The following is a 1007500-nucleotide window of genomic DNA, read 5'->3' as shown; positions in this document are numbered from 1 at the left end:
AAAAGTTTGTGAAAATATATCTATTAAAATTATACTCATTACTTATTGTCTTCATCAACCTTATAACATATTTTGTTCATATTAAACACCCAGTCCTGCCAAATAGTTAATTGCTAGCCCAAGGCAAGTGACTTTAAGCTAGCTAGTTATAAGAAGTTCAGTTTACCCTGTTGAGAAACTAATGGGTAAGTTGTAAATCATAGAAAGAGTTATTTGCATCTTATTCCTTTTAGTTCAACTCCAAGTTGATGAGAAAATTTAATATCTGTTTACGCTCTATAAAGTGGTTTGATTTAACTTTATTGTGTCCAGAAGCAATTCACATATAGATTTAGATAAATATTATGTAAAATTTAAACTAAATTTATTTTGAAATATTAGGTATTTTTATGAGAAAAATTCATATTGCATATATTTAAAATAATTTGAGATCTAATACATGTCATTAATGTTTTTAGTTTTGATTTGTAACACTGAGAAGTCAGTGTAGTGATCAGTGACTGGAAAAACATATATAAATAAAAGTTTAGCTATTTTTTCCACTGAAACTTTTTTTTTTTGTTTTGGGTCACACCCGGCGGGGCTTAGGGGTTACTCCTGGTTCTGCGCTCAGAAATCGATTCTGGCAGCACGGGGACCATGTAGGATTCTGGGATTCAAACCACCTTCTGTCCTAAGTTGGCCGCATGCTAAGCAAACGCTCTACCTCTGTGCTATCTTTCCGGCCCTCCACAGAAACTTTTAAGAGAAAAAATTTTCTCCTTTTCAAACCATATTTGAAAATTCTATTGTAAAATTTAAATCTTATATTTAAAACAAATAAAAGTAATAGAACTTAGAAATCAAGTCTACTCTTTAGTCTCTAATTAATGTTGTTCATTAAAAACTTTGTGTATGTTCAATAACTGACTCTTCACTTTTTATTCTACCTTGTAAGTATTTTTACCTCTTTTTAGGTCTTTAATATGGAGACAATAGTTTGGAGACTATTTAGTTTGGAGACCAATATTTGGAGACTAATAGTTTGGAGAATACCAACTTAGAAAATTATATTCTTTAGCATAAGATGAGATTATTGCTATTTTAATACATCACTGTATGCAAATATGAAATTTAACATAGTCATTGATTTGATTACATATACTTGTAATTCATGAATGGGTTTATGAATTACACTACATTGAGCATTCTACTGTCGGAGCGTTGGATATCTACTGCCCTAAGTTTGAAAACACTGTTTCTCTTTTAAAAATAGGACCTCAGAGTATTATGACAGGTAGCCATACTGACTGAATTTGGTTTAGTGCAGATATCAGTTTGGGGAGGTATATATACTGCCCACTCTATAAGAAAAAAATAGAGACCTAAGCATCTACCCAGCATCTTACTTGCTACAATCTCTGGAAAATGAAAGTCAATAGATCCTTTCTATCCAGTGTACTGTTTGAGGGTTAGGTCTTCATTATTATACTAAGTAGGTTTTTTGAAGAAGAATTTGAATGTATGTAATGAAAGAACTTTAATTGCATTAACCTTGATAATCCATTTACTATCTGTGTGCTCTATTGCATTTACTTCTTCTCCCTGTTCTCCAGGATATTCATAGATAAGATTCTGATAATAATAGTATTTTCCTTAGGGTTTCTGTGAGAATAAATAAATTAAACCATATGAATTACTAAGTAGATAGAATTATTTGAAACTTGCAAACATTAAGTAGAGATTATTTGCTTTAAATTGTGTATGTGCTGATTTTATCAGTCACATTTCGGACTAGAGTTTAAAATTCCTTTCCATGATTAATGGCAAGTAACTTTAACAAACATGTTTCATATGTTGCTAAAAATCTATCCATATTCATTTTAGAAACTCAGACTAACATCTGTTGTTATGGAGTTACAACAAACCTATTTGTCATGGAGTACCATACATTTCTATATTCTATACTGGACATTCTTGTTGATGTATATAACTTTTGCTCAACTTTCTTTTTATTTACTTTTTTAGCCACACTTGTAGTTACTCAACCTTATGGCTCTGTGCTCAAGGATAACTATTTTTTATTTTATAATTTTTTAAGGATTACTTCAGTTTAATTTGCTAAATATTTGGGTTTTTTATTTTTTTGATTTTTTAATTATTTAACCAACTTTATTACATACATGATTGTATTTGGGTTTCAGTCATGTAAAGAACACCACCCATCACCAGTGCAACATTCCCATCACCAATGTCCCAAATCTTCCTCCTCCCCACCCAACCCACACCTGTACTCTAGACAGGCTTTCTATTTCCCTCGTACATTCTCATTATTAGGATAGTTCAAAACGTAGTTATTTTTCTAACTAAACTCATCCCTGTTTGCGGTGAGCTTCATGTTATTTTTTTTGGTTTTTCGGGCCACACCCATTTGATGCTCAGGGGTTACTCCTGGCTAAGCGCTCAGAAATCGCCCCTGGCTTGGGGGGACCATATGGGATACTGGGGGATCGAACCACGGTCGCGATCTTTCCTTGGCTAGTGCTTGCAAGGCAGACACCTTACCTCTAGCGCCACCTTGCCGGCCCCTTATTTTATTTTTTAATTATAAGATCTTTAGTTAAGCATCATGATTAAAACGTGATTGTAGTTGGCTTTCAGTCATAAAAACAACATAACTTTAGGTAGAATTAGGGAACCATTTGAGATGCCAGGGATCAAACCCTGACTTGCCTTGTGCAAGGCAAGAACTTTACCTACTGTATTACCTTTCTGGTCCAGGTTTCATAAAAATTATACAACTTTCTTCAACTAGTTTTTCTCAATAACATCTTTATCCAAAGGAACCTTGTTAAGTATCTTTATGCCAAGAGTTATGCCTTAAATATTTCCCCTTCCTTTATTAAATAACTATTTCCCATTCTCCAGAGAGGATTTTTTTTGCCTACTTCAAAAGTCACTAATATACACTTTATAGAAACATGTATCTTTTCCTTTAAAAAATTATATTTCAAAAGCTTATTTTTTGAGTGATTTTTTTAAACTTGATGTTTGGACATATGCATTGCATTGTACATTTTACTAGTGGAAAGTAGCTGGATTATGATCATTACTATATATTCTAACCTAATATCAGTTCAATGATACAATAGTCCTTGATTCTGAATTTAGTAAATTCTAGATTCAGGAAATATTAAATGATATCCTTTTATGGATAGGAGGTATTTGACTTCTATGTTAATGCAATTATATTTTTCCTTATACTTAAATGTTATTTATTACTTATACCAACATTTAAGTTATTTAAGATTGCTATTTGTAATAGTGATTGTAATGTAATAGTAATTTTAATGTAATATCAATACAGATAGTAAAATATAAATATGTATTATTGATATGTTGTATGTTACAAATTAATTTTAAAGTATTGCTTTTCTGAACCAGAAAATCTATTTGATAATTTTAACTAGCTATCATAATTTATTTATTTAAATAAAAAATTAAATATTATGTTAAAATGAATTGACACATATACAATGTTATCTTTGTAAATTATCATAAATTATTAGTTCTGATAAAATCAAATATTGGTTTCAAATTGAGAAAAATTAAGTCATTGCAAATAAAAATAATGTTTGACCCAAAATTTATACAAATGTTCATAAATGAGTTAAATGAAGTGGGATGCAGCAAGATAAGTGAATAGGCTTAATTGAAAGTTGATCTACTTTGACGCTGTAACATTAATTTTATTATACATTTTAATATTGAAAAATTGTTCTCTTTTCAAAATCTAAAGTAATTAAAATCAATACTTTTAACAACACATTTCTCAGTCTATAAATTTATATTAATTAGTTTCTGAACAGAAATAGTAATGATAATTCTCAAGATACTCTAATTAAAACACCACATTTTCTATTTTAACATATATTAGTAATTGTTAAGAGCACAGCCACATAATATGAAAATCTATAGACTCATACAAAATGCATAAAGTAACTTTATAGAGAAGAGACAAGGCTCTTCTTAGGAATATTCTAGAGAGATAGGTAAAAAACCTTTGTAAAGATACTGTTTACCAGACACGAGCTCACATAAAAAAATTACTAGATGTATTAAACATTGGACTATGGAAGGGTCAAGAATTTGAAGATAATAAACAGTATCTAACATAAGAAAATAAATAAATTGTTAAAATCTTAGTAGTATACTTAACAGTATAAAGTTATCTAGGTTACATTCATTGTTGTCTCCCCAAAGGTGAGAGAAATGCTTACACTAATGCACACAAACACATCCACAGACATGCACATATCACAATACTAAAGACAAATGAGAGTCTTAATGTAATAATCAATAAAATTATTCTAATATTTTAGAGTAAAAAGTCAACAGAATGCATATAAAGAACAGTAACACCTACTCATCACAGAAAATTCCTGCAGATAAAGACAGAGTTCAATATTAAGAATTGTCAAAGATATCAAATAAACTGCATTTAGTAAAACAATAAAACATGCCCAGGTTCTTAAATGACAGGATATCTCTCAAGTATCGAGGAATAATTGTCCAAAAATGTTTATACCCAATGAAAATATCCTTTTAAAGTTAGAGTAAATGAATATATTCTCAAAAAAATGAGAAACTAATAGAAAATAATATTGATAGAATAAAACTAAGGGCACTGGAAATAGAATATGCAATAAATCAATCATAAATATGAAACTCTAGAGATTGGACTGATAGTGTAGCAAGTAAGGTGATTGCCTTGCCTGTGGCCAGTCTGGGTTCAATCCCCAACACCTTATATAGCCCCCTGAGTACCACTGGGAATGATCTCTGAGCGCATAGCCAGAAGTAAGCCCTGAGCCATGCCAGAATGGCTCAAAACTAAAAAATAAATAAACATTAATCTCTAGTATCAAGATAAACTTTATGTGAAAAATAATTAAAGTAGATATAACTATTTCATAATTTAATATTTATTTAATAAGCAAATAAAGTAATAAAGTGATATACTGAAATAATAAAGATAAAAAGACAAGGAAAGAAAATTATTTAAAATTACTGAAACAAGTTAAGCATATAGAATTTATATTAAAATTTAAGGATAAAATATTTGAAGCAGATATTTTAAGAATTGTTTAAAACTAAATTAAATTCACTTAAGTGTATGTAAATTGTATATAAATATACAGGTACAAAATTAGTTGAAAGTAAAGAATGAAGAAATGTATCATGGAATATATAGGCATGAGAGTGTAGTTGGAGCAAAGTGATAGACACTTGTTTTTGAAATTCATAAAATATAGATTGTAGAATAACTGCATAAAATATACAAATAGTAATTACATAAAATAATATCAATAATTAAAATTTTTAATTTAAATAAAATGCCATTATATACCATTTAAAATGTTACTATTTTATAAACCATGAAGTCCAAAATTTCACAAGTTATTGAAGCAAATAGAAATTTCATACACTGTTGTTGGAATTTTTTTTACTGGCATAGCTATTCTCGAGAGCTTTAAGTCTCCTGAAAGCTAAATATATGGCAATTATTAAATTAAATAATATCTCCTGGATATATATATATATGAGAAGTAAATATGTATGCTAAATATTTGTATGCACATTTTATGGTAATCTTACTAATAAAAACTGAAAACTACTCCACCCTGTCAACATGAAATGGATGAAAATAATATATGTATATGATATTATTTATCAATGTAAATGATAAACTATAAATTCATGCAACTACATACATCTCCCTAGATTTTATACTGCATAAGAAAAATTAGGTAAAAGAGCACACACTGTTCAATTTTATTTCAATGATTTTCGGCCTTTTCACACCTGAGTACCATCACCTGTCAATATATGTGTCCTCAAATATGCAGGTTTAATCACTGCCTAAGACAGTAGTACTCTAAAACATGTAGCTATTACTTTGAAAGAAATATTTAACCTACCCTTAAACTAAATCCTTGTTATATAAGAGATTTCTAAACAGGGCTATTTTTTTTATATGTTTCCTTGGCCAAGGGAACAGTTGGCTAGTAAGAAGACCTTCATTCCTTCATCATCTTTCATTGTTGCAGGCACATTTCAGAGATTTTTCTCTAGAACTTCTTTTACAAATCCAACAGCTGGCTCTTGCTACATGACAACAAAACTTAAAAATATTCAACACAAATACATATTCATTTAGTACGTGGATCTATACAAAAAGTTATTTTATAAAAAGTATCAAACTTTTCAACTTCTTTTTCACTGTTTATCTGAGAGGCTTTTTCAGTATTTAAATCTATGAAGGTGGGGGTGGTGAGGAAATGGTACATAATTCGACAGAATTATTTTCCTACTTGCATAGGCATCTAGCTAAAATGCTGTACAGGATAAAAAAAAAACAGTTGTTCTGATTCTTAATGTACATTTTAAGATCAATAGATTTACATGTCATTGTTTTATATTATTTCTGTCCAATCAATATGTATAATGTTAATCTCATATAAGGAGATAATTTTTATCTCCTATCCTTAGAAGTCATTCTCGTAAGCCTTTGTACTGTTAGATGCATACAGTTTTATCTTATGATCTGACTTTCCAGCAGGTCACAATACATTTAAAGTAATCCAAAACAAACATCTTCTTGCCATATATTCTTTAGTAATTTAGGTTTATTTAGATATTATATGAATGTTAGTAGCTGTAGTGTAGTAATTCAACTTCCTGAGAAGTTGAGTATTTGTCTTACCATTTACAATTTTAAACTATGAAAGATTTGTGAGAATTTTTAATATCTGTCTATAAGTGTAAATACTTGAGAACATAGTACATAGATTAAGCCACTTGACTTGCATTTGTTTAATTTTGGCTTGAACCCCAGCTAATGAATCCCTTAAGAACCCAACCATGATCATAAAGCTAAGGAAGACTAGCACCCAAATAACACAGGCTGACCTACAAAAGACAAAAAACAAATATAAGAATATCATAATAATTATTAGTCATTATAAGTTTTACTAATATCACATTTTATGTTTGCAATTTCCATAATTGTTTTGTAATAAATACATAAATAAAATGCAAAAATTACACTTTTACATGTATACAGTCATCAACGAATTTTAGAAATCATTATTTCTACGATTTTTGCCTATAATTTAAAGTATGTTATTTGAATATGATTGCTAACTGGTTAACCTTTTTTTTTCTTTTTCTTTTTTTTTGGGGGGGGTCACACCCGGTGGCACTCGGGGTTATTCCTGGCTCTTCGTTCAGAAATAGCTCCTGGCAGGCACAGAGAAACATATGGATGCTGGGATTCGAACCACCATCCATTCTGAATCCGCTGCTTGCAAGGTTAAATAAACCGCTGTGCTATCTCTCCAGGCCAAAGTGGTTAAAGATTTTATCATTAAAGTTGTTACAATATGCTTTAGATATTTCTCTATTATATACTAATTTAGAAACTTCATTTTGCAGTATTGCAACATTTTCCCCTTTATGCTGTTTTATGACTCTATTTCTGAAAGACTTTCACATATTCATTTTTGAATCCTACAATCCTTCATTTATATGTATCAATAGACAATATTAAAGATTAGTTTATAACTGCATTTACTTTCTTATTTTATATCATTTCCATAGGGTAAACCATTAAAGCATCAAAGTACAGAGGCAGTTTCCAATTACTTAGTGGGACCAGATTGATAGAATAGCGGTAGGCCAGTTGCCTTGCACATGCCAGACCCAGGACAGACCTGGGTTTGATTCCCAGCATTCCATTTGGTCCCCTGAGCCTGCCAGGGGTGAATTCTGAGAGCAAAGCTAGGAGTATCCCCTGAGAGCTACTGGGTGTAGTCCCCCCCCCAGAAAAAACAAAAACAAACAAAAAAGATAGTACTAGGAAAAGAAAAAGCTTGAAATGCCTTCTAAAAGTATTTTTGTATATCTTCTATGATGGATACAGCAAAACCCGAAGCAATTTTGATCATATTATAAACTCCTTCAAGGATTTATTTTCTGAATTGAGGGGGGAGGGGGGGCATACCCGGTGATGTTCAGGGATTACTCCTGGCTATGTGCTCAGAAATCACTCCTGGCTTGGGGGACCACATGGGAAGCTAGGAGATCAAATCGAGGTCCTAGGTTAGTGGTTCAAGGCCACCTCTCAGGCACTTATTTTCTGGATCTTTTTCCTTTTCTTTCTCTGTTATATTAAGAGAAATAAAAAACATATCACCACTATGTATGCATACATAATTAAAGAAAGTAGCTATTTAGAAAGTTTTAATGACTTACAAGAATTGGGTAGAAAATAAATTTCCTATTTTAATGTAAAACTGGCACAGTATCTGCTACATGCTATAAAGTATTCTAAATATTATTAATAAAACTAAAAACATAGACTAGTACCCTAAGATTAGGTACAATGTTCAGTATTTAGTAGAATAAAAACAGATTTATTTTGAAATACTGTTTCAAAGCAAAGCTGTATTTTTACCATTAATTTTAAGTAGCTATATATATATATATATTGTGTGTGTGTGTGTGTGTGTGTGTGTGTGTGTGTGTGTGTGTGTGTGTGTGTGTGTGTGGTTTTTTGGTCACACCCGGCAGTGCTCAGGGGTTACTCCCTGGCTCCATGCTCAGAAATTGCTCCTAGCTGGCACGGGGGACCATATGGGACGCCGGGATTCAAACCGATGACCTTCTGCATGAAAGGCAAACACCATACCTCCATGCTATCTCTCGGCCCCTTTATTTTTAACTAAATATGTTTGACATCTAGTATATAATAATTAAATTCTAATTTAAATGTAGGTTACAAATTCATAATTTTAGCAAATAAAAATTTTCTAAAATTCAATAAATTGTAACTCTATATCCTTTTGAAAAGTTGTTTAAGTAAAATATTAAATTTTTGTTTTTATCATTGAGTCTTTGTCAGATATTATTACATAATGCCTACTTACATAGATTTAAGATATCTACCTACAACTTGACACTATGTTATTGAATGTGTTAAAATATAATTAACATAGGTACTAAGCCAGATTAGTATTTTCCAAGTGGTTAAGAAACCACAAAAATTGTAAATAATAGGTGGAAATATTATAAACATGCATTTTATTGTTTATGAACATACTAAAAATATTCTGGGTTTTTATTTGCTTGTTATTTCACTAAAATTATTTCTATATTTACTCATATCCTGCCTCTAAGCTACCCTGTGACAAACTTAGTGAATTCTATTTGGATCCTACACATTCTCACCAACAAAAAGCAAAATTACCTTTTTTTTTTTTTTTGTACCATAAGGCACATCTTTCCCCTACAAAAGTGGTGGGAAAATGTCTGTGCATCTTATAGAGCGAATGCCTCCTGGAGCTGAAGCCTGAGTGTAACCTACTACATTTTCACCATCATATATAGAGCTTTCATTAAAGACTATTTGATCACTGATGCAACTTTTATTTTAATTATATTAACAAAAATTATTTTAAAATGTTTTATTATTTTTTGATTAAAAAAAAGTTAGGAAAATGTGTTTAACCAGATGTGGACCCGCTAATTGTAAACATACATGAAAACATGCGGGCTGGTTGTTCCCAGCCACCATCTCCAAACGGCATCTCAAATTGAATTGATTAAATATTTTAATACACCATTTTCGTTAGGTATTTTTTTCTTATTTTCCTCATCTAAAAACTATGTGTGTCTGTGGTCAGGTGCATCTTACAGAGTGAAAAAAAAAAAACAGTATCTAATAACATTAAGTAAATGATTAACTAAAACTGAGTTTTGGGAATATGTTCACAAACTTCTATGAACAGGATTCATGTCTTGACATTATTTAATGAACTCTGACTGAAGATATTTCTTCTGAAAAATGTCAAAGATACTTACTGTTAATTTGAACATATAGCCATATTATACATTTTTCAGAACAGAAATGCTATTCCCCATTGTGCGAGATCTCAAACTCTAGTGGCTGTTACATGAATCATAATGTTACTCTAGTTACATTACATTAAAAAGGAAAAATCTAACAAGCACTTGGTAAATAATAATGTACAAAAATTTGAGCACATGGACAAAGTATCTCGCGCATTAATTTTGGCTACAGCAGGCCCAACAATAATTATTTTGAACAGACATATAAAGAAGCGCTGATAAAATTGCAAAATGACCCTTCTTGTCCTAAATACTTAGTAGCGTGCACATTTGATATCTCGGTAGATTTATAGTTATTCTGAGTTGACTTTACAATTTCAAACATTTAATTCAATGAGAATACTTATTAAAGTAAGATATTTTTCTCTTTTATCATTGAGTTTTATACCCAGAAAATTGTATTTCCTTAATTTTTTCTCCTTTCTTTCTCCTTTCTTCTTTCTTTCTTTCTTTCTTTCTTTCTTTCTTTCTTTCTTTCTTTCTTTCTTTCTTTCTTTCTTTCTTTCTTTCTTTCTTTCTTTCTTTCTTTCTTTCTTTCTTTCTTGCTTGCTTGCTTGCTTGCTTGCTTGCTTCCTTCCTTCCTTCCTTCCTTCCTTCCTTCCTTCCTTTCTTTCTTTCTTTCTTCCTTCCTTTCTTTTTTCTTTCATTCTTTCTTCTTTCCTCTCTCCTCTTTCTTCCTTTTTTCTTCTTCCTTCCTTCCTTCCTTCCTTCCTTCCTTCCTTCCTTCCTTCCTTCCTTCCTTCCTTTCTTTCTTTCTTTCTTTCTTCCTTTTTCTTTTCTTTCTTTCTTTTTCTTTCTTTTTTCTTTCATTCTTTCTTCTTTCCTCTCTCTTCTTTCTTCCTTTTTACTTCTTTCTTCCTTCCTTTTCTTTCTTTCTTTCTTTCTTTCTTTCTTTCTTTCTTTCTTTCTTTCTTTCTTTCTTTCTTTCTTTCTTTCTTTCTTTCTTTCTTTCTTCTTTCTTTCTTTGTTCCTTTCTTTCTTTCTTTTCTTTCTTTCTTCTTTCCTCTCTCTTCTTTCTTCCTTTTTCTTCTTTCTTTCTTCCTTTTTCTTCTTTCTTTCTTTCTTTCTTTCTTTCTTTCTTTTTTCTTTCATTCTTTCTTTCTTTCCTCTCTCTTCTTTCTTCCTTTTTTCTTCTTTCTTCCTTCCTTCCTTCCTTTTTCTTCTTTCTTTCTTTTTTCTTTCTTTTTTCTTTCTTTCTTTCTTTCTTTCTTTCTTTCTTTCTTTCTTTCTTTCTTTCTTTCTTTCTTTCTTTCTTTCTTTCTTTCTTTCTTTCTTCCTTCCTTCCTTCCTTCCTTCCTTCCTTCCTTTCTTTCTTTCTTTCTTTCTTTCTTTCTTTCTTTCTTTCTTTCTTTCTTTCTTTCTTTCTTTCTTTCTTTCTTTCTTTCTTTCTTTCTTTCTTTCTTTCTTTCTTTCCTTTCTTTCTTTTCTTTCTTTCTTTCTCTTTCTTTCTTTTCTTTTTTTCTTTCTTTCTTTCTTTCTTTTGTTCATTTGTTTTTCTTTTGGGCCAAACCCATTGATGCTCAGGTGTTACTCCTGGCTATGCACTCAGAAATTGCTCCTGGCTTGGGGGACCATATGGGACACCAGAAATAGAACCCAACTCCATCCTGGATCATCCACTGGCAAGGCAAACCAAACACCCTGCCACTGTGCTATCTCTCTGGCCCCTGCTTAATTTTTTCAATTGTCTTTTTATTAAGATGGCATTGGTTTAGTAAAGTATAAATGAAGTTATAATGTTGCATTACCACATTCAACACCAAACTGTCAGCATCCTCCTTCTACCACTGTTCAATGAATACTTTCCATCCATTTGGTAACTCACTTCTATCATAAGAGTCTAATGGTTATTTTTATTAGATATTTTTATTTCTTTATATACAACTTACAAGTGAGAACTTTCTGAGTTATTTTGCTGAAAATAATACTATCCAGTTTCAACTGAATGGTGTATAATGCAATATTAGATCTAATCTTATAACAGAATTTCAATTAAGAACTCACATCAAAACATCTTTACATGACTGAAACCTAATCACAATCATGTTTGTAATCAAGATGTTTAAATAAAGATATAAAAAACTTTACTTCTTTCATTGGGCAATTAATTTGTTTCCAGTTCTCAACAATTATTAATAGCACTTTAATGAACAGAGGTGTACATACACACATATTTTTCAAATGAGTGTGTTTTCTTGGGATATACCAAGGTATGAAATTAAAGACAGTATGGTATTTGTATTGTTTAAAAATACTTTCATATTGATTTTCACAGAGGCTAAATCAGTTTACATAAACAATGAATAAGGATTCTCATGTGTGAAATGATCTCATCATTTTGATTCACATGTTACTACATTTTATCCTTCATGCAGTACATCTAATATTTAAGTTATAAAAATACTAGAGTCATATGAAAATTATTTTGTATACATAATGTAATTCTACTATTATTTCCTCACTAATAAGAGCTTTTTATTGCTTGGAATCACAGCAAATTGAACATCAAAATTCTATGGTATATATATTATGAATTTATCATTATATATTTATAGCTATATACTTGTGCTTTTTTATAATCATTTCTATATGTAATAGTTTGTGCATAATGTACTATATGTCAAATAATTAATTATATGCAATTTTTATAATTATTAACTTGTAAAAATGTTTGAAAATAAAACACAAAGTAAAATTAAAACATTAATAAACTATGTCAAAATTTATAAGTAAAAAAGAGAAAATACAACATTATTTTTAAGGTCTGCTCTAGATTTCTACACAAAATACTTTAATATATATATGTAAAATTTTAAAATATAAATTTATAAAAATTGCTTGAGCTAGTCACTCTTATTAATCCATTTAATTCTAGTTTTTTAAACTTAATTTTTAGGACTAATAAATGGTATATTGGGTGTTATTAGATATGGTCCATTGTTCTGGTTAGTCAAACATTTTTTCCAGTGGATCTTATTACTTAATATATTCACGATCTAGTCCAGCTTTATGTCACTTAGTAACTTGATGAGCTTGTTTTCATTGAAACATTAATTTAGACCCAAGGACAGAGCCCAGAGAATCTCATTTTAACTTGATAAAAATTCACTTATTGAATCCTTTGGTTTTCTTCATTTAACCAATGACTAATTCAAATAATTGCCTTTGATTCATATTCATATTTCCCCCTTCTTGACATGGCTGTCAGAAAAAATAAATATAATACACTTTGTTGAATTTTACTATTTCCTAAAGTATGATATTCCTGTAATTTACTAATATGATCTATATGTTAAAACACTTATTCTCAGACATCATATTCATATTTGATTATGTAAGTGAACATTTTGCTGGCTGATTCAAGAAAATGTCAAAAATATCCCAAAATATAGAAACCTTAACATTTTCTCCATTGACTAAATATGGGGATGGATAAAAAAATACTTTAAAAATTTTAACGTGTTGAAAATTATGATAAAAAGCCTTGTCAAAAAGATTAGAAAATAAATCTACCAACTACAAAGATACTTGAATTGTTTCTATTTTGAATTTATTTAAAAATAATCTTCAAAAATTATTTCTAATAACTTCCATTTCTTATAAGACATAAAAATCATCTTGTACTAAATATCCAGTATTCTACTCCTTTTCCTGTGCCACTAAATTGTGTGTTTGTGTTTGTTTATATAGATTATATAATTATGGTTATCCAATGTAGATGCCAAAAGATTTGGGTCCAGCAGGATAGGCATAAATGAGTCACAAGAAAACCTGAAGCCATTTGGTTATAACAAATTACTCTTTTAAAGAAACTTTAGGAATATTCTAAATCAACAGATAACAGAGGCTCATTTTTATAAAATGTCAATGTTGTTTAATTTCTATAGTGATTTTTGTGTGTGTGTGTGTGTGTGTGTGTGTGTGTGTGTGTGTGGTTTTTGGGTCACACGCGGCAGTGCTCAGGGGTTACTCCTGGCTCCATGCTCAGAAATTGCTCCTGGCAGGCACAGGGAACCGTATGGGACTCCGGGATTCGAACCGATGACTCTAGTGCTTTTTTATTATTTTACCTTACTCTACCACTATGATAAGTACAAAATGATATGTAGAGATCATCATTATTTGAAAAAAATAGTTTAATGATGAGAAAGCAACCTATTTTTATTGAATATTCACCTAATCTTACATAACTGATAAAATATACACATGGTTGTCCCAGTTATGTTCAGTAATGTTGAACAGTGGCAAGATAACTCTCTACAGATCAGAAATGATGGTTGTTTCTCAAGCTTAAAGTTTTCTGTTAATAATATATAAAAAATATAACAACTCATTCATACTTTAGTAACATACACAATCTGTAGTTCTTATCCCCTTTTAGAGTTTTATAGAAGTTAATTTGCTTCCCAATTTAATAAAAGAAATGTAAATTAACAGAACATAAATAAATGATTAATTTCTCACCAGGAGCTATGAAAATAATGGGGAGGTAGAGAGAAAACTTGTACTATATAAAAAAATAAATGCTTCTTTGTTACATAAATTAATATAGTTCCTGTATGGGTTTATTTGCCTTTAGAATGGCAAAATGGAGATCTTAGGAAAAGAATGCTTGGTCTAATCTTGAGTCATTTTTAGCAAGTAGAATTAACTGTGCTTACTATTTTTAATTTCTAGCCAGAGAAATAGTACTGTAGGTAAGGCTCTTGCTTTCTCAGCAGCAGACTTACGTTTTGATTCCTGGGATTCCATATAATGTCCACCAGGTATGAACAGGAACAATTCCTGAGTGTTAAACCATGAATAATCCCTGAAGACTGCCAGGTGTGGCCCCAAAATTTAATTAGTAAAGTGCTTATTGCTCAAAATATTTTATTGGAATTAAAATATCAAATTAAGTTCTATCAAAGGTTTTAGAAGACATGTAGAATATTTTGCGACCAAATCATAATAAAGAAATAAATATTTGGCTTTGAAGTAGGCAACTAGTTCTTCAATATTCTTATATGACATTTACTAGATAATTTATATTAGACAAATAACTATTATCAGTAAAATATTTGCACTATGATACTTCTTAATAATAATATGAACAACGTTCTAATTCTTAAGGCTTGATAAATTTTTTGTCTTTGATTCATAAAAACAGTTGATTTTTTCATTAGAGGATACAACTTATTTAAAATATCAACTTGTTGGTCATCATGTCTTTTAATCACTTACTAATTTTGAACAATAAAATGACCAAACTTGAGGCTGGAGCGGTGGTGCAAGCAGTAAGATGTCTGCCTGGCCCGCACTAGCCTAGGATAGACCGCGGTTCGATTCCCCAGTGTCTCATATGGTCCCCCAAGCCAGGAGCGATTTCTGAGCCATAGCCAGGAGTAACCCTTGATCGTCATTAGGTGTGGCCAAAAACCAAAACAAAAAAACAAACAAAAAATCTTAAGAAATAAAATGTCCAAACTCTTAGAAAGTGAAGAAGTGTGTAGTATATGCTTAAGTTATTCTCATTACTTAAAATAACATTCTATAGAATAGTTTGATTGAATTTTAGACATTTGGTGTGAGGGTATTGCTCTGTTTCTAACAAAGTAGGTTGGGAACTGTCATTTTGCAATGGATCTATTAAAGGGGAAAAAAAAACCCTGAAATATTCATAGTTAATCTTACGTAGCATCACCCAGAAGCAAATGAAAAGCCTTCAAACTTCAGGAATACTGACATTTTAATGTATTTCATCTAATTTCATCTTCAATATGCATTTATGGTTTGAATTTTGTTTTATTGACTTTCTTGCCTCATGCTACCTTCAACTTTTGTAAGAAGGGATTGTTTATACATAATTTCGTTTGCTTTCTTAAATATGTTCCATCGGTCTCTTGATTTAAAGGTAAGTAGGCTCAGATCTATTACTTTTTATTTTATTAATCAGTGGTTATTAATCAATTGACATTTACCCCAATTTTTATCACTCTACGGTGATTTCAATACTTTAATAATAGGATTATGCATGCATCATTCCAACATAACACCCACCACCACCAGAGTGCTTGCTTCATCAAAGTACCAATATCCCTATTACCCACCAGGTAGTATTTGTTATATAAACTCTCTACTCTTTTGCATAAGACTGTTAATTACTCTTTACTTTAAAGCAAAGATGAGAGAATTAATACTCTATCTGTCCCTTCCTAGTTGATTTTAGTTATCATGATACTTTTTTTTTCTGTAATTGTGTTGGGAATACTACTAAACATTCAACAGTGAACAAAGCAGATATCTAAATGTAAATAATAGCAGCAAAATTTTTAAAAATAACACAAAATTCCATGATATAAAACAAAACTAGAGACTAATTTCAAATATAAATATGTAGTTTTCAAACATCTTAACTATAACCAAATGAAGTAAAGCAAAACCTGCCATCTGTGTCAACTGTTATTGTTGTTGTTGTTCTTTGTTTGTTTTATCTGAAAGAAAGTATTTTAGGGCAGTAATTGAAAACCATGGTTCTAAATAATATCCTTATAGACTAGCACATACAGCTCTCCTTTAGATGGTTTTACTTTTATTTAATCTTTGTAAATCAGGAACAATTCAATATATATACATATACATATATATATTTAAGGCTGAAAGCAACTTTAAAACTTAGGTCAAAAATAGTTATGACAAGGGTGAGGAAAATAGAAAAAGCCTCAGGGAAAATGGTTGTGTACTCCATGTTATTTTTGTTGATCAAAATTCACCTAACAGAATGAAACTGGAAAGCCTTTCATAAAGTACATCAACCTGCATTATGAATGAGAAATTCATGAGATTAAGGTGCCCTTTATATATCATTAGGAAGCAGTCAACCTAAAATGTAATCGATATAAAATAAGCCATAAACTAAGAGAAATTGTGGAAGTATATTAGAAAAAAATAAATGAGGATGTAAAAAAGGGTACAAATGGACAATGGTCACCAAAGAAACAACCTGGAAGTGTGTTGACCTGGATGTAGAGTATAAGGCCAGGGGAATACTCTGTTAGTATACTTTCATATGTGAAGATATATCTCTTACACTACTTAACTGTAATCAGAATGGAAAATAAACTCTAAGTACAAAATGAAGTTCATAATAGAGCACTACTTTTCTCTTGCACAGAGTCATCATAGAAATAGATTTTTGTGTTTGGTCTTTCTGATTTACAATTGTTTTTGGTTTTGGAGCACTTCATAATGTAATTGTTTACTTTACCCTTGTTCTATCATGCATAACAAGTATTTAGAAATAGGTTTAACTATTCCTGAAAAATTATAAAATCTTAGAAAATTGGTACTCTAAGGCTGTGCACCATGTATTCACACATTTTTACAAAATATACTAGTTTAGAAATCATTTAAGCTGTCAGCTGGAGTATATATATGTGTGTGTATGTGTGTGTGTGTATCCTAAATCTACATAAACCAAGTTTGCTGTTCAATATTAATTGATTTTAAGTTGCATCAATTCTTGGTTATGAACATATGATATTAAACACCTTTGTTTACCATAATAGCTATTTGATTCTTAGTATAAATAAATAAATTTGCATGCTTATTTACAAAGCAATTTGAAAATATTAGTTATAGGATTTGCACATTTGCTTATACTAATTGTAATAATTTCAGATTTTCAGAGGTCTACAGTAGCAGATGCTGTACTCTATGGTTCTGACTTTAAAAACTATAATATGTAATTCATTTTTAAACAGACTACAACTTGCATTTATATCTCATTTGGCTCCTTTTTGTGAAAGAAGAAACACAGTGAAAGAGTGGAAATAGAAACAGGCTGATATTATACTCCTCTCTGACACTTATTCAAAACTTAAAATTCTTAAACGACTTTAAAATGCTCTCATAAGAAAGAATAGTACCATTGTAATATGCAATTCTACCCCATTTCCTTTATTGCTGAGAATAAGTGAGAGAATAATCTGTTAATAAAAGATATTAACCAAAGTTTATTCCTATGCATGAGAGTCAAAAGCTTATACAGCAATTGGTAAAACTATAAGTTTCTATCATGACTCTCAAATTATGAAATGACAGATAAAGAAAATCTGAGAAAAATAGTATCTATTGAAACTTTTGGTGTTGACTTCTAGACTAACTTATAAGATCCCTATTCTAATTGCTTTTTATCCTTTTACTCCATTTCAAGATTAATTGATCTCTTAAGTTCTATAGCTTCCTGGTTTTCTCTTATTTCACCCTGAAGTCTCCAGATTTTGTTTCATTATATGTTGTTACTTAGAGTAAGTGGATATCATTCAAGATACCTGGTTCTATTATTAGTAGAAATTAGATTGCAGAGTCTTATACTAAAGACTAATGGGAAGAGGCCATTTGTGATTCTTAACAAAGATAGGTTTCTATTATCTTAGACTAACCATGTGATAGGCAATGTGGGAGAAAATGGTAATAAATATTAGCTTATGTAAATAAAACTTTAAATATATAATAATTTGAGAATTAGGGAGATATATAACTGAAATATGCAATTGACTTACACTTGGAATCATATGCCCAATACTGCATATGGTCCCACAAGCCATATGCCCAATACTGCATATGGTCCCACAAGCATCTCCAGGAATGATCCTTGAGCAAAAAGCCAGTAGCAATACCTGAGCATGTATCAGTGTTACTCATCACCCCAATTAAAATGAATCTAATAATTTAAAAATATGTTATTATTAAAAACAAAAATATTGGAGCTGGAAAGATAGCATGGAGGTAAGGCATGCAGAAGGTCAGTAGTTTGAATCCCGGCATCCCATATTGTTCCCTGAACCTTCCAGGAGTGATTTCTGAGCATAGCCAGGAGTAACCCCTGAGTGCTGCAGGGTGTGACCCAAAACCTATATATATTAATTAAAACCTTATGGATTAGGGCAGTAGAATCAAGCACAATTTGGAAGTCAATGCAAGAAAAATATAAGGGGAATGCTAGACAAAGTTCTGTTGATGCTTCCTCAACTTCTTTCTCTGCAAGTCTATAAAGCAATTAAAACACAAAATCAGAAGAAATTTTAATTTAGAGTACTTATGCTGAAATAAAGGTCATTTGAACCAGGCAGGAACAATGGCATAGCAGTTAGGGCATTTGATTTGCACACAGCTGACTCCGATTCAATTGGAATGCAGAGCCAGGAGTAACCTGACTCTCCGCTGAGTATAGCCCCACAATTTAAAAACAAAACAAAACACCAAAACTCACTAGAACCAAAAATGATTTTGTTTGAAATCAAGTAACCATTACAAAAGTAATTGAAAAACTCTCCTGCTTGTGAGTTGAATAGGGAGCTGGACAATTATATGTGAAGGAATTGCTGACTTGCTTTCTAGAACTTTACAGAAACCCAGATTGATTACCTTACATTAAATAATATTTATTCCTACCTAAAACTGAGTTTTAGGATCTTTGGTGACTAGTCAGTGTTACATTTTATTATAGTTTTTAGGAATTAGAATGATGTTTTGAAAAGGTAGTGTGATATGGGGCCGGAGAGATAGCATGGAGGTAAGGCATTTGCCTTGCATGCAGAAGAATGGTGGTTCGAATCCTGGCATCCCATATAGTCTCCCGAGCCTGCCAGGAGCGATTTCTGAGCATAGAGCCAGGAGTGACCCCTGAGCACTGCAGGGTGTACCCCAAAACCAAAAAAAAATAAAGAAGAAAAGATAGTGTGATATGAAGTATTTTTTTCTTTTTTTTATTTCTTTTTTTTAATTTTTTTCTCTTTATTTGAATACCTTGATTACATAAATGATTGTGATAAGGTTTCAGTCATGTAAAGAACAACCGCCTTCACCAGTGCAACATTCCCACCACCAATGTCCCAAATCTCCCTCCATCCAACCCCACCCCCACCTGTACTCCAGACAGGCTTTCCAGTTCCCTCATTCATTCACTTGATTATGGTAGTTCTCAGTGTAGTTATTTCTATAACTGTGCTCACCACTCTTTGTGGTGAGCTTCATGGAGTGAGCTGGTGTTCCGGCCCTCCTCTCATTGTCTCTGAGGATTGTTACAAAAATGACTTTTATTTTTCTTAAAACCCATAGATGAGTGAGAGTATTCTGCGTCTCTCTCTCTCTCTCCTTCTGACTTATTTCACTGAGCATGATAGATTCCATGTACATCCATGTATAGGAAAATTTCATGACTTCATCTCTACTGACGGCTGCATAATATTCCATTGTGTATATGTACCACAGTTTCTTTAGCCATTTGTCTGTTGAAGGGCATCTTGGTTGTTTCCAGAGCCTGGCTATTGTGAATAGTGCTGCAATAAATACAGGTGTGAGGAAGGGGTTTTTATATTGTATTCTTGTGTTCCTAGGGTATATCCCTAGGAGTGGAATAGCTTGGTCGAATGGGAGCTCAATTTCCAGATTTTGAAGGAACCTCCATATCGCTTTCCATATAGGCTGTACTAGACGGCATTCCCACCAGCAATGGATAAGAGTTCCTTTCTCTCCACATCCCAGCCAGCACTGATTGTTCTCATTCTTTGTGATGTGTGCCAATCTCTGGGGTGTGAGGTGGTATCTCATCGTTGTTTTGATCTGCATCTCCCTGATGATTAGTGACGAGGAGCATTTTTTCATGTGTCTTTTGGCCATTTGTATTTCTTTTTTATCAAAATGTCTGTTCATTTCTTCTCCCCATTTTTTGATGGGATTAGATGTTTTTATTTATTTTTTTTTGTAAAGTTCTGTCAGTGCCCTGTATATTTTGGCTGGCAGAACTGGTTAGCCACTTGCAAAAAAGCGAACATAGACCTCCAGTTAACATCATGTACGAAGGTAAAATCCAAATGGATTAAAGACCTTGATATCAGACCGGATACCATAAGGTATATAGAACAACACGTCGGTAAAACACTCCATGACATTGAGACTAAAGGTATCTTCAAGGAGGAAACTGCACTTTCCAAACAAGTGGAAGCAGAGATTAACAGATGGGAATACATTAAACTGAGAAACTTCTGCACCTCAAAAGAAATAGTGCCCAGGATACAAGAGTCACCCACTGAGTGGGAGAAACTATTTACCCAACATCCTTCAGATAAGGGGCTAATGAAGTATTTTCTAATAAATACAGTAGCTGCTAGTAGAAAAGAAACTCTAGGCATACAAGATGTTGGATCAGTCAGACTTTAATTGTTATATTCCTATAAAAAGTTCACTATATATTTGCAGTATATCCACAATGAATCTTTTCACTTATTTTGTCAATTTAACTCCAGACATATATCTTTTCTATAGTAACTTAAAGTATTTTAAAATATCTTATTGATAGACTATAATTGATAGTGAAATGGCACATAACATTAAAATACATAATATATGTCATACACAAGATGATCATATTGTTATTTATGGTAAAATAATAAAGCTTCAGACTGTTTCTGATTTTTGTTGCCCCACCTATTTTAAATTCCTCTGCTCAGTAAAATATTTCTTCTTTTTCTGTTTGTTTTTGAACCACACCCAGTGATGCTAAGGGGTTACTCCTGGCTATGCGCTCAGAAATCACTCCTGGCATGAAGGACCATATGGTACAACAGGGCATCACACCCTCCCTGGTCCTTCCTAGATCAGCCACGCGCAAAGCAAAAGCCCTACTGCTGTGCCACCACTCTGGCCCCATAAAATATTTCTTAATAACACAATTAAGTTACAGCATGGCTATTTATCATAAAAAGACTTGTCAGTTTGATGATTTTTGTGAATATTAAATTAATTTAATCTAAAATATATTGGATGATCAATAGCAAACAATGTTTTCTCTCCTCGACATTGTTTTTATCTCTTTGACATAAAACTGACAAGAAACTTTTTTGTTGTGTTTTAGTTTGGGGGTCACAGCTGTTGAGGCTCAGGGATACTCTTGTCTTTGAGATCAAGAATCATTCCTAGCAGGCTCTGAAGATCATATGGGATCCTACTGAACATCAAATCAGTGTTAGCCACGTGCAAGGCAAACACCCTACCTGTTGTATTATTGCTCAGGCTCCCAAAAGAAACATTTGATGCCAAAAAAAAAAAAAAGCCATCAATTCTTAGTGATGCACATTTAATTAGAAAGATAGTGGCAATCTTCACTACTAATACCATGCCGAGTTTAAGTAATAGTGGCTTAGGGAAAACCAAAGTAAATCTTGGACTTTTGTCACAACATTGAGCCTCCTGTAAAATATGCCATTCTAGAACTATGGAATGCTATACTTAAGCGTGACCTAATCAACATGATCTCATTACTCATTATTTTGAGACATATTCCAGAAAACACAACAATGTATATTTTATATTGATATTGGCTAACAGATCAAAAGTCTGATTAAAGTACAAAGAAAAATTTGATCTTCATTTTTATCCTGCTTTCCTTTCTCTTTCTAACTCTATAAATCATGTCAGTTTTTTTTACTGTAAGTTGGGTCCTGTGTATGTAGACATACATATATGCTTATATACACACAACTCATATATTCACAGACAGCTTAATATATATAGATATATACACATATATGTATATACACATATAACTATACATGTATACATGTATATATGTAGGTACTCTTGTCTTTGTGATCAAGAATCATTCCTAGGTATATGTATATATGTATATATAACAAACATTATATATTTATATGTGTATATTTATATATACATATATATTCACATACAACTTCATCACACCAAATATGTATTAAATATCCATGACCCATTTCCTGTTTCTTCCTTATTTTTTTGTTTTATTTTTGTTTTTGTTTCTGTTTGTTTTTTCTTTGTTTCTTTCTTTTTCTTTTTTTCTTCTCTTGCTCAATTTCTCTTCTTCCCTGTTCGTTTTGATGTTTTTTTTTTTTAATCTAGGAACAAAGAGTTTACCCCCTTCTGTCTCTTTGCATTCTCTAGTTCAATTATTCTTTATAATACAAATAAGTGATATCATCCAGTATTTGTCTTTCTGACTTATTTCACTTAATGCTAATTCTTTTAATTATATCTTACCTTCAAAATATAAGTTATCTGGGGCTGGAGGGATGGCACAGTGTTAGGAGCTTGCCTTGCACGCAGCTGACTTAAGAGAACGGCAGTTCAATACCCCGGCGTCCCATATACTCCCCAAGCCAGGAGCAATTTCTGAGCGCATAGCAAGGAGTAACCCCTGAGCGTCACCGGTTGTGGGTGTGGCCCAAAACTCAATATATGTGTATATATATGTTATCTGAGAATTAGAACACAGTTAATCAGAATTTTATGTAATTTTTAAATTGGTATAATTATTTTGTTTGTTTTTTGGGGCTACACCCTGTGACGCTCAGGGGTTACTCCTAGCTATATGCTCATAAATAGTTCCTGTCTTGGGGGGCCATATGGGAAGCCGAATGGAACTGCGGTTCGTCCTATGTTAGACGTGTGCAAGGCAAATGCCTTACGGCTGTTCCACCGTTCCGGTCCCAGGTTGGTATAGAACTTTACCTTATATTTATCTATATTGTTGAAATAATTACATTTTATCAGAATAAAGAAAAATTAGTCAAAAGTAAATAACTTTGGGGTAGCATAGTGTGTAGGGTGTTTTTCCTGCAAGGAGCTGACCTGCTTCAATACCTGACAGCATCCAATATGGTCCCTCAAGCCTGACAATATTAATTTCTGAGTCAGAGCCAGGATACCCCTGAGAACTACCCAATGGGGCTAAAAAAAACATCAAAATAGATAAATAAATTAAAATAAACAAATAAATGTAAACAACTTTGGATATTAGGAAATATTAAAGTTGAAATGACTATAAGTTGTTGATTTTGATATTCCAACTGAGTACTATTACATATTTGCTTCATGGAGTTCTACATCCCAAAATTTAGATGAAAATAATATCAAAATTGTAATCACTAAGCTTTAATAAATGCTTTAATTACTAACAAGACACTCCAAAAGGGCTTGTGTACAGAGCATTAATTGGCATTTCCTTCTACGTTAATTTTTTCTTGGAATCTTTAATGTTGTTGTTTAGACTCTAGATTAATATTAATTCCTTACAGCAGTTTTTAAGAAACCATATGAAAGATACTTCCTTCTTTAAAGGAATTAATAACATATCTACATATAATGACCATAATTTTTGTAGGCTGGGAGAAAGATATCTGAAAGCTAATAGTAATATTTTTTATTCGACAAATAAAAGGAATAACATCTAGATTCAAATTAGAATTAGAATTATCTCTTTTTATCATTTTATATTATATGTATCTTTTTAAAAATATTGTTACCTGTATTCAGCCTCTTTAATTTTTCATCTCATATGACTGTTAAAAGACACTTCATATAATTTTCACAATATTTATATTGTTAAACACTTCAGTTTGATTTTCCTTTTTACATTAATGCAGCATTATCTTTGCTTTCCTTACAAAGAACAAAAATATCTCAAAAGACTAAGGCTCCTCAAGGTCATTGGCCTGTGTCTTTCTGATTCCTCAAACAGGTATTCATTTTTCTTAGTTTCTTGTCATTGTACTATGATATCCCTCACATCTGTCTGTGCTTTTGCTTTTATTAGCAGAAAATACAGCTATAGCTTTAGTGTCATGTGTACTATAAAGACAGGATTTTCAAGAGATTTGACAACTCTCATATTTTCCGAAGTATTCTCAATGTAACACAGAAACAGTTTATTACTGTTAAGTAGTGACTGTCTCTCCAGATTGAATAATGAAGTTCTCTAGGTCAATATTTTATACAATGATACATTTAAGGATGTATTCCTCTTCAGCTTGGCACTAAAACAATGACTGTCATAACAGAGATCTATGTATTATCAATCTCACATGCTACCATAATCAATCTAATTCGTGACACAGGGAAAATGTAATATGTTATTGAGTTAAACCAGAACTTCTACTAAAATTTTTACAAGGAAGCAAATCTAATTATTTACTAAGATGAGCTCTCACTCTATAGTGTGGAATAAATTGAACCTTAGGTGAAGAGTGCTCATAGCTGCAGGTGATTTACCTGCATGGCCTGGAAAGAACTAGCCGGTATAAAAACCTCAATCTTTAGCTTCACAAAGCCACTCAGAACAGTGAGATAGATAGGAGGTTAATGCCGGATACACTTTACAAATCCTTAATTTTAAATGCAGTAGCTAACACACACAATCTTACAGAGAACAAAAATTAATCATAGCAACTCAAATTCTTGCCCACATTTTGCTTGTATATTTCGTTCAAAACAACATTTTTAAAAGAGAAATGTTTCCTTGCTGGTCAGAGCACATTGAATATCATAGAATAAATTCAAACTTTTCTCAAAAAAATAATGTAGTCCATTTCAAGCTAAAGAAGCCAAAGCATACACCTGCATTAATCTTGGCAACAAAAAGCAAATTTCTTTAGAAGCTTTAAGTTTTTACATGTACCTGTAAGACTCTGCCCTCAATTCTACTTTTTATGTTTTGCAGCATTGCAAGTATATCCCAACTGAATATAATACTATAATATAAAAATGTAACTTGGACAGATATGAATATTTTAATTTGTTATATTTTATTATATACATGCTATGAATGAAGGCAAACTGTGTGCTGAATCTTCACAACTTTGATCTGCATTTTCTGAGTTTTATGCATAATGAGAATCATATATAGTATTTTTCAAATGTTTTATAACCAATTGAATTTCTAACCAAAGCACAATACTGTGATCATCAATTTATATTATTCTTATTTATTTTTATCATATGGCAAATTGCATTAGCAAACTGAGAGCACTTCTATGTATATACTCTAGCCATATAATTTTCTTTAATGTGACAGTATGATATTTACGTCCATCAAGAAAAAAAGTCTATGTTAATTTCACTTGAGCTTATGTTTAGTTTTTAATATCTAAATATATTTTGGTGGTATCAACATATGTTAAATAAAATTGGCCACGTTATGAATATTTTATATATAATATATTATATATATGAATATATATATTCTGATTATTTTTCTCTATATTTAAGAAAAATAAGCCAAAATAAAGTGTCATTTTAAATTGTTTCAAACAGATAAATACTGGCTGATAATCAATACTAATCACTATATGTGTGTGGAATATTATTTAAGGTTAATCCAGCACATAAATTATGAGTTTTTCAGTTGAAATATAAAATGTAATAAAAGCAGTGTAATTACGTCCTGACAATATCACTGATCCACAGAAGTCATAAAAATATTTTATTGTAAATCACTAAATATTGGGGTGATTTGGTTATATAGAAACAGAAAACAAATGTAAATCAGTTTGTGTTTTACTGTCTTATCTCAAATTACATATGTATCTGTTCTGCAAAATTATAACTATAAAGAGTTAAGACAGCTTCGATAGTCTATGTATCTATGTAACTTTCTATTTATCATCCATCTATCTATCCAACTACCTATCTATCTATCTATCTATCTATCTATCTATCTATCTATCTATCTATCATATCTTCATGTATTAGTTTTTGGGTGACATCCATCAATGCTCAAGGCTTATTCATGGCTCTGTGTTCTAGAATCAAAAATCATTCATACAGGGTTTGTGGAAACATATGTGGTGCCCAGTTCCACTACATGCAGGAAAAGATAAAATTCGTTCTATTTCTATAGCCTAATATCTTTTTCATAGCTTTCAAACTCTGTCTTCAAATTTTCAGTGAATACATTTCAGTATTAAAGGTAAATATTTTCTATACTTAAGTTTTCCTATTGTAGTATAGGCAGAAATCTTGATGAAGTAGTTCTATGCTTAAAAACATGTTGATCTGAGACCAGAAAAAATAAAAGCTTTTGTCAGTTATCTCCAGAATATTTTTTTCTATAAAAATGCCATAGGCCAAGTGACTTTGCCTAGAGAATGATAAGTAAATCATCCTGAATTCAGTGAACTCTTGAGGCCCCTTTATTTCTGGGCTCTAGAATCCTAAAAGGAATTGTTAACTATGCCTCAAGTTCACATTTGTTCAAATATATTTTCAATGTTTTTGTTAGTTTTGTTTTGTTTTAACTCAGGACTTTCTTTGGGAAACACAATATTTGAAATGAAACTAGTAAATGAAATTATTGTTTTATAAGTAATCACAGTGTATTTGTATTCATGACTTAGAAAAGTCATAAAGTTATGATTTCTAATTCTTGTAGTCAGTTATTTCTCCAGACAGAATTTTATAATATAAAACCCCACATATAAAACAGATAAATGACCCAGGTTTGTAATGAAAACTGGAAATTCAAAGCTTCAAGTGATCTGGACTTCCTTTATTACCTAGTTCAGAATTCCCAAAGAAATTTTGCAATAACTTCACTGAGATTGTTGAGAACATGGTGCATAACCTAACGCCAATAAATTCTATTTAATATAAAAATGTGGAGAAATTTTTCTTCAGTTTTCAGACTAAAATATCTTGTTGAAAGCAGTGCTTCTGAGGCATCAATCATCACTGCTTCTCAGACCCCATAGGCACTCATGATAGTTCAGGAAACACAGGTGAAATTTGTATACATGAGTGACCATAACATGAATCTGTGGGTCCAACCTGTAAGACAGATGACAGTAGCACTAACGGTAGGAGGTACAATATTGAAAGAGGCCATGACTGGAAAAAGGTTGAGAAATATTTCTCTAAAATATCTATACATTTAAAATCTTATTAAGACAAAAGTATTATTGCTTAAGATAGATTAAGTGAAACTTTGTCTTTGAAGCTGGCTTTGGAAATTTGAAACTCTTCAAGAAAAAAGACATAAATTCTGGAATCCCATTATGGTGAAATTAATAGTTTTGGTTCTTCTTACTGTTGACAAAGAACAGGCATTCATGGTTAATATCAACTCTTTTGTGGAAGGTTATTTCTCAAACTCTTTGCCTTTAAAAAGTTATTTATTTTTATTTTTTTATTTAAACAACTTCATTACATATACGATTGTGTTTGGGTTTTAGTCATGTAAAGAACACCACCATCACCAGTGCAGCATTCCCATCACCAATGTCCCAAATCTCCCTCCTTCCCACCCAACCCCCGCCTGTACCCTAGACAGGCTTTCCATTTCCCTCATACATTCTCATTATTAGGATAGTTCAAAACGTAGTTATTTCTCTCACTAAACTCATCCCTGTTTGTGGTGAGCTTCATGAGGTGAGCTGTAACTTCCAGTTCTTTTCTCTTTTGTGTCTGAAAGTTATTATTGCAAGAATGTCTTTCATTTTTCTTAAAACCCATAGATGAGTGAGACCATTCTAATAAGATTTTAAATACTTGCCTACCCACTCCTTTTATGTACACCAATTCTTATTTTTACATCTCTATTTTATAATTGTGTGTTCCTGCAAAAAAAATATTAGTTGAAATTGGAACAGTCATTTATTTGAGCATGTATGTTGATTTTTCTTTAACAAAAGATTCTGGTAGTATAAACTGGCACATTCCATCTAAAGAAAACATGAAATACCAAATTAGAATTTGAGACTGAGCTTCCAAAATAAATAAAATTATACTTTAAGTTTTTTATTTTGGGTGGGTTGGGCCACTCCTGGCTCTGTGCTCAGAAATTACTCCTGGCAGGCTCTGGGACCTTATGGGATGCTAGAGATTGAACCTGGATTAGTTGCAGAAAAAAAAAAAATCTTTACATGATAACATGAGTGACAATAAAGGACTTACTTGCACACAACTGACTTCTGTTTGATCATAGACACCATGTATGGTCCCAAGAACAGTAAGGATAGGCCTGAGAGTGACTCACTGGCCACCCTTACAAATAAAATAAATATGATATCTCCTTTTCATTTAAGATTCTGCTCATTTTCTGAGCTTTTTACACAGGCATAAACTTAAGAACTTAATGATTATAAACAAATAATAATTGTTAAATTTATGTAACTCATTTCCTTCTGATATTTCTGTAGGTACAATTTTAAAACTACAGTTTTCTTTATAGCTAAAATGTTTTGTTCTCTCCTTCAAGCTCTGCAAAAAAATGTCTCCATGTTATAACTACTGAGAACAGTTTTTGATTGCATGTGTATTTGACTGTTCTCACTTTAATCCTGATAGTCAACCTTTATGTCAAATATGTTCAACTTAATGTCATCATATTTACTATTCCATCTTACTCCTGTAAAATCTACTATAATCTAGTCACTAATTACCTCAGGCCATCTTTTATATACCAATTTGCATGCTTATCTTCTTTACCCTTTCGATATATTAAATATTAATGCCATAAAATTTCCAAAATTATTATAAACCTCTCCTGTGAGATGTTCTCACTATCAAGTCCCTACCCATTATAAAGATCTTTGTGTTCTTGGCAAAGACTCTTACTCTGCTAGCCACACACTTTTTCTTTGGATTTTTCAGATACTGAATACCAACAAAAACCTATAAAATCTATTTAACTAATAGGATTTAAAGGAACTCTTATATACGCCAGTTAAAAATATTAAAAGTGCTTAAAGAAAAAGTGATGAAAACAAACACAAATTTGAAATGATTATTAAATACAATATTTTATCAGGGCCTATTAATGTTCTAATGCTTTCACCAAGTACAAGTAAAGTTATTCTTAGTATTGAAATTCATTGACGTGCCAACATCAATATTTTAAAGGTCAACCCAGTTTCAAAGGGTGTTGCAGATTTATTTGTGATAGTATGCATATATATTTCTTGCTTCACTGCCTCAGAAACAGACCACTGATGGTAAAATAAATAAATAAATAAATAAATAAATAAATAAAACGGTACAGACTATGGCAGTATATGCTATAAGTTATATAACTATAAATTTTGATTCATATTATTTAATACACAATTTTGGAAATATTTGTTATTCCCTTTATCCTCCTATATTTAATAAATAAGTGAATGAGGCAGAAAAATATTCACTAATTTTTCCCAGGACATTAGTGGTGTTTCCAACAACAATGTTGTTGGACTCTTATTAACTGCTCGAGGGAATCTACTGGTCAAGCCTTTTTAGAAAACAATAGGGAGGGGCAGGAGCTATAGCACAGCGGTATGGCATATGCACTGCATGAAACTGGCACAGTATGGACCTCAGTTCGATCCCAGGCGTCCCATATGGTCCCTCAAGCCAGTAGCGATTTCTATGTGCATAGCCAGGAAGTAACCCCTGAGCGTAACCAAATGTGGCACAGAAAGAAAAACAAACAAATTAAAAAAACAACAATATGGATATTCCTCAAAAAAAAAAGAAAGAAAAAAGAAAAAAAGGAAGGAAGGAAGGAAGGAAGGAAGGAAGGAAGGAAGGAAGGAAGGAAGGAAGGAAGGAAGGAAGGAAGGAAGGAAGGAAGGAAGGAAGGAAGGAAAGGAGGGAGGGAGGGAGGGAGGGAGGGAGGGAGGGAGGGAGGGAGGGAGGGAGGAAACTATGCTTCCTTATAATCCAGAAATGAAGTAAAATTTTTGACTAATATATTGAAAATTTAAAAATGGACAGAATCATTAAACTAATAACATAATGATTGTATTACATCCTTATAGATTGATAACAATTCTTAGTATAAGTTAATTAAATTTTCCAATCAAAAGATAATAGATTAAAATGTAAAACCTGTGACTTGCATGCGGCCAACCAAGAACAGACCCTGATTATATCTCCAGCATCCTATATGGTTCCGAGACTACCAGCAGTGATTTCTGAGCACAGAGACAGAACTAACCCTTGAGCTATGGTTGTGGCCAAAAAAAAAAAAAAAACCCTGTGACTTTGGAGATAGTTCATTGGAATGAAACAGATTACTTTCCCATGCCATGTGTTGATTTCTATCCCTGTTGTTTCATGGTTCCCTGAGGATAGTTGTGGTTCTGACGGTCCATTACACTTGTGGACCTCCACAGTACAGCATCAACAATTCTGAATGTTAAGATATTCAACTGAATTAGCTAAATATCATCAATAGTTGATCCTGTTCATTGTTTAAGATCACGACCCCTAAATTAAATAAAATGCAGCAGATCTGAGTTCAATCCTTCAGCACCCCATAACTTAGCTTTCTTTGTCTCTCCTTATCAAGACTACACAAAATAAAAACTTTGTGATACCTGTCAATTGCCTTTTAATTTTAATTATATTGAGATGAACAAAATCCTTCTGTTTGGTGTTGTCTAGCACAGTGGCTAGAATAATTCTAATAGCTATTGTATTTATATTGTCTAAAGTTATAAAGTTTAAAAAATAATTACTAGATAAAGGCAATTCCTTTTCCCCCTTTCTTTTTTTTTTTTTTTTTTTTTTGGTTTTTGGGCCACACCCTGTGAGGCTCAGGGGTGACTCCTGGCTATGCGCTCAGAAGTTGCTCCTGGCTTCTTGGGGGACCATATGGGACGCCGGGGGATCGAACCGCGGTCCGTCCTAGGTTAGCGCAGGCAAGGCAGGCACCTTACCTCCAGCGCCACCGCCCGGCCCCTTCCCCCTTTCACTGAAGGACTACAACTCTTGACTCATCTCACTTTCCATGAACTCCTTTTCTCACATTTAAATTACAATACTCTCTGATTTAAAAATATCACTGGAGAATAATGAAATTTTATCAAATAACAATTTTTCCTATATAAATTTCCAACATTGTTGGGTTTTACAGTATTAATTTTATATTTAAGCAATTAGAAAATTTATAAGTAAAACAGTAACATTGTTCTTTTTTTTACCCATACGTCACTCCCCAAACAAATTTTTTCCACAAAACTCAGATTTGATGATTCAAAAAATAATATTATTCAAAGATACCAAACTATTTTTTACTATTAAGAAAGCAATATACCACCTGTGCAATATATAATACTAATGGTGGTTATTTTGCTTTTATTTTGAAATTATAAAAAGCAGCTAGTTTCTTGACACAAACTGAAAATGATATTATGAAGTTGTAATTAATATAATCACTGATAATGCTAATTATAAATGTAAATACTTTAATAAAATACATATGAAATATTGACTTTTATTATATCCCAAAATAAACAATTGGAAACTCCTAAGTGTTTTTGGAATTTGAAAATTTAACCTTATTTATTGATTTTTAATATTCAATGTTGGATACCAATCATAGGAATTGCAAGTGAATAGTCCAGATCGTCAATAGGTGATTATATAACCATAAATAACATAACAAATTAAAATAATTGTAAGCAATTATTGCAATTTTGGGGACCACAAGCATTTCATTTTTCTCTTGAAAAACTAATTTGGTTCTAGTAATTTGTTCTGGCTTTTGTTAAGAGTCCAATTTAGTTGCCAAGCAGTAACACTTAGAATTGCTTTCTCTATTATCTATTCTACTTTATTTATGCTACATTGAAAATGTTCATCCCGAATACCAAGCACATACCTGTCATTCTACCACTTAAACCATTTCGCTATGAATATGTATTCAGATTAACTTCCTATTATCTAGAAATTACTATTGCTCTTTGTCACTTCACAAAAATTAATTATCTCTATTCTTTATAAGTTTTTTAGACTTCAGCTAAATTAGTAAGCTTTCAGAAAAATATTAATCAAACACAATTATGAGAATACCTCAAACAGATACTTTCTAAATAGTACTCAGTGATTAGGTATAGGTCTTGTAATCCAAAGTTAAATAGACATCTTATTGTTTATTGTTTGCTATTTGAAAAATCAGCAGCAATTTTATACTAGGTTGATAGCATCATTAGTTAATCATTATATTGCATTTCTAGAGGATCTGCCATAATGTTTAAGTGGTAAAGAATTCTATTTCTGGGGCCGGGCGGTGGCGCTGGAGGTAAGGTGCCTGCCTTGCCTGCGCTAGCCTAGGACGGACCACGGTTCGATCCCCCGGCGTCCCATATGGTCCCCCAAGAAGCCAGGAGCAACTTCTGAGTGCATAGCCAGGAGTAACCCCTGAGCATCACAGGGTGTGGCCCAAAAACCAAAAAAAAAAAAAAAGAATTCTATTTCTACCCTACAATTTATATTATTATAGATTGGAATGGACTTAGCATCTAGAAGAAATTTCAAATTTTCCATTACAATATGTATTCTTAAAGTTTAGGATTCAAGGCATATATAATGTTACCGATATATAGCAATTTACTTGTTAACTGTATATTTTTAATAATGTTCCTTATAGTAGAGAAAGCTGTAACCCAGAAAGTCTTATCTGTAATTCTAGTTTCTCCACAGAGCCCCAAGAGATTTAACATGTCAATCTAGCTCCTGTAAATGCCGTAGCTACCACTTTTTGTTTATTATGTCCTCATATAATCTTCTCATGTCAAGGGTCTTCACTCGAGCATACTTTTGGGCTTAGGCCGAGACTCTACAAACTCAGCATATTTCTGTATTGTATCTTTGGGACCTATTACTAGGATAGACTTGAATAAATGACACAAAACAGCCATTAAAAGACAAACAAAGGAGTCTATGTACTGGTTTGGTATCCTCCCAAGCAAAATTTATAAAGCAGTGTTCAAACTCAACTAATAAATAGCTTAATTAGAGAAATATACTCTCTTTATACTTCTTTTTAGTATATTTCTATCTTATATTATTGATTTTAAGAAGTCCTAATGAAATCTGAATTGTCACATTTACTGTTATGCTTCAAATCCAAAGAAATTATTAAAAAGTAAAATCTAAGAATCTATCATATAGAATCAGTTAATTATATCAATATATAGTATAAATATAAAGAGGCATGTGGGGGCCAGAGCGGTGGCATGGAGCAGCAAGGCGTTTGCCTTGCCAGCGCTAGCTTAGGACAGACCTTGTTTCGATCTCCTGGAGTCCAATATGGTCCTCCAAGCCGGGAGCGATTTCTGAGCTCATAGCCATGTATAATCCTGAAAGTCACCGAGTGTGGCCCAAAAAACAAAACAAAACAAAACAATGTTTATACAATAGCAAAATATAAAACTTTAACATTGATGCCAGATTTTACAAAAATTAAAGCTCTGCTCTTGAAAAGATGTCAAATTGAAAGGTAAGTCATTAATTGGGGGGAAATAGTCTACATCACAAATAATAGACAAAGAAATTTATCAAGGTTGGTTCTTTGGACAGCAGCTACATGATGCTACTTAAATTTAAATTTAACTAAAAAATTTAGTGCCTCGGTCATACTACATTCATCTCAAGTGTTCAACATTCACATATGACTGTGGCTGTCATATCAAACATAATATAAAGTACAATTAGACAGCACTAATTGTCACAATAAAATTGTCTTAAAATCAATGAAGAATAATATTGCATCAACAGAGAAAACTCCACATTTATAATCAAAAGGCGAGTGAACAAAGAAATAATGGCACTTGTATTATTAAAATACTATCAAAAATTCTTGTAAACATTAAATATGAAATAATTGCAAACATTCTATATTAAATAAAAGGTATTAGATATACTTAGTAATTGTATCTATACAAAAGTTAAGAATTTATAAAATTTACATGTTGATGTTGATATTAAAATGATAAAAATTGCTTCATTTAAACTGTGGAAAAAAAAACAGATGTATTATGAACAATCTTGTAGCCATGGTGTTTAAATAAACAAATTAAAAAAAAACAACAAAAAAATTGCTACATGTAGTATAGTTGATAAAAACTGGAAAAACGTATGATGGAATGTTGTAGAACTTCAAAAACAATCATATATGTGAGCATATATGCATATAAATGATTTCACTGTGAAAAAAGTGGCTACTTTCCTAGACTATCAAGAAAACAATATGTTAACCTAATTATAATAATAACCTAATAATCCAGGACATATATGAATTCGCAATAATAAGCATGCTAAAAATTTTAAATGCAGCATTTGTGGTCAGAAAGATAGATCCACAGTCTGAGTCCTTGCTTTGCCTGTGAGAGGTCTGGGCTACATCCTTGGGACCACACTGACACCCATGTGTCACCAGGAATGACCCTAAAGCAATAAACTAAGAATAGATTTTGAGCACTGCTAAGTGTGGCTGGCCCTAGAATAGAAAATAAAAATGCAGTTACTAATGACATAAAGTTAGTAGTAACTGGAACATGCATATATCACTTGTGCGAATGTAAATTGGTAAAAATCACATCTGAGAGCAGTTTTGAAGCATCTACTCATCTGGATATGGAAATATGTTATAAACTGGCAATACTACTTCAAGATCTTTTTCTGAAAAAATTCACACATCTGTTTGCCAAGAAACATATATAAGGATGTTCTGAACAGCACTATTTAAAGTAGTGCAAAATTAAAAGCAACCAAAATGTTCTGAAACAATACAGAGGATAAATAATATGCCACTATGGTAAAAAATTTATACAGTAAGAAAGTGAACAAATAACAACTGTATTTATCACATGGAGTCAAACAAGTGGAACTTAGGCAGAATAAAACAGCAAATACTGGGGCCGGAGAGATAGCATGGAGATAAGGCGTTTGCCTTTCATGCAGAAGGTCATCGGTTCGAATCCAGGCGTCCCATATGGTCCCCTGTGCCTGCCAGGAGCAATTTCTGAGCATGGAGCCAGGAATAACCCCTGAGCCCTGCCGGGTGTGACCCAAAAACCAAAAAAAAAAACAAAAAAAAAAAAACAGCAAATACTCTCTAACATCATTTATATAAAGTAAAAGAATAGATAAGTCACTAAGTGGTATTATGGTGGTGCTTTTCTCAAGGGATAAGAAAAGAAAGTGGATGAGAGAGCATCTGAGGTACTAAAAATGATCTATTTTTAAATCTGCATGTTGCTGACTTTAACAAGTTCATCACATCTGTACTGACCATATATGTATTTTCTACCTCACTAATTCATTTTATAATTTAAAATATTTTATTAGAACCAGAAAGATAGTACAGTGGACAGGGCAATTGCCTCACATACACTTACTCAACTTCTCAACTTGTGTTTGATCTCCACCATCTATATGGTCCCCAGAGACTACTATGAGTGATCCTTGAGTGCAGAGCCAGGTGTATGAACTGAGCACTGCTGGGTATGGCCCCACAAAATTCATTTATACTATTGCCTGCAAGATAAAAAAAATGTTGTTTATAAAATATACTATTAAAAACATACGGTGAGAGTCCAGAAACAATTTATCAGAATGACATCAAATATGCAGACCAGTACCCAGTATGCACTCATGTAAAAGCATAAGACCACTGCAATTAAATCTGTGTGTAAGCTCACAATGAAATAGTTGCAACCCTACAAATAAGTGAGAACTAAATATAACCAAGGGTGTGAGATCACTATAGTAACAAAGGGAAGGAAAGGGTAGAAATATAAATTGAGGGCCAGAGTGATATCAGGGGTCCTCAAACCTTTTAAACAGGGGGCCAGTTCACTGTCCCTCAGACCATTGGAGGATCTGACTATAGTAAAAACAAAAACAAAACTTATGAACAAATTATTATGCACACTGCATATATCTTATTTTGCAATGAAGAAACAAAACAGATACAAATACAATATGTGGCCCGCAGGCCATAGTTTGAGGACCACTGAAGGGTAAGGCATTTGCTTCGCACACAACCAATGCTGGTTCAATTCCTGGCATAACATATGAGCCCCTGAGCTCCTACCAAGAGTGATCCCTTGGTGCAGAGCCAGAAGTAACCCCTGACAGCTGCTGGTTGTAAACCAAAAATAAAAAAGAAAGAAAAAATAATAAATGGAAAAGACTGAACAAAAGCGTGCTCAGGACATATAATAGATCATATTTATTAGGGAATATTCAATGAAGATTTCCTATGAGTTGTTTAATTTTTTTTCATATTTTTTAGTGAAGCAAGATCGTTTAATTGACTGAAACTTATTTAAAAAGATGTGAGAAAGAAAGGAAGTGTGTGAGCATCTCCAGAGTAGAAAAAGCAAATAAAAATATGTAGAGACTAGCGAACAAGAAATATTCTCAGAGGACACAAGCTTGAAGAATAAACCACACTATATGACTTATCAACATCAGCATTCATAATAATAACATATTAAAACATTTGTTATATATAATCATACAAATATATACACATATTGAAGTAGTTAAAATTTAATCTGTTTATTCAGAGGAATTTATCCGCCTATTTAAATAAAGATAAAGTTTTAAAATAACCATTTCGAAAGAGCTGAAATAGAGATTTTTCTCTCAATCGTTTTTTGGCGGGTGCCACACCAGGTGACACTCAGGGGTACTCCTAGCTCTGCACTCAAAAATTACTGTTGGCCAGCTCGAGGTATCATATAGGATGCCTAGGATGGAACCCAGGACAGGCAGCTGGAATGAAAATGCCCTACCTGATGTTCTATTGCTCCAGCCCCTCAAATATTTTAATAAGTTGTTTTGTTTAATCTATTAGCAAGATAGATAAGTTGAAGTATCAATTATGTCATTATCTGATCTTTATATAAAATACCACATTACTATATTTATAACAAAGGACTAATGTTTATTATTCGTATGCAGGATCAGTTCAACCCCTCACTCTACCTGGTCCTCTAAGCACTGCTGGAGCTACTCCTCAGCAATGAACTTGGGGTACTGCCAAGTATCACCAGTCATGACCACAAAACAAAAATGAATATTTTTTAAAAAATAAAAAGAAATAAAATACAAGAAAAAGAAAAACTCTGAATAAACTAGTGACTTAATTTATTAAAAGAATTTAATTCATGGTAATTGTCATGTATATGATCTCTCATATTTAATTACTAATTGCTTAAATATCATATTTTCAGTGATCAATGAAATAAATATATTTTTCAAAACAGCATCACCTTGAATTTAATTTTATTTGGTGCCAGAAATTGAACCTATGGCCACATAGATATAGAAAATATACACGCTGGCTCTGAACTACATAGCATGAATGAATCATTTATTTTTTATAACCAGAGATTTCTCAAAACCAATTAAAATTAAATTATTTTTAAGTCATACTCAATAATTTTGACTGTTCCATTTTAACTTTCTATGGCCTTTCTTAACATCAAGTCTTTTTTGTTTTTTGGGAGGATGGACCACAATACAATAAACCTTTATACTTTCTTTTTTGTTTTGTTTTGTTTTTGGACTACACCCAGTGAGCTCAGGTGTTCTTCCTCCTGCACTCAGAAAGCGCTCCTGGCTTGGAGGACCAGATCGGTTGGCGGGGGTGGAACCGCGGTCCGTCCTAGGCTAGCATGGGCAAGGCAGATAGATGTTATATCCCTTGCACCACTGCTCCTGCCTTTATACATTTTTGTAAATTTATTTTATAGTAAAATTTTAAATTTACTACAAAATAGTAAAGTATATATTTATATTAAATTTGTGTTGTTGTTTTGGGGCCACATCCTGTGAGGCTCAAGGGTCACTCCTGGCTATGCACCCAGAAATCGCTCCTCGCTCAGGGGACCATATGGGACTCGAAACTCAGTCTGTCCTAGACTGGCCGCTTGCAAGGCAAATGCCCTAATGCTGTGCTATCGCTCCAGCCCCTATTTATGTTAAATTTGTACAGATACAGACATATCCCCAGGATGAAACTATTTGAAGATGAGAGTTACATTCCTTCAAGTGAAAAATAACTATAATTTAAGAGATAAATTCTAGCACCTGCAGAAGAAGCCTGGTCTGATTTGAGATATCTTGGTTTGAGACTTCTGTTCCATAAAAATGTGTTAAAAATAATGTCAATAGTTTAAGATGAATAATTTTATATATATCTTATCTTATATTACCTTATATTAACAATCACCTTAGAAAAGTAAAGCATGCAACAGGTAAACATTAAAAGTTTTAATGCAACTGACTTCACTGGATTAGCTTCAGTGAAAAGCATTGCAAATTATAGTTTTTTTTCTTTTTCATTTTTATTGACATTTGCAATATATGTAAGGCTAAGTGTAGCAATGTAAGTACGGATATTTTTGGAAATATTTATTTCTATATAGAACACAAAAATGTAGACAATATTTAAAAAAACACTTTCTTTTTGAAAATTAGTGTCAAGTTTAAATTTTAACTTGCTATTTTTATTTTCGTAGATTGAGGAAAACTTAGGCAGAACACAGCAGGACCTAATCTTCAAAAAGTATTCAGTGAAAAGATGGCAATGGCAAGGGATACAGAATCAAACCTGAATAAATGGAAGCATATCAAACATTTTCAGTAAATAAGTACTCTGCACAGGGACCTGAGCGATAGCATAGCAGTTGGGTGTTTGCCTTGCATGCTGCTGACCCAGGACGAACCTCGGTTGGATTCGTCCCATATGATCCCCTAAGCCAAGAGAGATTTCTGATCGAATAGCCAGGAATAACCCAAGTGGCACTGGGTGTGGACCATAAACCAAAATTTAAAAAAAAATATCTGTACAATAAACAGGTAAAAATATAATACTATCAGGAAGGTCTTTGTTCTAACTTTGTGGGAACATAGGCTTATCGGGGATATCTACTAGATAGATACCATACTTTTAATGTCTCCGAAGAATGTTCAGAGGTCTGGTAATTTCATACCATTAATTTCATAATTTTCTGCCAAGACAGAGGTTCCTTATGAGAATCGTAGGTGCAGATACATACAGGTCCTATAATGTATAGGATTATCAAGGTCATCTCAATGTTTTTCGAGGGCATTTTATGCCACAGATTATGGTGCTTAGGGACTGCACCTAAAAACTGATAGGTGACTATTCATTGCTGCATACCAGGTATGTATGTAAACATGTACATTGGTATATATGTGTATATACCTTCACCCCTATGCTATCTTTCTGACTTCTATATACTTTTTGTTAGAATGCTTGTGCATGCAAAAGTGTGTGTGTGTTTGTGTGTGTGTGTGTGTGTGTGTGTTTATACCTGGCTATACTTAGGCTTTTTCCTGACTCTGCCCTCAAGTATTATTCGTGGCAGTGTACAGGGGACATCGTATCCAAACTACAATTGTCTTGCACTTAAGAAAAGTATCCATGGGGCCGGGAAGGTGGCGCTAGAGATAAGGTGTCTGCCTTGTAAGAGCTACCAAGGAACAGACCGCGGTTCAATCCCCAGGCGTCCCATATGGTCCCCCCAAGCCAGGGGCGATTTCTGAGCACATAGCCAGGAGTAACCCCTGAGCATCAAACGGGTGTGGCCCAAAAAAACAAAAAAAAAAAGAAAAGTATCCTAACCTGCCTAACTAAGTTATATATATATATAAGGGTATACAAAATTTTATACTCATATCTTTCCTTATTATTTTGACAGTTACATGTGAGTTTTCTCAGTGACTATTCATGGTGGAGTTTGGGGTCTATTCCTGGCTCTGAGAGCCAGCTACACCTGGCAATGAACTATGTAGTATTGCATATCAAAATCGGGCTGTCTGTTAGCATGCATGGCAAGCATCTTAAATCTGTGATATCTTTTCATATCCTATATATCAATTAAAACTATATTTATACTAAAATGCTTTTAAGGAAAGAATATGGTATACTGATGAATGACACCCAGCCCTAGTTTGGATACCTTAGGGTATGATAAAGCTTCCAGGTAATGTGTCCTATATAAAACAGTGTTAACTATTCAATTTCAGAGATTTTCACCTGTCGATTTCTGACAACAAATTAAAAATGTTAAGATATTTAAAATATACGTTTTTCACTTATTTTTATAGCTTGCATTGCAGCTAGTTAGTTATTTCAAAATGTAATCAGAAAGGGTGGAATGATACTACAGTGGGTAGGGGGATTTTTCTTGTATGCAAACAACTTGGATTACAGTAATGGCACTACAAATGAACTCTGACCCACCAAAAATAATTCCTGAGCACATAACCATCAGTAAACAATGCAAGTGTGGCCCTAAACATAAAGTATTTATAGAAATAGACTTAAAATAAGTAAACTGCTTACTTTGTTCATGTCTTTCACTAAGAACTGTAAGAAACAAGTTTTTTTTTTTTTTTTGGTTTTTGGGCCACACCCGTTTGACGCTCAGGGGTTACTCCTGGCTATGAAATCGCCCAGAAATCGCCCCTGGCTTGGGGGGACCATATGGGACGCCGGGGGATCGAACCGCGGTCCTTCCTTGGCTAGCGCTTGCAAGGCAGACACCTTACCTCCAGCGTCACCTACCCGGCCCCTAGAAACAAGTTTAATTCTTGAAGCCAAGTAACCTGTACTGAAGATTACTGCTTATATCTTTCAAGTTCTCCAACCCATGTACTCTCCTATAAAGCAATGGTAATGGGTAAAAAAAAAAACCTCTGGATAAATACAAATTAGGAAAGAACTTCTATTTTGACAAAGAGAGTGGGAGAATAAATTTCAGGATGGTTATATATAAATATGGAAGTAAAAAAATTTAAAAATGTTAATACCATTGGACCATTTGAAATTCAATACAATCTTTTCTTGAAATAACTTTTAAAAGAGCCTTATTACAGACTTTAGGAGTATAGACTAAAAGAGGTAAGTAGTTTCTACACCTATTGTAAGAAAGAGAAATATGGAATGAAGAATTTAGAGAATGTCAGAAGTTAGAAACATTCTCCAAAAGTTATTTACGTAGAGTCAGACAATGGTTATAGTGACTATTTTAAATTCCACCTTCTGGATCTTGGAAAAGCATTGAGACAAGAGTGCCAAATATACTAATTTGATGGTCATATTCTAGATTTTCTCAAATTCTAAAACTGATCATTTTAGGCAATTCTCCCATATGTCAACCTTTTCTTTTGTCCTTACTCCCCACAGGAGAATGAACCACTGAAACACCAATAAATATCCAATAGGATAGGTTCTTTATAGAATATACTTTAAAGTAGGTAATTTTTGTTTCAGTAACTGGTGCTATTTCAATTATTTTAGAAGATAAAACACAGTTTTCTGCTATCATAAGTTCAGTTATTAAAATAATAGAATTGTGTACATTAAGAGTTTTAATTACACTTGCATTTAAAATATAAGAAGTATGAAATAAAAACTGTTTATTAATTAAAGGTGGGAGCAAACTTAAAGAAGTTTGGCACTCTTTTTAGCACTTTTATTTATCAGTGTCAGATCTTATATTTTTATGGTCTACAATATATTAGACTCCATGCAAAATGGTGATTAAGATAAAGTGGTAAACAAAAGTGTTAATCTTGACTTCAAAAATTTTTCAATTTTACTATGATAAAATAACTTTATTATAAACAATATATGTTCCAGTAATATAAAGTATATAATCTATAGCTTGTAATTATATAAAACAATAATATTTATATATGTAAATATTTTAAAATACAAAATGATTTAAACATGAAGTTTTTGAATATACACTTTTTAAAAATAAAAAGAAAGGTCAAAGGTACATGGAGTGAAGTTCATCATCACTTTTCAATAAAATGCAAATCAAAATCTTTGTAAGATAGTATCTCATGGGACCGAAGTGCTGGCGCAAGTGGTAGGATATTTTCCTTGCAAGCACTGACCTAGGATGGACAGTGGTTCGATCCTCCAGCCTCCCATATGGACCCCCAAACCAGGAGCGATGTCTGAGCGCAGAGCCAGTGGTAACCCCTGAGCATCACTGGATGTGACCCAAAACAAACAAAAAGATAGCACCTCATGAAGCTGAATGATAGCATGGCAGTAGAGTATTTGCCTTGCATGAAGCTGACCGAGGAATGACCCGGGTTTGATCCCAGGCATCCCATATTGTCCTCAGAGCCTGCCAGGAATGATTTCTGAGTAACCCCTGAATGCAGCCAGATATGGCCCAAAAATAAAAAAAATAGATATCACCTCATATTTTTGAGAATAATTATTATCAAATGATTATTATTGCATCATATTTATTATTATTATTTTATTATTTATTATTATTACATTAATTATTGTAAAAGCTAAGTAATTTTTAAAAGGATAGAGAAAAACAGAAATCATTGTAAACTCTTGGAAAGAAATATTAAGTAGAAGAACTACTGTGAACAAGAATATAAAGATATTTCAAAAATAACAATATATATTTCATATAACTAATTCTACTTTTGGTTATAAACCTAAATAATATAAAACACTAATTAAAATAAATTGCACTTGCCTTATGAGAGATTTTGTGTTTGATTTAAAACATTATAAATAAATGAACAAATAGATATATAAAATAAATACATATGTCCATTACTGCATTATAATCAATGACTAAGAGCTGGAAAATGTATATCTATTTGTGATGAATATGTAGATAATGTTATATATAAATATATAGTTATAGGAGCCAGAGCAATGGCTCAGCAGTAGACTTTTGCCTTCCACATGGCTGACCTAGGACAGACGTTGGTTCGATCCCTAGGTGTCCCATATGGTCCCCCAAGCCAATTTCTGAGCACAAAGTCAGGAGTTACCCTTGAGCATAAGAGAATGTGGCCCAAAAACCAAAAAAATATTAAAAAATGTAGTGATGTATTTGATGGAATTTTACTCAGATATGAGAAATGGTGCTTTCAGTAACCAGGAAAGCAGATCTGAGTCTATTTATAAAAAATATTGTGCCTCAGCAAAGTGCCATTACATATTCTCACTACAAAATCTTTTTTATGAGTAGTTATTTAATTATTAAAATAATAATGCCAAAGTAATATTCAAATTATAAGTTGACAAGATAACTACAAATGAAACTGAAACCATCAGACAAATTATATTCTTTTATAGGAATTTTCATTTTGTTAAAAAATAAAATTTTAAGATATAAAAATCAGTGCTAGATGGTCTTCTCAAGACTAATATTAAATAATCAAAATATCAATGATTACATCCATAAGATTGCTCGAATTCGCAGATTTCCTTTGTGATAGGCATTAAGCATTTTAAATCTCTATCTTTTTCTTGATTTTTTAGACAACATTGAGTTTCATTAACATATCAATTTTATTTATAGGCAAATCAAGTTTTCAAATAGTTATATTTTCTGTCAGCATACATAACAATCAGTTGAGCACAGATGAAATTCTGTCTGCCTGTCTTCAGAGGCTGCTCTTTAACTTCAAAGTCCTAGAATAATATTGTAGTTTTGAAAGACCCTTTGCTCAATTACCACTTCTTAAAAGATTTCTACAACTGATAACTTTAGAGCAAAGAAGTTATGAGATAAAATGTATTTAGTATATGGTTGGACAATAAATTTTAAATCTAAAGCCATTAAAACACTGCATTAGGGTGAGGCTTTTTTTGGAAAAATATAGTGAGTCAGAGACAAGAACATTGACAAATCCTTTGATACATTATTGTTGAAGAATAGTGAAAGACAATGAGTTGTCGTCACTTTCTGTAACTGAAATACTTTAGTATTCATAGATGTGAATGTCATTCTTCGCAAATTAATTCAGCTTAAAAGAAAATTGTGGCAGCTTCATCAGTCTTATGAGACCTTGTATCATGACATGTTACAGAAGTACTTTGCATTTCAGGAATGTTCAGGAATACTAGGGCTTCAAACACAATTAAAAATTTTAAACATTTAGCATTGGTAACCAACTTAAGGTAGGAAATTAAAAAAAAATAGTAACACTATAGCCATTGATGACGAATGATCTTGAGAATCAAAATATTTTGCTTATGAGAAGCCAGAGTAATAGTGCTGTGGATAAGGTACTTTCCTTGTAAGAGAACTCAGGTTTGATCCCCAGCACCCCATCTTGCCCCAAAAGCACTGCCAAGTGTAATTCTTGAGTGTAGAGTCAAGAATAAACTCCCAGGTGTAGAACTCCTTCCTATTTTTATAAATTAATGTTCTACATAAAAATCCTGCTTTAGAGATTACTAAAATGTGTTCAGTTAATTATAAGGAAGTAAGTTAGTGTATGTTATTAGCCTTTTACATTCTCAAACTTATAAGTAATTTCTGTCATTATTTTTGTCAGTTATAACTTTACTTTACATTAAAATATATTAAGATTGTTCAGGGCATGAGAGATAATACATTTACCTTCCACCACATTTATTATTATCAGTACTGCCAGAATTACAACTGAGCACAGATCTTGTCATGCTCATGGATAACTCATGGATAACTCAGTAATAAACACGAAAGATATTTATGAACTGTATCATTGAATCATTAAAGAAATGCTTATGTTGTTTAATCTTTGGCTACTGATAATTTTGTAGGAGGGATAATGCTTAAAACAACGAATAACATTAAATCTATTTGAGTCTATAAAAATTTCAGCAGACATTTAGTAATTTATATTTTCAAACATTAGATTCTTGTCTCATAGTGGCATGCAATAATTAATTGTATTCAAATATTTAAATATAAATTATTGATGTATATTGTATGAATGAAGAGACTAAAAAACTTTGGAAGAAAACATATAGCAGAGAAAAGTTATAAATAGATTCTCTAAAATAGTTGATCAAGCTCAAATAGTATAAATATTAAGCACTATTTATGTGATAAATATATTTGTGATATATACATATGTATATATTACATGTGAGTTATATTGTCAACTTTATATGAATTTACAAAAATAAAAACAATTTTATATTTTTTAAAAAATATTTATACTAAATTAAAATATTCAGGTCATGGGTGATCCTGTGTTAAAATTACTTATGAGTGAGAGTTGGTGCTGGGGGTAAGATGATTTTCTTATATGTGGTTGAGCCCATTTTTATTCCCAGTTCTGCATATTTGCCTTGATTATTTCCAGAAGTAATTTCTAAGCACAGAATAAGGATTACAAGGTTAAGGTATGCAGGTCTGCATTTGACATTGATGTAAAAAAGAATATATATATATATATATATACACACACACACACACACACAAATCTTAATTATACATTACGTGAGAAAGAATATCTGCTCTAAACATTTTTATTACATGGTAAAAATATCAATTAAAATTAAACCTTTATTAAACAAACCTATATTAAACTATTTTGTGGAGAAAATTTCCCCAGTAACAATCACATAAAATTTCAAAAACTCCTTTTTCAATTATAAAAACATAGTATGTTAACTATGGCAACTGGTCTCCTAGTGTTTTGGCAATTCAAATTGCCAGAAGCACAACCAACCTGCAGCAAGAAGTAAAAAGTGCTGGATATTCTCTGCAGTGAGTAATACTAATTCCTTATCTCTTCAGATTTCTGGTTCTGGCCAAAAAGAACTATACAAAATCATTGTGGCCTTTGAAAGAGAGAGGAACCCAAGGAATTTAATGTGAAATAAAAATCTAGTATGTTAAACATAAAGAAGTAGTGTACCAAATTTATTGATTATGGATTTTTTTCTGACACAGTCACTAGAAAATGGGGAAAACATGAAAAATTTAATGAAGATGTGATTAAGTGGTACTAAAATTCCAATTAAACGTTATTTGTTTATAAGTTTCAGTTTTCAGGCTATTTTGATTTTCTGATGAACAATGAGGAAATTTATTGCTTTGCCAAAGTTGGGAGCTTGGGAGAAATTACAGTTACGACATAAAATTGAATATATACATATATATAAAACACAAATGTTGATGGAAAGTTAAGTGAAACCATAAAGAGCTAAGTCTTAAATTAACTAGATTTCAGTGAGGATACAATTGTAGATGCCATAGACATATGAAGAGGTAACTTACAGTAAAAGACATAAGAAAAGTCATTTTTAGTATCAGCATCTTTTTGGATCCATGGGTCAATTGCATCTCTGAACTCCTAAATATAGAAATAAAATGGATCACTTGTATGAATGGAGAGTGATTAAGGAGCTATGTACCTATTGCCTACACATATGAGCCTAAAAATAACCTTTTACTAAAACTGCCTCCCCTGAGTAATGCCTTATTGTTTGCATGACAGGCTTCCTCAAATCTCACTACTAAAGCTCTTCATACTGGGGTTGAATTTATGGTTCTATTACACAGATCACTGAAAAGAAACAGATCATATTTATAGTTGATATTTATAAGAACAAAATATTGTGCCAAAACACTAGTCTAAATTAATTAAGATAGCATGGTATATAAAATATTGTATGCTCTTTTGTATTGGGCCTCTAATGAGAAATAAAGGCATGAAAATATTCATAAAATAATAAAACTTGATAGCCACATAACCAGTATCTTATATAAGTAGGATGTTGTTTTTAGTATCAGTGATGAAATTATTTGCTTTCAATATGTTGAGATGGAATGACATCCAAGTATTGACCTGTATTATTTTATTTTATTGTATTTTATTATATAATAATATATATATTATTGTATTTTATTATATAAAAGTAATCATGTAAATTCTCTTATAATTTTTACTACCTGTTGCTAATAATGGTCACTGTCCTTAATTGACAAAACAGAATATTCTCCCAAAATGAGTCAAGGGTCCAAATACATTTTCTTTTTCTTTTTTTTTCTTTTATTTTCATTTTTTTTTATTTTGGGGTCACACCTGGCAGCACTCAGGGGTCACTTCTGGCTCTACACTCAGAAATCGATCCTGGCTAACTCAGAGGACCATATGGGATGCCAGGATTCAAACTACCGTCCTTCTGCATGAAAGGCAAACACCCTATCTCTATGCTATCTCTCCGGCCCCCAAATACATTTTCAAATAGAAAAAAAAAATCCACACCAATTCTTTAAATACAAAAATTTAAGACATTTGATAAGGATATTCTATCACATTTAATAGAAAATGACTTCTTCAATTTGTGTCATAAATGTTTAATATTGAGTGACTAAGTTTGAGTTTGGATTCTTACCCTTCTTAAACAAAATTTCAAACAGATGGCATAGTATCTAACTTTGTAATTAGGTGGGTTGTCTATTATAAAGAGGGTTCTGGACTGTCATTTTCACTACTGGACCTTTAGTTTTTTTTTTTTAAACAAATTTAATGCAGTAATTGGTGAGCATCACTGCTTCATTCTTAAAATTGAAACTAGACTATTTAAAATTTATATAAAAAAAGGACCTCCAGAATCCACGCCAGAGAGATAGTATGTGTTCTGATGCTTGCCTTGTTTAACATATTCTTTTTATTTAGACCATATTTTTCCCCAAATATTACTCAGGAGGGGCCTCTAAGCACAGAACCAGAATAGAACCTGAATATAATCATTTTTTATTTTTTAAATAAAACAAAATAAAATTGAGGACTGGAGATTATTACACTTTCCATGTAGCATCATATAATCCTCTCGGCATCTTAGGTAGAACCTTGATCACCCAGCAACACTTTAATGGTCTGGATAATCTATAGTACTGCAGGACCCCTAATTATACCACTTTCTCAGGTGAGTCTTCACTTTCAATCCATAACCTGGTTGTCTTAGAATCAACAGAACACCTGGGCCCACTAACACATTTAGCAGGACCCCAAAATATAAATAATAAATTGAATCGCATTTAAATTTTTGAAAAGTATGTAAAAATGCAACATTTTCTAAGACAAGATGAATATATAAAATGTATAAAAATTTGGGTAGAACATGAACAGCATAAGCCATAAACAAGTAGTATAGAAGAGTAATTATTAGGTAGCTCACAAGAGTGTATGTATGCTTGCAGAACAGCCAATAGAAACACCATTATCATTTTTTTCATGGTTCCCTTAGTCAAAATATCACTCATGCTAGAATACCACATTAACACTTGGCCTGATTTTGAGTTTACATTCCTTCAGGTAAAAGTCTTTCCACAAAATTTTATGTTCCTCTATCTTCCAGTCTCTGAGGCTATTTGAAGAAACTCTCTAAAGTCTATTAAGAGAATACTTTCCTATAACAATTAAATCATCTCTACATTTTTCTATGTATGCACATACACACATTCTATCTTTCTATAATTAAATATTAATTAGAATCACTGGAGACTTTTTTAAACATTTTGGTGATCTAAAAAGTCCATATTTGCATTTATAAAATGTAGAAGAATTATAAATAAGTTAAGAAAGATGTTTAGATTCATGAATGTACAGCACTTGATAGATTCCTGGATATGTTTCTTGTGAACACACTATAAATTCATTGAATAAAACTACATACTATGTAATAACTTAAATAATAACACATAGAATTTGCAGTCCATGAAGAGTTAACAGCTCTATGCCAGGTCTAAATCAGTATTATATTCACATATCTTAGCTTTTCTTTCTCTAAAATCAATATCTGCAAATAATAAATGAGATCCCAGAGGGTTCGGTTAAGTTTCAACCACCATAGACTTACTCTGCAATTGGTCTTAGACTCAATAATGCAGGTGAGTGTCACACTATAGAACATCTTTAGCACATGTAATAGAAAATTAATAGCTTTCAAATCAGCACTGTGGTTACCCTAAGGATTACACAATAGTTCAAGTTAGAACAACCCACTAAGAACTATATAAAATTATATAAAACCTGAAAAATACAAAACCTCCAACAATATTCTTAATTTTCTATGAACAGTACATTCTTTTCAGAAAATAAATCCTCATGTAAAACTATCATGTTGAAACAATGTTCTAATAAGCTTCAATGTAGGGGTATATCTGATGTCAATATGAAGCTCAAATAGGTCTAGAGGTTTACATATAAGAATCATAAACCTGTATATTGCTAATATCTAGATTTAAAATCAGTATTTAAGATAAACATTCTAATTATATCCTCATATTGTTAGTATATATACTTGTAAAAGTAAAAGTTTTCCTGATAAATTAAGCTTTTGTATTTGCTCTGTTATATTGCCTTTCTTTCTTCTGTGATACTGAGAATAACTTGACTGTAGATTTCGTACTAAGTTCAAAAAGTAGTGAATAAAAAATAAAAGATAGCTTTTAAATTTATATATTGCATTAGTTTGCAGAACTGGGAATCTATGACACCATAAAATAAATTAACATTGAGTTAAGCTGGATTCTGCCATGCTAAAGAGATGTCAGAAAATTTGTAAACTTCATACAGTAAAATATTCTTCTGTAAAGAGACAATAAAATGTGAGAGAATATCAATTATTTATTTATTCATTTTGATCCAACAACAGTAGATTTTTGCAGAAATGAAAATCTTCCAATTTAATTGTGCAATGAACATGTTAAAGCCAAGAACAGCATCAACAGCACGCCTAAGATTCATATAGTTTTTCTGATTTCTTTCATAGCTTGACATTTTAAAAACAGATCAGTTCACATTTTTACAAAAATATTTCTTCTCAGCTCAAAGAAAATTCATAAATAAGTCAGCTTGTTAAAGGAACAGACGTATCTCCTAGAGATTTTTATGAAATAACATGTGACTTAAATGCATTTTTCTAAGTGTTGAATATGAAATTTAAATCACAATGAGCCATCCCAAAGTTTTAAATTTTGTACTAAGCATTAAATAAACCAAGTCCAGAACAAAACTTTAAAAATAATAACGAATATTCTTGAGAAAGCGTAAACGCTGAAGGATAGCAGAGACTTACCCACAGCTGCCAAATCCAGTCATTTGATAATACTAAAAGCATGTGGCATTTTCACATGCTTTTATCTCTTACTTTTCAAAGGAGTTTCATCACCTAATTTAGCACTATCTGCAAAGATTTTGGAATAACAAATAAAATCTTCCTTCTTGCTTTTCTTCTAGTTTTAATTCTTGTTGGCTTGTACCATGCAAACAAAATGGCACCTTTCTTTCAATTGCAGGTGCAAGCTTTATATAGCAAGCATGTGTATGTGAGTATGCCACAAAACACCAGTTCCTTATCATGCGCTTGTTAGCTTGTCCAATCTATGGCAATCACTTCAGTCCCAGGGGCTGAAAGACACAAGATGCAGGGGAGAAAGGGAAGCAAAAGCTGAAGAAAGATCAATACTGCACTGTGAAACAAGAAGTGTAGGCTATTTACTTTTCATTGATCTGATGATGCAGGAGAAACACCTCAAACTGCCATTAACTTGAAGTAATACATCTGTGTTTTCTCACCTCAAGGTCATCAAGAGCTAAAAAGAAATTAGAACAAACAAACTAATCACAAGAGTACAATAAAACTGTTAATCCATGCACAAACTCACAGTTACATAACTAAATTTCAGGTAGAATGAGATTCACAATGATATTCTAGAATGTTATACTATTTTATCTTCAAATTAGAAAACCTAAATAAATTTAAGTGAAAGTTTATATACATATATAGTAAACTAAAACATTTTCAACTCCTAAAAGAACATGATATAACTAAACTTTAACATGATTGGATAGACATCAATGACATGAATATTACATGAAAATAATTCTGAACTTTATTCATCATCAATGCCTTCATGCAGAAGTTTATGTATGCATAGCTATCTATGTATAAACACAAAATATAAACATATTTTAATTCTGTCTGTGGCAAAACTTTAACTTTTAAAACTTGCCTTTGATATATTACTATGTGTGTTTTGCTTTGTGTTTGTTTACCATGACAATAAGCATTAGACAATAGCATTTCAAATGGATAAGAGCTTAACTTCTTTCATATAGAAAAATTTTATCCTGTTTCTGCCTTTTTTTTTTTTTTTTTTTTTTTTTTGGTTTTTGGGCCACACCCGGTAACGCTCAGAGGTTACTCCTGGCTATGCGCTCAGAAGTTGCTCCTGGCTTGGGGGACCATATGGGACACCGGGGGATCGAACCGCGGTCCATCCAAGGCTAGCGCAGGGAAGGCAGGCACCTTACCTTTAGCGCCACCGCCCGGCCCCATGTTTCTGCCTTTTTTAGCTTTTTGTTTTGATATGATTTTTTTATATGTGTTCTGGGTCAGATTTCCCAAACAGAGTTCAGCGGACTAAGTGGTCATTCCTTGCGATAATGCCTTGTTCTGTGGGTCAGATTGTTCAATATTAGAGTAGCTCCTGGTGAGGGTGCTACTCAGACATAACTGTACTGGAAATTTTTAGAGCCACACTGGCAATTCTTAGAGGGCCACGAAGTGCCCGAGATCAAACCCAGGGCCTCATGCATGCTACTTATGCACTCCAGCCGTTTGAGTGGCTGGCTCCAGTGTTTATATTTTTAAATCATGTATACACTGAAAAATAATTGTAACTATCATTATTTTAGTTTAAATTAGTTTAAATTCTATCCTTTATACTAGAATTAAGAAATTTTTGTATAGTGTGGTTATATTTCTATATGTTTATATTTATCTATTCTTATAATTAAATAATTATATATAAACATACAAATATATATTTATATTTATTGTATTTTTAAATGACTAGTAAATATAATTTTATTTCAGAATAAGCATATTTTCTTTGCATTTTTTTTTTTTTTTTTTTTTGGTTTTTGGGCCACACCCGTTTGATGCTCAGGGGTTACTCCTGGCTATGTGCTCAGAAATCGCCCCTGGCTTGGGGGGACCATATGGGACGCCGGGGGATCGAACCGCGGTCCTTCCTTGGCTAGCGCTTGCAAGGCAGACACCTTACCTCCAGCGCCACCTACCCGGCCCCTTCTTTGCATTTTTGTAAAGTAATTTTAGCAGCAATAAACTCTCCCAGTTTTTATTTTTTTTAAATCATGATAAATTTTAACTATCAAACTCAAAGATATTTTGACAGGACTTTTACATGATGTTGACCTTGGAATATTTCTTTCTTTTTTTCTTGGCTTATTCTTTTTTTTATTTAAACATCTTGATTACATATATGATTATGATTAGGTTTCAGTCATGTAAAGAACACCCCCTTCACCAGTGCAACATTCCTACCACCAATGTCCCAAATCTCCCTCCATCCCACCCCACCCCCACCTGTACTCCAGACAGGCTTCCCAGTTCCCTCATTCATTCACATGATTATGGTAGTTCTCAGTGTAGTTATTTCTATAACTGCACTCACCACTCTTTGTGGTGAGCTTCGTGAAGTGAGCTGGAAGTTCCAGCCCTCCTCTTATTGTCTCAGGATTGTTGCAAAAATGACTTTTATTTTTCTTAAAACCCATAGATGAGTGAGACTATTCTGTGTGTCTCTCTCTCCCTCTGACTTATTTCACTCAGCATGATAGATTCCATGTACATCCATGTATAGGAAAATTTCATGACTTCATCTCTCCTGACGGCTGCATAAAATTCCATTGTGTATATGTACCACAGTTTCTTTAGCCATTCGTCTGTTGAAGGGCATCTTGGTTGTTTCCAGAGCCTGGCTATTGTGAATAGTGCTGCAATAAATATAGGTGTGAGGAAGAGTTTTTTGTATTGTATTCTTTTGTTCTTAGGGTATATCCCTAGAAGTGGAATAGCTGGGTCGAATGGGAGCTCAATTTCCAGCTTTTGGAGGAATCTCCATATTGCTTTCCATAGAGGTTGGCCAGTTTTTATTTTCTTTTCAAAATTTTGTCTGAATTGGGGCCAGAGCAATGGCGCAAGCGGTAAAGCATATGCCTTGCCTGCGCCAGTCTAAGACGAACCACAGTTTGATCCCTCGGTAGCCCATATGGTTCCCAAGCCAGGAGCTATTTCTGAGTGCATAGCCAGGAGTAACCCCTAAGTGTCACCGAGTGTGGACAAAAATACAAAAAGAAAACAAAGCAAAATTTTGTCTGCGTTATTTATTTTACTTTCACTTTTATGGGACAATTTTGCCAAGAAAAAAATTTTTGTTTAGCAGGGTTATCTTTTTAGCCTTTTAATAATTTTGATATGGCAATCCATTATCATGACCTTAAAGTTTTTGCTATAATATATGATATAATGAAATATTATTGGTATAAAATTGGGACCAGGGTAATAGTACTGTGGGTAGGGTGTTTGCCTTGCACACAGCCAACCCAGGTTTAACCCTGGAATTTCATGTGGTCCTCTGAGCTAGGAGTGATTTCTGAATGAAGACAGAAGCAATCCTTGAGCACCAACAAGTGCTATGAAATTAACTTTTCTCTTCAAGCTTTTAAATTTTTCATTGTCTCTTATTTTGACAGATATATGCAATTTTCAGATACATTCTCTCAACTCATATATCTGAAAGTATTTCTGTTCCTGTATGTAATAGCTTTTTGGCCACACTCAGTGGTGCTTAGATTTTATTCCTGACTGTGTACTCAGGAATTACTCCTTGCAGTATTCAGGGAAATTATGGTGTACCAGGGTTGAACCCAGGTGGACATGTATGCAATGCAAGTGCCTTAATTCTGATCTACCTCTCTGCCCTCTTTTATGTTTATCAAAATAATTATTTAAATTTTATATATATATAAAATAGTTTATGAAGTTTTGGGGTCATAGCAATAACACAGGGCATACATTTTTGTCTTGCATGCAGCAAACCCAGGTTCAATATCCCACATCCCATATGGTCTCCTGAGCCTGCCAGTAGTAATTCTTGTGTGCAGAGCCAAGAGGAAGTCCTGAGCCCTACAAGGTGTGGCCCAAAACAAAACAACAAAAAGATTAATTATGAAGCTTATAATGATAAAATTTTATTTTCAATTTTATCTCAAACTGTGGAAAAACTAAAAAAAAATGTTAATCCAATTGACAGATGAAATAATTGTTATTAATTGATGCTCTATAAAAACATGATGCTTTGTGTCCAGAGAACTAGTACAGGTGCTTGGCTTTCATGACGCTGATGCTGATTCAAGTTCCAGTACTTTATAAGATTCCCGAAGACCTCCAGTAATGATCACTGAGCTAAAGCTAGGAATAGCCCCTGAATATAAAATGTGATCCCAATCCTTTGTCCCTGACCACTCTCAAAAAATGCTCTGAATTTGCTAAATGATGATCTAGGTAATTTTTAAAGCAAAACTTATGACAAAAATAGTCTTTGCAATGGCAATAATATATATTTATTGATAAGACAAGGATAGTGTTCTTAATCTACTTGAATAAATAGCCTTCTTTGATTCTCTTTGTTTGCTTTGTTTGTGTTTATTGGGAGGGCTACAACTTGCAGTACTCAAGGCTTACTTATGTCTCTATACTCAAGAATTTCTCCTGGTGGGGTCGGAGAGATTGCATAGAGGTAAGGCATTTGCCTTCATACAGAAGGACGGTGGTTAGAATCCCGGCATCCCATATGGTCCCCTGAGCCTGCCAGGAGTGCTTTCTGAGCGTAGAGCCAGGAGTACCCCCTGAGCGCTGCCATGTGTGACCCAAAAACAAAAACAAAACAAAACAAAGAATTACTCCTGGCAAGGTTCAGGGCACCATATGAAATGCTTGCTATAGTGGCCTTATTTTCTCATCCACAACCGAAAGGAAAGGTTCCTGACACCACACACACACACACACACACACACACACACACACACACACACACACTCACACATACACACACACACTCACACATACATACATACATACACACACACACACACACACACACACACACACACACACAGAACCTTGGGATATGGCAATGAGAAGGTATGGAGCCAGTGGTTGTTACCATGACAATATGCTTCAAGAGTGGAGAAACCCTGAATCTCTTAGGCCACAGGAATTTTCTTCCTTCCCCAATACTGTGCCTATACAAAATAAATAAATAAATAAATAAATAAATAAATAAATAAATAAATAAATAAAAATAACAGGTGGGGTAATACCAAACCCTGCCACTGCAGCACTTTTTCTGGTTTTGTTTTGTTTTATTTTTGTTTGTTTTTTGATATACTTTTCTTCTCTTTTTTCTTCCACTTTTTTCTTTCTTTTTCACTTTTGTGGATATTATTCGGTGAATTTTTTTGTTTATTTTTTAGTAGTTGATACCAAATTTTTTTTTCTCTTTTCTTTAACATTTTTATCTCCAACAGAATAACATAACTTGAATCATTCAGCCTCATAAATTGAGGGGGGAAAAGAATGATACCAGACCAGTCATATGAACATGCAGTGTAAATAAAAAATGACCAGACTGGAACACCAAACAGAATAAATACCCAACCTACAACTAGCTGTAAAGTGGAGACCAGTTGCACTAGGATTCTGGGGGGTAAAGGAGGGATATATGAGAGACATGCTGGGAACAGGAGTGGAGGGAGTACAACATTGATGGTGGCAATGCCCTTCATTTATTGTCACTATGTACTGTTGGTTACCGTGACTTGACTGTGGCCATTTTGCTATAGCCTCTCTGCCATTTTCCAGTTTTGCACCTGCAAACTGCCTACGTGCTGTTTTGCTACAAGGCCCCTGAGCCAGCAGGAAAAAATGCAGCCACAAAAGTAATAAATAACTTCTTAGCCCAGGGGAGAGGAACACAGCCTGGTACCACTCCCAGGAATGGAGCTATACTCCCCTGGCCCACATTCTTGAGTTAACAAGGTATTCATTATTGTCTTGTGCAACATTGTTTTTACAAAGTTAATTCTTAAGAATTTCCCCACCATAAATCTGTTAAGAGCTTGGGAATGTGGTCAGCAGACCCTACCCAGGGTCACAAGGTGTTTCCATGGAAACTGCTTATCTAGCATGACTTGCAAGTTGTACTGCCCCCTGCCCCACTGCCCATTTTCCATATTTGGGGAATGATTTACTTTCTTTGTTCCACCCAACCCGTACTGTGTTTATACCTTATTTGGAATAATGAAGTGGCCTGCACACCAAAAAAAGTGATTGACATTACCTTTTGCCTGCCCCTCTCTACCTTGTCTATATAAGAGGATGCAAGATCACATCAAAGTGCCTTTGAACGGATTTTCTATCTTGGGTCATTTGTTATTAACCTCTCTCAGATTTTTTCAAGGTGCGGTTGTGTGATCTGAGCCTTGCAAAATAAAGGTGCGGTTGTTCGTGAGCCTCTCATCCACTCTCCGCTGGCCGGGCCCCTTCGGGGGGCTTACAGGACACCCGCAATGTACCATAAATAATTCTGTGTAATGAACTTAAGTCACAAAAAAAAAAAAAAAGAAATGCTGATTATCGAACTTAGGTTGGATATGTAAAAGGAAAGTGCTCTGCCCTCTGTATGATCTTTCCAGTTCTGCTACGATATTTTAGGGTTAAAATTTTCAATATAATAGATATTTATTTTGTTTTGGTATATACCCAAATGTTTTATATTTATTAAAATTAAATTAATTAAGTGAAATGGCAATGAAGTAACATTTTGATTTGTTATTTTCTTTTATTTTCTTGAGGGTCATAATATCCCCTTAAAATACTATTTTTTCGGGCCCGGAGAGATAGCACAGCGGCGTTTGCCTTGCAAGCAGTCGATCTAGGACCAAAGGTGGTTGGTTCGAATCCCGGTGTCCCATATGGTCCCCCGTGCCTGCCAGGAGCTATTTCTGAGCAGACAGCTAGGAGAAACCCCTGAGCACTGCCGGGTGTGGCCCAAAAAAACAAACAAAAAAAAATACTCTTTTTTCCTAGCATTAGCTGGATTAGCCAATGGGCACGGCTGCATATGACCTCCCTGAATAAGCATATATATGTAATAAATAAAATCATTTAATGGAAATCCATTTTATTAGTTAATATGAACAGTCATTTCTAAGGAGTCTAGTATTTTTCTCAGATTTAAATATAAATTCAATATTTCTAACAGAAAATACTTTTTCCATTATCAAGTATTCAGAACATTAAGTTAAAATAAAAATGAAATACATTCAGTTCATGTGCTTTAACAAACTAGTTAAGACAAATGCATTAATAAACAAAAACATGTCCAATAATAAATACAGACAAATAATAATAGAAATAGTTATAAATAATACTAAATATATATTGATATCTGCTTACTATGAATACCTCATGATTTCTCTTTATATATTTAGAAACATTTGCAAATACTGCAATGCTCTAAAAACATCTTGAATTTTACTTAATTATAAAAACGATTTTTGATATTTTATATATGTTACTTCTCTGTTATTTTTTTTCATCATCTACCTCCTTGTTTCTTTCTCTCCTCCTTTGTCCCTCTCTTTCTCCACACATACATATATAAACATACATGCATGCACACACAAACTTACCAACTTAAAGCTTACATTTAAATTTTCTACCTTTGGTATCAAAGAGGTGGTTAAATAGTACAGTGCCTACCTTTCTCCAGGACCAACCAGTGATGCTCTGTTCTGCAGATGTGACCTCCAGCACCACATTCAACAATAAGTTGTGCAGTCCTGGTATTACTCACCCACTTGTTGGAACACTGCAACTAAAAGTTCAAATGCTGGCAGACTACCACCACAAGAGAAAAGAAAAAAATTATATTCTAAGTTATCAAAATCAAAGTAGAAATTAATATGGTCTAAAAACAAGACTTTACTCAGTTTATTAGTTTTAATTGAAGAGATGGAAAATAATATTTGATAACTATGGATTGACCATTTAAACATATGAATTATGCTTATATAATTTTTCACATCTTAAATTTAACTTCATGAATTTATTTTTATTATTTGACATATATTCAGAAAATTTCTTTTCTAGGTAATTTTCTAAGGGGAGACTAGCCAGGGAGTCACTTTCCCATGAAGAAATCTCTTGATACAGTGAAGGCAACAAGAATGGGCCTATTGCCTGAGTGCAACAGAGACTCATTCTCAGAAGTTAAAGCATCAGGTCACCAATAAAAACTATTTCTTATGTAGAATGTGATAGTAAATTGCTTCACCATAGCTTCTATGTCTCAATATAAATCACTTAATGACTGACAAATGAAAATCTTAATTTTGTTCATAGCAATATTTCTTCAATGTTTAAGTATCAAGAGAGGTGAGGGAGAAATTATGTCAGATACACAAGTCAAGTAATACATTTTCTTATTAATTTACGAAACTTGTTTTACAAATTTTCAAAGTTGAAAAGAATCTGCATGTTTTGAAATATGTTTCCTATAAACATCTAAAATCCGAAGCATTTTATTTTAAGTTCTAATATATGAAGTTACACTTGATTAAAGATATCTGATTCACTATATTAGGAAGAATTAAAAATATAATAATAACATGTAAAATATTATTATTCTCATTCTCCACGAGCTTTCTCTGGTTTTTAATTAATGATGACATGTTTTATGCATATTAAAATGCACAATTATATTATTCATTTTAATAAAAATTACTAGTAAGTAAGCATTGAAATTAAATACAGGTTAATATATTTACTAAAATTATAATATTAAGATGATTTTGATGCTGCATTTCCAAATATAACATAGATCTTAATGAGAAAATTTTATAACATTTAATCATTTAATATTGTATAAGTATTACTTATATATTGATTAGTTTCTATCCATTATAGGAAAGAAGTTGATTCTAATCATTTTTAATGAATAAATATTTAACAGAAAAAATAGTTGATAAATCAAGCATTAAATATCAAAAATTTTAGTTGGAAGAAGATAACTTCATTATAAACAGTTTTATCGGAAGCTCAAGCAAAATTAGAAGAGTATATTAAACATCTTACTAGTTTATGATAGCTGGAGCCATTGCACAGTAGGATGCTTGACTTGCACTAGACTAGATTGACCCGGGTTCTTTCAGCACCCCTGGGAGTGAGCGCTAAACACAATGCCTGAATTCATCCCTGATCCCAGGTGTGGTCCCAAAACAAAACAGAACAGAACAAAACAAACAAAACAAAAAGCTTTCCTAGTTTAGTGACTTGAAAATTACTCCACCTCATTATCTTTGGCTGTGGGACAGCCTACGTAAGAACTTAATTTTTCCACATCTTATTTCCCTGAAAAGAATAGAGGCTATTTACATAAATAAACTGGTAAAAGTATTAGAAGATACTTTATTTTTTAAAAGGCGGATCTATGAGGAAGTAAGTGAAGAGGAAAAGATTTTGTAGCTTGAGAAAGTATATGGGAAAGGGCTTGCAGGGGTCTCAAACTCACAGCCCGCAGGCCACAAACGGCCCTCCATACAATATTTTGTGGCCCTGCCCTAGAGGAATCTTTTTTTGTTTTGTTTTGTTTTAGTTGTTTGGGTCACACCCCCCAATATTCAAGGCTTACTACTGACTTTGCACTCAAGGATCACCCCTACTTTGCCTCCTGCGGCCCCCAGGTAAATTGAGTTTGAGACCCCTGGGCCTTACAGGGAGAGTAGTGACCAACTAAACATAAGTGATTAAAGATTTTAAAAAGGGGGGCCCGGAGAGATAGCACAGCGGCGTTTGCCTTGCAAGCAGCCGATCCAGGACCAAAAAAGGTGGTTGGTTCGAATCCCGGTGTCCCATATGGTCCCCCGTGCCTGCCAGGAGCTATTTCTGAGCAGACAGCCAGGAGTAAGCCCTGAGCACTGCCGGGTGTGGCCCAAAAACCAAAAAAAAAAAAAAAAAGATTTTAAAAAGGGAAAATAACTCGGTAGTAGTTTAGTTGAGTGGCATTGGAGAAAATATTTTAAACTCAAAAGTTCATGAGAACTTTTTGAGTTGAAATATTACCTGAATAAGTAATTAATTTTTAACACATGTCCTCAGCTGATTGTAGTCGCAGTTTTTAATGGCGCATTAGGGCTTTATTTTCCAATTTAAAGAAAGTACAAGCCCCACTTTTAAAAGAAAGGTGAGAATGGAAAATATATTTTATGATGTGATTTAGAAATTTAAGGAAGATGAAATAAAGCTTCTTGTTTGAAATAATATGTATCACAATTTAAGATTGCTTGATTATTAAACTTAAAAAGGTAATTGAATGATGGAGAAAATTGCTGTTTTAACTTGCTTTGGTTTTCATGCTATATAGTCAAATATATCTGTATAGTAGACTTATATCAATCTTCATTCCCTACTCGATCTTCAATTGAGTCAGCTGGTTGATTAAACACATGTTTTCTATTTCCTCCACGAAGTCTTATCAGATTTCACATTTATTAGCTTTGAAATAATATATACTGCTATGCAAAAACAACAGCATACAAATGAATTTATTACAATTTATTTAGGTACCTACACAAAGATTTGGCACTTGCTGCTTAACTTGTAGCCATCAAATTTAAATTTGTTCAATTTGTTCCATGTGTTCACTTGGCAAAAATCACAAGATTTCCCCAACAATTGATGCTTATCTAAATAGCACTTGCTAATATGCACCAAAATTATGTTTTTCCCTGTTTCCACTCATAGAAGATAGTAACTAGCATGTGTGTCTCTTTCAATGGTCTAGTGCACAGCTCCTGACAAAAGTGTTCATTACTTATAAGTATTAACATTTTAAATTTATTTTTGTTATATAATTTTGACTTAGTATCAATTTTAATCACTCATAATGTAGAAAAATCAAAGGTTTTCAAATGTTTCTAAAGACAATTTATTATGTATTTTCAACTAATAATTAAGTACTTTGGTATTAAAATCGTGATAAGCTAGAGTAGTTTTCTACATGAGTGTCAACTGTTGTAATTATTTTGATATTTTCATATCATTATATACTATACATTACATCTTACTTTATTTCTGGATTTTGGGCCACACCGAGTGATGCTCAAACATTATTCCTGGTTATGCAGAAAACACTCCTGGCTTGAAGGACCATATGGGATGCCAGGGGAACAAACTGTGGTCTGTCCTAGGTCAGTGTGTGCAAGGCAAATGCCCTACCACTTGTGCCACAGCTCCAGCCCCATATATATTACATATTGCATTTTACTAATAAAAGGGTACTTAAAATGTGTATATAATGTTGTGAGTATATACTTTCTTCTAAAGGAAATGAAATTAAAATTTAATTAAGTTAAAATTCCAAGGATAGTATTAATGTTTGATAGAGAATGAATTGGTAAAATGGAACATTGTTATATCTAATCAATTACATTCTCATTTTTCATAGAAATTCTTAGTGCTTGGAGATAATATTTGCCCCTATTTTAGCATACATATGTAAAGGAAAAGCTAGCATATGAATATTTAAATATATGTTTAAAAATTTCCTAACCAGTTTAGTTCATTTTTTTCTTTTTTTAATGGTTTTTGATTTTTGGGCCACACCCTGTGACGCTCAGGGGTTACTCCTGGCTATGCACTCAGAAATAACTCCTAGCTTGAGGGACCATATGGGATCACAGGGATCGAACCAAGGTTTGTCCTGGGTCAGCTGCATGCAAGGCAAATGCCCTACCACTGCGCTATCACTGTCTCTCTCTGTCTCTGTCTGTCTCTCTGTCTCTGTCTCTGTCTCTCTCTGTCTCTGTCTCTCTCTCTCCCTCTCTCTCTCTCTCTCTCTCTCTCTCTCTCTCTCTCTCTCTCTCTCTCTCTCTCTCTCTCTCTCTCTCTCTCATTTAGGCATAGCAAGTGTTGGGAAAATTAGAAAGGGAATTACCTTGGCCTAGGAGACACAGAGTTTCTCCACCCCTGAAGCACACTGTCATTAGAATAACTACAAACTCCAGACATGCTCTTTGTTAAACCTAAAGGTCTTTTTATGGTGCCAGTAAATGTTCTGCTCAGTGTGGCTACCAAAATCAGTCCTCTGTAATTAGAGATCCTAGTATTTCAGAGCATATGAAGTCTAGAATAGAGTCTTTGTTTATCAATCCAGAAGTTCTGCTCCGTCACGGTCCTTGTAGTTATTTTTCTGTAGTTAGTGATCTTGTTTTTTGCACAAATTCTATGCCAAAGCCTAGGCTTGGGTCTTTTCGTTGTTGTTGTTGTTGTTTTTGGTCCCAGAAAAAGTTCTGCTCAGTCACGGTTGTCAGTCAGTCTTCTGTATTTAGTGATCTTGTTTTTTTGAACAGATCCAAAGACGAGTGTTTACTGATTTCATTTTACCGTTAGGTGATGAGAAAGGGCAACCTGTTCTTAGATCAGGTTGTTGGTGTTCACTCCAAGTCAGGCTATCATATAAACATGGTGCAAGTTGGTGCCAGAACCATATTAGGCACTTCCCGGAGAGTGTTTGATTCCTGGTGAGTTGCAGGGAACTGTGTTGGTTCTAAGGTTGGGATCTGGGGTCAGGGTTGAACGGTCGTTGTCCAATCACAAGACTAAGTCGAGTCCCCGTGACAAGTGTTCAGGGTGAGAGGCACCCCTATATTATAAAATTGATGGGTTCTTATCCCTAGTAAATAAGAGCTTGTTTATATACAAAAGATTCCCCCTTTTTTAGTATGCCTATTCATAAGGAAATAGTGCCAGCTTCTTGCTGGGGCCTGCGATGACTTTTAGGGTGTCTTTTCACTTTGGGAGCTGAGTGGTGGCAAGTTGTGTCAGGAGGTCAGTCTCGGTACCTAATGAGTTAAAAACTGAGGATAAGGAAGGCTTAATAGGGGGGATAATGGATCAGGATTGGGGCGGCAAGAAAACAGAAGGAGTTCTGAAGGAGGAAAGGAGGGATAATATTTACAAGGGGCTATATACAATATAGGCATAGATTGTTTGCAATATAGATTGGATATACCAAGAGGAGACCATTATGTACAAACTCATGCTCACTTATAGACAGATATTTGAGACCTATTCGTAAATTGTTTAATAAATAATTGAATGAGAAAAGATAAACAGCTAAAATATAGATTAAAATAAGAGAGATAATAGTTATTTGCAACAATGTACTCAATGAATGGGGCCTGTACCATGGGTCAGTGTTGAGCAGGTGTCTGTTTCTGTGGTCTTGAATATCATATGTTTTAGTCCCTGATAGAAGACACAATCAATAGAGATGACTTGCAGTTTGGGAAAATGAGGATTGATGGGAAGGAAGGAAAGCTGCTGAGAAGGACACAAAGACAGTTGCTTTTACGTTTGGTGGAAGGACTTAAGGAATGAGGCTCCCTATTTCCTCCCGGGACCGGTCTGACTGACCCCAAGAGGTCAGAACAACAGTGCTTGTCCAGAAACCCAGCAGGAAACAGGGAATGCTGGGGAGGAGGCCCCGTGGTCTAGTCCAAACACAATAAAGGCCATTAGGGCTGGAGGTTCCCTGTTTTCCTTCCAGACACAATGTCCCCAGAAAATAGAGATTTGGCAATAATTTGTTAACCAGACATTCTTAAGACACTACATACATAGCAGCCCTCGAATCATCTTACTAACCCCTAATCCCAATGGCTTTTTATTTAACTGTGAAAAAGCTTTATAATTTAATGGAATTACATTGCTTTACCTTTACGGTTTTTTTTTTGACCCATATCCAGAGATGTTTAGGAAATACTCCCAGTTCAGTGCTCAAAGATTTTTCTGACAGAGAATTTTGGACTTTATAGTGATCCCAGCTCCTGGCATGCAAATCATGTGCACTAGCCCTTTGATATATATCTGTTATCCTTTGTTTCACTTCGTGTTAGAGTGAAATTTATGAATAAATTAGGAAAGTCATATTATGGAGTGACTTTTGTTTATGATTTGGGGGGGTTGGACAAATGCTTCTAAAAACTGCTCAGGGCGGCCTAGTGCCACAGTTGAGATACTCCGCCAACTGTCCAGATCAAGTGGTACCAGGAAGCTCTAATACTCGGGCGATGCTTTGGGGCTTCTGAACGTACATCCAACTATGTTCTGGAGGCCAAGTGATGTCTCAATTAATTGTGTTGAACAATTATTATTAAATGTATATTATTATTTTGTATCTAATATTCAAGAGTTTATTCCATAAAATATACTTTTATTTTGCATAAAATTGTATTTTTTCCAATAGCATTTATTGAAAAGACATTTTCTCCATTTTATGTTCTTGCTTCCACCCACAATTATTAGAATTAACTAAGTGACAAAGTATGAAGTACAACATCTGTTTCATTTGTACATGCAAGAATAAAATATGTTTGCATTCGGATGTAATAAAGTTCAGTATCTAATAATAAACTTCGCAAAGGTTTTGAAAGGCTTGTAAAACTATGAATTATTGAGTGAAATAAATAGGAAAATTGTGCCTTTCACATCAATCTAATGGGCCAGCTTATAAAAAACATATTAGTGAAAGGCACAAAAATTGAGTGGACAGATCAATAGTAAAGTGGGCTGAACTTTTGCCTGGCATGTGGACCACTGAATTTGATCCATAGTACCCCATATGACCACAGAGTACATTTAGGAGTGGTTCCTGAATGCAGAACCAAGAGTAAGTCTGAGTACTACTGATTATGCACCCAAAACAAGAAAAACAAAACAGCAATCACAAAACAAAATGCCATAAAAATATCTGATAAATTTTATACATTAATAAAATAAACATCATACCCAAAGTATGATAAATATTTATGCAATCATTATTAAAATCATAATAAGATTCTTTATGAAAATTGAACAAACATTTCTGGAATTTGTATGTCAACATAAAATACCATGAATAGTAAGACAGAGTAAGAATGGAAGTCCTTGTTTCAAAGTATATCACAAATACACATTCATACACATAACCAATGTCATTTATTGCAATATTTAATTGCAATAAAATACACAGAAAAATGAAAGTGAATTGAGAGATCAGAATTAAATCCTCACAAATATCAGTAGATATGCTTTTGGTTTTACTTCACTAGACTTTGCTCTAAATTTTTATTATTATCTTGCAATTCAGTCCTTCTACTAAAAAAATAAAATTCTCATGCATAATATTTCTTTGGAGTATCCTAGAAAAAAGTATTTCATTTTTAAAAACTGTTTTCATATTATAAAGGAAAAAAATGTTTCCAGATCCCCTCAAAATTTATGATTATTTAAAAGCAAGTTCTTAAAAATAAGATCTTAAAAAACAAAATTAAAACTGAGAAAATATAAATAGATAGACATCCTTGGAATGAACAAAGAACATATAAATGAGAAAACGAAAGAATGCCTTACCTTTAAGAGTGGTCTTGGGGCTAGAGACATAATCTAGCTTGTAGGGTGCTTTCCTTTCATTTAACCAACCTGGATTTAATCCTGGCACTGCATATGGTCCTATGAGCACTGCTAGGAGTGATTCCTGAAAGCAGAGCCAGGAACAAGTAATGGGTGTGACCCTCAAATCCCTGAGTAAATGTGCTCTTTTACAGCTTTTCTGTTTTTTATTATTTTTATTTTTGTTTAATCAGTTACAATAATTTCTAAGTTCATAGTCTCAAAATACAAAAATTCTACATCCTCCCACCGTCAGCACCATGACCACCCACCATTGATTTTCAGCTTTTTGTTCTTATTAAAAATTCAAACTTCCAAAGCATTTTTCTCTTGAGAGATTTTTACTCTTGGAATAAAAATTTAAATTTCTCTAGAGAAAAGGCAGAGACCTTTTTACTATTTAGAAAATATTGAACTTACTGAAGGCAAGTCATACATAAGTGAGAGGTGCATATTTTGCATGTACAATACCCCAAGTTTGATCCCTGGCACCACATAACACACTGAACATGCCTGGTGTCATCTAACTGATCTGTAGAACCACAAGGACCAAGCAGCACCACAGCACTGTAGGGGACACTGAACCATCGGACCAGGATGAGTATTTCCAGAGTGGTCCTCAGGTTCCTTAACTATTGTTGGGAAGGAGACTTTCTTCCCTTCCCACTCCAAACATTGAACTATTATTAAAAAGGCATGAACTGGTTTCCAGTTGCATTTATTAAACTAACAATGTCTTCTAGTTTATCCACAGAATATTTTTAAATCCATTATTCCTTTTCTGTTTGTTTTGAGGTCACACTCATCTATATTCAGGGCTTACTCCTGACTAAGTGCTCAGAGATCACTTCATACAGTACTAGAGGACCTAATAGAGTGCCAGAGATGAAATCTGGGTGGGTATATTCAAGGCAAGCACCTCAGGTTTATTGAAAAATAGTTTTCATGCTATAAGATTCTCTTTTGCATGCTTGCAATTGAGTAATTCTTGGAAATTTGTCCAACAAACTCAACAGTTCATCTTTATTTAAAACATTTCCACCAACTTCCTGATACTGATCATTGCAGCATGCTCCTACCTCCAAAACTAACCACAGATTACTTTATACATTTTTATTTTCAAGAAATTTCCTGGAAATGGAATAATATATTATGTAGTCTTTCATTCCTTTTAATGATTCCTTGCATAATGCCCTGTTGATTTTTTAATGTGGATCAGTTATTAATTTCATTGTTAATGAATGGCATTATATTTTTCTATATTTTCTTTATAGATTTGGACTGTATCCATTTGGGGGCTTCAATAATAAAACTGATAAATGTGAATGCACAAACAATTTTTATTATTATCTTTCTTCTGATTCTGCGATCTGATTGTCCCTCTTTTATTAGATTCTATAATATATATTTACATTAGTTATTTAGTAATTTTGCTTTTGTTGTTTATATATTTAAGCTTTATTTCCATAAAATTTTATAATGTTGTTTCACTATATTCAATAGGATCTGAAACTTTATTTTTTGTGGTTTTTAAATTCCAAGTTTTTTTTAAAAAAAAGGGTTTTTTTATTTTGTTGATCAATTTGAACTATTTATTAGTTTACATAGTATTCTATCTGCTATTGATTTTAAGTCTCAGAAATTTTGATTAGGAAAATGGCTTGATGTGATTTATACTTCACATATTTTTTGCTTTTGTTTTTGCTTTTGTTTTTTGGGCCACACACAACAGGTGACGCTCAGGGTTACTCCTGGATATGTGCTCAGACATCGCTCCTGGCTTGGGGGACCATATGGGATTGTACTGAGATCTGTCCTGGGTCAGACACATGCAAGGCAAATGCCCTAAAGCTGTGCTATCACTCACTACCCTATTCTTCACATATTTATACTATTTCTTTTGTGTCACAATGTGTAAACTATTCTTGATAATATCACATTTTCATTACTAAACTGTCTACTTTATAAATAAACATGGTTATTGAATGTATTTCAATTATTCACTTAAAGCTAACACTTGTTTGCTACTTTTTGAATAACCTGTTCATCACTGTGTTTTTGTCATTATGTAGTGACCATTGTACCTATTTGATGGATTCTCCCTTGATTAATAGTTAATATCTGACACTCCTTATTAATATTTTTATTTTCAAGTCTACTTTATAGCATTCTTACACCCTTTACTCTGTGTAATTCTTAGAAACACCTTATGCCATTATTTCATGGCTGAGACTATTTTATTATTTTATGCTGAGCCTCTTTTATCTTTATATTTGATATGAATCTTTTGTATTTGTAATATAAATAAAGCTCCTTTAATGATCACCAAGTGACTTTTAACTATTCAGTTTACACATTTTAAAGGTAATTGATATTATATAATTCTTATTTACTTCAATGCTTTTATTTCTACATTTTTATTTATTTTATAACTTTGTTTAAATTCACTTTTATATTAAAATATTTTTTTTTGTTTTTTGTTTTTTGTTTTTTAGCTTTTTTCCATTTGTTTTTGGGCCACACCCATTGATGCTCAGGGTTTACTCTTGGCTATGCACTCAGAAATTTCTCCTGGGGGAACCATATAGGACAGTAGGGAATTCAACCATGGTACCTCCTAGGCTAGCGCTTGCAAGCAGACGCCTTACCTCTAGAGCCACCACTCCAGCCCTTTTATTCAAATATTCTTTTATGTTTTAAAATTTTCTTTTGTTTGTATTCAGAAGTTCTCTGCCTTTGATTCTTTTGTGGTAACCAGGAATGTTACATCAAAATTTATATATTGAAATAATATTTTACTGATACCCATTTTTATGATTATATGATTTTCTGCTACTAATTTATTATATTGTTGTTAGTTTAGGGGTCACACATACTATGCTCAGGACATATGCCTAACTGTGCTCAGGGATCATTTCTGGTTTTCCAAAGTATCATGCCATGCAGAAAATTGAACTGAAGTTGCGAGGCAAGTGACAAGCTCACTGAATTATCTCTTCTACTATCAGCCCTTACTTCTACATTTTATTATTTCACATTCCTGGGTTTTATATTGTGATTCTGTTCCTGTTTAGTAGAAGCACTTTTTAATATAAACTTTAACATTTTTTAAAGGTTAGATCTGTTGGAAAATTTCACTTTTTTTCTACAAAAACTCTTAAATTCTTATCAGTTTTAAATAATAGGTTTAATGTTAAAGTATTCTTGGCTACATTTTAATAATATAAATATATAATGATATGCTTTATTAAGCTGAATAAGTCCTATAAAAAGTTTTTACTAAAGTTCAGTAGATTTACACTTGAATACAATTATTTCTCTCTAGATGATTTTGTCTTTAGAATTTTGTATATTCTTCAGCTTCTGAGACAACTTGATTATTCTTTTTTTAAGTTTTGGGAAGTTCTAATCTGTTATTTCCTTAAATGTGCCCTTGATTTTACTCTCTCTCTCAATTATATGATATGCCTGTTATTCAAATACTTATATTTGAATAAATAAATAAATATTTATTTAGAGAATGTTATCTCTTTATTTTATTTATTTTTGCTATTATTTTATTTTTTTATCTTTTCTTTTTTGTTCCTTTAGTTTATTTATCAAGCCCTGAGTTTTTGTTTTCATCTTTTCTGTTTAAGTAATTACTGCCACTTAGTATTCTTTTTTTAATAGTATTTTTGTAAGATTGAATATGCTGATTTTTCTTTTCACTTCAAAATGAAATTCATTCAATATGAGTTTTATACTTATAATCTCTAACTTGTAAAATAGAATCTGAAGTGAAGAACTCCTTGTGTTCTTTTAGCTTTATATAAATAAATTGTGCTCCATGACTATAGTGATAGATATAGATATACACTTAATTTTTATTTCAGTTGGTATTCTCTAGCATTGTTAAGTTGTTTTTTTTTTTATTTTTATTGTGGCCTAAGTGAATTACAAATCTTTCACAGTAATATTTAAGGATGGCAGTTCGATGCCCTAGCATCCCATATGGTCCCCCAAGCCAGGAACTATTTCTGAGCACATAGCCAAGGAGTAACCCCTGAATGTCACCAGGTGTGGCCCAAAAACCAAAAGAAAAATACTTTTCTAGTCACTAAAAATGTTAAAAAATCAAATCACTATCTCTATTTAGTAAAAGGCATATTTGAGAGAATATAAAATCAGGCGAAATGGTCCAACATTTTTAATCAAATCATTTGATTTGGATCATTTGATAATTTTAGAATTGCTCTTTATAAAATAATTATAATTATTTTTTAATTCTTTTATTTAAACAACTTTATTACATACATGATTGTGTTTGGGCTCCAGTCATGTAAAGAACACCACCCATCACCAGCGCAACACTCCCATCACCAATGTCCCAAATTTATAATTATTATATTATAGTATTAAAATACTTAAATTAGTAATACAAATTTATTGATATATGTTAAGTGGTAGTAGCATTAATAGAAGTAGTAAATGTAGTAGAAACAAGAATTAGTAAATCAGATTAAAAGAAAAATAACACAAATGCAAATGTATGTGTTATGATAAATTGAATTAAAAGAAACATAATGTATAGAATGCAAGACTACATTGCATTAAGTATATTTTTACAGGTAACATGCAAAAACAGACTTTTTTTATTTAAGGAAAGTATAAATAGAGATTCAAGCAATGATTTAGCCAGTAGTATGTTTTTTTTTTTTTTTTGGTTTTTGGGCCACACCCTGTGAGGCTCAGGGGTTACTCCTGGCTATGCGCTCAGAAGTTGCTCCTGGCTTCTTGGGGGACCATATGGGACGCCGGGGGATCGAACCGCAGTCCGTCCTAGGCTAGCGCAGGCAAGGCAGGCACCTTACCTCCAGCGCCACCGCCCGGCCCCGCCAGTAGTATGTTTGTCTAGTGTGAGGCCAACCCAGGTTCAATCCCAGTCAGCGCATATTCATATTTCCCCAACCCAATGAATGTTATGCTGAAGCATAGAGCCAGGAGTAAATCCCGAGTGCCATCCATGTGGCCCCCAAAACAACAATAAAAGAAATCACAAACATTGTGTATTTTAACAATGAACTCAGCTATTCTTTGGGAATTTATATTATAATTATTGTTGATTACCTAGAAATTGAAATCAAAATAAAGTAACTTCACAACTTCTAATAACCACACAATAGTTTGGCTTTTTTTCCCCATTAGCCCTTGTGTTCCACATCCCATTCTTAACAGTGTGGGGTGGGTTAAAAATAATAAAGTGGGTGAGTTTTATAATTTATAATTCTCAAGATTATTTATGCATGCTTAAACTTGCTAATTTAAGTTGTCACTAGATATTAACCTATGACTAAGGCTTTGACATTCTTGTTTTTGGGGCTGGATCAATAGCACAATGGGTAGTGTGTGTGCCTCACTTGTGACCAACGTGGAGTCAATTGCCAGATTCCCATATGTTCCCCAAAACCTGCTAGGAGTGATTTCTGAGTGCAGAGCCAGGAGTAACTCCTGATCACAGTTGGGTATGGCCCAGAAACGAAGAAACAAACAAAAAGAGAAATTCTTATTCTACACATTTATATTTTTCTATTATAAAATAAGCTAAGATTATAGAAATTTCTTTAAGAACCATGGATAAATATATATATTTAATTATCAAAGCCAGAGAGATAGCACAGAGTAGGGTGTTTGCCCTGCACTCAGCTGATTCTAATAGGTGGTGGTTCAAACAGATGGTTATTCGAATCCTTGCATCCCAGATGTTCCCCCTTACCTGCCAGGAGTGGCTTCGGAGCGAAGAGCTAGGAGTGACCCCTGAGCGCTCTCAGGTGTGACCCAATAACCAAAAAAAAAAAAAAAGTATTTACATATGAATACAGAGACTATGTCCACTAAGAGTTTATTGGGAAAAGAGTATACATTACCATATTTTCTAGCATATAAGACGACTTTTGAAATGAAAAATAGTCAGCTGAATATCAGGGGTCGTATTATACTTCGAGTATATCCCGAAAAACATTTCAGTATACCACTAAATGAAAATTGTCTGGATATTGCCACTAAAGAATTTTCCAACTCTATCCTGCACCAATCACTGTGAGGCTGCTCGGACCACCTCTCTAACTCAGCCAATCCAAGCAGGCTTTTGATGCATGCAAATTAGACAATGTTCTGGACCCGAATCTACACTGTCAAAAGCCTGCTCAGATTGGCCAGAGACAAAGAGGAAGTCTATTACAGTATAACCTTTGAACCTTTGCTTGTTGTGATTGGCTCACTGTGGTACATACAGTTGCAGCACAGGAACTTTCTGTCTTATACAGCAAATATAGGAAATATAGGCTAAACCTATGTTTTTTTTTTGTTTTTTTGTTTTTTTTAACTTAAAAATTTATTTCCAGATAGCCGAAATTAAAATTATATATATATTTTTTAAGTTGTTCACATTTCATATTTTATTTTTTTTAATTTATTTAAACACCTTAATTACATACATGATTGTGTTTGGGTTTCAGTCATGTAAAGAACACCACCCATCACCAATGTCCCAAGTCTCCCTTTGCCCCACCCGACCCCCGCCTGTACTCTAGACAGGCTCTCCATTTTCCTCATATATTCTCATTATTAGGACAGTTCAAAATGTAGTTATTTCCCTAACTAAACTCATCACTCTTTGTGGTGAGCTTCCTGAGGTGAGCTGGAACTTCCAGCTCTTTTCTCTTTTGTGTCTGAAAATTATTATTACAAGGGTGTCTTTCATTTTTCTTAAAACCCATAGATGAGTGAGACCATTCTGCGTTTTTCTCTCTCTCTCTGACTTATTTCACTCAGCATAATAGATTCCGTGTACATCCATGTATAGGAAAATTTCATGACTTCATCTCTCCTGACAGCTGCATAATATTCCATTGTGTATATGTACCACGTTTTCTTTAGCCATTCTTCTGTTGAAGGGCATCTTGGTTGTTTCCAGAGTCTTGCTATGGTAAATAGTGCTGCAATGAATATAGGTGTAAGGAAGGGGGTTTTGTATTGTATTTTTGTGTTCCTAGTGTATATTCCTAGGAGTGGTATAGCTGGATCATATGGGAGCTCGATTTCCAGTTTTTGGAGGAATCTCCATATCGCTTTCCATAAAGGTTGAACTAGACGGCATTCCCACCAGCAGTGGATAAGAGTTCCTTTCTCTCCACATCCCCGCCAACACTGTTTATTCTCATTCTTTGTGATGTGTGCCATTCTCTGGGGTGTGAGGTGGTATCTCATCGTTGTTTTGATTTGCATCTCCCTGATGATTAGTGATGTGGAGCACTTTTTCATGTGTCTTTTGGCCATGTGTATTTCTTCTTTGTCAAAGTGTCTGTTCATTTCTTCTCCCCAATTTTTGATGGGGTTAGATGTTTTTTTCTTGTAAAGTTCTGTCAGTGCCTTGTATATTTTGGAGATTAGCCCCTTATCTGATGGGTATTGGGTGAATAGTTTCTCCCACTCAATGGGTGGCTCTTGTATCCTGGGCACTATTTCCTTTGAGGTGCAGAAGCTTCTCAGCTTAATATATTCCCATCTGTTAATCTCTGCTTTCACTTGCTTGGAGAGTGCAGTTTCCTCCTTGAAGATGCCTGTAATGTCCTGGAGTGTTTTGCCTATGTGCTGTTCTATATATCTTATGGTTTTGGGGCTGATATCGAGGTCTTTAATCCATTTGGATTTTACCTTCGTACATGATGTTAGCTGGGGGTCTAAGTTCAAGTTTTTGCAAGTGGCTATCCAATTGTGCCAACACCACTTTTGAAGAGGCTTTCCCTGCTCCATTTAGGATTTCCTGCTCCTTTATCAAAAATTAGGTGGTTGTATGTCTGGGGGAACATTTTCTGAGTATTCAAGCCTATACCACTGATCTGAGGACCTATCCTTATTCCAATACCATGCTGTTTTGATAACTGTTGCTTTGTAGTACAGTTTAAAGTTGGGGAAAGTAATTCCTCCCATATTCTTTTTCCCAATGATTGCTTTAGCTATTCGAGGGTGTTTATTGTTCCAAATGAATTTCAAAAGTGTCTGATCCACTTCTTTGAAGAATGTCATGGGTATCTTTAGAGGGATGGCATTAAATCTGTATAATGCCTTGGGGAGTGTTGCCATTTTGATGATGTTAATCCTGCCAATCCATGAGCAGGGTATGCGTTGCCATTTTCGTGTGTCCTCTCTTATTTCTTGGAGCAGAGTTTTATAGTTTTCTTTGTATAGGTCCTTCACATATTTAGTCAAGTTGATTCCAAGATATTTGAGTTTGTGTGGCACTATTGTGAATGGGGTTGTTTTCTTAATGTCCATTTCATCCTTATTACTATTGGTGTATAGAAAGGCCATTGATTTTTGTGTGTTAATTTTGTAGCCTGCCACCTTGCTATCTGAGTCTATTGTTTCTAGAAGCTTTTTGATAGAGTCTTTAGGATTTTCTAAGTAGAGTATCATGTCATCTGCAAACAGTGAGAGCTTGACTTCATCCTTTTCTATCTGGATTCCCTTGATATCCTTTTCTTGCCTAATCGCTATAGCAAGTACTTCCAGTGCTATGTTGAATAGGAGTGGTGAGAGAGGACAGCCTTGTCTTGTGCCAGAATTTAGAGGGAAGGCTTTCAGTTTTTCTCCATTGAGGATAATATTTGCCACTGGCTTGTGGTAGATGGCCTTCACTATACTGAGAAAGGTTCCCTCCATTCCCATCTTGCTGAGAGTTTTGATCAAGAATGGGTGTTGGACCTTGTCAAATGCTTTCTCTGCATCTATTGATATGATCATGTGGTTTTTATTTTTCTTGTTATTGATGTTGTGTATTAGGTTGATAGATTTACAGATGTTAAACCAGCCTTGCATTCCTGGGATGAAACCTACTTGATCGTAGTGGATGATCTTTTTAACGAGGCATTGAATCCTATTTGCCAGGATTTTGTTGAGGATCTTTGCATCTGCATTCATCAGTGATATTGGTCTGTAATTTTCTTTTTTGGTAGCGTCTCTGTCTGGTTTAGGTATCAGGGTGATGTTGGCTTCATAAAAGCTATTTGGACGTGTTTCTGTTTGTTCAATTTCATGAAAGAGTCTTGCCAAGATTGGCAGTAGTTCCTCTTGGAAAGTTTGATAGAATTCATTAGTGAATCCATCTGGACCTGGGCTTTTGTTTTTCGGCAGACATTTGATTACTGTTTTAATTTCATCAATGGTGATGGGGGTGTTTAGATATGCTACATCCTCTTCCTTCAACCGTGGAAGATTATAAGAGTCCAAGAATTTATCCATTTCTTCCAGGTTCTCATTTTTAGTGGCGTAGAGTTTTTCAAAGTAGTTTCTGATTACCCTTTGAATCTCTGTCATATCAGTAGTGATCTCTCCTTTTTCATTCCTGATACGAATTATCAAGTTTCTCTCTCTCTCTTTCTTTGTTAGGTTTGCCAGTGGTCTATCAATCTTGTTTATTTTTTCAAAGAACCAACTTCTGCTTTCGTTGATCTTTCGGATTGTTTTTTGAGTTTCCACTTCGTAGATTTCTGCTCTCAGCTTTGTTATTTCCTTCTGTCTTCCTATTCTTGGGTCCTTTTGTTGAGCATTTTCTAGTTCTATTAGCTGTGTCATTAAGCTACTCAGGTAAGCTCCTTCTTCCTTCCTGATGTGTGCTTGCAAAGCTATAAATTTTCCTCTCAGTACTGCTTTTGCTGTGTCCCATAAGTTCTGATAGTTTGTGTCTTTATTGTCATTTGTTTCTAGGAACCTTTTGATTTCCTCCTTGATTTCATCTCGGACCGACTGGTTATTGAGCATGAGGCTGTTTAACTTCCAGGTGTTAAAGTGTTTCTTCTGAGTCCCTTTGGAGTTCACAAATAATTTCAGAGCCTTGTGGTCAGCGAAGGTAGTCTGCAAAATTTCTATCCTCTTGATCTAATGGAGGTATGTTTTATGTGCCAGCATGTAGTCTATCCTGGAGAATGTCCCATGTACATTGGAGAAGAATGTGTATCCAGGTTTCTGGGGATGGAGTGTCCTATATATATCCACTAGGCCTCTTTCTTCCATTTCTCTCCTCAGGTCTAGTATATTCTTGTTGGATTTCAGTCTGGTTGACCTATCCAGTGTTGACAAAGTCGTGTTAAGGTCCCCCACAATTATTGTGTTGTTGTTGATATTATTTTTCAGATTTGTCAACAGCTGTATTAAATATTTTGCTGGCTCCTCATTCGGTGCATATATGTTTAGGAGAGTGAATTCTTCCTGCTCTACGTACCCCTTGATTAATATAAAATGTCCATCTTTGTCCCTTACAACCTTCCTGAGTATAAAGTTTGCATTATCTGATATTAGTATGGCCACTCCAGCTTTTTTATGAGTGTTGTTTGCTTGGATAATTTTTCTCCAGTCTTTTATTTTGAGTCTATGTTTGTTCTGACTATTCAGGTGCGTTTCTTGTATGCAGCAGAAGGTTGGATTGAGTTTTTTGATCCATTTAGCCACTCTGTGTCTCTTAACTGGTGCATTTAGTCCATTGACGTTGAGAGAAAGAATTGTCCTGAGATTTAACGCCATCTTTATTTCAAAATTTGGTGTGTCTTTTGGGTAGTCTTGTCTTAGATTAGGTCTTTTAGTTTTTCTCTTAAGACTGGTTTTGTGTCTGTGAAGTTTCTGAGCAATTTTTTGTCTGTGAAGCCTTGTATTCTTCTGTCAAACCGGAAAGTGAGTTTTGCTGGGTATAGTATTCTGGGTGAAGCATTCATTTCATTCAGTCTTGTCACAATATCCCACCACTGCTTTCTGGCACTGAGTGTTTCTGGTGACAGGTCTGCTGTAAATCTCAGGGAAGCTTGCTTGAACGTGATTTCCCCTTTTGATCTTGCTGTTTTCAGAATTCTGTCTCTATCTGTGGGATTTGTCATTGTGACTAGGATGTGTCTTGGGGTGGTTTTTCTGGGGTCTCTTTTGGTTGGTACTCTTCGGGCATGCAGGATTTGATCACATATATTCTTTAGCTCTGGAAGTTTCTCTTTAATGATGTTCTTGACCGCTGATTCTTCCTGAAAATTTTCTTCCTGGGTCTCTGGGACTCCAATGATTCTTAAGTTGTTTCTGTTGATCTTATCATAGACTTCTATTTTCATCTGTTCTCATTCTTTGACTAATTTTTCCATTGTCTGCTCATTTGCTTTAAGTTTTTTGTCCAATCTCTCCTGCTGTATGGAATTGTTATGTATCTCATCTTCCACAGCACCAAGTCTATTCTCAGCTTCTGATACCCTGTCCCAGAGCTTATCCATTTTGTCATTCACTTCATTTACTGACTTTTTCAGTCCTGTTAGTTGACATGTTATTTCAGTTTGGAGTTTTGTGATTTCTGTCTTCATATTTTCTTGGTTCTTATTAGTGTTCTGTTCAACTCGATCCATGGTTTCTTGGAGATCTTTGAGCACCTTCCATATTGCTAGTCTAAAGTCCTTATCTGAGAGGTTGATTAGTTGGTTGGTCATTATCTGGTCCTCAGAATTGTCGTCTTCATTCTCTATGTCTGATGCTGGCCTGCGTTGTTTCCCCATTGTCACACTTGTATTGTGGGTTTTTCTACGTGTTGTGGTGGTATTCATTGTCTATATGATGCAGGCAGCACACTCCTCTGGGTCCTCCCTTTCTGGATGGGCTGACTTGCCTCTAAGGGAGGGGAGTCCTCCGTGGATGAAGCCTCACACTGGGTCAAATCTTAGGCCCGAGCATGCAACAGAGAAAAGAGTCCGGAGAGAAATGTTTGCTTCTGTGATATAGCGCCGTTCTTAGTGTGATTTTTCCTTCTTGTTGCAATGGAGTTCTTTCCTTAGAAAGAGTGCACGGCTGCGTAGCGAAGCGGAGCGGCTGTGCTCCGCTGGAGCCTCTTTTTGCCCCACTCGCAAGAGTTTCACGCAAGAGGACAGTAGACAGATATAGACAGGTCACACTCACAGTTTTTCACAGTTAGGCCCCACTGGGCCGGCGTACTTTCGCGGATTTTCCCCGCCTGGTGTCACACACAGGGAGCCGGCTTTTGCAAAGCTTAGCCGGTTTTCATGCTCTGTAGTCCCTCCCTGAAAATGGCGTCTGGTTGAGCAAGGTTTCTGGAGCCTCTTTTTGCCCCACTCGCAAGAGTTTCACGCAAGAGGACAGTAGACAGACATAGACAGGTCACACTCACAGTTTTTCACAGTTGGGCCCCACTGGGCCAGTGTACTTTCGCGGATTTTCCCCGCCTGGTGTCTAAACCTATGTTTTAACTGTAAAATTGGGGGGTCGTTCTATACCCCCGGTCGTCTAATATGTTGAAAATCCAGTATTCTAATTATCCATCACCTGATACTTTATTTTTATCCAAGCCTTTTCTCCACAATAGAAAATATTTTTTTATACTTGTACAATTTTATGGCATTTTGTAATTGTCTTTTCTGGAAACCCAATTACTAAGCCAAGATATCTAATAACCACTATCTTAAATAAGAACAATTTTACTAACATTAATAAAATGCAAATCCTTTCTCTGAACATACTATGTTTCTCCCCCCCCCCTCATAAAACTTTCTATCCTCTCATCCCCTAATCCTGATCCATTACCCTTCCTTATTTAACGCTCTTTACCCTCAATTCTTAACCCATTATGTATTGAGACCAACCTCCTACCCCAATAAAACATCACCCAGATCCCAAAGCAAAAGAACACCCTCTCAGTTCCACATCTTGTTCTGTGGCAAGAAATTACAACTAACACTCCTACTGACTTAAGCTTTGTGGTCCTTCTTCTAAACCACCCAAATGTAAACAGTTGCATGATACCATTTCAGCTCCAGAAGGACCTCAGCCCAAGGACACTACTTGATCCCTTATATCTACAAATCACTTCTCAAACTCAACAAGATCACAATGTGTGATTAAAATGTGCCGTGGATTTCACCCCCCCACAGGCTTATCTCAAAAGACTTAATGGGGAAGCCTATATTTCCTTCATATGTTTAATACCTCTATAAAAATTCCTTCTAGTCTGTATATTCCAAATGTAAGGAAGCCCCTTATACACCTTCTTTTCTTTAATTTTTTTAATTCTTTTTTATTGATTTCTTTTAGTATATATTCATAGTTTTTTTTTTCTCTTTAACTTCACCTGTGTGGGCTTTGCTTGGTATGAAAACACAAGAAAAAAGGCTTGCCTGGGATGAAAGCTCAGGTCAAAACCAGGGCACAAAAGTTCTGTAGCCTGACATTCTTACCCCAAATGCACCAGCAATATAATCTGACACCATTCATTTTCACAAAGGCATACTAAAAAAGGGGGGATATTTTACATATAGAAATAAGCTCTTATCTACTAGAGATACAAGGGCACCTCCCACCCTGAACATGTGTCATGTACCCCAACTTAGATTCCATGTGATCGGATCGGGCAGCAACTGTTCAATCCTGAGACCTAGACTTCAGACATACATAGAACCGACACTGTCTCCAGCAACAGCACCAGGAACCAAACTCCCCCTGGAAAATTCCTAATACCTCTCTAGCACCAAGTTCCTTCAATTTTGATATGACATTCTGAAAAAGAGGAAATGGCAATCACTTGATCCAAGAGTAGAACATCCTAATGGTAAGATGAAATCAGAAGACACATTGCCCTTTGAACTCTGCAAAGACCAAGATTACCAACTACTGAAGACTGACACTGACAGCCAAGACTGGGTAGTACTTACCCTGGAACCAATAAAAAGACCCTAGCCTAGGCTTAGGCCTAAGATTTGTATAAAAACCAAGATCTCCAGTCCCAGAGGTCTAACTGTAACAACTGCAATGAAATTTTAACTTCTGGAATCATAATTTAAAAACTCTATTCCAGGCTTTGTCTTAGGATCTGTGCAAAAACTGACACCACCAATTATAAAAAGTCTGATTACAACAACAGTGATGGAACAGAATTCTAGAACTATAAATAAAAACTATTCCTAGGCTTTGTCCTATGACCTGTGTAAATAGCAAGATATCAAGTTAGAGAAGCCTTATTATATCATCCACAATCAAGTGGAAAGATGTCTGGCACCAAAAAAAAAACCACCTTGGGTAGAGAAAAAGAGCATGTACAGAGCCTGTAGTGGCTCTCATGACAGTATACTTGAAGGACAGAGAAATCCTGTATCACTAATGCCAAGGGAATTCCCTTTCTAATTTCCTCAATACTTAGTATGCCTTTGCAAAAAAAGAAGGAGGAGGAAGAGGAGGAAGAAGAAGGAGGAGGAGGAGGAGAAAAGAAGAAGAAGAAGAAGAAGAAGAAGAAGAAGAAGAAGAAGAAGAAGAAGAAGAAGAAGAAGAAGAAGAAGAAGAAGAAGAAGAAGAAGAAGAAGAAGAAGAAGAAGAACTTTTTTTGCTGGTTGGGGTTTTTTACTTTTTTTTGTTGTTTTGTTTTTTATAGTTGCTGGCTTTGGTTTATTGCTTGTTCTTTTTGTTGGTTTTTTGTTGTTGTTGTTGTTGTGTTTTCTGTATTTTTCTTCTTATTGTTTTGTTGTTTTTTGTTTAAATTTTTTGTTCTTTTTTTTCTTTTTTCCCTTCCCTCTTCTAAATCGCTATTTATAACACCTAGAAGGACTCCACCTAGTTTTTTTTTCTTCTATATTTCTTTTTTATTTTCCTTTTTCTTTTTCTATATCTTCAAAAGAACCACTTTGCTTAAATCATCTTGTTCAGCCTCATAAATTGAAGGGGGGGGGGAAAGAATGGTACCAGATCCAGACACTTGCATGAAAACTTAGTGAAAATAAAAAATGATCAGACCTGAACATCAAACCCAAAGTCAATGACAATAGAATCTATACTTAATCCACAGCAAGGTGTACAGGTGGGGGCCAGATACACTAGTATGCTGGTGGGTAAAGGAAGGAGATATAGGATGCATGCTGGGAACAAGGGTGGAGGGAGGACATCACTGGTGTTGGGAATGCCCCTGATTCATTGTCACTATATACTACTATATATCTTAAATATTACTGTGAAAAATTTGTAATTCACTTTGGCCACAATAAAAATTAAAAAAAAATGTATTGGTGCCTCCCAGTAGGTCTATCTTTTTTTCAGTGAAAGAACAGAAAGTGTCCCAATTACCTACCAGTCTATTGTTGCTTCACTTATTTGCTTTCTATGAACTCCTTGGGGAGGGGGTAGGGAAAGAATCCCACTTTGAGAAGAAGTCAAAATTAAGTTGAGTGGTCTTTCTGAAAACAAGCATATTCAGATTTAAAATTGTTAATGTGGGACTGGAGAGATAGCACAACTGTAGGGCTTTTGCCTTAAATGTGGCCAACCCCTAAGGGACCTGGTTCAATTCCTGGCATCCCATTTGGGCCTCCAGCCTGCCAGGGGTGATTTCTGAATGTAGAGCCAGGAATGACACTTGAGCACCTTCGGGTGTGGCCCCGCAAAAAATAAATAAATAAACTTTACCAAAAATGTTAATGCTTCCCTACACATCAATGAACATAAAAAGCTCTTGGATGAAATCCCATAATTTCTTACATTATAAACTATTTTCTAATGGTCAGTCTATTTACACTTAACTTCTCTCTCTCTTTCTCTCTCTCTTTCTCTCTCTATTTCTCTCCAGTTTTTTTTTTCTTCTGCGCTCCTGCCTTGGGGTACCAAATGGGATGCAGGGGATTGAACCCGAGTCACCGGGTCAGCTGAGTGCAAGGCAAATGCCTTACCCCTACACTACCACTCTGGCCCTCTCTCTCACTCTTAATCTTTTACTCTGTCTTACACACGTTTTCTTCTCCCTTAGACACCATGAATCTATTGTTTTATTGGTTTTTTTGGGGGATGGTCACACCCGGCAGTGCTCAGGGGTTACTCCTGGCTCCATGCTCAGAAATTGCTCCTGGCAGGCTCGGGGACCATATGGGATGCCGGGATTCGAACCAATGACCTTCTGCATGCAAGGCAAATAAATGCCTTACCTCCATGCTATCTCTCCGGCCCCAAATGCACTATTGTTAATTGAGGGGTACAGTGCATATCACTTTATCTCTGTTCAAAAACTTTTTATTGTACAGAGTGATCCCTTCCAATTATCACTTGTAATAGTGCTAAGGACCTATTTGTAATTAGGGTGGAGCTTTTTTTTTTGGGGGGGGGGTCACACCTGGCAGCTGCTCAGGGGTTACTCCTTTCAATAACCGTTTTTTTAGATTAGTATGCACAATATTATGTAGCTAAATTTAATCATCCTGAGGAAATAAACATAGTTTTAGAATCTCACAGCCATTCAAGAATTAATGGTAAAAATAGCAAAAAAACACCAACAGACATACTCAAGAATGGAAGTTGAAACTAAACTAAAACAAAAGTGCAGTTCCAGGTGGTTTTACTAGTGGTTTCTTAAAGGTTTAAAGTCAAAGGTGCACTGTATAAACAGTGTTAGAGTGGCAATTATCATTTGCATAGGCTCACCAAAGCATTGTGGACATAGAAAGGGAAAACCTTTGCCTAAATACAAGGAGACCTTACCCCTGAAGTTTCCTGACATAAGACCAATTCTATGCTCCAGGCAAACTAGTTTGTCCAATCCACGTCATTGTCTGTAGTGCCAATACAGTTTTATTTTTCACACAGTCTCTGCTGTTTGTATCCTGTTTCTGTATTGAAGATCCTGGAATCTGAATATCCTACATTGAAGTCAGGATGGTGCGGAGTGTCATCAAATTTCAACTCACAATTAAAGGGCAATGCAGAAAGCCCTGTCCAGTATGCAGGTCTTTATTGTTGTTTAAATCTTCTCAGTGTTAAGGGAAGACTCTTTTGAGTAAATCAATGACAGAGAAGCAGTAGGGTCTTCCCTGGTAGAGGATTGCTTCCAGGTGATGTCATAGACAACTCTGTATGTTTCATAGATGGCTTCCCTGGTTCAGGGGTGAATGGAGAATGCCCAAACCTCTGCTGCTCAGGGGTTACTCCTGTCTCTAGGCTCAGAAATCGCTCCTGACAGGCTTGGGGGGGGGGGCATATGGGAAGCCAGGATTCTAACCACCATCCTTCTGCATGCAAGGCAAATACCCTACCTCCATGCTATCTCTCCAGCCTCAGGGGTGAAGTTTTTGTTTGTTTTAGTTTGATTTTTAGTTTTTGTGCCACACAAAAATCTGAGCTGTGGCTGAGGGCATATTTTTGGCTCACTCTTCATGGATCACTACTGGTGGTACTTGAGTAAATTCATGTGTTGCCAAAGATGCCTAAGTGCCATACACGCAAATGATTTTTCTCTTCCATCATTTGAAACTTTTAAATGAAAAAAAAAAAAGGCTTTCCTGGGAAGTAGCTATAGCACAGCTGTATGGACCTTTGTCTTGCATGTGACCAGACCATTGTTTGATCTCCTGTATCCCATATAGACACTTGAGCCACCTAGAAATGATGTCTGAGTGCAGAGCCAGCAATAATGTCTGAGCCTTGATAGGTGTGACCAAAAAATACAAAAAGAAAGGAAAAAGTCCAAAATATCTTATAACTGGAATATCTACCTAAAACATAATTTCTCAATTTTGGTATTGTTAAGTTTAAAAAAAATGTGACTCATTTGACTTATACTTGAATTATATGCACACCTGCCATAAGCATGACTATCTTTTTAAATAATAAAGCACTTTTATTAAATGAATTAATGCTATTCAATTGAATATTAAAAATTCCTATCAATGTATTAAAATATTAAAATAATCTATAACCTTCTTAGTTAACAATTCTTTTATTAGACATGTTCATTGTTCTTTTCTTCAAAGTATTCTTTTAAAATCATAAAAACTATAAATTATTTGATTATGTATGCACAGAGATATGTATGTAATTAAAAAAAATATACAGATCCTAGAAATCTTTTCTTTAAAGTCATACTTTGAATTAGTTATATAGCACAATTCTGTAGTTGCAGCTTTATTTTTGGTTTTAAAATTCAAATGTCTTTGACATAGATGGGACATTGTCTACATGTAAGAGGATGCCCTATTTCCCTAGGCATTAATTTGGCTTTATAAGCTAAAAAAACACCTTATTTTTACTCAAACTGAACTTCACCAATTATCTTTTTATTACATTTTCATAATAACAAATATTGCCTCATGCAAAATTTCCCATTAGTATTTTATATTTAAGTGCACAAGTCTGTTTAATCTTCAGTGTTATCATACTTCACTGATTAGTCTAGTTTAAATACCATGAAAGTCCATAACCAATGCTATAAAAACTTATGCTTGCTTATTAACTAGCTACTTTACCACTGTCAAATGGAAATAATAAAGATACGCATAAGTATAAGTGCACAGATTTGCAATTGCTAAATAGATTATATCAGTGCATATGAATGCTCTCAATTTATTTTAAACTTATACTATGAGAACCTAAAATATTATATATAAATATATCTAAACTGTGACCCTGTCTCTCTGTAATAGACATCTCTTCATTAAAGATTTCTTTATATTATATAATTAAACATCCTCAAATTCAGTGATGTCTACACAGGTAAAATTTATCTGATTTTATTGCATGCAATTTAAATATATTTTTCATACTTAAATAACTATTTTTGTTACTGTAAGATATTTTATAGTAAAGTTAAAAGTAGAGATGAAAAATAAAATATATAGAAACTATTACAAAATAATACCAGCTTAGTCTTAATTCTCTAGATTTGCTGACAAAAATTTACATTGATATTAAATAATTTCATTAATTTTCCAAAATAATATGCCAACTTCTTAACACACCTTTGGACATAGAACATTTTAGAAATAATAATAGCACATAAATGAAGGGCTGAGCATAATTTCCTCAAAGTCCAGTAAAGAATATGTATTTATAAATAATAAATGGTTTGGGTTGTATCATTAACTCAGACTTGAAATTGATCATCACCATATGATGATTTTGTTACACAGCATATATGTTTATATTTATTATTATTTAACATAAATATATATTTATACATATATAAAACTATAACTATATAAAATATTTTATATAGTTATAAAATATGTATAAAACTATGTGTATAGCACAATCTTTCTTTCCTTGGCTTATCATTGCAAAATATTCAGTCATAAAGACTATGTTCACTGTGAAATAGAAGTTGTAAATACACATCCATTAGCAAAGAACAAAATGAACGGAGATAAACACAAAGACAAGCACATTCCATATTTCATTAGATTCAGAGAGAAAATGATCTACTTTTCATTCAATCAATACATAGCTAAAATTATTCTGGATTTACTATTCCTACTTGTGTCTAAACACAATTCATAAGTCTTAATTCATTAGACTAATGTGTTTATAAGGCAGTTGAAATGTCAAAGCTCTGCTGGATTTAGTATAAACTTAAATTCCATTACCTGGCAGGCATTAATTGCTTATGGAGCATAGGGATTCTTCCCCAGGGTCTTATATGTTTCCTTTTGTCATTTTGCTAACTATTCTGTCTAGACGAACTTAAAGCCCTTAATCCACCATAGGGATCAATAAACTGCACAATAATTCAGTCCTAATAATTAGCTTTCACTTAAACACAAATGGTCATTTCATTGTGAACTGCTGTACAAAATGATAATGAAATAATTAAAAAGACAGATGAAAGAGTGACTTAATAGGGAAGAGGCCTTACTGTTCAATTAGAGGCATTACCATTCAACCTTTTTATTACTGCCACAACCTTTCAATTTTTTAAAAAATAACATTTCAAGTTCTGCTCATTTAACCCATGGCAGTATCACTATATTATGCACGATCTTATGATGTAATTCTTAAGCTGCATAATTCTATGGAGCAGTTGTCTCCTTAAAATCATTCAAATGGGGCTGTTTTATTCCAATTTCTATAAAGTGTGTATGAATTCTGGTGCTATATTGTCCTGATTTCCCAAATAAGGATTTTCTTGAACTTTCTCAATTTCTTTTTAAATATTAGTACTTGTGTATTTCTTTTTAAAGCAGCCTTAACACCGTAAGCAACAGTTTTAAAATACTACAAGGTCTGAAATAAATTGTAAAGAAATCTCGTCATTCACCTCCCCACCCCTCCATTCTATGAATATTCCAGGATACTGTATAGTACAAAATTCCTCATATTTTCTGACCAGGCAATTTAGTTCTAAGTCCAAAAAGGCGAGAAACTTCATTAACCTTTTAATACATTCCCACAGACGTAGGGTAATAGATATGTTTGAATCTTTATGATAAAATTGCTTGCCTAATAGCAAAATCTTTTACTTTACCTTTGCCAAGTCCTGATTTCATTTTAATATCTACTCTATTCTCACATGGCTACAGACAGGCTGTATTTCAGCTTTGCTAGTATCTGAAGATGTTCCTAATCAATTTCAGGGAAATCTGCTCTTCTTGTTATTGGCTCAGGAAGTAGAACCTGGGGGCTTCCCAGTTTCTCTTAATCAAGGTAAAACTCTCCAAGAAAGTTTCAGCTCATTATTCTTGATCAAATTTTTAAATGTACACTATAATAAATGATGTACGTATTAGGTGAGGCATGTCTGTACTTTACAAATGCAGAAGAGAAATTCTTCTAAATCAAAGGAATCGATACAGGAGGTAGATTGGTGCTTGATCCCTGTATTTTGCACTGTCCCTTGAGCACTCCCAAAAGTGATCTCTGAGCAAAAAGCCACTGATCAAGTGACCTATCTTGCCAAAGTTCTCTGTTTGTTAATAAATAATAATAATATAAAAGAAAAATGTAGATGATATCACTATTATGAGGACTGTATGGCCATAGAAAGGCACTAACTAAAATACAGCTGAATAGTCAGGATTTGTTTCATAGGTGGCTAAGTAACACTTTAAATTTGAATACATTCATTTAATTTACTGATATATTATGTTGTTAATATATACACCTACAATTATCAGTGTCTTTTACCACCACACTTGAAGAAAATACTTGAATCTTTCTCAAATTTTACACTACAAACTTCCTTGGAAAGTATTTGACATGAAGTAACACTGGTATACACACACATATTCATCAAATTTATTACAAAACGCATTCCCAACTGCACTCAGGATGCTATATCTCAAATATATATAGTGTCTTCCATGTTTCTTTTAAAAGATTTGAATTTTGTAAAATATTTGGTTGGTGGCAAGGGCTTTGGATAAGCAGTTGTGTGTATCATTTGCAAACAATTTTTAAATATTCTACTCAGGCACAAATCACAAGGTTTACCTTTGAAACTGAGTTTTTGTTTTATTGTTTTTTGCTTTTTTTTTGGGGGGGGGGAGGCACACCCGGCAGTGCTCAGGGGTTACTCCTGGCTGTCTGCTCAGAAATAGCTCCTGGCTGGCACGGTGGACCATATGGGACACCGGGATTCGAACCAACTACCTTTGGTCCTGGATTGGCTGCTTGCAAGGCAAACACCGCTGTGCTATCTCTCCGGGCCCGAAACTGAGTTTTTGTTTGTTTGCTTTGGGGGCCACACCTAAAACTGTTCAGAGCTTCTTCTGGCTCTATCCTTAAGGATCCATTTCTACTGAGTTTAAGACAAGCATTCTACCCATTGTATTCCCTCCAATTCCAATTGAGTGTTTATATACAATTTAAATCCAACAAATTGTCTTTGAGATAATCTGTCAGATTATGATTTGCAAACGTGGTACTATGTAATAGCTCAGAAATGTTTTCAGGAGTGATCTATAATTTATAACCTATCGAGAAAAGTCACATATGTTTAGATACTCTAATTTGAAAGGCTGCTTCTGTGTTATAAAAGTAACTGTATATGTAGCTAAATAATTAGAGGCAACATAACTTAAAGCTCTGACCCAATTATAATTAATAAGTTTAAAAGTTTGTCTGTCAAGGAGTCAGTGTGGGGTTTGAAAGGAAACCCAAGGTCACTGATTAAGGAAGAGGGTCATGGGTGATAAGATTATAAATTGGAACATTTATGCCAAAACCCTATTGTAAACAATTTTCTAAATGACAGTATTCCATAGAAAACTCAAAAAAAATTGAAAACATACTGAACCACCTACTAACTAGTATTAATAACTACTAATAAAGTATGGTGATTTTTTTCAGAACTTGGTAATTTTCACTGTAGAAATTGTCAAAAAATTTTGGTTACATCATGGTATCTCTGAATTACTAAATGTGAAGTAAGCCTCAGGAATTCAAAGAAATGTTGAAGAAATAAATAAAATCTTCCTAAAAAACAATATCTTCATCACTATGCTTGTTTTATTTTATAGTAATTGAAGTATAATTTTAATATTTTTATTTTTTATATATTTTACTTTGCTGCTAACACACAATATTTTCTCTTGTACAAATTATTTTTGTGTAGTTTCTGAGCAAATATAAGAATATATGTAAATTAGTAGTATTTTATTAATTTTATTAATAAATAATTAGCACAGTAATTTAAAACTTAAATTTTTCTGAGGTTAGTTGCCGAAGACTAAAGTTGGGTCAGGATTTAAAAAGTATTTTTTTATTTTTTCTTTTTGAACCCTGTGACGCTCAGGGGTTACTCCTGGCCTTGCGCTCAGAAATCACTCCTGGATTGGGGGACCATAGGGAACACTGGAGGATCGAACCGTGGTCCATCCTAGACTATCACAGGCAAGGCAAAAATGCCTTACCACTTGTGCCAACACACTGGCCTCAAGATTTTAAAAGTTAATAATAAATTTTCAAATGTAATATCTGAAAATTCTAGTGTGAGAATCTGACTCTAAACAGCTTTACTTTAACACCACTAGGAACTTGTTGATCTGCATATTTACATAAAAATTGTCAGATTAAATACTTGAAAAATATTATCCAGAGGCCGAAGTGATAGCACAGCATTAGGTCATTTGCCTTACACGTAGATGACCTAGGATCTGGGTTTGATCTCTGGCTTCTAGTATGGTCCCCCAAGTCAGAAGCTATTTTTGAGCACATAGCCAGAAGTAACCCCTGAGTGTCAGCAGGTGTGGCACAAAAACCAAATATATATATATATATATATATATATATATATATATATATATATATATATATATATATATATATCTTCATGTAGTTTATTCTATTCATTCTATTAGCATAATTTTAAAAACATAATTACAGTGTTCATATTGACTTGTTATGAAAATTAAACATGAACTGATTCACATTATTTCAAGGCCAGTTAAATACAGAGATTGCACACTAATAATAAAATAGAATTTTTTGTGTGTGATTATTTCTATAATTCTAAATAAGTAAATAAGTACTAAAATAACACCATTGAGTTAAAGTAAACATATATATTAAAATAGAAATAAATTTTGAAATGTTATTTATCTGATATTTATTTGTTATTTATCTGATATTTTTATCTTTAGAACTCATTTGATAAGAGTTAACTTCATTTCTAGTTGGAATTTAAGGTTTTAGTTTAACCATACTAAATAAACACATTATAACAAACTTTAAGGGTATTAAAAATTATATATCTAATATAAAATACAAGATAACCAAGTATAATTAATTTTATTTGTACATAATATAGATTAGGAGCTTGGTTTATCAAAATTTTGAAACTGGAAACTAATTCTTGAGTACTGATATTGAGTTCTGTATAATAATACATAAAGAAAAATTGCCATAAAAAAGAAGTTTCAAAATAGAAACAAAGGGGCAAAAAGTAAAAAAAAATATTATACTTTGGTTTTTTATTTGCATTATGTTATTCTTGATTTTATTATATTTCAATATATATTACATGACATGTAATAATATATTCATAATATCAGTTGGCAAAACTAAGATAAAAATGGATTCTATCATAAAATTCAAGCATATTTAATGATTTCATTATAATAAAAATACTACTCTCAAAAGTAGAACTATATAGTGATTGCATATTGATAGTGATAGTGTTTTATGACGTACCTTCTTGGTCATGTTCTTTGTTTTGGTGTTGGTGTTGGGGTAATGTTGTGAAACTGTGCATGAACTAACTTCATTTCTTATTTACTAACCAAACAATGTCATGCAGGGCTAAATTTACCTAGACAACCCTAGTAGCACTCAAGAGCCTTCAGAGCTACACTTGATAGGCTCAGTGAGTGACCTTTAGGTCTGGAAAACCATGTGGAAGCTCGAAACAAAACAAGGTCAGCAGCATAAAAGACCTCTACCATATATCCCTGTACATTATCTTCTGTCCTTTGTTTTTTCTTTCTTGGATGAGAGGGAATGTCCTTCATTCAGTTACTTTCTTTCCTATTCTTTGAATAAGAATGTTGAGACTACAGCTAATGAAGTGTTTGTTTAATTTATCCTTTCTCTTTGATCAATGACAATACATTTCTATCTGTCTTTAGAAGAAATATTTCTATTAATACTGCAAGCATCACTAAAATATATTCTTTTTTAATATAATTTTTATTTTAATCATAGTGGCCTACATATCATTGACAATAATATTTTAGGTACATACTAACATAAAATCAGGGGAATTCCCATCACCGAATTGTCCTCCCCCCCACCTCCGTTCCCGTCCTACCTCCCATATTCTCCTCTCCTCCCTCACCCCAGGGCTGCCAGAATAAAGTGGTCCCCTCTGTGCCTAGCTAACTATTTAGTGGTCCTACAGCTGTTTGGTCTTAGTACCTCCCTTATTTCCCTCTCTAGTTGGGAGGCGGAACTAGATAGTTCAAGTTATATGGTTTTGTTTGAAGAAGAGAAAAGTAATAAACTGGGGAAAAAAATCAAATACGCCGAAAATGGGCAGAGTCCTTCTGGAAGCTCTCCTATTTTTTAAGAGACAAAGGGGATAAAGGAGGCGAAACACCACAACAGTACAAAAAGAAGTGCCAAATAAAACATCCAGTGAACACTCCAACAATAAAGATAAGCACCACATAAAGGCCATGGTCTTGAGATAAGAAACATGGCAGAGCACATAAAGGAAGAAAAGAAAAGAAGAAGAAATAATAAATATGAACAGAAACAACAACTTCAATAACCACACCAAAACAAATAAATCGGCAAAAACTAGATAAATAAATAAATAAATAAATAAATAAATAAATAAATAAAAAATTGTGCTTTTTGGCTTTTTTTTTCCTTTTTTCTTCCCTCCTGCACAGGTACAGTAAATATTGGGGGTCATTCTAAAAGGAATTCCCTTGGCCTAAGAGATACAAGGTTTCTCCACCCTTGAAGTATATTGTCATGGGATTAACTATAGACTCCTTTCAGGTTCATTTACTCTCCCCTTGGTGCTTTTGTTGTATATGGAAGACTTCTGCTCCGTCCTGGGTGATAAACTCAGACCTCTGTATCTCGGTATCTACACAGGTCAGGGAGTGGAACTTATGATGAAGTCTTTCTTTGTCGTTTTAGAAGTTCTGTTCCCTCCGTGTTATTTTAATCCGTTTTCTGTGGTTGGTGGTCTTGGAATATCTTCTTAAGTTCTTCCTTCAAGCGAGGCTGCTCTGACTTGAGAGAACATAGGAGATACTGCGGATTGAACCACAATCAGTTGCAAGTAAAGTGCAAGTAAAGTGCCCTACTTGATTGATGTATTATCATTCTGGCCCCTGGTTGGCAATCATTCAACAAAAGCTTTATAAATTGTTAAAGTCTTAACATGATTAATGATTTGTTTTGCAGGAAAATGAAAAATATTAGTGCATACCATAAATTGTTATAGTTCTTTAAAAACATTAACTTGCCTTATTGAAACAATACTTGGAGATATTATTATTTATTATCTACATTTTTGTGAAATAAACAGAAAACAGGATTTAAAAAATAACTAGTACTTAGGCCTTAATATTCTCATGCTGAATCCTTTGGTTCAATAACTATAAATAAAGTACAATAATTACAACTAACTTAGGGCATAAGTATAAAATTTGATATAGCCCACATCAAAGTTCTCGTTAATTAAAGATTAAAGGTAAAAGCATACTAAAAGCTAAAATCATAATTTTCTACATTAAAATAGGATTTTAAAATATTAAATTTGAGATTAAATGTTTATTTACTGGCACCATAAAACTCTAAATGAAGTTTAGAGGGGCTGCGTGTTGGTGTAAATGGTTGGGCGATTGCTTTGCACGTGCTAACCTAGAACAGACTGCGGTTCCTTCCCCGACTTGATCCCTCAGCGTCCCATATGGTCCCCAAAGCCAGGAGCGATTTCTGAGCATATAGCCAGGAGTAACACCTGAGCATCACCAGGTTTGACCCCAAAACCAAAAACAAATTAATATTTATTGTTAGGAATTTTTTTTACTTGAGGTTCATTGGATTCCCAAGAACTAAGAAACAGCTTCCATCAAATGCATTGCTCTTTTTTGTTGTTTTTGATGAAATGTTCTATAACTAATAAAGAGGATCAGGAATGTCATTTTTGTTCTTGGTGGAATTGGTAAGATTACATGGGAAAATGATAAATACATGTGCTCTAAAATTTCACCTATTAATAGATTAACTTCTCATATGAGTATTACTGCTATCTCTATATTCTTAAAATGAATCAGTCATTTAAGTCATTTTCCTTTAGCAACATACTTGAAATAAAGCATAATTGTATTTTATATTTACCCAGAAGCTAGAACATTTGAAAAATCGCATGCAACCTCAAAATAAATGTAAGCTTATAGAAGTGAAACTATCATTGATGCCTCTCAGGAAATTAAAAATGTATTAGAGCAAAAGAGAAAATATCTTGATAATAAGAGAAGTTTAACGAGAATCCATAAACTGATTTATTTTAATGGTATGATTACTAGTTTTGATTGTTGTGCAAATGTGGTTTTTGTGTACATAGTTGTGCATATTATGAAAGAATTATAGTTATATAGATAAGATATAGCTATTTAAATTATTCAGTTGACAACATTAGTATAAAACTAAAAAGTCATTTAATCAGATTTATTCTATTTACTCTCCTACTCATGTGTATGCTCTCTAGCCATTTTATACTACACATTTTCCAGGTAATTAGAGGATCATATCATCTGTGAAAGATAACTAGTAAAATAACTTAAATCACTGATCTCGTTCCCCTAATTCATATTCAGTGGAACCTTTCAGTTAATATTTTTTAATTTAAAATATTTTAATCAATCTCATTTCCTTTTATGTATAAATCAATTTCACAGAATTAAGAACAATCTTCTTATAAAAAAGAGTTCCGATAATAAAAATATTTGTATAATATATTCAGTAGTGTGGCCCATTAGCAGTCATATCTAAATTTATAACAATAGTAGGGAAATGTGTTTATAATAAATTGTATACAAATATCAAAAAGAGCCCACTTCTGCTGGGATAGAATATTTTTTCTTCTTCAATCTTAGGAGACAAATATAAGATGGAATAAATATATTTCATGTAAATAGTCTCTCCTGTGTGACTCTCATCAGTTATCCATATGATCAAAAGGGAATATTTTAACAGAGTTGAAATTAAGAAAAGTGAGAATGGCTTTTTCTGAAAAAAATTTTATGAAGGTCAGTAGCTGTCATTGGAATTTCTGCTTCTTCATCCAAGTATCACTGGAAGACAGATTTTGTATTTCCATTTCACTCATGTTTGACTTTTGCCATTTATATAAATACAATGTAAAAAGTCATAGAGATAATGGCTGCTTTCAGTTTTTCTACTAACATAAGAAAGATGCAACTGCTCTAATATTCTTAGTCATTGACATTTACAACTGTGGTTTTGTTTTTAATACAGGGCAGTGAACAATGTACTTAAGGCCTCAAAAAATGTTTTATGACATACACTAAAGGTGAATCACTTTTTTACTAGATTTATTAGCTAGAGGAATTGCAATCTCAAGAGGAAATTTAGCCAGTTTTAACCCAAGTAGTGTTTCTTATAGTTATTTCCTCTCGAATTCTCAGCAGGACTCAAACACTGTAAATGTCCTATTCAGGAATTCTGATTTCTTTCCCCCAGCTGGTTCCTGCCACCTTGGATCCTGACAGTGTACTCATTAACAAACTAATTGATTTTTATTAATTATCTGTGGTATGATCTTTTCACTGTCCCCCCCAGTATCTAAGCTTATTAACTACAAACATATGAGCACACACAGCATAATGAATCCTAAATAAAATCGGTAAAATATGAACTCAATATATATACAAATAAAATATTAGTAAATGCTCATTAGTTACTTTTAAAATGCTACTGCACAATATTACTAAATTATAAAAATTGAATTAAAACATAATTGGGTAGAATATTGATTAAAGTAGTTTAGCCATATAAAATTAAGTAAATGAAATATATTCATCTGAATTTAAGTCATCATCATAATAAAAAAATTAGATCATGTATGTGGGAGATTATAACACAGCAGGAGTGTATTTACCTTGCATGTTGATAACCAAGCATCCTATGTGGTCCCTGAGCCTACCTGAAGTGATTTCTAAGTGCAGAGCCAAAAGTAACCCCTGAGTGCCTCTGGGTGTGGCACAAACCCTCCCCCACCAGAAAAAAAATACACCACAAAAATTTAGATCATGTCTGATTTTAGAAGAATAGAACAGAGTAATAAGAGTGAATACACTTTTGGTACTATCTGAAATATTGAACATATCAAGCTATGTTTGAAAAGCCAAGCGGTAAGGCTTTTTACTTGCACGTGCTAATCTAGGACAGACCACGGTTAGATTTCACCAGCATACTGTATGGTCCCCCCCAAATCCAGGAGTGATTTCTGAGTGCATAGCCAGGAGTAACCCCTGAGTATCACCGAATGTGGCCCCCAAAACAAAAACAAACAAACAAACAAACAAAAAACCTAAAAGATAACTTTAGAAGTATAACTTTATAGTTTAAAAGGGACGCAATATAAATAATACAAATAAAAATACAAAAATTGACATAAATTTTCTTCAGTCCAAAGGTCTTGTTTTACTGCTTTCTAACTGTGTTATTTTGTGCAAGTTGCTCTCAAGAACTCAGATCCCTTAATTGTAATGCTGGGATAAAAATAATACCTCTATCATTGTGATGTATCTATCTCCATAATAAAAATCTCAACACCCAAGGGTTTGTTTAGTCTTCCGGAAAAAGACAGCTTATGTCTCTAAATATAAATATATAGCAGAAAATTTATCCAGGAAAGAATAGGATAAAAAAGATTTTCTAGATGTAGTGAACAATATAGCAAAAATTAAAATAAGAAACTAACATGACCAGGGCCAAGGCAATAGCAACACAGTAGTAGGGGCATTTGCCTTGCAGGCAGCCAATCCAGGACTGACCTTGTTTCATCCCTGGTGTCCCATATGAGCACAGAACCAGGGATATCCCTGACCCGGGTGTGGCCCTCTCAAAACAAACAAACAAACAAAAACCAAAAAAACAAAAGCTAAAGATTTAATATGACTAGCAGTCTGGATGATGTTATTGTAGGACAGTATTTTCATAAATGAGTTGGCCCTAACTCTGAAGAGTAGAGTGCTAAAATATTATTTGGAAATGAAAGGAAAAATTAAAGTATTTCTGATTAATTTTAGGTAATAGCATAGGATAAATGGTGATATTTTGATAGGATAATACAACAACAAAATTTTGGCTTAAAGTGTGATTTTTTTAAAGAAACTGTTTAGAGACAAAGAAGAACTAGAAATCATAGAAAGTATTAAATATAAAAATAAATTGTGTGGTTCTTAAAATAATCGAACATTTCTGAAAATGAAGATAAGAAGAAACCAATATAAGATTTAATTATATTAATTATAAAGAACATATAAAAACTTCCAGGTCTGATATCAAATCTTTAATCCATTTGGATTTGACCTTTGTGCATGGTGTTAGTTGGAGGTTGAGTTCATTTTTTTGCATGTGGCTGACCAACACCACTTGTTGAAGAGGCTCTTCTTGCTCCATTTTGCGTTTCTTGCCCCTGTATCAGACCCAGAAGCATAAAGTATATAGAAAACACATAGGTAAAAACATTTAATCGATATTGAAACTAAAAGCATCTTTAAGGAGGAAACATCCCTGTCAAACAAGTGGAGCAAAGATAAAACAAATGGGACTACACTTCAACTGAGAAGCTTTTGCACCTCAAAGAAAATAGTGATGAGTGCACAAAGCCCACCCACAGAATGGGAGAAAACGCTCCACATCAGTTATCATCAGGGAAATGCAAATCAAAACAACAATGAGGTATCATCTCACACCACAGAAACTGGCACACGAAAAACAAGAACAATCTGTGCTGGCGGAGATGTGGAGGGAAAGAAACTTTCATTCATTGCTGATGGGAATGCATCTTATGGAGCCTTTATGAAAAACAATATGGAGATTCCTCAAAAAATTGGAATTGAGTTTCCATAGAACTCAGTTATACCATTCCTAGGGATATAGTCGAGGAAACACAAAACACTATACAAAAACTTCCCTCTGCATGTTATGTAAAATGCAGTACCATTTACAATAGCCAGAATCTGGAAACAAGCTCAGAAGCCCAAGAACTGATAAATGTCTAAGAAAACTGTGATATATAAACACAATGAAATACTATGCAGCCATCAAGAAAAATAAAGTCATGAATTTTTCCTATACATGGATGGACATTGAAACTCTTAGGCTGAGTGAAATAAATCAGAGGGAGAGATGATAACACAGAATAGTCTCACTCATCTGTGGGATTTTAAGAAAAAAAGACAGCATGGGTTTGGTCCATGTTATAAAGCTTTTCACAAAGATTGGTGAGTGCAATTAGAGAAATAACTACACACTAATCACTAATAGGAACAATGGTAGTGAATGAGAGAAATAGATTGCCTGTTTAGAAGACAGGCTGGGGGGTATGGCAAGAGGAGATGGGGAGCATTGGTGGCTGAAAGGTTGCACTGGTGAAGGGAAGTGTACTTTTTAATGACTGAAACCAACTACAAATATGTTTGTAACCATGTTGCTTAAATAAAGATATTAATTTAAAAAATCCTGTATAGAACTGTTAAAGATAATATTTGCATTCATTTACTTAGACTTCTGAAATAATGTGTACCAATAAAATAGATGCTTCCTGTTTCACATCATCTCAAATATTTATGCTAAAAAATTGAAGCAATTATTTTCAAAAACAGAAATAGTTTAAAGTTATGTTTTTAGTTTTATTTTCAACTCTAATTTCTAGACTAAGATGTTTTCTTTTTTTCCTTTTTTCTTTTCTTTTTATTTTGGACACACCAGTGGCATTCAGGAGTTACTCCTGGTTTTGTGCTCAAAAATGGCTCTTGGGAGCCTTGGGGGACCTTATGAAGTAGATCGAACCCAGGTTCATCTAGAGTCTGCAATTGTGCAAGGCAAACACCCTACTGCTGTGTTATTGTTCAGATCCCCAGAGTTTCATCTGTAAACTAAGGCATATATTTGGTGGATTTGAACCCAAAACTGATTATCTTTAGGGTTTAATCCTTGTTCTTCACTCTGGATCACTTCTGACTTTCTTCTTTGGCTTATGTTGTTTTGATTGACCAAAGATTGGTCAAAGACAAGAAGCAATCAACTTCCTGTACTAATTTTTTGGTCCCTAAGAACATATATATTTTTTATCTAAAGCTGAACAAAGTGAATACTATTGTCTACACCCGGGGAGTAAAGATTTTTCTTTTCTTTGACAAATGTTCAATTTTCTTAGTGCTTTGATTTCTACTTGTCAGGAATAAAAATGAAATAAATTAATTTTAAACAGATTACTGATTGATAATTTAATGAAATGCTGGCAAGAGAAATTCTTTAACTTTGAATATAGTCTTTACTGATGGAGTTAAAAACAGCATCGTGATAATTGGAATAACACATGAGCCATCCTTGTATTTTACAAGATCATAATTTAAATGCAATTATTTTAAAATATAATTGTCTGAATTGTATATTGCTTATGAATATTACTTATTTCTATAATAATATAACAAATTGGGAAATATGCTACAACATTTAATATTTACATTTAAAAAAGCAAAATTTTGATCAATGTACCTGACTACAAATAACAAATTAGAAAAATATTTTTGGATAAACAAATGTTGCTTTCACTTAAAATAAAATTATTTATTTCTAAGTTCCATCTTTTAGTTTACTACAGTATCAATGAATATGACATATCAAAAAATATTATAGACACTAAAATTCAACTTGGTTTTATTTGTAGTTTTAAAGAGTGTTTTTATTTTTTTGCATTTTTGCATTTTAAAGTGAGCACCTTTTTTGACGATAAGAAATAACTTTACATACATTTAAGAATACAATATAAGCCAATAGGTAAGATTCAAAGGGAACATTTTTTGAGATACTATAAGGTCTAATTTAAGGTTTAAATGGTTCTCCCATGTTCCATAATTCTATCTGTACTTATATTATTTATAGTCTTACTTCTTTATAACATCTTCAAATGGCTAAAAAAGTTACTAACCCAGGCTATGCAGTACTAAACGTATACCGCATACCCAGCAGCTGGATGAGATGCTGTGATCTGTAAGTCGGGCTTCCTCTGTGTGCCTTGAAAGATTAATCAGGACAAGCAAAGGACCTGAGTGATGATGCCTGGCAGTCTTGGGATTGGATGCCATAATAAGAGGGGTGGATCACTCATCCCTGAAGCTGGAGTAAGTTTTCAGCATGCCATATACAGGCATATAAGACGACCCCCAACTTTTAAGAAGTTTTTTATGGGTTAAAAAGTCATCTATACCCCAGAAAATAAGGTAGTGTTCCGGAATAAATTTTGATAAGTCCCTTTAAAATTTTAAAATATTCTTGGGGCTAGAGGAGATAGCATGAGGTGATAAAGCATTTGCCTTGCATGCAGAAGTTCAGTGGTTCAAATCCCGGCATCCCATATGGTCCCCTGAGCCTGCCAGGAGGAACCCCCTGAGCGCTGCCCGGGTGTGACTCCAAAAACAAAACCAAAAACAAACAAACAAACAAACAAAAATTCTTAGTCTGAAAATTCCACAACTAAGTTGAAGATTTCTGTTTATTAGCTAAGTGTGCGAATAATTTTGATAAAAGCAGTGTTAAAGATTTGCTTATGATGTCTCTTATTTTCATCTTCTTATTAACAACCTGAAATTTTCATTTCTACTTTTTAACTTTCTGCAACACACCAGATAATCTTAACATGTCACATATACTTTTCACCGATATTTTTTATTGAATACAAGTAACATACTATTAGCATCTTAAGTTAATGTTATGGATAAGCAGAGTTTTTTTGGCTTACTTAGAGAGTCCATATCAATGTGGATTGTAATAAAGCTATCTGTTTCTTTTACTTCTAATTGAAACAACTGTATACAAAGGTAAGATTATGTCCCTCAACAAAAGATTCATCACTACAAAGAAAAAAATTACCAAAAAGAAAATACTATGAAATATGAGAAAACAGTGTGGCCATCATACAAAAGGCTAATGTTCAAGTTATTTAAAGCACTCACAAAATTCAACACGCATGAAAACCAATACAATCAAATGTAAGAAGAATTAAAGGACACTTCCCCAAAATAATATATTAGTCAATAAAACACGTAGAAAAATATTTGTTATCAGTGACAATTAGATACTTCAAAAATAACAAAACATGCCAATAAAATGCCAATGAAAATGACCACATGTCAATGAAAATATCTTAAATATAAGCAAAACAACATAAATAAATATGCTGAGGTGATATAAATAAGAAGGGCAACCTCATTATTGATATGAACTGGTCTAATTTCTATAGATTACAGCATGGTGATTTCTCAAAAACTAACAATAGAGCTATCAGATGAACCAACGATTGTTAGCAACAACACCAAATACTAATGAAAAATTATGTACACTCTATGCTTATCACAGTAATTCAAATCTCATTTATAATAGATAAACTTTTGAAAACAACAGATCAGTGGATGAGATTGTGTAATATAGACACATTGAAATATTACTCAACAAATAAACATGAAGCCAAACATAGATGTTTGTATACATACATACAAACTTAGAGATGACTAGAATATGTCATGATAAGCAAAAACAAAAATCAGAAAGATAAAGACAAATACTACATGATTTTGCTCCTAAGTGTTGTATATATAGCAAGGGATGGTCTATGAAAACAAACTCCACTCTGACAACAGACTGGAAGTAACTTAGAAGAGGAGGAATCAAAGGAAAGAATACCATGGACAGTGATGGAGTGATATTTGCACATCAGACACATGTGTTTGTGGTGTTGTTACATTAAAATCCTGAAATAAAAATATCAGCTATTTTGTAAAACAATATTTTCTCAATTTCTTTGTGAGTTTGGGGAGAATCTAATAAAATACAAAGTTGTTGGACTAAATTAACTCAATTCATGGCAAAATTATAATTTCTACGTAATAATTGACCTTTATATTACTATTAATAACTAGCACCATATACTTACTAAATAACCATCCATGTCTGGCAGTAAATTCTGAGAATTTCAGTATTGTAAAATCTAAAAATCAAATTATTTTTGTCTTCTTTCTCAGTAAAAAAAATATATGTAAAACATGAAAGTTATTGTCATTTTATTTAATGTTTTGTTCTTTAAATTTTGATATTGTTCATATAAAATTTCAGAAGAAAAAATAAAGACTAAAAATTAAATTCGTAAAACTTTGAGAGCTTATGAATTAATAATTAATAGTTTATTTTGAATATGAATAATATTTCTTAGCATATAAAATAATCACTTTACATAATCATTCCAATAAATAAAGAAGTAAAGAATTAAAATTATAACAACAAAAGAAATAGGTACAAGGAACACAATTCTCAGTCAAATTAGGTTATGAGGGGGCCAGAGAGATAGCATGGAGGTAAGGCATTTGCCTTGCATGCAGAAGGAAGGAAGTTCGAATCCAGCATTCCATATGGTCCCCCATGCCTGCAGGAGTAATCCCTGAGCACTGCTGGCTGTGACCCAAAAACAAAAAAAAAAGAAAAGAAAGAAAAAAAGAAAAAAGAAAGAAAAGAAAAGAAAAGAAGAAAGAAAAGAAAAGAAAAGAAAAGAAAAGAAAAAAGAAAAGAAAAGAAAAGAAAAGAAAAGAAAGAAAAAGAAAAAAGAAGTTAGGTTATGAGGAACTACAGAGGGCTTTTTACTTTTTTAAGATTTCTGAATACATATTTTAGGAACTAATATACAAAATTCAAATACATATTATTAATAACATTGCATTAAGTTCTTATTACAAAGAAGTAAAAGGAAAACTTTACTAGCAGGGAAAACGAAAAAATGGAGTTGGAAAATATTTCTATCATCAAAGTACTGTTAAAAATATTACTACTACTACTACTAATAATAATAATAAAATTGCTAAGATTTGTGATATTCCTGAAGAACTTAATTATTTAAAAATATGTTTTCACGATGATAAACTCTGTGAGATCAAATAAAGTCATGGTGGATGAATAATCTCAAATGTTGGTGAAATAAAAGAGTAAAAGAAAATGATTCTAACTAGTTACCTCATTTGAAAAATGTGTATCTGTGCAGGGATCATGGGAATTAGATTTCTATTTTCGTCTGTGTAGATCAGCTATTATCTTAAAATACATTAGAAAGGATCAATTATTTTTATACATGAATACTAATGTCAAATATATTTTATCTTTTACCTCTGGTATACATTTTTACTTCATTATGCTTAATTTTGGGGTACAAGTTTACTATTCAGAAATAAGGTGTTGACAGTGATTAATTGCCCATATAGAAATAATTCTGTTTCTCAATATATTCCCATTAAATGCAGTTCTTCTGTGTACATGTATGTGAGTGTATACTTGAAAATAAAATAATGATGAACTAACACAAATGCAAATTATTTATGTACTATTCTTTACTGGTTGTTTAGTAATAAGCTCCAAAAATATCATAAATATCTAGAAATTCTTCAGGAAAATTTAAGTCAAGAAAGGCCAGAGAGTTAGTAATGTAGAAAAGACACCTACTTTTCATTTTGTAAAGCTAGCTTCAACCTGTCCACACCATAAGCTTGCTAAGGGGGAATCTCTGAGCACAGACATAAGTTTTGAACAAAACAAACAAAACAAGTAAGTTAAGAATGAAGACAAATTTTTTTTTTACAAAAAATTGTTAATAGATGAAAATGTTCTTATTCCAGTATCACAAAGACAAGTTCACAAGCCAGAGGAGTTAGTATTTGTAGGTTTTCTTTAAGTTATCTATCAATTTAGTGGTTCAACTCAAATAGTAGAAGCATTGTCCTGCACACAAATCTTAATAGTAAATTTTCACATGATATTACTTATGAAATTCAGATTATTGAGACTATTCCAATTTCAGAGATATCAACTGTAGCTCAATTGTAGGTACAACCATTGTTCATAAATGGTTTTACTTTTGTAGCTACTAATAAAATAAATGTTTGCCTCAAATTCCAAAAGTATGACACTTTTGCACAAAAATGAACAAAATACCTGGAACCAAAACTACAGTGATTAAACTAAAATATTTGTCTGCTAAAGAGGTGAGCTAAGAGGTGGAGGCAATCTGGGAACAATGGTGGATGGACAATAACACTGGTGGTGTGACTGGAATTGGAGCATTGTAAGAAAATCAATCAGTGGCATAATTACTCAGTGCAAAAGAAAGTTTAAAAAATAATATAAAATATTTTGAGGGGATGGATGGGTGAGCCACACCCAGTAAGGTTCAAGGGTTACTCCTGGCTATGAGCTCAGAAATCGCTCCTTGCTCAGGGGACCATATGGGATGCCTGGGACTGAACCCAAGTCCCTCCTGGGTCAGTCATGTGCAAGGCAAATGCCCTACCAACTGTGCTATTGCTCTGGCCCCATAAAGGGTTTTGAAAATAAGCTTTATGTTCCCTTTTACTGAAAGTCAAATTTGAAACTACACTGTAGTAAGAAAATATATATGTGGCATAATATAAATTATTATATAGTAATATAAAAATTTTAAAATATGTGTCTTGATTCAACAAATTTTCTTATTAAATGTCTACTAATGGGCCCAATGTATAGTAACAGGCTAAGGCACCGGCCACTTATATGGCTGTCCCCAATTCAATTTCTGAGCATTTTATATTAACCTCCAAGAGTGACCCCTGAGCATAGAGTTAGAAGTAAGCCTTGATTAAACACCACTGGCTGTGACCACAAATCGAAGGAAGTTTCATTGATCACCTATTATCAGTGTTATTTCCACTTAAAATGATACATTAAATTATTTAAATTTATTTAATTGAGAAAGTAACCCTTACTAGTTTGTAGAAAAATCAGAATTAAAATACCAAATGATCTAGACATGAGAACTCAATATTTTGGGACTATCCAAATATTTCTAGAAGTATTTAATAAATGTGAAGAAAATACTGTTTTTTGGAGTATAAGATGACTTTTGAAATGAAAAAGAGTCAACCAAAAATTGGGGGTCGTCTTATACGCCGAATATATCCCGAAAAACATTTCTATATGCCGCTAAATGAAAATTGCCTGGATATTGACATGAAACGAATTTTTTAACTCTATCCTGCACCAATTACTGCAAGGCTGATCGGATGCCTCTCTCACTCAGCCAATCCAAGCAGGCTTTTGATGCATGCAAATTAGACAATGTTCTGGACCCAAATCTACACTGTCAAAAGCCTGCTCAGATTGGCCAAATTCAGAGAGGAAGTCTATGACAGTATAACCTTTGAGTTTTTGCTTGTTGTGATTGGCTCACTGTGGTACACATACAGTTGCAGCACAGGAACTTTGTAAATTTTGCCAAGGAAACAATAACTGTGCTGTGGCAAGACAGTATGGAGTAACAGAAAGATGGTTCAAGACTGTAAAATAAGGGGTCGTCTTATATGCCAGAAAATACGGTATGAGTCTAAAAATTTATGTGTGTTATAATAAGAGTGGGATTATATTTAAAACAAATATATTTTAAAAATAAAACATTTCTATTAATTATATGAGCCGGAATGATAGCACAGCAGTAGAGTTTTGCTTTCACAGGTTGATCCAGGACTCGTGTTCAATCCCTGGCATCTCATATGGTCCCTTGAGCCAGGAGCAATTTCTGAGCACAGAACCAGGAGAAATCCCTGAGCACTGCTAGGTGTGGCCAAAAAAAAAAAAAAAAAAACAAAACCATCTCTATAAGGGAAAATAGACTGAGAGTCAAACTTCCATTACAAAATGTCCAGTTGAGTTAATTTTTTTAGATAAATTATTAAAAAATTACAACTGTTTTAGTGATTTTTCAAGATGCATAATTTCCTATAAAATGATATAACATTTAGACATTTTAAAAATCCTACTCAGTTATTTTATATGGGCTGTGTTTTAGAAGAAGAAATGTCCTGAATTACTTTTAGTAATACTTAAACTGTACACTTAAATTGTTCAGGCCCAGAGAGATAGTACAGCAGCAGGGCATTTGCCTTCCATATGACCGACCTGAGAGGGACCCGATTCAATTCCCAGCATCCCATATGGTCCCTCAGGCTGCTAAGGTAATTTTTGTATTCAGAGCCAGAAGTAACCCCTGAGCACTGCTGGGTGTGGACCCAAAACCAATCAATCAATCAATCAAGTTAAAAAATAAATAAATTGTCCAACATTCTCTTCAGGCCATCTGAGCTACACTCGATGGATTTTAGGGACCTATGTGATACCATATATTGATCCCTATGCTTCAGGGCTGACTGTGGCAAATAAATATGTTAAAACTGAACTCTATCTTTTACATACAGTCGACATGAATTTATAACTTCTGCTATTACATAGGATCCCCCAAATCTACTGCTTAATATATTATTCTGTAGAATTTAATTCATATATTTGTATTTGACCTAAAGTCATCATAGCTTCTTTTTTCCTTATACTATCAAATATCTTCAAAATATATTTATCTTATATGAGAGAAAAACTTGAAAAACAATTTATAAGACAGTATTTACATATATAAGTTCTAAAATGTAAAAATTTCTGACAGTTTAAATGATCTACTACTGGAAAATTATTTATACTCTCTTGAAATTCTATATTTATGACAATTCTAAAATCTAGTTGTCATTCAAGGTACCTTATGAAAAGCTAAATAAATAGATGGATTTTTCTGTTTAATAAATTTGATAAATCTTAGCCAATAGAGTTTCAGGATTAAAGAGAAAATTAAGTCTAATGTTATAAAATTCAAATAAGTAAACATGATTAGTTACATACTAAGTAACATGTACAATAAATTATAAAAATACCTAAAAATATTTTGAGAGAAAGTAAAACCAAACAAATGTATAAAACAAAAGCAATTATTTTATTATAACATATTCAAGAAATAATTCTTTGACATACATACATAAACACTTCTTTATCAACTTCATTTGGTAGCAATTTGCTAAGGGTTTGTCTTCAATATAAGTCATTGTTACTCTCAGTTTAAGGCTACGAGTCCCTGAAGTTCCAATTATTTTGATCTTATGAGTTGAGAAATAGTATGATCTGCAACAGAAATAAATCTCTTAAGAACACCGTTGTTCAAGAATCATATGGCTAAATTTTACCTTAATAACATTTTAACTAGAAATAGATTTTTTTCTTACACATAATATCAAATACTTAAATACATGTTTAGGTTCCAAGTGATTACATATAGCTCTACTTTAACAGATTGAACTATCAAAATTAATAATTTGTGTATGTTCGTTAATCTTATTTTTGCATACATTAAAAATACATGACAGGATATTCTTTAATTGTTGAAGTATATTATAGCAAATATCCATTATCGGATCATTGATCTTCATAACCTATAATGATCATATCAGACAAATAGTATTAAATACTTTTATTAATCTTCACATTCAAATTCTCAGACTAACTTCTTTACCCTGTTATTTGTGGTCATATTACTTTAAGCATTTTTTTTTGCATTTTGGGGCCACACCCAGTGATGCTCAGGGGTTATTCCTGGCTCTCTGCTCAGAAATCACTCCTAGCTTGGGGGACCATATGGGACACCAGGGATCGAACCTCAGTCTGTCATAGGTTAGTGCATGCAAGGCAAACACCCTACCACTTACACCACCGCTCTGATGCCTATTTTAAGCAATTAAGTGAATTACTTTTGGAGTTTTTATACATTTATTTCATAATCAATTCCTGACCATATTAAAATTTAATTGTTGAATCTTGATTTTTTTCAGTTATGAAATTGGTAACTCAAATGAAATAGAAAAATTAAAAAGCCCATATTTAAAAAAATTAGAAAGTTTCAAATGGCACAAATTTTAAATGATATCTTATATTCCCTAGTAAGCAAACATTTTTTTAAGCAATTGAGATATTGTAAAACAGGTGCAATTGAGATATCATCTTAAAATAAAATTTATAACATAAAAAGTTGAATATGTCTCATTAAATGAAAGTAATAATTGAGTATAATAAATTTACAGAAAGGAGAAAGGGGAAGAAAATTAAGTATCTGTTAGGAAATATCTCAGTCAAGTAGACGACATCTATAACTTATTTTACAGTACAAAACAGGCTAAAATTTTATAATGAAATGACCCTGACCTGAAGCCTCCTTTGTAAATGACTAGTGCCTTAATTATTTGCATCTGTGAACTCAAATGAACATACTTAAGGATATATCAATATGCTCATAAATCATCTGCAGGCGATAAGTAGTCCAACATAGATAATTAGAGAATTTACGGAAGGCTTACTCCCTCTGTTTATCTGCTTATGACATTTGTGGTACAGCCCTAACAGCAGGATAATTACTAGATTTATTCATCAAACAAAATCACGCCTTCTGGGAATGCATAGTGACTCCAGTTTTAGGACTAATAAAGACATTTTTCACCAAAACTCAAGTACTAATTTGCTCAATAACTAGCTGCAATAAGCTTTTATGGAAGCACTCAAAGAAAAGGCTTGGCACCAGAGGGCAGATAATTAAAGGTGCAGTATCCCTATACAAAAGGATCTGAACAATTCCCTGACCATATTAAAATTTAATTGTTGAATGTTAATTGAAAAAAAAAATAAAGTTGCTTCTGTTCTCTGCATTTCTGTAATCATTCTCCTCAGATCAAAAACTTGTCTATCTAAGGCAGCAACAAAAGGAAGCCCAAGATAAAGTGCCCACTTAACATGTATTGAATCCACAAGTAAAATTAAAATTAAAAAAAAATAAAACAAATGAAAACATTTAAAAAACCATCAGTATGCATTCTCTTTGATATATTGCCCTATTTTCATCACACACACAACCCATTCTTTGTTTCTAAATAAAAAAGTTATTGGGGCTATTTGTTTTTTATTAAAAGTTTCAACAAAACTTTGTGAGTGATGAATCTATGGTATTTTACTGATTTCAAAGTATCTTTAGTTTAACTGCCTTTCCTCTAATATGAATTAAGAGTATGATTTGTTTTTATTCTTATCTTAACATTTATTTTTTATGCTGAACACAAAAGGAGCATTTTACAATAGAAACATATTCTTAACCAATTATTCCAGTTAGCTTTACAACATAAAATGTTTTTCAAGGAATTATTGTTATATATCAATTCTAAACATTTATAGAACTATCTTTTAAAAAATAATGATTATTAAATTTTTTTATTATGTTCCCAGATGGGACAGTTAGGGTATTTCCCAGAAGCTAATATGTTTCCTGCACCAAAATTTGAAATTCTCAGATCCTTGTGTTCACTTTTCTGCTGCAGAGGAATGATGAACTACACAAAATTCAGACTTTTAAACTCATATTTAATTGTTTAATGTCATGGCTCTTGGTAGAGCATTGTTGCTTGAAAAATAAATTGGGTAATTCAATTAAATGGCTACAGAAGATACATCATCAGATGTAGAAAGGCACTAACCCCAGCTTGAACTTGACGTCCCACATCGCTTCACTTATTTGACAAATGGATTCTTGAAAATAATTGAAACACATGGCTGCCAGCATAGGTCAATAATACTTTTTTGCCATTCAGCCTCTTAACAGCTTCCATTTTTTCTTGCACTGTGCCATTCAGGGCAAAGATTGCATTTGCCTGGTAAATCATGCAAGCATTATTACTAAAATGGGACTAAATGCAATGAAAATGGACTACATAAAAGTAATGGCACTTAAGTAAAAGGAAGACCATCTTCTAGGGCAAACACTAAATAGTCAGAGTTAAATACTATATGACATTACTTCCATTACAAGCTCATATTATGCACATAAGAAAGCAAACTCACTAACTACAGATGCATACTACATTCCCATTGTTAACTTAAGCATGTTTTCAAGACAACTACTGTTAATCTAGATTTAAAGAGCTCCATATATGCTATTTCAGTGTTTTCTTTTCCCTATTCCAGTTGGCATAATATTACATTTAAGCAAAAACCAGAAACAGTAACTAGATTTTCCATTTAAGATCACTAACAGATTTAAAGTCTGATATTTGATCTTAAAAACAGGCAAAAGTGCTTCATAAGCAAATAAATTGACAGCACTGTACAGATAAGAATGCTTTGAATGAGGATGAAAGAAGAAAGAAAGAAAGAAAGAAAGAAAGAAAGAAAAGAAAAGAAAGAAAGAAGAAAGAAAGAAAGAAAGAAAGAAAGAAAGAAAGAAGAAGAAAGAAAAAGAAAAGAAGAAAGAAAGAAGAAAGAAAAGAAAGAAAGAAAGAAAGAAAGAAAGAAAGAAAGAAAGAAAGAAAGAAAGAAAAAGAAAGAAAGAAAAGAAAAGAAAGAAAGAAAGAAGAAAGAAAGAAAGAAAGAAAGAAAGAAAAGAGAGAGAAGAAGAGAGAGAGAGAGAGAAAGAGAGAAGAGAAGGAAGGAAGGAAGGAAGGAAGGAAGGAAGGAAGGAAGGAAGGAAGGAAGGAAGGAAGGAAGGAAGGAAGGAAGGAAGGAAGGAAGGAAGGAAGGAAGGAAGGAAGGAAGGAAGGAAGGAAGGAAGGAGGAAAGAAAGGAGGGAGGGAGGAAGAAAGGAGGGAGGGAGGGAGGAAAGGAGGAAGGAAACGGAAGGGAGGAAAGGAGGGAGGAAACGGAAGGAAGGAAGAGAAAAAAGAAGGGAGGGAGAGAGAGAGAGAGAGAGAGAGAGAGAGAGAGAGAGAGAGAGAGAGAGAGAGAGAGAGAGCGAGAGCATAATGTAGTCTATGTAGCACACAGACTAAAAATAAAAGCCAGCGCTATAGTGTAGCTATGGTGTTTGCCTTGCACTTGGCTGACCCAGGATGGACCTAGCTTAGATCCCAAGGTCCATAGCCAGGAGCGATTTCTGAGCTCATCCTCAGGAGTAACACCTGAGGACACTGGTATAGCCCAAAAACAAACAAAGAAACAAAAATCCTGGATACTTGGGCTGGAGAAATAGCACAGGAGATAGTATAGGGGATAAAGCACATATTTTTCATGTTATCATTCTCAGTTCTACTGCCAGCATCACATGGTCTACTCAATATCATAGATGTAGCATTGGAGGAACCCAAGAATTGCCGTGTGTGTCTCTAGGCCTCTGGGCATCTCTGGAGTGACTCAGGTAATCCCTGGGATTTGAATGGGGGAGGGGGACCATATGGAACACTGGGGGATAGAACTGCTGTCAGTCCTAGGCTAGCGTACTCAAGGCAGAAGCCTTACCACTTGCGCCACCACTCCGGCCCCTTAAATAAAAACTTCTTAAAGTTAGTTTAAATATATTCTTTCAGGTTTTAAAAGTTCATTAGATTACTCTTTCCTTATCAAGGTTAGTAAGTACTAGGAAGGAATACTGCTTTGGCTAATTTTAAAAATGTGATTCTTTTCTGAAAAGTTCTTTGCTTTTTTATTAATGCACTCCTTTTTGGGAAGGATTGTTTTGTTTTGGAGTCACACTCAGCAGTGCTTAGGGGTTATATTTGGCTCTGAGCTCATAAATCACTCCTGGCAGGCTCAAGGGACCATATGGGATGCCGGAAATTGAACTCAGATCCTCCTGGCTTGGCCATATGCAAGGGAAAAGCCCTCCAATATGCCATCTCTCAGGCCCTAACTCACTCCTTTAAAAAAAAAAACCACACAACTGACCCTATACCATGACTTTTGTCAGTATTTATTTCTAATTTATCTATCACTCAATTCTCTTACTATAGTTAAGCATGCATAGACCTAGTAGGTAAGGCCAGGATGATACTTCAGTAAATACTTGATAAAATAATTCTTTATGGAAGATATTTCAGTAAGATTCAAATTATTTCTTTGTTGTTTTATGTTTCACAAAATTTTAGTCATTACATAAAAAGGTATAGTCATGAAAAATTTAGTAGACCTCTAGAAGCGTACTCATAACTCTAGGTTTGTCCTCAGGCCTTCGGTGAGTGAGCTAAAAGCTTTGTTTAAAAAGTTACAGTCAAAACTGAAAAACAGAGAATTTAAAAATTTCAAAATCATATTTTTCAAAACTATTCTTCAAATTACACAAAGAAATATAAAAATAGCTTAAATGTAATAAAAATGATAAGTCATAGACTGTATGATATAATTCTATGATTCTGGCATTAGAATACCACGATGTTATGGAAACCAATTAAGAAACTAATATTCACAGATTCACATCTACTATTATAAAATGTTTATATGAAAATAATTTAAAATTATTAGAGCCCTGTTCTAGCTATTAACATATATAAATATAGTAACTTAAAATATTATTACTAATTCTCTGCTATTCAATGCTTACTTAAACTATTCTTATTTTACACATTCTTTTTAGAAAATAATTCCAAATTTAGAAGTCATGGGTCATAAATACATGTTAATACATATATAAAATAAATATTAATTTAAGTTTAAAGTAAATTTCTATAAAATATTTATGTACTTACCAAAAAGTTATGAAAATTTTACTATTTTAGTCACTTTTTTTTAACAAGATGTTTCAGAATTCTCAAAGCATTCTTTTCTTGATTAAGGATTATTGAAATATCCTGATAAGCTTAAAGGGCTTTAATCAGTGCTTGTAGAACATTAAGCAAACAGGATATCACTAGATTCACAAAGTTCCAATAGAACCATGTGAATATCAATAAACAAGAACCATTATGAGATATATGTCAGAGGAAGTCTCATAAAAGCAACCGTATAGAAGGAATTAACTTTATTCATGGAAGGCCTTATCCACTCAATACAGACTTCTAAATCTTAACTGCACTAAACGTACAATAGTACGTAGAAAACCTCTTTTTTAAAATCAGCTCAAAAATGTACCATTGTTTCTATTTTAAGACACTTCATATTAATAATGGAAGAATCAGTGGGTTTTTTAAAATCAAATCTTTGTTTTCTGAAAATTCCTGATGTTACCATTGTAGTTAGATAAACAAAGAGAGAGAGAAAGAGAGAGAGAGAGAGAGAGAGAGAGAGAGAGAGAGAGAGAGAGAGAGAGAGAGAGAGAGAGAGGAGATACAAAAAGGACAAGATGCTATGTGAATTGCTTAGGAATGCCATAAAAAATCCTACAAACTGAGTTGAAAGGAACAAAAATTTATTTGCTCTTTATTGAGCTATGTATTATTTTTCTCACTTGAAATCCATAATTCTGTGATGATATAAAAAAGACAAATTAAAATATTACAGAAAATATGTTTTGTTTTTAAAGAGATTGCAATGAAAATTTCCCTAAAATGCAAATGAGGAAACTGAAGAGGTAGTGTTTGCCTTGCATACATGTGGTAGATGGTCCCTAAAGAACCTCTAAGTGTGATTTCTGGGAAAGAGCCAGGAGTAAGTCCTGAGCACTGGCTGACCATGGCCCACAAATAAAAAAAAGCAAATAAACATTGTTAGGACTCTCGGTCACATTAGGAAATAATATAATAAAAAGTGAATACTTGAAGAAGAGTCAACTAGAGAAATATCTGCAAAGTTTGGGAATGATGCAAGCAAGGGAATTAAAGGATATCGCAGGATAATGGAGTAGACTTGGTGAAGTATCAAAGCACCAACAGCACTTCCACTTCTAAACTTAAAAAATAAAAAGTTAAATCAGAAGAACTACAACTCTTGATGGAAAGATGTGGACAGCCTCAGGCAAACCTGTAATTAGCAAATAATTCAATTTCCTCTTTCTTTTTATCCCTATTGAATTCCAAATGACAAACATAGTAGGAAATTAAAAGACACAAACACTGTTAAGAATTATCAGGGCTGGAGCAGTGGTGCAGCCTAGGGTGTTTGCCTTGCATGAGGCTGACCTAGGCATCCCATATGGTCCCCCAAGCCAGGAGCGATTTCTGAGCACAGAGCCAGGAGTAACCCCTGAGAATCATGGGTGTGGCCCCCAAACAAACAAAGAAACAAAGAATTATCCATTCAGAGTCACCTGTTAAAGAACAAAGCCATAAGAAAAAAATAGAAAAAGGCCTAGAAACAAGTCAAAGTGGCACATATATGCTCCAAAGGCCCAATTGTCAGTGCCACACACTTGTTGGTGCCCAAGCACATGTTACCTTCATCTCTCCCCTTCAGATGTGCACTTTTATACATTCTTAATTTCACATTTCAATGTGTACTGGGGACCCTCTCTGCTTTTGAAGAAGCTTGTGGCCTTTCTCTAGCACAGTATTTTCTTTTTCTTTACCTCTCACTCTTTCTCCCAATTTCCAAATAAAACTTGTATTTATTTCAAAGGGAAAAAAAGAAATATCAAGCACGTGTATTTTAAAAAATTACTAAAAACATTCTCTTTTAATTTCTTATTTATTCACTTATTGTTATCACTTTAAATTCATTTAAATATAAGCAACATTGCATTATATTATATGTTCCAGGTATTATATGTCCCAGGTACATCATTAAGATCGAGATGTGTTAATAACAGCACATTAAGATGACACCATTAAATTCTTTCACTATAAAATGATAACTCTATAATTGTGAGCTAAATAATACGTTATTTTTTATATCTGATTTAACAAAGTTAATACTCTCTAATTCTATACATGTTGTTGAAATGAATTTTATCTTTTGTATCTGAATATCTTCCATAGTGTGTAAAGTATAAAATAGATTGAAAAAAATTTCAGACATTAAAACAACTTGTGTAAAATACTCTTTGCATAAAACATAAAAAAAACTAATGAGTGAAAGAAAATATCTTCACATAAATGCTACAAGGGTTAATGTCCTAAATTGTAAATACTTCATGCAACAATGGCAAAATAAGCATATTTTAAAATAGGCAGTAGAAAAAAGCAGGCATTTCTCCATACAAATAATATAGTTGGGGGCCAGAAAGATAGCATTGAGGTAGGGCATTTGCCTTGCATGCAGTAGAACAGTGGTTTGAATCCCATCATCCCATATGGTCCCCCAAGCCTGGCAGGAGTGATTTCTGAGCATAGAGCCAGGAGTAACCCCTGAGCGCTGCCAGGTGTGACCCAAAAACCAAATAATAATAATAACAACAATAATAATAATATAGTTGACCAATAAGCCCATGATCTCTATTATTAGAAAAATGTTGATTAAAACACAATGAGATATTGTCATATGCCTGTAAGAATAGCTCTTACTCAAAAGACAAGAAGCAAATATTAGAGAGGAAAGTAAAAGAAGGGGTCTTTTTACATGGTTGATAGGAATGTAAATTGTTACAACTATTTTGTAATTTAGTATGGAAATTTCTGAAGAAATAAATACATTAATTTTTCATAATCCTGTTATTACACTTGGGGACATTTGCCTCAAAACTACAAAAATAATCCAAAGATATATGTAGCTAGTATCCTATAATTGAAATAGTTTCTATCCATCAACAGATGCATAGTTATGTATAAGCATATGTAGATGTTACATACGTGTATATATACAAATATATATGCATATTTTACAAATACAGATACATATGTATAAACCACAAAATTCTACTTCTACTATCTTCAATTCTAACCACAGAGAAGTATACAACTACTACTTAGTGAACTGGGTTATTGTGATTTTTTTTGTATTTTGGTTATGTATTGTTGTCTGTTTGTTGACCACATTCTGCAGGTTACTCCTGGTTTTGCATCTAGGAATCACTTCTAGAGGACTCAGGAGACTAAATGGTATTTAAGAGATTAAACCCGAGTCAGCTATATGCCAGTAAAGCCTAATTCATTGTACAAACTGTCCAACCCTCAAACTGGGTTTTTAATACCAAATTATATAAGAAATTTAAATAAGTATTTCAATTTAAGCAGGAGTCATAATATTCTATTATGTGATAATTCATTATGGTATTTTACTAATTTATCTGTGCTATTTACATTGATTTAGCTCTTTCTGAAGATATAAACATGTAAAACTAAGATTTCCTTTTATAAAAAATAAGCAATATAAGACTTTTCAAGCAAAATAGCAAAATAACACTGATCTGAAACAATAGAACGTCTCTAAAACTATAAAGGATTTTTGCAGATATTTTAGCTTTGGTAAAATAAAATAAATTTACTGCACATCTCAGAAGTTTATGGGAAAGTAAATACAAATAGAGAAAAAAATCCGGTGAAAACGTATTAAATATCATAGTTTGTGAGAAACTCAAAGGGCTGCCATGCCTTTTTGCACCTTGGAATCCCTGGTTTAAATTCTGGCATCATGTAGTTGTCAGAGCATTGCCAGGCTGTAACCCGCAAGAATTACTGAGTGTTGCTTCAAACCTGAATATATGTATATAGATAGGTCTTATAAAAATTAAAACAATGATAATAATATTTATTGAAAATCTTTTTAGGAGCCAGGCCCAATCTATTAGATATGACTTCCATTTTACAGATTAAAAAACACATCAGTAGAGATCATATAATTAGTTGTAGGTTCATGTGACTAACAAATTGTGACGGTAGGAAGGATACCTTATTCTGTGTAATAACTTTATTATTTTATAATAATGTGATTATGTTATTATCATTTTATAGAAGTAATAGGACCTGACTCAAGACAGTGCCAATATCTTTATTTAAATAAAATATAAACTATAAATATGTGGTGTTTTAGAAACTGTATATTTAAATTCTTATTTTTTTTTACAATGTTTAAATGTATATCTAGCATCGTAAGAGCCAATCCTTTACTCATTTTAAGAGCAATAAAATTGTCTGGAAAATATGTTTCCCCTTGCAAATACAAAATAAATTATTTTTACTAGTACACTGGTACAAATTTATGCTGATAATAATAAAGAAATATAGCAAATAAAATATACTTATTTTTTTACAAGTCACACTAATGACCATTCTTAATGTAGTGCTAAAAATAAGAGAAGAAAAATATAAAAATATAAAAATCTTAATTTTAACATTCACTATTTAAATACATGCCCTGTGAAAGAATTTTCCTATTTTATATGAAATGCTCATACAGTGTAATAACTTTAACACTCTGCTGTGAGACTATTCTGCGTCTATCTCTCTCTCTGACTTATTTTACTCAGTATACTAGATTACATATACATCCATATATAGGAAAATTTCATGACTTCATCTCTTCTGACGCCTGCATAATATTCCATTGTATATATGTACCACAGTTTCTTTAGCCATTCATCTGTTGAAGGGCATCTTGGTTGTTTCCAGAGTCTGGCTAATGTAAACAGCACTGCAATGAATATAGGTGTGAGGAAGGGATTTTTGTATTGTATTTTTGTGTCCGTAGGGTATATCCCTAGGAGTGCTATAGCTGGATAATATAGGAGCTCAATTTCCAGGTTTTGGAGGAATCTCCATATCGCTTTTCATAAAGGTTAGACTAGACAGCATTCCCACCAGCATTGGATAAGAGTTCCTTTCTCTCCACATCTCCGCCTGCACTGCTTGTTCTCATTCTTTGTGATGTGTGCCAATCTCTGTGGCATGAGATGGTACCTCATAGTTGTTTTGATTTGCATCTCCCTGATGATTAGTGATATGGAGCATTTTTTATGTGCCTTTTGGCCACTATATTTCTTCTTTGAGAAAGTGTCTGTTCATTTCTTCTACCCATTTTTGATGGGATTAGATGTTTTTTTCTTGTAAAGTTCTGTCAGTGCCTTGTATATTTTGGATATTAGCCTCTTATCTGATGGGTATTGGGTAAATAGTTTCCCCCACTCAGTGGGTGGCTCTTGTATCCTGGACACTATTTCTGTTGAGGTGCAGAAGCTTCTCAGCTTAGTATATTCCCATCTGCTTATCTCTGCTTCCACTTGTTTGGAGAGTGCTGTTTCCTCCTTAAAGATATGTTGTAAGAAAAACGAAAAAAAATAAGAAAAATAAAAATCATTTTTTGCAATAATTCTCAGAGACAAAAGAGAGGAGAGCTGAAAGGTCCAGCTCAAGACATGAAGCTCACCACAAAGAAAGATGTGTGCAGTTAGAGAAATAATTACACTGAGAACCATCATAACAAAATGTGAATGAATGAGGGAAGTAGAAAGCTTGTCTAGAGCACAGGCCAGGGTGGGGTGGAGACGAGGGACACTTGGAACATTGGTGATTGGAATGTTGCACGGGTGAAGGTTTTTTTCTTTTTTAAGAAAAGAAGAAAAAAAGAAAAGAAAAAGAAAAAGAAGACTCTGCTCTAAAAATATAGAAAAAGTCCTTAAAAGTCTAAAAATTTTGGATTGTGAACAAAAAATGCTTTGAAAAAGTAGTATATTTGTGATTTACATTTCTAATTACCTTTAAAATTTTACATATCAAAATATGACATGCTGTAATCCATCAATTGACATAATATAACATAGTAAATTATAATGCAAGAGATTGTTTCCATGGTTCAGTGCTTTTAATAATGATTTAACATAAATCTATATAAAATGTTATGTATATTTTCATTTCAGTTATATTTTTCAAGAATAAAAGCACAATAAATAATATATTTGCACTCAGTCTTTTTAGATAAAGTGCCAGTATGTTCTAAGGAAAAAAAATCAATATAATCTGATCTTTTATCACAAAGATTTTTAGCACTTTCGATTATAAACCCTTCATATTTAATTACAAAGTTCCTTATGATCTATAGATAATTGGACTGCATGCTCAAAATCAACCTTTAAACATCATTTTAGGGACAAGAAAAATCACAAAGATAAGCAAAGTTTTCAAATAAAACTAGAATCTGAGTCACTGAAGAAAGGAAACTTAGATTTAGAAACTGCAGGAAACTTAGATTTAGTTATTTCAGTCCCTTTTAAGAGTTGAATAAATTGAGTTTAATTAAATGAAGATATTTTCAGAAGGTCATATGGCCAGATTATTTACAGTATAAAACCAATGTTCTTTTGACTCAAACTCTTTCCATGGATTATTTTTTGAAGTCCTTCCAAGTGAAGAAAAAAAGGGCACTTAAATGTGTCTAACAATACTTCTCTAGAGTTCTCCAATTCTTCCCAGTACATTACTTAACAGCCGAAAATGTTGCTTTAAAAGACTCATTGGGTTTTTTTTTTTTTTAGTCTGAAAAGATGTTCAGACAATCATTTGTTGAATGCCAAATAAAAACAATTACTTTTACTGTTAAACACTCTGGTGTTCAATGCATTTTGATAGAAGCATCAGGACAAAAAAAAAAAAAAAGACAAAGAAAATGTACTGGATTATATGCCCTTAATTTAAAAATCCAAAGTAAATTAAAAAAGGTATTTCTTTTTTACTTATTTAATTCTCAGACATTACTATTAGTAATTTCTACTTTCCAATTGGTACATTTCTACTTCTCAGACATTACTATTAGTAATTTCTACTTTCCAATTGGTACATTTCTATTTTCCCTGCCTAATCTCTTTAACATGCTTTGATCCTGATACTTTAAAAAAACAATGTCCATTAATATATTAATTTTCTCTACCTTTAAAATAATTTCATTTTACTAATTTCTACTAATAGTGTTTTTTCTGCAGCTATCTTCTTAGCTTGTAATTACATATTTTTACTTTCTTGATGGAGCTAATTATTTTAAAACAGAGACTTGTTATCTCTCTGCTTTATTTATTTATTTATTTTTGGTTTTTGATTCTGGGCTACACCAGTGACGATCACTGGCTATGCACTCAGAAATCACTACTGGCTTGGGGGGCCATATGGGATGCCAGGGGATTGAACCATGGTCGGTCCTAAGTTAGCACATGCCCTACCACATGCTTCCTCTGCTCTCACCCTATTTTTATTTTTTTAAAATACATGTTTTTATTAAACAAGCCTGTTTAAGTAATTTAAAAAAGCTTATACAAGATACATATACATGTATATTTTTTCTTCTGGTCTTTGTGCCATACCCAGTGACACCCAAGGGTTACTCCTGTCTATGTACTCAGAAATTGCTCCTGGCTTAGGGGACCATATGGGGTGCTAGAGAACTGAACCACAGTCCATCCTAGATTAGTGCTTGCAAGGCAGAAACCTTACTGGCTAGCGCCACCATTGTGGCCCCCAAATACATGTATCTTCTTTTTAATTTATTTTTATTTTTCTTATTTTTTATTTTTATAATTTTTATTTTGATCATAGTGGCTTACATATTGTTGACAATAATATTTTAGGTACATATTTCCATAAAATCAGGGGGATTCCCATCACCGAATTGTTCTCCCTACTCCTCCTTTCCCGTCCAACTTTCCATATCCTCCTCCTTCACCCCTGGGGCTGCTAGAATATGTGGTCCACTCTGTGCCTAGCTTACTGCTTAGTAGTCTTACACCTGTTTGGTCTTGGTACCTCCCTTCTTTCCCCCTCTAACTGGGAGATGGGACTAGATAGTTCAAATTATGTGGTTTTGTTTGAAGAAGAGAAAAGTAATAAACTGGGGTAAAAATCAAATACGGCAAAAATGGGCGGAGTCCTTCTAGAGGCTCTCATCATAGGTTTGAGAGACGAAGGGGAAAAAGAAGGTGAAACACCCCAACATTACAAAAAGAAGTGTCAAATAAAATATCCAGTGAGCACTCCAACAATAAAGATAAGCACCACAAAAAAGCCATGGTCTTGAGCTAAAAAGCATGGCAGAGCACATAAAGAAAGAAAAGAAAAGAAGAAAACTAACTAACTAAATAAGTATAAATGGAGACAACAACTTCAATAACCACACCAAAACAAAGAAATCAACAAAAACTAGACAGGTAAATAAAAAAATAAATAAAAATAAAAAATGTTTTGTGCTTGTTCTCTTTTTTTTTCTCTCCTGCACAGCACAGTAAATATTGGGGTCATTCGAAAAGGAATTCCCTTGGCCTATGACAGTGGTTGGCAACCTTTTTTTTTTTTCAACTGAGCCAAATCTCACCAAAACCACGATTGAAATTTATTTTGAGAGCCACACAGGCGTGCACTGACAGAGGCTAAGAGCTGAGTCCTGACTCCTGGAGTGGTCACTGGCACCCAGAAGAGCCAAATGAAAAGTGGAAAGGGCCGCATGTGGCTCGCGAGCTGCAGCTTGCTGACCACTGGCCTAAGAGATACAGGGTTTCTCCACCCTTAGAGTATATTGTCATGGGATTAACTATAGACTTCATTCAAGTTCATTTACTCTCCCCTTGGTGCTTTCGTGGTGTTTGGAAGACTTCTGCTCCATCCTGGGTGATAAAATCAGACCTCTGTATCTAGAGATCTCAGTATCTGCACAGGTCCAGGGTGGAGCTTATAATGAAGTCTTTCTTTGTGGTTCTAGAAGTTCTGTTCCCTCAGTATCACTTTAATTTGTCTTCTGTGGTTGGTTGTCTTGGTCTTTGCACTGATCCTAGGATAAAGCCTATGATAGTGTCTTTTGTTGTGTTTCCAGAAGACCCATTCCATTGCAATTGTCTCAGATAGACCTTTGAAACTGGATATCATGGTGGTTGTGCAGGTTGTAGCTCAAACCCTAGATTAGGGCGTTTTTATTGATCCCAGGATACATACAGTCCAGTCATGGTTCTATCAGCCAGTCATCTGTAAATCGCGATCTTGGCTTTTGGACAGACAAAAGGGTGACAAGTATTCTGATTTTGTCTTATCGTTAGCTGGTGAGGCAGGATAAAATGCTCTTAGGTCAAGTTGTTCCCATTTTCCTCGTTGTTAGGATATCATATTACAGCTGGCAATTGTTGGTGTCCGAGCAGTATTAAGGATGTCCCGGATGGAATTTGTTTCTTGCAGCTGTTGTGAAGAACTGTGTCATTTCTATATCTGGGATCCAGGGTTCAAGGCTGGACGGATGCTGTCTAATCACCTGAAGTCTAAATCATATACATGTATCTTATACATATATCCATATATGTATAAATATTCTTATAAATGTTCAGGTAATATAATATTTTCATAGAAATGAACAACTTATCTGTAATTATAGTAAAACTAAAAATATTGGGCTTAAAAAATAGTACAGAGGTTAAGACATTTGCTTGAATTCAAAGACAAATTTGAATTAAATATCTGATATCATATATGGTCCTCTGAGCATTGTCCAGGAGTGTTCTCTGAAAACAAATACAGAATTAAATACTGAACAACACTGCTGTGGAGCATAACTACAAAACACAAAAATAACTACCGTAATTAAATATGAAAATTATTCAAATTTAAAAAACCTTTTAAAGGCATAAGAAATAGCGTAAGAATGAGAACATGCTTTGTTGTATGAAGCTCTGTGTTTAATTCTGTACACTAAATGTCTCCTGAATACTGCTATACTAAGAGCACCACTATATACGACGGGTCTCAAACTCATGGTCTGCAGACCATTTGCGGCCCTCTGTACAACATTTTGTGGCCTGCGGCCAGCCTTCAAATATCGCAGTATTCACAATTATTTTCTTACCGAATAATTGCAATAAAAATTGCATTAGTAAGAAAATAATCACATTAAACATTTGCATAGCCTGAGCAGCTCCTGTCAGGGTATGCAAATGCTTAATGTAATTTTTTGCAATTTTTTTCTTACTAATGTTATTTTATTTGCTAACATTTGGTAAGTGAATAATCGCGAATACTTTGCGCCTAGCGCAGATGTCATTTCTACTGCTCCTGCCCGCTGTCCTTTGCATTAACTGAGGCCTAAGGGAGAGAAAGGAGAGAATTTATTACAGAATTAGATTTTGTCATACCTTCATCATGACTTCATCAAATCCTGCAGTGAAGAGAAAGATTGATGACGATCACAGACAATTTCAGGAAAAGTGGGAGATGCAGTATTTTTTTGTTGAGCACAGGATTATCCCCACATATCTTATTTGCTCAGAGAAAGTTGCAGTGGACAAGAAATACAACTTTAAAAGCCATTGTTCAACTAAACATGCTGAGGAATGTGTAAAATATCAAGGAAATGAGAGAGCCAAGAGGGTCTCCACTCTTAAAGCATGTCTAATGAGGCAACAAGATTTCTTCAAGAAAGCAACCAAAGAGAATATTGCATCAGTCGAAACTAGTTACATGGATAGTGAGATGATTGCTATGGCAGGGAAACCATTCAAAGAAGTAAAGTTTGTTAAAAAATGCATGTTACAGGCTGCAAGTATTATCTGTTTGGAAAAGAAAGGTCAGTTTAGCAAAATCAGCCTTTCTGCCAACACTGTGGCAGAGCGCATTTCTGACATGTCAAGTGACATTTATCATCAACTGTGTTAGAAAGCCAAATGTTTTGATGCACACTCAGTTGCTCTTGACAAGGGCACAGATATACAGACACTGCGAAGCTCACAATTTATGTCCATGGTGTTGATTGCAAATTTGAATTGACAGAGGAGCTGCTCAAAATAATTCCGATGCATGGACAGACCACTGCTAATGAGATATTTCAGCATCTGTGTAATGCCATTGAGAATGCAGATTTGCCATGGAAGAGGTTTGTTGGAATAATAACCAATAGAGCACCACCAATGACAGGGAGGAAAAATAGACTGGTGGCACTTGTTCAAAAAAAAACTTGAAGAGGATAGTGTAGAGAAGGCCATTGCTCTTCACTGCATTATCCATCAGCAGGCCCTTTGCAGCAAATGCCTTTCATGTGACAATGTGATGTCTGTTGTTGTGAAATGAATTAAACAAATCAGATCCAGGAGCTTAAAGCAGAGGAGGTTCCATGCTTTTTTAGAGGAAATGGAGTCAGAATGTGGAGATGTGCTCTATTTCACCCAGGTGCGTTGACTCAGTAGGGGAAATGTTCTGAAAAGATTTTTTGAGTTGAGAGAAGAAGTGAAAGTCTTCATGGAGAAGGTTGGGAATGCTGTTTCTGAGTTGAGTGATCACAAATGGCTCATGGACTTAGCTTTTCTTGTTAGCATCATACATAAGCTGAATGTGCTAAACAAGATGTTACAAGGCCCGGGGCAGCTTATCAGCGCTGCCTATGACAACGTGAGAGCATTCTCCGCATAACTTGTGTTATGGAAATCCCAGCTCTCAGACAAACCTTTGCCATTTCCCAGCATGCAAGGAATTTGTGGATGCAGGCATATCATTCAGTAGTGAGAAATATGTTGATGCTATTTTTGAGCTAGAGAAGGAATTTGATCACAGGTTTGCAGACTTCAAAAGCACAGAGCCACTTTCCAAATTTTTGTGGACCCCTTTTTCTTTGATGTGCAAGATGCCCCTCCTGTGCTTCAAATGGAGTTCATTGACCTGCAATGCAACTCTGATCTCAAAGCCAAGTTCAGGGAGATTAGTGGAAAAGCAGACATGCAATTTTTGAGAGAATTCCCCCCCCCCCCCCAGCTTCCCTGAGCTTTCCCAAATGTTCAAGCACACCATGTGCCTTTTTGGGAGCACATATTTGTGTAAAAAGTTATTCTCCACATTGAACTTCAATAAATCAAAGTACAGGTCTAGACTTAATGATAATAATCTTCAAGCCATACTGAGGGTCTCAACTGCTTCCTCTCTAAAGCCAATGTGGTGCAGATTTGTGAGAAGAAGCGATGTCAAATCTCTGGAAGCAAGGAATAGGCAAAAGATGCCATGTTCAGAAGAACTGTTCATGATCTTCACTCAGTGTTCTATTCTTGTTCAGAAGAAATAATTAAAACTGTTAATAATGATGTTTGAGGACTTTTTTAGTGAAATCCCTTATGTGGTCCTGCCTCACCCAGACTTTGCCTCCTGCAGCCTCCAGGTAAATTGAGTTTGAGACCCCTGCTGTATATAGCGCAAGGATTTGAACTGAAAGCTAGAACTAGTGCATGAGAAACCACCAAGTGTGTTCACATATGAATAACATAACATTTAAATATCAGTTATTTTACATAGGAATTATTTTGTGGAGTCAGAGCACATAGCCAAAAGTAACCCCTGAGTGTCACCATGGTTAGCCCCCCAGAAACAAAAAAAATTATTTTGTGTAAGATTTGATACCTCTTTTTAAAACAAGTGAAAAATAGCATATGATTTATTTATGATTTAAGAGAAGTATAAATTATACTTCTTAAAGAAGTATAAGTATAATTCTCTTAATGGTAACAAATCAATCATATTGAATGAGAGCCCAATTAAAGCAAAGAAGCCCAATTAATGGTCAAAAATCACAAAAAACTATTTATTTTAAAAGTGTAATAATTTGGTGGAGGCCAAGAAAGACCCAGCAAAAACTGTCTCCTAGAGGCTCACCAGCATCACCAGCAGACAGATTCTCTCTCTCTCTCTCTCTCTCTCTCTCTCTCTCTCTCTCTCTCTGTCTCTCTCTCTCTCTCTCTCTCTCTCTCTCTCTCTCTCTCTCTGTGTGTGTGTGTGTGTGTCTGTGAAGAGAAGTGTCTGACCACTGCTGTAGTTGAGCTTCAAGGAGAAAGCTTGAAAAAAAAATCCCTTACTTTCTCAACCCATTTGTTTTCTGTGTCCTGAAATTTTCCTACAGAGGCCAAGAACTATCCAGTGAAAACTGGCTCTTAGAGGCTCCATAGCAGCAGGGGATCCAGAAGAGTGCTCCACTTCACTTCGTGGCCATATGCTTTTTCTAACTAATGATCTCCACCATAATATGTAGGAAAAAATCACACTACAAGGGTGACAATGGGGAAACCACGTAGGCAAACACTATGCACAGAGAACAAGATGTTAGTTCTGATGACCCAAAAAATAGAAGCCACCTGATTAATCTTTCAGATAAGAAGCTTAACATAGAAATATGGAGGATCTTCATATAATTCAAAGAAAACATAAATTAAGCTGAAAAGAACACGAAGATAGAAATTAGAAAAGTCCCCAAACTGAAATAACTGGTTTGAAAAACTCAGTAGATGGATTGAAAACATCAATGGAAAGTCTCTCCAACAGGGTAACATGAGCTGAGGACAGAATCAGTTAAATGGAAGATAAGATGCAGAACAACTCCATATAGCAGAAGAAATTGAAAAAATATCTTAAGGCAAAAAATCAGACAATGGATAAAGTACTCAACGAATGTGAACAGATGAAAGTAGAATTCTTTGATTAAACTTAACAGAAACAACATTGGAGTCCCAGAGGCCCAGGAAGAAAATCCTCAGGAAGAATCGACAGTCAAAGACATCATTACAGAGAAACTCCCAGAGCTAAAGACTGCAAGCAACCAAATCCTACATACACTAAGAGTACCAGATAATTGAGACCCGAAGAAAGGCACCCCAAGACACATCCTAGTTACAATGAAGAATACCACAGATAGAGATAGAATACTGAAAACAGCAAAATCTAAAAGGGAAATTACATTCAAATGAGCATCCTTAAGATTTACAGCATACATGTCACAAGAAACCATCAAGGCCAGAAAAAAGTGATGGGATATTGTGACAAGAATGAATGAAATAGATGCTTTGCCTAGAGTACTGCACCCAGCCTGACTCACTTTCAAGTTTGAAGGCAGGATACATAGCTTCACAGAAAAGCAACAGATTAGAAACTTTACAGATTCAAAACCAACCTTAAAAGAAAAAAATCTAAAAGGTCTACTTTAAGACAAGACAGACCAACAAACACACATAACTTATACACAAAGATTACATTAAATTCCATGACATTCATCTCCCACAAATTCAATGGACTAAATGCATCAGACAAAGAGTGGCAATGTGTATTAAAAAGATGAATTCAACCTTCTGCTGACTGCAAGAAACACATTTAAACATTCTGAACAAACATAGACTCAAAACCAAAGGCTGGAGGAAAACCATCCAAGCAAACAACATGCTTAAAAAAGCTAGAGTGGCCATATTAATATCAGATTACAGAAATTTTAGACACCTGAAAATTAAACAGCCTGCTACTGAACAACCAAAGAGTTCAAGATGAAATCAAAGAGGAAATCAAAACATTCCTAGAAACAAATGACAATGAAGACACAAACTATCAGAATCTATGGGACAAAGCAAAAGCAGTATGAGAGGAAAATTTATACATTTGCAATCACACATCATGAAGGAAGAAGGGACCTACCTGAAGACTTAATGACGGAGCTTATAAAAATAGAATCTGATCAACAAAAAGAACCAAAAATAGGTAGACAGAAGGAAATAACAAAGTTTAGAGCAGAAATCAATGAAGTGGAAACCCAAAAAATTTCTAAATATGTCTTAATCAGAATATTAAAAAACAAAGATATACATTAACAAAAGCAAGAAAATCAAAAAGGAAGCTAACATAAAATTTATAGCAAATCTGTCATCAGACTTCACAGTTTAGAAGAAAATGTTGTTATACAGTTTTAAAAATAAAAATTAAAATATATTTTAAAACTGCAACTCAATATATGTGTCTCTATATAAATAATAATAAATCAATAAATAAAACGAACAGCTTACTAAGAATTTTTATCCAGCTGTTTATAATTATATTTGAAGTAATAAAAATAAGCTTCATGGACAAGGAACAAATAAGGAGGTCCATATTTATGGAACCAGTTTTTCACGAAAGATCAAAAGAACTTCTATAAAAAGACAAAAAGATTAAATTTATTAACATGCACACTCTATAAATTATGGCAGCAAAGTACTTTACTTCAATAACCTTATAAAACATCAATGACTTGAATTCACTAATCAAAAGACACAAAGTGGTGAGATGAATGAGAAAATAAAACCCAAATTTCAAATTTCTGCTGCCTTCCAGAGACATGTCTGAACAGTTCAGATAAACAAACGCTCGAAGTCAAAAAATAGAAAAGGGCCTGTGAGGTGGCGTTAGAGGTAAGATGTCTTCCTAGCAAGCACTAGCCAAGGAAGGATCGTGGTTCGATCCCTCGGCGTCCCATATGGTCCCCCCAATTTCTGAGCCCTTATCCAGGAGTAACACCTGAGCATCAAACAGGTGTGGCCTAAAAAAAAAGATAGAAAACTGTATTACAAAGCATTACCTTAAAAAGACTAAAGTTTCCATAATGCCAGACAACATAGGCTTTAATATTTAAAATAGTATAAGAGAAATAGTTGCTCATTACTTAACTGTCAATACGTAAATAGATTCAAAATAATTTATATGCCTGTTTATATGCAAGTAATAATGAATCATCAAAAACAGAAAATAATTACTAATGAATATGACAGCATATAGACAAAAAGAATATTGAAACATCATTATAGTTTTTGGTAATTTTAACACTTCTCTATCATTGAGTAGATTAGGCAAAACTCAACAAGGGAACAGTGGAAACAGTGGCCTAAGAGTAAGAAATAGATGAGTCTAATAGAACTATAAGGATATTCACTATCCAGATAATGAGTACAGATTCTTTTCCAGTACACATGAGATATTGTCCAAGATAGGTCACATCCTGGGTAACAAAACATATATCCATAAAATAAAGAAGATAGAGTTATACCAATTAGTATCTCAAACCTTTTGACTTAAAAGTGGAAAAAAATCACAAACAGAAACTAGGACAAAACTCAAGTACTTGAAAATAGAAAACAGACCATTTATAAACCAAGCATGTGGTGTAATTAAAGAATGAATCCACAGTGATCTGAAAACAAATTAGTATGAAGACACAAGTTATCAGAGCATATGGGTCACAGCAAAAGTAATGTTAAGAGGTGGTGCTAGAGGTAAGGTGTCTGCCCTGCAAGCGCTAGCAAGGAAGGACTGCAGTTCGATTCCCCGGCCTCCCATATGCTTCCCCCAAGCCAGGGGCAATTTCTGAGCTCTTATCCAGGAGTAATCCTTGAGCATCAAAGGGATGTGGCCCCAAAAACCAAAAAAAAAAAGGGGTGGGGTAAATTCATACTAATGTAACTATCTGGAACAAAGAAAGGGTCCAAATAATTACATTATGGCATAGCTTAAGCTCCTAAAAAGCTCAACAGAAGTAATAGAAGATAAGCTAGTTGGGAGGACAACATTGGTGGTGAGAATGCCCCTGATTCAATGTCACTATGTAACTGAAATACTACTGTGAATGATTTGTAATCCAGTTTGGTCAAAATAAAAAATTATTAATATAATAAAACAAGCAAGATTGGCATGCCATTTGCTAGAATCACAGAGAAAAAAAGAAAAACACTAATAAGCAAAGTCAGGAACGAAAGGGAATGAAATGTCACAAAAATTCAAAAGTTTATCATGAAATCTGAGAAACTAAAAAAATAGATACATTTTTGGATTATTACACTTTCCCAAAGATGAATCTATAGGAAGCAGACCACCAATTACAAGTGAGAAATTTAAGTGATAATCAAAAGACTCCTCCAAACATTTGACTCAAATAAATTTTCTAGTGGTTACTTAAAGAAGACCTACTTCCAGGCCAAATTAATTATCCCTTTGTTAAGGAATTCCTCTTCAACAGATGGTGTTAGCAACACCAGTCAGCCACATGTAAAGCTAATACAAGAACTCATACCTCTATCTCACACAGTTCACTAGTCAATTTTAAATGAGTTATAGACCTTAATATTGACCCAAATCCATAACTTATATTGAACAAAACATAGGCTGAACTATTCTTTATAATGGCCAAGCAAATGGAAATAAAGAAATAAAAGAACGTACATTAAACTGAGAAACTTCTACACTTAAATGAAATGATTACTTGAATAAAAATATATACCACAGACTTAGATAAAATAGTTTTATTCTTATCTGAAATCATATGGCAGTTTGATTTCAGTCTCTGGAACCCCATAGGGTCCCACAAGCCCTTCTAAGGATAAATACCTGAGTGGTAAGATAAATGTAAGCCCTGAACAACTGCCATGTGTGCCCCCCCCAAAAATTGTACAGATGAAAATAGATATATAAAACACATTGAGAATGTTCCTCATTCTGGTAAGTATGACACGTATAAAAAAACAACATAAATAACCAATATTGGCATTGATGTGGGAATAAAAGAACCTTCATCTACAGTTAGTTGGCAATATTGACTGATTCAACTATTTTGGAAAACAATATGAAGAGTTCTCAAAAAGCTAAGTGTTGAACTTTCATATAACTCAGCAATTCCATTTTTGGGCATTAATTCCAAGTATGCAAAAATATTATTTAAAAGTAATTTGAACTCCTATGATCATTGCAGCATTTTCATAATAGGAAATTTCTGGAAACGACCTGAGAGTCCAAGAATAGATAAATATGCATACAAACTCACACTCTCAATGTATATATCCAACTAGTTTCAAATATGAGAAAAAGAAAATTGTGAAATTTGGCTGTTACTTAGATGGTAATGGATGGTATCATGATATGAAGTCAGTTAAATGGAAATAGATGGTATTATGCTGTGAAGTCAGTCAGAAAGAAAAGGGCATAGCAGCATTTTAAGAAAACAACACATATATTCCTCAAACACTAGAAATTAAACTTCTATATGATTCACTAATAGCATTCCTAGTTATATAAACCTAAATCTCTCCGAAAAATTTAAAACAGTCTTTGCACTCATTACAGCACTATTTACAATAATCAGAATCTGGAAACAACCCAATTCCCTATGAACAATGAATGAATAAAGAAATTGGAACATCTACACATTGGAATACTACACTGCTGTTAGGAAAAATGAAGTCATGAAATTGGCTTATACATGGATGAATGTGAAGAGTATTTTATTGAGTAAAATGAGTTAGAGAGAGGGTAAACATAAAATAATCCCACTAATATTGGGGATATAAAAAAAGAGATAGCATGGTATTATTCTATAGAGGCAAAAGAGAAGATGGTCAAGAGGACCTGCCTATGGTAGGAAGTGTGTCAGAAATAGTGGGAGTGTGCAGAGAAGGGAACACTATGACAATAATAATTGGAATTGATCTCTCTGAACAAGAACTAGGTAATGAAAGGAGATAAAATATTATGCATGATACCCCTTCACTAACAAATGTGTAAACAAACCACAGTGCTTAAAATTATAAAAGGAAAAGAGAGAATAGAGATGTCTGCCTCAGAGGCAGGTGGGTATTGGTGGAAGTTACACTAGGAACATCAGTGGTAGGAAATGTGCACTAGGGAAGAGTGTTGAACATTGTATGACTGAAACTCAATCATGAACTTAATCATGAAAATTTTTTGATCATGAGCAAATCTGCTGTTGTGAAAAAATTATGAGCAATATTGTAATTATGGTGTTTAAATAAAGTAAGTAAAAAGGGACATATATAGAATCATCTCTTTCATATTTTGGATATAAGAAACAAATAGGAGAATAGTGGGGGGCCAGGCGGTGGCGCAAGAGGTAAGGTGCCTGCCTTGCCTGCGCTAGCCTTGGACGGACCACAGTTCGATCCCCCAGCATCCCATATGGTCCCCCAAGACAGGAGCAACTTCTGAGCACATAGCCAGGAGTAACCCCTGAGCGTTACTAGGTGTGACCCAAAAACCAAAAAAAAAAAAAAAAAAAAGAGAATAGTGAATGCCCAAATGCAAGAAAATCTGAGGAATGATCTATATAAATAGCATATCAATGTTGGGTGGTGGAGGGGTAAATAGGAGGACACTTTAAAAAATTATGAAACCAAGCAGATGATATGATGAGCAGTATTAATGGAACATTGCATACATGAACTGTATCATTAACAGTATTTGAATCTAGTGCTTATAATAAAAATAATAAAAATTTTAAAGTGTTTTTTAATAAACAGAATAATTGAAAATATTTTATTCTAATAGTACTATTTGATTATGTTTTAATATTTTTAGGTATTGGCATTTTTATCCTGACATTTTAATAAATATTTGAATGATTTTGAGTAGCTTCTTTGAGACTTTGTAAGTATTAGCAAGCCCTCTGCAAGTGGCAAATTTTACTTCTTTTCTAATATGAATATATTTTAACTTTTTCTTGCCTTCTTGCTATGTTTTAACACTTCCAAAACTTTGTTGTAAAGTGGTAGGAAAATGGGATACTTTGTCTTTTGGGGGGAGTTGGGGCCACATCCATTGGAGCTCAGGTGTTACTTCTGTCTCTAGACTCAGAAATCACTCCTGGCAGTCTCAAGGGACTATAAAGAAGCAAGGGATCAAACCTAAGTCGGACCTGGTCGGTGAGTGTTGGCTATGTGCAAGGCAAACACCCATCCTCTGTACTATGGCTCTAAACAGGGGATATTTTGCCTTATTCCAGAATGTAGGTAAAAAGATTTCAGGTTTTCACCATTAAACATGATGCGAGTTGTGGATTTGTCATACTATGCTTTATTAGGCTAAGATTGGTTCCTTGTAAGTCATTTATTGAGTTATTTTACTATAAATAAATATTGAAACTTGTTGAATGTTTTTCAGCATCTACTGGCAGGGTCACATGATTATTGTCTTTGTGTTGTGTTTGTATAATATATTGATGTGTTTTCATATGTTACTTAATATTTGTATTAATTTTAGTGATTTTTAATTAAATAACCTGTTCTTAACTATCTATCTAGTATAATATCTTTTCATTTTTATTTCATTTTTTTTTACTTCAGTCTTTCATTAAGTACTTCCTTCTAGTGACTTTGGTTTTGTGTGTTGTACTATTTCCAGGTATAAATATATATCTATGCATATACATATACATTTATATATATATATATACACTATGTCATTTAACTGAGTTTTTCTTTTGTTGATGTAGGATTATTGATATGAATTTTACATTTACTTCTTCTCTACCACATTACAGACAGTCTAGTAGTCTTTTTATTTAGTTGTCACTATGGCTTTTTAAAAATAGTACTTTGGTTTATTCTTTGACAAGATTTTAATAATTTTGATTCCAATTTTGATTTATTCTTTGACAAGAGTTTCACAATTTTGATTCCATTCATCTGAAGATTTCACTATTCTTTGAGTTATTGATTTTTAGCCTCAGTTGCATTTCTGAATAACAATGAGTTGAAGTACAAGAAAATTAAGAAATCAATTCCACTTACAATAGCATAAAAATTTTAAATATCTAGGAATAGTCCAACAATATATATAAAGGACCTTTACCTGAAAAACTGTGTGAGGGAGTTAATAACAAAATAGAAAAAAATAATATAGTATGAAAAAATACAATGATCATAGACTGTAAAGAATATGCATTATTAAAATATTCATTTTACCTAAAGAAATCTATTAATACAAAGCAATTTATGTCAAAATATAAATAATATAAATACCTTTTTTTTTGTGTTCCTTGAGCACTGCTAGAAGTACCCGTGCACACCCATGAACACTGCTGGGTGTGGCCCAAACCCCCCTAAAATAAGTAAACACAAAGGAATTCTATAATACTTTGTGAGTTTCCTCCCATTTCATAGTGACTTCAAGAAGACTTTCAAAGAAAGCATCAAGAAATGGTTGGCACAGGGGTACAGTAAGATTAAGGGACATTCTGGAAGTGTCTTAGGTTACTGTCTATACACAGGATCTGTTCTACAGGTCTCAAAAATATAAGAAACAGCTCAGACAAGACAGTCTCAGCCTTTAGCACCTAGATTCCATCTGATTCATCATAAACCTGGAAGGTTTGTGCATAGGAGAGGGTATGAGTTGGTGGGTGATACCGGGCAATCTGCCCTGCGTTTGGGAGATGGAGGAGGTGCTTACTCTGCTCATCTCCATGTGCTTTTCAAGAGACATGCTGGTGAGATCTTACTCGCAGATTCAAAACGTGGGGGAGGATCTTCTGGGAAGCTCTGTATGTGGAGGCAGCCCAGGGCATGCAGCCATTCTTGGTAGAATATTAGTTCCCTTTCCCTTTCCTGTGTGTGAGGCAAGTCATACAATTAAAGTTTCAGCAGTTCAGGATGCAAAAATAGATCCCCATGTGAGCGAGGATGTGGCCCTCTTTTCTCCGAGTGTAGACCAGATGTCAGACTGGCCGAAAGGGACTCATCTTCTGAGTTTAAAGGTGCCCTCCCCCACATGAAAAAGGTTCCCTTCCAAGGACCTTCTAGGCTCTGGGTTTTTTGGAGGGGTGATATTCACAGAGCCAGGGTGGCCACTCCTGGACAAAGTCAAGTCTACTGGGTGAGTGATTCACTGCTAGTGCCTGATGATGTGATCTGCTTGGTTGGAAACTGCCAGTGGGGAATACCAGGGCTATGCTAGCAGTGCTCAGTGGCCTTCTTGGACTTCACATGGCAGCCCTTGGGGCCCATTCTTGGTAATAGGGATCAAGCCTGAGTCAGGGAGGCATGTAAATCACATATTCTAATCCCTGTACTATTTCCCTGGCCTCTTGAAGCTCCTCTAGGACAACAAAGAGGCTGGTGCCAAAATGAGAGACTGAACCACTTGGGGTCTCTCCCTTAAAAAGACTTACATTTTAGACATGAAATGTAACTGTCAGGAGAGATTGAAGTCATGAAATTTCCTATACATGGAATGTAACCACGGAATCTATTATGCTGAGTGAAATAAGTCAGAGAGAGAGAAAAAAAACGCAGAATGGTCTCACACATTTATGGGTTTTAAGAAAAATGAAAGACATTCTTGCAATAATAACTTTTCAGACGACAAAAGAGAAAAGCAGCTGGAAAGTTCAGCTCACCTCAGGAAGCTCATCACAAAGAGTGATGAGTTTTAGTTGTGATAAATAACTACATTTTGAACTGTCCTAATAATGAGAATGTATGAGGGAAATTGAGAACCTGTTTAGAGTACAGGGGCGGGGGTCGGGTGGAGAGGAGGGAGACTTGGGACATTGGAGGATGGGAATTTGCACTGGTGATGGGTGGGTGTTAAGAAAAAAAATATTGTTATTCAATAATGGAATACAATGTATATACAAGATATTTATTATATACAAATACATTGCAAAAGAAAAAAAAGAAAGAAAGAAAAAAAATAAATACCATTTTTCAAGGAAATAGGTGGATGCAGTATGACATGGGACATAGTTTGGGAAAGGGGCTTGCACACTTCAATGTTGGGTAATCGTGAAGGATTTGTGTAGATCAAGACCATAACTGTGAATATCACTGTAAATCTAGATTCCTACCCAGATGACCAGAGGTAGGGGTCAGTTTCTTCAGTGTTTGTTTTCTCAGCAACACTCCTTAGTACAGAGCAGAATGAATAAAAACTTCTATTCAGGCAAACATTTGTGCGTTGGCTGCTTAAAGCAATTTTATTCATAGTTATCAAAAACTTGAAGGAATCAAAATGTGCTTCTCTCAGTAGGTTAAAGAACAAAAAAGCCAAAATGGGAAATAGAATAGTTGTTAAGCATCAAAAAAATGTTCTATTAAGCCTCAAAATGAGCCTTAATTGCTCATTCTTACCAAATGAAAGAACCAACCCTGAAAAAGCTCCATACTTAGACTTCTAACTATGTGACATTCTGGAAAAGACAGTAAAAGTACAATAGGGAGACAGTAAAAATAGATCACAGATTATTAGTATTAGGAGTAGAGGATTTTAGAGCAATGGGATGTTCTATAATACTATAGTGATGAATTCTGTATGAGTCTGATTCCACTATAATACAGAACGAGTAATGAAATTTAACACGAGACATGGTTACTATGATGCATACTATTTGTTAATCTATGGCAGAAAATAAACCATTGTCACAGGATATATTAGATAATGGAAGATGTTATGCATGTGATAGATGGGTATAAGATAGGGAAGATAAGGCACTATAACTTTTCCTTAATTTTTCTATGGGACTAGAGAGCTTCCTTAAAACAAGAAACTCATTAAGTTTGGGCAAATGAATTGAACCCATGATGTTTCTCCTTTACATGAAATAAAGCAATTTTGACATTTTAATCATAGTCAAAAATTAATACAAGTTGACAGTAATTTATCTGTAATATTTTAGGGGTCAAAATCAGAAAAATTATAATATTTGGGTCAGCACAGATGAAATTGAAAACTGTTGTTCCCAGGCTGGCAGAAATAAGAAAATTAAAAAATTTTAGAAGGGCAAATGTTTTGCCATTAATCTCTATTATATTAGAAACTGGAGGTGAGGCTCAGTGAATTATACTTTAATAGGGTAGCCATGTGAATATGATGCTCTCATAAGTAGAAAACTACTACTATACAGTAGTTTAGTATAACTTTGACTTATAAAAAGGTCAACCTTGACTCTTCTTTATAATTATCATTTAACTTATTTTCTCTAACCACACTCCTTTCAAAAATAAAGTCTAAGAACAACTATTTAGTGTACAGAATACCTGAGTAGACAAAAACAAGATTTGGGGCCTGTGCAGGGCCAGAAACCAATGAAAACAAAAATAATGACAGACAGAAAACAACAAATTTACTTTGCATGAGTTTGTTAAAAGAGCAATAGAAGCAAACATTGATAAAATATTCGGGGCTTGTGCACCAACAAAATATAGGTGTCTTTAGTTTTAATCTATTAGATAATATGTTATACTATTAGAATATTGGCATTACAAAACCAAAATGAAAGGAAAGTGAAAAAATTAGAAGCATTAGCAGAGATCAGCAAGTAATCTTTAGTTGAAGTTCTAGAATTTATAAAACAATCAATGGAAATTTTGGGGGTACTTACGCATTTCTTCTCTCCAAATTATAGATTGAAGAAAACTATTAAGGATGTAGCTTTGCTTAATAGAAATGAATAGTTCTTAATAGAATGAGGAAAGAAGAACAGAAAGGAGATAAGTAATAAGGAGAATGAAAAGGAAGTATAGGAAAAGAATGTATAATAAAAAGGAAAAGAAATTGACTGAATTTTATACATTTCTTGAGTTATAGAACCAAAGACCAAACTTGTTGCAAGTCAGCCCCCGAAGAGGTTGTCTGATGGAGGGATGGAGGAATGAGGTCTTTCCCCTCCCAGCTCGGAGCATGCGTCTGCCAACCACTGTCTAGCCGACAGTTCTGAGTGAAACGGGTGGGAAACAGCTCGCAGACAGTCCAGGCTAGTGGAAATATTAGCTTATTCGGTGGACAAGACTGAAGTCCAAAGACTCAGCATAAGTTCCAGCCAAAAGCCTCTCGCCTTCCACAGACCCTTGTTATTATCCTCCAGAATCAGATACCACCCCATTGGTGGGAGCAGAATCAGGTACCAACCCTAGGGTGGGGGCAGAATCCAGGTCACAACCCTAGAGGTAGGGCACAATCACTGATTCAGGGTAGGGTCAGTAACATAATAATCTCATAGAATGTTTACATACACAACACAAACTCTGGTTGCAGTATAGATTTTTCTATAAAGTATGGTTAATATTTAAGAAAAATTCAGCAACAGTACTGTTGGTTTATGATATATAATATTATGTTTCTTGTTAAATCATATCCTCATCTTTTTTGATTCTTAATAACTATTATTAAGGATCTTAAAGCAAAATTAATATAACCGTATTTTTCTGGCGTATAAGATGACTGGGCATATAAAAACGACTGGGGCGTATAAGACGACCCCCTAATTTTGCAGTTAAAAACATAGTTTAGAGGCCTATATTCGCTGTATCAGACAGAACGTTCCTGTGCTGCAACTGTATGTACCACAGTGAGCCAATCACAACAAGCAAAGGTTCAAAGGTTATACTGTCATAGGCGTCCTCTCTGACTCTGGCCAATCTGAGAAAGTCTTTTTTCAGTGTAGATTCGGTACAGAACATTGCCTAATTTGCATGCATAAAAAGCCTGCTTGGATTGCTGAGTTAGAGAGGGCGGTCCGAGCAGCCTTGTAGTGATTGGTCCCTTATCATAGGCACCATTTCTGGCAATTTCCCTGGTGGCTTCAGTTAATCTCACCCCCACTACATGAACCAAACAACACCCCATCCTCAGGACCCCTAGCACTGAACCACGAACATGTTAGCTGGTTTTGCCATAAGTGGCCCCCAGATCTCCTGAATACTGTTTGGGAGCCCTCAAGAAAGAGATTTGGAAACTCTGCGGCCTGCTCCCATTTTTCGGTTGACTTTTGTTTGTTCAAAAGTCGTTTTATACTCGGAAAATACGGTATCTAGCATAAAACTGTCTGTTTTTCCTAAAATTGCTCTCTTAGACTAGACAAAGAACCATAAAAATAAGCAGAATTTCTCAATAAGAGACCATCCCATAATAAATATTTTTCAGCAAAATTTTTAGATGACATCATATTGACTGGGAACTAAATTAACAAATTTGTGGAGAAGGGAAGAAAATTAAGATAAGCAACAGTTTGAAGTCATTTATAACTTAATAATATTGCAATTAAAACAATTTATAATAGAGCACATTAAATTTTCAATATTTACTTAAAATTTTGTTATAGGAATACTTTTTTTATAATCACACAATGTAAAATTTTTAGAAAGGCATCTAAAATGTGATATTTTATTTTATATAAATTCAGTGATGTTTTTGTGGTGTTTATATAATGAATAAACATACTGAACACTCCCAACTAATATTATGAGCATTAGATATTATAAATTTAAGTATGTTATTGGTTCATAAATTATTTTGAATTATTATTTTTATATCCTGCATATTGCTATGAAAATATTCGACTACGTTTTTCTCTACTGTATAGGATCTAGATGCTAAGGCCAGTATAATTATGCGTTTCTGTAACAAAGGATTTCATTTTCTTTAAACATGTTTATGGCCTGGCCTCATTAATTCAGAAAAAAGAAAAGTACAATTAAATAAGGTCTTTAGGAGGTTCCAAAGTCATCTGAATTTTGAAGTAGTTAATGGAAATGAGTGTTATTAGCTTAAATTAATCCTGTACTACTGGTAGGTTAAATAGAAACTTCTTAGTTTAATCTAAAATTTTTGCTGCATTCTATTTGTTTGCAATAAGAAATTTAGGACCGATCAGAATATAAACATCTCTCTGTTTAACCTTCTCAACAAATAAAATGCATATCTCAGGACTTCACTCTAGAAAAGTTTCTAGGCTCTTACATTTTAGGTGCAATGTCTTTTAGTTTGGAAACAAAGTCATTATTCTGATGAATGAATAGCTACATTTACATTTATAAGTATTTCTTTCGAATTTACTAGTATGGAAACTTGTCTTTATCTTTGAACTTGTTTCCTTTGCCTATGCTTACAAATTTTACTTCCTGGCACAAACTTAAGTTTTTGTGTTTAGACAAAAATTATTCATATAGGTCTATAATTAAGTAGATAATGGATAAATAGAATACTACTATATATTTTAAGATCATCTTATAACAGAAAGTCTTAAGTGTTCTTATAAAGAAAGTATGCATTGCACATAGATTCCATGAATTTATGGCATATGTAGAGAGGAGATTTTCTTTTCAAAATGTAATATAGTTTAGTTACACACATATGATAGTAGCATGTCAAAACTTAAAGCAACAAGAGTTTTTATTATGCAGGTACTTCAAAGGATTCCTTTAAACATTCTCTTGCTTCTTATTGTTTTGTTGAATAAGAAAGAATAATGCAACTTAATGATAATTTTATTATTAATATGGATAAGTGAAAAAATAAATCCGTATTTTCAGGTTCTTGGGTAAAGGCATTTTGAAGTATGGTCAATTTATTGATTTGAGCATGTAAAACTCTTCCTGTTCTTCGGGCAGATTTCTTTTGTTACATCATGGATGGCAATTTTATTGAGAGAGGCACAATAGAAGATGATTGATTGTCTGCTTTTGTCATGGAGATGAATTATTGCAGAATGCATACATGAAAGAAATAAAAGCAATTGTACTATAAATTGGTCCTTGATGCTTTGTTTCATTTGAGCTTATTGTTCATAGACTTTAGCCTGATGGGAGTACTAAATATTATTAGTAAATAAAAGTATTTTTGGAAAGCAAAATTACTTTCTTTGCTAATGAAACTCAGCTTTATGAATAACTCTTTGCCAGTGTGCAACATTTAAAATGTATAATTAAATTTATGCCCCAAACTGAGAAGAACAGAAAGTTTGTATAGCTATAATCATTTTATTAAATTAGTTATAAGTGTTACATAATTAAAAATTAAAAATTTTTGATAAAAAACTTTTAACACAAAAGTTAGCTCACAAGCAATGCAAATATAGTGGTTTTTATTTCTAGACAGTTAAATAAAGTCTAAGAAAAATACTGGTATCTGTCAATTAAATTTAATAACCTCTTAATTAAAATTTAGATTTATCACTCTCAAATTCTGATATTTTAAAAGGAAAGATAATATGTTATAAAAATGTTTCATAAAACTATTTTGTCTCAAACACAAAAATATAACTTTTGATTTATTCATGTCATGTCAACTTATTTGCTTCTTGAAATTTTTATTTCCTTGCATTTGTGGCATAGACCAAAGTAAAAAATAATTTCTGTTGTTCGGTTTTTTAAACACTTAAAATGTTGGTTATAATTGCATCACTCTAGTTCTGCCACTTTAAACATTTCCTCTGCGCTGTGATTTGCTGAGAGTCAGAACATTTCTTTCTAGATACAGCTATCACCTGGTGTTTGCTAAATCACTGTGAAATTCTTGCAACAGCTGTTTGTTCCTGGGGAAACATTCACTTCATATTGCAGCAATAAACTGATCATTGCCAATTAAATGCCCATTAATTGTGTAAGCAAGGATTACTGCCAGATGTTTACATTAGAAAGAAAAATATCCTTTGCTATTTATTTTCCACATATAGCCACCCCTTTTCATGTAAAGTCATTACATATTTTTTAAGTTTTTGATATGCTACAAATTTCAATTTTAAAAGTAATAAGCTATTTCTACAAAAATGAATATTATAATAACTTTTAAAGCAAAAAACAGTTCAATCATTTATTTCCTTAGAGCTTGACATTTTTTAGTATGTTCATCGGTTTTATTACATTTCCTAGAAGAAGTCTTCATTTATTTTTACTCCATTAGGATAGTTTGTTGATAATTGTAGTTATAAAATAAGTTATGAAATTTTGATATGCAATTCTATTCTTAAAAATTAAAACAGTCTTACATAGTCAATAATGGAGAAGAAAACTCAAATTAAAAATCCATATAAAATGAGTAGGGGTGATATTTCTAGATTTTTTTTGATTACTCTCACACATCTTTCTATTCACCAGAGGCTTCATTATGTTTCAAAATATTAACTTCTTTCAAAAACGGTAGTTATAAAAAATGAAAGCATGCACTTAATAATGTTTCCTCAAATCATTTATTTCTCAACACCAAACAAAAATGAAAAATAACCCTTAACCATAAAGAATATATTTAATATTTCTCTTTTAATGTCTAAATAAGTGGAAAAGTTAAAGCAAAAGATGTTTCTATGGTAATAGATAGCTATGAATCTCGCTTTTTGGGTAAGAAATTTTCACTGAATGTATGTAAACATATTTACTTGCAGTTGTACCTTCATGTTTTATTAGAAAATAGCAAATTCATTTACATACTCTCCTCTTAAAAATAGCTATCCCAGTCAGTCACATGTTAGTCATACAATGTACGCAAACAACACAACAAAAAGATTAGGTGATCTGTTTCTCACTGGATTGAACCACACCTCTTTTGGAAGGTGATCACAGGACACATTCAGAACTGTGGAGTACATGAAACAGTAGCATCTGGCTCCTTAAATATCTCCACAGCATTTGTAATGGCATCTTGAAGTTTTCTCTGCATCTGTCACATGTTTAGACTGCACATTGACTGGCCCCAGCTGAGCACGATTTTGATTCTTTGAGACTCTGAATAGTGTAAATCTGTTTAAGAATAAGGTTCAGGAAAATCCTCATAATATCCCATACACAAGCTTCTTCCATGATTAAAAAAAAGAGGTCCTCATTCCCATAACTATTATTTTTTATGCTGAAATGATGCCAGCCTTTGAGTTTATAATAAAGCCTACAATTACATTCCAGCTTTGCTCATTTTTTTTGAACCTGTACTCAAAAATCACAATTTGTCTATTTTTTTAGCCAGTATAATAAAAACTACTACTTGAGAAGAAGGCCTCTATAAATGGGATATGTGTATAATTCTTTGGCACCCAGTTATAAAATAAATCTGACCATTGTCAATTCACTTTGAAAATCATTTTTGACTCTATGTATTAAATCAAAATAAATGCCAAGTTTATCAAGTGTAGGACATAAGAATGAAGGGTGATTGAAATAAAATGGTAGCATATTAACATTTACACATATTTACTGAATATATTGTTAACATTTATGTCATAAAAGGTTCTATTTAACTCATCCATCTCCATTATATGTATAGACTATTATTCTTTTTTACAGAATATCAAACATATCAGAAAGTTTCAAAATTTCAATTAAGATCATTAAGAATAGCTTCTCTCTCTTGAATTCCATGATGTCGTTTTTAAATGTTTGAAGTTTAAAATACCTTTCTATGGTTAGTGTCAGCTTAATATTTTATTTATTTTGTTCAAGAAGAATGTCTAATAGTTTTATTTTTCTAATAGTCTATATATTTTTTTTTAAATTTTTTTATCACGGATAGCTTTTATTCACCCTCTCCAACCCTCTCACGAAAGCCCAGCATCCCTGTGGCCCCCCTCCCACTCGCTCACTAGGTCCTATCAACCTTTTGGCATGGGGGATGGGGGTGGGGTGCCCTTCTACTAAGATCGAAGCCCAGACAATCTGGGGGAGCCTCATGGAAAATGCAGGAAGTAATGAAGAAACTTGATCACATCAAAACCCCTTTCCTAGGGGCTGGAGGGTGGGGAGAAGGCTGGGGGAGGCGCCCGCTGGCCCCGTATATACTACTGCCTCCCTTTGTCCTTAAGTTACAAAGCAGAGGGAGGAAAAGAGGACCATACCCATCCCTTCAGGATACAGCACCAACCTCGGCATGGAGGCAGAAGGTCAGTGGACAAGACACTTCCCTCTCAAGGGGTGAACTGAATGAGAGCACAAACTCTAGTGGCTGGGGCACCCCCTGTGTCGGGGTGTGGCCGCAAGCCTCAGCACCAGGAGTGGGGAGAGGGGCAAAGGCAGCACTGCCAGCGCTGTCCACCTCTCCCTGGACCACCTAGTCCAGCACAGGCTTTCCGCTCTCCGATAGCCAGGTGAGGGGATATGGAAGAGCTGTGGTGGAGTCCAAGGCCCTGATTTATTTCTTCTTTCTTTCTTGGGAGCAGCGTGGGCAAAACCATTTCCCCCGAGGCTTGGTTGTCAGCCCCACACAGGCAAAGTGGAACCACTCGATGGAACAATCAGGGTTGTCACAGCCAATCATCTCTCCATAGGAGACCTGGTGACAAAGGCAATAGGTGGGTTCGTTGGGATCCACAGGCATATCCAACACATCAGAGGGATGGACACTGCCAAAGGTCACTGAGGGCATCCCATACTCAGGACTTGTGCGCACAAGTTTTAAACTTTTTCTGGGTAGCCTTGGGGGCTTCTTCATCAGAGTTCTTTCCTTTGGAAGCGGGCTCGGGCAGCCTTTTTCTCCTTCTGAGTCCGACCTTCGCTGGACGAGCTGTCATAATCACTCGACTCAATCTGTTTCTCCTTCAGTCAGCCTCAAAACGGGCCAGGTCCGTGTCTAGTCGGCGAATGTGCTTGTCCCACCATCTCGTAGGTCTGCATGGCCAAGCTGCACCTTGTCGTCACCAAATTCCTTGCACTTGCCATAGGCTTCCTGGATCTGTTTGAGAAGGGCCAGTTTTTCCTCTGAGCTCAGGCTGCGGGCGCTACTCATGTATTTCGGTGGCCAACTTGTCGATTTCAGCCTTCAGGTCCTCTGTTCTTTGATCCAGGTCCACGCATGAGCTGAAAGTTTCTCTGTAGTTCAAAGGGGAGGTTTTCAATACTGTCCAGATAATGTTCCAAATACATCCCCGCAGCCATCTTGGAGCAAAACAAAGCCTAGTCTATATTTTAATATATTAAATGTTTCATATTTTAATCTCCCTTGATATTTTCCATTTTAAAAAAGAAAAACTTCACAAACGAGGAAAATGTTTTCTAATGACAACTTTTAGTGTGTGCATGTATATATACAGACATATAAATGGAAAATATTAGCAATTTGGGAACTTACAAGCCACATTAAATTATATATTTACCATAATTTTTCTGAGCTTTTACCTTATGAACATGTGGTATTATATAACACTTAAAAATGTAATCTTATTTAAATAAAAAAACACATTGAACTTGTAAATATACTTTTAAAAAATACCAGCATCAGGTAAAGCTAATAAATATGCTCATGCCTAAAACAACGAAGTTCGTCAAAAAAATTACTTACAAACTAAATTGTTCTATAAAACCGAAAAAGAAGCAGAGAATGTGACAAGAACTAAGAGTGTTTAGTTTAGTATTCTGTAATGTTTCCCTATATCCTTTAGAAGCATATTAGTGAATGGGGCCAAAAAAGATAGCAGAGCTGTAGGGTCTTTGCAGTGCATGCAGCTGACCCTGGAAGGACTTGGTTTTGATCCTCTGCATCTCATATGGTCCCCTGAGCCTGCAGAATGCAGAGCCAGGCGTAACCCAAGTGCGACCCTGTGTGGCTCAAAAACAAAACAAAGAGCATATCAGTGAAAAATAAGTAGCATCTTTTTTTTCGCCTGAGATGCAATAACTTTTCAAAGTCTTGTGACATTGTATCTGTTGAATTATAGGTTGAGCGTTCCACAGTCCCAAAGAGTAAAAGGGAATCCCATACCCCCTATCCAGGTAGGATAGGAGAAGCTTGTCTGGTAGCAACTCCCCACAATAAATAATCCACACAGATATGAAGGTTTTAGCAGGCAAGAAAATCACACTGCAAGCTGTTCATCCACAAGGCAGTCGCTTAACCATGTGGAACCACAAGTCTAGATGGAATTCTCAACCCAACAATTTAACATTTATCCACATAAAGGTCATAAGGAATTGGTGTGAGGTTGCATTCTTAAAAAAAAAAAAGTTGTTTTAGAGACAATTTAAAAAGAACAATTAAAAATTGTTTTATATACAAAATGCAAAAAAATTATTCTGTGTGTACTTGGATTTATACATATGTGTCTGAATATTAGATTCAGAGAAAGAGTTAGTATATAATGTGGGATTAGGGGTTTATTACTGAGTTCATGCCATGATCACAAATGTAATTCAATGAATTCAAGATATGTTGAATTTTCCCAGAAAACACAACAATAAAAATGATTAGAAAAATAAAAATAAGTAAATAAATAAAAACGGGATATTTAAGTTTTGTGGTTCAATAGCCTTTGTTATTTGAAAATTTACAAACACAAAAAATGTCTACCATGAGGCATTTTCTATTGGCTATTATGCTGCATTTGTAAGTGACAGGAACAGCTTTTGTTATATGTTAGCAGGATATAATGTTAATCATGAATTTGAAATATTTTCCAGGGGTAACAAATCAATCTTTTCTCTCCATGATCCATGTCACATGATTTTCATCTTTTCATGTATAGATTACATGAACATTCTGCATTTAAATTATTTTTATATTTAAAGTAAATTTGAATGATAAATTAATTTACTTTAATTTTTTATTACAGTTAAGTTTTAAAAATAAATTACCGAAAACTCAAGGATAAAAATTGTGAATACTGAGGAAGCTTCTGAGAAAATATGTTGTTACATACATTTAACCAGTTCTTTATTCAAGTGACATTTAAGTTACTAATGTGCTCAAAAATTCTGACAAAATATAGGATATTGGGTAAAAATATAATTTTATAACAATTTTAGTTGATTCTTTAGGAAGTGACTGCTTAAAAGAGAACATCACTGTTTTTATAAGCACTAATTATATGACTTATAAGGTAATAAGAGTGAAATAGTTATCTAACTTCCAGCACTAATGCTTATTTCTAATTATTTTATCTTTTCAGATGGTGTGCCTTTTTATTTTATAGCCATTGGATCTACTTATTTCTTCTCTATAAATTGAGCTATGTATTTCACTCTCATAATCCATGGCTCACTTTGATAGCAGTCCTCAAATATAAAAATTTGGTGAAGAGAAAGCCTAATATTTAGAAATGAAGGTCACAAAATATATATATATATATATTTCAAAAAGCATTCTATTCTTATTATTATTCTTATCCAGAATAAAAATGTGCTTCCAAATTTACCATAAAAATTTGAAAAAAATCCCATGTGTGCTTTATAAAATATCATTGCCAAAATATTTTGTAGAATAAAAATGTTTGTAGATTAAATGGGTATTAAACATTTTCTGCATCCTAACTTCAACTATGGGTCACTACACTTTCTAGGGTTTACATATCGTTTTAAAAGAATGATTTAAAGTAAATTATTTGTGATTGTTTATCAGAAAATATTTGATTTGTATGCCTTTTATATAACTAAATTTCTGGAGTCATCTAAAAATTTTTATGGGACAAATGGAAAAAGTTAAAGGAGCCCTGCTTTATTCGAGTTTCTCAGCTTTTTCTGACAATGGACCTCTGTCCTGCTAGTGGCCATCTAATATTATGCTATGCCTTCCCATAATCTTCATAGTATTCTGATTATAATAGTCTTCGGTGTAGAGGAGGGTCACATGATCCTTTGTTAAGAAAGATACACTATTAATTTTAGTGCAACAGAGTAATAGTTCTGAGTTATATATTAAAAAGTATTTCAAATTTGAGACCATTCAGTTCTTTCAAGAAAATAAAGTCATATTTAGCTAAATGATGTTTTTTAGAAAAAAATCTAAGGTATATTGTGGTTGGAGATAGAATTCAATAGGCTGAAATATACATAACACACATACATACAAACACACACCCCAAAATAACACTAAGACATTTGAGGTAAGATAAAAATGAAGATTGTATTCTACAGAATTGTACAGAATACAAAATCTTTAATAAATTCACATAGCCAAGAGAATTTGTTGTTGCATTTACTATTCATATCACAATCTCCAATGTTACACAGCCAAAAATGAATTCAAAGTGGGTGTAATATATACTTCTTATCTTTTCAAAATAACAAAGTATTTTCTTAACTAGCATTAATGCTCTAAGAAACAATCTTTTATAATACAGAAACACAATTAAAACTGGCATAAAACTCTTTGGAAAGGTGATGTCATTGGATTGGATCTTGACTTTCATTTTTCTATTCAGTCTACAGTAACAAACAGGTGGGGGTTAGATTTCTGCTTTTCTGGCTAGTAGTGATCGCTGGGCAAGAGAATGTGAAGTTCAAACATGGCAACAAGGGCTGCCAGTCTGTTCTTGGACAGAAAAGTGATCTTTGAGCCTATGATATCATCTTTATGATTGTAACAACTAAATAGGCATTCTGTTTCATGTTGTGAATCACTCCTGCAGAACCACTAATGACTCCCATTAATATTTAAGCCAGGCAGACAACCAACACAAGGGTAAATCATGAGTAGAGTTGATTTAAATCACTCAGAAGCATCCAGTGAACTCCAAAAGCAGCCACATTCCTCCCAGTCAAGTTACTAGTCTTGCAAAAGTACATGATTTCATGTACATTTTTGTAATGAAATATTTAATTCACATCATTCACATTATCATTCACATAACCATTCACATTATCTTGTTTAATCTTGTATTCTTTTAGGGGTTTTGGGGTCCAAACCTGGAGGTTTTGACTTAATTCCTGGCTTTGCACCCAGAAATTACTTCTTGTGAACCTGGTATGAGCTGTTATTGGATGCCAGAGTGTATACAAGGCAAGCACCCTACAAAAAATCAATGGTCCTAGCCTCACTACGGGGTGTCTTTTTCTATTTAAGATAAAGGATGCCATTCTGACATGAAAACTATTATGCTGAGAGAAATAAGTCAAAGGGAGAAAGATAGACACAGAATAATCTCACTCATCTATGGGTTTATTTCATCTATGTATTTTTTTCCTCCCTCCCCCCTTACCTATGGGTTTTAAGAAAAATAAAAGATAATATTGTAATAATGCCCAGAGACAGCAGAGATGAGGAATGGAAGGTCAAGTACATTATATGACACTTACCACAAAGTCTGCTGAATTCGGTTAGAGAAATAACTACACTGACAACTACCATGATAATGGTAGTGAGTGAGAGAAATAGAATGCCTATCTCAAATACAGGCAAGAGGTGGCGGTGAGGGATATGGAGGGCATTGGTGATAGGAATGTTGTATTGGTGAAGGGGGGTGTTCTATATATATAAACTATAATATATAATATATAACATATGTATATATATATATATATATATAATATATGTTATATAATATATAACATAAATACTATATATAATATATAAACTACAAACATGCTTCTTAGCATAATGCTTAAAGATATTTATATAAAAAAGAAAAAGTATGCCATTTTGTCTTTCATAGCCGGCTTTCTTTCTACATTTAAAGGTAACAATGAGGGAAAAGTAGCATTAGCCATAAATGTTAATTTATTGTCTACAATAAGGGTCCTACCCAGTGAAGGGGGTGTTGGGTAGAGAGATTTAGCAAGTGTCACATCTAATGATGTTAGACCCAGTGATTTAATGCTTTATCTCAATGGAACTGGAGGGTACTGAATAGGGCTATGTTCAGGATTGCTATTAGAGAAGGAGTGGAAACCATAATAGGCCTCATACATTCTAAACTTATGTATAGTCCCTTGAACTATTTAATATTTAGTTTTGACACTGGTATTAACATTCTTCACAGACCATTTCTACTTTAGTCTAAACTATGGTATAGACATATAAAATCTGGGACTACATGTATACAAAGAAAGGAGAGCCTGAATGAACAGTATTGAGCAGCCACAAAGAAAGATATTTATTCTCTAAAGATAAACTGAATTTACAAAGTATTAATTATACAAATTTCAAAATGTAAAGGAACTAACAAAATAGTATCAACAAAACCTTGTTTTTTATTTTAATTTCTTTGCAAGTTTATTTGTAACTGTTCCTTTGTGTGAAATGAGTAGGTTCTGGTATCCTTATGATATATTTGTTCCTGAAAAAAAAATGTAGAAATTTATGCAGCTTAGTTTAAAAGAATTTTGTTAATTTTTCACTTTTTTAACGTATGGATACAGTGATTTCCATTTTGCATTGTTAATAGAGAATAGTGCTGATTTCATTTGATAAAAATCATTGCGAAAGAAATGATAAAATATTTTGGTTATTTTAATAATTATTAATAATACTTTCTATTTAAAAGTATCTGAATTAATGATTAATTAAATTGTATGAATATACTACTTTCTTTGTATTAATTATTCTTGAATTTACATTATTAGGACCAACTTTGTACCTGAATTATAGGAAAATCTCCATTAGGAGATGGTTTCTTGACATCTCTGCTAAAAATTTAGACCAAAACCTCAACTATTCAAAAGTAAAGTGAAGTTTTTCTTTATTCTACAGTTCTCACTAAGTCTTATTACCTTTCCTGACTGTGATTGAAAAGCCTGAAAAATTAGACATGGAACCCAGGACTAGATTTTTAAATAAATCTTTAAGCTGCTTACTTAGCTCTGCTCCACACACTTTTAAATTCTTCTTATCTATGGGCTATTGTAAAGTCATTAGCAAGTTTAGCTACTTGTCCTCATCTACAGAAACCAGAAGATATTTAAAAATAAAAGTTCATTAGTGCTATATATTTATGTCAAGTTCAACAATGATTTCCACTGACCCCAGAAGAAATATCTAAATTTGACTATGATTTATAAGATTCCTTATAAGCTTGTCTATACTTTTCTTTAAAATTACTTTTTAAAATTGTATTCTCAAATCCTCTATTACTAGGAACTTAATTCATGTCTTGAGAGCAACATTCATTTTCCTTACATCTTTCAATATTCATTTAATCTACTTGGGATTGTTTTCATCATCTTTCTTGACACTCATCAACTTTCAGACATCAGCATAAACATTCTCAAGGAAACCTATAAAATTTGAAGAATACATTTCTCTTATCTTTAATATGCTTTATTCTTACTTTTCCTTTGCAGCACTCAATTTCAGGTCTATAACTTCATAATTGTTGGCAATTTAATGTACTTATTTAGAGTTGGCTAATCTCTCCATCATATCTTCAGCATAGTGCCTAGTATAGAGGATGTTCTTAAACATTTGCCAAAGGAAAGAATGTCTCTAAAAGAAAATTATATCTCTCTCTCTCTATATATATATATATATATATAATATGGTAGTACTTGGTCATATTTAGTCTTCATTGTCATTATATACTCCTAATAAAATACTTTCTTTTAACAAATCATCTTTAATTATATACCTTTATATTACATTAATTATAATTATATATTATATTCTATACATATTCTTTAAAAGCACATGCTAATGAAAGAGGCTAATTTTATAAACTCCACTTCAAAACTAATAAGAATACAAAGATGTTTTAGCAAAATAATAAAATAAATTAAATTATTTGCATGAGTGGTACCTGTTCTATGACTGTTGAATGGAAAAAATATTCCCAAGCCAAATGTTAAGTACTGATTAGCAACTTGTATATTTAAGACTACCATCACCTAAAACATTATTTCTAAATAGAAATAGAGTTTAAAAAAGCTTGAAAAAAGTAAAATGTGGATGGGATAAAATAAAAAAGAAATATTAAAATACTACAGAAAAAGAAATAAAAAACTTATAAATTTAAGCAATGAGCTTTTAATTCTAAAATAAAGCTTTCTCTCTATATCAAAATTTTATTTGTAAATTATTTTCAATCAAGTATATCCCATGTATATTTAAAAATGTTTTTAATTAATAACCCAAGAAGTTTATTATCTTTAACAATGAACTCACCTTAAAAACACAATAAAACACATTCTCAATAATTGTGTAAATGAGATTTATCCTAACAGTTGATAGAAAGATAATTACCTAACAGGAATTTTTAAATTTATAAAGGCACATTATAGTGTAGAGTAATCTTATTAAAAATCAAATTCACAACATCAACAGATCCTTCCGGTGCCATGTAATTACATTATAGACACTTAATTGAAATAAACTGGGAATGAAACCTGGCCTAGCACAGGCATGCCATGATGGTTAAGACTCAGCAGGGTGGAACTAGCTCATTAAATATAGTCTTCTGATATATCTGTCCATTATATTTTAAGAAAATATTAAGAAGGATAGTGACTCAATTAAACACATTTATATATGTGTAAGCATACATAAATTTTTTCTTATCAATATAGAACACTTAAAACATAATATAAAAATGTATTTTAATATTTGCACAAGAAAATAGTTTTATTTGTATCTGGTTCCTTAAGGATAAATAATTATGAAGAAAACTAAATAATCCAAATAATAATACATGAATATATATAAAAATAAAAAAAAATGCTAGGATATGTTCTTCAGGATTAGAGTGCTTGTTATGCATGTATAAGAATCTTAGTCCAATCCCTGGCCTGGAAATAATTAATTAAACATTTTTGAATTAGGCACTAACATAAATATTTCTCAATTCTAAATTGTATTTCTTTAATCTCTCAAAGTGATCAAATGCAGTGCAAAACTCATATGTGTGTTTATTTCATGATTATCCTACTTATTAAGAACTAGATTCTGTTGAAATAAAATAGATTAACTATTTAAAATGAAAATTATCCCTGTTTTATAGACAGAATGCTAAATTTGCCCACTACATAAGACAGAGGTAAAAACTTGTATCTAGTCAAAGATTAACCTTCCCAGATACAATATGGCTCTTATAATACACTACTAAAACTATAAGTAAAGGAACTGAAATAATTCAATCATTTTTTTCAATGTTCATGAATCCTCAAAACCATCTCTAAATTTGGTAACAGTTGCTAGAGTATTATTTCTGCCTTGAGAGGCAGCCTTATCAGTAGAAATACAATGAAAAAATATAGCTTTGTACATCAATTTTGTACTAGTTTCCTGAAACTTGCCTTCATAAATTTTTATGATTTTAGTATAAAATTTAATTTTATGTCTAAATTATTATAATATGCTTTTCCCAAATCAATTAGATTATTATTTCAATTGTGTTGAGCATTTAATAATATCTCCACCTAAGGAAGGTAGTTGAAATTTGAACTGCATATGACAATAGCCCTGTCTAGACTCCCAATGATATAAGCTGATCATCAGTCACTAAAAATTAGATCTAGGTTCTCAGAGATTGCATAATGATAACCAAAGGAAGTTCAATTCTAAAGTTCTCTACTAAAGTAAGTCAACCAGAACTATCTCATATTCTTCCACTAGATATGCATTTTACAGGTTTTTTTCTTAAGCTCTAAAAAACAGATTAAAGTCAAGTAAAGTGGGTCTGAGTATAGTAATAAAATGAGTAATAGTGAATAAGATGTCTGCTTTATTTTTATGTGGAAACCTGTGTTTGAGTTCCAGTACACCATATAGTCTCTTCTGAGAAAGATCAGGCTGATTCCTGAGTATAGAAACAGGAGTAATCCCTGAGCATAGCCAGATGTATTCCAAAAAGAAGCAAACAAAAATCTAAAAATGTTTTTGCTTTTATTTCATTGGATAAAAATGGGTCAAATTTGCATGTCCACATAAGAAGTGAACATTTTTTTTAAATTTTTTGAGATGGAAGTGAATTACAATTCTTTTACAGTAATATTTGAGGCCCATAGTGACAATGAGGGAGGGGCATTCCCACCATCAGTGCTGTCCTCCCTCCACCGCTGTTCCCAGCATGGATCCCACATCTCCCTCCTTAACCCTCATAATGCTAGTGTGAATGTTCCCCCCTTGTACAGCTTGTTGTACATTGATTATCGATTCTGTTTTCGTTGACTTTGGATTTGGTATTCATGTCTGATTAGTTTTTATTTCCACCTGTCTGGTTTTGGTACCATTGGAGGGAGAAAAAAAGACAAACAACAAAGAGAAAAACTAGACGGAGTTTGTCTAGGTGTTATAAATATCCATTTAGAGGAATAAAGGGAAAAAAGAAGAAAAAGGTAGTAAAACAAAATAAATAAACAAAAACAATAAGAGAGTATCAATTAAATTACAAAAAAATAAAGAAAGAATAAACCAAAAGCCAAAACCATCAGCTACTGAAAAAAAAAAAAAAAACCCAGACCAGCAACTTCTTAAAAAAAAAAAGAGGTTTTCCTCATTCTCTCCTCCTTCTCCTCCTCCTCCTTCTTCTTTTACACAGGCACAGTAAATATTGGGAAATTACAGTGTAAATTCCTTTGGCCTAAGAGATACAGGATTTCATCGCCTTAAAGCATACTGCCCTGGGAACCACTACAGGCTTCATGCTCACTCATTTACACACCCCAAACTCTTTTTTATGGTGCCCTCTCATATACACACCCCAAACTCTTTTTTATGGTGCCAGGAAACTTTCCACTCAAATTTGGGTGACAATATCCTCCCTCTATAGCTGGAGATCTTGTAGTTTGTGTAGGTCATAGGGTGAAGGCTAAGAGAGAATTCTTCTTTATGGTTCTAGGAGTTCTGTTCTATAACTGTTGTAGTAATCAGTCTTCTGTAATTAGTGGTCTTGGGTTTTTTTTAGAACCTAGGACAGAGCTTAGGGTATAGTCTTTCAGCATAGTTCCAGTTCTGCTCAGTTGCAGTTGTCAAAGTTAGACCTCTGGAATTAGAGATCTTGAAAATCCTAGGCCGAGGCTTAGGCTAGAAACTTCCTTGTTGGTCCCTTGATAGGTTCTGTCCATTCCATATTTGTCAAAGTTGTTCTTCTGTAGATAGCGATTTTGGTTTTTGCTTAGGGCAAAGGATGACATGTCTCCTGGTTGCATCATACTGTTAGATGCTGAGATGGTTCATCCCTCTCTTAGCTCAAGTTGTTGCCGTTTTCTCATGTCACCATGTCATATTAAAACTGGTGCAAGTTGTTGCCGGGATGGCATTCAGAGTTTTCCCTAGAGGAGTTTGGTTCCTGGTGCTGTTGCTGGGACCTGTCTCAGTTTCACTCCTGGTATCTGGGGTTCTGGGTTAAAAGGCCGCTGTCCAATAGTGTGGAGTCTAAGTTGGGTCAGCATGACATATGCTTAAGTTGGGAGGCGACCCTGCATTTAAAAAAAATATGGGCTCTTATACCTAATAGGTAAGAGCTTATTTTGTGCATAATATTTCCCTTTATTTAGAGTGTCTATGCAAAAGGGTATGGTGGCATATTATATTGCTGGTAGATTTGGAGGTAAGAATGATAGTCTGTACAATCTCTGTGCCCTGGTTTTGACTGAGCTTTTTGCCTAGGCAACACTTTTCATGTAGGTTTTCATATCAAGCAGAGCCAATACAGGTGGGGTTGGAGAGAGAGAGAAGAAGAAAATTATATCTATATCTATAAATATATAATAGAAGAAATAAATAAAAATACATTTAAAAAGGAATTTAAAAAATGCTGGAGCCAGAGCGATAGAACAGCAGGTAGGGTGCTTGCCTTGCACGCGCTCGACATGAGTTTGGTCACCGGCATCCCACATGGCCCCCTGAGCATGCCAGGAAGGTGTCCTGAGCAAAGCTAGGAATAGCCCCTGAGCATCACCAGGTGTGGTTATAAAAAGACAAACAAAAAAAATGCTGCTTATGAGGCTGACTTACTTTTGGGAATAAACAGACTAGGAAGTATTATAAAGGTATTAAACACATAAAAGAAATATAGGCTTCCTCATTGAGTCTTTTGAGATATTCTTGTGGTGGGTGGAGTTCAGGACAATTTTTCATCACGCATCATGTCTTGTTGAGTTTGTGAAATTATTTGTAACCATGAGGGAAGTGTCCTTAGACTGGGTTCCTTCTGGGGCTGAGTCAGTGACATGCAACAGTCCATGATTAGGAGGGTAAGAAGAAGGGCCATGAAGCATGAATGAGCACATGTATTGTTTGTAAGGTTTTGCCAAGACATGTGATGTGGGGCTGGGAGGGTGTTCTTTCAGGTTTGGAGCTTGGTGGTTGGTCCTGATACCTACTGGGTTAATAACTGAGGGTAAAGAGGGTTAAATGAGGAAGGATAATGGATCAGAATTGGGGGATAAGAGGCTAGAAAGATTTCTGAATGGGGGAAGTGAGGCAATATATAAGAGGGGCTATATACAAGTTAGGCATGGCTTGTTTACAGTTTAGGTTTGGCAATCAGAGAGAAGTCTACTGTCTACAAACTCATTCCCACATAAAGGCAGATGTTAGTGTTATATTCTTAGGTTGTTGTTGGAGTCCTGACCCTCATAGGCTAGGTATGAACTCTTAAGATATAATTGAGTTGAGAAAAGATGAATAATTGGTTAAGATATGGCTTTGGAGAGAAAGGAGGGAAAAACAAAAGTTAAGAGAGAAGAGAAAAGATGAATAAGTAAATACTGTGCAATGAATTAAATTGAAGAAGTGTAAAGGACAGAGGGATAAAAAAGTAGAGATAAGAAGAGAGATAAGTGAAAGGAAGGAAGAAGAAAGCAAGAAAGAAAGAAAGAAAGAAAGAAAGAAAGAAAGAAAGAAAGAAAGAAAGAAAGAAAGAAAGAAAGAAAGAAAGAAAGAAAGAAAGAAAGAAAGAAAGAAAGAAAGAAAGAAAGAAAGAAAGAAAGAAAGAAAGAAAGAAAGAAAGAAAGAAAGAAAGAAAGAAAGAAAGAAAGAAAGAAAGAAAGAGAAAGAAAGAGAGAGAGAAAGAAGAAAGAAAGAAAGAAAGAGAGAGAGAAAGAAGAAAGAAAGAAAGAAAGAAAGAAAGAAAGAAAGAAAGAAAGAAAGAAAGAAAGAAAGGAAAAAAGAAAGAAAGAAAGAAAGAAAGAAAGAAAAGAAAGAAAGAAAGAAAGAAAGAAAGAAAGAAAGAAAGAAAGAAAGAAAGAAAGAAAGAAAGAAAGAGAAAGAAAGAAAGAAAGAAAAGAAGAAAAAAGAAAAAGGATGTAGTGATTTGCCAAAATATAATAGATGAGTGGGACCTGAGGCATATGTCTGTGGTGTGCCATTGACAGTTCCAGTGGTCTGAATTTCCATGTGCTTTGGGTCCTAATTGAAGACATAAACAAAAGGAAGTGGGCTCATTAGAGTATTTTATCAAGACAATGACATAATAGGCACTATATATAGTAACCAGTAAGACTGACCACCAAGGTTTAAAATTAGGGTGTCCTAAAGCATATTATTAGTAATCTCTGCAGAGGCAGGCTTCCGATCATATTCTGCACCTGGTTCTGTGGAAAAAATACATTAGGACCTTATTATAGACATTTGTGGTTAGAGGTTGATTGCATACCTGTTCACTCAAAAACTGTTGCTTCTGTCATTGCTGAATTATTTTGGTTATAATGGGTATTTGTGTCTTTGTGTTGCCACCCTTGCACTTCATGTCAATAAGAAAGCAAGAGACAAAATATTGGAGGAAAAAGTTAGGTACCTAATTAACAAACACAAAAGAAATAACCTACGAATTGTAGGAATACCAGAAGGGGAGAAAAAAGGGAAAGGAGAATAACAAGTAGTGAGGGAAATAATAGCAGAAAATTTTCCCACCCTCTGAAAACAAAAACCCATACAAATCCAGGAGGCAAAAAGAGTCCCCAATAAAATAGACCCTAACAGACTAACACCAAGACATATGGTAATCCAATGGTAACCTAACTGGCAAAAACAAACAAACAAAAAAAAAACAAAAAACAAAACAGAGAGGGATAAATTCTTTAAAGCAATAAGGGTGAGAAAAACCCTCAAATACAAAGAAAGGGACACAAGAATCAAACAGACCTCCTATTTGAAACAATTCAAGCAAGAAGAGAATGGAGTGACATATATAAACTAGTGAATGAAAGTAACTTCCAACCTAGGGTACACTACTAGCAAAACTCTCATTCATATGGGAAGGAGAACTAAAAACATTTATAGACAAAAAGGAACTCACACTATTTACACTAACCAAACCATCTCTAAATGAACTTCTCAAAGATGTTCTACACAAACCAATCTCTACTCAGTACAATAGCACAACAACACTCTCTGGCAGTAATCTCCTTAAATGTCAATGGGCCAAATTCTCCTATTAAAAGACACAGAGTAGAGGGATGGATTAGAAAATAAAAAACAGACATCTGCTGCCTCCAAGAAACTCACCTAAAAGAACAGGATAGGTACAGGCTTAGAATTAAAGAATAGAAATTGATTATTCAAGCCAATGGAAAACAAACAAACAAACAAAAAAGCTGGGACAGCGATTCTCTATCAAACAAAATTTCATTTACCTCAAGAAAGTGTTTAGACACCAAGAGGGTCATTACTTACTGATCAGGGGAACATTAGATCAAGAAGCAATAACCCTGATCAATATTATTGTGTTGACTGTAGAGACAGCAAAATATGTAAGGCATTTGCTCACAAATCTATAGAAACATGGAAGGAAATGTGATAGTAGTAGGAGATTTCAATATTCTACTATCACGAATCGACAGACCCACAAGGCAGAAAACTAGCAGACTAAGAGCCCTAAATGAGAAATTAGAGAAAATGGGCCTAACGGACCTATACAGGGCTCTCCACCCCAAGAGAGCAGAATATACATTCTTCTCAAGTGCACATGGAACCTTCTCTAGTATAGATCAAGCCTTAGGTTATAAATCTAACATGCACAGTCACAAAAATAAGGATTATTAGAAACATCCTATCAGACCATCATGCAACAAGAATCAATATGGATTGTAAAAAGAAACTGTGGAGAAAATGCAACATCTGGAGATTAAACAAAATGTTACTCAACAACAGCTGGATCAAAGAGGAAATCAAGGAAGAAATAAAATTATTCCTTGAGGCGAATGATAATGAAGAGATAGTCAAAGCCTATAGGACATAGCTAAAGCATATGACATAAAGCTAAAGCATTGTGACATAGTGACAAAACTCAATGAAATAAATGCTTCGTCTAGAATACTGCACCCAGCAAAACTCACTTTCAGGTTTTATGGAACAATACATGGTTTCACAGACAAACAAAAGCTCAGAAACTTTACAGACTCAAAACCAGTCTTAAAAGAAAACCGGAAACACGTACTTTAAGACAAGACTGACCAACAGACACACCAAACTTCGATAGAAAAAAAGGCACTAAATCCCAGGACGATTCTTTCTCTCAATGTCAATGGACTAAATGCACCAGTTAAGAGACACAGGGTGGCTAAATGGATCAAAAAACTCAACCCAACCTTCTGTTGCCTACAAGACACACCTGAATAGTTAGAACAAGCATAGACTCAAAATAAAAGGCTAGAGAAAAATTATCCAAGCAAACAACACCCATAAAAAAGCTGGAGTGGCCATACATAACAATATCAGATGATGCAAACTTTATACTCAGGAAAGTTATAAGAGACAAAGATGGACATTTTGTATTAATCAAGGGATTTGTACAACAGGAAGAAATCACTCTCCTAAACATATATGCACCAAATGATGGGCCAGCAAAATATTTAATACAATTGTTGACAAATTTGAAAAATAATATCAATAACAACACAAAATTTGTGGGAGACCTCAACACGGCATTGTCAACAGTTGATAAGTCAACCAGACCGAAACCCAACAATAAAGAAACCCAAAAGAGAAATCAAAGAAAGAGGCCTAGTAGATATATACAGGACACTCCACTCCCAGAAACCTGGATACACATTCTTCTCTAATGTACAAGGGACATTCTCCAGGATAGACTACATGCTAGCACATAAAACTTACCTCCTTAATGTCAAGAGGATAGAAATTTTGCACTCTACCTTCTCTGACCAGAAGGCCCTGAAATTATATGTGAACTACAAAGGGACACAGAAGAAAAACTTTAATACCTGGAAGTTAAACAGCCTAATACTGAATAACCAGTAGGTCCAAGATGAAATCAAAGAGGAAATCAAAACCTTCCAGAAAACAAATGACAATAGAAACACAAACTATCAGAACTTATGGAACACAGCAAAAGCTATACTGAGAGGAAAAATTTTAGCTTTGCAAGCACACATCAAGAAAGAAGAAGGGACATACATGAATAGCTTAATGACGCAACTCATAGAATTAGAAAGTGCTCAACAAAAGGACCCAAAAATAGGGAGACAGAAGGAAATAACAAAGCTTAGAGCAGAAATGAATAAAGTGGAAACCCAAAAAACCAATCTGAAAGATCAACGAAAGCAGAAGTTGGTTCTTTGAAAAAATAAACAAGATAGATAGACCACTGGCAAAACTAACAAAGAAAGAGAGAGAGAATCTTGATAACTTGTATCAGGAATAAAAAGGAGAGATCACTACTGATATGGCAGAGATTCAAAGGTAATCAGAAACTACTTTGAGAAACTCTATGCCACTAAAATGAGAACCTGGAAGAAATGGATAAATTCTTGGACCCTTACAATCTTCCATGGTTGAACGAAGAGGATGTAGCATATCTAAACAACCCCATCACTACTGAGGAAATTAAGACAGTAATCAAATATCTGCCCAAAAACAAAGGCCCAGGTCCAGATGGATTCACTAACAAATGCTTTCAAACCTTTCAAGAGGAACTACTACCAATCCTGGCAAGATTCTTTCATGAAATCGAAGAAACAGGAACACTTCTAAATAGCTTTTATGAAGCCAACATCACATTGGTACCTAAACCAGACAGAGATGCTACAAAAAAATTACACTCCAATATCTCTGATGACACAGATGCAAAGATTCTCAATAAAATTCTGGCAAATAGGATTCAACACCTCATTAAAAAGATCATCCACTATGACCAAGTAGGTTTTATCCCAGAAATGCAAGAATGCTTTAACATCCATAAATCTATCAACATCAACAAGAAAAATAAAAATCACATGATCATATTAATAGACACAGATAAAGCACTTGATAAGGTCCAAGATCCATTCTTGATCAAAACTATCAGCAAGATGGGAATGAAAGGGACCTTTCTGAATATATTTAAGGCCATCTATGACAAGCCAGTGGCAAATATTATCCTCAATGGAGAAAAACTAAAAGTTTTCCCTCTAAATTCTGGCACAAGACAAGGCTGTCCTCTCTCACCACTCCTATTCAACATAACACTGGAAGGACTTGCTATAGCAATTAGGCAAGAAAAAGATATCAAGGGAATTCAGATAGGAAAGGAAGAATTCAAGCTCTCGCTGTTTGCAGATGACATGATGCTCTACTTAGAAAACCATAAAGGCTCTACCAAAAGGCTTCTCTAAACAATAGACTCATATAGCAAGGTGGCAGGCTACAAAATTAATACACAAAAATCAATGGCCTTCCTATACACCAATAGTAATAAGGAAGAAATAGACATTAACAAAACAACCCCATTCACAATAGTGCCACACAAACTCAAATATCTTGGAATCAACTTGACTAGAAATGTGTAGGACCTATACAAAGGAAACTGTAAAACTCTGCTCAAAAAAATAAGAGAGGACACATGGAAATGGAAACACATACCCTGCTCATGGATTGGCAGGATTAACATAATTAAAATGGCAATACTCCCCAAAGCATTGTACAGATTTAATGCAATCCTTCTAAAGATACCCATGACATTCTTCAAAGAAGTGGATCAGGCACTTTTGAAATTCATTTGGAACAATAAACACACTAGAATAGCTAAAGCAATCATTGGGAAAAAGAATATGGTAGGAATTACTTTCTCCAACTTTAAACTTTACTACAAAGCGATAGTTATCAAAACAGCATGGTATTGTAATAAAGACAGGACCTCAGATCAGATGAATAGGCTTGAATACTCTGAGAATGTTCCAAAGACATACAATCACCTAACTTTTGATAAAGGAGCAAGAAATCCTAAATGGAGCAAAGAAGGCTCTTCAACAAGTGGTGTTGGCATAACTGGCTAGCCACTTGCAAAAAATTGAACTTAGACCCCCAGTTAACCTCATGTACGAAGGTAAAATCCAAATGGATTAAAGACCTCGATATCAGACCTGAAACCATAAGATATATAGAACAACATGTAGGCAAAACACTCCAGGACATTGAGACTACAGGCATCTTCAAGGAGGAAACTGCACTCTCCAAGCAAGTGAAAGCAGAGATTAACAGATGGAAATATATTAAGCTGAGAAGCTTCTGCTCCTCAAAGGAAATAGCGCCCAGGGTACAAGAGTACTGAGTGGGAGAAACTATTCACCCAATACCCACCAGATAAGGGGCTAATCTCCAATATATACAAGGCACTGACAGTACTTTACAAGAAAAAAAAAAAAAACATCTAATCCCATCAAAAAATGGGGAGAAGAAATGGACAGACACTTTTACAAAAAAGAAATACAAATGGCCAAAAGATACATGAAAATATGCTCCACATCACAAGTCATCACGGATATGCAAAATCAAAACAACTATAAGGTACCACCTCACACCACAGAGATTGGCACGCATCACAAAGAATGAGAACAAACAGTGTTGGAGGGGATGTGGAGAGAAAGGAACTTTTATCCACTGCTGGTGGGAATGCCATCTAGTTCAACCTTTATGAAAAGCAATATGAAGATTCCTCCAAAAACTGGAAATTGAGCTCCCATACAATCCAGCTATACCCTAGGAACACAAAATACAATACAAAAATCCCTTACTTACACCTATATTTATTGCAGCACTATTTATCATAGCAAGACTCTGGAAACAACCAAGATACCCTTCAAAAGATGAATGGCTAAAGACACTGTGGTACATATACATAATGGAATATTATGCAGCTGTCAGGAGAGATGAAGTCGTGAAATTTTTCTATACATGGATGTACATGGAATCTATTATGCTGAGTGAAATAAGTCAGAGAGAGAGAGAGAGAAACGCAGAATTGTCTCACTTATCTAGGGGTTTTAAGAAAAATGAAAGACATTCTTGCAATAATAATTTTCAGACACAAAAGAGAGAATGGCTGGAAGTTATAGCTCACCTCATGAAGCTCACCACAAACAGGGGTGTGTTTTGTTAGAGAAATAACTACATTTCGAACTACCCTAATAATGAGAATGTATGAAGGAAATAGAAAGCATGTCTAGAGTACAGGTGGGGGTTGAGTGGGGAGCAGGGAGACGGGACATTGGTGATGGGAATGTTGCACTGGTGATGGGTGGTGTTCTTTACATGACTGAAACCCAAACAACATGTATGTAATCAAGATGTTTAAATAAAAATATATTTAAAAATTTAAAAATATATTTTAAAAATTTGCCAACTTGATTTTGATCATATTGCCATCCTCCAATTAGCTTAAGCTAGGTTACAGAAACAATCACTGTCAAAATAATTTAATTGGGTTGGAGAAAAAGTGCAGGATTTAAGGCACTTGCCTTGCACCCTGATGAGTCAGTTCAATTTTCTAGCATCATATATTATCTTCAAGCAGACCAAGGCTCACTCAGTATCACACAACCAGAGATATCTTCTGAGAACCAGGAGGTGTGCCAAACCCATCCCCCATTCCAAAATTGTTTGGAACTTTGCCACTACTCAAGGATCAGTGAAGAAAAGATTTTTCCCTTCCAATTTTAATGTTCATATCATAATAAAGAGTGGATTAATAGACATAAATCATCCACATAGCAAAGTCAGTTTCTTTTCATCCTACTATAAACATGGAGACTCCATCTTTTCTCCATATATGTACATATTTTTGTTTTGTTTTATTGTTATAGAGAATATGATTAAAGTAACACTGATGTTTATGATATTGATGTACGTATGTAGAAAGTTGTGATATGCTCTCTACACCCCCCCACAAAACTCCAAAGTGCAAAAGGCCCTCTTATCTCTGTGTATATACTTCTTATAACTTCTTACTCTCCTTTGCTTTTACCTGTTCTTCAACCCCAAGGGAAGCTCTTCATAGTTTTTCTTAGTTTTCTTTGCTTTATTTTGCTTGTTTTATTTTGTTTCATATCTGTTTTAGACTCCATTGAGTTTTACTACATTGAGTGTTAGATTGATTATTGCCAATCCTGTTGTGTTAGCTAGTGGCCATTCCAGGCAATGCTCAGGGACAATGTGGTGCTAGGTTTCAAACCTAAGCCTCACATATGCAAAGCGTGTATACTAGATGATGAACTTTCTTTAGCTCCTCATGCCTACATTATATATTTAATATTAAACCGACTCATTTATGTTTGGGTGGGGAAAAAAGCAAACACTACAATATCCTGAATGATTTCCTGAAGTCTCTGATGCAGTCCTATACCTGGGTGTTGCTTAAAGATGTTACCTTAAAGTTTTTTTGTTTTTTTTTTTTATTAATTATTTTTTTTATTATTTTAATTATGACAACAAAGATGCAAAGAAAGAGGACAGGGTAAAGTTACAGTGGAAGCCCAATCACCCATAAACAGGATTCTCAGTAGTTCCATCGATGATATCCCAGCCTTGAACTTTCAGCCAAAGAACATTAAGAAAAACAAAACTGAACCCATGTACAATACAATTACTTTGTCCCTCAAATCCCCAGTTGTAGTACATATTGTTTCTTAGCAGCACACCATATAATCTAAAGATATTAGACTTATGTAACTCTTTAAACATTGAGGGCAAAGTACATTTATCTAGTTCCATGCACATGCTTACTAGTTTAAGTTAACCTCAAAAGTTTTAATGGGTTGTTTTTCTTAAGGATTGGAGTCAAGAGAACATAGTAAAAAATGATATTAAAGTGGCATTTGTTTGCATAGGCCCACCAAAACATAAGGGACATGGAAAGACAAATTATGGTCTAAATACATGGAGACCCTACCCCTGAAGTTTCCTGGCACAGGACTGACTCTAGGCTCCAGGCAAACTAGTTTGTCCAATTCAAGTCATAGTCTGTAGTGGCAATACACCTCCATTCCTCACATAGTTTCTGTTGTTGGTATCATTCTTCTGTATTAAAGATCCTGGAGTCTGCATATCCCATATTGCAGTCAGGATGGTGCAGAGCATCCTCTCGTTTCACCTCACACTTAAGGGGCAATAGAGAGAACCATGTCCTGTAGAGCAGGTCATCGTTGTTGTCATGTCTTCTCGCAGGTCATTGTTGTTGTCACGTCTTCTCAGTGTAAACGGAAGTGTCTTATTAGGAGGTCGATGTCACACCCTTGGTAGTGTCTTTCCTGGTAGAGGACTGCTTCCAACTGTTGCTATAAAAGACCTTGGATGTTTCGTAGATAGCTTGCCTGGTTCCAGCGTGAATGGAGAATGCCCATTCAACTGAGGCTTATGCCAGGTCATTATATCAATATTCAGGGTGTAAGGTACATTGTAATGAGATTTATTAGATAATAACTAATCTGTATGTATAGTGTTTTCCCATTTTAATGTGTCTATGCAAACAAGGATCAATGCCACGAAGCATTATTGGTGCATCTGGAGGCAATAGGAACAAGACCAGCAATTTCCATGACATAGTTCAATCATAGGCATCAAACTGAGGGATAGTTCCACCACAATCCTTACTGAACAGCTTACAAAGAAAAGACAAGATGAAAAGTGGATAGAAACATCATGGTAGAAGAATATATAGAGAGTTACAGCAGTTAAAGAAAATAACCATAAAATATTCAAAAAATATATGTGTTCAATATGTGTTCGATTTGTGTCCTTCTAAATAGTTCTGGGATTTGTAAGATCTACTGTATGTCTTTGGTCAGAGATTGAAGCTGTGTGTTACTGAATTAAAGAAGGGTAAATCTGGGGTACTGATGGTTGGGAGGAGCATATAGCGCCCCCGCGCGGTTTCAAAATGTAGACTGGTATGAAATTGCCAGTGACAGCCTGAGTATAGCTGAGAAATTATTTGCCTCCCCCCAGATCAAACTACACCCCCTGATCCACCCTCTAGAGCCGGCCTGGGAGTGGGGAAAACCCAGGGTGCCCCATGAGCTCCTCCCAGAAACCCACCTGGAGATCCGGAGGAAAGGGGGAGAGGGGGTTCGGGTGACCCAGGTCCGGGCCCCCCACCCTAGGCCAGGCCAAAAGGCCGCTGGCACATACGGAGGTCTGCCAGCTGCCCGCCCGTGCTGCTAAAAATCCAGCTCCAGGAAGGGAGAGAGACCCTCCCAAGCCCGAAGGACAGGGATTTAAGCCCAACCTAGGCCGGTCCCCAGACCCGGCCTGGGAGTGGGGAAAACCCAGGGTGCCCCATGAGCTCCTCCCAGAAACCCACCTGGAGATCCGGAGGAAAGGGGGAGAGGGGGTTCGGGTGACCCAGGTCCGGGCCCCCCACCCTAGGCCAGGCCAAAAGGCCGCTGGCACATACGGAGGTCTGCCAGCTGCCCGCCCGTGCTGCTAAAAATCCAGCTCCAGGAAGGGAGAGAGACCCTCCCAAGACCTTAAAGTTTTTTCAAGGAAAAAACTACCAGTCTCAGCCATTGTTTACTACATCAATGTCTCCTTTGTTTCGAAATCACCCTGCTTCTTTTCTGGACTCACCACCCTTTAATTATTACAACCTTTCTTTTCTTATTTTTATTTTGCATTAATTCGTCTTGAAATTACAAAGTTATTCATGAATGGATTTTGGGTATACAATATTTCAACATCAATCCCTTCACTCTTGTCCACTTTATATACCCTCTGTCTCCCATTTTTCTCCCACAAACCCACTTGCCTCTATGAGAGGTACAATTTTAAAAATCTAAAATTTGACACTGTGGTTTACAGTACTGTTGCTGATAGGTTATCTGTAACACTTGATTAACTTTCAGCTTCCTGTCTTCCTCTCAGTTGAACATTTTCCTCCTCCATTGTTGTATTATTCTCTTCCCTGTTCATCCCCCCTCCCCCCACACACACCCTGCCAACCCAAGGGGCATGCTTCCTACTGAAGATTATTTCTCACCCTTCTTGTTTCTATTGCTTTGGAACATTTGTTATCTCATTGTTATGTTTAATTATGCATCTGAAAGAGATCATTTGGGGTCTTTCCAAACCTATGTAAACCAATAACTGTATCAAAGCCTTCAAGAGCTACTTCCAAACTAAGAGTAAAAAGATTAAATAGGGCACCATCTTCTCAAGTTGTTGCCATCTGATTACAAACTTCGCCCCAACTCATTTCACCTATCTTGATCTCTTTAATAATTGGCTTTCAAACACTAAGTATTGAAACTTATTGACATCTATAGGCATCTGGTGCTGTTGAGAAAGGAAGTCCTTGAGTAAATGAAGGACTACTTTATGTAATATATATATACAAAAGTTAACTCTATTGTCTTTGCCTATGTCCATCAGGTTTCTGAAATTAGGACAAGCAAATTTTACATTAAATTTTATTAATACCATTTTATTAATTTGGGGGAAGTAGAAGACTGCTATGCATTAGCTGTTGCCCATAACAAATCACATTGCCTTTTTGGAACTTAGTTCTTTTAGTTTTGGGGAGGAAAGGGTAGCATTACATGTGTCTGTGCTTGTGTCTTACTCCGGGCTCTATGCTGAGGGATCATCCCTGGTGGTACTTGGGAAACCATATATTGTATAACTCAAGACAAACATCCTATACTCTGTATTGTCTAACTTGCTCCATTTTACTTAGTTAATTTCACAGGAAAATTTCATTTACCTCCTATAACTATAATTGTTAAGAAGAAATCTTAGAAGTTACAAAAAGTTACAAAAAGACAGACAAAAGGATAATATGCTACCTCTCATATCCAATGATTACAAGCAATTGGAATGTGGTTAGTGCTACAAAGAAACTCAGTTTAAAATTTAAGTTATATTGGGGCCGACGATATAGCACAGCAGTAGGGCATTTGCCTTACATGTGGCTAACCCAGGACAGACCTGGGATCGATTCCCAGCATCCCATATATGCCATAGCCTTCCAGGTGCGATATCAAAGCATAGAGCAAAGAGTAACCTCTGAGTACCACTAGGGGTGGCCCCAAACCCCAAAATAAATAAATATTTAAAAAATAATTTATATTAAATTTAAATTCCTTTAAATATGTGCAAAATAATAAACTTGTTGGTATGAATTTAGTTTTCTAGTTATAATTTTATGAAATCAAATGTAGATTCTGGGGCCAGAGTGGTGGCGTGGAGAGGTAAGGCTTATGCCTTACTGTCGCTAGCCTAGGACTGACTGCAGTTCAGTGTCCCAGCATTCCATATGGTCCCACAAGCCAGTAGCAATTTCTGAACGCATAGCCAAGAGTAACCCTGAGCGTCATTGGGTGTGGCCTTCCCAAAAAATGTAGAGTCTGAATAGAGACATAGAAGTTATGAAATACGAAAGAAAAATATGGAAAATAAAATTGATAAATTAAAAACATTAATTAAATGGTAACCATAATATTTTAATATATTAATTTAAAATTATATTAGTATTCTATATTTTATGAGATTATTACTAAACTTTTAAAATATTGTATTTTTAGTGCAGCAAAATAGTTTATTTAAAGAAATTTGCTCATAAAAATGTGAGGGGTTAGAGAAATAAATACATATTTAATAGAGAACATGGAATTTTCTAATTTTCTTCAGGGGGTTAAATTGAGAGCATGTACCTCAGATTTAGATGAAAACCAACCTCTATGGTGAAATATTAGTTTATTATTTATTACCTTTTTTTTTTTTGAAGACTAGTTTCAAGCAATATCTTGGGAAGTACAGGGACTTCATACAATGCTCACTCAATTGGTCTAGAGAGCTCAATTTCAGGGGCCAGGCAACATAATGCTGTTTCAGTAATGTCTAGGTGCCATCAGGATTGTGACTAGCACTGAATGGGATTATCCAGTGCTACCTACATCTGATAGTCTCAGGGGATATTAGGTGCCAAGTATAATACTCTGAGTTATTTTGCTTGTGAGGAATATGCTCTATCTAGCCTTTGAGCCACTTCCTTGACCTGGTACTTTAAAATCATTTATATAATGCAATTTGCATTTCTACTTTTGTGGTCTGAAGCATGGGGTCATTTATTTATTTATTTATTTATTTATTTATTTATTTATTTTTTGGTTTTTGGGTCACACCCGGCAGTGCTCAGGGGTTATTCCTGGCTTCACGCTCAGAAATTGCTCCTGGCAGGCACAGGGGACCATATGGGACGCCGGGATTCGAACTGATGACCTCCTGCATGAAAGGCAAACGCCTTACCTCCATGCTATCTCTCCGGCCCCAGCATGGGGTCATTTAAAAAGAAAATTTACCTAGCAGCATCAGTTTTATTAAAACTTTCCTAAATGGTCAATTCTGAGTTCAATAAAAGTAAAAGAGAATGTCTGAACACAGTTGACATTATTTCTGCTGAATAAAATGTAAATAAAGAAATAAAAAATTACAAGTATTTAATGTTTTATTTTTATGTTATAGAATTATACTAAAATTTCTAGATAAATTTAATAATACATTTATAATTTTATCATTGGAAAAGTATTTTTAAAGTGTTAATTTAATATTAAAATTTATAATGAATTCCTAAAGTCATTAAGAAAGTTTTTATCCAAATAAAATTTTTGAGTTTAAGGAATTAAGCATTCAAATACTAGTGTTTTCAAAAAAAATAACTATCAAAACTCATGAAAAATAATTTCTTTTTTTTTTTTTTTTTTGGTTTTTGGGCCACACCCTGTGATGCTCAGGGGTTACTCCTGGCTATGCGCTCAGAAGTTGCTCCTGGCTTCTTGGGGGACCATATGGGATGCCGGGGGATCGAACCGTGGTCCGTCCTAGGCTAGCGCAGGCACCTTACCTCCAGCGCCACCGCCCGGCCCCATGAAAAATAATTTCATAGGGTCTATAATAGTCTTTTCTTCATACAAGTGCTCAAAGTTGTTAAAAATAAACTAAAATTCCATTCTTTCTAATGTATTTTACTACTTTTTTATTAATTTTTCCACATTCTTCTAGTTTTTTTAATGTTGCAACTATATACCATAGAAATAATTACTTAAGCTGACCATCTACTGACATAAGAGGCCTAAAAGGGGTTAATATTGGGAGAAAAATTAAGACCAAACTGAATTTAAAAAGTTGCTGATGTAAAGTACCAGGTCTCCTGGGGAAACATCATAGAAGCTGCACCATTGACTTGCCAATTAATCCAAGGAGATGCATGGCCATTAGTTCAGGAAAGAGATGCTTGCTTGCCTGCTTGCCTAGAGGTAAGAGCTAGGTTTGCAGCTGCCAAGCAGCAGGATGACAGAAATAAATGAGGAGAGAAATTAGGGCTAAGAATCTAAGTGTTTCATTGTCTTGTTTTGGCATCCAAGGAAGACCTAAATGTCAAGTAAACTGACTATCTTGTGTAGTATAAAGTGGTTCATTTATCATAAATGCTTCTTGCAAGATATGATTTTTTTCTAAGTATCTTTAGAACAGAAGTAGAGTAGGTACATTCTATTATTTCCTACAACACTCTAAACAACTTTCAAATGTAAAGCTCTAAACCTGAATATTAGATCAATTTCACTTTACGGAGCATAAATGAGTTTTTGATCTTGTACAAATAACTGAACTGACAATGCCAAATTCAGTAAAGCTTACTATTAAAATTCTATCCCTATATTAGTTTCCTGATCAGTTCTATAGTCATGCCTATGTTCTTGTACACATTAAGTTCAGGATTCACCATTCTTTTAACTGTTATGTGATTAGCTTTTCTGTTTTATTTTTCTTTTATCAATGAAATGATGCAATGAAATTCACTGTGTTTGATACTGGCATTGAGAAATTGCTAGCAGTTTATATGTGGTCTACAATTAATTCAGAACAACCTAAATAGCCTCTTTGAAGAAACATTTGACATTATTTCGTAAGAAATTAATTTAACTAAAAACTTTGAACAAAATAAATTAAAATCTAATTTTTGTTATTTTAAATATGCCTCAAGTAAATGGTGAATATTAGATCATGAAGGCAACAAAATAAAGTCAATAAATTTATCTTACTAAAGTTTTTATGAATATTTCTATCTGCATTTGGATAAAACTCTTAGTATATTTAAATTTTTAATAGGCAGAAAATATTTCTTTTTCATAGATATGTTACCTGATTCAAATTTTTACTTGTGTTAATTGTAGCCTAGTTTGTAATGTAAACTTCAAGTGATGAAATCCAGGATTCACATGCCATTTCTATTGCAGTAAATCAAAATAAAAAGAGTCTAAAACAGTCGCCAGCTTTATCATTGCTTCCAAGTTAAGCTTGCTTGGCTGGTCTCCCAAATCTCTCGGGATATGTTGACTGCCAAAACAAATGGATTTCACTTTATCTTTGGGGCAGTAACTTTGCTAACTTTATTGGCTCTGTGCAGTCTAGGTCTTCTTCCAACATAAATAGGTGACATGTATTTTAAAAGTGTAGTTAAGCTATTGATCCCTTTCCCATTCAAGAAAGTCACTAGGGAAATAATAATTAGAAAAGCAATGAGTAAGAAGACTCTATCTGGAAAACATGAAAGAAGTCAAGCCATAATTATAGTTTAAAGTGGCTAAAATTAGAGCCAGATATATGGTACTATGTATATTGTTTATCTTGAACGTGGTTGACCCAGGTTCAATCTCTTATGTTTTCCAATCATAGCCAAGAGTGATTCTTTAGCCAGGAGTAAATCCTGAGCACTGGCTGAATATTTATTTAATGAACTATTGACCACAATAATTGCATAGGATCCCCTCATATTAGGCATAAATTTATTAAGTAAAATATCTTATTTATAAAGCAGATAAAAATAGATTCAATTATTTTCATTATTTACTATACATATATATATGTATATATATATAGTAAATAATGAATATATATATTTCAAAGATGGCACAGAAGAAGAAAACAGAATTTAAGAAGTGATAAAACAGGAATTTTAGGGGCCAAGGAGATTTCTCAAATCTGAAGCATATGTATTGCATACACAAGACCCTGAGTTTGATTATTGACACCATATGATCCCCTAGGCTTTACTAGGTATATCCTTGATGGTCTTTAATTACCAATGAACCCAAGAAGCAATGCATCTTTTTGAATTAACCAGCCTTTTTGGTCACAAAGTATAAAGTAACTCTGGGAGTGGCCCCTAAGAATTACTTGAGAATGACCCCATTAAACAACATAAGCAAACAATATAGGCAAAAAGTAAGCCTTATATAAAACTTATAACTTAAACTTATAATAATTTAAAAATTATTAAGTTAGGTCTAGAGGTCAGAGAGATAGTGCAGCAAATAAGAGTCTTGCTTTGCATGTGCCCAACCCAATTATGATCTCCAGCACCATACATTGTCTGCCTGAGCACCACTGAGTAGAGATTCCAGAACACAGATAAAAATGTGGGGTCTTGAATTGTAGTGATAGTAGATAGAATTCTTGCCTTGTAAGCTGCCAACCCAGTTTTGGCCCTTAGTGTCTCATTTGCTCCCCAGAGCACCAGGAGTGATCACTGAAGTAGTAGAATGAGGAGAAAATCTAGAGCACCAATAGCTGTGGCCCCAAAACAAAAAAAAAATGTTGGTCCTAGAGAAGGGACATTATGTTAATTGAAATGTAGAAAATCACAGACATTTATAACATTCTGTCAACTTAATATGCACATCTTTTTCTGTAGAAAAGTAAAATCTGTCAAACTCTCAGCATATAACTAAAGGCAGAAGTCTTCTCACCTTCTGACCCAATGGAATCTATATTCTAAATAGAAAATTGTGTACAGCAGTTACAAATTAGTACAAAAATATTACAAAAGGAAACTTTCAGTAAAACAGATCCCAAATTCTTGTAAAATAGTAACACAGGTTAGAACAAAACATTTGTTTTATTATTAAATCACCACGAATTCACATTTCAAAGGTTATTAATGAATGAGTTCTAGAATTTCAATGTTCCAATATAAATCCTCTCACCGGGGCACACTTCCATCCACTGGAGTCCTTAATTTCTTTTCACCCCACTCCACGGCCTAGCCAATCTGTATGGCAGGAGTTATATTTACTTACTTTCTTCCTTTTTCCTTTTAAGCTATACTTTTGCTGATAGATTATCATGTCTATCACTTTACCTCCTTTCAGTACCTTTTATAAAGCACCTTAAAAACTTAATAAATAAAAGATATACAGAAGCTCCCCAGGTTACCTAACTTGAAGCATGTGAGTTTTCATAAATCTTAATATCATATATAATAGAATAAATGTGACAAATGAAGACATCATTCATACAATTTCTATTTATGCTCTATGACTAGGTTTGAAACACATGCTGTTTGTCAAAATCTATCACAAAAAATTTGATGAAACTGTTTTCTTTTTGCTATTTCACTTAATGCAACATATAACTTCTAAGTAAAGTAGATTAAATAAGAGGGCTGCACAACTGGATATGCTGCACTGCACCACCAGGTGGGCCCCAGGGGCCTCAGGACATTGCCAGAGTGGCCATAGTATCCTCTGCCTTCTGCAAGATCCAAGCAGCACTACAACATTTTAGCATGCTGCATCCTCATGTGCTAGCATTGAATTTCTGATTGGTTTGTTTGAATATGACTAGGAATAACCCCTACCACCTGAAACACTGCTGTCACAATCCTTTAAAATAATAAAATAAAATTGAAGTGCAGAAAATAAAAATTTAAAAACTGAATGATCATTTACTATATGTTAGATAGAGATGTCTGACATTATTCTTTCCTTCCTAGTTTTTCGGGATGAAAAAGAGTCAGTAGTGTTATGGGTTTACTTGTGGTTCTGACTTAGAAATCAATCATGAAGATGCACAGGGAGGCAAGGATGCAACTGTGATGTGTGCCCTGCCAACTGTGCTATCTTTCTAGTCCTTATTCTCCCACATTTCTGTTAATTATATATATATATTTAAATCATAATAAAACTGCCTGCTTCATTTAGAATGAGGTTTTTCACTGCTAATGTGATGTGAAATACTTGAAGGTCTGAGAGAGAGGTAAAGTATAGAAAATTGTCTCCTTAACAACAACCTCAAAGTTAGGATTAAAAAGCTCTTAGAGAATGATGAAGACAAGTAAAAATGCACATATAGGCAACCAAATATGAGGCCAGTTAAAGATAAAATTAAATCAGTATAGAGTTATTCAGAGGTAGAGAACAACATAGGCAAAAATAAAGTAGGGAAGTGTCACCACTTTATACTATAAAGGTGCCTGCTAATTGGCTGTGTGAAATATTCCAATTCTGCTCTGCATGAATTTTGATGTGCTTACCAACTGTCTTTAATGTCTCTGTCAGCTTAAGCAATATCTCACACTTTAGGAATCAGGCTTAGGAAGTGAATAAATGGCCAGTCTCTAGTTGAACAGTCCTTCTATGATTCTGTCTCATTTTGAGACTTAACTCGCTTTACAAAGAAGTCTGAAGTATCAATTCTATTGCTTTTATTGTGGTAATAAATGCTTGTATAAAGCCATGCCCTCTTAGAATCTCTGGCTCCACATAGGGACCTCTGATCACTGTCAAGTTCACCTTTGAGCAAAGAGCCAGAAAGAGCCCTGAGTAGCACCAACTGTGGCCCAACAGCCCAAATAAAAAAGAAAAATGCAAATTAAAGGGGCTTTAAAGAGAAAGCCCCATTCTCTTTCAAAGAGACCCACCTCTGGCAAAAGGCAAATTACCTTAAAAATCAGGTATGGAAAAAAATCAGGTATGGAAATACGTGGGCAAAATTTAAGAAAAAAGCATTTTCTAATAGCAACTTAAACATTCCTAAATGGAACCAGAAGTGAAAATCCAGCACTACATCAGTTTTCATTACCTTTCATACTGTTGTTTGAATGAAGAATTATTACAATGAAAAAGATCTTTAGTTTTACTGCTATTGCCATATGCTTTCTATGAGTAAATATATCTTTCATTATACCACTGATATTGGCTTTTAAGATGTGTTATTTTAAAATGGTATCATGTCTTGAAAGTACATAATAACCATATTAAACAACTTCATTTTTCCAAGATACAAAACATTTTGTAAATGTTATCTGCTATAATCATTTTTCATTTAACTTGATTTGAACAGACATTCTCCTTCAGGTGAACTTCCTAGTGACAAACTTTGAAATTGACAGATTAAAGCTGATTTGTGGTTGTCAAAATATGGGATAGCTATCTGCACAAAATATGCATAAAGTTTTAGAGATTTGGGGCTGCTGTTTTATATGGCAACTATGTTAGAATACTCACATCAGTTAAATTAATAGTGTCACAATATATCTTCCACAGCTTGTGTAAATGACTTGTAGCACATCAGTAACTAGTTTACAATGATGTCCCTCAGTACTACAAGTTTATATTTTATTTTTTGTTTGGTTCAAAATATCACATATATCATAGTCATATTTTGTCCCAGAATGACTTTTAAAATAAGCCAGGCATTTACAGAATTGAGAAAATTCTAATAAAATAGATGACCAAGTCAATTATCAAATCATATGCTAATTGCTGCACATGACAATAGAGATTCCAAGTTTCTAACTTTCCTTTTACATGGTTTTGCATTAAAAAATGAACATACGGGAAGGCTCTTATATGTAAATGAACTCTTGTAAAATATATTCCTGGAATAGTTGCTATTATAATGTGGACAGTTCAGTGATTTTGAAAGGTATTGTATGATGAATATTAAATTAACTGAACAATTCCTCCTGGCTGAATTAGTCTTTAGTAAAGGCTACTTATTTCATGATCACCATCAACATTACTATTATTATTCAGAATAATACTCTAAATTTGTGTAGCACTTTACAATCTAAAAGGTATTTTTACATGTAAAGTAATTTTACTTTCCAGTTTTAGTACCTATTATGTGAACTTCAAATATATGCAAATTTATTTCTATATATTATTTTTAAAACTCTTAGAATACCTGTTCTACTCAGTTCTATTGAAGATTATTTTTAAAAAGAGACTGGGTGTTGAGAGGCTCTAAAGAAAATTAAGGCAGATTATCTAGAAATAGATGTTCTATTCTGATTAATTTGAAAAGATGAAGAAAATGAAAGTAGATTCAGAATAGGAAGGCCCATTGACTGGGAAAGAAGTATATAGGGAAAAAAAGAGAATGATGACTAGGTTTGGAAGAAAATTATTAGAGCTGTGATTGCTAAGAATTAATAATCCGGGTTACAATTGAGGCAGATTTTCAAATGCTTAGTGACATTGAGGAGTTCTTATAATGTGTTCCAAGCAGTTTTGTGCATAACTATTCAAATTACTCATTCTCAGAGTTCATTTTCAGACACAGGAGATAAGAATCAACAAACAGGGATACTGCACACTTGTTGGAAAGCACAGATGGAGATGGTATTTCATGTACTTATTATATGAAAAGTGAAATTGTGTGCATATTTTTTGCTGCACCAAGAAGTAGTGAGGGCTTACTCATGTCTCTGAGTTCAGATATCTCAACTGATGGATCTTGAAGCAACATAAGAGGTCTCATATCAAACCCTGGTCAGCTACATACAAGATAAGTGTTCTACACTGTACGGTATCTCCAGCTGAAATTCTACATATCAGCATCTCCTTTTATGTGCAGAAAAAAATTTTTAAAATAGTTGTTTTATAAAAGTTTATGTGCAATGAGCAAAGATATATCGTACAATAGATAAGGCACTTTCCTTGCATGCAACTGTACTGGGGTTTAATTATGGCACCAGATGAGTGCTATTTCAGGCGTAATTTCTGAGCAAAGAACAAGGAGTAGGGGAATAAATTCTGAACAACACTAATTGTAACCAAAAGAATAAAAGCAAGAAGAAGCTATCTGAAGTAATATATGATAGACAAAATTGATATAGGAATCCATATTATGACATGAAAAAGTTTCATATCACTGATATTTTATATAACTCTTTAAATTTAATATGCTAATTTATTTTAGTTTCTGTAGCAAATTGACTGCGTTTATGCCTCTAAATCTCAGTCCACAATACTTTGTAATTACTAATTTTGAAAACTACTGATAGCATTTTATTAACGTAATATTTACCACTATCAGTATAAAATGTAGTTTCTCATTATTTATTTTATAGTTTCCAAAGAGTAAATGAAAATAATTGACAATAAAAATGAGAAGCTAAATGAGTAACTTCAATTCAGATTCTATCACTTATTGGTAGGCATTCTCATATTTTGAAATTAGTTTTGTGGCAATAATTGAATAGCCACAGATGAATTATATATCCAGATATCCATGCGTAAGAGCTATCCTTTTTTGCTTTATAAAAAATGTATAGGGATAATGTATTTAAATAATAGAAATGTTGCATCTGAAACTTGGATCTTTTAGAAGAATATAAAAAATTAAATATGTCAAATTTTATTGTAGAAAATTTGAATACAATTTTAAAAATATTAAATTTTACAAAAAATTAATAAATGTTTTCTTCTATTTTATTTTATTAAAATGTCTAGACAAAATTTGTTTTTCATTGTAACTCAAATTTATTTATTTAACTCAATTTACATCTAGTGTAATCAGTTCTTGTGGGACTTTGTTCTTAACTATATTACTGACAGCATATGATTTGTGTTAATATTTGTGAATGATTATCAAATATACGCTATATTTTGTCTTATTTCTATCACTATATATTTTATTAAATTTGATTCAAATTATTATTCAAAATGTAAATTTTATTTAGGTTATACTGTGTTTAAATATTGACAAATATAAAGACAAAAGAAACTACACATTATTATCACTATCTATGTTTACCACATGTTTTCTGTGATACAGGGAATGACAATGTGACTGAATATAGTTTTTTATTATATTACATGGGGTAAGATAAATGAATGCTAAAATAAATACTGAAGGATATGGATGGATAGATAGTAAGTACAGTCAATAGAGCAATTGCTTTATATGTGGCCAATTGGAGTTTGATCTTAGCACCACATATGATGCCCCAAGCACTGTCAGGATTAATACCTGAACATAGAGTCAGGACTAAATCATAAACACTGCGGGTGGCTCCTAAATTCTAAAACAAAAAAAAGATAAAAATAAAATACATGGGGCCAGAGAGAAAGCACAGTGGTATGGTGTTTGCCTTGCACACAGAAGGACGGTGTTTCGAATCCCGGCATTCCATATGGTCCCCGAACCTGCTGGGGGGGAGGGGGCAATTTCTGAGTGTAGAGCCAGGAGTAACCTTACCTGATTGCTGCTGGGTGTGACCAAAATAAAACAAAAATACATACATACATACATACATACATAAAATGACCTCGATTAATGCTCTTTGCATCTTTTTAAACCTATAAAAGTGATATAAATTTAACTGCAGATAAACTGAATTTTAGACAACTGCCTCCTATCTACCAAATAAAACTTGAGAATTTGTCATTCTTATTTCTCTTTCGTTTACATTTGTTTTATGTTATTTATAATGTTTGAGGAAAGCTGTGACTTTTGACAGTTGAACATGAACCAAGAGAGTGAAGGAAGAGACTGCTGAATTTAGAAATATGAATTTAATCCAACATAAACAGAAGTAGCATTAAAATTCACATAATTTCACAGTGAGAGTTTGCACATTGGAGGTGCTACCTATCATTGAACAGCTATATTTATTGGCTGTGTCTTGCTACAGGTAAAACAAGTGTACCATTAGTAATCTCATGATTTGAAATTAAAATTAATAAATAAATAATTATACTTTAAAATTTTCAAGAAAGTTTACTTTAAAGATTTTGAATAATAGTTTAAAATTTAACTTTTCTTATTTAGGAAGATATTCCACAGACACTTTTTACATGCTTTACATTGAAGAGTCATGTACCACATGATTCCCTGTGCATTAACAAGAGCAACTCTTAGCATGTAACAATTAGTAAGCCCTGAGTATGACTGCATCTATGTCCAGGTGTCTCAAACTCAATTTACCTTGGGGCTGCAGGAGGCAAAGTCGGGGTGATCCTTGAGTGCAAAGTCAGTAATAAGCCTTGAACATTGTGGGGTGTGACCCAAACAACTAAAACAAAACAAAACAAAAAAAAAGATTCCTCTAGGGCAGGACCACAAAATGTTGTACGGAGGGCTGTTTGCGGCCCTCGGACTAAATATCAAGTAAAGGTAGGAAAAATGTTCCATTCAAGTCATTGTATCAATTATGCATTTTAATTTTCTTTATATTTAATTTTGCTGTGGGCATCATTATTTATAATATGGATAATAACCAGTTACTTGCAAGAAAACATTCCAACACCACACCCTTCACCAGAGTGTCTCTTCCCTCTGGCATATCAGACCTGAATCCATAAACTGATTTGAGGAAAACATTAAGAGAACTTTTCATGCCACTAAATCTAAAGATATTTTCAATGAGTCAATGTTACTACCCAACCAAACAGAAGTAAAGATAAACAAATGGGTTTACATCAAACTAAGAAACTACTGTAGAGAGAAAAAAAAAAAAAGACGACCAGAATAGAAGAAATCCCACAAAGTGTGAGAAAGTATCTGCTAATCACATGGTGATTATTTAAGAAACACAAGGCACAGGTAAAACTTGAAAAGAAAAATAAAAACACAGCCTTATCAAAAATTGTGGGACTGAGATGAAGAGAATCTTCCTAAAAGAAGAAATTCAAATGGCCAAAGGGCTGGATATTCAAACAATTTGATGCTATACCATTGTTTATTGTTTATTGTTTATTTTTGTGTTACTTTACTTGCCGGTGCAGTTGTATAATTAAAGTGTTTTCTTTAAAAAAATATTTTTTGATTAAAAGAAAAAATACACTTAGGAATGCAATTAAATATTTTCCACACATAATCTGACAAAGAGCTAATATACAAAATAGATAAAATACAAAACTCAACAATAAATGCAAACAATCTTATGAGGAATGCAGAGTTGAATTAAGAAATTCTTTCTTAGATAAATAAATGCTATAAAACTACCTACACAGTACTGTGCACAAGAGCTAATATTATAATATTATACCATTAAATTTTTGTTAAATAGATATATTTCAAGTTCTATGTTTTCTTTTGAAGGATTTTCTAGAGTTTAAGTTTGCTCCCAGCAGTATATAAAGACCTGGTGGCAGCCCTTAATATTGTCGTAGTGTTATTATTATTATTATTATTATTATTATTATTATTATTATTATTATTATTAATTTATGATTATCATTATTGTTATAAATATTCCTTTTTGTTGTTTTGGGGTTAAGTTTTTGGGTTTTTTTGGTTAATACCCAGTAATACTTAGGGGTTACTCCTTTCTCTGTGCTCAGGAATATGATTCTGGTGATGTTCAGAGGCTCATATTGGATGACAGATTCAATCTAAGTTGGTCTCTTGCAATACAAGTACCCTACCCACTGTACTATCACTTTGGCATTTATAATAAATATTCTTACGTGCAGAACAGTTTTTTTAGTCTTAAAGAGATAACTTGCTATTCCATAGCAATAGAGGTTCTTAACCTGAATCTCACAACAACATAAAAGTTGGTGGTGTGCTTAATCTAAAACAACATAAAGACTAGTTAAGAGTACAAGAAATCAAATTCCCATCTTAGGTCTTTTTGACTGAGTTATGTATGTTTGTTTCTACATTTTAACAAATTATTTAGGCTTTGAGTGTCCTCATTTACATAGATATAAAACACAATAGCAAAATTGATTCTCTCATAGATAGCTTAACAATTAAATTATGAATTAAACTTAAAATATATGGTTTATGCAATATATCCATAATTGTTCATTTGTATTCATCAAAGATTAAGAAAAAACACTCAAACTTGAAATGGTCATATTAGTCTGACTTTGTGTACAGGCATTCGATATTTTGTGCATGTAATTACTATTGACTCACATATCTGTTATGATTCAACCACTTACTTCATGTACTGTTATTCACTTCTTTGAAGCATGTTTTTTATTTTTCTTAAATCCCATAGATGAATGAAACTATTTTGTACCTGTATCTCTCCCTCTCTTATTTTAAACAAATAAAAGACATTATTGTAATAAAAAAAAAGAAATGCTTTCTTAAAGAAGACATACAATTGGCCCACAGGTATATAGCAAAGTGTTCATAATTTATTATCAAGAAATTCAGATCAAAATAATTAAATATCATCTTATTCCTGTGAGAGTGGCCTTCCTTTAAAATTCCAGTAACAAATGTTGGCAATAAGTAGTAAAAGTTGAAACCTTCATTCTCTATTATTATGATTGTCATCTGAATTACTCTGTAAGGATAATACTATGGTGACTTATAAAAGAAAAGATAAAACTAATATGTGATTCAATAATTCCTCTAACAGGATCTCTATTCCAGGAACACAAAAAACTTTCATTTGAAAATGTATTTGAAACTAATAGTCGTATATTGCAGAACTATTTAAAATAGCCAACATGTGAAAAAAAAATCAAGTGCAGTACAACAAATGAGAGCATAAAGGATATTGCAATTATGTATACAAGTACATATAGGTAGAAGAATAGTATCCTAGAAAGAGTGGTAAAAGTATGTTGAAATTCTGGTGATAAGGTACAATAATGTAGTTTACCCATACTAATATAAATCACCTCTCAATAAAATGCAACTTTGTCCGAACTAAGAATTCAAAATAAATCACTTGCAATCTATAAGTGTCAAATTGAATTATAACAATATTGGAAACTCTATGATAATTCTATTTGGGAGAGGGGCACAAGTAAAGATCTGGTAAAATAGTGAAACATTTTCTCTGAGGTAAGAAAGGAGGAGAAATAGCTATAAAAGGGTCTTAACTTTTCTCAAATTCTACAGGGAACCTGTAGAAACATGTATTGGATTCTGTACATAAGAAATTTAAAGTTTGAAATCCAACATTTCTGCATTGGTCAACTGACATGAAAAATCAATAAACTATGTCTTTAGTGTCATTTCTACAGAAATAGATGCACCAAATATTCAAGAACAAACTTCAACTCTATCCTTATAAATAAATTAAAGAATATATTTATGATACATTTAAATAAATATTATTTTTAACCAGAGGCCTTTCTAAATTATAAGCGCTGAAACATTGCAGTGGCTGACTCAGTATTATTTATAAAATAAACTTTTATTTAACTTATAGATCTATAATCTACTTATTGTATTTGTAGTTATGGACTATTGCATAACATGTTTTGCAAAACATTTTAAAATGTTTAAAATTATTATAAGCTAAGTAAGAGACAGCTAATTAAATACTACTGCAAAGGAGAAAAGAATCTCAAATTCAATCTAAATTTTATTTCACTAAAATTAAGAAACACATCTATAAGAAGCATGATGTGGAATTGAAAGACTCCCTGTGTTAACTAATTGAAGTAAACTTTCACATATCTTTATGACGAAAGTCTTTTCCCAACTTGGGACAAAATTTATCACTGAAGTTAGATTTTTAACTCCCGCATACACTAAGAAACAAGATGATATATTAATTATTTAATATATATTAAAATAATGTCTCCAAAGTTCTCAGTAATATCTTCTTGAACTAAAAACTAGCAAAAAGAATGTTTAAAGATTTTGATTTCAAGGAAGAGGAAAAATATTAATTATAAAGTTTCTAATGTGACTGAGCAAAGAAAAGGAGAGTCAGAAAACTATTTGCTCAAAATTTAGCTAAAATTAACAAAATATTAAGACTTTTGTTCTTTGTTTAGTTTTGTTTTTGTTTTTGTTTTGGGTCACACCTGGCAGCGCTCAGCGGTTACTCTGGCTCTATGCTCAGAAATCGCTCCTGGCAGGCTCGAGGGACCATATGAAATGCCGGGATTCAAACCACCGACCCTTCTGTAGGCAAGGCAAACGTCTTACAACCATATTATCTCTCTGGTCCCAAGACTCTTGTTCTTGTTACAAAAACCAGTTGTTTTATTTTTAAATGATCAAATAGTTTATTTAAATGATGAAATGATAAGCATAAGCATATCTCATGTCTTATAGTTTGTTATATATTCTCATATTACTAACTTTTAGCTCTATAGAGGAATTTTACAATTACAAGTGTAAGCTATAATCTCATCTTAAAATAGAGCATCCTTAAATAAGTTACACTGAGAAGATTTTGATCATTTTAACTTGTTATTTCTAAGAAAAGCAAAAAACAAATAACAACTTTTTATTTTCATTTATATCAAAATCTGTTCTTTTTGAAGGGATATTGATTTACATGAATTAGGTTGCTTACATATGTTATGGGCACAATGTTTCCACAATACTACCAAAGTCCCCAGTCTCTTCACCACTATGCACTGAACTGTTTAAGCCCACTACCCACTGCTTTTTAATTTTGCATATACCCCACAATGGGTAGAATTATCCAAGATTTGTGTTTGTTTTCTGTTTTATTTTGGGGTCGGTGATTTAATACAGTAGGTAGATCATTTGCTTAACACATAGCCAAACAATGTTTGATCCCTGGAATCCTATTTGGTCCCCCTACCCCAAGCACTGCCAAAAATGATTCATGAGCAGAGAGTCGGGAGTAGCCTCTAAGCACAGCCTGGTGTGACTTACGAATAAACAAAAATGCTTTAAAATGTGCTAATCTCTTTAGTTTTAGTTCACTTATCATGATATGATAGCTAAATATATGTGAGATATGTACAATGAAATATTCAGCTATAAAAATTATGCAATTGGGAGATGCACCAAATAAGTCAGTTGGCTTCGCATACTGACATTAATAGGAAAGGTGGAGAGTCTATGACATCTATTTTGGGTGGTGGGGTTTGGATCACACAGATCTCTGCTTAAGTCTTCGTCCTGTCTCTTTGCTCAGGGATCACTCTCAATCTAAAGAGAGTACTTTTCCAACAGTTATTCAAGTATAATTGTTGGAAAAACACTCCTAACTTGGGTCTATTTTAAGATTATCAGATGCTATAAAAATTGTTTCTTATGTTGAGTTCTGGTTATAGATTTTACGGTGATAGAAAATATTGATGAAAAATATTTAAAATAGTATCAGCACATAGCATGCTTTCAAAAGACATATTCTGAATGTATAAATTGCCACATTTTACAAATATTAAAAATGAATAAAACAAAGTGCCAATCTTACTACTATCGAATTATTTTAATTATTTTTAATATCACCTAACTTGTCATTCTTAGATGTAATATACTTTAAAATGTTTTAAATCATCAGAAAGGTGGAGACAAATAAGCATTCATACTACTATTTAATACACGAAGCATCTGCTCTTTATTATGTATAAATGAATGTATTGAGATGATACTTTTTTCATTTTTAGGTTAAATTTCATTAAGTGTAACATACATACAGAAAATAGTACACATCATTAAGTAAATAGCTCAAGTGAACATTGCTGCTAGCAATACCCTGTTCAGTAGATTACCATTCTGACCAGTACTTCTTCACATACTCTGCCATTATTACTCCCACAGGAGAAGCTACTAGCCTGACCTGGAACCACATGAATTAATGTATGCTATTTTTTATTTATATTAATAATGAGAAGTTTATCCCTTGAAGGTGAACAAAGTTGATAAACCCAAAAAGGCTTACCAAATTAAAAAATATAGAAAAAAACTTCCTACTGTCAGGAAAGAGAAAATCACCATAATTATGGATTATACAAAACAATAAAATATATCAAAATTATATTAAATTATAAAATAATAATAAAGATATAAAAAGTAATAAAATATTAAAATAGCTAAAGCAAAGGAATGTTATGTGAAATACAAAGGTGGTGTCCTTAAATATAATAAAATAATATTTTACTGTAATTTAGATTGTAAGATGTCACTATGAAAAGCAGTTACTACTAGTTAACTGCTCTATTTACCCCCAATAAATAAAAGAAATCCATAAAGTCAAATTAGTAGTTAATAAATCATCTATGAATAATTATGACATAAACCATTCACAACAGAAAACAAAATAAAGAATAATCTGGATTTGAGCCAAATGCTGAATTGAGAATATAAATGTCTGAAATATCTAGTTTACCTACATTAAGGATGTGTGTGTGTGTGTGTGTGTGTGTGTGTGTGTGTCTTAAAAGTAAATAATGGCCACTGATATCCTCAGGTAGCCAGATTCAGGCTGATACCTCTGTGACCTTCTTAGATATAATGGGTATACATGTCTCTCTCTGCATGAACTACAGCCATACAACACCATTCCTGATAACCTCAGACAGAAAAGGCACAGTTCAGTGACTTCTTTTCAAACTTCCAAGTCACCTGATTTGTTTTAGATCTATAAATCCTGGATTGTGTGGCCCCAAGTATCTATGTAATACCTCAGTTTCTTGTAGTGTCATCCCAGAAGTACCACAAATAATCTAATAGGAAATTTACACAGTAATCTACCCACCTCAGTGAGCCTAACCAGTAGTACAGAAGGTTTAATTAGCCAAATCACAGCTCAGTAAAGCCTTCAACACTGACTTTATTAATATCATGAAGAGATATAACAATCTTTTCAAATTGACTGGATTTATCTTAGAATTTATCACTCTAATTCCCTTTGTGTTGTAACAAACAATATGAACTAAATTGTGTCAGCATTGAAGCAATCTGTAGTGGTGGACGGGAAATTGGGGATACTGGTGAAGGGATGGTCATTCTAGGTATATTTGGTATTTGAACATTTAATGCCTCAAATAACTGTATTGTGAACAACTTGGTAAATCATGATATTGTAATAAGAATCATAAAAAACAAGATCAGTAGTAGGTTGATACCTGTTCTTAGTTTTGACTACACACTGGGGATAAAATAGAATTAATCTCCTTATAAATGGGTCTGCAACTCAATTCATAAGTCATGATTCAAAAAGTGAAGGCCTTAAACATGCTCGACCTAAGAAAGGCAAAAGGAGATAAAATGATAGCATTTAAATTATCTTAATAAAGACTTTTTTGAAATATAATAGCGAGGTGGTTTGGAAAGATAGCACATTGATTAGGTGGGGCACTTGTCTTATAAGCAGATAAATATGAAAACCCAGCACCCCATATGGTATGTTGTGGATAACTAAGAAGTGATCCCTGAGCACAGAACCAGGAGTAATCAATTGAGCACCACTGAGTTTAATACAAATATCAAAATAATAAGAATAATAATGAAATAATAATATCCAGTAGGCAATACAAAGAAATGCAGTAATACTATATCAAAATATATAAATATGTAAATGTTAGTTAGAATCTAGACAATGACATCTACCAGATTCCATCTATACCTATGCTGAGTCTAAAGCAGTGTTCTTTTACTTCTTACACCTGAAAGCTGGCAAGGCAGCCTGATCTACCAACTAGCTCTTCTTTTTTTTTTTTCTTCCAACTAGCTATTCTAACCCAGGTGAAAGATCAGTGTTTTTCACTCTTTTTATACTGGCACTTAACCACAAACAACTAAAGAATGAGAGCTAAATATCTAAAGGGATAGGAGTAGACTTTGGGAGACTACTTTAAGTGAGAGTACAACATATTCAGGAAATTGAGGAAAACTCAGAACATTATTATGTTTCTTCAGAATAGGGAAGAATATGTATTTGCCATCCAAGAACAAGATTCTCAAAAGCACACTACTTATCTTTATAATAATCAGTAACTTTTCTAGAGAAAGATTATAGTGGAAAATGCATATTTAAAGACTTTTGGGGCTAGAGTGATAGTTTTGTATTAGGTCACTTTCCAATTCTGATCCTCAGTGAACCATATGGTCCTCTTGAGACTTTATTGGAACCTTGTATTCTAAGATCAAGATGGAGTAGATAATGAGTAGGTGTTCAAGGTCATCATACAGCTATCTCTGTTGTCATTACTAACCTGCGCCCTTTACTATCTTCTAGGCTGACTTGAACATAAGTAAACTTTACCAGATGTAATGGGGAAATTGAGGAAATTATTCACAATAACAGGTTAAGACTATGGCCCCTACAGAACTAATATCAAAAAACTTTCAAATCAACAATATGACATTCACTGAAATTAATAAAAAATAATTAAAATTATGTAAAGTTAAAGTAATGAAAGCTGTTTAATTCAGCCAGTAACTGGATCCATATCCTATTTTCTCTTGTATTTTACTACAGTTTTGTAAACTCATCATCATAGTAGTAGTGTTTGGCACAAGTTTGCTACCCATATTAATCTGTCTTGTTGTGTATTTCTTGTGTGAGAAGGAGCAGATAAATATCAGATTCATGATGTGGCCATTTATCTCATTAAAATGATCTATATTCTTGACTAAATTGAAGATCTGAATTCATTTGAAGCTTTTGGTACTACTGTTACAGTAGGTTGCAGCTTATTCTAGATTATTGAGGATGGCATGTAGGATCAACTTACTGACAATCAAATGTCTTCTGTATTATTGATTGTTGATTTAACAGCTTGTGAAGATATATCTTTATAGCCTTCAGTAGTCTCTTTCTCTTTCTTTCTCTCTCTCTCTCTCTCTCTCTCTCTCACACACACACACACACACACACACACACACACACACACACACACACACACACGGTCTCATTCTGGACATCAACTCACTTATTGCCCCTCTTCTCAACACTCAACTCTCTTATTTGTTGCTGGCCACTTCATTCTTCATACACACCACCTTGCTTTTCTCTTTCTCCTCCAAGAGAAGCAAAAGGCAACAGCAGTTTTTATACAATAAGCTGAGTTTATATGTATTATATAAATTTGCTCTCTAGATGTTTCTATTTGCTTGATTATGCCATCTGAGTGTTTAGGATTGTAACACCTGATCATATCACAACTATAATTAAGGGTGTGCAATGATTGTGGAACAACCAGATAATACTTGTCCTTAAAAGGGTAGTAAGATGTTCACATGTGCCTTTATGCAAATAATAACAATATATTCAATAAGTCAGGTTGTTAAGTAAAAGTAAGGGAAGGTTGTTAAATGATCTAGATTCAAGTTAAAAGTTTTTACCATAAACATAGGGAGTTTGGGGGCTAGAGTGAAAACACAGCCAGTAAGGCATTTGTCTTGCATGCAGCCAAACCAGGTTGTATCCCAAGCATCCCACATGGGCAAGAGTGGGCAAGAGTGATCCCTGAATCCAGGTTCAGGAGTGAACTTTGAACACTGTTGGTGTGGTCCAAGGACAAACAAACAAAAATTTTTGGTGTTGATTTTATCTACAGAAGTCAAGTTTTTTAAAAGAATTAACAGTTTTGCAATAATTCGATCAAAGACACACTAACAGAGCAATGTAATTTTTCATGAGATCGGGCTGTATTGATTAGTATGGCATGTATTCTTACCTTTAAATAAGTTAGCTGACTGAACTACAGGTAAAGTTCACTCTATATCTTTCCTCGATAAAATCTTTACTCTAGAGTCTAAAATAGTAGACTCTATTAAAAATAAAATATGCAGGGGCCGGAGCTGTAGCGGAAGCAGTAAAGCGTCTGCCTTGCTTGCGCTAGCCAGGCTGGACCACTCAGTTCGATTCCCAGGGTCCCATATGGTCGGTCCCCCAAGCCAGGAGCAATTTCTGAGCGCATAGCCAGGAATAACCCCTTAGCGTTACCGAGCCTCAAAACAAAAAATATGCAAAAATAAAATTTAAATATGCATACCTCAGTCTAATGCAAAAGGTAGTAAAGCAAAAAGGGAGGGTTTTGGAAATAGGCTTGCATGGATCTCTTGAACCTGAGTTTTGTGACTTCTCAGGAAAATACCATGATATACACAAAATATTAAAAGCAAGCCTTATTTAAAACTTTATTTTGGTTTGGAGGCCACATCTAGAGATAGTCTGCATTTACTAATGACTCTGCTCTAAGGAATTAATTCTGGTGGTGCTCAAAGGAACATATAGGATGTTTAACTTTTAACCAGAGATGGCCTAGCCCAAGGCAAATGCCTGCCCACTGTTATATCTCTCTAGTTCCTGCAAGCATTTATTTAGAAAGGTAGAAGGGGAAAGTGATGAAATTAAAGACCCACTTAAAACAAATCACTGTTTTTTATAAGAACAAAATAATTGAAAATACACTCTAGCAAGATCACGGAACGGAGATTCAAAGAAGAAACATTAACTTCCCCGCCTTTAATATCCTCTCCCATTCTTCTTTCAAACCTGTGACTCAAGATTCTGACCGTATTTAGATACCTACATGAGTTGTCAGGGTAACCATAACCTGAAATGGCACTGGTGATTGTGATTTCTATGTCAAACTATTACAATAATTGGGCTGGAGCGGCAGGTACTGCAGTTAAGGCTTTTGACTTGCACACAGCGGATACGGGTTTAATCCTTGGCATCCCACATGGTCCCCTTAGCCCAAAGGAGTGATTTGATTCCTGAGCGCAGAGCCAGAAATAATACTTGAGCTCTATTACATGTGCCCTTCCAAAGGAAGTGATTGTCAGAAAACCCCAGTAAAGTTTCCTGCTGGCGTTATTAGAACTGCTATCTGACTTGAAGTCACTGCTTAGGTGTCTATTAACATTGTTTAGCCTTCTCCATGCTCCCACTTTTTCACTCATTCCACTTGTTATCTACATCTCAAAAGAAACATTGGCAAATAAAAAGTAAAATTGTGTTAATAGAAGATCTTTGGAGGGGACAGAAAGTGTACATATGTCTGTCTAGAGCAGGAAAGAAGTGAAAAAAAGCACTAATTAAAATCCAGAATTGAAAAATTTCATGAACTCTTCTTCCATGCAGCAAAGCCACAATTGCTAGAGTACATAGAAAACTAGAAAATGTTATTACTGACTTTGAACATACTTTTATTTTAATGCTACATAATACTATAATTTTATTTGTTTAATTTTACTTTGATCCTATGACCATTCTTCTTTAGCTAATTATTCCTTCTATATAAAATCATCCTATTTTTTTTAAATCCCAGCTTAACTTGTAGGTACATGAAGTAACTTTTATGAGTCAGCTTCATACTAACAAGAGTTATAAAATGAATTATATATTAAAGAAATCTGTAAAAATTAAAGGGTTTCCTACTTTTCTTAATCTCTTTATGTTATTCTTTTATATATTTGTTTTGTATAAAAATTTACCAAATATTTAAGTTAAGTAAAACTTTAAAACTGATTTTATTTGTTTGTTTATTTGTTTTGGGTCATATCTTGTTAGGATATGACAGTGCTTACTCCTGCCTTTGTGTTGCTTAGAGATCACTTTTGGAGGGGCTTTGGGAATTACATGGGATGTTATAGATCAAATCTCAGTTGACAGTGCTTAAGTCAAGCACCCTACACATTGTACTATCTCTCTGACACCTGAATGTGGCTTATGTTTGTTTGTTTTTGTTTTTTAGGGAGGCACGCTGAGGAGACATTCCTAGTTCTGGGCTCAGAAATTATTTCTGTCAAGCTCTGGGGACCATATGGAATGCTGAGGATTGAACCTCTGTCAGCCATATGCAAGATAAATGTTCTACCCATTGTGCTATCACTCCAGCCCTCCTTAAAATGTTTTTAACTCAAAGAGCAACTTCTTCCTCAGGATTTGTTATTTATATTGAGACAACTTAAAGTGGGTGTATTTTACTTACTACATTTAAAACACTATAGAGAATTTGGCAATTATAAAAAACATATAGAAATGATTACAGATTTCTCAGAATGAAACACAGCACATAGAGTATAAATTTTTCTGAAATAATGATGATGTACAACTTTCTTTAAACATAAGATTTTTAGAATTTCCTTTTGATTTGATCATATAAAATACATGTCAATCATATAAACACTGATTTATATATATATTAAATGGCTTAATTCTTACAATCTAAAGCAGTGGTGGTGAACAAGTTTGTCACAAAGAGCCAAAATTTTAAACTGAGAGTCAAAGAGCCACACCACGCAGTGACCTGCCAAAACGGACAAACACTCACACAAAAGCATTTAATTTTAACAATAATATATTAAACACATATTGCATTTTGCCATTTTGAGCGAGGGTAAAAATCCTGTTCGCCACCCCTGATCTAAAGGATTAACGTTTTCTTAAACATGATGAATTGAGAGTCCTGAGACACTGTATTTTCAAATTTCCCATCAGATAACCTATCAAATAACTCTAGACCCAGTCTCAGTAATTACAGTGCTCTACATTTATGTGTTATAAAATATCTGTATAGTGTGAGAAACATTTTTACATGAGGGAAAGTAAGAGACTTTGTTAGATAATGAAACATTATGGTAATGGAATAAAAGAATAATAAGGAATTTGATTCTAAATGGTAAATATATAGACATCTCTTACATATTTTGAACTTGACTAAAAGCTTAATTCAATAAATCATTATGCAATAAAGTACGAAAAACTCAGATTATTATACATAGGGTTGTTTTCAAAGTCAAAATATTGGTTGGTAAAAATATATATAGTATCTATAACACATTTATGAGAAAATATAAATATAAAGCATAGCTTGTATAGTTTTCTATATTCTCATTTTCATATATATATATATATCATCTGTGTAATATAAAAATCTTATAATAAAGGTTAAAAACTATTCTTTTAATTTTGGGGTCACACCCAACAGTGCTCAGGGGTTACTCCTGGCTCTATGCTCAGAAATCGCTCCTGGCACGTACCAGGGACCATATGGATGCTGGGATTTGAACCACCATCTTTTAGCATGCAAAGCAAAAGCACTACCTCCATGCTATCTCTCTGGCCCAGGGAAAAAAATGTAATTTATAGTAACACTTACAGATAAATTTATATACTTAAATAATTGGTTTTCTTTGAAAGATGATTAGGAAATTCCAAAATAGTTAGGAGTAGAGCTTCCATTATACCTTACAATTTTATGTCCTGACAACTAACCCAAAAACAGAATATGTGAATACCTGAATAGACATTTGAATAACTCTGTTCATTATAATAGTATCTATACTAGCCTATATCTGAAAATAACACAATTACTTAACAAAAACAAGTATATAAGATATTATGATATGTTTACATAATGAATACTACTCAGTTATATGTGAAAAATATCTACATTTTTCTAAATTGGATGGTATTGGAGAGTGTTAAGTGAAGTGAGTCAAATAAGTGGGTTAATTAATTGAGGTGAGTCTAATACCAGATTATCATATATGTAGAATATAAAGAAAAAAACTAAGAGTTAGACAAAACCCAATGGAAACAACCCCAACATATGATCACAAACCATAATCTGAGAATTCTGGGGATATGATGTTGAGATAAGGGGATTCTGACACTCAAATGCTGAGCATGGTAGAGTAATACAACAAGTACAAGCAATGATATAATGTTATAAAATTATTGAGTGAATTTTAGTTTTAATTATATGCTTTTTAAAAAACTGTTTTTTAGAGGGATCATACCCAGCAATGCTTAAAAAAATCTCCTGACTATATTCAAGGATCATTCCTGAATATGGGTGGTGATGATGGGGATCATATAAGATGCCAAGAATCAAACCTAGGTCATTTGCATGCAAGGTAAATGTCCTTCCAGCTCTCCCATTTTTTGGTCCCTATAGTCACAATTTTGATATTAGAAATTTCTTAATATTTGCTGAATTATAAAATTATTTGTCATCTAAAAGGGGAAATATTAGTAATTCTATGTCGTCATGAAGAATTTTGGTGGGGAGACACACCCGATGATGCTCAGGGGTTACTTCTGGATATGCGCTCAGAAATTACTCCTGGATTGAGGGACTATATGGGATGCCAGGGGATCGAACAGCAGTCTGTCCTAGGTTAGCCATGTGAAACGCAAATGCCCTACCACTTGCTCCATCCTCGTATTTTTAATAATAAAATGTTTATGGAATGTTTTATATAAAAAACAGTATATTGGGCCCGGAGAGATAGCACAGCGGCGTTTGCCTTGCAAGCAGCCAATCCAGGACCAAAGGTGGTTGGTTTGAATCCCAGTGTCCCATATGGTCCCCCGTGCCTGCCAGGAGCTATTTCTGAGCAGACAGCCAGGAGTAACCCCTGAGCATCGCTGGGTGTGGCCCAAAAACAAACAAAAAAACCCCCCAAAAAACAGTATACTCTGTGAAATTAATAAAATAATTCTAAATATGTTTTATAATTTTAATGAATTTATTGTTGATATTTGTGTAATGATAGTAGACAACTATTTAAATCTCACCAATAAACTATATTTGAAAATAATAAAAAGTTAATAAAAAGTTACTCAAACATGTAGTTTTAATACTTTTGAAAATTGTGAGGTAAGGGAGTTAGTGAAAAAGGTAGGTTTACCAAGTGCCAATGTAGATAGAGATCTATATTATTTCTTTCTGATCTAACATTTTCATGTGTGAGTCAGGACATATTGGCACAGTTAGCCAAAATTTACAAAAACTAAACGTTGTATAGTAATAACAACATTTTTAGTCTGTTTTTCTTTGTAACCATTGCATTGTGTAAGTTTAGAAAGATATCCTTGCTTTAAACAATGTATGTCAAGATGTTAGAAGTCAAGAGGCACTAAGCTGACAGCTTAGCTTCAAATATGAAAAAATATCTTTATACTTTTGAGACTTTTTTTACAAGTTATATAGTATATTTTCGGATTTTGAAGACTGCTACTAAAATTATAAACAAATGTGTTGTCTATTTCACAAAAGACTCAAGATGATTTCATACTTAGAACACATAATATATTTGTAATATTTATTCACACCAGTAGCAACTTAACATTAATTGACCACTGAATTTCTAGAACTATGCACAGAACTGGGTAACAATTTGAGAATTTGTGAAAATATCATCCAGCAAATTGACTATTTTGAGGGATGGTGGGCTACACTTAGCAGTGTTCAGGGGTGAATTCTGACTCTGCAGTCAGAAATTTCTCTTGGGAGAACATATGGGATGCCAGTGACCAAACCAAGGTCAGTACCTGGTCCCTGTAAAATTGACTATTTCATAGTGAAAATTTTACGCTAAGAATGAGCCACATTAAGACAGGAGAAAAATGAAGTCATGAAATTTTCTTATACATGATGTATATGGAGGATATTTTTCTGAGTGAAATGATCAGAGGGTGAGGGATAGCAAAATAACTTCACACATTTATGTATGAAAAATAAAAGACAGTTTGTTAATAATATTCAGGAATATAATATGATATTATTAAGCAAATGATTGAAATAATTTTCGACTACAACCTTAAGATCAGTGAGTTCACAAATCATATAATCTATGAATTTAAGCTCTGTACGATGATGTATATAGGAATTTACAATGAGTAGAACAATTTATAAGGTCTAGTCAATGTGCAATGTGATAACTTCTATATCATTACAGCTTTAAATAATTTGAATTATATTTCCAAAGCAAGGACTTCTATTAAATGTTTATATGCATTAAAAATACCAGGAGAGTTTTTGGAGGAATCTCCATATGGCTTTCCAGAAAGGTTGAACTAGACAACATTCCTACCAGCTCTGGATAAGAGCTCCTTTCTCTTCACATCCCCGCCAACACTGCTTGTTATCATTCTTTGTGATGTGTGCCAATCTATGTGGTGTAAGGTGGTACCTCATAGTTGTTTTGAAATGCATCTCTCTGATGTTTAGTGATGTGGAGCTTTTTTTTTTCATGTGCCTTTTGGCCATTTGTATTCCGTCTTTATCAAAAACTGGAAATTGAGCTCCCATACAATCCAGCTATACCACTCCTTGGATTATACACTAGGAACACAAAAATACAATACAAAAATCCCTTCTTTACACCTATATTCATTGCAGCACCATTTACCATAGCAAGACTCTGGAAACAACCAAGATGCCCTTCAACAGATGAATGGCTAAAGGAACTGTTGTATATATACACAAGGGAATATTATGCAGCCGTCAGGAGATATGAAGTCATAAAATTTTCCTATACATGGATGTACATGGTATCTATTATGCTGAGTGAAATAAGTCAGGAGAGAAAGATGCAGAATGGTCTCACTCATCTATGGGTTTTAAGAAAAATGAGAGACATTCTTGCAATAATTTTCAGAGACAAAAGAGAGGAGGGCTGGAAGTTATAGCCCACTTCATGAACCTCACCACAAACAGGGATGATTTTAGTTAGAGAAATAACATATTGCAAACTATCCTAACAATGAGAATGTATGAGGGAAATAGAAAGCCTGTCTAGGGTACAGGTGGAGGCGGGGTGGGAAGGAGGGATATTTGGGACATTGGTGGTGGGAATGTTGCATTGGTGATTGGGGAGGGGTGTCCTCTTATATGACTGAAACTCAAACACAATCATGTTTGTAACCAAGATGTTTAAATAAAATAAAAAAAAACAGGCGAGTTGTTAATTTAGTTATTAATCATTTTCATGTATCTGTAATATTTTAAGCAAATATTTTAGGTTATTTATATTGGGGACATTAGCAAAAATGTCTATTAAAAACAATCTCTATTCAAAATTTAGCACTTGATCCAAGAAATTAGCAGAGGGCTTGTGGGGTAGAGTTGAAATCAGGAATCTGAGGGTATTCTTGATACTAGAAGTTTTGAAGGAAATGTAGAGGAAATTTCCTCTACTTTCAGAATAAGTTTTGTTTTATGCTAAAATACAAAAAAATATTTTATAACAATATATTTAGACAGAAGCCAGAAAATGATATGTCTCTTGCTATGTTGATTTTAATTTTTGTATAATCTTATAGAGGTCATGTTTAACTCTAAACTTCAGCATTTCAATTTTTAAAACAAAAATAATTATTTTTGCTGTTTCATAATACTGTAAGATTTCAGAAAATATTGATATTATTGTTAAAATACAAAAAATAAGTGCTTATGATCTATATGAAGTATCTTAAATAAGTATTTTGACCAGAATTTACAAGTTCTTATACACTTAATTCTAAATTAAGTGTAACTTCCAAAAATTTTAAAAGCATGTTTAATATTTTCTTCACAAAAATACTGGATAAAAGTAAAGCAATTAATCCTCAAATTCTGCATTTATTTTGGAAGTATATTTTATAACATATATATACATATATATACACACATTCCCAAAGAATATGCCTGAGAAGAATATGTTTAGCAGTCATGTTGCTCTTACTTTTTATGCCAACAATAGGTTTAAAACTCTACTTTCGATCAGTTTTGCAAGTAAGAAAACTACTGGCTACTGGACTTTTGTTTTATTACTTCAGAGTGTGGTATGATTATTCAGAACTCACACTGCTACTTTAGAAAGATAAAACTATAATAAAAAGTCTGAAATGAAAACTGTAAATTATAGTATTCAACCTGCACCAACAAATAATCCACTTTACTTTTTTGAATATCTCTTGTGCTTTAAGATTAGGACAAGGCATCAATGTGAAAAACAATAAAGTAAAATAAATACAGCTAATAAGACTTATTTTTATGTTATTTAAAATTTTATTAGAGATAGTATTAAGTAAAAATGTAAACTATATACATATTCATATCTGTGTTTAGATAGCTCTCTTATTAGGCATCCTATACATGACATATAATTTATATTTACTTCAAGATAAAACAGAATTCTCAGAATAAAAGTTGTGATTACATTAGATAGGATTTTAAAAATTAAAATTAGGAATGTAATATTTTCAAATTTCTAATTTAATTACAAATATATAAATAAATTGATCTAACTAAAACTGGTTTAAGTAACTCTTAAGGAATGTAAACTTACTGGGAAGCAAGAATCCTTACTTTCATATTCTAAGCTTCCCCATAGTTTAAACTTGCTAACAATTATACCATAGATCTTAATCAAGGAAAGTAAGTAAGCTTTCTCAGTGGAGCAAAGAAGCTCACTTAGAAATATTTTCTGTACTGAACACTTGTTGATTATAGTGGGCTGGCTTGGACTTTATAGTCATTTGCACTATGGTATAAGATTACAAAATTCCTTCCATTTGTAATCTCACCTCATCAAATATTAAATGATTTGCATGAAAAAAAAGTTGTCATAGCCGCAAATAATTTAATACTGCCCTCTAGAGGCATTGTAATAGCATCAAATTGTTTTCTTCTGTTGTGGTTTTATTACATTTTATTTCCTTAAATATAAAAGTGTAAATATTTGATAAACCCAGGAAGAGTTAGTTGTCATAGACCTCTAAAAGTCACATCAATTACAATTAATTTTTGTAGTAATAAAACTGTGTTTAAGAATTTTATCAATTTCAGGTTATAACTGTTTATTCAAAATTTTATTTTGTAAAAGTTTTGTAGCAGTTTATAGCATCAATGTACATATTTGAGGGTTAGATGCCATGGTTTTTCTGTGAAACCCTAAAGTTCATGGAGAGGAATAGTCAATATAAACAAATTGCTTCCCAGAAATTACATCTGATTAAATAAAATATTTAATAAGTATAAAATATATTTATTTCTAAGAAAAAACAAGAACAATCTTTTAAGAGTATAAATAATGGATATTTTGCTTAAAATATGAGGTAGTAGAGTAGAAAAATAATTTTGTTTAGAACTGAATTCTTGAAATACCTTGACAGAAAAGTGTATTTAGAAAATTTAGATCTGCCCTAACATTTGCTATGTAAAGAAAAATAATTTTCTTAATTCTTATTTTTATTCAATGAGAAGAGGAAATTCAGACACCTGGGGATTTTGTGAGACAATATTGCTTTAAGTTGAAGATTAGAGATCATTTACAAAAATTTGAAAGTAATAACAACTTAAAAGTTTTTCATAAAATATTTGTGATTTGAAACCCAAAGTTTAAAACATAGTTTAAACAACATTTCATTGTTTTCTATAAAAGACTGCAAGAAGAAAAATTAAACTTCGATGTTAGAAAAATTTATGTATTGACTATTGTCTTTTTTGTTGACAGAGGACAACACTATGAACAAAGTACAAAAATACCCAGCAGCATTCAAGGGTTACTCCTGGCTCTGTGCTCAGAAATCACTCCTGGAGGCTCAAGGGACCATATGAGATGCCAGGGATTAAATCTGGGTCCTTCCAGGTCAGATTTGTGCAAGGCAAACACCCTATCGATTGTGCTATTGCCCTGATAAAGAATAAAATCTTTTTTTTTTTCTTTCCTGAAATACAAGTAATAGGATAGCCTGTAGGGAGCTTGCCTTGTAGGAAGCTTGCCTTGCTCAGGGCCAATTTGGATTCATCCCATATGCCTGCCCCCTACACCAGCATGGCCAGGAGTTTTTCCTGTGTGCAGAGTAAAAGAGTAACACCTAAGCATCAGGTATCACCCCCAGTAAAACAAAACAACAAAAATGATCCTCTGAAGTGTTAGATGACACTCTGTGTTTACCCAAAACAAAGGCATTTCCCCATTTTCCTCTTTTCTTTTCACCTATTCCTTTGATATGTAAAAGTACCCCTGGATCTCACTTGACCCTCCCCAGCCCAGTTGAATTGGTATTGGTCAAATAAAGAGAGGTGTTTTTTTGTTGTTTGTTTGTTTTATTTTTCCTTTTTAGGCCACACCATTTGACACTCAGGGGTTACTCCTAGCTATGCACTCAGATATCACTGCTGGCTGGAGGTGGGTGGGAGGGGGAAACCATGTGGAACTCCAGGGGATCTAACTAAGGTCCATCCTAGATCAGTTGCATGCAAGGCAAAAGTCTTACCACTCTGCTATTGCTCAGGCTCCGAGGTGTTGGTTTTTGCTTGGTGCACAGACTAACCATGAGACAAGAAGCCAACCTGACCCCACGATTCTTTCCTGACTGGCTTGGTTTATTAATTCTTTGCAGCTATTCTTCTTCAAATTTGCTCAGCTAGGACAGGTAATACCGTGCCTGGAGATTTATTTCACACTGAAGGATATATCTTGAAAATTTGGTTGCTGACAAATTAATAAAATTTTAAATCTAACTCAATTTATTGAATTTATTTAAATTTCAAAGACTCGATTGATTAAAATTATTTTATCTGAAAAAATAAATTCTTTTAATAAGTATTCATCTTGATTATAATCAATGATTCAGTATTCTGCTGGAGAAGCTAATATTTTTCGTATCAATAAATTCTATATATATTGAAGTATATTTATAAAAAACAACATTCAGAAAAAATATTGTCAAATTTTGATATTTTGGCACTATTCAGAATATTCATCAATAGTGGATACTATTCTTTGCATGTGTGAAGTACTGGATTTGAGATCACACAACAGCAAGAAAAAATATATAATCATATAAATAATTTATGCAAATTAAAAGTAAATATAAGTAAAGCTATTTATATTTGAAAATAATATCTCACCCTTCTAAAGTATGAATGGATATAGTACAAAAACCCAATGAAATGAGCACCTCACCAAAAATATTCAATACAGCTAGATTATTATTATTATGATTTAAAGGAATAATAAAGAAGTTCAAGGCAACAGGCTAACTAATTCATATTCTTGAATCCAGTGTCGCAAGAAATGTTAAAATTACTTCACTAAAGAACAGGACAAACTTTCTCATGTGTGAGTATTGCAGTCTCTAATTGTGCCTCTACTAATTTAATAAAAGTATTCTTATTCCCAGCTTGCTAAGTGATTTTATACATTTTATAGTGAATTAATGCATTTTTATATTGGTTAAAATCACCTGACAGTAACCACAAATTGAATTTTATTGACTTATTTCCTAGTAATTCTGTTTCTGTTTCTATAAATTTTGTTGGATCAAGTAATATGAAGTAGTTTTCTTAAATGGCTGCCAAAGTAGCAGACTGGAGTTAGAGGGAACATGGGAATATTGGTGGAGGGAGGACATTGGTTTTGGGACTAGTGTCAGAAGAATGTATGCTTGTTAATGAATATTAACTTGCTACATTTTTAGGCAACAATACAAATTATAATAGTTAACTAATATTTCAATGGATTTTGTAGAAAAAATGTAACATAGTTTGAAAGTTTTTCGGTTGTTTTCTGAAAGGTTTAAGAAATGTTAGCATTCCTGGGGCTGGAGCAGTGGTGCTGAGCAGTGAGCCATCTGCCATGCTAGAGTTAGCTTAGGACTGACTGAGGTTCAATCCCCCCGGCGTCCCATATGGTCCTCCAAGAAAGGAGAAATTTCTGAGTGCATATCCTGGAGTAACTCCTGAGCATCACCGGGTTTGGCCCCACAAAACAAACAAACAAGCAAAAAGAAATGTTAGCATTCTTAAGTTTACATATAGATTTTCTTTCTGTTTGTTACTTTCTTTGAATCTTCTTCCTTCTTTTATTTCTTTTACTTTTTTTCCTTCCCAACTTTTTCCCTTATTTTTCATTTTCTCTTTTTTATCTTTCTCTTTATCTCTTTCTTTTTATCTCTCATTCCTTCTGAGTATTTTTCTTTCTTGTATCCACTCAGGGTTCTCAAACTTGCTTACCGAATAATTGCAATAAAAATCGCACTAGTAAGAAAAAATAAATCCCATTAAACATTCGCATACCCCGAGCAGTTAGCTGACCATTCTGTTCTTTCTTTTGTTTCTTTTTTTAATAAAATTTTCTTTTTCAGGCAAAACCACGTAACTTGAAATAGCTGGTCTTCCCTCCAGTTAGAGGGGGAAATAAGGGAGGCCTCAAGACCAAACAGGTGCAAGACTACTAAGTAATAGGTTAGATACAGAGGGGACCACATATTCTAGCCGCCCTGGGGGTGAGGGAAGAAGAAATGGGAGGGAAGACAAAAACGGACGGGTAGGGAGAACAATTCGGTGATGGATGGGAATCCCTCCTGATTTTATGTAAATATGTACCTAAAATATTATTGTCAACAATATGTAAGCCACTATGATCAAAATAAAATTATATTATAATAAAAAAAAAGATAAGCACCACATAAAAGCCATGGTCTTGAGATAAAAAACATGGCAGAGCACATAAAGGAAGAAAAGAAAAGGAGAAAAATAAATAAATATAAATGGACACAACAACTTCAATAACCACACCAAAACAAAGAAATCGACAAAAGTTAGATAAATAAATAAAAAATTGTTTTGTGCTTTTTGCCTTTTTTTTCCTTCTTTCTTCCCCCCTGCACAGGCACAGTAAATATTGGGGTCATTCGGAAAGGAATTCCCTTGGCCTAAGAGATACAGGGTTTCTCCACCCTTGAAGTATATTGTCATGGGATTAACTATAGACTCCTTTCAGGTTCATTTACTCTCCCCTTGGTGCTTTTGTGGTGTATGGAAGACTTCTGCTCCGTCCTGGGTGATAACATCAGACCTCTGTATCTAGAGATCTCGGTATCTGCACAATTCAAGGAGTGGAAATTATGATGCTAAACATTGATTTCCGTTAACATTGAAGTCTAAATTTGTGTTTTCCTATGGGGAAACAGCATAAAACAAATGAAGTGTCCCAGCTACATTGTCTAGGAATTTAAGGCACTATTATGGACACTGGTTTTTGTGGAGCATATTCTAAGCTGCCAGGTCTCTTAGAAGTAGGAAATGATGATGGGGGGGGGGATACCTACAGTCACTCTAAAATGTCCTGGTGATACCAGCCCAAATACTGGCATACCCCAAAGACCAGCATACCTGGACTTCGGTCAGATTGTGTATCTGAAATAATCATAGAGTGATAAAACAGGTCCAGAGTCAAAGCAGCAATAATGGATAATAGATACAGCAGGAATGGATTTGGTATAGTTGGGGATTGGCCTTCCCTCTTCTTACAAGATTATCAGCTTTCAGCTCTGTAGCTGGTATACCCTGATTTTTCATTACTTGTTTTTTATCTTATCTAAGAAAAAAAGTAGTCTATGGAGCTGGCCCAGTTTAGATATGGCTGAAGTTTGTTATTTTTATAAATAATTCACATACTAATGCTGCAGAATTATTAACAGTACTTCAGAAAATGATTTTATTTGTCTAAGTTACCTGAACAAATAGATCCTAAAGTAATTTGTACTTTCTATTTTATCTCTTGTCTTAAATTCAAACTCATTTTCTATTATGAATGAATATCCTTCTGTTCTTTTTTTGAGGGAGCAGCTAGGATTTGGGGCAACAACCAGAGCTCCTTATGTTTTAATACGGTCTTTATGCTCAGGATTCATTCCTGGAGGTCCTCAATGCATAATATGTGAGACGGAGAAAGTAAAGTGGTTAGACACTTGCTTAGCACTCAATCTACTTCCAACCTGAGTACCCCATGCCTGAGTGCCTCTACCCCATCTTTGTCCCCAACCAGGAAAAGTTCCTGAGTGTAGAGTCAGAAGTTAGCCCCAAGAGCTGCTAATGTGCCTGGCAGGAAAAAAAATTATTAAATATATTTTGTTCATTTTTATTAGACCTAACTCATCATATTTATATTAAATTTCTCATGATCTGCTTCATATGTTTTTCATTTACTCCCACTACATTTCCACATACCCAAGGCTCCAAATATACTAATCATTAGAAGTTAAATTATTGGATCAGGCTATTTTATGCATCTTTGAATTTGTAATTGTTTTTATCTATATTTAGACCATTTCTCCTGTGCTTACTTTCTTGATTTATGTTGTAAGTCTCAGTCCAATAACAATCTTCCCCAGGACTTCTCTGGTTTCTCCATGTAAGAAAGTTATCCTGTCATTGTATTAAAGCAGCAACATGTGTTCTATTATTAGTCAAATGAGTATATGCAAAATGATTAAAACAAAATATGGTACAGTGAGTATTTATCAACACCATCCTCTAATTGTAATAACTGTGCTATAGTATAAACTATAGCCACAGACTTATTTGTATATTGTTAAAAAATACTATAAGTGGTTACTTAATTTTGCCTACCTTTTTATCTATCTCCTACTACTGAACCTGACATATTGCATATAATAAATAGAACTCACTATATAGAAAATATTATTCAGAGCTAAAATATATATAATGTCAGAGCAAGAAAATATTTTTTTTCTAAATTATCATATTTCATAATATATGTATTAAATGTAAAATGAAAATAGTAAAATTTTAATGTATTGATAATGAATCTTTATAAAATCAAACAACTGTTTATCTATATTTATGAAATTTGGGGCATTTTTTGCCAGTCATGTATCTATAGAAAGTGTGAGACATTATTAAGAATACTTTAGGAAATGACTACTAAACTAAATGTCACTAAAATTATTTTAGTGTCTTTTATAAACTTTCAAGGTAATTTGCAGATCACTTTATTCAAACCTTACAAAGCACGTTGTTATTTTCTTTCCACCTCACTGCCCAACATTTTAACTCTATAGAAATCTTCCTGTCTTTTATATTTTTTTACTCTTTTTGACATTTCAGTCTCCTTTAACAAAGAATATTTTAAGAGTTCAAGTCTACTTTTGCCACGCTTAGAGCTAGGAAAATGAATGTGAAAAATAAAACATAACTACTATCCTTACAATATTATTTCATTTTAAAGTAAGTGAGAGTTTCATTTAAATATGACTAACATTTATATTGTCTGATGGTTGTTAAAATCATAGTCATTGTATTTATATATAAAAATTCTCTTAAAAATTTTTATTTTGATGTATATAGGCATGATTATAACCAATTATGAAGATTATGAAGATTTTTTTTTTGTGTGTGTGTGTGTGTATTGTTGTGGTATTTTAATTACTTTTTTCACATCCTCTCTCAAACTGAGTTTGGAAGCCTCTAGACAGGACTCTGCCTATTTTCAGTATATTTGATTTTTGATTGAGAAGAGGGCATATTAGGTGATGGGTATTCCCCTGATTTAATGTGAATATGTACCCAAAATACTACAGTGAAAGATATGTAAGCCATTATGGAAAAAAAAAATTGTGTTTTTAATCAGAAACTTTCTTTGACTTACATGTATTATTATTATATTAATTATATTATATGTTATGTTATGTCACTATATTATGTTATATTAGTTTACCTTATTATGTTAATCAATTTTGTCCTTTAAATGAATTCTTACTTAAAAAAAAACAACTTTAGTTTGCCCTGAAGAAAAAAAAATAAAAGATAAAATAAGGCCTCCCAATTCTTACCACAGGCTGTGTTCTTTACACTGGCTGTATAGAAAGAGGAGGTACAGTAAAGGCACCCCATATACACCTCAACACAGGCCCCTTGCCGGGTATGTATTGTGAATTGGGGGACAAAAAAATAATGAAGATTAATTTTAATTCCAATATAACAGTTCCTAACTATAAGATAATACTCAAATGAGAAATTTTGAACCTTAAGTAGATCTTAAACATTTCTTAGATATAATTACTCTTCAAAAGTTATGTATTATCTTTTTTGTTACAAAAACACAAAGACTAAAATGAGCATATTTTTGAAGTTTATACCATTAGACTTCCAGGAAATGTTTATTTACACATTTATTCTGGTTTAGTTGACTATTATTGCCAAGTAATTTGATCTTAATTGCAGTCTATAAAAATAAGAATTCATATGTAAATAATCTTTTCAAAAAGAAAACAAAAAATAGCCATAAAATATGAAGAAATGAGCCATGTCATCAAAAGATTCCCTGAGAACACAACCAGAAACTGGTCAGAAATCTTATACAATTCTTCTCAGTTTATCTCTTATTTGAGATATTTTATCAAAATAATCACTTGCATCCTTGAAGATGGATGCCCCAAATCCCATGGTCTTAGCAAGATAAAAAAATCAGAACTCCAACTATATCCTAAAAGAAGTACATTATTTTAGAGCTTAGTTGAAAAGCTTTCCATTTTCACTTTAAATGAGAGGTTAGTTATGGGTTTGTTATTTAGGAATTTTATTTAATAGAGCTGTTACATATACCCCACCTTTACTAAAATTTTATCATGAATGAATGTTGGTTTATATGAAAAGCTTTCTGTATTTATTAAAAAGATAGCTCTTATTTTTCTGTTTGTTTTTGTACTATTGCATCTATTGATTTGTGTATGTTAATGCATTAGTGCATTCTTAAAATAAACCCTGCTACTTTATAGTGAATGCTCCTATTATTGCATTGTTGAACTTGATTCCTAGAATTTGTTTGTTGAAGATTCTATATTTACTTTCACAATTGATACTAGTATTTATATGTTAATGTTTGTTTTAGTATCAGTGTAATAGTTGTTTCTTAAAAACTATTTGGAACAATTCCTGTTTATCTGAGTTTTGGAAAAGCGAAATATAATCAGTAGTAGAATATTCACTTTTACTACTATTCAATATGCTATTGGAAATCATAGCCATATCAGTCAGGAAAAGAAAAGACATAAGAAACTCAAATTGTAAAAGACATAAATCTATCACTACTTAGAGATGACATGCTAATATAAATAGAAAACACTAAAGAGTTTACAAAAACAATGTAAAACTATAAATTAATATGTTAGAGTGACCAGATAAATTTTAAAATCTTATTTGATTTCTATATTCAAGCAATGAACTAGGGATAAATTAAGTCAAATTTTAAAGCTCATTTTATTTATTTATTTATTTATTTATTATTTAAAGCTCATTTAAAAAAATAGGACTGGAAAGAGTCAAATAGAGTACATATTTTTATATAGGACTCAGATTTAATATAGGACTCAGATTTAATAGTTACTATCAAGAACAATTTCTAAACAAAGAGGTATATAGACTTTAAACAAAACAAATATCAGCAGTCAAAATCAAATTAGCAACAATGTACATTTTGTTGGGTTTGGGGCCACATTCAGCAGTGCTTAGGGATTAGTTCACGAAGTGCTCAGTGGACCATATGGGATACCAGGATTGAATCCACGATCTGCCACATACAAAGGAAATATCCAAATTGCTCCAGAACAACAAATCTGTGATTTCTATAGGCGTTTTTTATTTACAAATGTGGGGGTTCTTGTGTCAGGGGTCTTTAGTACACAAGTGCTAAACAAAACTTGTATATGCAAAGCACAAACTATTAAACACTTATGATATTAGATCAAAACTACAATCACCAGACTTTGAAAAATGCCATTCAAGGTATGTATTGGCTGTGAAGGTGGAAAAGAGAGGGGAAGGAGGAATACAGAACACTATTGAGAGACATTGACATTGATGATGGAATATTGTATGAGTAAGACTCAATTGTCAACAACTTTGTAAATTATGGTTCTTTATCTAATTTTTCAAAAAAATAACCTGCTAAAAATAAAAACAAAAAGAAATCTGGGTATTCTGACAGTCGTTTTTGGTACCTATAGCTATAGAATTAGAAAATTCATAGCTATTATTTCTATGAAGACATCCTTTGTTTCCCTCTATTTATTTTCTTGTATACCCATCATTTTTAAGGTTCTATTTCTAGTCAAATTTGATAGTTCATAAGATTCATTATTTCTAAATCTTATTTCTTCTTTTTATTCCATTTTAGTCATTTCTAGAAATTTTTGTTCGTCTGAGAGACTGATTTTGTGTAGTTGAATCAACATTGGTTCATGGCATGCTTCCAAGAGAGATTGAATTATACTTTCTGTGGATATTTATATTTCATTTATTATGTTTCATATCCACCAATTTTATGTATAGATATACTTGTGTAGTCATTATCTTTGTTAACAGACTCCCTTCTCATTGCCTCCATTTTCTTTATTCCACTGATGTTTCATTCATTTATTATTTTTATTCAATGCACATATGGACCCAGATATAGCTTCATTTAGTTATCATAATATTATGTAAAGTTACTAAATGTTATTGATTTTATACTTCCAATTTTAATATATATGTTCTTCTCTTTGACCTATTATGCCCCTCTTATATTTTAAAATCAGTATATGTTTGTCATAAAAAATCTATATTGGTAAATATCTTAAATTTTCAATAACACTATGGCTTACTATAGGTCTTCAGAACAATGTTTTCATTAACAAATACCCAAAACTGGGGCCGGAGAGATAGCATGGAGGTAAGGCATTTGCCTTTCATGCAGAAGGTCATCGGTTCGAATCCCGGCGTCCCATATGGTCCCCCGTGCCTGCCAGGAGCAATTTCTGAGCATGGAGCCAGGAGTAACCCCTGAGCACTGCCGGGTGTGACCCCCCCCAAACCCCCCCCCCCAAAAAAAAACAAATACCCAAAACTTACTTTATAAAATATTTTAAAATTATATAGACTTTCAATTTTTTATTTTTATTTTCTTGGTTTCTGGGTCACACTTGGCAGCTATCAGGGGTTACTTACTTCTGGCTCTACGCTAAGAAATCACTGCTGGCAAGCACAGGGAACCATATGGGATGCCAGGATTCTAAACACCATCCTCTGCGTGCAAGACAAACACCCTACCTCCATGCTATCTTTCCAATTCCAGACTATCAATCTTAACTAACAAATAAATATTATCTGTTATTGTTTGTTTATTTATTACACATTTGAATAGTTATGGGCAAAAGAGTCAAAAATATAATCAGATGACTAGTAAAACTTATAGATTATTACTTGCTATTTATTTCCTATTTAAACAAGTCCAGTTATACAAATTCTTTTTTTCTCTGTAATCCAGAATATTAAAGGCACCATTAAATGATGATAATCATATTGTATGGGCTGTGATAAGTACTAAATAATTTAATTACTATATTTCCTAGAATATTCTCAATAATTGTTTACTTCCTTTACTAGAGATATTACCTGAAGAAATAAATACAACTCATTCAGAAAAAGATCAATTAAGAACCAAACATAGAGGCATTTTAATTTATGATAAAGAAATTAAATAATATTAACCTAGAAGACTAAGAAAATAGTGTAGGAAGTGACACAAGATAAAGGATGTTAACCAAATTTGGCAGATGGAAAGCAGATGGTTCACTTAGCCAAGTGGAAAAAGCTACATCTGAGAAAGAGTACCTAGAAGAAATGAACAGATTCCAATACTGAGAGAAACTCAGACTTTGAAAAACTAGTTACTTTTTAAAGCTATCATTTCTTTCAAAAGACTAGAGAATTGTATGTTTAGACAGACAGGCTAATCAGAGATGAAGACCTGGAGATGCCAGGAATGGCAAAGGAATTCTCTTGCACTTAAAAAGTCAAGCCCCATTCTCATTGATCTCATCACTATGGTTCAGAAGTCCAAGTTTATGTTAGCAAACTCTGTTATCCACTCCAATTCTATTAATGGACCAGGAAAAAAAATTGAAAATAAAAATATGTTGAAAGGTTCTTTTATTGAGTAGAGTCTTTCAAAATATCTTTAGTAAAGGCCAGAATAATCAGTTAGTTGTGATTATGTAGAGAATTTACTTAAAAATTTCATAATAACACAGTTATTATGATCTGAAAAGTTAAAACATCACCAAAATATTTGAGAAATATTTCTAATTTGAAAGTTAAATATAAAAGTTACAAGCAGGAAATAAAAGGGACATTGAAACAAACTAGAACAACAGTCATAAATAGCATATCTAATTTTTTAAATGTTGTTATATTTTATAAATAAATATTTATAAAACAAAAAAGACCTTGAAATTTGAAAACAAATGAAATTTATTTTATTTTAGTTGATTTTTAGTTTTTAAGTTTATTCCCAACAGTGCTCAGTGAATGCTTTCGGCTCTATGCTAAATGATCTCTTCTGATGATACTTAGTAAACAATATACATTGTTAGGAAACAAGTTGGGCCAACTACAAGCAAAGTGAATATCCTGTACTACTTCTTCCTGAGAAATAAAATTTTAGTAGTAGTTCACTACAAGGAAAATAGGGAGATAAAATAATATATTAAATAAGCAGAATATAAATCATCAGTTACATTTGATTTATAAGTAGTATAGAAAGAGCCCAGGATGGGGCCAGAGTGTTAGCATAACCACAGAGCATTTGTGTTGCTCATTGCAGACTCGGGATGGACCCAGGTTCAATTCCTTGCATCCTATAAGGTCCCCTCAGCCTGGAAGGAGCAACTTCCGAGCCCAGAGCCAGGAGTAACTTCTGAGCTCTCCTGAATGTAGCCTAAAAAAAAAAAAAAAAAAGAGAGAGAGAGGAAGAAGAAAGAGAAAAAGGAAGGAAGGAAGGAAGGAAGGAAGGAAGGAAGGAAGGAAGGAAGGAAGGAAGGAAGGAAGGAAGGAAGGAAGGAAGGAAGGAAGGAAGGAAGGAAGGAGGAGGGAGGGAGGGAGGGAGGGAGGGAGGGAGGGAGGGAGGGAGGAAGGGAGGGAGGGAGGGAGGGAGGGAGGGAGGGAGAAAGAAAGAAAGAAAGAAAGAAAGAAAGAAAGAAAGAAAGAAAGAAAGAAAGAAAGAAAGAAAGAAAGAAAGAAAGAAAGAAAGAAAGAAAGAAAGAAAGAAAGAAAGAAAGAAAGAAAGAAAGAAAGAAAGAAAGAAAGAAAGAAAGAAAGAAAGAAAGAAAGAAAAGAAAGAAAGAAGAAAGAAAGAAAGAAAGAAAGAAAAGAAAGAAGAAAGAAAGAAAGAAAAGAAAGAAAAAAGAAAGAAAAAGAGAAAGAGAGAAAGGAAGAAAGAAGAAAGAAAAAGAAAAATGATAGATGATAGGTAGATAGATGATAGATAGAGAGAAAGATGATAGATTATTACCAAGGATATGACTAAATTGATGGTGCACCTACACAGGGTGTGTGGCTTGATTTCTTTTATAACATAACATAACATATTCTCCAGTTCATTCATTGTAATTCTAGCAGGTCTTCTTGTGTTCCTGGGTTATGTTGGTAGTGTTAATCTATAGTGCAACGTACCACCAAGTGTGAATAAATGAATAAATAAAAGAATAAATAACAAGTCTGGAAAGAAGAAAACAACTGAATATGAAGAACTAGGGATGCAATACACCATAGACACTAAAATTTTTGTTGGACAATGACAATGATTAGGTTAAAACCAGAATGATAGTTATGATATAGGCTTAAAGACAAGATTTCAGATTTAAACAGGAAGTGCACATTTTCTGAGTCATATATTTAATAAAATACGATTAATAAAAATTTCCAATAAATTTAAGCATGTTAATAAAGATTTTATAGTTTTATATTACATGGACTAATATAGTAACGGATACAGTATTTTAATTTAGGCAGAACTGATAAATAAACTAAAATTTAATATTTGTAGATACTTTGAAATAATAATGGTAATAAATCTAATTAAATACAGTATTATTGGTAAAATATATTTAAAGAAACTTTTAAATTGTCTAGCTATAAGGAATTGGAGATCAAACAAGTTGCTATGGGTAATGCAAGATCTACCTGCTGTACTTTTCTATCTTTCTTACTTTTTTCTTACTTCCTTTCTAGAATGGGGACCCTCAAATAGTACTCAGGGATTGTCACACACAATTTTGGTGTGACAACCAGCATATTCAACAGTTCAGTGCTTGGGCCATGTGTTACTAAGAATAACAAAAGATATTTAAAAAAATTCCATTCACAATTGTACCCAAAATATCAATTTTCTTGGATTCAACTTAAATAAACTTAATTTTAAACTTAAACTTAAATAATGACTTGAATACCTATACCAAGAAAATTACAAAAAGCATCTTCAAGTAATAAAAGAATACAAGACAGTGGAAACATATACCCTGCTCATGGGTTGGGAGAAATAACATCATTAAGATGACAATACTTCCCAAAACATTGTATACATTTAATCCAACTGCTATAAAATACCCATGACATTTTTCAAAGAAATAGATTAAATATTTTTGAAATTTGTATGGACTAATAAAAATCCATGAATATTTAAAGCATTCCTTAGGAAAAAGAAGATGGGGAGGCATAATTTACCCCAAGTTCAAACTGTACTTTAACACAGTAGTCATTATAACAGCATGGTATTGGTAGAAAAACAGACCCTCAAATCAAGGGAATATATTTCAGTATTCTGAGATGGACCCACAGGTATACAACCAATCAATCATTTATAAAGGAGCAAGGAATAGAAAGTGGAGCAAAGAAAGCCTCTTCGACAATTGGTGCTGGGAAAACTGGTCAGCTACATACAAAAAAGTGAGTTCAGACTTCTATTTCATACCATATCCAAAATCAAATCAAGATGGACTAAAGACTTTGATATCTGAAACTATTAAGGTACACTGAGAAAAATATAGGCAGAATAGAATATTCCCTGACACTGAAGCTAATGGCATCTTCAAGGAAGAAACACTACTGCCCAAGCAAATGGGAGCAGAGATAAATAAGTGGAACTACCTTAAACTGAGAAGTTTATATTTTCAAAGAAATGGCAACTACGATAGAAACACTACCCACAGAATGGGAGAAACCATTCAAGCAATACCAATCTATAGGGGTTAAAATCTAAGGGGTTGATAACTAAGATTTACAAGACATTGTTAGAACTTGGCAAGAAAAAATATCTAATCCCATTCAATAATGGAAAAGAAAAACTGACAGACATTTTCTCAAAGAAGAAATATGGGTAGCCATAAGGCACATGACAAAATGCTTCACATCACTAACCATCAGGAAGATGCAAAGCCAAACAACACTGAGATATCATTTCTTAGCACAGAGACTGGCACACATCACAAAGAAGAAGAGCAGCAGTGTTGTCATGGATGCTGAGAGAAAAGGACTCATTTTCTGTAAATGAAATTGTCCACTGGTTCAATCTATTTGGAAAACAATATGGATATTCCTCAAAAACAATTGAGCTCCCAAATGACCTAACAATACCACTCCTAGGTATATACATTAGAACACAAAAATGCATGCAAAAAAGCCCTCTGCACTCCAATATTCATTGCCACACTATTTACAATAGCCAGACTTTTGAAACAACCCAAGTGCCCAGACAGCAGATGAGTGGTTAAAGAAACAATGGTACACTACACTGTGGAATAGTATGCAGCTTTTAGGAACGATAGATAAATATGAAGAGTATTATGCTGAGTGAAAGGAGTCAGAGGCACAGGGATAAACTTAAAACAATCTTATTAATTTGTGGATATAAGGGGAAAATGTATGGTAAGTAATATCCAGAGACAATAAAGATGAGTGTCAGGAGGACTAATCCTTAGTTGGAAGCTTTTCTTAAATAGTGGAGCACTGGATTTAGGGTACAGAAGGGATCATTGTGATAATGATAATTTGGAACTGATCCATTTGGACAATATCTCTAACACACTCTAGGTGTTGAAGGGAGATCAAGTAATATTCCTGTTATCCCTTTAATAACAATAGTTCGAATCAAAGTGGTCTAAAATGATAAAAATAATTGAAGGAGGAGAGTGACAGAGAAAATGAAGACATTTGTGGTTGGAAATGTTCATAGGTAAAAGGTAAAGTCCACTGTAAGACAGAAAGTTAATTATGAAAAATTGTGTAACCATAGCATTTAAATAAAAGGGGGGAAATAATTAAACTCTTCAAAAGGAGAAAGAAAGAGAGTGGAGGGGAACAGACATTTAAGAAATAATGAGGAGGGTTGGAGGATCAAGGAGATTCAAGTATATTGACTGTGGTAATGAAGGACAGAACTGAATATCAAAGCCACAGAACCAACAATACTGAAATTATGAAACCCAAACTTAAAAAACTATATTAAAATATGCCTTTCAATATGACTGGCTTGGAGAGGAAAATATGGGAAGGAATTTGGGAATAGGATGCAGAGAAGTTGACATTGGTGGTGAGGTTGGTGCCATAACATTATATGTTATATTTAATTAAAATTAAATATACAGCTGGAGTCTAGCTCTAGCCGGCATGGGGTTGGGGGAGACCCCATGTGGAAGGCCTTCTCCCTAACTTGGTTTAGGGAGCCCTATCAAGGCTCCCAGCCTTCCCCTTTTCTGCCCCCCGCCTCCAGGCCTTCTGGAGTGGCAGCCCAGGCGGCCAGACAAGGTGGGTGTCTGCGGGTCCCACCTGGATGGGGTCCCAAGCTTTCCCCGCCCTTCCCTCGGCTCTAGGGAGGGAAGGGCACAGGGTGTAGGGCGGTCAGATCCTGGCTTCCAGCTCTCTCTCTATCCTCTCTTGAGCTGGAGGCTAGCTCTAGCCTGCATGAGGTTGGGGGGAGACCCCATGTGGAAGACCTCCCTAACTTGGGTGCGCTGGGAGCCTTAATAGGCTCCCAGCCTTCCCCTCTTCTGCCCCGGGCCTCCAGGCCTTCTGGGGTGGCCTGGATGGTTGGTCCTAACTTGGGCTGTGCTGAGATTTGCTCGGTTGCTCTGTTTGTCACTGGCTATTTCTGACCTCTCTGCATATGGAAAACCGCGTGGGGGCTTGCCCCCCGCGCGCACTTCTTGTATTAAGAGTATTCCTTATTTTTATGTTATGTTTTGCGTATCCAGAATGTTCATTTTGTATTCTGCCCTGTCCCACACCCCTTCAAAGCTCATTTTCACTCCATAACTCTCTCACCCGCTCCAAACATCACTAACCCACATTACTCTTTTTAACTTCAGTATTGCACAATGCTAATCACAGACCAAAGCCGTGCATTGTGTGTAACAACCCCAAACTGTTTCAAAAGACATAAAATGGACACGTATGTCTTTTGAATATTTTGTGTTTTTCCCTGACAACTATAAGTCTTACTAAATATTCTCTTATACAGTGATGATTCTAAACCACTTTTTATCTTCTCTTTATTAGCTGTTCAACAAGGAATTTTGGTGAAAGAGTCCCCCAGTTTAATGCTTATGATTGAACCATGTCATGGGGATTATTGGACTTGTTCTTATGTCCCCCATATGTACCAATAACGCCACGTGGCATTGCTCCTTTTTTGCATAGGCACATTAAAATGAGAAAATACTATACATACAAATAAGATTCTATCTAATAGAGATTAAAATACACAAATCTTGTAGTGCAAAGGGACCTTACACCCTGAACATTGACATGATGACCTGGTACAGGCCTCAGAAGAAAGGACAATTTCCATTCACCCCTGAACCAGGGAAGACATCCATGAAACATCCAGATTTGTCTATAACAAAACCTGGAAGCAATCCTCTACCACGGAAGACCCTACCACTGCTCAGACATCGACCTGCTCAAAAGAGACTTCCCTTAACACTGAGAAGACTTAACAACAACGACCTGCTTACAGGACAGGGCTTCCTGCATTGCCCTTTAATGGTGAGGTGAACCGAGAGGACACCCCACATCCTGACTTCAACGTAGGATATGCACATTCCAGGATCTTTAATACAGAAACATGATACCGACAACAGAGACTGTGTGAAAAGTGTGTTGGCACTACGAACAATGTCTTGGATTGGACGATCTAACTTGCCTGGAGCCTAGGGTTGGTCTTATGCCAGGAAACTTCAGGGGTAGGTTCTCTTTGTATTTAGGCCAAGGTTATTCCTTTCCATGCCTCTTATATTTTGGTGGGCCTATGCAAACAACAATTGCCACTCTAACACCGTTTTTACTGTGCTCCTTTGACTCTAATCCTTAAAAAAAAAAAAAACACTTAAAATTTGAGGTTAACTTAAGCTAATATGCATGTATATGGAAATGTAAAAAATACTATGCCTCTAATGTTTAAGGAGTTACATACGTTTTATGGCTTTAGATTGCCTTGTGTGCTGTTAAGAAATATAATGTGTTACAATCTGGGGACTTGCGGGACAAAGTAATTGTACATAGATTCTGTTTTATTTATCTTAATGTTCTTTGGCTGAAGGTTCAAAGTTATGATATCAGCAAGGGGACTTCTGAGAATTATGTTATGGGTGATTGTCCTTCCACTGTAACTTTACCTTGTCCTCTTTCTTTGCATCTTTGTTCTCATAATTAAAAATTAAAAAATTAAAAAAAATTAAAAATTAAATATAAACTTCAAAACAATGACTAGGATGCTAGTGATAAATAAAATGCTATAAATTATTCAATACAAAAAATTATTTAATATAGTCAATCAAGCATTAAAATAGGAAAAAGAGGTTGAAATTCAAAAGATGTTGGAGAAAGGTCCCCAGTAAAATTACATGGGTATTAATGAAAATGTTTACATATGACAACAAATAGAAATTGAAACATAGCAAGCAGGGCAAGTTAAACAGAGAAATTTAAAAATGACTTGATTGTACTCATAAAATAATTAAAAAATAAAAGGTAAAATTAAAACAATAGTATTTTACAAAGTGTTTAAAGAAAAGTTAGCTAAACAATTAATAAGACAGAAAACAAGCAAGAAGTAAATACAATTAAAATATTAGAAAAATAAAAATGTTTATACAATTGAAACAAAATAAGTAGACAAGCTAAAAAGAAACAGTGTTTTGATTATATGACTGTTTAACAGAAAAGTAAAACAATATAGAGGATAAAATCTAAAACTATTACCTATGACTTAATTTTGTTGAAGTTATACAATATACTACCACATAACTTTGATGTGTGCATTATAAAAATACTATATTGTTTATTATTATAAGTTTATTTTTACACCTAACAATACATTTTCCCCTTTGACCTGATTTAAGCCCAGCATTCCTCTTTCATTCTGGTAACTCTAATTGATTTTACAAGCCAGAGTTAATTTTTGTTATATTTTATTCATTTATAAGTTTTTTATATTTACCCCATTAGTGAAACCATATGGTTTTATTTTTCCATCTGGCTCATTTTACTGATGTCCCTCCAGTTGTTACAAATAACAAGAATTTCATTATTATCTATAGATGAACAAATCTCATTGTGTTCAGATCTGATGGCTTCTTTATTTGGTTATATCACACATCTGTGGTATTTTAGAGAAGAAATACAGGGAATAGAATGAGGCTAACTCATGAAAACAATTTTTGATCTTTAATTGCATAACAGGATTACCAAACAGTAGGGGAAATAACAGAGATAAAGTAAATAAAAGGTGATTAAACGATATGGTGCAGGAGCTAAAGAGATGGTAATTCATTCAAGAACACTAATGCATTCAAAATCAAAGTAAGTTAGTCTCTAAGAAATATCAATGTTTGACATTAGGTAGCATATTTTGGTGTTTTATTTGCAATTATAATTTCAATTCTTTCTCACAAGTCTTTAGTCCACTTGAATTGATTTTGTGTATGATGTCATGTAGTCATTCTTTTCTGAGACATTCTCTTTTATATTTTTAAAAAACATTTCAACCCCATTTAAATTTATTTTTAGGCATCATATTTTATAATATACTTATCTGATAGCACAATCCAGAAACACACTTTTACTCACAGAGCTCTTTGTGACCACCATAGTATTGGTGTGCCCTGCCAAAACTCGCATTACTATCCCTCACTTACGAAATTATCTTTTTAAAAATAAATTGCTTTATTTAAACACCATGGTTACAAGGTTGTTCATAATACAGTTTTTTAAACAGTTACAAAGTTATGCATGATTGAATTTTAGTCATATATTGTATACCGATCTTCAGCAGTGCACATCTCCCTCCACTATGTCCCCAGTTTTCCTCATGCCCTTCCCCCACCCCACCCTCTTTCCTGCCTGCCTCTGGGAAGAAATGCTTTTGCTTTTGTTTTTGTTTTGGGGCCACACCCATTGGCTTTCAGGGGTTACTCCTGGCTATGAGCTCAGAAATAGCTCCTGGCTCGGGGGTGCCATATGGGACACCAGGGATTGAAATCAGGTCCATCCTGGGTAAGCCACTTGCTAGGCAAACACCCTATTGCTGAGCTGTCATTCGGGCTCCTCTGAAAGAAATGTTTCTTCTTTCTCTCTCTTTCTCTCTCTAATTCTCTCTCTTTGTGTTTTTCTTTTAGACACAATAGTTGGCAATATTATTACTAAAGAGATATCATGCAATCACTTTATCTCCTTTCAGCACCCACTTCTTGTTCACAGTGATTAGTTCCAACTATTATTGTTATAGTGGTTTTTTCTCTGCCCTAACTGCACTCTCCTGATAATTGTGGCACACTTGCTACCACTCCTTTCTATCAGGAAGACTCGTCATCCTGGTCCTCATTTCTAATTTATCTGGATATTATTATTACCATACTATATATATGTGTGTGTATATATGCATGCAATTACTCTATGTCTATTCCTTTAATTCATTTTACTTCTCATAATACATTCTATAACCATCCATGTATATTTCATGACTTCATTTTGCTCACAGCTGTACAGTATTCCATTGTGTGGATGTGTCATTGTTTAATCACGTATCTATTCTCAGGCACTTAGATTGTTTTCAGACATTGGCAATTGTGAATAGTGCTGCAATGAATATAGGAAAGCAGAGAGTTTTTTTTTTTGCATTGTGTTATTAGGTTCCTAGAGAATATCCCAAGCACTGTTATTGTTGGATCATCTGGAAGTTCATTTCTAGTTTTCTTAGGAACACTATACTCATTTCCATAAAGACTGGACTGTAATCAGTCCCACCAGCAGTGAAGGGGAGTATTTTCTCCCCACATCTCTCCCAGAACTAGTTATTCATGTTCTTTGAGATGTCTATGTGGTGTGGGATGAAACCTCATTGTTGTTTTAATTTCCATCTCTCAATTATTTTTTTCTCACTCATTAACATTGTCATGGTAGTTGTTAGTGTTCAAACTGCAATAACCTCTTCTTGAGGTGAGCTTCATATAGTGAGCTGTTTATTCTGGCCTTCATCTCTGGGCGTTATTGCAATAATGTCTTTGATTTTTCTTAAAACCCATAGATAAGTGAACTATTCTGTCTCTGTCTCTGTCTCTCTCTCTGTCTCTCTCTCTGTCTCTCTCTGTCTCTCTCTCTCTCTCTCTCTCTCTCTCTCTTCTCTCTCGCTCTCCCTCTGACTTATTTCACTCAGCTTAGTAGTTTCAATATCCATCCATGTATAGGAAAATTTCATGACTTCAGCTCTCCTGACAGCTGCATAATATACCATTGTGTATATGTACCACAGTTTCTTTAACTATATTCATCTGTGAAGGGCATCTTGGTTGTTTCCAATGTATGGCTATTGTAAATAGTGTTGCAATTAATATAGGTGTCAGGAAGGATGTTTTGTATTGCATTTTTGTGTTCCTAGGGTATATCCCTAGGAGTAGTATAGATGGATCAAATGAGAAGTTGATTTCCAGTTTTTTGAGAAATCTCCATATTGTTTTCCATAAAGGCTGGACTAGAAGCCATTCCCACAACTGTAAATGAGAGTTCCTTTCTCCTCACATCTCTGCCAGCACTTATTGTTCTTGATCTTTGTAATGTGTGCCAGTATCTGTGGTGTGAGATGGTACCTCATTGTTGTTTTGATTTTCATTTCCCTAAAAATTAGTGATATGGAACATTTTTTCATGGCCTTTTGGCCATTTGTATTTCTTCTTTGAGAAATTGTCTACACACTTCTCCCCATTTTTGATGGGGTTAGATTTTTTTCTTGTTGAGTTCTGTCAGTATATTCTATATTTTTGATATTAACCCCTTGTCTTGGTTTTTGTGTGAATAGTTGTTCCCATTCTTAAGTGGCTTTTGTATCCTAGGTGCAGAAGCTTCTCAGTTTAATATAGTTCCATCTGTAATTTGATTCCACTTGTATGGAGAATGCTGTTTCTGCCTTGAAGATGCCTTTAGTCTCTTAGTGTTTTACCTACATGTTGTTCAATATACCTTATGGTGTCAGTTCTGATATCCAGGTCTTTAATCCACTTGGATTTGACCTTTGTGTATGGTGTTAGACGGTGGTCTGAATTTGCTTTTTTGCAAGAGGCTGCTTATTGCTCCAACACCACATGTTTAAAGAGGCTTTTCCTGGCTTCATTTTGAGTTTCTTGCCCCTTTATCGATGACTAGTTGATTGAGTATCTGGGGCACATTCTCTGAATTCTCAAGTCTATTCCACTGATCAGTACCAAGCAGTTTTAATGTCTATAGTTTTGTAATAGAATTTTAATTTGGGGAAGTGATGCCTCCCATACTCCTTTTCAAGGGTTGCTCTAGCTATTTGTGGGTGTCTATTGTTTCAAATGAATTTAAGAAATGTTTGATCCACTTCTTTGAAGAATGTCATGAGTATGCTTAGAGGAATTGCATTAAATCTGTACAATGCTTTGGGGGTATTGCGATTTTAATTATGTTAATCCTGCCAATCCATGAGCAGTGTTTCTGTCTTCATTTCCTTGTGTCCTCTTTTATTTCTTGAAGCAGGGTTTTGTAGTTTTTTTGTATAGGTCCTTCACATTTTTAGTTAAGTTGACTCCAAGATACTTGAATTTCTGTGACACTAATGTGAATGGGTTTGCTTTTTTAATGTCAATTTCTTCTCTACCATTATTGGTGTATAAGAAGGCATTGGTTTTTGTGTGTTAATTTTGCAGCCTGCCTCTTTGCTATACGAATCTATTGTTTCTATAAGCTTTTGGTGAAGTCTTTAAGATTTTTTAAATATATTATTATGTTGTCTGCAAACAGTGAGAGCATGACTTCTTCATTTCTTAAATGGATGCACTTGATATCTATTTTAGCCTAATTGCTCTGGCAAGAAATTCCAGCACTATGTTGAATAAGAGTGGTGAGAGAAGGCAGCCTTGTCTTGTATCAGATTTTAGAGGAAATGCATTTAGTTTGATTTTGAGTCTATGTTTGTTCTGACTCTTTAAATGTGTTTCTTGTAGGCAACAGAATATTGGCTACAGATTTTTGATCCATTTTTCCACTCCATGTCTCTTAACAGTGCATTTAGTCCATTGACATTGAAAGAGAATTGTCATGGATTTAGTGTCATCATTGTGTAGAAGTTTGTTGTGTCTGTTGGTATGTCTTGACTTAAATTAGACCATTCAGTTTTTCTTGTAAGGTTGGTTTTGAGTCCAAAATTTATGAGGTACTGTTTATGCATAAAGTTATGTATAATTCCTCAAACCTGAAAGTGAACCTGGCTGGGGGCAGTATTCTAGGCGAAGCATTCATTTTGTTAAGTTTTGTTACAATATCCCACCACTGCCTCCTGGCCTGAGGATTTCTTATGACAGGTCTGCTGTAAATCTTAAGAATGTTCCTTTGAATTCAATTTTCCTTTTTGATCTTTCTGCTTTTAGTATTCTATTCCTATCTGTAGAATTTATCATTGTGATTAGAATATATTTTGGGGTGCTATTTTTCAGGTCTCTTTTAGTTGGTACTCTTTGGGGATACAGGATTTGGTTGCATGCCATCTTTAGCTCTGGGAGTTTCTCTGTATTGATGTCCTTGACTATTGATTCTTCCTGGGGATTTTCTTCCTGGATCTCTGGGACTCCAATGATTCTTATGTTGTTTCTGTTAAATTTGTCAAGGACTTCTATTTTCATCTCTTTACATTCTTTGAGTATTTTTCCTTTGTCTGACAGTTTGCTGTAAGGTTCTTTTTCAACCTCCTCTGCTGTATGGCATTGCTCTGCATCTCATCTTCCATCTCGCTAATTCTGTCCTCGGTTGCTGTTACTCTGTTGGAGAGGCTTTCCATTAAGATTTTATTTCATCTACTGAGTTTTTAAGTCCTGATATTTCAGTTTGGAGTTTTCTGGTTTCTATCTTAGTGTTCTTGATCTATTCTTTCTTTGAGTTCTATGAGTTTTCTCCATATAACTACTCTAAACTCTTTGTCTGAGAGGTTAACTATGTGGTTGGTACTCTCTGGCTCATCAGACCTGCCATTTTCACTCATTATACATGCTGTTGACCTGTGTTGTTTCCCCATTGACACACTTATATCTTTTCTTTTAGGAGATGCATGTAGCCATTAAAAACCTCAGAGCAGCTTTGCTCCTCACTGCTTCTCAGTTTCTTGTCCTTCAAACCTTGTTAGGATTAAGTTTGCTGTAGTCTTCCTCAGCAGTCTCCTGTAGGCATCAGGAATCAAAAATGGAGAGATGTAGAGGCTTTATAAAGGCACCAGGCAGGAGATGATACTACCTTGTGGGCTGTGACTACCTACCTGGCAGGTAACAATGGCCTGTGAATCTTGATGGTATTATATTTATTAAGTTTGATGGTGTCTTCTTCGGCAGTCTCCAGCAGGGATCAGGTAACCTCTTTCTCAATTATTAATGATGTCAAACTCTTTTTTTAATGTATCTCTTGGCTATCTGTATTTCTTCTTTGAGAAAGTTTCTGTTCATTTCATCTTCCCATTATTGGATAGGGCTAGATTATATATTTATTACTAAACCAGGGTCTTATATATTTTAGATATTAACCCCTATCAGATCAGTATTGGGCAAGTGATTTTTCCCAATATGTTGGTAGTTATTTTATTTTAGTCACCATTTCCTTTGAGTTTCAGAAAATTCTTAGTTCAATGTAGTATTATTTTTTAGTCATTGCTTTCACTTGGTTGGCCAGAGGGTTTCTTCCTTGAAGATGCCCTTAGCTTCAAAGTAATGAGTGTTCTGCCTATGTTTTCTTTTTATGGTTTCATGTCTGATATTAACATCTTTAATCCATTGTGATTTGACTTTTGTGTACAGCATTAAAGAGAAATCTGAGTTCACTATTTTGAATGTAGCTGACCAGTTTTCCCCAAACACATGTTGAATATGCTTTCCTTGCTCCACTTCATATTTCTTGCCCCTAAATCAAAGATTAAATGATCAGATATCTAAGAGTCAGTCTCAAATATTTCAGTGTAATTCACTGATTATAGGGCCTGTCTTTCTTCTAGTATCATGCTGTTTTCATGACTGCTGCTTTATAATACAGTTTGAATTTGGGCAAAATAATGTCTACCATCTTTTCCCAAGGATTGCTTTATCTATTCATGGAAAGTTATTTTTCATAAAACTTCAGTATTTTTTATCAGTATTTGAAAAAAAATGTTCCTTAGAGTAAGGGTACCTATAAGCATACCATTAGAGGCATTTTAATAAATATTTACAATGCTTTGTGTTGGATTACTGGTCTCGCCCTAATCAGTATTCATACTTCAACCTAGGATGTGATCTGGTCATGGAATTATTGGACCATTCCCTTCTTGGTTTTCCTTCTCCACCCTCGGGTGTGACCTAGTTCTTGTAAATAAACCCTGGGTTTCAGAAAGAAAGGGGCTCATTCTTCATTCTTCAGTCTTCCTCCACTAAGATGCTTTCATTCTTAGGAGCAGAAGGCTTGTGTGGTAAGATACCTGGCCTGACTGTTGGAATTTTTCAACCCATTCTTGTACCTTTTCAGGGTGTGGATTATTTCTTGTGTCAACATTTGCTTCTAGATCATCCTTTTACAGGATCCTACTTTTAGAGCTTGTTGCTCCATTTTTATAGCTATGGAAATATTGTCATTTAATTATGTTAATCCTCCCAATATATGGACAGTATGCATGTTTCCATTTTCTTGTTTCTGCTTTTATTTTTGAAGCTATTTTTCCTAGTGTTATTTGTGTAAGTCTTTAAAAATTTTCATTAAGTTGACTTCAATGCACTTCAAGGCAAAGTAGCTATGCATTATTTTTAATATTTCTTTTTCATTATATGTATATAGAAAAGCTATAAATTTTGCATATTAATTTTGTAGTATGCCACTTACTATACAAATTTGCTGCTTATAGAACCTTCTTTGCAGATTCTTTAGGCTTTTCAAAATATAATATCATGAAATCAAGTGAGAGCTTGAGAGGTATCCTTATCATCTTGGTTAAAACTTGGGAGGATTTTGGAGTCCAAAAAATGTATCCATTTCTTTTAAGTTCTCTCATTTTGTGGCATAAAGGTTCTCAAAGTAATCTGATTACACTTTGAATTTCAGTAGCACTGTTGTGAAATCCCCTATCCTTTAAGTTTCAAACTTTCACTTTATTTCTTATTTGTTTTAAGTTTTTCTCTATCTCTTTCATTTTGAGTCTTGCTAGTGGTTCATCAATCTTGCTTATTTATTCAGAAAAACAATTCTTGCTTTCGTTGGTCTTTTGGGATTTTTTGGTGGGTTATCCAGTTCATTAATTTATGCTTTAAATTGTACTACCTCCTTCCTTCTGACTGCTTTTGGCTCATTTATTTATCATTTTACAATTTTTAAGCAGTGCCATTAAGTTATTATTGTAGGACCTTTCTTCTTTCCTGATGAATGCTTGTAAAGCTATACATTTTCCTCTTAGAACCTCTTTTGCTGTGTTGCACAAATTCTGATAATTGATGTATTCATCCTCATTTATTTCCAAGAATCTTTTGATTTCCTCTCTAGCCAGTTGATTATTCAGTAACGTAATGTTTATTTTCCAGGTATTAAAATTATTTCTAGGGCCAGTGAGATAGCATGGAGGTAAGGCATTTGCCTTCCATGCAGAAGGACAGTGGTTTGAATCCCGGTATTCCATATGGTTCCCCGTGCCTGCCAGGGGCAATTTCTGAGCATAGAGCCAGGAATAACCTCTGAGCATGCCGGGTATGACCCAAAAAACAAAACAAAAAAATTATTTCTTTATTTCTGTTTGTAATTCACTTCTATATTCAATATAGCATTGTCTAAGAAGATTATTAATACAATTCCTATACTCTTGATTTTATGGTGGTAAATTTTGTGACCCAGCATGTAATCTATCTTGAATAACATCCCATCCTAAAGAAGAAGAATATGTATTTGGCTTGAGGGGGATGAATATCCCTATGTTTATATAATAAGACATTTTTTCTATTTCTTTATTCAAAACCTGTATGTCCTAGTTGAGTTTTAGTATGATTGATATCAAGAATTGACAGAGTGATATTACTATTAGTGTTTTTTTCAAGTCTATTAGCTGTTGTTTTAACTATTTTCCTGGCCCTTAATTGGATGCATATATTACTCAGTGTGACTTCTTCCTGTTGTTCAGATCCTTGATTACTAAAAAATTACTACTCTGTATCTTCTAGCATTTTGAAGCCATAAATCGATGTCATCTGATATTAATGTGGCCAACCCAGCCTTTCTCAGGGAGTAATTTGCTTCAAATTTTGTGTTCAAACCTTTGACTGAGCCCAAGTTTGCCTCAACTTTTCAAAATAATTTTGCAGGCAAAAATGTTAAATTCTTTTTCAAATTCACTTTGCCACTCTAAGTCTCTGAATTGTTATATTTAGTCTATTGACAATGGTAAATTATTATCATGGAATATTTGTCATCATTTTGTAGAAGTTCTTATTTTAAAGTTGGTTTTGTATCTGTGAATTTACTGAACTATTATTTATCTATGAAGCTGTGTACCCTTCATTCAAAACTGAATTAAAATATGGCTGGTAGAAGTGTTCTTGGTGGGCATTCATTTCATTTTTTTACTATATCTTACCATTACTTTTGGGCCAGAAATGATATTTGTAGTAGATCTGCTACAAATATTAAGGATGCTTATTTTTAATCATGATGCTTTCAATATTTTATCTACCATTATTGTATGTATAAAAAATACCTTCTGGTACTTTTATTTGGATATCTTTCAGTTCATATACTTTGGGCACCAAGGGTTTGGTTGAATGCACTTATCAACCCTGGAAACTTCTCAGCAATAATGTATTTGACTGTTGCTTCTTTTTTTGTTGTTGTTATTTGTAATTTTATTTTATTTTATTTATTTTTATTTATTTATTTAAACATGTACATTTACTTTGTCCCTCGAGCATCCAGATTGTAATACATTATCATATTTTTACACAAAGCAATTCAAAGCCAAAAAATTTATGCAACTCCCTTAATATTAAAAGCTGTAGTATTGTTGACACAATTGATCATAATAAAATAATTCATTAAGAATGAGTCAAAGGATCACAGCAAAGACTGTGTTAGTCTCGAAATTGTTTGCATAGGCCCAGCAAAATATAGGGGACATGAAAAGAAAAAGCCTTGGCCTAAATACAAGACTGTTGCTTTTTTATAAGAATTTTTTCCTGGCTTTCTAGTAGCCCAGTAATTTTTTTTTATTTTAGGAATTATTTTCATTATTAATTATATCCAGTAAAAAATTATTTATTTTTTTATTTTTTTCTTTATTTAAACATCTTGATTACATAAATGATTGTGATTAGGTTTCAGTCATGTAAGGAACCCCCCCTTCACCAGTGCAACATTCCCACCACCAATGTCCCAAAACTCACTCCATCCCACCCCACCAACACCTATACTCCAGACAGGCTTTCCAGTTCCCTCATTCATTCACATGCTTATGGTAGTTCTCTGTGTAGTTATTTCTATATCTGTATGCACCAAATGAGGGGCCAGAAAAATATTTAATAAAATTGTTGACAAATCTGAAAAATAATATCAATAACAACACAATAATTGTGGGAGACCTCAACACAGCATTGTCAACACTTGACAGGTAACCAGACTGAAACCCAAAAAGAATATACTAGACCTGAAAAGAGAAATGGAAGAAAAAGGCCTAGTAGATATATACAGAACACTCCACCCCCAGAAGCCCAGATACACATTCTTCTCTAATGTACATGGGACATTCTCCAGGATAGACTACATGCTAGCACATAAAATATCCCTCCAAAATATAAAGAGGATAGAAATTTTGCAGGCTACCTTCGCTGATCACAAGGCTCTGAAATTATATGTGAACTACAAAGGGACACAGAAGAAAAACTTTAATACCTGAAAGTTAAACAGCCTCATACTGAATAACCAGTGGGTCCGAGATGAAATCAAACAGGAAATCAAAACCTTCCTAGAAACAAATGACAATGGAGACACAAACTATCAGAACCTATGGGACACAGCAAAAGCAGTAGTGAGAGGAAAATTTATAGCTTTGCAAGCACGCATCAGGAAAGAAGAAGGGACATACCTGATTAGCTTAATAACGCAGCTCATAGAATTAGAAAGTACTCAACAAAAGGACCCAAAAATAGGGAGATTGAAGGAAATAACAAAGCTGAGAGCAAAAATCAATGAAGTGGAAACCTGAAAAACAATCCAAAAGATCAATGAAAGCAGAAGATGGTTCTTTGAAAAAATAAACAAGATTGATAAACCACCTGCAAAACTAACAAAGAAAGAGAGAGAGAAACGATAACTCATATTAGGAATGAAAAATGAGAGATCACTACTGATATGGCAGAGATTCAAAGGTTAATCAGAAACTACTTTGAGAAACTCTATGCCACTAAAAATGAGAACCTGGAAGAAATGGATAAATTTTTGGACTCTTATAATCTTCCATGGTTGAAGGAAGAGGATATAGCATATCTAAACATATATAAACACACCCATCACTATTGAGGAAGTTAAGACAGTAATCAAATGTCTGCCCAAAAACAAAAGTCCAGGCCCAGATGGATTTACTAATGAATTCTTTCTAACCTTTCAAGAGAAACTTCTACCAATCCTGGCAAGACTCCTTCATGAAATTGAACATACGGAAACACTTCCAAATAGCTTTTATGAAGCCAACATCACCTTGATACCTAAACCAGACAGAGATGCTACAAAAAAAGAAAATTACAGACCAATATCGCTGATGAATACAGATGCAAAGATCCTCAACAAAATCCTGGCAAATAGGATTCAATGCATCATTAAGAAGATCATCCACTATGATCAAATAGGTTTCATCCCAGGAATGCAAGGATGGTTTAAAATCCATAAATCTATCAACATAATACACAACATCAACAACAAGAAAAATAAAAATCACATGATCATATCAATAGATGCAGAGAAAGCATTTGATAAGGTCCAACACCCATTCTTGATCAAATTCTCAGCAAGATGGGAATGGAAGGAACCTTTCTCAATATAGTTAAGGCCATTTACTACAAGCCAGAGGCAAATATTGTTCTCAGTGGAGAAAAACTTAAAGCCTTTCCTCTAAATTCTGGCAAGGGACAAGGCTGTTGTCTTTCACCACTCCTATTCAAATAGCACTGGATGTCCTTGCTATAGCCATTAGGCAAGAAAAAGATATCAAGGGAATCCAGATATGAAAGGAAGAAGTAAAGATCTCTGTTTGCAGATGACATGATACTCTACCTAGAAAACCCTAAAGTCTCTATGAAAAGATTCTCTAAACAATAGACTCATATAGCAAGGTGGCAGGCTACAAAATTAACACACAAACATCAATGGCCTTCCTATACACCAAGTAATAAGGAAGAGATGGATATTAAGAAAATAACCCCATTCACAATAGTGCCACACAAACTCAAATATCTTGGAATCAACTTGACTAGAAATGTGAAGGACCTATACAAAGAAAACTATAAAACTCTGCTCCAAGAAGTAAGAGAGGACACGCGGAAATGGAAGGACATACCCTGCTCATGGATTGGCAAGATAATATCATTAAAATGGCAATACTCCCCAAAGCATTATACAGATTTAATGTCATCCTTCTAAAGATATCCATGACATTCTTCAAAGAAGTGGAACAGGCACTTTTGAAATTCATTTGGAACAATAAACACCCTAGAATAGCTAAAGAAATTATTGGGAAAAAGAATATGGGAGGAATTACTTTCCCCAACTTTAAACTGTACTACAGAGCAATAGTTATCAAAACAGCATGGTATTGGAATAAAGACAGGCCCTCAGATCAGTGGAATAGGCTTGACTACTCAGAAAATGTTCCCCAAACATACAATCACCTAATTTTTTTTATAAAGAAACAAGAAATCCTAAATGGAGCAAAGAAAGCCTCTTCAACAAGTGGTGTTGGCATAACTGGCTAGCCACTGGCAAAAAGTATACTTAGACCCCCATCTAACATCATGTATGATGGTTAAATCCAAATGGATGAAAGACCTCGATATCAGACCCAAAACCATAAGATATATAGAACAACACATAGGCAAAAGATTCCAGGACATTGAGACTAAAGGCATCTTCAAAGAGGAAACTGTGCTCTCCAAGCTAGTAAAAGCAGAGATTAAAAGATGGAAATATATTAAACTGAGAAGCTTCTGCACCTCAAAAGAAATAGCGCCCAGGATACAAGAGCCCCCCACTAAGTGGGAGAAACTATTCACCCAATACCCATCAGACAAGGGGCTAATCTCTAAAATATACAAGTCACTGACAGAAATTTACAAGGAAAAAAAATCTAATCCCATCAAAAAATGGGGATAAGAAATGGACAGACACTTTGACAAAGAATAAATATATACAAATGGCCAAAAGACACATGAAAAAATACTCCACATCACTAATCATCAGGGAGATGAAAATCAAAACAATTATGAGGTATCACCTCATACCCCAGAGATTGGCACACATCACAAAGGATGAGAACAAGCAGTGTTGGCAGGGATGTGGAGAGAAAGGAACTCATTCACTGCTGATGGGAATGCCGTCTAGTTCAACCTTTATGGAAAGCAATATGGATATTCCTCCAAAAACTGGAAATCGAGCTCCCATACGTCCGAGCTATACCACTCCTAGGAATATACCCTAGGAACACAAAAATACAATACAAAAATCCCTTCCTCACACCTATATTGATTGCAGAACTATTTACCATAGCAAGACTCTGGAAATAGCCAAGATACCCTTCAACAGATGAATGACTAAAGAAACTGTGGTACATACACACAATGGAATATTATCCAGCTGTCAGGAGAGATGAAGTCATGAAATTTTCCTATACATGGAAGTACATGGAATCTATTATACTGAGTGAACTAAGTCAGAGAGAGATAGAGGAAGACACAGAATGGTCTCACTCATCTATGGGTTTTACGAAAAATGAAGGACTCCACCAAAATAAATTACTGCGAAAGATATGTAATCCACCTTGGCCAAAAAAAAAATCATTAGTACAGAAAAATGGTTAAATGTGGGGTAACAAGAGATGGGAGTGAGGGAGTAAAGGAATAAAACGAGCGCCTCGGTGGAGTCTGAAGCTTCAGCAGGCAACACATCACTGCAACATTCCAGGCTGTAGGCTTTTTGGCCAAGATAAGGTGAAGATGCAGCCTCGGCTGCCCCCCACAGCCTTCTCTCTCCTTCCTCCCCATTCCCATGGTTATTCCTGGACAACTGCTCAGGGTCCCAGCAAGTGGGTTTCGGTGAGGTGCAATTTAAAAGAGAACCCCCTGCTTCCTTGTTCCTGCAAGGGGCTGGGAAAGGACTGCTGAACTTTCAACTTCCAGCAATTAGGAAGCAAATGCCTCTTGGGGAGTCAGAAGCTTCAGCAGGCAACAATGGGAGGACATGGCTTCATGCTCTCTTTGCTTGTCCAAATCACAGACCAAAGTGGTGTCTCGGAAACACTCCCCCCACCTTGACTATTTTTAAAACATAAAAGGGTCACGTGTATCTCCTTTGTATATCTCAGATATATTTCCTTAACATCTATAACTCTTTTTGAATATCCTCATATAGTGACAATTTTGCCTACTGGATTTGTTATTTGATTGTTTGATTTCGCCCCTTTGAGATCTGCTGTATAAGCAATACTTGTAGAAGAGTATCTCTGTATAGATTTTATGAATGTACCAAGTTACGGGGAATGTTGGACTTTATTCCTCGGCCCCCAGATGCACCAACAATATCTTGTGGCATTGCTTCTATTTTGCATAGGCACATTAAAATGGGAAAATAATACATATGCAAACAAGTTCTTATCTAATAGCGATGGGAACACAAATTTGATAATGTAATTAGGCCTTTTACCCTGAACATTGGCATAATGATTTGGCTCAGGCCTCAGAAAAATGGAAATCGCCCACACACACCTGAACAATGGATACCATCTATGGAAACAACCACAAATGTCTATAACATTACCAGGATCCAAGCCTCTACCGGGGAAGACCTACCACTGCTTTGTCATTGACTTACTCCAAAGAGTGCTACTAACACCCAGATGACTCAGCAACAGTCTGCATGCAGGGCAGATCGCTCCGCATTTAATGGTATGCTGAAACTAGAGGATGCTCCACATCAGCCTGACATCGATGAAAGAAATGCACAGAATCCAGAGTCTTTAAATATAAGAATCTGATACCAACAATAACTAAAGTGTGAAAAAGTTTCACCGGGACCTTGAGAATGACTAGAGTTGGACGGACTGGTATGCCTGGAACCCAGAGTCGGTCTTATGCCAATAAACTTCTATGGTGAGGCCTTTTTGTAATCAGGTCAAGGATTTTTTTCCATTTTCCCCATTTTTCTGGACCTATGCAAACAATGGCGATTGTCACTATCACACCTTTACTATATTTTTTTACTCTTATCCTTTAAAAAAATACAACTTACTGAACTTAAAAACAAATAACTAGAAGAATGCCTGGCTCGAATACAGGTAGGGGATGGGAAGGGGGTAATGTTACATTGGTGAAGGGGGGTGTTCTGGTTATGACTGTAACCCAACTATGATCATGTTACTTAAATAAATAATATATTAAAATTTTTTTCAGAAAAAAAAAGATATAAACTAAATAGTGAAAAACCATGGGTACATCAGCAATACAGCTGAAATCTCAGAAGGGGATTTGAGATATTGGTGATGGGAATGTTGCACTGGTGAAGGGAAGGTGTTCTTTACATGACTGAAATCCAACTACAATCATATTTGTAATCAAAGGGATTAAATAAAGATATTAAAAATAATTGTAGTAAAATGTCTGTCTCAAAAGAGGCAGGGGATGGGAAGGAAGGAGGGGGCATTGGTGGTGGGAATATTACACTGGTGAAGGAGGGGTGTTCTGTTTATGACTGAAACCTAACTACAATCATGTTTGTAATCATGCTTAAATAAAGAATTTATATTAAAAAAAGAAAAGAAAAATGAAAGACATTCTTGCAATAATAACTTTCAGACGCAAAAGAGAAAAGAGCTGGAAGTTACAGCTCACCTCATGAAGCTCACCACAAACAGGGATGAGTTTAGTTAGAGAAATAACTATGTTTTGAACTACCTTAATAATGAGAATGTACGAGGGAAATAGAAAGCCTGTCTAGAGTACAGGCAGGGGTTGGGTGGGGAGGAGGGAGATTTGGGACATTGGTGATGGGAATGTTGCACTGGGGATGGGAGGTGTTCTTTACATGACTGAAACCCAAACACAATCATGTATGTAATAAAGTTGTTTAAATAAAAAAAGAAAAAAAGAAAAAGAAAACAGAACCCATGTACAATTACTTTGTCCCTCAAGTCCCCAGATTGTAATACATAATATTTCTTAGCAGCACTCAAAGCAATCTAAAGACATAAAACTTATGTAACTCCTTAAAAATTGAAGGCAAAGTACTTTTTTACATTTCCATGCACATGCATATTAGTTTAAGTTAACCTCAAAAGTTTAAGTGGGTTGTTTTTCTTAAGGATTAGAGTCAAAGGAGCACATTAAAAATGGTGTTAGAGTGGCAATTATTGTTTGCTAGGCCCACCAAAATATGAGGGACATGGAAAGGCAAAGCCTTGGCCTAAATACAAGGAGACCCTACCCCTGAAGTTTCCTGGCATAAGACCAAATCTAGGCTCCTGGCAAAATAGTTTGTCCAATCCAGGTTATTGTCAGTAGTGCCAATACACTTTTATTTTTTACACAGTCTCTGTTGTTTGTAACATGTTTCTGTATTAAAGATCCTGGATTCAGCATATCCTACATTGCAGTCAGGATGGTGCAGTGTCCTCTCGTTTCACCTCACAATTAAAGGGCAATGCAGAGAGAGAGCTTGACTTCTTTTCATATCTGGATGCCTATGATATTTTTTTTTCTTGCCTAATTTCTATGGCAAGTACTTCCAATAGTATTTTGAATAGGCATGGTGAGAGGGGAGCAGAATTTTGACAGATAATAGAGGGAAGACTTTTAGTTTTTCTCCATTGAGCATATTTGCGATTGCTTATGGTAAATTACCTTGATTGTATTGAGAAAAATTCTTTTCATTCCTATCTTGTTCAGATATTTTTATTATGAATGTGTTTTGTATCTTAAATGCTTTTTCTGCTTCTATTGATAACCTTATATGTTTTCTTTTAAACAGGTAATACAACATACCTGACATTGTATATGTTTTTAATTTTTCCCTTTCTTGAACTTGTGTATTACGTGTTTGATTTGTATATATTAAACTATCCTTGTATCCCTGCATGAACCCTACTCAGTCATGGTGTATGACCTTCTTGATGAGATGTTGGCTCCTACTTGCTAGGATTTGTTGAGGATCTTTGTATCTGTTTTATTCAAACATATTGGTTGGGTGTGGCCAAAAAATCAAAAAAGTTATAGGTACTATATGCAATTTTAATTTTCACTGTTGACTGCTAATGTTCGTTTTTTTAATGTTTGTTTTGTATATGTTAGAGCTACCATTTTTGTGACATAAATTAGAATATCTTCCTATTTTATTTATCGCATGACTTAATAATGCCTATTTAATGTTTTCTTGGCTTGATTAGAAGACTACTTCATTCTGATGCAATTAGAGTGGTCATTTATTATTAAATTTCTAATTGTCTGAGGTATAATTTTCTCTACCTTTATTTTAAGGTTTTTTTCTTTATAACTATATGAGTCTCTGTATAATACACAATATGTTTTTATATACTTTTATATATCTGGGTACTGTGCCTTTTGATGGGGAATAAAGTCTACTAATTTAAATGGCAATTGTTGTTTTTTAAGATCTTGCTACTGTTATTTATCTTTAACATATTGGTCCTTTTTATTTTATTATTACAATTTTCATGTTTTAAAATATAGATAAAAAGCATCTTTCTAACATCTCAAGGAGTTCCTTAAACACAGAGTCAGGAGTTAGCCCTAAGTAACACCATTTGTAGCTGAATAACCAAACACAAATAAATAAAAATAATAACCATTACAAACTGGTATCCCAAGCACTGTCTAGATAAACCCTTTAGCACTAATCATAAAGTAGTTCCTGAGCACTGCTGGGTGAGGCTAGTCAACAACAAAAATAGTTTAATGTCTACTACCATTAATATCAAATATCAAATAATGTACTATATAATAAATGTTAACTAAGATCAAAGATGGAAAAATTCAAATGTGGGTTTTTAGTTAGATTTATTCTGTATATCAAAGAACAGTTAGAATCTATTCCCCAAAATAAATTGAATTTGCACCCAGAAATATAGCTCAAATTAGTCTGACACTCATTCTCACCTAAAATAAGAATAAATATAAGATTTGAGTTTCCAGTTTCATAGTATATATGTTCTGTTGACTATTGTCTAAAAGTCATTCTAGGTTCTATCTTTTAAGGTTGACTTTATTTCCAGATTGAACTTTTTACAAGTAATTTTGCTATTGTTTTATTTACTAATACTAAGAACTCAGAAAACTCAACCACACTTAAAATTCTTGTCTTTTCTATGTCTTTATTATATGTACTTAACTCTTTAAATCAAACTTCTCACACTTGATTTCTTTATTTCTATCATTACTACCATTCTAATCCCTACTATTTACCATTTGAAGTCTAATTAATTTCATAAATTTCAATATTTTTATTCATCAAGTTTTATAAAGATAAAATTCAGCACATGCACTTATAATACAATCTTTAACTATATTCAAAATATTAACTTTATTTTAACCTAAAAGTTTCACAAATGTAGGAAATCTCTATGAAAGTGCAAGTAAGAAGAAAAGAAGACTGTGTCTGACAAAAGTTCCTGTGTTATGTGTCTGTTAAAAAGATATATTGTCACAATAATAAATTTTATTAATGCTTGAGAAGTTAACTTTACTGACCTTTTGGGTAGCAAGTCCTTGCTAAATATAGTAATAATTTAAAAAACTTAAATATTTAAAAGTAAAAGTAATTTAAGCTTGTTTGTTGATGAAACATATATATATATATTTAAATAGAATAAATTCAGAGAATGTAAAATGTATTAGCAGTAATTAAACTTTTTGACCTACAAAATATTCCTTTATAATAAATGTCCATTTCACATATATGTGAATTCATAAAACACCATTACCTACAAATTACCTTTTTATAGCAGGTTAATTAAGTTTACAATAAACTGCAATACACTTAAACATATATTTTTAATTACTATTAATTTTACTATTACTAATTTCTACTGAAAAAATCTATTACTACTAAGAATAAATTAATTATGCTTCTACTTATCTTTTCTGCTTAACCAGCAAAGATATGTAACATTTTTGGCTTATGTTATATAATTAAAAAAGTATATCTCTGTACATCTTTTTCAATACGAAGTTTTGCAGCAATTAGAGAAAACAAAACCTGACATCTCTGAAAATTAACAATATAATAAGAGAACAATGATCATTACCAAATATATGTATATGTACATCATTATATTAATTATGAATATGTTTAATTTTCTTTTGAAACATAAAAGATCAGTCAAGTCATTATACTGCAATAGATGCAGGATTTATCACTCTTCATCAGAAAGAAAGTAGGTTTTCTAAAAGGTTTAGCAATCATTTGTGATTGGACCTTCAAATTAGTAAGTCAATAATGTTTTAACTTGAGTAGTTTTTAATTTTATGTCTAAAGATTCTTTTGAAGATAAAGGTTTTCTACTTTGTTATAAGAATAAATACCAATGTAAGTATATTTTCCATTTCTTATTTATTAAATGACTTATAAATTATTTTGCAATGATTATTCAGTACATTCAAAATGAAAAATACTTTATCCAAAACACTGAACAAAACTATTTCTGCAAAGTTTTACTAACAGCTGTAAAACACAAACTTATTTATATCTGTGTTTGATTTTGCTCTGTAAGATTTATTATACTTTGAAAATATGTTTCAGAGATATTCTTAAATGTTAATTTTTTTCATTTCCTATCAAAGTATTTTAACAAATGTACCAAAATATCCCAGAATAATACCATCATTTTATATCATAAAAGTAAACACAAAAATGTACCAAATTAATAAGCACTATAGAAACATAATATTTCTCTCTAGTACAACCACAAAATATATTTATGAAACATTGTATTCTAAAGCATCCTGGATTGATTTCTCCACAGTGTTTGCTTGTCAGAGTGCTTTGTTAACTAACCTACCCACCATAGTATAGTTTTATTAGACAACTTTGCCTTCTACAGTCAATTAGTAAAATAATAGTAGCCAAAGAGGTTTTCCTTCCAAATTCTTAGCTGCCCCAATCCTGAAAGCCAATGATGTATAGAAAAGAAAAACTCTCATAACTCCTTTCCTGATAAATGAGTAGGGAGAATTTGACAGATCAGAACGAGATGAAGCGGCCTAAAACATTTGGCACAATGTGCGTCTGGCATACAGAGACTGCCTGTCAAATGCCTATGACTCCATACAGCAGCTAGGGACCCTATGGAGCAGCAGATGGGCCATTAAGGTAGTATTAATGTAGATGCCATCAGTTTTCAGTTCTGACTGGGACATACTCTTTAGAACTATGAGCAGCTGCTGCCATTTATTGTGACAGCTTCCTGCTAACTTTTGCCAACTGGCACAATCTGACTCTTTGTACCTGAGCTATTAAATGTGTGACTTCCACCATTTTATTCCTCCAGAGAACACTTTTAATAATCCTCTAAAGAAGGAATGAAGCATTTATCACCAAAGTGAATATACATACCATGCAGTTCTATTATACAAGATTCCTGCCCAGTGTACTTTATAGACCTTATATTAAGTTCTTATTAATGCTATGCACAAATCTTTTTATATATAGTGACATTATAAGTTAAAATGATAACTTATATTAAATTTCATTTTAATGTAATATAATATACTTATCCAATAACTAGACAATTTTACTTTAAAATATATTCCCTGTTTAACATGTTTTAAAAATTTTTTGTGCATCTCTAATACAGGTTTATAGTTTTTCTCAAAAGATTAAGGTAGATACCTGGTAGTTCATTTAATATATGTAAAATAACTAGATACATGAATTATTTTTTAAAAGAAAAAGCTCCATATGTTTAAAAAATCTCTACTAGAGATAAATAACAATTAATTATAAATGATGGAAATTGTGTATTTTTCACCTGCAGCATAATTTCAACATGATACAAACCCAAAAATTATTGGCAGAAACAGCACTCTACTATTTTCCTTTTATCTAGCTAGACTTCTAGGGATATGTTGCATCATTTTTTATTTTGTTGAACAAGAAAGCTCACAGTACAGCACAGCATACGGTTTGTCAGACAATAAAAACTGCAGCAAGTCATTATAAAAATGGCTGGCAGACATATTCATTATGCTGAGTTAATGTCTTTTCTGCTTCAAATATCTCTACAATCTGACCAGTATTCTATGCATGAGATTTCTAAGTAGATCTTATCCACTCAATCATACATTTCATAGAAGTTTCAGTATATTTATATATGTGCAATACACATTGTGTATATACTTATACATTCACTCACAATTCTGCATAGACAAACACTGTACCTTAAGTTAGTAAAATTAAGTTCTCAACATGTGCAAATTATGAATCTATTTGAATGAGTAATAAAATTTTAAAGATGTCAACATTAAAAATTCCGTGTTTAACTGCTTAACGTGTGAATGTATAAAAATATCTAAACATATACAGAAATAATATTTTATATACCTCAGTTACAAAAGGAAATATGTTAGATAAAGATTTAAAAATAGACAAATAGTCAGAGAATGGCATCTAGAGCCCAAGTATTAGTGAAATCAAGGTTTTGTTCCATGAATAAACACTGAAAAGAATTTAAAAACCTTTTCTAAAAAATACAACCTAAGTGCTTGCTTCAGCAGCACATATACTAAAATTGAAACTATACAAAGATTAGCATGGCCCCTGTGCATGGATGACACGCAAAAAAACAAAATAAGATGGTGTGTGTATTCATACCTATTTAAATATTTAAATATTTAAGGGAAGTTTAAAAGTATTTACTTCCAGGAAACTCCAAAATTGTGAAACATCATATTATGGAAATTGAGCCTAGAAAACACTGTTACTAAAAGTGAGTGTTATTTATAACTCAAAAATAAAAAAGTAAAATGTTATAAATTATAAATGGAATGTCAAAATTTTGATAACTAACTTGATCTGAGCATTCTACTATTGTTGGATTTCATTTAACATTTAATTTTCACTTGCTATTTTTCACTTTACCTAAGAAAAGTTATTTTATAAGACCTAAATTTTAGGGGGCCAAAGAGAGAGCAAGCACAATGGTTGGACGTTTGCCTTGCTCGCTGTCTACCCAGATTCAATTTCCGGTAACCCATATGGTACTTTGAGCCTGCCAGGAGAGAGTTCTGGGTGCATAACCAAGGGTATGCACTGCTGGGTGTGGCCCCAAACCCCGCCAAATAAAAAATTAATTAAATTGTATAGCCTTTTATAGGTTAAACTAGAAGCATTACAAATCTCTTTAAAAATGTCAAAATTTAAAATAGTTTTTAAAAATGATCTATATTTAATTTGATTAAAAATTAAAATATGTGATAATATTTGTAAAAAATCAAATAAGAGTTTAGTTCATTTGTTACTATATCTTCATTTTTTCAGCAGAATATTCAACAAATAATTTTCAGGAAGTGGATACTTATTTCTTCATAGAAAAACTAAAATCAATTTGATGGAAATACTGTAATACCTTCATGGACAAAAATTAATATAATAACTCCGTGAATGTCAGAGATTCTATAGAACAAAGGAATTGAAAGGGTATTTTTTGTTTGTCTTTTGTTTCTGATTTTGTTTTTATTTTTATTTATTTATTTATTTATCTATTTATTTATTTATTTTAGTTTTGAGCCACACCTAGTGACACTCAAGGATTACTCCTGGCTATGAACTCAGAAATTGCTCCTGGCTTGATGGACCATATGGGAAGCCAGGGGAATCAAACCGAGGACAGTCCTAGGTTAGCATGTGCAAGGCAGATGCCCTACTGCTTGCATCATCGCTCTGGCCCAAGAATTGGAAGTTGTTTTATAATACTTTTCTAAGACAATAAATTTGAATAGTTTTCAGAAAAAATACAATATAACTGTTTATATGAATAACTCAATACAAGAAAAGTTATATGAAGTTTATATTATTGGTCTTATTCTTTTTGTTGGTTAGTTTTGGAGACCACACCCAGATATGCTTGGGCTAATGACTTTTGTTTTTATTAAAGATTAATGTATTTTATTATGCATTATTATTTAAAGATTGAATAGATGGGTTGTAAAAAAGTTATGAAATAAATCTACTATGCATATGCTTATAATCTATTGGAAAAGCAGAAAGTTGTTCATTTTAGTGGTTTATAGTAAATTGAGATTCTATTTTAGTATAAAATATAAAATATTTTAATAGCATAAATATATTCTCCTTAATTTAGGGAGACTAAACATAAATAAATGTAGCAGTAGAAACTGAATTATTAAAAATCCATTAGACATACACAGTATTATTTAAGTATAAAAGTCTCCCTTGGTAGTTATCTCTCAGAAGAATAAAAAGATTATAATGCTATTTCTTTATAAACTATACCTTCCTGGGTATAGTTTACCTAGATACACGTTAGTAAAAAAAAACTCTGAATCTTAAATTGAAATAAAATTATATTAATTTGCACACTTTTAGTGCTCACCAAATAGGCACAAAAGTGAAAAATTCCAAATATAAATAAATGAATTAAAGATATCAATATAACCATCATAACATTTCCATTAGTTCAAACTGTAAATTCTAAAGTTGAGTTACTTTTCTTCAGAAATAACCAAAGGCTAATCCAAGTATAAAATGTAGATAAAAAAGAAATTTATTGGGGCCGGAGAAGTGGCTCAAGTGGTAGGGGGTTGCCTTAGGCACACTAACCTAGGACTGACTGTGGTTTGATTCCCCAGTATCCCAAATGGTCCCCCAAGCCAGGAGCGAGTTCTAAACACTTAGCAAGAAATAACCCCGAGCGACATTGCATGTGGCCCAACCCCCCCCCAAAGTTATCATCCCATCGTGTTTTAGCAAATATTATTTTTATCATTCATATATATATATACATATATATCTTTTCCTTGAAATCTGCCAATATTTCAACTAGCCTTATATCAATTCACAGATAAACAATGCAGCAACACTTATCTTACTCTGATTTTTCTAACATCCCCAATAAGTTATTAGAAATATTAAAGCAATAAGAAGAAAGAGCTAAGCTAATTAAAAATATAAATCATCTAGTTAAGGTAGGTTTTGTTAAAAATTCTCAATATATCAATTCTTTATTTTGATTTTCTTTAAAAGTCCAAGCTTAAGGTATGAATGTCTGGGCTTCATGGAAGTAGAGAAAAATGAGGTCCTTGGGTCAAGAATTGCTCACATACTGTCTTGCTCACATACTCTAAAGTACTACATGCCTGTCTTTTGAGGAGAAAAATACTGAAGGTATTTAATCTATATTTAAATTTAATCTAAATGTAATCTTCTTGTCTTTTAGAGAACAGATAAGAATCCCATGAGATTAAGCCTCATCAGGGTTTATTCTGATAAATATTATGAGATTTTGAAGTTACACATAATTTTAGACAGTCAGATCTTTATCTCCCTAAAATAAGATTCCTTAAGATGATTAGCAATATTGTACTGGTTTCACCTGTGATATCAATACATAAAAATTACTTATTTATTTCAGTGGACTACAAGAAAACGTTATTATTTATTATCAAAGATTCATAATTTTGACAATGACTGTTTTAGCTACAGGTTTGATTCAGATCTTTTTCATTAGATTTTATTCTGAAAATCAAAACTATCTAAAATCAAATATTTTTATGATAAATAGCAGAAGATTAACAGGGGTCAACAGAATGATATAATAAACTTTATGACTCAGAATTAGTAAATTTTCCACTATTGATAAAAATTATTGGCAACATATAGTAAAGACAAGCCAAATATCAATGGAACTAAGATATAATCCATATTCTTGTCAGAATCACTGTAATGTAGATATTAGAGGACATGGATGTGTACTTCTATGACAGTCACATATTATGTACATTAGTTCAATTCACTATGTCTCTTTTAGAGACAAAAATCTAGACTAATTGCCATATGATTGTTAGACTTGTCTATACAACACTAGATAATTAATGACAAAGAAGTGTTAGGATGTGGATGAACTTCCAAATTTTTCTCTCTTTATACCTATTTCTAACTCTGAGATGAGAAAACTTAATGTTTCCCCCCCCACTGTTTCTTCACATAGTTAATTACCTATGTTAACTGCAAATTTAATATTTCTATATGTCATATTTTCTCTTTTTACTACTTTAACTTTCAGGTAGGCAATAAATTCTAAACAATGGCAATTTATATATAAGAATTTTATGATCTAAATGCCCCAGGATCCAGGATCAAAAATTAAAAGATAAAACTGAGAAAATCTGGATATTTTTCTTCAAGATAATTTTTTATACTAAGGTCCAGATTATAATCCTGTTTTTGACTATAAAAACCTAAATATAAACTGTACTAATTCCATTTCCTTATAAAATATATTTACCTTTACACATTTTATGACATCTGGCTTATTTTTCATATAAAATAAAAAATCACAAAGATAGTTCAGTGTATTGGACACATGTTTTGCAAATGGCTGACTCAGATTGAGCCCCAGAATCCCTTATGGTTCCTCAAACCCTGCCAAAAATGATTTCTGTAAACAAAACTAGGAGTTGATCCATGAGCACTGCTAAAGTGTGACCCCCAAAACAAAAGCAAAGCACTCTGGATTTCTTTGCACCAACTATTTATAAAGTTTATATTTTCCTTTTTTATTTTGTCTTTCAACTGTTTAAAAATAGAATTGTATATATAGCAGGTGAGAGAATAGAATGAAATGATAGAGGAAAAATGATATAAAGTAACACAGGATTATTACCTTGATAACTAATTCCTGGAAAAATCATAGATATTGAAATCACATTTTCACTTTATTCTTGAAAGAGCTATGTTAAGGGAAGAAAAAAACAGGACAAAAATTAGTATAAGAACCAAATACAGAGAACTGGAATTAGTGTACCTAAATAAGATTTTTGTTTGTTTTTGTTTTTGGATCACACTGGTGTTGCTCAGGGGATATTCTTGCCTTTGTGCTCAGAAATTACTCCTGGAAGGGACAGAGGATTATATGCGATTCCAGGGAGTTTTTCAAACTAGGGCAGTTGCTGCATTCAAGGCACACATTATACCAGATGTTCTATTGTTCCAATACCTTAAATAAGATTTCTAAAAAGTGAATAAAATACAAACAAATATATTGTAATAAATACTCATAGTAATAGTTCAACATATAGAGACAAATTAAAGAAAACATTAAACCTTGGCATAATGGTCAATTATGTCATCAAATATTTGTCAAAATGTGGGACCAGAGAGATAGTACAGTGGTAAAGGTGCTTTCCTTGCATGCAGCATAGCAACATTCAATAATGACACCTCATATGTTCCCATGAACCTTACCAAGAATGATCCCTGAGTAAGGAATCAGGAGTAACTCTTGAGCATGACCAGGCAGAGCCCAAAAACTAAAAAAAAAAAAATTTAATATATCAAACCTCACAGAATATATACCATTAAAATAATAGAAGTTAAATAAACTATGGAACTTGGATGATAATAAAATGACAATTTAAGTATTAAAATGATACTGTGCTATTCTAAATGTAATAGAAGTAAAGAAAGAAAATAAAATAGATTCATCAAATGCTACAGAACAAAACTAAAACATAAGCAAAACTCTTATTCATTAGCCAAGAAATTATAAATAATAAATTATACTTTATATTCCTCTACACTCTACATTCAAAATTTTGGGCTTGCATTTAGCAAAATAATTTTTTAGAGAATACTACTGTATATTTAATTATTCTTATTATTAATAGAGGCAATTTGTTAACTATTACCAAAAGGTAGCAGTGTATTTGGTTTATAATAATATGTATAATGTGCATTTTATTAAGAAAAGAATAGTTTTAAATGCACCAACTTAAATTTATAATCTTTAATTTGATACAGATCATTAGATTAATCTAAATGATAGCATAGCATACAGTTTGGTATATTATATTCCTGAATATATTGTACGTAGATAAATTTTACTTGTCTAACTTTAACGAAGTATTTTTACTTATATTTTCTCAAAAATAAAGATTGTTATATACATATATACATATAATATACATATTATATACATATAGTAAGTAAATACATATATATGTAAATATACATACTATATGTATATAATATATAATGTGATTATTGGGGTAATGTTTATTATTAACCTTAAAAGTATATGTTCAACTAATTTTTGTAAAAGCACAGAGAATATAAAATGAAATAAAGGCACCTCTTCAAGAAATTGTCATTAGGAATTTAGATAACCATGGGTAAGAAATTAAAGTTGGATCCATATCTCAAACCTTACACAAAAGTCAACTCAAAGTGAATCAAAGACTTTGAGATCAGACACTAATCTGTAAAGGACATTGAGGAAAACTTACACAGAATGCTCCAAGACCTAAATCTCAAAGGAGTTGTTGATAATATAATGGCAATTGCAAAAATCTACAGATCAAAATTTAAAATGACACTGTATCAAACTAAAAGTTTTTATATTGCAAAAAAAAAAAAGGCATAGACTCAAACTAAAAGACAGCTAACTGAGAGGGAGAAAATATTTCCACTAAAGGCATCAGTTTGATATATAGGTTATAAAAATTACTCACATAGATTACTCCCCCAAATCTAAAAAAAATACATCAAAAATGGAGAAAGAAAATAAAGACACCTCTCTGAAAGTGAATTTTTTTGACTCATTATAAGTGTTTTTGTTATTACACAAAATAAAAGAAAAAAACTCTCATCACTGGTGGTGGAAATGTCAAGTTCAACTTTTATGGAAAGCAATATGGAGAGTCTTCTGGAAATTCAAAATTGATCTGTCATATTACCCAGAAATTCCACTTTTGGGTATCTATCTTCAGAACAGAAAATACATTCATTCAAAAAGACATATACACACCACTATTATTTACAGCATTTAGTAATTACGAGTTGTAATCAACCTAGATGTTCAACAACATAAAATGAAGACATGGGACAATACAATACATTACATTACAATACAATACAATACAGTACTAAATAGCTCTATGGAATGATTCAATCATGTAATTCGCAACAACATAGATAGAAGCAGAAGATATAATGTTAATTGAAGTAAGCTAAAAGAAGGATAAATACGATATCACTTACATGTTATATTCAGGATAATTCTCATGAAGGAATACAATGCTTTAAATAGATATTTCCTAGAACACTGTTGGACTCAGACTATAGTAAGGAAAAGGAAAGAAATAGAGTGGAGGGAGAGAAAGAGAGATGTGAAATAACAGAGACAATATTTAAGGGTACTCAGGTTTATTGGTGATATTGAAAAAGGACAGCACTAAATAATCAATCGATGGAGTCAGCAATACTAACACCCTGATACCCAAATTTTGACAATTAAATTTAAAAGGTACTTTTTATGACGCAGGCTGGTTGGGGGGAGGGGATAATGGAATGGACTCTGGGAACATTGGTGAATGGAGGTTGACACTGATGATGGATTGGTGCTGAAACAGAACTTGTCTAAAAGTCAACTAGAAATAAATTTTAAATCAATTAAAATAAAAAATAGAAAGAACAGGGGCCTGAGAGATAGCATGGAGGTAAGGTGTTTGCATTGTTTGCAGAAGGACGGTGGTTAGAATCCCGGCATCCCATATGGCCTCCGAGTCTGCCAGGAGCGATTTCTCAGTGTAGAGCCAGGGGTAACCCCTGAGCACTGCTGGGTGTAACCCCCCCCCAAAAAATAGAAAGAACTAATTACTATTGTTATCTTTTAATAGGAGGTTTAATAGAGAAAGTTATAGTCTTCATTAATTATAGTTGTTACAGATTTCACATTAGATAATCAAATTTTCTGAAAATATTTAAGATTTATACTTAGGTTTAATTGCTGCATAAAGTGATAAATTAAAATGTTTCTTTAAAAAGACATATTTGACTACAGGGAGCAATTTGTTTTCAAATATTGTATTTGTTGCTTATTCATAATGATATATTTTATCATAATGCAATTAATCTATTTTAGTGATGTGTACTCCAAAATATTCTCCAAAATTTTAACAGGAAAAGAGGACCATATTTCTAAATAGTAGTGCTTTTAATCAACAATATTTGTTCTTAAAGTTCTCCTAAATTTTAGATTTTTCTCTCAAAACAATCACGCTTAATATATATTAGAAATTTATTATTAATATTTCATAAGATTACTTATTTTTATTATTCTTATGCTAATTTAAAAATAACTATATAAAAACTTTTATTCATTATTAAATATTTTGATTAGTCTAGACACTAAATATTTTAATATGGTATTTCTATTCTATTCATAATGGTATTTGCCACTATGTCATTGCAAAGTCCTCGCACCAGTATAGACTATATATATATATATTTTTTTTTTGCTGTTAACAAAAATGACTAGACTATTTTAAAATGCTTTAGTGATGTTTAAATTGAAGTTTTGAGATAAAACAGCAGGTATGATTCTTGCGTGGCAAGCGACTGATAGTACATTCCCCTAAGCACAGTTAGGAGTGATTCTTGAGTGCAGAGACAGGAATAACTCTTTAGCATCACCAAGTTTAGCCTAAAAACCTAAATATATAAAATATAACAATAAAATAAAAAATTAATAAAATATTTAAATAATTAAATCAAGCAAGATTAAATTCATTTTACTGCCATATTAAGGAAAATAAATATTATATTAATATATTTATAAAGCTATCATTATCAAAAGAAAAAGCTTCAAAAGTATACATTACATTCATAATATATATAAATTTATAGTTTGAGACCTAGTATTGCTCTTTAAATTTTATGCCATATAGGTCATTCAAAGTTTCCAGGGTACTAGAATAATTTAGGTTTCTAGAAGTAATGACTTCTAATGTTTGATTTTGGATACTGCGTGATTGCTTTTGCCTTGAGTCTAGATAAAGGAATCAATAAAAATATAACATTTTATTTATAACAATATTTGTTTTATTTTTAAGGTATACCAGGCAGTGCTCAGGACTTACTCCTGGCTCTGTGGTCAGAAAACATTCTTGGAATGCCTCAGGAATCATATGTGATTCAGGGAATTAAACATGAGTTGGTTAAATTCTAAGACTCTTACATACTGCAATATCTTACTTGTCCAACCTGTGTTTTCTAAATTTGCAACAATTTCCTAGTTGCACATTCAGAATTCAAGGAAAGCATCAGACTTACACTAGAATCTGAGTAGGGTAGCTCCAGGACTCAAAGGCACATACTTGAAAAAGAGAAGCTGACTGGGGTAATCTAGATCAGAAGAGAGCCCTCTCTCTACACAAACATGGAGGGATATGTCTGGGTTTGGCTCCTAAAGAGTGTGCCAAGACAACCCGCATATTCACCTTTCTTTAAAGTTTTTTGTCACAGTCCTGTTAAATAATCGTGGAAGTCGGGGTAGAGTTATATATAGATCAGCAGGTAGGGCACCTACCTTGCAAGTTTGTTCCTGACTCCCCTTATCGTTCCCTTCAGGAGTGATCTCTTAGTGCAAAGCCAGGAGTAAGCCCTGAGCATAGTCAGGTATGGCCCTAAATCAAAAAATAAAAAAAGAGAAAGCAAGGAATGTGGAGGCATTTTTGCTGTTCATTGTTCATGCCATAGAATCAGGAGAGTTTTTAACATTTTCTATTTTCCTATGTACAAGTAAAGAGTAGAAGAAATTTATCCTAAAATGTCTAATATTTATTTATGTACTTTGTCAGTGTGTTATTCTGGTCTTCTAAAAATATGATAAATATATTGTATCCAAATCTTCAATAAAATGTGCCAGATTATTATACTTTTAAAGCATGTTTTAGGTCTTCAATTATCTTACATGTTTAGATTATTTATATATAGGTATATATCTGTATATATACATACATATATAAATATATATACCACCTTGAGGTGAATAGACTACATAGTTCAGAAAATGATAAATTTCCAAACCTATAATGTAGCCTAATATAATTTCTGTGTTTGTTTTTAAATCTAATATTTTTCTTTATAAATGCAGCTTTTTACACACAGGGTATTTGGAACACAGGATCTCACTGCATGCATTAAGTTTTGTCAAGTGACAAATTCTTTTCATTGTTTGAAATAGGACAAGTATTAAAACTGAAATATTCATGTGAATATACTTGTTCACCTTTAATTCCTATAATTCTATTCCCTATTATAATCCAGCTTCCTAGGATGTATTCCTAAATGTTTCCTGGAGTGTAGAAAATAATAATGATCCCCTTGTCATTTTACAGTCACAGAAAAGCTAACTAATACTTTACTCAGATCTTTCCATTAGGATTGTGTTCAGGGACCATCAGCATAAAGTTTTATAAAAATAATCTGAGAGATGGACCTTGTACTCAAACTATGTGTACAGAATCTATCTTAGGTCTTAATGGAAAGTTTGTTTACAGTGCTTAATAAAATAAGAAAATTGTCAATTTATTGTAGACTGAATAACCAGTTTTTCTAATACAAAGAAATAGATTTGCATTTTATTTTATCTGTGACCACTAAAAGATTTCAGTTAAATATCTGCCACCTATGTTGTTAATAACCAACACATTCATATAAGATTGTTCTATAAATTTTTGCAATGACGCTCAGGGGATTACTCCTGGCTATGCCCTCAGAAATCGTTCTTGGCTTGGGAGGACCATATGGGACTCCAGGGATTGAACCCAGAACCATCCTGGGTCAGCCGCTTTCAAGACAACTGCCCCACCGCTGCACTATAGCTCCGGCCCCAAGATCAGTTTAATAATTTTTCAAATGCTTTCTGACTTTAGTGATTAGGTATTAGAGCTAATTTCGTCAAGTATTTTTTCTTCAAGGCTTACTTCCTACTTTTACTCATTCAACCGAAACAATTAGATTTACCAAGAGAAATGGGTAATGTATTTTCAAACCATATTTCCCATAACACTGTATTTCCTGCAGCAAATCATTAAGTAGTAAGCAGATACATTAAGCTTTCTGTCTCTATACAACTTCATGGAATTATTTTGAACAGAAAATGTGGCTTTCACCCCCTTTCCACTCAAATATAGTTTCCAGTCAATATTAAAGTTATTAAAGAAATTGTTTGGCTCCTATGCACCTTGCATATAACTTTCTGTAACAACAGCCTGGTCTTGATGCAGGTAAGAGAAAATATATCAAGTTCAATTTGTGACCAAGTAAATCAAGGATTTTGATACATAAGAGTATCCACTCCTGTTAATACAGTTTTAAAAAACTAACACTATCATGTAGGAAATTACATACACCTGAGCTGAGAAATTTTGGGGGAACCCCTGCCCCAATTTCCTTTTGTTTTATCCCTGAAATGTAAAGCAAGTATACTTTAGTGATATGATTTTTTTTCTGGCACCTTTCCATAGCCAATTCCATTCATGCAGAAAGAGGATGAAATTCCATCATTCGAGCATGACATCTCAAAATTCAAACTTAATGAGAGCTTTGGCAGCTTCTGTCGAAGGCAGACAGTGATTAACAAAACACTTCAGAGTACAAGGCACAGCAGTGCTCAAAGAAAACAGTGATGATCTCCACTTAATTGTAGAAAAGCCCAAAGCATCTGCCAGCTGAAGAGAGCTGGAGCCATAAGGAGCTATTGCTCAGATAGGCTGTCATCTCCAGAGATCAACAACCATATGCTCAGCTCAAGCACAAACTCCAAAGAAGTTAATTTTCTGACAAAATACAGGGATAAATATGACATTCAAACAAGTGTGCTCACCCATCCTGAACACACGTTCATCTGCACGCATCAGATTTATGCATTGTTTAAACACAGGCAAATATAATTTGTTTGGAACACAAACATTGCTGCATGAGTACAGGTATAATTAATCTTTGTCTGGTCCACAGGTTCTTGTGTTCTACTGAACATGCTTTCAACAAACTTTTGATGAGTAGAGAAGTCACTTGTTGCTTCATACTTAAGCATACATAGCATTCTTTCAAGGTCTTGAGATTAATACAGTTTATTTAGCAAAAATAAAAATATTTATTATAGCTATTACTTGCAGTGTATCTGTGCATAAACATAAACTTTTGAACACATTCACATACCAACACACACACACACACACACACACACACACACACACACCTCCGTACTTACCTCTGAAAGCAAGCTAAAATGTACTAGGATCACTGGAACAAAGATTGTAAATAAAAAATCACCAGACACATTGTTAGTATTTATGGCTATGATAATTATTTTCTGGAAGTGGTTGCATGCAAGGCAGGTGACTTAACTCCTGTACTATCTTTACATCCTGTGATAGATTCAAAATAAAACGAACACAAGGTTAAAACAAAGGAGTGTTAGAAAATGAACCCCAAAACTGTACTTGAATTCTGAAAAAGAATGAATGAAAAATGATCTTTAAGTTTTTCATCATCACTTATGTGGGAATTCCCATTTGTGGTAATACTTCTTCCAAAAAACGAATGCAATATGCATTATGTTAGCATCAGGTAAATTAAAGTTTGTAAAATATTGGGGCTGGAGAGATAGCATGGAGGTAGGGCACTTGCCTTGCATGCAGAAGGAAGGTGGCTAGAATCCCGGCATCCTATGTGGTCCCCCGTGATGAATTTGATTCATCATTTGTGCACTAGCCAAACAATGTTAATTTTCAGAGGTAAATTACAGTCTATGAAAAATTACAGTCTATGAGAAATTACAGTCTATGAGAAATCTAAAGGGGGAATCTGGTGACTAAGTGTTACAGCAGCAAACTACCTTTGTTTTCTTGCTTATTTTTGTTTAATTATTATTATTTAATTATTATTAAATAAATTATGGAATTTATCTCATTTTAGATCTGTCTCTTTGCTTTTACCACTCTAGAGAAACCAGTGTTCTCTTTTGAATACCTACTACCTTTCCTTCTTCCCCCTTCATGTCTTCTTAAAAGGTTATAAAACATAGTTTATTTCACACACAGAAAAAATTAAAGCCCCTCAAATTTTTTCATTTTCTCCTTTGTTTATATCAGCAGCCACTCAGCCTACCATGAAAATTACAATGAAAATTTCAAACTGTTCTTTCTATGATAAATTTTGTTAGATTTTAATTAGTTTGCTACATCATAATTTTGTTATGGTATTTTGTATGACTAAAATTATTTAAAACTATTTAAAATTAGTTTTATTTTACAATTTTGGAAGTTATTTGTGATGATTAGACTTTTCAAACTGCATTAAGGTACAAAAATAAAAATTCAAAATATCTCAAATCAATATTCAATGAAAAAAAATAAAATTCACCAAGGTGTTATATTAATAGATTTCACATAGTTATTTATAAACTCTACTTAACTTATAAACAGCATTGATATTTTTAGAACATTTAATATCTTGGTCAATATTGTATTGGATAAATAAACTTATTTTACTGTGATTTATTTTTATCATTTTCATATAAATATATTTTCTAATCTTTGAAATAAAAACAAAACACTAATAAGTTCGCTACAACATTTTCTTAAATCATTTCAACTGAAGTTTCTAGATAGATAAATTAATGTTTTAGGACCCATGTGAACTTTTAACTTTTCCTCCAGAATGTCAGTAAGAATTATTTACTGAATACAAATGAAGGTTACCATCAAATGACATATAAATTAATATTTCTAAATGTCTAAATCAGAAAAGAATTTAGTCTAGAAATAAAAGTCATGAACATACTAATTAAAACATTTTTCAGATAGATGCTTTAAACCAGGGGTCTTCAAACTATGGCCCGCGGGCCACATGCGGCCCTCAGAGGAGTCTGATCCAGCCCGCCAGCAGTGAGCGCTGATTGGTTTCCAAGATACCTGCCAGCATATACACTCAGTGTATATCCAAATATCAGGAACCATGCACTCAAAATGGTAACCATCTTTGGTAGCACTTATGCCTGTGAACAGACTTTTTCAAGAATGAAATATCTGAAATCTCCAACCAGATCAAGATTAACTGATGCCCACTTGCATCACTTGTTACTACTGGCAGTGACAAATATAGAACAGAACATTGACCATCTCATTAGCCAAAAGCAGGCCCACAGTTTCCATTGAAATACTGGTGTGTGATCTGTTTATTTATAAATGGTTTTCATTTTATTTATATAAGATATGTGCAGTGTGAGTAGGAATTAGTAGTTCATATAGTCCGGCCCTCCAGCTCTCTAAGGGACCGTAATCCGGCCCCCACATTAAAAAGTTTGAAGACCCCTACTTTAAACCATAAAAAAACCTTGAGGTGTGAAAAGGAGCATGTATGGAGCCTGTATTTATTCCCATGAAAGTATGTTTCAAGGGCAGAGAAACCCTGTATCTTTTAGGCCAAGGGAATTCCCTTTCTAATTTCCCCAAAATATACTGTGACTATGCAAAAACTAAAACAAAAATACCTTGCCACAACAGCCCTCCTTCCTTTTTTCTTTTCTTCTATTTTTTTCTTCTTCTTTTTTTCCTTTCCTTCTCATGGTTATTGTTTGGTTATTGTATTTGTTGCTATGGTGCTTTCTGGTTTGGGTCTTTTGTTATATATTTGTTTCTTTTTTTGTTTGTTTGTTTTGCTTATTTTCTTTTGTGTTGTAAGATTTTGTCTTGTCTTTTTTTTTTGTTATGTTTTTCTTGTTTTTCTTTTGCTTCTTTTCTTTTTTTTTCCAAACAGAACCACATAACTTAAATCATCTTGTTATGCCTCATAAATTGAGGAGGATAAAAAGGATGATAGCAGAACCAAACAGTAGCATGAACATTGAGTAGAAATTAAAAAGGATCAGACTTAAACACCAAACTCAAAGTCAGTGACAACAGAATTGACAGCCAATCTTCAACAAGCTATAAGAGAGGGGACCAGCTAGCCTAGCAGTCTGAGGGCAAAGGAGTGGGATGCTGGGAACTGGGGTGGAGGGAGGACAACACTGGTGGTGAGAATACCCCTGATTCAATGCCTATGTACCTCAAATATTACTGTGAAAGATTTCTAATTCATGTTGGTCACAATAAAAATTAATTAAAATATAAGAAAGAAGCTTTGAAAAGAATCAGATTTTGGCAAATTTTAAATGAACAGCTATAATATTATCACTTTTGATTTTAGAATTAAGTATTAAATACTTGAGATGAAATTTGAATTTTTAATATTTAAATTATGTAATGGGAGGTAGTTTTAAAAATAAAAGCAAAAATATAAGCATCTGTAGAGATTAAATAATGAAATAAGATATTCTTTAATTTAAATAGATGCTTCCATCAAAATACAGATTAATTTGATATTTTTTTTTTTTTGGTTTTTTTTTGGGTCACACCTGGCAGTGCTCAGGGGTTATTCCTGGCTCCAGGCTCAGAAATTGCTCCTGGCAGGCACAGGGGACCATATGGGGCGCCGGGATTCGAACCGATGACCTCCTGCATGAAAGGCAAACGCCTTACCTCCATGCTCCGGCCCCTTAATTTGATATTTTTATACACTTTCTCTAGTCTTTTTTTCCATGAAATGCACAATTAAAAAACATTGGTGGCACATTCTAAATATTTGATACAGCTTTATGCTTTCTATTAAAATTTATAAAATAAGTATTCTGAATTTCACCTTTACTATTTCTTTACCACAGTCATCCTATTTAATTATTTGACTTTTATCTCCTCTATTACATTAAAAATATTTTTAAAAATATAGCATCAAAAGTTTTGTCTTGTACCATTTATTGGTATCTCTTTTTTTATTACAATGCCTACTTTTTATTATACCAAGCGCTTCCTCTACTTTACTTTTGCCCCTGTTTTTCCTTCATTTTATCCATCTAATTTACAGTTAATTATTTTAATTAAATAATTTTTATTTTGACCAAAGTGGATTACAAATCTTTCACAGTAATATTTTAGGTACAATGTGACATTGAATCAGAGTTATTCCCACCACCAGTGTTGTCCTCCCTCCACCCCTTTTCCCAGCATGCATCTCATATTCCCCTCCATTGCTCCCTGGGCTGCTAGTATAAGTACCCCCCTCTGTATCTTGCTTGTTGTAGATTGGATTGCGATTCTGTTGTCATTGTGAGATTAGAAAGGACATTTCCTTGGCCTAAGAGATAAAGGGTTTCTCTGCCCTTGAATATTACTGTCATGGGAATAACTATAGGCTCTGTACATGCTCTTTTACTCTCCCCTAGGTCCTTTTGTGCTGTCTGGACTTTCAGTTAAGTTTTGAGAAATAAAGTCTAAAAAACTCTAGTATTTCAGAGTCTATACTTTTCTGAGCCAAATATTTTCTACCATTTTAAATTTATTATGAGCATTATCATAAAATTATGAATAGACTAAATTAGAATATAGAAAAACTCAATACATTTCATCCTATTTATTAATTTTCTTTATTCTGCTCTTCTTTTGTTTCTATAAAAAAAGTAGCATCTATTGGACTCCAAATAGGTGATTTTTCTTCCCTTTTCTATGAATCATCCTTTCACATTGTGCTGAACTTCTAGGCCTTCTCTATAGTGTCTCATATATTTCTACAACTAGCAAACCTATACAAAATTATATAAGATTACTGTGATTATGAAAAATGGGGCTAAGGAACCAACTTTAACAGGCACACACATATATAATATTTATAAAAAATGAAGCAAAATTAGTTTCACACATTATATAATGCATAAATAAGTATGGGAATTTTACTTGATAAACACCAGTGAGCTGTTTATGAATAAGTGATAATAGAATTGCAGCTTGCAAGCTATTGAGAAGATTGTTATCTACAGCTTTAGTCTAACACTTTCTTACACTAGATATGAAAAGGCAAATAGTTATGACTCCAAATCCATACAGTGAACTGATGGAGCTAGTAGATATCTAAAGGCATTTATGAGTGGGACCATGAATTGTGTTTTGTGTGTTCTAAGTGACATGCTTTAGCTGAATCTAGTTTTATGTATTCACCTACGTTTCCTCTCAATAATAATTAAAGAAACATTAAATTTGCATTTTGATTCAGTTTTGCCCAATATAGCAATTGAAATTTGTGTTTTCAAAATGTTGTATTAGAAATACGTGCAAATAACACAGTTGAATGTTCTTTTAAAATTTTAATTACTGGATACACCCAAAGTGTTGTCAACAAATAATGTTAAATGATAAAAATTTGCTCTGACCTGATAAATATTATTTTAATTCAGGAACACAGTTTTCCTTACCATTACATTGAATAGCTAGTAAAAATTTTACTTTTAGTAAATAACAGGTGGGTCTAAATTTGCAGAAAAATGACTTACTCTTCTCTTGATGTTTAACCAAAAATTATTAAAATTTATTAAAATTTCAAGTTCTTGGGGGCCAGTGAGGTGGCACTAGAGGTAAGGTGTCTGCCTTGCAAGCGCTAGCCAAGGAAAGATCAGGACTGCGATTCGATCCCCCGGCGTACCATATGGTCCCCCCAAGCCTGGGGCAATTTCTGAGTGCTTAGCCAGGAGTAACCCCTGAGCATCAAATGGGTGTGGCCCGAAAAAAACAAACAAGCAAAAATTTTAAGTTCTTAAAATAAGATAATTAAAAAAATCTGATTTTGGCTTCAGGTAACATATACATATAGTAACTACAGACTGACACATGGAGAATATAAACTTCTCTGGGCTAAAATCTGCATTTGGTTAACTGTTCTCACTGCTTCTTTGCCTCAGAGACATGGGCCTAATGTAAAGAATTTTTCAATGTGTGAATAGTGGCTAAGGTTTAGTCCAAGGGTCAAAATTCAAAATATGTAGGTATAGGTAACAAATTAATTTCTTTGTTAAAGGGTGTATATCTCCTTCCATATTCACTGGGGAAGAGGTTCTTAATAATCACATAGGGTAGATATTCCTTTCTGTGAATGCAAGTAAGTTTTCACAGTAATATTATCCCAGTGCTCTAGAAATAAAATTATGCATATACAGCAATAGTTATATAATATAGTACATGAGTCTACTGCTAAGTGTCAAGATGCCAACATTGGTCAGTATAAAGTCTTAAAATGTTGCCAAAGAGCCCTAGAATTCATTATCCATTTGATGATTTACTAGGTAATTTATATTATGAAGAAAACTGAGATTTGGCTCAATGAAGAGCAATATTTTTTTCTGGATTTGGATCTTCCCTATCGACATATTATGTTTTTGCCAGAAAAATCATTTGGTTACTTACTGGATGGCTCATTCATCATCATCAAGAAATTTGCTTCATAATTAAGAATGTAGGAAAAGGAATGATGCCTACAAGTTTCACAAATATTACATGGCCCTTTCCCAGAAGTTGATGATCTTTTAGAATTGAAAGAAAAACTATTAAAAAAAATAGTGTGAGTCAAAAGACAGTTTCTTCAATCATTGTATTATTGAGGAAATAGTTGTTCCTATTTAAGAACAAGATACCAAAAGGTGGATTTGCTATTTACTGAAATCTAAAAAAGAAAAAATCTTGCAGAAAAAAAGAAATATAATATAGTTTCAAGATTTATGCCTTGACACTTAAATTATAATACTCATTGACTATAAAAATTGAGACATGGAAAAAAGATCCCAAAAATTGTCTTTATAGGAAAATCATCAACAAGTAAAAGTATTTAAGCTATGGAATTAAATGAAATCACCCAGGATATAAAAATTAAAAAAATTGAGAAGAGGACCTACCAATATTTTGGCTTTCCAACAATCTGTCCAAAAGTCCTATAGGAGCTATACAGACCTTTGGCAGAACAACTAAGAGGCACCTGATTAACAATAATTAAAACAAAACAAAATGTGCTTGTTGAGAAAGAAAATTTTCCATTTGTCAATTAAGCACTGATACTGCAAAACTCACTTTTAAAATAGCATTTTGTAATATGAAGATTACTTCATATTGCCATAAATAATTTGGTTCAAAAGACATTTGACTTGTATATTTAAAATTGTTTTTGTCATTCTGGTCTGTTGAAGCAGCCCTGAAAAGATTTAGGAACGTGGTGAAGGGACACAAGTCACTCACAGGCTAAAAGGAAAAGCATCGTCTATCTGTTTCAAACTATGCCTGCACATTTACTTCTCCGGAGTCCAACTGTGTTCCACAATTTGCTATTGCCTCAATAGATGTTATGTTTTCTCTGTGGAATCAATACCAAAGTCACTGGCAAAGTGTAAGGACGTGGATCTAGAAGAATTTCAAAGATTAAAAAAAAATAAACAAAGTAGCTACTTATGACTGATAAAATACCTGGGAAATTAGGTCGTACTAAGGATATGAGACCAGCAACATTTTATGTACTTCTTCATGAGCATGCTTGCAGTAGGTAAGGAGTTATTTATATAGCAAATTAAGGATTTCTAAACAAGAAAGATGTAGAGTTAAGCAATGAAAAAGTTGCCAGGAGATAATAATAGCCATGCAATCTAAAACAAGGAGAAAGCAAGATCGTAATGTCATTTTTCTGGAAAATGATTCTCCTACCTTTTGCATTTTATTTTTAACTGAACTCCTGAAAAATAGTGCTTCTTTTTGTGCCTTAAATACATTATATATAAATAAATATATTTATCTATGTATGTATCTTCTAAAGTGTATGCTCCTGTTCTTTCTTTAAATCAACACAGGGGCCACTTTCAGTTGTCCTGGGGAAGACAAGGGACTCTTGCAAGGTTGGCCGTGCCAGGAATCCAACCAAAGGGCTTCCCACATGTATGGCTTGTGCTCTATTTCAAGTACATCTCAGTTCCTGAAGAGTGAAATCTTTCAAAGCACACAAGTATAAGAGATCACCTACTACTTTCTTCATTTAAAAACAGTCATCGCATGTGGCAATTGGGCTGGCCCGCAGGAGTCTTCAAACTACGGCCCAGGGGCCACATATTGTATTTATTCCCATTTTGTTTCTTCACTTCTAAATAAGATATATGCAGTGTGCATAGAAATTTGTTCATAATTTTTGTTTTTACTATAATCTGGCCCTCCAACAGTCTGAAGGACAGTGAACTGGCCCCCTGTTTAAAAAGTTTGAGGACCCCTGAGAGATAGTACAGGATTAAGGTGCATGTTTTTGCATTGGGGCCAACATTTGATTTCCAGCACCTAATATTCCCTTAACATCACTAGCTACAGCTTTGAAGAATCCCCCCTCAATATCACTAGGAGTGTCCTTGGAGGTTCCCAAGGACTGTGAGCGTATCTAGGATAATCCCTAATACATACTCCTGTTTTCTGAAACTCTTGCATTCAATCTTTAGCACTGATGGTAAACAATCTCTGGGAGAGGCCCTCGAAGTCTCAGAGCAACGTTTGGGAGAGTCAAAATTAAACTAGATAATTAAAATAAAATGCAATAATCATGGTATGACTAAGAAGGTTTAAAGTAAGTTTTTTGGGAGTTATTTATTTATTTATATATTAGTAAATTATTTCATTGAATCAACATGTGACACAATTTTTCATGATTGAGTTTCTGTCATACAACATACAGTGCCCTTCACCAGTGCACATTTCCCGCCACCATTGTCCCTAGTTTCTCTCCCTACCCCTTGCCCTTTTTCCTGCCAACCCCTCTCACATACATTTTGCCCCCCCTCTCTCTCTCACTCTCTCTCTTTCTCTGCCTCTCTCTCCTTATAATCACTGTGGCTTGCAATACTGTAACTGGTATCATGCATATCATTTTGCCTCCTTTCAGCATCTAATTCCTGTCCAGAGTGATCAATGAGAGTAAGTGAAATAAAGCCTTACCTTCACACTAGGCCTAGCTTATATAGGTTGTGCTCTATCCTAACCTTGTTATCCAAATTTATTTTTAATTAAAGTCTACTCAAAACTGAAAAATGTAAAACCTGTTTTTAGTTTTTTTTCTCTCATAATTTTTGATTCAACACAATCCAAATAGTCTTTTCCTTCCCAGCTGCCCCCATAGCCTAACTCAACATTGGGCTGTTTTTATAACTTAAATTAAGGATAACAGAATATTGATACTGTTGTTGATATGAATACATATGCACCAGAACTCAAACAAAGAAAATACTTTACTGGAAAACTCTATAGCTTAACACATCAAAATATTTCATTATTTACCTAAGCATTTTTAACAATAAATTTAATAGATTTGTCAGGTTATTTTAAAGGTGGAAATAATTAAAATATGAGATTGTATATTTTGCTGCAAAATAGAACTTTGGACTATATTAACTAAGAAAGAAAGGAAGTAATATAATCTGAGAAGTGATTTACAGAAATTAGCTTATTTGGGGAGGATAATGGTGGAGCAAAACAGACAATTTGGTTTAAGAATTTTGTAAGCATAAACCAAATCAGTACCAGTCTCTTGAATCACTGTGCTTCAAATAAAAAAGAAAAGATGAAATAGACATTTTAATTCTTTCTGATTCACAATAATGAGCTATAAATGAAAAAAAAAACAAATTCAATTTAAAGATATGACTGCCTTATTAAATAATTCATTAATCGGCATCAAACCATCTAATAACTAGGAAAGAAGTATTTAAAATGAAAAGTATTTTCTGGTTAGAATGAGGGTTGTACAAGGTTAGAAATTAAAAGAAATATTATTTCAAGCAAAACTACGTTTTTGTTTGTTTTGTTTTTAGTTTGAGGGCCATGTCCAGAAGTGTTCAGGGATTAACTCCTGGCTCTGTGCTCAGAAATTGCTCCTGGCAGGCCTGGGGATCATATAGGATGCTGGGGATCGAATCCATGCCTGTCTCAGGTTGGACACCTGCAAAGTAAATGACAAACTTGTGCTACCACTCTGGACCTAACAATTATGGTTTTAACTTATCAAGAATATAATCTCAGTTCTGCTAATTAGAAAAATCCAGATTGGATTAACTTTCCACCTTTGGAAGAGGCAGAATTTGAAATTAGTTTAAGTATTAAATCTTTGTGGAGAACAGTATGGCTGCCCATATCTTTGCTTAAAGAAGCAAACAAAGATTAAGTGATGGTTTTTACTATTCAGAGAGAACAGGATAATAACCTTTGAAATTTCATACACCATGGTTTGATTTTAGTTTATAAGATTTCTTTCACAAAAATGGGTGACTACTATCTCTGACCTTCAGTTTCCTAATATTAAGTCACAGTTAAGTCATAATATGTCTTAGAATATATCTCTGCTAACTTAAATCAAGATACCTCACTTGGTACCTTTTAGGCAACTTTATTTTAAAATGCAGTTATTTTATTCACTATCAGCTGATAAGTATAAATTAGATTATCTGATGTCATAATTTTCCTGAATCCTGGATGGTAAAATGATTGACACTGTGCAATAAAATGTTTCTACATTCAATGTTGTGTCAAACAGGATAATCAGTTTTCTTTATTATTAAATTTCCTAGAGTAGTTGATAAGTTAATATGCTTTCAAAATTTGAAAGAAGGTTACAATATGTAAATGTTTTACTGTATTACCCACTGTTTAATAGGAAAATTAATTTTATTCAGATATTGAAATGATCTGCTATTCTACAAGATATATTATGATGGAAAAATATATCTCTGTAATGGGGCCGGTGAGGTGGTGCTAGAGGTAAGGTGTTTGCCTTGCAAGTGCTAGCAAATGAAGGACCATACCCAGCGGCGCTCAGGGGTTACTCCTGGCTGTTTGCTCAGAAATTGCCCCTGGCTCAGGGGACCATATGGGATGCCAGGGATGAAACCTGCTTTTGTCCTGGGTCAGTCACATGCAAGGCAATAAAGGTACCACTGTGCTACCATGCAGACCCCCTAAATCAGCTTTTTAGAAAAAAAATTGCAAAAGCCTCATGTGGAATCAAGTTAGAGAACTAATTTTTCACTTCATATTCCCAACCTTCATATGCCTTTATATAATATTATAATCAGGAAAATCTACTGTTTATTATTCAGCACCCTTCATATACTGCGAGAAATCCACTATTTTTATAATTCAATTTAATTATATGACTCAATATAATTTTATTAAAAAATATTTGGTCACTTTTTAAAAAAGATGAAATTTAGAATACAAATCATTTTGTCTTTTATTACTAGTTCCGTACATTTTCATTTACCATAATCTGCAGATAAATTGCAAATCAAGTACACTTTGTTATCCAACTATCTAAAATCTTCACAGAAAAAAATCAAATCTTACAATAACCACTGTACAAATGTGAGAGGAAATTAAAAAAGTATCATTCAAGAAAGAACTAGATATTGGAAATAGCTTGAAATGTGTCAGAAGTAAAATATAAGTACTTCTTCTTTTTCACCAAAGTATTGTCATTAAACAAGAGCATGCCAAATCTTGATTTTTAAAAGACAAAAAGCAGTTTTCTTTTAGGATTTACTTTATTTTTCTAGTACAGACTAGAAAGTTATTCTTTCTATATCTTCCTGGTCTATTATATAATTACGTTAGAAGTGAGCAAATAACAAAGCATCATCTCTTTTATACATAATCAGTTTTTCCTGGGAACGTACACACATGTGTGGTCTGTATTAAGCACTGAAAATTGACATTTTCTGTGTCCTTAGGTTATTGTGACATTAACTGGAGCATCACATTCTGCAAGTATATCTTTCCCTTATTATTTTTATGCATTTTATGCTATTTTTAAAGTCATGCTGTTGAGCATGTCATGACTGAATATCAATGAATCCAAATATCAGACCTTTTATATGAATGCAAATGTCAAATTGGAGGCAAGCTTTTGTTGATTGAATTTGATAAGTGTCCATATCTCATGTCCATCTATTGCTAGAATGTCATCTCAACCAGTTGTTATTATAAATATGCAAGCATAATGGTACTGACAAATTTGTAATGGATTCAGGAAAATATAATGCTTCAGGGTAATTGTGAGAGAAGGAAGTAAACTTTCAAATGTATAAGACCCAGTGTCAACATGAATATGTTATGAAAAAATAATTTTACCTTGATAGGTAATTTAAAAATAGGCATCATACTATTCATGACCACTTTGGATAAAATAAATGGAAAATTAAAAAGCTTTTGTTTTCAGTTTTTTATTACCTTTTACAATTACTATCCTTGTTGTATAGTGCATATAAGTAAGTCATTTTAAATTCTAACTCCATTTCAGAAATGACCAGAGTGACCCAGAGCTTTTGATATTTATCATATTTCATCTTTGATGTTAACAATTGTTGAAGGACATCATCGAAAACCAGATGACACTGGAGTCAGCCTGACCCCTTTGACACAACATATTTAGAGCATCTCATTCAGGTATATGCCAACCAGATTCTAATTTTCTTGGCCTGCTTGAAAGAAATCTCCTTTCACTTCGCTTGTGCTAACCTTCATTTTGCCATTGAATTGAAAATAATGATACTTAACGTGAGCTAGATAAAGACTTATTTTGCCTTTGCAATATCCTGTGCTCAGAGCAATGTCAATCCATACTTCTTTTATTTGGGCGAATCACTTTCTCTTTGAGTTTGTAGAACACCAGCAGAGGGAAGGATACTTAGTAGAGTCATAGTATATAAATAGCTCTGCCGAGAGCAGTACAAAGGCTCTGTTGTGCTATCACACAGCAGAGCCAATAATGTACAATATGAAAAATCCCTGCCAAGTGCACAGAGAATACAGACAATGTTTGCCATTTCTCTGATCGGCAGTTTGTTATGTGTTGCAAGAGTTTATAGCAACAGATCCACAAGTCTACCAAAGTCTATTAGAGCAACAGTAACAAAATACAAATCATACATACACACACACACACACACACACACACACACACACACACGCACGCACATATTCATCCCTAACAGCAGAACACCACCAACAAAAAAAGAGAGGAGACAAACATGAATTGAACATTTATAAAACACATTTATATAAAAACATAAATTTCACAAAGCAAAAAGGCCTTCTATAACCACTCCCTTGAAGATATCTTAAATTTTCTTAGTGAGCATCACTTGTCTATTACAAATATAACAGAATACTTTTTGTTGTGGTTTAGTAAAATAGTACAGTATTTATGGAAAAATTTAAGAGATATGAGGGGAAAGAACATGAGCTTCTCCAGAGCATCTCCATTAAAGAATTTTTAATGAACAATCATGCCTTAAAAATTAAGAGTAAATTGATTACCTTATTTACAATACTACAATAAGTAAATTACTCTGAATGTAAAATTAAAATTTTACTTTCATAAGAATTGATTTTTTTATTTCAAAATATAGCTCAAACACAAAATAAGAAAGCATAAAACTTGAAAGCTTTCAACTGTGAAAATTTATCGTTTGTGAAGATACTTTCAAAAGAGATCTGGGAAATTACTATCACCTAGAATAGAACCAAAGACCTTTGAACTAGATCAAAACATTTGAGCATTTTTTAAAAAGAAACTTGAGAACTGACTATTACAAACTTTTAACTGAAGTATAGTATGATTTTTTTTAATTTTTGACTATATAAAATAGCCAATTACTTATAGCTAGGAATAGTAAAGACGTGCCAGTGTTTATCATCACTTTTCTTTAATTATTTATCTCATTTTCCTCTTTTCTTCTTTGAAATCACATGGCTTTAATGTGTTCAAAGAAGAGCATCTGTAGATTCTACCTGAATATGTACCTTACATTGCAATTTCTGTTCTTAAATAAAGCTTCCCCTTTTTAACCACTTGGTTATATTTTATTGTATACTGAAGAATGGCTTTGACTTTATCGCCTATATTTAAAGGGGTGATTGTTTCTACATGGCAGACCAAAATATTTCAAGCTTTCTTAATTTAGCTACTTTCAACAAGTTATCTCAATCTTTATGAGAAAAATTCCAATGAAATTTATAATGTTATTTTAATAAAATATCCTAAAGGATAGTACAATAAAGATAAATTTCTCTTAGCTTTCTCATGTTATCAAATTTTTTTTTTGTTTTTATACTACACCTAGCAGTTCTTAGGGGTTAACTGATGGCTCTGTGCTCAGAAATCGATTATCCATGGCATGCTTATGGGATGCTTGGAATTGAACCCTGGTCAGCTACCTGCCTGCAAAGCAAACACCCTACCCTCTATGCTATCACTCCCCCACACCATTCTTTTTTTTTTTTTTTGCTTATGCATTTCTTTTGTTCAGTTACTTCCAGAATCACTTGTAATTTTTTCTTTCACTTTGTTTAAATATGCCACACCATTTTTTTTTACTTATGCATTTCTTTTGTTCAGTTACTTCCAAAATCACTTGTAATTTTTTTCTTTCAACTCTGTTTAAATATGTTCACTTCTGGATTTCATTCTTCCTTAATTTTTGCCTATACATTATTCTTTTTTTTTCTATTTTCTCTCCCTTTCTCATAATGCTCTTATTCATATTCATGTGTACACACACACACAAAAGAAGAACATAAAGCAGCAGTAGAATTACTTTTGAAATAATAAATTTTAAATTTTAATAAATTGTAGTGATAAAATGTTCAGCTAAGTAGCCCAACATTCTGATGTTTGCATATATCTTTCATTTTCAATTAAATTTAGAACCAGTTTAGAAGTTATTTGTTCAGTAAAAGATTTCTCCTTTTATTTAATATGTATCTATTTGTTTATTTGGGGATTCCGGGCTACAACTGGTTGTGCACAGTAGTTACTCCAGCCTGTTCTATGAAATCACTCCTGGTAGTACTCAGGGGAACCTTTTAGGACACAAGGGATTGGACCCTAGGTCAGTTGAAAGCAAGACAAGTTTTCTACTTAAGATACTATATCTCCTTCCCTATCTATTCTCTTTAAAGAAAACTGTTTTCCCACCTTTTATACTTTCAAAATATATAATCAGTTCTCTCTGAGAATTTGTTATATAATGTTATAAAAGTCTGCGTATTAATCTGACCTAGTAAAGTAGGACAGCTTGATTAGAAAATATCAGCTTTATGTCTTTTTTAATACCTGTACCCAAAATAATATTTTAAGCTCAATAGGCCCTCAAAATACACAAGTTGATATATAAGCACATACAAAGTGATCTTAGTTTATAAATTGGCTTTCTATTTATCATAGATTTACCAAGACTATAAAAACTCATTCTTAATTTGCAAATTATAATTACTTCCTGAACTAGAAAAAATTCAAGTCACTTATGTATGTACTTTTTACATATATAATAACTTATTACTTGTGTTAAATATTCACTCTTTATGTTGGTGAGCCTCTTCTGATACCAATTATTTATATTTTATTTTACTGTGTTGAGTGCCAATGTAGCCTAGATCTGCAATTTGGGATCACTCTTGATAGTTCTTGATAGTTATGGATCACATATAGTGCCAAGTATTGAACACAATTGCATAAAGGCAAGGTCCTTCCTTGTGCTCTCTCTCTTGTCTAAGATATCATTCATTTTAAGATACATGTAATTTCTCTTAACATAAAACTAAGATTGCTCCTAATAACCCAAGTACGTTTCTCATGATCATATTCATTTTGAATATTCTCTGCTGTCTATCATTAAAAGACATATAGATTCTCTAAAGTTAAAACATAGAAGTTAAGACACTTTCTAATGGACATCACTAAGGAGTGGGCATTTTAGATTTTCATGGAAAAGCCAACTGTCTGGAGAGTATTGCCTGATGAAAACTATGATTCACAGAAAACAGTGAAAAGGGAAGAGTCAGCCTAAATTTCAAAGTCAGTTTCTTAAGATAATATGCACATCAAATATTAAATGATAAATTTAATAAGTCATTTATTATTATCCCTTTCAATGTTATATGATTATGTTATACAGATATTCTTTGTTCTTGTATAACTGAAACTCATTTTGACTTGTTTAGTAACTTATTTTCTCTATCCTGAAAGTTGTGTGTATTTTAATTTTAATTGTTAAAATAAATTTATGTTTGTATACTTTTTATAGACCACAATCCTTTTCATAGAATAAATGGTTCCTTCTTTTCATTAATAGCACTTCACTTCTAGAAATAGCAAACACTGTCTCTTTTCCTCCATTTCTTTTTTGTACGTTTGTCTGTTTTTTGGGGGGGCCGCACCTAATAGTGCTCAAAAGTTACTCTAGGCAGGCTCTGGAGACCATGTGGTATTTCAGGGGTTGAACCCTGGTCGACCTCTTGCAAGGTGAATGCCCTAGCCCCTGTGCTCTCACTATGGCCTTCTCCCATTTTTTTAACAGTTTTCTTCTGACCTTAATTTCCTCCTGATCAGCCTAAAATCTCTGGCTGATGGTTTTTCTTACAAGCATCTCAAGTCCTGTGGCTCATATTTCCTCTGCACTATCTTACAACCATTAAGCCCCATATAGTGCCAGGAATTCACTGTCTGTTTATGTATTCCAAGAAATACTTATCAGAAGAAAAAATTAGGACATTGGTGCTTACAAATATATAACTTCTTATTTTAAAATTATTATGTTGCTAAGTAAACTTTAATGCCTTTGTTAATATTCTTTAATAGTTCTTATGTTCCAATATTTTATAATATCTTGAAACTAATATTAACCTTTACTTCCAATACATAAATTTCTCTTACTTGTGACTGAAAACAAAAGATCCTTTGAATATGCCTCCTCAACTCCTGCCTCTAATCTTTAAAAAACAATAATTTACTCTTCAAACAGCATAATCCGATCCCCTGATCTTCCCAAGAAATAAGTATTTATTTAAGAATAGACATATGTTGTGGGGCCGGGTGTGGCGATAGAGGTAAGGTGTCTGCCTTGCCTGCACTAGCCTTGGACAGACCGTGGTTCAATCCCCCGGCGTCCCATATGGTCCCCCAAGCCAGGAGCGCAGGAGAGACTTCTGAATGCATAGTCAGGAGTAATCCCTGAGTGTCACCAGGTGTGGCCCAAAAAACAAAAACAAAACAAAACAAAAAAGAATAGACAATTGTGTGTTATCTATATTAATAGTTCTACTCAATGATAATTTTTATTGATAAGCATCATAATATAAAAGAAATAGAAATTTTAATAAAATGCTTACTATCGAATACAACAACCTATATTCTGTGAGATATCCTTCTGTTTTTATTGGCATTAAATACCTTACAAATGAAAAGGAATATGACTTACAGTTGATTTCTTTGAGTTTTTTTCTCAACTATATTTTTTAATCATCTTGCATTTGAAAAAGAAAGAGAAAAATGAAAAGTGAATTTTATCTGCTTGCCTTTTGCTACATCAGACTTCTTCATTTTTTTCTTTTTTGTTCCTTTAGGTCTCAAGCTTTATAAAGAATAATATACATTCTGGTTTCCAGCCTCTTTGTAACATTTGACTCCTGTTCATTAAATTTGCTTTGTTGAGAATAATCATCTTCTAATCATCAAAGCTATAGATAGCTTTTAAGTTCTAATTATCCTTGATCCCAATGATACCTTTGACACTATTTACCAATGACATTATCATATCTTTTAAAGTTTGACCTTTCTTAGTTCTGATAATGCAGCATTTTCTTAGTTCTCTGCTCACTATGTGATGCTATTTGTTCCACTTTTGGAGATTTACCTTATTACAAGCCTCTTAAGTTTTAATGTTCTTCAGTATTTCTTTTACCCACTTTAGTTGCAAGTTAGATGTTTTCAGAATGATCTCATTCCTTCTCCTAACAAATGATGTCTATCTTTTGAATTAATATACATACACAAACATACATACACATCTATGAATATATTTACAATTTTCATATATAAGGCATAAATCTCTGTTAACTTCCACAATGTGTTATTGTCAGTATATCTTGCTTGATTTTAGTAACTAAAACATAATTACATTTATGTTAGTTTACCTTTATTCTTCATATACATATTATACTAAGATAGTGCTACCTCTGAACAGGTTATCCTAGTCAAAAACCTTCCTTTCATTCTACTGTCCATCAGTTATCTAAAGCAACTTACAAATTCCTTCTAGTCTATTGCACTCTAAGACCATTTTAATCAGTTTGCTAATGCTTTCTTTCCTTGAGTAGAACCATGGAATCCTGATTCCAATCTCTTTTAAAATTATCTTAGAATTATTTTTCTAAAATTGCTATGCTTTTCACAATGTACAGGATGAAGAAAATCGTATTAAATATGTTTTTAAGCTTATAGACTTAATTTGTCATAATTCTCAAGGCTTTTTGTATCCTACCATTCTTTCATTAGTAGATATTTTAGTACAAGCATCATGATTTTGTTTTGTTTGAAGGTTTGAGGCCACACCCTCCATTGTTCAAGTATTAGTCCTGACTCTAATCTCAGAAATCCTCCTGACAGTCTCAGAGAATCATATAGGATGCCAGCAATAGAATGCTGGTCAGCTATGTGTGAAGCAACCTTCCTACCTGCTATACTATTATTTTAGGCTCCCCAGCATTATGACTTTTATTGGCCATAAGCCTCACACACACACACACACACACACACACACACACACACACACACACACAGGTAAATGGCATTTCTCTCCTCTAAGTCTGTAGCTTACTTTCTCTATTTAAGCATAGAAGTATTAAATTTCACAGCTCATCTCCACTAGTTTAATAATTCTTTGTCATGAAGATTATACTTAGTTTGTTACTGGAATGCTGTTTAAAAATTTTGAGGATATTTGGAATAATTTAAGAACATTTATGAATAATTGTGAGGGCTATCACACAAAACATTTGGGGACAAGTTGAAACTTACTGGTGAGAAAATAAACAAACAAAAGAACGGGTAATTATGTCAAAGATTGTGGGCTAAAGCTATTTTAAAGCATAATAAGAACTCTTCATATAGATTACTCAGTGAATTAAGTGTCTTCCTTGAAAATATAAGACTGTAAATTTAATACCTACTGCCGACACATGTGAACCTGGAACTCTGTTGTTTGTGCTCAACTCTGCTCTATGAAATTCCCAGGGCTGAAAACAATTTTTAAACACATTATAGTTGTCTTATATGTGTGGACTGAAACAAGAAGGTGAAATACCAGGAAGATCAACAACTAAAACAATATGCTAACAATCCAGGAGTTCAACAAACATTTATATAAGAATTTCACTGGGTCCTGACAAGTACCAGACTGCCCAGAAGTACCATGATTTAAAAGAACAATGCCTGGGGACACTATAGCTGAATGCACAAATACCACAACCAGATATGCCACCTCTGATGACACTCACAACAGTGCGTGTGAGAGAACCTGGCATCTCAACAATATCAACAGAAGGGAGAAAAAGAGAATATACGACAATATTTAAATGATCCTAGTTTTAAGCTGTTTGGCCACAGGCTAGGTGTCCATATCACTAATTCATATGACTGTTAGAACATTAGTAATTTAGCCATAAACTCACTGAATATACATTTTAAGTAAGGAATTCTATTATTAATAAAAGAACTCCATAGTCATACTTTCCTCAAATACTCTACTCATATTTAAAATAGACTGACAATTTCTGTTTTTAGACTTTAAAATTATAACTACATTTTATTCACAAATTTTAATCTATTCATGGGTGACTAGGAAACACTATAAGATGTATGAGATCTAGCTTCCTCTTCTCATATGTTCCTATTGCTCTGTCTTCCCTCTCTTACAATGCCCCCTGCTCAGATACCAGATGTGATCCCCCCAACCCATCAGGCACACAAACCATATCTCTGAAATTCTCTGAAATTATTAGAGTGATTTAGTAATAAGGATATTTATTATGCTTTTTACTGAAACATATAACTCTAGAAAACAAAAGACTTCAGAATTCAAAGAAATCATACTCAAACATATGTTTTAGACTGTAACTAACAATTTTCAAAACTACTTTTGTTTGAAAAAGTGGAGTAAAAAACTATTTAACACAGCCCAAATTATTATTATTATTACTATTATTATTATTATTATTATTATTATTATTAAGTTTTTGGGCCACACCCAGTGATGCACAGAGGTTTCTCCTGGATATGCACTCAGAAAACGATCATGGCTTAGAGGACCATATGGGATGCCGGGGATCCAACTGCAGTCCGTCCTAGGTTAGCGTGTGTTTAAGGCAAACGTCCTACCGCTTGCGCCACTGCTCCGGCCCCTAAAACAGCCCAAATTATAACAAATTTATAGGGCCATAGGTTTTGCTAATTTTCTGGGAAACATCCTATATGATTTGAAAAAGTATTTTTGCCTATTTTTTTTAGACATAGGAGAAATTGGAATTAAAGGGTATTTTGCTGAACACAGAAAATATCTTTTGGCAGCTATAAAGTGGTCTGAAATGGGTTAGAAAATTTAAAGGATATCTTTAAATAAAATAAACTATAAAATGGAATTTACTTGATCTCCGAGAAGTGTAGATTGGTAATTAGTGTTTATGTATATATAAATGATTTAGGTAAGTTGTAGGCAATGGAGGAACTTGAATAATTTTATACATATATAAAGTAACGTGAAACCACACACTAAAATTACTCATTGCTTCATAAATTTGTAAGGGAATACATGAAAAGATGGATAACATTTAAAGTAAGATAAATGATCAGGGGCAGTTTGTTGAATCTATCAACAACTGTTTCCTATGTTTGCAAACCACAGATTTTGGCGTGGGAGTACAATTATTGGAAGATTTTTATATCTCTTTCCATTGAGCTGAAGATCAATAACATATCAGACAGAAGGTAAAATTTCCCAGAGTTCAAGATTTTTAATAAATATCAGCACGCTATGCTCTGGTGGAAATTTGAATTGATATTTATAAACACATAAAGAAAAAGAAAAAAGTGTTATTTTTCAAAAGCATATTTGAGTGTTGGACACTTGATAATAAATTGCAGGTAGATTTAAATTATTTAAATAATAAATAACTTAAAACTCTGTCATGAATCCTTTTAAAGTGTCTCCATATATCTGTATCCTATTAATTATTTTCATGTAACTAGCAAAATGTCTACATTGCAGTTATATTTAATAAACGTTTTTCAAACAAATGATGATGATCATTGGTTGCTTTTATTTTTGTCCCATTAATAATAATTAGCCAAATATTCAAGTTTACTTACTATGTATAAAGTGATAGAACTGGCGAAAAGAACAGGGTTTATTGAGTAATGTCTTTTTAATCCTTAAAGCAACGCTTAGCAAACGGGATTAAGATCTTTTCTTATATAATTCTGGAGTTAGAGAAAGCTATTTGACAATATTCAGTAATGCTGAGAGTTAACTCCTGTTTTTCTTTCAAGGATCATTTCTGGGTGGGATTGGGGACAAAATGTGGCACTAGAAACAATATGTTTTCCTGGAGGCAAAAATGAAGATTTCTTTATGCAAAAAAAAGGTGCCATAAACTCTGCACTAACTCTCTGCTCCAGTTTACATCATTTATAAGTCAAACTATATATTTATAGGTTAAATAATTTTCCCAACTAGTAAGTGATATAATCAAACACAGGCAGGCTTTATAAATCTTTTTTTTTTGCCATCTTATATATTCTCTATTCTTTTGGGGACATATTTAACAAACATTTTTGAAATGACTGTAAGTGCAAATAACTATTAAAAACAGAATCTAAGAATGGACCAGACATTAAATATGGTTATTGCTGTTACTGGCTTAATTATTTTGGGCAAGAACATGGAAAGATATACAAATGAAAAAAAGAAGTAAGAGATAAAGAGTGAAGATATTCAGGAAAGAAACAGATACAATATTGTGTTTTAAATATGTGAGACATAAACAAAAATAGTAAGAGAATAAGTAATAATTAAAGAACTTGAGAACTTGTTTGGGGGCCCAGAGAGATAGCACAGTGGTGTTTGCCTTGCAAGTAGCCAATCTAAGACCAAAGGTGGTTGGTTTGAATCCAGGTGTCCCATATGGTCCCCGTGCCTGCCAGGAGCTATTTCTGAGCAGACAGCCAGGAGTAACCCCTGAGCAGTGCGGGGTGTGGCCCAAAAACAACAACCAAAACAAACAAACAAAAAAAAAACACAAAAACACAGAACTTGTTTGGAGCATTGAGGATTGAATGTATCATGATAGAAAGATGAGATATGAATAGAGTGGGGGACCACTCAGTTGGAAGGTGTGGTATTGGTGTATAATATGTAGAAAGACCTATCAGTAGTATTGCTGTAAATCATTGAGCCTAAACTTTTAAGTTTCAGAAAAGAGAAAACAAAATTAAAGTAGAAGAAAATGCCACAGTAAAACCCTTTTCTGTTTTAGATATGGAATCAAGTAAAGCCTTTGAATTAAGGTAGCATTGGTGTAGAAATATAAAAAAGCAAAGTATGCATATACTTAAGGTAAATCTGTTCTAGTCAAAGAAAGCAATTTTATTTGAGATGTACACATTTATTAAATTTAGAAGAGAGTTTGGTCCACACACAGTGGTGCACAAGAGCTACTCCTGGCTCAGTGTTTAGGTTCTTCCCAGCTCAGTGCTCAGAGGTTATTCTAGATAAATAGCTGACATTCAAAATGTGCCTAGGGGGGGGAAAAAAAAACAGGCTCAACTGCATGCAAATTAAGCACCTTAACCCTTGTACTATCTCCCCAGCCATAGGGGAAGTGATATACACAGAAGGATGTCCTATTTGCTGAGAGCTGTGAGATGCCAGTGTAACCAGAGTATATAAGAAAGCAAGAAAAAAAAATGGAAACTAAGCTGTAGAGGAGGCAATGAGCCTTTGGGTCATGATATAAAGACTGTATTTTATTTTAAGTGGATTGAGGAGCTATTTGATAGCAAATATATGTGAAATTATTATAAAATTAATAAGCACACATGCAAACATCCTGCTAGTACAGACATTAGACTGTTTATAATAATTTGTAAAGAAATATAAAGAAGTTAAATTCATAGCCATAAAACAAAAAGAATTTATGTGAAAATATGAGAAAAAGTTAATATATAGCCACTACATTGTGGTACATAAAATATAGCATAGGAGATTTATAATTATGGTTATATATCAGTGATTTAAATTTACTGATAATCTACTTATTCTTCACTGTGTTTTAAAAGAATCACTGGTAAAGTTAAAACAAAAAGAAACAAAACAAATACAAATAATATACAACACAGTTATAAGATAAAAGAGTAAAAGTAAGAATTTTAATTCAAGGCAATATTTATACATTTAGATGTTTCTATATTACAATACAAAAGAAAAGTAAGCCTAATTACAATTCCAGGAGCAATAGAACAAGCTATAAAGGTGAGAGAAAAAAATCAGGAGATATTTATAAAGTTTTTCTTTCCCATGTTATTAATTCAAGAAATCACTTTCTTTTAAATTGATATGTGACAAACCAATTAAGTCCTAACACTTTTTTTTACTATATTATAGAAACTGAAGTCAAAGGTTTTAGATCCCCCTGTGACTTATTTCTTCATTTTTGCATTTAAAATTTGTATGTTATTTTTAGAAATTAAACAATACACTTTTATTTCATAGTGAAACACAAATGTTTTTTCTGGAAGTAAAAATTATTCTGAAGAGTTTTGAACAGATTTAAAAATAAAACATATAGTATTTATACATACATGAATAACAGGGATACATATATAATATCAATTGGATTAATAATCTAATATCTACCCTAAGATTCTAGAAAGCTAATAGTATAACAAGCTCCATTTAAATAAAAAAAATAAAACATTTGATACTTAAATGGGGCCAGAGTGGTGGCACAGGGCGTAAGGCATCTGTCTTGCCCACACCAACCTAGGAAGGACCACGGTTTGATCTCCCAGCATCCCATATGGTCCTCCAAGCCAGGAGTGATTTCTGAGTGCATAGCCAGGAGTAGCCCCTGAGCATCACCGGGTGTGCCCCCCCAAATAATACTTGAGAGTTAAAATAAAAAATAAAAGCATGAAAATATAGTGCAATTAAATTAAACTGAATAATTTTGAAAGGATAATAAAATGGTAAATATCAAATAGGAATAAAGAAGGAAAAAGAGAAATGAGGCAAGTTATAGTGTCAAAATAAATTAAAGAGTTCACTGTAGATCCCATTCCCAATATTAAAAGTATCATAAGGAACTTTAGGAACACAAAGTTTGGATGAAATTAACTTATCTGATGAAAACTATAAACTTCCAAAACGGACTTAAAATTAAACAAATACATTGTAACCTCCTGAAATGTTCTTTTCCAAAAGAGAAATAAAATTGCTTTTAACAGGGTCACATAAATATTTTAGAACTGAAAAAATACAATATCTGAAATTCTCTATACTAAATATAATGGAGATAACAAAGAAAGAATGAGTATATGTTCCCATTATAATACTTCCCCACCACTTTTTATGTATTTTTAGTTATCTAACTACTATCCATCAGGGTTTCCATTTCATTTACGTAAGTCCTTTATTTCCTGAAAAAATAGTTTAGTGGAGATGAAGTTTTTTAATTTATTTTTCAAAAAATTATTTCTTTGTATAACAATGTATCTTATGACTGATTTACCAAAGTGGGCCTGTGGTAGTCTCATGGATATTCCCTTTCATCAATCTTTATTTTTCTCTTGATGCTTTGAGAATTAGTTTATTATTTTGATGCAAGACATCTTAATTATAATGTTTCTTGCTATCCCTGTCTTAGCTTATTACTTTAGTACACATTTAATATCTGAGGTCAAATTAAATAAGCCCTCATGTACTAGTTCTTCAAATGTGAATTCTTTCCCTTTCTTTTGTGTCTGAAACCCTATTATAACTGGTTATGTTTCAGCAAAGACTCAAGATTCTTTTGATAAGAGAGATATGACTTATTTAAACACAAACTGATTTGAACTGACAGGGGCCTAATATGTTTATCTGATAGGAGAAAGTGCTCTTGATAATTGTCTTTCCACACTCAGCTAACACAGTACTGGATTGCCCCTCAAAGATTTGACCAGTATCTATTACTATAAAAATTGAGTTCCAATATTGTATTCACAAGCTACACTACCAGGGTAATCAAAATATTACCTGTTAATAACACTGATCTGTTTTTAAATCTTGTAGTTTCTTACCTTCCATTCCAGATTTTAGAATGATAAGATTATGGTGCTGGGGGCTTGGCACAACCCTCCACCCAACTCCCCCAGCCCACCTGGTAATGGTTTTGAGATCTCTTCCCCATTTTAATTACTTCTCCTGTGGTAGAGTTTTTCTTGACAAGAGCATATTCCATCTATTTCAGTTCACTTATTTTGTCACTTTCTTTGAAGACTTTGTTGTTGAGGTCAGAACAGTTTCTGTAAAAACTAATCTAAATTTTGGCATGTGGGTTTTGAACAAAGGGTAAAGAGTTCTCCCTATCAAGACATCGTTATTGTATTTCAAATTTTTTCTTGTTAAATGTTTTCAATGAATACGATAATGATCAAGATAAGCTTAATCAATTCCATATAAACTTGTAATTTTCTAGAAACTATATTATTTTTGGTAGGAACCAGACTACAGCATATAAAATGCTTAAATAATATTGCACACGGAAAATTGATATGTTATTAGGAATCTGTTATCTTAATAACATTTTAAATAAAAATAAAATAAAAGTCATTTTGTTGATCCTGGAAGCCTAATTTGAATCAAATAGACTTTGGCTGCCATGTTGAAACTTACAAAGGAAAAGTAGTCAAACTTAACTGAAACCAAAAAATACATCTACTTTACTTTTTTAAGATTGTCAAGCAATGCAGTTTCAAATAAATGACCTCACCTAGTTACACCATTCTCCTGTTTTATATCAGCATCATTAGAGAGAGGATATGAGAACCTCTTGAAGAAAGGACATGCCAAAGATCCACAGGTGAAAATCTCATAGATTGGGGGTCATAGCATGAGATTAGGGGGATTATTGAGTAAGATAGGGGACAGAGGCCTCAGGAAAATAATTAGATCAGTAAAAGGCCATACTCAGAAAAAGACTGATAAAAACATATTTAGAATCCCAAACTAGATACATGATTTGGTGGCAGAACATAGTTCTCCCCCTCCCCCCAGCCTCCGTGGCAGAACATAGTTTTAAATGTAACTGATATTTGGTCTTTGCCACAAAAGAAAATGAACACAGAAAACCCTCATGCAACTGACAGACATATCTTGGCACTGCATCTTTGGTTGGGAACTAAGTTATTGCTTCTTTATATAATTAACCTAACCATTTACTTTTCAAGTAAGTGGTAGTTCTGAAAAAACTGATCAATTACAACTTTTTCACAATATAATGAGAAAGTCATTTCATAGGAAGGGTTAAAAGAAAGTTGTATAGAAAATGAAGATTAAAAAATAGTCAAGTCTATAAAAAATTCATAGTGGTGATAAAATTTTAAGTTTTCATTATGTACTTGGTGCAGAAAAAGAACTCAGTATATGCACAAAGAAGCATGTCAAAATGGTTCAGTTTGTTCCCAGGGCTCTGACACCAGCTGACTTCGATTAAATAGCAGTGAGCTGGAAAAGCATTCTGGGTATTGGTATGCAAATGAGTTCACAAAGCATTTCTTCCTATGGCTTTGGAATTCCCACAGCCACAACTACAATGAAACATATACTGTAGAGTTTCATTCTAAGCAAGCAAATATGACTAAAACTGTCTTTTCCATAAATTTGATAGAATCCTAAGTTTTATGTGGGAGAACAAAAAAGTATTACTTTAACTACAGATTTATTTTTTAAATGTTTCAAAGAAACAGGCACAAACACACATCACATAACCTTCGATCCTAATTTTTCAGCCCAACATGCTACAAGAGCCTTTTCTGCATTAGGACATTTTTATTAGGACTTTTTTCATGTGCACTGAAAAAATGATAAGGTCAGCAATAGTCAAAGAGCACCAAAACATTGTTCAAAAAAACTCTAAAACATTAGTTTTGCTTAAAAAATACTGTTCAAATTATTTAATTTTATATCAAATTAATTGTACATTGCAGCAACAACTAAGTTTGTTTAAAGCTGAAGAAAATCATCACTCACCACAGTACAGAAATCCACATAATTTTAAATTATTTTTATATCTTATGACTTAACTGTCAATATTTCTTCCTCTAAATAACATGAGTTATAATGAAGCTCAAAGAAGAAATTAATATATTACAGTGGCCAAGCTTTAATTGTGGGACTAAGGATTTAATTTTTCTTACTGTTTAACTCTACCTTTTTCTCATTCTATTTTCTACATTAAATAAAAGTCATTTATTCTAAATTTACAAACTGAAATGCAAAGTAATTTTGCTAACCATTCTTTTTCTGAGTAAGCCAAGATCACTTTGGAGCATAGCCCTGCAGGGGACCTAACAGGGAATTTCCAAAAACATTAATGTATTCAGAAAAAAATGTCAAAATAAAGAAAGCCTATAAACATTGTCTGTGGGAAGCTTTTCTGTGGCCTTCCCAAATGTAAAACCAGCTCTCATTTTCCCACAGAAGCAGGATCTATTTCTGCCATCTAGTGACAAAAGGCCAATGTACCAATTAAAAAGAAAATATTTTCTAAAGACTTAATAAATCAATCGTTATTTTACATTTTCACGTGTACACCCGCGTGTGCACCTATATATGTGTGTATACACACATACATATTAATTAAAAGATGCCTTTAATGAGATAGTCAGAATATATAAAGGATTTTAAGTGTTGTTCTGAATAAATTCTGAAATTTCTGTAAAATATAACTTCAGATATGTGAAATTCCTTTAAAGTTGTCAAAGCAGTTCCACATGTATTATTTTCAAACAGGTCCAACGTTCAATTTGAACAGTGGTCCTGAGTCAAATGCCTAAAACCCAAAGCTTACCTGCTTCTATAAGCACATAGTCACCAGTACAAGGCTCATTTCTACTATTTATGAACTTTTTATGTCTGTTTATATCTTATGACCTTCTCTACATTAAGTTAGGGTAGATGAAAACTAAGAGAGTACTAGTGGTATACTTGCCTTGCATGTTGCAATAGTGGCCACAAAATTAATTCAAATACCTTACATCACATATAGTCTCCTGAACACCATCACTGGTCACTAGTGATCATGAAACCAGAAATAACCTCTGAGCATAGCTAGATGTAGATCAACCTCTACAATATCCCACCAGAAATTTGCTTATATGACTGCATTAAGCTGAAAGCAGTAAATTAAAATTGACTTTATTTAAAGCATCCTCAGTATGGAAATCCATATGGTTATTATACCTGTAAGCAAATATAGAAGTACCTGGTGTCTACCAACAAATATAGAAGTATGTGGTGACAAGAATATCTATGTTCAAGAGAGATGTGAAAATATTTAAATCACAATTGTCAATATCTAAACTTTGGTTTCAAAGCTTCTCCTTTTAAAGCTGAGTTTAAAGTCTTTTGGGGGGACAGTGCTGGTTTTGGGGGGCCAAACCTGGTGGTGCTCAGGAGTTACTCCTGGCTATGCATGCTCAGAAATCACTCCTGGCTTTGGGAACCATATGGAACATGGGGAATCAAACCACGCTCCATGCTGGGTCAGCCGCGTGCAAGGCAAATGCCCTACCACTGCACTATCACTCTGGTCCCCTGAGTTTGAAGTCTTCAGGAAAAACAAAATCAGCATCTTCTTGATTATTTTATATAAATTTGCTGATTTTTCTCCTCTAAATTATACCTAGTATAAATGGCAATTACTTTATATTTGCTCAAACTATTTTTTCTACATCAAAAAGGTTTAAAAATTAAAGAAAAGAGCAGAGGGAAATTGAAAACATGCATTCTACCACTAGGCAACCAAGAGGACATTGACTATTGAGGTGCATGTGGAGATTTAATCAAGGAAACTTGTGGAAGTATTATATTTTTTCTCTTTTCACAATACCATATCTCTACTTACAAGGTAAACCTTATTTATTTTGCTGATTTTATTCTTAAGACTCGGATTGTTAATTTTTATATTTCTTGATTCTTTATTCATCTACTCCTTACAAATTAAAATACAAAAAAACCTACTATTTGCAATTTTTTCATGTTTTAGTATCATTTGTTACATATATATATATATGTTTATTTAAGCACCGTAACACAAGTATGATTGTAGTTTGATTTCAGTCATAAACCGAACACACCCCCGTTCACCAGCAACATTTCCAACACCAATGCCCTCGATCACCCTTCTCCCCACCCCCTGCGTATTCAAGACAGGCATTCTACTTCTCTAATTCATTAACATTGTCATGCAAGTTGTTAGTGTAGTTAATTTCCCTAACATCTCTCAACACTCTTTGTGCTGAGGTGCATATTGTGAGCTGGTCTTCCAGCCCTTAACTATTGTCTCTGGAATTATTACAAAAGTGTCACAACTTTTTTGAAACCCATAGATGAGTGAGAATAGTCTGTGGCTATCTCTCTATCTCTGACTTATTTCACTCAGCATAGTAGATTCCATGTGCATCCATGTATAGGAAAATTTCATGACTTCATCTCTCCTGACGACTGCATAATATTCCATTGTGTATATGTACAACAGTTTATTTAGCCATTCCTCTGCTAAAGGGCATCTTGATTGTTTCCAGAGTCTGGCTACTGTAAATAGCTCTGCAATGAATATAGGTGTGAGGAAGGTATTTTTGTATTGTATTTTTGTGTTCCTAGGGTATATCCCTAGGAGTGATATAGCTACATCATATGGGAGCTCAATTTCCAGTTTTTTTTTTCAGGAATTTCCATATTGTTTTCCATAAAGGCTGAACTAGACGGCATTCCCACCAGCAGTAAATGAGTTTCTTTCTCTCCACATCCCCACCAGCACTGCTTGTTCTCATTCTTTGTGATGTGCTACAATCTTTGTGGCATGAAATGGTACCTGATATTTATTTTGATTTGCATCTCCCTGATGATTAGTGAGGTGTAGCATTTTTTCAGGTGCCTTTTTCCCATTTGTATTTCTCCTTTGACAAAGTGTTAATTTCTTCTCCCCCTTTTTAGATGAGATTAGATGTTTTTATCTTGTAAAGTTCTGTCAGTGACTTGTATATTTGGGATATTAGCCCCTTATCTGATGGGTATTGGGTAAAGAATTTCTCCCATTCAGTGGGTGGCTCTTGTATCCTAGGCACTATTTCCTTTGAGGTTCAGAAGTTTCTCAGCTTAATATATTCCCATCTGTTTTTCTGCTTCCAGTTGTTTAGAGAATGCTGTTTCCTCCTTGAAGATGCCTTTAGTCTCTATGTTATGGAGTGTTTTACCTACGTATTGTTCTATATACCTTATGGTTTCAGGTCTGATATCAAGGTCTTTAATCCATTTGTATTTTACCTTCTTACATGGTGTTAGCTGGGGGTCTGAGTTGCTTTCTTGCAAGTGGCTAACCAATTGTGCCCACACAACTTGTTGAAGAGGCTTTCCTTGCTCCATTTAGGATTTCTTGCTTCTTTATCAAAAATTAGGTGATTGTATGCCCAAAAACATTCTCTGAGTACTCAAGCCTATTCCACTGATCTGAGGATCTGTTTATATTCCAATATCATGCTGCTTTGATTACTATTGCTTTGTAATACAGTTTAAAATTGGGAAAAGTATTGCCTTCTATATTCCTTTTCCCAGCGATTGCTTTAGCTATTCATGGGTGTTTATTGTTTCAAATGAATTTCAGAAGTGTTTGATCCACTTTTTTGAAGGATGTCATGGGTATCCTTAGAGGGATTGCATTAAATCTGTACAAAGCTTAGGGCAATATTGCCATTTTAATAATGTTACTCCTGCCAATCCATGAGCAGGTTATGTGTTTTAATTTCTGCATGTCTTCTCTTGTTTTTAAAGGAGGGTTTTGCAGTTTTCTTCGTGTAGGTCCTTCATGTCTTTAGTTAAGTTGACTTCAATATATTTGAATTTGTGTGACAATAATGTAAATTGATTTGTTTTCTTAATGTCCATTTCTTTTCTATCATTATTGGCATAAATTTTTGCACGTTAATTTTGTAGCTTGCAGGATTGCTATATGAATCTATTGTTTTTAGAAGCTTTTTGCTAGAGTCTTTAGGGTTTTCTAAATATAGTATCATGTCATCTGCAAGCAGTGAGAGTTTGACTTCTTCCTTTTCTGTCTGGATATTCTTGATATCTTTTTCTTACCTATAGCAAGTATTTCTAGTAATATGTTAAATAGAAGTGGTGAGAAAGTACAGCCTTGTCTTATACCAGAATTTAGAGGAAAGGCTTTTAGTGTTTCTCCATTGAGGATAATATTTGTAATAGGTTTGTGGTAGATGGCCTTATCAATATTGAGAAAAGTTCCTTTCACTCCCATCTTAATGAGAGTTTTTATCAAGAATGGGTGTTGTACCTTATAAAATGTTTTATCTGAATCTATTGATATGATCATATGGTTTTTATTTTTCTTGTTGACACTGTGTATAATGTTGATTGATTTACAGGTGTTAAACCATCCTTGCATTCTTGGGATGAAACCTACTTGATCGTGGAGAATGACAATGAAGCATTGGATCCTATTTGCCACAATTTTGTTGAGGATATGTGCATCTGTGTTAGTCTGTAATATTTTTGGAAGCATCTGTCTGGTTTTGTTATCAAGGTGATATTGGATTCATAAAAACTATTTGGAAGTGTTCCTGATTATTTTTTTTAATTTCATGATAGAGTCTGTAAAGGATTGGTAATAGTTCTTCTTGAAAGTTTGAAAGAATTCATTAGTAAATCCATCTGGGCTTGCGCTTTTGTTTTTGGTAAAACATTTGGTTACCATTTTAATTTCCTCAACACTGATGGGGAGTTTTTAGATATGCTACATCCTCCTTATTCAACCATGGAATGTTATAAGAGACAAAGAATTTATCCATTTCTTCCAGGATCTCATGTTTAGTGGCATACAGTTTCTCAAAGTTGTCTCTGCTTGCCCTTTGAATCTCTGCAATATCTGTAGTGATCTCCTTTTCATTTTTAATACGGTTTATCAAGTTTCACTCTCACTCTCTCTTTGTGAGTTTTGCCAATGTTTTATCAATTTTGTTTAATTTTTTAAAGAACCAACTTATGCTTTTGTTGATCTTTTGAATCTTTTTTTTTTTTCAGTTTTCACTTCACTGATTTCAGCTCTAAGCTTTGTTATTTCTTTCTGTCTCCCTATTTTTGGTTCCTTCTGTTGATCATTTGCTAATTGTATAAGCTGTGTCATTAAGCTATTCAGGTAATACTCCTTCTTCCTTCCTGATATGTGCTTGAAAATCTATAAATTTTCCTCTCAGTATCTCTTTTGCTGTGTCCCATAGATTCTGATAGTTTGTGTTTTCATTGTCATTTGTTTCCAGGAAAGTTTTCATTTTCTTTTTTATTACATCTCAGACCCACTAGTTGTTCAGTAGTAGGCTGTTTAATTTCCAAGTTTTTCTTCTGTGTCCCTTTGAAGTTCACATCTAATTTCAGAGCCTTGTGGTCAGTTTAGGTAGACTGCAAAATTTTTATCCTCTTGATTGTATGGAGGTATGTTTTATGTGCCAGCATATAGTGTATCCTGGAGAAAGACCCTTGCACAATGAAGAAGAATGTGTATCCAGGTTTTTGGGGATGGAGTGACATATATACATCTATATATACATGTTTATATGTATATATAGATGCATATATATACTAGTCCCCCTTCTTCCATTTCTCTTTTCAGGGCTAATTTATTTTTGTTGGGTTTCATTTTGGTTGACCTATCAGGGCAGTTTTTGAGGTTTCCCACCATTATTGTGTTATTATTGATATCCTATTTCAAATTGGTTTTAGTAGCATTTGTAAGCTTAATATTATTAACCTTCATTCATTTATGTGACATTTATATATCTATTTACTACTAATAGTAATTCATAACTCAACCTACTATTGTTATATATTACTACTATATACCCGGTACTATATCTAAATACCCAACTATCAGTGTCTTTATATAAAATAGAACTAGCATCTCAAAATTAATATATCTAAATTATGTACCTTGATCTTCCCTCCGATATTCCTACATACCTTTTAGAATAGCAGTTTATTGGGCAGGAGAGATACCACAGCAGATAAAATACTTGCAGTTAGCTAATGCTAACTGGCATTAGATATATCTTGCAGATTATATTTTATTTATTTATTTATTCAACTGCAAATTTTAGGTGAAGAGATAATATCTGTGTTCAAATGGAATAGATTTTGTAAGCACAATCTGCATACTAAGTACTTGTTTTATTGGAAATAGGTTCAAGTATATCCAATATATTTATAATAAAATAATTTAAAAGTTTGTAGTCAATTTATATCAGAGGTAAATTAGTGAAATCCTTAGTTTATTTTAATGAACTGACCATAATAAATTTAAGTAAATATTTAAAAGTACAAATACTATGATCAATAACTTTTCCCAACATAACCCCCAATCATAGAAGGTATAGCTTAATACCTGGGGAGTATAAGTTCCTGTTATCAATGATGTTTAATTTTTTTCATGTTTTCTTTACGTATTTTCTCTATATCTTCTCTTTCTCTCTCTCTCAGAAACACACACATCCACAAAGCACACATATATAGTTTATTTAGAATATTTTCACAGGAACATCTATCTGTATAGGTTGTTAAATGTTTTTAAACATGTACTATAATAAAATATTGGATCAAATCAATTGCTTCTTTTAATTGCTATAATCCTGTGTACAAGTATGCATGCTCAAATTTTGTTTATGAGAACTGTGGCTCAAATTTTGCGCTTAACTAAGTGAACTGACCAAACCAAGATATGAACTTAGATTAATTTTATGAACATGCCCACTGGGCTTGAAATGAGATTTACTGGGACTGATAAGAATATATTTTATCTCATAAATAGATAAGTTCTGTGCCATCTACTTTCAAAATCTGTACAACTTTACATGTATAAAATCAAATTACTCTTAAGACAACCATGGCCTAAGAGAAAAAAATTATAGTCAGGAATTTTCCTTTCGCTGGTTTTGATCTTTTGTCCCTCTTTTTGAGCACCAAAAAGCATGATTCCTGAATTCAGAGTCAGAAGTAAGCGCTGAGTACTGCCAAGTTTAACAACAATGACAAAAAAAGAAAAACAAAATTTCTTCAGCTGTTACCAATTATGATAATTTATGCTTCAATAATACAAACAAAAAGCTTGTCCTTTATTCACTTGGAAATAATGTCCACTATTTTGGCTCATAAGTCATTGCTCAGAATAAATTCTATGTCTATCTTTAACTCAAAAATATTCTGAAATTGTAGTTTTCTGCATGTCCTAAAAAATCAGTCATTCTAGATATTGGTCTATAAAGTAACCATAAAAACATCTGTGCTTCTTATTTTTTTTATATATATATATATATATATTTTTTTTTTTTAGGAAAAAACACCAGTTAGTGAAATGCACAGGGGGATTTACTTGGTTATGCCAAGTAACTAACTAGCTTTGCATCACTAGTTCTACCTCCCCATTTTATATATGATATGTGTGAGTATGGCATATAAGTAAGATTTAAAATGGCTCATTCTACCCTTAAACTCCAATGGAAATCTAATGTTAGAAACCAAAAATAAAGCACTTAAACGAAACAATTCTTAGTGTAGTGAAAAATGATGCTAATTATAATGAAAGACTGTTCTAAATTATACAAATGAATATATTTATTTATGTTTTTATTCTTTTCTGTTTACAACATATACGTATTTTAATTGTTTAAATTGTAAATAAAATGTGCACTTTCTCTATTTGGTAAATAATTCCGAGACACTAAAATGTTATTAACTAAACACTCTTTTCCAACTAGACTAGTACCAAATTAAATGGCAAAATGTCAATATGCACTCTCAGAAGTATAATGTTATATTCACAAGAGTATTGAGATTTATGTTCTAAAAATATAAATTTGTTCAGAAAATAATATTTTTATTAGACTAACTTTTACATATCAAGCACAGTTATTCATTAGAAAACATATTAGCTTAACCCTTCTAAATTTATATAAGAAAAGTTTCTCAATTATAATTATAATATATGTAAATATATAAATTTATATACATGTACATATATATGAAAAATGCATAAAATAAATATTCATGTTATTTTTAGGTTATTGGAATTACTAAAAATAATTGATGTATGTGTCAAATACATGATTGACTTGTTTTTGAACAGTAGATTCATAAAAGTAAATAAGTAAAATTTTTACCTTAAAATTAAAAAAATAGTAGCATATTATCTTTCAAACATTTTATCTTGATAACATACATCACTTATCTGCTAGCTCAGAGACATAATAAAGAATAAATCTTTCGACTGTATCTCTGCAAAATAGATGGTACTTGAAGTTTACTTATAATTTTTGGTTTGCTCATTAAATGTGAATAAAATTATCTTAAGCAATGAAGTTAAGAATATAAAACAGAACAACTCATAAAGAGATAAAGAGGACATTTATAGGCATTCTACTTCATTGACTTATTTATAGGCATTCTACTTCATTGACTTATATATAAATGATTTTCTCAGTCTTTCATCCTCCTTGACCAACTAAATAAAACTCAAAACTCTCTAACTCATAGAAACATCACCAAGAGAGGAAGTCATTATTTCTCAAGAAACTAATGCACATGAAAATACACAATTCTAGGACCGGAGTGGTGGCGCAAGTGGTAGAGTGTTTGCCTTGCATTAATATAGGATGGACTGCAGTTCAATCCTCTGGCACCCCATATACTCCCCCAAGCCAGGAGTGATTTCTGAGTGCAGAGCCAGAAGTAATCCTGAGCATCACCAATAAACAAACAAACAAAAAAACCTCACAATTCTGTGCTACTTTGTTTGTAGTTCATTTGTCCATAGTGATGCTTTTCACTTAGAAGATGAAATTAAGCAAACGATTATCATCAGTTTGCGAGTTTAATTTGGATGATTTTTTTCCAATCAGATTTTCTTCAAATAATCTAGAAGTATGTAATAGTTTTTAGAAGTTCTACCTGTATAAATTATTAAACTTGGATCTTTTAAAAATAATTAAGTTTTAATAACATTTCAATAGCAGAGTAAGGAAAAATGAAAAACAGTATTACATTACAAAAAGAGTATGTAAAATATTTTGACCCAAAGAAAACAACTTATGAGAACAAAAATTTAAGTGAGCAGATAAAAATAAGTGACCAAAAAGAAATTATTTCCATATGTCACTATATTATATTACCAGTGTCTAGTCATAGAAGTTCATTAAAGAACTATAGTAAAGAGAATATGTTGGTAAATTTAACTATGTGGTCAATAAACTCTACTATGTTTTGTGCTCATTAACTTTGTCTCAATTCTAAATATACTTTATCTTGTGCATTTCACTCTAAAGATGTTTTAGAACAATGAATATTGGAGTGAAAATTCAGCCCCCCAAAATGATGCCATGATGATATTAAAACCATGCCTTGAGATACAGGATATTTCTCAGAAGCTCTGAGAATCTTCCCAACAAGTGTAAGGCCATGTATTTTTATCTCTAATGCTACATATGTGTGCTGAGAACAACAATATTGACAACTCTGTTCTCTGTGATCTGTGACACCACAGCTGCTTGCATAACTACAGAGTATTACCCTTGGCAAAGCACCACAACCAAAATTAGTGGTTAATACAACCCCTGTAAAAATCAACTACTTCTGGCAAGCAGTACGGCAAGAACATATGTAAGCATCACATTAAGAACCACAATACTCTGAAGATCATTGTCACGAAATACCTAACACTGGAAAAAATCATAATCAAATATGCAAGTACCACAACCATGTGATCCTCAGTCAATGCAACAATAAAATCAACAATAGATTATGGGGAATAAAAAGAGAAGAAAATGTAAAAGAAGTATACCTTATTAACAAAATTAAATAATATTCAATATGGTGGAGAAAAAAAGGACATTTTACACTCACACAAAATAAAATCTCATTTAAAGGCTTAAAAGTGAAAAAAAAAAAACCAATATAGGTCCAGATATATTTAGTTAGTTAGTTAGTTAGTTAGTTAGTTAGTTAGTTAGTTAGTTAGTTAGTTAGTTGTTTTGCATGTGGACATTCTGGGTTCAATCCTTATCATCCTTCATTGTCCCGGTACACCACCAGGATTAATTTCTGAGTGCAGAGACAGGTATAATTTTTGAGCATCTCCAGGTGTAGCCTAAAAACAAAAGTAAAGAAACCTGAAAAACAACATAGAGCTGATGTAAAAAACGAGCCAAACATTTTATTAGGCATTAATATGAAGCACATATTATATATTCTATCTCAATGGTAGGTAGACTTCACAGAATATCTTCTAACAAGAAGCATAAATTCCTGTGGGAAACTTCTAAGGAAGTTAAGGAAACAGAAAATAAACAAGGGAAGAAATTGAGTGTAAGATTTCAGGCAAGATCTACAGGGGGTGTCTTCAGACTGATCCAGAGAATCTAAAAGTTGTTGTCTTAGAAGCGAGGTAAAATTTCAAGAACAGGTTTATTTAGGAAAATCATTTGTTTGCTCCCAAGGTTAAGTGATTTCAACAATGCAAGGGCAGTCCTCTGAAGAGAAGTGCAAGTGCATGCTATTCAAGGCAAAAGTACGTAAGTGTCAAAATGGCATATGTACCAAGATTGAAGTTGGAAATTGTGAGGTTTTTGTTATAGCACCTGCAACTCATAAAACGTTAAAACCAAGCACCATCTCTATCAGTCTAAATTGGCTATAAACAATTCAAAATTTGTAGTAACTTAAAGTTTCTCAAAATAATGGACTAAAATACTTGTTAATTATAGGCAAACATAAATCTACCGAAGAAGTATCTCCTTTCACCAATTGGATTATCAAAGATAGCTTGACTGGATCACATAGCATAGTTCTTTCTCCTAGAAAATGCATGTTTTTTGCATGAAAAATACAATACCCCAATATTTAGAAACATTAACAAAATATATTTGTCAAACTCCTTACTCTATCATAAATGCTTAAAGTTTTATATTTTCGCAATATAGACATATATAAATGATATTTCCTGATCTTAGTTTCATGAATAGTTAATAAACATCTTCAAAACAATACATTTCCTTTTTTACCTTAGAGATGGTGATCAAATTTCCTTCTTTGGACTGTTTTTTAGAAAGCTTGAGTCAAATTTGTGACCTACCTTTAGTAAGTGTATAGAACTACAGAGTAAATATTTTATGTACACCCTCAATCCTGACTCGATTTTACTTTTTTATTCCTATTTTCCCTTGACTTTTTATACATTCAAAATTTATTTCATCTTGCATGCATGTTTATGCATTTTGATAAATTATTTTGTTACAGCTCAAAGAACTGATAAATAACTAAAAACTAAACAGTCTGGGTTTTATCTGCAAGAGAACATAGTTCAGAGCTCATGAAACTTATTTCTTGAAGAGGTGAGAAATATTTGTAAATGTACAATCCTCCAATAACCCATAAAAATAAAGACAGTTTTAGTAATGTTTTTTGTAATTTAATAAAGATGTAAATCAAAGTTATGAAGAGAAACAAATTATAACATAAATTGAAAACACAGCACAGTATTCATAGGTTTTGAGAGATTAATATTGAGCTCATGGTAAAATCAGTTTTTAATCAATCTTATTTCCATATTGAAGAACATAGCTATTAATTAGTACTGCATTGTACAAGCACAATGAAAAATATTGGGATGATACACATATTTTCTATCATTTTCATGTCACATATATGTATATAAGAGACATAAAAATTAGTAGATGTGGGGCCGGTGCGGTGGCGCTAGAGGTAATATGCCTGCCTTGCCTGCGCTAGCCTAGACTGGACCACGGTTCGATCCCCCGGCGTCCCGTATGGTCCCCCAAGCCAGGAGCGACTTCTGAGCGCATAGCCAGGAGTATCCCCTGAGCGTCACTGGGTGTGGCCCAAAAACCAAAAAAAAAAAATTAGTAGATGTAGATGACAAGAGTTTATTATATATTTATTCATAAAGTAAGATTTCACTCAAGAGATCCTCAGAGTATATACTAAAACTTACTATAAAAACTAAGTCTAATGCAAAAGTACATAAAATCTGTGACTTTGAATTATAAGTTTATGAAGAAGCATATTCAAAATACTTAGGTACACACTATTTATTCAAAAATGCTAAAAATGAATCTCATTGACTTCCAATTACTAGTTAATCAGCAAACTGTAATCAGTTACTAGATGGATTGCTGAAATATTTTCCAAGAGAGCTATGAAAACAAAAGCAATTCTCCAAGGTATACGAATATCATTTTCTGCCCATCCATTCCCATTGGAAGTTCAATAGATACAAACTTGGAAAACTTTAACTTATTTTATTTAAAAATTAGCATTACATATTAAAATTACTTTGTAAAATTAAAGTATGGAGAAATGACCAGTTTGTAATCTACTATATTTAACTTGTATAAAACACAATATTTAAAGTGTGATGTGTAACACCTGACATTATTTAACTTGCATAAAACATAAGGGAAATGACTGAACAGAGGTAACAAGAATTTCTTTCAATTTTTCCAAGTTCTCAATTCATAACATTTCATAATTTTAAAAATCCATTCTTAATTGCTATGGCTAAAAATTACCACAACGTCTATTTAAAATTATAAAACATTAGTATTCTAGGAGGTAAACGAGGGAGATATGGGACACGTGCTGGGAACAGGGGTGGAGGGAGGACAACACAGGTGGTGGGAACGCCCCTCATTTATTGTCACTATGTACTGTAAATAATTCTGTGAAAGGTTTGTAATGCACTTTGGTCACAATAAAAAATTATTAAAAAATAAAATAAAATAAAATAAAATGCTAAGATTCAAGAGAGAAACTATTACAAATTTTCCTCCTAATCTTCTGATCCTGAATCATTTTGAGATCCAATTCTGAGCAGCTTTAAAGTACTTATAGACTGAAATGTGAGCATTTGTTATAAAGTTTTCTTCTGAAATGTGCTCACAATTATATCCACAAATCCAAAATTTAACTTAATTACTAAAAAGTTAGATGACAAAAATGCTGAGTGACAGAATTATGTAAAATAACATATATAAGAGCTTAGAAAATGAATAATTATCAGATAATTAGCAAATAAAAATCTTCTTAGGATTGTACTTTCTGGGGCCCGAGATATAGCACAGCGGTAGGGCGTTTGCCTTAGACACAGAAGGATGGTGGTTCGAATCCCAGCCCCTGGGACTGCCAGGAGGAATTTCTGAGCATATAGCTAGAAGTAGCCCTTAAGCGATGCTGGTTGTGACCCAAAATCAAAAAAAACAAAAACAAAAACAAAACAAGATTGTGCTTTCTAAGTGAGAAATGAAGTATGAAGGATACTTTTGGCTCTGTTTTCAGGAATATATCCAGGCATTTTTTTTTTTTTTTTTGGAAACATGCTGTGCTAGAGATCAAACCCACACCTCCAGCAGAAAGAATTGCTAAGCCCATTGAGCTATATTCCTTCTGCCCTATGTGAGAAATTTTACCTTTTTGTTGTTGTTGTTGTTGTTGTTGTTGTTTTATATTTGGGTCACACCCGGCAGCGCTCAGGGGTTACTCCTGGCTCTATGCTCAGAAATCGCTCCTGGCAGGCTCTGGGGACCATATGGGATGCAGGATTCGAACCATTGTCCTTCCTCCATGCTATATCTCTCCGGCCCTGAGAAATTTTAGCTTTAACAATCTACTTATTCCTTGTACAGGCCAACTTTAAACTTTTTAAATTAGCTAACATAAGTCATAGTTTAATTTAACAGTTCATAAGAATTGTGTCTTATATCTTCTATAGTTAATTTAGACTTAAAATAATAGAATTAAGATATGAATTTATCAAATGTTTAAGCATACAGAAGTATTATATTCACAGTTCAATTTTGAAATTAATAAAAGAGTGATAGGAAATAAATGTCTGACATATTTTATAACCCTTCTTTATATAAAATTTTAGCATTCAATCTATAAAAAGGGTTTAAAAAACACTTTCTCAAGTTAAACCTGATCAGATGGAAAGTTTTACGAACATTAATAAATTGAATGAAGAGTTTTAATTAAAAATTCTTGCTACTTTCAAATGATGCTGAAGAGTAGAATTCTGATCAATTGTTAACTGCCAGTTGGGAAATTTTCTTAAGCTGTTTTTAATATTTCACTTTCATGAGTACAGCACTTAAATATGTTGCCTACCAATTTCAAATACAAATTCTGTTCAATAACAGTATTAAAATAATGCAATAACTATAACAAGTTTCTGTAAGTTTTGTTTATAGACTTTAAATGTAATGCATGAAATTCAATCATTGAATTAGCAAAGCTTTTTATCAAATTACTTTAAATAAATTTTCATAGCAAGCACATTGAAAAGGAATTATGATGTACCTGGTCAATAAGTTAAAGTTGTGCCAAGATGGCAATTGCCTCTGATTATTTCAATAATAAAAATAATATAAATGTAAATTTTCCATAATTTTATCTGTACTAATTTTTAAATTTGTTTATGTTTATATTAATAGTTAAAGGTTCTAGTTACTTAAAAAAAGTGTGGGAGCATTATTACAGCATTTGAATATTGTTTAAAATAGGATATTTTGCTTTGTAAAAAAATTTCCACATTAATCATTAGATCTGGTTCTTAAGATATTTCACTTATGTAAAAAGCAACTTCTCACCTTGATTATAAAGAAACATACATTACATAAAGTTTAATGGTTTGCTATAGACACAATATCAATGATGCAGAGTACAGGTCATTTCTCCATGTTTTAACTCTTCACACAGAGTACAGATCATTCTCTTGTCATTCTTTTCCCACATTTAGGTACTTGTGAAGAGGCTAAATCTAATTGCCATTTCAGCTAAACATGAAAATAATTAGCACCAAGAGAGGAAAAGGTAACCCAAGTTCTTTATAAAATCATAACAAATACTGTTTTTTTGTTTATTTATGCTTGTTTGGGACCACACCCAGCAGTGCTCAAGGTTTACTCCTGGTTCTGCACTCAGAAATCACTCTGGCATGCTCAAGGGACCGTATGGGATACTGAAGATTGAACCCAGGTCAGCTTGAGCAAGACAAACTGCCTGTCCACTGTGCTATCACTCTAGCCCCTGAAATATACTGATTTTTGCTTCTTCTGCAAGAGGAAAACGAATAAACAAAAAGAGCATTTATTGCAAAATGATCCAAAAATGTTTCCTAGAAGAACCTTTACTGAGCAATTGCATTTATGATGAAAAATTATGATTGTGATGAAAAATTAGGCACTTCAACTCTTACTCAGAGCTCAGCTACATAAAACTCTCTCTGTCTCTGTCTCTGACACTTCTATCCATCTGATCTCATTTTATAAAGAAAGCTGTTTTGCAATTCACTCTGAAATAAAAGGTTACATGACTAAGACAAAGTATAAATTACATAATTTAGCAGCCAAAATACATTACAAAATTAAATGGAAATCATGATATTGTACAGAAAAGATACCATTTAGAAATGGGAATATCTTCAAATAAGACACAGATGTGTGTCCTGGAGACGGATCCAATTCTGTAAAACCAAATAAAAACACAAATACAGGTTGTGATTTTTTTTTAATTGTTAACGTTGAGGACATATAAAATGTCCCCAAAAGCAACTCCAAGAGAAGCCAAAGAAATTAACTACAGACTTTAGAGCACTATATAAAAATTTTATCAGAATTTTGGTTTGTGAGTACTGTCAGGATTGCTTTAGTATTTCTTTATTTAAAATATCTCTTTCTTTTATGGAATCAACTTGTCACCATATTTAGACTAAAAACGTTGGTACTTAATATTCTTCACCTCCTTTATTTTTTTGTTTCATGATTTTATTGTACTAAAAAGCAACTTTTTGATTATGTATTTTTTACCATCATCCAAGTGTTCTTAGTTATTTTTTGTTTGTTTTATTTGTAATTATCTGTAACTATTATTATCTACTAAAAATTTTAATAGAACATATCTGATGTTGATAAACTTCATTAGCTTTGAGTTGTCTTAGAAAGCTTTTATTTCTTCATGGAAATTAAATAATTTTACAAGGGTGAATATTCTTAGAAAAACAGTTTGTTTTGTTCTATTTGTTTTGTTTGGGGAGAGGAGGAATTGGGCCACACCTAACAGTTAGTGCTCAGAAATTAATCCTGACTTCAGACTCACTGACCACATCTGGTAAACTCTAAGAACTATCTAGACTGTGGAGGGTGAAATCCAGGTTAGTTTTATGAAAGACGTGGAACTACATGTTGTATTGTTGCTACTGCCACTAGATGAAAGTTTTCTTTAATCTCTAAAACTGTACATATGTCATTCTAATCTCTCTTAGCCAAAAGAGTTTCAGCTGAGAAAATGTAAATCATGCTAGTGTGATAAAGGAGCCTTGGTACATTAATATAGCTACACCTTAATTATTTTGGTTAAATGTATATAATTTAACAATGATTTATCATGGTGTATCAATCGTTGTAATTATTAGTCCATATCCACTGGTGCTCAGGAATTACTCCTGGCTTTGATGAGAACATTATGCAGAGCTGAGGATGGAACCCAGATTGCTTCATTTAAGGTAAGTGCATAACTACTGTATTATCTTTCTATTCCAAGCTCTATTTGTGTTTAGAAATATGGGCATTTATTATATCAGCTTCCAGAACTGCTGTGATTAGTTCTCTTCTTAGACTTGGAGATCTTCAATTATTTCTCGATGACTTGGCTCTCTGAATTCTCTTGGAATTTTCTTTTAATTCCCTTCTCACTTCAGTGTTTTAATATACATATTATAATAGTATTCTCTTCTAGGAGCATTTGAAAGCTCTATAAGAAATTCATTATGTTCCTAATATCATTGTGTCACATTTGAGTTATTACAATTTATTATCAATTCTTCATATTATTTACAGCTTTATTAGGTCTACTTATTATGCCTTTCACAAAAGTGTGACTTCATATTCAACACTTGTATTTGAACATTTTTGTACCTTTAATCTCTTCACTGGATCTTAGCCAAATTGCCAAGAAGAGATACCTTTAATCTATTTGATTTTTTTCCTGAACTGGAAAAGGAACCATCTTAGTATGAAGTCCCTTGCTATTACTCTCTTGTGCTACAACCTGATGACTGTCCAAGCTCTAGGACTATGATAACATATCTTAGGTAAGCTTAGCCATGGGCTTCTAGTAGTTATTTGGAGACAGAATGTTCTGAATTTCTAAAGAAGCAAATGAGTGCCTTAGTCAGTCAATCTACATCCTATTTGTTTCAAGAGGTAAAAGTTGCTAAGCAAGTTCTAAAGAATGTGGGTGAGGGTGGATCTTAAGGCACATTGGAGGTGGGGCTTCACTTCCATGCAGGGGTCTCAAACTCAAGGCCTGTGGCCGTTTGCAGCCCTCCGTACAACATTTTGTGGCCCTGTCCTAGAGGAATCATTTTTTGTTTTGTTTTGTTTTGTTTTAGTTATTTGGGTCACACCCCCCAATGTTCAAGGCTTACTATTGACTTTGCACTCAAGGATCACCCAGACTTTGCCTCCTGCGGCCCCCAGGTAAATTGAGTTTGAGACCCCTGAAGTCAGCTAAAGTTACTAGAATCCCAATATGTAGTTTTTGTTTTTAATTAAGTAATTTTTTATTTTGACCAAAGTAAATTACAAATCTTTCAGAGTAATATTTTAAGGACATAGTGACATTGAATCAGGGGCATTCCCACCACCAGTGTTGTCCTCCCTCCACCACTGTTCCCAGCATGCATTTCATATCCCCCTCCTTTGACTCCCTGAGTGCTAGTATAAGTGTCCCTTCTGTGACTATCTTGTTACAGATTGGGTTTCAGTTCTGTTGTTGTTGGATTTGGATTTAGCGTTTAAGTTTGATTTTTTTTTGTACAGTTCTTATTTTTTCTTCCTTTTTCCCTTTTTGCTTAAATTGATATTTATAGCCTCTAGAAGTCTAGAAGGAATCCTCCCATTACATTCTTGTTTAATTTTTACCCCCCTTTTATTATCATTCTTTCTTCTTCCCCTCCAAACAGAACTACATAACTGAACCATCTTGTCCTGCTTCACAACTTGAGGGGGAAAAAATGGAGGGTACCAAGACCAAACAAGTGTATGAACTTTGAGCAGAAATTTAAAAAAATGATCATACTTAAATACCAAACCCAATATGTAGTCTTAATATCTAACCTAAACAAGTTCCTTTATTCTAAGGGATGATGCATGCTGGAGTTCTAGGAACTTTCATATCCCTGATACTGCCCCTTATGTGATTGAACCTTAACCACCAGTAGCACCACCTTTCTCTCTTAACACACAGCTTCAGAGCAAAATACCCTACACTGAAATTGTTTGAACTCTGATGGTAAGGATGCTGTCAATTTTCCACATAGTGTTTCCCAGGTTATTAGAGGCAGGAACTATTCAAGTGCTTAACCTACCGTACTATCTCTGCTCTCTGTTTACAAGTTTATATTAGACCAACATCAGCAATTTGTATCGGTTTATTCCTCATCATTGATGTTGTGCATGATATAACCAAGTGCCCCCGAAGTATTGAGCCTTTTCCTTTGTGGTCAATAGTACATATTGTCATAATTTCTCAGATTTGTATTGTGTCAATTAAGTAATTCAGTTATAACTTCCCTTTTCTATTCTGATAGCATCAAACACCCTTGACTACTTCTCATAAATTAATTAGATATAAATTATAGGAAATATGCAGTTTGTTTCTGGCTATGTTATATGTTTTCCTGAGACAGTCTAACTTGACATGATATATGAGCAAGTCCTAATTATTATTCCTATTGGTTTATTTACTCAATTTACTCTTTCTTGTCACACATTTCTCCTCTGAATAGACAAATTCTTTGAAACACAAACATATCACTATTTTCCTTTAGGGAAGTTTTAAATTAGCTACCTTAGAATGTAATTGGACACATGAAACATTAAAATATCCTAGATTTATGTTTTGGTGATCTTATTTCAATATGTTGTTTAAATCTCCTAAAGATTATAAAACAGATTTAAGATTTAATGAAGGTACATTTTAAAGTCAAATATTGGCTATGTGAATTTTACCAGTATTTATTCTCTTCCACAAATAAATACAGGGATCAATACCTTTTACCATAGATAAAAGAGTGGAAAATATAATCTTTTTTAAAATAATTTTTATTGAGGCCCATGAGAATTACAAATCTATTACAGTTATATTTAAGGTACATAGTGGCAGTGAATTAGGGCAATTTCTCACCACCAGTGATGGTATAATCTCTTTTCTATGAGATAATTTAGCATTTAACATGTTTAGAACTTATGATTTACCATGTCACACATACAAAAATAATTCAGCTAACCTGATGTTGAAATATAATTTAAATTATATAGTTTAAATTCAAACTTAAATGTAATCAATCCAAGTCTACCAGAAGATTAAAAAAATTTCAAAGCCTTTAAAAATGGTAATGGTAATACCATAATGGTAGCTCAAATGTTACTGCAAGGAACCCTGAATTCAGTCCCATGCTCTGTGTGGTCTTTGGTATCTTCCATCTACCAGTAAGTCCAAGCACCTCCACATTGACAGAATGAGCTCCAAACTATGAGGAATATGTCATCAATCAAGTTTTACTGAGAGTGGTTCATATCCTCTGAATTATTTGTGTGGGAGTGGTCACTAAAAGAAAAGAAAAGGAAGGAAGGAAGGAAAAAAGGAAGGAAGGAAGGAAGAAAGAAAGAAAGAAAGAAAGAAAGAAAGAAAGAAAGAAAGAAAGAAAGAAAGAAAGAAAGAAAGAAAGAAAGAAAGAAAGAAAGAAAGAAAGAAGAAAGAAAGAAAGAAAGAAAAGAAAGAAAGAAAGAAAGAAAGAAAGAAAGAAAGAAAGAAAGAAAGAAAGAAAGAAAGAAAGAAAGAAAGAAAGAAGAAAGAAAGAAAGAGAAAGAAAGAAAGAAAGAAAGAAAGAAAGAAAGAAAGAAAGAAAGAAAGAAAGAAAGAAAGAAAGAAAGAAAGAAAGAAAGAAAGAAAGAAAGAAAGAAAGAAAGAAAGAAAGAAAGAAAGAAAGAAAGAAAGAAAGAAAGAAAGAAAGAAAAAGATAGAAAGAGGAAAGAAAGAATGTGGAGGAAAAAAGAAAGGAGAAAATAAAGAAGGTGGAAATATAAAAAGAAGGAAGGAAAGAAAGAGAGGAGGGGAGGGAGGGAAAATGAAAGAAAGAAATGAAAGAAGGAAGGAAGGGAGGGAGAAAGGGAGAAAGAGAGGGAGAAAGGAAGGGAGGAAAGAATGGAGGGAGAGAGAGAGGGAAGAAGGAAAGGAGGAAGGGAGGGAGGAAATGAGGGAATAAGAGATGAAGGAACAAAGGAGGGAGTAATGGATGGAGGAACAAAGGAGGGAGTAAGGGAGAGAGGCAGGGAGGGAGGCAGAGAGGGAGGAAGCGAGAGAGGAAATGAGGGAGGAAGGAAGGAAGGAAGCAAGGGAAGAAAGAAGGGAGGAATGGAGGGAGGAAGTGAGGTTCGAGGAAGTGAAAGAGGATGGAAGAAGGAAGAGAGGAAGGAAAGGAGGGACAAGGGAAGAAGAGAGGGAGGAAGTGAGGGAGGAAGGAAGGAAGTAGGAAGGGAGGAGGAAGAAAGGAGAAATGGAAGAAAAAGAGAGATGGGAAGGGAGAGAGGAAAGTAGGAAGGAGGAAGGGAGGGAAGAAGGGTGGAAGAAAATAACAGGCTTTAAATTGTACATTTATATTTCATAGCAAAGCACAACTCAAGGGCTGAGTACCATATATATTTTTGTGCAGGAAACCAATCTCTACTGCTGCCCTTATTATGGTCCCCTTATTATGACCAAGAGAAGTTTCTAAGCATTGAGCAACGTGACAGATACAGATATAAATATAGATATATATAAATATTGATATAGAAAACTGTGTACATTTTATAGGATAATTTTCTTTTTAAAATTACCCACATGATTTTTGATTTAGTATATTCTTGTATTAAATAAGGATTATAAAGTAAGTATAAAAATAGCTATTTATATTTTTATGATATAAAAAATTAGATCAACTTTTACAAAACATCCTTTAAGGCATAGTTTTCTTAGTAAGAAATTCTGGCACACTTAATAAAGTAACAGATGCTACCTCAATGAATACAAAATAAAAGAACATTCTTCTTTCACTGGGCATTTGGCAGCTCTGAAGGGAAATCAGGCAGCTGGGTCACAGCATAGAAATTATTTAAAAGTCAAATATGCTCACCTTACACCATATGCTAAAAGAAATTCCAGATGTATTAAAAGTTTAAAATTTTAGAAAATTTAACCAAAGAAAATGAAATTAATATTCAATACTTATCGAAACTGACAAATAAATGTTTTTCTATGCTTTGACTTTGTAATGGCAACATAAAGGGAAATATCACAAAATTTTATTGAAATACTAGAAATGTTAATATTAAAAACAAAAAATTTAAAAATTGAGAATGTTTTATCAAATGAATTATCATTGAATTAATGATGCAGCAGTACAGTTATATTTTCAAATATATAAAATGTAACATTCAAATTCTGATAGAAAAATGACAATGAATATGCAAGTTTTCTAGAATTTAAGCAATTAACTCAAAGAATAGTCTCACTAATCTATGGGTTTTAAGGAAAATTAAGGACATTATTGTAATAATGCCGAGAGACAGTAGAGATGAGGGCCAGAAGGAATGGCTCATAATATAAAGCTCTCCACAAAGAATAGTGAGTGCAATTAGGGAAATAACTACACTAACAAACTTATCATGATAATCTTGAGTGAAATAAGTAGAATGCTTGTCTCAAATACAGACAGGGGTTGGGAAGAAGGGGGCATTTGGGTTGGAATGTTGCACTGGTGAAGGGGGGTGTTCTGTTTATGACTGTTACCCAACTACAATCATGTTTGTAATTATGGTGCTCAAATAATGGTATTGTTAAAAAAAAAAGGAAAATATCAAAACTACTTTCAAAAATTCGCAAAATAATTACTAATTATAATGAATTATTAAACTATATAAGATAAAAATTTTTCAACTATTCAAATTTTAAAATATGTTATCTATTTGGCCTGTGACAAAAATTAATTAATAAAAGCTGATAAAATACCTTGTTTTCACCATTTTATTCTTCCCTGATAACAACATATATTGCTATCTAATTAAAAAAGCTATTTGCTAAACCCTTGTCAAAGGTATGCTACTATTTAAAGAAGTCTTGCCCAAGGAATCAGCCATTTAGAAAAAGTTTAAGACACTGACGAAACAGTTCTTATCAAATAATTGAGGATCCACATATTACATAAATCCTATGGATATCTATCTGGCTACATTTAGAATAATAATTATAAATACTATCAAAATATGAAAAAATACTAATTATTTCTTAAAGCAAAGTTATATGTGTCTGATTGTAAGTATATTTTAATATGCTTTTAAAATCTGAAGTATAACACACTAAAGATCTCTAACTATAGTCGATGTAAGTGTATATGTTTTACAGTTATCTTGCTTTCATATTTTCCCTAAAGTTGGTTCTCTATAGTTAGACTTTTATAGACTAACAATCAAATCTGTTTGTAAAAAAACAAAATTGAACATTGAAATAACAAGTGGGATAATTAAGATAAATAGAAAATGATTAACATACAATTTTCACTTCAGTGGCTATATGTATATATTTGTGTAAATATACGCATCATAGTGTGTGTGGTGACAAATTAAGAAAACAAAGTTTTGAGTTTTTATAAATAATTTATTTAAGCACCATGGTTATAAACTTGTTCATAATTGGGTTTTATCTAATCTTAAAAACTTAGAAAATATCATTCTAAGCAAATGATACTACAGAGTATTGCAATACAAATGGCAATAACAAAGTAATCACATTAAAAATGTGTGTTTAATGTACATAGACCAGTACTCTTTCATATAATAGTGCCCTCAATTTTGTGAAATAGGTATTTTCTGTAAAGAAATGGAAATTAGCTAGAGGGAGAAAAAAAACTCAATAGTTAGAATGAATGAGGAACTGAAAATAAATCTCTCTTTTGTATTTGAGCATGTTGTCTATATCCCCACCACACATGATGTTTATAAAAATGTATAAAAATGGGGCAATAATAATTTTCAGACACAAAAGAGAGAAGGACTGGAAGTTCCAGCTCACCTCATGAAGCTCATCACAAACAGGGATGAATTTAGTTAGAGAAATAACTACATTGTGAACTATCCTAACAATGAGAATGTATGAAGAAAATAGAAAGCCTGTCTATAGTACAGGCGGGGGTTGGTGGGGAGGAGATAGATTTGGGACATTGGTGATGGGAATGTTGCACTGGTGATGGGTGGTATTCTTTACATGACTGAAACCCAAACACAATCACGTTTATGATTGTGTAAACATAATCAAGGTGTTTAAATATAATATATAAAAAATAAAAAAATAAAATAAATAAAAATGGATCCCAGAATGGTAGCACAATAGTGGTGAGTTTGCTTTGCATGCAGTTGACCCAGGATGGACCCAGATTCTATCCCTGGCATCCCATATGATCCACCTTGGAAGGAGCGATTTCTGATCACAGAGCCACGCATAATCCCTGAGCACTGCTGGATGTGGCCCAAAAACCAAAAACAAAACAAAAAGAGAGCATAAAAATGTTTTTGACAATAACTTGCTGAAAATAGTTATCATGCAAAAAAATGAATCTCACTATCCCCTGACAACATTATGCATTCAGAATGTGCAAGCAGAATTGAATCAAACCTGTTGATATAACTTGAAAAAAATAATGTGTAAAGCACACTGATACTAGATTTTGAAAAAAATTATTAGTAATAAGCTAAATAATTTGAGAACTTAATTAATATATTTAAAATATTAGTCTTAAAAGGCTTCTGAGTCTTTAGTATAAAAATTTGCTCTCCCACATTATACATATCCTGTTCCTCTGGTCATCAAAGAATACACAAATAATTGTTTTCATTTATTAGATAGTGAAAAACTTTGCATATGTTACATTATTAATTTATAACTATAACCTTGTGAAGTCCTGACAATGGCTTTGAGAGGGTACCACATGCTCCTGAAACACTACTCGTCATACTTCCATTTAACCATAAATGTAACCAGGCCAACTCACAGAAATGCTATGTACAAATTCTCAGTATTTTTTATTTGATATGTAAAGTTAGTTATCTTCTCACTCATCTTCTTGCTGTCAAAGTGCAAAACTAAAAATGAGTAACTGTTAGCAGAATAAAATCAAACTACACCCAACGATGCTAATTATTCTGGGATATTTGTTCCGAATTACTGGTAGTGCTTGAGGGGGACCGTATGGGTGATGCAAATCAATACAAATACAAAATAAACACCCTACTCACAGTATTATCTCACCATCTCCTGATCTCATGTACTTTTTATTTATTTGTTTGTTTTGATTTACCCAACAGTGCTCAGGGCTTGTTACTGATTCTGTGCTCTGAGAACTCTCTCAAAAGCTCGGAGGATCTCACAGGATTCAGGTGATTAAACCTGGGAGGGCTGCCTGTAATCAAATGCCCTACTAGTTAATGCTCAGTAATCTTAACTAAGTCATTTCAATTCTCAAAGCCTCCGAACTTCAGTGATCTCATATTCATAAATCAAAATAACTTGTGTCTTTTAATAAAAAGAAGATCTAATATGTTAAACTATATTTTCTGGAAGTATACAAAAAATGTTGAAAATATAAACTAAAGTTTCTCAATAACTCAAATGGCTTTTCTGAGATGCAAGTACTCCAGAATCCATTGGAATTTAAACACTTATTTCACCATTTGTCTCAGCATCTCTTAAAATTTGCTACCAGGAAACTGAACTCAAATACTACATAGCTCAAAGTAGCCATTCAATAAGTTATCATGTTTTGTCATCAGAAATAATTCAATAACACTTAGTAAAGATTTATTTTATCAAGGGTATAGGAATATATTTCATAACCTAGTAGGTATGCAGAATTTTTAAAGGGAGACTCATTTTTAAATTTTAAATATTTAGGTCCTAGAGTCAGTTAACTTATGTTCCACTACTAAACCTACTACCTGGGGACTGAGTGATAGCACATCAGGTAGAGTATTTGATTTGCATGCAGCTGATCCAGGTTTTTTGTTATTGTTTTAATTTGTTTTGAGGCCACTCCGTGCTCAGGAGTTACTCCTGGCTCTGTGCTCAGAAATTGCTCCTGGCAGGCTCAGGGGACCATACAGGATGCTGGTTATTGAACCTGGGTTCATCCCAGATCTGCAGCTTGCAAGGCAAACACCCTACCTCTGTGCTATCACTCTGGCACCCAATCCAGGTTTGATTTCCAGCATCTCATATGGTCACTTGAGCCTGCCAGGAGTATCTTCTGAGCACAAGCCAGGGGTAATCCCTGAGCACCATCACGTTTGCCCCTGCAAAAACAAAACAAAACAAAACAAAACTAGCACTTATTTACTTTTCTGATTATGATTAATAATAATATCTGTTTAACTATAGTAAATCTATGAGCATATATGTTATACCATTTAAAGTCAAACCTGGTTTAGTATTACTGAAGTAAGATTATAATGTTCAGTAATATTATAATTTAACTTTTAATTATTTAGAAATATAAAATTTCTAAGAGAACATAAGTGATAGAAAACTCGAGTTATAAATCAGAGTAATTAGTACTATAATTTGATATTTAACAAGAATCCAATCTATTCTTTTTATATTTGATCTTTATTTTTAAAAGTTAATCGAAATCTTTTTCCTAGAGCCAAAAAGAACATCACTGAAATTGTCCATTTCATAAAATCAAGATAAAAATGGCTCAGCAGCTATCACCAAGGATATCTCTGAAGAGCATTGAAAAGGAGGCAGAGATGAATTTAAGACCCTCATTCAATCCATATAATACAGGTATTTTAATAAGATCTCCTTTTACCTCTTCTCAGAGTAAAAATTCCTCATAGACATCTGACCTCATAAAAAGAACCATTCTTAAATCTTTCTTTTTGGTAGGAAGATGGCTTGGTTTATGCACAGTGGCATATTAGGACTTGATGCTCAGAGGTCACTCATCTCTGATGCTGTTTACGTGATGCCAGACATTTAACCAAGACCTACTGCTACTTAAGGTAGTATTTCAACCCATATGCTCTCTCTCCTCTAAGATCTTTCATTATTACTAATTAAAGATTTTTTTCTTTGGTTTTTGGGGCCACACCCCTTTGATGCTCAGGGGTTACTTACTCCTGGCTAAGTGCTCAGAAATTGCCCCTGGCTTGGGGGGACCATAAGGGACGCCGGGGGATCAAACCGCGGTCTTTCCTTGGCTAGCGCTTGCAGGGCAGACACCTTACTCTAGCATCACCTCACCAGCCCCCAATCCAAAATCATTTTCAGTGAACCAGAAAAAATAATGCAATCGGCAGGAAGCTTGCCTTGCAAACAGTTGGCCTGGATTAAATTCCCAGCACTCCCTGAGCACTGTCAAGAATGATCCCTGAGTGTAGAACAGGAATTAAACCCTGAGTACAGATAGATGTGGCCTCCCAAAAAGAACCCCCTCCAAAAAAAAAGAATATTTTAGTGAAATTTCATTCATCAGCCAAATGAAATTTCAGACATTGATTATAAAATTTTATACATCAGCCAAATGAAATTTCAAACAAATAGAGTTTATAAGGTTTGGAGACAGGGAGTGGGGTGATCATAACCACTTCTACTGTTTCATTTTAATTACACAGTCTATTTTCTCAGCTACAATGAATTATAGAACATTGATTTATGAAGTTATTGAGCGGAATACCTTAATGAAAACAAACTCATTTCAATCCCATTTTGGCAATCGCTTGCATTAACTGAACTAGCTATATCATTAGGAGATCAGCCAGTCAGCAGTCATAAAGGTGCTAATTGTTAGATTTAACAGCACAGAAAATATATTCTCAAATATATTGTAAGTATGAAAAGGAAAACATATTGATAATATGGACATGAATGATAAAAGTTATTTTACATAATCCTACAGAAATAAAGCTATCTTGATAGAATACTTTCAAAGGAGCTATGTCTCTTGCTTTGAAAACAAACATGTTGGCTTTCAGTCAATATTTTCAGGGCTTAGCAGCAGGAGGTTATTACCCTTTGACAATGTTATGTTACACAGACATTATCTCCAATTAACAGAGTTTTAACTACAAAGATTTTTCTTTTAATAAAGACAACATTATTTTAAATAAATAACTACTGAAAATATGCAGTCATCTTAGCTCATTTACTAACACTGTGTTATTGCATTTATTCATATAAACACACACAAATGTGTGCAAACATAGACACACATCTGAATCAGTAATTTTTAAGTGATCTAGTACTATTTTAATGTATGACAGACACGTCGTGTTCTAATCTTTATATAATCAATTCACAGACATCTTTCTCATTCCAAAATAAGAAGAAAAAAAAAGAAGAGGAAATAGTCAAAATAAAATCTTTCCCATGTGACCAAGATATCCTGAGGTTTTGGATTTCCAAAATAAAATAAATAAAAATAAAATATTTATCCATTTTAATGCAGTGTTTTTGTCTTATTACATAAGGTATGATGGTGATAATTTTGGATGGTGGCCAGAAGCTCAAGGAAAAAAATTTAACACCCTTTCAATAGACATATAGCTTTTAACTATACACTGTACTGGTCTTATCAGCACAGAGCAGGGAAATGATTAAAATATTCCAGGCAAACTCAAACTTGGTTGTCCTTAGGTGAAAATGAAACATCATTCTGAGCTGAAACCTCCAATTATATAAGATAGGAAGTCACAGAAAGACATCAGATTCTTACACTGTCAGTCTACACGGCAGATGGTAGTGTCTGGCAATGCCTTTTTTATAACAGAAAATATTATTATAAAAATATCCACAGAAGACAATTTTAGTTCCTTGACTTAATATGTGGGAAAATTAGAGATTTCTATAGAAGTTAGAGATTTAATAATAGTATGAGCAGTAATCTTCTTTGAAATCTATGCATTAACTATTCTGTCATTTCTTAGAGAACTTTTTTTATAGTTGAGAGTCATCTGGTATTTTCATCTCCCTCTGTCTCTCTCTTTCAATCATATATTTGAATTCAACTTAAATCTAGATGTTTTTATACAACAGTTAAATCACATTAAAGTGTGTGGTGGTGATTACAAAAGAATTGCTTTTATCTGAAAGGGATATTTCCTTACAGATGAAGTTCCTTCAAGGTAGAATTCTTCTGAGAGCCACACTTTTGAGTGGCATGTTCTTAAGCATATTATATTATGTGTCAGTACAATTAGCTTATTATTCTGGATTGTGAAACGTCACAATAATGACAGATGACTCTGTAGAGAAATGGTCTGTAAAGCTATCTAAGACCTAGGGAATCCAGCCCTTGTGTGGAACAAAAGTCAAAGTTTTTTTGAGATCCTGTTTTGTAAATGAATATGGTGGGTTTAGATTCCCAGCTGGCTAGTTTATTTCAATTTCATGGTCAGGTACCATGTGCAGTGTGTATAGTTTGGGGAGTAAACAGAGCCCATGGGTGAGGGGTTGCTAAAAAGGAGGAAATAGATAAATAAACATGCCTGCCTGCTTTAGGAAAAGTACATAAGATGTATCAATATAGCAAAAGCAATATCTCCACAGATTTTTGAATGAATCTTACAGGCTGAACACAAGTCTCCCTGTTCTCCAAAATGTTTTATTTCAGCAAAGTGTATCTCAAACTACCAAAGAATTGAGCTGGGTCTAGTTTCATAGAATTAGCCTGAAAAATGTAGACAGTTATATCCACAGGATGGCAAAGACACAGTTTCAAAATGTGTAAAAAATGTTCTCTTAGGGGGCCATGGAGATAGCGCAGTGGTAGGGCATTTGCCTTGCAAGCAGCCGACACAGGACTGACTATGGTTCAAATCCCAGAATCCCATATGATCCCCATATCTGCCAGGATCAATTTCTGAGCACAGAGCCGGGAGTAATCCCTGAGCATCGCCGGTGTGGCCCCAAACCAAGGGGAAAAAAAAAGTTCTGTTAGGTAGGGCAGGTAAAAGAGTCAAAGTCCTAAACTACAATTTTGGAAAATGTAATGAGATAAAGAGTATTCTCTTTATCATAAATGCTAAAAGAGCATTCAAGAGTAAAGGAAGCTTTCTAGTGGAAAGATTATACAGGTTGGGTTTTTTTCTGCATACATTGGGTATTTGTAAACACTGCTTTTTTAATTTTTTTTTTGTTTTGGGGTCACACATGGCAGCACTCAGGGTTAATCCTGGCTCTGTGCTCAGAAATTGCTCCTGACAGGCCCGAGGAACCACATGGGATGCTGGAGATGGAATCCAGATTTGTCCCAGTCACGTCTTACCACTGTGCTATCACTCTGGCCCCATATACACTTCTTTAATTTTAAATTAAAATGATAGAATGGGATAGTCTGGGAACATTTAAAGATTGTTATTATGTATGCTAAACATTGTTTTGTGTATTGAAGTTAAGTATTGAAGTTTTGTATATTGAAGCTAAGTATCCTTATAGAAAACAGTATAGAGTGTTCTCAATAAACTTAGAATTAAGCTACTATAGACCAGCAATTCCACTTTTGTATATCTACCGCCAGGGAAAAAGTTCATTCAAAAGGACTTATACACACTATTATTCATTGCAGCATTCAGTACAATAGTTATAAGCTGGAATATACCTAGATGTCCAATGACAAGTGTATCATGTAGAAATATATGAATAGTGGAAACTACAAAATGTAAAACAATGTAAACAATGTAAAAAATGAAATCATGTTGAGGCTGAAGCGATGGCACAGTGGTAGGGCGTTTGCTTTGCATGTGGCTGACCCAGTTCTGACAGTGGTTGGATATTCCGGCATCCCATACAATCCCCAAGCCAGGGGTGATTTCTGAGCGCATAGCCAGGGAATTTCTGAACATCACAGGGTAGGCCCAAAATCCAAAACAGACAAACAAAAAAGAAATCATGCAATTTGTTGCAACAAGGATAAACTTAAATGTATAATGTTAAACAAAGTGAACCCTAAAAAGGGTAAAAATTATTAATATTGCTTTTATGTGTTATTTAGAATAACAGAATGAGGGGATGGAATAGACAATAGTTTAAAGGGAAAATGCCTAGATCATCCTTGGCCCCAGAGTATAGGGAAAAGAAAGGGAAAGAAATAGAGTGGAGAGGGTGAGGAGAAGAGATATGTGAGAACCAACAGGAGGCAGAGGTCAAGGGATTCAGGTACATCACTGGTACTAAGGAATGATAGAGATAAATAGCCAAACCTCAGTGTCAAAAACACTGAAATTATGAGATTCGAACTTCAACAACCAAACTTATAAAAGTTACCTGATAATGCATCAGATTGGGAGTGGGATAGTAGAAGAGGAAACATGGTAGAAAGAAGTTAAAACTGGTGATGGGATTGGTTTTTGAAAGCTGTATGTTTAAAACACAACTATAATTGACTCTAAATCATGGTGTTTTAATAAAATAAAAAATGTTTTAAAAATTATGTAGAGACTCCACCACGTTTGCCTACCAGGATAATGTCAGATCTAACTCTTGAAGAGATGAAAACTGAGCTGTGAAAATTTATGCATATATATATCTCACAGCTAATTCCACTGTAGCCCATTGGGAGATGTCAGGGCAAGTCCCAATCCCTGTCAAAGCCTCAGTAGCTGCACACACAGTCATACCCAACCAATGCTGCTAAACTAATGCTCCATTTATCTTCTAATCTCTTCAGAGAAACCTATCACCAAAAATTCCATGTATGCTTGTGCCTGACATCTTTGGGGCAGAGTGGGCCACCTCTCTCTGCTCCCGTGTGCTTCCTGAAGCCCTGGCAGCCACAGCCACGTTTCAGGACTGTAAACTATAAAAGCACATTAGCCCAGTTCCACAGATTCTCCAAGTCCTGGACCATGAAGCTGCACCTCCAAAATTATAACACTGACATTCCCATAGGAATACACCAAATTAGATGTAAAATTATCATAAAGTCTCAACAAACAAAACCAACAACAAAATCCTCAACTAGCAATAAACAGCTTAGTAAATTTTCAGACAGTGAAATTGTGTCCCCATTCAAATAAAATTTTCACAAACTATCTATTAATCAAATCTTTTGATGAACTCCATTTAATTGTAATGAACAATGTTAAATTGATTATTCATACCTGCCACAAAGTAGGCTTGAGGGAAGGTGGGAAACTGGGGACAATGGTGTGAGGAATGTTATACTGGTGGCAGGAATAGTGTTGGAACATTGAATTCTAGAAACAACTGTATTATTATTAATTCTATAAACCACTGTTTAAAATAAAGAAATTTGTTATTAAAATGTATAAAGTAAAAGGTAAATGGAGTCATACTAGTATAAACCTATAAAAATATGGGTCTTTTATGCAAGAACTTAGATCATACAACATAGTATTTGAAAAGCATGGCCATAATAGTTCTAGATAACCAGCTTGTCATAATTTTTTCTAGAGGCATTTTAGGAAAAACACCAGAGACAATTTAACTTTGATTTAAATCTTGGTTTACTAATCTTAATGAAACAGACATCTGTCTTGTCTCACAGAAAATGAACATAAAACTGCTCCATCCAGCTACTTATTGAATACTTCATTCTATAGCAATTTGTTATTGGGGATACAGACCCAGTTTGAAATACAGATGACAAACAGAGAAATTAGTTAATCATATAAATTCCTGAGTTTTTACTTGATAAATGTCAAGACAATGTAAACAATAGAAACTAAATTACTATAGGTAGATCGCACATTGTATTTCCTGATGCTACTGACACAATGAATTGTAGTTTGCAGAGGGGGCTGTTCTTAAAAAGTGTATGAAAAAATAGCATACAGAAACCATGGCTGTGTTGGTATTATAGCTATTTTAGTCAGCAGGCTAAAAAGGAATGCCTCTTGGTGGGAATATTTTCAGGTCTCACATTACTCCCATCCTGGTTCCATAATGATCTGGGCCCTAAATATCCCATGTTCCAAATCTAGGACTTGCATTGGTTCATTCTCACACTAATTTGACACTAGTCACATTATTTTCAGGGGTATAAGATATCTACATCTCATAATGCCCAGGGGCCTAGATCCTACAAGGTCCATTTCATGATACCCAATGCTCAGAAGACCACCAGTTTACCGCTGGTTATCTGTGGTCAGTTTCTCCTTTCTGATGGTCACTGCTCTTTGCCCTGCTGGTTTTCTCTTTGATTTATGTTCATTCATACATGTGTGAGAGCTTCCATTTGCATATTCTGTTTATCTGCATATAGGTGTGGGGCCAGAAAAAGAAAGTTACCCATCTAGTATACTCCTTTTAATGTGTTACTTTTCCCCCATTAGTTATTAATATTGTCCTCATGCAGGCAAGATTTCAAATGCCCAATTAAATTAACCTGTTGCCCCTCACCATCAGAGATAGGTGGTGATTGCCTTACCTTGCATGGAGCAAAGCCTGGTTTGATCCCTAAGGCTGGTTATGATTTCCCAAAATCTCTAGGGGTCACCACTGAATATTGAGTAGAAACAACTCATGAGAAACCCTGGTTGTGGCCCAACACCCTCAAAATAAAATAGAGTGCATGTTACATATTGTGGTGAGTTCATCAAGGTAAGAGTATTTTATGCACCTCTGGATACAACATGACAAATTAAACACAGCAAAATAAGTCATTAAACACTAAAAAATATAAATGATTTGTTTAAGATGTTTAATTTAAGATTACTGAAAGAATATATAAACTGGTGATGGGGTTGGATTAAAAATATGCATTCCTGAAACTCAACTATTAATGACTATATATCATAAAGCCTCAATAAAAACATAATTAACTTATTCTGGCAATTCAAATAGTATAATTTTCAGTTATTAAGTTGTAAGAAGATGGAAATTAAAGTAAACATTATTCATCAGTGCATAAAATAAAGTGAAGCATGTCACATTCATTTGCAAGAATATTTTGTATGAAAATAATGTAAATTATATTATTTGTTCTTTAAAAGTTATGTTAATTTTATATTTGCTGTATGAATAAATATACTGTAATTGACTCTATATTCTTCCTTCAAATGAAAAAAAATATACTTCAAAATACACTTTTCCTTTCTGTATTCAAATGTTCAAATTGTGCCAAATTCTACTACATTTTCTTAACAAAATTAAAACGAATTAAATTTATTTTTATATTGGAATATATTATGAACATTATTGCATCATAGATTCCTTGTGGGTAAGTGTTAAACATATAGCTGCTCAAATAAAAAATATAAAGTAGATAACCCTTCAAAATAACTATTATCTTTATTGCTCAACTGGTGCCTCCAGCAAGACCCTTATTTTCAATGTCTTTAACTTCAGTATAGTTTTAAAGGAAACCCATTTATTAGCCCTCTAGGTCCATGTTATGAGTTCTGTTTATGATTATTTTTTAGTACTTTGTCTTTTCATTAAACTCACTTATAAGTTCTCAGTTTAAATGTATTCTGGCTAATTTTGAAACTACATTGGTGGGGGCAGAGTGACAGCACAGAGGATAAAGCATTTGCCTTGCATGTGGCCAACCCAAGTTTGAACCTAGGCATCCTGTATGGAGCCCTTAGCCTGTCAGAAATAATTTCTAAGCACAGAGCCAGTAGTAACTTCTAAGTGTCATTGAGTGTGGCCCAAATAAATAAATAAACTCAATGGAATGTTAATAGCTGCAAGAAGATAATCTGCACAAAAATATCTGTTTAAAGCTTTCAATATTTCTTAATGAACAAAGTATTATTTGACAGAAACATGTCACTTACTGTGCAGCACTGATTGAAACACAAAAATCATATATAAACTAGATGTGTTATATAATACACATATATGTCTCATACAGTTCCTGTTTTTAAGACTTTAACACTGTTTGGGTTGGAAGTTATAGTTATATTACTAAATAAAACACCTTATCAGACTCAGATTCTGATATGATTGATATTCTAAGTTGCAAGCATTTAGAAAGGATAGGATTTGTAAAAAAAAAAAAATCTCAAGCTATATGAGTCCTTCAAAGTAGTGAAGCTTCTGAGCCCTTTTCAAAAAGATTTATGACTATTGAAGATTAATGAGATAAAAATTTCTTGGTCATGAGAATTTGAGCAATAAGCAAAAGTGTCTTAAACTGGAAGGCAAGGAAATAATAGACAATTCCCAATACCATCCCCAAAAGAACATAGACAGGTCAAACCTTGACCATAGCCAATCATTTCTATATTGACCTTACTACTCAAATATAAAATATCAGGCGATTTTAAACATACATTATTTAAGACATAAATATTTAAGCCATAAAATAAACAAATGCTAAAATTAAAAATAGTATTATGTATTAAAATATCACACTATCCAAATTTTTGTTCAAATATTTATATCTACTCTTTCAGTGTTAGAAGCTGAGACCAGTAAATGATTTTTACTTACTTTCACTTATTATGAATTGTGGTTACTCTTAAATATCATATACTTATAGTGAACATGTTTTCCATCAATAAAACATAAGTAGCACAAAATATAATAAACTGTTGTGTAAAAAAATTTTAGAACAGGGAAATCATTCAACAAATCATGCAACAAATAAACAATATTTGATAGTGCTTTTTGCTGGTTTATTCTGAAAAAAATAAGATATCAAAAAATAAGCTATTAACTATCTTAAAGTTGTAAGTGAAAAGAATTTAAGCATTTCTGGTTCATCATCTTTGAACCAACTTTTATTTTCTTCAAATTTGATGATAGTCTTCATCCATCTTACTTCCTCGAACAGAACCTATTGCCTGTTAAGTACATTTCTCTCCCAAGACTAGGAAAAACGAAAGGTTAAAACAATACTAGAATCCAAAGTAATGTTTTTTCATGTTTAGAAGATTTATATGAATATACATTTATAAAAGAAATCACCTAGGCCAAATCATCTTTGCTACGCACTAAAAATAAATACATAAGGACCATTCTTAAAGGACTATTTCATTGCCATCTTTAGAAAGCATGCTGCTTTGCCAGTCACAAGGTCACCTGGTCAAATCCCCTGCTTCTCTCTTTGTCTTTGCTCTCACCTTTCTTTTTAGGCATCATAATTTGCAAAGTATTCAATAACAGTTTAAGGCAAATAATGTTTCAACTCCAATCTCACCCCCAGGTACTGCATTTTCCCACCAATTAATACAGATTTACTCCCAAACCCCAGACTACATTCATATCAGCATATTTTTTAAGTTTAATTATTATAGTTTTGGAGGCTAGAGAGGTGGCGCTGAGTGGTAAGGCATTTGACTTGCTGGTACTAGCCTAGAACTGACTGTGGTTCAATCCCTCAGTGTCCCATATGGTCCCCCAAGTCGGGATCAATTTCTGAGCACATAGCCAGGGGTAACCCCTAAGCATCACCATGTGTGTGGCCTTCCCAAAAAACAATCATTGTAGTTTTGGTCATATGTTTAAAGCAGTGTTGGATTCGAGTTATAAAGAATGGTAGGGTGTTTGCTTGCACTTGGCTGACCCTGGTTTGATCCCTGTCATTCCATATGGTTCCCCAAGCTTCCGGAAGTAATTACTGAGCATAGATCCAGGAGTAACCTTTGATTACTACTGTGTGGGGTGTGGTTCAATAGATAATAAATAAAATTCTACACATGAGATATAGAGAGATAGTGCAGAAGGCAGGGGTTGCTTGCCCCTAGGTATTCCATGTGGATCTTCCAAGTACCTCCAGCATTGATCCCTAAATGCAGAACCATGAATAAGTCCTGAGTACAGCAGTGTAGCCTCAAAACTACCATATTTTCCGGCATATAAGACAACTTTTGAAACAAAAAGGAAGTCAACTGAAAATCGGGGGTCGTCTTATATCCCGAAAATGTTTCACTATGCCACTAAACGAAGATTGCCTGAATATTGCCACAAAACGAATTTTCCAACTCGGTCCTACACCAATCATTTTAAGGCTGCTCAGACCGCCTCTCTAACATAGCCAATCCAAGCAGGCTTTTTATGCATGCAAATTAGACAATGTTTTGGACCCCAATCTACACTGTAAAAAGCCTGCTCAGATTGGCCAGAGTCAGAGAGGAAGTCTATTACAGTGTAACCTCTGAACCTTTGCTTATTGTGATTGGATCACTGTGGCACATGCAGTTGCAACACAGGAACGTTCTGTATGATACAGCAAATATAGGCCTAAACCTATATTTTAACTGCAAAATTAGGGAGTCGTCTTATACGCCCAGTCCTCTTATACGCGGAAAATACGGTAACAAAAACTTGAAAACAATACTGTATTATTTACCAAAATCACTCTTTGACATTTATCCAAAGACTCTTAAATACTAAGTTAAAAAGTCAGTCTCAGGCCAATGTTCATAACAGCATTATTAAAATAGCCAAAAAATGAAAAACAATCATATGCTCATATGTCTATCAAAATAGAACTGAGCAAATTTATGCCAAATATATATAGTACAGAAGGTAAATAGTTTGCTTTGCATGGGGTAACCCTAGATTTGATCCAGTTTTACAGATGACTTCTAGACCACCACTGACCCTTGAGTACCACTACAAGAAATTCCTAAATCAATCTAGAAGATCAAAAAAAAATTAAATTGTGCCTCCTGTGACAACATAAAAGAAATTTGAGGTGATTATGCTAAAATGAAATCATAAAGAAGCTAAATATAGTTGCCAGATAGCTTACTCATATGCAGAATGGGAAAAACTGAAAATAGCTCAAATTGTGAAAAATATAGAGGTAATTATAAGGAAAAAAAAAAGGTGGTCGAGGTTAAAAAAAGGACAATGAGTAGCACTTTACATTATTAAAGAAATAGTGATTTGATGGTAAAATGGCAAGGCTTACACATTTACAAAAGTATGAAATGGCACTTCACAAATTTTATAGTATTTCAAACTAAAGATAAATAAATAAGGTAAATGAATAAGTTGTTTATTTTTTATTTTATTTTTTGCTTTTTGGGCCACATCCTGTGACACTCAGGTTACTCTTGGCTATGAGTTCAGAAATCGCTCCTGGCTTGGGGGGGCCATATGGGACGCCTGGGGATTGAACTGCAATCTATACTAGGTCTGCACACGCAAGACAAACTCCCTACTGCTGTGCTATCGTTCTAGCCCCAATGAGTAGTTTATCTTTTAAACTAGCCTGACTATTTTGTCTTTATGTAAATCAGTTCCTGCTGACCAGGATTCTTTCTGTTCAACGAGTGGCCACCTGGATCCTTAGTAAATGTTTTCCACTGCGGAAGCTTTTAAGAGAAATGGTGGTGGTAACAAGGCTGAAAACTATCTATAAATACTTCCAGTTTCCTTGCCAGAAAAGCTGGTGTGTTCTGTTGTTTCATCCATACCTATAAAGAACAACCTGTCCCTTTATTTTCATCTGCCACTTGTGAGAAAAATCAAACCTGTGTTTCCTTACTGAGCGCATTTGCAGCCGTTGCTGATATTAATAGAGTTAGTCACCTTTTATTTTTATTAATTCTCTGATGAATCATAGACCTCGTGAGTGCTGTAATATCTAAGACTCCATTTGTGGTCATTTTAAGATGATAGTTTTTCCTCTCAAATAATTCTAATTTTATTTACAAAAATAATATCACATAGAAGCATGTGACGGCACTTTACCTGAAACATTTCCTAGTTCTATTATAAACCTTTGTTTTTCCTTTGCTTTTGCAACATGGCATATGGGCTTTTTTTTTAATATACTCTGGTAAAGCAACTTGACAGTTGGTTGCTGTCTGGCTGTTTATTCAACATATGTACCACTTAATGCACAGGTCTCAGTGATACATTCCCCAAAGTCAGTCCAACTGGGATAAAAGTCAACAAATAATGCTTTGCAGGGAGTGCATTTACTTAGGGAGAGCTAAATATTTGAAAGGTATTTAGCAGTTAAGATTTAAGCCTAATGTCATAAACGTTTACACTAGGGTCAGCATCTCCCCCAACACCGTACAGTCTCTTGATTCCACATAGGAGCTCCATATGTTAGGAAATCACCTTTTTAATTAGATCTCTGTAGCCTCGTTCTAAGTTATCACTGTCACATTTCTTGGATAAAATCCTATTCTCAGGAAACCTCTCAGTGAAGCGTTAGTTGTAGGTTCCTACAAGTAGATATGGAGACAGATACTTCCATATTGCAAGTGGTTTTAAATTAGCTTCTCTGGAAAGTGGTGGGTGTGGTGTTATTTCAACATCCTCAGATGTTACCTGAGCCTCTCCCTACGGGGAAGCAAAATGTGCTCAGTGTTTTCCATTTCTGAATGTGAAAATGCTAAGGGAATTCTTTGGTCTATGAAGGCCTGTCTGGACTAGCAGACAGGATAAAACATAGAAATCCCCAACCCATTTGGTCATTAGGCCTGCTGAAGTGTGAATCCATCTAACAAGTATAGGTTCCTGAATATTTTGTTATGTTCTACAAGAAGAGAGAAGTTAATGAAAAGTCATATATAAGGAGCTATTTTGTATCAAGCCTATTAAATAGGATATCAGCTATTATCATCTCAAAAAATCCATAGAGAAAGAATTATTAAAGTATTCTCTCTTTTTTACATGAATAATTAAATCCTGGTAGCCAAATGACTCCCCCAAATGAAAGAGATACAAGGTATTGTGAAAGAATCTAAAATTATCTTCTTAACTAACATGGCAAAGTGTCTAACAATAGTAGAGATATAGTAATGATGTCTTGAAATCTGGTTGATTTAACCTGCAGAAAAATTGATGCTTTGGAACCATGAGATTAGGACTAGACTGTAACAATGGCAAAGGTCAATTTTGTAACTGGAAAAGGGGAGAAAAATGAGGTCTAGCAAATTGGTTCTAGAGAAGTTCAAGAAGATGGTTCCCTACATGCTAGCTTCTGTTGTGTACTAACTAGCAAAGATGTGAGTAATTAATAGGAAATTAAGAAATGAGTAAAGAAATACATAATCTTACAGAAATTACAGGGCTTTCAGTCTCACGTCTCACATGAAGTTATTTCTGGTTTGTTATTAGCCTATTTTCCAGGGAAAACTTATTCTGAAGTCATCAGTTCTCAACTGTAAACAAGAAAAAAAAGAAAAAACAAGAAGAAAAATCTGTTGATATCATACTCTTGTATTCCCATCTTATGAAGTTCATTCCCATTTATTCAATCATTTTCTTTAATTCTCTTAAATACCCACACTTAGCACATAGTTGTTTGCTTGTAGTTGATACCCTTTCCTCTACTTTCAGGTTTGAGTAAAATACCTCACCCCAGAACACATGATCAACACATCAAGATCTATATTCAAAGTGATTTATATATTATAAAACTGAATGATACAAGTTGAAATTAATGGAGAGGTAACAATTGATAATGAAAATTGACCAATGAGAAAGTTCAAAAAAGGTGGAGCCATGAAAATAATTGTCTTCTCTTTCAGCATAACACAAATATTTCCATGAAACTTACCCAAGAATATATTTGTGAACAAGGTTTTAAATTGCATAGTTTTTAATGCTTTTTACTTCTTTCTGTAAAGCAGCAGTTAGAAAACCTATAGTTTTGTTAATATCATTTATCTTTCCTTTTTCAATTGCCTTTATCACTTATTACTCTTATTTTGAATTATGTTTTTCAATAATTCTCTGACAATTGATTTTCACTTCAGGTCCCTTAATCTAGGAAAACTATTATTGAAAACACACAATGCATGTAAAGAATTTCTATGTAGGAGATCCAGAGATATAGTATAGTGGGTAGAGAGATTTTTATGCAGTAAAGCAAAATTTAATACATGATACTACATATGGTCTCCAGTCCACCAGAAATAATCTCTGAATAGAGACAGGAATTAACCTGAAAACCACTGGGTGTGACCCCAAAACCAAAATATATAAATATATAAATTGCTACATGTTTTTTTTTAATTTGGTGGCCTTACCTGGCTCTGCACTAAGGGATAACTCTTGGCAAGCTTGGAGGACTATATATGGTGCTAGGGATCAAACATAAGTTAACTGTGTGAAAGAAAGTACTCTACGTACTGTACTATCTCTCTGGCTCAATGATGGCATTTTTAATAAAAATTTACATAAATCATTATAAGCTGAAATATATTTCAGATGCTCTGAATTTATTTCTAATACTGATAAATTTATTTCGTCTAATTTGTATTGTAAATCTCAAAAAAAAATAACTTCCACTTATTTCAGAAGGAATTGACTTTTTTCCATCCTACTCAGAATGATCAATGGTGTAGGTTGAAGAATATTTATTAGTGCAGCTGTATGTATTTAAACAATGTACTGCTATATAATATTATTATATAAATATATATGTATCTGTCTATTCATCCCCCCATTTTTCTGTCTACTTATATCTTGGGCAAAACTCAAAATCTTTTAACTAAATGTTAAGGGCTTAAATTTAAATATTTATGGTAGAATACTATATGTCCTTCTATATACCAGTATATAATACATTCTAATTAGAAAACAATATGTCTTAGTTAAAACATACTATATTAGTTAGAAGATTCTCAAAGGTAAACAAATATAGGCAGAGTATACTGACTTGTTCATGTTTATATATGGGTCTGCATTTAAGTTAAAATTTAAGTTTCTGCTTCCAGTTTATTATCACAAAGGTTGAACTTTCTATAAAATATTTGAACTAATTGCTGGAGTATAGAGTGTAAGGAAGGAGGAACTAAATTTTACATTTAAATTAAAGTCAAATTCCTTTTAATTTTCTTGTTCAAGTAGCATGAAACAATGACACAAAATCATCAGTATTTAAAACTAATAAAAATGATCACATTTTATTATTAATGTGCATATTTTTGTTTGCAAGTTTCATAGTAATTTAATAAGGTTATAAAGATATATTTCTTACTTTAATTGTCAGTTTGCTTCTGTAGAAATAAAAATGAACTCATCATGTTCTAATAGATAATAAAAGAAATATAGTTCAAACTCTAGGTAGTACAATGACATTCCCCCAAACAGATCTTTTCCTTTTAAGTAGCAGATCAATAAATGACCCTTTTGATCAGAGAACAAACCATAACCTCCTCTATATTTTGCTTGTTACTTTCATTTTTCTCCCCAAGAAAAGATGAAGCCACTTAAGCAGCACCATACAAAAGTACTGTCACTCTTTTATCCTTGTAAAGAGTTCAAAAAGTAAATAAAACTTTTGGGAACTTATACTTAAGAACAAAGGTAGCACCACGCTAGCTCAATATGCCTTTGGGGTTAGGGGTTTATTCAACCATCAAAAATCAGTATTTCCATCTAGACACACAAGTGATCTAAATTGCATTCATAGAACTTTAAAAGCCTTTTGAAATAAAAAAAAGTAGAGCAAAATACATAAAAGTATAAATTTCAAGTTTTTCTGTATCGCTCCTACTTTGTAGAGCATCTGGTTAGGATGGGTGATCCCATATCACATTATCAGGCAGATATGCCCATACACAGGAATGAACTCATGAGGTCCAAGCAGGGTGCCTCCTTTTACAATTAGCTTTTGTTGATTTTCTCAAGAACCCACTGGTTGAAAAAATTTTGTATTTGTTATTATTGAACAAACTTTAACTCGTCCTAATCGATTCAAATGTGGACTAAAACTAATAAATTATGAAGGTAAAGGATAAACAGTACAAAGCAACAGGCAGTTTATATGGGAAGGGCTGATACACACAAGGATAACCAAACAAAAATATTTGAGTAGGGTGCTTGAGTGGTAGCACAGTGAGTAGGGCTTTTGCCTTGCATGTGGCTAAATTGGGTTCAATCCCCAGCCTCCCATATGGTCCCTCAAGCCTGCCATGAATAATTCTGAGTGAAGAGCCAGGAATAACTACTGAGCACTGCTGGTTGTAGCCCAGACCCCCTCCTTCACAGACACAAAAAGATAAAATATTTGAGTAGAAACTGAATTACTGTGGGGGTGGAGTTGTGTGCAAAATAATTCTTTAAGAGATGTGACACTTAAATCTCTTGTAATATTGATTATCAACAGTATGTGTTATTAGATAAGTAGACTCATTTAACTTTTAATTAAGAAAAACATTTTTTCATATATTGTAAATGTGAGAAAGTACAAAATTTGCCTCTACTTTCAGTTTCTTGATCAAAAAATTAAAGAAACAGTTTCAATGGCTCATTTGGTTCATAACTGTATTGTTGAATAGGAAATGCTACTAGAAAGTCAAATAAAGTTCTAAAGTTTGATCAGCATTTTAAATTTTCTATAGTACAAAAGCTAATCAATATATATTTTGCTCACACATAGCAAATTTCATCTAAACTCACCAACATTACTGAGTACTGAAATATATTTGTTAAGAAAAACAGCTATATATTTATGAGGAAAAGAAGTTTCCTGATGGAAAAGGCATTATAACATCACTACTTAAAGAAAATAACTATTTTGTATTTTTGCCTTTCTAGAAACATTAATTTCAAAATGTGCCAGGTAAGATTTGATTTTTCCTTAGCAGTAAAAATTTATCTTAGTTGTTTCTTTGTCTTGATCTATATCTTTACTGCAATCTCCATGAGTGATGCTCTTCTTGAATTCTGCTTTTTGCAAATTATTTTTTCCTACCCTCCTTACTTTACTAGTTCTCAGATTTTAGTCTACATTGTTCCCCTTCTCTCATACTCCTTCTGGAATTCTAGCTTTAGAAAATACTATAGTGAAGGAGTGCAGGATTTCCCCCCTTCTGCTTGTATACTGGCAAGGGACTCTTTGAAGACCTAACTTTCACTATCAAGAACTAGGGAGGCATACCCAGTGGCCTTAAGGGATTTAATTAGAGTTCACCAAGTTAGAATCTCCAAGCTCTCAAAGACCTAATTTAAATACAAGTTCACTTACTTTTTCAACTATTTCTTAGACCCTTATTAAAATTTCAGATTATTAAAGGGAACATTCTGCATTTTGCAGTACACAGAAAATAAATCAGGGTTATGCAAAATTTCAAACATCCTCTAGGAGCAAATGAAAATTCTGTCAATTTCTGGGAAAATAATGAATCAGTTTATAAATTATTGAAATGACTGTTGTGGAATTTTGTCAATCATAATCAATTGCACTTATATAAATAAAATCAGTTTAATCAGAAATAACCATTGGTAGCTATTAAGAAGAGAAATATGTAATCTAATGTCTCTGTGAACTATTGTTTTATTATTGCTCTATATAAAGTTATAATGATGATGTTATTTTTATATGAATTTATAGTTTTTTCAATAATTCATTAAGAAAATCCCCTGTTAAAAGATCTCCTGATAGTAAATTAATAGATTTATATAATAGTTTGGATCAAATAAACTCTATTAGCACTAAGAAATAAAAGGATAGCCCTATATAGCACAATTTCTGATTGACAACATAGAAATTTTATAAGAAAATAAATAAGAGAGCCACATATAACATAAATTCTGAATGACAACACTACAATTTTATAAGAAAGAGAATGCTGGTCTTTCCTTTCCCTTTCTTTCTAGATTAAGACAGGCTTCTTAATTGAACTTTCAATAAGATATTGATTTAAAACATCAACTTACTACACTGTGATGTCAAAAATTAAATAACTTTACCTTAAGAGCTGCATGGCTTTGGAATAAAATTAAAAATAAGCAGGCTGCTTCAACAGCATTTTAATTGTTAAGGCATCTTTTTAAAAATCACTCAAACAAAATAGAAGTAACTCCTAGGGCAGAAGATGGAAGGAAAGTGAAAGCTTTACGTGCTCAGTTTGATTTGGGTTACAAATTGCAGAATACTTCAACAGTGTTTTGTTGGTTTTATTTTACACCAGAAAGAACACTTAGCAAAATAATTGCAAGTACTCTATTTCAGCTATTGTTTTCAGCTCACACACTGTACTATTATCATATAATTATAATATTAGCTTTTTCTAAATTGACCATCACTGTGGTTCTAATAACTAGAGCAAATATCTGTGTCTATCCAGAGAGCTAGCTGAAAGAGAAAAAATTTAGGTCATTTGTATACTTTGAATTTATAATGTTTATATATTTTAGGGACATAAAATTCAGGTACTTCTCTGACTTGTATTTTATTCCTTACATTTTCATAAAAAATATATGTCTATAAAGATGCAAATATAAAAGATTTTATTGTCAAGTCATATTCTAGCCTGATTATTTTGGGGAAGTAATGCACAAAATAATTGTAGTCGATCTTTAAAAGCATACTAACTCTCAGCTACATTAAAAGTCTTACTTATAGGTGTAATTTCAAATAAACATACCAAAATGAGATTTTTTCATTTAAAAAATTTAAGCTATGGTTCATAATGATCATGATGGAGTGGGAAAAGAAAATCTGTTTCCTAAGTAAATGTGTTAAATTTTTTTCCGTTTGTTTTCTATCAAAAATTTGTGCTTAAGTACTTCCATTAAATATATAATATTTTCAGGTTGTCTAGTTAGTTCTCAAAATTCAAAAATCAGTTTGCAAAGACAACCACCCTAATCTCCCAACCCTCAAAAAAATAAAAAAAAAACTTGTCATTTCATGACAAACATAGATTTCCTGAGATGGAAAACATTTGCTGTGAAAATGCTATATTTATCTTTGAGACATATTTGGTAAAATTCACTAATTTGCCCAGTGCATAATTTCAGTATGTTCATGGAGAAACAAACTGTTTTACCAATGACTTTAAAGCAATTTTCTATTGCTCTTAGAATTTGGTATAAGCAAGTTCTATGTATGTATTAATCATTTGGAATGGTCTTTTCAAGCAAAGAGGTGAATAATTAATTTGGTTTTACATACAAACATATACAAACACCATGTCAGACATACACACATGCACACATAGATTATTTAAAGAAAAGTTTTTATTCAAACTGAAAAATAATTACAATCTAAAAGTAGGCATCTAAGCTGGAGATGGAAACTGAATCACCAAGAACTGCTGATTACTTTTGCCAATAATATAGATCAAATGTTTTTTGGCTAAGCTGTATTCTTTCAAGATTCTAACTAATGAATTTCAGTTAAGCTATTTGTAAATGAATAATTATAAATTATTTTTATTTACTTTAACTGAAAATTGTTTTTGATAAAGTGCTAATAATCAGGGTTGTAGCAATAAGTATAGGAGAAAGGGCTTTAACCTTGCATGCCGTCCACATGGATTCAATCCCTCCAAGGTCAGAAGTAATTCTTGAGTGCAGAGATACGAATAAGCCCTGAACATTGACGGGTGTGGCACTATAACAATACCAACCAGGTGCAACAAATCAAATGAGTCTAATTTTGATTTCTTTGAATTAATCATTAAAATTTTTCACATAGAAAATTTCCAGATTTTGAATGTGAAAATTGTTAGATTGAAATCTGCTTCTTCTATCCTCTTCTGGAATAGTTTAGACACTTCAAATTTATCATCAAATATATCATCATTATAAGGTAAAAGCCATTATTCATTTTACTTAGTTTAAAATAAATCAAATTAAAAGCAACTAGAACAGATATAAAATGAAAACCGGCTATAAGCAGTACTTTGCAGAAGCCAGGTCTCCTGTTTGTGATGTTAGGCTGGGAAAATCCACAAAACTACACCTGCCCAGTGGGGCCCAACTGTGAAAAATTGTGAGTGCTGCCTGTGTGTGTCTGTCTACTGTCCTGCTGCGTGAACCTCTTGGGAGTGGGGCAAAAAGAGGCTCCAGCAGAGCACGGCCGCTCCGCTTTGCGCTCTTTCGAAGAAAAGAACACCATCGCAACAAGAAGAAAAAAAATCACACTAAAATCTCTGCTGGATCACTGAAACCCAGCATTTCTCTCCAGACTGTTTTCTCTGCTGCGTGCTTGGGCTAAGATTTGATCCTGTGTGAGGCTTCATCCACGCAGGACTCCCCTCCCTTGGAGGCAAGTTGACCCATCCAGAAAGGGCGGAGCCAGAGGAGTGTGGCTACCTGCATCATTTAGCCAATGAATACCAGCAAAACACGTAGAAAAACCCACAATACAAGTGTGAAAATGGGGAAACAACGCAGGCCAGCATCAGACATAGGGAATGAAGATGACAATTCTGATGACCAGATAATGACCAACCAACTAATCAACCTCTCAGATAAGGACTTTAGACTAGCAATATGAAAGATGCTCAACAAACTCAAAGAAACCATGGATCGAGTTGAACAACTAATAAGAACCAAGAAAATATGAAGACAGAAATCACAAAACTCCAAACTGAAATAACATGTCAACTAACAGGTCTGAAAAGAAATGAATGACAAAATGGATAAGCTCTGGGACAGGGTATCAGAAGCTGAGAATAGACTTGGTGCTGTAGAAGATGAGATACATAACAATTCCATACAGCAGGAAAAATTGGAAAAAAAAACTTAAAGCAAATGAACAGACAATGGAAAAATGAGTCAAAGAATGGGAACAGATGAAAATAGAAGTCTATGATTAGATCAACAGAAACAACTTAAGAATCATTGAAGTCACAGAGACCCAGGAATAAAATTTCCAGGAAGAAACAACGGTCAAGAACATCATTAAAGAGAAACTTCCAGAGCTAAAGAATATATGTGATCAAATCCTACATGCTCGAAGAGTACCAACTAAAAGAGACCCCAGGAAAAATACCCCAAGACACATCCTAGTCACAATGACAAATCCCACAGATAGAGACAGAATTCTGAAAACAGCAAGATCAAAAAGGGAAATTACGTTCAAGGGAGCATCCTTGACATTTACAGCAGACCTGTCATCAGAAACACTCAAGGCCAGTAAGCAGTGGTGGGATATTGTGACAAGACTGAATGAAATGAATGCTTCACCTAGAATACTGTACCCAGCAAAATTCACTTTCTGGTTTGACGGAAGAATACATGGTTTCACAGACAAAAAACAGCTCAGAAACTTTACAGACTCAAAACCAGTCTTAAGAGAAAAACTGAAAGACCTAATTTAAGACAAGACTAACCAAAAGACACACCAAATTTCGATATAAAGATGGCATTAAATCCCAGGACAATTCATTCTCTCAACGTCAATGGACCAACTGCACCAGTTAAGAGACACAGAGTGGCTAAATGGATCAAAAACTCAATCCAACCTTCTGCTGCCTACAAGAAATGCACCTGAATAGTTAGAACAAACATAGACTCAAAATAAAAGGCTGGAGAAAAATTATCCAAGCAAACACACCCATAAAAAAGCTAGAGTGGCCTTACTAATATCAAGTAATGCAAACTTTATACTCAGGAAGGTTGTAAGGGACAAAGATGGACATTTTATATTAATCTAGGGATATGTAGAGCAGGAAGAAATCACTCTCCTAAACATATATGCACCAAATGAGGGGCCAGCAAAATATTTAATACAACTGTTGACAAATCTGAAAAATAATATCAATAACAACACAATAATTGTAGGGGACCTCAATACGGCTTTGTCAACACTGGATAGGTCAACCAGACTGAAACCCAACAAGAATATACTAGACCTAAAAATAGAAATGGAAGAACATGACCTAGTGGATATATATAGGACACTCCATCCCCAGAAAACTGGATACACATTCTTCTCCAATGTACATGGGACATTCTCCAGGATAGACTATATGCTGGCACACAAAACATACCTCCATAATATCAAGAAGATAGAAATTTTGCAGACTATCTTCGCTGACCACAAGGCTCTGAAATTATTTGTGAATTCCAAAGGGACTCAGAAGAAAAACTTTAACACCTGGAAGTTAAACATCCTCATACTCAATAACCAGTGGGTCCGAGATGAAATCAAGGAGGAAATCAAAAGGTTCCTGGAAACAAATGACAATAAAGACACAAACTATCAGAACTTATGGGACACAGCAAAAGCAGTACTGAGAGGACAATTTATATCTTTGCAAGCACACATCAGGAAGGAAGAAGGAGCTTACCTGAGTAGCTTAAAGACACAGCTAATAGAACTAGAAAGTGCTCAACAAAAGGACCCAAAAATAGGGAGACAGAAGGAAATAACAAAGCTGAGAGCAGAAATCAACGAAGTGGAAACCCAAAAAACAATCCGAAAGATCAACAAAAGCAGAAGTTGGTTCTTTGAAAAAAAAAAACAAGATTGATTGACCACTGGCAAAACTAACAAAGAGAGAGAGAGAGAGAGAGAGAGAGAGAGAGAGAGAGAGAGAGAGAGAGAGAGAGAGAGAGAGAGAGAGAGACTTGATAACTCGTATTCGGAATAAAAAAGGAGAGATCACTACTGATATGACAGAGATTCAAAGGGTAATCAGAAACTACTTTGAGAAACTCTATGCCACTAAAAATGAGAACCTGGAAGAAATGGATAAATTCTTGGACTCTTATAAACTTCCACGGTTGAAGGAAGAGGATGTAGCATATCGAAACACCCCCATCACTATTAATGAAATTAAAATGGTAATCAAATGTCTGCCCAAAAACAAAAGCCCAGGCCCAGATGGATTCACTAATGAATTTTTCAAACTTTCCAAGAGGACTACTACCAATCCTGGCAATTTCAATTTCATGAAATTAAACAAACAGAAACACTTCCAAATAGCTTTTATGAAGCCAAAATCACCTTGATACCTAAAAAAGACAGAGATGCTACCAAAAAAGAAAATTTCAAACTAATATCGCTGATGAATACAGATGCAAATATCCTCAACAAAATCCTGGCAAATAGGATTCAATGCATCATTAAGAAGACCATCCACTACAATCAAGTAGGTTTCATCCCAGGAATGCAAGGATAGTTTAACATCCATAAATCTATCAACATACACAACATCAACAACTTGAAAAATAAAAACCACATGATCATATCAATAGATGCAGAGAAAGCATTTGATAAGGTCCAACACCCATTCTTGATCAAAATTCTCATCAAGATGGGAATGGAAGGAACCTTTCTCAATATAGTTAAGGCCATCTACCACAAGCCAGTGGCAAATATTATCCTCAATGGAGAAAAACTAAAAGCCTTCCCTCTAAATTCTGGCACAAGACAAGGCTGTCCTCTCTCACCACTCCTATTCAACATAGCACTGGAAGTACTTGCTATAGCGATTAGGCAAGAAAAAGATATCAAGAGAATCCAGATAGGAAAGGAAGAATTCAAGCTCTCACTGTTTGCAGATGACATGTTACTCTACTTAGAATACCCTAAATACTCAACCAAAAAGCTTCTAGAAACAATAGACTCATATAGCAAGGTGGCAGGCTACAAAATTAACACAAAAATGTCAATGCCCTTTCTATACACCAATAGTAATAAGGAAAAAATGGACATTAAGAAAACAACCCCATTCACAATAGTGCCACACAAACTCAAATATCTTGAAATCAACTTGACTAAAAATGTGAAGAAACTATACAAAGAAAACTATAAAATTCTGCTCCAAGAAATAAGAGAGGACACGCGGAAATGAAAACACATACCCTGCTCATGGATTGGCAGGATTAACATCATCAAAATGGCAATACTCCTCAAGGCATTATAGAGATTTAATGCTATCCCTCTAAAGATACCCATGGCATTCTTCAAGAAGTGGATCAGGCACTTTTAAAATTTGTTTTGAACAATAAACACCCTCGAATAGCTAAAGCAATCATTGGGAAAAAAAACATGGGAGGAATTACTTCCCACAACTTTAAACATTACTTCAAATCGATAGTTATCAAAACAGCATGGTATTGGAATAAGGACAGGCCCTCATCAGTAGAATAGGCTTGAATACTCAAAAAATGTTCCCCAGACATACAATCACCTAATTTTTTATAAAGGAGCAAGAAATCCTAGATGGAGCAAAGGAAGCCTCTTTAACAAGTGGTGTTGGCACAACTGGCTAGCCACTTGCAAAAAATGGAACTTAGACCCCCAGCTAACATCATGTATGAAGGTAAAATCCAAATGGATTAAAGACCTTGACGTCAGAGCCGAAACCATAAGATATATAGAACAACACGTAGGCAAAACACTCCAGGACATTGAGACTACAGGTATATTTAAGGAGGAAACTGCACTTTCCAAGCAAGTGAAAGCAGAGATTAACAGATGGGAATATATTAAGCTGAGAAGCTTCTGCACCTCAAAGGAAATAGTGCCCAGGATACAAGAGCCACCAACTGAGTGGAAAAAACTATTCACCAAATACCCATCAGATAAGGGGCTAATCTCCAAAATATACAGGGCACTGACAGAAATTTACAAGAAAAAAACACCTAATTCCATCAAAAATGGGGATAAGATATGGACAGACACTTTGACAAAGAAGAAATACAAATGGCCAAAAGACACATGAAAAAATGCTCCACATCACTAATCATCAGAAAGATGCAAATCAAAACAACTACAAGGTACCATCTCACACCACAGAGAATGGCACACATCACAAAGAATGCGAATAAACAGTGTTGGTGGGGATGTGGAGAGAAAGGAACTCTTATCCAATGCTCGTGGGAATGCTATCTAGGTCAACCTTTATGGAAAGCGATATGGAGATTCCTCCAAAAACTGGAAATCGAGCTCCCATATGATCCAGCTATACCACTCCTAGGAACATACACTAGGAACACAAAAATACAATATAAAAATCCCTTCCTTACACCTATATTCATTGCAGCACTATTTACCATAGCAAGACTCTGGAAACAACCAAGATACCCTTCAACAGAAGAATGGCTAAAGAAACTGTGGTACATATACACAATGGAATATTATGCAGCTGTCAGGAGAGATGAAGTCATGAAATTTTCCTATACATGGATGTACACGGAATCTATTATGCTGAGTGAAATATGTCAGAGAGAGAAAGAAAAACGCAGAATGGTCTCACTCATCTATGGGTTTTAAGAAAAATGAAAGACTTTCTTGCAATAATAATTTTCAGACACAAAAGAGAAAAGAATTGGAAGTTACAGCTCACCTCAGGTAGTTCACCACAAAGAGTGATGAGTTTAGTTAGAGAAATAATTACATTTTGAACTGTCCTAATAATGAAAATGTATGAGGGAAATGGAAAGCCTGTTTAGAGTACAGGCGGGGGTCAGGTGGGGAGGATGGAGATTAGAGAAATTGGTGACAGGAATGTTGCACTGGTGATGGGTGGTGTTATTTACATGACTGAAACCCAAACACAATCATGTATGTAATCAAGGTGTTTAAATAAATTCTTTATAAAAAAAGAAAAAAACTTCTAATCCTATCGGAACAGAAGGTGAAGAAATGAACAGACACTTTGACAAAGAAGATATACAAATTGGCAAAAGGCACATGAAAAACTGTTCCACATTACTCATCATCAGGGAGATGCAAATCTAAAAAACTATATGTACCATCTCAAGCCACAGAGATTGGCACACATCACAAAAATGAGAACAAGCAGTGCTGGCGGTGATGTGGAGAGAAAGGAACTCTTATCCAATGCTGGAGGGAATGTCGTCTCATCCATCCATTATGGATAGCAATATAGAGATTCTTCCAAAAACTGGAAATTGAGCTCCTATAAATCCAGCTATACCACTCCTAGGGATATACCCTAGGAACACAAAAATACAACACAAAAATCCCTTCCTCATACCTATATTCATTGCAGCACTATTTACAATAGCCAGACTCTAGAAATATCCAAGATGCCCTTCAAGAAATGAATGGCTAAAGAAACTGTGGTACATATACAAAATTATTTTGTATAGAGATATTTTAGTTTGTATGTAGTTCTATGCAAATTATCTGGCATAATTTTTATGTTTGTAGCCATTAGAAATTTTCTTATCCAATTTTATTGAAATATTCTTATATTTTCTTCAGTTTTAACAATTTGAAATACCTAAGATTTATGAGCTATTTTTATATTTTCAAAATGATGAATCAATATTCTTAGTAATTAGAAATTGTATTTCCACAGTCATGCTTGTCATATCTACCAGTAAAGCTGTCTTTAAATGTCACCTTGTCTTGAATTGCAGTGAAACTGAACCTTTGTGGTTAAAGTTTTATTGTTTTGGTCTTTTGTATATTTTCTTGCCTCCTTGCTCTGTTTTTCCTACCAGATAAATTACACAGTTTTTAATGAAAAAAAAAAAGAAAACCAACTAGAACAAAAATTGACCATTTTATCAATTATGGTAAGAAAAATCAAGGCACATATTTTATTAACCAATCTTAAGCATACCATTATGTATCATTGATTATGAGTATAATATGCATATTTCTATATGATTTATATGCTTAATTGCAACTTTATGTCCATCATTGTTTATAACAAGCGTTCTCTCCCCAGTTCCAGGTAAAGTATCTTCTTCCACTATTTGTCTATTTGACTGAATCATTTCACTTAGGGCAATTACTTCTAAATTCATATATTAGATGGTGTTAGAAAGAGGAATTGAACCTCTGAATATAAATAAAGGTTTGAGTTTTATGCAATTACCAGGCTTTTCAACTCTAACTTTAAGACCATAGGGGTTGTGGGAGCCAGGTCGAGCCCAGAAAGGCCTCACCATCCCCACACCAACTCTAGGACTCATCAATTTATATTAAGACAACAATTTGTATCTGCTTATATCCACACAGAACACTTAAATTTGTTTTTACACATGATGTTGTTAAAAACATTTTTTATACCTGGGGCCAGAGAGATTTATAGTGGTAGGGCTTTTGTCTTGCATGAGGCCCACCTGGGACTGACCCAAGTTCAATTTCTGGAATGTGGTTTCTCAGTCTGCTAGGAGTGATTTCTGAGCACAGAGCCAGGAGTAACCCATGAACACAGCTGGGCATGGCCCAAAAAATTTACCATGGTATTTATTATATATGACCTTTTAATGTGCGTTTTTAGTATGTCTGGAGGTAAACTTTCAGTAGCAAAACTCACTGTAAGAGTGACTTAGGCTAAATAGAAACTAATTTCTAGCATAACAATCTGTAGAAGGGAAGTTCAGGATTTATATGGAAGTACTACTTTCAGGGTGATTAAATTCAAGATCTTTCTGCGTTGATGTTTTCTATTTGTCAGCTTTCGTGCTTATTCCTTTGATTCAATGTGACTTCTACCAAAATGCCTTGGGAAAAAAAAAAAAAACAGGATGAAAGAGGAGAGAGGTGGAAGAATAATATACCACACTTTCTCATTCAGCATTATCCTAGATAAGTCATATCTAGCTTGGGAAGGAGGCTGGAAATAAATATTTGTTGTAGAAAAATGTATGACCAGCTAAAAGTATATGTTTGTTACCAAAAGAGTGAAAAGATATCGAATAAACTCAAATTCTTTTATCCAAAGATTTACATAGTTTCTACCATTATAAAGTACTTGTCTATTTCTTTTACTTTTTTATTTTTATTTATGTCTTCTACTTTAGCTATTGTAAAATTCTTTCAATTCTTTGATATTTTCTTTTTTGTTCTAATCACTTTTTCTTCTGTTTTCAAGTACCTGTCATCTATTAATTCTTCACAATACATCTTAAAAATAATTTTCTTAGGGTTTCCTGCAGCCACTTAAGTCTTACTATAAAGGCAATTAGCATTATGACTTATTTCCTACTTTTATTATACTTCTGTTTGCATGCTTAATATATCCCGTTTTATTAGGCAGTTTAATCCAGGAAGTGTGATGGAAGTTCAAAGAAATAATTTGTCATAGAAAATTGGAGAAGAGCAGCTCAAAAATTAATTTGAAAGCAAAATTTTAGTCTGGCCAAATATTTTGTGGATAAAGACTCCAAGGAATATGTCCTTTATTCAATGAGTTGGACTTTATTTAAATAAGAGAGTTTAAGTCTTTTCACTTTAGGTTTCATTAAAAAAGTGAATCTCTATGAGGATTAATGTTCTATTGTCTATGGAATGAATTAACGCATAGAAACTATAGATTATTTGGCAAATATTTTAATCATTAAATGATTAAATTGTCCAGGTCATTATAATCATTCCTTTAACTTTAAGCTAGTCCCATGTACATACTTTAAATAAGTACTCTGCAATTTAAATTACTTTCAGGACCTCATAAAACTGGAATAGAGAAGAAAAACTAAGAACAAATAATTTAAGAGATAACATTAGAATATGGCATATTTGGGGACCCTCAAGTCACTGCTATTTTCTCTTCATTAAAGATATCATGGTTACAACAAAGATGTTCTTCCTAAATACTTCAAACTGTAAGTTCATTGTACTGCTGCTGACCACTTTATAACTATCTTAGGGCCTATGCTTCATTTGAGAACTATATGTCCACAAAGTCCCCTTATGTAAAAGCCCTTGCAAGGCAAAAAAAAAAAATCCCAAAAAACAAAAACAAAACAAAACAAAACAAAAAAACACAGCCACAAGGAAATCTATTGTGATACCTATATTTGATTCTGCAAAACCACTCATCTCATTCATTTAAATACAAATTAAATTCACAATATGATCATTTGTATAAAGTCAATGGGAGCCAATTTCTGCTCAGTGATATAAAGGATAATTTTACCAAGCTATCCATAAAAAATCCCTAGAAATAATCTGAGTAGTCCTTTTGAAGTTTCCTTCACTTAAAGGAAAAAAAACTTTTCCTTTTCCTCTTTGAGTGGGTTAGAAAATACAAATAATTTTATATTATCTTTAAAGAATATCAAGATATAGTTAAAAGGATTGGCCACATGTAACATAAATGCAACATGGCTCAATCTATAACATCATATGGTTTCCTAAGTATTCCTAGGAACAACCCTTAAGCCTTGAGGAAGGAGTAAGCCCAGAACACTGCCAGTGATAACTCTAAAGCTCATAAAATATTGTACTTGGGGGCCCGGAGAGATAGCTCAGCAGCGTTTGCCTTGCAAGCAGCTGATCCAGGACCAAAGGTGGTTGGTTCGAATCCCGGTGTCCCATATGGTCCCCCGTGCCTGCCAGGAGCTATTTCTGAGCAGACAGCCAGGAGTAACACCTGAGCATCGCCGGGTGTGACCCAAAAACAAAAACAAAAACAAAAACAAAAATATTGTACTTGGAGGGGCCAGAGTAGTGGCACAGGGTGTAAGGCATCTGCCTTTCACTCGCTAGGTCCCATTTGGTCCCCCAAGTCAGAAGCGATTTCTGAGCACATAGCCAGAAGTAACCCCTGAGCGTCAAGGAGTGTGGCCGAAAAAAAAAAATACAAAACAAAAAACAAAGGAGGAGAAAAAAAATATATTTGGAGCCAGAAAATATAGTAAGTAGAGAATTTATCTTGCATGTTTCTGAACTCAAGTTTGACCCACAGAGTCCAATATAATCCCTGGAGTACCACTTGGAGTAATTATTGTGTGCAGAGCCAAGAGTAACCCTGAGCATCACCAGGTGTGGCCCAACCTCTGAAAAACAAAAAAATATATATTAAAATAAATCTCTAGGTATTGCAGTCATCCACCTTCCAGCATATTTCTGATGTGGTGGTCAGATGTTCTTTTTGTTTGTTTGTTTTTAGGTTACACCCAGTGGTGCTCAAGGTTTGCACCTGGCTCTGCATTCAGAAATTACTTATAGCAGACTCAGGAGTGCTGGGTATTGAACCTGGCCTGCTGCGTGCAAAGTAAACACCCTATCCAGCCTCTAGTCAGATGTTTTTAAAATTGACCTTAATGTTTCTTAGCTATCATCTCTATATGTGGTATAGAGATGATGAAATATCTCTCTTTAGAATAAAAGACTATTTCAATATCTGGTCGTGATAGCCTCATAAATTTGATAAAAGATAAAAATAAAACATATTTAACATAACATCTTAGGAGGGGGAAAGGCTGATATATAATTCATTATTAGAGAATGATTGCACCTCCTAACATAACAGCAACACTTCCTACAAACAAGCAGGAAAAGGGAAGAAATAAAGCTGAAAGGGCTAGTTGGGGACATGAAGATCATTTATAAAAGTTGAAACTTGATCTTATAGGTTAAATAAATCTGCCATAGAATTTTATTCTGAGATTATTTTTAAAAACGCATTACATACTCTATCACACTTTTGTAATCACTTCAAGCCTTGAGAATGATAAAATTTGCTGTAGGGACATTTCTATTAGTGACTCTATTATAATGTGATAGAATTGGATAGTCCCAATGGATTTCAATAACTTCATTTGATTCAAAAATATCAGAAGTTGAGAATAAAGAAATCATAATATATAATTTCCATGAATAATACAATGAATGACATATTTTTAAGATCTCTATACTATATAAAAAGCCCATAATAAGGCAAGAGCAATACACTTTAACATATATTTTGAATGTAAATTTTAAACGTAACTAAAGGATAATACATCATAGAAAGAAATCCATAAAATAATTCAGAAAGGCCAAAACAAATCATTCCTTATGAACATCATTTAGAGGAACTATGCTTCCCATTCAATTGCAACTTTTAATAAAGAAGAAAGGAGGCTGGGAACTCATATCACTTGATTCTTCAAGAATCAGTTGGCAAACTGAATCTGCAGGCATAGATATGACAATAAATTTAGAACTATTATTGACACTGCTATGATAAAGTCATAAATATAAAAATAAAAGGACAAGAGGAAAGCCCAGAAGAACCACACATTTTAGAGTAACTGTTTCTGATGAGCTGCTACCCAGTATAGTACACTGTGTTTGCTGAAAAACATAATTACATTTCAAACCAATTTAATACTATCTCCGAATTCCAACTCATATTTCTAGAACATCTAACAATATATCACTTTCTACTGTGTCAAAGGTGAGTGATAGAGCTAACTTTGAAAGTAGGCATTTATTCTGTGCCAGAAACTCTGATATTACTGAAAAAAACAAAGGTACTCCATGGTACTTGGTGTAATCTCAAAATATGTTTTATCAATTGTTAATAATATCAAATATAGTTTGTCTACTTTATTTAAAAAATGAGAAAAGTAGGGGGCTGGAGCGATAGCACATCTGTAGGGCGTTTGCCTTGTACGAGGCTGACTCAGGGAGAACCTCAGTTCTATATTCTGCATCTCATATGGTTCACCAAGCCAGGAGCGATGTCTGAGTGCATAGCCAGGAGTAACCTCTGCGTGTCACAGGGTGTGGTCCAAACAACAACAACAATAACAACAACAACAAAAATACCCAAAATATGAGAAAAATCTCTATTGTACTATAGTTGATCAATTTTATGTTTGTTAAATAGATACACATATTTCAATGGACATTTATTAACTAATGAAACAGAAGGCATATAAAATGCTTGCAAATATGTTACATATTATTATTATTATTATTATTAAACTCTTCATATTCATAGTTAAAAATATCTACTATAGCCAAAGTGGAATGGACAAAATTAATCATTAAAATAAAAGATATGAAGTAATAAAAATAAACATAAGAAAGTTTACACAGGAGCCAGATTGATAGCACAGCAGTAGAGCATTTGCTTTGCATGCTGCCAAACCTGGATGGACCCGGGTTCAATACCTGGCATCCCATATGGTCCGCAGGCCTGCAAGGAGTGAATTATGAACCAGGAGTAACCCCTGAGAACCGCCAGATGTGGTGAAAAAAAAAGTAACAGAAAGTTTACATAAACATGCTGAGAATATACTGAATATTTATTTGTAAGAATATTTGGAATTTTTTAAAAAATAATAAATAAGATTTTTCATTTTAATGAGTATACCTATAAATCCATGTATTTAAGTTGAATGAAACTTTTGTTTTATTGCCCAATCACTAATATATATTCCACTCTCACATATACCTAGTCCTTCAGTTCGATTACTTCAAAATGGTGGGAATGTCCATCACCATTAGTCATCAATTTTCACATTCTCTGGCTAATCTTTGGAATCCCTAACATTTTGGCATTTTCACTATTTCAGAATTATTTTCAGAACCAAATGCCTATTTTTCCGGTACCTGATGTCAAAGTTAAAATTACATTTACATAATTTAAATGTATACTTACATATATAATTTACATACAATTTCCTTTTTTAATAATATATTTAATTACCTTGATGAAAGACATGATTGTAGTTGTGTTTCAGTCACATAAAGAACACTTTCTTTTACCAGTGCAACATTTCCATCACAAAACTCCCAATCTCGCTCCTAGCCCCCCACTTGTATTCGAGACAGGCTTTCTACTGCTCTCACTCATTGATATTGTCACCATAGTTGTCAGTGTAGTTATTTCTCTATCTGCACTCACCAATCTTTATGGTGAACTTCATATCATGAGCCAGTCCTTCCAGCCCTCATCTCTATTGTCTCTGGGCATTATTAAAATAATGTCTTTTAATTTTCTTAAAACCTATAGATGAGTAAGACTATTTTGTGTTCATATGTCTCCCTCTGACTTATTTCACTCAGCATAATAGATTCCATGTCTATCCATGCATAGAAAATTTTTATGACTTCATCTCTCCTGACAGCTGCATAAGATTCCATTGTGTATATGCACCTCAGTTTCTTTAGCCATTCATCTGTTGAAGGACGTCTTGGTTATTTCCAGAGCCTGATTATTATAAATAGCACTGCAATGAATATAGGTGTGAGGAAGAAATTTTATATTGTATTTTTGTATTTTTATACCCTAGGAATGGAAAAGCTGGATCATAAAGGAGCTCAATTTCCAATTTTTTTTAAGGAATCACTATATTGTTTTTCATAAAGGCTGGACTAGATGGCATTCCCATCAGCAGTGAATGAGAGTTCCTTTCTCTTCACATCCCTGCCAGCACTGATTGTTCTTATTCTTTATGATGTGTACCACCAGTCTCTGTGGCGTGAGATGGTATTTCACTGTTGTTTGGATTTGCATCTCCCTTTTGATTAGTAATGTGGAGCATTTTTTCATATGCATTTTGACCATTTGTATTTTATCTTTGAGGAATGTTTGTTCATTTGTTTTCCCCATTTTTTGATGGGATTAGATTTTTTTCTTTTTAACTTCTGTCAGTACCTTGTAGATTTTTATTATTATCCCATTATCTGATAGATAGTGGGTGAATCGTTTCTCCTATTCTGTGTATAGCATTTGTATCCTAGGCACTATATCCTATGATGTACAGAAACTTCTCAGCTTAATATGGTCCCATCTGTTTGTCTCTGCTTCCACTTGTTTAAAGAATGCTATTTTCTCCATAAATATGACTTTAGTCTCAATGTCATACATTGTTTTACTTACATGTTTTTCTATATACCTTATGGTTTCAGGCTGATATCAAGGTCTTTAATACATTTGCATTTGACCTTTGTGCTGCCATCTTTATTCTCTATGCCTGGTGTTGGCCTGCATTGTTTACCTATTGTCCAGATTGTAGTGTGCTTTTTCGATGTGTTATAGTGAGGTTCATTTGATAAAAGATGAGCATGACTGTAAAGTAGAGCAGCAGTGTTCTTCTGGCTCCACCCTTTCTGGGCATGACAGGTCTTCTGTAGAAGGTCCACCAGGAACGATGGGAGGAAAGTATCAAGGTGCAGGCCACAGGAGAGTTGAGATGGTAGTCCAGAATTGCTGCCTGTGGTGCTTCAGAGCCCAAACCAGGAGTTCCACCCTTTGTGGGAGGGTCAGCTTACCTCTAAAGAAATGACCCCAGGAAATCACAATTTCTCTCTCTCTCTCTCTCTCTCTCTCTCTCTCTCTCTCTCTCTCTCTCTCTCTCTCTCTCTCTCTCTCTCTCTCTCTCTCTCTCTCTCTCTCGCTCGCTCGCTCGCTCGCTTTCTCTCTCTCACTTTCTCTCTTACACACACACACTCGCTTTTTCTCTCTCGCTTTCTCTCTCTCTCTTACACACACACACACACACACACACACACACACACACACACACACAGCCAATTTTTGAAATCTTTTTAGCTCCTGGAGGACATCTCCCTGTTTTTCTTTAGTCACTACAAGACAACACCAGATATATATTAATGATGTTATAATTTACTGAAAATAAACTACACACACACACACACAAAGATTTAAATGTTTTACTTTCTGTCAAACAGATATCTTTTTTTTTTTTTTTTCGTTTCTTCCATGGAGGCTCAGATTGAAAACTTGAGATCAGGCACCATCACGCCAACTGCACTCGCCAGACTCCTTGTACGGGCTCTGTTGGACATTGCCGGCCGGGCCCCGGGCACTCTCAGGAACACTCACAAACACAGTCCCACACTGTCAGCCACTCCACTGCCCCTCAAGCACAGCTCGGATGCATGGGGACTGCTGGGGTGGCTCAAACAGATATCTTAAAGTGATATTTTTTTAATTATCTTTATTTAAACACTGTGATTACAAACATGACTGTAGTTGGGTTTTAGTCACAAAAAGAACACCCCTCTTCACCAGTGCAATATTCTCACCATCAATGCATCCCATATCCCTCTACCCACACCACCTCCCTGTATTCGAAACAGGCATTCTACTTCTCTCACTCATTAACCTTGTCATGGTACTTGTTAGTGTTCTAACTGTACTCACCCCTCCTTGAGATGAGCTTCATAATGAGAGCTGGTCCTTCTGGCTCTGGGCATTATTACAATAATGTCTTTTATTTTTCTTAAAACCCATAGATAAATAAGATTATTCTATGTGTCTCTCTCCCTCTGACCTATTTCAATTAGCACAATTGTTTCCATGTCCATCTATGTATAGGGAAAAAAAATTTTCTGAAGGTCACTAGTGGCATAGCAAGAAAAATGTAATACGATAATAACCATAAGATCTAGATTGAACCTAGTTTAAGGATAAATGTACAGAAAAGCAAACTATGTAAAAATGTCTTCAGAGACTATGATTTTACATTTAACTTGTTTTATTATATCACCTCAGTCTTAGGAAATAGATTCACTTTTTTACATAAGTTCTCTTTTTATTTGTTAGAAAATGGGTTTTTACTTATAAAAAACACTCAGTTTTTTTAATATAATTTTTATTTATTTTGTAGTGGTTTACATATTGTTGACAATAATATTACAGGTTCACATTTACATAAAATCAGGGGGGTTCCCATCACCGATTTGTCCTCTCTACACCTCCATGTTCGTCCTACCTCCTATATCCTCCTCCCTCACCCCAGGGCTGCGAGAAATTGTGGTCCCCTCTGTACCTAGCTTACTACTTAGTAGTCTTGGTCTTGGTGCTCCCTTATTTTCCCCTCTAACTGGGAGGAAGGACTACATAGTTCAAGTTATGTGGTTTTATTTGAAAAAGAGAAATGTAATAAACTGGGGTAAAAGTCTAATATGCCGAAAATGGAGGTAATCCTTCTAGAGGCTCTCATCGTCGGTTTGAGAGATGAAGGAGAAAAAGAAGGTGAAACACCCCAACAGTACAAAAAGAAGAGTCAAATATCCAGTGAGCACTCCAGAAACACTCAGTTTTATAAAGAAAAAGTAATTTTTCTAAGGTGAAACTATTACATTTCCAAGATAAAATTTGGCCCCAAAACAAACCTTAAGCATCTTAAGTTCATGCTGCTATACCATTCAATATGAAAAATTACATTAGTTTAATATAAAGTACAGATTTGGAGATTAACTTGTTTAATGTTTAAGATTTAAACCAGTGTACAGGTTATATAGGGGTTTGAGTTCAATCATACATGTTCAGAGATTTTTTATCTAAAACAGAAGCCATTTTATTTATTGTTTTATATCTCTGACAATTTTTATTGTGGCAAAGTACAGAAACTATGCCCATCAATTCTATAAAATTTAACTAATTTTTAAGTTATAGTGACAGTACACGATTTAAGACACCTGTGTTCATGCAGCTGACCTTGTTTGAATCTATGGCACTGCAAATAGTCCTCTAACCACAGAACATTTCCAAGAGTGTATAGGAAAATTTTATGACTTTACCTCTCCTGACAGCTGCATAATATTCCATTGTGTTTCTTTAGACATTCATCTGTTGAAGGGCAGCTTGGTTGTTTTCAAAGCCTGTCTATTGTAAATAATGCTGCAATGAATATAGGTGTAAGGAAGGGATTTTTGTATTTCATTTTTGTGTTCTTAGGGTATATCCCTAGGAAGAATATAGCTGGATCTTATGGAAGCTCAAATTTCATTTTTTTGAGGAACTGTATATTATTTTCCATAAACTAGACAGCATTCCCGCCAGCAGTGAATGAGAGTTCCTTTCTCCAAGAACCACATCCCTACCAGAATTTATTGTTCTTGATACTTGTAATGTGTGCCAGTTGCTGTGGTGTCAGATGGTACCTCATTGTTGTTTTGATTTGCATCTCTCTGATAGTGATATGGAGCAATTTGTATGTGCCCTTTGACCATTTATATTTCTTTTCTAAAAACTTGTCTGTTCATTTCTTCTCCCCATTAATTGATGGGGTTAGTTTTTTTCTTGTTAATTTCTGTCAGTAACTTGGATATCTTAGTCATTAGCCACTTGTCTTACGGGAATTGCATGAATAGTTTCTCCCAATTTGTGCACTATTTCTTTTGAGGTGCAGAAGCTTCATAGCAGAATAGTTTTGGACTTTATCAAATTCTTTATCTGCATTTATTAATGCATCCATATGGTTTTTATTTTTATTTTTGATATTATGGTGTATTATGTAGATTGATCTATGTATGTTAAACCATCCTTGCATTCCTGGAATAAATCCTATTTAGTCGTGTGTATGAGCTTTTTTTTTTATATTTTATTAAAACACCTTGATTACAAAAATGATTGTGGTTGGGTTTCAGTCATGTAAAGAACACCCCCATCACCATTGCACCATCCCCAACACCAGTGTCCCAAATCTCACTCCTCCCTATCCCACCCATGCCTGTACTCTAGACAAGCTTTCTATTTCTCTAATACATACTCATTGTTAGGATAGTTCACAATGTAGTTATGTCTCTAACTAAACTCATCACTCTTTGTGGTGAGCTACCTGAGGTGAGCTGTAACTTCCAGCCCTCCTCTCTTTTGTCTCTGAAAATTATTATTGCAAGAATGTCTTTCATTTTTCTTAAAACCCATAGATCAGTGAGACCATTCTGCGTCTTTCTCTCTCTCTCTGACTTATTTCACTCAGCATAATAGATTCCATGTACATCCATGTACAGGAAAATTTCATGACTTCATCTCTCTGACAGCTGCATAATATTTCACTGTGTATATGTACCACATTTTCTTTAGACATTCATCTGTTGAAGGGCATCTTGGTTGTTTCCAGAGTCTTGCTATGGTAAAAAGTACCGCAATGAATATAGGTGTAAGGAAGGGATTTTTGTATTGTATTCTTATGTTCCTAGTGTATATTCCTAGGAGTGGTATAGCTGGGTCGAATGGGAGCTCAAGTTCCAGTTTTAGAAGGAATCTCTGTATCGCTTTCCATAAATGTTGGGCTAAATGGCATTCCCACCAGCAGTGGATAAGAGTTCCTTTCTCTCCACATCCCCACCAGTACTGCATGTTCTCGTTCTTTGTGATGTAGCACTGGAAGTACTTGCCATAGTGATCAGGCAAGAAAAATATATCAAGGGAATCCAGATAGGAAAGGAAGAAGTCAAGCTCTCACTGTTTGCAGATGACATGATACTCTACTTAGAAAACTCTAAAGACTCTACCAAGAAACTTCTAGAAATAATAGACTCATATAGCAAGGTGGCAGGCTACAAAATTAACACACAAAAATTAATGACCTTTCTATACACCAATAATAATAGAGAAAAAATGGACATTAAGAAAACAACCCCATTCACAATAGTGCCACACAAACTCAAATATCTTGGGATCAGCTTGACTAAAGATGTGAAGGGCTATATAAAGAAAACTATAAAACTCTGCTCAAAGAAATAAGAGAGAACACACGGAAATAGAAACAGATGCCCTGCTAATGAATTGGCAGGATTAACATAATTAAAATGGCAATACTTCCCAAAGCATTGTACAAATTTAATGTGATCCCTCTAAAGATGCTCATGACATTATTCAAAGAAGTAGGTCAATCACATTTGAAATTCATTTGGAACAGTGCATGACCTTTTTGATAAGGCATTGAATCCCATTTCCTAGAATTTTGTTGAGGAGCTTTGCATCTGTGTTCATCAGGGATATTGGTCTGTAGTTTTGTTTTCTTTTCTTGCAACATCGCTGTCTGGTTTTGGTATTAGCATGATGTTAGCTTCATAAAACTATTTGGGAATTTTCCTACTTTTTTCAATTTCATGAAAGCAATTGAAAAGGATTGGGAGCAGTTTCTCTTGAAAGGTTTAAAAGAATTCATTAGTGAATCCATTTGGATTTGGGCTTTGGTTTTTAAAAAGACTTTTGATTACTCTTAATTTCCTCAGTAGTGATGGGTCTATTTAGATATGCTAGATTATCCTGGTTTAACCCTGGAATATTGTAAGAGTCCAATAATTTAACCATTTCTTTCAGGTTCTAATATTTCATCGCATAGAGTTTCTCAATATAGTCTCTGACTAACTTTTCATCTCTGCAGTGTATGTAATAAACTTTTAATTTCTAATGCAGTTTATTAACTTTCTGTTTCTTTGTGAATTTTGCTAGTAGTTTATTTTTTTAAAAAAACCAACTTTTGCTTTCGTTAATCTTTTGATTTTATTTATTTCCATTTCATTGATATCTGCTCTAAGCTTTATTATTTTCTTCCTACTACCTATTTTAGCTCCTTTTGTTGATTCTTTTCTAGATTTAAAAGCTGTGTTATTAAACATTTTATGTAGACCCTTTCTTCCTTTCTGATGTTTCCTGGCAAAGTGATACATTTTCCTCTTAGTACTGCTTTTGCTGTGTCCCATAAATTCTGATAGTTTGTGTCTTTATTGTCATTTGTTGCCTGAAATGTTTTGATTTCCTCTTGACTTGATCTCTGACCCACTGGTTGTTCAGCAGTGTGGTGTTTAATATCCAGGTGTCAAAGTTTTTCTTCTGTGACCCTTTGTAGTTCACTTCTTATTTTAGTGCCTGTGATCTGAAAGGGTAGACTTTACAATTTCTATCCTCTTGATTTTATGAGATGTGTTTTATGGGCCATTATGTAGTCTATCCTTGAAAATGACCCATGTGCATTGGAGAAGAATGTTTATCCAGGTTTCTGGGGATGGAGTGAAATAAAGTCAACTTTTTCCATTTCTCTTTTCAGAGCTAGTATATTCTTGTTGGGTTACAGCCTGGTTGATCTATCAAGGGGTGAAAGGGAAAACATGAGGTTTTACACTATTATTGTGTTGCTATTAATGTCTTTTTATTGGTTTGTCAACAATTGTATTAAATATTTTGATTGTTCCTCATTGGGTGTGTTTATGTATAGGAGACTGATTTCTTCCTGCTGTACATATCCTTTAATTAGTAAGAAATGACAATATTTGTCCCTTGCAATTTTCCTGAGTCTAAAGTTTGTGTCATCTGATATTAATTTGGCCACTCCAGCTTTTTTAAGGGAGTTGTTTGCTTGGATGATTTTCTTTCAGCCTTTGATTGAGTCTATGTTTATTCTGGCTATTTAGATTAGTTCCTTGTAGGCAAAAGAATGTTGGCTTCAGCTTTTTGATCCATTTTGCCACTCAGTCTTTTTTTAACTGGTGCATTTAGTCCATTGATCTTGAGAGAAAAAATTGTCATGGGATTTAGTGTCATCTTTGTGTAGAAGTTTGGTATGTTTGTTGGTTTGTCTGGTCTTAAAGTAAACCTTTAAGTTTTTCTTTTAAGGCTGATTTTGAGTCTGTAAAGTTTCTGAGAGCTATATATACTTCCTTCAAACCTGAAAGTGAACCTGGCTAGGTATAGTATTCTAGGAAAAGCATTCATTTCTTGAGTTTTGACACTATATCTCACTACTGCCTTCTGGCCTTTAGGGTTTCATAGTAACTGGGATGTGTTTGGGGGTGCATTTCTTCAGGTCGCTTTTAGCTGGTACTCTTTAGGCATACATAATTTGGTTGCATGCCATCTTTAGCTCTGGAAGTTTCTCTGTCATGATGTTCTTGACTATTGATCCTTCCTGGAGATTTCCTTCCTGAGTCTCCAGGACTCCAATGATTCTTATGCTGTTTCTGTTGAATTTGTCAAGGACTTCTATTTTCATCTGTTCACATTCTTTGAATATTTTTCCATTGTCTGATCATTTGCTTTATACTTCTTTTCAAAACTCTTCTACTATATGGCATTGTTCTGCATTTCATCTTCCAGCTGGCTGATTCTGTTCTCGGCTGCTTTTTCTCTATTGTAAAAGCTTTCCATTGAGTTTTTATTTCATCTACTGAGTTTTTCAGTTCTGTCATTCAGTTTGGAGTTTCTGATTTCTATTTCAGTGTTCTCTTCAGCTTGATGTATTCTTTCTTTTAGTTCTATGAGCATCCTCCATAAGTACTCTATACTCCTTGTCTGAGAGGTTAACAATGTGGTTGGTACTCTCTGGGACATCAGAACTGCCATCTTCATTCTCTATATATGCTGTTGTCTGGTGTCATTTCCCCATTGACACACTTGTAATGTGACTTACTGTTTGCTGTGGTGGGGTTTATGGGCTGGGAGATGTGCATCACGTAGTGAAGTGAGTGGCCATGCTACTCCCTGTTGCACAGTGAACCTGTTTGGTGAGCATTGTCAGTGAATCTTGATGGGATTAAGTTGATTAAATTCACTGGGGTTTTTCTCAGCAGTCTTCTCAGGGATCAGGAAGCCACAAATGGAGGGAAGCAGAGGCTTAATAAAGGCATCAAGCAGGAGATGCTACCACCTTGTGGTTGGGACTGCCTACCTGGTCAGTGAACCTTGATGGGATTAAACTGAATAAGTTTGCTGGTGTCTTTCTCAACAGTCTCTCACAGGGATCTTTAAAGTGATATTTCTGACCCTTGTGATAATTTTAAGGTTTAGTAAGTGCTCTTTTATTTAAATATAAGAGATTTAAAAAATACAATAAAAAGGTATATTTATGACAGTTGTTGTTTGCATAGGCACAGCAAAATTTGGGGAAAATAGAAAGAAAAAGATCTTTAGCCTAAAAAGAGGAAGAACTTACCCATGAAGTATCCTGGCATAGGACCAACTACAAGCTCTAGGATTGCTAATTTGTAAAACCCCAAAGTCTTTCTCTGTGGTTCCAGTAAAAACTCTTCACAATCACTGTTGTTGCTTCAGGTTTCTGTAGTTAGAGATCCTGGTTTCTGTACAGATCCTATGTCGAAGTTAGGGTGATACAGGGTGTGTTCTGATTTCATCTCACCATTAGGTGGCAATGCAGAGAACTCTGCCCTGAAAGCAGGTTGTGGCTGTTACCAAGTCATTATGGTGTCATATGAACCCACTCTGAAGGAAGTCGATGCCAGGGTAGCATTAGGGTCTTCCCTGGTAAAAGTCTGATTCCAGGTTCTGGTATAGAAAACTGTGCTGTTTCCTTAGATGGGGTCCAAGGTTCAGGGGTGAATGGTCAATGTCCAGTCTTTTTTGTTTGTTTGTTTTGGTTTGGTTTTTTGGGTCATAACTGGTAGGCCTCAGGGGGTTACTCCTGACTCTATGCTCAGAAATAGCTCCTGGCAGGCTCAGGGGACTATAAGAGATGCCGGGATTTGAACCATCAACCTTCTGCATGCAAGGCAAATGCCTTACCTTCATGCTGTTTCTCTGGCCCCCATGTCCAGTGTTAAGCTTAAGCCAAGTCACAGTGACAAATGTTTAGGGTGTAAGGCCCTACTGCAATATAAAATTTATATGTTCCTATCTCTATTAGATTAGTACTTGTTTGCACATATAAGATTTCTCCATTTTTAATGTGTCTATGCAAAATGGAATAATGCTACTACATAAGAAGATAGACAGTAAGTGTTATATCTATTAAGGAACTACATCTACATCATAATCCCTTTCAGTCTTTTAAAATAGTCTGGGGGGAGATAAAACCCAGAATACAGTTTTAGCCTGTGATTATGGTCTTGAGAAGTCTAAATAATGTCTTCCAGCAATCACATATTAGGAAATGTTCTCGATCTGGGGGCTTCTCAGAAAACAAATCTGTTAGGGAACCACAGACACAAAAGAGGGCGATGAGGGAAAAAGGGCTACCAAGAGCAAATTAGCAGCAGCAGCAGCAGTGACAGCTTCTTCTTGGTCTGAGAATCAATCTTTTCACTTTGGGAGCTGATTGACAGCTGGCTGGGGGAATGTTCTGCTTCTGGAGGAGTTAAAAACTGAGGATAAAAAAGGTTAAATGGGGGGAAATAACAGATGGGGGTGAGAGAGTAAAGTGTTCATAAAGAATTTGTAAGGTGTTAAGAAAAGCTGGGTAAGAGGGAGTATATATAACAGGGGAGGGGCAGTATACAGCATAGACAGACATGTATACCATATTATAATCGAACAATAGACAGACAACGAAATACAAATATACTCATGTGGACGCATAGACAGACACTGAGGATCAATCCATGGGTTACAGTTGAAAAGTTGACCCAGGTGAAATGGGACAGAATGCTTAAAAAAATATAAAGCCGGAAAGTCAGATAGAAAGGTTTACAATTTTCTAGGCCAGTCATGAGTGGTTAGGGTTAACTTTACTGAAGAAAGGCTTCATGGGCTAGATTATGTATAGAGCATTCTTAAAAAAAAATCATAAATTTTTGTTTGTTTTTTAGGCCACACACAGTGATGCTCAGGGGCTTCTCCTGGTTATGAACTCAGAAATTGCTCCTGCCCAAGTACAATCATATTTGTATTCAAGGTGTTTAAATAAAGATATTAATTTTAAAAAAATAAATTACTTCTGGCTTGGGGGACCATTAGGATTCGAGGGGATCAAACCATGATCCATCCTAGTCTAGCTCATACAAGGCAGACGCCTTACCGCTTACGCCACAGCTTGGTCCCCCCAAATTATAATTTTTAAGTCTAGGAAACTAAGTGATTATGGTAATGAGTACTGTAAGAGGAGTCTAAATCTTGAAATATTTTCTAGAGGGTCTTGAGTATCCAGGTTCCTTTCCTAAAAGCATTCTCAATTCATAAGCATTATGGTATAATGTAAACTACATACAATTGAAAACAGAGTACAATAGCATATTCAATGAATGAGCTCTGTAAAGAAGTTTATGGCATGCAGCTGCATATTCCATTGCTACCTGTTGACATAAACATTAGTTTATGTCAGCAGGCATAATCCAATGGGAAGTGATAGATTAGAATTTTTATCATGACATTATCATAATCAGCCCTGTCTTCTAAGTATAATATAGTATAGCATTGCAATGTGGAGCTGTGATGACCAACCTATATCTCCAAGCACCACTGTGGAAAAAATATCAAGGAGTTATTATAGATATAGTAAAATAAAGACATTAAAACTACTTACAGCGAGCACTAGAGTGGGAGTCATGGCTTCCAAATGCATTCTGCACCCATTTCTGGAGATGAAACATTAAAACATTATTATAGATATCAATAAAGAGCACATGATTGGACACCTGCTCTATCTAAACAGCTGTATCTGTTCTTGAGAGTTTACAAGTTCTTAAAGTCTCCAATTGGGAGAGTTTAATCCATTGACATGTAAGTAAACTATTGACAGAAAGGGCTTTTGTGCCTTTATATTGTGTAAGATTGTTATTATTACAAGTGGGGATTTGGTTTGTGTAATTGCTCTTTGAGTAGCTCATTTAGGGTCGGTTTAGTTAGAGCAAATATTGTGAATTTTTGTGGGGTTTGTTCTTTGTTTGTCTGAGAAAGTTTTTAACTATCTCTCCCATGTGAATGAGATTTTGCTGGGTAGTGGACTCTAGGTTGAAAGTTTCTTTCATTCAGTAGTTTGAATATGTCATTCCATTCTTTTCTTGCCTGTACCGTTTCCAATGGAAGATGTAGTTTAATTCTTATATTGTTTCATTTACACTTGAGTTTTTCCCCCATTACTACTTTAAAGAGTCGATCTCTTGTTTGTTTTGCCATTTAGATTACTAAATGTCTTGCTGTTGATCTCTCTTCTTTAGCTTCCACATTGATCTTTGCATTTAATGGTTTAGCGAGTGTTGGAGTATCAGGGTGCTGAAAGAAGTGAAAGATCCAATCTGCCAGGAAGTCTGTGATATATATGAAAATTACTTTGCGTGGACCCACTAGCATCCATTCGATTTGGGAAAAGGAGAACTGATGGGAAGGAAAGGGGTTTCAGTCATGGCACTGAAACCCTGAAAGAGACCCAGGGAAGGCTGGAAATGAGGCCCCTTTCAAGCTTGATAGGGCGGCATTTGAACGGGAGACACATTGTTCCTGCCCATATACAGGCCTCACTGTCCCCAGGGAATAAAGATTCAGCAATGGTTCTGGGACCTGGAAGGATCCTGGAAAACACAAAAAAAGACAGCCCGGTTTGCAGTTGGTGAAAAAAATAAAGGCGTGAAGTTCCTTATTCCCTCTCTGACACCAATCAGGCTGGCCCCACAGGGCAGGTGAACAGTGATGGCACTGGAACCTGGAAGGAGACTTTGAACTTTTTAGGACACACCCAACAGCGCAAAGGGGTTATTTCTGGCTCTGCGCTCAGAAATTAAATTCTTAATAGTATATTTGGTGTGTGTGCAATCTTGTAATAATGGCAAATAGAACTGTTACAAAATTTATATGCAAATAATTGTATATACATAAATATATGCCATGTGATTGCATTATAGCAAAGGTATGATAACTTCAAATAGTTATGTTATTTGTAGTCTTTTCCATAATGCATATAATTTCTATCTGCATGGCATCTACGTATTTAGTGAGAGATTTTATTTTTTATATAATTTTATAGATCTAAGAGATAAGGTATTAGTTTTTATTTTATTTTTTGTTTTTGTTTTTTTCGGGCCATACCCATTTGATGCTCAGGGGTTACTACTGGCTAATCACTCAGAAATTGCCCCTGGCTTCCATATGGGACGCCAGGGGATTGAACGCGGTCCCACCTTGGCTAGAGCTTGCAAGGCAAACACCTTACCTCTAGCGCCACCTTGCCAGCCTAGTTTTTATTTTCTAATGGTTAATACCACTGAATATTTTCATACATATTTATTAATTCAGCTTGAGTCTAACATTTTTACTTTTTGAAAAATAAAATCCATTTCTAAAACATTTACCTACCCGTCATCATGTTTATCTAGTGAGCATTATGAAATTCAGCATTCAGTTTAAACTATCATTTGAATTTTCTGCTTTACATGAATTATTTTACATACATTCCTTCCAACTCCACTTTTTGTACTTAGAAATTGTTAAAGAAACATGACTTTTTCACATTTTTACATTATTATTATTATTACATTATTTAATATGAATAGATTGTTTTATACAATCCAAGATAAAAAAATAGATTAAAACAAAAAAAGAATCTTCTTCCTGGTTTGGGGGATCATTATTTGAACTTTTGTTTACTTTTATTAATTTCTTAAAAGTATATTACAAAAATTAAAACCAATAGGACAACTGATTTTTATTAACATTGTTAGATCATCTCATGATAAATATATAGTTTTATAAAACAGCTATAAACATGTTTGTTTAACTTTATGTATTTTAAACTGAGTTGGTTTGGATGGGAGATGCAGCATCTCCCATGAGTCTCATAATCTTAACTATCCTCTCAAAAATGCATTTCTATAATGTTGAGGATCTTGTACCCACAAAAGCCAAGCTATATTCTCTCTTAACTTTCTCCCTGTCAGGTTTCTGCCTCAGGACTCAATGAATTAATAATTATCTGTGTGACATTTAAAGAATAGAAAGGCATCTTAATCCTGGGATTCTCAACAGAGAATGAATTTGCCTAAATTACCTGGGGAGATTTTAGTCTTACTTCATATATCTATTTCCTTCTAGCCTTTACCCAACCTGAAATTTCTAAAAAAATAAAAATTAAAAAATAAAGGGGTAAATATTGAGATGCTCACACTGGTGACGTTCAGCAGGGGTTACTCCTAGTTATGTGCTCAGAAATAGCTCCTGGCTTGGGGAACCATATGGGATGATGGGATCAAAATGTCTGTCTTGGACTGGCTGCATTCAAGACAAATGCCCTACCACTGTGTTATCACTCTGGCCCCAAAAGCCTTGTCTTATGTTACAAAAGGTATTTTTTAAATTTAGTTCTGTTTTTTCCATATGCCACATATGTTAACTTATATAGCATTTTTTACTCTATTTGGCACATATTAGTATTATGATTTGTAAATAAACCTATTCTGGCACAAATGACAGGATTCATACATTTTCATTGTTTAATTATATTTTGGGTATATTTTACACTTACTTTATCAAATTATGTAAGGCCACATAAGCTGTTTGCAGCTATTGACTATTATAATAATGCTGCAATAAACTTAAGAGTACAAATATGTCTTTGAATGACTTTATATATTTTTGATACTTAGAAGTGTATAGGTGGAACAAATAGGACTTGTTATGCTAATTGTATTTCTTATGTATTTATTTTTTTAGTATTTTAGCATTAAAATGTTGTCATAAAACACTGTTTTCAAATTAGTCAAATTAGAGCCAGAATGATAGCACAGTGAGTAGGGCATTTGCCATGCACACAGCTGACCCGAGTTCAATCCCTACTATCCCATATGATCCTCATAACCCTACAGGAGCTATGTCTGAGGGAATAGACTGGATAACACCCAAGCACCATCAGGTGTGGCCAAAAACTTAGTTAAATTAGTCATATAATTTTTGTACTCCTTTTTGTATATATAGTGTGCAGATTTATTGATTGGCAGATGTTAAATTGTTCTTGCATCCCTAAATAAATCCTACCTCAATGGTGCTATATAATCCCATTTAAATATCTCTGAATTTAATTTGCTATTATTTTATTTAAAAACCCTTGTACCTTTGATCATCAGAAATATTCAACTGGGGCCAGAGAGATTACACAGAGGTAGGGCCAACTGTGGTTTGAATCCTGGCATCCCATATAGTTTCCCAAGCCTGTCAGGAGTGATTTCTGAGCAGAGTCCGGAGTAATCCCTCCATGATCTCTGTGTAAATCAAAAAAACAAAAACAAAAACAAAAACAAAAAACAAAAAACTAAAAAACAAAAACCCAAAGCAAAACAAAACAAAACAAAACAAAATTATTTTTGTATAATGTTCTTGTCTGGGTTTCAAAATTATGATAATGTTGACTTCATAGAATTAATTTGAAAGGTTCATTTTCAATTATAGAAAAATAACTTAAATAAGATTAATTGTTCTTAGTAGATTTGGTAGATTTTTACTAGTGAATTTAATACAACAATGCACATAGATGTGTAAACTTCTTTTCAAAGTAATGAATTTGTGTTCTTAGTTGGTGCTTAGAAGTAGAATTTCTGGATGATATACACGATCTATCCCTCCCGCCTTTTTGTAAAGAAGCCTCCATACTGTTTTCTATAGGGCCAAACCAGATAACATTTCCACCAACATTGAATGAGAGTTCCTTTTCACCCGAAGCCCTACCCGTTAACTATTTTCAGTCTCTATATATGCTATTGTGTCCACTGTCAGTGTACTAATAAAGGTTATTATTTTCTTACAAGTGAAACATTTACGCTTAATGTATCTTTATTTTAGTGTGTGTTGATCGCTGAGGTGCAATGATTTTCTCTGCCATGATGAATTGTGAGATTCTCATCTTGCTTTCTCAGTTAATTCCTAGTTATTATCAAATGAAGTACGACTAGGATACTCCTCTTTTGCTATATGAGTCTGGATTTCTCCTAAGCACATGTTAGAAATAAAAAAAATTTATATATTTAAATAAATATCTAATGAGACTCTTTCAAAATAAAAAGTATCAGCAAACTATACAGTACACAAAAAGAGGAATACTCAGTACTTTCTAGATGGCTAACATTGATAGTTTAATACTTTCAAAACATTTACATTGTACCTCCCTAAAATAAAAGTTTTCTGATTCATACTGAAATAAAGAAAAAAATCAGCATAGAAAGAATGAAAAATATTCCTTATCTCTCAACTTACCCTTAGTTGATATAATCTCAAGAGCTATATTCCATTTAGTGGAGTACAGGAAGAAAGAAATGCTTTTAAAATTCATATAAATCAGAACTCTAACAAACAAAATATTGACTACCCTTTCAAATAGCTCAATTGGAAAATAATGATTAGTGTCAGACATAATATCACAAGGTCAGTAACCTTTCATCCCACAGTGTAATCTTTTACTGTGTTTGCCCCAGAAATCAGTTACAATAAACTCTATCATTTGTCATGTAGATCATTTGGATTTTCTGAATGTAAGAATAGTTGACCTTAACCATTCTATAACTACTAGGAGTTGAAGGTCATGCCATAAGTCATTGAAAAGAGAATTTTCTCTGAATTGGCAATAAACTCTTGACTTTGACCTGTCACATTAATGCCATAAAGTAAAATGTTTTCTATCATTGCAATTTACATAGCAAACACATGCACTTTAATCTTCTAGACTGCTCTTTTACATCTTTATAAGAATCATGTCCATTAAGAAGTATTCAAGAAGCAAAATTTACTTACTGCTAAAATTAACTGGCTTACAATGAATGCAGTTCTTGGACAGGCTCTTTTATTTTATCTAATTTGAACAAAAAGATTATATATGACTTGCATCCTCAAGAATTTATAAACATCATGGAGTTGAGATTTAAAAATGCCTATTTTTCTAAATTTTATAAAAATGTAAGATGTACACTTAATGTCTGTATCAAATTTATATTTTGTATATACTGAAGGAAAAGAAGTAAAAAAAAGAGAACACTGGTTAAATACTCTGCTGTATATTTAATTAACATCTCATAAATGAGCACAAAATTGATACACTCAATTCTATATGAGAAATGTAAAAAAATTCTATGTATTTATATAGCAATAACAACAATAGTAAATCTAAGTTTATAGCTTGATTAGTTCCAAACTTATCTTTAAGATATTTTATTTTACCCAATTTCCTATTATACCACATAGTGTGAAATAATAGACATTTCTAAAATCTGAATACTTTGAGTAAGGTTTTATTTCTAATCAATTTAGCTTTAGAAATTATCCACTGACATTTATGAGAAATAAAAATTAATAATAAAATATATTTATTAAGAGAAAGAATGTTTAACTTAAATAATCTTATTTTATAATGATTTATATAAGACAACTAATTTTTGAAAATTTCTATCTAATTATAGTTATATACAGGTAATATGATTGTTCAACATTAATTTCAAGTATTTTATGATTATAATATTAGCCATTTACAGTTTATTATACATTACCTCTTCCAATATGATAATTTTTCTGTGAGCAAACTATAGCATTTTAAATTTTGGACACTGAGTACTAAGAAACAGCCTGTTGAACATTGCTAAAAAGGAAAATTTTAAATATGTTCTTAAAGTCTATCAATGATTAATATTATTTTATTTTATTATTCTTTGAAACATATTTTTTATTATTTTATTATTCTTTAAAACATATTTTTGTTACAAAGTATTTCCTACATTTTAGTGCATTATATTAGAGTTTAAAATTTGATGCTATACTAATTTTTATTTTTTAATTTTTAATTTTGGCGAGGTTTTTTTGGCCACACCCAGTGACACTTGGGTTACTCCTGGCTATGTGCTCAGAAATCACTCCTGGCTTGGGGGACCATATGGGACGCCAGGGTATTGAACCAAAGTCTGTCCTAGGCTAGGGCTTGCAAGGCAGATGATTTACCTCTAGTGCCCTCTTTCAGACCCCTAGACTGATTATTTTTGAGAATTCAGGTAAGTTGATCAACCAAAGGCAAATTAATATAGCAATTGAAATGCTACATGATGTTACGGTGAGGATTATTTTACAAACATATGTAGTAACTAAAAAGAGTATTTTCTTTATAGTAAAAAAAATCTATCCTTTTTTTGAAGCCAAACTAAGATATTCTCAAGTCTTACTCATGGATCTGCATCCCAGAATTACTCTGGGTGTTTGGCAGGACCATATAAGATGTGGAGATTGAACATGGGTTGGCTCTGTGCAAGCAGAGGACTGTGCTGTCACTCCAGCCCCAGTAAGAGATAATTAAACAAGTAACATACTCAGATAATAAACTGAATATGAAAGAGGTAAAACTATTCCTAAGATTTTCTGAGAACTCAAGAAACTAATTCTAAGAACAATATGCAATATAATCTATTTAATATTTTAATGTATGTTTGATGGAAAAAACTGGTAAACAATAAATTAAAATTTAATAACTTCTAGTTACTAGAAAATATATTAAAGTATATGTTGAGTGTATAATGAGTTAATTGAACAAATTATATATTCATGGATTCTAATTTGCTAGTTTTTTTAATCATTTAGATGACAGACATAAGAGCACATGCATTGAAATGTACATATTTAATTTTTATGCTTTGAAATTTGATTTTATTCATATAACCATAAAACCAATGTTGACAAAATTACAATCCTCATTTTAATTTTCTATGCAAACAACACTCACATCCAGGAAAACAACTTTAAAGGATTACACAAAATAGATAAAATATAAACTTTATTTCTGCATAAAAGTTAATTTTGATGGACAGCTGTGTTTTGGGTTTTTTATTTATTTTTTGCTTATGTGAGAAGCTTAAAATATGCATGCTACATTCAATTTATTTAGATATTTAATGAATTCAAAACTTTTAATTGTGGTGATAGAAAAGATTTTTAAATGAGAATTTAAAGACTTCCAGATAAACGTTGGCAAGCAAATTTCTCACTAAAGCATAGTCACAGAAAATAAAAAATGAACAGACTGGCTTGTATGAAAGACACAGACATCTTTGTATCTTCAGGTTGGTGATTGTGGTGTATGAAATTAAAGAACAATGATAATTAAGTAAGGAAGAATCCTTACGTGGCACACGTGATTGTTGAAATAATAGTCCAGTACATCAGTGACCTTTATGACAATTGTGAAAGACTTCACTTCTGAGAGAAAATAATCTCTGGTGTAAACAAAAACCCATGATTCCTAATGTCAAGTTACTGGCAGATGAAACAGTCACTCCCTTATTCACAGGCCTGGCTGTAATCTGGATATGTAAACCACGATGCAAAACATTAGTATGAAAGGAGTTGCAAGTGGCTGTAGTGACAGAAGGGCAGCAACTCTCTCTACCATCTACCCTCAGCACAACACTATAAACAATCACAGTTTCCCATCTCATTATTCCTCATCATGGCACTAAGGAAAATACTAAATATAGAAATATAACACTAAAGCAGCAGTTACACTTGCAGGAAAACCAAAAAAACTAAGCCATATACATCAATAGAAAAATTTAACAAGCAACTGCTGTAAAAATAAGATGAAATTCTTAAGAGAAAATTACAAGTATCCTGAGGGCAAATATAAAGACACAGAATTGAGAAAACAAAGAATTGTGAAGTCATCAAAATGAAACAGCATAGAGAGCTCAAAATGGAGAAGCAGAATGCAAAATATTCCAAAAGAGCTACAATGAAACCACAAGGAGCTCTTTAATAAATAAATCGAACATGTGTTTTTTTAAATGTACATTCATTTCACATACATGACCCTGGTTCAATCTCTGGTACTACATGGCAACCAGAAATTACAGACTATAACTACTAGAGGCTCATGAGAATTAAGGATTGTGTTCTCAGTATCCTACAAGCACAATAGATTCAGAGTTTTGGTACATTATTAGACCTTCACATTTAACCCTCCAGCCCATTTTCCCAAAACTTAAAGATAGTGACCCATGTTCAAGCACCACTGCTTGAACAGCAGCATATGACTGCTGCTAAAAAGTCTTGAAAAGCAAATGATTGGTGAGGAGTTTACTATAAACTTTCATATCTTAAAGAAGATATCCTAAGTTTTTTTTTAGGCTCTTCCAAAAAAAATCAACGAAAAAACCCATATGCCCGACAAGGATGAGTGGCTGAAGAAACTGTGGTAAGTCTACACAATGAAAAACTATGCGGCTGACAGGAAAAAATGAAGTCACAAAATTTGCCTACACATGGATGGATATGGAGATTATTATGTTGAGTAAAATAAATCAGAGGAAGAGAGATTAACACAGAATAGTCTCACACCTCTATGGGATTTAAGAAAAATAAAAGATAGCATAATAATATTACCCAGAGACAATAGAGATGAGAGCCATAATTACCAGCCTATTATATGAAACTTACCACAGAACGGCAAGTGCATTTAGAGTTATAACTATAATAACAACTATCATGAAAATGATAGAGAAATAAATGCTTCTCTCAAAGACAGGCAGGGGATGGGGGAGGAAAGAAATGGAAAAGTAGTGGGAAAGTTGCATTGGTGAAGAAGCGGTGTGCATTTTAAGGTTGAAATCCAATTATGAACATGTTTGTAACCATGGTACTTAAATAAATAAATTATTATTTATAAAAAAAAGTTTGAGGACCCCTGGCCAAAAAATACCAATTTTAAAAAATATCAAAGAAACAGAAACCTTTCTATGGATCAAATATTACCCTGACAACAAATGCAGAAAGATATGGTATTAATTAAGAAAACTATAGACCTATGTAATTAATAAGGATATCTACTCTCACCAGTTACTCAATATAGTATTAGAAGTACTGGACATATAAATTAGACACAAAAGAGATATTTAAGATATCCATGTAGAAAATAAGTCAAACTATCATTATTTACAGATGGCAGGATAATATTCATAGAAAACCCTAAGGACTACATAAGGATCACAAACAATATACAAGTAATGTGTCAGGCTATAAAAAAATTCAATATGCCAAAATCCATAGTACACCTATATGTAAATAATGAAATCAAATAGAAATAAGATAATTTCTTCACTATAACAAACAAGTACATAATTACCTGTGTAAGCATAACAAGAGATTAAAAACTTAATAAAGAAAAGTATAATTCACTGCTAAAAAATAAGAGAAGACAGAAGAAATGGAACTACATTTCCTGAACTTAGACTGGAAGTATTAATATTATCAAAGTGAAAATCCTACCCAAACAACATACATTTTCAATGAGTTTGTATATAAACACCCATAACATTTTTTTCTACCCACCCTTCTTCCTCCTATATCTTATTTTGAGACCACACCCAGTGATACTCAGAGGTTACTTCTGACTCTGCACTTAGAAATTACTCCTGGTAATGATCAAGGAATCATGTGAAATGCTGAGGATCAAATCTGGGTAGGCTGCAAACAGTGCAAGTCCCTGTCACTGTGCTATCATCCTGGCCTCCTCATGACAGTTTTGAAAGACATAGCAAAAAACCATTGAAATGTATATGGAGCAAGAAACCCTCCTAAATCTCTAAAACAATTCTTGGGTAAAAAGTAGAAGATGCCAGGATTTTCTTTTCCCAAATTTAAATTATATGAAAAAGCCATAGGAATCAAGATTGATTAATACTAGAATAATAACAGATTCTAGGACCCATGGAATAGAACTGAGTTCAGAGGTAGACTCTCAAGTATATTGCCATCTAACACTTGATAGAGGAGATGATAATATGATATGGGGGCAAGTAAAGCCGTTTCAGCAAATGGGAAAACTATTTGGTCATATTTAGTAAAATAGACTCAGAGGCCCGAGCAGTGGCACAAGCAGTAAGGCATCTGTCTTGCATGCTAACATAGGAAGGACCACGATTCGATCCCCAGCGTCCCATATGGTTCCCAAGCCAGGAGCGATTTCTGAGCACATAGCCAGGAGTAACCCCTCAGATGTGGCCCATAAACACCCACCCCCAAGATAGACTCAGACTCAGCAGACCTGTATCAGACCCCAGGCACAAAAGTTTATTAAAATAGAGTAAGGACTTTGATGAGTCCTGAGTCCATAAAATACGTTGAGAAAACATAACCAAAACTCCTCATGACATCCCAACTAAAAGCATCATTTAATGTTCATGGCCAAGCAAATGAAAGCAATAATAAGCAAATGGGACTATATCAAATTAAGAAGCTTCTGAAATACAAAAGAAATGATGACCAGAATAAAAAGACAACACAATGATTAAAGCAGAGTATTTTTCACAACTCATCTGACAAAGGATTAATACTCAATATAAATTTCTATTAAATCTAAACTAAAATATCAAAAAAAGATATAAGCAAAACTTCCTCTATAAAAGATAGCTATGCACATGGTCCAAAAGTATCTAAAAATAAAAAGCACTGCCTCATCTATGGGGAAATGCAAATCAAAACAACAATGAAATACCTCACATCGGTGAAATTGGCACTTATCAAGGACAAAAACAGGAGCCAAAAGGATGGTACAGTGGATTGGGCATTTGTCTTCAAAACCCTAAGAACTACTCATTAATAATACCCAGAAATTCCACTTTTTGGAATCATTTTTGTCAATGACCCTAAAATTGTACTCCGAAAAGGCACTTGCACTCATGTTCATTGCATCACTCACTATTTATTTTAGCCAAAATATGTAAATAATCCAATCTCCGAGAGAAATCTATGTGTCCATAATGGATACCAAACTTTATCTGGTATTTCTGCTTTCACTTAATGTTTTATGTTTTTTTCAAATATTTTTACTTATTTCAGATGAAAATTTATCCTTGTACATCTTTTTATAATTAAACTTGTCATTAGACACTCAAGTCTTAACTTATTTGAACAAGTCACAATTTTAATTTTATTTACAATTCTTAGTCCATTTTAAAATGTTATTTTTCATAATTTGGCTTATTGCTTAACACAGACCAATTTAATTACATTTCATGGTGTTCTTTTATTGATGTATATAAATAAAATCTCAAAAAATCCAATACTAGCAAACTCATTATTTTGTAAAAAAAAATTGAAAGACCATTTATTTGTGTATGTTTTTTTAATATTTAGAGCTCTGTCAACTATTGAAATTTAAGCAAAATTTACAATGATTTACTTATAGGATATAAATTTACATAGTTTACTTACAGGATGTAAATTCTAACATCAGAAATAGACTTGTCTTAAATTTTTCCTATGAAACATCATTCATAATGCAATAAAAAGTGTTATTTTTCAAGTCCCACAGTAATTGTTAGATGTGCATAATAAACAGTTGTTATTCCTAATTATTCAAAACCTTTTCAATGGGTCAAGGTGTCTTTTATATCAACTTGTTCTTGTAAATTAATGTTTTAAAGGAAGAGTAAAAGTCAAGTTCGCTTCTGAGTACATTAAATCACATACTAGTTACTAGTGTAGGGAGATGACTTAAAAAGAAATTGCCCATAATACTTTTTAATAAAGAAGCTAAATACATTCACTTTTTTGGTCTGTGTTAAAATCAGATGCCTATTTGGCACTGTTTGGAATCCCATTTGCCATGTATATTTTGATTAATATTATGCCGGATAATCTTCTCTACGTGGTCTAGGTTCAGTAACCTCACTGTAAAATAATGAGCCTTCAAGAATAAAAAATATGTTCACTATAAAGTTGCATATTCTGAGAGGCAGTGAACGTATTCAAATGAAATAAAAAAATGAGGTTTTCACCCAGTAAATTTACTCGAAGTGAAACTTACATTTCTCAATTTGTATTTAGCTGTCAGTCTGTGCACTAAAAACTGGACAAGCTATCAACCTTATGCATATGTTTTCTATAAATACCTTTTCTTCTCTGATTCAGCTGCCATAGGACTCTGCAGAGGTAGTGGTCTTAAGGGAGCTTACAGCAACCAGGGATACAGCCAATGGCAGTGAGTTCACACACTAAGTGGCATCTTCAGTAAAGGACCAGCACTCATATTTTATGAAATATGTAACATGATTTACCCAGGGTTGTCAGAAGAGATGAGTTTCAGCTAACGAAAGGTAATAAATAGTCATATGTGCTGCATATATTTGACTTATAACCCTTGGCATTTTGAAACAAAATTCTTTTGGAGAATTCATTTCGTACATCAGAAACTTTTTATTGTATATCCTGTTTGGACTGTCATGCCATCAGACAATGTATGAAAGTATTATTCACAATTATAACTGAAGAAATACTTTTTTGAAGATATTCAACTATGAATAAACTTTCAGGCCAAAATGACATTAGTAGTGTAGAAAATAACTAGTTCCTAAAATAATAACGTAGGGAGGCAAAAATAAAACAACAATATGCGTTTGTTCATGATTATGGGAAATTTGTTGTTAAAGTTCAATGTTATTTTCTGCCATAAAAACCTTAATTTATTTTAAGACCATAAAATTAATTTGTTATGTTAATTTTGCATGTTTTGGTGAAATATGATTATTCAGCTAATACACAACTGCAGAGTTTTACTCAAGGCAAAACACATTGTATTAATATAAATATAACTACATCCAGTTATATTCTTTTACAAATACACTATGTTTTACTGGCCGTAGTTTAAAAATGATCTGCTTTTCTGTTTAACAATACACAATTTTTAAAGAACCATTATAATAATATCCTGCCTTTTCATTTCATTTTATGTCCCTTTTATTTTTCTTTCCACATATAAACTCACAAATATTTTTGGAAATTCTCACATATGTATTAAATTCTCTAATGGTTTGTCACCATTTGATAGTAATAAAAATCATGGCTTAAAATTTTCCACATGCACTTCTGATATTATACTTAAAATAACAACCAAAGAACAGTTTCAATGTTTGATTACATTTGTAAAATGCAAAATGAAGAAAATGCACAAATAGTCATGTATGCAGTTTTAAGTACATAAAAACTATTTTGCAAAATAAACATCACTTTCTATGTAATATGGACATTGCAAGTAAAATTGTGCTTGTTTTTTACTAGTGATTCTATTCTGAAGTTTCTGCAGGCATATCCTTTTGAGTTCACAAAAGAAACTTGAAGCCAGCCCCTGTAACAAGGCCCTGGAGACTTTGTATTTGCAGTAGATCCTTACATCTCAATAATAGAAAACAAGACTTGGGAATAGATATATCTTCTCAATCTTATGAGGAGTGTGAAGGCTAGAGCTTGAATAATTCATTGAAAAGAAAATAGGAAGATTATGTCACCATAGCCCACCTTCCCAACTTAAACATTTTTAACATCATTAAAAGAAAAAAGAAAAAGATTATGTTTCCATTGACACTAGGGTTGACTAATGATTTTGCTTTTCCTATTTAGCACAGTTATAAAATGTGATTCTTCTTACAAGCACAGTAGAGGCTACAACAAATGTATGAATGATGATTTTTATAATTTAATGGCATTTATTTAAAATTTAGTAATTAAAGCCGCACATTTATTTTTATTCACTTAACTTTATATTTGTCACTCTATTGGATCTGGAGAAATTGAAGTGACCAAAGCATAGTCTCCACTTTCATTCAATTAGCTTCTAATTTTCTCAACTAAGAGAATCAATCAAATAAATAAAATATTATATCAAAGTACCATGTGTATTGTGCTAAGAGAATAACTATCCAGTTTATATCAATGATTTACAGACTATTCACAAAAGATAATCATGGTAAGAAGGGAAGGTGAGTAGAAAGATTATAGGAATAAGCTACAGAGTGGTAGTAAAAAGATGATCATTACATTCCATGTGAACCTTTACATTACAATGAGAATGAAATGAGGATCATTAAATTTACTTTTCAGCCTTGAAGATGCAGGGGAATTGTATCTATTAGAAGAGGAGCTTTTAGCGATGATAAAGGAAACAATATAAGTAGTCAAGAAGTTTGCATGATGAGACTGGTAGTCTGTGCATACTTGATTGGGACTTGGTGCATATGATTCCAAATATTGATACGTGACACTACAGGCAGTAATTCCATGCCTAATGGAATTCAACAGCACATATATCCACTTACTTCAACAGAATCACACTTGGATGCCACCTTAGGAAAGTCTTGCATCAGACTAGGCTTCTGTTTGTTTTTGTTTTGGGACCCCCACCTGTGCTCTGGGCTTACTGGCTCTGAGCTCAGAAATAGCTCTGGCAGGCTCAGGGACCAGATGGGACGCCCAGAATTGAACTAGGGTCTATCTGGGGTTGTCCACGTGCAAGGCAAACACCCTAGTGCTATGCTATTGCTCAGGCCCCAAGCCTTGAGACTAGTGTCTTAACATTGCACAAGCAGTGATCTGACTGGAAATTCCTCATGTTTTAGCTGGAAGGGATTTGGAATTGGAGGTCCGAGTATCTTGCCCTCAAAGACTGAGAAGTGATTGGACTTTAAGTACCAGTATTTTGGAAAAGTTGGGCTTCCTAATTAGGATGAGGAGACAAGTTGAGTTCTTAAATCTCTAACACATTAAAACAAAAATTAAAAAATCAACAATAGGGGGCCGGAGTAGTAGCACAAGCGGTAAGGTGTCTATATGCCTTGTTCCGGCTAGCCTAGGATGGTCCACAGTTCTATCCCCGGTGTCCCTTATGGTGATCCCCCAAGCCAGAAGCAATTTCTGAATGCATAGCCAGGAGTAACCCCTGAGAGTCACCGGTGTGGCCCATAAAACCAAAAATAATATAAAATAAAATAAAACAAAATAAAATAAATAAAATAAAATAAAAATTAACAATAGGATAGAAAACTGAAATGTAATTAAGATTTTTTAATAGTGAGTAAATAATATGACAATATATTGGAACTATGCTAAAGAATAGATCAATTGCTAGTTACCTGTTTTGATAGAAAACCCAAATGTAATTAAGATTTTTTAATTGTGAGTAAATAATATAGCAATTTAATAGAAATATGCCAAAGAATATATCAATTGCTAGTTACCTGTTTTGATTTGAAGCTTTTCATAATCAAAAGGTAAAATAATTAGTAATTCAACAATGTATACAAAGCAAGTTATACATAGTTTAATAGAAAATTTATACCAAATACTCATAAAATAATTTAAATCCTACACTAGCTCTTTAATATAATATAAATACCCCATTCTTAAATTTATTCTGAGGATGTTACTTTCTAAATATCAAAGTCGTTATTACAAAATAAGAAGCCTTGTTTTTCAAGTTAACTTGTTCTAAAATTCAAACTTGATGTATATCAACATTGTTCAAAATGGTCAAACACTGCAAATAATCAAAATTAAATAAATAAAAATGATAATTAGTAGCATTTTTATATAACTATAATATATAATAAAAAACTATAATGGAGTATTTTCCTTCATCAAAGCAAGACTTACTACCTAATCTAGTTGCAGTTATATCTTCACCCAAAAGTAGAATTAAAACCAAGTAATCTGACTTCCTTAAATCACAAAATATTCTACATGATGAAATCTCTCCTAGCTTTTGCTCTCACCTAAGGAAGGTGGTTTTGCTTAAAATAATATTATTTTGGAGCTGGAGCGGTGGCATAGCAGTAGGACATTTGTCTTGCATGCAGCTGACCTAGGACAAACCATGGTCCTATTCCCCAGCGTCCCATTTGTTCTCCTAAGCCAAAAGTGATTTCTGAGCACATAGCTAGGAGTAACCCCTGAGTGTAACAGGGTGTGATCTCCCTCCCAAAAACACACACACAAAAAAATAATAACGTTATTTTATTGAAATAATCTTATACTATTAGAAACTTATACTTGATTGGCTATTTGATTCTCTGTTAATGAGTCTTTTAATAAAGCCACTAAGTTGAAATTGGGCTTGAATAAATTTTTATCAATGATAATATCATAACTCAAAAAATATGTTACTAATATACACACATTTCAAGATATTAATATCAGTCAGGGAAAAGAATGGGATCAGAGAGGAAGACATTCTAATCTTCAACGCTGTGGGCACAACTTATTATTAAGCTTGATGAGCTTATACTTGAAGTTTAAAAATATTAAATAATACACAGGAAAATTTAGTTATAGGATAACTCAGTTATAAAAATAATCTCTTGATTCAAACCTACATACATATTATTTCTAACTATTATATGCACATCTTTAACATTGTTTTCATTAGTTTTATCATGCACCATTTTCTCAACTGTAATATAAGCCTGCTTGAAACAGCTTAATTATTACTCAAGCAAGAAAGTCCTCAATAAATAAACAGAATATGATGTGTAATGATATTAAAGATACAATCTCTAGGACCTTATACGATAAAAGAATGTAGTGCATTCACCTACATATAGCAGACACCAGTTCAATAGCTGCATTTCATATGATTCCTGGAGCATCTCCAAAAGTAATTCTTGAGTGCAAAGCCAAGAGTAAAATCAAGAGCCTCACCAGGTGTAACTAAAAAAAATAAATAAATAAACCAAAACAGATGAGGGATCTTATCTAAATTTCTACAGGTTTAAACAAATTTAAAATTGCTAACACATTAAAGTTGTTAATTACCTGCTTAGCATTTGTTTTGCATTTGGCTGTCCTCTTTTTTGCCTAAACCCAGGCTTTATTATGCCTTTTTCACATAAATAACTCCCATCTTTAGAATTATTTTGTCCTGCTAAAACTACATAAGCCATAAGTAATTAATTTATAGAAGAGCTAAGTAGGCTATTCCGTTAGTCTATTTCCTTCTAAAGACAAAGATCCAAGAATCCTTCCGTTTTATTTGTTGAAGTATAACTCCCTTTAGCAGAACTGATTTTAAAAGAATGAAAAGGCTTTACTAACATAATTGCATATTAACACTTTACCGTGTTTTGGACTCACAAGGACTTTTAAACCATTATGTAATTTCCCTTCTCCCATTTTTCCCTTATAAGTGCTGGGAAATACTTTTTATAATAACTTTTGAGGAGTTTTTCAATATTATGATACAAATTTTATTTATACTATGTTCTAAAAAAACAACATTTCTAAATACTTTCACAGATTGTACTATTCAACAGTCTGTTTCTCTGGTACAGACATATTCACAGATCTGCTATTCAACAGTCTGTTCCTATGGTACAGACATATAGATCTCAAAAGATTCCAAGATCAGACCAATAAAAGATTATTATATAACTTAAAAATAACATACAGAATAAAAAAAGTAACAATAAAATTGAGTAAGTCTAAGTCTGAAGAAAAATAATAGTAGAAGGCAACTTAGGGTCCTGTTTAGTTTCGTCCATGGGGGCATTACAATGTTCAGGTATATGAAGTTTTCCACAGAGTGGTGAGTTCAGTTAGAGTAATAACTACACAGACAACTACCATGACAATGGTAGCGAGTGAAATAGAAGGCCTGTCTGGAATATAGGCAGAGAGAGGCTGTGGGGAGGAGGGAGTTGGAGGGCATTGGTGGTGGAAAGGTTGCACAGGTGAAGGCAGGTAGGTGTTCTTTTATTAACTGAAACCCAACTACAAACATGTTTGCAATCATAGTGGCTAAATAAAGATATTATTAAACAAAACAATGACAACCATGTTCAGATATATGTGTAGGCAGTGAACCAAAACAAACTAATGCAAACCATTGAGGATTGAATTTTAGCCAATCAGGATTTGACAAACTCTACCAATTGGAACTTCATTAAATTGGAAACTTTATTGCATAGAATTGATTAGGGCATGAACTAGTTTTAATTTGTTTACAGAGATGTATCCTATTCCCACCAACTAAGGTGCATAACTGAATTAATTCTGGGATAAGTGGTCCCAGTGCTGAAAACCTAAATTTTGATTATTTTTTCCTTGATCTTTATTCTTTGCTATAACTGAACCACAGTTATTTATTAAGTCTACTAACTATAATGATTATTAATATTAAAACAAAATTTTAAAACACTTAGACAAATAATACATCTCTATGCTTTATTCATTGTCTTAGAATTTTGGAAATGTATTTATTTTCTTATAAATAGTAGATTATGTTGTCAAATTAATGCCTAGTCCAACAGATATTTTTAGTATTTTTCTCTATTACTATAAGGAAAGTGTCTGATAAATGTGGATTTTATTAAGTAAACCTTGGTATACATTACAAAACAACAATTTCAACTATAATCATGCTAGACATATTTGCTAAACTCAATTTACCTAAAAACCATTGAAATACAGGAATCATTAACTTTAACCATTATTTGACTTTGCTGATAATATCTTAATGTGTTTGGGGGCATGATAAACATTTGACAATTGTGCATAATGCAATTGCACTTTGTTTTGTTTGATACATTGTAAACATTTAAGGACCTGGATAAACAGAGCAATGACTTAGAATGATTGGCACTAGTTTAAATTATTCACATCATTATAGTTGAAGTGGGGGGATCAGAGAAAAACTGGGAAATCTGTTCAACTTAATTGTTTTTTTAAATTTCTCCTACAGAAAAGATAACAAATCAAAATAGAGTTTAAAAACCGACTGAAGGTAAGAACACTAAGATGTCAGTAAGATGTAAAAAGCCACATAACTTCCTATTTGATTCACAATTGTACCCTGATTCATAGTTTCTCTTTGAAACTAAGTACTTTCACTAGATCCTAGACAGACATTAGAAAAACAACACTACTCACTTTCAGGCATATGGCCAGTAATCCAAAGAATGCTAATGGGAGAAAGAGTTGGGTTACAAACCTTTAGTGAAGCCCCAGCAATAGACTACATGGCATAAGCAACAGATCAGGAGGCTCAATATGGACTCTGAAAGTCAGGACAAGTAAGAAACCAGTGTACACCAAAGAATACAAAGGAACCAGTGAGGATCCAAAATAAAGTCAAGACATATAACAAAGGAGGACTGCCGTAGAGACTTAAAGTTGTTTTTAAAAAGTGACTGGAATTTTGTATAGATATTTTCTTATATTATTCAAGGACTCACAGACTCTTATCATTTTTGTGGTGACAGTAGTACATGGACTTAGCATGAACATAGTAGTTCAGCTATTTGTCATCCCCGGCATTTAACCAATTATCAACTGCAACGGATTGTATAAGCACAGCTAAAATTATATCTAAGCAATACAGCTAAGAAGTGTGACCTCTGGGCCCGGAGAGATAGCACAGCGGCTTTGCCTTGCAAGCAGCTGATCCAGGACCAAAGGTGGTTGATTTGAATCCTGGTGTCCCATATGGTCCCCCGTGCCTGCCAGGAGCTATTTCTGAGCAGACAGCTAGGAGTAACCCCTGAGCACCGCCGGGTGTGGCCCAAAAACAAAACAAATAAACAAAAAAAAGTGTGACTTCTAACAAGCAAATTATAACAATTTCAGTGACATCTGGTGAGTCCTAGAACCATAATTTGCATGCTTCAATGTAAGAATAAAATATTCCAGTAAGCATGTAAATAAAGAAGTACAAACTTTGGTGTGAACAATGCAGAGAGTGCAAGCATTCCAACCCAGTTGTGTGATCCCAGAAAGCAATATAACTAAATGTGGGAACACCACAGTCAAAAGTGTATGCGACCCTTAGTCATCACAACAAGATGAACAACAACAATAAAGGATTCAGGAGATAAACCAAAAAAAGGTAAGGTAGCTGTCATGTTGAGAACTTTTTTTTTAGTTTTATAATTTTTTTATTTTGAGCATATTGGTTTACATAACTTTCACAATAATATTTTAGGTACATATTAATATTGAATCAGGGGAATTCCCCCCCATTCCCATCCTGCCTACCATATCCCCCACCCTTACCCCCCAGGCCACCAGAACAGGTGGTCCCCCCTGTGTCCAGTTTACTACTTGTTTATCATATATCTGTTTTGTCCTGGAGAACTTTTTTAAAAGTTGGCTTCTGGGCTACTCTTGGCAAGGCTCAAAAGTTACACCTGACTCTATGTGCAGAAATTATTCCTGATGGTGTTTAGGGAACCATATGGGTTTCATATGATTCTTTCTAGATATTAGTATAATTCTTGACACTTATAATATGATTGGCTTAAATATCATGTAAATATGGTCAATTAAAACCCTCAAAATAAATATGTGCATTATGAAAGATAGGCATGTAGAAAATTATGAACTCATAAACTCAAGTAGGTCATGGACATAGTCTATGATTTAGTTGTATAGGAACTTCCTAAAACAATTTTATTATGCAGATAGAAATGACATTAACCATCTAGTATTCCATGTAGTATGTAGAAAATCCATGTAGAAAACCTGGGATTTCATTTCCATCAATATTTTTAGTTAAAACTATTTTCAAAATATATTTAGCTGTGATATGACTCAAGCATTTTCATGATCATCATGATCAAAGTCTAAGGAACTCAGTCACAGTTAGACATTACATAAATATATGTTACTGTACTGTAAAAAAGTTAAATCATGTAGGCACATGTTTTCAATGTTCATTCCTCAAAAAATGTGTCTCTGGCTCTCTATCCTAGAATAGCATTTAGCAGTTTGTATTTTCTTTGTAAAACTTTCTATTCCTCACTTTTAATAGAAAATTATGAATAATATATAATTATGGAAAAATATCTAAAATAAAAAGAAAAAGGCAGGCTCTATAGTACAATGTACAGGGCATAATGCTTTGCATGTAATGGAACAACCTGAATTCCATCCCCAGTCTTTTATATGTTCCCACAAGTATTGCAAAACCTAATTCTTTTTTTTTTTCCGCAAAACCTAATTCTTGAGCACAACGTCAGAACACAAAGCCTTTGAGCACTGCCATGTGTGGCCAGAATACAACAACAACAATAACAACAACAAAATAAAAAGAAACCAAGTTTACTTGAAAATAAACTTGCATAGTATATGTTAAGCATGGGCTAATACCAAAATATTTAAACTATATTCAATTCTCAATAGCCCTAAACAAGCCCTTCAAAAAATGGGAACTAAGGGCCGATTGTATAGTGAGTAGGATATTTACCTTGCATGTGCTGGATTGTGTTTGATTCCCAGCACCCGATATGGTCCTCCTTGTAACTGGGAGTAATTCTGAAGGCAGAGCCAGGAATAAATGCTGAGCACTTCCAGATATATCCCAAAAGCAAAATAAATAATAATGTATTAAAAACATAATAGAAATCTAAAAAAGAAGTGAGAACATGAAAAAACATTTCCTCAAAGACTCAAATGACAAATGTATTAATGGTTTTTGCTACATTAGGCTAGTGACAGAATAATTTACTTATATCTTGATTTCATAACTTCCCAAAAAAACTCATACCCAATGACAAAGATGTCCAACAGGCATATTTAAAGAAATTTTGATTAACAACAGATCATATTGTCTCTATAAGTAGGACTTATGATGAGATTCATGATACAAATAACATATTGACAAGTTTCTCAGAAGAAAATACAAGAGTGACTGAAAGCAAAAATATAAAGTGTAAGTGGAATGATATTTAATGTCAGTATGATCCCACTGGTAGAGGTAGAGATAGATACTATTACCAGGAATCTCCAAGAAGGGTGCTTTCAGCAGCCTCATTGAAGAAAATATGGAAAAGAATCCAAAATCACTGGGAGGCAGACAGGGAACCCCCCCATTGCAAAATATTGCAAGGTCCTAGTGAGTGGTAATTAATTAATTTCCTTCTCCCAAAACCAGAAGGTTGATAATCACAATGAAAATTTTATTATTATTATTTAGAATTATAGTAACATTAGGAATCAATAGGAATAATTTTATTATTGTGCTGAAAAATATAAGGCACATACTATTCACTTGTGAAATATAGTATGAAGAAAAAATGCATCAATATAATCTTTTAGCAGTTAGTAAATCACTCTTCACGTGCACTATAATTCTAATAAAAATCAATTCTGTATGGCTTTGACTCTGAATGCAGTGAAAGTATATGCAAGTATAACATTGGAGTGATGAGATAAAACAACCATATTAAGGCATATCTCACTATGGCGTTCAGAATTCTTCTATCATTTTCAGCTAAACCATTAAATAACATAAGAAGTGAGAACATAAATAGTGGATAGTTATCTAGCATATAATTTAGATAAATATAAAGGCAAGAAAATAAATATCAAGGTAAAAAGATCATAGAAAAGAACTTTATATTGTTATATTAACACATTAGCAAGTCAAATAATATGTTTATTTGGTTATCTATACTATACACTGTCAATGATTTATAGCACATATTTTATATGTTTGCAATAATAATTTAATATATTTTATACTTCCACATAATTTATTTCATAAGCATATTAGTTTTATATTTATCTATCAAACTAATAGCAATGAGCATATATATACATACACATTTATTCATGAACATACAGAATGTGTGCATTCATGTATTAAGTTAGCTAGTACAATATAACAAGACCATTTTAATAATTGATGATTAAGTTTTAAAGCTACAGTAAGTATATATAATTTTAATTGTATGATTTTTTCTCTTTTTTCTTTTTATTTAATTTTTTATTGTGGTCAAAGTGAATTACAAATCTTGCACAGAAATATTTAAGGCACATAGTGACAATGAATGAGGGGCATTTCCACCACCAGTGTTGTCCTCCCTCCACCCCTGTTCCCAGCATGCATCCCACATCTCCCTCCTTTACCCCTTGTAATGCTAGTTCAATTGTTCCCCGCTTGTATAGCTTGTTCTAGATAGGGTATCAATTCTGTTGTCATTGGCTTTGGATTTGGTATTCAAGTCTGATCATTTTTTATTCCCACCAAATGAACATATGACTGTCTGCTGTTTGTAGCATCCATTTCCCCTCTCAAATTATGAGGCTGATCAAGATGATTCCAGTAATGTGGTTCTATTGGAAATATAAGAAAAGATATGGGAGAAGAAAAGAAAGAAAAAAGAAGGGTGAACAAAAAAGAAAAAAACTAGGAGGAGTCCATCTAGGTATTATAAATATCTATTTAGAAGGAAAAAAAAGAAAAAAGAAGAAAAAGATAACAAAACAAAACTAAAACATAAAACAATAAGGGAATAAAAAATAGTACAAAAAGATTAAAAAATGAAAAAACCAAAAGCCATCTGTTATGGAAAAAAAGAAGCCAGACCAGCAACTTCTTAAAAAAGGGTTATTTTCTTCTTCATCATCATCATCATCTTCTTCTTCTTCTTCTTCTTCTTCTTCTTCTTCTTCTTCTTCTTCTTCTTCTTCTTCTTCTTCTTCTTTCTTCTTCTTCTTCTTTTTCTGCCTCTTCTACCACTACTACTTTCTTCTTAATCTTCTTCATCTCTTTCTTGTTGTTGTTCTTTTCTTCTTCTTTTTCTACTACTACTACTACTACTTCTTTCTTCTTCATCTTCGTCTCTTGTTTTTCTTTTCCTTTTCTTCTTCTCCTTCTTCTTTTCTTCTTCTACTACTACTTCTTTCTTCTTCATCTTCTTTACTTCATCTCTTTCTTCTTGTTGTTGTTCTTCTTTTCTTAGCCTTCTCTTCTTCTTCTTCATCTACTACTACTACTACTATTTCTACTACTACTTCTTTCTTCTTAATCTTCTTCATCTCTTACTTGTTGTTGTTCTTTTTTCTTCTCCTTTATTCTCTCTTCTTCTTTCTTCTTCTTTCTTCTCTTTCCTCTTCTCTCTTCTTCTCTCTTCTTCTTTCTTCTTCTTCTTTCTTCTTCTTTCTCCTCTTCTTCTTCTTCTTCTTCTTCTTCTTCTTCTTCTTCTTCTTCTTCTTCTTCTTCTTCTTCTTCTTCTTCTTCTTCTTCTTCTTCTTCCTCCTCCTCCTCCTCCTTGCATAGGCACGATAAAAATTGGGGAAATACCTGGAATTCCCTTGGCCTAAGAGAACAAGGTTTCTCCACCCTTGAAGCATATTGCCATGGGAACATCTAGAGGCTTCATACATGCTCTTTTTCACACCCGCAGGTCTTTTTATTGTGCCAGGAAACTTTCCACTCAGATGTGAGTGATGACATCCCTCCTCTGTACATGGAGATCTTGTTATTTACATAAGTCATAAGGTGAAGGCTAAAAGAGAATTTTTCTTTACTATTCTAAGAGTTCTGTTCCATCACTGTTGTAATCAGTCTTCTGTAATTAGTGGTCTTGGTTTTTGTTCAGATCCTAAGACAGAGCCTAGGGTGTATCTTTCAGCATGGTTCCAGAAGTTCTGCTCAGTCGAGTTGTCAAAGTCAGACCTCTAGGATTAGAGATCTTGGTTTTTGTATGAATACTAGGCCAAGGCCTAGTCTAGGAACTTCCTCATTGGTCCCTCAATAGGTTCTGTCCAGACGATGTGTGTCAAATTCAGTCTTCTGTAGATAGCAATTTTGGTATAACAAAATGATTTTACCAAAGCGTTCATCTTATAATCATTTCATGTATTAAATGTTCAAACATCAATTCCATCATCAGTGTGACCTTCCTTTCAACAGTGTTCCCATTTTTTTCATCTACTACCCAAATCTGCCCCTTTACATGCACAAATTTAAATTTTGCATGATATTGTTGATTCTGTTCTACAATTTTCTTTAACTAAAATTAAGATAAAATATAGTATAAAACTATAGGAATTTAGTTTGTCATATTGCTTTTTAGAAAGTAAATATTAAATCACTCTTAGAAGTAATAAGTTAATACAGTTTGGCAGTGGGGAACATACCTGATAGGGCTCAGGTCTTATTTCTGTCTCTGCTCTCAAATATCTCTTCTGGTGGACTCCAGAGATCATATGGGATCCATTATTGGCCATGTGCAAGGCAAGTACTATCTATACCTTATATGGCATTTTCTTTGCAGTATCACAGAATTTGATATTTTGCCTTTTTCCAGATTTCATTAAATAAAACTTAAAATTGCTGTACTTTATATATTTTTATAACTATAAAAATTAATGCCACATTTACTTATCAGTGTTTTGAAAGGGAAAGCTAGGCCACAATAAAATCGTTCCAGGATCTATTTATTGCTTTATTTATCCTTTTACACATTTTTATATTGTGCCCATTTATTAGTATGAAATCTTATTTTGGAGAAGGGTTTCAAACAGATCAATGTTCAGGGCTTATTCCTAGCTCTGTGGACGAGTCACTGGTTCTAGTGCTCTAGAACTATATTGAGTGCAGGGGGACTTACCCTGCTTTGTCTGCATATTAGCCTATTGTGGAATTTTCTAAGTTTTGTGAGATTCTAAGAATATAATTTCATATATACACATCTAGATAAATATTCATATATTAAAGATTTTTGGTAATTATTTTTCAGGTATTTATTTTATAATTTATTTCTCAAAATGTCTAAAAACATTATTGATAATATAAAATATTTTTACCTAATTTTAAAATTAATTTCCTTTAAGACTGAAAAAACTGTATTTATCTTTAAGTTGAACACATTTAGAGATTAAGATTTGTCTACAAATTTTTAAATATATATGTTGAGTATAATGTTTTCTGTTTAGTAAAAATGCTTCCTACGTAAAAGGATTTATCAATACTTGGTTTTAAATTGAAATAATTACCTTTAACACATTTATTAAAATATTTTATATATAAGTCTTATGTAGTATTGTATTAAAAGATTTCTGATACTGATTATTGTGTTTCTAAGATGATGAGGATCTGTTTTATCATGATGCAGCACTTTATCATGATGCAGTATAGCAACATTTTTAATGACAAATATAATCATCAGTCTATCTTTTTTAGTGAGATGGGTGAGAAGCCAGTTTTGGCATTAAAACAAATAAGGAAACATTTAATTAGAGTAATAAGTATTTGAAGGTTTTGATTTTTCTTTTATTTCGTTTTGTTTGAGGGTCACACATGGTGATGCTCAGGAGTAACTCTTGAACTAATAATCTTAACAGTGCTGAGAGATCATAAATGATGTGGGGGGAGGGTACAAATATGAATGGGCTGCTTGCAAGGCAAGTGCCCTACCTGCTGCACTAGCTCTTATGCCACAACTAAGTTATTTAAAGTCAGATTTAAAAGCCAAATATTGTGTATCCTCATTTACACATGAGAAATATAAAAGTAAAACAAAGACCAAATGGAAATAAGCTTTTAGACTGCAGAGCTATGTTTATTTGAAGGTGAGGGGAAACATGAATAAGTGTACAATAGACTATAATGAAAACCTATGGGTAATTTTGATGGTAAGTAAGGTATGGTTACATAAAATTTGAGTATACCTTTTAACATATATAGTTTCATAAATTAATATTGTATTAATTTGAAATAATAATTTTAAAGGTAGACATGAGGGAAAGCAAATCAAATTTTCAATAAATAAGGCAAGCAGAAAAATAGCCCCCAAAGCAACTAATGATTTTTTCTTGATCAAGTACAATATAAAAAAGTAAATTTTATTTTTATGTAACATTATAATCAGGAAAAAATACTACTCAGAAATTTTTGAGTAGTCACTTTTTCAGTTACTAACAATAAATTATAATAAGATTTCTGAAGAAATAATGTCCTTTGTCAAAAATAAATTAATGTTTTTGTTAATTTATTTATGAATTGACTAAAACAATATAATTATAAAGTTATTTAGTGATTTATTAATAAATCTTTCTTATTTTCAAAAAACATTTATAGATTTTTTCAAAATATAAAATAAATATTGAAAATTGTTCTAAAATATTTTAGTATGCCTACCAAAATACTTACAAATCTTTTCTTTCTTTCTTCTATTTTATTTTAGGTACCATGGTTTACAAAATTGTTATTAGTAAGGTTTCATACATGAAACATTCTAGTATCACATTGTCTACCATTGTGTTCTTCCTTCTACCATTGTCCCAGTGTCTCTTCTTCAAAGCTTGTGGTAAACTTAATACTAAGGAAACTGAAAACTGATCTTTTAATTCTTCTGAAAGTCTCCAAAATAAATCCATTGAAAAGTTCTATTTTATTTAAATTCTAGTATACTATGAAGCTAGAACAATGTGTATAAAGTCTAAAGTTTTGAGGTCCTCATGATAAAATAATGAGTAGGGCTTTTGTTTTGCATACAGGCAACTTGGGTTCAATCTTTGGAAAATTCTTATGGTTCCCCAAGCAATGTAATTCCTAAGCACAGAGTCATGAGTAATGATGAGTAATCAATAATCAGTAAATAATCAACAATGATGAATAATCCCTGATCACTAATGGATGTGGCCCCAAAACCAAAATAAAATCTAACTTTTTTCCTTTTAGAGTTGATTAAAGAGAATTCTATCAAAACAATCAAACCTCCTGACAGAAATTGAATATTCATTTTTTAATTTTTGCAATGCCTCATTCTTTCTAATAATATACTTAGGCACCATGGTTACAATCATGTTCATAGGTGGGTTTTAGTCATAAAATGTATATCCCCCCTTTACTAGTGCAATCTTTTCTCCACAAATGTCCCCATATTCCTCCTCCATATCTCAAACCTTTCTTCTATATAGGCATTCTATTTCTCTCATTTACTATCATTTTCATGATAATTGTTAGTGTAGTCATTTCCTGAACTGCTCTAACACTCTTGGTGGTAAGCTTCATATAATGAGCTGCTCCTTTTGGCCCTCATTTCTATTGTCTCTGGATATTATTACCATAATGTTTTGTTTTTCTTAAATCCCACTTGAATAAGACTGTTCTGAGTTGCTCTCCTGATTTATTTCACTCAGCGTAAGAGTTTCCATGTTCATCCATGTATAGGAACATTTCATGACTTTATTTTTTTCCTAATAGCTGCATAGTATTCTATTGTGTCATTGTGTGGATGTATCACAGTTTCTTTAGCCATTCATCTGTTGTCAGGCCTCTGCTTTCTTTCCAGACACTGGCTATTGAAAATAATGCTGCAATGAACATAGGCACACAGAGGGCATTTTTGTATTGTATTTTTGTGTTCCCAGAATATATCCCTAGAAGTTGTATTGCTGGAGTATATAGGAGCTCAATTTTCAATTATTAGAGCAATATCCATAATATTTTCCATAAGCGCTGGACTAGATGACATTCCTACCAGCAGTGAATGAGTTCCTTTCTCTCCACATCCCTGCCAGCACTGACTGTTCTTGTTCTTTATGATGTGTACCAGTCTCTGTGGCATAAATGATACCTCATTATTGTTTTGATTTGCATCTGTCTGATGAGTAGTGATGTGAAGATATTTTTATGTGCCTTTTGGCCACCTGTATTTCTTTTTTGAGGAAGTGCCTGTTCATTTCTTCCCCCCATTTTTGATGGGGTAATATATTTTTCTTGTTAAGTTCTGTCAGTACCTTCTATATCTTAGATATAAACCCCTTATCTGATGGGTATTGGGTGAATAGTTTCTCCCATTCTGTGAATAAACTTTGTGTGTTAGTCACTATTTCCTTTGGGATGCAAAAGCTTCTCAGTTTAATGTAGTCCCATTTGTTTATCTCTGCTTCTACTTGTTTGAAGAGTGGTGTTTTCTCCTTGATGATGCTTTTAATACCAATGTCATGGAGTATTTTTCATACATTTTCTTTTATATACCATATGGTTTGGTGTCTGATATCAAGGTCTATAATCCATTTTGATTTGACCTTGTGGATGATGTAAGATGGAAGTTGAGATCACTTTTTTACATGGCTGATTAGCTTTCAAAACACCACTTCTTGAAGAGGTCTTCCTTGTTCTATTTGCATTTTTTGCCCCTTATTAAATATTAATTGATTGTATATCTGGGAAACATTATCTAAATACTAAAGTATAACCAATTTATCTGAAGGTCTTTTATTCTAATATCATGTTGTTATAATGACTATTTCTTTGTAACAAAATGTAAAGTTGGGGAAAGTGATGCCTCTGATCTTTTTTATAAGGGATGCTTTAGCTATTAGTGGGAGTTTACTATTAAAACGGAATTCCACTTCTTGGAATGATGTCATGGGTATCCTTAGAGGTATTGCATTAAATCTGTACAATACTTTGGGGAATCTAGCCATTTTAATAATGTTGATTTTACCAATAAATGAATGGGTACATATCTTTATTTTCTTGTGTCCATTTTCATTTTTGAACCAGAGTTTTGTAGGGTCTTTTTGCATAGATCCTTCTCTTTTTTAGTTAATTTGACTTCAAGGTATTTGAGCTTTTGTTTCACTATTGAGAGTGAGATTGTTGTTTAAGGTCTATTTTTCTCTGTCATTATTTGTCTATTGGAAGGCAATTGATTTTTTTGCATGTTAATTTTGTAGCCTGCCACTTCATTATATGAATCTATTTTTAAAGATTTTTATATAATTATATATAATATATACAATTATCATATAATATAGTATATATTACTACAATGTTTTATATAAGTTATATATAATTATATTTAATATATGGTTATATATTATATATAATTTATATTTTTCATTTTCTAAATATAATATCATTTCATGTTTAAACAGTGAGAGCTTGATTTTTTCCTTTTCTATATGAATACCTCTTGCCTAATTATTATAGCAAATACTTCCAGTATAATGTTAAATAGGAGTGGTGAGAGGGCATTTTTATACCAGAATTCTGAGAAAAGGTTTTTAGTATAATTCCATTGAGTATATTAGCTATGTGCTTCTATAAAGGACCTTAACTATACTGAGAAAAGTTCCTTCTATTCCCATCTCGTTGAGAGTTTTTATGATGAATGGATGTTAGACCTAATCAAATGTTTTTTCTGCATCTATTGATATGATCACATGTTTTATTTTTATTTTGTTGATATTGTGTATTACATTGATTAAATTGCATATGATAAACTATCCTTGGATCTCTGGTATGAAACTACTTGGTCATGGTGTATGATCGATCTCCTTGATGAGGTGTTATATCCGTATTTGCTAGAATTTTGTTGATTAACTGCATCTGTGTTCATAAAAGGTATTGTTCTGTACTTTTTTTTTTTAGCATCTCAACTTAGGTTTCAGGGAGATGTTAGCTTAGTAAAAACTATTTGGGATTGTTTCTGTTTCTTTAATTTCCTTAAAACAGCCTGAAAAAAAAATGGCTGTAGGTCCACTAGAAAGATTTGAAAGAACTTGTTAGTGATTCTATCTGTACCACAGCAGCTCCAGTGGAGTCTGTGACATGGTGAAAGCCATGTGCTCAAACCTGAGGCAAAAGCATTATAGAAGTTAGTCTCCTAAAGCAGTTGCAAGTAGCCCCAGAGCAAGAAAATATTCAGCACATCATGTACTGCTTCTGGGAATAATGATGATTTTTTATACTCCATGCTACAGTAACCTGAGAACACTGGGTTCTGTATAAAAAATAATAATTATAGGAGAACATGTTAATGATTTTACAAATCACACAGAAACTTCTGAGAATGATTTGTTAGAAAAAAGCTTTAGCAGAAAAATCAAGGAATTTTGCATAAAAGCTATAACTAATATTTTGTGCTTAAAAGCTATCATTAATATTTTTAAAAATAATAATAGTGACCCCTGCTGTGCGAGTACCAATTGGGATAGACACTGTGTGTCACCTGTGTGTGTTTCTCTACTGTTCTATGTCCTGAACCTCTCCTGAGTGGGCCAAAAAGGGCCCAGCAAAATTATTCTCTTAGAGTTCCCAAGCTGAAAAGCCAAGGAAGACTGTGTCCATGAGTGAAAACTGGCTAACAGCGGTAACTTGCAGAAAGACAGGTCCTTTGTCTGTGAAGTCAGGTGGAAGAAATCTGCCCCTGCTGTGCGATTACCAACTGGGACAGACTGCATGTTGTCTGTGCGTGTTTCTCTACTGTTCTGTGTCCTGAACCTCACCTGAGTGGGCCGAGAAAGGCCCAGCAAAATTGCTCTCCTAAAGTTGCCCAGGCCGAAAATCCAGGGAAGACTGAGGCCATGAGTGAAAACCAGCTATCAGCAGTAACTTGCAGAAAGGCAGATTCATTATCTGTGAAGTCAGACAGGAGGAATCTGCCCCTGCTCTGCAATTACCAATTTGGACAGACTGTGTGTGTCGCCTGTACAAGTTTCTCTACTGTTCTGTGTCCTGAACCTCTCCTGAGTGGGCCAAAAAGGGCCCAGCAAAATCACTCTCCTAGACTCTCTGGAATAGCATGCCACTCTGCTTCACAGCCACGTGCCTTTCTAACAAATGAACCCCACTATAACACGCAAAAAAAAATCACACTACAGGCATAACAATGGGGAAACCTTGCAGACAAACACCATGCACAGAAAATGAAGATGATAGCTCTGATGACCAACCATCTGATTATCATCTCAGATAAGGAGTTTAGAATAGAAATATGGAGGATCCTCATGGAAATCAAAGAAAACATAGCTCTAGGTGAACAGAACACAAAGATAGAAATCAGAAAACTCCAAACAAAAGTAAAGACTGAAAAACACAGTAACTGAACTGAAAAATACAAGGGAAAACCTCTCCAGCAGGGTAACAGCAGCCAAAGACAGAATCAGTGAACTGGAAGATCAAAGGCAGAACTACATAGAGCAGAAGAGATTGGAAAAGAACTTTAAGAAAAGAACTTTCCATACAATGAAAAAAGTACTCAAAGAATGTGAACAGATGAAAATAGAAGTCTTTGATAAACTCAACAGAAACAACATAAGAATCATTGGAGTTGCAGAGGCCCAGGAAGGGAACCCACAGGAAGAATCAACAGTCAAAGACATCATCACAGAGAAACTCCAAGGTAAAGACTGCATGCAATCAATCCTGCATGCCCGAAGAGTACCAGCTAGAAGAGACCTGATGAAAAACACCCCAAGACACATCCTAGCCATAATGGTGAATCCTACAGAGAGAGAGAGACAGAATACTGAAAGAATCAAGTTCAAAAAGGGGAATTACATTCAGAGGAGCATCCATAAGATTTACTGCAGACATGTCACAAGAAACTCTAAAGTCCAGAAGACAGTGTTGGGAAATTGTGACAAGACTGAATGAAATGAAGGCTTCACCTAGAATACTGCACGCAGCCCAAATCAAGTTCAGGTTTGAAGGAAGGATACATAGCTTCACAAATAAGCAACAGCTCAGAAACTTTACGGATTCAAAACCAGCCTTAAAGGAAAAACTGATAGGTCTACTTTAATAAAAGACAGACCAACATACACACCAAACTTATACACAAAGATGACATTAAATCCATGATAATCGTCTCCCTTAATGTCAATGGACTAAATGCACCTATTAAGAGACAAAGAGTGGTTACTTGGATGAAAACCTGAAACCATCCTACAAAGGGACACAAAAGAAAGAATGACAACAACTGGAAATTAAACAACTTGCTACTGAACAACCAGTGGGTCCGAGATGAAATCAAAGAGGAAATCAAAACTTTCCTGGAAACAAATGACAATGAAGACAAAAACAATCAGAATCTATGGGATACAGAAAAAGCAGTGCTGAGAGGAAAATGTATAGCTTTGCAAGCACACATCAGGAAGGAAAAGGGGGCATACCTCAATAGCCTAATGACACAGCTCATAAAATTAGAAAATGATCAATGAAAGGAATCAAAAATAGGGAGACAGAAGAAAATAACAAAGCTCAGAGCAGAAATCAATGAAGTGGAAACCCTAAAACAATCCAAAAGATCAACGAAAGCAGAAGTTGGTTCTTTGGGAAAAACAAACAAAACAAGACAAAACAAAACAAAACAAAAAAACCAAGATTGATAGACCATTGGCAAAATTCACAAAGAAAAAGAGAGAAAAACTTGATGACACATATTAGAAATGAAAAGGGGTAGATCACTACAGATATTGCAGAGATTCAAAGGGTAGTCAGAGACTGCTTTGAGAAAGTGTATGTCACCAAATATGAGAATTTGGAAGAAATGGATATATTTTGGACTCCTATAACCTTCATGGTTGAATAAGGAAGATGCAGCATATCTAAAAACCCTCATCACTATTGAGGAAATTAAAATGGCAATAAAATGTCTGCCCAAAAATAAAAGCTAAGGCCCGGAAGGATTCTCTAATAAATTCTTTCAAAACTTTCAAGAGGAAATAATACCAATCCTGACCAGGCTCTTTCATAAAATTGAAAAGACGGGTACACTTAAAAAGAACTTTTATGAAGCCAACATTACCTTGATACCAAAACCAGACAGAGATACTGACACAAAAATTTACAGACAAATATCTCTGATGAACACAGATGCAAAGATCCTCAACAAAATCCTGGAAAATAGGATCCAAGCCTCATCCAGAGAGTAGTTCACTACAATCAAGTAGATTTCATCCCAGGAATGCAAAGATGGTTTTGTATATTTATCAGCATAATACACAACATCAACAACAAGTTGGGAATGAAAGGAACCTTTCTCAATATAGTTAAGGCAATCTACCACAAGCCAATGGCAAATATCATCCTCAATGGAGAAAAACTAAAAGCCTTTCCTTTAAATTCTGGTACAAGACAGGGTTGTCCTCTTTCACCACTGCTATTCAACATAGTACTGGAAGTACTTGCTATAGTGAATAGGCAAGAAAAAGATATTAAGGGAATCCAGATAGGAAAGGAAGAAGTCAAACTTTTACTGTTTGCAGATGATATGATACTCTACTTAGAAAACCCTAAAGACTCTACCAAAAAGCTTCTAAAAACAAAAGATTCATATAGCAAGGTGGCAGGTTACAAAATTAACACACAGAAATCAACGCCTTTTTATACACCAATAATGATAGGGAAGAAATGGACATTAAGAAAACAACCCTATTCACATTAGTGTCACACCAACTCAAATATCTTGGAGTCAACATGACCAAAGACATGAAGGACCTATACAAAGAAAACTGTAAAATACTTCTCTAAGAAATGAGAGGACACATGGAAATGAAAACACATACCCTGCTCATGGATTGGCAGGATTAACATCATTAAAATGGCAATACTCCCCAAAGCATTGTACAAATTTAATTTGATTCCTCTAAATATACCCATGACATTCTTCAAATAAGTGGATCAAACACTTCTGAATTTCATTTGGAACAATAAACACCCTTGAATAGCCAAAGCACACCTGGAGAAAAGAAATGCGGGAGGTATTACTTTCCCCAAGTTTAAACTGTATTACAAAGCAATAGTTATCAAAGCAGCATGATGTTGGAATAAAGAGAGTCCCTTAGATCAGTGGAATAGGCTTGAATACTCAGAAAATGTTCCACAAACATATAATCACCTTGTTGATTTCAATATTTTATCCTTATCTGTGTGATTCATCATTGTGACTAAATGTGATTTGGGGTGCTTTTATTTGAATCTCTTTTAGCTGGTAGTCTTTGGGCATGCAGGATTTGTGTGCATGCACTCTTTAACTCTTGGAATTTCTCATCAGTGATGTCTTTGACTGCTTAGTTTCATGGATATTTTTTCCTGGTTCTCTGGGACTCCAATGATTCTTATGTTGTTTCTGTTCAGCTTGTCAAAGACTTATTTTTAATTTTTTTTCTGTTAACATATTTTGAGAATTTTTTTCATTGTCTAATTGTTTTAAGGTTCTTTTCCAATCTCTTTTGTTGTATGGAGTTGTTATGCATTTTTTCTTCCAGTTCACTGATTCTGTCCTCACCCATTATTAATCTCCTGGAGAGTCTTTCCAGTGAGGATTTTATTTAGTGTGCCAAGTTTTTAAGTACTGTTATTTCAGTTTGAAGTTTTCTCCTTTCTGTTTTTATATCCTCTTGATTTTATTTGTGGTTCTTTCACTTGCTCCAAGCTTTCTTTGAATTTCGAGGATCCTACACATTTCTTCTCTAAAGTCCTTATTTGTGAGGCTAAATAGGTGGTCAGCACTTTTTAGGTCATCAAAATAGCCATCTTCATTATCTTCATGCTGGATGTCTATGTTGTTTTCTCTATTGTCACATTTTTAGTGTAGTGTTTTCCACATTTTGTGCTGGATTTCATTGACTAGGAGATGTCCTTGGCTATGCAGCAGAGCATAGCAGAGCTACCAGGCTCCTCGGGTCCACCATTTTGGGGGCACAGTCATTTCATTTCTGTTGAGGTACCTTTCATAATCTCGTCAGAGCAGGGTGAATATTGGAGTCAGTGGTGGTCATGATGGAACCTGCCACCTTTACAAATCTTATTAGTCTCTGATACTGATAAATTTTTATACTTCTGTTTGGACTTTGAAACATTTTTATGAAGGTGTCTTGTTCTTAATTCAAAAGCAACCTTTGAAGAACATTTTGTTCTCACATCTACTCTGAATTGTATCATTGTATTAGGTAAATGTAAGAATTACATAGGAACAAGAAAAACAAAAATATAATTTTAAAGTCAAAATACTAGATTTATGGGACTAAATTGCTAAAAGATCATTTTGTTTATTGTTTTCTGAAACACAGCTTTACTAGGTTGGTTTCAGTATTTATGAAGGAAAATGTGTTAAATATCAATAAAATTGCTTAACTTTTATTTTTCTTAACACTTCAATATATTTATATAATTATAGACATTTTTTAAAGTTTGGTTGCTGGAGTAATAATAGTACAGCAGATTGAACATTTGTCTTGCTTGCACCCAATAAAGATTCCATCTTCAGTATAACTTATTATTCCTTGAGCCTATCTAGGAGTGATCCCTGAACATAGAGCCAAGAATAAACCCTTATCACAGCCTGGTGTGTCTCCCTCCCCAAAAAAATAAGGAAAAGAAAATGAAAGATTTTATCATTCTTTTTGATGATTTATCTTAATTCATAGTCTTTGATAATGTTTGACTCCTGACTAGGAAATGACTTATTGTACTTAAACTTCTGGAAATAAAAAGGACCAAAAAGCTTGCTTATTTAATTTTTTTGTTTGTTTTGTGGGTGCACACTCACCAAAATTCAGGGTTTTACTCCTGGCTCTGCAATCAAGTATTTTTCCTGACAGTGCTTAGGAAACCATTTTAGATACCAGTAATCAAATCCTAAATAGCCATATGCAAGAAAAATACTCTATGTAATATCTTATCTCTGTAGCTTTTGTATTTAATTTTAAATTAATTTTATTTCTTTTTCTAAAGTACCTCCCATGATGCTTTTACCCATAAGGTCTTATTTCAAACAAACTAGCAAGTCCTTCATTAATTACTATCTGATTTTTTAAAATATTTTTCTCCACCCCCTTTTTTAAATAATTTTTATTGTGGCCAATGTGAATTACAAATCTTTCACAGCAATATTTGCTGTACATAATGGCATTGGATCAGGAGTATCCCACCAATAATGTTGTCCTCCCTCCACCCCAGAGCCCAGCATACCCTCCTTTGCCTCCTAGACTGCTAGGGTAACTAGTCCCCTTTGTGTATAGCTTGTTGAAGATTGGCTATTCATTCTGTTGTTGTTGATTTTGGGTTTGGTGTTTAAGTCTGATCCTTTTTTATTTCTATTCACTGTTCATAGGACTGTCTGGTTCTGGTACTAACCATTTTTCTTTCCCCTCAATTTATGAGGCAGAATAAGATGATTCAAATTATGTGGTTCTGTTTTAAACAACAAACAAACAAAAATAAACCTGGGGAAGTTTGTCTAGAGGTTATAGATATCGATTTAAAAAGAAGAAAGAAAAAAAACATAACAAAAAAACAGAAAAACAAAACAATATAAAAAACAAAAATCTACGACAAAAACAAAAGACAAAACAAAAAAAATAAAAAAATAAATCACATAAAAGACCAAAATTAACAACTACACAAAAGCACCACAGCAACAAATACAAAAGCCAAACAATAACCATGAGAATGAAAGAAAAAAAAAAAGAAATGAAAAGACAAAAGCAAGGAGGACTGGTGTGGCAAGGTTTTATTTATTTATTGTTTGTTTGTTTTGTTTTGGCTTTTTGGATAGGCACAGTAGATTTGGGAAAATTAAAAAGGGAATTCCCTTGACCTAAAAGATACAGTTATTCTGCCTTGAAACATACTTTCATGGGAATAACTACAGGCTCCATACATGCTCCTTTTCATACCCCCAAGGACTTATTATGGTGCCAGGAAACTTTCTGCTCAGTTATGGATAATGAATTCAGGCCTCTATCTTGAGATCTTGGTATTTGCACAAGTCTTAGGATGAAGCCTAGGTTAGCGTCTTTCTTTTCAGTTCTAGCAGTTCTGTTATATCACTGTTGTTGCAACCGGTCTTCTGTAACTGGTGGTCTTGGTTTTTGCACAGATCCTAGGATGAAGCCTCGGGTAGTCTTTCATATTTTTAGGAGAAAATTAATGCATTTTTCTGTTTCACTCCTTTTGGAAATACACAATGAGTCTTTCCCATTTTATTTATATTCTATGTGTCTGCATCAATTTAGTGACAATGTCATTTTGACAGTGACAATTCCCTAGCTTTGAGAAAGCTCCACTACTCTCTATTATTCAAAATTCTATGTGAAACTATAGAATATAGGTGAATAGTTATAAGCTTAGTCATAACCTCTGATGGATATAGACCCTTTGGAGTGAGACTCTTGGGACAGTAGTTCATAACATAAGGATTTAGCTACTCTAGAAGATCTTGATTCTGGTATAGTCCTGATATCTCTAGGTACAGCAGTTTGGTCCCTAAGTCACTTATCATATTCTGTCATTTACCATAGCCCCAAACTTGCTCATGAATTTGAAATATCTTACAAGTTATGTGCCCAATTAAAAGCATTTCCCTGAATAAGTACATAACAAACATACTTTGGTTTATTCAAATGTTGGGAGCAAAGAGTCTAAAAGCCATACTTAATTATTGGAATTTTATAAATACAGGACACAGGAATAATGGCTTCAACAGAGCAGTAAACAGTCTCTTTTTGAGAATCATACGGTAATTCATGGGAGAAGAAATATCAAGTAATGCTGATATTATTGTGACCATTTATACCTGTTAATATTGTTGCATATAATGCATAAGCAAAGAATCAATTTAAAATATATCCAAATCGTATAAGATATCTAACCTCTGTTTCTGAATATTTTTCTGTGTGACTTCAGGTTAAATCTGGGTTTTTTTTTTTGTTTTTTTTTTTTTACCATCACCTAGACTTTGTGTTTGGTTTGAGTTTGTTGTTATTTTATCTTCTTGTAGCCTGTAGCATCAATAGGCAATATTTGCCTAAAAATAACAATTCTCAGTACTGTCTGTAAGAAACACGGTGCCTAAGCCATGTTAAATCCACCACTCAAGGAGCTATATAACACGTGTGAGCACAAACTTTTATACATATGTCTATATTTCCCTTTTTTATTATTAGGAAAATGTTAGGAAATAAACATAAATTTCATTTTAAAAATTAATGGCAACCTATTTGCAAGTCTAAAATGTATTTTGACTATGCATAGAAATTTTACAGTAGTGTCAATAGGAGAGTGCCCTAATAAATCATTGAATGTTTATTATTCTTACTATTAAAATAATTTTTGTCAAAGTATGCTAGATGCTTCATTAGTTACTTTGTAGCATAATTGTTTAGTAGGTATGTAAATTATTAACTAAATGAATATACTAAATAAATGAAATTATTTGATTATAAAAATTAACATGAACCAAATAAAATATATTTATTTCTTATGTTGAAATCATTATTGAAGAAAATATAAATATTTTTGATAATAAATAAATGTTAATTTTTTTGGTTTTGTTTGATTAGGTTGGGTTTTGGTTTTGGGGTTACACCCAACAGTTCTCAGGCTTTACTCCTGGCTCTGTATTCAAAAATCAATCCTGGCAGGCTCTCAGGATCATATAGGATGGGCCAGGTGCTTGCAAAGCAAACAGCTGACCCACTCTGCTATCGCTCTAGCCCATAATGTTACTTGATTGTTAGTAATATTTTGGCTCTCAAAAAATTTACCTAGTCTCTTCACTAATTGAAAGTGAGTTTAGATAATATATAGTGTGATTTACATGAAAAATCATAGAAATCAATACATATCTTCTTAAAAATAAAAAATCAAGTAATTGTACAAATTAGTAAGTTAAAATTTGATAAAAAAAACATATCACAGGAAGTAATCTATTAGAAACTAATCTGAACCAAGCAGCTATCTCTAGCATAATTGAGTAATCAGAAGAATTTAATCATTTTCCAATGAACAATTATGAAAGTATTTGCCCTTTCTGTTCTTTGGATAAAAATTATAATCTAATCAATGAAATATTTATAAAACAATGCAAATCAAAAACATATTTATATAGATAAATCAAATAAAAAACCATAGACACAGCTAATATAATTTTAGCAATAGTATTGGCTTCTGAGAAAAAAGATAATTATTCTTGAGTCCCTACTGATTTTCTTTATTAAAAAACATTTTTATACTTAGAACTTTTTTGCAATAATGTTACCATTTTGATGCAAAGCTCAATAAATTCTAACATATGCATGTGTTTGCATAGCCACCACTAGTGTCAAGGCACTGAATAGTCCCGCCCAACCGAGTTCTTGTCTGTTATTCCTTTCATAGTTACTTCCCCACCCATCCAACATCTGGCAACAACTCATCTGTTCTCTAAAACTTATGTGTTTTTTTTAATTTTTAAAAATGCCAACAAAGGAAATTTTACAGCATGTAATCTTACAAAACAAACTTCCTTCATTCTGCCCTATTATTTTGAGAATCATGCAATTTGTTATATATCATCAGATTTTTTCTTCTCTTTGATGGTAAATATAACATAGTATAACCAAAGATCATTTGTTTATTCATCTACCCACTAAAAGATGTGTATTTGTTCCATATTTCTGCTCTATTTTAAAAAATGATAGAATTCTTTCTTAAAGAGTAGATATTTGATTAACATTAATATTCAAATCTCTAGGGTTTATCTAAGAGTAGATTGTTGGGTCAGGTTCAAGGAAATGTTTATCAGAAATTGCTAGGGTCTGAGAGACAATACCATTGTTGTTTTATAGCAACTTGTATGGTACTTCCACATCAACAGGTGCAGTCCTGGACGTCCCTGGTCACCAAAGGGTTTGACCTAATAGTCCTCCAGTAACACCAAAATGGTCCAAGCTAGGGTAAAAGAAGTTCAGCATCCTTAAGTCTTAGCATTGAAATCCCTGCTGAGAATTCCCAGGAGTCCTTTGGAATTCATAAAATGCATTTGGGAATCCCATCCCCTTTACAATCCATAGTAATCTCCTTTACATTCCATAGTAAAGAAATTGCTAAAATGTTCCAGAGTTGCTATTTCATTTTGCATTTTCAACATCAATGATTGCGTGCTTGTTAGCCTTTTACATAGACAGTGTATTTTTTCTTTACTTAAATTTAGACATTCTAAAATATGTGCAGTGGTATTATAATTATTTTAATTTTGAATTTGATTATAAACAGATTTATTCCTATAATTGTATTTTCTATAATTGTATTTCTTTCTGCAAGTACTTGTTCAAGTCCACTATTAGTCATTAAAAGTGAGTTTGAAAATATAGTCATCGATTCAATAGTTTTTTTCTCTTTGTGTGTGTGTGTGTGTGTGTGTGTGTGTGTGTGTGTGTGTGTGTTGGAGGGGTGAGAATTTGGGCATCCCCCTATTCAGGGCTTATGCATAGCTCTGCATTCAGAAATCACTGCTAGTTGTCTCAAGGGACTATATGCCATGCTAAGGATCAAGCCTTAGTCGGCTGCACCTTACCAATTGTACTATGCTCTGGCATGCTGTCATTTTTTATTTTAAAATATATTTTTAAAAATATTACTTAATATATCTCACCTAGCTGGAATCTTTAATTTTGCCAAAAATCTAACATAAATTTTTGTTTGTAGATCAGGTTTTCTATGTCTTACATAAGACATTTTCTATCACTAATTTGCGTAGATATACTCTTACATTCTTAAAATGTTGTATAGCGAATTTTTTTACATTCTTAAAATATTGTATAGTGGACTTTTATATATAGACCTATAATCCATTATGTCCATTTAAAATAATATTTTGTTTACAGTGTAAGGTTTTTTCCTGTTCCTTTCAACCTGTGTCCTTTACCTAATATTTTCTTAGTTACTATTTCTTTTAAGTCTCAAAAAATAGTGATGTTATTTATCCAATTTATTTTTTGCTAAGACTGAAGGCTACTATAAATATAAATAAATAAATGGAGAAACAAAGATTAAACATACCTACAGAAGAATGAAAAATAATGGGCTTGGACTAAAGCTAAATTGCTGAAGTGCATTTTTATTACCAGCACAGAATATGTCTGAGTATCACAGAGGTAGTAGCCCTTAAGAACTACTGAGTCTGTCCTTTGAAAATATAGAATTAGGGTTGGAGCAATAGCAAGCAGGTAGGGCATGTGCCTTGTGAGAGTCCAACCTGGGATTAATCTCCAGTAACCGATTTATTTGGTCTCCTAAGCCAGGGGTGGTTCCTGAGTACCACTGGATGTAGCTCAAAAACAAAAATAAATAAAGTAAAAATTGAAAATAATAATAAAGGAATAAAAATAACAATGGAGGAAAGTAGATATATGTCAATGGGCTGAGTTTGCACTTTGCTGGAGACCCCTGGTAGTACATGGTTCTCTCCAAGCACCAATACAAGCAACATCCAAGCACATAGACAGGAGTAATACCTGAATACTATTTAGTACAAAAGCAAAGATATACAGAAATATTAAAGAAATGAATGGAAATGAAAATCACTAGTGAGGGGCCGGGCGGTGGCGCTAAAGGTAAGGTGCCTGCCTTGCCTGCGCTAGCCTTGGATGGACCACGGTTCGATCCCCTGGTGTCCCATATGGTCCCCCAAGCCAGGAGCAACTTCTGAGCACATAGCCAGGAGCAACTCCTGAGCGTTACCCGGTGTGGCCCAAAAACCAAAAAAAAAAAAGAAAATCACTAGTGGTCTACCATGTAGTGGTATAGTAGTTGTAATCATTTTTGGTAAAAAAAAAAAAAAAAAAAAAAAAAAAAAAAAAACCAACTACTAATTGTAGACAAAAAGTTAAGGAAAACAAGGCAGTTGCATTCTTTCATGTTTTTCTCTAAATGATAAAGAGATTAAATCACCTCCTTTGTAATTATAATATGAGCTGATCACCTCCTTTAGAGTAGAAGCTGAATCTACTGACTCACTTCTAATATGGAAAGTACGGCATCATCATTTTACAGTGATGAAATTTGGAGGAAAGCATTTTAACCAAGTGATCATGGTTAACAACACTAGCAATAAATCATGCTGGTAGTAGATATTTTAGTATAATACAGAGAAAAGGGCACATCACCTCTGTGGTATCCTTTACAATAGTGCATCACCTCAATCTAATCATGAAAAAGGATCCAACAAAACTAAATGTCTGTAAAAATGCTGACTAGTATTCTTCAAAAATAATAAAGTCATTAAAGATATTGAAACATGGGATAAGATTGGTTAGAACTATAGAAACTTGAAGCAACATGGATGATACTCTATATGAAATACAGGAATTGAGGCTTAATAAAAATAGTTGATAATAAAAGTTATAAGGTTTGTTGTTCATATTATTGTACAGTGTTCATTACTTAATTATGACAAATATACCATGTTTTTATGAGGTATTAACAATTAGACATTTGTAAACTGCATGATAAATTTCCCATACTATACTTGTACCTTTTCTGTAATCTAAAATTACTTCAAAACAATAATTCCCCTGATTTTAACTTAATAAGTACCTAAAATATTATCATCAATGATATGTAAGCCACTATGATTAAAATAAAAATTATATTTGTAAAATAAAAATATTTTTCTTTGTTAAGCTGTTAATACCAAAGGAAAAAAAATGTTTTTCTTGTAGTCTATACTAAATTGACTATATGTATTAAACAAATATTTTGTCTCCAAAAATTTAACTGTTTGTATTATAATATGTTCCAATAATATCCCATGGTGACTAAGATGCTTATATGAAATGTTCTTCTGTTAGGAACTCAGAGTGTATGTAGCTTTAGCTACTGTTGTCTCCATTTTTCATTCCTTTAATAAAGCACTAATGACAGTCCATCTTTTCTTTTAGTTTCACACAACACAGAAGATATTAGAAAAGATGACTATCATTATGGCAAAGTGTCCACTCAATCAATACTGTGAAATTAATAGAGAGCTAAGTTCAGATTATTTTATCACTGGAAATAATATATTAGGTAGCAACTAGAGGTAGGCAGCAAACTCGTTAGAATTTATAGTCAAGAACTTTTTACCATCCCATATAAATAAAATTTACGTACATTTCTAGAATCAAGTAAAAGATTCCATGGATAAAGGAGGTTTTATAGAAGCAAGACTTGAAGCAACTACAACCGTACCTTTATACTCATTTCTCCACCAACTTAAGTCTCAGCAGAAACTTCATAGATTAAGAAGTATGTAGATCCCATTTGTCTTCTTCCTCAATCTATACTTTCTTTCCTACACCATGTCCACAAATAGTGAGATAACATATTGAATATGTGTCTTATAATTAAGGAGTAAAATGAATGAACCGATTGATTATTCTATATTGAATTATTTTTACAATTATTCTTATGAAAAAATATCTCTAAATTTGAGGAGATGAGAAAATGCCTTTATTTGAAAACCATGTACCAAGTATTATAAAATTATTTCCATCGCATGCAGGTGACATTAATCGAAACCATGATCCATTTGGTTCCTTTAAAAATAGGTCTTTTACATTCCTAAATATCCTACTCTTGCCAAACTTCTTACCTCTTTCTCCTCATCCTTATTTACCCAAATGATTTACAAATTAAGTTGCATAACACTCTACATGGAAGATTTACAAGGTTGCTGTAAGACAACTGGCAGATGTTCTTCAATTTGCTCTTTGAGCAGGAAGGGCATGTGGAAATGGCACTAGTTTGAATGACATTTGGAGTAATGGCCTGCCATTCTGCTGGCACTTTTAGTGTTAAGCAAGTGATCTGCAAAGTAAAGTGGATTCACAGTTAGAGTCAGCACCAGTGCACAGGTCGCCCGTAAAAATAGAAGATTCCATTATTCTTCAGGCTCCCTAGAGAGAGCAAGGTCTCTAGCATCATTACCAGGACTAAATCTGACTTTTCTACCTCCCCTAATTTCCTCCAAGTAATTATAGGTCAAGCACTCTTTTGTAAATTATAAAACCTTTGTTCTTATCAAAAATGAATAGCTGAGGAAAAAATTATAAAAGGAGTCCAAAGAAAAAATTTCAATTAGAAAACCAAGCTAATTTGCTATGACCAAAGACTGTCAGGCATACTGACAGTGCTCTATTATGCAGTCATTTGGGCTCTTTCAAATTAGTTATGTTAATGTCCTGTGAGTGAATGTAACACTTGGATGGGACAAGATTTCTGCAATTAATTTCTGCAGTCAGTGGAGAGACAAGCAAATTTATTTTCCCCCTCTCTGGGAATTGGTAGTGGAGGGTGTGAGGTAGCGAAAGTACATTTAGGAACAGAGTACAAGCTAAACACAAGCCCTAAATAAAGCAGAAACAATGGGAGCCAATGCCTCCTCATTCATTCAATTGACAATGTTTTGCAGCTTAAACCTGTTTTATTAATTATGTTTGACATTTCCTTAATTAGTTTCATTTACACCAAATCAATCCCTACTGCTGTATGGCATCATTTATCATTTTGAAAAATTTGCATACTGAGTGCTGACTTTTCCTACTTAATTATACATTAAAAGTGTCAAGCGCGCTTGCTGCCTGGCATTATCTGCGGCAGAAAGGTTTGTGGCTGGACGGTGATGGTATTAATCATCAAGAGCCCCCAAGTGCTGCTGGGTAATATCTGGGGAGTAGAGTGGCTCTCATTTTAACGCTAGAGAGCAGAAGTGCTTTTGTAAAATGACCCAGAGCAAAAACAAAATAAATGACCTAAAACATCCGGTGTACTGTAATGCCTTGCTCTTTCAATAAAAATAGCTTTGGTGGGAAGGTTTACTATTAACTATTCATTTTCTGCAAGTTTAAACACTGTGAATCTGCTAGTAATAATTTGTGATCTCTGCTTAAACCTGAAAACAAGCTATTTTGGTGAAATACATAGTGGTGGACTTGTGGCATTCGTTCCAATATATGCCAACTCAAATGTGTTACTTTACAAATGAAAGCTAGAAAATGTAGTATACCATTAATGTAGTGATTGATGTTGCTCATTTCTTTTCTACTTATAACTTTCAATGGATAAGCAACTATTTTTCATTGAACAACATGGTGCCTAACTAAAATAGAATACAGCTAAAAAATTAATACAATAATAGATATACACTTGTATATCCTAATAGCTAGAATTCAATGTAATGACATTTTTAGAAATAAAAATGTACTAAACAATTTTTAAGCACGAAAATTGCCTCAGATAGCAGTGCAAGAGTTAACAAGAACCTGTTTCTGCAAATTGTGTATCAACTATGACTTCCTTCATGTCACAACCCAAACTTAGTACATTTAATATTCAAATTCATTTTCAAATGCTTTTCCATTAACATAATATATGCCATTTTGCAAGCCTGGTCAGAGAAATCTAACTAAATAATTTTCAAGTTCCCATCATATCAGATGCATTATATGCAGTGTGAAATTATTTCCCCACTGTATCCCTTTGCTGAATATAGAAAAGAAACACTCAATATAGTGGATGTTACTGCAAACGCATTACATTCTTTAGTAACTACTATATTTAATGTAGGAAAGTAACATTAATGATTTTAAGTGATCATTTAATAGTATAAATTGTGTATAATTATAAACTCATTGTGCAATTGCAGTACAACAATGCTTAAAGTTAGGAAAAGGGAATATGTGCATTCCAAACATTTTTGCAAAAACCATATCTCATTCGTATTTTCTGTTAAATATATTTAAAGTTACCATTATTCAATATAGTTGTTTTCATTCACATGAAAATAATTCAGTAATGAAAAATATGCATTCTCTTAAATGTTGCACGTTAGAAAGTACCAAAAGTAATCTCAGAATCTTGTGAAATTTTATTTAAATTGAAACACAAATATTAAAATAAATAGTACAGTTTTGATAATGCCTTATAACAATGAAAGTCGTATCTTTATAGTCATTCTTCTTTTATTTCTTATACTTTGAATCAGTGGTTATTCATTCTGGTTTTTACTTTTGAAAGAGTATATCTCTTTCTCAAGAGAAAAGAAAAATAAACATCATAAATAAAACTTATGATGGATTACAATTTTTAATTTTGTTTTGTTTGGGGGCCATACTAAGTGGGGTTCAAGGCTTTATTCCTGGCTGTGTCAGAGATCACTCAAGTTTTGCTGGGGGACCACATATAGTGCAGGGATTTGAGCTGATATTGGCTATCTACAAGACAAGCAACTTAACATCTATACTATCTTTTTGTTCCTTGCTATACTTACCTTTGAGCAACCTGATATGTTTTATATATATTAATATTCACAAAGACCACAACTGGAAGTGACCATTCACAAAGGTGACAGATAAAAATGCCAAAGCTTAGTCCATATACAAAGTAATTTTTCTAAGTGATTTATGTGCATAATATTCACAGATATTCCTGCTGGAGATATATGTTTGTCAATCTGACATGCTCACAAGCAGCTAGCTCATCTTTTGCTATGTGACTTTGGGCAATTTGCTTAAATCTTATTGGTTCTTCTCATTTATTACTTGATGCCTATATCTCTATTTTGTTATTTGAAAATATAAAACATAGTCACATATTATTGTCTTTTTTAGATATAAAACTCTTTTTATATTTGACATTTCATTGTACTTAAACTTTTCTATGTTTACTAGATTTACAAGATCTCTAGAAAAAGTTGAGCACACTGTATAATTGTACCACTGTATCACAGTTGTTCATAAGAAGTCTATGTGATTTTTTTTAATAATTCTCAGAGACAAAATGAGGAGAGCTGGAAGGTCCAGCTCACGACATAAAGCGCACCCCAAAGAGTAATGAGTGCAGTTCGAGAAATAACTATATTGAGAATTATCATAAAGTGAATGAATGAGGGAAGTAGAAAGCCTGTCTAGAGTACAGGCGAGGGTGGGGTGGGGAAGAGGGAGATTTGGGACATTGGTAATGGGAATGTTGCACTGGTGAAGGGGGGTGTGTTCTTAACATGACTAAAACCCAATTACAATCATGTTTGTATTCAAGGTGTTTAAATAAAGATAATTAATAAAAAATAAACATGAAGATCAATAAATTCATGAATGTATAATAAAAATATTTTTAATTTAAAAGAAGTCTATATGAAGAAAATATTTTATACTGTTGAGTATTGTTTGTTTTCATATTTATCAAATAATTGTACTCATTCAAATGCTCACAATATTAAAATCAATATTTTGGAAATATAGTGTTTACTTTTGTCCATTGCTTGTCAACTTCATTAGTACTTACAGTGTCTAGAAGTAGGACTGTATTATTTTGGGGTCTTGGGGTCATTCCAAGTGGTGCTTACAGGTTATTCTTGGTTTTGTGCTCATGAGTCGAGTGACTGTCCACCTCAGGAAACCATATTAATACCAGCAATTTAACAAGGTCAACTGAATGCAAGGCAAATGCCTTACACCCAGTAAAAAAAAATAAATTTATAATGTAATTAAAGCAAGTTCAATAAAAGTTAAATACATAAAGGAGATCAATTTTCCTTTTTTTCCGAAATGCAACATTTTACAAACATCGTATCCTATATACTATGCGATGTATTGAAATACTATCTCTAAGATAGTAATGTTGGGGCCGGCGACGTGGCGCTAAGCGCTAGCCAAAACGATTCGGTCCCACGGAGTCCCGTATGGTCCCCCTAAGTCAGGGGCAATTTCTGAGTGCTTAGGCAGGAGTAACCCCTGAGCATCAAACGGGTGTGGCCCCAAAAAAAACAAAACAAAACAAACAAACAAACAAAAACAAAAAGATAGTAATGCTGGGTCTGGAGTGATAGCACAGCAGCAGGGCATTTGCCTTGCACACAGCTGCCCGGGCCGGACACAGATTTGAATCCTGGCATTCCATTTGGTCCCTTGAGCCTGCCAGGAGTGATTTTTGAGCACAGAGCCAGAAATAACCCCTTAGCGTAGCCGGGTGTGTTCTCCCCCTCACAAAAGATAGTAATGGTAACCAAATGATAATTTGTCAAAATCAAAGAGAATTTATCCAAAAGACTTAATATTGACTTTTTGGAGAATAATTGATATTGCAGACTTTCACAGTATGGAATCAAATTTTCTCTGGCAGTGGTCATCACAACATATTAAAAATACCTTCTATATGTAAATTAAAATTCAAATAATCATAGTTTGGAATAAATGTATGCAAATGTATGCATGCATGAGTCACATAAGCATAGAGTTAGTTTATATATATATGCCTTAATAAGCTGAACTTAATTCATTTATATAAAATTTATATAAAATAGCTCTAGAACATTTGGCCTTTTAAGAACACATATGCTGTTTTTTTTTTTTTTGGTCCCCCAGTTCACAGTACAGACCAGGCAAAGGGCCTGGGTTGAAGTGTATATGGGGTGATTTTATTGTACCTCTTCTTTCTATATAGTCAGTGTAAAGAACACAGCCTGTGGTAAGAATTGGGAGGCCTTATCTTTTCTTTCTTTTTTTTTTTGATTTATATATATATATATATATATATATATATATATATATATAAAGAACACCTATGCTACAATACAATACAATACACACAGATTTCTTCTATCTATATAAACATATATAAATTCATCTCCAGTTCTGAAGCTTCTAGTTAAAAAATTAGCAAAACTCATCTACTTGGCTCTTAGAAGATTCATTAACCTTTGTCTTCTTTTAAGAAACCAGAAACTGTTCTAAAACTGAAATAGTCATTAAAAACCAATAGGAAGTTACCATTTTTAAATTAAAGTCATTAGATACGTTTTTCAAGAGTTAAAAAAAGATTAGGAAAAATTCAAATGAGAAAAATTATTTTGCTTTGTGACTAAAATGGCCCAAAGAGAAATTTTTGGGTTTAGTTTGAAAGTATACTTTTACAATAAGAATTCTATAAAAATTTCAACCCATATAATGTTTTTAGGAATTTAACTCATTTTTGTTTCAAAACAAAATATTTTTCAATAAAAATTCATTTATTGTTAAAAATATCATACAACAGATTAAAAAGTATTTTCCTATAACAAATATCCCATAACATTGGCATTATTAATTTAATAATATTTTATTATTACATTTAGTTAATATTATTAGTTATTATTCGTTTTGTAACTATTAGTTTTGTGATTATCCTCCCATACTCAGCTAGAAAACTTTTTCTTGTTTATTGAGATTTAATTATTTGATACTTATTATTATTATTTTACTTTAGAAACAGACAGATGGGTATTTTTCTGTTGTCATATGGTATTCTATTTATTCAAGTACTTTTGCATAGGACCAGCCATCCTATAACTTCCTATTGAGGAAAGGACATATATTGATTACAATCACCTAAACATAAACTCATAATTATCAGATACGGGGATTACTAAATAATTTGAAGTTAGCTTAGTGTTACCCAGAAAGACAAATCCACTATAAACTAACATGCTATGAATTTTGTAATATTGAATATGAAAAGTATTTTCTACTATTTCTCTTCCAAATTTTGCTATACGGGAATCTGGATGCATTATTATTTAATCCACTGTTTAACTCCTGAATTTCCTTTACATTACCTATCCTAATTCCTAATATTATTCCCTAAAGTTTCTGTGATAAGTCTTCAATAAAATATTTCTCTACAATTCCACTTTATTTCTGGTACTTTAATTGCTACAAAATTAAAATGTTGAGATATCATTATTCTACAAGTTTTTCTCTTAGAAACATTACAACTTTATATATTTTATTTACCAATTGTCTGATGTTCCAGTCAAAATCACTCAGCCTTTAAAATTCTTTCTAGATTTCCTACAATCAGAGGTGGGTTTTTTTTTGTTTGTTTGTTTGTTCTGTTTTTTAGTTGTTTTATTTTGTTTTGTTTTCTTGGGGGCCATACAAAGAAATGTTCTGGTGTTAGTCCAGGCTCTGTCTTCAAATTACTCATAGAAGTCCAAAGGACCATGTAGGATATTAGTCAACAGCAAAACAAATGCCCTCCCCACATGTTATACACTCTCTCCAGCCTCAATCTGAAGTTTATAATAGGCTGTTTTTGCTTTGGTTTGAGTACTCTATTTCTTACTACCTACATGTTAGAATTTTACTAACTGTATTGACCTCGATTGAAAATTATAACTACTCTCTTTGGTATCTTTTACTATTGTCAAAACTATAAGATAGTATTTGTATTTTACCCAATTGTATTGTTTATATTACATTAATTTATGTTTTCTTTTCTATGCTATACACTAAATTTCCTGGATATTTTACATTTTCAATATACACAGAAACACCACAAATACTATCACTGGTAAGAAATTATCTCTAGGGCCAGAGAGGTAGCACAGCAATAGGGTTTTTGCCTTGCAAGCGACCGACCCAGGACCGATGGTGGTTTGAATCCTGGCATCCCATATAGTCTCCCTAGCTTGCCAGGAGCGATTTCTGAGTGCAGAGCCAGGAATAACCACCACTGCCACTGTCGGGTATGACCACACACACACACACACACACACACACACACACACACACACACACACACACACACACACACACACACACCAAACAAAAATTATCTCTAAGGACCAGAGAGATGGTATCGCAGGTAAGACATTGCCTTGTATACCTTTGACCCGGGGTTGATCTCCAGCTTGCCAAATGTTCTCCCAGGTTCTCAAGAAGTGATTCCTGAGTGCAGAGTCAAGAGTGACCCTGAGGACTGCAGGGTGTGACCCAAGTCTCCCCTCCCCGCAAAGCTTCTCTCTACCATATATTATTTACTTACCAAAAAAAGATATGGAAATATTTCTTAAGAAATAGGACTGCAGTTGCTATATCTGTACTGGGCCAACTACAAAGACTCTCATTGTTCTCGAAAGAGATATAAACCAAGCTGTGAAAAATCATTGATACTCCAACTGCTTAGCTAAAAGCTGGGTATCTCAGGAGGGGAAGGTGAGTGCAGCCCCAGCCCTGCTGAAGCCACTCCTACTGCAACCACCACCCAGTATCGCCACTTTGCCTATCTCTGCTTCACCGCTACTCTAGGAGTCTTTTTTTGTTTTTGTTTTTAGCATAAATGTGAAATTACTTTTTTTGGCCTGAGCAGTGGTGCAAGCAGTAGGGCGTTTGCCTTGCATATGCTGACAGACCATGGTTTGATCCCAGGTGTCCCATATTTGTCCCCTAAACCAGGAGCCATTTCTGAGCTCATAGTAGTAGTAACCCCTGAGCGTCACCAGGTGTGGCCCAAAATCAAACAAAAAAAATAATATCTTTATTTAAGCACCTTGATTACAAACATATTTGTATTTGAGTTTCAGACATAAAAAAAAAAATCCTCCTTCACCAGTGCAACATTCCCACCACCAATGCCCCTCATCTCTCTCCTCCCCCACACCCTGCCTGTATCTGAGACAAGCATTCTACTTCTCCCACTCATTAACATTATTGTGCTAGTTGTTAGTGGTGAGTGCAGTTAGAGAAATAGCTACCCTAGGATTCTCTGCAGACAGCAATCTTACCAAACTCTAGGTATACCCGTATTTGTGATGATGTCTCTTGGACTTTATTTGAGTGAATGCTGGCACCTCTTACACTTCCTGGACTAGTGAGACAATAGTTAGTGCCAGAGATGGAACCAGTCTGTGCTGAGTATCATTCCATCTGTTCAATCTCTTTGACTCCTGCAAATGACTTGTCCCTCTTGCTACAACATAGTATGAACTGGAGGGTCATGTTAAGTCAAATAAGCCAGAAGGAAAAAATGAATACTGGTTGATTACACTCATATGTGAGATTTATATAGAGGCAAAACAAACGAAAGCGATAGACAATTTTGAACCAAAGCAAAACCTTAAACTCTGATGACAGTGATGACAGAACTGAGATTACTGAGGACAGGTCATGAGATTATAAAAAAAAAGTTAACTGGACTATTTTGGTGGAGAGATATTGACATTTTAGTGGTGAGCATAAGTAATAACTATATATATATATATATATATGAGACATGTTTCCATTTTTAAACCCATGTTAACTGTGTTTAAAATTTTAAAGTAGAAAACTGAAAAATATTCATTATTTAAAAAGTTATTGACATGAGTATTATAAAACAAACTACGGATTCCACAACTAATTAAAAACACTTATGCTAACTTTTCAATTTATAATTAAAATGTTTTCTCCTACGTGTATATTAATAAAGTTCTACTTAAAATTGAAAAGATATGTCTTGTAAATTTTTATGTTCAGATGAAAAACACCCAAATGGCATCAACAACAAAAGATAAAGTATCTGTTTTGATAATTAAAAGTTTCAGGACTAAATCTAATTGTCCTGAAAAGTTACTCTTTCTATAACTTCTTTCCTCTGTTATGTCTATGGGTTCTTTCCACTGTTGTGTTTATTCTCAAGCAGACTTTTCTATGTAGTGATAAATATTTTCAACTATGTCTCCATTGGATTTAATAATACTCAAAATAACTTAAACAATAGTTCTCAAGTTTATACTCTCTCTCTTTAAGTCACATACCCAGTCCTACACTTGTCAAAATGCAAATTGGTGGTTGGAGAAATGTAGCTCATGTTTATAGAGCAGACCTGAATGGAAAGCTTGTCCAAAGCAAATAGCTGGGTTTAATTCATCTGAATTATATGGAATCAGTTCATTCAAATAAAATTATGTCAATAAAACTGAAAAAAAAGTTTCTACTCTCACTCTCTACTTTCAATTAGGAAACAAAATAATTGGAAAATAAAATCTGCTATGATTCCAAGCATTGTATATTACTGGTCAGTCAAATGGAGGCAAAAATAAACAGATCAGCCTGTAACAAATAAAGAAGCTTCTGTACCAAAAAAACGTTAATGACTAGAATAAATATACACTAAGTAGACTTGAGAAACGCTATTTATCAACCATTTCATATCATTTGATAAAAGGTTAATATCTAAGATTTTTACTATTTAAGTAAAATATTCATACAATCTCATGAAAAAATAAGGGTAAAGAGATGAAAAGAAAGTTCCTCAAAAACATGTCTAAAAGTTATATAAAAATACTCTGCATCTATGAAATGCAAATCAGAATCAAAGTAGATCATCTCACTCCAGTGAGACTGACACATATTGCATAGAATAAGATTACCAGTGTTGACTTGGAAGTATGTAAAAGGGGGCCTTCATTCATTGCTAGTGGAGATATTTACTGCTACTGTCCTTTTGGAAAACAAAGTGAAATTGAACTTTTATCTGACTTCTTTGCACATACCTCAAAGGCCTAAAAACTATTCAGAAAAGACATTTGCATGCCTATGTTCATTGCAGCACTATTTACAATAATGAAACTCTTGAAACAACTCAAGTGCCCAAGAATAGATGACTGGATAAATAAACTACAGTACATATACTAAACGGAATTATACTCTATTATAAGAAAAGATGGAAGTCATGCCATTTTCTGCTACATGGATGGTTGTGGAGAGTATCATGCTAAGTGAAGTTAGAAAAGGGGAGAGGGATGGATAAAGAATAATCATTCTTGTCTGTGAATATAAAGAAACATAGCAAAGTAATAACAAATAGCTGAAACTAATAATTCATCTTCATAGGGAGGTTTGGGGAGGACACAGGAACAGCTGTAGAAGGAAGAAGCGAAGAATGTGCTGCTGCAATATTTAATGTATGAAGCCTTACAATAATATTTTTTAAATCATGGTGCCTAAGTTAATTATAAATAAATATAATAATTATTACTATATATTATAATATCATGTTAATACATAATACTAAAGATAAAATCTGCAGAAAAATTTTGTGCCATGAGATAAAACCAAAGATAAGCAATTGGTGACTGATTATATGTACTTTGTGATCATATACACATATCCAATTATTTAACAAGGGCATGCATTATAATATATACAACATATATTTAAATAAATATTTATATCCACTTATCCAATGACATTAAATATAATAATTTTATCTGTGCTCTCATCCCATATTTTGACACATGTTTTAGCATCATAAATGTAATTATTTATTAGATAGAATTCAGAAGTTTTTAATCCATGATAATGTGACCAATTCTAATATTTGACATGACTGAAAACAATTTTTAAAATACCTTTGATTTCATATATTGGGTAGCTGGAATATTGTTCTATTTGTACTGTTAGGGTCCTTTCAGGATACAAGCATGCTTAGGTATTTTTGATGAACAAGAGAAATACCATTGTGACTATGAAGAGAATTCTAAGTAATCATTTAAACTATATCCACTATAGAGTCAAAATCTAAGCATTTTGAGGGGTGCCAAATTATTCTCAGTAGGCTTGGGGCCCCTCCCCACAGTTCTTCACCAAGCAAATAGCTGGCAAAGCAGAAGCCTAAGGATTCATTGTGGTTCCAATCCAGGAATGCTGGAGATTACTTGGGCCTACCCAGAGGTGGTTGAGGACCTCTAGTGCTGAGCCTATGGGTCCTCAAAGACCATGTATTGTAAAGTTAAACGAGTGTTGACCGCATGCAGGATGAATGCCTTAACCCATATAATAGTTCTGACCAGAATTTTTTGTATAAATGTGTAAAGAAAAGTCATATGCCAGGCAAAATTACCCTGTCACCATAATGTTAGTAAATTAAATAATAGGCAGGCTGAATAAACCAATGTAACTGTTAGTTGAATCCCCAGCTAGTACAGACCCAGAATACATGTCAAAAGAAGGTTAAGCCTTTCAATAAATAGAAAACTGTGATATCAATAAATGAAAGAGAATTATCTTAGAAACTTTGAATAGTGTCATTAGGGAGAAAACTTTAAAGAAAGTTCTACTAACTCCACCATTCACAACTCCAGGTTTGAACTGAAGTCACTCATTAATAGAAGAGCACATCATCCTCTTATATTGATAAAAGAGCGCCCTAGCATAGCAGAAAAAGTGCAGAAGTGTCCCTCTGCTCAAAAAGTAGTTTGGGACAGAAGTAGGATCTATAGGAAGAATAAAAAGAATACAGATCGGATGTCTCTTGTAATTATAGCTGAGGAACAATGCTGACCTACTTCTAAGCTTATGGGAGCTTTACTTGGGGACACACAGATACTAAAAGAAAATTCACACTTTCCAACACTTAGCTACATGACACTTGAGCAATTTCTTGAATGAATGTTTTCTCACTTATAAAATAGAGATAAATAAAATATTATTAACTTGAAGATTAAATCAATATACTTATGGAGTACACACACATTTTAAGTTGTAACTGCTGTTTACATTATTACCCTAGTAATAAAAAATAGTTCAATCTTATAGAATCTTTGAAAATAAATCAACTTAATGTGAGGGGCACAGACTTGAGAAAACTTACACAAAATTCTTAGGTAAAAAATAATTATATCAAGAAGGCCAGAGAGATAATATAGATAGGGCACATGCCTTGCACATGGCTAACCTGAACTCAATCTCTGGCATCTCACTAGATCTCCAAACACAACTAGGAGCAATTCCTGAATGCAAAGCCAGGAGTCAGCACTGAGCATTGATGCTTTGGCCTTGAAACAAAGCAAAAATTAATTAATTAATTAATTAAGTTGTCATATATGTGTATATATGCAGACTTTTTTGTTCAAGAAAAATTAAGAAAAAGCATAAAATATATAAATGTGTTGGAAATACTAATGTACATTTTTTATCATTTACTTAGCCTCAATCACTTTATTTTAATCTTACTGATTTCTTTTAGTATAAATCAGAAACTTTTAGTGTTGTTTTATAGAAAAGTAACTAAGACACAAGCTATCTTCCTAAGTCCTTACAAGTACTTGACATAATCAGGATATTTATGCAGCTTCTGCCTAACAGTAAATAGCCCTAAGCATTATATTTAAGTATAATATTTGGAAAAATGTTTTCAGTAAGCAGAAGCTATTATCATTTAGGCAACGTATGTGTTAGCTAGCACTGTCCTATAGATTTCAAGAAAACGGATGGATAAAGTACTGTGCATAATAAACAAGTTTATTGCATATATATTTAGAATCACATTAATAGTTTATATGTTTTTAAAAATCTGATAAGTGTGAATTGTATTTTAATTTTTGGTAAAAAATAATTCAACAGTCTTATATATTAAATATTTGCTTGTTATTTGGAGGCCTGTAGAACAGGGACCCTCCCCTGGTAGTGGGAGTCACCAGGACAAGAACAGTTGGTGCTCTAACGTAACAGTTTTGTGAATCTAATTTTCACTTAATAGGCCTATGCTCTTAGTACTTGACATACTTTTCTTGTGTTTGTTTGTTTATTTGTTTGTTTGTTTATTTATTTATTGGTTTGGGGGCCACACCCAGTGATGCTCAGGGGTTACTCCTTGCTAGGTGTTTAGAAATCACTTGGGAGACAATATGGAATGCCGGGTGATCAAACTGCCTTACCCCTTGTGCCACCACTCCGACCCTGTGTTTTAGTTTTTTTTATTATTATTCAAAATTTTTATTTTTTTAAAAGAAGAGGTTTTGTATTTGGTCCTAAAGCAAAATAAGTAAATCAAAGGTCAAATTGCATACACTCACTCTCCATCTAATGGTTCCTTTACTTTAAATGGATTAAATTAGTTTTGCAGCATTCCTTAAAAGATAATAAAAAAAAAACATTTTTACACTTCTAAGATTTGTTATTTAAAATTCTAAAAAATCAAGTAGTTTTCACTGACAATCATATATGCACTATTCACTCAGTCATGGTTTTGCAAGGAAAGAGATCTTATGAGGTAGGAATGGGGTATGTGTTGTGAATTAAATTCTGCAGGCTTGTTTAATTGTTTTTCATCCCATAGTCATTTTATTTTTGTCAACCTTAATGAAAATATAATTTAAAAATAAGACAGAAGTATTTAAAACACGCCTCATGATAATGTATGTACTTATGTATATATGTCATAATAGGATTTCTCTCATCTAGTTAACATAACCATCACATCATATACTTTTTTGTTCTTTCTTGTAAGAAAATTAAAGGGCTAGTCTCATATCAAAGTTTGATTATATAATAGTGTTGTCAATTATAATAGCCATATTTGCCATTGTATTCTTAAATCTTACTTATTTTAAAAGCAAATATTTATATTCCATTATCATATTTTAGTCATGGAAAAACAAATGTATTATTTCTGCCTAGAATAATTTTGACTTTTTATAATTAATGACATTTCAAGTCATCTCTGTGTAAAGTTGATCTTGGATATCTTCCCAACAAAAAGATTTTAACAATTATTACTCTGTAACCATGCAGTATTTATTTCTTTCCATTTCTTTTCCTTGGTATTTTCAATAAACGTCTTAATATTTTTTAATCACATTGAATTGTCTCTTGCTCTCTTCTCTCATGACATATACACAGAGATTCTACCAAATTTTTAAATGGAGAATTATTTTTGATAATTTAAGATTATAAAGAAAAAATGAGAATTTTACACATACAGATTTTTTTGCTGTCTTATTTGCACTACAGTTAAAGAAGCTAATGCCAAATTCTCTGTTTTAAAGTCGTTTATGCAAATTGCCATCGTCCTATTTAAAATTACTTTTGATAATAGCAAATATACGCTATTAAAATCAGAATTTGTTAATATTAGAAGACTTTAATCCAGTTGTGAATTTATGAGTACCCTCTCTCCTATCACCACCACTGTGAGGTGACTCACACAGCTGCCTGTAGAATACATTACCAGACTAGTACACAGGCCTGGCATTCTGTCGTAATCATTCTTTTCATAGCACAATTTGTGGGTCTCTGTGAAATGCAGCTATTGGTAGTTCTGCCTGTACTCAAATGAAGTGATATTGAATTTCTATTATGCATGTGCCTTGGAAACCTCACAGCTCTCCATAAAGATTTTATTCACACAGCAGATTTGTTGTGACTTAGATAGTTTCAGACGATTTTAGATTTGAATGGACATGGCAGGATCTGACAGTATAAAAGAAATATCAGTAGAAAGAAACATGTAGAACCAAATGATATATTAAGTAACCTACAGAACAAAGCTAAAAGAATGCCTGTGATTGTAGTAAACAAAACCAGAAAGTACGTTTTTGAAGGACCTCTCATGGGGACTAATCTTTTTGCCTGTGTGTGTGAGTTGGTGATGGAACTTGTCTACTCCTTTCATCCTACAAATTAAGTCTTGATAAAACCTCATTCTCCACATAACATTCATATTTTTGAAATAAATTGTTCATAATAAACACATCTAGTTTTGATGTATTTTGTCTAGGTCACAAATATAAGATAAAAATAAACACAATTGTGAACAAACCTTTATTCCTCAACAAAGTTAGAAGATTCAATTGGAAAAATTAGGTAATTTTTAGCATAAATACAAAATAAGGATATGCAAATAACTATGAATTTATTCATGGGAAGGAAAATAGATAAACTAATGTATATAAAGGAAAACTAAATTTAATAAGACAATTCTTTCATTATAGAGAATTCACTTCTCAAGAGTGACAACTTAGGAGCAACAACAATAATACCAAACAGTGTAACACTATACCTTATTCCATGAAGCTTATTACTAATCAAACAATTAATAAAGAAATAAATGAATGAAAAATAATAACAAGTAGGAAAGAATTATATAAAGAATATAAAATAGAATGATGAGGACTAATCTTGTGCAGCAGCGATAATATGTAATGAGGCAGCTACCTACCTATCTTAAGAAAGGCTTCAAAAAGGAAATGATATGAGACAAGTCTGACTAAACAGCATAAGAGAACAATAAGGAAAGCATTGACACACACACACACACACACACACAATGGGCCAATGAGATCATATAAAGGTTAAGGCATTTGCTTGCAGATATACCTGTTCAATCATCAGCCCCCTAGGAACACCTGTGCATAAAGCCATGAGTAAACCCTGAATATCACTAAATGTGGTCTCCCACCAAGAAAGAAGCATTCATAAGCAAATGTAAACTTCTTAGGTTAATAATATTCCTATCAGATGAAACATCATCATATTATATATATATTACTTTATATATAAAATTATATATTACTTTAAAATGATTCCACCTCTGGGAAAAAAATAAAGAAATAAAATAATCTAATTTCTGAGCAGTATGGAGATTTCTCAAAAAACTAAATGGAAGAATTCCCTTATGTATATTTATTCAAAATAAAGAAGTATTGTTTTAACCTTTTACATTCATTGCAGCATTTTTTATAGCAGCTAAGGTCTGAAAACAATGTAAGTGTATATGAATGGGGAGATATATATGATATATAAGAATATATATTAATATATATTCAGATATAAATATAGACGTAAGTAGATATAGATTTACTGATCTATAAGGGTTTTTGTGTGTGTGTGTGTGTGGTTTTTGGGTCACACCCAGCAGTGCTCAGGGTTTTTCCTGGCTCCGTGCTCAGAAATTGCTCCTGGCAGGTACTGGGGACCATATGGGAAGCCGGGATTCAAACCGATGACCTTCTGCATGCAAGGTAAATGCCTTACCTCCATGCTATCTCTCCGGCCCCTGATCTATAAGTTTTAATAGTCATGAATTTAGCAATGTCACTACCTCCTTTTACTAATACCTAAAGATATCTGTGTGTATACATTACATATATATTAGAACTCTAATGTATTTATATAAATATAAATGTATATTTTAGAGTATTATGTAGATGAAAAATTAGACAAAGATAAATACTTCATGGCTTATTTATATGTGAAATATTAAAAAACAATTTTATATAAACAAAATAGAATAATGATTAGTAGGACTCTCTAGGTAGAAATGCAAAAGTAGATGTGAGGTGTGAAGATAAAAACTTACCATTTTGGGCCCAGTGAGGTGACACTAGAGGTAAGGTGTCTGTCTGCCTTGCAAGCACTAGCCAAGGAAGGACCGCAGTTTGATCCCCGCGTTCCATGTGCTACCCCCAAACCTGGGGCAATTTCTGAGTGCTTAGCCAGAAGTAACCCCTGAGCATCAAACAGGTGTGGCCCCAAAAACAAAACAAAAAAAAACTTACAATTTTAAGGCATACATGTGCTCCCTAGGCCCATATGTCCACATGTGTTGTCTGGAAACATGATGCCTGAAATATATCACCCTTATCTCTCCCCTTTTCAGATGTGTACTTTCAAAGTTTCATGCTGGGTTGTGTATTAAGGTTCTCTCTGCCACTGGAGAAACCCATGTTCTCTCTTCAGTGCTCTACTCTTTTGCTCTCAACCTTTCCTCAGAATTTCTAAACAAAATCTGTTTTTATTTCAAAAATAATACAAAACTTTCAACTATAAGTAAATAAATTCTGAGTATATAAAGTATTTAATGTAATTACAGTTTACAATGTTTTAGTATATTGTAGAAATTTGTCGAGTAGAAAATATTCTCATCATATAAAGTAAATAGGTGAGGTAATTAGTTATTAATTTAGTAATTTATGAGAATTCTTTCACAATGTAATATACATCAAATAGTTATACTGTACTTAAACAGATTTCAATTTAATTTTTCAAAATATTTTAATAAGGGATAAATAAATGTACATTAAACATAAATTTTATTTCTTTGGAAAAATTAAATAAAGAAGAGAGAATGTAAAATCATGTGAATTAAATAGATCTACAATATATATTTGAATTTTTCAAATATTTGAAGTAACCGTTTACTGTCAAGAAATTGTTACAATTCTTGGCTGGAGTGGTGGCACAAGCGATAGGGCATCTGCCTTGCCTGTGCTAGCCTAGGACAGACTGCCTTTCGACTCCCGGCATCCCATATGGTTCCCCAAGCCAGGAGCGATTTCTGAGCACATAGTCAGGAGTAATCCCTGAGCATCACCAGGTGTTGTTCTTTGAGGGCAAACTAACAACTCTTCTAAGGATGCTTATTTCCTCAATAACTCAGGATTTGAAATTGCCAAAGTTAAATAATAAAATATGTTTATTAGGAACTGGTGAGGTGGTGCTAGAGGTAAGGTGTCTGCCTTGCAAGCGCTAGCCAAGGAAAGACCGCGGTTCAATCCCCTGGCGTCCCATATGGTTCCCCCAAGCCAGGGGCAATTTCTGATCACTTAGACAGGAATAACCCCTGAGCATAGAACAGGTGTGGCCCCAAAAACAAAAACAAAAAAGACAGTAATATGTTTATTAATTTTTTTAATAAGTCAGGAGTTTAATCCAAACTGCTGAACATTTGAGAGATAATTCAGACACTGGGAAAAAGTGCTAGAAAATGTCAGAACTCTGGTTAATATGACTAGGCTATCTGTATCAACTAAAGTTGAGAAATGAGGCCAGAAGGGCCGGTGAGGTGACGCTAGAGGTAAGGTGTCTGCCTTGCAAGCGCTAGCCAAGGAAGGACCGCGTTCAACCCCCTGGTGTCCCATATGGTCCCCCCAAGCCAGGGGCAATTTCTGAGCGCTTAGCCAGGAGTAACCCCTGAGCATCAAATGGGTGTAGCCCGAAAAAAAAAAAAAAAAAAAAAAGGAATGAGGCCAGAGAGATGTATAGGTGATAGGGTGCTTGTATTACATGCTGCCCAGCCAGTTTCTACCTCTGCCAACCCGTACGAAACCCACCTCAACCCTCCACAAGTAATCTCTGAGCTCAGAGCAAAAGATAAATTCTGAGCATCCCACCAGGCATGGCTACCCCAAACAAAAATAACCCAAGAAAATAAATTTTAAAAAAAATTAGGTGCCTATCCTTCTTGATGATTATTTTACAAAGATATGAGTATCAGGTTCTTGAGATGTTCCTGTGTCTAAAACTGTCAAAAGAATGACATTTACACATCGAAGAAACAAACAAAATGTAACTGATCATTTCTAAACTAAATCTCTACAAAAATTAAGTTAAATTAGGAAAACCTAGTTTAAATTTAGTCAAGTTTCAGGAACATTAAGTTTGTCTCAGTTCAGCAAGTACTATTTACTCAATAAATACTTTCCAAATATTTTAGAACTCTAGCTAAACCAGAAATCTTTGTGGTTTAAATTAGAGTCCTAAATGAGTCATCATAAAAGAACTAACATCATAGACAATTACTTTCATAAAATTTAAAATGTCATAGATTTTCTTCTCATATATACTAAGCAAATAGTGTATATATAAATGATAATTAATAGTGTAAATATGCATAATATAATAATATCAGAAACCCAAACCTTCCATTTTTGTTAAATGGTTGCTTATATTTAAGTGGATTTTCTTTTCCTTGTCTCACTTTACTTAATACTTCCACCCACCCACACCACCTTTGGGCACTCAATTATGTGCTATTTTAGGAATCTAAATGTTCTAAAATTTCAACTCTTGTATAAAATGAACTATTTTAACACAAGTTAATAGTGAAGAAAAAACTTGCTTATTAAAGTAATCATTCAAGCCAAGAATATTTTTATTTGTCCCTCTCCACTATACTCAATTACTTAATTACTTAATTAAATCTAAAATTACCAAATACAGCATACTCTCCAGGGCTCCAAGTTGGAAAGAAAGAAAAAAGAGAACAAGAGAAAGAAAAAATGAAAGAAAGAGAAAAAAGGAAGAGAGAAAGGGAGGAAGGAAGGAGTGAAGGAAGGAGGGAGGGAAGAAGGGAGGAAGGAAGGAAAGAAGGTAGAAAGGAAGGTGGAAGGAAGGAAGGAAGGAAGGAAGGAAGGAAGGAAGGAAGGAAGGAAGGAAGGAAGGAAGGAAGGAAGGAAGGAAGGAAGGAAGGAAGGAAGGAAAGAAGGAAGGAAGGAAAGAAGGAAGGAAGGAATGGGGGAAGAGGGAGGGAGGGAGGAAGGAAGGAAAGAAGGAAGAGAGGGAGGGAGGGAAGAAAAGAGAAAGGGAAGAAAGGAGGGAGGGGGAAAGGAAGGAGGAAGGAATGGAGGGAAGAAGGAAGGAGGAAAGGAAGGGAGGAAGAAATGAAAGACTGAAGGAAGGAGGGAGGGAGGAAGGAAGGGAGGGAGGAGGGAGAAGGAAGGAAGGAAGGACGGAAAGAAGGAAGGAAGGAAGGAAGAAAGGAAGGAAGGAAGGAAGGAAGGAAGGAAGGAAGGAAGGAAGGAAGGAAGGAAGGAAGGAAGGAAGGAAGGAAGGAAGGAAGGAAGGAAGGAAGGAAGGAGGGAGGGAACAAAGGAGGAAGGAAGGAATGAAAAACTGAAGGAAGCGGGAAGGAGGGAGGGAGGAAGAAAAGAAGGGAGGGAGGCAGGGAGAAAGGGAAGAAAGGAGAAATGGAGGGACGAATAAATTTGCATTTTCTGCTCAAAACTCCGATAAAATTATGTATTTTGGCTCATTAAGATCCCATACAACTCTAGTCACTGTTTCTAGATTAAGAGTTAGCTTGATTATAGGACTGAAAAAAAGGCACTCAAGAGAAGCTAGCATTTTGCAGTAGTAATCTTCCTTCCTGACTTGTATGAAACAACTCAGGGCTTTGGGATCTTCAAACTCGACCTTCCCAGCAGTGCATCTGACAAAAAATTATGGTAATCTCAAAATCCCACTGATGCACAGACATTTCATCAACTGAGCAAAATTTTGAGTAAAATGCAGATTATCTTTTTCTTCTTAGAGAAACTGAACTTTATATGAATAGGGCCCATGTGGGGAGCCTTTTGAAGCTATGGACTTCAAAGCAGATCACAGACTTCTAGTGTGTTAATCACTTAATTCAAGAGTGGAGAGAAGGAATTACCACTATTCACTCAATTTAAACTTATCCATTTTATGAGAGAGGGGACAAATATTCCATCCTTTACTTCCCAGCAGTATTTCAGCTAAGCATGTGCTCATAAAGCAGGTTTGGTCACACACTACTTTGTATAAATCTAAAGAGAAAGAAATTTCCAAATGGGTCTAATATTTGAGTCATAATTTTCTTCAGAGGCATTATCTATTCTTTTGGAAAAATTTGAAAAATATTTTGGAACAAATGCTACATTCTAAGCATAAAAATAGCTATTTATAATATAATTTATTTTAAAAATATTAAAAGAAATTGGAAGAAATTGGCATTTTATGAACACAAATAAAAGAAATAAAACAGCTTCCACAAAATTAAAGTATTTTAAAATTATTGAAAATTTGTATGGGCCTACAGACTGAAAGGAGGTAAAAATAATCAGTATGGTTTCCATTAAACTAATATCATAGCCTTCAATAAAAGAAGTTACAAGGGGGCTTGAGTCATAGCACAACTGATAAAAGCATATAACTTGTGTGCAGCAAGATACATTATACTCTTTATGTATATGGCCTCATGAGTCTCTTCAGAGTCATCCTTGAGCACAAACTCAGGAGTAAGCCTAGAACATAACTAAGTATAGCCCCAAAATTAAAAAGGCAAAGGGAAAAGTCCATAGTGTAATTAGAAATAAATATGTAGAATATGAATTAGCCTGTAAAAGTGCCGCCATTATTTTCTAACTTCATAGTTTGCAACATTATAATTTTATGTCATATTATTATCAATAATAATATATAATGAGTAAGTTGGATAAGAGAAAAAAAAGAACCTGATCAAAGCAACACAGAAGTTCTGTATAGAAATAGGGGTATGCTTTTACTCCCTACCTGATATGCACTGATTATAATATGGTTATTTTAGTCTCTTCAATGATACTATTAAGAATGAAATTGAGTTTAATAATAGTTTTTAAAGATCACCTGTTAATGTCAAAAAGAGAATCATATTTCAGATACTTTGTAGCTATAAATGTAATAAGAATGGAATATAATAAAAATAAGAGTTCTGCAATGTAATATATGATTGAAGCTTTTATTATATTAAAATTTTAATTATAAATGATTCCAACTTATTATACATGATTATATTATTTAGAACTACTACATAAAAATGTGAAAATGTAAATAGAGGTCCTATATCTGGTACTTACTTCAAGCATGTTTTATTAGGAGGAAGACTAAACTAATAGCAAAATTTTCAAAATTCAGTGGCTAAAGTAAGTAAACTAAACAGCTTAGCTATAAGAGTAGTCCCTGCTGACTCTTCACAGTCAACTGGGAGTTTATATCTTCCAGTTTATTCCTTTTTGCTTTACTACAGTGCTGGTGCCATCCTTATTTGTGAACTAAAAGTTGAATTTCTACCACATCTGTGATCTAGACTGTTAGAAGGGAAAATAGAAAATCCAGCATGTTTTGATGTATCTTTAAAGGCAATGCTACAGAAACTGCACATGAACACTTCTGTTGATATTTCAGTAATGTAAATTCCATTTCACACCTGGGTATATATACCTATTGGTACATCATACTTAAGGGCTACCAGTGAGTGACTTTAACAACAGAAATGCACATACCTAAAAGTTCTGAAGAATACACGTTTTTATCAATGTATCATCAAGATTGCTTTCTTCCAAGAAATCTGTATGATTGTTTTCCCTTGGAATATTTATAGGGTCATTTTTCTGTAGATGTCTTTGTTCAAATCTCCTCTTTTTATAAGAACTTCATATGAATTAGGGCTCCTGCTAATAAGAGAGAAGGTTTAGTTCAACAGCCATTCAAGTTCCAATCAAACAAAAAACACCAAGAGAAGATCTATGGGTTAAGGCTGCTTTATTGGCTGCATGTGGTAGGAATGGAAGATGGTGAACTTATATCCTGGAAATAATTCATCTTGTCTTCAGGGTACATGAAAGTATTTATGGGAAAAAAATAGGAAACAAAAGTGTACCCTACTGCAGATTAGAGGGTGCCAAAATGAAGAACAAAATTTTTGTGGTCTGGTTTCTAGAGGCATGCTTCATTATATTTATAAATTTATTTATAAACCTAATCTATTTATAAATCTAATCTATTTATAAATCTAAATTTGTTTATAAATGTATAAGTTATTTACAAAACGACTAAAAGGCTGTTTTTGTGTGAAGGTTAAACTGAGGAAAACTGTCCTTATCATTATACTTTAGAGTGGAGCAAGAGCAATTGTCTTTCCCAAATACTCTGATCCAGTTTCAATTTAACTTTATTATTTCCTTAAATCCCAGCTTCCAATTATTGTCACATTCTCAGGTACAGGGGGGTCAAACTTCTATTCCTAAATCATTAGCAGTTACACAATTCATTTCATAATACCTCATTTTGAAGGAGTTTATGAAATGCAGCTTGTAGTAACTAGATAAAACTTGAGTCCTAGTACTAAAAGGGAAACTAACTGAATCAGTATTTTGTCATTGCACTGTCTACCATACTTTTCTTGAATTAATAAGTTCAAGCATAAATATATTCTAGATAAAAATGAACAAAAGTGAAAAATTAGAAAAGATATGGAACTGATAATAAAACTCAAAAGTGGTTGAAGCATGGCTGGGGGGGAGGGTCCTGCTTCAATACAATGACTAGATCAAATTAACTAGGTGTTGTGGGCAAGACATGAAGTCTGGAGAGTATAATATAAGATAAATATATCTGCATTGGTTTACTTTGCATGAGAACTGAATTTTCAGGATGGTATAAGTGTTTCCTTTGACCACCAAAAATGTGGATGTAATTAAACATCTATAAAGAGAATTTTATTAGTGCTACTGCTTACTTTTATTTTTATAATAAAAATACTGCTTACCTTTAAATGCTTGAACATCCATGCACATTTTAATGTTAATTAAAATAAAGAAAATAGATGCGGGTTTAATAAAATTAAAACCAGAGTTTATATAATCTTGCTCTATGAGCATACTGTAGATCTCTGCATTTAATAAATTATTTGGTACAATAAGAGTGAAAATCAGTAACTAATGTCTAAATGCTATTCACTTAAAATTATTGAGAAGGGGGAAGGAGAAAAATTATTAATAAACATAGTTCTTAGGTAAATTTTTGTGCTTTGTCATTGCTTCTTAATAATAGTAAGATAGATTTCATTTTCAATTGCCCCACAAAAAAATTGTCCAAAATACAATTTAGAAACCAACAAAAAGCTTTCAATTCTTGTTTTAAAATCCCCATGAGAATACATACTGTGAAACCATAAACATGTAAACATAGTTATAAATTGTTAATTTATGGGATTTTAGTGGATATTTGCTTCTTTCTTTCTGTCATGACTCATGTATGGATACATGCCAGGAGCATCCAGTGCCTTTTACTTTCCACCTATAAGAAGGAAATGGGAGCATAAGGCATTTTTACTAAGAAATATTGTGATTAAAAAATAGTTATACAGCAAAAAACAATTGCAAACACATAGTATCAATCATTGCTAATGAGTTAAAAGGATACCACAGTGCTCGTATAAATCACTATACAGTATCTTGCAGTTTATTTAAATTCATTGTGTCTCATTATAACTGAGCTATGCACCTTTAGGTCTGAGTTGATTAGGAATGCGATAGCTCAGAATAGCTTTTAATTCAGAGAAACATGGCCTGACCTTTACCATAATCCTGTGTGAAACACACTATAGTTTAGACATTAATAATGATGCTACCTCTTTTTCATACTGGTGAGATGCTACTTCAAATTTGGTGTTATTAGTTAACAGGCTCAGGCCAATACATCAAAGCCAAATTACCCTTCTGTGTATAACTATAGTACTTAATTCTGAGTTCTTCATCTCTCATAACTATTACTTCCTCTTTAAAAATTCTAAAAACCAAAATGTAATAGTGTCAAGCCATAGTAATAAGTCACAGATAAAAACTGAAGACACTCTTCCTCACTCCCCGTGGACTGCTACTGCACGCTGTGAAGGTTTTGTGCTTCATGAAATACATTTTAACTGCTAAGGCGATGTTTGTCTTTGACCTTTGTCTCTCAATTTAAGAATGCCATTTCTTTAAGTTGCACTTTGGTAAGTCAACTAACACAAACAATAGAATTTTCTTAGCATTTTCATTCAGATACAACATAAAATACAAATCAGAGGTTTAAATGTGTTTCCATTTTTAAATATGCATTGTGTTTAATATTACAGAAATAATAAACAATTAAGCAATTGGTTTACAACATTTAATTAAAAATAGTGGAGAATAACATACTTCTAATCTATGCAACCTACTTATTCTCTTATCTCTCTTAGTTCCCCACACATAAAAAATTCATTTCTGCTTTATGAGCTACTTCCTCTTATATTTCAAATTTTTATTCCTAAATTATATACAGATTGGCCATATCTCAATATTTTGTTTTTAGATGATATATATTGACTTTCTATAATAAAATATGATATGGTAGCTCTTTTAGAATATTGTTCCTTCAAAAACGAATATTTGCCATTATCATCTGTCCTGAGGATTTTTCTTATCAGTCTTGCCTTCAAACTCTTTCACAAAAAGTCCTTTCTGTGATTTAGCATTTTCTTTGTCTATAAGATTCAGAAATGCAAAGGGTCAAACAAAATAAAAATATACTTATCAGACATAGAACAATCATTATATAATTTTTGTTTTACTGTAGTTATTTGTCATTTGTCAGGATACTAGTCACAATAAACAATTGTTAACTGCATCATATATGGCCCCCTGAACACCATTAAGAGTAATTTCTGAGCATAGAACTAAGAGTAAATACCAGAACCCTGCAGTGTATGGCTAAATAATAATAATAATAATTAAAAACTGATGTTCAACAGAACATGGACCACCATGTGTAAAGGAGAGAAAAGGAAAAGAAATGGCAAGTAAATTATCACTCAGTATTGGTGCAAATGTTGGCAGACTCAAGATCAATGGAAAACAGTATGGAGAGTCCTCAAAAGAGAGAGAACAGAACTCAATAAAAGCAATACTAATTCCTGGCCTTGATCCCAATCACATACAAAAAATGTACTTCAAAAGGATACACACATAGGTATGTTCATTGCATCACTTAGTAAAATAGCCAAGATATGGAAACAAACAAAATGTCCAACCATTGGTGAGTGGATCAAGAAATTGTGCTACATTTATACTATAAATACTATGGAATAAGAAGATAGTAGATACTTTATGGATTTTTAACCTTGATTATCATGTGGACAAAAGGGAAGCTTGGTATAGGTTTATAGCTGTCAAACTTTCACCCAGTGGAATCAGGGACCAAGGATATTCCCCCAAGCTCATGATGGAAAAACAACTGACCCCAGACTAATAATAATATTTGCATAGGACCGAAAGAGGAACTGGGATATCTGACGGGTAACAAGACATAGCCTGGGTGTAAGTGAGAATGAGAGTATGACCAATGAGACTTAGGAGTGTCCCAGAACAAGGCAGTATTGATAGGTATTGTAACCAGAGCTCTCTGTGAGGGAGAAAGGACAGCCCAAGGTCAAGCCAAATTAAGAATTATAAAAAAACAAAAGAAAGAAAAGGGACCAGAGAGAAAGCATGGAGATAAAGCATTTGCCTTGCATGCAAAATGATGGTGGTTCGAATCCCAGCATCTCATATGGTCCCCCAAGCCTGCCGGGAGCAATTTCTGAGCTTAGAGCCAGGAGGAACCCCTGAGTATTGCCAGGTGTGACCCAAAAACAAAAAAAAATAAGAATCATGAGGGAATGGCATTCTTCTTTGTGCTTTTCATCGCCATCTCTGGTACAGTTGTCTCTGAAGCTTTCAATCTCAAGGAGAATCCCTGAAACAATCACTCTACAGGATCCCCTGGAACAAATAGTTCTACAGAGGTTTCATCTGCCAGGCAATACAGTAACAGCATCACAAAGGGCATCCAACACTTATCCCCACAAAATATTTTTTTACATAGTCCCAAGAAACTTGGGCAGACAGGTAGACAGTCAGTGGAGTCCTCTTTATGACTCAGAAGAGCCATTTTATCCTATGTCAGTGCACCTCAAGAATGCATCTGTGAAACAAAGTGCACATCTTCTAGTCAATGAGCATACTGCAACACATAATAAAACACCTCTATACTGCAAAGTGGCAATGGGAAAGCAACTCGGAACCCCACCACACTTAGTGAATGAAGACAGTTCTGTAGACTGAACTAATATCAACCACCTATATAGACTCTCTGATAAGTTAGAGAGGAATTGTTGAAAATGTTTAGAGCACTCAAAGAAACCATGAAATGTACAGCTACTAAGACTCAAAAGGATATGAGAGTAGAAATAAGAAAACTTCGAACAAAAATGACAGAATTGAAAAATTTGGTAGGCAATATGAAAAACTTACTGGAGGGGCACTCCCACCAGCAAAGTAACAGTGGCTGAGGATAGAATCAGCTGGCTTGGGACTGGAGCGATATGGAGAGATAGCACAGCACAGCGGTAGGGCTTTTGTCTTGCCTGCAGTTGATTCAGGAAGGACGATGGTTGAGTCCCGGCATCCCATATGGTCCCCTCACTCCAGCCTGCCAGAAGTGATTTCTGAGTACAAAGCCAGGAGTGAGCCCTGAGCCTAACCCCAAAGAAACAAACAAATAAACAAAAAGAATCAGTGGGCTCAAGATGAGCTTCATAACACCTCGCGGCAATGACGGAAAATTTAAGAGTCTTCCAATAAAAGAACAGAATGTGAAAGATTTCTAAAAATAAACAAATAGATGACAATAGAATTTTAGGTAGATTCAACCAAAACATAAAAATAATTGTGGCCCTAGAGAACTAGGAAGAAATTCCTGAAGAATCATCAGTCAAAGATATCACAGAGGAGAAGTTTCCAGAACAGAAGAGTGTATGTAACAACATCCATGACACCTAAAGATTACCAACTAAAATAAAATAAAAACACCCCTAGGTAACAAATCATAGTCATAATGATTAAGAATATAGGTAGAGATAGAAAGCAGCAAGATCTAAAAAGGAAATTATGTACAAATGAGAATGCTTAGGTTTACAGCAGATTTATCATAAGCAACCCTGTAGGCAAAGGTGGGATATAATGAATAAATGCAATGACATAAATGCCTAACTAATACTACTTCACCCACCCAGATTCTCATTCAGATTTAAAGAAAGAAAAAACAGCTTTATAGATAACAACAGCACAGAGAATTTATGTTTTTTTTTTCATTTTATTATTTTGTAATAATTTTTTTATTTAAACACTGTGATTACAAACAATTGTAGTTGGGTTTCAGTCATAACATGAACACTCCCCTTCACTGTGCATTCTTCCCATCCCCAATACCCCCATCTTTTCCCTCCCGACCCCCACCTGTATTCTAGACAGAGTTTCTACATCCCTCACTCACTGACATTGTTATGATAGTTCTGAACATAGTCATTTCTCTAACTGCAATCAGTACTCTTTGTGGTGAGCTTCATATCATAAAGGCTCAAAGCCAACTCTAAAAGAGGAGCTGGAGGGAGTACTTCAGTTAAGTACCTAAAACAAGATAAACCCAACAAACAAACCAAACTTCTACAAAATTCCATGAAAATTATCTCTCTTAATGTTAATGAAATATATGCACCAATTCAAAGACTGAGTGGCAAAATAAATCATAATTAAAATCCAATATTTTTCTGCCCACAAGAAACATATTTGAAAAGTCAGAGTAAACACAGACTCAGTCAGAGGTGAAAAAGACAAACCTATAAGTAAATACGACTTTAAAAAAAGCTGAAGTGGCCATTCTAATATCAGATGACAGAGACTACTGGCTTTAAAAGGTTATAAGAAACAGAAAGGAAAGGCCAGAGTGATAGCACAGCAGTAGGGCATTTGCCTTTCATGCGGCTACCCAGGAGGGACCTGGGTTTGATCCCCAGTGTCTCATATGGTCTCCTGAGCCAGGAGTGATTTCTAAGCACATAGCCAGCAGCATAACTGGGTGTGCCTCAAACACTGAAAAGAAAAGAAAAGAAAAGAAAAGAAAAGAAAGATAAGGAAAGAAAAGAAAAGAAAGATAAGGAAAGAAAAACAGAAGAGGAGAAGAGAAGAGAGGAGAGGAGAGGAGAAGAGAGGAGAGGAGAAGAGAGGAGAGGAGAGGAGAAGAGAGGAGAAGAGAAGTGAAGAGAAGAGAAGAGAGGAGAGGAGAAGAGAAGAGAAGAGAAGAGAAGAGAAGAGAAGAGAAGAGAAGAGAAGAGAAGAGAAGAGAAGAGAAGAGAAGAGAAGAGAAGAGAAGAGAAGAGAAGAGAAGAGAAGAGAAGAGAAGAGAAGAGAAGAGAAGAGAAAAATCAGAAAGGGTAATTTCTTAATAATCAACGGATACATACATTAGGAAAAATCACAGCCTTAATCATGTATTCACACAATGAAGGGCCAGGAAAATATTTAAAACAATTGCTAATAGTTAGCAACACTCTAGAGACTTCAACTTCGCTGACAGTTCTTCATAGGTCAGCCAGGCAAAAATTTAACAAAGACATCTTGGCATTGGAAAAAGAAATGGAATATATAATGGAGTATATAAGTTTAGGGTTTTTCAGATTCAGAAAGCTCAACACACATTCTTCTCCAATATGCATAGGACATTCTCCAAGATAAACCACATGCTGGGCAACAAAATATACCTCTATAATATCAAGAAGATATAAATTGTATCATCAACTTCAGACCAGAACACAATGAAAATAGAAGTGAATTACAAAGAAAAATGGAACTTTGACACTTGGAAATTAAACAACACACTGGTAAAACATCAGTGAGACAGAAAGGAAACCAAAAGTTTCTAGAAATAAATAAGAATGAAAATACAAATTATCAGAATTCGTTGACACAGCAAAAGTGGTATTAAAAGGAAATTTTTTTAATTTGCAAGCATTCATCAGAAAGTAGACAGGGTTTACATAAATAACCACATGGATAAAGAAATTGAAAAATGGCCAAGTAAACAAGCCAAATGCAGACAGCAGGAAGAAAATAATCAAACTTAAGACAGAAATTAATTAAATGAAAACCAAAAAAAAATCCTAAAGAAAAATTAAAGCAATAGTTGGTTCTTTGAAAGAAAAATAAACCAGATATATAAAATATTGGAAAGTCAAAAAGAAAGAGAAAATCCTAACAAACCAAATGAAAAATGAAAGGAGGATATTTTTACAGGCACGGAAATTCAAAGGATAATCAATGATTACTTTGAGAATTTTTATAATACAAAATGAGATAGCTTGGAATCAATGGATAAATTCTTGGATTCCTATAGCCTTCTAAAGTTAAACAAGATAATATGACATATCTGAACACACCTATCACTATTGAGGAAATAAAAATGTAATCAAAAGTCTTCCCAAGGTCTTTAATCCATTTTGAGTTGACTTTTATATAGTGAGGGATAGGTCAATTTTCAGTTTCTTACAGGTGGTTTTCCTGTTGTACCAACACTATTTGTTGAAGAGACTTTCTTTGTTCCATTTCAAGTCTTTGGCTCTATTGTCAAATATTAGTTGACTGTATATTTGGGGATTTATGTCTGAAAATTTTGTTCTAATCCACTGGTCTGAGACTCTGTTTTTGTTCAACTACAATGCTGTTTTGATCACTATGGCTTTATAGTAGAGCTTCAGTTAGGTAAAGAGATGCCACCCAGCTTCTTTTTTTCAGTATCTGTATGGCTATCCTGGGTCTTTTGTAGTCCAGATAATTTTATGCTTGATTGCTCTAAGTCTTTAAAGAATGATGCCTGGATTTGGATAGGGATTGCATTGAATATATATAGGAGTTTGGGTAGGATAGTTATTTTGATTATGTTGATTCTACCTACCCATAAGCATGGATGCTCTTCCATTTCCTTTGATCCTCTTCAATTTCTTTCTGAAGTGTTTTGAAGTTTCCCTGGTATAGGTCCTTCACCTCCCTTGTAAGGTTGATTCCTAGTTACTTAATATTTTTTATACTATTGTAAATGGAATTGTATTCTTAATCTCTCTCTCCTCTACTTCGTTATTTGTATAGAGAAACACTACTGTCTTTTATGTATTGACTTTGTAGCCAGCCACTATGCTGTATTGGTTAATTTACTGTGGATTCTTTAGGGTTTTCATCATATCATCTGCAAAAAGAGATAGTTTGAGTTCCTCCTTTCCAATTTGGATTCTTTTGATTCCCTTCTCTTGTCAGATTGCTATTGCTAAGACTTCTAAGATTATATTGAATAAGATTGGAGAGAGTGGACAGCCTTGCATAGTTCCTGACCTTAGTGGAAATGCTTTCAGTTTTTTGCCATTAAGGATAACGTTGGCTGTGGGCTTTTCATAGATAGCAGTAACTATCTTGAGGAAGGTTCCTTTTAGCCCTATTTTGCTGAGTGTTTTCAGCATGAATGGGTGTTGGATTTTGTCAAACGCATTCTCTGCATTGATTGATATGATCATGTGGTTTTTGTCTTTCTTTTTGTTGATGTGGTGTATGGTGTTAATTGATTTGCGTGTGTTGAACCAACCTTGCATCCCTGGGATGAAACTCATTTGGTCATGGTGTATGATCTTTTTGATGCAGTGCTGAAAATTAGCTAAAATTTTGTTAAGTGTTTTTGCATCTATGTTGATTAGTGAGATTGATCTGTAGTTTTCTTTCTTGGTGGTGTCCTTGCCATCTTTGGGAATGAATGTGATATTAGCCTCATAAAAGGATTTGGGAAGTATTCCTGTCTTTTCAATGGTTTGAAAGAGCCTGTGGATCAATGGTAGTAATTCATCTCGGAATGTTTGATAGAATTCACCTGGAAAGTCATCTGGACCTGGACTTTTGTTCTTAAGGAGTTTCTTAAAAAAGCACAAAATAATCCTTTTATCCACATATTTAGTTATTGATTGACTAATTTTTTTAATTCTTTATTTTGGTGTAGATATTGAAGTTGATGTCTCCAATTTTATTTTATTTATTTTATCTTTCTCTTTCTTTTTGTACTTCGGCATGGTTTGATTTCATGATTGAGACTATTGTGTGGTGCTTGTCTTTATTGCTGGGTGCTCACTGGATATTTTATTTGATATTTCTTTCTGTATTGTTGTGGTGTTTCAATTACCTTTTCCCTGTCCTCTCTCAAACTGAGGTTGAAAGCCTTTAGAAAGACTCTGCCCATTTCAGCTTATTTGATTTTTTTACCCCATTCTATTGCTCTTTTTTCCTTCAAACAAAACCACATAACTGGAACTATTTAGCTCCGCCTCTCAAATAGAGGGGTTAACAAGGGAGGGTACCAGGACCAAACATATTTCCCTGTCATTTTCTGAGTTCTTTCTTAGGAAATGACTATGTGACTTTGGAACTTGAACTATCAACTTGGGAATGGAATGGAATAATATATCATCAACAACTTTAAATATGTCACAAAGTCTGCTAAAAGCCAATCTTGTGACATGACTCCAGGACCACAGAGCCCAATTGCCTTCATCTCCCAAAGAGTTGATCAATAACAAGTTTTCATTTCCTAATACTTTGCTTAAAGACCCTGTCTGAGACTGGGTAGACTTGAATTTGAGATATTGCTCTTTCACTAACTTCCATTTTTTATTATAAATATTTTTTCTCTTATTCCTAAAACTTACACCTTGTAATTGACTTCAGGGCAGGAAGTGCCTCAGTTCAGTAGTAAATCCTTCATCGCAGGAGATATTGTTGTTTTCTCTTGATTTAACAGTGTATCATGTTGACTGAAATAAGTCAGAGATAAAAAAGATTCAGAATAGTCTTTCAATTGTGGGATATAAATAAATTTTGTAGGGGAATACAAGATGGTCAATGAATAGAGCAATATAAATAAAAAGCAAGACAACTGATTGTCAGTAGGAATCTTGTGACTGGGGCAAGAGTGGGGTTGGAGAAAGTGGTGGCTAGGGAATAGAATACTAGGACAATGGAGATGAGGTAAAGTGTTTGCCACAGAGGCAGTCTGGGATACAGGAGGAAACTGCAGACATTAGAACAATGTACTGGAACAACATACACCTGAAACTCATCATAAATATCTTTATAACTTTGCTATTCATAGTGACTCAACTTTAAAAAGGCCTTAAAAAACAATTATGCTTACTGTAAACAATGTGTTTCTGTAGCAAGAGGTTTAATCTTTGTTTTTTTTTTGTGTGTGTGTTTTTTCTTGTTTTGTTTTTTGTTTTTTTGTTTTTTCGGGCCACACCCATTTGATGCTCAGGGGTTTCTCCTGGCTAAGCGCTCAGAAATTGCCCCTGGCTTGGGGGGATCATATGGGACACCGGGGAATCAAACCGTGGTCCTTCCTTGGCTAGCGCTTGCAAGGCAGACACCTTACCTCTAGCGCCACCTCACAGGCCCCGAGGTTTAATCTTTGATCTTTCTTTTTGTTAACACAATTTAATTCATCTGTAGTATCTGAAACTATCTGACTATTATCAATACCAACTATCAGACATTCTACCCATAAATTTTGTAATATAGTCTACCTCTATTTTTCAAAATCTATAGATTCTATAAACTCCCATGGTTATCAATTTATGAAAATCTTTAATACTTGGTAAACATATTATGAATAAGATCAAAATCAGGGTCTGGGAAGGTGGCGCTAGAGGTAAGGTGTCTGCCTTGCAAGCGTTAGCTTAGGACGGACCTCGGTTCGATCCCCAGGTGTCCCATATGGTCCCCCCAAGCCAGGGGCGATTTCTGAGCGCATAGCCAGGAGTAACCCCTGAGCGTCAAACGGGTGTGGCCCAAAAACCAAAAAGAAAAAAAGATCAAAATCAATACTTACAGAAGCAAACCATCTCATACATATTTTAATCTGCCAAGTCAAAAATGATGATCCTTCAAGTTATACATTCCTCAATAATATTTTGTACAAGAAAAGTTAATTAATGCAAAAATATTCCCCTTTTATTACATAACATTTTTTATCTTATTGTCCTCAATATTTGTACCTATTTACCTCCTTAGATAAAAAATAATCTAATCTTACCACAAAGTCTACAATTTACCTACTAGTTTGTATTCTGCTAAATCTTCCTAATTTTGAATTGTGTATACTTAGCCTAAAGTATACTAACATTATCATATAATGTATTATTATATTACATAATATTATATATAATTATATATTGCATATTATCATACATGTTTATAAATATAGATATTATTTATTTTTCAATTTATTACAGAATCTGTTAAACAAATATAAAATGTAAACGATTATAAAATGTAGTTGCTCTTTACCTGGCATACAAATAGAGGATTAAAAACAATTAATTTCATCTACTCTCAACTGGGGACATGGAAGCCTCTGCTGGGGGAGGGAAGCTAGGCTGTAGGCCCCAAATTAGCCCCTCCAGCAAGGCCATGAGACAGCCATTTCACTGGAGTCAGTGTGGCCAGACAAATTGCTTCTAGGAAAGTAAACGGGATTCCCAAGACCTGCTGGATTACACTTCATGCCAGATGCCAACTGTTCTCAAAATGAAAAGATAGATTCTCAGCATGAGAAGAAACTGACACTCAGCTGCTATTGATTTGTTCTCAGATGCCCCATCCTTCATCTCCCCTCACCGTGGACTTTTTATTGCTACCAAATTCGGTGGCTGAGAAGTTCCCGCTTAAAGATACTTCCTGCTATATGACTGTTGGGATCTATCTTTTCTAGACTTCACAAAACCAAATTACATACTAAAGCTGCGCTCTAGATCTTACCCCTGCCCCACTTATTTCAAAAGACTTAAAGAGGACATATAAATCTCCTTTGAAATCTCTTTAGATACATTCTTTAATAGACACAACTGTTATCAAATATTTTAATATATAGTGACATGTTCTCCCATCCTTAGGATCTGTTTAATACAAAATTCTAGTAGACAAGTCTTTGTTTAGAGGTCATGTAGGAAAAAGGTTATGTGGATTGTTGGTCCTGATACCTCGGCCCCCACATACACCAGTAATACCTTGTGGCATTGTTTCTTTTTGCATAGGCACATTGAAATGAGAAAAGTTTACATATGCAAACAAGTTCTTATCTAAGAAACATTTATCTAAGAAAACATTTTAGGGGCTGGAGAGATAGCATGGAGGTAAGGCGTTTGCCTTTCATGCAAGAGGTCATCGGTTCGAATCCCAGCGTCCCATATGGTCCCCCATGCCTGCCAGGAGCAATTTCTGAGCATGGAGCCAGGAGTAACCCCTGAGCACTGCCGGGTGTGACCCAAAAACCACAAAAAAAAAAAAAAAAAGAAAACATTTTATACTACAGTGGGGCCTTATATCCTGAACACTTAACATAGTGACTTGGCATAGACTTCAGTTGATCAGACATTGATCATTCATCCCTGAACCATGGATACCATTTATGGAAACAAACATGGTTTCCTACACCACCACCAGGAATAAAAATTCTACCAAAGAAGGCCCACCCATGATTGCCATGGCACTGACTTACTCTAAAGTTGGTTCTTATGACACTCTGAAACCTAGGAACAGCAATAGCATGCTTTCAGGGCAGAATTCTCTGCAATACTACCTAATGGTGCAATGCTACACACCACCTGGACTTCGACATAGGACCTGTACAGAAACCAGGATCAAGTACAGAAATCTAACAGCAACAACTCTGATGGTGAATAACTGTTACTGGAACCACAGAGAAGGTTGGACAACCTAGTATGCTTGAAGCTAGAGTTGGTCTTCTGCCAAAATACTTTAGGGGTAAGGTCTCCCTGTTTATAAGCCAAGGGTTTTTCCTTCCAATTTCTTCTATATTTTGCTGTGCTTATGCAAACACCAATTGCCATGCACACACATCTTTTTTTTTCATTAAAAAAATAACTTCTGCGGGGGCTGGAGAGATAGCATGGAGGTAAGGCATTTGCCTTTCATGCAGAAGGTCATTGGTTCAATTCCCGGCATCCCATATGGTCCCCCCGAGCCTGCCAGGAGCGATTTCAGAACGTGAAGCCAGGAGTAAACCCTGAGCGCTACCGAGTGTGACCCAAAACCCAAAATAAATAAATAAATAAATAAATAAATAAATAAATAAATAAATAAATAAATAACCTCTGCTATTGTATTAACGACTTTATTAGTGCTACTATAATTTTCACAAATTTAACTGCCAATGAACTCTCTTCTTTTTCCAATTCTTTTTTTTTCTTTTTTTTTAAGATTTCTATTTTCATACTATTTTTAAATAACTTCATTTTCCTGAAACAATTGTATTATATAATCAGTTATGTCAACTATGTGTTACATTTTCTTTAAATAAATATTTAAAAAATCAATTTCATATGTTTTATATTTCCTGTTAATTATTTTCTCCTTTATTATTTTCCTTTATTAAGTACTAAAATAGGTATAGTTCATACATTAAAATCTATAGTAATTGGAACCAGAGCAATAGCGCAGCAATACATCTATCTTGCACTAGGCTGACCCAGAATGGACCTGGGTTCAATTCCCAAGTCCCATATGGTTTCTCGAGCCAGGAGCAAATTATGAGCTCAGAGCCAGGAGTAACCCCTGAGTGGTATCCTCTGTGGTCCAAAAACCAAAAAAAAAAAAAAAAAGAATTTATAGTAATTTTTTCTTGATGTGTACATATTGTCTTTATAACTTTCATCAGGTGCAATTTGTTTTAAGTTCATAAAAGTTTCCAATCAATTTTCATTGTTAATGAATAAGAAACATTTTGAAGACTTCTGTTTCAGATAATATAATTTAAGGAAGAGCCAAATATATAAAATAATGGGTAAAGTGTTTGTCTTACATGCAGGGTTATTTTCGACACCACAGGTGGTTCCCTGAGTATAGCCAGGAAGTCAAGAGTGAATCCGAGCATATAAGATAGAGAAAAAAATACTCTGAACATTAGTGGGTGTAGCCCAAAAATATAGAAACAAAAAAAATAAGTGATTCAGATAAAAAAAGAATGGTGAATATTGAAACATTGTACAGATGTATATTTTCCCTAACTTACTGGATAAAGTCTTAAACTGAAACTTTTAGCAGATAAATTATAGGTTATACAATTTTAACAGATAATTGGAATCACTAAAAAGATATGTGGATTTGAGGGGAGAAAGTTGTATAAAGTGGAAATGGCTCAAAGTTTCTAAATGTGATGAAAATAACAAATCATTAGGCAAAAATGTTCAACTAATCACAACATATTAAAAATGATGATAATTATACACAATATTGTAGTCAAATTGTTTAAAACATAAGATATAACATTTTTATTTTTGCAAAAATTTGAAACAAAAGATATATATAACATACAGAAGAACAAATGAGAGCATGGTAATATTTCTTGTTGAAAAAATATAAACAGAAATTCAGTGAAACAATATCTTGAAGTACTTGGGGAATTGGGGGAGATGATATTTGTCCTATAATTTTTAAATAGTCAAAGTAGCTTTTAAATCTGAAACAAAGTAATAACTGTATATATAAATATATATATAAAAGACTTATCCATTACATTATCTACAATGTAAGAAATATTTAAGAATATTCTTCAAATAGAGAAAAGAAACTGTTAAATTAATACCTAAATCAGCCCTGCAAGATTAAAGCCACAAAAATTGTAGCTGTGAATCATAAAGACCTTTAAATATTTAGACCCTCTTAAAGATAACCAACTTTAAAAAAATAATCATAGTGTGTCTAGTCATTTAATATCATATAAAGATATAAAATATGTAGCAATAGTAAGGCAATTAATGGAAAATGTATTGATACTGCTTTAAGAATTTTGTCCATACTTGAAATATTATGTTACTACTTGAGAGTATAATGTAGCACATCATTATTAATACTAAAGCAATCACCCAAATAATGCAATGAGAAGTGCAATGAATGTTTCAGTACTTGAGTGTTTTAGTAAGTCAACTCTATAGTTTTCCAGGAGCAATTTCCGAGTGCAGTCAGGAGTAGCCCCTGAGCGTCACCATGTGTAGCCCACCCAAAATAAACAAATAAACAAAAAACCAGAAAAACAGAAAACATATAGTTTTGGTTTGTTAAAATGAACTCAAATGATATAGAACAAGTCATGAAAAGTGCGAAAAATGACAAAAAGAAAGGATATAAATAAGAAATAATAGAAGGGGCATACCAATTTAAAATAACATTCAAATTAGATAGAGGTCAGATTAGTCAACAAAGATTAGACCCAACTACATAATATCTACCAAAAATGCCGAACAACATCATTTTGCCTATTCCTGCTGATAGTATTTTCCCTTATCTCTGCCTGATTCCTCCAAACTACCTGAGCTTTAGCTATTGATTTTTAATTCTATTTTTATTTCTTGCTCTAATTTCTAATTTCTCTAAAACATTGTTTTCAAACCTTTATTTTGTTTTGTTTGGGGGTCATACCTAACAATGCTAAAGAGCTACTCCTGCCTCTGCACTCAGGAATTACTCCTGAAGTGTGCAAGACATCATATGAGATGTCATATGGTGTCAAACCCAGATTGGCATCATGCAAGACAAGTGCCCTGAACACTGTACTATTATTCCAGCCCCTCAACAATTTGTTTTTTGGTTTTTGGGCCACACTGGTGGTGCTCTAGCAGTTACTCATAGCTCTGTGCTCAAAAATTGCTCTTTGCTGGTTTGGGCGATCTGGGTGTGTCCTGGGTTGGCAGCAAGCAAGGCAAATGGCCTACCCCTGTGTTATTGCTCCAGCCCCACAACCTCTTTTTCTAATCATGACCCCCAACCTCCCTTTTCTTTTTGTTTCTTTTTGTGACTTTCCTATGCTACTAGTTGGCCCTATCATATTGTGCCCTAGAAAATTTGTTATATTAATCTCACAAGGAATCACATAGCTAGCAAACACTCATCTAAAATATGTTTAAAAACTCATCACAAACATGACCCTTCATATTCAAGAGTCTAGGTCATTTGGGATAATACTATTAGGTAGAATCTGCATATTTTGTGAATTCTAAATTTCCAAAATTTTTACTTTTTTCATGGGTTTTCTGCTTTCTTTGTAAAAGATTGGAATTCTGTAAATACCTTAAGAATAAAAGTGAATGTACATTAGACTCTTTGTACCTGCCATTTATCCAAAATCTTACTTCATTAAGCCCTGATTTCTTGACAAACACAATCATCTTTGTTTTACTTTCACAGATTCAGGAAGTAATTCAAATTCTTAAATGTTCTTAATTTAGTAATATCATTTTAAGTCCTTTGTCTGACTATAATCTCTCATTTGTATGAAATCTTCATGAAAAAGATCAATATCTATAATCAATTTTCCCAATATTTTCTCTCATTTAACAATGTTGCAATAATGTTTTTCTAGTTAATCATGGACAAACCACATAGTCTTTTTTTTATAATTTGTACTAAGATACTTTTAATATTGATATTTCTTATCACAATATTAACTCTAGAAACTCTATCTTAATTTGTCACTAGCCTTACATAGATATACATACATTCACACATATATAAAATTAACTCAGACTCACATTTGAAACTCTTTAAGTTCCATACTATATCAATTAGCTGTAACTATTTATATTAAACCTTATTGAATATAGTCTATGATTATTGTCTCTGATTTATTTTATTTATATTATTTTTTCTGATATTTTCACAATTGACTATGGAACTAAAATTGCCATATCAAAAGTAATGAATAATTTTTCACAGGTAGATAAATTAGATATATTTACATTTGTAGTATATTTATAATATTCAGATAAATTAGTATTTATTTCTTATAATTTCCAAAATATTTCTTGATTTTTAGGACTAATGTAACTTAGTCCTTGTTATAACAGTCAAACACCTATAGATTTTTAGATTACCTACTTCAACTTTTGTCATATAAATCTATATAAAATTAAATTGGTGCCATCTTTATTTAATACCCATATTAATTATTCTATTTGCTTTTGTATCTAAATAATATGTTGAAGCTGTACCAATATCGCAGCATGTAGAAAGTTTGCCTTGCACACATCTGGCTCAGGAAGAAACCAGGTTTGATTCCTGGGATCCCAGGAGCAATTTCTGAGCATACATACAGGAGTAACCCCTGAACACTGCTGAGTGTGGCCCAACAACCCCTCAAAATAAATACAAATGAATACTATGGAGGCCAAAGCAGTGTGCTAGAGGTAAGGCATCTGCCTTGCACATGCTAGTCTAGGATGGACCGTGGTTCAATCCCCTGGTGTCTCATATGGTCCCCAAGCCAGGAGCTATTTCTAAGCGCATAGACAGGAGTAACTCCTGAGCGTCAACAGGTGTGACCAAAAAAACAAAAACAAAAACAAAAACAAAAAAACCTATGTTACTTAATGTATAAACTTAATTTTTAAAAAATCTATTAATTGGAAGAGAAAATACTCTGTATTTTCTATTTTGTTGACTTTTTTCTAAGATATCCATCTTATGAGGTAAGATATAAATTACTTTCAGATATATATATATATATATATATGTATATATATATATATATAAAACCCAATATGTTAGCAACTCAGGAAAAAAGCATTCTTTTTTCAAAAATTTGAGTAAATGTTCTGAATAGAACTTTATTAGCCTGACATTGGTTGTATGCCATTTGGGAGTTCCTTCCCAGTAGTGCTAAAGGAGAGTGTGTGTGTATATATATATATATATATATATATATATATATATATATATATTGTGTCAGAGATGGAAAGTTAAGACTCATACAAGTCAAGTATGTGCTCTTGATAAGGTCTGTGTCCTCTTCAGATCTAGGAATGGATCTGAAGCAGGTATGTAGATAGGTGTTCCCAGCCTCCCCCCGCCCTACACACACACACACACACACACACACACACACACACACACACAGAAATGAGATCTTGGGATGTAATAAAAATTCTTAGGGGCCAGAGTGATAGCACAGCAATAGAGTCTTTGCCTTGCAGGCAGCCAACCTGGATTTGATTTTTGGCATCTCATTTGGTCCCCCAGCCTGCCAGGAGCGATTTCTGAGCACAGAGTCAGGAATAACCAACAACAACAACAAAGTTATTGAGCTGGAGCTGTGGCGCAAGGGTAAGGCATCTGCCTTACCTGTGCTAGCATAGGAAGGACTGTGGTTCCATTCCCTGATGTCCCATATGGTCCCCCAAGCCAGGGGCGATTTCTGATAGCATAATCAGGAGTAACCCCTGAGTGTCACTGGATGTAACCCAAAAAACAAAACAAAACAAAACAAAAAGATCTTGAGCAATAATAAAATGAGAAGGAATTTGAAAAAGTTACTTTTGTCCCTATCCTAAGGGGATAAGGACCATAATTTATTTTCTCCATTTTCAAAGAGCTCAGTATATACATCTCAAAGGGACCTGGTCTTCATGCCTTTGGGCTACTTCATGGCTAGATATTTCTTCTGAGTTTTATTATATCATATTGAACATCTCCTCTAGCTATCTTCCTGCAACATCCATACCACCCACCAAGATTTCATCCCATTAAATCTTGGAAATAGATGTTTCTTCAGTGTGTCCATAAACTGAACTTTGGGGCTAGAGACCTAGATCAATGGGCAAGTACACACTTAGCATGCAACATTTACTTAGATCTCCAGCACATGGAGCCCTCAGCATTGCTGAGAGTGACCCCTGAGTACAGTGCTAAGAATATCTTCAGCATATAAAATGGACCACCAAAATAGTACAGTAGCTAATGTGCTTGCCTTGTAAACTTCAACTTAATTGATGGTATCCTTTGGGGAGTCTCATTAGCACTCTCCAGGAGTGATACCTGAGAAGAGAGCCAGGAGTAAACATTTAGACTGCTGGATGTAGTTGCAAAAAAAAAATTCTAACAAGCACATCTTTTGCATAACTTTATGATTTCCATTCACTTGTTTCTCAAATTTTTATTTAGGAGAAATATAATTTAGGCATATTTTTGATACAGATCATTATAAAATATTCATGCTACAATAGATATGCTATGTTCTTAAAAATGTTGCAAACAGATAGATAAAAAAGCTTTAATAAACCTAAGAAAAACATTGAATTCATTCAAAGACTTGAAGAACAACTATATTTGATGTGCAAGCCCTGAGCAATTTGGACATAGAGAAGATTAGAAACTGATAAAGGGTGGACCCCTCAGAAAAGGAGATAAGGTGTTACAGAGGCTCAAATGGTCATAATGAGAATATGAAAGGACCATCAATAGTGCAAGTTGCCTTCTGTGTTGCCTTGGTTAACTTTTATGTTGGCAGAGAACTTTAAGAACACAAGGAAAACAATTTGCTTCATGATTTCATTTCTTCTTGAAATACTATTCTGCATGGGAAGGTGACATATAGACCTGAAAGGCCTCTGCTAAGATTAGAACTAATTTTCCTTTCCAGCAAAGAGCAATTTCTTACTTCAGTCTGCAGGCATGGCTCTGTAAGAACTCAGATGGGCAGAACAAGTCTCAGGTACAACTTGTAGGCTGTCTCGAGTGGCTGGCAGGATATGTGCATCCATGCCTTTTAGGGACTTGTAATAAACAGACTTCACCAGTCTAAATCCTACTAAACATTGTGGAAATTTCCCCTATTGTGGCTATTGTGGGTAGAGCTGAAAGGTAGGCACACTCATTTATTGATGAATGCCCACTCTCTCCCCACTTGTCCAAGTCATTAGTAATACTTTGAAACCAAAACAATGAAAGATGGCATGTGAATAAATACAAATTAATCTGTCAGGGAGATAGTTCAAAGTGTTAGCATAAAAAGAAGTTTGTTTCTGAGCTTCTGGGTTCCAGAAATACAACTCTGAATATTAAGAATTTAGAGTTTATTTTATAATTTAATTAGATGGGTGCATGTTCTTCCCCAGTGCCCAGGTCTCTCCTTTTAATAATGTATGATGTCACTGTCCTATCTGTGAATGCTTGATGCCCTAAGTTTTCTCCCTCATTATCTGCTGCCTTCAGTGTACAATGATCTGGACTTGTCTATACCCATTTCTCTATCTAGTGAATGCTTTCCTGGTCTGAAATCTTCAGCAGCAAATGTCACACCTATATCATCATTGTGGAGCTTTTCTCTGTAATCTGTTGCTGAGCCTCTCTAGAAATGAACCCAAATGGCTTCTTGGCCTACATTAAACTGCCATTGTATGTAGTAATATGACTGAAATACATGTTTTGTACACTGAAATCCTGACTTAGATTACTAGTACTACATAGTCCTCCAAACTTTTGCCAGGAATAACCCACCCAAGCACCAAACTAAAAGGTGTCCCTGATTATAGTGAGATGTGGTCTTGTAACAAAGAACAGTCTGCTGAGTGATACCAGGCTTCAAATAATTTAATTAGAATAAATAAAAAATTCAGAGCAATCTTCTTTTATTTCTGGTTTTTCTCTCCTACAGTATTACTCCTTGGTGTTATAGCATTTGAACATCACAAACTTTAGTCTGATAGTGCGTAATTAGGCACAAGTTTCTTTTGACAACTCCATTAGGGATTCCTACTTTATACTCTATCACCTTCATTTCCCCTGCCAGGTGTCAATTACAAGAGATGCTTTAATCATTTTACTGTCTGTCTTCCCCACTAATGAAGAAACTCCATGAGGACCTTCATGCTCCAGTGAGTCACACTGAGTAGGTGTATTGCTTATTTTAAATTAGGCTTGTCATTGCAGAAGTTCAAAGATCTTGAAAGGGTAATCTGATGGTCTGCCTGTAGAGAGGTCCATTATATTCCATTGTATCTAGAAAGAAAGCTGCTATAACTCCCCACAGCTAGAAACTCTGCCTGGTACTCTGACACAATGGCACTTTGCCTACTTTCTTTCCTAGAATTCTCCCTATACTATCCTATTACATTTATATTTAAAATGGACTCTTCTCTTAATTATTAAGCATTTTCAGAACATTATGCAGTTACAAAGTACTCTTAAATGTCCTGTAAATTAGATTCATCCATGCAAAGGTGATAATAATGAGTCATCTATTTTTAAATGGAGAAACGACGTAAAATGATTGTCATCCTATCTTGTAATGACAGAAAATGAGTCATTTATTTGTACTTTTCCCTGAAATACAATATTATTCTGGATATCAAAGTTATGAAATTTATTCCAATGTTCCTGTGTAACTTAAAAGGTCTTTATTAGTCTAAAAAAGAAGACATGAATAAAAATGTCCTGATTCTAAAATACAGCCTAAAGAGAAAGATTGAAAATTCCAATTCAAATCGAGTCTTCAACTAATCAGAAACATTTAAATCAATGAGTATGAAATATGTCAGCTTTGGTTATTATTAATGAAAGACAAATACTTATGTACTTTATACAATCTATATTAGATGTTATATAATATAATAGACATTCTAATATAATATTTAATATATACATTATTAATAAGTATATTAATATAAATATAATGAACTTTCTATTACATACATAAATATATTTAATAAATACATTTAATATTATAAAAATTATTTTTAATGAATTTACATTTATTTATACAGCACAAATGTTTGTATTGAATTATAATAGAACCATACCATACTCACTACAAAAGAGTCCATATTCATTTATAACTATCTATTCAATCTTTTCTTCCAACTCAATTATCTCAGAAAATTTCTGCAGTCAAAGGTTTTGTTTTCATGATACATCTAATTCCTTCTTTGGTTTCTTTCTATTGACTTTCTATCATCTATATGAGTGAGATGATCCAAAAACTGTATTTCTCATTCTGATTTAATTTTGCTTGGCATAATCTTTCCAGTCTCATCCATATAAAGGTGAGACAATGATTCTCTTAAAACTGTAGTTGGGTACTTGGATTATTTTCTGGTTTAATGGAGACTGTAAGTAGTGTTCAGTGAACGTAAGTGTTCATATATTGTTACCAATTCATGTTCTGTGTTCTCTAATTAGTTGCTTAGTAATGGATATGCTGGATCTTATGTTATGAGATAAGATAAATCTTATAAGATAAATCTATGTACTTTTTTTCAATAGAGGTTAAACCAATTTGCATATCTTCCAACAGCAATGTATGTATGCTTCCACATCACTGCCAGTATTTATTCTTTTCTGTTGTTTAGAGTTAGCAAACTGATATCTCATTGTCATTTTAATTTGCATTTGTCTGAATGTTTTTTCTCATGAACCTATATGTCTTCTTTGAAGAAGTGTTTTATCACTTTTATGGGATTGTTTGATTTTGTAGAACTATTTGTGAGTTATTTATTTATTATGGGTATTAGCCTTTGGTCATAAGTATCCTATATATTTTTTCTCACTTAGTAAGATGTCTTTGTTTTGCAATAGTTTCATTGTGCAAAACTTTTGATTTCCCTCATAAATGTTATTTTACTTTGGGTGTGGTAGTGGATAGTTGTGAAGTTGGAGCCCTGGCATTTCTCATTGGCTACTTCTGGTTCTGTGTTTAGGATTGAGTCTGGCTGTACTCAGGATATCACATGTGGTGCTAAGGATCAAACTAGAGTCAGGAGTCAGCCACATGCAAGGAAAGCATCCATGGATGTCTTTGTACCTAATCCCACATTTTCAAAAGAGTTTTGTCCCATTTTATATACTATGACACTTTTATGGTAGATCCTATACTTATTTATTAATTGATCCACCACAAAACTGTAATCCTAGCCTGCCAAAATCTTGAAGTTTTAATATAAAATGTTATTTTTAATTTATTATATAAAATGTTTTGAGAAAGTAAGTCACATAGCTCTTTCACATACCTAAGCAAATATTCTATTAGAACTTAATAATTCTAAACTAAGGTGATAATGGGCTACATCACTGCATATATTTTGGCAGTGATTATTTCCACCTCTATAAGATTATCTTGCCACACACTTTTTGATAACTTCAGTTCTGTGGCCTAACTTGAAGAAACTAGTTTTTACAATCTTTATGTATTGAAATTTTGTTTCAGTTTTATTCCATCTACCCCACACACTTATATTTGGCTTTTGTTTGTTTAGGGGGCCACACCTAGCTGGCTTATGGTTTATTCCTGGTTCTGCACTCAGGAATCAACTCTGGAAGTTTTCAGTAGACCATTTGGGGGCTGAGAATAGAATCTGCGTTACCTGGGAGCAAGACAAGCACCGAACCCACTTTACTTTCAATCTGGCCCCACAAATACAAATTTTCTTTCAATTCAAACATTTTTTTTCTTTTTTTTTTTTTTTTTTTTTTTTGGTTTTTGGGTCACACCTGGCTGCGCTCAGGGGTTACTCCTGGCTGTCTGCTCAGAAATAGCTCCTGGCAGGCACGGGGGACCATATGGGACACCGGGATTCGAACCAACCACCTTTGGTCCTGGATCGGCTGCTTGCAAGGCAAACACCTCTGTGCTATCTCTCCGGGCCCCAATTCAAACATTTTTACATCTGGTCACTTTATGTTAAAATTTGAGAGAAGAAAAATTATGGTGAGAAAAGAAGTCAAAGTTCAAAAACAGAAGTGACTTCCACAAAAATAGTCAAACAGATGCTAGCAAGCAAAAATGTTTATGACAGCAAAACCAAAAATAATAACTTATTACAGGAAATACTTCACTAGATTATGACCCAGTTTGCTAAGAGACATATCTGTACATCTGATCATGTGATTTGCAAACACAAAATTGAATGAAGAGGCAAGGATTGATGAAGAGATCTATATAGTGATAACTGTATAGTGATAACTCACCAACATTTGTATGTCAGAGCAGTTCAGCAGAACAACAAATTGAAAATAAAAAATTCATATTAGTTTTTAAATAATGGTTAATAAAAGATAAACATAAGGTGGAAAAAAAGAAGTCAGGCCTGAACTTTTAATCTAGCAGCTGCTAAATCAGCTGCTTTTTATTTTTATGATTTTCTCCCCATTTCTTTAAGATGAAGCTGAATCTGGCCACAATTCAAAGGAAATGCAGCCATAATGCTTTGTTTTTTTGTTGGTTTTTTTTGTTTGTTTTTTTACTCAAATTGTAATTGAGAGTGGTATTGGAGGCTGTGTAGAGTGGAACTCTTCCTCAGTGGTGTTCCCCTCCCAACTCTTCTCTAGCTGTATGTTAATTAATCAAAGTCTGTTACTTCTATAGAAACAAAGGAGAATTTCAATACACAGTACAACTTTCAGGGAAAACAAACAAACAAACAGAAAAAAGCTAACTCAGATGCATTAGCAGAAAATTTGGGCAGATTCTAAAACTAAAAATAAGAAATTTTCTTAAAGAAAAAGGATATTTATCAAGGAACATCAGTTGACAAAGGGTAGAAAGAATTAAATAAAACAGGAAAAGAGCTATATTAAGTGTGACAATAATGAGGCAATGAAGTTAAATGTAAGTTCTATCAACTAAACTTCTGACAGTATATAAAAAGTAAATAAAATAAAATTTAAAAATAAACAATTAGGTAAAAGTATTTGTTTTGGGGGATAGGGAAAATAGGTCAAACCTAATTAGGTTCAGTTCAAGAATTAGTCCTGGTTGTTTGTCCAGAGATTACTCTGTTTTGACTGTTATTCACTGTACTATCTATCCAGTCCAGCAAAAGAAAGTTTTTACTGCAGATTGAAAATTAGAAGAAAAAACATTATATTGAAACTGAGGACTACATTAAATTAAATTCACCATAACATAAAATAATGACAAGTACCTGGAATATTAAAAGTAAAATAAATCAAACTTTGAGATGTAATGGCACAAATAAAAAAGAACAAACTTTAGAAAAATTAAGAAATCATATGCAAAATAGTATTAGAATAGTAAATATTAGTATTCATCAAGATAATTATATTCCTGAAGGTTAATATAGAAATGAATACAGAATAATTTTATAAACAATACCTTAGAAATTCCCAAACTTACTTAAATACTAAACATCCATGCCTAGGAAAGTGAGATAACTTCCATTTATTATTTTTTAAGTTTTTTGTTTGTTTGTGCTTGACCTAAACTGGTGATGCTCAGGGGTTAGCTCTGGCTATGCGCTCAGAAATCACTCCTGGCTTAGGGGGACTATATGAACCCTGGGAATTGAACCGTGGTCAGTCCTAGGTCAGCTGTCTGCAAGGCAAATGCTCTAGAGCTGGGCCACCACTCCAGCCCCTATTTTTTGTTTGTTTGTTTGTTTGTTCTGTTTGTTTTATTCAGTTTCTAGGGCTTATCCTGACTCTGTGCTCAAAAATCCTTGTGGTGCTCAAGGCTATATAAGCAGTGCTTATAACTGAATCTAACTCTTCATCTAGGAATTGATCCAGATCATCCATTTTCAAGACAAGCACCTTAACCACTGACTCACTCCAAAAACTTTTAATGCAAAATACCTGTACTACTTGAAGATGGCATGGCAATATATGTAGAAAGTCCCATAATTTCCACCAAAAATATATATATAACTAATGAGTTAATTAAAGTATCAATAAAAATAAATTTGTTGAATTTCTATATGTATATGGTAAAACTGAAGAAAAAGATACTTAGAAAATATCAAAGTTGCATCAAAACATAAATTATCTAGTGTCCAGATAGTTAAGGTATTTACCTTACATACGACACAACTGATTTTTTTAACCATATGTGGTCCCCAAAACCTCTCTAGGAGTAACCCCTAAAAGAAGTAAAGGAGTAAACCCAGGTATGGTTAAAAGAAGCAACAATAAAAAAACAAAAATATTTTAATTTCTTCTTCTTCTTCTTCTTCTTCTTCTTCTTCTTCTTCTTCTTCTTCTTCTTCTTCTTCTTCTTCTTCTTCTTCATCTTTTTTTTGCATAGGCACAATAAATATTGGGGAGATTAAAAAGGAAATTCCCTTGGCCTAAGAGATAGAGTTTCTCCATCCTTGAATTATACTGTCATGGGAATAACTACACGTTCCGTACATGCTCTTTTACCCTCCTCTAGGTTCTTTTGTGGTATCTGGAAACTTTCTGCTCCATCATTCATTGATGATAAAATTAGGCCTCTGTAGCTAGAAATCTTGGTAATTTGCACAGGTCAAAGGATGGAGCCTAGGATGGAGTCTTTCTTTACATTTCTAGAAGTACTGTTTCATCATTGTTGTTTTAATTTTTCTTCTGTAGTTGGTGGTCTTGGTTTTTGCACCTATCCAAGGACAAAGTATTATAGAGTATTTCTTTATGTTTCCAGAAGATCTACTCAGTTGCAGTTGTTTCAGTCAAACCTCTGGATTTAGATATCTTGGTTGTTGTACAGATCGTAGGCCAAAGCCTAGACTAGGGTCTTTTTTATTGGTCCCAGGATAAGTTCTACCATGTCATGTTTGGCATGGTCAGTATTCTGTAGTCAGCGATCTTGGCTTTTGTACAGATCAATTCTGGATGACATGTTTTCTAATTTCATCTTATCGTTAGGTGGTGAGGTAAGACAACCTGGTCTTAAATCAAGTTGTTGCCATTTTCTCATTGTCAGGATGTCAAATCAAAACTGGTGCATGTTGGTGTCAGCAGTATTAAAAGACTTAATGTCACTATATACCTAAAATATCACTTTGAAAGATTTGTAATTCACTTTGGTCAAAATAAAAATCATAAAATAAAAATAATTATGAACCTCGGAGTGAAAAAAAAGAAGCAACAAACAAATAAAAAAAATATCATGGAGTAAACCAAAAAGTAAAGGAAAATCTATATACTGACAGCTATAAAACATTATACATAAATACATATATGTATATATACATATATACATAAGGCCCTAGAAAATGGAGACAATATTTTGGGTTTAAGTTTTGAAAGAATAAATATTTCAGGACATGGTCTCCAAAACTCACTAACTAAATAAATAACAAAACAGTCATATTACTTAAAGAAATATACAGATTCAATAGGAAACTGAACAATGACATTGGTGTCAGAGTAATAGTACAGCAGATAAGGAACTTAATTTGCATAGAGCCAACCCAGGTTTGATCTGTAATTACAATATGTTCCCCCAAGACTGGACAGGAGTAAGCTCCATGGCCCCTAAATGTTAATTAAAATAAATAAAAATCTATTAAAATGAGATTAAAAACCATTTAATACTTATTACAACAGTATCTGGAATAATGAAAAATATATTTCTCATATACAACATATTGCTGTATAGCTTATTTTATATAAGATAAGTTTATGTAGCTTATTTTAGCTTAAATAATTTATGGCATGAATGTGACCTTTCATGTCTCACATAATATCAACATACATGAAAAGTGTATATTATATGTGTATCATATTTTTATACATAAGGTCTTTTTATGCTATTTCAGATTTAATATATTTAAAATAAGACATTTTATTATTTTAAATTATTGTATAGTATGACTGGAAATTTTAAAATAATTCTAGTGTGACATATGCATATAACTACCAGTATGAAAAAGGTTATTTGTGAATAATTATAATTTTGTAGATTGCTATAAAATGTAATATGTGTGGGGGTTGGAGCAATAGCACAGTGGTAACATGTTTGCCTTGCAAGTGACTGAGACAGACCTGGCTTTGATCCCCAGTGTCCCATATGGTCTATCAAGTCTGTGAGGAGCTATTTCTGAATGCAGAGCCAGAAGAAACCCAAGTGCCACCATGTGTGGTACAACCTCCCAAAATGTAATATATGTGGAATTTAACATAAAATTTTTTATTATTATATGTTGTTAGATACTAATTAACATAAAAGTATATCTCTATATAAAATCTTAAAGGTTGGAAAACTTAAAATATTATTATAATATAGTTCTAAAATTCTGAATAAATGTACAAATAGAATAAAAAGAATATTGTCAATTATTTTATGTTTTCTCTTTAGTAGACTATCAAAAGTATGCTTATGAGGAACTAATGTGTGGCATCTCTCTTGATCTGTTTTTCTTTCCCTACTTCTTGATTTTTTTGTCCTTCCCACTTGGGTCCCTCTGTACTCTCTTAATTCTGAACCAGGTTTTTAGAGATACTATTATATTCTATTTTTCATGTTCTACAGTTGCAAAGAAGTGTTGAACAAATCTAACATTCATGATATGTAAACAAAGTAACCCTTTCCATCATAACTTCATGATGACACACTTATGGAAAAAGTAATTTGTTCTACTGCTACATTGAACTCCTTCTTACAGCCTAATTCCTTGTGGTATTTTTATAAATAACTATTTTGTTTTCTTCTTCCTACTGCTTGCCAAGTTTTTTATTAACATAACTCTGAGATTGTATTATGCTTACAGTGCTCTTTGTTAAGCTTCTCATTGTTCTATTCATTGTTTTCAAAAATCAATTTCAATTATCCTAGAAGCCAATCAAAAAAACTAAGAATTAAAGATACAGAACACTCCACAAATGTTCTTGCAAAAAGATAATGGCAGTTATTTCCGTTTGATACATAAATATGTCAGTTATTAATCTAATTTCTCAGTGCAATATAAACCATTTCCAGGTACTAAGTATTAAGTTATACAATTATACATTAAATTCAATTCACAATTGATAATTTCAATGAATTTATGTCTAATTAGAGCCCAAATAATCTTTTTTTCTTTTAGCAAATAAATGATAATTTTTCTAATGAAATTTAAGTTTTAAACAGATATAATTTTTCCTTTGCCAAGGTATCATATGATATCATATGTAACTTTGTTTATTGGAAGGGGAAGGCCACACCCAGAGTGCTCCAGGGTTACACTTGACTCTGCACTTGGTAATCTGTCCTGGCACTACTTGGTGGAACATTTTGGGATGCTGGGGACAAACCCAGGTTGGTCATGCGCAAGAAAAGCTCCCTACACGTATTAATGTCTCTATGGCCCCAAGACATGGTCAATTTACATTCTTTTTTGAGCCCACATTCTGAATTATATTTCACTTAATTCTTAAAAGTAAAAAACTAGATGTAAAAGACTAATATATTGGAAGTAAAAAGTTTAAAATGGTATGAATAAATCAGAATAGATAAAAAATTGAGCACTATAGAATCAAATGTCAGTCTTCCTTATTTAATTTTATTCAATTCTCAACAGAATATCATTTATAAAAAAAGAAAGGGAAAATATTAACAATGCTCATGAATTTATCAACCAAAACTTTTTTTTTATTAATAATATAATTTTTATTTTGGTCATATTGGCTTACATATTGTTGACAATAATATTTTAGGTATATATTTACATAAAATCAGGGGGGATTCCCATCCCTAAATTGTCCTCCCTACTCCTCCGTTTTTGTCCTACCTCCGGTTTCCTCTTCCCTCACCCCCAGGGCGTCTAGAATATGTGGTCCCCTCTGTATCTAACCTACTACTTAGTAGTCTTGCATCAGTTTGGTCTTGATGCCTCCCTTATTTCCCCCTCTAAGTGGGGGCAGGGCTAGCTAGTTCAAGTTGCGTGGTTTTGCCTGAAAAAGAGAAAATAAATAAACTGGGGGTAAGAGTCTAATACCCCGAAAATGGGCAGAATCCTTCTAGAGGTTCTCATCATCGATTTGGGAAATGAATGAGAAAAAGAAGGTGAAACACTCCACCAGTACCAAAAGAAGTGTCAAATATCCAGTGAGGACTCCAGCTATATCGATAAGCACCACAAAAAAACAGATAAAAAAAAAAGTTTTGGTTGATAAATTCATGAGCATTGTTAATATTTTCCCTTTCTTTTTTTATAAATGATATTCTGTTGAGAATTGAATAAAATTAAATAAGGAAGACTGACATTTGAGCCTATAGTGCTCAATTTTTTATCTATTCTGATTTATTCATACCATTTTAAACTTTTTACTTCCAAATCACAGATGGCCCAAATCTCCTACTACTAAAAGTATCCAAACTTAAAGGTTTTCTGGTTTGTTTTGTTTTGGTTTGGTTTGGTTTGGTTTTTTGTTTTTCAGGCACACCCGGTGATGCTCAAGGTTACTTCTGAATATGCTCTCAGAAATTGCTCTTGCTTTGGGGGACCATATGGGATCCTGGGGGATTGAACCACAATCTGTCCTAGGCTAGTGATTGCAAGGCAGACAGACACCTTACCACTTGCGCCACTGCTCCGGCTCCTCAAACTTAAAGTTTTGTAGAGGCATTTTCTATGTATTTACCCCTCATTTACTCACATCAGAATATTGAAAAATCAAAAGTGTGTTCAATTTTAATTGTGTGTAAGAAATTACTACAAATTTAACAATGTAAACAGAGCCCATTTTTATCTCAACTTCTGTTAGCCAGAAGCAGCATTCTGGATCTGCTTACTAATCTGTTCTTCTGCTCAGGATCGTACAAATTAGCAATTAAACTATCAGAGTCCTTTCTGAATATTTCAGACTCAAGTTATCACTAGAAAAATTTATTATTTACAAACAATAATAAATGTTATTACTTGTTTTCTCAAAACCAAAAGCAGAGAGCACTTTTTGACTTCTGGTCCTTTTCTGCAGGTTTACCTAGAATTATCCTCTTTATAATTGATTTATCACAAAATATTTATAGGTTTCATATTTCAACTTGCAAAATATTTTGTTTTGCTTTAGGATTCAATTTATATCATTATTATAACCACCATTATCATATTCAGTGAATAATTTTCCTTACGGAAAAGGTTTTTACAGGACCTGCACTTTAGGGGCAGGGATCTTTGGAGACATTATAGAATTCTTCCTACCAAATGGGGAAAATGTTAATCTCTTTAATAATTCAACGACAGAACTTTAGAGCATTCATTAAGCATTTCATTTGTCAAAATTCCTTATTTTTAAATTCTTATGAGTATTGACTTTACACTTATTTGTTTCATTCTTTAAATGATCCTCTTTTTCTTTCTCTCCATTACTCTCTTCTCCCTCACCCAATCCTTGGTACCACTTATTTTCCTCTCGCTGTGATCTTGAGTTGCTGAGATCTCCTGAGAGGGCAGAACATTGGTACTTCCACAATCTGGCAATATGCCTCTGCCCTCATTAGTGATTGCAGTTGTGCATATTAAAGAAATAAATCATCCTCGTGACTACTTCATGTCAGAAATACCTTCACTTAAATGAAATTACAACACTAACTTGTGATCCCTGTGGTGGGAGGTCGAGGGGAGAGATCCATCTAACTTAAAACTGTTCTCTGCACCAGCCTAGAAATATAATTTGATATTTCCCTTTCTTCTCTTTTTAAAATGATGTGCTGTTGATAATGAATAAAATTAAATTGGGAAGACTGACATTTGAGGCTAGAGTGCCTGAGTATTGCCTATCCTAATTTATTCATATAATTTAAAATTTTTACTTCCAAATCACAGATGGCCCATATCTTTTACTACTAAAAGGATCTAATAATCAATCTGACCTACACCACTCCTGATGATTGTGGTGGCCATATTTACAAAATAAAAATTTTGAGGAGGGAGGCCATGTCATATATTTTTGTTTGTTAGTTTGGGGGCCACATCCGGAGGTGATCATAGGTTACTCCTGTTTTGCACTCAAAACTCACTTTTGGTAGACTCAGGGGATCCTAAACTTAAACAAGTTTGTGCAAACTTAATCATTGTGTGCAAGGCAAATACCTTACCCGCTGTACTATATATCTTTGGCCTTATGTGTCATATTTAATGTAATTAAATATTTTAACAACTAAATTTAGTAAAGTAAAAATTTTATAGTCATTTTATTGAAATTAAGAATTGTCTTTAATCCCCTAAATTTTTACCACACATAAATCTCAGTCTGCTTTATAAAACGTTTCACCTTTCATGAAAGTGTTTGCAAGTATTACTTCATAACACTCTGCCTTATTCAGACATACTGCCACTGTATTTTTTATTGGTACAATGTGGTAAATTTATATTAAACATATTGTCCTTAAAGGGTATGTATCAGTGCAATGCTTCTTCATATATCTGATTCATTATTCATCCAAATGCTTGAAAAATAATACTACCCCTCAAAAAATTAATGTTACTTTTTTCTGTTTGATAAGAACTAGTCCAGCTATTTATGTTGACATTTACTGTTAATAGATTTTAAGGTTCCTAGGTTAGAGGCTGAATCTCCTCTAGTTTGACATACATAAGGTGAATAATTTGTTAAAAAGCCAAAGACTTCTGGGGCGGGAGCGGTAGCATAGCGGTGGGGCGTTTGCCTTGCACTTGGCCAATCTAGGACGAACCTTGATTATGAATCCCTGACATCCCATATAGTCCCCCGAGCCAGGAGCAATTTCTGAGCACATAGCCAGGAGCAACCAACCCCTAAATGTCACAGGTTGTGGCCCAAAAAGAAAAAAATGTGAAAGACTTCTAAGCATTATATAGTATCTTAATGTCTAAAAGTAATTTAGAAATAGTTGTCTTCATTTTTTATAACTTCAGATAATTAGTAAGCAAGTAATATTAGTATCTTGTAATCATAAAATTTTCAATTTCTTAAATGTAATTTTAGCTCCTATTTTCCCATTATAGTTTTATTAGAATAAAATGAATTATTACATAAAATAGTCTAAGAGGAAACCCTTATAGTAAAATGTTGTTGTTTTTCATTTATATATAATGTGCCATACTATCCTAGATGAATTTTTATGATAACATTTTTGATGAAGCAAGACAGCTTTTATTGTAATTTTTTAGAAATTTGTGAGGAAAGAGAGAGTACCTGTAAAGAGAGAACATAAGCATCTCCAGTGTAAAAGTTAGAAAGCAAAGTAGCAAACAAAATATGTGTTCAAGAAAAAAAATGGGCTTGAAAAGCATGTACCTTATCCTTTATTTTTAATAATTTTTAAATTAATTTAATAACTATTCTTTACAAAGTCATCTATAGTTGCATTTTAGATATATAATAGTTTAACATCAATCCCACCCACCAGCGTTCTCATATTTTATCATCCTACCCCATCCCATGTCCCACCTGCAACCTTGATAGTCCCATTACAAAATTTGGTGGTCACAACTTAGATATTATGTTTTCATATTGTTTAGTCTGTTTTTCATTTATAACAATACCACTTCCCTACATCACCTGTATAAACTAGTCCTGACCCCTATTTTCCCTTATATCCCTTTCTCATCTTCTTCCTTGCCACTTTGATTTCTATCATTCTCCTTTAAAGCCTCTAAGGTCAAAGATGATCTAAACACCCACACTTTTCTACATTACATTTCTTCATCCAGTTATTCTATATACCACAGGTAAGTGATATTGTCCTGTTTGTCCTTCATCTTCTAGTTTATTTCACTCAACTTGATATCATGCTTTATCTTTTAAATAGTGTGTGTCTCTCGCCCCTTCAGGGCAGCTGGCACTCTCTGGTAGTACCTGGCGGGGTCCCTTCCATCCTAGTGAGGGCTCGCTGCCTGTGTACCATCCCCAGGCTGACCCATCAAGTGCTGCAGCCTGGACGGAGCCCAGGACACATCAGTGAGTGTTGCCTGTAACGATGCTAATAAAGTTCGTTCTTTGTTAAAAAAAAAAAATAGTGTGTGTTAGGTGTTGGAAAGCATGTTTTCCCTTCTCAGGACTTATTCTTGACTCTGTGTTTAAGAATCTCACCTGGCAGTCTTCATGGATTTTATGTGGTGCCAGTTATTGAACTGGCATCAAGCAAGACAAATGAGACAAGCATCTAATCCTCTCTCTATACTTTATTTTCAGATTCAAATAAAGATTAAGTAAAAATAACACTCTCTGGTGATTTTTATCATTGATAATACATTTACAAAAAATCCTCAAAAGATTTTAATTTATTCATATATTTTCCATTTGATAATAAAATATTTATTTTACCAATAAGAAATATAAAATGTAATTAGGGGCCGGGCGGTGGCGCTAAAGGTAAGGTGCCTGCCTTGCCTGCGCTAACCTTGGACGGACCGCGGTTCGATCCCCCGGTGTCCCATATGGTCCCCCAATCCAGGAGCAAACTTCTGAGCACATAGCCAGGAGTAACCCCTGAGCGTTACCGGGTGTGGCCCAAAAACCAAAAAAAAAAAAAAAAAAAAAGAAATATAAAATGTAATTAAGTCATGAATATAATGCTGGTGATGGGGGAAAGATAAAAATAAGAGAAGCTACTAATAATTATTTTCCTTGTTATGACCTTCTTAAAGAACACATTTAAATTATGTTTGCTTGTTTTATAAGAAAAACTTATACATTTAGGTTATCTAAGGTGCAATGACCTAAATAATGCAAGTAGAGAAAACTGCTAATTTAGATATTTTAAATGGATAAACCTTTTAAATGGATTATGGAAATTTAAACATAACATATCAGCTTTAATCATGTAGTAAATGAACTTCCACAATTTAACTGTGAACTTTTCAATTGTTGGGTTATGTTTATAGTCAGAGTCAAGTACTCATAAGCCAAGGGTACAGAAGAAACAATTTAAAGGTCTTCATAAGTTTTAAAAACTTCTGATATTTCATCTAAATTTATGTATTCTGTACACAGTTTTAATAACAAACTTGTCTTAACACATTTTAATTTTTTATTAGAACTTGATTTCCTACTAAAGAGTAAGTCCATTAGAGGTGGAGATTTGTTTCTTGATATTCAAAAACTTCCCTCTTTTTTGTCATATTGAAGATTGTCATAGTCAATAATGTCCAGTGAATAAAACTGTATAGTACTTCAAAACCAGACTACTATTTTTCAACATAATTACTACCTAGACTAGAATCTATGGAGCATGAATCCTGCCCTAAAACATATCTCACTCTTTTGATTACCTGTTAAAGCAGTTCATCATAGTTTGAATACTTCATATTAGAGGTTGTCTGAGGCTTAAAATAATAATAAAATGTGACAAATATTCACTTATTGGTCAATAACTATCATGATTATGGCAATGTCTCTCAACATAAGGGTCAGAATTAAGAAATAAAACTAATTTTAGTGGATCCCATTAATAGGAATGAAGTTGTTCTTATATGATAGATTCCATGTCAAATAAAACACTTTTCTCACACAATTCAGTACTATTTGTTTATTTACTCACTAGCTTTAAAGGAAAGCAATAAAAAACAAGTATTTAGGTAACTATAAAATTTTCAAATCCATACAGAAGTGAAGAATAACATGTACTGTTAACAAAATATCTCATGGCAAATAAATATTGAGCATAATTTTGAATAATTGTATGTGGTACCCAATAAACTAAAGTTACTAGTTTACTTAAAATAATAGTAATTACTATCATGTTTATCAAAATTAAATATAGCAAAGAATTAGTTTCAAATGCATGTAAATCAATGCACTAAAGATTAACACACATATAAACTTAATAATTGACAGTATTAGTAATGAGTAGGGAAAAACATCAAATGATAGTAGCTACCCAATTGCTGCTAAATCTATAAACAAGATAGAAATAACAGTAAAAACTGTGACCGATATCTTGATGTTAAAAATAAGATATAATAATATTATCTATTAGTTATATGATATTCTTCATCTTAAATAAAATGCTCAATATGATTAGTTGATTTATCTTAGTGGAAAAATCAAGAAAATGCCTTAGTAACAAAACTATTTTTCAAAACTTAAATGTGAGAAGGAAAATATATGACCTCACTCATACTTTTAGTCTATGTCCTTGTCTTAGTCTCAAGAGAAACCATATCTATCAAAATGAATAATATTAATCTTAATATATACTTTTAGTTCCTTGGTTTCATGCTTTGTGTTATGGGGAACTGAAATAATTTGATATCACATCCACCTGACTGCAATCCTGACAATAGCTTCCCACACATATTCACACAAAAATAAATAAGTAAGCAATCAAACTAAAAATATAAGCTATAGTGAATTGAGACACAAAAAATAAAATAAAAATCAATCAATACACAAAGATATTATGTGTACTGAGTTTAAGAAATAAAGTGATATATTTTCAGTAGTTCAAAAATTGTAATTCTTATGTAGAAGAGGAAAAACACAAACAACCAACAACAAAAGTTGATCATGTCAGTTTCAGGCATAAAATGTTCCATTACTAAATCAACCAAAACTGTGACTTTCTGCCACTAATGACTCTAAATCCCTTTTGTGTTTTTTTTTAGCAGCAGGATTTTATTTTATTTTTATATAATTACTTTATTTAAGCACTGTGGTTACAAAATTGTTCATTATTGAGTTTCAATCATATAATGTACATCCACCTTTACCAGTGTATATTTCATACCACCAATGTTGCCTTCCACCCACCCAATTGCCTACCTCTTGGACAGGCATTTTACTTCTCTCTCTCTCTCACTCACTCTCTTCTCTCTCTCTTTCTCTCTCTCTTTCTCTCTTTCTTTCTCTCTCACCCTCATTCCCTCTCTCTCTTTTGAAACTGTGGTTTACATTATTGCTTTTGAAGGGATATCATACATATCACTTTATACCCTTCCAATACAGAGTTTTTATTCAGAAGTTCCAGCTCAGTTCCAACTATCATTGTCAAAGTGGACAAAATGTTCATTACTTGAATTGCATTTACTACTCTGAGGAAAACTTCCTACCAGGATTGGTCTTTTTATACTCATCTCTATTATCTCTGGGCATTATTACCATACTATTTTTATTTTTATTATATATCATAAATGAGTGAGATTATTCTATATCTATTCCTCTCCCTCTGACTCATTTCACTCAATTTCACTCAGCATAATAGTTTCCATATACATCCACATCTAAACAAATTTCATGACTTCATTTTTCCTAGTGGCTGCATAGAATTCCATTGTAAGATGTTCCATTGTTTCTTTAGCCACTCACTTTTTGTCAGATACCTGGGTTATTTCCCGATTCTGGCTATTTTAAATAGTGCTGTGATGAAATAGGAGTGCAGATGGCATTTTTATGTTGTATTTTTGTTTTACAAAGGAATATCCTTAGGAGTGGATATTGTTGGGCCCACATCCTTCTGAGCACAGGTCACTTTCCTTCACAGAAAAGAGATTATTATTTTAGGTTAATTTTCATAGCTTTGCTCTCTTTCTTACTGTTTTTGGTTCTATAGCTATACCATACATCTATAACACTGATATGCCCAAGGCCCCTGATCCTTGCCTTGTAATTTCTTATCTGCTTCTTCTGACTTTCCACTTTAATTTCTTTATTTCTCTGTTATTTTCATTTATATAATCTAGAATCCAATATATTCCCCATTTGATACCTAGAATTGTCTTGTCCTATTATTCTATATTCCCCAAATAAGCAAAATCTTTCAGTATTTTAACTTCCAGTTAAAATAAATCACTCAGTTTAATCCAGATTTCAGTGAATTTCATAATTTCACCATTCTTTACAGCTGTATAGTATACCCACATTCATTTTAATCATCTGGCACTGGAAACCAGAGTGAATTCATATCCTAGCTGCTAAGCTGAGTTCTGCAATGAATAATGTTGTGCATGTGTAGCTTTAAGATGAATGTTTTTGTATCTTGAAACCATATAGTAGGAAATGGATTTTCTGTATCATATAGACACTTATTTAAGAAATTTATATAGGGGCCAAAGTGGTGGCACAAGCCTAAGGTGTCTACCTTGCCCACTCTAGCCTAGGTCGGACTGCAGTTGGACCCCCCTGCGTCCCATATGGTCTCCCAAGCTAGGAGAGATTTCTGAGCGCCTATCCAGGAGTAACCCCTGAGCATTACTGGGTATAGTCCCAAAACAAAACAAAAGCAAAAACAAACAAACAAAAAAAAACCCTGAGAATCAACGGGTGTGGCCAAAAACAAACAAAAGAAATTTTTATAGTTTTTAAGATCGACACATTTTCTTTTTTTTTTTTTTTTTTTTTGGTTTTTGGGTCACACCCGGCAGTGCTCAGGGGTTACTCCTGGCTGTCTGCTCAGAAATAGCTCCTGGAAGGCACGGGGGACCATATGGGACACCGGGATTCGAACCAACCACCTTTGGTCCTGGATTGGCTGCTTGCAAGACAAACACCGCTGTGCTATCTCTCCGGGCCCGATCGACACATTTTCAACAGAAATTATGTTCCAGTGTTTTAATCTGTACCATTATAATCGTTGTGAGATGATTGTACAGTCATTGTACAGTTAGGCTGAGGTTGAAGAGACATTTCAAAATATTATAACATGAGAAATTTCCATGTGTCAAACAAGGTATACTCAGCATACTCAGTATACAAATTTCTGAAGCTTTGCCAAAGCGTCTATGTAAATCAATGTTATTTAAGTATCAAAATAGCACTTTGTCTATGCATATAGTAATTAAAGATTATAAAAAAATCAAAATAGCAGTAAATAATAAAATGTCTTCTAAAATGATTAAAGAAATTTTTATTGCTAAGATTTTTTTCTTTGAGGGTTTGTGTTTTTGTTTGTTTTATTTCTTATTGGTTTTTTTTTCTTTTTTTTTTTTTTTTTGGAATCACAACCAGCAGTGTTCAGGGTTATTCCTACACTCAGAAATCACTCCTCAATGCTCAGGGGACCATATGGGATGCCCGGGTTGTCCTTGTGCAAGGCAAATGCCCTACTAGCTGTGCTATTTAGGTGCTAGAGAGATAGCATAGTGTATAGGTCACTTCCTTTACACAATCAACTGGAGTTTGATCCCAGTTTTATCCTCGCACTCCACATGGTTCCCTGAGACCTTCCAGGAGTGATCTCTGAGCACAGAGCCAGGGGAAATGTCCTGAGCACTGCTATATGATATGTCACCCAAACCACCCAAGTATTAATAAAATAATAAAATATTTTAAGTGAATGGTATTACTTTTATATATTAAGGTCCTGTATTTCATCCTGTTATGTTATGAAAAATACTCTAAAATAGTTCATAAACTTTATAAATATTTAAAAGGACTTTTAAATATATATAATATATATTTGTAAATTATTTTTAAATATTTAAAAGTACTTTGTGTATAGACATTTGGCTTTGTGACCTTAGAGGTCCTTAACCTTTTTTTATATATAATGATACTGAACTTCCTTTATATTTAAATTTTATCTTTTCCCTTATGATTATTACTATTTTTGCAGTACCAGGGACATTAGATATATTTCTATCTATAATGCTTGTTTATTTTGTTTTGATGCTTATAGGGGATCAGACTTCAGGTTTCAGTACTTCACAAAAGTTACACTAATTTTAGTTCCATTCTAGCATACATGCTGCTGGGAGTCACCTTTCCTTAAAAACTGGTGCAGCAGTGTTACTGTAATTCATAGTCAGGTTTCTTGTGGTGCTAACATACATGCTCATTTGGAAGCCATACTTCCTGTTTATGGAGCTTCTTATTTTTTTAGTTCTGATGTCCAATGAGTCACTCTTTCACTTGTGGTGCTTGCATAGATCTGATTGGTACGGGCAGATTTTTCTTACAACACCAGGGATCATAGAGAACAGAATTTCATGGTACAAATAGCATTCATAGGGATTGCACTCAGTACATGGCAGCACTGGGTTAAATTTGTGAGCATATGCTTGAAAATTAGGTTTGCTAAGTTTTCCAAGACTTCTCATCTTTTCAAAGCAATGATAATTACTGAATTGTTTAAAATCTAACAAGTGAGCAATATAAGAAACAAAACTCTTGAATTTATTCATACCTAAGAAAAGAGAAACATTTCTGAAGCAAGCAAGCAATTCTAATATTAGTGTATTAAAATGTTCATTTTTGGGTTGAAGCATCAGTACAGTGAATAAGACATTGCCTGGTATGCAGCCAGCACAGGTTTGCCAACCAGCAACACATATGGTCCCCTAAACACCACAAGGAGTGATTCCTGAGGTCAGAAAGGTGAATAAGCCCTGCAAATGTTTCTCCCAAAAAACCAAAACTTTAAAATAAAAAATAAAATTCTTATTTCTACAGCTGTTATCTATTCTAAATATTCCAATAGCTACATAATATTCTATTATGCTAATATAACATGACCAATTTCAGACTATTAAATATTTTATGTTAGTATTAATATAATGATATTATTAAAATGTTTTATGCATCAATACCAGATATATCTTCAATATGTTTTAATTATATTAAATAAAATTTCTTGTAATTATATATTAATAAATTGTATTAATTAATATAATTAATAGCCTAAGTAATAAAAAGGTTATTTTTAAGTTATAATTTATCACTCCTCCAAATGTTTGGCTGAAAATAGTTCAAAAGACTCAGGGCTGCCTTTGGTCCTTGCTTTGAACTGCCAGGCTGTTTAAGAATGTCACTGGATGGGGCCGGAGCAATGGTGCAAGCCATAAAGTGTCTGCTTGCCTGAGCTAGCCTAGGACGGACCGCGGTTCTATACCCTGGTGTCCCAAATGGCCCCCTAAGCCAGGAGTAAACCTGAGTGTCACCACGTGTAGAAGAAACACCAAACAAATTAAAACAGCGCACGCTATAGTCAACTGCACTATTTTCAAAATGACTGCCATATTTATTTCTTTTTGTTTTGGGGCCACACTTGGTTGGCAGTGCTCAGGGATTATTTCTGGTTCGGTACTAAGGAACAACTCTTCATGGTGTTCTGGGGACCATATGCAATTCTGGGGATCAAACCAGGTCAGCTACATGTTAGACAAATGTCCTACTCACTGTATTATAACTCTGGCCTCCATATTTTAATGTGTATAATTAGATAAAATTATTTTATTAATTTTTTAACATAATTTTTATTTTGATCATAGTGGCTTACATATTGTTGACAATAATATCTTAGTTACATATTTACATAAGATCAAAGGGGATTCCCATCACCGGTTTGTCTTCCCTACTCCTCCCTTTTTGTCCTACCACCCATATCCTCTTCCCTCACCCCTAGGGCTGCTAGAATATGTGGTCCCCTCTGTACCTATCCTATTACTTCGTAGTCTTACACCTGTTTGGTCCTGATGCCTCCTTTATTTCCCCCTCTAATTGGGGGGCAGGACTAGCTAGTTCAAGTTATGTGGTTTTGTTTGAAGAGGAGAAAAATAATAAACTGGGGTAAAAGTCTAATACGCCGGAAATAAGCAAAATTCTTCTAGAGGCTCTCGTCATCGATTTGAGAGACGAAGGAGAAAAAGAAGGTGAAACACTCGACCCCTACGAAATGCAGTGTCAAATATCTATTACGAGTTCCAACGCAAACGCTAAGCACCACCAGAACAGAACAAAACCAACAAATACACAACCAAAAAAAAAAAAAAAAAAAAAACGCCGCAATCTTGATATAGGCACCATGGCATAGCACATGGAGAGGGAAAAGAAGGGGCCAGAGAGATAATATAGAGGCAAGGCGTCTGCCTTTCATGCAGGAGGTCATCGGCCCGAATCTTGGTGCCCCACATGGTCCCTCGTGCCCGCCAGGAGCAATCTCTGAGCCCGGAGCCAGGCAAAATCCCTGAGCGCTGCCTGGTGCCTCCCAAAAATCTGAAACAAAGGAAAAAAAAAAAAGATAAATGGGGCAATAACTTCAATAACCACACTAAAACAAAGAAATCGACCAAAAATAAATAGGTAAATAAAATGATAATAGTAGTACATGAAGATAAAAAGTAATATATGAAAAATAAACAAGATATTTTTTCTCCCTGCCCAGGCACAGTAAATATTGGGGTCATTCAAAAAGGGATTCACATGGCCTAAGATGTATGGGGTTTCTCCGCCCTTGGAGTATATTGTCGTGGGATCCACTATAGACTCTGTTCATGATCCTTTATTCCCCCGGTGGTCCATTTGTGATGTTTGGGAGGCTTCTGGTCCTTCCTGGGTGATATAGTGAGTCCTCTGTATCTAGCAATCTCAGTATCGGCACAGTTACAGGGGTGGGACTTATGATGAAGTCAGTCTTAGTGGTTGTAGAAGTTCTGTTCCATCAATATTATTTTAGTCCATCTTCTGTGGTTGTTGGTCTTGGTCTTGGCACTAAATCTGGGATGGCACCTAGGATAATGCCTTTCCTTGTGTTTCCAGAAGCCCCATTCCGTTACAATGGTCTCTGCCAGACCTTTGGAACTGGGATCATGGTTGTTGTGCAGGTCGTAGCTCAAACCCTAGGTTAGGGCTTTTTTATTGGTCCCAAGATATATACAGTCTGGTCATGGTTCTAGCAGCCAGTCCTCTGCAAATAGCGTTCTTGGTTTTTGGACCTACCAGCGGGTGACAAGTCTTCTGATTTTGTCTTATCAGTGGCTAGAGGGCCAGGATAACCTGCTCTTAAGTCAAGTTGTTCCCCTTTTCCTCGTTGTCAGGATATCATATTAGAGCTGGCACTCGTTGGTGTTCCAGCAGTAATAAGGTTGTCTTGAATGGGGTTTGTTACTTGCAGCTGTTGTGAAGGACTGTGCCATTTCTGTGACTGGGATCCAGGGTTCAAGGTTCGATGGATGGGATCTAATCTCCTGAAGTCTAAGTTGATTCCACATGACATATTTTCAAGGTAGGAGTTATCCCTATATTGTGAACAACTATGAGTTTCTATCTCTAGTAGATAAAAGCTCTTTTTTATGTGAGAGATTTCCCCTTTTTTTTAGTGTGCCTTTGCAGGGAGAAATGGTGCTACGTTATATTGTTGGTGCATATGGGGGTGGACAGAGAGGAAAACAAAAACAGGTCACATACCCAAAAAAGATTAAAACAAAACAAAACGAAACAAAACGAAACAAAACCAAAAAAAAAAAAAGATAGGATTAAAAATGTATGTGCTCACATATGTATATGTGGACCAGAAAATTAACGGAGTATTTAAAGGACCAAAGAGGTGCAAAAGACTACCTTACATTTGGGGAAAGGCAGGTAAAGAGGAGGTGTAATACAAGTCTTATGTTTATGTTGGGAGTTCAGGTTTTCCCGTTGTCTTTTGGGTTTTTCTTGTAGTGTGTGGGTTCCCAGGCACCTTTCCATCACACCCCCTGACCTTCTTCAGATTGGTGAAAGATTTGTGGCAGGGAGGTCTTGGTAAGAGTTCCTGCATTGGGGCTACTTTTGGGCCTAAGTCCGGTTTCAAGTAGCAGTCCACCTTAGGGGAAGATGGTAGGGGGCACCGCGCAGTATGGGTCCACAGTAGAGTTAGCTGCTTTTTCTTGCAGGAAACGAAGTGTGGGTTTGACTGGGTGTCTCTTCGTTTGGGTACTGGGTACTGGTTCATTGAGGTAGGAGGTCAATCTTGATGCCTAATAGATTTAGGACTGAGGGTGAAGAGTGTTAATACAGTGGGAAATATGGATGGGAATGAGGGATGAGGGGGTAGTTGGATTTCCAAAGGGGGGAAAGGGGGAGGTATATGGTAGGAGTAGGAAGGGAGAGAAGAGAAAATACATTAGAAAGGAAGGGAAAAGAGGAAAGAAAGAAAGTAGAGAGAGGAGTAGAGAAGAAATGATAAAAAAAAAAGTAGTGAGAAGAGAGGAGAGAATAGCAAGGGAGTGTTAGTTTGCTTGAGCGTGTTCGGTGAGTATAGTCTGTAGTTTAAGTCTGAATGTCACGGTCACTGCTTCGGTGATCTGATTGACCACGTGCTTCGATTCCTAAAAGAAGGTATAACCTTGAAATAAAGTGTATGTTAAAGGGTTTTCTCAGGAACATCTCGTAGTACCAGCTAGGTATGGTATCTCATGTGGCATCCCGAGCTGCCATCTTGGTTTGTCCACCCTTTGTATCGAAGGATGCCTGTGGGCAGAAAAGCTGAGAGGTTATTTTAAATATAGTAATATAAGGCATTAAAACATGATGTTATGGGATGATTCCATTGGAGTCAGCGATTTCCCATGGCATTCCTTACCTGTAATCCTGATTGCGATCTCCAAGGGATTATTGTGGGCCTTTGTCGTAGAAGGCTGATTACATACCTGTTCTCTCTATGCTGTTGTTTCTGGTGTTGCTGCTATCTTTGTGGTATAATGCAGTCAAGGGTTTGCGTTGTTCCTTTTTTTCATGTATTTTGGGGGCTGCAGTCGAGATATGTTGGCTATTACAGTGTTTAGAGTTTCTACCTTTTAAATCCTCTTATTTGATTGTTGACTGTTAGATGTGTATAAGATATATGATCTGGGTGCTTCAGAATAGTGCTATCATTCTGTGTTTATCTTTGGTCTTCTGACTTACTTCGTTTAACATAACATGTTCTAGATCCATCCATGTTGCTGCAAAGTCTGTGATTGTATCATTTCTGACTGCCATGTAATATTCCATTGTATATATGTACCACATCTTAATGATCCATTTATCTTTTGTTGGACATCGAGGTTGGTTCCAAGACTTGGCTATTATACTGAGTGCTGCTATAAATAGTGGGGTGCACACGTATTTTGGAATGAATGTCCTTCCAAGTTGGGGGTATATACCTAGGAGAGCAATTGCTGGGTCAAATGGCAACTCAATTCTGAGTTCTTTGAGCACTCTCCAGACTGTTCTCCATAGGTGTTGGACTAGGGGGCATTCCCACCTTCAGTGGATGAGAGTTCCCTTCATACCACATCCCCGCCAACAGAGATTGTCCCCGTTATTTTTGATGTGAGCCATCCTTACTGGTGTAAGGTGGTATCTCATTGTTGTCTTGATTTGGATCTCTCTGATGATGAGTGAAGTGGAGCATGTTTTCATGTGTTTGTTGGCCATCCTTGTATCTTCCACAGAGAAGTGTCTATTCATTTCATCTCCCCATTTTTATGGCTTTATTTGGTTTTGGGGGGCTCAGCTTTCTGAGTGCTTTGTATATTCTAGATATCAGTCTTTTGTCTGATATGTCGAGTGAAAAGATTTTTTCCCGTTCTGTTAACTGTCTTCTTGCATTAAGTAAGGTTTCTTTCGCCATGCAGAAGCTTTTAAGTTTGATGTAGTCCCATTTGTTTATGTTTGATGCTAAAGTTCTTGCCATTGGTGCTCCATTCTCGAAGACCTTTTTGATATATAGGTCTTCGAGTATTCTACCTATTTTGTTCTCGATAAACTTTATAGATTCGGGTCTGATTTCAAGGTCTTTGATCCAATTTGAGTTGACTTTTGTATATGGAGTGAGGTATGGGTCAATTTTCACTTTCGTACGTGTGGTTTTCCAGTTGTACCAACACCATTTGTTGAAGAGGCTTTCTTTGTTCCATTTCAAGTTCCTGCCTCTTTTATCAAATATTAGATGGCTGTATATCTGGGGGTTTATGTCTGGGAATTCTGTCCTGACCCACTGGTCTGAGGTTCTGTGTCTGTTCCAGTACTATGCTGTTTTGATTACTATGGCTTTATAGTATAGTTTCAAGTTAGGTAAGGAGATGCCACCCAGCTTCTTATGTTTTAGTATTTGTTTGGCTATCCTGGGTCTTTTGTGGTTCCAGATGAATTTTGAGATTGAATGTTCTATTTCTTTAAAGAAGGGTGTTTGAATTTGGATAGGGATTGCATTAAATCTATATAGTAGTTTGGGTAGGATAGTCATTTTGACTATGTTAATTCTACCTATCCATGAGCATGGGATATTCTTCCATTTCTTTAGATCCTCTTCAATTTCTTTCTGAAGTGTTTTGAAGTTTCCCTGGTATAGGTCCTTGACTTCCCTTGTAAGGTTGATTCCTAGGTATCTGATATTTTTAGATACTATTTTGAATGGAATTGTGTTTTTAATCTCTCTCTCCTCGACTTCGTTGTTTGTATATAGAAATGCTACTGTCTTTTGTGTATTGATTTTGTATCCAGCTACTTTGCTATATTGGTTGATTATTTCTAGGAGTTTTATTGTGGACTCTTTAGGGTTTTCAATGTATATCATTGTATCATCTGCAAATAGAGATAGTTTGTGTTCCTCTTTCCCGATTTGGATTCCTTTGATTCCCTTCTCTTGTCGGATTTCTATTGCTAGGACTTCTAAGGTTATATTAAATAAGAGCGGAGAGAGTGGACATCCTTGTCTAGTGCCTGATTTTAGTGGGAATGCTTCTAGTTTCTCGCCATTAAGAATAATGTTGGCTGTCGGTTTTTCATAGATAGCTGTAACTATCTTGAGGAAGGATCCTTCCAACCCTATTTTGCTGAGTGTCTTTAACATGAAAGGGTGTTGGATTTTGTCAAATGCCTTCTCTGCATCGATTGATATGATCATGTGGTTTTTGTCTTTCTTGTTGTTGATGTGATGTATAATGTTGATTGATTTGCGTATGTTGAACCAACCTTGCATTCCTGGTATGAATCCCACTTGGTCATGATGTATGATCTTTTTGATGAAGTGCTGGATTCGGTTTGCTAAGATTTTGTTGAGTATCTTTGCATCTATGTTCATTAGTGAGATTGGTCTGTAGTTTTCTTTTTTGGTGGTGTCTTTGCCATCTTTGGGAATGAGTGTGCTATTGGCCTCATAAAAGGAATTGGGGAGGATTCCAGTTTTCTCAATGGTTTGGAAGAGCCTATGGAAAAGTGGTAGTAGGTCTTCTTGAAATGTTTGGTAGAATTCACCTGTAAATCCATCTGGGCCTGGACTTTTGTTCTTAGGGAGTTTCTTAATTACATCTTCAATTTCCTCTGAGGTGATTGGTCTATTTAGGCTTTCTATTTCTTCCTTTTCCAGTCTTGGAAGATGGCATTTTTCTAGGAATCTGTCGATTTCTGCTGGGTTCTCTAGCCTAGTTGAATATAGTTGTTCATAATATGATCTCATGATATGTTGTATTTCTTGGGGTTCTGTTGTAATCTCTCCCCTTTGATTTGTAATCCTACTGATTTGGGTGTTTTCCCTCTTTTTTTGGTGAGTTTTGCCAGTGGTTTGTCTATCTTGTTTATTTTTTCGAAAAACCAACTCCTGGTCTCATTGATTTTTTGTATTGTTTTCTTAGTTTCTATGTTGTTTATTTCTGCTCTAGTTTTTATTATTTCTTGCCTTCTGGACGTGGTTGGGTTTCTCTGCTGCTGCTGTTCCAATTCCTTGAGGTGATCATTTAAACTGTTGATTTTATTGTTTTCTTGTTTCTTGACATAGGCCTGTATTGCTATGCGTTTCCCCCTAATTACTGCTTTTGCTGTGTCCCACAAATTTTGACAAGTTTTCTCCTCATTATCATTTGTCTCAAGGAATCTTTTTATTTCTTCCTTGAGTTGTTCTTTGATCCAGCTGTTGTTGAGCAGCATGTTGTTTAATCTCCAGGTATTAGTTTTTCTCCATTGTTTCTTCTTGACATCAATTTTGACATCTATTGCATAGTGGTCTGATAGGGTACTTCTAATGATCCTTACATTTGTGGTCTTATATAGGTTGGCTTTGTGTCCTAAGACATGATCAATTCTGGAGAAGGATCCATGTGGGCTTGAGAAGAATGTGTATTCTGCTTTCTGGGGATGGAGGGCTCTATATAAGTCTATTAGCCCTAGATCTTCTAATTTTTCATTTAGGTCTCTTATTGCTTTGCTATTTTTCTGTTTGGTGGATCTGTCTAGTGGTGATAGTGGAGTATTGAGGTCCCCTACTATTATCACATTTCCCTTCATGTGTTTCTCCAGGTTTGTGAGCAGTTGCCTCACATATTTTGCTGGCTCTATATTAGGTGCATAGATATTGACCAGAGTTAGTACTTCTTGATCTAATGTTCCCCTGATCAGTAGGTAGTGACCGTCTTTGTCCTTGATCACTTTCTTGAGATTGAATGCAATTTGGTCTGATATAAGAATGGCTGTCCCTGCTCTTTTTTGTTTTCCATTGGCCTGTGTAATTACTTTCCATCCCTTTATTCTAAGCCGGTGCTTATCCTGTAGTTGTAGGTGTGTTTCTTGGAGACAGCAGAAGTCTGGTTTATTTTTCCTAACCCATTTCTCTACTATGTGTCTTTCTATTGGTGAGTTTAGTCCGTTAACATTTAGGGAAATTATTGAGAGAGAGGACTGTTGTGCAGTTGTATTGTGTGGAGTGGTTGATGTTACAATCGGGGGTTTGGATTGTATAATTCGTCTCTGAGTAGGTCGTTTAAGATCGGCTTAGTTTGCACAAATAGTTCAAGTTCGTTCATGTTTGAGAATGTTTCTAGTCTGCCCTCCCATATGAATGATAGTTTTGCTGGGTATTGGACCCTGGGTTGGAAATTTCTTTCATTCAGTCGTTTAAATATGACATTCCACTGTCTTCTTGCTTGGATTATTTCAAATGGGAGATCTGGTTTGATTCTTATGTCCTTTCCTTTGTACTTGAGGGTTTTTTTCTCCCTTATTGCTTTAAGGAGTTCCTCTTTCTCTTTGTTTTTTGCCATTTGGATTATTATATGTCTTGGTGTTGGTTTATTCGGATCTATTTTATTAGGGATTCTCTTGGCTTCCTGGATTTGTCCTGAGTTTTCTTTCCAGAGGGTGGGAAAGTTCTCTGTTATTATCTCCCTGACTACCTGTTCTTCTCCTTTCCCTATTTCCTCCCCTTCTGGTATACCCACGATTCTTAGATTGTTTCTTTTGTCCTTGTTCATTAAATATTGGATTTTTCCTTCCAGTGCTTTGCCTTTTATTTCTTTGTTGGTTTCTTGATCATTTTTTGTTTGCAGTTTTTCTTCGAGTTCTTCAATGTGCTTCTCTAACTCTGTGTTTCTGCTCGTAAGGCTTGTTATTTTGTCTTTTAATTCCTTCATTTCTTTTTGTATGGACTCTCTCATGTTCTTTGACATTTCTTCTTTAATTTGGCTGATTCGCTCATCCAAGGATTTCTTATATTCAGTAGCTAGGGTTTCTTTGATTCCTTTTATTAATTCTTGCATTTCCTTCCTCATGGCCGCTTTTAGGTCTTCTTCCCCTGGATCTATGTGTTTTGGTGGGCTCGGAAACTTGCTAGGGTTTGTCATGGTGTCTCCAGATATTAGGGATCTCCTTGATTTACGCATATTTCTTTGTATTTAATAGTGTGCTTTGGAGTGCTGTAGCTTCTAATTTCGGCCTGCTTTGGTCCCCTGTGGTGTGAAGATGGGTCCCTTTCCTGAGGGTGGTTCTAGGGGGGGGCTGTTGGGTGAGCTTGTTGGACTTAGCTCTTTCTTCTCCCCTTTGCTACTTAGCTGTCAGCCTTGCCTTGCCTTTAGGATTCTTTTCTGTTCCTTGTTTCAGTCAGCGGTGCAGTTCCACTCCTGGCCACAATGGTTGCTGGCGCTGTTGAGCCTAGCTCTCTGTCCTCCCTCCTCTCTCTGGGAGTTTATGGAGCTCCGCCCCCTCCAAGCCTCTGCCGGCCCCTTCTCCTCTGGGTTCGGGCTGTCTGGCTCTGGGGGGGGGTCCCCGTGGGCAAGGGGCACTCACCCGGCCCCTTCTCACTGGGTTCGGGCTGTCTGGCTCTGGGCGGGGGTCCCCGAGGGCAAGGGGCACTCACCCGGCCCCTTCTCCGCTGGGTTCGGGCTTCCTGGCTCTGGGCGGGACGCTCCCCAGGCCCCTTCTCCGCTGGGTTCGGGCTGTCTGGCTCTCTATTTTATTAATTTTTAAAGATATATCTTTCCTCATTCATTCAGTTAGAAATTTTTTAGTCACAAAGAATTACTGATGATCGAATAATATCACTAATATTGATCACTAGCACAAAAATATTTGAGGAAAATTTTTTCTTGAACTACAAAAGTGCAGTGAAAAGCTTTCAGTACAGAACTATTTTGTACATGATTGTGTTAATACATTTATCACAAATTGTCAAACTGTACTTTTTAAAATGTGAATATTACAGTGTATGAATTATAAATAAACAAGCTCAACTGTAATAGAAGAAAAACAGAAAGAGTCATGCAATGCCTATTGACAAACCAGTGATGGTAAATTAGATACTGTGTCAAATTTAGCAATACATGAGTCAGGACAATATTTATTTATTTCACTTCTTTAGTGCACCACACTTAGGACTTACTCCTGGCTCTGCATTCAATGATCACACCTTGCAGAGCTTGGGAACCATATGGGATACCAGGGATTAAATCCAATTCAGGTATTTCAAAGGAAAGTAGCTGAAAGGCTTTACTATCTTACCCTTGGAACAGTCATTTAAAAATAAAAGACTACTTGCATAAGCATTATTAAGTCTGTGTTGTACACTGATATGAAATAATATACATACCTATTTTTCTACAATTGAGCCTTACTGTAAATTATATAAATATATTAAATATAATTTAAGTCAATTTGTTATAATAAAATTATAGTATTGAAAAAAAAAGAAAAACTTGTGGTTTTATAGTGTCAAAACCAAGCTGCCAGAGATGGGACCAAGCTGCTTTTGTCCACAGGGCCTGGCATGCAAGACTCTGACAAATATTTTAATCTTTTTTATTAGAGAATCCAGTGGCCTATGACAAACGGTTACACCAGGAGAGAGATAAAGAGGGAGAGATAAATGGGTTTGAAATCAGGATAAGGTCAGATTGAAAGCCAGGTGAAAGGAACAGATAAAGTAAAAGGATATAGTCCAATGTATCCAAAGGTCTGTCCAAATCAGGGAGAAAAGCTGTAGCTAGGGGTAGAAAGAGTACGGTCTGATTGCTGCTTCAACTGCCTCTTCAAACTGCCAACAACTCTCTATCCCAAGTTTTCCAGGGAGGAAGAAGGGATGGTGTGATAGATTTAGCCAGCCAATTATAATTAAGGTTTTATTTAATGGAGAGGGCCCTTTTTAAGGCTGGCTGGTGCTGAACTGTAGGGCTAGATTATAGTAGTTATTTTATATATTTTCTTGTTTTGGGTCACACCTGTGGCGTTCAGGGGTTACTCCTGGCTCTGAGCTCAGAAATTGCTCCTGGCAGGCTCAGGTGACCATATGGGATGCCAGGATTCAAATCACCATCCTTTCCTGGGCCGGCTGCGTGCAAGGCAAATGCCCTACCACTGTGATATCTATCCGGCTCCTGTAATAGTTATTTTATTGAATAAAAAAGTAAGACTGCTGGTTTCGTAGTAGGCATTTAGAGTAGCTTATAACTAGTAGGGTTTTTTTTTTATAGAAATATATATTTTGTTTTGGGCTGTATACTGGTTTATAGATAATATTTTCTATATAAAACAAAACTTCTGATTCATTACACCTAAAGAAAATAAACAATTACATTTTGAATTCTTATAAGTAAAAGTTTAAAATATGCAAAAATATGAAATTTTATGGATTCAATAGAAAACGTTGTAATTCATAAATCTCATTGCACACAGTTTTTAGATGGAAGATAGCTGATATATAAAAAGTCAAGTCTGACAGAAAGACATTTTAAGGTTTCTAAGGCAATAAACTCATTTAAACTAAGACACTACAGTACAATAAATACATTTAAGTTGTGCTGTATTCAAGATTCTCATATCTGCACAGAAAGAATTCACATTGATCAAACTATTAGAAAGAAATAGAATTTGGGAAGCATGAGTTGCTGATGATTGGTCAGATCCATCAGTTGAAGAGGACTAGACTGCAGAGCATATACAGGTCTTAGGGTAACATCTGACTTCTAGCAAATTTTCACACATACCTACTTCTATCTAGTGATAAGAATCCTCATCTTGTCAGTCCAATTTTTAAGTAGATTTTTAATTTTTTAATTTTAATAAATATTTTATATATTAAAATAAAATTTCCAAGAAACTTCGGGGTGAGGCCTTCTTGTATTAAGGCCAAGGATTTTTTTTTGTTTTCCCCATATTTTTCTGGGCCTTTGCAAACAACGGTGATTGCCACTGTCACACCTTTACTATTTTTCTTTTTTTTAACCCTTACCTTTTAAGAAAAAAAATTTACTGAACTTAAAAACAAATAACTGTAGTAGAATGCCTGTTTCAAATATATGCAGGAGATGGGAAGGGGGAGGGGAGCATTGGGAGAGGGGCATGTTACACTGGTGAAGGGGGATGTTCTGTTTGTGATTGTAACCCAACTATAATCATGTTTATAATCATGGTACTTAAATAAAAATAAATAAATAAATTTTAATTCTTATTTTAAGTAGATTTTTAAGTAGAATGCATCCTTCTTGAAAGACATGTAAGAAAGTTTCCTTTTGAATTAATAAAGTTTTTCTGCTTCATAGAATATTTCAGACCAACTGATTTTGCCAATAGACTTAATAGCTAATTAACTGGTTAAAATTAGGGAAATTTACTATTGTTTTTATTCAATTCTCCTATTTTATATATTATATATAAAGGTATATACTTCATTATTACTGTATAAAGCCATCATTACATTCTAACCTGTTACTTTGTTTTATAAAGCAATTATAATTGTCTCTTTCTTTAGTGACAAAAGTTTATATCTATCCATTCATTTAAGTATATATGTAAATGTATGGGTATGTATTAATGAATATGTAAAATATGATAGTGTCAAAATTATTACTAAGAATATTTTAACATATACATTTTATGTATATTAATGCGATACACATATAGTGAAACATTATTGTTTTGATATAAAATTTAACAAGCCCACAATTTCTCCATATTTTTGATGGTCTAGATTGGCACATTTTATTCTGTTTGCCTTTATTCGGGGCATTTTCAATTTTTCTTCTGCATTGGTAAGTGATATGATGTTCCAGGTGACTGGGTAGCTTGCCATCCTTAAATACATAATTTCTTACTTGGCTTCCTTATGCCAAGTAGACTTGAACACATTCAGTATATTGAAGTGAAAAGTATTTCTCTATTTGCATTTTAAATATTTCATTATCACATGTACTTCCTATAAATCAAGATAATTTTGTCTATAACATAAGGTTATATTCTTGCTCTACATGTATAGTAAAGTCCCATATAAACTAAAAAAGTCAAATAAGAGACATTGTGAACTGAACTAGAATCATTGTGAATCTGAAATAGATGTAACCTTTAAGTAAAATTAACCATTTAATATCACTCTATCTTTTTTCTGAAAATCCATTCTATTAATACTAAAACTATAAAACAAAAGTTAAAGTGATTTGTTCTAGTAGTTCTTACTGTTTGAGGTTATCATTATGAGTGCCAATTAATTTTAGAGATAGCCTAAAGTAAATACTTACATGTGTAAAAATTATTTCTTAAAAAAGAAATTACACGTGAAACAATTTTTTAGAAATCCTCCAGTTATTTGGGATAAAAACAGGTTTATAGCATAACCCATTTATTTCTCAGCATTTCAGTCACTGCAACATCTTCAGAGTCAAAAATGTTTGTGGTTGTAAGAAGAGGCATTTAGACTATCACAATTGCTACTGATTTTTCTTCTTTAAATATTCTTTATGCAAAATATTTTCACAGTGAGAATGTTTTACTGCTTAACTTTCATGATAACCAGCTTACAAGACATGCATTTCACTTCTCAGATCCTAAGATACACAATGATACTTAAAAAGAATAATGTCGGGGCCGGGAAGATGGCGCTAGAGGTAAGGTGTCTGCCTTGCAAGCGCTAGCTTTGGACGGACCTTGGTTTGATCCCCCGGTGTCCCATATGGTCCCCCAAGCCAGGGGCAATTTCTGAGCGCATAGCCAGGAGTAACCCCTGAACATCAAACGGGTATGGCCCAAAAACCAAAAAAAAAAAAAAAAAAAAAAAAGAATAATGTCTCCTGTGATAAATTCTCAGATTTAAAGAGGGAAATTAGGGTGAAGGATCAACAGTAAGAATAAAACTACATTGCATATTAGAAGAATCAGTGGTAGTCCCCAGTGTTCTTTGACTCTTGAGATACAGAATATACAAGAGGGCAGATTTTGTCATTTTCCCAGACAAAATTTAATGAGGGTAGAGGCTTATGGAAGGACAGGAAAGGCCAAGTATAGGACAATTCCATGGCTGATTTTCTAATGGGAGACCAATGAGAGGTAAAGTGCACAAACATAAAATATCAGATGCATCAGTTCAATTCATCCACTTCTTTGTTTTCAGGAAAAGTTACAGTCAACTTCCTGGTCTGCTCACACTTAACTGGTGTTTACTATGGCACATGATAACACAGGCAGCACGTGCATCATAGAGAACAATGGTACATCATTAACAAGGAAGAATTGCTCTTCATCACTGCCCTAGCAAGGCCAAATCAATAATACACTGTATAAATCTCCCTCACCCCAAGAAAGTTGCTTCTCCTTCTTTGAAGATTTTGTTGACCTTCCTAAACTGCTAATTCTCTTTAGCATCTTCACAACCAAATCTAATCTATGAGCATATTAATTACTCTAAAAAAGATCTCATAAAGATTTTCAATTGATTATTGATGGCTTTACATAATTAAGACTGAGAATGAATGGCTTCTATTCCAGTGACCCTGTATCTACTACATTATGCAGTTCTTAATAAGACTCTCATTGAGTAACTAAAATTTTGCCATTTTCTGGCCTTAGACCTGATTTAGAATTTCCTGAGACTAAAGCATTTTTAATTTAATTCTACACAGAAAACAATCTAAATAAAATTGGAATTAATTCACATGATAGATAAAATGTCCAAAACTTTTCAAAACTGTTTTATCCTTCTTAGTTAACTTATCTAAAGAATTATAAGCAGTGCTCACTTCAGCATGATGTATACTAAAATTAGAATGTTAAAGATTGTTATGGATGATACACCAATTTGTGAAGTGTTCCATATTTTTTATAAGTAGCAACCTTTTGTGGCTAATCAATTAATTAAATAGATAACTTTCTACTGAGAACCTGAAACTCCATTCACAAAATTCAATGAACAATGGGGACAATACAAAGACCAATGCAGCTGCAAAAATGAAGAGAAATATGGGCAAGTTTCCAAGCCCATCAAAATGCCTAACCCTGTTCAATGAGGACCTAAAATCAACACTTAATGCTTTAGCAACAGATATCAAGGAGGCATGAGCCAGCAATATTAAGCAATTGATAGATGAGCAATTCAACCAACTCAAAGAAGAATTCTTTCAAATATTAAAAATATATATATATACAAATGAAACTGATGGAATCAAGAAGCATGCTATCAAGCCATAATAGCAGAATTGTACAGGCAGAGAACCATAGGAACAAACATAAAGACAAGTTCTAAGCCAGCATTAATAAAGAAGTAAAAAAAAAAAAAAGAGAGTCATAAGAATAGAAAAATCTAAGATATTTAATGAACAAAGACAAAAGAAATGATCTCTGAATTATAGAAATACCTAAAGGGGAGGAAAAGGAAGTGGAGAAGGACAAGTAGTGAGAGATATATTATCAAAATATTTTCCCCACTCTATGAAGAGAGGCTAATGCACAAATCCAACAGATGAAAAGAGTACTACAAAATAGATCCAAACAGAACACCAAGATATATAGCAATAAAATTGGCAAAAGTAGAGAAGAATGAACTTCCTACAGCTGTAGGAGTAAAGATAATCCTTAAAATATAAAATAAAAAACATAAGAATCACTCCAGATCTCTCATATAAAACTGTTCGGCAAGAAAAGAGTGGAATAATATATTAAAATTATTTAATAAAATAATTTCTACCCAAAAGACTTTTCATTTATATAGGAAGAATTATAAAAGCATAATAAGAAAAGAACTTGCAGCATTTGTGATAATGTTCTGATAATCAACTCTAAATGAACTACTCAAAGACTGCTTATATAAACCAAATAATCAATTATTTTGTTGTTGTTATTTTGACCACATCCAGTGAGGCTCAGGGGTTATTCCTGGCTATGTGCTCAGAAATCACTCCTGGTTTGGGGAACCATATAGGCACTGAGAATAGAACACAGGTCTTTCCTAGGTCAGCTGTATGCAAGACAAAGGCCCTACCACTGCACTATATCTCTGGCCCCACCAAATAACCAATTTTAACTGCAACAACCATATGCAATATAATGGCACAACAGCCTTCATGTCAATAGTTTTCTTGAATGTCAGTGAACTAAACTCTTCCATAAAAGGCAACCCAAAAGAGTAGAGGGTTGAATCAGGAAACAAAACCCAACAGTAAAAATAATTTAGAGGGTTTTCAGTAAACTTAGAATCTATCATATGACTCAGTAATTCCACTTTTGGTATCTATCCCTATGACAGAAAAACATTTATCCAAAAGTATGTATGCACACTACTATTCATCACAGTAAGCAGTTGGTGGGACGCAAACAACAAACTAGTGGATCATGCTGATGAGGTACATGTGCACAGTGGAATACTACAGAGCTATAAGGAATGGTGCAATAATGTAATATTCTGCAACAGAGATGGAATTGTAAGATATTATGTTAAATGAAGTAAGATAGAAAAGAATAAATACAAAATGATACTATTTATATGTGGCATTTAAAAAAGCTGCATGGAGAAATGAATGGTTTAAAGTGGGATTTATCAAGAACACTCTAGGTCCCCTGAGTATAGTGAGAAGAAAAGTACATGAATAGAGGAGAAGAAATAAAAATATGAAAGGAAGGGGAGATGGGTCCAGAAGTCACAGGCACATTGGTGGTCTTACAAAGGACAGGCCTAAATATCCAAGCTAGAGTCAACTACAATAAAATAATGAGACTCAATTTTATCAACCAAAATTTAAATCTGTCCTTTTATGTCTGCAGGCTGGGTGGGGGTCAGTGTCATAGTATACACTCTGAGATTATTTATTGGTGGAGAGAGGTTGAAACTGATTGTAGAATTATTCTTGAAACACTGTAATTATAAAACTCAATTATAAATAACTTTGTAAATGGCAATGGTTTAAATAAAAAATTCTCTCTCTCTTTTACCTACTTCTTTCCTTCTCTTCTTTGCTTCTTTCTCTTCTTCTTCATCATCATCATCAATTCAATCTATGTCAAACAAAGCCCACAGGGTTAGTTTCTCTTTAGGAAAGGAACTTCAATACATAAGATGCAGAGGACAATACCACATAAAGTAGCCACCAACATAGGTAGGCCTAACTACCACATTGCTTAGTACTAAAGATATGAAACCTATGTGTATCCTAAAATGTTCCAGCCAATATCTAACCCAGAAACCTTCATTTATCAAGGTCTAACCCCATCACTGATAAAGCGCTTAGAAATTGGGAAAAAACCTCCCAACTCTGACATATCATCCCAATCTCTGTTATTTTACTTACTTAATTTTTAAAATTTATTTTTACTGTATTTATTTTTTTCTTTTCTCCTCTCTCTTATATTTTGTTATCCCTTCCTCTCTTTTATAAGCTAATTTCCTAAACTAATTATTTATCTTATGTCAACCACCCCTTAAGAGCTCAGACCCATCCTACTAGGGTCAGACCTCTGAAAACAACTTAAGAATAGATCACTAATGTATGTCTTTTTTTGTTTGTTTGTTTTTTTGGTTTTTGGGCTACACCCGTTTGACGCTCAGGGGTTACTCCTGGCTATGCTCTCAGAAATCGCCTCTGGCTTGGGGGGACCATATGGGATGCCGGGGGATCGAACAGCGGTCCATCCTACGCTAGCTCTTGCAAGGCAGACACCTTACCTCTAGCACCACCTTCCTGGCCCCTAATGTATGTCTTAATGTAGGCATAAGTACATACATAGACAGAGAACTCCTCTCTGAGTGCCAAACCTAAATTTTAAACAATCCATGTCTAAAGTGTACATATCCCCTCCTATATACTGTTACTTCTCCCTCCTTCAGAAATCCTACTATCTCTTCACCCCCCCCATTCCTGATTCGATTTCCCTCCTAACTTAAAGCTCTTTACCCTCAGTTCTTAACTCATTAGGTAATGAGAACCACCTCTTGCCTCAATAAGCATCACCCAGCTCCCAAATGAAAGGACAACCTCTCAGCCCTACATCTTGTCCCCAGGCAATAAACTACAACCAATATTCCTGCTGACTCATGCTCTGTGGCCATCCTTCTAAACCCCCAAATGTGGACTATTGCTTGATACCAGATTCAGCTCAAGAAGGACCCCCAGTGCAAGAACTCAACCCAATACGTTTCTGCCACAAATCCTTTCTCAAACTCAACAAGACCAGGGTATGTGATGAATATGTGGCCTGGATTCCACCTCCCACAAGAATATCTCAAAAGACAACAGGGAAGCCAATAATTCTTTTATATATGTAATACCTCTGTAATACTACCACTTAATCTGTTTATCCCCAAATGTAAGGAAGTCTCCTAAATCACTTTTTTTCCTTAATTACTTTCTTAATTTATTTTTATTTACTTCTTCTATTATATATATATATATATATATATATATATATATATATATTTCTTCTCTTTCTTAAATTTACCTGTTTTGGTTTTGCTTGGTACAAAAACCTTCAGGAAAAAGTCTTGCCTGCGATAAAATCTCAGGTCAAAACCAGGGCATAGAGATTATGGAGCCTGATACGCTCACCCCCAAATGCACCAGCAATATAATATAGCACCATTTCTTTTTGCAAAGTTATTCTAAATATTGGGAAGTTTTGTGATAGAAATAAGGTTTTATCCACTAGGAATAAGACTCATACATTTTACAATAGAGGGGCACCTCCCACCCTGAATATATGTCATGTGGACCCAACATAAATTCCATGTGATTAGACAGCAACCATCCAATCCTGAATCCTAGATCTCAGACATAGAACTGACACAGTTCTCAGCAACCACTCCAGGAACCAAACACCCTCTGGGACATTCTTAATACTGCTCTGACACCAAAATGTGCCAGTTTTGATATGACATCCTGACAATGAATGAGGAAATGCAACAACTTGATCTAAGAACAGGTTGTCTTATCTCAACACCTAATGATAAGATGAAATTAGAAGACATGTTATCCTTTGATCTGTGCAAAATCCAAGATTGCTAACTATAGAAGACTGACTGTGACAACCATGACTGGGCAAAATTTATCTTGGGACCATAAGAAAGACACTAGCATAGGCTTTGGCCTATGATCTGTACAAAAACCAAAATCTCTAATTCCAGAGATCTGAGTAAGACAACTGCAGCTGAGCAGAACTTTTAGAAACATAAGAAAGACTCTATCCTAGGCTTCATCCTAGGATTGGTACAAAAACCAAGACCACCAATTACAGAAGACTGATTAAAACAACAATGATAGAACAGAACTAGGCTTCATTCTATGACCTGTGCAAATACCAAGATCCCTAGTTACAGAGACCTGATTTTATTATCCACAACTGATCAGAAAGTTTCCTGACACCATAAAAAGATCTAGCAGAGTGAAAAAGAGCATGTACGGAGCCTGTAGTTATTCCCATGACAGTATACTTTAAGAGTGAAGAAACCCTGTATCTCTTAGGCCTAGGGAATTCCTTTTCTAATCTCCCCAATATTTACTGTGCATATTACTATGCAAAAAAAAAAAAAAAAAGAGAAGCACAATTTTTTTTTCTTTTATTTCAGGCTTGTGGTTATTATTTAATTGTTGCCTTTATTACTATGGTGCTTTTCAGGTTTTTTGTTTGATTTTTTATCATTGTAGTTTTTTGTTGTTTTCGTTTGTCTGGTTTTTGGGTTTTTTTGTGTATTTTTTGTCTTTTTGTTACGTTTTTCTGCTTTTGCCCTTTTTTCTCTTAAATTCACATTTATAACGTCTAGATAGACTCCTTTTGGTTTTTTGTTTGTTTGATTTTTGCTTTTTTGTTTTTTTTTCCTTCAAACAGAAACACATAACTTGAATCATCTTGTTCTGCCGCATAAATTGAGGGGGAAAAATTGGATGGTACCAAGACCAAACAGTCTTATTAACATTAAATAGAAATAAAAAATGATCATACTTTAACACCAAATCTAAAGCCAAAGACAACAGAATCGATATCCAATCTACAAATAGCTAGACACAGAGGGAACCATTTATACTAGCAGCCCGGGGGTCAAAGAAGGGGGATATGGGATGCATGCTGGGAACAGGGGTGGAGGGAGGAAAGCATTGGTGATGGGAATGCCCCTGAATCAGTGTCACCATGTACCTAAAATATTACTGTGAAAGATTTGTAATTCACTTTGGTTACAATAAAAACTATTAAAAATAAATGAATTCTAAAGATCTATGACTAAACACACAATTTTTTCTTAATGTTGTAGATTTCTACTTGGTGTATTCATTATTAGTATTATAAACCATCTTTATTTAAAATGTAAATGTTTATTATTGAAAAATAGCACACCCTAAAATTTTTTTATATAATTTTTGTTCCTAAATGTGCCATTTTTTCACCGAACACTAACTCTCTCACTAGCTTTCTGCCCTGTCACATCACAGATCTTTTATTGCCCTTTGTGGTTAAGTGTGATTAGCAGCTTTTTATTCTTCTTTTTCTTTCTGTCATATTCCTGGAAGTGACAATCCCCTTGCCCCTCTCTCATTGAGAAGTAGCTCTAAAGACCTGTCATCTCTCATGCAAGTCTCCGCTTTGTTGAAAGAAATTGGGACTCCTTCCATCGTGCTCCAGCAATAGCAATGCCAGCTGCAAAAATCTGCAAGAACAGTATTTATCCTCTGGGCAGCATTCCACTAAAAGCAGGCAGAAGTTGAGGATGTCAACCAGGGTCCAGGCCAACTATGAGAAGTCTGTTTAACCTCACTTGAAATTTCCAAATGACACTTAACCCGATGAAAGTACTTTTAGATTGGGAGGCCAAGTGAAAATAAGCAAATATATTAAAATAATATTGTCTTGGTAGTTGTTAGTGTAATTATTCCTTTTTTAATAAATGTATTTAAAGAAAATGTATCATAGTTGGCATAACTTATCATCATACATTTGTTTCAGGATGACAGAAAGTGAAGCTATCAAAATATAAAAAAAATAAAAATCTAAAATTAAAGGAAAAAAAGAAATAAAAAAAGAAAATTGGAAAAAGAAAAGGAGAGTTCATTAGCAGTTATATTTGTGAAAATTATTGTATCACCAATAAAGTCGTTAATACAATAGCAGAAGCTTTAGTACACTCTTTTTGTTTTGGTTTTGGTTTTTGGGCCACACCAGGTGATTCTCAGTGGTTACTCCAGGCTATGCACTCAGAAATCACTCCTGGCTTGGGGAACCATATGGGACGCAAAGGGATAGAACCACAGTCCACAGTCCATCCTAGGCTAGTGTGTGCAAGGCAGACACCTTACCGCTTGTGCCACCACTTCAGTCCCTAGTACACTCTTTTTTTTTAAGGTAGTAGACAAAATAGAGGAGGACTGGAGGGTCCAGCTACTGACATGAAGCTCACCACAGGGATCATTTAGTGCAGTCACAGAAATAATTATACTGAGAACTATTATAACAAAATGTGACAATGAGGGAAGTATGTGGGGAGAGGAGAAATGACACTTGGGATATTGGTCATGGGAATATTGCATATATATAAAAATCAAAAAAAAAGAAAAGATAAGGCCTTCCCATTCTTACCACAGGCTGTGTTCTTTACACTGACTGTATAGAAAGAGGAGATACATAAATGCACCCCATAACCACCTCAACCCAGGCCCTTTGCCTGGTCTGTATTGTGAATTTGGGGACAAAAAAAGATAGTAGATGCACTAAAAAAAGAAAGATGTGGGCCGGAGAGATAGCATGGAAGTGGGGTGTTTGCCTTGCATTCATAAGGATGGTGATTAGAATCCCGGAATCCCATGTGGGTCCCCCAAGCCTGCCAGGAGCAATTTCTGAGCGTAGAGCCAGGGGTAATCCCTGAGCACTGCCGAGTGTGACCAAAAACAAACAAAAAAAAATTTGTGTGTGTGTGTGTGTGTAGTAGTAGTAGTAGTAGTAGTAGTAGTAGTAGTAGTAGTAGTAGTTTGCATAGGCACAGCAAAATATGGGATAAATTGGAAAAAAAAACCTTTGGCCTAAAAACAGGGAGACTCACCCCTGAAGTATTTTGGCATAAGACCAACTCCAGGCTCCAAGTCTACTAGGTTTTCCAACCCCTTAAACATTCTCTGTGGTCCCAGTAATTGTTCTTCACCATCACAGTTATTGCTGTCGAGTTTTTGTAATTATAGATCCTGGTCTTTATAGGTCTTATGTTGAAGGCCATGTGGTATTTAAAGTCTTCTGGTTTTGTCTCACCATTAGGTAGCATTGCAGACAATCCTGCCCTAAAAGCAGACTATTGATGTTCCTAGGTTGTCAGGGTGTCATAAGAACCATCTTTGGAGTAAGTCAATGCTATGGCGGTAGTGGAGACTTCCTTGTTAGAGTTCTTATTCCTGTTGATGTGTAGGAAACCATATATTTGTTTCCAAAGATGGTATCCATGGTTCAGGGGTTCAACTGAAGTCTAAGTCAAGTCACTTTGCCAGATGTTCAGGGTATTAGGCACCACTGCAGTATAAAATGTATGTTCCTATCTCTATTAGATAAGAATTTGTTTGCATATGTTATCTTTTCCCATTTTAATTTCCTATACAGAAAGGAACAATGCCACAATGTATAACTGGTGTATGTGGGAGCCAAGGTATCAAGACCAACAATTCCCATAACTTTTTTCTTACATGGCCTCTAAATAAAGACTTATCTACTAGAATTCCATACTAAATGAATCCCAAGGATGGGGGAAATAGCCGCTACATGAAAAGATATTCAATCCCAGTTATGCCTATTAAAGGAATGTAACTAAAGAGATATTCAAAAGATATTTATATGTCCTTTTTTAAGTCTTTTGAAATATGCAAGGAAGGGTAAGATCCGGAACCCAACTTTAATCTGTGATTTGGCTTTGCGGAGTCTAGGGAAGATGACTCCCAGTAGTCACATATCAGGGAGTATCTTCAAGCGGGGGACTTCTCCGGCACTGAATCTGGTAGCAAAATTCCATGGTGGAGGGAGGGAAGGAAGAGGATCTGCCTAGAGGGAATCAATAGCAGCTGTGTGTCGGTTTCTTCTCATGCTGAGAATCTATCATTTCACTTTGGGGCTGGTTGGCATATGGCTGGGGTGGGGAGAATGTTCTGCTTTGTGAGGAGTTAAACACATGGAGTATTATCAAGCAGGTTTTGTGTATTCCATTTCCTTTCCAAGAAGGAACCTAAAATGATGAGCATTATGGTATCATGGTAAGCTAAGTACAGTTTTGGAAAATGAGAACTGATGAGGAAGAACCCCAGGTTCAAGAAGGTTCGGTAATGGACTGTTTTCTGGTAGTCTGCAGGAAATCTCGCCTGCACAGCCTGGTTTATGCCCCATAGGAGGAGTTACGTGGTCCCTTCCCTCACAGTTCCCTGGACCCTCCTTCCTGGCCATGCTGTGAATGGCTGTCCCATATCTCTGCTGTAGAGTTTATCTCAGGGGGCCTATCGGCTAGCTCCACCAATCCTTCCTCTCCCTAGGCATCCTGGTTGCCAGTTGCAAGAAGGTTAGGTGATGGCCCTGGTTCCTGGGAGTTTGCCCATGTAATTTATTTAACTGCACCTGCACTTTAGATGTGACACAGGTGGTACCTAGGTTCTAGTGTTCTTAAAAATGACTTGGTAAATCAAAAATTTCTAAAATAGCCTTGGGCCCCTTTTGTTCCGCTTCAGAAGCAAAAACAAACAAAATAATTTTTGCTTAATTTGCACCATCAAATTGGAAAGAGAACCCTCTACGTTCTCAACCAAGGTTCTGATCCATGGTCTTTCAATGATAGGAGCTCATGACTAAAGCTATTTGAGGGAATTACTCTCTCAGCTTCTGTAACATTTTTGACCAAATAGTTATGAGAAAGGGAGCTAGTAATTTTGGAAATTTGCACTGCTTTAAATATCCTAGAATGATGGGACACATGTATCAATCTTATCCCCTAACTTTCTCAAGCAGCCCAATTTTTTTCTGAACCAACCACACATCAGCCAGTGTCTTCTACATTACCCAAGACTCTGCAAAAGCCATCTCTGTTCCCCTAGTTCAGACTCAGAAAAATCACTTCTCCATAAACTCAATAGAGAGGTCTTACAGAGCTAGAAGATCCCTGTTTTCCTTGACTGACTCAACATTATTTCTAAGGAAAAATTGAAAATATCCTCACTAAGAATTGGAACTTTGTTATTTGATATCTGTACCTATTTTAGGTCTTACTACTTGTTTTGGTAAAAATTGTTAAAAAAAAAATAACGTATCAAACAGCCTTGAATTTTTTCATCTTCTTTATGACGATGCAGATTATGCCACTACTATCACATTATCTTCCTAGATTCTAACATTCTTCATATCCTGTAAGAGTATGAGTTATTGGAAAACAGAAAAATTCTTGAGTTATCATAATACATAGGAACATCTCAATAAATATTGATTCAGTTAATGAATGAATGAATGATGACAAAAATTTCAACAAAGTCAATGAATGGCAGTTGTTTAAATATTCTATCTGGAAAAATACATTTTCACAATTTGCAAAGTAGATAAAAATCAAAGTATCTTTCATACAAACAAAACTATCTCATTTTAATGATTAAGCTCATGGATCTTTCAAATAGCAAGTATGTACAATATATTTAAAGATTTAAAATCATTACTTAACAGGGAAACTAAGAGGAAGAGAGGGAAGATTTTAACAGAAAAATCAATTGAAAACAAATCCAATGAAAGAACAAAAATAGCAATAAAAATGCGTCTTAACATTAATCGGAAAATATTATTCTATTTACCATTTTGATTTGCACACATTTCAGAAAAATGTCTATTGTGTAAAACAAAGATGAGCTGATATAAAACTTTCTAGAAGTTTTTTCACACATAAACTCACAAAAGATTTATGGTGTGCTATTGTTCCTTTGTACATATTGATTATATTGAAATAACATATTTGTGCTTGTTTTCATTTGATAATATAAAGTAAATGCATGATCCAGGTCTTATTAACTCTTTATCACAAGAGTTTAACATAGGGCCTAGGCTCCAAAGATATTCTGCTTATCGAGCTAAACTATACTACAATATTATTATTCTATTTAATATGTTGCATTCTTTATCAATAAAAATTTCTCTCTCCCAAGGATATGTTTTAATAATAATGCTTACTTCATATGTCAAAATCAAGAAACTGAAATGTACTTGAAAATATTGTTTCCATATACTTTAACACTATTATAACTACCAAAAAATAATTTTAAATGAGGAAAATCACATTTTAGTGCATGTAAAAGAAAATTTCACACAAAAATTAATTAAAAATGAAAATAACCAAAGTTTGACAGTTTATTTGTTTATTTTATTTCATCTTACCAAGTATTTTTAAAGATACAAAAAACCTTGATCTTGTTGATTATGAATACTTGACTTCCTTAAATTTATATATAGTCATATATAATATAAAACACAAATCTAAAGTACAATGTATCAAGACATGCAATACTACATTTACAAATATTGTTAAATGCTATGACTTATAATGCTTAACTTATCATTCATTTTTCTAAAACATATTTTCAAACTATACAAAATATCACATACTTAATACATTAGTAAAGCACAGAGAAAAATCATATCATTATGGCTGCTTTCAGAGTATGAAACCATCTCTAACCTATATAAGATTCCTACTTATAGACCTGTGGGTGGTAACATTCTGGATATATTTTTTGCTTAAATAGTTCATAAATACAATATCTCTAAAACATCCAACATGCCTGACCTAGTTGTATTGAGTAAGCCCTACAGATTAGTTGTCAAACATATTCAGTAACCCAATATTTGTTTCTTTATTTCAAAATTTAATTGGTATGCAAATAGGGCAACAAGACAGCATTTGTGCTGGATACAGTTGTCATTTCAAATTCAGAGAATGATCATTATCATGCCTCCAGATGTTTATTTCCCATCTAACATCTGCCAATACTACCTAAACCCCAGGAAGTCCACAAACCTGTGCAAACTTCTTCTCACTGTGGATCTCTTTCTCTGTTATCTGTTCCATGCACACTAATTTTGTGCATCTGAGGCCTCTGTATGCCAGAATTATGCCTGCTTCTTAACACTTCTGCCTCTAGAGCTTTAAATTTGAAATTGAACAGACACAGAGCCAATTTATCATAGGATGACATGTGTCATGTTTAGCATATTACCAAAGGTACCCCGATATATACTGTATTTATCCTTTTTTCATCAGCCTGGACCAAGACAACACAGGTTATAGAATCTATTATGTAGTTAATAATATGATGTATACTTTTAAAACTGAACATCAAATGCAATTACTTTTAAAATGTGGTGCTAGATCATTCTTCATAGAATCAGAATCTATCAAATAATCACCACTCAGAAACATATCCGTTTAAAATGAAACTAACAAAAGCACTGGAATGTTCTCTCAAAAAAAGAAAAATCATCAAAACTATACTGTTCAAATCAATAATTTTATTTGTAATATTTTATTTTATGTAAGTTCTAATTATTCCTAATAATCACTATATCTTAACCATAATGTAAATTTATGTCATGTGGCATTTGTCAACAAATATAAATATCCAACACATAGACTCATTTTATGTTTTATCACTAATAGATATATTTTTAACATTCTAATGATATGACTTTTATATTTCTAGCTAAAAATAATCAAACATAGAAATAATAATATTTTTCAAATATAGACAAAATAGCCAAAAGAAAAATATTTCAATTTATTCATAATTCATTTGAATAAAGTTTAATAAAAAGCCAAAAAATTGAAGCAAAAATTTCAGCTGTGACACTCACTGATCCAAAAGTGACATCTTAACACCTCTACAAAGAACAATTTTTTATCAGAAAGAAATATTTGCTTATTTCCCCCTTTCAACTATTTATTCATTTTAATGTGAAATTAAATTTTATTTCTGACATTCCTCAAATTAAGTTTTTAACACTTGTAATATACTCCTATGAGTAAATGCCAAATAAGAGTTACATGCTAACACTTTTTTGATTTTATGAATAAAAATAATCATCATTAATAATATTAATAAGTAAATTAACAGCAACAAACTTCAATTAAGGGCTAATCTGCCTCTCAACTTTGAGTTTGCTAGATTTGACATAAGCCTTCCAAAAAATTTTTCTACTCAAGAAATATTTTATTAACTTCATGGATAATAATTTCCAGAAGTTCTTCTCATAATATAATTATTACATACATTAAGTTGTTTAATTAACAATGTTAATTAAATATAATTGAACAAAAATCCATTTATAAATAATATGGACAGAAAACCAGTAATCAAGAACAAATGTCTAAGTATCCACAAAAACAGAAATTCATTACCAACCATTGTTTGAAGTATGTGGGATAAAAATATGTTATCAGAACCTTGGTAGAGAGCCAACAGGAGACATGGACTCGACATATAACCCAATTATTATTAATATTTTGGTGGGGAGGAAACATTGGAATGACTATCACACCATTCTCTCCATCACTTTTTTCAATTTATATTATTTTTATTTATTTTTGGTTTTGGCACCACACCAGGCTATGTTCATGCAGGCTAAGTTTATCTTTGACTCAAGGATCACTCCTAGTGGTGCTCAGGTAACCACATAAGGTGCTAGGTTCAGACCTGGGTTAACTACATGTAAGGCAAGCACCTTATTTGCTGTACTAGACCAGCTATTTGTATCCAAGATAAGAAGTTTCATTGGCAAAATTCAACTGATATCTAAAGGTGTAAAAAGTTCAGAGGTTAAGAAAATTCAAAGTTCAAGGAAACCCAGAAATCCCCAGGCCACATAATGCCATGACACTGAGACAACTAGAGATGATAGAAATCAAATCTATATGGATGAGTTGAAATCATTGGTTTGCTCCATTATAGTTTTCAGCCACTATCAAGAAATATAACCTCAAGGATATGATAGAATGATGTATCTCTCCTAGATTCACATAAATTACCTAACTGAAACCTGGCTAGAGGTAACACCAGATGAAGAGAAAATCATTATTTTATCAAACATGTGCATCTTTGATAAAATGTTCTACATGTTCTTCAGTGAAGAACATCAGAAATTCAGGACTAAATGGGTGATTTATGACTGACATGTCTCTGGATGTCTACTTATCTACAGTTGAGAAACAATGTGGTCTAATGATCAATGAAAATGAACACTAGGAAGTCAATCATGTCTAACAAAACAGTAAGGGTTTGTGTAGTAGCAAACACTGTTTGATGGTAATATGTGCATTGTTTGATGCAACCCAGTATAACTGTGGAATATTTTGTTTAAATTTTGGGACCACATACAGCAGCACTCAGGTGTTACTCCTGGCTCTGTGCTCAGAAACTACTCCTGAAAGGCTAGAGGGGATTATATAAAATAATGGGGATCAAATCCAGATTGGCTGCATTTTTCATTTAGAACTTAGAACTGTAGACTGCTATTAAGACTAGAACAGGGGCTGGAGTGGAGGCACAAGTAGTAGGGCACCTGCACAGCATGCACTAGCTTAGGATGGACCACAGTTCAATCCCCCAGTTCCATATGGTCCCCCAAGCCAGGAGAGGTTTCTGAACACATAGATAGGACTAACCCATGAGCATCATCGGGTGTGGCCCCAAAAATTCAAAAAATAATTAAAAAGAAAGATTAGAACATAGTCCATGACTATGCCTTTTTTTCCTTAAAAGCAAATTTATCTCATACTTTAACTAGAATGGTATAGTAACACTTCAGATTATTCAATTTTGTAATTTTATTAACCTCATATTCATGTAAAAATGCCTCCTGTCATTTTGTCTAATATATTTTCAACAGGTATTATAAAACAGCTGTAGGCCATATTAATACATTTTATTATAAATTGTGTTTAAGGGCCGAAGTGATAGCACAGCAGTAAGGCATTTGCCTTGCTAGCGGCCATCCTGGGACAGACTCATGTTCAATCCCCAATACTCCATATGGTTCCTTAAGCCTGCCAGGAGCCATTTCTAAGCAAAGAACTTATAGTAACCCCTGAGCACTACTGAATGTGGGAAAAAATTGTGTTTAAGAAGCATTGAGTTAATGGTTAAAAGAAATTATTCTTAAGCAGTCTTCTTGAATTCTTTATTCAGTGCCTGAGTCTTTCTCTGCCAATTCTATATCTCAACATTTAGATCATATACAGAGGTATTTCTTTATATCTATTAATATAAGTTTCTTACTCCTCATACATGGTAAACTCTTTATAACAAGAGTTCATTAAGGAAAAAGCTGAAAATTAATCAAGTAGTAGACAACAAACCAAATTCAAAATTAATCAATAGAATAAAACATACAGATCATTTCTAGGTGTCCATTTGAAAACTTTTTAATTTCCTTAATATTAAATAAACATTTTAACACAGCATTATAAGGAGGGTATAAGGCAATAAAATAGAGTTTACATGACCTACTTCCTTTAATACGTATCATAGTATGACTAGACAGTTTTAAACATGTCAAAGCAAAGACAAGGATTTGAATCTTAGAAGCCTATGTATGTTTTATATTCATCAAATTGTTTCAGCACACACTTTTTTGAAGACAAAAATTCTTTTTATAACAAATATAATGAATTTCATAAACATATAAAAATATCCAAGAGTAATTATTGAATATGAGGACTTAAGAGGACAAAGTACCTCATGTATTGTGTTAGACTTAGATATTACGTTAACTATAAAATGTCAATAGCTCATAGACTCATATAGATCTGCAAATTTATTAGTTTTTCCTATGAAGAGATTTAAATATTTTAACACTTCAGAGTTGGAAAATAACTCCATGAACTAGAGTTTGTCTTTTTGCATATGGAATCCCAGTTTAATGCTCAGCACCACATGGTTCCCTAAGCAATGCCTGAAGCAATCCCTGAGCACAAAGCTAGAAGCAGTCTCTGAACACCACTGTGAGTACCAAAAATAAACCCAAGACACTACATTCCTGAGCAAAATAAGACATAATGTGCTCCCAAATAAATATTATTATTATACTGTCGTGTAAATCAACAGATTAACCTAATGTCTAATATTAATTTCATTCCTTAAGTACAAATAAACATTATATCACATTTTCTTTATATGAGGATTCTCATTCATTAAACAATAAAACCACTTCTTTCTTCAAGAATGTACTGAGCCAAAACAACAGCAATGTGTATTTGTGCTATTACATGCATAAACATATTGACCTTGAAAGGATTAACTTGTAGATCAATAAGGGAGAAATTCATTACACCAATCAACCCCAAATAACTAAGACTAAGCAGATGCATCAGTCTAAGTTGAAATGAAATTTACTTTACTACTGCTACAGCTGAAAACAAACCATAAAATGAAATCAGCACATTGTACAAGGAAATTCTGCATAAACAATCTGATAAATTCTAATATATTAGACTTACATGTATCCCAGCCTCTCATGCTATATGAAAAATGCTGATATCAATGGATGTTGATGAGCAATATTTAAATGCATTTTCAAATGACTATAATAAAAAAATTTAGTTGACTCAACCCCTGCTGTTCTGAGCTGTAAAGTTATGAGCTCTATTTACCTGAAAGCGTGTATGCTTATTAAACTTGGCAGGCATTTCTCATCATTGCTACTGGCAAAAGAATCTATTTAAAATAAAACAAGAATTAGGCTGTATAAAATGAGTTACATCAGACTTGGACAAAGAACATGATGGAAAGATCAAAAGATAATAAATCATTGTAGCTTTTCTTAACCTTTGGACATAAATCATTTTATAAAATATGAATGTCAGTAAAAGAAAGTAAGTTTATTTTAATAGTAACTATTAAATATCTAAATATAAATTGACACAAAAATAAATTAAAGGAAAATGAAGGACTAAAAAGATAGTTTAGTAAAGTTCTTTTCTGGCAATCAGCTAACATGGATTTAATATGTAGCACCACACACCATCACCTGAGCATCAAGAAAAGTAAGTCCTGAAAACAGTCAAGTGTTCAACCTAATTAATTAGTTAATTAATTAATGATTAATAAAATCAATGAATTAATAAATGAATTGCACTAAATAAACCTGTTTCAAATGTTTCCATAACTTTCTGGAATTCAAGAAAACTTGGCAAATAAAGTGGTAAATTGAGTGGAGAAACTTAAACCAGAAGGGATAACTTTCTTGCATAGAAAGATAATAAAAGGGTACCAGAACAATAGCACAACAGTAGGGCATTTGCCTTGCACACAGATGACTTGGGTTCAATTCCAGGCATTCCATGTGGTCCCCCTAGCCTGACAGGGGTAATTTCTGAGCACAGAGCCAGGAGTAACCCTTGAGCGCAGTCAGTGTGTCTCAAAACAAAGGAAGGAAGGAAGGGAAGGAAGGAAGGAAGGAAGGAAGGAAGGAAGGAGGAAGGAAGGAAGGAAGGAAGGAAGGAAGGAGGAAGGAAGGGAAGAAGGAAGGAAGGAAGGAAGGAAGGAAGGAAGGAAGGAAGGAAGGAAGGAAGGGGGAAGGAGGGAAGGAGGGAAGGAGGGAGGGAAGGAGGGAAGGAGGGAGGGAAGGAAGGAAGGAGGGAAGGAGGGAAGGAAGGAGGGAAGGAAGGAGGGAGGAAAGGAAGGAAGTAGGGAAGAGGGAGGGAGGGGGGAAGGAGGGAAGGAGGAAAGGAGAAAGAAAGAAAAGAAAGAAAGAAAGAAAGAAAGAAAGAGAAAGAAAGAAAAGAAAGAAAGAAAGAAAGAAAGAAAGAAAGAAAGAAAAGAAAGAAAGAAAAAAAGAAAAAGAAAGAAAGAAAGAAGAAAGAAAGAAAAGAAAGAAAGAAAGAAAGAAAGAAAGAGAAAGAAAGAAGGAAGGAAGGGAGGGAGGAAGGAAGGAAGAGAGGAATGGAGCAAGGAAGGAAGAAGAAAGGAAGAAAGAAAGAAGTAAGAGAGAAAGAAAGAAAAAGAAAGAAAGAAAGAAAAAGAAAGAAAGAAAGAAAAAGAAAGAAAGAAAGAAAGAAAATAGAAAGAAAGAAAGAAAGAAAGAAAGAAGAAAGAAAAAAGAAAAGAAAAAGAAAGAAAGAAGAAAGAAAGAAAGAAAGAAAGAAAGAGAAAAAGAAAGAAAGAAATAAAGAAAGGAAAAGAAAGAAAGAAGAAAGAAAGAAAGAAAGAAAGAAAGAGAAAAAGAAAGAAAGAAATAAAGAAAGGAAAAGAAAGAAAGAAGAAAGAAAGAAAGAAAGAAAGAAAAAAGAAAGAAAGAAAGAAAGAAAGAAAGAAAGAAAGAAAGAAGAAAGAAAGAAAAAGAAAGAAAGAAAGAAAGAAAGAAAGAAAGAAAGAAAAGAAAGAAAGAAAGAAAGAAAGAAAGAAAGAAAAGAAAGAAAGAGAAAGAAAGGAAAGAAAGAAAGAAAGAAAGAAAGAAAGAAAGAAAGAAAGAAAGAAAGAAAGAAAAAGACCGTTTGGCCTGCTGGGCTCTCTGGCTTTTGGGTCTCTGTGTTCTGGTCTTTGACCAGCATGGAGCCCAAAGGAAAAATGGCTGAAAGGAGTTAAGATGCAGGGCTAGCAAAGTATGGCTGTGCTTGAAAGGTTATGATAGAGACCACACATGTGGTGGATAGGGATGAATAAAGCTGATGCTTCCTGATGCCTGTTTCTGAATGAGTCTGATTCCATCGTTTACCTGGGCCTGGGACCCGCCGGCTGGATGGGGGTTGCGGAGCCACGTGGCCTGGGATGGCAGAGAGAAATCCATCCTTCACCATCCATCGCCATCCAGCTCAATTATTAATTATTTGATTCAACAGCACCCTACAGAAAAAGCTGTGGACAAGTTGCGTTGCAGCAACTGTGGCAGCGGAGCCGGCTTCCAAAGTGCTTTCTGAAAGAAAAGGCAGCTGTAATCAGCCAAGAACTCCAACCCTGTGGCAGAAAAGCGTTGAAAAGCGCCTAATCGTCCTAAAGCGGCGAGCCTGGGTTCCGCCCTACAAATCAAAAAGGTGAAACCGCAGGAGCTAACCGGCTGTGGGACCTGGGACCACATGGTCAACAACAGCACGAGCAAACCATCTGCGGAGCCTGGGACTATGGAAGTAAACCATGTGGTGAGAACAGCGTGGGACAAATTAATCATCTGGACATTTGGTTTTAGGTGAAAGAATTTCTTCTTTTATTTATTTATTTATTTATTTTTATTTTGAATTATGAGAACAAAAGATGCAAGGAAAGAGGACAAGGTAAAGTTACAGTGGAAGGACAATCACCCATAATATAATTCTCAGAAGTCCCCTTGCTGATATCTTAACTTTGAACTTTCAGCCAAAGAACGTTAAGATAAATAAAACAGAATCCATGTACAATTATTTTGTCCCTCAAGTCCCCAGATTGTAGCATATTATAATATTTCTTAACAGCACACAGGACAATCTAAAGCCATAAAACTTCCGTAACTCCTTAAACATTAGAAGCATAGTATTTTTTACATTTCCATGTACATGCATATTAGCTTAAGTTAACCTCCAATTTTAAGTGGGTGCATTTTAAGGATTAGAGTCAAAGGAGCACAGTAAAAACGGTGTTAGAGCGGCAATTGTTGTTTGCATAGGCCCACCAAAATATGAGAGGCATGGAAAGGAATAACCTTGGCCTAAATACAAAGAGATCCTACCCCTGAAGTTTTCTGGCATAAGACCAACTCTAGGCTTCAGGCAAGTTATCATCCGATCCAAGACATTGTCCGTAGTGCCAACACACTTTTCACACAGTCTCTGTTGTTGGTATCATGTTTCTGTATTAAAGTTCCTGGAATCTGCATGTCCTACATTGAAGTCATGATGTGGAATAGGTGAAGGAATTTCACAATTGGTGTTGGTAATGGGAAAAAATTAGGTAGTAGTGTAAAAAAAAAGGAGTAATAGCAGTTTAGCCCATTTAAAGATCTGATTTCTAAACACCTGCATCTTTGTCTTGATTAAGTCATTTTCTTTATAATTTAAATTTTTTTGTTTTCCATAGTTAATATTTTCAATTGCAAAATGTTTTACTTTATAAAAAATGTTTTACAGTGTGTATTTTAATGTAGTTAGCCTGTTTTTAAAATGTATGTTATGTATTTATGCTGTAGTACTTGTGTGTAGGGAAGGTTAATAGGAACAGAAAGTTCCCCCAATATAGTTTAAAAGTATAGGAACATGAAAGTTCCGGAATAGTGCTTGGTAGAAAAGCATTAAGAAAATTTTAAGTTACAGGTGTATAGTATATTTTGCAGAAATGTTATGTTTTTGAAAAGGGCTGGTATGTTAACTTTCACTTTATTACGTTGTTGCATGAAAATATTAACCCACCTTTGGCTAAAGGTGGAGTCAGGATTACAAAAGGTTCTTTTATATTTCAGAGAAGGGGGAGATGAAGTCTTATCCCCCACCCTTTCTCCCTAGGTAACTTGACCTTACCTGCAAGACCCCGCCCATTCTTAGGAGGGGTCTTGGAAAAGGTAGATAAGGCCTTTGATCCAGGGGATTAGGGTCTTGGGCTTTTTGGTCTTTGACCAGCATGGAGGTCAAATGGAAGATGGCTGAAAGGAGTTAAGATGCAGGGCTAGCTAAGAATAGCAAATGCTTAAAAGGTTATGATAGAGGCCACACATACCCTGTGGTGGACAGGGTATGAATAAAGTTGATGCTTCCTGAAAAAAAAAGAAGAAAGAAAGAAAGAAAGAAAGAAAGAAAGAAAGAAAGAAAGAAAGAAAGAAAGAAAGAAAGAAAGAAAGAAAGAAAGAAAGAAAAGAAAGAAAGAAAGAAAGAAAGAAAGAAAGAAAGAAAGAAAGGAGGGAGGGAGGGAGGGAGGGAGGGAGGGAGGGAGGGAGGGAGGGAGGGAGGGAGGGAGGAAGGAAGAAAGGAATGAAGGAAAGAAGGAAGGAAAGAAGGAAGGAAAGAAGGAAGGAAGGAAGGAAGGAAGGAAGGAAGGAAGGAAGGAAGGAAGGAAGGAGAAGAAGGAAGGAAGAAGGAAGGAAGGAAGGAAGGAAGGAAGGAAGGAAGGAAGGAAGGAAGGAAGGAAGGAAGGAAGGAAGGAAGGAAGGAAGGAAGGAAGGAAGGGAGAAAGAGAGAAAAAGAAGGAAGTCAAAAAAAAGCAGTGCCCCAGAAAGCATCGTGAGGTAAGTGATCCAAAACACCAAGGATGGTGGTAGAAGGGGGAGTCTGTTTGACAGTACCCTGAACAATGTAGTGAGATAAGCAACCCCCATTACTAGGACTGAGAGAAAAAGAGGAGTCTAGTTGTGCTTCTCCTAGATATTAACCCCAGTACTTAGAAAATACCACACTGCCACTGAAATTATGGGGAAACATCACAGGCTTCCACCATGCTTAGAAAATGTTGGGGGCTCTGGGCAGGACAGCTAGCCACAGGCCCCCTGGGCTGAACTCCTAGTCCAGGGGACCAAGATCCCCCCAAACCTGGTGGGTCTTCAGGGCCACGCCTGGTTAATCGGGCCCTGGGGGGAGGGGGGAGAAATCCCTCCCTATGCATCCCAAAACTACAGAACCACGCGGGGGCTAGTGCCCCCGCGCGTACTTCATATATTAAGAGTATTCCTTACTGTTATGTTACGTTTTATGTATCCAGAATCTTTATTTTGTATTGTGCCCTTTACCACATCCCTACAAAGCTCTTTTTTATTCCTTTACTCTCTATCCCCCCCCAACATCTCTAATCTACATTACTCTTTTTAATCAGTAGTGTACAAGCCTTATCACAGACCAAAGCCGTGTATTGTGTGTAACAACCCCAAACTGTTTCAAGATACATAAAATGGACACGTATTTCTTTAGAATATTTTGTGTTTTTTCTCTGACAGCTATAATTCTTACTAAATGTTGTCTTATATAGTGACGATTCTAACCACTTTTCATCTTCTCTTTTTGAGCTGTTTAACAAGGAATCTTAGAGAAAGAGTCCCCCAGATTAATGCTTATGATTGAACCATAATTGTTCTTATCACCCTCATATGCGCCAAGAACACCACGTGGCATTGCTCCTTTTTTGCATAGGCACATTAAAATGGGAAAATACTATACATATAAATAAGATCCTATCTAATAGAGATTGGTACAGACAAATCTTATAGTGCAAAGGGACCTTACACCCTGAACATTGACATAACAACCTGGCACAGACCTCAGAAGAAAGGGCATTTCCCTGAACAGGGAAGCCATCCACAAAACATCCAGGCTGGTCTATAGCATCACCTGGAAGCAATCCTCTACCAAGGAAGACTCTACACTGCTCAGACATTGTCCTGCTCAAAAGAGACTTCCATTAACACTGAGAAGACTTAACAACAACAACGACCTGCTTACAGGACAGGGCTCCCTGCATTGCCCTTTGATTGTGAGGTGAAACCAGAGGACGCTCCACATCCTGACTTCAATGTTTGATATACAGATACCAGGATCTTTAATACAGAAGCTTGATACCAACAACAGAGACTGTGTGAAAAATATAAGTGTGTTGGCACTACAGACAATGTCTTGGATTGGACGATCTAGCTTGCCTGGAGCCTAGAGTTGGTCTTGTGCCAGGAACCTTCAGGGGTCGGGTCTTTTTGTATTTAGGCCAAGGTTATTTCTTTCCATGTCCCTCATATTTTGGTGGGCCTATGCAAACAACAATTGCCACTCTAACACCATTTTTGCTGTGCTCCTTTGACTCTAATCCTTAAAAAGAACCCACTTAAACTTTTGAGGTTAACTTAAGCTAATATGCATGAATATGGAAATGTAAAAAAAAATGCTATGCCTGTAATGTTTAAGGAGTTATGTAAGTTTTATGGCTTTAGATTGCCTTGTGTGCTGTTAAGAAATATTATAGTGTGTTACAATCTTAATGTTCTTTGGATGAAATTTCAAAGTTGGGATATCAGCAAGGGGACTTCTGAGAATTATGTTATGTATTGTCCTTCCACTGTAACTTTACCTTGTCCTCTTTCTTTGCATCCTTGTTCTCATAATTAAAAATAAAAAAATTAAAAAAAAAAAGAAAATGAAGATAGTAGTAGCTCTGATGACCCAAAAAGTACCAACTATTTAGTTGCTATTTATTCTCTCAGATAATAATTTTAGAGATGAAATAAGGAGGATGTTTATAGAACTCAAAAAAAAAAAAGCATGAAAAGAACTGAATGAGTTACAAATAAGAAACAGATGATATGAAAATAGAAATGAGAAAACTTCCAACTAAAATAACAGGACTGAAAAACGTGATAGGAGAAATGACAAACACATTGAGGGGCATTGGTGGTGGGAATGTTGCATTGGTAAAGGGGTGTTCTTTTTTTTTTGGTTTTTTTTTGTTTTTGGGCCACACCCAGCGGTGCTCAGGGGTTACTCCTGGCTGTCTGCTCAGAAATAGCTCCTGGCAAGCACGGGGGACCATATGGGACACCGGGATTCGAACCAACCACCTTTGGTCCTGGATCGGCTGCTTGCAAGGCAAACGCCACTGTGCTATCTCTCCGGGCCCAAGGGGTGTTCTTTTTTATAACTGAAACCCAATTATAAACATGTCTGTAATCATGGGACTTAATAAAGATATTAATTTTAAAATAATAAAATAAAATTTTAAAAATTAAATAAAAAGAAAACATCATTGGAAAGCCCATCCAAATGAGTAACAACAGTAGAGGAGACAATTAGTGAGGTGAATGATGAGATGCAATACAACACCATTAAACAAAAAAGGTTCAAAAGAGAGCCTTAAAACAAACGATCAGGCAACAGGAAAAAACTTCAAAGAATATGAACAGATGAAAATAGAAGTCTTTGATAATATGAACAGAAACAATATAAGAATCACTGGAGACCCAGAGCCCCAGAAGAAAATTCCCATGAAGAATCAACAGTCAAGGATATCATTGCAGAAAGACTTCCAGAGCTAAACAGTGCAAGCAACCAAATCCTAGCATGTGCAAACAGTATCAGCCAAAAGAGATGCAGAGTAAAGCACACCAATACACATACTAGTCATAATGAATCTTACAGATAGTGATAGAATACTAAAGCAGCAAAACCAAGAAGGGAAAATATATTCAAGGGAGCCTCCTTAAGATTTACAGATTTGTCACAAGAAACCCAAAATGCGCCAAAGCAGTGGTGATATATAGTGACAAAACGTAATGAAATTATTGCCTCGCCAAGAGTAATTCACCCAGGCAAACTTATATTCAGTCTTGAAAGAAAGATACAGTTTCGTGGATAAACAACAGCTTAGACATTTTACAAACTCAAAATCAGTCTTAAAAGATTAACTGAAAGGTATACTTTAAGACAAGACAGAACAACAGAAAAACCAAACTTTTCTATTTTTGTAAATAACTAACCAAAGAAAAAATTCAATTACTACTTAAAAATAATAAAATGTTGTCAAATGTTAAGATGACATCAGAAATTTATAAATATGTATTGATAGATATAAACTAAGTCATAAATGCTGCCTTGTAATATGACAAAGTTATAAAGCCCATCCCAGAAGAGAAGTAGGTTGCAAATAAAGGACTAAGTATCATTCCTAGTAATTCATTTGGAATGGTAGGGAGAGCATTAATTTCAGTGCTGAACCAGGCTGATATAATTGATGATCTGATCCATTCATGTTAAAATTAAATAATATGCAAGATGGGTTGGGAAAAGCATCAAAAATAGAAAGCTAAGAATAAGATTGGGATACTTACTTTGGCCTCTCATTGTGACATATTTACTATTCCTAATCACAATTATTATCAGACAGCCCTGACTATCTCTGTGTTCTGGAAACCTCTCCCTCTATTTGCCTCCTAAGTCCTGCAAATTAACATAGTGCCTTTTGCTATTCACCTCAAGATTTTATCATTTAGGGTTTCTTTCTCCATTTGTTTTTTAGGTCAAACCAAAAAGTGCTCATGGATTATTCTGGGCTCTCTTCTTGGGAATTACTATTAGAGAGTGCTTAGTGTATCATATGTGGCTACAGGGATTAAACTGGGAATGAATTGAATGAAAGGCAAACACAATAGCCTAGTTATCTCTTTTGCTCCTTCATTTAAGGTTGCTTATCGGGGCCAGAGAGGTGGCACTAGAGGTAAGGTGTCTGCCTTGCGAGCGCTAGCCAAGGAAGGACCGCAGTTCGATCCCCTGGCATCCCATATGCTCCCCCCAAGCCCGGGGCAATTTCTGAGCACTTAGCCAGGAGTAACCCCTGAGCATCAAAAGGGTGTGCCCCCCCCAAAAAAAGGTTGCTTATCAGCATCTTTGCAACAAGTATTCATGAAAATATTTTTCATTTTTATTTTATATAAATATTATTTGTCTTTATATGATTGCTACATATTTACATGTGTATTTATATGGTAATTATGGAGCTTTTTTTATAGGATTTAGTAAACTTTGCTGTCAAGGATACATGACCATAAGAAGCAGTAATTATTTTATAAAACAAGAAAGAACTTCAAGACTTCCTTAATAAAGTTCTAATTTTTAAAATGTTGTTGTTTTGTTTGGGGACTACACTCAGCAATGCTCAGGTGTAACTCCTAGTTACAGCACACAGAGATCACACCTGGTGGTGCTTGGAAGACCGTATAGGATGCTGGAGATAGAACCCAGGTAGATAATGAGCAAGGCAAGTGTGCTACCTTCTGCAGTATAGCTCAAGCCTCTCTTTTAAATTATTTTTTAAATTTTTTGGCTAGGGGATGGGGTAACAAATGTTTTGGCTTTAAGGCCATACCCAGTGATGCTCTGAGGTTACTCTTGGCTCTGTGCCTTGAAATGCAGTGCTCAGGGAACCATATGGGATGTCAGAAATTGAATACTAGTTAGTGCCTGCAAAACAAGTTCCTGACCCAAAGTACTATATCCACAGCCCTAATAAAATCAATAACATATATAGGAATTCTTAAATGTTATTTTTTGTTTATCCATTTATGCTCAGAACTCTCTTACTCTGGGTTCTGTGCTCAGGAATCATACTTTGTGGACTCAAGGGACCATTTGAATGTCAGGGATACAATCTAGAATTGGTGAATTCAAGATATGTGCTTTACTTAATATATTTTGGCTTTTCCTACCCCCAAATCTTAAACTTAGGACAGAAGAATTTTGAAACTATAAAGATTTTAGAAAGTCTCAATATTTTAGAATATTCTGTTTTCAAGGGCATCTCCCACTTTGAATATATGTCATGTGGACTCAACTTAGACCCCAGGTGATTAGATGACAGTCCAGTCTGGAACCCTGGATCCCAGGCATAGAAATGTCACAGTTCTTCACAACAGCTACAGGAACCAAATCCCATCTGGGACATCCTTAATACTGCTCAGACACCAATATGACCCAGCTCTAATATGATATTCTGACAACGAGGAAATTGGGAACAACTTGACCTAAGATCAGGTTATTCTACCTCACCAGCCAACGATAGGACAAAATCAGAAGACTTGTCACCCTTTGGTCTGTGCAAAAACCAAGATAGCGATCTGCAGATGACTGGCTGTTAGAGCCATGACCGGGCAATATGTATCCTGGGACCAATAAAAGAGCCCTAGTCTAGGGTTTGATCTACGACCTGCACAAAAACCATGATCTCTAATTCCAGAGGTCTGAGACAATAGCAAGTGAATGGGTCTTCTGGTAACATAAGGAAAGACGCTATCCCAGGCTTCATCCTAGGATCAGCATAAGGACCAAGACCAACCACAGAAGACGGATTAAAATGACACTAAGGGAACAGAACTTCTAGAATCACAAAGAAAGACTTCATCATAAATTCCATTCTTGACCTGTGCAGAGACTGAGATCTCTAGATACAGAGACCTGATTTTACCACCCAGGACGGAACCGAAGTCTCCCATACACCACAAAAGCACCAACAGAAGAGTAAATGAACTAGAAAGGAGTCTATAGTTAATCCCATGACAATATACTCCAAGGGTGGAGAAACCATGTACCTCTTAGACCAAGGATTCCTTTTCTAATGACCACACCATTTACTGTGCCTATGCAGGAGGGAAAAAAAAAAGACAACTGCACACTTCCGACTAATGATGTCTTCCATTTACCTCCCACCCCCCAATCCCACAACTCAGCCTGTCTCTAGGGTAGGCATTTTGCTTCTCTCTGTCTGTCTCTGTCTGTCTCTCTCTGTCTCTCTGTCTCTCTGTCTCTGTCTCTGTCTGTCTGTCTGTCTGTCTGTCTCTCTCTCTCTCTCTCTCTCTCTCTCTCCCCCCTTTTTGTTACTGTGATTTGCACTATTGTTAATGGAAGAATTCCATGCATGTCACTTTCTCCCCTTCAGAACCTATTTCTTGTCCAGAGAGATCAGTTCCAACTATCATTGTCCTACTAGACCCTTCTCTACTCTAAATGCACTCACCACTCTTTGTGGCAAGTTCCCTACCCTGGGCTGGACCTCCTGACCCTTATCTCTATTGTTTCTTGACATGTTACCACACTATCTCTTGTTTTTATAATCTACAAGTGAGAGAGATTATTATATCCCTTTCTTCTGACTAATTTCACTCAGTGTATTAGTCTCCATCTCCATCCATGTAAAGGCAAATTTATGACTTCATTTTTCTAATGGCTGCATAATCTTCCATTGTGCAGATATACCAAAATTTCTTTAGCCACTCCTTTGCTATCAGGCATCTGAGTTGTTTTCAGATTTTGACTATTGAAAATAGTGATGAACATAGCCAAAAGTCTTTAATCTTTGAAAATTATGATAGTTTATAAGTTGTGATAGTACAGTGGGTTGGCACCTGCCTTAACTGACCATCTCTAGGCTCAGTCCCTGGTATTGCATCTGGAGCCTTGAGCCTGCCAGAAGTGATCACAAGGTGCAGAGCTAGGAGTAACTTGTGAACACTGCTGGATGTGGCACTAAAAAAATTATTAAATATTCTGAGAAAAAAATATAAAAAATTCAAAGTTTAGAAAAATGTCATTATTTAAGAACAAAGACTTAGTAAATATAACTATATATATCATAGGTTTTCTAAGACAACCCATTTATATCCTATTGTCTTATTAGAATTTGTTAATAGTAAAGATACATAAAAATTCGTCAAAGGCAGTATACTGAAGACAGTCATGTTAAATCCCTGCCAAAGTGAGTAATATTACAAAAGAGTCATTTCTAAAATATACTTAGAAATGCCATAAATATGGAGTAGAGGTAAAAAGGGATTCCAGTTTTTAGGGAATAATAGAGTTTAAGTGAAAAAAGAATCATTTGACTGAAATAACAAACCTGTGAATCAAAGAATGTTTAAATACTAGTTTTCATAACAAAAATCTTATATAGACTCAAAATAAAATTAATCAGGAAACAGAGATAGTACACTAATATTTAATATGGCTGAGTTTATTTTAATCCCCAGCATAGCATAGGACACCCTGAGAACCCCCAGAGTCATTTACTCCAAACTATTGAGTCAGGAATAGTACCAGAGCACACCGAGTGTGACCCAAGAACAAAAAATTAAATAAGAAGAATCCAGTGGTTCAATATAACCTTGTCTATGTTGTATCACATTCAAAGAACCAGTCTTATAACCCAAGAAAGTTAAAAGGAATTAAATCTTTATAGTTATTTTGTTTAATTAGTTAATTTACTCTCAATCTCTTACCTTCATATTCAATTGTCATACTTGTTTTACATAGTCCCACTGTCAGAAACAGAACGAATATTATCCTTTTATCCAAACCTGGACATTTTTTTGACTCAAGCTTGCCTGTAAAAATTAGTTTAGCTTGATTTATTAAACTTAACATATTATAAAGATATCTTAAGATGACATCTTATAATAGTATCTTCATTTGTCATTTTATAAATATCTATATTTTTATGAAAATGGCATGCACAATATGATGAAATTATTATTCTTTCTCTATCCACCTACAACATAGAAAAATCTAAATTTTTATAACTTCCTCATCTGGTTGTTCTGTGACTTTGAGCAATATGCTTATGCCAGTTTTATTCCATAGTTCTATAGATTATTAACTGAATTCTGCCACAAAATAAAAGTATTTCTTTAAAATACTGTTATAAAACATACTTGTAATACCTCCATTTTCTTACCTTCCAATATTTATAATAAATAATATTTAACTTCAGTCAGATAACTTGGTAAATTTAATAATGCATTCATATGTTTAATTTCAGTGTTAGTTGATTTCTTACTATGTAAAATGATACTACTAGTACAAAGAAACTTTCTCACATTTCACCTATATATTCCTACCTTATTTAATTTTTGAGTGTTTTTAATTTTAAGAATATATTAATTACTAATACACTAATAATTTATTAACAGCACTAATATATTAATATTTATGTACTCTTTAAAATACCTGCAATATTTGTTATAATATATACTAATATTATTTAGTATGTATTATGTAAATGTAAATTTACATTACATTATAAACTACATACTATATAAATAAATAGAAATATATTTATATATCATGTTACATAAAAATAAATATATATTAAAATAAATAATTTTAATATATACTAACATTTATATATAAGTACTATATACTATATATAAATATATATGATATATATACTATATATAAATGCTATGTACTAATATTTAATATATGCTAACATTTAGTAAGTTAATATTTACATCAACTTTAAGCCATGATGAATTTTCACACATTTTGGCTATATCCTGGTTATAAAACTCTAAAGTTAGGGATATTGAACATAATTTTTCTTCAACAAGATCACATGTTATATGAACATTTTATTTTCACCACTGAGAGTGTAACACCTTAAAGGACAATGCTCTTAGCAAAAGTACTAGATAAATTTTTAAGTTTTGAATTATTTCAAAGAATTAAAATAGTTCCCTGGATTGGAGAAATAGCGCAGCAGTAGGGCATTTGCCTTGCACTCTGCTGACCTAGGAAAGACTTCAGTTTGATCCCATATGGTCCTTCTAGCCAGGAGCGATTTCTAAGCACACAGTCAGTAGTAAATCACCAGGGATGGCCCGAAAACCAAAATAAATATAAAATAAAATGTTCCATATGATATTTTAATTTGAGCTATGTGAAACCATATTTTATGATGGGTGCCCATTTCTAGCATATACAAATATAATAAAGCCTAGGAAAACTATAGCATAGAAACTTGAGTTCAGTGAGTCCATCATGCTTCTCTTTCCAAACTGTTTGCATAGAGCTCTCATTCCAATTCTCACATAATGAGAAAAATGAAGAAAATAATGCAAATATATTGATTAATAGTGATACAGATAATATAGCCCTCCTACTCTCTAGTTCAGACCATAGTTGGTAACAGGTAGTCAATACTGTGAAATGTGACTGCCATACAGGCCCTCTCAACTTTGACAAACTAACCAGTGCAGGTCAATTCACTGCTGCAACTTCCTTACTAGTCACACAAAATTCATTTAATATAAATTTTAACCCTTACTCTTGCAGAAAGAAAAGACATTATGAGACTGAAGATCTGAATTTTATTGATGATTTAAAACAGCGTTAGGAAAAAGCTCCTAATCACACAGCTATGTAAAACTACATGAAACAACATTTTTTATAATAATTTCCCCTGACATAAAGAAATCAATAGAAGAGAACCTCAACAAGAACGGAAAAAGTATCAAGTGTGACAAAAGTTAAAGCACAAATTTTAGAAGAGGAGAACAAAAAATTACAATATAGTGGTAAAACAGAAAAATCCAAAAAAATTAAAATTAGTCAACCTGAAGATAAGTTTATAAAAAATATTTCAAAAAGGCCAAGGAAATAAACCATGGGATTAAGAAATTTATTGGGAAGTATTAAGAGGAACAATATATTTGCAGCATATGGCTGTAGGTAAGAGAATTAAAATTATTTTAAAAAAATTCCAAGAACTTACTCAAGCTAATAAAGAAGACAAAGAGTATGTTTCAGAAAGTTTAAAGAGTTTCAAACAAAATAAATCTAGTCAGCGTCAAAATGTATTATAAGTGAAATGACAAAAGTCAAATATAAAGGCAAAATACTAATAGTAGCCAAGGGGAGTATCATATGAAAGCAACACAAAACTACTATCAGCGATTTCTCAAGAGAAACTCCATAAATAGTCAAGATAGCAATAGCATGACACATTCAAAATATTAAATAGAAAATATATCAATCTAAGCAAAATTATCTACATAACTAGATTTTCATTGAGATTAAAGGGATGACAAAAAATTAGTGGACTAGCAACAATTCAAGGGATTTGTTGATTATCCTGGATCTTCTAAAAGCATTTTTATAAAAGAAAAATATCTCTTAGAAGCAGCATTATACTTTTAAAATCCAATAAAGCATTGATATCAAAAATACACAAAACACTGGTAGAACTTAATAAGAAAAAACTTCCAATCTGATCTAAAAATATTACGCAGCTGTCAGGAGAGATGAAGTCATAAAATTTTTCTATACATGGATGTACACGGAATCTATTATGCTGAGTGAAATAAGTCAGAGAGAGAGAGAAAAACGCAGAATGGTCTCACTCATCAGAATGGTCTCACTCATCTAAGAAAAATGAAAGACATTTTTGCAATAATAATTTTTAGACACAAAAGAGAGAAGGGCTGGAAGTTACAGCTCACCTCATGAAGCTCACCATAAACAGGGATGAGTTTAGTTAGAGAAATAACTACATTTTGAACTATCCTAATAATGAGAATGTATGAAGGAAATAGAAAGCCTGTCTAGAGTATAGAGTTCAGGCAGGGATTGGATGGGGAGCAGGGAGACTTGGGACATTGGTGATGGGAATGTTGCACTGGTGATGGCTGGTGTTCTTTACATGACTGAAACCCAAACAACACAATCATTTATGTAATCAAGGTGTTTAATTAAAAAATATAATAAAAATTAAAAATTTAAAAAAAGAATCTAAAAGATATGGGGGAAGAGATATAAACAGAATTCCTCAAAGAAAATATAAAATTGGCCAAAAGATATTTGGAAAATCTCTGACTCATTAGGGAAATACAAATCAAAACTACAATGGCATATCATTTTCATCTCATTAGTAAGATTGGCACACATAACAAGGAAAAAAAAGAGTGTTGATTAAAGAAAAACACAGATTTCTTTTTCTTGACTAATTGCTATGGCAAGAACTTTCCAGCACTGTGTTGAATAGTAGTGGTGAGAGGGGGCAGTCCGTTGTCTTGGTGCCGGATTTTAGAGGAAGAGGGCTTTAGTTTATCTCCAGTAAGAATAATATTTGCCATTGGCTTGTGGTAGATTGTCTCATTCCTTAATTCAGTGTATTAGATTTCTCTCTCTTCCGTTTCTTTGTAAATTTTGCTATTGGTTTATCAATCTTGTTTGTTTGTTTTTTTGAAAGAACCAACTTTAGCTTTTGTTGATCTTTCTAATTGTTTTTTGGATTTCCACCTCATTAATTTATGCACTAAACTTTGTTATTTCCTTCTGCTACCTATTTTGGATCCTTTTGCTGGACATTTTTCTAGTTCTAAAAGCTGTGTCATTAAGGCTTTTTATATAGGCCCCCATCTTTCTTTCTGATGTGTGCTTGCAAGGCAATTATATTTTCCTCTTAGTACTGCTTTGTTTTGTCCCATAAATTCTGACAATTTTGTGTCTTCATTGTCATTTTGTTTCCAGGAATGTTTTTATTTCCTTTTAGATTTCATCTCTGATCCACTGGTTGTTCAGTAGTGAATTGTTTATAATTTCCAGGTGTTAAAGTTTTTCTTATCTGTTTCTTTGTAATTTACATCTAACTTCAGTGCCTTAAGTGAAGGTAGTTTGTACAATTTCTACCCTCTTGACTTTATGGAGATATGTTTTATGGACATTGAAACTAAAGGCATCTTCAAGGGAGAAACAGCACTCTCCAAGCAAGTCAAAAGCAGAGATACACAAATGGGACTATAATAAGCTGAGAAGCTTCTGCATCTCAATCTGAATAAAGCCATCCACAGAATGGGAGAAGCTATTACCCAATACCCATAAGATAAAGGGCTAATAGCTAAGATTTACAAAGGCACTGACAGAACTTAACAAGAAAAAAACATATAACCCCATCAAAAAATAGGAAGAAGTAATGAACACTTTGTCAAAGAAGAAATACAATGACCAAAAGGCACATAAAAAACAGGAGATTGCAAATCAAAACAACTATGAGTTACCATCTCAAACCACAGAGACTTGGCACACAGCACAAAGAACAAGAACATCAGTGCTGATGGGGATGTGGGGAGAAAGGAACTCTCTTCATTGCTGGTGGGAATGCAGTCTAGTCTAACCCTTATGAAAAACAATATGGAGATTCCTCAAAAAAATGGGAATTGAGCTCCCATTTGACCCAGCTATACCAGTCCTAGGGATATATCCTGGGAACACAAAAATCCAATACAAAAATCTCTTCTTCACACCTATATTTATCACAGCACTATTTACAATAGCCAGACTCTGGAAAAAAACCAAGATGCCCTTCAACAGATGAATGGCTAAAGAAACTGTGATACATATACATAATGAAATATTATGCAACATTTATAGGAGAGATGAAATCATGAAATTCTCTTATACATGGATGTACATGGAATCTATTGTGCTGGGTGAAATAAGTCAGAGGGAGAAAGATAGACCAAGAATAGTCTCACTCATCTATGGGCTTTAAGAAAAATTAAAGACATTAAAATAATTCCCAGAGATGAGGGCCAGAAGGACCGACTCAAGATATGAAGCTCACCACAAAGAGTGGTGAGTACAGTTGGAGAAATAACTAAACTACACTGAGAACTATCATAACAATGTCAGGGCCAGAGAGATAGCATGGAGGTAGAGCATTTGCCTTGTATGCAGAAGAATGGTGGTTCAAATTCCGGCATCCCATATGGTCCCCGAGCCTGCCAGGAGCAATTTCTGAGCATAAGAGCCAGGGTTAAACCTTGAGCACTACTGGGTGTGACCCCCCCCCCAAAAAATCAAACAAACAAACAAAAAACAATGTCAGTGAGTGAGGGATGTAGAAAGCCTGTCTCGAATACAGGCGGGGAGTGGGGAGGGAAGTGATGGGGGCTTTGGTGATGGGAAGGTTGCATGGTGAAGGGGGGGTGTTCTTGTTATGTTTGAACACAACTAGCAATTAGGTTTGTAATTAAGGTGTTAAAATAAAGAAAATTATTTTACAAAAATTAAAACCACTCAAATGTTCAATAGCAGATGAGTGGATGAAGAAGCTGTGGTCAATTCTTACTATGGATTTTATGCAACTATACAATGAAATCTTGTGGTTGGCTATAGCTTCAATGGAAATGGAGCATGTTAATCAAAAGTAAGTCAGAGGTGGAAGAACAAATACCAAATTTGTATTTATTGTCTCATCTGTGGTATGGAGAGAATCAAAAAAGAGAATAAACAGTAACAATTTAGAAAGCACACACAGCATGGTGTTTCTCACATATAAGATATAAGTAAGATAGCAGGGGAATAATACATTTCCATAAACAATCAGAAAATTAAAGAACTCATTTTTTTAAAAATGAAAAGTAATCTTTAATAGAAACATAACCACACTGAGAGAATGTGGAGAAAATACGAGGACAGTGTTGAGGGAAGAAGATATTAGTGGAGTGTGTGCTACACTGTTTTGTGTATGAAACACTATGAAAAACAGTTTTGTAAACCACAGTCTTTATAACATAATTTACAAAATATAAAATGTAGTGGCCAGAAAGACTGTATAGCAGGTAGGGGGCTTGCCTTGCACTGAAGCTGACCCAAGGGTGAATCTCTGGCAATCCTGTTTTACCCCTGAGCCCACCCAGGAGTGATCCTGAGTGAAGAGCCAGTGATTAGTCCAGATCACAGCAGAGTATGCCCCACAAAAGTACACTAATAAATAAATAAACTTAAAAAACATAAAAAGTGGGAAAAGAGAATTGGGGTTCTCTTAAAATAAACTTTTTTTACTTGCTAACACTCTTATGATGGGATATGTTTAGAACTCTAGATATAAACTTCATGAAAATGAGAGTAGGGCACACACTTTACAGAACTACAAAGACACAAAAGTAAGCAATCACTACACATAAAACCACAAACTTAAAGTAAGAAGAAAAGTGACAAAGGAACAGAGACAAATTTCAATACACTCAGGATCCACATAGAAAAATGGCAATAATTCCTTAGAATTAAATATTTTATCAACTATCATAATCTGATTTCATCAATCAAAAAACTCAAAAACAACAGGATGGATCAGAAAACATATTAAAAACCTTCTGCTATATACAAGAGGGCCACCTGAGCCCTAATTGTAACACATTTCAGGAGTAAAAGATTAAAATAATTTAACAAGATAAGGACAGTCACACAATAGAAGTAGAATATTTATATATTCTATGTTTAACCAAAGAATATATAAACCAGAAAAAAATTTACTTGCAGTTGGAATATATACTAAATAGGTATTTGCAAGTTTCTTCATCCTCAAATTCGGCTGAAAGCACATACTTCTTAGAGATCCATGGAGTATTCTCAGGGATAAACTGCACATTGAGTCATAAAATAAGTGTCAATAAAAACAATAAAATTGGAGTGACATAAATTATCTTTTCATATCAATGATAAAAAAACTAGAAACTACTAACAAAATAAAACTAGGAAAGCACTATAAAAATATGGAGATTAAAAAACATGAATTTGAATAATTATTGGGTCAATGAATAATTAAATAGGAAAAAAAAGAATTTTAGAGCACAACTAAAAACAAAGAATACAGAATATCAGAAACTATACAATGCTTCAGAATCTTATAAGAAGAAAGTTCATAACTATAAAAGCTTACACAAAGATATAGGAGAAGTCTCAATCTAACCACACACCTAAGGGAGCAGGAAAATAAATGAAACCAAAAGCCCAAAAGTCAGCAGAAGGGAAGGAATTAATAAAAAATTTAGTGGAAACATCAAAATAGAACTCAAAAAACACAATATAAAAGATTCATGAAACCAATAAACTTAGTTTCTGAAAGTATGAACAAAATTAGAAAAGCCCTTAGCTAGATTCACTAAGTTGTAGAGAACGAGAGAGAGAAATCACTAACAAACAAAATTAAAATCAAAGGGGGAAAACTAGCAATTGATATCAAAGAAATACAAGTATAAGCAACTATAACAATGAATATAATGCTAAGTTTGAGAACATAAATGAAACCAACAAATTCTTACAATTTTACCTCCCAAGAATTAGGAGAAAACAAAATCAAAAAAAAAAATCAGTAACAAAAAAAGAAATTGAAGCAGTATTAATTTAAAAAGTGTTTCCCAAGACAGAAGTTAGGGCTTATGTGGATTTACTAGGGAAGTTCTATCAAGTATTCAAAATAAACCATTTCCTATTGTTTTAAATTATTTCCAGTAAATTAAAGAAATATAAATTCTTCTAAATAGTTTTATGAGGGTTAGTGCTGACAACCAAATTGCTGGCAGAAACACAGAGAAATAAAGAATAATATACAAATGTATTCCTGATGAACATAGATGCAATGACCATCCATAGTGTTCCAAAAATAATTTTACAAAAAATTAATAACTTTAGTTGAACTTTGCACAGAACATCTGCATATTTCTTTGGTACTTAAAATTTATAATGAGAAGTAATGAAAATGCATATACAGCATAGTAGATTTGGAACATATAACAACTTAAACAGGACATCAATCTATAACTTGGGGAAAATAAAAGGAAGAAAAAAAGACTGACAACCAATAGCATAAATACTAATAGTACTAATGAGTTCCAGAATTATAATTCAAAATTTACCATCTTCCTTTAAGGCATATGCTGTTAACCGCTTTACTTCCATGTTTAGTTAATTATCTCCCAAGTTTACAAAGTTTTACTAATATCCTAAAACCAAAAATATACCTCTAGATACCATTCTTCCTTATTTAATGTCACAGGAAAAGTGACATGCTTTTTCCTCAATTTCCTTATTTCCCAGTAAGTTTTATTTTCTCAAAGTAAAATAGTTGTATTTTGAAGAGAGAGAGAGAGAGAGACAGAGGCTCAGAGACAAGAAAGAGACAGAGATGTTCAGGAGAGTATGAAGATTTCTCCAGGTGGAAAGAGACTCAAAGATGCCCAAGTTTACCACAGAAAAGAAAAGAAAAGAAAGAAAGAAAAAGAAAGAAAGAAAGAAAGAAAGAAGAAAGAAAGAAAGAAAGAAAGAAAGAAAGAAAGAAAGAAAGAAAGAAAGAAAGAAAAGAAAGAAGGAAGGAAGGAAGGAAGAAGGAAGGAAGGAAGGAAGGAAGGAAGGAAGGAAGGAAGGAAGGAAGGAAGGAAGGAAGGAAGGAAGGAAGGAAGGAAGGAGGAGAGGAAGGAAGGAAGGAAAGAAAGAAAGAAAGAAAGAAAGAAAGAAAGAAGAATGAAAGAAAGAAGAAAGAAAGAAAGAAAGAAAGAAAGAAAGAAAGAGGGAGGGAGGGAGGGAGGGAGGAGGGAGGGAGGGAGGGAGAGAGGAAGGGAGGAAGCTAGGAAGGGAGGAAGGAGAAAGGAAGAAAGAAGAAAGGAAGAAAGAAAGAAGAAAGAGAGAAAGAAAGAAAAAGAAAGAAAGAAAGAAAGAAAGAAAGAGAAAGAAAGAAAGAAAGAAAGAAAGAAAGAAAGAAAGAAAGAAAGAAAGAAAGAAAGAAAGAAAGAAAGAAAGAAAGAAAGAAAGAAGAAAGAAAGAAAGAAAGAAAGAAAGAAAGAAAGAAAGAAAGAAAGAAAGAAGAAAGAAAGAAAGAAAAAGAAAGAAAGAAAGAAAGAAAGAAAGAAAGAAAGAAAGAAAGAAAGAAGAAGAGAAAGAAAGAAGAAAGAAAGAAAGAAAGAAAGAAAGAAAGAAAGAAAGAAAGAAAAGAAAGAAAGAAGAAAGAAAAAGAAAAAGAAATGATTTTAAAATTAAGCCTCTCAGGTTGAGATGCAGCTGAATATGAAAAGCACCACCCTTCCCTGTCATTCTTTGATCCATTTTTTCTTTTATTTTTGTTTTCTGCTTACTAATCCTTTACCTATTCTCTAATCTACTAAACATATTTTCTTTTTGTTTTGAGGACATATGAGGCAATGCTAAAGTCTTGCTCTGGATCTGCTCTCAGGAATTAGTCCTGGCAGAGCTTTGGGACAGCATGGAAAGTTAGGATTAAATCCGGGCCCCCTGTGTGCAAGGCAAACACCCTACCCACTACACTATTTCTCCTACCTCTACTGAAATTGCTCTTAATAAGGTTATTTATCACTTTGGCAAACATCACAGTAATTTTTGGGAGTGTTTTCCTTAGATGCTTTTCTTTCTTTTTTTTCCCTTTTTTTTTCTCCCCTCCCTTTGGATGCTTTTCATTAGGATATTCAGACCATTCTTCATTTTTCAAAAGTCTCTTTTATTAATAATTTTTATTATTTTATTAATAATAACTAATAATTTTTATTATTTTATTAATAACAACTAATAACTATTATAACATTCTCCAACTATTCCCTTTCACTAGATACCTCTCACCCCAACAGAGAAGGAGTTCATGAAGTTCCATGAATCTCCTCACCAGCAATAATATGCACTAAATGAAGCAGCAGGAAAGGTAATAAGGTAATAGCTAATACACCTGAGTGATTCCATAATGACAACACTGCACTTTCATCATTTATTATATCAACCAGCCAAAATATCAACAATGAAGCAAGAGCATCAAATAAGAAATTGAAAGAACTTGGATTCACAGATAGGTACAAGACATTTCACATACATAATACCAAAAAGTGAATACTTTTTCCAATATACATAGAAGATTTTCCAGGGTATATTGCAACTGGGAACAATTCAAGAGTCATAAGTTCACAAAATAGAAATCATCTCAAAATTTTCTTCTGGGACACAGAAATGGTACACTGGGTAAACTTTCATTTCATGTGTCCAATCCAGGTTCAATTCCTAGCACCCTATATGGTTCTCCAAAAATTTAAAGAAGTGATTCCTAAGTGCAGAGCCAAGAGTAAACTCTGATTACCATCAGGTGTGGCCCCCAAATCAAAAACTAAAATAATAAAGGGTGTTTAGCCCTACTAAAAGATATAGTTGAGCACTTATTTATATTTATTCTTTATTTCATGACACATACCAAATGCACAGAGCCCGAGATGATCATTTTCTTTATGTAAGAAAATATCTTTTAAAAAATTGAAAAAGGGTATAGAAACAGTCTTTGTGGGTAACATCTTGAGTAGAGAAGATGTGAGTATGGAAATACCAGTGACAGTATCAGCCACCATTTTCTTAATTATTTCTTCCCTGCTTACTGATTACATTCATTTATTAAAATTCAAAACACCTTTCAGCAGTGCATATTTCCTGGTACCAATGTCCCCAGTTTCCACCCCACCTTCCATTATGCACTCTTCCCTGACTCTCTCTCTCTCTCTCTCTCTCTCTCTCTCTCTCTCTCTCTCTCTCTGTCTCTCTCTCTCTATCTCTCTGTCTCTCTCTCTCTCACACACACACACACACACTCACTCACTCACTTTCTCTATGCCTCTCTATTTTTATTTTAAACACTGTGATTTGCGATATTGTTAATGGAAGGGTATCATGCATATTATTGTTTTATTTAAACACCATGATTAAGGACTGGAGCAATAGCACGGCAGCAAGGCGTTTGACTTGTACATGGCCAATCCAGGACGGACATGGGTTTGGTTCCCGGCATCACATATGGTCCTCGGAGCCTGCCATTAGCAATTTCTCAGCGCAGAGCCAGGAGTAACCCCTGATCATCACTGGGTGTGACCCTAAATAAAATATAAATAAAAACAAACACCATGATTACAAAGTTGTCCATAATTCAGTTAGTCTAATAGCTTTAAATTCTACCCAGGGTGTTGCAAAAAGTAGGATTTCATCTTAATAACAAAATAGTATTTCAATGATATAATTGATTTTTATTTTATTTGGGTGAAACTTCTTCAACTGTCTTCAGATAGAATTAGATTTAATAACTTAGTGCTCAAAACTATTAATATGATGCTTCTCAGACCATTGATGCTGAGGGCTACCAGAATCAAACCTAGACAGTAGTTGGGAGCCATGTGATAACAAGAATTTAACTAAAGACATCAAACAAAATAAGACATGCTATCCAGTCCTTTAAGCTATCACCCTAGTTTCAATGGCATATTTTAAATTATATATACTATAAATACTTGAGGTATTGAAACTTTGATGGTGGTGAATGTGGTAGGTTAACATTAAATACCTAAAAACACTTAAGTATTGATAGTATTGCAAACTAATATTATCGCAGTGAATAAAAATTAAAAGTAGTGACTGAAAAGTAGGTCACAGATAGAGTAGTTGCTTTTGACATCTGAGGCTCTGGGTTCAACTCATTGCACTGAATAAATGAATGATTAAGTAAACAAATAATATTATAGAATGTACGTAACAAAATATATAAGCACTTCATAATCCATCATATTCTTACACTATCTTTACTTGTGAATGGGGTATACATCTTATAGAATATAACTATTTCTCATTTTTAGACTAATGAAACATAAGCAAATTATAAATTAATATCTTAATAGTCTAGATATTATTTGCCAATCTCCTATCAGAAAACTTATTGTTTGAGTTTAGTTTAACTTATAGAATGTTTTATGATCTATTATTTTGCTATATTCAGTAATAATTCATGTTAACTAAATTTTTAATGCCACTTAGGTTTAATAGATGTTTATGAAGCTGGAGTTCATAGGGCACTTGCCTTACATATAGCTGAGCTGAGTTTGATCCCTGGTGCCACATTTAATTCCCTGAGTCTTATCAGAAATGATCTCTCGGGGCCGGGCAGTGGCGCTAAAGGTAAGGTGCCTGCCTTGCCTGCGCTAGCCTTGGACGGACCGCGGTTCGATCCCCCGGTGTCCCATATGGTCCCCCAAGCCAGGAGCAACTTCTGAGCACATAGCCAGGAGTAACCCCTGAGTGTTACCGGGTGTGGCCCAAAAATCAAAAAAAAAAAAAAAAAAAAAAAAAAGAAATGATCTCTCTAAACAGAGCCAGGAGGAATAAGCCCTGCACAGAACCTGGTGTGACCATAAACAAAACAAAACAAAATACTTAGTCATTACTCCTACTAATATTTTTTAAATATTAAAGAAAATTCAAAAATATAATGGCACAACAATACTGTAATTCTTATCCATAAAGGATGTTGCATTTATTCTTTTATGATTAATGTTGAAATATATAAATTTTCAAATGCCACAGTTATCATTCTCTTCTCCCTCATCTATAACCAATAATATTCATTTAGTAATGATATTAATCACATCAGTTCATGATTTTACAAATAAAGGAAGGAACAAACATAAGGAGTATAATGCTTTGTGATTGTTCTTAAATTTTGTTAATAGGATTCAACACTATATACCATTTAGAGAGCTTGCTTCTTTACAGTTAATATATTATATAGGCTTTGAATGCTGGAAAAGTTCTTATCTAGCTCATTTAGCTCAACTGCAACACAACAATTCATTGTGTAACTTCATTTCAATCTCCTTTTTTCATTCTGGCACTAATGAACACAAATTACTGTTATAAATACTCTTAAATGAATGAGTGAGAATTCTTCTGCACATGGATTTTTTTAAATGTAAGACTGTCCAATATAATTTCTTCAAAATTGCTGAAACTTTGTTGTAGGCAGCAAGTACTTGATATATGTCTAAAGTAACTGAAAAACTCATCTTCTTTCTTTTAAATATAATTAATTTAAATTTAAATAACTGAACTTATTATTTATTTATTAGACATCTGCACTAAAGTAGGAGGATATATATATATATATACTAGCTAGTAGAAATGCAAGGACTTCTGGCATGTCAATTCAAAAATTCACTGGTTGGGATCAGAGAGATAGTACAGTAGGCTGAGTTGCTGTCCTGCAAGCTGCTTATAATTCAGGTTAGATTCCCTGGACCCCACAGGTCCCCCACATGCAGGGGGATCCCTGAATGCAAACCAGAATAAACTGTAAATATTGCAGATATGGCCCCAGAACAAAAATAAAAAGAAATAAAAAAATTTACTGATGATTTACCAGTGATTTTTTTCTCCAACATACCAATTTATTCTCCTAACAAGATTAAAAACTTTTTATTATTCTAGAAATAGTTGTAATAAATCTCCTTTTTGCAAAGATGATTGCTTCAAAATTGTACTTTATCTTTGCTTCAATTTATATCATCACTTTTAACTGTGAAGAAATTTGTTTCATAAATTTTATAGACCATTTATATTTTGAATTGTCTTAGTAGTGCCTTTTTTTTCCAATAAATGTTGTTTATTTTCCTTATAATTTGTAAAAATAAGAACATTTACAGTCCCTAATCCTTCCTATTTCCGCTGTGATTTAAAAATTCCACTCTTCAAAGGCTACAGAAAGGAAAAACACAAGAACTGGTCTGCAGAAAAAAAGAATGGAAGAAATGGAGGAGTGGACAGGTAAGTGAACAATACAATAAAGAGGAGGAAAGTATTCAACTGGGAGAGAGGGGCTTGAAAGATAACAAAATATTATGCATGAAACCATAGTGGCAACAGTATTGTAAACTATGGTATCAAAAATTATTTTTAAAAGTGTCTTTCTTTTTTTTTATAATTTTTATTGTGACCAAAGTGCATTACAAATTTTTCACTGCATCATTTATGGTACATAGTGACAATGAATGAGGGGCATTCCCACCACCAGTGCTGTCCTCCCTCCACCCCTGTTCCCAGTATGCATCCCATATCTCCTTCCTCTACCCCCCAGTATGCTAGTGCAACTGGTCTCCACTTTACAGCTTGTTGTAGATTGAGCATCCATTCCACCGTCATTGAAGATAAAAAGAATAAGAAAAAGGGGAGAAAAAAATTTGGTGACAACTACCAAAAAAAGAAAGAAGAGAGAGAGAAAAGAAAGAAAGAAAAATGGAAGAAAAAAGAAAATAAATGGACCCGGCAAATAAAAATAAAAATAAATTTCTAAATAATAACCACAAGCGTGAAAAAGAGAAAAGTGGAAGAAAAAAGAGAAGTAAAATAAAGTAAAAAACTAACAAATCAAAACAAAACAAGAAAAAGTATGGGTGCTGGAGTGGTAGGGTTTGGCGTTCCCCCCACATTTTTTTTTTTGCATAGGCACAGTGTCTCTCATAGGGACGGAAGTGATAGCACAGTGGCAGGGAGTTTGCCTTGCAGGCAGCCGACCCATGGCAGACCTGGGTTCAATCCCTGGCATCACAAATGGTACCCTGAGCTTGCCAGGAGCGATTTCTGAGAGCAGATACAGGAGGCACTCCTGAGCACTGCTGGGTGTGGCCCAACCCCCCCCCCCAAAGTGCCTCATAGAGTTCTGTAGGTGGGTAAAAGAGAAATTGGAGGGGTGGTGGGGATTGGTAGAAGGAAGTGGACACTGGTGGAGATATTGGTATTAAAACGTATTTTTATTATAATAATAATGTTTATTTTGACCAAAGTTGATTACAAATCTTTCACAGTAATATTTTAGGTACATATTGACATTGAATCAAGGGAATTCCCACCACCAAAGCTGTTTTCCCTCCACCCCCGTTCCCAGCATGCATCCAATATCCCCCTTTCTTACCCCCTGGGCTGCTAGTATAAATGGTCCCCTCTGTATATACCTTGTTGTAGATTGGGTATCGAATCTGTTGCCATCAGCTTTGAATTTGGTGTTTAAGTTCCATCATTTTTATTACTACTTAGTGATCATACAACTGTTTGGTCTTGGTACCCTCCATTATTTCCCTCTTCATTTGAGAGGTGAAACAAGATAGTTCAAATTATGTGGTTCTGTTTGAAGAAAAGAAAAAAATAAAATGGAGTAAAAAGAAACAAGAAAAAAATGGGAGGAGTCCATCTCAATTCAAGGGAAGAAAGGTAAAAAGGAAGAGAAACACAACAATACAAAAAGAAAAATCAAACAAAAAATCCAAAAAGCACCACAGCAATAAAGACAACCACCACTCGAATAACTTTGTAATTCATAATGAATTGAATTTTTTCACTAAAATTTTAAAAATTAAAACAATCCCATTCTCACTAAAAAGTCTTTTCTGAATTTTCAAAAGTTTTGACTATATTTTCTTTTTCAAAAAACGTTTTTGTCCTTTATTTTAACACTGTGATTATGAAGTTGGTCATGATTGAGTTCAATTAATCTTATGGTGAACAGCAACTTTCATCCATGAACGTTTCCCATCACTAATATCCCCACTTTCCCTCTCCCCTCCTCCACAGCTATTTCTGGGGCAGGCATTTTACTCCTTCCTTTCTCTCTCATCTCTCTTTCTCTCTCCTCTCTCACTTGTTTTCACTCTCTTGCTCTTGCTCTCAATCTATTTCTCTCTTCATTGTTTTTCCTTTTAGACACTGTGGTTTGCAAGTATACAAACAATTAATCTTTGATAAAAGGGCAAGATATACAAAGCAGAGCAAGACATTTTATGGCATATAATAAAAATAAAAGATAATGTGGTGATAATATCCAGAAACAAAAGAGAGGAGGGTCAGAAGGATCAGTATATGGTAGGAAGCTTGCTACAGATAGTGGAGCAGTTCAGTTAGGGCAAAGTAGAAACTACTATGACAATAATAATTGGAACAGATCACTTGGAAATTTAACTGGATTTTGAATGGAGATAAAGTGATATACACGGTATCTTTTCTTTAAAAGTAGTACAAACCACAGTGTCTTAAAAGGGGAGTGGGGGAAGGTAGAGAGAGATAGGGGAGAAAAATGTCTGCCCAGAGGCAGGCAGGTGCGAGGGTGGGTGGGAAACCTAGGATATTGATGATGGGAAGCATTAATGGGAGAAGGGAGGCATACAAGGTAAGACTGAAACTCAATTATGAAAAAGATTGTAATCAGGGTGTTTAAATAAAAACATTATAAGAAATAAAAGACAAAACAAGGAAACCTTCTTCAACAAATAATGTTGGGGAAAACTGGTCAACAACATGTAAAATAATTGAATGCAGATCTCTCTTTAATGCCAAATTAAAAGGATTAAAGACCTTGATATCAGACTGAAACTATAATGTACACAGACGAAAACATAGGAAAAAAATGTTTTTTGAAAAACAATATGGACATTTCTCAAAAACTTAGAAATTGAACTCTCATATGACTCAGCAACTGTACAAAAATGCCTTCTGCTCTCATGTTCATGCAGTACTATTTACAATAGTCAGAATCTGGAAACAAGCCCAAGTGCCCCAGAACAGATGAGAGCTCAAGAAACTGTGGTAGAGCTACACAATGGAATACTATGCATGTATTAGAAAAAATAAAGTCATGAAATTTGTTTATACATGAATCAATATGAAAAGTATTATTCTGAGTGAAATGAGTCATAGTGAGAGGGATAGATATAGAATAATCTCACACATTTGTGGAATATAAGAAAAAAAAAGATAATATGGTTATAATAATATCCAGACACAATAGGACCAGTCCATGGTAGGATGCTTTCCACAAACAGCAGAGCAGTGCAGTTAGGGTAGAAAATTGACCACTATGTGAATGATAGCTGAAAATGATCACTTTGAGCAATAATTGGGTGTTAAATGGAGATAAAGTGATATGCTTCATTTACAATATTCCTAATTCTTTTTCAAATAATATGAGTTAAAAGTTAATTAATACTTACAATATATTTCCAGCCTCACAGAATATCTAACATAAAGTATACAGTACCATGCTTTCAAAAGTGGGCAATGTTGTGCTTATTATATGTTCTTAGTTTTGAGAAGTTTTGGGAAAATTAAAAGAAAAATTGAAAAAATGTATATTGCTTGCATTTTTATGTCTGATCTTCAGACCTATTTTACACATGATATTTAGACCTACTTTCCTATGAGTCAATTTATAAAACTACTTGGAAAATTTTAAAATGAAGTATATTAAACAGAAAAATTCTATAATTCTACAAATAAAATGACCCTAGAATAATATATATAATTAATTATATTAAATATTTTAATATTACAATAAGCTAGTACCATATCTTAGATTCACAATAAAATTGCATTACCATAAGTATAACCTCTTCTTCAGAGGCTTGCTGCAAATACAAACAAGATCCATCTTAGCAATTACCCAGAAAACATATATCATAAGGTGAATTTCACCCAGCAAGTATTACATCATTGGATAATTTAATACTAAAAAATTCAAGGGGCCAGAGTGATAACATAGTGGTAGGGTGTTTGCCTTGCATGCTGCTTGCCCAGGACGCAAGTGGGTTCGATCCCTCGGCATCCAATATGGTCTCCCGTGCCAGGAGTGATTTAGGAGTGCAGAGCCAGGAGTAACTACTGAGTGCTTCCAAGTGTGTCCTCCTAAAACAAACAAAAAAAGAAAAAAAGAAAATATACTATTTTAGTTTTATTGGAGGAGGCAGCTACAGGAATTTCAATTTGTAAAAATAGAAGATTGTATCTTTTTGGAGTTATTAGTGTAAGAAATGCAGTGACTGACAATGACTAGAATGAGAGGTTTAGTCAATAGGAAAGGGATTCAATTTTTTCCAATAAATATTTGGAAAATGAAAATAATTAAAAAGAATTAGTCTCTAGATATAGCCACAATTATTGTGATAGATAAGAGCATAATGTGACCTATAAAACTATAAAAACTATAGAACTAGGGAAATTGCTAAAAATTAAAAATGTTTATATAAATCTTTTTATAATATTAAGAGTCAGAACTTTTTATGGTGACATAAAAAATTAGAAATTTGATTAATACTATATAGAGATAAATAAATGGATAAATATAATAGAAATCAAATACTCCTATCAAATTTGAAAGGCAGCCCTAATATTTAAGCATTTTCATGTTTTTAAATTTTGTCAAGTAGAAAAATGAATTTATTAAACTTCTTTAAAGAAAATGTATTTTTGTTTTTGTTGGTTTTGGAACTGGGTGTGTATTGGGATCACACCTAGCAGTCTCAGGGAATCTGCAGTCATTAATTACTCATTATGCTTGAGGGACCATATGGGATGCTGGGAATGCAATTTCAGTTAACTGCATGTAAGGCAAGCACCCTACCTACTCTCTCCAGAACCCAAGAGAATACATTTCTTCAAATATTCTCCAAAAGATCTAGCTTTGGAATGACTTTTAGAAATGTATTGTGTCTGTTTAGTGTGTAAATCGTATTGCTCACTAAAAGACTATCCTTCAGAATTATCTCTGACTTCAGTTTATTACACTACATTATATTACCTCTGACTCCAGTCTAAATATACACGACAATATAGTTTCCACTAATATTTGTTCTTAAGTATGAATTTTTTTAATTTGATGCTTTTAAAAAATGCCAAACCTAATCTCCCTGGTCCAGAACTTTGTAAATGAGTACTCTAGTATTGAGCCCACTCATCCACTTGTTTCTATTTTTATTAATATTTTTATTTAAGCACCATGACTACAAACATGTTTGTAGTTTGGTTTTTAGTCATAAAAAAGTACACCCCATTTTGGGCCTGGTTAGTACTTGGTTGGGAATCCATTTATTTCTAATCTTAGCTTTAACATCACAAGTTTTAGTGGTTCTGTGATTCTACATTTTTAATGATTAGTTGTAACAACAAGAAATGTATAAGAAAAAGCAAAATGTATCAATATTTATTTGTATATAGAGAGAATACATGTAAATGTTTAATTTATTTTACATATATAATACCTGTATACATTTATCCAGAAGATAGCTCAATGTACTCATTGGGCTCTCACTGAGTACATGATTTGCATGCAGGAGCCCTGAGTTAATCTTTATCACCACAGTCTCCCAAGCTCTGATAGAATTAATTTCAAGAGCCAGGCTTATAGGGTAGCCAGATGTAACCTCAAAACCCCTACCAAATAATAAAAAATAAATTAATTGAATACATATATATTTATATCTAACATTGCTGCTCTTGGCTAACAATATTTCAGCAGCTATTTTGTATTTCTCAGAATTCCCTAAGGATACATATTACTACTTAATGTATGAGGTGCTGAAAAGGATATTACCTTCCTCTTATTCCAGAGACCACAAAGTTTTGTCTGCCAAGATTTTGACATTTTTCTTAAGGGTAAGCTATTTAAAGAAATATTTAAAGAGGCATTACATGAAAGAAACTCAAGTGGCTAGAGCAATAATACAGCTTGTTAGGTGCTTGTTTTACAGGTGTCCAAACCCAGGTTTCATCTATGACTTCCAAAGCCCCCTGAGCTTCACAGGAGTAATTCTTGTACATAGAAAAAGCACCAGGTCAGAACTTGATCAGAGTTAGTAGTAAATTTTGTGTCTTTGACCAAAAAAAAAAAAAAAAGAAAAAAAAAAAAGAAAACCTGAATAAGGTAAAGAAGCTAGAATATTGAAACAACAGCAAAAATATATTAAGCCTGATTCTGTAGACAAAGGTCAGAAGAATATCAAAAAATGCTTATCAAAAATAATGGTTTTGGAAAATGCACAGATTTCTGACATAAAATAGGAAACATGTATTCTTGCAAACTTGTGAACTTTACTATTCATAGCCAAAATGTGCCTGATTGTGGAAGAGACTGATAAAAAATTATCAGGTAAGAAAATATTTGAGCAGATGATACATTCATTTATGCTGCCACTAATACTGAAGAACAGACAATCAATAATCCGGTCTTTAATGCTCTCTAAAAAAAATAAAGAACGTTGTTACAACTTAATAAATGTCATCCATCCACAAAGCCCATACCAAGCCAGTTTCTAACAGCCAAATTTTCCATCTTATTTTCTCTATAATATTTAGCTTTTTTGGTTTAATCACACTTGATATTTGTAAAGAGAAAACTGGTGTTGTAATAATTGGAGAGAATTTTATCTGTGTTGGCAGGAACAAAATTTTCTCTTCTATTTGAACAGTACAAAAGCAAAACTTCCTTTTCTCACAAATTCAATGCCAAAACTATCCTTTGAGTCACACAGTTCCTTTAACTAGTGATATTCTGAATGTTGAGAAGTGCTATCACAAAGCTACTGCCAGGAATATGCTCCCAGAACCCAAAACAACCATGTCAGTGAAAAATATTTATATTTTAAACTATTCTTCTTTGTCTTTCGATTCTTCTTTGCTCTTTTTTTTTTTTTGCTCTATGAACTTCTTTAGCTTTTCCTTTCTATTCATTTTATTTTCCCTTTCTTACTTTTGCCCCCCTTTCTTACTTTTTTTATTCCCTGCCCCACCTCTCTCTCTTCTATTTTCTCCTCTCTTTCTTTTTTGGTCTCTGTCTTCCACCCATCCTGTAATTCACATGTGCACTCTCAAGGAGAGAGTAAAGGAATAGAAAGATAGAAAAAACACAGACTTAGAAAAATGTTTTGGTCCTAATATGTTAAAGAAATCTTTCTAGACAGAAACTTTTCCAGAAAATTCTTTCATACTAATTTTCAAAATCCCAGCACAATACCTTCAGTTTTAAATTAAAAAATAAATCTTCTGATAGAATTTTATACTAATTAAAGATGCTAAGTATATTAAACGATTTATTTGGGGCATTTTTTATTCACTAATATTAATAAGATATCAATTTACTTTTATATTTTTACATTATTAAATCAGTACTTAAAACTGCATTATGAAAACTTGCTAAGATATACTTATTAATACATACTAAATCATTGTAAGTCTATTGACTGGGCAAATTCAAATACATATCTGTAAGTTAGCAATGTTCTTATTCTCTTTAGTTAATTTCAGTTCTTTTTAAAATCAGAAAAAAAGCGTTTTTATTAAATTTAAATTGACTTTACTAGCAAAGTAGATGACTTTACAAATACACAGCTACAAAAATTTCCATTTAAATACTCAAGATACCTGTTTTGAAAGGACAATTACCTGTTTTCAGTCACAACTTAGGTGTAAATCTTGAAAATTTTAGTTGACAGGTTTTACTATGTAATAAAACATGTCACATTCAAACTGACAAGTGGATTTCATTTTTGGAGGGTTTTTCCTCACACCTTTTCCCATTATAATACAAGTACTACACAGCCATATGATTTTTTGCAAAATTTAACTAAAAATGTAAAACACAATGCATGTCTCAACATCTGAACACTTACATGGAAGGCTCTTAGGGGAGGGAGAAAGCTAAATTCAGAAAAGTGTACTGTCTGTAAGTGAAGAAGCTGCCAGTTTTCATCTGTTCTCTTTCTCTAGGTACTTGCATGCTTGCCTTCTAAACCAGGAATGAGGGCGAATCATCAACTTCTTGTTGCATATCTGACATTCTTCAATTACTCAATTTGTGGATTTAGAATACCACATTGTCTAGCCACATTTGTTCTAAATAGATAGATGATCTGGACTGGACTTAGAGAGATATCAGTCAATAAGCTTAACTACTGTATTTGTAGCTTATCCTTTAATGGAGATCTAAAGAGATGTAAAGTGCAATTATCCCATTAAGTTTACAGAGGAACCATTTGTTTAATCAAACTGAAAATTATGGAATAATATGCTAATTTGTCTTAGTATATCACAATAGATGTGATAAACATATACTGTTATAGAAAAGTATTTTGATAGTATAGTGAGTTTATTTGTAAATCGTGGCTCAAGTTTGGTGAGTGGTAAAAGATTACAATATAGTTCAGAAAAAGAATTTGTACATACATAATAAATTAACTTGTTTCATCATTTTAGCCATTATGGGTATTAAGCAATAAGAATTGGGACTCGACTCTTCTAAATGAAGGGGAAAATATTCTTACGAGGCACTTTAACCACTAAATTTTATATTTTAAAAAATATCCCCCAAAAGCACTCTTTAGTCCAGCTAGAGCAGAACGTAATTGTGATTATTTTCTTAGATTAAAAGTAAAAAGCATAATTATATTGCAAACAAACTTTACTTACTTAAATTCTTAACCTAACAATATATATTTACAATTTTAATAGATCATGCAGTTGCTTCAACGTTAAATAGAAAACATTTATTTATTTATTCTTAAATGTCACATAACAAAAGAAACAGTTCACTTTTATTAAAAATGGACCACTAGTGCCCTCTTCTGTCTTGAAAAATAAAGGACAATTGTTCTCAGAATTTAAGACCGTGAATTCCCTAAACATCTGCTTCAAGTCAGATTCACGCTAATTCTTTATTGATTTAATAATAGATTCTCAAAGTTTTCTACTAGAATTCTGAGTGTCCTGGTGTTTTTTAACTGAATTAACTTCCTAGGAAATATTTAAAAGTCAGGGAATCCTGTTAAATTTTGAATGAGCTCAAGAGCTTTTTTTTTTTCCAATTTGAACTTTCAAATTAATTTAGACAGGAAGAGTGGTAATCACCTATTTAGAAATATCTCAAGTTTTATCATAAGTGGCTTAATATTTGATTGTGTGAAATCTGATAAAACCAAATATATATCTGCTTAATCACATTAAATGTCATGTAGCTCCCTTTTCACCAAATTCAAAGTGATACAGAGACATTCATTACACTCCTTTCTGACAAAGCATAAAGGGCAAAAGGCAGCATGATAGATTAAAAAGATATTACAGTAAAATATTAATTACATTATCAGCACCTATTTTTAGCTCAGGCTGCATATAAATATCTATCTTTACTTTTACATACAGAATTTACTTGGGAGAAAATGAATTTATTGTAGAAATGAAGTAAATTGGATCTTTAATCTGATATTCCATAATTAAGATGTCACCAAGTATGTGTGTACTAGGAAAATTGGAATATCTTTCTTTAAACAAGTTTCAATTTTGTGTAATTATTTTAAGAATGTGAGATTGGGATATCTAATACGAATCCTAATGTGATCATATACCTCAAGACAAACACTAAACGAAAGTATTCTCTGTAAATCGATTTTTACTTACCCTACTTCTCAAATTATCAACTTTTTGCAATTGATTTTATTAAAATACAACAAAGCAAACATTTTAGAAGTATTAAAATAACTGTTTTACTGAACTAAGTGTCTTTTGAGGTTCAGACAAATTACAGTGAACTTGCAAGAAAATTCTACTCACAATCTTGCCCCTATGTAACAGCAATAACCTTTAATATGACATAAATATTTCAAAACAAAAAATAAATACTTTAGGCAACATTTTTTGAAACCTATATCTATATTTAAGTTCTATCTCCAGAAAAACATCCAGCTTCACTAAGTAATTTTGAACTTACTGCTTTTCTAACGTTTCTTGCCATCATCCACTTCAGGTTTATTTTGCTTTTCTACCCAAACAATCTAACTTACACATTGAAAGTGACAATCAGTTTAATTTTGGGCTGAAAAAAATTGAATATATCAAGAATAACTGGATTTAATAACACATTTCACAAGCTATATCTCAAATTGAAAATCCCTATGCTGTGAAGATATGGAAGGCCCAGGAAGTAGTCGTGTGGTCTAATTCAAGAAATAAATTTTTACTGATTAAAGTAGTGGCTATCCTAAGCCATTCTTTTTAACCAGAAGTAGCAGTAGGACAAAGATTGCATCCTTTGATAATCATTCTTATTTCCTGGGAATCTCTGGCAGGATCACTCCAAGCTACTAAAAATATGTGGTATGATCCAGATGTTTCCATTCTGTTCTTTTTTCTCAGAGTTAAAAAGTATATTAAAAATCTCATATTCAAGACAATAATAATTCAAATGAGAAAGCAATGTAAATTATAATCTTATTTTTAAGAAGCAATAATGATTTCATCATATCCCAGAAATATTAAAATGCTTTTTATTTCTAGCTTGAACTCTTTGCATTTTATTATGACCCTCATTTTATTGTCACTACCAACAACCATATGTGTGGTACCTTTGAATACATTCTCTCTGACACTCACAGGCAATTCTCTCTAAATGCAAACTACACACAGTACAGCTGCAGAGCGCTGTTGCTGGTTTGTGGACATTATAGACATGTAATTGCTGCTAAGTTGAAATGCATTAATAAATATCTACCTCAGAAAAGTAGAAAGCCGTAAAGCTTTAAGACACGATACATTATATTTAGAAATCTCCTAGTTGCCTGCTGCAATTCAAAAGGAGGAAATTACTGATATTTTAATCCCATGTGAGTCAAAAATATGTATAGTTCAAATATTTTTGTTATAAAAGAAAGTCCTAGGAGAAAATACTTGTGCTCTATGTAGGTGGGAGAAAATCAGTTGTCTAAAAAAGACTGAAAATTCAATAGAAACTCAATGTGTAATCCATTTATATCACTTTTTCAAATGTGCAAATTATTTGAAATGATAACTGGATTATTTCATATACTTGAGTTTTGTAGAATTTATATATACACATACTTTCTAGTTCTTTATAAAATGCATTCTTCAAACCATATTCTAGAGTTGGTAGATTTGTAATCATGAGAATCATAACATAATTCTCAAAAAAAATGGTAAGAGAAAAAGGTAGTTAAAAATTTGAAAATACAGCTGTTATAACTGCTAATAAAGAATTCCAACTAGTTCTCTTGATAGATTGTGGGAGTTCATAATAACTATAGGTATGATCAAGTCTTACTTCGGTGATTTGAAATGTCAAATGAGTAATTTTATTCTCTTTTATTTTTAAACTATTTCCAGAGACAACACAAAATTATATAATGCTACATTTATTTTAACCTACACTTCTTCCCTCATAAGGTTACTTGTCTAAACATTTCACTAACATTGTGCAATTTTAAACTGAGAAAAAGAACGAAGTTTCAAGTGTGACAATTTATCAGGAATAGATAAAGTGACAGCTGTAACTATAATCAGAATTAGTAGATTATTTTAATAGTTCCAGGAAGAGTATAATTTACAAAAGTACATTTGAATGATATTAATAAGATAACAGAAGGAACTGTTTGCTTAATGCAAAATCATCTCTTTAAATTGATTTTTATAATATTCTCTTTATTTAGCTTTATAATGTAGACATGTACTTCTTAATCCAACAATTCAAAGTTGGTTCATTGACATGAAAGAAAAGTGTGTGGCAAAATTTTGCTCAAGTCACAAAATCTTTGCAAATTTATGAATTTTTAGAACTGTCAAATGGAGTTTTTCCTCTCACCATGTCTTGAAAATAATTATAATTCCAATTTTTTTCTTATATTTCCTATCTTTTATCTTTTTCTAATTCTAATTTCTAAGAAAAATATTTAAATTGATTCATTATCATATTTGACAAATCCCTAAAATGTGAAATCTTTCCAATTTTTCAATAATTGTCTAAAAAACTTGTTTTCCAAGAAATGTTAACAGTTGAAGATATATTAATTAAAATTCTTTACAAGTTTAATATTTAATGATTGATATATATCATACTAACAATTTGGCATTACTATAAATATATATCAGCCATACTTTTCTAAAAAGCATTCTAAAATTATTTTAGCAATTATTCTACTTTTATTACTTTTAATGTATTTTCTTTAGATAATAAAAGAATCAAGCTTTCAGAGAAAACCATTTGTCTTTTATAATGCATATATTTATGTAGTTATTAAATAATAATGATGACATGTTTAATATTTTCAGAAATGTTTGCAAAAAGAGACTTTGTTGAAAACAAGCGATCAAAATATTAATACTGTTCAATTTTAATTTTGCAATTAAAATTTTTCTTTCTAAGTATTTATTTTCCTTAAATATGAATCCATTAATTATGTATTATCATCCACTGATTAATGAGCAAGTACTTTCAGTCTTGTATTTATTTATTAATCAGTAAATGTTCCAAAAATTATTGGGTTGGATAATGATGAATAAGGACTAAAAAGTGATTACAGAATATCTTACCCTCACAGTGATTACATTCTCTTGGAAGTCATAACAGCTATAATATAGAGAACAGGCTCTTAAATTATGGAGATTCTTATAGTATCTCTAAAACTACAACTGTTTATTCAATGTTAAATATTATTAGGATAAAGATAAAAATTATTTTCTCCATGAACAAACACAAAGTAATTTCTTAGTATACTCAAAAGCAAGAGTATATAGATTAGAAGGAAAAAAGCAAATGAATTATAAATATATGTGCTAGAACAGAAAATATATAACATATATAAAAAGTTTTGAGCTGAATTTGTTACTTTTCTAAGTTTTATTAAAGAATAAATTTTTATAGTAAATCCACATTTTATATATTTATGTCTAATAGGTTGTATCATGTTTTTGAAATGCTAGAGAAATTAAAGTTCTATAGATTCTGAATAAAAGCAGTGATCTGACACCAGTAAGTCAATTCTTTCTAGTCCTGAACTGTTACTGGAGTCAGGATCTACCAAAGTAATCTAATCAGAGAACTCAATAAATCATGTATGAACTCAATAAATGATAATGAAAAGAAAAACAGAAGGCAAACTAAAGATTTATCAACAGACTAAGACACAGAGCTAATTTATGTGTATTTGAAAAGTTAGAGATAGCACAACTGAAAAACATAACCTGTAATATAGATTGCTGTGTGACCATTTAAGCTAAGGTGCATAAAAAAATAAGCATCAGCACACTAAAACATTTATCGAAAACTTAACGTTTATCATTGTCATCATAGTTTCACCTGGAAAGAAGTTCTTAATTTTACTCATGTCTTAGTAATTCTTTTCTAAATGGATTTTGAATCAACACAGAAATGACATCACAAAACAATTAGCCAAGTTCATTAAGGACATTCATTCCAAGTACATCAAAGCTTGGAAAGGAATGACAGCTTTTTAATGGCAACTCGTCCACTTGAAATGAATTGTTTCTTGAAAATCCTCTGTTGGAACTTGTACAGTTGGACGCATGCAGTTGATTGTTCCGAGTATTTGCATGAATGTGGATGTGCTTGTGAGTGGCCACTATGTGTGAAGTCTAAGGGGACTGCTCCATGTTAATGAGAAACCAAGGAATTCTTCAAGCAGCATCTGGCATAAGTGTGAATCACATAATTTAAAACTGCTTAACATGCCTACTATCAAATTTTAGGTCTTCTTTCTTTAAAAGCATTTTAATCACTATAATATTAAAAGCAGAACAAGTCCCTGGTGTTTCAAGTAGCAATTATGGATTGGGAATGCCACCATCCCATGCATTCTGATTGCACTGAATGAACATCACAAGTTCATATTGATGTTCTCATGAAAAACTTGAAAATACAGGCATCCCACTGCCAGTTGCATTCCATACTGAAGTAAATATCTCCTGAGTATTAATCTGCAATCTGTAGACAAATGATTTTATAGGTATGACAACTCATTGGCTCTCTATTGCTGAAATTTCTGAAGATAAAAACCACCTTGCTTTATCAAACAAGTCTTTTTCCTTTTTTACTCTGTTCATAAAAATTAGGATGTAGGTATATCCGCAAAACTTCTTTACAAATATTCCATAATAGATACATATAAGTAAAACTTTCTTGAGAATGTGCTGTTTCTCCTAACTTAAAACTAGAAATATTAATATAAAAGTCTTTATTTTAAGGAAGTACAAATATTATATTTTAATGGTGTTGCTAAGTTAAAACCATATCAAGTCTTCACTGATAATTCTGTGACTTTAAAATCAAATATATGCATAAAGTGAATAACTATATAACTATATATATATTGAATGCATATATTCCTAACAAAGAAAAGTTCTCACTTAATTTTACAATGATTTCAATTGTCTCCTTCTAGTGGCCAAATTATAGGCAATAATATTTTTATTTTTCAAAGATTTTTCTGTTTTAGACTAAGATTTTACAGAAAAGTTAAGTTACAGCTATGTTAAATTATAAATAAGCTGCATGCTTTCAATTTCTCAAACATACACTTATAATAATTTTCACATAATATTGACATGCAAATTGGAAGATTGTAAATGACTAAAAATTCACTTTTATGCAATAATTACATTATTTTGTCAAAAGCATGTTATGGCATGCAGATTTGAAGAACTACATAAATATGTCTAATCTCAAAAAGCAAAAATATACTCCCAAAATGGCAGTAATGTGAGGAATCTATTGGAAAACTGTATTTTACAGTTAAGAAAGTAAAATAAAATTATGTTTTCTAAAAAAAAAACTTTTCTAAAGTTAACTTTCTAAAATGAAAAAAAAAATTGAATGAAGATATAAATGATCAGAGATGACAATTTTTTCAAATTTTAGATTGACATTTTGGACTCAATTTTTATTTAGAATCTTACTAGTGATTATTCTGTTTGCATATCTTTATGCTTTTACTTTTAAACTGAACATGATATACTAAAGATATCTTTTTAAAGATGAACCTTTTCTGTTATAGAAAAGACAGAAACAGAATCATGAGTTTTCCTCCTAATAGGGTCTTCCCTTGAAAATAATAATTAGCAGCTGAAAAGTAATGCTATCTCAGCTGTCAACAGTCCTAAAATAAGTCTCTGATTCAATCACCTTAATATGACATGACATGTCCTCTTCAGGAACACAAAACTAACACTAATGTAAACATTGCACTAATATTAATGACACCAAGTAGCTTTTTCTTAAGAACTAATATCAGTAGATAGAAAGTTTAGAAAAATTAGGGAATTCTATAATTCTATAACACTCCAAGTTACATAATGGATTCTATTAGATTGGTTCCTGTCTCCAAAAGAGGTATATCAGGTAACTATTATTCTGAAATTAAGAAGATAGTAAAATGTCTCTATATACATTTGAAATATAAAATATCAATTCCCAATGAATAGCACACTATTTTATAGCTTCACTAGAGCAACAAATTCAAAAGTAAAATATTGTAGCAATATAAAACTTTATATAAATACATTTCAATAAAGTTTGTATTCTGTTAGACCTCACATCTATAATCATACACTAAAGCAAAAATATTGAAGATAAGGGTCTATTTATATCTTGTATACATGTATAGACATGCACAATATATAAGTATTCTTGTAATATATGAAACTTAAAGTTCTACATAGTTTTCCTTTTTATTTATATTTATTATTATATTTATATTTATTTCCTTTTTTATTTATATTCAAAAACGGTAATGCAATATGTTCATGAAAATTTACTAAACTTTGCTTCAAACTTCAGCAACTAAAAGTAATTACCAAAATTACAATTTTTTTGCTATGTCTTTATTGCCCCAATAAACTTTTGTTTGGTTTTGTATTCATTTATTATGACTTCACAAATGAAATCAAACCAAGCAGGTAAAAAGCAAAGAAAATGTTCAGAGGAGATAATTCCCAAGATATAAACAACATAACTTAGTCAGAGATAATGCTGTCAGCTCAAAAAAAAAAAGTTGAATAAAAAAAATTGATTCTATTTCTTCTTATTTAATTTTCCTTCAAATATTTAGTCATTTGAAATAATGAACACATATGCAGTCAAGAGCAGGTTTTCATGTTTTAAAATGGTTTAAAGGGTAAATAAAATATAAGACAAATCTTCACGAAAACACTTTCCTCCTCAAAATAAAACATATTCAAGCTATGCTATATTTGTAAAATTATTATAAAGACAAACATTTATTTTATGAAGTGTACTTAAGTAGAAAATAATTCCTTTACAGTTAAATGTTATGATTGTTGTTATTTTAAACAGCAAGGTTAAAATTTATTTCAAAATGTTTTATTCAGCTCTTTTGTAAGAATCTAAAATAAAAGCATGATTCTTTTTACAATGATCTTTGTTTTATTGGAAAATTTTTTTCTTGAAAGCAATTTCAAAAATATATTCATTTGGTAATATTCTTATAAGGTTTTGTGATTTTTGATATGTGGCATATTATTCATCTTTGGGTCTTTGATGTGTGTTTTCTCTCAATCCATGCTCCAACAATTCTGTCGTACAGAGAACTGAAAATTAAGTTATTCTCACCAGCAATACTCCCCCACAAAGAATCTATCAAACCATAGATATAAACCGCAGAACAATTCTTGCCGGGTTTCTCATGCAAATGCTGGAGAAAAACTTACAAGAACACTTTAAGATATTGAGAACCCTTCAATACAACCCAGTATAATAACTTTTACTTGCTAATTTCTATGGGTCAGTTGCAAAGGAATAGACCTGTCAATCAGTTTCAGATGTAGCAGAATTTGTCTGTCTACAAACAGGGATACTTTGTCGTTGCCATAGAGACTAATCCTCCACTTTCCTTCTGTTGACACAGCTAGTCACAGTCTAAAACTACCTGATCACACTTTTAATAGGCAGCTGACTAGAGTACCATAAAATGCTCAAATCAAGTTTGTAACACTTGAGGCACACACTGTTGTTGTTTTTTTTTTAGAAAATATTATAATTTAAAACTTGTCATATATGAAGAGCCCTATAAATTCCTCTTTCCTAGCATAGTATAGACGAAGAGTTAACTATTGCTTTGTTAAATGTCAAATTAAATGCTAAATTCCAACAAAATGTACAAGGAAGTAATATGAATAAAATATATTTTATAAGGATTAAGATGGTCTTTAATCTATTTTCACAGTTCATTAAGTAAGATAGATTTCTTTGCTCTTATATTTTGTCATAGAGTTATTTATCCATATTATCTGGCTGTCCAAAATTTCAATCATTAAAATGAAGAACTTGAGTCTTTAAAATTAATTAATAAAAAATACTTTAAACTTTCTATGAATAACATTTAGGATTTTTAAGCTATATCAAAATTATTACTTAGCTTCTATCCTGCATAGTTTGATTACTAACTTTAACCAGTTATCTAAATCTCAAAATGAAGTCTTTCTTGTAATTTTAACATAATGCCTATAATTTTTCCCATGAAAAATTAATTTATTTGAAAGTTGGTACATTATAAAGTTCCACTTAAGATTTACAAAGGTTATTGAACAATAATATCAAGCCCTTTCAACATATTTGATGAAAAGTTTTTAGTGACTCACTCCTTCAATTAAGAAGGAAAATTGATGTGTATCATTAATTACGTCAGTAGAAATCATAAATCATCACTGAGTGCTGCAATTAATTATTTTTAAATCATATGAAGAAAAATGACAGGCATGAGATAAATCCATAGGCTCTTCAAATAAGAGGGATGTAGAAGGAAAATATAAAGAAAGGTTACTACAAATTAAAAGCAAAACATTAATGACTTTATATTTTCTGTAGATTAATATAAAAAATGATATTGGAACCACTTAAAACATCCATATGTCTTGTTAGTTCATTAGTATTTTAGTTTCAGTAAATAATTATTATCCATTTTATTAATTCATATCACACTGGAACAATATGAAATAAAAGTTCTCAGTCCAGATGCAATTATTTTTTTAGAATAACTGTGAGAAATGGCTAAGCATGTGTTTTATTAGATGAATAAATACTTTTTAGCATTTTTTTGTCTTTAGACAATTTAATTTAAAAACAAATTTTCTTGAACACACAGGAAACTTGCTGAGAAGTCTTTTCACTATTAAATTACTAATAAATTAAAATATATTGTTAATTTTCAAAGTTCTGACTTTAATGTTAACTAGTTTTTATATTTCTTACTCTTAATTCCAAGGCAAATTTCTGCTTGCCTGATTGCTAAACACCTTTTTTTTGTTTGTTTGGTTTTTGGGTCACACCGGCAGCATTCAGGGGTTACTCCTGGCTCTATGCTCAGAAATCACTCCTGGCAGGCTCAGGGGACCATATGGGATGCCGGGATTTGAACCACTGACCTTCTGCATGAAAGGCAAATGCCTTACCTCCATGCTATCTTTTTGGCCCTGCTAAACATCTTTTCTACATCGCAAATTGCTTTCTCTGATATATATTATATTTTCTATATTACCATAAAAATAATATTTTGAGATAAAAAATTTAACTAAAATATACTTAAGCAACTATTTTTAAATTAAATTAAAAAAACATTTTAATGCCTCAAAAACAGCATACAGAAACCCAGGGCATTTTATATGCAAACAATGAAATAGAAGAGAGAAAAAATAAACTACTAAATCACTATTTTTAAAAAAGACACAAGAAAATATTAAAAATGTCAAAATAGCATTTGTACCTGAAGGCTCTATTCAGTATAGTCTTCATAAAAATATACATGATATTTTTTAGAGATTTAATCAAATGGTTCTAAAATCTATGTGAAATAATAAAACATGTTGAATATCAACTACATTTCTAGAAGGAAATGTGGAAGGCTTCTTTTTTTTTTCAAGTTTAAATTATACTATAAAGTAATAGCAATAAAAACAGCATGGTACTTGTATAAAGACAGACTCTTCAACCAACAGAACATTAGTGAAGACTGGACAGTCTTCAAAGGAACAAAGAGTTTGAAGTAGAGCAAGGAAACTTTCTTTAGCAAATGGTGTTGGAAAAACTTTTAAGTCTCAGGTAAAAAAAAAAAAAGAGAGAGAGAGAGAACTCATAATACTGTCTCATAGCATGCACAAAAATCAACATAAAATAGATTAAATACCACAATGTCATATCTCAAGCTATAGATTATTTTGAGTAAAATGCAAGCAGATTTTCTCCTGATATTAAATCTAAAGACATCTACAATGATTCCATTATTTAAATATAACAAATGAGACTATAATTAAGATACTTCTGCTGTAAATTAAAGTTACCAGAATTAAAAAGACATCACATAAACTGGTCACCCATTACACTGTAAGTATGTGTATGTGGTTTTAAAATGTGTCTAGGCACTGGAGAGATAGTTGATAGGCTAAGGTGTTTGCTTTGCATACAAACAAGCCTGTTATTGCATATGGTTCCTTTAGCACCTCCAGAAATTATCCTTTATCAAAGAGCCAAAAGTAAGTTCTTGTTTTATTGCTGTGCATTTACTCAGTGTGGGTAAAAGAAGAAACAGGCAGATAATAATAATAGAGAATATTAGAATCATAGAAATAAAAAATCCACACAAGACACTAGTAGTTTTTCTGTTACTTTCATTGATTCATAAAACTACACTTGTTTTAATAATACAATTTCACACCTTCAAAAAATGTGTTGCAACACAAAAATCACGAACAATATGCTAATATTCCTCAGTAATAGCCTATTAGAACCACTACTCACTTTGTTTCCTATTCTATTCCCCACTGCTAACCTCAATTTTGCAAGCTGAGTCCAAGGATGTATTTTTGTTTCCACTTTGACTTTTTTTTTTTTATTTAACTAGTCCACAAAAAATGGGATCATCCTTTCAACTTATTTAATGACATCTTCAGTTTCTGTATGTTTTGCAAAAGGTAAGACTTCATTATTACTAATGAATGAATAGTATTCTATCATTGAGCACTTCAGTTGTGTGTAAACCTTTGCTATTGGAAACATTGCACAATGAACATAAATGTGTATGTTTAACAAACTTGAGATTTTAATGTGCATTGTGTAAATAACAGGCTTAATTATTAACTATAGTAATCCTATTTTTAGAAATCTATGAACTACTTTCCATAAATTGTGAACCAATTTAAATTCACTTTTTTGGACAATAAGGGTTTACTTATCCACACAAGCACCAACTCTTGTTCCTGTTTAATATTTTTCATGTAAAAATTCTTGCAGAGATAAGTCCATGTTTTTTATCTTAAATTAACCTGACAACTATTATGAGCATTTTCATTGGCCAAATGCATGGGTTCCTCAGTGAAGTATTTAGTCAGCACTTTTCCTCATTTCTATTTTTATTAATATCTTTATTTAAATACATTAATTACAAATATGATTGTAATTGGGTTCCAGTCATGTAAAGAACACCCCCTTTCACCAGTGCAAAATTCCCAACACCAATGTCCCAAAACTGCCTCCTCTCCAGCCCAACCCCGCCTATACTCTAGACAGACTTTCTACTTCCCATATTCATTCACTGTATTTGGACAGGATGTTATTCACTGTTCAGATATGTTATGTTATGTATATATGTATATATGTGATAGTTCTCAGTGTAGTTATTTCTCTAACTGCACTCACCACTCTTTTGTGTCTCACTCTTCATGCCGTGACCTGGACCCTCACCCCTCCTCTCTTTGTTTCGGAGAATTATTGCAAAAATGTCTTTTATTTTTCTTAAAACCCATAGATGAGTGAGACTATTCTGCATCTATCTCCCTCCCTCTGACTTATTTCACTCAGCATAATAGATTCCATGTACATATATAGGAAATTTTCATAACTTCATCTATTCCATTGTGTATATGTACCACAGTTTCTTTAGCCATTCATTAGTTGAAGGTATTTTTCCTCATTTCTGATGTTTCTTTCTTATTGTTGAGTTTTGAGAGATACTTGTTTAACTTGAATATGAAACTTTGCCAGTTATGTGGAATGCAAACATTTTCTCTTAGTAAGATATCTTTTTTGTCTTAGTGATAGTTTCACTCACTGCACAGAAAATTTTTCCATTGACAAAATTAAAAAATACAGTCAAAGAATTATACACCATAAACATGTGGAATTTATACCAGGCAATAAACAGATTATGGTTAAGTATATACACATAAATTAATGATAATTCCACATAAAGAAACAAAAATAATAAAAATTCTATATTAACATTTTTAATAACAGCACCAAATTTAATAAAAATTTGTGATATTTTACTACTATTAAGACAATAAGGATGGGAACTTTTCACCCCCGTTCAGTAAAGGTCAGTCACGGAATGAAACAAATGCACATGCAAGGATACAAACACAAAAGAATAGATCATTCTTTAGAACTTCATAGGAAGTTATCAATGAACTCATAGGCTATTGCTTCAAATCAATATCACTCCCCCACCATGGATCCCAATGAGCCAATGTTCAAATTGACAGAGACAGTAAAGGAAAATTAATAAGCACGCCAAATTTTAGCAAACACAAAGTGAAGTGACTGGTATATTTCACAGAGCAATCAGCAGGTACTCTTTTATATATATTATTTAAACACCTTGATTACATACATGATTGAGTTTGGGTTTCAGTCATGTAAAGAACACCACCCATCACCAGTGCAACATTCCCATCACCAATGTCCCAAATCTCCCTCCTCCCCACCCAATCCCCGCCTGTACTCTAGACAGGCTTTCTATTTCTCTCATACATTCTCATTATTAGAATAGCTAAAAATGTAGTTATTTCTCTAAACTCATCACTCTTTGTGGTGAGCTTCCTGAGGTGAGCTGTAATTTCCAGCTCTTTTCTCTTTTTTGTCTAAAAATTATTATTGCAAGAATGTCTTTCATATTTCTTAAAACCCATAGATGAGTTAGAACATACTGCATTTTTTCTCTCTCTCTGATTATTTCACTCAGCATAATAGATTCCATGTACATCCATGTATAGGAAAATTTCATGACTTCATCTCTCCTGACAGCTGCATAATATTCCATTGCGTATATGTACCACAGTTTCTTTAGCCATTCGTCTGTTGAAGGGCATTTTGGTTGGTTCCAGAGTCTTGCTATGGTAAATAGTGCTGCAATAAATATAGGTGTAAGAAAGGGATTTTTGTATTGTATTTTTGTGTTCCTAGGGTATGTTCCTAGGAGTGGTATAGCTGTATTGTAAGGGAGCTTGATTTCCAGTTTTTATAGGAATCTCCATATCGCATTGCATAAAGGTTGAACTAGACGGCATTCCCACCAGCAGTGGATAAGAGTTCCTTTCTCTCCACATCCATGCCAACACTGTTTGTTCTCATTCTTTGTGATGTGTGCCAATCTCTGTGGTGTGAGGTGGTACCTAATAGTTGTTTTGATTTGCATCTCCCTAACAATTAGTGATGTGGAGTATTTTTTTCATGTGTCTTTTGGACATTTGTATTTCTTCTTTGTCAAAGTGTCCATTTCTTCTCCCCATTTTTTATGGGATTAGATGTTTTTTCTTGTAAATTTCTGTCAGCACCTTGTATGTTTTGGAGATTAGCCTCTTATTTGGTAGGTATTGGGTGAATAGTTTCTCCCACTCAGTGGTGGCTCGTGTATCCTGGGCGCTATTTCCTGTGAGGTACAGAAGCTTCTCAGCTTAATATATTCCCATCTTTTAATCACTGCTTTGACTTGCTTGGAAAGTGCAGTTTCCTCCTTGAATATGCCTGTAGTCTCAATGTCCTAGAGTGTTTTGCCTATGTATTGTTCTATATATCTTATGGTTTCCGGTCTGATATCGAGGTCTTTAATCCGTTTGGATTTTACCTTCATACATGATGTTAGCTGGAGGTCTAAGTTCAATTTTTTGCAAGTGGCTAGACAGTTATGCCAACTTGAAGAGGCTTTCTTTGCTCCATTTAGGATTTCTGGCTCCTTTATCAAAAATTAGGTGATTGTATGTTTGGGGAATATTCTCTGAGTATTCAAGTCTATTCCACTGATCTGAGGGCCTGTCATTATTCCAATACCATGCTGTTTTGATAACTATTGCTTTGTAGTAAAGTTTAAAGTTGGGGAAAGTAATTCCTCCCATATTGTTTGTCCCAATGATTGCTTTAGCTATCTAGGGTGTTTATTGTTCCAAATGAATTTCAAAAGTGCCTGATCCACTTCTTTGAAGAATGTCACGGGTATCTTAGAGGGATTGCATTAAATCTGTACAATACTCCTTGAGGAGTATTGCCATTTTGATTATGTTAATTCTGCCAATCCATGAGCAGGGTATGCGTTTCCATTTCCACGTATCCTCTCTTGTTTCTTGGAGCAGAGTTTTATAGTTTTCTTTGTATAGTTCTTCACATTTTTAGTCAAGTTGATTCCAAGATATTTGAGTTTGTGTGGCACTATTGTGAATGGGGTTGTTTTCTTAATGTCCATCTCTTCCTTATTACTATTGGTGTATAGAAAGGCCATTGATTTTTGTGTGTTAATTTTGTAGCCTGACACCTTGCTATATGAGCCTATTGTTTCTAGAAGCTTTTTGGTAGAGTCTTTAAGGTTTTCTAAGTAGAGTATCATGTCATCTGCAAACAGCAAGAGCTTGACGTCTTCCTTTCCTGTCTGGATTCCCTTGATATCTTTTTCTTGCCTAATTGCTATAGTGAGAACTTCCAGTGCTATGTTGAATAGGAGTGGTGAGAGAGACAGCCTTGTCTTGTACCAGAATTTAGAGGAAAGGCTTTTAGTTTTTCTCCATTGAGGACAATATTTGCCACTGGCTTGTGGTAGATGGCCTTAACTATATTGAGAAAGGTTCCTTCCATTCCCATCTTGCTGAGAGTTTTTATCAAGAATGAATGTTGGACCTTATCAAATGCTTTCTCTGCATCTATTGATATGATCATGTGATTTTTTATTTTTCTTGTAGTTGATGTTGTGTATTATGTTGATAGATTTATGGATGTTAAACCAGCCTTGCATTTCTGGGATGAAACCTACTTGATCATAGTGGATGATCTTCTTAATGAGGCATTGAAACCTATTTGCCAGGATTTTGTTGAGAATCTTTGCATCTGCATTCATCAGCGATATTGGTCTGTAATTTTCTTTTTTGGTAGCATCTCTGTCTGGTTTAGGTATCGAGGTGATGTTCACTTCATAAAAGCTATTTGGAAGTGTTTCTGTTTTTTTGATTTCATGAAAGAGTCTTGCCAGGATTGGTAGTAGTTCCTCTTGAAAGGTTTGAAATAATTCATTAGTGAATCAATCTGGGCCTGGGCTTTTGTTTTTGGACAGACATTTTGATTACCATTTTAATTTCATCAATAGTGATGGGGGTGTTTAGATATGCTACATTCTCTTCATTCAACCGTGGAAGATTATAAGAGTCCAAGAATTTATCCATTTCTTCCAGGTTCTCTTTTTTAGCGGCATAGAGTTTCTCAAAGTAGTTTCTGATTACCCTTTGAATCTCTGGCATATCAGTAGTAATCCCTCCTTTTTCATTCCTAATACGAGTTATCAAGTTTCTCTCTCTCTCTTTCTTTGTTAGTTTTGCCTGTGGTCTATCAATCTTGTTTTATTTTTTCAAAGAACCAACTTCAGCTTTCGTTGATCTTTCGGATTGTTTTTTGGGTTTCAACTTCGTTGAATTCTGCTCTCAGCTTTGTTATTTCCTTCTGTCTCCATATATTTGGGTTCTTTTCTTGAGCACTTTCTAATTCTATGAGCTGCGTCATTAAGGTATTCAGGTAGGCCCCTTCATCCTTCCTGTTGTGTGCTTGCAAAGCTATAAATTTTCCTCTCAATATCAGCAGGTACTCTTAAAGTATAATGTTATAAGATCCTATTTTATTTTCTCCTACATTGCCTACACCTAAAAGACCATAAACTGCCTTATTCTATCCTTTCATGGGCCAACATTTGCTGACCTTTTTCTATTCTTTCTTCCTGAGTACATATTTGCTGTTAAATTGTATTATCCAAGAGTCAATCCCAACCTTGGGGATTTTGTTATAGTAATAATTTCCATAATTATATGATTTTAGTGCTGCTATAACCAGCCCACCAACACAAATGTCAAAATTCACCCATCACTTTCTCAAAATATTTCTCTAACACCCAGTCCATAGCATCCTCTGATCATAGTTATGTTGATCATAACTTTGGGTTTGTTTTCATAAGGGATCATCAGTTTTATATAAAGAACTATAAACTGAAGATGGGGGTGGGAGAAAAGGTTCCTTGGAATAAAGGTGGCAGAAACATGACATTAGTCATCTTCATGCTGTAGCACTACAAATATAAAACATCTATGTTAGAACTATTGTAAACTATGATAGCTCAGTAAGAAACTATTTAAATGTCATGTGATAAGGCCAAAGAGTTAATACAGTGGTTAAGGTATTTAAACCTTGTCTTGCCTGCAGCTAGTCTTGATTTAATCCTTGGCACTGCATGATTTCCTTCATGATCACCAAGAGAAAAAAAGGTTTGGAAGAAACCCCATGTATCTTCAACGGTCCCCCAAAATATCACAAAATAATGTGAAAAAAGTAAGAAGTCTTTGAGTATTCAATATCCATTTATGGTATTTAAAAAATAAATCTTAAGTGGGGCAGAGAGATAGCAGTGCCAGGAATATAACCTGGAATTTATGTATATAAAGCATGTTCTATAGTCTTTTGAGCTTTCTTTCCAACTCTCTTTCCCCATTTTCTTAAATTACTTATATATTTATTTATTTATTTATTTATTTATTTATTTATTTATTTATTTATTTATTTATTTATTTATTTATTTATTTATTGGTTTTTGGGTCACACCAGGCAGTGCTCAGGGGTTACTCCTGGCTATACTCAGAAATCGCTCCTGGCAGGCTTGGGATATGGGATAGCGGGATCTGAACCATCTATAAAGGTGCGTATCTTGCATGTGGCTGATCCAATTCAGTCCTAGTTCCACATATGTTCCCCAAGATCTGCCAAAGAGAATCCCTGAGCACAGAGCCAGAAATAGCCCCTTAGCACTGCTGGGTGTGTCCTCAAAACTCTTCAAAAAATTCTTAAGATGTTTAATCATTAAAACAATTGTGATAAAACAACTATGCTTTAAAGATGATAAAAATGAGAAGTCCCTAACTTTAACCTAAACTGTAAAATTATATAACTCAAATAATGTGGTATCGGGATAACTGCATGACAATGAACAATTATTGAGAGACCAGAAATATATTTTCCAATATAGATAATTAATTTCATACCAAAGAACTCATGAACACACAGTGGGTAAACAATAAATTTTTCAAAAAATAGTATTGAACAGTGATGGAACAGAACTTCTAGCACAGTAAAGAAAGATTCCATCCTAGCCTCCATCCTTTGACCTGTGAAAATACCAAGATCTCTAGCTAAAGAAGCCTGATTTTATCATCCACGACAGAGCAGAAATTTTCCAGACACCACCAAAGGACGTAGGGGAAAGTAAAAGAACATGTACGGAGCCTGTCGTTATTCCCATGACAATATACGTCAAGGGCGAAGAAACCCTGTATCTCTTAGGCCAAGAGAATTCCCTTTCTTTTTTTTTTTTTTTTTTTGGTTTTTGGGCCACACCCGGCGGTGCTCAGGGGTTACTCCTGGCTGTCCGCTCAGAAATAGCTCCTGGCAGGCACAGGGGACCATATGGGACACCGGGATTCAAACCAACCACCTTAGGTCCTGGATCAACTGCTTGCAAGGCTAGCACCACTGTGCTATCTCTCCGGGCCCAAGAGAATTCCCTTTCTAATATCCCCAATATTTAATGTGCCTATGCAAAAAAAAAAAAAGCACAAATTAAATAGTTTTGGTTTTGTTATTGTTGTTCATTTTTTTTCTTTTGTGGTTTGTGTGTGTGTTTTGTTTTATTTTTATTATAGGACTGTGGTTATTGTTTGGTTGTTTTTATTGCTGTGGTGCTTTTTGAGTTTTTGTGTTTGATTTTTTTTGTATTGTTGTTATGTTTTTCTTCCCTTTTCCCTTTATTCTCTTACATTGATATTTATAGCCTCTAGTCTAGAAGGACTCCTCCCATCTTTTGCTTGTTTGATTTTTGCCCCATTTTATTTTTTTTTCTTTACTTCAAACAGATCCACATAACTTGAACCATCTTGTTCTGCCTCACAAATTGAGGGGGAAATAATGAAGGATACCAAGATCAAACAGTCATATGAACATTAGGTAGAAATAAAAAATGATCAGACTTAAACACCAAATCCAAAGCCAATGACAACATAATCGATACCCAATCTACAACAAGGTAAACACAGAGGCGACCACTAATACTAGGAGCCCGGGGGGTAAAGGAGGGGGATATGAAATGCATGCTGGGAATAGGGGTGAAGGGAGGACAACATTGATGGTGAGATTGCTCCTGATTCAATGTCACTATGTACCTAAATATTACTGTGAAAGATTTATAATCCACTTTGGTCAAAAAAATTATTATAAAATAAAAAAAACATATTGTTGGACTGGTGGTGGGAATGGCCCTAATTCACTGCCACTAAATTGACAATGGTCTCAATAAAAATTATTTTAAGTATAGTGTTGGGGACACTTTTAGCCATACAATAACAAAAATAAATAAATTATACCACTATCTAAAACTACACACAATAGTTCAGTCAGAATGGATTAAGAATGTGATATTAGGGGCCGGAGCTATAGGCAGCACTGGGGCACTTGCCTTGCAAGCAGCTGACCTAAGACAGACCGTGGTTCAATCCCGAGGTGTCCCATATGGTTCCTCAAACCAGAGGCTATTTCTGAGTGCATATCCAGAAGTAACCCTTGAGTATCACCAGGTGTGGTCCAAAAACAAAAACAAAAGTGTATATTAGACCTAAGTCTATAAAATCAATTAAAAAACATAGAACACCTCATAAGTCATCGATAAGAAGTAAGACTAGTATTAAATAATCTCAGTCATATATATTATATAAAGAAATATAGCAAAGAAATAGACATTAAAAACAAATTATTAATTCTGACAACAGAAAGTAGGTTAAGTTGGACAGGGCAGCAGTAGAACGGTTTCTATTGACTACGGTTGAAGGATACTGACAACTTTTACTTTTACAAAAACATGTTACTTTAATGAAACAATAGAGGAAAAAAATTTAAACATCTAAAATGTGGAGATAAACTTCACCTAAACATAATAGAAAATTGTCTTATCAAATAAACCTTTTTTTAAACACTTTAATGTTGTGACTCTAAAATAAAGGGATAAAAGAAAGTCAGAACATAGAAGTTAGAACCAAAACTCAAAATTATTTGGTTAAGTTTCTATTAGGAAAGATTTTTGGCTGTGATTATTTGTATATTTAAACAGATTGAAATTCTACTAAAGGTTATAGGTAATTATATTATTAAACAAATGTTCTGCCAGAGAACTGCTCATAAATATACACTTTAAAGAAAAAGTCTGAGGCCTCCAGATCTGTGTCATAGGAAGTAAATATACAATTCTGTAGGGTACACTATCCTACCCAAGACTCAGGTTAGGTGTACCCATAATATTAGATATGGAAACTCCGCATAGAAAGAAAACTGAACCCAGAGCAACTAATATAGAAACCCCAATGATTTTTTACAGAAAGTTATACTTATGAATATATTACTGGCATATGTCTTTCTACTTTTCAAATGAGACATTTTACCATAGTAATTGTGAACTTATTTAAACCAATATGATCACTCACAATTATTAAATTTCTTAGCCTATAATAATTACAAGTAAGTAGATCAAATTTTATCTGTAAATGTGGTGTCCCTCCACCAACCATCCAAGACTAAGATCAAATTCTGCCGCATGGGTCTAATTAATCATTATGTTTTAATATACAAACTTTTCTATTCATACAATGAATAAGTTATACTTTTTCATTATTTTATTACTTTTCATTCCTTTGAAATGTTCTAACTACACTATATCAAGAGGATGATCAGAGAGAAATATATATTCTAGGAGTAGGACTCAATCATACTTTGAGATCGATTATGCCAATGTCCTTTTGTATATAAAGTCCCAGACCTAAAGTTGTATTCAAAAGGAATTGGAAACAAATATAAAGGAAAGGCTATACAAAGCCATTATATTTTTGGACCCTTTTTATGCAAGGGCAGAGGTGAGTGTATAACATTTCTAGACAGTTCACATATCTTTAACATCACTTATTTCACGAATGAGTAATCATTTCTAAAGTCGATTATCTTAATTAATAAGTTCTTTGTTGATGGTGAGATAAAGATAATTGAGGAGCTTATCATTGCTATAGTGGGGAAAATTTTTGTAATTCACTGCCAACTAAAGTGCTTTAAATTAAGTTAATCAGTAACTCAGAAGTTATATTAAAATTTGTGCACAGAACATATAGTGTCAGTTTTCCCTATGACATTTTCATTCAAATACCAAATTTAATTTTTCTTCAACATTGTATTTTGGTCATGTAGTGATAGATGAGTTTTGGTTTGAGGGGTTTTAGTCATAAAACCCTATAGAAATCAATTTTTTAACTGGTGAGCTTTGAATTGGATGAAATAAAGAAATGTGACGTGGAGGTTATGTCCTTTGAAAAGTTCTCTTATGTTCCATAATATTTATTTATTTAACTATAAATTAAAATTATAGCCTGGAATTCAACAGTGATAGAATCTTATATACCAATATGTTGCCACTAACAAGTTAAATAGCAAACACTATTAAATATATAAATTATAAAATGCTTATTTCTGTTTGAGAGAGATCACACCCAGTGGTACTAAGGGATTACAGTTTACTCTATGCTCAGGTATCACTTCAGGTGGGCTATGAGAACATTATAGATTCAGGGATCAGACCAGTATTGGCAATGAGTAAGTAAGGCAAATGATTTACCCACTCTTTAACATTATATTACATTACATTAGCTCCCATTTACACTCTATTAAAATGCCTATAAATTCTGATGTTTTCCAAGGAAGGGTTTCAGGACCAAACAGATATGTGATCACTAATAGTAAGCCAGACAAAGAGGGGTCCACCTATTCTAGCAGCCCGGGGGGGGGGGGTGATTGTGGGGTATATGGGTTGTAGAAAGGGAACTGGAATGGAGGGAGGATATATTTGGTGATGAGTATTCCCCTGATTCAATGTTAATATGTACCTAAAATGCTACTGTGAAATATATGTAAGCCATTATGGAAAAAAATTGTGATTTTAATCAGAAACTTTATTTGACTTACATGTGTTATTATATCAATTATATTATATGTTATGTTATGTTACTATATTACATTATGTTAGTTTACCTCATTATGTTAATCAATTTTGTCTCTTGAATAAACTCTTACAATAAAAAAATTCTGATGTTTCCATTATCATCAGTAAATAAAACAAATAATTTAACAATTAAAATTAAACAAGATACTTTAACAATAGTTAAATCAATAGTTGCAAATAACAACTAAAGAATAATCACTTACATGAGTTTTCATATACACTGAGACAACTTATAAACAACTGAAATGTAACTCTTAACAGATTCAAATTATCTTTTATCTTACCATTTCATTTTGACTACCATATTGAAAACTGATCATCTCCATTATCCTCTCAGCTATATATTTTACTTAACAAGTCATGCTTAATGTTATGTGTTTATAAAAAAAAAAGTACGTTTTCTCTATTTAGATCACTTTTATATGTTTAGTGCCAAATAAGTGCCTAATCCAAGGTTTTTTATGAGTTAATTTATTTATTCTCTTATAAGTGAAGCAGCAGATTATTATTTTCATATGTTGCATTTTAAAAGTAACATTTAAAATTATTTAATAATAATATGAATGGGACCAACATGTTAGTACAGTGGGCAGAATGCTTGCCTTGCACATGGCCAGCCTAGATGTGATCCCCAGTATCTACATGTTCACCTGAGTACAGACAGAAGTTGTCTTCGAGCACAGAACCAGGAATAATCCTTGAGCACTGGGTGTGAGCCCAAATTTTTTTAAATTTAAAAGAGAATATTTTGTTGTAAATATAAACATATTTTACTTATATTTTAATCTGAAACATTTAAATAATATAAAAATGCATATATTTACTTAAAATTTTATATGAAGAGTGTTAAATGCAAAAAAGGGGGTGGGGAGCTCAGTAAAAAAAAGAGTGTTAAACGGAATTAAAACAGTATGGGCATATACATTGCTTGAGTATGAAAATACTGGTTTTTCACTATAGATCAATATTTTCTATTATAAAATTTTATAAACATATGCTGTGATACTCAATTTGTTCACCTGTGTAACTTTAAAAATGAAAATCACTTTTTAATATATATTTTGAGTGATGAAATTTTTTATTTTATTTTATTGAAACCATTGTGATTTACAGTCATTCATAGTTGAATTTCAGCCATACAATGAATCAGGGCCAATCCCACCACCATTGTCAACCTCCCTCCACCAATGTTCCCATCCTTTGCCCCATGGCCTGCCAGTATAACAGACTCATTTTAGGTTTACATTATTATAGCATGGGTCTCTTGATTCTATTATTGTTGACTTTGGCTTGTATATTTAGTTCTGTCCTTTTATATCTTCACCAATGCCTGAGACCACTTGACCCCTACACTTCATTCTTTCTTTTTTCTTTCTTTTTAATTTCATAGGCCATACCTGAAGGTGCTTAGAGATTATTCCTTGCTCTGAACTCAGAAATTACTCATGGCTGGTTTGGGAAAGTATGAGTTGCCAGGGATCAAATCTAGGTCAGTCACATGCAAGACAAACATCCTACACACTGTACTATGTCTCTGGCCCAACTGTTTCATATTTTTAATAAACTGAAGACAAATTTAAAACTGACATCAAAGCATTCTGCAATAAATTTTCTTATGTAATATAAGTGCATCATCAAAAAGTGCTAATTATGTATTTTGCTACTCTAATAAAATAAGTCAAAATTGAGTAAAACAATGAATTTTTCATTAAAGTAACATATGTTTAAGATAAAAATTATATTTAGTTTACCATTTTTAATAAAATAGTCTAGATTTATTCTCCTCCCCAAGTTTGACATAGTTCCAGCATACATTTTTCCTAACAAATTGTATCTCTAATTATCTGATTTGCAACTAAAGCACAAGTTCTCATATTCATGAATATTCATTGTTATAATTAAAGGTTGAATTTAAAGTTATAGTAAATGGCTGTTATATTGGTAAACGTTATGGTACAGTACTTTATTTATATAAACTTGATTTAAGAGATGCAGAAAGATAGTAAAGGGATTAAGCATTTTTCTAGCACATGGATGACCCTAATTAGATCCCTGGAACAATAAGCAACACCCCTTAGATGCATCCAAAGTGATTCCTTTACAAAGAACAAGCAGTAAACCCTGAGCACTTCTAGGTATGGCCTCAAATCCAAAAATAAACAAAAACTTAATTTAATATATTCATTATGAGACATCATGACTGAATAAGAGACAATCAACAGTTAACAAAAAATGTTCCAGAGGGGAAAAATAAATGAAGAGCGGGTCACCTCTAAACTGCATATAAATTAAAATTTTGACATAAAAACTACAATATAAAGCTATGTAAATGAGTAACAATACAACTAGGATACAATGCTGTATAGGTTCATTTTAAAGGTATATTTATATAGTGATATTATATCATTCATATAAAGTGATTCCTGTAAATTATATGACCCTTCACATGCAATCTAAGTTCCTTATCAAATCTCTTATTTATATCCATTCACTCTGAATTTTTAAAAGTGCTTAATGATCCTGGCACCATCATTTCATTGAAGATTGTTTAATCCTGAATTAAATCTATTTTGAGGTAGAATTCCAAGTGGTAATTATGACATATCATTTATCCAATCATACTTACATGATACTTCATTACATTGCATTCTATCTTCCCCCATTAGTTGGTTACTTCATGAAAAGAAAGTAGATTGGGTCTGCAGTATAACTTTCACCCACTCTCAGAAATTGTATGTCTGTTTGGATCTTTGAAAGTTCCCTTTAAACTAGGAAACAAAATCCCCAGAAAACTAGATCTACTGATCATGAGAAATAATAAAGGCCAAAGGCCTTTTAATTTTAAAATAATTTTGGCAGTACTATCTATTCACTCTATCTTCTGCCTAAACCATCCTCAAAGAGTAAATCTTTCTAATAAAAATAGGGGAGATTAGATTGTGTGGCCCCAAAACAAAAACAAAAACACAAAAGGAACTTTTGAGTATAAAATTATTAAATAAAATAATAAATTTGTTTAATTATAAGTAGATTTGTCTTAACTATTATCTCTATATGAATTGAATAAATAGGCTAAATAAGCAATATAAATTATGAAGCAGTTTCTGGCTATAAAGCCAGAATATCTATTCGATATTTCTATAAAGAAATTTTGGGAGCCAGAGTGATAGCACAGCAGTAAGGAGTTTTCCTTACACACAGCCAATCTAGGACCAACTGTGGTTCTATCCCCTGGTGTCCCATATGGTCCCCCAAGCCAGGAGCAATTTCTGATCACATAGCCAGAAATAACCCCTGAGCATCACAGGGTGTGCCCCCCCCAACAAAAAGGCAAAAAAAAAAAATTTTGATGTGCTTAGAAGCATGGATGAATTTTGGTAGCCAGAGACAGCCCTTGAGATATACAAATATACTTGGATATTGCATGTATTTGAAAAACATTGACTTCACTCAAATGACATTCTTTTTACATTTGGGTGACTATTTTATTCACTGAAGGTGAAGGTTTAACAGATACAGTTCAACAGCCTTATAATTGCTTTTTATTTCTCCTATGCAATGACTCTGTGAAAGAGGGTTGAGTCTGTCAGTATATTTGGCTCCCATTCTTATAAATTATTAAGTATATACACATATGTGCATATATACTACTTAAGTATCTTAGAAGGTACTTTAAAATTTAAAACTGGAAAAATTAAATTTCCAGAATATCAAACCTATTTTAAATTCCCAAGAGTATTTCTTAGACTTTCTTTTGTTTTACAAATGCCCTCTCCATTTTCAACTAGCTCTATTATGAATACCAGATTATTTTCTGTTCATAGATATTAACTGAAGAGGGGGCAGGTGAGATAGCACATCAGGTAGGACTTTTATGTCCAACACAGCTGAACCAGGATCCCGACACCTATATGGTCCTCCAAGTCTGCCAGAAACGACTTCTGAGTTCAGAGCCAGGAGTAACCCCTGAGAGCTGCCTGCCAGGTGAGGCCATAAAACAAACAAAAAAAAAAATAAAGAAGGATATTATCTTGCTACATACAACTTACAAACTTTAAGATAAAAATATATGTGGCCCTAATAGGAGTTATTATAAACTATATATATAGTTTTCAAATAAGTTAAATTACATTTCTGAAGCCACAATAGTTGTTGTTCAAACTGTTTATTATTATTAATGACTACTTTGTGAATTATTGCTGATGTTTTGTGAATTATTGTTGAATACCAAATTAATAGAGATTATAATTTGGTTCATGGAATTAAAATACGGCATTGATTTTGTCATTTTAATCCATGACCATTTAGATACAAACATTTTAATCAAATAACTGTGAATTATAGTTACAAAATTATTTACTATTAAGTTTCAGGCACACAGTATTCCAGTCAATACTAATTCCTTGACCAATGTCCACTTTATTCATCAATGTGCACAGTTTCTTTCCTACCCCCAAGCTTGCCTCTATAATAGGCACTTTGACTTTCCATAATTAATCCAGTTTCCCCTCCTTAACTTATCCCCCAGCCCAACTACAAAAGATCAGTTTTTGTGCTCTTCATTTTCTGATCTTTGAGCTTTATTATTCCTTATGAAGTTTCTCTATGTATCACATATGATTGAGATTATTCTCTCTATCTACTTGTCCTTTACTAACTTGCCTCAACATGATACTCTCAGACACATCCAAGCAACAGAAGATTCCATGTCTTCTTAAAGCTGAGTGGTATTCAATTGTGCACAAGTGTGTTCCATAGTTTCTTTAACCAGTCATCTGTTCTTGGGCATGACTTGTTTCAAGATTTTGGCTACTGTGAATGAACAAAGGAGTAAAGATGTCTTTTCTGGATTATGCATGTGGTCCCTTGTAATACATTCCAAGGAGTAGGATTTTATTGAAACTAAATTTCTAGTATTCTGCAAAATGTCCATATTAACTTCCAAAAAGTGGGCCAGTCAACATTCCCACTATGAATATGAATATGATATGAATGTAGCACCTTTCTTCTCAACAATCTAGCCAACACCAGTTGTTATTTTTGATGAGAACTTGTCTCTGTTGTATGAAGTGCTATTTAATTGTTGTTTTGATCTTAATTTTTTAATGAATAGTGATATAGAACATTTTTTATATCCTATTTGGTCATCATTATATTTTTTCCTTGAAGTTTCTTTTCATCTATTTTCCCCATTTTTAACAGGGTTAATTTTTTTCCTTGTTGGATAAAGGGTCAATATATTATATAAATCCAGTAACTGATAACATATTGTCTCAGACTACTTCACCCCCCCCCAATTTTTGCAAATGGCAAGTCTCACAGCAATAGTTTCTATTAGCAGGAAGGAATACAAAAAATTTGGACTAGAGATAAATATATATTTAGTCAGTTAATTTTGTTAACTAAAAACTAAAATAATTAAAGAGATTTCTGTTTAATTACATGAATTTTTTTTCAATTTTATTTAAGCAGTGCTCAGGGGTTACTCCTGTCTATGTGCTCAGAAATCTCTCCTGGCAGGCTAAGGAGACCATATGGGATGTCAGGGATTGAACCAGGGTCATTCCAGGTCAGCAGCGTGCAAGGCAATTGCCCTACCACTGTGTTATCACTCTGGCCCCAAGACATCATTTTATAGTGATTTTTATAATAAAATAAAAAAGATCTGGATAAAAATGTGGAAAAAAATTTACTGTTTTTTCTTGTTTTATTTTGTTTGTTTTGGGGCCACACCCAACAGCACTCAAGGGTTATTCCTGACTCTATGTTCAGAAATCCCTCCTTGCAGGCTTGGAAGAACATATGGGATATTGAGGATCGAACCTGGTTTGGCCATGTGCAAGGCAAACACCATAACCCTGTGCTATTGCTCCATCCCCACAAGACATTTTAAAACATGTTTAAGCACCCTAGATTTTTATTACTAATTTAGAGCTGGGATAATATGGAAAGAGGCCAAGACTATAAATTTTAACCAATAATAATAGTTACACTCATTGTTTATAAAATCACAGTATTAATATATGGCTGTGCACTTAAAGATGCATGCACACAAAGAATGTTCCATGTGGAAGTGGATAAAATATGCATGGAGTGACTGGCTAGATAGGCCCACTTTTAAAATTAGTTAGCATATATGTCCCCATTCATAAACTATGCATTTACTGTGATGTTTAGAGAAGGTGGAATTAGAGGCCTACCCTTACAGCACAATGGTACAGTCTTGAGCAGCAAGATTATAATAATCCATTTTCATTGTCATTATTTATAAAAGAATATGTTCTTATTAATTATAATTACATGCATGTAGTATTCTGGGAAAATGACTGAAGACCATAAATATTGTTCCAATTAAATTTTGTCAAAAATTATGAAATATAGATATATTTCAAATAAAATTTGACAGCTGAAATCAGTGCATTATTATTATGCATTTCCCTATCTTGTTATATAGCTTTGTATGTAAACCTTGTAACTTCACATATCAGTTCTACAGATTCTACTGGATTTGGAAGTGGGTGAAGAAGATAAGATTCTGGGCTAGATGTCATCATGCACATATTTTCTGAAATCCTGTACTGTTACTCTGCCCAGTTTTCCATGTCCTCATTACCACTTATTTTCTATACTTCTTCACCTATTCTAGTACTAGATTTCAGGTGAAATTTTCATCTATTTGTTAGCCAGGAAATCAAAATAATTCAAGGTCTCTCAATTAAATGTAACATAATTTAAAAGTTTCCTCAAAGACTTAAAAGATGCCCTTGTAAAATTTTTGTTTCAATACTATAATTTGGAAAAGGAAATTTTGAGAAAGTAAAAGTGAGTAGTCACTTTTAAATTGTTAGAATGTTCACCCAAAAAAGGCGGGGGGGGGAGGGGTTTAAAGGAGCAATGTTTCCACACAAGGTGAGCATCATTTTCTTTTATCTTTCTCCTAGAGGGTTAGGGGACACATTTTTCCTATTTCCTTTTAGTGGCATTTAAAAAGCAGTGTTCCAGTCTTACAGTCAATATCTTAACACCATTCAAAGACACATCGTCGATCATAACTCCAAACAGGAAAAAGAGGGTTAGTTTTCGCTTAAGTAAAGTTTAGTGAAAAGCTAGCAGATCGGTGTGATTACGGTTAATCAATGATGCATAGTTCTAAAAGGTTTTACACAAACAGCAGTCTTAGAATGTTGCTTTATGGAGCAGGCAGGTCAGGAAAACATAAATGCAATGCCCAGCAAATATACCTCCCCCTGGGTCCGTAAAAGAACCTGACCAGATTGCCTAAAGGGAAGCCATTCTTGCCACAGGGGCAGGATTGAAGTGTTCCCATTTCCACTGCCTACATTTCAGCCTTGAGAGTGTCAGCTAAGGTTTTCTGCTGGTCAAAGTCACAAAAATTCTGGTCGATATCTTTTATGAGGAATGACAAATGGAAAGAGATAAACTGTACTGTGTCAGATAAACTACAAGGGCTTTATACTAGGTCTGGGCAAAGATTTAACAATGTGTAGTCAATTTCAGTTTTCTGATAATTCAAGGAAACAGAAGATCTCAACCCAAGGATACATGACAAACAGAAAAGCTATGGAAACTTTGGTAGCTTCCTTTTTAAAAGCATCATTGTTATAGAAAACTTTAAAAATTTTGGTGACTTAAGGCAACTGAGAAGCAAGTTGATAAATTACTGGCCAAAAAATAGGTCAAATTTGAATATTCTATGCATAGAAGAACACTTTTGGCACTTTCACTATCTTAATTTGCCAAAAACTTTCACAAATTCTTTTGTTTTAATACAAAGACAATATAATCTCATGAGTAATCCTGGATATTTTCTAAACAATACAAAGATTCAGTCTTCACTTAACTCCTTTAGGTTTGTTTAAGAAGTCTGAATATTTCAAAATAGAGAAAGAAGGAGGTTAGGATAACAGAATTTGAATGAGGACCTAGTCCCCTTTTGAACACACAGGGATTATTAAAATTAAAAATTAAAATGGTGGGGCCAGAGAAATAGAACACTGGGTAAGTCACAGTGGGTAAGTGATTGGTCTTCCATGTGACCAACCCAGGTTTGATCCCCGGCAAACTATGGTCTCCTGAAACCACCAGAATTGATCCCTGAATACAGAGCCAGGAATAGGCCTTGAACTCCATTGGATAGGGTTCAAAGACACACAAAAATATATATAAATATTTTAGTTAAATGATGTCTAAGTTGTTATTAAAAATTTTTGCCCTGGTTTAATGTTTTTAATATGTCTATCAGTAGTATATGTTCTACTTCTAAAAAAAGATAAAAGAAAAAGTGTCAAATTGTTGTCAATAGTGTAAGTTCATTAAGTTGTTCAAAAAATAATTAGCTTATAGCTTCTTGTTAAATACCTTTTATGTTTATATGTAAGCTATACTCTCCCAAAGATTTTGCTTTTTCCTAACTAGAGAAATTTATTTCCAAGTTATCAAAGTTATTCATTTGTTTTTCTTATAATTTCTTCCAATATGCTGACTTCATAAAAGTCCAACATCTGTCCCCAAAAGTGATTAACATAAGATTTTAGAAAAATCATGTATTTTATCAAATCACATAGATCAATTGATAAGACAATGATTAAGAGATTAGAAACATTAATGCATTGCTTTACAAAAAGATACCAAACTCACATAAAAACAATTCATGCCAAGAATTAAATGATAAATCAGAGCATGGTGACCTCTCGCCTTAAGTGATAAAATACACAGGTCAAAATTGACAATACATACTCATAACTGATCATGGCTGTTAGTCATTGATCAAAGGGGGGAGAAAGTACAGAAAAAAAAAATCACTCTGAATTACAAACATCCATTCCCTTGAGATTCAGCAGCTCTCTGGGTTTCTCCCTCTGGAACTAGAAGCAAAAAGAGAGAGTCCTGCCAGTATTTAATACCAAGTGAATGTGGTGTTTAATCAATAGTCTTCTGCTTTGTTCTTCGATGTGGAAAGCAGTGTCTATTCATTCAGCAGAGGTTAATGCCAAGGGTCAAGTGATTTCACACTCTCTGTAGGATCCACAACATTGCAGTAGTTCAGATGCCTTAGACAATGATGACTCAGTTGGACTGATTTATTGCTACTGGAAAGCCCTACTTAATAGTAAAGTGCTCTCTTATTATAATACCTCAGAAAATAGCACTGATAAAAGAGAGGGCAATAATTACCTATATTTTGAGATAATGTCTTTATTTCTACAACATATAAGGATATAAAGTGTTTTAAATGATCTGCTTCTAGTATTAGCAAGTTTTTTAAAGGAGATATTATTAGCATCTCTTTTGTATAAAATGCAGTTTTAATTTATTTAACATATTTGTCTATTAGTAGTATATGTTCTACTTCTAGGTAAAAGATAAAAGTGTCAAATTTATACAATTTTTATAAAATGAAATTCAGTAATCCTATAATGCAAATATAGTTCTAAAAACACATGATTTAACATATGTTAAATATATTATCCTTTTTAAATATTTTTAATATCAGTCAAGTAAAAGGAAATATTTTTTCATATGAGAGGAAACATGGCTATTTTATCATTTTTATTTAGAAATAAAGCATAGTTTGCCATTTGATTTCTTTATCTTTCACCAATTCTAGCATTACAGGTGGGTTAAACATGTCTACATTACATATATATGTAAATATATATGTATAAATATATATGTAAATGTATATATAGATATATTAAATAAAAGTATAATACATATATTAAATATATGTACATATATTTAAATACTTAGATATATTTAGATAAATATATAGGTATAGATATATTTAGCCCACCTGTCTATATATGGATAGATAGATGATGATGATAGATAGATAGATAGATAGATAGATAGATAGATAGATAGATAGATAGATAGATAGATAGATAGATAGATAGATAGATAGATGTTTCTAAATGTGGTTTACCCCCTTAGAACCCCACATCAGTTGAGGTCATTATTTTAAACCAGAACACATTTGATTATGTTAAGGGTCCAATATTTAACATGATAGCATACATGATTATCATTTGGCAATGTTTTATACTAGATGTGCTTTATATGATAAAAGAAATCCAGAAGTCACTGAAAACTTAGTTAGAAGAATTAATTTAAAAACTTTTTACAAGCCAGAGTGATAGTGCAGTGATAGATGTTTGCCTTGCACGCAGCTGACCCAGGACAGGCCTCGGTTCGATACCCAGCATCCCCTATGGTCCCCCAAGCCTAGAGGGATTTCTAACCCTAACCTTAACACTAAACTTATTTTTAAATTATTAAGAAATCTTTTTGTCTTGTTTTGGAGGCCGCATTCTGCAATTCTCAGGGTTTAGTGTTGGCTCTGAACCCCAGGATTATTCCTGCCAAGCTCAGGGAACCACTTGTGCTATTAGGGACAAAATCCAGTCAGGTACTAGGGACTAAATCCAATAATTGTCCTATCTTATTCTGTAGATCTGGCCCCAACTTAGAAATCTTATTCCAATATGTCACAGGGAAGTCAAAAAAAAAAAAAAGATAATCTTACTACTCAGATATCTATAGAGGAGGATGTGAAAGAAGAAAAGAGGGGTCAGAGAGATGGCGCTAGAGGTAAGGTGTCTGCCTCGCAAATGCTAGCCAAGGAAGGACTGCGGTTCAATCCCGGCGTCCCATATGGTTCCCCCAAGCCAGGGGCAATTTCTGAGCTCTTAGCTAGGAGCAACCCCTGAGCATCAAATGGGTGTGGCCCAAAAAACCAAAAAGAAGAAGAAGAAGAAGAAGAAGAAGAAGAAGAAGAAGAAGAAGAAGAAGAAGAAGAAGAAGGAGGAGGAGGAGGAGGAGGAGGAGGAGGAGGAATAAGGAAGAAGAAGAAGAAGAAGAAGAAGAAGAAGAAGAAGAAGAAGAAGAAGAAGAAGAAGAAGAAGAAGAAGAAGAAGAGGAGGAGGAGGAGGAGGAGGAGGAGGAGGAGGAGGAGGAGAGCGGAAGACAAGGAGAGAAGACAAGTAAATCAAAAGTACCAAATTATGGTAACCCCTTGACATGGTTTTCATAACTGAAAATAACAATTATGTGGAAGTACATGGCAGGAATGATATAAAGTACTAGATTTAACACAAGAACATGGGTAAAGTGCCTTGGACAGTTGGTGGAGGTAAGGCAGCTAACTGTGTACAACAGAACCATAAGTGTTAGCACCTTTGCAAACATATAATCTAGACTAATAAATTTTAGAATATTGCCAAGGGGGTTAATGGGAAGATCCTTGTGAAGGAATGAAGACACTTTGGCTGTGGAAGTGGAGTAGAAATGTTGTATGCCTGAAGCTCAACAGTGCTGTAACAATACTATAATGCTGCCTAAATAAACTGAAGTAAAAAATATTATTTCAATAAATTTTAAGCATTTGAAAGTATTTAATAAAATATTACTGTAATACAAATATTACAGGTAATATGTCAACTATATTATTACTGTACTGAGAAATTTCCATGTTATTTTCCATAGGGGCTGGAATAGAAAATACTCCCATCAAGAATGGGTATTAATGCCATTATTACCACATTTTTTAATATATATTTTATTTAAACACCTTGATTACATACCTACTTGTGTTTGGGTTTTAGTCATGTAAAGAGCACCACCCATTTCCATCATTTGCAACATTTCCATCACCAATGTCCCAAATCTCCCTCCTCCCCACCCAACCCCCGCCTGTACTCTAGACAGGCTTTCTATTTCCCTCATACATTCTCATTATTAGGATAGTTCACAATGTAGTTATTTCTCTATTTAAACTCATCACTCTTTGTGGTGAGCTTCATGAGGTGAGCTGGAACTTCCAGTCCTTCTCTCTTTTGTGTCTGAAAATTATTATTGCAAGAATGTCTTTCATTTTTCTTAAAGCTCATAGATGAGTGAGACCATTCTGCATTTTTTCTCTCTCTCTCTGACTTATTTCACTCAGCATAATAGATTCCATGTACATCCATGTATAGGAAAATTTCATGACTTCATCTCTCCTGACAGCTGCATAATATTCCATTGTGTATATGTACCACTGTTTCTTTAGCCATTCGTCTGTTGAAGGGTATCTTGGTTGTTTCCACAGTCTTGCCTTGGTACATAGTGCTGCAATGAATATAGGTGTAAGGAAGGGATTTTTGTATTGTATTTTTGTGTTCCTAGGGTATATTCCTAGGAGTGATATAGCTGTATCATATGGGAGCTCAATTTCCAGTTTTTGGAGGAATCTCCATATCGCTTTCTATAAAGGTTGGACTAGACGGCATTCCCACCAGCAGTGGATAAGAGTTCCTTTCTCTCCACATCCCCGCCAACACTGCTTGTTCTCATTCCTTGTGATATGTGCCTATTCTGTGGTGTGAGGTGGTACCTCAAAGTTGTTTTGATTTGCATCTCCCTGATGACTAATGATGTGGAGCATTTTTTCATGTGTCTTTTGGCCATTTTTATTTCTTCTTTGTCAAAGTGTCTGTCCATTTCTTTTCCCCATTTTTGATAGGATTAGATTTTTTTTCTTGTAAAGTTCTGTCAGTGCCTTGTGTATTTTGGAGATTAGCCCTTATCTGATGATCATTATTAGATTATACATAACTTGTATATTAACCCTTTATCTGCCAAACTGAAATTATTTTTATCCCACTGCGTAAGATGTCCTTTACTTTAGTCAATATTTCTTTTGTCATATAAAACACCTTTTAATTTGACATAGCTTCATCTGTTTTTGTCTGTTCCTGTTCCCCCTCCCCCAGTGGAATTCTATCATTGAGAAAGCTTCATGGTTTACCTATACTATCCTTAATGCACTTTAATCTTAAGAGCTTTTATCCACTTTATATTCTAGGGGGAGCACAACCAGTGATGCTTAGGATTGATATCAGGCAAGATAAGATACTTTGTTCTAAGATAAGAAAAAGATAATTTTATTTTTTTTTTGGTTTTGGGGCCCACCCGGTGATGCTCAGGAGTTACTCCTGGATTTGTGCTCATAAATTGCTACTAGATTGGGGCACCATCTGGGATGCCTGGGATCAAACCAAAGCCAATCCTGGATCAGCTGTGTGCTCCGATCCCAAGAAAGGAGATATTCTTGTCTCTTCACTCAAGAATTACTCCTGGTGGTGCTCAGCAAACCTTATGGAATGCCAGAGTTCAAACTCAAGTTGGCTGCATGCAAGCAAACACTCTACCTCCTGAAATTTGTGTAAATATAGATACACATCCATTTTCTTATTTTTCATGTAGTTATCCTATTTTCCCAACAGTATCAGTTGAAAAGGTAATATAATTATTCAATCACACTTCCTGCTACCTGAAAAACATAAAATAGTTATCAAAAATATGCATACTCCTATTCACTGCTACATAATAGTCTGGATTTTGAAACAAATGAGCAATAAATGAGTAGATAATAAAGTTGTGATATATTCATATATTTATGCAATGTAATACCATGCAGTCACAAGAATAATGAAATCGTGCAATGTGCTGCAATTTGATAAAACTGGAGGATGTCAAATAAGGGAAGTAAGTCAGAAGGAGGACAAATACTGAGTTTTCTCACTTATTTGTGGTATACAGAATAACAAGAATGGAAGTCAAAATTGGGCAAACCCTTGTCCCTAGATTACAAAAGTAAAAATGCCAAGAAGAAAAGAAATAGAGAAGTATGAAGAGACAGCCTAGAGATAACAAGGACAAGGATCAGAGCATTGGGCACGTGGGTAGAGTAGAGATGAGATATCTGTATACTTGAAAATCATCAGAGCAAAGAATTAAAATGGAAAGAATTATGACAAATATTTTACAAAAAAAATTTTTTTTTTGGTTTTTAGGTCACACCCGGCAGTGCACTGGATTACTCCTGGCTCTATGCTCAGAAATCGCTCCTGGCAGGCTCAGGGAACTATATGGGATGCCAGGATTCGAACCACTGACCTTCTGCATGCAAGGCAAATGCCCTATCTCCATGCTATGTCTCCTACCCCATTTTACAAATTTTTTATTATGAGGATCTAAATTACATAAAAGTTTTCTTTTATTTTGACTTACTTTTTGGTATCATAATCAAGAAGGAAGTGAAATTTATCATGATTATGCAGATTCGAATTGAGCAAACTCTTTATATGATAAATAATGCCCAAATGTTAATGATTTAACAACAAAAATCTAATTTTTGCTCAAATAAATAGAAATTATTTTATTCATTCTTATTAATGTGAATCAATGTATTTATAATCATAAATTTAGAAATATAAAATATTTCATATCACTGCATAAAATATTCCTAACCAGAAAGACATAAAGAAGAACTCAAAATATTGATGACTGGCTCTTCTTCTTCCACAAAATTTAATTAGAGCAAATGATGAAAATGCATTTACTCAGTAAATAATGTCAAAAAAAATCTGGTTTTGCTAGACACTTAAACTAGCAACCCCGGGGGTAAAGGAGGGGGATATGGGATGCATGCTGGGAACAGGGGTGGAGAGAGAACAACATTGATGGTGAAAATGTCCCTGATTCAATGTCACTATGTACCTAAAACATTTAAAGAAAAAACTCTATGTTTATAAAAATAGGGAAATGTTAATAATCTCTCAACATATTTGTGTATTATCAAATTACTGACCTAAAATATACTTTTAACTATTGAGAAATCTATGATTGAATAAATAGTTATAATAAGTAAATAATTGCAAAGTATTCTCACTGAGAAAAAGAGTTATAATAATTATATTATTGTATTACCTAGGTAGAAAATTTAATGCAAGATTTAAAATATTGTATCATAACAAATTACTTGTTAGCATTTTGCATATATATATTAAAAAATAAAATTGTTAGAATGATTTTATTTTAAAATAACTGTCATTTATTTAGAAAGCTTTAGGTATTACTCAAATTTGTGATTTTCCTGAATCTGCAAAAAATTAAAAATAAGAAATCTAATGCCATATTTAGTAAACAACACCAACAGAGAATCTGTAAGGGTTGGAGAACAGCAAAAATAAACACCTGATTATAATGTAGACTAGAATTTAAAAAAAGCCTATAACACAGAATTGAAATGTCCCCAAACCATGATTTTATTTTGTTTTTTGTTTGTTTGTTTGTTTGTATGTCTTTTTGGGTCACACCTGGCAGTGCTCAGGGGTTACTCCTGGCTGTATGCTCAGAAATGGCTCCTAGTGGGCACAAGGGACCATATGGGATGCCGGGATTTCGAACCACCATCCTTCTTTGTGCAAGGCAAATGCCCTACCTCCATACTATTTCTCTGGCCCCTGATTTCATTTTCTATCACAAGATTTTATTCAAAAATTTTAGTTATTTTTACATATTAGTGAAATTAATATTATTGTTGGTGTGTGTTATTATAAAAGGAAAATTAGACTAAGTGGTATCCAAAATAAAATCCACAAAACTTCCCTATATAACCTGTGGACATTTTTCTTGCTATCTAAGAAAATAATTGGAGATGTTGGTTTACTTTTGAAATTAGCTGGGTGGACTTTTTTCAGAGCCTTTAAGGTACCTTATAATTTATTGATATATAATATATAAATTTTATATCACAATCTATATAGGGACTAATTTCAATCATTTAAATGTGACTAGCAGATACAATCATTTTTTCAGGTGAAAATGTGTCTTAGTTTTCAATAAATGAAATAAAATAGCCTTTCCTTGGAGTACTTGATATTCATATTTTTAATTTTATATTTTCACTAACTAAAAACATATTATAATTTGTATCAGTATATTTATATTTATTCAAAGAACACATTTGTTAATTAGCTTATATTTATAAACAACCAGTTCTTAAAACATCATTAATTATTCTTAATAATTTTCAGAAAAAAAATTGTTTAAGAATTATTGTAGGGCCAGAGAGATAGCACAGCAGTAGAACATTTGCCTCGCATGCTGAAGGACGGTGGTTCGAATCTTGGCAACCCATATGGTCCCCCAAGCCTGCCAGGAGCGATTTCTGAGTGCATAGCCAAGAGTACACTGAGAGCTGCCGAATGTGACTCCAAAACAAAATAAAACAAAACAAAAGAATGATTGTAAACACCCAACTCTGGATAATTCTAAGATCACAGACAGATAAGATTATGTGCCTTTCTTTTTTTTTTTTTTTTTTTTTTTTGGTTTTTGGGCCACACCCGGCAGTGCTCAGGGGTGACTCCTGGCTGTCTGCTCAGAAATAGCTCCTGGCAGGCACAGGGGACCATATGGGACACCGGGATTCGAACCAACCACCTTTGGTCCCGGATTGGCTGCTTGCAAGGCAAACGCCAGAGTGCTATCTCTCCGGGCAGAAAATTTTACTTTGTATTTTTATAAGGTTTTTTCCAACTCTAAAATTCCATGATACTATGCTGAATGTTGAAAAGATAGTTATACTCTGCCTTAGGCAATTGCAAGACAGGATTATATATATGCATATTTATACACATATAGTAAATGCTGCAAACACAATCTAATACTATATTGGGGGAGAAAAAATAGCTGAATCTAAAAATACACTGATATATAGATGGAAAGATACTGATATATGAAAAGAGATCTCAGAGAATTCTAAGTCTATAAGTTTATGTCGATATGCACATTTGAATCAGGTTCAAATTCAGTAATGAAGCTGTTATTGATTTGTTGAAACATGACTTCGAATCTGAGCAAATACTGAACAAACTGTGAGAAGCTCTTAAAGTCTGGTTCTATGTACCTAGACATCTCAATTTAACAAGCAGACATACATTAAACAGCATTAATAGCTAGGCACTTAATGGATCAATTCCCACTGTTTGTGTAATGTAGAAATAAAAAAGGCTTATTAAATGACAAGCTTTCCCTGGTTTGTGCTAATTAATTATACACTGCAACTGACTGCTAATTTAGTGGGAAAATGCGGCCCCAAACCGTGGTTTCAGCTTGAACTTTGCCTTGGCATCAGCCAGTTCAGCCTTAGAGTGCTGCTACAGCCTGCCTCTGAGCGACACCAGTATTAAATTAGAGCACAAGGCCATCAATTTAATAAGTGTGGTAGCAGATAATTTGAATAAGGATGTATTAGTATTCTAACAGTGCACAACTAAAAGCAGCTGACCTTTCAGACCAAAGAAGATCCTTGAACACATTTGGAGAATCTGAGAACACAGTGATAATCTGACAGTAATAAGAGTGCCAAGAGAGACTATTACAATACTGGACCCATTACTCTATAGCAAGTTCTCTGTATCATTATGTGACCAGTTTATATACCTATGGCTCTCATTTTTCTCTTGCTCCCCCTAGAAATAAAATTTAAAAATAAAGCTTCTCTAAAAATTATACTTTCAAGGGCATGTTTTGAAACCTATTATTAATTGAATATATGGTAAAGGAATACAAAACTAATCCATGCATGTGGAAATTTGAAGCCAAAAATCCAACAGAAATCATCCATTTTCTAATTTACAAATTTAACATTAAAAATAAACTTATTTGAAATCATCTTAGAGTTACAATTGCTACTGAAAAATAGAAAAATATAATATATTGTAGTGGATCAGAGCTTGGAACAGCATGAGAATAGAACTGGGTTTGAATTTCTGTTCTGTCACAGGCTCAACAGTTGAACCTGCAGAAACAAATTCATTGAATTTAGTTCAACAGACATTTACTGAGTTCCATCATATATAGTACTGTAAGCCCTAAGGTTATAAAGATAAAAAAGATTTGATCCCTGTTTTCAAGGAGATCAAAATCTAGCAATGGTGACAGAAACATGCACTATTAATCACAATACAGAGCGAAAAGTGCTTTCAAGCACACAGAACAGTGATCAATTCTGCCTGGTTGTTTCCAGGAAAGGTTCTCAGACATGACAATAGCTGTGCTGGGTGCTGTGAACATGTCACCAGCAGAGAGGATGGAATGCTATCTGATGGGAAGGATTAATCAAATGGAAGAAATATATAGTCTTTAGATAAAGAGATATACTAGGTAGATAATAAATACAGTGAAGGTATAGGGTTGAAACTATGTGAAATTATAATTTTGTAACTGTATTTGCTTAAATATTTTTCTGTAGCTAGAAAAAGAATGTGCTTTAAAATAAGATGTGTTGGTCAATAAATGTAACAAAGTATGCAGGGGAAAAAAGGCTAGACTATTTACTCTCATGATGTAAACAACAAACACACCTGGATTCTGCTCAATGGAAAGGAATGAACAGCTAAGACTTTGATGAGACCACACACAAGATTCCCTTCTTCTATATTGATTGCTAGAGTTATTGCTTTTTCTCCACTCTTTAGATAACATGGTGCAAGACAGAATAATAAGGGAGATGTTATAGAACTTGAATAATTTTTAATACTGTAAACTTTGATACATTTTCTACATTTACTTAAAAAATATTTCCTCCACATTTCACAACCAACACTGCTATTTCCACAGTACAAGCTTGTGCTATCTGTTCACAGCTACTTTAGTTACTTGTGCAAATTATTGAATATTTGAGTTATCCCATATATTATCACAGTTCAGAAGAAATAAGATGACATACTCAAATTAAACATACACTCTTTAGAAAGTATAGGTAAAGTAAGAAAAGGGAAAGTAGAAGTATAGTATGCTGCCTTGCAGTTAGTAATAGTGCCAACACCCTTAAGACTCAAAGGGCAAGAAAGGGAGACTTAGCAAAGTAAAGAGATGTTTGAGTGGTGTGGCAAGATAAAATCTTGTGAATCTCACAGCAGGCACAAAGATTACTTCAGAATAAGAGGCTGGAGATAGTACGGTGGGTATGGCATGTGTCTTGCATCCACGTCTGATTCCCTGCATCCAGCATGGTCCCTATGCATATCCAAGAGTAATTCCTTTATGCAGACCAGGAGTAATCCGGAGCACAGATAGGGTTGCCCAAAAGTCAAAACCAAACAAACAAAAAGATGTTAATTAGGAGTAGATTAAAATCCTCAAAACTAGGTAAAAATCCATAACATACCATATTATCTGGGGTATAAGATGACTTTTTAACCCATGAAAAACTTCTTGAAAGTTGAGGCTTATGGCATGCTGAAACTTACTCCAGCTTCAGGAACAAGTGTTCCGCCCCCTTCTTAATACCGCATCCCATGCAGCTGCCAGGCATCATCACTCAGTCTTCTGCTTGTCCTGATTAATCTTTCAGGGCACAGAGGAGCTGAGTCACTGAGCGCTGCATCCCATCCAGCTGCCTGGTATGTTGCTTTCTGGTGCTCAGTCCTCTGTTCAATTTTTATGGGACACAGTGGAGACACTCTCCTTCTAGCTGTCCTATTAATCACTGCACCCCAGCCAGCTGCTCTTGGAGGAGCCCCCTCTCCCTGCTCTTAATGTAGATCACAATTAGAAAATCACACTCACTACAAATGACAAATGTAAAATGATTGTTGGCACTCCAAACAAAGTCTAGCTTTGTTAAATATATATGACTGAAACCCAAACACAATCATGTATGTAATTAAGGTGTTTAAATAAATTAAAATATATATATATATATATATATACTGTTAAACTTTGAGGGTTCTACTCTTTTTTTTCTTACGTTTTTAAATTTCCATTTGGTGTGCGTTAAAATAGAGGTAGTCTTATATGGCAAATATAGCCCAAATCCTGTATTTTAACAGGATAAGTAAGAGGTCGTCTTATACACCCAGTCGTCTTATATGCCCAAAAATATAGTACATTGAGGAACACAAGGCATAGTTCTTCAGAAAATGGTCATTAAAAGACTATTCAGTGCTTTGCTTTCTATGGCTACGATAACAAAAATAAAAATAAACTAATGGAATTTCAAAATTTTAAATGTTTAATTAGGCAAAAGAAATTCAAATTAAGATAGATCTTCCTAACAGAAAAATGGTTCAGGTCAATGAATCTTTTCAGTTAGGAGAGTCAAGCTGATGTGTCTGGGGCAATCTTAGAACAGGTAGAAAAAGATTCTCCATTCTGCCTGAAGCCATATAGTTCACTGCCACACCCACATCTTCCAACATTAATGGCCCAGCTCTACAACTAAATTTTGTCAAATCATATTTGTTTCAGATGTATACATCATTGATTGGGTTCATAGTAATATCAATTCACTAGTATCACAGGAAATCTGATGGGAAAGTTACATAGAAATTTACCAAGCCCCTGGCCGGAGTGATAGCACAATGGTAGGATGTATGCCTTGCACATGGCTGATTCAGGACAGTCGTTGATTCAATCCCTGGTTCCCAAATGGTCCTCTAGGCCAGGAGCGATTTCTGAGCACATAGCCAGAAGTATAGCTCAGGTGTGGCCCAAAAATCAAAACAAAACAAAACAAAAAACACTAATAATTAGGGTGGTGTGGGGAGAAAGGAGATTTGAGACATTGGTGATGGGAATGTTGCACTGATGAAGGGGGTAGTTCTGTACATGACTGAAACACAACCACAATCATGTTTGCATTCAAAGTGTTTAAATAAAGATATTAGTTTAAAAAACACTAATAATTAAAGATATATAAATCATCTGCAAAACTCAATAACACAAACAAAATAAATAATCTAATCCAGAAAACAGGAAGAAATTAATAAACATTTCCCCAAAGAAAATATACACATAGCCAAAAGGCAGATGTTCATTTGACTTATCATTATGAATATCAAAATGAAATGAGACATTCCCCTAGTTAAAGAATGACATATATCCAAAACAGAAAATATCCAGCATTGGTAAAGATGTGGTGTAAAATAAATCCTCAATTAGTGAGTGGAATGTTGTGTGGTTCAGTCTCAGAAAACAGTATGAGAATTGGAGGGAGGCACTCAGTAGTGTTCATGAGTGAATTACTTCTGACTGCATTCAGGAATCACTCTTGGAGGACTCAGGAGGCAATATGGGATGCTGGGAATTTAACCTGAGCCTGCTGCATTTAAATCAAAAGCCCCTATACTCTCCAGACCCAGGATGAAAATGTTTTTAAGTCAGAATAGAGACTATATGAGCTAGTTTGTATTCCTTGGTCTTGACCCCCAAAATACAAAAGCATCAATTGAAAGGGATACATAATGTTACCTATATTGAAGTACTTAGTACTAACATCAGAATACAGAAACAACTCAAATGTAAAACAACAGAATAAAGAAATTGCAGTATATATAAAGAATGAAATACTATGAAGATATAAAGTAAATAAAATCTCTGAAATTGGATGAAACTGGTGAATTACTAAAATTTCATAGATATGTGAGGTTTTATTTTGTTTGTTTTTACTTTATATCTGGGTAAGATAATGACAGCTACCTAAGATACCAATGTTTTCACTATGATGCTTCATGTTTGTAATGTAAATAATATTTAGAATGTAAAATGACTAGGTTATCTGTATTAGATGGATTCATTCTTGTCTTATCCCAATTCCCAAATGTAGAATTTTTTTTGTTGACTATCTAATTGCTACTTGCTTACTACATGAAGGTATGATAAAAATTACTACTGGAAAATTATTTGAAAATAAATTTTCTTTTTTTTCTAATAAGGACAAGTCTTGGGAAATCTAGAATGTCTAGAATATTTTATAAAGTTTATGAAACCTACACATTTCTCTATCATTCTTTGGGATTAAATTTTCAAGCAGCAAATTAGTTACCACAGGAATAATTAATGACTCATTTTTATGCCTTTTTATTCCAATTATCATGGTATCTTACCTTATGAATATGTCATCTCTCTATCACCTTTCTTGCTTCTAACCTTCATTACTTCTCATTTTGCTATATTGGCTGTAATAGAGGACTGCTATTTGTTTTTGTGAGTTTCAAAAAAGCTCTCATTACTGATATTTCTTTTTTTTTTAGCTTTGCAAAGAAGGCAATTTTCAAAAGTTAAGTGAAAAGAGCACACATATGAATCTATCAGCAGCTATTGGTATAAAAGCACTTTTAGCTTTAGCTATCATTTACAAAAAAATGTAGCTTCAAGGGATAACATGTTTTAATAGGCAACTGCGACTTTCCGATGATTATTGACAATGGACTATTTCCAGGCAAAGTCAAGATTAGAAATGAAATTATGAGTGTATATCTGAGACCCTATACTTAGAAAACTGATAGAGACTTGGAAGTTCTCTATTGTGGATTTTAACATGGTTTAACTCCATCAATAAAAGCAGGAGTGATGTACTAGATATTTTTCCTATGCCCTTCTCAAACCAATCTCTACTATTTTCTTTAATGTGTTTTTTATCTTTTGCTTTTGATGGTCAAAAATGAAGCACTAGCAAAAGATCAATGACAACTCATTTAGGTAAGAATGTTTATCCACCAATTTTTTTCAATATGCACATTTTTACTATTTAAAAATGTTTACAATAATGTTGAAGTTTATTGTTTTGATATTCTTAGTAACCATGCCTTATCATCAACTAGAGTCCAATATTTTTTTTACCAATAAGCTCATTATTTCTAGTCTGTCTTAATATTCCCACTGACCACTCCTGCCTTGATTGGTATTCTCAGTCTTTAACCAAGATCATAATTTTGTAATCATTTGATAGCTTTTTACCTTTCATTGTATACTACAGATTAGTGATATCATCTAATATTTTTTTCTTTCTCTTTCTGACTTATTTACCTTAACAAACACATCACTTATCAATGAAAATTTAATAATATGTAATAAAAAAAAAAAAACAGAGGAAAAATGGCATCAATGTTACTTTGCTTTATTTTTTAGCTTATCCATCTACCACTTTACTTAATTAAAAATAGTCTTGGCTAATTTAAGAAGATGATTTAAAAATTAGTCCTTGACTTAGGTCTCAAAAGATCAGACATTGATCTTCCAACTCCAAACCCCAGATCCCAATATAGATACTGGCACAGGCTATAACACCAGACCAGGATTCAATCTTTCCCTGGAGGAGTCCTGGATGTTGCCCTGGCACCAATCTGATCCAGGGTAGGCCCATAAGACACCCTGATGAGGAGGAAACAGCAACAACTTGATCTAAGGGCAGGTTGGCCTACCCCACCACCCAATGGTGAGATGAAATCAAAAGAAGCTCTGCCCTAGGGTCTGTACAAGAACCAATATATCTATTCACAAAAGACTGTCTACAACACCTGCGACTAAGCAGAACTTTTCTTGGGACCACAAGGACTTTATTCTAGTCTTTAACCTAGGACTGTACAAAAACTAAGATCTTTAACTACAGAAGACTACAGTTGACTTTGTCAACCTTGACTGAACAGAAATTTTTCTGGGACCATTAAGAGAGACATTGGGATTGGAAAACCAACATGCCCAGAGCCTGTAGTTAGTTGCTCTTTTTACATGATCATTGAGTGAAAATAATAAATGATCAATTTTAAATACCCAACTCAAAGCTAATGACCGTAGAATCAAAAGACCCAGACTACAACAAGCTATACACAAAAGAGACCTGTTACACTATTAGTCCAGGGGTCTATGGGATGCATGCTACGAACAGTGGCAGAGGGAGGTCACCACTGGTGGTGGGAATTGCCCTAATTCACTCTCACTATGTACCATAAATATAACTGTGAAAGTCTTATATTTCACATTAGTCTCAAAAAAATTTTTAAAGAGTCTTTGCTAACTTAAAAAGGCAATGTAAAAGCAGTCTTGGCTAATTTAAGCAGAAAATAGAATTATTAAAATGGTACATGTATAAAGCACATAAAACAGATCTTTGTAGAAGTCAATTTATTTTAGGGATAGGTGATTGGTGGGATTAGAGGGGTTAAATCTGATGTCTTAGAAAGTTGCAGTTAGAAGTAGTCACTAGGGCAGGAACTTTCTGATCATCTTAGCTCTTTTTTGTCCTCATTGTAAGCAACGAGTTCTGTCTGTTGAGAACTTCAGCCTGGACAATGAAAAAAATGTGTAAATTTAAGAGAACATTATTCAGATCCTAAAAATAAAAAGAAGTCAGAATATCTACAAGTTTATAGATGCCTTTTTTTCCATGACTGTTATGAGGATGGAACCCAAAACCTAAGGTATATAAAACAACACATATGCAAAGCATTCCAAGGCATTGAGTCTAAAGGAATCTTCAATGAGAAAATAGCACTCTCAAAAAAAAAAGTCAAAACAGAGATAAACAGATGGGACTATATTAAGCTGAGAAGCTTCTTCACCTCAAAAGAAATAATGCTAGGATACAAAAGCCACCAACAGAATAGTAGAAACTATTCACCCTATACCCATCAGATAAGGTGCTAATATCTAAGATATACAAGATACTGACAGAATTTAACAAGAAAAAATTTAACCCCATCAAAAAATGGGGCAAAGAAATGAACAATTTCTCAAAGAAGAAATACAAATGGCCAAAAGGCACATGAAAAAATGTTCCACATCACTAATCATCAAGGAGATGCAAATCAAAACAATGAGGTACCATCTCACACCACAGAGACTGGCACACATCACAAAGAACAAGAACAATCAGTGCTGGTGGGGATGTGGAGAGAAAGGAACTCTAAGTCACTGCTGATAGGAATGCCATCTAGTCCAGCCCTTATGGAAAATAATATGGATTCCTCAAAAAAATGGAAATTGAGCTCCCATATGATCCAGCTTTCCCACTCCTAGGGATATAACTTAGGAACTCAAAAATGCAATACAAAAGCCCTTCTTCACACCTATATTCATTGCAGTGCTTTTTACAATAGCCAGTCTCTGGAAACAACCAAGATGCCCTTCAACGGATGAATGGCTAAAGAAACTATAGTACATATACACAATGAAATGATATGCCGGTAGGAGAAATGAAGTCATAAATTTTCCTAATGTGGATGTACATGGAATCTATTATACTGAGTGAAATAAGTCAGAGGGAGATAGAGACACACAAAATAGTCTCACTTATCTATGGGTTTTAAGAAAAATTAAGGACATTTTTTAAATAATTCCCAGAAATAAGGGCCAGAAGGACCAGCTCACAATAATGAAGCTCACCACAAAGAGTGATGAGTGCAGTTAGAGAAATAACTGCACTGTGGACTATCCTAACAATGTCAATATGTGAGGGAAGTAAAAAGTCTGTCTCAAATAGTGTGGGAGGGGGTGTCAACGGGGCCTTGGTGATGGGAATGTTGCACTAGTAAAGAGGGGGTGTTCTTTTTATGACTGTGACCCAACTGCAATCATGTTTGCAAACATGTTGTGTAAATAAAGATATTAATCAAAATAAATTAATTAAATTTAAATTTAAAATAACTTTTAAAAAACCTTATTGGACCGGAGAGATAGCACAGTGGCAGGGCATTTGCTTTTCATGTGGCTGACCTGGGAATTACCTGGTTTTACTCCCGGCATCCCATATGGTCCCTCAGCCTGACAGGGGTGATTTCTGAGTGTAGAGTCAGGAGTAACCCCTGAGCACCACTAGTTGTGCACCAGAAACCAACCACTCAATAAATGAATCAATAAATAATTAAGTTTAAAAAAATGATATTCCTCAGCCAGAGAGATAACATGGTGTTAGGGTGTTTGTTTTACATGCAGCAGATCCAGGAGAGACAATGATTTGAATCCTGGCATCCCACCCATATGGTTCCTCGTACTTAATAGGAGCGATTTCTGAGCATAGAGCCAGAACACCCTGAGCACCGCTGGGTGTGACCAAAATAAAATAAAATAAAATAAAATAATAATCTCATTCACAATAGCACCACAGAAACTCAAATACCTTGGAGTCAACTTAACTAAAGAAGTGAAGGACCCATACAAAGAAAACTACAAAATCTTCTTCAACAAATAATAAAGGCCACAATGAAATGGTGATATCTACCCTCTCCATGGATTTGGGGGATTAACATCATTAAAATGGCAATAGTCCTCAAACCATTATACAGATTTAATGCATTCCCTCTCAAAATACTAATGATATTCTTCAAAGAAATCAATAAAACACTCCTGAAATTCATTTGTAACAATAAAAGCCCATGAATAGCTAAAACAACACCTAGGAGAACAAATGGGAAGCATAACTTTCCCCAACTTTGAATTTTACTACAAAGCAATAATCATTAAAAAATACATGGTACTGTAATAAAGACAGACTCTCAGATTAATGGAATAGACGTGAGACGTGTATTCAGAGAATGACCCCCAGACATACAATTAATTAATCTATAACAAAAGGGGCAACAATAGCAAGTTGGAGCAAGGAAAACCTCTTCAACATGTGGTGCTGGGACAACTGGTTAGTCACATGCTAAAAAGCAAACTTGGTCCTCTGTCTAAAAAACCATGTACAAAGATCAAACTAGATTAAAGACCTTGATATCAGACCCAAAACTATAAGGTATATAGAAGAAAACATAGAAAAAATACTTCATGACATTGATACTATAGGCATCTTCAAGGAGGAACCTCACTGTCCAAACAAGTGGAAGCAGAGGTAAACAAATGAGATTACATCAAACTGAGAAGTTTCTGCACTTCAAAAGAAACAGTGATGAGAGTAAAAAGGTCACCCACAGAATGGGTCCATATCAGATAAGGAGCTAATACCTAAGATAACAAGGTACTGACAGAACTTAACAAGAAAAAAAATATATATTCCCATCCAAAAAATGGGGAGGAGAAATGACCAGACATTTCCTCAAAGTAGAAATACAGATGGCCAAAACACACATGAAAAAAAAAATGCTCCACGTCACTAATCATCAAGAAGATGAAAATCAAAACAACAATGAGGCATCATCTCATTCCACAGAGACTGTCACACATCATAAAGAACAAGAACAATCACTACGAGCGTGGATATGGGAAGAAATGTGGAAAAAAACTCATTCACTGTTCGTGGGAATGCCATCTAGTTCAGAAGCAATACCACTCATAGGGATAAACCCTAGGACCACAAAACACAATACAATAAAACCTCTGCACTACTATTTTCATCGCAGTGCTTTTTATAATAGCCAAAATCTGGAAACAACCAAATGCCTAACATCAAATAGGTGGATAAAAAAAACTGTTACATTTATAAATAGAATACTATGCAGTTATTAGAAAAAATGAAATCATGAAATTTTCCTGTACATGGATGGATATGGAGACTATTATGTTGAGTGAAATAAGTCAGAAGAAGACAAACACATAATAGTCTCACTCATATGTGGGATTTAAGAAAAATAAAAGACAGTATAACAATTATACCCAGAGACGATAAAGATAAGAGCTGAAAAGACCAGCGTATGATATGAAGCTTACCACAAGGAGTTATAAGTGCAGTTAGAAAAATAGCTACACTAACAAACTACCATGTCAATGATAAAGGAGATACACAAGGATGGAGGAGGAGGGAAAGGGGGATATTTGTGGCAGATAAATTGCACTGATGAAGGGGGATGTGCATATTTGTAACCAGGGAGCTTAAATGAAGAAATTACTATTAAAAAAAGATTTTTGTGGGTGTTATCTCAATGGAACTTTTTTTAAAAATTTATTGAAAGTATTGTGAATTCCAAAATCCTTCATAGTTGAATTTCACGTATACAATTACAGTGAATTAGGGCCATTCCCACCACCAGTGTTGACCTCCCTCCACCAAATTTCCCAGAGTGCATTCTATACCACCGCCCTTAGATCCCTGGCTGCCAATTTAATGGGCCCATTTTAAGTTTAGATTGTTATAGTTGAGTCTCTTGAATATATTATTGTTGACTTTAATTTGGATATTTCAGAGACATATTTCTTTTTTTTTCTTTTCTTTTTTTTTTGTTTTTGTTTTTGTTTTTTTGGGTCACACCCGGCAGTGCTCAGGAGTTACTCCTGACTCTATGCTCAGAAATCGCTCGTTGGCAGGCTCAGGGGTCCATATGGGATGCCGGGATTTGAACCACCCACCTTCTGCATGCAAGGCATGCATATTTCTTAAAGCAGAAAATTATACACAAAGGAAAAGGCATAAATTCACAACAATTTCTTACAATAAAAAAAAAGAAAGTAAAAGAAAAAAGAAAAAAAGAAAATACATATATAGTACTAAATAAAATGACTTTTCAAACAAGAATCTTCTACCCTGTAAAACTATTAGTCAGATTTGATAGAGAAATAAGTACTTTTCAAACAGAAGACAATGGCATTTGCAGCATAAAAATAATTTCTAGATATAAATGTTCTCAAACCAAAAAAAGTTAAGATCAAGTAGAATAAACAAAATTTTTATTATTACAGAAATCAATGGGCCAAAATGATAGCACATCAGTAGGGTGTTTGTCTTGCACGTGTCCAATCCAGGACGGACCTTGATTCAATCCCCAGAGTCCCATGTGGTCCCTCAAGCCAGGAGCGATTTCTGACCGATTTCTGAGCCAGGAGTAACTCCTGAGCGTCATCGGATGTAGCCCAAAAATCAAAATATATATATAAACTTATATATAATTTTTCATAGAAAATATGTGAAAGGAAATGGATAGATAGTAGATCAATAAAAATATAACTTAAGAGATATTAATAGGAGCCAGAGTGAGAGCACAGCGGTAGAATGTTTGCCTTGAACACAGATGACATGGGACAGATCCGGGTTTAGTCCCCAACATCCCATATGAAATTGGAGGAACAATTTCTGGGCGCAGATCCAGGAGTAACCAAAAAAAAAAAAAAAAAGAAAGAAAACGAAATTGAAAAGAGATATTAACATATTGGACACTGTTTAACAAACCTTTTTCATTTTTTATTTTTTCATTTAAACACCAGGATTACATAATTGTTCATGATTGGATTTCAGTCTTACAATGTATACCCCCCTTCACCAGTGCACAACAAACCTCTTTTAACCACATAGCTAGGCTACATTTCCTAGCGTCCCTTTTGTTGCAGCAGATAATCTAGAGATAGTTGCAGCAAGTAATCTAAAATGAGCAAGAATGTGCATAGTTAAATATTATCTCAACTTAAATAATGACTTAGACTCGCCATTTTACTAAGGCAAAAAAAAAATGCCTGACAAGTCTCAGTCTTTAAATTTACCCAAGGAGTTGCCTAAATTCTGCAGCAATATATCATAAATAATATCTTGATCAGCCCTTGCTTTCAAATAATCACTCACCCAGGTTTGTGTATTTGTCACTGTAGGTTTGGAAGTTTGTATATACTTAAAGGTTTAGAAAACTTTAATAGTTTTTTCACATTATGATTTACTTCTTGAAAAGAAGACATTTTATCATTGTTCATTTGTACTATTAAAAGAACTCATAAGCTATATATTTCATCCAATTATTTGAAGTCTTTGAAAAAGTTCTGGAATTTGGTAGCTTGTGTGAATAAAAAGGAGATGAAAGAGGGTCAAAACATTAATTTAGCAGTTTCCTAGAAGCATGCTTCGATGTTATGTATAATCAAAGAGTTTGGTTTAAACTGAAGTTCTGATAAAAAAAAATTTATCAAACCTTTCTCTAATATCTGTTTCCTTCATTGCAGACATTCTGACAGACTTAGTCTCTTTATCTTTGTCTTTTTGTTTCACTTTTTTCTCCTATCAATAATGGAAAATGATTCTCAATTCATGCAAATGAGTACTACTATGCAGATAAATGTGGCTGACATTCAATGAATGCAAATTTTATTATTCAGATTTAGCATGTGCATAAATTAAGTTGTGTTGTTCAAGTTTCTTTATGCAATTGTTACGAAATGAATAGTTTCTAAGCGAAAGTCTTTCTTTTACTAACTTTGTTTTTACACTTCTTTATAAATATACCTGTGAAGATTATTTCCTTTTCCTATTTTTTAGAAAGAAAGAATTACAAGGAGAAAGTTAACAATGGGAAGGATGTGCGTTCATTTGCATGAAATTATTGTTAAGGGGGAAATTACTCTACAAGCATTGTAATATTAAGATTGCATGCAGTACATAATAATGATGTTGTTATACTTTAAATATTATGTTATTGGTCAGAATTCTCTACTTTTAAATAACTTCTCATGAAAAATATGTCAAAGGAAATGGATAGAGAGCAAACCAATAAGAAATTTAACTAAAAAGGTATTAATATGTTGGGGACTGATTGTGAACAACTTCTTCTAAACCACATAGTTAAGCTGTATTTCCCAATCTCCTTTACACTCAGAACACTTGTATTTTAGAGACATATCTGTTATCAGAGGAGTCAAAGTGGCAACCTCTATTTCCCAGTGTGGCTTGGAGAATTGATAAATCCTCTAACCTCATCCAGTAACTTGAAAGTTTAGTGATTGTAGAAACCATATGTTCTTCCACAGAAAGAACAAACTCTGACTTTCTTAATTTTTAATTAAGTAAAACTCTCTTGATGGTCTAAAGAAGTAGAGGCTTCTAAGAAATACATTTCCTATTAAATTCAGGTTTTATTGGATTTCTATCACTAGACTTTTTTATTTCTTACTGTAGGTAGCATTGCTTAATTAATATAAGCAGAGTCATACTTTTGATAATCCTTAATTATTTTACTATTCTATTTCTAATACTTCAAAAACAATTCTAAAAAGATGCCATTATACTTTTTAAATTTTATTTCTGTAACATTGGCTTATAAGATTACATGAATTTCAGGCATAATGCATTATAATTTATATACTTTATAATTATAATTACTACTAAAATTAATTTTCATCCACCACTGTCAAATAACTTCTTACATATTTTAGGTCATAAAGGGCATTACTTAAATAAAATATAACAGAAGCTATTATTACTAACAACTCTTTACCAATAGGTCACCACACAAGTCAGGAAATTCTTAATAAGTAAGAAAAAATTTAAATTGTGTAGTAACAAGAATCAATTGTTTTTACTATCACAGTGTATTTTTTTAAATAATTTTTATTGAGACCCATGTGAATTACAAGTCTTCCACAGTTATATTTAAGGTACATAGTGACAGTGAATTTGGGCAATTCCCCACCACCAGTGTTGAATTTCCTTACCCCCTTTTCCCAATATGTATCCCATACTTCACCTTTTACCCCCTGGAGTGTTAGTGTAATCAGTTCCCTTTGTATATAACTTGTTATAAATCCTGATTCTGTTGTTATTGACTTTGGGTTTGGTATTTAGGCCTGATCATTATTTATTTTCACTCAATGTTCATGTCACATTGTATTTTAAGAGCAAATTTTACCTATCAAGATGAGAAAGATAATAATTTTCTGTTAGTGCATGTTTGGTCTGTATATATTTTACTTATATACACATTGCAGTTAAATAATCACAAGTTTTATGGGATATAGTTTCTTTGCAGTTTATGCTTTTGTTTGTTTTTGTTTTTTTGACCATATCAGATGGTGCTGAAAACTTACTCCTGTAAGCTCAGGTATCACTCCTGGTGGGTTCAGGGACCATATGGGTGAGACACAGTTTCTTTTGAGCACATATTTTGTCTATATAAACTAAGTTTGATGGGGCTAGAGTGGTGGTGCAAGTGGTAAGGCGTCTGCCTTGCCCGAGCTAGACTAGGACGGACCCTGGTTTAATCCCCCGGCATCCCATATGGTCCCCCAAGCCAGGAGTGATTTCTGAGGGAATAACCAGGAGCAACGTTTGAGTGTCACCAGGTAAGGCTCAAAAACAACAGCAATAAATAAATAAACAAACAAACAAACAAACAAACTAAGTTTGGTGCTTAAGTTGCCTTGGACCAGAGAGACAAAAATTGATAGTGTGTTTGACTTGTGCTCAGACTACCAGCTTCAATCTCCAGCACAAATATAGTCCCCAAATTCTCCAGAAGTGATTCCTAATTTCAGAGCCAGAAGTGAGCTCTAAGCAATATAAAGTTTTAAAATATACAGAGAATACCACCAGCACCAGCACCACCACCACCACCACCAAAAAGAAGAAAAAAAAAATATACAGGTAAGTTAAAATAAAAATTTTAATTAAAACAAACAATGACTCCATAATTGAACTAATTTCATAGATTATATGTGGCACAGGAAAGATTCATACTACTAACAGCAGATAGTAAGAAAGTCTACATAAAAAATAGTGAGAAGTTACTATATAAAAATGTGAGACTAGCACAGAATGAAACGTTGAATTTGAGAAAAATAAGTATGAGTTACCAAGTAGGAAGGAAGGTGGAGATCATACATTTAAGGAATATGGGAGGCAGTAAGATTAGAGAATGTATCTTTCTATAATGATAAACTGAAAAATTAATAAGGTATTAAATATATCAAGAGCATCTTTAGATATGCTAAAACTGGAAATTTATATTAAAGTATCAATACTATGTGTTTTTAAGCAAATGACTGACATGATAGTATTTTAAGTGACCACTTTTTCCCTATTGAAATATTCCAGATATGGCTTATCACTGATTCATTGTGGACTTTTTGTACTGGTTTTTGTCCTAATTTTATTAGAAATAATGGTTCTTTCAGAGTGAAACTACCACTATGTTTTATACAAGCTTGAAGCAACCATCAAACTAAATGATATCAGTTATCAAGCACTTAGTGATTGCATATGGCAGGCAAGGAAAAATTTAGGGGAAAGTATGCTAGACACATATATTACATAGTTTTAAACTACAGAAGGTGTTTTAGAAATAGATAATGAAAGATAGTGAATTTGTAAAAATGATGATTATTTTAAGTTATTAAAATTAAAATACAGCTAATTGGTTACAAGTAAGAAGCACTGCTATAATTGGTGTGATGCCACTGAAAACATGTTTCTCCAAAGAAGTCTATTAATAAGAATTAAGAATTATGACTAGGAGTATAAAATTTTAGTATGTGGAATCTAGAATTTGTGGGTACAATATTTGATGAGTGAGTTTGTGAAAATTAAATATTTAAATTTAAATCCCTCCTTCAAGAATTTTATTTCATTTAATTATATAGTGGAGTCTTGTATTCTGTCTTTGAAAACACTGAAGCGTTATACCACTCCTAGGAATATACCCTAGGAACACAAAAATTCAATTCAAAAATCCCTTCCTCATACCTATATTCATTGCAGCACTCTTTACAATAGCCAAACCTTGGAAACAAGCAAATGCTCTTCAACAGAAGAAACTGTGGTACATATACACAATGGAATATTACGCAGCCATTAGTAGAAATGAAGTCATGAAATTTTCCTATACGTAGATGTACATGGAATCTGTTATGCTGAGTCAAATAAGTCAGAGAGAGAGAGAGAGAGATACAGAATAGTCTCACTCATCTATGGGTTTTAAGAAAAATTAAAAACATTATTGTAATAATGCCCAGAGGCAATAGAGATGAGGGCCAGAAGGACCGGCTCACAATATGAAGCTCACCACAAAGAGTAGTGGTGCGGTTGGGGAAATGACTACATTAACAACTATCATGACAATATTAATGAGCAAGAGAAATAGAATGCCTGTCTCAAAAAATGCAGACAGGGGTTGGGAAGGTGGGGGCTGGGCATTGGTGCTAGAAATGTTGCACTGGTGAAGGAGGATATTCTGTCAATGACTAAAACCCAACTACAATCATGATTGTAATCATGGTGCTTAAATAAAGATTTTATATATTAAAAATATTAAAAAAACTGAAGCAGTCAATAAATAAAAGAATTATGAAACAGATGGTAATAATACTGCTGTATTATGTATTAGAGGTAAAAGACTCTGCCAATATGGATGTCTTACTCACATAATATTTATCTAGAATAAATAAATGAATCTAGATCCAAATAAATACATGCTGCCTTTTTTCATATTCACTAGTAGGAAAAATATGTGAAATTAATGTTATAGTCCTGAGAAGATAGATAAACATAAAAATAATACAATAGGTAGGGCACTAGCCTTGTACAAGACATCCCTAGAAGAACAGATGAGTCTTACTAGGAGTGATCACTAAATGCAAAGCTAAGAGTAACTTCTGGATTTGACCCAAAAACAAACAAAAACCATAGTATCATGTAAGTAAGTGAATAATACAATCCAATGGGATGGTGATAATGGTTGCCATATCAAAGAGGGTGGGTGCTATAAAAGCCTTTTTGAGGAGATTCTATTCATTTTTTGCAAAATATTGAAAAGGATTACCAAAAGAATGTGACAGAAAGATCTGGAGAGATAGCACAGTTGATAAGGCATTTTCCTTGCTTGTGATCAACCCCCATATGGTCCCTGAGCCTGCCGGGAGTAATTTGCCATCACAGAGCCAGGAGTAACCCCTCAGTGAGAACAGGTGTGCCCCCCAAAAAAGAATGTTACAGAAAGAGGAATAAAATATAGAAAATTCTCTGAAATGCTAAAATTAAGGACTATATCTTGTTTATGTCAGGAAGTGTTATGAACAAGGTGGAGAAAATCAGGATATACTTTTAAAGTAGAAAATCACACCATCTAATCTCATGAATAGTGTCACCAAAGAAGAAAGATTTAGAGAATGCAATTCAACTTGTCCTTCCCAGAAAACTCAAATATTGATATTTAAGAGAAAATTAGGTGCACTGAGTGAATGAATAAATACTGAATAGAAATAACCAGTAAAGTAGAAGAGAAAAAAACAACCAAGTAAGACAAAAGAAAAACAGGAAATGTAAGAAAAATGAATCAAGTATCTGGCAAATAAAATTAAATATAATAATATTTATGTATTAAAATTTTGATAGATTAATAAGAAGGCCAAGAATTAATTATTGATATGATCAGTAACAGAAATTTTAGAATCTATATAAAGATAGAAAGTTGATCAGAATGAGGATATCTTACTTGTTCAAGAAGTAGAAGCTATAAAAAAATATAATAAATCTAGATGCTAAAACACCTAATATTTATAAATCCTAAAAATACAACAGAAGTTAAGGCACTTGCTACATGTAGCTGACCCAATTCAAATCCTTAGCGCTATATATAATTCCCAAGCTCTACCTGAGGTCACTCCTGAACACAAAGCCAGTAATAGCCTTTGAGCTCCATTGAGTGTGGTCCAAGATTACACCCTTAATATTTTTTAATTCTAACATTTATTTTGCACACTCATAGTTAAATCTGTAGTACGAATAGGGTTAATTTTCAGTGATAATTAATTCTCCTCTGATATATATTCTACTGTTTTACTGTGCCCTTATGTATGGTAGAAAGAAAACTATCTGGTTCTCTAGCCTTTTATTAAAAGGATGCTAATCCATTTATGAGACCTCTACCTTCATAATGTAATTAACTCACAAAAGATTCTCCATAAAAAGTGGTGAGTGTAGTTAGAAAAATAACTATACTGACAACCATGACAATGTTAATGAGAGAAATAGAAAGTCTTTCTCAAATACAGGCAGTGGGGAGGAGGGAGAGGGAGGAGATTGGTGATGGGAATGCTGCACTGGTAAAGAGGGATGTTCTTTATATTACTGCAACCCAACTACAATTATGTTTGTAATTTTGATGCTTAAATAAAGAAATTATTTAAATAAATAAATAAAGAGGAGACAAGAGAAAATAAAAGGTTCTCCTTACACCAGTGCATTGGAATTCATTTCCATTTATGAACTTCGAGGGAATATAAGCAGCTCATTGCATTTTTCCCTGGTTTCAGAAAATTCATGTTTTATTCCAGCAGCCTAAAACTATTTTTTATTGGTGTCATATAATAGTGGTTCTTTATGGCCTGAAACAGTTCCCAGTCCTATATAAGTCCAATGCAGGTGGTTCAATATTCAGTCTTCACTACAATGCCCAAAAGGCAACCAAAATAACACCTGAAGTTCTGGGAGGTGTGGAGGTAGGGAAAAGTGTGATTAAATTCTGGACCTCACCACTCCCAACTTCTTAATTCATTACAGCATCAATCCCAAAGTATAGTTATCAAAATATTACTTAAATAGAACCTAAATCAGATAGAGATGAGACCAGGGTAAAAGTCATATTGAGGCAAATTATTCACATAGCCATCTGGAGTCTTACATCTCTGTTGATAGATTTGTCCCACCTACTCTACTAGTGGAGCCCCTCTGACAACAAGACCATGTGGTATTTTAGTAAAAGAAAGGAAGGAAGGAAGGAAGGAAGGAAGGAAGGAAGGAAGGAAGGAAGGAAGGAAGGAAGGAAGGAAGGAAGGAAGGAAGGAAGGAAGGAAGGGAGGGAGGGAGGGAGGGAGGGAGGGAGGGAGGGAGGGAGGGAGGGAGGGAGGGAGGGAGGGAGGGAAGGAAATTGAATATCATAGTCACATACGTTGTTTTACTTTGATAAAATTCAAAATTATTTTTTGGCTTTTCGGACCACACCCGTTTGATGCTCAGGAGTTACTCCTGGCTAAGTGCTCAGAAATTGCCCCTGGCTTGGCGGGACCATATGGGACGCCGGGGGATCGAACCGTGGTCCTTCCTTGGCTAGCGCTTGCAAGGCAGACACCTTACCTCTAGCGCCAGCTCAATGGCCCCAAATTCAAAATATTTAACAAACAATTTGTTGCTTTTGTTATTGCAGTCTATAGTCAATGACACTTGAGATTTCTTTGTGAAATGTAGTGGTGAGACAAATCCAGTGGTACTTGAGGCTTGCTACTGTCTCTGCTCAGAGACCACTCCTAGCAGTGGTGGTGGGAATCAAACCTGAGTCAATCAAGTGCAAGACTGCCTTACCTGTTGTACTTTCCTCAGTACCCGGATGTTGTAATTTTTGATAAGGACCATCCTTAAATATAGATAAAAATTAATGACAATGACTGGAAAGATAATACTAAGATAAAGCACGTGCCTTGTACCTAGGTGACCCATGTTCAAATCCTTGTACACCAAATAACCCCTGAGCACCATAAATGGTCTCCTGAGTTTTCCAGGAGTGATTCCTGAGCACAGAATTAATAATAGTATGTCCTACAAACATCTGGGCATGACAAAGAAGAAACACAAATTATTCAAAATATTTTTATTGTGAAAGAGGTAGTAATTCAAAGAACTAAAGTACTAAAACACATGTGGAGGTCCCAGCACTATACCTATTGTCCAAACTTGGCCCCCTTTGGTGGCCCCTGAAAATATATAGAGACCAAAACAAAGTTGTATGCCTTATTTAAGAATGTGGGTTTAGGTATTTCTTAGTTATATGAGCATGTTCCAGCAATTCACTAAAGGTTGATGAGTTTTTCGCTCAATTAGGCACTCAAAAACATATTGATTCATCTTTTAAGAAGCTAATGAATCAAAAATTGTTTAAGGCGTAGGAAATGAACTGAGTCTATGACCTTACAGGTTCAGGCTTTAGCCCCATTAATAGTTTCACATTTAAGATATGACATAAATTATAGATAAGAATTGGTGACAAATCCAAAGGGAGTACAGATAATTTAGACATTCCACATACTTGCTGTGCATTATCTTCAACACATTTGTTGTGTGTGGTTTTTGAGGACTGTGTTCTCAAAGTGTTGCTTGCTAATGGAAACCAACCAGAAGGTGAGATCTCCCTGTCATTTACAGTGGTCAGAAAGAAAAAGACATGCGTTCAATGTTAGCACACATCCGGAGTCAAATGACCACCTAGGAATTTATTCCACTAGATGCTACTTGATTTTAAGCATGAGTTTGTTTTATCCATAAGTAGGTGAACATGAGGGTGAGGGAAGCAAGGGAAGCAAAGATCTGGATTTAATTGTCAGTTCTGTTATGTATTTTCCATGAAAAAATATTTCCAAACTAAAATTTTTATTGATTAACTATGAATAATATCTCTACTTTAGAGTATTATGTGAAGCAGTAGACTTAATATCCACAGAAGGCTTTTTTTTTTTGCAGCCTTTCATCTCTTTTGCCCTCTTCTCTCTAATTTATCCTTCCATTACTTTCCATTTGCTTCCAAACACAAAGCATTAAATTTTAATAAAATTTAATGATTGAATCCAATACAAATAATCAAAATTAAGTTGGAACTATAAGTTACTTTCCACAATAGCCTATTTTTACTTTTTTTTTAAATATGAGGCAATGTGGCTGTTCATGATAGAATTTCATGCATATAACATTCCAGTACCACACCCTAAAGCGGTGTCTGTTTCTTTTCACCATTATTTCAGGATCTTCTTGCTTCCAGTCCCTGACTACAAATCTTGGCTAGCACAGTTTTGTGACCAATACTCAAGTTATGTTGCCTTTGGTTATTTCTTATTCCTTAACTATGTATATATGTCTGTCTGTCTGTCTGTCTGTATGTATGTATGTATGTATGTATATATCCTTATATCCCATGTATGATAGTTCTTTCTGGACCTGTCCTGTGTCCGACTAAATTCATTGAACATGATACCCCCTAGTTTTATCCATATAGTAGCAGATTGCAATTGTATGATTTCTTTTCTTTTACTTGAGTAGTAACCATTGTGTGTGTATATATATATATATATATATATATATATATACATACACACAATTATATGTACATATCACATGTTCTTACTAAGTCTATTATTTATTCAGTCATCTAACCAGTAATATCACAGTTTCTTAATCAGTCATCTATTCCTATTCGCTTGGGTTGTTTCTAGATTTGGGCTACTATGAATACTGATGTCTTCTTTAAATAATGGTTTTGAATAAGCCATATTTTTAAAATATTAAAATAAACACACAGTAGTGTAACTAATTTGTACCAATGCTATGATGCAACAGATTCTTAAAAGCAGAACATTTTCTGTCACCAAAAAAAATAATAATAATAATCGGGGTTCAACAATGAGCATGGCTGTAGCCAATAGTTGATACCAGTAGGGTGTGTTTCAAGGATGGAGAAACCCTGTATCTCTTAAGCCAAGGGAATTTCTTTTCTAATTTCATAATTTCAACCAATTACTGTGCCTATGCAAAAAAAAAACTTGTAACACCAGCCACCTTCCTACTTTTTTTTTAATTTAATGTGGTTCTGTTTTTTTTTACTTTCTTTTTCTCTTCTTTTAAGTTTAAATTCATAGCTTCTACACAGGGAGGGACTCATCCCTACTTTGTTTTTTTCCAACAAAACCATAGAATATGAATCAGCTTGTTCTGCCTCATAAACGAAGGAGAAAAAAAAAGTGGATGGTACCAGCGAAAAGCAATCACAGGAACATTGAATGGAAATAAAAAATGATCAACCCAAAGGTCAATGACAATATAATCAATAGACCCAAACTACAACAAGCTATACACAAAAGGGACATGTTAAACTAGCAGTCCAGGGAGCTAAGGATGGAGATGGTAAGCATGCTGGGAACAGGGGCAAAGGGAGGTCAACACTGGTGGTGGGAATTGCCTTAATTTACTATCACTATGTGCCTTAAATATAACTGTGAAAGACTTGTAATTCACATTGGTCTCAATTTAAAAAATTCTCACTAGATTAACTTAATTTCATAGTATCAGGTTTTTTTAGGAATATACTTATTGATGTCAGTTTTTGTCTTGAAAAGCCTGTAGAGCAATCATAATAGTTTTCTCAAGGTTATGTGTAATTACTAGAAAATCAAATTTTAATAGAATGAGCATAAAAGGAATCTTTTGGGGAAAAAACTTAAAATGCATTTGGGTTTATAATCAAATATTATACAGAAAAATTTATATTATACTTGTCATGAGGTTCATCATATACTTTAGAACTCAAGCTCGCATTATATTGCTATCTTTCTAGTTTTATTACTAATTTTGAGGTTTGGAAGTGCTTAGTTTTGATTCTTGTAAATCACATTATATCTTATCAAGTCTGTTGTGCTTTCCAATGTAAAGTATTAATGTCAAATTACAAAAACAGGAGTAGAAGGCAATGGAATTCTGGTAAAAAAAAAAAACATTTCAAATTCGCTTTTCTAAAAAGCAAATTAAGGTTATGATTATTTTTATACTTACATTCATACATTATGAAATGATTGATCAGTTTTGTCCTGTTTTTTAATAATTATTTTTAAACATATCAAGAATATGTTAGTGATATTGAAATATTGAAGTATTGAACAGAATAGAAAGACAAAATGTTTCTTAAAAATAGTTATAAAGAGAAGAGTTATTAAGTTCTTTTATATTATGGAAAACTTACTAAGGATAAAAATTGAATAAATTGTTTTATATAATAATACTTCAGCACTTTGTCTACTAATTTTTGTTTTTAAAAAACTATATTAAAATATATAAAAATGCAATATGTATTATGTACTCAGATTTATATTTACATATTTACTTTGATTTTTATATTTTTTGTCCTAAATTATAGCATAAATTTTGTCCTTTCATCCAAACTTAGTAGGCATAACATTATGAATTACTATAATATAAACTCTTTTATATAGCTATTATAGCAGGAGTGATAGTACAGAGGGTAGAACATTTGCTTTACAGTAGACCTGAGTTCAATCCCTGGTATCCCATACTGTCCCCCAAGCCAACTAGGAGTGATTTCTGAGTGCAGAACCAGGAGTAATCCCTGAACACAGCCTGGTGGACCCAAAAACCAATCAAATAAATAAAATATTTTATTTATGTATTTGATTATTAAATATTTATGTTAAAATTTGGGAAAATTATAATTCTTGGAAATAAGTTTACTTATACAATAGCAAAATATTTAAATAAATTCAGAAAGAAATTTTTACCATTTCTAAAAATTAATTCCCATTAATAGTACGCTTACCACTTTATATCAAAATTCTCTGGTTAGTGTTGCCCGTTTCATGATTTCATGTAGTACATGTAAGGCATGAAAGTTTAATAGAAAATCAAGCATTTCACCCATTTCTTTTTAAAATATTTAAAATCAAAGTGGTTTCTCTTGCATTAAGTGATGTCTGTCTCAATTTAAGGACAAGTTTTCCAACTCCTTTTTGGACATTTTAGGCAACAGTCACAAATGACTCTGAATAGTCAAAGCAATTCTGAGATGAAAGAAAATAATGGAAACACATGTTCCCTGACTTCAAGTTATATTATAAAGTAATAATAATGAAAATAGAATCATATTGGAGCAAAGCAGGTGTACAGAGGAGTGTAACAAAAAAAGAAAGAATCCACACATAAAGATAAAGAAATAACCCCATGAGCACTGCCAGTTCTGGGAAAATAAAAAAAAAAGAAGAAAAGTAAATAACTGCTAATCCTTTACAAATTCTTCCCCCAACTTTTATAAATAGAAGAGTAAAGAACATCTCTTGATTCATTCTATGAGATCAGAATAACCCTGCTACATACCAATATTCACTGTGAAATATCATAATGTACTCAGTAATACGCTGGCAAGTTGAACACAGCACTTAGAAAAAAGATCACCTTCTGTTACCAAGGAAAGAGAGCAATCAATATATGAAAATGTATGAAAATATATGAAAATGTACTACCGTGTCATAATAAAAATATAAAAAATGATCATTTTGAAAAACAAATTTTATAGAATACATATCCTCTCAAGATAAAATTAGATACTCTACAAACTAGAACTAAAGAGTTAAAAGAGTTTTAAAAATAAGAGTTATAAAAATAAAGAGTTTTAAAATACAGGGACTATCAAAACTAAGAGTAGAAAAGTGAACATACTTCTAAGAAAAAAAGACAAGGGTATCATTTCTTGGATATAGAGATTCTAACCAAGGGATTGATGTGAGGAAAGTAAAAGGTATTAAATGATTGTAAAGGAAGAAAAGCTGTCTTTCTAGGTGACATTTTTTGATATAGAAACTTGATGAGATCAAATAAAATCTTTTAGACATTATAAACAACTTTATAGAGTCTTGGGATGCAATATCAATAATTAATAATATTATTTATAGCGAATAATGATTAATAAATAGTTTATACACTAGCAATGTACAAACTAAACTATGGGAACAATTTTGTTTATTAGAAAAAATAGGAGTAAATTTAACCAAAGTATACTGAGATGATCTCTGAGAAACAAAGCACTATGGTGAGAAATTTAAAAGGATTTATTTATAAATAGTAGTGCATCATGCTCATGTACTCTTTAAATAAAAATAATTCTCAAATAGAGTTGTAGCATCAATACAATCCTTATCAAATTCCTAGCTGGTTTACTTTAAAATAAAGTCACAAGCTAAACATAAAATGTTTATGAAAATAAAAGGAAACATTAGAAAATATAATTAAAATTAACACAAAAACTGTTTTAAAAGATTGTATATGAAGCTATGTATTAATTAATTATTAAATTATTTAAAGGTATTCAGGAAACTCTCAAGTCAATAATAAATTGATAGCATATTTTTAAATGGACAAAGATATATAACCCAGCAATCCTGCTGTTGGGTATCTATCCCTAGGACAGAAAATACATTTATCTAAAAAGCTGTATGTACACCAACCTAGGTATCCAACAACAGAAGAGTGGATCATGAAATAGTGGTACAATGTATGCAATAAAATGTTAGATAACTGTAAGGAATGATGAAATCATGTAATTTTCTTGAAATGTAGATGTAACTAGAAGCTATTATGTGAATTGAAGCCAGAAGAAGGATAAGTACAGAATGTTATCAGTTATATGTGGTATGTAGAATAACTGCATGAATAAATGAAATGGTTTAAATGAGAATTATTGAGAACACTCTAGGCTCTAGAGAATAGTGAGGAAAGAAAAGAATTGAATGGAGGGAGAAAAATACAAATAATAAAGGATGGGAGCCAAGGACCTAGAGCTCTCAAGTGAATTAGTGGTGGTAAGAAAAGACAAAAATAAATTGTCAAGCCAGAGTCAACAGCAATAAAATCATGAGACCCAAATTTTACCAACCAAAAATTAAAATGGGCCTGTTATACTGGCAGGCTGGAGGCTGGGCTGGTGGCATGGGATAAACTCTGAGAACATTGCTGGAGGGAGGTTGACACTGGTAGTGGGATTGGTCCTAAAGCATTGGATGCCTTAAATCCAACTATGAAAAACTTGTAAATCACAATGGTTTCAATAAAAATATATAATTAAATAAAATAGTCAAAGATATTTGAGCAAAAATTTCTTACAAGTAGAACTGGTCTATATAATTTTAGAAAGTTGCTCAATCTCATCAAGGACATGCATTTAGCAAAAACATAATGAGAAAATATTTCACACATACTTCATAGCTATCATCAAAAAGTCAAAGTGAGGGAAAGATATGAAAGTTGAAATATTTATACATTCTTGTGATTATATTTTTGAGATAGTAATCTATAAGGTGTGTGTGCTCACGTTCTTCATTTAATTGACAGATAGCAGTGAGTTTCAGAACGTAGATTTGCACCATCAACACCAAAAAATCCAATATGGCATCAAAAATAAGTCATTGCTGACTTTCTCCAAGACAGAACCTAGTTTTCTGCATTTTATGCTAGAGATATAACAAACTACCATAAGATGAAAGTTTACAATTGCCCAAGCAACTCCAGATAGAACTAATAAGAAACTAAAAGAAGATGGAAATTATGGTTCTTGGGGGATGAAAAACATCCAGGTCTCGGAAAACTCTTGAATTAACTTTTTCCTGCATTGCATAACAACCAAAGATAATCTCATCGAAAGTGTCCTCAGAATGTCAGTATAGGTCTATGTCCCTTTTTCTGTCCACTTCTCATGATCCAGAAAAAAAAAGCCCCTTTCAGTGATGTCTCATTTTAATGCAAAATTATATATTTATGATTTCTATCCTAAGGAGCACAATGGTCCTGTTTTCTTGTAACATTCCATATTCCAAATAAATCCACTCAGAGAACTAGAAACATATATTCATACAAAAACTTGTTTAGATATGTTCATAACAATGTTGTTCATAATAGCCAAAATGGAATATTCCAAGTATCTATAAACATATGAATCCAGAAACAAAATATGTCATGGTCATATACAAAATTTTATTCAATTATTAAAAGAAACAAAGTACTTATCTATGATATAAAAGAACCTTGAGGTGATAACTATGCAAAAGATGACAGAAAAATGGCTATATATTGCCTGATTACATTTGTATAACATTTCTATATATGTTGGATTAGTATAAACAGAAAGTTAGTGACTGTCATGTCTTGAGGGGATGAGATAAAAAGGGTGCTAGCTAATAGTTTCTTTTTGACATTATTGAAAACATCAAAAAACAGTAGATATTTAGAGAACTGTGGCATATACTGAAAACCTTATACTTAAAGAGTAACTTTTTTTTTTGTTTTTTTTTTTTTTTGGCCACACCCGTTTGATGCTCAGGGGTTATTCCTGGCTAAGCGCTCAGAAATTGCCCCTGGCATGGGGGACCATATGGGACGCAGGGGGATCGAACCGTGGTCCTTCCTTGGCTAGCGCTTGCAAGGCAGACACCTTACCTCTAGCGCCACCTCACCGGCCCCAAGAGTAACTTTTATAGTCTGTAAATTTTGTGTCAATAAAAAGTATCAGAGCAAAAACTTTATTTATGTGCAAATGAAATAACTTAGACTAATCTGCCAAGGTTATCTGATTCAGCTGCTTTTATCTAGTTTACCAGTTGGTCTTTTTGACCCAAGTTTTCTCTTTTTCCAGTATGCTTCTTAGGGCCTGAAAAATAAGACATCTAAATTCTTTTTGTTTTGTTTTGTTTTAATTTGTGTTTTAAAAAGTATGTTCCATATTGTCACTTTAATGATATATACTTTGGGGGCGAAGAGATAGTACAACAAAAAGGCTTGCACCTACCCAAAACAGGACGAACCTGGTTTGATTCCTGACATCACATATGGTCCCCTGAGCATGACAAGAGCGATAGATTTCTTACTTCTTTTTCTTTCTTCTTTCTTTTTCTTTCTTTCTTTCTTTCTTTCTTTTTCATTCTTCCTTTCTTTCTTCCTTCCTTCCTTTCTTCCTTCCTTCCTTCCTTTCTTTCTTTCTTCCTTCCTTTCTTCCTTCCTTTCTTTCTTTCTTTCTTTCTTTCTTTCTTTCTTTCTTTCTTTCTTTCTTTCTTTCTTTCTTTCTTTCTTTCTTTCTTCCTTCCTTCCTTCCTTCCTTCCTTCCTTCCTTCCTTCCTTCCTTCCTTCCTTCCTTCCTTTCTTTCTTTCTTCATTTTTTTTCTTTCTTCTTTCTTTTTTTGGTGACTGATAGTTTTTTATTTCTCAAATTTTTAAAAAGTAGATAGCCATCAACAGAAAACATGTAGCAAATACTTTTTGTTTGCAAGATTGACATGTTTGAAATGGATCCTTATTTCCAAATGTACTTGACATGACATTATATAGGTTACATTATGTAGCTTATGACATTATATAGGTTACATTTATTTTATTTTTTGACAATTAACCTTTATTTTTTAATATAAAATCATTATTTAAGCACCATGATTACAAGCATGACCCTCCTTTCACCAGTGCAACATTCCCACTACCATTGTCCTCCTCCTCCCCTACCTTTGCCTGTATTAGAGACAGGCATTCTACTTCTCTCATTCTTTAACATTGTCATGCTAGTTATTTGTTTAGCTATACCTTGCACTTCTCAAGGCAAGAGCTGACTCAGTATTTAGGGATTTCTACTGGCAGGGGACCCTTATAGGCATAAGGTGGATCAAACCTAGGTAAGCCACATGCAAGGCAAGCAATCTCCATCCTCAATATTTGAATATCTTTTAAAGTCAGTAATTAATCATAAATACCCTTGATATTAGTAAGCAAGGTTTCTACTACCTCATAAGGGAGGTAACTGCTAACTCTCAATTGTATACCATTAGTGTTTACAGTTTCTCTTTTTCACACAAGCATAATTCTTTCTTTAAAGATCTCTTGATAGTAAAACATGCTTCCAAATATTTTTATTATAAGAATTTATTCAAGAAACAAAATTGATTAACATATTGAGGTAAACTGACATAACATAATATAGTAACAAAACATAACATATAGTTAATATAATATAATAATACATGTGAGTCAAAGAACATTTCTGAATAAAACACAATTTTTTATCATAATGACTTACATATCTTTCACAGTAGTATTTTAGGTACATATTAACATTTAATCAGGGGAATATCCATCACCACCAGTGTTGTCCTCCCTTCATCCCTGTTCCCAAGCATATATCCCTTTCTCCCTCCTTTATCCCCCAGAATGCTAGTGTAACTAAAAGCATATATGTTAACACTGATGTAAACTTTTTTTTTGCAGTTCTAGATATTTTTACTAGTGGTTTCTTAAAGGTTTAGAGTCAAAGGATCACTGTATAAACAATGTTAGAGTGGCAATTATTGTTTGCGTAGGCCCACCAAAGTATGGGGGTCATGGAAAAGAAAAACTTTTGGCCTAAGTACAAGGAGACCTTACCCCTGAAGTTTCCTGACATAAGACCATTTCTAGGCTCCAGGCAAACTAGTTTGTCCAATCCTGGTCATTGTCTGTAGTGCCCATACAGTTATATTTTTCACAGGCTCTGTTGTTAGTATCCTGTTTCTGTATTGAAGGTCCTGGAATTTGTATATCCTACATTGAAGTCAGGATGGTGCGAAGCGGCATCTAATTTTAACTCAGCCATTAAAGGGCAATGCAGAAAGCCCTGTCCAGTACGCAGGTCGTTGTTGTTGTTTAAATCTTCTCAGTCTTAAGGGAAGACTCTTTTGAGTAAATCGATGTCAGAGCAGCAGTAGGGTCTTCCCTGGTAGAGAATTGCTTTCAGGTGATGTCATAGACAATTTTGGATGTTTCGTAGATAGCTTAACTGGTTCAGGGGTGATGCTTCCAATTATTTTTGAAGATGACCAAAAGAACTCATATTTACCACTAAACTGTAACATATTATCTCTTTATATTTTTTTGCATATACTGTTATCTCAACTGGGAATGATATCCCACAATATCTTTGGAAGTTATGCATCTTTATTGCATTCTACTCTTTTTTTTTTTTTGCATTTTATTCTTTACTATTATTTTTTCCCTTTCTTGGACATTCCTTTTTAAAAGAATCTACTCTCATTACTTTTTGTCTATTTTTATTTTCACTAATCTAAAAACTTTTATCTAAGTGACTTAGATACATATATACATACAGTTATAGATATACTTTTATTCTTTTACTTTAAGTGATAGAGAAGTCTTTGTTGCATTAAATAATTAACGATGGGGCTGGATGGCGGTGGATTTCTCTCCGTGCCATCCCAGTCCACGTGGCTCTGCAACCTCCATGCAGTCGGCGAGTCCCAGGCCCAGGTGAAATCACTCACTCACAGTCAGGCATCAGAAAGCAACAACTTTATTCAAGCCCTAGCCACCACGTGTGTGTGGCCTATTCATAACCTTTCAAGCACAGCAATATTTTGCTAGCCCTGTATCTTATTTCCTGTTAGCCATCTTCCCTTTGGGCTCCATGCTGGTCAAAGACCAGAACACAGAAACCCAGAAGCCAAAGCGCACAGCAGCGCAGAAAGGGCAAAGAGCCAAAAGGGGCGAAGAGCCAAAAAGGGCCGAATTCCCTTGGTCCAAGCCTTATCTAACATTTCCAAGACCCCTCCCAGGAATGGGAGGGTCTCGCAGGTAAGGTTACACCTACTATCCGGTTCCCAAGACCCCTCCCAGAAATGGGTGGGTTTCAGGGTCTCAAAAAGGTACACCCACATTTCCTCCTTTTCTTAATATTTTTATGCACCAACGTAATAGAGTGAAAATTAATATACCAGCCCTTTTCAAAAACATATTTTTGCAAAATATACTTTACACCTGTAACCTAAAACTCTATTAATGCTTTTTTACCAAGCACTATTTCGGAACTTTTATGTTCCTATACTTACCTTTTTGAGACCCTGAAACCCACCCATTTCTGGGAGGGGTCTTGGGAACCGGATAGTAGGTGTAACCTTACCTGCGAGACCCTCCCATTCCTGGGAGGGGTCTTGGAAATGTTAGATAAGGCTTGGACCAAGGGAATTCGGCCCTTTTTGGCTCTTCGCCCCTTTTGGCTCTTTGCCCTTTCTGCGCTGCTGTGCGCTTTGGCTTCTGGGTTTCTGTGTTCTGGTCTTTGACCAGCATGGAGCCCAAAGGGAAGATGGCTAACAGGAAATAAGATGCAGGGCTAGCAAAATATTGCTGTGCTTGAAAGGTTATGAATAGGCCACACACACGTGGTGGCTAGGGCTTGAATAAAGTTGTTGCTTCCTGATGCCTGACTGTGAGTGAGTGATTTCACCTGGGCCTGGGACTCGCCGACTGCATGGAGGTTGCAGAGCCACGTGGACTGGGATGGCACGGAGAGAAATCCACCGCCATCCAGCCCCATCATTAATTATTTAATGCAACAGTCTTGTACTATTTTCAGCATAGAGTATATGTTAGGTGCCAAAAGATATTTTGAATGATGACTGAAATCCATCTAAGCACAATCTTAATAATATTTATAAGCTATTCATTAATATATAAAGAAGTCTTTTAGTAGATGTATTTATGTTTCTAAAAAGGCATAAATCTAAATTGATTTAATTTATCCTTTATCTTATTCAGGTTCCAGTCCTTCATTTTCTTAAATGGAGTGTGGAAAGGTCTTGCATCTCTAGTAATATCTTCTTTGATCAAATGGTAAGGAAGTAGGTGATTATAAATCAATCAATTTCAAATATTTCTTCAATTATATAGTGAAATGTTATAAAACAAAAGCACAAAATTTGAAAAAGAGAACAGTATATTTGGAGAAAAAGTTTTTAGTTATTGTTCCAAACATGTTTTACATGTTTTACTAGAAAAGTAAGTTACTGTTAGCTTACTTTGTTTAAAAATAACAATAGTCCTTAAAGTATATCACTATAGAAGAGGAAATACATATTTTATAATCACATAAATATTTTATTCTAGTATTTTGTACATGGAATCTCTCCATGTATAAAGAATTTCCAGGTTATTAGTGTGTTGAATGCAAAAAACCTACGTTAATAAAAACAGCAAAATGCACTACTATATATAGATTTTTAATCATAACAGAAGAGTCTTTTATCTCTCAGCAGGAAATATGTGAGATAAATTTCTCACTGAGCCAATTAATTTACACTTTAGTCACCAGTGCTGGAAGGTAGCTTGACCAACTTTGTGGTTTAAGGCTAGAATGACTGCTAATAATTCACATTTATAAAGTGCTTCAGAATATTAATTATTTAATCCACACTATATTGCCACATGATAATTCAGAATTATTGCATGTTCTTTTTAGACTAGAGAAACTGATCTAAATCAATTAAAATCCTTGCTAAAAGCAGAGTTCCTGGCCTTTAGGTTGGTGCTAGTCCATTTTGCCTTGACATTACAGCCCTTTGGACTTTATGATGAGTTAATTAACCTCTCTTGCTTTGAAATTTGTCCATAAAATGGTGATAATAAGGATAATCGTACCGTATTATATTGCACAGATTAATTGATTTTTGGAAGCACTTCCAGGTCTGTGAAAGTATTAGTTGTAAATATCTCTATTGATTTCAATGATAGATGATCATTTTTCAAAAGTGATAATGACAGAGATATTGAATAATATATAAAATGATGAAAAACTTTAAAAAAAACTGAAACTCTCACTTCCATTCAGTCACCCATGATTCATTCATTGAATGAAAATTTCATGATTCATTCATTCATTTTCACAACTTCCCAGTTGCAATAAGAATATTGGCGACTTATGACAAGGTGGTCTGTCTTTTTTGTGTTTTATTTTAAATATATGTATAACATCCCAAACTGTGACTCTTTTATCTGGCTTATTCTGAAATGACACTAGTTATTTCACTGCTATTTTACAGATTCCTAATCAGAGTGCCCAAGCACATGTTTTTAACAATAATTGCTTATTTTGTCTATTTATTTATAAAAAAAATTGATGAATTCTATGAAATCTTGAATGAGATTTTCTACATAATAATTTTATTAAAATGTGTAAACTCGATTCTTTAAAATAAAATACAACTAAGTAGATCATTTTCTCTTAAACCACAAATAAATAATTTAAGGTATTTTATTTCAGAATGAACTCCAAGTTGAAGTTCCAAAACCATATAAACCTATAAAATTAAACCTATATAAACCTATAGAATTATATAGTGATAAAATATTGATGCATAGTATAAGAAATGAAATATTAAGCCTTAAAATGTGTCTAACAGATGGTTTGTAGCCATCTACAATCAAAACTCAATACCCAGTAATTTTTTTCCCAAAACAAGGATGTTTTATTCTCCTGTGAGCAGTCTCTGTAATGTGGAACTCTTACCCAATACTTAAATCTCAACATTTCCCCACCCACAATTAGAGACTTGAGAAAGCACATTGTTTTGAAGAAAAAAAAATCACAGTTTTCATTCAAATCAAAAAGCTGATTTAAGGGGTCAAAGCAGTAGCGCGAGTGGTAGGGTGTTTGCCTTGCAAGCACTAGGCTAGGACTGACCGCAGCTCAATCCCCCAGCATCCCATATCGTCCCTCAAGGGAGAAGCGATCTCTGAGTGCATAGCCAGTATGTGGCCCAAAAACCAAAAACAAAAACAAAAAAGGCTGATTTAATTCATGATCTGAAAAGGAAATAGCTACAATCAGAACATGCCAAATAGATCTATACCTGTTAGCCCTGAGTGACAGTATATCTCCAGTAGAAAGAAAAAAAAGTGAATTATTAGAGTATCCCAGAATTTGGTACATGTTTGAGTACTATTTAAGTTATCTTTATTTCCTCTGCAGTAGCCTCCCAATTACAAAAACTGTACATATAGAGGCCACAGATAATACAATTGATAAAGCACTGGTCTTGCATGCAGATAACAAGGTTTGATTTCTAGAATTCTCTATGATTCCTACATACTGCCAATAGTGATTTCTGACTGCAGAGCCAAGAGTAACTCCTTACTCAGGTGTGGCCCAAATTTTTTTGAAAAAACCTCATGTAAATAAACACATAAATTCATACATATAGATAGTACATATCATTTTTCAAGGATACTTGGCAAATATATAACAACTTATGTCAGCAACATATATGCTTCAAATTATAATTTTATAACATACATTATTTATATATATTAGGAAGTTCTGAACTTTATTGTTGCTTTTATTTTATATAGCAAAATGGAATTTTTCTTTTATTTAGGCTCACATAAAGAGTTAAATACTGATTACATGTGCTTTTTTTCTATGTTCTTTAAAATATTTATCAATTGGACAGGATCAATAGCACAGCAGTAGAGCTTTTGCCTTACATGCGGCTGACCCAGGACTGATCCGCGTTTGATTCCTGGCATCCCAAATGATCCCCTGAGCCTGCCAGGAGCAATTTCTGAGAGCAGAGTCAAAAGTAAACCCTGAGCGCCACCTGGTGTGACTCAAAATCAAATTTAAAGAAATAAAGTTTGTCAGTTTCACAATATTCAAGTCTATTTCATTGATCTGAGGATCTGTCTTTATTCCAATACCATGCTGTTTGAATGATTACTGCTTTATACTACAGTTTAAAGTAGAGGAAATTTATTCCTCCCATTGCTGCATGCATCTTGAGTCTCAGCATCTCTAGTAGGGACGAATTCCTTCACAAAAGAAAAGCGGGCACACGAATGGACAAATATGAAATAATGAAACCACACAAAATACATTATATGGGGATCCTTGTCTGCAATAGACATGAGACAATTTTACTTTTCAGACTGATGACATTTAAGCACAACTCTGGTATGCAAGGTATTTTCATGAAAAAGGGCAGGGAATCTTAGGAGAAGGAAGACAATAATAGCAGGCCCTAGAATATACATATCAAAAACTATTCTATACAGGTGAAAAGAATCCCCAGCTAAAAGGAAAGGAAGTGACATAGGGGGTGTTCTGGTTTAGCAAGAAGCTTCTTTTTTTTTTTAGACTTGGGACATTGGTGATGGGAATGTTGCACTGGTGATGGGTGGTGTTCTTTACATGACTGAAACCCAAACACAATCATGTATGTAATCAAGGTGTTTAAATAAAAATTAAAAAAAAAGAAGCTTCTTATAACAAAGAAAGAGAAACTGGTTTTGCTACAATTTTGCAGCCTGCTGGAATAGCAAAATGCAAGAAAGATAGTAGCTATTGTTTACTACCTAAAAGCTGAAAACAGAAAAACAAGTTGCAGGTAACTGACTAGACTCGTCTTTGAGTTGCAAATGTACTTAGCTAGTGGGGAACTTTAGTAGCTTTTGGTACTGAAATTTCTCTGACTGCACATTGACTGAGGCCGAATTTTGGTCTGTAGTTTTGTAAGGGAGACAAAATCAAATGATAAGAAAAGAGATATCACCATGTCATATATAACAGAAATATAGCCAGTGATCCACGCAGGGGTTATGATTAATTCCACTAACAGGCCTGTTGACTAAAGATTTCTTGGGGAAGATATCAGCTCACTGCACCAGGAAAGCCAATAGACACGTCTGGCGGGCTAGCTTCCCCTATGCTGCCTGCTGTGGCATCCAATTTTGTTTTTCCCAAGGCTTGCTTTAGCTATTTGTGAATGTTTATTACTCCAAATAAATGTCAAGACTGCTTGATCCACCTTGAAAAATGTGTGATATTCTTATAAGGATTGCATTAAACCTGAATAATGCTTTAGAAAGTACTGCCATTTTAATCCAACCCATGAATAGAGTATATGTCTCCATTTCTTTGTGTCCTCTATTATTTCTTGAAACAGTGTTTTGTAGTTTTCTTTGTATAGGTCTTTGACCTCTTTAGTTAAAGATGTTATACTCTAAGGTATTTGGTTCTTCTGAAGCACAATTGTGAATGGGCTTGTTAGTGAAGAGTCGTGTACATTGTATGAATGAAATTCAAGCATAAACAATTTTATAACCCCAGTGCTTAAATATATTATTTATTTACAAGTAAATAATAGAAATTTTCAAAAATGACCAGGGACTGCTAGACTAAGCATGAATAAAAGCTAATTATCTAATGAATGCTAGGTTTCTGGTTATAAACCCAAAAGTGTTCTATAAGGTACAGTGACTATAAATTTACAACACTGAGAAAACTTAAAAACACTGAGTACACTTAAAATGGTTAAGAAGATAAATTTTATATTATAATATTTTATGCCAACAAAGCTCAAGGCTAATAAAACCATTTTAGCTTAGTTCAGAATAATTCTTGGTCACCTGACTATTATGTTTTTTATATCAACTAAGATTTTAAACTTCCCTGGTACAAATAATACAAACATGTACCTATATAAAATTCAATTTTAGAAAATGAGAGGTGTGCGCATTACTTTACTTTATTAGATATGAGAGTCAAGATAAAATTTACCTTTGTGATTTTGCTGAAGTCTACAGAAAAATATCCTTCTTGAGGTTTATTAACTCTAATCATTTTCTTGAAAGATTAGCAGCAATTATCATTAAGGTTTAAGCATTTAACTGTGACTCCCGCAATAAATCTTATTAAAATAACTGAAACATACTTTTTTCGCATGTGGCAACCTGTCTCTGAATCACAACCATCTGTAAGTGGTGATTGCCTGGTGCACACAGATGGGCGTAAAACAACGATCAGACTATACCATTCTTTCATCATTGCTTGGTACCAAACAAACTGAAATCTGAGTCAGACTATTTGCATTTGAAAGATTATATGATCGCTGTAATTAACAAATACTCATTGGCTTTCTGATATAAAATATGTGATGGGGAACTGATTGAAAATAACAGTTGAACTGTGTTGCCTCTCTTTCTAATCTGACAGCCTATAAAAAATGAGATGTTCACAATAGAAAAACAGGTTTCAAATTTTTATAGCACACAATTCTTTAACAGATTTAAAATGACAGAAAAAGGATACAGAATAATTTATCCTCCTGACAGTAGCATAGAATTATGAAGGCTCTTGGTCCATATCTTCAGACCTCTACTAAACTTCTGTCAGCTCATATTAGATACAGAGATGAGTTCCAATCTCACCTTGCTTTTGCTGATGCACGGAAAAAAAAAAAAAAACGAACTCACACACTCACAAAACCCAAATGATAAAATAAGAAAAAAAATAAAACAAAAAAATCAAGGAAATCAGTCTATTTTTAGATTTCACCACATTGTGACTAATAAGAACTATTATTTTTTTATTTGTAATTAGAAAAGAGACAAAGTTTTGCATGTTATATGATGACACACAGTCTGAATTTGGACAAATCTTACTTTCAAACATATGCTAATAATAAAGTTTTTAATCTAGACCAAATTGCTCAACCTTGCAGAACCTCAGTTCATTCTCTAATAAATTAGAGAAAATTAAGATTTTAGAGATAAGATCTTGTCTCTCTCTTACACATACATAAACATACACACATGAGTTTTGTAATCTAAAAGATAATTAAATAGGTAAACGTATTTAAGTTTAGTAATTTATATCAACGCTAAGCACTATTGTTCAATAATTGTCAGTGAGTTGCTATTCTTATCTAAACAAGTCCCTGTTCAAGGACATACCAAGGACATAATCCCTGACTTCGTGGAGCTTATAGAATACTGGAAATACAGACATTTTCTAAAGAAATACAAAATGCATCATTGCAAATTGAGAGAAAGGGAGTAAGACTTTCCAATTTCCATTAAGACAGACCTCATGATATTTAATTATTTCAAGTCAGATTCTTCAGCTGAAAGATCTCAAAAACATCACAAAAATCCAAAGTAACTATGCAAACCCTAACTTAGTTTAAAAAAAGAATTTTTTTCTTTCCTTTACTCCATGAGCTCTGATTGTTTAAATAAATGCTTGCCTCATTCACTGTCTGAGGATTATTTTTTGCAAGGAAAAGTTTCTTAACCTCAAATGACCTCCTTCTTTGAGATGCCAGATGCTGAAGATTGTTAAAATTATATTTAAAACAGTGTTACATTCAAATTATGATGTATTTTCTGCTCGATTACATTTTTAAAAGACAGTCATCACATATTATATACACTTACATATCAAATGACTGCATTTCCATTTGAACCAAAATAAAAGATGAAAGTGGTTAATGAAGTTCTAATTCATTGCCTTGAATGTTTTTACCCTACCACATCCAAATTATTTTTTAAATAACTAGCACTAGAAAGGCTAATGCAGTACAGATGATTCTCCAAATATTTGCAATAGGTCACGTGAATCTTGCTGTACCATCTCAACAATTGGCTGTAATAGGTTTAAGGGGGAATGATAGACTGCCTTGACATTTAAATAGATAATATTTTCTATTAAATCTTTTAAAAAAAAACGTTGATTAACACCAGAAATATTTTTTACTTTACCAAAAGAAGCCCTCATTAAGGAAATTTTCACTGAGTTACATACAATATGCTCATCTGTGCGCCATGAACTTGTTTTTACGCGACATTCAAAGCTGTATGTTTATTTCTCTGTTCTAGTGCAGTTCTAAAAGCCAAAAATATGAAACAGATGTGGTGACTTTCTGTGTACTGGGAAGCACAATTATGCTCCTTTGAATTGCTTGGCTAAACAGTTGCCCTTCCCAGAGTCAATGGAAACTGAGACTCTCACAGACAAGAATCCAGCTTGCTACCTGTCAGGAGCTAGAAATGGCAGGCTACAACTGATTGCAGAGGATGCTTCCTTACTGTCCACTCAACTGAAGCCTGTGAAGCATAAAAAAAATTTTTTTCAGAGGGAAACTTTGCCTCCACATGTATGTTGTTCTATCCTTAAGAAGAGATGAAGTTACCTGAACATACACATCAAGCTTCACTTTAGGGGAGCCATCTAGTAGCACTCAAAAGACAGCTCAGTTTGTTTCTGAGTACAGAAACAGCTCTTGTTTCTGAGTACCCAGACAAACATGAGCTATCCTACAAGCAAGAAAAGAAAAATTCCCCAACTTATTGTTACAGGCATGACGGCTTTTAAAGTCACACTAACCTGTGACTACCAGATTACCCTACTACAACAATGCAAATGTTTATTTTTCTTTTATTTTTCTGAGAATAGCTTAAAAACATGTGAGAAGTGCTATAAATGAGAAAAGGCTTTAAACAAATGTTAATTTTGTTTCTAAAAAAGGAAATTTTCTACAGACTGTGGGAGGTGAGAAAAGGAAGCTTTCTTCTAAAATGAGTGAATGCTGAAAGTAATGGCATTCACAGAATTCTACATTAAATTGTCATGCCTGGATCTTGAAATTTTTAACTTCAAAAGAATTTTTAAAGTAAAACTTAGAAATGCACCTATTTATATAAAAAATACTTAGAGTCCCAGATTTATGGAGATCATGAGTTTGATTTAATATAAAACCAAAAGTACATGCAATATATATTTTTATCAATTTTTTTTTGCATAGGCACAGTAAATATGCACCGCAGGCTCCCGAGTTCAAGCCCCAGTACTTGTGGGAGAGGCCAATTGGAGCTCGTCTGTCCCCAGGCGTTCACCACAACCTCTGGGGTTTAAGCCCCAGTACTAGTGGGAGAGGCAGGTCGGCACCTGACAGACCCCACGTGTGCTAATCTGAATTAATTTTTAACTCAGAATTTTGATGAGGAAATAGGTAAGAAAGACCATGAAGAAATATTTTAAGAAGTTCAGTAAAGACTTAATAAATCTTCAACCTAAGCAGATAAACACAAAGCAACAAACACTCTGAAGTATATATATATATATCCTTGAAGCCTCCGCCCTTATCTAGCCAGATTGTTTTTTTAATCTATTTTTTCTATTTTTATCTATCTCATTTTCTTTCATAAAGAAACACTTAGAGCAAAAGTTGATGTGTTTTTCCCCATCAATATATTTGCTACTATTCAACATTGTGCAGGAAATGGAACTTACAGTCCAATCCCTCTCTTCTTTCTGCTATCATTTAAAAGTGAGAGTAATCAACTTGGAGTCAGAGTGATACTACAGTGGGTAACTCGCTTGTTTTGCGTGCTGAGCATGGGTTTAACCCCTGGCACCCATATATTTCCCTGAATTCAGCCAGGAGTGATTTATGAGCACAGAACCAAGTCTGATACAACCACTGGGATAGCCCAAAATCAACTAAAATTATATATATATATATATGTATGTATATGTTTATATATGAATGATAGTACAGCAAATACTGTGTTTGATAGCACAGCAAATACTGTGTTTGCCTTGTATGTGGTCAACCTAGGTTCAATCCTCGGCATCCCATATGGTCCCGCAAGCCTGCCAGGAACAGTTTTTATAGTGGAGTTTGTTGTTGTTGTTGTTGTTGTTGTTCTAATTGGGACTAAGAGGAAGAAAATACAGAATGGGGAGTGGCTAGAATTTCGGGCTTGTATGAAGGGAGCCAGAGGTCGCTGATGCAACCAGCAAGGTCCAGTTGGTTCCCTGGGTGCTGATCCTCTCCTGCAGGACAGAATGCGCTTCAGAATTGAAGGGGCCTCAAACAATGGGGGGGGGGGGAACACAAAGAAACAAAAAGTTGGTGAGAAGCGAGGCCCCAAGGTTGAGGAGGGAGGGTGCTGAGAGAAGTGGGAGTGAAACCTCCAAACAGTAAGGCCTCTTCTTTCTGGGCCAGAGACGTTGGTGCCACTCCCAGAAAGTTTAGGGCCTTTAAGTTGCCCTGTGTGAGCCCGGGCGCCCTCCTTCTATTTCCCTTCTAAAATTCAGGCACAGCCTCAGCCTGGAAATGGCCCCCAAGCAAATTCTTATGGCAGCCCCAGACAGACCAGACCCACCACCACCATCACTCTGGGGGAGAAGAGAAGCAGGGAGGAAGTGCTGACTGGTCTCCCAGGCCCCTTGGTCCCAACAAGCTGTCAGCCCAGACAAAGGCTGGAGCATGGGGAGGTTGGGCAGAGGACACCCCATCAGCCTGTGGGTGCGAAGGAACCCCAGTTCCTAGTGAGATGCTGCCTAAGAGGTAGAGGGAAAAGCCAGGATAAAAAAGGAAGGATAGGGCTGGGCTCCGAGGGCTTCACAGCAGAGTAGGGTGAGCCTGGCAGCCCCTCGACCTCAGAAGCATCCAGGACAGACTTGATGATGGCTTTAGTTTATCCTTTTGGGCAAGTCCAGGCTGAAACCCCCCCAGGACCCCAGTTCTGTCCATGGGAAGCTGTAAGTCCCCTTTGGATGGATTGCAGCTGCAGAGTTGAAAGCAAGAACGAGATAGATGGAAGAACAATGGAAAAGGTGGGAGGGAAGCATACAAAGGTTCAGCTTATGCAAAGTCCAACCATCTTAAGCTATAACAGAGTCTAGGGTGTGTAACGGTTACTGATATCAAAATGCAAGCATTAAAGCATATCAGCATACATAGGTACTGGTACTTACCTTTCAAGCCAATAGGTGTTATTTCATCATTGTAAGCAATGATATGAAAAAAAAGAAGACAGTAATAGCTTTTTATTTTTCTTTGTTTTTTAATTGCTTTATTTAATCACCGTAGTTACAAAATTGTTCATTGTTGGGTCATACAATTGCTCATTTAAGCACTGTAGTTATTTAAGCACTGGTTATTTAAGCATAATGTTACAAAATTGTTTATTCTTTCAGTCATACTATGTACAGAATCCTTCAACAGTGCACCCTTCCTGTCACCTGTGTCTCTTGTTTCCCTCCAACCCCTCCTCCCCTACACATGCCTTACTCTACGGCAGGCAAATTGCTTGTCTCTCTCTTCTCCCCCCTCTTCCTCTCTCTAGATCTCTCTTTCTCTCTCTTTCCTTTACAACACCGTGGTTTGCACTATTATTAATAAAATGGTGCCTTACTTGTCATTTTCCTTACATCCAGTGCCATGTTCTTATCCAGAGCAATCAGTTCCAACTATCATTGTTCAAGTGCCCTTCTCTATTCTAGCTAACTCACAGCTCTTTGTGGTGAACTTTTTATCCTGGACTGGACGTCCTAACATTTGTATTTATTGTTTTTGGGTCTTACTATCAAAATATCTCTTTGTTTCTTATATTCTAAAATAATTGAGACTATGCTATGTTTATCCCTTTCCTTCTGGCTCATTCAACTAAGCAAAATAAACCATAAGCACATTTTATGATTTTATTTTTAACAGCTTCATAGTATTCCATTGTGTAGATCTACCACTGTTTTTTAGCCACTCATCTGTTGTCTGGATGGTTTCCAGATACTTACTATTATAAATAGTGCTTCACTGAACATAGTAGTGCAGTAGTCATTGAAAGAGCATGGTATTGGAATAAAGACAGCCCCTTAAGTAAATGGAATAGTCTTGAACATCCAGAGATTGACTCACAGGTTTACAGATTTTTGATACAAGAACAATAAATATAATGTGAAACAAAGAAATCTTTTGATACTGGGAAAATTGATCAACCATTTGCAAAAAAATGAACAAAGACCTTTTCTTATCACCATGCACAAAGGCCAAATCAAAATGGATTAGAGACCTTGATATCAGACCTGAAACCATAACGTACTAGAGGAAAGTTAATGAAGAACACTCCATGACATTGAATCTAAAGGCATTTTCAAGGATGAAACACCACTAGTCAAGCAAGTGGAAGCAAAGTTAAACAAATCAAATGCATTAAACTCAAAAACTTCCATACCTCAAAGGAAATAATGACTAGGATACAAAGGCTATCCAAGGAATGGGATAAACTTTTCACCCAATACCCATCAGATAAGGGTTAATATCTAAGATGTACAAGGCACTAAATGTACTTTACAAGAAAAAATACATAATATCGTCCAAAAATGGAGGGAAGAAATGAACAGACATTTCCCCAAAGAAGAAATATAAATGGCCAAAAGGCACATTAAAAAAAATACTCCTCATCCTCATCACTAACCATCAGGGAGATGCAAATCAAAACAACAATGAAATATCATCTCACACCACAGAGATAAGCACACATCACAAAAATAAATAAATAATAGTACTGGCAGAGATACTTAGAGAAATGGACTCTCAGTCACTGCGGGTCAGAATGCAGACTGAAATTTTTGGAAAATAATATGAACATCATAAAAAATAGAAAGTGAACTCCCATATGATCCAGCAGTACTACTCTTAGTAATATAAACCAGGAGCACAACACAATTTAAAAATGTTTTGTGCACTCCTATGTTCAGCACTGCAATATATCTATTTGTCTTTCTTAATTTGTTTCTTTGTTTGGACCACACCTGGATGGTGCTCAGGGCTTACTTCTAGCCCTGTGTTCAGGGATCACTCCTGGTTGTGCTTAGGGAACTTTTAAGGTGCTAGCGATCAAATCCAGTTGGCCAAGTTGCTAAGTAAAATGTCTTATCTGCTATACCATCACTCTAGCCAGTTGTAGCCTTTTCTTGCACAAGTAGCACGACCACACATAATTAATGATCCTTATGAGTAAATATATAATCTTTTATGTGCATAATTATTATCCCAATCATTTCTCTGGAAAAGTTTAGAAACAAGTACTCATCAACTAAATAGACTGTGTATAAGGTATCATGACAAATATGCTGTATAGTCTTTACAACAATATCCACCTAAGAGTGAATTTTAAGTACTCAAAAGTACTGCTATTTGAATTCCAGGTGTCTGAACTGTAGGGCTTTCAATGTCAGCACAACACAAACTGTAAACACAGGGTTCTTTTTAAACAGAAAAATCTTTCAAATTGTAAAAATGATAATTATTTAACATAATGTTTCCCACCCTCGTAATAGTTTTTTTTCCTAAAGTGTGTGGAATGATTTATATATAAATATGTAGATGTATACAAACTCAAATGCCAAACAAACATTGAAAAGAAACCCAAATGAGTGGGAATTTACATATGGAATGGTGCTCATAAGAAACCATGTTTTTGTGATAATGAGATGTTTTTCAAGTTCTTCATTCTGGAAATTTACTGAGAAATACTCATATATTCATAACACAAAATACAAATTCCAAAAAGCAACATTAGTAATATAGAAAGACAAGAGTCAAGTTAAGAAATAGCCATCATGGGGCCGGCGAGGTGGCGCTAGAGGTAAGGTGTCTGCCTTGCAAGTGTTAGTCAAGAAAGGACCACGGTTCGATCCCCTGGTGTCCCATATGGTTCCCCCCAAGCCAGGGGCAATTTCTGAGCACTTAGCCAGGAGTAACCCCTGAGTATCAAATGGGTGTGGCCAAAAAAAACAAAACAAAACAAAAAAAAGAAATAGCCATCATATCATTTTAAGTCCTGAGCTGGGTCAAAAGAGTAGGATAAACAGAACTTTCTTCAGAAAATCATTTCTTTACCTAAAGCAAGGGTAGAAATTACGAGGCGGACATTTTTAAAGGATTTAGGAAAGTTTCCACTGTTTTTATACATGCTTGAAAGGCTCATTAACTATTCATATAATCACAGAAAAAGAGAAAAAACATTTGTATTAAGCAAATGATATTTGTGATCCATAAAACCCAAACAAAATACAAGATAATCTATTGGCCTTTATATATGTTTGAGAACTACCTATACAGAAGTTAACAGTGATTTTAAGAGATGAATGTCTAAAATTTGTATAATGCTATGTTCTTTAGTTAAAAAATGAAAAAGGGAAAAAAAACACAAAATAAATAAATATTCTAAAAATATTATCAATTCTCTTGTTGACAAGATAATGTTATCTTAGAGATACCATATTATCTAAGAGTAAAAAGGAAAAACTTCCTCAAAACCTATTATTTTCAATCAAAAAGTAGGCATGTTAATTACAAAAGTATTAAATTTCTTATCTAAAAGCTATATTAAAATTATGGACTTAATTAGCTACTTTCCTTTCAATTAAAATTATAAAAATATTAAACTAGTTTTAAATAAAAATGAAAATTTATTTCACATAATGAAGTCATGTGCTAAATCTAGTTGCTCCAATGAATTCATCAGGACATTGCCTATATGTATGAACTCTATTTCCCCTGTATTCTCTGTATTTTTCAACATGCCTTCCTTATTCAGGATAAGGGTGAACACAGTACCTCCAAAGTGATTTTCTATCAGTTTATTAACCTAGCATTACAGTTACTGTCTCAAAATTGACTGGGGAATTCTAATTTTATTAGCATACTCTCCAATACTGCTTTGATTTGTCTAAGGACAGATTATACCTGCAGTCAAGATTTGGATCATAGGGCTCTTCCCACTGTCAGTCAAATTGTTATTTTCAGTTCTGTACTCTAGTGCCCAGGGTTTGTTATCAGTTGATATTTTCTATACTTTTGTTTTCTTTCTTTATACATTACATATGTGTAAGACTACCTGGTACTTTTTCTGCTCTCTTTGGTTAATTTTTTCTCAGTGATCATACATTCTCATTCCATTCAAGTTGCTGAGCCATACATGGTATCATTTTTTTCTTGTATTTATATAATAGTATCTTGTTGTATATGTAATATATATGCATATATATATATTACAACTTCTAATCATTGGGCCATATGGGAATTCTGTTTCTACTTATTTGTCAAAATTCTGTATTATTTTACACAAAGGCTGTTATAGATAACAATCCCACAAGCAGTGAATTTCCACCATATCTACACCAAAGATGTCTTTTTTCCCAGTCTTTTATTATATATCTTATTCTCACTGGTGTGAAATTATACATCATTGTTATTCTAATTTTCATTTTATGTGGCTTTCTTTCCTATTTGAAGAAAAAGAAGGCTAGGATTATATTATAAAGGTTATGAAAAATGGTAGATTAAAAAAATCAAATAATAATATGGAATAATCATAAGATCATTGCTTCAAATTTTTTAAAAAATATTTTTTGCTTTTGTGCTTTTTTGTAGTTCCTGGTTTTGGTTTTCCATTTGTTTTGTGTTTTGCTTATGTTTTGTTTTGTTTTCTTTTCTTTTCTTTTTCCTTTCTTCTTTAAATTTATTTATAACCTCTAGATGAACTCCTCCCATATTTTTTCTTTTTTTTTCTTACAACAGAACCTCATAAATTGAATCATCTTATTCTACCTCATAAATTAAGGATAGAAAAATGGATGGTATCAGGACCAAACAGTCGTACGAACATTGAGTAGGAATAAAAAAATTATCAGACTTAAACACCAAACCCAAGGTCAATGACAACAGAATCGATACCCAATCTACAACAAGCTATGCAGAGGGATCCAGTTATACTAGTAGTTCAGGGGGCAAAGAAGGGAGATATAGGAAACATGCTAAGAAACTTGGGTGAAAACATTTAGTAAGGTGGAATAAGATGGCCACCCCCACCTCTAGCCTTTAAGGACTAAAGATGGCATGGTCTGTAGGCAGCGGGTTTTTCTGAAGATAAGCATTCATTTCAATGTATTCCCGTGATCTTATGCATGCACTGAATAACACAGGACTGCATTCCTTTGCCACAGATAGAAAGGAAAACCGCAACTGAGAATGTTTCAAAGAGCCTCTGAACTCTGCTGGAACTCAGATGCCAGTACTCCTATCTGCCTGTCTTCTGTTCTGTGCTGCATTCTCGGCCTGATTTCATCCTGTGTGTGGCTCATCTGCAGATGTCTAGCCTTCCCTGGAGATGAGTTTACACGCCCAGAAAGGGAAGAGCCAGAGGAGCTCATAGCTCCGCTTCGCTACATGGCCGCAAACATCATTTAGCCAATGAATACAAACACAATATGTAGAAAAACCCACAATACAGGTGTGACAATGGGGAAACAATGCAGGCCAGCACCAGACATAGAGAATGAAGAAGGCAACTTAGATGACCAGAACATAGCCAACTGACTAGTCAGTCTCTCAGATAAGGAGTTTAGAGTCGAAATATGGAAGATGTTCAAAGAACTCAAAGAAAGTATAGAAGAGAACAATAATAAGAACCAAGAGAATATGAAGATAGAAATGAGAAAACTCCAAACTGAAATTTCAGGTCAAATAACAGGTCTGAAAAACTCAGTAGATGAACTGAAGAAAACATGGATGAGCTTTCCCACGGGTTAACAGCAGCTGAGGATAGAATTAGTACACTGGAAGATGAGATGAATAACAACTCTATACAGCAGAAGAGACTGGAAAAAAGCCTTAAAGCAAATGATCAAACAATGGAAAAATTTCTCAAAGAATGGGAACAGATAAAAATAGAAGTCTGTGATAAGCTCAACAGAAACAACTTAAGATTCATTGGAGTCTCAGAAATCCAGGAAGAAAATCTCCATGAAGAATCAATGGTCAAGAACATCAATAAAGATAAACTACCAGAGCTAAAGAATACATGCAATCAAATCCTGCATGCCCGAAGAGTACCAACTAAAAGAGACCCCAGAATAAACACCCCAAGACACATCCTAGTCAAAATGATGAACCCCATAGATAGAGACAGAATTCTGAACGCAGCAAGATCAAAAAAATAAATTACAATCAAGGGAATATCCTTGAGATTTACAACAGACCTGTCACAAGAAACACTCAAGGTCAGAAGGCAGTGGTGGGACATAGTGACAAAACTCAATGAAATAAATGCTTTGCCTAGAATACTACACCCAGCAAAACTCACTTTCAGGTTTGAAGGAAGAACATGGTTTCACAGACAAACAACAGCTAAGAAACTTTACAGACTCAAAACCAGTCTTAAACGAAAAACTGAAACACCTAATTTAAGACATGACTGACCAACAGAGACACCAAACTTCGATAGAAAAATGGTACTAAATCCCAAGACAATTCTTTCTCTCAATGTCAGTAGACTAAATGCACCAGTTAAGAGACACAGAGTGGCTAAATGGATCAAAAAACTCAACCCAACCTTCTGCTGCCTACGAGAAACGCACCTGAATAGTCAGAACAAACATAGACTCAAAATAAAAGGCTGGAGGAAAACCATCCAAGCAAACAACACCCATAAAAAAGCTGGAGTGGCCATAACAATATCAGATGATGCAAACTTTATACTCAGGAAAGTTATAAGGGACAAAGATGGACATTTTGTATTAATCAAGGGATTTGTACAGCAGGAAGAAACCATTCTCCTAAACATATATGCACCAAATGAGGGGCCAGCAAAATATTTAATACAATTGTTGACAAATTTGAAAAATAGTATCAAAAACAACACAATAATTGTGGGAGACCTCAACACGGCATTTTCAACACTTAATATGTCAACCAGACCAAAACCCAACAAGAATGTACTGGACCTGAAAAGAGAAATGGAAGAAAGAGGCCTAGTATATATATATACTAGGACATTCCTAGTATATATATATATATATATATATATATATATATATATATATATATATATATATATATATATACAGGACATTCCACCCCCAGAAACCTAGATACACATTCTTCTCTAATGTACATGGGACATTCTCCAGGATAGACTAAATGCTAGCACATAAAACATAACTCCATAATATCAAGAGGATAAAAATTTTGCAGGCTACCTTCGCTGACCACAAGGCCCTCAAATTATATGTGAACTACCAAGGGACACAGAAGAAAAACTTTAATACCTGGAAGTTAAACAGCCTAATACTGAATAACCAGTGAATCCGAGATGAAATCAAAGAGGAAATCAAAACCTTCCTGGAAACAAATGACAATGGAGACACAAACTATCAGCGGTACTGAGAGGAAAATTTATAGCTTTGCAAGCACTCATCAAGAAAGAAGAAGGGGCATACCTGAATAGCTTAATGACACAACTCATAGGATTAGAAAGTGCTCAACAAAAGGAACAAAAAATAGGGATACAGAAGGAAATAACAAAGCTGAGAGCAGAAATCAATGAAGTGGAAACCCAAAAAACAATCTGAAAGATCAACGAAAGCAGAAGTTGGTTCTTAGAAAAAATAAACAAGATTGATAGACCACTGGCAAAACTAAGAAAGAAATAAAGAAAGAAATAAAGAAAGAAAGAAAGAAAGAAAGAAAGAAAGAAAGAAAGAAAGAAAGAAAGAATGAAGGAAGAAAGAAAGACAGAAAAGGAAGAAAGAAAGAGAAGAAAGAAAGAAAGAAAGAAAGAAAGAAAAGAAAGAAGAGAGAGAAAGAGAAAAGGAAAGAAAGAAAGAGAAAGAAAGAAAGGAAAGAAAAGAAAGAAAAAGAAAGAAAGATAAGAAAGAAGAAAGAAAGAAAGAAAGAAAAGAAGAGAAAGAGAAAGAAAGGAAAGAAAGAAAGAAGAAAGAAAAGAAAGAAAGAAGAAGAAAGAGAAAGAAAGAAGAAAAGAGAAAGAAAGAAAGAAAGAAAAGAAAGAAAGAAAGAAAGAAAGAAAGAAAAGAAGAAAGAGAAAGAAAGAAAGAAAGAAAGAAAGAAAGAAAGAAAAGAAAGAAGAAGAAGAAAGAAAAAAGAAAAGAAAGAAAAGAGAAAAGAAGAAAGAAAGAAAAAAAAGAAAGAAAGAAAGAAAAAAAGAAAAAAGAAAAGAAGAAAGAAAAGAAAGAAGAAAGAAAGAAAGAAGAAAGAGACACTTGATAACTCGTATTAGGAATAAAAAAAGGAGAGATCACTACTGATATGGCAGAGATCCAAAGGCAATCAGAAACTAGCTTTGAGAAACTTTATGCCGCTAAAAATGAAAACCTGGAAGAAATGAATAAATTCTTGGACTCTTATAATCTTCCACGGTTGAATGAAGAGGATATAGCATATCTAAACAACCCAATCACTACTAAGGAAAGTAAGACAGTAATCAAACATCTGCCCCCATACAAAAGCCCAGGCCCAGATGGATTTACTAATGAATTCTTTCAAACCTTTCAAGAGGAACTACTACCAATCCTGGCAAGACTCTTTCATAAAAGTACTCACTATAGCAATTAGGCAAGAAAAAGATATCAAGGGAATCCAGATAGGAAAGGAAGAAGTAAAGCTAGCGCTGTTTGCAGATGACATGATACTCTACTTAGAAAACCTAAAGACACTACCAAAAAGCTTCTAGAAAAAAATAGATCTCATATAGCAAGGTGGCAGGCTACAAAATTAACACACAAAAATCAATGGTCTTCCTATATACCAATAGTAATAAGAAAGAAATGGACATTAAGAAAACAACCCCATTCACAATATTGCCACACAAACTCAAATATCTTGGAATCAACTTGACTAAAAATATGAACGACCTATACAAAAAAACTATAAAATTCTGCTCCAAGAAATAAGAGAGGACATGCGGAGATGGAAACACTCTGCTCATGGATTGGCAGAATTAACATCATTAAAATGGCAATACTCTCAAAGCATTGTACAGATTTGATGCAATCCCTCTAAAGATACACATGACATTCTTCAAAGAAGTGGATCAGGCACTTTTAAAATTTATTTGGAACAATAAACACCCTAGAATAGCTAAAGCAATCATTAAAAAAAATATGGGAGGAATTACTTTCCCAACTTTAAACTTTACTACAAAGCAATAGTTATCAAAACAGCATGCTATTGGAATAAAGACAGGACCTCAGATCAGTGGAATAGGCTTGAATACTCTGAGAATGTTCTCCAGACATACAATCACCTAATTTTTTATAAAGGAGCAAGAAATCCTAAATGGAGCAAAGAAAGTCTCTTCAACAAGTGGTCTTGGCATAACTGGCTTGCCACTTGGAAAAAATTGAACTTAGACCCCCAGCTAACATCATGTACGAAGGTAAAATCCAAATGGATTAAAGATCTCAATATCAGACCTGAAACCATAAGATATATAGAACAATATGTAGGCAAAACACTCCAGGACATTAAGACTACAGGCATCTTCAAGGAGGAAACCACTCTCCAAGCAAGTGAAAGTAGAGATTAACAGTAGGGAATATATTAAGCTGAGAAGCTTCTGCTCCTCAAAGGAAATAGTGCCCAGGATACAAGAGCCACCCACTGAGTGGGAGAAACTATTCACCCAATACCCATCAGATAAGGGGCTAATCTCCAAAATATACAGGCACTGACAGAACTTTACAAGAAAATATATCTAATCCCATCAAAAAATGAGAAGAAGAAATGGACAGACACTTTGACAAAGAAGAAATACAAATGGCCAAAAGACACATGAAAAAATGCTCCACATCACTAATCATCAGGGAGATGCAAATCAAAACAACTATGAGGTACCACCTCACAACCACAGAGATTGGCACACATCACAAAGAATGAGAACAAACAGTGTTGGCGGGGATGTGGAGAGAAAGGAACTCATCCACTGCTGGTGGGAATGCCATCTAGTTTAACCTTTATGGAAAGTGATATGGAGATTCTTCCAAAAACTGGAAATAGAGCTCCCATATGATCCAGCTATACCACTCCTAGGAATATACCCTAGGAACACAAAAGTACAATACAAAAATCCCTTCCTTACACATATATTCATTGCAGCACTATTTACCATAGCAAGACTCTGGAAACAACCAAGATACCCTTCAACAGATGAATGGCTAAAGAAACTGTGGTACATATACACAATGGAATATTACACAACTATCAGGAGAGTGGAAGTCATGAACTTTTCCTATACATGGATGTACATGGAATCTATTATTCTAAGTGAAATAAGTCAGAGAAAGTGAGAAACGCAGAATGGTCTCACTCATCTATGAGTTTTAAGAAAAATGAAAGACATTCTTGCAATAATAATTTTCAGACACAAAAGAAGAAGGGCTGGAATTTACAGCTCACCTCCTGAAGCTACCACAAACAGGGATGAGTTTAGTTAGAGAAATAACTACATTTTAAACTATCCTAATAATGAGAATGTATGAAGGAAATAGAAAGCCTGTTTTAGAGTATAGGCGGTGGTTGGGTGGGGAATCAGGGGAGACCTTGGGACATTGTGTGATGGGATGTTGCACTGGTGATGGGTGGTGTTCTTTACATGACTGAAACCCAAACAACACAATTATGTATGTAATCAAGGTGTTTAAATAAAAATATATTAAAAAAAGAAATTTTGGGTGGAGGAAGACAACATTGGTTGGTAGAATGCACCTGATTTATTGTCACTATGTACCTTAAACACTTCTGTGAAAGACTCATAATTCGCTTTGTTCAAAATAAAAAACTTATTAATATACAGCTATTTCTTCAACAATCAAGGATATGGATGAAGGCCAATAATATGACTCTAAATCATAAGGAATGTATTAAAGCCAGAGTTACTCTCAGATTTCTAATTGACTCTTGGTGGATCTTTTCATAATCCTCACTTGGAAAAGAATGATTTGTTATGAGTCCATAGTTTTATTCTTATCAGAAAAAATAATTGATTTACTCTCCTCAAAAATTAAAGAAATGAGAAAATTATACTGCACAAAACATAATGCTATTTGATCCTTTGTCTGACTTAAAGTTTGGAATAACTATGCCATAATTACTCATGATGCAGTCATGAAAATACCAATTTGAGAGAATTTATTTTATAAGCATATGATTAGTATCTATAGTATTTTTAATTATGCTAAATGTCAATATATAATTGGCAAATTAATTTCTAAATAATGTGATAAGTTTTATTCAAATACTTTTTAAAATGTGTCCATGGTTAAAAAAGCACATAAGTAAATTCTTTTTCTTTAAGAATATTCTATACCAAGACAGGATCAATAGAACAACAGGTAGGGCATATTGACTGCATGTGGCCAACACCAAGATGAACTCCAAAATCCCATATGGTACCCTCAAGACCACCAAAAGTAATTCTTGAGTGCTGAGGCAAGAGTAACCCCTGAGAAACAATGGTGTGGTCCATAATAATGAAATAGAGATTTAAAAGGCATAGGGTAAAAATGCTTGGCCAAGCATGTAGTTGGACGATCATATGAACCCGTAGAACTAGACTGGATCGCTCAAGCAGTCCAGAAGTAGCCTCTTAAGCACCTCTAGTATGAGGACCCCAAAAAATGAGGGTACATTTTGTCACTTCGAACAGGTAAGAGAAGAAAACAACCAAATAAATAGCATTTATTAAAATATATAGGGCATCTGATATTTGGAAAATAGACTTCTGTGATATCAGAGCACAAGTATGTGGTTTATAGATAAATAGTTATAGATACAAGTCAGAACTCAAAAACTAACATATATAACAAATTGTTTTTAATTAGTCTTAGTTAATCAGAGTACCAGGTCTGAAGGTACAATTTTAATCATCTACAAAAAAAAATTTTTTTCACACAACACATTCATATCTGAATTAGCAATAGCCATCCATTTCCTGTTCAAACTATGTTTGAATGTTGCACTTAGTGAGTTATGATGATTTTTCTTATCTTTTTTTGTTTGTTTTGTTTGTTTTTAGGTCACACTCAAAAGTGCTCAGGGATTACTTTTGGCTCTGCACTCAGAAATCACTCCAGACAGGCTCGGGGGACCATGTGGAATGCCGAGATTTGAACCACTGTCCTGAATCATCTGTGTGCAAGGCAAATGCCCTACTGCTGTGCTATCTCTCTGGCCCTAATGATAGTTTTTCTAAAAAAAAAGCAAGATGCTCTCTTCATATTGATTTTTTTGTGTGATGTAATTATTTCACCAATGTGGAAAGAAGACAAGTTGAATGAGATACAACGTAAGAAGCAAATGCTCACACAAGAAATAACAATGGAATGGAAAGAACTTGAGATAAAGAGATAAAATTGTTGGAATCTGTTAACCAAGTTAGAATGATTATGCAGGGGCCGGGTAGGTGGCGCTGGAGGTAAGGTGTCTGCCTTGCAAGCGCTAGCCAAGGAAGGACCGCGGTTCGATCCCCCGGCGTCCCATATGGTCCCCCCCAAGCCAGGGGCGATTTCTGAGCACATAGCCAGGAGTAACCCCTGAGCGTCAAACGGGTGTGGCCCAAAAACCAAAAAAAAAAAAAAAAAAAAAAAGAATGATTATGCAAAGAATTGATATCTGTTAATGTATTTAAAATATTTAATTTTGAAAACTAAAAGAGAGAAATGTGAAATCACTAAAAATTACAAAAGGTAAAGTCATGTTACTGCAGCTGGTATCTGTTAATCCAGTTCATGATTCCTCTGTTCATAGCAGTTAAACAGACTACATTTCATGCATCTTAAATAGACTACATTTCCTAAACTTTTTTATAGTCAGCTGGATTCTAAAGAAATATTTTTTAACTATAATTAAGACATTAAAGCAGTCATAGTAGCAGTTGAACTCCAAAATTTAGAGCTCAAGAAAAAGTGTTGTTTGAGAATAGAACTGAGAACCATGAATACATGATACAAACTTTGAGAATGAGTGGAAGTTTTCTTTAGGCCATCATAACAAAAATAAGCCATTGCTAAGTACCAGAAACTTGATTGTCTTATTTCCATAATATTCATTCATTTTATTAAGAAATATTGACTATGAAACCAGATATAAGTTTAAAAATAACAAAGAAGAGGCTGAAAAGACAGTGCAGCAGGTAGGGCATTTGCCTTACATATGGCAGTCCAGCTTCCTCAACATTCCATATGGTTCCTCCACACATCAGGAGTGATTCCTGAGTGACGAATCAAAAGTAATCCCTAAGTTTGCTGGTTGTGGCCCAAAAACAAAAAGAAAAACAAAAAAGGAGATAAGGTCCAACACTGCCATTTATCTACCATTTGTAACCAAATATAGGGACTGTAAATGGCAAGACAGGTAGCCAGTGTTGCTTTATTCCATTCTATAATCACATAGAACACATTTATAGATTGTTGTATCCACCATAATAAAATCTATTAAAAATCTCAGCTGCTATTACATTTATTTATATTCTACCACTTTCAAAAAAAGTTAAAACAACACTAAAAATTATGTATTTAATAAATAAAATGTTAAACAAATGTTGAAAAGGTATTTCTCCTATATAAAAATAAATATGTGAAGAATGTAGAATAATTTTGCTTTTGCATTTAAATATCTAGAATATGTATTAAGAAAATTATGAAAAGAATAAGAATGAGAAAAGCACTGAAATGCAATGGGGGAGGATAAAAGAGTTCTACTACATTAATGCTAAAATATGTAAAATAAATAAATAAAATAATGTTGACACCATACTAAAAATTTTTCTGTGAAAATTTTAGGGATTTATTATGTTTTAGCCATGTCTTGATTTATTCTTTATTCAACTTTTCCCTTTAAGTACTAACCAAGTTAACCTTCACTTAGTTTCAAATAACCTGTAAGAAAAAACTTATAAGGTATCTTGAATTATTTATTTTAAAACTTTAAAGTCTTCTGAGGCATCGCCTATATTTCATAGACTTTAACTGGGTCAGTCTTAACTATTAGAAATGTAGGCTCAATGATCCTATAAGCCAAAATGGCCAGTTTGTACCCAAATGAAAAATGCCACGTGAGCCCTTTAGCCTTGGAAAATCTAATCCAGAACTGACTTATTTATAGGAATTGCATTTTTAGTCACTAGTAAATCTTGCAACCATAATCTATGACGAAACAGATTTTCTATTTATTATGTTATAGAAGTCAATGATGGCTGTGAGATGAACTATTTAGAAAGTAGTCTGTAAATTATTAAGTATATATTTTAAGAACATTTTTTCTCTTAGCAACAGATGAAATGGTAGCTCAGTTTAGATTGTATTTCTCTATGAAACATTTTCTAGTAGTAAAATATGAGTATTTTGTGACTCTGAAATTCAATAAATAAAACATAATTTGTCCTCAAAAATTTTATACTTATAAAAAATTTGATTTTCATGTGTCTTTTGAGATTCTAATAAATATGGCTGAGCTCATATCCTATAGGTTAGAATACGCTTTGTACAAGTTTGTTTGGATGTCCCCTGTCATGCTGTTCCCTAACCTACTGGAAGACAGAATCCGGAGAGCAATTGTTCCAGGGGACCTCGTAGAGCAACTGTTCTGCGGATTCTCCTTGAGGCAAAAGTATTAGAAATACCCCTTCATAGATGGGGAAGAAGAGCACAAAGGTGGGGGGCGTCATATCCCCAGGATCAGTGATCAGATTCAGCCCTTCCTCTTGGCCATACTTCCTCCTCATAGAAAGCTCTGATTAAAGAAACTATCGACAGACAGAACCAGGTTCAATACTCAACATCCCATGTGGTCCTCTGAGCCTGCCAGGACTGCTTTCTGAGTGAAGAGCCAGAAGTAACCCTTGAGCACAGCTGAGTTGGAACCAAAAACAAACAAAACAAAACAAAATAAAAAAAAGGGCTATCTGTACTGTGTTGCTGCCGACAAATTTTTAAGCCCCAAATGTGTATGCTTATTCTTATCCTCTCCCTGGAACCTCAATTGTTTCCTACCTAAGCTTCTGTTATGTACATATCCTAGTTCCTCTTGTCCTCTATAAGCATTGTTGAAAATGGAATGAAGTGTCTCTGGCCATCAAAAAGAAATGTTTTGAGTTCCATCAGCCAGAGAGGTATAACAGCAGGTCGGGTATTTATTTGTCTTGCATGCATGTAGCCAGGGTTTGATCCCCTACCCACACACCCACAATCCAATATGGTCCCCAATACTCTACCAAGAGTAATTTCAGAATGCAGAGCCAGGAGTAACCCAAGAACATTCAGGTGTGTTCTCTCAAAAAAATTTTAACTGTCCAACTGGAATATCCCAAAGTAAATTAGAATGAAAGCATAACTTTAGCTGGAGATATAGTAGAGGGATTAATGCACTTGCCTTAGCACCATATATGTTCCCTTGAGCACTAAAAGAGTAACCTCTGAGCACAGAACAGGAGGTAGGCCCAAGCAGCATCTGGTTTCGCACAAAAATGTAGTAGTAGTTGTAGTAGTAGTAGTAGTAGTAGTAGTAGTAGTAGTAGTAGTAGTAGTTGTTGTTGTAGTAGTAATGAGGAGGAGGAGGAAGGGGAGAAGAAGATGATGATGAAGATGAAGAAGGAGGAGGAGGAGAAAGAAGATAAAGAAGAAATATAAATATAAAATTTATATAAAATATAAAATTTTATAAAATATAAATATAAAGAAATATAAAGAAGATGAAGAAGAAGAAAAAGAAGAAGAAGAAGAAGAAGAAGATGAAGAAGAAGAAAAAGAAGAAGAAGAAGAAGAAGAAGAAGAAGAAGAAGAAGAAGAAGAAGAAGAAGAAGAAGAAGAAGAAGAAGAAGAAGAAGAAGAAGAAGAAGAAATTGGAAATTTTTAAACTACATAATCATATAGGTACCAACAATATTCAAAGATATGTCCAGTGGCTAGTGCTATAATACAGTAAGTAGCCCACTTGCCTTTCACTTGTCCAACCTGGGTACAATTTCAACAGCCCATGTGGTCCCCAAATCTGGCCAAGAATAATATCTGAACACAGAGCCAGGAGTAAGCCCTAAGTACTTCAGGGTGTGGCCTAAAAACAAAAAATAATTTTAAATAAAATCAACAAAATATTTAGCTGCAGACTCGGATGATTTGTCTTGATATTTAAACTAAAATCTAAACCACAAAAAACGTTAATGTGATACTAGGCAAAAAACTGCCAAACTACAGGTGTTTCAACTTCAGCCTGGTCCTTGTTCTTTGTGTGACCCTGATTCAGACTCATTCACCTGGCTTAGAAATAAGGCATGTGGGGGTGATTTTACAATTGGTGCCTGAACTCTGAACTGACTTAAACCCTGGACCCGAGATGAAGACCTTAGCGATGATGAGTGCTAATTGTGACTTGACCCTTTGGTGGATTATCACCATGACTAACTGGACTGAATGTGCTGTGCCTTTCACTGAAACATCAGTGAACATGGCTCCTTTCTTGAATGGCTTCATTGGAAGAAAAAATTTTGAACTTCAAATTATTATAAAATGAATCAAACAACTGTCAAGGTCTCTTTAACTGCCTGTTTAAGCTCCAATCTCTGTCCATGTTGTAGTTAGAAAAGAAACTATAATTAGAAGAGAAATTTCTAAAAGTGAGCTGACTTTGTTATGGAACTTTCCATAAACCTTATCTAATAATTCTATCTATATGCCATTGTAGCTTGGGTACACCAGGAAGCAAATTGTATCTACACCACTTTTGTTTTGTTTTGTTTTGGAGTCATACCCGGCAACACTCAGGAATTACTCTGGACTCTAGGCTCAGAAATCACTCCTGGCAGGCTTGGGGGACCATATGGGATGCCAGGATTCAAACCACTGTCCTTCTGCATGCAAGGCAAACACACCCCCTCCATGCTAGTTCTCCAGCCCCTATCTACAACTCTTTCATCCTCAATAAAGATCCTGGTCACAAAGGAGAATAGAGATTCAAAATAATGCAGTGTTTTCTACATTCCTTTAAGCATATTTTTAGAGACTACATATAAAGTTTTTTATCTTTTTGCATGGCTAGAAAGCCTTCACAGATGTTTGATTCATTGAGTAATAATTTTTAATTTAAAATAATTTCTAAGACTCTGTAATTATCTTTTTATTTTTGAATGTTTCTACTACATCATGTGTTTCTCAGGGCTTGTTCTTGACTCTGCATTCAGATATCACTCTTGGCTGGTCTCAAAGAACCATGTAATATTCTGGGATTCAAACCTGAGTCAGCCCTAAGCAAGAAAAGCACCTTGCTTGCTGCATTATCACTCTAGCCCCTTATCATCATATTCTTATATTCTGTCTACATTTTTACATTTATATTTTTATTTATTTCCTGGAGTTATTTTTTTGTATGGAAGTCTTCAATTTTATGTATCCTTTCTTTTTTATTTTGGTTTTTGGGCCACACCCGGTAACGCTCAGGGGTTACTCCTGGCTATGTGCTCAGAAGTTGCTCCTGGCTTGGGGGACCATATGGGACACCGGGGGATCGAACCGTGGTCCGTCCAAGGCTAGCGCAGGCAAGGCAGGCACCTTACCTCTAGTGCCACCGCCCGGCCCCTTATGTATCCTTTCAACATTTGATACAGAGTGAAGTTGTATCTAAATTTTGATTGTTTGCATAATTATTGTTCTTTTTACCACCACCACTACTACTACAAACCATAGTAAGCTTACTATATATTTACACTTCTGCTTATCATTTATAAGGTCCATTACATGTTATATGCCTACACATAAAAATTTTAAGTGATAAGTAGCAATACTTATTTCTTTTTTAAAAATAATATTTTTATTTAAACACCTTGGTTACAAACATAATTGTGGTTGGGTTTCAGGCATATAAGAGGACACCCCCATCACCAGTGCAACATTCCCACCACCAATGTCTCATATATCCCACCTCCCCACCCAGCCCCCAGCTGTACTCTAGACAGGCTTTCTACTTCCCTCATACATTCTCATTGTTAGGATAGTTTGCAGTGTAGATATTTTTCTAACTAAACTCATCACTCTTTGTGGTGAGGTTCATTAAGTGCACTGTAACTTCCAGCCCTCCTCTCTTTAATCTCTGAAAATTAAGCAATACTTATTTCCACTATCTTATGGAATTGATAAGTATAGAGGCAGGGAAGGTCATAGGATTACACTGGTATGTACTACCATTCTGTGATCTTTGAATCCTTTTTCCAGTATGCTTCTATCCCTACTAAGATTCTAAGAGAAATTTACCACAAAATAAAAATTTTACATATTCTTAAAAAAAAAGTAAATTACTAATTTGCAATATTCTATTTCTCCTTTTCCTCTTTACATGTCTCATCTTTGAGTATTTTTAAAAACCTAATTTTCTTAATATGGCAGGATTCTTTTTAATTTTCCAATTCCCTCAAAAAGGTTCATAAATATTTTCTATGTATAAAATTGTCTAAATTTTCATTGAAAGATTAAAATTTGGGCCTGAGTGATAGCACAGCAATAGGACATTTGCCTTGCACGTGGCCAACCCCAGATGGACCCCAGTTTGATTCCCGGTATCCCACATCGTCCCCAGAGCCTGCCAGGAGCAATTTCTGAGCACAGAGCCAGGAGTAACCCCTGAGCGCCACTAGGTGTGGCCCAATTCCCCCACAATAAAGAAAGATTAAAATTTTATAAACTTGTATTTTCATTCAGATTGTGCCTTTATAGATAAGATGACCTAATCAGAAATGCAAATACATTTTCACTATTTTCCATCACAAGAAAGAAAATTTCAATCAGAAATCTATGCCATAAATTTTAAATTTTACAATTTTTACTAAGAATCATGAAACTTTGCAAAGTTACACCGGATCACTAAACCCTGAAGAAAACATTAAATAATGATTATAATGATTTACAATAATTTTTGTTTGTTTGTTTTGGGGCCACACCCAGCAGCGCTCAGGAGTTACTCCTGATTCTCTACTGAGAAATCGCTCCTGGCTGGCACGGGGGACCAAATGGGATGCCGAGATTAGAACCAAAGATGGTCCTGGGTCAGCTGCTTTCAAGGCAAACGCCCTACCCTGTGCTATCCCTCCTGCCCTACAATGATTATTATAAATATCAATCCTCACTGGGATCTTATTTGTCCAAATATTTCTAAAAAATTAAAATGTTGAAGCAATCTTATTTCATTGTCTCATGAAAGTACTATGTTTGTTTTCATATGGAATTTTGAGTGCAGAGACAGGAGTAACCCCTGAGCACTGCTGGGTGTGTCCCCAAAACCAATCAATCAATCAATCAATAAAGTCTAAAATTTTATTTACAATTATATTGACCTGCATTATCACTCAGAAGGGAAATGAAATTAGGAGAATAATAGAGGGAGGTTCACATATTTTAAGTTCTCTATAGTTTGAGTTTTTAACAATAAACTATATTTATACTTTTTGTCATAAGTATATTTACAAAATAAATGGCTGTTATTTTGTTGTTTTAAAATAGTTAAACCTGAAGTTTTCTCCAAAAATATAGATATAACAATCCAACACCAATTCTCATCAATTGGTAAGTGGAAAAATAAGGTGTACTAAATATTCTAATTGGAATATTATTCAGCCATTTTAAAAAATAACGTGCCATTGGAGAAAATAGGCAGAACTTGAAGTTATTACGCTATATAAAACAATTGTTAAAGGGTCAGATTGACAGTATAGTGAGTAGGAAGCCTGTGTTGTTCACTGACCCTAGTTGGATCCCTAGCACCATATATGGTCTTTTGAATCCCACCAGAAGTGATTCCTGAGTGCAAAGCCAAACGTAAACCTGATCACCGCTGGGTGTGAATCATAAGCAAAACAAACAAAAAAATTGCTGAATTGCCTAATTTAATAATTACTACAACTTAATCATGAAAATCGGCACCCCAAAACATCAAAGGTATCTTCTAGACCTAATGAAAATTATGATAGTTACCCAAAGGAAACTCTGGAGAGATGATGAGAGGGATCATTCTGACACTGATATAATATTGATGAGTATAGTTAATAAAATACACATTTAAAAAATATGAAGCAAGGCCCCTGAAATTCTGTAGTATTTTAAACTTGTAAGTCAAATTTAAAGGAAGAAATATAATATAGTATTAGAATATATCAATTTAAGGGATTGGGAGCTTACTGTTTATATGACCCTGTGGAAAATAACCAACTTTCATATATGAAAGTTCCCATAGAGAATAGAGTGATTGCTTTTAGCAGCAAAAGTAGCCAAACTAATCTAACTTATATGCTCAGATTATAATTTAATTCCTAGTTTATATTCACTTAAGGGAAAGTGGGCTAAACATAAAATGGGACATAGTATATGTATTTTTAATATATTTCTAAGGCATTGATTTTTTTTTTTTCAGGAAAAGAAGGTATCTTATTTCCCAATTATCTCTTCATTGTTGTAGAGAACTTTAATGGAAATGATAGAAGTCCTGATTGGTTGCCATCCTCCAAACCCACTCTACTTCCTAAAACTCTACTGATGAGCTCTGATGTGGAACATTTCCCATCAGTAGTTGAAATTACCTTTCAGAACCTCCACCATGTTTCAGAATCGTAGAATGAATAATTAATGCAACTGCACTCACAGACATTTGTAATGAGCACATATTTTATAAGTAAATAATGTCCAAAGCAAAATGAATACCAACGAAATAGAGATTTCTGGGAAGCAGGCTTGGTGTTCTGTGTGTAGCCTGAAACTGATACTGATAGGCTAATATTCACAAACTTCCACTCTTTTCTTTAGTTGGTTTTTAGACAGATTTACTGAGTGCTCCCGCTTAAATCACATATTGGTAAATGAATGCTATTTGTGGCTCATAAAGGAGAATGGAATTAGCTGTATCTTTTAACCATAGGAAGCCACAAATAATATTAACTGATCAGTATACCATAAATTTATTCTTTTTAACTGTTGAATTATGCATTCAATTCTCTCCACCTGAAAGCAGTTTTCTTCTTTTTCTACAATTGTGTCAGTCTTTTCTACTTTGTGAATCATCTCTACATTCATAGAAGGCATTATATGAATTAAAGCCTTATCTGTTTCATATATATGATATCATATGTATATACAAAATAGTGCGATCTAGCATGCCTGCATGACTTTGAAATCTTTTTCTATTTGGTATTTTCTTAAAGTTTATACTTTGTAAAATAATAATTCAAAGAAAGCCCTGCATTGCATAGAAGCATAAAGCTTTTCTTTGTATTCACTGAATTAAGTATTTTTCCTTATAAATTCCAAAGAGACAATAGTTACTAAATTCTTATTTACTTACTATACTTACCATATTATATGTACCATATTATGATTTTTTATGATTTTTTCTGACTACCTATAGTCTTTATTCAAGTAAAACTATTTCAAATAATAATGAGTGTGTTTGATTTCTTTTTCTGATCACTTAGGACATACAGATTACATAACATTCTCTATTTTCTTTGAAAGTCTCAAAAAAATAAAAAAGAGCATCCTAGTTGTATGGTAAATTTTTATAATCTATTCACAAAAAAAAAATGCCCAACCTTAATGGCCAAACGCAAAGACTGTTTATTGTGTGAAAGGTCTAGAAGTGTCTACTAGGGCAGTAAGAATTAAATTTAGTCCTGCACATTTAATGAAAGCCTGAGAAAGTATCTTAATTTTCAGATATTTTGTTTTCTTAAGATCTAAGAGGAAATTATATTTTTTTCTTTTACCCTCTTTTAAACATATACATGTAGAAAAGTTGGGTCTAAATAATGACAGGTTAGAATTATTTTTATCCCATTTTCTGTGCCACTTCTTCTACAATAAATACCCATCATCTAAAATGATCTTAGTATAGCCTTATATCCTAAGATCTCCATGAGATCCACTTAAATGGAAAGTAATGTCAAGTCGAAGGAGGAAGGTTCTGAACAAGATTCTGAAAAAAGGGTAAACTCTAAAATGTCTCATTTTTCTAAGTGTCTCTGATCATTAGAGCAACCACCAACTTACATTCTTCACTCTAAGGACATTCTATTCCTCATTTGCTTTAAATAAAGCTGAAACATATGGATTATTTCCACACTGCTCCCTTTAAACTTTGTCCTCAAACTTTTTAAACAGGGGGCCAGTTCACTGTCCTTCAGACTGTTGGGAGGACCAGATTATAGTAAAAACAAAAATTATGAACAAATTTCCATGCACACTGCATATATCTTATTTAGAAGTGAAGAAACAAAATGGGAATAAATACAATATGTGGCCTGAGGGCTGTAGTTTGAAGACCCCTGCAGTTTAAAGATTATTCAACTTATAAGCATTCAAGTAGTACCTTATGACATTGAGTGCTAACTATTTATTGTGGGATTGGGCCACACCTGATTGCTCAGGGCTTACTCCTGGCTCTGTGTTCAGTCATTATTCCTAGTGGTACACATAGGACTCTATGTAAGGCCAGGTATGAACAGGGTCAACTCCATGCAAAGCAAATGCTTTACCCCTTCTATTATCTCTTTAGCCCAAGCATTAATATTTTTTGACAAGATAGTTCCGGTGAAATTACAAAGTTTTTCAATATTGGGTTTCAGGCATGCAGTATTATAACACTGATTCCTTTGCTAATCTCCATTTCCATCCACCAGTGCCGTCTCATTCCCCTACTATTTATCTTCTAGCTATCAGTTTACTTCCACCAGAGGAACTTTATTTTTATGTTTTTGCACTATGATTTAAAATATTGTTGATAGGGTTACATACATAACACTGTAGCACCTTTCAGCACCACCTCCTCTCCTGGTTGAATGCTTCCCTTCTACCATAGATGTTGCCCCAAGTGACATGTTTTTTAATGAATACCAATTCTCATTTTTTTTTTTTTGCTCCAATTGTTTTGGACATTCATTATTCTACCCTAAAACATCTAAAAATGTTTCTTTGTATCCTGCATATGTGGGAGATCATTCTGTGTTGGACTATCTCTATATACTCAGCATGATATTCTCCAGAGCCCTCCATGTAGCAGCAAATTAAATGACTTTATCTTTTCTTACATCTGAGTAATTTTCCATTCTGTAGATGTACCATAATTTCTTGTCCAGTTATCTATTCTTGTACACTTGAGTTATTTTCAGATTTGTGATAGTGCTGTAAAGAATATAGGGATGATCCCTCAAGCTCTCCTCAGAGGGCTCAGAAGTGCACCCCTAAAAAACGGCTCCTGAAACTGCTCAGGCCGAGAGACTAAGAAACAACCAGTGAGTAAGGACTGCTGTGGGGATCACCAGGCAGAAAGCTGATTCGTCTGTCTGTGGAGGTTCTCCCCTGCTGTGCCCTTGATGACTGTGATAACTTGAAGGGACCTGTTGGCTGTGCTTGTGGGTCTTTTCTGAATCCCTCAAGCTCTCCTCAGAGGGCTAGGAAGGGCACCCAAAAAAAAAATTGTCCCTAGAGGCCGCAGAAGAGCACGGCTGCTCCACTTCACGGCTGCGCACTCTTTCTAACCAATGAACCCCACCACAACATGCAGAAAAAAATCACACTACAAGCGTGACAATGGGGAAAACTCCCAGGCAAACACCATGCACAAAGAATGAAAATGCTATAGCTCTGATGACCAAAAAAATTCCAACCATCTGATTAACCTCTCAGATAAAGATTTTAGAATAGAAATATGGAGGATGTTCGTAGAACTCAAAGAAAGCATAGATCGATCTGAACAGACCACAAAGACAGAAATCAGAAAACTCCAAACTGAAATAACAGACCTGAAATACAAGGTAGCTCAACTAAAAAAACTCAGTGAACGGCCTCTCCAGAAGGGTAACAGCAGCTGAGGACAGAATCAGCGTGCTGGAAGATCAGATGCAGAACAATGCAATACAGCAGAAGAAACTGGAAAAAAAACCTTAAGACAAACGATCAGACAATGGAAAATTTACTCAAGGAATGTGAACAGATGAAAATAGAAGTCTTTGATAAACTCAACAGAAACAACGTAAGAATCATTGTAGTCCCAGAAGCCCAGGTAGGAGATCCCCAGGAAGAATCAACTGTCAAAGACATCATCAACGAGATACTCCTAGAGTTAAAGACTGCATGCAATCAAATCCTGCAGGCCTGAAGAGTACCGGCTAAAAGAGACCGGAAGAAAAACACTCCAAGACACATCCTAGTTACAATGACAAATCCCACAGATAGAGATAGAATACTGAAAGCAGCAAGATCAAAGAAGTAAATTACATTCTAAGGAGCATCCTTAAGACTTGCAGCAGATATTTCACAAGAAACCCTCAAGGCCAGAAGACAGTGGTGGGATATTGTGACAAAACTGAATGAAATGGATGCCTCACCGAGAATACTGCACCTAGCCTGACTCACGTTCAGGTTTGAAGGAAGGATGCATAGTTTCATGGATAAACAACATCTCAGAAACTTCACAGATGCAGAACCAGCCTTAAAGGAAAAACTGAAATGTCTACTTTAAGACAATATCTTCTCTAAGCTTTATTATTCCCTTCTGTCTACTTATTTTTGATTCATTTTGTTGATCATTTTCTAATTTTATAAGCTGTGTCATTAAGTTATTTATTTAGACCCTTGCTTCCTGATGAGTGCTTGCAACGCTATAGATTTCCCTCGTAGTACCACTGATACTGTGTTCCACAAATTCTGTTAATTTGTGTTTTTGTTTATATTTTTCCAGGAATCTTCTTCTTTCCTCTCTGACCCACTTGTTGTTCATTAGTAAACTGTTTAATTTTTAAGTGTTAAAATTTTTCTTCTGTGTCTGTTTATAATTCACTTCTAATTTTGTGCTTTATGATCTTCAAAGGTAGTTCATAGAATTTCTATTCTTTAAATTTTATAAATGTATATTTTATGTGCCAATATGTGGTCTATCCAGGAGAATGATCCATGTGCATTGGGAAAGAATGGCTATCCAGTTCTCTGGAGATGGATAAACCTAAATATAAATATTTATATATATGTATGTATGTATATATATACATATATAAACATACATATATATATACTAAGCCAATTCTCTTTCATTTTGCCCTACAGAGCAGTAATATATTTATCCTGATTGACCATTCTAGGGCTGACAAGTTCACTATTATTATATTGCTAATGATGTTTTCCATAAAATATTTAACAATTCTTTCAAATATTTTCCTATTTCTCATTGGGTATAAATATATATTTAGGAGTATGATTTCTTCCTGTAGTACATATCCCTGGATTATAAATAAATGCCTACCTCTGTTTCATAACTTTTTTAAGTCTAAAGTCTAGGTCATATTATATTAATATGGCCACTTCAGCATTTTTAGAAGAGATGTTTTCTTGGATTTTTGTCCTCAAATCTTTGGTTTTGAGTCTGTTTGTTCTGATTATTTAGATGTGTTTTATGTAAGTAGCAGAACATTGAATTCAGTATTTTTTATCTATTTTGCCACTCTGTGTCTTTTAACTTGTGCATTTAATCCATTGACATTGAAATAATTGTATGAAATTTAGTCTCATCTTTCTATAGAAGTTGGTGTGTTTGTTGGTCTGTCTTATCTTAAAATAGACTTTTCATATCATCTTTTAAGGCTGGTTTTAGAGTTTGTAAAGTTTCTGAGCTGCCGTTTATCCATGGAACTGTTTATCCTTCTTTAAAACATGAATGTAAGTCTGACTGGGTGAAGCCTTGTCAAAGCATTCATTTCATTAAGTTTTGTCACTGTATTCCACCACTGCCTTTGGGCTTTGATGGTTCCTTATGACAGTAGTGCTGTAAATCTTAAGGTGCTCCTTTGAATGTAATTTTCCTTTTTCATTTTGCTGTTTTCTGTATTTTATCTCAATCTGTGGGATTTATCATTATGACTAAGATGTGTTTGGGGGCAATTTTCTTTAGATATTTAGCTTGGTACACTTCACTAATGCAGTGCAAGATTAGGTTGCATGCACTCTTTAGCTCTGGTAGTTTCTCTGCAATGATGTCCTTGACAGTTGATTCTTCATGGGGATTTTCTTTCTGGGTCTCTGAGACTCCAATGATCCTTATATTGTTTCTGTCAAATTTATCAAAAACTCCAAATTTTTGATCTGTTAACATTCTCTGAAAAATTTTTCCATTGTTTGATCATTATTTTTAAGTCTTTTTTTCAATCTCTTCTGTTGTATGGATTTGTTATGCAACTCATCTTCTAGCTCACTGTTTCTGTCCTCAACCATCCTACTCTGAGAGGTTTTCGAGTGAGATTTTCATTTTGCTAACCAAGTTTTTCAGTCCAGTTATTTTAGTTTGAAATTTTCTCATTTCTACTTTCATATCCTTTTGGTGCTTGTTTGTGGTTCATTTAGTTTGCTCTATGCTTTCTTTGAATTCTATAACATCTTCCTTATTCCTTCTCTAAAGTCCTTATCTAAGAGACTAAATAGGTGTTTGGTACTTTTTAGATCATCAGAGTTGCCATCTACAATCTCTAAGTATGGTGGAGGCCTGTGTTTTTTCCTCTATTGCCATACTTGTTGTATGGTGTTTTATATGTGATGTGCTGAGGTTTGTTGACTAGGAGAATGTGAGCTTCTTTGGTCCTTTGGCTCTGCCCTTAAGGGAGCCAGAGGATCTGCCTTGACTAGCTGTGCTCCAGTGGTTGGGGAAGGAGAGGTTTGCTCTTGGGGCAATTGGGCATCCTGGACACTACTGGTTCACTCATCCATGTTTTTGGTGAATTCAGTGTTCATAGCTTGCTTGTGGAGAGCAGACTCCATTCTTCATTCTTTGGACAGAATCCATGCACCTCAGATTATACGCCCGCTCCACTGGTGGGAGAAGAGCTCTGCTCTTCTAGGCAATGTGTGTCTAGGCAATACTGGTGGGTCTGGAGGTAATTCTAAATGATGGTGGCATCTAGCAATTATGTATCCCTCAGTTTGGTCCATAAAACCTTAAGTCCCTTCCAGCTTCACAAAACAGCCCTTTTGTTCTCTGAGCATCACAAACCAAGTTCAATGCGACCAGTTAGAGTACTGAATTATCTAAATAGCCATGTTGTGTTAAGCATTGCCAGGAGTGCCTCCAAACTTTCCTCATCAGAGGAGACCTTTACATTTTCCTTTTAATTAAAAAGTTAAGTTCAGTATTTCCATGTGTGCCAGATATAAAAAATTTTAATGGGCTCTTATATTTCACAGTATTGTTGGTTACTTAAAAATATAGATTGGCGAAATGGATAAATTCTTGGACTCTTATAATCTTCCACGGTTGAAGGAAGAGGATGTAGCATATCTAAACACCCCCATCACCATTGATGAAATTAAAACAGTAATCAAATGTCTGCCGAAAAACAAAAGCCCAGGTCCAGATGGATTCACTAATGAATTCTATCAAACTTTCCAAGAGGAACTACTGCCAATCTTGGCAAGACTCTTTCATGAAATTGAACAAACAGAAACACTTCCAAATAGCTTTTATGAAGCCAACATCACCTTGATACCTAAACCAGACAGAGACGCTACCAAAAAAGAAAATTACAGACCAATATCACTGATGAATGCAGATGCAAAGATCCTCAACAAAATCCTGGCAAATAGGATTCAATGCCTCATTAAGAAGATCATCCACTACGATCAAGTAGGTTTCATCCCAGGAATGCAAGGCTGGTTTAACATCCGTAAATCTATCAACATAATACACAACATCAATAACAAGAAAAATAAAAACCACATGATCATATCAATAGATGCAGAGAAAGCATTTGATAAGGTACAACACCCATTCTTGATCAAAACTCTCAGCAAGATGGGAATGGAGGGAACCTTTCTCAATATAGTGAAGGCCATCTACCACAAGCCAGTGGCAAATATTATCCTCAATGGAGAAAAACTGAAAGCCTTCCCTCTAAATTCTGGCACAAGACAAGGCTGTCCTCTCTCACCACTCCTATTCAACATAGCACTGGAAGTACTTGCTATAGCAATTAGGCAAGAAAAGGATATCAAGGGAATCCAGATAGGAAAGGAAGAAGTCAAGCTCTCACTGTTTGCAGATGACATGATACTCTACTTAGAAAACCCTAAAGACTCTATCAAAAAGCTTCTAGAAACAATAGACTCATATAGCAAGGTGGCAGGCTACAAAATTAACACACAAAAATCAATGGCCTTTCTATACACCAACAGTAATAAAGAAGAAATGGACATTAAGAAAACAACCCCATTCACAATAGTACCACACAAACTCAAATATCTTGGAATCAACTTGACTAAATATGTGAAGGACCTATACAAAGAAAACTATAAAACTCTGCTCCAAGAAATAAGAGAGGACACACGGAAATGGAAACACATACCCTGCTCATGGATTGGCAGGATTAACATCATCAAAATGTCAATACTCCCCAAGGCATTATACAGATTTAATGCCATCCCTCTAAAGATACCCATGACATTCTTCAAAGAAGTGGATCAGACACTTTTGAAATTCATTTGGAACAATAAACACCCTCGAATAGCTAAAGCAATCATTGGGAAAAAGAATATGGGAGGAATTACTTTTCCCAACTTTAAACTGTACTACAAAGCAACAGTTATCAAAACAGCATGGTATTGGAATAAGGATAGGTCCTCAGATCAGTGGAATAGGCTTGAATACTCAGAAAATGTTCCCCAGAGATACAACCATCTAATTTTTGATAAAGGAGCAGGAAATCCTAAATGGAGCAGGGAAAGCCTCTTCAACAAGTGGTGTTGGCACAATTGGATAGCCACTTGCAAAAAATTAAACTTAGACCCCCAGCTAACATCATGTACAAAGGTAAAATCCAAATGGATTAAAGACCTCGATATCAGCCCCAAAACCATAAGATATATAGAACAGCACATAGGCAAAACACTACAGGACATTACAGGCATCTTCAAGGAGGAAACTGCACTCTCCAAGCAAGTGAAAGCAGAGATTAACAGATGGGAATATATTAAGCTGAGAAGCTTCTGCACCTCAAAGGAAATAGTGCCCAGGATACAAGAGCCACCCACTGAGTGGGAGAAACTATTCACCCAATACCCATCAGATAAGGGGCTAATCTCCAAAATATACAAGGCACTGACAGAACTTTACAAGAAAAAAACATCTAACCCCATCAAAAAATGGGGAGAAGAAATGAACAGACACTTTGACAAAGAAGAAATACGCATGGCCAAAAGACACATGAAAAAATGTTCCACATCACTAATCATCAGGGAGATGCAAATCAAAACAACGATGAGATACCACCTCACACCCCAGAGAATGGCACACATCACAAAGAATGAGAATAAACAGTGTTGGCGGGGATGTGGAGAGAAAGGAACTCTTATCCACTGCTGGTGGGAATGCTGTCTAGTTCAACCTTTATGGAAAGCGATATGGAGATTCCTCCAAAAACTGGAAATCGAGCTCCCATACGATCCAGCTATACCACTCCTAGGAATATACCCTAGGAACACAAAAATACAATACAAAAACCCCTTCCTTACACCTATATTCATTGCAGCTCTATTTACCATAGCAAGACTCTGGAAACAACCAAGATGCCCTTCAACAGATGAATGGCTAAAGAAACTGTGGTACATATACACAATGGAATATTATGCAGCTGTCAGGAGAGATGAAGTCATGAAATTTTCCTATACATGGATGTACATGGAATCTATTATGCTGAGTGAAATAAGTCAGAGAGAGAGAGAAAAACGCAGAATGGTCTCACTCATCTATGGGTTTTAAGAAAAATGAAAGACACCCTTGTAATAATAATTTTCAGACACAAAAGAGAAAAGAGCTGGAAGTTCCAGCTCACCTCAGGAAGCTCACCACAAAGAGTGATGAGTTTAGTTAGAGAAATAACTACATTTTGAACTGTCCTAATATTGAGAATGTATGAGGGAAATGTAGAGCCTGTTTAGGGTACAGGCGGGGGTTGGGTGGGGAGGAGGGTGATTTGGGACTTGGGTGATGGGAATGTTGCACTGGTGATGGGTGGTGTTCCTTTTATGACTGAAACCCAAACACAATCATGTATGTAATCAAGGTGTTTAAATAAAAAAAAATTAAAAAAAAAAAAAAACCTAAAATATAATTTAATATGCTTAAAAAAAAAATAATAAAAACAAAAAAAAAAAAATATAGATTGGCATCAGAGAGATAGTATGGCAGATAGGCCACATGTCATTCATGCAGCCAACCTAAATTCAATTTCCAGCACCCCAGAGTGTGATCTTCCAAGCTTTCCTGGAATTATTTTTGTGCATAGAGCCAGTAGTATTCCCAAAACACTGCTAGGTATGGCCCTAAAACACACAAACAAACATACATGCATGGAGTTAGCTCTCTATAAATACCATAAACTTTAACACTATTGTAGCTACCTAAACTGTAACAAATAAATATGTAAAAAAAAAGGGGGGGGACTAGATATAATGCAACTGGACTCTATTCTGGCACTACCTGTTGTCCTAAGTATTTTCAGATGAAGTTCCTGAACAATTCCACTTAGAGTCCCCTGGTACCTCCTAGCACACAGGAAAGAAGTAGTATTATGTTCTTGAGCCGATATACTAAACCAAAGCCTCATTAGCTGAGATTCATAGATTGGGTCCCATTTTCCTGAGTACAACTTGGAATAGCCAATATAAAACTATCCGCTACAATCATTTTATAGCTATTAGTGTCCAGAAGTTTTATGAAATAAATCAATTTATAATGATATTACTATAATTAAAACAAATATATTTTATCATTTGTTGCTGGATTGTTATTTGAATATCTTAATACAGTATAAAATTTTAAGCTTAAATTTTACCTGAAAACTTTACTACAATAGAAAACATGTATTATCATTCCAACTGTGAGCTATCTGCAATTGCTATTACTTATATTAAAACAAGTGTAATCCATTAAGATAGTTTCAAAATGATTAAATTCTCAATAAAAGGCAAATAAGTTTAAAACTTACACAGAATCCTCAGCAATGTACTTTTATTTTTTATACATTTTAAGTGAGAAACCTAAAATTGTGAAGGAAACTTTCTTATGACAGAGGATATGGGAGAAAGAAAGAAAGAAAGAAGAAAGAAAGAAAGAAAGAAAGAAAGAAAAGAAAGAAGAAAGAAAGAAAGAAAGAAAGAAGAAAGAAAAAGAAAGAAAAGAAAGAAGAAAGAAAGAAAGAAAGAAAGAAGAAAGAAAGAAAGAAAAAGAAAGAGAGAGAAGAGAGAGAGAGAGAGAAGAGAAGAGAGAAAGAAAGAAAGAAAGAAAGAAAGAAAGAAGAAAGAAAGAAAGAAAGAAAGAAAGAAAGAAAGAGAAAGAAGAAGAAGAAAGAAGAAAGAAGAAAGAAAGAAAGAAAGAAGAAGAAAGAAAGAAAGAAAGAAAGAAAGAAAGAAAGAAGAGAGAGAGAGAGAGAGAGAGAGAGAGAGAGAGAGAGAAGAGAGAAAGAAAGAAAGAAGAAGAAAGAAAGAAAGAAAGAAAAGAAGAAAGAAAGAAAGAAGAAAGAAAGAAAGAAAGAAAGAAAGAAAGAAAAAAAAAGAAAGAAAGAAAGAGAAAGAAGAAAGAAAGAAAGAAAGAAAGAAAGAAAAGAAAGAAAGAAAGAAAGAGAGAGAGAGAGAGAGAGAGGGAGGGAGGGAGGGAGGGAGGGAGGGAGGGAGGGAGGGAGGAAGGGAGGGAGGAAGGAAGGAAGGAAGGAAGGAAGGAAGGAAGGAAGGAAGGAAGGAAGGAAGGAAGGAAGGAAGGAAGGAAGGAAGGAAGGAAGGAAGGAAGGAAGGAAGGAAGGAAGGAAGGAAGGAAAGAGAAAAAGAAGAAAAGAAACTTGTTTATATATCTTTAGTATTTTTCTGATACAAGGAGGGTGTTGCTTGGAATGTTTTTTAACTCAAAGGTTTCACTTTTTGTGACTTCTAGGGTTTTTTTTGTTGATTTCATTGAGGTTAGCATTGCTTTACAAAAGAATAAGTAGATCTTAAAAGCACAATGTTACTATACCATCCCTACTAAAGTGACAATATTGCTCACCACCTTTGTGCATAGGACCCTTAACTGCCTTGATAATCTATCTCTTCTGTCATTAGCCTAAAGGTTTTGCATCAAACATCAACTATGTATTTTCTTATTTGTTTCTCACATATTAGTGAGTGCATGCCATATTTTTTGCTCCTTTTTACTTCTTCACATGATATCTTCCCATGCCAACCATACAGTAGCAAAAAATCCTACTAATTTTTAATCTATTCTGAATTAACTTTCACATTTTAGAATATATATGATCGAATATTCCCCTTTAAGAAATAAATAAAATCTAGTCCAGAGAATTGGAGTATGAATTAAGTATTTATTAATATAATTGACTATGTCTAGCAATTAATAATTTATAAAATTTAGATTCATTTCATTATCATCGTAACTTCATTCTTACTCTTCTCATAATTGTCTATTCCATAGAATGATAAAAACAAAGGAAAAAGAGAAAAAAAATTTCTTGACAAGAAAAATAATTGTGCAGGACAGCAAAGAGTAGAGTAAAAAGGCATAAAAAACAGATACTAAATTTGTGCTTTTTAAATTAAAGTCATGGGAGAAAAGAACATTATTGTCTTTTATTCTAATGATGTTAATAATAGATTCATGTCAATTATAAAAAGATGCTGTCTTATCTTTATATCCTTGCAATAAAACAACTCCTGGCACACAGGTAGTGTCCAAAATATTAATGAATAAGAGAACAATGAATGTATGCATGAACATTAAAAATTCTTAAAGGCTTTTTAAACATTATGCACACGCAATTCACATTTAAAAAAATAATCTGGTTTTCATTGTTAAACAGTTAACAAGGAGAAAGTAAAATAGAACTGTTAAGACATCATTAACTCAAGTGAAAGGTGATGACATCGTAAACTAAGGCAAAACAATGAGCACAGAAATAAGAGACCAACTAAAATGATGCCAACTGATAATACATTAATTAAATTATGAGAAAAAAAGAGTTACAACTGCAATTTAAAAGTTTTTAGTTCGTGAAGATCCTAATAACTAAAATAAAAATAAAATGATAGACAGTATGATACAAGAAAGTGAAAATTTTTATTGTAACTCATTTAGATTCTGTGAAAATACTTAACACCATACCATGGTGTTACAGCTAAAGTTGTAAGACAGAGAGGAATTACCCAGGAATTGTCTAACCTTAATTACGACGATTAGTGGTGTGTGCAATGGTCAACCCAGGTTCCCAGGGCATCCCATTGGTCCGTATTCCTAAATGCAGACCGAGGAGTAACCCATGAACACTGCCAGTATGATCAAATAAATAGACACTACAATTTGACACATATGTCCTCGACCCATCTCAAATCACATGTGACAGGTTTTCTCAAATAAGAGATTGCTTGACAGAAACAAATGCACACACACACACACACACAAACACACAAACACACAAACACACATACACACACACACACACACAAGATTTGTGTTGCCTTTCTCTAGACTGGCACCCTGAAAACTAGAAAATAGCAACAACTTGATCTAAAAGCAGGTAGCCCTACCTCACCACCTTACTGTGATATGAAATAAGGAGCCCTTCCATCCAAAAACCAAGATAACTAACTACAGAGGTCTGCCTTTGACAATCACAACTTAGCAGAACTTTTCCTGGCATCATAAAGAAAGACCTTGGGGTTTGACAACTAACATCTCTGGAGCCTGTAGTTGGTCTTATGAAATATGCCTCCACCCTTTCCCCACTAGACTGCTAGCATAACAGGTCCATTTTGTGTATAGCTTGTTATAGTTTGACATTGGTTTGGGTATTTAGGGCTGACCATTTTTATTTCCACTCTATGCTCCTAAGACCATTTGGCCCCTGGGTTTCATCCACTTTTATTTTTCTTTTCTCAGTTTGTAGGGAGATATATAAATGTGAAGCAGAACCAGATGATTCATGTTCTATGGTTCTGTAAAAAAAAAAAAAAAAAAGGCAGGGGCCCCTGTCTAGAAGCTATAAATATAAATAAAATTTAAAGAAAAGAGGAAGAAAATTGGGGGAAGATGTGGCAAGTGTTTTTGTTTTTGTTTTGTTTGTTTTTGTTTTTTGCATAGGTGCAGTTAATTAGAAATTAATTAAAATTAGTTCACTAAAATTAGAAAGAAAATTTTCCTGGTCTAAGAGATACAGGGTGTCTCTACCCTTGAACAATACTATCATGTGACTGACTATAGGCTCCAAGCATGGTAGTTGTCAAACCCCCAAAGTCTTTATTTATGGTACCAGGAAAATTTCTGTTCAGTCACAGTTCTCAGAGTCAGTCTTCTGTAATTAGAGATCTTAGTTTTTGCACAGATCCTAGGGCAAAACCTAGGATAAAGTCTTTGTGGTCCCAGGAAAAATGCTGCTCATTCGAGGTTGTCATAGTCAGTCTTCTTTAATTGATGGTCTTGGTTTTTGCACAGGTCCTATCATGCAGGGTATTTTGTTTTCATCTCACCATTAGGTGGTGAGGCAGAGAGACACCATTATATTATGTTGTTGTTGCTTCCTCATCGTCAGGGTGTCATATGAAGCTATCCTAGCACAATATTAAGGCCTTCCCCAGGGGTAGTTTGATTCCTAGTGCTGGTGCACTAACCCCCCTTCACCGGTACAACATTCCCATCCCCAATGTCCCAAATCTCCTTCCTCTTCACCCCACCCCACCTATAAATGAGACAGGCTTTTTCACTTCCCTCATTCATTCACATTGTTATGATAGTTCTTAGTGTAGTTATTTCTCTAACTACATTCACCACTCTTCGTGGTGAGCTTCATGTCATGAGCTGGACCTTCCAGCTATAATTATCTCTTGAATTTCTTGTGGTATATCTTGTGACAGACCGACTTTCTTTTTTTTCTTTATTTTATGAAGACAAAAATTCAAAGAAAGAGATGAGAAAAAGAGAAAGGGAAGGGAGAAAGGAAGGAAGAAGAAAGAAAGATACAGGAAGGAAGAGAGATAAGAGAAAGAGAGAGGGAAGGAAGGAAGGAAGGAAGGAAGGAAGGAAGGAAGGGAGGGAGGGAGGGAGGGAGGGAGGGAGGGAGGGAGGGAGGGAGAGAGGGAGGGAGGGAGGAAGGAAAGAAGGAAGGAAGGAAGGAAGGAAGGAAGGAAGGAAGGAAGGACGGAAGGAAGGGCGGACGGGAGGGAGGACGGCAGGAAGGCAGGGAGGAAGGACGGAAGGAAGGAAGGAAGGAAGGAAGGAAGGAAGGAAGGAAGGAAGGAAGGAAGGAAGGAAGGAAGGGAGGGAGGGAGGGAGGAAGGAGGAAGGAAGGAAGGAAGGGAGGAAGGAAGGAAGGAAGGGAGGAAGGAAGGAAGGAAGGAAGGAAGGAAGGAAGGAAGGAAGGAAGGAAGGAAGGAAGGAAGGAAGGAAGGAAGGAAGGAAGGGAGGGAGGAAGGGAGAAAGGAAGGGAGGGAGGAAGGGAGAAAGGAAGGGAGGAAGGAAGGGAGGAAGGGAGGAAGAGAGGAAAGTAGGAAGGAAGGAAGGAAGGAAGGAAGGAAGGGGGGAGGGAGGGAGGGAGGGAGGGAGGGAGGGAGGGAGGGAGGGAGGGAGGAAGGAAGGAAGGAAGGAAGGAAGGAAGGAAGGGAGGGAGGGAGGGAGGGAGGGAGGGAGGGAGGGAGGGAGGGAGGGAGGGAGGGAGGGAGGGAGGAAGGAAGGAAGGAAGGAAGGAAGGAAGGAAGGAAGGAAGGAAGGAAGGAAGGAAGGAAGGAAGGAAGGAAGGAAGGAAGGAAGGAAGGAAGGAAGGAAGGAAGGAAGGAAGGAAGAATTCACATTTGGGGTTAGAACTACAATATAAGAGTTGAAAGGTACAGGTGTCAGATTCTATTTCCACTTCATAATGCTTATAAAAATTAAAGAAATAGAATTTCAAAAGATTTGTTTTGGAATTCAGTTTTAGAGTGTTTGAAAAAAAAGAAAAGAAAGAAAAAAGAACACTTGTTTCACTAATCAATTCAAGCATTTATGTCTTTTAGCAAAGTTGCCTTCTTTTGTCTTCTCAATTATATGAAAGACCATCATCTGAATGTGGAAATGAACTAAGAAACTATTTTGTTATTTTTTGGTTTGGGAATCACACCCAACAGCATTTGGTTTAGAAATTACTCCTAGAGCAGTCAGTGGAACCTTCTGGATCTAGTAAATGAATTTAGGTAAGTGCATGTAAGGCAAGCACCTATCCACTATCTATCTCTCCCTAAACTAAAAATTTAGAAGTACCCAAAATAAAGCCAAAGTGTTGCTGTCTGTCCAAACAAGTGCACTCTTACTTTTTTCTGCCCTAATATTACATAAAGCCCTCTGATCAATTATGGCCCATAATCTGTGGAAAGAAATGATAATGTGAGTTTTCTGAAACAAAACAGGATTCTCTGACTTTCAACCTTTGTGAAAGTTTGCGCATGTTTTAGGTGGTACAGCAAAATGAAACAATCTCCTTTACCCGATGTTTCTTGCTTTTTTTGAGAAAAAAATTTTCCACATAGTCATGGTAGAGTAGCAGTATAAGCAAGAAATGAATTTCAAAAATGTAACCATGTGTTTAGCCACTGAGAAATAGAAATTGTTTTTGCCAGAGTTTAGCCTGTCTTAGTTTTACCAATACAAATACATAAATATATAGTAGTAATTTAAATATTCTTTTTAAAGATGTTTTAGTTATTAGCTGTTCTTACCTTAATAAGAACAAATATTTTAAGTAACATCAAAGAAAAATAAATAGGTTTGAAGAGAATATTTGAGACTACCAGAAAACAAAGAAACTAAAGCATTGGATATTATAAATGAAATAACAGCTATCAGAGATAAAGTCAGACAAATAATTGAGATCTAGGACATTGTTCATAGCATATGTAGAAAGAAAAGCAATAGCCCAGGTTTCAAAATGGCAGAGATCAAATACCCCTTGTATGAATGGATATTGTATATTTTATGAAATATTATTGGTTGCATTAGAATTCTAGACAGATGTTCACCGGCTGACAATAAAACTATTTGAGAATTTCAAACAGAGACACCATCTGAGATATTAGGCTGTGAAAATAACAGTCTATATCAATAGCTGTATCTATATGAATCTTTCACACTTCAATGTGAATAACAATCCTCTAGGGACTTGGAGAAAATGCAGATTCCTGAGTCCTGTCTCATTTGTGTATATTTTGTCTAGAGAATTCCTCCAAGTGCCCGCGTAAATTTAGCAAGTACAGCAAGTGACTCTAATAAAGTGTTCTATGACCTATACTATAAGGAGAAAATAAGTGTCCATTGATACCATGAGCCAGTTAGTAATTATCTCCAATGTGAATACAAAGACCTTTCCACATACTCTTTAGTTTAAGTGGCATTGGATATTGGATATTATCTTATGACTTTTTTCTTTGGGGTTTTGGAGCCACACCCATTGACGCTCAGGGGTTACTCCTGGCTATGCTTTCAGAAATCACTCCTGGCTTGGGGGATCATATGGGATGCCAGGGATTGAACCAAGGTTTGTCCTGTGTCAGCTTCTTGCAAAGCAAACACCCTATCGCTGCACTATCATGCCAGCCCCATTTTATGATCTTTTTGATTAGAATAATAGTATTTCTATAAAGATTAAATGAGATAATATATGTAATTAGAAGACTTTTAGAATATAAAGGGCCTCAACATTAGGTATTATTCACTGGAACCTAAAGTTTATGAGAACAAGACTGTCTATGTTTCATTCATTGTTATAATTTTTGCCTCTATAACAGGTAGGTCACTTGATAACTATTTGTTGGATGTCTGGAAAACAGCATTTTTGGCTCAATAGGCTGAGGAGGACTTTGAAGATTATCACCAATATCATCCAGTTTGGTGCATTATTACTTAGATTACTTAAACTACCATTCCAAAAATCAAGACTGTAGCCTTACACTCATTGTTGTACTCTCCTTTCTTTCTGTTGTTGTCATCATTATTATCTCCATGGGTCACTGTAGGTCACTGGAAATAATATACCTTTTATGGCATAGGGAATCCCAAAGGTAGTACCATATATATACCACATAGATCACATATATACCACACAGATCACATTCAACATAGTGGAGCAGGCACTCTTAAGTTCCTGGCCTTCCACCTGCATGACAAAGGCTTTTCCATTGAGCCACAGTCCTGGGCCCCATGTGATCATTTTAGACTATTCATCTTGAGACATTCTTGTTTGTTTGTTTGTTCGTTTGTTTCTTTTGGGCCACACCCACTAATGCTCAGGTGTCACTCTTGACTATGAGCTCAGAAATCGTTCCTGGCTTGGGTCGCCAGAGGATCGAACACATGGTTAGCGTGTGCCCTACAGCTTGTGCCACCGCTTGCGCCACTGCTCCTGCCCCATCTTGAGACATTCTTAACCTCGTTATTCTTGTCCTCTTCACCACCTCTAACCAAACATCTTGTCCTTTACTCTGAAAGAATATAGCTTCATGTTGCCTCTTTTTATTATTTTCTAAAATGGAAAGAATATTACTGGAATGTGATACACTGTTCGAAGCTGCATAACCCCACACCAGGTTTAGAATAGGGGATCTAGATCAACAACTTCAGGTACACAGAAAACGTTTACTTTATCTGACCATACATTCCAGCCATCATATAGAATTCAACAGTTTCTAGTTGTAACGATGTTATTTGTAATTTTTGCAGCTGTAAAACACACTAGATATTCCTTAGACCATTAGCACACAATGACCTGCAGAGTCATGGACCACCACAAGTAAACTGAACATTGTATGGGACAAAGTATGCCTCTGTGTGGATGAGGAACTTATAATATAGTGAGGAAGAAGAAAATAATTCACTTTAGTGTTTTCTAATCTCCAAAGGATGCCAGCCAGCTGGATTATTTTAAATGGTGAAAAAATTCTTTAAAAATTCATATCAAAATGTATACTCTCAAACCTTGCAACACATTGCTCTGAGAAATTTTGTCTTGAATACAAGTTACAACACATCTGCTAGTAATTATTACAATGATTTTATTTCCTAATTTTGAGTAATGGTTGTGTTCCTACCTTTTAAACTACACAGACATACATTGTACATGACATTAATGTTACATTTGTTTCTCATTATAAGCATTTCTCATTAACAACTAATTAGCCTTGATTTTTCCTCTTAAATTATGTAGCATTAAACAAAATAGACCTTAAAAAATGTCAACAGCAGTCAAAGTCAAGTCAATATTAAAGAAACAAACAGTGCTGGCCTGTGGTTAACCTTTCAAGCAAGAGTAAAATTTGACCACTCGTAATACATGTTTAAATTAACCCCCAAAAAAGCGTGTGAAAAAAATGCTTCACACTATATTTAAGATTATATATTTACATTTGGCATGGAACAGAATTACATTTATGCTACCAAAATGTTTTAACCCTTTTTCTTCTAGCTGTTGGAGGGCTGAAAACATGTTTCTTGAACAAACTAAAAAAGAAGAAAAGAGAGATAAATACCTTTAATAACATGCTATAATAAATTTTTTTCAGAACTTTCAAACTTATCCTTAAAATCTAAAGCATTAAATTCCCTGTCATATATCCTAGTGAAGCTACACAATTCTAACTAACATAATAGTAGGGTAAAATTTGAGGGAAAATTATTTCCTTTTTTTGTTATAATTTTAAATTATTAGTTATAATTTACCTGTTACCTTTTACCAGTTAGAAGTAAATGGTTATATTATTCATACCATCTTTAACCCGAAGTTCTAGCTACATTAAAATTTAAAATACCAGAGTGTCCCTATGATTCCATGTCTAGTCCATAATAATTTTAAGTAAGTATTTTATTGTCCTAATTATATGACTGAAAGTAGGATATTTCTTATTAGATCTCCAGCCAGCAATAGCGCATCATAAGAGTCACGTATAGTTACAAAGCTTCCTGTGATGTGAAGAGGTAGAAATTCAAAGTATCCCCAGATGTATTCTACATGTCAAGTGTTCCTGGTAAACAAAAAAAGTCCTGACACTGACATCTCAAAGTTCCAATAATTGAAACCATTTTAAGGTATTAACACTGAAACTCACTTCAACAAAGTGTTACCAGCTGAAATGGGGAGTTGAAACATAACAGGAAAAACTAAAAAGAAATAAGTTATTTCACAACTAGAAGGCAAATGATAAGATATAAATTTTTTAAAAAAATAATTTAGAGTAATTTTTGTATAATTGTTCTATATGGGCCAAAATTTTATACAGACTTAGAGAGTTATTTTATATTCTTTCTCTCATTAAATCTCAATTTGGAGTCACAAAACTGAAGGTAGAACTCATTTTTTAAATTTCCATTGTGTGCAAACAAAAATGAGAGAGAGGACCAAAAAAGGAAGAAAAGTGCAGGAGAGAGAGCATGGAGGCAAGGAGTTTGCCTTCTTGCATGCAGAAGGTTCGAATCCCAGCATCCCATATGGTCCCCTGAGACTTCCAGGAGTGATTTCTGAGCGTAGAGCCAGGAGTAACCCCTGAGCGCTGCTGGGTGTGACCCTAAAACCAAAAAAAAAAAAAAAAAAAAAGGAAGAAAAGAAGGATGAAAAAGAAAGAAGAAATGAAAAGAAAACGAACTTTCAGTGCAGGAGAGCTAGTCCAGAAAGTAAGGTATCTTTGTATCTGTCTACATTTGTTCTAACCCCAGCACCACATATGGTCCACCAGGGCTGACTGAGCATAAAATTGGTAACATGTTCTGCAAGTATGGCCCAACCTACATGACCCATCCCAAGAAGTGAAACATTTTTCTTTAATAATAATGCAAATATTTTAAAAAGGAGAAGGGTTATAAAGCCTTGTAAGTAGTCAACCCCAGTTCAAATCCCTGGCACCTCATGAAATCCCCAGACCAGCACCAGGAATGATCCTTCAGCACAGAGCCAGGAGTAATCTTTGGTCACTGTACAGTGTGCTTCTGCAGAGAGAGAGAGAGATAAATGATTCTTATAGAACAACTCTACCAGTCTATGACCCCACTTTGAGTAATGAACCGGTGGCTCTGCATATTGACAGCGGCTTCTCCTACATAAATTAATTAAAACAAAAACTACAATTGCCTGTTTTGTGCTAAGGTCTCAATATACCCTTAATATTTAACTTTTCGATTCCCAGATTATTTTTTGTGTGTACAATGCCATATTCTTCCTGAAGGAAGCTACATTCCCTAGAAACCAGGGAATATTGGATTGTTGGTATCCGATTACTGGTTCCCCAGAGCCCTGTCTATCTTGCATACTGGTCATCTGATTATTGATGAAACATTCAAAATCTATCTTCTCTTAACAGGCAAGAAGAAGTTAGTTTCTGGCTGACTGACCTGATTATCGAGTAGCAAGTTCATTAACAAGTCAACATAGGCCATACCTAAGAAACTCGGGGTAGGCAAGATGAATACATCAGGACTAAGAACTCAATCAGTGTCTCCTTCTGTAATAGAAAATAAGTTTGGGGGTGTTAATTCTTATGCTTAAATATTCCTACAGAAAAAGTATTGGCACAGAAAAATGCCAACATTCCCTATACCGTGTCTTTAAGAAACAGAAGTATGTAACTCAATCCTGTTTCTCATTCTGTATGGCTTTCATGAACAGGCTACAATGTGGAAATATTTTAATGTCTTTGCACACAAAGTAAAGAAAGAAATAACCTATTTCTGGATTTAATGTATATGTGGACCTCACATCTCTCCTAAATGTGCTGATGACAAGAGGGGTGAAGGAGAGAGCGGAGGGAGAAGAAAACTATTCTAAGTGAGAAGTCCTGTTTCCATACCTGTAATTCCAAAAGATCATAACTTTAATGAAGATGATCCATTAATGTGAGTAGGAGGTTGTTTTATAAATTGAGTCACAGGAGTGAAAATGGGGAAATTGTGGGAAATGGGATAGAAAAATACTTACTCCACAGTATCTAAATGTCTGTTCTCTCTGAAACTAAATATCCCTTTCAAGGAGTGTTTGGTTAATGATAATAAAAACTAGCAACTGATCAGCAATATTCACCAACTTCCTTTGGTGTAATATTGTACAACATAATGAAAAAAGTAAATTGTGAACAACAAATGATTGTTGTTTTCACCTCTTTGGTTTGTCATAGGTTAATGAAAAATTGCTATAAAAAAACAAGGCCAGTAAGGAAAGGCTAAAACATTAGGAACTAATTTAAACTAGAAAATGAAATAAAGAAAAACAAATCCATTTATGGGAATAGGAGTGGGGCAATGACCACAAAAGCAGAATTTCCATTGGATTGTTCTGCTCGAAAACTAGAGAAGCTGAGAGCAAAGAATCAGAGAGAACACAAAAGAAAAAGGGAGCATGAGTGTCAGAGTAGAAATGTTATATGATAAAAGCATTAGCTATGAAGGAAGTGGAGCAAAGCAATACGAACTTTCTGAAATATTTAAAAACTGAAATCATAACAGCCAAAGCGCTGACTATTTTGTCCTAAATAAAATCTATATATTAATGTGAATATTGCATCATGGAAGGGGGGAGGCAAATCTTTGAAAAATTCTCTGCACATAACAAAATTCTGTGAATTTTAACCATGTAAGTAATCTTGGCATTCACAAAGGTCATGGAGCAGCCTTCTATTAAACTTCATGAGAATATAAAATCAAAAGAATATCTTCCCAGCATCGTGTCATTTAGAAGATGTACTGTTTTCATAAATGGTGGATTGCGAGTAGTCACAGGACACTCATGTCTGCTTGCTTTATATTAAAGCCACATTTTAAAATATCAAGCAGACGGACAACACAAAGTTTACATCCAAAGCTGCATCTATTTTTCAGTGAACAAAGATACTTTCAAACCAAAACTAACTTACAATTTTAATTCTAAATAGACATTTACTAGAAATTGACCTTTACTGTAAGCAATGTATTGTTCTCTAAAAGGTACTGCAGTCGAATAAAAGATATATTTTGAATAAATTAACTCATTTTTCTAAATTCACACACACACCCTAAAAAAAATGCATTCATTGTATTTATTCTCCATCCACTTCTTTTACTGAAAAAAAAAAAAAAATCAGGATGGGGGAGGGCAGAAAAAAATTTCACAGGTAAGACTTTTAACCTTAGTCTTACACTGACATCTAGTGGTAATACCTGGTAATAGTTATTAGTCTCCAATTTAGTAAAAATGAAAATTGTTGCACTGAAAATAAGAGGTTTTTTTTTCAATATCTCCCGTTCTAATGTTTATACACAAATACCTTCTTTGACTGGTTATAATACCCAATAAGCTCTCTCATCTAATTTTTAATAAAAATGTTTAGCATACTATATTACTTCCTGGTCTCTCTTGTCCACTAGATTAAAAAGTACCAAATCAAGGCTTATTTTTGAAACTTAAATGTAGGCAGACTCTTGTCAATTCCTCATGCTATGAATGTATAACATGAATTTTCCAAAGTAAACATTCGACACGTAGACATGCTTTTTCTCAGGAGCTGGAGTAATAACACAGTTAGTAGGGCTCTTGTCTTGCACACAACCAACCCTGTTTCAATCCTCTGTACCATATTTGGCTCCCCAAGCACTGCCAGAAGTAATTTCTGAATGCAGAGCCAGGAGTGACCCCTGAGCATCCTCAAGTGGCCCCAAAACAGACAAAAATTTAAATAAATGCTTTATCATCAAACAAAACATGTTTAATAGCAATCTTATCGGCTTTCTCTCTCCTGAAAAAATAAGGAGAGGTATTCCTCAGCCTTCCCTACCAATTATGTTTGTCATTGACTTCACCATATTTTATGAAATAAGAGCATAATAAATATAGTCAAATAGATTTTGATTTTATTCCATTCTTAAATATTGAATGTGGCAAAAAGAATGTTCAATCTTGGGGGGCAGAGCAGTGATGCAAAGGTAGGGTATTTGCCTTGTACATACTGACCTAGGATAGACTGTGGTTTGATCTCCCAGCTTCCCATATGGTCCCCCAAGCCAGGAGCTATTTCTGAGCACATAGTCAAGAGTAACCCCTGAGCATCACTGGATGTGGTCAAAGAAAAAAAATGCTTAATCTTTATATATTTTAGCTTCTTCATTGATAAAATAAAGTATATCCCTACACCACAAGGTTAGAGGTAATAAATTAAATGAAACATTAAAATAATCATAAAATTTTCTCCTTAGGTATGTAATGTGCTTGGCAATTTTCTTTTATAATTTTCTTTCACTGGATTTACAACTAGTCAAATCTCTTACCAGTTTGCCTTGTATATTCCATGCTATATAACTTTGCTTGAGCTTTTTCTTTTACTTGGAAAACCCATTTTTCAAAAAACTGACTCAAGTCATTTTCCTTTAAAAAGACATTTTACTACTGCTTTTCTTTACAACTTCACTTTTCTCTGATTCACAGCAGCTGTTGTGGTTCCTGGTCTGACTCGTTTTATTTAACTAAGATTTTTTTTTTCTCAACTGGATTTAGAAAGTAATTTTACTTAGGACAAGACGCAGGTAGCATCAAATCAGAGTACAATATTTGACTATTTAATTACCTTGGCAAAAGTTAGGAAGTGGGAGAAATTCAGTTGTATAGAATTTTCGTAAGCCAGTGTACATACAAATAGTTGCAAAGTCAACTCACAGATCTATTGCATTTCATGACAGAAGGGTTTTCAAATATGTAAAAGCTAATTTAAAAATGAAACGCTTTCAAGCCATTATGAATAGAGACTTTTCTCTCTGACTCCATTTCATTCACATAAAAAGAGACCCTCAAAGTTTATAACACTTTCATTTATGGATAAGAAGTTACTGATGAGTGTTAATGATTAATTCAAAGATTGAAGGAGAACTGAAGCAACTTTACAGTGGGTAACCCAGGTTCTATCCTCAGCATTCCAGATGGTCCCTTTGAGCCCACCAGGAGTGGTCTCTCAGCCCAGAGCTAGGAGTAAAAAACACTGAGTACAATCAGGTGCAGTGCAAAAACAGAAAAATAAAATAAAATCTATAGAAAGTGAAAAATTCTGGAATTTTCTTTCCTGTTGTCCTGAATTAGTGAAAATTGGGGATCCAAGTAGATGGAACTCTTGTGCTTCCTTCCCTCAGCTTCACTTTCCCTTGTGTTGCATTGAATAAGGATGGGCAAGTGTGCAGAAGGAATGCCAATTAATTGTTACTAACCCTCTCTGGCTAAGAAAATTATGAGAAAAAAATGTTTCTCCATCTTTATCTGCTATATTTGTGCCATTCTATCAAACTCAGGCAAAGAACATCCTTTGGGCAAACATGTGAATTCAGAACCACCATACTTACATCTAATGTACCCAAAGAAACTCTTGAACAAAAAGTATCAGGTCTTAAAATAAAGATAGTTCTGAATATGTGCCCTTGCATTACCTATTCATCTTCCTTTCAGCCTGTTTGCACCCTCTAATTAAAACCCCTTTCTAAGGGCTCTTTCTGGCAATAGGTAAGTAAAAGGCTCAAGAAAACATGGGTGAGGACTATCAAATCAGAGGAGCCCATCTTCCTGCCAAAAGAGAAGTTGTGAAGGAGTATTTGAGCACAGAACAGAACTGAACTGGCAAAAAGGAGTTCTCACTTGATGGAGTAGTAAAGTCTGGAAGGTAGGACTCTGGGGTTATCAGCAGGCATCTTCTCCATCTTTTGATAAGGGCTTATGTGCAGAACAAAGCAATCAGAGAGCAGCAGAGATCAAAAGCTGGATAGAAGAGAACCGAGAGTCCAAAGGTACTGAGACCCCTCACGCATCTGAGGTCCAGGTTCCAAGAGCAATTTCTCAGGCATATGAACTAGTCATAGGAGCCATCACATTTCTTTCTACCCAAGAGAAACTGATTTGAATATTTTTTCACATTCACCAAGGAATAGTGCGATTTTAGGATCTCATTATTAAAATATATTTGAGGTCTACACTTAAAGCACATAAAAAAAATTTCCCTTAATTCTTTTTACTGGTCTAACCCCTTTAGAACCTTATGTTCATGATATGGCAAATACTCATATATAGAGAATTAAGTACTGTACCCTGACAAATGGAAGGATTAATAACATTGAACTTTGTGGTCCAAGACATAAGAGGAACTACTCAAAATACATCACAATTTTTCATTTAAAAACAGCCTCAAAAAAAAAATTTGGAGGCCAGAGACATAGCACAGCAGTAGGGTGTTTGCTTTGCACTTGGCTGACCCAGGACAGACCTGGGTTCAATCCCTGGCATCCCATATGTTTTCCCAAGCCAGGAGCAATTTGTGAAAGCATTGCCAGGAGTAACCCCTGAGCATCACCAGGTGTAGCTTAACCCCCTCCTCAAAAAATAGAATGGTAAAATATCCAGAAACAATAGATACAAATGCAATAAGGCTCATGGTAGGAAGCTTGCCACAAATAACAGGGAAGTGTAGTTATGGCACAGCAGATATCACTATGATAATAATAGTTGGAAATGATCACTCTGAAAAAATAAATGGATGCTGAAAGGAGAGAAAGTGATAAGCATGATTACTCTTCAGTAAGAATATTGCAAACTACAGTGTCTGAAAGAAAAAGAAGAAGAAAGGAAAAGGAAGGGAGAGAAAGAGAAGAGAGAGAAAAAGAGAGAGACAGGAGACAGCGAGAAGAAAAAATGTCTGCCCCAGGAAATGTGCACTGGTGAAGGGTGGTGTACACTGTATGACTGGAACCCAATCATGAACAATTTATATCTGAAAAATAAAACTGTGTTATGAAAAACCTTATGGCCTTGGCATTTTAATAAGGTAATTATAACAAACAGCCTCAAAAAAAATTAGAGATTGGATAAAGTTTATCCTTAGTTTCCTAATACCTTAGTACCCTAATACTTCTTTTGGAATATATAATATATTCAATTATATAATGTATAATAATATTATAACAGATTTTACCAGAGACTAAAATTTAATAAAATATGAAATGACAACTAGAATACTTTTAGCAACTTAAGCTAATAGCCGAGAAATTCTACTTTGAGTAAACTTCATTAAAAACTTATCATAATATCAGATATCTTGGAGCCGGGAAGGTGACGCTAGAGGTAAGATGTCTGCCTTGCAAGCGCTAGCCAAGGAAGGACTGCGGTTCGATCCCCCGGCATCCCATATGGTCCCCCCAAGCCAGGGGCGATTTCTGAGCGCATAGCCAGGAGTAACCCCTGAGCGTCAAACGGGTGTGGCCCAAAAATATATATATATCAGATATCTTACCGTGGTTTCCCCAAAGAAAGTCATCAAATCTTACATTTAACTTGAAAATGTCACCATATATAGGTTTTACCTTTAAAAATTAAATAAACTAAAAAAATTAAACTTGTTATTATTTTTTCAAATACATTAAAATCATGAAAATATTATTAAAGAACAGGTAGAAATGTGATAACATAAGTAGAGTAAAATTCAAGCTTCAAAGCAATTTTAATTTTAAAAAGTTATAGAGCATTCACAAGTAGACTAAAGATCAACTTTAGTTAGAATTTCAATATTTATCAATTCTGTTTACTCTGTAATACTGCTTGATGGACCTATAATAGGTCTATAATCATAGTTCACACCTTGAAGAGATGCCAAGACCCACGCAAGAAGCTTTGAATGGCATTTTATTCACGTCAGACCAAAACTTTTAAGTTGGTCTCCACAGACACAAGAGGAATCTTATATCAAGAGGGAGAAATTTTACTTAGCTCAAGCAGAATTAAAAATTATCTGACATAGCATAATGGGGGGTAGAGGAGGGAGATATGGGATGCATACTGAGAACAGGGGCGGAGGGAGGACAGTACTGGTGATGGGAATGCCCCTCATTCATTGTCACTATGTACCATAAACGATGCAGTGAAAGATTGTAATGCACTTTGGTCACAATAAAAATTTAAAAAAATTATCTGACTATAATGGATTTCTAATTTTAATATTCTATGAAGCTAGAGCAATAGAATTATATGAGCCAATGAGAAAGAAGTCTGCAAATAGACATCTGCTTATTAAAAAATTTTGAGAACAAGAAGAATTTTATTTATCTCTTAAAGAGGATTTAGAGCTTCCCATTGAAAAACTAGGAATCTGAGTCTTTGGTAAAATAATGTTAAGATGTCTAAAATCTTTATTTCTCTTCCTTTTCTCAAACAAGAATTCCAACCTTTGTTTTTTTTACTTTGCCTTTTTCAGGATTTGTTTTGTTTCAGAATTTAGAGGGTAAAATTAGCCATTATGCTAAGGCAAACAACCGCAAGTGAGTGACATTATTTTGTTAATATGTGAATTGCCCCTGACCTGAAATACTTTCACTCTTCCAAAGTAGAGGAATCAGAAACTGCTGGCTTTTCCCTTTTTTAATCCAATTTTTAAGAATACCTCACAAAATATATAATTTTTAGTAATCCTTTTGTAAGAAATTTAAACTAGAAAACCTTGACAAAAGGAACCCAATTCTCAAGTACAGGCCACGATTCAAAACTAATTTAAAACTACAGCTTTGTCTTTATAATTCCTGAATTAGAATCCTGCTGGAGATAATAGAATGCATTCCTAGTGAGCTGGGAAATAATACAGAGGGCAGATTTCCTGCCTTGAGCACCACCGACTAGAGTTTGATCCCTAGAATAAGGTCCCCTGAGCCACTCCAAGAGTGAACCTTAAGTGCAGAGCCAGGAGAAAACCCTGAGCACTCCCACAAAAATAAATAAATAAATAAATAAATAAATAAATAAGTAAATAAATAAATAAAAGAAGAAAATAATTGAAGAAATAGCATGCTTCACAATAGCCAAGATCTGGAAATAACCCAAATGTTCAAACAAGATCTCAAATGTGGATAAAGAAATGGTGGTTTATACACACACACACACACACACACACACACACACACACACACACATACATATATATATATATATATATATATAGAATGCAATACAATTCTACTATAAGAAAAGATGAAGGCATGCAATTTGCACTATCTAGATAGAACTGGTATCATTCTGAGTGAAGTCAAACAGAAGAGGAACAAATGGTCATAGACAGCAAAACATAAATGAGCCTATAGGATCTGAGTTTACCAGAGGAGGAGAGGGAATGGTTAGGAGAAAACCATGGAACATTAATGAGGGAATTTGACACTGTTGGAAAGTTTGGTGTTGGAATGTTGTATTCATAAAGTTATCATTAACAGTATTTAAATTACAGTACCAAGAAAATTAAAGAAAGAAATAGCTCTATGATATTTGGGGGAATTATTTGCCCTGGTTTTGAAATATTTATCTTAAGGGAAAATAGGACATTATCATAAATGTTGAATGGCAGACAAGAACTTGAGAGTTCTTACTTTAATAATTTTAAAGAGAGGGATGGCTAAATTAAAAAATATAAAATTAAAAATAAGATGTCTTTTTATAACTGAAATCCAACTAAAAATGGCTAAATTAAAATTTTTTATATTAAAATATGAATTTAACTAATTCCCCTCCTATCTAAAACAGTCAGCTTGATGAACCTATAATATTTCCCAGAGACTTCTTTTTATTGTTTGATTTATTCAAAATAATCTCTAGCATTTATTATTATTCAAGAGACCTATATCAAAAAGAACTGCATAAACTATCACAAGTTTGAGAAGTTAGCTCCATACTCATTTTTAATAAAATTATAAAATGTTCCAAACATAAAACCTTTTCCCTTTTGAATCTGCGAATCAAAGCAAGTGCAAAGAACAAACTGCAAATCAGTTGGATTCTGACAGTGCCTCCAATGCCAGTGCAATTTTGAAACCTAAATGCTAGCCTGGTGCAATGGATTTTCCTGAACCAATTTTTATGGATATAAAACCTCCTTCAACAGATACATTGCTAACAAAACAGGGCTTATAATTCTTTTGAGTACCTAGTAGGTTGGAGGCTGGCAAAATTTGCAGAAAAGTAAGTGTTAATTTAGTAGATTAGAAATGGTTGAATAAGAGTCATCTTTTTTGTTTGTTTGTTTGTTTTGTTTTTGTTTTTTCAGTCACACCCGGCAGCACTCAAGGGTTACTCTAGGCTCTATGCTCAGAAATCGTTCCTGGTAGGCAGAGGGGACCGTATGGGACACTAGGATTCAAACCACCGACCTTCTACATGCAAGGCAAGTGCCTTACCTCCACGCTATCTCTCTGGCCGCCCTGTCATTTCCTTTTTTTACCCAATTGCTTCTTTCAACTACTTAGAAATCATCAATTCTGCAAGTAACTGTAAGTTATCAATGACCATAATATATTTCTATAACTCATTATTCAAAAAATATTTACTGAGTTCCTACTTCGCACCAGATCCAGACAAAAGAACTTCTTTCTTAGAAAATGTTTGTGGCCTTAGGACACTCATAAGCACAGCACAGGATAAACTGACAGACCAACAAAAGCACTTTGCCTTTCATCCTCTCCAACACTGAAGCACCTCTGAATTAAAATGCAATGGAGGACTGGAGCTATATAGTACAGAGGGTCGGTGTAGGGTATTTGCCTTGCACACAACAGATCAGTTCCTAGCATCCCATATAATCCGTTCCTCAAAAGTTGCCAGGAGTAACCCCAGAGCACAGCTAGGTGTGAACTCAACCACCAGCCTCTAAATAAAGTTAAAAAAAAATATTTTGTTAAACTATCTCTTGTTGAACTGAAATTTTGTGAGCATATGAATTCGGTGTATTTTCAGAAACCTATTTTCTAGTTTTAAAGATATTTTGCTGTTAGAATGAACAGCTAACTGGGAACAAAAAAATCTTTAACAACTGTTTTTCCTAGCAATATAACTCAACATTGAGTTATCTTCAATATCTATTTTAAATTCTAAATGATTCTGTTACTTTCTATTTCTATTTCTGTACCTATTTTTCCTACTACTCTGTGACTATGCTCTTCCTTCAATCATTGACTTTTACATATGGTGTCTTTGGCAACTTTATAAAATCTAACTGCTTTCTGTCTGTAGTTATGTGCTTTATTTATTTGTGTATCAGATAATTTATCTACTTCAGATATAATGGGGTCCAGTCTCCTACTTTATGCATCCTTTTCCCTAGGTTATGTGCCATATCAGGCCCACACATACACACTACTGCTGATTATAGCACTGCCTTGTTTGATACCAAACAATGCCAATCTTTGGTCCAATCCTCTGTGCTTCCAAGGAAGATATCCCCTGTGCCCAACTAAAGTATTACCTATGCCTTTGATCTTCAGAAACAGAATACAAAGCTAGAGAGAACCTGACATAATTGACCATCATTTGACATAATTGACTCCTCCATAAAATATTTTTCAGGCTATGTCAATCTGCAAAATTTTTTTTCACAGCATCATCAACTTAAAACTTATCTGGTATATATATATATATATATAAGCATAAAATTAATAAAATTTGACTGATTTACCTTCACAGTAATCACAAAATAAAGAATTCTTCATGTCTCTATCTCATTTCCATAAGAATAACTACCTCAAAGTGTAGGAAATTCCAAGGAATTAAAATTGCAATTAGAAGAAATAAAATTGCAAAACTCATATATTGCCTTTTCAAAGTATGGCCTGAAAGTATAAAATTATAAAGCATTGTTTCTGGTTAAATATCTTAATGCTTGAAAAAAATCTACCCACCAGGATAAGAAACATTTATCAAAGGGGCTTATGTTTCTGATAAATATTTAAGTGTGTAAGGCAGAACCACTGAGAACAATAAATACTTTATAGCTGGCACTTTGTCAAACCTATAAGTGGCTCTGCCTTAGAATTTTACATCATCACTGAATTTACAGTCATTTGATAAGTGGAACAGGACAAGAATTACTTCTTTCTAAATCTAAACCAGGTAATAAATCTAACATCAGTATTCATCTTATTGTCTGTTATCATCTAATAACAATGCCTTTTACCTTCATTGTCTTGGAAGAAATATGCTATGTAAAATTATAATGTCATATCACTCACAATGATTTAACACTATCCAACCCATACCATTTTAATCAATCAAAAATGTCGCTTTTTAGTGTAATGATTTTGTGGTGAATTCCCAGTGTTTAACATGATAAATGGTCCTATCTACTCGTTGATTTACTAGTCTCTTCCAAAGTCTAGCAGTTCTGGAGGTTTTACTTGCTTTGGACATCTTTGGAATTATCCAACAAGAATAATTTGGAGTCATAAAACACTAATTTCCATGGTACATTGAAAGCCCTCAACCTCCCACCAAAAAAAATTTAAGTCATAAAACCTGGGGCAATTTTTAGTACAAACGAAGGTTTTATGAATAAGAACTTTGGAAGACAGAGCTGTTACTTTAAATCTATACATGATCATAACAGCTGTAATAGTATAACCAAGTATGTTAGTATATAATTTTTCTTTCGGTACTATCAGGAAAAGTCTGGAACACAATAAAGGTTCCTTTTATTAAATTCAGATACATATTGTACAAATTTCCTTGTTCTTTAAAATAATGCAAGATCATTTAAAGTCATAAAATATTTATAAATCCTTTCTAGTATAAATGATCAAATAAAAATCAACCCCAGTTCCTATTTCTCAACTATATTATGCATTTAGAATTGACTACAATGTAATAAAAACAAACCACAAAATCTCAGTGGCCAAACACTATAATTCCTTACTCATGCTGTGAACCCCAAACAGGTCCACAGATAGTCATTTTGAAACTCAGTGGCTCAGGGACCCATGCTATATTCTCCACATAGGTCGCCAGAGAGTCACCAAGGGGAGCACAGTTTATGGAGTCTCTATCATCTTATAGCTACGCCATCTGGAATATTTAGCCTCAGGAGACACAATAGAAAAAGAAGAGAGAGCTGCCTTTCCCAAGTTACTCATTACGTGACTAAATTACATGTTTCTTGTGCTCATAACCCATTGGCCAGAACTAGTTACATGGCTCTTCAAGGAGAAAATAGAACATTGGTGAGCCTAAAGAATTCTCAACCTACATGCTTTTAAAGAAGGAAAAATGCTGGGATTTATTATAAGAAGCTCTCTTGTAGGAAATTGTGCTTTTTCTAGAATCTGTAATCTCACATGCTTAGAAAAGTATCTATATGACAGAAAAGTTAATATTAACAACTGATTCCATTATTTGAACTGACATATATAATTGAAGGAGGAAAGCAAATATTCTGCCTACAGTATTTTAAGCTAATTAAAGCACTTATCTTTCAAATTTGTTTAAGTTTCAGCTAGCAAAGCAATAAAGATAATTTTAAATAAAATTTTTATTTTGGAATCCAGGGATGGGTTAGTGTTTTTGATTCAGTTCCTATAGCTCCAGGTGCTGCTTCTACCAGCACTGTTTGGTATAGCCCTGGAGATCCTAAAATGACTTCTACACCAATAGCAATAATTATCAAAAAGTTCATTTTGACAGTTTATTGGCTGCTGAGGTATAAGTATCTATTTTAAGCATAAACCTATTCATTAGCAGGTTACCAGAAGAGAAGAGGAAAAGTCAAGTGTAAAGGAACAAGACTAGGGATAGAAACACTTATTTTTCAGCATGTATACCTGAAACTGTATTATGTAATAATGCAGTAATATTTTAAGTGCTGTTGAAAATTTAATATTATTATGAAATTAAAAGTTAGCCCTAGAAGAATTAGTTGAGTTTTTAAAAAGTGCTTACATGGGTCCTATCATCACTGTTACCCATTCCAAGACAAGGTCAAATGTAGTGTCACTGGTTCCCTATCAAGGAGATTGCTCCTTGATAGGGAAAGGAATATGAGAGTTTATTTATGCAGAAAATAATTACTGAGTGTCACTATGCATCAGACAACATAAAATACTTTGAGAATAGAGAAATATTTGAAACTAGCAACAGCACCAACAGAATGAAATGATCTCTGAACTCCACACACTAGTAGAGTAAAAAGGATTAACAAGATGGTGGGGAGGGCATAGAGTGAGAGTACAGTGGATAGAGTGCTTGCCTTGTTGAGTTAATTCCTGCCCCTCCACTATATATTCCCCCAAGTCCCCTAGGGATGCTGGAGGAGGGACTTATTTACTTACTTGCCAAAGAATCCTAGTTTAGAACACTGATTCCTGCAGGGGCAGGAATTATCTCACCAAGGCAAGCACTCTATCCACTGTACTCTCACTCTATGCCCTCCCCACCATCTGTTAATCCTTTTTTCTCTACTAGTGTGTGGAGTTCAGAGATCATTTCTTTTTGTTGGTGTTGTTGCTTGTTTCAGTTATTTCTTCATTCTCAAAGTATTTCATGTTGTCTAGTTTAGTTTAGTTCTTTGTGATGTGCGCCAGTCTCTGTAGCATGAGATGGTACCTCATAGTTGTTTTGATTTGCATCTCCCTGATGATTAGTGATGTGGAACATTTTTTCATGTGCCTTTTGGCCATTTGTATTTCTTCTTTGAGAAAGTGTCTGTTTATTTTTTCTCCCCGTTTTTTGATAGGGTTATATGTCTTTTTGTTTTGTTTTGTTTTTGTTTTTGTTTTTGGGCCACACCCGGTGACACTCAGGGGTTACTCCTGGCTATGCGCTCAGAAGTTGCTCCTGGCTTGGGGGACCATATGGGACTCCGGGGGATCAAACCGCGGTCCATCCTAGGCTAGCGCAGGCAAGGCAGGCACCTTACTTCTAGCGCCACCGCCCGGCCCCATATGTCTTTTTCTTAAGATCTGTCAGTATCTTGTATATCTTAGATATTAGCCCCTTATCTTATGTGTATTGGGTAAATAGTTTCTCCCAGTCAGTGGGTGGCTCTTGTGTCCTAGGCACTATTTCCTTTAAGGTGCAGAAGCTTCTCAGCTTAATATAGTCTCATCTATTTATCTCTTCTTCTACTTGTTTGAAGAGTGATGTTTCCTCCTTGAAGATGCCTTTAGTCTCAATGTCATGGAGCATTTTACATACATGTTGTTCTATATACCTATGTTTTGGATTTGATATCAAGGTCTTTAATTCATTTGCATTTGACCTTTGTGCATGGTGTAGATGGAGGTCTGAGTTCCCGTTTTTGCAAGTGGCCAATCAGTTGTGCCAAGACCACTTGTTGAAGAGGCTTTCCTTGCTCCATTTTGCATTTCTTCACCTTTACAAAAATTATTTAATTGTTTGTCTTGGAAACAGTCTCTGAATACTCAAGTCTATTCCACTGCTCTGAGGGTCTGTCTTGTCTTTATTTCAATACCATGAGTTTTAATGACTATAGCTTTAATTTAAAAATTTAAATTGTATTACAAAGCTCTAACACACAATTATTTTCCAAGATACATGTAACCTAAGAATCAAAGTCCCTGAGACAATTACTAAGTCATTTTTTATCTAAGAGAAATTATCTAAAAGTCACATGCTTAAGATTCTTTCCAGGGGTCCTCAAACTTTTTAAACAGGGGGCCAGTTCACTGTCCCTCAGACCATTGGAGGGTCTGACTATAGTAGAAACAAAACTTATGAACGAATTCTTATGCACACTGCATATATCTTATTTTGCAATAAAGAAACAAAACAGATACAAATACAATATGTGGCCTGCGGGCCATAGTTTGAGGACCACTGCTAGACAAACCAAATGAAGACACAAAGACACATCCAAGAACTCTTAGACATAAACCAAAGGTAGGTATTAAAGACCAAAGGAATGAGGAAGTGATGGACTGTATGGAGATGTATTAGTATTCCAGTGGCATTGTGAAGTGGTAACACATTTTGAAGAGGCATAAGATTATATATATATATATATATATATATATATATATTTGTAAACTAACACTGTCTCAATTTAAAAATTTCAAGGGGAAATAAATAAATCAAAAAAATTCTTCAAGGGATAGGTTTGATATACAGCACATGGTACCTTGAGCAACATCAGGAGATAATCTTCAGTGCAGATACAGGAGTGACCTCCTTAAGTGACCTATCTGTGGGACCCTGCCCAATAAAAGGGTACATTCTTAGAACATTCTAGGACATATGTAAAATCCTGGTTAAGTACAGTTTTAAGTTTTTCTCAGGTATTGACAAATGCTCTTATAGCATTTTCTTTAGATATATATTTCTACAATGCAGATTTTTCTTAGTTTAGTTTTGGTGACATTGCCAACTTTGGAAATCTTTTGTTAAAAGAAACTGAAGATGAGAAACAAAATGTTTTTTTCTTGGTTTTGGGTCACACCTGGCAATGATCAGGGGTTATTTCTGGCTCTACGCTCAGAAATCGCCCCCAGTAGGCTCGGAGAACCATATGGGATACCGGGATTCGAACCAGCGACCTTCTGCATGTAAGAAAAACGCCTTACCACTGTGCTATCTCTCCAGCTCCCACAAAATGGTTTTAATACAAAAAGATTTATTTTAAATTTGCTCCAACTTTATTTTAAAAATTTTCCTTAGATTTCTTCTTATACAAAGAATTTTCTTCTTGAGTTTATATTTCTCTTCTCATTTTGGTTTATCACCACATTTAAAAAATTATTTGGCAATATCTAAGTCTTTGTAGTGAGATTTGTAATTTCATTAGGCACATATTTCAGAGTGTAATGACTACTGCTTCATTTTTGGCCCCTGAATATCTTTCACATTTCTCTTGGGTTAAATTCACAAGCCCAGAACCAAACAAAGAAAACGGATAGGGGGAACAAAACCATCAGGGTTTACAGACGCAATAAATATTATATTCCTCACTTTGTTAGAAATTTTTCCACTCTTTATCTACAAACATAAATAAATAGGTAAGGACAGAAATATAATATCAGAGGTAAGACAGTTGCATAGTATGTGCTGTGTCAGTTATGACTGTCTAGCACACCCCCATGTGGTTCAAATCTTTAGCACCCCCATGTATTCTTCTGAGCACTGTCAGGGTTGAATCCTCAGTACACTAGTCACTTAGAAGAGCAGGTTGTAGCCAAAAATAAAAACAAAAAAGAAAAAGGAAAAGAAAACAAGTAACTTTATACCCTGTAATAAACATATTTTCTCTAATAGCAAAAGATTTTGAGAAAGACACATTTATTAAGTTTCCTGAGGACAGGAAGATGGTTCAGAGGGGTTAGAACATATGACTTGCATGCAGCTGTCCCCAAATTGAATCCTTAGCATTGTACAGCCCTCAAGCACCTCTTAGTATAGCTCTGGTAGTCTACACCAATGCAAGGTTCTAACATAACACTGCATACCATGGGCACCTAACCATCAGGCTTGGTATTGTCAGACAGAATATATTTGGCTGGAGGCCCCAGACTCCCAAAAACTGTTGGAGAAATCATAGGAAAAATAAATATTAACATATTAAGTAATAGTTTGTATCTTCTTTTACACATATAAAATATTTTTCTTTCCCTCCTGGTCTCCCCCAAGTTCTTGATTTTTGCCATTCAGGGGAGAAATGATTTTGGGGTTGTAACAATAGTTCATAGTACAATGGGTAGGGTACTTCCTTACACACTGCAAACCCAGGTTCAACCCCTTGCATTCGACATAGTTACCTGAGCCCCATCAGGAGAGATTCCTGCCTGTGCGTAGAGCCATGAATAAGCACTGAACATCACAAAGTGTGGCCCATAAAAAAAAAATAATGATAGGACCAATAAAAAAGCCCTAACCTAGGGTTTGAACTACGATCTGCACAATAAACATGATCCCCAGTTCCAAAGGTCTGGCAGAGCCCATTGTAACGGAATGGGGCTTCTGGAAGCACAAAGAAAGACACTGTCCTAGGTGCCATCCTAGGTTCAGTGCAAAGACCAAGATCACCAACCACAGAAGATGAATTAAAATGACACTGATGGAACAGAGCTTCTAGAACCACAAAGACTGACTTCATCATAAATCCCACCGCAGGATCTGTGCAGATACTGAGATCCCTAGACACAGAGGCCTGATTGTATCACCCAGGACAGAGGAGAGGTCTTACAAACACCACAAAAGCACCACCGGGAGAGTAAATGATCCTGAACAGAGTCTATAGTTGATCCCATGACAATACACTCTAAGGGCGGAGAAACCCCATATCTCTTAGGCCAAGTGAATTCCTTTTCGAATGACCCCAATATTTACTGTGCCTGGGCAGGAGGGAAAAAAACAAAAAGCACAAAACATTATTTATTTTTTATATATATGTTATTTTATTTTCATTTATTATTATTATTTTTTTTATTTACCTATCTATTTCTGGTCAATTTCTCTGTTTGGGTGTGATAATTGAAGTTGTCCCCAGTTATACTTATTCTTTCTCTTCCTTTCTGTTCTTTCTTTGTATGCTATGCCATGTTTCTTATATCAAGACCATGGCGTTTTTTTGTTTGTTTGTTTGCTTGTTTTGTTTTGTTTTGTGTTTGTTTTTGTGGGGTTTTTTGTTTTTTGTGTTTTGTTTTGTTTTGTTTTGTTTTGTTTTGGTGCTTGTGTTTATTGTTGGAGTCCTCACTGGATATTTGACACTTCTTTTTGTACTGGTGGAATGTTTCACCTTTTTTCTCTCCTTCGTTTCTCAAACAGATGTCGAGAGCCTCTAGAAGAATTCCGCTTATTTTCGGCGTATTAGACTTTTACCCCAGTTTATTACTTTTCTCTCCTTCAAACAAAACCACGTAACTTGAACTAGCTAGTCCTGCCCCCCCAATTAGAGGGGGAAACAAGGGAGACACCAGGACCAAACAGGTGCAAGACTACTATGCAGTAGGCTAGATACAGAGGAGACCACATATTCTAGCTACCCTGGGGGTGAGGGAAGAGGATATGGGTGGTAGGACAAAAACGGAGGTGTAGGGAGGACAATTTGGTGATGGGAATCCCCCCTGATTTTATGTAAATATGTACCTAAAATATCATTGTCAACAATATGTAAGCACTATGATCAAAATAAAAAAATAATAATAATAAAATAAAATGAACTTCATCACTGTTGTTATGCTTAAATTATTAATACTAGTTATGAATAAAATCTAATAATCTTAGAAGAGCATTATAAAGAAAATGAAATAGAAAATTTGACCACCTTTTTACACATCATTGCCTAGTGATTCTCTTTATGCTTATAGAAAAGCACTTGTACACCTTTTAGTTGGTTTTATTTTGAATGAAGAAATCTTCTTTTGTTTAAGGATTTATTTTCCTTGTTTTCTCTCTACCTTACTTTAAAATATTACATCTCTTTCAAGATAACCAGTTTCTATAAGCCTGAAATCAAATTCTATCTCTCCCCTCTCTCTGTTAGTCTCTCCCTCTCTCTTCTCTTTTTGCTCTCCTCTTCTCTCACTCCTCTCTCTTTTATTTTTTACTCTGTTGTTATGTGTATGGCTTGGCATGATTTACCATACTGTATCTCTAATTTTTGAATAGCTCGACTTTAGCAAGTAGAAGGTAGAGTTAATAATTTATTTCAATGAATTCATAATTTATAAATCCCTATTCCCACTGGAATTTGTATCATGTATATGATAAAAAGGAATGAAGAGCCCATTTTCACTCTTTTTACAATGAATAGCCAATCGTACTAACACTATTTATTAAATAAAACATTTATTCCCATAAAATGCCATATATTAAATCCCTTGAATACAAGTTTGAGCTCTCTATTTATCCTCCAATATGTATTTCTGGTACTATCCCAATATCACATTATGTTTTAATAATGGATTAATACTGTAAGTTATATTTATATAAATTTATTTTCATAACTTAATATTTTCAACTACCTTTATAGTTCATTTTGTACTATTAAATAGTAGTCTTTTATTCATATTTCAAAAATATTGAAGTATTATTCAGAGTTGTACTAAAGTATTAATTTTGCATTAGTACATTTATGGTTTTTAGTCTTCCCATCCAAGTCTAGTGTCCTTCAAATTTAATAATGGAAATTAGTTTCCATTATTTATGTGGATTTTTGGGAATTTGTTTTTTGTGTTTTTTTTTGGGGGGGCACACCCATTTGATGCTCAGGGGTTACTCCTGGCTAAGCGCTCAGAAATTGCCCCTGGGACCATATGGGACGCCGGGGGATCAAACCGCGGTCCTTCCTTGGCTAGCGCTTGCAAGGCAGACAGGCACCTTACCTCTAGCGCCACCTCACCAGCTCCATTATTTATGTTTTTATATAGGCATAGTTTCCTTCTTTACTTTTTTTTTTTTTTTTTTTTTTTTTTTGCTTTTTAGGTTACATCCAGTGAAGCTCAGGTGTTACTCCCGGCTATGCACTAAGAACTAGCTTCTGGCTTGGGGGACCATATGGAATGCTGAGGAATCGAATGAACTGCAGTCCGTTCTAGGTTAGTGCTTGCAAGGCAAAAGCCATATCGCTCGCATCACTGCTCCAGTCCCTTCTTCTTTACAAATTTGTCTCTAATACTTTATAGTTTTTCTACTTAATGTGGCTTAGACTAAATAACCCTAATCTTCACAAAATAATTTTTGTCTTTGATAATTAGCATAAACCAGGGCCAAGTTATCAATCAGAGTTAGATTAATGAGCATAGCAAGTGAGATCTCTATATTTAAAACTAAAGGTAGGAGAGAGAGTTGCATCCCAAAGGGCTGGCGCACATTTTACATTTCTAAGGCCCTGAGTTCCAGCTGCTGCACTGCATGGCTTTCAGAACACTGCTATATTTAGTTCCTAGATTTAGGTCCCAAATTACTCTGGAGGGGCCAGAGAGATAGCACAGTAGTAGGGCATTTGCCTTGCATGTGGCCGACCCAGGAGAGAAGGTTGTTTGATGCCTGGCATACCAAATGGTCCCCGAACCTGCCAGTAGCGATTTCTGAGTGCAGAGCCAGGTGTAACTGCTGCAGAAATTTTGTGTCTCAGCAACTCTAGTGGGGGAAATATTCTTCACAAGAGGAAAGTGGGTGATCACGAGGAGCCAGGCAGAATATGAAATAATGAAACCACACACAGGTATGTGGCGTCAACACATCTTCTGGCAGGAGTGGGACAAGTTTAATTTTTCTTTTCTTTTTTTTTTTATTTAAACACCTTGATTACATACATGATAGTGTTTGGGTTTCAGTCATATAAAAAACACCACCCATCACCAGTGCAACATTCCCATCACCAATGTCCCAAATCTCCCTCCTCCCCACCTGACCCCCCCTGTACGCTAGACAGGCTTTCCATTTCCCTCATACATTCTCATACAGTTCAAAATGTAGTTATTTCTCTAACTAAACTCATCACTCTTTGTGGTGAGCTTCCTGAGGTGAGCTGGAACTTCCAGCTCCTTTCACTTTTGTGTCTGAAAATTATAATTGCAAGAATGTCTTTCATTTTTCTTAAAACCCATAGATGAGTGAGACCATTCTGCATTTCTCTCTCTCTCTCTCTCTCTCTCACTTATTTCACTCAGCATAATAGATTCCGTGTACATCCACGTATAGGAAAATTTCATGACCATCTTTCGTGACAGCTGCATAATATTCCATTGTGTATATGTATCACAGTTTCTTTAGCCATTCGTCTGTTGAAGGGCATCTTGGTTGTTTCCAGAGTCTTGCTATGGTAAATAGTGCTGCAATAAATATAGGTGTAAGGAAGGGGTTTTTGTATTGTATTTTTGTGTTCCTCAGGTATATTCCTAGGAGTGGTATAGCTGGATCGTATGGGAGCTCGATTTCCAGTTTTTGGAGGAACAAGTTTAAGTTTTAAGCAGGGATTTTTTAAGGGGTAAAGCCAGTAATAGGTATTGAGAAGAATGGTTACAATTACAAAGCAGAGATTAACAGTAAACAATACATTAAGCTATGGGTGTGAGCCCTAAGAATTCTGAGTTACAAAGAAAAAGACCACAACTCAAGGCAGCTCTTAGCAAACAAATTTTAGGTGCAAAATAAGAGATTATTAAGAAGTAGAAAAAATCTAGGAACACAATCGTCACTGGGTTGGGTTCTATTATTTAAAGATCAAGTGAAAGAAAGAGCTAAATTCACTATGGTGTAGTTTCCATTTTCTGGGAAGAGTCAATAGCCCAGGATCTGCATTCTGGTTATGCTCTTGATTACCAGAAACTGAGGCTGCAAGGACATATATTAAAAAGAGAAAAAATATTGTCTTTAATTTTGGTGCTAAATATTATCCAAAAAGGAGGTCCTTTGTAATCTTTGGTGCTGGAATTTCTGAGCCAAATTATTTGATTGAGGTCATATTTTGGCCTGAGATGTTACAAGGACAGAAAATGTAATATCTATTCCATAGGATGAATATATGTCTTCAGGAATTCCTCAACTATCCACACAGGGGAAGAAACATCCACAGCGGGTTTTTTGAGGAATGCTGTGAGAGTTATTTCAGTTCTCCACAGCAGGGAAATCCAGGGATACATCTGGTGGATCTCCTGAGTTCCCCTTAAATGGAGATATCTATGCATGGCATGGCAAGTAACCAATGAGCTCTGCCGGGTGTGGCCCAAAAATAAAAACAAAAAAATTACTCTGAGTAGGAGCAAAATCAGATCTCTAACAGGAGCACTGAATCATTTGGCCATTTGGTATCACTGGAAATGGACCTCAACACCTAAGCATAACTTTGAGACACTCCCCAAATCACAGAACAATCATACAGAGCAAAATCATAATGTGTACCGAAAATAGCCATGGCAAATGAATAGTCACTGTTAGACAAGAAAGAGAAAATATTTATCCCTAACTTAAAGTGGAATGTTTTATAAAAGAGTAACTATTCATTTTAAATGGTTTTAGGACTTTTCATAGTAAAATGGTTAAATAAAATACTGATTAGAAACAAGGACAAAAAAATCTTACAAATTTACATATCACACATTGTGTATTTTATATAGATTGTCTCCAAAAAAAATTGCCTCCCTCAACTACAAACATGCTTGTAATCATGGTACTTAAATAAAGATTATATTATAAAATTTCTTCTTTCTTAACTAGAAGCTAATAGTAATGAAAGAAAGAATTTTCCTCTCTGAAAATCAACTTCACATTTTTTTCAAAGTTTAATCCTAAAAACCAAATACTCAAAATATCCAGTCACATGGTACTATAATTAAAAATTAATGTGTTCTTTGGAAGACAGTATAAATATGAATTGCAACAGCTTGTTGGTATTTTATTGTTTAGTTACACAAGTTCTAAAATGTATGGTGCTGATGTAAAAATTTACTATACCCCAATAACACCAAAGTGCTCCAAACTACCACTATCCCTGTGTCAACACCAGCAACTCCAGTCAGACCTTTCCTTGAGCTTCTTCTCCCACACTGCTTGATAATTATTTTTGAACTCCAAGGCCAAGGATCTGTCATTGTTTGATATTATCTATCTCTTTGTTCTGTTTCTCTGTATACCACAGATGACTGGGATCACGGAGTTTGTTTCCTCCTTCTGGACATTTGAATTGTTTAAGATATTTTCACCATTGTATTAAGTGCTGCAATTAAACTATATTCATTTTTATATATAGGTGTTCATATATATTTCATATATTTTTGAACATATATTTTCTTGAACTGTTTGTGGGTGCTTGGGGGCTTATGCTAAGAAGTGAAATTTTTCTGTAATATGGGCTCCCTATTTTACTTTTCTTCTAAGAATCCATATTTACAGCACATGAAGTTTACTGCTTGTTATTTTTTCTGCGGTAGTTCGATAGCTATAATCATTGAGTTCTAATTTAAAACACATTTTAAGATAAATCAGCTAGCTGCTGAATAGTTTCAGTAAAGATGTTGCTCTGTATACCTGAACAAGTTATTTAGTTATTTTATTATAGAAGTGTAAGGTTTTGATTAATTTGAATTCTTTATTCCAGGTATGAAGATTGATATTAAGATATTGTTTATCGGGGCCGGGCGGTGGCGCTGGAGGTAAGGTGCCTGCCTTACCTGCGCTAGCCTAGGAGACGGACCGTGGTTCGATCCCCCGGCGTCCCATATGGTCCCCCAAGAAGCCAGGAGCAACTTCTGAGCGCATAGCCAGGAGTAACCCCTGAGCGTCACAGGGTGTGGCCCAAAAACCAAAAAAAAAAAAAAAAAAAGATATTGTTTATCATCATCATCATGTATCATTCCAATAAACATATCATATAAACAAAGTTGAATTGAGAGGATAAATAGCTTCTGAGGATTCAACGCCATTATGGATATTTTAAAAAATCCCTAAATAGAAAGTAACGTTCACTTAGACACTGACTTCAGAGATCTATTTGAGTGCTATCCTCCATATATAGGATATTCCATTTTCTTTCCTATAAATAGCCAAGAATTAGAATATTTTTGGACGATGTTAAAAAGGGTAAATGTCACGCGTGCACAAATGTGCCCCGTGCTTTTAAAAATGGTTATCAGTAAAAAAAAAAAAAAAAAAAAAAAAAAGACACCCCTACAGAGGGTCTGCTATTGTTGAGATAAATCTACTTTGGCTAGCTGTCCCGGCATGTGGAGTCTCCAAGCCCAGCTCTCGCCTCTGCAGCTTGTGAGTGAATGGATAGGGGAGGAGTTTTCCTCCACCCCATTCCATCCCCCAAGCCCAGGTTACCATGAAGACCATTCTGGCAAGGGGGAATCTGGCCCCCCGGACTAACTCTCTGACTGCCGAGCCTTATCCTTAAACATTTCATCTATACAATGTATATAGCCCCTCTTCTATATTGCCTTTCCACACCCAGAGACCTTTCTACTCCCCCCCCCCATATCCTAACCCGAAATTGTTTTCTCCACCTTATTTAACCCTCTTTACGCTCAGTTTCTAACTCGTTAGGCACCAAGACCGACCTCCTTTCCAACAGACCACCATCCAGCTCCTCAATGAAAGACACCCTCTCGATCCCTCATCTTGTGTCTCAGCAAGAAACCACAACCAAGAAGCCTCCTGATTCAAGCTTGTGACCCCTCTCACCCCCATCAAATCATGGATGATTGCATGATACCGGATTCAGGTGCAGCAGAACCCCCACTTTGTAATGCCGCAAATCATATCTTAAACTCTAGACCAAAGTCTGTGATACGAAAAAGTACCTTGGCTTTCACTCCCCACAAGAATATCTCAGAAGACCTAATTGGGAGGCCTATATTGCCCACGTAAGTTTAATACCTTTATAATAATGTATATAATGTATTTTTTTATTTTTTGGGCACACCCGTTTGATGCTCAGGGGTTACTCCTGGCTAAGCGCTCAGAAATTGCCCCTGGCTTGGGGAGTCCATATGGGACACTGGGGGAATCGAACCACGGTCCTTCCTTGGCTAGTGCTTGCAAGGCAGACACCTTACCTCTAGCGCCACCTCACCAGCCTCTATAATAATGTATCTTAAGATATGTATTCCTAAACATACAGATAGCCTCCCCCATCACTTTCTTTTTTCAAATACCTTTTTTTTTTCCTTTTTTTCTCAATTTCCTTTTTTTTATATCTCAATTTTATCTATATATTTTATTTTTATATATATACATATTTTCTCTACCTTCACCCACCAGTTTTGGTGCTGCTTGGTACAAAAACTAAGAAAATGTCTTGCCTGGGATAAAAGCTCAGACCACACCACAGATACTGTATGTGTAGCCTGTCATCCTTACCCAGAATAGCTCCAGCAATACAAAAGGACACCATACGTTTTTGTATAGGCACAGTAAATAAGGGGAAATCAAGGACTCAGACACAAGATCTTATCTTCAAAGGATAAGAACTCACACTTTTTACACAAGGGTGCCTCCCATCCTGGACATATGTCATGTGGATACAACTCAGTGTTAGTTCATTCTCAAATCCCAGATCCCAGACGTAGAACTGAAACAACCCCCTGCAACAACACCAGGAACTAAGCTCCGTTGGGAGATATACTTGTGCCAGTGTTAATATGACAACGAGGACAGCGAGGAAATGACAACTTGACCTAAGACCAGGAGGTCCTGTAACATCACCTAACACTAAGTGGAAGAGCGCTAACTACAGAAAACTGACTTTGACAACTGTGACTGGGCAGAAGTACCTTGAGACCATTAAGGAAAACCCTACCCTAGGCTATAGCCCAGGTCTAATACAAAAATCAAGATTTCTTAGTACAGAGGCCCAATTTTGACAACAGAGACTGAGCAGAACCTTTGGAACCATAATATCCTAGACTTTGGCTTAGGGAACGAGCAAAAACATGGAGCACATGATACAAAAAACTGAACACACCAACAATGTTGGAACAGTACCTCTAGAACCTTAAAGACTCTATCCTAGGCCTTGTCCTAGGACCTGTTCAAATACCAAGATTGCTTGCTACAGTAGCCTGATTTTCTCATCCACAACTGAGAGGACAGGTTCCTGACACCACAAAAAAAAAACAAAAACAAAAAACCTGGGATATGGCAATGAGAAGGTATGGAGCCAGTGCTTGTTCCCATGACAATATGCTTCACGAGTGAAGAAACCCTGAATCTCTTAGGCCACGAGAATTTCCTTCCTTCCCCAATACTTATTGTGCCTATACAAAAAAAAATAATAATAAAAACGTGTGGTAACACCAAACCCTGCCACTGCAGCACTTTTTCTGGTTTTGTTTTGTTTTATTTTTTGTTTGTTTTTTGATATTATTTTCCTCCTCTTTTTTCTTCCACTTTTTCTTTCTTTTTCACTTTTATGGATATGATTTGGTGATTTTTTTTTCTTTTTTAGTAATTGATACCAAATTTTTTCTTCTCTTTTCCTTAACCTTTTTATCTCCAACAGAATAGTATAACTTGAATCATTCAGCCTCATAAATTGAGGAGGGAAAAGAATGATACCAGGACCAGTCATATGAACATGTAGTGTAAATAAAAATTGACCACACTGGAACACCAAACAAAATAGATACCCAACCTACAACAAGCTGTAAGTTGGAGACCCGTTGCACTAGGATTCTGGAAGGTAAAGGAGGGATATGTGGGAGACATGCTGGGAACAGGAGTGGAGGGAGAAACATTGGTGGTTGGAATGCCCTTCATTCATTGTCACTATGTAACGCAAATAATTCTGTGTAATGAACTTCAGTCACAATAAAAAAAATGGGAAAAATAAAACTAAAAAAAAAATAAATCCTTAAATAAGTTAAAAAGTCTAACACCAATGATTTTGTTTTATTTCCTTTTATTTAAACACTGATTATAAAGTTGTTCATGATGAATTTAAATCTTTCAATATAAACCACCCTTCACCCATGAACATTTGCCACCAACAATGTCCCTATTTCCCTGTCACCCTTCTCCATGCCTGCCCCAGAGCAGACATTTTACTTCTATCTATCCTTTTTCCCCTCTTTCAGATACTGTGGCTTGCACTATTGTTAATGAAGGAGTACCATGCATGTCACTTAATCTTAATTCAACACCCAGTTATTTTCCAGAATGATCAGTTCCAACTATCATTGTTATAGTGGATTCTTCTCTACTGTAAGTGCACTGCTCCACTATTTGCAAGAAACTTACTACCTGGATTAGTCCTCCTGGCCCTTATCTCTATTGTCTTTGGATATTATTACATACTCTTTTTTTTTCTTATATCCCACAAATGAATACAATTATTCTATATCTAATTCGTTCTTTTTGAACCGTTTCACTCAGCAAAATACTCTTCATATCCATCTATGTTTAAGCAAATTTTATGACGTCATTTTCCTCACAGCTGCATAGTACTTCATTGTGTAGATGTACCAAAATTTCTTTAGCCACTTATCTGTTTTCAGGCACCCTGTTTGTTTCCAGATTCTGGCTATTATAAATAGTGCTTCAATGAACACAGAAGTGCAGAGGGAATGTCTGCATGATGATTTTTGCTTTGTATAATATATCCTTATTTGTGGTAATGTTGGATCATATGGAAGCTCAATTTCTAGACTTTGGAAAATACCCATATTGTTTTCCAAAAAGGCTGGGATAATCAGCATTTCTACCAGTATTCTTCCAATATCCCCAGTATCTGAACAATCTGGTTCTTGTTCTTTATGAGGTATGTCAAGCTCTCTGATGTGAGATGATATCTCCTTGTTGTTTTAATTTGCGTCTCCCTGATGATTAGTGATTAGAGCATTTTTTCATGTGCCTTTGGCCATCTGCATTTCTTCTTTGAGGAAATGTCTGTTCATTTCTTCTCCCCAATTTTGAATGAGGTTCTATTTTTTGTTGTTGTTGTTTTTGGGCCACACCCGGCATTGCTCAGGGGTTACTCCTGGCTGTCTGCTCAAAAATAGCTCCTGGCAGGCACAGGGGACCATATGGGACACCGGGATTCAAACCAACCACCTTTGGTCCTGGATCGGCTGCTTGCAAGGCAAACGCCGCTGTGCTATCTCTCCGGGCCCCGAGGTTCTATTTTTTCTTACTGAGTTCTATCAGTGTGTTGTATATCTCAGATATTAGTCTGTAATCATATGAGTATTGGGTGAATAGTTTCTTCATTCAGTGGATAGTCTGTGTATTCTTGTCACCATTTCCCCTTGATGTGGAGAAGGTTCTCAATTAATGTAGTACTATATGTTTATCTTTGCTTTCACACCCATGAAGATGCCTTTAACTTCAATGTCATGGAGTTTTCTGCCTACATTTTCCTCTATGTATCTTATGGTTTCAGGTATTACATAAAGGTCTTTAATCCATTTTGATTTTATTTTTGAGCATAACACTAAATAGAGATCTGGTTTTGTTTATTTGTAGGAAGCTGACCAGTTTTCCCAACACCACTTGTTGAATAGATTTTACTTGCTCCATTTGTATTTCTTGCCCCTTTATCAAAAATTGATTATATGACTGGGGGCCAGTCTCTGAAGTTTATTCCATCGATCTGAGGGTCTGTCTTTATTACAATGCCATGCTGGTTTAATGACTACTACTTTGTATTACAGTTTAAAGGTGGGAAAGTGATTTCTCCAAACAATCTTTTCCCCAAGGATTGTTTAACTATTCATTGACATTTATTGTTGAATATGAATTTCAAGAGCATATGTATTAACTCTGTACAAAGCTTTGGGAAGTACTGGCATTTTAATGATGTTAATCCTTCAAATCCCTGAGCAGAGTATATGTCTCCATTTCACATTCTGTCTCTTTTATTCCTTGAAGCAGTTTTTTGTAGTTTTCTTTGTATAGGTCTTTCACTACCTTAGGTAACTCCAACATACTTGATTTTTGGAGGCTCAATTTTGAATGGATTTTTTAAATTGTTCTTTTCTTTTATTAAATATATATAAAAATGCAATGAGATTTTGCATATTAATTTTGTAGACTTTTACCATAAAAATCTGTTGTTTCTAGAAGCATTTCTATGTAGTCTTTTAGGATTTTCTAAATATAATATCATTTTATCTGCAAACAGTGAAAGCTTGAGTTCTATTTTTGGAGGAGGGGTTGGGCCACACCTGGTGGTACTCAGGGGTTACTCCTGGCTATATGCTCAGGAATTACTCTTGGCAGGTACAGGGGACCATATGGAATAACAAGGGTCAAATATGAGTTTAATCTCATGCAAGGCAAACACCCTACCTATTTTCCTATTGCTCCAACCCCAAGATAACTTGACTTCTTATTTCCTGCCTGGATGTCCTTGATATCTTTTTTTTTCCTAATTGCTATGGCGAATACTTCCAGTAATATATTGAATAGATGTGGTGAGAGGATCAAACTTGTCAGTGATCTGAGAGAAAAGATTTTTAGTTTTTTCCCCATTGAATAGATTGCTTGCAATGGACTTGTGGTAGATGACTTTTATTATATTGAGTAGTATCTTCAATTACTCTCTTGTTGAGAGCTTTTATCATGAATGGTATTGGACCTTGTCAAATGTTTTTGCTGTATCAATTGATATGATCATATGATTTCTGACTTTTCTTTTATTGATATGGTGTGTTATGGTTATTGACTTAGGTACATTAAACCATTCTTTTTTGGCGGGGAGGGATTGGGCCACACCCGGTGACGATCAGGGGTTACTCCTGGCTATGCGCTCAGAAGTTGCTCCTGGCTTGGGGGACCATATGGGGCGCTGGGGGATCGAACCGCGGTTGGTCCTAGGCTAGCGCTGGCAAGGCAGACCATTAAACCATTCTTGCATCTCTGCAATGAATCCTACTTGGTCATAAAGTATAACCTTCTTGGTAAGTTATTGGATTCTATTTGCTAGTATTTTGTTGAGGATCTTTGCTTCTGTATTCATCAAGGATATCAGCTGCAATTATGTTTTTTGTTGTGTCTCTATTTGCTTTTGTTATCAGGGTGATGTTAACCTCATATAGACTATTTGGGAGTGTTTCTTTTTATTCCACTTCCTGGAGGATCCTGAAAAGTATTGGCAGTAGTTCCTCTTTAAAGGTTTGAAAGAAGTCACTAGTGAATCCATCTGGGCCTGGCCTTTTGTTTGTAGGAAGCCTTTTGATTACTATTTCAACTTCCTCAATTGTGATATGTCTATTCAGATAGTCCGAGTCATCTAGGTTCAACCTTGAAAGGTTATAGGAGTCAAAAATGTATTCATTTCTTCTAGTTTCCTTTTCTTCGTGTCTTACAGCTTCTCAAAGTAATCTCTGATCACCTTTTGTATTTTTGTAATATCTGTATTGGCATCTGCTTTTTAATTTCCGATTCTGTTTATTAAGTTTCTATCTCTCCCTTTATTTAGTCTTGCTAATGGATTATCAATCTGGTTAATTTTTTTTTCAAAGAGCCAACTCTTGCTTTCATTGATATTTTGGACTTGGGGGAGTATTCAGTTGTTAATTTCCACTTTAAGTTTTATTATTTCCTTCCACCTGCCTACTTTCAAATCATGTTGCTAATCATTTTCCAATTTCTTAAGCTATGTCATTAAGTTAATTATATAGACCTTTTCTTCCCTCCTATAAATTTTCCTCTTAATACAGCTTTTGCTTTGTTCCACAAATTCTGATCACTCTTGTCTTTATTTTCATTGTTTTCAGGAATCTTTTCATTTCTTCTAATTATCTCTCTGACCCACTACTTGTTCATTAGTGAGCTGTTTAATTTCTAGGAGTTAAAGTTATCTCTTCATATTTTTGTTATTGACTTCTATTTTCAGTGTATTATGGACTGAGAAGAAGGTTGGTATAATTTCTATTCTATTCTCTAGATTATATGGAGGTATATTATATGAGCCAGGATGTTATCTATCTTGGAGAATGTACCAAAATATTAGAGTATATTCAGCTTGTGGAAATGAAAAGTTGCTATATATGTCTACTAAGCCATTCTCTGCAATTTCTTCCTTCAGAGCCAATATATCCTTGTTAAGTTTTAGCCTAGTTGATCTAACAAGAAGGATAGAGCCATGTTAAAATCTCCCCCTACTATTATTTTACTATTTATGTCTTTCTCTAAGTCTATTTGTAGTTGTTTCAAGTCTTTTTCTGGCCCCTTGTTGGGTGCATATGTCTAGGAATGTGATTTTTCCCTGATGCAAATATCCCTTGATTATTAAAAAAAAATTACCATCTCTGTCTTTTATAACCTTTTAAGTTTGAAGTCTGTGTCATTTGATATTAGTATGGCAGCCTCAGTCTTTTTAAGGAGTTGTTTGCCTAAAAGATTTTTCTCCAACATTTGACTTTGAGTCTGTGTTTGCTCTAAATAGTCAAATGTATTTCTTCCAGGTATCAGAATGTTAGAGTCAACTTTCTGATTCACTTTGCCAGTCTGTATCTCATAACTGTCACCTTTAATCTGTTAACACTGAATGAGATTATATTTATGGGATTTTATGCCATGTTTTTAGGTAGAAGTTTGGTGAGGGAGGGGGTGCCAGTCTTAAAGTAGACCTTTTGATTTTTCTTTTAAATTTGGTCTTAAGTCTAAATTTCCTGAGTTTTTGTTTTACTTGTGAAGCTTATTCTTCTTTTAAATCTGAGTGAATGTCTCACGAGGTGAAGTATTATTCTTGATGAGGTGTTTATTATATTGATTTTTTTTACCATATCCTAATATTACCTTTGGTCCTAGAAAGTTGTTTTAGATCAATTTGCTGTAAGTATTAAAGATGTAATATATATTACATTTATATATAATTTAATTTATACATTTATTATGTAAAATCATATTGTTCCCTCCCACTAGAATTTATATGTTCTTTGAAGGCATGAGTTTGGGTTTTGTCCACTTTCTGTAATTAATACAGAAAGGAACAAATAATTTTTGTAAAATGATTAGTTTCTTTCATAGACATGAGAGATGCATATGCAATTTTAGCTCTCCAAATTTAAGTAACTTTAAATGAAGTTTTATTTAAATAAAATTTGAGGATTAAATAAAATTAAATAAAATTTGGGGGCAGGAACGATAATGCAGCAGTAGGTTATTTGCCTTACACGCAGCTGACTCAGGACAGACCACAGTTCGATCCCCCAGAGTCCCATATGGTCCCCCAAGCCAGGAGCAATTTCTGAGCACATAGCCAGGAGTAACCCCTGAGCATCACTGGGTGCATATGAGTATGTGTGTGCATATATATGTATGTATATGTTATATGTAAATATTGGGTAAAATTAATACAAAGAACAACTACATATCATAATTTTTTATTGACAAGGAACATTAGATGTAATTTTTTGTGGGGGGAGGGTGGGCCACACCCGGTGGTGCTTAGGGATTCCTCCTGACCTACCTCTCTGGGATCAATCCAAGAGGTGAAGGTACCATAAGGGAAGCTGGGTATTAAACCCAGGTCAGTTGTGTGCAAGGCAAGCAACTTATTCTCTGTTCGGTATAATATTTTAGTCATCTTAAGCTCTTGGAGAGACACATACTTTAGTAGGTAGTCACTACCACAAATTTTTATAATTTTTATCTGCCTTTTCCCCTAATTTCTTATTTTTAATCCCTTTTAAAATGTTGTTTGGCCATTTTTTACGTTCTACTTTTACAATGTGTTTTTCATATTCTCTCTAATTCACTGTCATTCTAGTAATTAAAACTACAGTCCCTTCATTTCTTCCAACTGTTCCACTGTAGATTAAGCTCTATATTTTAACATAGTGTTTTGTTATAGTATGTTCTAATTATTTCCAGTTTATTTTTTCCATTGTAGCTAATCTTGATGTGAAGTCCTTTTTTTTTTTTCTCTTCTGTTTTTGTTTTTGTTTTTGTTACTCCTGGTAGTGCTCAAGAGACCAAAGGCAGTGCTGGGGTATAACCAATGTCAACCTCATTGGCATATGTTTAACTCCTACTATTTTTCTGGACTCGATAAAATTCCTGGAATGGTCTCCTAATATGTTTGTTCATAGTCACTCTGTTCTATTATGTTTGCAGAAAATGGAAATTAGGAATTATGTAATAAGTTAATATTGAATTAACAAGATGCTAATTGTTTGTCAAAGTGTACATAACTAAAGCTGTGTGTAGATGATACTCACCAATATGTCTTGATCAATCTTTTAAACTACTGAAAAAGTGGGAGCAGGAAGATAATAAAGCTGGTAAGGCTTTATTGCATCCAACCCAGTTTCAATTTCTGGCACCATATGACCCCTGAGCTGGCTAAAAGTGATCCCTGCGCAGAGCACAAAGCACGTAGATCAAAACCAAAAAATAAAAATAAAATACTAAAAACTTGCACATGTGAGCAGTAATCAATGGCCATTCTGAGTCCCTTGCATGTCCCCTGCAGTCACTATATTCATAAAGTAGACAACTACCTTGGTTCGCCTAACACCAAAAACATTTTTGAAATATAAGATATTCACCTTAAAATCAGAAAAGTTCTCATATTGACCTGATTTCAGACTTCCATAAAATTTAGTTACAAATCCCTGTAGTAACTAAAGGGATAATTTCTGGCAGGGTGGTTAAATAGTGTGACTATTGCCTGTGTGCCTGAGGTTATACCTATTTATATTCTATCTTCATTTGTCTGTGTCTCAAAAATCCTTTTAGTTAGAGTCCTTGCAATTTTGCCAAGAGTCACAATCATTTAACTATGATTCTCAAGTACATTCTGGTTGTTAAGTATCACCAGGGATGACTGTAATACTTACACAAGTGCCAACTAGGGTCACACTTTTGGCTGCCGTACTCAAACAGATGTAGTTGCATTGTACACAGCAGGTCACACACATTAGTTCTCATGCATGCACATATCTGTTATTTGCCAGAGGCCATACACTTCATTGCAGAACTAGTTGGACCATACTCAGCATATGTGTGTGTCCCCATGGGTTTCACACTTACATGGCCTTACACTTGTAAGGCAGGCATTTTGCCAGAATCATTCTCCAGGGCCCCTTCCAATAGTCATTTTAAAATAAAATGTTGGGGCTAGAGACATAGTATAGAGGGTAGGGAACTTACCTTGCATGTGGCTAACTTAGGTTCGATCCCTGGCACCCCATAAATTCTTCCCAACACCTTTAGGAGTTATCAGTGATTGCAGAGCCAGGGCTAAGCCCTGAGCACCATGATGTTTAACCAAATAAAAAGCAAATACAAAATTACAAAGCAAAATACTGAAGCTATAGTCTCTCCTGCTTGTTTAAAATGACCTTTAAATAAACTATTAGAATGTGCCATAAGCATCCTATAAATCTCTGCTAATTTTTTAATTTGTTAGGTCACCAGATCATCCTGTCTACACAGAAATAAACCATGGGTGAGAGAGAGAGAGAAAGAGTCAAAGGGGGGGGCAGAGAGAGAAATATAATTGGTTACATTTGCCAAAGTAATATTTAAAAAGAAACAGAAATTTGGTCTGCAAAAATAGTACAAAAGTTATGAACTTGCCTTCCATCCCTCTAATGCTGTTTCCATACCCAGTACTGCTCTTGGTCCCTGAATACCACCAGAGATCACTCTGAGTACAGAGCCAAGAATAGCCCTGATCATCACAAACCTCACAATAAAATTTTCCTTTGGCTTATAGATTTGTAGCAATATGATACATATTTGTATCTTTAAGGCCATAATTGCATCATCTGCCCTAGATACCTAACCAATAAACTTTACAAGTCATGCAGAAGTTTTATGTCTAAATATGCATAAGTAACACAATCCTGAAAGATAAAAGAAGTTTAGAGGCAGTTTGGGACATAAAAGGGAAGTATCACATTAGTCTTTTTTTTTTGTTTGTTTTTGTTTTGTTTTGTTTTTCGGGCCACACCCGTTTCATGCTCAGGGGTTATTCCTGGCTAAGCGCTCAGAAATTGCCCCTGGCTTGGGGGGACCATATGGGATGCCGGGGGATTGAACCGAGGTCCTTCCTTGGCTAGCGCTTGCAAGGCAGACACCTTACCTCTAGCGCCACCTCGCCGGCCCCAAGAGTCTCATTTTTCAAGCTGTTTTAATTATGTCTTTAAATAAGAATTGGACTCAGTGAAGAGCACTAATAAAGTTTCCATGTAATTGCTGCACCAGATAGGTGATCTCTTAAAGCAGTGACATTTCCCCGATTAAGAAAACTTTTGCACAAGTTGCATGGTTGAGAGAAATTTAAATGATTTTAGCTTTAATCAAAATTTTTATGGATTCTACAACCTCTCAAGGCATATATTCATGATATTCTATAAACTTCTTGTATAATAGCACATGTTTACTTGCTTTCACAATGTCCTGTTTAAAGAAAAACATATCTAGCAACAACATTTATGATACTTATTCATAAATTCAAAATGTTATTCAAAATGTGACATATTTTGTATGTCATCATTGATGGTGAGATAGCAAGAGAACATAATTACAAGAATCAGTGGCTCATAAAACCACTTAGAATACATTTACTTGGGTGACTTCTTCCCCTCTGAAGAAGTACTTGTTCTCTTTTAAATATCTTTCTCTCTTCACATTCCTCTGAGTAATTCAAATAAAACTGCTGCTTTGCTTTGAAAAAAAATAAAACATTTACATGGATAATATAAGAAATTCAAAGGAGAATCATCCAATCCCAAAGTATTTCCTAATTACCTCACTTTAATGCCTTGAATTTCACCATTAGATCTATTATTGGGCCCTGAAATTTTTCAGCAAGAACTCCTTGAGGTCTGGAGATATATATATATATTAGAAGGCTGGAGCATGTGCTTTGCTTGCAGAAGGCCTAGGATCAGCCTCTAGCAATAAATGGTTGCTGGAGCACTGAGCAGTGACCTCCAAGCACAGAATTGGAGTAACATTTGAAAATTGCTGAGTTGGGTCCCAAAACTAAATAGTAATGATAACAACAACAACAATAACAACAACAATAGGGGCCAGAGTGATAGCACAGCTGTAGGGCATTTGCCTTACAAGCAGAAGAACCAGGACAGACAGAGGTTCAAATCTCTGCTTCCCATATTGTCCACTGTGCCTGCTTGGAGTGATTTCTTAGCACAGAGTCAGGAGTAACCTCTGAGGGCCACCGGGTGTGACCCAAAAACAAAATAATAATAATAATAATAATAATAGGCACCTTATATATTTCTTATTCTAAAGTAACTGTTGTAAGAATTTGTGACTCAAAATAATGAATAAAAAGAGAATAAAGATTTAGAAAAGCTGCATTACTAACATAGGGATAAGTTCTTTGAGTTCTTCAATATCTTCTTATGTTCCTCTTGAATTGACTGAATAAGTACAAAAGAACCAAAGCCAATATTTATCTTCTTTATACCTTCTCCTGATAAATATATCTATCTGCTCATTTTCAGACTAGTCTCTCAATCACTGTCATAGTCAAGTAACTATTCTAGTCTTAAAATTCCTAGAGCTCAACCAGCTTCCAATCATTCATGGAGTAAGTGCTGTAAGTTCTAGTTTGCAAGAAATATTATGATGTTTCACTTATTATGTATGAAAAAAATTTCTATGTTGTAATTTTGGGTCACACCCAGCAGTGCTCAGGGGTTACTCCTGGCTCTATGCTCAGAAATCACTCCTGGCAGGCTCGGGGGACCATATGGGAAGCCAGGATTCGAACCAATGTCCTTCTGCATGAAAGGCAAACGCCTTACCTCCATGCTATCTCTCTGGCCCCCTATGTTATAATTTTTAAGTAAAAATAGTCTATTCTAAAATTAAAACCTATTATTCCTCAACCGTAGACTCCAATCTCTCTGTTCACTCATTTTCCACTTAAAGCCAATCTCCCAGCTCACACTCCAGGCCATTTTTAAAAGAATTTTTTTATATCTTTATTCAAGCACCTTGATTACAAACATGATTGTAGTTGGGTTTCAGTCATAGAAAGAACACCCGCCCTTCACCAGTACAACAATCCCATCACCAATGACCCGAATCTACCTCTTTCCCCCTACTCCCCGCTTGTATACGAGACAGGCATTCTACTTCTCTCACTCATTAACATTGTCACCATAGTTGTCAGTGTAGTTATTTCTCTAACTGCACTCACCACTCTTTGTAGTGAACTTCATATCATGAGCCAGTCCTTCCAGCCCTCATCTCTATTGTCTCTGGGTATTATTACAACCATAGATGAGTGAGACTATTCTGTGGCTATCTCTCTCCCTCTAATTTATTCCACTCAGCATAATAGATTCCATGTGCAACCATGTATAAAAAAAATTTCACGACTTTATATCTCTTGACAGCTGCATAATATCCCATTGTGTATATGTACCACCATTTCTTTAGTGATTCATTTGTTGAAGGACATCTTGGTTGTTTCCAGAGTCTGACTACTGTAAATAGCACTGCAGTGAATATAGGTGTGAGGAAGGGATTTTTGAATTGTATTTTTGTTTTCTACAGTGTATCCCTAGGAGTAGTATAGCTGGATCATATGGAAGCTCAATATCCAGTTTTGTGAGGAATCTCCTTATTGTTTATAAAGGCTAGACTAGATGGCATTCCCACCAGCAGTGAATAAGTGTTCCTTACTCTCCCCATCCTTGCCAGCACTAATTGTTCTTGTTCTTTGTGATGTGTGTCAGTCTCTGTGGCATGAGATGGTATCTCATAGTTGTTTTGAATTGCAAATCCCTGATGATTAGTGATGTGGAGCTTTTTTTTTTTTTTCATATACCTTTTGGCCATTTGTATTTCTTCTTTGAGGAAGTGTCTGTTTATTTCATCTCCCCATTTTTTGATGGGGTGAGATGTTTTCTTTCTTGTTAAGTTCTGTCAATACCTTGTATATTTTTGATATTAGCCCCTTATCTGATGGATATTGGGTGATAGTTTCTCCTATTCTGTGGATGGCTTTGTATCCTAAGCACTATTTCCTTTGAGTTGCAGAAGCTTCTTAGCTTAATATAGTCCCATCTGCTTCCACTTGTTTGGAGAGTGATGTTTCCTCCTTGAGGATGCCTTTAGTCTCAATGTCATGGAGTATTTTACCTACATGTTGTTCTATATATCTTATGGTTTTGGTTCTGATATCCAGGTCTTTAATCCATTTGCATTTGACCTTCACACATGGTATTAGATGGAAGTCTGAATTCGCTTTTTTGCAAGCCGCTAAGTGGCAAGTGCCAACACCACTTGTTGAAGAGGCTTTCCTTGCTTCATTCTGCATTTATTTGTTGCAAGTCAGCCCCTGAAGAGGTTAACTAATGGAGGGGTGGAGGATGAGGTCTTTCCCCTCCAGTTCGGAGCACGCGTCTGCCACCCTGTCCAGCCGACGGTTCTGAGGTAGAAACGGCGGGTAAACAACTCGCAGACAGTCAGGCTTGTGAAAATATTAGCTTTATTCGGTGGACAAGACTGAAGTCCAAAGCCTCAGCATCACTTCCAGCCAAAAGCCTCTCGCCTTGTTTTTAGTTCCCAGAATCAGGTACCACCCAATGGTGGGATCAGATACCACCCAATGGTGGAAGCAGAATCAGGTACCACCCTAGGGTGGGGGCAGAATGCCAGGTCACACCCTAGGGTAGGGCACAATCACTGATCAGGGTAGGGTCAGTAACATAATAATCCCCTAAAATATTTACATACACAACATTTATTTACCCTTTATCAGTAATTAATAGATTGCATGTCTGGGGAACATTATCTGAATACTCAGAGAGTTTGTGTGACACTAATATGAATGAGCTTGCTTTTTAGTTTCTTTTTTCTTTTTTTTTTTTTTTTGGTTTTTGGGCCACACCCAGCAGCGCTCAGGGGTTACTCCTGGCAATTTGCTCAGAAATTGCTCCTGGCAGGCACGGGGGACTACATGGGATGCTGGGATTCGAACCAACCACCTTAGGTCCTGGGATTGGCTGCTTGCAAGGCAAATGCTGCTGTGCTATCTCTCCACCCCCAAATGAGCTTGTTTTTTTAATGTCCATTTCTCTATCATTATTGGTGTACAAGAAGACCATTGAATTTTGTGTGTTAATTTTGTAGCCCGCTACTTTGCTATATGAATCTATTGTTTCTAGAAGCTTTTTGATATAGTCTTTAGGGTTTTCTAAATATAGAATCATGTCATCTGCAAACAGTGAGAGCTTGACTTCTTCCTTTTCTATCTGGATATCCTTGATAACTTTTTCTTGCCTAAGTGCTATGGCAAGAACTTCCAGCACTATATTGAATAGGAGTGGTGAGTCTGGCTGGGTGCATTATTCTAGGCAAAGCATTCATTTCATTGAGTTTTGTCACTTATCCCACCACTGCCTTCTGGCCTTGAGGGTTTCTTGTGAAAGGTCAACTGTAGGTCTTAAGGATGCTCCTTTGAATGTAATTTCCCTTTTAATCTTTCTGCTTTCAGTATTCTACCCCTATCTATAGGATTCATCGTTGGACTAGGATGTGTCTTAGGGTGCTTTTCTCCGGGTCTCTTCTAGCTGGTACTCTTTGTGAATGCAAAATTTGGTTGCATGCAGTATTTAGCTCTGGGAATTACTCTGCAATGATGTCCTTGACTGTTGATTTTTTTCTGGGGATTTTCTTACTATGTCTCTGGGACGCCAATGATTCTTATTTGTTTCTGTTGAGTTTATCAAAGACTTCTATTTTCATCTTTTCACATTCTTTGAATAATTTTTCCATTGCCTAATTATTTGATTTAAGGTTTTTTTCCGATCTCTTCCGTTGTATGGAGTTGTCATACAGCTTATCTTCCAGCTCACTGATTCTCTCCTCAGCTGCTGTTACTCTGGTGGAGAGACTTTGCATTGAGGTTTTCATTTCATCTATTAGACCTATTATTTTCATTTGGAGTTTTCTGATATCTATCTTTGTGGTCTTTGCAGCTCGATATATGCTTTCTTTGAGTTCTATGAGCATCCTTCATATTTCTTCTCTAAACTCCTCATTTGAGAAGCTAACTAGGTTGTTGGCTCTTCTTGGGTCATCAGAGCTGCCATCTTCATTCTCTATATATGGACTAGGCTGCATTATTTCCCCATTGTTTCACTTGTAGTGTGGGGTTTTTTTTCTATATTTAATGGTAGAGTTCATTGACTAGAAGATGTGCGTGGCCACGAAGCAGAGCAGCCTCTCTCCTCTGGCACCACCCTTGTGGGTGTGGACAGAATACCTTACTAGTAAGTCTTGATGGGATTAATTTTCCTGATATCTTCCTAGCAGCCTCACGCAGGAAATCAGAAGCCAAGTATGAAGGAATACAGAAACCCTTTATAAGCCCCTGCAGTAGTCTGGTACCACTCTTTGGGCAGGTGATGAGGAGGGGAAGAGGGGACAGCTTACCTTGCTGGTGAGCCTTGATGGGATAGCAGATAGGACATTTACCTTGCCCTTAGCAGGCTGGGATTCAATCCTCAGGATCCCATATGGTTCTTCAAGCCTGCCAGGTGTTTTATCTGAACACAGAGCCAGGAGAAATGCCTAGGCAATGCTGGATGAGGCCCAAATATATCTCTCTATATATAAATAAAATATTAAAAACGGCTTTTTGCATTAAAATTTGAATTATTGTTAATGCTGAATATTTTGAGGACTTCAAAGACTTGTCATAGCTTACATATATTCTGCAGTATCTTTTAATTTAAAGAATTAATAAAGTCATATAAAGCAGTAGGAAAAATAAGAACAAGTCTATAAACACATAATCATAGAAACCTACTTCTGAAAAGGAAACTCTTGTCATTAGATAGCTTCAAAAAAAATCAACACTGCTATTAGATGAGGATATTAGAGTGCCTTCATGCAAGTAGTCCTTACCCCACCATGCACACAGAGAAAAAGGTGTCAGAGGATATGGCCAGCAGCATGCCAGCCCTCACCAGGTTCACCTTCCCATACTTTTGAACTGTGAAAAATAAATGTTTGTGACTTAAGTCATTCAGTTATGGTGTATTTGGTAGAGCAGCGCCAGTGAAGTAAGTAATGATGCTACCTTAATCATGTTACCTAAAACAGGAATATAGTAAAACTGTTAATGTGTATGCTTTCAAATAGAAATGCATAAAGACACCTAGAAAAATGCTCATCTCTCTAAGAAAGAATTTATATTTTATAAACAATTTGTATTTTATAAACAAAGAATCAAACAAAATACCATGTCTAAGATGAACACTGAGTGAAAATGGAGGCCTTGGCATAAGTTTAATTAGTCCTATCAATAGAATGAGGTTGATCTTGGCTTTGGTAAACATGGAGTGACTTCTGAGTGGAAAGTAACTAAGTGTGCCAAGGTACTGTACTAATCACATTTGTTCTAACATTGACCTTATAATAATTAAAAATTGATGCTTGCAACATAATACAGCTGTGCAATCAGATTTAAACCTAATCATTTCATAGAGAGAGGAAAGTTGTACAAAAAGGTCAGAAACACTTTAATTTCATGACAGTAAATTTACTCTTTATTCCCAAAGTGAAAATGTCTAATTTCTAAAAGAGCAAACCAATAATTACTTATTATAAAGCTATTTTAGTCAATACTTAATTTCTCTATATTGATTAGTGTTTAGACATTTAAAATGTACCCTACAGCAAGAATATGTGTTTACAATACTATTCTCCCTACTGATGTTTGTATTACAGGTATTGATTTAAGACATGTCTAAAAATGCCAAACGTAATAGTAATCATATAAATAAGAGCTTGACTCCTTTTAAACTGGAGTTTAATTTTTAAATATTTGAATTCTAGTATCCTTAAAATCCTCTCCATCATGACCATTATTTCTTCCATTAGGTGGCTTTAATGATGTATATACCCAATTAAACTGTGTTTCATAAATTCCCCAAAATAAGTAATCGCAAAAGAAAATATAAAAATGATCAATTCAACTTACATTTGAAACCAAATGTTTTCTCTTTATTTTATGCACTTCTAATTGTAAAATAAAGACTAGGATATTATTTCCCCCTTAACTTGCGTTCTGTGGAACTTAGAGCTCCTTGCAATAAAATGAAATGATGCCTCATCAGGATGTTACTGGGAGTACCAAGGCAATTTACAAACTTTCTATCATTAAGTCTGAGAACATCACTGTGAGGCAGGTATTAATATAACACCTCTCTCTTGAGAGTTCAATGCACTTTACATAATTTTAACTCTTCCTTGAGCTGGGCAAAAATAGACAAAGATCTCTAACTTTGGGCTCACTCATAGTACATGTAGAAAAAACATTTTACTTTTAATCTAAGTTATATGGTTAAAGATATGGGAAACCGGGATCTTTCATTTATTTGGGTTTTGTTAATACTAATATTAATGGATTTAAATTGTATATGCTTGAACCTGGAATTAAATTTTTTTTATTTTTTATTTAAACACCTTGATTACATACATGATTGTGTTTGGGTTTCAGTCATGTAAAGAACACCACCCATCACCAGTGCAACATTTCCATCACCAATGTCCCAAGTCTCCCTCCTCCCCACCCGACCCCCGCCTGTACTCTAAACAGGCTCTCCATTTCCCTCATACATTCTCATTATTAGGAGGAATTAAATATTTAAGATTGTTAATTGTCCCATTTGTTTCAGAAACCGGTTTGCAAGATTATATGTGTTAGGGATACAAATTCACACCCACTCATAATATACTACCACACCACCCCTGGACAAGTGCCAGTATTTCTCTATCACAATCCACTGGATACCTTCTCTTTAATCCCTTCTCTTGTCTCACCCTATAGTAAGCACAGTTCTTTTTTAGGTGGAAGGGTTGGTTTTGGGTCACACCCAGCAGTGCTCAGGGGTAACTCCTTGCTCTGCACTCAAAAATTACCACTGGCAATCTAGAGGACCATATTAGTTGCTGGGAGTCGGGAGTCAAACCACCATTCATCTTGCGTGCAATGCAAATACCCTCCACTGCTGTGCTATCTTTCCAGCCCCATAAGCACAGTTCTATGACCAGAATCCAAAAGTTTATTTTTGTTTGCTTTTCAGTGTACCTTGCTTCACCGCTCTATAGTTCATATATAAGTGATATTGTAAGGCATTTGCCTTTCTCCTTCTGATTTATTTCACTTATCACAATCTCATCCAGTTCCATCAATGTAATTTCAAGAGACAAGATTTCATTGTAATATATTTTAAATTTTTAAATCAAATTATGATCCTAGAAACAGACATCATAGCATCTTTAGGTAAATATGTATATTGAGGACAAGAACTATGCATGACTAGAAACAGCCAAAATATATATAATGTGAAAGGCATAGAAATTACCAACTGTTAACTATTATTTTAAGAAACCTACATATTTACTCATTTAATCCTCATGAAAACACTATAAGATAGAAAATACTGTTGGTCCATTTTATATAACAGGAAAATGAGACTCAGAAAACTGATCTTGCCCTATATCACAAACATGAGTAACAACTCTTAGATACAAATGAAGAAAGATTATTTCAGAGCCTTTATTCCAGAATGAAACAAAAGCTGATCTGACTACCCAATTCATAGCACTACTCTGTAGTAGAGTTTCAACTCCATAATCTACCCCACTCCAATTTCTCACCTCACAGTCAGGTGAGAATGAACCTCAGGTTCATTATAGAAAAACAAGTGCTCTGGTTTTTGAACTGTGTATTCAAATGATTACATCAAAATTTAAAAAAAAATGTGCAGTTAGCAAAATAGTACAGGGTTAGATGGATTTTAACAAACTACCATTTGGCAAATAACTTCTAAGAATTATCAAAAGAGATGATGGAACTTACTTCCTGACACCATAGTAAACTAAATAGGTTAATATTTTATTTTAATTCACTTTATTTTAAAAGTATGTTACCACTTGCTGACATGGTTTATTGTAATACACTTGTGTCCAGATAAGTGAACCAAAATTATTTTAAGAAGTATAGAAATTTTAAAAAAGAGGTCACAATTGGGGCCAGAGTGGTGATGTAGAGTAGTAAAGTGTATGCTTTGCTAGCACTAGCCTAGGACAGACCATGCTTCGATCCCCCAGCGTCCCATATGGTCCAAACCAGGAGCTATTTCTGAGAACATAGCCTGGAGTAATCCCTGAGTGTCACCGAGTGTGGCCCAAAACAAAAACAAACAAAAAAAAAAAGAGGTCACAATAAAAATTATTAAAAAAATAAATTTTAAAAAGAAAAATTTCAAAAAAGAAGCACAGTAAAAAGCAAATTTGTAAAATTTATTATATCTCTAATGAAGTCATTAAGTCATTGTCAGATTTAATAAGTCTAGTTGCTAGCTAACCATTTTCTTACACCATTTGTTTCTGAACATAAAGTGACTTCAACTACAAATTTGTTGTGTTCCTATGGGGATGACAGTATTAAACAAAAATGAAGTTATTGAGCAGTAACAAATGCAACAGCAGAGTGCAGGAATTCAAAGCACTGTCGCTGATTTTACTGATTTTTGGGAAGCTTGTTTTCAGCTTCAAGTCTTCCAGAAGTACAAGAAGGCAGGTAAGGATACCTACACTCACTACAAAAAATCCTGAGGACATCATCCCAAATACCAGCATACATGGAGTTTTTGTCAAATAGATATCTCTACAGTGAGTCATAGAGGAATGTTGAAGTAGGACCTATATAGGCAAAACAGTGATTATGGGTGATAGGGCAGCAGGTGTGGCTTTGCAGGGCAGGGACTTGGCTTACCCTCTCTCTTAGAGATTTCCATATTTCAGCTGTATGGCCAATTTACTCATTATTTTTCATGGATTGTAAACATTAATTTAATGCTTAACATAGAGCATCATCCACAGCAGTAAGAAGTGGTTCCTATTATAGTAAATTGATATATAAAATCATACATGTCCTGTTCAAAACTCTGCAATTCCATGTTTCCCACAAATTAGGTGCTTCACAATACTTTCATTGACAATTGAATAAAACTGATTTTGTGATCAAACATATATTCTAGGCATTTTGTATAATCTTTAATCTTTAGAACAAGTCTATAATTGAAGCATGTTTTAACTAACTTTTAAATTGAAAATAAACTTACATATAAGTTTGTTCCTTGTCCTGTGATTAATAAATAAATAACCAATAAATAAACTAAATGTATTCAATAAAAAGGATAAATAGTAAACAAAGTTTTGAAAAAATTATCTTTAAAACTTTTTTCTATGCAGTATTTAGCTCTAACAAGAACAATCAGTGCTGACAAGGATGTGGATAGAAAGAAATTCTCATTCACTGCTGGTGGGAATGCTGTTTAGTCCAGCCTTTATAAGAAACAATATAGAAATTCCTCAAAGAAACTGGAAATTGAGCTCTCATATAATACAGCTATACCTCTCCTAGGGATATACCCTAGAAACACAAAACACAATACAAAAAAAGGCCATCTGAACACCTATATTCATTGCAGTGCTATTTACAATAACCAGACTCTAGAAACAACCCAGATGCCCTTCAACAGATGAATGGTTAACAAAACTGTGGTACATATACACAATGGAATATTATACAGCCATCAGAAAAGATAAAGTTATAAAATTTTCCTATACATGGATGGACATGGAATCTATCATGCTGAGTGAAATGAGTCAGAGGGAGAGATTAGACACATAATAATCTCACTCATCTATGAGTTTTAAGGAAAATAAAAAAACATTATTATGATAATGCCCAGAGACAAAAGAGATGAGGGCTGGAAAGATTGGCTAATGATATGAAGCTTACCACAAAGAGTGGTGAGTGCAGTTAAAGAAATAACTACATCGATAACTATCATGACAATTGTAATGAGTGGGAGAAGTAGAATGCCTGTCTTGCACACAGGCAGGATGTGGGAAGAAAAGAGGTGGGTGGCATTGGTGGTGGGGATGTTGCACTGGTGAAGGGGCTGTTCTTTTTATGAGTGAAACCCAACTATAAACATGTTTGTAATAATGGTGCCTAAGTAAAAATATTATTATTAAAAATAAAATAAAAATAAGTTAATTTAATTTTTAAAAAATGAGAATCAAAAAAAATTACCCTAAGTCTCGGAATATTTGGAACTTAATAAGTTCTTGAACTGTAGTTCACCTTAGCCTAATTTTTGTTTGATTGGAGTAAAATAACACCTAGAACAGAAACGAATAAAAGAAAATTTCTCCCTCAATATTTGACCCTCATTTTCTTATTTTTATTAATATCTTTATTTAAACAACTTGATTACAAATAAGATTATAGTTGGGTTTTGGTCATGTAAATAACAGCCACCTTCACCAGTAAAACATTCCCATTACCACTGTCCCAAATCTCCCTCCTCTCCACTCCACTCCCGCCTGTACTGTAGACAGGCTTTCTACTTCCATCATTCATTCACATTGTTTTGATAGTTCTAAATGTAGTTATTTCTCTAACTGCACTCATCATTCTTTGTGGTGAGCTTCATGTTGTGAGCCGGGCCTTCCAGCCCTACTCTCTTCGTCTCTGAGAATTATTGCAAAAATGTCTTATTTTTTCTTGAAACTCATAGATGATTGAGACTATTCTGCATTTATCCCTCTCCCTCTGACTTATTTCACTCAGCATAATGGATTCCATATACAACCATGTATAGGAAAATTTCATGACTTCATCTCTCCTGATGACTGAATAATGTCCCATTGTGTATATTCCATTGTGTATAAGTACCACAGTTTCTTTAGCTATTCATTTGTTGAAGGACATCTTGGTTGTTTCCAGAGTCTGCCTATTGTAAATAGCGCTGCAATGAATATAGCTGTGAGGGATTTTTGTACTGCATTTTTGTGTTCCTAGGATATATCCCTAGGAATGGTATAGCTGAATCGTATGGGAGCTCAATTTCCAGTTTTTGGAGGAATCTCCATATCGCTTTCCATAAAGGGTGGACTAGATGGCATTCCCACCGGCAGTGGATAAGAGTTCCTTTCTCTCCACATCCCCGCCAACACTGCTTGTTCTTATTCATTGTGATGTACGCCAATTTCTGTGGCGTGAGACAGTATCTCATGGTTGTTTTGATTTGCATCTCCCTGGTGATTAGTGATGTTGAGCATTTTTCCATGTTCCTTTTGGCCATTTGTATTTCTTCTTTATCAAAGTGTCTTTTCATTTCTTCTCCCCATTTTCAATGGGATTAGATGTTTTTTCTTGTAAAGTTGTCAGTGTCTTATATTTTTTTTTGATATTAGCCCCTTATCTGATGGATATTAGGTGAATAGTTTTTTCCACTCAGTGGGTGGCTCTTGTATCCTGGGCACTATTTCCTTTGAGGTGCAGAAGTTTCTCAGCTTAATATATTCCCATCTGTTTATCTCTGCTTTCACTTTTTAGGAGAGTGCTGTTTCCTCCTTAAAGATGCCTTTAAGATGACACTCAATGTCATGAAGTGTTTTATGTACTATCATTTTCAACACATACCAACACACACCATAGAATTCTGCTACTTAAATCAGAACAACCAAGAAGAAGAGCAAGAATAAGGCTTAAAGTAGAAGATTGAGAAGGAACATGCTAGAGTGGAAGCAGGCAAATACAATTACTCTAGATCTAAGGCTTGGCATGTGATAAGAAAGTGGAACTGGAAGGCCTACAGTTCTGCACAGAGCTGAGCAGAACTCAGTCTCTACCATAATGGTCCCCCGAAGCCAGCTAAGAATAATTCCTGAATGTAGAACAAGGAGTGCAGAAACTGGGCACTTCTGGGTGTGGCCCAATAACCAAAACAAAAAAATGGAACCTCAGGTTATCGTTATCTGTACCCAAATACCCCATTAGAGATCAAATACATTACAACAGTCTTATTTCTGACCTATCTCTGAACTCTGAACTACTTTTGTTCCCTAAATTGGATTTGCTTTAGTTAAGCACAAACAAAAATATCTCCTGCCAAATCAGAACTTTATTTTTGACCTTTACATGATGCTCATAAAGACTTTCATTTGCATAAAATCTTCTGTATGACAAAAATATTTGTAATTCTCATTTTAATAACGATGATTATGGTATATACACTAAAATTTGAGTGACTAAGAAACTTTTAGTGGACCAATGGTCCACTAATGGTCCACAAATCACTGGCTGGATGTGTTAGATAACATAATCATATTCCAAAAGAACACTTACTCAATGATAAAAGTTTGGTTTGTACATATGTGGAAAAAATGGAAAATAATCTATAACCAATATGTTGTTAAGAAATATAGGTAAAAACATACTTCTGCCATGTCAAGAACGTGTAAGATCTTAACACCCAATTTATCATTTATATCAAGTTTAGACTATATGATCCTTTTCAGTAACTCATCTAACTTTTAATGTTTTCACAAAAATGAATCTTTTTAAAATCTAACTTTAATTACTCACATGATTAAAACATCTAGAATGTTGCATCATATCATCGTTTATGATATGATGCCCTTTTCTCTGACTTCATTGGAGACGAGAGAAGTACTTAGTAAGAAACATTGGCCAAAGATATTCAAAACTAATATGAAAGTTGATACAGGGTAAAATAGAAAAAGAAAATAATATAGAATGAGTCATTCTGCACTTACAGTTTGACCTGATTTAGAAAACACGTCTAGTCTCCAACAAAATATGGATTATAAAGTAGGACCTGTAAAAGCATGCACTCAGAAATTCTATTGCTTTGCTCTTTTCTCACTCAATTGATTTGTAATTAATGCACAAATCAACCCACTTTTCTTTTTAATCCTGACCTCTCTCCAGAGGTTTACTAAAAAAAAACGTCATTCTTTGTCACTTTAGGTAGTCTCCACAACATTATGCTAGCATGAAAAGCATTTATAGTAAGAACTAGTTTTTAAAAAACCTATAGCTTTCTGTGATGATCTATTGTCATCTTAGTGTGAGAAGCAATCTATATTAATAAGTTAACCACTTACATGTCTTGCAAATTCTTCAAGATATTAAGTTTATCAGTATACAGAACAGATTTGACACTGCTCAGTACAAGTGGTTAAAACATTAGGCTAATCTGGGTGGAACCCATAGGAAAATCAAGTATAAAACTAACAACAAGGCTCTCTAGTAACTTATTGGTCTTAACATTTATCCTACAGTTAAAAAAACAATTAAAGGGTTAAATTGGGATTCCATGGCAGCACCTTTACTTAAACTTTCTGAAATTTAATTCCTCAAGAAGCAGTTTCTGCTGACTTCCTTGTTTGTTAAGGGTATACTTGTTCGCAGACTGCAGACATGAGTCATCTTGTCTCATGCCTCACCCACCCCCATCATATCTAATTAAACACCAAGATGAAGTTGTTTGTGTTTTTAACCGTGCTTTTTTTGCAGATCTGTGCTGATTTCTTTTTATCGCTGATTCATCTCTTATTTGCTTTTAGCCTCATGCGTGGTTCCCTGATTCTAGTACCTTGACTTTCATCTGGCAGGTATATTCCATATTAGCATGAACTCTGACTTGATTGGCTTGGTATTCTTTTCAAAGACATTGTGTACTAAACAAATCTTTTCTAACCTACTTCCAAATGTATCCCAAACTTCTCTTTTGGGTTTTATGCTCTATCTCCCTGTGTACCAGCTACATTGGCAATAATTTTGCTCTCTACTATGCTATCTTACCTGCTCCCTATTTCTTTCCTGTGATATTTTTTCTTTTCCTTATCTCACAGTGTGCACACAAACACAAACACACACACAAACAGAAAAATACAATGCCTAAATTCCCTATGTTTGCAAGAAAGGGCCATGTCTTATTAGTCTTCTTGTGTGTCTCCATGTCTAGCATGATGCCTTCACAAAGTGGGTATTCAGGAACCATTGTTTTGGTAAATAAATGAAAAAACAAAATGATTGTTGCAGATATTTTGTCTTCCAATAGTGCTTTTCAAGAATGACACAAAATTGCTTGTGAAGCTTATTCAAATTTTTTCATCCAAAGAATTGGCCTTCAGACTAAAAAGGTAATCCAAAGGACTGGAGTGTATGTCTTGCATGCAGAGAACATAAATTCAATCCCTAGCACTACTTGAGCTAGCTCTGGAGAAATCCAGAGTCACTGGACTTAAAGTGGCCCTGTATGACCAAGGTCAAGCATTATTGTCCTATCTAGACAGCTGTGCTGAATATCCCCAACTTTGGAAGCTTAAGCATAACTAGGGAGTCCTCCCCCGTAAAGAAAAAGTTTGATCTGTGGGATAGAGTAATAGGACTGTGGGTAAGGTTCTTGCCTCGCATATAGACAACCTGACTTAAATCCCTACTTAAATCATATGGTCTTTTGAGACCACAAGGAGTAAACTCTCAGCATCACCAGTGTAGCCCAAATGAAAAAAAAAAACCTTGTCTGAGACACATATATGTGTGTGTGGTATATGTACATTGTCTCAGACAAGGGTTATATATATATATATATATATATATATATATATATATATATATATATATATATTGCTTTATCTTGTTTTGTATGAGGGGATGGGGGCTATCCAGTAGGGAGTCAGCAGAATTATGCCCAGCAACACTCCAGAAGTCATGCATTGTAAGGATCAAGCTTACAATCCTGTATATGCCAAGCATTCACACTTATACAGTTTCTTGAGCCCCAAGAATAGAGATTAAGTAGTTTTTAAAACAAAAAATAAATGAGCTAGATAGTAGTAAAGGGGGTTAAGGTTCTTGACTTGCATATGATTAACTTTGTTTCCATCTACACCACCACATATGGTCAGTCAATCTCCACCAGGAGTGTTCCCTTAGCTCAGAGCCACCTTAGTCCTAAGCACAACCATTGTGAACCAACTCCACCTCCATAAAAATGTAAGAAATGTAAGAAATCTTCACACAAGTACCAAGAACAGATGACTGAATAAAGAAACTAAGATACATATGGAATACTATTCTACTGTAAAATAAAATAAAAGTCATGCAATTTGCAGATACATGGATGGATTTGAAGAATATCATGTTGAATGAAATTAGCCAGAGGAAAGGGGGCAAGCATAGAATGATCTCTCTCATGTGTGGCATATAAAAAAACTTTTAATATTGTCAGGTAATTATTAGTGCACATATTTCTCTAACTGTACTCACCACTCTTTGTGTTGAGCTTCATGTTGTGAGCTGGTACTTCTCGCCCTCTTCTCTGGGCATTATAACAATAATGTCCTTTATTTTTTCTTAAAACCCGTAGATCAGTGAGATTATTCTATGTGTGTGTCTCTCTCCCTCTGGTTTATTTCACTAAGCATAACAGTTTACATTACATCCATGTGTGGGAAAATTTCATGACTTCATCTATCCTGACTACTGCATAATATTTCATTGTATTTACATATCACAGTTTCTTTTAGTTTGTTTGTTTTGGGGGGCCACACCCGTTTGATGCTCAGGGGTTACTCCTGGCTAAGAGCACAGAAATTGCCCCTGGCTTGGGGGAACCATATGGGTCGCCGGGGGATCGAACAGTGGTCCTTCCTTGGCTAGCGCTTGCAAGGCAGACACCTTACCTCTAGCACCACCTCACCGGCCTCACAGTTTCTTTTTTTTTTTTTTAGGATATTTTATTTGAACACCTTGGTTACATACATGATTGTAGTTGGGTTTCAGTCATATAAAATAACACCCCCTATCACCAGTGCAACATTCCCATCACCAATGTCCAAAAAATCCTCATCCCCACCCCGCCCCCGCCTGTACTCTATACAGGCTTTCTGTTTCTCTCATACATTCTTATTGTTAGGATAGTTCACAATGTATTTATTCCTCTAACTAAACTCATCACTCTTTGTGATGAAGTTCATGAAGTGGGCTGTAACTTCCAGCCCTCCTCTCTTTTGTCTCTGAAAATTATTGCAAGAATGTCTTTCATTTTTCTCAAAAAGCCATAGATGAGTGACACCATTCTGCATCTTTCTCCCTCTCTCTCTCTCTCTCTCTGTGACTTATTTTACTCAGCATAATAGATTCCATGTACATCCGTGTATAAAAAAAATTTCATGACTTCATCTCTCCTGATGGCTGCATAGTACTCCATTGTGTATATGTACCACAGTTTCTTTAGCCATTCATCTTTTGAAGGGCATCTTGCTTGTTTCCATGAATGGTAAATAGCGCTGCAATGAATATAGGTGTAAGGAAAGGGTTTTTGTATTGTGTTTTTGTGTTCCTAGGGTATATTCCTAGGAGTGGTATAGCTGGATCGTATGGGAGCTCAATTTCCAGTTTTTGGAGGAATCTCCATATCGCTTTCCATAGAGGCTGTACTAGGCGGCATTCCCACCAGCAGTGGATAAGAGATCCTTTCTCTCCACATCCCCGCCAACACTGCTTGTTCTCATTCTTTGTGTTGTGTGCCAATCTCTGTGGCGTGAGGTGGTACCTCATAGTCGTTTTGATTTGCATCTCCCTGATTATTAGTAATGTGGAGCATTTTTTTGTATCACAGTTTCTTTAGCCATTCATCCTTTGAGGAGCGTCTGGGTGTTGTACAGTCTGGCTATTGTGAATAGTTCTGCAATGAATATAGGTATACAGAAGGCCTTTTTGAATTGTGTTTTGTGTTCCTAGAGTATATCCCTAGGAGTGGTATAGCTATATCATATGGGAGCTCAATTTCCAGTTTTTTGAGGAACCTCCATATTGTTATAAAGGCTTGACTAGAGAGCATTCCCACCAGCGGTGACTGAGAGTTCCATTCTACCCACTTCCCCACCAGCACTGATTGTTCTTGTTTTTTGTGATGTGTGCCAGTCTCTGTGGCATGTGATGGTACCACATTGTTGTTTTGATTTGCATTTCCCTGATGATTGTTGATGTGAAGATGGGGGACATCCGTCTTGAGAATGTTGCATTGGTGAATGGGGATGTTCTTTTTATGACTGAAACCCAACTACACTCAGGTTTGTAATCACTGTGTTTAAATAAAGATATTATTTTTTTTAAAAAAAAACTTTTAAAGGGAATGACAAAACACCAAAAACAATAAAAACAAAGAGCAATAGAAAAATTGTTCTTCATGCCTAGATATTGGAAAACCTTCCCACCACAAGTCACTAGCCCAATTTTTTTTACTTATTTCTTCTCTATTTTCCCTTTTATTTGTCTCTTTCTCTCCAAATTTATTTACTTATCGTTTTTTGAATTAATATATTTATTTAAACACCTTGATTACAAACATGATTGTGGTAGGATTTCAGTCATGTAAAGAACACCCCCTTAACCAGTGCCACATTCCCATCACCAATATAAGATTACAGAAGTAACAGGATCACTCTAAACTATTTGCTTACGTTCATATAGCCATAGTTAATAAAAATGATGAGTAGATAATACATTACACTTTATATGTTTGATTAACAACTTAAACTATAAAAACTATGTGTATAATTCTTAGTATTATTATAGAAATAAATTGAGATCTAAAAAGAAAAACTAAAGTCACCATACAATTATTCATGTTCTCCCCTCTTATTTTGTTATTCATCATTTTAACCATTAAACCAGTTTACCCTTGAGTTCAAATTCTCCTAAATCAAATCATTATTTCATTAACTTGTGGGAGTTTGTTGAGCCAAAGAACATAACCATGGCTAAGGCCCAAGTTGGTATTTTTCATCAGTTACATTATACATTGGTGGTTTTAATAAATGGCCATAATAGCCAAGGGGAGAGAAAAGAATTATCTTCAGAATCCATACTCGGGGAATTCTACAAGGAAAACAGAATCACTAGAATTTGGCTGGCATATTGAACCTGGTGTGTTAAGAAAAGTCATGGGACTTTTAATGATAGAAAATGGTTCAGACCTAAGGCTTACACTTCATCAAGTAAAAATAAATCCTGCAAGCAAAATATTCTAATGAAGTAATTTCTTACTTTTGGTTGTATATTAGTCAATTTAACTTAAAAAATATATTGTTGCTTTCTAAATTATGCTATTTTCACTTTCTTTGTATGTCTGTATATATGTACATATCAATATTAATCACAGGTAATTTGAAAACATTTGGAAAACTCATAAATGGGAAATCATCATTAACATTATTGGAAATCACAATACCTCTATTTCACAAAAAAATTGCTTTAAAAATAAAAAGAAAGCATTCACAGGTTCAAAAATACATTTGATTCCTTTATTAAATCAACCAACATATATTTACTGACCACTGACTATGTGCTGTTCATTCATTCATTCAGATACAAATGGTAGACAGAATGTTTGTCTGCTCATAGTTTAGAGCATATTGAAAATACTCAAAAGATTACATAAATATATCATAATGATATAATTCACAAAAGAGGCAATATATCACAAGGTTAAAAATAGATGATGTGAAATTAACAAAGTTTCCCAAGTTATTTGTCCTATCGCCTCTTTTTCAGGAAAAGATTATCTTCCTTAAGTGAAAAATCATATAGCCCTTGGCAAGTGTACCTAAGTAACCAACCTTTATCGTCCCAGCTCCCCCAGCAAAGGGTAATGGAGTTGTTATTGCCATCTTTAAAATTCTGAATTTGAATCAAGGTTTTTTTTTGAATCAAGTTTTTAACATGCGAAAGTTCATGCCATTGTTGATTCTCCTTTCCTCCTATATTTGTGTTCTCTTTTTCTCTCTCCCTCTCTGCCCTCCTTCTTCTCAATGCCCATCAAAGAATGTTCATATCATTTAACCTAGTAAATTTGTATCATAAGGCTGCACGTTAGTATAATAGGGTTGCCATAACAAAATGCTACTAAATAGGGGTCCAGAGGCTGGAAATTAAAGATCAAGATACTAGCAGGTTGAGTTTCTCTAAAACTTTTTCTTTGATTTGTTATTTCCACTTGTTTTTTCCTCTGTACAAGTTAACCCTAGTATTTCTCTTGTAATGGGGATGTGAAATTTACAAAGTTTCCCAAGTTATTTGTCATGATGGATTAGTACCTCACTCTAAAGACCTCACTTAAATTTAGTCGCCTTTATCAAACCAAAGCTCCAAAAATTTATATTTTGAGGAAGTGAGATTATCATTTCAAAAAGTTGGGGTGACACAATTGCGTCTATAATAAAATGTTAGAATTTTTATGTGGTTGAGTCAATTATGTGTACTAAAACTCCAGAAGGTATAACCCACATCACCATTGTTATAAATCTGTGTAACAAACTTTTGTTTGTTTGTTTTGGGGCCACTCCAGCGATGCTCAGGGGTTACTACTGGCTCTGCACTCAGAAATCGCTCCTGACAGGGGTGCAGAGAATTGAACGCAGGACTGTTCTGGGTCAACCACGTGCAAAGCAAACGCCCTACTGCTGTGCTATCTTTCTGGCCCCCATTGAAACTTTTTCTGCAGAAAATTTTGTAAAATTTTGTTTTCTCTGACTTGATTCACAAAGGACTTTTTAGACTACCACTGTTGCTTTGTGCTTGTAAATTTTTCCACATGCAGATCTCTACCAGTCTATCTTTGTATCTCCTTCCACTCATTCTTCACATGAAACATGGTGTGTTATAAAGTAATTTTAAATGAGTACATGGAAGATTCATTGAAAATATTATATCTCATGCATATGACAGAAAAACAATCATATGGAGTTGGATCAAGCATTTCCTAGACTAGATGACCTGGGTTAAATACAACATACCACTGAGAAGCTTATTGAATATATATATATATATATATATATACTTCTATAAAAGATAAAAAAATAAATTTTAAGATTTTAATAATTCAATGTACTAGAATGACTAATTACAAAGTGCCTTGCATAAATAAAAAGGTTGATCTTTTATAGCTGTCTGGATATTAAGATTTCCTGGATTCCCAGCTTCAAGTTGAGGAAGGAAAGGTAAAAGCCACCCTGATAATTATTTAAGTGACTCCCAAGAGGACTTAGTTATAATCTGCTACATTCCACATGCCTGGCAAGGTTCCTACATGAAGCAGATATCTTTGACTTTACAAAACAAAGGCTTGTTAAAGACATGAAGGCTAGAGGGAAGAGTGCCAGTTTACTTAGGAGAGTAGAGTTCTCAACTCACTAGACTCTTACCTATCCAATGTGATATATTACTTCTAGTGAATACAAAAATAGTTATTGAGTTGCTATCAAGTAAAATAAACATAAAACATACTGATATGATTTTTACCATTGTTCCTTATGGGAAGATATTTTCTCTGTATATACAATAAACTCCTTGAGTTATGAGAAAGATTGTGGGATTAAAGTGCTTGCTGTTGAAGTCTGGAGATAAATGTTGGCAATGTACAACATTGCATACTGCCAAAATGGTGTCTTTATTGGATATATTTATCACAATTTTGAATGTCCATATAAATCTATAATAAGAAAAAGAGTGGTTGTCCTATGAAATGAAAGCTTGTTTTCTGAAGTGAGATTGAGCAAAGTGCCTGCCACCTTGTAAATGCTCTATAAAAGTTTCTTCCCTTTCTCACTAGTTCTAGATCACCTTTGCTTCAATGGTGACAAATCGCCCATGGTCTCCCTGTAGTTCATACTACAGATAAAAACTTTCCCTGCAGGGAAAAAATATATCCAATCCCTATATGTATTTTCCATCCTGATACTGCCAGTGGTGGCAGTTGTCTCTAGCAATTGTCTCTAGAAGACACTTTACATCTTGGTCTCTGTTTTTAATAAATTCTAATATTACAAATTACAAAGTATCTAAGAAATGCTGGAGACTATTAAAAGAACATGTCATTTACTATCCATTTTGGATGGGCTCCTCTAACATTTGTTTCAAAATAACATAGCTTTATTTTCAATTACAGTAAATTTATGGGTCTCATTATAAAGTAATTCTGTAGGAGATGAGGGATTAGAGAATAGAGTGATTATGTCTTCAGAGGAAAACCACAATAACCTTGAAAGAATAAAAGATACAAATAAGAGGTTGTATTTACTATATATCCAATAGTGTGTTTTAAAAGAGACAGTGCTATCCACCTACTAATCAGTCTCCTTGAATCTGACTGTTTTTTTAAGCTCAATGCAATTTTGATTGTCTGTCTTAGTTTAAATAAATCATGACATGATCCTGAGAACTTGGCAAGAACATCAATGAATTTACATCTGGCATCACACACCAGCTGCATGTTGAGGGAATGAAAAGCTTTTCTATTTCTTTACCTTGCTTCATTAGTGAATATGTGGCGATGCATGTATTACCACGTGTGTACAGGCTCAACGTCCCATATGGAGAGGCATCCAGAAATGTCACAAAGCACATGCATCATTTGCAATGATACAAACCTTCAAAGTGACGTGATATTTTTTACTAAAATGTTTTTATCTATAACTGGGCATGCTTTTTATCAATATAGCTATATGGTGAATGTATATTGATAGAACCTGTTGCAAAAAATCACTAATGGAGAAATAACTTTAGCTGTCACACTTGAACATATGTACAGTATGGTATCCATCTTCAAGTCATCATACAGTGAAAAAACAATAACTTTCTTGCCAAATCTATGTCCAACATATTTTCAACTAAGTTCCTGACAACTATACCAAGTACTGAAAAAATATCTGTACTGTGAGCTTTATGGTTATATAATTAAAGAAATATTTTGTGTCTTCCATTTCATCACTGTTATTTGCCTTCTATTTGTCTATTAGATCTTTCAAAAAAAAGTCTACCTCTTAATATTAGTTTTATGGCTGTGTAATAGGATAACCCTCAATTTGGAGTAAGTGAGAAAGAAATAGGTAGCCTCAGCAATCTTCAGCCAATCCGAATTGAAAACAAGGATATATGAAATTATTCAATGCAAGAATAGAATGCTACTCAGACCATAAAATACCATGATACTCAGGCTACCCCAATAGACCTAGGGGCCTTCACTGCTATAGCCTGTGATTCTCAGGGGACCATGTATTTCCAGAAATTGAAACTTAATAGGAAGCATCATAACTATGTGTCCTTACTGCCCTACTATCTCCTGGTTTTCTACCCCAACATGTTAATGACTTAAAACAACAATCATTTACTGTCTCATGTTTTCACTGAGTCTGGATATAGGAAAAGGATTTATTTGCCAATAGCAGCTCAGGATCCTTCAATAGATCACAGCCTGGGTGACAGGCTGTGGTCACCTTAAGGTTTGACAAAGATTCGAATTCTAAGGTAACTTAAATATATAACTTAAAAATTGTTGTTGACTCTTTGGCAAAAGCTATAACTACTTTTTCGTGGCTGACATTTCCAGAGACAGTTTAGAGCCAGGCCAGTATGCCTTCTCCCACCCGTTGCACCTCTGTACTTCCACAAGTCCCAGCAGCCTTGCCCATGATCCAGCACTTTCCGCCATGTCTGCAAGAACTGCCAACATCATAAACTCATCTAATTCTCAAAAGAGAGGCAGGAGCATTCATGGGCATACCACCCATGATCACACCCAAACCCTTCAGAGGAAGATGAGACAAGTCCTTCACTCTGCTGAACCCCTAAGGGCTGCCCAGTTTCAAGACTTTTCCACTGATCTTTACAGAGACTTTTAGCCACTGAAAGATTTTAAGTTTGCCTGTTTTATGGCTGACATTTTCAGAGATGATTTGGAGTCAGGCCCCTCTATATTTCCAGAAGTCCCAGAAGCCACGCCCATGAACCACTACTGTTGCCATATGAACTCATTAGCCCAGCTCCACAGATCCTCAAAGTCGAGGGACTGAGCTCTCATTTACATGGCTGCTCTACAACCCGATCATTTTAATACTTACGTCCCAGTAAGAATACACCAAATTAGATGTATAATTATCATAGAATCTACAAAAGCTCAACAAACAGTAGCAACAGCAGATTACTCACTAGCAATATACAACTTAGTAAACCTTCAGCAATGACATAATGGCACCATTGCACGATATAATTTTCAATTTTTTCTTTTAATGCAGTTTTATGATAATTCCATTATCACTTAGTTGTGCCAAGCAATATTAAGTAAATTATTTCTTCATGCCAAAGAGCAGGTTGTGTAACCGGTGACAAGGGTAGAGGAAATGTTACACTGGAGGTGGGATTGATATTGGAATATTGAATGCCAGAAATATCTGGGTATTATGAATAGCTATAAACTACAATGTCTAAAATTTAAAAACTCATTTTAAAAATTATTTTTTGAATGTGGAATTTTCTAGGATGTTTCTTGAATATCTTCATGATATAATAATTGAATTTTCCCCAGACTTATCGATCCCCAAAATCAAGGCTGAGGTCCCGCCTTTTAGGCTACAGCCCTAGAGACTCCCACAATCACTTTAACCAGGTACTACTGGTTACATAAATAAACCAAACCTGGCACATTGTGAGAAGAAAGGTTTTGTTATCAGAGATGAGGATCAATCAGGTTCACGTAGAAGGCCCTTAAACAAAATTTTTTCCAATATATAAGCTTCCATTATACACACACTGTTATTTGACTAAAATGTGATTTTTTTACATGTTCATTTTTCTGCTTGGACTGATCATCAAAACAACATAAAGGGGGCTGAAGAGATAGTACAGGAGTTAAGGCATTTGCCTTGTATTCCGCCAACCCCAATTCAAATATCCTGCATGAAAAATTGTCCCCCAAGAACAGCCAAAAATAATTCCTGAGCACAGAGCCAGAAATTACTCCCGAATATCAACCCATGTGGTCCAAACTTCCACCTAAAATAAAATAAAGTGTACACATAAAAAAAAGTCATAAAAGCAAAAGAAGAGGTTCTTAACCATAATAAGTTATTCAATTAAAAAAAATCAACAAGGGGAAAGGCAAACACAAGACTCAACGAGCTGGAGCACACTGCAGGTTTAGGTTCAGTTCCTTTCACAATAGTTCCTGCTAACCCCAAGCACTGCCAGGAATAGAAGTAGCATTGGGGCCAGTGAGGTGGCGCTAGAGGTAAGGTGTCTGCCTTGCAAGCGCTAGCCAAGGAAGGACCGTGGTTCGATTCCCCGGCGTCCCATATGGTCCCCCAAGCCAGGGGCAATTTCTGAGCGCTTAGCCAGGAGTAACTGCTGAGCATCAAACGGGTGTGGCCCAAAAAACAAAAAACAAAAACAACAAAAAAAGTAGTGCTGTGCATGACCAGGTGTGCCTCATGCAAAAAATAGAAGGGCCAGAGAAAGTACATCAGGCAGGCTGCTTGCACTGCATGTAGCCAACCAGGGTTTGATCTCCCAACTCCATATGGTCCACCAGGATTGATACCTGAATGCAGAGTCAGGAGTTAGCCCTAAACACAACAGATAAGGCCCAAAAACAACAACAAAAATTAATAGATAAATTACAAACACATCTAATTTTAACTAAAGGAAAAATGTTTATTATCTAAAAAATTTATCTGTAATATATTTGTCATCATAAAAAAGCATCTATCTATCTATCTAAAATTATATATATAGGCAAATAGAAAAGAGAATATATATATATAGGCAAATAGAAAATAGAAGCTTTATTAGCAACTTAAAAAAAACTTAAGTTGAAAAGATACCCACCAATACAGGCCTCAAAAAAGCTTCAAAGAAAGTAAATAAGGCCAGCAGATATACATAACATCACAGCACATACATAATATTCTTGCTAATTTTCTGGAAAATCATTCATGAGGGGCAATGATGAGCATACACAGTTGAGGTACATAAAAAGAACATATTTTGCTTGTATAAGAAACTTTGAATTGACATCATCTGGGATCTGATTTTTTATGTGGTAATGAAAATCAAGGAATGTAGAGGTCAAATAGTGCCAGATTGCCCAGTTTATTCTACTGGTCCTGGCAGGTGGAAGTTTGAAGAGCTTAACAGGACAAACATGTTCTTAAATTCCAGCTTTGGCCTAATTATTTTTGGGGGGTGGAGGGGTTTGGGCCACACCCGGTGGCGCTCAGGTGTTCCTTCTGGCTCACTGCTCAGAAATCACTCCTGGCAAGCAAGGGGGACATATGAGATGCCAGGATTTGAACCACCTTTGGTCATGGGTCGGCAGCTTGCAAGGCAAACACCCTACCAGTGTGCTATCTCTCTGTCCCTGGCCCAATAATATTTAATAGAATAAAACAGGGCAGCTTCTCTCAGGCTACTCTGTTTTGCTTTGGTTTTGTTTTACTTTTCCTAGCCTCAGGAAGACCTTCTCAATTTTCAATAGAAAAGAAAAGAGAAAAATATTACAAAAAGCTTTGAAACATTAAACTCATTTACTTGATACATAAGTCATTGATTAAATTTAAACAGAAACTAAAGTATTCTTAAATAAAAATAATAATAAATATTTCTGCATGCCTAGTCTTCTGAAAGTGTTCCATTAATGATGTAGTAAAGGAAGAGAATGATCTACATAAGTTTATTTAAAGTCATAAAAAAATGATATAGTCACACAGTTTATCACTAAGCTATTTGTAGAATCTCTAACTTGGCATTGAAACTTAGTTCTACAACAAATATGTTTCAGCACCTGTTGCTTTGAGCTACTCTAGAAAACTAAGGAACTTAGTTTTGCCTTCAAAAAATTTAGACCTTTAGGATAGTAAGGTACGTTAACACACATTGTAATGCAAAATATTTTGTAACAAAATATATTACAGCGGGCCCGGAGAGATAGCACAGCGGCGTTTGCCTTGCAAGCAGCCGATCCAGGACCAAAGGTGGTTGGTTCGAATCCCGGTGTCCCATATGATCCCCCGTGCCTGCCAGGAGTTATTTCTGAGCAGACAGCCAGGAGTAACCCCTGAGCACTGCCAGGTGTGGCCCAAAAACCAAAAAAAAAAAAAAAAAAAAAAAAAGTATTAGAGCTAGGGAACTTACATTATGAGTTAGAGGAGAAATCAATTCTAACTGAAGAGCCAGCAAAGGATTGTGGAATATTGCTACTAGAGTTTATTCTTTTAAGTATACAAAGATCTTAACAGTGGGAAATAGGGTGGTTGTGATGATCAAAGAAGCAGAAAATCAAAGGATAATTGCATGAGAAAATCATGAAGTTATTAATACACACAAAATCCTTCCTACTGTTGGGATAGTCTTTTATCACCTCCACATTTAAAGATAAGAAGCAATTTAGCTTCTTCTCCTCTAGTGATTAGATTCCCCCTCCTCCTATCCTTCATCCATGCAACCTTGTCTTTACCTTCTCCCAGCTTTTTGATTCTCATTTTCTGAAGCTTATTTTCTGTTATTCATCAGTATTGTAAATCCTCAAATATTATTTTTTCAACATAATTCTTATAATATCTTAGATGAGAAAATATATAATTCTAGTCAGACCACTATCTATGTAGAAATCACACATACTCCCCAGGTCTACGTGCATTTTTCTCTGGGTACTTCAGTTTCTTCCCTATACCAGAACTATATCCATAAGGTTCATTCATGTGTCTAAATTATCCCAATCTTGAGTGAATGTGGACATGCCTGTATGAGTATATTCTCTGAAGGAAATATGTCCTGTCCAGGGTTGTTACCCATCTTGTGCCCTGAGCTTCCAGAAAAAGTTCTAACTATCCAATCCTGAATGCAGTAAGAAGGTTGGAAAATGAATGAATTAAACAAGTATTATTTATATTATAATAATATGGGAACTTTTCTTAGGTTACAGATATTTTATATACTTTATGATTTAATTTATTTATGTTCATTTGTAAATAGCAAATTTTATTTTATTTTGCATCAATTTACCCAAAACCCTAACCAACATTAAATAAGAACTTCTAATTATAGCAAAATGTCTTCAAGTTCTTTCTTTAACCCTACCTTCACCAGTAATGGTTTCTAAATAGGTTTTAAATTTTAGCTTTTCTAAATAAAGTTTTTGGGGATTATATCAGATTGTATTTTCCAATATGACACAAAAAATGACCTGTGCTAAATCCCAGTCTCTCCCCAAAGTCAGATGAGTGGTGGAGGGTGTTACTGTAGCAAAATCCTAAAATATGGCAATGTCTTTGGAATCATATTTTAGCAGATAATGGGAAATTTTTTTAAATTTTTGCTAATAGAAACCCCAAAGTACCCAGAAGAAAATAGCAGAAGCCTTAGGACCCTAAACAGGCTATCAGCCAACGAAGCAAAATAAAGGAAGGGACAGAAAAAGCAGGCAGGAAAGGGAAATTTGATATGCAGAGCTGGAAAGTTTGACAATACTGTCCCCTGTGGTAATGTGGAAAATGAGAAATGCATTGAAGGAACTCCAAGATTTAGCTAAGGAACTTTTGAGGGCAAAGCAGGGGAATTGCCACCTGGCTTCCTCTCTCTGCCTGGGATCAAAAGCAAAAGGAAAGAGTTGAGCTAAAGAATGAACTGTTAAATATAGAAGAGCCAAGACTCATTGGGTTTGGAAATAAAATTATTTCTTATTCCCAGCCTCTCCAGATAGCAAATGGTTCTAAAATTAAATGTAACTTCTGGGCAGAGATGAAATCCTGTGTGCTCTTTGGAAAGCGTGGTCTAAAAATGAAACTTAGGGCATGACTGTAAAAGTCTTGGTTGCATTTTTAGAAAGATCTAAAGTGAAACCACACATAAATTTCCAATCAAAAAACTTTTCTCTTTTTTTATTGTTTTGTTTCAGGGAAGCTTATCAAAAGGTGTTCAATGGGATCAGGGTTCAGTCCTAGCAATTCTCAGGTCAGGCAATTAGGTCAATGGTTCAATGTTAGGACTCACAGTCCAGGGCCTATGCTATAGGACTCCAACAAGTCAATTTCCATTGGTGCTCAAGAGGCAGCAATAAGGTGGGCAGTCATCCAGCACTACACCTCTATACCTGATCATTGGATCAGGAGGCCATTTGATACCAGGTACCATGCAAGGCATATGCCCTAATCACTATACTATCTTCTCACCCCTGGAAAGCTGTGTTCTAATTGCTTCTCCCTACCCTTGAAACTATTCATTAAAATCTGTTGCTGTCATTTTTGTTATTATGGTTTGCAGTGCCACATACCTGCTTGTAGTGCTCACATAGATGGATCTGTTGTGCTGGATATAGCACTCTCTGTGGGAGCCCTGGTGATAACTCAATGATAACCAGATGAATACAGTACCAGGCATCCATCTCACAGTCTCATTAATGCAAGGCAGATGCCTCACCTCTAAGTCACATCTCTCAGCATGGCAAAGCCTACTAAAAAAAAATTGTTGGGGGGGGGGGGTTGGAATCCAGAGAGCTTGTACAGCGGATAGGGCAATTTATCTTGCATGCAGCCAATCCTGGATTCAACTTTCAGCCCCCCTATCATCCCTAGAACACCACTGGGAGTGAGTCCTTGAGAGCAGAGCTAGGAGTAAGCCCTGAGTAACACTGGGTATGGCCAAAAAATTTGTTGGGTTAATGTCTTGCATGCAGTTTGCCTCATTTTGATTCCCAGCATCAAATATGTTCCCCTGAACACCTCTAGGAGTGATCCCTGATCCAGAAATAATTCATACAACTAATAATAAAAAATGATTTGGGAGGGATCTCCAAGAAATGCTCTTCTAACCATTGGGGGCACTCAGTCAACTAGGTTCAATGCAATACTGCTCAGATTTAGGGGTTTGAGGTCACCAGGATCATATGTGGCAGTGTTGATAGAAATATAAATTATTGAGGATTAAATTCCATATCTTATTCATTCAAATATATGTCTTCTGACCCCTGTTCTATCTCTCAGAATCCAGAAAAAATATTTTTAAAGATCTTAAGACCATGCTTTACAGAATTTCTTTTTTTTTAATTATCTTTATTTAAACACCATGATTACAAATATAATTGTACTTGTATGATTACAGTCATGTAAAGAACACCCCCCTTCACCAGTGCAGGATTCCCACCACCAATTTCCCAGATCTACCTACTCCCCACCCCACCCACACCTGTACTTGAGACAGGCTTTCTTTTTCCCTCATTCATTCACATTGTTATGATAGTTTTCAGTGTAGTTATTTCTCTAACTGAACTTATCATTCTATGTGGTGAGCTTCATGTCATTAGCTGCACCTACATAGGAGGATGGGGGGAAGTAAGGGTTGGGACTGAGGCAGTAAAATATTAGAAATGAGCTTTGTAGGGCAGTATCAAGGTCCCAATACAAGATGGATATTATGGATATATAGAATATATGCACACAATAATATCAATATGAAAAACAAAGAGAAAAAATTTCCACTGACTGTCCCAATTTAAACCAGTGCTAGAACAACCTGCCCTCCTCCCAGAGCACATCCCCATTAGTGTAGGGAGAGATGGGAGAAAGCCTGTTGACCCCTATAGAGTCCACCTAGACCGGTACCCAGGGAAAGACTGAAGTCCAGGGGAGAAAAACCCTATACCTGGCAAGAGCTGGTCTCCAGAATCAAGGAGGAAACCAGAAGCCAGATGTCTGCCCGCCCTCTCCCCATGCACCTCCCCCCTGGAGTACGGAGGGAGGGGGGAACCTGAGGACCACTAAGAGTCCACCTGAACCCACTTCTGGCCATCTGAGCTGGCACCCAGGGAAGGCCTGGAGTCAGGGGAAAAAGATAAGGACGGCTGGGGACCTGCCAAGCCTCCCAGCACTCCCCAGGCTAGGAATAAGGGTCACGGTAAGCTCAGTTTTTCTGATCTGTTAGTTCAGTGTGAAAATTTCTAATTTCAGTTGACAAAACTTCTTGATGCTTAATTTTGCTCCAGTCAAGTTTATCGGTGCTTTTTTTTTTTTTTGAGCTCCCTGAACATTTTCCATAATTCTACTCTAAACTTCTTGAGAGGATACCTATTTGTTTCCTACTTTTTAGATTATTAGAGGAGCCATCTTGATTTCTGTAAATATGGGGGTGTACTGCAAAATTATTCCATTGGCAAGGCTGTAGATTGCTTCTTAAAATGTACAGAAATGGAATTCAGGGGTTACAAGATAAGCGTGGCCACATTTCGAGTGTGTATCCTGAAGAGGCTATAGTCCTTGGATGTAGGCAGGCTCAGCAGAGAAAAGGTAGAGAGCAAGGCCGCTGTGGTTTAAAAGTCTGTGGGTACCCAATCATGGCAGGAATTGGCCCCACATGCGTTGGGTGGGGATATCTTACCAGGATGGGTCCTGAAGAGGCTATAGTCCTTGGATGTAGGCAGGCTCAGCAGAGAAAAGGTCGCTTTACAGAATTTCTTAGTTAAACAAGATTAAATGGTTGTTGGTAGGGCTGAGAGAAGGTGCAATAGGTAGAATGTTTAACTTGCTCATAGCCAAATTGGGTTTGATCTCCAGTATTATATATGGCTCCCTGAGTCCCACAAGGAGTGATCCCCATAAAAAAAAAAAGCCAGGAGTGAAACATGAGCAACACTGGGTGTATCCCCAAAACATTAATACATAGTTTAATATACAGGAGTTTAATATACAAAGAAATCATAAAACTCAGTTAACAATCCAATTTAAAAACTAAGCAGTGTCTAAAAGATGCTTCCACAAAAGACAATCAGAATGCCTATGTTCATTATCTCTTATTATTATGGGAATGCAAATCAAAATGACTCCTACATATCATTTCACACTAGTGAAATGGTTGTTATTTAAAATGTAAGAAATATGAAATGTTGAAGGGGTTATGAAATTGAGAGAACCTTTAGACATTTATTGAAAATGTTGACTGGCAGGCCCAGAGAGATAGCACAGCAGCGTTTGCCTTGCAAGCAGCCGATCCAGGACCAAAGGTGGTTGGTTCGAATCCCAGTGTCCCATATGGTCCCCCGTGCCTGCCAGGAGCTATTTCTGAGCAGACAGCCAGGAGTAACCCCTGAGCAACGCTCGGTGTGGCCCAAAAACAAAAAAAAAAAAAAAAAAAAGAAAAGAAAAAAGAAAAAGAAAATGTTGATTGGCATAACTATGGGAAACAGTATGGAGTTTCAAAAAGTTAAAGATAGTAACTGGTGAGGAGACATCTCCATAGATTAAATTATGCTTTGAAACATGAGGTCTAGGCTTAATGCCCACACCACAGGGTTTGGTAAGCACCAGTGACATGACCCCCCAGCACAGAGCTGGCAGTAACCTCTGAGAACATCTATATATGGCCCCAAAACAATAGGAACAATAATAATAACATTTATTGCATGCAGTCCAATTATCATACTTCTGGATGTTTACCAAAACTACTCATGAAACAAATCCTAAATCAAAGAGTCATATGCAGTCCCGAGTGAGAGTTAGATGTCCCGTGAGTGAAGATGGCTCTTCAGTTCTATTTTTCTTCCCTAATCACATATCTCACTTGCTTGCCTCTATGTCTCAGCTTACTTTTTTCTATCTGGAGAAGCCCTTATTCTCTCTAGAACATGTATTCCTCTATCCCGTCACATGTATTCCTCTGTTCCCTTACAAAGTGAGTAAGGTGGCCTTGCATGTGGCCAATGAGGTTTAGTCCCCAGATACCCATGGGACTTTGTCTTACATAACTACTTCGAAAGTATTTGCGGGGGCGGGGGGGTTAGAGCTATGGCACAATGGGTAGGGCATTTGTCTTGCATGCAGTCCACCAGGGTTCAATCCCAGGTATCCCATATGTCCCCTCAAGCCTGCCAGAAGTAATTTCTGACCGCAGAACCAGGAATAACCCTAAATGCTGCAGAGTGTGGGGAAAGAAAGAAAAAGAAAGAAGAGGGGCCGGAGAGATAGCATGGAGGTAAGGCGTTTGCCTTTCATGCAGGAGGTCATCGGTTCGAATCCCGGTGTCCCATATGGTCCCCCGTGCCTGCCAGGAGCAATTTCTGAGCGTGGAGCCAGGAGTAACCCCTGAGCACTGCCGGGTGTGACCCAAAAACCACAAAAAAAAAAAAAAAAAAGAAAAAGAAAGAAAGAAAGAAAGAAAGAAAGAAAGAAAGAAAGAAAGAAAGAAAGAAAGAAAGAAAGAAAGAAAGAAAGAAAGAAAGAAAGAAAGAAAGAAAGAAAGAAAGAAAGAAAGAAAGAAAGAAAGAAAGAAGAAAGAGAAGAAGAGAAGAGAGAGAAGAGAAAGAGAGAGAAAGAAGAAAGAGAAAGAAAGAAAGAAAGAAAGAAAGAAAGAAAGAAAGAAAGAAAGAAAGAAAGAAAGAAAGAAAGAAAGAAAGAAAGAAAGAAAGAAAGAAAGAAAGAAAGAAAGAAAGAAAGAAAGAAAGAAAGAAAGAAAGAAAGAAAGAAAGAAAGAAAGAAAGAAAGAAAGAAAGAAAGAAAGAAAAAGAAAAGAAAAAGGAAAGAAGTATTTTGGGGGTGGGTTTTTTTGTTTGGTTCTTGTTTTAATTTACTTTGGGGAGACTGGAATTATTTTTGTTTGTCTGTTTTGGACTGAATTTTATTTGTTGTTGTTTATTTGTTTGTTGCTTTTGCTTTTGCTTTCTAGGCCACATCAGTTGTACTCATAGTTTATTCCTGGCTCTGTGGTAGATGTGTCTGGTGGTGTTAGAGAAAAAATGTGGGTGCCAGGGACTGATGCCAAGATGCACACATTCAAGGCATACCCTACTCACTATACTATTTCTCTACCACCCCCAAAAAGATATATTTTTATAATATTTTAAAATGCCAAGGGGATTAGATGAGAATTTGAAATGAGGGTTCTTTTGCTAATAGCATTGTTTTAAAATAATCTCCTCCACAAGAAATTAATCCCTGCTAACACATTCATAGACTCAAGTTGGAGTGAGGAATAGATCATGCAAAAAATAAAAATCAATCTTAATTTAGTTTGGCACAGACTTTCTGGGTCCGTCACTTTTCTACATGGAAAAAAATTTGAAGACAAGAGCTATTATACACCAGGTAGCATACTCGCCTTGTACTTGCTGACCAAGGTTAGATTCCTAATATCCCATATAGTCTCCAGAAACCACAAGGAATGAGCACAGAGACAAAAGCTCTGAGCACTTCTGGCTATGGCTTCAAAACCAAAATAGTAATAATGGTCTTATACAATCTGAGATTCTGCAATTTTTCACCCAGACAAAAATTATTTTGGAACTTGCTATTTTTTATTTTAATTTAATATTTTTGTTTGTTTGTTTGTTTGTTTGGGAGGTCACACCCGGCAGTGCTCAGGGGTTACTCCTGGCTCTATGCTCAGAAATCTCTCCTGGTAGGCTGAGGAGACCATATGGGATGCTGGGATTTGAACCAATGTCCTTCTGCAAGCAAGGCAAACGCCTTACCTTCATGCTATCTCTCCAGCCCCGAACTTGCTATTTTTGTTGAAATATTGAAACTAATGAAAATAGTATCAGTTATTAAAAGCTCCTAAGTCTTAGGTTTAATACAAAATGCCTTGCTATTGTTGTCTTCTGTATATCATTCTCCATAAGTAAAGAAACTTAGATAATCTTATTTGTCTAACATTGATAAGGCCACAAAATCAAGATTAAAATCAGGGGCTGGTGAGATAGCGTGGAGGTAAGATATTTGCCTTGCATGCAGAAGGATGGTGGTTCGAATCCCAGCATCCCATATGGTCCCCTGAGCCTGCCAGGATCAATTTCTGAGCACAGAGCCAAGAGAGAACCCTGAGCACTGCCGGGTGTGACCCAAAAACCAAAAAAGAAAAAAAAAAAGATTAAAATCAAATCTTCTTTCATCCATTTCAAAGAATTAAAATACATCAATTGTATAACAATTTTTAAGCAAGGCAGAGAAGTCAATGCATTTTCCACTTGAATTAATAAGGCACTATTTTGATATGGTCTCAAGAAACAGAATACAGGGAGAGTCAGTGAGTTCTTTTATTTTTTGTTTGAGCTTTATTATTGGAAACAATAACCAAGAAATAGTTCTACTGAGATATTTAGCTATCTTTTTAATCTATGGCCCATTAATCACTATTAATATCACTACTTTAAAATTTGTAACCTTTTCAAGTATATTTATCCTAGTAAATGCTATTACCCAAAAATCATTTATTATAAATACATAAATAGAAGGCTACTGGGTCTTCGATTACAATATAAAAGGGAGAGGGACGCTGTTATTAGATGTGGTATTGGAATTATTCACATCGGAAACGATAATTAACAGTATTGTAAATTACAGAAACTCAATCAGTTTAAAGGGAAATACAGCAGACAGGGAACTGCCTTGGAAATAACTGCCCAACCAAGCTCAGATCCTGGGCATCTGAGCCCTGTCAGAATTTCTAAAACATAGAGCCAGTAGTAATCCCTGATCACTGCTAGATGTGGCCCATAAGCCAATAAAAAATAGGGGGAGTAACTTTTTTAATAAGTAGTCTTAGTAGGAAGAATTATTTTTACACAGAACAACATATATTTTTATTAGTTCATTGAATTTTGAAATTGAAACCAACTTAATAATTAATCTAAGCTTTTCACAAGAAATGAATTTACTTCTAATTTTAGTTTGAGGCTCTTACAGTAGAAATTTAGACTTAAAATTTAAGCCGTTATCTTTACCTTATCAATATTTTCCAATCTAAATTTTCATTTTACCATATCAATATTTTCCAGTCTAAATTTTATTGTGATAATTTTATCATGATAGTTTTATTATAATTTTATTATATTTGCTATATTTTTATGCTATAATTGTCAATAATAGTAGATGTCTTTAGTTCTGTTTTATTCTGTTTATTGGCATTTCTTTTCATTTTCCATTTGACCATTGTGTATTTCATTGGTGTATTGTGGGTTTTCAGAGGGTGTTGCTGAGCCACACCCAAGATTGCTCAGGGATTTTTTCCTTGCTCTGTGCTCAGGACTGACCCTGGGCAAAGCACAGGGGACCATATGTAGTAAGAGGTAAGAGGGATTTGAATCATGCTTGCAGTCACTGTGGCCACATGCAAGGTAAGTGCACTATCTCTGGTAATAGCTTTCTGCATCCAACTTTGCTTCTATCAGCAAGATTATCCAGTATTTGTTATTAGTTATCTGTTTCATTTCATTTATCATGACACCTCAGTTCCATCCAAGTTGAAGCAAACTTCATCTTTAATCACAGATGAGTAGTCTTAGATCTTATATCTTAGCCACAACTATTTTATCCATTCCTTGGTTAATGGGAACTTACGTTGTCTTCAGATTTTGGTGATTGCAAAAAGCACTGCAATGTACATAGAGAAAGTGGCTTTTCAGTGACACCATATGCAACAAATACTACTGAAGAGAGATAGCCAAGTGGCCAAATCTTATGGTAGAAAAAAAGAAAACAGAACTGAGGCAACTGGGAGTTATTGGGCACCTCTTTCTATAAAATGTCTCTTTGAGACATGAAGATGAAAGACCAGCTAGTATAAATGCCCAGCATTCTGAGAAGTGCTGAAATTAGTTCTCAATCTATATCATCATTGCCTGGGAATTTGTTTGATGTGCAAATACTGTAGCACCTTTCTCAACCCACTGAATCAAAAACTATAAAAAGAATTTCAATAGTCTGTATTTAAATAAGTCATATTTAAATCTAGATTTAAATATGATCCCTGTATACACCAAAGTTCTCAAACCATTACGCTATGGTTTGTGTAATACACATTACTTAATATATATTTCACATTTCATCTCAAGAGATAAAATGTATCTTCTGATACAAAGATAAAAACAAAAACAAGGAAACTAACTATGCTGGTAAAGCTAAAAAAATTATTTGTTTCTTCAATATTTAACAATAGAGTGACACAAAAGAAGCAAAGCAAGTAGTCCATAGAATGATCTGAGTCACCACTCTCAATAGCATTTATCTCCTATATATATTGCTGCACAACCCACATTTGTTTGCTGACAGTTTTACTTGTTAGGCAAAACCAAGAATACTCACTATAAATTATATAAAAATAGGACATAAAACTAGTGAAACTTACCGTATCAGTTAGCAATGAATTTGGCTGAAAACAACATATGCCTGTGATAAACACAAATTATTCATTCCAGTCAGGCACTTAAAAGAAAAATTATATTAAAAATCCAAACTGGTTATCAGTGGAAATAATACACTTGAATCCTAAATTGAAAGGTTCATTATTCAAATGTACTCATTCATTTGTTTAAAAAGTGACAATTCCTACTACTTTTAATACACTAGTAAATATATGCACAATTTAATGAATTGGAAAAATGAAGAAAAAATAGTATACATGATCATGCTCAACCTCATTTCAAACTATAATATCTTATTTCCCAGATTTTAGTAATAGATTTTTAATTCATACTCAGAACAAGCAGCATCTTTCATATCAGATCAACCTATTTTTAAAATTTTTCTTCACTTCAAAACAATATAAGAAGAAGTGTTTTAGAACAAGCATTTTATTGAAAAAAAAGGAATTCAAGCCCTCTCACCACTGAGAGAAAATACTCTTCGAAAGTGACATGAAAAAAGGTAACTAGGCCACAGACAAAGGCAGACTCCCAGCTTCACAGCATTATACAAATGTCAACCATGCTGGAGTGATGCCAGAACTCTTCAGTGCATGAGGCTGAACATAGTAGTGACACAAGTTTACCCAGTGAAAGGGAAGGTGGAGCAGAACTGAAATTTTATCCACCATGGCTGTGGCAGGTGACAGCAGCTGTTTCTCACCTTCAGGTTCCTAAATTTTTTCTTCACTTGCTCTTAGCCAAAAGACAGAGAAGTGATAAATTTTTCTTTATTCAGATAATAACCAGTAAAGATACTGGTGTTGAGCTGTTGGGAGACAGTAGAGCAGCAACTTGTTTCAATTTAGTTTATAGGTTCTTGAGCCAACCTCACTGTATTAAGAGACACTTAATTTTATCACCATATGCTTTGAAAAGAACATTTTTTCACTGAATCTAAAACAAGCATATGGTGAAGATTTTTCTGTTATGTTTAAAATGAAGACAAGAATTGATGTACTATGTAATACTTTTCAAATATAAAGAGATGGAAGACCTTTGAGATGTAACACCAGAATAGATGGATTAATAATTTTCTTGACATATTTTACATGTTTGATTAATTAATTGGTGCCTTGAGACTATTCCATTTTATATCAAGATCTGAATGTACATGGGTTAATTTAGTAATGGATACCATTTTAATTGGATTCAAGATTGGGGTATATGTCTCTGAGGATCTTAAATGGTCAGAGTAGTCAAAAGTATTAATTAATGCAATTCAGAATAGTAACTTGTTCTCTCAATGCCTTATGGTGCTCATGAGCTCATAAATTTATGAAAGTTTTTTTTCAATACAATTTCATGCTCAATTATTTGTGTTTTACTAAAGAGTTGCCAAATTTTATGTTATGAAGAAAGGTTTAAACTCTTTATCATAGGTCTTCTGCTACAATTTTTTAATTAATTTACTAAAATTGTACTGGTCAACCAAAGAGATAAGATAGTGGGTAAGACACTTTTCTTGAATGCAGCCAATCCAGATTCAATCCCCAATACTCCATATGACCCCCGAGCAATGTTAGGTGTGATCCCTGAACACAGACCAGGCATAAGCCATGAGCACAAGTGATTCTGCTCACCACCACCAAAAATCACTTAAATATGCACTCATAATATATAAGGAAAAAATCAGCTGTTTCTTGGGTGCCTAAAGATACATACTAACAAAGTGTCATCAAAGGTGTCATCACTGAAGAAATTGTTTTGATGACTATTTCAGTGACTCTTTCGGTGACTATAATGTCAAACAAAATACATGTCAAAAAGATCAGCAACTTAAAAAAAGGCCAAAAACAAGAAGCTCTAGTGATAATGTAGACAAAAAGCAATCCTGTTTCAAATTTTGACAGTAACAAAAGTGGGTTCAGCATTTAAGGAAAACAGTATGGAGATTCTTTAAACAATTAAAAGTAGAAGGACCAAATTATCTGGTAATTTTACTCCTAGCTATCTATCCAAAAAATACATATGTTTTCCCAAAAGATATGTGCAGGGCCCAGAGCAATTGCACAGCAAGTAGTATGTTTGCCTTGCAAACAGCCTACCCAGGTTAAATTCCTGGCATCCTATATGGTCCCCTGAGCCTGCCAGGAGTGATTTCTGAGCCCAAGGCCAAGAATAACCCCTTTATGCTGCCATGTGTGGCCCAATGTAATGCTATTTACAATAGCCAACATAAATAAATAGCCTAGTGGCATATAAAAATATTTTTAAAAAATAGTAGTAATATACACAAAGGAATACTAATCAGCTATAAGACAAGATTAGGTCTTGCCTTTTAATATGCAACTGGAATAAAACAAAAGAATTATTCTAAGCAAAGTAAGTCAGAAGGAAAAATACATATACAACATAATTACACCACTATGATATTTTTAAATACAAGAGAGGAATAGATAATATCCAATGAAAGTAAACACTAGACTCTGGTGACTTTGGTGACAGATGTTGTCAAGGAAGAAAGGGATTGAAGTACAGTAAAAGAACCAAATATATTATGGCAGAATAATATTGGCAAATATGTTTTGACAATGTTATGGTCCTATAACATGCACATTTTTTCATTCTAATTAATCAATATCACCTCTATTAAAAATGAACTTCTTGGCAAGCACCCTGCAGCCACCCTGTGGCCTAAAAGGTAACCAGTAGGAGGATTGATCAAAGGAGTGGTGAGTTCCCATAACCCCTCCAGAGGTGGCAAGTGTGTATATATATATATATATATATATATATATATATATATATATATGTGTGTGTGTGTGTGTGTGTGTGTGTGTGTGTGTATACATATATATACATAACTGGATATGTGTATATATATATATATATGACTCTCCATTCTCAAAAAACTAGATAAATATTTTTCTCTAATACAAACTGGTTATTCTCCAGGATAAAGTACATGCTGGCCCATAAAATATACCTCAATAAAATCAAAAGAATAGAAATTGTACAAACTACATTCTTGATCATAATGTACTAAAATTAGAAGCAAATTACAGGGCTTCTTGATCCCTGTGGGAGACTGCTGAGGAAGACCCCAGCAAACTTTTTTTTAATCAGTATTTTATTTTATTTATTTTTTAACTAAATTATTTAAATGCCATGATTACAAACGTAATTGTAGTTGGGTTTCAGTCACAACAAGAACACCTTTCTTCACCCGTGCAACCTTCCCATCACCAATGCCTCCATCTCTTCCTTCCTCCACCCCCTGTCTGTATTCGAGACAGGCTATCTACATCCCTCACTCACTGACATTGTTATGATATTTCTCCGTGTAGTTATTTCTCTAACTTCACTCACCATTTTTGTGGTGAGCTTCATATCTTGAGCCAGTTCTTCAGGCTCTCAACTCTGGGAATTATTTCAATGTCTTAATCTTTCTTAAAACTCATATATAAGAATATTCTGTGTGTGTCTCTCTCCCTCTGACTTATTTCACTCAGCAGAATAGTTTCCATGTACATCAATGTATAAAAAAATTTCATGACTTCATCTCTCCTGGCGGCTGCATAATATTCTATTGTGTATATGTACCACAGTTTCTTTAGTTATTCATCTGTTGAAGGTCATCTTGGTTGTTTTCAGAATCTGGCTATTGTAAAAAATTATGCAATAAATATAGGTGTTAGGAAGGGATTTTGTATTGTATTTTTGTGTTCCTAGGGTATATCCCTAAGAGTGGTATAGCAGTATCAAATGGGAGCTCAATTTCCAGTTTTTTGAGGAATCTCCATATTATTTTTTATAAGCAAACTTAATCCCATCAAGAATTAAAGCTGGGGCCGGGAAGGTGGAGCTAGAGGTAAGGTGTCTGCCTTGCAAGCGCTAGCGTAGGACGGACTGCGGTTAGATCCCCCGGCGTCCCATATGGTCCCCCCAAGCCAGGGGCGATTTCTGAGTGCATAGCCAGGAGTGACCCCTGAGCGTCAAACGGGTGTGGCCCAAAAACCAAAAAAAAAAAAAAAAAAGAATTAAAGCTATACCACTCCTAGGGATATACCCTAGGAACACAAAAATACAATACAAAAATCCCTTCCTCACACCTATATTCATTGCAGCACTGCCTACAATAGCCAGACTCTGGAAACAGCTTAGATGCCCCTCAATAGATGAACGGCTAAAGAAACTGTGGTACATATATACAATGGAATATTATGCAGCCGCCAGAAGAGATGAAGTCATGAAATTTTCCTATACATGGATGTATATGGAATCTATTATGCTGAGTGAAATAAGTCAGAGGGAGAGAAATAGACACAAAATGGTCTCACTCATCTATGAGTTTTGAGAAAAATAAAAGACATTTGTGTAATGATTCTCAGAGACAAAATAGAGTAGGACTGGAAGGTCCAGCTCAGGACATGAAGCTCACCACAGAGAGTGATGGGTGCAGTCACAGAACTAATTACACTGAGAACCATCATAACAAAATGTGACTGAATGAGTAAAGTAGAAAGCCTGTTTAGAGTACAGGCCGGTGTGGGTGGGGAGGAGGGACACTTGAGACATTGGTTATGGGAATGTTTTAAAAAACAAACAAACAAACAAAAAAGAATTAAATGAAGGGGTGGAGCAGTGGCACAAGGGGTACGACGTCTGCTTTGTTCGTGCTAGCCTAGGACTGACCATGGTTCAATCCCCCAGTGTCCCATATGGTCCCCCAAGCCAGGAGCGATTTCTGAGTGTATAACCAATGAGTAGCCCCTGAGCGTCAAAGAAGTGTCCCAAAGCAAAGCAAAAGCAGCACAGCCTCAAAGAAGGCAGCCCGCTGGAGGACGTGGCTCTTTTAGAGGCCTTGAGTGAAGTGGAGATTCAAGGCATGAAAAAGCTGAAAGATGAAATACGCCACATTTTAAAAGTGCTCTTTCTCTGGGGCTGGAGAGATAGCACAGTGGCGTTTGCCTTGCAAGCAGCCGATTCAGGACCTAAGGTGGTTGGTTCGAATCCTGGAGTCCCATATGGTCCCCCGTGCCTGCCAGGAGCTATTTCTGAGCAGACAGCCAGGAGTAACCCCTGAGCACCGCCGGGTGTGGCCCGAAAACCAATAAATAAATAAATGTGCTCTTTCTCTTTGAGTTTGACGAGCAAGAGAGTTACGGGGAAAAAAACTTTTGAGGATACTTTACAGCTGATAGAGAAGTCAGTGCCAGAAATTTGGACTCTCAAGTACCAGCAGAGTTCTGCTTCTCCTGTCCTCGGTCCTTATTACACTGCAAAGAGTAGCCTGGCCTCTTATCCACAGAAAATGTCAACTCCTACTCATGTTCCTGAGCTTTTGATACCACCGAAGATCAACACAAGAAATCAACGGAAACTGAGCTTCTGGCATGACTGTGGTGTGAAGAGGGCTCTGGCTGAGATGATTGGCTTCCTTCTGTTACTGATTTTCCATCAGCCTTTAGTGTCTCCCCACACTGCTCTGTACTATGGACACAAGCAGTTATTTTATTTTTATTTTTATTTTGTGTATAAGTTTAATCATTGGAATATAAAACTAGCAAACAGAATTTTTACAAGGATTACTTTTTAAAAATAAAACTTTAGTGCTGAGACTGGAGTGATAGCACAATGGTAAGGCGTTTGCTTTGCACATGGCCAACCTGGAATGGACCGGGGTTCAATCCCTGGTATCCCATATGGTCCCTGAGCCTGCCAGGAGCAACTTCTGAGCACAGAGTCAGGAATAATTCCTTAGTGCTGCCAGGTGTGGCCCCAAAATCCACCCAAAAATCAGTGCTGTTGAAAGAGAGCTTGCCTATCTCTGGTATTGACATCAGGATATTAGATTTTATTTCTACCTGATTCATGTCAGAACCATAGAATAATCACTTTATTAATGTGTGCCTCTGTTACATGGGAATAGTGTTTCATGCTGTCTACCTCAAAAACATGATGAAGAATAAAATGGTGTTTGCAGATTGTTTTATGTTCCTAGAGAAAAGCTTTCTATAAAAAATAATATAGAGAGATGTCATGCTAAAAAATAAAAGCAAATTACAAACAGACACAGACGAATACTTTAACATCTGTAAATTAAACAGCTTACTAATGAACAACCAGTGGGTTAGAGACAAAATCAAAGAGGATATCAAAAGATTCTTGAAAATAAATAAGAAAAATTACACAACTTATCAGAATTTTGAGACACAGTAAAATCAGTACTTAGAGGAAAATTTATAGTTTTGCAAACATACACAGGAAGAAATGAGGCCTACATAAATAATTTAATGGTACAGCTTATAAAATTGGAAAAGTATCAACAAAATCAACCAAATATGGGCAGATGGAAGGAAATAATTAAGCCTAGAGCAGAAATTAATGAATTGGAAATCCAGAAAACAAATATGAAAGATCAATGAAAGTAAGAGTTGTTTCTTTGAAAAAATATAAAAGATCTATAAACCACTAGCCTAACTCACAAAGAAAAAGAGAGAATCTTAATAAACCGAACTGGAAATAAAAAGGGGGAAATTATTATAGATACTACAGAAATTCAAAGGATAATCAGAGAATACTTTGAGAAATTCTATCCCATAATATGAGAACTGGAAGAAATGGATAAATTCTTGGACTTTTATAACTTTCTAAGGTTGAACCAAGATGAACTAGCATATCTAAACAGACCTATCACTAATGCGGAAATTAAAATGGTAATCAAAAGTCTTCCCAAAAACAAAAGCTCAGACTAAGATGGATTCACTAATAAATTCTTTCAACCCTTTCAGGAGGACCAACTGCCCATCCTTTTTAGGATCTTCCAGGAAATTGAAGAAACAAAAAAACTCCAAATAGTTTTTTTGTGGGGAGGTTTGAGACACATTTGATGAGCTTCAGGGATTACTCCTAACTCTGTGCTCAGAAACTGCTCCTGGCATGCGTGGGGGAATAATACGGGATGACAGGGTTTGAATCCAGATCTGTCCCAGGTCAGCAGCAAACAAGGCAATCACTCTAACTCTGTGCTATCACTCCAGTCCCCCAAATAGTTTTTATGAAGCTAACATCACCCTGATACCCAAAGTAAACAGAAATCCCACAAAAAAAGAGAGAACTAAAGACCAATATCCTTGATGAACACAGATGAAAAAATCTTCAACAAAATTCTTGCAAATAGAATCAACATTTCATCAAGAAGGTCATACATAATGACCAAGTAGGATTCAGAGATGCAAGGATAGTTTAGCATACTCAAGTCAATCAACATAATACTCCAGTCATCAACAAAAAATATTTAAACCCTATGATCATATCAATGAATGCAGCGAAAACATTTTAAGGTCCAACACCCATTCATATTAAAGACTCTCAAAAGATGGGAATGAAAGAAACAATTTTCAATATAGTCAGAGCCATTTACCACAAACCAATAGCAAATATTCTACTCAATGGATAAAACTTAAAACCATTCCTCTAAAATATGGCACAAGGCAAAGCTGCTTTTTTTCATCCTATACATGGATGGGCATGGAAACTATTATGCTGAGTGAGATGAGTTATATGGAGAGAGATAGATACAGTTATATCCCACTCATCTGTGGGATATAATAAAAATAAAAGACAATATGGTAATAACACGCAGAGACAATAAAGATGGGGGCCAGAGGACCAGTCTTTGATATGAAGCTTACCACAAAGAGTGTGAGCACAGTTAGAGAAATAACTGTGCTGGCAACTACCACAACAATGATATTGAGAGAGAGATAGAATGCCTGTCCTAATGACAGGCAGGGATTAGACCAGAAGAGAAATGGGAGATATTGGTGGCAGAATGTTGCACTGGTGAAGGGAGTGTACATTCTATGACTGATACCCAACTACCAAAATTTTTGTAATCATGTGCTCAAATAAGGAAATTATTTTTAAAAATTAATTTCTCAAAAAGAAGGTTAAAAAGTAACTGAAGGGGCTGGAGAGATAGCATGGAGGTAGGCATTTGCCTTGCATGCAGAAGGACGGTGGTTTGAATTCCAGCATCCCATATGGTCCCCAAGCCTGCCATGAGTGATTTCTGAGCATAGAGCCAGGAGTAACCCCTGTGCACTGCCGGGTGTGACCCAAAAAAAAACAAAACAAAACAAAAAAAGTAACTGAAACCATAAATATCAACACCAAACATAAATATCAACTCTAAACCCACTATCTAAGTTATAATTAAAATTTTTTAAGTACATAAAGTAATAATTTGGGGGCCAGAAAACATAAATTTTTGCATTAGTTCTTCTATTTACTATTTTATCTCTGTCAAGTTAACCTGCCTTACTGTTTGGATTAATCTGATCTTTACTATAAAATAATGATTTGTGCAAGAATTGCAATGGTTCTTTGAAGATTTATGAAACCTAGATAAAATGGTCTTTCACTGATAGTATCATTTTATTATCTGAAATGTCTACCAATTTTTCAAGAACACAACATACAAGGTATTTCAGACTTGACGATTAATGGGCATGAGATGTAGTGAAATTCTCTAATTTCATGTCTAACAACAAGCAGATGCCAGCTTCTAAGTGTATCAGTCACTTATAATATAATCCCAGAAATTTCTTCATAAAAAGTAAATACCTTTCTGGATAGGATAGTTGTATAAAAATATCCTACTCTTAGTATCTTCCTATTACTCACACTGCCCATAATTAACTAAAACCTAGTTAATTTTCTTTTCCTTTTTAAAAGTGTGGGGGGTTCAACAGTCACTCTCAATTGATAATTGTTTGGTGTGGACTTGACAATTCAGCACTTGGGCCAAGTAATGCCATGCTGCTCTGCATTAGAGATCTTTGGGACCACCTTGGTACTATTCAAGAGGGCCACTCAGTGCCAGGGTTTGAACTTGGGTCCTCAGGCAAAGAAAACATTCACTTCACCACTGTGAGCTATCTCCCAGGTTCCCAAAGCATATTTCTTTATGCACATTGTCTTCTACTTTATTTTTGCTTTGTGTGGGCAAGTGAAGACTAAAGCATTTTTTATATTGCTTAAATTTTACAGTGAACATATATACATATATTTCATGTGAATTCTTTAAGATATTGTTTACTGGTTTTTGCTGCTGCTGTAACTGCTATTGTTATAGACTTGGGAGCCATTCAATGCTAGTAAAAAAAATGTAGTAGCTCACTCATGCAGAGCATTTGTAATGCCACTTGAAATATCTCTCTTATCCTGGTTTTCAATGCTTAGAAAAGTAATGTAGCATGTTAGAAACATGAGCAAAGGCAATTTCATATGTAATATCTCCCTCCTCAGCAAAAAATAAATAAATTGATAAGAAACATAAGAATCTGCATTTTTAATTAGAAAATCAAAGTTTTAGGCAGGAGAAATATATATCCTTAAGCATTTTAAAGAATAAAGTTTGAAAGTTCCTTGCAAAATAAAAATATTACCATGATACCTAGATAATATAGGTAAATGACAATGCCATTTCACAGATAAAAAGCTCAAAGGACTGGTGCTAACATAAGACTTTGCAACACATAAAACAATTTACTGACAAACTAAGAATAAGGAAAACAGAATACGGAAATTTGAATTGTAGAAGTATAGAATTTGCTCAATAACCAAGTTGGAATTTGTGCCTACAATGTATTGTACATACATCTCTCTAGGCACGAGAGTAACTAAGCACAGGAAGTTTGTAAAAATGACATACTGAGCTTTCACCCTCTTGAACCTGATGATTTCTCAACGAGTACTTATCTACCTCATCACCAATGTGATTTAATATCATAAATTGGTAAAAAAAATAATTTTAAGTTCACTTTCATTAGCAGTGTTATTTTTCCATCCTCTACATGACTAATCTCATGTAGATTTATGCAAAAAATTATACAAAGTCCATTTGCTAAACCAGTGATTCCCACAGTGAAAATTACTGATACTGATTATTTATATAATTTTCACTTTGTTGGCACAAAGTTTTTTGAAATAGAATGTCTCCAACCTTTTTCATTTGCATTTCAACTTGCCTACTGCCAGATAATACAATAAAATCTCTAACTTAACATAATCTGTTTTGAAACATCAGTACAGCTTTCATTTATTATCCATCTTCCCTCAATGGTAGAAATTAAATTTCATTAACTTTTTTCCAAACACCTTGGGAGAATTTTACTTGAGCTTTCTGCTTTTCTTCGTCCGTCAGAGAACTGCTCCCACACTTTTGCAGGAGCTTTAGGAGCCATAATCTAAACTAATTTGATAACTCACATTGCCAGTTGGATACTTAATTAGTACGTACTAGGAATGACCTTTTATATTCTAGGGAAGTAAATCAGCTCCTAATAGGATGAACAGCAAATCTTGTTATGTCCTATACCTCAGGAAGTTTGCATGTAGCTTTCATTACTGTCCTTAGTGCTAATACTTGTTTCTCCCAATTACATGTCAAAATTCAATCTCTAGCCTTCCTCTCCCTTCATCTATCCTCTCTTCTATTACTCTTTTTTCTCCCTCTCTAGCATCCCCTTTTATCTATTTTACCTTCTCCTCTCTGTATCTCTGTCTCTCTATCTCCCTCTGTCCCTTTATCTCTTTACTATGTTTCTCTTTTTTACTTTTCTCTCTTTTTCTGTCCCTTCCCTTTTTCCCTCAGTTGTTGAATGTGTTCATTTCAATGGTCAGGATTTATCAATACCAGCTCAACAATAAATTGAAAGAAACAAATAGCTCTCAAATAGGAAGACAAAATGGTCATGATTTAAGAGATACTTAAAAATCTTCATAGTGCTATTTATTTTTTTAGTAAGTCAACATCTTTTCTTTTTTAACAGTTAACATAACTTTTAAATGCTATTAAAATTAATACAGAAGTATAAATTCTGATCTCTCCTAATCACTCCATTAAAATATATATAACTGTAGTAAATAACTTAGCAAGAAAATGGTGGTGTTGGTGTGGGAGAGTACAAGTGCTCAAGATGAAAATCAATAGCTAAGTAGCATTTAGCACTGAAATGATTCATTCATATGCATAATCACAGATTTAAAAACAGGAATGAAGGAGCCAGAGTGGTGGTGAAGTGGTGTTTGCCTTGCATGCATCTGACCTACAACGGACCAAGGGTAGATCCCCCAGCATCCCATATGGTCCCCCAAGCCAGAAGTAATCTCTAAAAGCACAGCCATGAATAACCCCTGAGCATCACAGGGTGTGGCCCAAAAACTAAAAATAAAAAAAAGAACAGGGATGAAGAAATAAGATGCTATGTAGAATAGAAGGAGATAGAAAATTAACTATACAGTAAACTAATTGCTTTAATTAGAATTGTATAGACAGATCCAAATTTGTGTGATATGTATAGTTACTATTTCTAATAATTTGGCACAGAAGAAATATTTTATAAAATGTAAATAACAATTAGCTCATTTTCTAAATTTTTTCAGTTCTGTTAAAAAATGTAAAAAAAATGCCAGTTTGACCACAGCTTCACATCGCAATAACCAAATCATAATTTCTGCAAAGCAAAACTGAACAGACTTTAATCTTTCTTGAAAGGTTGGCAAAGTTTTTATATAACAAGTAATATTTTTCAATTATTTAATAAGTGTTAGCACTATTCTAAATTTAACTCTTCCTTTCCATGCAATGTTTTTGTATATATTTGCAGCAAATCCTGTATAACTCAAACCTTGTTCTCTTTGCTTTCATGTCAAGGAAATATTCACATTACAATATGCTCCCTGATCTTGCACATTCAAATTGAGCTACAACTGTAGGAAGTGGTTCTTACACTAGGACAGTGAAACCATTTGGAAATCATAGAACACACTACCATCAGCCTTTTTCTTTTTATAACATTTCTCTATAATCAAGTCACAAGACACAAAAGCATTTGGAGTATCAAGCAAATCTACTCCCACTTTTAATTGCATGTTAAATGAAGTAAATCACATGATTTTACCCATAATTTCCTCCTCACCAGAACAGTTGTGTCTAGTGTGTTGGATTTATTCCAGGTCTTCCTCTATAGAACAGGGCTGACCAAAGTATCCTGTTTTTTTTATGAAACTCAATGAAACATTAGATCTTATTTATTCTCAATAATTAAATTCATACCCAGCTGCTGAACAAAAAAGACACTCCCTTTAATACAAAACTCATTTAAAAAGCATTTCTCACAAGGGGTCCACATAATAAGTTAGAAAACCCTACGTTTAAAACTGCATATAGAAATGTAGGAAAATCTGAATACATTAACTAGCAAGCAGTGGTAGGAAGTTCAATCATACAAGTTACTTCATTTATATAAAATATAATGTTCTACCACCAATGACTATTTACTCAAGACTTGATAACTACCAAAATTCCTAATAAATACATTAGATTTATAAACCACAAGTAAGAACAACTGCTTTGGAGTTCATTAAAACATCCATTCACATCATTCTTTGTTCTTTCTGCATCCTTTCTCTCTATTGATGTTGTTGTTGCAATGACACAAGGTCACACATGTGCTTGCTGCAGTGCTCAAACTTCTAGTTATGCTTGCCAGGGTTATCATTCCTTTGGTTGGAGTGTTCACACACACACCTGGCTACAGTGCAGTTGGAAATCTGCTCTGGAGCTGAAGAATCACAGACAGCAGAGCTACCAAGTTCAGATTTGGCACATGCAGGAGTCACTAGAAAATGAACTCTGGCCACTGAACCATATCCATTAAAAACTTTTAAAATCATGGAACCGGAGTGGCAGCACAGTGGTAGGGCATTTGCCTTGTATATAACAGACCCGGGATGAATTTGGGTTTGATCCCCCAGCATCCCATATGGTCCCCCCAAGCCAAGAGCAGAGCCAGGAGTAACCCCTAAGTTCTGCTAGGTGTGGCCCCTTCTCAAAAAAGAAAAACAAAGAAAAAGATTATGATGTCAGAAACATTCTGCTCAGTTGTGGTTGTCAAAGTCTGTGCTTTATAATTAAAGATCTTGGTTTTTGCACAGAGTCTAGGATGGAGGGTCTTCTGGTTTCATCTCACTATTAGGTGATGAGGTTGGGGTTTGACAACTAGCATTCCAGAGTCTGTAGTTGGGTCTCATGACAGGATGCTTCAAGAGTAGAGACATCTTGTAACTCTTAGGCCAAGGGAATTTTTTTCTAATTTCCCTAATATTTACTGCACCTATAAAAAAAACTTTCCATGTCTTCCCCCCTTTCTATTTCTTTTTTTTTCTTTTTTCTTCTTTTAATTTTATTTATATCTATAGCTACTAGGCAGTCTTCTTTTAATTTTATTTATATCTATAGCTACTAGGCAGGGGTTCCAGCCTTCTTATTTTTTTTACAGAACCATAAAACATGAATCATCTTGTTCTGCCTCATATTTCTAGGTCTTTCTACAAACTAAGAAAAAAAAAGTGGATGGGATTCAGGGGCCAAGCAGTCTCAGAAGCATTGAGAGGGTGAAAAAAATGATCAAACCTAAATACTCAAAGCAAAATTAATGACACTAGAATCAAGAGACCCAACTACAACAAGCTATACACAAAAGGGACCTGTTATACTAGCAGTCCAGGGGACTAAAGGTGGAGGTATAGGATGCATGCTGGGAAATTGGGCAGAGGAAGGTCAACACTAGCAGTGGGAATGGCCCTAATTCACTGTCACTATGTACCTGTAATACAACTGTGAAAGATTTGTAATTCACATTGGTCTCAATAAAAAAAATTTTTTTAAAGGCAATTAAAAAACCCTATTAAAATTACTGTGAAATTTGGGGCTGGAGTGATATTATCATAGGTAAGACACTTGCCTTACATAAAACCACCCAGAAGTTGATCCCCCAGTCTCACCAGGAATAATTCCTGAGTACATAGTCAGGAGTAAATGCAAAGCACTGTTGCATGTGATCAAAAATAAGTAAATAAATAAATAAATAAATAAATAAAACACTACTGTGGAGATTATGGGGGTTTTATTTAAATTTATTTAAAGAAAATGTATCACATAGTTGACATAACTGATCATAATACATTTGCTTCAAGATGGCCACAAGAAAGTTATTAAAAAATAGAAAATGGAAAGAGAAACTAAGAGATGGAAAAGAAAGGAAAAAAGAAAAAGTTCAGAGGCAAGTATATTTTTGAAAATTATCGAATCACCAATGAACTCATTAAAGCACTAGCAGAAGATTTAGTAATCTCTTCTCTTTTTTTTTTTTTTGTTGATGTTGTTGTTAAGGATAAGAGTTAAAGAAATATTGTAAAAACGGTGTGAGAGTGGCAATTGTTTGCATAAGCCCAGAAAAATATGGGAGAAATAGAAAGGAAAAGCCTTGCCTAAATACAAGGAGACCTTACCCCTGAAGTTTCTGGCATAGGACCGACTCTGAGCCTCCAGGTACACTAGATTGTCCCACCCCTGAGTCATTCTCTGTGGTCCCAGTAAAATTTTTTTGAACAATCGCTGATATTGGTGTCAGGTTTCTGTAGTTAGAGAACCTGGTTTCTGTGCATATCCTATAGTGAAGTCAGGATGATGTGAAGCATCACCCCTATGCACCACCAAGAGTCATTCCTGAGTACCACTGAGTATAGTTCAAAAACAAAAATACAGTAATAATTAATTGATTAGGGGCCAGAGAGATAGCATGGAGGTAAGGTGTTTGTCTTGCGTGCAGAAGGACGGTGATTCGAATCCCGGCATCCCATATGGTCCCCAGAGCCTGCCGGGGGCGATTTCTGAGAATGGAGTCAGGAGTAGCCCCTGAGCGCTGCCAGGTGTGACCCAAAAACAAACAAAAAAATTAATTGATTAAATAAAACAAATTTTGAGAACCTAAAATACTTTATTTTTTGATAATTTATGGGAATTCCTATAGAAAAAAGTTTAGGAGTTCAAGACAAAATAAATGAATTTAAAATACACAATGTCACAATTACAGAAGAACAGAATTTCTTTATGTAAGAGACCAGAAGTAGTTTTCAAGTTCCCATTTATTCTAATGTGTGTTCAAAGTTGAGAACATTTGCTTTATATTGTGTTTGTGCTGACTAGTTGGCAAAAATAGTCAAGAACACGTTTAAGATTATTTTTAAGGGGCCAGAGTAATAGTATACAGTAGGTAGGGAACTCACCTTGCACACAGCCAACCTGGTTTCGCTACCCAGAACCCCATATAGTTGTCCAAATCTTTCCAGGAGTGATCCCTAAACATAAAACCATGAAAAGACCCTTACATTACCAGGTGTGGCCCCAAAACAAACATACCAAATATTGAGAAGTCTGATTTGACTATGATGGATATTACATTTGCAAAATTTACAAAGAAAATGGGAATAAAGACTGTCCTAGAGTGGCCCCTGTAGACGCCGTCACCGCCATCTCTCCCGCCGCCATGGTCAACCCTACCGTGTTCTTCAACATCGAGGTTGCCCTCTGGCCCCTGTGTGCACCCTCAGTTCCCTAGTCCTAACCCTGTCCCATCTTGCTGGATTGCAGAGTTGTTCATGATTATGAAATAAAAATACATAATAACAGGGGGAAAAAAGACTGTCCTAGAGTGGAGGTACTGATGGAACAGAAGGTCAGAGACATTCTTTTCCATTCTCTTTCTCTTCTGGTCACAAGAAATGTGTCCACTGACAATGCCAACCCTTTCAGTGTTGTGTATGTAAACATTTTATGGGATTATTATGTTACTGACCCTACCCTGATCACTGATTGTGTCCTACCCTAGGGTGGGGGCAGAATGCGAGGTCAGACCCTGGGTAGGGCACAATCACCGATCAGGGTAGGGTCAGTAACATAATAATCCCATAAAATGTTTACATACACAACATTCAGAACCTCAATAACTCTCCAATACTACTTTCAAACAATGAGCAAACCAGCATTGTACTCAGAGTATAAAATGATGATTTTATGTTTAATTTTTATTATGTATTTAGCTGGCACTTTAGAATCATGGCAAAAGTTGATTTTCCATTTGTGGAAGGCATATACATAGTCCTTTCTTTTAATTGTGTCATTTTAAATAGAGCTTTGTCAATGGTATTTAGAAATCCAATGGCCATTCTCAGCAATACAGGATACTTGGCCCAGCAATGTGATTCACATTGCTCAGGTCTAGGCACATTGCTCTGCCTTGATGGTGGTTAGACCACAAAAGCCATACTTGACAATTCTGGCTCTGGGGCCAGGAAGAGCAAGGAAAGTATGAATAGTTGGGAGTAGAACTCAATTGTGGGAAATTGTCCCCCTAATAAAAAAAAAATCTAAGGTCATAATAATTCTTTAAGTAAAGCAAGTTTTGTTTAGGCTTGAGAGCAAATGTGTGCCCAGGAATAAAATAAAACCAGTTTAATTCAATTTAGACAGGAGGGTTACAGATGTATATTTATATGGATAGATAAGTTTGCAAATCCTATAATCTCAAAAGCATCATAACATCAATGTGTTGAAAGGATTAAGTTTCTTGACATGCATTTTATTTATTTTATTTTAAACAAGTGGATATTTCTTTAACCCTCAGCACCACATAGTCACTGAAAATCACTAAGAAAGACCCCACTAAGCACAAAGTCTGGAGTATACCCTAACCATCACCAGACCTGACCCCCCCCAAATAAATATAAATGAAATTTAAGGAAATAAAAAAGAAGAGAAAAAAGAATGAGGGGCTGGATAGTATAATGGGTAGGATGCTTGCCTTGCATGCAACAAATTCAGACTTGATCCCTAGTCCCCATGTAGTCCCCAAATCCTACCAAAATACTTGATCCAAAATACAGGAACAAGTTTGGGGCCAAGTGCCAAAAATTATAAGATAAATGAACCCTTTTGAATAGCCCTGAACCATAATGCCAACTCAATTTATGAGGCAGAACAAGATGATTCAAGTTATGTGGTTCTGTTTGAAGGAAAGAAAAAAAAATAAGGGCAAAAATCCAACAAACAAAAACCCAAGAGGAGTCCATGTAGAGGTTATAAGTATCAATTTAAGAGAAGAGAGGGGGGGGGGCCGGGCGGTGGCGCTAAAGGTAAGGTGCCTGCCTTGCCTGCGCTAGCCTTGGACGGACCGCGGTTCGATCCCCGGTGTCCCATATGGTCCCCCAAGCCAGGAGCAACTTCGGAGCGCATAGCCAGGAGTAACCCCTGAGCGTTACCGGGTGTGGCCCAAAAACCAAAAAAAAAATAAAAAAAAAAAAAAAGAGAAGAGAGGGGAAAAGGCAAGAAAAACATAACAAAACTATAAAAAACAAGAAAACAAAAAAAAAAAAACAGAAAAAACAGCAACAACAACAAAACATAAAAAAATCAAACCAAAAAAATGAAAAACACTACAGCAATAAAGACAACCACCAAAAAATAACCATAATCCTGAAATAAGCACTGAGGGTCCTTCTAGATCTGAATCTGGTATCAAGCAACAGTCCACATTTGGGAGGGGGGTGAGAAGGAGGGTCACAGAGTATGAGTCAACAGAATTATTGGTTGTAGTTTCTTGCTGGTGACGAGATGTGGGGCTGAGATGGTGTCCTTTTGCTTGGGATTTCCTTAATGATGAGTGAAGGTGAGCATGTTTTTATGTGTCTGTAGGCCATCTTTCTCAGAGAAGTGTCTATTCATTTCCTCTTCCCGATTTTCTATGGTTTTATTAGATTTTTTTGAGCTCAGCTTTCGGAGTGCTTTGTATATAGCCCTTTATCTGATGATTTTTTTTCCTCAATAAACTTTATAGACTCAGGTCTGATTTCAAGGTCTTTAATCCATTTTGAGTTGACTTTTGTGTAAAGTGTGAGGTACGGGTCAATTTTATAATTTCTTACAAGTGGTTATCCAGTCGTACCAACACCATTTGTTGAAGAGACTGTCTTTGATCCATTTCAAGTTCTTGACTCTTTTGAAAAATATTAGTTGACTGTATATTTGGGGGCTTATCTCCAGATATTCGGTTCTATTCCACTGATCTGAAACTCTGTTCCAGTACCATGCTGTTTTTTTTTTGTTTTGTTTTGTTTTTGTTTGTTTTTTTTGTTTGTTTTTTTTGGTTTTTGGGCCACACCCAGTGACGCTCAGGGGTTACTCCTGGCTATGCGCTCAGAAGTCGCTCCTGGCTTGGGGGACCATATGGGAAACCAGGGGATCGAACCACGGGTCCGTCTAAGGCTAGCACAGGCAAGGCAGGCACCTCACCTCTAGCGCCACCACCCGGCCCTACCATGCTGTTTTGATCATTATGGTTTTATAGTGAAGATTCGGGTTAGGTCAAGTGCTGCCACCCAGCTTCTGGTTTTTCAGCATGTACTTGGCTAACCTGGGTCTTTTGTGGCTCCAGATAAATTTTATGATTGATTGTTCTAAGTCCTTAAAAATGTCTGAATTAGGGTAGGGATTGCATTGCATCTATATAGAAGTTTAGGTAAGATAGTCATATTGACTAATGTTGATTCTACCTACCCATGAGCATGGGATGTTCTTCCATTTCCTTAGGTCCTCTTCAATTTCCTTCTGAAGTGTTTTGAAGTTTTCATGGTATGGGTCCTTCACTTCTCTTGTAAGGTTGATTCCTAGGTATGTGATATTTTTTAATATTATTTTAAATGGGATTGTCTCCTTAATCCCTTTCTCCTCTACTTCATTATTTTTAAAGAGGAACACTACTGTCTTTTGTGTATTGACTTTGTAGCTGGTCCCTTTGCTGTATTGGTTCATTGTTTCTAGTACTACTGTGGACTCTTTCTAAGCAAGTTTCATTCAATAAAAACTATCTTGCTTCCATAAAGCCCATGCTGTCAGCTATTTTTTAGGAAAGGAACCTCGATGCATAAGACATGGCAGATGATACTACCTAACGTAGATACCTCTTATAGTGTCCACTACCATATTGCTTAGTACTCTGGACGTGAAAATTATGCTTATCCTGAAATACTCCAGCCACAATCTAACCCTGAATCCTTCATTTAGCATTTATGAACTGCCTAGAATTGGGAAATTTTCTCACTCTGAGGCACAGGCCCAATTTTTTTCTTTTTATTTTTCTTTTATTATTTTTTCTTTATTTTTCTCTTCTTTTTTAATTTTTTCTTCTCTTTTCCTCCTAATTTATATCTTAGCTATTTATCTTTTTTTTTTATTTTCGGACACACCCAGCAGCACTCAGGAGTTACACCTGGCTATACTTTCTATGCTCAGAAATTGCTCCTGGCAGGCTCAGGGAACCTTATGGGATGCTGGGATTCAAACCTCCATTTGCCCTGGATTGGCTGCATGCAAGGCAAGTGCCCTACTGCTGTGCTATCTCTCTGGACTCTTTTTATTAATCTTTTCTTTCTTTTTTTTTTTTTTTGGTGGTTTTTGGGTCACACCCAGCAGTGCTCAGGAGTTATTCATGGCTCCAGGCTCAGAAATTGCTCCTGGCAGGCACGGGGGACCACATGGGATGCCAGGATTCGAACTGATGACCTCTTGCATGAAAGGCAAACACCTTACCTCCATGCTATCTCTCCGGCCTCCTATTAATCTTTTCATAATGGAATTATTTCTTAAGCACTCAGACCCACCCTATGAGGGTCAGGCTTCCAACAACTACTTATGAATAGATCTTTAATGTCTGTCTATAAGTGGGCATGAGTTTGTATAGAGTGGACTCCCCTATGTCTGCCCAATCTGTATTGTAAACAATTCATGTTTGTATTATATATAGCGCTCATATATTATCGTTCAAATTTCTTTTCTCTTGTCCTTCTAATCCTGATCCAGTAACCCCTCAGTTCTTAACTCATTAGGTACCAAAACTGACTTCCTCCCCCAATAAGCTACTATCCAGCTCCCAAAACCCTCTCAGTTCTACAACATGTGCCCTGGCAAGAAACTGTAACCATCACTCCTACTGACTCATTCGATGTGGCCCTTCTTCTCACACACACACACCTAAGTGTGGACTGTTGCATGCTACCAGATTCAGCTCCATAAGGACCCTCAACTCAAGAACACTACCTTATCCCTTAACTGTCGCAAACTATCACTCAAACTCAACAAGACCACAGTATGGGATGAAAATGTGCCCTTGATCTCACACCCTTAGAAGAATATCTCAAGACTTCAAAAAGGTCTCTATATTTGCCTTGTATGTTTAATACTTCAATAGTTATACCTCTTAATGTGTTTATTTCCAAAGGTAGACTCCTTCATACTTTTTTAATTTATATATAATTTTTAATTTTGCTTGTTTTGGTTCTGCTTGGCACAAAATTCTAGAAGAAAAAGTTTTGCTTGGGATGAAAGCTCAGGTCAAAACCAGGGCACAGAGATTGAATAGCCTGTCATTCTTACCCCCAAATGCACCAGCAACATAATATGGCACTATTCCCTTTTGCATAGGCATACTAATAAAGGGGAAATCTTATGTATAAAAACAAACTCTTATCTACTAGGGATAAGAACCCATAAATTTTATAATACAGGGGCTTCTCCCACCCTGAATAGAGCCATGGGGACTCAAATTAGACTCCAATTGATTGGACAACAGCCATCCAACCACGAACCACAGATCCCAACCATAGAACCTACTAAGTTCCCTGCAACAGCACCAGGAATCAATCTCTCCCTGGAAGTTCCTAATACTGCTCTGGCACCAACTTGCTCCAAGTTGATACAACACCCTGATGATGAAGAAACAATAGCAACTTGATCTAAGAGCAGATTGCCCTAACTTACCACCTAACTGTAAGATGAAATTAGAAAACATCCCATCCTTTGATCTGTGCAAAAACCAAGATCACTAATTACAGAAGACTAACTTTGACAACTGCTACTGAGCCAAACATTTCCTGAGACCAATAAGAAAGACCCTAGCCTCGGCTTTGGCCAGGGATTTGTACAAAAACCACATAGTTTGCAACTTAAGAACTGCTTAAACCAAAAAAATAAAAAAATAAAAAACCTGCTTAAACCTTTTAATAATCTAGCTTTCAGGCAGGAGCTATAGCACAGCAGTACGCCATGTACCTTGCACGAGTCCAACCACAGATGGACTCTGGTTCAATTCCTGGCATTCTATATAGTTCCAGGAGACTGCCAGGAGTGACTTCTGAGTGCAGAGGCAGGAGTAACCCCTTAGTGCCACCGTTACCAAAAAATAAATAAATAATAATGATCTTGTTTTATTTCTTTTTAACTTTAAAAAAAATTTTTTTGTTTGGGGCCAAATTGATAGCACAGCTGGTAAGGCATTTGCCTTACACATAGCTGACCCAGGTTTGATCCCCAGCATCCTGAAGCCTGCCTGGAAAAATTTCTGAACACAGAGCCAGGAGTAAACCCTGAGTGCCACTGTATGTGGCCCAAAGAAACAAACAAAAGGGGTCAGAGCAGTGAAACAAGCCATAAGGCATCTGCCTTGCCTGCGCTAGCTTAGTATGGACTGAAGTTCCATCCCCCAGTGACCCATATGGTCCCCCAAGTCAGAAGTGATTTCAGTGTGTATAGCCAGGAATAACCCCTGAGCATCACCAGGTGTGGCCCAAAAACAAACAAAAATAAATTATTCATGTGAGGCCAGAGCACTAGTACAGTGGATAGGTGTTTGCATTGTGCATAGTGAACCTGGTTTCAACCCCCAGAACCCCATATGGTTTTCCAATCCCACCAGGAGTTAATCATGGCTTCAGAGAAAGTAATAAGCCCTGAGCAATGCCATATGTGGCAAAAAATAGTAATAAAATAAATAAATAAGAAATTATTCATGTAAAGCCCTAAGCATTGCCAGGTGTAGCAGAAAATAATAAAATAAGTAACTATGTAAGTGGCCAAAGGATCATAAATGATACAAAAAAACAATGTCAATAATTTTCTCAATTGTGCCTCATTTTCTAGGACTCCTCCTCACAGATATACTCTTATATTTAAAAATATTTTAAAAAACTATAAAACTGCATCTTTCAAGATAAATATATCCAACAAATGTCACATACACTAAAATTATATTGATAAATACATAATTTCCCTTAGTAATAAGAATACTGTAGAAAAATTTTGGTTTTGTGCCATGCTTGGTGATTTGGTGATATTCAGGAGTTACTCCAGATTCTACATTCAAGACTTACTCCTGGTAGGCCCTAGGAATCATATGGGGTGTTGGGGATATAATTATGGCCAGCTGTATGCAGGACAAACACTCTACTCGTTGTACTATCACTCTGGCCACTGAATCAAATATTTGTTTGTAATATTTTTTTGCCTGGGGCCAGAGAAATAGTATGGAGGTAGTGTGTTTGCCTTGCATGCAGAAGGTCGGTGGTTCAAATCCCGGCATCCTATATAGTCCCCTGTGCCTATCAGGAGCAATTTCTTTTTTTTTTTTTATTTCTTTTTTTTTTTTAATTTTTATTTTTAATTATGAGAACAAGGGTGCAAAGAAAGAGGACAAGGTAAAGTTACAGTGGAAGGACAATCACCCATAACATAATTCTCAGAAGTCCCCTTGCTGATATCTTAACTTTGAAATTTCAGCCAAAGAACATTAAGATAAATAAGACAGAATCCATGTACAATTACTTTGTTCCTCAAGTCCCCAGATTGTAACATATTATAATATTTCTTAACAGTACACAAGGCAATCTAAAGCCATAAAACTTACGTAACTCCTTAAACATTACAGGCATAGTATTTTCTTACATTTCCATATACATGCATATTAGCTTAAGTTAACCTCAAATTTTAAGTGAGTTCTTTTTAAGGATTAGAGTCAAAGGAGCACAGTAAAAATGGTGTTAGAGTGGCAATTGTTGTTTGCATAGGTCCACCAAAATATGAGAGACATGGAAAGAAATAACCTTGGCCTAAGTACAAAGAGACCAGACCACCAGGGGCAATTTCTGAGTCTAGAGCCAGGAGTAACCCCTGAGCACTGCCGGGTGTGACCCAAAAAAAAACAACAAAACAATTTTTTCTTGCATAATCACAATAGCAAGTACTGCCAGTACTATGCTGAATAGGAGTGGTGAGAGAGGACAGCCTTGTCTTGTTCCAGATTTTAGAGGAAAAGCTTTTAGTTTTTCTCCATTGAGGATGATATATATCATTGGCTTGTGGTAGATGGCCTTAACTATATTGAGAAATGTTCCTTTCATTCCCACCTTACTGAGAGTTTTTATCAGGAATGGGTGTTAGACCTTATCAAATGCTTTCTCTGCATCTATTGATATGATCATGTGATTTTTATTTTTATTTTTGTTGATATTGTGTAAGATGTTGATAGATTTACGATGTTAAACCGTCCTTGCATTCCTGGTATGAAACCTACTTGATCGTTGTGAATGATCTTCTTGATGAGGCATTGTATCCTATTTGCCAGGATTTTGTTGAAGATCGTTGCTTTTGTGTTCATAAGGGATATTCATCTGTAATTTTCTTTTTTGGCAGCTTGTCTGTCTAGTTTTGGTATCAAGATGATGTTGGCTTCATAAAAGCTATTTGGAACTGTACCCTTTTTCTTCAATTTCATGAAATTGAATTCCTCTTGAAAGATTTGAAAGAATCCATTAGTGAATCCATCTGGGCCTGGGCTTTTGTTTTGGGGCAGACATTTGATTACCATTTTAATTTCCTCAATGATGATGGAGGTGTTTAGATATACTACATCTTACTTATTTAACCATGAAAAGTTACAGGAGTCCAAGAATTTATCCATTTCTTCCAGATTCACATATTTGGTGGCATAGAGTTTCCAGATAGTATAGGAAAAAGTCATGCTCTCACTGTTTAAAGATGACATGCTACTCTACTTAGAAAACCCTAAAGTCTCTACCAAAAAGCTTCTAGAAACAATAGATTCATATACAAAGTGTCAGGCTACAAAATTAACACAAAAAAATCAATGGCCTTTTTGTACACCAATAAAGATAGGAAATAAATGAATATTAAGAAAACAACCCCATTCACATTAGTGCCACACAAACTCAAATATCTTGGAGTCAACTCGACTAAAGATGTGAAGGACCTAGACAAAGAAAACTATAAAACCCTGCTCCAAGAAATAAGAGAGAACACTAGGAAATGGAATCACATACCCTGCTTATGGATTGGCAGGATTAACATCATTAAAATGGCAATACTCCCCAAAGTATTGTACAGATTTAATGTGATTCCTCTAAAAATACCGATGACATTCTTCAAATAAATGGATCAAACACTTCTAAAATTGATTTGGAACAATAAATACCATCAAATAGTTAAAGCACACTTTGGGAAAAGAAATATGGGAGGTTTAACTTTCCCCAACTTTAAACTGTATTATAAAGCAATAGTTATCAAAACAGCACGATATTAGAATAAAGAGAGATCCTCAGATCAGTGAAATAGGCTTGAGTACTCAGAGAATGTTCCCCAGACATACAATCACCTAATTTTTGATAAAGGAGCAAGAAGTCCTAAATAGATCAAGGAAAGTCTCTTCAACAGGTGGTGCTGGCAAAACTGGTTAGTCACTTGCAAAAAAGTGAACTCAGACCCCCAGCTAACACCATGTATGAAGGTAAAATCTAAATAAATTGAAGACCATGATATCAGACCTGAAACCATAAGGTATATAGAACAACACGTAGGTAAAACACTCCATGACATTGAGACTAAAGGCATCTTGAAGAAGGAAATAGCACTCTCCAAACAAGTGGAAGCAGAAATAAACAGATGGGACTATATTAAGCTGAGAATCTTTTGTACCTCAAAGCAAATAGTGCCCAGAATACAAGAGCCACCCACTGAGTAGGAGAAACTATTCACCTAATATCCATCAGATAAGGGGCTAATATCCAAAATATGCAAGGCACTGACAGAACTTTACAAAAGTAAATGGGGAGAAGGGGGTTGGAGAGATAGCATGGAGGTAACGCGTTTGTCTTTCATGCAGAAGGTCATCAGTTCGAATCCGGCTTCCCATAAGGTCCCTCGTGCTTGGCAGGAGCAATTTCTGAGCATGGAGTCAGGAGTTCTCCCTGAGCACTTCCGGGTGTGACCCAAAAAAACACACAAAAAAAGCAAAACAAAAAATTTTGGGGCCGGCGAGGTGGTGCTAGAGGTAAGGTGTCTGCCTTGCAAGCGTTAGCCGAGGAAGGACAGCGGTTAGATCCCCCAGCATCCCATATGGTCCCCCCAAGCCAGGGGCAATTTCTGAGTGCTTAGCCAGGAGTAACCCCTGAGCATCAAACGGGTGTGGCCTGAAAAACCAAAAAAAAAAAAAAAATGGGGAGAAGTGAACAGACACTTTGATAAAGAAGAAATACAAATGGCCAAAAGGCACATGGGAAAATGCTCCACATCACTAATCATCAGGGAAATGCAAATCAAAACAACTATAAGGTACCATCTCACGCCACAGAGATTGGCGCACATCACAAAAATGAGAACAAGCAGTGCTGGTGGGGATGTGGAGAAAAAGGAGCTCTCAATTCACTGCTGGTGGGAATGCCATCTAGTCCAACCATTATAGAAAACTATATGGACGGTGTGACACCAGGCGGGGAAAATCCGCGAAAGTACACCGGCCCAGTGGGGCTCAGCTGTGAAAGACTGTGAGTGTGACCTGTCTATGTCTGTCTACTGTCCTCTTGCGTGAAACTCTTGCGAGTGGGGCAAAAAGAGCCTCCAGAAACCTCGCTCGCCCAGACGCCATTTTCAGGGAGGGACTTCAGAGCATAAAAGCCGGCTATCCTTTGCAAAAGCTGGCTCCCTGTGTGTGACACCAGGCGGGGAAAATCCGCGAAAGTACACCAGCCCAGTGGGGCTCAGCTGTGAAAGACTGTGAGTGTGACCTGTCTATGTCTGTCTACTGTCCTCTTGCGTGAAACTCTTGCGAGTGGGGCAAAAAGAGCCTCCAGAAACCTCGCTCGCCCAGACGCCATTTTCAGGGAGGGACTTCAGAGCATAAAAACCGGCTATCCTTTGCAAAAGCTGGCTCCCTGTGTGTGACACCAGGCGGGGAAAATCCGCGAAAGTACACCGGCCCAGTGGGGCTCAGCTGTGAAAGACTGTGAGTGTGACCTGTCTATGTCTGTCTACTGTCCTCTTGCGTGAAACTCTTGCGAGTGGGGCAAAAAGAGGCTCAGAGGAGCACGGCCGCTCCGCTTCGCTACGCGGCTGTGCACTCTTTCTAAGGAAAGAACTCCATTGCAACAAGAAGGAAAAATCACACTAAGAACGGCGCTATATCACAGAAGCAAACATTTCTCTCTGGACTGTCTTCTCTGTTACATGCTCGGGCCTAAGATTTGACCCAGTGTGAGGCTTCATCCACGGAGGACTCCCCTCCCTTAGAGGCAAGTCAGCCCATCCAGAAAGGGAGGAGCCAGAGGAGTGTGCTGCCTACATCATATAGACAATGAATACCACTACAACACGTAGAAAAACCCACAATACAAATGTGACAATGGGGAAACAGCGCAGGCCAGCATCAGACATAGAGAATGAAGATGACAATTCTGAGGACCAGATAATGACTGAACAACTAATCAACCTCTCAGATAAGGACTTTAGACTAGCAATATGGAAGGTGCTCAACAGACTCCAAGAAACCATGGATCGAGTTGAACAGAACACTAATAAGAACCAAGAAAATATGAAGGCAGAAATGACAAAACTCCAAACTGAAATAACATGTCAACTAACAGGCCTGAAAAACTCAGTAAACGAAGTGAATGACAAAATGGATAAGCTCTGGGACAGGGTATCAGAAGCTGAGAATAGACTTGGTGCTGTGGAAGATGAGATACATAACAATTCCATACAGCAGGAGAGATTGGACAAAAAACTTAAAGCAAATGAGCAGACAATGGAAAAATTAGTCAAAGAATGGGAACAGACGAAAATAGAAGTCTATGATAAGATCAACAGAAACAACTTAAGAATCATTGGAGTCCCAGAGACCCAGGAAGAAAATTTCCAGGAAGAATCAATGGTCAAGAACATCATTAAAGAGAAACTCCCAGAGCTAAAGAATATATGTGATCAAATCCTGCATGCCCGAAGAGTACCAACCAAAAGAGACCCCAGAAAAACCACCCCAAGACACATCCTAGTCACAATGACAAATCCCACAGATAGAGACAGAATTCTGAAAACAGCAAGATCAAAAGGGGAAATCATGTTCAAGCAAGCTTCCCTGAGATTTACAGCAGACCTGTCACCAGAAACGCTCAATGCCAGAAAGCAGTGGTGGGATATTGTGACAAGACTGAATGAAATGAATGCTTCACCCAGAATACTATACCCAGCAAAACTCACTTTCCGGTTTGATGGAAGAATACATGGTTTCACAGACAAAAAACAGCTCAGAAACTTCACAGACACAAAACCAGTCTTAAGAGAAAAACTGAAAGACCTAATCTAAGACAAGACTACCCAAAAGACACACCAAATTTTGAAATAAAGATGGCGTTAAATCCCAGGACAATTCTTTCTCTCAACGTCAATGGACTAAATGCACCAGTTAAGAGACACAGAGTGGCTAAATGGATCAAAAAACTCAATCCAACCTTCTGCTGCCTACAAGAAACGCACCTGAATAGTCAGAACAAACATAGACTCAAAATAAAAGGCTGGAGAAAAGTTATCCAAGCAAACAACACCCATAAAAAAGCTGGAGTGGCCATACTAATATCAGATAATGCAAACTTTATACTCAGGAAGGTTGTAAGGGACAAAGACGGACATTTTATATTAATCAAGGGGTACGTAGAGCAGGAAGAATTCACTCTCCTAAACATATATGCACCGAATGAGGGGCCAGCAAAATATTTAATACAACTGCTGACAAATCTGAAAAATAATATCAACAACAACACAATAATTGTGGGGGACCTAAACACGGCTTTGTCAACACTGGACAGGTCAACCAGACTGAAACCCAACAAGAATATACTAGACCTGAGGAGAGAAATGGAAGAAAGAGGCCTAGTGGATATATATAGGACACTCCATCCCCAGAAACCTGGATACACATTCTTCTCCAATGTACATGGGACATTCTCCAGGATAGACTACATGCTGGCACATAAAACATACCTCCATAAGATCAAGAGGATAGAAATTTTGCAGACTACCTTCGCTGACCACAAGGCTCTGAAATTATTTGTGAACTCCAAAGGGACTCAGAAGAAACACTTTAACACCTGGAAGTTAAACAGCCTCATGCTCAATAACCAGTGGGTCCGAGATGAAATCAAGGAGGAAATAAAAAGGTTCCTGGAAACAAATGACAATAAAGACACAAACTCTCAGAACTTATGGGACACAGCAAAAGCAGTACTGAGAGGAAAATTTATAGCTTTGCAAGCACACATCAGGAAGGAAGAAGGAGCTTACCTGAGTAGCTTAATGACACAGCTAATAGAACTAGAAAATGCTCAACAAAAGGACCCAAGAACAGGAAGACAGAAGGAAATAACAAAGCTGAGAGCAGAAATCAACGAAGTGGAAACTCAAAAAACAATCCGAAAGATCAACGAAAGCAGAAGTTGGTTCTTTGAAAAAATAAACAAGATTGATAGACCACTGGCAAACCTAACAAAGAAAGAGAGAGAGAGAAACTTGATAACTCGTATCAGGAATGAAAAAGGAGAGATCACTACTGATATGACAGAGATTCAAAGGGTAATCAGAAACTACTTTGAAAAACTCTACGCCACTAAAAATGAGAACCTGGAAGAAATGGATAAATTCTTGGACTCTTATAATCTTCCACGGTTGAAGGAAGAGGATGTAGCATATCTAAACACCCCCATCACCATTGATGAAATTAAAACAGTAATCAAATGTCTGCCGAAAAACAAAAGCCCAGGTCCAGATGGATTCACTAATGAATTCTATCAAACTTTCCAGGAGGAACTACTGCCAATCTTGGCAAGACTCTTTCATGAAATTGAACAAACAGAAACACTTCCAAATAGCTTTTATGAAGCCAACATCACCTTGATACCTAAACCAGACAGAGACGCTACCAAAAAAGAAAATTACAGACCAATATCACTGATGAATGCAGATGCAAAGATCCTCAACAAAATCCTGGCAAATAGGATTCAATGCCTCGTTAAGAAGATCATCCACTACGATCAAGTAGGTTTCATCCCAGGAATGCAAGGCTGGTTTAACATCCGTAAATCTATCAACATAATACACAACATCAATAACAAGAAAAATAAAAACCACATGATCATATCAATAGATGCAGAGAAAGCATTTGATAAGGTCCAACACCCATTCTTGATCAAAACTCTCAGCAAGATGGGAATGGAGGGAACCTTTCTCAATATAGTGAAGGCCATCTACCACAAGCCAGTGGCAAATATTATCCTCAATGGAGAAAAACTGAAAGCCTTCCCTCTAAATTCTGGCACAAGACAAGGCTGTCCTCTCTCACCACTCCTATTCAACATAGCACTGGAAGTACTTGCTATAGCGATTAGGCAAGAAAAGGATATCAAGGGAATCCAGATAGGAAAGGAAGAAGTCAAGCTCTCACTGTTTGCAGATGACATGATACTCTACTTAGAAAACCCTAAAGACTCTATCAAAAAGCTTCTAGAAACAATAGACTCATATAGCAAGGTGGCAGGCTACAAAATTAACACACAAAAATCAATGGCCTTTCTATACACCAACAGTAATAAAGAAGAAATGGACATTAAGAAAACAACCCCATTCACAATAGTACCACACAAACTCAAATATCTTGGAATCAACTTGACTAAATATGTGAAGGACCTATACAAAGAAAACTATAAAACTCTGCTCCAAGAAATAAGAGAGGACACACGGAAATGGAAACACATACCCTGCTCATGGATTGGCAGGATTAACATCATCAAAATGTCAATACTCCCCAAGGCATTATACAGATTTAATGCCATCCCTCTAAAGATACCCATGACATTCTTCAAAGAAGTGGATCAGACACTTTTGAAATTCATTTGGAACAATAAACACCCTCGAATAGCTAAAGCAATCATTGGGAAAAAGAATATGGGAGGAATTACTTTTCCCAACTTTAAACTGTACTACAAAGCAACAGTTATCAAAACAGCATGGTATTGGAATAAGGATAGGTCCTCAGATCAGTGGAATAGGCTTGAATACTCAGAAAATGTTCCCCAGAGATACAACCATCTAATTTTTGATAAAGGAGCAGGAAATCCTAAATGGAGCAGGGAAAGCCTCTTCAACAAGTGGTGTTGGCACAATTGGATAGCCACTTGCAAAAAATTAAACTTAGACCCCCAGCTAACATCATGTACAAAGGTAAAATCCAAATGGATTAAAGACCTCGATATCAGCCCCAAAACCATAAGATATATAGAACAGCACATAGGCAAAACACTACAGGACATTACAGGCATCTTCAAGGAGGAAACTGCACTCTCCAAGCAAGTGAAAGCAGAGATTAACAGATGGGAATATATTAAGCTGAGAAGCTTCTGCACCTCAAAGGAAATAGTGCCCAGGATACAAGAGCCACCCACTGAGTGGGAGAAACTATTCACCCAATACCCATCAGATAAGGGGCTAATCTCCAAAATATACAAGGCACTGACAGAACTTTACAAGAAAAAAACATCTAACCCCATCAAAAAATGGGGAGAAGAAATGAACAGACACTTTGACAAAGAAGAAATACGCATGGCCAAAAGACACATGAAAAAATGTTCCACATCACTAATCATCAGGGAGATGCAAATCAAAACAACGATGAGATACCACCTCACACCCCAGAGAATGGCACACATCACAAAGAATGAGAATAAACAGTGTTGGCGGGGATGTGGAGAGAAAGGAACTCTTATCCACTGCTGGTGGGAATGCTGTCTAGTTCAACCTTTATGGAAAGCGATATGGAGATTCCTCCAAAAACTGGAAATCGAGCTCCCATACGATCCAGCTATACCACTCCTAGGAATATACCCTAGGAACACAAAAATACAATACAAAAACCCCTTCCTTACACCTATATTCATTGCAGCACTATTTACCATAGCAAGACTCTGGAAACAACCAAGATGCCCTTCAACAGATGAATGGCTAAAGAAACTGTGGTACATATACACAATGGAATATTATGCAGCTGTCAGGAGAGATGAAGTCATGAAATTTTCCTATACATGGATGTACATGGAATCTATTATGCTGAGTGAAATAAGTCAGAGAGAGAGAGAAAAACGCAGAATGGTCTCACTCATCTATGGGTTTTAAGAAAAATGAAAGACACCCTTGTAATAATAATTTTCAGACACAAAAGAGAAAAGAGCTGGAAGTTCCAGCTCACCTCAGGAAGCTCACCACAAAGAGTGATGAGTTTAGTTAGAGAAATAACTACATTTTGAACTGTCCTAATATTGAGAATGTATGAGGGAAATGTAGAGCCTGTTTAGGGTACAGGCGGGGGTTGGGTGGGGAGGAGGGTGATTTGGGACTTGGGTGATGGGAATGTTGCACTGGTGATGGGTGGTGTTCCTTTTATGACTGAAACCCAAACACAATCATGTATGTAATCAAGGTGTTTAAATAAAAAAAAAATTAAAAAAAAAAAAAAAAAAAAAAAAAAAAAAAAAGAAAACTATATGGACATTCCTCCAAAGCCTGGAAATTAAGCTCCCATATGATCCAGCTATACTACTTTTAGGGATATATTCTAGGGACACAAAAATACAATACAAAAACTCCTTCCTCACACCTATATTCATTGCAGCGCTATTTACAATAACCAGCCTCTGGAAACAACCAAGATGCCCTTTAACAAATGAATGGCTAAAGGAACTGTGGTACATATACACAATGAAAAATTATGCAGCCATCAGGAGAGATGAAGTCATGAATTTTTCCTATACGTGGATGTATATGGAATTTATTATGCTATGTTAAATAGGTCAGAGGGAGAGAGATAGGCACAGAATAGTCTCACTCATTTATGTGTTTTAAGAAAAATTAAAGATATTATTGTAAAAATGCCCAGAAATAATAGAGATGAGGGCTGAAAGTACCAGTTCATGATATGAAGCTGACCACAAAGAATGGTGAGTGCAATTAGGAAAATAACTACACTAAAAGCTATCATGACCATCATAATGAATGAGAAAAGTAGAATTCCTGTCTCTAATACAGGCAGGAGTTGGGAAGGGGGTGTGGAACTTTGCACTGGTGAATAACTGAAATCCAACTACAATCATGCGTAATTGTGTAATCTTAAGTAATCGTGGTACTTAAATATTATATATATATATATATATAGAGAGAGAGAGAGAGAGAGAGAGAGAGAGTAGCACAGAGGCTCTACCAATGCCAACCAGTTCTGTAATTTCTCATATAATAACCATAAAAACACTATGTTGTTGAGAACATTGGTGGTTGGAAATGTGCACTGGTAAAGATTGTGCGTTGTATGACTGTAACTCAATCATGATCAACTTTATTTGTGAAAGATGTGTTTTTAACAACCTTCTAATCACAATGTTTAAAAAAAGTTTTTTATTAAAATCAAAATTAAAAAGGCATCAAAAAGCTGGGGGCGGAGACATAGCACAGCAGTAGGGTGTTTGCTTCGCATGCAGCCAATCCAGGATAGATGGTGGTTTGAATCCCGGCAGCCCATATGGTCCCCTGTGCTTGACAGGAGCGATTTCTGAGTACAGAGACAGGCGTAACCCCTGAGCACTACCGGGTGTGACCCCAAAACAAAACAAAACAAAACAAAAAAAACACCATGTTGAGGATATTAAGTGAGCTCATAGGAACAATGGCATAGATAGTCATCAAAGCACAAGAAATTATAGAAGTAGAAATGAGAAAACTACATTCAGAAGGGATAGAAATGAAGAATATGATTGTTGATACAGAAAATTCAACAAAGGGCCTGAGTTATGGTACAGTGGATAGAAAATTTGCTTTGTATCCAGCCAACCCAGGATTCAACTCCCAGGACTCGAAATGGTCCTCCAAACCCTGAGCACAAAGTTGCTAGAAGATAAGATGCAGAAAATATATAAACAACAACAGAAGATAGGAGAAAATTTGAAAAGAAATGAGTAGCACATTAGAGAACTAATGGATGAGGTCAAGAGTAACAATATAAACATCATCCAAGTCAAAGTTGATGAAAAAGCATTAGTTCAAAGAAATTATAGTTAGGATTGTTCAGGGTTTAGAAGTAAAAATAAATAAATAATGTAAGATCATAAAATAAAGTTGAAATTATATATATGTAATTTTCAGACATACAAAACAGGTGTTTGATTTTATTTGATCCATTGGCTATAAATTTCTGACCTATGTTTTTAACTACAAATTTTCTGAACACTTATAAAACTCCATTAAAGATGACATTCAGCTTGCAAGAATATCATAATAGGTTTAATAACCAACCTATTAAAAACTGTGCTATTGCTTTGAAAATAGTTTATTTGCATTTTATTTTAATTCATCTTAAATTGCATGCATTTACACTATTAGAAACATGTGAACCAAGCTATCATAATCAAATTTGAAAAAAAAAAAAAAGTAGCTTGCAAAGAGGGAACCTTAAGACATGAGTACAAGGAAGCTGATATGAGTAGAAGGATGGTCATTCATGTGGAGTTGAAGCCTTAATGCCTGAAACTCTATTAATTATTGATTTTATAAATTATAACACCTAAATAAAACTTGAAAATATAAAATAAAATCTGTAATAAATAAAAACAACATGGCACTTACCTGCATATTTAACTGTGAAGTTCACATAATGTCCTTTAAAGATGCAAGGACAAGTTTTTTTAAAGAAAAGACTTAAATAATTAGAAGATGGGATAAGTCTCTCGCAATGTTTGCTCAATGATACTTTTTTCTTATATATAAATTTTGGAATAAATAAAATATAAGTTTTTCAAATTTCAAAAGAGAAAGCAGAAAACAAATGTAATGGAGGGAAGGAACACTTCACATTATAAAATTGTATCTAGTCTCCTTTTCAACTTGTACCTTATGCCAACACTTAGACAGCACACAGATTTAGCAGACCTTTATGAAAACCTACAAAAGATATTGAATACCAACTCTGCTAAATTCAAATCCTATCTTTTTAAAGTCCAAAACTTGGTGGAGACAGGTCACTAAAATTTAGGTCTCTGGGGAGGAGGTCAGGATTTATCCTGAAGACAATAATGAGATAAAGTTCTCTGAAAGTATTTGACAGACATTTGAGATAAAAATTGAGATTATAAAATGAGTCTGGACCAAAGTTGACAGGACTCTGTTGAACTGATTGATGTAATATCAAATGGACAGGAATTCTGAACGTGCTAATTAGGTGAACTGGGTGGATTGTTTTGGCATTGATCTTTTTATGGTCTAAAGGAAGAAAAGAAGTTTGGGAAGAAAATAAATTTTACCTTGATAAAATATGTTAAGCTACCTGAAATGTAACTCAAGATATTCATGGTAAAAGCAAATTAAAATTAAAATAAATCTCTGGGTTAAGGGGTTACATTTAGGAGTCTTTAATCCAGAAAAAACCTGAGGTGGGGGGAGAAGCTCGAAATATAAGTGGAGGGGCCAGAGCAATAGAATAACAGTAGGCCATTTGCCTTGCATGCAGCCAACCCCAGACAGACTCCAATTTGATTCCTGGCATCCCATATAGTCCCAGGAGCCTACCAGGAGCAGCTTTTGAGTGCAAAGCCAGGAGTAACCCCTGAGCGCCACTGGGTATCACCCCCCCCCCCAAAAAAAGAACAAAAATAAATACAAATGGATACTTGAAAAAGAATAAGAATAAGTAGAAATTCTTATTTCTAAAATAGTTGTAATTTTGTGCCTTTGGGCATTAATTCCAAATGCACAGGTAAACTCTTGCCAGAAATTATTATTTGTTGATTCAGCTATTATTGATTAAATGCCTTCTTATTACTAAGCCCCAGTGCTCCAAAGTTTGCAGTAAAGAATTCAATAGACAAAATTTGATGACTCATAGGACTTAGAACCTATGCAGGTGGTCATTTAACAAGTGAATAAAGAAGTAAAACAATAATTGTTTCAAGTACTAGAAATAAAATGAATAGAAAATAATAAAAAAGATACTGTCAAGGAATGTGTTTACAAATTTAGGTTTGTCAGTTCCAAATTTCTTTAAAATGTTTTACTAAACATTCAAGAGAAAAGAGAGGAAGTTTTCCAGAAAAATAAAAGCACAAAATCTTTTGTAAGAGTTTAATGTGTTCTTAAGACTGCTTGAGCAACAGCTGACTAGCAGATCAGGAGCAAGATCAAAGATAAAAAGAGAAGCAGAAAGCTGATCTTAATATAACCTATAATACACAAGGATATATGTAAAATATATTTATTTGGAGGAACATTAAGGACAGTTCTCAATTTTTTATTTTATTAAGTAAATGATTTATAATATGCTGAGAAAGTGGAGAGCCGCCTAAAAAGAAGTTGGGAGCTAAATTCTGGAATTTGATTTGATTTGATTTATTTTACCTATTAAACTTTGATTTGTACCTGTTAAACTAAAGACTATCACCTTGAATCCTCAGCTGGCTCCCCAATATCTCCAGATGAGATTAGTCTCCTGGTTAACATGCCTGGGGTTTTTTTTAACCCAGAGACAGATTACACACACACACACACACACACACACACACACACACACACACACACACACACACACTTTTGATTAAGTCCCAGAAAACTTCTCATCAATCTCTATACTACTAATGGCCCAACCTCTATGTCTCATGGCCCACTACTTGATTCCCTCACTATTGCAGGTGAAATCAATATCCTGTGGTCTCTTTGCAACCAAAGGTGCATACTCCTTCCTTATGATTTGGTCCCATTATTCTATTATCTACCATGTCTGACCTCTGCCATATCAGTAGACCCTGCTCCACATCTCCTAAATAATGCAGCCAAATATGCTCAAATTTCACACTGCTCACAACTACAACTTCCTGTGCAACTGGCAGAGAAAAGCCCATAAGATTCAGAGCAGATCAAGTGAGATTTTATGAGCTGGAAGAGAATAGACGGATATAGTACAAAAACTCCATGAAATCAACACTTCACCAAGAATCCTCTATCCTCAATTATCACTGAGATTTGAAGGAACAAAATGAAATAGCATGGTCAGACAACACTTTAGAGAATTCATACCCTTGAAATAGTGTTTGAAGAAAAGAGCTTCATACACTTGGCAATGAGCAAGGTATCCATCCACTAATGACTATTATGTTGCCCTCTGCTAGATTTAATATGTATGTTTACTTCTATCTTATTAAGGGAATTTATATATTTACAATAATAAAACAATACTTTATTAGTACCAAAAAATAAAGACTACCAAGTGGGAATAACAAATTTGAATATTATGAGTCTAGAGTTTAATGAAGGGATGTTGACAAAAGAAATACGTTGAGGGAGTATTTATCTCAAATGTGATATTATAAGAAGAAATAAAATTATCTAAGAGTGACATATACTTTGACAATTATCTGTTGAATGAATCAGTGAACAACCCATTTAAATACCTTATAACTCAAAAAGATACATTTAAACTTTGATCATGTCACTTAGAAGCTAAAAGCTTAAATAAATCACTTAACCATTTGAACACAGTTTTCACATCTTTAAAAGTGGAAAAAGAACAAGCAATTCATTTAATTTTAGGTCTAATGAAATTACAAGTATAAAGTGGTTAAAAGTACATGGCAGGTAAAGAACTCTGAAAGAAGTAAATTTTCTGGGGCCAAAGAAATAGTGCAGCAGGCAGGGATCTTGCCTGGCATGCAAGCTGACCTGGGTTCAGTCTCCAGCATCCCATATGGTCCTTCAAGCCAGCTACGAATGATTCCTGAGAACAGAGCTAAAAATAAACCTTGAGCAATGTCAGGTGTGGCCCCAAAACAAAACAAAACAAAACAAAACAGTTCATCTTTATTTCACCCACCTCACTTCCACAACGCCCCTAATGAGATGAGTGAAATATTTTAAATTTATTTTTTTTGAAAAGAAATAGCAATTTTATTGAGCATACAAGGTATCGGTCACCATTATAACAAAACTGAGTTGCTAATCAATACAGACATTCTCATGGCCATCTGGATCTTATAATTATGTAGGCCTGCTCTTATTTTCTTTTTAGAGTTTTCTTTCTCATTTTCTTCATTCAATTTTCTAGATAATTTTCTATTATTCCAAAATATTTCTACAAAATTATATTTTTAAGTAAAACACCTGAAATTTAGAAAGATTTAGATTTATATAATAGTTAATTTTCCTACATAACATAATAACAATGTTTTATAGATGCAAACAGTTGTTACTTAGATATCAATATAGTGCTTCTTCATGGAAAAAATAAAATTATTTAGGATTTAAACAAGGTGTAAGGAGGTTTTTGGAATCTTTTTTTTTTTAATTTAATTTTTATTTTGATCATAGTGGCTTACATATTGTTGACAATAATATTTTAGGTACATATTTACATAAAATCAGGGGGGATTTCCATCACCAATTTGTCCTCCCTACACCTCCGTTTTTGTCCTACCTCCCATATGCTCTTCCCTCACCCCTAGGGCTGCCAGAATATGTTGTTCCCTCTGTATCTAGCCTAATACTTAGTAGTCTTGCACCTGTTTGGTCCTGGTGCCTTCCTTATTTCCCCCTCTAACTGGGGGGCAGGACTAGCTAGTTCAAGTTACGTGGTTTTGTTTGAAGAAGGGAATAGTAGTAAACTGGGGTAAAGGTCTAATATGCAGAAAATAAGCGGAATTATTCTAGAGGGTCTCATCCTCAGTTAGAGAGACGAAGGAGAAAAAGGTGAAACACTTCACCAGTTCAAAAAGAAGTGTCAAATATCCAGTGAGGACTCCAACAATAACGCTAAGCACCACCACCACCACAACAACAACAACAAAAAAAAAAAAAAAAACGCCACGATCTTGAGATAAGAAACATGGCAGAGCATATAATGAAAGAAAAGAAAAGAAAAGAAAGTGTAAATGGGGGCAACAGCTTCAATAACCACACCAAAACACAAAAATCAACCAAATATAGTTTATGTTAGTCACCATTCTCAGTTCTTTCTCCCTCATACTCAACTTTATTTTAATCTTCCTCCTCCCTTCCCTCCTTCCTTTTCTTCCTCCATCCTTGCCTCCTTCATTCCCCGTTTTCTTCCTTCTCCTTCCTCCCCCTTCCTCCTTTATTCCTCCCTTTCTTCTTTTCTTTTCTTCCTCCTTCACTCCCTATATCCCTCTCTCCCTCCCTCCCTCCCTTCCTTCCAAAACCCCTTCACTTAACCTACCAGTCACTTAATCCATTCCACGTTTACTAAAGATACAACAATGAACTTAAGTGCAGGAGGAAAACAAACAACTCTGCTTCTTCCTTTATCCTTAAAAAATAGAATTAAATCAAATGTCCACTTAATCTAATCAACAATAGTAAAATCACTCACTACAAAAGAAAAAACAAAGACTGAAAATACATTAATTCTGTTTTCCTGGCATAGCTTAATAAATGAACAATGGCAATCACTCTGTTAAATTTAACTTGGCTCCTTCCCAAAATACTGTCATTTATGTCCTAACCCAAGATGTATTTCTTGAACAGTTTTTAAAACTGAGACAACACTGCCTAATCTGAAATGTGTTAGTAAGGAGTAAATGAATCCATCTACTGAAAGCCTTTTAGGCCTTTAAGCACAGTATCGAGAACAATGCAGATAATTAACAGTTGTTACTCCAAATTTTCCTCTCCACAAGTTTTAAAATAATTTCTAACTTTAAGTATGAACTTAAGAGCCCGGAGAGATAGCACAGCGGTGTTTGCCTTGCAAGCAGCCGATCCAGAACCAAAGGTGGTTGGTTCGAATCCCGGTGTCCCATATGGTCCCCCGTGCCTGCTAGGAGCTATTTCTGAGCAGACAGCCAGGAGTAACCCCTGAGCACTGCCGGGTGTGGCCCAAAAACCAAAAAAAAAAAGTATGAACTTAATAAGTTAACATCTGGGGGCAGATTGCCTTGCCTGTGACCTGTCCTTTGAGCACCACCAGGGTGATTCCCCAAATGCAGAGCCAGTTGTAAAACCTGAGCACAGTTGGGTGTTGCCCAAAATCTAAAAGTGAATAGACACACACCTAGCACAATCTTTTTAGAAAGAAAAATTTTAAAATTATATTAAATCTTTATGAACGAGGTGGACTAGGAGTGCCAAGTTTTATGGAGTGGAGGGGTGGCACTTTCCTGGTGGTGAACTTTGCACATCACACACATTAACTTTAACACACTATTGTTACCACATTACCTAGATAACAATTAATTTTTGCATGTTTTGGGTTTGGGCACCACATCTAGCTCAGGGCTTGCTCCTCTGGCTCTGCAAGTTGGGCTTGCTCCTGGCTCCACAAGTACGGATCACTCCTGGAAGGATCAGGGGATCATATGTGATGCTGGGTATCAAACCGAATTCGAACTCTTGCAAAGAAAGCACTTCACCCCCTCTGTCATCACTCCTGGCCGCAGTTTTATCTCTGTAACACTGAAAAATCAAGTACAAATTTTAAAAACCCAATTAAAACTGAAATTAAATAACTATAGTTTATATTGTACAAATATGTCTTTTTAGTGTGAAAAAGTTCCTTCAATTATAATTTAACAACTTTTACTAATTTTATTTATTATGGTTTTTAGAAAGTGTAAAGTATTTCTTTGGAAAACGTTTTTAAAATTTTTTTTGTTTAATTTGGTGATATTTTGTATTTAGCAAATGTTGAAATTTGGCCACTAGATGGCGCCAGACTGCCAAAAATAATTGTTTGGGCAGCTAAAAGCCACATTCAGAATTTAGGAAATGTCTATTGCTTACTAACTTTTGTACATATGCTCCACCACCTTGAAAAATCTTACAGACAAAAAACCTTATTATTGGGGCCGGTGAGGTGGCGCTAGAGATAAGGTGTCTGCCTTGCAAGCGCTAGCCAAGGAAAGATCGTGACCGTGGCTCGATTCCCCCGCGTCCCATATGGTCCCCCCAAGCCAGGAGCAATTTCTGAGCACTTAGCCAGGAGTAACCCCTGAGCATCAAATGGATGTGGCCCGAAAAAACAAAAAACAAAAAAAACAAAAAACAAAAAAAAAAACCTTATTATTACATGCTACATAATTTTTTCTACAATTTAATCCGTACAATTAAAAAATGCTTTTCAAGACATTATTAGATGTTAGACCATCTATGATGACAAATTATTAAATAAAATGACACCCATATCTCAAATTTTACTTGTTTTAAATCCAAAGTAACATGACAGAAAAATTCAAGTGAACTGTCTCAGAAATATTAAAGTTTTTTGAATAGAAATAAATAGTTCAGATATTTGATATATACTATTTCAGATACATCAGTGAAGCATAAATTCTGTTCTTTTTTTTTTTTTTTTTTTTTTTTTTTGGTTTTTGGGTCACACCCGGCGGTGCTCAGAGGTTACTCCTGGCTGTCTGCTCAGAAATAGCTCCTGGCAGGCACAGGGGACCATATGGGACACCGGGATTCAAACCAACCACCTTTGGTCCTGGATCGGCTGCTTGCAAGGCAAACGCCACTGTGCCATCTCTTCGGGCCCATAAATTCTGTTCTTAATGATTGATTGCATAGTTTTCTCTTTTCAAAAGAATTTAATCTTCATACATATTTTAGCTTTGAGCATTTCAATGCACATTTTAAAATCTTTTCTAAATTTTTCAAGATTTGTTTCTATGAGATTTTGATTGTTTGGTTTTATTTGGGGGTTCTTTGTGTTGTTTTGTTTTTTCAGCCACACCTGGTGAAGCCCAGGGTTACTCCCGGCTAAGCGCTCAAAAATAGCTTCTGGCTTGAAAGACCATCTGGGACACTGGGTATCGGACCATGGTCCATCCTGGGTCAGCCATGTGCAAAGCAAACAACCTACCACTGCACTATCGCTCTGGCCCCTGAATTTTTGTTTTTTTATAAAATTATTCAGACTTCACTATTATATGGGGTTTTTACCTCTTTTTTTTTCTGTCAACATTCACACAACAAAAGAGCACTTTTGTTGTGTTTCTCATGAACCCAGTGTCACTTCTAGCACAATTTCATTTGATAAGAGACCAGAGAAATAGGGTTAAATCCTTGCATATAACTGATCATGGCTTGATCACTCATATAATACTCCATGGCCTTCCAGGCACCACATGGAGAGACTCCCAAGCAGAGAACTGGGGTTAGATCTCAAGTAACTGCTGGTGTCCAAAACTGAGTCCAAATCTCCCAAATTAAAAAAAAAAAAAGGAAAATTTTATTTGATGATTGAAGCAATGTCCCAGATGGAACTTGTGGCCTTGTGTTTCTAAGACATCACTCTACCACTGACTTATTCCCCTGGACCCAAATTTTTGCTTTTCTTTTCTTTGTCTAGCTTAGTATTGCTTTTTTGCCACTGTTCTCTTCACTGTTGCATAGTTGTTATTGTTGCAGTGACCTGGAATCATACATGCTCAACAATGGTATATTGACGATCCCACACTTTCGTTTTTTATTTAATTTTACTTTTTTTATCCCACACTTTATATTGTGTTGTTGGGATCCCATGAGGCATGGAGGGCCATGCTTCTTACTACAAGACAGCTCAGATTGAGCTGCTAGCAATTCCCAGGTCTTTATTTATTCTTTACTTTGAATATATAAAAAATAAAATATAATAAAATTTCAATATTTGAGACTGTAAAAATGTTAATTTTAAATGATTACACTACTTTGCTCATAAAGTATCACAAAGCCTCAAAGTCACTCAACAGTAACACAAATATACCTTGGAATACTTCTTAGCAATAAAAATGAATGAAGATTGATACTAAAAATATCTGGTTAAGAACTGAAAAATGTTGAGTCATGCTAGTTTTATACATCTAACCTCTTTGCTGCCCACAGGGGTGTGTGTATGTGAATGTATGTGTGTGTGTGTTTGCGTGTTTGCAGGGTTTTTGGGTTTTTTTTTTTTAATTATTTGTGAACCAGTAAAACTTTCAGCACAAGTCAGCTTTGCAAATAACTAGCTTGAAAAGGCACAGTTCAGGTGTCAGAGCAATAGGACAGCCAGCAGGGCATTTGCCTGGCACATGGCTTACCCAGGTTTATTTCTAGCATCCCCATTCTGTTCCCCAGTACTACCAGAAATAATACCTGAGGTCATAGCCATGAGAAACCAGTGGCCCAAAAGGAGGAGGAGGAAGAGTTCAGAAGAAGAGAAAGAGAATAACAACAAAAACAACAAACAACTAATGTACCCCTAAGTGGAGTAGGATAAATAGAAAGGGGAGCCCAAATAAGAGAACTTCCAAAATGAACAGCAATAGTAACCAGAAAGTTGTATGACCTTAGATTAAGATGAAGACAAAGGGCATGGAAAGACAGTGAAAAACAGAGACATGGAAAATATTAAAATTCCCTCTAAACCTCTAAGTTTGGGGTTTTTTGGGTTCTCATTGTATTTGGGCTTCGTTGTAGTTTTGTTGATTTGTAAAACAGAGTTGCCCTTTTCTCTACCCTGCACTGAAACAGAGCAGTCGTAGGAGGAAGCAGTATGCTGCAATGCTGCATTGCATTTAAAGAGCCCTTTTTGTTCTCCTATAGATTGTAGATTGGCAGAAGGGACACACACACACACACACACACACACACACACACACACACACACAGACGGAGAGAGAAAAGGATTTTGAGGAGTTTTCTCAGGTATCCTTAGATCCTAGAAAAGCAGCCAGCTCCCAGTAGATCCAGAAAATATAAGGGCCTACTTCCTCTCTAACCTAGAATTTAATCTGAGGGAACTCATGACACTGCAAGTGGTCCGGGTCAGATGAAAGATGGGGAGATAGCTCTTAGAGACCAGTACCACCCCCTAGAGCTCCTTTGGGAGCTCTCTCACCTCCTTGACTAAGGTTGAGGGGCTTTCGGTGTTTAGGAAGTTATAAGCAGCCCCTTGCTCAGTGTTAAGGAAGTTATAAGCAGCCCCTTGCTCTGTCAATGAAATGTCTTTTCATGAAAAGAGTCAAGAATTCAGTTACCCTCAAAGCAGAAGATGTGACCTGATTAACAGGAAGGCAGGAACCAGAGGTGGACATGGAAATGTCTCTGGATGTTTTGGGGCGGCACTGAGAGCCTGTTTCATTGGTTCCTCTGGAAAGGGCACACTAGTAGGGATGCTCTCCCCAGAACAATCCGTAGTTCCAAGATGACACACTGAACAGAGGTGCTGGAAAGAAACAATGACTGGATTGCCACCTATGTTTGGGGTCCCAAAGGTAAGAGGGGGAAGCAATGCCTCCTGGAACTGTGCAAAGTGGGGATGTGCGAGGGGGAAGGGTGCTCTGCATAGAACTTCAGTATTCTTCTCACGGGCTTGCTGCACAACCCTCCACAGCTGAGAACAGCCCCTCCCCTGATGCAGATCATAGTGTCCCACACAATGTCCTGCAGCTCTTGGGGAATGTCTGTGGGTGGGTGACGATGAAGACAGTCTGTAGGGATGTGGCCGGATACAATCTCCCTCGATGGAGTATGTTAGCAGGTTCTGCTGTGTAGACACACTGATGACAATATACGAGACTCCTCTCATAGATATTCACCTATTATGCATGAATATTTAGACGAGATACCAGAATATTTATGTCCTTGCCAGAGTTGGAACATTTCCCCGGAATTCCTACAGTCTTGAAGCTGAAGTTCAGGGCTACAGGTGCTTGGCGTCCCACCAGAGAGCCCCATGAAAATATTTTCGATGCAAAGACACTAATAGCTACTCTCCTCAGGGATCTGTAGCAAGATATTGCCCAAAATCTCAACGATGAGGTGACATTTTCTAGTGGGCACTTGAAGTCTGTAACTCCACCCTGGATTTAGGTGTAGCTACCTGAGACCCACCCATTTCTGGGAGGGGTCTTGGGAACCAGATATTAGGTGTGACCTTACCTGCTAGACCCCGCCCATTCCTGGGAGGGGTCTTGGAATAGGTAGATAAACCCTGGAGCCAGGGGATTAGGGCTCTGCCCTGCTGCGCGCTCTGGCTTTTGGGTCATTGCCTCTTTTGGTCTCTGACCAGAATGGAGGTCAAAGGAAGATGGCTGAAAGGAGTTAAGATGCAGGGCCAAGAATAACTAGTGCTTGAAAGGTTAAAAGTAGGCCACACACATGTGGTGAATAGGGCATGAATAAAGCTGATGCTTCCTGATGCCTGCCTGTGAGTGAGTTCAATTCCCGCCGTTCACCTGGGCCTGAAACCCGCCGGCTGGATGGGGGTTGCGAAGCCACGTGGCCTGGGATGGCATCCACTGCCATCCAGCCCCATCGTTAATTATTTGATTCAACAGAAGTCTTTTTTTTTTGTTTGTTTGTTTTTGTTTGTTTTTGTTTTTGGATCACACCAGGCAGCGTTCCGGGGTTAATCCTGGCTCCATGCTCAGAAATGGCCCCTGGCAGGCACGGGGGACCATATGGGATGCCGGGATTCAAGCCACCGTCCTTCTGCATGAAAGACAAACGCCTCACCTCCATGCTATCTCTCCAGCCCCTTGAAGTCATTTTTATAGAGACTTTCTGAATACTTGTTCCTAAGAAAATAGACAGTAACCGTTTTAAAGGGCTCTAGAATATGCTTTGTATGGAGGAGCCCAGTGTTCTGTCTCCAGCATAACACTGCCCGAGAGACTGAAAATCAAATCATTTACATTGCTGTCAGTTTTCTGCCCACAAGTCCCTTACAGGCAGGAAAGAACACAATGAGAAGTAACTTACTTTAACAAATACTTTATAATATTTCAAACAAACTAGTCTCTCTCTAAATCTGTCTGTTTCTCTCTGTCTCCATCATATTTCATGGACCAAACCCTGATCAGTAGAGCGGTAGAAGGGCCAGTACTATGTGGAAGTTACTAGGTAAAAATACTGCTATGGTCTTTTATTATACTATGGTTTGTTTGTGCTTTTTTTAAATTAATGATTTGTCATCCCCTGTTCAGGTGTGCCAATGGCATTGTGTCCCTTGAACTCACTTGATCCTGACTTGCCTGAAAAAATGTGGACTTTTTGGGGCCAGTGAGGTGGTGCTAGAGGTAAGGTGTCTGTCTGCCTTGCAAGCGCTAGCCAAGGAAGGACCACGGTTCGACCCCCCCCGCGTCCCATATGGTCTCCCCAAGCTAGGGGCAATTTCTGAGTGCTTAGCCAGGAGTAACCCCTGAGCACCACATGGGTGTAGCCCGGAAAAAAAAAATGTGGACTTTTTAAATTTTTTAACATATGACTATCTATCTCTTTGATCAAAACTTCCCTAAAGTATAGACTGAACAACATAGAGATGATAAGACAAAATACCAACTGACATTAGTACACTGCATGTAGTACACATCAAATTTTATACCAATATAGTATGTGATTATCATGTGATCACCCAAAGTAGTCATTTGTCTTTAAAATATGGATCACTGCATTGATTTTGAATAACCAACTATGAGTTTTCTCTTCTTCTCAAAATTTCCATGCATATTATGCCCTTTGTTAAATAGTCCTATTGAAATATAGGTTAGAAACATATGTAGGGTACTTATCTGAGACCCACCCATTTCTGGGAGGGGTCTTGGGAACCAGATAATAGGTGTGACTTTACCTGCAAAGCCCGGCCCATTCCTGGGAGGAGTCTTAGAATAGGTAGTAAACCCGGAATGCGAAGGGATTAAGGGGCTTTTGCCTTTTGGCCCTGCTGGGCTCTCGGAGGAAGAAGAAGACTGAATTATAAGATGCAGGGCTAAGAATGGCCAAATGCTTGAAAGGTTATGAGTAGGCCACACACATGTGGTGGCTAGGGCCTAAATAAAGATGATTCTTCCTGAAGCCTGCCTGTGAGTGAGTCCTTGATTACGCCGATTACCTGGGCCCTGAAATCCGCCAGCTGGATGGGGATAAAGCCACGTGGCTGGGGGCCTAAGCACAAAGGCCTCCATCCATCGCCATCCAGCCCCAGGCCCAGGTGAAATCACTCACTCACAGTCAGGCGTCAGGAAGCAACAACTTTATTCAAGCCCTAGCCACCACGTGTGTGTGGCCTATTCATAACCTTTCAAGCACAGCAATATTTTGCTAGCCCTGCAAAATTATTTCCTGTTAGCCATCTTTCCTTTGGGCTCCATGCTGGTCAAAGACCAGAACACAGAAACCCAGAAGCCAGAACGCACAGCAGCGCAAAAAGGGGCAAAGAGCCAAAAGGGCCGAATTCCCTTGGTCCAAGCCTTATCTACCATTTCCCAGACCCCTCCCAGGAATGGGAGGGTCTTGCAGGTAAGGTCACACCTATTATCCGGTTCCCAAGACCCCTCCCAGAAATGGGTGGGTCTCAGATAAGTACCCTACAAACATATATAAACTAAAATTTTGTTTAGGAAAAGAATGTACTGTCTCTTGAGTATGAATGATTAAATGTATGCTACTTTGTAGTAAATGGCTTTCCCTACTAAATCCATCTGCCTCTTAAGTTTGCTGTGGTGAAACCAATAACCTGAACCCCAGGCTAATAGCCCCAGTGTTAACTTCTTCAACACTACCCTTTTCTACAAATTAGGAACCAATTTAGCATACTTCATTTAGAAATTTAAATCATTTTAGCTTAGTCTACATGTCTACAATATTGTTAATATTTATGGTTTTGAAATACTCAGTTACCACACTTCACCAGCACCAAAAATGCCCAACTTTCTACTAATGTCTTTGTTCTACTTCCAGTCTACTTTCTCATTCCCTCCCATATTCTTTTTCCCAACGATTGTTTTAGCTATGCATGAGTGTTTATTTCTCCAAATGAATTTCAGGAGTGTTTGATCCACTTCTTTCTTTCTCCCTCCCTCCTTTCTTCCTTCCTTTCCTTCCTTCCTCCTCCTTCCTTCCCTCCTTCTTCCTTCCTTCCTTCCTTCCTTCCTTCCTTCCTTCCTTCCTTCCTTCCTTCCTTTCTTTCTTTCTTTCTTTCTTTCTTTATTATTTATTTTGGTTTTTCGGACCACACCCATTTGAGACTCCTGGCTAAGCGCTCAGAAAATTGCCCCTGGCTTTGGGGGGACCATATGGGACGTGGGGGGATCGAACCGCAGTCCTTCCTTGGCTAGCGCTTGCAAGGCAGACACCTTACCTCTAGTGCCACCTCACTTGCCCCAAAATTGGGTTTTGTTTTGTTTTGTTTTTAGTTTTTTGGTGATCAGGGGTTACTCCTGGCTAAGCCCCTGGCTTGGGGGGACCATAGGGACGCCAGGGGATCGAACCGCGGTCGCGATCTTCCCTTGGCTAGCGCTTGCAAGGCAGACACCTTACCTCTAGCGCCGCCTTGCCGGCTTTGATCCACTTCTTTAAAGAATGGCATGGGTATACTTAAAGGGGTAGCAATAAATCTGTACAATGCTTTGGAAAGTATTTAATGATGTTAAACCTGCCATCCCATGAGCAGGGTATGTGTCTTTATTTCCTTGTCTACTCTTTTATTTCTTGATGCAAGTTTTTGTAGTTTTCTTTGTGTAGTCCCTTCACCACTTTAGTTAACTCTAAGATATTAAGATATTTAGTTGACTCTATGATGTTTGTTTGTGAGTCACTAATGTGAATGAGATTGCTTTCGTAATGTCCATTTCTTCTCTATCTTTATTGCTGTATAGAAAGCCATTGATTTCTGGTGTGTTAATTGTGTTGCCTGCCACATTGATACAGGAAGCTATTGTTTCTAGAAGCTTTTTGGTAGAGTCTTTATCTAATTTCAGAGCCTTGTGATAAGGGAAGATAGTCTGCACAATTTCTATCTTCTTGATTGTATGGAGGTATGTTTTATGTGCCAGCATGTGGTCTATCCTAGAGAAATGATCCATATACATTTGGAGAAAGAATGTGTATCCAGGTTTCTGGGATAGGGTGCCCTATATATCTACTAGGCCAGTTCTTCCATTTCTCTTTTCAGAGCTAGTATATTTTTGCTTGGGGTTTCAGTCTGGTTGACCCTATCAAGTGGTGACAGGGCAGTGTTGAGGTCTTCTCACAATTATAGTGTTACTTTGATATCTTCTTTCAAATTTGTCAATAATTCTTTAAAATTTTTGCTGGTCTCTCGGGTGAATACAAAGTTTAGTAGTGTGATTCTCTTCCTGTTGCACATATTCCTTGATTAGTACAAAATATACATCTTTGTCCTTTACATCTTACAACTTTCTGAGTATAAAGTTTGTGTCATTTTAATTAATATGTCCACTCCAGCTTTTTTAAGGGTGTTGTTTGCTTGGATGATTTTCCCTCCAGCCTTTGATTTTGAGTCTTGTATTTGTTCTGACTATTTCAGGTTGTGTTTTTTCTTAGTAGGAAGCAGAATGTTGGGTTCAGCTTTTGATCCATTTAGCCACTGTGTCTCTAACAGGTTTATTAAGTCCATTGACGTTAAGAAGAGAGAATTGTCAAGGGAGTTTAGTGCATCTTTGTGTAGAAGTGTTTGGTGTGGTCTGTCAGTTTTGTCTTAAAGAGACCTAACAGTTTTTCTTTAAGGCTGGTTATGCATCTGTAAAGTTTCTGAGATGTTGTTTATCATGAAGCTATGTAGACTTCCTTCAAACCTGCAAGTCAGTCCAGCTAGATGCAGTTTTCAACAGAAACTTTCATTTCATTAAGTTTTGTTACTATAGTCCATCACTGCCTTCTGGCCTTGAGTGTTTCTTGTAAAAGGTCTGCGGTAAATCTTAAGGATGTTCCTTAGAAGTAATTTTCCTTATGATCTTGCCTGCTTTCAGTATTCTGGTCCCTATCTGTGGGATTCATCATTGTGACTATAATGTGTCTCGAGGTGCTTTGCTTTGGGTCTCTCTAGCTGGTGACTCTTAGGTCATACAGGATTTGGCTGCATGCAGTCTTTAATCTCTAGGAGTTTCACTGAAATGTTGTCCTTGACTTTTGGTTCATCCTGGGGGATTTTCTTCCTGGGTCTCTGGGACTCCAATGATCTACTGTGTTTCTGTTGAGTTTATCAAAGACTTCTATTTTCATCTGTTGCACATTCTTTGAGGTGATTTTTCCATTGTCTGATCATTTGCTTTAAGGCTCTTTCCAGTCTCTTCTGTTTATAGAGTTGTTATGCTTCTTATCTTCCAATTCACTGATTCTGACCTCAGCTACTTTTACTCTGTTGTAGAGACTTTCCATAGAGTTTTTCATTTCATCTACCTAGTTTTTCAGACTTGTTATTTAAGTTTGGAGTTTTCTGATTTCTATCTTTATTTCCTCCTAATTCTTGTCTGTGTTCCATCTAACTCAATCTATGCTTTCTTTGAGTTCTATGAAAATCCTCCATTTTTCTTCTCTAAACTCATCTGAGAGACTAAATAGGTGCTTGGCCATTTTGGGGTCATCAAGCTGTCATCTTCATTCTCTATGCTTGTGTTGGCCACATTGTTTTCCCATTGTCACGTTTGTAGTGTGAACTTTTCTACATGTTATGGTGGTGTTCGTTGACTAGAAGGTGTGTATGGCCATGAAAGTTCCTCTGGATCTACTGTTTGTATGACAGCTCACCTCTGAAGAAGAGCCCTCAAAGAATGATAGGCAGAGAACATCCAATCCCAAGCCATCCACAGTTCTCCACAAGGTTAGGCAGTCCTTAAGATTTAGGCGTTTGGCAGAGGGGGCAGGATATTGCCACACTTGGCTAGAAATGGTCCTCGGGCTTTGATCAACATTTTATCAAATATTTTTGTTGTTTCACATTTAATATACATATTTTCCACAACTAACTTATAATATCTGAAGCTATGTGTGGAATTTTTATGCACACAATCTATATTGTTCATATATTCACACGAGATATTTGATCTCCACTTCTTAAGAATCAAGACTCACTTTTTCTACTTTGTTTTCCCTTTGTTACTTTTAAAATCCAGGGAATAAACACAAGTTCCAAGGTAATGCTAGAATAACACCTAGAGATATTCAACAGCTGGTGAATTTATGATTTTATGAGTAAAGAGGAAATAATCAATTATGAGTAAAGAGGAAAAGAAAGTCATAATTTCTTAGGCATTTAATGAAATACAAATCTCAGGCAGCATTTTCATTGACAGGTAACTAATTTGAAAAGACAAATTAGAGGACAAGAGATAGTTCAGGGGCTAGAGCAGTAGAAAAGCTGCACACAGCTGACCAGAGTTTATTCCTGGCATCCCTTGTGGTCCTCTGATCCTCCTAGGAGTGATTTCTGAATGTCAAGCCATGAGTAACCCAACTGCCATTGGGTGTGGCCCCAAAATCAACCAAGTAAATAAATAAGGGAGAGAGAGATAGAGACAGAGACAGAGAGAGATAGAGACAGAGAGAGGGAGAGGGAGAGAGAGAAGGAGAGGGGGAGAGAGAGAGAGTACAACAGACAGGACATTTGCCTTGCATGGTGCCGAACTGTTATATTTTATGGCACCAGAGACAATCCCTGAGCCCCACAAAGAGTGATCCCGAGTGCAGAGGCGGGTTTAGATTCTGAGCACAGCTCGATATGATCCAAATAACCACCCCTCCATAAAAAAAAAAAAAACATAATCTTGGTATATTAATAAAGACATTTTCCTTATGAATAAAAACATTTAAATATTTAAAACTCATGCTTTGGTAAAAAACAAAAAAAGTTTTTTTGTTTTATCTGTAGTTATAGTACAAGTAATGATTACTTCCTCAATTTGTACTTTCTTTCAAGATTCTGATGAATATACAGTACTGAATAATGATATTCTCCTAAAAGCATTTAAGTGAATATAAATCAAACATGCTTTATTTTTAGCTCTTATATTTTATAGTCTTAATTTAAATTTTGCCATTATCCATGATTCTAGTAATGTTTGCATAAGTATAATAGAGTCAATAGGCATCATCTTTTATTCTTTAATTTTCTAATTTGAATTTTGTATTAGTTGCATATGTTCTATAAAGTACTAATTTTAATTATTGAAAGATTTATAAGTTAATAATATTATTTTAAATATCATTTTAAAGTACTTTATTTTTAAAGTACTTTAAAGTACAGGTGGTATTTATGTCAACTTAAACTTATTAATATTTGTATAATACTTGTATATAATTAATATATATTATATATAATTAATACTTGTATATGTAGCAACTTGTTTTTGTTGAGTTTTTTGGGGGGAATTGCTTTTTGGGGGGCCACACCTGATGATGATTTTGGGTCAGCTGTGTGCAAGGCAAATGCCCTACTACTGTGCTATGGCTCCGGCCCCTGTATTTAGCAACTTTTTTTTTGAAAGAGAGACATAAAGAAAAGAAAAAAGGAAGGAAGGAAGAAGGAAGGAAGGAAGGAAGAAGGAAGGAAGGAAGGAAGGAAGGAAGGAAGGAAGGAAGGAAGGAAGGAAGGAAGGAAGGAAGGAAGGAAGGAAGGAAGGAAGGAAGGAAGGAAGGAAAACTAACATGCTAACGGAAAATATATTTATAGGTTGGCATTCTTTGGGATTTTTAGGATATAAATATACATGGTATTTATGCACACAACTTCCAAAAATAAAAACAGCATAGGTACAGATTTATGTCTATAAATGTACACAAAACTATGTATTAATAATAATAATAATAATAATAAACAGTGATCCTTGAACAGAGGTATTATTCTTCCTATTTTCAAGATTGATAATTCCATGATTTATGTGCTGGTAGTTAGTGGTATAGTCCCTTTTTCTTTTTTTTTAATAAATATAATTTTTATTTTAATCATAGTGGCTTACATATCATTGAAAATAATAATTTTGGTACATATTAACATAAAATTGGGGAAATTCCCATCACCGAATGGCCCTCCCTCCATCTCCATTCCCGTCCTACCTCCCATATCCTCCTCCCTCACCCCTGGGGCTGCCAGAATAAGTGGTCCCCTCTGTGCCTAGCTTACTACTTAGTGGTCCTACCCATGTTTGGTTTTGGTACCTGCCTTATTTCCTGCTCTAATTGGGAGGCGGGACTAGATAGTTCAAGTTATGTGGTTTTGTTTGAAGAATAGAAAAGTAATAGACTGGGGAAAAAATCAAATAGGCCAAAATATGGGCGGAGTCCTTCTGGAGGCTCTCATCCCATAGGTTGGAGAGAGGAAGGAGAAAAAGGTGAACCACGACAACAGTACAAAAAAGGGGTGTCAAATAAAATATCCAGTGAGCACTCCAACAATAAAGATAAGCACTACATAAAAGCCATGGTCTTGAGATAAAAAAAAAAAAACATGGCAGAGCACATAAAGGAAGAAAAAAAAAAGAAGAAAATAAATATAAATAAAAAATAAAAATAAATGTAAATAAAATAAATATAAATGGAGACAACAACTTCAATATCCACACCAAAACAAAGAAATCAACAAAGACTAGATAAATAAGAAAAATTGTTTTGTGCTTTTTGCTTTTTTTTTCCTTTTATTCTTCCCTCCTGCAGGCACAGTAAATATTGGGTCATTCGAAAAGGAATTCCCTTGGTTTAAGAGATACAAGGTTTCTCCACCCTTGAAATATATTGTCATGGGATTAACTATAGACCCCTTTCAGGTTTATTTCCTCTCCCTTTGGTTATTTAGCAACTTTTTAATATTTAAATATATAAAGAAACATATAAAGGAACCAGGGATGATCTTTGTTTTAGGTAAAATAGGTGTAACCTAAACTCTTAAGATTTTTAGATCAAAGAGTTAGTACTGAAGTAAGATGTTTGCCTACTATGTGACTGGCCTGTCTGTTCCCTAAAGATGGCCACTTTAGTATTATTAGAAGTGATCCCTGAGCATACAGAGTCAGGAGTAAGCTTTGAACATTGCTAGAAGTGATTCACAAGCACTAAAAAGAAAAATAAACAACAAAACACTTCTCATTTCATCTGAAGTTTTAAACTATAACATTTAAAAAATATTTGTAGAGAAGATACCAGAAAGCCCAACATATTTTTCTGTAGATGTGAAAAAAAAGCATTGAGATTTGTTTTCTACTTGGTTATTTAGGCAGTTCACTTGGCATTTTGGTTCAAGTATATCCTGAGAATGTATGTTAAGTGTCTATGTTTGAGTTTCATATCTCTATCTTTCTATCTGAATATCAGAAGAAGAATCAGTAGGAAATAAAGGCATACAGTTTTACAAACTAATTTACTTTATCTATTTAAATGTTAGTAAAAGTTTAGTGTGTGGGGCCAGAGAGATAGCATGAAGGTAAGGCATTTGCCTTGCATGCAGGTCGGTGGTTCAAATCCCGACATCCCAGATGGTCCCCTGATCCTGCCAGGAGCTATTTCTGAGCATAGTGCCAGGAGTAACACCTGAGCACTGCTGGGTGTGACCCAAAAAACAAAAAAATAAAGTTCAAAAAAATTAAAAAAAAAAAGTTTAGTGTGTTTATGTATATACATACATATATACATGTGTGTATAAATATGCTTACAAGACACTTATTGGCCTTTATATAAAAACATTATTTTTAAAAATATTTTATTTTTTCTTTATTTAAGCACCATTTTTACATACATGATTGTAGTTAGGTTTCAGTCATAAAAAGAACAACCCCCCCCCTTCACAGTGCAACCTTCCCGCCACCAAATCTTCCCATCTCCCTACTCCTCCACCTCCTCCTTGCCTGTATTTGAGACAGTCATTCTACTTCTTTCACTCATTAATATTGTCATGATAGTTAGTGTAGTCATCTCTCTAACTAAACTCACCACTCTATTGATGAGCTTCACATTGAGAACTAATCCTTCCAGCCCTCATCTCTAGTGTCTCTAGGCATTATTACAATATTGTCTTATGGTTTTTTTTTAAAACCTATAGATGAGTGAGTCTATTCTGTGTCTATCTCTCTCCTCTGACTTAGTTCACTCAGAATAATAGATTCCATTTCCATCCAGGAAAATGTCATGACTTCATCTCTCCTGATGGCTGCATAATAGTCCATTGTGTATATGTGCCACAGTTCCTTTAATCATTCATCTGTTGAAAGGCATCTTGGTTGTTTCCTGAGTCTGACTATTATAAATAGCGCTGCAATGAATATAGGTGTGAGGAAGGCACTTTTGTATTGTGTTTTTGTGTTCCTAGGGTATATTCCTAGGAGTGGTATATCTGGATCATAGGGGAGCCTAATTTTCAGTTTTTTGAGTAATCTCCATACTGTATTGTTTTCCATAAAGACTAGACTAGACAGCATTCCCACCAGCAGTAAATGAGAGTCAGTTCCACCCAGGTTTACAAGTAAGACAATCTCTGTTTGGGGTAAATCCAAGTTATAAACAAACATATAAAGGAACCAGGGATGATCTTTGTTTTGGGTAAAATAAGGTGTAACCTAATTTGCTGTTTCTGCTTCCCAAGATTCCGGTCTATTTAGATTTTTATTTTATATATTGAGAAATGTCTTGGCATCAACATTTACGAGATTGTTTCACTTTCAGCAGTGAGCAAGCAACCTCATTTTACATTATAGTGGAGCTACCTCATTAGAGCATATTTACCTCAATTAACTATAGACTCTGACTCTGGGCAACAGTAGAAAGAGCCAGGCTTTGAATTTATTGTTTCTCAGTAATTCAATGACTATATAATTTCAAGCAAGTTAATAGTCTTTAGCAGGCCCAAGAGATAGTACAGAGGTAAAGGCACTTGCCTTGCATGCAGTTAAGTTTGCAACCTTGCAACCCTGGTGGGATCCCTGCCAGACATTACCCTTGAGCACAGAGACCAGAGTAAGCCCCAAGCACTGCCAGAAATGTCCCCAAAACTGAATAAACAAATAGTTCTAGGAGTCTCAGCTTCTCATTTGCAAGATACTTTGATAGAATGATATCATGAAAGTTAGAAGTCTGTTTTATAAAATGTTAAGTATCTTTTTGTTTACCTGTGAATTTGTCATTGTTAGAATTAAGACTGAGAAGGCAGTGTTGATTAGACGTGGGTATAGCACCTTTAACGTTGATTATCAAAAGTTTCAAAGGTCCACAGCTTGTTCCTTCCAGGGAGACATCACTCCCTAGACACAGACCTTAGACCCTGGGGATACCAACACAAAACTTTTTTTCCACTCTGTCATCAGATACTCACTGAGGCTTTCCTCAGACTCTCATATCTATAAACATTATTTCTGGAATCTATTCCTTCTGTAGTTTTTTCACCACCTGAAATTAACTCCTAAACATATTAATGGTTAACTTATTAAGTTAAATGTATTATAACTAATAATTTGACTATTATTTGACTACCATTAATATTATAAATCCATAAAAGATTCAATATATCTCTTTATACTCAGAAAAATGCCCAGAATATACAGTGAATTTAATACATATTTGTTAAATAACAACCCAATTTAAATAATCTATCTACTCTGCACAACTGGATATAAAACTCAACTCACTCAAAAATCATTAACTAATTCATACACACAAGAATATGATTGGGAAATGTTAAGCTTACTGAAGATTTTTTATGAAAAATGAAGAAATAATTGTATTGACAGTTCTTATTCAAATTTGTTCAACTTCACTCACAAGAAAAAAAAAACATAATTTTTGTTTGTTTGTTTGTTCAAATTGAGGTGCCATACTTAGAAGTACTCAGGGCTTACTCCTGGATCTACACTTCAGGACTTCTCCTAAAGATGCTCAAAGGTCTAAATCTGGGTTGGCTGCATACAAGAAAAGTATCTTACCTGCTATACTATCTCTCTGGCCGAAAATGCAAATTTAAACTATCAAGAAAACTAAGTCATAGCAGTCTGCAAAAGTATATAAAACTTCTGCAAAAATTCTAGTGAGAGAAATAAAGAAGGAAGATGTCTGATTCAAACCCCCAATGAAATAACGAAGGTATTTATGTGGAGCAAGGAGGGGCTGTCATAGGAGATGTGTTATACACAGGGAAAATGATCAATCAACACATAAATATATTAAGGAGAGTTGTGAGCTAGGTTTCTCACTGTCAGAGAAGGGAACTAAAATATGGGGGGAGGACTAAATAAATCAGAGGGTTTAGGAATAACTGAAAGAATTAACTCATACTTTTTAGGATAGAGATGTAAATATGCATTTATTTGTTATTTATTAAGGGGGCCTAGAAACAAAGATGCCCCCATGCCACGAACCCACGTCTCAGCTTCTAAACACCTCTAAAAGATCCCTTGAAAATTATTGGTTGGAAAGATAGCACAGCGGTAGGGCATTTGCCTTGCATGCAGCTGACCCAGGAAGGACTTGGGTTTGATTCTTGGTGTCCCATATGGTTCCCTGAACCTTCCAGGAGCGATTTCTGAGCACATAGCCAGAAGTAAGCCCTGAGCATCACCGGGTGTGTCCCAAAAAAACAAAAACAAAATTATTGGAAGACAAGATCTGGTGCAAGAAAAATATAAGATGCATCTGGAACATCTCTTTGGATAAGGAAACAAGAAGATTGTCACAGAATGAAGATAATTCAGATGCTCTTCAGCTTAAGGAGCAGGCCAAATTTAAAAAATTGATCATCCAAATAAGTAATTAAAGTAAAGAAATTATAATTCACTGACTGTAATAAAAAAACAGTGATATTATAAAAATTAATGAGCTGAGGGACCAGTCATATGTAGTGAATAGGCATTTATCCTGGCAAACTGGATTCAATACCCAGCATGTCATTTGTTTCCAAGTTCACCAGGAGTGGTTTTTGAGTACAAAGCAAGGAGTATTACTAGGTGTGGCCTAAAAATAAAAAATAAAAATAAATTGATAAGTTTTTATACCAAGATACATTTATACAATTAAAAAGAAATGTTCCAAGAAGAAGACCGATTATAAAAGTGAAAAAAACTAAACTTACAGTAGAGAACTCTAGAAATCACCATTTTGATCAATTGATTAGATGGATAGCAATAAATCAAAATGATGTTCCGAAGACAGGTTGCAACAAGAATGCTGTTATACTCCTGCCAGCACATATAATCTGAATTGTGTTCAAAGGAAATTCAGAAAATTCATTTTGCAAAAAAAATCTGCCTATAAACTTCAGAGATATTCAGATAATCCAAGTGAAAAAAAGTAATGATATTTCAGCCTTAAAAATGAAAAGGATGAACAGGTTAAGCACAATATATGACTCATTAGGGATAGCTGGGGAAATGTGAATTATCAAAAATCTAAGAATTATAAAATAAGTAACAAGAAAAGCTAAAATAGGTAGTATTTTGGTTATGCGGGAAAAACTTATTAAGGAAATCAAGGATACAGAGATGATATGTTGAAATTTTGTCTTACATAGGTCATTGGAAAAAGTGCATTGTATTTCTTTTTTGGGGGGCACACCTGTGATGCTCAGGGGTTACTCCTGGCTATGCGCTCATAAATCACTCCTGGCTTGGGGAACCATATGGAACACTGTGGGATTGAACCTCCATCTGTCCTAGGTCAGCCGCATGCAAGGCAAACACCATACTGCTGCACCACTGCTCTGGCCTCAAGTGCTTTGTATTTTTATGTATCTTTTCCACATACTTGATCTGGATCCCTAAACATAGAGCTAGACGTGTCATTAAGACCACCATATGTGGCCTCAATACTCAATTTAGGCAATAGATAGTACACCAAGTAGAGGCACTTGATGTGCACATGGTCAACCTAGGATCAATCCCTGGCATCCCAGGTGGTCCCTCTAGCATCAGGAGTATTTCATAAGTGCAGAACCAGTAGTTAGCCCTGAGCATTGCTGGTGTGCCCCTCCAAAAAATACAGAAAAATAAGTAAAAATTTGTTGGAAAAAACCACTAGACACAAAGTACCTGTCAGGGTTGCAAAGATACAAAAATTTGACAACTCAGTGTGTTAAGGAAACTGAGAAAATAGTTTCCTGCTGAGTAAATTCGTATGGCTCCTTATGGGAGAAATGTGATCTTGTCAATGGAAATAACATATACAAATGACTTGTCTGACAACACTACTGTTAAGGCCAGGGATTTAATTCAGTGGTTGAATACTTGGTTTGCACATGAGATGTTCTAGGATCTATCCTTGATACTGAAAACATAAAACTACAAATAATGTCACTACTGGAAATTTATTCTATGATTATGCATATACTAATTTAAAAAGAGATCTGTATGTTTATTCATTATAATATTATTGTAAATGTAAAAAATCAGAAACTATCCAGTGTCCATAAATAGGTAAAATTATTATGACATATGAACAAATATATTTTAATGTGACAATGAAAATAATTAGAAAATGCACTGTAGGGGCTGGAGTAGTAGTTCAGCAGTCGGGCACTTGCCTTACGTGGCTGACCCAGGACAGACTCCATTTGATCCCTGGCGTCCCATATGTTCCCCCAAGCCAGGAGCAATTTTGAGTGCGTAACCAGGAGTAACTCCTGAGCGTCACTGGGTGTGGCCTAACCCCCCCCCAAAAAAAAGAAAACACACTGTAATGAAAAGATGTCTAAAATGTATGGTAGAGGGGCAAAATTAAGGAACATATAATGTGCTAAATTTGATATTTAAAGTCAGAAAATAACTAAAATCATAGTTGCTCATAGGTGCATTAAATAATTCACAGAAATATTAGAAAATGGGCCAGAGAGATAGCATGGAAGTAGGGCGTTTGCCTTTCATGCAGAAGGACGGTGGTTCAAATCCCGGCATCCCATATGGTCTCCCGTACCTGCCAGGGTCCATTTCTGAGCATAGAGCCAGGAGTAACCCCTGAGCACTGCCGGGTGTGACCTCCACCCCACCCCACCCCACCCCAAAAAAAAAAAGAAATATTAGAAAAAAGTAACAGGAGCCATTTGGCAAGGGAAGGAACTGAGGGACCAGGCTATTAAGTAGATTTTACCATTCATGCTTTTATAGTTCTGATGAAACATTTGTCTCTTTCACCTATTTAAACATTAATTTGGGAGCCCAAAGCAATAGTGTAGTCAGTGGAGTGTTTGCCTTCTACACGCCAACCCAGGTTTGATCTCAACATCCTATATGGTTTTCAGAGCCTGGCAAGATTAATTCCTGAGTGCAAATCCAAGAATAACCCCCTAAGCACTGCCCAGTATGGCCCCACAAAAAAAAAAAAAAAAAAAAATGAAAAGGAAAGTTTAAATTAAAAAAAAAAAAGCCGAAGGTAACAGAACTAGAGTTGATCTACAGAATTGAATTTAGCTCTTGGCAGGAGGTGGGGATGAAAGAGATGACTGGGACATAGGTGGAGGGAAAAGGGCACACTCTGTTGGTGGGTTTGGGGCTAAAACAATCTGCGCATACAACTAACGTTGCTAACATTATTATAAATCACAGTACTTCAATAAAATGGGGAAAATTCATTGTTATACATAATTTTCTTCAAAATCCTTCCTTAACCAAGTAGTAATTACTCTTTGATAACAATCAAAACATTTGCAAACAATCCAAAATTCCCTTGAGCTTCACATTCAATTCTCTTCTTAAATATCCCAAATCTCAGTCCTCACCTAGAGACTATCTCCAAAACACCTTCGCAACCCATTAGGGGAGTGATCAAAACAAATGACCCACACACATGGAAGACATCTCTTCCCTTCAAGCAGGCAAGGGAGAGATTGGGATTTGACATCTCCCAAGTAATTAATCAAGTATGTTTCCTAGATATGTACATTCTTTTCCCAAGAGAAACTCTGAGTCAGATCTCAACCTCATGTCTATCGTTTACTTATTAGAGGTGCCCCACTGTTCACACATAGCATTATCTGTGTGTGATCTTCTGTTTTTTATTTTGGTGGTGCCGAATACGCATGGGATTCCACCCCCCTTATCTAACACTGAATGAGGCTGCAACTATCTCTAAGTAGGCCAAAAGGCTCTGTCCATATTTGGAAAAACATTTAGGAAATAGCCTAAACTGACAATTTTTGGCTCAAACTCAAGATAAGAAATATAAACAAGTCCTGCCCAAGCAGTCTTAAGTTCTGATATATTTCCTGCTTTTCTAATTACAGTCAAATGTTCAAATGGATTCCAAATTACCTCTGATAAAGTTCACTGCATAATTCTGCAAACTGTTAAAGGAGATTAATTTACATTGTTAATTTATTTCAATGTATGTGTTTTAATTTGTCATGGGACATCATGACACTCCACATGGTCAGATCAATAAGCATTTTTCTCTTCTGAGTTGAGTCTTTTTTTGCATCCTGGCCACATAAATGGTAACATTTCACACAAATTGTTGCCATTATTTTTCTCTCTGACAAAGATTTAGTAAACCGAAGGAAATGAATTGAGAATGCTGGCAAATAGTAGCTACCAACAGTGGGGAAAATGAAGTCTTTTATTTGAGTATACCTCAAAATAATGCTAACAACAACATTTTAGTAGTGTATTTCAGGATCCACTGAATACCAACTGGATTATACCAATCCAAGGTATTATCAAATTAGACTCCTTTAGTTAAGGCTAATATAATTATACTGTTATGTAAGTCAAGAAATGGACTCACATCTTCAAGGAGGAAACAACACTCTCCAAACAAGTGGAAACAGAGATAAACAGATGGGAATATATTAAGCTGAGAAGCTTCTGCACCTAAAAGGAAATAGTGCCTAGGATACAAAGGCCACCCACAGAATGGGAGAAACTATTCACCCAATACCCATCAAATAAGAGACTAATATCTAATATATACCAGGTACTGACAGAATTTAACAAGAAAAAACATCTAACCCCATCAAAAAATGGAGAGAATAGACACTTTCTCAAAGAAGAAATACAAATTTCCAAAGAGCACATAAAAAAATTCTCCACATCACTAATTATCAGGGAGATGCAAATCAAAACAACAATGAGGTGCCATCTCACACCACAGAGACTAGCACACATCACAAAGAACAAGAACAATCAGTGCTGGCAGAGATGTAGAGAGAAAGGAACTCTCATTCACTGCTGGTGGGAATGCCATCTATTCCAGCTTTATGGAAAACAATATGGAGATTCCTCAAAAAACTAGAAATTGAACTCCTCCCATATATACAACTATACCAGCTATACCACTTCTAGGGACATGCACTAGGAACACCAAAACACAATACAAAAATGCCTTTTGCACACCTATTTCATTGCAGCTCTATTTACAATAACCAGAATCTGAAAGATGCCCTTCAACAGATGAATGGCTAAAGAAACTGTGATATATATATATATATATATATGTATACATACACAATGGAATATTGTGCAGCGGTCAAGAGAGATAAAATCATGAAATTTTCCTATACATGGATGGACATGGAAAATATTATGCTGAGTGAAATAAGTCAGAGGGAAAGAGATAGGCACAGTATAGTCTCACTCATCTATGGGTTTTAAGAAAAATAAAAGGCATTATTGCAATAATGCCCAAAACAATAGAGATGAGGGCAGGAAGAACTGGCTCATGATATGAAGCTCACCACAAAGAGTGTTGAGTGCAGTTAGAGAAATAACTACACTAACAACTATCATGACAATGTTAATGAGTGAGAGAAGTAGAATGCTCGAATACAAGCATGGGGTGGAGGAGAAGGGAGATGGGGGGCATTGGTGGTGGGGAATGTTGCACTGGTGAAGGGAGTGTTCTTTTTGTGACTGAAACCCAACTACAATCATGTTTGTAATCATGATGCTTAAATAAAGATATTATTTTAAGGGGCCGGAGAGATAGCACAGAGGTAAGGCGTTGCCTTTCATGCAGGAGGTCATCGGTTCGAATCCCGGCGCCCCATATGGTCCCCTGTGCCTGCCAGGAGCAATTTCTGAGCCTGGAGCCAGAAATAACCCCTGAGCACTGCCGGGTGTGACCCAAAAACCACAAAAAAAAAGATATTATTTTAATAAAAAAAACTGATTCAAAATATAAAGTATAATTTAAACATTATTAAAAAAATAAATTATAGTAAGTACAAATCTTAAAATAAAAATATATTCAAAGATGGTAACTGAATTCCCTTTAGGTCAAATAGCTAGGAAGCAAAACCAGTAAGGTATCTAAATAATGTTTAATCTTCAAAAATCTTAGAATATACCTCTGTGATAATTAAGTTTAATAACTATATAAGTAATGGGTATTTCCAAATTCAAATGAGTTCAAGTTTTATGAGGCTATCTACTGCCTAGAGAACAGTGTCTGCAGAGACTGGGAATTCCAGAAAATAGGAGCTATAAAGGTTAATTTATTTTATCAGAAGGATGATTAATATGAGGTAAGATCACCTATCTCTAATTAACCTAGTCCATTATTGAGTTCTTAACAAGAAGGGTATGAATAGTGGAAATATTACTCAGAAAAAATTCAGCTAAGAAGTTTCAAGACAGTACCACAGTGGGATTAATAATCATTACATTTGTTAGCCATTGGGAATGTTCAAAATCATCTTCATATTTAAGTGAAAACCTAAAATACTTTATTCAAATCTGTTAATAGAACTGAGTATAAGGGGACAGAGTGATAGCACAGCAGGTATGCATTTGCCTTGTACATGGCTGAGACAGATTTCATCCCCAGCAGCACCCCATATGGTCCTCCAAGCCTGCCAAAAGCGATTTCTGAGCACAGAGCCAGGAGTAATCCCTGAGCACCACAGGGCATGGCCCAAAAACAAAGCAAACAAACAAACAAACAAAAAACAAACTGAAGTATAAGTTCAAGTAGTACAGTTAGGGGCTGTATAATAGTACAGTGGATAGGGTGGTTTCTTTGTCTACAGCCAACCCAGATTCAACCGACAACCCCCATATGGTCCTGCAAACTCAACCAGGATTGATTTTTTTGTTTGTTTGTTTTTTGGGGTCACACTGGTGACCTCTCGGAGATCACTCCTGGCCCCTGCATTCAGAAATCACTCCTGGCAGGCTTAGGGGACCATATGAGATGCCGGGATTCAACAACCTACCATCTGACCTGGATAGGCTTCATGCAAGGCAAACACGTTACCCACTGTGCTATCTCTCCAGCCCCCAGGAGTGATTTCTGAGTCCAGACCCAGGAGTGAACCCTGAGCATACTGGTATGTCTTCAAAGTAAACAAAATAAGGAAGTCCAAGTACAATTTAACATGTATTTAATTTTTAGTGTATTGCAAAATTCTTAAAGAACTTTTTAAAAAGCAATACCTATCCTGCTTCTATTTAAAGCTCTTCTATTAAAAAATAAGTAAAACTTTATTTAGGGTTTTTCTTTACTACTGAATTCATAAGGCTAACTTCTTTCATGGCACTCTGACAGCCATCTTTTATTTGCTATATTCCAATAAAAGTCAAACATAACAACTATAGTAAGACCCATTAATAGTTCTGCTGACTTGGAAAGTCAGTGCTGCCTTGGATATACCTGATTTGAAATGTTAGGCTCTGAAAAATCTGGTTGTAAATATCCAACGGATAAGAGGGTATTTTTTTATTCAAACTATTGTATTCAAAAGAATAAAAAAAATAAAAAGTTAGTTTTACAGTGTGATGAGAAAAAGTTAAATAAATGTTTTTCTGCCATCTTGGAATTAGACTGGAAAATAATTTTCTAATGGCATAATGAGTATTCTATTTTATTAACTTGTTTTTTAATCCTTCTGCTCCCCTTCTCTTTGTTGTTGTTGGTAGTGATGAATTTCAATGACCAAGGGTTACACAAACACGCTGACTGTGCTGATGATGTAATCTTCAGCTGTTTCAATGAACCTAGAAGCCTACATCTGGTTGTGGAGCTTGAACATTCTGTCAAAGTTCTCACTGAAGTTTCAACTCTTCTACTTGTGGTGTTTTTCACACATGCTTCTTTTGGGTCACACTCTTAGTTGAGGGCACACAAATTATGGTCAAGGGATTCATCAGCTCACTGTCCTCCAGAGGTTTAAATTCCTGATCGTGGAGCTAGTTGGGGATACAAACCTTTAAGTGGTTTTTACACACATTTGTGATGCAACTGGAAATTATTTGTTTGTGACATCAGAGATTATAGATAGCTGAGCAGTCAGGCACAACCAGCAGAACTTCTAGGATCATGCTTAGTAGATGTGAATCACTGTGGATTGGCACTTAGGCCATATTTTTACTCTAAGCCATTTTTATTATTATTATTATTATTATTATTATTATTATTATTATTATTATTATGAGTTCAAGAACTCTGGAAAATAAAGAACTCTAAAGGTATTTTTGTCTCTCCAACAAGTTGGACAAAAGGATTTATTCAAAGGCAGAGTTATGACCTCTGTTACTGGAATGAATATCTCAGTCCTGGGTGGGCTGAAAAAAAAAGTGCCCCCTCAGGATCCTGGGATGTGGTTCAGTTGTAGAGCGTATGACAGAAGAAAGGAAGGAAGGAAGGAAGGAAGGAAGGAAGGAAGGACGGAAGGAAGGAAGGAAGGAAGGAAGGAAGGAAGGGAGGGAGGGAGGGAGGGAGGGAGGGAGGGAGGGAGGGAGGGAGGGAGGGAGGGAGGGAGGAAGGAAGGAAGGAAGGAAGGAAGGAAGGAAGGAAGGAAGGAAGGAAGGAAGGAAGGAAGGAAGGAAGGAAGGAAGGAGAAGGAAGGAAGGAAGGAAGGAAGGAAGGAAGGAAGGAAGGAAGGGAGGAAGGAAGGGAGGAAGGAAGGGAGGGGGAAGGGAGGGAGGAAGGAGGAGGGAAGGAGGGGGAGGGGAAGGAGGGAGGGAGGAAAAAAGGAAAGAAAAGGAAGGGGAAGAGGAGGGAGGAAGAAGAGAAATCCACAGGAGTTTGTGATTTAATGAACCCCTATATGATGCCCTGGATTCAATCCCTGGAACTAAAAGTAAGAACAGATTGGATGGTGGGGAGTTCGGGTCACATCGGGCAGCACTCAGGGATTATTCCTGGCCCTGCACTCAGAAATCACTCTTGGAAAGCTCCATTGCCCATGTGGGATTTGCCAGGGATCGATCCCAGATGGGCTGAGTGCAAGGCAAATGCCCTACCCGCTGTGCTATATCCAAGTCCCAGAATTTTTTGTTGTTTTTGTTTTTGAGCCGCACCCAGTGGTGCTCAGGGGTTACTTCTGGCTCTGCTCTTAGAAATTGCTCCTAGCAGGCTTGGGGAATATATGGGATAGCCTGGATTGTACCTGGGTCGGTCTCAAATCGGTCCTGGGTCGGTCCTAGGTGGGTACCAGGTGGGTCCCAGGTCAGTCCTGGATTGTTCCCGGATTGGCCACATGCAAGGCAAACACCCTACCCACTATCACTCAGGACACACCCTCAGTTCCCAGAAACAACACGCCCTACCCTCTATGCTATTGCTCTGGACACCACCTCAGACCCCAAAATTAACAGGTTTTTATCTCAAACCATCATGAGCAAATTTTGAGATAATTTAAATGAAATTTAAATTTATGAGCAGGGACGATTGACAGATTATGCTTAAAATGCATACTTTTAGATTCAGGGTTCTAAAGACCAACCTCAAGGCTTACTTCAGAGCTTACTGAATCCCATGAGATAGTTTGTGGAAGAGTTTAACTTGTATCTGTTAGGATTTAGGAGCATATCTGGACCTCCTGTGTTTTGCCTGCATCTTTTCTGGAGATTTTGAAAGAGAACTGTTAGGCTGAACTCAGAAAAGCAAATTAAAAAGAAATATTATCAAGAACCTGCTTGTCAACCTGTTCCAGCCACCCTTTTCTTCCAGGGATTACTTCCATGTCTGACTCAATCAGAAGAAATATAAAGAAGAAAAAGCCCTGAATCTGAGGTCACTCAGAAATTCTTAAGAGGCTGAGATGTAGACGAGAGAGCTTTAAAAGAAAATAAAACTGCCATCCCTAATGGTATACTTAGTAATGTGCCTGATAAAAGAACCATAAAAGTTTCAACAAGTTATTGAGCACGATCGCATCATTAAAGAGCATCTGCATTCATAGAATCACGTAGCTTTGTAGGGAGTGTCATTGCTATCTCCAATAAGCAATCCCTACTATCTTTCCTATTCTTCCTCTTCAAACAAGGATTTAGATGCTTAGATGCTGGTTAGAAGCAGTTGAAAGGATTCTATTTGAAATTTCAGGTTAAATTTATACACTGGTGTGAAATTTGATTAGTTTTCTCTTTATTTTTTCTTAATAACTGAAAGTGATGAGATAGTTGTGGAATGTGTCCAAGAAATCACCTGGGGAAATTCTAAAAAGTACTATTGGGAATTGTGGCTGGAAAAAAATAAAAGCATTGTTTTTCATATTTACCAAGTAGTCTACTCAACAAAACTGTTTCTACTAAAATGTTGATTTTCTATAGAAAATCCCTGGAAAGATAGTTTTTCTAATTTTGTTTTTCTTCTCAATAATACTGGACAATGAGAAAAACAATGAAAATAAGTCAATTTTAAATACAAGATTTATGGATGGAGTTTTTGTTTTGTTTTGCTTTGTTGGGGGGTGGGCAAACCCAGCAGTGCTCAAGACTTTCTTCTGGCTCTGAGCTCTTGGATTCACTCTGATGGTGTTCAGAGTACCATATGGAATGACAGAGAATGGGGTCCACAATGTACAAGTTGCTATCTCTCCCAAGATTTCAAATATAATTTGAAATTATCTTACATTTATATTTTATTTATATTTTATATTTTAATTTACTACCACATTTATATTTTAACTTACTATTTAAGTTGAAGACACATATTTATCTATGTCTTCTCCAAAGGGAGACATTTTTAGTAATACCAACTCTCAATTAGCATAAAACTTAATGTCTCCAAAGCATTGTTTTCATACTTTGTTTTTTTTTTTTTTTTTTTTTTTTTTTTTTTTGGTTTTTGGGCCACACCCGTTTGATGCTCAGGGGTTACTCCTGGCTATGTGCTCAGAAATCGCCCCTGGCTTGGGGGGAACCATATGGGACGCCGGGGGATCGAACCGCGGTCCTTCCTTGGCTAGCGCTTGCAAGGCAGACACCTTACCTCCAGCGCCACCTACCCGGCCCCTGTTTTCATACTTTGTAAACAAGTGACCAAATTCTTCTTATTCACTGTCATTATGGTGTACATGATAGAATCTGAGTCATAGAAAATTTTCAAATAATAGTTTTAAAGATCACTTTTTCTCCTCATTCTTGTATTATCCTAGTGATTGCTCCACATTCTTTGAAGATTTGAGAGACAAAACTGACTTTAATTATTTTTATAATCATAAAATGTTTAAAATGACATAAAATCACCGTTATAAAAGCATTGTTATTGATAATTTTTGTGTAATTAAGAACAATAAAAGTCGTGAGGCCAGAGTAACAGTACAACAGGTAGGAAGCTTGCCTTGCACATGGCCAACTTGGGTTCAATCCCTGGTACTACATATGGTCCCCTAAGCACCACCAGGAATAGTTCCTAAGTACAGAGCCAGGAGTAACCCCTAAGCATTATGGGGTATGAAAAATAATTAATTTTTATCATATTTCTCACCTTAACAAAAATTATTATTTATTCTGTATAAATTCAATAGCCACATATGAAATTTTTTCAGTATTGAAAAATCTCTTGTTTTTGTCATTGTGGTATTCATTCTCTCTCTCTTTTTTTTATTTTCTGGTTTGCTTTCATTTTTGACACTTAATTTTTTGTTTGTTTGTTTTTTGGGCCACATCCAATGAGGCTCAGGGGTTACTCCAGGCTATGCACTCAGAAATCACTCCTGGCTTGGGAGGACCATATGGGATGCCGGGGGATTGAACTGCAGTCTAGGCTAGCGCTTGCAAGGCAGATGCCTTACCTCTAGTGCCACCACTCCGGCTCCGACACTTAAATTATTTTAGAAGTATTATTATTTATTATTAGTAGTAGTAGTATTACTACTACTACTACTACTACTACTACTATTATTGGTTTGGGGGCCACACCCAGTGGTGCTCAGGGCTATTGAGCTCTGTGCTAAAGGGTCATTCCTGGTGGTGCTTGGGGAACCATATTGGATGCTGAGGATGAATGCAGTTTGGTTGCATGCACTGCAAATGCCCTCCCTATTGTGCTATTACTCCAGCCTCACTTTTAAATACTTTTTATACCAAATAAAAATACAAAAGTAATGTTTAAAAATCACAAAGACAGTACTTGGAAAGTAAATTACATTCTGTTTGAACTTAAATATTGAACTGAATATTCAAGTTGCAAGGACTTGAACTTACAAACCCATCTCTACAGAAATAAAAGCAAAGATAAATAAAAGTGATTTCTTATCATAGAAATGTGTTATTTGGGGGCCGGCGAGGTGACACTAGAGGTAAGGTGTCTGCCTTGCAAGCGCTAGCCAAGGGAAGGACCGCAGTTCGATCCCCTGGCATCCCATATGCTCCCCCCAAGCCAGGGGTAATTTCTGAGCGCTTAGCCAGGAGTAACCCCTGAGCATCAAACGGGTGTGGTCCGAAAAACCAAAAAAAAAAAAAAAGGAAATGTGTTATTTTACTTAATATTACCCTTTTTTTCTTTCCAGAAAATATCCCTCCTCCTTTATATGCAGTTTTGATTAGACTCTCAATACCCTGGTATAAGAGGATATGCAGAAGATTCAAGTTAATATTAAAACTTTTTTTTTGTTGTTTTTAGACTGAATGATTATTCAGACATTTTTTAGGCTTTCTCTTGCTGAAACTTTTTTGTTTTGTTTTGGGACCACAACCGGCAGTACTCAAGGCTTACTCCTGGCTCTGCACTCAGAAATCTCTCTGGCAGACTCCGGGGAGTATATGGGGTGCTGGGGATTGAACTCAGATCAACTGCATACAAATCAAATGCCCTACCCACTGTGCAATTGTTTCAGCCCCTTACTGAAACATTTTAATAGTAAATTTTATGTCAAAGAGTGACTTTAGGTCAGAGTGATAGTACAATGTTTAGGGCCCTTGGATTATTCAGACTTTTAATTCTATTAGTTTATATATTCACATCCAATATATGATTGTTTAAGAACAAGGCTCAGTTAATGTGTTTGTGTGATCTTTCCTTCTATATATAATTTTTTACTAACAGGTTCAGAGTGGGGCTAGAAAAAGTGCAGAGTGTAAGGTATTTGTCTTACACAAAGCAGACTAGGGTTCAATTCCCAGGAACCCATATAGTTTCTCCAAGACTGTCAGGAATCCTTGAGCATAGGAATAAGCTTTGAATAATGTTGTGTGGTCCTCAAAAGGAAATTTGAAAAAAAAATGATTCATGGATAAAACGGTTTATTTCAGGGGCAAGAGTGATAGTATAGTGGATAACGTACTTACCTTTCATTGTGCATGGCCCAGATTAGAATCTCAGCGACATATTTATTCCCTGGAGTCCCAACCAGACTGATCCTGTATACAGAGACAGGAATAAGCCCTAATCACAGTTGAATGTCTCCCCAAAACAAAAATAAAATTATTGATTCTAGAGTTAAGGCAGGAAAAGTAAAAAATATCTGTACTATAAGTAAAGAAAGTAGTTAAAAAGGGATGAAGATACCAGGTATGTCAGTATTGAGGCTGAAAACTCTAGGGTCTTCTTAAAGTGAATACAGGCAGCCTCCTCTCAACCTCCTGCCCTTCCATAATGCTAGAAGCACTGGTTGTCATTGCCTCACCTCACAGCCACCATTTCAGTTCATCAACTAACTTCATAGATCCATTTTATTCTGGAAAGAGATGTAAATCTAGCCATGAAAAATCATGGATGCACTGGCCTCACAGCTGAAAACTGGCTCACTCTCAGGAAGGGCAGAACAAGTTCCTGCCCTGCTGAAGCCTTGGCATCTGCACCCACAGCTCACAATCACAGCCATGTCAATGGTCCAAATTCACCAAGTTACCATTGTTCTCTGCAGAAATACCCAACTGACCAAAACTCCAGATGTGCTGGTATTTGTGCTGAGAACTCTAGGGTCCTGAAATGAAAAGACAGCCTCTCCATCAAACCACTTCTGTTCTGGAAGTTGTGGCAGCTACAGACATGTCCCAAAGCCACCATCATGTCAGCCACAGAACTTGAAATTCCTAGAGTGACACCGCCGGACAATACCTCCAAATTTTTCAATACTGACACCCTAATAGTAGTGACCAAATTAAATGTCAAATTAGCATAGAAACCACCTAAAATTAACAAACAAAACCAAAACAAAACCAAAACCACAGATGATCAACTAGCAATGTACAGCTTAGTAACAGCTTCAGACAATGACTTAATGACCCTATTGTGAGATATAACGATTTTGCAAATTTTCTTTTGCTGAAGTCCCCCCCCAATAATACTACCAGTTAGTAGTAAACAAGCTATATAAAGTTAATTATTTCATGGTTGCCAAGTGGCCAAGCTTGGGGTGACTGGGAATCCAGGACAATGGTGGAGAGAATGTTACACTGGATTGGTGTTACAACATGGAATGCCATAAAAAATATATTATTAGCAATTATGCAACCCACAGTGCTTAAATAAAGAAATACAAATGTAAAGAAAAACTAAAAAATGGGGGGAAAAAAGTGATGGAGATATGTTAAGAGGACATATAAGCAAACAGGCAGTTAAACTGAATCAATTTAAACATTAAGAGAGGTTTTTGTGTGTTTTTTTGGGGGGGGCCACACACACCCTGGCTGTGCACTCAGAATCACCCTTGGCTTGAGGAACCATATGGGGTGCCGGGAGATAGAACAGTGGTCCGTCCTAGGTTAGCCCGCGCCAGACAGACACCTTACTGCTTGCGCCACTGCTCCAGCCCCATGAAGAGAGTTTAATGATAGTAATGAATTGAGCCTGTGATAACAGTAATGCTAAAATAAACTAATAAGTAAATAAAATGTTGATGAGAAAATGTGTACTTATTACAAATCTAGCAAGAAATGGGATACAAGTCTTATGAACTAGCACAAGTTTTAACATCCCTGTAAAATATTTATTCACTTCCAAGGGAGACAAAGAATCTAACTTCACAGTTGAAAACCCTGACAGATACATCTTTAATCAGTTATTTAATTAGCAATGAGAAAAATCAGTTCTATGAAAATATTTAATGAGATAAAATTATCATTTCGGGGTGTTTCTCTAGCCTTTCTCAACTGACTCACAGAACACAGTGATTATTTTCTTTTTTTTTTTTTTTTTTTTTTTTGGTTTTTGGGCCACACCCTGTGACGCTCAGGGGTTACTCCTGGCTATGCGCTCAGAAGTTGCTCCTGGCTTCTTGGGGGACCATATGGGGTGCCGGGGGATCGAACTGCGGTCCGTCCTAGGCTAGCGCAGGCAAGGCAGGCACCTTACCTCCAGCGCCACCGCCCGGCCGATTATTTTCTTAATAGTAGGACATTAGGTACAGTTCTCTGCAAAAAGCCTGGTTAGAAGAGGCCCAGCACAGCATTCCTTCAAATTATTCTGGTCTCTCTCAAAGGTCAAGATCACCAATGACCAGAAAAGACTGCCTTGTGGCTTCCAACTGAAGTAAACCTTAAGATAGTTGGTACTAGGTAATTATGAACTTTATCTATTTACTCTAAAGGACAATATTAAGTCAATTGATAAAAGTTGATCAAAATTCAGTGCTGGAGCAATAGCACAGCAATAGGGTGTTTGCCTTACATGCAGCTGACCTAGGACCAACTTGGGTTCGATCCCTGGCATCCCTGAGCCTGCCAGGAGTGATTTCTGAGTGGAGAGCCAGGAGTAGCCCCTCAGCGCCACTGGGTGTGGCCCAAAAAAACAAAAACAAAAAACTTTTATCAAAATCCAAGAATTTAATGATAGAAAAGATGCTTTGCTTTTCATTATTGTTTTATGTCTTTGTGGGAAAATATCCTTATTTGTAGGATATACACAGTATTCAGAGCTAGTGGTGTGTCACTGCCAAATTACTTTGAAGTGACTTAGAAGGGAAAAATAAAAATTCCATGCACTGTGCCTACAATATTGTTGCAATATTTTGTTTAAAAAGTTAAAAATTTTCCAAAAATTAAGTGAAAAAATATAAAGCTAAATAGAAAATTCATCATTCTCTCATCCCCATGTTTCTCACTTCAATAAATGTCTTCAAATTCATCAAATTGCCTAAGCCAGAAATCCAGTCATCTCTGACTCTCCTTCCCTCCACTACAATATGTATCCAATTAATGTCTCCTCTCATTGTACTCATATTTAATTATACACCAAATTCTTGTTCACTTATATAATATATCCATTTATCTGTAGTCTATTATTACATAATTCTGACCACCAATATTATGGTCATATTACTGAAGCAGTCTCTTAAAATACTTCATATCTCTTCCAATCTATTTTCCATTCCTTAGTTTGAATTATACTTTATAGAAACCTTAAAAATCCTTAGGGTTTTGGGGTCAGAGTGATAACACAGTGGTAGGGCGTTTGCCTTGCCACGGATGACCCAGGATGGACCTGGGTTATATGATCCCGAGCCAGGAGCGATTTCTGATTACATAGCCACAAGTAATTACTGATAGTCACTGGATGTGGCCCAAAAACAAAACAAACAACCCTTAGGATTGATTGGGTTCTTGGTTTTTTGTTTTGTTTTGTTTTAGGGCCACACCTGGCAGTGCTCAGGGCTTACTCCTGGTTCTACAGTCAGAAAATGATGGGCTTAGGAACAATATTGGGGTCCCAGGAATCAAATCTGATTGACTGCATGCAAGACATATACCCTATTCACTGTATTATCACTCTAATCCCACCTTGACAGCTCTAAGAATAAAGTTCAAACTCATTACATTTCAATTCTTCCTGTTTTTTTCAGAATAGATTTTGGGTTTTTTTGTTCTAACAGTTATTATTTGCCTCCCTCCCACTCTCAAAAGTGTTCTGTGTTCTTTACTCGTTGAAAGATTCTGCCTCTGCTTGCTTTTCTAGATTGTTCATGCAAGCACTTTCTGGATTTAAACTCCTTTCTAGTGAATTATAATTGTCTGATAAGTTCTCCCTGAGTTATATATCAAGATTCATTGTTAGATACTCCCTAATATTACAGTATTCCTAATAATTACTGGTAACACATAACTATAGCACATATACCTTTGTTGCAACTATATATTTGTTCTATAAATTCCACATAATTATCTGTTACTTAGGGTATAGTCTTAAGCAAAATACACAAATTTACTAAGCCTCAGTTCTCCATCTGTAAAATTAGGGTAACTGCATCATTGTGAAAATCAAATGACAAAGTATATTAAAAGCTTATCCACCGGCCTGGAGAGATAGCACAGCGGCGTTTGCCTTGCAAGCAGCCAATCCAGGACCAAAGGTGGTTGGTTCGAATCCCGGTGTCCCATATGGTTCCCCTTGCCTGCCAGGAGCTATTTCTGAGCAGACAGCCAGGAGTAACCCCGGAGCACCGCCGGATGTGGCCCAAAAACCAAAAAAAAAAAAAAAAAAAAAAAAAAGCTTATCCACCATTTTTATTATTTGAAATCATCTGAAAATACTGACCCACCATCTTTCTCACTTCATGTTTTTTGGTTTGTTGTTTTTGCCCACATCCATCTTGCAGAGCTGGCAAGGCAAGCTGCCTATGCACTATAACATTGTTCCAACCACTATCATTTCATGTTTTAAGAGTTGCATAATAAATTGGATAGTTCAGAGATAGATATTACAAAGATAGATAGAACAGAACATAAGTCACTTGCTTGCATGGTGCTGTGGATCAGACAATGATTCAAGTCCCAGCACCATATATGGTCCCCTGAGCACTGCCAAGAGTGGCCCTGAGCACATCTGGAGCCACAAAACAAAATAAAGAATTGTATAAACAATTAAATGTATTCCTGCCCCCCTACCCTCAAGAGCCTTTATTTAAAATTGTCTTTTTCTCATACCAATCTTCTGGTTTTGTTTCAAGCACCCTATTTATAAAGTAGGTAGAGTTAAACAATGTTTCTACTTAAGATATTTAATTTAGGGCCCGGAGAGATAGCACAGCGGTGTTTGCCTTGCAAGCAGCCGATCCAGGACCAAAGGTGGTTGGTTCCCGGTGTCCAATATGGTCCCCCGTGCCTGCCAGGAGCTATTTCTGAGCAGACAGCCAGGAGTAACCCCTGAGCACCGCCGGGTGTGACCCAAAAACTAAAAAAAAAAAAAAGATATTTAATTTAAAAAAAAGTCTTTCCACTGTGGAGTTCCTTCTCAACTTTATTTACTTCCATTTTGAGAGAGGCTTGGGAAAGGATTGTGCTACTTTCTGTGGTGGTTGGGGGCTACACCCAGCTCTGTACTCAGCATACCTACCAGCGGTACTCAGGAACCTGAGGAGTGCTGGGGAACAAAATCGGGTTAGCCACATGTGAGTCAAGAGCCTTAACTCCTATACTATTTCTCAGGCTCATATTTATTTTCATTTTTTTAACCTTTACATTTTCTATTTTTCCTTAAGGCATATTTTCCTCTTTTCTTAATTTTTTTTGGGGGGAGGCACTCCTGGCTGTGCTCAGGGTTTATTCCTGGCTCTGCACTAAGAAATTACTCCTGGTGATGTTCAAAGACCATATGTGGTGATGGAAATCAAATCCAGGTTGTCTGTGAGCTAATAAAATGTCTTACCCACTGTACTATCACTCTAGCCAGAATATTTTCATATTTGTTTGTTGGATTACTGATTTGGAGGCTAAGCCCAGCAATACTCAGGGGCTACTCATGGCTCCACACTCAGGAGTTACTCTTAGCAGTGCTCAGGGAACTATATGGAATGTTGGAAATCAAAACCTAGGTCTGCTGTTTGCAAGGCAAGGACCCTCCCTGCTATGCTTTCTCTCTAGCCCCCATATTCCTGTTTTTAAAAAAAGACATTCTTGTGTGTGTGTGTGTTTTTAATAATATCTTTATTTAAACACTGTTATTAAAAACAAAAAGAAGACATTCTTGAGGTTAGGGGTATACCTCATGGCTAAAGCTGCCTGCCTTAAGTATACAATTTCTCCACTGCCCACATACCCTGAGCATGGTCTCCGGGGCTATATCATTTGGGACCTCCAGCCCTACAACAGAGTGTGCCTGTTGTATATCCCTGGTGCATATCCAGGAATGCACAAGCATGAAAACTATTATATACAAGCATGGCATTAGGCGTATGATTTTCAAAAAGCACATATGTTAGCACCCAAACTAAAGTAATACCTATACACATTATAGCAAAAAGTGTGCGTAACCATAACCAAGGTGTATAACCTCTGGTTATCAGAATCCTAGGAGCAATGGGAAAAGGAAAGGGAGAAAAGAGATAAGGAAATAAGAAATAACTTTCTTCTAGAAAATGAGCTGTTACCAGAAATTTTTTTAAATGTTTAACACATCAATATATTTCTGTTTAAATGTATTGTATTTTTCACAATTTTAAAATTTATAAGGATAGGGGACTGAAATGTGAAAAAATATATAGACTGAAGAGATAGGTAGAGTAGATAGGGCACTTATCTTTCTCTTTTTTTTTTTTGCATTTTTTTCTTTATTTAAACATCTTGATTACAAATATGATTGTGATGTTACCAGAAATTTTTAACGTACACTGGTAACCAAAAAAAATTTTTTTAAAAAATTGGAGCCGGAGAGATAGCATAGAGGTAAGATGTTCGCCTTTCATGCAGAAGGATGGTGGTTCAAATCCCGGCATCCCATATGGTCCCCTGAGCCTGCCAGGAGCGATTTCTGAGCATGGAGCCAGGAGTAACCCCTGAGTGTTGCTGGGTGTGACCCAAAACCAAAAAAAAAAAATTTAATGTACACTGGTATAGAACACTCCCTTTCTAACTCTCCTTATGAGTAAATACACACACAGATTCCATAGTAAATTTTGCATATATACTAAGAATTAAGTCATGGGCCCGGAGAGATAGCACAGCGGTGTTTGCCTTGCAAGCAGCCGATCCAGGACCAAAGGTGGTTGGTTCGAATCTCGGTGTCCCATATGGTCCCCCGTGCCTGCCAGGAGCTATTTCTGAGCAGACAGCCAGGAGTAACCCCTGGGCACCGCCGGGTGTGTCCCAAAAACCAAAAAAAAAAAAAAAAAAAAAAAAAAAAAAAGATTTTCTTTGCTTGGCAGACACTTGGGGGCCTCCCCAGGCATCCCCTGACGGCTTGCCTCGGCTGAGGCGTGTCTCGCTGGGGCTGTGAGTTTTCTGTTGGAGTTGTGGATTGTGCTGGTTTCCTTTGCTTGGCAGACACTTGGGGGCCTCCCCAGGCATCCCCTGACGGCTTGCCTCGGCTGAGGCGTGTCTCGCTGGGGCTGTGAGTTTTCTGTTGGAGTTGTGGATTGTGCTGGTTTCTTTGCTTGGCAGACACTTGGGGGCCTCCCAGGCAACCCCTGACGGCATGCCTCGGCTGAGGCGTGTCTCGCTGGGGCTTGTGAGTTTTCTGTTGGAGTTGTGGATTGTGCTGGTTTCTTTGCTTGGCAGACACTTGGGGGCCTCCCCAGGCATCCCCTGACGGCTTGCCTCGGCTGAGGTGAGTGTTTGGGGGCTGTGAGTTTTCTGTTGGAGTTGTGGATTGTGCTGGTTTCTTTGCTTGGCAGACACTTGGGGGCCTCCCCAGGCATCCCCTGACGGCTTGCCTCGGCTGAGGCGTGTCTCGCTGGGGCTGTGAGTTTTCTGTTGGAGTTGTGGATTGTGCTGGTTTCTTTGCTTGGCAGACACTTGGGGGCCTCCCCAGGCATCCCCTGACGGCTTGCCTCGGCTGAGGCGTGTCTCGCTGGGGCTGTGAGTTTTCTGTTGGAGTGGTGGATTGTGCTGGTTTCTTTGCTTGGCAGACACTTGGGGGCCTCCCCAGGCATCCCCTGACGGCTTGCCTCGGCTGAGGCGTGTCTCGCTGGGGCTGTGAGTTTTCTGTTGGAGTTGTGGATTGTGCTGGTTTCTTTGCTTGGCAGACACTTGGGGCCTCCCCAGGCATCCCCTGACGGCTTTGCCTCGGCTGAGGCGTTGTCTCGCTGGGGCTGTGAGTTTTCTGTTGGAGTTGTGGATTGTGCTGGTTTCTTTGCTTGGCAGACACTTGGGGGCCTCCCCAGGCATCCCCTGACGGCTTGCCTCGGCTGAGGCGTGTCTCGCTGGGGCTGTGAGTTTTCTGTTGGAGTTGTGGATTGTGCTGGTTTTCTTTGCTTGGCAGACACTTGGGGGCCTCCCCAGGCATCCCCTGACGGCTTGCCTCGGCTGAGGCGTGTCTCGCTGGGGCTGTGAGTTTTCTGTTGGAGTTGTGGATTGTGCTGGTTTCTTTGCTTGGCAGACACTTGGGGGCCTCCCCAGGCATCCCCTGACGGCTTGCCTCGGCTGAGGCGTGTCTCGCTGGGGCTGTGAGTTTTCTGTTGGAGTTGTGGATTGTGCTGGTTTCTTTGCTTGGCAGACACTTGGGGGCCTCCCCAGGCATCCCCTGACGGCTTGCCTCGGCTGAGGTGAGTGTTTGGGGGCCGGAGTTGCAGATCAGGCTGACTGCTGGACCCCTAGGCCCGGCAGACATTTTGGGACCCCCCCCCAGCCTGCATCAACCTGGGAACTTTGACCTGATTCAGCATTAATCTCTTCAAGGCGTGTCTCGCTGGGGCTGTGAGTTTTCTGTTGGAGTTGTGGATTGTGCTGGTTTCTTTGCTTGGCAGACACTTGGGGGGCCTCCCCAGGCATCCCCTGACGGCTTGCCTCGGCTGAGGTGAGTGTTTGGGGGCCGGAGTTGCAGATCAGGCTGACTGCTGGACCCCTAGGCCCGGCAGACATTTTGGGACCTCCCCCCAGCCTGCATCAACCTGGGGAACTTTGACCTGATTCAGCATTAATCTCTTCAAGGCGTGTCTCGCTGGGGCTGTGAGTTTTCTGTTGGAGTTGTGGATTGTGCTGGTTTCTTTGCTTGGCAGACACTTGGGGGCCTCCCCAGGCATCCCCTGACGGCTTGCCTCGGCTGAGGTGAGTGTTTGGGGGCCGGAGTTGCAGATCAGGCTGACTGCTGGACCCCTAGGCCCGGCAGACATTTTGGGACCTCCCCAGCCTGCATCAACCTGGGAACTTTGACCTGATTCAGCATTAATCTCTTCAAGGCGTGTCTCGCTGGGGCTGTGAGTTTTCTGTTGGAGTTGTGGATTGTGCTGGTTTCTTTGCTTGGCAGACACTTGGGGGCCTCCCCAGGCATCCCCTGACGGCTTGCCTCGGCTGAGGTGAGTGTTTGGGGGCCGGAGTTGCAGATCAGGCTGACTGCTGGACCCCCTAGGCCCGGCAGACATTTTGGGACCTCCCCCAGCCTGCATCAACCTGGGAACTTTGACCTGATTCAGCATTAATCTCTTCAAGGCGTGTCTCGCCTGGGGCTGTGAGTTTTCTGTTGGAGTTGTGGATTGTGCTGGTTTCTTTGCTTGGCAGACACTTGGGGGCCTCCCCAGGCATCCCCTGACGGCTTGCCTCGGCTGAGGTGAGTGTTTGGGGGGCCGGAGTTGCAGATCAGGCTGACTGCTGGACCCCTAGGCCCGGCAGACATTTTGGGACCTCCCCCAGCCTGCATCAACCTGGGAACTTTGACCTGATTCAGCATTAATCTCTTCAAGGCGTGTCTCGCTGGGCTGTGAGTTTTCTGTTGGAGTTGTGGATTGTGCTGGTTTCTTTGCTTGGCAGACACTTGGGGGCCTCCCCAGGCATCCCCTGACGGCTTGCCTCGGCTGAGGTGAGTGTTTGGGGGCCGGAGTTGCAGATCAGGCTGACTGCTGGACCCCTAGGCCCGGCAGACATTTTGGGACCTCCCCCAGCCTGCATCAACCTGGGAACTTTGACCTGATTCAGCATTAATCTCTTCAAGGCGTGTCTCGCTGGGGCTGTGAGTTTTCTGTTGGAGTTGTGGATTGTGCTGGTTTCTTTGCTTGGCAGACACTTGGGGGCCTCCCCAGGCATCCCCTGACGGCTTGCCTCGGCTGAGGTGAGTGTTTGGGGGCCGGAGTTGCAGATCAGGCTGACTGCTGGACCCCTAGGCCCGGCAGACATTTTGGGACCTCCCCCAGCCTGCATCAACCTGGGAACTTTGACCTGATTCAGCATTAATCTCTTCAAGGCGTGTCTCGCTGGGGCTGTGAGTTTTCTGTTGGAGTTGTGGATTGTGCTGGTTTCTTTGCTTGGCAGACACTTGGGGGCCTCCCCAGGCATCCCCTGACGGCTTGCCTCGGCTGAGGTGAGTGTTTGGGGGCCGGAGTTGCAGATCAGGCTGACTGCTGGACCCTTAGGCCCGGCAGACATTTTGGGACCTCCCCCAGCCTGCATCAACCTGGGAACTTTGACCTGATTCAGCATTAATCTCTTCAAGGCGTGTCTCGCTGGGGCTGTGAGTTTTCTGTTGGAGTTGTGGATTGTGCTGGTTTCTTTTGCTTGGCAGACACTTGGGGGCCTCCCCAGGCATTCCCCTGACGGCTTGCCTCGGCTGAGGTGAGTGTTTGGGGGCCGGAGTTGCAGATCAGGCTGACTGCTGGACCCCCTAGGCCCGGCAGACATTTTGGGACCTCCCCCAGCCTGCATCAACCTGGGAACTTTGACCTGATTCAGCATTAATCTCTTCAAGGCGTGTCTCGCTGGGGCTGTGAGTTTTCTGTTGGAGTTGTGGATTGTGCTGGTTTCTTTGCTTGGCAGACACTTGGGGGCCTCCCCAGGCATCCCCTGACGGCTTGCCTCGGCTGAGGTGAGTGTTTGGGGGCCGGAGTTGCAGATCAGGCTGACTGCTGGACCCCTAGGCCCGGCAGACATTTTGGGACCTCCCCCAGCCTGCATCAACCTGGGAACTTTGACCTGATTCAGCATTAATCTCTTCAAGGCGTTGTCTCGCTGGGGCTGTGAGTTTTCTGTTGGAGTTGTGGATTGTGCTGGTTTCTTTGCTTGGCAGACACTTGGGGGCCTCCCCAGGAATCCCCTGACGGCTTGCCTCGGCTGAGGTGAGTGTTTGGGGGCCGGAGTTGCAGATCAGGCTGACTGCTGGACCCCTAGGCCGGCAGACATTTTGGGACCTCCCCCAGCCTGCATCAACCTGGGAACTTTGACCTGATTCAGCATTAATCCTCTTCAAGGCGTGTCTCGCTGGGGCTGTGAGTTTTCTGTTGGAGTTGTGGATTGTGCCGGTTTCTTTCCTTGGCAGGACACTTGGGGGCCTCCCCAGGCATCCCCTGACGGCTTGCCTCGGCTGAGGTGAGTGTTTGGGGGGCCGGAGTTGCAGATCAGGCTGACTGCTGGACCCCTAGGCCCGGCAGACATTTTGGGACCTCCCCCAGCCTGCATCACCTGGGAACTTTGACCTGATTCAGCATTAATCTCTTCAAGGCGTGTCTCGCTGGGGCTGTGAGTTTTCTGTTGGAGTTGTGGATTGTGCTGGTTTCTTTGCTTGGCAGACACTTGGGGGCCTCCCCAGGCATCCCCTGACGGCTTGCCTCGGCTGAGGTGAGTGTTTGGGGGCCGGAGTTGCAGATCAGGCTGACTGCTGGACCCCTAGGCCCGGCAAGACATTTTGGGACCTCCCCCAGCCTGCATCAACCTGGGAACTTTGACCTGATTCAGCATTAATCTCTTCAAGGCGTGTCTCGCTGGGGCTGTGAGTTTTCTGTTGGAGTTGTGGATTGTGCTGGTTTCTTTGCTTGGCAGACACTTGGGGGCCTCCCCAGGCATCCCCTGACGGCTTGCCTCGGCTGAGGTGAGTGTTTGGGGGCCGGAGTTGCAGATCAGGCTGACTGCTGGACCCCTAGGCCGGCAGACATTTTGGGACCTCCCCCAGCCTGCATCAACCTGGGAACTTTGACCTGATTCAGCATTAATCTCTTCAAGGCGTGTCTCGCTGGGGCTGTGAGTTTTCTGTTGGAGTTGTGGATTGTGCTGGTTTCTTTGCTTGGCAGACACTTGGGGGCCTCCCCAGGCATCCCCTGACGGCTTGCCTCGGCTGAGGTGAGTGTTTGGGGGCCGGAGTTGCAGATCAGGCTGACTGCTGGACCCCTAGGCCCGGGCAGACATTTTGGGACCTCCCCCAGCCTGCATCAACCTGGGAACTTTGACCTGATTCAGCATTAATCTCTTCAAGGCGTGTCTCGCTGGGGCTGTGAGTTTTCTGTTGGAGTTGTGGATTGTGCTGGTTTCTTTGCTTGGCAGACACTTGGGGGCCTCCCCAGGCATCCCCTGACGGCTTGCCTCGGCTGAGGTGAGTGTTTGGGGGCCGGAGTTGCAGATCAGGCTGACTGCTGGACCCCTAGGCCCGGCAGACATTTTGGGACCTCCCCCAGCCTGCATCAACCTGGGAACTTTGACCTGATTCAGCATTAATCTCTTCAAGGCGTGTCTCGCTGGGCTGTGAGTTTTCTGTTGGAGTTGTGGATTGTGCTGGTTTCTTTGCTTGGCAGACACTTGGGGGCCTCCCCAGGCATCCCCTGACGGCTTGCCTCGGCTGAGGTGAGTGTTTGGGGGCCGGAGCGCGGCCGCTCCGCTGCGCTTCGCGGCGCGCACTCCACCTCGCCAATGAGTACCACCACAACACGTAGAAAAACCCACAGCGTAAGCGAGACAATGGGGAGACTACGCAGACCAACTTCAACCATAGAGAATGAAGATGGAAACTCTGATGACCCAACAACGACCAACTACCTAAGCAGTCTTCAGAATGGAGTTTAGAGACGAAATATGGAGGTTGCTATCAGATATCAAAGAAAGTATAAATCAGAGCACTAATAAAAATCAAGAGAATATGAAGACAGAATCAGAAAACTCCAAACTGAAATATCAGATCAGATAAACAGGTCTGAAAAACTCAATAGACGAATTGAAGAACATAATGGATGAGTTTTCCAACAGGTTAACAGCAGCTGAGGATAGAATTAGTGCTTTAGAAGATGAGATGCATAACAACTTTACACAGCAGAAGAGATTAGAAAAAAACCTCAAATCAAATGATCAGACAATGGAAAATTTACTCAAAGAATATGAGAAGATGAAAATAGAAGTCTTTGATAAGCTCAACAGAAACAACTTCAGAATCATTGGAGTTCCAGAGACCCAAGAAGAAAATCTTCAGGAAGAATCAATGGTTAAGAACATCATCACAGAGAAACTACCAGAGCTAAAGAAAACATGTGACCAAATCCTGCATGCCCGAAGAGTACCAGCTAAAAAAGACCCCAGTAGAAACACCCCAAGACACATCCTAGTCACCATGATGAAACCCACCGATAGAGATAGAATACTGCAAGCAGCAAGATCGAAAAGGGAAATTACATTCCACGGAGCATCCTTGAAATTTACAGCAGACCTGTCACCAGAAACACTCAAGGCCAGAAGGCAGTGGTGGGACGTAGTGGCAAAACTCAATGAAATAAATGCTTCGCCAAGAATATTGCACCCAGCAAAACTAAGTTTCAGTTTTGACGGATGTATACACGGCTTCACAGATAAACAACAGCTCAAAATCTTTGCAGACTCAAAACCAGCCTTAAAAGAAAAACTGAAAGATCTACTCTAAAAACAAGACAGAACAAAAAACACACCAAACTTCTACACAAAGATGGCAATAAATCCATGACAATTATTTCTCTCAATGTCAATGGACTAAATGCACCAGTTAAGAGGCACAGAGTGGCGAAATGGATCAAAAAACTGAAGCCAACCTTCTGCTGTCTACAAGAAACACACCTGAATAGTCAGAATAAACATAGACTCAAAATCAAAGGCTGGAGGAAATCATTCAAGCAAACAACACCCTTAAAAAAGCGGGGGTGGCCATACTAATATCAGATGACACAAACTTTATACTCAGAAAAATTGTAAGGGACAAAGATGGATATTATGTACTAATCAAGGGATTTGTACAGCAAGAAGAAATCACTCTCCTAAACATATACGCACCGAATGAGGGTCCAGCAAAGTATTTAATACAATTGTTGACAAATCTGAAGAAGGATATCAATAATAACACAATAATTGTGGGAGACCTCAACACAGGCTTGTCAACACTTGATAGGTCAACCAAATGGAAACCCAACAAAAATATACTAGACCTGCAAAAAGAAATGGATGAAAGAGGCCTAGTAGATATATATAGGGCACTCTATCCTCAGAAACCTGGATACACATTCTTTTCCAATGTACATGGATCATTCTCCAGGATAGATCATGTGCTGGCACATAAAACATACCTCCATAAAATAAAAAAGATAGACATTTTGCAGGCTGCCTTTGCTGACCACAAGGCTCTGAAGTTAGATGTGAACTGCAAAGGGACACAGAAGAAAAAATTTAACACCTGGAAGTTAAACAGCCTCATACTCAATAACCAGTGGGTCCGAGATGAAATCAAGGAGGAAATCAAAAGGTTCCTGGAAACAAATGACAATAAAGACACAAACTATCAGAACTTATGGGACACAGCAAAAGCAGTTCTGAGAGGAAAATTTATAGCTTTGCAAGCACACATCAGGAAGGAAGAAGGAGCTTACCTGAGTAGCTTAATGACACAGCTAATAGAACTAGAAAGTGCTCAACAAAAGGACCCAAAAATAGGGAGACAGAAGGAAATAACAAAGCTGAGAGCAGAAAATCAACGAAGTGGAAACCCAAAAAACAATCCGAAAGATCAACGAAAGCAGAAGTTGGTTCTTTGAAAAAATAAACAAGATTGATAGACCATTGGCAAAACTCACAAAGCAAAAGAAGAGAGAAACTTGATAACGCGTATTAGAAATGAGAAGGGGGAGATCACTACAGATACTGCAGAGATTCAAAGGGTATTCAGAGAATACTTTGAGAAACTCTATGCCACTAAATATGAGAACCTGGAAGAAATGGATAAATTTCTGAACTCATATAACCTTCCACGGTTGAATAAAGAAAGAGGTAGCATATCTAAACACCCCCATCACTATTGAGGAAATTAAAACTGTAATCAAAAATTTACCCAAAAACAAAAGCCCAGGCCCCTGATGGATTCACGAATGAATTCTTTCAAACCTTTCAAGAGGAACTACTACCAATTCTGGCCAGGCTCTTTTATGAAATCGAAAAACAGGAATACTTCCAAATAGCTTTTATGAAGCCAACATCACCTTAATACCAAAACCTGATAGAGATGCTGCCAAAAAAGAAAATTACAGACCAATATCCCTGATGAACACAGATGCAAAGATCCTCAACAAAATCCTGGCGAACAGGATCCAGTGCCTCATCAAGAAGATCATTCACTTTGATCAAGTAGGTTTCATCCCAGGAATGCAAGGATGGTTTAACATCCGTAAATCTATTAATATAATACACAACATAAACAACAACAAAAATAAAAATCACATGGTCATATCAATAGATGCAGAAAAAGCATTTGATAAGGTTCAACACCCATTCTTGATTAAACTCTCAGCAAGATAGAATAAAAGGAACCTTTCTCAATATAGTCAAAGCCATCTACCAGAAGCCAGTGGCAAATATTATCCTCAATGGAGAAAAACTAAAATCCTTTCCTCTAAATTCTGGTACAAGACAAGGCTGTCCTCTCTCACCACTCCTATTCAACATAGCACTGGAAGTACTTGCTATAGCGATTAGGCAAGAAAAAGATATCAAGGGAATTCAGATAGGAAAGGAAGAAGTCAAGCTCTCACTGTTTGCAGATGACATGATACTCTACTTAGAAAACCCTAAGACTCTACCAAAAAGCTTCTAGAAATAATAGATTTGTATAGCAAAGTGGCAGGATACAAAATTAACACACAAAAATCAATGGCCTTTTTATACACGAATAATGATAGGGAAGAAATGGACATTAAGAGAACAATCCCATTCACATTAGTTCCACACAAACTCAAATATCTTGGAGTCAACCTGACTAAAGATGTGAAGGATCTATACAAAGAAAACTACAAAACACTGCTCCAAGAAATAAGAGAGGACACGCGGAAATGGAAACACATACCATGCTCATGGATTGGCAGGATCAACATCATTAAAATGGCAATACTTCCAAAAGCATTGTACAGATTTAACGCGATTCCTCTAAAGATACCCATGACAATTTTCAAAGAAGTGGATCAAATACTTCTGAAATTCATCTGGAACAACAAACAACCTCGAATAGCTAAAGCACTCCTTGGGAAAAAGGAATATGGGAGGCATTACTTTCCCCAATTTTAAGTTGTATTACAAAGCAACAGTTATAAAAACAGCATGGTATTGGAATAAAAACAGACCCTCAGATCAGTGGAATAGGCTTGAGTACTCAGAGAAGGTTCCTCAGACATATAACCACCTTGTTTTGATAAAGGAGCAAAAAATCCTAAATGGAGCAGGGAAAGCCTATTCAACAAGTGGTGTTGGCACAACTGGTTAACCACTTGCAAAAAAAGCGAACTCAGACCCCAGCTAACACCATATACAAAGGTAAAAATCCAAATGGATTAAAGGACCTTGATATCAGAACTGAAACTATAAGGTATATAGAACAACATGTAGGTGAAACACTCCAGGACATTGAGACTAAAGGCATCTTTAAGGAGGAGACAGCACTTTCCAAGCAAGTGGAAGCAGAGATAAACAGATGGGACTATATTAAGCTGAAAAGCTTCTGCATCTCAAAGGAAATAGCGCCCAGAATACAAAGGCCACCCACTGAGTGGGAGAAATTATTCACCCAATACACATCAGATAAAGGGCTAATATCCAAAATTTACAAGGTACTGACAGAACTATACAAGAAAAAAACCAACTAACCCATCAAAAAAATGGGGAGAAGAAATGAACAGACACTTTGAAAAAGAAGAAAGGCAAATGGCCAAAAGGCACATGAAAAGATGTTCAACATCACTAATCGTCAGGAGATGCAAATCAAAACTACTATGAGGTACCACCTCACGCCACTGAGATTGGCACACATCACAAGAAAGGAAAACAAGCAGTGCTGGCGGGGATGTGGAGAGAAAGGAACTCTTTTTCACTGCTGGTGGGAATGCCGTCTAGTACAACCTTTATGGAAAGCGATATGGAGATTCCTTCACAAACTGGAAATTGAGCTTCCATACGATCCAGCTATACCACTCCTAGGAATATACCCAAGAAACACAAAAATACAATACAAAAAACCCTTCCTTACTCCTATATTCATTGCAGCGCTATTTACAATAGCCAGACTCTGGAAACAACCAAGATGCCCTTCAACAGATGAGTGGCTGAAGAAACTGATGGTACATATACACAATGGAATACTATGCAGCCATCAGGAGAGATGAAGTCATGAAATTTTCCAATACATGGATGTACATGGAATCTATTATGCTGAGTGAAGTAAGTCAGAGGGAGAGAGAAAGACGCAGAATGGTTTCACTCATCTATGGGCTTTAAGAAAAATGAAGGACATTTTTAACAGTATCTCAGAGACAAGAGAGATGAGGGCTGGTAGGTGCAGCTCAGGACATGCAGCTCATCACATAGAGTGATGAGTGCAGTTGCAGAGATGACTACACTGAAAACTATCATAAAATGTGAATGAATGAGGGAAGTAGAAAGCCTGTCTCGAGTACAGGTGTAGGGGGGTTGGGGAGGAGGGAGATCTGGGAAATTGGTGGTGGGAATGTTACACCGGTGAAGGGGGGTGCTCTTACATGACTGTAATCATACCAACTATAATCATGTTTGTAATCACGGTGTTTAAATAAAGATAAAAAAATAAAAAATAAAAACCCACCTAAAAAAAAAAAAAAAAAAAAAAAAAAAAAAGAAATTAAGTCATATACATTTTATATGAAAAATCTACTTTAGATCTTTGTTCTCATAATTAAAAAAATAAAAAAAATTGGCAAAAGCCGGCTCCCTGTGTGTGACACCAGGCGGGGAAAATCCACGAAAGTACACCGGCCCAGATGGGGCTCAGCTGTGAAAGGACTGTGAGTGTGACCTGTCTATGTCTGTCTACTGTCCTCTTGCGTGAAACTCTTGCGAGTGGGGCAAAAAGAGCCTCCAGAAACCTCGCTCGCCCAGACGCCATTTTCAGGGAGGGACTTCAGAGCATAAAAACCGGCTAAGCTTTGCAAAAGCCAGCTCCCTGTGTGTGACACCAGGCGGGGGAAAATCCTGCCGAAAGTACACCGGCCCCAGTGGGGCTCAACTGTGAAAGACTGTGAGTGTGACCTGTCTATGTCTTGTCTACTGTCCTCTTGGCTGTGAAACTCTTGGCGAGTAGGGCAAAAAGAGGCTCAGAGGAGCACGGCCGCTCCGCTTCGCTACGCGGGCCGTGCACTCTTTCTAAGGAAAGGACTCCATTGCAACAAGAACGAAAAATCACACTAAGAACGGTGCTATATCACAGAAGCAAACATTTCTCTCTGGACTGTCTTCTCTGTTGCATGCTCGGGCCTAAGATTTGACCCAGTGTGAGGCTTCATCCACGGAGGACTCCCCTCCCATAGAGGCAAGTCAGCCCATCCAGAAAGGGAGGAGCCAGAGGAGTGTGCTGCCTACATCATAATAGACAATGAATACCACCACAACACACGTAGAAAAACCCACAATACAAGTGTGACAATGGGGAAAACAACGCAGGCCAGCATCAGACCATAGAGAATGAAGATGACCAATTCTGAGGACCAGATAATGGATCTGAACAACTAATCACCTCTCAGATAAGGACTTTAGACTAGCAATATGGAAGGTGCTCAACAGACTCCAAGAAACCATGGATCGAGTTGAACAGAACACTAATAAGAACCAAGAAAATATGAAGGCAGAAATGACAAAACTCCAAACTGAAATAACATGTCAGACTAACAGGACTGAAAAAGTCAGTAAACGAAGTGAATGACAAAATGGATAAGCTCTGGGACAGTGGTATCAGAAAGCTGAGAATAGACTTGGTGCTAGTGGAAGATGAGATACATAACAATTCCATACAGCAGGAGAGATTGGACAAAAACTTAAAGCAAATGAGCAGACAATGGAAAAATTAGTCAAAGAATGGGAAACAGACGAAAATAGAAGTCTATGCTAAGATCAACAGAAACAACTTAAGAATCATTGGAGTCCCAGAGACCCAGGAAGAAAATTTCCAGGAAGAATCAATGGTCAAGAACATCATTAAAGAGAAACTTCCAGAGCTAAAGAATATATGTGATCAAATCCTGCATGCCCGAAGAGTCCCAACCAAAAGAGGACCCCAGAAAAACCACCCCAAGACACATCCTAGTCACAATGACAAATCCCACAGATAGAGACAGAATTCTGAAAACAGCAAGATCAAAAGGGGAAATCATGTTCAAGCAAGCTTCCCTGAGATTTACAGCAACCTGTCACCAGAAACACTCAATGCCAGAAAGCAGTGGTGGGGATATTGTGACAACGACTGAATGAAATGAATGCTTCACCCAGATACTATACCCAGCAAAACTCACTTTCCGGTTTGATGGAAGAATACATGGTTTCACAGACAAAAAAACAGCTCAGAAACTTCACAGACACAAAACCAGTCTTAAGAGAAAGAACTGAAAGGACCTAATCTAAGACAAGACTACCCAAAAGACAACACCAAATTTTGAAATAAAGATGGCGTTAAATCCCAGGGACAATTCTTTTCTCTCAACGTCAATGGACTAAATAGCACCAGTTAAGAGACACAGAGTGGCGTAAATGGATCAAAAAACTCAATCCAACCTTCTGCTGCCTACAAGAAACGCACCTGAATAGTCAGAACAAACATAGACTCAAAATAAAATGCTGGAGAAAAGGGTTATCCAAGGCAAACAACACCCATAAAAAAGCTGGAGTGGCCATACAAATATCAGATAATGCAAACTTTATACTCAGGAAGGTTGTAAGGGACAAAGACGGGAAATTTTATATTAATCAAGGGGTACGTAGAGCAGGAAGAATTCACTCTCGCCTAAACATATATGCAACCCGAATAAGGGGCCAGCAAAATATTTAATACAACTGTTAACAAATCTGAAAAATATAATTCAACAACAACACAATAATTGTGGGGGGACCTTAACACGTCTTTTGTCAACACTGAACAGGTCAACCAGACTGAAACCCAACAAGAATATACTAGACCTGAGGAGAGAAATGGAAGAAAGAGGCCTAGTGGATATATATAGGGACACTCCATCCCCAGAAACCTGGATACACATTCTTCTCCAATGTACATGGGACATTCTCCTAGGATAGACTACATGCTGGCACATAAAACATACCTCCATAAGATCAAGAGGATAGAAATTTTGCAGACTACCTTCGCTGACCACAAGGCTCTGAAATTATTTGTGAACTCCAAAGGGACTCAGAAGAAACACTTAACCCTGGAAGTTAAAACAGCCTCATGCTCAATAACCAGTGGATCCGAGATGAAATCAAGGAGGAAATAAAATGGTTCCTGGAAACAAATGACAATAAAGACACAAACTCAGAACTTATGGGACACAGCAAAAGCAGTACTGAGAGGAAAATTTATAGCTTTGCAAGCACACATTCAGGAAAGGAAGAAGGAGCTTACCTGAGTAGCTTAATGACACAGCTAATAGAACTAGAAAATGCTCAACAAAGGACCCGAAGAATAGGAAGACAGAAGAAAATAACAAAGCTGAGAGCAGAAATCAACGAAGTGGTGGAAACTCCAAAAACAATCCGAATGATCAACGAAAGCAGAAAGTTGGTTCTTTGAAAAAATAAACAAGATTGATAGACCACTGGCAAACCTAACAAGAAAGAGAGAGAAACTTGATAACTCGTATCAGGAATGAAAAAGGAGAGATCACTTACTGATATGACAGAGATTCAAAGGGTAATCAGAAACTCCCTTTGAAAAACTCTACGCCATTAAAAATGAGACACTAGGAAGAAATGGATAAATTCTTGGACTCTTATAATCTTCCACGGTTGAAGGAAGAGGATGTAGCATATCTAAACACCCCCATCACCATTGATGAAATTAAAACAGTAATCAAATGTCTGCCGAAAAACAAAGCCCAGGTCCAGATGGATTCACTAATGAATTCTATCAAACTTTCCAAGAGGAACTACTGCCAATCTTGGCAAGACTCTTTCATGAAATTGAACAAACAGAAACACTTCCAAATAGCTTTTATGAAGCCAACATCACCTTGATACCTCTAAACCAGACAGAGACGCTACCAAAAAGAAAATTAAAGACCAATATCACTGATGAATGCAGAATGCAAAGATCCTCAACAAAATCCTGGCAAATAGGATTCAATGCCTCGTTAAGAAGATCATCCACTATGATCAAGTAGGTTTCATCCAGGGAATGCAAGGCTGGTTTAACATCCGTAAATCTATCACACATAATACACAACATCAATAACAAGAAAAATTAAAAACCATCATGATCATATCAATAGATGCAGAGAAAGCACTTGATAAGGTCCACAACACCTTCCTTGATCAAAACTACTCAGCAAGTAGGGAATGGAGGGAACCTTTCTCAATATAGTGAAGGCCATCTACCACAAGCCAGTGGCAAATATTATCCTCAATGGAGAAAAACTGAAAGCCTTCCCTCTAAATTCTGGCACAAGACAAGGCTGTCCCTCTCTCACCACTCCTATTCAACATAGCAACTGGAAGTACTTGCTATAGCGATTAGGCAAGAAAAGGATATCATGGGAATCCAGATAGGAAAGGAAGAAGTCAAGCTCTCACTGTTTGCAGATGACATGATACTCTACTTAGAAAACCCTAAAGACTACCCACCAAAAAGCTTCTAGAAACAATAGAATCATATAGCAAGGTGGCAGGCTACAAAATTAACACACAAAAATCAATGGCCTTTCTATATACCAATAGTAATAAGGATGATATGGACATTAAGAAAACAACCCCATTCACAATAGTGCCACACAAACTCAAATATCTTGGAATCAACTTGACTAAATATGTGAAGGACCTAAACAAAGAAAACTATAAAACGCTGCTTCAAGAAATAAGGAGAGGACACACGAAATGGAAAACGCATACCCTGCTCATGGATTTGCATGATTAACATCATCAAAATGTCACTACTCCCAAGGCATTATACAGATTTAATGCCAACCCTCTAAAGATACCCATCGACATTCTTCAAAGAAGTGGATCAGACACTTTTGAAATTCATTTGGAACAATAACACCTCGAATAGCTAAAGCAATCTTGGGAAAAAGAATATGGGAGAAATTACTTTTACCCCAACTTTAAACTGTACTACAAAGCAACAGTTATCACAAAACAGCATGGTATTGGAATAAGGATAGGTCCTCAGATCAGTGGAATAGGCTTTTGAATACTCAGAAAATGTTCCGCAGAGAGATACAACCATCTAATTTTTGATAAAGGAGCAGGAACAATCCTAAATGGAGCAGGGAAGGCTCTTTAACAAGTGGTGTTGGCAAAATTGGGATAGCCACTATGCAAAAAATTAAACTTGACCCCCAGCTACATCATGTACAAAGGTAAAATCCAAATGGATTAAAGACCCTCGATATCAAGCCCCAAAACCTTAAGATATATAGGAACAGCCCATAGGCAAGACACTCCAGGACATTACAGGGCATCTTCAAGGAGGAAACTGCACCTCTCCAAGCAAGTGAAAGCAGAGATTAACAGATGGGTAATATATTAAGCTGAGAAGCTTCTGCACCTCAAAGGAAATAGTGCCCAGGATACAAGAGCCACCCACTGAGGTGGGAGAAACTATTCACCCAATACCCATCAGATAAGGGGCTAATCTCCAAAATATACAAGGCACTGACAGAACTTTACCAAGAAAAAAACATCTAACCCCATCAAAAAATGGGGAGAAGAAATGAACAGACACTTTGACAAAGAAGAAATACACATGGCCCAAAAGACACATGAAAAAATGTTCCACATCACTAATCTTCATGGGAGATGCAATAATACAAAAACAACGATGAGATACCACCCTCACACCCCAGAGAATGGCACACATCACAAAAGAATGAGAATAAACAGTGTTGGCGGGGTTGTGGAGAGAAAGGAACTCTTATCCACTGCTGGTGGGTATGCTGTCTAGTTCAACCTTTATGGAAAGCGATATGGAGATTCCTCACCAAACTGGAAATCGAGCTCCCATACGATCCAGCTATACCACTCCTAGGAATATACCCTAGGAACACAAAAGTACAATACAAAAACCCCTTCCTTACACCTATATTCATTGCAGCTCTATTTACCATAGCAAGACTCTGGAAACAACCAAGATGCCCTTCAACAGACGAATGGCTAAAGAAACTGTGGTACATATACACAATGGAATATTATGCAGCTGTCAGGAGAGATGAAGTCATGAAATTTTCCTATACATGGATGTACATGGAATCTATTATGCTGAGTGAAATAAGTCAGAGAGAGAGAGAAAAACGCAGAATGGTCTCACTCATCTATGGGTTTTAAGAAAAATGAAAGACACCCTTGTAATAATAATTTTCAGACACAAAAGAGAAAAGACTGGAAGTTCCAGCTCACCTCAGGAAGCTCACCACAAAGAGTGATGAGTTTAGTTAGAGAAATAACTACATTTTGAACTGTCCTAATATTGAGAATGTATGAGGGAAATGTAGAGCCTGTTTAGGGTACAGGCGGGGGTTGGGTGGGGAGGAGGGAGATTTGGGACTTGGGTGATGGGAATGTTGCACTGGTGATGGGTGGTGTTCCTTTTATGACTGAAACCCAAACACAATCATGTATGTAATCAAGGTGTTTAAATAAAAAAAAAATATGCATTAAAAAAAAAAAAAAGAGGGCCGGGCGGTGGCGCTAAAGGTAAGGTGCCTGCCTTGCCTGCGCTAGCCTTGGACGGACCGCGGTTCGATCCCCCGGTGTCCCATATGGTCCCCCAAGCCAGGAGCAACTTCTGAGCACATAGCCAGGAGTAACCCCTGAGCGTTACTGGGTGTGGCCCAAAAACCAAAAAAAAAAAAAAAAAAAAAAAAAAGAAAAATCTACTTTAAATATATTACAAAACAATGAGGGTTATTTAATAAATTGTGGGAAGCAATATTTCCTATTCGTTGTTTAAATCATAGCTTTTTAAAAGTCAACATTGGGGCCAGAGTGATAATGCAAAGGTAGGGCATAAGGCCAATCCAGGACCAACAGGGGTTCGATCCCCATCATCCATTTGGTGTGAGGAGCCAGGAATAACCCCTGAGTGCCACCAGGGGGCCCAAATCCCCCCAACAAAAATCTGATTTTATTAGAAAAAGAAATCTATAATAATATCACTACATATAGTTTTAGAACAAAGAAGTTAGGACTGGAACAAGAGCACAGTGGGGAGGGCATTTGCCTTGCACACAGTCAACCAGGGTTCAATCCCCAGCATCCTATATGGTCCACCAAGCACTGTCAGAAATAATTCTGAGTGCAGAGCCAGAAGTAACCCTGAGCACTGCAAGATGTGGTCCAAAAGCCAAAAAAGAAAAAAAAAATTATTAACTTAGTATGGCAGAATCTGGATTTGATCGCATAAACCCTATTTGATTACTGAAGCACTGCCAAGAATGCAAGAATGATCCTTGAGTGCAGATCCAGAAGTAACTCCTGAGAGGAGGAGGAGGAGGAGGAGGAAGAGGAGGAAAAGGAGGAGAAGCGGGAGGAGTAGGAGTAAGGGGGGGAGGGAGAAAGGGAAGGGGGGAAAAAGGGGAGAGGAAGTGGAAGGAGTTTGGGGAAAGAGGAGGAAGGTGGGGGAGGGAGGAAGGGAGGAGGAAAAGGAAGGGGAGGAGGAGGAGGAGGAGAAAAAGGAAAAGACAAGGACCAGAGGGAAACTGGGGACATTAGTGGCAGGAAATGTGTACTGGTGAAGAGATGGGTGTTGGACATTGTATAACTAAGACTCAATCATAAACAACTTTGTAACTATCCCATGGTGATTCAATTAAAGAATGTATTTAAAAATAAAGTGTCGCTCACTTATAAGCTGTAACAGAAATTTAAAATTAATAAAATATAATGAGAGTCTGACAGCTGGAACCATGCCTACAGTCATCATGTCTGCACTTGGCCAGCTCCACAAACTAATTGTTTTTGATAGAAATGTAAACCAAGCCATGAAAAATTATGGGAACACTGGCCACACAGCTGAAAGCTGACAATCTTGGGAGGAGAGGGCAAACCAAGTCACCACTCTACTAAAGTCCTGCCTTCTGCACACATCACCCACAATTTTTGCTTCACCGATGGTCCTGCGTCACCCTTCCTCCATTGCTCTCTCAGAAAGTCAATCTAACCAAAACTCCAGGTATACCAGTATTTGAGCTGACATCACCAAGACTATTTTTGGAGTGAGTGCTGTTACTCCACCCCACCTTCCTGTATTCCAAAAGCCATAACAACCACAAACATGATCCCACAAAAGCCATGGTCTCAATATGGAATTCCTGGACCATGAATGTGGCTGTGCAACAACTCCAATTTTTTAATACTACTATCCCTGTAGGAACACAACAATTGAGATGCCAATGTGTATCTGAAGCCAATCTAATGTTCAAAAACAAAATAAATAGCAGAATGATGGACGTTCAACAAACATTAAACCTTCAGACAATGACTTAATGATCTCACTGGGAGATAAAATAATATAGATAAATTTTCTTGTTGCTATACTCGTTTTTTTTTCTCTTTTGGAGGGTGGGTGGGGCCACACCTGGTGATGCTAAGGGGTTACTCCTGGCTATGCGCTCAGAAATCGCTCCTGGCTTGGGGGGGGACCATATGAGACGCCGAGGGATCAAAGTGCAGTCTTTCCTAGGCTAGTGTGGGCAAGGCAGACACCTTATCGCTTTTGCCACCACTCCAGCCCCATGCTATACCCTTTCTTTTTTTTAATAATTTCTCAACTGAAAACAAATAATTTATAATCAACTATGTCAACTATGTGATACACGGTGTTTAAGTAAAGTGTCTTATATAAAAAATAAATAAAAGAAGTCAAAGTTAACAAAATCTTAAAGTATAGAACTGAGATTTATAAATAAAAGAGGAAGCCAGGGATGGAATACCAGATACTGTGCTTGCCTTGCATGTAACCAACCCAGGTTCCATCCCCAGTAAATGATCCTCAAGCCCTGCTTTTTTCTTTGTTTTTGTTTTGGGACCTCACCCGGTGACACTCAGGGTTACTCCTTACATGCTCAGAAATCCCTTCTGACTTGGGGGACCATATGGGACACTGGGGATGGAACCGAGGTTAGTCCTGCATCAGCCACAAGTTTGCAAGGCAAACACCCTACCACTGTGTTATTGCTCGAGTCCAAGACCTGCTATGAGTGATTCCTGAGTACAGAACTGAGAGTAAGACCTTAGCACAGCCAGATGTGGCCCAAAACTTAAAAACTAAATAATAATATAAACCCCAAAGAAAATCTCCTTATTGACATTCAGCTTGACAAGTATTAATAAAGATTAAGCATAAATTTCACATTTTTCTTTAAGAAGTATATTCTTCTTTTCTTTTTCTTTTTTTTTTTTTTTCATTTGGGGTCACACTCAGCAGCGCTCAGGGGTTACTCCTGGCTCTATGCTCAGAAATAACTCCTGGCAGGCTCAGGAGACCATAAGGGATTCCAGGATTCGAACCACCGACCTCCTGCATGCAAGGCAAACACCTTACTTCTATATTATTTCTCCAGCCCCAAGAAATATATTCTTTTTTATATGGTTTTCCTTGTTTGACACATAGGAATGTCATAATTTTTTAATATAGATCTTTATTTAAGCATCATGATTACAAGTATGTTTGTAGTTGGGTTTCAGTTATAAACAGAATACACCCCTTCACCAGTGCAACATTCCCACCACTCTTATGCTTAGTATGATTTTTCTTAGAACTATACATCCATGAGGCCGGAGATATAGCACAGTGGTGTTTGCCTTGCAAGCAGCCCATCCAGGACCTAAGGTGGTTGGTTTGAGTCCCGGAGTCCCATATGGTTCCCCGTGCCTGTCAGGAGCTATTTCTGAGCAGATAGCCAGGAGTAACCCCTGAGCGCTGCCGGGTGTGGCGCAAAAACAAAACAAACAAAAAAACTATACATCCAAACATGTCATTGAAAAGATGACTTGTTTTATACTACTGAAATTTCAAATTTATGTTAAAAAAAGGCTAGGTAATAATACTGATATATCATTACTGATAGCAATTATCATGATAGTTTTGGGGAGTTCTTCAGATTCTGTTTAGACATTAATAGGGGAAAGTGAACTAGCCATTGAATTTATTTTTTAAATAATATCTTTAAGCATCATGATTACAAACATGTTTGTAGTTGGGTTTCAGTTATAGAAAAAGTCCTTCACCAGTGCAACCTTCCCACCACCAATTCCCCCCACCTCCTTCTTCCCCACCCCCTGCCTGTATTCAAGACAGGCATTCTACTTCTCTGACTCACTACTAGCCATTGAATTTAAAGCACAATAAAACAATACCATCAAAAAATTTGAAGGAAGATAGGAAGAAGTTATAAAAAGATGTGGAGCTCTTTATTCTGTCTGGTTGGAATATCTGTCAGTGTGGCAACTGAATTTAGCAAAAGGGATAGAAGGAGGGAAAGGAAATAACACAGCAGTGGGATGTTGTTCTGGGCACAGAAAGCAGCATGTAACTGCACATTGGCAACAGCAAGACAAGCTAACAAAGGGGACAGAAGATGTTCTTGACAGGAGTATAGAAAGTTAGCAAATGAGTAGGAGGAGACGGCATATGAGCCGTAGGCTGGGATGCAGTAGGAAAGGGCCTTGGTGTAAGGATGAATAACTTAAATTTAATGCAAAATATTGTAAAGGGCACGGTGAAGCAAGTCCAGAAATCCAAAATAACAGCTATAAAACAGCATTTTAAACTATCTAATGGGTACATATTTAGACAGGGAACCTTCAAAAGGCAAAGTGTAACAGTCATATCTAAATATATTCAAAAATTAGCCTAATTTTTCTTTTACTAGAAATAAAAACAAACAGAAATTAGAGTTGCTTTTTTTTATTTCTGGTTTTCACAGTTTAAATAAATAAGAGGAAAACTAAATCAACTTTAATTTTTAATAAATAGTAACAAGGGGCTGGAGAGGTGGCGCTAGACGTAAGGAGTCTGCCTTGCAGGCGCTAGCCAAAGAAGGACCGTGGTTTGATCCCCCGGCGTCCCATATGGTCTCCCCAAGCCAGTGGCGATTTCTGAGCGCTTAGCCAGGAGTAACCCCTGAGCATCAAACAGGTGTGGCCGGAAAAAAAAAAAAAAAGAAAAGAAATAGTAACATGAGAAGCCCCCATGACAGCCAACCACTGAACAACCTAGCAGCCCTGCTTCTCCACAAAATTACAAAAGAAAATAATGGCTGCTGATACTTCCCAGATAGACTTGTCCTGGTTGATAGCTCTGTGGCGGTCTAAGAAAGAGAGTGAGAGATATATTACCCTTTCTGCATGAACTATAACAAACCAACGCCACACACAGGGACACCCTCCAACACAGGGACACCCTCCAACAGCCCAGCTCCACAACTTTACCTTATCTAACTTCCAAGCCACCAGATTTGTTTTAGATCTATTTTTTGTTTGTTTGTTTGATTTTGGTTTTGGGTCACACCCGGCAGCGCTCAGGGGCTACTCCTGGCTCTATGCTCAGAAATCGCCCCTGGCAGGCTCAGGGGACAATATGGGATGCCAGGATTAGAATCACTGTCCTTCTGCATGCAAGGCAAACGCCCTACCACTCACTGTGTTATCTCTCCGGTCCCTGTTTTAGATCTATTAATTAATATCTTATAGTAGTATCAGATCAGTAGCATCACAGAAAATCTGATAGGGAAATTGCATAGTAATCTATCAACTTCCTTGAGCCTAATCAGTAATACAGAAAGCTAACTATCACCAATAATAGCCCAGTAAATCCTTAGACAATAATTTTTAGTAGCACCATTGAGATATATAACAATCGTTTCAAATTGACCTTTGTTGGGGTTGGAGTAGTAAAACAGTGGTAGGACGTTTGCCTTGCACTGGCTGACCCAGGATGGATGTGTGTTCAATCCCATCATCCCATATGGTTCTGAGCCAGGAGAGATTTCTGAGCGCAGAGCCAGGAGTAACTCCTGAGCACCAAGGGGTGTGACAAAACAAACAAACAAAAACAATCAAATTGACCTGTGTTGATCTAAGTTTTGATAATTCCATTTACCTTCATGTTGTAACAAGTAATATGAAGTAAACTTGTTTGTGCCTGCATGGAGGAAGTTACTGTGAGGGGTGGGAGATTGGGGACAATGGTGAAGAGAGATAATACTGGTGGTGGGATTGGTGTTTAAATATTTAATGTCTGAAATAATTGTATTATGAACAACTTGGTAAATTACAGTGTTATAATAAAATTAGAAAGTAAAAATAAGTAGTAATGGGGCTGGAACAATAGCACAGCAGTAAAAGGCTGCTTTGCATGCGGCCAACCTGGGATAAACCTGGATTCAAACCCCAGTATCCAGATGATCCCTAAGCTTGCCAGCAGCAATTTCTGAGTGCAGAGCCAGGAGTAACCCCTGAGCACCACTGAGTGTGGCCCAAAATCTTTATACCTAAAGGTATAAAAAATAAGTAGTAACATGAAAATAGAAGAAAGGTGATAATTAAGGCAAAATAAAAACTATGATTTTGAGTAAACAATAATATGAAATAAGAATTCCTTGGCAACTTCTTTACTAAAGTGTTTGTTTAGGAAAAAAAAAGTTGGGGCCAGGAGAGATAGCACAGCGGCGTTTGCCTTGCAAGCAGCCGATCCAGGACCAAAGGTGGTTGGTTCGAATCCCAGTGTCCCATATGGTCCCCCCGTGCCTGCCAGGAGCTATTTCTGAGCAGACAGACAGACAGGAGTAACCCCTGAGCACCGCCGGGTGTGGCCCAAAAACCAAAAAAAAAAAAAAACCAGTAAGGGGCTGGAGAGATAGCAAGGAGGTAAGGTGTTTGCCTTTCATGCAAAAGGTCATTGATTTGAATCTTGGTATCCCATATGGTCCCCCAAGGCTGCCAGGAGTGATTTCTGAGCATGAAGCCAGGAGTAGCCCCTGTGCGCTGCCAGGTGTGACCAAAAACAAAAATAGAAACAAAACAAAACAAAAGAGAAAGGCAGAAAGTGCAATTGGTGATATGGAGAGAAACCCTGGCAAATTTCCAAGCCCACCAAAATGCCTGAGCCTTATAGATAAGGACCTAAAATCAATAGTTAATGTTTTAGCAACAGAAATCAAGGAGACACTTTCCTGCAAAATTAAGTGAACTATAGATGAACCAACTCAAATCTATAGATCAAACAAGTTCAAAGAAGAACTCTTTCAGGAGATGGGAGAATCCATACAAATGGAACTGAAGGAACTAAAGAACATGTTAGTAAGCTATAGTAGCAGAATTACTCAGGTGGAGAACCACATTGACAAACTTGAAGACAAATTACAAGCCAGTATTGATAAAGAAGTCAGAAAGAAAGGAGAGACAAAATAATGGAGGAAAATTTAAGGTACATAATGAACAAAAATAAAAGAAATAATCTCATAATTATAAAAATACCAGAAAAGGGGGAGGTAAAAAGAGAAGAACAAGTAGTGAGGAAGATAATAGTAGAGAACCTTCCCATTCTCTGGAAAGAGGGTGCCAAACAAAATAGATCCTAATAGAACAACATTAAGAAAGATAGTTCCAAATAAGAAAAAATAGAGATGAACTCTTTATAGTAGTGAGTGGGAAAAAAAACCCTAAGTATAAAGGAAAGGACATCAGAATCAGACCAGATCTCCCACTTAATACAATGCAGGTAAGAAAAGAGTGGAATGACATATTCAAACTACTGAATGAAAGATACTTTCAACCTAGAGTCTACTACCCAGCAAGACTCTCATTTTTATGAGAGGTAGAGATAAAAAAAACATTCTTAGACAAAAAAGAACTGGCAACATTCATGCTAACCAAACTGACTATAAATTAACTACTCAAAGATCAGCTGTATAAAGCAAATACCCAATTGTAACAGCAACAATCCTACATTCTGTCAATTGTATATATAATGGCACAAAAGCTCATTCTGTCAATTGTTTTCTTAGAAAACAATGAACTAAACCTGTCTATCAAAAAACACAGAGTAGTGGGTCAAGAAACAAAACCCAGGGGCCGGAGCTATAGCACAGCAGTAAGGTGTTTGCCTTGTACATGACCAACACAGGACGGATCCCAGTTCGAATCCCTGCTTCTCAAATGGTCTTTAGAGCTTACCAGAAGCAACTTCTGAGCACAGAGACAAGAGTGACCCCTGAGTGTAGCTGGGTGTGACCCAAAAACCAAACAAACAAACAAACAAAAAGAAACAAAACCCATCCATTTGCTGTCTACAGGAAACACACTTAAAAGTACAGGATAGATACAGCCTCAGAATAAATGGATGGAAAACAATTATGCAAGCTACTGGGAAAAAAAAGCTGGGATAGTCATACTTAGGTCAAATGGCATTCAAGCTCAAGAAAGTATTTAGAGGCAAGAATGGAAACTACTTATTGATCAGAGGGACAACAGACCAAGAAATACGAACTCTGATCAACATTTACACACCAAATGTAGAGTCAGCAAAGTATCTAAGGCTATTGCTCACAAACCTAAAGAAACATATAGATGGAAATGTAATAGTAGTGGGAGATTTCAACATGCCAGTATCATCACTGGCATATGTAGATCTACTAGATCTAGATCTACATATCTACTAGGTAGAACACAGCAAAGACATAAGAACCCTAAATGAGAAACCTGAAGAGCTGGGACTAAGGGATCTCTGTACAGGGCCTTTAATCCTCATAAAGTTACAAATACATTCTTCTCAAGTGCATGTGAAATATTCTCTAGGATAGACCACATTTTAGGACACAAGTCCTTAATAAATTCACAAATATAATTACACCATGAATTACACCAAGCACCTTATAAGACCACATTAATACAGAGGCCAAAATTGATTGTAAAAAGAATATGTTGATAAAATATAATACCTGGAGACTAAATAACAAGCTGCTCAACAACAGCTGGATTAAAGAGGAAATCATGAAAATCACAAAAATATTTCTTAAGACAAAGGATATTAAGAAACAAATTACCAAAATCTATGAAACACAGCAAAAACAGCAATTGGGGGGAAAAACACATAGCGATCCAGAGCCAGAGCAGTTATGCAAGCAGTAAGGCTTGCCTGTGCTAGCCGAGGACAGACAGCAATTTAATCCCCCACCATCCCATATGGACCCCCAAGCTAGGAGGGATTTGAAAGTGCACAGCCAGGAGTAACCCCTGAGTGTGGCCCAAAAAATAAAAATAAATAAATAAATAATAAATAAATAAATAAAAAACATAGCAATTCAGAAGTACATAAGGAAAAAAGAAAAAGACAAAATCAACACCCTAAAGGCATATATTAAATATCTGGAAAACCAACAGCAAAGAAGCCCAAACACAAGCAGAAGAAAAAAAATATAAAAACAGCAAAAATTAACAATTTATAAACAAGGAAAACAATATAAAGAATTAATAAAAACCAAGAGCTGTTTTAGAAAGAATAAACAAGATAAACAAACCAGTGGCAAGAGTCATAAGGGAATAAAGGGGAAATGCTCAAATAAACCGGATCAGAAATGAAAGAGGAGAGATTACAACAGAACCACAAGAAATCCAAGACATCATGAGAACTTATTTTTTTGTTTGTGTTTTTTTTTTGTTTTTTGGGCCACACCCGGCGGTGCTCAGGGGTTACTCCTGGCTGTCTGCTCAGAAATAGCTCCTGGCAGGCACGGGGGACCATATGGGACACCGGGATTCGAACCAACCACCTTTGGTCCTGGATGGGCTGCTTGCTAGGCAAACGCCGCTGTGCTATCTCTCCGGGCCCATGAGAACTTATTATTTAAAAATGTACTCTGTTAAGCTAGAGAACCTAGAAGAAATGAACAGATTACTAGAAAAATAAAATTTTCCAAAACTGAATGAGGAAGTATAAAGCCTAAATAGCCCAATCACAAGTAAGGAAACTGAAACAGTAATTAAGAAACCTCCCAAGAATAAAAGTCTTGAAAGAGATAGGTTTATGGTTGAGTTTTAACAAATATTCAGAGAAAAGTTACTACCATTGATCTTTAGACTCTTCCAAAATATTGAAGCGACAAGAATCCTCCCTAATAACTTCCATGAAGCTAACATCACACTCATTCCTGAAGCTGACAAAGATACTACCAAGAAAGAAAACTACAGACCAATCTCACTGATGCAAAAATCCTTAACAAAATCTTAGCAAACAAAATTAAACAACACATCAAAATGATTATACATCATGACCATCATCCCAGAGATGAAACAATGGTTCAATACACGCAATCAATCAACATCATATACCACATCAATAAAAGGAAGGATAAAACCCACTTGATCATATCAATAGATAAAAACAAATTACCAAAATCTATGAAACACAGTAAAGCATTTGAGAAAATCCAGCACCCATTTATGATGAAAACCCTCAGCAAAACAGATGTAGAAAAAACATTCCTCAAGATAGTAACAGCTATCTATAAAAAGCCCACAACCAACATTCTTCTTTTTTTTTGGGGGGGGGGCCACACCTGGTGATGCTCAGGAGTTACTCCTGCTATGTGCTCAGAAATTGCTCCTGGCTTAGGATACCGGGAATCAAATTATGGTCCATCCTAGGTTAGCATGGGCAAGGCAAATGCCCTACTGCTTGCACCACCACTCCAGCCCCTCCAACATTATTCTTTTTTTTTCCTTTGGTTTTTTTTTTTGGGGGGGGTCACACCCGGCAGCGCTCAGGAGTTCCTCCTGACTCTATGCTCAGAAATCGCCCCTGGCATGCACGGGGTACCATATGGGATGCTGGGATTTGAACCATAGTCCTTCTGCATGGAAGGCAGATGCCTTACCTCCAGGCTATCTCTCCAGCCCCCAACATTATTCTCTTTTTTTTTTCTTTTTTTTTTTTTTTTATGTCTCCAACATTATTCTTTTTTTTTTTTTTTTTTGGTTTTTGGGCCACACCCAGTAACGCTCAGGGGTTACTCCTGGCTATGTGCTCAGAAGTTGCTCCTGGCTTGGGGGACCATATGGGACACCGGGGGATCGATCTGCGGTCCGTCCAAGGCTAGCGCAGGCAAGGCAGGCACCTTACCTTTAGCGCCACCGCCCGGCCCTCCAACATTATTCTTAATGGCAAAAAACTGAAAGCATTTTTACTAAGGTCTGGCATGAGGCAAGGCTATCTATCCACTGTCTTTACTCTTTTTTTTTTTTTTTTTTTTTTTTTGGTTTTTGGGTGCTCAGGGGTTATTCCTGGCTCCATGCTCAGAAATTGCTCCTGGCAGGCACGGGAGACCATATGGGACGCCAGGATTCGAACTGATGACCTTCTGCATGAAAGGCAAACGCCTTACCTCCATGCTATCTCTCCGGCCCCTGTCTTCACTCTTATTCAATATAGCATTAGAAGTCCTAGCGAAAGCAATCAGACAAGAGAAGGAAATCAAAGGAATCCAAATGGGAAAAGAGGAAGTCAAACTATTTTTATTTGCAGGTGACATAATGATATACATCGAAGATCCTAAAGAGTCCACAAAAACAGCTCCTAGAAACACTAAGCCAATGCAGCAAAGTAGCCAACTACAAAGTCATACACAAAAGACAGTTGCATTATTTTATACAAATAATGACTCAGAAGAGAAAGCAATCAAAAAGTCTGTCCCATTTAAAATAACTTTCAGGGGTCAGAGAGATTTCACAGCTGTAGGGCATTTGCCTTGCATGTGGCCAACACAGGAGGGACCCAGTTTGATTCCCAGCATCTCATATAGTACCCCAGCCTGCCAGGGGCAATTTTTGAATGCAGAGCCAGGAGTAGCCCCTGAGCACTGCCGAGTATGGCCCCAAAACCAATCAATCAATAAAATAAAGTTAAAAAATAAAACATAAAAAAATTAATAATAACAAGTACCTAAGACTGAACCTAACAAGAGAGGTGAATGAGCATACGACAAAAAACTCAAAACACTTAAGAAATTGAAGAAGACCTAAGAAAATGGAAGAATGATTCCATGCTCATGGATTGAAAGAATCAATATCATCAAAATGACCATCTTACCTAAAATACTATAGAGTTTCAATTCAATCTCTATTCAATTCAGACAACATTCTTCATGGACTTAGAACAATTAATAATAAAGTTTGTGTAAAATAAAGTCCTTCGATAGTCACATACATATTGAAAAACAAGAAACTGAGAGGCATCTCGTTACCTAATTTTAAGCTCTACTACAAAGCCATAGTGATCAAAAAGACTTTCAGAACAATGGGTGAGAATAGAATATTTTGCAACAACCCCCCAAGTATATAGTCAATTAATCATTAACAAAGAAGCCAAGAATAAAGACAGTCTCTTAACAAATGGTGTTGGAACAATTAGATAACCACTTGTAAAAAATCAAATATGGATCCATATCTCATACCTTACACAAAAAGTCAACTCAAAGTAGATAAAAGACCTTGAGATTAAACCCAAAAATATAAAGTTCACTGAGGAAAACATAAGCAAAACACTTCAAGACTTAGACCTCTAAGAAATCTTCAATGAGAGGATGCCAATGGCAAAGGCTATTGCATCAAATCTGAATCAAACTAAAAAGTCTCATTATGGCAAAAGAAAAACGGGCTAAAATTAAAAGACAGTTAACTAAATGGGAGAAAATATTTATACTCAACACACCAGATAAAGGTTTGATATTTAGGATATACAAAGCACTCACAAAGGTTAACTCCAGAAAACCTAAAATGAAGACACTTCCCTGAGGAAGACAAACAGTTGGCCAACAAGCACATGAAAAAATGTTCATCATCACATATCATTAGGGAAATGTAAATAAAAACAACAATAAGATATTATCTTATACCAGTATGGATGACACAAAAGTAATGGGAACTGGGGCCAGAGAGTTAGCACAGCAGTACGGTGTTTCCCTTGCATGCAGCAGATTCAGGACGGACTATGGTTGGAACTCAAGCATCCCATGTGGTCCCCCAAGCCTGCCAGGAGCGATTTCTGAGTGTATAACCAGGAGTAACTCCTGAGCACTGCCGGGTTGACCCAAAAGCAAACAAACAAAAGACAAAAAAAAAAAAGTAATGGAAATAATCTCTGTTGGCGGGAATGTTATGAGAAAGGAACTCTCATCCCTTGCTGGTGGGAATGCGGCCTGGTTCAAGCCCTATAAAAAAACAGTATGGGGGAGTGAGGGCGTTTCTCAGTAAACTCAAACTTGAGCTGCCATACAATCCAGCAATCCCTCTTTTGGGTATCTATCCCCAAGACAGAAAAACATTCATTCAAAAGGATGTATGCACACCACTATTCATTGAAGCACTCAATACAATAGCTAGGACTTGAAATCAATCTAGATGTCCAATAACAGACAAGTGGAGCATGAAGATATGATACATATATACTATGGAAAACAACAGAGCTGTAAGGAATGATGCAATCATGCAATTTGCAGCAACATGGATGGAACTGGAAGATTAATTACATGAAGAAATACAACTCCAAATTGGAGTTGTCTCGAACACCCTTGGCCCCAGAGTATGGTGAGAAGGAAAGAAACTGAATGGAAGAGGAGAAATACAAGTATGAAAGGATGGAGACCAGGAGTCAAGTGGTCTCAGGTGCATTGGTAGTGTTAAAAGTGCAGAACTAAATATCCAAGCCAAAGACAACAACAATGGAATCAAGAGACCCAAACTTTAACAATCTAAACTTAAAATGGCCCTTTTATACAAGCAGGCTGGGAGGGCAGGGGGTGGTATGGAATGCACTTGGGGAACATTGATGGAGGGAGTCAACAGTGGTGGTGGGATTGGCCCTGATTTGTTGTATGTCTGCGGCTCAACTATGAAGGACTGTGTAAATCACAATGGTTTTAATAGTGTTTTTTTTTTTTTTAAAGGAAAAGGCAGTAAAGTTAAATAAAATAAAATACAACATAATAAAAATTATGATTTGTAATATCCAAAACACTTCAAATAGAAGAGATAATATAATGTAGTGACAGGAATGAAATAAACAGTGTGTTAAAATGACTCTCCTGGGCCGTAATAATAGCACAGTAGGTAAAGCACTTGCCTTACACACGTCTGACCCGGGTTCAATTCCCAAAATCCCATAAAGTCCCCTAAGCCTTCCAGTGATTGCTGAGCTCAGAGCCAGGACTGAGCCTGAGCTAAGGAAAAATAAATAAATAAATAAATAATATATATATATATATATTCTTAAAATAGTAACTATCTTGAGATTTGATTTTATTAAATGCAGTAGATTAATTCAATAAATTTTCGTATTTTCACAAATAAATAATATTGAAATTACAAAATTTTTTTTTTAATTCTGAGGAATTCATTGACGAGCTCTTAATTCAAAAGTGAGGCTGGAGATGTGTGTGGCTCAGCAGCAGTGTTTAACTTGCATGTGAGAAATACTGATTTCAATCCATGAAACCATAAAATTTATTTTATTTTATTTTGGTTTTGGGGTCACACCCGGCGGTGCTCAGGGCTAACCCCTGCGCTCAGAAGACTGCTCCTGGCAGGCTTGGGGGGCCATATGGGATTCCTGGACTCGAACCAGGATCCGTCCTATGTTGGCCACATGCAAGGCAAACGCCTTACCGCTATGCTATCGCTCCAGCCCATGAAATAAATTTTTAAAATCTAATAATAAAGATTGTAATACAAATCACACCTTTTCATCTACTCCTTGCCCAATATCATTTAAATTTTTCATGTGCATCATTTGACCTAAACACTGAGCAAGTTCACCAATTTTACCACCAGGTGGCGAGAAAACCCAAGCAGTATTTGTTATGTAGCTTTCCAAGCACTTGAATTACTAGAATGTTTCCACCAGGTGTCAACCTAGAGGAGGAAGACTATTTTTCCCCCCCATTCAGGAGAACTGGAGTACATTTTTGAAAGAACCATCTACCCTAAGAAAGGTAAATGACTTGCCTACTATTTGACCAAATGGTGTGTATATTTATACTCTCTATTTGAACTTTTAAGTCTGATATTACCATGTCAACTAAGTAAAATTTTGTTTCTTCCTTCCCAAGCAAAACCAATAAGATTATTGTGATTCAGAGGTTCAACTTATTTATACCTACTGTACAAAATAATAGAATATATTTTATACACAGTCAATAATATTCCAAACTCTACTGGGGTAGCTATATAGTTATTGATTCATATACTTTTGTCTTTCCATGTTTCTCTTACAAAAATCACTGATTTTCAAAAAAAAAAATCTACCTGTCTATGCTGTTAAGCACTAAATCCCAGTGTGATTTTACAAAAGCATTGTTTGTTGCCAAAAGATTACAAATGAGACAAATCTAATTCTCTGGAAGAAGCAGTATGATCATTACTTTGTTGAACAATCCCAGGCTCTAAGCAGAACACTGCTGAACACTGAAGCATCCATTTAAGCACCGTATGCACTTTATCAAAACCCAACTACAATCATGTTTGTAATCATGGTGCTTAAATAAAGAGTTTATATTTAAAAAAAGATTTCTGGATCATGTCGTAAACATTTGAAACTGAAAACACTATGTCATGCTGCCTTTTCTCAGGTGGAGCTTTTTTTAGAACAAATTCTAATTTTATTCCTCTGCACACAGGAATGGAAATCATGACATATTCTAAAACCTAGGTGGTGTCGTTCAAAAGCACTTTTTCTCCTTCGAGAAAGTGGCTAAGCCTTTTTTCTCCCCTGGTAGTAGCATCCTGTCAACTATCTTGACTGTTCTTCGTGGCTAATTATGAAATCGGAGGGGAAAAAAGATGCTGAGGACAAGGCCAAAACCTAAGGATTAGACTAGCTTCTCTTTCTTCTTTCCAGTTATTCCCTTGCAAGGCCCCAATGGCCTAAAAAACCCAGTTTCTTTTCACCTTGCCTATCAAGCAGAGAGGCCTTCAAAAACCAACCAACCCACACACAAAACACAATCCATGCTCCTATCTGTGAGCATTCATTCTTGCCTGGGTGTCATCCAGTTTCCTTTTAAAAATTCGTCCCTTTTCAGTTCACCTATCTATCTACCAGGCTCTGGGCCCAACCTCCCCTTCCCCCATCTCCCAGCACCCATCACTTTGTCCTCCACCCAGCCAGGCCATGGGGAGGGAGGAAAAGCAGTGCCAGCTATGCACACTTGGCCCTGCCTCGCCACAATTCAGCCTTGCAAGGCTTTGCCCAACAGCTCCGGATCCTGTCCTGGGCCCATATTACCCTGGCTGGCACCCGGCTGCCAGCTCTCCCAACCAACCAGCTCTCTATTAAGATGTATTCGGTAGGTGGGCTCCAGGCGGGGTGGGGGGGGCGTGTCAGGTCGAGGTTTTACGGTAGCCAGCCTACCAATCGCAGCCCACAATGCAGAGAAGTCTAGTTGAGCCTCCCTCCCTCCCAGTACTGTACCACGGGCGGACGGAGCGGAGTGAGCCGGGCGCGGGAGGGAGGAGGGAGGGCGAGCGGGGCGGCCGCGGCGTGCGCATGCGCACGGGGGTTGTTTTCACAAAGCTGCTGCTCAAGTGAGCTGGCAGCCTCCAGCCGCCCGTCTTGTAAGGAGACCACTTGGAAGAGCAGGACGAGCGCGGAGCAGCGGCCGGCCCGCGGCTGCCCTGACTTGGGAAGCGAGCGAGCGAGCGAGCAAGCCCAATGAACTATCTGTAAAGAATTACCGATCGCTCTTGCACGCTTTCTTTTTTCTCCTTTGCACGGCCCAAGACATCGATCCGTGTTAGGGAAAAGATCACATTTTTTTGTATATGTGATCTGGACTTTTTTGTTCGTTTGTTTTTGGTCTTAACATTCTATTTTTGTAGCTTTTTTTTTGCTATCAACATGGTGCTGGGAAAGGTGAAGAGTTTGACCATCAGCTTCGACTGTCTTCATGACAGCAACGTCCCCGTGTACTCGAGCGGGGACACCGTCTCAGGAAGGGTGCATTTGGAAGTGACTGGGGAAATTCGAGTCAAATCTTTGAAAATCCACGCCAGGGGACACGCCAAAGTCCGCTGGACCGAATCTCGAACGCCGGCTCCAATACTGCCTATACCCAGAAGTACACCGAAGAAGTCGAATATTTCAACATAAGGACGTCTTGATCGGGCACGAGAGAGGTGAGTTTGGGGCTGATTCCGGAAAGACCCGGTGCTGCGTTCGGTGTGCCATGCTGCGCGTATTACAGTTGGCAAGATTTGTGCAAAGTTGGGAGCTTGGGCTTCTTGACATTCACCGTGTGCGTGCAGGCATCTGCAAAGTGACTGCAAACTGCACTTACTCCACCTCCACTGTGCCCAGCCTGGTCTTGCGATCCATTTGCACTTTAGACATTCTGCTTCATTTCATTCTGTTATTAGGAGGTTTTCTGATCCATGGTAAAAAAATATATATATAAAAAAATTGGGGTCTTTTTATGAGATTTTTTTTTGACTCCCTTGTGGCTGACAGCCTTAAAGCTTAAAAAAAAAAAACACTAAGCTGCTATGAAGAAATTTTGAAGCATTTGGAAATGAATTAAAAGGTGCATTGCATTTTTTTTTTACTTGGACACGTCCAAGATATTACAGGTTTGCTCCTTGTTCTTTGGGAAAGGTTTTCTGGGGCTTCTTTTGACATATGTCTGAACACCCCACGTGTTTTTCCCCTATTTTTTTCCTCGATTCCTTTTAGAAATTCATCTGGGGCATTTTCTTGATATTTAAAAGGACAGTGTCTACCACTTAGGCTGCGTTTGAGATCTCTTTTGGAAGCCATGCAGGCTCGCTCCTTTTCTTTTCCGAGCATCCTGCCTAACTTTGGGACAGGCATTCAATGAAAAAGGCCAGCCGGTCGAATGGAATTGCAAAGTATTTGGCCACCTCGGATTTGCTGATGTGCTTAGGAAGAGGAGATCGAGGGTTGCCCCAAGGGAGAGAGGGTCCGAGGCCCCCCCATCTATTGTGGAAATGGTCACATTGTGGAAATCGAGGCGACTCTCGGCTTGTTTTGCTAAGTTTCCACCCTTTGTTAGAAGCGGTTCAATCCTGTTTCGGACCAGTTCGGGGGGCGGCGAGGAGGGGCGCCCGCTCAGCTCTCAGCAGATTGGTTCCACGCGTCAGGTGGTGGCGATGACTTAATTCCTAGCCCTAGAAGAATATAATGTTAAAGCTGGTTATGTAATTTTGGTGTGTCTCTCTCCTTTTTTTAATGCAGCCTTTTTTAGTGCAAACGCTGAAAATTTTTCAAGAGTAAAAAAAAATTAAAAAGCACTCTGATTATTTTTTTCCCTATTAAGAACTAGACATCCTGAGCTTAGGATTTGCCAACTCGGGCAAGTGCAAGCAATGCAAGATGCTTGAATAAGTTACATCTTATTTTTTCAGAACTACTAAGGTTAGATGAATTGGAGAGTTGGGTTTTTATTTTTTTACTAGTTACCCATCCATAGGGGACTCGTAGTCCAAAATGATCAAGAGATGCAAAGGCCTAATGACAGCTCTGCTGTTAATTGAAAAAAGCAAGACACGCGACTTGCAAAAACCCTGCTGATGCTTGCAGATTTGTAATAAAATGGGTGAGGAAAGGGAACAAAGGTTTTTTTTTTTATATATGTGTGTATATACATAAAGGACTGGAAGCATGCAAACATGCCATTTCATTTCTTAAAAATCCTGAGTCCTCTGCCCCTCAACACCCTTCCCTGAACCCTGCTGGCTTGCGAAGCGTGGACGAGCTTCGGGGGCCTGGAAGAGTTTCAATGACTTCCAAACCCGGGACCTCTCCAACTAGCCTGGTGGCTGAGGCCCCGCCCCGGGCGGCGGCGATTGGCCGAGGCGCGTTTGTTAGCCTGTTGCTAAGGGCGATGCCGGGCTCTGATTGGCTGGAGCCTCCCGGCAGGGTCGGGGCAGTGTCGGCCGGTGCCGGCCGGTTGGCTGGGGCGAGGCTTGGATGGAACCGGCGTGCGCCGGTAAAGGTCCCTCCAGAGCCAAGCGCCCCGCCCTGCCTCTTTGAAAGGGACCAAATTAAATGTCCGCTTCCAATTCTGACAGGATTGGGGGTGCCTTGCACCCCGAAAAGCAGCCACGGGGGTTCCCAAAAATTGCCTTTAAGGGGGGAGAAGCTCCTGAGGCGATGCTTTCTTGCTTTTTTTTTTTTTTTTTTTTAAAAACAGGTGCGACTTTGGTTGCATGAAGGAACCTTGACGTGGGCAGGTTTGCCAGGTTCCATGTTCCTTCCCTGTCGCCCTCTGGCCTCGGTGAAACAAATCCACTCCACTCTATAACACCTTGACCCGCCCTGAGGGGCAACTGAGAAGGCCCCAAATTAGTGACCTAATTGAACTGCTGCAGTAGGGGGACTACCTAGCCGTACGCCGATTCTCAAGAGTGTTGGATGAATATACCCTTTACCCGCCCTCATTTTCTTCCCCGCCCTGGCTGCAAAGGTGTCAGTCAGTCAGCAGTCTGTCAGTCTGTCAGGGTGGCCCAAGCCAGATCGAACCGGTCGCCGGGCTGGGGCGTGCAGAGCGGAAGCGCGGCGGCGCCCTTCGCCCCGCCCACCGCTCTCCAGCAGCAGGGTTGGCTGCGCGTGCGCTGCGCGAGCTCGAGCTCGAGCGCCGCGCGACTGGCGCTGACTGGATGTATAGCGAGGCGCGCGGGCGGCGGCGGCAGCGGCGCGCGCGGGGGCGGGCCGGCTGGGATCTGCTCGCGCCGGTTTAGGCCGGTCCGCTCCTGCTCCGGTCTAGTTCTTGATTGACAGCCCGGCACTTTTTACCACGGCGCGGCGGCTGCAGCCGCTCGGCTCAATTGAGATTGCTGAGCTGGCACAAAAAGGGGAACTGGAAAAGGGAAGGGAAGGAAGGGAAGGGAAGGGAAAGGGAAGGGAAGGGAAGGGAAGGGAAGGGAAGGGAAGGGAAGGGAAGGGAAGGAGGGAAGGAAGGAAGGGAAGGAAGGGAAGGGAAGGAAGGGAAGGGAAGGGAAGGGAAGGGAAGGGAAGGGAAGGGAAGGGAAGGGAAGGAAGGGAAGGGAAGGGAAGGGAAGGGAAGGGAAGGGAAGGGAAGGGAAGGGAAGGGAAGGGAAGGGAAGGAAGGGAAGGGAAGGGAAGGGAAGGGAAGGGAAGGGAAGGGAAGGGAAGGGAAGGGAAGGGAAGGGAAGGGAAGGGAAGGGAAGGGAAGGGAAGGGAAGGGAAAGGGAAGGGAAGGGAAGGGAAGGGAAGGGAAGAAGGGAAGGGAAGGGAAGGGAAGGGAAGGGAAGGGAAGGGAAGGGAAGGGAAGGGAAGGGAAGGGAAGGGAAGGGAAGGGAAGGGAAGGAAGGGAAGGGAGGGAAGGGAAGGGAAGGGAAGGGAAGGGAAGGGAAGGGAAGGGACGGGAGGGGAAGGAAGGGAAGGGAAGGGACGGGAAGGAAGGGAAGGGAAGGGAAGGGAAGGGAAGGGAAGGGAAGGGGGAAGGGAAGGGAAGGAAGGGAAGGGAAGGGAAGGAAGGGAAGGGAAGGGAAGGGAAGGGAAGGGAAGGGAAGGGAAGGGAAGGGAAGGGAAGGGAAGGGAAGGGAAGGGAAGGGAAGGGAAGGGAAGGGAAGGAAGGGAAGGGAAGGGAAGGGAAGGGAAGGGAAGGGAAGGGAAGGGAAGGGAAGGGGAAGGGAAGGGAAGGGAAGGGAAGGGAAGGGAAGGGAAGGGGGGAAGGGAAAGAGGGAAGGGAAGGGAAGGGAAGGGAAGGGAAGGGAAGGGAAGGGAAGGGAAGGGAAGGGAAGGGAAGGGAAAGGGAAGGGAAGGGAAGGGAAGGGAAGGGAAGGGAAGGGAAGGGAAGGGAAGGGAAGGGAAGGGAAGGGAAGGGAAGGGAAGGGAAGGGAAGGGAAGGGAAGGGAAGGAGGGGAGCGAGCAAACTTTGGGTGCTTTGTGGGGGAGCGGATTCCAATGCTCCCCCACCCAACTCACCAAGAAGGCTTTGGGTCCTGAAAGCCCAGTCTCCCAAGATAGGAGAAGAAAATCAGGCTGAGATTTAAGCGAGTTCCCATGATGGATTTGGGGATCAAAGTAAACACAAAGCCCCCCCCCTTGTTTTTTGGGTTTTGGGGTTTTTTTTTTTTTTTTTGGTCCCCCTACCTCCACTTGCCATTGAAAGACAGCAGCATCATGGATTTGGGGGACCTAAAAGGCCTGGTAATAGGGGAGTGAAGTGATCAGGCCCCCCCTCCCCTGGTTAATGAAAAAGTGTCTCCACAGAGAAAAGTACTAAAACAAGAATATTTATTAGATAATTGGAGGGACTGGTCAGGATGCTAACATTTGCTTCATTCGAATGCAGACTTGGCTATTTCCTTCAGGAGTTGCCTTGGAAGACATTTCGTTCTGTTTTGTCACCAGAAGAAATCAGATTTACAAAAGAAAGTGTTCCCCTTTTGCTACCATTTGGAACAAAGCTGCTGGGGGCCACACGATTGATACCCCCTAAAGGTTTTTATCACCAACATCCACACTGTCAGAACTGACATGTTGGAAGGTTTATATGTAGTCTTGCTAAGTTAGGCCAAGAAAACATTTTAGAATGTGATTTAATAGGAACCTTTTTGTTAAGGTGTTTATTATCCATGGTGGCTGGGGATGGTTTCATTCTCAAGATTAGCTTCCATTTTCAAAGTGAGACCATTGAGGAATTGAAGGATTTTATTGGAACCCAGTGTAAGGGATCAAGTGGGAACTGCACCTTCATTCTATATCTGTCTTGAAAGTTAGGCAGCCATGATGAGTGTGCAAAAGGTCAGTAACACTTTATCTGTTTTTGTCTTTTAGATGATGACAATTCTGAAGAAGGCTTCCACACTGTCCATTCAGGAAGGCATGAATATGCATTCAGTTTGGAGCTTCCACAGACGTAAGTTTGAGAAGTGGTAGACATTTCACAAATCTACATACTTGATCAACTTAAATAGCCTCAATTTAAATAGTTTTCTTTAAAAAAAAAAACCCTTTTCATCAGTGAAACCTGGTAGCAGAAAACAATATACTTTCAAAGGAAGCTATTTTTTTAATCTGGTGTGGCAAAATCATAAAAATAAAAATCCTCATTGCTGTCTCAAGATTGATTTCTTGTAAGGTATTTAAAACCTGAATGGTGTTCTAACAGTGAATTGGAAAACGTTAATCAAGTCAAGTGAACAACTTCACTCCTCCTTTCATTAGTTGGGCACTAATAGAAAAGGTAGATCTTGATCATCTTATTTCATAGATTCTACAAGTTTAGTGTTCTATCTTTCCTAGTTCTAAAATTAACTATGGAATATACTCACTGTAGAATTGATGTCACATAAGTCTGCACTTTAGAAAAGTGGAAGGAAACATCCACCAGAGATCCCTTAGACTCATGGACTTGGATTCTAGTCTTGAGAAAAGGATGGAATAGCAAATTCTTATTAGAGAACGTGTACCCAACAAAGTTTATGTTAAGACATCTAACAGATATTAACACATTAAAAAGTGGCACATTTTATCATTGGTTTCTAGAAGGTATGTTTTGAATTTATAAGATGATTCTTATCAAATGCTAGACGTTCACAATTCCTTATTCTAGTACTGATGTGCCTATAATTCATAAATGGTATTTCTCAAAATATTTATGAGCCATAATTGCTTGGATATAATTTTGAATGTAATGCTTTAATTTACCTTCTGAAAGAAAGCATTTAACTTCAAATACAAAGGTGGTGGTACTGGTTCATTTGAACTTCATTGAGTGGTCCCAGCAGGATTATTAAAAATGAAACTAAACTCTAATAAGTTTTTCACAAGTATCAAAATCTAATAAAGTTGAAAACAGTACTGACTCATGCTCGAGTACAGTGCAAATTTTTTAAGTCTATAGAGAAAGGCCAAAACATAGTTAGTTACCAGAAAGGAAACCATAGCTAGAGCAATAGTACTGCAAGGGTGCTTGCCTTGAATGCTATAGACCCAGGTTCGATTCCCAGCAGTACATACTGTCCTCCAAGCTGACCGGGAGTAAGCACTGAGTAGCTCCAGGCGTGGCCAAAAGAGAAAAAAACTAAGAGATGTAATGTAAAGAAGAGTTGTTTAAATTTTGGTGGACATAAATTGTGAAATTTTTGGAATCAAATTCTTTTAAATCTTAATTAGTTGGTATAAAAAGAGATGATTCCTAGTAAATACAAAGTGAAGCACTATAGGAAATTTGGTCCAATTATTTAGTGTCTAGGATTTTTAAATAGAAATGCCTGAAGTCATTCTTTACATCACTTGTAGATTGAGCTCTTGACCTTTGCAAGAATTGTTCACTTAAAAACTTTCATAATTTTGCCACCAGCATTAAATGGTAGCCTCTTTAAAGGCATTATGTTCTGGCTTTTTAAAGCAAACATTTTTTAATACTTTACTATATTTGGAAATAAAAAGGTTTTTTCCCCCAGTGACTTATCCCTTTGGAAATTTTTTTAAGGTAGACTTGATACCGCATTAATTTTTAAACAGTACAGTATATTAACACTATTCTGTTGACCTACTGTATAATTACTGGAAAGAGGTATAAGATTAATATATTGACCTTTATATTCTACACAGACCACTTGCTACCTCATTCGAAGGCCGACATGGCAGTGTGCGCTATTGGGTGAAAGCCGAATTGCACAGGCCTTGGCTTCTACCAGTAAAATTAAAGAAGGAATTTACAGTCTTTGAGCATATAGATATCAACACTCCTTCATTACTGGTAAGAATTGACTGAATTCTTTATATTCTTTGTTTTTGGCATATAAATACTAAAGAATTATTTAAACTCTTCGATCTTTATAATTTTTAAATAAAATTTATTTTAAATTCAGTAATTCTATTCTGTATGCCAAAAGCATACAAATTCATGATGAATATGCTCATTATTTAATATAATAAAGTAAATTTTAGTAAGCCAATGTATGTTGTTGTGAGATCTCTGTGAGAAGATAACAGCAGTAACCAAAATTAGATCTCTCTTCCCTGGATAATTTTAATGGAAATACAGTAATATCAGTTATTACTAGAGTGGTATCATATACTTGAAAATATAACCTAAAATTAATCCTTTTTATTCCAATACAGGGATAGTTGTCAAATTATGGGGAGATTATCACTTTAATGAAAAACCTTAATTTTATTACAAAGAAATAGTTTGGTTGCTTTTCTTTAATGAGATTTTTGTTTTGTTTTTGTTTTGTTTTGGGGCCACACCCGGCTATGCACTGGCTTGGGGGACCATGCAGGACGCTGGGGGATTGAACCTAGGTCCACCCTGGGTCAGCCTTGTACAAGGCAAATGCCCTACTGCTGTGCTATCCCTCCGGCCCCATGAGATTTAAATTTCACAAAACTTCATTTTGGTTTAAGTAAATTATAACATCTTTAAGCAAAAGACTAGTTTCAAAAAAAATGAGTTTTCCCTTTTTTACGTATTAAATTTTATGTTCTGGAACAGTATTTGGAATTATAACTAAGTTGCTTTCTAAGCTGCCATTTACTACAGGCAGTTTTAATAAAGAGTGGAAAGGGTTTTTTTTTTTTGTTTGTTTGTTCGGTCTATTGTGTTTCTAAATCTTGTGAGCTGAAACTAAGTTTGTGAAATATTATGTTAAACCATGTACCTTTTTCCTTTAATGAAGATTTATGTGGTAATAATAACATCACAACTGAGTAACCATTAGGTAGTAGAAGAAAATAATCATTCTTATTACATATTTAGATAAAGAAAAAAGCAATGATGCTTTTCATCTTAATATCAAAAATTAGGATAACATTTTAAAACATTGTCATAACCAAATCACACATTGATCTTTCTCTGTAAATCTATTTCTTACAGTCACCTCAAGCAGGCACAAAAGAAAAGACTCTCTGTTGCTGGTTCTGTACCTCAGGCCCAATATCCTTAAGTGCCAAAATCGAAAGGAAGGGCTACACCCCAGGTATGTTTGAGATATTTGCCTACAAAAAGCTATCTTTTTTTTTTTTTTCACTTACAAAGTTAGTTTCTACTAAATGGTCCTTTGGCTCTTCAATATTCAAGAAGAACCTAAATTGTTCTTAAAATTGTGCTTAACCAGTTTCCTTTAAATAGCCTCATTTTTCTCCCTGTAGGTGAATCAATTCAGATATTTGCTGAGATTGAGAACTGCTCTTCCCGTATGGTGGTGCCAAAGGCAGCCATTTACCAAACACAGGCCTTCTATGCCAAAGGGAAAATGAAGGAAGTCAAACAGCTTGTGGCTAATTTGCGCGGGGAATCCTTATCATCTGGAAAGACTGAGACGTGGAATGGCAAATTGCTGAAAATTCCACCAGTTTCCCCCTCTATTCTCGACTGTAGTATAATACGTGTGGAATATTCACTGATGGTATGTATTAACTTAATGGTTTTATGGGTTTTTTTTGTCTTAAGTTACAGTGTTATTTTAGATTATATACATTCATAATCCTTTTATACTTTTAGCTATAATGACTCTACCATTAATTTTAATACGCTATCTAGCAGACACAAAGAAAAACTTGTATATTTCATACATACATAAAATGTTGTTTGTTATGCTAAACCTAGTCTCCTTTCAACACTTAGGTATATGTGGATATTCCTGGAGCTATGGATTTATTTCTTAATTTACCACTTGTCATTGGTACCATTCCTCTCCATCCATTTGGAAGTAGAACTTCAAGTGTAAGCAGTCAATGTAGCATGAATATGAACTGGCTTGGTTTATCCCTACCTGAAAGACCTGAAGGTAATTTGATAATATAAGCTATGATTAATACTGAGCTTATTTTATTTTTTAAAATTTCCTTATTTGCTTCTGACATTTTGTTAAATATTTGCGTTTATCTGAAGAGTAATAGTTCCCTAGTGTTAGATTAAAATTGTAAATCTCACTATTTTTTGTTCACAAAACAATTACTACTATTTTACTTGACATTCCTTTTTAATATCTACTATTCTGTGTATCTTGACATGCATAAGAACATGCTGTTCGAATTGCGTGTATCTTTTTCCTTCAGCACCACCCAGCTATGCAGAAGTGGTGACAGAAGAACAAAGGCGGAACAATCTTGCACCAGTGAGTGCCTGTGATGACTTTGAGAGAGCTCTTCAAGGACCACTGTTTGCATATATCCAGGAGTTTCGGTTCTTGCCTCCACCTCTTTATTCAGAGGTAAGTTCTATCTTAGAAGAAAAAAATTAACTGGCTGTTCTGAACACTGTTTTAGTCCTTTCTAAAGCTTTAATTAGGGACTGTAGATAAAGAGAAATAGCACAGCAGGTAAGGCACTTGCATTGTACATCTGGCTGTGCTCAGGGCTTACTCCTATCTCTATACACAGGGATAATAATTGTAGTGGTCTCAGGACCATATAGAATGTTGGGGATTGAACTGGGGTTAGTCATTTACAATACAGATGCACTGCCTGGGCCAGAGACATAACACAGCAGTAGGGTGTTCGATTGACCCAGAACAGACTAAGGTTCAATCCCTGGTATCCCATATGGTCCCCCCCCCAGCCTGCCAGGAATGATTTCTGAGTGCAGAGCCAGGAGCTAACCCCTGAACGCTGCCGGTGTGGCCCAAAAAAACAAACAAACAAACAAAAAAATATGAATGCCCTGCATGCTGTAATATTTCTCCAACCTTGAACAGGTGATTCTTAAGCTGAATTTTGAACAAGGAATAGTTATCAATAGAAAAAGAATAGAGAGGGAGGGCTGTCCATTATTCAGAATAAATGTTATGTACTCTGCATTTAGAAGAATTTTCAGTACTGACCTTGAGACTAAAATAATACATTGATTTGGGCCAGAGCAATGACACAGTGTTAGGTCATTTGCCTTGCATTTGGCCAACCCTGGTTCGAACCCCAGCATCCTATATAGTTCCCCCAGCCTGCCATGAGCAGTTTTTGAGCGCAGTGCCAGGAGTGACCCAAGTGCCACCAGGTGTGTCCTGAAAACAAACATTCATTGTACTCACTGTTTCTTTGCTACTGTAGTTTAGATGTGTTCTTGTTTTGGTTTGGTGTGGTTTATGGGCCACACCCAGTGGTGCGCAGAGGTTACTCTTGCTTTGCACTCAGAAATTACTCCTGGCAGGCTCGTGAACCATATGCGATGCTGGGGGTTGAACCCAGGTGAGCTGTGTGCAAATCAAATGCTCTACCTGCTGTGCTATCTCCGGCCCCTGTATTTGTTTTTGTTTGGGGGCTACACATAGTGGTGCTCAGGGGTTACTCCTCACTCTGCACTCAGAAATCACTCCTGAATGACCACATAGGAAGCCAGAGATAAAACCCAGGTCAGCTATATGCAAGGCAAATGTCCTACCTGCTGTACTATCACACCAGCCCCAATTTTATTTTCTTTAAAAAAAAAGTCATTAAGACCATGCATGAAGGACTCAAGTTTTCACTGGGTATGGTTAACACAAGATTCTCTTTATTCATTGATTACAGGGTAATTAGAGTCTCTTAGAAATTCCTTATTAGGGGCCGGAGAGATAGCATAGAGGTAAGGCATTTGCCTTATATACAGAAGGACTGTGGTTCGAATCCCAGCATCCCATATGGTCCCCCGAGCCTGCCAGGATTGATTCCTAAGCGTAGATCCAGGAGGAACCCCTGAGCATGCGGGTATGATCCCAAAAAAAAAATTTTTTTTTACTTAGAAATTGGAGTATCTGCTTTTAAGTAGTTATTGTAATATCCTACCTACTTCCAAAGTGAACTAAAAATTAAAAAAATTAACGGGGTGGGAGCGGTGGCACAGTGGTTAAGGCCTTTGCCTTGCATGCATCTGACCTAGGATGGACCATGGTTCGATCCCCTGTCTTCCCATATGGTCCACCAAACCAGGAGCGATTTCTGAGCGCATAACCAGGAGTAGTGTCACAGAGTGTGACCCAAAAAAAAAAACAAAAAGAAAAGAAAGCTTAAAACACACAATGTTCAGGGCATGATTTAACATTGAGTCACATCGGAGTCAGGAGGAACACTATATATTATATTGTAGCTGTTTTAAAGAAGTAAAGAAGCTGCTGTTTTTTTTTATTTTATTTTATTTTTTTGCCTTCAAAACTTTATTTTAGTTAAAACTTTTGATATATAGGGGGCAGAGCGATAGTACAGCATAGGTTATTTGCCTTGTACAGGTGATTCAACTTAGATCTTCAGCATCCCATGGTTCTCTGAGCCTGCTAGGAGTAGCCCCTGAGCACTGACAGGTGTGACCCCAAAATAAAAACAAACCAAAAAGATTTTTCTAATGTACTTTGTAATGTCCCACATTAAAATACAAGTATTACAAAAAAACAAGGATAAGGTTCTTATCCAAAAGATTTTTTTCAGTGAAAGAACTATTTGATCCTAACCATTTGTCTTGCACCATATTCATGGCACTAAGAAAAACTGAAATATGTTCACTTTAACTTAAGTAAGTATATGTGCATATGAAATCACTCCAAAGATGGGAGTTGGGAATTTGGGATTCTGGAGCATTTGGACTTCAGCATTGTTATTTTTGATAAATGCTGTTTATTTATATCTGTGAGTTTCCTTTTAGTAGCAAGAATATTTATACAACTGCATTCTTCCCAAAATCTATCAGGGTTGACTTTTTTTCTTACTTAGTAAGTAAGAAAGTACTTACTTAGTAAGTACTACTTACTAAGTGCTCAGTAAAACTTCGTTCTCTGACAAAATTGCCAATTAGTTTTTATGAAAAAACACTGACCATACCCTTATTTTTAATCTAGTACTTAAATGTCAGCATTTTTATAGATAACTATACTAAAAATCTTGGTCATTTTCACCAAACCTTAACAAGTAAGTTTATAAATTTTTTCTTTTCTTTCTAGATTGATCCAAATCCCGATCAATCAGCAGATGATAGACCATCCTGCCCCTCTCGTTGAAGGAATACTTGGTTGATTCAAGTTGACATGGGTTCCTAACTGTATCTCTTCCCGGTTGAGGACAGAGATGTTTCTTGGAGACACGTTTTCAGAGGAAGTGGAATTGCTTTTACCCAGAAAATATGGCGAATACATGAAGCAACCAGTGTCATACTTTAGAAGCCTACAACAACATTCTGGGACTGCTCCAACATGCTTGAAGATCTAAGCTTTTCTCTTTTAAAACTGGCACATACTAAGAGCAGTCTCCTTAGCCTATGGTCATATGTGTCGAGACATGTTGTAAAGAGGGATGATTTCCTTCTTTTGATTTGAAAATTTGCACATGCTCAATGCTTACATTGTGCGGTTCGATATCACTACAGCTTTTTTTTCCATTTATGCCAGACTGTTGATAGTCTTTTAAAGCTTGTTTGTGGTCCACACAACAAGGAACAAAAGAAAGCTTTGAAAAAACTTCTAACGTGGAAAAGGCGCACTGACTTTTTTTTTATTTAATATAGCCTGGACGTTACCTGCGTATGCACATGCTCAGAATTGTCCTATTAGGCTGACCATGTATCACCTCTTCAGCTTGGATCCTATTGTGGATTTATTTACAAACATCAAATGCCTTCAAGCCAATCCTTCTGCTGTATGTTTTGTAGCCTACTGTAGTAGATGTGCAACAGATAAGTGGGAAAAGAGATAAGAGGAGGAAGCTAATAAGATGACTGTCAAGAGTGTATACCTTCTTGGTTTCTTTTGAGAATTTGTTGCCTTTCTACTATTACAGCAAAGCAGCATTTTGTTACTGACTGCCTACAATCACTTAATCTCAGGTGAACGCATCACTTGCCAAACTGTTGGAATGCTATTTGTGTTTTGTTGCACTGTTATTTTTTGTTTGATTGGCTTTTTGGAGAGGGAAATTCGGAAAAGGGACATACACAAAAGTGATAATCCACCCACATTCCCTTTTTATTATTACCTATAAGAAGAAACTAGCAGAACTAAGAATGAAGTCAAGAAAGACAGTGTGGCAGGCACCAGCAAGGATCTATGGGATGTTGCCCATAAAAACTATTATTTTCACTATTGTTTTATAAGTGTGGAAGTTTTCCAGTCACTTGAAAGGTGGCAAAAGTGCATTTATTTTTATACAGAGTTACTTAATTACCTCCAAAACACATATGTTGGAAGTCATTTTTGCTAGTGCAAAGTATTTAGTGAACAGGAACTTACATAGGTTCAGATTATGATTAGAAAGATCAGTATATACTTTGGCTCTCCTGTTCAAGCTCCTACAGCATGAAAACCCAAGTTTATTCTAAGTGTTTTACTTCAGAATTAACCAATAACTAGAATGTGTGCTGGAATAGTAACTTTTATATTTTTGTGGAATTTTTTAACAAAAAGTATTTTTTCCATTACCTAAAGACATTTGCTAGACAATAAAAATCACTCACGTTAAGTCTATTTAGATAAGAAATACCAGCCAATTTTAATTTATACTTAAACACTTTTGGCTCATAACAAATATACCAGCATTCATGATAAATAAATAACATTGCATTTTCCAAGGTACCATTCCAAGTACCATACTGATACATAATTTAGAAGGAACTCAGCTCTGATGTTTTTCATGAAAATAGGCATCTCTGATGTTGCAGCATATGTGTCACATGGATGTAACGTTTATCCTGCCATTTAACCCCACATTAATAACGTGACTGAAAATAATAGTAACTCTGGCTTGGTGCTTGACCTGGTTAAATACTGTCTTAAAGCTTCATACAAAAAAAATAGGCTTTTCCATAAGTGGCCTTTAAGATAACATGAAAGACTATTCATGTTGAAAAATGCTGACAGGGTGAAGAAAGCCCGGGGTAAAAATGAATCACGTTTTAGGTGATACATTTAAAGGGTTCGGGCTCCCGTAGCAAATTAATACTAGATAATAAGGAAATGGGGGTGAAATATTTTTTTATTGTCGAATCATTTTGTGAATGTCCCCCTCAAAAGAAGCTAATGGATATTTGGCATAAAGGGCATTTGGTGGTTTTATTTTTGTTCGGGGGGAGGGGTTGCCACAAAATCCCTTTTCTTTCTATGTCTGACTAGGGAACAATTGTTATGCATAGCATTGGAATACTTAACCACGTATATGACACATGAAGCAAGAATGACCAATATTCTCAAAATTGGCACTGGGTCACAAATATAAAATGCGATAAAAATGTTAATATATAAAACTTTATCAAATAAGGTTTTATTTTTTCCATTAAAGTATTTCTTTACTTTCTTTGAGGCATTACTTTATTTTTTTCTAAATATTGGTCAATTCCTGATAAAAGATGTGAGGGTCACAGTTGTATTCCAGTATTCGAGTTAGAGTCCTAATTTTTCAGTTAGGAAAAAGTAAAATCCAAAATGTTATCAAAAGCAAAGTGCAATATTAAATGTTTGCTTTATGGATTACATTCTATGGCTGTTTGTAATTTTTTTTCTTTTTTATTTGGTGCTGAATATGTCCTTGTAGGCTCTGTTTTAAGAAAACAATATGTGGGAAATGATTTAATTTTTCCTATTGCTCTTCCTTGTGGAAAATAAAAGTGTTTTGTTTTTTCCTTTTTTGTAAAATTGTTTGAAGGTTTATTTGGATCTTGATTGCTTCAGTAATTCACCATACGTGCAAACACTATTTACACTTAAATTCTAAGTCATTCTAGTAAGAATTGATTACAGACCAATACAATAAAAATACTACCAAAGGATTAAAGATGTTTAAAATACTAATTATAGTTTTAAGTCATTAATTATGGATCCATTTTTGTAAATAGATTTTCAATCTTATGTATGAACTGATCTTAAGTTATCTACTTTCAGGTACTGTTTTCTCTTCTGAAATGACAATTTCTTTTTCTTTTTTTTTTTTTTTTTTTTTGGTTTTTGGGTCACACCCGGCATTGCTCAGGGGTTACTTCTGGCTGTCTGCTCAGAAATAGCTCCTGGCAGGCATGGGGGACCATATGGGACACCGGGATTTGAACCAACCACCTTTGGTCCTGGATCGGCTGCTTGCAAGGCAAACGCCGCTGTGCTATCTCTCCGGGCCTCTTTTTTTTTTTTTTTTTTTCAAGAATATAAGTTTAGGTGTCTGGAGAGAAAGCACAGGGAATAAGGCCTACTACCCCTTCTGTCTTCTATCTCGACACCACATATGGTCTCCTGAACATCAACAGGAGTGACCCTTGAACACAGTGCCGGGAGTAAATCTTAAACAGCATCAAGTATGGGCCCAAACCCCAAAAACTGCATAGGGACTGGAGAGATAAGGTCCCCCAGAACACAGCCAGGAGTAAATCCTGAGTGCAGAAATGTTTATCCAAAATACCGACCAAAAAAAATCAATGTTTATTTGATTACAGGTGTTTTTTTTTTTAAAGTGAGAAGCTCTAAAGCACACCAAAGAGTATTGAATAGGAAACTTTGTTTTTGTGACCACCCAAGCTACAACTGGGTTAAAGATTTGGTCTACTTCATAAATGTAAAGTCAGGGCCGGAGCAGTGGTGCAAGCGGTAGGGAGTTTGCCTTGCACGTGCTAACCTAGGATGGACCTCAGTTCAATCCCCCAGTGTCCCTTATGGTCCCCCAAGCTAGGAGTGATTTCTGAGTGAATGTAAAGTCATGCCATTTTTAAACTGTCTTTAATACTTTTGAGATAGAACTTTAACCACTGGGAAGATAACAATTTATGCCTTTGGGGCCAGAGCAGTGGCACAGCGGTAAGGTGTTTGCCTTGCACTTACTAACCTAGGATGGACCTCGATTTGATCCTCCAGTGTCTCATATGCTCCCCCAAGCCAGGAGCAATTTCTGAGCATATAGCCAGGAGTAACCCCTAAATGTCACTGGGTGTGGCCCAAAAAGCAATATATATATTGTGTGTGTGTATATATATATATGTATATATACACACACACACCTTCGGAATTCTCATATCAGTAATATTTCTCAGATTTATACATTTTTGCCTTTGATTTCAAAATTAGAGGGGAATTTGATTTTTTTTTCACTTTACAAAAAATATTGATAGAGTAATTTGGGCTTTGGGGTAATATGGTCAGCAATCTTAAAAGTTTTGAAAAAATATTAGGAAAATAAAGCAGATGTGGCAACATGAATATGAAAATGTTACTTTAAATCATGAAACTAGTAGTTTGAAAATCCAAAATCACATACCTAATTGGAAATGAAGCTGCCAACACTGTCTTTAACTACTGAACACCACATACCACAAATTAAATATAAGGAAAAAAATTGAGGTCTTTTTTTTTTTTTTTTTTTGGTTTTTGGGCCACACCCAGTAACGCTCAGGGGTTACTCCTGGCTATGCACTCAGAAGTTGCTCCTGGCTTGGGGGACCATATGGGACACCGGGGGATCGAACCGGGGTCCGTCCAAGGCTAGCGCAGACAAGGCAGGCACCTTACCTTTAGCGCCACCGCCCGGCCCCATTGAGGTCTTCTTTAAACTAGCTTCACAGATATGCTAACTTGAGACAAATGTTGAAATATGATTATGCCAAGCCACGTGGCTTTGAAATTTTCTAGCATTTAAAAACTAAATCTAGCTGCCAAAGAGATGCCAAGTTCAATCTGTAAAAACTGCTGTGATAAAAATTTAGGACTTTTATATTAAGTATTTGTGATAAGAGCTAGACAAGAATTTTTGCTGCTACTATCTTGAATTAGTCACACACTGCTAATACTAAGGTCAATAGAACTGACCTTATATCAACTTATTGCATCTTCAATGTTACTTTTCAATAATACACAGAAGTATTAGAAATTAGAACTTCATTGTAGGGGCCGGAGAGATAGCATGGAGGTAATGCATTTGCCTTGCATGCCGAAGGTGAGTAGTTCAATTCCCTGCATCCCATATGGTCCCCCAAGCCTGCCAAAAGCGATTTCTGAGCATAGAGCCAGGAGTACCCCTGAGTATTGCCGAGTGTGACCCAAAAACCAAAAAAAAAAAAGAACTTCCATTGTAAAAAGTAAAAATAATATGTAAAATGAAAACTTTCAAAGGATTTCACTAATCATGTATAAAGTCACCCTTCTTTCTATTTATAGTAAAGATACTATAGACTGACGTATAAATAGGAGGAGAAAAATAAGGAAGATAAGGCAAGTTGAATTGATCTTTCCTCCAAAGGGAAGTCAAGTATTCCTTTACACATGCTGACACTGTTCACTTCAAAAAGGATTTCCGGGGCTGGAGAGATAGTATGGAGGTAAGGCTTTTGCCTTGCATGCAGAAGAACGGAGGTTCGAATACTGGCATCCCATATGGTCCCCCGAGCCTGCTAGGAGCGATTTCTGAGTGAAGAGCCAGGAGTAACCCCTGAGCACTGCCGGGTGTGACCCAAGAAAAAAACAAAAAAAAAGTATTTCCAAATTAGTGTTAAGACTTGATTCAAGAGGAAAAAAATGCACCTGGGATATTTTCCTTTAGGCAATGTTACTAAAGTATAAAATAGAACCTTGGGAAGGAAAGCACAGTATGGAAGTTTCAGCTACATCCTTATCCCTTATTACACAGTAAAATTTTCCTTACAATATACTCTTAGCTCAGCTCTAATAGATGACAACATAATAGTTTTGTTGCCTTAGGTTATTATCTATACCCTTCTATTCCTGACAGTTGGCTTTCTCGATACAATAAAGGAGAGAAAATTGCTCCAATTTAAAGAAAATTTATTAAGTCATCTAGTTCTCTATGGTACTATTCCTCACTATGCTGAACCACTAGCTTAGAAAATACTATCATAGAAATAAAAAAAGCTCTGTACAGGTAGAACTAGGAATGTAATATATTTCTAAATTAGAAGACAAATTGTGTATGTCTTCTTCAGTCTTCTTTCTCCTAAGATAAAGTTAATTTGTAAAATGGAGAAATGGTATGCATATACTTTTCCATGGTCTGTCATAAAAATTTATCCTGGGGCCCAGAGATATAGCACAGCGGTGTTTGCCTTGCAAGCAGCCAATCCAGGACCTAAGGTGGTTGGTTCGAATCCCGGTGTCCTATATGGTCCCCCATGCCTGCCAGGAGCTATTTCTGAGCAGACAGCCAGGAGTAACCCCTGAGCACTGCCGGGTGTGGCCCAAAAACCAAAAAAAAAATTTATCCTAGGAAACACCTATAATAATGTCAAGTGCTAGGCACTGTTATTTTCATTCATATTATTTATCCTTACAGCAACTTTCAATGTTTATTACACTACTTTTCAGGTGGAAAAAAATCCCTTTCTAGACAGGTGGAGCAACATCACCAATCACACACCTGTCAAATTAAAACTAGTTCAAGTCTATACGGCTTTAAAACCTATTATACCACATATATTATTATTACTCACCCCATATAGAAACTAAGACTCTTCAGAAAGTCATGCTTTAGCATAAAACTCATTCGTTCGTATCAGGATCTCATAGGGCTTAGACATTATTGCTAATAGGTCTGGAGAAGATGCTGTGAATTTTTGTTTATTTTGTTTTGGGCCACACCTGGTGGTGCTCAGGGGTTCCTCCTAGCTCTGTGCTCAGAAATCGCTCCTGGAAGGCTCGGGAGACTATATAGAATGCTGGGATCTAACCTAGATTCGTCCCAAGTCGGCCACATGCAAGGCAAAATGCCCCACTGTGCTAACATGCAGGCCCCTGGAGAAGATAATGTGAAATATTAGGTGAAAGGTTTTGGGTTGGTGTTTTGGGGGGGAAGGGTAGGGTTGGGCCACACCCAGTGGTGCTTAGGGGTTCCTCCTGGCTCTGCACTCAGAAATCGCTCCTGGCAGGCTTAGGGAACCATATGGAATGCCAAGGATCAAATCCAGGTCAGCCATGTGCAAGGCAAATGCCCTACTCACTGTGCTATTGCTCCGACACCCTAATTTTACAAATTCATACCTTCCCTCCTATAAATATTTTGTTTGGGGGCCACACCCAGTTGTTTTCAGGGCTTACTCCTGGTTCTTCACTCAAGGATCACTCCTGACAGCATTGGGAGATCCTGTGGGATGCCAAAATCAAAACCAGGTAAGCCATGTATAAGGCAAGTTCCTTACCTGCTGTACTATGACTCTTAGGGGTTTTAAAATTTTTTAAGTCTGTTAAATAAAACTCTCTTTAACTCATTCAACCTATGCCTCAGTTATGTAATCACCTCCATGCCAAACAGTTGACATTTTCTCAGTCTTCTCTGTAAGAACTTTTCTTTTTCTTTCCACCCATTTCCATTGCCACCCTCCTTGCTTAAGTATTTATTCTATTTTACACCTCTTACTCACTTTCACCCATTTCAAAACACCACTTACATTTAAACTCCATAAACAACTTTTGACCATTTTAACCCTCCAAGATTCCTGCTCCCTCAGCAGGATTTCTATCTCAAAACACTTGTTCTAGTTTATTGTCTACTGGTCTTTTTTCTCTTTGATCTTTTTGTTTTTGGTTTTGGGCCACACCCTGTTGGTTACTCATGGTTATGAGCTCAGAAATCGCTCCTGACTTGGGGGGAGACCATATGGGACGCTGGGGGTTCAAACCCTGGTCTGTCATAACTTTGTGCAAGGCAAACACCCTACCACTGCGCCATCACTCTGGACACTCTTTAAGATCTTGTATGGCAAAGTCCTGATGGCAGGACTACTTTTGTATTTCAACCCACTCCATTTCATTCCCAACTATCACATTACCTGGTCAACATCATAAGACAGATGTTCAAGAAATACTGGCAGTGATTCACATTTGGGCTCAATTATTTACTGAATCGCCCACACCCTCAAACATATGTTGAATGAAACCCTAATCCCAATGTAATTATCTCTGAAGATAGAATCTTATTATGGAATTAAGGATAAATGGTAGTATCCTAATCTCCTGGCACTATGGTTGTTCAAAAAGAGAATTAAGTGATAGATAAATTAGATGGATAGGTGGGTGGGTGGGTAGTTGGATGGATGGATGGATGGATGGATGAGTGGATGAATGGACGAATGGATAGATGATGATGATGATTAAGATAGATAGATGATAGATAGATAGATAGATGATAGATAGATAGATAGATAGATAGATAGATAGATAGATAGATAGATAGATAGATAGATAGATAGGTAGGTAGGTAGGTAGGTAGGTAGGTAGGTAGGTAGGTAGGTAGGTAGGTAGATAGATAGGTAGATAGATAGATAGATAGATAGATAGATAGATAGATAGATAGATAGATAGATAGATAATAATATTTCTCCTTTGGCCAATATTGTAAGAACATAGCAAGATGTCAGCTACCTGAAAATCAGAAAAGGCTCATATCAAAGACTTCCTGAAAGATAGCATAACATAGAGGCTAAGGCACTTTTGCATTACATGATATTGTGGCTGAACATAATTGGATTCCCAGGCACCATAGATGGTTTCCCAAGAACCACCAGCTGTGGTCCCTGAGCAGAGCTTGGTGGGCCCCCATTCAGAAAAATATAATACACCAAAACACAACTATGATGGCCAGCACCCTGTTCTTGGGCCTTCCTTCCAGAATGTAGAACAGTGAGAACATAAATTTCTGTTTAAAATTAACCAGTCTACAATATTTTATTTCAATCTGACTAACAATGACACCAAGAGAAATTAGTGTTACTATTTTTGTCACTTTTTTACCATTAAGATTTCTTTTTCAGTTCTTAGTTTTGGGGTTACATCCAATAGTCCTCAGAGATCACTCCTGATGGTGTTTGAGAGAACCTATACAGAGCTGGGGATCAAACTGTGTCAAAAGTCTTCATTCCTGAACTATCTTTCCAGCCCATATATAATTTCCTTTTAGTAAGGAAAGAGAATAAATAATGTGAAAAGAGAAGAAATATGTTAAATAATTGTTTTTGTCTACGTGCAAAATAACAGGAGGATGATAAAGAAAGTTCCAGAGATTTCTATTTCTTCCTAGTAGCTTTCCTTACTCTGCAACTTTTGACTATGAGATCAGGTTAGTCTTGTTACATTGGCCTCAGTGAATCACTCAAGGATGGACAAATGACTCAATGCTGACCACAAGGATATAATAATAATTTTGTGAAGATCTGAGAGAAGCTTTGTTATTATCACCAAAGTACAGACATTCTTTCTCCCATGGGAAATTGCATGTGAAACTATTTCTATGATCTATTTGTTGTACAGGAAGCCATGCTGAAAATGAAGCAGAAAGAGAGAGCGAGGCAGAGGTGAGTGACTCAAAATGTAAGTGGAGGCACCAGAGAAAAGTACAGTGGATAAGGTGCTGACCTTATGCATACTGCATTTGGCTCTCTGAGCACCATGACTAGGAATGATCATTGAGCACAGAACTAGAAAAAAAGGAAGCTAAAGAAGCTGGAGAATTTGGAGACTTGATCTGATTACCCCTCAAGTCTGACCTCCAACTATACACAGTAACTATAAACAGCACAGTAAGTTAGTAAATTTTTTAATTCTCTAAAACAGTTTGAGTTTGACCTTCAATGACTTGCCACCAGAAACATTCTTATAGAAGGGAAAAGCTCAGCCCATTACAACTTGGAAATTTTGATTCACAGGAGAAAATTCAGACCTCCTACACTTTATGTTGCAACTAGCTCTGTTTCAGACCCTAAATTCTCTGTTAGTACATTCCAACCTCCTTTCTGCATTCTATCTCTGGGAGTGCTGGTCTATACAATAGCCTGAGAAATGTTGTTTTGAATACATTATAAATTAGATTAATTTTGTCTTTTTAGAACAACAAATGGAAATTTTTGTTAGAATAAATAGTAAACAGACATTTGAAGAAATATGTATTTGGAGCATAATTTAAGGGAATACAACCCCACAAAGAAGAGCATGGAATTATAAGATCATGGGCAGGTGGGGTCCCACTTTATTTTTCCTTCCTTCTTTCCTTCCTTTCTTCCTTCCTTCCTTCCTTCCTTCCTTCCTTCCTTCCTTCCTTCCTGCCTGCCTGCCTTCCTTCCTTCCTTCATTTCTTCCTTCCTTCCTGCCTGCCTTCCTTTCTTCCTTCATTTCTTCCTTCTTTCCTTCCTGCCTTCCTTCCTGCCTTCCTTCCTTCCTTCCTGCCTTCCTTCCTTTCTTCCTTCCTTCCTTCCTTCCTTCCTTCCTTCCTTCCTTCCTTCCTTCCTTCCTTCCTTCCTTATGTTCATTTCATAAGAGGTCTCCTAAAGACAAAATGGTGATTGCATTAGAATATTGATACGTAAACATCTTTGGTATAAGCTGTTGACTAGGATATACTTATCCTCGGCACACTGAATAACCTTAATCATGTACCTAATATTGTCCAAGTGACTGATGGGCTCACTGGGAACTGCTGGAAAAGGTAATATTCTCATCTGCTTGTCTAAATAAACAGTGCAGCACCATAACCTGTCAGACTGCTGGATTTGTCATCAATAGGCCTCTTGGTCAGGGAAGTTTTCATATTTCCTCCAGGTTATCCAGATACACAGAAGATACTCTCCTGAATACCTATTGACTCACAAGGGAGGCATACAAGCTTATGTTAGTCAGCAAGATTGACCCCACTAGGTATGTCTGCCTGGATGTTAAATCCCTTATAAATTTCACCAACACAAAGCCCACATTTTTCTGGGAAATTTTTCTACCCAGTAAAAACTACAATCATATCTTCTACTCTACTACTACTCACAAGGGGCTTGAAAGATAGTCATCAGGTAGATTGTTTGACTCTGGCTCCACATGTAGTTCCTGAGTCTCATCAGGAGTGAACCTTAAATACAGAACCATGAGGAATCGCTGATTACTATAATCTGTTGTAGCCCCAAAGCAAAAGCAAACAAAAAAGAAAAAGATGAGAGTGTATATACTTTTTGTGTGTGTATGCGCACACATGTGTGATATTGACAAGATATGAACCAGCACCTATGCCACTTGCACAGTAATTTTGTTTTGTTTTGTTTTGATTTTTGGTCACACCTGGCAGTGTTCAGGGGCTACTCCTGGCTCTGTGCTCAGAAATCGCTCCTGGCAGACACGGGGATCATATGGGATACCGGGATTTGAACCACCATCCGTTCTGGATGGGCCATGTGCAAAGCAAATGCCCAATTGCTGTGCTATTGCTCTTGCCCCACACAGTAATATTTGATGGTGGATATGGGTGGATGATATTTAACACACCATTAAACTAAAGAGTACATGCTCAAACTGAAACTCTCAGATAATTTGAGAAAAATAATTTCTCAAGATGTACAATGGGGGGCTGGAGAGATAATACAGCAGGTAAGGTGCTTGCTTTGCATGCAGCTGACCTGGGTTCAATCCCTTGTATCCCATGTGGTTTCCTAAGCACCATCAGGAGTGATTCCTCGGAGCAGTGTCAGGAGTTATCCCTGAGAATTACTGAGTATGGCCCCAAAACAAATAAAAAAGTAGAATAGTTAAACAGCAATTACCCAAACTGCAACAGCCTTTATGATATAAATTCTTAGTTTCAAAAGGAAAACTTCAGAAGCTGGAGCAATAGGACAGAAGGTAGGGCATTTGCCTTGCACATGCCAACCCAAGTACAATCCCCAGGATTTTCTCTGTGGTCCCCTGACACAGCTAGAAATAATTCTTCTCTTCCCCCTTTACCCCCAATTTTTGGGGCCACACCAGGTGACACTCAGGGGTTACTCCCGGCTCTGTGCTCAGAAATCACTCCTGGCAGGCTCAGAGAACCATATGGGACATTGGGGATGGAACCTGGGTCAGTCCTGGGTCAGCAGCATGCAAGGCAAACACCCTCTGGTTGTACTATTACTCCAGCACCAATGCTAGGAATAATTTCTGAGGGCAGAGCCAGGAGTAAGCCTTGAGCATAGCCAGGTGTGGCTCAAACAACAACAATAAACCAATAAAAAGAAAACAATCACAAACTGGGGTCTGAGAGATAACATGGAGGTAAGGCGTTTGCCTTGCATGCAGAAGGACGTTGGTTTGAATCCCGGCATCCCATATGGTCGCCCGAGACTGCCAGAAGAGATTTCTGATCACAGAGCCAGAAGTAACTCCTGAATGCCGCAGGGTGTGACCCAAAACAAACAAACAAAAAGGCCACAAACTAACCAGCCAAAGAAAAACACTTTGAATTCACAGGACATAGATCCCCTAATATTGTGGGATAATCTGATTTTTTAAAGGGTTTTATGTCTCTGGGACATAGGAAAACCAGGGATGGATTATCCAATGGTTAGAGTCAACTCAATCACTCTCGAGAGAACTTTCTCCAGTTGAATATTACAGCACTTGTCATCCTTGCTCTGAGTATGCCAGTGATCATTAAAGAAGTCATTTCATTTGATTTCTTCCTATCTTGTGGGCTGGAGTGATAGCACACTGGGTAGGATGTTTGTTTACCTTGCATGAGGCAGACCTGATTATATGCCCAGCATCCCATACAGTCCCCAGCAAATTATTGCTGAGCATGGAGCCAGGAGTAACCCCTGAGAGCAGCCGGATGTGGCCTGGAAACAAAACAACAAGGCAAAAACAAAAAAAACAAAATCCCAAAATGAGCCTCTTCTCTGAAATAGCCTTTGGTGATGTTGCCTCTCCAGACTGCACACAACCACCTACTTCCTTATTTTTCTTTTGGAGAACAACCCAGTATTGAGATTGCTTTCAATTAGTGAGTAGGCAGTGTCTGGGATCTAATTCAAAGCCTCTTTGGCCTACAAATAAGATCTCTGTCACTAACCCATACCGTAAGGGCACCTGAATAGCAGGTCACATTAGCATTATTTCAAACCATGCTTAACTCCCTCCTTCGCCACTCTTCACCTTCAGAATATCAGGGGCCAGGTAAGCAAAAAATTGAGAGCACTCATCTCTACCATATTTATGCACAGAGTTACTTGGGGGAACTTGCTTATTTTGTTTTTCCAAAATAAGACCCAGTCTTAAATACTAGGGGCTAGAGAGAAGGTACAGCAGGTAAGGTGCTTGCTTTGCAAGCAGCCGACCTGCATTTGATTTCAGACGCATTATTGGTTTTTTGGTTTGTTTGTTGTTTTTTTTTTTTTTTTTTGGTTTTTTGGGCCACACCCGGCAGTGCTCAGGGGTTTCTCCTGGCTGTCTGCTCAGAATAGCTCCTGGCAGGCACGGGGGACTATATGGGACACCGGGATTCGAACCAACCACCTTTGGTCCTGGATCGGCTGCTTGCAAGGCAAATGCCGCTGTACTATCTCTCCGGGCCCAGACGCATTATTGGGTCTGCAGAGCAAACCCTTCCAGGAGTGACCCAACAGCACAGAGCACAGAAAACTCAGGGCACAGCTAGGTGCGGCTCAAAAACAAACAGATATAAAGTCACTTCACTCAATACTCTAACCTCTTTAAAACTTCCAGAGCTCTTGTTGAAATGCAGATTCTGATTTAAGTCTGCCTGGAGTTTAAAATTTGCATTTCTAAGGTGCTACCAGACCTTGCCCTGCAGCAAATTCACATTTGAGTAGTTTGATTTTAGAATAGTCTTTGCCAGCTTGTTTGAAGCACAATCAAAAATAAGACTACAAGACCAGAGAGTGCAGGGCATTTGCCTTGCATGTTGCCTGTCTGGATTTCATTTCCTGCATCCCACATGGTCCCGTAAGTACCCACAAGGGTGATTTCTGAGTGCAGTCAGAAGTACCTGAGTATAAAGCCAGTAGTACCTGAATACACCTAAGCATCATGGCATGTGGCCCCCAAACCAAAAATAAAGTAAAATAAGAATATAATCTGGGGCTGGAGAGATAGCATGGAGGTAAGGTATTTGCCTCGCATGCAGAAGGTCGATGGCTTGAATCCCGGCATCCCATATGGACCCCCCCAGCCTGCCAGGAGCGATTTCTGAGCATAGAGCCAGAAGTAACCCCTGAGCGCTGCCGGGTGTGACTCAAAAACCAACCCCCCCCCCAAAAAAAGAATATAATCTACTTAGCAGTCTGGATAGAACAAGTGATGCAAAATAGAAAACATGCAGTGAGACATACAAACATATTGTATGTCCCTTCATAATTTAAATTAAGTTCTACTTTTCTACCTTACTTTATTATATTTATTTTCAGCTTGTATCTTTTTTTTTTCTTTCTCTTCTCTCTTGGTACTGAGGATTGAAACCAGCGTCTCTTACATAGAGAGCATGTGCTTTTCAATTGAGCTCCCTATATTTTTATTTAATTTAATTTTATTGATTAGCTGTGGGTTTGGGGCACCCCAGCAGAGCTCAGGACTTACTCCTGGAGATATTCAGAGGACCAAATGTGTGCTGATGTTTGAGCCCAGGTCAGCTGTGAGCAAGGCAAGCAAGCACCTTACTCCCTGTACTATCCCTGTTTTATTTTTTTAATGCTAATCATGACTCACTAATTGATATTTTTTATTTTAAATTGTATATGTGCCATACCTATTAGTTCTCAGAACCCACAAGGACTATAATTGCCAGCATGGCCAACTGAGTTTGGGGGTTGTGTGTGTACCAGGTACATTCACCAGTGCTTGAGGCCTGTAGGGGAAAAAATATAGAACCCCACAAATGCTGGGTGTTTTCTTTCCCACTTGAATCACATCCCTAATCCCTCACAAACAAGATTTTATAACCTTTTATAGGATTAAGCATTTGAAAAACAAATCTATCCAATTTTAGTCACACCTCTTCCTCTTTTGTGGGGGGTGGATGTCTACTTGGTGGCACTCAGGGGTTTCTACTGGATCAGCACTCAGGATAAAGGATGCTGGAGATCAAACTTTGGTTGGTCTCAAGCAAGGCAAATGTCCTACCCGTTGTACTATTGCTATCCCCTGCAATAGAATCAATTTGAAAGAACATACAAATACAAGTTCATAATGCCCTGAAGGTATGAATTGATATATATATATATATATATATATATATATATATATATATATATACATATATATATATCTCAATTCTTTTTGGGGGGTTTATTTTTGGGGGGGTGTGTGGTGGGGGGCACACCAGGTGATGCTCAGGGGTTACTCCTGGCTATGCACTATGAAATCCTTCCTGACTTGAAGGACCATATGGGATGCTGGGAATTGAACCCAGGTCTGTCCTGGGTCAGCTGCATGCAAGGCAAACACCTTACCGCTGTGCCACTGCTCTGGCCCCACCATCTCAATACCTTTAAGGTTACTTAAAAAGGTCATTTTTGGGGAGTAGCAAGGCTATGGTTCTCTTTACATGTGTGGGATTTAGGGGCCGGAAAGGTGGCGCTAGAGGTAAGGTGTCTGCCTTGCCAGCGCTAGCATAGGACGGACTGCGGTTCGATCCCCCGGCATCCCATATGGTCCCCCCAAGCCAGGGGCGATTTCTGAGTGCATAGCCAGGAATAACCCCTGAGCGTCAGATGGGTGTGGCCCAAAAAACAAAAAACAACAACAACAACAAAAAAAAACATGTGTGAGATTTAAATTTACTTTGTGCTACACTCTTCCACACTTACATGTTTATTTCTTTGTAATTATTCTCCTTTTCTTACATGGCTATGAATTATTTTCTCTCTGACTGTTCTGTCTATTCTGTAATCATTCTAATAACTGTTAGAGTCTAGACTCAAAGGACGAGACCACACAACTGGAATAAAGTTTAATACTTTAATCCTTAATTCCTCTGCCAAAAAGTTCCCACACTGGCCTAGAGAACCACCATCTCCCAAAGGAAATAAACCCCTCCCAAGATCATGAATAGGATTATATAGGGAAGTGATATAGGGAGGTCCTAACTTTTTGATGATCTTTAAAATGATTGGCTGTACCTTCCTACTGCTCCTGTGTCCTTCCCTGAGAGGTTACCTGGTTTGGCCAGGTAGCTTGGGGTGGTGTTAATAGAAATAGGATTGTGCAGATTTGGCATGTGGAGACTTGGCATGTGGCTTACACCATGAGGTTCTTTTTTTTTTTTTTTTTTTTTTTTTTTTTTTTTTTTTGGTTTTTGGGCCACACCCGGTAAACGCTCAGGGGTTACTCCTGGCTATGCGCTCAGAAGTCGCTCCTGGCTTGGGGGACCATATGGGACGCCGGGGGATCGAACCGCGGTCCGTCTCCTAGGCTAGCGCAGGTAAGGCAGGCACCTTACCTCCAGCGCCACACCATGAGGTTCTTACAAAATGGCATCTCTCCCTACTCAGAACCTAAGAAGAAGCCTGCCATGTGGCCTTTACAAAATGGCATCCCTCCTTGTTTAGAACCTAGGTCCCTACATAAAGAAATTTAACCTCAGGTGTTCTTAACTAGTGATGATTGTATGCATTGCTCCTTTTAGACTATGCTTACTAAGAAGCATTTTGTTTGTTTGTTTTTGCTTTTGGGTCACACCCGGCAGTGCTCAGGGGTTACTCCTGGCTCTATGCTCAGAAATCACTCCTGGTAGGTTTGGGGGACCATATGGGATGCTGGGATTCAAAACTCTGTCCTTCTGCATGCAAGACAAAAGCCCTACTTCCACGCTATCTCTCCTTTAACATGCATTTTATGAAAAATAATTGACCAAAAAAGGGGGGGATGCTGGAGAGATAGCATGTAGGTAAGGTGTTTGTCTTAAATCCAGAAGAAAGGTGGTTCGAATCCTGGCATCCCATATGGTCCCCCGTGCCTGCCAGGGGCGATTTCTGAGCACAGAGCCAGAAGTAACCACTGAGAACTGCTGGGTGTGACCCAAAAAGCAAAAAAAAAAAAAAAAAAATTGAAACATTTGAGAGTCCAACAGAGAATCCAAGAAAGAAATACAGATATTTGGGAGGCAAGATGACTACTTTGATCCCTAAAGAAATAACACCACATGGACCAGAGAGATAGTACAAAGATTAAGATATTTGTTTCCTATGTGGCTACAGCAGCTGAAACACTAGTTTGAATTCTGGCATCACATCCTCGAAACGTGGTGCTCCAAACCCTGCCAGGAAAGAGAACCCTAGGCACAATAACCATAAGTAAACCCTGAACACTGCCAGATATTTACCCCAAATAAGAAATAACACCCCTTATGGTTAGTTGTCTTGTATCGGACATTTTTGTATTGTGTTGTATAGTTAGTAAAGGGTTAATATTAGAGAAGACATTGAAGTGGGAGCTGACAGCTAGGCTTGGTCAAGGAGACAGGCTAGGGCCTGGAGAGATAGCACAGCAGTGTTTGCCTTGCAAGCAGTTGATCCAGGACCAAAGGTGGTTGTTCGAATCCCAGTGTCCCATATGGTCTCCCAAGCCTGCCAGGAGCTATTTCTGAGCACAGAGCCAGGAGTAACCCTTGAGCACAGCTGGGTGTGGCAATAAATAATAAATAAATAAATAAATAAATAAATAAAAGGAGACAGGCTAGTTCAGGGCACAAGTTCCAATAGAGAAACCTAATGGAAAAGAAGGATATTTTCTCTCTTTTTCTCTCTTTTTTTGTTTGCCACACCCAGATCTCTATTTTATCTCTTGGTGAACAGCTGAGCATGAACCAGATTCCCAAGTCTCTATAATAATGACTTTTATTATAATAAGTCTTTATAATATATAGTCATCCATGGAAAATTGTGTGGATTTTGTTCTCTAATCTATAGAATATATATAGGAAATGGAAAATAACATGGTTGGGATAGGATTTTCTATTAATGAAAATCACTTAAAGGAAGAACTCGGTTATACTGTGGGCAGGAAATGTGATCCTCTGAGACACAGATTGCCTATCAGAGAAAAAGTCACATTTCATACATGTGCTTTGTCTGCTATGACATGTATTCTAGGAGAGTCTATGGGCCCTGAGTAAAATTGCTTGTGTTAACTAACTAGACTTGCAAAACACGCCATGCAAAATGTTCTGAGGATTTCTAGATTGTATCTCAGTGTTTAATGTTCGAGATCAACTGTGTCAAGGAATGGTCACAATCTAATGTTTTAAAGTCTGAAAGTGCCTAAAGGAATCTTAGTTTAATCCCATGATGTTTATAGATGCATATTCTTATAAGCCCTGCTGACCACAAATAAACATTTCTTTGAAAGAAAAAAGGAGCAAAGTTGAAAAATATATAGGAATTTCTGGACTGTGATGTGGCTTAAATGCTTGGAGTTTAAGAAAAACAGATCTCACAGAGATTATGCTGTGTCCTCTATGATCGGAATGCTTAAAATTAAGTACAATAAAGAACCAGTTGAATATTTAGAAACTAAATTATAAGTCATCGCTTAAAAGTTCTATGGAAGGGAAAGAAAAAAAAATTCAAGAGACTTTTTCCTGCTATGTGAACCCTTTGCAAACAGCCTGAGTGGGTTCTACTGGTTTGTGAGAGAGGAAGCATTATCTGGAAGGGTGGGGTTAGGAAGGAGGAGTAAGGGCAAAGGGAAAGCATTAAATCTAGTGAAAGTACTAACAGATCCACTCTTAGACTAATGACCTCAAAATCATTACAGCAGGTTATAAACCTTCCTTACGGCAGGTTATAAACACTGAAAGAAATTTAGGGCTTGACATTTTTTAAAAACTGTTTTTTTTTTGTTTTTATGGGCCACATACCTCAGAATTATTCCTGGCTTGGGGAACCATATGGATGCCAGGATTAGGACCACCATCCTTCTGCATGCAAGGCAAACACCTTACCTCCATGCTCTCTCTCCAGCCCCTTAACAACATTTTGGATATAAATTTTTTCACAATTTTTTTGCTAGTCTCAATTATAAAAGTGTTAAGCTAAATCTCTAAGTCTTAAGTCTCCATTTTCTGTGAGAAATTATTCAAGCCCTATGTTCAAGAAAAGAAAATAATAATTTTTCTGTTTCTTTATATGCTTTTTTTTTTTTTTTTTTTTGGTTTTTGGGCCACACCCGGCGGTGCTCAGGGGTTACTCCTGGCTGTCTGCTCAGAAATAGCTCCTGGCAGGCACGGGGACCATATGGGACACCGGGATTCAAATCAACACCACCTTTTGTCCTGGATCGGCTGTTTGCAAGCAAACGCTGCTGTGCTATCTCTCCGGTCCCTAAAATTTGGAAAGTGGCTCTGTGCTTTTTTTTTTTTTTTTGGGGGGGTTTCTTTCTAAATTCTTTCAAAATTACTGTCTATATCTATCTATATATTTTATTTATTTATCTTATTTTTTAATTTAAGCACCATGATTACAAACATGATTATAGTTGGGTTACAGTCACATATAGAACATCCCCCTTCACCAGTAACATTCCCCCCTCCTAATGTCCCCCTCCCCCTTCTCATCCCCTGCCTGTATTCAAGACAGGTAGTTCTACTACAGTTATTTTGTTTTTAAGTTCAGTAAACTGTTTTTTTTCTTTCTTTCTTTTTTTTTTTTTGTTTTTGTTTTTCAGGCCACACCCGTTTGATGCTCAGGGGCTACTCCTGGCTAAGCGCTCAGAAATTGCCCCTGGCTTGGGGGACCATATGGGACTCCGAGGATCGAAACGCAGTCCTTCCTTGGCTAGCGCTTGCAAGGCAGACACCTTACCTCTAGCGCCACCTCGCCAGCCCCATGTTTTTTTCTTAAATGAGTGTTAAGGGCCTGGAGAGATAACACAGCGGCGTTTGCCTTGCAAGCAGCTGATCCAGGACCTAAGGTGGTTGGTTCGAATCCCGGTGTCCCATATGGTCCCCCGTGCCTGCCAGGAGCTATTTCTGAGCAGACAGCCAGGAGTAACCCCTGAGCACCACCGGGTGTGGCCCAAAAACCAAAAAAAAAAAAATAGTAAAGGTATGACAGTGGCAATCGCCATTGTTTGCATAGGCCAAGAAAAATATGGGGAAAATGGGAAGAAAATCCTTGGACTGATTACAAGAAAGCCTAACCCTGGAAGTTTATTGGCATAAAACCGACTCTGGGATCCAGGCATACCAGTCTGTTCAACCTGAGTCATTCTCCGTGGTCCCAGTGAAACTTTTTCACACTTTAGTTTTTGTTGGTATCAGGTTCCTATATTTAAATATTATGGATTCTATGCATTTCTTTCATCCAAGTCAAGCTGATGTGGAGCATCCTCTAGTTTCAGTACACCATTAGATGTGGAGCGATTTGCCCTGCAAGCAGGTTGTTGCTGAGTCATCTGGGTGTTGAGAGCACTCTTTGGAGTAAGTCAATGCCAGAGCAGTGGTAGGTGTTCCATGGTAGAGGTTTGGATCCTGGTAATGTTATAGACAATTGTGGTTGTTTCCGTAGATGGTATCCATTGTTCAGGGGTGTATGGGCCATGCCCATTCTTCTGAGGCCTAAGCCAAATCATTATGCCAATGTTCAGAGTAAGGCATTACCAAATTTGTGTTCCCATTTCTATTAGATAGATAAATAGCTTGTTTGTATATGTATTAATTTCCCATTTTAATGTGCCAAAAGGGAAACAATGCCACAAGATATTGTTAGTGCATCTGGGGGACGATGGATCAAGTCCAACATATCCCGTAACTTGATTCAAATATGAATTCTACACAGAGACACTCTTCTACCAGTATTGCTTATAAAAGAGATCTCAAAGGGAAAAAAGCAAACAAACAAATAAAAAAACTAGTGGGCAAAATTGTCATTATATAAGAGGATTATATGCTTCATGAAGAGGCATGGAGCCATGTCGTCCCCGTGTTGCCTGCTGAAGCTTCAGCTCCCTGAGAGGCGTTGGCTCCCCAATTCCTGGAAGCTGGAAGTTCACCAGTCCCCTCCTCACTCCCTGCAGGAACGGGGAAGCCTGGGGTCATCTTTAAACTGCTCCTCTCCTGGAACCCACTTGCTGGGACCTGAGCAGGTGGCCAGGGATAACCCTGCGGACCAGAGAAAGGAAAGAGAAGGCTGTGGGGGCAGCCAAGGCTGCATCTTCCCCTAAATTTGGCCAAAAAGCCTACCACATGGAGCCATATCCTATATCTATTTGTAATATGCTTATTTTTCTCTTAAGAAAATATAATAGATGGGGCCGGAGTGGTGGGGCAAGTGATAAGGTGTTTACCTTGCGTGCGGAAGCCTAGGATGGACCTTGGTTCCATCCCCTGGCGTCCCATATGATCTCCCAAGCCAGGAGCAATTTCTGAGCGCATAGCTAGGAGTAACTCCTGAGCATCACTGCATCACTGGGTGTGGCCCAAAAAACAAAAAACAAAAAACAAAAATAGAAAAGTAAAGAAAAGAAAATATGAAAGGAATAATCAAGAGTCTCAGTTATGGGGCTGGAGCAGTGGTAGGGTGTTTGCCTTGCATGCGCTAACCTAGGAAGGACCTCGGTTTTTATCCCCCAGCATCTCTTATGGTCCCACAAGCCAGGAGCGATTTCTGAGCACATAGCCAGAAGGAAGCCCTGAGAGTCACCGGGTGTGGCCCCAAAACAAAACTAAACAAAACAAAAAAAGAGTCTCAGTCATTAAAAGAATTGTAAACTAGGATATTTCAATAAAAACTGATTAAATAAAGGGTCTGAGGGAAGAATAGAGTATGGAAACACTAGTACAGAGATTTGACACTGGTGATGGGATTGTTGTTGAAATATGATATGCATGGGCCAGAGAGATAGCATGGAGATAAGGCTTTTGCTTTGCATACAGAAGGACAGTGGTTTGAATCCTGGCATCCCATATGGTCCCTCGAGCCTGCCAGGAGCGATTTCTCAGCGTAGAGCCAGGAGTAACCCCTGAGTGCTGCCAGGTATGACCCAAAAACCAAAAGAAAGAAAAGAAAGAAAGGAAGAAAGGAAAAAAGAAAGAAAGGAAGAAGGAAGGAAGGAAGAAGGAAGGAAGGAAGGAAGGAAGGAAGGAAGGAAGAAGGAAGGAAGGAAGGAAGGAAGGAAGGAAGGAAGGAAGGAAGGAAGGAAGGAAGGAGAAAGAAAGAAAGGAAAGAAAGAGAGAGAGAAAGAAAGAAAGAAAGAAAGAAAGAAAGAAAGAAAGAAAGAAAGAAAGAAAGAAAGAAAGAAAGAAAGAAAGAAAGAAAGAAAAGAAAGAAAGAAAGAAAAAAAAGAAGAAGAAAGGAAGGAAGAAAGAAAGAAAGAAAGAAAGAAAGAAAGAAAGAAAGAAAAGAAAGAAAGAAGAAAGAAAGAAAGAAGAAAGAAGAAAGAAAGAAAGAAAGAAAGAAAGAAAGAAAGAAAGAAAGAAAGAAAGAAAGAAAAGAAAGAAAGAAAGAAAGAAAGAAAAAGAAAGAAAAAAAGAAAGAAAGAAAGAAAGAAAGAAAAAAAAAAGAAAGAAAGAAAGAAAGAAAGAAAGAAAGAAAGAAAGAAAGAAAGAAAGAAAGAAAGAAAGGAGGGAGGGAGGGAGGGAGGGAGGAATATGATATGCCTAAAACTGAACTATCAATTGTTTTTTAAATCATGGTTCTTTGATTATATAAAAATTGTAAAAAGGAAAGAGCAGAGTGATAGTACAATGCAAGCTCTTGCCTTGCATGTAGCCAATCGCTCTTACCTTGCGCGTAGCCAATCCTGTTCGATCTCTGGCGTCCCATCTGGTCCCCTGAGCACCACCAGAAGTAATTCCCGAGTGTAGAGCCAGGGACTCACTGTTTACAAAAGCAAAAGTAGAAACTCAAAACCAAAATTTAAAGGTACTGGAGAGACAATCTAGGGATTCAAAACTTGTATTGGTTACCACCAATCCTAATTCGATCCCCATCACAGCATATGGTTACATGAATACTGCTAAAAGTGATCACAAAACAGAGTTAGGAATAAGCCCTGTTTATAGCCAGGTATGACCCAAAAGCCAAAACAAATAAACAGAAAACTAGAATCAGTAAGCTAAAAACTAACAAACTTCTGAGGTACCTGATAATATTGTGGGTAGGGTGTTTACCTCACATGCTTGCCAACCAGTGTTTGATCCTAAGCATCTTATTATGGTCCTCCAAGCCCAACAGAAGTAAATCAGGAGTGCAGAGCCAGGAATAAGCCCTGAGACCCATCTAATTTGGTTCCCAAACAAAAACAACAAATTAAAAAAAAAAAAAAACAACCAGAGAATAAACTTATTTATGACCAAACTTGCAACAATTTAGGCACTTTTTGGTAATGCCTTTAAAGTTGCTTCCTGTATTACTCTTCACTATTAGCATATATTATCTAGGAAAACCTATTCACACTTGACCTTATATTGTTGCTGTCTCAAGTGTGTGCAGTCCATTCTGTGACCAGCTTTGAGAAAAAGAACATAAGAGGATGAGGATCTGAAATCTTAACAATAGATTACAGCAGAGTTGTGAAAAACATAAAGCACTCCATCCAAACTCCTGAACATTTTTTTTTTTTTTTTTGGTTTTTGGGCCACACCCAGCAGTGCTCAGGGGTTACTCCTGCTGTCTGCTCAGAAATAGCTCCTGGCAGGCACGGGGGACCATAGGGACACCGGGATTCGAACCAACCACCTTTGGTCCTGGATCGGCTGCTTGCAATGCAAACGCCGCTGTGCTATCTCTCTGGGCCCTGAACATGTTAAGATACACGTTGAGTTTCCTTTGAATTTATAAGAAGGACACAAGTCCATCTTATTGTGAATCTTAGAGGTCTAGTGAGCCCTAAGAAAGTGATAACCTGGCAATTATCTGTAAAAGATAACAAATACAAAAGAGTTGGATAGAAAGGGGTTGACATCCAAGTTGTTTTTTTCTTGCATTTTTCTCTACCTTATTCTTTCTAACATGATTAAAGGCTGAAGTATTAATCTGAGAATAATTGCTTTTTATTTTTTTGGTTTTTGGGCCACACCCGGCAGTGCTCAGGGGTTACTCCTGGCTGTCTGCTCAGAAATAGCTCCTGGCAGGCATGGGGGACCATATGGGACACCGGGATTCGAACCAACCACCTTTGCTCCTGGATCAACTGCTTGCAAGGCAAACGCTGCTATGCTATCTCTCCGGGCCCGAATAATTGCTTTTAATTTAAATACTTTAATGTGTGTGATTTCTTCTGGCATGTCCAGTGTTACTTCCTTGTTTCTTTAACCGCATATGACAAATAGGTTAATGGAAATCATACTTACTCTGTTACTTTGACATCCCCAGAAAAGTGCACAACTTCCTAATTTAAAAACTCCAAATAGGGGCAAGAGTGACGGCAAAGCAGAAAGGTATTTGCCTTGCACTTTGGTCAACCTGGGACAGACCCAGGTTCAATCCTGGTATCTTATATGGTCCCCCGAGCCTGCCAGGAACAATTTCTGAGCACAGAGCCAGAAGTAACCCCTGAGTATTACCGGGTGTGACCCAAATAACAAAACAAAACAAAACAAAACAAAAATAAAGTCACCAAGTAACTCTGAATTGTTTTCACATGAAAAGACATGGAAAAAGGACTTGCATATTATTAAATTGTACTGTCAACTAATGTATATACACATTCTGGTCTGAAGTGCTTTCATGTGTGAATTCATTAGCTTTATGATACTGATATCATCAGTATATCCATCTCTCTCTGCCTCTGTCTTTCTATTATTGTCTCTCTCTTCTCATTGCTAAACATACACACATATTGGCATAAACAGAGCTTAAGTAAATTGTTTGTGAGCCCTACTATGTGAAGCCCTACTAAGTGGTGAAGCGGCATTAAACTCAACAATTACCTACTGGAGGTTACATATTTAATCAATGTGTATTCATGCCTCTATCTCTCATGCTACTGAAAGTGCCAAGCATATTTCCGGCAGCTCTTCATTGTGAGTTCCCTGATATCTTAAGTGATTTCCAACCACACTATATTAGGGGTACAATCCCTGGGAAGTGCAAACCACTGATGAACACCTGTGTAAACAGCACAGCAGCTCTAGGGAAGCATGACAACCTGAATGTGTACAAACAGCAAAACTAAGGGGAGTGAGCCTGGTAGTTCATATGTAGCTCCAAAATGTTAAGAGTGCAACCCTTGGCCAGCACTGGAACTGTATATGTAAGCATTACAAGCTGATGAATGGCTCCTGCTGAGCACAGCTGTATATTCAAGTATAACAATCAGAATTGTGTGTGCCAGCGACAACAAAGGGAACGGAAGAGGAAAAAATTAATTTAAAAAAATCTAAAGAAATAAAAATCCAGTGCAAAAGAGAAAAAAAGACCCCCAAAACATTCAGGGTCAAATGGGCTGAATGACAGGCTGTAAGTGAGATTTCGTTTGTGGGTGCTATTTGAAACAAGATCTGAAAGATGAGGAAAATTGGTCATATGACAATCAGGCAGCCTGCTAACCTACTGCATCAGCCCAGAAGCAACACTTCTTTCTTTTGGGGGAAATAGGTTGGGTGGAAAGTGGGGGGAGTGGGGCCACATCCAGTGGTGCTCAGGGCTTACTCCTATATCTGCACTCAGGGATCATTCCTGAAGAGCTTGGGGAAACATATAGGAAGCCAGAGATTGAATCCAGGTCAGCTGCATGCAAGGCAAAAACATTACCCTTTGTACTATCATCCAACCTCTAAGAAGTGATATTTCTTTTTTTTTTTTTTTTTTTTTTTTTTTTTTTGGTTTTTGGGCCACACCCGTGACGCTCAGGGGTTACTCCTGGCTATGCGCTCAGAAGTTGCTCCTGGCTTCTTGGGGGACCATATGGGACGCCGGGATCGAACCGCGGTCCGTCCTAGGCTAGCGCAGGCAAGGCAGGCACCTTACCTCCAGCGCCACCCCCGCCCGCCCCAGAAGTGATATTTCTTACTGACACTCACAATAGACTTAAACTAGTCAGTTGACCTTCAAATGAATTAAGTTGTCTTTTTCTGTGCACCCAAGAAGCAGGTAATGATTAAGATGAACCAATATTTACCTAGTGAGTAAAAAGAAAGGCAGTGTCAAAAGCAGTACATCATACATAGAAAGCATGCATTGGACCACTGAGGCAACTGGCCCCCAAAGGCTATATTTTGTGGTTAGTTTGACTATAGAAAAAAATGTGAGGTGATTTTAAGTAAACAAAGGGACATTGCTCTAGACAGAGGATATAATAGAAAGTTGGCACATTAAAGGAACAAGGAAAAAAACCTGTATTTGGATGGAACACAGTAAATGAAGTCTTGTAGAAGGATTTAAGGAACTGAGGCTGTGTGTGAAGTACAATGACAAGATATATAGACAACATCAAGGGATAGAGATTTCACTGTGTGTGGGATGACTGTGTAGCAAGAAGATTCAAGTAATTTAGCTAAATATTCAAAATCATTTCATGTAAAATTTAAGCACATACAAAAATATTTTCTGCTAAATAAAATTAAAAAAATTAAACTATAGAATGTAGAAGTGGGAAATAGGAAGCTCTGAGGATGGAAGTTAGCACTGGGAAGAGCAACAGAAATGAGTGAGCATAGAGGTAAATCAATAAGGAAGACGATGGCAGAAGAGATAGCATAGTGGTAGAATGTTTGCCTTGCACGCAGCTTATCCAGCAAAGACGGTGGTGCGAATCCAGCATCCCATATGGTCCCCCGAGTTGGCCAGGAGCACTTTCTGAGCACAGAGCCAGGAGTAATCCCTGACCGTTGCTGGGTGTGACCCCCCCCAAAAAAAACCCAACTCATCTATGGGTTTTAAGAAAAATTATGGGGTTACTCCTGGTTATGCACTCAGAAATCGCTCCTGGCTTGGGTGTCCATATGCGACGCTGGGGGATCCAACTGTGGTCCATCCTAGGTTAGCTGCGTGCAAGGCTATCGCTTTACAGCTTGTGCCACTGCTTTGGCCCCTATCATGACAACCTTTTTTTTTTTTTTTTTTTTTTTTGCTTGTGAAAGTATTAGCTTTATTTGGAGGACAAGACTGAAGCCTCAGCATCCGTTCCAGCCAAAAAAGCCCCCGGCCTTCCACAGACCCTTGCTTTTATCTCCCAGAATCAGGCACCACCCAATGGTGGGATCAGGTACACTCAATGGTGGGAGCAGAATCAGGTACCACCCGAGGGTGGAGCAGAATGCCAGGTCACACCCTAGGGTAGGCATAATCACTGATCAGGGTAGGGTCAGTAACATAATAATCCCATTGAAATGTTTACATACACAACAGTGGTGGTGATAGTAGTGGTGACACTGTTAGAAATAGTGATGGTGATGTTGATAATAGTGCTGAGCCTTCTGATAATTCAAAGGTGATACTGATTGGAATGTAAAAGTGAACCCATCTGGGATCAGAGTGGTCCTGATCTCCCCCCAGCCAGTCAACAATACAGAAGCTGCTCAAGTTTTGAGTATGAGTGTCCACAGCAACAACAAATTTAAGTGGAAGCAGACTAGGGAGGCAAAGAAGCCTCAAATCTTCTGCTCAGGACTGGCCTCTTTACCTCCAAGGAGATATATCGAGCACAAAATACAATGGAAACAGAACAGTCATGTTTCCTACCTTGATGGCTGTTGTGAGAAAGGCATGTAGAGAAAGCTCCTGAGCACCTCTCTCCTCCCTCCATTAACAGAGGTGAGTTTGGTGGCCAAGCAGGTCCCTAATCACAGATTTGTCTCCAATGTAAACTTGGAGAATGCAGTGGCAGTACTGCATGCTGAAGCCTAAATTGTCCTGGTCATTGAACTCTCCCCAGTCCATATTGACTGCCAGGTAACATTCCTTCCATGCTCCAGCTCAACTGTGGCTTCTTGGTGACACCTGCCCCAGGGTCAATATATTATGTCACCCTTTGTTCTGTCAATGGCACCTGATGCCACTCCAAACAGAATTGCCATTACTATCATTCCACAATCACCACCACTCTCTATCCTTGTGCCCATCCTTCCGGTGTGACCTTAACACAAGCACTTATCAAGTTCAATTTGGAAGTCCAGCTCACTGTCTTCAACCTACTGGAGAGCGGTGAGGCAGGTGTGCAGCCATTGAAGCAGATGTACTTAGAGTGAAATTCATTCCCCCAAACCAGAAGTCCTTACTCATCTTCATGCAATGCTTTGAGTGGCTCTTGAGCACCCTACTGATTTAACAAATCCCTACCCACAAGACCTTCCCTAACAGCCCCCTTCTACTCTGGAGTTTCTATCCCCCCCCCCTTTTTTTAGGAATTTTTTTTTATTTAAACACCTTGATTAAGTACATGATTGTGTTTGGGTTTCAGTCATGTAAAGAACACCACCCATCACCAATGCAACATTCCCATCACCAATGTCCCAAGTCTCCCTCCTCCCCACCCGACCCCCGCCTGTACTCTAAACAGGCTCTCCATTTCCCTCATACATTCTCATTATTAGGACAGTTCAAAATGTAGTTATTTCTCTAACTAAACTCATCACTCTTTGTGGTGACCTTCCTGAGGTGAGCTGGAACTTCCAGCTCTTTTCTCTTTTGTGTCTGAAAATTATTATTGGAAGAATGTCTTTCATATTTCTTAAAACCCATAGATGAGTGAGACCATTCTGCGTTTTTCTCTCTCTCTCTGACTTATTTCACTTAGCATAATAGATTCCGTGTACATCCATGTATAGGAAAATTTCATGACTTCATCTCTCCTGAGAGCTGCATAATATTCCATTGTGTATATGTACCACAGTTTCTTTAGCCATTCATCTGTTGAAGGGCATCTTGGTTGTTTCCAGAGTCTTGCTATGGTAAATAGTGCTGCAATGAATATAGGTGTAAGGAAGGAGTTTTTGTATTGTACTTTTGTGTTCCTAGGGTATATTCCTAGGAGTGGTATAGCTGGATCGTATGGGAGCTCTTTCCAGTTTTGGGAGGAATCTCCATATCGCTTTCCATAAAGGTTGAACTAGACAGCATTCCCACCAGCAGTGGATAAGATTTCCTTTCTCTCCACATCCCCGCCAACACTGTTTATTCTCATTCTTTGTGATGTGTGCCATTCTCTGGGGTGTGAGGTGGTATCTCATCATTGTTTTGATTTGCATCTCCCTGATGATTAGTGATGTGGAGCATTTTTTCATGTGTCTTTTGGCCATGCGTATTTCTTCTTTGTCAAAGTGTCTGTTAATTTCTTCTCCCCATTTTTTGATGGGTTAGATGTTTTTTTCTTGTAAAGTTCTGTCAGTGCCTTGTATAATTTGGAGATTAGCCCCTTATCTGATGGGTATTGGGTGAATAGTTTCTCCCCTCAGTGGGTGGCTCTTGTATCCTGGGCATATTTCCTTTGAGGTGCAGAAGCTTCTCAGCTTAAGATATTCCCATCTGTTAATCTCTGCTTTCACATGCTTGGAAAGTGCAGTTTTCTCCTTGAAGATGCCTGTAATGTCCTGGAGTGTTTTGCCTATGTGTTGTTCTATATATCTTATGGTTTTGGGTCTGATATCGAGGTCTTTAATCCATTTGGATTTTACCTTCGTACATGATGTTAGCTGGGGGCTAAGTTTAATTTTTTGCAAGTGGCTATCCAATTGTGCCAACACCACTTGTTGAAGAGGCTTTCCCTGCTCCATTTAGGATTTCCTGTTCCTTTATCAAAAATTAGGTGATTGTATGTCTGGGGAACATTTTCCGAGTATTCAAGCCTATTCCACAGATCTGAGGGCCTGTCCTTATTCCAATACCATGCTGTTTTGATAACTATTGCTTTGTAGTACAGTTTAAAGTTGGGGAAAGTAATTCCTCCCATATTCTTTTTCCCAATGATTGCTTTAGCTATTCGAGGGTGTTTATTGTCCAAATGAATTTCAAAAGTGCCTGATTCACTTCTTTGAAGAATGTCATGAGTATCTTTAGAGGATAGCATTAAATCTGTATAATGCCTTGGGGAGTATTGCCATTTTGATGATGTTAATCCTGCCAATCCATGAGCATGGTATGCATTTCCATTTCCGTGTGTCCTCTCTTATTTCTTGGAGCAGAGTTTTATAGTTTTCTTTGTATAGGTCCTTCACATTTTTAGTCAAGTTGATTCCAAGATATTTGTTTTTCAACCATACCTGGTGACACTCAGGGGCTACTCCTGGCTATGCGCTCAAAATCACTCCTGCCTTGGGGGACCATATGGGATGCTGAACAATCGAATCTTGGTCTGTCCTGGCTAGCACAGGCAAGGCAGATAGATGCCTTACTGTTCGAGCCACCACTCCTATCATGACAATCTTAATGAGTGAGAGAAGTAGAATGCCTTTCTCCAAAACAGTCAAGAGTGGGAAGGAGTGGGGGCATTGGTGGTGGGAATGTTACAATAGTGAAGGGGCCTTTTGTGTTTATGACTGAAACCCAACTACAGTCATGCCTGTAATTATGGTGCTTAATAAAGATCTTATAAAATAAAATAACAAAGACAAGACAGGACTTTGTAGTGGAATGGATATGAAGGGCTAGAAAACAAAGAGATCCTTTCTCATTAATAGGTTTGAGCTCAAGACTGAAGAAATTGTACATTTGGCATGTTGTTGGCTTTCATATAGAAAATTGAGTTTGATTCCTGGCACTAATATATATATATATAATATATATATAAATATATATATATGTGTGTGTGTGTGTGTGTGTGTGTGTGTGTGTGTGTGATGTGTGTGTGTGATATGTATATGTACATATATATATCATATATATATGACTGCTTACTGAGCACAAAGTCAGGAGTAAGCCCTTAGCACAACTGAGTGTGGTCCAAATAAACACAATGAAACAAACAAACAAAAATTATTGTTGAACACTTATTTAGTTTCCCATACTTCTTTTTCTTTTTTCTTTTCTTTTTTCTGTTGTTTTGTTTTGTTTTGGGGTCACACCCAGCATGCTCAGGGTTACTCCAGGCTTTGTGCTCACAAATCACTCCTGGCAGGCACGGGGACCATAGGGGATGCTGGGATTTGAACCACCATCTGTCCTGGATCAGCTGCGTGTAAAGCAAACACCCTACCGCTGTGCTATCTCTCCGTCCCAACCATCCTTATTTTTCATCTGGAAAGTTAAGGATACCAAATTATATGCTATAGTTTGTTCTTTTCTGTTTGTTTTGGGGCCATACCCTGTGATGCTCAGGGGTTACTCCTGACTATACGCTCAAAAATCGCTCCTGCCTTGGGGTACTATATGGGAAGCCAGGAATAGAACCCAGATCTGTCCTGGGTCAGCCACATGTAAGGTAAACGCCCTACTGCTGTGCTATCACTCTGACCCCTATAGTTCCTCTTTCCTTCCTTCCTTCCTTCCTTCCTTCCTTCCTTCCTTCCTTCCTTCTTTCTTTCCTTCCTTCCTTCCTTTCTTTTTTCTTTCTTTCTTTCTTCTCTTCTTTCTTTCTTTCTTTCTTTCTTCTTTCTTCTTTTTCTTCTTTCTTTCTTTCTTTCTTTCTTTCTTCTTTCTTTCTTTCTTTCTTTCTTTCTTCTTTCTTTTCTTCTTTCTTTCTCTGTCTCTCTTTCTTTCTCTCTCTCTTCTCTTTCTTTCTTTCTCTCTGTCTTTCTTTCTTTCTTTCTTTTCTCTTCTCTCTTTCTTTCTTTCTTTCTTCTTTCTTCTTTCTTTCTCTTTCTTTCTTTCTTTCTTTCTTTCTTCTTTCTTTCTTTCTCTTTCTTTCTTTTCTTTCTTTCTTTCTTTCTTTCTTTCTTTCTTTCTTTTTCTTTCTTTCTTTCTTTTCTTTCTTTCTTTCTTTCTTTTTCTCTCTCTCTCCCCCTCCTCCTCCCTTCCTTCTTCCTTTTTTTGGTTTTGTGGGCCACACCCGTTTGATGCTCAGGGGTTATTCCTGGCTAAGCGCTCAGAAATTGCCCCTAACCACGGTCCTTCCTTGGCTAGCGCTTGCAAGGCGACACCTTACCTATAGCACCACCTCTATGGCCCCTCTTTCTCTCTTTCTTTCTTTCTTTCTTTCTTTCTTCTTCTTTCTTTCTTTCTTTCTTCTTTCTTTCTTTTTCTTTTCTTTCTTTCTTTCTTCTTTCTTTTTCTTTCTTTCTTTCTTTCTTTCTTTCTTTTCTTTCTTTCTTTCTTCTTTCTTTCTTTCCTTCCTTCCTTCCTTCCTTCCTTCCTTCCTTCCTTCCTTCCTCCTTCCTTCCTTCCTTCCTTCCTTCCTTCCTTTTCTTTTTGGTTTTGGGCCACACCCAGTGACACTCAGGGGTTACTCCTGGCTCTGCGCTCAGAAATCACTTCTGGCTTGGGGACCATATGGGACGCCAGGGGATTGAACCACGGCCCTTCCTAGGCTAGCGCACACAAGGCAGACAGACGCCTTATGCTCTGCGCCACCGGTCCAGCCCCTATAGTTTGTCCTTTAATACAAAATCTTACGAACTGGGAACAGAGTGATAGCACAGCATAGAGCGTTTGCCTTGCACGAGGCCGACCCAAGACGGACCCGGGTTCAATCCCCGGTATCCCATATGGTCCCCTGAGCCTGCCAGGAGCGATTTTTAAGTGCAAAGTCAGGAGTAACCCCTGAGCGTTGCCGGGTATACCCCACCCCAAATAAATCCTATAAACTATGAAATTAAAACGATAAAACATAGTTTTATGCCTTGGGGGGACACTCCCAGTGATGCTCAGGGGTTACTCCTGGCTCTGCGCTCAGAAATCCCTCCTGGCTTGGGGAACCACATAGGATGATGTAAATCAAACCCAGGTCCATCCTGGATATGCCATGTGCAAGGCAAACGCCCTGCCTCTGTGCTAGCACTCTGACCCCAAGTTTTATGCTTTAAGTCAGTAAAGCTGACTTAGTTCTGATGAGGCTAATTACTAACAAAAAATTTGAGGACTGAAGAGATACTACATTAAGTAAAGCATTTGCCTTTCATGAGGCAGACCCAGGTTCAATTCCTAGCATTCCATGTGGGTCTCTAAGCTCTGGCAGGAGTGATCTCTGCGCACAGAGCCAGGAGAAAATCTTGTGCAGAGGCGAGAGTGGTCCAGTCCTCTTCCTCAATTAAAATTAATCTAGAGCTTAGATTAAAAAAGAAAATACTGGGCCCGGAGAGATAGCACAGCGGCGTTTGCCTTGCAAGCAGCCGATCCAGGACCAAAGGTGGTTGGTTCGAATCCCGGTGTCCCATATGGTCCCCCGTGCCTGCCAGGAGCTATTTCTGAGCAGACAGCCAGGAGTAACCCCTGAGCACCGCCGGGTGTGGCCAAAAAAAAAAAAAAAAAAAAAAAACCTTAAACATTGGGGAACACAATTGAAAAAATTTTATTATCAAAAATTTTAGAAGTTAATTTATAACTGCTAGGTGTGGTCCAAGTACTAGAGTAACAGTTGAATTTTATAGGCCTCTGCATTCAATCTTAGTGCCAATTATATCTACAAGTGTAATTTCCCAAACTAACTACTGCTGGCTTTGTAATTGCATTGCAAATGCAATGTTGTTAACCGTATTTTTAGAAATGCTAACTCCAGTTTCTAACTTTTCCATTCATAATGATTCCCTTTACCTAACATTTTAAAAATCATCTACAGCTTTTAATGAATGAAGATGTAGGTAAAAAGAAAAGTTAAACAGTAGTTCTTTGGTTATATTGAGATTTTCATTTGTGTTACAATCCAGAAAAAGTTGAAGTATAACATAAATGGTTGTTTTGGTTTGTTTGTTTTTGCTGTCTGACCCACAAACATACAGACATAGACTAAAATAGTGATAAGGAAATAACTCTTTCCTTTACTGTGTAATGTAGCCAAATGTGTTTCAGATACAACAGAAATGGAATCACTGCTTCCACAAAGCTGTGCACTAGTGGGAAATGAGGGTATGATATCATTACAAGATAAGGCAAATAATGATTGTATTTTTAAATGCGCCTAATCATAGAGGCAGCCTGGTGGGTGGGAGGAAAAATGCAAGAGATAGAGAGAAATGGACACTGGTGAAGGGATTCGTGTTGGAACTTTGTATGCCTGAGTAACTTTTTTGTTTGTTTGTTTTTTTTTTTGGGCCACACCCGGCAGTGCTCAGGGCTTTCTTCTGGCTGTCTGCTCAGAAATAGCTCCTGGCAGGCACCGGGGACCATATGGGACACCGGGATTCGAACCAACCACCTTTGGTCCTGGATCGGCTGCTTGCAAGGCAAACGCCGCTGAGCTCTCTCTCCGAGCCCGCCTGAGTAACTTTTTAAAGTGAAATGAAGCACGATAAGAGGCAGGTGTGTGTGAGGAGTGATAGCACAACAGGTAGAGAGCATTTGCCTTGCACCTGGCCTACCCAGGTTTGCTCTTTGGCATTTCATACGGTCCCCCAAGACTGTCAGGAATAATTTAGGAGCGCAGTCAGGAGTAACTCCTGAGTACTACCAGTGTAAGTCAAAAACCAACCCACCCAAAAAAGGAGGCAACTTGTGATCATATATATGTATGTCTGTGTACATATATATGTATATTCCACTCTTTTTGTTTACTTGTTTTATTGGGTTACATTTGGCAGCACTCAAGGCTTACTTCCGGCAGGCTCTGCACTTAGGGATCACTCCGGCGGTGCTCAGGGGATCTTATAGGTATCATAGCAAATGGAACCGTGCAGTGCACGGTTTGGTCCTTTCCCCCAAAATCCTAGGGATTTCTCAGTTCCAGACCTACCTGTATACTTTTTTCTCTGAAACATATTAGGTATAGCTTCTTAGAAAAGGAAGACAGAGGGTTCCAGACTGATCCAGAGGCTTAATAACTTGCCTCCTGTTTCCTTGTCTGAGTTAGATTTGGAGTGAGTAGGCATTATTCCGTTAGAGAGACAAACTACTCCCATGATTGCCAATTGAATGTAGAATACATAGGTTTCAGCAATACAGCCTAGGATGAAACTTCATTTTCAGTGCAGTAGTGAGGCTCTAAGGCAATTTACCAAGACAAAAGATTCGGTGGAAAAAATACAATACTAACACTGAAGAAAAAAGGAAAATCAGTCAAAGGACAGTCCACATTTTGAAGGTTTCATTTTGTTTTAGTTCTTTTGGGGAGTGATTTTGTAACTATTTTGAATGGAATTTTCTATCTACCTCTTTGAGAAGTGATTTTGTGACTTTAGGGTTTTTTTTTTTTTTATTTCTTCCCCTTTTAAAATTTAGAATGTGTTCTTCTGTGAAATAAAGTTACTGTAAATGCATAATCTATTTTTCCCCTTTTTGCTAAGAAATTTGCCATTAAACATGCTGTTTCTGCTTCCTTATTTTGCACCAAGTAAATGTTTAAATATTTTAAAATAAACATGTTTCAACTGACTGCTCGGTGCGATTCATTACAGTTAGGAGGAACTCAGGGAACTCTTCAAGGAGATCTGTTTAATATCCCAGTGATTTATGCTTGTGGTGAAAATTGCACTAATATTTACACGAAGGGCATGGTTTGGGGGCAATGGCAAGCCCCAATTGAAGTGGGAACTTGCAGTCAATGCCCACTAATGAAAATAGCTACAGTTCAGTACCTTTTCCAAAAACATAATTAGGCCCTTCAAATGACATGTTATTTTCACATTTTTCCTTGTAAGCTACAAACTTTTTCTTGTCATGTAATACCTTCATTGACACATTTTGCAAAGGTAACTAAGCAAGATAATACTAGACTGCTAAATAAGCTCTTAAAAATACATTTGTTGCACTTTTTTTTTTTTTGGGGGGGGGGCATGCTCAGAGATACTCAGGGTTTCCTATAAGCTTTCAAGTCTCATTCCTGGCAGTGTTCAAGGGATTATAGATCTTAGTCTAGAACTATAGTCTAGATAGATTTTAGTAGGAATGTTTGGGAAACATCGTCATAATGAACTTAAGGAGTTACCCTTGGGTGGAAAAAAAACATTCAGACCACAAGTTACACTGAAAATACAATTATACTCCAGTCCTTATGGATTTCTTCATTTATGTGTTAAGTGAGTCATTGAGAAATCTCTGACACAAGATTGCTAGGATTTTACTCTTTCTTTGTTCTTACTTTCTGACTCTAATAGTTCTTTAATTAGTTCAGGAAGCAGTATATCCTGAAAGTCAAGTTGCTCTTCATGTCACAAGATCAAAAGAATTTCAGCCCAACTCCCAAATTTTGACTTAGAATAAAGAAGATTCATTTATATATCTATATCTAGGTATCACTATATACCTAGCTCTTTATACACTTGAACATTTATTTTTCAAGAATATTCCATCTTGATACTGTAAATCAAACTTCTTTAATCTTATATTTATAAACAAGACAAGACTTCCTTGTTTTCAGTTAGGACTTTTATTAGGATTGGTTTTCTTTTTTTCCTTCTTAATTTTGGGAGTAATCATACCTGGCATATTCAGGACTAAATTCCTAGTTCTTCATTCAGGAAGCACTTTTGGCCGATGTCTGGCACTGATCAGGAGACCACTACATGAAGGGCTGGGAATAAAACCCTGGTTGGCTGTGTGCAAGGAAAATAATTTATTGCCTGTAAGATCTCTTCATTTTCAAACCCCCCCCCCCCCGCCCCATTAAAAGCTTTTTTTTTTTTTTTTTTTTTTTTTTGGATTTTGGGTCACATCCAGTGATGCTCAGGGGTTATTCCTGACTCTGCACTCAGAAATCGCTCCTGGCAGGCTCAGGGGTGGGATGCCGGGATTTGAACCATCAGCCATCAGCAAATGCCCTACTGCTATGCTATCTCTCAGGCCCAATTGAAATCATTTTAAATGAAGTAAAATAGATTTTTTGGTTTGTTTTTTTGCCACACCTAATATGTTTAGGATTGGCTCTGTGCTCAGGGCTCACTCCTGACAGTTCTTTTTTTTTTTTTTTTTTTTTGGTTTTAGACCCAGAGGTTACTCCTGGCTATGCGCTCAGAAATTGCTCCTGGCTTGGGGGACCATATGGGACACTACGGGATAGAACCACAGTCCATCCTAGGTTAGCCACATGCAAAGCAAATGCCCTACCACTTGCGCCACAGCTCCAGCCCCTGGTTCTTTGTTTGTTTGTTTGTTTTGGTGGAGTTACACCTGGTGAGATCAAGATTCACTCTGGCACTTCACAAGAATCCACTACTAGAATCACAACTGGGGCCTGAGGGGGGATCCTAGGAGATGCTGGGGATTGAACCTAGGTCAGTCAAATGCAAAGCCAAAGCCCTACCCCGGAACTATCTCTCCAGACCATTCTGTGGTTCTTGGCAGACTATATTAGGTTCTGGGAAATCATCTGGGGCCAAGGAAAGTGACTGACCTGATGTACTAACTCTCCAGTTCAAAAACAAAATAGTTTTTGCTAAAAGAAATTACTTAAAGAGTAATGTATGGAAGAAAGAGAGAAATAAAGAGAGACAGAAAGAGCTAGAGAGAGCTAGAGAGAGAGAGAATCAAACCCAGGTCAGCTGCATGCAAGGTAAATTCCTTTACTATCTTTCTAGCAGATTTTTTGAGCAATGGGAATGTTCCATTATTTGAGAACAAGAAGTTATGGTTTTGGTTTTGGTTTTTGGGCTACATCTGGTGGCACTCAGGGATTACTCCTGGCTCTGGGCTCAGAGATCACTCCTGGCAGGTTCAGGGGACCATATGGGATGCTTTGGATTGAACCCAGGTAGGCTGCATGCAAGGCAAATGCCTTACCTGCTGTGCTATCACTCAAGCCCTGAGCACAGAGGTATTAGTTCAACTTTTAGTGTAGCAATAATAGACTTAAACACAGGTTGGACTCTGTTATTCTAATTTGAAATTGAGCATTTATTAAAATATCTAATTACTATTCAGAAAATAGAGGGCACTAACGTGTTAACTTGAAGGCTAGGTATCAGACCTAGGCCTTTCACATGCAAATCATATATTCCAGCCCTTTGAGCTAGCTCTCCAGCCACTCACTTTTTTTTTTAATTGATTGATAGTAAGTGCCAGCCCCTAGGGATTCTATGACCTGTGGGTAGAACAAGAGCAAAAAAAGTTTCCTTTGCTGCCCTAGTTTACCATTCCTCTCACAGAGAAACAATTCTGTATTTAAATCTGTGCTCTATGGCTAGGCTCAACAGGCTAAATTCCAACTGAGCACAATTCTGTATTTAAATCTGTGCTCTATGGCTAGGCTCAACAGGCTAAATTCCAACTGAGCATGTAGAATTTACAGGTCAGATCCCCAAGACCAGGCACAGCCAGCAGTCCTCAATCACCTCCATGTATGGCCCCAAAACAATAAAATAAGACAAAAATTTCTGTTTCATTTCTTGTAAACTCTATGACCTTGGACAGATTATGTAATCTCTGTGTGTCTCCTTTTCTTGCTCTGTAAAGTGTACATGATTATAGTTTCCACCTTATTTTGATATGAAGTGCTATGATAAGTTATATCTTATATCTTAGTTAATGAGTTAATCATTGTAAATAATACAAGTTAATACTTGTAGGGTTCTTACTTGTAGGGTATTTATCTGGCAGGCAGATAAATAAGCACCATGTTGTGGATTATTGTGGACATAAAGTGTTTTCTCTTGCTGAGCACTCTCATAGGACACAAACATGGTGGTCCTAGGAATGTGAAGAAAAATAAAACTGGGTAAGGTAACTAGAAAAAGGTTGTAATTTGTTGGTGTGAGGTGTTTAATCACTTATACAGATGGTATTATTTGCAAGATTATTTGTTTTTGTTTTGGGGCCACACCAGCTGTGCTCAGAGAGTACTCCTGTTTCTGCACTCGGAAAACACTTCTTGCAGGCTCAGGGGGCCGTGTGGGGCCAGGGTCAGCCAGTCTCCTGCAAGGCAAATGTCCCTGTATTATTGTTCCAATTCCCAAGATAATTGATAAAAGACACCAAATCTTATGGACATCTAAGGAAGGTGTGGTTGAGAAAGGGAGAACAACATGTAAAAAGAACAAAAGGAAATCTTGCTGTGTCCCAAACAGCAGCACACAGACTCAAGAGAAGTAATGTGGTGGAAAAGAAAAAGGAGCTGTGACTGTCAGAAAGAGCCTTGGTTACCACAATAAAGACTTTTTATTTAAGGACAAGAGAGACGATGATGGGCTGAACATGTGTTTTGCATGCCAGTAGCCTATACACTGGCACTGTATAGACCTCTGAACACTGCTGGGTGTGACCTTTAAGCAGAGTCAATAAAGTAAAAAAATTATATTTTATTAAATCTCTAATCTGATCAAAGCTAAAGGCCTTAGAAGAGAATGAATCCTCAATAATACATGTTTCTCCCCCCATTCATGGTGAATAACTGGTGAAATAAAATCAAGGGCTTTTTATGTTTGTTTGTTTTCTATTTTTCTTTTCCTTATCGGCAGGAGAAAAATATCAATTATATAACTGACTCTTAAAATACAGTTGGTGAGGGGTCGGAGAGATAGCATGGAGGTAAGGTGTTTGCCTTTCATGCAGAAGGTCATCGGTTCGCATCCCATATGGTCCCCCATGCTTGCCAGGAGCAATTTCTGAGCATGGAGCCAGGAGTAACCCCTAAGCACTGCCGGGGGAGACCCAAAACCAAAAAAAAAAAAAAATACAGTTGGTGAATGAATGATGAAAGATACTGTTTTGCTTCGTTTTTGTTTTTGCTTTAAATTTTTATTGAGACCATCGTGCGTTATAAGTCCTTCCTAGTTGTATTTCAGGCATATAGTGACAGTGAATCAGGGCCATTTCCACCACCAATGTTGACCTCCCACCATGCATCTCATACCTCTCTGCCCTACTTAGGCCCTGGTCTACCTGTGTAACAGGTCCTTTTTATGTTTAGATTATTGTAGTATGGGTCTCTTGATTCTATTGTTCTATTCTATTAAGACACTCTGTTTTGTTTGTTTGTTTGTTTGTTTGTTTGTTTTTAAAGGGAGGCTGGAGGAGAGGCAGGAAAAGGGAGAGTAGGCGAGGAAAGGGGAAAGGAAAGAAAGATGGAAGTTAACATAACTGCCTTACATACATACATTAGATGCTGCTTTATGTCAGCCAGCTGAATTTGCTAGCACTCTCAATATCTGCCCAAAAGAATCACTACTTAGTGTATACTTAGTGTGTCCTTAGTGCATCACTTGCATGAGACAGAGCAAGAGTTCTTGACTGCTGTTAACTGCTCCCTCCTAAAGGGATGAGCACTAAGGCCTGCATTTCTATTTCACACATCACAATCAGATCAACCAATTCATCTTTCCAGGAGCACTGTGTAATAGAGGAAAAAGCCAAGAATGTGCTTTTATGTTCGTTTGTTTTTTGTTTTTGAGTCACACCTGGCGTCGCTCAGGGGTCACTCCTGACTCTGCGCTCAGAAATCGCTTGTGGAATGCTCAGGGGGGGGGGGGGGGAGGACCATGTGAGATACTGGGAATTGAACCTCTGTCCTGGGTGGTTGTGTGCAAGGCAAACTCCCTAAGCATTTTTCTCCCCCCATAGAAATTGAAGGAGTCAAAGAAGGGAAAACTTAACTTAGATCAAGTGACATAGACTATTGGAGGAATTTGAATAGTTCAGGAAATCCTCTAATTTACATTTTAAAAGGATTCCTCTACTTTTCTCTCTAGTTCCCTCTTTTCACCTTTCATCTTAATCCACATCTCAGAGTGAAACCACATCCTATGAGTTCAGATGAGGGGTGGATACTCTATCCCTTCCTTACCCCAAGAATCTAAGCTCTATTCTGAATTCTAACCTATCCTCATCACTTCTTCCTCAGATCTCTCCTTAACCTTTATAAGTCATTCTTATACTAATTGGTCTTCAATTTACCCAGTTCATGTGTGTCATCTGAAATGTTCAGATCTGGATAAGAAAGAGATGTCTGTCCCAGCTGTTATTTTTCTTGGGGTGCGGGGGGGGGTGTGTGTGCCATGGGATTACAAGGCATGAAAAGTAAAAGCAAGTATAAAAAGTAAACAGGTGTTCTGTTCACTACTGCAATTGAGAAATAATAGTATTTTCACCAGGAATCTGTCCAGGTTGCAATTAAATTTAAGGGGTCAGAGAGATTGGTAGGATGGGTAGGATGGCCTTTGGGTTGGATGGCCTTGCATGTGGCCAATCCAGGTTGGATTTTTTGGCATTCTATATGGTCCTCAGATCCCACCAGAGTAATTTCTTAGAGCAGAACCAGCAATAACCTCTGAGCATCACCGATATGAACAAAAACCAAAAGAAAAAAGATTAATTTGAAAGCAGAGCCCATGGGGCTTATTGAAGTGTTGAATTTAGGTTTGCTAAGAAAAGTGTCAGAAAGCCTTCCCATTCCACATATTTAAAGTCCAGAATGGTGCTATTTACTGGCTTGGCAGAGAAGACCCGACAATATTTTCAGAGGTGGGATGGTATCCTCCAAGAACTTACAGGGTTGCTTTCATATTTTTTCTTTTTTGTTCTTTTTTTTTTTTTGTTCTTTTTTTTGTTTTTGTTTTTGGGCCACACCCGGTGACGCTCAGGGGTTACTCCTGGCTATGTGCTCAGAAGTCGCTCCTGGCTTGGGGGACCATATGGGACGCCGGGGGATCGAACCGCGGTCCGTCCTAGGCTAGCGCAGGCAAGGCAGGCACCTTACCTCCAGCGCCACCGCCCGGCCCCATCTTTCATATTTTTTCATTGATATGTTTATCTTCAAAATTTAATTCCTATGACCTTCTGCAATTCTACTATGGTTTCTAGTCTATTGTAAATCATTCCACTCAAGGAAATGAAATCCAACCCACCTAGTTAAAAGAGAAAAATTGGAGATACACTTTGCAGCCCTTTCTGATGTAGGTTTGGGGTTTGGGGCTGCTTCAAGTGAAACTCAGCCACCTAGACAAGATGGTTCAAGGCCAGGGGACCAGTAGGACCATCTGAGCCATGAACATTGGGGTTATGAAGGCTGGGGATTGAACTTGTGGTTTTCCTCATGCAAAATACTTACCTCTAAACTTGAGATATGTTGTAGTCTTTTTCAGGAAAAAAAAAGAAAAGAAATATTTTTGCTTATTTATGATAGTTGGATCTCTCTCTTTCTCTCTCGCTCTCTCTCTCTTTCGTGTGTATGTGTGTTTGTGTGTTTTGACGGAGTTGGAGGCCACTGTCCAAAGCTCAGGTCCAAAACTACTTTTAAGACCCAGGAATTCAATGTTAGGACCTAAGGATGTGAAACTACTTATTGCTCTTTGCAGACAGGGCCACTGTGCTTAGGAAGTCTCCAGGCTGCACCATATGATACTCAGAGGACCATATAGGTTCAGAGATTGAATGTGGGTCCCAGTGCCAAGCATATATGATGACTGGTGAACTAGGGCCCTGGCTACAGAAATAGAGTGTCTAATTTTATTATTATGTTGTTGGTGGTCTTCCAAAGTGTTTAAGGCCTGGGAGGGTTCAATATGAGGGCTCAAGGAAGCAGAGCACAGGCCTGTCTGTGGTGGTGGATCTTCAATATCACATCCAGCAATACACTGGGATCATGTGATACTGGGAATTGAACCAGGGCTAGTCTCATGCAAGCAAGTATCCTAATCCCTATTCTGGATCTTTGACTTAGGAGGGAAATATCTTATTTTATCTATTTATACATTCATTCATTTTTTACCATACCTAGCATTCTTATTGCTTGATTTTACCAAGAAAATTCAGTTTGGGCTGAAGAGATGACATAAGGGTTAAAGCAGCTGACATAAGTTTAATTTCCCCCGTCACATATGATTCTCTGAACCCTGGCAGAGTGATCTCTGAGTACAGAGCCAGGAGTAAGCCCAAAGCCAGGAATTTCCCAATCTTTCTCTCACATGCCCCCCACTATAAGAAGATTCGGCTCTGAGAACCATTCAGGAATGATACAGTGGGAAAAGTTTGCCTGCCTCACAAGCATCAGGCCTGAATTTTGCCAAGCTCAACTTGGTAGAGTGGCTGTTTGGGAGCCAAGGTACCCCAATAGTATTTAGTTGTTGGTTATACCACTGCAAGGTGCTCCAGTCAAAACATGCTGCAGGACCATAACATAAAGAGTGAGAGGCCCAAGGGAAGTTTCTGAGCCAAGCACATGTGTGATTTCTGGTCATCACAATGACATCAAAGTTAAGGAAAAGGAAAAGAAGAACTACTCAACTCTCTAAACAGAGCTTGTTTACTCTTCCAGCAACGAGAACATGCCTGGCAACTAGGCATTGGTAAACATTTTCTAAGAAGAAACTTTTTCTACATTAGGAAAACAAACAAAAATCAAGAGTAAAAATCAATTCTGAAACTCACTTCTCAGGGCTTAAAAAGGATTTCAGGCAGATATTACAAAATTATCTTTGTAGCATCCATATGCTAGATAAAGAAGCAAGGTAGATTAACCAATATAAAAAATAGATGGAATGACAGCACAATGGGTGGGATGTTTACCTTGCATTCTGCTGACCTGGGACAAGTGATCTAGGTTTGATCTCCAGCATTCCATCGGTTCCCCCCCCCCCCCCCAGCCTGCCAAGAGAGATTTCTGAGTGCAGATCCAAGAGTAACCCCTAAGCACCACTGGATGTGGCCCAACACCCATCCCCCAAAAAATGTAGATGAAATTTATAAAATAATAAATCAAAACAATTAAGCTCCTATAGATAAAGGCTATCATCTATTATTATATTTTAAATTTGTACCATGGTAGCATGGTCAGTATGATTCTTTTTTGTTTGTTTTTGTGCCATACCTAGTTGTGCTTAGGGCTTATCCCTGACACTGAGACCACTCCTGCTGTGGATTGGGTTACCATATGTACCTACCAAGGATCAGTTCTGCCTTGGCCATGTTCAAGATAAGCACTTTTCTGCTATATTATTTTTTCCAATCCTGTATTGTGATTCTTTATGTATGAAAAGACTAAAAACTTGCAACATATTAACTGTTTTCTTCTTGGTTATTGAGACTATAGATATTTTAGTCTTCTCAGTGTTCTTAGCAATACTTCTCTTTTTTCTTTTAAATATGACACAGGAAATCAAACCTAAGGCCTCACACATGCAAAGCCTGTGCTCCAACTAGTTATCAGTTCCATCTATGCATTTATAAATGAGGCTAGCTAGTGCATGAAATGGATACTATATTGTTCTATTTCATGTTTTCAATAGTGATAACAATCCAAAATGAATATCTTAGGAACATAAAATGCCAGGAAGTATATATAGCTTTTTTTTTGGGGGGGGGGCTGCACCCAGTGCTCAGGGGTTACTCCTGCCTCTGAGCTCAGGTATACTCCAGGTAGTCTTGGGGGACCATATGGGGTGCCAGGGGTTGAACCTTGGTTGGCCATTTGTAAGACAAATGCCCTCACTGTGGTAAGCATTGGGAGGCCTTATCTTTTCTTCTTTTTTTTTTTTTTTTTGATTCATATATATAACCCTTCACCAGTACAACATTCCCATCACCAATATCCCAAGTCTCCTTCCTCCACACCCCACACTGGCCTGTACTCTGGACAGGCTTTCTTCTTCCCTCATTCAGTCACATTTTGTTATGACAGTACTCAGTGTAATTATTTCTGTGACTGCACTAAACAGGCTGTGTTCTTTACACTGACTGTATAGAAGAGGAGGTACAGTAAATGTTCCTCGTATACATCTCAAACCAGGCCCTTTGCCTGGTCTGTATTGTGAATGGGGGGGACAAAAAACCCCAAAAAAACAAAAAAATAAATTCCCTCACTGGTGTGTCATTGTTCCAGCCCTTGCCCAGATATTTAAGAACAAAAGTAAAACTTTTGGCCATATTAGATGACACAAAGATAAACAAAACTATTAGATAAACAAAACTATTTAGTTAACTAGTTGACTTCTTTCTGATAATCAGCATTTATTTTAAATAAGGCAATATTTTTCTCTAGATTTCAAACTATTTGTCACAAGAATTTATTACTGCGAATAATAAATACACTGACAAAAAAAATACTGGAGAACAACAAAAAAAAAAAATCACAGCTCACTCTCATCCATGAGTGGAATCATCAGCGATTGGAGGCAAGAGAGGTGGTTTTTGTTGGGACCTGAGTTCTGAACAAGAAGGGATGCCATTTTGTAAAGGTCACATGGCAAGCTTCTTCTCAGGTTCTGAGCAGGTAGAGACACCATTTTGTCAGAACCACATGGTATAAGCCACATGCTAGGTCTCCACAAGCCTATTTCCATAACACTTCCTCAAGCTACCTTGCCATACCAGGTAGCCTATCAGAGAAGGACAAGGGAGCAGTAGGAAGATAACCCTAGATATTAGCCAATTATTTTAAGGATCATCAGAAATATGGAACCTTCCTATATCCTTGCCCTATATAATCTTCTTCATAACTTTGAGCGGGGTTCATATCCTTTGAAAGATGGCCCTGATTGGCCAGTGTGGGGTCTTGCTGGCAGATGGATTAAAGTAGTAAACTTTATTCCAGTTGTGTGGTCTCATCCTTCTACTCTGGACCAGATCAGTCTTCTTTCAAATTCAATTCAAATAAATAATAGTAAGCACCTTTGAGTATGCAGGAAGGACTAAAATCAGCTCTGAGACACATAATATGCCTAAGATTAAGTTCTCACTCACTCTTAATTACACTTCTTGATACAGTCAAGAAAATTCCTATTAGGAAAGCTTTTTGAAGTAGGAAGGATGGTACAAGAGCTGAAGAGTAGGGCTAAGGGTGGTAGATGACTATTTTTCTAATTTGAAGCAAGGACTCCAAAAACATAACCTGAAAACTGAACCTGATGCTTAAATCAGGCTCTTACACCTTAAAATGCTTAAAAATGACCAATAGGGCTAAAGCCATATAGTACAGCTCTAGGCAGGGTGCTTGCCTTGCACAGCATCCTTGGTCCAGATGGTCCCCCAAACCCGCCGGGAGTTATTCTGTTATTCTTAGCATAGTCAGGTGTATGCTGTCCTCCCCAACCCTTCTAATTTAAGTTACAAACTGAATTTATGGGTTCTTGCTGCACGATAACGTTTCTGATCTTTGTATCCAAGTTGTTCTTGGATCCCTACTTGAAAACTGGCCAGCATTTGCCAAACAAGACATTCAGTTAACCCTACTATTGAATGTCTGCTATGAAATGATTGTGCTATAAATTTTAATAATGCAATTTTGCTATTCTAAGGAAATAGCTTCTAGAAAGGATTTCTTCCCAGACCTATTTCTTGAAGTTTTGATCTACTATCCAGTGATAAAGACAAAGAAACAAATAGTTACCAGCCAATGTGAAGCAGAAACAACAAACAAAACAAAATTAGTCTCTCATGGGCTAGAAAGGTAGGGGATAGCAGTTCTACAGGATCCAGATTTACAGGAGTTCCAATTCTTTATTTTATTCAGAAAACAGGAACAAGAGGGAAAGAGAATTGAAAGTCTAAAGCAGTCTCTAAATTTCAGAAATTGGTTTACTGAAACAGTCCATTTTCTTACTTTATTATTTGTTTTTTAAATCACACCCGGCAGCGCTCAGGGGTTACTCCTGGCTCTACACTCAGAAATCACTCCTGGCAGGCTCGGGGGACCATATGGGATGCCAGGATTTGAACCACCGTCCTTCTGCGCCTAAGACAAACGTCTAGCCGCTGTGCTATCTCTCCGGTCCCGAAACACTCCATTTTAATTAGTTGCTTAAAATTATTCATTTATTTTGGTTTTGGAGTCACACACGCCTCACTCAGAGGTTACTCCTGGCTTTGCACTCAGAAATCACTCCTGGCAGGCTCGGGGACCATATGGGACTCCAAACTTCGAACCACCATCCATCTTGTGTCTGCTGCGTGCAAGGCAAATGCCCTACCTTCTGTGCTATCTCTCGGTCCCCAAAATTATTTTTACCGGTAATTGAGAATTTTGGACCACACCTGTTCAGGTGTTATTATCAACTCTGCACTTAGGAATCACTCCTGGGGAGCTTGGGAGACCATCTGAGATGCTATGGATTGAATCCAGGTCAGCTGAGAGCAAGGTGAACAACCTACCTGCTGTACCAATAACATGTCATTTTAAATAATGAATCTTCTGATTTTGAAGCATGAATATGACCTTCAAATCGTTTCTGTCTCCAATTTAGCAATGAGTGACTTAACACCCTGGAGTTGAGTTGTCAAGAATGGAGCCATCAAGTGTTGTATCAAAGACTGGCACAGGCACCCTGGAGCAATGTGATTTGCCACGGCTAGAGGAACGTCTAATCCCCTAGCTGCTGAGTCATCCTCCTGTGTCCTATTTAAACAGAAGCCTCTAGTAGGTTCAGTTAACACTCCACTCCGACAATACCCAGACCTCCAGAAAGAAATTATGTGCAGAACCTGGATTATTGGCTACAAGTATAATTTTAAAGACAGTACTGATCCTCTTTCCCATCTTGTCACATTATGGATTTGGACTTCAGGATCTTGTCCTCCAAATGAGCTTATTTGGCCTGTATTCCTTGGAACCCTTGGCTCAGAGGCCACCATTTCTGCTTTGAGGTTTTTTTTTTTTGTTTATTTTTAAAATTTGGATGGAAGCTGAGGTACTGGGGTGCAGGGTGCAGAGTCCACACCTAGTGGTGCTCAGGGATCCTGAATCTCTACTAAGGAATCACACCTGGAGGAACTCATTGGACATTATATGATGCTGGAGTTTCAACCTAGGTCAGTTCCATGCAAGGCAAGCACTCTATTCACGGTACTATCTCTCCAGTCCTCATAGTCATTTTTACATGAGCTTCTTATAATTTGTTCATGGTAACAAACATTGACGGTCTCCTATTATGGCTTAGGCATGAGACACAGGTAAGAGTTAGTTCAAGGAAAAAATAGGTAGTCTTTGATTTGCTTTGTTGGTGTAAGTAATCTGGCAACCCCTATATGCCATATGATGCATGTAAGATAGGTAAGTACTAAAATAATGTTTTGAACCGTTATTTGATGACTTTCATTGTCTGCTTGTGGTCTTTCCAGATGAACTAAAGGAATATGGTGGGAATTATAAAAAGACTATGGGGGGAGGGGGTAATGTTGCACTGGTGAAGGGGGGTGTTCTGGTTATGACTGTAACCCAAATATGATCATGTTACTTAAATAAAAATATATTTAATAAAAAAAACTGTTAAAAAAGAAAAAGACTATGAGAGAAAAGATGCTTTAGCAGGCACATTCTGCAGTGCTTAGTCAGGGCTGGCTCAATAGTCTGAAGTCCCACTTGGCTTTCTGTTCAGGGCCACAACTGGCAGTGTTGGAATGACAAATGTGATGCCAGAATTCAATACACTGACCAGGATATAAAGACATGGAAGACAAATGCCTTAACCTCTATATCAGCTCTCTGGTACCTAAAAAGATTTTTAGCATTTAATGGTTGGTGTATTCCTATTTCTACCTGTTGACAGTTGTTGCTTTGTTTGACCTTGTCCTTCAGCTGTTCTGTCTGTATGAGGGATGTTGATGATTCTTTCTCATGCCTCATCCTCTAGGTGCTCCTGTCACTGTGTCAGATGAGAACTCCCTGAGCATTTGGTTGTTATCCATCAGCCACAACTATTCTGTCCATATGAACTAGCATGGTCTTTAAAATTGTTCACAGGTTGGTTTCTCCACCCTCCTTTAAAAGTGTTATTTGAAATCACATATGTTGCAGGTGCTGTTGATGAATGTGCTAAAGAAGTGATATGTGACTGTCTTTGGATTTGTCTTTGGGATTGTCAAGAGTTAACATGGCCAGGCAGTTCCATCCAAATTCTATGCTTCATTTCTATTCAAAGGTACTGTAAGTAAAGCATTTGTACAATTGTACACTGGCTTATTTGCGTTCCCATATGTGAGCTAGGAATTGTCCCTGGTATTTTGTAAAAACTTCACTAAGTGTGCATAGTAAGCTATTTTAGAAACAGAATATTATGACTCAGGGAAGTTAAGAGACTTATTCAAGGTCAGACAACTATTTTTCCTTGAATTGATCATTAGTCTATGTGACTTTGAATCCTTTGTCCTTCATCTGTTCACATATAAAACAATGGAATTTTAACAATAGCAATAAGATTTCTCAATGCTTCAAGAGTAATATGAATAGAGGACATGTAGTTCAAGTTCCCAAATTTGCTATGTTTGTTGTTTGTTTTGGCCACACCTGGCAATTCTCAAGGGTTAATCCTAGCTCTATAGATAGGGATCACTTCTGGCAGTTGCTCAGGGGACTTATGGGATGCTAGAAATCAAACCCAGCTGAGCTCTATAGCCAGCAAGCACAATAGCCACTATACTATCACTTCAGCTCCCAAATTTGCTGTGAAATATAAAATCAGTTGGAACAAATTGCAGTAGAATGAAGCAGTGAACACAAAACAAAATCTAGTTAACTAGATTAAAATATGAATAAATATGTTTCTATTCTCAGAACTTTTAATATCAAAAGAGAGAGTACTCATGGAACAAAGAGGAGGGGAAATGTCTGTTTTTATGACTTGTTGATATCTATGGCGCATTTCCTTAAGCCTCAAAACAATTTACAGCATTGCCAGCAGCATTCAGAACATTCAGAACAAGATCATTTCACCCACAGCTGAACTAGGGCCATACTTGGGACAGCAATGAGAACAGTCTCTCAGCAGACATGCCAGAGAGTAAGCATGGGTCAGCAAGAGAGGAGGGACAGGGCATTTAAAGGAACATGGTTTATAGAATGGTAATTAACTACTACTTCCACTAGAGATGGGTCAGAGTCAAGTGAAGACAACCTTAGTGACCCAATAGAATAGACTCTGATTTTTTTTTTTTCAGTCTGCTTTGAGAATATGGACCTCTGATTAAATGGTGTTTGGGTTCATTTTGGGCTATGAGTTAGAGTTACCCACTTCCTTGCTTGCCTCTTGATAGTTAATTTGCTCCATTTGTTTTTCTTTCTGGTCACAAATGTTAAACTAAACAGGATATATCATGTGACAGGGGGAGATAAATATACTATTAGGAATAGGGATAGAGTATGGGATAAAGAAATAGGTCGTTTTTTGCCTCTGACAATCATGATTCACTTCTGACTCAAAGAGAAGAGAGCCACCTTCTGAATCACGGAAACCACTTCCTGTAGCTGTTTGGTTTATTCTGGGGGCATCAGGCCAAGGATTGCCCTGCCCTGACCCTGACTGGCTCTTCAGAGCCAAGGCATTCACAGCTTGAGGTGGTTTGGTCTTAGATTATGAGAACATTGTGTATTGAATTACAAGTGTTGCGTATCCAAGCAGTCTTTAGCAACATGAAAATGAACATATATTATTTGCAAACCAACCAATCATTACTCAACCTGAATACCCTTGCTTCTTCCATAAGGTATGCATTCTGTCTGATCACTCTCAAGATCTGAATATATACTGGTTCTGTTTTGCCTGAAGGTAACTTGAGCAATTTGTAGGGTAGCATTTATCAGCTGAAGTTCTTGAGTAGCTTTGATCAGTGAACTAACACTGGACTTGCATTTATTTAATCAATATATTTGGCAGACATAATCTTAGTTCTTGTGCTAGGTAGAGAATGAAGCGACAAATTGGACCTATGTTATGTTTGAAGAGATAGTAGTGCAAAAGGCATTTGTCTTGCATGTAGACTACTTGTGTTTAATCCTTGGCATCTCAGAGGGATCACTGAATCTCATAGCAGTGATTCCAGCGCACAGAGTCAGGAGTGAGTTCTAGGTGTAGCCAAATATCAAACTTACCAAACCCAGTCCAAAAACAAACAAACAAACAAAAAAAAACCCACCCATATTTTTTACGGCCTCACAGTGTATATTTGAGCTTATAGAAGGTATTGTTACTTAAGAGAGATATAGGGGTATTTTGTATACTGTTATCAAAAGGAACATTAATGGAGAGATAATATAGTAGGTAAGGCTCTTGCTTTCTAAGCAGCTGACCTGGATTCTTGCACCACATATGGTCCCCTGCACCTGTGAGAACTGAGCCAGGAGTAAGTCCCGAGGACAGCTGAGTGTGGCCCATAAAACCTAAAATAAGGCCCGGAGAGATAGCACAGCAGCGTTTGCTTTGCAAGCAGCCGATCCAGGACCAAAGGTGGTTGGTTCGAATCCTGGTGTCCCATATGGTCCCCTGTGCCTGTCAGGAGCTATTTCTGAGCAAACAGTCAGGAGTAACCCCTGAGCACCGCTGGGTGTGACCCAAAAACTAAAAAAAAAAAAAAAAACCTAAAATAAAATAAAATAAAATAAAATAAAATAGAAACAAAAGGAACATTAATTAAAGGAAAAGTGTTGGGTTGTTTTCTTTTTTTATCCATAGAACACTTCTTTTTGTTTGTTTTGGGGCCACACCCAGTAGCACTCAGGGGTTACTCCTGGTAGGTTTGGGGGCTCATATGGGATGTCGAGAATCAAACCCATGTTCTTTCTGGGTCATTTGCATGAAAAGAAAATGTCCTACCACTGTGCTATCTCTCCAGCCTCCTCATTGGACACTCTGACACCAGTGGGTTATGTTTTTTATTCTAAGCAACTCTACGGTCTTTTTGTGAAACAAAGTAGACTACGATTTAAATCAATTCTTTTTTTGGTTTTTGTGGGCGCACACGCCCTGTATCGCTCAGGGGGTTACTCCTGGCTATGGTGCTCAAAGTTGCTCCTGGCTTGGGGGACCATATGGGACACCGGGGGATCGAACCGCGGTCCGTCCAAGGCTAGCGCAGGCAAGGCAGGCACCTTACCTTTAGCGCCACACCACCCGTCCCCTAAATCAATTCTTAACCCAACAGTACTGTTAGCACCATCTAGCCCTCAGTCCTACTCACTCAGTCTCAAATACTGTCCCCTATTTCAGACTGTAATTCTAAGTCCAAGGTGGTTGCCTATTTCCAGTTAACAAGATATAAATTTACCAGTCTTCTTTTCAGGTTTGGTAACTTTATAGAACATTTTATCAAACTCTAAAAACACTACTGTGTTTATTTTTTTTTTTTTTTGGTCTCTTTGTTGTTTTTTAATATAATAAAGGTGAGGCCGTAGAGATAGCATGAAAGTAGGGCATTTGCCTTGCATGCAGGACAGTGGTTCGAATCCCGGCATCCCCGTATGGTCCCCTGAGCTTGCCAGGAGCGATTTCTGAGTGGAGAGCCAGGAGTAACCCCTGAAACGCTGCCAGGTGTGACCCCAAAACAAAGACAAAAAAGGCAACTTGAAAAACAACTGGATGAAAGAGATATGGAGGGCTAGGGAAAATGGAGCTCTGCTAGCCTTTCTAGAGACAACTCGTTCTGTGAGTTTATTGATTTGGAAACTCTGAATTCCATCGAATAGGGATTTTTGTTGAGGTTTCATTTTGTATGCAGGACTGGTTAAATTTTTGACCTATAGCTATTAAGTCATTTCTAGTCACTAACCCTTTTCTAGAAGTTCTAGAAGTCGCTTAACATATGACTGGAATCTCTGTCAAACAGAACTACCTTACAATAGAAATATCATTGGAGCAAACTCAAGTATAGTTGAAAGAAGATATTATGAATAGCAAATATGCTCTACTTAAGAAAATACAAGAGTTTTAGGACTTTTGTGGTATGAATCAGATCTTGCTGATTAGTAACATAATATATTATATAAATATATAATTATTTATACATAATCATGTGGTCCAGACACCTAGCATTTAGTCTTTCACAAAGAATATTGCTCAAGTACACAATTGTTAATTGGGTACCTAAATGTAGATAGAAAAAAAAGGGAGGGCAGGAGAAGGTCATCATACAATAATTTTATTTTTGCAGGTAAAGATAAAAACATAAAAGTATAAGAGCTGGAGAGATAATACTGTAGGTATAGTACTTGCCTTTCATGGAGCCAGCCCAATCTAGGTTTTTAATCTCCAGCAACCTGTATGGTCAGAGCCTTCGAGGAGTAATCCACCAAGTGTTAGAGCCAGGAGTAACTTTTAAACACCACCAGGTGTGGCACCCACCAAAAGAAAAAGTATGAAGTTATTTGCTTTCTTATATAGCAAGAATTTCCAATAGATCAAATTATATCTGTTCTGTGGTGAAGCTGGAGATTTTATAGTACCACTCACCTCTTATTCAAGATCTATATCCAGGGGGCTGGAGAGAGATAGCATGGAGGTAAGGCAATTGCCTTTCGTGCAGAAGAACGGTGGATAGAATCCCAGCATCCCATATGGCCTCTGTTGCCTGCCAGGGGCGATTTCTGAGCATAGAGCCTAGGAGCTACCCCTGAGCACTGTCGGTTGTGACCCAAACACCAAAAACCAAAAAACAAAAAACAAAAACAAACAAAAAAGATCTGTATCCAAGAAAGCTCATTCTATATCTAGCCAATGTTAGAAATCTTAACAAATGTTTAAGTATAAAAGCATTATTGAGTTCAGAGCAATAGTACACAGTGGGTTGTGCACTGATTTGCATGCAGCCATCCTGGGTCTAATTCTTGGCACTCCCAGAACCCTCCACTGGTGATCCCTGAGTGGAGAACCAGCAACAAGGTCCTGAGGTACCATCTGGTTTTACCCCAAAAATAAAAACAAACATAAAGTGGGCCAAATTGCCAATCAAAATCTATTATTTTAGAAGGTCCTATACTTAACTATTATGCTAAGCTGTAATGTCTAGAGATGTGCTTGGCTACTAATAGGCTTCTTATAAACAGAAGTCATCTCTACATCTCTTGTTGTGTTTTACTATTTCTTTTCTTTTTTGGGGGGGGCACCTGATGACTCAGGGGTTACGTCCTGGGGGTTATTTTTAGGGTTACTCAGAAATCGTTCCTGGCTTGGGGGATCATATGGGACACCGAGGAGATAGAACCGTGGTCTGTCCTAGGTCAACTGCGTGCAAGGCAAACGCCCTACAACCTGGAGCCACTGCACTGGCCCTCTATATTTTCTATTTCTGGTTAGGTTGCACCTGATAAGGGTAGAGTATTTTTCCAAGGTAAGACTAATGGTCTTATGCTTAATAATAAGACTGTATGCTCAGCACATTCCAGCCTTTTCAAGCCAGCTATCTTTTTTTGACAATCAAAAGTCTTATGCTGATCTACTGTTAAAAATTCCCTCTTCAAGGGCCAGAGAGATAGCATGGAGGTAGGTTGTTTGACTTGCATGCAGAAGGGACTGTGGTTCATATCCCGGCATCCCATAATGGTCCCCTGAGCCTGCCAGGAGCGATTTCTTGAGTCTGATTTCCTGGAGAGCCAGGAGTAGCCCCCGAGCGCTGCCAGATGTGACACAAAAACAAAACAAAAAAAAAACAACAAAAAACAACAACAACAACAACAACCAAAAAACAAAACCTCCTCTTCGAAGATGTTGTTTACAATATACAGTTTCTAAGAAATTATTTTCTTCAGATAGTAAAATATTTTAAAATATTGAATCAAAAATATTTGAAAACATTTAAAAAGCATGTAAAGAAGTTTCAAATGCTTCTGAGGCATTTGTGTTGTAGAACATCACACCACAAAGATGAAAGATGGTTATTCTTTTGCTAGACCTCGACTAGTTTTGCTTTTTTTTTTTTTTTAATCCATGGACTTACTCTTGGCTCTGTGCTCAGGGGTCACTCCTGGTGGGTATAAGAAACCATATGCCTACTGTATTATTTCTCTGACCTCCTTGTCTAGCCTTAAACCTTGTCTAGAGTTCCCCTTTCTGTTACAGATTCTAAAGTTACCCCTCATAGAGATTCTTCCAAAAGTAAATGAGTCTACAAGTTTTCTGTTCTCACAAAGATCAAGTGAACTACCACTCAGCGCTTTTGATTTCTCATCTGTCATATGATTTGGCTTAAGAAAATATAGGCATTTGGGCCCTAACCAAAGCTTTCAAAATTGAAAGACTTTAGTAGCTGCTTAGCTGAGAATTATGACAGCATTTACAAACAAATAAATTAGTTTAGAAGTGTTTAAGAAACCCAATAATACTTTTTGTTTTTTTTGGTTCACACCTGGCAGCGCTCAGGGGTTACTCCTGGCTCTATGCTCAGAAGTTGCCTGTGGCAGGCTCGGGGAACCATATGGAAAGCCGGGACTTGAACCACTGTCCTTCTGCATGCGAGGCAAATGCCCTACCTCCGTGGTTATCTCTACGGCCCCAACCCAATAATATTTTTACACTTAATTTCCATGTATAGCTCTATTGTCATCTTTGTTTTGTTCTTGGTTTTGTTCACTAAAGTATCTCAAGTATTCTATAAAAGCACAGCACATTTTATTGAATAAATAATTAAATGAATAAACAAAATAAGTTAAGAGTTAACATCTGGAGTCGGTAGAGATAGCATGGAGGTAAGGCGTTTGCCTTTCATGTAGGAGGTCATCGGTTTCGAATCCCAGTGCCCCATATGGTCCCCCATGCCTGCCAGGGGCAATTTCTGAGCATGAGCCAGGAGTAACCCCTGAGGCACTGCCGGGTGTGACCCAAAAACCACACACACACACACACACACACCACACAGAGTTAACATCTAAAATAGGGGCTGGAGTGGTGGCGGCAGCAGTAGGGCATTTGCTTTACATGCAGCTGACTCAGGGACAGAGCAGATGGATCCCCAGTGTCCCATATGGTCCTCCCAAGCCAGGAGCAATCTCTGAATGCGTATCTAGGAGTAATCCCTGAGCATCACTGGGTGTGGCCCCAAAACCAAAATAAATAAATAAATAAATAAATAAAACAAAACAAAACAAAATACAATTATATTATCTTTTATATTCTCTTTTCTTAAAACATTTTATTTTTACAGTTTTTGGGCCACACACATTGATGCTCATATGACCTTATGTATGGGATGCTGGGAATTGAACCCGGGTCAGTTGTGTGCAAAACAAGTGGCATACCCACTGTGCTATCGTTCTAGTCTCTTAAAAATTTGTGTGTGAGGGGCCGTTGCTGTGACTCAAAGGATAAGGCATCTGCCTTGCCCGCACTAGCCTAGGATGGACCTGCGGTTAGATCCCGGCGTCCTCTATGGTCTCCCAAGCCAGGAGCAATTTCTGAGCGCATAGCCAGGAGCAATTTCTGAGCGCATAGCCAAGAGTAACCCCCTGAGCATCACCAGGTGTGGCCCAAAAACCAAAAAAAAAAATTTGTGTGTGTGTGAGACAAATAGTCACACATATATATGCACAGAAAGGGATACAATTTTCTGTCATTAATTTTTCATTATGTCACTTTAGGTCAAATGTCATACAAAATTGCTTTGAACTCTTGACCAATCTATTTTTTTTTCCACTGGAACACTGGCCCAACTAAAAAATAGCATCAAGGAAAAAATGACTTTTTTTGGCAGAAAAATGTCCTTTCTCAATTCTGTTTGTTTTGATTTTTTCCTTAGTGACTCGAGGTCATTTTCTATCCACTGAAGCACAGATTCCAAATTTTAAATCTGGTATTTTTGAGTATGGACTGAGTGCCAAGAATGAAGCAATGACACTTCACTACCATCAAAACAAGACTCTCTCTCTCTCTTTCTCTTTCTCTCTCTCTCCCTGTCTCTCTCTTTCTCTCTCTCTCTTTCTCTCTCTTTCCCTCTCTCTCTCTCTCTCTCTCTCTCTCTCTCTCTCTCTCTATCTCTCTCTCCTCTTCCTCTTCTCTCTCTCTCTCCTCTCTTTTTCTCTCCTCTCTAACATACACACCTCAAAGTCCAGGTCATATATTCTAATAATTTGAAACTTCTCCATCCTGAAATACATATTACATATAAGTTCTTTCTTTCTTATTTTATTTTCCCACCCCACTTCCTTTTCCTTTCCCCTATAGTATTGTTGTTTCTGTGGATGGCTGGAAGTTGAATACTTGATTGTGTGTGCTCACACACACTTGACTGGTGATCTTTTTGTTGTGGTGCTGGGGATCCCAAACAATGGTGCCTTTGGGATCAGTTAGGCATGTATGCAGAGCTGGGGATCAACACACAAACTCATACCAACTCAGCAAATATTTTGCTACTCAATGTTTGCTTCGAATGTTACATTCTACATTTCATATAGATCTATTCACTTCCTTCCTACTGCATTCTCATGATTAATTTGGTCTATATACTGGTCAGTATATTTCAAATCCTAAAAATATAATGCAATTATCCATTAATAAAGATAGTGTCCTTCTACTTCCATTTTTGTTTTCTTTTTGAGTGTAGAGCCAGAAGTAACTCCTGAGAGATGTGACCCAAAAACCAAAAAAAAAAAAAAAAAAAAAAAAATAAAGAAAGAAAAAGAAAGGTCATGCCAGGTGCTTGGGGGTCTAGAGTCCTTTGGGGGGATGGGGGGAAGCATAAGTTTCTGTGACTGACTAACAGCCTTATACATACTGGACATGTACACATGCACTTGAGCTATATTTCTGGCTTATAATTTAATTTTTTCAGACCCCCTCAATATTTTTAAAAAAGTAAAATTGGGGGAAGGGCTGGTGAGATAGCACAGTGGTAGAGCATTTGCCTTGCACTCAGCCAACCCAAAATGGAAGTTGGTTCAATCACCTGCATCCCATATGGTTCCCTGAGCCTGCCAGGGGCAATTTCTGAGTGCAGAGCCAGGAAGTGATCCCTGAATGCTGTTGGGTGTGACCCCACCCAAAAAAAAAAAAACCCACATAAAAAAGTAAAAACTTTATCACAATAAAAAGAAACTATTTTTTTATATTTTAAACCTCCAATAAACATATTTAATGTCTAACTGGGTAAGCATTCCAGACAGCCAAGTGACTAGACATCTACTGCAATGTAACATGAGCACTAGGCTTGGATGAATCCCATCTCGGCTATGAGATAGGGGGAAGTTCACTTAATCTGAGCCTGCTTTCTTCAAGTATGACTACAGACATCAATATTTGACACTCATTCGGTGAAATCTTTACTGAAGTTAATTTGTTTTGTTCAGTGAATCTACATATCACAGAGTGGATTTTTCCCTATTACAGCTATGTCCTCAATTATAAGACAAGAGACAGTGAGCTATTTTGGCCTTTCAAATCTCACTGGTGGGAAAAACCTTCAAAGAAGTTTTCTATGAGGAATTAACATTGGCATTTAAAGTCATTTGTGCTCTTTGTCGAGAATAATTTGAACGAAGACTAGGATCTAGGAAAATACATTTTTATTTGAACCTAGTAACTGCTGACCCTGATAATGATAATTAGCTCATGTTTTCTGCTTTTTTATGTATGCTGTTCTCTATTATAACATTATTATTAATTGTTACTGTCTTCCTTTGGTGGCATTTAGAGAGTTCAACTATAAGTTATGAGGGGGAAAATATCCCCTATCTCTCTTTAATAAAAAGGCTCCTTGTACTGGTTGACTAAGAGAGAGCAATTTCTCCACTGGGTAATGGATTAAGTGACTCCATCTTGTCTCTGGGTCCCTCAGATTTTGTTTCCACCTTGACAGGAATTGGTGACTTTTTCCTAATGTGTAAAATGGCCATTATTACGAAAATTGCTTCCTTATTTATAGCTAGCTAAGAGAGTGTTCTCTTAGCTAAAAAAAAAAAAAAAAAAAAAAAAGGAAAAACTCCAAACCCCTTTATGATATGCCTAACTTGTTTATCTCTGAAACAGTACTTATTGAGGATAGAAGTCAGGAAAGAAAAGAATGTAATTGTATAATTAACTAAAGCTCATTTCCCTGAATTCAAATGATTAGGATTATCTTAAATGATTTAGATGAATTAAAATTTACTCCTGGAGTTGGGGCAATTCCCAGAACCATAGCCTGCTGTAAAATAAATGAAGTTTAATCAACTTTTGGGAGACTGCAGCTTGGGGACAGCTTAGTGCTAGAGTACCTGCTTTGCAGACATGAGATCTAGAGTTCAATCCCTTGCACTGCTCCACAGTGTGATCCCAGTGGCACTGACAGAATTCAATCTGTATACTGAGAGTATACAATATTTACAACGAAAGTGTACAGCCCCCAGCAAGCCCATATCTCAATATGCAAGTACTGTGAGCCTTATCACAACAAGAACAGTAGTTTTAACAACGCAAGAGGAACATTTTTGTTTTTAAATTGGGACAGCCAACCATAATGAACCTACCTTGTTTATATACATATGCATTGCTAATTCCTAGTTTACACTTGTAAAGACTGAACTATGTCAAAAAGAAGGTTAAATCATCTGCCCAAATGATAACTAACTGTATGCAGACATTCTATCTCCACCTCAACAATTCAATTATCTCCTATATGCATGTCTTCAAGGTTTATGATGCCTGAGAGGAATTTCAAGAAAAAGAGAGGTTGTAAAAAAGTTAGACCCCCAGCATCAGGCAGGGAATAACCAGATTCCAATCTTGTTTCTTTCAATAGCTGTGTGACTTCTTTGAAAAGGAAAATGACAAAGCCTACTTTATTGGAATTTAGGAATCATTTCAAAGAAATGCTAAACTTGTTTAGTTCTCAAATGATGCCATTGTTCTGAACAGGATTTGAAATGCAAATTTTCTGCCCTACCCCAAATGCACTTAATCAGAAACTCTGGTAATATAAACTAACAAGCCCTGCAGAACTGCTAAGGTCTGAGAGGCACTGGTTTGACATATTGCATGGTGCTCAAAATTTATTTGCTATTATTTCTCTAAAACAAGGAGTATATTGGACCATACTGATTGATAAATGTTCTAATGTAGGTTATGCTTTGAAAGCTTGGAGAATTAAATTTATTTCTAAAAAGATGAGTCACAGAAGACTTTGTAGATTAGCTGAGAAATGAAAAGGGAAAAATAGCTATAAGTAGCACAGATAATTAAAGTTCCAGTTGATAACTGCAATTTTTTTTTTTTTTTTTTTTTTTTTTTTGGTTTTTGGGCCACACCCGGCAGCGCTCAGGGGTTACTCCTGGCTGTTTTGCTCAGAAATAGCTCCTGGCAGGCACGGGGGACCATATGGGACACCAGGGATTCGAACCAACCACCTTAGGCTCCTGGACCACCTTAGGTCCTGGATCGGCTGCTTGCAAGGCAAACACCGCTGTGCTATCTCTCCGGGCCCTGATAACTGCAATTGTATCTAGAAAAGTAAAATAGATTAACACAGAGGAAATAGATTTAAAAAATTTTTTTTTGGTTTTTGGGCCACACCCAATGCTCAGGCATTACTTTTGGCTATATGCTAAAAAATTGCTCCTGGCATTGGGAGACCATATGGGATGCCCTACTTCTCTACTCTGGCCCCTTGATTTAAGGCAAGATGGACAGTCAGGATGTACTTTCATTATATTCCACAGTTTTCACTTCTTTCTTTCTTTCTTTCTTTCTTTCTTTTCTTTCTTTCTTTCTTTCTTTCTTTCTTTCTTCCTTTTTCTCTCTCTCTCTCTTTCTTTCTTTCTTTTTCTTTCTTTATTATCTTTCTTTCTTACTCTTTCTCCTTTCTTTTTCTTTCTTTCTTTCTTCTTTCTTTCTCTCTTTCTTTCTCTCTCTCTTTCTTTCTTTCTTTTGCTCTCTTTCTTTCTTTCTTTTGCTCTTTCTTTCTTTCTTTCCTTCCTCCTTTCTCTCTTTCTTTCTTCCTTTCTCTCTTTCTTTCTCTCTCTCTTTCTTTCTTTCTTTCTTTCTTCTTCTTTCTCTCTTCCTTCTTTCTCTCTTCCTTCCTTCCTTCCTTCCTTCCTTCCTTCCTTCCTTCCTTCCTTCCTTCCTTCCTTCCTTCCTTCCTTCCTTCCTTCCTTCCTTCCTTCCTTCTTTCCTTCCTTCTTTCTTCCTCTTTTCTTTCTTTTTGGGCCATACCTGCTCAGAGGTTACTCCTCATTCTGGGCTCAGAAATCACTCCTGGCAGGTTCAGGGGACCATATGGATGCCAAGAATTGAACCTGGGACAATCCAATTCGGCCACTTGCAAGGCAAATGCCCACTTCGCTGTGCTATCTTTTTGGCCCCATTTTCTTTTATAAATTTTCTGTGGCTGAACAAGAAGAAAGGCAAGAACTATGATTTCATGAGAAATTTGAGGTGAGCAAGGCTGGTGGCTTTCTGAGTACAAAGTGACTCTGGAACATGAAGAGTTTCTTGTAGTTGATTTAGTTGCTGTTGTATGTTCCTAAATTATGAGACAGGAGTATCGGTAGAAAGGAACAATTTCTCTTGCTAAGAGAATAATTGCCAACAAAAGTCAAAAGATGAGGGGATTTAGTCCTAATGTAACATACTAACCAGCTGGTTCCTGAGATTCTCTTTTAGGAAGAAGGAGAAAAGTTTGGTTTATATGTGTGTGGTGGGGGGAGCATGAGTGACTGGGAGATGGCATTTCCCAAGTTGTATTCAGGTTGAGTCAGAGTTGGTGCTCAGGGGGACCATGTTGGGATGCTGGGTTCTAACCTACATTGGCCGCAGCAAGGTCTTAACTTCGACCTCAGCAAGGCATTAACTGCTGTACTATTGCTCTGGGCCCTGTTTTTGTTTGGGGCCACATCAGCAATGCAGAGTTTATACCTGACTATACTTGAGACTTATGGAAACCATGAGAAATTGAACCCAGGTTGGCCTTGTGCAAGGCAAGTGCCCCTACCTGCTGTACTGTCCTCTCTGGTCAGGGATCCTTGATACTTAATAAGGGAAAAATAGGATGGGATCACAGTATGTGTAGCCTAAAGTCTACTGGAAAGTATGGGCAGACCATGTTTAAATTGTACTGAACTAAATGGGTCTCATCCATGACTCTGGATTAAGTAATAATTGTTATGAGTTTTAATATATTATGCATATAATATTAATCATGTAACTATAATAAAACATATATAAAATGTAAGTCAGCTTTTTGTTTTATTCATTTTTTAACTTTACTTAGTTATTGATTAATGATTGGTTGGTTGTTGGGACACACCCAGCAGTGCTCGGTTCTTAGGAATTACTCCTGGCTGTGCACTCAGAAATCGCCCCTGTCAGGCTGGGGGACCATTTGGGATGCCCGGAAATGAACTGGGTCCCTCCTGGGTAGGCTGCATGCAAGGCAAATGCCCTACTGCTGTGCTATTTCTCCCCCCCCTACTTATTTTATTTTACTGAATAAATATAGCAGTACTTGGGCACCAAATTAATCAAAAGAAAATTCTAATATGCATTAACTAAAGTGTTTCATTATTTCTTCTGTGGATCACAAAGTCCTTGTCAATGAGAAGGCTGTTTTGCTGTTTTGATTTTGAAGACGGATAAACAAAGGTCTTGTTCAGTGTCACTCATGTCACCAGATGAGATATAATGCTGTCAGTCTTCTCATCTCTTCAACAATAAAGTGCTTTCATACTATTACAGTCAACAAGCACTTTTGGAAAGATTACACTGACTGAAAAGGCATATATATGGATGACTTCCACAGAAGAGGAAAAGCAATGTGACACCGAGTTTTGACCTGGATGACTCTCAGTAGTAGAGAGAAAGGTAATGTTTTTAGAGAGAGGTTTGAAAGAAAATATAAACAGCTAATTACAAAGAGCTTTTTTTTTACATAGTAAAACAAGGGTAGATTTATCTTTAAGTAATTTTTATCTCTTGAGTAATTGACTGAGTCATTCACACATTGAACAAATACCTATTGTCTTTTACATGCCAAGTACTCTTTGTACTTTTTAAAGAAGGAAATAATAACAGTAAGAGTTCATATAGGACAGGGGTCTAGCTCAATGTAACGCCTTGCCTTGTTTGTATGGAGCCTGAGACTTGATCCCTAGCAATACAAATTAAAAAAAAAAAGAGAGAGACAGATAAAGAAAAGACTTAATAGAGAAGATATTAATAATATAGTAATCGATAATATCTGTTTGCAGGACAACATGTCAAACACTTTCTTTAGTAGTGTTCTCTTTGGGATTACAGCTTCATTTTTTTTTTAATTTTTGGTTTTGGGCCACAGCTATTGATGTTCAGATGTTACTCCTGAATCTGCACTCAGGAATTACTCCTGGTGGGTTTTCTTTATTATTAATATCTTTAGTTAAACACCTTGATTACAAACACAATTGTAGTTGGTTTTCAGTCATGTAAAGACCACCCCCCTTCACTAGTGCAACATTCCCATCACCAATGTCCCTAATCTCCCTCCTCCCCAACCTGCCCCACCTGTACTCTAGACAGGCTTTCTACTTCCTCATTCATTCACATTGTTATGATAGTCCTCAATGTAGTTATTTCTCTATTTGCACTCATCAATCTTTGTGGTGAGCTTCATGTTGTGAGCTGGACCTTCCAGACCTCCTCTCTTTTGTCTCTGAAAATAATTGCAAGAATGTCTTTTATTTTTCTTAAAACCCATAGATGAATGAGACTATTCTGTGTCTATCTCTTTTCCTCTCACTTTTTCACTCAGCATAATAGATTCCATGTACATCCATGTATAGGAAAATATCATGACTTCCCTGATGGCTGCATAATATTCCATTGTGTATATGTACCACTGTTTCTTCAGCCATTTATCTGTTGGAGGGCATCTTGGTTGTTTCCAGAGTCTGGCTATTGTAAATAGTGAGGCAATGAATATAGGTGTGAGGAAGGGATTTTTGTATTGTATTTTTGTGTTCCTAGGGTATATCCCTAGGAGTGCTATAGCTGGGTCATATGGAGCTCAATTTCCAGTTTTGGAGGAATCTCCATATTGCTTTCCATAAAGGTTGGACTATACTGCATTCCCACCAACAGTGAATAAGAGTTCCTTTCTCTCCACATCCTCGCCAGCACTGCTTGTTCTCAATTCTTTGTGATGTGAGCCAGTCTCTATGGTGTGAGATGGTACCTCATAGTTGTTTTGATTTGCATCTTCCTGATTATTAGTGATGTGGAGCATTTTTTCATGTGCCTTTTGACCATTTGTATTTCTTCTTTATCAAAGTGTCCTGTCCATTTCTTCTCCCATTTTTTGATGGGATTAGATTTTTTTTTTTCATGTAAAGTTCTGTCAGTGCCTTGTATATTTTGGATATTAGCCCCTTATCTGATGGGTATTGGGTGAATAGTTTCTCCCACTCAGTGAATGGCTATTGTATCCTGGGCACTGTTTCCTTTGAGGTACAGAAGCTTCTTAGCTTAATATATTCCCATCTGTTTATCTCTGCTTCCACTTGTTTGGAGAGTGCAGTTTCTTCCTTGAAGATGTCTTTAGTCTCAATGTCATGGAGTGTTTTACCTACATGTTGTTCTATATACCTTATGGTTTCCGGTCTGATATCAAGGTCTTTAATCAGTTTGGATTTTACCTTTGTACATGATGATAGCTGGGGGTCTGAGTTCGCTTTTTTGCAAGTGGCTAACCAGTTGTACCAACACCACTTGTTGAAAAGGCTTTCCCTTCTCTATTTAAGATTTCTTGCTCTTTTAAGGGATCAAATGGGATGCCAGGATTTGAACCCAGGTGAGCTGTGTGCAAGGCAAATACCCTACCCACTGTACTATCACTTCATCCCCAGGATTGTACCTATTGAGAGTAACAAAACTGACTGACTTTGAAACTACAGCTTCGGTTTTTCTGTGGGAAGAAGCTGTTGTTGAGTCCACATTTTTTTCCTTGCTGATGCATCCACCAGTGAGACTGGACTTCAAATCACTGTCCTTTAAAGGCAACCAGAGGGCCCGGAGAGATGGCACAGTGGCGTTTGCCTTGCAAGCAGCAGATCCAGGACCCAAGGTGGTTGGTTCGAATCCCGGTGTCCCATATGGTCCCCCGTGCCTGCCAGGAGCTATTTCTGAGCAGATAGACAGGAGTAACCCCTGAGCACCGCCGGGTGTGGCCCAAAAACCAATAAAATAAAATAAAATAAAGGCAATCAGAACTGAGAACATGATGACTTTTTACTATGAGTTTTGAATTACCAAAACCATCTCTTTTAACTTCTCTCTCTCTCTCTTTTTTTGTTTTTGTTTTTTTAGGCCACAGCTGGTGACGCTCAAGGGTTACTGATGCCGAAGATTGAACCCAGTTCGGCTGCATGCAAGGCAAACATCCTACCTACTGTGCTAAAGCACCATCTACCCCTTAATTTTTTTTATAGGAACTTTAAATACTGGAAAGATATGTGCAAACCAAGAAATGTCATCTTGTGTTTTTAAAACACAGAAAAACAGCGTTCTTTCAGTTATGCTTTTTCTAGGGTAAACACAAGCACATCTGAAATGAACTTTTAATGGAAAATTCATTCCATAGATGAATGTTAACAGTAAATGCTCTGGGGGCTTTTTAAAAATATCTCTTCATGCTTTTAAATGTCAGTTTGCTCACAGCACTGATGATGCTCTCAGATATTAGGAAATCTTTTGAGACAGAAGTGGGATGGAGGTGAGGGGTGGTGGTGAATAGAGTGAGGCAATGTTTCTGAGTGTCATGTGATTTCACAATTTGTTTTTCAATCTGTTTGGACTTACAAAAAGGAAGACACATGTGTGTAAAGCACATAAACTGAAGTTCAAAACACCAGAAACAACACAGTACAGTGTCAAATATATGTATTGATATCCCTTGATGGGATGCTAGTTGACTTTAATGATTTTAATGTCACATTTAAAAATGTGAATTTTTCTTTGACAACTGTACTTGACTTGCTTCTTTGCACTAATAAATCATAAAACTAAATATGAAAATTGTCTTCTTCAGGCCAAAGTTAGAATAAGCAGAAGGAAGTCAGTCTTTCTTTTTGCATTGTGTTCATTATTCTTGAGATCCTATTGCCCAAGAAAAAAACACTCCCTTATAGTTCAAAATTGTTGCAGGCATATGTGTGTGTGTGTGTGTGTGTGTGTGTGTGTGTGTGTGTGTGAACATACATATATAAACTGATCAATTTGGAAAGATGTAAACATATAGTTATAATTTTTTCAAGTCCCAGACCAAAGTTTAAACTCTATACTTTCCTTGTTAGGAAAACACCAATGTTATTGTAAACAATAAAGCAGTCTTTTGTGGGTGGGAAAGATAGTACCATGGATAAATCACTTGTTGCACACAGACTTGAGCTCACCAGAATCTCTGACTGCAGTCAGAAATTAGTCTTGAGCACTGCCGGATGTGACCCTCAAATAAAACAAAACAAACAAATAAAAAGAATACAGTCTTTTGGTCCTTGATGTTTCACTAGTCTCAGGATCTTTGACAATTTTTGGTTTTCTATTCTTGTTTCCAAGGTTTTGTGTGTTCCCTGCCCCATTGAGCATACATGGCATAGTATAGTTAGCTCAGTGAGGATATGAAAAAAAAGGGAAAGAAAAGAAAACAACTTTATTTATTTATTTATTTATTTATTTATTTATTTATTTATTTATTTATTTATTTATTTTGGTTTTTGGGCCACACCCAGCGATGCTCAGGGGTTACTCCTGGCTATCTGCTCAGAAATAGCTCCTGCAGGCACGGGGGACCATATGGGACGACGGGATTCGAACTAGCCACCTTAGGTCCTGGATTGGCTACTTGCAAGGGATTCGAACTAGCCACCTTAGGTCCTGGATTGGCTACTTGCAAGGCAAACGCTGCTATGCTCTCTCTCCGGCCCCAGAAAACAACTTTAATACTAGCAGCAAGAAAACATAATGGTTTAGGATGTCAGCTTTGAAAGTAGGTTTATCAGGGGACTGGAGCAATAGTACAGTGGCAGGGCATTTACTTTGTATATGGCTGACCCAGGAGGGATCAGGGTTCGGTTCCCAGCATTCCATTTGGTCCCCTGAGCCTGCCAGCAGCTATTTCTGAGTGCAGAGCCAAAAGTAATCTCAGAACACCTTAAAACCAAAGGGGGGAAAAAGTAGGTTTAGCAGATAAAATACAAATTTAATTTGAAGTCAGGAGATGGCTAGATCTTGCTCAGTTGAACACTTATTTGGTAAACTTTAGCTAGTTAATTTTGACGGGTTAGGTGGGGAGACACATCTGGCACTGTTCAGGGCTTTTCCCTGGATCTGTGCTCAGTGATCACTTTAGAAGGTGCTCAAGGGACCATATGTGGGTACCAGAGAAAAAGAATCTGAGTTAGCCACATGCAATGCAAGTGCCCTTACTTGATGTACTCTCTGCCCAAGTAGTTAACTTTCCTATGACTTTTGCTTTTTATTATATATAATATTATTATTTTGGGTTTTGGACCACACCTGGTGGTGCCCAGGGGTTACTTCTGGCTCTGCACTCAGAAATTACTTCTGGCAGGCTCAGGGGACCATATGGGATGCTAGAAATATAACCCAGATTTGTCCTGGGTTGGCTGAGTGTAAGGCAAATGCCTTACTGCTGTGCTATCTCTCTTTTCCCTATGTATGAATTATTATTTTTAAACCACAACTGGCCACAATTAGTGGTGCTCAGGCTTTACTACTGGCTCTGTACTCAGAAGTTGTGATTCTATACATCATGCCAGAGATCAATCCCAAGTCAGCCATTTGCAAGACAAATGCCTTCTCTACTTTGTACTAACTCTCCAGCTCCAAATTTTGCTTTTTAAAATAAAAGTAAAAGAAAATGAAGCCATAAAGTAGATTTTACAGGTATATTTGCCAATTAAAAAAATAAAGTGGCAGGGGCTGGACCCATAATACAGTAGGTAGGGAGCTTGTCTTGCATGCTACTAGCATAGGTTCCATCTCTGAAATCTCATTTGGTTCCCTGAGAGCCACCAGGAATAATTCCTGTGTGCAGAGCCAAGAGTAACCCCTGAGATCACTAGGTGTGATCTCAAAACAAACAAATAAATAAATAAAGAAGCAGGGTCCAGAGAAATAGCTTAACAAGCTAGAGTTTATGATTTACGTGCAGGAACCTGGATTTGATCCCTAGTATCCCGTGGTTACCTGAGTACAACCAGGAATAAGCCCTGAGCATTAGGCTGAGGGTACCCCATCAGCATCTCTCTCAGTGTGGCCCAAAAATTTAATAAATAAAATCCCTAGACAAACAAATCAGTGTCCAAAGGATAAATAAATAATTTGGTAGGCCAAGGAGAGAACTCATTGGAATGAGACACAGGCCTTGTATGTATGAAGACCAGAGTTCAATTCCCAGCACTGTATGGCACTCTCAGCCCTGCTTAGCACTATTGGATATGGTCTAAATTTTGCTGATCTGAACATGGAACCAAACCACCACTCTGGGCAAGTATGTTTGGGAGTGGCTTCTGGACTGCTGAGTACCAATGGGTGGGGAGAGTAGTGGGAGGACTATACAAATAATTCAGCAATTATATATATATCGGATTAAGGAAGATTAAGCATTTTGTTGCCAGTCTCAGAAGCCAGATTTTGAGATCATCTTTATTTTTTTTTAATTTTTATTGCATGAGATCATCTTTATTTTTAAATTTTTTAAATTTTCTTTCTTTCTTTCTTCTTTCTTTCTTTCTTTCTTTCTTTCTTCTTCCTTTCTCTTTCTTTCTTTCTTTCTTTCTTTTTCCTTCCTTCCTTCCTTCCTTCCTTCCTTCCTTCCTTCCTTCCTTCCTTCCTTCCTTCCTTCCTTCCTTCCTTCCTTCCTTCCTTCCTTCCTTTCTTCCTTCCTTCCTTTCTTCCTTTCTTCCTTTCTTTCTTTCTTTCTTTCTTTCTTTCTTTCTTTCTTTCTTTCTTTCTTTCTTTCTTTCTTTCTTTCTTTCTTTCTTTCTTTCTTTCTTTCTTTCTTTCTTTCTTTCTTTCTTTCTTTCTTTCTTTCTTTCTTTCTTTCTTTCTTTCTTTCCTTTCTTTCTTTCTTTCTTTCTTTCTTTCTTTCTTCCTTCTTTCTTTTTCTTTCTTTTTTGGTTTTTGGGTCACACCAGCAGTGCTCAGTGGTTACTCCTGGCTCTTCACTTATAAATCACTCCTGGCAGGCATGGGGGACCATATGGGATGCTGGGGTTTGAACTACTATCAGTCCTGGATGGGTTGTGTGCAAGGCAAATGTCCTACCACTGTGCTATTGCTCAGACCCTGAGATCACTTTTATTTTTATAATTGTATAATCCATAACTAGATGTGTTTTGAATATTTTTCTATTGTTCTCAACCTTACCTCATTTTTATTAGTGGGCATTATAAATATGCTTATTCACATCAGAGTTAACTATTCCATATATATTAAGAAATACTCTCCCGGGGCCGGAGAGATAGCATGGAGGTAAGGTGTTTGCCTTTCATGCAGGAGGTCATCGGTTCAAATCCCAGCATCCCATATGGTCCCCCGTGCCTGCCAGGAGCAATTTCTGAGCATGGAGCCAGGAATAACCCCTGAGCACTGCCGGGTGTGACCCAAAAAGCACAAAAAAAAAAAAAAAAAAAAAAAGAAATACTCTCCCTTTTTTGTTTGTTTTTTATTTTATTTTTTTGGCCCACACCTGTTTGATGCTCAGGGGTTACTCCTGGCTAAGCTCTCAGGAATCGCCCCTGGCTTGAGGGGACCACATGGGATGCTGGGGGATTGAACCTCGGTCCTTCCTTGGCTAGTGCCCACAAGGCAGACACCTTACCTCTAGCGCCACCTCACCGACCTCAAGAAATACTCTTCTTTACACAGCATTTTAATTTCTAAGCATGTAATACTTCTGTATAGAAAAAAAGTCACCACATTAGGATTGTGACAATTCTACAAAGAATCACACCAATATCAACTTACTAATTAAGTTTGAAGTCTTTTAGAACAGATATAAAGCAAAATAAATCTTTGTGGTTTTGTTTTGGACTACCCCTGGTGAAGTTCAGGGGTTACACCTAGCAGGGCAGGGGCCTTAGGAAATGTGATGGAATCAAACCTGGGTCAACTACTTGCAAGGCAAGAGCTCTACCCTGTGTACTATCTCTCCAGCCCCCACTTTTAACTTCTTTCAAAACCTTGTATTTTTCCGCCACCATTTTTAAAGATAAATTATGTGGTATTTCTTTATATCCTGCTAATGAAAGTATATTAACACACTTTGCAAAGTGAACAACTCATTATCAGGTAGTAACTTCAGCAAAGAAAGAAATCTGGCTTGGTCAGTGATTTGTCAGCAAAGCCTGAATCAAAGGAGGTTGGTCTCTTCTATATCCTCTTGGTCAAAAAGGAGAAGGCAGTGGTGGAGAAAGCCAGGAATTGCTTGGCGGTATCCACATCCTGTCTGTTGCACAGGGTAAGGTTGCGATTTTTGGCTTTTGCACCTGGACCAAAAGTTCAAGTGTGAAAACCAAGACTGAAGTCTCTTCTCAACTGAAGCCAGAACACCCCCAGTTCAGCCAGAAGTTAGTTTGTGGGTGGAGTGATCCAGCATTCCAGGAGTGGCACATGTCGGCAGGAGTATGCCAGGGCTTTGTCCCAACCACAGCACTGGGCTAACCCCACACATCCTCCACTTCATTAATAAACTGGACTTCTGGGTGACTGGGCAGACACTGTTGAGACAGAATCAAATGTGAGTTAATTAGTTAATTAGTTAAATAGATGCTGAGTTAATCTCCACCTTGGTGACATGTATTGGTGAATAGGAAGGCTGCTGATTATATAGAGATTTCAGGCCTCCTTGCTCCAGTCTCCAGGGTCTCATTCCTGAAAGCTTCTCTTGCTCCCTTTAGATTCATATTTTATTTCTTCACACTTTCCTCCTCCAACACACTCCCTGTTTTTAGGCCACACATAGTAGTGCTCAGGACTTAGTCCAGGCTCTGCTCTCAGGGATCACTAGTGATGGGTCAGGGGATCATATTGGGTGCAGGGGATTGAACCCCGGGGTCAGCTACATGCAAAGCAAGTGCCTTTTCCACTAAATTATTTCTCCAGACTGATCTAGGATTTGTCTTTCCCAAGAGTGAAATGCTCAGGGCTGGCATGGTGGCGCTAGAGGTAAGGTGCCTGCCTTGCCTGCGCTAGCCTAGGATGGACCACGGTTCAATCCCCCAGTGTCCCATATGGTCCCCCAAGCCAGGAGCGATTTCTGAGCGCATAGCCAGGAGTAACGCCTGAGTGTTACCGGGTGTGGCCCAAAAATTAAAAAAAAAAAGTGAAATGCTCATGTTTCTTCCTTTGCTTTTTGTGCATGTTCAAGTACATCTACTGTAGAGATTTCCTTAACTGATTCAGCATCAGAAGCTAGGAAGTGTTTCCATTCCTAGCTAGACAGAACCAATCCCTTTAAATGCTGGCTTTGACATTCTCTTTCTTTTTTCTTTTTTGGTTTTTGCTTTTTGGGCCACACCGGTGACGCTCAGGGGTTACTCCTAGCTATGTGCTCAGAAATTGCCCCTGGCTTGGGAGACCATATGGAATGCTGGGGGATTGAACCAAGGTCCATCCTAGGCTAGCACGTGCAAGGCAGATGCCTTACGCCCTGTGCCATTGCTCCGGCCCCTGACATCCCTGACATTTGCTTTCTCTCTCTCTCTCTCTCTCTCTCTATATATATATATATATATACATACATATATACATACATATATGTATACATTTTTCCAATGATTTTTTTTTTTTTTTTTTTTTTTTTTGGTTTTTTGGGTCACACCTGGCAGTGCTCAGGGGTTATTCCTGGCTCCAGGCTCAGAAATTGCTCCTGGCAGGCACAGGGGACCATATGGGGCGCCGGGATTCGAACCGATGACCTCCTGCATGAAAGGCAAACGCCTTACCTCCATGCTATCTCTCCGGCCCCCCAATGATTTGTTTTAAAAATTACAACAAAGATCATTTTGTGTGTGTGCGTATCTTTCGGATGGTGACACACCTATAAGTGATCAGGGCTTACTCCTGGCCTTATATTCAGGGATCACTGTTGGCATGTTTGGGAAGACCAGGTGAGTTGTTAGGGGCTCGAACACCATGTCAGCTAAGTACAAGGAAAGAACCTTAACTTCTGTACTATCTCTCGGACTCCTCCAAGACTATATTTGTGGGAAAGAATCAGAAAGAATGGCTTAATGATGAATAAATTGAGGGAAGTGCTCCACTTCTCAGATCTTCAGATCTACTCTTGGGATAATTACTGATACATTTTTAGTATATTTATCTGGATTTTTCTCTAAAATAATTATACATAACTTATACATATAAAAATGCATACATATGCATATTTTTGTGTATGATTTTTGTTTTGTACTGTTTTTTTGGTTTTTGGGTCACACCTGGTGATGCTCAGGGGTTACTCCTGACTATGCACTCAGAAATCACTCCTGGGCATGGGGAACCATATGTGATATCGAGGACCAAACCCAGTTCCGTCCTGGGTCAGTCGCGTGCAAGGCAAACACACAACGCTGTGCTATCTCTCTGTCCCGTTTTGTACTTTTTGGTTTTCTTTTTTCTTTTTTTTTTAATCACCGCTGACAATAATAATTAGTACACACATCTCTCTCTTTTGTAAATTTAGCTTGGTTTTTTATTTTATTTTTTATTTTTTTGGTTTGGGGCACACCCACCAGGGTGTTCAGGGCTTTTGGCTCTGTTCTCAAGATCACGCCTTGTGGTGCTTAGGTGGGAAGGTGGAGAGATATATTTGGTACCAGGGATTGAATATGGGTTGGCCACATAGCAGGCATGTACCTATACCCTTATACAATCTTTGTCACTTCAGTCTCTCCTCTCTCTTTTTAATGGGGTTACACCCAGAGGTCCCTGGGAATTAAAGTTAGGCCTCCCAAATGTTTAGTATTGCTTTACCTCTTTGCCCTCCCCAACTTCATTAGTGTCTGAGGAATTTTGCATTTTAGTTATTTTCCCACAGCAGCCAGTAGATTAGAGGAATATATTACCTTAAAAAGCCAAAAGATAGAAACTAAAGAATTAAGTTGAAATGCAGCAGGCTCATAGTTAGTTTATCATTTGGTTATAAAGTTAATGGAAGAAAAAGAATTGACACAAGTCTAGCATCTGAGTGAACGGAGTGGAGAGCATGCCTTGCATGTGTGAGGCACTGGGTTAGAGGCCCCCAGCACAGCTGGCTATTGTCCTGGTGGGTCCCTGCATCGCTGAGCATTAGCAATTCCATATTCCAATAAGTTCAAGCATTAAACTGTTAGGGCTATGCTTCTTGTAAGAACAAGTAATGCCAGGGGTGGTCCCTGCAACACTCAACATCTCTGGGATATGCCTATATATTTAAAATAAAAATCACATCTCGTTGGGGCCTTTGCATCTTTCTCTGTGTGGGTATTTTTCAAGTACTTCAATTTCCTACCATATCTCAAAGATGAATATTTATTAGGATCACTGCAGTCTTTAGATTGTGCTCCTCTAACTAAATTTGCACTCTGTAATGCAATATTGCCCTGCTGGAGTTGGTTTTATTTTGTACCCAAACTGCTGGGAGGGTTGCCAGAGCAATAGCACAGTGATAGGGCATTTGCCTTGACTAACCCAGTTCGATTCCCAGCATCCCATTTGGTCCTCCGAGGCTGCCAGGAGCAATTTCTGAGTACAGAGCCAGGAGTAATCCCTGACCTCTGCCAAACTGCTGGAATGGACTTTCAGCTACCTGAGACCGTAAACTGAAGTAAGAAAGCTGAAAAGTAAGAATAAATGAATCTATAGACATGGTTGTTTGAGGCCTGGAATGCAGCTATCTTGGATTTGATCCCCAAGACCCATATGGACCCGGAGCCCTCCAGGAGTGCCAGAATACAGAGTCAGGAATAAGCCCGGAGTACTATGGGTGTGATCCAAAGACAAAAACAAACAAAAAAAATGTTCCAAAACAAAAGCTATTGGGGCTGGAGAGATAGCATGGATGTAGGGCTTTTGCCTTGCATGCAGAAGGACAGTGGTTTGAATCCCGGCATCCCATCTGGTTCCCTGACCTGCCAGGAGGAATTTCTGAGTGTAGAACCAGGAGGAACCTCTGAGCACTGCCAGGTGTGACCCCCCAAAAAAATTTTAAAAAGGAAAAAGCTATTGTTTAATATTATAGATATTTGGGGACTTTAGAAATAAGTGATTTTTTTGTGACCATTGAACTCTTGTTTATGTCTATAGCTTATAGTAAAAATGATTTTGTTACACAGGAAAGTCATTTCCAAGAATCTATGTTAAGTGATGACTTCTTGTACTCAGTAGATTTTCTGAAGCTTATGGAAGATAGAGTTTACTTGAGAAACAAAACCTAATAAGCATGAAAAAAGCCTAAAAGAGGAAGAGTGAGTCAAATTAGTTGTCCACTGGGGAGATAGGAGATCGAAATCCCTTCAGGGGCCAGGGATGTGGCTCATAGGTTAGATCACATATCTTCCCAACACCACGTGTTCCCCAGAGCTTTGGGAGTGGCCCAGGCCCCTGAGCATTACCAGGTGTGGTCCCTATAAAAAAAAAATTCCTCCTCTCACTTGAAGAAGTGACTGATTTAAAGGATATCAATTTTAAGGGGGTGGTAGTGAAGGGGGACATACAGAACAGATTTTAGGAGTGACTCCTAGTTCTGCACTAAGTAATTACTCCTGGTTGGCTCAAGGCAAATACCTGCCCATGCTACTATCTCTCTGGCCTCGAGAGATCTGATTTTTTTTTTTATCTCCTGCTAAGGTCATTGTTTGGGGTTTCTTGTGTGAGGGCAATAAAAATCTCAAAAGAACATAGAATACAAAAGAAAGTGTGTGTGAGTGTGTTTAATGTATGTGTGTGTGTATGTGTCTAATGTGTCTAGGTATATGTCTGCATGTCTAAGTGTATATGGGGTGTCTTGTGAATGTGTGTGTTTGTGTGCACATATATGTATTTGCATGTATGCGTTATTTCTATGTATTTGTGTGAGGATGCGTATATGAGTCAGTGTAAATGTGTGCATGCTTTTATGAGTATGTGTGCATGTTGGTGTGTGTGCAAGGGTGCTGTGACTTTGTCTCCGTCTTCCAAGGAGAGTCAGAGGATTCTAAGTATTTTGGAGAAATGTCAACTAGAGGGCCTGGAGAGATAGCACAGCAGCGTTTGCCTTGCAAGCAACCGATCCAGGACCAAAGGTGGTTGGTTCGAATCCCGGTGTCCCATATGGTCCCCCGTGCATGCCAGGAGCTATTTCTGAGCAGACAGCCAGGAGTAACCCCTGAGCACTGCCGGGTGTGCCCCCCCCCCCCCAAAAAAAAAAGAAATGTCAACCTGTCAACCAGACACCAGGGACCAGTGATTACAAGTCCTCCCTTCTCTGTGTGGAGAGAGAAACCTCACCTTATATGGGGGTTAGAGGGTATTCTTCAGAGTTTATAGTTAGTTTTCAAGAAGGACTGAGGCGGCTGAATATCCCGAGGACTCAAAAGAGCCTGAAAAAGGATAAGGAAGCCATTGTACTCTCCTGTTTCATGACATCAGCAGTGAAAGACTTTGAGCCTCTGCATGGGGTCAAGCAGACTAGGTTTAAATCAAACAGGGTTAGAGAAAGACAAACCAGGGGCCTCATTCCCTAAAATGTCAGCATTAGTCTATACTGTTTTTCTCTCTCTGCTTATCTCTCATTTTCCCCACTTTCTACCTCCAAAAGGAAAATAGAAGAAGGAAGAAAAAATTCAGGTCTCAATTAAGGAATTGTTCTAAAGAGGGGCTGAAAAATAGTACAGTGAATAGGTGCATGCCTTACATGCAGTTGACCTGGGCTCAATCCCTAATACCTCATAAGGTCCCCTAACACTGACAGGAGTGGTTCCCGAGTTAGGAGTAAGTTGTCTCAAAACTAGAAGTAATCCCTAAGCACCACTGACCCCAAAACAGGAATAAAAAGGGCTGGAGAGATAGTACAGTGTGCTTATCCCTTGTATTTGACATGGGTTTGATCCCCAGAATTCCATATGGTACCCATGACACTGTCAGGAGTAATTCCTATGTGGAGAGCCAGAAGAAAACCAGAGCACCAATGGCTGTGGGTTTTCACTCCCCTGCCCCAAACAAGAGGAATAATAGCTAAAATTTATCTTTAAAAAAAAACAAACAAAGAGGTTGGAATTAAACAAAATGTAATTATCCACTGACAATAGAAATAAGGGTTGTGGCTTTCTTTTCAAGTCTGTGTTCTCCCTTGAACACATATTTTGCTTGTATGTTTTGATGTTTCTTTGTTTGCCTTTTTCCACTCTGGAGAAGCCTGTACTTCTCCTTTTCTTCTCCCCTAGCATCTTTCTCAATAAGTTACAATAAAAAAATTTATAGCGGGGTCAGAGAGATAGCATAGAGGTAAAGCATTTGCCTTGCATGCAGAAGGATGGTGGTTCGAATCCTGGAATCGTGAGCCAGCCTGGAGCGATTTCTGAGTGTAGAGCCAAGTGTAACCCCTGAATGCTGCCGGGTGTGACCCCAAAACCAAAATCAAACAAAAAATTATATCAAGACTGAAGAGATAGCATGGAGGTATGGCATTTGCCTTGCATGCAGAAGGACAGTGGTTCGAATCCTGACATCCCATATGGTCCCCCGAGCCTGCCAGGAGTGATTTCTGAGTAACCCCTGTTATCCAGAGCACTACTGGGTGTGACCCAGAATTCCCCCCCCCAAAAAAAAATTATATCACCATGGGCTGGAGTGGTAGTACAGTAGTAGGGCTTTTGCCTTGCACATGGCTGACCCAAGACAGATGTGAGTTTGATCCCCTGGCATCTCATATGGTTCCCTGAGCCAAGAACAATTTCTGTGCATAGGGTCAGGAGTAATCCCTGATTACTACTGGGTGTGGCCCCCCAAAACAAAACAAAATTGTATCACCATTAATAAAAAAAATAAAGAATTAGGGCCCGGAGAGATAGCACAGCCGCGTTTGCCTTGCAAGCAGCAGATCCAGGACCAAAGGTGGTTGGTTCAAATTCTGGTGTCCCATATGGTCCCCCATGCCTGCCAGGAGCTATTTCTGAGAAGACAGCCAGGAGTAACTCCTGAGCACTGCCAGGTGTGGCCCAAAAACCAAAAAAAAAAAAAAAAAAAAAAAAAGAATTAACCTAGTTAATTAACTAAGTTGTCAAGGATAGGAAACAAAAGACAAACTAGTATACTTGAATCTGTGTCTGGAATTTTCATGCCCAGTATGTATTTACATACATGTAAATGCACAATTAAACATTTGTATTTTTTTATAGTATCACAGAACCTGAAAACAAACAAACCTGGACTTAAATCTAATCTCATCCACTAAATAGTATGACTTTAGGCAAATTTCTAGGTCCACTTAAAGACTTGTGATAAAAATTAAATGAAATATAGAGATTACCCTAAACTCAGCATATAGTAACCCCCTAATAAATGATATTTAACATGATCAGACCAAGGCAGCAATATCATCATAGTATATTGGCTCATTTTGATTGTAAATCTGGGCTTCTGTTTGGCAAAGTGTGATTTTCTATTATACTTATAGCATTGTACAGCCAATTACCAAACTTATGGACTAAGGAGACATTCACAGACAGGTTTTCTTTTTTTTGTTTTGTTTTGTTTTAAGGCGACACCAGTAGTTCTAAGACTTCTGGATCTGTGCTCAGGGATCACTCCTGTTGTGTTCAGGGGATCATATGGTACAGGGAGGATTTAACCCAGGGACCTGGGTTATGTTATGTGCAGGGACCTGCTGTACTATTTCTCTAGCTCCACACACAGATTTCTAATGGCAACTTTTGAACTGATGCCCCCTTTCACAATTTTATTTATATGTTTATTTGTTTAATTTCAAAATTTTATTCAGAGAGGAATATGTGCTATTTTAAAAAAGAAAGAAATCAGGAGAAGAGGCCAAATTACTGCATGTAGGGTGTTTACCTTGCACGTGACTGAACAGGGTTTGATCCCGGGCATCCCATATGGTCTCTTGAGTACTGCCAGGAGTGATTCCTGAATGCAGAGTCAGAAGTAACCAGTTAGCACTACCAGATGTGAATAAAAAAAAAAAAACAAAACAAAACACAAGAGCTGGAGTGATAGCACAGCAGTGATAGTTTGCCTTGCACACGCTGACCCACGTTTGATTCCTGTCAACCCATCTGGTCCCCCAGTACCACCAGGAGTGATTTCTGAAAGCAAAGCTGTGAGAAATCCCTAAACACCACAGGGTGTGACTTAACCCTTCCCCCCCAAACCAAAAGCAAACAAACAAACAATAAAGAAAAATAAAAGAAAGAAGGGGAGTACTAGGTTTCATCCTGATATGGATAAGGACCTGAATAAGATCCCATTCCCACACTTCCCAGCACTGTCAGGTATAGTCTTGATTTTCTCCCTAGCACTGCTTTGAGTGGTCCTCAGCCCTACTATTTAGGAGGGCTTTATTTCTCCCAATTTACAAAACAAAAAAGAAAATAAATACAGGCCCTAAATAAAGTAGTTTATGCCAAGTCCCTTCAAGGCTGAACTACCTAACTCAGATGCCATTTCAAGCTTCTCCCAAAAGAGGATTTTTGAACTCATCAAATACTACTTGGTCAGAACTCTGAGTTAATCAGTATATTATGATCTGCCCTTCCTTCCCCTAAAGGAAAGTGAATGCCTGAAATCTTTGATTGGAAAGATGTTTTCGTTTTCTAAAACTCCTGGTATTGCCTTGCTGATTGCTAGAAGGGGGTGTGGCTACCTGACTTGGTGAATCATTGAATAAAACTGCTTAAATCTTCCTATTGCTACATAACAATACCTAGGGAAATCTGAGGTTAAATTTTTTGTTTGTGGGGACAGAGAGATCGCATGAAGTTAAGACTTTTGCCTTGCATGCAGAAGGACAGTGGTTCGAATCCCGGCATCCCATATAGTCCCCCGAGCCTGCCAGAAGTGATTTCTGAGCGTAGAGCCAGGAGTAACCCCTGAGCGCTGCTGGGTGTGACACTCCCCTCCCCCCCAAAATTCCTTGTTTGTTTTTTAATTTGGGGGGTTACACAAAGAGCAGATATCGGGGTCACGTCTGGCTCTGTACTCAGGGATCTCTTTTGGAGGGTTTAGGGAACCACATTGGATGATGGAGATCGATCCCCACTTGGCTACTTAAGGCAAACACCCTACCCATTGTATGTACTATCTCTCTTGCCCCTTAAATTCTTTATAAACTAGGAAAGAAACCTTTGTGTTTGTTTGTTTTTGGGTTACACCAGTGATGCTCAGGGGTTACTCCTGACTCTGCAATTAGAAATCACTCCTGGCAGGCTCAGGGGAACATATGGGTAACTGGATTCGAACTTGATCTGTCCTGTGTTGGCTGCATGTAAGGCAAATGCCTTAGTGCTGTGCTATCTCTCCACCCCCAAAACCTAAGTTTTTATTTATTTATTTTTTTGAGTGGGGCCTACCCAGTGGTGCTCAGGAAGCTTGGTGTCCCCTCCCTGTGATACTCAGCCAATCAGGCCTGCCTTTCAATTTTAGAATCTAAGATTTTTTTTTTTTTTTTTTTTTTTTTTTTTTTGGTTTTTGGGCCACACCCGGCGGTGCTCAGGGGCGACTCCTGGCTGTCTGCTCAGAAATAGCTCCTGGCAGGCACGAGGGACCATATGGGACACCTGGATTCCAACCAACCACCTTTGGTCCTGGATCAGTTGCTTGCAAGGCAAACGCGGCTGTGCTATCTCTCTGGGCCCAAATCTAAGAATTTGATTCTACTTGTCCTAAGGAGATTCCTAGGGCTATATCCAGAGGTACTGAGAAGTTCTTGTGGGTCTAGGGATCAAACCTAACCCTAATACTATCTTTCCAACTCTCAGAAATCTAAATTTTACATGAAAGTATTTCTCTAGCTAATATAAGTGAGGCAATGTGTATGTGTGTGTGTGTGTATGGGGGGGGGGGATTCCTTAGAGTTCACATCTGGCTTCCAATCAGAGGAAAAGTGCTCCAAAGCTTCACCCAGTTTTTCCTGAAAACTCTTTTGGATATTCCATTATGTAATGATTTTTACTAATGTATTGTCCTTAGAGAATAGTACCCATATATTTGCTGCATTTCAATACTTTTAGGGGGCAGTAGTACTAATTGTAGGTTTCCTGGGCCTGTTGATCAAATAGGAATTTCACTAGCAAAGCATCCAGGATTCCACACAGTATCTCAGGTTTAATATCCTACACCTCCTGAATAGTGGCCAGTTCTAACTACAATCCTGTGCTATCTCAGTGCAAAGACAGCAGAAAATCCTGTCTCAAAGCAACAAAACAAAACAAGAGTCTAAGGAGCTAATATTCTGTATAGTATTTGACAGAAGAGGCATCACAAAATCTTTGATGTCTAAGTCGACTCAGATAAAGCATCTAGCCTTTTGACTCAGTTATCTCTTGAAAGAGATCACAATATTATACCCACTTGCGTCATAGTCCTATGTAGAGTGAAGATTATACTGTCGAAGAACAAAACCCTATACAAATGCTGAGATTACTATTAACCTGCACTGGTTTTATTCACATGGTGAATCAGTTGTGGATTGTTTTCTACAGCCATTTTCTCTATTAAAATGAAACAAACAAACAAAAAACCAGAATCATCAATAGATCTTTAGTTTTATTCAAGAAAGATCAAAAATTCTATAAGGTATTTGAGTCTGGCTTCTAGGTCCTAAAACCAAAGTTTGTTACTACAAAGTTTGCATTTTATAAAGCAGAGTCTTGGTCAAATGAGAGAGGACAAATCCATGGTGCCAAATGTCAGCAGAGTTAGGCTTGCCCTTACACCCTGATCTTTTGTTTTATTTAATTATGTTGTTGAGAAGAAAAGTTGCATAGAGAACTAGGTTTGTAGTTCAGTGATAGCTTGCTTTGTATTTGTGAGGTCCTGGGTTCCATTCCAAGCACAACAAAGCAAAACATAACACCATACTAAATCCCTACTCCTTTCTACCCTAGCCCCTGGCTACTAGAAAAAAAAAATGCTTACAAATCAACATTTGGCAAGGATTTTGGATTCTATTGTGTTCTTTTACAATAAGAACAAATGTTCCTTGGCATATACATCTGTTATTAACATACCCAGAAGTGTGTGTATTCTGTGTATTCTTCAAACTCATCTGGAAATGTTGATGAGTCTTTCTTTAGTCACTCACATAAAAACATATGCTATGTATGCTTGTAGAATAAATACACATCAAAAACAATTCTCTGCCATGAGAAATATTTTTTGTTTTGTTTTGTTTTCTTCTTCTTCTTCTTCTTCTTCTTCTTCTTCTTCTTCTTCTTCTTCTTCTTCTTCTTCTTCTTCTTCTTCTTCTTCTTCTTCTTCTTCTTCCTTCTTGTTTTTTTTTTTTTTTTTTTTTTTTTTGTCTTTCTATTACTCAAAAATCCTCAGGGTCTGTAGAACCACTGAGGAAACTTAAAAGAAGCCTGGTCTACTGGGATGCATGCCAACTTTATACTTTGGTCTGGCTGTGAAAAATCCCAGAGTAGATCTAGGAATATCTTGGTTTAGGATGAGTGACCCAATCATTAACATCATCATCTTTTTTAAGTGTAGATCATTTCATGGATATACTTTTTTCCTGAAGGCTTTATCTACCTCAGACTTGAAATATAAGAAGGCCCAGCAGACTGGGTTTGGTAGCAAGCCTACCTTGACTTCATAAGGCACCCACAAGGTCATTTCATGGTGCTCTATTAAAAGTTAGATCATAGTCAAGGACACTCTTGCTTAGTTTCAGAGTTTTGTTTCCTAGAGTAAATTATAGAGGTTTGCAGGCAAGGATCCAGGACTATGCCTTAATGTATCTCATGGGATATTATGAAGAAACTCTCCTTCCCTAAGGAATTCTGGAACAATTCAAATCATAATTTAAACTCAGAGCAGGGAGTCTAGTCATGTTTATTCTTCCTTGGAGACAGAGAAGATGTGAACTGTATCCTTATTCCTTGTCAGTCGAATTAAGAGTGAATGTACTTCATGTTCTTCTATTTTTATAAATAAACATATCACAAAGGCTACTACATATATTATTGTGACTGCCACCACTTACTAGTTGTTGTGTTCCTCAAGTTAGGTTCCTGGAATATATAGTTGGCATTTTTCTTTTTATTGACTTCAACTCAGGATTAGTGAAGTATAGAGATACTTTGGAAAGTTTTCTTTTTAAAGAGAGTAACTCATTTGTTTACTCAATAAATATAATAGAGATTATCTATTGCTAAATTATAGTTAGTACTATTTGAAAAAAGCTAAAATGACCTTATTTTGTATTTTTGATAAAATAGATACATAAAGCATATCAGAAGAAATAGATATTTGGTGTTGAAATCTAAACTTTCCCTGGCCTATTCCTAGATGCAAAGTTCTGTATAAAATATTTAACTTCTGGGAGAATCTGAGAAAGTATTCAGTGGTTAAGGACAGGAGATTGAACACTAGCACCACCAAAAGGTGTAATCTTGAAAGATCTCAAGCACAGTAGAGGTTGTCCTGCTGAATCCCAGTATTATTGGGACTTCTGTGTATCATGAAGCTGATTAAATTTTGGGCCAAGCATGAAACCATCCTTCCTCCTCACCAAGTGTTGCTCGGAGTGGGTTGAGGTCTCCCTTGCCAATTTTTTTTTATTTTTACTTTTCAGTAGTGGTCTTTAAAATTTGTGAAATAAGTGTAGAAGTGAGGCAGCACAACACAATGCAAAGACATCTTTACCTTTTCATTGTATAGAACAAAATTTCATTCCAGTTCTGCTTATTTGACTAATTTACCCTTGGATAAGTTATTTAAGTAACTTGGGAATGTTACTCAAGCTTTATATTTTTTAGCTTCCTTCTCTGTGAAAATAGAAATAATGGCATTTCATATCATAAAGTTTTTATTTATAAAAAATCAATAGACCAAACAGATAGTATCGTGGGTAGGGCAATTGTCTTGGATGTAGTTGCCCTGGGTTTGATTCCTAGAACTGCTTATGGTCCCTGGAGCACTGTCAGGCATAATCTCTGAGCACAGAGCCAGAGGTAAACCTTGAACACAGACTGGTGTGGGTCAAAGTTCAAATAAGAAAGGAATTAAAAAGAATGGTGGGCAGGAGAGACATCACAGCCTGTTTGCTTTGCACGCGGCGACCCAGGATGAACTGTGGTTCAAATCCTGATATCCCATATGGGCCCTGAGCCTGCCACGAGCTATTTCTGAGAGCAGAGCCCTGAGCGTTGCTGGGTGTGACCCAAATATAAACAAAAATTTAAAGAAAAAGAATGGCTATTGAAATTAAGTTACTATGGGGCTTGGAGTAATTGTCTTTAATTATGGCTTAAAAATAAAGAAATCCTGAAAGAACCTTTAATAATACAGTATAAATTACTTTTGATTTATTTATATTTATTTATTTTAAAAACTTTATTTATTTATTTATTTTGGGGGCCACACTCAGCGGTGCTCAGGGGTTACTCGTGGCTCTGCACTCAGAAATTTGCCTCTGCAGGCTAGGAGACCATATGGAATGCCAGAATCAAACCAGGTCCCTCCCCAGTCAGCCACATGCAAGGCAAACACCCTACTACTGTGCTATTTCTTTGGGCCCATAACTTTATTTTTTTAGGAGTTAATTTGTACAAGAGAGTCAGAGAGATACTATAGGAGTGAAGGTGTTTGCTTTGTATGCATCTGACCCTAGTTTTGATCCTCAGTACCATAAATTGTCCTTGGTACAAGATCAGGAGTAGTTTGTGATTCCTGAGTACAGAGCTGGAAACTTTGAGCATATCCAGGTGTGGCTCCAAAACCAAACAGGAAACAAATAAACAAAAAGTCCAACTCCACTGAACCTATAAATATGATAAATATTTCAAAGACATTTTATGAGCTTTATGATTCTAGACTAAGTATTATTTCATTGTTATCTAATTTCCTACTTCCCTAACACATTGATAATTAAACTAAATTTTGTGTACATGTAAGAGTGTTTTATCACATTACTACATGAACCCTCTGTGTTCAGCTACCCTGGTGTCAAAATAGGCAGCAAGAATTTGGTCTTAAGAAGGCCTCCAGTTTAGTTGGAGAATTTAGACATTGATGAGACACTGCTACAACCATATAAAACTCTCACATTTCAGGAGTCATAAGAATTAAACATGTAAAATGTAACAAAATACTATGCTTCTTCAATAATCAATAACAATTTAAGTTTCATGACAATAAATACAATTTTTTCATTTATTGGTGCACAGATTCATTTATTGATGGTATAGGTTGTTGTAGGATTTTTTTTTCAATATGTGACATTATGCTAAACCTTTTTAGACATTATGTCGGTTAATCCTGGCTATAAACCCATGTTATAGTACTTATAATCTTCTTTTAACAGAGGAAAAAAACTGAAGTTTAGTGAAAGAGCCCCAAATATTCACATTGTTAATAAAAGAACTTATGTTTTAAACTGAAGTATGTTTGATTATCTAATAAAAATGTATCAGAGTCAGGTAACTTTTATTTATTTATTTATTTATTTATTTATTTATTTATTTATTTATTTATTTATTTATTTATTTATTGTGCAACACAAAACTGTGTTCAGGGTTTACTCTGACTCTGTCCTCAGGAATCCTTCCTGGCAGAGTAGTTCTGGAATTATATGAGATGCTGAGGATCAAACTTGAGTCTGCTAAGTGTTGGTGTTGTACTATCTTCTGAGCCTAGAAATTAAGAAAATATTTTTGACCTAAAATTAGAAAAAAAAATTTGGGGGGGCCACACCCGTTTGATGCTCAGGGGTCACTCCTGGCAAAGCGCTCAAAAATTGCCCCTGGCTTGGGGGGACCATATGGGATGCCGGGGGATAGAACCACGGTCCTTCCTTGGCTAGTACTTGCAAGGCAGACACCTTACCTCTAGCGCCACCTCGCTGGCCCCTAAAATTAGAAAATTTTTAAAGCATCAACGTCAGATGATGTGTTGTGATGCTCAGGTGGACCATATGTGGTGCTGGGGATGAAACTCAAGTTGGACACCATGAAAGATAAATGCCTTACCATTTTATTTTTCCAGCCCTCCCTCCCTCCCTTCCTTCCTTCCTCCCTCCCTCCCTCCCTCCCTCCCTCCCTCCCTCCCTCCCTCCCTCCCTCCCTCCCTCCCTCCCTTCCTTCCTTCCTTCCTTCCTTCCTTCCTTCCTTCCTTCCTTCCTTCCTTCCTTCCTTCCTTCCTTCCTTCCCACCCACACTTGGTGATGCCCAGGGTTTTTACTCTTGGCTCTGCACTCAGGAATTACTTCTGGCGGTGCTTAGGGGGCCAAAAGAGTGTCAGGGATCAAATCCGGATGAAAGGCAAACACCATACTTACTGTACTATCTCTCCAGCTCTCAACTGACTTTTTTTTTTTAAAGGGGCAGTTAGTATACATAGCATGTCTCTAGTTATGAATAGTTCTTTATGAGATCAGATATTAATTCTTATCCAAAACCACTGATTTTGCTTTTCTGGGTGCGATGTTACCACCTCTCATATTTCCACGTTTCTTTGTTTTATTTAGATTGGTGAATCTTTCCTTCCTTGAATTAAACAAAATAAATTGGTCAGTCACACTCAGAACTTTGGAGAGTCAATCCAGGCTCCAGTTCCTCAATCTTCATCCTTGTATCAAGGCTGTGAAAAAACAGGAATACTTGTGTTTTTCTTCATCACACACAGGGATATAAGTCTAAACAAATAGAACAACCGGCAACAGCTGATACAGTGACTTTTAAAAAGCCCATTTGACTTTGTTTTCTAAATTAATCTCAAATTGCATTCATACTAATTACCTTAGACTCTGATCAGATCACTGCCCCAGGACAAGTGATCCCTGACTAGTTCAAATTAATGATACAATACTGCTTTGGACTTTCCGCAGTGATGCAATCATTTCTAAAATATGGAAACATGGGACCCGGAGAGATAGCACAGCGGTGTTTGCCTTGCAAGCAGCCCATCCAGGACCAAAGGTGGTTGGTTCGAATTCCGGTGTCCCATAGGGTCCCCCGTGCCTGCCAGGAGCTATTTATGAGCAGACAGCCAGGAGTAACCCCTGAGCACCGCCGGGTGTGGCCCAAAAACCAAAATATATATATGGAAACATGGATACCAATAATATATCATTGTACCTCAGGACAACCAGATATTAGTTCCGGAACAGGGACACAGAAGAACACAACTCTGGTTCTTGGGTCACCCCACATGGAATTAGTCATTATCTGACTCCTTCAAGTCTAAGGACTAATTTCATTATCACAAAACGTCAATGGGCAAACCAGCAAGATCATGTGTTTACTAACAAATGACAAGTCCAAAAAGAGCAAGCTTCTCCCCACCTCCAATTACCTAACAAGACCCATTAGAGTTCTGCTTTAGTCACATTTTTTAAGCATTTTAGACCTCCAATGCAGGGTGAGGAGATGATGCACGCTTTTCAACACACGTTTTGTTTATCCAACCACCCGCCCTCCCGCGGGTTTCATATAAAATATTGGAAACTATAAAAAGATCAGCCTGTTCCTCCCCTGCCAGGAAAAGGAGAGGACGGACTGGGGTGGGGGTGGTGTCGGGGTGGAGTGGTGAAATTGGAAACCTAACAAACACAGAGAAAAGAAAAGAAAAAAACCAACAACCAGAGCAACTGGAATCTCAGTTTGGAGGAAACAGATGGGATGGAAACAATCGTTGAAGTTCTGAAGCCACTGTCACCTGCGACTCTTCCTCTGGGCGCTGGATCCCAGACTGGGGAGAGAGAGAGGGAGAGAGGTCGGGGCCTGCAGGTCAGCGTGTGACTGCCGGGCCTTGGAGGACCTCGGGGTGCGGGGGAGGGTCTTCCAGGAAGCCCCAGCTCGGCTGACTCGGGGCTGTGGGTTCCGGCGATGGGGTGCCTGGCTCGGCACGTAGCCCCGGCGTGACTCAGCGCTGACTCAGCCCAGCCGGGCCCGGTGGATTTCCCCGGCAAGGCAGCAAACAGCTGCGCTCAACTAGCTCCCCGGGTCCCAGCAGACGCCGCAGGGCCCAAGGACGCCTTTTCCTGCCACCCTTGACTTTTTCCAGAATTGCCGTGCGTTTGCAATCCGACCTCGCTTGGAAGGAAGGAGCCGCCGGCTTTGTTTTCTTGCACTGGAAGATCTCATTTGTTTCCCCCCCTTGCAGCAATCGGGTTCTTGCTTTTCCTCTGCAGCTTGTTGGAACAAATCCTTGACGTCTTCTTCCCGCCCTGCTTGAGACGTGACCTCCGCTCAGATTTCGCTGGGGTGGCACCCGGCGTTGCCTCTTCTTTTGGGTCCCACATTTCGTGAGATTCTCTTTGGAAGCGATCTGATCACTCGCCTTGGCACGAACCGCGAGCCGGGTGACGCAAATCGCGTTGGGACTTGGCATTGCGGCCGGGCTAGTGAGTGACTTACTGTAATGTAAATACCGGGGAATACTTAAGAAAGTGCTACCGCTGCTGCTGCTGAGTTGCCACACTCCTTATCTGTCTGTGACTCTTGTTTGCAAGACCCTGGGATGGAGTGAGATTATATATCTGAATTGATTAGAGACCAGGCTCATTTATTCCACTCTGACTGTATTGAAAAGAGAGAAATATCTGTAATGCAGGAGATCCCCCAACTGTTGCTCACGGACCATTGGCACACACAGTGTTAGGAATCTTTGTTCAAAATACAACTTCTTGGGGTCCGGTGCGATAGAACAGCCAGGAGAGTGTTTGCCTTGCAATCGACTGGCCTGAGTTCGATCCCCAGCATCCCTGGAGCTTGCCAGGAGCTATTCATTCATTCATTCATTCATTTATTATTTATTATTTATTTAGGGTCACTCCTGGCGGCGCTCAGGGAACCATATGGGGTGCCGGGAATCCAACCCGATTTGTCCTGGGTAAGCTGCGTGCAAGGCAAACACCCTATTGCTGCGGTCCCTCCAGGAGTAATTTCTGAGTGCAAAGCCAGGTACTCCAGGTACTCCCTGAATTACTTTTTGGGTGTGGCCCAAGGAGCAAAACAAACAAACAAACAAAAAAAAAAAACAGAAAAAAAAAGGGAGTGGGAGACACAGGTTCTTAGACCTCATTTCCAATTAGAAATTCCGAATCTCTTGGAGTGGGACCTGAAAATATGTTTTTTTGTTTTTGTTTTTGTTTTTGTTTTTAAAGCAGTTACTTGATTTAAATACTACTAGCTGACCTTGGGGCATGGGAGACATTGTTTTGAAAAGACACTAAAAAAATATGACCATGAGAACTGTGTGTGTGTGTTTTTTTTTTACTTTATTTTTAAATAATTATCTTTATATAAACACCATGATTACAAATATGTAGTTTGGTTTCAGTCATGTAAAGAACACCCCCCTTCACCAATGCAACATTCCCACCACCAGTTTCCCAGATCTCCCTCCTCCCCACCCCCTCCACCCCTGTATTCGGGACAGGCTTTCTACTTCCCTCATTCATTCACATTGTTATGATAGTTTTCAATGTAGTCATCTCTCCAACTGCACTCATCACTCTATGTGATGAGCTTCATGTCATGAGCTGCACCTTCCAGCCCTCATCTCTATAGTCTCTGAGATACTGTTAAAAATGTCTTTCATTTTTCTTAAAACTCATAGATGAGTGAAACCATTCCTCTTTCCCTCTGACTTACTTCACTCAGCATAATAGATTCCATGTACATCCATGTATAGGAAAACTTCATGACTTCATCTCTCCTGATGGCTGCATAGTATTCCATTGTGTATATGTACCACAGTTTCTTTAGCCACTCATCTGTTGAAGGGCATCTCGGTTGTTTCCAGAGTCTGACTATTGTAAATAGTGCTGCAATGAATATAAGTGTAAGGAAGGGATTTTTGTATTGTATTTTTGTGAGAACTGTGTGTTTTAAAGATCAGTGTGAAGACCAATATGGAAATCCAGACTTCTTAGCTGCACCACCACACTCTTCCCAACCTCCTGGGAGAGAAAGTTGCTAGTTCTGATGACTTTCTCTTCCCTGATCCCAAATCTAATATATAAGACATTCATATTAGTCATGCCAATTGGTAAAAAACAATTCAGCAGATCACTTCTCAAGTACCAGGGTACCTGAAACTCCACCATTAATACCCACAAAGTGCAAAGAATAATGGGAAACCTAAGGAGGTCAACTGCATTTGAGGATAAGGAGAGAAACCTAGGCAAATCTGCAACCCTATCAAATCACTTGAAGCTGGCTGATGAGGACCTAAAATCAATGCTCAATGTATTGGCAACATAAATCAAGGAAGCTAGCAAAATTAAGCAATCAATAGATGATAAATTCAAACAAGTACTCTTTCAGAAGATAAAAGAATCTATACAAATTGAATTGAAAGAGATAAAGAACACATAGCAAACCAAAGTAGCAGAGTGTCACTATAGACAGACTTGAAGACAAATTACAAGCCAGCAGTGATAAAGAAGTTGAAAAAGAAAAGAGACAAAATGATGGAAGAAAATGTAAGGTAATTAATGAACAAAGCTAAGAAAAATAATCTCAGAATTATAAGGATAGAAGAAGGTGAGGAAAAGGGAAGAACAGTAGTGAGAGAGATTATAACAGAGAAATTCCCCACTCTCTGGAAAGAGGCAGCTGTGAAAATTCAAGAAGCCAAAAGAATATCAAACAAAATAGACTCAAACAGAATAACACCAAGAATTATAGTAATCAAAACAGTGGAAACTGAAGAGACATTGCCTTCTTAAAGTAGTAAGAGAGAAGAAAAACTGTAAATACAAAATAAAGAACATAAGAATCACACCAGATCTCCCATATGAAATGGTCCAGGCAAGATAAGAGTGGAATGACATATTCAAATTACTAAATGAAAGAAGTTTTCAACCTCATGTCCACAACTCATCAAACATCTCATTTATATGAAAGGGAGGAAAAGATTAAATACATTATTAGACAAAAAAGAATTGACAAAACTCATGATAATCAAAACAACTCTAAATGAACTGTTGAAAGCTCACTTAAAGCAAATAATCATTTGTAGCAGTAACTCTATCAGGGTTCTCAAAATCGGGGCCCGTGGGCCTTTTGCAGCCCTCCGTACAACATTTTGTGGCCCTGCCCTAGAGGAATCTCTTTTTGTTTTGTTTTGTTTTAGTTGTTTGGGTCACACCTCCAATGTTCAAGGCTTACTACTGACTTTACACTCAAGGGTCACCCAACTTTGCCTCCTGAGGCCCCCAGGTAAATTGAGTTTGAGACATGACAAGCTTTTCTGTTGATAGTTTCCTTGAATTTCAATGGACTAAACTCTCCCTTCAAAAGGCACAGAGTGCTGGGTTGGATCAGGAAACAAAATCCATCTATTTGCTGCTTATAGGAAACACATCTAAAAATCTCAAGATAGGGGCTGGAGTGATAGCACAGTGGTAGAGCATTTGCCTTGCACGCAGCTGCCCAGGATGGATCTGGGTTCGATCCCCGGCATCCCATATGGTCCCCCAAGGCCACAGCAATTTTTGAGCGCATATCCAGGAGTAACTCCTTAGCATCACTGAGTGTGGCCCAAAAAACAAACAAACAAAATCGCAGGATAGACAAAGGCTCAGACCAAAAGATTGGTAAACAATTATACAAGCCACTGCAAAACAGAACAAAATAAAAATAACTGGGACAGACATCTTTGCCTTGAAGTTATGCACAAGACAAAGATGTTCATTGTCTCTACTCTTATTCAACACAGTATTAGAAAACCTAGCGACAGTAATTAGATAAGAGAAGGAAATCAAAGGAATCCACAGAGTATAGTGAAGTGTGGAGGAGGATAATGATAGTTGTTAAATAATGGAAGACAGGGGCCAGGTACATTGGTGATATCAAGAAAGTATCAAACTAAACATCCAAACTATGGAGGCAAAGAAATGAAATCATGAGTTCCAAACTTAAAAAAAACAAAATAAAAAATGTATCTATTATGATGGCAGACTGTGGAGGCATGTTGAAGGGCAATATTGGGTGGATTCTGGGAGCTTTGGTGGAGGGAGATTCATGCTGGTGGTGTAATTGGTGCCCAAATATTGTATATATAGATATTGTATATCCACATAACAACAACAACAAAAATAAAACCAGAACAAAAACTGTTGTGCTTTCAGATTTCAGTACTGGCAGTAATAAATTTTGTTCAATTACAACTATCTTGCTTCCAAAAAAATCTGGGGCTGAAATTATAGAATATTGCATAGGACGTTTGCCTTACACGTGGCTGACCCAGGTTCGATCCCCAGCATTCCATATAATTCCATGAGACTGCAGAGAGTAATTTCTGGCTGCAAAGCCAGGATTGAATCCCTGAGTGCTACTGGATGTGGCCCCAAAACCAAAAAAAAACCAAAAATAAAAACCCCAAAACCAAACAAACAAACTCATAGAGGTCACGTTTTGTAGAACATCTGGTGAAGTGACCATGTAGGTCACATGGAGCATAGTGAACTGAAGAAAAAATAGTTTATTTGGGGCCAGGAAGGTGGCGCTAGAAGTAAGGTGTCTGCCTTGCAAGACTAGCGTAGACGGACTGCGGTTCGATCCCCTGGAGTCCCATTTGGTCCCCCCAAGCCAGGAGTGATTTCTGAGCGCATAGCCAGGAGTAACCACTGAGTGTCAAACGGGTGTGGCCCAAACCCCCCCCCCCAAAAAAAAAAGTTCATTTATTCCTAATATAGCCCTTCCATCTTGGCCTTACCTAAATTATATCCTCTGTAATAAATTGATGTATGGTGAGTAAAATATATTCAGTGTGAGGTGCTGATGCCAGTCTACAACATTTCAAAATTAGCGGAATATAGGTTATCCTATTATGATTTGGAATATATGGTACAAGCAAAAAGAAGTTGTAATATTTTTTATTTGCAGTCCATAATTTCCCAAGTTAATTTTGTTTTGTTTTGTTTTGTTTTGTTTGGGTCACACCTGGCGGTGCTCAGGGGCTACTCCTGGCTGTCTGCTCAGAAATAGCTCCTGGCAGGCACGGGGGACCATATGGGATACCAGGATTTGAACCGACCACCATTGGTCCTGGATCGGCTGCTTGCAAGGCAAACGCCGCTGTGCTATCTCTCCAGGCCCCCAAACTAATTTTTTAAAATAATATCTATTCAAGCACCATGTTACAAACATGTTTGTAGTTGAGTTTCAGTCATAAAAATATGCGCTCCCTTTCACCACCAAACTAAATTTTCATCCTATTGACATTACCACAAAATTAGCTTAAAATTAATTTTAGGATACGAGGGAAACGGAAAATGTTGGTGGTGGAAAAAGTGCATTTGTGATGGGAATATATTTTGGAACATTGTATGACTGAAACTCATTTATGGACAACTTAGTAACTGTGTATCTCATGGTTATTCAATTATAAACACATTAACAAATAAATAAAATGCAACAATGCCTAGGCCAGAACTGAGACCTAAAGGAATACTACCTGAAGCTTAAAGCTCAAGAGAATTTGAGCCAGTGCAATCAGTTGCTATTCCCACGTACACATAGAAATATCATTAATTCTAGGATCTTGTGCCTATATTCTTCTCTTAAAGTGCTTATCATTTTTCAGTCTGTACTCCTTTTCTTTGAAATCAACATTTAAAAAATAAAATTAAAAGTGGCCATACAAATATCAATTTACTCTCTTATTGATAAATTCCCTTCTTTACAGATCAAATTTGAAATCGTTGTATTCTAAACTTTGCTTGCTTGCAAAGCAAGGGACCTAGTAGGATGGACTATTAGGAAATAATTTGAAAAATCTATTTGAGGTGCATGGGGAGGAGGGCGGGCAGACATCTGGCTTCCAGTTTCCTCTTTGATTCTGAAGACCAGCTCTTGCCAGGTATAGGGTTTGGGGAGGCCCCACACCAGAGCCTTTCTCCCTAGCCTGGGGAGTGCTGGTAGGCTTGGCAGGCCCCCAGCCATCCTCGTCTTTTTCCCTTGACTCCAGGCCTTCCCTGGGTGCCAGCTCAGATGACCAGAAGTGGGTTCAGGTGGACTCTTAGTGGGCCTCAGGCTTCCCCCACCTCCGTACTCCAGGGGGGGAGGTTCATGGGGAGGAGGGCAGACAGATATCTGGCTTCCGGTTTCCTTTTTGATTCTGGAGACCAGCTCTTGCCAGATATAGGGTTTGGGGAGGCCCCATACCAGAGCTTTTCTCCCTAGCCTGGGGATTGCTGGGGAGGCTTGGCAGGCCCCCAGTCGTCCTTGTCTTTTTTCCCTGACTCCAGGCCTTCCCTGGGTGCCAGCTCAGATGGCCAGAAGTGCGTTCAGGTGGACTCTTAGTGGGCCTCAGGCTTCCCCCCTCCCTCCATACTCCAGTGGGGAGGCTCATGGGGAGGACAGTGGGCAGACATCTGGCTTCTGGTTTCCTCCTTGATTCTGGAGACCAGCTCTTGCCAGGAATAGGGTTTTTCTCCCCTGGACTTCAGTCCTTCCCTGGGCACCGGTCTAGGTGGACTCTATAGGGGTCAACAGGCTTTTTCCCTATCTCTCCCTACACTAATGGGAATGTGCTCTGGGAGGAGGGCGGGCCGTTCTAGCACTGGTTTATGTTGGGACAGTCAGTGGAAATTTTTTCTCCTTGTTTTCATATTGATAGTATTGTATCATATATTCTATATATCCATAATATCCATCTTGTATTGTGACCTTGATACTGCCTTACAAAGCTCATTTCTAGTATTTTACTGCCTCAGTCCCAACCCTTATTTCCCTCCATCTTCCCATGTAGGTGCAGCTAGTGACATGAAGCTCACCACATAGAGTGATAAGTGCAGTTAGAGAAATAACTACACTGAAACCTATCATAACAATGTGAATGAATGAGGGAAAAAGAAAGCCTGTCTTGAGTACAGGTGTGGGTGGGGTGGGGAGTAGGTAGATCTGGGAAATTGGTGGTGGGAATCCTGCACTGGTGAAGGGAGGTGTTCTTTACATGACTGTAATCATACAACTACAATTATATTTGTAATCACAGTGTTTAAATAAAGATGATTAAAAATTAAAAAAAAGAAAAATCTATTTGAAAACTTCTTTTCTTTGAATATTTGGTGTAGGGGCTGGAGCAATAGCACAGTGGTAGGGCATTTGCCTTGCACATGGCCGACCCAGGAAGGACCCTGGTTTGATCCCTGGCATCCCATCTGGTCCCCAGAAGTTGTCAGGAGCTATTTCTGAGCTCAGAGCCAGGAGTAATTCCTGAGCGCTACTGGGTGTGATCCCAAAACAAAACAAAAAAAAATTACCTCTTACATGAATATTTGGCTTATTTATTTTTCTTTATTTTATTATTTTTTTTGGGGGGGGGGTCACACCCGGCAGTGCTCAGGGGTTATTTCTGGCTCCAGGCTCAGAAATTGCTCCTGGCAGGCACAGGAGACCATATGGGGTGCCGGGATTTGAACCGATGACCTCCTGCATGAAAGGCAAACGCCTTACCTCCATGCTATCTCTCCGGCCCCTTATTTATTTTTCTCTTTATCTCTGTTTAGCATTGTTGCAAAAGCCTAGATCTGACACATACTAAAATGTACCCTGCCCACTGTCCTATCTCTCCAGAACAAGCTTATTAGAATCAACTAGAAAAAAATTCCAGGTGAGTTGGAATATGCAAAATTTCAGGAAACATTCTCTTGTAATAAAAGTAAGACTTTTAGTCTGGTTTTACTGGAGAAAAAGATTAGGGTATTTCAGTTTCTTAGAGCTACCATAACGAAGTATCATCAACTGGGCAGCTTAAAGCAATAGAATTGTATTCTTCCCCTGTTCTGGAGATCCTAAGTTCAAAATTTAGTGTCCTGGGGGAACTATTGTTCTTGAAACTGTGGATAGAATTTTTCCCTGCCTAGTCCATTTTCTTATGGATGTGGATACTTGGTGCTCCCTGGCGTACAGCTGTATCAAAGATTAGAAAATCTTTGTTTCTTTTGTCACATGGCATTCTCCTTGTGTGCCTGTCTCCATATTGCTCCATGTTGGATTAATGTGTTCCTGAATGAATTCATATTAGATCAATTATATCTGTAAATAGTCTTTTCCAAATATGTTTACTTTCACAGATCTGGAAATTATGATTTTATCTCTTTGGGGGAGACAATTAGCAGATTGTGTGGTCTTATTTTCAAAAAGTGGACAAACAAATGTAAAAAAGCAAAATAACTTCAACCATCAGCCATCATTGCCAAGTTGCCTATGGCCTTGTTTCACCAATCCTTTACAGTCCTTTGTAGGGACACCAATCTGAGCAAACTCCAGGTATACCAGTATTTGGGCTAAAATCACCAGGACTTTTTTTTAAAGTGAGTGTGGGTACCCTCCCCCCATCTTTTCACACTTCTGGAAGACCTTACAGCCAAAAAACATGCCCCAAGAAAGCCACAAAACATATCCCCCAAAAGCTGATACAAAAGTATCAGCAAGGGGCCGGAGTGGTGGTGCAAGCGATAAGGGGGTCTGTCTTGCTCTCGCTAGCCTAGGATAGGCCATGGTTTGATTCCCTGGCGTCCCATATGGTCCCAAGCTAGGTGAGATTTTTGAGCGCATAGCCAGGAGTAACCCCTGAGTCCTCCCTCTCAAAAAAGCATCAGCAATAATGCTTTAAATTCCTGAACCAGGGGGCTGGAGAGATATCATAAAGGTAATGTGTTTGCCTTGCATGCAGAAGGACGGTGGTTTGAATCCCAGCATCCCACATGGTCCCAGAGCCTGCCAGGCCTGCCAGGAGAGACTTCTGAGCTCAGAGCCAGGAGTAACCCCTGAGTACTGCTGGGTGTGACCAAAAAAACAAACAAAAAAATCAAAAACTAAAATTTCTGGACCATGCCACGCCTTCATTTTTGTTTAATTCTATCATCCCTATCAGAACATACCAATTTAGACGCTAATGTGTAGCTGAAGTCACTCAATATTCAGAAACAAACAAAGTAATAGAATGGTCAGCTAGACTAAAATTTCTGACAATGACTTAATGACCTCACTGGAGATACAATAATTTTTATAAATTTGCTTGTCTCTGTCATTCTTTTTTTTTTTTTTTGCTTTTGGGTCACACCTGGCAGTGCTCAGAGGTTACTCCTGGCTCTATGCTCAGAAATCGCTCCTGGCAGGCTCAGGGGACCATATGGGATGCAAGGATTTGAACCACCTTCCTTTTGCATGCAAGGCAAAAGTCTTACCTCCAGGTTATCTCTCCGGCCCATGTAATTCTTTTCATTCTCTTCTTTTCCTTTTTTCTTTTATTTTTCTTTCTATTTTATTTTAAAGTAATTTTTCTCCCTGGAAACGTTTCTGATTCTGGAAACAAATGTATTATAATAATTAACTCTGTCAACTATGTGATACATGGTTTTTAAATAAAGTAAATTTAAAAAATACACATTATTTCATTTTTTTTTAACTTGGGGCCTCCCAAATTGTACCAGGAATCTGAGGGTTCCTTTTCAATAATTATTAGTCAAGTAGGCCAGTGAGGGTCTAAGGACACGGTTCTACTAAGTCATGGTGCATGAGCTCCTCCAAGGTCACACCTGGCAGCACTGAGGGGGATTGTGGGTTGTGGGCAATTGAATTTGAGTTGATTGCCTGCAAGGCAAGTGCCATAACCCCTGCGCTATTTTATTTCTCTGGCCTCATAGATCAGTCTTTTAAAGCTCTTGGCAGTTTTCAATGAGCATCTGTGTTTGCTCAGCACTCATCCTCCATTACTCTGAGAGATCTCATCACCGCCATCAAATTTTCTGTAAAAGGTGTCTCAACTGCTGCTTTCCTTCCCTCTTCCTCCTGGGGTGACACACATGACTTTTTGTCCTGTCTGTATAAATCTAAACGTGTTTCAAAACTGCAGAACATACTTGAAGCTAAGTTTTTCAAGCGCTCTACTCTGAAAGGCAACTAGATATGCTTGATTTACTACTAAGATGAGAGTATCAGAGATATTCTACGTGTGTGTGTGTGTGTGTGTGTGTGTGTGTGTGTGTGTGTGTGTGTGTGAGGGTGGTGATGGTTTTGAATTATATCTGGCTGTGTTCAGAGTTTGCTACTGACTCTGTGCTCAGGGATTACTCCTGGCAAGGAAAATCAAACCCAGGGCTGGCCATATGCAAGGCAAGCACACTACCCGCTGTACTATCTCACTGATCCTAGGAATTCTTTAGTTGTTTTTCTTCCCAATCTCCAGTTATTGAATTTTTCCTTTTGTTCTAAAACTTATCCAGCCTCATTTCAAAAATTATCAGTGTATTATTTTATTAAAAAAGACATTAAAGTGGCCGGAGAGATAGCATGGAGGCAGGGCATTTGCCTTGCATGCAGAAGGATGGTGGTATGAGTCCCAGCATCCCATATGGACCCCCGAGCTTGCCAGGAGCTTTTTCTGAGTGTAGAGCCAGGAGTAATCCATAAGCACTGCCGGGTGTGACCTAAAAACAAAAACAAAACAAAACAAAACAAAAGACATTAAAATGACATTATACATTATTAACATGTTGTTAAACTTTGTGTATGATGCTATTATAAGTTTTGCTAAAGATTATTTGTGAAGTTAAGTTAGCCCCATTGATTACAAAAACCTAAATGCCACAAAAATACTGAAGCAGAGAACACACATAGTCATCCTCTGAAGGCAGCCTGAAATAATCTGTGTCCCTATAAATAAAATGTGGAGTCTTGAAACATAACAAAAATCTTTTCAGTTTGTTTCAATGGGTTTTACAGACTATCATTATTGCCCTATACTTCAAGCTGAGTCATTCTTTCCTATTGAGCCACCCAAACTTGCAAAGGGTGCAAAAGAGAACATCATTCTTGTGACACCAATAATCTTTACATTGCTCCAATTCCTCATTGTGGTTTTCATGTTTACAATATCAGAGAGACTAGAAAAAAATAACCCAAAGTTTCTGATTAGGGCTATTGCACCAAGTGGCTAATTGAAAAAAATATAAGGATTACTTAAGCTAGTAAAAACAAACAAACAAACAAACAAAAAGCCAAAAAAGCAAAAAGCCAATAAAACAATTAGCCTAAAGTTTTCAAACTGGTCATCACTGACAGTGTAGCTTTTGAGTTCTACAGATAAAATTTATTTATTTATTTATTTATTTTTGGTTTTTGGGCCACACCTGGTGATACTCAGGGGTACTCCTGGTTATATGCTCAGAAATTGCTCCTGGCTTGGGGGACCACATGGAACTCCAGGGGATCGAACTGCGGTCCATCCTAGATTAGCGCATTCAAGGCAAATCCTAGAGCTTGCGCCACCATTCAGCCCCAGATAAAATTTAATACAATGAATGTATGTTACTTTCTCAAAATCTTGACACTTTTTTTTTATTTTGTTTTGTTTTTGGGTCACACCCAGCAGCACTCAGGCTCTACACTCAGAAATCGCTCCTGGCAGGCTCGGGAGACCATATGAAATGACTAAATTTAAACCATTGTCCTTCTGCATGCAGGGCAAACTCCTTAACTCCATGTTATCTCTCCAGCCCCTTGACATTTTTTTTTAAACCAATCTCCCTTCATGCTCATACCAATAGCTATATGCTAGTTATAGTTTCACTTGACTTGAGAAGGAGGAGGAGGAGGAGAGAATTTTGGAAGAATTGTCACCGATGTAGTTGATTTGGTATTTTAGTGAAACATGAATATCATGATTGAGAGACTTTGTACTTAAATGTAATTGTTTTGTTTTGTTTTGTTTTGGGGTCATGCTTGGCTGTACTTAGGTTTACTTCTGTTGGTAGTCAGGGAACCAAATATGGTACTGGGGATGGGACTCATAGAAGCCCATTACAAGATAAGCACACAAGATATAAGTGACATTTATTGAAGTTATGCTGAAAAAGGTTTTAGGTTTATGCTAAAAACCTAAAACTACATTATCCATCGACTTCCTTCTGATTGGGGAAAATTTAGCTCTTCACCTCACCAATGAATTTAAGAAAATAAAGTAAGCCCCAGATCATCCTATCTATCTATCTATCTATCTATCTATCTATCTATCTATCTATCTATCTATCTATCTATCTATCTATCTATCTATCTTTGAGGAAGGGGTTAGGCCATATACTGCTATGCTCAGGGGCTATTCCTGGATCTGTACCAGAAGAACATATGTGGTTTCTGGGACTAAACTGGGATGGGCTGCATACAAGTTCCTTAACACCTCAACTTTTTTTTCAGCCCTCAAAATAAATTTTTTAAATTAATAGCAGACGGGGCCTGGAGAGATAGCACGGCGGAGTTTGCCTTGCAAGCAGCCAATCCAGGACCAAAGGTGGTTGGTTCGAATCCCGGTGTCCCATATGGTCCCCTGTGCCTGCCAGGAGCTGTTTCTGAGCAGACAGCCAGGAGTAACCCCTGAGCACCGCCAGGTGTGGCCCAAAAACCGAAAAAAAAAAAAATTAATAGCAGAGTGGAAATAAAAATAATAAGATCAGATCTAAGCACCAAATCCAAAGTCAATGACAACAGAATCAATACCTTATCTACAACAAGCTATACACAAAGGAGATCTGTTACACTAGGGAGGGGGGCAAAGAGGGAAGGTGTGGGATGCATACTGGGAACAGGAGTGGAGGGAGGACAACACTGGTTGTGGGAATGGCCCTAGTTCACTGTCACTATGTACCTTAAATATTAATTTACATTGGTCAGAATAAAAACTATTTTTAAAAAATCAATAGCAAACAATAGGAATATCTACTTCCAATGTCAGAGAAAGAAAGTATATACTTCCCAACCTTCTCTTCATCTCTCTCTCTTTTTTTTTTATGCCTGTCAAATTCTCTTATCTGAATTTTTGTTTGTTTCTTGGGGGCCACACCCAGTGATGCTCAGGGGTTATTTCTGACTATGTGCTCAGAAATTGCCCCTGGCCTGGGGACCATATGGGATGCTAGGAGATAGAACCACTGTCCGTCCTGGGTCAGCTGCGTGCAAGGCAAACACCCTACCGCTGCACCACCACTCTGGCCCCTTATCTGAATTTTTATTTAATTTATTAAAACTGATGCGATTTACATGCCTGGAGTCAGAGCAATAGTACAGTGGGTAAGGCACTTATTTTGTATGTAATTGACCCTGATTCGATCTCTGGCACACACATAGTCCCTTCAATACTACCAACAGTTTCCAGTGAGCTCAGAGTCAAGAGTTAGCCATGAGTATTATTGTAGGGTATGGTGCAAAGGCCAAGATACAAAAGAAGATTTACATATTTAACTACTTGAGTTGTTTATATCTTTGATTCTGAATAATATTTTTATTAGGATTATGTGACTAATCATCATAGCAGACAAAGCAATATATTAGGATTGTTTTAAGATCTGTAAACTTTCCCCAGTGTTTTTCTCTTCTTTCTCTCTTACTTTCTCACATTATCTCTGAATATTTTTTATATTTAAAATATATTTTATATTAAAATATATTAATTTTATACATTTTATTTTTTTTGTTGTTGTTATTGTTTTTGGGTCACACCTGGCAGTCCTCAAGGGTTACTCCTGACTCTACACTCAGAAATCGCTCTGGCAGGCTCAGGGGACCATACAGGTTGCTGGGATTCAAACCACCATCCTTCTACATGTAAGGCATATGCCCTACCTCCATACTATCTCTCCTGTCCCTACATTTTATTTATTTATTTTTATTTAAAGAAAATGCATCACATAGTTGATATCTCTGAATACTTTTCCTCAATTTGTCAAACATACTATCTGGTTTACAGAAATGTCATTTTCTTGGGGCCTTCCAGTCTCTGGCACTTTTCCAACCTCTGAGCATATTGCTGTCTCTTGCTGCTGCTTCAGTGATCATTTGGAGAACCTTGTGTTCTAATCCTACATTAGTCACAGTTTTCTAAATCATTTAACTAAGCTCAATTTATTCCCTCCACTCTCAAGTATCTCTTAAAGAAAGATTGCATAAGAAGTAAATATGCCAATGTTTCTCTCTTTCTTGCATTCCTTTCACTCAGTTGTTGTGATGACATATGATGTCATATTTGTTTAGTTGCAGTGTTTGAGCACATCTGGTATTAGTGTTCATTTACTTATTTATTTAATTTTTATTATATGATCTATTGTATTATCTTGTTTTTAAAAATCTGCTCCCTCAGTTGGCATTGCAAACTTGGTAGTGTGGCTCAGCAGTGGTCACATCTCTGGCTTTGGTGATTACACACAGTCGGGGTTTATGCTCTACTTGTGTATTCACAAGGAGTGGTGTTGATTGTTTTACTTTTTCATTTTTGTGCTGTCACATATCTGGCTACAGTGAGCCTAGAAATGATTGTCACACTAGGGATCACAGTTACTAAAGCAGTCAGGATTTTTTTTTTTGGGGGGGGGGTACATTAAAGGCTTTAGCCATTGATCTGTCTCCCAGTCCTTTGCAAGTAAAAATTCTTTATTTTATTTTGATTTTATACATAATGCTATATATGCTATTTTAGAACTGTTGTTGTACTTATTTTCTTTAAACAACTTTAACAGAAAGCATTGTTTCACTTCACTTTTTAAAATCATGCAAATGAGAAATCATGTGAAAGCCCATATCCTTTTTAATCTTTGCTCCCAGTATTGCACTGTTTTTACTGTTTCATTTCCACAAAATATTATTAAATGCTCCCTTTTAAAGAATATTACAATAAAAATAGACTACAATGGAATGATAAATACATTTGAGATTGAAGAACTACTTTTTACACATACAAGAAACAATCTATTCACTTAAAATTTAAATATATACACAGATCATTCTAAAACTGAATATGAGCAATCTACTGGTAGAAAATTGTTAGTATTCGTTGATCAATTTTTTAACTTCTCAAAAGGAAAAGAGACTAGCTTCAAGTGTGAAAGATCTGAACACAAATGTGAAATAATTACAACTAAACATAATGGTACCTACTCTAAGGCTTAAATCTTTATTACAAAGGTTCTTAAACTCTGTTATTAAAAGATCCTAGTGAGTCATTTTGTATATTTAGAATTTAATGAGGAATTTTTATTTGATGTTTATTCTATTTTTTATAGGTAAATTCTTTATTAAAGATAGTAAAACCGGGGCCAGAGAGATAGCATGGAGGTAAGGCATTTGCCTTTCATGCAGGAGGTCATCGGTTCGAATCCCGGTATCCCATATGGTTCCCTGTGCCTGCCAGGAGCAATTTCTGAGCCTGTAGCCAGGAATAACCCCTGAGCACTGCCGGGTGTGACCTAAAAACCACACACACACACACACACACACACACACACACACACACACACACACACAAACCAACAATTCTGACAATAAAATTTTAACATCTGTATTAAAAATTCTTTAATTGAATCACCATAAGGCACACAGATACAAAGTTGTTCATGATTGAATTTCAGTCAAACAATATACAACATCCTTCATCAGTGCACATTTCCCACCACCAATGTCCCCAGTTTCCTTCCCACCCTCCTTCAGGTTGTCTCTTCTGACTGACTCAGTCGCAGACATTTTTCTTCTCTCTATTCTTTTTTTTCCTTTTTAGACACTGTGATTTAAAATATTGTTAGTGAAGCAATATTATGTATTTCACTCCTTTCAGCACCCAGTTCATGTCCTGAGTGATCATTTCCAACTATCAGTGTCATAAGTGGTCCCTTCTCTGCCCTAACTACATTCTCCCACACTTTGTGGCAAGTTTTAAACCCTGGACTGGTCCTCCTGGCCCTCATCTCTCTCGGCTTTCTTTCTTTTTTTTTTCCTTTGAGGTGCAGAAGCTTCTTAGTTTAAGGTTGTCCCATTTGTTTATCTTTGCTTCCACTTGCTTAGCCAGTGGTGTTTAAAGTTGAAGTTGCCTTTAGTTTCAATGACATGGTGTATTCTGCCCTACATTTTCTAATAACGAATTTTAGATCTGCAATACCTGTAGCAACTATTGAAAGCATTTTGGGAAACATTTTGGAACATTAAGTACATTTTGAAACATTTGGAACATTTTGAAACCTTTTGGGAACATTTTGGAAAAAGTAGTTCTACAAAAAGATGGTTTCCTTTTTTATTTTTTTAAATTAAGGTATCGTTTATATACAATCATTTTTATTTTAGTTAAAGACTTTAGAAGTTGGGGCCGGGCGGTGGCGCTAAAGGTAAGGTGCCTGCCTTGCCTGCGCTAGCCTTGGACGGACCGCGGTTCGATCCCCCGGTGTCCCATATGGTCCCCCAAGCCAGGAGCAACTTCTGAGCACATAGCCAGGAGTAACCCCTGAGCGTTACCGGGTGTGGCCCAAAAACCAAAAAAAAAAAAGACTTTAGAAGTTTTGAGAAGTGAGCAGTCATGCTATCTCCACCACAATGAGAATACATTAAAGTCTCATCTTTTGGGGCTGGAGAAATAGCACAGTGGCAGGGTGTTTGTCTTGCAAGCGACAGGCCAGGGATGGACCCAAGTTTGATTCCTGGCATCCCATAAAATCCCCTGTGTCTACCAGGAGCGATTTCTGAGCACAGAGCCAGGAGTAACCCCTGAGTGCAGCTGGGTGTGGCCCCAAAACAAAAACAAACAGAAAAAGTCTCATTTTTTTCTCTAAATTCTTCCTTACTTATTTAAAGTAAAATTGTACTCTACTATGTACCCTGCACAATGATCTCTCTTTTCCCTATATAGTTTTGGTTCTTTCTAAATGTTATATAGAATAGTATGCATTTTTTTGAGTATGCATATTCCTTTTACTGACTCTATGCCATTGAATGGATGTATCACAGTTTACTCAATAACCATTTATCATAACCATTTATCAGTAGTTTTGTCTAATAGAAAATGTAACATTTTATTTAATTTAATTAATACATTTTTAATTGGATCACATTATATACTCAGTTACCATGTAGGCCATGATTGAGTTTTAGTTACACTGTTCTCTAACACCCATCCTTTCATCAGTGCCCATTTTCTGCTACAGTGTCCCCAATTTCTCTCCTATCCCACACCCTGCTTCTATGGCAGACATTCAAAAAATGTAATTTTTGTAGCCATGATTTTACATGCACTCTAACTTCCTTTATATTTATTTTTTTAATTTTGACACTAAATTTAAATATTATACTTGAGAATCCTTTCTCTGTGCTCAGGAATGACCCCTGCTGGTACTTGAAATTCTTTTTTATTGGGGGGGGGTGAGGGTCACCCCAGTGCTCTGGGGTTACTCCTGGCTCTGTGCTCAGAAATCAATTGTTCCTAGCAGGCACAGGGGACCATATGGGATGCTGGTATTTGAACCACAGTTGGTCCTGGGTGGGCTGCGTGCAAGGCAAATGACTTACCACTGTGCTATCTCTCCAGCCCCAGGTGGTGCTTGGGATTCTTTTTTTTTAATTAAGTATAATTTTTATTTTAATCATAGTGGCTTACATATCACTAACAATAATATTTTAGGTACATATTAACATAACATCAGGGGAATTCCCATCACCGAATTGTCCTCCGTCCACCTCCGTTCCCATCCTTCTTCCAATAACCTCTTCCCTCACCCCCGGGGCTGCTAGAATAAGTGGTCCCCTCTGTGCCTAGCTTACTACTTAGTGGTCTTACACCTATTTGGTCTTGGTACCTCCCTTATTCCCCCCCACCAATTGGGAGGTGGGACTAGATAGTTCAAGTTATGCGGTTTAGTTTGAAGAAGAGAAAAGTAATAACCTGGAGGAAAAAAAGAAAAAAAGAATCAGATACTCCGGAAATGGGTGGAGTCCTTCTAGAGGCTTTCATCCTTGGTTTGAGAGACAAGGGGAAAAAGAAGGTGAAACACCACAACAGTACATAAAAACTGTCAAATAAAATATCCAGTGAGCATTCCAAAAAACAAACAAACAAACAAAACAAAACAAAACAAAAGGGTAAGCACCTTATAAAAGCCATGGTATTGAGATAAAAAAAATGTGGCAGAGCACATAAGAAAAGAAGAAAATAAATAAATATAAATGGAGACATCCACTTTAATAGCCAAACCACAACAATGCAATCAGCAAAAAAATATTTAAGTAAATAATAATAAAAAATTGTTTTGTGCTTTTTTTTCCCCCTCCTGCAGATGCACAGTAAATATTGGGGTAATTCGAAAAGGAATTTCCTTTGCCTAAGAGATACAGGGTTTCTCTACCCTTGAAGTATATTGTCATGGGATTAACTATAGACTCCTTTCAGGTTCATTTACTCTCCCCTTGGTGCTTTTGTGGTGCATGGAAGACTTCTGCTCCGTCCTGGGTGATAACATCAGACCTCTGCATCTAGAGGTCTCGGTATCTGCATGAGTCAAGGAGTTGAACTTATGATTATGTCTTTCTTTGTGGGCCTAGAAGTTCTGTTCCCTCAGTGTCATTTTAATTCGTCTTCTGTGGTTGGTGGTCCTGGTCTTTGGGCTAATCCTAGGATGGGCCTGGGATAGCGTCTTCCATTATGTTTCCAGAGGTCCCCTTCCGTTGCAATAGTCTCAGACAGACATCTGGAACTAGGGATCATAGTTGTTATGCAGGTCGTAGCTCACACCCTAGACTAGGGCTTTTTTTGGTCCCAGGAGGTGCTTGGGATTTTATTTGTGGTTCTGTGGATCCAAATTGAATTGGTGTATGTACAGTAAGTGGCTTATTCACTGTTCTCTCTCTTCAGCCCTCCTTAAATACTTTATACTAAATACTTTATACTTAAATACTTTATACTAGTTTGCCTGGAGCCTAGAGTTGGTCTTATGCCAGAAAACTTAAGGGGTAGGGTCTCCTTGTATTTAGGCCAAGGCTTTTCCTTTCCATGTCCCTCATATTTTGGTGGGCCTATGCAAACAATAATTGCCACTCTAACACCGTTTTTACTGTACTCATTTGACTTTAATCCTTAAGAAAAACCCACTTAAATTTTTGAGGTTAATTTAAACTAATATGCATGTGCATGGAAATGTAAAAAAGTACTCTGCCTTCAATGTTTAAGGAGTTACATAAGTTTTATGTCTTTAGATTGCTTTGTGTGCTGCTAAAAAATATTATGTATTACAATCTGGGAACTTGAGGGACAAAGTAATTGTACATGGGTTCTGGGGACTTGAGGGACAAAGTAATTGTACATGGGTTCTGTTTTATTTTTCTTAATGTTCTTTGGCTGAAAGTTCATAGTTAAGATATCAGCAAGGGAACTTCTGAGAATTCTGTTTATGGGCGATTGTCCTTCCACTATTACATTATCTTGTCCCCTTTCTTTGCTTCTTTGTTCTCAGAATTAAAAATAAAAAATTAAAAAAAAGAAAAAATGAGATGAAAAGGGAAATAATGTGAGAAGATTAGCAATTTTTCCAATTATTAAAGTATGAATATATATTTGAAGTGTATGTCCTGATTTGAAAAGTTTTCTTTACCTAACATGGGGATACAACACATACAATTGTTATTCTAACACTAATATTTGCTTGAACTTGTGAAGGTGAGTGCTTCATAAGGGCCCTATTCATAGACTGGTGTTCTGAAATGGCTCACTTCCCTGTTAATCTTTGACTCCATGGAAGCAACAGGTGGGTCAGAAAATAGCTAGTCGAAAGACAATTCTTTCCTTCAGGATTGGTGCCAATGGAAAAAAGTGACCTGAAATACAGAACTCAGGCCTGACATGATGAAAATCTAATGTCACAGCTGTTGTCTCTCAGAACTCTCACTCATCATGTTTTAATTTCATAGTTTTGATTTAATCTTTTCTAAATAGAGAACTGGATAAATACAGAACAAGATAATAAGAGTTCCCAGCACAGGAGTCAGATTGGTATTTGCGCCCTATCCATTTCACCTCTTCTCCAAACCTTTGGCATTTATTTTTTACGATGATTCCATCTCAGACACTGTTTTTGGTGTTTATGATAGCCAGGGCACTTTGTACTAGTTTATAACCTTTACAATAACCTTAGAGTTTTATTTTCACAGTGACTTTTTTTTTTTTTTTTTTTTTTTACCTTTCTTAATATGCCAACCTGGTTGTCTTTACTAATCATTGAATGGAATTGGATTTGAAGAAAAAAAAAGAAATTTAGCTCTCTGAGACAGTCCTTACTTATGGTGTTCACTCTTTTATCTATGAGTATTCATAGGGACTTTTTTTTTCGTTTTGATTGTGGGCCACACCCAGAAGCTTTCAGGGGTTACTCCTGGCTCTGAGCTCAGAAGTATCTCCTGGCATACTCAGGGGACCATATGGGATATCAGGGATCAAATCTGGGTCTTTCCAGGGTTGGCAACGTGCAAGGCAAATGCCCCACTGCTGTGCTATTATTCCAGCCCTTGGCATAAATTTTCTGAGGAAAAGTTTTGCTCTATTTTAAAAATAACAAGAAAAATAAAATTGGGCAAGGTTACTAGAGAAAGACTATAAATAGATTATAGTTTTGAGGGATGATGGGGTGATGATTTTATGCATGTGGTGGGCAGGTCCTACTGGGATAGAGTGACATAAAGGATATCTGACAGAATTGAGAGAACTGATTTTATGGCCATCCAGGGAAAGTATGATCAAGACACACCTTTTCTAAGATTTATAATGATAATAGTGCATGTAATCACAAATTACATTTAGTCATGAAATATTTAAAATACATTATGCTTTTTTTAAAATAAATTTTATATTGATTAGAAGATCAATTCTATAACTTTCACCCAACTTAACTTAAAATTGTGGCAAATGTTATCCTTGAATAAATCAGCACAATGAAAATGTATTTATTGCTTAATCCTCTCTTGACCCCCATTCTCATGCAACTGTTAGGCATTTTATGGAATTGATTAGTCTTGCTTCATTCATAATTTCCTGTAAACAGTATGCACACTTTAGAGTTTGACTTTTTCCCTCAGTACAAATCTTTTTTTATTCAACAGTATTGTTAGATGCTTCAATGACTTCTTTCAAACATTTTAATTTATTGATGGCTTTTTGGTCCTGAATTTTGAAACCAGAACTTCATTCATGAAGTTTGCACTCTACCACTAAGTCACATCTCCAGCCTATTTTTTTCTTTTTTCTTTTGTTTTTATTTTTGAGTCACACACACACTACTAGTGTTCAAGGCTTAGTTATGCCTCTCCACTCAGGTATTGGTGGTGCTACTGACCAAATGGGGTGCTGTTGCAATACTGCCCTTGATGGGGTTGAGTGATGGAGGGATGGAGGATGAGGTCTTTCTCCTCTAGCTCAAATCTCGTGCCTGCCACCCTGTTCATCCGGCGGTTCTGAGGTGAATGAGGTGGGTAAAAAGCTAGCAGGCAGTCAGGCTTGTGAAAATATCAGCTTTATTTGGAGGACAAGACTGAAGCCAAAAGCCTCAGCATTAGTTCCAGCCAAAAAGGCCCTGCCTTCCACAGACACTTGCTTTTATGTCCTAGAATCGATATCACCCAATGGTGGGGTCAAGTACCACCCAATGGTGGGAGCAGAATGCCAGGTACCCCCCTAGAGTAGGGCACAATCACCAGTCAGTATAATAATCCCATTGAAATGTTTACATACACAACAAGGTGCCTGGTATTGAACAGTTTATTTGTATACAATGCAAGTGCCCTGATTACTATTACTATCTCTCTGGTCCCCTCTTTTCCTTTTCTCTTTTTTCTTTTTCTTTTTCTTTTTTTTTTTTTTTTTGCTTTTGGGGCCACACCCAGTGACATTCAGGGGTTACTCCTAGTTATGCACTCAGAAATTGCTCCTGGTTTGGGGGACCATATGGGATGCTGGGGATTGAACAGCGGTCTGTCCTAGGTTAACACGTGCAAGGCAAACGTCCTGCCACTTGCACCACCGCTCTGGCCCCTCCTTTTTCCTTTTTGTATGTTTGGTTTTGGAACATAGCCAGAGAAGCTCAGGGATTAGTCTTGGCTTTTCACCCAGGGATCACTCCTGGCAGTGCTCAAATGCAATGCTGGGGAATCCAACCTTGGCTTGCTTATATGGCAAGCACCTTAATCTCTGTTCTATCTAAATTCTAAGAAAAACTTTATGACTTTTATCAGTTACTGTATTTAAAACACCTAATGCTGATATATATATATATATATATATATATATATATATATATATATGGACAGTTTTTGAAAAAGACTTTCCCATTGATACCTGGGGACACTACTCCAAGGGATAGTCATCCAGGTGATTTGATGCTCAGCCCAAGCAAGCCAAGGAATACACCAGCAGTATTGAAAACATTAGCAGTATCAGAAACATATGTGCTGGGACCAAACTCAGGGTCTTGCTTATGCCAAGGCATGAGCTCCATCACTTTGAATGAATTATTTGACTTTTATAGTATATAGATTTTATTTCCACTTACTTTGCAATGGAAAAATTTGTTTAAATATATGAACATTAAAAAGTATATGTACATTAACTGCATGCTTAGAAATGTTAGGTGTATGTTTAGAAACCATACAGAATAATATTTGCAAACTCATATTTTAAATTTATTTTGATTTTAGGGTCACACCCAACCATGCTCAGATTACTCCTGGTTCTACACTAAGGAATTACTCTTGGCGGTGCTTAGGGAAACCATATGAGATGCTGGAAATCAATCGTGGTTTGGTAATGTGCAAGGCATTGTACTATCTTTCAGAACCTCCTCTAGACACATATTTTTTAGTGTTAAAATAAATTTTGGGGCTGGAGCAATAGCGCAGCAGTAGGGCATTTGCCTTACATGTGACTGATCCAGGATGGACCTCATTCTACCCCCAGCATCCCATGTGGTTCCCCAAGCAAGGAGTGATTTCTGAGCACATAGCCATAAGTAACCCCTGAGCATTACCGGGTGTGGCCCAAAAACCAAAACCAAAAATAAAATGAACTTTATTGATTATTTCTGAAACTATTTAAGAAGTAACATTTTTATTTTATAGGCAGAGTATGAATATTTTAATGTTACACATTAGTCTAAAAATCACATGAGTAGTAAAATAAATACCAGCACATGATTGATTATTTTTGTTTTTCAGGTCAGTGAATTTTAAATATCTCTGCAGCTAGTTATTTCTGGGCTTTCTTTTTGGCATGAAGTTTGCTGTTGTAGAAACTCCAAATACACATTTTATACTGATGTAAGTTGAGAGTGGAATACATTTTTAGTGGAGAGAATCACCTTTTCAAATAAAATCCAGGTTTCTGAAAACAAGCATAATTAAGATTCGTGTAATTCCAGAGTATAAAAATATATAGGAAAAAGAAGCTGATACATTTTTGGTATGTATCTAATATTACATCATATTCAATTTGCTAAGCAGTACTGGAAACTTTCTCACCAGCAGTAATGTAGATTATAAATCTAACTCAATGCAGCAACATAAATTAACACTAAAAAGCTAGTAAATTTCAATGAAAAAATTTTTTTGCATTTTAATATGTCTGTCTAGAAATAAAAAGATTTTAAAGAATAAGATATATTAAACAAAATTGGTGGTGGGAATGTTGCACTGGTGAAGGGGGGTGTTCTTTACATGACTGTAATCATACAACTACAATCATATTTGTTTTTTTTTTTTTTTTTTTTTTTTTTTTTTTTTGGTTTTTGGGCCACACCCGTTTGACGCTCAGGGGATACTCCTGGCTAAGCGCTCAGAAATTGCCCCTGGCTTGGGGGAACCATATGGGACGCCGGGGGATCGAACCGCGGTCCGTTCCTTGGCTAGCGCTTACAAGGCAGACACCTTATCTCTAGCGCCACCTTCCCGGCCCCTACAATCATATTTGTAATCATGGTGTTTAAATAAAGATAACTAAAAAACTTAAAAAATATATCAGACAGTGAATATTTTCTGTTTTTTCTAAATGGGTTTAGAAACTGTAGTCAAATTCAAAGACACTGAATATCTATTTTATATCCATCAATAATTTGGGGTGATAAAGAGATAAAATAAAATGGTTTCTGTCCTCAAAATGTATTACCTAGTTTTGGATGACAATTTTGTTTCAGATTGATAAAAAAAAAGTTTTATGCATTTCAATCTTTTAAAAGTCAGATTTTGTGAAATATTCCACTTTTGTGGATGACATCATGGGGAGAATAAATGAAAGTGAAGATTTTTGCTACCGAAAGGCTCTTATTTATTAATTGAATCAAGGACCTTCTCAAGCTAGAAGTCATGACTTTTGTGAATATCTTTGTCCTTGGAAGGAAAAATAATATTAATTCTGACTTCTGGTGCTGGCAAGGAACATATGGAATAATAATGTGCACATGCACACTGAGGGCTTCAATGTCATTTCTCAACTGATTTACAAAGCTGTATAGAGTCAAACATCACTTATAGTTTAGAAAAGTGTTTTAAAATAGAATATGATTAATTATTCATCCTTTTCGGATCTTCTGCCCAATCATTTTTCCTATTTTCCATGTACCCCAAACTGCTTCCTCTTAATGATCTTTAGAAAAAAATGTTTTCTCTGCTAAACCTTTTGTACATTTTTTTTTTTTTTTTTTGGTTTTTGGGTCACACCAGGCAGCGCTCAGCAGTTCCTCCTGGCTCTGTGCTCAGAAATTGCTCTTGGCAGGCTCAGGGGACCATATGGGATGCTAGGGATCAAATCAGGTCTGTCCCAGGTTAGCAGCATTCAAGGCAAGTGCCCTACTGCTGCGCTATCACTCCTGCCCCATAAATAGATAAACTTATAATAATATACAGCATATATACTCATGTAATACTACTTTGCTACTAAAACATAAAATCTTGTCTTTGGGGACAAAATGAATGTAACTTGAAATAAGTTTGTTTAGAGAAATTCGGCAGCAAGTTCAACACAAATACTAGGTAATTTTACTCATATGTGAATTATGAATAAATAAAGCAAATTAACGAAGCAAAATAAAATAGGAATGATTATTCAGGCTTGTTATATATTCTGCTCTTCATCTTTCCTATTTTCCATGTAGCCCAAACTGCTTCCTCTTAATGGCCTTTAGGAAATAAATGTTTTCCATGCCAAATCTTTTGTCCATTTTTATTGTAAAAATAACTCTTAGATCTAAGTTGTGGTTGTTATCAGAACAGGGGTAGAAAAAGCTTTAGAGGTATGATTACAATGTGTCAGTGGAGACTGGGAACCTTGGGTGATTGCTGTAGTGTGTTATTATTACACAGATTGAGGTGTCGACTTGTTAAGGTGTCAAGTTATAGTTATAAAACTTAATAGTGTCATAAATCAATATTATAAATAAAAAACCATTTGACATGTCCTCCACTCACCTATTTTTAAAAAGAGTTTCTTCCATCTTAAGACTTCGTGAATAGACCCATCTAACTCGAGAGGCACAACTAGCAGCAGAAAAACTTGTGAACATATTTTCCAGTTTATAAAACGACTTTTGAAAAGAAAAAAGTCAACCAAAAACCGAGTATATACGGCCGAGTATATCCCGAAAAACGTTTTGATATGCCGCTAAACGAAAATCATCTGGATATTGCCACAAAACGAATTTTCCAACTCCATCCTGCACCAATCACTTCAAGGCTGCTCGGACTGCCTCTCTAACTCAGCCCATCCAAGCAGGCTTTTTATGCATGCAAATTAGACAATGTTCTGTACCGAATCTACACTGTCAAAAGTCTGCTCAGATTGGCCAGAGTCAGAGAGGACGTCTATGACAGTATAACCTTTGAACCTTTGCTTGTTGTGATTGGCTCACTGTGGTACATGAGCACAGAACACATGCAGCACATGCAGTACAGGAACGTTCTGTTTGGGTCACACCCGGCAGTGTTCAGGGGTTATTCCTGGCTCTATGCTCAGAAATCGCTCCTGGCAGGCTCAGGGGACCATATGGGACGCTGGGATTCGAACCACTGACCTTCTGCATGAGAGGCAAATGCCTTACCTCCATGCTATCTCTCCTGCCCCAAAGCTATGTTTTAACTGTAAAATTAGAGGGTCGTCTTACATGCCGGAAAATACGGTACTGGCTTCTCATCTGATTGCACTGTGGCTATTGGGTAGGACAGGGCTTAGTGTCCCACCCCATCACACCCCTGCACTGCTGATGCCCTGGGGATTACACACACAGGTCTACCTTTCAACTGCTGACACACCAATGACCCAGCTTCATGGTTTTTGTACTAATCTCTGCAGAGACACCTCGTTGCCAAAAACCCCAGCTATGTCAATTTGGTGGCTGACATTTCCAGGGATGGTTTGAACCCTGGGCAGGTCACCTTCCTTTGTTCCTCTGTACTTCCAGATGTCCTGGCAACCACACCTATGAACCTCTACTAATCAAATATGAATTCATCAGTCCATTTGCACAGGTCATTAAACTCCTAGACACCTCATAACTTTAATTCTGACTTCCCAGTGGGAATACATAAGAATAGATGTGAAATTATCACAGAAGTCACAGAAGCTCAATCAACAAAATCAGCAACAGAGTGCTCAACTTGCAAGAAACAACTAGTAGACCTTCAGGCAATGAATAATGACCCTATTTTTTTTTTTTGGGGGGGTCACTCCTAGCAGGGGTTGCTCCTGGCTCTGTGCTCAGAAATCGCTCCTGGCAAGCTCAGGGGACCATATGGGATGCCGGGATTCGAACCACTATCTTTCTGCATGCAAGGCAAATGTCTTACCTCCATACTATCTCTTTGGCCCCTCAACTTTTTTTTTTTTTTTTTGGTTTTTGGGCCACACCCAGCGGTGCTCAGGGGTTACTCCTGGCTGTCTGCTCAGAAATAGCTCCTGGCATGCACGGGGGACCATATGGGACACCGGGATTCGAACCAACCACCTTTGGTCCTGGATCGGCTGCTTGCAAGGCAAACACCGCTGTGCTATCTCTCCGGGCCCCCTCAACTTTTTTTTTAATGAAGTTTTTTCCCCCCAATAATTTCATTACCGTTTAGTTGTACCAAGCAATATTAAATAAATTATTTGTTAACTACCAAGGGGCAGCTTCTGGGAAGTTGGGAAACTGGTGACAAAGGTGTAAGAAATATTACATTGGGATTGGGGTTGGTGTTTGGATATTAAATGCCAGAAATAACTGTATAATGAGCATAGTGTCTAAAATAAATAAATTTAATAATAAAAAAGACTGTGTTTCCTTCTCTAATTATTCATAGTTAGAGCATGGAAAGTTGATTGGGAATTATTTCTCCCAAACTTTGATAAGTTGTTCTATATCTTTTGGTTTCCATGTTCTTGTTCGGGTACTAAATGACAAGATGAATCCTTTTTTCTTTTCTTTTTTTTTTTTTTTTTTTGCTTTAGGATCTCAAGGATTACTTGTAGAAAGGTGCTTAAGGATTGTTTCTGGTGTTGCTCAGAGGACCATATAGTTTCGGAGGCCCAAGCATCTTCAACCCACCAAGCTCTTTATTGGACCCAAAAGTATGGTCCAATACAACACAATCTTTTGTATGTAATTATTTCTTGCTCTCCATTGGGCCTGTTGCCCCAGCATTTTGAAAATGAAGTGCTAAATCTTGGTGTGGGGTTATTTTTATTACTGTGTTTAGAACTCTGTAAGTCTTTCAGGCCTAAAGTTCATGAACTTTTGTTTCATAAAATGTTATTAAGTTACATTTTTATTATTTCCTCCAGAATATTTTGTCTTCCCTATTATTTTGTGAGAATGGAAAATAATGGATAGACTTCCTAACTTCATTTACTGTTATTATACTTTTCTCTCTTTGCCTTTTTGCTTTACTTTATAAGAAATTTTCTTAATCCTAAACTCTTATAGTTATTCTAATTTTTTCTATCATGTTTACAATTTCCAGTGGCTCTTTTCTACTATCTATTCTTTTAATAAAGCAACACTAAAATTATTATTTTTAGGTTGTTTTTAAAAATGTTCTCATTTTTGGGGCTGGAGAGATAGCCGGAGAGTAGGGTGTTTGCCTTGCATGCAGACTATCCAGGACAGACGGTGGTTGAAATCCCAGCATCCCCATACTTGCCAGGAGCAATTTCTGAGTGCAGAGCCAGGAGTAACCCCTGAGTGCCGCCAGATGTGACCCCCCAAAATAAAAGTTCCCATTTTTATTGAATTACCATGATTTATTTACAATACTGTTAAAGATACGTTCATGCATACATCCTCCCAACACCACCAGAATGATGTATAATATAATATATAACATAAAACATATTACATATTATGTTATTATATAGTATATAATATATAATAGTATAGTTGGACCCATATTCATCCTGACATTTTACTTCCTGGCATCCTATATAATCCCCAAGTCTGCTAGAAATGATCTCTGCATGCAGAACTAGGAGACAGCCCTGAATATCACTGTGTGTGGCTCCAAAACAGAAAATGGGGCCAGTGAGGTGGCGCTAGAGGTAAGGTGTCCACCTTGCAAGCACTAGCCAATGAAGGACCGTGGTTCGATCCCCCGGTGGCCCATATAGTCCCCCCAAGCCAGGGGCAATTTCTGAGTGCTTAGCCAGGAGTAACTCCTGAGCATCAAACTGGTGTGGGCGAAACAAACAAACAAACAAACAAACAAACAAAAAACAAAAACAGAAAATGTCTATTATTTTGGGGGGTCACACCCGGCAGTGCTCTAGGGTTACTACTGGCTCTATGCTCAGAAATTGCACCTGGCAGTCTCAGGGGACCATATGGGATGCCAGGATACGAACCATTGTCCTGCATCTAAGGCAAAAACCTTACCGCTGTGCTATCTCTTTGGACCCAGAAAATCTCTATTATTACTACTAAGAGTTCTATCTTATATTGTGCTTCACGGACCTTACTAGTTTCATCCCTGAAAATATAGTTCTTATCTATAATGTGTACATTTCATGTTCTCCATTTTGAAATTCCTTGTTGGTATTTGTCTTTCTAATAAACATTTAACCTTCGAAATTTAATGATGTTATTTTCTCAAAAGACACCTTTTGACCTTTCTCGCCAGGTTGCTCTCATGTTTATACTTCAAATACATTTATTGATCATCTCCCTTTTTCTTAAAACAATTATACTCTTAATTGTAGTATGAATATATTGGAAGTAATTCTTTCATTTTTTAAATCTTTAGCTCTTAGGACAATATTAGTCACATCAAAGAGGACTTACATTTTAGTCATAATTCTTTTTTAACAGAGGTCTCCTTGCACCTTTGAAATCTATTCTATGCAGTCTGAGAATAGAGGAAACTCATCCTGTATGATATTCTTACCCCAAAGCCTGTATTATTTTGAATCCTATTACTTGAATTAGGGTAGAAGCAGAAATGATTTATCTGTAACAACTTTTATCAAAATGAGATACAAAAGATATTAAAGTATAGATACAAAGTTACAAAGAAATTGCATTTACATTTAAATATGGCCAAAAAGGTAGAATGGAGATTAGCTTTAAGTTTTGCAGGCAACTGATTCTAGCATCCATGAATCATCTTGAGCATCTCTCAGTGCTCCCCTGAAGACTCCTATACACTACTAATGTGGCTTTGGAGGCCCCTAGGAAACTCTGGATGTAGGCTTGGAGGCTCTCAAATACTATTAAGGTGATCCCTGTGATTTCTAGCACTGAGGAGCATTGCAACGTTCAGTCCTTGTATTGGACTTCCAGCTCAGTTGGCCAAGAATCAACCAAAGGGATGCTCCTAAATAATGTTTGGGAGACATCCCCCAAATTTAAGTATAGTAATATTCATTTAGCATGAGGTAACAATGAAACTAATTGAGTAAAAGAAATCCTTGATATGAGATGATGCTACAAAGGCAATGGTGCAGTGTATTCAGTCTGACTGTCCTTATTTACCCCCTCAACAGCAGACTGATGAGCTATTCACTTCCTCTATTTGGGATATGGTTTATTTTTTTAGCAGCATTGGAGTCCAGACTTGCACACACTTTAAGCTCCTCAAGCTCTTCCTTTTTTTTTTTTTTTTTTTAAATTCTGTTAACTGTTGACAGTTCCTAAAATGGAAATCTGAAAATTTGGTCATTTATGAGTCTAATGTCTTATAACAAAAATTTAAAAGAAAAGCTAAGGCTCTTTTCCAGGCAATAATATTTAAATGCATTCCTTTATAATGTAGCCTAAGATTACATGATGCTGAAGAATTGATCAAGATAGTCAATGGAAGGGGAGATATGTGAATGCTCTCCCACCATAGCAAGACTTTAAATAAGAAATAGATCAGGGCCAGAGAGGTAGCACAGTGGTAGGGCATTTACCTCAGACACAAAAGTATGGTGGTTCGAATCCTGGCATCCCATATGCTCCTCTGAGCCTACTAGGAGGGATTTCTGAGCATTGAGCCAGGAGTGACCCCTGAGCACTGCCGTGTATGACCTCAAAACCAAAAATCAAAAAAAAAAAAAAAGGAATAGATCAAACACTAAACACAAATTCTAACCTGAGTTCTAATAAGGAAATATGTTATATTTTAATATCCACCTGTAATAGGAACTTGGATGTATCATAGGACAGAAGGTTTAGCAGCTGCAGATTACTGGAAAGATCAGGTGGGAAATAAAGCCCAGGAAGAGAACACAGAATTTCTTGTAGAAGTGTCTCATAATGAAGAGACTGTATGGGAAGAGCTGTGAGACAGAGCTTGGGAAATTTTAAGGAAATCTGCACAGAGGAAATATGGATATGGGATTCTGGCAGCAAAGTATTTGGGTGACTCAGAAGAGTGTCCTGGATGAGAGTGTGAATTTAACTCTGCAGAGCCTGCATAGGCATATTTTTTTGGTTATTGTTGTTATTGTTGTTGCCTTTGGCATCATGGCAGGGGCTGTTGCACTGAAGAGACAGTCTGGCAAGAAACTGCTGTACTGGAGGTGAGCCCTGGCCATCATTTCTGCAGCTAAGCAAGATCTTGGCAGACTGACACTGGCTTAGTTCAACCTGCTGACTTGTCTCTACCCAGCCCACAATGTTCTCCCAACACACTGGCAGCTAACAAATAGCCTTGTACCCAGACTTACAGGACACAGCATGGCATATGTCAATTAGCTACACTATGATGATAGAGAGCCCCTGTATACCAGTGGAACCCTTCCAATATACTCTGGCACTTCGGGAACAATTTTGATCTAAAACCTAATTCCTCAAGTTTGAATGAATTTGAATTTTAGCTATTTTCCTGAACCCAAATTCCCAGTATTTTTGGCACTCAGGTTTGTTCTTTTTTTTTCGGTTTTTGGGCCACACCCGGTGGTGCTCAGGGATTACTCCTGACTATCTGCTCAGAAATAGCTCCTGGCAGGCACGGGGGACCATATGGGATGCCGGGATTCGAACCAACCACCTTAGGTCTTGGATTGTAAATTATCAGCTGCTTGCAAAACCAACACCACTGTGCTATCTCTCCGGCCCCAGGTTTTGTTCTTTATATGACTGAAACTCAACTAGAATCATGTTTGTAATCAAATTGTATAAATAAAAATATTTAAAAAAAACAAACAAACAAAAAAGAAAGCAAATTAGAAATATGTGAAAAAAAAAGTAAAAGTACCGGGGTTTCATGAGGCAATCTAATAGACCTTTAGAAAATCAATGCAATTTGTCAGAGGGTAGTAAAACCTGTGCCCTTTCCTGGCCATCTTTCAGATCACTTAAAAATAGCACTCAGACATAAGGAACACAAACAAATTATCTATTTGGTGGCTGTAAAGGCCCACTCTAGTTTTATTTTTGCCACAGGCCAATCTAAATAATTACTGCATCACACCATGTGTTGCTGTCCAGATCTGCTGAACTTTGCCTCTATAATTTCAGAGAGGTACTGGCAAGCACATTTTCCCAACAGCTACAAAGATTACCATGCTAAACAGCTGTGATTTGGTACACATGATCAAAATCACAGTCACTGCCCAGGCTGGCTGGACTATGATTCCATGTCATTTGCTAGACTCCAGTAATTGTGAGTTCTGAGCCAGTCCAGGCTGGATAGATCTCAGTGTTTTAGCAGTTACAAAGCAAAGCAGCAAGAAATGCCTGGAGGCCATCCAGGCACGCACTGAACACTAGAGCCACAGGTCCAAACTCATTTTTGTGAACCAGAGCTCCAGATCATTGCTCAGGTGAGATAGAACTTAGATCTCTATCTCTAGTCCTGCATAGCACTATGCTCAGTGGGGAAAAGATGTCAGAATTCAGCTACATGAGGTAAATTCTTAGGAAGAATACTTCAAAACAACAATGTTTTTGATGTTCAATGAAATAAAATAAAATAAATCAGTGGAAGAGACCACCAATAAGCTTGGAGAAAGATTGAAAAAAGTGTAAAAAAAATGTTCATCCAAATGGAAATGAATGAGGTAAAGGGTATAGTAACTGAACTTAAAAAAAGAAAAAAAAGGGGGGGAACCAGATAGCATGAAGGTAAGGCGTTTGCCTTGCATGCAGAAGGACGTTGGTTCGAATTTCAGCATCCAATATGGTTCCCCGAGCCTGCCAGGAGCAATTTTTGAGCATAGAGCCAGGAGTAACCACTAAGCGCTGCCGGGTGTGACCCTCCCAAAACAAACCAAGCCCCCCCCCCAAACCAAACATAGTTCACTAGCATGATTTGGAAACAGCATAGAAAGAAACCAAAACTTGAATCAGTTTCCTAGAAGATAAGATACCAGACATTGTCAATAAAGGGAAAAGTAATAAAAAAAACATAAATTATACTTGGGATAATATTGAAAGAAAAAACATGGCATCATAAATAATCTAGGAGACAAGAAAATGGAAATAAATTCTGGTAGAAGAAATTGTGGTTAAGAACTTATCCAATATAAGGAGAATGCTATGTATCCTCATCCAGGACACCCAATGAGTTCCATGTAAACTTGATTTTAAATAAATTAACTTAATAAATTAATTAAATAAATAAACTTAATTCATAGAAGAACACCAAGAAACATTATAATCAAAATGACAAGAATGAGAGCATGAGGGCCAGAGAGATAGCATATTTTTAAGAACTTGGGGCCGGAGAGATAGCATGGAGGTAGGGTATTTGCCTTGCATGCACAAGGTCGGTGGTTTGAATCCCTGCATCCCATATGGTCCCCAGAGCCTGCCAGAAGCGATTTCTGAGCATAGAGCCAGGAATAACCCCTGAGTGCTGCCGGGTGTGACCCCAAAACAAAACAAAACAAACAAAAAAAAACTAAAAAACAAAGTCAAACTGCAAAATGCTCAACTTTTTCATAGAAAAATGGAAATAAATTACTTTTCTTCAATTTATTTAAATGTTCTGAATTGAGACTCCAATCAAAAGACTGCCTGTCATGGTGCTTAAATAAAGATTTTTATATATTAAAAAAAAAAGGCTGCCTGGATGAGAAAACAAAATTTAACCTTGTATTGCTTATAGAGATACACATGAATTGACATAATTAACACAGCCTCAAACACACAACAAATAGTAGTCTAAAAAATGCATCGCTAGTCATACTAGTATCAGAACAGTGTTCAAACTAAAGAAGGCAACACTAGGTAGAGATAGAGATATATTGATAAAAGGACAAAAAGGATAAATCCTTATCACTATATATGCACAAACTGTGGGGTGAATAAGTTCTTTTTTGTTGTTTGATTTTTGGGGATCAAACCCGGCAGTGCTCAGAGATTACTCCTGGCTCTGTGCTCAGAAATCGCCCCTGGCAGGCTCGGGGAACCATATGGAATGCCAGAATTCAAACCACTGACCTTCTCATGTAAGGCAAATGCCCTACCTCCATGCTATCTCTTCGGCCCCAAGTTCTTAAAAATATTACAAATAGAGAAGATAAATTGATGGCAAACAATAATAGTAGGGCATTTCAATAGCTCTATGCTTATTATTGGCTTATTCAGACAGATAATCAATAAAGAAATAAAAATCCTAAAGGAGGAAATGGAAGAGCTGGGGTTCATTTACTTTTTTGCATGTGATTAGCCTGTCTTCCCTTATTGAAAAGGTTTTCCCTGCTCCACTTGCCAATCCTTTATCAAAGATTAACAGTCCATATATCTGGGATCTGTTTCTGAACTCTCAATTCTATTCCATTCATCTGAGAATCTGTTCTCATTACTATTCCGCACTGTTTTGTTAACTACAGCTAATAAAGCACAGCTTTAAGGTAGCCAGTTTTGGGGGCGGGAAACGGAGAGATAGCATGGAAGTAGGACATTTGCCTTTCATGGAGGACGGTGGTTTGAATCTCGGTGGTTCGAATCCCGGCATCCCATATAGTCCCCCGAGCCTGCCAGGAACGATTTCTGAGTGTAGAGCCAGGAATAACCCCTGAGCGCTGCCAGGTGTGACCCCCCAAAAAACAACCAACCAACCAAACAAACAAAAAATCCTACAATAGCCAGTTGGACTAAAGCATTATTTTTTAGAATAAAAAATTATTGTCAGTATAAATATCTCAACAATCCTGAAAAACAAACAAACAACAACAAATTACTCTTTAAAAAGTCTTCAAAGAACCAAGATGGAAGATTCAGTTATGCAAGTCATCTTGTACCCCAATCATCACAGCTTGAATTCCCAGCAATACCTATGGTTCCCTGAACACTGTCCATGATGACTACTGAGCAGAATCAGGAAGAGTCCCTGAGTACCACAGACAGAATGTGCTCCCACTTGCAAAAACCAAAACAAACAAAACACCTGATTTTCCAATATAACTTGATAGAATTGATATATAATAGTTTTCTAATAAAGAATATTTATTGGGGCCGGAGAGATAGCATGGAGTAGGGCGTTTGCTTTGCATGCAGAGGGATGGTGGTTTGAATCCCGACATCCCATATGATCCCTGGAGACTGCCAGGATCAATTTCTGAGTGTAGAGCCAGGAGTAATCCCTGAGTGCTGCCGGGTGTGACCCAAACAAACAAACAAACAAACAACAACAACAAAAAAGAATATTAAGAGTCGAAAAATAATTTCAGGAGGAAGATCAAATATTCAAGAATAAACAAGATGAGGTAATTTTCTAATTGGAAGATAAATAGCTGTATAATATTAAATATTTCCCTAGGTTTAAATATTCCTGGTTTACCATGGGTCTATCTGGTTTGGCACATTTTGTGTGAGGAGGCATTTCAAATTTTATTTCAGACTATCTACAACAAATATTTATATAGTAATAAACCTGGGGAAATACTGTGCCTCCCTCTAAATCAGTGGTAGGTTTGTTCACTTCCTGTAAATATGTCTCCTCTGGACAAAGGTCAGGCAGGTTTATTACCCAGGTTGTTTCTCAGCTATTATAAAACTCACTCTAGGAACAGTGTCTATCTTAGCCATTCTGAGTCACTTCTCTGACCCCGAGGATGGTGAGCTTAAGTGGAGATGAAAGCAACACAACGCTCATGTTCTTTCTGTGCCATTGTAAAAGTGCCCTTTACCTCTTGGGAATGCAACTATGTCTCTTACCTGTATAGTGAAATTACAGCAGAGTAAGTTACTAATTGATAACTAGAATAAAATGTCAGGTTTTTGTTAGTTTTCAGCACACATACACACATTATAGAATTAAAATATGCAACAAGACCACTCAAGCATTACATATATAACATACACACTAGGAACTGAACCCAGGTCTCACATAGCTCTACTTTTCAGTCATTCTAGCTCATATTTGGTTTCATTTTTTTTTTTTTACTTTTTTTAAAAATAATTTTTATTTTGACCAAAGTGGATTACAAATCATTCACAGTAGTATTTCAGGTACATAGTTACAGTTTTTACTACCAACTATGAAATTTGAAATTAGTGGGACTATTTCAAAGCATAGGTATATTTTTATCTATTTTTATCTATTTTTATTTAGCTTTTTTTTTTCTTTTCTGGTCACACCGAGTGGGGCTCAGGTCTTACTCTTGGATTTGCACTTAGAAATTACTCTTGGCAGGTTCAGGGGACCATGTGGGTGCTGAGGATTACCTTTCCCACTGTGCTATCTTTCCAGACACCAAAATTTATTTTTAAACTTAAAAAAAATAATAACTTTATTTAAACACCAATTTATTATTATTAAACACTTATTTAAACTTTATTTAAACACTTTGATTACAAACATGACTGTAGTTGAGTTTCAGTCACAAAAAGTACACCACCCTTCACCAGTACAACATGTCTACCACCCGTGCCCCCCATCTCCCTCCTTCCACATCCCCTGCCTGTATTTAAGACAGGCATTCTATTTCTCTCGCTTATTAACATTGTCATGGTAGTTGTTACTGTATTATTTCTCTAACTGTAACTAGTACACTAATTATTTTTTTACTGTATTATTTCTCACCCTCTTTGAGGTGAGCTTTATATCATGAGCCAGTCCTTCCAGCCCTCATCTCTGAGCATTATTACAATAATGTCTTTTATTTTTTTCTTGAAACCCATAGATAAGTGAGACTATTCTGTGTCTCTCCCTCTGACTTATTTCAATCAGCATAATAGATTCCGTGTACATCCATGTATAGGAAAATTTCATGACTTCATCTCTCCTGACAGCTGCATAATATTCCATTGTGTATATGTACCACAGTTCCTTTAGCCATTCATCTGTTGAAGGGCATCTTGGTTGTTTCCAGAGTCTGGGTATTGTAAATAGTGCTGCGATGAATATAGGTGTGAGGAAGGGATCTTTGTATTGTATTTTTGTGTTCCTAGGTATATGCCTAGGAGTGGTATAGCTGGATCATATGGAACTCCATTTCCAGTTTTTTGAGGAATCTCCCTATTGTTTTCCAGAAGGGCTGGACTAGATGGTATTCTCACCAGCAGTGAATGAGAGTTCCTTTCTCTCCAAATCCCTGCCAGCACTGATTGTTCTGTTCTTAGTGATGTGTGCCAGTCTCTGTGGTGTGAGATGGTACCTCATTGTTGTTTTGATTTGCATCTCTCTTATAATTAGTGATTTGGAATATTTTCATGTGCCTTTTGGTCATTTGTATTTTTTCTTTGAGAAATTGTTCATTTATTGTCCCCATTTTTTGATGGGGTTAGATGATTTGTTTCTTAAGTTCTGTCAGTACCTTATATATTTTGGATATTAGTCCCTTATCTGATGGGTAGTGGATGAATAGTTTCTCCCATTCTGTGGGCCTTTTTAAACTTTTTAAGGAGAGTTTCAGAGCAGAATTTCATTGAGAAACAATTTATTCGCATTTAAAAACATATACAATTATTATTATTGGTTTTGGGGCCACACCTGGTGACTCTCAAGAGTTACTCCTGACTATGGGCTCAGAAATAGCTCCTGGCTTAGGGGACCATAGAGACACAGGGAATCAAACCCAGGTCTGTCCTGGGTCAGCCACATGCAAGGCAAAAGCCCTACCACTGTGCTATCACTCCAACCCCCAAGTACAATTTTTTTTTTGTATTACAAAGCTATTCATGATTGTGTTTCAGGCAGACAGTGTTTCAACACTACCTTCACCAGTATATGCTTCCACCACTAATTGCTCCTTACCCTACATTTGCCTCCCTCTTACCTGTCTGCTTCTACGAGAGGAACATATATATATAAGCTTTTGAATTATGATTTACAGTATTGTTGCTGATAGAATTTACATAATACCACCTCCTCCTCCCACTTGAACATTTCCTTCTACCATAGATGTTGGCCCCTTCCTCTCTTATCCTCAGCTACAACAATTAGCATGTTTTCTGTTGAATATTAGTTCTCATGCTCTTTGTTCCTATTGTCTTTAGATATCCATTATGACACTATTATGTTTCACGTTATATGAAACTCTACTGTCCTTCATGTAGCATCAAGTTGCATGATTTTTTCTTTTTTATGGCCTAATAACGTTCAATTGTGTATGTGTACTATAGTTTCATTATCCAGTCATCCATTGGGTTGTTTCTAGATGTTTGCTACTGTGGACAGTGCTTTAAGGAACATAGGGGTGAAAATACCTTTCCTTCATTTTGCTTTTGGGTTTTTGGGGTATATCTCAAGAATTAGAGTTGCTGGCTCAAATGGAAACTAACTCAATTACTAGATTTTTAAGTAATGTCCATATTGCTTTTCAGAAAGACTGGACCAATCAACATTTTCACCAGCAGCAAATGAGTCCCATTCTCCCAGCATCCATGCCATGACTGGTGTGTGTGTGTGTGTGTGTGTGTGTGTTTTAATCTTCCCCTTGGTGTGTGTGTGTGTGTGTGTTTTAATCTTCCCCTTGCCTGTTATTGTAATGACTTTAGGGGTTGTGTCCTTATTGTGAAGTCAGAAAGAAATCACAAATGACAGAGCTTCAGGGATCACACTAAGTTTGTGGGATGGCTCCAGGGAACAACTTTCAGCTTCATTACTGCATGGCAGGCTCTCTGAGACTTTAGTTCCCAAACAATAATTTTTATCATTGTTATTACTGCTTCATGCTGATAAAGCTGTTTCCTTTGAGATAAATCAATGAATAGTTTTGAACCAGTGACTTTCATGGAAAATTTTGGCTAGTTTATAAAAATTATTTTTAAAAGAGAGAGCTATGTCAGTAGATGAAATATTTTTTTCATGTTTTAACCTAATGCTATAGCGAATGTTATGGAGAAACAATCAAACAGTGTTGGAGAGATAGTACAACAGGCAAGGCATTTTCTTGCATGCTAAAAGATCCAGATTTGATCCAAGGCACCCTATATGATCCCCCAAGTACAACAGGAGTGATCCCTGGGTGCAAAGCCAGGGGTAAGCCCTGAGCACCACTGAGTGTGGCTAAAATAAACAAATAATAAATACAAACACCCCATAATCAACCAAACAAAAATTATATAAATAATCGGGCAAATTAGTGTCATTTTAAAAATTTTAGTAAAAAATAAATTTATTATTTTCATTTGTTTCCAATGAATAGTTCAAATAATAAAGGAACAGACTAATAGAATGAAGGTTAAGGCACATTCCTTGCATGTGGACAAACCAAACTCAACCCCCAGGATCCCATGGTCCCCTTAGTGACCCAAGTACCTCCACATTGTCCTGAGTGTCCTAGCACAGATCGTGAGCAGTGCAGCATCCCAAGACCACTTTATTAAATTACAGAATCAGTTGGCCTAGAATAGCTGGGAGAGGGCCTGAGGTCTCTTAAGCAACACTTGAGAGGCCCCAAAAATAAACAAGCAAAATAGTTCAAATAATTAATAAAAAAAAATTTAAAATTCTCTTATTTTTCTCAAAAGGATAATTTTAAAAAATAAAAATTTCCTAAATATTTTTGCTGTTAGTTCAATGTAACCAACATTCTATATGCATAAAATGCTTGTGTTATTATATACTGCTGTGATTCTATTCAAAGGCCCCTGTCAACTTTTTCTGTTCTCTTAAGCAGGCATTAGGATTTTAAAGTGTAAGGTCATGAGTATCTAAATAATAACCAAAGCTAATTAGTTATGTAATTTCAGTTGTACTTTGCCAACATGAAATGATACTTACTGTATTAAATAATACTCTGGAACTCTAAACTGCAATTTATTAACTTTGTTTGCCAGGATTATCAAAGCATTTATTTGAGCTTTGTATGATTTTTAAAATGGTTTATTTTGAGTTGTCTTCAAGAAAAAAATACTTTCTCTAATAATAAAAGAGCTTAATATTATTATAATGAAATATTCCTATATTCATGATACTTTTTATGTTAGTCATGTGCTGGCTAGCTAATAGTGAACTGGCTAGTATTTCTGTGTTGGGATGCCAAGAACAAAATTACATAATGTATTGGGGGATCAAAGCATTTAAAAATTTGCAATGAAATCTCTTTTTTTTTTTCTTTTTTAAGAGTATCATTAATATTTCTATAGAGGGGCCAAAGCAATAGCACAGCAGTAGGGTGTTTGCCTAGCACGTGGCTGATCTAGGACAGACCTCGTTTCGATTCACTAGTATCCCATATGGTTCCCCGAGCCAGGAGTGATTTCTGAGCGCATAGCCAGAAGTAATCCCTGAGCATCACAATGTGTGGCCCAAAAAGCAAAAAAAAACAAAGTTTTGCAGAGAATTTTATGTGGGCCATTATGTGTGATTTCTTTCTCTGATTTTTATAGTCTCAGGATCTTATCTCTATGTGCTTTATCATTTTTTAAAATTTGAATTTATTTTACTTAGCAATATTTAAGCCCATGTGACAGAGCAATAGTACAGTAGGAGGGCACTTGCTTCACTTAAAACCAACCCAACTTTGATCCATGGCGTCCCATACGGTTCCTGGAGATCCTGTGGAAGTGATTCCATAGCACAGAGCCAAGAGTTTCCCTAAACATGCTGGTGTGCCCAAAAAAGCGCAAACAAAAAATACTTCAGCCTCTAAGAGAGGTATAAACTGACTCATTAAAATTAATTGTGAGCAAATGTCCTCTTTTCAATCTATTTTTAGTGATTTTTATATTGATAGTCCAAATTTAGTCATGCAGGAGCATTTACATGGTAATGTGAAAGACTTACAAGTCAGTTCCCTTACTCTGGAGGACCAGCTATCAGACCTCTACCAGAAAACTATCATTTAAAGGAGAAAACAAGAAAGAAATATGAATGTAATTTAGTTGTAAAAAAGCAATGGAATATAAAATATGAAATTTAGAGTAACTAGCTGATTTAGAATTATAAAACATTATTGAAAATAGTGGCACAGTGTTGGGGGGTTTGCCTTGCATATGGCCAACCCAGGAAGGACTTGTTTAGATTCCTGACACCCATATGGTCCCCCAGCCTGCCAGAGGCGATTTCTGAGTGCAGAGTCAGTGACCCCTGACCCCTGACCACTGCTGGGTATGGCCCAACAACCAATCAATCAATAAATAAAGTTTTTTTTTTTTTTGGTTTTTGGGCTACACCCGGCATTGCTCAGGGATTACTCCTGGCTGTCTGCTCAGAAATAGCTCCTGGCAGGCACGGGGGACCATATGGGACACCAGGATTCGAACCAACCACATTTGGTCCTGGATCGGCTGCTTGCAAGGCAAATGCTGCTGTGCTATCTCTCCGGGCCCCAATAAATAAAGTTTTAAAAAATATAGCGTAAAATATTGTACACTGAAAGCTACAAATCACTATTAAGAGAAATAGAGAACACAATAAACAGAAAAACATTCTGTGATATGGATTAAAAAAATGAAAGTTGTTAAAGTGACAGGTTAAAGGTCCACAGAGGAAAAGGGCTGCAGTAACCAGCTAAGAACATTGAGAGGGTTTCTGCATGAGAACTGCCATAGTGTGAGCTATGGAATTAGTGACAGAGGTGTGAAGAAGTTGAATAGAAGCATGTTGAGGACATGGTTGTGCATGTATGGTAAGAACTGTGAACTTCAAACTCACCCATAATGTTTTAGATCTCCATCAGTGCAGGTTAGTGCTGTGGAGTCTTAGCATTAATTAATTGCCACATAAGCAGCATTAAAGATTCCAGGTAGAATGGTGAACACCAGCAGTAGGTTGCTATCCAAGTCTGCACAAAACCAGATTTTTTTTTTTTAGGTTTATGGGCCACATCCAGTGATGCTCAGGAATTACTCCAGGCTATGTACTCAAAAATTACTCCTGGTTTGGGGACCGTATGGGACACTGCAGATCAAACCCAGATCTCTCCTGGGTCAGCTGTGTGCAAGGCAAACTTCCTACCACTGTGCTATCTCTCTGGCCTTAACAAAACCAAATCTTTATCCATAGCTCTCATTGCACAGTAGTGTGAATTAAGTAAAGAATTTGTCAAAATTAATGAATGGGTGAGTAAAATATCCTGGAAGGATCTCTCAGCACCCACCATGTCTTTAAATTTTTAGATAATGACAGCAGTGCAATCATGGTGAGTTTGTATATTATGAGCTGAGGGAAACAACATTATAGATTAACAGTAAAGAAAGAGAGTAAATGAAAGAACATAAGAGATGATTTCAGGCAGAAATAATTGAACTGTATAACATGGTAGGTAAACAAAAAGCCTTCTTGGATAACCTTGGTGGCAGAGTAACAGAGGCCAAAGAACAGATTAGTGTGCTAAGACATAAGATGCAGGAAGGCATTAATAAAAAACAGGAGATGATAAAAAGCTAATAAAATACCAGGGAAATAGAAAATGGGTTTAAGAGGAATAATATTCAACTATGAATCTCTGAGGACCAGGAAGAAGAAAATGGGGAAAGCACTGTTGGTTGAGGAATTTTATAGCTCATAAGCTATAAATTGAAGATTGGGAAATACACCCAGCCCCAAGAGCTCAAATATTTTTAAATAAAATAAATCCAAATAGAAAATTTCCAAAATGACAAAGTATATAGAAATAGAATCTTGAAATCAGGAAGATCAGAGAAGATACTAACACATAGAGGGCCCACATTAATTCTCAGCAGATCTATCAAATAAAAAGTCTTCAAGTGATGATAGTACAGCGGTTAGGATATTTTCTTTGCCTGTGGCTAATCCAGGTTCGATCCCCTGCCTCCCATATAGTCAACCAAGCCTGCATGGAGTGATTTTTGAGTGCTGCTGGAATGTGACCCAAAAATAAAACAAATAAAAGTCAATAGGCTAGAAGATAATGGGTGATATAGCAAGCAAACTAAAACAAAACAAAACAAACTAAAGGAGAGCACTCAATATTCAGGCAGGCTGTCACTCAAATTTGAACGAATTAAAAAATATTTTTTAGGTTTTGGATTGGTATTTCTTTATTATATGCAAACTACTCTCATTATCACTTAGGATCAGGGAATCACAAATCAAAACAACAATGAAGTATCATCTCAAACTAGGAAGAATGATATATATTTTAAAAACTGAAAGCAACCAATGTAGTGTCAGGAGTAACCTTTGAACATCATTTGATGTGCCCCCACTTCAAAAATAAAATAGATTGAGCTGGAGTCATGCTAAGCCAAAATAAGTTAGAAACAGAAAGACAAATCCAATCAAATGAAACTCTTAGTGCTGACAAAGCTGAGGTTACCAAGTAGGCAGGAATGAGGAACCCCAGGGTTTATAGTGGTGCAATGTTATTGGCTCATTGCTAATATTTAATGTATTGTGTAGTAACACTGTATCCTTTGTTGTTGTTTTTAATTGTTTGTTTGTTTTTGGGTCACACCCAGCAGCGCTCAGGGGCCACTCTGAGAAATCTTCCCTGGCAGGCTCGGGGACCATATAGGATGCCGGGATTCAAACCACTGTCCTTCTGCAAGCAAGGCAAATGCCCTACTGCTGTGCTATCTCTCCAGCTCCAACATTGTATCTTTAAGTGTTGTAAATTTTATACTTATAAGCCAATGTTATCTAAAATAATTTTTTGGTACACTTGGCAGTGCTCAGAGTTAACTTTTGACTCTGCATTTAGGAATTACTCCTGGAGGGATTTGGGGACCATATAGAATGCTGAGAATGGAACCCAATTTGGCCATGTGCAAGACAAGCAAACTACCCACTGAACTATCTCTCCATCCCCAATGTTAATTTAATTTTTAAAACCATCTATTTAAAGTATAATCTTTATTATGGGCAACAAATTTTTGAAAATTTGGAAGAAATCTATTAGAAATTTTATCTTATTCAACATTCTAAGAAATGTATTGTGCTTATCAAAGAGACCATGCAACATGGACAAGTGAGTACCTTTGCTCTAATAGGCTCCAGGCTATCCTAACTTGAAGCCAGAATAGAATTTCCTGGATAAGTTCAGAGCGATAGCACAGTGGTAAGATGTTTGCCTAGTATGCTGCCAACACAGGACAGATTCCCGGCATCCCATATGGTCCCCCAAGCCTGCCAAGGGCCGTTTTTGAGTGCAGAATCAGGAGCTCCTCTGGGTGTGACCCCAACACCTGCCAAAAAAGAATCCCCTGTGGGCTCAGTAACTTCAAAGATTTTCAAGAGTAGGTTGTAGAATGTGTACTCCAAGAACTCATTTATTATACTGTACACTTTGTAGAAAACAAGGGTCTCAGTTCTAAGATATTATCATTTGACCTCATTTGAATTCAACTGTGGAAATTCACAAAGAAAAATGTCATTCTTACTGTACGTAGTTTTGAAATTTGATCAGACACAAAATCATTCATTTGACACCATTGACATCAATATGGCATCATTGCTATTATAAATATTTACAAGTAAGCATAAGATGTTGGTATGTAAGTCACCATGTGACTCTGATTTTAGATAAGTGAGAATATTTTTGTAATTATCATTTTATTATTTATCAGTGTTTTATATATTCTTCCTTCAATTTCTTTTCTATATACTTACAGCATATGCCATACTATATATTTATAACTATTCTTACTATTTCTTTCTTTCTTTTTTTTTTTTTTTTTGGTTTTTGGGCCACACCCGGTGGTGCTCAGGGGTCACTCCTGGCTGTCTGCTCAAAAATAGCTCCTGGTAATTATTCAGAGAGAGAGAAAGATGAAGAATGGTCTCACTCATCTATGGGTTTTAAGAAAAATGAAAAACATTCTTGTAATAATAACTTACAGACACAAAAGAGAAAAGAGTTGGAAGTTACAGCTCACCTCATGAAGCTCACCACAAACAGGAATGAGTTTAGTTAGAGAAATAACTATATTTTGAACTATCCTAATAAAGAGAATGTATGAGGAAAATAAAAAGCCTGTCTAGAATACAGGTGGGGGTTGGGTGGGGAGGAGGGAGATTTGGGACATTGGTGATGGGAATGTTGCACTGGTGATGGGTGGTGTTCTTTACATGACTGAAACCCAAACATAATCAAGTATGTAATAAAGTTGTTTAAATAAAAAAGATATGTATATGTATATATATATATGTATATGTAATTATCATTCTAACAGGTTCAAGACGGAAAAAAAAAAAAAAGAAATAGCTCCTGGCAGGCACTGGGGACCATATGGGATACCAGGATTTGAACCAACCACCTTAGGTCCTGGATCGGCTGCTTGCAAGGCAAACACCGCTGTGCTTTCTCTCCGGGCCCTATTCTTACTATTTCAATATACTAAAACAGTCAGTTCTTTGTGGCAAAGAGTATGTTTTGTTTAATATGAATGAATGATAAAATCATTAGTTTATCACTATGGCTATATTTTTTTAATTTCTGGCATATTATATGAACTGCATATTTGCTGAATAAATAAATGAACAAATGATGTAATAAACTGAAAGATAAAGAAGATAAAGTGATTTAAACCTTTCAAGATTCTGGACTGGAGCAGGGGCACAAGCAGAAGGGCATTTGCCTTGCACTCAACTGAACGAGGACGGACCAAGGTTCGATCCCCTGGCGTTCTATTTTGTCCCCCAAGCCAGGAGCGATTTCTGAGCGCATAGACAGGAGTAACCCCTAAGTGTCACTGTGTGCATCCCAAAAAGCAAGTCAAGCAAACAAACAACAACAAAATAATAACTTTGAAGATCTATTCTACATAAGATTTTTACAGTAAACATGAAAAGCACAAATAGAATGTACATTAAATCTAACATTAAAGTATTGTTTTAACAGTACAGGATGATAGGATAGGAGTTAAGGAACTAGACTTACATCTCATTGATACCGGATCAAATTCTCAGTACCTCTATGGCACCTTGAGCATGAAAATAGAAAATACCCCCTGAGCACTGCTGGGTATAGGACCCAAACCAAAAAATTTATATGGCACCTTTTTAAAAAGCATTTTAGGGAGAATTTAAAGAATTTAAAGTCTTTTTCAAATGTCTTGCTTCAAATATTACAATTAAGAAACTATCTTGTAAGTAGTTTAGCTAATAAGAAACAGGTAACTTTCCACAGTCTAATGAGCAACTCAATCACGTTTCTAACCTGATTTTAAGAAACAAGTGCAGTCATCCCTGAAAGTGCCAAAGGTAAAATACTTTCAACCAAAATAATGTAAAATAGGCAGATTTCCTCTTTTTCTTTTTAAAAAGAGGCCACTGGGCAACAGTGGGGGCCTGAGGGCTATTCCTATTGGGGCTCAGGCTGGAACTGTGGGCTGGTGGCTCAATGTTTGGTTGAGTTGTACTTCATTAGCCTTTGGGGATTGGTAAGGGGAATTACCAGATCTGTAAACTCTAGAATTCACTTTCCCTTCTTCCCTCACTAGTGCTGGTTTTGTTATTTTTTTTAAGTTGATTTTTGTTTGTTTGTTTTTGGGTCACACCTGGCAGTTTCTCAGGGTTTACTGTGGCCCCATCCCCCCATTCTTCCTGTGTAACTTGATCTTACCTGCATGACCCTCCCATTCCTGGGAGGGGTCTTGCTACTGTAACTTTACCTGCAGGACACTTCCATTCCTGCGAGGGGTCTTGGGAAGGTTAAATAAGGCCTTTGACTGGAAGGGAGGGGGATTAAGGATTTTGCCAGCATGGAGGAAGCAAGAGAAGGAGATGGCTGAGAGACAATTTAGATTGCAGGGCTGAATAAGATTCCAGCGTAAATGGTTAGGATAGACCACACATGTGGTGCATAGGGCATGAATAAAGCTGATACTTCCTGAAGCCTGTTTGTGAGTGAGATTTCTTCCCGCTGTCCTCCTGAACCTGATGACCTGCCGGTTGGAGAAGGTGGAGCCACATGACCTGGGAGGGCAGAGAAAGCTCCCTCCATCCATCCACCATCCAGGCTCATCCTAAGGGCTGACTTACTACAGTTTACTACTGAATTTTGCACTCCGAAATCTCTCCTTGCAGGTTGGGGGATTCTATGGGTTGCTGGAGATTGGACCTGATCCACCACATGCAAAGCAAATCCCATATCTACTGTGCTATTGTTTTGGTCCCATTTTTTAAGCTGATGTTTATTGAGCATGTCATACTCACAGAAAAGATCACATATCATTAAGTACATTCAGTGAATTATCAAAAATTATCACAAAGTATTTTTGTAAGCAAAATCACCATCATGTCCCCTCCCTGCACCCTACCATTATTTATTCCCACTAAAGAAACTGCTAGCCTAACTACCCATTAATACTTAAATTAAAGTATCCTCTTTTTGTATTTATTAATGAAAGCAAAATTTTTTTTGGTTTTTCGGGCCACACCTGTTTGATGCTCTGGGGTTACTCCTGGCTTGGGGGGGACCATATGGGACGTTGGGGGATCGAACCATGGTCATTCCTTGGCTAGCGCTTGCAAGGCAGACACCTTACCTCTAGCACCACCTCGCCGGCCCCTGAAAGCAAAATTTTAAAAGATGAATAAAATTGATAATTTTGTAAAGGTAGCATATCAAATTAAAAGAGCAAGGAAAAAAGTAACCAATGTTAAGGATAAAAAAAATCACAATAGATCCCATCAACATAATAAAAGAACAATATTAAAATTGTAATTGTCATGCTATATCATATCTTAAATTACACTAAAATGATATTTTATTTCATTTATTTATTTTTGATATTTGGGTCATATCTGGCAATGCTTTGGTACTAATGGTTCTGAGCTTAAAAATTGCTCCTGGCAGGCTCAGGATACCATATGGGATGCTGAGAAGTGAACCTGGGTTCGTTCCTTGTTGGTTACGTGGAAGGCAAAAGCCCTACCACTGTGCTATCACTCCAGCTCCTAAAATAATATTTTAAATAGTATTTAAATATTACTATTGCCAAGCAGGGGGCAATCTAATGCTCTTCTATTCCCTCCCAAAGATATATGACATGGATTAAGATAAACATTTAAAACACGTGAGGTGCAATAAAAATTATTTAAAAAAAGAAGAATTAGGGTTATTCGTTTTTTAAATAAAAGAATCAAGAGACCTTGGGGCGGAAGCAATAGCACAGCAGTAGGGTGTTTGCCTTGCAAGCGGCTGACCGAGGAAGGACCTCCCAATATGCCTCCCAAGCCAGGAGAGATTTCTGAGTGCAGAGCCAGGAGTAACCCCTGAGTGTCACAGGGTGTGGTCCCATAAAAACCAAAAAACAAAAAATAATCAAAAGACCAAATGATGAACTGAACACACACATCAAAAAATTAGGGCCTGCTGGGGCTGGAGCTGTGGCACAAGCAGTAGGGTACCTGCTAGTCTAGGATGGACTGTGGTTCGATCCTCTAGCATCCCATATGGTGTTCAAAGCCAGGAGCGATTTCTGAATGCATAGCATCACCAGGTATGGCCCAATAACAAAAAACAAAAACAAAAAAATTAGGGGCCAGAGAGATAGCACAATGGTAGGGCGTTTGTGTTTGCAGCTGATCCAGGACAGAAGGTGATTCAAATCCTAGCATCTCATATGGTCCCCTGTGCCTGCTAGGAGTTATTTTTGAGCACAGAGTGCCACTGGGTGTGATCCCCAAAACAAAAACAAAAATAAAAAAGATATGGGGGCCAGAGCTATAGTATAGAAGTGTTTCTTCTGTACTTGCATGTGACTGACCCATATTCAATCCCTGATATCCTCTTATATGGTCCCAGAGCCTGCCAGGATTGATTTTTGAATGCAGAGCTAGTAATAACACCTGAGCATTGCTGGATGTGGCCCCCAAACCAATATATATATATATTTAAAATAATTATATTCAGTGATAAAATGAATAATATGCTATATCTGAAATGAATAAATTGTTATCCAGGCATAGCAGCTTTTCTTTACTATTTACAGGTAAGGATGTAATAGAATATTAAATGCTGAAAAAAGTGACCCACCCCATGACTCAATTTCCACTTCCACAGGCTTATCTCTGAGGAAGTCATATGGGTTATAGAATGTGATAGTCAAAAAAATGACTTCCAGTGCCACCTTTACCATACAATCTCTTGCCATATTTGCCATAAATGTCACATGTTTAACATTTGAATATGCTAAGCATTTCTGACCATTTTATTGCTTGACCTTTTTAAATTTATTTAAAGAAAATGCATTACATATTTGACATAATTGGTAGTAATACATTTGTTTTAGGAAGACCAAAAGATTAAAAAATAGAAAATTGAAAGAAAGACTAAAGAGATGGAAGAGAAAGGAAAGAATATTTTTGAAAATTATTGAATCACAGTGAATTCATTAAAGCAAGTTTAGTAAGCTCTTCTTTTTTTTTTAAAGGATGAGTTAAAAAATACAGTAATAATGGTGTAAGAGTGGTGATTGTTGTTGTTTGCATAGGCCCAGCAAAATATGGGGAAAATGGAGAAAAAAAAGCCTTGGCATAAGTACAAGGAGACCTTACTCCTGAAATTTTCTGGCATAAGACTGACTCTGGGTTTCAGGCATACTAGGTTGTCCAACCTCTGAGTCATTCTCTGTGGTCCTGCTGAAATTTTTTCTCACATTAGCTGTTGTTGGTGTCAGGTTTATATAGTTAAAGATTCTGGTTTCTGTGCATTTTCTTCATTGAAGTCAGGATGATGTGGAGGGTTCTTTAGTTTCACCTCACCATTAGATGCAGAGCATCCTGACCTGCAAGTAGGTTGTTGCTGTTGCTGAGTCATCTGGGTGTTAAGGGAACACTCTGGAGTACATCAATACCAGGGTAGCAGTAGGGTCTTCTCTGGTAGAGGTTTGCTTCCTGGTGATGTTGTAGACATTGTGGTTGTTTCCATAGATAGTCAGTGGTTCAGGGGTGTATAGGCAATGCCCAGTTTTCTGAGGCCTGAGCCAAATCATTATGCCAATGTTCAGGGTATAAGGCCTAACTGCATTACAAAATTTGTGTTCCTATTCTATTAGATAAGAACTTGTTTGCATATGTAATACTTTCACATTTTAATGCACTTATTCAAAAGAGGAACAATGCCACAAGGTATTATTGATGCCTCTGGGGCCCAAGGGAATAAGTCCAACAATCCCCTTAACTTGGTTTTAACATAAACTCTAAACAGAGAGACTCTTCTACCAGAATTCCTTATTGAACAGATCACAAAAGCAAAAAATCAGTGGGCAAAATTGTCACTGTATAAGAGGATATTCAGTAAGAGTTATAGCGGTTAAGGGAATACATCTAAGATATTCAAAGGAGATATACATTCCCTTTCATGTCATTAGAAATAGTCGGGGGGAGGGGAGGGTGTTGAATTCAGAACACCACTTTGGTCTGTGATTTGGCCTTCTGGAATCTGCAAAATGACTCCCAGAAGTCCCATATCAGGAAATGTCTTTGAGTGGGGACTAATCATAAACCTAGTATGCCAGCAACCGCAGTTACACAGTGAAGGTAGGTGGAGGACAGGAGGCCGCTGAGAAGAGATAAATAGGAACAGAGTACTAGTTTCTTCTCAGCCTGAGAGTCTTTTTTTTTTTTACTTTGGTAGCTGTTTGGCAGCTGGCTTGAGTAGGGATAATGAGGTGCTTCGTGGGGAGCCAAGAACTAGGGTAAAATGGTTAAATGTGGGGTAATAGGCAGTGAAGATGAGGAAGTAAAGGACTGAAAATGAGCTTCTGGGTGGTGAGCCAAGGGGTGGGGGAAGGAAAGTATACAACAAAGACATTCTGTGTTGGAGACAGTATCCTGTCAGAGGATCAATTTTTCTGTCTTCTGTCTTTTATGCAGCCTTTACCTAAGGCTGCCCATCTGCTGATTTTGCTGTAAGCTGTTGGACTAACAGGAAAGGTATTTCACAGCTGAAGGAGATTTTTTCTTTGAAGCCAAAGGAAAAGTGAACACCCCCAATGCTAAATCCAGATCTAGACCACTCCCTTTAGCTTCTTTCCGGAGTTAATAGCTACCTTCAAAAACCTGCCCCCTTCACAAACTGATGTTAGCCCAGATAAGCGGCTGCAGATCCCACTTTGGAGACATAAGGTCTCCATCCCTTCTGAATATTTTACTGCCCTTTGTTCTAAAAACCTTCCCGCCAAAAAGTATGATTGACATGTTCTTTTTCCTGCCCATTTCTCCTCCTCTATATAAGAGTTGCTGAACCCAATAAATTTTGCCTCTGACCGGAACTTCGCCTGGGGTCTTCTTTACTAACCTCTCTCAGATTTTTTACAGGTGTGGTTGTTCTTTTAACTCAGCAAAATAAGAGTGCGGAAGTCCAAGAGCCTCCCAGCCGTTTCCCCGCTGGCCGGGCCCCTCCGGGGGACTCTAGGACCACGCATTTTGGCGCCCAACGCTGGGCTCGAAGACCACCACACTCGGACGACCAAGAGAGCCGGGCGAGTCCGGAGCTGTTTTGTAAAACGCAAAAAAGGACCTCACCAAGGTAAGCGTATAAACAGTCAGCCCTTGATCAAAATAAACTGCAGTATTTTCGTCGTCCCCCTCGCCGCCCCTTAATTGGCTTTTGGGGGCTTCACCCAGTGAATACGCCATGGGTGTCACGCTAAGTACCGAGCTTAAATTCATTAAAGAGATACAGTCTGAGTTAAAAAACAGACACGTAGAGGTTACCAAAAAAGATATTTGTAATTTCTTAATATATATTCATAATGTATGTCCGTGGTTTGTGATTACCTGTCCAGAAATTGTTGCGTCCACTTGGGACAAAATAGGAAACGAACTGAGTGCTCATTTTACGGTTAACAAGGAACCCAAAACAGAGAAAATTGTATTACAATATTGGAGCCTGCTGCGTGACATCATTGTAGCTAAAAATACTGAGGAAAATGCCAAAGAAATTGTTTGCGCTGCCGAAACGCATCTCGAGCAAGTTTCCCGTGAGTGTTCCAGGCCTGCCACCCGCTCGAATTCCCTATCCCAACTCTCATCTCCCTCCTCTTTAGCTCCCGCCGCCACTGCGGCGATGCCTGAAACGATTAACCCTTCCCTCGCCTCTATGCTACAAACTGCTCTCAGAGACCTTTCCGGCATCTCCCGCCTCTATCCCTCCCTGGCTTCAGCTCCGCCCCAGCAACCCGACCGGACAGACGCTCTAGCCCCAAGGGAGAAAGCAGCTCTCTGCCAAGATTCTTCCACTACAAAACCTCCACCTTACGCTGTCCCTGCCCCCCCATGTCTTTCATCTCTGCCTCCTCCTCCTTCCGCCCTAGACACTCAGCTCACCACAATTACCTCCATGATCTCCCAACTAGCTCATGAAGTCCATAAAATAAATCCAACTTCACAATCCTTTTTCCCTGTTCTCCTTCCTAATGGAGAAAGCCTTCCTCCACCCCCCTCTCAACAACCCCCACCGCTCCACACTTACCGCCCCCCCCCCCCCGCCGCCCGCAGGCCCCCGCACCCGCGCGCGGTGCGGCGTGAGCGCGAGGCGCAAGCGGCCGCGGAAGCCGCGGCTCAAGCTCAAGCAGAAGTGGCGATGGATTCGGGCTCTCAACACTCAGATTCGGACGGAGAGGAAGCCCAACCCAGCAACAACAGACCTCCGGAGGGTGAGATAAATTTCCGTTACGAGGCTATTAATAAAAGGGACCTCAATGAACTGCTTCAAGCAGTTAAGAATTACGGTGCCCAAGCCTCCTATACTATATCTTGTCTTGAATCGCTGGGAAATGGTGGTGCCCTTTTGCCCTATGAATGGAAACGTGTTGTCTCCAATGCACTCCCGCGTAAGCAGTACTTGCTCTGGGAGACTGACTTTTATAAAACCTGTCGCGATCTATCTCGGGGAGATAAAACATGTCGGCTTATGCTCTCCGGCTCTCCCCCGTATGACTCTGCACAGCAACAACGCTCATTGCCCCTTGATTATTTAATAAACACAGGTTTTGCCGCTATGAAAGCGTGGCGAGCTTTGCCCAAGGAAGGCGATGCAAACGCCCCGCTTGGCCAAATCACACAGGGACCAGATGAACCCTATAATGCGTTCATCAGTCGCCTCCTAGAGGCCGTTGAGAGAATTGCAGGCTCCTCTCCCTCTGAAATGACAAATACTCTAGTCAGACAGCTCGCTTATGAGAATGCCAATGCTTCTTGCAAAGCCCTCTTAAAGGGACGCATGGCTAACAAAACCATACATGATATGATCGACCTTTGTCGTGGTGTTGATCCCTTTGCCCACCGAGTTGCCCATGCTATGGCTGTCATACAAAACCAATCCTCAGGCAAAGTCTGTTATTCGTGTGGACAACCTGGACATTTTGCCTCTCAATGCCCTCAGCGCTTAGCCCCTGTCATGCAGACAGGTACAGCTACACCCCGCCCTCCATTTTGTCCACGCTGCCGCCGTGGCCGCCATTGGGTGGCGGAGTGCCATGCCGTTAAAGACATAGATGGCAATCCCCTGCAGCCTAACCACCGCCTTTCGGGTCAGGGAAAATCCACCAGGGGCCAGCTCCGGGCCCCGAGCCGTCAATTTCAACGCTTTGTTCCGGCTTCGGAGCCCAGCCAGCCGGTCCAACCCACCCCAGCTCCCCAGGCATATTACCAGCAGCAACAGCAGCCTTGCCAGCATCAGCCACTAGTCCCCCCCTCAATGCTCCCACCTCAGCAGCCTCCCTTATCAGGGCAACCCCGGGGAGCGCAGGACTGGACCTGTACCCCGCCTCCCCACACGTATTAACCCCTGAGCATGGTGTTTGTCAGATTCCCACAGGTGTTTTTGGTCCGCCACCACCCGGACATTTCTTTATGATTATTGGGCGTGCATCCATGACTATCAGAGGTCTAATCATACAACCTTCCATAGTAGACAATGATTATACTGGAGAAATTATACTTCTCGCAGTCGCCCCCTATTACCCTGTCCAAGTACTGCCTGGGCAGCGTATAGCGCAAGCCCTTCTGCTCCCCCTCAATGCCACTTTGCCTTCTCTCCCCGAAATCCGTGGCAACTCAGATCCCGGCTCCTCTGACATATTTTGGGTTCGTGCCATGTGTAAAATTAGACCCCCACTTGTGATTACAATTGAGGGCATGCCCTTCACGGGCCTTCTTGACTCTGGAGCGGACACCACCTGCTTCTCTCCAGCTAGCTGGCCTCCCGATTGGCCCACGACTGCCTCCTTTGACGCTGTCTCTGGAGTCGCAGGTACAGTAAAGCAAGTCCTCATCAGTGCCAATAAATTGGTCTGGCAAGATGAAGATGGGGACACTGGCCTTGTCCGCCCATACATTATCCCAGACCTGCCCATTAATTTGTGGGGTCGAGACATTATGGAGCAAATGGGAGTTTATATTGTCAAATGCAGAAACCCTGCTGCTCTGTCCCAAATGATGCATCAAGGCTATACGCCTTCCAAAGGCCTGGGAAAAAATTTACAAGGCATCCCTAAGCCTATTCAGCCAACACCCAATCCCGGCCGCCAAGGGCTTGGTTACCACTCTGTGTACTCCATGTCAGTTAGCTCCACACCGGCACCCCCGGCGGAAAAAATCACATGGCACGCCGACACACCTGTGTGGATAGGGCAATGGCCACTCTCCGCTGAAAAGCTACAGGCTGCTTCAGCACTTGTAAAGGAACAGCTTGAAGCTGGTCATTTAGAACCTTCCACCTCCCCCTGGAATACACCCATTTTTGTAATTCGCAAAAAGTCCGGCAAGTGGCGCCTTCTCCATGACCTAAGAGCTATTAATAAAACTATGGTCCCCATGGGAGCCACTCAGGCAGGCCTTCCAGTACCGTCCGCCATTCCCTCTAACACTTTTAAAATGGTTATTGATCTCAAAGATTGTTTTTTTTCCATTCCTCTTCATCCTGATGATTGCAAACGCTTTGCCTTCTCCCTCCCAGTTTCTAACTGCGCAGGTCCTTGTCCTCGTTTCCAGTGGACAGTCCTGCCTCAAGGAATGACCAACAGTCCAACCCTCTGTCAAAGATATGTTGCTTTCTTCATTGACCCCTTTCGCACCTTGCACCCCTCCCTCTATATCTTGCACTATATGGACGACATCCTTCTCGCTTGTGCAGATGAATCTCTCCTACGCTCTGCCTCTTCTGATCTCATTTCTCTTTTATCCTCCAAAGGCTTTAATATTTCAGAAGATAAAGTCCAGGTGTCTCCACCCCAGCTATTTTTAGGCTTCGAACTTCTGCCCTCCCAAGTGAAAACACAGAAGGTGCAAATTCGTACCCAGCACCTCAAGACACTTAATGATTTCCAACGGCTCCTTGGTGACATTAACTGGCTTCGCCCCTATCTTAAGCTCACCACAGGAAATCTTAAACCCCTTTTTGACATCCTCCAAGGAGACTCCAACCCCTCTAGCCCCCGTTCGCTTACTGAGGAAGCTCGTGATGCACTCACTCTTGTTGATCATGCCATTCAGAACCAATTCATTACCTACTATGACCCCTCTATCCCCCTGCAGCTCATTGTCTGTTCCACTGCCTTTACACCCACTGCGGTTCTCTGGCAAACTGCCCCCCTTTATTGGGTTCATCTTCCTTCCTCCCCTTCTAAAGTTCTTTCTACATACCCTTCTTCTATTCTTCAACTTCTGCACCAAGGATGCGATATCTCTCTCAAACTTTTTGCTAAACATCCTGATCTCATCATTCTCCCATACTCTACACAACAGTTATCCTGGCTTGCAAACCAGGACCAAGCCTGGCTCCTTTTTCTCACTTAATTTCAAGGCGACCTTTCCACACACATGCCAGCCGACAAACTTTTACACTTTCTTAACCAGCATCCTGTTGTTTTCCCAAAAATTACTAAACATCAACCCATCTCCACTGCCTCCCTTGTCTTTACAGATGGGAGCTCTACCGGGACGGCTGCCTTTTCAGTTGATGGCAACCAAAAAACTATACCAACCACCCACAACTCTGCCCAACTTGTTGAACTAGAGGCCGTGCATCAAGTCTTTCTCTCTGTCCCTCAGGCCTTTAACCTATATACAGATAGCCATTACATTGCATCCTCTCTCCCCCTTTTAGAAACAGTGCCTTTCATTAAACCCTCCACTCCCGCCTTCACCCTTTTCTCTAATATACAACAGCTTATTTTACAACGCTCCAATCCATTTTATGTGTCCCACATTCGAGCACATTCAGGTCTGCCCGGTCCTCTGACTCTTGGCAACGCTCTTGTTGATGCTGCCTCCCGTACCCCCTCCTCCGTCTCCATCCTCCTTTCCAACCCTACTCCTCCCTCCTCACAATCCCCTTTGCAGCAAGCTTCTCTCGCTCATCGCCTCCACCACCTCAATGCTCAAACTCTACGTCTTAAATATGCTATCACTCGCGAACAAGCCCGAGAAATTGTTCGCTCCTGTAAATCCTGTCTTTCTCTTCTCCCTGAACCTCACGTTGGAGTTAACCCCCGTGGCATAGTGCCCGGTGAACTTTGGCAAATGGATGTCACGCATTTCTCAGCATTTGGCAAGCTCAAATATATTCATGTCACTGTTGATACCTTTAGTGGTTTTATTTGTGCCTCCTTACATACTGGAGAATCTTCTGCTGATGTCATCGCCCACATGCTTCACTGCTTCACCACTCTAGCAGTGCCCAAAATTCTTAAAACAGACAATGGCCCTGGGTATGTTGGCAAAAAATTTCAAGACTTTTGTGCTAAATTTGGCATTAAGCACAAAACGGGAATAGCCTTTAACCCCCAGGGTCAAGGCATTGTTGAGCGAGCTAATCAAACCTTGAAAAATATGCTCTTTAAGCTCGCAGGCGAAAGTGAAACCTTGTACGCTCGCCGAGGCAAGCACCGCCTTCTGCTTGCCCATGCACTTTTTGTGCTCAATTTCTTGTCTCTAGATCCTCAAAGCCGCTCGGCGGCTGATCGATATTGGCATCCACACACTGCCGATGGTTTCCAGTCTGTCCTCTGGAAAGATGTTCGATCGGGACTCTGGAAAGGGCCCCACCCAGTTCTCATCTGGGGCAAAGGCCATGCTTGTGTCCATAACACAGACACTGGTGATACCCGCTGGCTTCCAGACCGGCTGGTCAAACATTATAATCCGCCCAGGGCCCCTAGCCCTGAGAACCCCATTCCCCCTTCTCTTCCAGAACCCGACCCCGTTGATGCTGCTGCTGATGTCCCTGAAATCAACGCTGAACATGTCCGTCCTCTTGTTGCTGTTGTTGCTCCTGCTCCCCACCGCCTGCCCAGCCCAAACCAATGACCGCTATCGAGTCTTCAATTATACCTGGCAGATCATCAATGAGGCTGGTGACGTCGCCAATCAAACCTCCATCCTCTCCACCTCCATTCCTTGGCCTGTCCTGCAAGTCGACCTTTGTGCCCTCGCCATGGGTGCGAGCTCGTTCTGGGGCACCTCCGCTTTTCGCCTACCTCAACCCCATGCTGTCGACCACTACGACTACTACGCCCCTGCCGCTGGAGGCTGTAACTCCGTCATCCGCAGAGACATTCTGAGCCACCCTACCACCACCTTTTACGTCTGCCCTGGCCATCATCGTCCCCGCTACGATGACGTCAAATGCGGATTTCATGAACAGTATTTCTGCGCCTCCTGGGGCTGCGAAACCACTGGCACTGCCTACTGGCATCCCTCTTCCTCCTGGGACTTCATCACTGTTTCACGCCCCCCTCTGCCTCATCTGGACTGCGATGCTTCCTCGGCCACCCGTGGCTGGTGCAACCCCATCCTCATCAACTTCACTGCCGCTGGCCGCAAACATCACTGGACTCAAGCTGTACAATGGGGTCTCAGACTTTACATTCAGGGTACCGATCACGGTCTTCTTTTCTCCCTTCGTTTGCTTAAACAGTTGCCGGTCTCTCGTCCCCTCGTTGTAGGCCCCAATGCCTTTTTTCACCCCAATCTAGGTACCCCTTTTCGAATTCCTTCCCCTCCTCCCTCTCCCCCCTCTACCTCTGCTTCTCTTCGTCAACTCACTTTGCCCTCCAGTCCCACTCCATCCTCTCAAGTTATTCTCAACCTTATGAATGCTTCTGCTATTGCTCTTACAGATCCTGCTTATGAACGCTGTTGGCTTTGTTTCTCTCCTCAACCTCCTTTCTATGAAGGTGTTGCTGTTTTTGGCAACCTCTCATCTACCTCAGACCCCTCCCGTCTACGCTGGAACACACATCCCCAACATGGCATTACAGTCGGTCAAGTCGTAGGCTCTGGACTTTGCATCAAGCCTGCTGACTCCTTGCTCCCTAGCCAGCTGCTAGATGTGTGCAACTATACTGTGACTATCTCCAATTCTTCCTCTTCTGACACTTATCTGCTAGCACCCAATGACACTTACTTTGCCTGTGCCTCTGGCCTTACTCCCTTTGTCATTCGCTCTTCTTTTCTCCTCTCTCATGACTATTGCATTCTTGTTATTCTCATTCCAAAAATCACCATTCACTCTGAACATATCTTTCCCTCTTCTGGTACATCTCTCAATTCCTTCTCATTTCCATCCCTCTCCCGCCGACGTCGTGAGCCCTTTATCACTGTTTCACTTGCAGTTCTTCTTGCTGTTGGCGCTACCGGTGCTGGCACAGGAATCTACTCTCTTGTCTCCTCTCAATCCAACTTTCGTCTCCTTACTCAGGCAGTAGAACAAGATGTTAATGAAATCAAAACCAGTTTACAATTTCTCACTGACACAGTTAGTTCCCTTGCTGATGTTGTCCTTCAAAATCGCCGTGCTTTAGATTTTGCCCTTATGAAAGAAGGGGGAGTCTGTGTAGCCCTTAAGGAACAATGTTGTATTTTCAAAGACAAGACTGGACTAGTTAGGAACAGTGTTCAACACATTGGTGATGGTATGAATGAATTTCTGAGCCATTTTAATCAAGAACAAAGTTGGTACCAGGGCTGGTTTTTCTCTTCTCCTTGGCTTCACACTATACTGTCCACTGTTTTGGGACCCCTCATTAGCCTCATGCTGCTCCTTTCCCTTGGCCCATGGGCTCTACGCAAACTCACGGACCTTGTTAAAAATCTGGCAGATGATAAGGAAAAAACCTCTGTTCAGGTTCACTGCCAACTAGCCCCACGTGCTTCCTGTGAAAACTTGGCTATAGTCACCAAGCCGCCCCTCCAGCCACTAAGTTTCCAGGAGATTGAGCGCATCGCTAACAGACGGAGCTCGCTCCGGTCTTTGTGCTCTCGGCTGTGGAGATGCCTACGACGGGATTAGTAGGGTCCCAGTTAGGGCATGGCCCCAAAAGGCTACGGCGTATAATTCGGACCTCCGTGCACACCCACCGCGTCCGTAGCCATCATTTTAAATGCGGCTGATGGCCATGTCCGACCTGGTCAAACCCTGCACGCCTAAGACAGGGTCTTCCACCCACGCACGACTTTCCTTCTTTTATTAGAAGAGAAAGGGGGAGATGTTGGAGACAGTATCCTGTCAGAGGATCAATTTTTCTGTCTTCTGTCTTTTATGCAGCCTTTACCTAAGGCTGCCCATCTGCTGATTTTGCTGTAAGCTGTTGGACTAACAGGAAAGGTATTTCACAGCTGAAGGAGATTTTTTCTTTGAAGCCAAAGGAAAAGTGAACACCCCCAATGCTAAATCCAGATCTAGACCACTCCCTTTAGCTTCTTTCCGGAGTTAATAGCTACCTTCAAAAACCTGCCCCCTTCACAAACTGATGTTAGCCCAGATAAGCGGCTGCAGATCCCACTTTGGAGACATAAGGTCTCCATCCCTTCTGAATATTTTACTGCCCTTTGTTCTAAAAACCTTCCCGCCAAAAAGTATGATTGACATGTTCTTTTTCCTGCCCATTTCTCCTCCTCTATATAAGAGTTGCTGAACCCAATAAATTTTGCCTCTGACCGGAACTTCGCCTGGGGTCTTCTTTACTAACCTCTCTCAGATTTTTTACAGGTGTGGTTGTTCTTTTAACTCAGCAAAATAAGAGTGCGGAAGTCCAAGAGCCTCCCAGCCGTTTCCCCGCTGGCCGGGCCCCTCCGGGGGACTCTAGGACCACGCAATTCTGTATATTACAAACAGATTAAACCTAATGATATTCTAATTAATTGTCTACTTTAAAATATCGATTTCAGAATGGATACTGGTAGGAAGGAAAGTTGCCTGCAATTTCCTGAAGCCAGCACCTCTTTTAATATGTGGGGGTTAGGGAAAAAGCCTGGGGTCCCCTTTAAACTCCTCCCAGAACCCACCTCACTGGCCCCCTGGGTGTGCAGCCCAGAGTTAGCCCTGGAGTCTGGGAAGAAGGAGATGGAAAGCTCTTGGGGTGGTCAAGCCCTGTACTCCCCCTAGGCTTGGTAAAAAGGCCTTTGTAATGGAGGGAGGCCTGCCATTTTCCATGCTGGCAGAAGCTCCACTGCTTGACCTTTTTTTATTGTTTCTTCCTTATTTTCAGGATTTTTATTAAGAAGCAACTTCAGTGCCAGTTTCCAATATGCTTCTTTAATATCTTTGGGTGAGGCACATATCTGAACTTCATGGTAATCAACCAAATATTTTAATAGGTTGTTGGAAATCCAAGGACACAAAGCTACTGGCAGAATGCTGGTGTGATATTGGTGACTATATGTCCCTTGGCTCTGGTTGACTAGTGTTGGTGATGGCAGAGACAACTCTTGTGACTTTTTTACAGAAACTATTTGTTAGCTCTGATTTCTACGTGGACTGTTCTCAAACTTTTGCTCATACTTTTGGCATTGTCGTTATTGTTTGGTTTTTGGGTCACACCTGGTGATTCAGAGGTTATTCCTGGCTCTGCACTCAGGAATTAACTTGTGGAAGTGCTAAGAAGACCATATGGAATGCAAGGGATCAACTCTGGTTAACCACATGCAAGGCATTTGCCCCACCAGTTGTACTATAGCTCTTTCCTCCCCCTTCCCTTTAAAAAATTTTTTTTCATAGTACAGGTATTGGGCCACACCTGGATGTGCTCAGGGCTTAATCCTAGCTCTACATTCAAGAATCATTTCTGCCTGGAGCTATGTTGTATTAGGAGTAAAATCCAGGTTGATTTATACAAGGCAAATTTTTACTATTTACTATACACTATACACTCAGGGAGCATTTCTGCCAGTGCCCGGGAACCACATGTTGTGCTGGGTCAAACTCAGGTTAGATATATACAAAGCAAATACCATACCTACAGTTGTATCTTTATTGGCCCTACTTCCTCTGTTTTTGTTAAAGTTCTGTTCCACTGACTTCATTTTAGTGATCCTCCATCAGGACTCTGGCTTTGAAGTCTTCTTTAGGTAGTGTGCAAAGCTCTTATGCATAAGAATTATTTCTAAAATGAGAGCTATTCTACAGAAATGTGCTTTGGAGGGATTGGGGAAGTCATTGAGATCATGGTGGAGGGAAGTAGACACTGTAGTGGAGAGTGCCATGTTAGAATGTATCCATGTAACTCTATCAGTTTTATAAATTATAATACCTCTACTAAAATGTTTTAAAGAGTGTTTTGAAGTTATTATATTTAAAAATAATTTTTATTCTAATTTTGGTGACAGGGTTTCTGGTATTCCATACAAAGATATTGTTCACCTCTCCACTCTCAGCACTAAACAATAAGCCCCTCCCTCTCTCATCCCTATGTTCACTACAGTCCAAAGTTGGTAGGATATTGTCTTAAACCATGAATATACTTGGATATATCTTCTCATCTCACACTTTCTATGTAGCCATGTGTGAGTCTGGCAAAGGCCAGAGTTTTCTATTTGAGTAGGCCTGGATGGTGATCAAGATTGGAGACACTAAATATTTTGACCAGCCACGTGCCCATTTTGGTCATTTATGTGCTTAGTTTAAGAGGCGTTGACAGTAAGTAAAACTCAAGGTCATTAGTACTCAGCAACCAGCATTTTTTGCTGTTCCAGAGCTCAAAGTCAGGAGTTTGCAGGAAGCACAGTGAACAATGGATTTCCCAGACTAACTGGCAATGCTTTGGGATGACACAAGTACTTTTTTTCTGGGGGGGGCACACCCATTTGATGCTCAGGGGTTACTCCTGGCTTAGCGCTCAGAACTTGCCCCTAGCTTGGGGGGACCATATAGGACGCCAGGGATTGAACCACAGTCATTCCTTGGCTAGCGCTTGCAAGGTAGACACCTTACCTCTATTGCCACCTCGCCGGCCCCACAAATACTTTCTGTCTTTAGGGGGACAGCTTGTTATTAAGTAATGATGTTGACTAGAAGGTCAGGGTATGTCTGCTAAGAAAGCACTCTTAATTTTTCTTCTCAGTCCCCAGGCAACTCAAAGATTTGCTCGTAGAAGATGGATTTCTTTTCAGAATTTCTCCCCAGGGTCCATTATTATGGAGAGTAAGATGTAATATGGTACCCAACAGCAAAGTTGTAAGCATTCACCAAGATGATGCCTGCCTGAGCCTCACACACCTATTTTCACACTTTTTGCTTCCCATTTCTAGGTTGTAAGTATAGGCACATAGAATGGGATACCAAATGTTTGCAAAATATTCTGTGCCACCCATGATAAAGTTTTATACCTCAGGAATCTCTTCCGTTGTTCTGTGGTGGGGTTTCTTTCTTAGTAAGGGCATCTTTGTCTCCATCCTATATTGAGGACTTCTTTTTGCCTCTTCCTGTTAAAGATATATTCATCAGGGGTTTCAGGTAGGTTTCTGTATTGCATTATCAGACGTTTAGTGTAGATTTATTGTAATAGCAGCATGTGGTGAACACAAATTCTTCCTTTTTTATCTTGACCTCATTTCAATTCCTATTTTATAAAGTGAATATAAAATATAAATTATGATACATACTATAATTTATTTATTTTGGAGGGGTCATACTTGGTCACATCTCACACATTAACAGGGGTAAATGCCTGGCTCTGTGCTCAGAAATCATTCCTGGCAGGCATGGAGGACCATATGAGATGCCAGGATTTGAATCACTGTCCTGAATTGGCTGCGTGCAAGGCAAATGCCCTACAGTGGTGCTATCTCTCCAGCCCCTAATTTATATTTTTAATTATTAACTGAGTGGTTTATTTATTTGATGGTGCAGTAAAATCGTCTTATTTGAGAATATAAAAGACATAGAGAAGAGGAAGACCCAATAAAACCACAGAAGAAAGGGAGAAAAGTATACATTTATTTATTTCCAACTTTATAATAAAAGCTAAATTTTGAATAAAAAGAATAGTCTTTTAAAATGTATTTTAAAATAATATGTAGCATAATGAGGTCATCATAATTCATCTACATAAGGATTCCTTCTTTAAGTTACATTAACTCTTTCATTGAAAATTCCATTGGAATTTAAAGACAGCACAAAAAGGAAAAACTCTTACTTTTAATGTTTTATGTTCAGGGCAGAGTAAAATAATATTTTTAACGTTCTAGGTTAAATACAATATAGCTAAAATTCAAAACAAATGATGGGTTGGAGCCATAGGCCAGGAGGTAGGGGCTTGCCTTACACTGCTGATCCCAGTTTGCTCTTCAGGACCCCCTAAAATTCCTTTAGCACTGCTAGGAGTAATTCCTGTGTACAGAGCCAGGAATAACCTCTGAGCACAACGGGCCCCCATACAAAGCAAAATAATATAAGTTATCTGAGTGTAGAATTTAAACTGATAGATTAACAAATTTTTTCATCTGGTGCTTGATAGTGAGTTTCTTGGAGGGCAATGTCACACAAAATTTGAAAACAGAATAATTTTTCAATAAATTTTACAGAATAAACATTATAAAATTAATTTTATAACAACATAGCTTTAAGCTACACTTACAATTTGAATATGAGAGCTTGTCTTGATGGCTGGGCTCCTAAGCCCGTTCTTTTCATTGGCTCTCCTGAGTCTTTGCTCAATGAGAGAAATGCAGATTCTGGAGCTGACACAAAAAACAGAAATACACAAAACAGTATTTTCAATGCAAGAGTTCATGTGATTTCAAGAAGAGTCCAAGCTCCGTTGGCTGAAAATTTTTCCATGGCAAATCATTTTCCCAAGGTCAGGAAAGTTCAAAGAACACGGCAAACTTTGAGGAACATGCCAATGAATTTTGTAAACGTTTTTGTGTGTGTGTGTGAAGACACAGGGCTTGGCTGGTCATTCTGGTCTCCAGATGGTCATAGGATGCAGCCAGTAATGACCATGGAACATGCTGAAACAGATGATTAGTTTAACTGAGCAAAATAGTCTCATTTGTTAGCTGTAAGAGAGAATTTGTCAAAAATGTTGATGCTGTTCTCCATCTTCTAACTACCATCTCAGGCAATGGCTTACTTTTTAGTTGGATTTTTAAAATAACTCCTAAGTGGTTATTTCTTTTTAAATCTTGATTTTCTGAGGTTTATTCATATTAAAATTACAGAGGTAATTTTTTGGGGGTCACACCCGGCGAAACTCAGGGGTACTTCTGTCTCTGTGCTCAGAAAACACTCCTGGCAGGCTCTAGGGACCACATGGGATGCCAGGAATTGATTCACTGTCCATCCTGGGTTGACTGCATGCAAGGCAAATACCCTACCACTGTGCTTTCTCTCTGGCCTACAGAGATAATTATTTTTTTAATATCTTAATGTTTTGGGGGGTCACACCCAGCAGAGCTCAGGGTTACTGCTGGCTCTATGCTCGGGAATCGCTCCTGGCAGGCTCGGGGTACCATATGGGATGCCGGGATTTGAACCACCGCCCTTCTGCATGCAAGGAAAATGCCTTGCCTCCATACTATCTCTCCAGCCCCTAATATCTTAATTTAAGCACCATGTTTACAAACATGATTGTAGTTGGGTTTTAGTCATAAAAAGAACATCCTCCTTCAACAGTTCAACATTCCTGTCACCAATGTCCTCCATCTCCCCTTCCCACCTGTGTTTGAGGCAGGCATTCTACTTCTTACTCATCGACATGGTCATAGTTGTCAGTGTAATTATTTTTCTAACTGCACTCACCACTCTTTGTGGTGAGCTTCATATCATAAGCCAGTCCTTTCAGACCTCATCTCTATTGTCTCTGGGCATTATTACAATAATGTTTTTTATTTTTCTTAAAACCCATAGATGAGTGAGACTATTCTATGTCTATCTCTTTCCCTCTACAGAGGTAATTCTTAAATTTAAGTTAGATTTGTCCCCCAAATTAAAAAGCCAAAACAAATGGAGGAAGATTTGGGGGTAGGTAACAGTAGAGGTATAACTAGAAGTGTTCAGAGATTACTTCAGTCTCTGTTCTCAGGAATTACTCCTAGTGGGCTCAGAGGACCATATGGGAAACATTCTACCTGCTATTGTTTTGGCCCAAAATCACTGTTTTTTTCCTTTTCTTTTCTTTCTCTTTTCTTTTCTTTTCTTTTCTTTCATTTCTATTTTTTCTTTTCTCTTCTCTCTCTCTCTCTCTCTCTCTCTCTCTCTCTCTCTTTCTCTCTTTTTTTTTTTTTTTGCTTATGGGCTACAACCAATGATCCTCAGGGGTTATTCCTGGCTCTGAGCTTAGGAATCATTCCTGGAAATGCTCAAGGGTTCATATGGGATGCAGAGGATCAAATGCAGATCAGCCATGTATGAAGCAAGTGCCTTACTGGCTATACTATCACCCCTGTCCCAAGTCAATATCCTTTAGAGCTAGTGCTCCAACCACTTTCCCCTAAATTTCTTAAATTTGGACCAGGAGTTAAGGTGGTTTCATTAAATATTGTGGAACTTGGTGGAACTCTGGCTTGGAGGGATCATATGGGACGCCGGGGGGATCGAACTGCAGTCCTTCCTTTGCTAGTGCTTACAAGGCAGACACCTTATCTCTAGCGCCACCTCTCTGGCCCCAAGACTAAACTTTCTTAGGATCTTCTCATATGCTCTTCCTACTTATTCCCTTACTCAGTCACAATTCAGTGTGTGTGTGTGTGTGTGTGTGTGTGTGTGTGTGTGTGTGTGTGTTATCTAAACCTCTTCCTAAGGTTGTTAGGAGGAAGAAATTGATGGCTATTTATTTTTATTTTTATTAAGGTACTATGATTATTTACAAAATTTTTCATAGTTGATTTTCAGGCATGCAATGTTCCAGCCCCAAACACACCACCAGTGTATACTTCCCTTCACCAATGTCCCCAGGTTTCCTCTCACTATTCACTCTGCATCCTCCAGAAGCACATTTTTGGTTTTGGTTGTTGTGATTTGGGTCTCATTCTTTCAGTGTTTTGGCTCTGTGATTTAGATATATAAATATATCATAAATCCACAGCTCTGATATGTGTAAGATCCCTGACCTATGCCCCTTTTACTTCCTTTCTCCTCTTCTTAATAACCTCCTCTATTTTATTTCTTCCCTGTTATTGATGGTTATTTTTATCTGGCCTGAATGGTCATGTTTTATGACAGATTATTTTAAAACTAGAAAAAAATAAGTATTCCTAGATGACAAGTGAAACAAAAGTGTAATTGCAACAAAGAAACATGCTAGATTAAAATACAGAGGAAAGAAAATATTTGGCACTGAAAGAATAGTGTCATTTTTTTCAGATAAGGAAAAGTAATTGTGAATGAGTCTTTTCAATAACCAAGAATTTTTCTTTTGTTTTGGGGCCACACCCAGTTGTGCTCAGGAGTTATTCCTGGCTCTGCATTCAGGAATTACTCTTGGTGTTGTTTAGGGGACTGGATAAATGAGATGCCAAAGACCAAGTCAGGTTGGCTATGTACATAACAATTATCCTATCTGCTGAAGTATTATTCTGGACCCCAAGAGTTGGTTTTATTTTAGTATAAAAATTGAAAACCCACTCCTCTCTAGGAACCTAAATGTATTTTAATGTAAAATACTCAATAGTTTGTCTTTTTTTCATTGACTTTATTTGTTGGTTTCTTTTTTTTTTTTTTTTTTTTTTTTTTTTACCATGTATCACATAGTTGATTTAATACATTTGTTACCAGGTAAGTGGAAGCAAAATTATCAAAAAAAAGGCAAAAAGAAAAGAAGGGGAAAAAAGGAGTATAGTGACAAGCAAATTTGTGAAAATCATTGTATCTCCAATGAGGTCATTAAATCATTGTCAGAAGGTTTAGCAAGCTCTTGTTGTAGTTGACTACTCTGTTACTTTATTTGTTTCTGAGTATTAGGTGACTTCAGCTACACATTGGCATTTAAATTAGTATGTTCCTACAGGGGTGACAATAGAACTCAAAAATGGAATTGTTATGTGGCCCTGGATGTAGGAATTTCAAGCACTATTGCTGATACTGTGACTTCTATCAGGTATGTTTCCTGCTGCCAGAGCTTCTGGAAGAAAAAGAAGGTGGAAGGAATGTGCATGTACACACTCTAAATAGAAGTCCTGCTGTTATCAGCCCAAATACCTGCATATGTAGGATTTTGGTAAAATTGGTGTCTTTGCAAAGAGAAGTGGTCAAACAGGGCCATTGGCTAAGCAATGATTGTGAGTGATTGGTGCAGCAGGTGTGGTTTAAGCTAGGCAGGGATTTGGACAGCATTCTTTTCCAGAGATTGCCAGTTTTGGGCTGCTTGACTGGTGTAACCATAATTTTTCACAGCTCAGTTTATATTTCATTTTTTTGGTGGGGGGCACACCCGGTGACGCTCAGGCTACTTCGTAACGCAGGTTACTCCTAGCTATGGTCTCAGAAATCGCTCCTGGCTTGGGTGACCATATGGGACGCAGGGGGATTGAACCACGGTTTGTCCTGAGTCAGCCGCTTGCAAGGCAAACTCCCTACTGTTGAGCCACTGCTTCAGCCCCCCAGTTTACATTTCTTTCAAGAACAAAATGAGTCTATGGAACTGGCTGGGTACAGATATGGCAATTCGTTTGTCACAGTTGGTCTTTTTAATGTGTTACACAACCAGCAAAAACTCCAGTTGACTGGGGATAAATGTTTGAGAAATGTTTAGTGTACTGCCTCTCAAATAACTAATTTCAATTAAATCCTGACCATCCTGTATGTTTCCCCAAGCACTGCCAGGAGTAATTTTTTGAGTGCAGATCCAGAAGTAATCCCTGCGCATTGCTGGGTATGGCCTAAAACACAAAACAAAAATTACTTAGCTGCTAGGGATATACCTTAGGAACACAAAAATACAATACAAAAATCCCTTCCTCACACCTATATTTATTGCTGCACTATTTACAATAGCCAGATTCTGGCTATTTGACCACCCCAAAGTATGAATGCCAGATTATCTAGTGATTGATTATGCATTGAATCAAACTCTGACATATCTTTCTCTCGTCATTATTTTGTAAGCCCGTTTCTCTTCCACTTTTTTTCTTTTCTCTCTGTCTCTCTGTCTCTGTCTCTGTCTCTCTCTCTCTCTCTCTAACTTTCTTCCTCTCTCTCTGGACCTATATTCAGAATTGCTTAAGGTCTTTTTTTGTGTATTTCTTTCTGTGCTCAGTGATCATTCCTGACAGGGTTCAGGGGGCCATGTGTGCTGTTGGGGATAGATGAGCTAGCTGCATGTGAGACAAGCACCTTCCTCACTCTACTAGCTCTGTGTCTCCACCAAATTTCTCAATACTGCTTATCATTGCAAAATAACATCTTAGACTTGAGTTAAATGTTTTTTTTTAAATAATCATTTTGTTTTGAAAGCAATGCCAAATTTGGGGGAGGTATGGTACATGGACTTTTCTATTTTTTTAAAAATAGCCATGCCATCCAAATGACTCTCAATTAGAATATTTTTAAAAATAATATTATTCAAAAACAAAAGCTAGGCCCAGTTGGGTTCACTAAATAATTCTTTCAAACCTTTCAAGAGGAACTTCTATCAATCTTTTTCAGGCTCTTTCATAAAATTGAAGAAACAGGAACACTTCCAAGTAGTTTCTATGAAGCCAACATCACCTTTATACCAAAGCCAGACAGAGATGCTGCCAAAAAAGAAAATTACAAACCAATATCCCTGATGAACACAGATGCAAAGATACTCAAGAATCCTGGCAAATAGAATTCAATGCATCATCAAGGTCATTCACCACGACCACATAGGTTTCATCCCAGGAATGCAAGGATAGTTTAACATCAGTAAATCAATCAACATAATACACCATAGCAACAAAAATGAAAATAAAAATCATATTAATAGATGCAGAGAAAGCATTCAATAAGGTCCAACACCCGTTCTTGATAAAAAAAAAACGCATCAACAGGAACTTATCTCAATATAGTCAAGGCCATCTACCACAAGCCAATGGCAAATATTATTCACAATGGAGATAAACTAAAAGCCTTTCCTCTAAAATCTGGTACAAGACAAGGATGCCCTCTTTCACTACTCCTATTCAACATAGAACTGGAAGTACTTGCCCTAGAGATTAGGCAAGAAAAAGATATCAAGGACATTCAGATAGAAAAGAAGAAGTCAAGCTCTCACTGTTTGCAGATGACATGATACTATATTTAGAAAACCCTAAAGACTCTGTCAAAAAGCTTCTAGAAACAATAGATTCATATAGCAAAGTGGCAGTTACAAATTTAACACACAAAAGTCAATGGCCTTCTTATACACTAATAATTATAGAGAGGATATGAACATTATAAAATACAATCCCATTCACATTAGTACCCTACAATATCTTGGAGTCAACTTAACTAAATAGGTGATGGAACTATACAAAGAAAACTACAAAAGTCTGCTTCAAGAAACAAAAGAGGACTCAGAAAATGAAGACACATACCCTGCTCATGGACTGGCAGGATTAATATAATTAAAATATCAATAATTCCCAAAGCATTGCACAGATTTAATGTAATCTCTTTAAAGATACTCATGGCATTCTTTAAGTAAGTGGATCAAACACTCCTGAAATAAATTTGGAACAATAAACACCCATGAATAGCTAAAGCAAGGAATATTGGAAGGAATATTGGAGGCATTACTTTCCCCAATTTTAAATTGTATTACAAAGAAATAGTTATTAAAACAGCATGGTATTGGAATAAAGACAGATCCTCAGATCAGTGGAATAGACTTGAGTATTCAGAGATTGTTCCCCAGACATACAAGTAACTAATCTTTGATAAAGGGGCAAGAAATCCAAAATGGAGCAAGGAAAGCCTCTTCAACAAGTGGTATTGGCACAACTGGTTAGCTACTTGTAAAAAAGTGAACTCAGACCCCCATCTAACACCATGCAAAAAAAATCAAACTCAAATGGATTGAAGACCTTGATATCAGTCCTGAAACCATAAGGTATATAGAACAACATGTAGGTAAAACATTCCATGACATTGAGACTAAAGCATCTTCAAGGAGGAAACAGCACTCTTCAGACAAGTGGGAGCAGCGATAAACAAATGAGACTATATTAAGCTTAGAAGCTTCTACTCCTCAAAGGAAATAGTTCCTAGGATACAAAAGAATAGGAGAAACTATTCACCTACTACCCATCTGATAAGGGGCTAATATCCAAAATATACAAGGTATTGACAGAATTTAACAAAAAAAAATCTTTCTACATGAAAAATGGGGAGAAGAAATGAACAGACACTTTGTCAAAGAAAAAAATACAAATGGTCAAAAGACACATAAAAATGCTCCACATCATTAATTATCAGAGAGATACAAATCAAAACAACTATGAGATACCATCTCACACCACAGAGACTGGCACACATCACAAAGACCATGAATAATCAGTGCTGGTGGGGATGTAGAGAGAAAGGAACTCTAAGTCACTGCTGCTGGAAATTCCGTCTAGTCTAGCCTTTATAAAAAACAATATGGAGATTCCTCATAAAACTAGAAATTGAGCTCCCATATGATCCAGCCATATTACTCCTAGGGATATACCCTAGGAACACAAAAACGCAATTCAAAAATCCCTTCCTCACACCTATATTCATTTCAGTGCTATTTACAATAGCCAGATTCTGAAAACAACCAAGATGCCCTTCAACGGATGAATGGCTAAAGAAACTGTGGTACATATACACAATGAAATATTATGCAGCCATCAGGAGAGATGAAGTCATAAAATTTTCTTATACATGGATGTATATGGAATCTATTAAGCAGAGTGAAATAAGTCAGAGGGAGAGAGACACACAGAATAGTTTCACTCATCTATGGGTTTTAAGAAAAATTAAGGACATTATTGTAATAATTTCCAGAGACAATAGAGATGAGGGCTGGAAGGACTGGCTCACAATATGAAGCGCACCACAAAAAGTAGTGATTGTAGTTAGGGAAATAACTACACGAATAACTATCATGACAATCTTAATGAGTGATAGAAGTAAAATACAGGGCAGAGTTTGGAAGGAGGGGTGGCATTGGTAATGGGAATATTGCACTGGTGATGGAGGGTGTTCTGTTTATGACTGAAACCCAACTACAATCATGCTTATAATTATGGTGTTTAAGTAAAGATTTTATATATTTAAAAAAATAAAGGTGGCTAGATAAAAATTTAAAAAACACAATAATATTATTGATTTATTATTTTAAAAACCATTTTTATTTAAAATTTTTTGAAATCATTCATATTTAAAAATCAAAATACTACTGTAGCAGGGTTTTGTTAGGTAAATTTGATTTATATGAAAGATTATTTTGTGGATGATTCTTTAATGCCTAAACATAGTATTTTATCCATAAAATTATCTTCTTTCAGTGCTACTAAAATTGAGTAAAAGCATTCTTTGAGTAAAAACATTCTTTTTTAACTTCAGTTCTTGTTATTCTCCCCTTCCCCTTGCTTCTGGCATTTTTGTCTCTGCTTGTGTTATCTGGCTGTGTTAACAACTCTCTGGACACTAAGTCAACATTGAATAAAATATCTGTTGATGGATAGATCTAAATCCCCAAACAGGATGCTCCAGTCACAGGGTTAATCAGGAAAATGATACTGCCAATTGAAATCTCTTTTCCTGGTTGCTTCAAGTTCTTGGCTAAGCAGTGTGTATGGTATGTGTGAATAAAATGCTATGCACCCTCCTCACAGGGGCAAAGCTTTCACCTTGTAATATAGGAGTTTTCTGAAGTACAGAGATCTCTAGTAGGAATTTTCCTTAGCTTCAGTCACTCAGCTTACATGTACTGTCAATTGAAAGTTATACATACAAGTCTTATTTGTTAAAAATATAGCTTAATTATTAAAAAAAATAAATAAATGAGTGCAAAAAAGCTATCATTATAGAATGATACTGTCAATTGAAATCTCTTTTCCTGGTTGCTTCAAGTTCTTGGCTAAGCAGTGTGTATGGTAAGTGTGAACAAAATGCTATGTGCCTTCCTCACAGGGGCAAAGCTTTCACCTTGGTTTAATTGTTTAAGATAACTATGTTTGGAAACTCTTTTTGATGGTTTAAGAAGATAATTTTAGGTGTTTAGGTTCATAGGGTGAGTCAAGTACTTTTTTTTATGTTTCTGGGAAAGTCACAGTAGGTATTATTTTGCAGAGTTGTATTTTTAGCATATTGACTTACAATATTACTGATTTTTCCCTACAAAGCTATTATTCTAATATCTACTTATAAAACTTTTGCTTTTGTATTATATGTGAAATTTTGAGTTATGTATGGCTTTTTGAAATCAATATCTAAAAGACTAATTTTTACTAGAACTATATCTAGAATACAATGGTAAGACAAGAAATACTTCGTTTTAAAAAAAAATTCTTGGTCAATTTAAAAGGTTAACTTAAGTATTTGCAGTGATGATAGGAATAGTCTATTTAACAATCTTCAAAGTACTGTACAAGTCTGAGTTTTTGTGGATCTTCATCTTGGAAAGCAATCCCAAGCTTTAGTACCTCCAACAAATGTAATTTTCCTGATAGTGATTTTTAGTGTTGGTAGGCATTGAAAAGTTCTTTTACTTAACATTCTTTTCTATTGTGCCTCTGATCAAGCCAATATACTAATTCCTCAAAGATTTCACATTGTAGCTGGTGAGAGAATAATTCTATCACAGTCAATTTCTACCTTCAGTTCCATGGTGTCTTTTCAGTATCCAAAAAACAGCCACTGAGGTGTGACTTCCTGATTTGCTTCTCAGTAAGAGAAAGAAGAACTTTCTCAGTGAGAGAGAGTCCTGAGCAAGAGCAAACTGACAATGGCTTCTCTGTAGCTAGGACTGCATCTTCAGCAAAGAGAGAGACAACAGTCTGACCTTCAAGCAACTTTGTTTTTCATACAGAAGAAATAAAATAATAAGTAAAATTATAAATAGATGACACACTTTTAAGTGAACAAACATTAATAAACTATAGAGAATTTGGCTATGGGGCCTGAGTGGGAGTTGGTGTTTACAATTAGGTAGTTTGAGAATTTTATTTTTGTGACAGAGGTTTTATGAAGAGTAGATTAAAAACAAGAAAGGAATTGAAATGTGAGAAGGCTGAGGAAACCAACAGGGAAGAGTAAGAAAGTTGAGATTCTGTTCACCAAACTCCAGGTATGAGGGTATTTAGGTTACAATCACCAGATCCTTTTTGGAGTGAGCGCAGGCAATCTCTTCCTGCCTTCTTGTAATTCTCAAGCCTGGCAGCCATAACTACACCCACAAACAAGTCACCATGTCTGAAATGAGTCAGCTCCAAAGACTCACTTTATTCTCAGTAGAGATATAAACCAAGCTGTGAAAAATCATGGATACACTGGCCACACAGCTGAAAGCTGGCAATCTTGGGAGGAGAGGGCAGGTCAAGCTCCGCCCTGTCAAAGCCATGTCTACTGCACACATCAGCCATAATTGCTGCTTTGCCTATGACTCTGCTTCACAACTCCTCCATGACTCTGCAGAGCACCAATCTGACAAAACTCCAGGAATGCTGGTATTTGGCCTCATACTACCGTGTCTTTTAATAGCAAGTGCAGGGACCTTTCCTCCTGCCTTCTTTTACTTCTGGATGATCTGTGCCAGAAAATACACCCTCAAAAGCAGTAGCATCAGTAATAGTGTTTTGATTTCCTGGACTACATATCTGCATTTGTGGCTATGCAACAACTTCATTGCTTAATAATGTCATTCCCATAGGAACACATTGATTTTGATGACAGTGTATAGCTGAAGTCACTAAATATTCAGGAACAAATGAAATAACAGAATGGTCAATTATCAATAAGATCTTACTAGACTTTCTAATTATGAGTTTCTGACCTCATTGGAGATACAATAATTTTTACAAATTTGCTTGTTGCAGTATTTCTTCCTTTGCTTTTCTCTTCAATTCCTTTCTTTTTATTTCTACTATTTAAAAAAAATTTTGCTCTCACTTATATGAACAAATGTATTAAGATCATCTATGGAAAAAAATAAAAGATTCTGGTTCCCAGGTTCAATAGTGTGAAAACTTTTCCACCAAAACCAAGAGAAGCTCTGACTACAATTCAAGAAGATCTTGACATTTTTTGGGAGCTCACCTTCAATTCCACAATGTCCACAGACTTCTCTGCATTCAGATGTGGATTGTAAACCCAGGTTCTTACTCAGACTTCTGAACACTTGGCTATACATCAGAAGTTCACAATACCCCTTCCTCAGATTTACTAACCTGCTAGAGTTGTAAATAGAATCCAAGAAATTACTAACTGACAAGATAGAAGGTGAGGGTCTGAACAAAAGAATGTTTGTTTTCTGGGAATTTGGTCTCTAACATGTGGAATTGTTCTGATTCACCAATATACAGATTATCAGACCATTTATTTTAGTTTTTTTATGGAAGTCTAATTATATTGCTATAATTTTTAAAATTGCTTTGTTTTATGAATCTTTAAGCACCATGATTACAAACATGTTTGTAGTTGGGTTTTAGTTATAAAAAGAACACCCCCTTCACCAGTGTAACATTCCCACAGCAATAACTCCTTCTTCCTCCTCCCAAACCCCTTGCCTGTATTCGAGACAGGCATTCTATTCTGACTACCCTTGTCATGATAGTTGTCAGTGTAGTTATTTTTCTAACTGAACTACGGCTGTTTGTGGTAAGCTTCATAGAGTGGATTGGTCCTTCTAGCTCTCATCTCTATTGTTTCTGTGCTTTATTACAATAATGTCTCATTTTTCTTAAAACCTATAGATGAGTGAGACTATTCTATGTCCACATTTCTCACTCTGAATTATTTCACTCAGCATAATAGTTTCCATGTCCATCCATGTATAGGAAAATTTCATCACTTCATTTTCCTGACAGGTGCATAGTATTCCACTGTTTATATGATATGTATCACAATTTCTTTCGCCACTCATCTGTTGTTCGGCATCTGGGTTGTTTACGGAATCTTGCTATTGTAAATAGTGTTGCAATGAATAGAGGTGTGAAGAAGGCATTTTTGTACTGTTTTTGTGTTCCTAAGGTATATCCCTAGGAGTGTATAGCTGGATCATATGGAAGTTCAATTTTCCGTTTTTTGAGGAGTCTACATATTTTTTTCGTTAAGGGCTGGATTAGATGACATTCCCAGCAGTAGTGAATGAGAGATCCTTTCTCCCCACATTCCTACAAGCACTGATTGTTCTTTGTTTTTTTTTTTTTGTTTTTTTTTTTTTTTTGCGCTGTGTGCCAATCTCTGGCATGAGATAGTACCTATTTGTTGTTTTGGTTTGCATTTCCCTGATGATTAGTGATGTGGAGCATTTTTTCTTCTACTACAAAGCAATAGTCATTAAAACAGCATGGTATTGGAATAAAAACAGACACTCAGATCAGTGAAATAAACTTGAATATTTAGAGAATTTTCACCAGATGTAAAATCAATTAATCTTTGATAAAGGGGCAAGAAATGCAAAATGAAGCAAGAAAAGCCTTTCAACAAGTGGTGTTGGGACAACTAACTGGTTAGCCAAATGCAAAAAAGCGAACTCAGACCTCCATTGAACACCATGCACAAAGGTTAAATTCAACTGGAATAAAGACTTTGATATCAGACCCAGAACCATAAGGTATATAGAAGAAAATGTATGTAAAATACTTCATGACATTGAGACTAAAGAAATCTTTAAGAAGAAAACATCCTTTCTTGATCTGGAGGCTAGCTCTAGGTGGCATGGGGTTTGGGGATACCCCATGTGGAAGGCCTTCTCCCTAACTTGGGTGCTCTGGGAGCCTTGATAGGCCCCCAGCTGTCCCCTCTTCTGCCCCTGGCCTCCAAATAAGATCTTATCTAATAGAGATTATAACACACAAATCTTGTAGTGAAAAGAGACCTTACACCCTGAACATTGACATAACAACCTGGCACAGGCCTCAGAAGAATGGGCATTTTCCATTCACTCCTGAACCAGGGAAGCCATCTACGAAATATCCAAGTTTGTCTATAACATCACCTGGAAGCAATCCTCTACCACGGAAGACCCTACCACTGCTCTGACATAGACCTGCTCAAAAGAGACTTCCCTTAACACTGAGAAGACTTAACAACAACAACGACCTGCTTACAGGGCAGGGCTCTCTGCATTGCCCTTAATTGTGGGGTGAAACTAGAGGATGCTCCACATCCTGACTTCAATGTAGGATATGTAGATTCCAGGATCTTTAATACAGAAACATGATACCAACAACAGAGACTATGTGAATAATAAAAGTGTGTTGGCACTATAGACAATGTCTTGGATTGGACAATCTAGCTTGCCTGGAGCCTAGAGTTGGTCTTATGCCAGGAAACTTCAGGGTAGGGTCTCTTTGTATTTAGGCCAAGGCTTTTCCTTTCCATGCTCCTCATATTTTGGTAGGCCTATGCAAACAACAATTGCCACTCTAACACCGTTTTTATTGTGCTTCTTTGACTCTCATCCTTTAAAAAAGCCACTTAAACTTTTGAGGTTAACTTAAACTAATATGCATGTACATGGAAATGTAAAAAAATACTATGCCTCTAATGTCTAAGGAGTTACATAAGTTTTATGGCTTTAGATTGCCTTGTCTGGTGCTAAGAAATATTATAATGTATTGCAATCTGGGGACTTGAGGGACAAAGTAAATGTACATGGATTCTGTTTTATTTATCTTAATGTTCTTTGGCTGAAAGTTCAAAGTTAAGATATCAGCAAGGGGACTTCTTCTGAGAATTACGTTACGGGTGATTGTCCTTCCACTGTAACTTTACTTTGTCTTCTTTCTTTGCATCTTTGTTCTCATAATTAAAAATAAAAAATTAAAAAAAAGAAGGAAACATCACTGTCCAAACAAGTAGAAGCAGAGAAAAACAGAGAGGATGTACCAGCACAAGATCAGCCTATACCAGGCTCAAACACCTCACAAGAAGGGCATCACCACCTGGATGAAGATCATCGTGTCCACAGGGACCCTGGACGATCTACTGGCTGCCATGACCCTAATCATCCAGAATGACATGGTACACACAATTGGGTTGCTGGAGGCACTGATGGGCCTATTGAAGAAGAAGGGCAGCAAGCATCAGTGCCTGCTCGCACAGGACACAGCCAAAGAGCTGCTGTTTACCCACCTGCTGCCTGATAGCCGCAAGCTGTGCCCATTCACCAAGTGCCCAGTGGGCAGCCTTGAGAAATTCTGCAGCAGCAACAGGGACTCCTGTTACCTCAGGCTGGTGCTGTGGCACTTCAAGCACCAGCTCAATAGCACCTAGTGGCCAAGTTTGTGTAGATCTGGACACACTGGACCATGAGGACCTGGTGACCACCAAGACGCTCGCCCTGTGCGCTGCTCAAGAGCTGCTGTGCCACAAACCAGAGCAGGAGAAGGCCCTGGTGAACAAGCTGGGCGACCCCTGAACAGGGTGGCCATGAGGATCTCGCACCTGCTGGAGACACTGCTGCGGCAGAACCCCAAAACACCCCCCGACATGAAGGGAGTGGTGTCCAGCAAGGTGAAGTGGCTGCTGTTCAGTGCTCGCATAAGCCCCAAAGCAAACTACTACTCCATGTGCTTCCTCGGCTAGAGAGTGTCGCTGGACTATGGCAACCTGACTACCCAACTGATCACTGTGTATTTCTGTTTCTTCCAGACGAGCTGGACTCAAAGATGCTCTGTACCCTCCTGATGGCTGTGAACCAGGCCGACCCCTAAGCCCTAACCAGAGACAACCAAGGTGCAGGAGCAGGTGGACATGTAGGCCCTAATACTGCTCTTCCAGGTCATGAACTCCCAGTAGACCATTTCCGACTACTATTACATGGCGCTCTACTGAAAGATGCTGAACCCAGATCCACTGACTTGCTCCAAGTCCACCCTGTTCCTCAATTTTATCTACAAGTTCCTGAAGGCCAATGTGGTAACTCATGTGGGTGCTGGCCTTCATCAAGTGGCTGCTGCAGGTGGTCTGTGGGCAGATGCCCCTGTTTGCCTGCGGCACCCTCTACCTCGTGTCTGAGATCCTCAAGGCTACGCTGACCCTGCCGAGTCAGCTGGACAGCATGGAGACTGATGATGAAGAAAAGATTATTATTGACGTCAGAGATGATGAAGACACAGAACGTTTCACCGATGTAGATAAAGAGGCAAAAACAGAGGAAGCAGCAGAGGCGGGAGAAACAGCATCTGGAGAGCAGATTGAATTCTAGAAGGCTGGGTCCCCATCTTGGGTGCACATCGATAATCTGAAAGGAGGAAAGCATCTCAATAGATACAACCTATTTAGTAAAAGACCCTCTATTTTGCAAAACTGAAAATATGAGTCTTTGAGAACTCAAAGAGCTGTCTGACCATTACCACACCTCCGTGGTCTTCTTTGCAAAGACTATTTTTGAGGGAAATTCAATTCAGTACTTAAGGGGCCCGCTGCAAGATTTTAAGCTAATGAGATTCTTGGATGGTTTTGTTTACCGAAATCCAAAGTCACATAAAGGTAAAGAAAACATGGACAGTGTCGTGATGCAGCTGAAGCGGAAGCATTTCCTGAGTGATACCCTCAGGCTTCCCATCAAGAGTCGGGAGTTTCTGGACAGGGGAAAAAAGCCAGATCCCAGTGCACGAGCTGTTCTTCCACCGGTATTCAAGAAAGTTGCTGTTAACCAGAAACAAAGACAGAATTCAGACGATAAAAGCATTGAAGATGTGGATTAAGATGAGTTTGAAAGGATGGTCGACACGTGTGAAAATGATGATTGGGAAGGATGACCTTGACTTCGTCAACACGAAGAAGGAAAAGCAAGGAGCTAAAAGCACGGAGCTAAAAGCACTCTGGAGAACAAGGACTCCAAGGCCAGTGAGGACATCGATGACCTGGATGACGACCAGGTGGCCCTGGGGATCCTGGGGGAGGAGGAGTTCTCCAAACTTGGGGAAGACGGGGCGGGCCACTTTAATGGATGCTTCAGTCGAGGAGGATCACAATGCCGATCTGGATGATGGAGGCAGCATCACGAGCAGCAGAAGGGGCAAGAGGGTAGGGAAGTGTGATTTTGACATTGTTGGGTCTTTTCAGGGGCCAAAGAAAAAAAGAAAAGTTTCCATGACTCCAGCTTATTCGTTTCTGCCTAAGAGTTTGACTACTCATTGGATGAGAATGTGGGCTCCAAGTTCTACAGCATTGACTTGAACTCGTTGGCCAACAGATACAACCCTAGTTTCAAGCAGTTGTGGTGGGAAACCGAGCATGATTACTGGTTGCAAGGCCGAGACCCCAAAAGCATCATCTGAAGGAAAAAATACTTCCTCAGGTGGCCAAGGGCAGCTCACAGATCTGGGCACAGAGCCAGGAAGCAGAAGAAAACAGGCATTGCTAAAGAACGGTCTAACTCTTGGGTTGAACCATTTCTCTTGATCCTGCTTGCACATGCCGTACTGTTCCAGAATGCTCTATGGATTTGTAACTAGAAAAAAAATCTGTTGCCTTATAAGATTCAGTTCAATGTTCAGATTCAGCTGAGGAAGAGGAAACAAGCTTTACCTCCTTGGGGCCTTGGTGAGCTAGAGTTTGAGGAGATTCTCTGCTCCTCTGCAATGAGACTTAATCAGGCCCAGCAGATGATTTCTAAATCCTTGGGTAAAGACTCTATGGGGTGGGCAGGCACTGCTCCCTCCATCTGAGAAGAAACAGCTCGATTTAAACTTACTAGTAAAACCCAATTGGTGTGACTGGAAAGTCAGTGACATCACAAAGGCATTATGGAGCTCATCATTGAGCATAAAAAAATGACCTTAGTTAGTCAAAACCGTCTGTACTCTGATATTTCCATAGGGGTCCCACATATCTTCAAGGATGGAAGGGAACCTCTTGCTCATCATCTGCCTGAAATTTGATGGAAGAGGGTTACAGACTCATCATAACCCTGATCAGGCCTGCAACTCCCAAAAGGAACTTGCTAGTCCCAGGGTCTGCCTGCATGTGTCTCAGTGTGGAAAGGCCTGGGTTCAAGCCCCTGCACAAAACAATGAAATGGAAGGGCAGGAGAGATTGGCTAAAATGCTGAGGGCTATCAAATGTTACCCAACCACTAACTCCCCCCCCCCCCCCAAAAAAAAATTAAAGAATAAAATATAGGAGATGGAGGGAAAGAAAGCTCAATAGGAAGTAGGCCTCTATGCCAGGGAGGGCACAAACTAGCATTTACACACACACACACTTTATATATATATATATATATATATATATATATATATAGTTATATATATAGTTATATATATAGTTATATATAATATAGTTATATATAACATAGTTATATATATAATGTAGCCTATCTAGCAATTTCTTATACTGCCTCTATGCAGGGCAACTGTGTTGACTAGCTGGTCAATATCCCAAAACACAACAAATCAATTATTTGAAAAGATAAAAAAGACTTAAAAATCAATTCTTTGACTTGTATATATTATGTAATTGCTTGAGAAGCAATATTTAACTGCAAATTTTCAGCATGGATGTGTTATTATTCTTCTGTCATTTTGAGTGGTTCATGGATATCATCATGTTACTCAAGAATTAGAAATAAAACTACCCAGTTCTAAAAATATTTGTTATCTGTTGGTAATAGATTCAACCTTCAGCATTCCTCTTCCCCCTAGAAGTAGTGGTTGGGGAAAGAAAGTTGTAATCCTTTAGTCATGTGGCAGGATTCCATACCCAACTCCACTAACAAAAATACCACTTTTATTTATTTTTAGTTATGTTTGTTTTGTTTTGGGGTCACACATGGTGGTGATCAGGGGTTACTCCCAACTCTGCACTCAGGGAATGCTACTGGCAGTGAAGGAGGACCATTTGGGATTCCAGAGATCAAACCCAGGTCAGTCATGTGCAAGACACTTGTCTTGCCCTACTAGTTCTATCTCTCTAGCCCCTTAAAGCTCTCATAACTTTAAGGGTTTCAATGACTTTTTTGTGTTCTGTATCAGAAACAAAAACTAAGACCTAATACATATGATTTAAAATCAAAATATCACACAGATGCACACCTGGAGTGGGATGAAATGAGCTAGGTAGTCTGTGCTTAAAAGATATCAAGAGAGGGCTACACAGATTATCTAGGAATTGGGCCTTGCATGTGCCCAAACCTGGTGTCATTACTTGTGCCACATGTGGTGCCCTAGTACTGCTAGGAATGATACCTGATCACAGAGTCAGGAGTCATCTCTCAGCACCTAGATGTGACCTCCTCTCCAAATAAAATAAAGAACATAAAGAGAATCTGTGTGCCCGATGCAAATAGATGCAGAGGATATTCATCACAGACAAGTTAAGATTATATTTTCTTTAAGCAATAGTGAAAATTCTGAATTTTATTCTGCATGTCAAAGTTAGGAGCTGGACTAGTAAGATTCAGGACACCATAGCAAAGTACTATAGTCCAAATACTACAGACAAAATACTACAGTTTAAACAACAAAAAAATTGTTCCTAAAGCTTAAAAACTTTAAATTAATGTGTTGTATCATTGGTTTCTGGTAAAGAATCTCTGGTTTACATTTATAATTTCTTGATATGTGCTTACTAGGATTTTTGTCTATTGTTTATATGTATGTATTGAGAAAATTAGTGAGAAAAAGAGCTCTTTGATGTCTTCTTTTCACCTCTACACTTATTTAAATTTAACTGATATAAAACATTTTGTGTATTTAAAGTGAACAACATGATGATTTAATACATTTAAATATTGCAAAATGCTTACCACAATAGAGTTAGTTACATCTCAACACCTCCATTCCCTCATATAATTACAGCCCACTCAGAACATTTAAGATTTATAATTATACCATCTTTTAAGGACATAATAACAAATTGTTTATTATAGTCACCATACTGAACATTAAGTTCCCTGAGCATATTTATCTTAAGCTGAAAGTTTGTACCCTTTGGACCCCATTTTATGCTCAGTTTTGGCAACCTCCAACCCACTTTCTATGAGTTTAGCTTTTATAGCTACCACACAAAAGCAATTTTTTCCTGTCTGACTTATTTCACTATACATAACGCTCTCTAAAGACGGAGAAAAGATAGAGGAGATAAGGTGCTTGTCTTGCATGTGACCAGTTCTGGTTCAGTCCTGAGAACCTCATATAGTCCTCCAAGCACCACCAATGGTTGAACATAAAACCAAGAATACCCCCTGAGCACCCCCTGGGTGTTCCCTTTTCAGTAGTATGTTTTGTGCTGTAACATTATTCAATGAAACTATAAACTTAAACGCTATTATAACCAATTTCCTAAACTAAAATATTGTTAAAACAAACTGAAATGTCCTCAATACAAACCCAAGGTGTCAAAAATGGTAGGATTTCTTCTGTTTTATAATGGAATAATATATGTAGTTATTAATGATATTTTGATTCATGTTCAGCTAAATACAAAGCTGCATATATCTTTTCAAAGTATTATTATATTTTGGGGTTAGATACCAATTTGTTGGATTATGTCTATGGCAGTTTTGCAATTACTTTTTTGAATAATCTCCAGTGTTTTCCATAAACATTAAAAAATTTCCAGTAATATTAATTAGGGTTTACTTTTCACCTCGTCTCTGTCACCATGATTATTTCTTCATATTTTTGATATATGCCAATATCAGTAGTGTGAATGATATTGTATTTTGATCTGCATTTCCATGTAATAAACAATGATGGATGCTTTTTCATATGCATACTAGTAGTCATTCTTATGTTTTATTTAGATAAGTTTCTGTCATCTCCTCCAATATTCCTCCATTGAGTTTCTGCTTCTGCTGAACTTGGTGAGTGCTTTTTATATTTTGTATATTAGCTTTTTATCTGATATATTTTCTCCCAGAGATAAACCCTCAGTCTTAGAAACAGTTAATCTTTGACAAAGGAGTTTGGTGCATGAAGTGGAATAAGAAAAACCTCTTCAACAAGTGAATTTTGGAAAAAAAAACATAAAAATGTATCTCACATTATATTCAAAAGTTAATTTAAAGAGAAGAATTCATAAAACACATTGAGGAAAACATAGGAAACACTTTTCAGTATATAGAGTTCAGAGGTATCTTCAATGATTCAATTCCACTACTAAGATAGTAAAGAAAAAAATTAAGAAAACAATCACATAAAATTTGAAAGTGTTTAGATATAAATATCATAAATTATTTTCATTTTTAAATTGGTTTCTTCAAAATCTTATGGTTTTCAGTGTATGTATCTTTTTATATACTAAGTTGGATTTAGTGTTTTCATGCAATTGCATTATCTGTTTATTTTGTATTGCTGGGGATCAAATCTGGGTCTCATACATACAATATATTATAATATGCTATTAATATAGTATAGTGATTTAGTAATATATCTCAATATAGTTAGAGCAAAACTGGCCACTCTTATGTTATTATTATTATTATTATTATGTTATTATGACTTCCTATATTGACTTTCCTGGTGTTGTGCTTAGTGATCCTCAGGAGATGTCAGGGCTCAAATTAGGTTCAACTTTGTCTGTACTGCCTCTTAGATCCACCTTATTTCATTTTGGTGGGGGGGGGGTCACACCCGGTGCATTCAGGAGTAACTCCTAGCTCTGTACTCAAAATTAGCTCTTGAAGGGCACGGGGGACCATATGGAATGCTGGGATTTGAACCACCATCGGTCCTGGATCAGCTGTGTGCAAGGCAAACACCATACTGCTGTGCTATCTCTCCAGCCCCTTTATTTTATTTTATTTTATTTTTTATTTTTATTTTTATTTTTGTTTTTTGGGTCACACCCGGTGGTGCTCAGGAATTACTTCTGGCCCCTTTATTTTTTTTTAATGAAGAAAATTGATCAACACGTTGACATTTCAATGATCTCACTTACCTACGTAGAAAACTATAAGGACTGCATTCCAATTTTAAGATTTCCTTATAGTAGTTATATATGCAGAATGATGAGCCATATATATGTATGTATACATATCTACTGGTTAAGTAATTTATTACCCAAAATAAAATATTTGTGTGTGCATGTGTGTGGTGGTGGGAATCAGATCCAGGGTCTCATACATGTAAGATATGTCTTCTATCCATGGAGCAACAGCCACAGCTCAAACAGAAGCATTTTTAGAGAGAGTGCTATTAGTAATTTTGATGGAATGGCAGGCATATACAAGGAATGTCCCTGGCAAGCATGATATATAATTACTCTAAACAAATGTGTACTTGTTTTTCAGTTAATTATTTTCTATTGAAGTTGAGGAGTTGTCATATTTGATGTATAAGTACAGTATGTACCTTAAATATAGATAAAAATGGTTTAGGATTTGGATTTCATTCAAGCAAACTTTACATCTAGAAGTTACAGATTCAAAATGATTTGTCTTCTATTTTACAGCATTAAGTTTGGCATATACATAGTAAATTCAGGTTCTAAATAGTTTGGGGAAAGTACAAAGTTGCTTTGAGAAACCTCCAATTCTCTTCATTCTGTTACTAACCATGAATGTAATGCAAATGTTTTGTTTTCTTTCTTGACTTGGGACCACATTCCATTGTGGGATGATGTAAGTTTTTACCCAAGCATAGAATAGTAATAAGCTATTGGGAGGGATCCATTTCTAAAACTTTGTATTTTGGTCACACACAAGTTACACATAGAATCTAAGAACATGGAACAATTTGATTTGCAAGGTTAATCGTACACCTGTTTACTTTGGGCATTTTTTCTTAGAGGTTAACTTGGAGAAAAGCAGAGTAGGTTATGGTCCACTTGTCTAAAAAAAAGTCCTGGGTCTTCTAGTATTTTTCCCTCTTCACTTTGGCCATATAACTCTCCTCTACCCTCTGCCAAAAACTAATGACCTTTTGACTTTGGACTAGCCAGTAGTCTCCCATATGCCTGCATGTTAGAATTACCTGCTGGACTATTTAAAAAGACCAATATCTAAACAGCATTCAGATATAGTTAAATGATCAAATCTTTGGTGAAGCCTCCATACCAGAATATCATTTTCTTCTTATTTAGGCACTATAATTTATATTTAATTAAAAGTAGTGAGTCATTAAATGTTCTAATTCAAAACTCACTACCAGAGTGTCAGACATTTCTCCACTAATTTCCCCAGATCCTCTCCTATTCTCCACACTTTATTCTTTTGGCACATGCAGTTCTGCAGGTTTCTTCTCAGGAGTTGTTACCAGTGGGTATTTTGAATTCCCTTATAATGTTTATTTATATTTACTCTGGAACAGATCATTCTCTATTTGTCCCTCTCTATACAATGACTTCACTCACACAATACAGTCTTGTTCCATCACATAGCAATAAATACCAGATTTCATTTATGCTGATGTCTGACTATTATTTCATTGTGTATATATGCAAGATTTATTTAGCCAGTCATTCTTGGACATGTAGTCTGTTCTTAGATCTTGGCTATTGTGAATGGTGCTCCAGTGCAATATTTTCTTGAAATACCACTTCTGAACTGTTGGGATAGATTCAAAGAAATGGAATTTCTGGGCCAAATACTAATATACATTTTTTTAAACACTGTTAAAGATTCCAATATGAATATATGGTTAGAAACCCAATTTGGGCCAGATTGGGCCAATAGTATAGCAGGTTGGGCAATTGCCTTGCGTGCAGTTAAACTGGATTTAATTTCTGACACTATACATGGACCCTTGAATCTACTAGAAGTAATTTTCTGTGTTCAGAGCATTGCTGGGGTGTAACAAAATAACAAAAAGGAAAAAGTGAAGTAAAGAAAACTCAAATTTTTTTGTGCCTTAGACTTCATCCCCAGCACTTGAGCAATTAATGTGTGACCTTAAGAGATCGAACTCACTGCTTTGAAGAGACGGAGAATTCAACATCAAGTAATGGAGCTAATTTGTCTCATTTCAGTAAATGACCTTCAAGAGTTAGAGGCTGGTAGGAATAAGAATAAAAAAGAATAATTAGTTTTGGACTTTTGTAGATTTTGTTTTAAAACGCATGCTAAAAAAAAGATTAGGTATCTAAAATAGTAAAAATAGTCTTGGGTAGGTTTCTTTTCTTTTTCTTTTTTTTTTTAAAGAGAGAGCAGGATTACGAATTCTCTACTACCACCACAAATTATGCAGTTTAGTTTCCCAATTTGCAATTTGGGAGAAATTGCAAAGGGTCAACAATGGATAAGTCTCAGCTTGGAAACCACCTTCATGATCATGGTATCTCCCCTGCTAGGTACATTTTGATGCTGCTGCCTTTTTAAATTTATTGTTTCTGGAGTCCTGCCACCTATCATTGGAAGAATCCAGAATTACTTTCTAAATATCAATGATACCTCTTATATGTAAACACACATATTGAAAAGGCAAAAATCTATCATTCCAAATAAGCTTCCTCCAAATAGGGCTATTACCCACAATTCTGCCTCAACCCTCAGCATTAATTAGAAAAAGATGTATAACAAAAGAAGTAATAAGTATATAAGGATATTACTAGACCATCATTATCATATCTTTTTTCTAAAAGTCTCATACTTTTAGATTTATTTGTGTCAAAAATAGGACAATGTTTAAGGAAATAATTGTCAATGTTTTGGGTAGGGTTTGGTAAGAAAAATGATTATTAGCTATATTATGCTAATTATTCATATTTTGCTTTTACGATGATTAGGAGAATAACTAATTTTGTTGGATGTTTTTGTAAAGCTCATTTTTTTTACTGCTTAAGATAGCATAACTTTATGCTATAACACTCAAATGTATTTTGATTGTCACAACTGGTCCCTAAAATGATCTTTTGAAAGTGAATAACCTTGAGATACAGTGTTAAAATGTGTTGATGGTTGAGTTTCAGTCATACAGTGTTCTTTTTCTTTCTTTTTTTTCTTTTTCTTTTATTTTCATTTTATTTAAACACCTTGATTACAGACATATTGTGTTTGGGTTTCAGTCATAGTAAAGAACACCACCCATCACCAGATGCAACATTCCCATCACCAATGTCCCAAAATCTCCCTCCTCCCACCCAACCCCTGCCTGTACTCTAGACAGGGCTCTCCATTTCCCTCATACATTCTCATTATTAGGACAGTTCAAAATGTAGTTATTTCTCTAACTAAACTCATCACTCGTTGTGGTGAGCTTCCTGAGGTGAGCTGGAACTTCCAGCTCTTTTCTCTTTTGTGTCTGAAATTATTATTGCAAGAATGTCTTTCATTTTTCTTAAAACCCATAGAGGAGTGAGTCCAGTCTGTGTTTTTTCTCTCTCTCTCTCTCTGACTTATTTCACTCAGCATAATAGATTTCCGTGTACATCTTGGTATAGGAAAATTTCATGACTTCATCTCTCCTGACAGCTGCATAATATTCCACAGTTTCTTTAGCCATTCGTCTGTTGAAGGGCATCTTGGTTGTTTCCAGAGTCTTGCTATGAATATAGGTGTAAGGAAGGGGTTTTTGTATTGTATTTTTGTGTTCCTAGGGTATATTCCTAGGAGTGGGTCAGACAATGTTCTAATACCCATTTCTTTACCAGTGTTCATTCTCACCACCAATGTCTCCAGTTTCCCTCCCATCCTTTCCACACATCTGCAACTTGTCTCTTATGGCAGACGTTTTTATTATTTCTCTCTCTCTCTCCCACCCTCTCTCTCCCCCTTTCTCTTTCTCTCTTTGTCTCTATCTGTCTCTCTGTCTCTGTCTCTCTGTCTCTGTCTCTCTCTCTCTCTCTCTCTCTCTCTCTCTCTCTCTCTCTCTGTCTGTCTCTCTATGTATGTTCTGTTTTTCCACTTAGGCATTGTGGTTTGCAATACTGTTTGTTACTTAAAGGGTATCATGTATATCAATTTACTTCTTTTGCTGAAAGAATTTTTTTTGGGGGGTCACACCCGGCATCGCTCAGGGGTTATCCTGGCTCCACGCTCAGAAATCGCTCCTGGCAGGCTCGGGGACCATATGGGACGCCGGGATTCAAACCGATGACCTTCTACATGAAAGGCAAACGCTTTACCTCCATGCTATCTCTCCGGCCCCCTGCTGAAAGAATTTGATATTGGGCACCTAGTAAATAGTGGTTAGGAATGTAGATGCACATTCTACATTATAGAACACAGGAAAATCCCCTACAACAAAGTGTTAACCAAATACAGCATATATATATATGTATATATATGTATATGTATATATATATATTATAGACATAGAACAATTTCTCACAAGGCATTAACTAGAGCATGTTATCAGTTATTCTGAGGGTATGAAATTGCATTACATTTATTGGCCTTAAATATAGGACAATTGACCCAGGAAGACTGAAATATTACATACTCTGTATGCTGGTGGCCTATGGTTTATCACAGCAGGATGCCCCCATTAATTCTCTTCTAGGATTTATTTGAATCTAATGTAAACTTCATGCAGCTTACAATGGCAGGGTTTATTGGGGTGGGGAAGTGAGGCTAGGTAGGGGGTAGAGAACACTGAGAAAAGGTGGAAGGAAGTGGACACTGGTGGAGGATGTGCTGCAGAAATGTTTTATTCATGAAATCCTAATGTTAATACTATTGTAAGTTATTAAAATAAAATATTTTATTTATTTTAAATAAAATTTAAATTTATTTATTTTAAATTTAATTTTATCATTATTTTATAATTTATTTATTTAAGCATCATGGTTACAGAAATGTTCATAATTGGGTTTCAGTTATGAAAGTATACCCCTTTCACCAATGTAACTTTCTCATCATCAGTGTTCCCCATTTCCCTCCTCTCCCAATGCTTTTCTTCAGGTCAGGCATTCTATTTCTCTCTCTCACTATTATTTTCATGGTAGTTGTCAGTGTAGATATTTCTCTAATTGTGCTCACCACTTTTTATGGTAAGCTTCATATCATGAGCTGGGTCCTGCTTTATATCTATTTTCTCTGGGCATTATGATCATACTGTATTTTATATTTCTTATATCCCACAGATTAGTGAGACTATTCTGTGTCTATCTTCCTCTGATTCATTTGACTAAGAATAATATTCTCCGTGTCCATCCATGTATAGAAAAACTTCATGACATCATTTTTCCTAGCATCTACATAGTATTACATTGTGTAGATGTACTACTGCTTCTTTAGCCACTCACCTGGTTCCTGGCACTTGGGGTTTTCCAGATTCTGCCTATGGTAAATAGAGCTTCAATGAACATAGGAATGCAGAGACATTTTTTATTGTGTTTTGGGAGTATATCCATGGTAGTGGTATTGCTTAATCATATGGAAGCTCAATTTCCAGTTTTATTATTTTCCAAAGGCTGGACTAGATGGCATTCCTTTCTCCCCACAGCCACTCCAGCACTGGTTGTTCTTTGTGATGTGTGCCAGTCTCTGTGGCATGGTATAATATCTCATTGTTGTTTTGATTTACATCTACCTAATAATTAGTGATGTGGGACATTTCTTTTCATGTGCCTTTGGCCATCTGTATTTCATATTAAAATTTTTTAAAAATTTATTTTTTTGAGGGGGTGCAGCAATTGCTATCTATGTGAAGGAGGCTTCTTCTGGATCTTTAAAAATTAAGCTCAGAGATACTGGAGAGATTGTAAAGCTGGTAGGGTGCTCTCCTTCCAGTTGACTGACTTGTGTTCAACCCCTAGCAGTCTATATGGTTTCCTAAACCTTCCAGGAGTGACCCCTGAGTGGAGAACCAGGAGTAACCTCTGAGTACTGCCTGGTTTGGGGGTGAGGGGAAAGCCCTGAGCTGAGTGTTGCCTACAAATCAAAAAACAAACTAAAACTAGTAAATCGAGTCTAGTGTTATGTTTCCATAAGTTTCCATAAAGACAGATGCATGAGCATACAGATCTGAGAGATAAAAAGAATTTGTTGTCTTTTCCAACAATATTGATTATATGGAGGATGTTAAATAAGCTGTTTTTTTTTTTTTTTTTACTACCTTTCCTTATCTGTGCTTTCCAGTCTCTTTTCCACTACCCTTTGTTGTTATGATCATGCAGGGTCACACATAACTGTGGTATTTGCAATTAGGCCACAATGTTACACTCTTTTTCTTTTCTTTTTTTGTTTATGATTATGCCTGGCAGTGCTCAAGGCTTACTCCTGGCTCTGCCTTCAGGGATCATTCTTGGCAGGCTCAGGAATTTTAGGGATCCAACCCTAGTGAGTTGAGTGCAAAGCAAGGGCCTTCCTTACCTGTTGTCCTATGGCTCCAGTCTCTGCACTCATTTTTTAGGTTGTGGTGTTTGCACATGTGCTTTCCAGGGGTAATATTTTTCAGTAGTGATATTCACACACATTCTAACTGTAGTGCTCACAGGGTGTTACTGAAATTTACATAGGTGCTTGCCAAAGGACCTGGTACCAGAGCTGCCACATAAAGCAATCCAAATAAGAGTATCTGCAGTTTTCTCTACAGACCCCTACAGGCCAGAAGGAAGCAGGATGGCATATACGAAGTGCTAACTGCAGAAGTACTCCACATCAAATACTTTGCACTGCTATGTTATATTTAAAAGACAACTAAAGAATTTTTCAAACAAATAATAATAATAAAATTCATTACCGGCAAACTGGTCGACAAATCTAGGAATACTTAACAGTCTTCCATAAAAAGAAACTAAATTTTATTTAGAAGTAGTAAAATACCAAAGCAAACACAAAATGTAAAAAAGGAAAAGAAAGGAACTCTCTCATTTATTTACTTTTATTTTTTGGATTTGAAGCTATGGTGCTCAAGAGAACATATAAGATGCCAGCCAAGATTCTAACATGTATCACCTTAGTCTTCATACTACCTCTTTGGCCCAAAGCTTCAAATTTATTCTTTCTCATTGTCTCTATTTGGCTAAGTTTAAAGTGTCTACAATTTTTTTTAAGTGTCTACAAATTTTAAACTTTAGATATTATCTTTTTACCTTTTTATGGGGATGGGGACAAACCTAGTGGTGCTCAGAATTTACTCCTGGTACTAAACTCAGAAATTAACTCCAGATCTCTCCTGGAGGGCTTGGTGGATGATATGGAATGTTGGTGATAGAACCTGAGTGAGCAACATGCAAGGCAAGTGCCTTATCCATTGTATTATCTTTCTGGCTCCTGATATTATATTTTTATCTCTAAAAAGACGCAGGTTCAATCCCCAGCATCCCATATGGTCCCCCTGAGCCTGCCTGGAGTGATTTCTGAGCTCAAAGCCAGAAATAGCTTCTAGCAGTGCCAGGTGTGGCCCAAAAACCAAAAACAAAACCAAAAAACAAAACAAAACAACAACAACAAAAACCAACTTCATGTCAATGAGCCAATGTATTTTATTTAAGAGCTCCCTTCTGAAACAATTCAGTATAAGTGACTTAATGAAAGCAACATTTATGTTTAGTGTTTAATCCACTGGTGGACTAATGATGTAAAAAATGGTCAGGCAGGTGAGGAAGACAGTGTTTTGGAAAATCAGTTCATAAAATATTTTCAAACATACAGGACCTATGACTCCTCTCAAATTAAACTGTATTGGCAGCTATCTGCTCATTTTCCATATGGTCAACTCCCACAGAGGTTATCTATACTATATCGGTAGGAAATAATGAACAACATTGTTTATTTCCAAGGTTTTACGAAGATAGCACTAGCTCTTTGGAAGGTATTATAGAAATCCTTAATAAGAAGTATGTGGATGGTTTGATAGATAAGTCTTAACACAAAGATGTCCATAGTGTATACCTTCATTGGCACAACCATTGTGCCCTACATACTTGTGTACTGAAATCAGTTGGGCAATCCCTATTTGCAATCATATTTCCCAAGAACTGGTTAAAGCCAGTCTTCATAAAAGGAACCTATTATGAAACCAGTTCTAGAGGATATTTACTTTGTTGAAGATCTCCTGAAAGATATACTAACTTGAAAATGAAATTGCTTTCTTTTGCTCTCACTTAGCCACTTGGAAAGAAAAATCAGAGATCCTTGGGGCATAGAGATGATAGTTAGGCCTGTGTAGTGTGTGTGTGTGTGTGTGTGTGTACATGCATGCATGTGAAGGAGTGAGCAAGAGAGAGAGGAGTGATATTGTGAGAGGCTGATTTTTTGATAGTTGAAGCTGGCAGTTTCATATTTATTAAATTTGTATTTCAAGAAAATCTGTTAAATTGATAGCATATTATCAACTCAATAGTATACCATAAATTGAGAAATTGAAGGACATACCACAAAGTTTTTGCAAGTGAATATTTATCTTAAGGTTTGATGTGAATTTTTTTATCACCAGTATAAAATACCACTTTTATATTATGGTTTTTGATCTAAAATTGTGTGTTTCTGATAATATGTATATTGAAATTTGGAAAGCACAAGCTCAGAGAAAATGTGGAAGCAAAAATCAAATCAGAAAGAGGAGTCTGTATTAATAATAAATCAGTAGATAAGAAAGAAGCTTGGGTTCCCTGTGTGTGACTTTAATAAGAGAACAGAGTCAGTTGAAGATAATGTCCAATGTGTGGCTGAATGAGATATGGATATTAGGAAGACCTCAAAAGTTGATCTTCCAGAGTTGAAGAGAAAATGTACTCAAAATATAAACATCAATATGTATGTGGAAGAACTAGAAATATATTCAAACTAATGCATATTTTGTCATTTTCTTATATATCTATAGTAATAACCATGGATAGATGAAGTAAATGGTATGGCAAATACTTAATTTTTGCATGATAGAACTGTTTTTTGTTTGGGGGCTATTCCTGGTTGTGCTCAGGACTTACTCTAAGTCCTGCTCAAAAATCCCTACCTGTGGGTTGGGAGCTATATGGTGTGCTGGGGATCGAACCTGGGTGGACTACAAGCAAGGTAAATACCATATACACAGTGTAGATGTAATCCATACCTGTATAATAGAATTTTTTTCTTCTGAACATATGAATATCCTTTCAATTCTGGTGGCACTATACATTTTTGTTTGGAATATTTATTATTTGAAATAGTTTATTGCATAAGTTAACTTTCTATCAACTATTTAAAACATGGAGATTTTTTTTCTTTAACAATAAAAAATTTTATTAGCTGTGAGTATTTTATATCTGTCCCCAAAACATATTTAATGCATAATATACCTAGAATTGGTAAGGGATCAGAAGTCTAAGCTTATATATTTGAATTTATTGTATATATATATTTATTTATATATTTCTCACTATTTTGAGAGGTTGGAGAGTGTTTTGATAAAAACAGAAGTCTGAAGAAACTGGCTGAGAGCCCAGAACCAGGTTGCAAAAGGATGTAGAAATACATGAAGTAGGCTGTGAAGCCCACAATTTGTCTTCTCTGCTACCTTGTACTTCTCCTCACATTCAACAAAAGTATTTAGTTACTTTGGGGATTGGTGGTGGGAATGTTGCACTGGTGACGGGGGGTGTTCTGTTTGTGACTGAAATCCAACTTTGATATCGCTTGTAATCATGGTGCAGAAATATTTTATTAAAAAAATAAATAAACCTAAACTCGTGGAACAGAAGATTGACATCTAACCTAAGCTCAGCCAATCAGGTATTTTTATTTGAGACACTGCAATTGGGGACACACATCCCAGTTAACCACTTTATCCCAGAGGTTTATAATAAAAAGATTCTGGAAGTGACAAGGAACCAATCCAATTCTGTCAGAGCATATACTAAGAGAGGATCATCATACATTAGGTAACAAAGAAATACAAGATGCACAAAAACTTGAAGAACCATACATTTTAGTTATAGAAGAACAGGAAGAAAAAGTAGAAGGAAGGAGAAATATAGAAAGAAAACAAAACTAGGGAAAAAGAGTTTTTCTCAGAACATGGAGATACCATTTCTTTCTGTTTTGGATACTAGTAAAAAAAAAGATATTTGTGTGCTTACAATAAATTATTCTTCAATTAAGTTTATATGAGTGTGTTCTTGATGCTTTTAGAATTCTCTATCTTTAACTGTGGTACATATACACAATGGAATATTATGCAGCTGTTAGGAGAGATGAAGTCATGAAATTTTCCTATATATGGATGTACATGGAATCTATCATGCTGAGTGAAATAAGTCAGAGGGGGGGCCGGAGAGATAGCATGGAGGGTAAGGCATTTGCCTTTCATGCAGAAGGTCATCGGTTCGAATCCCGGCGTCCCATATGGTCCCCCGAGCCTGCCAGGAGCGATTTCTGAGCATGAAGCCAGGAGTAACCCCTGGGCGCTGCCGGGTGTGACCCCAAAAAAAAAAAAACCAAAAAAAAAAAAAAAAAAAAAAGAAATAAGTCAGAGGGAGAGAGATAGATACAGAATGGTCTCACTTATCTATGGGTTTTAAGAAAAATAAATGTCATTTTTGCAGTAATTCTCAGTGACAAAGAGAGGAGGAAGGTTCAGCTCATGACATGAAGCTCACCACAAAGAGTGGTGAGTGCAGTTAGAGAAATAACTACACTGAGAACTATCATAACAATGTGAATGAATGAGGGAAGTAGGGCTGGGTAGGAAGGGGAGGAGGGAGATTTGGGACGTTGGTGATGGGAATGTTGCACTGGTGAAGGGGGTGTTCTTTACATGACTGAAACTTAACTACAATCATATTTGTAATCAAGGTGTTTAAATAAAGATATTAATAAAAATAATTCTCTATCTTTGCCTTTTGACTGCTTAATTGGAGAGTGCTTTTGGAGTATGTGTGTTTGGGTTTATTTTGTTTGCAGTTTTTTAATTATTATACAAGATTGTTGGATCTGTGTCTATATACTTCCCTCAGCTTGGGGAAGTTTTCAGCTATTTTTCTCTTGAATTATAATTCTGCCCTCTTTCTACATCTCTGCTATTTCTTTTATGATGTAAAAGTTGTCCCTTTTGATAATCTATAAATTTCTTTTTGGTTTTTCGGGCCACACTCGTTTGATGCTCAGGGGTTACTCCTGGCTAAGTGCTCAGAAATTGCCCTGGCTTGGGGACCATATGGGATGCTGGGGGATCGAATCGTGGTCCTTCCTTGGCTAGTGCTCGCAAGGCAGACACCTTACCTCTAGCGCCACCTCGCTGGCCCCAATTTTTTTTTAATGATTTTTATTTTGACCATAGTGGCTTACAAATCTTTTGCAGTAATATTTTAGATACAATCTATAAATTTCTTATATAAAAATCTTCATTTTAAAAATTCTTCTTTGCTGGTGTTTTTGATGGTTTCCTGTACCTTTACCTTATCCTCTAGATCACTGATTTGATCTGCCATTTGTCGTTCTGATCTTGCACCCCTCTGTTGATATCAGTCATCTATAATTTTTTTATATAATTTATTTTTGTTTGGATTAATTCAGACCTCACATATATATGTAATGTTATTGTCACTAATTTATTTCCTTCTAGTGAGCATCATAGCATCATGATTTTAAGTCCTCATCAAGGAGTTTATATTGATTTGATGAATTTTTATATTTCTCAGAATTTTATTTTCATCTATAGTGTAGATGCATTTTGTCTGCATGCGTTATTGAAGTGAATATCCATGTTCAAGTGGATCTGGGTGTTGACATAATTAACAGTCAATTGAACGTGCCAACCTCTGAATTCAAATGGGCCTGGACAGCCAGGTGTAGGGTTGTGATTATGAGGTGCCTGTCATGTTAGAAGTTTTACATTGCAGGATTGGGATGTTGGGTGTTTGGAATGATGCACCCCTTCAGGGCAAAGTTCTATACCTTACAAATCTCTCTTTGAGTCTAACTTGTTCCCTTGCTCTAAGACTTTGCTTTGATTTTGGGCCACACTCAATGGTGCTTGAGAGTTACTCCTGGCTCTGGCTCAAAAATCAGCCCATGCAGACTTGGTAGAACATATGGAATCAAATTGGATTGATCACAAGCTAGACAGAAGCTATTGATCTGGCCCCTGCTGTGGGGATGTTTACTTTGGCTAAGATTTCAAGTTACATTCTCCATAGTTGGATCCAAGTTTTGGTATCATTTTTGTCTTAACTAAAGAAGGATACAAATCCAGGATTTCCCTATTTGATTATTTTAGGTTTGCCCTCCACTTACAAATTGTTTAAAAAGGTATTGTTTCTTGTCATAAATGTCAATTACATCAAAAATTTCTTTTATGTCCTATAAACAAATATTAATGCTGGAATAAATATAGAACAAGTATATTTAAAAGTGTTTATTAGATTTTGATACC

General features: G+C 35.8%; 1 protein-coding gene, 5 non-coding genes and 2 pseudogenes across 6 annotated transcripts; 6 read left to right on the top strand and 2 right to left on the bottom strand.

The window, feature by feature from the left end:
* The first annotated feature begins 137852 nt into the window (after nucleotides 1-137852).
* On the top strand, nucleotides 137853-827626 carry ARRDC3 (arrestin domain containing 3). Its single transcript, XM_049769142.1, is given in 11 exon segments — nucleotides 137853-137862; nucleotides 812938-813129; nucleotides 813132-813188; nucleotides 813191-813223; nucleotides 817869-817950; nucleotides 819651-819798; nucleotides 820918-821020; nucleotides 821193-821449; nucleotides 821668-821830; nucleotides 822102-822256; nucleotides 824948-827626. Coding segments are annotated over 10 exon segments (1239 nt in total). The 5' UTR covers nucleotides 137853-137862; nucleotides 812938-812945; the 3' UTR covers nucleotides 825005-827626.
* Nucleotides 140812-141858, bottom strand: LOC126001956 (inhibitor of growth protein 4-like; annotated as a pseudogene).
* On the top strand, nucleotides 200871-201003 carry LOC126002575 (small nucleolar RNA SNORA51). Its single transcript, XR_007493261.1, has one exon. It is a non-coding gene; the product is annotated as a small nucleolar RNA SNORA51 (small nucleolar RNA).
* Nucleotides 233389-233493, top strand: LOC126002335 (U6 spliceosomal RNA). Its single transcript, XR_007493074.1, has one exon. It is a non-coding gene; the product is annotated as a U6 spliceosomal RNA (small nuclear RNA).
* Nucleotides 390056-390188, bottom strand: LOC126002593 (small nucleolar RNA SNORA51). The gene has a single exon (XR_007493278.1). It is a non-coding gene; the product is annotated as a small nucleolar RNA SNORA51 (small nucleolar RNA).
* Nucleotides 468693-468824, top strand: LOC126002657 (small nucleolar RNA SNORA51). The gene has a single exon (XR_007493336.1). It is a non-coding gene; the product is annotated as a small nucleolar RNA SNORA51 (small nucleolar RNA).
* A 41614-nt stretch (nucleotides 827627-869240) lies between the features above and the next one.
* Nucleotides 869241-869375, top strand: LOC126002706 (small nucleolar RNA SNORA51). The gene has a single exon (XR_007493377.1). It is a non-coding gene; the product is annotated as a small nucleolar RNA SNORA51 (small nucleolar RNA).
* A 99015-nt stretch (nucleotides 869376-968390) lies between these two features.
* LOC126001894 (CCAAT/enhancer-binding protein zeta-like) lies at nucleotides 968391-990778 on the top strand (annotated as a pseudogene).
* Nucleotides 990779-1007500: the final 16722 nt, after the last annotated feature.

Source organism: Suncus etruscus, chromosome 2 (genome assembly GCF_024139225.1).
Source record: "Suncus etruscus isolate mSunEtr1 chromosome 2, mSunEtr1.pri.cur, whole genome shotgun sequence".
NCBI classification, from domain to species: Eukaryota; Metazoa; Chordata; class Mammalia; order Eulipotyphla; family Soricidae; genus Suncus; species Suncus etruscus.
This window is presented reverse-complemented; position numbering and strand designations above follow the sequence as displayed.